This window comes from Pseudophryne corroboree, chromosome 1 (assembly GCF_028390025.1).
Source record: "Pseudophryne corroboree isolate aPseCor3 chromosome 1, aPseCor3.hap2, whole genome shotgun sequence".
Lineage (NCBI taxonomy): Eukaryota > Metazoa > Chordata > Amphibia > Anura > Myobatrachidae > Pseudophryne > Pseudophryne corroboree.
In genome coordinates this window covers 886280451-887257019 of record NC_086444.1, presented here as the reverse complement: position 1 = coordinate 887257019, position 976569 = coordinate 886280451, and the positions used below count along the sequence as shown (strand labels likewise).

At 36.1% G+C, this 976569-nt stretch overlaps 1 long non-coding RNA gene and 908 other non-coding genes across 909 annotated transcripts; 1 reads left to right on the top strand and 908 right to left on the bottom strand.

Annotated features, from left to right (window-relative positions):
* Positions 1-113965: 113965 nt before the first annotated feature.
* On the top strand, positions 113966-114939 carry LOC134959288 (uncharacterized). The gene is made up of 3 exons (XR_010187391.1): positions 113966-114052; positions 114145-114222; positions 114891-114939. It is a non-coding gene; the product is annotated as an uncharacterized LOC134959288 (long non-coding RNA).
* A 23171-nt stretch (positions 114940-138110) lies between these two features.
* Positions 138111-138183, bottom strand: TRNAK-UUU (transfer RNA lysine (anticodon UUU)). The gene has a single exon. It is a non-coding gene; the product is annotated as a tRNA-Lys (tRNA).
* Positions 138184-138762: 579 nt separating this feature from the next.
* TRNAK-UUU (transfer RNA lysine (anticodon UUU)) lies at positions 138763-138835 on the bottom strand. Its single transcript has one exon. It is a non-coding gene; the product is annotated as a tRNA-Lys (tRNA).
* A 1871-nt stretch (positions 138836-140706) lies between these two features.
* On the bottom strand, positions 140707-140779 carry TRNAK-UUU (transfer RNA lysine (anticodon UUU)). The gene has a single exon. It is a non-coding gene; the product is annotated as a tRNA-Lys (tRNA).
* A 579-nt stretch (positions 140780-141358) lies between these two features.
* Positions 141359-141431, bottom strand: TRNAK-UUU (transfer RNA lysine (anticodon UUU)). The gene has a single exon. It is a non-coding gene; the product is annotated as a tRNA-Lys (tRNA).
* A 3174-nt stretch (positions 141432-144605) lies between these two features.
* On the bottom strand, positions 144606-144678 carry TRNAK-UUU (transfer RNA lysine (anticodon UUU)). The gene has a single exon. It is a non-coding gene; the product is annotated as a tRNA-Lys (tRNA).
* A 1233-nt stretch (positions 144679-145911) lies between these two features.
* Positions 145912-145984, bottom strand: TRNAK-UUU (transfer RNA lysine (anticodon UUU)). Its single transcript has one exon. It is a non-coding gene; the product is annotated as a tRNA-Lys (tRNA).
* Positions 145985-146563: 579 nt separating this feature from the next.
* On the bottom strand, positions 146564-146636 carry TRNAK-UUU (transfer RNA lysine (anticodon UUU)). Its single transcript has one exon. It is a non-coding gene; the product is annotated as a tRNA-Lys (tRNA).
* Positions 146637-147213: 577 nt separating this feature from the next.
* Positions 147214-147286, bottom strand: TRNAK-UUU (transfer RNA lysine (anticodon UUU)). Its single transcript has one exon. It is a non-coding gene; the product is annotated as a tRNA-Lys (tRNA).
* Positions 147287-147866: 580 nt separating this feature from the next.
* On the bottom strand, positions 147867-147939 carry TRNAK-UUU (transfer RNA lysine (anticodon UUU)). The gene has a single exon. It is a non-coding gene; the product is annotated as a tRNA-Lys (tRNA).
* A 577-nt stretch (positions 147940-148516) lies between these two features.
* Positions 148517-148589, bottom strand: TRNAK-UUU (transfer RNA lysine (anticodon UUU)). Its single transcript has one exon. It is a non-coding gene; the product is annotated as a tRNA-Lys (tRNA).
* Positions 148590-149168: 579 nt separating this feature from the next.
* On the bottom strand, positions 149169-149241 carry TRNAK-UUU (transfer RNA lysine (anticodon UUU)). The gene has a single exon. It is a non-coding gene; the product is annotated as a tRNA-Lys (tRNA).
* Positions 149242-149812: 571 nt separating this feature from the next.
* On the bottom strand, positions 149813-149885 carry TRNAK-UUU (transfer RNA lysine (anticodon UUU)). Its single transcript has one exon. It is a non-coding gene; the product is annotated as a tRNA-Lys (tRNA).
* A 580-nt stretch (positions 149886-150465) lies between these two features.
* TRNAK-UUU (transfer RNA lysine (anticodon UUU)) lies at positions 150466-150538 on the bottom strand. Its single transcript has one exon. It is a non-coding gene; the product is annotated as a tRNA-Lys (tRNA).
* Positions 150539-151117: 579 nt separating this feature from the next.
* On the bottom strand, positions 151118-151190 carry TRNAK-UUU (transfer RNA lysine (anticodon UUU)). The gene has a single exon. It is a non-coding gene; the product is annotated as a tRNA-Lys (tRNA).
* Positions 151191-151769: 579 nt separating this feature from the next.
* TRNAK-UUU (transfer RNA lysine (anticodon UUU)) lies at positions 151770-151842 on the bottom strand. Its single transcript has one exon. It is a non-coding gene; the product is annotated as a tRNA-Lys (tRNA).
* Positions 151843-153073: 1231 nt separating this feature from the next.
* On the bottom strand, positions 153074-153146 carry TRNAK-UUU (transfer RNA lysine (anticodon UUU)). The gene has a single exon. It is a non-coding gene; the product is annotated as a tRNA-Lys (tRNA).
* A 579-nt stretch (positions 153147-153725) lies between these two features.
* On the bottom strand, positions 153726-153798 carry TRNAK-UUU (transfer RNA lysine (anticodon UUU)). Its single transcript has one exon. It is a non-coding gene; the product is annotated as a tRNA-Lys (tRNA).
* A 1883-nt stretch (positions 153799-155681) lies between these two features.
* TRNAK-UUU (transfer RNA lysine (anticodon UUU)) lies at positions 155682-155754 on the bottom strand. The gene has a single exon. It is a non-coding gene; the product is annotated as a tRNA-Lys (tRNA).
* A 579-nt stretch (positions 155755-156333) lies between these two features.
* On the bottom strand, positions 156334-156406 carry TRNAK-UUU (transfer RNA lysine (anticodon UUU)). The gene has a single exon. It is a non-coding gene; the product is annotated as a tRNA-Lys (tRNA).
* A 1230-nt stretch (positions 156407-157636) lies between these two features.
* On the bottom strand, positions 157637-157709 carry TRNAK-UUU (transfer RNA lysine (anticodon UUU)). Its single transcript has one exon. It is a non-coding gene; the product is annotated as a tRNA-Lys (tRNA).
* A 579-nt stretch (positions 157710-158288) lies between these two features.
* On the bottom strand, positions 158289-158361 carry TRNAK-UUU (transfer RNA lysine (anticodon UUU)). Its single transcript has one exon. It is a non-coding gene; the product is annotated as a tRNA-Lys (tRNA).
* A 579-nt stretch (positions 158362-158940) lies between these two features.
* Positions 158941-159013, bottom strand: TRNAK-UUU (transfer RNA lysine (anticodon UUU)). The gene has a single exon. It is a non-coding gene; the product is annotated as a tRNA-Lys (tRNA).
* A 579-nt stretch (positions 159014-159592) lies between these two features.
* TRNAK-UUU (transfer RNA lysine (anticodon UUU)) lies at positions 159593-159665 on the bottom strand. Its single transcript has one exon. It is a non-coding gene; the product is annotated as a tRNA-Lys (tRNA).
* Positions 159666-160243: 578 nt separating this feature from the next.
* Positions 160244-160315, bottom strand: TRNAK-UUU (transfer RNA lysine (anticodon UUU)). Its single transcript has one exon. It is a non-coding gene; the product is annotated as a tRNA-Lys (tRNA).
* A 579-nt stretch (positions 160316-160894) lies between these two features.
* On the bottom strand, positions 160895-160967 carry TRNAK-UUU (transfer RNA lysine (anticodon UUU)). Its single transcript has one exon. It is a non-coding gene; the product is annotated as a tRNA-Lys (tRNA).
* A 579-nt stretch (positions 160968-161546) lies between these two features.
* On the bottom strand, positions 161547-161619 carry TRNAK-UUU (transfer RNA lysine (anticodon UUU)). The gene has a single exon. It is a non-coding gene; the product is annotated as a tRNA-Lys (tRNA).
* A 578-nt stretch (positions 161620-162197) lies between these two features.
* Positions 162198-162270, bottom strand: TRNAK-UUU (transfer RNA lysine (anticodon UUU)). Its single transcript has one exon. It is a non-coding gene; the product is annotated as a tRNA-Lys (tRNA).
* Positions 162271-162848: 578 nt separating this feature from the next.
* TRNAK-UUU (transfer RNA lysine (anticodon UUU)) lies at positions 162849-162920 on the bottom strand. Its single transcript has one exon. It is a non-coding gene; the product is annotated as a tRNA-Lys (tRNA).
* A 579-nt stretch (positions 162921-163499) lies between these two features.
* TRNAK-UUU (transfer RNA lysine (anticodon UUU)) lies at positions 163500-163572 on the bottom strand. Its single transcript has one exon. It is a non-coding gene; the product is annotated as a tRNA-Lys (tRNA).
* Positions 163573-164151: 579 nt separating this feature from the next.
* TRNAK-UUU (transfer RNA lysine (anticodon UUU)) lies at positions 164152-164224 on the bottom strand. Its single transcript has one exon. It is a non-coding gene; the product is annotated as a tRNA-Lys (tRNA).
* A 1230-nt stretch (positions 164225-165454) lies between these two features.
* On the bottom strand, positions 165455-165527 carry TRNAK-UUU (transfer RNA lysine (anticodon UUU)). The gene has a single exon. It is a non-coding gene; the product is annotated as a tRNA-Lys (tRNA).
* Positions 165528-166106: 579 nt separating this feature from the next.
* Positions 166107-166179, bottom strand: TRNAK-UUU (transfer RNA lysine (anticodon UUU)). Its single transcript has one exon. It is a non-coding gene; the product is annotated as a tRNA-Lys (tRNA).
* A 579-nt stretch (positions 166180-166758) lies between these two features.
* On the bottom strand, positions 166759-166831 carry TRNAK-UUU (transfer RNA lysine (anticodon UUU)). The gene has a single exon. It is a non-coding gene; the product is annotated as a tRNA-Lys (tRNA).
* Positions 166832-168062: 1231 nt separating this feature from the next.
* Positions 168063-168135, bottom strand: TRNAK-UUU (transfer RNA lysine (anticodon UUU)). Its single transcript has one exon. It is a non-coding gene; the product is annotated as a tRNA-Lys (tRNA).
* A 578-nt stretch (positions 168136-168713) lies between these two features.
* TRNAK-UUU (transfer RNA lysine (anticodon UUU)) lies at positions 168714-168786 on the bottom strand. The gene has a single exon. It is a non-coding gene; the product is annotated as a tRNA-Lys (tRNA).
* A 578-nt stretch (positions 168787-169364) lies between these two features.
* Positions 169365-169436, bottom strand: TRNAK-UUU (transfer RNA lysine (anticodon UUU)). Its single transcript has one exon. It is a non-coding gene; the product is annotated as a tRNA-Lys (tRNA).
* A 579-nt stretch (positions 169437-170015) lies between these two features.
* Positions 170016-170088, bottom strand: TRNAK-UUU (transfer RNA lysine (anticodon UUU)). Its single transcript has one exon. It is a non-coding gene; the product is annotated as a tRNA-Lys (tRNA).
* A 1230-nt stretch (positions 170089-171318) lies between these two features.
* Positions 171319-171391, bottom strand: TRNAK-UUU (transfer RNA lysine (anticodon UUU)). The gene has a single exon. It is a non-coding gene; the product is annotated as a tRNA-Lys (tRNA).
* Positions 171392-171970: 579 nt separating this feature from the next.
* Positions 171971-172043, bottom strand: TRNAK-UUU (transfer RNA lysine (anticodon UUU)). Its single transcript has one exon. It is a non-coding gene; the product is annotated as a tRNA-Lys (tRNA).
* Positions 172044-172622: 579 nt separating this feature from the next.
* Positions 172623-172695, bottom strand: TRNAK-UUU (transfer RNA lysine (anticodon UUU)). The gene has a single exon. It is a non-coding gene; the product is annotated as a tRNA-Lys (tRNA).
* Positions 172696-173925: 1230 nt separating this feature from the next.
* On the bottom strand, positions 173926-173998 carry TRNAK-UUU (transfer RNA lysine (anticodon UUU)). Its single transcript has one exon. It is a non-coding gene; the product is annotated as a tRNA-Lys (tRNA).
* A 579-nt stretch (positions 173999-174577) lies between these two features.
* On the bottom strand, positions 174578-174650 carry TRNAK-UUU (transfer RNA lysine (anticodon UUU)). The gene has a single exon. It is a non-coding gene; the product is annotated as a tRNA-Lys (tRNA).
* Positions 174651-175229: 579 nt separating this feature from the next.
* Positions 175230-175302, bottom strand: TRNAK-UUU (transfer RNA lysine (anticodon UUU)). Its single transcript has one exon. It is a non-coding gene; the product is annotated as a tRNA-Lys (tRNA).
* A 578-nt stretch (positions 175303-175880) lies between these two features.
* Positions 175881-175952, bottom strand: TRNAK-UUU (transfer RNA lysine (anticodon UUU)). The gene has a single exon. It is a non-coding gene; the product is annotated as a tRNA-Lys (tRNA).
* A 579-nt stretch (positions 175953-176531) lies between these two features.
* Positions 176532-176604, bottom strand: TRNAK-UUU (transfer RNA lysine (anticodon UUU)). Its single transcript has one exon. It is a non-coding gene; the product is annotated as a tRNA-Lys (tRNA).
* A 1223-nt stretch (positions 176605-177827) lies between these two features.
* Positions 177828-177900, bottom strand: TRNAK-UUU (transfer RNA lysine (anticodon UUU)). Its single transcript has one exon. It is a non-coding gene; the product is annotated as a tRNA-Lys (tRNA).
* Positions 177901-178479: 579 nt separating this feature from the next.
* Positions 178480-178552, bottom strand: TRNAK-UUU (transfer RNA lysine (anticodon UUU)). Its single transcript has one exon. It is a non-coding gene; the product is annotated as a tRNA-Lys (tRNA).
* Positions 178553-179131: 579 nt separating this feature from the next.
* Positions 179132-179204, bottom strand: TRNAK-UUU (transfer RNA lysine (anticodon UUU)). Its single transcript has one exon. It is a non-coding gene; the product is annotated as a tRNA-Lys (tRNA).
* Positions 179205-179783: 579 nt separating this feature from the next.
* On the bottom strand, positions 179784-179856 carry TRNAK-UUU (transfer RNA lysine (anticodon UUU)). Its single transcript has one exon. It is a non-coding gene; the product is annotated as a tRNA-Lys (tRNA).
* Positions 179857-180435: 579 nt separating this feature from the next.
* On the bottom strand, positions 180436-180508 carry TRNAK-UUU (transfer RNA lysine (anticodon UUU)). Its single transcript has one exon. It is a non-coding gene; the product is annotated as a tRNA-Lys (tRNA).
* A 578-nt stretch (positions 180509-181086) lies between these two features.
* TRNAK-UUU (transfer RNA lysine (anticodon UUU)) lies at positions 181087-181159 on the bottom strand. Its single transcript has one exon. It is a non-coding gene; the product is annotated as a tRNA-Lys (tRNA).
* Positions 181160-181738: 579 nt separating this feature from the next.
* Positions 181739-181811, bottom strand: TRNAK-UUU (transfer RNA lysine (anticodon UUU)). The gene has a single exon. It is a non-coding gene; the product is annotated as a tRNA-Lys (tRNA).
* Positions 181812-182390: 579 nt separating this feature from the next.
* TRNAK-UUU (transfer RNA lysine (anticodon UUU)) lies at positions 182391-182463 on the bottom strand. The gene has a single exon. It is a non-coding gene; the product is annotated as a tRNA-Lys (tRNA).
* Positions 182464-183692: 1229 nt separating this feature from the next.
* Positions 183693-183764, bottom strand: TRNAK-UUU (transfer RNA lysine (anticodon UUU)). The gene has a single exon. It is a non-coding gene; the product is annotated as a tRNA-Lys (tRNA).
* A 1224-nt stretch (positions 183765-184988) lies between these two features.
* TRNAK-UUU (transfer RNA lysine (anticodon UUU)) lies at positions 184989-185061 on the bottom strand. Its single transcript has one exon. It is a non-coding gene; the product is annotated as a tRNA-Lys (tRNA).
* Positions 185062-185640: 579 nt separating this feature from the next.
* On the bottom strand, positions 185641-185713 carry TRNAK-UUU (transfer RNA lysine (anticodon UUU)). Its single transcript has one exon. It is a non-coding gene; the product is annotated as a tRNA-Lys (tRNA).
* Positions 185714-186292: 579 nt separating this feature from the next.
* TRNAK-UUU (transfer RNA lysine (anticodon UUU)) lies at positions 186293-186365 on the bottom strand. Its single transcript has one exon. It is a non-coding gene; the product is annotated as a tRNA-Lys (tRNA).
* A 579-nt stretch (positions 186366-186944) lies between these two features.
* Positions 186945-187017, bottom strand: TRNAK-UUU (transfer RNA lysine (anticodon UUU)). Its single transcript has one exon. It is a non-coding gene; the product is annotated as a tRNA-Lys (tRNA).
* Positions 187018-187595: 578 nt separating this feature from the next.
* TRNAK-UUU (transfer RNA lysine (anticodon UUU)) lies at positions 187596-187668 on the bottom strand. Its single transcript has one exon. It is a non-coding gene; the product is annotated as a tRNA-Lys (tRNA).
* Positions 187669-188247: 579 nt separating this feature from the next.
* Positions 188248-188320, bottom strand: TRNAK-UUU (transfer RNA lysine (anticodon UUU)). The gene has a single exon. It is a non-coding gene; the product is annotated as a tRNA-Lys (tRNA).
* Positions 188321-188897: 577 nt separating this feature from the next.
* TRNAK-UUU (transfer RNA lysine (anticodon UUU)) lies at positions 188898-188971 on the bottom strand. Its single transcript has one exon. It is a non-coding gene; the product is annotated as a tRNA-Lys (tRNA).
* Positions 188972-189547: 576 nt separating this feature from the next.
* Positions 189548-189620, bottom strand: TRNAK-UUU (transfer RNA lysine (anticodon UUU)). The gene has a single exon. It is a non-coding gene; the product is annotated as a tRNA-Lys (tRNA).
* Positions 189621-190200: 580 nt separating this feature from the next.
* TRNAK-UUU (transfer RNA lysine (anticodon UUU)) lies at positions 190201-190273 on the bottom strand. The gene has a single exon. It is a non-coding gene; the product is annotated as a tRNA-Lys (tRNA).
* Positions 190274-190849: 576 nt separating this feature from the next.
* Positions 190850-190922, bottom strand: TRNAK-UUU (transfer RNA lysine (anticodon UUU)). The gene has a single exon. It is a non-coding gene; the product is annotated as a tRNA-Lys (tRNA).
* A 579-nt stretch (positions 190923-191501) lies between these two features.
* TRNAK-UUU (transfer RNA lysine (anticodon UUU)) lies at positions 191502-191574 on the bottom strand. The gene has a single exon. It is a non-coding gene; the product is annotated as a tRNA-Lys (tRNA).
* Positions 191575-192153: 579 nt separating this feature from the next.
* On the bottom strand, positions 192154-192226 carry TRNAK-UUU (transfer RNA lysine (anticodon UUU)). Its single transcript has one exon. It is a non-coding gene; the product is annotated as a tRNA-Lys (tRNA).
* Positions 192227-192805: 579 nt separating this feature from the next.
* Positions 192806-192878, bottom strand: TRNAK-UUU (transfer RNA lysine (anticodon UUU)). The gene has a single exon. It is a non-coding gene; the product is annotated as a tRNA-Lys (tRNA).
* Positions 192879-193457: 579 nt separating this feature from the next.
* Positions 193458-193530, bottom strand: TRNAK-UUU (transfer RNA lysine (anticodon UUU)). Its single transcript has one exon. It is a non-coding gene; the product is annotated as a tRNA-Lys (tRNA).
* A 579-nt stretch (positions 193531-194109) lies between these two features.
* Positions 194110-194182, bottom strand: TRNAK-UUU (transfer RNA lysine (anticodon UUU)). Its single transcript has one exon. It is a non-coding gene; the product is annotated as a tRNA-Lys (tRNA).
* Positions 194183-194761: 579 nt separating this feature from the next.
* On the bottom strand, positions 194762-194834 carry TRNAK-UUU (transfer RNA lysine (anticodon UUU)). The gene has a single exon. It is a non-coding gene; the product is annotated as a tRNA-Lys (tRNA).
* A 1216-nt stretch (positions 194835-196050) lies between these two features.
* Positions 196051-196123, bottom strand: TRNAK-UUU (transfer RNA lysine (anticodon UUU)). The gene has a single exon. It is a non-coding gene; the product is annotated as a tRNA-Lys (tRNA).
* A 579-nt stretch (positions 196124-196702) lies between these two features.
* On the bottom strand, positions 196703-196775 carry TRNAK-UUU (transfer RNA lysine (anticodon UUU)). Its single transcript has one exon. It is a non-coding gene; the product is annotated as a tRNA-Lys (tRNA).
* Positions 196776-197351: 576 nt separating this feature from the next.
* TRNAK-UUU (transfer RNA lysine (anticodon UUU)) lies at positions 197352-197424 on the bottom strand. Its single transcript has one exon. It is a non-coding gene; the product is annotated as a tRNA-Lys (tRNA).
* Positions 197425-198003: 579 nt separating this feature from the next.
* Positions 198004-198076, bottom strand: TRNAK-UUU (transfer RNA lysine (anticodon UUU)). The gene has a single exon. It is a non-coding gene; the product is annotated as a tRNA-Lys (tRNA).
* Positions 198077-198652: 576 nt separating this feature from the next.
* TRNAK-UUU (transfer RNA lysine (anticodon UUU)) lies at positions 198653-198725 on the bottom strand. The gene has a single exon. It is a non-coding gene; the product is annotated as a tRNA-Lys (tRNA).
* Positions 198726-205922: 7197 nt separating this feature from the next.
* TRNAK-UUU (transfer RNA lysine (anticodon UUU)) lies at positions 205923-205995 on the bottom strand. The gene has a single exon. It is a non-coding gene; the product is annotated as a tRNA-Lys (tRNA).
* Positions 205996-207221: 1226 nt separating this feature from the next.
* Positions 207222-207294, bottom strand: TRNAK-UUU (transfer RNA lysine (anticodon UUU)). The gene has a single exon. It is a non-coding gene; the product is annotated as a tRNA-Lys (tRNA).
* A 1232-nt stretch (positions 207295-208526) lies between these two features.
* On the bottom strand, positions 208527-208599 carry TRNAK-UUU (transfer RNA lysine (anticodon UUU)). The gene has a single exon. It is a non-coding gene; the product is annotated as a tRNA-Lys (tRNA).
* Positions 208600-209178: 579 nt separating this feature from the next.
* TRNAK-UUU (transfer RNA lysine (anticodon UUU)) lies at positions 209179-209251 on the bottom strand. Its single transcript has one exon. It is a non-coding gene; the product is annotated as a tRNA-Lys (tRNA).
* A 579-nt stretch (positions 209252-209830) lies between these two features.
* TRNAK-UUU (transfer RNA lysine (anticodon UUU)) lies at positions 209831-209903 on the bottom strand. The gene has a single exon. It is a non-coding gene; the product is annotated as a tRNA-Lys (tRNA).
* Positions 209904-210482: 579 nt separating this feature from the next.
* TRNAK-UUU (transfer RNA lysine (anticodon UUU)) lies at positions 210483-210555 on the bottom strand. Its single transcript has one exon. It is a non-coding gene; the product is annotated as a tRNA-Lys (tRNA).
* Positions 210556-211134: 579 nt separating this feature from the next.
* Positions 211135-211207, bottom strand: TRNAK-UUU (transfer RNA lysine (anticodon UUU)). Its single transcript has one exon. It is a non-coding gene; the product is annotated as a tRNA-Lys (tRNA).
* A 1231-nt stretch (positions 211208-212438) lies between these two features.
* Positions 212439-212511, bottom strand: TRNAK-UUU (transfer RNA lysine (anticodon UUU)). The gene has a single exon. It is a non-coding gene; the product is annotated as a tRNA-Lys (tRNA).
* Positions 212512-213744: 1233 nt separating this feature from the next.
* TRNAK-UUU (transfer RNA lysine (anticodon UUU)) lies at positions 213745-213817 on the bottom strand. The gene has a single exon. It is a non-coding gene; the product is annotated as a tRNA-Lys (tRNA).
* Positions 213818-214396: 579 nt separating this feature from the next.
* Positions 214397-214469, bottom strand: TRNAK-UUU (transfer RNA lysine (anticodon UUU)). The gene has a single exon. It is a non-coding gene; the product is annotated as a tRNA-Lys (tRNA).
* A 577-nt stretch (positions 214470-215046) lies between these two features.
* Positions 215047-215119, bottom strand: TRNAK-UUU (transfer RNA lysine (anticodon UUU)). The gene has a single exon. It is a non-coding gene; the product is annotated as a tRNA-Lys (tRNA).
* A 580-nt stretch (positions 215120-215699) lies between these two features.
* Positions 215700-215772, bottom strand: TRNAK-UUU (transfer RNA lysine (anticodon UUU)). The gene has a single exon. It is a non-coding gene; the product is annotated as a tRNA-Lys (tRNA).
* A 577-nt stretch (positions 215773-216349) lies between these two features.
* TRNAK-UUU (transfer RNA lysine (anticodon UUU)) lies at positions 216350-216422 on the bottom strand. The gene has a single exon. It is a non-coding gene; the product is annotated as a tRNA-Lys (tRNA).
* A 579-nt stretch (positions 216423-217001) lies between these two features.
* On the bottom strand, positions 217002-217074 carry TRNAK-UUU (transfer RNA lysine (anticodon UUU)). Its single transcript has one exon. It is a non-coding gene; the product is annotated as a tRNA-Lys (tRNA).
* A 571-nt stretch (positions 217075-217645) lies between these two features.
* TRNAK-UUU (transfer RNA lysine (anticodon UUU)) lies at positions 217646-217718 on the bottom strand. The gene has a single exon. It is a non-coding gene; the product is annotated as a tRNA-Lys (tRNA).
* A 580-nt stretch (positions 217719-218298) lies between these two features.
* Positions 218299-218371, bottom strand: TRNAK-UUU (transfer RNA lysine (anticodon UUU)). The gene has a single exon. It is a non-coding gene; the product is annotated as a tRNA-Lys (tRNA).
* A 579-nt stretch (positions 218372-218950) lies between these two features.
* Positions 218951-219023, bottom strand: TRNAK-UUU (transfer RNA lysine (anticodon UUU)). The gene has a single exon. It is a non-coding gene; the product is annotated as a tRNA-Lys (tRNA).
* A 579-nt stretch (positions 219024-219602) lies between these two features.
* Positions 219603-219675, bottom strand: TRNAK-UUU (transfer RNA lysine (anticodon UUU)). The gene has a single exon. It is a non-coding gene; the product is annotated as a tRNA-Lys (tRNA).
* Positions 219676-220906: 1231 nt separating this feature from the next.
* Positions 220907-220979, bottom strand: TRNAK-UUU (transfer RNA lysine (anticodon UUU)). The gene has a single exon. It is a non-coding gene; the product is annotated as a tRNA-Lys (tRNA).
* Positions 220980-221558: 579 nt separating this feature from the next.
* On the bottom strand, positions 221559-221631 carry TRNAK-UUU (transfer RNA lysine (anticodon UUU)). Its single transcript has one exon. It is a non-coding gene; the product is annotated as a tRNA-Lys (tRNA).
* Positions 221632-223514: 1883 nt separating this feature from the next.
* On the bottom strand, positions 223515-223587 carry TRNAK-UUU (transfer RNA lysine (anticodon UUU)). The gene has a single exon. It is a non-coding gene; the product is annotated as a tRNA-Lys (tRNA).
* A 579-nt stretch (positions 223588-224166) lies between these two features.
* TRNAK-UUU (transfer RNA lysine (anticodon UUU)) lies at positions 224167-224239 on the bottom strand. The gene has a single exon. It is a non-coding gene; the product is annotated as a tRNA-Lys (tRNA).
* Positions 224240-225469: 1230 nt separating this feature from the next.
* TRNAK-UUU (transfer RNA lysine (anticodon UUU)) lies at positions 225470-225542 on the bottom strand. Its single transcript has one exon. It is a non-coding gene; the product is annotated as a tRNA-Lys (tRNA).
* A 579-nt stretch (positions 225543-226121) lies between these two features.
* On the bottom strand, positions 226122-226194 carry TRNAK-UUU (transfer RNA lysine (anticodon UUU)). The gene has a single exon. It is a non-coding gene; the product is annotated as a tRNA-Lys (tRNA).
* Positions 226195-226773: 579 nt separating this feature from the next.
* On the bottom strand, positions 226774-226846 carry TRNAK-UUU (transfer RNA lysine (anticodon UUU)). The gene has a single exon. It is a non-coding gene; the product is annotated as a tRNA-Lys (tRNA).
* Positions 226847-227425: 579 nt separating this feature from the next.
* TRNAK-UUU (transfer RNA lysine (anticodon UUU)) lies at positions 227426-227498 on the bottom strand. Its single transcript has one exon. It is a non-coding gene; the product is annotated as a tRNA-Lys (tRNA).
* A 578-nt stretch (positions 227499-228076) lies between these two features.
* TRNAK-UUU (transfer RNA lysine (anticodon UUU)) lies at positions 228077-228148 on the bottom strand. The gene has a single exon. It is a non-coding gene; the product is annotated as a tRNA-Lys (tRNA).
* A 579-nt stretch (positions 228149-228727) lies between these two features.
* TRNAK-UUU (transfer RNA lysine (anticodon UUU)) lies at positions 228728-228800 on the bottom strand. Its single transcript has one exon. It is a non-coding gene; the product is annotated as a tRNA-Lys (tRNA).
* Positions 228801-229379: 579 nt separating this feature from the next.
* Positions 229380-229452, bottom strand: TRNAK-UUU (transfer RNA lysine (anticodon UUU)). The gene has a single exon. It is a non-coding gene; the product is annotated as a tRNA-Lys (tRNA).
* Positions 229453-230030: 578 nt separating this feature from the next.
* Positions 230031-230103, bottom strand: TRNAK-UUU (transfer RNA lysine (anticodon UUU)). Its single transcript has one exon. It is a non-coding gene; the product is annotated as a tRNA-Lys (tRNA).
* A 578-nt stretch (positions 230104-230681) lies between these two features.
* On the bottom strand, positions 230682-230753 carry TRNAK-UUU (transfer RNA lysine (anticodon UUU)). Its single transcript has one exon. It is a non-coding gene; the product is annotated as a tRNA-Lys (tRNA).
* A 579-nt stretch (positions 230754-231332) lies between these two features.
* On the bottom strand, positions 231333-231405 carry TRNAK-UUU (transfer RNA lysine (anticodon UUU)). Its single transcript has one exon. It is a non-coding gene; the product is annotated as a tRNA-Lys (tRNA).
* Positions 231406-231984: 579 nt separating this feature from the next.
* On the bottom strand, positions 231985-232057 carry TRNAK-UUU (transfer RNA lysine (anticodon UUU)). Its single transcript has one exon. It is a non-coding gene; the product is annotated as a tRNA-Lys (tRNA).
* Positions 232058-233287: 1230 nt separating this feature from the next.
* TRNAK-UUU (transfer RNA lysine (anticodon UUU)) lies at positions 233288-233360 on the bottom strand. Its single transcript has one exon. It is a non-coding gene; the product is annotated as a tRNA-Lys (tRNA).
* A 579-nt stretch (positions 233361-233939) lies between these two features.
* TRNAK-UUU (transfer RNA lysine (anticodon UUU)) lies at positions 233940-234012 on the bottom strand. Its single transcript has one exon. It is a non-coding gene; the product is annotated as a tRNA-Lys (tRNA).
* Positions 234013-234591: 579 nt separating this feature from the next.
* Positions 234592-234664, bottom strand: TRNAK-UUU (transfer RNA lysine (anticodon UUU)). Its single transcript has one exon. It is a non-coding gene; the product is annotated as a tRNA-Lys (tRNA).
* A 1231-nt stretch (positions 234665-235895) lies between these two features.
* On the bottom strand, positions 235896-235968 carry TRNAK-UUU (transfer RNA lysine (anticodon UUU)). The gene has a single exon. It is a non-coding gene; the product is annotated as a tRNA-Lys (tRNA).
* A 578-nt stretch (positions 235969-236546) lies between these two features.
* Positions 236547-236619, bottom strand: TRNAK-UUU (transfer RNA lysine (anticodon UUU)). Its single transcript has one exon. It is a non-coding gene; the product is annotated as a tRNA-Lys (tRNA).
* Positions 236620-237197: 578 nt separating this feature from the next.
* Positions 237198-237269, bottom strand: TRNAK-UUU (transfer RNA lysine (anticodon UUU)). Its single transcript has one exon. It is a non-coding gene; the product is annotated as a tRNA-Lys (tRNA).
* A 579-nt stretch (positions 237270-237848) lies between these two features.
* TRNAK-UUU (transfer RNA lysine (anticodon UUU)) lies at positions 237849-237921 on the bottom strand. The gene has a single exon. It is a non-coding gene; the product is annotated as a tRNA-Lys (tRNA).
* A 1230-nt stretch (positions 237922-239151) lies between these two features.
* Positions 239152-239224, bottom strand: TRNAK-UUU (transfer RNA lysine (anticodon UUU)). The gene has a single exon. It is a non-coding gene; the product is annotated as a tRNA-Lys (tRNA).
* Positions 239225-239803: 579 nt separating this feature from the next.
* On the bottom strand, positions 239804-239876 carry TRNAK-UUU (transfer RNA lysine (anticodon UUU)). Its single transcript has one exon. It is a non-coding gene; the product is annotated as a tRNA-Lys (tRNA).
* Positions 239877-240455: 579 nt separating this feature from the next.
* TRNAK-UUU (transfer RNA lysine (anticodon UUU)) lies at positions 240456-240528 on the bottom strand. The gene has a single exon. It is a non-coding gene; the product is annotated as a tRNA-Lys (tRNA).
* A 1230-nt stretch (positions 240529-241758) lies between these two features.
* Positions 241759-241831, bottom strand: TRNAK-UUU (transfer RNA lysine (anticodon UUU)). The gene has a single exon. It is a non-coding gene; the product is annotated as a tRNA-Lys (tRNA).
* A 579-nt stretch (positions 241832-242410) lies between these two features.
* TRNAK-UUU (transfer RNA lysine (anticodon UUU)) lies at positions 242411-242483 on the bottom strand. The gene has a single exon. It is a non-coding gene; the product is annotated as a tRNA-Lys (tRNA).
* Positions 242484-243062: 579 nt separating this feature from the next.
* TRNAK-UUU (transfer RNA lysine (anticodon UUU)) lies at positions 243063-243135 on the bottom strand. Its single transcript has one exon. It is a non-coding gene; the product is annotated as a tRNA-Lys (tRNA).
* Positions 243136-243713: 578 nt separating this feature from the next.
* On the bottom strand, positions 243714-243785 carry TRNAK-UUU (transfer RNA lysine (anticodon UUU)). The gene has a single exon. It is a non-coding gene; the product is annotated as a tRNA-Lys (tRNA).
* A 579-nt stretch (positions 243786-244364) lies between these two features.
* Positions 244365-244437, bottom strand: TRNAK-UUU (transfer RNA lysine (anticodon UUU)). Its single transcript has one exon. It is a non-coding gene; the product is annotated as a tRNA-Lys (tRNA).
* A 1223-nt stretch (positions 244438-245660) lies between these two features.
* Positions 245661-245733, bottom strand: TRNAK-UUU (transfer RNA lysine (anticodon UUU)). Its single transcript has one exon. It is a non-coding gene; the product is annotated as a tRNA-Lys (tRNA).
* Positions 245734-246312: 579 nt separating this feature from the next.
* On the bottom strand, positions 246313-246385 carry TRNAK-UUU (transfer RNA lysine (anticodon UUU)). The gene has a single exon. It is a non-coding gene; the product is annotated as a tRNA-Lys (tRNA).
* A 579-nt stretch (positions 246386-246964) lies between these two features.
* Positions 246965-247037, bottom strand: TRNAK-UUU (transfer RNA lysine (anticodon UUU)). The gene has a single exon. It is a non-coding gene; the product is annotated as a tRNA-Lys (tRNA).
* Positions 247038-247616: 579 nt separating this feature from the next.
* On the bottom strand, positions 247617-247689 carry TRNAK-UUU (transfer RNA lysine (anticodon UUU)). The gene has a single exon. It is a non-coding gene; the product is annotated as a tRNA-Lys (tRNA).
* A 579-nt stretch (positions 247690-248268) lies between these two features.
* TRNAK-UUU (transfer RNA lysine (anticodon UUU)) lies at positions 248269-248341 on the bottom strand. The gene has a single exon. It is a non-coding gene; the product is annotated as a tRNA-Lys (tRNA).
* Positions 248342-248919: 578 nt separating this feature from the next.
* TRNAK-UUU (transfer RNA lysine (anticodon UUU)) lies at positions 248920-248992 on the bottom strand. Its single transcript has one exon. It is a non-coding gene; the product is annotated as a tRNA-Lys (tRNA).
* Positions 248993-249571: 579 nt separating this feature from the next.
* TRNAK-UUU (transfer RNA lysine (anticodon UUU)) lies at positions 249572-249644 on the bottom strand. The gene has a single exon. It is a non-coding gene; the product is annotated as a tRNA-Lys (tRNA).
* A 579-nt stretch (positions 249645-250223) lies between these two features.
* On the bottom strand, positions 250224-250296 carry TRNAK-UUU (transfer RNA lysine (anticodon UUU)). The gene has a single exon. It is a non-coding gene; the product is annotated as a tRNA-Lys (tRNA).
* A 1229-nt stretch (positions 250297-251525) lies between these two features.
* Positions 251526-251597, bottom strand: TRNAK-UUU (transfer RNA lysine (anticodon UUU)). The gene has a single exon. It is a non-coding gene; the product is annotated as a tRNA-Lys (tRNA).
* A 1224-nt stretch (positions 251598-252821) lies between these two features.
* TRNAK-UUU (transfer RNA lysine (anticodon UUU)) lies at positions 252822-252894 on the bottom strand. The gene has a single exon. It is a non-coding gene; the product is annotated as a tRNA-Lys (tRNA).
* A 579-nt stretch (positions 252895-253473) lies between these two features.
* TRNAK-UUU (transfer RNA lysine (anticodon UUU)) lies at positions 253474-253546 on the bottom strand. The gene has a single exon. It is a non-coding gene; the product is annotated as a tRNA-Lys (tRNA).
* A 579-nt stretch (positions 253547-254125) lies between these two features.
* Positions 254126-254198, bottom strand: TRNAK-UUU (transfer RNA lysine (anticodon UUU)). Its single transcript has one exon. It is a non-coding gene; the product is annotated as a tRNA-Lys (tRNA).
* Positions 254199-254777: 579 nt separating this feature from the next.
* Positions 254778-254850, bottom strand: TRNAK-UUU (transfer RNA lysine (anticodon UUU)). Its single transcript has one exon. It is a non-coding gene; the product is annotated as a tRNA-Lys (tRNA).
* Positions 254851-255428: 578 nt separating this feature from the next.
* On the bottom strand, positions 255429-255501 carry TRNAK-UUU (transfer RNA lysine (anticodon UUU)). Its single transcript has one exon. It is a non-coding gene; the product is annotated as a tRNA-Lys (tRNA).
* A 579-nt stretch (positions 255502-256080) lies between these two features.
* TRNAK-UUU (transfer RNA lysine (anticodon UUU)) lies at positions 256081-256153 on the bottom strand. The gene has a single exon. It is a non-coding gene; the product is annotated as a tRNA-Lys (tRNA).
* Positions 256154-256730: 577 nt separating this feature from the next.
* Positions 256731-256804, bottom strand: TRNAK-UUU (transfer RNA lysine (anticodon UUU)). Its single transcript has one exon. It is a non-coding gene; the product is annotated as a tRNA-Lys (tRNA).
* Positions 256805-257380: 576 nt separating this feature from the next.
* Positions 257381-257453, bottom strand: TRNAK-UUU (transfer RNA lysine (anticodon UUU)). Its single transcript has one exon. It is a non-coding gene; the product is annotated as a tRNA-Lys (tRNA).
* A 580-nt stretch (positions 257454-258033) lies between these two features.
* TRNAK-UUU (transfer RNA lysine (anticodon UUU)) lies at positions 258034-258106 on the bottom strand. The gene has a single exon. It is a non-coding gene; the product is annotated as a tRNA-Lys (tRNA).
* Positions 258107-258682: 576 nt separating this feature from the next.
* TRNAK-UUU (transfer RNA lysine (anticodon UUU)) lies at positions 258683-258755 on the bottom strand. Its single transcript has one exon. It is a non-coding gene; the product is annotated as a tRNA-Lys (tRNA).
* Positions 258756-259334: 579 nt separating this feature from the next.
* Positions 259335-259407, bottom strand: TRNAK-UUU (transfer RNA lysine (anticodon UUU)). Its single transcript has one exon. It is a non-coding gene; the product is annotated as a tRNA-Lys (tRNA).
* Positions 259408-259986: 579 nt separating this feature from the next.
* Positions 259987-260059, bottom strand: TRNAK-UUU (transfer RNA lysine (anticodon UUU)). Its single transcript has one exon. It is a non-coding gene; the product is annotated as a tRNA-Lys (tRNA).
* Positions 260060-260638: 579 nt separating this feature from the next.
* Positions 260639-260711, bottom strand: TRNAK-UUU (transfer RNA lysine (anticodon UUU)). The gene has a single exon. It is a non-coding gene; the product is annotated as a tRNA-Lys (tRNA).
* Positions 260712-261290: 579 nt separating this feature from the next.
* On the bottom strand, positions 261291-261363 carry TRNAK-UUU (transfer RNA lysine (anticodon UUU)). Its single transcript has one exon. It is a non-coding gene; the product is annotated as a tRNA-Lys (tRNA).
* A 579-nt stretch (positions 261364-261942) lies between these two features.
* Positions 261943-262015, bottom strand: TRNAK-UUU (transfer RNA lysine (anticodon UUU)). Its single transcript has one exon. It is a non-coding gene; the product is annotated as a tRNA-Lys (tRNA).
* A 579-nt stretch (positions 262016-262594) lies between these two features.
* Positions 262595-262667, bottom strand: TRNAK-UUU (transfer RNA lysine (anticodon UUU)). The gene has a single exon. It is a non-coding gene; the product is annotated as a tRNA-Lys (tRNA).
* A 1216-nt stretch (positions 262668-263883) lies between these two features.
* On the bottom strand, positions 263884-263956 carry TRNAK-UUU (transfer RNA lysine (anticodon UUU)). The gene has a single exon. It is a non-coding gene; the product is annotated as a tRNA-Lys (tRNA).
* A 579-nt stretch (positions 263957-264535) lies between these two features.
* TRNAK-UUU (transfer RNA lysine (anticodon UUU)) lies at positions 264536-264608 on the bottom strand. Its single transcript has one exon. It is a non-coding gene; the product is annotated as a tRNA-Lys (tRNA).
* Positions 264609-265184: 576 nt separating this feature from the next.
* Positions 265185-265257, bottom strand: TRNAK-UUU (transfer RNA lysine (anticodon UUU)). Its single transcript has one exon. It is a non-coding gene; the product is annotated as a tRNA-Lys (tRNA).
* A 579-nt stretch (positions 265258-265836) lies between these two features.
* On the bottom strand, positions 265837-265909 carry TRNAK-UUU (transfer RNA lysine (anticodon UUU)). Its single transcript has one exon. It is a non-coding gene; the product is annotated as a tRNA-Lys (tRNA).
* Positions 265910-266485: 576 nt separating this feature from the next.
* On the bottom strand, positions 266486-266558 carry TRNAK-UUU (transfer RNA lysine (anticodon UUU)). The gene has a single exon. It is a non-coding gene; the product is annotated as a tRNA-Lys (tRNA).
* Positions 266559-273757: 7199 nt separating this feature from the next.
* TRNAK-UUU (transfer RNA lysine (anticodon UUU)) lies at positions 273758-273830 on the bottom strand. The gene has a single exon. It is a non-coding gene; the product is annotated as a tRNA-Lys (tRNA).
* Positions 273831-275056: 1226 nt separating this feature from the next.
* TRNAK-UUU (transfer RNA lysine (anticodon UUU)) lies at positions 275057-275129 on the bottom strand. Its single transcript has one exon. It is a non-coding gene; the product is annotated as a tRNA-Lys (tRNA).
* Positions 275130-276361: 1232 nt separating this feature from the next.
* TRNAK-UUU (transfer RNA lysine (anticodon UUU)) lies at positions 276362-276434 on the bottom strand. The gene has a single exon. It is a non-coding gene; the product is annotated as a tRNA-Lys (tRNA).
* A 579-nt stretch (positions 276435-277013) lies between these two features.
* Positions 277014-277086, bottom strand: TRNAK-UUU (transfer RNA lysine (anticodon UUU)). The gene has a single exon. It is a non-coding gene; the product is annotated as a tRNA-Lys (tRNA).
* A 579-nt stretch (positions 277087-277665) lies between these two features.
* On the bottom strand, positions 277666-277738 carry TRNAK-UUU (transfer RNA lysine (anticodon UUU)). The gene has a single exon. It is a non-coding gene; the product is annotated as a tRNA-Lys (tRNA).
* Positions 277739-278317: 579 nt separating this feature from the next.
* On the bottom strand, positions 278318-278390 carry TRNAK-UUU (transfer RNA lysine (anticodon UUU)). The gene has a single exon. It is a non-coding gene; the product is annotated as a tRNA-Lys (tRNA).
* A 579-nt stretch (positions 278391-278969) lies between these two features.
* On the bottom strand, positions 278970-279042 carry TRNAK-UUU (transfer RNA lysine (anticodon UUU)). The gene has a single exon. It is a non-coding gene; the product is annotated as a tRNA-Lys (tRNA).
* Positions 279043-279621: 579 nt separating this feature from the next.
* TRNAK-UUU (transfer RNA lysine (anticodon UUU)) lies at positions 279622-279694 on the bottom strand. Its single transcript has one exon. It is a non-coding gene; the product is annotated as a tRNA-Lys (tRNA).
* Positions 279695-280273: 579 nt separating this feature from the next.
* On the bottom strand, positions 280274-280346 carry TRNAK-UUU (transfer RNA lysine (anticodon UUU)). The gene has a single exon. It is a non-coding gene; the product is annotated as a tRNA-Lys (tRNA).
* A 579-nt stretch (positions 280347-280925) lies between these two features.
* Positions 280926-280998, bottom strand: TRNAK-UUU (transfer RNA lysine (anticodon UUU)). The gene has a single exon. It is a non-coding gene; the product is annotated as a tRNA-Lys (tRNA).
* Positions 280999-281577: 579 nt separating this feature from the next.
* On the bottom strand, positions 281578-281650 carry TRNAK-UUU (transfer RNA lysine (anticodon UUU)). The gene has a single exon. It is a non-coding gene; the product is annotated as a tRNA-Lys (tRNA).
* Positions 281651-282229: 579 nt separating this feature from the next.
* On the bottom strand, positions 282230-282302 carry TRNAK-UUU (transfer RNA lysine (anticodon UUU)). The gene has a single exon. It is a non-coding gene; the product is annotated as a tRNA-Lys (tRNA).
* Positions 282303-282881: 579 nt separating this feature from the next.
* TRNAK-UUU (transfer RNA lysine (anticodon UUU)) lies at positions 282882-282954 on the bottom strand. The gene has a single exon. It is a non-coding gene; the product is annotated as a tRNA-Lys (tRNA).
* Positions 282955-283533: 579 nt separating this feature from the next.
* TRNAK-UUU (transfer RNA lysine (anticodon UUU)) lies at positions 283534-283606 on the bottom strand. Its single transcript has one exon. It is a non-coding gene; the product is annotated as a tRNA-Lys (tRNA).
* A 579-nt stretch (positions 283607-284185) lies between these two features.
* Positions 284186-284258, bottom strand: TRNAK-UUU (transfer RNA lysine (anticodon UUU)). Its single transcript has one exon. It is a non-coding gene; the product is annotated as a tRNA-Lys (tRNA).
* Positions 284259-284835: 577 nt separating this feature from the next.
* Positions 284836-284908, bottom strand: TRNAK-UUU (transfer RNA lysine (anticodon UUU)). The gene has a single exon. It is a non-coding gene; the product is annotated as a tRNA-Lys (tRNA).
* Positions 284909-285487: 579 nt separating this feature from the next.
* TRNAK-UUU (transfer RNA lysine (anticodon UUU)) lies at positions 285488-285560 on the bottom strand. The gene has a single exon. It is a non-coding gene; the product is annotated as a tRNA-Lys (tRNA).
* Positions 285561-286792: 1232 nt separating this feature from the next.
* On the bottom strand, positions 286793-286865 carry TRNAK-UUU (transfer RNA lysine (anticodon UUU)). The gene has a single exon. It is a non-coding gene; the product is annotated as a tRNA-Lys (tRNA).
* A 579-nt stretch (positions 286866-287444) lies between these two features.
* Positions 287445-287517, bottom strand: TRNAK-UUU (transfer RNA lysine (anticodon UUU)). Its single transcript has one exon. It is a non-coding gene; the product is annotated as a tRNA-Lys (tRNA).
* A 579-nt stretch (positions 287518-288096) lies between these two features.
* Positions 288097-288169, bottom strand: TRNAK-UUU (transfer RNA lysine (anticodon UUU)). Its single transcript has one exon. It is a non-coding gene; the product is annotated as a tRNA-Lys (tRNA).
* Positions 288170-288748: 579 nt separating this feature from the next.
* On the bottom strand, positions 288749-288821 carry TRNAK-UUU (transfer RNA lysine (anticodon UUU)). Its single transcript has one exon. It is a non-coding gene; the product is annotated as a tRNA-Lys (tRNA).
* A 579-nt stretch (positions 288822-289400) lies between these two features.
* On the bottom strand, positions 289401-289473 carry TRNAK-UUU (transfer RNA lysine (anticodon UUU)). Its single transcript has one exon. It is a non-coding gene; the product is annotated as a tRNA-Lys (tRNA).
* Positions 289474-290052: 579 nt separating this feature from the next.
* TRNAK-UUU (transfer RNA lysine (anticodon UUU)) lies at positions 290053-290125 on the bottom strand. The gene has a single exon. It is a non-coding gene; the product is annotated as a tRNA-Lys (tRNA).
* A 579-nt stretch (positions 290126-290704) lies between these two features.
* TRNAK-UUU (transfer RNA lysine (anticodon UUU)) lies at positions 290705-290777 on the bottom strand. The gene has a single exon. It is a non-coding gene; the product is annotated as a tRNA-Lys (tRNA).
* A 579-nt stretch (positions 290778-291356) lies between these two features.
* Positions 291357-291429, bottom strand: TRNAK-UUU (transfer RNA lysine (anticodon UUU)). The gene has a single exon. It is a non-coding gene; the product is annotated as a tRNA-Lys (tRNA).
* Positions 291430-292008: 579 nt separating this feature from the next.
* TRNAK-UUU (transfer RNA lysine (anticodon UUU)) lies at positions 292009-292081 on the bottom strand. The gene has a single exon. It is a non-coding gene; the product is annotated as a tRNA-Lys (tRNA).
* A 1230-nt stretch (positions 292082-293311) lies between these two features.
* Positions 293312-293384, bottom strand: TRNAK-UUU (transfer RNA lysine (anticodon UUU)). Its single transcript has one exon. It is a non-coding gene; the product is annotated as a tRNA-Lys (tRNA).
* A 580-nt stretch (positions 293385-293964) lies between these two features.
* TRNAK-UUU (transfer RNA lysine (anticodon UUU)) lies at positions 293965-294037 on the bottom strand. Its single transcript has one exon. It is a non-coding gene; the product is annotated as a tRNA-Lys (tRNA).
* A 1230-nt stretch (positions 294038-295267) lies between these two features.
* TRNAK-UUU (transfer RNA lysine (anticodon UUU)) lies at positions 295268-295340 on the bottom strand. Its single transcript has one exon. It is a non-coding gene; the product is annotated as a tRNA-Lys (tRNA).
* A 582-nt stretch (positions 295341-295922) lies between these two features.
* On the bottom strand, positions 295923-295995 carry TRNAK-UUU (transfer RNA lysine (anticodon UUU)). The gene has a single exon. It is a non-coding gene; the product is annotated as a tRNA-Lys (tRNA).
* A 1231-nt stretch (positions 295996-297226) lies between these two features.
* Positions 297227-297299, bottom strand: TRNAK-UUU (transfer RNA lysine (anticodon UUU)). Its single transcript has one exon. It is a non-coding gene; the product is annotated as a tRNA-Lys (tRNA).
* Positions 297300-297878: 579 nt separating this feature from the next.
* Positions 297879-297951, bottom strand: TRNAK-UUU (transfer RNA lysine (anticodon UUU)). The gene has a single exon. It is a non-coding gene; the product is annotated as a tRNA-Lys (tRNA).
* Positions 297952-299181: 1230 nt separating this feature from the next.
* Positions 299182-299254, bottom strand: TRNAK-UUU (transfer RNA lysine (anticodon UUU)). Its single transcript has one exon. It is a non-coding gene; the product is annotated as a tRNA-Lys (tRNA).
* A 580-nt stretch (positions 299255-299834) lies between these two features.
* On the bottom strand, positions 299835-299907 carry TRNAK-UUU (transfer RNA lysine (anticodon UUU)). Its single transcript has one exon. It is a non-coding gene; the product is annotated as a tRNA-Lys (tRNA).
* Positions 299908-301070: 1163 nt separating this feature from the next.
* TRNAK-UUU (transfer RNA lysine (anticodon UUU)) lies at positions 301071-301143 on the bottom strand. The gene has a single exon. It is a non-coding gene; the product is annotated as a tRNA-Lys (tRNA).
* Positions 301144-303026: 1883 nt separating this feature from the next.
* Positions 303027-303099, bottom strand: TRNAK-UUU (transfer RNA lysine (anticodon UUU)). The gene has a single exon. It is a non-coding gene; the product is annotated as a tRNA-Lys (tRNA).
* A 1885-nt stretch (positions 303100-304984) lies between these two features.
* TRNAK-UUU (transfer RNA lysine (anticodon UUU)) lies at positions 304985-305057 on the bottom strand. The gene has a single exon. It is a non-coding gene; the product is annotated as a tRNA-Lys (tRNA).
* Positions 305058-305634: 577 nt separating this feature from the next.
* Positions 305635-305707, bottom strand: TRNAK-UUU (transfer RNA lysine (anticodon UUU)). The gene has a single exon. It is a non-coding gene; the product is annotated as a tRNA-Lys (tRNA).
* A 1231-nt stretch (positions 305708-306938) lies between these two features.
* TRNAK-UUU (transfer RNA lysine (anticodon UUU)) lies at positions 306939-307011 on the bottom strand. The gene has a single exon. It is a non-coding gene; the product is annotated as a tRNA-Lys (tRNA).
* Positions 307012-308240: 1229 nt separating this feature from the next.
* TRNAK-UUU (transfer RNA lysine (anticodon UUU)) lies at positions 308241-308313 on the bottom strand. Its single transcript has one exon. It is a non-coding gene; the product is annotated as a tRNA-Lys (tRNA).
* A 579-nt stretch (positions 308314-308892) lies between these two features.
* TRNAK-UUU (transfer RNA lysine (anticodon UUU)) lies at positions 308893-308965 on the bottom strand. The gene has a single exon. It is a non-coding gene; the product is annotated as a tRNA-Lys (tRNA).
* Positions 308966-309544: 579 nt separating this feature from the next.
* TRNAK-UUU (transfer RNA lysine (anticodon UUU)) lies at positions 309545-309617 on the bottom strand. Its single transcript has one exon. It is a non-coding gene; the product is annotated as a tRNA-Lys (tRNA).
* Positions 309618-311499: 1882 nt separating this feature from the next.
* Positions 311500-311572, bottom strand: TRNAK-UUU (transfer RNA lysine (anticodon UUU)). Its single transcript has one exon. It is a non-coding gene; the product is annotated as a tRNA-Lys (tRNA).
* Positions 311573-312153: 581 nt separating this feature from the next.
* On the bottom strand, positions 312154-312226 carry TRNAK-UUU (transfer RNA lysine (anticodon UUU)). Its single transcript has one exon. It is a non-coding gene; the product is annotated as a tRNA-Lys (tRNA).
* A 579-nt stretch (positions 312227-312805) lies between these two features.
* On the bottom strand, positions 312806-312878 carry TRNAK-UUU (transfer RNA lysine (anticodon UUU)). Its single transcript has one exon. It is a non-coding gene; the product is annotated as a tRNA-Lys (tRNA).
* Positions 312879-313458: 580 nt separating this feature from the next.
* TRNAK-UUU (transfer RNA lysine (anticodon UUU)) lies at positions 313459-313531 on the bottom strand. The gene has a single exon. It is a non-coding gene; the product is annotated as a tRNA-Lys (tRNA).
* A 1230-nt stretch (positions 313532-314761) lies between these two features.
* Positions 314762-314834, bottom strand: TRNAK-UUU (transfer RNA lysine (anticodon UUU)). Its single transcript has one exon. It is a non-coding gene; the product is annotated as a tRNA-Lys (tRNA).
* A 1228-nt stretch (positions 314835-316062) lies between these two features.
* TRNAK-UUU (transfer RNA lysine (anticodon UUU)) lies at positions 316063-316135 on the bottom strand. Its single transcript has one exon. It is a non-coding gene; the product is annotated as a tRNA-Lys (tRNA).
* A 580-nt stretch (positions 316136-316715) lies between these two features.
* TRNAK-UUU (transfer RNA lysine (anticodon UUU)) lies at positions 316716-316788 on the bottom strand. Its single transcript has one exon. It is a non-coding gene; the product is annotated as a tRNA-Lys (tRNA).
* Positions 316789-318671: 1883 nt separating this feature from the next.
* Positions 318672-318744, bottom strand: TRNAK-UUU (transfer RNA lysine (anticodon UUU)). Its single transcript has one exon. It is a non-coding gene; the product is annotated as a tRNA-Lys (tRNA).
* Positions 318745-319323: 579 nt separating this feature from the next.
* On the bottom strand, positions 319324-319396 carry TRNAK-UUU (transfer RNA lysine (anticodon UUU)). Its single transcript has one exon. It is a non-coding gene; the product is annotated as a tRNA-Lys (tRNA).
* Positions 319397-319975: 579 nt separating this feature from the next.
* On the bottom strand, positions 319976-320048 carry TRNAK-UUU (transfer RNA lysine (anticodon UUU)). The gene has a single exon. It is a non-coding gene; the product is annotated as a tRNA-Lys (tRNA).
* Positions 320049-320627: 579 nt separating this feature from the next.
* Positions 320628-320700, bottom strand: TRNAK-UUU (transfer RNA lysine (anticodon UUU)). The gene has a single exon. It is a non-coding gene; the product is annotated as a tRNA-Lys (tRNA).
* Positions 320701-321931: 1231 nt separating this feature from the next.
* On the bottom strand, positions 321932-322004 carry TRNAK-UUU (transfer RNA lysine (anticodon UUU)). The gene has a single exon. It is a non-coding gene; the product is annotated as a tRNA-Lys (tRNA).
* A 579-nt stretch (positions 322005-322583) lies between these two features.
* Positions 322584-322656, bottom strand: TRNAK-UUU (transfer RNA lysine (anticodon UUU)). The gene has a single exon. It is a non-coding gene; the product is annotated as a tRNA-Lys (tRNA).
* Positions 322657-323235: 579 nt separating this feature from the next.
* On the bottom strand, positions 323236-323308 carry TRNAK-UUU (transfer RNA lysine (anticodon UUU)). Its single transcript has one exon. It is a non-coding gene; the product is annotated as a tRNA-Lys (tRNA).
* Positions 323309-323887: 579 nt separating this feature from the next.
* Positions 323888-323960, bottom strand: TRNAK-UUU (transfer RNA lysine (anticodon UUU)). The gene has a single exon. It is a non-coding gene; the product is annotated as a tRNA-Lys (tRNA).
* A 579-nt stretch (positions 323961-324539) lies between these two features.
* On the bottom strand, positions 324540-324612 carry TRNAK-UUU (transfer RNA lysine (anticodon UUU)). The gene has a single exon. It is a non-coding gene; the product is annotated as a tRNA-Lys (tRNA).
* A 579-nt stretch (positions 324613-325191) lies between these two features.
* Positions 325192-325264, bottom strand: TRNAK-UUU (transfer RNA lysine (anticodon UUU)). The gene has a single exon. It is a non-coding gene; the product is annotated as a tRNA-Lys (tRNA).
* A 579-nt stretch (positions 325265-325843) lies between these two features.
* On the bottom strand, positions 325844-325916 carry TRNAK-UUU (transfer RNA lysine (anticodon UUU)). Its single transcript has one exon. It is a non-coding gene; the product is annotated as a tRNA-Lys (tRNA).
* Positions 325917-328449: 2533 nt separating this feature from the next.
* TRNAK-UUU (transfer RNA lysine (anticodon UUU)) lies at positions 328450-328522 on the bottom strand. The gene has a single exon. It is a non-coding gene; the product is annotated as a tRNA-Lys (tRNA).
* A 581-nt stretch (positions 328523-329103) lies between these two features.
* TRNAK-UUU (transfer RNA lysine (anticodon UUU)) lies at positions 329104-329176 on the bottom strand. The gene has a single exon. It is a non-coding gene; the product is annotated as a tRNA-Lys (tRNA).
* Positions 329177-331059: 1883 nt separating this feature from the next.
* Positions 331060-331132, bottom strand: TRNAK-UUU (transfer RNA lysine (anticodon UUU)). The gene has a single exon. It is a non-coding gene; the product is annotated as a tRNA-Lys (tRNA).
* Positions 331133-331711: 579 nt separating this feature from the next.
* Positions 331712-331784, bottom strand: TRNAK-UUU (transfer RNA lysine (anticodon UUU)). The gene has a single exon. It is a non-coding gene; the product is annotated as a tRNA-Lys (tRNA).
* A 1231-nt stretch (positions 331785-333015) lies between these two features.
* On the bottom strand, positions 333016-333088 carry TRNAK-UUU (transfer RNA lysine (anticodon UUU)). Its single transcript has one exon. It is a non-coding gene; the product is annotated as a tRNA-Lys (tRNA).
* Positions 333089-333667: 579 nt separating this feature from the next.
* TRNAK-UUU (transfer RNA lysine (anticodon UUU)) lies at positions 333668-333740 on the bottom strand. The gene has a single exon. It is a non-coding gene; the product is annotated as a tRNA-Lys (tRNA).
* Positions 333741-334319: 579 nt separating this feature from the next.
* On the bottom strand, positions 334320-334392 carry TRNAK-UUU (transfer RNA lysine (anticodon UUU)). The gene has a single exon. It is a non-coding gene; the product is annotated as a tRNA-Lys (tRNA).
* Positions 334393-334971: 579 nt separating this feature from the next.
* TRNAK-UUU (transfer RNA lysine (anticodon UUU)) lies at positions 334972-335044 on the bottom strand. The gene has a single exon. It is a non-coding gene; the product is annotated as a tRNA-Lys (tRNA).
* A 579-nt stretch (positions 335045-335623) lies between these two features.
* TRNAK-UUU (transfer RNA lysine (anticodon UUU)) lies at positions 335624-335696 on the bottom strand. The gene has a single exon. It is a non-coding gene; the product is annotated as a tRNA-Lys (tRNA).
* A 1225-nt stretch (positions 335697-336921) lies between these two features.
* On the bottom strand, positions 336922-336994 carry TRNAK-UUU (transfer RNA lysine (anticodon UUU)). The gene has a single exon. It is a non-coding gene; the product is annotated as a tRNA-Lys (tRNA).
* Positions 336995-337573: 579 nt separating this feature from the next.
* Positions 337574-337646, bottom strand: TRNAK-UUU (transfer RNA lysine (anticodon UUU)). The gene has a single exon. It is a non-coding gene; the product is annotated as a tRNA-Lys (tRNA).
* A 579-nt stretch (positions 337647-338225) lies between these two features.
* Positions 338226-338298, bottom strand: TRNAK-UUU (transfer RNA lysine (anticodon UUU)). Its single transcript has one exon. It is a non-coding gene; the product is annotated as a tRNA-Lys (tRNA).
* Positions 338299-338877: 579 nt separating this feature from the next.
* On the bottom strand, positions 338878-338950 carry TRNAK-UUU (transfer RNA lysine (anticodon UUU)). The gene has a single exon. It is a non-coding gene; the product is annotated as a tRNA-Lys (tRNA).
* Positions 338951-339529: 579 nt separating this feature from the next.
* On the bottom strand, positions 339530-339602 carry TRNAK-UUU (transfer RNA lysine (anticodon UUU)). The gene has a single exon. It is a non-coding gene; the product is annotated as a tRNA-Lys (tRNA).
* A 1225-nt stretch (positions 339603-340827) lies between these two features.
* TRNAK-UUU (transfer RNA lysine (anticodon UUU)) lies at positions 340828-340900 on the bottom strand. Its single transcript has one exon. It is a non-coding gene; the product is annotated as a tRNA-Lys (tRNA).
* A 580-nt stretch (positions 340901-341480) lies between these two features.
* On the bottom strand, positions 341481-341553 carry TRNAK-UUU (transfer RNA lysine (anticodon UUU)). Its single transcript has one exon. It is a non-coding gene; the product is annotated as a tRNA-Lys (tRNA).
* A 579-nt stretch (positions 341554-342132) lies between these two features.
* On the bottom strand, positions 342133-342205 carry TRNAK-UUU (transfer RNA lysine (anticodon UUU)). The gene has a single exon. It is a non-coding gene; the product is annotated as a tRNA-Lys (tRNA).
* A 579-nt stretch (positions 342206-342784) lies between these two features.
* TRNAK-UUU (transfer RNA lysine (anticodon UUU)) lies at positions 342785-342857 on the bottom strand. The gene has a single exon. It is a non-coding gene; the product is annotated as a tRNA-Lys (tRNA).
* Positions 342858-343436: 579 nt separating this feature from the next.
* Positions 343437-343509, bottom strand: TRNAK-UUU (transfer RNA lysine (anticodon UUU)). Its single transcript has one exon. It is a non-coding gene; the product is annotated as a tRNA-Lys (tRNA).
* A 579-nt stretch (positions 343510-344088) lies between these two features.
* Positions 344089-344161, bottom strand: TRNAK-UUU (transfer RNA lysine (anticodon UUU)). The gene has a single exon. It is a non-coding gene; the product is annotated as a tRNA-Lys (tRNA).
* A 579-nt stretch (positions 344162-344740) lies between these two features.
* On the bottom strand, positions 344741-344813 carry TRNAK-UUU (transfer RNA lysine (anticodon UUU)). The gene has a single exon. It is a non-coding gene; the product is annotated as a tRNA-Lys (tRNA).
* Positions 344814-346043: 1230 nt separating this feature from the next.
* TRNAK-UUU (transfer RNA lysine (anticodon UUU)) lies at positions 346044-346116 on the bottom strand. The gene has a single exon. It is a non-coding gene; the product is annotated as a tRNA-Lys (tRNA).
* Positions 346117-347346: 1230 nt separating this feature from the next.
* On the bottom strand, positions 347347-347419 carry TRNAK-UUU (transfer RNA lysine (anticodon UUU)). Its single transcript has one exon. It is a non-coding gene; the product is annotated as a tRNA-Lys (tRNA).
* Positions 347420-348650: 1231 nt separating this feature from the next.
* On the bottom strand, positions 348651-348723 carry TRNAK-UUU (transfer RNA lysine (anticodon UUU)). The gene has a single exon. It is a non-coding gene; the product is annotated as a tRNA-Lys (tRNA).
* Positions 348724-349302: 579 nt separating this feature from the next.
* Positions 349303-349375, bottom strand: TRNAK-UUU (transfer RNA lysine (anticodon UUU)). Its single transcript has one exon. It is a non-coding gene; the product is annotated as a tRNA-Lys (tRNA).
* Positions 349376-349954: 579 nt separating this feature from the next.
* TRNAK-UUU (transfer RNA lysine (anticodon UUU)) lies at positions 349955-350027 on the bottom strand. The gene has a single exon. It is a non-coding gene; the product is annotated as a tRNA-Lys (tRNA).
* A 579-nt stretch (positions 350028-350606) lies between these two features.
* Positions 350607-350679, bottom strand: TRNAK-UUU (transfer RNA lysine (anticodon UUU)). Its single transcript has one exon. It is a non-coding gene; the product is annotated as a tRNA-Lys (tRNA).
* A 1230-nt stretch (positions 350680-351909) lies between these two features.
* Positions 351910-351982, bottom strand: TRNAK-UUU (transfer RNA lysine (anticodon UUU)). Its single transcript has one exon. It is a non-coding gene; the product is annotated as a tRNA-Lys (tRNA).
* A 573-nt stretch (positions 351983-352555) lies between these two features.
* TRNAK-UUU (transfer RNA lysine (anticodon UUU)) lies at positions 352556-352628 on the bottom strand. Its single transcript has one exon. It is a non-coding gene; the product is annotated as a tRNA-Lys (tRNA).
* Positions 352629-353208: 580 nt separating this feature from the next.
* On the bottom strand, positions 353209-353281 carry TRNAK-UUU (transfer RNA lysine (anticodon UUU)). Its single transcript has one exon. It is a non-coding gene; the product is annotated as a tRNA-Lys (tRNA).
* Positions 353282-353860: 579 nt separating this feature from the next.
* On the bottom strand, positions 353861-353933 carry TRNAK-UUU (transfer RNA lysine (anticodon UUU)). Its single transcript has one exon. It is a non-coding gene; the product is annotated as a tRNA-Lys (tRNA).
* Positions 353934-354512: 579 nt separating this feature from the next.
* Positions 354513-354585, bottom strand: TRNAK-UUU (transfer RNA lysine (anticodon UUU)). The gene has a single exon. It is a non-coding gene; the product is annotated as a tRNA-Lys (tRNA).
* Positions 354586-355164: 579 nt separating this feature from the next.
* TRNAK-UUU (transfer RNA lysine (anticodon UUU)) lies at positions 355165-355237 on the bottom strand. Its single transcript has one exon. It is a non-coding gene; the product is annotated as a tRNA-Lys (tRNA).
* Positions 355238-355816: 579 nt separating this feature from the next.
* TRNAK-UUU (transfer RNA lysine (anticodon UUU)) lies at positions 355817-355889 on the bottom strand. Its single transcript has one exon. It is a non-coding gene; the product is annotated as a tRNA-Lys (tRNA).
* A 579-nt stretch (positions 355890-356468) lies between these two features.
* On the bottom strand, positions 356469-356541 carry TRNAK-UUU (transfer RNA lysine (anticodon UUU)). Its single transcript has one exon. It is a non-coding gene; the product is annotated as a tRNA-Lys (tRNA).
* A 1230-nt stretch (positions 356542-357771) lies between these two features.
* Positions 357772-357844, bottom strand: TRNAK-UUU (transfer RNA lysine (anticodon UUU)). The gene has a single exon. It is a non-coding gene; the product is annotated as a tRNA-Lys (tRNA).
* Positions 357845-358417: 573 nt separating this feature from the next.
* On the bottom strand, positions 358418-358490 carry TRNAK-UUU (transfer RNA lysine (anticodon UUU)). The gene has a single exon. It is a non-coding gene; the product is annotated as a tRNA-Lys (tRNA).
* A 580-nt stretch (positions 358491-359070) lies between these two features.
* Positions 359071-359143, bottom strand: TRNAK-UUU (transfer RNA lysine (anticodon UUU)). The gene has a single exon. It is a non-coding gene; the product is annotated as a tRNA-Lys (tRNA).
* Positions 359144-359722: 579 nt separating this feature from the next.
* On the bottom strand, positions 359723-359795 carry TRNAK-UUU (transfer RNA lysine (anticodon UUU)). The gene has a single exon. It is a non-coding gene; the product is annotated as a tRNA-Lys (tRNA).
* Positions 359796-360374: 579 nt separating this feature from the next.
* TRNAK-UUU (transfer RNA lysine (anticodon UUU)) lies at positions 360375-360447 on the bottom strand. The gene has a single exon. It is a non-coding gene; the product is annotated as a tRNA-Lys (tRNA).
* A 579-nt stretch (positions 360448-361026) lies between these two features.
* Positions 361027-361099, bottom strand: TRNAK-UUU (transfer RNA lysine (anticodon UUU)). The gene has a single exon. It is a non-coding gene; the product is annotated as a tRNA-Lys (tRNA).
* A 579-nt stretch (positions 361100-361678) lies between these two features.
* Positions 361679-361751, bottom strand: TRNAK-UUU (transfer RNA lysine (anticodon UUU)). The gene has a single exon. It is a non-coding gene; the product is annotated as a tRNA-Lys (tRNA).
* Positions 361752-362330: 579 nt separating this feature from the next.
* TRNAK-UUU (transfer RNA lysine (anticodon UUU)) lies at positions 362331-362403 on the bottom strand. Its single transcript has one exon. It is a non-coding gene; the product is annotated as a tRNA-Lys (tRNA).
* A 579-nt stretch (positions 362404-362982) lies between these two features.
* On the bottom strand, positions 362983-363055 carry TRNAK-UUU (transfer RNA lysine (anticodon UUU)). The gene has a single exon. It is a non-coding gene; the product is annotated as a tRNA-Lys (tRNA).
* A 579-nt stretch (positions 363056-363634) lies between these two features.
* TRNAK-UUU (transfer RNA lysine (anticodon UUU)) lies at positions 363635-363707 on the bottom strand. The gene has a single exon. It is a non-coding gene; the product is annotated as a tRNA-Lys (tRNA).
* A 579-nt stretch (positions 363708-364286) lies between these two features.
* On the bottom strand, positions 364287-364359 carry TRNAK-UUU (transfer RNA lysine (anticodon UUU)). The gene has a single exon. It is a non-coding gene; the product is annotated as a tRNA-Lys (tRNA).
* Positions 364360-364938: 579 nt separating this feature from the next.
* On the bottom strand, positions 364939-365011 carry TRNAK-UUU (transfer RNA lysine (anticodon UUU)). Its single transcript has one exon. It is a non-coding gene; the product is annotated as a tRNA-Lys (tRNA).
* A 579-nt stretch (positions 365012-365590) lies between these two features.
* Positions 365591-365663, bottom strand: TRNAK-UUU (transfer RNA lysine (anticodon UUU)). The gene has a single exon. It is a non-coding gene; the product is annotated as a tRNA-Lys (tRNA).
* Positions 365664-366894: 1231 nt separating this feature from the next.
* TRNAK-UUU (transfer RNA lysine (anticodon UUU)) lies at positions 366895-366967 on the bottom strand. Its single transcript has one exon. It is a non-coding gene; the product is annotated as a tRNA-Lys (tRNA).
* A 1230-nt stretch (positions 366968-368197) lies between these two features.
* Positions 368198-368270, bottom strand: TRNAK-UUU (transfer RNA lysine (anticodon UUU)). Its single transcript has one exon. It is a non-coding gene; the product is annotated as a tRNA-Lys (tRNA).
* Positions 368271-369500: 1230 nt separating this feature from the next.
* TRNAK-UUU (transfer RNA lysine (anticodon UUU)) lies at positions 369501-369573 on the bottom strand. The gene has a single exon. It is a non-coding gene; the product is annotated as a tRNA-Lys (tRNA).
* Positions 369574-370806: 1233 nt separating this feature from the next.
* TRNAK-UUU (transfer RNA lysine (anticodon UUU)) lies at positions 370807-370879 on the bottom strand. Its single transcript has one exon. It is a non-coding gene; the product is annotated as a tRNA-Lys (tRNA).
* A 1230-nt stretch (positions 370880-372109) lies between these two features.
* On the bottom strand, positions 372110-372182 carry TRNAK-UUU (transfer RNA lysine (anticodon UUU)). The gene has a single exon. It is a non-coding gene; the product is annotated as a tRNA-Lys (tRNA).
* A 1234-nt stretch (positions 372183-373416) lies between these two features.
* TRNAK-UUU (transfer RNA lysine (anticodon UUU)) lies at positions 373417-373489 on the bottom strand. Its single transcript has one exon. It is a non-coding gene; the product is annotated as a tRNA-Lys (tRNA).
* Positions 373490-374723: 1234 nt separating this feature from the next.
* Positions 374724-374796, bottom strand: TRNAK-UUU (transfer RNA lysine (anticodon UUU)). The gene has a single exon. It is a non-coding gene; the product is annotated as a tRNA-Lys (tRNA).
* A 578-nt stretch (positions 374797-375374) lies between these two features.
* Positions 375375-375447, bottom strand: TRNAK-UUU (transfer RNA lysine (anticodon UUU)). Its single transcript has one exon. It is a non-coding gene; the product is annotated as a tRNA-Lys (tRNA).
* A 578-nt stretch (positions 375448-376025) lies between these two features.
* TRNAK-UUU (transfer RNA lysine (anticodon UUU)) lies at positions 376026-376098 on the bottom strand. Its single transcript has one exon. It is a non-coding gene; the product is annotated as a tRNA-Lys (tRNA).
* Positions 376099-377980: 1882 nt separating this feature from the next.
* Positions 377981-378053, bottom strand: TRNAK-UUU (transfer RNA lysine (anticodon UUU)). The gene has a single exon. It is a non-coding gene; the product is annotated as a tRNA-Lys (tRNA).
* Positions 378054-378631: 578 nt separating this feature from the next.
* TRNAK-UUU (transfer RNA lysine (anticodon UUU)) lies at positions 378632-378704 on the bottom strand. Its single transcript has one exon. It is a non-coding gene; the product is annotated as a tRNA-Lys (tRNA).
* Positions 378705-379282: 578 nt separating this feature from the next.
* On the bottom strand, positions 379283-379355 carry TRNAK-UUU (transfer RNA lysine (anticodon UUU)). Its single transcript has one exon. It is a non-coding gene; the product is annotated as a tRNA-Lys (tRNA).
* A 2534-nt stretch (positions 379356-381889) lies between these two features.
* TRNAK-UUU (transfer RNA lysine (anticodon UUU)) lies at positions 381890-381962 on the bottom strand. The gene has a single exon. It is a non-coding gene; the product is annotated as a tRNA-Lys (tRNA).
* Positions 381963-382541: 579 nt separating this feature from the next.
* TRNAK-UUU (transfer RNA lysine (anticodon UUU)) lies at positions 382542-382614 on the bottom strand. Its single transcript has one exon. It is a non-coding gene; the product is annotated as a tRNA-Lys (tRNA).
* Positions 382615-383192: 578 nt separating this feature from the next.
* TRNAK-UUU (transfer RNA lysine (anticodon UUU)) lies at positions 383193-383265 on the bottom strand. Its single transcript has one exon. It is a non-coding gene; the product is annotated as a tRNA-Lys (tRNA).
* Positions 383266-384494: 1229 nt separating this feature from the next.
* Positions 384495-384567, bottom strand: TRNAK-UUU (transfer RNA lysine (anticodon UUU)). The gene has a single exon. It is a non-coding gene; the product is annotated as a tRNA-Lys (tRNA).
* Positions 384568-385146: 579 nt separating this feature from the next.
* Positions 385147-385219, bottom strand: TRNAK-UUU (transfer RNA lysine (anticodon UUU)). The gene has a single exon. It is a non-coding gene; the product is annotated as a tRNA-Lys (tRNA).
* A 579-nt stretch (positions 385220-385798) lies between these two features.
* On the bottom strand, positions 385799-385871 carry TRNAK-UUU (transfer RNA lysine (anticodon UUU)). The gene has a single exon. It is a non-coding gene; the product is annotated as a tRNA-Lys (tRNA).
* Positions 385872-386450: 579 nt separating this feature from the next.
* On the bottom strand, positions 386451-386523 carry TRNAK-UUU (transfer RNA lysine (anticodon UUU)). Its single transcript has one exon. It is a non-coding gene; the product is annotated as a tRNA-Lys (tRNA).
* Positions 386524-387102: 579 nt separating this feature from the next.
* TRNAK-UUU (transfer RNA lysine (anticodon UUU)) lies at positions 387103-387175 on the bottom strand. Its single transcript has one exon. It is a non-coding gene; the product is annotated as a tRNA-Lys (tRNA).
* A 578-nt stretch (positions 387176-387753) lies between these two features.
* TRNAK-UUU (transfer RNA lysine (anticodon UUU)) lies at positions 387754-387826 on the bottom strand. Its single transcript has one exon. It is a non-coding gene; the product is annotated as a tRNA-Lys (tRNA).
* Positions 387827-388404: 578 nt separating this feature from the next.
* TRNAK-UUU (transfer RNA lysine (anticodon UUU)) lies at positions 388405-388477 on the bottom strand. The gene has a single exon. It is a non-coding gene; the product is annotated as a tRNA-Lys (tRNA).
* A 578-nt stretch (positions 388478-389055) lies between these two features.
* Positions 389056-389128, bottom strand: TRNAK-UUU (transfer RNA lysine (anticodon UUU)). Its single transcript has one exon. It is a non-coding gene; the product is annotated as a tRNA-Lys (tRNA).
* A 579-nt stretch (positions 389129-389707) lies between these two features.
* Positions 389708-389780, bottom strand: TRNAK-UUU (transfer RNA lysine (anticodon UUU)). The gene has a single exon. It is a non-coding gene; the product is annotated as a tRNA-Lys (tRNA).
* A 579-nt stretch (positions 389781-390359) lies between these two features.
* On the bottom strand, positions 390360-390432 carry TRNAK-UUU (transfer RNA lysine (anticodon UUU)). Its single transcript has one exon. It is a non-coding gene; the product is annotated as a tRNA-Lys (tRNA).
* A 579-nt stretch (positions 390433-391011) lies between these two features.
* On the bottom strand, positions 391012-391084 carry TRNAK-UUU (transfer RNA lysine (anticodon UUU)). The gene has a single exon. It is a non-coding gene; the product is annotated as a tRNA-Lys (tRNA).
* Positions 391085-391663: 579 nt separating this feature from the next.
* TRNAK-UUU (transfer RNA lysine (anticodon UUU)) lies at positions 391664-391736 on the bottom strand. Its single transcript has one exon. It is a non-coding gene; the product is annotated as a tRNA-Lys (tRNA).
* Positions 391737-392313: 577 nt separating this feature from the next.
* Positions 392314-392386, bottom strand: TRNAK-UUU (transfer RNA lysine (anticodon UUU)). Its single transcript has one exon. It is a non-coding gene; the product is annotated as a tRNA-Lys (tRNA).
* Positions 392387-392965: 579 nt separating this feature from the next.
* On the bottom strand, positions 392966-393038 carry TRNAK-UUU (transfer RNA lysine (anticodon UUU)). The gene has a single exon. It is a non-coding gene; the product is annotated as a tRNA-Lys (tRNA).
* A 578-nt stretch (positions 393039-393616) lies between these two features.
* TRNAK-UUU (transfer RNA lysine (anticodon UUU)) lies at positions 393617-393689 on the bottom strand. The gene has a single exon. It is a non-coding gene; the product is annotated as a tRNA-Lys (tRNA).
* Positions 393690-395571: 1882 nt separating this feature from the next.
* On the bottom strand, positions 395572-395644 carry TRNAK-UUU (transfer RNA lysine (anticodon UUU)). The gene has a single exon. It is a non-coding gene; the product is annotated as a tRNA-Lys (tRNA).
* Positions 395645-396222: 578 nt separating this feature from the next.
* On the bottom strand, positions 396223-396295 carry TRNAK-UUU (transfer RNA lysine (anticodon UUU)). The gene has a single exon. It is a non-coding gene; the product is annotated as a tRNA-Lys (tRNA).
* A 581-nt stretch (positions 396296-396876) lies between these two features.
* Positions 396877-396949, bottom strand: TRNAK-UUU (transfer RNA lysine (anticodon UUU)). The gene has a single exon. It is a non-coding gene; the product is annotated as a tRNA-Lys (tRNA).
* A 578-nt stretch (positions 396950-397527) lies between these two features.
* On the bottom strand, positions 397528-397600 carry TRNAK-UUU (transfer RNA lysine (anticodon UUU)). Its single transcript has one exon. It is a non-coding gene; the product is annotated as a tRNA-Lys (tRNA).
* A 581-nt stretch (positions 397601-398181) lies between these two features.
* On the bottom strand, positions 398182-398254 carry TRNAK-UUU (transfer RNA lysine (anticodon UUU)). Its single transcript has one exon. It is a non-coding gene; the product is annotated as a tRNA-Lys (tRNA).
* A 579-nt stretch (positions 398255-398833) lies between these two features.
* TRNAK-UUU (transfer RNA lysine (anticodon UUU)) lies at positions 398834-398906 on the bottom strand. The gene has a single exon. It is a non-coding gene; the product is annotated as a tRNA-Lys (tRNA).
* A 1233-nt stretch (positions 398907-400139) lies between these two features.
* TRNAK-UUU (transfer RNA lysine (anticodon UUU)) lies at positions 400140-400212 on the bottom strand. Its single transcript has one exon. It is a non-coding gene; the product is annotated as a tRNA-Lys (tRNA).
* A 1230-nt stretch (positions 400213-401442) lies between these two features.
* TRNAK-UUU (transfer RNA lysine (anticodon UUU)) lies at positions 401443-401515 on the bottom strand. Its single transcript has one exon. It is a non-coding gene; the product is annotated as a tRNA-Lys (tRNA).
* Positions 401516-402094: 579 nt separating this feature from the next.
* Positions 402095-402167, bottom strand: TRNAK-UUU (transfer RNA lysine (anticodon UUU)). The gene has a single exon. It is a non-coding gene; the product is annotated as a tRNA-Lys (tRNA).
* Positions 402168-402748: 581 nt separating this feature from the next.
* On the bottom strand, positions 402749-402821 carry TRNAK-UUU (transfer RNA lysine (anticodon UUU)). The gene has a single exon. It is a non-coding gene; the product is annotated as a tRNA-Lys (tRNA).
* Positions 402822-403400: 579 nt separating this feature from the next.
* On the bottom strand, positions 403401-403473 carry TRNAK-UUU (transfer RNA lysine (anticodon UUU)). The gene has a single exon. It is a non-coding gene; the product is annotated as a tRNA-Lys (tRNA).
* A 1234-nt stretch (positions 403474-404707) lies between these two features.
* TRNAK-UUU (transfer RNA lysine (anticodon UUU)) lies at positions 404708-404780 on the bottom strand. The gene has a single exon. It is a non-coding gene; the product is annotated as a tRNA-Lys (tRNA).
* A 578-nt stretch (positions 404781-405358) lies between these two features.
* On the bottom strand, positions 405359-405431 carry TRNAK-UUU (transfer RNA lysine (anticodon UUU)). Its single transcript has one exon. It is a non-coding gene; the product is annotated as a tRNA-Lys (tRNA).
* A 1231-nt stretch (positions 405432-406662) lies between these two features.
* On the bottom strand, positions 406663-406735 carry TRNAK-UUU (transfer RNA lysine (anticodon UUU)). The gene has a single exon. It is a non-coding gene; the product is annotated as a tRNA-Lys (tRNA).
* Positions 406736-407312: 577 nt separating this feature from the next.
* Positions 407313-407385, bottom strand: TRNAK-UUU (transfer RNA lysine (anticodon UUU)). The gene has a single exon. It is a non-coding gene; the product is annotated as a tRNA-Lys (tRNA).
* A 581-nt stretch (positions 407386-407966) lies between these two features.
* On the bottom strand, positions 407967-408039 carry TRNAK-UUU (transfer RNA lysine (anticodon UUU)). Its single transcript has one exon. It is a non-coding gene; the product is annotated as a tRNA-Lys (tRNA).
* A 579-nt stretch (positions 408040-408618) lies between these two features.
* On the bottom strand, positions 408619-408691 carry TRNAK-UUU (transfer RNA lysine (anticodon UUU)). Its single transcript has one exon. It is a non-coding gene; the product is annotated as a tRNA-Lys (tRNA).
* A 578-nt stretch (positions 408692-409269) lies between these two features.
* TRNAK-UUU (transfer RNA lysine (anticodon UUU)) lies at positions 409270-409342 on the bottom strand. Its single transcript has one exon. It is a non-coding gene; the product is annotated as a tRNA-Lys (tRNA).
* Positions 409343-409921: 579 nt separating this feature from the next.
* Positions 409922-409994, bottom strand: TRNAK-UUU (transfer RNA lysine (anticodon UUU)). The gene has a single exon. It is a non-coding gene; the product is annotated as a tRNA-Lys (tRNA).
* A 579-nt stretch (positions 409995-410573) lies between these two features.
* Positions 410574-410646, bottom strand: TRNAK-UUU (transfer RNA lysine (anticodon UUU)). Its single transcript has one exon. It is a non-coding gene; the product is annotated as a tRNA-Lys (tRNA).
* A 578-nt stretch (positions 410647-411224) lies between these two features.
* Positions 411225-411297, bottom strand: TRNAK-UUU (transfer RNA lysine (anticodon UUU)). The gene has a single exon. It is a non-coding gene; the product is annotated as a tRNA-Lys (tRNA).
* A 579-nt stretch (positions 411298-411876) lies between these two features.
* Positions 411877-411949, bottom strand: TRNAK-UUU (transfer RNA lysine (anticodon UUU)). Its single transcript has one exon. It is a non-coding gene; the product is annotated as a tRNA-Lys (tRNA).
* Positions 411950-412528: 579 nt separating this feature from the next.
* Positions 412529-412601, bottom strand: TRNAK-UUU (transfer RNA lysine (anticodon UUU)). The gene has a single exon. It is a non-coding gene; the product is annotated as a tRNA-Lys (tRNA).
* A 578-nt stretch (positions 412602-413179) lies between these two features.
* On the bottom strand, positions 413180-413252 carry TRNAK-UUU (transfer RNA lysine (anticodon UUU)). The gene has a single exon. It is a non-coding gene; the product is annotated as a tRNA-Lys (tRNA).
* A 579-nt stretch (positions 413253-413831) lies between these two features.
* On the bottom strand, positions 413832-413904 carry TRNAK-UUU (transfer RNA lysine (anticodon UUU)). Its single transcript has one exon. It is a non-coding gene; the product is annotated as a tRNA-Lys (tRNA).
* A 579-nt stretch (positions 413905-414483) lies between these two features.
* TRNAK-UUU (transfer RNA lysine (anticodon UUU)) lies at positions 414484-414556 on the bottom strand. The gene has a single exon. It is a non-coding gene; the product is annotated as a tRNA-Lys (tRNA).
* A 578-nt stretch (positions 414557-415134) lies between these two features.
* Positions 415135-415207, bottom strand: TRNAK-UUU (transfer RNA lysine (anticodon UUU)). The gene has a single exon. It is a non-coding gene; the product is annotated as a tRNA-Lys (tRNA).
* A 578-nt stretch (positions 415208-415785) lies between these two features.
* TRNAK-UUU (transfer RNA lysine (anticodon UUU)) lies at positions 415786-415858 on the bottom strand. The gene has a single exon. It is a non-coding gene; the product is annotated as a tRNA-Lys (tRNA).
* Positions 415859-416437: 579 nt separating this feature from the next.
* Positions 416438-416510, bottom strand: TRNAK-UUU (transfer RNA lysine (anticodon UUU)). Its single transcript has one exon. It is a non-coding gene; the product is annotated as a tRNA-Lys (tRNA).
* Positions 416511-417089: 579 nt separating this feature from the next.
* Positions 417090-417162, bottom strand: TRNAK-UUU (transfer RNA lysine (anticodon UUU)). The gene has a single exon. It is a non-coding gene; the product is annotated as a tRNA-Lys (tRNA).
* Positions 417163-417740: 578 nt separating this feature from the next.
* Positions 417741-417813, bottom strand: TRNAK-UUU (transfer RNA lysine (anticodon UUU)). Its single transcript has one exon. It is a non-coding gene; the product is annotated as a tRNA-Lys (tRNA).
* A 579-nt stretch (positions 417814-418392) lies between these two features.
* TRNAK-UUU (transfer RNA lysine (anticodon UUU)) lies at positions 418393-418465 on the bottom strand. The gene has a single exon. It is a non-coding gene; the product is annotated as a tRNA-Lys (tRNA).
* A 579-nt stretch (positions 418466-419044) lies between these two features.
* TRNAK-UUU (transfer RNA lysine (anticodon UUU)) lies at positions 419045-419117 on the bottom strand. The gene has a single exon. It is a non-coding gene; the product is annotated as a tRNA-Lys (tRNA).
* Positions 419118-419696: 579 nt separating this feature from the next.
* On the bottom strand, positions 419697-419769 carry TRNAK-UUU (transfer RNA lysine (anticodon UUU)). Its single transcript has one exon. It is a non-coding gene; the product is annotated as a tRNA-Lys (tRNA).
* Positions 419770-420347: 578 nt separating this feature from the next.
* TRNAK-UUU (transfer RNA lysine (anticodon UUU)) lies at positions 420348-420420 on the bottom strand. Its single transcript has one exon. It is a non-coding gene; the product is annotated as a tRNA-Lys (tRNA).
* Positions 420421-420999: 579 nt separating this feature from the next.
* TRNAK-UUU (transfer RNA lysine (anticodon UUU)) lies at positions 421000-421072 on the bottom strand. Its single transcript has one exon. It is a non-coding gene; the product is annotated as a tRNA-Lys (tRNA).
* Positions 421073-421651: 579 nt separating this feature from the next.
* TRNAK-UUU (transfer RNA lysine (anticodon UUU)) lies at positions 421652-421724 on the bottom strand. Its single transcript has one exon. It is a non-coding gene; the product is annotated as a tRNA-Lys (tRNA).
* A 578-nt stretch (positions 421725-422302) lies between these two features.
* On the bottom strand, positions 422303-422375 carry TRNAK-UUU (transfer RNA lysine (anticodon UUU)). The gene has a single exon. It is a non-coding gene; the product is annotated as a tRNA-Lys (tRNA).
* Positions 422376-422953: 578 nt separating this feature from the next.
* On the bottom strand, positions 422954-423026 carry TRNAK-UUU (transfer RNA lysine (anticodon UUU)). The gene has a single exon. It is a non-coding gene; the product is annotated as a tRNA-Lys (tRNA).
* A 579-nt stretch (positions 423027-423605) lies between these two features.
* On the bottom strand, positions 423606-423678 carry TRNAK-UUU (transfer RNA lysine (anticodon UUU)). Its single transcript has one exon. It is a non-coding gene; the product is annotated as a tRNA-Lys (tRNA).
* A 579-nt stretch (positions 423679-424257) lies between these two features.
* On the bottom strand, positions 424258-424330 carry TRNAK-UUU (transfer RNA lysine (anticodon UUU)). The gene has a single exon. It is a non-coding gene; the product is annotated as a tRNA-Lys (tRNA).
* A 578-nt stretch (positions 424331-424908) lies between these two features.
* Positions 424909-424981, bottom strand: TRNAK-UUU (transfer RNA lysine (anticodon UUU)). Its single transcript has one exon. It is a non-coding gene; the product is annotated as a tRNA-Lys (tRNA).
* Positions 424982-425560: 579 nt separating this feature from the next.
* TRNAK-UUU (transfer RNA lysine (anticodon UUU)) lies at positions 425561-425633 on the bottom strand. The gene has a single exon. It is a non-coding gene; the product is annotated as a tRNA-Lys (tRNA).
* Positions 425634-426212: 579 nt separating this feature from the next.
* TRNAK-UUU (transfer RNA lysine (anticodon UUU)) lies at positions 426213-426285 on the bottom strand. The gene has a single exon. It is a non-coding gene; the product is annotated as a tRNA-Lys (tRNA).
* A 578-nt stretch (positions 426286-426863) lies between these two features.
* On the bottom strand, positions 426864-426936 carry TRNAK-UUU (transfer RNA lysine (anticodon UUU)). Its single transcript has one exon. It is a non-coding gene; the product is annotated as a tRNA-Lys (tRNA).
* A 579-nt stretch (positions 426937-427515) lies between these two features.
* Positions 427516-427588, bottom strand: TRNAK-UUU (transfer RNA lysine (anticodon UUU)). Its single transcript has one exon. It is a non-coding gene; the product is annotated as a tRNA-Lys (tRNA).
* Positions 427589-428167: 579 nt separating this feature from the next.
* Positions 428168-428240, bottom strand: TRNAK-UUU (transfer RNA lysine (anticodon UUU)). The gene has a single exon. It is a non-coding gene; the product is annotated as a tRNA-Lys (tRNA).
* Positions 428241-428818: 578 nt separating this feature from the next.
* On the bottom strand, positions 428819-428891 carry TRNAK-UUU (transfer RNA lysine (anticodon UUU)). The gene has a single exon. It is a non-coding gene; the product is annotated as a tRNA-Lys (tRNA).
* Positions 428892-429470: 579 nt separating this feature from the next.
* Positions 429471-429543, bottom strand: TRNAE-UUC (transfer RNA glutamic acid (anticodon UUC)). The gene has a single exon. It is a non-coding gene; the product is annotated as a tRNA-Glu (tRNA).
* A 581-nt stretch (positions 429544-430124) lies between these two features.
* TRNAK-UUU (transfer RNA lysine (anticodon UUU)) lies at positions 430125-430197 on the bottom strand. The gene has a single exon. It is a non-coding gene; the product is annotated as a tRNA-Lys (tRNA).
* A 579-nt stretch (positions 430198-430776) lies between these two features.
* Positions 430777-430849, bottom strand: TRNAK-UUU (transfer RNA lysine (anticodon UUU)). The gene has a single exon. It is a non-coding gene; the product is annotated as a tRNA-Lys (tRNA).
* A 579-nt stretch (positions 430850-431428) lies between these two features.
* On the bottom strand, positions 431429-431501 carry TRNAK-UUU (transfer RNA lysine (anticodon UUU)). The gene has a single exon. It is a non-coding gene; the product is annotated as a tRNA-Lys (tRNA).
* Positions 431502-432079: 578 nt separating this feature from the next.
* TRNAK-UUU (transfer RNA lysine (anticodon UUU)) lies at positions 432080-432152 on the bottom strand. Its single transcript has one exon. It is a non-coding gene; the product is annotated as a tRNA-Lys (tRNA).
* Positions 432153-432731: 579 nt separating this feature from the next.
* On the bottom strand, positions 432732-432804 carry TRNAE-UUC (transfer RNA glutamic acid (anticodon UUC)). The gene has a single exon. It is a non-coding gene; the product is annotated as a tRNA-Glu (tRNA).
* A 581-nt stretch (positions 432805-433385) lies between these two features.
* On the bottom strand, positions 433386-433458 carry TRNAK-UUU (transfer RNA lysine (anticodon UUU)). Its single transcript has one exon. It is a non-coding gene; the product is annotated as a tRNA-Lys (tRNA).
* Positions 433459-434037: 579 nt separating this feature from the next.
* TRNAK-UUU (transfer RNA lysine (anticodon UUU)) lies at positions 434038-434110 on the bottom strand. The gene has a single exon. It is a non-coding gene; the product is annotated as a tRNA-Lys (tRNA).
* Positions 434111-434688: 578 nt separating this feature from the next.
* Positions 434689-434761, bottom strand: TRNAK-UUU (transfer RNA lysine (anticodon UUU)). The gene has a single exon. It is a non-coding gene; the product is annotated as a tRNA-Lys (tRNA).
* A 579-nt stretch (positions 434762-435340) lies between these two features.
* TRNAK-UUU (transfer RNA lysine (anticodon UUU)) lies at positions 435341-435413 on the bottom strand. Its single transcript has one exon. It is a non-coding gene; the product is annotated as a tRNA-Lys (tRNA).
* A 579-nt stretch (positions 435414-435992) lies between these two features.
* TRNAK-UUU (transfer RNA lysine (anticodon UUU)) lies at positions 435993-436065 on the bottom strand. Its single transcript has one exon. It is a non-coding gene; the product is annotated as a tRNA-Lys (tRNA).
* A 579-nt stretch (positions 436066-436644) lies between these two features.
* TRNAK-UUU (transfer RNA lysine (anticodon UUU)) lies at positions 436645-436717 on the bottom strand. The gene has a single exon. It is a non-coding gene; the product is annotated as a tRNA-Lys (tRNA).
* Positions 436718-437295: 578 nt separating this feature from the next.
* On the bottom strand, positions 437296-437367 carry TRNAK-UUU (transfer RNA lysine (anticodon UUU)). The gene has a single exon. It is a non-coding gene; the product is annotated as a tRNA-Lys (tRNA).
* A 579-nt stretch (positions 437368-437946) lies between these two features.
* Positions 437947-438019, bottom strand: TRNAE-UUC (transfer RNA glutamic acid (anticodon UUC)). The gene has a single exon. It is a non-coding gene; the product is annotated as a tRNA-Glu (tRNA).
* Positions 438020-438600: 581 nt separating this feature from the next.
* Positions 438601-438673, bottom strand: TRNAK-UUU (transfer RNA lysine (anticodon UUU)). Its single transcript has one exon. It is a non-coding gene; the product is annotated as a tRNA-Lys (tRNA).
* Positions 438674-439252: 579 nt separating this feature from the next.
* On the bottom strand, positions 439253-439325 carry TRNAK-UUU (transfer RNA lysine (anticodon UUU)). The gene has a single exon. It is a non-coding gene; the product is annotated as a tRNA-Lys (tRNA).
* Positions 439326-439903: 578 nt separating this feature from the next.
* On the bottom strand, positions 439904-439976 carry TRNAK-UUU (transfer RNA lysine (anticodon UUU)). The gene has a single exon. It is a non-coding gene; the product is annotated as a tRNA-Lys (tRNA).
* A 579-nt stretch (positions 439977-440555) lies between these two features.
* Positions 440556-440628, bottom strand: TRNAK-UUU (transfer RNA lysine (anticodon UUU)). The gene has a single exon. It is a non-coding gene; the product is annotated as a tRNA-Lys (tRNA).
* Positions 440629-441206: 578 nt separating this feature from the next.
* TRNAK-UUU (transfer RNA lysine (anticodon UUU)) lies at positions 441207-441279 on the bottom strand. The gene has a single exon. It is a non-coding gene; the product is annotated as a tRNA-Lys (tRNA).
* Positions 441280-441858: 579 nt separating this feature from the next.
* TRNAK-UUU (transfer RNA lysine (anticodon UUU)) lies at positions 441859-441931 on the bottom strand. Its single transcript has one exon. It is a non-coding gene; the product is annotated as a tRNA-Lys (tRNA).
* A 581-nt stretch (positions 441932-442512) lies between these two features.
* On the bottom strand, positions 442513-442585 carry TRNAK-UUU (transfer RNA lysine (anticodon UUU)). Its single transcript has one exon. It is a non-coding gene; the product is annotated as a tRNA-Lys (tRNA).
* A 1233-nt stretch (positions 442586-443818) lies between these two features.
* TRNAK-UUU (transfer RNA lysine (anticodon UUU)) lies at positions 443819-443891 on the bottom strand. The gene has a single exon. It is a non-coding gene; the product is annotated as a tRNA-Lys (tRNA).
* Positions 443892-445120: 1229 nt separating this feature from the next.
* TRNAK-UUU (transfer RNA lysine (anticodon UUU)) lies at positions 445121-445193 on the bottom strand. The gene has a single exon. It is a non-coding gene; the product is annotated as a tRNA-Lys (tRNA).
* A 1233-nt stretch (positions 445194-446426) lies between these two features.
* Positions 446427-446499, bottom strand: TRNAK-UUU (transfer RNA lysine (anticodon UUU)). Its single transcript has one exon. It is a non-coding gene; the product is annotated as a tRNA-Lys (tRNA).
* A 579-nt stretch (positions 446500-447078) lies between these two features.
* Positions 447079-447151, bottom strand: TRNAK-UUU (transfer RNA lysine (anticodon UUU)). The gene has a single exon. It is a non-coding gene; the product is annotated as a tRNA-Lys (tRNA).
* A 1231-nt stretch (positions 447152-448382) lies between these two features.
* On the bottom strand, positions 448383-448455 carry TRNAK-UUU (transfer RNA lysine (anticodon UUU)). The gene has a single exon. It is a non-coding gene; the product is annotated as a tRNA-Lys (tRNA).
* A 578-nt stretch (positions 448456-449033) lies between these two features.
* On the bottom strand, positions 449034-449106 carry TRNAK-UUU (transfer RNA lysine (anticodon UUU)). The gene has a single exon. It is a non-coding gene; the product is annotated as a tRNA-Lys (tRNA).
* Positions 449107-449685: 579 nt separating this feature from the next.
* On the bottom strand, positions 449686-449758 carry TRNAK-UUU (transfer RNA lysine (anticodon UUU)). Its single transcript has one exon. It is a non-coding gene; the product is annotated as a tRNA-Lys (tRNA).
* A 579-nt stretch (positions 449759-450337) lies between these two features.
* On the bottom strand, positions 450338-450410 carry TRNAK-UUU (transfer RNA lysine (anticodon UUU)). The gene has a single exon. It is a non-coding gene; the product is annotated as a tRNA-Lys (tRNA).
* A 578-nt stretch (positions 450411-450988) lies between these two features.
* TRNAK-UUU (transfer RNA lysine (anticodon UUU)) lies at positions 450989-451061 on the bottom strand. Its single transcript has one exon. It is a non-coding gene; the product is annotated as a tRNA-Lys (tRNA).
* Positions 451062-451640: 579 nt separating this feature from the next.
* TRNAK-UUU (transfer RNA lysine (anticodon UUU)) lies at positions 451641-451713 on the bottom strand. Its single transcript has one exon. It is a non-coding gene; the product is annotated as a tRNA-Lys (tRNA).
* Positions 451714-452292: 579 nt separating this feature from the next.
* Positions 452293-452365, bottom strand: TRNAK-UUU (transfer RNA lysine (anticodon UUU)). The gene has a single exon. It is a non-coding gene; the product is annotated as a tRNA-Lys (tRNA).
* A 579-nt stretch (positions 452366-452944) lies between these two features.
* On the bottom strand, positions 452945-453017 carry TRNAK-UUU (transfer RNA lysine (anticodon UUU)). The gene has a single exon. It is a non-coding gene; the product is annotated as a tRNA-Lys (tRNA).
* Positions 453018-453595: 578 nt separating this feature from the next.
* TRNAK-UUU (transfer RNA lysine (anticodon UUU)) lies at positions 453596-453668 on the bottom strand. The gene has a single exon. It is a non-coding gene; the product is annotated as a tRNA-Lys (tRNA).
* A 1230-nt stretch (positions 453669-454898) lies between these two features.
* On the bottom strand, positions 454899-454971 carry TRNAK-UUU (transfer RNA lysine (anticodon UUU)). Its single transcript has one exon. It is a non-coding gene; the product is annotated as a tRNA-Lys (tRNA).
* Positions 454972-455550: 579 nt separating this feature from the next.
* TRNAK-UUU (transfer RNA lysine (anticodon UUU)) lies at positions 455551-455623 on the bottom strand. The gene has a single exon. It is a non-coding gene; the product is annotated as a tRNA-Lys (tRNA).
* Positions 455624-456204: 581 nt separating this feature from the next.
* On the bottom strand, positions 456205-456277 carry TRNAK-UUU (transfer RNA lysine (anticodon UUU)). Its single transcript has one exon. It is a non-coding gene; the product is annotated as a tRNA-Lys (tRNA).
* Positions 456278-457509: 1232 nt separating this feature from the next.
* Positions 457510-457582, bottom strand: TRNAK-UUU (transfer RNA lysine (anticodon UUU)). The gene has a single exon. It is a non-coding gene; the product is annotated as a tRNA-Lys (tRNA).
* A 1230-nt stretch (positions 457583-458812) lies between these two features.
* Positions 458813-458885, bottom strand: TRNAK-UUU (transfer RNA lysine (anticodon UUU)). Its single transcript has one exon. It is a non-coding gene; the product is annotated as a tRNA-Lys (tRNA).
* A 578-nt stretch (positions 458886-459463) lies between these two features.
* Positions 459464-459536, bottom strand: TRNAK-UUU (transfer RNA lysine (anticodon UUU)). Its single transcript has one exon. It is a non-coding gene; the product is annotated as a tRNA-Lys (tRNA).
* A 1230-nt stretch (positions 459537-460766) lies between these two features.
* Positions 460767-460839, bottom strand: TRNAK-UUU (transfer RNA lysine (anticodon UUU)). The gene has a single exon. It is a non-coding gene; the product is annotated as a tRNA-Lys (tRNA).
* Positions 460840-461418: 579 nt separating this feature from the next.
* Positions 461419-461491, bottom strand: TRNAK-UUU (transfer RNA lysine (anticodon UUU)). The gene has a single exon. It is a non-coding gene; the product is annotated as a tRNA-Lys (tRNA).
* A 579-nt stretch (positions 461492-462070) lies between these two features.
* TRNAK-UUU (transfer RNA lysine (anticodon UUU)) lies at positions 462071-462143 on the bottom strand. Its single transcript has one exon. It is a non-coding gene; the product is annotated as a tRNA-Lys (tRNA).
* A 1232-nt stretch (positions 462144-463375) lies between these two features.
* On the bottom strand, positions 463376-463448 carry TRNAK-UUU (transfer RNA lysine (anticodon UUU)). The gene has a single exon. It is a non-coding gene; the product is annotated as a tRNA-Lys (tRNA).
* A 1230-nt stretch (positions 463449-464678) lies between these two features.
* TRNAK-UUU (transfer RNA lysine (anticodon UUU)) lies at positions 464679-464751 on the bottom strand. Its single transcript has one exon. It is a non-coding gene; the product is annotated as a tRNA-Lys (tRNA).
* Positions 464752-465332: 581 nt separating this feature from the next.
* On the bottom strand, positions 465333-465405 carry TRNAK-UUU (transfer RNA lysine (anticodon UUU)). The gene has a single exon. It is a non-coding gene; the product is annotated as a tRNA-Lys (tRNA).
* Positions 465406-465983: 578 nt separating this feature from the next.
* TRNAK-UUU (transfer RNA lysine (anticodon UUU)) lies at positions 465984-466056 on the bottom strand. Its single transcript has one exon. It is a non-coding gene; the product is annotated as a tRNA-Lys (tRNA).
* A 579-nt stretch (positions 466057-466635) lies between these two features.
* Positions 466636-466708, bottom strand: TRNAK-UUU (transfer RNA lysine (anticodon UUU)). The gene has a single exon. It is a non-coding gene; the product is annotated as a tRNA-Lys (tRNA).
* A 579-nt stretch (positions 466709-467287) lies between these two features.
* Positions 467288-467360, bottom strand: TRNAK-UUU (transfer RNA lysine (anticodon UUU)). The gene has a single exon. It is a non-coding gene; the product is annotated as a tRNA-Lys (tRNA).
* Positions 467361-468592: 1232 nt separating this feature from the next.
* TRNAK-UUU (transfer RNA lysine (anticodon UUU)) lies at positions 468593-468665 on the bottom strand. Its single transcript has one exon. It is a non-coding gene; the product is annotated as a tRNA-Lys (tRNA).
* A 578-nt stretch (positions 468666-469243) lies between these two features.
* On the bottom strand, positions 469244-469316 carry TRNAK-UUU (transfer RNA lysine (anticodon UUU)). Its single transcript has one exon. It is a non-coding gene; the product is annotated as a tRNA-Lys (tRNA).
* A 579-nt stretch (positions 469317-469895) lies between these two features.
* TRNAK-UUU (transfer RNA lysine (anticodon UUU)) lies at positions 469896-469968 on the bottom strand. Its single transcript has one exon. It is a non-coding gene; the product is annotated as a tRNA-Lys (tRNA).
* Positions 469969-470549: 581 nt separating this feature from the next.
* TRNAK-UUU (transfer RNA lysine (anticodon UUU)) lies at positions 470550-470622 on the bottom strand. Its single transcript has one exon. It is a non-coding gene; the product is annotated as a tRNA-Lys (tRNA).
* Positions 470623-471200: 578 nt separating this feature from the next.
* TRNAK-UUU (transfer RNA lysine (anticodon UUU)) lies at positions 471201-471273 on the bottom strand. Its single transcript has one exon. It is a non-coding gene; the product is annotated as a tRNA-Lys (tRNA).
* A 579-nt stretch (positions 471274-471852) lies between these two features.
* On the bottom strand, positions 471853-471925 carry TRNAK-UUU (transfer RNA lysine (anticodon UUU)). Its single transcript has one exon. It is a non-coding gene; the product is annotated as a tRNA-Lys (tRNA).
* Positions 471926-472503: 578 nt separating this feature from the next.
* On the bottom strand, positions 472504-472576 carry TRNAK-UUU (transfer RNA lysine (anticodon UUU)). The gene has a single exon. It is a non-coding gene; the product is annotated as a tRNA-Lys (tRNA).
* A 1233-nt stretch (positions 472577-473809) lies between these two features.
* Positions 473810-473882, bottom strand: TRNAK-UUU (transfer RNA lysine (anticodon UUU)). The gene has a single exon. It is a non-coding gene; the product is annotated as a tRNA-Lys (tRNA).
* A 578-nt stretch (positions 473883-474460) lies between these two features.
* On the bottom strand, positions 474461-474533 carry TRNAK-UUU (transfer RNA lysine (anticodon UUU)). Its single transcript has one exon. It is a non-coding gene; the product is annotated as a tRNA-Lys (tRNA).
* Positions 474534-475764: 1231 nt separating this feature from the next.
* TRNAK-UUU (transfer RNA lysine (anticodon UUU)) lies at positions 475765-475837 on the bottom strand. Its single transcript has one exon. It is a non-coding gene; the product is annotated as a tRNA-Lys (tRNA).
* A 578-nt stretch (positions 475838-476415) lies between these two features.
* TRNAK-UUU (transfer RNA lysine (anticodon UUU)) lies at positions 476416-476488 on the bottom strand. Its single transcript has one exon. It is a non-coding gene; the product is annotated as a tRNA-Lys (tRNA).
* A 579-nt stretch (positions 476489-477067) lies between these two features.
* On the bottom strand, positions 477068-477140 carry TRNAK-UUU (transfer RNA lysine (anticodon UUU)). Its single transcript has one exon. It is a non-coding gene; the product is annotated as a tRNA-Lys (tRNA).
* Positions 477141-477718: 578 nt separating this feature from the next.
* Positions 477719-477791, bottom strand: TRNAK-UUU (transfer RNA lysine (anticodon UUU)). The gene has a single exon. It is a non-coding gene; the product is annotated as a tRNA-Lys (tRNA).
* A 1230-nt stretch (positions 477792-479021) lies between these two features.
* Positions 479022-479094, bottom strand: TRNAK-UUU (transfer RNA lysine (anticodon UUU)). Its single transcript has one exon. It is a non-coding gene; the product is annotated as a tRNA-Lys (tRNA).
* A 579-nt stretch (positions 479095-479673) lies between these two features.
* Positions 479674-479746, bottom strand: TRNAK-UUU (transfer RNA lysine (anticodon UUU)). The gene has a single exon. It is a non-coding gene; the product is annotated as a tRNA-Lys (tRNA).
* Positions 479747-480325: 579 nt separating this feature from the next.
* Positions 480326-480398, bottom strand: TRNAK-UUU (transfer RNA lysine (anticodon UUU)). Its single transcript has one exon. It is a non-coding gene; the product is annotated as a tRNA-Lys (tRNA).
* A 581-nt stretch (positions 480399-480979) lies between these two features.
* On the bottom strand, positions 480980-481052 carry TRNAK-UUU (transfer RNA lysine (anticodon UUU)). Its single transcript has one exon. It is a non-coding gene; the product is annotated as a tRNA-Lys (tRNA).
* Positions 481053-481630: 578 nt separating this feature from the next.
* Positions 481631-481703, bottom strand: TRNAK-UUU (transfer RNA lysine (anticodon UUU)). The gene has a single exon. It is a non-coding gene; the product is annotated as a tRNA-Lys (tRNA).
* Positions 481704-483585: 1882 nt separating this feature from the next.
* Positions 483586-483658, bottom strand: TRNAK-UUU (transfer RNA lysine (anticodon UUU)). Its single transcript has one exon. It is a non-coding gene; the product is annotated as a tRNA-Lys (tRNA).
* Positions 483659-484889: 1231 nt separating this feature from the next.
* TRNAK-UUU (transfer RNA lysine (anticodon UUU)) lies at positions 484890-484962 on the bottom strand. The gene has a single exon. It is a non-coding gene; the product is annotated as a tRNA-Lys (tRNA).
* A 579-nt stretch (positions 484963-485541) lies between these two features.
* Positions 485542-485614, bottom strand: TRNAK-UUU (transfer RNA lysine (anticodon UUU)). The gene has a single exon. It is a non-coding gene; the product is annotated as a tRNA-Lys (tRNA).
* Positions 485615-486193: 579 nt separating this feature from the next.
* TRNAK-UUU (transfer RNA lysine (anticodon UUU)) lies at positions 486194-486266 on the bottom strand. Its single transcript has one exon. It is a non-coding gene; the product is annotated as a tRNA-Lys (tRNA).
* Positions 486267-487498: 1232 nt separating this feature from the next.
* Positions 487499-487571, bottom strand: TRNAK-UUU (transfer RNA lysine (anticodon UUU)). Its single transcript has one exon. It is a non-coding gene; the product is annotated as a tRNA-Lys (tRNA).
* A 579-nt stretch (positions 487572-488150) lies between these two features.
* On the bottom strand, positions 488151-488223 carry TRNAK-UUU (transfer RNA lysine (anticodon UUU)). Its single transcript has one exon. It is a non-coding gene; the product is annotated as a tRNA-Lys (tRNA).
* A 579-nt stretch (positions 488224-488802) lies between these two features.
* TRNAK-UUU (transfer RNA lysine (anticodon UUU)) lies at positions 488803-488875 on the bottom strand. The gene has a single exon. It is a non-coding gene; the product is annotated as a tRNA-Lys (tRNA).
* A 1232-nt stretch (positions 488876-490107) lies between these two features.
* TRNAK-UUU (transfer RNA lysine (anticodon UUU)) lies at positions 490108-490180 on the bottom strand. The gene has a single exon. It is a non-coding gene; the product is annotated as a tRNA-Lys (tRNA).
* A 579-nt stretch (positions 490181-490759) lies between these two features.
* TRNAK-UUU (transfer RNA lysine (anticodon UUU)) lies at positions 490760-490832 on the bottom strand. Its single transcript has one exon. It is a non-coding gene; the product is annotated as a tRNA-Lys (tRNA).
* Positions 490833-491411: 579 nt separating this feature from the next.
* TRNAK-UUU (transfer RNA lysine (anticodon UUU)) lies at positions 491412-491484 on the bottom strand. Its single transcript has one exon. It is a non-coding gene; the product is annotated as a tRNA-Lys (tRNA).
* Positions 491485-492717: 1233 nt separating this feature from the next.
* On the bottom strand, positions 492718-492790 carry TRNAK-UUU (transfer RNA lysine (anticodon UUU)). The gene has a single exon. It is a non-coding gene; the product is annotated as a tRNA-Lys (tRNA).
* Positions 492791-493368: 578 nt separating this feature from the next.
* Positions 493369-493441, bottom strand: TRNAK-UUU (transfer RNA lysine (anticodon UUU)). The gene has a single exon. It is a non-coding gene; the product is annotated as a tRNA-Lys (tRNA).
* Positions 493442-494020: 579 nt separating this feature from the next.
* Positions 494021-494093, bottom strand: TRNAK-UUU (transfer RNA lysine (anticodon UUU)). Its single transcript has one exon. It is a non-coding gene; the product is annotated as a tRNA-Lys (tRNA).
* A 579-nt stretch (positions 494094-494672) lies between these two features.
* TRNAK-UUU (transfer RNA lysine (anticodon UUU)) lies at positions 494673-494745 on the bottom strand. Its single transcript has one exon. It is a non-coding gene; the product is annotated as a tRNA-Lys (tRNA).
* Positions 494746-495977: 1232 nt separating this feature from the next.
* On the bottom strand, positions 495978-496050 carry TRNAK-UUU (transfer RNA lysine (anticodon UUU)). The gene has a single exon. It is a non-coding gene; the product is annotated as a tRNA-Lys (tRNA).
* A 578-nt stretch (positions 496051-496628) lies between these two features.
* On the bottom strand, positions 496629-496701 carry TRNAK-UUU (transfer RNA lysine (anticodon UUU)). The gene has a single exon. It is a non-coding gene; the product is annotated as a tRNA-Lys (tRNA).
* A 579-nt stretch (positions 496702-497280) lies between these two features.
* On the bottom strand, positions 497281-497353 carry TRNAK-UUU (transfer RNA lysine (anticodon UUU)). Its single transcript has one exon. It is a non-coding gene; the product is annotated as a tRNA-Lys (tRNA).
* Positions 497354-498585: 1232 nt separating this feature from the next.
* Positions 498586-498658, bottom strand: TRNAK-UUU (transfer RNA lysine (anticodon UUU)). Its single transcript has one exon. It is a non-coding gene; the product is annotated as a tRNA-Lys (tRNA).
* A 578-nt stretch (positions 498659-499236) lies between these two features.
* On the bottom strand, positions 499237-499309 carry TRNAK-UUU (transfer RNA lysine (anticodon UUU)). The gene has a single exon. It is a non-coding gene; the product is annotated as a tRNA-Lys (tRNA).
* A 579-nt stretch (positions 499310-499888) lies between these two features.
* TRNAK-UUU (transfer RNA lysine (anticodon UUU)) lies at positions 499889-499961 on the bottom strand. Its single transcript has one exon. It is a non-coding gene; the product is annotated as a tRNA-Lys (tRNA).
* Positions 499962-501193: 1232 nt separating this feature from the next.
* TRNAK-UUU (transfer RNA lysine (anticodon UUU)) lies at positions 501194-501266 on the bottom strand. Its single transcript has one exon. It is a non-coding gene; the product is annotated as a tRNA-Lys (tRNA).
* A 578-nt stretch (positions 501267-501844) lies between these two features.
* TRNAK-UUU (transfer RNA lysine (anticodon UUU)) lies at positions 501845-501917 on the bottom strand. Its single transcript has one exon. It is a non-coding gene; the product is annotated as a tRNA-Lys (tRNA).
* A 579-nt stretch (positions 501918-502496) lies between these two features.
* Positions 502497-502569, bottom strand: TRNAK-UUU (transfer RNA lysine (anticodon UUU)). The gene has a single exon. It is a non-coding gene; the product is annotated as a tRNA-Lys (tRNA).
* Positions 502570-503148: 579 nt separating this feature from the next.
* TRNAK-UUU (transfer RNA lysine (anticodon UUU)) lies at positions 503149-503221 on the bottom strand. Its single transcript has one exon. It is a non-coding gene; the product is annotated as a tRNA-Lys (tRNA).
* A 581-nt stretch (positions 503222-503802) lies between these two features.
* On the bottom strand, positions 503803-503875 carry TRNAK-UUU (transfer RNA lysine (anticodon UUU)). The gene has a single exon. It is a non-coding gene; the product is annotated as a tRNA-Lys (tRNA).
* A 576-nt stretch (positions 503876-504451) lies between these two features.
* TRNAK-UUU (transfer RNA lysine (anticodon UUU)) lies at positions 504452-504524 on the bottom strand. The gene has a single exon. It is a non-coding gene; the product is annotated as a tRNA-Lys (tRNA).
* A 1230-nt stretch (positions 504525-505754) lies between these two features.
* Positions 505755-505827, bottom strand: TRNAK-UUU (transfer RNA lysine (anticodon UUU)). The gene has a single exon. It is a non-coding gene; the product is annotated as a tRNA-Lys (tRNA).
* A 578-nt stretch (positions 505828-506405) lies between these two features.
* Positions 506406-506478, bottom strand: TRNAK-UUU (transfer RNA lysine (anticodon UUU)). Its single transcript has one exon. It is a non-coding gene; the product is annotated as a tRNA-Lys (tRNA).
* A 579-nt stretch (positions 506479-507057) lies between these two features.
* TRNAK-UUU (transfer RNA lysine (anticodon UUU)) lies at positions 507058-507130 on the bottom strand. The gene has a single exon. It is a non-coding gene; the product is annotated as a tRNA-Lys (tRNA).
* A 578-nt stretch (positions 507131-507708) lies between these two features.
* On the bottom strand, positions 507709-507781 carry TRNAK-UUU (transfer RNA lysine (anticodon UUU)). Its single transcript has one exon. It is a non-coding gene; the product is annotated as a tRNA-Lys (tRNA).
* Positions 507782-509012: 1231 nt separating this feature from the next.
* On the bottom strand, positions 509013-509085 carry TRNAK-UUU (transfer RNA lysine (anticodon UUU)). The gene has a single exon. It is a non-coding gene; the product is annotated as a tRNA-Lys (tRNA).
* A 578-nt stretch (positions 509086-509663) lies between these two features.
* Positions 509664-509736, bottom strand: TRNAK-UUU (transfer RNA lysine (anticodon UUU)). The gene has a single exon. It is a non-coding gene; the product is annotated as a tRNA-Lys (tRNA).
* Positions 509737-510314: 578 nt separating this feature from the next.
* On the bottom strand, positions 510315-510387 carry TRNAK-UUU (transfer RNA lysine (anticodon UUU)). Its single transcript has one exon. It is a non-coding gene; the product is annotated as a tRNA-Lys (tRNA).
* A 579-nt stretch (positions 510388-510966) lies between these two features.
* Positions 510967-511039, bottom strand: TRNAK-UUU (transfer RNA lysine (anticodon UUU)). The gene has a single exon. It is a non-coding gene; the product is annotated as a tRNA-Lys (tRNA).
* Positions 511040-511618: 579 nt separating this feature from the next.
* TRNAK-UUU (transfer RNA lysine (anticodon UUU)) lies at positions 511619-511691 on the bottom strand. Its single transcript has one exon. It is a non-coding gene; the product is annotated as a tRNA-Lys (tRNA).
* A 581-nt stretch (positions 511692-512272) lies between these two features.
* TRNAK-UUU (transfer RNA lysine (anticodon UUU)) lies at positions 512273-512345 on the bottom strand. The gene has a single exon. It is a non-coding gene; the product is annotated as a tRNA-Lys (tRNA).
* A 1230-nt stretch (positions 512346-513575) lies between these two features.
* TRNAK-UUU (transfer RNA lysine (anticodon UUU)) lies at positions 513576-513648 on the bottom strand. Its single transcript has one exon. It is a non-coding gene; the product is annotated as a tRNA-Lys (tRNA).
* Positions 513649-514229: 581 nt separating this feature from the next.
* On the bottom strand, positions 514230-514302 carry TRNAK-UUU (transfer RNA lysine (anticodon UUU)). The gene has a single exon. It is a non-coding gene; the product is annotated as a tRNA-Lys (tRNA).
* Positions 514303-515530: 1228 nt separating this feature from the next.
* TRNAK-UUU (transfer RNA lysine (anticodon UUU)) lies at positions 515531-515603 on the bottom strand. Its single transcript has one exon. It is a non-coding gene; the product is annotated as a tRNA-Lys (tRNA).
* Positions 515604-516834: 1231 nt separating this feature from the next.
* On the bottom strand, positions 516835-516907 carry TRNAK-UUU (transfer RNA lysine (anticodon UUU)). Its single transcript has one exon. It is a non-coding gene; the product is annotated as a tRNA-Lys (tRNA).
* A 568-nt stretch (positions 516908-517475) lies between these two features.
* Positions 517476-517548, bottom strand: TRNAK-UUU (transfer RNA lysine (anticodon UUU)). The gene has a single exon. It is a non-coding gene; the product is annotated as a tRNA-Lys (tRNA).
* Positions 517549-518127: 579 nt separating this feature from the next.
* Positions 518128-518200, bottom strand: TRNAK-UUU (transfer RNA lysine (anticodon UUU)). The gene has a single exon. It is a non-coding gene; the product is annotated as a tRNA-Lys (tRNA).
* Positions 518201-518780: 580 nt separating this feature from the next.
* On the bottom strand, positions 518781-518853 carry TRNAK-UUU (transfer RNA lysine (anticodon UUU)). Its single transcript has one exon. It is a non-coding gene; the product is annotated as a tRNA-Lys (tRNA).
* Positions 518854-519432: 579 nt separating this feature from the next.
* Positions 519433-519505, bottom strand: TRNAK-UUU (transfer RNA lysine (anticodon UUU)). Its single transcript has one exon. It is a non-coding gene; the product is annotated as a tRNA-Lys (tRNA).
* Positions 519506-520737: 1232 nt separating this feature from the next.
* TRNAK-UUU (transfer RNA lysine (anticodon UUU)) lies at positions 520738-520810 on the bottom strand. The gene has a single exon. It is a non-coding gene; the product is annotated as a tRNA-Lys (tRNA).
* Positions 520811-522692: 1882 nt separating this feature from the next.
* Positions 522693-522765, bottom strand: TRNAK-UUU (transfer RNA lysine (anticodon UUU)). Its single transcript has one exon. It is a non-coding gene; the product is annotated as a tRNA-Lys (tRNA).
* A 579-nt stretch (positions 522766-523344) lies between these two features.
* Positions 523345-523417, bottom strand: TRNAK-UUU (transfer RNA lysine (anticodon UUU)). The gene has a single exon. It is a non-coding gene; the product is annotated as a tRNA-Lys (tRNA).
* A 581-nt stretch (positions 523418-523998) lies between these two features.
* TRNAK-UUU (transfer RNA lysine (anticodon UUU)) lies at positions 523999-524071 on the bottom strand. The gene has a single exon. It is a non-coding gene; the product is annotated as a tRNA-Lys (tRNA).
* A 579-nt stretch (positions 524072-524650) lies between these two features.
* TRNAK-UUU (transfer RNA lysine (anticodon UUU)) lies at positions 524651-524723 on the bottom strand. The gene has a single exon. It is a non-coding gene; the product is annotated as a tRNA-Lys (tRNA).
* Positions 524724-525953: 1230 nt separating this feature from the next.
* On the bottom strand, positions 525954-526026 carry TRNAK-UUU (transfer RNA lysine (anticodon UUU)). Its single transcript has one exon. It is a non-coding gene; the product is annotated as a tRNA-Lys (tRNA).
* A 579-nt stretch (positions 526027-526605) lies between these two features.
* On the bottom strand, positions 526606-526678 carry TRNAK-UUU (transfer RNA lysine (anticodon UUU)). Its single transcript has one exon. It is a non-coding gene; the product is annotated as a tRNA-Lys (tRNA).
* Positions 526679-527259: 581 nt separating this feature from the next.
* Positions 527260-527332, bottom strand: TRNAK-UUU (transfer RNA lysine (anticodon UUU)). Its single transcript has one exon. It is a non-coding gene; the product is annotated as a tRNA-Lys (tRNA).
* Positions 527333-527911: 579 nt separating this feature from the next.
* On the bottom strand, positions 527912-527984 carry TRNAK-UUU (transfer RNA lysine (anticodon UUU)). The gene has a single exon. It is a non-coding gene; the product is annotated as a tRNA-Lys (tRNA).
* A 581-nt stretch (positions 527985-528565) lies between these two features.
* On the bottom strand, positions 528566-528638 carry TRNAK-UUU (transfer RNA lysine (anticodon UUU)). Its single transcript has one exon. It is a non-coding gene; the product is annotated as a tRNA-Lys (tRNA).
* Positions 528639-529217: 579 nt separating this feature from the next.
* TRNAK-UUU (transfer RNA lysine (anticodon UUU)) lies at positions 529218-529290 on the bottom strand. Its single transcript has one exon. It is a non-coding gene; the product is annotated as a tRNA-Lys (tRNA).
* A 581-nt stretch (positions 529291-529871) lies between these two features.
* On the bottom strand, positions 529872-529944 carry TRNAK-UUU (transfer RNA lysine (anticodon UUU)). The gene has a single exon. It is a non-coding gene; the product is annotated as a tRNA-Lys (tRNA).
* A 1882-nt stretch (positions 529945-531826) lies between these two features.
* TRNAK-UUU (transfer RNA lysine (anticodon UUU)) lies at positions 531827-531899 on the bottom strand. Its single transcript has one exon. It is a non-coding gene; the product is annotated as a tRNA-Lys (tRNA).
* A 1231-nt stretch (positions 531900-533130) lies between these two features.
* On the bottom strand, positions 533131-533203 carry TRNAK-UUU (transfer RNA lysine (anticodon UUU)). Its single transcript has one exon. It is a non-coding gene; the product is annotated as a tRNA-Lys (tRNA).
* Positions 533204-533782: 579 nt separating this feature from the next.
* On the bottom strand, positions 533783-533855 carry TRNAK-UUU (transfer RNA lysine (anticodon UUU)). Its single transcript has one exon. It is a non-coding gene; the product is annotated as a tRNA-Lys (tRNA).
* A 579-nt stretch (positions 533856-534434) lies between these two features.
* Positions 534435-534507, bottom strand: TRNAK-UUU (transfer RNA lysine (anticodon UUU)). The gene has a single exon. It is a non-coding gene; the product is annotated as a tRNA-Lys (tRNA).
* Positions 534508-535083: 576 nt separating this feature from the next.
* Positions 535084-535156, bottom strand: TRNAK-UUU (transfer RNA lysine (anticodon UUU)). Its single transcript has one exon. It is a non-coding gene; the product is annotated as a tRNA-Lys (tRNA).
* Positions 535157-535737: 581 nt separating this feature from the next.
* TRNAK-UUU (transfer RNA lysine (anticodon UUU)) lies at positions 535738-535810 on the bottom strand. The gene has a single exon. It is a non-coding gene; the product is annotated as a tRNA-Lys (tRNA).
* Positions 535811-536389: 579 nt separating this feature from the next.
* TRNAK-UUU (transfer RNA lysine (anticodon UUU)) lies at positions 536390-536462 on the bottom strand. The gene has a single exon. It is a non-coding gene; the product is annotated as a tRNA-Lys (tRNA).
* A 581-nt stretch (positions 536463-537043) lies between these two features.
* On the bottom strand, positions 537044-537116 carry TRNAK-UUU (transfer RNA lysine (anticodon UUU)). Its single transcript has one exon. It is a non-coding gene; the product is annotated as a tRNA-Lys (tRNA).
* Positions 537117-537695: 579 nt separating this feature from the next.
* On the bottom strand, positions 537696-537768 carry TRNAK-UUU (transfer RNA lysine (anticodon UUU)). The gene has a single exon. It is a non-coding gene; the product is annotated as a tRNA-Lys (tRNA).
* A 579-nt stretch (positions 537769-538347) lies between these two features.
* TRNAK-UUU (transfer RNA lysine (anticodon UUU)) lies at positions 538348-538420 on the bottom strand. Its single transcript has one exon. It is a non-coding gene; the product is annotated as a tRNA-Lys (tRNA).
* A 579-nt stretch (positions 538421-538999) lies between these two features.
* On the bottom strand, positions 539000-539072 carry TRNAK-UUU (transfer RNA lysine (anticodon UUU)). The gene has a single exon. It is a non-coding gene; the product is annotated as a tRNA-Lys (tRNA).
* A 581-nt stretch (positions 539073-539653) lies between these two features.
* TRNAK-UUU (transfer RNA lysine (anticodon UUU)) lies at positions 539654-539726 on the bottom strand. Its single transcript has one exon. It is a non-coding gene; the product is annotated as a tRNA-Lys (tRNA).
* A 420-nt stretch (positions 539727-540146) lies between these two features.
* Positions 540147-540219, bottom strand: TRNAK-UUU (transfer RNA lysine (anticodon UUU)). Its single transcript has one exon. It is a non-coding gene; the product is annotated as a tRNA-Lys (tRNA).
* Positions 540220-540798: 579 nt separating this feature from the next.
* TRNAK-UUU (transfer RNA lysine (anticodon UUU)) lies at positions 540799-540871 on the bottom strand. The gene has a single exon. It is a non-coding gene; the product is annotated as a tRNA-Lys (tRNA).
* Positions 540872-541452: 581 nt separating this feature from the next.
* On the bottom strand, positions 541453-541525 carry TRNAK-UUU (transfer RNA lysine (anticodon UUU)). The gene has a single exon. It is a non-coding gene; the product is annotated as a tRNA-Lys (tRNA).
* Positions 541526-542104: 579 nt separating this feature from the next.
* Positions 542105-542177, bottom strand: TRNAK-UUU (transfer RNA lysine (anticodon UUU)). The gene has a single exon. It is a non-coding gene; the product is annotated as a tRNA-Lys (tRNA).
* Positions 542178-542756: 579 nt separating this feature from the next.
* Positions 542757-542829, bottom strand: TRNAK-UUU (transfer RNA lysine (anticodon UUU)). Its single transcript has one exon. It is a non-coding gene; the product is annotated as a tRNA-Lys (tRNA).
* Positions 542830-543408: 579 nt separating this feature from the next.
* On the bottom strand, positions 543409-543481 carry TRNAK-UUU (transfer RNA lysine (anticodon UUU)). Its single transcript has one exon. It is a non-coding gene; the product is annotated as a tRNA-Lys (tRNA).
* Positions 543482-544062: 581 nt separating this feature from the next.
* TRNAK-UUU (transfer RNA lysine (anticodon UUU)) lies at positions 544063-544135 on the bottom strand. The gene has a single exon. It is a non-coding gene; the product is annotated as a tRNA-Lys (tRNA).
* Positions 544136-544555: 420 nt separating this feature from the next.
* TRNAK-UUU (transfer RNA lysine (anticodon UUU)) lies at positions 544556-544628 on the bottom strand. Its single transcript has one exon. It is a non-coding gene; the product is annotated as a tRNA-Lys (tRNA).
* A 579-nt stretch (positions 544629-545207) lies between these two features.
* Positions 545208-545280, bottom strand: TRNAK-UUU (transfer RNA lysine (anticodon UUU)). The gene has a single exon. It is a non-coding gene; the product is annotated as a tRNA-Lys (tRNA).
* A 577-nt stretch (positions 545281-545857) lies between these two features.
* TRNAK-UUU (transfer RNA lysine (anticodon UUU)) lies at positions 545858-545930 on the bottom strand. The gene has a single exon. It is a non-coding gene; the product is annotated as a tRNA-Lys (tRNA).
* Positions 545931-546510: 580 nt separating this feature from the next.
* On the bottom strand, positions 546511-546583 carry TRNAK-UUU (transfer RNA lysine (anticodon UUU)). The gene has a single exon. It is a non-coding gene; the product is annotated as a tRNA-Lys (tRNA).
* A 581-nt stretch (positions 546584-547164) lies between these two features.
* On the bottom strand, positions 547165-547237 carry TRNAK-UUU (transfer RNA lysine (anticodon UUU)). Its single transcript has one exon. It is a non-coding gene; the product is annotated as a tRNA-Lys (tRNA).
* A 578-nt stretch (positions 547238-547815) lies between these two features.
* On the bottom strand, positions 547816-547888 carry TRNAK-UUU (transfer RNA lysine (anticodon UUU)). The gene has a single exon. It is a non-coding gene; the product is annotated as a tRNA-Lys (tRNA).
* A 1231-nt stretch (positions 547889-549119) lies between these two features.
* TRNAK-UUU (transfer RNA lysine (anticodon UUU)) lies at positions 549120-549192 on the bottom strand. The gene has a single exon. It is a non-coding gene; the product is annotated as a tRNA-Lys (tRNA).
* Positions 549193-549769: 577 nt separating this feature from the next.
* On the bottom strand, positions 549770-549842 carry TRNAK-UUU (transfer RNA lysine (anticodon UUU)). The gene has a single exon. It is a non-coding gene; the product is annotated as a tRNA-Lys (tRNA).
* A 1234-nt stretch (positions 549843-551076) lies between these two features.
* TRNAK-UUU (transfer RNA lysine (anticodon UUU)) lies at positions 551077-551149 on the bottom strand. The gene has a single exon. It is a non-coding gene; the product is annotated as a tRNA-Lys (tRNA).
* A 578-nt stretch (positions 551150-551727) lies between these two features.
* TRNAK-UUU (transfer RNA lysine (anticodon UUU)) lies at positions 551728-551800 on the bottom strand. Its single transcript has one exon. It is a non-coding gene; the product is annotated as a tRNA-Lys (tRNA).
* Positions 551801-552379: 579 nt separating this feature from the next.
* TRNAK-UUU (transfer RNA lysine (anticodon UUU)) lies at positions 552380-552452 on the bottom strand. Its single transcript has one exon. It is a non-coding gene; the product is annotated as a tRNA-Lys (tRNA).
* Positions 552453-553683: 1231 nt separating this feature from the next.
* TRNAK-UUU (transfer RNA lysine (anticodon UUU)) lies at positions 553684-553756 on the bottom strand. The gene has a single exon. It is a non-coding gene; the product is annotated as a tRNA-Lys (tRNA).
* A 578-nt stretch (positions 553757-554334) lies between these two features.
* On the bottom strand, positions 554335-554407 carry TRNAK-UUU (transfer RNA lysine (anticodon UUU)). Its single transcript has one exon. It is a non-coding gene; the product is annotated as a tRNA-Lys (tRNA).
* A 578-nt stretch (positions 554408-554985) lies between these two features.
* Positions 554986-555058, bottom strand: TRNAK-UUU (transfer RNA lysine (anticodon UUU)). Its single transcript has one exon. It is a non-coding gene; the product is annotated as a tRNA-Lys (tRNA).
* A 579-nt stretch (positions 555059-555637) lies between these two features.
* Positions 555638-555710, bottom strand: TRNAK-UUU (transfer RNA lysine (anticodon UUU)). The gene has a single exon. It is a non-coding gene; the product is annotated as a tRNA-Lys (tRNA).
* A 1231-nt stretch (positions 555711-556941) lies between these two features.
* TRNAK-UUU (transfer RNA lysine (anticodon UUU)) lies at positions 556942-557014 on the bottom strand. Its single transcript has one exon. It is a non-coding gene; the product is annotated as a tRNA-Lys (tRNA).
* A 578-nt stretch (positions 557015-557592) lies between these two features.
* On the bottom strand, positions 557593-557665 carry TRNAK-UUU (transfer RNA lysine (anticodon UUU)). Its single transcript has one exon. It is a non-coding gene; the product is annotated as a tRNA-Lys (tRNA).
* A 579-nt stretch (positions 557666-558244) lies between these two features.
* On the bottom strand, positions 558245-558317 carry TRNAK-UUU (transfer RNA lysine (anticodon UUU)). The gene has a single exon. It is a non-coding gene; the product is annotated as a tRNA-Lys (tRNA).
* Positions 558318-558895: 578 nt separating this feature from the next.
* Positions 558896-558968, bottom strand: TRNAK-UUU (transfer RNA lysine (anticodon UUU)). Its single transcript has one exon. It is a non-coding gene; the product is annotated as a tRNA-Lys (tRNA).
* A 1230-nt stretch (positions 558969-560198) lies between these two features.
* TRNAK-UUU (transfer RNA lysine (anticodon UUU)) lies at positions 560199-560271 on the bottom strand. The gene has a single exon. It is a non-coding gene; the product is annotated as a tRNA-Lys (tRNA).
* A 579-nt stretch (positions 560272-560850) lies between these two features.
* On the bottom strand, positions 560851-560923 carry TRNAK-UUU (transfer RNA lysine (anticodon UUU)). Its single transcript has one exon. It is a non-coding gene; the product is annotated as a tRNA-Lys (tRNA).
* A 581-nt stretch (positions 560924-561504) lies between these two features.
* Positions 561505-561577, bottom strand: TRNAK-UUU (transfer RNA lysine (anticodon UUU)). Its single transcript has one exon. It is a non-coding gene; the product is annotated as a tRNA-Lys (tRNA).
* A 579-nt stretch (positions 561578-562156) lies between these two features.
* TRNAK-UUU (transfer RNA lysine (anticodon UUU)) lies at positions 562157-562229 on the bottom strand. The gene has a single exon. It is a non-coding gene; the product is annotated as a tRNA-Lys (tRNA).
* A 581-nt stretch (positions 562230-562810) lies between these two features.
* On the bottom strand, positions 562811-562883 carry TRNAK-UUU (transfer RNA lysine (anticodon UUU)). The gene has a single exon. It is a non-coding gene; the product is annotated as a tRNA-Lys (tRNA).
* Positions 562884-563461: 578 nt separating this feature from the next.
* On the bottom strand, positions 563462-563534 carry TRNAK-UUU (transfer RNA lysine (anticodon UUU)). The gene has a single exon. It is a non-coding gene; the product is annotated as a tRNA-Lys (tRNA).
* Positions 563535-564767: 1233 nt separating this feature from the next.
* On the bottom strand, positions 564768-564840 carry TRNAK-UUU (transfer RNA lysine (anticodon UUU)). The gene has a single exon. It is a non-coding gene; the product is annotated as a tRNA-Lys (tRNA).
* A 579-nt stretch (positions 564841-565419) lies between these two features.
* TRNAK-UUU (transfer RNA lysine (anticodon UUU)) lies at positions 565420-565492 on the bottom strand. The gene has a single exon. It is a non-coding gene; the product is annotated as a tRNA-Lys (tRNA).
* Positions 565493-566073: 581 nt separating this feature from the next.
* TRNAK-UUU (transfer RNA lysine (anticodon UUU)) lies at positions 566074-566146 on the bottom strand. Its single transcript has one exon. It is a non-coding gene; the product is annotated as a tRNA-Lys (tRNA).
* A 578-nt stretch (positions 566147-566724) lies between these two features.
* On the bottom strand, positions 566725-566797 carry TRNAK-UUU (transfer RNA lysine (anticodon UUU)). The gene has a single exon. It is a non-coding gene; the product is annotated as a tRNA-Lys (tRNA).
* A 581-nt stretch (positions 566798-567378) lies between these two features.
* TRNAK-UUU (transfer RNA lysine (anticodon UUU)) lies at positions 567379-567451 on the bottom strand. The gene has a single exon. It is a non-coding gene; the product is annotated as a tRNA-Lys (tRNA).
* A 581-nt stretch (positions 567452-568032) lies between these two features.
* TRNAK-UUU (transfer RNA lysine (anticodon UUU)) lies at positions 568033-568105 on the bottom strand. The gene has a single exon. It is a non-coding gene; the product is annotated as a tRNA-Lys (tRNA).
* A 580-nt stretch (positions 568106-568685) lies between these two features.
* Positions 568686-568758, bottom strand: TRNAK-UUU (transfer RNA lysine (anticodon UUU)). The gene has a single exon. It is a non-coding gene; the product is annotated as a tRNA-Lys (tRNA).
* A 581-nt stretch (positions 568759-569339) lies between these two features.
* On the bottom strand, positions 569340-569412 carry TRNAK-UUU (transfer RNA lysine (anticodon UUU)). The gene has a single exon. It is a non-coding gene; the product is annotated as a tRNA-Lys (tRNA).
* A 581-nt stretch (positions 569413-569993) lies between these two features.
* On the bottom strand, positions 569994-570066 carry TRNAK-UUU (transfer RNA lysine (anticodon UUU)). Its single transcript has one exon. It is a non-coding gene; the product is annotated as a tRNA-Lys (tRNA).
* A 579-nt stretch (positions 570067-570645) lies between these two features.
* On the bottom strand, positions 570646-570718 carry TRNAK-UUU (transfer RNA lysine (anticodon UUU)). The gene has a single exon. It is a non-coding gene; the product is annotated as a tRNA-Lys (tRNA).
* Positions 570719-571299: 581 nt separating this feature from the next.
* On the bottom strand, positions 571300-571372 carry TRNAK-UUU (transfer RNA lysine (anticodon UUU)). The gene has a single exon. It is a non-coding gene; the product is annotated as a tRNA-Lys (tRNA).
* A 579-nt stretch (positions 571373-571951) lies between these two features.
* Positions 571952-572024, bottom strand: TRNAK-UUU (transfer RNA lysine (anticodon UUU)). Its single transcript has one exon. It is a non-coding gene; the product is annotated as a tRNA-Lys (tRNA).
* A 581-nt stretch (positions 572025-572605) lies between these two features.
* TRNAK-UUU (transfer RNA lysine (anticodon UUU)) lies at positions 572606-572678 on the bottom strand. The gene has a single exon. It is a non-coding gene; the product is annotated as a tRNA-Lys (tRNA).
* Positions 572679-573256: 578 nt separating this feature from the next.
* Positions 573257-573329, bottom strand: TRNAK-UUU (transfer RNA lysine (anticodon UUU)). Its single transcript has one exon. It is a non-coding gene; the product is annotated as a tRNA-Lys (tRNA).
* A 581-nt stretch (positions 573330-573910) lies between these two features.
* TRNAK-UUU (transfer RNA lysine (anticodon UUU)) lies at positions 573911-573983 on the bottom strand. The gene has a single exon. It is a non-coding gene; the product is annotated as a tRNA-Lys (tRNA).
* A 579-nt stretch (positions 573984-574562) lies between these two features.
* TRNAK-UUU (transfer RNA lysine (anticodon UUU)) lies at positions 574563-574635 on the bottom strand. The gene has a single exon. It is a non-coding gene; the product is annotated as a tRNA-Lys (tRNA).
* A 581-nt stretch (positions 574636-575216) lies between these two features.
* On the bottom strand, positions 575217-575289 carry TRNAK-UUU (transfer RNA lysine (anticodon UUU)). Its single transcript has one exon. It is a non-coding gene; the product is annotated as a tRNA-Lys (tRNA).
* A 578-nt stretch (positions 575290-575867) lies between these two features.
* TRNAK-UUU (transfer RNA lysine (anticodon UUU)) lies at positions 575868-575940 on the bottom strand. The gene has a single exon. It is a non-coding gene; the product is annotated as a tRNA-Lys (tRNA).
* A 581-nt stretch (positions 575941-576521) lies between these two features.
* Positions 576522-576594, bottom strand: TRNAK-UUU (transfer RNA lysine (anticodon UUU)). Its single transcript has one exon. It is a non-coding gene; the product is annotated as a tRNA-Lys (tRNA).
* Positions 576595-577173: 579 nt separating this feature from the next.
* TRNAK-UUU (transfer RNA lysine (anticodon UUU)) lies at positions 577174-577246 on the bottom strand. Its single transcript has one exon. It is a non-coding gene; the product is annotated as a tRNA-Lys (tRNA).
* A 581-nt stretch (positions 577247-577827) lies between these two features.
* TRNAK-UUU (transfer RNA lysine (anticodon UUU)) lies at positions 577828-577900 on the bottom strand. The gene has a single exon. It is a non-coding gene; the product is annotated as a tRNA-Lys (tRNA).
* Positions 577901-578478: 578 nt separating this feature from the next.
* Positions 578479-578551, bottom strand: TRNAK-UUU (transfer RNA lysine (anticodon UUU)). Its single transcript has one exon. It is a non-coding gene; the product is annotated as a tRNA-Lys (tRNA).
* A 581-nt stretch (positions 578552-579132) lies between these two features.
* Positions 579133-579205, bottom strand: TRNAK-UUU (transfer RNA lysine (anticodon UUU)). The gene has a single exon. It is a non-coding gene; the product is annotated as a tRNA-Lys (tRNA).
* A 578-nt stretch (positions 579206-579783) lies between these two features.
* On the bottom strand, positions 579784-579856 carry TRNAK-UUU (transfer RNA lysine (anticodon UUU)). The gene has a single exon. It is a non-coding gene; the product is annotated as a tRNA-Lys (tRNA).
* A 579-nt stretch (positions 579857-580435) lies between these two features.
* On the bottom strand, positions 580436-580508 carry TRNAK-UUU (transfer RNA lysine (anticodon UUU)). The gene has a single exon. It is a non-coding gene; the product is annotated as a tRNA-Lys (tRNA).
* Positions 580509-581739: 1231 nt separating this feature from the next.
* On the bottom strand, positions 581740-581812 carry TRNAK-UUU (transfer RNA lysine (anticodon UUU)). Its single transcript has one exon. It is a non-coding gene; the product is annotated as a tRNA-Lys (tRNA).
* Positions 581813-582391: 579 nt separating this feature from the next.
* On the bottom strand, positions 582392-582464 carry TRNAK-UUU (transfer RNA lysine (anticodon UUU)). The gene has a single exon. It is a non-coding gene; the product is annotated as a tRNA-Lys (tRNA).
* A 578-nt stretch (positions 582465-583042) lies between these two features.
* On the bottom strand, positions 583043-583115 carry TRNAK-UUU (transfer RNA lysine (anticodon UUU)). Its single transcript has one exon. It is a non-coding gene; the product is annotated as a tRNA-Lys (tRNA).
* Positions 583116-584346: 1231 nt separating this feature from the next.
* Positions 584347-584419, bottom strand: TRNAK-UUU (transfer RNA lysine (anticodon UUU)). Its single transcript has one exon. It is a non-coding gene; the product is annotated as a tRNA-Lys (tRNA).
* Positions 584420-584998: 579 nt separating this feature from the next.
* On the bottom strand, positions 584999-585071 carry TRNAK-UUU (transfer RNA lysine (anticodon UUU)). Its single transcript has one exon. It is a non-coding gene; the product is annotated as a tRNA-Lys (tRNA).
* A 578-nt stretch (positions 585072-585649) lies between these two features.
* On the bottom strand, positions 585650-585722 carry TRNAK-UUU (transfer RNA lysine (anticodon UUU)). Its single transcript has one exon. It is a non-coding gene; the product is annotated as a tRNA-Lys (tRNA).
* A 579-nt stretch (positions 585723-586301) lies between these two features.
* Positions 586302-586374, bottom strand: TRNAK-UUU (transfer RNA lysine (anticodon UUU)). The gene has a single exon. It is a non-coding gene; the product is annotated as a tRNA-Lys (tRNA).
* A 1883-nt stretch (positions 586375-588257) lies between these two features.
* TRNAK-UUU (transfer RNA lysine (anticodon UUU)) lies at positions 588258-588331 on the bottom strand. The gene has a single exon. It is a non-coding gene; the product is annotated as a tRNA-Lys (tRNA).
* Positions 588332-589562: 1231 nt separating this feature from the next.
* On the bottom strand, positions 589563-589635 carry TRNAK-UUU (transfer RNA lysine (anticodon UUU)). Its single transcript has one exon. It is a non-coding gene; the product is annotated as a tRNA-Lys (tRNA).
* A 579-nt stretch (positions 589636-590214) lies between these two features.
* Positions 590215-590287, bottom strand: TRNAK-UUU (transfer RNA lysine (anticodon UUU)). Its single transcript has one exon. It is a non-coding gene; the product is annotated as a tRNA-Lys (tRNA).
* Positions 590288-590865: 578 nt separating this feature from the next.
* Positions 590866-590938, bottom strand: TRNAK-UUU (transfer RNA lysine (anticodon UUU)). Its single transcript has one exon. It is a non-coding gene; the product is annotated as a tRNA-Lys (tRNA).
* A 579-nt stretch (positions 590939-591517) lies between these two features.
* Positions 591518-591590, bottom strand: TRNAK-UUU (transfer RNA lysine (anticodon UUU)). The gene has a single exon. It is a non-coding gene; the product is annotated as a tRNA-Lys (tRNA).
* A 1883-nt stretch (positions 591591-593473) lies between these two features.
* On the bottom strand, positions 593474-593547 carry TRNAK-UUU (transfer RNA lysine (anticodon UUU)). Its single transcript has one exon. It is a non-coding gene; the product is annotated as a tRNA-Lys (tRNA).
* A 581-nt stretch (positions 593548-594128) lies between these two features.
* On the bottom strand, positions 594129-594201 carry TRNAK-UUU (transfer RNA lysine (anticodon UUU)). Its single transcript has one exon. It is a non-coding gene; the product is annotated as a tRNA-Lys (tRNA).
* Positions 594202-594780: 579 nt separating this feature from the next.
* On the bottom strand, positions 594781-594853 carry TRNAK-UUU (transfer RNA lysine (anticodon UUU)). Its single transcript has one exon. It is a non-coding gene; the product is annotated as a tRNA-Lys (tRNA).
* A 1231-nt stretch (positions 594854-596084) lies between these two features.
* Positions 596085-596157, bottom strand: TRNAK-UUU (transfer RNA lysine (anticodon UUU)). Its single transcript has one exon. It is a non-coding gene; the product is annotated as a tRNA-Lys (tRNA).
* Positions 596158-596736: 579 nt separating this feature from the next.
* TRNAK-UUU (transfer RNA lysine (anticodon UUU)) lies at positions 596737-596809 on the bottom strand. The gene has a single exon. It is a non-coding gene; the product is annotated as a tRNA-Lys (tRNA).
* Positions 596810-598040: 1231 nt separating this feature from the next.
* TRNAK-UUU (transfer RNA lysine (anticodon UUU)) lies at positions 598041-598113 on the bottom strand. The gene has a single exon. It is a non-coding gene; the product is annotated as a tRNA-Lys (tRNA).
* Positions 598114-598691: 578 nt separating this feature from the next.
* On the bottom strand, positions 598692-598764 carry TRNAK-UUU (transfer RNA lysine (anticodon UUU)). The gene has a single exon. It is a non-coding gene; the product is annotated as a tRNA-Lys (tRNA).
* A 579-nt stretch (positions 598765-599343) lies between these two features.
* On the bottom strand, positions 599344-599416 carry TRNAK-UUU (transfer RNA lysine (anticodon UUU)). The gene has a single exon. It is a non-coding gene; the product is annotated as a tRNA-Lys (tRNA).
* Positions 599417-599994: 578 nt separating this feature from the next.
* On the bottom strand, positions 599995-600067 carry TRNAK-UUU (transfer RNA lysine (anticodon UUU)). Its single transcript has one exon. It is a non-coding gene; the product is annotated as a tRNA-Lys (tRNA).
* A 578-nt stretch (positions 600068-600645) lies between these two features.
* Positions 600646-600718, bottom strand: TRNAK-UUU (transfer RNA lysine (anticodon UUU)). Its single transcript has one exon. It is a non-coding gene; the product is annotated as a tRNA-Lys (tRNA).
* Positions 600719-601296: 578 nt separating this feature from the next.
* Positions 601297-601369, bottom strand: TRNAK-UUU (transfer RNA lysine (anticodon UUU)). Its single transcript has one exon. It is a non-coding gene; the product is annotated as a tRNA-Lys (tRNA).
* Positions 601370-601948: 579 nt separating this feature from the next.
* On the bottom strand, positions 601949-602021 carry TRNAK-UUU (transfer RNA lysine (anticodon UUU)). Its single transcript has one exon. It is a non-coding gene; the product is annotated as a tRNA-Lys (tRNA).
* Positions 602022-602599: 578 nt separating this feature from the next.
* On the bottom strand, positions 602600-602672 carry TRNAK-UUU (transfer RNA lysine (anticodon UUU)). The gene has a single exon. It is a non-coding gene; the product is annotated as a tRNA-Lys (tRNA).
* Positions 602673-603250: 578 nt separating this feature from the next.
* Positions 603251-603323, bottom strand: TRNAK-UUU (transfer RNA lysine (anticodon UUU)). Its single transcript has one exon. It is a non-coding gene; the product is annotated as a tRNA-Lys (tRNA).
* A 579-nt stretch (positions 603324-603902) lies between these two features.
* On the bottom strand, positions 603903-603975 carry TRNAK-UUU (transfer RNA lysine (anticodon UUU)). Its single transcript has one exon. It is a non-coding gene; the product is annotated as a tRNA-Lys (tRNA).
* Positions 603976-604553: 578 nt separating this feature from the next.
* On the bottom strand, positions 604554-604626 carry TRNAK-UUU (transfer RNA lysine (anticodon UUU)). Its single transcript has one exon. It is a non-coding gene; the product is annotated as a tRNA-Lys (tRNA).
* Positions 604627-605204: 578 nt separating this feature from the next.
* Positions 605205-605277, bottom strand: TRNAK-UUU (transfer RNA lysine (anticodon UUU)). Its single transcript has one exon. It is a non-coding gene; the product is annotated as a tRNA-Lys (tRNA).
* Positions 605278-605856: 579 nt separating this feature from the next.
* TRNAK-UUU (transfer RNA lysine (anticodon UUU)) lies at positions 605857-605929 on the bottom strand. The gene has a single exon. It is a non-coding gene; the product is annotated as a tRNA-Lys (tRNA).
* Positions 605930-606507: 578 nt separating this feature from the next.
* TRNAK-UUU (transfer RNA lysine (anticodon UUU)) lies at positions 606508-606580 on the bottom strand. The gene has a single exon. It is a non-coding gene; the product is annotated as a tRNA-Lys (tRNA).
* Positions 606581-607158: 578 nt separating this feature from the next.
* TRNAK-UUU (transfer RNA lysine (anticodon UUU)) lies at positions 607159-607231 on the bottom strand. Its single transcript has one exon. It is a non-coding gene; the product is annotated as a tRNA-Lys (tRNA).
* Positions 607232-607810: 579 nt separating this feature from the next.
* Positions 607811-607883, bottom strand: TRNAK-UUU (transfer RNA lysine (anticodon UUU)). Its single transcript has one exon. It is a non-coding gene; the product is annotated as a tRNA-Lys (tRNA).
* A 578-nt stretch (positions 607884-608461) lies between these two features.
* Positions 608462-608534, bottom strand: TRNAK-UUU (transfer RNA lysine (anticodon UUU)). The gene has a single exon. It is a non-coding gene; the product is annotated as a tRNA-Lys (tRNA).
* A 578-nt stretch (positions 608535-609112) lies between these two features.
* On the bottom strand, positions 609113-609185 carry TRNAK-UUU (transfer RNA lysine (anticodon UUU)). Its single transcript has one exon. It is a non-coding gene; the product is annotated as a tRNA-Lys (tRNA).
* A 579-nt stretch (positions 609186-609764) lies between these two features.
* On the bottom strand, positions 609765-609837 carry TRNAK-UUU (transfer RNA lysine (anticodon UUU)). Its single transcript has one exon. It is a non-coding gene; the product is annotated as a tRNA-Lys (tRNA).
* A 578-nt stretch (positions 609838-610415) lies between these two features.
* TRNAK-UUU (transfer RNA lysine (anticodon UUU)) lies at positions 610416-610488 on the bottom strand. Its single transcript has one exon. It is a non-coding gene; the product is annotated as a tRNA-Lys (tRNA).
* A 578-nt stretch (positions 610489-611066) lies between these two features.
* TRNAK-UUU (transfer RNA lysine (anticodon UUU)) lies at positions 611067-611139 on the bottom strand. Its single transcript has one exon. It is a non-coding gene; the product is annotated as a tRNA-Lys (tRNA).
* Positions 611140-611717: 578 nt separating this feature from the next.
* Positions 611718-611790, bottom strand: TRNAK-UUU (transfer RNA lysine (anticodon UUU)). Its single transcript has one exon. It is a non-coding gene; the product is annotated as a tRNA-Lys (tRNA).
* A 578-nt stretch (positions 611791-612368) lies between these two features.
* TRNAR-UCU (transfer RNA arginine (anticodon UCU)) lies at positions 612369-612441 on the bottom strand. Its single transcript has one exon. It is a non-coding gene; the product is annotated as a tRNA-Arg (tRNA).
* A 578-nt stretch (positions 612442-613019) lies between these two features.
* TRNAK-UUU (transfer RNA lysine (anticodon UUU)) lies at positions 613020-613092 on the bottom strand. The gene has a single exon. It is a non-coding gene; the product is annotated as a tRNA-Lys (tRNA).
* A 578-nt stretch (positions 613093-613670) lies between these two features.
* On the bottom strand, positions 613671-613743 carry TRNAK-UUU (transfer RNA lysine (anticodon UUU)). Its single transcript has one exon. It is a non-coding gene; the product is annotated as a tRNA-Lys (tRNA).
* Positions 613744-614322: 579 nt separating this feature from the next.
* Positions 614323-614395, bottom strand: TRNAK-UUU (transfer RNA lysine (anticodon UUU)). The gene has a single exon. It is a non-coding gene; the product is annotated as a tRNA-Lys (tRNA).
* A 578-nt stretch (positions 614396-614973) lies between these two features.
* On the bottom strand, positions 614974-615046 carry TRNAK-UUU (transfer RNA lysine (anticodon UUU)). The gene has a single exon. It is a non-coding gene; the product is annotated as a tRNA-Lys (tRNA).
* A 578-nt stretch (positions 615047-615624) lies between these two features.
* Positions 615625-615697, bottom strand: TRNAK-UUU (transfer RNA lysine (anticodon UUU)). Its single transcript has one exon. It is a non-coding gene; the product is annotated as a tRNA-Lys (tRNA).
* Positions 615698-616276: 579 nt separating this feature from the next.
* TRNAK-UUU (transfer RNA lysine (anticodon UUU)) lies at positions 616277-616349 on the bottom strand. Its single transcript has one exon. It is a non-coding gene; the product is annotated as a tRNA-Lys (tRNA).
* Positions 616350-616927: 578 nt separating this feature from the next.
* TRNAK-UUU (transfer RNA lysine (anticodon UUU)) lies at positions 616928-617000 on the bottom strand. The gene has a single exon. It is a non-coding gene; the product is annotated as a tRNA-Lys (tRNA).
* Positions 617001-617578: 578 nt separating this feature from the next.
* Positions 617579-617651, bottom strand: TRNAK-UUU (transfer RNA lysine (anticodon UUU)). Its single transcript has one exon. It is a non-coding gene; the product is annotated as a tRNA-Lys (tRNA).
* Positions 617652-618230: 579 nt separating this feature from the next.
* On the bottom strand, positions 618231-618303 carry TRNAK-UUU (transfer RNA lysine (anticodon UUU)). Its single transcript has one exon. It is a non-coding gene; the product is annotated as a tRNA-Lys (tRNA).
* Positions 618304-618881: 578 nt separating this feature from the next.
* Positions 618882-618954, bottom strand: TRNAK-UUU (transfer RNA lysine (anticodon UUU)). The gene has a single exon. It is a non-coding gene; the product is annotated as a tRNA-Lys (tRNA).
* Positions 618955-619532: 578 nt separating this feature from the next.
* TRNAK-UUU (transfer RNA lysine (anticodon UUU)) lies at positions 619533-619605 on the bottom strand. Its single transcript has one exon. It is a non-coding gene; the product is annotated as a tRNA-Lys (tRNA).
* A 1232-nt stretch (positions 619606-620837) lies between these two features.
* On the bottom strand, positions 620838-620910 carry TRNAK-UUU (transfer RNA lysine (anticodon UUU)). Its single transcript has one exon. It is a non-coding gene; the product is annotated as a tRNA-Lys (tRNA).
* A 578-nt stretch (positions 620911-621488) lies between these two features.
* TRNAK-UUU (transfer RNA lysine (anticodon UUU)) lies at positions 621489-621561 on the bottom strand. Its single transcript has one exon. It is a non-coding gene; the product is annotated as a tRNA-Lys (tRNA).
* Positions 621562-622793: 1232 nt separating this feature from the next.
* TRNAK-UUU (transfer RNA lysine (anticodon UUU)) lies at positions 622794-622866 on the bottom strand. The gene has a single exon. It is a non-coding gene; the product is annotated as a tRNA-Lys (tRNA).
* A 1881-nt stretch (positions 622867-624747) lies between these two features.
* On the bottom strand, positions 624748-624820 carry TRNAK-UUU (transfer RNA lysine (anticodon UUU)). Its single transcript has one exon. It is a non-coding gene; the product is annotated as a tRNA-Lys (tRNA).
* A 578-nt stretch (positions 624821-625398) lies between these two features.
* Positions 625399-625471, bottom strand: TRNAK-UUU (transfer RNA lysine (anticodon UUU)). The gene has a single exon. It is a non-coding gene; the product is annotated as a tRNA-Lys (tRNA).
* A 578-nt stretch (positions 625472-626049) lies between these two features.
* Positions 626050-626122, bottom strand: TRNAK-UUU (transfer RNA lysine (anticodon UUU)). The gene has a single exon. It is a non-coding gene; the product is annotated as a tRNA-Lys (tRNA).
* A 1232-nt stretch (positions 626123-627354) lies between these two features.
* TRNAK-UUU (transfer RNA lysine (anticodon UUU)) lies at positions 627355-627427 on the bottom strand. The gene has a single exon. It is a non-coding gene; the product is annotated as a tRNA-Lys (tRNA).
* Positions 627428-628005: 578 nt separating this feature from the next.
* On the bottom strand, positions 628006-628078 carry TRNAK-UUU (transfer RNA lysine (anticodon UUU)). The gene has a single exon. It is a non-coding gene; the product is annotated as a tRNA-Lys (tRNA).
* Positions 628079-628656: 578 nt separating this feature from the next.
* TRNAK-UUU (transfer RNA lysine (anticodon UUU)) lies at positions 628657-628729 on the bottom strand. The gene has a single exon. It is a non-coding gene; the product is annotated as a tRNA-Lys (tRNA).
* Positions 628730-629959: 1230 nt separating this feature from the next.
* On the bottom strand, positions 629960-630032 carry TRNAK-UUU (transfer RNA lysine (anticodon UUU)). The gene has a single exon. It is a non-coding gene; the product is annotated as a tRNA-Lys (tRNA).
* A 578-nt stretch (positions 630033-630610) lies between these two features.
* Positions 630611-630683, bottom strand: TRNAK-UUU (transfer RNA lysine (anticodon UUU)). Its single transcript has one exon. It is a non-coding gene; the product is annotated as a tRNA-Lys (tRNA).
* A 579-nt stretch (positions 630684-631262) lies between these two features.
* On the bottom strand, positions 631263-631335 carry TRNAK-UUU (transfer RNA lysine (anticodon UUU)). The gene has a single exon. It is a non-coding gene; the product is annotated as a tRNA-Lys (tRNA).
* A 578-nt stretch (positions 631336-631913) lies between these two features.
* On the bottom strand, positions 631914-631986 carry TRNAK-UUU (transfer RNA lysine (anticodon UUU)). The gene has a single exon. It is a non-coding gene; the product is annotated as a tRNA-Lys (tRNA).
* Positions 631987-632564: 578 nt separating this feature from the next.
* On the bottom strand, positions 632565-632637 carry TRNAK-UUU (transfer RNA lysine (anticodon UUU)). Its single transcript has one exon. It is a non-coding gene; the product is annotated as a tRNA-Lys (tRNA).
* A 579-nt stretch (positions 632638-633216) lies between these two features.
* On the bottom strand, positions 633217-633289 carry TRNAK-UUU (transfer RNA lysine (anticodon UUU)). Its single transcript has one exon. It is a non-coding gene; the product is annotated as a tRNA-Lys (tRNA).
* Positions 633290-633868: 579 nt separating this feature from the next.
* Positions 633869-633941, bottom strand: TRNAK-UUU (transfer RNA lysine (anticodon UUU)). The gene has a single exon. It is a non-coding gene; the product is annotated as a tRNA-Lys (tRNA).
* A 1231-nt stretch (positions 633942-635172) lies between these two features.
* On the bottom strand, positions 635173-635245 carry TRNAK-UUU (transfer RNA lysine (anticodon UUU)). The gene has a single exon. It is a non-coding gene; the product is annotated as a tRNA-Lys (tRNA).
* A 1231-nt stretch (positions 635246-636476) lies between these two features.
* TRNAK-UUU (transfer RNA lysine (anticodon UUU)) lies at positions 636477-636549 on the bottom strand. The gene has a single exon. It is a non-coding gene; the product is annotated as a tRNA-Lys (tRNA).
* A 578-nt stretch (positions 636550-637127) lies between these two features.
* Positions 637128-637200, bottom strand: TRNAK-UUU (transfer RNA lysine (anticodon UUU)). Its single transcript has one exon. It is a non-coding gene; the product is annotated as a tRNA-Lys (tRNA).
* A 578-nt stretch (positions 637201-637778) lies between these two features.
* On the bottom strand, positions 637779-637851 carry TRNAK-UUU (transfer RNA lysine (anticodon UUU)). The gene has a single exon. It is a non-coding gene; the product is annotated as a tRNA-Lys (tRNA).
* Positions 637852-638430: 579 nt separating this feature from the next.
* Positions 638431-638503, bottom strand: TRNAK-UUU (transfer RNA lysine (anticodon UUU)). The gene has a single exon. It is a non-coding gene; the product is annotated as a tRNA-Lys (tRNA).
* Positions 638504-639081: 578 nt separating this feature from the next.
* Positions 639082-639154, bottom strand: TRNAK-UUU (transfer RNA lysine (anticodon UUU)). Its single transcript has one exon. It is a non-coding gene; the product is annotated as a tRNA-Lys (tRNA).
* Positions 639155-640384: 1230 nt separating this feature from the next.
* Positions 640385-640457, bottom strand: TRNAK-UUU (transfer RNA lysine (anticodon UUU)). Its single transcript has one exon. It is a non-coding gene; the product is annotated as a tRNA-Lys (tRNA).
* Positions 640458-641038: 581 nt separating this feature from the next.
* Positions 641039-641111, bottom strand: TRNAK-UUU (transfer RNA lysine (anticodon UUU)). Its single transcript has one exon. It is a non-coding gene; the product is annotated as a tRNA-Lys (tRNA).
* A 578-nt stretch (positions 641112-641689) lies between these two features.
* On the bottom strand, positions 641690-641762 carry TRNAK-UUU (transfer RNA lysine (anticodon UUU)). Its single transcript has one exon. It is a non-coding gene; the product is annotated as a tRNA-Lys (tRNA).
* Positions 641763-642340: 578 nt separating this feature from the next.
* On the bottom strand, positions 642341-642413 carry TRNAK-UUU (transfer RNA lysine (anticodon UUU)). Its single transcript has one exon. It is a non-coding gene; the product is annotated as a tRNA-Lys (tRNA).
* Positions 642414-643643: 1230 nt separating this feature from the next.
* TRNAK-UUU (transfer RNA lysine (anticodon UUU)) lies at positions 643644-643716 on the bottom strand. Its single transcript has one exon. It is a non-coding gene; the product is annotated as a tRNA-Lys (tRNA).
* A 578-nt stretch (positions 643717-644294) lies between these two features.
* On the bottom strand, positions 644295-644367 carry TRNAK-UUU (transfer RNA lysine (anticodon UUU)). Its single transcript has one exon. It is a non-coding gene; the product is annotated as a tRNA-Lys (tRNA).
* A 579-nt stretch (positions 644368-644946) lies between these two features.
* On the bottom strand, positions 644947-645019 carry TRNAK-UUU (transfer RNA lysine (anticodon UUU)). The gene has a single exon. It is a non-coding gene; the product is annotated as a tRNA-Lys (tRNA).
* A 580-nt stretch (positions 645020-645599) lies between these two features.
* On the bottom strand, positions 645600-645672 carry TRNAK-UUU (transfer RNA lysine (anticodon UUU)). Its single transcript has one exon. It is a non-coding gene; the product is annotated as a tRNA-Lys (tRNA).
* A 1230-nt stretch (positions 645673-646902) lies between these two features.
* Positions 646903-646975, bottom strand: TRNAK-UUU (transfer RNA lysine (anticodon UUU)). Its single transcript has one exon. It is a non-coding gene; the product is annotated as a tRNA-Lys (tRNA).
* Positions 646976-647554: 579 nt separating this feature from the next.
* TRNAK-UUU (transfer RNA lysine (anticodon UUU)) lies at positions 647555-647627 on the bottom strand. Its single transcript has one exon. It is a non-coding gene; the product is annotated as a tRNA-Lys (tRNA).
* Positions 647628-648206: 579 nt separating this feature from the next.
* TRNAK-UUU (transfer RNA lysine (anticodon UUU)) lies at positions 648207-648279 on the bottom strand. Its single transcript has one exon. It is a non-coding gene; the product is annotated as a tRNA-Lys (tRNA).
* A 579-nt stretch (positions 648280-648858) lies between these two features.
* Positions 648859-648931, bottom strand: TRNAK-UUU (transfer RNA lysine (anticodon UUU)). The gene has a single exon. It is a non-coding gene; the product is annotated as a tRNA-Lys (tRNA).
* A 1231-nt stretch (positions 648932-650162) lies between these two features.
* On the bottom strand, positions 650163-650235 carry TRNAK-UUU (transfer RNA lysine (anticodon UUU)). The gene has a single exon. It is a non-coding gene; the product is annotated as a tRNA-Lys (tRNA).
* A 1231-nt stretch (positions 650236-651466) lies between these two features.
* Positions 651467-651539, bottom strand: TRNAK-UUU (transfer RNA lysine (anticodon UUU)). The gene has a single exon. It is a non-coding gene; the product is annotated as a tRNA-Lys (tRNA).
* A 579-nt stretch (positions 651540-652118) lies between these two features.
* Positions 652119-652191, bottom strand: TRNAK-UUU (transfer RNA lysine (anticodon UUU)). The gene has a single exon. It is a non-coding gene; the product is annotated as a tRNA-Lys (tRNA).
* Positions 652192-654192: 2001 nt separating this feature from the next.
* Positions 654193-654265, bottom strand: TRNAK-UUU (transfer RNA lysine (anticodon UUU)). Its single transcript has one exon. It is a non-coding gene; the product is annotated as a tRNA-Lys (tRNA).
* Positions 654266-654843: 578 nt separating this feature from the next.
* TRNAK-UUU (transfer RNA lysine (anticodon UUU)) lies at positions 654844-654916 on the bottom strand. Its single transcript has one exon. It is a non-coding gene; the product is annotated as a tRNA-Lys (tRNA).
* Positions 654917-655494: 578 nt separating this feature from the next.
* TRNAK-UUU (transfer RNA lysine (anticodon UUU)) lies at positions 655495-655567 on the bottom strand. Its single transcript has one exon. It is a non-coding gene; the product is annotated as a tRNA-Lys (tRNA).
* Positions 655568-656146: 579 nt separating this feature from the next.
* TRNAK-UUU (transfer RNA lysine (anticodon UUU)) lies at positions 656147-656219 on the bottom strand. Its single transcript has one exon. It is a non-coding gene; the product is annotated as a tRNA-Lys (tRNA).
* Positions 656220-656797: 578 nt separating this feature from the next.
* Positions 656798-656870, bottom strand: TRNAK-UUU (transfer RNA lysine (anticodon UUU)). Its single transcript has one exon. It is a non-coding gene; the product is annotated as a tRNA-Lys (tRNA).
* Positions 656871-658100: 1230 nt separating this feature from the next.
* On the bottom strand, positions 658101-658173 carry TRNAK-UUU (transfer RNA lysine (anticodon UUU)). The gene has a single exon. It is a non-coding gene; the product is annotated as a tRNA-Lys (tRNA).
* Positions 658174-658754: 581 nt separating this feature from the next.
* On the bottom strand, positions 658755-658827 carry TRNAK-UUU (transfer RNA lysine (anticodon UUU)). The gene has a single exon. It is a non-coding gene; the product is annotated as a tRNA-Lys (tRNA).
* A 578-nt stretch (positions 658828-659405) lies between these two features.
* TRNAK-UUU (transfer RNA lysine (anticodon UUU)) lies at positions 659406-659478 on the bottom strand. The gene has a single exon. It is a non-coding gene; the product is annotated as a tRNA-Lys (tRNA).
* Positions 659479-660710: 1232 nt separating this feature from the next.
* TRNAK-UUU (transfer RNA lysine (anticodon UUU)) lies at positions 660711-660783 on the bottom strand. Its single transcript has one exon. It is a non-coding gene; the product is annotated as a tRNA-Lys (tRNA).
* Positions 660784-662013: 1230 nt separating this feature from the next.
* TRNAK-UUU (transfer RNA lysine (anticodon UUU)) lies at positions 662014-662086 on the bottom strand. The gene has a single exon. It is a non-coding gene; the product is annotated as a tRNA-Lys (tRNA).
* Positions 662087-662665: 579 nt separating this feature from the next.
* TRNAK-UUU (transfer RNA lysine (anticodon UUU)) lies at positions 662666-662738 on the bottom strand. Its single transcript has one exon. It is a non-coding gene; the product is annotated as a tRNA-Lys (tRNA).
* Positions 662739-663319: 581 nt separating this feature from the next.
* Positions 663320-663392, bottom strand: TRNAK-UUU (transfer RNA lysine (anticodon UUU)). The gene has a single exon. It is a non-coding gene; the product is annotated as a tRNA-Lys (tRNA).
* A 1232-nt stretch (positions 663393-664624) lies between these two features.
* On the bottom strand, positions 664625-664697 carry TRNAK-UUU (transfer RNA lysine (anticodon UUU)). The gene has a single exon. It is a non-coding gene; the product is annotated as a tRNA-Lys (tRNA).
* A 1230-nt stretch (positions 664698-665927) lies between these two features.
* Positions 665928-666000, bottom strand: TRNAK-UUU (transfer RNA lysine (anticodon UUU)). The gene has a single exon. It is a non-coding gene; the product is annotated as a tRNA-Lys (tRNA).
* A 579-nt stretch (positions 666001-666579) lies between these two features.
* Positions 666580-666652, bottom strand: TRNAK-UUU (transfer RNA lysine (anticodon UUU)). The gene has a single exon. It is a non-coding gene; the product is annotated as a tRNA-Lys (tRNA).
* A 581-nt stretch (positions 666653-667233) lies between these two features.
* Positions 667234-667306, bottom strand: TRNAK-UUU (transfer RNA lysine (anticodon UUU)). The gene has a single exon. It is a non-coding gene; the product is annotated as a tRNA-Lys (tRNA).
* A 1232-nt stretch (positions 667307-668538) lies between these two features.
* On the bottom strand, positions 668539-668611 carry TRNAK-UUU (transfer RNA lysine (anticodon UUU)). The gene has a single exon. It is a non-coding gene; the product is annotated as a tRNA-Lys (tRNA).
* Positions 668612-669841: 1230 nt separating this feature from the next.
* Positions 669842-669914, bottom strand: TRNAK-UUU (transfer RNA lysine (anticodon UUU)). The gene has a single exon. It is a non-coding gene; the product is annotated as a tRNA-Lys (tRNA).
* Positions 669915-670493: 579 nt separating this feature from the next.
* TRNAK-UUU (transfer RNA lysine (anticodon UUU)) lies at positions 670494-670566 on the bottom strand. Its single transcript has one exon. It is a non-coding gene; the product is annotated as a tRNA-Lys (tRNA).
* A 581-nt stretch (positions 670567-671147) lies between these two features.
* Positions 671148-671220, bottom strand: TRNAK-UUU (transfer RNA lysine (anticodon UUU)). The gene has a single exon. It is a non-coding gene; the product is annotated as a tRNA-Lys (tRNA).
* A 579-nt stretch (positions 671221-671799) lies between these two features.
* On the bottom strand, positions 671800-671872 carry TRNAK-UUU (transfer RNA lysine (anticodon UUU)). The gene has a single exon. It is a non-coding gene; the product is annotated as a tRNA-Lys (tRNA).
* Positions 671873-672450: 578 nt separating this feature from the next.
* TRNAK-UUU (transfer RNA lysine (anticodon UUU)) lies at positions 672451-672523 on the bottom strand. The gene has a single exon. It is a non-coding gene; the product is annotated as a tRNA-Lys (tRNA).
* A 579-nt stretch (positions 672524-673102) lies between these two features.
* On the bottom strand, positions 673103-673175 carry TRNAK-UUU (transfer RNA lysine (anticodon UUU)). The gene has a single exon. It is a non-coding gene; the product is annotated as a tRNA-Lys (tRNA).
* A 578-nt stretch (positions 673176-673753) lies between these two features.
* TRNAK-UUU (transfer RNA lysine (anticodon UUU)) lies at positions 673754-673826 on the bottom strand. Its single transcript has one exon. It is a non-coding gene; the product is annotated as a tRNA-Lys (tRNA).
* A 1230-nt stretch (positions 673827-675056) lies between these two features.
* On the bottom strand, positions 675057-675129 carry TRNAK-UUU (transfer RNA lysine (anticodon UUU)). The gene has a single exon. It is a non-coding gene; the product is annotated as a tRNA-Lys (tRNA).
* A 581-nt stretch (positions 675130-675710) lies between these two features.
* On the bottom strand, positions 675711-675783 carry TRNAK-UUU (transfer RNA lysine (anticodon UUU)). Its single transcript has one exon. It is a non-coding gene; the product is annotated as a tRNA-Lys (tRNA).
* Positions 675784-677013: 1230 nt separating this feature from the next.
* TRNAK-UUU (transfer RNA lysine (anticodon UUU)) lies at positions 677014-677086 on the bottom strand. The gene has a single exon. It is a non-coding gene; the product is annotated as a tRNA-Lys (tRNA).
* A 579-nt stretch (positions 677087-677665) lies between these two features.
* Positions 677666-677738, bottom strand: TRNAK-UUU (transfer RNA lysine (anticodon UUU)). The gene has a single exon. It is a non-coding gene; the product is annotated as a tRNA-Lys (tRNA).
* Positions 677739-678319: 581 nt separating this feature from the next.
* Positions 678320-678392, bottom strand: TRNAK-UUU (transfer RNA lysine (anticodon UUU)). The gene has a single exon. It is a non-coding gene; the product is annotated as a tRNA-Lys (tRNA).
* Positions 678393-678971: 579 nt separating this feature from the next.
* On the bottom strand, positions 678972-679044 carry TRNAK-UUU (transfer RNA lysine (anticodon UUU)). The gene has a single exon. It is a non-coding gene; the product is annotated as a tRNA-Lys (tRNA).
* Positions 679045-679622: 578 nt separating this feature from the next.
* Positions 679623-679695, bottom strand: TRNAK-UUU (transfer RNA lysine (anticodon UUU)). The gene has a single exon. It is a non-coding gene; the product is annotated as a tRNA-Lys (tRNA).
* A 579-nt stretch (positions 679696-680274) lies between these two features.
* TRNAK-UUU (transfer RNA lysine (anticodon UUU)) lies at positions 680275-680347 on the bottom strand. Its single transcript has one exon. It is a non-coding gene; the product is annotated as a tRNA-Lys (tRNA).
* A 578-nt stretch (positions 680348-680925) lies between these two features.
* TRNAK-UUU (transfer RNA lysine (anticodon UUU)) lies at positions 680926-680998 on the bottom strand. The gene has a single exon. It is a non-coding gene; the product is annotated as a tRNA-Lys (tRNA).
* A 1230-nt stretch (positions 680999-682228) lies between these two features.
* Positions 682229-682301, bottom strand: TRNAK-UUU (transfer RNA lysine (anticodon UUU)). The gene has a single exon. It is a non-coding gene; the product is annotated as a tRNA-Lys (tRNA).
* A 581-nt stretch (positions 682302-682882) lies between these two features.
* Positions 682883-682955, bottom strand: TRNAK-UUU (transfer RNA lysine (anticodon UUU)). Its single transcript has one exon. It is a non-coding gene; the product is annotated as a tRNA-Lys (tRNA).
* Positions 682956-683533: 578 nt separating this feature from the next.
* Positions 683534-683606, bottom strand: TRNAK-UUU (transfer RNA lysine (anticodon UUU)). The gene has a single exon. It is a non-coding gene; the product is annotated as a tRNA-Lys (tRNA).
* Positions 683607-684838: 1232 nt separating this feature from the next.
* TRNAK-UUU (transfer RNA lysine (anticodon UUU)) lies at positions 684839-684911 on the bottom strand. Its single transcript has one exon. It is a non-coding gene; the product is annotated as a tRNA-Lys (tRNA).
* Positions 684912-685489: 578 nt separating this feature from the next.
* On the bottom strand, positions 685490-685562 carry TRNAE-UUC (transfer RNA glutamic acid (anticodon UUC)). The gene has a single exon. It is a non-coding gene; the product is annotated as a tRNA-Glu (tRNA).
* A 579-nt stretch (positions 685563-686141) lies between these two features.
* Positions 686142-686214, bottom strand: TRNAK-UUU (transfer RNA lysine (anticodon UUU)). Its single transcript has one exon. It is a non-coding gene; the product is annotated as a tRNA-Lys (tRNA).
* Positions 686215-686793: 579 nt separating this feature from the next.
* Positions 686794-686866, bottom strand: TRNAK-UUU (transfer RNA lysine (anticodon UUU)). The gene has a single exon. It is a non-coding gene; the product is annotated as a tRNA-Lys (tRNA).
* A 581-nt stretch (positions 686867-687447) lies between these two features.
* On the bottom strand, positions 687448-687520 carry TRNAK-UUU (transfer RNA lysine (anticodon UUU)). Its single transcript has one exon. It is a non-coding gene; the product is annotated as a tRNA-Lys (tRNA).
* A 581-nt stretch (positions 687521-688101) lies between these two features.
* Positions 688102-688174, bottom strand: TRNAK-UUU (transfer RNA lysine (anticodon UUU)). The gene has a single exon. It is a non-coding gene; the product is annotated as a tRNA-Lys (tRNA).
* A 579-nt stretch (positions 688175-688753) lies between these two features.
* Positions 688754-688826, bottom strand: TRNAK-UUU (transfer RNA lysine (anticodon UUU)). The gene has a single exon. It is a non-coding gene; the product is annotated as a tRNA-Lys (tRNA).
* Positions 688827-689405: 579 nt separating this feature from the next.
* On the bottom strand, positions 689406-689478 carry TRNAK-UUU (transfer RNA lysine (anticodon UUU)). Its single transcript has one exon. It is a non-coding gene; the product is annotated as a tRNA-Lys (tRNA).
* Positions 689479-690057: 579 nt separating this feature from the next.
* TRNAK-UUU (transfer RNA lysine (anticodon UUU)) lies at positions 690058-690130 on the bottom strand. The gene has a single exon. It is a non-coding gene; the product is annotated as a tRNA-Lys (tRNA).
* A 579-nt stretch (positions 690131-690709) lies between these two features.
* TRNAK-UUU (transfer RNA lysine (anticodon UUU)) lies at positions 690710-690782 on the bottom strand. Its single transcript has one exon. It is a non-coding gene; the product is annotated as a tRNA-Lys (tRNA).
* A 578-nt stretch (positions 690783-691360) lies between these two features.
* TRNAK-UUU (transfer RNA lysine (anticodon UUU)) lies at positions 691361-691433 on the bottom strand. Its single transcript has one exon. It is a non-coding gene; the product is annotated as a tRNA-Lys (tRNA).
* Positions 691434-692664: 1231 nt separating this feature from the next.
* On the bottom strand, positions 692665-692737 carry TRNAK-UUU (transfer RNA lysine (anticodon UUU)). The gene has a single exon. It is a non-coding gene; the product is annotated as a tRNA-Lys (tRNA).
* A 578-nt stretch (positions 692738-693315) lies between these two features.
* On the bottom strand, positions 693316-693388 carry TRNAK-UUU (transfer RNA lysine (anticodon UUU)). The gene has a single exon. It is a non-coding gene; the product is annotated as a tRNA-Lys (tRNA).
* Positions 693389-694619: 1231 nt separating this feature from the next.
* TRNAK-UUU (transfer RNA lysine (anticodon UUU)) lies at positions 694620-694692 on the bottom strand. The gene has a single exon. It is a non-coding gene; the product is annotated as a tRNA-Lys (tRNA).
* Positions 694693-695923: 1231 nt separating this feature from the next.
* On the bottom strand, positions 695924-695996 carry TRNAK-UUU (transfer RNA lysine (anticodon UUU)). Its single transcript has one exon. It is a non-coding gene; the product is annotated as a tRNA-Lys (tRNA).
* A 578-nt stretch (positions 695997-696574) lies between these two features.
* On the bottom strand, positions 696575-696647 carry TRNAK-UUU (transfer RNA lysine (anticodon UUU)). Its single transcript has one exon. It is a non-coding gene; the product is annotated as a tRNA-Lys (tRNA).
* Positions 696648-697878: 1231 nt separating this feature from the next.
* On the bottom strand, positions 697879-697951 carry TRNAK-UUU (transfer RNA lysine (anticodon UUU)). The gene has a single exon. It is a non-coding gene; the product is annotated as a tRNA-Lys (tRNA).
* Positions 697952-698529: 578 nt separating this feature from the next.
* TRNAK-UUU (transfer RNA lysine (anticodon UUU)) lies at positions 698530-698602 on the bottom strand. The gene has a single exon. It is a non-coding gene; the product is annotated as a tRNA-Lys (tRNA).
* A 1882-nt stretch (positions 698603-700484) lies between these two features.
* Positions 700485-700557, bottom strand: TRNAK-UUU (transfer RNA lysine (anticodon UUU)). The gene has a single exon. It is a non-coding gene; the product is annotated as a tRNA-Lys (tRNA).
* Positions 700558-701136: 579 nt separating this feature from the next.
* Positions 701137-701209, bottom strand: TRNAK-UUU (transfer RNA lysine (anticodon UUU)). Its single transcript has one exon. It is a non-coding gene; the product is annotated as a tRNA-Lys (tRNA).
* Positions 701210-701787: 578 nt separating this feature from the next.
* On the bottom strand, positions 701788-701860 carry TRNAK-UUU (transfer RNA lysine (anticodon UUU)). The gene has a single exon. It is a non-coding gene; the product is annotated as a tRNA-Lys (tRNA).
* A 579-nt stretch (positions 701861-702439) lies between these two features.
* TRNAK-UUU (transfer RNA lysine (anticodon UUU)) lies at positions 702440-702512 on the bottom strand. Its single transcript has one exon. It is a non-coding gene; the product is annotated as a tRNA-Lys (tRNA).
* A 1881-nt stretch (positions 702513-704393) lies between these two features.
* On the bottom strand, positions 704394-704466 carry TRNAK-UUU (transfer RNA lysine (anticodon UUU)). Its single transcript has one exon. It is a non-coding gene; the product is annotated as a tRNA-Lys (tRNA).
* Positions 704467-705694: 1228 nt separating this feature from the next.
* On the bottom strand, positions 705695-705767 carry TRNAK-UUU (transfer RNA lysine (anticodon UUU)). Its single transcript has one exon. It is a non-coding gene; the product is annotated as a tRNA-Lys (tRNA).
* Positions 705768-707648: 1881 nt separating this feature from the next.
* On the bottom strand, positions 707649-707721 carry TRNAK-UUU (transfer RNA lysine (anticodon UUU)). Its single transcript has one exon. It is a non-coding gene; the product is annotated as a tRNA-Lys (tRNA).
* A 1228-nt stretch (positions 707722-708949) lies between these two features.
* TRNAK-UUU (transfer RNA lysine (anticodon UUU)) lies at positions 708950-709022 on the bottom strand. Its single transcript has one exon. It is a non-coding gene; the product is annotated as a tRNA-Lys (tRNA).
* Positions 709023-709600: 578 nt separating this feature from the next.
* Positions 709601-709673, bottom strand: TRNAK-UUU (transfer RNA lysine (anticodon UUU)). The gene has a single exon. It is a non-coding gene; the product is annotated as a tRNA-Lys (tRNA).
* A 578-nt stretch (positions 709674-710251) lies between these two features.
* Positions 710252-710324, bottom strand: TRNAK-UUU (transfer RNA lysine (anticodon UUU)). The gene has a single exon. It is a non-coding gene; the product is annotated as a tRNA-Lys (tRNA).
* Positions 710325-711555: 1231 nt separating this feature from the next.
* TRNAK-UUU (transfer RNA lysine (anticodon UUU)) lies at positions 711556-711628 on the bottom strand. The gene has a single exon. It is a non-coding gene; the product is annotated as a tRNA-Lys (tRNA).
* A 578-nt stretch (positions 711629-712206) lies between these two features.
* TRNAK-UUU (transfer RNA lysine (anticodon UUU)) lies at positions 712207-712279 on the bottom strand. Its single transcript has one exon. It is a non-coding gene; the product is annotated as a tRNA-Lys (tRNA).
* Positions 712280-712858: 579 nt separating this feature from the next.
* TRNAK-UUU (transfer RNA lysine (anticodon UUU)) lies at positions 712859-712931 on the bottom strand. The gene has a single exon. It is a non-coding gene; the product is annotated as a tRNA-Lys (tRNA).
* A 578-nt stretch (positions 712932-713509) lies between these two features.
* Positions 713510-713582, bottom strand: TRNAK-UUU (transfer RNA lysine (anticodon UUU)). Its single transcript has one exon. It is a non-coding gene; the product is annotated as a tRNA-Lys (tRNA).
* A 1231-nt stretch (positions 713583-714813) lies between these two features.
* TRNAK-UUU (transfer RNA lysine (anticodon UUU)) lies at positions 714814-714886 on the bottom strand. The gene has a single exon. It is a non-coding gene; the product is annotated as a tRNA-Lys (tRNA).
* A 578-nt stretch (positions 714887-715464) lies between these two features.
* TRNAK-UUU (transfer RNA lysine (anticodon UUU)) lies at positions 715465-715537 on the bottom strand. The gene has a single exon. It is a non-coding gene; the product is annotated as a tRNA-Lys (tRNA).
* Positions 715538-716116: 579 nt separating this feature from the next.
* TRNAK-UUU (transfer RNA lysine (anticodon UUU)) lies at positions 716117-716189 on the bottom strand. Its single transcript has one exon. It is a non-coding gene; the product is annotated as a tRNA-Lys (tRNA).
* Positions 716190-716767: 578 nt separating this feature from the next.
* Positions 716768-716840, bottom strand: TRNAK-UUU (transfer RNA lysine (anticodon UUU)). The gene has a single exon. It is a non-coding gene; the product is annotated as a tRNA-Lys (tRNA).
* Positions 716841-717417: 577 nt separating this feature from the next.
* TRNAK-UUU (transfer RNA lysine (anticodon UUU)) lies at positions 717418-717490 on the bottom strand. Its single transcript has one exon. It is a non-coding gene; the product is annotated as a tRNA-Lys (tRNA).
* Positions 717491-719372: 1882 nt separating this feature from the next.
* On the bottom strand, positions 719373-719445 carry TRNAK-UUU (transfer RNA lysine (anticodon UUU)). Its single transcript has one exon. It is a non-coding gene; the product is annotated as a tRNA-Lys (tRNA).
* A 580-nt stretch (positions 719446-720025) lies between these two features.
* TRNAK-UUU (transfer RNA lysine (anticodon UUU)) lies at positions 720026-720098 on the bottom strand. The gene has a single exon. It is a non-coding gene; the product is annotated as a tRNA-Lys (tRNA).
* Positions 720099-720677: 579 nt separating this feature from the next.
* On the bottom strand, positions 720678-720750 carry TRNAK-UUU (transfer RNA lysine (anticodon UUU)). The gene has a single exon. It is a non-coding gene; the product is annotated as a tRNA-Lys (tRNA).
* A 578-nt stretch (positions 720751-721328) lies between these two features.
* Positions 721329-721401, bottom strand: TRNAK-UUU (transfer RNA lysine (anticodon UUU)). The gene has a single exon. It is a non-coding gene; the product is annotated as a tRNA-Lys (tRNA).
* A 578-nt stretch (positions 721402-721979) lies between these two features.
* Positions 721980-722052, bottom strand: TRNAK-UUU (transfer RNA lysine (anticodon UUU)). Its single transcript has one exon. It is a non-coding gene; the product is annotated as a tRNA-Lys (tRNA).
* Positions 722053-722631: 579 nt separating this feature from the next.
* TRNAK-UUU (transfer RNA lysine (anticodon UUU)) lies at positions 722632-722704 on the bottom strand. Its single transcript has one exon. It is a non-coding gene; the product is annotated as a tRNA-Lys (tRNA).
* Positions 722705-723934: 1230 nt separating this feature from the next.
* TRNAK-UUU (transfer RNA lysine (anticodon UUU)) lies at positions 723935-724007 on the bottom strand. The gene has a single exon. It is a non-coding gene; the product is annotated as a tRNA-Lys (tRNA).
* Positions 724008-725889: 1882 nt separating this feature from the next.
* Positions 725890-725962, bottom strand: TRNAK-UUU (transfer RNA lysine (anticodon UUU)). The gene has a single exon. It is a non-coding gene; the product is annotated as a tRNA-Lys (tRNA).
* A 579-nt stretch (positions 725963-726541) lies between these two features.
* On the bottom strand, positions 726542-726614 carry TRNAK-UUU (transfer RNA lysine (anticodon UUU)). The gene has a single exon. It is a non-coding gene; the product is annotated as a tRNA-Lys (tRNA).
* A 578-nt stretch (positions 726615-727192) lies between these two features.
* On the bottom strand, positions 727193-727265 carry TRNAK-UUU (transfer RNA lysine (anticodon UUU)). Its single transcript has one exon. It is a non-coding gene; the product is annotated as a tRNA-Lys (tRNA).
* Positions 727266-727846: 581 nt separating this feature from the next.
* Positions 727847-727919, bottom strand: TRNAK-UUU (transfer RNA lysine (anticodon UUU)). The gene has a single exon. It is a non-coding gene; the product is annotated as a tRNA-Lys (tRNA).
* A 581-nt stretch (positions 727920-728500) lies between these two features.
* Positions 728501-728573, bottom strand: TRNAK-UUU (transfer RNA lysine (anticodon UUU)). The gene has a single exon. It is a non-coding gene; the product is annotated as a tRNA-Lys (tRNA).
* Positions 728574-729152: 579 nt separating this feature from the next.
* On the bottom strand, positions 729153-729225 carry TRNAK-UUU (transfer RNA lysine (anticodon UUU)). Its single transcript has one exon. It is a non-coding gene; the product is annotated as a tRNA-Lys (tRNA).
* A 578-nt stretch (positions 729226-729803) lies between these two features.
* On the bottom strand, positions 729804-729876 carry TRNAK-UUU (transfer RNA lysine (anticodon UUU)). The gene has a single exon. It is a non-coding gene; the product is annotated as a tRNA-Lys (tRNA).
* Positions 729877-730455: 579 nt separating this feature from the next.
* TRNAK-UUU (transfer RNA lysine (anticodon UUU)) lies at positions 730456-730528 on the bottom strand. Its single transcript has one exon. It is a non-coding gene; the product is annotated as a tRNA-Lys (tRNA).
* A 1231-nt stretch (positions 730529-731759) lies between these two features.
* On the bottom strand, positions 731760-731832 carry TRNAK-UUU (transfer RNA lysine (anticodon UUU)). The gene has a single exon. It is a non-coding gene; the product is annotated as a tRNA-Lys (tRNA).
* A 578-nt stretch (positions 731833-732410) lies between these two features.
* Positions 732411-732483, bottom strand: TRNAK-UUU (transfer RNA lysine (anticodon UUU)). The gene has a single exon. It is a non-coding gene; the product is annotated as a tRNA-Lys (tRNA).
* Positions 732484-734365: 1882 nt separating this feature from the next.
* On the bottom strand, positions 734366-734438 carry TRNAK-UUU (transfer RNA lysine (anticodon UUU)). Its single transcript has one exon. It is a non-coding gene; the product is annotated as a tRNA-Lys (tRNA).
* Positions 734439-735017: 579 nt separating this feature from the next.
* TRNAK-UUU (transfer RNA lysine (anticodon UUU)) lies at positions 735018-735090 on the bottom strand. The gene has a single exon. It is a non-coding gene; the product is annotated as a tRNA-Lys (tRNA).
* A 578-nt stretch (positions 735091-735668) lies between these two features.
* TRNAK-UUU (transfer RNA lysine (anticodon UUU)) lies at positions 735669-735741 on the bottom strand. Its single transcript has one exon. It is a non-coding gene; the product is annotated as a tRNA-Lys (tRNA).
* A 581-nt stretch (positions 735742-736322) lies between these two features.
* On the bottom strand, positions 736323-736395 carry TRNAK-UUU (transfer RNA lysine (anticodon UUU)). Its single transcript has one exon. It is a non-coding gene; the product is annotated as a tRNA-Lys (tRNA).
* Positions 736396-736973: 578 nt separating this feature from the next.
* TRNAK-UUU (transfer RNA lysine (anticodon UUU)) lies at positions 736974-737046 on the bottom strand. Its single transcript has one exon. It is a non-coding gene; the product is annotated as a tRNA-Lys (tRNA).
* Positions 737047-737624: 578 nt separating this feature from the next.
* On the bottom strand, positions 737625-737697 carry TRNAK-UUU (transfer RNA lysine (anticodon UUU)). The gene has a single exon. It is a non-coding gene; the product is annotated as a tRNA-Lys (tRNA).
* A 578-nt stretch (positions 737698-738275) lies between these two features.
* Positions 738276-738348, bottom strand: TRNAK-UUU (transfer RNA lysine (anticodon UUU)). Its single transcript has one exon. It is a non-coding gene; the product is annotated as a tRNA-Lys (tRNA).
* A 579-nt stretch (positions 738349-738927) lies between these two features.
* TRNAK-UUU (transfer RNA lysine (anticodon UUU)) lies at positions 738928-739000 on the bottom strand. Its single transcript has one exon. It is a non-coding gene; the product is annotated as a tRNA-Lys (tRNA).
* Positions 739001-740229: 1229 nt separating this feature from the next.
* TRNAK-UUU (transfer RNA lysine (anticodon UUU)) lies at positions 740230-740302 on the bottom strand. The gene has a single exon. It is a non-coding gene; the product is annotated as a tRNA-Lys (tRNA).
* Positions 740303-742184: 1882 nt separating this feature from the next.
* TRNAK-UUU (transfer RNA lysine (anticodon UUU)) lies at positions 742185-742257 on the bottom strand. Its single transcript has one exon. It is a non-coding gene; the product is annotated as a tRNA-Lys (tRNA).
* A 1231-nt stretch (positions 742258-743488) lies between these two features.
* TRNAK-UUU (transfer RNA lysine (anticodon UUU)) lies at positions 743489-743561 on the bottom strand. The gene has a single exon. It is a non-coding gene; the product is annotated as a tRNA-Lys (tRNA).
* Positions 743562-744140: 579 nt separating this feature from the next.
* On the bottom strand, positions 744141-744213 carry TRNAK-UUU (transfer RNA lysine (anticodon UUU)). The gene has a single exon. It is a non-coding gene; the product is annotated as a tRNA-Lys (tRNA).
* A 578-nt stretch (positions 744214-744791) lies between these two features.
* On the bottom strand, positions 744792-744864 carry TRNAK-UUU (transfer RNA lysine (anticodon UUU)). The gene has a single exon. It is a non-coding gene; the product is annotated as a tRNA-Lys (tRNA).
* Positions 744865-745442: 578 nt separating this feature from the next.
* TRNAK-UUU (transfer RNA lysine (anticodon UUU)) lies at positions 745443-745515 on the bottom strand. Its single transcript has one exon. It is a non-coding gene; the product is annotated as a tRNA-Lys (tRNA).
* Positions 745516-746096: 581 nt separating this feature from the next.
* Positions 746097-746169, bottom strand: TRNAK-UUU (transfer RNA lysine (anticodon UUU)). Its single transcript has one exon. It is a non-coding gene; the product is annotated as a tRNA-Lys (tRNA).
* Positions 746170-746747: 578 nt separating this feature from the next.
* TRNAK-UUU (transfer RNA lysine (anticodon UUU)) lies at positions 746748-746820 on the bottom strand. Its single transcript has one exon. It is a non-coding gene; the product is annotated as a tRNA-Lys (tRNA).
* Positions 746821-747398: 578 nt separating this feature from the next.
* On the bottom strand, positions 747399-747471 carry TRNAK-UUU (transfer RNA lysine (anticodon UUU)). The gene has a single exon. It is a non-coding gene; the product is annotated as a tRNA-Lys (tRNA).
* A 3192-nt stretch (positions 747472-750663) lies between these two features.
* TRNAK-UUU (transfer RNA lysine (anticodon UUU)) lies at positions 750664-750736 on the bottom strand. The gene has a single exon. It is a non-coding gene; the product is annotated as a tRNA-Lys (tRNA).
* A 579-nt stretch (positions 750737-751315) lies between these two features.
* Positions 751316-751388, bottom strand: TRNAK-UUU (transfer RNA lysine (anticodon UUU)). The gene has a single exon. It is a non-coding gene; the product is annotated as a tRNA-Lys (tRNA).
* A 2534-nt stretch (positions 751389-753922) lies between these two features.
* Positions 753923-753995, bottom strand: TRNAK-UUU (transfer RNA lysine (anticodon UUU)). The gene has a single exon. It is a non-coding gene; the product is annotated as a tRNA-Lys (tRNA).
* Positions 753996-754573: 578 nt separating this feature from the next.
* On the bottom strand, positions 754574-754646 carry TRNAK-UUU (transfer RNA lysine (anticodon UUU)). Its single transcript has one exon. It is a non-coding gene; the product is annotated as a tRNA-Lys (tRNA).
* A 578-nt stretch (positions 754647-755224) lies between these two features.
* Positions 755225-755297, bottom strand: TRNAK-UUU (transfer RNA lysine (anticodon UUU)). The gene has a single exon. It is a non-coding gene; the product is annotated as a tRNA-Lys (tRNA).
* Positions 755298-755875: 578 nt separating this feature from the next.
* On the bottom strand, positions 755876-755948 carry TRNAK-UUU (transfer RNA lysine (anticodon UUU)). The gene has a single exon. It is a non-coding gene; the product is annotated as a tRNA-Lys (tRNA).
* A 579-nt stretch (positions 755949-756527) lies between these two features.
* Positions 756528-756600, bottom strand: TRNAK-UUU (transfer RNA lysine (anticodon UUU)). The gene has a single exon. It is a non-coding gene; the product is annotated as a tRNA-Lys (tRNA).
* Positions 756601-757179: 579 nt separating this feature from the next.
* TRNAK-UUU (transfer RNA lysine (anticodon UUU)) lies at positions 757180-757252 on the bottom strand. Its single transcript has one exon. It is a non-coding gene; the product is annotated as a tRNA-Lys (tRNA).
* Positions 757253-757831: 579 nt separating this feature from the next.
* On the bottom strand, positions 757832-757904 carry TRNAK-UUU (transfer RNA lysine (anticodon UUU)). The gene has a single exon. It is a non-coding gene; the product is annotated as a tRNA-Lys (tRNA).
* Positions 757905-759134: 1230 nt separating this feature from the next.
* On the bottom strand, positions 759135-759207 carry TRNAK-UUU (transfer RNA lysine (anticodon UUU)). The gene has a single exon. It is a non-coding gene; the product is annotated as a tRNA-Lys (tRNA).
* A 577-nt stretch (positions 759208-759784) lies between these two features.
* On the bottom strand, positions 759785-759857 carry TRNAK-UUU (transfer RNA lysine (anticodon UUU)). The gene has a single exon. It is a non-coding gene; the product is annotated as a tRNA-Lys (tRNA).
* A 1231-nt stretch (positions 759858-761088) lies between these two features.
* On the bottom strand, positions 761089-761161 carry TRNAK-UUU (transfer RNA lysine (anticodon UUU)). The gene has a single exon. It is a non-coding gene; the product is annotated as a tRNA-Lys (tRNA).
* A 579-nt stretch (positions 761162-761740) lies between these two features.
* On the bottom strand, positions 761741-761813 carry TRNAK-UUU (transfer RNA lysine (anticodon UUU)). Its single transcript has one exon. It is a non-coding gene; the product is annotated as a tRNA-Lys (tRNA).
* Positions 761814-762392: 579 nt separating this feature from the next.
* TRNAK-UUU (transfer RNA lysine (anticodon UUU)) lies at positions 762393-762465 on the bottom strand. Its single transcript has one exon. It is a non-coding gene; the product is annotated as a tRNA-Lys (tRNA).
* Positions 762466-763043: 578 nt separating this feature from the next.
* TRNAK-UUU (transfer RNA lysine (anticodon UUU)) lies at positions 763044-763116 on the bottom strand. The gene has a single exon. It is a non-coding gene; the product is annotated as a tRNA-Lys (tRNA).
* A 579-nt stretch (positions 763117-763695) lies between these two features.
* Positions 763696-763768, bottom strand: TRNAK-UUU (transfer RNA lysine (anticodon UUU)). Its single transcript has one exon. It is a non-coding gene; the product is annotated as a tRNA-Lys (tRNA).
* Positions 763769-764998: 1230 nt separating this feature from the next.
* On the bottom strand, positions 764999-765071 carry TRNAK-UUU (transfer RNA lysine (anticodon UUU)). Its single transcript has one exon. It is a non-coding gene; the product is annotated as a tRNA-Lys (tRNA).
* A 580-nt stretch (positions 765072-765651) lies between these two features.
* Positions 765652-765724, bottom strand: TRNAK-UUU (transfer RNA lysine (anticodon UUU)). Its single transcript has one exon. It is a non-coding gene; the product is annotated as a tRNA-Lys (tRNA).
* Positions 765725-766303: 579 nt separating this feature from the next.
* Positions 766304-766376, bottom strand: TRNAK-UUU (transfer RNA lysine (anticodon UUU)). The gene has a single exon. It is a non-coding gene; the product is annotated as a tRNA-Lys (tRNA).
* A 1230-nt stretch (positions 766377-767606) lies between these two features.
* On the bottom strand, positions 767607-767679 carry TRNAK-UUU (transfer RNA lysine (anticodon UUU)). The gene has a single exon. It is a non-coding gene; the product is annotated as a tRNA-Lys (tRNA).
* A 1882-nt stretch (positions 767680-769561) lies between these two features.
* Positions 769562-769634, bottom strand: TRNAK-UUU (transfer RNA lysine (anticodon UUU)). The gene has a single exon. It is a non-coding gene; the product is annotated as a tRNA-Lys (tRNA).
* Positions 769635-770212: 578 nt separating this feature from the next.
* TRNAK-UUU (transfer RNA lysine (anticodon UUU)) lies at positions 770213-770285 on the bottom strand. The gene has a single exon. It is a non-coding gene; the product is annotated as a tRNA-Lys (tRNA).
* Positions 770286-770866: 581 nt separating this feature from the next.
* Positions 770867-770939, bottom strand: TRNAK-UUU (transfer RNA lysine (anticodon UUU)). Its single transcript has one exon. It is a non-coding gene; the product is annotated as a tRNA-Lys (tRNA).
* A 581-nt stretch (positions 770940-771520) lies between these two features.
* On the bottom strand, positions 771521-771593 carry TRNAK-UUU (transfer RNA lysine (anticodon UUU)). The gene has a single exon. It is a non-coding gene; the product is annotated as a tRNA-Lys (tRNA).
* A 578-nt stretch (positions 771594-772171) lies between these two features.
* TRNAK-UUU (transfer RNA lysine (anticodon UUU)) lies at positions 772172-772244 on the bottom strand. Its single transcript has one exon. It is a non-coding gene; the product is annotated as a tRNA-Lys (tRNA).
* A 578-nt stretch (positions 772245-772822) lies between these two features.
* TRNAK-UUU (transfer RNA lysine (anticodon UUU)) lies at positions 772823-772895 on the bottom strand. Its single transcript has one exon. It is a non-coding gene; the product is annotated as a tRNA-Lys (tRNA).
* Positions 772896-776087: 3192 nt separating this feature from the next.
* Positions 776088-776160, bottom strand: TRNAK-UUU (transfer RNA lysine (anticodon UUU)). Its single transcript has one exon. It is a non-coding gene; the product is annotated as a tRNA-Lys (tRNA).
* A 579-nt stretch (positions 776161-776739) lies between these two features.
* Positions 776740-776812, bottom strand: TRNAK-UUU (transfer RNA lysine (anticodon UUU)). The gene has a single exon. It is a non-coding gene; the product is annotated as a tRNA-Lys (tRNA).
* A 2534-nt stretch (positions 776813-779346) lies between these two features.
* On the bottom strand, positions 779347-779419 carry TRNAK-UUU (transfer RNA lysine (anticodon UUU)). Its single transcript has one exon. It is a non-coding gene; the product is annotated as a tRNA-Lys (tRNA).
* A 578-nt stretch (positions 779420-779997) lies between these two features.
* TRNAK-UUU (transfer RNA lysine (anticodon UUU)) lies at positions 779998-780070 on the bottom strand. Its single transcript has one exon. It is a non-coding gene; the product is annotated as a tRNA-Lys (tRNA).
* A 578-nt stretch (positions 780071-780648) lies between these two features.
* On the bottom strand, positions 780649-780721 carry TRNAK-UUU (transfer RNA lysine (anticodon UUU)). Its single transcript has one exon. It is a non-coding gene; the product is annotated as a tRNA-Lys (tRNA).
* Positions 780722-781299: 578 nt separating this feature from the next.
* TRNAK-UUU (transfer RNA lysine (anticodon UUU)) lies at positions 781300-781372 on the bottom strand. Its single transcript has one exon. It is a non-coding gene; the product is annotated as a tRNA-Lys (tRNA).
* A 579-nt stretch (positions 781373-781951) lies between these two features.
* TRNAK-UUU (transfer RNA lysine (anticodon UUU)) lies at positions 781952-782024 on the bottom strand. Its single transcript has one exon. It is a non-coding gene; the product is annotated as a tRNA-Lys (tRNA).
* A 579-nt stretch (positions 782025-782603) lies between these two features.
* On the bottom strand, positions 782604-782676 carry TRNAK-UUU (transfer RNA lysine (anticodon UUU)). The gene has a single exon. It is a non-coding gene; the product is annotated as a tRNA-Lys (tRNA).
* Positions 782677-783255: 579 nt separating this feature from the next.
* TRNAK-UUU (transfer RNA lysine (anticodon UUU)) lies at positions 783256-783328 on the bottom strand. The gene has a single exon. It is a non-coding gene; the product is annotated as a tRNA-Lys (tRNA).
* Positions 783329-783907: 579 nt separating this feature from the next.
* TRNAK-UUU (transfer RNA lysine (anticodon UUU)) lies at positions 783908-783980 on the bottom strand. Its single transcript has one exon. It is a non-coding gene; the product is annotated as a tRNA-Lys (tRNA).
* A 1230-nt stretch (positions 783981-785210) lies between these two features.
* TRNAK-UUU (transfer RNA lysine (anticodon UUU)) lies at positions 785211-785283 on the bottom strand. The gene has a single exon. It is a non-coding gene; the product is annotated as a tRNA-Lys (tRNA).
* Positions 785284-785860: 577 nt separating this feature from the next.
* TRNAK-UUU (transfer RNA lysine (anticodon UUU)) lies at positions 785861-785933 on the bottom strand. Its single transcript has one exon. It is a non-coding gene; the product is annotated as a tRNA-Lys (tRNA).
* A 1231-nt stretch (positions 785934-787164) lies between these two features.
* TRNAK-UUU (transfer RNA lysine (anticodon UUU)) lies at positions 787165-787237 on the bottom strand. The gene has a single exon. It is a non-coding gene; the product is annotated as a tRNA-Lys (tRNA).
* Positions 787238-787815: 578 nt separating this feature from the next.
* Positions 787816-787888, bottom strand: TRNAK-UUU (transfer RNA lysine (anticodon UUU)). The gene has a single exon. It is a non-coding gene; the product is annotated as a tRNA-Lys (tRNA).
* Positions 787889-788467: 579 nt separating this feature from the next.
* On the bottom strand, positions 788468-788540 carry TRNAK-UUU (transfer RNA lysine (anticodon UUU)). Its single transcript has one exon. It is a non-coding gene; the product is annotated as a tRNA-Lys (tRNA).
* Positions 788541-789770: 1230 nt separating this feature from the next.
* Positions 789771-789843, bottom strand: TRNAK-UUU (transfer RNA lysine (anticodon UUU)). The gene has a single exon. It is a non-coding gene; the product is annotated as a tRNA-Lys (tRNA).
* A 580-nt stretch (positions 789844-790423) lies between these two features.
* On the bottom strand, positions 790424-790496 carry TRNAK-UUU (transfer RNA lysine (anticodon UUU)). Its single transcript has one exon. It is a non-coding gene; the product is annotated as a tRNA-Lys (tRNA).
* Positions 790497-791075: 579 nt separating this feature from the next.
* On the bottom strand, positions 791076-791148 carry TRNAK-UUU (transfer RNA lysine (anticodon UUU)). The gene has a single exon. It is a non-coding gene; the product is annotated as a tRNA-Lys (tRNA).
* A 578-nt stretch (positions 791149-791726) lies between these two features.
* Positions 791727-791799, bottom strand: TRNAK-UUU (transfer RNA lysine (anticodon UUU)). Its single transcript has one exon. It is a non-coding gene; the product is annotated as a tRNA-Lys (tRNA).
* Positions 791800-792378: 579 nt separating this feature from the next.
* Positions 792379-792451, bottom strand: TRNAK-UUU (transfer RNA lysine (anticodon UUU)). The gene has a single exon. It is a non-coding gene; the product is annotated as a tRNA-Lys (tRNA).
* A 579-nt stretch (positions 792452-793030) lies between these two features.
* TRNAK-UUU (transfer RNA lysine (anticodon UUU)) lies at positions 793031-793103 on the bottom strand. The gene has a single exon. It is a non-coding gene; the product is annotated as a tRNA-Lys (tRNA).
* Positions 793104-793682: 579 nt separating this feature from the next.
* TRNAK-UUU (transfer RNA lysine (anticodon UUU)) lies at positions 793683-793755 on the bottom strand. Its single transcript has one exon. It is a non-coding gene; the product is annotated as a tRNA-Lys (tRNA).
* Positions 793756-794985: 1230 nt separating this feature from the next.
* On the bottom strand, positions 794986-795058 carry TRNAK-UUU (transfer RNA lysine (anticodon UUU)). Its single transcript has one exon. It is a non-coding gene; the product is annotated as a tRNA-Lys (tRNA).
* Positions 795059-796288: 1230 nt separating this feature from the next.
* Positions 796289-796361, bottom strand: TRNAK-UUU (transfer RNA lysine (anticodon UUU)). The gene has a single exon. It is a non-coding gene; the product is annotated as a tRNA-Lys (tRNA).
* A 579-nt stretch (positions 796362-796940) lies between these two features.
* On the bottom strand, positions 796941-797013 carry TRNAK-UUU (transfer RNA lysine (anticodon UUU)). The gene has a single exon. It is a non-coding gene; the product is annotated as a tRNA-Lys (tRNA).
* A 12552-nt stretch (positions 797014-809565) lies between these two features.
* TRNAK-UUU (transfer RNA lysine (anticodon UUU)) lies at positions 809566-809638 on the bottom strand. The gene has a single exon. It is a non-coding gene; the product is annotated as a tRNA-Lys (tRNA).
* A 579-nt stretch (positions 809639-810217) lies between these two features.
* Positions 810218-810290, bottom strand: TRNAK-UUU (transfer RNA lysine (anticodon UUU)). Its single transcript has one exon. It is a non-coding gene; the product is annotated as a tRNA-Lys (tRNA).
* A 1231-nt stretch (positions 810291-811521) lies between these two features.
* On the bottom strand, positions 811522-811594 carry TRNAK-UUU (transfer RNA lysine (anticodon UUU)). Its single transcript has one exon. It is a non-coding gene; the product is annotated as a tRNA-Lys (tRNA).
* Positions 811595-813474: 1880 nt separating this feature from the next.
* On the bottom strand, positions 813475-813549 carry TRNAK-UUU (transfer RNA lysine (anticodon UUU)). The gene has a single exon. It is a non-coding gene; the product is annotated as a tRNA-Lys (tRNA).
* A 1883-nt stretch (positions 813550-815432) lies between these two features.
* On the bottom strand, positions 815433-815505 carry TRNAK-UUU (transfer RNA lysine (anticodon UUU)). The gene has a single exon. It is a non-coding gene; the product is annotated as a tRNA-Lys (tRNA).
* A 1231-nt stretch (positions 815506-816736) lies between these two features.
* Positions 816737-816809, bottom strand: TRNAK-UUU (transfer RNA lysine (anticodon UUU)). Its single transcript has one exon. It is a non-coding gene; the product is annotated as a tRNA-Lys (tRNA).
* Positions 816810-819344: 2535 nt separating this feature from the next.
* TRNAK-UUU (transfer RNA lysine (anticodon UUU)) lies at positions 819345-819417 on the bottom strand. Its single transcript has one exon. It is a non-coding gene; the product is annotated as a tRNA-Lys (tRNA).
* Positions 819418-820648: 1231 nt separating this feature from the next.
* On the bottom strand, positions 820649-820721 carry TRNAK-UUU (transfer RNA lysine (anticodon UUU)). The gene has a single exon. It is a non-coding gene; the product is annotated as a tRNA-Lys (tRNA).
* A 1231-nt stretch (positions 820722-821952) lies between these two features.
* TRNAK-UUU (transfer RNA lysine (anticodon UUU)) lies at positions 821953-822025 on the bottom strand. Its single transcript has one exon. It is a non-coding gene; the product is annotated as a tRNA-Lys (tRNA).
* Positions 822026-823256: 1231 nt separating this feature from the next.
* TRNAK-UUU (transfer RNA lysine (anticodon UUU)) lies at positions 823257-823329 on the bottom strand. The gene has a single exon. It is a non-coding gene; the product is annotated as a tRNA-Lys (tRNA).
* A 2534-nt stretch (positions 823330-825863) lies between these two features.
* TRNAK-UUU (transfer RNA lysine (anticodon UUU)) lies at positions 825864-825936 on the bottom strand. Its single transcript has one exon. It is a non-coding gene; the product is annotated as a tRNA-Lys (tRNA).
* Positions 825937-828470: 2534 nt separating this feature from the next.
* On the bottom strand, positions 828471-828543 carry TRNAK-UUU (transfer RNA lysine (anticodon UUU)). The gene has a single exon. It is a non-coding gene; the product is annotated as a tRNA-Lys (tRNA).
* A 1882-nt stretch (positions 828544-830425) lies between these two features.
* On the bottom strand, positions 830426-830498 carry TRNAK-UUU (transfer RNA lysine (anticodon UUU)). The gene has a single exon. It is a non-coding gene; the product is annotated as a tRNA-Lys (tRNA).
* A 1230-nt stretch (positions 830499-831728) lies between these two features.
* Positions 831729-831801, bottom strand: TRNAK-UUU (transfer RNA lysine (anticodon UUU)). Its single transcript has one exon. It is a non-coding gene; the product is annotated as a tRNA-Lys (tRNA).
* Positions 831802-833029: 1228 nt separating this feature from the next.
* On the bottom strand, positions 833030-833102 carry TRNAK-UUU (transfer RNA lysine (anticodon UUU)). The gene has a single exon. It is a non-coding gene; the product is annotated as a tRNA-Lys (tRNA).
* Positions 833103-833681: 579 nt separating this feature from the next.
* Positions 833682-833754, bottom strand: TRNAK-UUU (transfer RNA lysine (anticodon UUU)). The gene has a single exon. It is a non-coding gene; the product is annotated as a tRNA-Lys (tRNA).
* Positions 833755-834333: 579 nt separating this feature from the next.
* Positions 834334-834406, bottom strand: TRNAK-UUU (transfer RNA lysine (anticodon UUU)). Its single transcript has one exon. It is a non-coding gene; the product is annotated as a tRNA-Lys (tRNA).
* A 2534-nt stretch (positions 834407-836940) lies between these two features.
* On the bottom strand, positions 836941-837013 carry TRNAK-UUU (transfer RNA lysine (anticodon UUU)). The gene has a single exon. It is a non-coding gene; the product is annotated as a tRNA-Lys (tRNA).
* Positions 837014-838243: 1230 nt separating this feature from the next.
* On the bottom strand, positions 838244-838316 carry TRNAK-UUU (transfer RNA lysine (anticodon UUU)). Its single transcript has one exon. It is a non-coding gene; the product is annotated as a tRNA-Lys (tRNA).
* Positions 838317-839544: 1228 nt separating this feature from the next.
* TRNAK-UUU (transfer RNA lysine (anticodon UUU)) lies at positions 839545-839617 on the bottom strand. Its single transcript has one exon. It is a non-coding gene; the product is annotated as a tRNA-Lys (tRNA).
* A 1230-nt stretch (positions 839618-840847) lies between these two features.
* Positions 840848-840920, bottom strand: TRNAK-UUU (transfer RNA lysine (anticodon UUU)). Its single transcript has one exon. It is a non-coding gene; the product is annotated as a tRNA-Lys (tRNA).
* Positions 840921-842151: 1231 nt separating this feature from the next.
* Positions 842152-842224, bottom strand: TRNAK-UUU (transfer RNA lysine (anticodon UUU)). Its single transcript has one exon. It is a non-coding gene; the product is annotated as a tRNA-Lys (tRNA).
* A 579-nt stretch (positions 842225-842803) lies between these two features.
* Positions 842804-842876, bottom strand: TRNAK-UUU (transfer RNA lysine (anticodon UUU)). Its single transcript has one exon. It is a non-coding gene; the product is annotated as a tRNA-Lys (tRNA).
* A 1230-nt stretch (positions 842877-844106) lies between these two features.
* Positions 844107-844179, bottom strand: TRNAK-UUU (transfer RNA lysine (anticodon UUU)). The gene has a single exon. It is a non-coding gene; the product is annotated as a tRNA-Lys (tRNA).
* A 1885-nt stretch (positions 844180-846064) lies between these two features.
* On the bottom strand, positions 846065-846137 carry TRNAK-UUU (transfer RNA lysine (anticodon UUU)). Its single transcript has one exon. It is a non-coding gene; the product is annotated as a tRNA-Lys (tRNA).
* Positions 846138-846716: 579 nt separating this feature from the next.
* On the bottom strand, positions 846717-846789 carry TRNAK-UUU (transfer RNA lysine (anticodon UUU)). The gene has a single exon. It is a non-coding gene; the product is annotated as a tRNA-Lys (tRNA).
* A 579-nt stretch (positions 846790-847368) lies between these two features.
* On the bottom strand, positions 847369-847441 carry TRNAK-UUU (transfer RNA lysine (anticodon UUU)). Its single transcript has one exon. It is a non-coding gene; the product is annotated as a tRNA-Lys (tRNA).
* Positions 847442-848672: 1231 nt separating this feature from the next.
* TRNAK-UUU (transfer RNA lysine (anticodon UUU)) lies at positions 848673-848745 on the bottom strand. The gene has a single exon. It is a non-coding gene; the product is annotated as a tRNA-Lys (tRNA).
* A 2535-nt stretch (positions 848746-851280) lies between these two features.
* Positions 851281-851353, bottom strand: TRNAK-UUU (transfer RNA lysine (anticodon UUU)). Its single transcript has one exon. It is a non-coding gene; the product is annotated as a tRNA-Lys (tRNA).
* A 579-nt stretch (positions 851354-851932) lies between these two features.
* Positions 851933-852005, bottom strand: TRNAK-UUU (transfer RNA lysine (anticodon UUU)). Its single transcript has one exon. It is a non-coding gene; the product is annotated as a tRNA-Lys (tRNA).
* Positions 852006-852584: 579 nt separating this feature from the next.
* On the bottom strand, positions 852585-852657 carry TRNAK-UUU (transfer RNA lysine (anticodon UUU)). The gene has a single exon. It is a non-coding gene; the product is annotated as a tRNA-Lys (tRNA).
* Positions 852658-854540: 1883 nt separating this feature from the next.
* Positions 854541-854613, bottom strand: TRNAK-UUU (transfer RNA lysine (anticodon UUU)). The gene has a single exon. It is a non-coding gene; the product is annotated as a tRNA-Lys (tRNA).
* A 579-nt stretch (positions 854614-855192) lies between these two features.
* On the bottom strand, positions 855193-855265 carry TRNAK-UUU (transfer RNA lysine (anticodon UUU)). The gene has a single exon. It is a non-coding gene; the product is annotated as a tRNA-Lys (tRNA).
* A 579-nt stretch (positions 855266-855844) lies between these two features.
* TRNAK-UUU (transfer RNA lysine (anticodon UUU)) lies at positions 855845-855917 on the bottom strand. The gene has a single exon. It is a non-coding gene; the product is annotated as a tRNA-Lys (tRNA).
* A 579-nt stretch (positions 855918-856496) lies between these two features.
* TRNAK-UUU (transfer RNA lysine (anticodon UUU)) lies at positions 856497-856569 on the bottom strand. Its single transcript has one exon. It is a non-coding gene; the product is annotated as a tRNA-Lys (tRNA).
* A 1231-nt stretch (positions 856570-857800) lies between these two features.
* TRNAK-UUU (transfer RNA lysine (anticodon UUU)) lies at positions 857801-857873 on the bottom strand. The gene has a single exon. It is a non-coding gene; the product is annotated as a tRNA-Lys (tRNA).
* A 1230-nt stretch (positions 857874-859103) lies between these two features.
* TRNAK-UUU (transfer RNA lysine (anticodon UUU)) lies at positions 859104-859176 on the bottom strand. Its single transcript has one exon. It is a non-coding gene; the product is annotated as a tRNA-Lys (tRNA).
* Positions 859177-859754: 578 nt separating this feature from the next.
* TRNAK-UUU (transfer RNA lysine (anticodon UUU)) lies at positions 859755-859827 on the bottom strand. Its single transcript has one exon. It is a non-coding gene; the product is annotated as a tRNA-Lys (tRNA).
* A 1228-nt stretch (positions 859828-861055) lies between these two features.
* On the bottom strand, positions 861056-861128 carry TRNAK-UUU (transfer RNA lysine (anticodon UUU)). Its single transcript has one exon. It is a non-coding gene; the product is annotated as a tRNA-Lys (tRNA).
* A 579-nt stretch (positions 861129-861707) lies between these two features.
* On the bottom strand, positions 861708-861780 carry TRNAK-UUU (transfer RNA lysine (anticodon UUU)). Its single transcript has one exon. It is a non-coding gene; the product is annotated as a tRNA-Lys (tRNA).
* A 1230-nt stretch (positions 861781-863010) lies between these two features.
* On the bottom strand, positions 863011-863083 carry TRNAK-UUU (transfer RNA lysine (anticodon UUU)). The gene has a single exon. It is a non-coding gene; the product is annotated as a tRNA-Lys (tRNA).
* A 1231-nt stretch (positions 863084-864314) lies between these two features.
* TRNAK-UUU (transfer RNA lysine (anticodon UUU)) lies at positions 864315-864387 on the bottom strand. The gene has a single exon. It is a non-coding gene; the product is annotated as a tRNA-Lys (tRNA).
* Positions 864388-864963: 576 nt separating this feature from the next.
* On the bottom strand, positions 864964-865036 carry TRNAK-UUU (transfer RNA lysine (anticodon UUU)). The gene has a single exon. It is a non-coding gene; the product is annotated as a tRNA-Lys (tRNA).
* Positions 865037-865615: 579 nt separating this feature from the next.
* On the bottom strand, positions 865616-865688 carry TRNAK-UUU (transfer RNA lysine (anticodon UUU)). The gene has a single exon. It is a non-coding gene; the product is annotated as a tRNA-Lys (tRNA).
* Positions 865689-866918: 1230 nt separating this feature from the next.
* TRNAK-UUU (transfer RNA lysine (anticodon UUU)) lies at positions 866919-866991 on the bottom strand. Its single transcript has one exon. It is a non-coding gene; the product is annotated as a tRNA-Lys (tRNA).
* Positions 866992-868874: 1883 nt separating this feature from the next.
* On the bottom strand, positions 868875-868947 carry TRNAK-UUU (transfer RNA lysine (anticodon UUU)). The gene has a single exon. It is a non-coding gene; the product is annotated as a tRNA-Lys (tRNA).
* Positions 868948-869526: 579 nt separating this feature from the next.
* On the bottom strand, positions 869527-869599 carry TRNAK-UUU (transfer RNA lysine (anticodon UUU)). The gene has a single exon. It is a non-coding gene; the product is annotated as a tRNA-Lys (tRNA).
* A 1230-nt stretch (positions 869600-870829) lies between these two features.
* TRNAK-UUU (transfer RNA lysine (anticodon UUU)) lies at positions 870830-870902 on the bottom strand. Its single transcript has one exon. It is a non-coding gene; the product is annotated as a tRNA-Lys (tRNA).
* A 1231-nt stretch (positions 870903-872133) lies between these two features.
* Positions 872134-872206, bottom strand: TRNAK-UUU (transfer RNA lysine (anticodon UUU)). The gene has a single exon. It is a non-coding gene; the product is annotated as a tRNA-Lys (tRNA).
* Positions 872207-872785: 579 nt separating this feature from the next.
* TRNAK-UUU (transfer RNA lysine (anticodon UUU)) lies at positions 872786-872858 on the bottom strand. The gene has a single exon. It is a non-coding gene; the product is annotated as a tRNA-Lys (tRNA).
* A 1231-nt stretch (positions 872859-874089) lies between these two features.
* TRNAK-UUU (transfer RNA lysine (anticodon UUU)) lies at positions 874090-874162 on the bottom strand. The gene has a single exon. It is a non-coding gene; the product is annotated as a tRNA-Lys (tRNA).
* A 1231-nt stretch (positions 874163-875393) lies between these two features.
* On the bottom strand, positions 875394-875466 carry TRNAK-UUU (transfer RNA lysine (anticodon UUU)). The gene has a single exon. It is a non-coding gene; the product is annotated as a tRNA-Lys (tRNA).
* A 1880-nt stretch (positions 875467-877346) lies between these two features.
* Positions 877347-877419, bottom strand: TRNAK-UUU (transfer RNA lysine (anticodon UUU)). The gene has a single exon. It is a non-coding gene; the product is annotated as a tRNA-Lys (tRNA).
* A 579-nt stretch (positions 877420-877998) lies between these two features.
* Positions 877999-878071, bottom strand: TRNAK-UUU (transfer RNA lysine (anticodon UUU)). The gene has a single exon. It is a non-coding gene; the product is annotated as a tRNA-Lys (tRNA).
* Positions 878072-879299: 1228 nt separating this feature from the next.
* Positions 879300-879372, bottom strand: TRNAK-UUU (transfer RNA lysine (anticodon UUU)). The gene has a single exon. It is a non-coding gene; the product is annotated as a tRNA-Lys (tRNA).
* A 1228-nt stretch (positions 879373-880600) lies between these two features.
* TRNAK-UUU (transfer RNA lysine (anticodon UUU)) lies at positions 880601-880673 on the bottom strand. The gene has a single exon. It is a non-coding gene; the product is annotated as a tRNA-Lys (tRNA).
* Positions 880674-881252: 579 nt separating this feature from the next.
* TRNAK-UUU (transfer RNA lysine (anticodon UUU)) lies at positions 881253-881325 on the bottom strand. The gene has a single exon. It is a non-coding gene; the product is annotated as a tRNA-Lys (tRNA).
* A 1228-nt stretch (positions 881326-882553) lies between these two features.
* Positions 882554-882626, bottom strand: TRNAK-UUU (transfer RNA lysine (anticodon UUU)). The gene has a single exon. It is a non-coding gene; the product is annotated as a tRNA-Lys (tRNA).
* A 1883-nt stretch (positions 882627-884509) lies between these two features.
* Positions 884510-884582, bottom strand: TRNAK-UUU (transfer RNA lysine (anticodon UUU)). Its single transcript has one exon. It is a non-coding gene; the product is annotated as a tRNA-Lys (tRNA).
* Positions 884583-885161: 579 nt separating this feature from the next.
* Positions 885162-885234, bottom strand: TRNAK-UUU (transfer RNA lysine (anticodon UUU)). Its single transcript has one exon. It is a non-coding gene; the product is annotated as a tRNA-Lys (tRNA).
* A 1231-nt stretch (positions 885235-886465) lies between these two features.
* Positions 886466-886538, bottom strand: TRNAK-UUU (transfer RNA lysine (anticodon UUU)). Its single transcript has one exon. It is a non-coding gene; the product is annotated as a tRNA-Lys (tRNA).
* A 577-nt stretch (positions 886539-887115) lies between these two features.
* Positions 887116-887188, bottom strand: TRNAK-UUU (transfer RNA lysine (anticodon UUU)). Its single transcript has one exon. It is a non-coding gene; the product is annotated as a tRNA-Lys (tRNA).
* Positions 887189-887767: 579 nt separating this feature from the next.
* On the bottom strand, positions 887768-887840 carry TRNAK-UUU (transfer RNA lysine (anticodon UUU)). Its single transcript has one exon. It is a non-coding gene; the product is annotated as a tRNA-Lys (tRNA).
* A 579-nt stretch (positions 887841-888419) lies between these two features.
* On the bottom strand, positions 888420-888492 carry TRNAK-UUU (transfer RNA lysine (anticodon UUU)). The gene has a single exon. It is a non-coding gene; the product is annotated as a tRNA-Lys (tRNA).
* Positions 888493-889723: 1231 nt separating this feature from the next.
* TRNAK-UUU (transfer RNA lysine (anticodon UUU)) lies at positions 889724-889796 on the bottom strand. The gene has a single exon. It is a non-coding gene; the product is annotated as a tRNA-Lys (tRNA).
* Positions 889797-891027: 1231 nt separating this feature from the next.
* Positions 891028-891100, bottom strand: TRNAK-UUU (transfer RNA lysine (anticodon UUU)). Its single transcript has one exon. It is a non-coding gene; the product is annotated as a tRNA-Lys (tRNA).
* Positions 891101-891679: 579 nt separating this feature from the next.
* Positions 891680-891752, bottom strand: TRNAK-UUU (transfer RNA lysine (anticodon UUU)). Its single transcript has one exon. It is a non-coding gene; the product is annotated as a tRNA-Lys (tRNA).
* A 579-nt stretch (positions 891753-892331) lies between these two features.
* TRNAK-UUU (transfer RNA lysine (anticodon UUU)) lies at positions 892332-892404 on the bottom strand. Its single transcript has one exon. It is a non-coding gene; the product is annotated as a tRNA-Lys (tRNA).
* Positions 892405-893632: 1228 nt separating this feature from the next.
* TRNAK-UUU (transfer RNA lysine (anticodon UUU)) lies at positions 893633-893705 on the bottom strand. Its single transcript has one exon. It is a non-coding gene; the product is annotated as a tRNA-Lys (tRNA).
* A 1232-nt stretch (positions 893706-894937) lies between these two features.
* TRNAK-UUU (transfer RNA lysine (anticodon UUU)) lies at positions 894938-895010 on the bottom strand. Its single transcript has one exon. It is a non-coding gene; the product is annotated as a tRNA-Lys (tRNA).
* Positions 895011-895589: 579 nt separating this feature from the next.
* Positions 895590-895662, bottom strand: TRNAK-UUU (transfer RNA lysine (anticodon UUU)). The gene has a single exon. It is a non-coding gene; the product is annotated as a tRNA-Lys (tRNA).
* A 579-nt stretch (positions 895663-896241) lies between these two features.
* TRNAK-UUU (transfer RNA lysine (anticodon UUU)) lies at positions 896242-896314 on the bottom strand. The gene has a single exon. It is a non-coding gene; the product is annotated as a tRNA-Lys (tRNA).
* A 579-nt stretch (positions 896315-896893) lies between these two features.
* Positions 896894-896966, bottom strand: TRNAK-UUU (transfer RNA lysine (anticodon UUU)). Its single transcript has one exon. It is a non-coding gene; the product is annotated as a tRNA-Lys (tRNA).
* A 3833-nt stretch (positions 896967-900799) lies between these two features.
* TRNAK-UUU (transfer RNA lysine (anticodon UUU)) lies at positions 900800-900872 on the bottom strand. The gene has a single exon. It is a non-coding gene; the product is annotated as a tRNA-Lys (tRNA).
* Positions 900873-901451: 579 nt separating this feature from the next.
* Positions 901452-901524, bottom strand: TRNAK-UUU (transfer RNA lysine (anticodon UUU)). The gene has a single exon. It is a non-coding gene; the product is annotated as a tRNA-Lys (tRNA).
* Positions 901525-903403: 1879 nt separating this feature from the next.
* Positions 903404-903476, bottom strand: TRNAK-UUU (transfer RNA lysine (anticodon UUU)). Its single transcript has one exon. It is a non-coding gene; the product is annotated as a tRNA-Lys (tRNA).
* A 1231-nt stretch (positions 903477-904707) lies between these two features.
* Positions 904708-904780, bottom strand: TRNAK-UUU (transfer RNA lysine (anticodon UUU)). The gene has a single exon. It is a non-coding gene; the product is annotated as a tRNA-Lys (tRNA).
* Positions 904781-906659: 1879 nt separating this feature from the next.
* TRNAK-UUU (transfer RNA lysine (anticodon UUU)) lies at positions 906660-906732 on the bottom strand. Its single transcript has one exon. It is a non-coding gene; the product is annotated as a tRNA-Lys (tRNA).
* A 579-nt stretch (positions 906733-907311) lies between these two features.
* TRNAK-UUU (transfer RNA lysine (anticodon UUU)) lies at positions 907312-907384 on the bottom strand. Its single transcript has one exon. It is a non-coding gene; the product is annotated as a tRNA-Lys (tRNA).
* A 1228-nt stretch (positions 907385-908612) lies between these two features.
* On the bottom strand, positions 908613-908685 carry TRNAK-UUU (transfer RNA lysine (anticodon UUU)). The gene has a single exon. It is a non-coding gene; the product is annotated as a tRNA-Lys (tRNA).
* A 1231-nt stretch (positions 908686-909916) lies between these two features.
* Positions 909917-909989, bottom strand: TRNAK-UUU (transfer RNA lysine (anticodon UUU)). Its single transcript has one exon. It is a non-coding gene; the product is annotated as a tRNA-Lys (tRNA).
* A 1227-nt stretch (positions 909990-911216) lies between these two features.
* On the bottom strand, positions 911217-911289 carry TRNAK-UUU (transfer RNA lysine (anticodon UUU)). Its single transcript has one exon. It is a non-coding gene; the product is annotated as a tRNA-Lys (tRNA).
* A 1231-nt stretch (positions 911290-912520) lies between these two features.
* Positions 912521-912593, bottom strand: TRNAK-UUU (transfer RNA lysine (anticodon UUU)). Its single transcript has one exon. It is a non-coding gene; the product is annotated as a tRNA-Lys (tRNA).
* A 579-nt stretch (positions 912594-913172) lies between these two features.
* Positions 913173-913245, bottom strand: TRNAK-UUU (transfer RNA lysine (anticodon UUU)). Its single transcript has one exon. It is a non-coding gene; the product is annotated as a tRNA-Lys (tRNA).
* Positions 913246-914476: 1231 nt separating this feature from the next.
* TRNAK-UUU (transfer RNA lysine (anticodon UUU)) lies at positions 914477-914549 on the bottom strand. The gene has a single exon. It is a non-coding gene; the product is annotated as a tRNA-Lys (tRNA).
* A 1851-nt stretch (positions 914550-916400) lies between these two features.
* Positions 916401-916473, bottom strand: TRNAK-UUU (transfer RNA lysine (anticodon UUU)). The gene has a single exon. It is a non-coding gene; the product is annotated as a tRNA-Lys (tRNA).
* Positions 916474-917051: 578 nt separating this feature from the next.
* Positions 917052-917124, bottom strand: TRNAK-UUU (transfer RNA lysine (anticodon UUU)). Its single transcript has one exon. It is a non-coding gene; the product is annotated as a tRNA-Lys (tRNA).
* A 579-nt stretch (positions 917125-917703) lies between these two features.
* On the bottom strand, positions 917704-917776 carry TRNAK-UUU (transfer RNA lysine (anticodon UUU)). Its single transcript has one exon. It is a non-coding gene; the product is annotated as a tRNA-Lys (tRNA).
* Positions 917777-919007: 1231 nt separating this feature from the next.
* Positions 919008-919080, bottom strand: TRNAK-UUU (transfer RNA lysine (anticodon UUU)). Its single transcript has one exon. It is a non-coding gene; the product is annotated as a tRNA-Lys (tRNA).
* Positions 919081-920307: 1227 nt separating this feature from the next.
* Positions 920308-920380, bottom strand: TRNAK-UUU (transfer RNA lysine (anticodon UUU)). The gene has a single exon. It is a non-coding gene; the product is annotated as a tRNA-Lys (tRNA).
* A 1231-nt stretch (positions 920381-921611) lies between these two features.
* Positions 921612-921684, bottom strand: TRNAK-UUU (transfer RNA lysine (anticodon UUU)). Its single transcript has one exon. It is a non-coding gene; the product is annotated as a tRNA-Lys (tRNA).
* A 579-nt stretch (positions 921685-922263) lies between these two features.
* Positions 922264-922336, bottom strand: TRNAK-UUU (transfer RNA lysine (anticodon UUU)). Its single transcript has one exon. It is a non-coding gene; the product is annotated as a tRNA-Lys (tRNA).
* Positions 922337-923567: 1231 nt separating this feature from the next.
* TRNAK-UUU (transfer RNA lysine (anticodon UUU)) lies at positions 923568-923640 on the bottom strand. The gene has a single exon. It is a non-coding gene; the product is annotated as a tRNA-Lys (tRNA).
* A 1851-nt stretch (positions 923641-925491) lies between these two features.
* TRNAK-UUU (transfer RNA lysine (anticodon UUU)) lies at positions 925492-925564 on the bottom strand. Its single transcript has one exon. It is a non-coding gene; the product is annotated as a tRNA-Lys (tRNA).
* Positions 925565-926142: 578 nt separating this feature from the next.
* TRNAK-UUU (transfer RNA lysine (anticodon UUU)) lies at positions 926143-926215 on the bottom strand. The gene has a single exon. It is a non-coding gene; the product is annotated as a tRNA-Lys (tRNA).
* Positions 926216-926794: 579 nt separating this feature from the next.
* On the bottom strand, positions 926795-926867 carry TRNAK-UUU (transfer RNA lysine (anticodon UUU)). Its single transcript has one exon. It is a non-coding gene; the product is annotated as a tRNA-Lys (tRNA).
* A 1228-nt stretch (positions 926868-928095) lies between these two features.
* On the bottom strand, positions 928096-928168 carry TRNAK-UUU (transfer RNA lysine (anticodon UUU)). The gene has a single exon. It is a non-coding gene; the product is annotated as a tRNA-Lys (tRNA).
* Positions 928169-929398: 1230 nt separating this feature from the next.
* TRNAK-UUU (transfer RNA lysine (anticodon UUU)) lies at positions 929399-929471 on the bottom strand. The gene has a single exon. It is a non-coding gene; the product is annotated as a tRNA-Lys (tRNA).
* Positions 929472-930050: 579 nt separating this feature from the next.
* On the bottom strand, positions 930051-930123 carry TRNAK-UUU (transfer RNA lysine (anticodon UUU)). The gene has a single exon. It is a non-coding gene; the product is annotated as a tRNA-Lys (tRNA).
* Positions 930124-930699: 576 nt separating this feature from the next.
* Positions 930700-930772, bottom strand: TRNAK-UUU (transfer RNA lysine (anticodon UUU)). The gene has a single exon. It is a non-coding gene; the product is annotated as a tRNA-Lys (tRNA).
* A 1230-nt stretch (positions 930773-932002) lies between these two features.
* Positions 932003-932075, bottom strand: TRNAK-UUU (transfer RNA lysine (anticodon UUU)). Its single transcript has one exon. It is a non-coding gene; the product is annotated as a tRNA-Lys (tRNA).
* Positions 932076-932654: 579 nt separating this feature from the next.
* On the bottom strand, positions 932655-932727 carry TRNAK-UUU (transfer RNA lysine (anticodon UUU)). The gene has a single exon. It is a non-coding gene; the product is annotated as a tRNA-Lys (tRNA).
* Positions 932728-933955: 1228 nt separating this feature from the next.
* Positions 933956-934028, bottom strand: TRNAK-UUU (transfer RNA lysine (anticodon UUU)). The gene has a single exon. It is a non-coding gene; the product is annotated as a tRNA-Lys (tRNA).
* Positions 934029-934607: 579 nt separating this feature from the next.
* Positions 934608-934680, bottom strand: TRNAK-UUU (transfer RNA lysine (anticodon UUU)). Its single transcript has one exon. It is a non-coding gene; the product is annotated as a tRNA-Lys (tRNA).
* Positions 934681-935256: 576 nt separating this feature from the next.
* On the bottom strand, positions 935257-935329 carry TRNAK-UUU (transfer RNA lysine (anticodon UUU)). Its single transcript has one exon. It is a non-coding gene; the product is annotated as a tRNA-Lys (tRNA).
* A 579-nt stretch (positions 935330-935908) lies between these two features.
* TRNAK-UUU (transfer RNA lysine (anticodon UUU)) lies at positions 935909-935981 on the bottom strand. The gene has a single exon. It is a non-coding gene; the product is annotated as a tRNA-Lys (tRNA).
* Positions 935982-936560: 579 nt separating this feature from the next.
* TRNAK-UUU (transfer RNA lysine (anticodon UUU)) lies at positions 936561-936633 on the bottom strand. The gene has a single exon. It is a non-coding gene; the product is annotated as a tRNA-Lys (tRNA).
* A 579-nt stretch (positions 936634-937212) lies between these two features.
* TRNAK-UUU (transfer RNA lysine (anticodon UUU)) lies at positions 937213-937285 on the bottom strand. Its single transcript has one exon. It is a non-coding gene; the product is annotated as a tRNA-Lys (tRNA).
* Positions 937286-938513: 1228 nt separating this feature from the next.
* TRNAK-UUU (transfer RNA lysine (anticodon UUU)) lies at positions 938514-938586 on the bottom strand. The gene has a single exon. It is a non-coding gene; the product is annotated as a tRNA-Lys (tRNA).
* Positions 938587-939165: 579 nt separating this feature from the next.
* Positions 939166-939238, bottom strand: TRNAK-UUU (transfer RNA lysine (anticodon UUU)). Its single transcript has one exon. It is a non-coding gene; the product is annotated as a tRNA-Lys (tRNA).
* Positions 939239-939817: 579 nt separating this feature from the next.
* On the bottom strand, positions 939818-939890 carry TRNAK-UUU (transfer RNA lysine (anticodon UUU)). The gene has a single exon. It is a non-coding gene; the product is annotated as a tRNA-Lys (tRNA).
* Positions 939891-940466: 576 nt separating this feature from the next.
* On the bottom strand, positions 940467-940539 carry TRNAK-UUU (transfer RNA lysine (anticodon UUU)). The gene has a single exon. It is a non-coding gene; the product is annotated as a tRNA-Lys (tRNA).
* A 579-nt stretch (positions 940540-941118) lies between these two features.
* Positions 941119-941191, bottom strand: TRNAK-UUU (transfer RNA lysine (anticodon UUU)). Its single transcript has one exon. It is a non-coding gene; the product is annotated as a tRNA-Lys (tRNA).
* A 1228-nt stretch (positions 941192-942419) lies between these two features.
* Positions 942420-942492, bottom strand: TRNAK-UUU (transfer RNA lysine (anticodon UUU)). The gene has a single exon. It is a non-coding gene; the product is annotated as a tRNA-Lys (tRNA).
* A 579-nt stretch (positions 942493-943071) lies between these two features.
* Positions 943072-943144, bottom strand: TRNAK-UUU (transfer RNA lysine (anticodon UUU)). Its single transcript has one exon. It is a non-coding gene; the product is annotated as a tRNA-Lys (tRNA).
* A 1883-nt stretch (positions 943145-945027) lies between these two features.
* Positions 945028-945100, bottom strand: TRNAK-UUU (transfer RNA lysine (anticodon UUU)). Its single transcript has one exon. It is a non-coding gene; the product is annotated as a tRNA-Lys (tRNA).
* Positions 945101-946984: 1884 nt separating this feature from the next.
* TRNAK-UUU (transfer RNA lysine (anticodon UUU)) lies at positions 946985-947057 on the bottom strand. The gene has a single exon. It is a non-coding gene; the product is annotated as a tRNA-Lys (tRNA).
* Positions 947058-948287: 1230 nt separating this feature from the next.
* TRNAK-UUU (transfer RNA lysine (anticodon UUU)) lies at positions 948288-948360 on the bottom strand. The gene has a single exon. It is a non-coding gene; the product is annotated as a tRNA-Lys (tRNA).
* Positions 948361-948939: 579 nt separating this feature from the next.
* Positions 948940-949012, bottom strand: TRNAK-UUU (transfer RNA lysine (anticodon UUU)). Its single transcript has one exon. It is a non-coding gene; the product is annotated as a tRNA-Lys (tRNA).
* A 581-nt stretch (positions 949013-949593) lies between these two features.
* On the bottom strand, positions 949594-949666 carry TRNAK-UUU (transfer RNA lysine (anticodon UUU)). Its single transcript has one exon. It is a non-coding gene; the product is annotated as a tRNA-Lys (tRNA).
* Positions 949667-952202: 2536 nt separating this feature from the next.
* TRNAK-UUU (transfer RNA lysine (anticodon UUU)) lies at positions 952203-952275 on the bottom strand. Its single transcript has one exon. It is a non-coding gene; the product is annotated as a tRNA-Lys (tRNA).
* Positions 952276-952854: 579 nt separating this feature from the next.
* TRNAK-UUU (transfer RNA lysine (anticodon UUU)) lies at positions 952855-952927 on the bottom strand. Its single transcript has one exon. It is a non-coding gene; the product is annotated as a tRNA-Lys (tRNA).
* A 581-nt stretch (positions 952928-953508) lies between these two features.
* Positions 953509-953581, bottom strand: TRNAK-UUU (transfer RNA lysine (anticodon UUU)). Its single transcript has one exon. It is a non-coding gene; the product is annotated as a tRNA-Lys (tRNA).
* A 579-nt stretch (positions 953582-954160) lies between these two features.
* TRNAK-UUU (transfer RNA lysine (anticodon UUU)) lies at positions 954161-954233 on the bottom strand. The gene has a single exon. It is a non-coding gene; the product is annotated as a tRNA-Lys (tRNA).
* Positions 954234-955461: 1228 nt separating this feature from the next.
* On the bottom strand, positions 955462-955534 carry TRNAK-UUU (transfer RNA lysine (anticodon UUU)). The gene has a single exon. It is a non-coding gene; the product is annotated as a tRNA-Lys (tRNA).
* A 579-nt stretch (positions 955535-956113) lies between these two features.
* TRNAK-UUU (transfer RNA lysine (anticodon UUU)) lies at positions 956114-956186 on the bottom strand. Its single transcript has one exon. It is a non-coding gene; the product is annotated as a tRNA-Lys (tRNA).
* A 1230-nt stretch (positions 956187-957416) lies between these two features.
* On the bottom strand, positions 957417-957489 carry TRNAK-UUU (transfer RNA lysine (anticodon UUU)). The gene has a single exon. It is a non-coding gene; the product is annotated as a tRNA-Lys (tRNA).
* A 1229-nt stretch (positions 957490-958718) lies between these two features.
* On the bottom strand, positions 958719-958791 carry TRNAK-UUU (transfer RNA lysine (anticodon UUU)). Its single transcript has one exon. It is a non-coding gene; the product is annotated as a tRNA-Lys (tRNA).
* A 12206-nt stretch (positions 958792-970997) lies between these two features.
* On the bottom strand, positions 970998-971070 carry TRNAK-UUU (transfer RNA lysine (anticodon UUU)). Its single transcript has one exon. It is a non-coding gene; the product is annotated as a tRNA-Lys (tRNA).
* A 2529-nt stretch (positions 971071-973599) lies between these two features.
* Positions 973600-973672, bottom strand: TRNAK-UUU (transfer RNA lysine (anticodon UUU)). Its single transcript has one exon. It is a non-coding gene; the product is annotated as a tRNA-Lys (tRNA).
* A 1879-nt stretch (positions 973673-975551) lies between these two features.
* On the bottom strand, positions 975552-975624 carry TRNAK-UUU (transfer RNA lysine (anticodon UUU)). The gene has a single exon. It is a non-coding gene; the product is annotated as a tRNA-Lys (tRNA).
* Between the last annotated feature and the right edge of the window lie 945 nt (positions 975625-976569).

Here is a 976569-nt window from a genome sequence, read left to right as displayed (position 1 = left end):
CATCGATTTGGCATACCGGTCCATCCGATGCTATATTTTCTTAGTTTCTAGTCCACCACATCGGACAGCGTGTGCCCTGCTGCGTCCGACCAATGGATATTTTCCCTGTTCCTTTTGATAATGCTGATTACCTTATAACATTCACTATGTGGGTAAGAGACTCAGTACGCAATTGGCGTATGGGGTACCGTAAGGGTACGCAATTAGCGTAGCAGATGCTTAGCCGTGGTCGAGACGCACATGCGGCACGCTCGCTCACAGCTTAACGCTTGGTGTCGAGCACGCTATAGGCGGCCGACTACCGTAATGCTACGCTACCAGCGTAGCGGACGCTCGTGACCACGAGGGGAACACGAGCGGTGCAGACGCTCACGGGATGACACTCAGTAAACCTTGTATGCAACACAATGAAAGGCTGAGCCTATACTGTAAACCTTGGTTTTGTAATGTGAGCACAATGCAATGCTAATTAACCTCTGTTGTATGAAAGCCTCTTGAGCGATTGAGACGCTCTGAATACTCTCGGCAATGTAATAAACACACAATACCTTGCTAAGGTTCCAACACCTTTACTAACAATATCTAGCTATGTAAAAGTTAAAAACAGTTAACAGTTCATACACTACAGGCTAACATCAATATCTAAGCAGAATAACTACACATAAATATACAATAGCGTCACAATCTTATACAATAACAGAGAGAGAGAATATGGCAAATACAGTCAGAGATTTAAGTTGGTTACAGAGAGTACTTACACACTGGGGAATGATTCGCAGGCGCAATCTGGTTACCAGCTCCTGGTTAGTCAATGATGAAAACCTTGTGGAGAGTAGAGTCTTGTGTCCCCAAGCCTATTGCAAACTATATTTATGTACTAGCTCAAGACATACTACAATAGATACTGTTGTGCCCTCTTTCCATTGGTTAGGGGGTGGGACATGTACTGCACCTGGGATCATTGGTTAGTTCAAGAAGTGGGCGCTGGCTAGGACTTTTTAGTATTCTAAATTCCTCTCTGGTTGTATTGTGGAAACCTATTGTTTGGATCTTCCAAACAAACTCTGTCTCTGGGCTTTGTTTACCCCACGGTCACCTCTTTCAGTTGAGACAATGACATCTCAGCACTCATTATTCTGGAGAGAAACCTGGACCTATTCATAAACAAAGGTGTAAGCCCTCTTCATAGAATCTCAAAGCTTAGTGTAAATAAGGCTATTTGTTTTCAGTCTGTGGGAAAGAGGTGACTGAATTCCAGTCACCCACCCTGCATTTATGTGTAATTTATTCTGAATGCAATTAATCTTATGTTCTACTTCTGTGCATAACCATGAGCAGGAACTATGCGAATCCCTCCCAACTGTCATAGACACAACACCTATTCAATACCCCACAGCTGGACACCATACACTACCCTCCAACCTTTGTCTGAGCCCTCCCAGCATGCAAAGAGGAATCTCTCTGTCTAAGAGGTTTTAAACTTACCATACTTGCTGACATTATGAAGGGGAATATTAACTATAAAACGCATTATATTGGTTAAATATGTAGTGATCGAGTCGCTCGCTAGTCGCACACAATCACCGCCGTAAATACCCATCTCCATGCGCAGGCGACGTCAGAGCGTCCCCTACGCAACCTGAGGGGATGCGTACGCACGGGGGAGTCGGTGCGCGAGCAGCGGGCACGTGCATTGGGGTTAGTACAAGGCATCATAGGTCGCTATATTTTTCGACTTTGACACTTTACATGGGAAGGAACGGGGAAATGTCTCCCCTCTGGGGTGGAGCGTCGATTTTCAGGTGACATACACTTTGAGAGATCTCACAATGTATGTCCCGGATATCCGCAGTGGAAGATAAAATACCTGTCCATCTGACAGGCATTTTATCTGCCCGTGTATGCCCAGCATTAGGAAGAGTTTATGGAATTATAAGACTCTTAAGAGAAATAGATTGCATACTAGTCTGGACTTTGACTATGCAACAGTTATGCCAGAATTTTCTTTGGAGGAGACTATTCCTAGTGAAGAGTCAGGAAATCCCAAGAAGATACCAGAGTGTTTAAATTGGAGCTTGTGGATGGCATGCTAAAGAATATAAATCAATTCATTATAAAGAAACTGTGGAGTTATGTGGGGAACAGGATTTACTTTTTGAAGACAGGTCTAAAAGAAGTAGATACTTTCTGGTTCCTAAATTAATGAAGCACATTCTGTCTCAGTAGTGGCAACATTTAGATAAGTGGGTAACCTACAATTAAATTGATTATATGTATCCAATTAATGATGAGCAATTTCTAGAATGTACAGTTCAAGGAGTCAATGCGCAGTGGCAGAAGTCGCATCAAAGACTACCATTCATTTTAAAGATGGGGCTGTACTGAGAGATACTATGGATAAGAGGATAGAGCGTTCCATAAACAAGTTGCAAATTTCTATGGCTATTTCATTGAAGTCTGGTGTTGCCATAGCTACAGTTTCCAGGGCCCTGAGGCTATGGGGTTCAATTATACAGACAGGGTTAGAAGAGAAAATATCAAGAGAAATCTAGGAATAATGCAGAAGGCATGTTTGTGTGAGGCTTCTCTTGATATGCTGGATTTCTCAGCAAAGTCAATGATTGTGGGCAAGATGGCAAGAAGTGCGTTATGGTTATGTTCCTGGTCAGCAGATGCATATTACAAGTAAAGATAGATTACATTACCATATCAAGGTCCCCAGTTATTTGGTAATAAGGTTGAGGCAATAATTCAGAAGATAGCAGAGTAAATCTGCAAAATCATCTCAAGATAGATGAAGTAGGTATCCTGTGCCATCTTCCAGACAGCAGTTTAAAGAAGCCAGAAGTTATATGCCGGTCCGGCAATACAGTGGAAGATATTCTTCAGAGATGACAAGGCTGTCCTTTCGACAGACCTATAGGAGAAATAAACACAAGGGATGACTATTGAGAATCTCTCACATCTGTACCAGTAGAGGGCAGACTTTGGAAAATTGCCAGACAATGAAAAAACAGATGGGTACTAGATGTACTCAAGTATCTCGAGATATCAGACAGACTTTTCAGAAGTTCCAATAATGAACAAATTTATGGAATCTATGGTGACCGTTGTAACCTTACATATCAGGGCCTGGATACGATTTACCTATGGCCGGAAGCAGGATCTCGGCCACCAGTATGCCGGCAGTGAGGCGAGCACTAGAAAGCCCCTTGCGGACCCACTGTGCTCGCCGTGCTGCTGGCATGGTGGCTTGCTGCGCTCGCCACAGGTTATATTCTCCCACTATGGGTATCGTGGACACCCATAGAGGGAGAAAAGCCTGAGATGCTGGTATTCCGGCAGTGGCATTTCATCGCCTGTCTGAATTGTGACCGCCAGGATCCTGTCATTTCTGGGTCTGGGACTCAGGATCGACAGCAAAAAGGTCGACAAACATTAGGTCGATGCCAATTGGTCGACACACCTTAGGTCGACATGGAAAAAGGTCGACATGAGTTTTTTGGGGGGGGGGTTTGGGTGTCGTTTTCTTCGTAGAGTGACCGGGAACCCCAATTAGTGCACCGCGTTCGCTCGCCATGCTTCGGGCATGGTGCCTTCGCTTCGCTTGGCACAGATTACCGTTCCAATCGTAGTCCACGTGGATCGTTAAGTATGAAAAGGTTCCAAAAAAGAAAAAAATCGTGAAACTCGTCGACTTTTTTCCATGTCGACCTTGTTCCTGTCGGCCTTTTGTCCATGTCGACCTAAGGTTTGTCGACCTTTTTGCTGTCGATCTGGAGTCCGGATACCGTCATTTCTGCAGCGGTGTACACTGAGTTCCACAGGGATAACCTCGGGGGTGTAAAGTAGGATCTTGATCCGAGGCACTAACAGGCTAAAATCTTTGACTGTTCCCAAGATCCTCAGCACTGCCTCCTCTATAACCCCGTGCACAGGAGCTCAATTTGTAAGTTGGTGCCTGCAGTGCAGGACACCAACAGGCAGGGCTGCTCCAGCAGCCCTGAAAAGAGCTTTTTAAAGAAGATTAAAGACTTCAAGGGCTGCAGCATAGGCACTCTTAAGGGCCCTACTCACTGGCCGACCCGCCGCCGAGCTGCCCGACGGCGGATACGGCCGACGAGCGACCCGGCGGCGGGGGGGCAGTGACGGGGGGGCAGTGACGGGGGGAGTGAAGTTTCTTCACTCCCCCCGTCACGCGGCTGCATTGAAGTGCAGGCAAATATGGACGAGATCGTCCATATTGGCCTGCATGCACAGCCGACGGGAGACCAGCGATGAACGAGCGCGGGGACGCGCATCCTTCATCGCAGGAGTCTCCACACTGAAAGATATGAACGAGTTCTCGTTCATTTATGAACGAGATCGTTCATATCTTTCAAAAAATCGGCCAGTGTGTAGGGCCCTTTAGTGCTAGATGTCATTCTGACATCTCATGCTGCAGCTCCATCACCTCCCGCGCCCTGGTTGCCGGGTACTTACAGCGGAGTGCTCTGGTTCTTCAGGTCAGGCACTCACACTCGCTGCAGCTCTCTGGGATCACGTGGCCGCATCAAGGGAGGAGGTAAGATGGTCCCCCAGACGGGACCCGCTGGAAATTGCAATCCGGCGCGTCCATTAGGAGGCGGGCCGCACGTGCTGGCGTGGACACTGTGTGGTACAGGCACCCCACTAGACTACCACGACAGGGGCACAGGTCGGTTTTTCTGTACAGTTTTATTATGGCCTACAGTACCTGGTGGTGAAGACCTGCAAGGGGATAAGGCTCTGACCTGTAGCTCATCTCCCCAGCCCCAGGGTGCCATTTACAGTAAATGTTCCCGCCCTGGAGCAGCATCTCTCTTTCTCCCTCACTCCCTGTCAGCGTTTGGGCGCCATCACTACATGCTGAGCTGATTCTGGGACTGCATGGGCAAAGTCTCCTCTGTAAAGCCGCCTGCATTATCAGCGCTGTGCTTTTTACAGGACACTTAAGTATTCAACATGACTTTTGACAGTGTTAGGTAAGAAACAGTGCATTATTTCAGGGCTATTTAGTACAAGTACCCTGTGATATACATCTAGTCTTTACTGTGCATTGATATATCTATAAATCAATATAGCTTTACTTTTGTATTACTTAGTATTGCTAGTCCAGTGCATTTTTATTGTTTATCATAATGTCTGCATTGTACCTGTGACTGCGTGTGTGTGCATATAGCGGCTGAGTGATTTCTACTTCGTGTATCTCACTCGTAATGCTATCCCTATATTCTGTACCCTGAAGGGGGCTAAGTGCATCAGGGTTATTATTTGATATAGGTATTTCACAGGATATACTTATTTTGTATTTTTCTGTGATTTTCAGTCACCGTATCCCTCCTGAATCCTCTTTTTGTGCTATCACGCTGCACAGGGGGTTCTTGGTTAGGTATTATACTGCTGATATTGTATTGTGTTGCCTGTGGTTGACGCTTTCATATTATGTCTGCTACAAGGGGTGACGGTTCTGTGGCTGATCCCGCAACACGTGGTGATGCCGCAGACGCATTAGAGGAAAACATAGCAGCAGAGGGTTCAGATTCTGGGGGTGCCCTACCCCGCAGTGGGTCTGTAGCAACGGGGGTACATCATGACCCACCTTGGGCTTTCTCTACTTTACTAAATACGCTGGTAACTAGACTCACGCCCCCTATGGGACCTCACGTGCCTGTACAGCCACATATTGTCCCTGCGGTTAATCCGCCATGGGCAGATCTCCTGTCCACTCAGTTACAGCAATTGAATCACTCATTGAACAAAAGGAAACCTAACCCTCGCCCGCCTAAGACTAAGGGGTCCTCTTAGTGGGCCATTACTTCCTCTCAATCCACACGTGTTTCAGACACTTCGTCTGATGAGGATGGTGTGTATACTGACCCCTCAGACACTGATCCAGATGCTTCTGATGGGGAGTCTGTTTCACAGGTGGATGTTCCTGACCTATGAGGGGCTATCAGGCTGATTCTTCAAATTGATGATTCCCCGGAAGCTGTTGTTGCTTCTAAGAAACCTGATAGATTCAAACATCAGAAGGTTACTAAATTTGATTTTGCCTCATTCTGACCACTTAGTTGATATACGTCAGGAATCCTGGGAGAATCCAGGAAAGAAATTCACACCTCACAAGAAGATGCTAGCTCGCTATCTTCTTACTGCAGAGTTAAGTAAAAATTGGAAAACGCCACCACCGGTGGACTCGCAAGTCACTTGGCTGGTGGTGTCCTCTGCTCTGCCTGTAACTACTGTCAACTCCCTGAAGGAACAGACGGATAAGCGTGGGAAGGGTTGCTTAAAGTATATTTCTGCTGCGGGGTACACTGGGCTCCACAAGGATAGACATAGGGGGAAAGAGTAGGATCTTGATCCGAGGCACCAACAGGCTCAAAAGCTTTGACTGTTTCCAGAATGCATAGCGCCGCCTCCTCTATAACCCCGCCTCCCTGCACAGGAGCTCAGTTTTGTAGTTGGTGCCGCAGATAGCAGGCACATAACAGAGGGGCTGCTCCGGGCAGCCCTGAGAAGAGCTTTTTAGAAGAAAAGTGAAGACTTCCAGGGCCACAGCAGTGTGTATATGTCTTTTGACATTCACTGCTGCAGCTCCATCTCTCCCCAGCGCCGCTGTACACTCCCGAGTCCTGGTTGCCGGGTAACTACAGCAAGAGGCTCCGGTTTTCTTCCATGGTCAGGCACACACGACGGGGGCTCTCCGGGATCAGGTGGCCATGCTTCGGGAGGTGGGGAGTTGATCCCGCTTGCGGGACCCGTACTTTATCGCTATCTGGTGCGGTCAATGGGAGGCGGGCCGCACGCCCTGGATGTGGACACTGTGGCAGTACAGGCGATCCCACTAGATCACCAGGGCATGGATGCAGGTCAGGTTTTCTCTAAAACCATTTTAACAGTAGCCCACAGTACCCGGTGGTTTTGCCAGCAGGGGGATAAGGCTTAGACCTGGAGCCCCAGCCCCAGGGCGCCATTTCCCGCAAATGTTCCCGCCCTGGAGCTGCATATCTGCCTCTTCCTCACTCCCTGTCAGTGTCTGGGTGCCATTTCTCTCAGCTACACTGTTCCTGGGACTGCTTGGGCAAATCCTCTTGTGTAAAGCCGCCTGGTTGTCAGCGCTGTGACTTTACATGACACTTAAGTATTCTACCTGCTTTTTAGACAGTGTTAGTTAAGAAAGAGTGCATTTAGTCAGGGTTTCTAGTACAATTACCCTGTGATATACATTCAGTTCTTACTGTGCAGTGTTATATCTATTGACTACATAGCTATACAAGCTAGTCCAGTGCAGTATTATTGTTAGCAATAACCTCTGCATTGTACAACTGTGACTATATGGGGGTGATTCCGAGTTGTTCGCTCGCTAGCTGCTTTTAGCAGCATTGCACAAGCTAAGCCGCCGCCCTCTGGGAGTGTATCTTAGCTTAGCAGAAGTGCGAACGAAAGATTAGCAGAATTGCGAATAGAAATTTCTTAGCAGTTTCTGAGTAGCTCCAGACTTACTCAGCCATTGCGACCAGCTCAGTCCTTTTCGTTCCTGGTTTGACGTCACAAACACACCCAGCGTTTGCCCAACCACTCCCCCGTTTCTCCAGCCACTCCTGTGTTTTACAACTCGAACGCCTGCGTTTTTCGGCACACTCCCATAAAACGGCTAGTTTCCGCCCAGAAACACCCACTTCCTGTCAATCACACTCCGATCAGCACAGCGATGAAAAAGCTTTGTTATGCCGTGAGTAAAATACCTAACTTTTGTGTAAAATAACTAAGCGCATGCGCTCTGCGAACCTTGTGCATGCGCAGTAAGCGACTAATCGCAGTATAGCGAAAATCGGCAACGAGTGAACAACTCAGAATGACCCCCTATGTGTGTGCATTAGCTTGCTGAGTGCTTTCCATTTCGTGTCTCTCACTCAACTTGCTATCCCTATATTCCATAACCAGAGGGGGCTTGGTGCGTCAGGTTTTATATTTATATAGGATTTCGCAAGATATACTTTAATACGTATTTTTCTCTGTGATTTTAGTCACCATGTCTCTCATATATCTCTGCTTGTGCTAACTACACTGCGCGGGGGTTTGGATAAGAGGTATTGTGCTGCTGATAATTGTACTGTGTTAGCCTCATACTGCAAGTTATATCATGTCTGCTTCTGAGGGTAACGGTTCTGGTGCTGAACACACTGCCGGTGTTGCTGAAGCCACAGGGCCATATGAGGAGAATATAGCAGCTGTGGGCTCTGGTTCTGGGAGCTCCTTGCCCCCCAGTGGGACTGTGGCAACGGAGGCACATACTGACCCACCGTGGGCCGCTTTTTCCACGCGTCTGCATACGCTAGTTCATAAACTAACTCCCCCTATGGGACCCCCATTGCCGGTACAACCGTATGTGGTCCCTGCAGCTAACCTGCCGTGGGCGGACGTTTTAGCTGCTCAATTAAAGAAGTTGAACCAGTCAATTGTACTGTTACCTAGTACTGCAAGTTATATCATGTCTGCTTCTGAAGGTAACGGTTCTGGGGCGGTACACACTGCTGTTGTTGCTGAAGCCACAGATCTATATGGGAGAATATAGCAGCTGTGGGCTCTGGTTCTGGGGACTCCTTGCCCCCCCAGTGGGACTGTGGCAACGGAGGTCCATAATGACCCACCGTGGGCTGCTTTTTCCATGCTTCTGCATACGCTAGTTAATAAATTAACACCCCCTATGCCGGTACAACCGTATGTGGTCCCTGCAGCTAACCAGCCGTGGGCGGACGATTTATCTGCTCAATTGAAGAAGTTGAACCAGTCCCTGACTACTAAAATGTCTGACCCTCGCTCGCCTAAGACCAAGGGGTCCTCTAAGCAAGCTCTTATCTCCTCACAATCCACTGCTGTCACTGACACCTCGTCTGATGAGGATGGCACTTACACTGACCCCACAGATGCTGACTCAGATACTGCTGATGGGGAGGGTAGTTCACATGTGGATGTTCCTGATCTTTTGGAGGCTATTAAGTTGATTTTACAGATTACGGATGATCCCGAGCCATCCGTCCCTCCTAAGAAACCAGATAGGCTCAAGCATCAGCAGGTGATTAAACAAGTTTTCTCTAACGTCCTAAGTGGATGCTGGGGACTCCGTAAGGACCATGGGGAATAGCGGCTCCGCAGGAGACTGGGCACATCTAAAGAAAGCTTTAGGACTATGTGGGGTGCACTGGCTCCTCCCCCTATGACCCTCCTCCAAGCCTCAGTTAGATCTCTGTGCCCGAACGAGAAGGGTGCACACTATGGGCTCTCCTGAGCTTCTTAGTGAAAGTTTTAGTTTAAGTTTTTTATTTTCAGTGAGACCTGCTGGCAACAGGCTCACTGCATCGAGGGACTAAGGGGAGAAGGAGCGAACTCACCTGCGTGCAGAGTGGATTGGGCTTCTTAGGCTACTGGACATTAGCTCCAGAGGGACGATCACAGGCCCAGCCTGGATGGGTCCCAGAGCCGCGCCGCCGGCCCCCTTACAGAGCCAGAAGGCAGAAGAGGTCCGGAAAATCGGCGGCAGAAGACGTCCTGTCTTCAACAAGGTAGCGCACAGCACTGCAGCTGTGCGCCATTGCTCTCAGCACACTTCACACTCCGGTCACTGAGGGTGCAGGGCGCTGGGGGGGAGCGCCCTGAGACGCAATAATAAACACCTTGGATGGCAAAAGAATGCATCACATATAGCTCCTGGGCTATATGGATGCATTTAACCCTTGCCAAAATACATAGAAAAACGGGAGATAGGCTCCGCCCCCTTATCGGCGGCCTTATCTCCTCAGCACACTGGCGCCATTTTCCCTCACAGCTCCGTTGGAGGGAAGCTCCCTGTCTCTCCCCTGCAGTCACTACACTACAGAAAGGGTTAAAGAGAGGGGGGGCACTAATTACGCGCAGTATTAAATAAAACGGCAGCTATAAGGGGAAAAACACTTATATAAGGTTATCCCTGTGTGTGTGTGTGTGTATATATATATATATATATATATATATATATATATATATATATATATATATATATAGCGCTCTGGTATGTGCTGGCAAACTCTCCCTCTGTCTCCCCAAAGGGCTAGTGGGGTCCTGTCCTCTATCAGAGCATTCCCTGTGTGTGTGCTGTATGTCGGTACATTTGTGTCGACATGTATGAGGAGAAAAATGATGTGGAGACGGAGCAGATTGCCTGTAATAGTGATGTCACCCCCTAGGGGGTCGACACCTGAGTGGATGAACTGTTGGAAGGAATTACATGACAGTGTCAGCTCTGTATAAAAGACAGTGGTTGACATGAGACAGCCGGCTACTCAGCTTGTGCCTGTCCAGACGTCTCATAGGCCGTCAGGGGCTCTAAAGCGCCCGTTACCTCAGATGGCAGTTATAGACGCCGACAAGGATACTGACTCCAGTGTCGACGGTGATGAGACAAATGTGACTTCCAGTAGGGCCACACGTTACATGATTGAGGCAATGAAAAATGTTTTACACATTTCTGATAATACGAGTACCACCAAAAAGGGGTATTATGTTCGGTGAGGAAAAACTACCTGTAGTTTTCCTGAATCTGAGAAATTAAATGAGGTGTGGGATGATGCGTGGTTTTCCCCCGATAACAACTGATAATTTCTAAAATGTTATTGGCATTATATCCTTTCCCGCCAGAGGTTAGGGTGCGTTGGGAAACACCCCCTAGGGGGGATAAAGCGCTCACACGCTTGTAGGGGCTCTACCCTCTCCTGAGATGGCCGCCTTTAAGGATCCTGCTGATAGAAAGCAGGAGGGTATCCTAAAATGTATTTACACACATACTGGTGTTATACTGCGACCAGCAATCGCCTCAGCCTGGATGTGCAGTGCTGGGTTGGCGTGGTCGGATTCCCTGACTGAAAATATTGATACCCTAGATAGGGACAGTATATTATTGCCTATAGAGCATTTAAAAGATGCATTTCTATATATGCGTGATGCACAGCGGAATATTTGCCGACTGGCATCAAGTCTAAGTGCGTTGTTCATTTCAACCAGTAGAGGGTTATGGACACGTCAGTGGTCAGGTGATGCGTATTCCAAACGGCATTTGGAAGTATTGCCTTATTAAAGGGAGGAGTTATTTGGGGTCGGTCTTTCAGACCTGGTGGCCACGGCAACAGCTGGGAAATCCACGTTTGTACCCCAGGTCGCCTCTCAACATGAGAAGACGCCGTATTATCAGGCGCAGTCTTTTCATGGACAAGCGGGCAAAAGATTCCTCATTTCTGCCCCGTGACAGAGGGAGAGGAAAAAGGCTGCAGAAATCAGCCAGTTCCCAGGAACAGAAACCCTCTCCCGCCTCTGCCAAGCCCTCAGTATGACGCTGGGGCTTTACAAGCAGAATCAGGCACGGTGGGGAACCCGTCTCAATGAATTTCAGCGCGCAGTGGGCTCACTCGCAAGTAGACCCCTGGATCCTTCAGGTGATATCTCAGGGGTACAAATTAGAATTCGAGACGTCTCCCCCTCGCCGTTTCCTAAAGTCGGCTTTACCAATGTCTCCTTCTGACAGGGAGACTGTTTTGGAAGCCATTCACAAGCTGTATTCCCAGCAGGTGATAATCAAGGTACCCCTCCTGCAACAGGGAACGGGGTATTATTCCACACTGTTGTGGTACCGAAGCCGGACGGCTCGGTGAGACCGATTCTAAATCTAAAATCTTTGAACACTTACATACAGAGGTTCAAATTCAAGATTGAGTCACTCAGAGCAGTGATTGCGAACCTGGAAGAAGGGGACTACATGATGTCTCGGGACATCAAGGATGCTTACCTTCATGTCAAAATTTACCCTTCTCACCAAGGGTACCTCAGGTTTATGGTACAGAACTGTCACTATCAGTTCAGACGCTGCCGTATGGATGGTCCACGGCACCCCGGGTTTTTACCAAGGTAATGGCCGAAATGATGATATTCCTTCGAAGGAAGGGAATTTTAGTTATCCCTTACTTGGACGATTCCCTGATAAGGGTAAGATCCAGGGAACAGTTGGAGGTCGGTGTAGCACTATCTCAGGTAATGTTGCGGCCGCACGATTAAATTCTCAATATTCCAAAATCGCAGCTGGTTCCGACGACTTGTCTTCTGTTCCTAGGGATGATCCTGGACACAATCCAGAAAAAGGTGTTTCTCCCGGAGGAGAAAGCCAGGGAGTTATCCGAGCTAGTCAGGAACCTCCTAAAACCGAGCCAAGTCTCAGTGCATCAATGCACAAGGGTTCTGGGTAAAATGGTGGCTTCCTACGAAGCAATCCCATTCGGCAGATTCCACGCAAGAACTTTCCAGTGGGAACTGCTGGACAAATGGTCGGGGTCGCATCTTCAGATGCATCAGCGGATAACCCTGTCACCAAGGACAAGGGTGTCCCTCCTGTGGTGGTTGCAGAGTGCTCATCTTCTAGAGGGCCGCAGATTCGGCATTCAGGACTGGGTCCTGGTGACCACGGATACCAGCCTGCGAGGCTGGGGAGCAGTCACACAGGGAAGGAATATCCAGGGCTTATGGTCAAGCCTGGAGACATCACTTCACATAAATATCCTGAAGCTAAGGGCCATTTACAATGCTCTAAGCTTAGCAAGACCTCTGCTTCAAGGTCAGCCGGTGTTGATCCAGTCGGACAACATCACGGCAGTCACCCACGTAAACAGACAGGGTGGCACAAGAAGCAGGAGGGCAATGGCAGAAGCTGCAAGGATTCTTCGCTGGGCGGAAAATCATGTGATAGCACTGTCAGCAGTATTCATTCCGAGAGTGGACAACTGGGAAGCAGACTTCCTCAGCACGACCTCCACCCGGGAGAGTGGGGACTTCACCCAGAAGTCTTCCACATGATTATAAACCGTTGGGAAAAACTCGACAGGTATTGCGCCAGGTCAAGGGACCCTCAGGCAATAGCTGTAGATGCTCTGGTAACACCGTGGGTGTACCAATCAGTGTATGTGTTCCCTCCTTTGCCTCTCATACTCATGGTACTGAGATTGATAAGATGGAGAGGAGTAAGCACTATATTCGTGGCTCCGGATTGGCCAAGAAGGACTTGGTAACCGGAACTTCAAGAGATGCTCACGGAGGATCCGTGGCCTCTACCTCTAAGAAGGGACCTGCTCCAGCAAGGACCCTGTCTGTTCCAAGACTTACCGCGGCTGCGTTTGACGGCATGGCGGTTGAACGCCGGATCCTGAAGGAAAAAGGCATTCCGGATGAAGTCATCCCTATCCTGATCAAAGCCAGGAAGGATGTAACCGCAAAACATTATCTCCGCATTTGGCGAAAATATGTTGCGTGGTGCGAGGCCAGTAAGGCCCGACGGAGGAAATTCAACTGGGTGGATTCCTACATTTCCTGCAAACAGGAGTGTCTATGGGCCTGAAATTGGGGTCCATTAAGGTTCAAATTTCGGCCCTGTCAATTTTCTTCCAAAAAGAACTAGCTTCAGTCCCTGAAGTTCAGACGTTTGTAAAAGGGGTACTGCATATACAGCCTCCTTTTGTGCCTCCAGTGGCACTTTGGGATCTCAATGTAGTTTTTGGGTTCCAAAAGTCACATTGGTTTGAACCACTTAAATCTGTGGAGTTAAAATATCTCACATGGAAAGTGGTCATGCTGTGGGCCCTGGCCTGGGCCAGGCGCGTGTCAGAATTGGCGGCTTTATCCTGTAAAAGCCCTTATCTGATTTTCCATTCGGACAGGGCGGAATTGAGGACTCGTCCTCAGTTTCTCCCTAAGGTGGTTTTCAGCGTTTCACCTGAACCAACCTATTGTGGTACCTGCGGCTACTAGGGACTTGGAGGACTCCAAGTTGCTAGACGTTGTCAGGGCCCTGAAAATATATGTTTCCAGGACGGCTGGAGTCAGGAAATCTGACTCGCTGTTATCCTGTATGCACCCAACAAGCTGGGTGCTCCTGCTTCTAAGCAGACTATTGCTCGTTGGATTTGTAGTACAATTCAGCTTGCACATTCTGTGGCAGGCCTGCCACAGCCAAAAATCTGTAAATGCCCACTCCACAAGGAAGGTGGGCTCATCTTGGGCGGCTGCCCGAGGGGTCTCGGCTTTACAACTTTGCCGAGCAGCTACTTGGTCAGGAGCAAATACGTTTGTAAAATTCTACAAATTTGATACCCTGGCTGAGGAGGACCGGGAGTTCTCTCATTGGTGCTGCAGAGTCATCCGCACTCTCCCGCCCGTTTGGGAGCTTTGGTATAATCCCCATGGTCCTTACGGAGTCCCCAGCATCCACTTAGGACGTTAGAGAAAATAAGAATTTACTTACCGATAATTCGATTTCTCGTAGTCCGTAGTGGATGCTGGGCGCCCATCCCAAGTGCGGATTGTCTGCAATACTGGTACATAGTTATTGTTACCAAAAAATCGGGTTGTTACTGTAGTGAGCCATCTTTTCTAGAGGCTCCTCTGTTATCATGCTGTTAACTGGGTTCAGATCACAAGTTGTACAGTGTGATGGGTGTGGCTGGTATGAGTCTTACCCGGGATTCAAAATCCTTCCTTATTGTGTACGCTCGTCCGGGCACAGTATCCTAGCTGAGGCTTGGAGGAGGGTCATAGGGGGAGGAGCCAGTGCACACCACATAGTCCTAAAGCTTTCTTTAGATGTGCCCAGTCTCCTGCGGAGCCGCTATTCCCCATGGTCCTTACGGAGTCCCCAGCATCCACTACGGACTACGAGAAATAGAATTATCGGTAAGTAAATTCTTATTTTACCTCACTCTGACCACCTCGTGGATATACGTCAGGAACCCTGGGAAAACCCGGGTAAGAAGTTTGTGCCTCAAAAGAAGATGCTGGCTCGCTATCCCCTCGCACCAGAGCTGTCTAAAAATTGGGAAACGCCTGCTCCAGTAGACTCGCATGTGGCTAGGATGGTGGTTTCCTCAGCTCTACCTGTCACTACCGTCACGTCTCTAAAAGAGCCTACGGATAAACGTATGGAGGGTTGTCTGAAAGCGATTTACACCCTCACGGGTGCTGCACTATTGCAGCTACATGGGCGGCAGAGGCTATTGAAGCATGGGCCTTGGAGTTAGAAGCTGAAATCTATTCTGACCATGCTAGACAATGCTTGTCTTATATTGTCGCAGCTTCTCGCTATATTAAAGAGGCGGCTTCTGATGCCAGTATCCTAGCAGCCAAGGCCTCTACTACATCAGTCCTGGCTCGCCTGATTCTGTGGCTGAGATCCTGGTCTGTGGATCTGGACTCTAGAAAAACCCTGGGGGTACTCCATTTCAAGGGAGATATTCTGTTTGGGGAGGACTTAAATAAGATTGTGGCTGACTTGGCTACTGCCAAAACCGCATGTCTGCCAAGTACCGCTCCTTCTGTGTCGAAGGTTAAAGGTACTTCCTTTCGTCCTTCAGGTAAAGCAAAAGGTCAGGCGTACAACAAGCAGACCCACACTTCCAAACCTGGTAAGCCAAAGCCCAAAAGAGCCTGGGCAGCCCGTCAGCCAGCTTTCAAGACCGATAAGCCTGCCGCATGACGGGGTGGGCCTCCCCCTGGGGGATCCCAGGGTGAGGGGCCGGCTTCTAGGGTATACCCAGGAATGGTTGAAGACCACTTCAGATGCCTGGGTACGGGAAGTCGTCACTCGAGGTTACGCCATAGCCTTCAAAAGCCGACCCCCTCATCGATTTTGCTGAACAGACGTCCCGTTGGTCCAGACAAAGGCAAACACTCTACATTCGGTGGTACAGACCCTCCTGGATACAGGAGTCGTAGTACAGGTGCCTCTTGCACAGAGGGGCCGGGGGTACTATTCTCCGCTGTTTCTAGTCCCGAAACCGAATGGGTCCTCCCAGCCCATTCTCAACCTCAAGGCATTGAACAGGTTTTGTGAAGGTCTCCAAGTTCCGTATGGAAACCCATCGCTCTATAGTTCTGGCCTTGGAACCTGGGGACTACATGGTCTCCCTGGACATACAGGATGCTTACCTGCATATTCCTATAGCAGCGTCACATCAGCAATACCTGAGGTTTGCGATTGGTAATCTCCATTACCAGTTTCGGGCGTTACCTTTTGGTTTACCTACGGCTCCGTGAGTCTTCACCAAAGTTATGACGGTGGTACTCCGCCGTCAAGGAGTCAGGATACTGCCGTATCTGGACGACTTGTTAATCCTAGCAAATTCCCCAGAACTTCTACGTCATCTAGATATGACTTTCTGGTTTCTACAAGCCCACGGGTGGCTCATCAACCTTAAGAAATCCTCCCTGGTCCCTGCTCAGAGCATGGCGCACCTGGGAGCGTTATTGGACACAACCAGAGGTTGTTGTCTCAGGAGAAAGTCCTGAAGCTTCAGGACAGGATTTGTTGCTTCCTTTCTCGTCCGCAAGTGTCGATACATTCGGCGATGCAGGTGCTGGGCCTCATGGTGTCAGCATTCGACATGGTGGAGTATGCTCAGTTCCATTCCCGCCCCCTCCAGAGGCTGATTCTAGCCAAGTGGGACGGCCTGCCTCACCGGATCAGGTCTCACATGATCTCATTGACTCCGGAGGTCCGTCTGTAGCTGCTCTGGTGGCTCCAGGACCGACAATTGTGCAGCGGCCGTCCCTTCTGGATATCCAACTGGGTCCTGTTGACAGATGCCAGTCTAAGAGGTTGGGGCACGGTGCTGGAGCGACACTCCCTTCAGGGTCGGTGGACCAAGGAGGAATCCCTCCTCTCGATCAACATTCTGGAATTGCGGGCGGTCTTCAATGCGTTGAACCTGGCCCAGCATTTAATTCAGAACCGTCCTGTTCAAGTACAGTCGGACAAAGCCACCACGGTGGCTTGCATAAATCATCAAGGCGGCACTCAAAGCCGTTTGGCAATGAAGGAAGTCTCACGGATTCTACATTGGGCGAAACGCCATCTACCGGCCATATCGGCAATATTCATTCCGGGAGTCCTGAATTGGGAAGCGGACTTTCTCAGTCGTCAGGACGTACATGCTGGCGAGTGGGGCCTCCATCCAGAAGTGTTTCAACTCCTAGTGGAAAAGTGGGGCCTTCCAGACGTAGATCTGATGGCGTCTCGACACAATCACAAGGTTCCGGTCTTCGGAGCAAGGACAAGGGATCCTCAAGCAGCATTTGTGGATGCGCTGGCGGTGCCGTGGAGGTTTCGGCTGCCGTACGTGTTCCCTCCGGTGTCACTTCTGCCCTGGGTATTTCAGAAAAGGAATTCTGCTTCTCATAGCGTGGCCCAGACGGCACTGGTTCTCAGACCTGCAGGGCCTATTGTCAGAGCGTCCAATTCTACTTCCACAACGCCCAGACCTCCTCATTCAGGGCCTCTGTGTCTACCAGGACCTAGCCCGGCTGTCTTTGACGGCGTGGCTCTTGAAGCTTCCGTATTGAGGACTAAGGGGTTTTCTGAGGCGGTCATTCAAACTGTGTTGCGGTCCCAGAAACCGGCTTCTGCTCGGATTTACTATAGGGTCTGGCATTCTTACTTTGTTTGGTGCGCATCTAACGATTATGATGCTTCCAAGTTTAGTACAGCCAAATTGTTGGCCTCTCTTCAGCAGGGCCTGGACTTAGACCTGCGTCTGGCCTCCCTCAAGGTTCAAATATCTGCCTTGTCGGTGTGGTTTCAGAGAAAGATTGCGACCTTACCTGATGTGCATACCTTTACTCAGGGTGTGTTGCGTATCCAACCTCCTTATGTCCCGCCTGTGGCTCCTTGGGACTTGTCGGTGGTTTTGGAGGCGCTACAAGAGTCTCCGTTTGAACCTCTTGGTTCAGCTGGTGGCTTTCCCTTAAGGTGGTGTTTCTGCTGGCTATTGCTTCAGCTAGAAGAGTGTCAGATTTGGGTGCCTTGTCCTGTAGTTCCCCATATCTGATTTTTCACCGTGACAGGGCGGTTCTTAGGACTCGTCCCGGATATTTACCTAAGCGGGTTTCTTCGTTCCACCTTACCCAGGAGATCGTGGTTCCGGCACTTGTTTCTCCTGATCTGTCTCCCAAAGAGCCGTCTTTGGATGTGGTAGGGCTCTCCGTAGCTATGTGAAGAGAACTGCTTCTATTAGGAAATCTGATTCTCTCTTTGTGCTGTTTGGATTTCACAAACGGAGCTGGCCTGCTCACAAGCAAACTTTGGCCAGATGGATTAGAATGGTGATTGCACATGCTTATGTGAGGGCTGGTCTATCAGCTCCTGCTCACATTACGACCCATTCTACTCTGTCTGTTGGACCTTCTTGGGCGGCCCTCCCTGGTGCGACCCTTGAACAATTGTGCAAGGCTGCTACGTGGTCCTCCGTGAACACGTTTATAAGGTTCTATGCCTTCGATACTGCCACTTCCCAGGATGCTTCCTTTGGATGCCGGGTTCTTGTGCCCGCTGCAGTGCGTCCCCTCCCATAAGGAACTGCTTTAGGACATCCCCTATGTCTATCCTTGTGGAGCCCAGTGTACCCCGCAGCAGAAAACGAGTTTTATGGTAAGAACTTACCCTTGTTAAAACTCTTTCTGCGAGGTACACTGGGCTCCACAAGGCGCCCACCCTGACGCACTTAGCTTCTTTGGGTTGGTATGGCATTAGCCGCTGACACTTCTCCTGTCATGAGAGTGTGGTGTATGTGTCTACTAACCGTTGTCGTCTCTTTTCCTGCTGCTGCATTGGGCTGGTTAACTAAAAACTGAGCTCCTGTGCAGGGAGGCAGGGTTATAGAGGAGGCGGCGCTATGCATTCTGGGAACAGTCAAAGCTTTCCAGCCTGTTGGTGCCTTGGATCAAGATCCTACTCTACACCCCTATGTCTTTCCTTGTGGAGCCCAGTGTACCTCGCAGAAAGAGTTTTAACAAATGTAAGTTCTTACCATAAAACTCATTTTATACCCTTGCGGAAGCTGTGCATCGGCCCACTATTGCGGCTACTTGGGCTGCAGAAGCTATTGAAGCGTGGGCTCAGGAGGTGGAAGCAGAGCTGCCGTCCAATTTTTCTGATAATGTTAGACAATGAATTTCGTATATTGTCACAGCCTCTCATTACATTAAGGAGGCGGCTTCTTATGCTGGTGTTCTGGTGGCCAAGGCCTCTATTACTGTATGTCCACTCTAGCTCGCCGGATTCTCTTACGGTCCTATTCTGTGCATCTGGACTCTTAAGAAAACCCTGGAGGTGCTCCATTTTAAGGGAAATATCCTTTTTGGTGAGGAGCTCAACAAGATTGTTGCTGACCTTGCTTCTGCTAAGACAGAATGTCTACCTAGTACTGCTCCTTTGACTCCGAAGATTAAGAGTACTTCCTTTCGTTCCTTTCGACCTCCAGGTAAAGCAGAGCGTCAGGCATACCTGAAACAGTCTCGCACTTCCAAAACCACTAAGCCCAAACCTAAACGTGCCTGGGTTGCCCGTCAGCCTGCTTCCAAATCAGACAAGCCTACTGCATGACGAGGCTGGCCTCCCCCTGGGAGGCCGACTTCTATGGTTTACCCAGGTATGGTTAAAGACCACCTCCGACGCCTGGGTAAGGGAAGTCGTCACTCACGGATACGCCATATCCTTCAAGAATCAACCCCCTCATCAATTTTGCCTGACGAACATCCCTTCGGATCAGGTGAAGGCAAAAACTCTTCATTTAGTGGTACAGTCCCTCCTGGACACAGGAGTGGTAGTGCCGGTGCCTCTGGCTCAGAGAGGCAAGGGGTACTATTCACCGCTGTTCCGAAACCGAATGGTTCCTCCTGGCCCATTCTCAACCTCAAGTCCTTGAACAAATTTGTGAGGGTCTCCAAGTTTCGTATTGAAACTCTTCGCTCTATTGTTCTGGCTTTAGAGCCCGTGGACTATATGGTCTCCCTGGACATACAGGATGGTTACCTCCATATTCCTATTGCCATGTCACATCAGCAATACCTGCGGTTTGCTATTGGCAACCTCCATTATCAATTCCGGGCCTTACCTTTTGGATTGACCACAGCTCAGCGAGTATTCACAAAGGTCATGATGGTGATGATGGCCCTGCTCCGCCGTCAGGGTGTCGGGATCCTACCATATCTGGACGACTTGCTGATCCTGGCGTATTCCCCAGAAGTTCTCCGTCATAGGGATCTCACGATCCAGTTTCTGCAAGCCCACTGGTGGCTCATCAACTGGCAGAAATCTTTCCTGGTCCCTGCTCAGACCATGGTGCACCTGGGGGAATTGTTGGACACCCACAACCAGCGGTTGTTCTTGTCTCAGGAGAAGGTCCTGAAACTTCAGGACAGGATTTGATGCTTCCTCTCTCTCCTGCGAGTGTCTATACACTCGGCGATGCAAGTACTAGGCCTCATGGTGTCGGCTTTCGACATGGTAGAGTATGCTCAATTTCATTCCTGCCCTCTGTAGTAGCTGATTCTTGCCAAGTGGGACGGCCTGCCTCACCGGATCAGTTCTCACATGATCTCCTTGTCTCCAGAGGTTCGGCTGTCACTGAGCTGGTGGCTACAGGACCATCGATTGAACAGGGGTCGTCCTTTCTGGATCTCCGACTGGGTCCTCTTGAAGAAGGATGCCAGTCTGAGGGGTTGGGGCGTGGTGTTGGAGCAATACTCTCTTCAGGGTCGGTGGACCAGGGAGGAGCCTCTTCTCCCGATAAACATTCTGGAACTGCGGGCGGTGTTCAATGCTCTGAACCTTGCCCAGCATCTGATACAGAACAGGCCTGTTCAAGTATAGTCGGACAACGCCACCACAGTGGCGTACATAAATCATCAAGGCGGCACTCGAAGCCGCATGGCAATGAAGGAAGTGTCAAGGATTCTTCAGTGGGCGGAACGCCATCTGCCAGCCATATCGGCAGTGTTCATTCCGGGGGTCCTCAACTGGGAAGCGGACTTTCTCAGTTGTCAGGATGTACACGCCGGAGAGTGGAGCCTCCATTCAGAAGTATTTCAACTCCTAATGGACAAGGGGGCCTACCAGACGTATACCTGATGGCGTCTCGACACAATCAAAAGGTTCCGGTCTTCGGAGCAAGGACAAGGGATCCTCAAGCAGTGTTCGTGGACGCACTGGCAATTCCATGGAACTTTCGGCTGCCGTACATGTTCCCTCCAGTGTCCCTTCTGCCCAGGGTGATAAGGAAGTTCAAGCAAGAAGGAGGAATCCTACTTTTGGTTGCTCCAGCGTGACACAGACTGCATTGGTTCTCAGACCTACCGGGTCAGGGCCGTAACTAGGTGTGTGCCAATGGTGCCTTGCCCACAGCGCATGTGCACTGTAGGCGCACCATCTGGCAGCACCACCTGCACGGCCGCTCAATAAGAGCGAATCTGCCAGGACCCAGGAGGCGCCTCCCACACTGCAGCTCCGTACTAGTGATGAAACTGGAAATAAACTACAGCTCCCAGCAGCCATTGCTGCTGGAAGTTCCTGGCAGCAAGGGCTGCTGGTACTGGAAGCTGTTATTTATTTCCTGTTCTATCACCGTCCAGCCGTGTGATGCCCACGAGCTGCCGCCCGACACTGCAGGAGAGGAGACACAGAGACAGGCTGCCCTCGCTGCTGGGAGCTGAGCTCACAGGCTGTCAGGGGGCGGAGCCAAGCTCGGTCAGAACTGGAAGAGATAGAAGGCCCACTCCGGAGAAGTAAAGGTGACAGGGAGTGCGTAAGTCTGTCACTCTCTTCCTCATATCCCTCTGTATAGCTCTCTCCATCTATACCTCTATGTAGCACTCTCCCCTCTCTTATTTTTCTCTCTCCCACTGTATAACACTCTCCCATCTTATCTCTCTCCTGTATAACTCTCCCCTACCTTATCTCTCTCCTGTATAACACTCTCCTACCTTATCACTCCCCCTGTATAACACTCTTCCCTACCTTATCTCTCCCCCTGTGTAACACTCCCCCATCTTCTCTCTCCTGTATAACACTCACCTACTTTATCTCTCCCCCTGTGTAACACTCTCCCCTACCTTATCTCTCCTCCTATATAACTCTCCTACCTTCTCTCCCCCTGTATAACACTCCTACCTTATCTCTCCCCCTGTGTAACACTCCCCTATCTTATCTCTTCCTCTGTATAACACACTCCCCATCTTATCTCTCCCGCCATATAACACTCTCCCCCACCTTATCTCTCCCCCTGTATAACACTCTCCCCTACCTTGTCTCTTACCCTGTATAACACTCTCCCCTACCTTGTCTCTTACCCTGTATAACACTCTCCCCTACCTTGTCTCTTACCCTGTATAACACTCTCCCCTATCTTATCTCTCCCTCTGTATAACCATCTCTCCTTCCTCTTATATCTCTCTATAACAATCTCTCCTTTCTTTTCTCTCCCTCTGTATAACACCCTCTCCTTCCTCCTTGCTTCCTCTGGATAACACTCTCTTCTTTCTTGTATATCTCTGTATAACAATCTCTCTCATTCCTCCTAGCTTCCTCTGTATAACACTCTTCTTTCTGGTATATCTCTCTCCTTCCTATTCTCTCCCTCTGTATAACACCCTCTCCTTCCTCCTCGCTCCCTCTGTATAACAGCGCCATCTTTACCCCAGGTCGAATGCGCCGCCTCCTTGCAGTGTGTCCAGGGAGAGACATTATAACATGGGGGTTTGAGGAGAAGGCATTCCATCTCACAGTGCAGCAGCAGTCCAGCGAGTCCAGAGTCAGACCTCCGGTGACCTTTTCCCCACCTGCCGTCAGTGACAGCTTGGGGTGGTGAGTGATGTTTAAAACAAGAATGCTATTTTATATTTCTCTAACTGGCGTAGTGTGTAAAAGGGGGCTCTACCTGGCGCAATGTGTAAAATGGATCTCTACCCTGTGTAATGTGTGACAGGGGCTCTGCCTAGCATAATGTGTGTGTAAGTGGCATTACTGTGCGGCGTAATTTGAATAATGGAGACTACTGTGCAGCGTAATATGAATTGGTATTATTTTGTGGTCACACCTCATCCCCTAGAAGCAATGCCCCTATTTGTTTGTGGTGCGCCCACAGCGCACTGGCCCTGTTTTAAATTATGGGGGGGGGCGCCGATGCTGTTACTTGCACACAGCACTAAAATGTCTAGTTACAGCACTGTACAGGGTCTCTCGTTAGAGCATCCTCTTCTGCAACGCCCAGACCTCCTCGTTCAGGGCCCTTGTGTATACTAGGATTTGGCCCGGCTGGCTTTGACGGTGTGGCTCTTGAATCTTCAGTTCTGAGTGCCAAAGGATTTTCTGAGGCGGTCATTCAAAGTATGTTGAAGGCCCATAAGCCAGCTTCGGCTCGGATTTATAATAGGGTCTGGAACTCTTACTTCGCTTGGTGCGCATCTCACAATCATGACTTACAAGTTTAGTATCGCCAATCTTTTGGCATTCCTACAACAGGGCCTGGACTTAAGCCTTCGTCTGGCCTCCATCAAGGTTCATATTTCTGCCTTGTCTGTATGGTTTCAGAGAAAAACTGCAACTCTGCCTGATGGTCATACGTTCACGCAGGGTGTTTTACGGATTCAACCTCCCTATGTCCCGCCAGTGGCTCCTTGGGATTTGTTGGTGGTTATGGAGGCCTTGCAAGAGTCTCCATTTGAACCTCTTGAGTCTGCGGACCTTAAGTGGCTTACTCTAAATGTCTTGTATCTGCTGGTTATTGCCTCTGCTAGACTGGTTTCAGACTTGGGTGCCTTATCCTGTCCGTCACCCTTTCTGATTTTTCACTCTGACCGGGCAGTTCTTCGAATGCTCCCTTGTTATCGTCCTAAGGTGGTGTCTTCTTTCCACCTTAACCAAGAGATTTTGGTTCCGGTCTTTATCTCTCCTGAATTGTCCTCCTTAGAGCGGTCTTTGGATGTGGTACGGGCTCTCTGTATCTATGTGATGACGATAGCCTCCGTTAGGAAGTCTGATTTTCTTTTCGTACTTTTTGGTTTTCACAAGCGTTGCTGACCTGCGAATAAGCAGACCCTGGCCAGATGGTTTAGAATGGTGATTGTACAGGCTGGTCTTCCAGCTCCTGCTACCATCAAAGCCCATTCACTCGGTAGGTTGGACCTTCTTGGGCGGCCCGCCGTGGTGTGACCCTTGAACAATTGCGCAAGGCGGCTACGTGGCCCTCAGTGAACACGTTCATAAGGTTCTATGCCTTCGATACTTCCGCCTCCCAGGATGCTTCCTTTGGACGCCGGGTTCTTGTGCCCGCTACAGTGCGTCCCCTCCCATGAGGAACTGCTTTAGGACATTCCCAGTGTTATCCCTGTGGAACCCAGTGTACCCCGCTGCAGAAAAGGAAATTTATGGTAAGAACTTACCATTGTTAAATCTCTTTCTGCGAGGTACACTGGGCTACACAGGGCTCCCATCCTGACGCACTTGGCTTCTTTGGGTTTGTATGGCATTAACCGCTGATACCTTCTCCTGTACTGAGAATGTGGTGTATGTGGCTACTAACGTTTTGTTGTATCTTTTACCTGCTACTACATTGGACTGGTTAACAAAACTGAGCTCCTGTGCACGGAGGCAACATCTTGGGAACAGTCAAAGCTTTTAGCCTGTTGGTGCCTCGGATCAAGATCCTACTCTACACCCCCGATGTTATCCCTGTGTAACCCAGTGTACCTCGCAGAAAGATTTAATAAAGGTAAATTCTTACCATAAATCTCCTTTTTTCAAACACAGTCTGTGATATGGCAGGAAACGGATTGGCTGGTCCATTATCACTCTTTATCGGTCTCCACTATGGGGTCTATTTACTAAGCCTTGGAGAGAGAGAGAGAAAGTGGACAGAGATAAAGTACCATCCAATCAGCTCCTAACTGCCATGTTACAGGCTGGGTTTGAAAAATGACAGGAGCTGATTGGATGCTGCTTTATTTCCATCCACGTCTTAGTAAATAGACCCCCCTTAATCACTTGATAAGGCGTAACACATTTGGTCCCAGAGCACTAGAAGAGAGTTTAAAGAAATTGATCAGCTCGAGCTGTTGAATTTGTCCCGATGTCTGAAGTAAAGTCTTTTATTCCCTTCTATTCCTGTTAGAAAAGTCTACAGGAGTGTTCAGAACAATTCTGGACCTCAGAATTGAACAAGTTTGTGAAGATAAGAAATTTCATTTGGAGACTCTGAAATCTGTTATGACATGTATAAGAATATGAGATTTTCTGGTCGCTGTAGCCCTGGAGGATGCGTATTTCTATTTTCCAATCAGCAGGAGATGCGAGAAATTTCTGAAATTCTGCATTGAGCAAAGGCATTTTTAATTTACCTGCCTTACATTTGGTCTGGCAACCTTATCAAGGATATTTACAAAGGTATTTATAAGTCTGATAACTCATTTGAGAAAGCAAGGAATAGAGAGCTGGCTGGTTTGCTAATTTCAGGAAAATCAAAGGAACTAGTGAAGGGTGCTTTAAAAAAAACGATAGAATTTCTTCAGTTTCATGGATGAATGGGAAAAGAGCCAATTGAGACTGGTACAGCAAATACAGTTTCTAGGTGTTGATACTCTACAGTACACAAATACGCTATCAGAAGAAAGGAGCAGAAATCTTGGAGAAATTTCCAACAATACTGTTAAGCTAAGGGTTTCATGTTTAGGGATGATCTCAACGATAGATATGGGTTGTTCAGGTTTGTTAGCAATCCAAAAAAGTTACCAATTGGCCAAAAACATGTTTCACTGGGCAGATGTAACATGTGCAAAGGGAGTTAGATTTGAGTGGAATGTGTTCAAACTGAACTCTAAGTTGCAGTATAGAAATTAAGCAGCCAGTATTTACACTGCACAGAAACAATATAACCCACCCAAATCTAAATCTCTCTGCACATGTTATATCTGCCCCACCTGCAGTTCAACATGGTTTTTCCCAATTACTATTTTTTGGGGTTTGCTAACAAACCTGAATAATCCCTATAGTTCCATGGGCTAGGTGGTGGATGAGAAAGTTGCAGTGGAACATACGGAGGTACAGCTGAAAGGGACTCCTTTTGTGCTATCTGGTACAACTTGAACAAACCACGAGAGAGTATATCCTGGTGGGCAAGCATGGAATTAACTGGGCAACATCATTCAGAGCCTCAGTTTCTGGTGATTACAACCAACACAAGTTCAACAGGATAGGTACAAATCTGCTGCAACAAGGACTACAGAGGGGATGAGGTCATGCAAACACCGCTTGGAGTCCTGGCACAATCACAATGATGACAGTTGGCATACTGACTGATGGGTGTCCACAACACCAATAGAGTGGGAATAGATCCTGTGGCGAGCCTGCAAGGAGTTCTGTTGTGCTCCCCCCATCCCCTGCTGGCATTCTGCTGTCGGGATCCTGTGGTCGGTATGCTTACCGCCGGGATCCCCAGCGCCTGCATCCCGTTGCCAACCGCTACAGAGATGCTGACTCAGGAGAGAGTGGCTTCTTCGAATCAACAGGAATCAAAGCAGTTTGAAGTGCAATAGATTGCTTCCAGAATCAATTGGAATGAAGACATCTAAAGGTGTTTTCAGAGAATGGGGCGGTAGTGGATTTCTTGAATTGCCAACTTGGCACAAAAAGCGGGGTTTTAATGAAAGAAGTGAGACGTATTCTGGATTGGTCAGAAAAGCACTTGAAATCCTTGTTGACTGCATGTTGAAGGGAAGGACTATACTATATAAAAAATTTTCAACAGAAACCAGGTTCTTCCAGGAGAATGGGAGCTGGATGTGCAGATGTTTCAAGACCTAGGGCCTAATTAAGATCTGATCGCTGCTGTGGGTTTTTGCACAGCGAGCGATCAGATCTGAACTGCGTATGCACAGGTTCGTCGGACGGGTACAACGGGCTTCGCCAATCAGTGACGGGATGGTGCAATTGATCCATTCTCAAGGGCATTCGCAAGGAGATTGACAGGAAGAGGCCGTTTGTGGGTGGCAACTGACCGTTTTCAGGGAGTGTCCGGAAAAACGCAGGTGGTCTCAAGCATTTTCAGGAATGGTGTCTGACTTCAGCTCCGGCCCCGATCATCAGGATTCTATTGCATAGGCAGCGTAAGTCCTGGGCTGCTCCGCTACACACGCAATCGCACAGTTACACAGCAAAAATACACTCCCACTATAGGCGGCAACTATCTGATCACAGGGCAGCAAAAAACGCAGCCCAGTGATCAGATCTGAATTAGGCCCCTAATACGGATGTTTGGTTACCCAGAAATAGATTTGATGACTTAACATCAGAACACAAAGGTGCCTCATTTTTGTTCTCCAGATACCATTTGACACAAACAAGTTGTGTGGACAAGTTCTCACTGGCATGGCAGTTTAAGCTGGGGTAAGTGTTCCTGCCATTTCCCATGATTCCCCATACACTGAAGAAAATCAGAGAGTAACAAGTGCAAGTAACAACAGATCTCCCTTATTGGCTGAGAAGTAACAAGAATGGCAGTCTGGGATTCGTGGATATTACCAGTCAGGCCGGAACTATTTATGGCAGGGCTCATTGCTCCACTCGAATCTGCAAATCCTGTTTCATAGAGTGGAATTTGAGTGGTAACTGTTGAGACACAAAGTGCCGTTTGACCCAGTGCTTCAGATTCTTATCCAAGCAAGGAAAAAGGTATCTTTAGAGATATATTACAGAATTTGGAGAACCTTAATTTTATTTGCATGTTTAGATTTTATGTTATAGAGGCCAAATATGGTGCAAGTTTTTGCATGATGGCTTTAAATTTTTTTGTTGGTATTGGCCATTAATGTACAGATAGCAGCATTTAGCATTCTCATGGAAAACTAAAATGTTTTGCTAAACTATGAAGAGAGTATGGACAGAAGTTAGATTGAGTTAGCTCTGTGGGATCTAAACTTATTAAATGCATTCCTCTGAAGCTGTGTTTTTTACTGCTATTACTTTATTTGAGAGGGTAAGTGAGTTGCAAGCATTAATTGTGCATCAATCGCTCGACAATGTTATGGTTGACAGTCATTAGGTTAAAACCAAATGGTCAACATGCATTAGGTCGACAGGTACAAAAGGTTGACATGGCAATGGTCGACACAGATATGTGACCGTTTTTTCCCCCCTTTTGGCCATATTTTGTTTATTTCATGTTATGTGATCAGTACAAACATGTACCCTCTCGGGCTCACTTTGCTCGCCATGCTTTGGGCAAGGTTACTATTCCCACGTGAATAGTAAATCAAGTAAATGTTGCCAAAAAATGTGAAAAACACAAAGCCTGTCACTCATTTGTGTTGAACATTGTCATGTCGACTTTTTGAACTGTACATGTTGATCTTTTGTACCTGTGTTGATCTAATGCAAGTCAACCATATGGTGTTGCCCTATTTACTGTTGACCAATACGCTGTCGATCTCTCATCCAGATATCACAGGCATTATGTGCAGAAGAGCCTTATATAAATATCCTGCCGGATCAAATTATTCAAAGAATGAGATGAGATGCTTCAGGTGGCACATGGGGAGGTGAGAGGCTGCTGAAGGGACACAAGAGGAGAGAGGCAGCTGGAGGAACAGGAGAAGAGAGGCAGATGGAGGGATATTGGGCAGGTGATAGGCTGCTCATGGGACATGGGAGGATGTTAGAGGCTACTTGTGGAACATAGAGGTGAGAGACTGCTCATGGGTCTGGGAGTATATGAGAAACTGCTGGAGGGACACAGAGGTAAGAGGCTACTGGTGTGATACAGGGTGAGGAGAAAGGCTGCTGGAAGGACAGTGGATGTGATAGGCTGACGGTGGGACACGTAGGAGGTGAAAGCTGATAGTGGAACACAGGTTGAGGTGATATCCTGCTGGAGAGACGTGGGTGGAGGTGAGAGACTGCTGGTGGGTCACAGGAGCAGGTGAGAGGATTCTGAAGAGACACGGCAGGTGAAATAATTCTGAAGGAAGGCTTTTGGAGGTAGTTAGGGGGATAGGAGAGGCTGCTGGTGGGTGGAACATGAGGTGATAAGAGGCTGCTGGTAGGAGACAGAGGCAGAAGAAATACTGCTATTGGGACACAGTACCAAGTGAGCAGCTGCTGGTGAGAACAGAGGAAAATTAGAGGTAGCTGGAGGGACATGGGCAGGTGAGGGACTGCTTGAGAGGCAATGGGGTAAGTGATAGGCTGCTGGAAGGGCACAGAGGCAAGTAAGAGGCTGCTGGAGGGAAACAGGCAGGTGAGAGTTTGCTGGAGTGACATGGGCAGATGAGAGGATTATGAATGAACACAGAAAGATGATAGAGGCTGCTGGAGGGACAGAGGGGGAAATAAGAGGATGCAGTTGGGACACAGGTGGAGGTGAGAGGCAGCTGGTGGAATACAACAAGGGAAAATGAGAGGCTGTTGGTGAGACACAGAAGGTGAGAGGCTTTTGAGGGACATAGGGCAGAGATGAGAAGCTGCTGGATAGGCACAGGAGGAGGTGAGAGGCTGCTGGAAGAACACAAAGGTTTGCGAGAGCAACTGAAGGAACACGGGGATGGGAGAGGCTGCTGGTAAGAGACACAGGGAAAAGAGAGGCTGCTGTTTGGACACAGGGGCAGGTGAGAAGCTGCTGGGTGGACACAGAAAGATTAGAGACAACTGGAGGGACTCAGGGTAAGTTAAGGCTGCTGAAGAGACATGGGCAGGTGAGGCAACTGGAAAACATGGGGAGGTGAGAGGCTGCAAGGGAGACATGGAGTTAAGGCTGCTGGTGGACACGTGTGGAGAGAGAATATGGTTAAGACATAAGGGGAGATGATAGGCTGCTGAAAGGACAGATGAGAGGCTGCTGATGGACTCTTGGGAGGTGAGAAGGAGGTGGGACACAGGCTGGTGAAAGGATTCTGAAGGGACATAGGGAGAGGATAGAGGCTACTGGAGGGACACGGGAATCTGAATGGATGCTGGTGGGACTCAGAGGAGAAAGGCTATTGCTGTGACTCACGGGGAGGTGAGATACTGCTGGTGAAACATCAGGAGGTGAGAGGCTGTTTATGGAACATAAAGGATGGTGAGAGGCTGCTGGTTGGACATAGATGGGGTGAAAGGTTGATAGTATGACAGCGGAAAGTGAGAGGCTGCTGGAGGGACACAGGGGCAGTTGAGAAGTTGCTAGTTGGACAAAGGGGAGGTGAAAGTTGTTGGGACAAAAGGTGAAGTGAGATTCAGCAGTTGGGACATAAGGGATGGTGAGAGGCTGTTTTTTTGGAAACGGGGAAGGTAAGAGACTGCTGGTGGGACACACAGAGCATTACGTAACTACTGTTGGGACACACGGAGAGTTAACTAACTACTGTTGGGACACGGTAAGGAGAGAGACTGTTGGTGAGACATAGGGGGAGTGAGAAGCTGCTGTCAGGACATAATGCAAGTTGAGAGGCTGCTGTCAGGACAGAATGGGAAGTTAAAGGCTGCTAAATAGACATTTGGAGGAAACCGGCTGCTGGTTTGGCATTGGCAGGTGAGAAGCTGCTGGAGAGATACAGGGGGAAGTGAGAGGCTGCTTAAAGGACAAAGAGGTAGGTGAGAGGCTGCTGGAGGAACATGGGGAGGTGAAAGGCTGCTGTTGGACCACGGTGTGGAGAGATGCTGCTGTTGGCACATAAGGGGAGGTGAAAGGCTGCTGAAAAGAAACGGAGGGGAAAGGCTACTGTTAGGACAAAATGGGAGGTGAGAGGCAGCTGGAGGGAAATTAGAAGTTGCGAGGCTGCTGGTATGAAATAGTGGTATGTGAAAGCTGCTGGAAGGAGATGTGGGATGTGAAAGGTTGCTGGAGGGACATGGGGGAAGTGAGAGGCTGCTGGTGGGATACAGGGACAGATGAAAAGCTGCTGGTAGGACACAGATAAATATTAGAAGCAGTTGGAGGAACACTGGGGCAGGTGCAAAGCTGCTTGAGGGACACATAAGCAGGTGAGAAGTTGCTGGAGGGACACAGGGGCAGGTGAGAGGCTGCTGAAGGGACACAGGGGCAGGGGAGAGGTTACAGTAGGAACACATTGGCAAGTGAGTGGATTATGAAGGAAATCAGGGAGATTATAAAGGCTGCTGGAGGGACACTGGGGGAAGTAATGTGATGCAGTTGGGACACAGGTTGAGGTGAGAGGCAGCTGGAGGTACACGGGAAGGTGAGAGGCAGTTGGAGGGACACTGTGAGGTGAGATGCTGCTTATGGGAGATAGGGAATTGAGAGGCTGTGGTGGCACATGGGGAGGAGACAGACTACAGGTGAAACAGCAGGAAGAGTGAGGCTGCTAGTAGACACAGGTGAGGAGAGAGGCTGCTGTTGGGACATAAGAGGAGATGAGAGGCTGCTGGAGGGACAGAGGTGCAGATAAGAGGCTGCTGAAGGGAGATGAGTGGTTGGTTGCTTAACACAAGCAGGTATGAGGATTCTGAAGAGACACGGGGAGGATAGAGGCTGCTGTAGAGATACAGGAGGAAGTAAGAGGGTGCAGTTGGGACACAGGATTAGGAAAGAGGCTGCTGGAGGCATTCGGTAGTGGAAACAGTAGTGGGATACAGGCAGGTGAGAGGATGCTGGTGGGACACAGGGAGAGGATAGAGGCTGTTGATGTGACTCATGGAGAGATGAGATGCTGCTGGTTGGACACAGGGAGAGGATAGAGGCTGTTGGTGTGACTCATGGGCAGGTGAGATACTGCTGGAGGGACATAAGGGGAGGTGAAAGGCTGCTATGATATAAAGGATGGCGAGTGGCTGCTGGTTTGACAAAGAGGGAGACGAAAGGCTGTTGCCATGACACCAGAAGGTGAGAGGCTGCTGTTGGGACAAAAGAGGGTAGAGATAGGTTGTTGGTAAGACATGGGGGGGGATAAGGGGCAGCTGGAGAGACACATGGGCAGGTGAGAGGCTCTGCTGTGACACGGGTTGGCGAAGGAATTCTGAAAAGACACAGGGAGAGAAGGAAGTCTGTTGGAGAGGCTTTATGGGAGGAGAGAGCCTGTTGGGGTACAAGCAGACGAGAGACTGCTGGTAGGACATAGGGGTAGGTGTGAGGATTCTGAAGGGACACAGGGGCAGGTGAAGCAATTCTGAAAGGACACAGTGAGAGAATGAAAGCTGTTGGAAAAACAAAAGGGGATGTCAGAGGCTGCTGGTGGGTGGAACACAGGGGAAGGTTAGACTGCTGGAAAGAAGGGATGCTGCTGTTGGAACACAGGAAGATTAGCGGTAGCTGGGCACAGGGTGAGGTGGCAGGAGAAAGGCTGCCAGAGGGACGTGGGGAAGCTGAGAAGCTGCTTGAGGGGCAGGTGAGAGGCTGCTGGAGGGATATGGGGCAGCTGAGAAACTGCTTGAGGGGCACTGAGGCAGTTGAGAGGCTGCTGGAGGGACACATGGGCTGGTGAGAGGTTGCTAGAGGGTCACGGGCAGGTGAGAGGCTACTGGTAGAACATTTTAGGTGAGAGGTTGCTGAAGGAACAAAAAGAGCAAAGAGATGCAGTTGTTAAAATACAGGGGGAGGTGAGAGGCAGCTGCAGAAACAGATTGGCAGATGAGAGGATTCTAGAGGGATGGACAAAGTAGTGAGAGGCGGCTGGAGGGACACAGGTTGGTGATGGGCTACTAGTGGAACACGGGGAGGTGAGAGGCTGCTGTAGGGACATGGAGCGGAGAGAGGCTGGGGGTCAGATACAAGGGGAGGTGAGAGGCAGCTGGAGGGATACAAGGGGAATTGAGATGATGCTGGTGAGACACATGTAGAGGATAGAGGCTTCAGGGGGGACACCAGAAGGAGGTGCTGATTGCCGAGGGACACCGGAAGCCACTAGCCGATACCAGAAGTCACCGGGACCGGCGTGTGCTGAGCGGGAGCGAGCAGCAGGGGAGAATGCTGCCACTGCCGCTCATCAGTGATTGATTGTGTGTGAGGGTGGGGGGTCGCTGAGCCGCGGGAGCAGGCAGCAGGGGAGAATGTTGCCGTTGTGTGGTTGATTCCAGGTAGATTGTAGGTGCATGGGGAAAGGGGGGCCACTGAGCATCTGAGCGGAGCCACCATCAGGTGATAGCGCTGCTGCTGCTCCAGGTGTGAGTGCTGGGTGCCACTGAGTGAGCAGTAAGTGGATTGAGAATTGTTGCTGAAGGTGTGTGTGCGTGTGTGTGTGTGTGTGTGAGGGGGGGGGGGGGTGTTGAGGAACAGACAGCAGGAGTGAGTGCTGCCCCGGTGTACGTAAGGTTAAACCACTGACCTGCAAGAGTGTATAGGTGTCATCAGGGGAGCCGCTGTCCCACAGGAAAGTGGTGCAAGGCCAAGCAGCTGGATCATTGAGCAGTGCTGCTACCAGGGAGGTGAACACCCAAGTAGGAGATCAGCAGGTTTGTATTCTTGGAATACTGGGCAGACTTCTCAGTCAGATGCCATCTTTTTTGTCGTGAAGGATTGCACCTGAATGAGGAGTGGGTAGCAGTGCACGTGGGCAAGGATGGTTAGAAGGTTGGAGGAGATTATAAACTAATTGCCTAGGGGGAGGGTTTAGCTAGAAACTATGGACCAAGCAGTGAGAATAGTAAGGAAGAAGTTAGCAAGCTGAAAAGTGGTGGTGAAGGGGGGAGGAAAAGAGCAGCGAGCAAGGGTATTACAATATTCTAAAGAATCTTTCCAATCTGTACCCCTTCCCATTGAATAATGAACATAATCAGCATCAACAATTAAAAGATGCCTGCCTGCAGGAATGGTTGATTTTAAACTCTGCAAAATTGTCCATTTCACAAACAAAAACACCATTGTTTAAAAGACACTCGCCCGAAAAGAGATATGAACCATGGACCCTCAGATTAAAAGTCTGATGCTCTACCGACTGTGCTATCCATGCTCTGCGTGGTATAGTGGCTACATTGGAAGATGCTCAAAATATATAAAACATAACAATTTACTGTGCAATTACAAAAAATGTGAAAAAGATCTGTGTTACTGCAATCATGAACTGAAAGACTTTACTTGTAGGGTCTCTTGATGAAATATATTTTAGTTTCCTCTGTGTTTAAGATGTAAATCCTTAGATGCTTTAAGCAACATAGTAACATAGTAACTAAGGTTGAAAAAAGACAATTGTCCATCGAGTTCAACCTATTTGCAGTCTCCTATGCAGTCTTATTATAGGACTAGTTATTTTTATGTTAGGACTAGTTAAATTAACTATAATGCGTGCCTACGCACCATAACCCTGAATATCTTTATCCAATAGGAATTTATCTAACCCATTCTTAAAGGTGTTGACTGAGTCCGCAGTTACTACTCTCTCAGGCAGGGAATTCCAAACACGTATTGTCCTTACTGTGAAAAAACCTTTTCGCCTCAATGTGCGGAAACTCCTCTCCTCTAACCTAAGTGAGTGACCACGTGTTCCCTGTGCTGATCTTTTAGAAAACAGGTCCCTCCCAAGCTCTGTGTATTGACCCCTTATATATTTGTAGATGTTGATCATGTCCCCTCTTAGTCTCCTCTTTTCCAATGTGAACATGCCTAGCCTTGCAAACCTTTCCTCGTATTCCAGCATCTCCATGCCCTTGATTAGGTTGGTCGCCCGCCTCTGAACCTTTTCCAGCTCCAGGATATCCTTTTTGTAATATGGTGCCCAAAAGTGCACACAGTATTCAAGATGTGGCCTCACTAGTGAATTATATAATGGGAGTATAATACTCTCGTCCCTTGCATCAATTCCCCGTTTTATGCATGCTAATATCTTATTAGCCTTCTTTGCTGCACTCCTACTTTGGGTACTGCTGCTTAATTTGTTATCTATGTGAACCCCTAAGTCTTTTTCCAGTACAGAATCCCCTAATATTACCTCATTTAGTATGTAGGTGTTATTTATGGTCTTGCCCCCACAGTGCATTACTTTACACTTGTCTGTGTTGAATCTCATTCTCCATTTTGCTGCCCATGCTTCCAGTTTAGTTAAGTCGTTCTGAAGAGACTCAGCATCCCCCTCCGTATTTATAACCTTATACAATTTGGTATCGTCTGCGAAAATTGACACCATGCCCTCTAGACCTACTGTTAGGTTGTTGATGAAAATGTTCAACAAAAGTATCACCACACTTCAATAACCACATTCAATTATATATATATATATATATATATATAAAAATATATATATATTTTTTTTTTAATCATTTTTTTTTGAAGCAACGTTGCACAAACCACAATGTACCGAAGTAAAACAAGAATGTGTACAAATTTGCCATAAAACATTAAAGTTGCACACAAAAAAAAATATTGTCATTGTCAAGTTCTTATATTCACTAAGGAAACGAGGTCCCATTCAATATCGAAGGTGACTCTTGATACAGTAAATAGGAGTAGCTCAAAGCACTTCCAAATGATCAGCACAGTAATTCTGGGTACAAAGAACTTTCAATATCCTAAAAAAACACTTCAGCAATACCAGTATACATATAATACCAAGATTAACACAGATAAAAGAAAATAAAAAAAAAGATTGCTTGCACTCTCTCCCCCCCCCCCCCCCCTCCTCCCCAAGACTATGCAAAAATAGATTTTACAAAGTAACTGGAGGGTCTCCTCCCTGTGTCCTGGTCATGTACCACAAAGTGTTGGTCAAAGAATTATGTATTTGCGATATTATTAGGATAGAGAGTGTGTGGCCACATAGCTCTCCCATAACTCAAATAATTTTTTAACCTTTTTATCTTTTTCTAGCATTACTCCTACCCATTCCATTCTAAATAAGTAGAATAGCTTTGCTTTGAATAACGTAATTGAAGGTGGTTTCGGGTGGATCCATACTTGCAGTATGGTTTTACGAGCAGCGGCACTTTTGCTACCTCTTGTCATAGTCTGATTTTTGGGGTACATGCCAAAAAGGGCCACTCTGGCATCAAGGGTAAGTAATTCACAAGGTGGTCAGTGACATATTTGTGGACTTTGACCCAAAAACTCCTAACGATAGGGCATTGCCAAAGGCAGTGAAAAAGATCACTCTGAGATTCCCCACATAACCAGCAAGCATGGGAGGATGAGAGACCAATTAAAAATCTTTTATGTGGAGTTGGATAAGTTTTGTGAAGTATGTTTAAAAACATTTCCCTGTATCTGGAGGAAGAAAGAGTTGTACACACTTGAAGATGTGCTTTCAACAAATCCTCCAGCTTCAAGTGAGGAATATGCGTTTGCCAGGTCATTATACTATCAGATCTAGTCGAGTAGTCCAAGACTGTCTGAAAATGTTTATAACCTATAGATATGGCCTTTTTATGTAATAGTTCCGGCTTCAGCATATCATCAACAACATTCTGCCAATCGTCTGGGGAAAAATTTCTAAGAGATTTAATATAGTGTTGGGCTAAGAAAAAAGGCGATTGGGTAAGGCTCCACCACTGGAAAGCTGACAGCTGCCTCCTGGAACGTTAGCAGCCGCTGGTGCTCATAGTCAAGTAGGCTCCCTATGTTGGCAATCCCACCCGCTCTCCATACGTTAAACGTATGGCAAGCTTATCCTTCTGTAAACTTTGGGTTACTTATAAAGGAAAGAAATGTAGATTTGTGATCATTAATATTGTGTTTATGTCTCATATTCATCCATAATTTTTTAACATGCCATAGGAGTGGATTTTCCTTAATGTGTGAGGGGACCTCTTGTTCGTGTATGTATAAGAAGCTTATTAGATCATTACCTTGCAAAAATTCTCTTTCTATATCCGTGTTAGCATAGATTTCCTTGTTATGAAGCCAATCTCGAAGGTACCTCAATTGAGCTGCTTGAGAATACCATTGGACGTAAGGAAAGTTCAGCCCTCCATTGGCAGTTGTCTGTTGCGTTTTAATTACACTTATGCACGGTTTCTTACCCTGCCATATGAACTTTCAAAATACAAAGTGAAGGCGCTGGGTGTCTTTAGGTATAATTACATTTGGAAGGGCTTGAACTATGTACATGAGGTGTGGAAATAAAACCATTTTAATTAAATTAACCCTACCCAGGTAAGACAATTGGAACGATTTCCATCTCTCCAGCACATCCGCAATTTTAGAGATCGTGGACGTAAAATTTAAGTTGTAGAGATTTTTCTTGATTCCTAGGGATGAGTATTCCTAAATAGGTCATATAGTCAGACGTCCAGGTTAAGGGTAGATTATCCAACCCCACCCTCCGAGAATTATCAGGGCCCAGACAAAGCGCTACTGATTTTAACCAATTTATACTATAGCTGGAGACATACTCAAAAGATTGTAAGAGATTAAAAATATGAGTTAAAGAATTAGATGGGTCTGCAATAAGATATCGGCGAATGCGGTTAACTTGATTTCCCTCTGTCCAATAGTGATCCCTTTAAATTGGGTATCATTTTGCAAAATACAAATCAGCGGGTCTATTGCCAGATTAAAAAGAAGTGGGGATAAGGGGCAACCCTGGCATGTTCCTCTCTGCGTGGCAATAGGATTGCTACAGAAGCCATTAATTAAAAGTGTAGTAGATGGTAATTTGTATAAATATTGAATGGTTCTAATAAAGTCTGGATGAAAACTCCAAATTAGTAAGGTAGAATACAAATGGGGCCAGAGTACCGTGTCAAACACTTTTGTGGTATCTAAATTTAATAATATGTTTTGCGTGTGTTGCAACTGAGCCGAAAACACAGTCGCTGCAACAGCGGCTCAGACCACCTTGACAGAGTATTTATTCTTCACAAAACCCAATTTGTGGGAGGTTAAGGCATGAGGAAGAATCAGTTGTAAATTATCAGGTAGGATTTTAGCCAATAATTTGATGTCCATATTCAATAGCGTTATAGGTCTGTAGGATCCAACCATTTGGCGGTCCTGATTAGGTTTCGGGATTAAAATAGTGTGTGCAGTGTTAGAGTGGTGAAAAGGAGTATGATGTTGTATAATGGCCCTCATTCCGAGTTGTTCGCTCGCTAGCTGCTTTTAGCAGCATTGCACACGCTAGGCCGCCGCCCTCTGGGAGTGTATCTTAGTTTAGCAGAATAGCGAACAAAAGATTAGCAGAACTGCTACTAAATAATTATTTGCAGTTTCCGAGTAACTCCAGACCTACTCACAGACTGCGATCAGCTCAGTCCGTTTAGTTCCTGGTTTGACATCACAAACATGCCCTGCGTTCGGCCAGCCACTCCCCCGTTTCTCCAGACACTCCTGCGTTTTTCCCTGACATGCCTGCGATTTTTAGCACACTCCCGGAAAATGCTCAGTTACCACCCAGAAACGCCCCTTTCCTGTCAATCATTCACCGATCAGCAGTGCGACTGAAAAGCGCCGCAGGATCCACAGCAAAACTGCTAAGTTTTTAGTTAAATAACTAAGCGAATGCGCCCTGCGTGCCTTGCGCATGCGCAATTAGCAACAAATCGCAGCATAGCGAAAATCGGCAACGAGCGAACAACTCGGAATGACCCCCAATGTCATTAAATAATTCAAGCAAAGTAAGGGTAATGTGCGGGTGTAGGATTTTGTAGAGTTCATTCGATAGACCATCAGGTCCCAGAGATTTGTGCAGATGAAGTTTGGATATTGCATTATCAACCTCCAGGGCAGTGATCAGTTCTATCAATGAGTCTGCTTGGGTAGTAGTGATGAAGGGCATGTTTGCCTTTCTCATCAGTAGCTCATGCACCTCTCTGTCAAATGGAAGGTCAAAATAGAGGTCAGTATAGTACGACTCAAAATTATTCACCATTGCATGAGTATCAGTGATTAACTGACCAGTTGTCTATGCTTTAAGCAGTGGCGTAACTAGAAATTTTTCTCCCCCAAGCCAAAACATTCTCTGGTGCCCCAGCCCGCCCCCCACCCCCCCCATAATTGGCACTAGTAAAGAGATGAATCTGTGCGCGCTGGAAAAATGGTGTGGCTTTGTTGAAACAGGCGTGTCTTCACATAAAGGGGCGCGGCATTGCAGGAAAAGACTACCTTATACCCCAGTTTTGCAACCTGCACGCCCAGACGTTGGCGACCACAGGAAAGAAAAATAATCCTGATTCATGCCCCTTACATTATTTGTAATTTTTCCTCCTTATGGTAATGCCCAGTATACATTATGCCACATACTGCAATGGCCCTTAGACATTATGCCACACACAATAATGCACATGACACAATACGCACACACAATAATGCCCCCGACACATTATGCCACACACCGTAATGCCTGTGACACATTATGACAGGAATCGCAATGCCCGTTATACATTATGCTACACACTGCAATGCCCCTGATACATTATAGCACATACAATGCCTGTGACACATTATGACACACACCGCAATGACCCTGAGACATTATACCACATACCACAATGCCTGTGATATAGTATACCACACACCATAATGCCTGACACATTATGACACACACCGCAGTGTCCGTAATACATTATGCCACACACTGCAGTGACCCTGAGACATTATACCACATACCACAATGCCCGTGATATAGTATACCACACACCGTAATGCCTGTGACACATACCGCAATGCATGTTATACAGTATGCCACACACCGCAATGTCCATTATACATTATGCCACACTGCAATGCCCCGAGACATTATTCCACATACCACAATGCCCCGTGATATAGTATGCCACACACCGTAATGCCTGTGACACATTATGACACACACCGCAATGTCCGTGATACATTATGCCACACACCGCAATGCCCATTACACATTAAGTCCTACAGTAAGGCTTCTCATTACTTTTAAATTACCTGCTCGTTGCCAGGGGTTTCATGCTCTTGGTTCCATGCACGGTGCCAGGGGTTTTCATGCTCAGGGTGTCATGCTCGTTGCCAGGGGTTTCATGCACTGGGTGTCATGCTCGTTGCCAGGGGTTTCATGCTCTTGGTTCCATGCACGGTGCCAGGGGTTTTCATGCTCAGGGTGTCATGCTCGTTGCCAGGGGTTTCATGCACTGGATGTCATGCTTGTTGCTAGGGGGTAATGCTTGTTGCTAGGGCTGTGCTCCCAGTGCCACATATGCCCTCCAGTGCCAGATATTCCCCCACAGTGCCAGGTACACACATGCCCCCAATGCAAATATGCCCCCCCAAGTGACAGGTACACATATACCCCCCAGTGCCACATATGCCCCCTCAGTGCCACATATGCCCCAAGTGCCAAATATGCCCCCCCTCCCCCAGTGCCAAATATGCTTCCCCAGTGCCAGTTACAACTCACCCCCGCTGTTTTGTGAAGGAGGGACACGGAGGGCACAGCGCGCGCCTCTCCTGTGTCCCTCCTGCATCTCCGGCGTGTCTGTTAAATGAAGTGCTGGTTCATGAGCCAATCAGAGCTCACGAACGGGCACTTAATTTAATAGACCCGCCGGAGTCGCAGGAGGGACACAGCAGCGCCTAGGGCGCCAGCGGAGGGAAGGAGGGAGACAGCAGATTGACATGCGGACGGCTCGTCCGCATGTCAATCTGCTCTGTGCTAAATCAGTGGCGGCACTTCCAAGCCACCACGAGGGCTGCAGGGGCAGTAGTTACGCCACTGGCTTTAAGGCTGTTATAAAGCGTTTGTATTGCTTTTTCTGCACCATAGTCACTAGAAGATGCCCTGTCTTGTTTCCCCACTGATATTATTTGTGACGAGAAAATGTCAGATCTTTTTTGGCTTGAGACAATAAAAAATCACTCAGTAACTGTTTAGCTTCCATATATTTGGTTATAGAAGCGTCACTAGAGATCATGAGATGTTCCTGAAGGGCTGTAGTCATAGAGTCATGCAGAGAGCAATAAGGGGTGTGGTATAAAAGATAGTGTCTAGTTAGACAGTCAATAGACACCATATGTTAGACAGACATTAGGTCGACAGGGGCAAAAGGTCGACATGAAACAGGTAGACAGTACAAAAGGTTGACATGGTCAAAAGGTTGACATGAAAATTGTCGACATGAAAAAGGTAGACACCATGTTTACATTTTTGTGGTTTGTGTGGATAGTTTTGTCATCTGGGATCCCCAATTGTAAAAAAGCATCCCCTCACAGGGCTCGCTTCGCTCCCCATGCTTCGGGCTCGGTAGCTCGCTGTGCTCGCCACAAGGTTTATAATCAACTCTATGCCGACATGGATAGAGAAGGTATGAAATAGTCCAAAAACATGTTAAATAAAAAAAAAAACCATTTGTCTATCTTTTTTATGTCAACCTTTTGACCATGTCGACCTTTTGACCCTGTCGACCTTTGACCCCGTCGACCTTTTGTACTGTCGACCTTTTCATGTCGACCTTTTGACCCTATTGACCTAATGTCTGTATAGCATATGGTGTATATCTATTGACTGTCTAACTAGACACTGTCTATCAACCGGATACAGCAATAAGTAGCCTTCCACTTATTTTTTTGTCTAGCAACATACTCAATTATCTGAACCCTTAGTACCGATTTTGCTGCACCCCAAAAAATAGTGGCTCTGTCCCAGTACTCCAAATTATCGTCTAGATAATTCAACCAATTATTAGTTAAAAATAGTAAAAAATCATCTGATCGATATAATTAACTGGGAAATCTCCAAAGTCTAATTCATCCGGATTGTATCATTCGTTCTAAGCTCATTGAGATAGGAGCATGGTCAGAAATCAGCACATTATGAATATCCGTGTGTTTCACTTGTGAAACTAGCAAATCAGCAATTAAGAAGGAGTCTATATGAGACCATGAGTGGTGAATATTAGAATAAAAAGTAAACGATGTATCCGTCGCGTTCAGCAGTCTCCATATATCAGTGAGCTGGAGAGATGTACTCATTGGGGGTAATTCTGAGTTGATCGCAGCAGCAAGTTTGTTAGCAATTGGGCAAAACCATGTGCACTGCAGGGGGGGGGGGCAGATATAACATTTTCAGAGAGAGTTAGATTTGGGTGGGTTATATTGTTTCTGTGCAGGGTAAATATTGGCTGCTTTATTTTTACACTGCAATTTAGATTTGTTTGAATATACCCCACCCAAATCTAACTCTCTCTGCACATGTTATATCTGCCCCACCTGCAGTGCACATAGGGGGTAATTCCAAGTTGATTGCAGCAGGAAATTTTTTAGCAGTTGGGCAAAACCATGTGCACTGCAGGTGGGGGGGTGGTAGATATAACATTTTCAGAGAGAGTTAGATTTGGGTGGGTTATTTTGTTTCTGTGCAGTGCAAATACTGGCTGCTTTATTTTTACACTGCAATTTAGATTGCAGATTGAACACCCCCCACCCAAATCTAACTCTCTCTGCACATGTTAAATCTGCCTCCCCTGCAGTGCACATGGTTTTGCCCAACTGCTAACAAAATTCCTGCTGTGATCAACTTGGAATTACCCCCATGGTTTTGCCCAACTGCTAACAAATTTGCTGCTGTGATCAACTCAGAATTAGGCCCATTGTTTGTATCTGTCTCCACAATTGTGAGTTCAGGTTATTTGGGGGGTCTTTTATCTAAATGAGGGTCATCCACCAAATTAAAATCCCCACCCAATACTAATGCAAAGCTCTCACGCTGTACAAGAGTATTGGAGAGATCCTGCAAAAATTCTGATGTGCCTATGTTTGGAGCGTATACACTTACCAATGTATATTTGGCTCCCCACACTTCCACGTCTAATATCAGTTATGTGCCATTCTGGTCATTGATGGAATTTAGAATGGTATACTGTAAGTTATTTTGAAACAATATCGCCACCCCTCTGGCTCTCCTTGGATAGTCAGCTGAAATACATGTATCTATCCAAGGTGCCCTTAGAGCAGACCCCGATCCATTCATCCAGTGAGTTTCTTGTAAAAACACAATTTGTGGGTCGAACCATTTTAAATGTGTAACAGCTCTTATGCTTTACGGGAGAGTTGAGACCACCAATGTTCCAGGAGACCACCTTAAGTTGCGAACTCGCTATTGTGGAGGGTGTAGTTAAGGAATCAAAACCCTGATTAGCCAATGCCTAAACGAGGAAGGGTGTGTAACATGATGTTTTGACTTAAAAAGACCCACTCCTCATCCCAGCGAGCAAGGAGTGTAGGGCCAGATCCAATAAAAAAAGAAAAAATAAGTCTCCTGTATGGGTGGCGGGAGATGGGGCACAGACAACCAAAAGTATACAGAAAGAGTACAGCACATCACTTCAAAAATATTTTCTAACATTTTCCTCAAACATTTGAAACCTTACAAGTGTCATCGCTACAGATAATGCTTGACACGAACTGTTAAACATGAAACAAAATGGTGGATGAAATAAATAAGTAGCTACAAAATGGAGATACAATCGTTATACAGTGTAAAAGGTAGAACACCCTAAGGCCAGTGTATCACAGTATGCTAGGGATCAGCTGGGCTTCTAGAGTCTAACATCTTTGTGATATGAGCTTTAGCTGCACTGGGGTCAGTGAAAAAGAAAGTTGTACCATTATTTTGAATGCGTAGATTCGCCGGGTACATAAGGACAAAACAGGCATTATTATCATAGAGTAGCTTGCAGACATTGGAGAACTCCCTACGTTTCTGCGCCACTGAAGCCGAAAAATCCTGAAAAATTAGAACCTTCAGTTGGGAGCTTCTGCGATATGTACTCAGAATCAGCTCCTTCATGCGGAAGTCCATGAACCTCGCAATCACGGCCTAGGCCTAGAATCACTATAAGGTCTAGTTGGGCCAATCCTATCGGCCCTTTCAATGTGTGGTAGCAAAGTCTCCTCAGAGATCTACAGTGCTGCAAAGACTTTGGTAAAATTCTGGCAACTGTGAATCCCTAATGGACTCCGGAATACCCACAAATCTGAGAATACACCTCCTGTCTCTGTTCGAATAGTGGTCGTATGGGTGTCCGCTGTATGTTGGAGACCACGTACATGATCTTCCATGTCACTCACCCTCTGTTCTACCTCAGTAAGCCTAGTAGAGTGTGTTTCCAACTTGGCCAATGTCGTGTCTAAGGTAGTCTGAATCTGCACAAGTTTTTTTTTATCAATGAATTGAATATTCTCAAGTTTTTTTGTCTATTTGGGGCATCAATAACTTAGCAACTCCCGAGCCATTCGTGAAAGAGAGGAGTGACCCAAGGGATCTTTAGTGTCAGACATCCCATCCGGGGAATCCGTTATGTGAGGAGGTGAGGGCGGATTTGATTTGCCAGTATTCTGTTTAGCCTTGCTCATCCTAGTATAAACAGTAGACTGGTTAGATTTGCCTGAAGTATTTTTGTGGATGTATTTATCCAGAACCCACCGTGCAAGAATTTGTTAGCAATAAGGTACCAGAAGTACCGAGTATCCAAATCTATACTGATGCACGATACAGCAATGGTTGTATGAATGTTTTTCAGAAAAAAACTACAGAAATGTTGCAGAGCTACTTAAGTGATAACTTACATTTACCTCATTACAAAAAAACTATCCATAGGGATAATATTTCTCAAAGGTGTTAGAGATATAAAAAAAGAAATGAAAAAAGACAAAACAAACAGCATACATTACCAGTAATAGACGATGATGCGATGATGCAGTGAAATAGGTGAATAAGAACCTTAATTCAAGCATGGACTATACAGATGGTCTCACCTGTTCACAGAAAGTGAGCAGATCTATCTAAAATCTGTGAATCATAAGATAAAAATCACAAACAGAAAGCATGTATCCCGAAAATAAGAAGACGCAAACTGTCATGATAATTATTGCTGAAATACAATATGTGGGACCCTGGTATTATATTAATCAAATAATCAGCAATGGTATATACAGATGGGTCCTCCGTTATCTTGACAGTTTCTGCACCTAGACGGAGGTTAATGTAACCCTACCCTCAATACCTTGAACGAGAGCTGTCTATGTATTCTATTAAGGGATGGTTACCTAATAGCTGTGCCTCCACTCAAGCTATGTGTAGTATTTAACTACCGTTAAAGCTTGCTTGAGTAAGCCTGATCTCTATCCTTAGGGGATGATTCCCTTATATCATAGATATATTATCTAATATACCTGTCTCTTTCTTCCAGGATCTTCAGATCAACTTCCAGACGGACCAGACACACATGGAAAGTATAACACTTTAATGACCAGTACCAAATGGATTAAGTATACATTAACATTTCATCAATTACACATTCCCCTTTAAGTCATTAATCCATGCTAACCCCCTGTCAATTAGGCCTATACACAGTACCTGCATGCAATACAACAAATCCTTTTTCTTTTCAAGACACCCTTAGGTGTTAGAGTGACCCGGGTACTCTTAATATGATAGTGCACTATAAGGGCCCATAAACTTCCTAAAAATAACAGCAGTTAATACAGAATGTCTGACACTATGTTTTAGTATCAACTATCAGTTCTCCCTTCAGTTAAAGAGAAAGATGTTTGGCTCAGTCTACTTATGGTAGCGATTACTTTCTCCTATAAGGTTACTTATAGTTCCTCCTTGGCAGATAACAGAACGTATCTATTTAGCTCATAGATAGTAACATCAACAGTTGATTACCAAGGAATCTGTATCCTTTCCTCAGTAAAAATGTTACTGTAGTTGTCCAGTATTAAACTAAACTCCTAAAAAGCTGGTATGATAAACCTTTGTTATGCTGCGTCCTTGTGCCCATTTGAAGTAGCTGATGCTTTCTATATTTCAGAGCATATATAGCTTTTCGATTCCTGTATGCCTCAAATTATTGTTGTCTCTTAGGATGAGTCTATATTAAATATATCTGCAAGAGATGGTTTCTCTTATCATAGTCACAGCGAGCTCAAATCCTTTAACTTTATAACTAATAGTCTCTTACGTGTCAGTCCTTCTTACGGGTTCACGAATATACATATAACACAGTTGTATTAAAGTGCCACAAGCTAGTCCTTGAATCGGGATGATAGTCTAATCCTTTGTGGCTAAGAGGCTTTAACATCCATCCAATGTCACTGTAGTATGGCTACCTTTAATGTCCTTGACTCTAATTCTGCTAATTCAGGGGCATAAATACACACATTAGGTGGCAGCTTTAGGGTGTTACTTTCTATTTAGCGCTGCGGAACAATGTCTCTGGCTCTCCTTTGACTGATGTGATGCTGATATATGGGGGAGCTTTAAAACTATTTATGAAGCGTTAAACAGTTCAAGTTTCACTCCACTCCTCCTGTTACATATATATACCCAGTGCTTTCTACCTTCTCCTTAGCACTATGATTAAGCCATACATGGAACTGTAATTATAGGTCACTCTGACTACTGTGACCCATTACTATCCTCCTGCTTAATAGCCATTATTGCGGCCTAGCCCTGGAGTCCTTAGTCCCAATATGAAATTGACTATGTACAATAGTCACCGATGGCTTGCTGTGCTTAGTGTAGGGGTAATATAAATGGCTGGATTATGCACTCGCACTTCTACCATCTAGTGATGCTGCTGCAGGATGCTCCCCCGACTCCTCCCTTACACTTACAGCCACACAGAATGGAGCCTCTGCTGCTGGTCCTGGCTTCTTTGTTGTGGCTGTCAGAGTCTGTGCCGGTAATAGGTAGGAAGGAACCCTCTCTGTCTCCCTGTCACAGATGTGCCCTTCCAATACTGCTGGGTGAGTTGACTAGCGCTGATCTTGGGTTCTATGAACAGTGCTGAGTCTCAATGCTGCTGTCACCACCTTTACAGTAAGGAAGTCCTGTTCTGGCTACACACACTAAGCCCCCTCCGGCCGCCGCAATGTATACCGCTCAGCTCTAATGCGGGCGACGGCCGGAGCAGCAAAAAACGATGTCCTCTCACCAAGGGATATGCAGTCTCTCTCTCAGCTACACTCACAGCACCTCTCCACACCTCTCTAGTAGTCACATGACCCACTCTGAGGTGATGCCCCGCCCACTGGCAATCACCCCACTAGGTGATTGACAGTTAGGAGCACAAGGACATTAACCCTTTAGATACACTGTGAAACCATAAAATAAGCCTTAATTGTATTCACCACTACATTTACATCAATGTACATACAATTACATATATGTGAACTGTATTATTTACCTCAAAACATGCATACAGTATTACAACATCCATTAACTTTTATATGAATAATATATATGCTTATACTCCATTTTAGTCACCATATTATAACTACCTCAGTATAAGTGTTGTTTAAACCCTAAATCAGGGTTACATTTCTCCCCCTGGTGCATTGTCACTGTTTAACATCTTTAGGTGCCAATGCACCATCTACCTTACTCACTATGCTAAAATAGTATATATTCATTCACATCCATTAGCAAGCCACCTCATCTCAACCATTTTAACTGTTGGCCAAATAGGGAGGGATGGAACTACATAGCCTTCATGCCTCCCAGGGATAGTGTTCTCTGATCGTGCTGGTTTCCCTAGCTCTTCTACACCTGATTTATTGACTTCTTTTAGTACTGGACTTCGGATGGAAGATTTAAGAGATTGTGCTAGGGTAAAGTTATCATGTACCTCACTACGATTTTCACTGAGACTAGTTTCTTTCTCTGACGAAGCTTCTAAAGTTATCAAGTCTTTAGCATCTGAATTTTCCGTTTCTTGATCCTGGGACTGATTTACTCTACCATTGAATCTCGAGAGAGGTCGGTAATGTAAGGTTGTAGAAGGATGACATGGAGCTGGATCTCTCCCTTGCCTTTGTTCTGAATATGCACTTCCTTCATCAACCACTTTTTCTCGTGGTTGATAACAATAACTGTATGATCCTCGTCGGTTTGGAGCAAATCGACTCCCTTTCACTGGTACTCCACCTATGCCAGTCACATTTGCTGCATGTACACCCTTTTCCCCTTCCAACACTTCAAATTCTACTTTCTCTCCATCTCCTACACTGTACAACAGTTTTAGGGGGTTATTCTTCGTTATGGATGTCCAATGTACAAATATGTCTTCTCCGGTGTCATGCCTTTTAATGAAGCCATAGCCTTTCTTCACATGGAACCATATTACTGTGCCAGTCATTTTAAGAGACATATACTGTGTCCCTTTACTATCAACTTTATTCATAGAAGATTGTCTCAGCAATATACCATCCACTACCTCAGTCTGTAATGCTATGTCCTTAGTATCCGGTCGCATAGAAAATTCATGGATACGGTCTTCAGGACAGTTGTTTAGGAAGTTGGCATCCTTGAGTATTTTATTCTCAGATTCTAGCTGAGACAGTCTTTCTTTCATTTCATTCAGACAAATATGATCCTCCTTTTCAGTTTCTTTACCCACTTCCAATAATTCAGACAACTCAGTTATTTTTGATTCCAGAGAATGAATATTGTCTTCCTGCTGCTGGTACATTATCAACTTTTGTTGCTCCTGATCCACTCTGGTTTGTCTTTCATCAGATGCCATGGTTTCCATCTCTCTCTGTATAAACCAAAGTTCTCTTTCAAGCTCTTTGTTCCTCTCATCAATTTTGGTGTTAAACATCTGTTCTTCTTTTAGCTTCCATCGGGTTTCATCTAGAACCTCCAACAACTGATAAATATGTTTAGACCTGTCCAGTGCTATATGTCTTATCACCTCTATCGGGGTCTGTAGATCCACTGGGCTATCTCTTCTTGTTGGTTCCTCAATGGAAGTTGGAAACAGGGAAAGCAGGTCCTTCTGTTGATCTTTTGGAAGAGCTAATACTAATTGTCCATGTTTCTTATAATCCTCAGCTATTTGCTTTAGCACAGTTTCTAATCTCTGTATACCTACATCTATCTTCACTTCCCCTGGAACTCTCTCTTTCAGTGGTAGAACATTCTTATCTCCTTTCATTCCATAATCCATGTTAGCGACCAAAGTATGAGCAAGGTTGTCACTAACACCTCCCTCACTATCCTTTAGGTGGGGATCAAGTTTGACTTTTTTGTCCTTTGATTTTTTCTTTCTCTTCTCCAACTCTACAGGGACATCTAATATTTTTTCATTTTTCACACCTAGGTTATTTACAAAAGTTCCCACAAACTTGCATGTCACCTCTTCCTTTAAGCCTGGTCCCTTATGGTACTCTTGTTTGTCCATACTTTTACATTCTCTATTGGCTTCAACTCTCCCAACTGATACAGCAATGGCTTTATGTCCAACCTTCTCCCTGTTCCTTTGCTTCTTTCCCATATTTGTATTTTATTTTTAGGGATGTGAGGACTTTATCAATAATAATTAATGGCAGCTGACACCTGTGGTGTAACAGGGCCTGAGTGTAACTTCTATCTCACGCGGTGCCTCCAAATGTAACCCTACCCTCAATACCTTGAACGAGAGCTGTCTATGTATTCTATTAAGGGATGGTTACCTAATAGCTGTGCCTCCACTCAAGCTATGTGTAGTATTTAACTACCGTTAAGGCTTGCTTGAGTAAGCCTGATCTCTATCCTTAGGGGATGATTCCCTTATATCATAGATATATTATCTAATATACCTGTCTCTTTCTTCCAGGATCTTCAGATCAACTTCCAGACGGACCAGACACACATGGAAAGTATAACACTTTAATGACCAGTACCAAATGGATTAAGTATACATTAACATTTAATCAATTACACATTCCCCTTTAAGTCATTAATCCATGCTAACCCCCTGTCAATTAGGCCTATACACAGTACCTGCATGCAATACAACAAATCCTTTTTCTTTTCAAGACACCCTTAGGTGTTAGAGTGACCCGGGTACTCTTAATATGATAGTGCACTATAAGGGCCCATAAACTTCCTAAAAATAACAGCAGTTAATACAGAATGTCTGACACTATGTTTTAGTATCAACTATCAGTTCTCCCTTCAGTTAAAGAGAAAGATGTTTGGCTCAGTCTACTTATGGTAGCGATTACTTTCTCCTATAAGGTTACTTATAGTTCCTCCTTGGCAGATAACAGAACGTATCTATTTAGCTCATAGATAGTAACATCAACAGTTGATTACCAAGGAATCTGTATCCTTTCCTCAGTAAAAATGTTACTGTAGTTGTCCAGTATTAAACTAAACTCCTAAAAGGCTGGTGTCACAACTGAGGGCCTGAGCTGACGGGAGGCAGCCTCAGTTGTAGGGGCTGAGATGTACCGGAACCTGGGAGGTTGTATCAGACCCCTGGACATGTAAGTAACATGAATAATAACTGCCCGAAGGCGTGACCACGACAACTTGGATAAAAGTCAATGATGTTTATTATGACAACTCCGCAACACAGCAGCAGTAAAAGAAAACGTAAAAGTCAGCAAAGAATAAATACAGTTCCTGGGTACTACAGGATGGCAGGAGCCACAGGGCACTGGTAGTGTGAGATAGTTCTTATGATCTTCTAGATGGAAAGTCCTTACCAGGCCCGACTGTAGCAATGGAGATAACCCAGGATTGTGCCAGCTGGTGTTCCAGGAAAAGCTGGGTTGCTGAAGATAAAACAGCTGCTGTGGATACTGGCTGGAACCAGACTGTTGTTAGCACGGAGTGGATACTGGCTGGAACCAGTTAAATAATAAATGAACTTGGGAGCGATGAAATATGAACTGAAATGTAGAACTTGAGAGCGGAGAAATAATAATACCGGTGGAGAGTGGTAAAGTGTAGAAAGGACACCGGCCCTTTAAGGGAAGCTGTACTCTGCTGGAAGCTGAGCTGGAAGCAGGTAATGTTGTAGCTGGAAACAGATGAATCCACAATGGATTGGAGAGTCAGGCTACACCGCAGGTGGAATGCTGGTGCGGGTCTCTATGGTGGAAGTCTTGAGACAGGAGCTGGAACCTGGAAGACAATCACAGGAGAGAGACAAACAGGAACTAGGTTTGACAACCAAAGCACTGACGCCTTCCTTGCTCAGGCACAGTGTATTTATACCTGCAGCAAGGAAGGGATTGGCTAGGCAATTATGCAGATTATCAATACTGAGAACAGATTGGTGGAAATGATCAGCTGACAGAATCCAAGATGGCTGCGCCCATGCAGACACTTGGAGGGAAGTTTGGTTTGTAATCCATGTGGTAATGAAAACAGTAATGGCGGCGCCGGCCACCGGAGACAGGAGGCGCCAGGCTGACAGATGCACATCCAACCACGCGGACACAGCGGAGGCCGCGGCTGACGTAATCGCCACTCAGACACTCTGCATGCAGAAGTTCAGGGACGGCGGCGGAGGCCGCGGGAGACGCCATGCCAGGTGTAATATGGCGTTTACTGTGACAGCGTCCCAGAGTGACAGGAGAGGATACAGGAATGTACACATCAGGATAACAGATGGAATCCGGTCCTGGAGCGCTGAGCCAGCCTTAGGAGGCATCTGATGGGTAAGAAATGGCGTCCAGATACCCGGATCGTGACAGCACCCCCCCCTTTAGGAGTGGCCCCAGGACACTTCTTTGGCTTTTGAGGAAACTTGGAATGGAATCTCCGGACCAAGGCAGGAGCATGGACATCAGAAGCATTGGTCCATGAACGTTCCTCAGGACCATAACCTTTCCAGTCAATAAGATATTGTAGTTGACCGTAACGGTGACGTGAGTCCAGGATCTTGGCCACTTCATACTCAACGCCTCGTTGAGTTTGGACTTTCGGAGTTGGAGGAAGTGAGGAATGAAACCGATTCAAGATCAGCGGTTTCAACAGGGAAACATGGAATGTCCTGGGTATTTTTAAGAAGGGAGGCAACTGGAGTCTGTAAGCAACAGGATTGATGACTTGTTCAATCTTGAAAGGACCGATATAGCGAGGTGCAAACTTCATACTGGGAACTCTTAACCTCAAATTCTTCGTGGATAACCATACCCGATCACCCACCTTGAGAGCAGGAACTGCTCGACGCTTCTTATCCGCAAACTTCTTGTACCTGAACGATGCCTTGAGCAGAGCTGATCGTACGCTCTTCCAGATATTGGCAAACTGATGCAAGGTGATATCCACTGCGGGAACAGAAGTTGCTGGAAGCGGTTGGAACTCAGGGACTTTAGGGTGGAATCCAAAGTTAGTGAATAATGGTGTTGAAGCAGATGAAGAATGATACTGGTTGTTATGACAGAACTCGGCCCAGGGAAGTAATTGAACCCAGTCATCTTGAGAGGAGGACACATAGATGCGGAGGAAGGCCTCCAAGTCCTGATTCACCCTCTCGGTTTGACCATTGGTCTGAGGATGGTAAGCCGTGGAAAACTTTAGCTTGACTTGGAGGACTTGACATAAACTTCGCCAGAATTTGGCTGTGAATTGAACTCCTCGATCTGAGATAATTTCTTCAGGAAGACCGTGGAGTCGGAAGATCTCTTGTATGAATACTTGAGCCAACTTGGAAGCTGACGGAAGACCGGTGAGAGGAATGAAGTGTGCCATCTTGGTGAACCGGTCAACTACCACCCAGATGGTATTGAACTTGTTGCACATGGGTAAGTCTGTAATGAAATCCATCGACAAGTGGGTCCATGGTCGACGGGGAACGGATAGTGGAACCAGTTGCCCCGCAGGCGACTGGCGGGATACTTTATGTTGGGCACACTTTGGGCAAGATGCAATAAACTCCAAGACGTCCTTTTTCAGAGTTGGCCACCAATAGGACCTAGAGATAAACTCCAGGGTTTTTTGGATACCTGTATGTCCGGCAAAACGGGAAGCATGAGCCCAATGCATGAGCTTCTTCCTTAGCATCGGCTTCACAAAACTTTTCCCTGATGGGGGCGTAGAGTCCATCCCTACCGTGGAGAATGCCAACGGATTTATAATAGGATGCTTGTCTGAAGACTCTGACTCATTTTCTTGCTCCCATGAGCGGGAAAGGGCATCGGCCTTGCGATTCTGAGAGCCCGGACAGAACTGGAGTTTAAAGTCGAACCTGGAAAAGAAAAGTGCCCATCTGGCCTGACGAGGGTTGAGACATTGTGCGCCCTTCAGGTATAAAAGGTTCTTGTGGTCTGTAAGTATGGTGATTGAATGAGAAGCTCCCTCCAACAGATACCTCCACTCTTCTAGAGCGAGCTTGATGGCTAGCAACTCCTGGTCGCCAATGGCATAGTTGCGCTCAGCTGGGGAGAACTTCCGGGAGAAGAAACTGCAAGGGTGTAAATGGCCATCTTTAGCCCTCTGAGATAACACCGCTCCTACTCCAACGGAGGAGGCATCCACCTCTAAGATGAAAGGAGAGTCGATGTCAGGCTGTTTCAGAACAGGCGCAGAGATGAACCTTTGTTTTAAAAGAAGAAATGCTTGCATGGCTTCTTCAGACCACTTGGACGGGTTAGCACCCTTCTTAGTGAAAGCAGTAATAGGCGCCACAATGGTGGAAAAGTCTCGTATAAACTTTCGGTAATAGTTGGCGAACCCTAAGAACCTCTGGACCCCTTTGAGGGTTAAGGGTACCGGCCAATTTTGGATTGCTTGTAGTTTCTCAGGATCCATCTCTAGTCCGGAACCGGACACAAAGTACCCTAGAAACGGAATGGACTTGACTTCAAAGACGCATTTTTCTAATTTGCAATAGAGATGATTGACACGGAGACGGGACAGAACCTCTTTAACCCAAAAACGATGTTCCTCTAAATCGTTGGCAAAAATGAGGATATCGTCTAGATAGACCACGACATGACGGTATAGAATGTCTCTGAAGATCTCATTGATAAAATGCTGGAAGACAGCTGGAGCATTGCTCAATCCGAAGGGCATGACGAGGTACTCATAATGTCCGTCACGGGTGTTAAAGGCGGTCTTCCACTCGTCACCCTCACGGATCCGGATGAGATTGTATGCACCTCGCAAGTCCAGCTTTGTAAAGATGGTAGCTCCGCTAACTCTGTCAAAGAGCTCAGTAATCAGGGGTAAAGGATAACGGTTCTTGATGGTAATGTCGTTCAAACCTCTGTAGTCGATGCACGGCCGCAGACCACCATCTTTCTTTTTTACAAAAAAGAAGCCTGCGCCGGCTGGAGAAGAAGAAGGTCGAATGAACCCCTTTGCTAGGTTCTCTTTAATATATTCCTCCATAGAATGCGTCTCAGGCAGAGACAACGGATAAGTTCGGCCTCGAGGTGGAACCTTCCCTGGAACGAGATCAATCGGACAGTCCCATTCTCTATGAGGAGGAAGGATATCAGCAGAAGCTTTACTGAACACATCCGTGAAATCTTGATATGGAGGAGGTGGAACATCAGACGACCTGGGGGAGGAAGAACAGACAGGCAATACTTTAAACAAACATGTCTCAGCACAGGAGGAACCCCATGCCAGGATTTGCGTAGTCGTCCAATCAATTGTAGGATTGTGAAGACGGAGCCATGGAAGGCCCAGGACCACAGGATGTGTGGCTCTTGGAATCACTAAAAAAGAAATAAGTTCGGAATGAAGAACTCCCACTCTCAGACGAACTGGTAGAGTCCTTAAAGAAATAACTGCATCAAAAATTTTGCTGCCATCCACGGCAGTTAAAGAAATGGACGAAGGAAGTCTCTCGGTGGGTAGGGACCACCGTTTAACATAGGCTTCGGTAATAAAGTTCCCAGCTGCTCCGGAATCAAGGAGGGCAATGACGTTCCGATAACGTTGAGCAACTTGAAGCGAGACTGGGAGATTACAATCTTGAGGAGATGGAGAGGAGATCATTACTCCTAGCCGGCCCTCTCCTTGGCGAGCTAGGATTTGGAGTTTGCCCGGACGTTTGGGACAGGCATTAATGGTGTGAGACGGAGCTGCACAATAGAGACAGAGAAACTCGGAGAGACGTCTTCGGCGCTCAGCAGGAGTTAAACGGGAACGGCCAAGTTGCATGGGCTCATCTTTAGATGGTGACAGTTGACGAGGAGGAGGAGCAGAAGATTTTAGAGCAGATGATCTTCCACGCTCAGTTGCTCTCTCTCTGAAACGTAAATCAACTTTCGTGCAGAGTGAGATTAGCTCATCTAACTTAGAAGGTAAGTCTCTGGTAGCTAACTCATCTTTAATACGCTCAGATAAGCCATGCCAGAATGCAGCATACAGGGCCTCGTCGTTCCATGCCAGTTCGGATGCCAGGATCTGGAACTGTATCAGATATTGTCCTACAGTACGTGACCCCTGGCGTAAACGGAGAATCTCGGATGAAGCTGAGGTTACCCGGCCTGGCTCGTCGAAGATGCGCCTGAATGTTGACACGAAGGCAATGTAGGAAGATAGCAGGGTGTCGGACCTCTCCCATAACGGTGATGCCCAATCAAGGGCTGAGCCACTGAGAAGAGAAATAATGTAGGCAATTTTTGTACGGTCACTGGGAAAATTGCCAGGTTGTAGCTCAAACTGAATCTCACACTGGTTGAGAAATCCCCTGCAGAATCTTGGAGATCCGTCAAATTTTGCTGGCGTTGGAAGATGAAGACGTGGAGCAGAAATGGGTAAGGTGGGTGGGGTTATAGCTGGAGTCACTGTGGTTGACGCACCAGACACGCCTGATCCACGGAGAGTTGTCTGAATCCCATCCAGCCGAGTAGAGAGATCCTGGAGACAGCGGATGATGTGGCCCTGTGCAGCCTCCTGATGTTCTAGTCGGGCTGCCAGTTCTTGCATCGGCCTGGCCGCTTGATCCTGGTCTCCGGCTGGATTCATTAGGTCAGTGCTTACTGTCACAACTGAGGGCCTGAGCTGACGGGAGGCAGCCTCAGTTGTAGGGGCTGAGATGTACCGGAACCTGGGAGGTTGTATCAGACCCCTGGACATGTAAGTAACATGAATAATAACTGCCCGAAGGCGTGACCACGACAACTTGGATAAAAGTCAATGATGTTTATTATGACAACTCCGCAACACAGCAGCAGTAAAAGAAAACGTAAAAGTCAGCAAAGAATAAATACAGTTCCTGGGTACTACAGGATGGCAGGAGCCACAGGGCACTGGTAGTGTGAGATAGTTCTTATGATCTTCTAGATGGAAAGTCCTTACCAGGCCCGACTGTAGCAATGGAGATAACCCAGGATTGTGCCAGCTGGTGTTCCAGGAAAAGCTGGGTTGCTGAAGATAAAACAGCTGCTGTGGATACTGGCTGGAACCAGACTGTTGTTAGCACGGAGTGGATACTGGCTGGAACCAGTTAAATAATAAATGAACTTGGGAGCGATGAAATATGAACTGAAATGTAGAACTTGAGAGCGGAGAAATAATAATACCGGTGGAGAGTGGTAAAGTGTAGAAAGGACACCGGCCCTTTAAGGGAAGCTGTACTCTGCTGGAAGCTGAGCTGGAAGCAGGTAATGTTGTAGCTGGAAACAGATGAATCCACAATGGATTGGAGAGTCAGGCTACACCGCAGGTGGAATGCTGGTGCGGGTCTCTATGGTGGAAGTCTTGAGACAGGAGCTGGAACCTGGAAGACAATCACAGGAGAGAGACAAACAGGAACTAGGTTTGACAACCAAAGCACTGACGCCTTCCTTGCTCAGGCACAGTGTATTTATACCTGCAGCAAGGAAGGGATTGGCTAGGCAATTATGCAGATTATCAATACTGAGAACAGATTGGTGGAAATGATCAGCTGACAGAATCCAAGATGGCTGCGCCCATGCAGACACTTGGAGGGAAGTTTGGTTTGTAATCCATGTGGTAATGAAAACAGTAATGGCGGCGCCGGCCACCGGAGACAGGAGGCGCCAGGCTGACAGATGCACATCCAACCACGCGGACACAGCGGAGGCCGCGGCTGACGTAATCGCCACTCAGACACTCTGCATGCAGAAGTTCAGGGACGGCGGCGGAGGCCGCGGGAGACGCCATGCCAGGTGTAATATGGCGTTTACTGTGACAGCGTCCCAGAGTGACAGGAGAGGATACAGGAATGTACACATCAGGATAACAGATGGAATCCGGTACTGGAGCGCTGAGCCAGCCTTAGGAGGCATCTGATGGGTAAGAAATGGCGTCCAGATACCCGGATCGTGACAGCTGGTATGATAAACCTTTGTTATGCTGCGTCCTTGTGCCCATTTGAAGTAGCTGATGCTTTCTATATTTCAGAGCATATATAGCTTTTCGATTCCTGTATGCCTCAAATTATTGTTGTCTCTTAGGATGAGTCTATATTAAATATATCTGCAAGAGATGGTTTCTCTTATCATAGTCACAGCGAGCTCAAATCCTTTAACTTTATAACTAATAGTCTCTTACGTGTCAGTCCTTCTTACGGGTTCACGAATATACATATAACACAGTTGTATTAAAGTGCCACAAGCTAGTCCTTGAATCGGGATGATAGTCTAATCCTTAGTGGCTAAGAGGCTTTAACATCCATCCAATGTCACTGTAGTATGGCTACCTTTAATGTCCTTGACTCTAATTCTGCTAATTCAGGGGCATAAATACACACATTAGGTGGCAGCTTTAGGGTGTTACTTTCTATTTAGCGCTGCGGAACAATGTCTCTGGCTCTCCTTTGACTGATGTGATGCTGATATATGGGGGAGCTTTAAAACTATTTATGAAGCGTTAAACAGTTCAAGTTTCACTCCACTCCTCCTGTTACATATATATACCCAGTGCTTTCTACCTTCTCCTTAGCACTATGATTAAGCCATACATGGAACTGTAATTATAGGTCACTCTGACTACTGTGACCCATTACTATCCTCCTGCTTAATAGCCATTATTGCGGCCTAGCCCTGGAGTCCTTAGTCCCAATATGAAATTGACTATGTACAATAGTCACCGATGGCTTGCTGTGCTTAGTGTAGGGGTAATATAAATGGCTGGATTATGCACTCGCACTTCTACCATCTAGTGATGCTGCTGCAGGATGCTCCCCCGACTCCTCCCTTACACTTACAGCCACACAGAATGGAGCCTCTGCTGCTGGTCCTGGCTTCTTTGTTGTGGCTGTCAGAGTCTGTGCCGGTAATAGGTAGGAAGGAACCCTCTCTGTCTCCCTGTCACAGATGTGCCCTTCCAATACTGCTGGGTGAGTTGACTAGCGCTGATCTTGGGTTCTATGAACAGTTCTGAGTCTCAATGCTGCTGTCACCACCTTTACAGTAAGGAAGTCCTGTTCTGGCTACACACACTAAGCCCCCTCCGGCCGCCGCAATGTATACCGCTCAGCTCTAATGCGGGCGACGGCCGGAGCAGCAAAAAACTATGTCCTCTCACCAAGGGATATGCAGTCTCTCTCTCAGCTACACTCACAGCACCTCTCCACACCTCTCTAGTAGTCACATGACCCACTCTGAGGTGATGCCCCGCCCACTGGCAATCACCCCACTAGGTGATTGACAGTTAGGAGCACAAGGACATTAACCCTTTAGATACACTGTGAAACCATAAAATAAGCCTTAATTGTATTCACCACTACATTTACATCAATGTACATACAATTACATATATGTGAACTGTATTATTTACCTCAAAACATGCATACAGTATTACAACATCCATTAACTTTTATATGAATAATATATATGCTTATACTCCATTTTAGTCACCATATTATAACTACCTCAGTATAAGTGTTGTTTAAACCCTAAATCAGGGTTACAGTATATACAGATGGGTCCTCCGTTATCTTGACAGTTTCTGCACCTAGACGGAGGTTTAGACATGCCTAGGTGATAGCTTAGCTTGCTGAGTTTAATCACGGACAGGCGAGTTGAGGCGATACTAGATACTCAGCATGCATTACACATCTCCACCACTGGGTGGCTAATGCTCCACTAATCCAATACTTTAGATTGAAGAGCGGCAGATTGATCTACAGCTCTGGCAAATGGTCAGTGATGACTGTAATGTTAATAGATGGTGACCAATGGTCAGACGGAGAGAGTTAAAAAAATAAATAAATAGTTTATACAGACACAAATGAACATGTTAAAACACTTGTGTATGCAGATGCAAGATTGTGTATGCAGACGCAACTAATGTGCGAAAGGAAGTATGTACAGTGCATAAATACCGTGCTTTTGAAATACATGTATGAGTGTCCGAGTCCCCTAAGGCATATACCAACGCCAATGGGAAGGGATCGCTCTTTGCAGTACTTTTACACATGAACTTGTGAATCTCTCATGAAGCGTTGTGGGCTAGCGATGAAGGCTCCCACCTCCCACGCTGAAAATCCCGGATTTGAGTCCCAGAGTGACAACCTTTTTTTTTGTTTTTTTAATGTGTTTCCGTGACATTCACTTTATTATTATTTTTCTTTATTATACATTCAATGGAAGGATGCACACAGGTTTCACATAAATCAGAGTAAATCTGCAGGAGCGATTAATTCCGCTATATACAAATACACAGCGGTAATGAGTATAAATTAGTGTATTCTGAAGCAACTAACTGAGCAAAACAGTACTGTAGATCGTCGGTGTTTGTGTATTGTACCTGACTTGAACTCCCTCCCTGTCTGCTGCATGACTTGTAAAGGTTCCCAGGGAAGAAGGGCGATGGGGGTAGGGGGAGGCGGTGGAAAATACAGTGTTTTTGAAATACAAGTATGAGCGTCCGAGTCCCAGCTCAAAGCATGCTCAGTGATTGGTGCCTGTATAGGTGCATTCATCCCTACACCAATCACAGAGCATGCATTGAGCGGGAAGAATTTCCTTTGTTTGAATCAGGATAAAAGAGCGTCTCAGTCACAGCCCGGTAACCACTCTGCAAAGCTGTTTCCTCGTAATCAGACTTGCTGTGTGGATTGTCTCCGACCTTCGAAACTTCTAATTTGCTCTCTGTGTTACTGCTGTTGAAATCTGTTGCTGTCCTCACTTGTTCCAGCTCATTTATACAGTTTCTTCATAAAGTATTTGATCGGTAATTCTTTCATTTACTGTTTACAATTATTTATATATTTACATGAATATCCTTACTGTAATGTCCGTGTGTATTTTAACTAGGGGATTGTGACGCTCCTTCAGCATTGCCCCGTAGCCTGCATGTCGTCGCTCGCTCCATATCCGAGCGCTGCCACGAGGTGGGGGTTTACGGGCATCCATTTTGTCAGTTTGCTATGCGATCGAGTCCGGTGTACCGTAATGTGCATAGAGCTCGCTTAAGCCTATCGCCCCAGTGTATTTTAGCTAGGGGATTGTGACGCTCCTTCAGCATTGGCCTATAGCCTGCAAAACTTAAGCCATCGCTTGCTCCATATCTAAGCAATGCCACGAGGTGGGGGTTCACGGGAGGCAGCCATTTTGTCAGTTTGCTATGCAATCTAGTCCGGTGTACCGTAATGTGCATAGAGCTTGCTTATCCCCATAGGCCCCTGTGTTTTTTAACTACCATATTGAGACGCACATTTCTAGGCCTACAGTATTTAATATACAGTAAGCAGCATTGCTGGTAGGCAATAATTGAAGAATTTACATACAGTAGTGACATGTACTGTATGTAATGCTGGTACATTATGACAGTCGGCCCTTATGCTGTACAGTACTGTAAGTCTCACAGGGCCCATGCACTTCCAAGGAGGGTTATTTACGGTATCTGTTTCATACAGGAAAGTAATTGCAGTCCATAACACTGATGTGGTATTTTCAGTACAGTACAGTATACAGTACTAAAATTTGATCATCAGGTACTGTATAGTAAACATGTACAGTATTATCTTTTATCATAAAACTGTTGCAAATTTTCAGACGTGTAATTAGACTACAGTATTCACAAATGTTTTTTCTCCACACAGGAGTTACGGTTGGACAACATGCCAGTAACTATAAACAAAACTATGAGCAAGATAATCGCCAACATGAAAAAATAAAATAAAAGCATCAAAGAGATCCCTGCATGGCTCAAGGAAAGTGGCATTATAGTCACTTTAGAAACGGTGCGCTATCATGCTTTCGAGAGAATAACGCCCATATTTGTATTTCCTACAAAATGCACATGGTACGTACTGTACAGTACTGTAATGTTTAACTGACTTACTGTATACAATAGACAATTTTTTAGTAAGAAAAGAAGGAACACTTCATCTTACTGTGATTGTGCTGTTCATTAATTCATATTTTTCATACTGTATTGTACTGTAGGAGAGTGCAAGAAATTGTGGAGGAACTAATTCATGAGGATGATGAGCGTACTGCTTTGCAAATAAAATGAATTCTCCATTCCAAGTATGACCTGGACATATCGATCACCAGCGTTAGAAGGATGCGACGGAAAATGGGATGGACCTTTGGCGCTACAATGTAAAATACTGAAAGCAGTATAAAGCATAAATGCACACTTATTCACTGTTACTAATCCCTTGATAAGCGATATAACAATGATGTAAATCATTATACAGAGTGTGTACTTTATACTGTATATATACAGTATGTGTGTATATATATATATATATATATATATATATATATATATAGAAACAGAAGGACTGCGGCACTCAGGGACGTCATGAAAAAATAGCTGTATTAAGTACGATACATCATGGCATCGACGTTTCGGGGATTTTAACCCCTTCCTCAAGATGCGGTAGAAACAAGAAGAAAAGAAAGAAACCCACTCACCTTTAAAGAAGAAAAGCCCGCCAAGACCCCCGTGCATTCCGTCCCGAGCTCCAATGTCCGGCGTGTGGGGAGCGCCTTGAGATGACCTGCCGTGATGTCATTGCTGTGCGTGGACGCCCGTAACCTGGCAACACTGACGCTGTACCCGCCAGCCGGAGACTGGGGAACGGGAAGAGAAGAGGGACATGAAGCATAACGCCGTGCATTAAAACATGGTGGCTGGCTAAAACGCACAGTGATGGTACAAATAAAGTATGACAATAAAGCACCATTGGACCCCTTAACCCCAGAAAGCCATACATGCAGGGGATAGAACATGCCTTGTATACAGATAGCGGGAAAAGAAGAGTATGTGGTTGAGTACTAATACAGGTGAAACAGTGATCTGGCACCGTGGGGGGTGTGTCCTATATGGATGTCTCCTCTAGATCCCCTAGTCCCAAATGGTGAAGTCACTAAGGGGTTAGGGGTGATATAGGGAAAAGACTGTTCTAAAGACTGTTTCCAGTCAGGATAGTACAAAGAGGCATGAAAAAGCAGGAACAGCATAAAATTTGGGAGAGAAACACATATTCCAGCAAGTCCATGTATTGCGGGTCCTGGCTTCTAGATTTAAGGTGCACCTGCCACAGACTTTATGGCTAGTGGCCACGGTTAATAAGAGTTAACCATAGATTAACCCCATCATATACGTATGGCAGGTGCACCTTAAATCTAGCAGGCAGATGATGTGTGTAACAGCAGTGAAGTAGTCAGGTTTCAAGACTCTGTGATAGTGTAGGACCTGCTTGAAGGTGGGGTACCTTGGCGAGCGGTTTGCAGGCTTCCGTGCATTGGCCAATCCACTAACTAAACCCCATCATTTATTTATTGAATTGTTGAGGATAAGTGAGCTTACATTGGTGAGTACTGGGTTTTCTGTTTGTATGTATTAGAGCGATGTGGTCATGGGCTACATGCACCCCACCCTGTGAGTGATAAGTGCAGCTGCGTACCCCTCTTTTGGGATGGCGAGTGCTGTGTTACATGCACCCCACCCTTTGAGTAGTTAGTGCATTGCTGTACCCTGCTTCTGGGGTGGCGAGTGCTGTGGTTTTCTTTCTGCGTATATATATATATATATATATCTCCCAAAAGAGATAGGCACTCAGAGACAGCAATGAAGCATTGCCGGCCTATTGTGATGATTATATATACTGTGTGTGTGTGTGTATATATATATATATATATATATATACAGTACTGTGTATATGCTGTAATGTAAATACAGTTTAATGTATACAGTAGGTATATAGTACACTATACTGTACATACAGTCTACTGTATATACTGTAATCTCTTTCATTACTGTATCTGATTAATTATTTTTGTCTCTTCACAGGATATCTCCCATGATAAGAGATGTGAATAAAGAAAAGAGAGTTGAACAGGCACGGCGATGGATTGAGAGTGGTGAAACATTTCATGATGTCTGTTGCTCTTGAGCGGTTCTCCAGAATGTCATTCCGGAAACGTCATCATATCTCATTAAAACTATGCCTAAAGCATCCATTGAAGGTCCATGTATGGGGAGGCATATCATGATTAGGAGCTGGTCCCCTATTATTTTTCGAAGGTACTATACTTTATTCTGTGCCTGTGTTCTGTAAAAATACATGCTGTACTGTAGAGTACATGTAACTGCACAATAAAATGAGTTGCTTATTAATGAACAACATTTTTTTTTATTTCTGTAGGGATCATGGATAAGCAATTCTTCCAAGAAAAAATAGTGGAGGGATGTATATTGCCATTCGTGAATAAATATTACCTATCTCATCACCGGATATTCCAAGACAAAATTACCCTAAACACTCTGCCTCAGCCAAATTTATGGAAGAGAAAGGTATCAATTGGGAACGCACACCACCAGAATGAGTATTCTTTTAATACTGTACAAGTAAAATTTTGGATAGCACTCTAGTACTGTAAAGGTATTTTTTGGTTTAATAAACAGTACAATACCGTATGTTTTATTTTCTCTTTTTAACTTCATCAATTTGCAAACATTTTTTTCTGTACTGTTTTTTTTTTAGATCACCAGACATGAATCCAATTGAATTAGTGTGGGCTCAATTGAAGAGATACATTAGGAGTGTTGCAAAGCCAACAACAAAACAGCAGCTGTTGGATGGGATCCAGAAATTTTTGCTAGAAGTACTCACACCTGAACATTGTAATAATTATATAAATCACCTGTATAACGTATTACCTGTTATAGTTGAAAGAAATGGTCAAGCCACAAATATGTAGTTCTGTACTGTATTTTCTGTATAAAATTTTAATTGATGCATTATTAAAAATGTTTATAAAATTGCCTTTGTCTGAATATTGCATAAGCTAATGTACAATATTATACATTATACTATACAGTAGTACTGTTATTGATGTGTATGAACAGTTATTTATAGTTTTATAAGTCCTGAATAATAGAGTACTGTACATTTTTGATCAGTACAGTACATGAAATCGGATGTTGTAATAAATACTTTTTTTTTGCGTTAATATTGATGCTTTTCCAATAAAAATTCCATTATACAGTACGGTATGGTACAGTACATGGGGGTAAATGTACAGTATGATGTGCCGTTATGGGGAGAAGTATTAAATGTACAGTAAAATGTTTTTTTTTTATTACAAACACACAAATGCATCTCAGACGGAAATCTGCTATACACAGCAGACAGCTTATGGTGACAGAACTCACTTACTGTATCCCCACCCATAGTCGTGATGTATTTTAGATAGCGTAATGAGACACTCCTGCAGCATTGCCCTGATTCATGTAAAACCTGTGTGCAAACAGTATCTCTATTGAATGCAAAGTACAGTAACAGTACAGTATATTTCCAGAGCCGTCCCTAACCAATATGATGCCCTAGGCTAGATTTTGGCTGATGCCCCCTTGCACAGATGCTAGTTCTACCTCTGACCCTGTAACCCATTCCCAGCACCATCACCCCTCACCCATTTTGGTGTTCCTACCCCCTATATTTTAAATAGGAACAGTGTGCACATTCAGTGCCAGCCCAAAACGGTGCATGTTCTTGCTGGGAAGGGACATGGCAACACAAAAATTCCCCCAGTTGAAATTACACAACACAGTACTGCAACTTTATTCACATTATATCATGCAATAGTGTCTCTTATTCTCGTTACATCACATGGTAGTACCACATTACTCCTCACAGTAGTGCCCCTTATTCACATTACACCACACCATATTGCTCTTTATTCACATTAGACCACACAGTATTGCCCTTTCTTTACGTTACGCCACAAAGTACTGTAGTACACCTTATACACATAATGCCGCACATTAGTAATGCATTTACGATTTCAATTTTCATATTTCATTTCATAGAGCCGCAGTCACACACAGAATATAGGCATGCTGCATATCATTTTAATCAGCAGAAGCTGATTGTTCCCCATTTGACTAGTTTGCCTATCCCTAGGGCCGGTTCTATATATTACAATAGAAAAAATAATAGTGTCAGAGAAAAAAACACCTCATGACAGATACTGTACACAAGCTCATGTCTAAATGTACAGTAAGCAGTGATCCCTTACCATTGGTTTTAGATTAAGCCCTAATGGCTAGGGGACTTGGCTGCTCACTTACTGTACTGTACTGTATCCACACTGTTGCTTAAACTCCTTGTTTTGTGTCTGTATACTGTCCACTGTACAGTATTTATTGATTGATCATTCTACGGGACCTCATTGCCCCTGTGTACTGTTATTTTAGCTAGGGGATTGTGACATTCCCTCAGCATTGGCCTATAGCCTGCAAAACTTATGCCGTCACTCGCTCCATATCTGAGCAATGCCACGAGGTGGGGGTTCACGGGCGGCGGTCATTTTGTCAGTTTGCTATGCGATCAAGTCCGGTGTACCGTAATGTGCATAGAGCTTGGTTATGCCTATCACCCCTGTGTATTTTAGCTAGGGGATTGTGACGTTTCTTCAGCATTGCCCCGTGGCCTGTAAAACTTATGCCATTGCTCTCTCCATAGCCAAGTGCTGCCACATGGTGGAGGTTCATGGGCGTGGCCATTTTTCAGTTTCCCATGCAATCGGGTCCGGTGTATCATTATGTGCATAGACCTCGCTTATCCCTATCACCCCTGTGTATTTTAGCTAGGGGATTGTGATGCTCCTTCAGCATTGGCCCATAGACTGCAAAACATATGCCATCGCTCGCTCCATAGCTGAGTGCTGCCACACGGTGGGGGTTCAGGTGCCTCAGACATTTTGTCAGTTTGAGATGCGATTGAGTCCAGTGTATCGTTATGTGCATAGAACTCACTTATGCCTATCGGCCCTGTGTATTTTACCTATGGGATTGTGACGCTCCCTCAGCATTGGCCTATAGCCTGCAGAACTTATGCCGTTGCGCGCTCCATAGCCAAGTGCTGCCACGGGGTGGAGGTTCACGGGCAGCGGTCATTTTGTCAGTTTGCTATGTGATCGAGTCCGGTGTATCGTTATGTGCATAGACCTCGCTTATCCCTATCACCCCTGTGTATTTTAGCTAGGGGGTTGTGACACTCCTTCAGCATTGAGAATTCAAAGAAATGAACAGAACAGGACACCTGCCCCTAACTGTTATTCTTCCGGCGCTCATATTAATTGAAATTAATTAAAGTGTATCAAAAGCAGCTGAGTAAGACAACTAGCTAGGTTGCCAACTATATAAAACAGAGAAAAAGTATATACTCCGCGCTATATGTACACTGTATCAAGTTAAATTATAGTGTGCAGTCTGTCATATAGAATAATTGACTCAGTAGAACTAAAAAGATACGTATCAATAAATTCTTTATCCAATAATCGTTAAAAATGACACATTTTGAACAAAACAAGCAGCATATACTTAGCAACAATTAATTAGTAATAATCAGAATTAATATAGCATACAATATAGTAAGAATTCTTTGTTATAATGCCATATAAAAATGAATACACTGGCGTCCCAGTGTTTAGTAAAATGTCCCGCAAGGAATAATCACAGCCTTGTTAATGATGAACTTTTATATATGATGATGTATATTTACCCATGTGCTGGTTCCTGAGAATTTGAATGAACAGGGTCCGTTTTGATATCTGTGCACATATGCGGGTATGAATTGCTTAAGCTAATTAAAGCTGGTTTGAAAAATGCCGTGTAGCACGGCTGTACTCCGGATAAATAGGATTCTTGATAACCTGTGTATAGGACTCCAAAGATCTCACTTCCTCGTCACGGGTGTTAGACCTCACTGCGGAGGCCAGCAGCAGTAACTCAGTGCGGGTGAGCGGAGTACCGGATGTCTGCAGCGCAGCACGGAGATCGATGTCAGGGCTCCTGCTGAAAGCCGCCGGCTGGAGCGCCCGGCGTTTATCCAGACCGTAGTAGATTGTGGCTGTGAGAAGCCGTTAGCAGGGTCAATCAGCGGGTATTGCCGAACAGCTGGACTTTAGAAAGTGGGCGTCAACGCGTTTCGTCTCCTTGGCAACCGGAGACTTCCTCAAGATGGATACCTCCTCTCTATTCGATCACATATTTATACTTTTTCTAATGGGATTACTTGTAACAGCTGAATCTGTTTAATAGGCTAAAATATTTAAATTGTATGCTGCACATAATTAAAAGATTATTCTTTGTAATTAGAGCTATTCTTACAACGTAATTAATACTGTATCAACCATCTACTGAGTCAATCTAACAGAATCTATACATTATTGAGTATATTCTTAATTTGAACTAAATTACCATCATTTCTGTCTATTAGTCAATATCAAATTCAGACGTGCATTTCTATGTTATGTATACTATTGACTAAACGACTTTTTCTTATTTGTAAACAAGAATCCCCAAACATTATATACTCCCAAACAGAATAATCAATATTTAGATCTTATCAATATTCATTGATTTGTGTACAAATAATATACTAATAATAATTATATACAATTAATACATATATAGAAAAAAGTTATAGATTTTTATCCTGAATTGATTCATTATTTCAACATAACTATAATAAGACTCCGTATTTATGAGCAAATTCAGATAGAGGATAACAACGAGTGGAATAACTTTAAATTTCATTTTTTGTTTTTTGCCAGTTTTCAATGAATAATAAGTGTATGAACTTATCACCACTTAAAAATATTTGCTATTATCGTGATCATAATTACTTTCTGTTCTAATTCAGACATCGATCATAGTATTTGGATCTTATAAAGAATTATCTTAATATATCGCTGAGGACACATTCTAAAAGGAGAAGACTAGGAGGAAATCTCAAAAAGAAAAGGGGAGGAAGTAAAAGGGAAGGAAGGGGAGGATGTAGAACACATCCAACCCAACCCATCTTTTTTTATGTGATTATAAGAAGGGGAAAAGATTAATCTAAACAAGAATAATCCAAGGCTTCATTAAGGCCATTAGGGTGTAGAGTGTCTAACTTGAAGATCCATGAGGATTCTCCAATGCACAATTTTCTAAACCTATCACCCCCTCTTTTTGTGCAGGAGAATTGTTCCAAACCAACAATGCTGAGAAGGGATGGATCACCATTATGTACCTTAGAAAAATGACGAGATACACTATGAGTCTGTCGTTTCTTAATAATATTTAGTCTGTGTTCCCTGAATCTAGACTTCAAGGGCCTTATAGTTCTCCCTACATATTGAAGGGAGCAGGGGCACTGTAATAGATATACACAATATTCTGTATCACAATTAATAAATTGTTTAATTGTGAAAGTATTACCATTAGTTGTAGATCTGACGTTTGTGGTTTTATTTAGCATGTATTTACATGTCAAACAGACTTGTTTGTTACATCTAAAGCTACCCGGTGGCCTTTTTGGTAACCATGACGAATTTACAGTGGAGTCAAGAGGTTTTAGGTAGCTGGGAGCCAGCATCTCTTTTAAATTCCTATTTCTCCTAAAGATAACCCTCGGTTTATCTGTTAAACATTTATTTAGAATAGAGTCTTGTTTAATCAACTCGAAATTATCGAGAACAATCTTTTTTATGTCTTTAGATTTATTGTTAAACTTAGAAATAAACTTCAACGAGTCTACTATGGGTGTGTCTTTGATTATAGTCTTAGATTCTTTTTTTGCTATTGTAACTGAGGAAACTTTATTAGTTGACTCTACATCTAGATTGTTTCTCATAAGTGAGTTGGCAAACCTTTTAGACTCCTCTAAGATATGCGGTGGATAACCCCTCTCATTAAATTGATGTAAGAGGATTTCAACTTGTGATTGGAAGGCTAGATCTTCCGAACAATTGCGTCTTATTCTAATAATTTGGTTCTTTGGGATGTTTCTTATCCATGGTTTATAATGAGCACTTGAGTAATGAAGGTAACTTCCTGCCCCTACTGGTTTAACATAATTTGTTGAAATGATTTTATTATTATTAATTGATAAAGTGATATCTAGAAAGTGAGTCGTGTATAAATCAAAATTGTGAGTGAACTTCAAATTATAGTTATTATTATTTAAAAATGTAACAAGTTCTTGTGCTAATTGTGCCCCTCCACTCCAAATAATAAATAAGTCGTCTATGTAACGGCCATAGAGGACCAGGTTCTCTCCAAATGGGCCGCCCCAGATGTACTCTTCTTCGAAGCGGCCCATATAGAGGTTGGCAAAACTTGGTGCAAACCTGGTCCCCATGGCCGTTCCAAGACGCTGTAAATAATAACAATCTTCAAACAAAAAATAATTATGTGTCAAAATATAAAGAATAGCTTCCAAAACAAAATCACGTCGGCCAGAATTCATAACGGGATCTTTATCTAAATAATATTTGACAGAATCGATCCCTTTTGCATGTGGTATGTTAGTGTAGAGGGATTGGACATCTAGGGTTAAAAACCCCCAACCTTCAGTCCAATCCCTCCCTACCATTTGTTGTAATATATGTTGAGTATCTTTGATATGAGATTTTAAGGTGGCCACGTGACCCTGTAAATGAAAGTCTACAAAGTGGGATAAATTAGAAGAAAGTGAATCCACTCCCGAAATAATAGGTCTCCCTGGTGGATGTGACAAATCTTTATGTATTTTGGGTAAGTGATAAAAAATTGGAGTGATGGGATGTGTGGGCAACAAAAAATAAAACTCATCTTCTGATATCACAGCTTCATCTTTAGCTAATTGTAGTATACTTTTTAGTTCTGACAGAAAAGGTTTACTGGGATTATTTTTTTGAAGTGTATAATAATCTATATCTTTTAGTTGTCTATGAGCTTCTGCTACATAGTCATCCCTGGATTGTATAACTATCCCTCCCCCTTTATCTGCCTGTTTGATTACCAGTAAGGGGTCATCCTTCAAAACTTTAATAGCTTCTCTTTCTTTTTTATTTAGATTTTGCATATGATAAACCGTAGACCTTCTCTTGTTTCTATCTGTTTTTGTACATAATGACTTAAAATCTTTCAATGTTTTATTGTAAAAAACACTAATAGCAGCACTTTTCTGATTCAAAGGAAAAAAGTTAGATTTCCTTTTAAATTTTGGACATGATAATTTTGAATTTAGATTAGAAACATCAAATAACATCAATTCTGTATTATCAGCATCATTGTTCTCTTGAAGCAATTCCTCTAATGTAAGAAGACTGGATTTATCCGATTCATCTAAAACAATGGGGGACCACTCCCCATTTGGATGTATTTTTTCTAATTTTTTGATAGCAAAATATCTCTTTCTACAAAGATCTCTCGTGAATTTATTTAAATCGACAAATAACTCAAAAATATTGGGTTCTTTACTTGGAACAAAACTTAAACCTTTTTTTAACAGTAGTATCTGATCATTAGTTAAACTTTTAGATGTAAGATTATAGATTCCTTTACTATCTATCTGTACTTCGTTTTTCTGAGATCTCTTTCCTCCACCTCTGCATCCTCGTTTTCTCTGGCCCTTTTTGGTGTGTGATTTGATAGTGTTTTGTACGGATTTGGATGGTGATATGTGTTCTGCCTGGGAAAATCCCCTGGAGGAGCACCTGAGATTCCCTCAGATACATGTCTATCCTGATAATCTCCACGATATCTATTTCCTGATCTGAAAGTGTTGTGTTGTTTATACGACAAGTTTCTTTTTGGGGAACATGTATCTATTTCTGATTTTGATTGTGTTCTAGTCCATATAGGTCTAGATACATGTTCACTATAATGATTGGTAACAAATCTCTCTGGCTTAGTTTTCTGTTTATTATATGTTCTGATTTTATTCATTTTGTAGTCATCTTGATCTCTAAACCATTTCTTTTTCTTAGTATACAAGAGATCTTTCTCAAATTTTTCTACTCTATCATTTATTTGCTCATCTCTTTCTTTAAAAATAGGTTTTTCTTTGAATCTTAGCAAATCATCCTTAACTTTTTCAATTTTACTCACTGTATTATCAACTCTTTCATTTCTATAATTGACAAGGAGTTTCATTAATGAGAGGGAACATTGGTCCAAGATTTCATCCCATTGTTTTTGTAGGGTAGGGTTATCATTAATTGATAAATGCTTGAAGACCCTCAGACCTCTTGGGACGATCTTGGCATCAATGTATCTCTGTAATGACACACTGTCCCACCAATTACGCATCTCCTCTTTTAGAAGATCCTCTAATTGGTAGAAGAGTTTGTTCATATCAGGATCTGTTTGAGTATTTTCTTTATCTGCTTCATATGAAAATGTAGACAAATATAAATCCCGCCTCCCTTTTCTATCATGATAACTTCTAAATTCTGCCATGTCAGACTGCACACACTAGAATCCAAATAATATATATAATATATATGATAAATTTAAAGTTGTAGTATATGTATTAAACTTATAGCAGCCAGGAATTAGCAATATACAAAGAGAATTCAAAGGAATGAACAGAACAGGACACCTGCCCCTAACTGTTATTCTTCCGGCGCTGCTATTAATTGAAATTAATTAAAGTGTATCAAAAGCAGCTGAGTAAGACAACTAGCTAGGTTGCCAACTATATAAAACAGAGAAAAAGTATATACTCCATGCTATATGTACACTGTATCAAGTTAAACTATAGTGTGCAGTCTGTCATATAGAATAATTGACTCAGTAGAACTAAAAAGATACGTGTCAATAAATTCTTTATCCAATAATCGTTAAAAATGACACATTTTGAACAAAACAAGCAGCATATACTTAGCAACAATTAATTAGTAATAATCAGAATTAATATAGCATACAATATAGTAAGAATTCTTTGTTATAATGCCATATAAAAAAGAATACACTGGCGTCCCAGTGTTTAGTAAAATGTCCCGCAAGGAATAATCACAGCCTTGTTAATGATGAACTGTCACAATCCTGACTGTAGGTTTCATATTTGGTGACTTACCCCTGCCATCTTTCCCGGATCCTGTGTCTTTTTCTCACTGAGTTAAACAGCTTGTCAGCACTATGAGTTTTCCTGAGTTCTCTGCCTGAGAGGTAATGGTTAATTAGCTCCACCTGTGGTGATCTCCTGTGTGAGGCTGAATTCAGTGGTCTGAGGTTTGGGCCTAAAAGCCAGCATCCTATGTTTTGCAGAAGTTCAGGCTTCAGTGTTCTCTCGGCCTGCTAGGCCTCATTCTACATCACAGCCTAGTCTAGAGTAGTCACATGTCAGTGACTGTTCACCTGACCCAGAGTTGTCCAATCATCTGCCAGCCTGAGACTCTCTGCATCACCTAATCCTGCTCACCAATCACCAAGGACCAGGAAGTATAAGTTGGGAGACTGAGTTGGAAACTGGGCCAGTTCCTTGTGTCACACACAGCTATGTGTGGGCCTTAAAGCTGAGCTCCCTAAAGTTGTGATCTCCAGAGCTCCCGTATCCCTAGTACCTCCGTGCCTCCAGTACCTCCGTGCCTCCGGTACCTCCGTGCCTCCGGTACCTCCGTGCCTCGGTACCTCCGTGCCTCGGTACCTCCGTGCCTCGGCACCTCGTGCCTCAGCACCTCCGTGCTTCCAGCATCTCCGTGCTTCCAGCATCTCCGTGACTTTGCATCTCCGTGCCTCTGCACCTCCGTGCCTCAGCATCCCCGTGTCTCTGCACCTCCGTGTCTCTGCACCTCCGTGCCTCCAGCACCTCGTGCCTCAGCACCTCGTGCTTCCAGCATCTCTGTGACTCAGCACCTCGTGCCTCCAGTACCTCCGTGCTTCTGCACCTCCGTGCCTCAGCATCCCCGTGCCTCTGCACCTCCGTGCCTCCAGCACCTCGTGCCTCAGCACCTCGTGCTTCCAGCATCTCCGTGACTCAGCACCTCGTGCCTCCAGTACCTCCGTGCCTCAGCACCTCCGTGCTTCCAGCATCTCCGTGACTCAGCACCTCGTGCCTCCAGTACCTCCGTGCTTTCAGCACCTCCGTGCCTCAGCACCTCCGTGCCTCCAACATCTCAGTGCCTCCAGCATCTCCGTGCCTCCAGCACCTCGTGCCTCAGCACCTCGTGCTTCCAGCATCTCCGTGCCTCCAGCACCTCGTGCCTCCAGCACCTCATGCCTCCAGCACCTCGTGCCTCAGCACCTCCGTGCTTCCAGCACCCCAGTGTCTCTACGCACCCCAGTGTCTCTACGCACCCCAGTGTCTCTACGCACCCCAGTGTCTATTCGCACCCCAGTACCTCCAAGCACCTCAGTGCCTCCAAGCACTTCCGTGCCTCCTAGTACCTCAGTGTCTCCAAGCGCCTCCGCGCCTCCTAGCACCTCAGTGTCTCCAAGCATCTCAGTGTCTCCAAGCATCTCAGTGTCTCCAAGCACCCAGTGCACTTTAGCGCAGCTGTACCTGGTATCTTCACTGATTCATCAGCACCTTTCCAGTTCTGTCTTTCAGGAGACCTTCAGCGTCCACACGTGCCTCCTGTCTGCCGACCTAATCCTGCATAAGGAGAACCTAGATTCGGCCATCTCTGCTGCGGTTCCTCTTCCCAGTCACCGGAAGAAACCCCGAGTCCACAACACTCCCAAACCAGGTCATATTCATATAATCCTCCAGTCGCCCGCACAGACTTCACTAACACCGGGTTCACAAAACCTCAGTCATGACAGTAGGAACTGGCCACATGGACCCGGCTGAAAGTGTTTGTCTGACGCAGGACCTCCTAAGCAATATTGCAGGACGCTTGGAAGGTCTGGAGTCGACTCAGCATCAATTAGCACAGTGTCTGCAGCGAAATTCTTTCTCCAGAGATTCTCTGACCTTCTGCACTAAGACTCCTGACCAACTGCAGAGTTTCTTCCAGATGTTATTACAGTTACAAGAACTTTTGTCTAGTATTCTTTCTGTGATGCCTGATCTCTTCAGGAATACTACCAACGTTGTTGATCCTGTTTTGTCCCATCCAGTTAACAGAGTCTCCTCCTCTGTGCAAGGAAATGTTGTTCATCAGAGCTATCCACTGCCCAAACTCTCTGAAGCTGAACGTCAGCGGCGTAGGGAGCTACACCTCTGTCTTTACTGTGGAAATTCCGGTCATTTTGTTAAAGACTGCATTCTTCGTAAGCCACGGAATGGTGACAAATCTCAGTATCACAGTGCTCATGTCTACAAGTCATCCACAGTAGCCGATCCTGCTACTGCTGACAGGGGTATCAAGATGGCTACTCTGAAAGAGACTCAAATTTATGACTGGGGTCCGGTGATTAAAAGACCTTATCCCAAGTTGGGTGTCCAGAGAAGAATATTCAAGCCATTTAGAGTCACAGAGGAGTCCGAGTGTCCAGCCCCAGGAGGGGCGTCTTCAGAGTGTCCAGCCCCAGGAGGGGCGTCTTCAGAGTGTCCAGCCCCAGGAGGGGCGTCTTCAGAGCGTCCAGCCCCAGGGAGGGGTTCAGAGCGTCCAGCCCCAGGGAGGGGTTCAGAGGGTCCAGCCCCAGAGAGTCTACAGAGTGCGGCCCAGCCCCGTGAAGTGGGGGATCTTGCCCCAGCCCAGCCCCGTGAAGTGGGGGCTCTTGCCTCAGCCCAGCCCCGTGAAGAGGGGGCTCTTGCCTCAGCCCAGCCCCGTGAAGAGGGGGCTCTTGCCTCAGCCCAGCCCCGTGAAGAGGGGGCTCTTGCCTCAGCCCAGCCCCGTGAAGAGGGGGCTCTTGCCTCAGCCCAGCCCCGTGAAGAGGGGGCTCCTGCCTTAGTTCTGCCCCGTGAAGTAAGGGCTCAGCCCGTCCCGGTTCCAGCCGGTCCAGCAATATTCCAGGCTCCACCTGGTCAGTCCGTCCCGGTTCCAGCCGGTCCAGCAATACTCCAGGCCCTGCCTGGTCAGTCCGTCCCAGTTCCATCCGGTCCAGCGATACTCCAGGACCAGCTTGGTCAGTCTTCGTTGGCTCCAGCCAATTCAAGTATCCTCGGATCCAATCCAGTCTTACTCGTCCAGCCAAAGCTTTCTTCAGTTTCAGCCTCTAAGCTTTCGTCTGATGGTTTTCCACCTATTTACTTTGACGGAGATTTATTGCAATATGCCGCTCTGGTTGAACAATTTCTCTCTCGGATGGAGTCCGATCCTTCAGGTGCAGTAACTCCTTCCAACGTTACTCGATATCTGTTCCTGGCATTCAGAGGAAGAGCTTTGGAGTGGGCCAACATGCTTTTTGAGTGTAATGATCCTGTGTTCCATGACTTACAGACTTTTAGTAATGCTGTGGTTAAAGAATTTAGTCTTAAACCTTTGGAATCTGACTCGGTAAAAGAATCCTGCTCTAAAGGGAATGCAGAAGGAAGTTTGTGCTGTCCTCCCAGGGATAATCTAAGAATCTCCTTCGGTAAGAATCCAACCATGAAAATTGCTCATGTAGGAGTCTCTCCTAGCCCAGAGAATTTAAAACTCCAGTGCACCTCCTTTTCATCTGCAAACTGTGTATCTAAGGGAGATTCATATCTTCCATTAGACTTGGACTCAGACTCTGAATTTGATCCAGTTCATGATGCTACTCCTTTCATGGAAGGCCCCATGTTTTCTAAGGAAGGTTTTTCTTTACAGGAGATTCCGCTGTCCTTGGTCAAAACCAAATGTTCCCGTAAGAAGAAGAAGAAGAGGCATCAACGAAGGACCTAAATTCTTCTGTATGAATTTCTCTAGTTCCTCTAAGATTCAAGATGGGTGTCCGGAGTCCACCCTTGAAGAGGGGGATACTGTCACAATCCTGACTGTAGGTTTCATATTTGGTGACTTACCCCTGCCATCTTTCCCGGATCCTGTGTCTTTTTCTCACTGAGTTAAACAGCTTGTCAGCACTATGAGTTTTCCTGAGTTCTCTGCCTGAGAGGTAATGGTTAATTAGCTCCACCTGTGGTGATCTCCTGTGTGAGGCTGAATTCAGTGGTCTGAGGTTTGGGCCTAAAAGCCAGCATCCTATGTTTTGCAGAAGTTCAGGCTTCAGTGTTCTCTCGGCCTGCTAGGCCTCATTCTACATCACAGCCTAGTCTAGAGTAGTCACATGTCAGTGACTGTTCACCTGACCCAGAGTTGTCCAATCATCTGCCAGCCTGAGACTCTCTGCATCACCTAATCCTGCTCACCAATCACCAAGGACCAGGAAGTATAAGTTGGGAGACTGAGTTGGAAACTGGGCCAGTTCCTTGTGTCACACACAGCTATGTGTGGGCCTTAAAGCTGAGCTCCCTAAAGTTGTGATCTCCAGAGCTCCCGTATCCCTGTTACCTCCGTGCCTCCAGTACCTCCGTGCCTCCAGTACCTCCGTGCCTCCGGTACCTCCGTGCCTCCGGTACCTCCGTGCCTCGGTACCTCCGTGCCTCGGCACCTCGTGCCTCAGCACCTCCATGCTTCCAGCATCTCCGTGACTTTGCATCTCCGTGCCTCTGCACCTCCGTGCCTCAGCATCCCCGTGTCTCTGCACCTCCGTGTCTCTGCACCTCCGTGCCTCCAGCACCTCGTGCTTCCAGCATCTCTGTGACTCAGCACCTCGTGCCTCCAGTACCTCCGTGCTTCTGCACCTCCGTGCCTCAGCATCCCCATGCCTCTGCACCTCCGTGCCTCCAGCACCTCGTGCCTCAGCACCTCGTGCTTCCAGCATCTCCGTGACTCAGCACCTCGTGCCTCCAGTACCTCCGTGCCTCAGCACCTCCGTGCTTCCAGCATCTCCGTGACTCAGCACCTCGTGCCTCCAGTACCTCCGTGCTTTCAGCACCTCCGTGCCTCAGCACCTCCGTGCCTCCAACATCTCAGTGCCTCCAGCATCTCCGTGCCTCCAGCACCTCGTGCCTCAGCACCTCGTGCTTCCAGCATCTCCGTGCCTCCAGCACCTCGTGCCTCCAGCACCTCATGCCTCCAGCACCTCGTGCCTCAGCACCTCCGTGCTTCCAGCACCCCAGTGTCTCTACGCACCCCAGTGTCTCTACGCACCCCAGTGTCTCTACGCACCCCAGTGTCTATTCGCACCCCAGTACCTCCAAGCACCTCAGTGCCTCCAAGCACTTCCGTGCCTCCTAGTACCTCAGTGTCTCCAAGCGCCTCCGCGCCTCCTAGCACCTCAGTGTCTCCAAGCATCTCAGTGTCTCCAAGCATCTCAGTGTCTCCAAGCACCCAGTGCACTTTAGCGCAGCTGTACCTGGTATCTTCACTGATTCATCAGCACCTTTCCAGTTCTGTCTTTCAGGAGACCTTCAGCGTCCACACGTGCCTCCTGTCTGCCGACCTAATCCTGCATAAGGAGAACCTAGATTCGGCCATCTCTGCTGCGGTTCCTCTTCCCAGTCACCGGAAGAAACCCCGAGTCCACAACACTCCCAAACCAGGTCATATTCATATAATCCTCCAGTCGCCCGCACAGACTTCACTAACACCGGGTTCACAAAACCTCAGTCATGACAGTAGGAACTGGCCACATGGACCCGGCTGAAAGTGTTTGTCTGACGCAGGACCTCCTAAGCAATATTGCAGGACGCTTGGAAGGTCTGGAGTCGACTCAGCATCAATTAGCACAGTGTCTGCAGCAAAATTCTTTCTCCAGAGATTCTCTGACCTTCTGCACTAAGACTCCTGACCAACTGCAGAGTTTCTTCCAGATGTTATTACAGTTACAAGAACTTTTGTCTAGTATTCTTTCTGTGATGCCTGATCTCTTCAGGAATACTACCAACGTTGTTGATCCTGTTTTGTCCCATCCAGTTAACAGAGTCTCCTCCTCTGTGCAAGGAAATGTTGTTCATCAGAGCTACCCACTGCCCAAACTCTCTGAAGCTGAACGTCAGCGGCGTAGGGAGCTACACCTCTGTCTTTACTGTGGAAATTCCGGTCATTTTGTTAAAGACTGCATTCTTCGTAAGCCACGGAATGGTGACAAATCTCAGTATCACAGTGCTCATGTCTACAAGTCATCCACAGTAGCCGATCCTGCTACTGCTGACAGGGGTATCAAGATGGCTACTCTGAAAGAGACTCAAATTTATGACTGGGGTCCGGTGATTAAAAGACCTTATCCCAAGTTGGGTGTCCAGAGAAGAATATTCAAGCCATTTAGAGTCACAAAGGAGTCCGAGTGTCCAGCCCCAGGAGGGGCGTCTTCAGAGTGTCCAGCCCCAGGAGGGGCGTCTTCAGAGTGTCCAGCCCCAGGAGGGGCGTCTTCAGAGCGTCCAGCCCCAGGGAGGGGTTCAGAGCGTCCAGCCCCAGGGAGGGGTTCAGAGGGTCCAGCCCCAGAGAGTCTACAGAGTGCGGCCCAGCCCCGTGAAGTGGGGGATCTTGCCTCAGCCCAGCCCCGTGAAGTGGGGGCTCTTGCCTCAGCCCAGCCCCGTGAAGAGGGGGCTCTTGCCTCAGCCCAGCCCCGTGAAGAGGGGGCTCTTGCCTCAGCCCAGCCCCGTGAAGAGGGGGCTCTTGCCTCAGCCCAGCCCCGTGAAGAGGGGGCTCTTGCCTCAGCCCAGCCCCGTGAAGAGGGGGCTCCTGCCTTAGTTCTGCCCCGTGAAGTAAGGGCTCAGCCCGTCCCGGTTCCAGCCGGTCCAGCAATATTCCAGGCTCCACCTGGTCAGTCCGTCCCGGTTCCAGCCGGTCCAGCAATACTCCAGGCCCTGCCTGGTCAGTCCGTCCCAGTTCCATCCGGTCCAGCGATACTCCAGGACCAGCTTGGTCAGTCTTCGTTGGCTCCAGCCAATTCAAGTATCCTCGGATCCAATCCAGTCTTACTCGTCCAGCCAAAGCTTTCTTCAGTTTCAGCCTCTAAGCTTTCGTCTGATGGTTTTCCACCTATTTACTTTGACGGAGATTTATTGCAATATGCCGCTCTGGTTGAACAATTTCTCTCTCGGATGGAGTCCGATCCTTCAGGTGCAGTAACTCCTTCCAACGTTACTCGATATCTGTTCCTGGCATTCAGAGGAAGAGCTTTGGAGTGGGCCAACATGCTTTTTGAGTGTAATGATCCTGTGTTCCATGACTTACAGACTTTTAGTAATGCTGTGGTTAAAGAATTTAGTCTTAAACCTTTGGAATCTGACTCGGTAAAAGAATCCTGCTCTAAAGGGAATGCAGAAGGAAGTTTGTGCTGTCCTCCCAGGGATAATCTAAGAATCTCCTTCGGTAAGAATCCAACCATGAAAATTGCTCATGTAGGAGTCTCTCCTAGCCCAGAGAATTTAAAACTCCAGTGCACCTCCTTTTCATCTGCAAACTGTGTATCTAAGGGAGATTCATATCTTCCATTAGACTTGGACTCAGACTCTGAATTTGATCCAGTTCATGATGCTACTCCTTTCATGGAAGGCCCCATGTTTTCTAAGGAAGGTTTTTCTTTACAGGAGATTCCGCTGTCCTTGGTCAAAACCAAATGTTCCCGTAAGAAGAAGAAGAAGAGGCATCAACGAAGGACCTAAATTCTTCTGTATGAATTTCTCTAGTTCCTCTAAGATTCAAGATGGGTGTCCGGAGTCCACCCTTGAAGAGGGGGATACTGTCACAATCCTGACTGTAGGTTTCATATTTGGTGACTTACCCCTGCCATCTTTCCCGGATCCTGTGTCTTTTTCTCACTGAGTTAAACAGCTTGTCAGCACTATGAGTTTTCCTGAGTTCTCTGCCTGAGAGGTAATGGTTAATTAGCTCCACCTGTGGTGATCTCCTGTGTGAGGCTGAATTCAGTGGTCTGAGGTTTGGGCCTAAAAGCCAGCATCCTATGTTTTGCAGAAGTTCAGGCTTCAGTGTTCTCTCGGCCTGCTAGGCCTCATTCTACATCACAGCCTAGTCTAGAGTAGTCACATGTCAGTGACTGTTCACCTGACCCAGAGTTGTCCAATCATCTGCCAGCCTGAGACTCTCTGCATCACCTAATCCTGCTCACCAATCACCAAGGACCAGGAAGTATAAGTTGGGAGACTGAGTTGGAAACTGGGCCAGTTCCTTGTGTCACACACAGCTATGTGTGGGCCTTAAAGCTGAGCTCCATAAAGTTGTGATCTCCAGAGCTCCCGTATCCCTGTTGCCTCCAGTACCTCCGTGCCTCCGGTACCTCCGTGCCTCCGGTACTTCCGTGCCTCCAGTACCTCCGTGCCTCCGGTACCTCAGTGCCTCTGTACCTCCGTGCCTCGGCACCTCGTGCCTCAGCACCTCCGTGCTTCCAGCATCTCCGTGACTTTGCACCTCCGTGCTTATGCACCTCCGTGCCTCAGCATCCCCGTGTCTCTGCACCTCCGTGTCTCTGCACCTCCGTGCCTCTGCACCTCCGTGCCTCCAGCACCTCGTGCCTCAGCACCTCGTGCTTCCAGCATCTCTGTGACTCAGCACCTCGTGCCTCCAGTACCTCCGTGCTTCTGCACCTCCGTGCCTCAGCATCCCCGTGCCTCTGCTCCTCCGTGCCTCCAGCACCTCGTGCCTCAGCACCTCGTGCTTCCAGCATCTCCGTGACTCAGCACCTCGTGCCTCCAGTACCTCCGTGCCTCAGCACCTCCGTGCTTCCAGCATCTCCGTGACTCAGCACCTTGTGCCTCCAGTACCTCCGTGCTTTCAGCACCTCCGTGCCTCCAACATCTCAGTGCCTCCAGCATCTCCGTGCCTCCAGCACCTCGTGCCTCAGCACCTCGTGCTTCCAGCATCTCCGTGCCTCCAGCACCTCGTGCCTCCGGCACCTCATGCCTCCAGCACCTCGTGCCTCAGCACCTCCGTGCTTCCAGCACCCCAGTGTCTCTACGCACCCCAGTGTCTCTACGCACCCCAGTGTCTCTACGCACCCCAGTGTCTATTCGCACCCCAGTACCTCCAAGCACCTCAGTGCCTCCAAGCACTTCCGTGCCTCCTAGTACCTCAGTGTCTCCAAGCGCCTCCGCGCCTCCTAGCACCTCAGTGTCTCCAAGCATCTCAGTGTCTCCAAGCATCTCAGTGTCTCCAAGCACCCAGTGCACTTTAGCGCAGCTGTACCTGGTATCTTCACTGATTCATCAGCACCTTTCCAGTTCTGTCTTTCAGGAGACCTTCAGCGTCCACACGTGCCTCCTGTCTGCCGACCTAATCCTGCATAAGGAGAACCTAGATTCGGCCATCTCTGCTGCGGTTCCTCTTCCCAGTCACCGGAAGAAACCCCGAGTCTACAACACTCCCAAACCAGGTCAGTGGTAGTATTCATATAATCCTCCAGTCGCCCGCACAGACTTCACTAACACCGGGTTCACAAAACCTCAGTCATGACATGAACTTTTATATATGATGATGTATATTTACCCATGTGCTGGTTCCTGAGAATTTGAATGAACAGGGTCCGTTTAGATATCTGTGTACATATGCGGTTATGAATTGCTTAAGCTAATTAAAGCTGGTTTGAAAAATGCCGTGTAGCACGGCTGTACTCCGGATAAATAGGATTCTTGATAACCTGTGTATAGGACTCCAAAGATCTCACTTCCTCGTCACGGGTGTTAGACCTCACTGCGGAGGCCAGCAGCAGTCACTGCACACTATAGTTTAACTTGATACAGTGTACATATAGCGCGGAGTATATACTTTTTCACTCCTTCAGCATTGGCCCATAGCCTGCAAAACATATGCCATCACTCGCTCCATATCTGAGCGATGCCATGAGGTGTGGGTTCACGGATGGCAGCCATTTTGTCAGTTTGCTATGTGATCGAGTCCAGTGTATCGTAATGTGCATAGAGCTCGCTTATCCCTATCGTCCCTGTGTATTTTAGTTAGGGGATTGTGACACTCCTTCCGCATTGCCCCGTAGCCTTCAAAATTTGTGCTGTTACTTGCTCCGTAGCCGAGTGCCTCCATGGGACAAGGAGTCACAGGTGGTAGCCATTTCAATTGAGTCTGCCCTGCTACAGAATTGTATGTGTACCGTACGGTTCATAGAACCTTAACAGTAGAAATGCTCCTGCAACTGTGCCCTGCTTTATGTAAAACTTGTGTGCACACTTGTATTGAATGTGAAAGTATACTACAGTATGATAGAAATAATAAAAAAAAATTTATAACGTGTCTGGAAGAAACTAACATGCATTCGTACTTTAGGAATCAAACCCGGGATTCTAAGTAAAGGAAGCGGAACACTTTGCCGCCGACAGATGAATAAATCCATTGGTTTTATTTATGCCGTAATGGCTACGGGATTAGGATGCTAACATACAATATCCCTAACATCATGTACTGTACATCTGTTTGTGTCCGTGTGCACTACTGGTTTTATGTTGATTTATCTGACTTGGACGCTCACATATTTCTAAAGTACTATAAATGGACCATACTGTGTCTTTTTAACATTGGTTTGCATCTGCATATGCTGTACTATTTGCGTCTGTACTGTTATATATTGTATGAAATAATGTAGTGTAATGAGACGCACTAGTAAAGTAGTTCTTACTATGTATTTCAGTATTGTATTTTACGGGAGGCCACACACATGCGCAGTGGTGATTGTAAAAAGTGACAACTGGTGGATGATCGCAGGTATTACAGGTTTAGGTAACGTCAAACGCTCTGTGAGCCTCCGTGTGACTAGGCGCGTATCCCTGTGCCCGGTACGCTGCGTATGCCTGATCGTGACTAATGCCTCAGACAGTCAAGATTACGGAGGACCCATCTGTAGGTAGAGTTTGTGCTATAAAAGGGAAAAAGAGAATTATCTCAAAATCCACAGTATATAACTAATTCAAGCAATTACTGAAAGTCACTACTGGGTTCCTCCACAAGAAAGGGTTTTGTATTAGCAATCAAGAGATTACAAACAGTAAATGTGGCTGGATGTGTCAACGAAGCTCAGTAACTACCAGCCAGAAAGCTTGCCAGTGAAAGTTATTAATAACAGTTCAGTGGTTCAGCCAATACTAGGCGGTTCCTAAGGGCTATGTTGTATCCTAAGACACCAGCAACGCCTTCGTTCAGACCACACAAGTAATAATAAGACAGCAAGGTAAAGGGGGAGGGGGGAGATGAGTAAGGGGAAGGAGCAAAAAGGTTTTAGGGGGGAACACAATAGTCGGGTATGGGCTAAAGTGAGGGCAAAGGAAGATTGTCAAAGAGGTATTAGTGAGAGAGAGATGGGTAACAAACATAGTTAATACCCAGGGATGAAGTAGCGGAGAATTGTAGTGCACCTCAGCGTGCAGTAGCAAGAAGTGACACTCAAGGGGCAGCCTGGGGGGAGTCACCACAGACCTCAGAAGCAGCACAGGTTGGAGCTCTTCAATGGTAACCTTCCCAACAGCAATCACATTTGTAAGCAGGGCACTGGGGGTGAGTAGGCTTCCTCCGCACCTCCCGCTAACACAAGCTGCTCATCCAGCACGATCTCCATTCAGGGGTCTTAGCGCAACGCTACACAGTCCTCGCCGGGAAATACCCATTTTCCCTCACTCACTGGCATCTCCTTTCCACTGACAGCCCTCTGCTCCCTGCACTGCCCTATCCGCAGGACTCGCCTCCGGAGGGGTGGACAAGTGGAGAGACCACACGCCCCTCACCGCAGTTCAGAGCAGCTCCCCGAGAAGGAGCAATGGATGGTCCCAGCAGCTGACAGCTGTGGTAAGCCTTGTTTGGGATATTTATCTGGAAGGGATGACATCCAGGCAGTAATGAGGAGAAACAGCAATAATGCCAAAGGTCTCTGTCTGTTCGCGCCTCACCACGAGGCAGTCATACAAGCCTCTAAGAGTGATGGTCAGACTTCGGTGGAAACTTGAGCCCCGTATGAAGTAAAGGTATCCTCCAAATCCCTGCAGTCTCCAGAGGGCAAATATCCTCAAAGGAAGCCACTAGGGTAGGAAAACAACAAGGATGGCAGCAGATGTTCAGGCAACTGCACAGAGCTGAATTAAGATGCAGCCATGCTGGATGGCCCGCCCACTGGAAGCCCCAATTATTTTTGTTATAGAGGTTTGATTTGTTACTTGTCGAATTGAATCACTGTGTGCCTATAAAAGTAGTATGGATTTGAGTTCCTGAAATAAAGTCTTTAGGACTGAACTTTAGCGGTACTACTTGGTGATGATTATATTAGTAGCTGCCATTATTGTGTGCCTATTGAAGAGTCATAAAGTCCATTCTTTTATTATTTTTCTTTTTGAAAAAATATATTGGTCGATTTACAGTAATGCACAAACTCAGTATGATACATAGGAACAGAAAAAATTATAGTACACAGATATATATAAAAAAAATACAGCGAGCAAATGAGTAAATCTTTTTTTGTAGGTAAAATGACAGAAATAGTGAGAGTCCTCTAGGTCCATGGCGTGGCCAGCCAGCCTAGGGTATTGAGAAAATGAGGAGAGAAACAGGAAGAAAAGAGAACGAGATTGAGGACAAAAAGAGAAATAGAGACAGGAACTTAATTAGCTACAGAATGGGGAGGGGGCGTTTTGAGAAGCAAGCTAAGGTGCCCAGACTTTACCGAATGCCCTAGCAGATTGCCTAATGACACTGGTCATATATTCCATCTTATAGACGTAACAAATGTAAGCGATGATGGATTGCTGCGAGGGTAGGGAGGGCAACCTCCAGGCCTTTGCAATTTGGCATGTCGTAGCAGTAGCCACATGACATAATAACTGATTTGGATGTTTAGTTAAAGTCGGGAGGTCTAGAGGCAGAAGGAAGTATTTAGGGTCCAGGGTGATTGGAGTAGCGAATAGGAGCGAAAGAAGTCGATTGACGTCTCTCCAAAAAGGTACTAATTTCGGGCAACTCCACCAAATATGCGTATAAGTCCCTTCAGTAGCGCAATCCTTCCAACAGCTATCTGTAACAGCAGGGTACATCGCTTTTTTTTTTTTTCCAAATTATTTTTATTATAATCTCACACCATACAGAGTAGATATACAGCATTTCGAGACATCGAATGGAATATATAGTTAGCATTGTACAACATAATATGCACTATATATAAGCCTCTAGACAAAAGACAGGAAGTTACAGATTATTCAGTCTCATATAAAACCTGGTAGAGATCAAAACATATTTTCAAACTTTTCTCCACATAAAACCTTCATACCCTTCCAAGGAAGGTAACTTATGTATAACTAAGGATATCAGGGAATTGAGAACATGCTTTAGTTCTCCAAGCGGCGCAGACTATAGACGAAAAGGGGTGGTTTAAACATCAGTTCTCCGCCAATATGGACAGAGTATTTCAAATTCCCTAAACATATGCATAATATCTAGAACATAAGAAAATAAACTAACATGTAATGCCTACTATGGGACACGGGCCATTGATCCATCCACAGAACAATCTTCCCATATCGAGGGTCCATATTTCTAGTCAACCCGGTAGTCGATTGAAAATAGAACGGAGCGGAGGAGGGATCCGGAAAAAGGAAAGGAGAGAGGGCAAATCAGATGTTCAAGGGGTTAGGTTGGGCTAAAGTGTGGAGGAGGTACCATGAGGTAGATTGAAAGCATTTGTCAATGGCTTGTTTAGTGTGTAGGGGGAGTGTCAAAATGTATGTGTTCCAGCATTGGAACAAGGCAGGGGTGAGCCTCTCCTTATGGATAGAGGCCTCCAGCCAGTCCATGGTGAATAGAAAAAATAATCTAGAGGTCACCATCGAGAGATTAGGAGGTATGTTGTGGATCCATTGTTGTAGGATTGCCTTCCTACCAGCCGCAGATAATATCATAAGTAGTTTTTTGTTAGACCTGGGGATGTCTGGCTGGTCGGTCAAACACCCAAACAATGCCCAAGAAACAGTGCAACTAAAGGATATGCCTAAGGAGGTGGTTCCATAATGATGTACCTCATGCCAAAACTGTGACACCAGAGCACAGTCGCAGAAGCAATGGAAGAGATTGGCCCCCTCCATTGAGCATTTAGTGCATTTGCTGTCTTCTGAGATGCCCATCAAAGATCGGCGTTTAGGTGAGATGTATGCCCTATGGAGCATTTTATAGGCCATCTCTTGATAGGAGCTTGCAGGGATAAGTTTTATGGTGAGTTGAAAGTGATTTAGGAGGGATTCAGGGGTTACCGTTGAAATGTGGGAGGACCATTGGGACAGCTCTGGAAGGTCCGTGTCAGGGATGAGTTCATGACGAATACGTGTATAAATGGTTGATATAGAGTAGCATGTTGATTGGAGTAATGTATCTAGAGAGTTAAGAAAGTCATTCCCCGTCAATTTAGAAAGTACATTTTTAAGATAATGTATTGCCTGGAAGTAGGCAAACTCGTGGTGAGGGGGCAGGCCATATTTTTCTCGTGCCTCCGCGAAAGATAGCGGGACACGGGAGGAATTAAGCAAGTTGCGTAGGTTGCGGATACCAAGAGAGTGCCAGGCAATGAAGGGTTGCAGAGCCTCTCCTTCCTGAAACTCCAGGTTGCCTATAAGGGGCATCGAGAGTGAGTACAGGTGTTGAAGTTTGAGAGATTTCTTCGCCATTTGCCACGCCTGTATTATGGGGAGTAGTAATGAATTAGTGGTGATATGTAGCGCCAACTTGGAGGGTTTGGCATGAAGAAGATAACTGAGGGATAAGGGGGCGTAAAGTTGAGAGTCTAGGCTGGAGTCCGTGTAGTAATTATTGTCTCCAAGCCAGTCCATAGCAATGCGGAGGAGGCACGCAAGATTGTATTGTTTAACATCCGGTAGATTGATTCCTCCTCTAGGTACCGTCTGGGACAATTTTTTCATGCTAATCCTTGGACGTTTGCCAGCCCAGATGTATCTGGAGATAGAGGTATTCAGAGAAGATATATCCGACTTGGATAATAGAAGGGGGGTCATCTGTAGAACATAGAGGAGTTTTGGGAAGCTGGCCATCTTAAATAGGTTACATCTCCCTAGCATGTTAAGGGGGAGGGATTGCCAGAGACCAAGTTCGGTTCTAATCTTATGGAGGACCGGGGTGATATTAAGCCTATACAGGTGGCAGGGGTGGGTAGGGAGTGCAACGCCTAGATAGGTAATATGTGTATTCGCCCATTTAAAGGGAAAAGTGGTCCCCCAACCTAATCTCGCCTGTCCGTATATGGCTAGTGCCTCCGACTTACTGTAATTAATGGAAAACCCTGCAAAAGAGGAGAAGCGATCAATCACAGCAATCAGCTGTGGGATCGTACGGTGAGGGTCTGACATAAAAAGGAGGAGGTCATCTGCGAATGCCACCACCCGTAATTCCTGTGTACCCACCTCGATGCCCCTATAGTTTTGGTGTAGCAGAATGTGGCGTATAAGAGGTTCTAATGCTAGATCAAAAAGGAGGGGGGATAAAGGGCATCCTTGTCTAGTGCCTCTTTCCAACGTGAAGGGTGGAGATGTCACATTGTTGACTAAGACCTGTGCCACTGGGTTGTTGTACAAGGTCTGTACCAAATTGCAAAACGCTGTACCGAATCCCTGGTGGGCGAGTACTCGGGATAGGTGAGGCCAGGCAATTTTATCAAACGCCTTCTCTGCATCCAAATTCACAATGATGTTGTTTTTGGCCTGATTGAAGCGGGTATGAGATATCGCAGTCAGGGCCGCCCGCACTCCTCGTGTAGATTGTCTACCCTTGACAAACCCCATCTGCGCGGGTGAGATAAGGCGGGGTAGGTAGGCTTGCAACCTATTAGCTATGATTTTGGTCAATATTTTAAAGTCCTGATTGAGGAGTGAAATGGGGCGGTATGACCCTACTTGGGCAGGATCTTTACCCGGTTTTGCGAGTACTATAAGCTTGGCTTCGTTAAAACGAAGGGGAGTCTCTCCTGTTGTTAGGATGTGGTTATATAATCGTGTTAATGTAGGGAGTATATCGGCATCCAGCATCTTATAAAATTCGGCACTGAAGCCGTCAGGGCCAGGGCTCTTTCCATTGGGTAAGGACTTAATGGTGGCCCGTACCTCATCATCAGTTATGGGAGCATCCAGCGAGTCCCTTTCCTCCACTTCCAGCCTTGGTAACTGCGCCTCAACCAGGAATAGCTGACCATCAGTTGCGTTATCAATGTCGGCAGTATATAAGGATTTATAGAACCTCATAAAGGCCGAGCAATTGTCAGTGGGATCAGAAAGAACACCTCCAGAGCTGTGCATCGAGTTAACCCATGTTTTGTTTCGGGGCCCCCTAACCAAGTTGGCCAATAGTCTGCCAGATTTGTTTCCCCACCTATGGAACCTGTTTCTGCCGTAATCATAGCTGATCTGGGCCTGTTCATTGAGAAAGGTATCATAGATTTGTTTTGCCATGAGGTACGTTTCTCTATGAGTAGGATTGTCGCATTGTTTGTAAGTGCGATATGCGAGTGTGAGAGCCGCGCTAAGTTCCTGCAATTTGGTGTTGAATTTCTTACGCTTAGAATTAACATAGGAAATAATATGGCCTCGAAGGACTGCCTTAAAGGCCCCCCAAAAGAGTGGAGTGTTAGATACTTGATCCGAGTTGTCAGTAGTATAATTATGCCAGGAATGTTTGAGATGTAATAAGAAATCCTCTGAGTGCATGAGATATGCTGGGAATCTCCAACATTTAGAGATGTTCTGGGGTAGGGATAAATGTAGGGACAGGGTGATGGGAGCGTGGTCTGAAATAATGATGTCCTTAATTGAGGTGTGGGTGACTTTAAAGAAGAGGTGTTTAGACAGAAATAGATAGTCAATGCGAGAGTGGGTAGAGTGTGGGTGTGAATAAAAAGATTAATCCCGTTGAAGGGGATGGTGTGTACGCCAAGGGTCTAGTAAGGTGAGTTGAGAGCAGAGAGAGGAAAGCAGAGTAGAAGAGGATCCGGGTTTTTTGGTACTCACCCCCGACCTGTCCATGGATGGATCAACGACCGTGTTGAAATCTCCCCCTAGGATTAAATTTTTGCCGCCCCAGGACAGAACTCTCTGAAGGATATCTGCAAAGAAGAGATTGTTAGATCCAGTGGGTGCATATAAATTCAAAAAGGTATATATCACACTGTCAATGGAGACATCTAGGAGGATAAATCTGCCCTCTGGGTCAATATATTTTTTAAGGATGGAGAATTGGAGATTTCTATGAAAGAGGATGGCAACCCCTCTGGTTTTATTGGTGTAAGGAGCAGATATACATTCCTCAATCCAGGGGGCTTTTAGTGACACAGGGGAATCATGCACCCAGTATGTTTCTTGTAGGAACACGACTTGGGGGGACAAGCGAGAGAGGTGGGCAGTCACCTTCTTGCGTTTAATGGGGCTGTTGAGACCCTCCACATTCCAAGAAACTATATTAAAATCTAAAAGTGGGGTTGTCACCGGAGTTGAGGTCTGAGTGGTAGCATGGGTAGCTATGCTATCCTACCCCCGTAGATGGAAAGTAGAATATCAAAATCGTATAGGTGAAATGGTGCCCCCCCCCGTCCCAATGAGCAAGGAGGGGCCAACCTATGGAGGATCGAGACACATTATCCCAGCAGGCAGAACGAGCAAACAAACAAACAGACAAAAACAGTAAACTAACAAATATGAAACAATGGGAGGTGGAACCTCCGGCATGCGCAAATAGCATGCCTATATCATATCCCGAACACTGTGTGACCTGTTAATCAAGACAAGTATAAAGATATGCAAACGTTAAGTAATGATGGACAGTCAAGTGTCAGGGTGTGCAAAATGGGCCTTTTGCCGCCATCGGATCATCAAAAAAGCATGGTTTCCCATTGACAAAGACCCAAAGACGAGCAGGGTATAATAGTGAGAACTTGACGTTGTCTTCAAACAGTCGCTTGCATATCGGAGCGAACTCTCTGCGCTTGTTGGCGACATGGGTGGAGAAGTCCTGGAAGATAAGCAGCCTTTCACCCTTATAGAGGAGACTCTCTGACTTGCGGTAGTGGTCTAAGAGCTTGGCTTTATCCGCGTAGTTTAGAATCCGTAGGATAACAGGTCTAGGGCGTCCGGCTGAGTCTCTGCGTTCAGGGCCGATCCTATGTGCCCTTTCAATGGCTAACGATGAGCCCTGAAGATCCATACCTAATTTATCAGGTAGCCAGTTGGATAAAAGGTCCAGCAGTGCATGACCCCTTACCGACTCAGGTATGCCCACCACCCTCAGGTTATTTCGACGGCTCCGATTCTCCAAGTCATCGAGTTTATCAGTAAGGCCTTTAATTTCTGTGGTCTGGGACTGTATGGTAGATTGTGCGGCTTGTAGGTCGTCCTCCAATGTTGAGACCCTCTGTTCAACTTCATCTAGACGACCACTGTGTTGAGTTAGCTGGGCTAAGGTGGAGTCAATGGCTTCTTTGATGCCCGCCAGTTTTTCGTCTAGGAGAGGTCCGAGAACCGCAGCAATGTCAGTGGGTTTCATCTTAGGCTGTTTAGTAGTCGTAGTGTTAGTACGTTTTCTTTGGGAACAGGATCGGGTGGTGGAGCAATCGGAGTCAGAAGAATTCCTGTGGGATGTGTCCTCGCGTGTGCCTGAGATAAGACTAGTTGAGGACATTGGAGTGGACACCAGGAACTTTTCCATATGAGGTCGTCAGAAATAGATATGTAAAATAGAAATAAAGTAGGGCGCAGAGAGTGATTCGATGAGGGTCACATCAGCGTAGGGGAGATTTTGGAAAGTTACATTGCTATGAAGATAGCCGGCATGTCAGGTCGTTACGGAGCAGACTCACAAGAAGTAACGTGTGACACTCCGAAATGTCACAGCCATGTGATGTATATGTCGAAAGGCTTGAGGTGACGTGGTAAGAGCTAGACATCCACTTCAGTGAGTCTACAGCTTCAGGACACAGCAAATTACGACAGGGTTGTTGAGGTATCACATCGGTTGTTTCAAGATGATATACAATGATGATTCCCCTCCGGTTGTCAGATAGGAGACCTGTGGACAGGCAGGATTATAGGAATAAATGTGTAGCAGCTGCAAATCCAGAAGCAACCACCAGAGGGAGCTCCTGTTACAGCCTATCTCCAGCTATGAAGCAGGATGGGTGCCATGCCAACCTCAAGATGGCCGCCACCAGTCGATGAGACCAGGTCCCTCCAGAGCTCTCCTGGCCGTTATCTCCCGTCAGCGGGGTGGGGGAGCTGTCAAACGGGGGCATGTGAGGCGGGGGGCGGATGTCAGGCGCTTGTAGTAGCCGGGGATCGGCAAGGCAGCGCAAAAGATGGGGTTTTAGGCGGCGCCAACCACAAGATGGCCACCGGCCGCCCGTTCTATGTGTCCCGGCCGCTGTCTCCCGCAGGCCGCCCGGTCTCCGGTCCTCAGTGGGGCTTTAGGGGCTTGCTGGGCAGGGTGTCCGACCTCCGGAGAGCTTAGATTAGGTGGAGGGGAAAGTCTGTGCAACCGCCGCTCCGGGCCCGGCGGTTCCCCGTCCTCACCCCAAAATCGAGGCCCCGGCTTCAGGGACAGAGGTAGGCCGCAATCCGCAGGGGGCAGCGCAGGGCGCCCCTGATTCCGCAGCCTTGACCTCTGAATGCAGGGTGGTTTAGCAGGGCTTAGGGGTCTGTGCAGTTATATAGAAGCCCTCAAATCTGGGCCAGGGGGTCCTTTTAAAAAGTTGCTGGCTGGAGCTCTGCAAAATCCTGACGTCCCTTGATGCCAGCTAGGCCACGCCCCTGGGTACATCGCTTTTAAACGAGAAGGTACATAGGGGGTAATTCAGAGGCGATCGCAGCAGCTAATTTGTTAGCAGTTGGCCAAAACCATGTGCACTGCAGGGGGGCAGATATAACGTGCAAAGATAGATAGATAGCGGAAGGTGGGATGTCCTTAAGAAAGACTATAGGGACTTAGGAAAGAAACTGAAGGCAAGGACATCTAAGGTAATATTCTCGGAATTATTACCCGTGCCACGCGCTAGTCCAGGGAGGCAGAGGGAGATTAGGGAGGTAAATGTGTGGCTTAGGGATTGGTGCAGGAAAGAGGGGTTTGTGTTCCTGGAACACTGGGCGGACTTCTCAGTCAGGCGCCATCTCTTTTGTCGTGACGTATTGCACCTGACTGAGGAGGGGGCAGCGGTGCTGGGGGGAAGGATGGTTAGAAGGTTGGAGGAGATTTTAAACTAGGAGCCTGGGGGGAGGGTTTAGCTAGAAACTACGGGTCATGCAGTGAGAATAGTGGGGATGGCGGTAGTAAACGAAATGGGGGAGAAGTTGGGGGGAGGGTAAGAGCAGGCAGTAAGGTTACTAACATGGGTACTAAAAGTGATTTTACCAAAGCACTAACCAATGACGATTACAGGTCATCCTTGCCACATAAGGTGAAAGATGTCCCTAACGCAAGGGAAAATACTTATCTTAGTTGTATGTATGTAAACGCCAGAAGCATTACTGGTAAAAAGGGTGAACTAGAAATACTTGCAGCAAGCAAACAGTATGATATTATAGGCATTACTGAAACTTGGTGGGATGAATCTCATGATTGGACAGTCAATCTAGAGGGCTATACACTGTTTAGGAGAGACAGACTAAATAAAAAGGGTGGAGGGGTGTGTCTGTACGTAAAGCCGTTTTTAAAACCTAATATATGGGAAGATATTCAGGAGGGGACTGTAGACACTGTTGAGACATTATGGGTAGAAATTGCATGCGGGGAAAAAGGAACAAAAAAGTTAGTATTGGGTGTATGCTATAGGCCGCCTGGTATCAACGCATCTGATGATGAATTGTTACTAAAGCAAATTGAAAAAGCAGCAGGAGTAGGAGACATAGTAGTGATGGGAGATTTTAACTATCCAGAGATAAACTGGAAAAACGATTCATGTGATACTGCTAGGGGCAGTATGTTTTTAAACACACTAAATGATAACTACCTAGTCCAACTAATTGAGGAACCAACTAGGTACAATGCAATCTTAGACCTGGTATTAACAAACAATCATGATTTGGTATCGGGTATTATAGTAGGGGAACCCATAGGAAACAGCGACCACAATATGGTCACATTCAATATCAGTTTCTACAAACAGCCCTATACTGGCTCAACTAGGACTTTAAACTTTAGCAAAGCAAATTTTGAAAAGATGAGGGTATTTTTCAGGGATATTGAATGGGAAGGTTTGTTTTTAGGAAAAAATACTACGGAGAAATGGGAGGTACTAAAATTCCTGCTAGCTAAAAAATACACTCAAATATTTTCCTATGAGTAGCAAAAAAGGGAATAAAAATCATAAACCGATGTGGCTTAACAAAAAGATTAAGGAACTTATGGGCAAGAAAAGGCGAGCATTTAAAAAATACAAATCTGACGGGGAAGCAGAGTCATTTCAGCACTATAAGGAATGTAACAAAAATGGCAAAAAGGAAATAAGAGCGGCTAAAGTAGAAACTGAAAAACTAGTAGCAAAGGAAAGCAAAGCGAATCCCAAAAAATTCTTTAAATACATTAATAGCAAGAGATTAAAAAAGGAGAGTATAGGCGCCTTGAAAGACAAGTTGGGAGTCTTAAGCAAAAATGATAATGACATAGCGGACACACTAAATGAGTTTTTTTCAACAGTATTCACTAGAGAGGACCCAATTCAGGGACTGACACACAATCTCAATAATGACAATATCACACTGATAGGTACTTATTTAAGCGAGGAAGTAGTCTGTGACCGATTAAAACATTTAAAGATTAATAAATCACCAGGGCCCGATGGTATTTATCCAAGGGTTCTAATGGAGCTTCACTCTGAACTGGCCAAACCGCTATCTTTGATCTTTGAGGATTCAGTTATATCAGGTATGGTTCCCAAAGACTGGCATATAGCGGAAGTAGTGCCTATATTCAAAAAGGGAAGTAAAGCTGAACCAGGTAATTATAGACCAGTTAGTCTTACATCTATAGTGGGGAAAGTATTGGAAGGTATTCTAAGAGATAGTATTCAGAAGTTCCTTGAAACCAATAAGGTCATTAAAAGGAATCAACATGGGTTTATGAAGGACAGATCCTATCAAACCAACTTACTTGGCTTTTATGAAACAGTAAGCGCAAACCTAGACCAGGGTAAAGACGTGGATGTAATCTTTTTAGACTTTGCCAAAGCGTTCGATACTGTACCACACATGAGACTTATATACAAGCTACAAGAATCAGGGCTAGGAAGCACAATATGCACTTGGGTCAAAAACTGGTTAGATAATAGGAAGCAGCGCGTTGTGGTTAATGGATCTTTTTCAACTTGGACTGAAGTGCTAAGTGGTGTGCCGCAAGGCTCAGTATTAGGACCGCTATTGTTCAATATTTTCATTAACGACCTAACAGAAGGTCTAGAGAGCATGGTGTCAATTTTTGCAGATGATACCAAATTGTGTAAGGCTATAAATACAGAGGAGGATGCCGAGTCTCTTCAGAACGACTTAGTTAAATTAGAAGCATGGGTAGCCAAATGGAGAATGCGCTTCAACACAGACAAGTGTAAGGTAATGCACTGTGGTAACAAGAACAAAAATTACACTTACCTACTAAATGGGGTAAAATTAGGGGATTCTGTACTGGAAAAGGACTTAGGTGTCCTCATAGATAGCAAGCTAAGCAGTAGTACCCAAAGTAGGACTGCAGCAAAGAAGGCTAATAAGATATTAGCATGCATAAAACGGGGTATTGATGCTAGGGACGAGAGTATTATACTCCCGTTATATAAATCACTAGTGAGGCCACACCTTGAATACTGTGTACAGTTCTGGACACCGTACTACAAAAAGGATATCCTGGAGCTTGAAAAGGTACAGAGGAGGGCGACCAAACTAATTAAGGGCATGGAGACGATGGAATACAAGGAAAGGCTTGAAAGACTAGGCATGTTTACATTGGAAAAGCGGAGACTAAGAGGGGATATGATCAACATCTACAAATATATAAGGGGACAATACACAGAGCTTGCGCGGGACCTGTTTTTGGTTAGATCAACACAGAGGACTCGTGGACACTCGCTCAGGTTAGAGGAGAGGAGATTCCGCACAATACGGCGTAAAGGCTTTTTCACGGTAAGGACAATACGTGTTTGGAATTCCCTGCCCGAGGGAGTTGTAATGGCGGAATCTGTCAACACCTTTAAGAATGGGTTAGATAAATTCCTATTGGATAAGGATATCCAGGGGTATGGTGCATAGTCATGCATTATAGTTACTATAAATAGGGATAAAATGTAACGGCTGACAGCAGCATCAGTCAGAAATTTTAGTCAAATCATCATGCATAGGAGACCACAAATAGGTTGAACTCGATGGACAATTGTCTTTTTTCAACCTCAGATACTATGTTACTATGTTACTATGTTAGATATGGGGGTTATTTTGTTTCTGTGCAGGGTAAATACTGGCTGCTTTATGTTTATACTGCAATTTCGATTTCAGTTTGAACACACCCCACCCAAATCTAACTCTCTCTGCACATGTTATATCTGCACCACCTGCAGTGCACATGGTTTTGCTCAACAGCTAACAAATTTGCTGCTGCGATCAACTCTGAATTAGGCCCAAAGTACCAATGGTATAACAGCTTATACACTTTTTCCTTTATCTTAAAACAGATGGAGCTGGAGGATGCGTTACCCCATATTTCTCCCCACTCCTCTTCATCCAAAGTGACACCCAGATCTCTCTCCCAGGCCAATTCTCTGTGATCTCTGGAAGTGGCAGAGCTCTGAAATAGCAAGGCATAGTGGTCAGAGATGAGACCTTTCGTGGAAGAGTGAGAGGACTAGAAGAGAGAGTGGTATGAACCTTGTAGTGAAAGTGTCTAAGTTGGAGGTATCGAAAAAATTCACTATGAGGGAGAGAAGATTGTGTCTGAGTCTGGGTAAACGATGGAAAAGCTGTATTAGAGGTAATGTCATTGAGAAAGTAAACGTTCCCCTGTTTCCAGAGTGAGAAAGCAGTTGTTACCATTCTCGGAGGAAAGGCGTGGTTATAGAACAGTGGTATGAGGGGGAATGGGCTAGGGGCCAGTTGCAGTTTCCTCACTACAAGATCCCAAACACATAAAGAGTGGGCCACCACTGGGTAAGATGAGGTGGTACGAGGGCAGGTGGATCTCGGAAGCCACAAGAGGAAAGAAAGTGTGGAGAGTCCCAACTCACCAGCTTCGATAGTTATCCAAACCTTATCCATCCCAGAACCACACCATTGAACACAGGAAGCCATCTGAGATGCGTGGTAATAGTATTTAAAGTTGGGTATGCCTAAGCCGCCACACATAGATGGCCATTGCAATAACAAAAGTCTAATTCTAGGGTGTTTATTGGCCCAAACGAAATGGGAAGTTTGATGCTGCAAGAATATAAAGACGTAGGGGGGAACATAGATCGGGAAGGTTTGGAAAAGATATATAATCCTAGGGAGAACATTTATCTTTACAGAGTTGGCACGTCCAATCCATGAAATAAAATAGGAGGACCAAGTTTGAAGATCCAAGCGTATTTGGTACAAAAGTCGTGGGAAGTTCGCTTGAAAAAGTTAATGGTGTCTGTGGGTTAGGTAATGACGAATTCAATAATATTACATATAGAAAACATCCAAACTCCAAACAGATTTGTCGCTGTGCGTGCAAATACGCACAGCATGCACAGCAATATATGGTAACATATGCACTCACACAGACATGCCACAAAGATATATTCAACACATATTTCATACAGCACATAAATTAAACATGTCAAGCACCAGACATTATAAGGTTTGAAATTATATAATGGAGTATAACGTCATGTATGTTTATTGTTGGAGCGGAGCAAGATGGACATTTCGTGCTTGGTGTCAAAATGTTCGGAGGAATGTGTAGATTAATTTGGTGCCTGTGGTTAAGTTGTAGCACATTGCAATGAGTAGTTATGATTAAATGTAGGAATATGAAGTCACTCTTATTAGAACAAAAGGAAGTATGTGGCTAGGAAGCCAGAGGCCAACCCTTTTGATGTCTTCTTCAAGACTTGCATATGAACTGACCAATGACTCATTATGAATGATAAAGTTCCCTCCCCTGGACCAATAGTGGAAGACATGTACGCCCCAAACAGACACAGTGTATAGCTGATCCCGGACACAAGAGTTTCTGTTGTTTGCTGGGTGCTGTTCGAGATGCTGTTCTGTACAGTTGCTGTTAGCTGGTGTTGAGGCAGATCCAAAGATGGAGGAAATGGAGCAAAGTGTGCATAGGGGGACAGGGAAATAATAATTGTATGCTGTGGCTGTAGCTGTAATGGATTATTTTGTAACAACTGCTTCCTGTGTAAATTGTAACCATGTAACCATATATATACTGTACATGTGATATATTGTATACATATCATTTTACTATCAAATATATACATCAATGAGCTTTGGAACTCATAAATGTGTGCGTGTACTTGTTTTCTCTTAAGGGATGTAGTGTTTGCGACATACAATCCACTTTTATCGTATATGGTAATAAGATGCGCCTTGCATCGGCAACATATATTAGTGCTGGCATTTTAAATATTTATTAGAAATTAAGTTGACTTTTACAGTAAATACCTAAGTATTATAGTTTTCATTATGCCAGGAAAATGGGAATGATGATTCAAGTTGTGTCCTAGACGCAGGGGTAATGTAAAAATCAAGTATTTCTGTTTTAGTAGTGTTGATATTATAACCCAAGTATTGCGAGTAGAGGTCTATCTCAGAGAGGAGAGGAGAGAGCGATGATGTTGGGTTTGTATGAGAAACTAATACATCGTCGGCCTAAAGTGCAATTTTGTGTTCCGTGTGGCCAATTTTAACCCCTGTAATATTCGGGTTGAGACAAACGCTGGCCGCTAAAGGCTCCATGATGAGGGAAAAAATCAAGGGCAAGAGCGGGCATCCTTGCCTGGTACCGTTAGCGATCTCAAAGCATGAAGAGGTGACAGAGACCTGCGCTGAGACACCATCATCACCATCACCAACAGAGAAGGCAAAAGGCCACGAAATGTGATCAATCGCCTACTCTGCATCCAAGGCTAATAACAGGGAAGAGGACTTTTGCTGATGGATGGAATGGATAATATCAATGGCCCTTCTGGTGTTGTCAGAGGCTTGTTGCCCTGGGATAAATACAACCTGATCAGGATGTACCAATACAGAAAGAAGGGGGGCCAATTGCAAAGCTAGGATTTTTGTATTGATTTTCAAATCGACATTGAGTAATGAGATAGGCCTATAATTGCCGTACTGAGTGGGGTCTGTCAGGTTTAGGGATCACAATAATATCAGCTTGAGTAGTAGAGCGAAGGATGTGACCCTCAAAATCTGGTTAAAGAGGGAGGTAAGGTGAGGGGCTAATACTTTAGCAAAGTGTTTATAATAGTGCATTGTGAAACCATCAGGGCCGGGGGCAGCGGAGGACCGCATGGACTTCATGGCTGCTAATGTCTCCTCTACTGAGATATCCTGATTCAAAGTTTCTAATTGGGCTGTGGAAATGCTTGGCAAAGGGGTTGAGGACAGGTAGGAACGTAATCCCTCGGGGTTAAGGGAAGGGGAGTGCGTTGGGGTCGTCAAGTTATAAAGAGAACAAAAGTAGTTCTTAAACTCATTGACCATTTGTTTAGGGTCATAAGTGAGCTCACCCAAAGTTCGGGAATACAGTTTGTTTATTGCGCCAACCACTTGTTTATGTTGCAAAATATTCACCAATCTAATTTGTCCACTTTGTCATAGAATTTCTGATTCAACTTTCGGAGAATGAGAGCCACACAACGAGACAAAAGCATTTTTAGTTGGCCTTGTAAGTTAGTCATTTGCGCAAGTAAAGTGGGGCAGGAAGTTAGTTTATGTTAGGCAGCTAGGGTAGCTATTTGAGATTCTAACAAGTGTATCTCCTGCGTCGCTTTTTTGTGAAACAAGGTGGACCATGCCATAAGAAGATCCCTCAAAGTGGCCTTGTGAGCCTCCCAAATAAAACCAGGAAAAATGTCAGGTGTGATATTCTCATCAAAATATTGTTCTATTGTCAGTTGTATTTCCATGGAAACTGACGGGTTAAGCAACAGGGAGTCGTGGAATCGCCATTTGCAAACAGTGTGTGCAGAATGATATAGATCTAAAAAAATATAAACACCGGAATGGTCAGTCCAAGTGAAAGGGGTTATTTCCACGTCAGTAATTCTAGAGGCAACGGAGGACGAGATGTGTAACTTATCAATCTGGGTGTAGTGCTGATGCGGGGCTGAATAATGGTTGTAGTCTCTGGCGAAAGAGTGGCAGAGATGCCACGAGTATCATAGGTCGTGAAATTTAAGGGAGGCTGCAAGTGTACGTGAAGCTCTAGAGGAGAGGGGGAGCCAGTCCTATCTAATAGGGGGTCAAGAATGGTCCCCACCCAATACAATGTGACCCTGTGCAACCTTGCCAATGTGTAGGAAAAGGGAGTGGAAAAACTGAGGTTGATCCTGGTTAGGAGCATATACAGAGATAAGCGTCAGAACTTCAGAACAAAGGGTACCAATAACCATTGAGTACCGACCTTCTGGATCCGCCACAGTTTTGCTATGTGTAAATGGAATGTGATGATTAATTAAAATAGCAGCCCCACGTTTTTAACAATCCACTGAAGCGAAGAAAGTAAATTGTGTAAATTGTTTACCGTGGAGTAGAGTATGGGAGCCCGTAAGGTAAGTTTCTTGGAGAAAAGCTATGACAGCCTTCTCACTTCTACAGGCTCCCAATAGCACCATCCATTTTTTGGGGGAATTAAGGCCGTTCACATTAACGGATAATATCTTCAAGGGCATGGTGGCCTGAGTAACAAAATCTCAATTAAAATCATAAAAAAGGGATACAAAAACAAAGCCCTCCCGGGGCTAACCCACCAATAGGAGAATAAGGGCAAGTGAAATGGATACCCGGAACCCACCACAAGGACAAGGATGGAAAAGGAAATTGAAGGTAAAGAAGGCCACAGAGAAAAAGCAAGGAAGAACAAGAAGAAAGGAAAAAAAGCCAACATGGGCAGAAACCCTGTAGCAATGGGGCCCATAACAGGACCCCCGAACAAAGAAAAAACACAATCAATAGAAGGGATCATGGGGGTAGTGGCACAAACCAACATATCAGGCTGTGTGGCCTGACCGAGAACAAAATGGCCAAGGCCAAAAGAGTATATAACACTCCCAGTAAATGGGGATAAAACCTGTGTCTGGAAAGGAGGGAAGGGGGAGGGGTAAGAGAGGCAAAAAGAGGGGTGGGAGAAAAAAGGGGATGGAGAGAACTGGGAAGGAAGGATAGGGAGGGCGGCAGCAAAGTGTCGAAGTCGAAAAATATTGCAATACACACATCACGTACAAACTACACACATATGGCCACCGTGCGCGTACTTATTCTGCTGTGCGTGCACATATTCGCAATTTGCGTATGGTCGCTCCCGCGGTCCTGCACATTAGCGCGTGGTATGAGTATTTACGGTAGTGTTTGTAGTCGCATGGAAAAGCCATAAAAACACATTACATATTTAATCCAAATAGTGCAGAATGGGGGTAATTCCAAGTTGATCGCAGCAGCACATTTTTTAGCAGTTGGGCAAAACCACGTGCACTGCAGGGGGGGGCAGATATAACATGTGCAGAGAGAGTTAGATTTGGGTGGGGTGTGTTCAATCTGCAATCTAAATTGCAGTGTAAAAATAAAGCAGCCAGTATTTACCCTGCACAGAAACAAAATAACCCACCCAAATCTAACTCTTTCTGTACATGTTATATCTGCCTCCCCTGCAGTGCACATGGTTTTGCCCAACTGCTAAAAAATGTCCTGCTGCGATCAACTTGGAATTACCCCCAATGTACACATAGTCTCCCTGCATCACATAGTCTCCAGCAAGTTACAACAGTTTAAATGGTATCAGAACAAAGGGATTCACCTTTACAGGATAGGAGGGGACAGAACAAGGTTATAAGGTGGTGTTTGGTATCCAGCTGTAGGGTATATTAAGGGAAATATTCCGGTGTTGGTTTGCAGAAGATCGCATGCTCCTGCGAATAGTTATGCCCAGGAGCAGAATATAAATATAAACTGTATTTACTGTACATTTGTTATGCAGCGGGAACCCAGAGGAGACCACCTACAAGTGCATCTGGAACAGACATCGCCCACCTATTCAAACCAACCTATGACCTCTCCTGTACTGTAAATGACCATCCCTGTGTCCAATGGACAAAGAGATTACAGTATCCATTGTGTTAAGTTTTGGAAGATTGTATAAAAGAGCCAGCTGCATGCCAGGTCACACACAGACTCTTAAGGTCATCTACCCTGATGACTGAGGACCAGACTGAGAAGCGCAGGCGAAAACCAAACAAGTACGTACCATTGACTGTAGCCATTATTCTATTGTATTGTTTATATTGTTAACCCCTGCAAGTAAAGAACCGTTGGTGGGTTAGACCCCAACCTAGTTTTGAATTACAATTGGTATCGTGTTCCATTTCCTTGCTAAGGTTTAAAGTGTATTTACAGCCACTCGGGCTGCTGCATTGTGCTAACAGCATATAGGCCTGTGTACGCAAACTGTGTAGTCCCTACACCCTTTCGGCGTACATACGCAGAGTGCGTACACTGTGCGACCTTGTGTACGTAAGGTTTGTAAATAATATAAAGGTGAAAGGTTAATTACTGCAGCCGCAGCGGCTCAATATTAAAGTGTATCAAGTGTGTTTAAGGTATGTGCTTTTTAGTCCTGTAAGTAAACCAGCGTTTACAAAAGGGAGTAATGTAACAACTATGAAACCAGTCCTCTTGTTACCAGAAACATAAATGCAAAATGTACAATGATAGACTTAACAGGTGGATTATTATAAAAGCTATCAGACAGAGTGCCTGAAATAAACCAAGGGGGTCCACTGAGCAGACACCAGGTCAACTGGCTCCATAGAGGACAGCGTTTACAATTGTGGGCATCGTCCGGTTTTCACATGCTCACAGCCTAACAGGTCATAGCAGACTTAATCTATCAGCAAAGGGCGGAAAGTCATCCTACGTAACCTTTTCATGGTCGATGGATGTGCTGAAAACCCTATTTGTGTGCTGTTAGATTGCGTCTGCTCTGTCTGGTCTGCAGAGATGCTGATAGAACCCGTAAAACAGGAAAAAAGCTATTTAAAAAATCTGTGAATTTTTTTGGCGCCAAAAACGTACACAAAGGGCACTGATACTTTGCATACCCTCTCACATTGTTGCCGCAAGATATAGATTACTAGATTAATTTAGATCTGTGTGAAATCGGAATCATTTGTTGCTATATACAGATGTAGCCACCTTTATCTTGACTGTTTCTCCGCCGAGACGGGCGTTTAGTCACGCTAATGCGATAGCTGAGTTTAATCACAGGCAGGCGCGTTGAGGCGATCTAGAAACTCATCATGCATTACACATCTCCACCACTGTGTGGCTAATGCTCCACTAATCCAGTACTTTCGATCGTACAGTATAGCGGCGGATTGATCTACAGCTCTGGCAATACTGTAGGCGTAACGGGAGGCGGTGGAAAAAGTATGGAGTACTGTACAGTACTGTATGTGTATGGAGACGCAACTACAGTAATTGTGTAAAAGGAAGAATGTACAGTACAATGTATAAACACCGTGCTTTTAAAATATATGAGCGTCTGAGTTCGCTAATGCATAATGGGAATGGAGGACTAGCAGAAGGCGGAGGAAAACACCGTGCTTTACAAATGCGAGCGTCCGAGTCCTCTAAGGCAGGCTTTCCCAACCACGGTCCTCAAGGCACACCAACAGTGCAGGTTTTAGTGATATCCAGGCTTGAACACAGGTGACTTAATTAGTAGCTCAGTTATTTTGATTTAACCATCTGTGCTGCAGCCTGGATATCCCTAAAACCTGCACTGTTGGTGTGCCTTGAGGACCGTGGTTGGGAATGCCTGCTCTAAGGCATAAACCAACAGCAATGGGGCGGGGGCCGGGCGCTGTTTGCAGTACTTTCACACATGAAATTGGAAATCTCTCATGAGGCGTCGTGGGCTAGGGGTGAAGGCTCCCACCTCCCTCGCTGGGGGTCCAGGGTTCGAGACCTGATGTGCTTTCTTTCTTTTTTTTTTTTTTTTCTGTAATAATGCACTGTATTATTTTATTTACATTGTAAGACAGTCAATGGAAGGATGCACACAGGTTTCACATAAATCAAAGTACATCTGCAGGAGCGATTCTTTACGCTAAATGCAACCTACAGTACAGTACTGTAAGTGAGCAAAACAGTACTACAGTGGGCGTTTGTGTATTGCACATGACCTGCATTCCCTCCCTGTCTACTGCATGATCTGTGCAGGCTCCCATGGGGGAAGGGCAACAGGCTAGCAGGAGGCGGAGGAAAACACTGTGCTTTACAAATGCGAGCGTCCGAGTCCTCTAAGGCATAAACCAACAGCAATGGGGCGGGGGCCGGGCGCTGTTTGCAGTACTTTCACACATGAAATTGGAAATCTCTCATGAGGCGTCGTGGGCTAGGGGTGAAGGCTCCCACCTCCCTCGCTGGGGGTCCAGGGTTCGAGACCTGATGTGCTTTCTTTCTTTTTTTTTTTTTTTCTGTAATAATGCACTGTATTATTTTATTTACATTGTAAGACAGTCAATGGAAGGATGCACACAGGTTTCACATAAATCAAAGTACATCTGCAGGAGCGATTCTTTACGCTAAATGCACCTAAACAGCGTGAATGAAATGAGTGTATTCTGACGCTACCAACTGAGCAAAACAGTACTGTAGATCTTCAGCGTTTGTGTATTGCACAGGACCTGAATTTCCTCCCTGTGCAGGCCCCCAGGGGGGAATGGCGATGGGGGTAGGGGGGAGACGATGGAAAATACTGTGCCTTTGAAATGCAATTACATGAGCGTCCGAGTACACTACGGCATACTGTAAACCAACACCAATGGGAAGGAAGTGCCAACCTTATTTTTAATGTGTTCCCGTGACATTCACTTTAACATTTTTTTTTTCTCTCCAATACAGTACATCCAATGGAAGGATGCACACAGGTTTCACATAAATCAAAGTATATCTGCAGGAGCGATTCTTTACGCTAAATGCAACCTACAGTACAGTACTGTAAGTGAGCAAAACAGTACTATAGTGGGCGTTTGTGTATTGCACATGACCTGCATTCCCTCCCTGTCTACTGCATGATCTGTGCAGGCTCCCATGGGGGAAGGGCAACAGGCTAGCAGGAGGCGGAGGAAAACACAGTGCTTTACAAATGCGAGCGTCCGAGTCCTCTAAGGCATAAACCAACAGCAATGGGGCGGGGGCCGGGCGCTGTTTGCAGTACTTTCACACATGAAATTGGAAATCTCTCATGAGGCGTCGTGGGCTAGGGGTGAAGGCTCCCACCTCCCTCGCTGGGGGTCCAGGGTTCGTAGACCTGATGTGCATTCTTTCTTTTTTTTTTTTTTTTTTCTGTAATAATGCACTGTATTATTTTATTTACATTGTAAGACAGTCAATGGAAGGATGCACACAGGTTTCACATAAATCAAAGTACATCTGCAGGAGCGATTCTTTACGCTAAATGCACCTAAACAGCGTGAATGAAATGAGTGTATTCTGACGCTACCAACTGAGCAAAACAGTACTGTAGATCTTCAGCGTTTGTGTATTGCACAGGACCTGAATTTCCTCCCTGTGCAGGCCCCCAGGGGGGAAGGGCGATGGGGGTAGGGGGGAGACGATGGAAAATACTGTGCCTTTGAAATGCAATTACATGAGCGTCCGAGTACACTACGGCATACTGTAAACCAACACCAATGGGAAGGAAGTGCCAACCTTATTTTTAATGTGTTCCCGTGACATTCACTTTAACATTTTTTTTTTCTCTCCAATACAGTACATCCAATGGAAGGATGCACACAGGTTTCACATAAATCAAAGTACATCTGCAGGAGCGATTCTTTACGCTAAATGCAACCTACAGTACAGTACTGTAAGTGAGCAAAACAGTACTACAGTGGGCGTTTGTGTATTGCACATGACCTGCATTCCCTCCCTGTCTACTGCATGATCTGTGCAGGCTCCCATGGGGGAAGGGCAACAGGCTAGCAGGAGGCGGAGGAAAACACCGTGCTTTACAAATGCGAGCGTCCGAGTCCTCTAAGGCATAAACCAACAGCAATGGGGCGGGGGCCGGGCGCTGTTTGCAGTACTTTCACACATGAAATTGGAAATCTCTCATGAGGCGTTGTGGGCTAGGGGTGAAGGCTCCCACCTCCCTCGCTGGGGGTCCAGGGTTCGAGACCTGATGTGCTTTCTTTCTTTTTTTTTTTTTTTTTCTGTAATAATGCACTGTATTATTTTATTTACATTGTAAGACAGTCAATGGAAGGATGCACACAGGTTTCACATAAATCAAAGTACATCTGCAGGAGCGATTCTTTACGCTAAATGCACCTAAACAGCGTGAATGAAATGAGTGTATTCTGACGCTACCAACTGAGCAAAACAGTACTGTAGATCTTCAGCATTTGTGTATTGCACAGGACCTGAATTTCCTCCCTGTGCAGGCCCCCAGGGGGGAAGGGCGATGGGGGTAGGGGGGAGACGATGGAAAACTGCACTACTGTGACATGACGTGAATAAGATGAATTCAGGTGAGTACTGCATCATCTGTCATGAAATCAATTTGTAATGTAATGAACAGTACTGAGATGGTTAAGGGTGGGAGGGCTGCATGCTGATGTGTGTCATAATGTTTATAAGGGCAATGCTTATGTGTGTTACAATGTCTATAAAGGTAGTGTTCTGTCTAATACCCTGGACCTACTGTACTGTAGCGATACTGTAAGTGTACTGTATGTCACATTTAGAAATGTGCCCCTTAAGTTTTGAAGACAGTACAGTACACTATGCCCTCCTGAGTGATTAGGTGCAGGGTACTAGAATGAACAATTCCATTTATTGTGATGTCATAAAGATGCTGTCAATGTTGAATTTCATTGGCTGTACAGTATGCTGCCATTATACTGTATATATATTTTTACAGGGCTGGTAGCACGACGTCACAGGAGGCGGGACAGGCGCCGCCAAGCTGGTAAGTATTGTCAAATACAGTGGTGTACAGTACATAGTGATTTCTATAGTCCCAACCCCCTGTCCTGACCATCACAGATAACTCGCTGCAATCCGTTAATGTTAAGAATGTCTGTTTACAAAACTAAATGAAAATATTAAACACAAAGTATAAATAACATTGTAGATAGCTGAATACCCGTGCTTCGCTACGGGATGAGGATGGTAAATTCCAGTGATAGTTGTTTGTTAATTTACGTTTGTTGGCGATCTAGTATATAGTAGAGATGAGCGCCTGACATTTTTCGGGTTTTGTGTTTTGGTTTTGGGTTCGGTTCCGCGGCCGTGTTTTGGGTTCGAACGCGTTTTGGCAAAACCTCACCGAATTTTTTTTGTCGGATTCGGGTGTGATTTGGATTCGGGTGTTTTTTCCCAAAAACACTAAAAAACAGCTTAAATCATAGAATTTGGGGGTCATTTTGATCCCAAAGTATTATTAACCTCAAAAACCATAATTTACACTCATTTTCAGTCTATTCTGAATACCTCACACCTCACAATATTATTTTTAGTCCTAAAATTTGCACCGAGGTCGCTGTGTGAGTAAGATAAGCGACCCTAGTGGCCGACACAAACACCGGGCCCATCTAGGAGTGGCACTGCAGTGTCACGCAGGATGTCCCTTCCAAAAAACCCTCCCCAAACAGCACATGACGCAAAGAAAAAAAGAGGCGCAATGAGGTAGCTGTGTGAGTAAGATTAGCGACCCTAGTGGCCGACACAAACACCGGGCCCATCTAGGAGTGGCACTGCAGTGTCACGCAGGATGGCCCTTCCAAAAAACCCTCCCCAAACAGCACATGACGCAAAGAAAAAAAGAGGCGCAATGAGGTAGCTGACTGTGTGAGTAAGATTAGCGACCCTAGTGGCCGACACAAACACCGGGCCCATCTAGGAGTGGCACTGCAGTGTCACGCAGGATGGCCCTTCCAAAAAACCCTCCCCAAACAGCACATGACGCAAAGAAAAAAAGAGGCGCAATGAGGTAGCTGACTGTGTGAGTAAGATTAGCGACCCTAGTGGCCGACACAAACACCGGGCCCATCTAGGAGTGGCACTGCAGTGTCACGCAGGATGTCCCTTCCAAAAAACCCTCCCCAAACAGCACATGACGCAAAGAAAAAAAGAGGCGCAATGAGGTAGCTGTGTGAGTAAGATTAGCGACCCTAGTGGCCGACACAAACACCGGGCCCATTTAGGAGTGGCACTGCAGTGTCACGCAGGATGTCCCTTCCAAAAAACCCTCCCCAATCAGCACATGATGCAAAGAAAAAGAAAAGAAAAAAGAGGTGCAAGATGGAATTATCCTTGGGCCCTCCCACCCACCCTTATGTTGTATAAACAAAACAGGACATGCACACTTTAACCAACCCATCATTTCAGTGACAGGGTCTGCCACACGACTGTGACTGATATGACGGGTTGGTTTGGACCCCCCCCAAAAAAGAAGCAATTAATCTCTCCTTGCACAAACTGGCTCTACAGAGGCAAGATGTCCACCTCATCTTCACCCTCCGATATATCACCGTGTACATCCCCCTCCTCACAGATTATCAATTCGTCCCCACTGGAATCCACCATCTCAGCTCCCTGTGTACTTTGTGGAGGCAATTGCTGCTGGTCAATGTCTCCGCGGAGGAATTGATTATAATTCATTTTAATGAACATCATCTTCTCCACATTTTCTGGATGTAACCTCGTACGCCGATTGCTGACAAGGTGAGCGGCGGCACTAAACACTCTTTCGGAGTACACACTTGTGGGAGGGCAACTTAGGTAGAATAAAGCCAGTTTGTGCAAGGGCCTCCAAATTGCCTCTTTTTCCTGCCAGTATAAGTACGGACTGTGTGACGTGCCTACTTGGATGCGGTCACTCATATAATCCTCCACCATTCTATCAATGTTGAGAGAATCATATGCAGTGACAGTAGACGACATGTCCGTAATCGTTGTCAGGTCCTTCAGTCCGGACCAGATGTCAGCATCAGCAGTCGCTCCAGACTGCCCTGCATCACCGCCAGCGGGTGGGCTCGGAATTCTGAGCCTTTTCCTCGCACCCCCAGTTGCGGGAGAATGTGAAGGAGGAGATGTTGACAGGTCGCGTTCCGCTTGACTTGACAATTTTGTCACCAGCAGGTCTTTCAACCCCAGCAGACCTGTGTCTGCCGGAAAGAGAGATCCAAGGTAGGCTTTAAATCTAGGATCGAGCACGGTGGCCAAAATGTAGTGCTCTGATTTCAACAGATTGACCACCCGTGAATCCTTGTTAAGCGAATTAAGGGCTGCATCCACAAGTCCCACATGCCTAGCGGAATCGCTCCCTTTTAGCTCCTTCTTCAATGCCTCCAGCTTCTTCTGCAAAAGCCTGATGAGGGGAATGACCTGACTCAGGCTGGCAGTGTCTGAACTGACTTCACGTGTGGCAAGTTCAAAGGGCATCAGAACCTTGCACAACGTTGAAATCATTCTCCACTGCACTTGAGACAGGTGCATTCCATCTCCTATATCGTGCTCAATTGTATAGGCTTGAATGGCCTTTTGCTGCTCCTCCAACCTCTGAAGCATATAGAGGGTTGAATTCCACCTCGTTACCACTTCTTGCTTCAGATGATGGCAGGGCAGGTTCAGTAGTTTTTGGTGGTGCTCCAGTCTTCTGTACGTGGTGCCTGTACGCCGAAAGTGTCCCGCAATTTTTCTGGCCACCGACAGCATCTCTTGCACGCCCCTGTCGTTTTTTAAAAAATTCTGCACCACCAAATTCAAGGTATGTGCAAAACATGGGACGTGCTGGAATTTGCCCATATTTAATGCACACACAATATTGCTGGCGTTGTCCGATGCCACAAATCCACAGGAGAGTCCAATTGGGGTAAGCCATTCCGCGATGATCTTCCTCAGTTGCCGTAAGAGGTTTTCAGCTGTGTGCGTATTCTGGAAAGCGGTGATACAAAGCGTAGCCTGCCTAGGAAAGAGTTGGCGTTTGCGAGATGCTGCTACTGGTGCCGCCGCTGCTGTTCTTGCGGCGGGAGTCCATACATCTACCCAGTGGGCTGTCACAGTCATATAGTCCTGACCCTGCCCTGCTCCACTTGTCCACATGTCCGTGGTTAAGTGGACATTGGGTACAACTGCATTTTTTAGGAGACTGGTGAGTCTTTTTCTGACGTCCGTGTACATTCTCGGTATCGCCTGCCTAGAGAAGTGGAACCTAGATGGTATTTGGTAACGGGGGCACACTGCCTCAATAAATTGTCTAGTTCCCTGTGAACTAACGGCGGATACCGGACGCACGTCTAACACCAACATAGTTGTCAAGGACTCAGTTATCCGCTTTGCAGTAGGATGACTGCTGTGATATTTCATCTTCCTCGCAAAGGACTGTTGAACAGTCAATTGCTTACTGGAAGTAGTACAAGTGGGCTTACGACTTCCCCTCTGGGATGACCATCGACTCCCAGCGGCAACAACAGCAGCGCCAGCAGCAGTAGGCGTTACACGCAAGGATGCATCGGAGGAATCCCAGGCAGGAGAGGACTCGTCAGACTTGCCAGTGACATGGCCTGCAGGACTATTGGCATTCCTGGGGAAGGAGGAAATTGACACTGAGGGAGTTGGTGGGGTGGTTTGCGTGAGCTTGGTTACAAGAGGAAGGGATTTACTGGTCAGTGGACTGCTTCCGCTGTCACCCAAAGTTTTTGAACTTGTCACTGACTTATTATGAATGCGCTGCAGGTGACGTATAAGGGAGGATGTTCCGAGGTGGTTAACGTCCTTACCCCTACTTATTACAGCTTGACAAAGGGAACACACGGCTTGACACCTGTTGTCCGCATTTCTGGTGAAATACCTCCACACCGAAGAGCTGATTTTTTTGGTATTTTCACCTGGCATGTCAACGGCCATATTCCTCCCACGGACAACAGGTGTCTCCCCGGGTGCCTGACTTAAACAAACCACCTCACCATCAGAATCCTCCTGGTCAATTTCCTCCCCAGCGCCAGCAACACCCATATCCTCCTCATCCTGGTGTACTTCAACACTGACATCTTCAATCTGACTATCAGGAACTGGACTGCGGGTGCTCCTTCCAGCACTTGCAGGGGGCGTGCAAATGGTGGAAGGCGCATGCTCTTCACGTCCAGTGTTGGGAAGGTCAGGCATCGCAACCGACACAATTGGACTCTCCTTGTGGATTTGGGATTTCAAAGAACGCACAGTTCTTTGCGGTGCTTTTGCCAGCTTGAGTCTTTTCAGTTTTCTAGCGAGAGGCTGAGTGCTTCCATCCTCATGTGAAGCTGAACCACTAGCCATGAACATAGGCCAGGGCCTCAGCCGTTCCTTGCCACTCCGTGTGGTAAATGGCATATTGGCAAGTTTACGCTTCTCCTCCGACAATTTTATTTTAGGTTTTGGAGTCCTTTTTTTACTGATATTTGGTGTTTTGGTTTTGACATGCTCTGTACTATGCCATTGGGCATCGGCCTTGGCAGACGACGTTGCTGGCATTTCATCGTCTCGGCCATGACTAGTGGCAGCAGCTTCAGCACGAGGTGGAAGTGGATCTTGATCTTTCCCTAATTTTGGAACCTCAACATTTTTGTTCTCCATATTTTAATAGGCACAACTAAAAGGCACCTCAGGTAAACAATGCAGATGGATGGATTGGATACTAGTATACAATTATGGACGGGCTGCCGAGTGCCGACACAGAGGTAGCCACAGCCGTGAACTACCGCACTGTACTGTGTCTGCTGCTAATATATAGACTGGTTGATAAAGAGATAGTATACTCGTAACTAGTATGTATGTATAAAGAAAGAAAAAAAAACCACGGTTAGGTCACTGGTATATACAATTATGGACGGGCTGCCGAGTGCCGACACAGAGGTAGCCACAGCCGTGAACTACCGCACTGTACTGTGTCTGCTGCTAATATATTGACTGGTTGATAAAGAGATAGTATACTCGTAACTAGTATGTATGTATAAAGAAAGAAAAAAAAACCACGGTTAGGTCACTGGTATATACAATTATGGACGGGCTGCCGAGTGCCGACACAGAGGTAGCCACAGCCGTGAACTACCGCACTGTACACTGGTTGATAAAGAGATAGTAGTATACTCGTAACAACTAGTATGACGACGGTATAAAGAATGAAAAAAAAACCACGGTTAGGTGGTATATAATACAATTATGGTTGGACGGACTGCCTGCCGAGTGCCGACACAGAGGTAGCCACAGCCGTGAACTACCGCACTGTACACTGGTTGATAAAGAGATAGTAGTATACTCGTAACAACTAGTATGACGACGGTATAAAGAATGAAAAAAAAACCACGGTTAGGTGGTATATAATACAATTATGGTTGGACGGACTGCCTGCCGAGTGCCGACACAGAGGTAGCCACAGCCGTGAACTACCGCACTGTACACTGGTTGATAAAGAGATAGTAGTATACTCGTAACAACTAGTATGACGACGGTATAAAGAACGAAAAAAAAACCACGGTTAGGTGGTATATATTATAATACAATTATGGATGGACGGACTGCCTGCCGAGTTCCGACACAGAGGTAGCCACAGCCGTGAACTACCGCACTGTACACTGGTTGATAAAGAGATAGTAGTATACTCGTAACAACTAGTATGACGACGGTATAAAGAACGAAAAAAAAACCACGGTTAGGTGGTATATATTATAATACAATTATGGATGGACGGACTGCCTGCCGAGTTCCGACACAGAGGTAGCCACAGCCGTGAACTACCGCACTGTACACTGGTTGATAAAGAGATAGTAGTATACTCGTAACAACAAGTATGACTATGACGACGGTATAAAGAAAGAAAAAAAAAACCACGGTTAGGTGGTATATAATACAATTATGGATGGACGGACTGCCTGCCGAGTGCCGACACAGAGGTAGCCACAGCCGTGAACTACCGCACTGTACTGTGTCTGCTGCTAATATAGACTGGTTGATAAAGAGATAGTATACAATACTACTAATATACTGGTGGTCAGGCACTGGTCACCACTAGTCACACTGGCAGTGGCACTCCTGCAGCAAAAGTGTGCACTGTTTAATTTTAATATAATATTATTTATCATGTACTCCTGGCTCCTGCTATAACAACCTGCAGTGCTCCCCAGTCTCCCCCACAATTATAAGCTTTATATACAATACATTGATGTGCAGCACACTGGGCTGAGCAGTGCACACAGACTGAGTCACTGTGTGACTGTGTATCGTTTTTTTCAGGCAGAGAACGGATATATTAAATAAAACAAACAACTGCACTGTCTCTGGTGGTCACTGGTCACTGTGGTCGTCAGTCACTAAACTCTGTCTGCACTCTGCACTCTCTTCTAATCTACAGTATCACAGCAATCTCTCTCTCTCTCTTCTAAATCTAATCTAAATGGAGAGGACGCCAGCCACGTCCTCTCCCTATCAATCTCAATGCACGTGTGAAAATGGCGGCGACGCGCGGCTCCTTATATAGAATCCGAGTCTCGCGAGAATCCGACAGCGTCATGATGACGTTCGGGCGCGCTCGGGTTAACCGAGCAAGGCGGGAAGATCTGAGTCGCTCGGACCCGTGAAAAAAAAAGTGAAGTTCGTGCGGGTTCGGATTCAAAGAAACCGAACCCGCTCATCTCTAGTATATAGTACTGTATACTATAAGCATACTGTATCTTGCCTCTCTGATGCAGATTGTTTATTGGCCGGACCCCTTTTTGGTCCTGGATACTGTACAGTACATGTTTCAAATTGACAGCTTCACTTACAGTACTGTTATTTTTTTCCCCACAGTACCACCACCACCACCACCACCACCACCACCACCACCACCTGCTGCGCTGCCAGGTATTGTGTAACGAGAATTCTGGTGCTACTGTCATCGTTGTTACACTACTGTACATGTGTCCTGGATACTGTACAGTACATGTTTCCAATTGACAGCTTCACTTACAGTACTGTTATTTTTTTTCCCACAGTACCAACACCACCACCACCACCACCACCTGCTGCGCTGCCAGGTATTGTGTAACGAGAATTCTGGTGTGACTGTCATCGTTACACTACTGTACATGTGTCCTGGATACTGTACAGTACATGTTTCCAATTGACAGCTTCACTTACAGTACTGTTATTTTTTTTCCCACAGTACCAACACCACCACCACCACCACCACCACCACCACCACCTGCTGCGCTGCCAGGTATTGTGTAACGAGAATTCTGGTGCTACTGTCATCGTTGTTACACTACTGTACATGTGTCCTGGATACTGTACAGTACATGTTTCCAATTGACAGCTTCACTTACAGTACTGTTATTTTTTTTCCCACAGTACCAACACCACCACCACCACCACCACCACCTGCTGCGCTGCCAGGTATTGTGTAACGAGAATTCTGGTGTGACTGTCATCGTTACACTACTGTACATGTGTCCTGGATACTGTACAGTACATGTTTCCAATTGACAGCTTCACTTACAGTACTGTTATTTTTTTCCCCACAGTACCAACACCACCACCACCACCACCACCACCACCTGCTGCGCTGCCAGGTATTGTGTAACGAGAATTCTGGTGCTACTGTCATCGTTACACTACTGTACATGTGTCCTGGATACTGTACAGTACATGTTTCCAATTGACAGCTTCACTTACAGTACTGTTATTTTTTTTCCCACAGTACCAACACCACCACCACCACCTGCTGCGCTGCCAGGTATTGTGTAACGAGAATTCTGGTGTGACTGTCATCGTTACACTACTGTACATGTGTCCTGGATACTGTACAGTACATGTTTCCAATTGACAGCTTCACTTACAGTACTGTTATTTTTTTCCCACAGTACCACCACCACCACCACCACCACCACCACCACCTGCTGCGCTGCCAGGTATTGTGTAACGAGAATTCTGGTGCTACTGTCATCGTTGTTACACTACTGTACATGTGTCCTGGATACTGTACAGTACATGTTTCCAATTGACAGCTTCACTTACAGTACTGTTATTTTTTTTCCCACAGTACCAACACCACCACCACCACCTGCTGCGCTGCCAGGTATTGTGTAACGAGAATTCTGGTGTGACTGTCATCGTTACACTACTGTACATGTGTCCTGGATACTGTACAGTACATGTTTCCAATTGACAGCTTCACTTACAGTACTGTTATTTTTTTTCCCACAGTACCAACACCACCACCACCTGCCCACCAGCACCAGACTGGCACGGAGGAGGCGCCGCCGACACCATCCGAGAGCTCCGGAAGTGGTAATAATTACTTTTTGTTACAGACACACTAGTTTCCTACAGTATTACTGTAATTTTTGTATTTTACAATACTTGTCATCTTTTACACACAGACCGCCTCGTAATTGATACGGAGGCGGAGGAGGATCTCATTTACGTTGAGTCGGGGGAGGAAGAGGAGCCAGATTATAGTAAGTACAGTAGGATTTTCTCAAGCCCATTCTTAAAAGTATTGACCAAGTCCACTTTTATTACTTTTCAGGCAGGGAATTCCAAACATGTACTGTACAGTATTTCCCTCACTGTGAAGACCCCTTTTCGCCTCTGTGCGAAATCGCCTCTACTTCAACAAGAGTTACTGTGCACGTGTCCTCTGTGTCCATCTTATCAAAAACAGTTCCTGTGTATTGTCCCCTTACTGTATACAGTATATTTGTAAAGGTTAATCATGTCCCCTCTTAATCTCCTCTTTTCCAATGTAAACATGCCTAGCCTGCCTTTCCTTGTATTCCATCTTCTCAATCCACTTCATCACTTTGGTCGCCCGCCTCTAAACCTTTTGTAGTTCCACGATATCCATTTTGTATTATGGTGCCCAAAATTGTGCATCCTACCCACCCTCCACTAGCCTAACCCTCCAATCATACTCTGAATCCACACTCTGCATTCTGAATGTCGGGATCCAGACAGCAGGTCTTTTAAATACAGTACTGTATGTCCCCTACCACTGGACAGTCATTCTGCTCCTACTGTATTATGAATATATCTCTGCCTCCTGTAGCACTGTACTACTGTGCAATTTTGTAGTAACTGTACTCTACTGTATTTTGTTTATAATATTTTTTTATTTTCAACTCAGTAATTATTGACAGTGAGGAGGAAGAGAATAAACCCTCTCCCCAACTTGGTAAGTAAACTGCAGTATTGTACTGTACTGTACATTGTGTTAAACCAATGGGTTGGGTTTGCGTGACCAGCAGTCAGGATTCTAGCGGTCAGGTGACCGACAGTGGCATCCTGATTGCAGCAATCCCAACAGGGTGAGGTACGGTATCCTAACCCTCCTCCACTACCCCCTGATTCTGGCCTCGACATTCTCGTCTCTGTGTGCGAAATCTACTCTCCTCCTCCAATTCCTGACTGAATTTTTGCTTTACTGTATTCAACACAGAATACAAAAGTATATTTCATGGAATTTTTGCTTTCACAGGCCCTACACTGTCACAGGCGGTGGCGGAGGAGGAGGACCAGGACTCTATGTCCATCACCACACTGCACCCATTAAGTAAGTCCAGTCCGGTACATCTTGCCTCTGTAGAGCCAGTTTGAGCAAGGAGAGATTTATTGCTTCTTTTTTTGGTGGGGGCCCAAACCAACCAGTCATTTCAGCCACAGTCGTGTGGCAGACCCTGTTTATATAACATAAGGGTGGTTGGGAGGGCCCAATCACAATTCCATCTTGCACCTCTTTTTTTATTTATTTATCTTTGCATCATGTCCATCATTCAAAAGTACAGTATGCTCTGTGATTGGTGTAAGGATGAATGCGCCTATATTGGCACCAATCACAGCGGTAAGAATTCCTTTTGTGTGAATGTGAATAAAAGAGCGTCTCAGTCACCGCCCGCTACCCACTTTGCAAAGCTACAGTATTTCCTCGTAAGCAGACTTGCTGTCTGGATCTTCTCCGACCTTTCAGAAATCTCCTGATAATTTGCTCTCTGTTTCTGCCTTCGAAAACTTCTGCTAGGCTCACGTGTTCCAGCTCATTGACACAGTTTCGTCATACAGTATTTGACCGGTAATTCTTTCATTTACGGTTTACAATTATTTATATACGTAAATGATGAATGTCCCTGTGCATTGCTCCCTGGCCTGTACAACTTATCCCGGTGTATTTTAAAATGTATACCATCTCTCACTCCATATTTGAGCGCTGCCACGTGCTGGGAGTTCACGGTCGGCGGCCATTTTGTCACGTTGCTAAGCGATCCAGCTCGGTATACCGTAATGTGCATAGACCTCGCTTATCCCGGTGTAATTGAGCTAGGGGATTGTGACGCTCCTTCAGCATTGCCCCCTGGACTGTGAAATGTATGCCATACTGTATCTCACTACATATCCGAGCGCTGCCACGTGCTGGGAGTTCACGGTCGGCGGCCATTTTGTCACGTTGCTAAGCGATCCAGCTTGGTATACCGTAATGTGCATAGACCTCGCTTATCCCAATGTAATTGAGCTAGGGGATTGTGACGCTCCTTCAGCATTGCCCCCTGGACTGTGAAATGTATGCCATACTGTATCTCACTACATATCCGAGCGCTGCCACCTGCTGGGAGTTCACGGTCGGTGGCCATTTTGTCAGGTTGCTAAGCGATCCAGCTTGGTATACCGTAATGTGCATAGACCTCGCTTATCCCGGTGTAATTGAGCTAGGGGATTGTGACGCTCCTTCAGCATTGCCCCCTGGACTGTGAAATGTATGCCATACTGTATCTCACTACATATCCGAGCGCTGCCACGTGCTGGGGGTTCACGGTCGGTGGCCATTTTTAGTGTGCATAGAACTCGCTTATCCACATAGGCCCCTGTGTTTTTAACTACTATATTGAGATGAACATTTCTAGGCCTACAGTATTTAATATACAGTAAGCAGCATTGTTGTTAGGCAATAATTGAAGAATTTACATACAGTACTGACATGTACTGTATGTAATGCTTGTACATCATGTCAGTCGACCCTTATGCTGTACACTACTGTAAGTCTCACAGGGCCCATGCACTTCCAAGGAGGGTTATTTACTGTACTGTATCTGTTTCATACAGGAAACTAATTGCAGTCCATAACACTGAAGTGGTATTTTCAGTACTGTACAGTATACAATACTTAAATTTGAACATCAGGTACTGGATAGTAAACATGTACAGTATTAACTTCTATCATAAAACTCTTATGCATTTTCAGATGTGTAAATTTTAGACTACAGTATTCACAAATGTTTTTTCTCCATACAGGAATTATAGTTGGACAACATGCCAGTAACTATCAACAAAACGATGAGCAAGATAATCGCCAACATGAAAAAAGAAAAGAAAACCATCAAAGAGATCCATGCATGGCTCAAGGAAAGTGGCATTATAGTCACTTTAGAAACGGTGCGCTATCATGCATTCGAGAGAACAACGCCCAGATTTGTATTTCCTACAAAATGCACATGGTACGTACTGTACACTACTGTAATGTTTAAATGACTTGCTTTATACCATAAACAATTTTTTGGAAATAAAATAAAAACTTCATCAATTGTAACTGTGATTGTGCTGTTCATGAATTCATATTTTTCATACTGTATTGTACTGTAGGAGAGTGCAACAAATTGTGGAGGAACTAACTCGTGAGGATGATGAGCGTACTGCTTTGCAAATAAAACGAATTCTCCATTCCAAGTATGACTTGGACATATCGGCCACCAGCATCAGAAGGATGCGACGGAAAATGGGATGGACCTTTGGCGCAACAAGGTAAAATACTGAAAGCAGTATAAACCATACAGTAAATGCACTGTTAATAATCCCTTGATACGTGATATAACAATGCCATAAATCATTATACAGAGTGTGTACTTTATACTATATACAGTATGTGTGTGTGTATATACTGTATATATTCTATCCCAAAAGAGATACCTACTGTATAGGCACTCAGAGACAGCAATGAAGCATTGCCGGCTTATTGTGATGATTACATACTGTATACTGTGTGTGTGTGTGTGTGTATGTACAGTATGTATATATATATTACTCTGTATGTACCTTAATGTACTGTATGTACAGTTTAATGTATACAGTAGGTATATAATACAGTATACTGCACATACAGTCTACTGTATATACAGTAATCTGTAAATCTGTAATTTCATAACTGTATCTGATTTCATTATTTTTGGCTCTTCACAGGATATCTCCAATGATAAGAGATGTGAATAAAGAAAAGAGAGTGGAACAGGCACGGCGATGGATTGAGAGTGGTGAAACATTTGATGATGTCATTTTCACAGATGAATCGTCTGTTGCCCTTGAGCGGTTCTCCAGAATGTCATTCAGGAAACGTAACCATATCTCTTTAAAACCACGCCCAAAGCATCCATTGAAAGTCCATGTATGGGGAGGCATATCACGATTAGGAGCTGGTCCCCTATTATTTTTCGAAGGTACAGTATTATACTTTATTCTGTGCCTGTGTTCTGTAAAAATACATGCTGTACTGTAGAGTACGTGTAACTGCACAATAAAAGGAGTTGCTTATTAATGAACAACATTTTTTGATTTCTGTAGGGATCATGGATAAGAAATTTTTCCAAGAAACAATAGTAGAGGAATGTATGGTGCCATTTGTGAATAAATATTACCCAACTCACCATAGGATATTCCAAGACAATGATCCTAAACACTCCTTCTCAGCCAAATTTATGGAAGAGAAAGGTATGAATTGGGAACGCACACCACCAGAGTGAGTATTCTTTCAACAGTGTACAAGTAAAATTTTGGATAGCACTCTAGTACTGTAAAAAAAAATTTTGTTTAATAAACAGTACAATATTGTATGTTTAATTTTCTCTATTTACTGTAATGTCATTAATTTTTTCTATACGCTTTTTTTTTATTTTTATATAGATCACCAGACATGAACCCAATCGAATTAGTGTGGGCTCAATTGAAGAGGTACATTAGGAGTGTTGCAAAGCCAACAACAAAACAGCAACTGGTGGATGGGATAAAGAAATTTTGGCTAGAAGTACTCACACCTGAACATTGTAATAATTATATAAATCACCTGTATAAAGTATTACCTGTTGTAGTCGAAAGAAATGGTCAAGCCACAAATATGTAGTTCTGTACTGTATTTTCTGTTTAAAATTTAAAATTGGTGCATTATTAAAAAAAATTATAAAATTGCCTTTGTCTGATTATTGCATAAACTAATGTAGAATATTATACAGTAGTAATGTTATTGATGTGTATGAACAGTTATTTTCAGTTTTATAAGTCCTGAATAAGAGTACTGTACATTTTGATCAGTGCAGTACATGGAATCGGATGTTGTAATACTTTTTTTTTTACATTAATATTGATGTTTTTCCAATAAATATTCAATTTTACAGTATGGTACGGTACAGTACATGAGGGTACCTGTACAGTATGATACGTCATTATGGGGGAGAAATACTGTATCCACTAAATGTACAGTAAAATGTTTTTTTCTTATTACAAACACACAAATGCATCTCAGATGGAAATATGCTATACACAGCAGACAGCTTATGGTGACAGAACTTCCCTACTGTATCCCCACCCATAGTCGTGGTATATTTTAGATTGCCTAATGAGACACTCCTGCAGCATTGCCAATGATTCATGTAAAACCTGTGTGCAAACAGTATCTGTATTGAATGCAAAGTACAGTAAGAGTACAGTATACAGTATTATCAGAGCCAAACCTGACCAACATGATGCCCTAGGCTAGATTTTGGCTGATGCCCTCTTGCACAGATGCTACGTAGTTCCGCCTCTAACCCTGCACCCCTTTCCCAGCACCATCACCCATTTTGGCGCTCCTACCCCCTATAATCTAAATAAGAACAATGTGCACATTTAGTGCCAGCCCAAAACAGTGTACAGTATGTTCTTGCTGGGAAGGGGCATGGTAACACAATAATACCCGAAGATGAAATGACACAACACAGTACTGCAACTTTATTCACATTATATCATGCAGTGGTGTCTCTTATTCTCATGACATCATATCATAGTACCACATTACTCCTAACAGTAATGCCCCTTATTCACATTACACCCCACCACATTCATCTTTATTTACATTAGACCACAGGTTCTCAAACTCAGTCCTCAGGACCCCACACAGTGCAGGTTTTGCAGGTCTCACAGAATCACAAGTGAAAAAATTAGCTCCACCTACTGTATGGACCTTCTAAAATGTGTCAGTTAGTAATGAATACATCTGTGCACTTGCTGGTTTACCTGCAAAACATGCACTGTGTGGGGTCCTGAGGACCAAGTTTGAGAACCACTGCATTAGACCATGCAGTAGTGCCCTTTCCTTATGTTACACCAGAAAATATTGTAGTACACCTTATACACATACAGTACAGTAATGCCACACATTAGTAATGCATTTCATATTTAAATTTTCTGATTTAATTTCATAGAGCCGCAGTCACTCACAGAATATAGGCATGTACTGTAGCATCTCATTTTATTCAGCAGAAGCTGATTATTCCCGTTTGGCTAGTTTGCCGCCTCTGTACAGTATATTACAATAGAAAAAAGTTATAGTGTCAGTGAAAAAAGCACCTCATGACAGATACTGTACACAAGCTCATGTCTAAATACTGTATACTGTAAGCAGTGACATTAAGGTGTACAGTACTGTATATGCAATTGCGGTCGAATTCCGGCAGGAATACGGAAAAAATGGACACGGGATCCCCCATCTTTTTAGAACCAGCACCGGGCTCTGCGCCTGGTCCTGGTGCAAAAAATAAGGGGGACAAAAAAGCGTAGGGGTTCCCCATATTTTTTGAATCAGCACTGGGCTCCACTAGCTGGACAGATAATGCACAGCCGGGGGACACTTTTATACCGGTCCCTGCGGCCATGGAATTAAATACCCAACTGGTCACACCTGGCCGGGGTACCCTGGAGGAGTGGGGGCCCCTTAAATCAAGGGGACCCCCCCTCCAGCCACTCGATTATCTCTATCACCCCTGTGTATTGTAGCTAGGGGATTGTGACGCTCCTTCAGCATTGCCCCGTAGCCTGCAAAATCTGTGCTGTTATTTGCTCCATAGCTGAGTGCCTCCTAGGAGCTAGGAGTCACAGGCGGTAGCCATTTCAATTGAGTCTGCCCTGCTATAGAATTGTATGTGTACATTACCGTACGGTGCATAGAACCTTTACAGTAGAAACTCTCCTGCAGCTTTGGCCTGCTTTACTGTATGTACTGTAAAACTTGTGTTTTGTCAGTTTGCTATGCGACCGAGCCCGGTGTAACGTACTGTAATGTGCATAGACCTCGCTTATCTCTGTGTATTTTGGCTAGGGGATTGTGACGCTCCTTCAGCATCGCCCCGTAGCCTGCACAGCTTATGCCATTTCTCATTCCATACCCGACTGCTGCCTGCCACGAGGTGGGGGTTCAGGAGGTGGGGGTTCATGGGTAGTGGTCGTTTTGACAGTGTGCTATGCGATTGAGTCCGGTGTACCGTAATACTGTATGCAATCCTACAGTAGCTTATCCCTATCTCCCCTGTGTATTTTGGTTAGGGGATTGTGACGCTCCTTCAGCATTGCCCCATAACCTGCACAAGGGTTCAGGGGCGGCGGCCATTTTGCCAGTGTGCTACAGTATGTGATCGAGTCCGGTGTACCATAATGTGCATACTGTGTATTTTAGCTAGGGGATTGTGACGCTCCTTCAGCATTGCCCCATAGTCTGTACAATCTGGACTATTACTTGCTCCGTAGCCTAGGGCCTCTGTGGGGCAAGGAGTCATAGGTGGTAGCCATTTCTATTCAGTCTGCCCAGCTACAGAATTGTATGTGTACTGTACGGAGCATAGAACCTTAACCTGCATAGAACCTGCACATTATGGTACACCGGACTCGATCGCATAGAACCGCTCATGCAGCTTTGCCCTGGTTTATGTGAATAAAAATAATAATAAAGTGTCTGAAAAAAAATAACATGCATTCGTACTTAAGGAATCGAACCCTGGACTCTGAGTATAGGAAGCGAAACACTTCACCACTTCGCCGCAGACAAATGTATAAATCCGTTGGTTTTGATTATGCTGTAATGGCTACGGGATTAGGACGATAACATACTGTACAAAATTCCTAATCTTGAGAGGCAATAGTGAACTTGTAACACACATCCATTTGCGACAGTGTACACTACTGGTTTTACAGTACTGTATGTTTTGTCTGCGGGACTTGGACGCTCACATACAGTATTCATAAAGTATTGTAGATGGATCATATACTGTATGCTGTACTATTTGCGTCGGTGTCGTATATACAGTACTGTATTAAATAATGCAGCGTAATGAGTATTTACTGTATGCAGCGTAATGAGACGCTTAGTAAAGTAGTCCTTATTATATATTTCAGTATTGTATTTTACGGGAGACCACACGCATGCGCAGTGGTGATTGTAAAAGGCGACATCTGGTGGATGATCGCAGGTATTACACGTAAAGGTAACGCCAAACGCTCTGTCTGCCTCCGTGCGATTAGGTACGCCTCTCTGTGACTAGGCGCGCCTCCCTACGCTGCGTATGCTCGACTGGGACAAACGCCTCAGCCAGTCAAGATAAAGGTGGCTACATCTGTAGTTTAAATTTGAAATAACAGTATTTAAGGAAGTAAGTGTAAAGACACGAACAAAGGTCTGCATAAAAGTTTATACAGAACAAGTTGTGTCTAGTGGGCAATAGTAGGTAGTATTGCTCACATTTATAGAGTTGTGTGATTTGTTTTATTGCGGACGCACGGTTTTGTACACGTGTCTTGGACAAAGTACAGAACTGCGCACGCAGCGTAAAAGACACGCACAGTCGCGTGTTTACGCAAAGTGCGTAAGAGTGCGGACGATAAGTACAAATTACATGATAGTTTCATTCAGTTAAAAGGTGGGACAGTAGCCATGCTACAATAGTACATAACTATCCGGTTTCTAAAACAGATTAGTATAAAACTTTTGTTTAAACTATTGCCTCTGGGGGTAAAGCTGCCGACCAGAACTAGTGAAAAAATTTCTGTACAGAAAAACAAAGCATATTTGAATGAGTGAAAGCAGGAGTGAGTGAGTTGAACCCCATGGAATTCGGGATCCCGTCATTTGGTACACCAAGTAAGTGGAGGCTTGGCGGCGTGAGGCAGCTGACTCATGTTAGTATAGATTGAAATACGCAAATCGTGAGGAGATTTGCAAAGGAGCATAATAGGGAATTGTGCATTGTGTAGTATTGAAGTAAAAAGGTTTTTTGTTACGCTCCGGCTGAGGGTCGCAGTTTGTACATCGACTCGTGGTCGTACGGCAGATAGGGAACAAGTACCTATACATCGTGCGATTGAACCACGCGTTTGTGGGTGCGATATATAGCGCAACTTGATACTTTCTTTTTACGAGTTTTTGCGTAAAATCGCTGTATCATTAGCGCTGTGTAGAGCAAACGCAAGCGTGATTTGTGTATAAAAAGTGCATAGGGAGTTTTCGCTGGTCTCTCTCAGGAAAATCTCCAGCGGTGGATATTTGCTGGAAAGGGTAAATCACTCCTAACACTTCCAGTAAATATAAACCAATTAGATCGACCTCACTGGGTACGCGGTGGTCCCTATTGGAGTGAGTTGTGGTACTCGGTGGAGAAGGAGTGGGTGAAAGCGCTCTAAGAACTTTCACCGTCTATCCGTGTCGTGCAATTGGGGATTGTGTAAAAGGAAAAAATCCGCAATGGGATCCAATTGCACAAGCGGTGGACGTATGGTAGCCAGGGTTCAGGCAGAAGAGTTGGGAGCGAGAAGGTCAGAATTGCGGGTGAGAGGGTCAGCAAGGTTTATTATGTGTGGAAAATATGGTCCACACACTGAAGACTTTTTGTCTGAATGGGTACGTATGACTGACAAAGATAGGGTACCATTCCCTAGGGTGGGCAGCTTTGAACCAGAGGTATTGCAGAACTTAAGGATAAGGGTAGGTCTGATAAAATCCAGAAAACTAAGGATTAGACATACGGATTGTTTAAATCTATGGCAGCAAGAGGGGGATGTGCAAAGGGAATTAGCTCGCACAGCAGGTTCCAAACCTAGCAGGAAAACAATGGCGACCGCACCACCACCACCATATATTGATTGGGAGAAAGTGGCTACAAGCAATGGTGCATTGGTACAGGATAGGAATGTGATTGATAAATGTACTAACGCTAACCCTTGCCAGTTGTATCCCATTTTAAATTTTCCCAAGGACTGTGAGCAGGAAGATGAGCCCAGCACGATATCGGCACTCTCTCTAGCAGCCTCCAAAAATGACACCCAGGTGGGCATGGCCCAACCACCAAAAGTTCTAGCAAGGCCCCCTAGCATAGGGAAAAGTGAGGTCATGTCCACAGGTAAGTACGGCACCATACACTATGCAGAAACAATAGCTCCTCACATTATAGAATCAAACCAGAATGATGTAATTGAATTAAATCATGTTAGGGTAATTGCAGTCCCCAATGGGAAGACTGATGCTCAGGAAGTAACTCCCATCAGGAACATTGCCATGCATTGTTCTTGGTCCCGAGCAGAGTTAAGGTCAATTATGTCAGAATTTCCTGATCACAGAAAAGATCTAGTCGGATGCCAGAAGTTTGTTAAAGAGTTAGGTAACGCCCATGAGCCCACAAATAAAGATTGGCGAACAGTGCTACGGGTGTGTTTACCCTCAAATATTGACACTACGAAATTCATAACCGATTGTAAGTTAGACGCAGAGGTACCTCTCACTGATGAATACAATCAGGAGAATGTACGACAAATCAATCTGCAACTAGGAGTGTATTTTCCTACTGTTGTCAAATGGAATAAGATCTTCTCCATAAGACAAAAGGAAGGTGAAATGGCATCCGAATATTTCCAGCGAGCACTGCAAGAAATAGCTAGATACACTGGGATCGAGGACGTTAAAGATAATGCACATCACAGGGAGGTAGCCGTTTCTGTATTAATGGATGTGTTAAAGAAGGCACTGAGAACAAGAGTAAAAACCTCTCTACCTAACTGGAGAGGTATCTTGGTGGCTGCATTGAGAGAGTCCGCTATCGAGTACGACCGGAACATCAGTAAGCACAGGGAGTCTCAGGGGGATAAGCTGATGACAGTAAGTATAAATGCTCTTACAACAAAACCACATCAGCCAAAACCCCAGACCCCTGATGGTAAGTCACATGTAGTAATATGTTATAATTGTCAGAAGGTAGGGCATTACTCAAGAGCATGTAAGAATACAGGGACACATAATGTATACTGACCCCCTAGACCAGGATACGAACCACACAATAATTCACATAATTGGGATCAGGGACCACATAGGAGAAATTACGAGCCACATGCAGGGGAAACAAGGAGGTACCCACCAAGTAGAGACTGGCAGATCTCCGAAAATACTCAGCTACCCCCTTCACATATCGTAGCTGCCAATATGCTGTGGGAGGGTCCCAATACACAATAGGAGTTGGGCCACACGTGTAGTCTGCAGCCAGTGAAGTTGATTGCTAGCCTTGGTAGTGAACCTGAGGTTACGGTTGATGTAGCTGGTGCACCATTACCATTTCTTGTAGATACAGGGGCGGCCAGGTCAGTGTTGAATTCCACATCAGGTGTAAAGACCACGGGAAAAATGATTTCGGCAATGGGAGTAACAGGAACGGTGCAACAATAACCTTTGAGTAGACCTGCAGAGATTACGATAGGGTCCTTGCAACCCAAACATTCTTTTCTACTGGCTGCATCGGCTCCGACTAATCTACTCGGCAGAGACTTATTGTGTAAAATGCGGTGTGTCATATATTGTACTCCTGAGGGAGTCTTCTTGGATATACCTGAGAACCATGCTCAAGAAGTACAAGATATACTAGACACCCCTCAAAGGCTAATGTCGCATTCTACTGTTATAGACGAGTGTCCATCACAGGTAGAGGAAATGATCTCGCAAATACCGGGTTCCCTTTGGACCAAAGATGGACAGGACACTGGATTGATGGCGAATGTAGCTCCAGTAGCAGTACAAGTAAAAGATGGTAGGATAGCTCCAAAAATCCTTCAGTATCCTATGAAGCCAGAGGTAGAGTTAGGAGTGTACCCTGTCATAGAGCAGCTGCTACAGCAGGGCATCCTAGTCAGAACGTCCAGCACTGCTAATAGTCCCATCTTCCCTGTGAAAAAGAGCGGGGGGAGGGGTTACAGGTTAGTGCAGGATCTAAGGAGGATAAACAAGATAGTTGAGAGCCAATTCCCAGTAGTGCCCAATCCAGCTGTCATCCTCATGCAAATTCCCTCTACTGCAAAATTCTTCACTGTCATTGACCTCTGTTCTGCTTTCTTTTCTGTCCCTCTTCACCCTGACAGCCAATACCTTTTTGGCTTTACATACAGGGGAGTACAGTACACTTGGACTCATCTTCCCCAAGGTTTCATTGACAGCCCAAGTATTTTCTCCCAGGCTTTGCATGACTGTTTACAATCCTTTCAACCTGAGAGTGGATCAGTACTAATACAGTATGTCGATGACTTATTGTTGTGTTCTGACTCACTCGAATCATCCTTGAAAGACACGAAATAGCTTCTGTTTCATCTTTCCCATACAGGACACAAGGTTTCAAAGGATAAGTCGCAGTTGTGCCGGACCAGGGTCAAATATTTGGGACACTACTTGACTCAAGGACTTAGACACCTCACCGCTGATAGAATACAGGCGATTCGCGACATGACTCTGCCACAAACTCAGCAACAGATCCGCACTTTCCTTGGACTGTGTGGGTACTGTCAAAACTGGATTCCAGGGTTCTCTATACTGGCTTTACCTTTGCAAGAAATGGTCTCTTCGAACAACCGGAACGGATCTCTCACACAAATGAGTCCGAACTGGCGTTTGAGAGACTCAAACAGTGTCTATCACAAGCACCTGCATTAGGTATGCCAGATTATGAGAAGCCCTTTGAATTGTACGGTACTGAAAGTGCTGGGTGCGCGGCAGGTGTCTTAACTCAGAGACATGGTGATACCAGCAGACCGGTAGCTTACTACAGTGCACAGTTGGACACTGTAGCACGGTCTCTCCCCACTTGCTTGCGAAGTGTTGCAGCGATAGCTTTGCTGATAAGTAAAAGCGAGGATGTAGTGTTAGGACACGACCTGACCATTCATACACCTCATGCAGTATCAGCCTTACTAAACTCTGCCCAAACCAGACATGTCTCATCTGCTCGGTTTACAAAGTGGGAATTATCACTCATGGCCCCTGTAAACATCACCATTAAGAGATACAGCTCACTAAATCCTGCAACCTACTTGCCAAGTGTGCCTGGACAGGCACAAAGGGTGGAGGATAAGAATGATGGTGAAGGAGGATTTAGTGCAGATACTGATACGCATGATTGTATGGAATACCTGAATCAGACTTTCACAGCGAGACCTGACATCAGTGACGACCCACTGGAAGGAGTAGACTTTACCTACTACACTGATGGTAGTTGCCACAGACAGACAGAATCGGGAGACTTGTGCACTGGATATGCAGTTGTAGATGACAAAGGTATCATAGCTGAACCTCTGGGCCCACCGCACTCAGCACAAGTTGCTGAGTTGGTCGCCCTAACCAGAGCATGTGAATTGGCCAAGGGTAAATCAGCTAATATATACACAGATTGTAGGTACGCCTTTGGAGTGGTGCATGATTTTGGGGCCCTATGGCGCCTCAGAAATTTCATGATGGCAGCTGGCACACTTGTAGTGCATGCGTCCCACATCAAAAGGCTTTTGACAGCAATACAGGAACCAGACAGAGTGGCTGTTATCAAGTGCAAAGCACACACTTACAACCAAGATCCAATCTCACTTGGTAACAGCCGGGCAGAAAAAGCTGCTAAATCAGCAGCAAGCACCCCCATACAAACGAACATCACATCACTGATGACATTTAACACGATCAACACACATTTGAAATGCAAAATTTGTGTTACCTACAGGAAAAGGCAGTCTGGAAGTCGAAGGGGTATGGTCAGGAGTCCTCAGGACTTTGGACAGGTGGACAAGGTAAGCCGGTGGCCCCCAGAGCCTATCTTCCAAGTCTAGCTGAGGCGGCATACGGTCTGACTCATCTGGCAAAGAGGGTATGTGCAAGTTGTTAAGAGCCTACTGGTGTGTGCCAGGATTCTCTTCTCATGCAGGTAAGAGCAATGACATGTTTTACTTGCTTGAGGAAAAATATTGGAAAGACAATACAAACAGAGCCATCCCATAACTCTCCGACAGATGGACCTTTTCAGGTAATACAAATCGATTCATACAGTTACCATCCTGTAGGAATTTTAAATATGTGTTAGTTTGTATTGATGTATTTTCCAATTGGGTAGAAGCGTTCCCTGCTGCCACAAAAACTGCTACGTTCACTGCAAAGAGAATTATGCAGGAATTTGTGTGTAGATATGGTATCCCTAGAGTAATTGAAAGTGATAAGGGTACCCACTTTACAGGTGAAGTCTTTTAGGTCATGTGCAAACTGGTGGGAATTAATAGCAAGCTACATACTCCGTACCGGCCACAGGTGAGTGCAAAGGTAGAGAGAGTGAACAGCACTATTAAGAACAAGCTGAGCAAATTAATGGCTGAAACTGTATTGTTGTGGCCAGAAGCTTTGCCACTAGTGTTGTACAGCATCAGAACCACTCCCAGGTCTCCACTTAACTTATCACCCTTTGAAATTCTTTTTGGTCGACAACCTCATGTAATGATAGATCCCCAGGATGATTTGAAATGTAATAATGAAGTGACTGTGAAATATTTGGTTGGGATGAGCCAGCAGCTGAAAAATCAACAAAGAAATTTAAAGCTGGTGATTCCTGACCTACCGAACAGTAATTGTCATAACATTGAGCCTGGGGATTATGTGATGATTCAAAATTTATTAAGCTCAGGTTGCCTCATAGACAGGTGGGAAGGACCATATCAAGTCTTGTTAACCAGCACGACAGCATTGAAGGTCGCCGAAAGAGAGACTTGGGTCCACTCATCCCACTGCAAGAAGGTCGCTGACCCGGAAAGAACTCGTGACAAAGAGCAGAGTGAGGAGAACCTCGTATCACTGGAGTGTTTGTTTAGCAAAAGTTGGGAGGCAGGACTGTTGAAAGGCATCTGAGCATGGAGAGCAATAAGATCTAGGACGGTTGTCGCACCATTTTCTTTTTTCACCACCCCCTGCATTTTCCTTTCTTTTCTCCCTCTTATTTTCCTGGATCTATCACAAGAGACTGCGTTTTGGGTCCTACTAGTAATTCTGTTTTTGATCAGGACAATTTGTTTTGGTGAGGGACCCAGAGAGGTTGAGCGGGGATCTGGAATGGGTTCTGATGGCGAGTATGAATTTGTAGGATCTCAGGAGCAGCACATCACTCGAGTAAAGGCTGGTATCAGTAAGCGCTCTGGTAGTCATGGAGCTCGGAGGCACTGTGAAGGGTTATTGTCTGATGAATATTGTATTTGTAGGAATTGTGAGAATATAGTCGAGGATGGGTGCATCCAGAGATGTCAGTCCAACCTTAATATCGACATGGACCGCCATCCATTGAGTGATTACCACTCACTAGTGGGTAAGGTCTTAAACCAGACAGAATGCTGGGTGTGCTCACAGGTACCTCAAGGTCAGAGTAAGTCAGGATTAGTACCATACCCTTTAGCAATAGATGAGGTACTCGAATTACAGGGTGGGAGACTGGTGGACAAGAAATTCAATATCTCTAGGCCCCCTAGTTTGAAGCTCCACCAGTATCATGTAGACAGGTCCTTACTGTGCTTTAATATTTCCAATTACCGAAAACCAGGAAATTGGGAAGTGATGTGGAATAATCAGACAATGACCTTTTCACACAGAGCTGATAGTATACCCATAGACTCTGAACTTGTACGCCAAACAGCCAACAGTGGGAGGTATTTTCAGTATAGGTATACCCGTGGAAGCAAGACCATGTGGGTTGGAAAAGTATTGTCAGGGTATTGTGCCCATATCATCCAGCCCGATACTTGTACTGATCAAATGAGAGAACTAGGGATTGGTTTCTTTACTTGGAAAATTTGTAATATGGTGATGTTATATTTTGTCCCCTATGTTCTCCCAGATGATGCCTATTTCATATGTGGGAGGAACGCGTACAAGTGGTTTTCCCCGAGCTCTGAGGGATTGTGTTATATTGGGAGAGTACTACCAGAGGTCATGGCCATAACCCATGATAAAATGAAAGACGTTCACCGCAGTGCTCAGGCTCCTTATACTCATACTCACTATGAACACATCATCAAGAGACACCTCATAGATAGGGCAGAGCATGCAGCCTCTGATTTGATCCACGAATCCACCGGGATTCAGTTCCTTCTCGCATTAGACATCACCCGTACTGCCAGAGGAACTATAAATTATAAGTATATCCATGCGCTAGCGAACTTGATAGATAATATCACTGAGATGTATGATGACACCTTCAGGTATACGGGAAGGGAGTTACAAGTCTACAAGTAGGAACTGATCTAGCACAGGATGGTCCTTAATTATGTCACAGCTGTGACAGGTGGGTACTGTGTTACTCTGGCAACTCAATATGGTGTGAAGTGCTGTACATATATTACAAACAGCACTGATGATCCCACGGAGATCATCGATCAGAAGATGGACGAGATCTTGCAGTTGAAGTGGGAGTTCAGGTGGAAGCACAACCTTACCCTAGCGACTGTGAGTAATGAACTGACCGGCTGGGTCTCATGGTTGAACCCACGCAAATGGTTCTCAGGTTTAGGAGAGTGGGCTCAAAATGTCATTATGAGCATGGGGAAGTTTCTCCTTTGTATCCTGGGAGTCATCATAATTATTGGTTTGATATTTAGGTGTGTTCAAATTCTAACGCGGCGCAAGCACGGCACAAATCTGATGAGTCTAAGGAGCGAGGGCGCTGTTACAGCAGCAGATTTAATTTATGATCCATCCATAGAGACAGCGTTATGATAATGATTGCAAATAAATTTCATGGCCTGTTTCTTTCACCCGTTTTTCTTTGTCTCCCCCTCTGCCCAGATACATCCAACCGGAAAAGACGTCAGCCCTACCCAAAATGTTTATGTGAATGTATTTTTATGTATGTGTCTTATCTTCATCTCTGCAACCTCCAGTTAATGGCACACATAGTCGACAGGTGATAACCACATATACTAGCACTCATATATGTTCCCCCTCCATGTATCATCAACTAAATGTGCACCCCATTTGTTAGAACAAGAAGCCGAAAAGAGCTCGGTAGTGTTTGTTGGCCCATTTACAGACCCTTAATACGGGATGAGAAGGATTTAATGTATACTTCGCAATACCTTGAAGCTTATTTAGAACATATACGGCACGATGATACATGCCCCTCAGACATGGATTCATACATACATGCTTTTTACTATCCCACTAGATCATACATTTCCCACATACAACTCTCCCCTGACCATCCAAGCTTCTGTATATATTGTATAGATATTTTTCTGTTTATTGATTAGTTAGTGGCAGTTATTGGTGACTGCCAAAGGGTGGACCGTTGAAGTCGAATAATATTGCAATACACACATCACGTACAAACTACACACAGATGGCCACCGTGCGCATACTTATTCTGCTGTGCGTGCACATATTCGCAATTTGCGTATGGTCGCTCCCGCGGTCCTGCGCATAAGCGCGTGGTATGAGTATTTACAGTAGTGTTTGTAGTCGCATGGAAAAGCCATAAAAACACATTACATATTTAATCCAAATAGCGCACAATGTACACATAGTCTCCCTGCATCACACCAGCAAGTTACAACAGTTTAAATGGTATCAGAACAAAGAGATTCACCTTTACAGGATAGGAGGGGACAGAACTAGGTTATAAGGTGGTGTTTGGTATCCATCTGTAGGGTATATTAAGGGAAATATTCCGGTGTTGGTTTGCAGAAGATCGCACGCTCCTGCAAATAGTTATGCGCAGGAGCAGAATATAAATATAAACTGTATTTACTGTACATTTGTTATGCGGCGGGAACCCAGAGGAGACCACCTACAAGTGCATCTGGAACAGACATCACCCACCTATTCAAACCAACCTATGACCTCTCCTGTACTGTAAATGACCATCCCTGTGTCCAATGGACAAAGAGATTACAGTATCCATTGTGTTAAGTTTTGGAAGATTGTATAAAAGAGCCAGCTGCATGCCAGGTCACACACAGACTCTTAAGGTCATCTACCCTGATGACTGAGGACCAGACTGGGAAGCGCAGGCGAAAACCAAACAAGTATGTACCATTGACTGTAGCCATTATTCTATTGTATTGTTTATATTGTTAACCCCTGCAAGTAAAGAACCGTTGGTGGGTTAGACCCCAACCTAGTTTTGAATTACAATTGGTGTAGTGTTCCATTTCCTTGCTAAGGTTTAAAGTGTATTTACAGCCGCTCGGGCTGCTGCATTGTGCTAACAGCGTATAGGCCTGTGTATGCAAACTGTGTAGTCCCTATGCCCTTTTGGCATACATACGCAGAGTGCGTACACTGTGTGACCTTGTGTACGTAAGGTTTGTAAATAATATAAAGGTGAAAGGTTAATTACTGCAGCCGCAGCAGCTCAATATTAAAGTGTATCAAGTGTGTTTAAGGTAAATGCTTTTTAGTCCTGTAAGTAAACCAGCGTTTACAAAAGGGAGTAATGTAACAACTATGAAACCAGTCCTCTTGTGACCAGAAACATAAATGCAAAATGTACAATGATAGACTTAACAGGTGGATTATTATAAAAGCTATCAGACAGAGTGCCTGAAATAAACCAAGGGGGTCCACTGAGCAGGCACCAGGTCAACTGGCTCCATAGAGGCCCTAAGTAATCAAAGAGACTATTGTCACTGAATATATAATATTAACAGCAAAATATCAAGTCAACATATAAAAGGAAACAAACAATTAAACATAAAGGATATGAAGGAGGTCTGGAGAACAAAGGACAGACAGTCCATTTCAAGGGGAACCCCCAGCAAATAGATGCAATGGCATATTGAAATCGATAGAAGATAAGAGGGCAGGTGATCAGGGGGATCAACATCTTCGTCCCTATGGCAAGACACTCTTGTCCAGTCCGACTGGGGCGGACGGGGTCATTGTGATTTTGGGGGAAGCAGATGGGTTGATAGAAGAGGACGATGACTCAGGGAGAAGATCAAGCTTGTGAAGCAGTTCCTGCCCTTGTGCCAGGGTCTTAATTGCATAATTGATGCTATTAAAAAAAGCTGCACCAGAAAGGGGAATCCCCATCGATATCGAATTTGGTGTTAGTAATTGTTTGGAGGTCCCGCCTTTTCTGAATGGTCAAATTCACAAAGTCCTGATAAATCTGCAATTGTATGCCCTGGAAGGCTATTTCAGAGGAATCCCAGGGGTACATTTACTAAGATTGGAGTTCTATTTAAGATGGGATGTTGCATTTAGCAACCAATCAGATTTCAGGTATTATATTCTTGAAGATGCTAGATAAATGAGAAGTAGAATCTGATTGGTTGCTATGGGCAACATCCCATCTTAAATAGAACTCCCATCTTAGTAAATTTACCCACCGGATGGAAGCAATTATTTTTTCCTTTGAGCTGTAATAATGGAGACGGGGTATGATGTCCTGAGGAGGATGTGATATTGAAGGTTTGGCCCGCAAGGCCCTGTGTGCCCTCAAAGAGGCAATCTTTGTCAGACAATTCCAAGACCAAATGCTGTAAAAGTTCTTTCAAGAAGGAGGGCAACGTAGAGCTCTGGACTGACTCAGCCACATTACGTATTTGCAAGTTATTGTGGCGGGATCAGTTCTCTTGGTCCTCATGGTGCTCCTTTAAGGTCTCAACTTCAGCGTGGAGCCTCGAGATCTCTTTGTCTAGGCAAAGTTGTGAGTGACATAAGTCAACTTGCTTAGTCACCAAAGCATCTGTACGGTTTCCAAGTGAGGCAATCTCCATTTTGAAGTCCAAGACAGCTTTGGACAGTTCCTGTTTAATGGCTGTTTGCATGCCCTCCAGGAGACCAGACATCACTGCCTGTATCTGATGGTCAATACCCATCTCTGAGAAAGTGGGAAAGAAGGAGACTTCGGAGAATGTACCAAACGTTGGGAACCCTTAGCCTTGCTGCCAAAAAGGTTTGTGGAAGCCCGAAGTGACTTCTTGTTCCTTTGTGTCCTATTGAAAGAAGGCAGGGGAGAGGTCTATCTTCTCCAGTAAAGTTGTAATATAAAGGGGAAAGGAGTAGTAAGGTAGAGAATGGTAGTTGACACAAGTGTGTTATGAGGCGGTCAGGCCGACCATGGGGTATTATTAATCCTGACATGATTGTGTCCATGAGGAGCACCAGGGCCATACTCTGTAGGTTGCTAAAACTAAGAGAGTATATCGCAGCTGTGGATAATAGGTAGCACCACCAGTCAGAGGAGCAGCGGCAACAGCATACTACATCACATGTAGCAAATTGATGGATGAAATAGTAGAACATAGAAAAGAGCAATATTTGGCACTGGCCAGCATAGTCATAGAGAACTGCCACAGGAGAAGGCCAAATCCTCAACAATGGAAATATATATCCAGATATTATATAATAAAGAGAACAATTATAAAAGGTGTAGCTTTGATGGAGTTAGCCAGAAGAGCCATAGGAGGGAGCTCCAACATTAACTATAGCATTGAAGTGACCACTGATACCACCCAGATGTCTTACCACCCATGTGATGCCTCTACCAGAGCTCCAGTGGGCAAGGTACCACCGGTTCCCAGATCCACAGTAACCAATATGGCAGCAGGAGCAAAGGAGCAGCCCAGGAAGCATACAGTGTCTGTTGGATGTGAGGGGCACAAATGACAGTGGCATCCAGGGGATTCAAATAGTCAGTGTAGAAAGCCCAAGCAGTGAGTGAGGAAGCAGGGGATCACTGTGTGCAGAGGCCAGGCTGAGCAGGTGTGGAGGCCAGTCTGAGCTGATGCTAACCCAGGAGGCAGGGGAAGAAGCTAAAAGATGGCAGCTGCATCACAGGGAGCCAGAGCAGAAACCCACATCTGACACAGGGAGTACACTGAGGACAGTCCCAGGAGGAGATACGGGAGCCGCAACAGGAAGCCAGAGCACTAGATGTCTGCAGCAGTGGCGGTCTCAGTGGGTTACAGGTGTCCCGGAAGTGCGATCTCCCCATCTCTGAAAGTCCATGGCAGATGCAGGGGGAAGCCCAGGTCCGGTTACAGGAGGGAAGACAGGCCACAACCCGTGGGATCACCAGGTGTGATCCTTGGCTCAGCAGCACTGTTCGGGAAGGCACCGGGGAGATGAAAAAGGTAGGTGGGGCAGCGAAAGGGGGATTACAGCCCCTAGAAAAGGAGGCAAATATGTTTTTAAAGAGTGTGGTGCAGGACCTCAGGAGGAACAAGTCTTTTTCTCACCAAGGCTAAGCCACGCCCCGAAAAATTCCATTCTTAATATTCTAAAGAATCTTTCCAATCTGTACCCCGTCCCATTGAATAATGAAAACAATCAACATCAACAATTAAAAATGCCTGCCTGCAGGAATGGATGATTTTAAACTCTGCAAAATTGTCCATTTCACAAACAAAAACATGCCTGAGCAGGGACTGGAAACTTGGACCCTCCCATTAAAAGCCTGATGCTCTACCAACTGATCTATCCAGGATCTGGGAAGGATAGCTGCCAAATAGTAAAATGCTCAAAATATATAAAACATGAAAATTTACTGTGCAATTACAAAAAATGTGGAATAAGATCTGTGTTACTGCAATCATGAACTGAAAAACTTGGCTTGTAGGGTCTCTTGATGAAATATATTTTAGTTTTCTCTGTGTTTAAGATGTAAATCCTTAGATGCTTTAAGTATCACCTCACTTCAATAATCACATTCAATTATTTTTGTCAAAGAGGTTTAATTTATTACTTGTCTAATTTAATCACTGTGTGCCTATCAAAGAAGGATGGATTTGAGTTCCTGATGAAACAAAGTCTTTAGAACTGACATGTAGTGATACTACTTTGTGATGACTATATTACTAGATGCCAATAATGTGTGCCTATTGAGGAGTGATAAAGTCCATTCTTAATATTCTAAAGAATCTTTCCAATCTATACACCTTCCCATTGAATAATGAACATAATCAGCATCAACAATTAAAAGATGGCTGCCTGCAGGAATGGATGATTTAAACTCTGCAAAATTGTCAATTTCACAAACAAAAACACCATTGTTTAAAAGACACTCGCCTGAATAGGGACTTGAACCCTGGATCCTCAGATTAAAAGTCTGATGCTCTACCGACTGAGATATCAAGGTTTTGAAAGCTGAGGTTGCTAAATTGGAAACTGCTCAAAATATATAAAACATGACAATTTGCTGTGCAATTACAAAAAATGTGGAAAATGATATGGGTTACTGCAATCATGAACTGAAAGACTTGGCTTGTAGGGTCTCTTGATGAAATATATTTTAGTTTCCTCTTTGTTTAAGATGTAAATCCTTAGATGCTTTAAGTATCACCTCACAACAATAATCACATTCAATTATTTTTGTCAAAGAGGTTTGTTTTATTACTTGTCTAATTTAATCACTGTGTGCCTATCAAAGAAGGAAGGATTTGAGTTCCTGATGAAATAAAGCCTTTAGGACTGACCTTTAGCGGTACTAGTTAGTGATGATTATATTACAAGCTGCAATTATTATGTGCTTATTGAAGAGTGATAAAGTCCATTCTTATTATTCTATAGAATCTTTCTAATCTGTACCCCTTCCCATTGAATAATGAACATAATCAGCATCAACAATTAAAAGATGGCTGCCTGCAGGAATGGATGATTTTAAACTCTGCAAAATTGTCCATTTCACAATCAAAAACACCATTGTTTAAAAGACACTCGTCTGAACAGGGACTTAAATCCCGGGCGCTCAGATTAAAAGTTTGATGCTCCACCGACTGAGCTAGTCAGGATCTGAATGCTGAGATTGCCAAATTGGAAACTGCTTGAAATATATAACACATGACAATTTGCTGTGCTATTACAAAAAATGTGGAAAAATATATGTGTTACTGCAATCATGAACTGAAAGACTTGGCTTGTAGGGACTCTTGATGAAATATACTTTAGTTTCCTCTTTGTTAAAGATGTAAATCCTTAGATGCTTTAAGTATCACCTCACAACAATAATCACATTCAATTATTTTTGTCAAAGAGGTTTGATTTATTACTTGTCTAATTTAATCACTGTGTGCCTATCAAAGAAGGATGGATTTTTGTTCCTGATGAAATAGAGCCTTTAGGACTGACCTTTAGCGGTACTAGTTAGTGATGATTATATTACAAGCTGCAATTATTATGTGCTTATTGAAGAGTGATAAAGTCCATTCTTATTATTCTATAGAATCTTTCTAATCTGTACCACTTCCTATTGAATAATGAACATAATCAGCATCAACAATTAAAAGATGGCTGCCTGCAGGAATGGATGATTTTAAGCTCTGCAAAATTGTCCATTTCACAATCAAAAACACCATTGTTTAAAAGACACTCGTCTGAACAGGGACTTGAGCTCTGGACCCTCAGATTAAAAGTCTGATGTTCTACCGACTGAGCTATCCAGGCTCTGAGATCCTGAGTTGCCATATTGGAAACTGCTCGAAATATATAAAACATGATAATTTGCTGTGCAATTACAAAAAATGTGGAAAAATATATGTGTTACTGCAATCATGAACTGAAAGACTTGGCTTGTAGGGTCTCTTGATGAAATATATTTTAGTTTCCTCTGTGTTTAAGATGTAAATCCTTAGATGCTTTAAGTATCACCTTACTTCAATAATCACATTCAATTATTTTTGTCAAAGAGGTTTGATTTATTACTTGTCTAATTTAATCACTGTGTGCCTATCAAAGAAGGATGGATTTGAGTTCCTGATGAAATAAAGTCTTTAGAACTGACATGTAGCGATACTACTTTGTGATGATTATATTACTAGATGCCAATAATGTGTGCCTATTGAAGAGTGATAAAGTCCATTCTTAATATTCTAAAGAATCTTTCCAATCTATACCCCTTCCCATTGAATAATGAACATAATCAGCATCAACAATTAAAAGATGGCTGCCTGCAGGAATGGATGATTTTAAACTCAGCAAAATTGTCCATTTCACAAACAAAAACACCATTGTTTAAAAGACACTCGCCTAAACAGGGAATTGAACCCTGGACCCTCAGATTAAAAGTCTAATGCTCTACCGACTGAGCTATCCAGGCTCTGAGTGCTGAAGTTGCCGTATTGGAAACTGCTCGAAATATAGAAAACATGACAACTTCCTGTGCAATTACACAAAAAGTGGAAAAATATATGTGTTACTGCAATCATGAACTGAAAGACTTGGCTTGTAGCGTCTCTTGATGAAATATATTTTAGTTTACTCTGTGTTTAGGATGTAAATCCTTAGATTCGTTAAGTATCACCTTACTTCAATAATCACATTCAATTATTTTTGTCAAAGAGGTTTGATTTATTACTTGTATAATTTAATCACTGTGTGCCTATCAAAGAAGGATGGATTTAAGTTCCTCATGAAATAAAGTCTTTAGAACTGACATGTAGCGATACTACTTTGTGATGATTATATTACTAGATGCCAATAATGTGTGCCTATTGAAGAGTGATAAAGTTCATTCTTAATATTCTAAAGAATCTTTCCAATCAATACCCCTTCCCATTGAATAATGAACATAATCAGCATCAACAATTAAAAGATGGCTGCCTGCAGGAATGGATGATTTTAAACTCTGCTAAATTGTCCATTTCACAAACAAAAACACCATTGTATAAAAGACACTTGTCTGAACATGGACTTGAACCCTGGACCCTCAGATTAAAAGTCTGATGCTCTACCGACTGAGCTATCCAGGCTCTGAGTGCTGAAGTTGCCATATTGGAAACTGCTCGAAATATATAAAACATGACAATTTGCTGTGCAATTACAAAAAATGTGGAAAATGATATGGGTTACTGCAATCATGAACTGAAAGACTTGGCTTGTAGTGTCTCTTGATGAAATATATTTTAGTTTCCTCTGTGTTTAAGATGTAAATCCTTAGATGCTTTAAGTATCACCTCACAATAATCACATTCAATTATTTTTGTCAAAGAGGTTTGTTTTATTACTTGTCTAATTTAATCACTGTGTGCCTATCAAAGAAGGATGGATTTGAGTTCCTGATGAAATAAAGCCTTTAGGACTGACCTTTAGCAGTACTAGATAGTGATGATTATATTACAAGCTGCAATTATTATGTGCTTATTGAAGAGTGATAAAGTCCATTCTTATTATTCTATAGAATCTTTCTAATCTGTACCCCTTCCCATTGAATAATGAACATAATCAGCATCAACAATTAAAAGATGCAGGAATGGATGATTTTAAACTCTGCAAAATTGTCCATTTCACAATCAAAAACACCATTGTTTAAAAGACACTCGTCTGAACAGGGACTTAAATCCCGGGCCCTCAGATTAAAAGTCTGATGCTCTACCGACTGGGCTAGTTAGGATCTGAGTGCTGAGATTGCCAAATTGGAAACTGCTCGAAATATATAACACATGACAATTTGCCGCGCTATTACAAAAAATGTGGAAAATATATGTGTTACTGCAATCATAAACTGAAAGTCTTGGCTTGTAGGGTCTCTTGATGAAATATATTTTAGTTTCCTCTTTGTTAAAGATGTAAATCCTTAGATGCTTTAAGTATCACCTCACAACAATAATCACATTCAATTATTTTTGTCAAAGAGGTTTGATTTATTACTTGTCTAATTTAATCACTGTGTGCCTCTCAAAGAAGGATGGATTTGAGTTCCTGATGAAATAAAGCCTTTAGGACTGACCTTTAGCGGTACTAGTTAGTGATGATTATATTACAAGCTGCAATTATTATGTGCTTATTGAAGAGTGATAAAGTCCATTCTTATTATTCTATAGAATCTTTCTAATCTGTACCACTTCCTATTGAATAATGAACATAATCAGCATCAACAATTAAAAGATGGCTGCCTGCAGGAATGGATGATTTTAAGCTCTGCAAAATTGTCCATTTCACAATCAAAAACACCATTGTTTAAAAGACACTCGTCTGAACAGGGACTTGAGCTCTGGACCCTCAGATTAAAAGTCTGATGTTCTACCGACTGAGCTATCCAGGCTCTGAGATCCTGAGTTGCCATATTGGAAACTGCTCGAAATATATAAAACATGATAATTTGCTGTGCAATTACAAAAAATGTGGAAAAATATATGTGTTACTGCAATCATGAACTGAAAGACTTGGCTTGTAGGGTCTCTTGATGAAATATATTTTAGTTTCCTCTGTGTTTAAGATGTAAATCCTTAGATGCTTTAAGTATCACCTTACTTCAATAATCACATTCAATTATTTTTGTCAAAGAGGTTTGATTTATTACTTGTCTAATTTAATCACTGTGTGCCTATCAAAGAAGGATGGATTTGAGTTCCTGATGAAATAAAGTCTTTAGAACTGACATGTAGCGATACTACTTTGTGATGATTATATTACTAGATGCCAATAATGTGTGCCTATTGAAGAGTGATAAAGTCCATTCTTAATATTCTAAAGAATCTTTCCAATCTATACCCCTTCCCATTGAATAATGAACATAATCAGCATCAACAATTAAAAGATGGCTGCCTGCAGGAATGGATGATTTTAAACTCAGCAAAATTGTCCATTTCACAAACAAAAACACCATTGTTTAAAAGACACTCGCCTAAACAGGGAATTGAACCCTGGACCCTCAGATTAAAAGTCTAATGCTCTACCGACTGAGCTATCCAGGCTCTGAGTGCTGAAGTTGCCGTATTGGAAACTGCTCGAAATATAGAAAACATGACAACTTCCTGTGCAATTACACAAAAAGTGGAAAAATATATGTGTTACTGCAATCATGAACTGAAAGACTTGGCTTGTAGCGTCTCTTGATGAAATATATTTTAGTTTACTCTGTGTTTAGGATGTAAATCCTTAGATTCGTTAAGTATCACCTTACTTCAATAATCACATTCAATTATTTTTGTCAAAGAGGTTTGATTTATTACTTGTATAATTTAATCACTGTGTGCCTATCAAAGAAGGATGGATTTAAGTTCCTCATGAAATAAAGTCTTTAGAACTGACATGTAGCGATACTACTTTGTGATGATTATATTACTAGATGCCAATAATGTGTGCCTATTGAAGAGTGATAAAGTTCATTCTTAATATTCTAAAGAATCTTTCCAATCAATACCCCTTCCCATTGAATAATGAACATAATCAGCATCAACAATTAAAAGATGGCTGCCTGCAGGAATGGATGATTTTAAACTCTGCTAAATTGTCCATTTCACAAACAAAAACACCATTGTATAAAAGACACTTGTCTGAACATGGACTTGAACCCTGGACCCTCAGATTAAAAGTCTGATGCTCTACCGACTGAGCTATCCAGGCTCTGAGTGCTGAAGTTGCCATATTGGAAACTGCTCGAAATATATAAAACATGACAATTTGCTGTGCAATTACAAAAAATGTGGAAAATGATATGGGTTACTGCAATCATGAACTGAAAGACTTGGCTTGTAGTGTCTCTTGATGAAATATATTTTAGTTTCCTCTGTGTTTAAGATGTAAATCCTTAGATGCTTTAAGTATCACCTCACAATAATCACATTCAATTATTTTTGTCAAAGAGGTTTGTTTTATTACTTGTCTAATTTAATCACTGTGTGCCTATCAAAGAAGGATGGATTTGAGTTCCTGATGAAATAAAGCCTTTAGGACTGACCTTTAGCAGTACTAGATAGTGATGATTATATTACAAGCTGCAATTATTATGTGCTTATTGAAGAGTGATAAAGTCCATTCTTATTATTCTATAGAATCTTTCTAATCTGTACCCCTTCCCATTGAATAATGAACATAATCAGCATCAACAATTAAAAGATGCAGGAATGGATGATTTTAAACTCTGCAAAATTGTCCATTTCACAATCAAAAACACCATTGTTTAAAAGACACTCGTCTGAACAGGGACTTAAATCCCGGGCCCTCAGATTAAAAGTCTGATGCTCTACCGACTGGGCTAGTTAGGATCTGAGTGCTGAGATTGCCAAATTGGAAACTGCTCGAAATATATAACACATGACAATTTGCCGCGCTATTACAAAAAATGTGGAAAATATATGTGTTACTGCAATCATAAACTGAAAGTCTTGGCTTGTAGGGTCTCTTGATGAAATATATTTTAGTTTCCTCTTTGTTAAAGATGTAAATCCTTAGATGCTTTAAGTATCACCTCACAACAATAATCACATTCAATTATTTTTGTCAAAGAGGTTTGATTTATTACTTGTCTAATTTAATCACTGTGTGCCTCTCAAAGAAGGATGGATTTGAGTTCCTGATGAAATAAAGCCTTTAGGACTGACCTTTAGCGGTACTAGTTAGTGATGATTATATTACAAGCTGCAATTATTATGTGCTTATTGAAGAGTGATAAAGTCCATTCTTATTATTCTATAGAATCTTTCTAATCTGTACCCCTTCCCACTGAATAATGAACATAATCAGCATCAACAATTAAAAGATGGCTGCCTGCAGGAATGGATGATTTTAAACTCTGAAAAATTGTCCATTTCACAATCAAAAACACCATTGTTTAAAAGACACTCGTCTGAACAGGGACTTAAATCCCGGGCCCTCAGATTAAAAGTCTGATGCTCCACCGACTGAGCTAGTCAGGATCTGAATGCTGAGATTGCCAAATTGGAAACTGCTCGAAATATATAACACATGACAATTTGCTGTGCTATTACAAAAAATGTGGAAAAATATATGTGTTACTGCAATCATGAACTGAAAGACTTGACTTTTAGGGTCTCTTGATGAAGTATATTTTAGTTTTCTCTGTGTTTAAGATGTAAATCCTTAGATGCTTTAAGTATCACCTCACTTCAATAATCACATTCAATTATTTTTGTCAAAGAGGTTTGATTTATTACTTGTCTAATTTAATCACTGTGTGCCTATCAAAGAAGGATGGATTTGAGTTCCTGATGAAATAAAGTCTTTAGAACTGACATGTAGCGATACTACTTTGTGATGATTATATTACTAGATGCCAATAATGTGTGCCTATTGAAGAGTGATAAAGTCCATTCTTAATATTCTAAAGAATCTTTCCAATCTATACCCCTTCCCATTGAATAATGAACATAATCAGCATCAACAATTAAAAGATGGCTGCCTGCAGGAATGGATGATTTTAAACTCTGCTAAATTGTCCATTTCACAAACAAAAACACCATTGTTTGAAAAACACTCGTCTGAACAGGGACTTGAACCCTGGACCCTCAGATTAAAAGTCTGATGCTTAACCAACTGAGATATCAAAGTTTTGAAAGCTGATGTTGCCAAATTGGAAACAGCTCAAAATATATAAAGCATGACAATTTGCTGTGCAATTACAAAAAATGTGTAAAAAGATATGGGTTACTGCAATCATGAACTAAAAGACTTGGCTTGTAGGGTCTCTTGATGAAATATATTTTAGTTTCCTCTTTGTTTAAGATGTAAATCCTTAGATGCTTTAAGTATCACCTCACAACAATAATCACATTCAATTATTTTTGTCAAAGAGGTTTGTTTTATTACTTGTCTTACTAAATCACTGTGTGCCTATCAAAGAAGGATGGTTTGAGTTCCTGATGAAATAAAGCCTTTAGGACTGACCTTTAGCGGTACTAGTTAGTGATGATTATATTACAAGCTGCAATTATTATGTGCTTATTGAAGAGTGATAAAGTCCATTCTTATTATTCTATAGAATCTTTCTAATCTGTACCCCTTCCCATTGAATAATGAACAAAATCAGCATCAACAATTAAAAGATGGCTGCCTGCAGGAATGGATGATTTTAAACTCTGCAAAATTGTCCATTTCACAATCAAAAACACCATTGTTTAAAAGACACTCGTCTGAACAGGGACTTAAATCCCGGACCCTCAGATTAAAAGCCTGATGCTCTACCGACTGAGCTATTCAGGCTCTGAGTGCTGAAGTTGCCATATTGGAAACTGCTCGAAATATATAAAACATGACAATTTGCTGTGTAATTACAAAAAATGTGGAAAAATATATGTGTTACTGCAATCATGAACTGAAAGACTTGGCTTGTAGGGTTTCTTGATGAAATATATTTTAGTTTCCTCTGTGTTTAAGATGTAAATCCTTAGATGCTTAAAGTATCACCTCACTTCAATAATCACATTCAATTATTTTTGTCAAAGAGGTTTGATTTATTACTTGTCTAATTTAATCACTGTGTGCCTATCAAAGAAGGATGGATTTGAGTTCCTGATGAAACAAAGTTTTTAGAACTGACATGTAGTGATACTACTTTGTGATGACTATATTACTAGATGCCAATAATGTGTGCCTATTGAAGAGTGATAAAGTCCATTCTTAATATTCTAAAGAATCTTTCCAACCTATACCCCTTCCCATTGAATAATGAACATAATCAGCATCAACAATTAAAAGATGGCTGCCTGCTGGAATGGATGATTTTAAACTCTGCAAAATTGTCCATTTCACAAACAAAAACACCATTGTTTAAAAGACACTCGCCTGAACAGGGACTTGAACCCTGGACCCTCAGATTAAAAGTCTGATGCTCTACCGACTGAGCTATCCAGGATCTGAGTGCTGAAGTTGCCGTATTAGAAACTGCTCGAAATATATAAAACATGACAATTTGCTGTGTAATTACAAAAAATGTGGAAAAATATATGTGTTACTGCAATCATGAACTGAAAGACTTGGCTTGTAGGGTCTCTTGATGAAATATATTTTAGTTTCCTCTGTGTTTAAGATGTAAATCCTTAGATGCTTAAAGTATCACCTCACTTCAATAATCACATTCAATTATTTTTGTCAAAGAGGTTTGATTTATTACTTGTCTAATTTAATCACTGTGTGCCTATCAAAGAAGGATGGATTTGAGTTCTTGATGAAATAAAGTCTTTAGAACTGACATGTAGCGATACTACTTTGTGATGATTATATTACTAGATGCCAATAATGTGTGTCTATTGAACAGTGATCAAGTCCATTCTTAATATTCTAAAGAATCTTTCCAATATGTACACCTTCCCATTGAATAATGAACATAATCAGCATCAACAATTAAAAGATGGCTGCCTGCAGGAATGGATGATTTTAAACTCTGCAAAATTGTCCATTTCACAAGCAAAAACACCATTGTTTAAAAGACACTCGCCTGAACAGGAACTTGAACCCTGGACCCTCAGATTAAAAGTCTGATGCTCTACCGACTGAGCTATCCAGGATCTGAGCACTGAAGTTGCCATATTGGAAACTGCTCGAAAAATATATAAAACATGACAATTTGCTGTGTAATTACAAAAAATGTGGAAAAATATATGTGTTACTGCAATCATGAACTAAAAGACTTGGCTTGTAGCGTCTCTTGATGAAATATATTTTAGTTTCCTCTGTGTTTAAGATGTAAATGCTTAGATGCTTTAAGTATCACCTCACTTCAATAATCACATTCAATTATTTTTGTCAAAGAGGTTTGATTTATTACTTGTCTAATTTAATCACTGTGTGCCTATCAAAGAAGGATGGATTTGAGTTCCTGATTAAATAAAGTCTTTAGAACTGACATGTAGCGATACTACTTTGTGATGATTATATTACTAGATGCCAATAATGTGTGCCTATTGAAGAGTGATAAAGTCCATTCTTAATATTCTAAAGAATCTTTCCAATCTATACCCCTTCCCATTGAATAATGAACATAATCCGCATCAACAATTAAAAGATGGCTGCCTGCAGGAATGGATGATTTTAAACTCTGCAAAATTGTCCATTTCACAAACAAAAACACCATTGTTTAAAAGACACTCACCTGAACAGGGACTTGAACCCTGGACCCTCAGATTAAAAGTCTGATGCTCTACCGACTGAGCTATCCAGGCTCTGAGTGCTGAAGTTGCCATATTGGAAACTGCTCGAAATATATAAAACATGACAATTTGCTGTGCAATTACAAAAAATGTGGAAAAATATATGTGTTACTGCAATCATGAACTGAAAGACTTGGCTTGTAGCGTCTCTTGATGAAATATATTTTAGTTTACTCTGTGTTTAAGATGTAAATCCTTAGATGCTTAAAGTATCACCTTACTTCAATAATCACATTCAATTATTTTTGTCAAAGAGGTTTGATTTATTACTTGTCTAATTTAATCACTGTGTGCCTATCAAAGAAGGATGGATTTGAGTTCCTGATGAAATAAAGTCTTTAGAACTGACATGTAGCGATACTACTTTGTGATGATTATATTACTAGATGCCAATAATGTGTGCCTATTGAAGAGTGATAAAGTCCATTCTTAATATTCTAAAGAATCTTTCCAATCTATACCCCTTCCCATTGATTAATGAAAATAATCCGCATCAACAATTAAAAGATGGCTGCCTGCAGGAATGGATGATTTTAAACTCTGCAAAATTGTCCATTTCACAAACAAAAAAACCATTGTTTAAAAGACACTCGCCTGAACAGGGACTTGAACCCTGGACCCTCAGATTAAAAGTCTGATGCTCTACCGACTGAGCTATCCAGGCTCTGAGTGCTGAACTTGCCGTATTGGAAACTGCTCGAAATATATAAAACATGACAATTTGCTGTGTAATTACAAAAAATGTGGAAAAATATGTGTTACTGCAATCATGAACTGAAAGACTTGGCTTGTAGGGTCTCTTGATGAAATATATTTTAGTTTCCTCTGTGTTTAAGATGTAAATCCTTAGATGCTTAAAGTATCACCTCACTTCAATAATCACATTCAATTATTTTTGTCAAAGAGGTTTGATTTATTACTTGTCTAAATTAATCACTGTGTGCCTATCAAAGAAGGATGGATTTGAGTTCCTGATGAAACAAAGTCTTTAGAACTGACATGTAGTGATACTACTTTGTGATGACTATATTACTAGATGCCAATAATGTGTGCCTATTGAAGAGTGATAAAGTCCATTCTTAATATTCTAAAGAATCTTTCCAATCTATACACCTTCCCATTGAATAATGAACATAATCAGCATCAACAATTAAAAGATGGCTGCCTGCAGGAATGGATGATTTTAAACTCTGCAAAATTGTCCATTTCACAAACAAAAAAACCATTGTTTAAAAGACACTCGCCTGAACAGGGACTTGAACCCTGGACCCTCAGATTAAAAGTCTGATGCTCTACCGACTGAGCTATCCAGGCTCTGAGCACTGAAGTTGCCATATTGGAAACTGCTCGAAATATATAAAACATGACAATTTGCTGTGCAATTACAAAAAATGTGGAAAAATATATGTGTTACTGCAATCATGAACTGAAAGACTTGGCTTGTAGGGTCTCTTGATGAAATATATTTTAGTTTCCTCTGTGTTTAAGATGTAAATCCTTAGATGCTTAAAGTATCACCTCACTTCAATAATCACATTCAATTATTTTTGTCAAAGAGGTTTGATTTATTACTTGTCTAATTTAATCACTGTGTGCCTATCAAAGAAGGATGGATTTGAGTTCCTGATGATATAAAGTCTTTAGAACTGACATGTAGCGATACTACTTTGTGATGATTATATTACTAGATGCCAATAATGTGTGCCTATTGAAGAGTGATAAAGTCCATTCTTAATATTCTAAAGAATCTTTCCAATCTATACCCCTTCCCATTGAATAATGAAAATAATCTGCATCAACAATTAAAAGATGGCTGCCTGCAGGAATGGATGATTTTAAACTCTGCAAAATTGTCCATTTTACAAACAAAAAAAAACATTGTTTAAAAGACACTCGCCTGAACAGGAACTTGAACCCTGGACCCTCAGATTAAAAGTCTGATGCTCTACCGACTGAGCTATCCAGGCTCTGAGTGCTGAACTTGCCGTATTGGAAACTGCTCGAAATATATAAAACATGACAATTTGCTGTGCAATTACAAAAAATGTGGAAAAATATGTGTTACTGCAATCAGGAACTGAAAGACTTGGCTTGTAGCGTCTCTTGATTAAATATATTTTAGTCTCCTCTGTGTTTAAGATTTAAATCCTTAGATGCTTAAAGTATCACCTCACTTCAATAATCACATTCAATTATTTTTGTCAAAGAGGTTTGATTTATTACTTGTCTAATTTAATCACTGTGTGCCTATCAAAGAAGGATGGATTTGAGTTCCTGATTAAATAAAGGCTTTAGAACTGACATGTTGCGATACTACTTTGTGATGATTATATTACTAGATGCCAATAATGTGTGTCTATTGAAGAGTGATCAAGTACATTCTTAATATTCTAAAGAATCTTTCCAATATGTACACCTTCCCATTGAATAATGAACATAATCAGCATCAACAATTAAAAGATGGCTGCCTGCAGGAATGGATGATTTTAAACTCTGCAAAATTGTCCATTTCACAAACAAAAACACCATTGTTTAAAAGACACTCGCCTGAACAGGGACTTGAACCCTGGACCCTCAGATTAAAAGTCTGATGCTCTACCGACTGAGCTATCCAGGCTCTGAGCACTGAAGTTGCCATATTGGAAACTGCTCGAAATATATAAAACATGACAATTTGCTGTGCAATTACAAAAAATGTGGAAAAATATATGTGTTACTGCAATCATGAACTGAAAGACTTGGCTTGTAGGGTCTCTTGATGAAATATATTTTAGTTTCCTCTGTGTTTAAGATGTAAATCCTTAGATGCTTAAAGTATCACCTCACTTCAATAATCACATTCAATTATTTTTGTCAAAGAGGTTTGATTTATTACTTGTCTAATTTAATCACTGTGTGCCTATCAAAGAAGGATGGATTTGAGTTCCTGATTAAATAAAGTCTTTAGAACTGACATGTTGCGATACTACTTTGTGATGATTATATTACTAGATGCCAATAATGTATGTCTATTGAAGAGTGATCAAGTACATTCTTAATATTCTAAAGAATCTTTCCAATATGTACACCTTCCCATTGAATAATGAACATAATCAGCATCAACAATTAAAAGATGGCTGCCTGCAGGAATGGATGATTTTAAACTCTGCAAAATTGTCCATTTCACAAACAAAAACACCATTGTTTAAAAGACACTCGCTTGAACAGGGACTTGAACCCTGGACCCTCAGATTAAAAGTCTGATGCTCTACTGACTGAGCTATCCAGGCTCTGAGTGCTGAAGTTGCCATATTGGAAACTGCTCAAAATATATAAAACATTTGCTGTGTAATTACAAAAAATGTGGAAAAATATGTGTTACTGCAATCATGAACTGAAAGACTTGGCTTGTAGGGTCTCTTGATGAAATATATTTTAGTTTCCTCTGTGTTTAAGATGTAAATCCTTAGATGCTTAAAGTATCACCTCACTTCAATAATCACATTCAATTATTTTTGTCAAAGAGGTTTGATTTATTAGTTGTCTAAATTAATCACTGTGTGCCTATCAAAGAAGGATGGATTTGAGTTCCTGATGAAACAAAGTCTTTAGAACTGACATGTAGTGATACTACTTTGTGATGACTATATTACTAGATGCCAATAATGTGTGCCTATTGAAGAGTGATAAAGTCCATTCTTAATATTCTAAAGAATCTTTCCAATCTATACACCTTCCCATTGAATAATGAACATAATCAGCATCAACAATTAAAAGATGGCTGCCTGCAGGAATGGATGATTTTAAACTCTGCAAAATTGTCCATTTCACAAACAAAAAAACCATTGTTTAAAAGACACTCGCCTGAACAGGGACTTGAACCCTGGACCCTCAGATTAAAAGTCTGATGCTCTACTGACTGAGCTATCCAGGCTCTGAGCACTGAATTTGCCATATTGGAAACTGCTCGAAATATATAAAACATGACAATTTGCTGTGCAATTACAAAAAATGTGGAAAAATATATGTGTTACTGCAATCATGAACTGAAAGACTTGGCTTGTAGGGTCTCTTGATGAAATGTATTTTAGTTTCCTCTGTGTTTAAGATGTAAATCCTTAGATGCTTAAAGTATCACCTCACTTCAATAATCACATTCAATTATTTTTGTCAAAGAGGTTTGATTTATTACTTGTCTAATTTAATCACTGTGTGCCTATCAAAGAAGGATGGATTTGAGTTCCTGATGAAATAAAGTCTTTAGAACTGACATGTAGCGATACTACTTTGTGATGATTATATTACTAGATGCCAATAATGTGTGCCTATTGAAGAGTGATAAAGTCCATTCTTAATATTCTAAAGAATCTTTCCAATCTATACACCTTCCCATTGAATAATGAAAATAATCCGCATCAACAATTAAAAGATGACTGCCTGCAGGAATGGATGATTTTAAACTCTGCAAAATTGTCCATTTCACAAACAAAAAAAAACATTGTTTAAAAGACACTCGCCTGAACAGGGATTTGAACCCTGGACCCTCAGATTAAAAGTCTGATGCTCTACCGACTGAGCTATCCAGGCTCTGAGTGCTGAACTTGCCGTATTGGAAACTGCTCGAAATATATAAAACATGACAATTTGCTGTGCAATTACAAAAAATGTGGAAAAATATATGTGTTACTGCAATCAGGAACTGAAAGACTTGGCTTGTAGTGTCTCTTGATTAAATATATTTTAGTCTCCTCTGTGTTTAAGATTTAAATCCTTAGATGCTTAAAGTATCACCTCACTTCAATAATCACATTCAATTATTTTTGTCAAAGAGGTTTGATTTATTACTTGTCTAATTTAATCACTGTGTGCCTATCAAAGAAGGATGGATTTGAGTTCCTGATTAAAAAAAGTCTTTAGAACTGACATGTAGCGATACTACTTTGTGATGATTATATTACTAGATGCCAATAATGTGTGTCTATTGAAGAGTGATCAAGTCCATTCTTAATATTCTAAAGAATCTTTCCAATATGTACACCTTCCCATTGAATAATGAACATAATCAGCATCAACAATTAAAAGATGGCTGCCTGCAGGAATGGATGATTTTAAACTCTGCAAAATTGTCCATTTCACAAACAAAAACACCATTGTTTAAAAGACACTCACCTGAACAGGGACTTGAACCCTGGATACTCAGAATAAAAGTCTGATGCTCTACCGACTGAGCTATCCAGGCTCTGAGTGCTGAAGTTGCCATATTGGAAACTGCTCGAAATATATAAAACATGACAATTTGCTGTGCAATTACAAAAAATGTGGAAAAATATATGTGTTACTGCAATCATGAACTGAAAGACTTGGCTTGTAGCGTCTCTTGATGAAATATATTTTAGTTTACTCTGTGTTTAAGATGTAAATCCTTAGATGCTTAAAGTATCACCTCACTTCAATAATCACATTCAATTATTTTTGTCAAAGAGGTTTGATTTATTACTTGTCTAATTTAATCACTGTGTGCCTATCAAAGAAGGATGGATTTGAGTTCCTGATGAAATAAAGTCTTTAGAACTGACATGTAGCGATACTACTTTGTGATGATTATATTACTAGATGCCAATAATGTGTGTCTATTGAAGAGTGATCAAGTCCATTCTTAATATTCTAAAGAATCTTTCCAATATGTACACCTTCCCATTGAATAATGAACATAATCAGCATCAACAATTAAAAGATGGCTGCCTGCAGGAATGGATGATTTTAAACTCTGCAAAATTGTCCATTTCACAAACAAAAACACCATTGTTTAAAAGACACTCGCCTGAACAGGGACTTGAACCCTGGACCCTCAGATTAAAAGTCTGATGCTCTACCGACTGAGCTATCCAGGCTCTGAGTGCTGAACTTGCAGTATTGGAAACTGCTCGAAATATATAAAACATGACAATTTGCTGTGTAATTACAAAAAATGTGGAAAAATATATGTGTTACTGCAATCATGAACTGAAAGACTTTGCTTGTAGGGTCTCTTGATGAAATATATTTTAGTTTCCTCTGTGTTTAAGATGTAAATCCTTAGATGCTTAAAGTATCACCTCACTTCAATAATCACATTCAATTATTTTTGTCAAAGAGGTTTGATTTATTACTTGTCTAAATTAATCACTGTGTGCCTATCAAAGAAGGATGGATTTGAGTTCCTGATGAAACAAAGTCTTTAGAACTGACATGTAGTGATACTACTTTGTGATGACTATATTACTAGATGCCAATAATGTGTGCCTATTGAAGAGTGATAAAGTCCATTCTTAATATTCTAAAGAATCTTTCCAATCTATACTCCTTCCCATTGAATAATGAACATAATCAGCATCAACAATTAAAAGATGGCTGCCTGCAGGAATGGATGATTTTAAACTCTGCAAAATTGTCCATTTCCCAAACAAAAACACCATTGTTTAAAAGACACTCGCCTGAACAGGGACTTGAATCATGGACCCTCAGATTAAAAGTCTGATGCTCTACCGACTGAGCTATCCAGGCTCTGAGTGCTGAACTTGCCGTATTGGAAACTGCTCGAAATATATAAAACATGACAATTTGCTGTGCAATTACAAAAAATGTGGAAAATTATATGTGTTACTGCAATCAGGAACTGAAAGACTTGGCTTGTAGCGTCTCTTGATTAAATATATTTTAGTCTCCTCTGTGTTTAAGATTTAAATCCTTAGATGCTTAAAGTATCACCTCACTTCAATAATCACATTCAATTATTTTTGTCAAAGAGGTTTGATTTATTACTTGTCTAATTTAATCACTGTGTGCCTATCAAAGAAGGATGGATTTGAGTTCCTGATGAAATAAAGTCTTTAGAACTGACATGTAGCGATACTACTTTGTGATGATTATATTACTAGATGCCAATAATGTGTGCCTATTGAAGAGTGATAAAGTCCATTCTTAATATTCTAAAGAATCTTTCCAATCTATACCCCTTCCCATTGAATAATGAAAATAATCCGCATCAACAATTAAAAGATGGCTGCCTGCAGGAATGGATGATTTTAAACTCTGCAAAATTGTCCATTTCACAAACAAAAAAACCATTGTTTAAAAGACACTCGCCTGAACAGGGACTTGAACCCTGGACCCTCAGATTAAAAGTCTGATGCTCTACCGACTGAGCTATCCAGGCTCTGAGTGCTGAACTTGCCGTATTGGAAACTGCTCGAAATATATAAAACATGACAATTTGCTGTGCAATTACAAAAAATGTGGAAAAATATATGTGTTACTGCAATCAGGAACTGAAAGACTTGGCTTGTAGCGTCTCTTGATTAAATATAGTTTAGTCTCCTCTGTGTTTAAGATTTAAATCCTTAGATGCTTAAAGTATCACCTCACTTCAATAATCACATTCAATTATTTTTGTCAAAGAGGTTTGATTTATTACTTGTCTAATTTAATCACTGTGTGCCTATCAAAGAAGGATGGATTTGAGTTCCTGATGAAATAAAGTCTTTAGAACTGACATGTAGCGATACTACTTTGTGATGATTATATTACTAGATGCCAATAATGTGTGTCTATTGAAGAGTGATCAAGTCCATTCTTAATATTCTAAAGAATCTTTCCAATATGTACACCTTCCCATTGAATAATGAACATAATCAGCATCAACAATTAAAAGATGGCTGCCTGCAGGAATGGATGATTTTAAACTCTGCAAAATTGTCCATTTCCCAAACAAAAACACCATTGTTTAAAAGACACTCGCCTGAACAGGGACTTGAACCATGGACCCTCAGATTAAAAGTCTGATGCTCTACCGACTGAGCTATCCAGGCTCTGAGTGCTGAACTTGCCGTATTGGAAACTGCTCGAAATATATAAAACATGACAATTTGCTGTGCAATTACAAAAAATGTGGAAAATTATATGTGTTACTGCAATCAGGAACTGAAAGACTTGGCTTGTAGCGTCTCTTGATTAAATATATTTTAGTCTCCTTTGTGTTTAAGATTTAAATCCTTAGATGCTTAAAGTATCACCTCACTTCAATAATCACATTCAATTATTTTTGTCAAAGAGGTTTGATTTATTACTTGTCTAATTTAATCACTGTGTGCCTATCAAAGAAGGATGGATTTGAGTTCCTGATGAAATAAAGTCTTTAGAACTGACATGTAGCGATACTACTTTGTGATGATTATATTACTAGATGCCAATAATGTGTGCCTATTGAAGAGTGATAAAGTCCATTCTTAATATTCTAAAGAATCTTTCCAATCTATACCCCTTCCCATTGAATAATGAAAATAATCCGCATCAACAATTAAAAGATGGCTGCCTGCAGGAATGGATGATTTTAAACTCTGCAAAATTGTCCATTTCATAAACAAAAAAACCATTGTTTAAAAGACACTCGCCTGAACAGGTACTTGAACCCTGGACCCTCAGATTAAAAGTCTGATGCTCTACCAACTGAGCTATCCAGGATCTGAGTGCTGAAGTTGCCGTATTGGAAACTGCTCGAAATATATAAAACATGACAATTTGCTGTGCAATTACAAAAAATGTGGAAAAATATATGTGATACTGCAATCAGGAACTGAAAGACTTGGCTTGTAGCGTCTCTTGATTAAATATAGTTTAGTCTCCTCTGTGTTTAAGATTTAAATCCTTAGATGCTTAAAGTATCACCTCACTTCAATAATCACATTCAATTATTTTTGTCAAAGAGGTTTGATTTATTACTTTTCTAAATTAATCACTGTGTGCCTATCAAAGAAGGATGGATTTGAGTTCCTGATGAAACAAAGTCTTTAGAACTGACATGTAGTGATACTACTTTGTGATGACTATATTACTAGATGCCAATAATGTGTGCCTATTGAAGAGTGATAAAGTCCATTCTTAATATTCTAAAGAATCTTTCCAATCTATACTCCTTCCCATTGAATAATGAACATAATCAGCATCAACAATTAAAAGATGGCTGCCTGCAGGAATGGATGATTTTAAACTCTGCAAAATTGTCCATTTCCCAAACAAAAACACCATTGTTTAAAAGACACTCGCCTGAACAGGGACTTGAATCATGGACCCTCAGATTAAAAGTCTGATGCTCTACCGACTGAGCTATCCAGGCTCTGAGTGCTGAACTTGCCGTATTGGAAACTGCTCGAAATATATAAAACATGACAATTTGCTGTGCAATTACAAAAAATGTGGAAAAATATATGTGTTACTGCAATCATGAACTGAAAGACTTGGCTTGTAGCGTCTATTGATGAAATATATTTTAGTTTCCTCTGTGTTTAAGATGTAAATCCTTAGATGCTTTAAGTATCACCTCACTTCAATAATCACATTCAATTATTTTTGTCAAAGAGGTTTGATTTATTACTTGTCTAATTTAATCACTGTGTGCCTATCAAAGAAGGATGGATTTGAGTTCCTGATGAAATAAAGTCTTTAGAACTGACATGTAGCGATACTACTTTGTGATGATTATATTACTAGATGCCAATAATGTGTGCCTATTGAAGAGTGATAAAGTCCATTCTTAATATTCTAAAGAATCTTTCCAATCTATACACCTTCCCATTGAATAATGAACATAATCAGCATCAACAATTAAAAGATGGCTGCCTGCAGGAATGGATGATTTTAAACTCTGCAAAATTGTTTATTTCACAAACAAAAACACCATTGTTTAAAAGACACTCGCCTGAACAGGGACTTGAACCATGGACCCTCAGATTAAAAGTCTGATGCTCTACCGACTGAGCTATCCAGGCTCTGAGCACTGAAGTTGCCATATTGGAAACTGCTCGAAATATATAAAACATGAAAATTTGCTGTGCAATTACAAAAAATGTGGAAAAATATATGTGTTACTGCAATCATGAACTGAAAGACTTGGCTTGTAGGGTCTCTTGATGAAATATATTTTAGTTTCCTCTGTGTTTAAGATGTAAATCCTTAGATGCTTAAAGTATCACCTCACTTCAATAATCACATTCAATTATTTTTGTCAAAGAGGTTTGATTTATTACTTGTCTAAATTAATCACTGTGTGCCTATCAAAGAAGGATGGATTTGAGTTCCTGATGAAACAAAGTCTTTAGAACTGACATGTAGTGATACTACTTTGTGATGACTATATTACTAGATGCCAATAATGTGTGCCTATTGAAGAGTGATAAAGTCCATTCTTAATATTCTAAAGAATCTTTCCAATCTATACCCCTTCCCATTGAATAATGAAAATAATCCGCATCAACAATTAAAAGATGGCTGCCTGCAGGAATGGATGATTTTAAACTGTGCAAAATTGTCCATTTCACAAACAAAAACAATATTGTTTAAAAGACACTCACCTGAAGAGGGACTTGAACCCTGGACCCTCAGATTAAAAGTCTGATGCTCTACCGACTGAGCTATCCAGGCTCAGAGTGCTGAAGTTGCCATATTGGAAACTGCTCGAAATATATAAAACATGACAATTTGCTGTGCAATTACAAAAAATGTGGAAAAATATATGTGTTACTGCAATCATGAACTGAAAGACTTGGCTTGTAGCATCTCTTGATGAAATATATTTTAGTTTACTCTGTGTTTAAGATGTAAATCCTTAGATGCTTAAAGTATCACCTCACTTCAATAATCACATTCAATTATTTTTGTCAAAGAGGTTTGATTTATTACTTGTCTAATTTAATCACTGTGTGCCTATCAAAGAAGGATGGATTTGAGTTCCTGATGAAATAAAGTCTTTAGAACTGACATGTAGCGATACTACTTTGTGATGATTATATTACTAGATGCCAATAATGTGTGCCTATTGAAGAGTGATAAAGTCCATTCTTAATATTCTAAAGAATCTTTCCAATCTATACACCTTCCCATTGAATAATGAACATAATCAGCATCAACAATTAAAAGATGGCTGCCTGCAGGAATGGATGATTTTAAACTCTGCAAAATTGTCCATTTCACAAACAAAAACACCATTGTTTAAAAGACACTCGCCTGAACAGGGACTTGAACCATGGACCCTCAGATTAAAAGTCTGATGCTCTACAGACTGAGCTATCCAGGCTCTGAGCACTGAAGTTGCCATATTGGAAACTGCTCAAAATATATACAACATGACAATTTGCTGTGCAATTACAAAAAATGTGGAAAAATATATGTGTTACTGCAATCATGAACTGAAAGACTTGGCTTGTAGTGTCTCTTGATGAAATATATTTTAGTTTCCTCTGTGTTTAAGATGTAAATCCTTAGATGCTTAAAGTATCACCTCACTTCAATAATCACATTCAATTATTTTTGTCAAAGAGGTTTGATTTATTACTTGTCTAATTTAATCACTGTGTGCTATCAAAGAAGGATGGATTTGAGTTCCTGATGAAATAAAGTCTTTAGAACTGACATGTAGCGATACTACTTTGTGATGATTATATTACTAGATGCCAAAAATGAGTGCCTATTGAAGAGTGATAAAGTCCATTCTTAATATTCTAAAGAATCTTTCCAATCTATACCCCTTCCCATTGAATAATGAAAATAATCCGCATCAACAATTAAAAGATGGCTGCCTGCAGGAATGGATGATTTTAAACTCTGCAAAATTGTCCATTTCACAAACAAAAAAACCATTGTTTAAAAGACACTCGCCTGAACAGGGACTTGAACCCTGGACCCTCAGATTAAAAGTCTGATGCTCTACCGACTGAGCTATCCAGGCTCTGAGTGCTGAAGTTGCCGTATTGGAAACTGCTCGAAATATATAAAACATGACAATTTGCTGTGCAATTACAAAAAATGTGAAAAAATATATGTGTTACTGCAATCAGGAACTGAAAGACTTGGCTTGTAGCGTCTCTTGATTAAATATATTTTAGTCTCCTCTGTGTTTAAGATTTAAATCCTTAGATGCTTAAAGTATCACCTCACTTCAATAATCACATTCAATTATTTTTGTCAAAGAGGTTTGATTTATTACTTGTCTAATTTAATCACTGTGTGCCTATCAAAGAAGGATGGATTTGAGTTCCTGATGAAATAAAGTCTTTAGAACTGACATGTAGCGATACTACTTTGTGATGATTAAATTACTAGATGCCAATAATGTGTGCCTATTGAAGAGTGATAAAGTCCATTCTTAATATTCTAAAGAATCTTTCCAATCTATACACCTTCCCATTGAATAATGAACATAATCAGCATCAACAATTAAAAGATGGCTGCCTGCAGGAATGGATGATTTTAAACTCTGCAAAATTGTCCATTTCACAAACAAAAACACCATTGTTTAAAAGACACTCGCCTGAACAGGGACTTGAACCATGGACCCTCAGATTAAAAGTCTGATGCTCTACCGACTGAGCTATCCAGGCTCTGAGCACTGAAATTGCCATATTGGAAACTGCTCGAAATATATAAAACATGACAATTTGCTGTGGAATTACAAAAAATGTGGAAAAATATATGTGTTACTGCAATCATGAACTGAAAGACTTGTTTTGTAGGGTCTCTTGATGAAATATATTTTAGTTTCCTCTGTGTTTAAGATGTAAATCCTTAGATGCTTAAAGTATCACCTCACTTCAATAATCACATTCAATTATTTTTGTCAAAGAGGTTTGATTTATTACTTGTCTAATTTAATCACTGTGTGCCTATCAAAGAAGGATGGATTTGAGTTCCTGATGAAACAAAGTCTTTAGAACTGACATGTAGCGATACTACTTTGTGATGATTATATTACTAGATGCCAATAATGTGTGCCTATTGAAAAGTGATAAAGTCCATTCTTAATATTCTAAAGAAACTTTCCAATCTATACCCCTTCCCATTGAATAATGAACATAATCAGCATCAACAATTAAAAGATGGCTGCCTGCAGGAATGGATGATTTTAAACTCTGCAAAATTGTCCATTTCACAAACAAAAACACCATTGTTTAAAAGACACTCGCCTGAAAAGGGACTTGAACCCTGGACCCTCAGATTAAAAGTCTGATGCTCTACCGACTGAGCTATACAGGCTCTGAGAGCTGAAGTTGCCATATTGGAAACTGCTCGAAATATATAAAACATGACAGTTTGCTGTGTAATTACAAAAAATGTGGAAAAATATATGTGTTACTGCAATCATGAACTGAAAGACTTGGCTTATAGCGTCTATTGATGAAATATATTTTAGTTTCCTCTGTGTTTAAGATGTAAATCCTTAGATGCTTTAAGTATCACCTCACTTCAATAATCACATTCAATTATTTTTGTCAAAGAGGTTTGATTTATTACTTGTCTAATTTAATCACTGTGTGCCTATCAAAGAAGGATGGATTTGAGTTCCTGATGAAATAAAGTCTTTAGAACTGACATGTAGCGATACTACTTTGTGATGATTATATTACTAGATGCCAATAATGTGTGCCTATTGAAGAGTGATAAAGTCCATTCTTAATATTCTAAAGAATCTTTCCAATCTATACACCTTCCCATTGAATAATGAACATAATCAGCATCAACAATTAAAAGATGGCTGCCTGCAGGAATGGATGATTTTAAACTCTGCAAAATTGTCCATTTCACAAACAAAAACACCATTGTTTAAAAGACACTCGCCTGAACAGGGACTTGAACCATGGACCCTCAGATTAAAAGTCTGATGCTCTACCGACTGAGCTATCCAGGCTCTGAGCACTGAACTTGTCATATTGGAAACTGCTCGAAATATATAAAACATGACAATTTGCTGTGCAATTACAAAAAATGTGGAAAAATATATGTGTTACTGCAATCATGAACTGAAAGACTTGGCTTGTAGGGTCTCTTGATGAAATATATTTTAGTTTCCTCTGTGTTTAAGATGTAAATCCTTAGATGCTTAAAGTATCACCTCACTTCAATAATCTCATTCAATTATTTTTGTCAAAGAGGTTTGATTTATTACTTGTCTAATTTAATCACTGTGTGCTATCAAAGAAGGATGGATTTGAGTTCCTGATGAAATAAAGTCTTTAGAACTGACATGTAGCGATACTACTTTGTGATGATTATATTACTAGATGCCAATAATGTGTGCCTATTGAAGAGTGATAAAGTCCATTCTTAATATTCTAAAGAATCTTTCCAATCTATACCCCTTCCCATTAAATAATGAAAATAATCCGCATCAACAATTAAAAGATGGCTGCCTGCAGGAATGGATGATTTTAAACTCTGCAAAATTGTCCATTTCACAAACAAAAAAACCATTGTTTAAAAGACACTCGCCTGAACAGGGACTTGAACCCTGACCCTCAGATTAAAAGTCTGATGCTCTACCGACTGAGCTATCCAGGCTCTGAGTGCTGAAGTTGCCGTATTGGAAACTGCTCGAAATATATAAAACATGACAATTTGCTGTGCAATTACAAAAAATGTGAAAAAATATATGTGTTACTGCAATCAGGAACTGAAAGACTTGGCTTGCAGCGTCTCTTGATTAAATATATTTTAGTCTCCTCTGTGTTTAAGATTTAAATCCTTAGATGCTTAAAGTATCACCTCACTTCAATAATCACATTCAATTATTTTTGTCAAAGAGGTTTGATTTATTACTTGTCTAATTTAATCACTGTGTGCCTATCAAAGAAGGATGGATTTGAGTTCCTGATGAAATAAAGTCTTTAGAACTGACATGTAGCGATACTACTTTGTGATGATTATATTACTAGATGCCAATAATGTGTGCCTATTGAAGAGTGATAAAGTCCATTCTTAATATTCTAAAGAATCTTTCCAATCTATACACCTTCCCATTGAATAATGAACATAATCAGCATCAACAATTAAAAGATGGCTGCCTGCAGGAATGGATGATTTTAAACTCTGCAAAATTGTCCATTTCACAAACAAAAACACCATTGTTTAAAAGACACTCGCCTGAACAGGGACTTGAACCATGGACCCTCAGATTAAAAGTCTGATGCTCTACCGACTGAGCTATCCAGGCTCTGAGCACTGAAGTTGCCATATTGGAAACTGCTCGAAATATATAAAACATGACAATTTGCTGTGGAATTACAAAAAATGTGGAAAAATATATGTGTTACTGCAATCATGAACTGAAAGACTTGGCTTGTAGGGTCTCTTGATGAAATATATTTTAGTTTCCTCTGTGTTTAAGATGTAAATCCTTAGATGCTTAAAGTATCACCTCACTTCAATAATCACATTCAATTATTTTTGTCAAAGAGGTTTGATTTATTACTTGTCTAATTTAATCACTGTGTGCTATTTAAAGAAGGATGGATTTGAGTTCCTGATGAAATAAAGTCTTTAGAACTGACATGTAGCGATACTACTTTGTGATGATTATATTACTAGATGCCAATAATGTGTGCCTATTGAAGAGTGATAAAGTCCATTCTTAATATTCTAAAGAATCTTTCCAATCTATACACCTTCCCATTGAATAATGAACATAATCAGCATCAACAATTAAAAGATGGCTGCCTGCAGGAATGGATGATTTTAAACTCTGCAAAATTGTCCATTTCACAAACAAAAACACCATTGTTTAAAAGACACTCGCCTGAACAGGGACTTGAACCATGGACCCTCAGATTAAAAGTCTGATGCTCTACCGACTGAGCTATACAGGCTCTGAGAGTCGAACTTGCCATATTGGAAACTGCTCGAAATATATAAAACATGACAGTTTGCTGTGTAATTTCAAAAAATGTGGAAAAATATATGTGTTACTGCAATCATGAACTGAAAGACTTGGCTTGTAGGGTCTCTTGATGAAATATATTTTAGTTTCCTCTGTGTTTAAGATGTAAATCCTTAGATGCTTTAAGTATCACCTCACTTCAATAATCACATTCAATTATTTTTGTCAAAGAGGTTTGATTTATTACTTGTCTAATTTAATCACTGTGTGCCTATCAAAGAAGGATGGATTTGAGTTCCTGATGAAATAAAGTCTTTAGAACTGACATGTAGCGATACTACTTTGTGATGATTATATTACTAGATGCCAATAATGTGTGCCTATTGAAGAGTGATAAAGTCCATTCTTAATATTCTAAAGAATCTTTCCAATCTATAAACTTCCCATTGAATAATGAACATAATCAGCATCAACAATTAAAAGATGGCTGCCTGCAGGAATGGATGATTTTAAACTCTGCAAAATTGTCCATTTCACAAACAAAAACACCATTGTTTAAAAGACACTCGCCTGAACAGGGACTTGAACCATGGACCCTCAGATTAAAAGTCTGATGCTCTACCGACTGAGCTATACAGGCTCTGAGCACTGAAGTTGTCATATTGGAAACTGCTCGAAATATATAAAACATGACAATTTGCTGTGCAATTACAAAAAATGTGGAAAAATATATGTGTTACTGCAATCATGAACTGAAAGACTTGGCTTGTAGGGTCTCTTGATGAAATATATTTTAGTTTCCTCTGTGTTTAAGATGTAAATCCTTAGATGCTTAAAGTATCACCTCACTTCAATAATCTCATTCAATTATTTTTGTCAAAGAGGTTTGATTTATTACTTGTCTAATTTAATCACTGTGTGCTATCAAAGAAGGATGGATTTGAGTTCCTGATGAAATAAAGTCTTTAGAACTGACATGTAGCGATACTACTTTGTGATGATTATATTACTAGATGCCAATAATGTGTGCCTATTGAAGAGTGATAAAGTCCATTCTTAATATTCTAAAGAATCTTTCCAATCTATACCCCTTCCCATTAAATAATGAAAATAATCCGCATCAACAATTAAAAGATGGCTGCCTGCAGGAATGGATGATTTTAAACTCTGCAAAATTGTCCATTTCACAAACAAAAAAACCATTGTTTAAAAGACACTCGCCTGAACAGGGACTTGAACCCTGACCCTCAGATTAAAAGTCTGATGCTCTACCGACTGAGCTATCCAGGCTCTGAGTGCTGAAGTTGCCGTATTGGAAACTGCTCGAAATATATAAAACATGACAATTTGCTGTGCAATTACAAAAAATGTGAAAAAATATATGTGTTACTGCAATCAGGAACTGAAAGACTTGGCTTGTAGTGTCTCTTGATTAAATATATTTTAGTCTCCTCTGTGTTTAAGATTTAAATCCTTAGATGCTTAAAGTATCACCTCACTTCAATAATCACATTCAATTATTTTTGTCAAAGAGGTTTGATTTATTACTTGTCTAATTTAATCACTGTGTGCCTATCAAAGAAGGATGGATTTGAGTTCCTGATGAAATAAAGTCTTTAGAACTGACATGTAGCGATACTACTTTGTGATGATTATATTACTAGATGCCAATAATGTGTGCCTATTGAAGAGTGATAAAGTCCATTCTTAATATTCTAAAGAATCTTTCCAATCTATACACCTTCCCATTGAATAATGAACATAATCAGCATCAACAATTAAAAGATGGCTGCCTGCAGGAATGGATGATTTTAAACTCTGCAAAATTGTCCATTTCACAAACAAAAACACCATTGTTTAAAAGACACTCGCCTGAACAGGGACTTGAACCATGGACCCTCAGATTAAAAGTCTGATGCTCTACCGACTGAGCTATCCAGGCTCTGTGCACTGAAGTTGCCATATTGGAAACTGCTCGAAATATATAAAACATGACAATTTGCTGTGGAATTACAAAAAATGTGGAAAAATATATGTGTTACTGCAATCATGAACTGAAAGACTTGGCTTGTAGGGTCTCTTGATGAAATATATTTTAGTTTCCTCTGTGTTTAAGATGTAAATCCTTAGATGCTTAAAGTATCACCTCACTTCAATAATCACATTCAATTATTTTTGTCAAAGAGGTTTGATTTATTACTTGTCTAAATTAATCACTGTGTGCCTATCAAAGAAGGATGGATTTGAGTTCCTGATGAAACAAAGTCTTTAGAACTGACATGTAGTGATACTACTTTGTGATGACTATATTACTAGATGCCAATAATGTGTGCCTATTGAAGAGTGATAAAGTCCATTCTTAATATTCTAAAGAATCTTTCCAATCTATACCCCTTCCCATTGAATAATGAAAATAATCCGCATCAACAATTAAAAGATGGCTGCCTGCAGGAATGGATGATTTTAAACTGTGCAAAATTGTCCATTTCACAAACAAAAACAATATTGTTTAAAAGACACTCACCTGAAGAGGGACTTGAACCCTGGACCCTCAGATTAAAAGTCTGATGCTCTACCGACTGAGCTATCCAGGCTCTGAGTGCTGAAGTTGCCATATTGGAAACTGCTCGAAATATATAAAACATGACAATTTGCTGTGCAATTACAAAAAATGTGGAAAAATATATGTGTTACTGCAATCATGAACTGAAAGACTTGGCTTGTAGCATCTCTTGATGAAATATATTTTAGTTTACTCTGTGTTTAAGATGTAAATCCTTAGATGCTTAAAGTATCACCTCACTTCAATAATCACATTCAATTATTTTTGTCAAAGAGGTTTGATTTATTACTTGTCTAATTTAATCACTGTGTGCCTATCAAAGAAGGATGGATTTGAGTTCCTGATGAAATAAAGTCTTTAGAACTGACATGTAGCGATACTACTTTGTGATGATTATATTACTAGATGCCAATAATGTGTGCCTATTGAAGAGTGATAAAGTCCATTCTTAATATTCTAAAGAATCTTTCCAATCTATACACCTTCCCATTGAATAATGAACATAATCAGCATCAACAATTAAAAGATGGCTGCCTGCAGGAATGGATGATTTTAAACTCTGCAAAATTGTCCATTTCACAAACAAAAACACCATTGTTTAAAAGACACTCGCCTGAACAGGGACTTGAACCATGGACCCTCAGATTAAAAGTCTGATGCTCTACAGACTGAGCTATCCAGGCTCTGAGCACTGAAGTTGCCATATTGGAAACTGCTCAAAATATATAAAACATGACAATTTGCTGTGCAATTACAAAAAATGTGGAAAAATATATGTGTTACTGCAATCATGAACTGAAAGACTTGGCTTGTAGTGTCTCTTGATGAAATATATTTTAGTTTCCTCTGTGTTTAAGATGTAAATCCTTAGATGCTTAAAGTATCACCTCACTTCAATAATCACATTCAATTATTTTTGTCAAAGAGGTTTGATTTATTACTTGTCTAATTTAATCACTGTGTGCTATCAAAGAAGGATGGATTTGAGTTCCTGATGAAATAAAGTCTTTAGAACTGACATGTAGCGATACTACTTTGTGATGATTATATTACTAGATGCCAAAAATGAGTGCCTATTGAAGAGTGATAAAGTCCATTCTTAATATTCTAAAGAATCTTTCCAATCTATACCCCTTCCCATTGAATAATGAAAATAATCCGCATCAACAATTAAAAGATGGCTGCCTGCAGGAATGGATGATTTTAAACTCTGCAAAATTGTCCATTTCACAAACAAAAAAACCATTGTTTAAAAGACACTCACCTGAACAGGGACTTGAACCCTGGACCCTCAGATTAAAAGTCTGATGCTCTACCGACTGAGCTATCCAGGCTCTGAGTGCTGAAGTTGCCGTATTGGAAACTGCTCGAAATATATAAAACATGACAATTTGCTGTGCAATTACAAAAAATGTGAAATAATATATGTGTTACTGCAATCAGGAACTGAAAGACTTGGCTTGTAGCGTCTCTTGATTAAATATATTTTAGTCTCCTCTGTGTTTAAGATTTAAATCCTTAGATGCTTAAAGTATCACCTCACTTCAATAATCACATTCAATTATTTTTGTCAAAGAGGTTTGATTTATTACTTGTCTAATTTAATCACTGTGTGCCTATCAAAGAAGGATGGATTTGAGTTCCTGATGAAATAAAGTCTTTAGAACTGACATGTAGCGATACTACTTTGTGATGATTATATTACTAGATGCCAATAATGTGTGCCTATTGAAGAGTGATAAAGTCCATTCTTAATATTCTAAAGAATCTTTCCAATCTATACACCTTCCCATTGAATAATGAACATAATCAGCATCAACAATTAAAAGATGGCTGCCTGCAGGAATGGATGATTTTAAACTCTGCAAAATTGTCCATTTCACAAACAAAAACACCATTGTTTAAAAGACACTCGCCTGAACAGGGACTTGAACCATGGACCCTCAGATTAAAAGTCTGATGCTCTACCGACTGAGCTATCCAGGCTCTGAGCACTGAAGTTGCCATATTGGAAACTGCTCGAAATATATAAAACATGACAATTTGCTGTGGAATTACAAAAAATGTGGAAAAATATATGTGTTACTGCAATCATGAACTGAAAGACTTGGCTTGTAGGGTCTCTTGATGAAATATATTTTAGTTTCCTCTGTGTTTAAGATGTAAATCCTTAGATGCTTAAAGTATCACCTCACTTCAATAATCACATTCAATTATTTTTGTCAAAGAGGTTTGATTTATTACTTGTCTAATTTAATCACTGTGTGCCTATCAAAGAAGGATGGATTTGAGTTCCTGATGAAACAAAGTCTTTAGAACTGACATGTAGCGATACTACTTTGTGATGATTATATTACTAGATGCCAATAATGTGTGCCTATTGAAAAGTGATAAAGTCCATTCTTAATATTCTAAAGAAACTTTCCAATCTATACCCCTTCCCATTGAATAATGAACATAATCAGCATCAACAATTAAAAGATGGCTGCCTGCAGGAATGGATGATTTTAAACTCTGCAAAATTGTCCATTTCACAAACAAAAACACCATTGTTTAAAAGACACTCGCCTGAAAAGGGACTTGAACCCTGGACCCTCAGATTAAAAGTCTGATGCTCTACCGACTGAGCTATACAGGCTCTGAGAGCCGAAGTTGCCATATTGGAAACTGCTCGAAATATATAAAACATGACAGTTTGCTGTGTAATTTCAAAAAATGTGGAAAAATATATGTGTTACTGCAATCATGAACTGAAAGACTTGGCTTGTAGCGTCTATTGATGAAATATATTTTAGTTTCCTCTGTGTTTAAGATGTAAATCCTTAGATGCTTTAAGTATCACCTCACTTCAATAATCACATTCAATTATTTTTGTCAAAGAGGTTTGATTTATTACTTGTCTAATTTAATCACTGTGTGCCTATCAAAGAAGGATGGATTTGAGTTCCTGATGAAATAAAGTCTTTAGAACTGACATGTAGCGATACTACTTTGTGATGATTATATTACTAGATGCCAATAATGTGTGCCTATTGAAGAGTGATAAAGTCCATTCTTAATATTCTAAAGAATCTTTCCAATCTATACACCTTCCCATTGAATAATGAACATAATCAGCATCAACAATTAAAAGATGGCTGCCTGCAGGAATGGATGATTTTAAACTCTGCAAAATTGTCCATTTCACAAACAAAAACACCATTGTTTAAAAGACACTCGCCTGAACAGGGACTTGAACCATGGACCCTCAGATTAAAAGTCTGATGCTCTACCGACTGAGTTATCCAGGCTCTGAGCACTGAACTTGTCATATTGGAAACTGCTCGAAATATATAAAACATGACAATTTGCTGTGCAATTACAAAAAATGTGGAAAAATATATGTGTTACTGCAATCATGAACTGAAAGACTTGGCTTGTAGGGTCTCTTGATGAAATATATTTTAGTTTCCTCTGTGTTTAAGATGTAAATCCTTAGATGCTTAAAGTATCACCTCACTTCAATAATCACATTCAATTATTTTTGTCAAAGAGGTTTGATTTATTACTTGTCTAAATTAATCACTGTGTGCCTATCAAAGAAGGATGGATTTGAGTTCCTGATGAAACAAAGTCTTTAGAACTGACATGTAGCGATACTACTTTGTGATGATTATATTACTAGATGCCAATAATGTGTGCCTATTGAAAAGTGATAAAGTCCATTCTTAATATTCTAAAGAAACTTTCCAATCTATACCCCTTCCCATTGAATAATGAACATAATCAGCATCAACAATTAAAAGATGGCTGCCTGCAGGAATGGATGATTTTAAACTCTGCAAAATTGTCCATTTCACAAACAAAAACACCATTGTTTAAAAGACACTCGCCTGAACAGGGACTTGAACCCTGGACCCTCAGATTAAAAGTCTGATGCTCTACCGACTGAGGTATACAGGCTCTGAAAGCTGAAGTTGCCATATTGGAAACTGCTCGAAATATATAAAACATGACAGTTTGCTGTGTAATTTCAAAAAATGTGGAAAAATATATGTGTTACTGCAATCATGAACTGAAAGACTTGGCTTGTAGGGTCTCTTGATGAAATATATTTTAGTTTCCTCTGTGTTTAAGATGTAAATCCTTAGATGCTTAAAGTATCACCTCACTTCAATAATCACATTCAATTATTTTTGTCAAAGAGGTTTGATTTATTACTTGTCTAATTTAATCACTGTGTGCCTGTCAAAGAAGGATGGATTTGAGTTCCTGATGAAATAAAGTCTTTAGAACTGACATGTAGCGATACTACTTTGTGATGATTATATTACTAGATGCCAATAATGTGTGCCTATTGAAGAGTGATAAAGTCCATTCTTAATATTCTAAAGAATCTTTCCAATCTATAAACTTCCCATTGAATAATGAACATAATCAGCATCAACAATTAAAAGATGACTGCCTGCAGGAATGGATGATTTTAAACTCTGCAAAATTGTCCATTTCACAAACAAAAACACCATTGTTTAAAAGACACTCGCCTGAACAGGGACTTGAACCATGGACCCTCAGATTAAAAGTCTGATGCTCTACCGACTGAGCTATACAGGCTCTGAGCACTGAAGTTGTCATATTGGAAACTGCTCGAAATATATAAAACATGACAATTTGCTGTGCAATTACAAAAAATGTGGAAAAATATATGTGTTACTGCAATCATGAACTGAAAGACTTGGCTTGTAGGGTCTCTTGATGAAATATATTTTAGTTTCCTCTGTGTTTAAGATGTAAATCCTTAGATGCTTAAAGTATCACCTCACTTCAATAATCTCATTCAATTATTTTTGTCAAAGAGGTTTGATTTATTACTTGTCTAATTTAATCACTGTGTGCTATCAAAGAAGGATGGATTTGAGTTCCTGATGAAATAAAGTCTTTAGAACTGACATGTAGCGATACTACTTTGTGATGATTATATTACTAGATGCCAATAATGTGTGCCTATTGAAGAGTGATAAAGTCCATTCTTAATATTCTAAAGAATCTTTCCAATCTATACCCCTTCCCATTAAATAATGAAAATAATCCGCATCAACAATTAAAAGATGGCTGCCTGCAGGAATGGATGATTTTAAACTCTGCAAAATTGTCCATTTCACAAACAAAAAAACCATTGTTTAAAAGACACTCGCCTGAACAGGGACTTGAACCCTGACCCTCAGATTAAAAGTCTGATGCTCTACCGACTGAGCTATCCAGGCTCTGAGTGCTGAAGTTGCCGTATTGGAAACTGCTCGAAATATATAAAACATGACAATTTGCTGTGCAATTACAAAAAATGTGAAAAAATATATGTGTTACTGCAATCAGGAACTGAAAGACTTGGCTTGTAGGGTCTCTTGATGAAATATATTTTAGTTTCCTCTGTGTTTAAGATGTAAATCCTTAGATGCTTAAAGTATCACCTCACTTCAATAATCGCATTCAATTATTTTTGTCAAAGAGGTTTGATTTATTACTTGTCTAAATTAATCACTGTGTGCCTATCAAAGAAGGATGGATTTGAGTTCCTGATGAAACAAAGTCTTTAGAACTGACATGTAGTGATACTACTTTGTGATGACTATATTACTAGATGCCAATAATGTGTGCCTATTGAAGAGTGATAAAGTCCATTCTTAATATTCTAAAGAATCTTTCCAATCTATACCCCTTCCCATTGAATAATGAAAATAATCCGCATCAACAATTAAAAGATGGCTGCCTGCAGGAATGGATGATTTTAAACTGTGCAAAATTGTCCATTTCACAAACAAAAACAATATTGTTTAAAAGACACTCACCTGAAGAGGGACTTGAACCCTGGACCCTCAGATTAAAAGTCTGATGCTCTACCGACTGAGCTATCCAGGCTCTGAGTGCTGAAGTTGCCATATTGGAAACTGCTCGAAATATATAAAACATGACAATTTGCTGTGCAATTACAAAAAATGTGGAAAAATATATGTGTTACTGCAATCATGAACTGAAAGACTTGGCTTGTAGCATCTCTTGATGAAATATATTTTAGTTTACTCTGTGTTTAAGATGTAAATCCTTAGATGCTTAAAGTATCACCTCACTTCAATAATCACATTCAATTATTTTTGTCAAAGAGGTTTGATTTATTACTTGTCTAATTTAATCACTGTGTGCCTATCAAAGAAGGATGGATTTGAGTTCCTGATGAAATAAAGTCTTTAGAACTGACATGTAGCGATACTACTTTGTGATGATTATATTACTAGATGCCAATAATGTGTGCCTATTGAAGAGTGATAAAGTCCATTCTTAATATTCTAAAGAATCTTTCCAATCTATACACCTTCCCATTGAATAATGAACATAATCAGCATCAACAATTAAAAGATGGCTGCCTGCAGGAATGGATGATTTTAAACTCTGCAAAATTGTCCATTTCACAAACAAAAACACCATTGTTTAAAAGACACTCGCCTGAACAGGGACTTGAACCATGGACCCTCAGATTAAAAGTCTGATGCTCTACAGACTGAGCTATCCAGGCTCTGAGCACTGAAGTTGCCATATTGGAAACTGCTCAAAATATATAAAACATGACAATTTGCTGTGCAATTACAAAAAATGTGGAAAAATATATGTGTTACTGCAATCATGAACTGAAAGACTTGGCTTGTAGTGTCTCTTGATGAAATATATTTTAGTTTCCTCTGTGTTTAAGATGTAAATCCTTAGATGCTTAAAGTATCACCTCACTTCAATAATCACATTCAATTATTTTTGTCAAAGAGGTTTGATTTATTACTTGTCTAATTTAATCACTGTGTGCTATCAAAGAAGGATGGATTTGAGTTCCTGATGAAATAAAGTCTTTAGAACTGACATGTAGCGATACTACTTTGTGATGATTATATAACTAGATGCCAAAAATGAGTGCCTATTGAAGAGTGATAAAGTCCATTCTTAATATTCTAAAGAATCTTTCCAATCTATACCCCTTCCCATTGAATAATGAAAATAATCCGCATCAACAATTAAAAGATGGCTGCCTGCAGGAATGGATGATTTTAAACTCTGCAAAATTGTCCATTTCACAAACAAAAAAACCATTGTTTAAAAGACACTCACCTGAACAGGGACTTGAACCCTGGACCCTCAGATTAAAAGTCTGATGCTCTACCGACTGAGCTATCCAGGCTCTGAGTGCTGAAGTTGCCGTATTGGAAACTGCTCGAAATATATAAAACATGACAATTTGCTGTGCAATTACAAAAAATGTGAAAAAATATATGTGTTACTGCAATCAGGAACTGAAAGACTTGGCTTGTAGCGTCTCTTGATTAAATATATTTTAGTCTCCTCTGTGTTTAAGATTTAAATCCTTAGATGCTTAAAGTATCACCTCACTTCAATAATCACATTCAATTATTTTTGTCAAAGAGGTTTGATTTATTACTTGTCTAATTTAATCACTGTGTGCCTATCAAAGAAGGATGGATTTGAGTTCCTGATGAAATAAAGTCTTTAGAACTGACATGTAGCGATACTACTTTGTGATGATTATATTACTAGATGCCAATAATGTGTGCCTATTGAAGAGTGATAAAGTCCATTCTTAATATTCTAAAGAATCTTTCCAATCTATACACCTTCCCATTGAATAATGAACATAATCAGCATCAACAATTAAAAGATGGCTGCCTGCAGGAATGGATGATTTTAAACTCTGCAAAATTGTCCATTTCACAAACAAAAACACCATTGTTTAAAAGACACTCGCCTGAACAGGGACTTGAACCATGGACCCTCAGATTAAAAGTCTGATGCTCTACCGACTGAGCTATCCAGGCTCTGAGCACTGAACTTGTCATATTGGAAACTGCTCGAAATATATAAAACATGACAATTTGCTGTGCAATTACAAAAAATGTGGAAAAATATATGTGTTACTGCAATCATGAACTGAAAGACTTGGCTTGTAGGGTCTCTTGATGAAATATATTTTAGTTTCCTCTGTGTTTAAGATGTAAATCCTTAGATGCTTAAAGTATCACCTCACTTCAATAATCACATTCAATTATTTTTGTCAAAGAGGTTTGATTTATTACTTGTCTAAATTAATCACTGTGTGCCTATCAAAGAAGGATGGATTTGAGTTCCTGATGAAACAAAGTCTTTAGAACTGACATGTAGCGATACTACTTTGTGATGATTATATTACTAGATGCCAATAATGTGTGCCTATTGAAAAGTGATAAAGTCCATTCTTAATATTCTAAAGAAACTTTCCAATCTATACCCCTTCCCATTGAATAATGAACATAATCAGCATCAACAATTAAAAGATGGCTGCCTGCAGGAATGGATGATTTTAAACTCTGCAAAATTGTCCATTTCACAAACAAAAACACCATTGTTTAAAAGACACTCGCCTGAACAGGGACTTGAACCCTGGACCCTCAGATTAAAAGTCTGATGCTCTACCGACTGAGCTATCCAGGCTCTGAGTGCTGAAGTTGCCATATTGGAAACTGCTCGAAATATATAAAACATGACAATTTGCTGTGCAATTACAAAAAATGTGGAAAAATATATGTGTTACTGCAATCATGAACTGAAAGACTTGGCTTGTAGCATCTCTTGATGAAATATATTTTAGTTTACTCTGTGTTTAAGATGTAAATCCTTAGATGCTTAAAGTATCACCTCACTTCAATAATCACATTCAATTATTTTTGTCAAAGAGGTTTGATTTATTACTTGTCTAATTTAATCACTGTGTGCCTATCAAAGAAGGATGGATTTGAGTTCCTGATGAAATAAAGTCTTTAGAACTGACATGTAGCGATACTACTTTGTGATGATTATATTACTAGATGCCAATAATGTGTGCCTATTGAAGAGTGATAAAGTCCATTCTTAATATTCTAAAGAATCTTTCCAATCTATACACCTTCCCATTGAATAATGAACATAATCAGCATCAACAATTAAAAGATGGCTGCCTGCAGGAATGGATGATTTTAAACTCTGCAAAATTGTCCATTTCACAAACAAAAACACCATTGTTTAAAAGACACTCGCCTGAACAGGGACTTGAACCATGGACCCTCAGATTAAAAGTCTGATGCTCTACAGACTGAGCTATCCAGGCTCTGAGCACTGAAGTTGCCATATTGGAAACTGCTCAAAATATATAAAACATGACAATTTGCTGTGCAATTACAAAAAATGTGGAAAAATATATGTGTTACTGCAATCATGAACTGAAAGACTTGGCTTGTAGTGTCTCTTGATGAAATATATTTTAGTTTCCTCTGTGTTTAAGATGTAAATCCTTAGATGCTTAAAGTATCACCTCACTTCAATAATCACATTCAATTATTTTTGTCAAAGAGGTTTGATTTATTACTTGTCTAATTTAATCACTGTGTGCTATCAAAGAAGGATGGATTTGAGTTCCTGATGAAATAAAGTCTTTAGAACTGACATGTAGCGATACTACTTTGTGATGATTATATAACTAGATGCCAAAAATGAGTGCCTATTGAAGAGTGATAAAGTCCATTCTTAATATTCTAAAGAATCTTTCCAATCTATACCCCTTCCCATTGAATAATGAAAATAATCCGCATCAACAATTAAAAGATGGCTGCCTGCAGGAATGGATGATTTTAAACTCTGCAAAATTGTCCATTTCACAAACAAAAAAACCATTGTTTAAAAGACACTCACCTGAACAGGGACTTGAACCCTGGACCCTCAGATTAAAAGTCTGATGCTCTACCGACTGAGCTATCCAGGCTCTGAGTGCTGAAGTTGCCGTATTGGAAACTGCTCGAAATATATAAAACATGACAATTTGCTGTGCAATTACAAAAAATGTGAAAAAATATATGTGTTACTGCAATCAGGAACTGAAAGACTTGGCTTGTAGCGTCTCTTGATTAAATATATTTTAGTCTCCTCTGTGTTTAAGATTTAAATCCTTAGATGCTTAAAGTATCACCTCACTTCAATAATCACATTCAATTATTTTTGTCAAAGAGGTTTGATTTATTACTTGTCTAATTTAATCACTGTGTGCCTATCAAAGAAGGATGGATTTGAGTTCCTGATGAAATAAAGTCTTTAGAACTGACATGTAGCGATACTACTTTGTGATGATTATATTACTAGATGCCAATAATGTGTGCCTATTGAAGAGTGATAAAGTCCATTCTTAATATTCTAAAGAATCTTTCCAATCTATACACCTTCCCATTGAATAATGAACATAATCAGCATCAACAATTAAAAGATGGCTGCCTGCAGGAATGGATGATTTTAAACTCTGCAAAATTGTCCATTTCACAAACAAAAACACCATTGTTTAAAAGACACTCGCCTGAACAGGGACTTGAACCATGGACCCTCAGATTAAAAGTCTGATGCTCTACCGACTGAGCTATCCAGGCTCTGAGCACTGAACTTGTCATATTGGAAACTGCTCGAAATATATAAAACATGACAATTTGCTGTGCAATTACAAAAAATGTGGAAAAATATATGTGTTACTGCAATCATGAACTGAAAGACTTGGCTTGTAGGGTCTCTTGATGAAATATATTTTAGTTTCCTCTGTGTTTAAGATGTAAATCCTTAGATGCTTAAAGTATCACCTCACTTCAATAATCACATTCAATTATTTTTGTCAAAGAGGTTTGATTTATTACTTGTCTAAATTAATCACTGTGTGCCTATCAAAGAAGGATGGATTTGAGTTCCTGATGAAACAAAGTCTTTAGAACTGACATGTAGCGATACTACTTTGTGATGATTATATTACTAGATGCCAATAATGTGTGCCTATTGAAAAGTGATAAAGTCCATTCTTAATATTCTAAAGAAACTTTCCAATCTATACCCCTTCCCATTGAATAATGAACATAATCAGCATCAACAATTAAAAGATGGCTGCCTGCAGGAATGGATGATTTTAAACTCTGCAAAATTGTCCATTTCACAAACAAAAACACCATTGTTTAAAAGACACTCGCCTGAACAGGGACTTGAACCCTGGACCCTCAGATTAAAAGTCTGATGCTCTACCGACTGAGCTATACAGGCTCTGAAAGCTGAAGTTGCCATATTGGAAACTGCTCGAAATATATAAAACATGACAGTTTGCTGTGTAATTTCAAAAAATGTGGAAAAATATATGTGTTACTGCAATCATGAACTGAAAGACTTGGCTTGTAGGGTCTCTTGATGAAATATATTTTAGTTTCCTCTGTGTTTAAGATGTAAATCCTTAGATGCTTAAAGTATCACCTCACTTCAATAATCTCATTCAATTATTTTTGTCAAAGAGGTTTGATTTATTACTTGTCTAATTTAATCACTGTGTGCTATCAAAGAAGGATGGATTTGAGTTCCTGATGAAATAAAGTCTTTAGAACTGACATGTAGCGATACTACTTTGTGATGATTATATTACTAGATGCCAATAATGTGTGCCTATTGAAGAGTGATAAAGTCCATTCTTAATATTCTAAATAATCTTTCCAATCTATACCCCTTCCCATTAAATAATGAAAATAATCCGCATCAACAATTAAAAGATGGCTGCCTGCAGGAATGGATGATTTTAAACTCTGCAAAATTGTCCATTTCACAAACAAAAAAACCATTGTTTAAAAGACACTCGCCTGAACAGGGACTTGAACCCTGACCCTCAGATTAAAAGTCTGATGCTCTACCGACTGAGCTATCCAGGCTCTGAGTGCTGAAGTTGCCGTATTGGAAACTGCTCGAAATATATAAAACATGACAATTTGCTGTGCAATTACAAAAAATGTGAAAAAATATATGTGTTACTGCAATCAGGAACTGAAAGACTTGGCTTGTAGCGTCTCTTGATGAAATATATTTTAGTCTCCTCTGTGTTTAAGATTTAAATCCTTAGATGCTTAAAGTATCACCTCACTTCAATAATCACATTCAATTATTTTTGTCAAAGAGGTTTGATTTATTACTTGTCTAATTTAATCACTGTGTGCCTATCAAAGAAGGATGGATTTGAGTTCCTGATGAAATAAAGTCTTTAGAACTGACATGTAGCGATACTACTTTGTGATGATTATATTACTAGATGCCAATAATGTGTGCCTATTTAAGAGTGATAAAGTCCATTCTTAATATTCTAAAGAATCTTTCCAATCTATACACCTTCCCATTGAATAATGAACATAATCAGCATCAACAATTAAAAGATGGCTGCCTGCAGGAATGGATGATTTTAAACTCTGCAAAATTGTCCATTTCACAAACAAAAACACCATTGTTTAAAAGACACTCGCCTGAACAGGGACTTGAACCATGGACCCTCAGATTAAAAGTCTGATGCTCTACCGACTGAGCTATCCAGGCTCTGAGTGCTGAAGTTGCCATATTGGAAACTGCTCGAAATATATAAAACTGACAATTTGCTGTGCAATTACAAAAAATGAGGAAAAATATATGTGTTACTGCAATCATGAACTGAAAGACTTGGCTTGTAGGGTCTCTTGATGAAATATATTTTAGTTTCCTCTGTGTTTAAGATGTAAATCCTTAGATGCTTAAAGTATCACCTCACTTCAATAATCACATTCAATTATTTTTGTCAAAGAGGTTTGATTTATTACTTGTCTAATTTAATCACTGTGTGCCTATCAAAGAAGGATGGATTTGAGTTCCTGATGAAACAAAGTCTTTAGAACTGACATGTAGTGATACTACTTTGTGATGACTATATTACTAGATGCCAATAATGTGTGCCTATTGAAGAGTGATAAAGTCCATTCTTAATATTCTAAAGAATCTTTCCAATCTATACACCTTCCCATTGAATAATGAACATAATCAGCATCAACAATTAAAAGATGGCTGCCTGCAGGAATGGATGATTTTAAACTCTGCAAAATTGTCCATTTCACAAACAAAAACACCATTGTTTAAAAGACACTCGCCTGAACAGGGACTTGAACCCTCAGATTAAAAGTCTGATGCTCTACCGACTGAGCTATCCAGGATCTGAGCACTGAAGTTGCCATATTGGAAACTGCTCGAAATATATAAAACATGACAATTTGCTGTGCAATTGCAAAAAATGTGGAAAAATATATGTGTTACTGCAATCATGAACTGAAAGACTTGGCTTGTAGGGTCTCTTGATGAAATATATTTTAGTTTCCTCTGTGTTTAAGATGTAAATCCTTAGATGCTTTAAGTATCACCTCACTTCAATAATCACATTCAATTATTTTTGTCAAAGAGGTTTGATTTATTACTTGTCTAATTTAATCACTGTGTGCCTATCAAAGAAGGATGGATTTGAGTTCCTGATGAAACAAAGTTTTTAGAACTGACATGTAGTGATACTACTTTGTGATGACTATATTACTAGATGCCAATAATGTGTGCCTATTGAAGAGTGATAAAGTCCATTCTTAATATTCTAAAGAATCTTTCCAACCTATACCCCTTCCCATTGAATAATGAACATAATCAGCATCAACAATTAAAAGATGGCTGCCTGCAGGAATGGATGATTTTAAACTCTGCAAAATTGTCCATTTCACAAACAAAAACACCATTGTTTAAAAGACACTTGCCTGAACAGGGACTTGAACCCTGGACCCTCTGATTAAAAGTCTGATGCTCTACCGACTGAGCTATCCAGGTTCTGAGTGCTGAAGTTGCCATATTGGAAACTGCTCGAAATATATAAAACATGACAATTTACTGTGCAATTACAAAAAATGTGGAAAAATATATGTGTTACTGCAATCATGAACTGAAAGACTTGGCTTGTAGCGTCTCTTGATTAAATATATTTTAGTTTCCTCTGTGTTTAAGATGTAAATCCTTAGATGCTTTAAGTATCACCTCACTTCAATAATCACATTCAATTATTTTTGTCAAAGAGGTTTGATTTATTACTTGTCTAATTTAATCACTGTGTGCCTATCATAGAAGGATGGATTTGAGTTCCTGATTAAATAAAGTCTTTAGAACTGACATGTAGCGATACTACTTTGTGATGATTATATTACTAGATGCCAATAATGTGTGCCTATTGAAGAGTGATAAAGTCCATTCTTAATATTCTAAAGAATCTTTCCAATCTATACCCCTTCCCATTGAATAATGAACATAATCCGCATCAACAATTAAAAGATGGCTGCCTGCAGGAATGGATGATTTTAAACTCTGCAAAATTGTCCATTTCACAAACAAAAACACCATTGTTTAAAAGACACTCGCCTGAACAGGGACTTGAACCCTGGACCCTCAGATTAAAAGTCTGATGCTCTACCGACTGAGCTATCCAGGCTCTGAGCACTGAGGTTGCCATATTGGAAACTGCTCGAAATATATAAAACATGACAATTTGCTGTGCAATTACAAAAAATGTGGAAAAATATATGTGTTACTGCAATCATGAACTGAAAGACTTGGCTTGTAGCATCTCTTGATGAAATATATTTTAGTTTACTCTGTGTTTAAGATGTAAATCCTTAGATGCTTAAAGTATCACCTCACTTCAATAATCACATTCAATTATTTTTGTCAAAGAGGTTTGATTTATTACTTGTCTAATTTAATCACTGTGTGCCTATCAAAGAAGGATGGATTTGAGTTCCTGATGAAACAAAGTCTTTAGAACTGACATGTAGCGATACTACTTTGTGATGATTATATTACTAGATGCCAATAATGTGTGCCTATTGAAAAGTGATAAAGTCCGTTCTTAATATTCCAAATAAACTTTCCAATCTATACCCCTTCCCATTGAATAATGAACATAATCAGCATCAACAATTAAAAGATGGCTGCCAGCAGGAATGGATGATTTTAAACTCTGCTAAATTGTCCATTTCACAAACAAAAACACCATTGTTTAAAAGACACTCGCCTGAACAGGGACTTGAACCCTGGACCCTCAGATTAAAAGTCTGATGCTCTACCGACTGAGCTATACAGGCTCTGAGAGCTGAAGTTGCCATATTGGAAACTGCTCGAAATATATAAAACATGACAATTTGCTGTGTAATTTCAAAAAATGTGGAAAAATATATGTGTTACTGCAATCATGAACTGAAAGACTTGGCTTGTAGCGTCTCTTGATTAAATATATTTTAGTTTCCTCTGTGTTTAAGATGTAAATCCTTAGATGCTTAAAGTATCACCTCACTTCAATAATCACATTCAATTATTTTTGTCAAAGAGGTTTGATTTATTACTTGTCTAATTTAATCACTGTGTGCCTATCAAAGAAGGATGGATTTGAGTTCCTGATGAAACAAAGTCTTTAGAACTGACATGTAGCGATACTACTTTGTGATGATTATATTACTAGATGCCAATAATGTGTGCCTATTGAAAAGTGATAAAGTCCATTCTTAATATTCTAAAGAAACTTTCCAATCTATACCCCTTCCCATTGAATAATGAACATAATCAGCATCAACAATTAAAAGATGGCTGCCTGCAGGAATGGATGATTTTAAACTCTGCAAAATTGTCCATTTCACAAACAAAAACACCATTGTTTAAAAGACACTCGCCTGAAAAGGGACTTGAACCCTGGACCCTCAGATTAAAAGTCTGATGCTCTACCGACTGAGCTATACAGGCTCTGAGAGCCGAAGTTGCCATATTGGAAACTGCTCGAAATATATAAAACATGACAGTTTGCTGTGTAATTTCAAAAAATGTGGAAAAATATATGTGTTACTGCAATCATGAACTGAAAGACTTGGCTTGTAGCGTCTATTGATGAAATATATTTTAGTTTCCTCTGTGTTTAAGATGTAAATCCTTAGATGCTTTAAGTATCACCTCACTTCAATAATCACATTCAATTATTTTTGTCAAAGAGGTTTGATTTATTACTTGTCTAATTTAATCACTGTGTGCCTATCAAAGAAGGATGGATTTGAGTTCCTGATGAAATAAAGTCTTTAGAACTGACATGTAGCGATACTACTTTGTGATGATTATATTACTAGATGCCAATAATGTGTGCCTATTGAAGAGTGATAAAGTCCATTCTTAATATTCTAAAGAATCTTTCCAATCTATACACCTTCCCATTGAATAATGAACATAATCAGCATCAACAATTAAAAGATGGCTGCCTGCAGGAATGGATGATTTTAAACTCTGCAAAATTGTCCATTTCACAAACAAAAACACCATTGTTTAAAAGACACTCGCCTGAACAGGGACTTGAACCATGGACCCTCAGATTAAAAGTCTGATGCTCTACCGACTGAGCTATCCAGGCTCTGAGCACTGAACTTGTCATATTGGAAACTGCTCGAAATATATAAAACATGACAATTTGCTGTGCAATTACAAAAAATGTGGAAAAATATATGTGTTACTGCAATCATGAACTGAAAGACTTGGCTTGTAGGGTCTCTTGATGAAATATATTTTAGTTTCCTCTGTGTTTAAGATGTAAATCCTTAGATGCTTAAAGTATCACCTCACTTCAATAATCTCATTCAATTATTTTTGTCAAAGAGGTTTGATTTATTACTTGTCTAATTTAATCACTGTGTGCTATCAAAGAAGGATGGATTTGAGTTCCTGATGAAATAAAGTCTTTAGAACTGACATGTAGCGATACTACTTTGTGATGATTATATTACTAGATGCCAAAAATGAGTGCCTATTGAAGAGTGATAAAGTCCATTCTTAATATTCTAAAGAATCTTTCCAATCTATACCCCTTCCCATTGAATAATGAAAATAATCCGCATCAACAATTAAAAGATGGCTGCCTGCAGGAATGGATGATTTTAAACTCTGCAAAATTGTCCATTTCACAAACAAAAAAAACATTGTTTAAAAGACACTCGCCTGAACAGGGACTTGAACCCTGGACCCTCAGATTAAAAGTCTGATGCTCTACCGACTGAGCTATCCAGGCTCTGAGTGCTGAAGTTGCCGTATTGGAAACTGCTCGAAATATATAAAACATGACAATTTGCTGTGCAATTACAAAAAATGTGAAAAAATATATGTGTTACTGCAATCAGGAACTGAAAGACTTGGCTTGTAGCGTCTCTTGATTAAATATATTTTAGTCTCCTCTGTGTTTAAGATTTAAATCCTTAGATGCTTAAAGTATCACCTCACTTCAATAATCACATTCAATTATTTTTGTCAAAGAGGTTTGATTTATTACTTGTCTAATTTAATCACTGTGTGCCTATCAAAGAAGGATGGATTTGAGTTCCTGATGAAATAAAGTCTTTAGAACTGACATGTAGCGATACTACTTTGTGATGATTATATTACTAGATGCCAATAATGTGTGCCTATTGAAGAGTGATAAAGTCCATTCTTAATATTCTAAAGAATCTTTCCAATCTATACACCTACCCATTGAATAATGAACATAATCAGCATCAACAATTAAAAGATGGCTGCCTGCAGGAATGGATGATTTTAAACTCTGCAAAATTGTCCATTTCACAAACAAAAACACCATTGTTTAAAAGACACTCGCCTGAACAGGGACTTGAACCATGGACCCTCAGATTAAAAGTCTGATGCTCTACCGACTGAGCTATCCAGGCTCTGAGCACTGAAGTTGCCATATTGGAAACTGCTCGAAATATATAAAACATGACAATTTGCTGTGGAATTACAAAAAATGTGGAAAAATATATGTGTTACTGCAATCATGAACTGAAAGACTTGGCTTGTAGGGTCTCTTGATGAAATATATTTTAGTTTCCTCTGTGTTTAAGATGTAAATCCTTAGATGCTTAAAGTATCACCTCACTTCAATAATCACATTCAATTATTTTTGTCAAAGAGGTTTGATTTATTACTTGTCTAAATTAATCACTGTGTGCCTATCAAAGAAGGATGGATTTGAGTTCCTGATGAAACAAAGTCTTTAGAACTGACATGTAGCGATACTACTTTGTGATGATTATATTACTAGATGCCAATAATGTGTGCCTATTGAAAAGTGATAAAGTCCATTCTTAATATTCTAAAGAAACTTTCCAATCTATACCCCTTCCCATTGAATAATGAACATAATCAGCATCAACAATTAAAAGATGGCTGCCTGCAGGAATGGATGATTTTAAACTCTGCAAAATTGTCCATTTCACAAACAAAAACACCATTGTTTAAAAGACACTCGCCTGAACAGGGACTTGAACCCTGGACCCTCAGATTAAAAGTCTGATGCTCTACCGACTGAGCTATACAGGCTCTGAGAGCCGAAGTTGCCATATTGGAAACTGCTCGAAATATATAAAACATGACAGTTTGCTGTGTAATTTCAAAAAATGTGGAAAAATATATGTGTTACTGCAATCATGAACTGAAAGACTTGGCTTGTAGGGTCTCTTGATGAAATATATTTTAGTTTCCTCTGTGTTTAAGATGTAAATCCTTAGATGCTTTAAGTATCACCTCACTTCAATAATCACATTCAATTATTTTTGTCAAAGAGGTTTGATTTATTACTTGTCTAATTTAATCACTGTGTGCCTATCAAAGAAGGATGGATTTGAGTTCCTGATGAAATAAAGTCTTTAGAACTGACATGTAGCGATACTACTTTGTGATGATTATATTACTAGATGCCAATAATGTGTGCCTATTGAAGAGTGATAAAGTCCATTCTTAATATTCTAAAGAATCTTTCCAATCTATAAACTTCCCATTGAATAATGAACATAATCAGCATCAACAATTAAAAGATGGCTGCCTGCAGGAATGGATGATTTTAAACTCTGCAAAATTGTCCATTTCACAAACAAAAACACCATTGTTTAAAAGACACTCGCCTGAACAGGGACTTGAACCATGGACCCTCAGATTAAAAGTCTGATGTTCTACCGACTGAGCTATACAGGCTCTGAGCACTGAAGTTGTCATATTGGAAACTGCTCGAAATATATAAAACATGACAATTTGCTGTGCAATTACAAAAAATGTGGAAAAATATATGTGTTACTGCAATCATGAACTGAAAGACTTGGCTTGTAGGGTCTCTTGATGAAATATATTTTAGTTTCCTCTGTGTTTAAGATGTAAATCCTTAGATGCTTAAAGTATCACCTCACTTCAATAATCTCATTCAATTATTTTTGTCAAAGAGGTTTGATTTATTACTTGTCTAATTTAATCACTGTGTGCTATCAAAGAAGGATGGATTTGAGTTCCTGATGAAATAAAGTCTTTAGAACTGACATGTAGCGATACTACTTTGTGATGATTATATTACTAGATGCCAATAATGTGTGCCTATTGAAGAGTGATAAAGTCCATTCTTAATATTCTAAAGAATCTTTCCAATCTATACCCCTTCCCATTAAATAATGAAAATAATCCGCATCAACAATTAAAAGATGGCTGCCTGCAGGAATGGATGATTTTAAACTCTGCAAAATTGTCCATTTCACAAACAAAAAAACCATTGTTTAAAAGACACTCGCCTGAACAGGGACTTGAACCCTGACCCTCAGATTAAAAGTCTGATGCTCTACCGACTGAGCTATCCAAGCTCTGAGTGCTGAGGTTGCCGTATTGGAAACTGCTCGAAATATATAAAACATGACAATTTGCTGTGCAATTACAAAAAATGTGAAAAAATATATGTGTTACTGCAATCAGGAACTGAAAGACTTAGCTTGTAGCGTCTCTTGATTAAATATATTTTAGTCTCCTCTGTGTTTAAGATTTAAATCCTTAGATGCTTAAAGTATCACCTCACTTCAATAATCACATTCAATTATTTTTGTCAAAGAGGTTTGATTTATTACTTGTCTAATTTAATCACTGTGTGCCTATCAAAGAAGGATGGATTTGAGTTCCTGATGAAATAAAGTCTTTAGAACTGACATGTAGCGATACTACTTTGTGATGATTATATTACTAGATGCCAATAATGTGTGCCTATTGAAGAGTGATAAAGTCCATTCTTAATATTCTAAAGAATCTTTCCAATCTATACACCTTCCCATTGAATAATGAACATAATCAGCATCAACAATTAAAAGATGGCTGCCTGCAGGAATGGATGATTTTAAACTCTGCAAAATTGTCCATTTCACAAACAAAAACACCATTGTTTAAAAGACACTCGCCTGAACAGGGACTTGAACCCTCAGATTAAAAGTCTGATGCTCTACCGACTGAGCTATCCAGGATCTGAGCACTGAAGTTGCCATATTGGAAACTGCTCGAAATATATAAAACATGACAATTTGCTGTGCAATTGCAAAAAATGTGGAAAAATATATGTGTTACTGCAATCATGAACTGAAAGACTTGGCTTGTAGGGTCTCTTGATGAAATATATTTTAGTTTCCTCTGTGTTTAAGATGTAAATCCTTAGATGCTTTAAGTATCACCTCACTTCAATAATCACATTCAATTATTTTTGTCAAAGAGGTTTGATTTATTACTTGTCTAATTTAATCACTGTGTGCCTATCATAGAAGGATGGATTTGAGTTCCTGATTAAATAAAGTCTTTAGAACTGACATGTAGCGATACTACTTTGTGATGATTATATTACTAGATGCCAATAATGTGTGCCTATTGAAGAGTGATAAAGTCCATTCTTAATATTCTAAAGAATCTTTCCAATCTATACCCCTTCCCATTGAATAATGAACATAATCCGCATCAACAATTAAAAGATGGCTGCCTGCAGGAATGGATGATTTTAAACTCTGCAAAATTGTCCATTTCACAAACAAAAACACCATTGTTTAAAAGACACTCGCCTGAACAGGGACTTGAACCCTGGACCCTCAGATTAAAAGTCTGATGCTCTACCGACTGAGCTATCCAGGCTCTGAGCACTGAGGTTGCCATATTGGAAACTGCTCGAAATATATAAAACATGACAATTTGCTGTGCAATTACAAAAAATGGGGAAAAATATATGTGTTACTGCAATCATGAACTGAAAGACTTGGCTTGTAGCATCTCTTGATGAAATATATTTTAGTTTACTCTGTGTTTAAGATGTAAATCCTTAGATGCTTAAAGTATCACCTCACTTCAATAATCACATTCAATTATTTTTGTCAAAGAGGTTTGATTTATTACTTGTCTAATTTAATCACTGTGTGCCTATCAAAGAAGGATGGATTTGAGTTCCTGATGAAACAAAGTCTTTAGAACTGACATGTAGCGATACTACTTTGTGATGATTATATTACTAGATGCCAATAATGTGTGCCTATTGAAAAGTGATAAAGTCCGTTCTTAATATTCCAAATAAACTTTCCAATCTATACCCCTTCCCATTGAATAATGAACATAATCAGCATCAACAATTAAAAGATGGCTGCCAGCAGGAATGGATGATTTTAAACTCTGCTAAATTGTCCATTTCACAAACAAAAACACCATTGTTTAAAAGACACTCGCCTGAACAGGGACTTGAACCCTGGACCCTCAGATTAAAAGTCTGATGCTCTACCGACTGAGCTATACAGGCTCTGAGAGCCGAAGTTGCCATATTGGAAACTGCTCGAAATATATAAAACATGACAATTTGCTGTGTAATTTCAAAAAATGTGGAAAAATATATGTGTTACTGCAATCATGAACTGAAAGACTTGGCTTGTAGCGTCTCTTGATTAAATATATTTTAGTTTCCTCTGTGTTTAAGATGTAAATCCTTAGATGCTTTAAGTAACACCTCACTTCAATAATCACATTCAATTATTTTTGTCAAAGAGGTTTGATTTATTACTTGTCTAATTTAATCACTGTGTGCCTATCATAGAAGGATGGATTTGAGTTCCTGATTAAATAAAGTCTTTAGAACTGACATGTAGCGATACTACTTTGTGATGATTATATTACTAGATGCCAATAATGTGTGCCTATTGAAGAGTGATAAAGTCCATTCTTAATATTCTAAATAAACTTTCCAATCTATACCCCTTCCCATTGAATAATGAACATAATCAGCATCAACAATTAAAAGATGGCTGCCTGCAGGAATGGATGATTTTAAACTCTGCTAAATTGTCCATTTCACAAACAAAAACACCATTGTTTAAAAGACACTCGCCTGAACAGGCACTTGAACCCTGGACCCTCAGATTAAAAGTCTGATGCTCTACCGACTGAGCTATACAGGCTCTGAGAGCTGAAGTTGCCATATTGGAAACTGCTCGAAATATATAAAACATGACAATTTGCTGTGTAATTTCAAAAAATGTGGAAAAATATATGTGTTACTGCAATCATGAACTGAAAGACTTGGCTTGTAGCGTCTATTGATGAAATATATTTTAGTTTCCTCTGTGTTTAAGATGTAAATCCTTAGATGCTTTAAGTATCACCTCACTTCAATAATCACATTCAATTATTTTTGTCAAAGAGGTTTGATTTATTACTTGTCTAATTTAATCACTGTGTGCCTATCAAAGAAGGATGGATTTGAGTTCCTGATGAAATAAAGTCTTTAGAACTGACATGTAGCGATACTACTTTGTGATGATTATATTACTAGATGCCAATAATGTGTGCCTATTGAAGAGTGATAAAGTCCATTCTTAATATTCTAAAGAATCTTTAAAATCTATACACCTTCTCATTGAATAATGAACATAATCAGCATCAACAATTAAAAGATGGCTGCCTGCAGGAATGGATGATTTTAAACTCTGCAAAATTGTCCATTTCACAAACAAAAACACCATTGTTTAAAAGACACTCGCCTGAACAGGGACTTGAACCATGGACCCTCAGATTAAAAGTCTGATGCTTTACCGACTGAGCTATCCAGGCTCTGAGCACTGAAGTTGCCATATTGGAAACTGCTCGAAATATATAAAACATGACAATTTGCTGTGCAATTACAAAAAATGTGGAAAAATATATGTGTTACTGCAATCATGAACTGAAAGACTTGGCTTGTAGGGTCTCTTGATGAAATATATTTTAGTTTACTCTGTGTTTAAGATGTAAATCCTTAGATGCTTAAAGTATCACCTCACTTCAATAATCACATTCAATTATTTTTGTCAAAGAGGTTTGATTTATTACTTGTCTAATTTAATCACTGTGTGCTATCAAAGAAGGATGGATTTGAGTTCCTGATGAAATAAAGTCTTTAGAACTGACATGTAGCGATACTACTTTGTGATGATTATATTACTAGATGCCAATAATGTGTGCCTATTGAAGAGTGATAAAGTCCATTCTTAATATTCTAAAGAATCTTTCCAATCTATACCCCTTCCCATTGAATAATGAAAATAATCCGCATCAACAATTAAAAGATGGCTGCCTGCAGGAATGGATGATTTTAAACTCTGCAAAATTGTCCATTTCACAAACAAAAAAACCATTGTTTAAAAGACACTCGCCTGAACAGGGACTTGAACCCTGGACCCTCAGATTAAAAGTCTGATGCTCTACCGACTGAGCTATCCAGGCTCTGAGTGCTGAAGTTGCCGTACTGGAAACTGCTCGAAATATATAAAACATGACAATTTGCTGTGCAATTACAAAAAATGTGGAAAAATATATGTGTTACTGCAATCAGGAACTGAAAGACTTGGCTTGTAGCATCTCTTGATTAAATATATTTTAGTCTCCTCTGTGTTTAAGATTTAAATCCTTAGATGCTTAAAGTATCACCTCACTTCAATAATCACATTCAATTATTTTTGTCAAAGAGGTTTGATTTATTACTTGTCTAATTTAATCACTGTGTGCCTATCAAAGAAGGATGGATTTGAGTTCCTGATGAAATAAAGTCTTTAGAACTGACATGTAGCGATACTACTTTGTGATGATTATATTACTAGATGCCAATAATGTGTGCCTATTGAAGAGTGATAAAGTACATTCTTAATATTCTAAAGAATCTTTCCAATCTATACACCTTCCCATTGAATAATGAACATAATCAGCATCAACAATTAAAAGATGGCTGCCTGCAGGAATGGATGATTTTAAACTCTGCAAAATTGTCCATTTCACAAACAAAAACACCATTGTTTAAAAGACACTCGCCTGAACAGGGACTTGAACCATGGACCCTCAGATTAAAAGTCTGATGCTTTACCGACTGAGCTATCCAGGCTCTGAGCACTGAAGTTGCCATATTGGAAACTGCTCGAAATATATAAAACATGACAATTTGCTGTGCAATTACAAAAAATGTGGAAAAATATATGTTACTGCAATCATGAACTGAAAGACTTGGCTTGTAGGGTCTCTTGATGAAATATATTTTAGTTTCCTCTGTGTTTAAGATGTAAATCCTTAGATGCTTAAAGTATCACCTCACTTCAATAATCACATTCAATTATTTTTGTCAAAGAGGTTTGATTTATTACTTGTCTAATTTAATCACTGTGTGCCTATCAAAGAAGGATGGATTTGAGTTCCTGATGAAACAAAGTTTTTAGAACTGACATGTAGTGATACTACTTTGTGATGACTATATTACTAGATGCCAATAATGTGTGCCTATTGAAGAGTGATAAAGTCCATTCTTAATATTCTAAAGAATCTTTCCAACCTATACCCCTTCCCATTGAATAATGAACATAATCAGCATCAACAATTAAAAGATGGCTGCCTGCAGGAATGGATGATTTTAAACTCTGCAAAATTGTCCATTTCACAAACAAAAAAACCATTGTTTAATAGACACTCGCCTGAACAGGGACTTGGAACCCTGGACCCTCAGATTAAAAGTCTGAAGCTCTACCGACTGAGCTTTCCAGGCTCTGAGCACTGAAGTTGCCATATTGGAAACTGCTCGAAATATATAAAACATGACAATGTGCTGTGCAATTACAAAAAATGTGGAAAAATATATGTTACTGCAATCATGAACTGAAAGACTTTGCTTGTAGGGTCTCTTGATGAAATATATTTTAGTTTACTCTGTGTTTAAGATGTAAATCCTTAGATGCTTAAAGTATCACCTCACTTCAATAATCACATTCAATTATTTTTGTCAAAGAGGTTTGATTTATTACTTGTCTAATTTAATCACTGTGTGCTATCAAAGAAGGATGGATTTGAGTTCCTGATGAAATAAAGTCTTTAGAACTGACATGTAGCGATACTACTTTGTGATGATTATATTACTAGATGCCAATAATGTGTGCCTATTGAAGAGTGATAAAGTCCATTCTTAATATTCTAAAGAATCTTTCCAATCTATACCCCTTCCCATTGAATAATGAAAATAATCCGCATCAACAATTAAAAGATGGCTGCCTGCGGGAATGGATGATTTTAAACTCTGCAAAATTGTCCATTTCACAAACAAAAAAAACATTGTTTAAAAGACACTCGCCTGAACAGGGACTTGAACCCTGGACCCTCAGATTAAAAGTCTGATGCTCTACCGACTGAGCTATCCAGGCTCTGAGTGCTGAAGTTGCCGTATTGGAAACTGCTCGAAATATATAAAACATGACAATTTGCTGTGCAATTACAAAAAATGTGAAAAAATATATGTGTTACTGCAATCAGGAACTGAAAGACTTGGCTTGTAGCGTCTCTTGATTAAATATATTTTAGTCTCCTCTGTGTTTAAGATTTAAATCCTTAGATGCTTAAAGTATCACCTCACTTCAATAATCACATTCAATTCTTTTTGTCAAAGAGGTTTGATTTATTACTTGCCTAATTTTAATCACTGTGTGCCTATCAAAGAAGGATGGATTTGAGTTCCTGATGAAATAAAGTCTTTAGAACTGACATGTAGCGATACTACTTTGTGATGATTATATTACTAGATGCCAATAATGTGTGCCTATTGAAGAGTGATAAAGTACATTCTTAATATTCTAAAGAATATTTCCAATCTATACACCTTCCCATTGAATAATGAACATAATCAGCATCAACAATTAAAAGATGGCTGCCTGCAGGAATGGATGATTTTAAACTCTGCAAAATTGTCCATTTCACAAACAAAAACACCATTGTTTAAAAGACACTCGCCTGAACAGGGACTTGAACCATGGACCCTCAGATTAAAAGTCTGATGCTCTACCGACTGAGCTATCCAGGCTCTGATCACTGAAGTTGCCATATTGGAAACTGCTCGAAATATATAAAACATGACAATTTGCTGTGCAATTACAAAAAATGTGGAAAAATATATGTTACTGCAATCATGAACTGAAAGACTTGGCTTGTAGGGTCTCTTGATGAAATATATTTTAGTTTCCTCTGTGTTTAAGATGTAAATCCTTAGATGCTTAAAGTATCACCTTACTTCAATAATCACATTCAATTATTTTTGTCAAAGAGGTTTGATTTATTACTTGTCTAATTTAATCACTGTGTGCTATCAAAGAAGGATGGATTTGAGTTCCTGATGAAATAAAGTCTTTAGAACCGACATGTAGCTATACTACTTTGTGATGATTATATTACTAGATGCCAATAATGTGTGCCTATTGAAGAGTGATAAAGTCCATTCTTAATATTCTAAAGAATCTTTCCAATCTATAACCCTTCCCATTGAATAATGAAAATAATCCACATCAACAATTAAAAGATGGCTGCCTGCAGGAATGGATGATTTTAAACTCTGCAAAATTGTCCATTTCACAAACAAAAAAACCATTGTTTAAAAGACACTCGCCTGAACAGGGACTTGAACCCTGGACCCTCAGATTAAAAGTCTGATGCTCTACCGACTGAGCTATCCAGGCTCTGAGTGCTGAAGTTGCCGTATTGGAAACTGCTCGAAATATATAAAACATGACAATTTGCTGTGCAATTACAAAAAATGTGAAAAAATATATGTGTTACTGCAATCAGGAACTGAAAGACTTGGCTTGTAGCGTCTCTTGATTAAATATATTTTAGTCTCCTCTGTGTTTAAGATTTAAATCCTTAGATGCTTAAAGTATCACCTCACTTCAATAATCACATTCAATTATTTTTGTCAAAGAGGTTTGATTTATTACTTGTCTAATTTAATCACTGTGTGCCTATCAAAGAAGGATGGATTTGAGTTCCTGATGAAATAAAGTCTTTAGAACTGACATGTAGCGATACTACTTTGTGATGATTATATTACTAGATGCCAATAATGTGTGCCTATTGAAGAGTGATAAAGTCCAATCTTAATATTCTAAAGAATCTTTCCAATCTGTACACCTTCCCATTGAATAATGAACATAATCAGCATCAACAATTAAAAGATGGCTAGCTGCAGGAATGGATGATTTTAAACTCTGTAAAATTGTCCATTTCACAAACAAAAACACCATTGTTTAAATGACACTCGCCTGAACAGGGACTTGAACCCTGGACCCTCAGATTAAAAGTCTGATGCTCTACCGACTGAGCTATCCAGGCTCTGAGTGCTGAAGGTGCCATATTGGAAACTGCTCGAAATATATAAAACATGACAATTTGCTGTGTAATTACAAAAAATGTGGAAAAATTTATGTGTTACTGCAATCATGAACTGAAAGACTTGGCGTGTAGGGTCTCTTGATGAAATATATTTTAGTTTCCTTTGTGTTTAAGATGTAAATCCTTAGATGCTTAAAGTATCACCTCACTTCAATAATCACATTCAATTATTTTTGTCAAAGAGGTTTGATTTATTACTTGTCTAATTTAATCTCTGTGTGCCTATCAAAGAAGGATGGATTTGAGTTCCTGATGAAACAAAGTCTTTAGAACTGACATGTAGTGATACTACTTTGTGATGACTATATTACTAGATGCCAATAATGTGTGCCTATTGAAGAGTGATAAAGTCCATTCTTAATATTCTAAAGAATCTTTCCAATCTATACACCTTCCCATTGAATAATGAACATAATCAGCATCAACAATTAAAAGATGGCTGCCTGCAGGAATGGATGATTTTAAACTCTGCAAAATTGTCCATTTCACAAACAAAAACACCATTGTTTAAAAGACACTCGCCTGAACAGGGACTTGAACCCTGGACCCTCAGATTAAAAGTCTGATGCTCTACCGACTGAGCTATCCAGGATCTGAGCACTGAAGTTGCCATATTGGAAACTGCTCGAAATATATAAAACATGACAATTTGCTGTGCAATTGCAAAAAATGTGGAAAAATATATGTGTTACTGCAATCATGAACTGAAAGACTTGGCTTGTAGCGTCTCTTGATTAAATATATTTTAGTTTCCTCTGTGTTTAAGATGTAAATCCTTAGATGCTTTAAGTATCACCTCACTTCAATAATCACATTCAATTATTTTTGTCAAAGAGGTTTGATTTATTACTTGTCTAATTTAATCACTGTGTGCCTATCAAAGAAGGATGGATTTGAGTTCCTGATGAAACAAAGTCTTTAGAACTGACATGTAGTGATACTACTTTGTGATGACTATATAACTAGATGCCAATAATGTGTGCCTATTGAAGAGTGATAAAGTCCATTCTTAATATTCTAAAGAATCTTTCCAATCTATACACCTTCCCATTGAATAATGAACATAATCAGCATCAACAATTAAAAGATGGCTGCCTGCAGGAATGGATGATTTTAAACTCTGCAAAATTGTCCATTTCACAAACAAAAACACCATTGTTTAAAAGACACTCGCCTGAACAGGGACTTGAACCCTGGACCCTCAGATTAAAAGTCTGATGCTCTACCGACTGAGCTATCCAGGATCTGAGCACTGAAGTTGCCATATTGGAAACTGCTCGAAATATATAAAACATGACAATTTGCTGTGCAATTGCAAAAAATGTGGAAAAATATATGTGTTACTGCAATCATGAACTGAAAGACTTGGCTTGTAGGGTCTCTTGATGAAATATATTTTAGTTTCCTCTGTGTTTAAGATGTAAATCCTTAGATGCTTTAAGTATCACCTCACTTCAATAATCACATTCAATTATTTTTGTCAAAGAGGTTTGATTTATTACTTGTCTAATTTAATCACTGTGTGCCTATCAAAGAAGGATGGATTTGAGTTCCTGATGAAACAAAGTTTTTAGAACTGACATGTAGTGATACTACTTTGTGATGACTATATTACTAGATGCCAATAATGTGTGCCTATTGAAGAGTGATAAAGTCCATTCTTAATATTCTAAAGAATCTTTCCAACCTATACCCCTTCCCATTGAATAATGAACATAATCAGCATCAACAATTAAAAGATGGCTGCCTGCAGGAATGGATGATTTTAAACTCTGCAAAATTGTCCATTTCACAAACAAAAACACCATTGTTTAAAAGACACTTGCCTGAACAGGGACTTGAACCCTGGACCCTCTGATTAAAAGTCTGATGCTCTACCGACTGAGCTATCCAGGTTCTGAGTGCTGAAGTTGCCATATTGGAAACTGCTCGAAATATATAAAACATGACAATTTACTGTGCAATTACAAAAAATGTGGAAAAATATATGTGTTACTGCAATCATGAACTGAAAGACTTGGCTTGTAGCGTCTCTTGATTAAATATATTTTAGTTTCCTCTGTGTTTAAGATGTAAATCCTTAGATGCTTTAAGTATCACCTCACTTCAATAATCACATTCAATTATTTTTGTCAAAGAGGTTTGATTTATTACTTGTCTAATTTAATCACTGTGTGCCTATCATAGAAGGATGGATTTGAGTTCCTGATTAAATAAAGTCTTTAGAACTGACATGTAGCGATACTACTTTGTGATGATTATATTGCTAGATGCCAATAATGTGTGCCTATTGAAGAGTGATAAAGTCCATTCTTAATATTCTAAAGAATCTTTCCAATCTATACCCCTTCCCATTGAATAATGAACATAATCCGCATCAACAATTAAAAGATGGCTGCCTGCAGGAATGGATGATTTTAAACTCTGCAAAATTGTCCATTTCACAAACAAAAACACCATTGTTTAAAAGACACTCGCCTGAACAGGGACTTGAACCCTGGACCCTCAGATTAAAAGTCTGATGCTCTACCGACTGAGCTATCCAGGCTCTGAGCACTGAGGTTGCCATATTGGAAACTGCTCGAAATATATAAAACATGACAATTTGCTGTGCAATTACAAAAAATGTGGAAAAATATATGTGTTACTGCAATCATGAACTGAAAGACTTGGCTTGTAGCATCTCTTGATGAAATATATTTTAGTTTACTCTGTGTTTAAGATGTAAATCCTTAGATGCTTAAAGTATCACCTCACTTCAATAATCACATTCAATTATTTTTGTCAAAGAGGTTTGATTTATTACTTGTCTAATTTAATCACTGTGTGCCTATCAAAGAAGGATGGATTTGAGTTCCTGATGAAACAAAGTCTTTAGAACTGACATGTAGCGATACTACTTTGTGATGATTATATTACTAGATGCCAATAATGTGTGCCTATTGAAAAGTGATAAAGTCCATTCTTAATATTCTAAATAAACTTTCCAATCTATACCCCTTCCCATTGAATAATGAACATAATCAGCATCAACAATTAAAAGATGGCTGCCTGCAGGAATGGATGATTTTAAACTCTGCTAAATTGTCCATTTCACAAACAAAAACACCATTGTTTAAAAAACACTCGCCTGAACAGGGACTTGAACCCTGGACCCTCAGATTAAAAGTCTGATGCTCTACCGACTGAGCTATACAGGCTCTGAGAGCTGAAGTTGCCATATTGGAAACTGCTCGAAATATATAAAACATGACAATTTGCTGTGTAATTTCAAAAAATGTGGAAAAATATATGTGTTACTGCAATCATGAACTGAAAGACTTGGCTTGTAGCGTCTATTGATGAAATATATTTTAGTTTCCTCTGTGTTTAAGATGTAAATCCTTAGATGCTTTAAGTATCACCTCACTTCAATAATCACATTCAATTATTTTTGTCAAAGAGGTTTGATTTATTACTTGTCTAATTTAATCACTGTGTGCCTATCAAAGAAGGATGGATTTGAGTTCCTGATGAAATAAAGTCTTTAGAACTGACATGTAGCGATACTACTTTGTGATGATTATATTACTAGATGCCAATAATGTGTGCCTATTGAAGAGTGATAAAGTCCATTCTTAATATTCTAAAGAATCTTTCCAATCTATACACCTTCCCATTGAATAATGAACATAATCAGCATCAACAATTAAAAGATGGCTGCCTGCAGGAATGGATGATTTTAAACTCTGCAAAATTGTCCATTTCACAAACAAAAACACCATTGTTTAAAAGACACTTGCCTGAACAGGGACTTGAACCATGGACCCTCAGATTAAAAGTCTGATGCTATCCAGGCTCTGAGCACTGAAGTTGCCATATTGGAAACTGCTCGAAAAATATAAAACATGACAATTTGCTGTGCAATTACAAAAAATGTGGAAAAATATATGTGTTACTGCAATCATGAACTGAAAGACTTGGCTTGTAGGGTCTCTTGATAAAATATATTTTAGTTTACTCTGTGTTTAAGATGTAAATCCTTAGATGCTTAAAGTATCACCTCACTTCAATAATCACATTAAATTATTTTTGTCAAAGAGGTTTGATTTATTACTTGTCTAATTTAATCACTGTGTGCTATCAAAGAAGGATGGATTTGAGTTCCTGATGAAATAAAGTCTTTAGAACTGACATGTAGCGATACTACTTTGTGATGATTATATTGCTAGATGCCAATAATGTGTGCCTATTGAAGAGTGATAAAGTCCATTCTTAATATTCTAAAGAATCTTTCCAATCTATACCCCTTCCCATTGAATAATGAAAATAATCCGCATCAACAATTAAAAGATGGCTGCCTGCAGGAATGGATGATTTTAAACTCTGCAAAATTGTCCATTTCACAAACAAAAAAACCATTGTTTAAAAGACACTCGCCTGAACAGGGACTTGAACCCTGGACCCTCAGATTAAAAGTCTGATGCTCTACCGACTGAGCTATCCAGGCTCTGAGTGCTGAAGTTGCCGTATTGGAAACTGCTCGAAATATATTAAACATGACAATTTGCTGTGCAATTACAAAAAATGTGAAAAAATATATGTGTTACTGCAATCAGGAACTGAAAGACTTGGCTTGTAGCGTCTCTTGATTAAATATATTTTAGTCTCCTCTGTGTTTAAGATTTAAATCCTTAGATGCTTAAAGTATCACCTCACTTCAATAATCACATTCAATTATTTTTGTCAAAGAGGTTTGATTTATTACTTGTCTAATTTAATCACTGTGTGCCTATCGAAGAAGGATGGATTTGAGTTCCTGATGAAATAAAGTCTTTAGAACTGACATGTAGCGATACTACTTTGTGATGATTATATTACTAGATGCCAATAATGTGTGCCTATTGAAGAGTGATAAAGTACATTCTTAATATTCTAAAGAATCTTTCCAATCTATACACCTTCCCATTGAATAATGAACATAATCAGCATCAACAATTAAAAGATGGCTGCCTGCAGGAATGGATGATTTTAAACTCTGCAAAATTGTCCATTTCACAAACAAAAACACCATTGTTTAAAAGACACTCGCCTGAACAGGGACTTGAACCATGGACCCTCAGATTAAAAGTCTGATGCTTTACCGACTGAGCTATCCAGGCTCTGAGCACTGAAGTTGCCATATTGGAAACTGCTCGAAATATATAAAACATGACAATTTGCTGTGCAATTACAAAAAATGTGGAAAAATATATGTTACTGCAATCATGAACTGAAAGACTTGGCTTGTAGGGTCTCTTGATGAAATATATTTTAGTTTCCTCTGTGTTTAAGATGTAAATCCTTAGATGCTTAAAGTATCACCTCACTGCAATAATCACATTCAATTATTTTTGTCAAAGAGGTTTGATTTATTACTTGTCTAATTTAATCACTGTGTGCTATCAAAGAAGGATGGATTTGAGTTCCTGATGAAATAAAGTCTTTAGAACTGACATGTAGCGATACTACTTTGTGATGATTATATTACTAGATGCCAATAATGTGTGCCTATTGAAGAGTGATAAAGTCCATTCTTAATATTCTAAAGAATCTTTCCAATCTATACCCCTTCCCATTGAATAATGAAAATAATCCGCATCAACAATTAAAAGATGGCTGCCTGCAGGAATGGATGATTTTAAACTCTGCAAAATTGTCCATTTCACAAACAAAAAAACCATTGTTTAAAAGACACTCGCCTGAACAGGGACTTGAACCCTGGACCCTCAGATTAAAAGTCTGATGCTCTACCGACTGAGCTATCCAGGCTCTGAGTGCTGAAGTTGCCGTATTGGAAACTGCTCGAAATATATAAAACATGACAATTTGCTGTGCAATTACAAAAAATGTGAAAAAATATATGTGTTACTGCAATCAGGAACTGAAAGACTTGGCTTGTAGCGTCTCTTGATTAAATATATTTTAGTCTCCTCTGTGTTTAAGATTTAAATCCTTAGATGCTTAAAGTATCACCTCACTTCAATAATCACATTCAATTATTTTTGTCAAAGAGGTTTGATTTATTACTTGTCTAATTTAATCACTGTGTGCCTATCAAAGAAGGATGGATTTGAGTTCCTGATGAAATAAAGTCTTTAGAACTGACATGTAGCGATACTACTTTGTGATGATTATATTACTAGATGCCAATAATGTGTGCCTATTGAAGAGTGATAAAGTCCATTCTTAATATTCTAAAGAATCTTTCCAATCTATACACCTTCCCATTGAATAATGAACATAATCAGCATCAACAATTAAAAGATGGCTGCCTGCAGGAATGGATGATTTTAAACTCTGCAAAATTGTCCATTTCACAAACAAAAACACCATTGTTTAAAAGACACTCGCCTGAACAGGGACTTGAACCATGGACCCTCAGATTAAAAGTCTGATGCTCTACCGACTGAGCTATCCAGGCTCTGAGCACTGAAGTTGCCATATTGGAAACTGCTCGAAATATATAAAACATGACAATTTGCTGTGCAATTACAAAAAATGTGGAAAAATATATGTTACTGCAATCATGAACTGAAAGACTTGGCTTGTAGGGTCTCTTGATGAAATATATTTTAGTTTCCTCTGTGTTTAAGATGTAAATCCTTAGATGCTTAAAGTATCACCTCACTGCAATAATCACATTCAATTATTTTTGTCAAAGAGGTTTGATTTATTACTTGTCTAATTTAATCACTGTGTGCTATCAAAGAAGGATGGATTTGAGTTCCTGATGAAATAAAGTCTTTAGAACTGACATGTAGCGATACTACTTTGTGATGATTATATTACTAGATGCCAATAATGTGTGCCTATTGAAGAGTGATAAAGTCCATTCTTAATATTCTAAAGAATCTTTCCAATCTATACCCCTTCCCATTGAATAATGAAAATAATCCGCATCAACAATTAAAAGATGGCTGCCTGCAGGAATGGATGATTTTAAACTCTGCAAAATTGTCCATTTCACAAACAAAAAAACCATTGTTTAAAAGACACTCGCCTGAACAGGGACTTGAACCCTGGACCCTCAGATTAAAAGTCTGATGCTCTACCGACTGAGCTATCCAGGCTCTGAGTGCTGAAGTTGCCGTATTGGAAACTGCTCGAAATATATAAAACATGACAATTTGCTGTGCAATTACAAAAAATTTGAAAAAATATATGTGTTACTGCAATCAGGAACTGAAAGACTAGGCTTGTAGCGTCTCTTGATTAAATATATTTTAGTCTCCTCTGTGTTTAAGATTTAAATCCTTAGATGCTTAAAGTATCACCTCACTTCAATAATCACATTCAATTATTTTTGTCAAAGAGGTTTGATTTATTACTTGTCTAATTTAATCACTGTGTGCCTATCAAAGAAGGATGGATTTGAGTTCCTGATGAAATAAAGTCTTTAGAACTGACATGTAGCGATACTACTTTGTGATGATTATATTACTAGATGCCAATAATGTGTGCCTATTGAAGAGTGATAAAGTACATTCTTAATATTCTAAAGAATCTTTCCAATCTATACACCTTCCCATTGAATAATGAACATAATCAGCATCAACAATTAAAAGATGGCTGCCTCCTTTGGGACAGTGTGGAATCGCTACCTGTCCCCTGGAAACGGGACTGCTGTGTTAGATCCCCTGCCTTGCTGTATGACGGCGGCCATCTTGGATTCCACAGCCAGAAAGTAAGTGAAACAGTTCTCACAGTTTTCACACAAACTAGACACGCTGCCCACGATCCTCTCCCCTCATCCCATCACAGGGTCTGAGAACTTCTCCTACTAAGGCCCCCCTTGATTGGGAAGTACACCAGCGGGATATCTCTGCACCCCAGCCTTTTCCCCACACTCCAACACTGAAGGAGTTCAACTTAGCTACATACATAATAAGCACCCCTTTCAGTGGGGAGTCGGGGTCGACGCTCCAGTGAATACGTGCTGGCAATGCCAAACCCTACAGCCGGTCCCTAGACCACCTCAAGCCCTGTGGGGTTGGGGATCGCAGATCATCGACAGCCCCTGCCGTACCGCCCACGGGACGAGACTCCCTGCTCTCCCGGAATAACGGATTTGGGCATAACTCTGACCTACTTTGTTCCACCCCTATACTCTTAATCCTCCCACTCTACGATCCCGATGCCTTATATCTGCAAGACCTCTGCAATGTGAGTGCTCTCCAAATTGTGCACCGCCACTCATGTTCATCTGAATAACACGTACACACCACCAATGTGACTGAGTTCTCCTGTTTCACCACTATCAGCTGATTGGACCCACCCCTGAAGTACGTCTCTTTGTGCCTCCTACACGCGCTATTACCGACGAGAAATGGCTCCTAAAAAAAACAAGGAGATAATACCCCCCAAGGTCTCCTACTCCACTCAAAAGTCCCTCCAAATTTCCCCTCTACAAAATGTCTCCTCCCCCTCCGCCATGCCGGACCCCACGGGATCTAGTGTCCTAACTTCTGCTCTCTCAATGTCAGGTGTGGATTGCGAATCGGATGCCCCCCTAACTGTGAGATCCCTATGTCAGATTCTCTCCGCCTTCAAGTCTGAACTTTCTAAGGATCTGACCTCTGCCGTCCGCGAGGTCAAGACTGAACTGGTAGCATTGGGAGACAGAACAGACCATCTAGAACGTAAGATGGAAGAACTGGTCGCCTCCCACAATGACCTGCTTTCATCCCATGATCGTCAACAACAAGACCTGGACCAATTCAAATCCAAACTGGCAGATATGGAGGACAGGTCAAGGCGGAATAATATCAAAATTAGAGGCATCCCAGACTCAGTTACCATCTCAGAACTGGAATCCTACGCCACTGCCTTATTTAGGAAGCTTCTCCCAACGGCGGACACCTCGGAGCTCATGATCGACCGCATCCACCGACTCCCTAGACCCCGTACCGTTTCATCTGACCTCCCTAAAGACACCCTCCTTCGTGTTCATTTCTTCCCAGTTAAGGAGCGTATTATGAGGGCCGCTAGAGAATCCAAGAACTCCGATACTTTGGGGGGACTTCAGATATTTCAAGATTTCTCAGCTGCTACTATTGCAAAGAGACGTGCTTTTACCCCCATCACCCTGGCATTGAGGTCCCACGACATTCACTACCGCTGGGGATTCCCAGTTAAATTGATAGTCTCGTACGAAGATTCGACCTATATAATTTCCTCCCTAGATGCGGGGGTGAAGCTTTTGATGGACTGGGACATCTCTATCCCGAAGCCGCCTACCTCGATAAGAGCTACCACTGTCCGACAAGACTGGGCGCCCTCTTGAGCCACCGGACCGCCACATCGGGTCCTCTCAAAATTTACTCACTGACACCTCCGGATCACGGAGATTGTAGACCTCCTACCCCGTCTTGGGAAGATATAAGTACTTTTTCTGTTTTTCTTCCTCCAAAGGACATAATACGACTTATTACATGTTTTCCTCCTTGGTCTACAAGTTACAGGCTTACTCTTTCACATGTTGTTTAAATGTTGTTTCCTATTAAGGGGCGATGCTTTGCCCGCTGATTACTACCCACTAAATCCCTGTTGGTGCCCCATAACGCACCTCCCGGTTAATTAGTGAAATTTACACTAGATGTACGTGCTTTATTCTTGTTATATCAGTAATTATATTGGAGTGGCGGTGCATGTTCACCCAGCCCGCCTCCACCTTTTTCTGTACTACTGCAAACCCCCGAATCTTTTTCCCCTTCCCTGCAGTAGTCATGCAGGTCCAATATACCGGACCTTTTCTTTTTGATGTTTACCTCCTACTCCCCTGTTTTCAACCCAACCCATGCCATTCCCGCATGCTCCCTCCTCCCCTGAGCTCCAGACTTGATTCATTTCCCCGGTCACAACTGCCCATCAGTACTCGGTACAGGTACGCTACAGTAGATCAAGATAGATTCTTCTTTCTCATGTCTAACATATGTTTACAATGCTGAACCTTATATCTTTAAATGTCAAAGGACTGAACTCGCCCAATAAGCGTAGGCTGGCCCTCTCCTCCTTCCACCAGCAAAAAGCTGATGTTGTAGCACTACAAGAAACACACTTTTCTTCTGCTAACCCTCCCCTTTTTAAGAATAGTCACTTCCCTGTGGGATACTATGCCAATGGCCCATCCAAGAGGAATGGGGTAGCTATTCTTTTTAGCAAAAATGTCTCCTTTTCCCTACAGTCTCAACTTTCAGACAAAAATGGCCGTTATCTTATTCTCACTGGCCTCCTGGATGACAAGCCGGTTACCCTGGTATCCCTGTATGCACCTAACTCTAACCAGGTCCCCTTCCTACGGAAATTATTCCTCATTATACGCAATACACTAAAGGGTTCTCTGGTAGTCTTGGGTGACTATAACCTTGTTCTCGACCCTAAAATGGACAAGTCCCGCCAATTCTCCCAAACTGTACCCACTACCCTCTCTGGCCCCTCCCTGGCCTTTCGCAATCTGCTTGCGGAATTTGACCTTTATGATGTCTGGAGAACACATAACCCCTCGGGTCGGGAATACACATTCCACTCACTGGTCCACAACTCTTACTCTAGAATAGACTTGATCTTGTGTGATAAATGGTCTCTCCAGAGAACTAAAGACGTTGATATTCTACCAATTACATGGTCTGATCACGCCCCAGTTCTCTGGAAATGGAATCTCCAGGGTACTTATAACCCTCCCCTCCAATGGCGCTTATACCCTTACCTATTACATAACCATGTGTCTAAAAAAATAATCTCCGACTCCATTGACTCTTATTTAGCTACTAATTCCCCCCAAGATACTACCCCTATTAACCACTGGTGTGCTTTTAAAGCCGTTACCCGTGGAGCCGCAATCCAGGCTGGCGCTACCCTCAAAAAACAGGCCCACCAAATGCAGAAGACACTAGAAGCTGACCTGATAGACCTTGAAGCTAAGAATATAGCCCATCCCTCCAAAATCCTTAAAAACGAGATCTCTAATGTTCGTGGCCAGCTCCAAAAGTTGCTCCTCGCCCGCACCCAAGCGGCTCTTAACAGAATGCGCCACAAATTCTACCTTCTAGGCAATAAAGCTGGCAAAATGTTGGCACGGAAATTACGTGTTCAACAAGCCAGGAACAGGATTAAATGCATTTATTCTGCCACCAAACAAAAAATCTTGAACCCCAAAGATATAACGAATCAATTTGCAGAATATTACGCCAAATTATATAACTTAGCAACTGACCCTTCCACTCCCCAACCCACCCCCCCATCTATTTCTTCTTTCTTAGAAAACCTTTCTCTTCCTACTCTCACACAAGATCAGCTGTCTTCACTTAATGCCCCTTGGTCGACGGCTGAAATCTCCGCCGCTATTAAAGCCACCCCTAGGAATAAAGCCCCTGGCCCAGACGGCTTTGTTTCTGACTTCTATGCCACTTTTCATGACGTCCTCTCTCCCCACCTGACTGCGCTCTACAATACATTTTCAGATCACGGTTCCCTCCCCCCGGAACTCCTAGAAGCGCGAATTGTCACTATCCCTAAACCAGGAAAAGACCCCGCCTATGTACATAACTACCGTCCAATAGCACTACTCAATTGCGACATCAAATTCTATGCCAAAATGATTGCAACACGCATTAACAGATTCCTCCCATCGCTGATACACCCGGACCAGACTGGCTTCGTCCCTGGGAGGCAAGCGTCTGATAACACGCGCCGGGTCTTCAACCTAATAGACTCCATATCTGGGGACCAGGGCCTTCTCTTACTATCTCTAGATGCAGAGAAGGCCTTTGACAGATTAAATTGGTCATACATGCGTGAAACTCTCCTCAGATTCGGATTTAGAGATCGCATCCTAACCTCTATTCTAGCACTATACAGCTCTCCTACGGCCCGAGTGTTCAACGGAGGCTTCTTGTCCGACCCTTTCCCCATCACAAATGGCACCAGACAAGGTTGCCCCCTATCACCTCTAATTTTCGTCCTGTCAATTGAACCCCTAGCAACTAAAATACGAGAGAATCCCCACATCCCGGCACTCCAATTCGGTACGTCTTCCCATAAACTAAGCCTCTTCGCAGACGATGTCCTCCTCTTCATCTCTAACCCCACCACAACTCTTCCTGTCTTACACTCAGTCCTGGATGCCTATAGCCTCGCATCTTACTATAAACTTAACACTACCAAAACAGACGCCCTTCCCTTTAACCTATCTCACTCCATCTCTACACTCCAAACCTCCTTCCCGTATAACTGGCGGAAACACACAATAAAATACCTGGGTATCAACATCCCTGTCTCCATTACAGACGTCTTCTCTGTCAACCTCGCTCCGCTGATAGAGTCTTTGGAAGCACTTACGAAATCCTGGTCATCCTATGAGGTTTCATGGCTGGGACGTATGGCGGCATTTAAGATGTCCCTGCTACCCAAGCTAATGTACCTCTTTCGCACGATTCCATACCCCTTTCCGAAGAAGTACATCCAATCTTGCTCTTCTATCATGTCGAAATATATCTGGTCTTCTAAACCACCCTCGATGGCTCTCTCAAGAATGGTCCTGCCGAGAGCATATGGAGGCCTTAATATACCTAATATTCCCCTATACCAAGAAGCTTCTCTCCTGGCCCCCATTAAACATTACTTCACAGCCCACCCACACATCGGTTGGATGGAGCTGGAACAAATTCGAGCAAACCCAATCCCTTTAGCTGATCTTTTCCGCATCCCAAAATCGCTCCGACCTACTCACTTAAACCTCCTCCCCTCCACGCAGGCTTCACTACAAACCTGGGACAAATTATCGGCCTCCTTAATACCCCCTATTTCCCATATCCCCCAGATATCCATCACCACCCTAGCACTGATGATTCCCCATCTCAATCTAACTAAATGGAGACGAGCTGGGATACTATACTTAGGCGACCTACTCGATGGACTCTCTCTAAAACCCTTCTCCTCTCTCCAGTTGCAGTACTCTCTCCCACCCACAGAACTCTTCCACTATATGCAAGTGGCACACTGGTGGAGGACGATCCCTCCTACCTACTCAACGCTACACACAACTTCCTACTCCCTTTTTGCCCGCCTCTCCTTACCCGAATCCAAAGGCGACATAACATACTGGTACAACCTACGGATAACCCCTACTTCCCCTTCCAAGTCTAGCGCCCAATTAAAATGGGAACAGGACTTGGGAAGAACCCTATCCCCAAACGACTGGCGCCAAGTCTTCTTAACCTCGTACTCTATGTCCCAGTGTTTAAACCACACTGAAATGCATATAAAACTAGTAAACAGATTGTACCAGACCCCAGACCGAATTCATAAATTTTGGCCCTCCCATAGCAATAAGTGCTGGAGATTGTGCGGCTCGATAGGCCATATCTTCCATATATTCTGGACGTGCCCAAAGATCATTAATTACTGGTTAGAGGTATTTGATCTAATAAACAACGTTTTGTCAATTCAAATTACGCCAGACCCGACCCTAGCATTACTTCAAGTTGTCCCCCCCTCAGTCCCACCTCCGGCTAGATATGTCCTAGGCCACATCTTGATAGCCGCCCGTGCCAACCTGGCTCAAATGTGGAAACAACCCACATCCCCCACCCTGTTAAGAGTGATCCATAAGATGAACCACCACTTCCTCATGGAAACAGAATGTACCTCCTCATCTCTCAACTCTACTTCCCTCAAAACACGCTGGTCCCCGTGGCACCGCTATATCACCTCGACTGAAGGGTCTCATTACTCTCATAACCCCACCCCAACCCCTTCTAGTTCAACTGTCCAACCCGACAGGGCCTGAATCTATGTGATGCCGTCTACTACCGCTCTCTCCTATAACAGGGTGGTTCTATACCCCCCTTGCCTGTTGAGAGACGACCCCAGCTTTGATTCCCCTCAATGTCTTCTCCCAATCTACACCTGTTAGCTTTAACCTCTAGAACTAGATTATTATCCCCTTACAGCATTGTAATGATTTTCTGTGTGTCTTAACCTAACTGATGCATAATGTTTGTTCGGTACTGATGTACTACCCCCCCAATTTCAGTCTGGATGCCCATTCCCCCCCCCCCCCATACCTCTGTATCCCTTCCATATCTACCCTTGCAATGTAGTGTTGTATCACCCCCCTTTTTTTGTTCTGTACCCCATAAAAGTGATTCTGTTTTCTCAATAAAAAACTATTGATTCAAAAAAAGATGGCTGCCTGCAGGAATGGATGATTTTAAACTCTGCAAAATTGTCCATTTCACAAACAAAAACACCATTGTTTAAAAGACACTCGCCTGAACAGGGACTTGAACCATGGACCCTCAGATTAAAAGTCTGATGCTCTACCGACTGAGCTATCCAGGCTCTGAGCACTGAAGTTGCCATATTGGAAACTGCTCGAAATATATAAAACATGACAATTTGCTGTGCAATTACAAAAAATGTGGAAAAATATATGTTACTGCAATCATGAACTGAAAGACTTGGCTTGTAGGGTCTCTTGATGAAATATATTTTAGTTTCCTGTGTTTAAGATGTAAATCCTTAGATGCTTAAAGTATCACCTCACTTCAATAATCACATTCAATTATTTTTGTCAAAGAGGTTTGATTTATTACTTGTCTAATTTAATCACTGTGTGCTATCAAAGAAGGATGGATTTGAGTTCCTGATGAAATAAAGTCTTTAGAACTGACATGTAGCGATACTACTTTGTGATGATTATATTACTAGATGCCAATAATGTGTGCCTATTGAAGAGTGATAAAGTCCATTCTTAATATTCTAAAGAATCTTTCCAATCTATACCCCTTCCCATTGAATAATGAAAATAATCCGCATCAACAATTAAAAGATGGCTGCCTGCAGGAATGGATGATTTTAAACTCTGCAAAATTGTCCATTTCACAAACAAAAAAACCATTGTTTAAAAGACACGCGCCTGAACAGGGACTTGAACCCTGGACCCTCAGATTAAAAGTCTGATGTGCTACCGACTGAGCTATCCAGGCTCTGAGTGCTGCAGTTGCCATATTGGAAACTGCTCGAAATATATAAAACATGACAATTTGCTGTGCAATTACAAAAAATGTGAAAAAATATATGTGTTACTGCAATCAGGAACTGAAAGACTTGGCTTGTAGCGTCTCTTGATTAAATATATTTTAGTCTCCTCTGTGTTTAAGATTTAAATCCTTAGATGCTTAAAGTATCACCTCACTTCAATAATCACATTCAATTATTTTTGTCAAAGAGGTTTGATTTATTACTTGTCTAATTTAATCACTGTGTGCCTATCAAAGAAGGATGGATTTGAGTTCCTGATGAAATAAAGTCTTTAGAACTGACATGTAGTGACACTACTTTGTGATGATTATATTACTAGATGCCAATAATGTGTGCCTATTGAAGAGTGATAAAGTCCATTCTTAATATTCTAAAGAATCTTTCCAATCTGTACACCTTCCCATTGAATAATGAACATAATCAGCATCAACAATTAAAAGATGGCTAGCTGCAGGAATGGATGATTTTAAACTCTGCAAAATTGTCCATTTCACAAACAAAAACACCATTGTTTAAAAGACACTCGCCTGAACAGGGACTTGAACCCTGGACCCTCAGATTAAAAGTCTGATGCTCTACCGACTGAGCTATCCAGGCTCAGAGCGCTGAAGGTGCCATATTGGAAACTGCTCGAAATATATAAAACATGACAATTTGCTGTGTAATTACAAAAAATGTGGAAAAATGTATGTGTTACTGCAATCATGAACTGAAAGACTTGGCGTGTAGGGTCTCTTGATGAAATATATTTTTGTTTCCTTTGTGTTTAAGATGTAAATCCTTAGATGCTTAAAGTATCACCTCACTTCAATAATCACATTCAATTATTTTTGTCAAAGAGGTTTGATTTATTACTTGTCTAATTTAATCACTGTGTGCCTATCAAAGAAGGATGGATTTGAGTTCCTGTTGAAACAAAGTCTTTAGAACTGACATGTAGTGATACTACTTTGTGATGACTATATTACTAGATGCCAATAATGTGTGCCTATTGAAGAGTGATAAAGTCCATTCTTAATATTCTAAAGAATCTTTCCAATCTATACACCTTCCCATTGAATAATGAACATAATCAGCATCAACAATTAAAAGATGGCTGCCTGCAGGAATGGATGATTTTAAACTCTGCAAAATTGTCCATTTCACAAACAAAAACACCATTGTTTAAAAGACACTCGACTGAACAGGGACTTGAACCCTGGACCCTCTGATTAAAAGTCTGATGCTCTACCGACTGAGCTATCCAGGATCTGAGTGCTGAAGTTGCCATATTGGAAACTGCTCGAAATATATAAAACATGACAATTTGCTGTGCAATTGCAAAAAATGTGGAAAAATATATGTGTTACTGCAATCATGAACTGAAAGACTTGGCTTGTAGGGTCTCTTGATGAAATATATTTTAGTTTCCTCTGTGTTTAAGATGTAAATCCTTAGATGCTTTAAGTATCACCTCACTTCAATAATCACATTCAATTATTTTTGTCAAAGAGGTTTGATTTATTACTTGTCTAATTTAATCACTGTGTGCCTATGAAAGAAGGATGGATTTGAGTTCCTGATGAAAAAAAAGTTTTTAGAACTGACACGTAGTGATACTACTTTGTGATGACTATATTACTAGATGCCAATAATGTGTGCCTATTGAAGAGTGATAAAGTCCATTCTTAATATTCTAAAGAATCTTTCCAACCTATACCCCTTCCCATTGAATAATGAACATAATCAGCATCAACAATTAAAAGATGGCTGCCTGCAGGAATGGATGATTTTAAACTCTGCAAAATTGTCCATTTCACAAACAAAAACACCATTGTTTAAAAGACACTTGCCTGAACAGGGACTTGAACCCTGGACCCTCTGATTAAAAGTCTGATGCTCTACCGACTGAGCTATCCAGGTTCTGAGTGCTGAAGTTGCCATATTGGAAACTGCTCGAAATATATAAAACATGACAATTTACTGTGCAATTACAAAAAATGTGGAAAAATATATGTGTTACTGCAATCATGAACTGAAAGACTTGGCTTGTAGCGTCTCTTGATGAAATATATTTTAGTTTCCTCTGTGTTTAAGATGTAAATCCTTAGATGCTTAAAGTATCACCTCACTTCAATAATCACATTCAATTATTTTTGTCAAAGAGGTTTGATTTATTACTTGTCTAATTTAATCACTGTGTGCCTATCATAGAAGGATGGATTTGAGTTCCTGATTAAATAAAGTCTTTAGAACTGACATGTAGCGATACTACTTTGTGATGATTATATTACTAAATGCCAATAATGTGTGCCTATTGAAGAGTGATAAAGTCCATTCTTAATATTCTAAAGAATCTTTCCAATTTATACCCCTTCCCATTGAATAATGAACAATTTCCGCATCAGCAATTAAAAGATGGCTGCCTGCAGGAATGGATGATTTTAAACTCTGCAAAATTGTCCATTTCACAAACAAAAAAACCATTGTTTAAAAGACACTCGCCTGAACAGGGACTTGAACCCTGGACCCTCAGATTAAAAGTCTGATGCTCTACCGACTGAGCTATCCAGGCTCTGAGTGCTAAAGTTGCCGTATTGGAAACTGCTCGAAATATATAAAACATGACAATTTGCTGTGCAATTACAAAAAATGTGGAAAAATATATGTGTTACTGCAATCAGGAACTGAAAGACTTGGCTTGTAGCGTCTCTTGATTAAATATATTTTAGTCTCCTCTGTGTTTAAGATTTAAATCCTTAGATGCTTAAAGTATCACCTCACTTCAATAATCACATTCAATTATTTTTGTCAAAGAGGTTTGATTTATTACTTGTCTAATTTAATCACTGTGTGCCTATCAAAGAAGGATGGATTTGAGTTCCTGATGAAATAAAGTCTTTAGAACTGACATGTAGTGATACTACTTTGTGATGATTATATTACTAGATGCCAATAATGTGTGCCTATTGAAGAGTGATAAAGTCCATTCTTAATATTCTAAAGAATCTTTCCAATTTATACCCCATCCCATTGAATAATGAACATAATCCGCATCAACAATTAAAAGATGGCTGCCTGCAGGAATGGATGATTTTAAACTCTGCAAAATTGTCCATTTCACAAACAAAAAAACCATTGTTTGAAAGACACTCGCCTGAGCAGGGACTTGAACCCTGGACCCTCAGATTAAAAGTCTGATGCTCTACCGACTGAGCTATCCAGGCTCTGAGTGCTGAAGGTGCCATATTGGAAACTGCTCGAAATATATAAAACATGACAATTTGCTGTGTAATTACAAAAAATGTGGAAAAATTTATGTGTTACTGCAATCATGAACTGAAAGACTTGGCGTGTAGGGTCTCTTGATGAAATATATTTTAGTTTCCTTTGTGTTTAAGATGTAAATCCTTAGATGCTTAAAGTATCACCTCACTTCAATAATCACATTCAATTATTTTTGTCAAAGAGGTTTGATTTATTACTTGTCTAATTTAATCACTGTGTGCCTATCAAAGAAGGATGGATTTGAGTTCCTGTTGAAACAAAGTCTTTAGAACTGACATGTAGTGATACTACTTTGTGATGACTATATTACTAGATGCCAATAATGTGTGCCTATTGAAGAGTGATAAAGTCCATTCTTAATATTCTAAAGAATCTTTCCAATCTATACACCTTCCCATTGAATAATGAACATAATCAGCATCAACAATTAAAAGATGGCTGCCTGCAGGAATGGATGATTTTAAACTCTGCAAAATTGTCCATGTCACAAACAAAAACACCATTGTTTAAAAGACACTCGCCTGAACAGGGACTTGAACCCTGGACCCTCAGATTAAAAGTCTGATGCTCTACCGACTGAGCTATCCAAGATCTGAGTGCTGAAGTTGCCATATTGGAAACTGCTCGAAATATATAAAACATGACAATTTGCTGTGCAATTGCAAAAAATGTGGAAAAATATATGTGTTACTGCAATCATGATCTGAAAGACTTGGCTTGTAGGGTCTCTTGATGAAATATATTTTAGTTTCCTCTGTGTTTAAGATGTAAATCCTTAGATGCTTTAAGTATCACCTCACTTCAATAATCACATTCAATTATTTTTGTCAAAGAGGTTTGATTTATTACTTGTCTAATTTAATCACTGTGTGCCTATCAAAGAAGGATGGATTTGAGTTCCTGATGAAACAAAGTTTTTAGAACTGACATGTAGTGATACTACTTTGTGATGACTATATTACTAGATGCCAATAATATGTGCCTATTGAAGAGTGATAAAGTCCATTCTTAATATTCTAAAGAATCTCTCCAATCTATACACCTTCCCATTGAATAATGAACATAATCAGCATCAACAATTAAAAGATGGCTGCCTGCAGGAATGGATGATTTTAAACTCTGCAAAATTGTCCATTTCACAAACAAAAACACCATTGTTTAAAAGACACTTGCCTGAACAGGGACTTGAACCCTGGACCCTCTGATTAAAAGTCTGATGCTCTACCAACTGAGCTATCCAGGTTCTGAGTGCTAAAGTTGCCATATTGGAAACTGCTCGAAATATATAAAACATGACAATTTACTGTGCAATTACAAAAAATGTGGAAAAATATATGTGTTACTGCAATCATGAACTGAAAGACTTGGCTTGTAGCGTCTCTTGATGAAATATATTTTAGTTTCCTCTGTGTTTAAGATGTAAATCCTTAGATGCTTTAAGTATCACCTCACTTCAATAATCACATTCAATTATTTTTGTCAAAGAGGTTTGATTTATTACTTGTCTAATTTAATCACTGTGTGCCTATCAAAGAAGGATGGATTTGAGTTCCTGATGAAATAAAGTCTTTAGAACTGACATGTAGTGATACTACTTTGTGATGATTATATTACTAGATGCCAATAATGTGTGCCTATTGAAGAGTGATAAAGTCCATTCTTAATATTCTAAAGAATCTTTCCAATCTGTACACCTTCCCATTGAATAATGAACATAATCAGCATCAACAATTAAAAGATGGCTAGCTGCAGGAATGGATGATTTTAAACTCTGCAAAATTGTCCATTTCACAAACAAAAACACCATTGTTTAAAAGACACTCGCCTGAACAGGGACTTAAATCCCGGACCCTCAGATTAAAAGCCTGATGCTCTACCGACTGAGCTATTCAGGCTCTGAGTGCTGAAGTTGCCATATTGGAAACTGCTCGAAATATATAAAACATGACAATTTGCTGTGTAATTACAAAAAATGTGGAAAAATATATGTGTTACTGCAATCATGAACTGAAAGACTTGGCTTGTAGGGTTTCTTGATGAAATATATTTTAGTTTCCTCTGTGTTTAAGATGTAAATCCTTAGATGCTTAAAGTATCACCTCACTTCAATAATCACATTCAATTATTTTTGTCAAAGAGGTTTGATTTATTACTTGTCTAATTTAATCACTGTGTGCCTATCAAAGAAGGATGGATTTGAGTTCCTGATGAAACAAAGTTTTTAGAACTGACATGTAGTGATACTACTTTGTGATGACTATATTACTAGATGCCAATAATGTGTGCCTATTGAAGAGTGATAAAGTCCATTCTTAATATTCTAAAGAATCTTTCCAACCTATACCCCTTCCCATTGAATAATGAACATAATCAGCATCAACAATTAAAAGATGGCTGCCTGCTGGAATGGATGATTTTAAACTCTGCAAAATTGTCCATTTCACAAACAAAAACACCATTGTTTAAAAGACACTCGCCTGAACAGGGACTTGAACCCTGGACCCTCAGATTAAAAGTCTGATGCTCTACCGACTGAGCTATCCAGGATCTGAGTGCTGAAGTTGCCGTATTAGAAACTGCTCGAAATATATAAAACATGACAATTTGCTGTGTAATTACAAAAAATGTGGAAAAATATATGTGTTACTGCAATCATGAACTGAAAGACTTGGCTTGTAGGGTCTCTTGATGAAATATATTTTAGTTTCCTCTGTGTTTAAGATGTAAATCCTTAGATGCTTAAAGTATCACCTCACTTCAATAATCACATTCAATTATTTTTGTCAAAGAGGTTTGATTTATTACTTGTCTAATTTAATCACTGTGTGCCTATCAAAGAAGGATGGATTTGAGTTCTTGATGAAATAAAGTCTTTAGAACTGACATGTAGCGATACTACTTTGTGATGATTATATTACTAGATGCCAATAATGTGTGTCTATTGAACAGTGATCAAGTCCATTCTTAATATTCTAAAGAATCTTTCCAATATGTACACCTTCCCATTGAATAATGAACATAATCAGCATCAACAATTAAAAGATGGCTGCCTGCAGGAATGGATGATTTTAAACTCTGCAAAATTGTCCATTTCACAAGCAAAAACACCATTGTTTAAAAGACACTCGCCTGAACAGGAACTTGAACCCTGGACCCTCAGATTAAAAGTCTGATGCTCTACCGACTGAGCTATCCAGGATCTGAGCACTGAAGTTGCCATATTGGAAACTGCTCGAAAAATATATAAAACATGACAATTTGCTGTGTAATTACAAAAAATGTGGAAAAATATATGTGTTACTGCAATCATGAACTAAAAGACTTGGCTTGTAGCGTCTCTTGATGAAATATATTTTAGTTTCCTCTGTGTTTAAGATGTAAATGCTTAGATGCTTTAAGTATCACCTCACTTCAATAATCACATTCAATTATTTTTGTCAAAGAGGTTTGATTTATTACTTGTCTAATTTAATCACTGTGTGCCTATCAAAGAAGGATGGATTTGAGTTCCTGATTAAATAAAGTCTTTAGAACTGACATGTAGCGATACTACTTTGTGATGATTATATTACTAGATGCCAATAATGTGTGCCTATTGAAGAGTGATAAAGTCCATTCTTAATATTCTAAAGAATCTTTCCAATCTATACCCCTTCCCATTGAATAATGAACATAATCCGCATCAACAATTAAAAGATGGCTGCCTGCAGGAATGGATGATTTTAAACTCTGCAAAATTGTCCATTTCACAAACAAAAACACCATTGTTTAAAAGACACTCACCTGAACAGGGACTTGAACCCTGGACCCTCAGATTAAAAGTCTGATGCTCTACCGACTGAGCTATCCAGGCTCTGAGTGCTGAAGTTGCCATATTGGAAACTGCTCGAAATATATAAAACATGACAATTTGCTGTGCAATTACAAAAAATGTGGAAAAATATATGTGTTACTGCAATCATGAACTGAAAGACTTGGCTTGTAGCGTCTCTTGATGAAATATATTTTAGTTTACTCTGTGTTTAAGATGTAAATCCTTAGATGCTTAAAGTATCACCTTACTTCAATAATCACATTCAATTATTTTTGTCAAAGAGGTTTGATTTATTACTTGTCTAATTTAATCACTGTGTGCCTATCAAAGAAGGATGGATTTGAGTTCCTGATGAAATAAAGTCTTTAGAACTGACATGTAGCGATACTACTTTGTGATGATTATATTACTAGATGCCAATAATGTGTGCCTATTGAAGAGTGATAAAGTCCATTCTTAATATTCTAAAGAATCTTTCCAATCTATACCCCTTCCCATTGATTAATGAAAATAATCCGCATCAACAATTAAAAGATGGCTGCCTGCAGGAATGGATGATTTTAAACTCTGCAAAATTGTCCATTTCACAAACAAAAAAACCATTGTTTAAAAGACACTCGCCTGAACAGGGACTTGAACCCTGGACCCTCAGATTAAAAGTCTGATGCTCTACCGACTGAGCTATCCAGGCTCTGAGTGCTGAACTTGCCGTATTGGAAACTGCTCGAAATATATAAAACATGACAATTTGCTGTGTAATTACAAAAAATGTGGAAAAATATGTGTTACTGCAATCATGAACTGAAAGACTTGGCTTGTAGGGTCTCTTGATGAAATATATTTTAGTTTCCTCTGTGTTTAAGATGTAAATCCTTAGATGCTTAAAGTATCACCTCACTTCAATAATCACATTCAATTATTTTTGTCAAAGAGGTTTGATTTATTACTTGTCTAAATTAATCACTGTGTGCCTATCAAAGAAGGATGGATTTGAGTTCCTGATGAAACAAAGTCTTTAGAACTGACATGTAGTGATACTACTTTGTGATGACTATATTACTAGATGCCAATAATGTGTGCCTATTGAAGAGTGATAAAGTCCATTCTTAATATTCTAAAGAATCTTTCCAATCTATACACCTTCCCATTGAATAATGAACATAATCAGCATCAACAATTAAAAGATGGCTGCCTGCAGGAATGGATGATTTTAAACTCTGCAAAATTGTCCATTTCACAAACAAAAAAACCATTGTTTAAAAGACACTCGCCTGAACAGGGACTTGAACCCTGGACCCTCAGATTAAAAGTCTGATGCTCTACCGACTGAGCTATCCAGGCTCTGAGCACTGAAGTTGCCATATTGGAAACTGCTCGAAATATATAAAACATGACAATTTGCTGTGCAATTACAAAAAATGTGGAAAAATATATGTGTTACTGCAATCATGAACTGAAAGACTTGGCTTGTAGGGTCTCTTGATGAAATATATTTTAGTTTCCTCTGTGTTTAAGATGTAAATCCTTAGATGCTTAAAGTATCACCTCACTTCAATAATCACATTCAATTATTTTTGTCAAAGAGGTTTGATTTATTACTTGTCTAATTTAATCACTGTGTGCCTATCAAAGAAGGATGGATTTGAGTTCCTGATGATATAAAGTCTTTAGAACTGACATGTAGCGATACTACTTTGTGATGATTATATTACTAGATGCCAATAATGTGTGCCTATTGAAGAGTGATAAAGTCCATTCTTAATATTCTAAAGAATCTTTCCAATCTATACCCCTTCCCATTGAATAATGAAAATAATCTGCATCAACAATTAAAAGATGGCTGCCTGCAGGAATGGATGATTTTAAACTCTGCAAAATTGTCCATTTTACAAACAAAAAAAAACATTGTTTAAAAGACACTCGCCTGAACAGGAACTTGAACCCTGGACCCTCAGATTAAAAGTCTGATGCTCTACCGACTGAGCTATCCAGGCTCTGAGTGCTGAACTTGCCGTATTGGAAACTGCTCGAAATATATAAAACATGACAATTTGCTGTGCAATTACAAAAAATGTGGAAAAATATGTGTTACTGCAATCAGGAACTGAAAGACTTGGCTTGTAGCGTCTCTTGATTAAATATATTTTAGTCTCCTCTGTGTTTAAGATTTAAATCCTTAGATGCTTAAAGTATCACCTCACTTCAATAATCACATTCAATTATTTTTGTCAAAGAGGTTTGATTTATTACTTGTCTAATTTAATCACTGTGTGCCTATCAAAGAAGGATGGATTTGAGTTCCTGATTAAATAAAGGCTTTAGAACTGACATGTTGCGATACTACTTTGTGATGATTATATTACTAGATGCCAATAATGTGTGTCTATTGAAGAGTGATCAAGTACATTCTTAATATTCTAAAGAATCTTTCCAATATGTACACCTTCCCATTGAATAATGAACATAATCAGCATCAACAATTAAAAGATGGCTGCCTGCAGGAATGGATGATTTTAAACTCTGCAAAATTGTCCATTTCACAAACAAAAACACCATTGTTTAAAAGACACTCGCCTGAACAGGGACTTGAACCCTGGACCCTCAGATTAAAAGTCTGATGCTCTACCGACTGAGCTATCCAGGCTCTGAGCACTGAAGTTGCCATATTGGAAACTGCTCGAAATATATAAAACATGACAATTTGCTGTGCAATTACAAAAAATGTGGAAAAATATATGTGTTACTGCAATCATGAACTGAAAGACTTGGCTTGTAGGGTCTCTTGATGAAATATATTTTAGTTTCCTCTGTGTTTAAGATGTAAATCCTTAGATGCTTAAAGTATCACCTCACTTCAATAATCACATTCAATTATTTTTGTCAAAGAGGTTTGATTTATTACTTGTCTAATTTAATCACTGTGTGCCTATCAAAGAAGGATGGATTTGAGTTCCTGATTAAATAAAGTCTTTAGAACTGACATGTTGCGATACTACTTTGTGATGATTATATTACTAGATGCCAATAATGTATGTCTATTGAAGAGTGATCAAGTACATTCTTAATATTCTAAAGAATCTTTCCAATATGTACACCTTCCCATTGAATAATGAACATAATCAGCATCAACAATTAAAAGATGGCTGCCTGCAGGAATGGATGATTTTAAACTCTGCAAAATTGTCCATTTCACAAACAAAAACACCATTGTTTAAAAGACACTCGCTTGAACAGGGACTTGAACCCTGGACCCTCAGATTAAAAGTCTGATGCTCTACTGACTGAGCTATCCAGGCTCTGAGTGCTGAAGTTGCCATATTGGAAACTGCTCAAAATATATAAAACATTTGCTGTGTAATTACAAAAAATGTGGAAAAATATGTGTTACTGCAATCATGAACTGAAAGACTTGGCTTGTAGGGTCTCTTGATGAAATATATTTTAGTTTCCTCTGTGTTTAAGATGTAAATCCTTAGATGCTTAAAGTATCACCTCACTTCAATAATCACATTCAATTATTTTTGTCAAAGAGGTTTGATTTATTAGTTGTCTAAATTAATCACTGTGTGCCTATCAAAGAAGGATGGATTTGAGTTCCTGATGAAACAAAGTCTTTAGAACTGACATGTAGTGATACTACTTTGTGATGACTATATTACTAGATGCCAATAATGTGTGCCTATTGAAGAGTGATAAAGTCCATTCTTAATATTCTAAAGAATCTTTCCAATCTATACACCTTCCCATTGAATAATGAACATAATCAGCATCAACAATTAAAAGATGGCTGCCTGCAGGAATGGATGATTTTAAACTCTGCAAAATTGTCCATTTCACAAACAAAAAAACCATTGTTTAAAAGACACTCGCCTGAACAGGGACTTGAACCCTGGACCCTCAGATTAAAAGTCTGATGCTCTACTGACTGAGCTATCCAGGCTCTGAGCACTGAATTTGCCATATTGGAAACTGCTCGAAATATATAAAACATGACAATTTGCTGTGCAATTACAAAAAATGTGGAAAAATATATGTGTTACTGCAATCATGAACTGAAAGACTTGGCTTGTAGGGTCTCTTGATGAAATGTATTTTAGTTTCCTCTGTGTTTAAGATGTAAATCCTTAGATGCTTAAAGTATCACCTCACTTCAATAATCACATTCAATTATTTTTGTCAAAGAGGTTTGATTTATTACTTGTCTAATTTAATCACTGTGTGCCTATCAAAGAAGGATGGATTTGAGTTCCTGATGAAATAAAGTCTTTAGAACTGACATGTAGCGATACTACTTTGTGATGATTATATTACTAGATGCCAATAATGTGTGCCTATTGAAGAGTGATAAAGTCCATTCTTAATATTCTAAAGAATCTTTCCAATCTATACACCTTCCCATTGAATAATGAAAATAATCCGCATCAACAATTAAAAGATGACTGCCTGCAGGAATGGATGATTTTAAACTCTGCAAAATTGTCCATTTCACAAACAAAAAAAAACATTGTTTAAAAGACACTCGCCTGAACAGGGATTTGAACCCTGGACCCTCAGATTAAAAGTCTGATGCTCTACCGACTGAGCTATCCAGGCTCTGAGTGCTGAACTTGCCGTATTGGAAACTGCTCGAAATATATAAAACATGACAATTTGCTGTGCAATTACAAAAAATGTGGAAAAATATATGTGTTACTGCAATCAGGAACTGAAAGACTTGGCTTGTAGTGTCTCTTGATTAAATATATTTTAGTCTCCTCTGTGTTTAAGATTTAAATCCTTAGATGCTTAAAGTATCACCTCACTTCAATAATCACATTCAATTATTTTTGTCAAAGAGGTTTGATTTATTACTTGTCTAATTTAATCACTGTGTGCCTATCAAAGAAGGATGGATTTGAGTTCCTGATTAAAAAAAGTCTTTAGAACTGACATGTAGCGATACTACTTTGTGATGATTATATTACTAGATGCCAATAATGTGTGTCTATTGAAGAGTGATCAAGTCCATTCTTAATATTCTAAAGAATCTTTCCAATATGTACACCTTCCCATTGAATAATGAACATAATCAGCATCAACAATTAAAAGATGGCTGCCTGCAGGAATGGATGATTTTAAACTCTGCAAAATTGTCCATTTCACAAACAAAAACACCATTGTTTAAAAGACACTCACCTGAACAGGGACTTGAACCCTGGATACTCAGAATAAAAGTCTGATGCTCTACCGACTGAGCTATCCAGGCTCTGAGTGCTGAAGTTGCCATATTGGAAACTGCTCGAAATATATAAAACATGACAATTTGCTGTGCAATTACAAAAAATGTGGAAAAATATATGTGTTACTGCAATCATGAACTGAAAGACTTGGCTTGTAGCGTCTCTTGATGAAATATATTTTAGTTTACTCTGTGTTTAAGATGTAAATCCTTAGATGCTTAAAGTATCACCTCACTTCAATAATCACATTCAATTATTTTTGTCAAAGAGGTTTGATTTATTACTTGTCTAATTTAATCACTGTGTGCCTATCAAAGAAGGATGGATTTGAGTTCCTGATGAAATAAAGTCTTTAGAACTGACATGTAGCGATACTACTTTGTGATGATTATATTACTAGATGCCAATAATGTGTGTCTATTGAAGAGTGATCAAGTCCATTCTTAATATTCTAAAGAATCTTTCCAATATGTACACCTTCCCATTGAATAATGAACATAATCAGCATCAACAATTAAAAGATGGCTGCCTGCAGGAATGGATGATTTTAAACTCTGCAAAATTGTCCATTTCACAAACAAAAACACCATTGTTTAAAAGACACTCGCCTGAACAGGGACTTGAACCCTGGACCCTCAGATTAAAAGTCTGATGCTCTACCGACTGAGCTATCCAGGCTCTGAGTGCTGAACTTGCAGTATTGGAAACTGCTCGAAATATATAAAACATGACAATTTGCTGTGTAATTACAAAAAATGTGGAAAAATATATGTGTTACTGCAATCATGAACTGAAAGACTTTGCTTGTAGGGTCTCTTGATGAAATATATTTTAGTTTCCTCTGTGTTTAAGATGTAAATCCTTAGATGCTTAAAGTATCACCTCACTTCAATAATCACATTCAATTATTTTTGTCAAAGAGGTTTGATTTATTACTTGTCTAAATTAATCACTGTGTGCCTATCAAAGAAGGATGGATTTGAGTTCCTGATGAAACAAAGTCTTTAGAACTGACATGTAGTGATACTACTTTGTGATGACTATATTACTAGATGCCAATAATGTGTGCCTATTGAAGAGTGATAAAGTCCATTCTTAATATTCTAAAGAATCTTTCCAATCTATACTCCTTCCCATTGAATAATGAACATAATCAGCATCAACAATTAAAAGATGGCTGCCTGCAGGAATGGATGATTTTAAACTCTGCAAAATTGTCCATTTCCCAAACAAAAACACCATTGTTTAAAAGACACTCGCCTGAACAGGGACTTGAATCATGGACCCTCAGATTAAAAGTCTGATGCTCTACCGACTGAGCTATCCAGGCTCTGAGTGCTGAACTTGCCGTATTGGAAACTGCTCGAAATATATAAAACATGACAATTTGCTGTGCAATTACAAAAAATGTGGAAAATTATATGTGTTACTGCAATCAGGAACTGAAAGACTTGGCTTGTAGCGTCTCTTGATTAAATATATTTTAGTCTCCTCTGTGTTTAAGATTTAAATCCTTAGATGCTTAAAGTATCACCTCACTTCAATAATCACATTCAATTATTTTTGTCAAAGAGGTTTGATTTATTACTTGTCTAATTTAATCACTGTGTGCCTATCAAAGAAGGATGGATTTGAGTTCCTGATGAAATAAAGTCTTTAGAACTGACATGTAGCGATACTACTTTGTGATGATTATATTACTAGATGCCAATAATGTGTGCCTATTGAAGAGTGATAAAGTCCATTCTTAATATTCTAAAGAATCTTTCCAATCTATACCCCTTCCCATTGAATAATGAAAATAATCCGCATCAACAATTAAAAGATGGCTGCCTGCAGGAATGGATGATTTTAAACTCTGCAAAATTGTCCATTTCACAAACAAAAAAACCATTGTTTAAAAGACACTCGCCTGAACAGGGACTTGAACCCTGGACCCTCAGATTAAAAGTCTGATGCTCTACCGACTGAGCTATCCAGGCTCTGAGTGCTGAACTTGCCGTATTGGAAACTGCTCGAAATATATAAAACATGACAATTTGCTGTGCAATTACAAAAAATGTGGAAAAATATATGTGTTACTGCAATCAGGAACTGAAAGACTTGGCTTGTAGCGTCTCTTGATTAAATATAGTTTAGTCTCCTCTGTGTTTAAGATTTAAATCCTTAGATGCTTAAAGTATCACCTCACTTCAATAATCACATTCAATTATTTTTGTCAAAGAGGTTTGATTTATTACTTGTCTAATTTAATCACTGTGTGCCTATCAAAGAAGGATGGATTTGAGTTCCTGATGAAATAAAGTCTTTAGAACTGACATGTAGCGATACTACTTTGTGATGATTATATTACTAGATGCCAATAATGTGTGTCTATTGAAGAGTGATCAAGTCCATTCTTAATATTCTAAAGAATCTTTCCAATATGTACACCTTCCCATTGAATAATGAACATAATCAGCATCAACAATTAAAAGATGGCTGCCTGCAGGAATGGATGATTTTAAACTCTGCAAAATTGTCCATTTCCCAAACAAAAACACCATTGTTTAAAAGACACTCGCCTGAACAGGGACTTGAACCATGGACCCTCAGATTAAAAGTCTGATGCTCTACCGACTGAGCTATCCAGGCTCTGAGTGCTGAACTTGCCGTATTGGAAACTGCTCGAAATATATAAAACATGACAATTTGCTGTGCAATTACAAAAAATGTGGAAAATTATATGTGTTACTGCAATCAGGAACTGAAAGACTTGGCTTGTAGCGTCTCTTGATTAAATATATTTTAGTCTCCTTTGTGTTTAAGATTTAAATCCTTAGATGCTTAAAGTATCACCTCACTTCAATAATCACATTCAATTATTTTTGTCAAAGAGGTTTGATTTATTACTTGTCTAATTTAATCACTGTGTGCCTATCAAAGAAGGATGGATTTGAGTTCCTGATGAAATAAAGTCTTTAGAACTGACATGTAGCGATACTACTTTGTGATGATTATATTACTAGATGCCAATAATGTGTGCCTATTGAAGAGTGATAAAGTCCATTCTTAATATTCTAAAGAATCTTTCCAATCTATACCCCTTCCCATTGAATAATGAAAATAATCCGCATCAACAATTAAAAGATGGCTGCCTGCAGGAATGGATGATTTTAAACTCTGCAAAATTGTCCATTTCATAAACAAAAAAACCATTGTTTAAAAGACACTCGCCTGAACAGGTACTTGAACCCTGGACCCTCAGATTAAAAGTCTGATGCTCTACCAACTGAGCTATCCAGGATCTGAGTGCTGAAGTTGCCGTATTGGAAACTGCTCGAAATATATAAAACATGACAATTTGCTGTGCAATTACAAAAAATGTGGAAAAATATATGTGATACTGCAATCAGGAACTGAAAGACTTGGCTTGTAGCGTCTCTTGATTAAATATAGTTTAGTCTCCTCTGTGTTTAAGATTTAAATCCTTAGATGCTTAAAGTATCACCTCACTTCAATAATCACATTCAATTATTTTTGTCAAAGAGGTTTGATTTATTACTTTTCTAAATTAATCACTGTGTGCCTATCAAAGAAGGATGGATTTGAGTTCCTGATGAAACAAAGTCTTTAGAACTGACATGTAGTGATACTACTTTGTGATGACTATATTACTAGATGCCAATAATGTGTGCCTATTGAAGAGTGATAAAGTCCATTCTTAATATTCTAAAGAATCTTTCCAATCTATACTCCTTCCCATTGAATAATGAACATAATCAGCATCAACAATTAAAAGATGGCTGCCTGCAGGAATGGATGATTTTAAACTCTGCAAAATTGTCCATTTCCCAAACAAAAACACCATTGTTTAAAAGACACTCGCCTGAACAGGGACTTGAATCATGGACCCTCAGATTAAAAGTCTGATGCTCTACTGACTGAGCTATCCAGGCTCTGAGTGCTGAACTTGCCGTATTGGAAACTGCTCGAAATATATAAAACATGACAATTTGCTGTGCAATTACAAAAAATGTGGAAAAATATATGTGTTACTGCAATCATGAACTGAAAGACTTGGCTTGTAGCGTCTATTGATGAAATATATTTTAGTTTCCTCTGTGTTTAAGATGTAAATCCTTAGATGCTTTAAGTATCACCTCACTTCAATAATCACATTCAATTATTTTTGTCAAAGAGGTTTGATTTATTACTTGTCTAATTTAATCACTGTGTGCCTATCAAAGAAGGATGGATTTGAGTTCCTGATGAAATAAAGTCTTTAGAACTGACATGTAGCGATACTACTTTGTGATGATTATATTACTAGATGCCAATAATGTGTGCCTATTGAAGAGTGATAAAGTCCATTCTTAATATTCTAAAGAATCTTTCCAATCTATACACCTTCCCATTGAATAATGAACATAATCAGCATCAACAATTAAAAGATGGCTGCCTGCAGGAATGGATGATTTTAAACTCTGCAAAATTGTTTATTTCACAAACAAAAACACCATTGTTTAAAAGACACTCGCCTGAACAGGGACTTGAACCATGGACCCTCAGATTAAAAGTCTGATGCTCTACCGACTGAGCTATCCAGGCTCTGAGCACTGAAGTTGCCATATTGGAAACTGCTCGAAATATATAAAACATGAAAATTTGCTGTGCAATTACAAAAAATGTGGAAAAATATATGTGTTACTGCAATCATGAACTGAAAGACTTGGCTTGTAGGGTCTCTTGATGAAATATATTTTAGTTTCCTCTGTGTTTAAGATGTAAATCCTTAGATGCTTAAAGTATCACCTCACTTCAATAATCACATTCAATTATTTTTGTCAAAGAGGTTTGATTTATTACTTGTCTAAATTAATCACTGTGTGCCTATCAAAGAAGGATGGATTTGAGTTCCTGATGAAACAAAGTCTTTAGAACTGACATGTAGTGATACTACTTTGTGATGACTATATTACTAGATGCCAATAATGTGTGCCTATTGAAGAGTGATAAAGTCCATTCTTAATATTCTAAAGAATCTTTCCAATCTATACCCCTTCCCATTGAATAATGAAAATAATCCGCATCAACAATTAAAAGATGGCTGCCTGCAGGAATGGATGATTTTAAACTGTGCAAAATTGTCCATTTCACAAACAAAAACAATATTGTTTAAAAGACACTCACCTGAAGAGGGACTTGAACCCTGGACCCTCAGATTAAAAGTCTGATGCTCTACCGACTGAGCTATCCAGGCTCAGAGTGCTGAAGTTGCCATATTGGAAACTGCTCGAAATATATAAAACATGACAATTTGCTGTGCAATTACAAAAAATGTGGAAAAATATATGTGTTACTGCAATCATGAACTGAAAGACTTGGCTTGTAGCATCTCTTGATGAAATATATTTTAGTTTACTCTGTGTTTAAGATGTAAATCCTTAGATGCTTAAAGTATCACCTCACTTCAATAATCACATTCAATTATTTTTGTCAAAGAGGTTTGATTTATTACTTGTCTAATTTAATCACTGTGTGCCTATCAAAGAAGGATGGATTTGAGTTCCTGATGAAATAAAGTCTTTAGAACTGACATGTAGCGATACTACTTTGTGATGATTATATTACTAGATGCCAATAATGTGTGCCTATTGAAGAGTGATAAAGTCCATTCTTAATATTCTAAAGAATCTTTCCAATCTATACACCTTCCCATTGAATAATGAACATAATCAGCATCAACAATTAAAAGATGGCTGCCTGCAGGAATGGATGATTTTAAACTCTGCAAAATTGTCCATTTCACAAACAAAAACACCATTGTTTAAAAGACACTCGCCTGAACAGGGACTTGAACCATGGACCCTCAGATTAAAAGTCTGATGCTCTACAGACTGAGCTATCCAGGCTCTGAGCACTGAAGTTGCCATATTGGAAACTGCTCAAAATATATACAACATGACAATTTGCTGTGCAATTACAAAAAATGTGGAAAAATATATGTGTTACTGCAATCATGAACTGAAAGACTTGGCTTGTAGTGTCTCTTGATGAAATATATTTTAGTTTCCTCTGTGTTTAAGATGTAAATCCTTAGATGCTTAAAGTATCACCTCACTTCAATAATCACATTCAATTATTTTTGTCAAAGAGGTTTGATTTATTACTTGTCTAATTTAATCACTGTGTGCTATCAAAGAAGGATGGATTTGAGTTCCTGATGAAATAAAGTCTTTAGAACTGACATGTAGCGATACTACTTTGTGATGATTATATTACTAGATGCCAAAAATGAGTGCCTATTGAAGAGTGATAAAGTCCATTCTTAATATTCTAAAGAATCTTTCCAATCTATACCCCTTCCCATTGAATAATGAAAATAATCCGCATCAACAATTAAAAGATGGCTGCCTGCAGGAATGGATGATTTTAAACTCTGCAAAATTGTCCATTTCACAAACAAAAAAACCATTGTTTAAAAGACACTCGCCTGAACAGGGACTTGAACCCTGGACCCTCAGATTAAAAGTCTGATGCTCTACCGACTGAGCTATCCAGGCTCTGAGTGCTGAAGTTGCCGTATTGGAAACTGCTCGAAATATATAAAACATGACAATTTGCTGTGCAATTACAAAAAATGTGAAAAAATATATGTGTTACTGCAATCAGGAACTGAAAGACTTGGCTTGTAGCGTCTCTTGATTAAATATATTTTAGTCTCCTCTGTGTTTAAGATTTAAATCCTTAGATGCTTAAAGTATCACCTCACTTCAATAATCACATTCAATTATTTTTGTCAAAGAGGTTTGATTTATTACTTGTCTAATTTAATCACTGTGTGCCTATCAAAGAAGGATGGATTTGAGTTCCTGATGAAATAAAGTCTTTAGAACTGACATGTAGCGATACTACTTTGTGATGATTAAATTACTAGATGCCAATAATGTGTGCCTATTGAAGAGTGATAAAGTCCATTCTTAATATTCTAAAGAATCTTTCCAATCTATACACCTTCCCATTGAATAATGAACATAATCAGCATCAACAATTAAAAGATGGCTGCCTGCAGGAATGGATGATTTTAAACTCTGCAAAATTGTCCATTTCACAAACAAAAACACCATTGTTTAAAAGACACTCGCCTGAACAGGGACTTGAACCATGGACCCTCAGATTAAAAGTCTGATGCTCTACCGACTGAGCTATCCAGGCTCTGAGCACTGAAATTGCCATATTGGAAACTGCTCGAAATATATAAAACATGACAATTTGCTGTGGAATTACAAAAAATGTGGAAAAATATATGTGTTACTGCAATCATGAACTGAAAGACTTGTTTTGTAGGGTCTCTTGATGAAATATATTTTAGTTTCCTCTGTGTTTAAGATGTAAATCCTTAGATGCTTAAAGTATCACCTCACTTCAATAATCACATTCAATTATTTTTGTCAAAGAGGTTTGATTTATTACTTGTCTAATTTAATCACTGTGTGCCTATCAAAGAAGGATGGATTTGAGTTCCTGATGAAACAAAGTCTTTAGAACTGACATGTAGCGATACTACTTTGTGATGATTATATTACTAGATGCCAATAATGTGTGCCTATTGAAAAGTGATAAAGTCCATTCTTAATATTCTAAAGAAACTTTCCAATCTATACCCCTTCCCATTGAATAATGAACATAATCAGCATCAACAATTAAAAGATGGCTGCCTGCAGGAATGGATGATTTTAAACTCTGCAAAATTGTCCATTTCACAAACAAAAACACCATTGTTTAAAAGACACTCGCCTGAAAAGGGACTTGAACCCTGGACCCTCAGATTAAAAGTCTGATGCTCTACCGACTGAGCTATACAGGCTCTGAGAGCTGAAGTTGCCATATTGGAAACTGCTCGAAATATATAAAACATGACAGTTTGCTGTGTAATTACAAAAAATGTGGAAAAATATATGTGTTACTGCAATCATGAACTGAAAGACTTGGCTTATAGCGTCTATTGATGAAATATATTTTAGTTTCCTCTGTGTTTAAGATGTAAATCCTTAGATGCTTTAAGTATCACCTCACTTCAATAATCACATTCAATTATTTTTGTCAAAGAGGTTTGATTTATTACTTGTCTAATTTAATCACTGTGTGCCTATCAAAGAAGGATGGATTTGAGTTCCTGATGAAATAAAGTCTTTAGAACTGACATGTAGCGATACTACTTTGTGATGATTATATTACTAGATGCCAATAATGTGTGCCTATTGAAGAGTGATAAAGTCCATTCTTAATATTCTAAAGAATCTTTCCAATCTATACACCTTCCCATTGAATAATGAACATAATCAGCATCAACAATTAAAAGATGGCTGCCTGCAGGAATGGATGATTTTAAACTCTGCAAAATTGTCCATTTCACAAACAAAAACACCATTGTTTAAAAGACACTCGCCTGAACAGGGACTTGAACCATGGACCCTCAGATTAAAAGTCTGATGCTCTACCGACTGAGCTATCCAGGCTCTGAGCACTGAACTTGTCATATTGGAAACTGCTCGAAATATATAAAACATGACAATTTGCTGTGCAATTACAAAAAATGTGGAAAAATATATGTGTTACTGCAATCATGAACTGAAAGACTTGGCTTGTAGGGTCTCTTGATGAAATATATTTTAGTTTCCTCTGTGTTTAAGATGTAAATCCTTAGATGCTTAAAGTATCACCTCACTTCAATAATCTCATTCAATTATTTTTGTCAAAGAGGTTTGATTTATTACTTGTCTAATTTAATCACTGTGTGCTATCAAAGAAGGATGGATTTGAGTTCCTGATGAAATAAAGTCTTTAGAACTGACATGTAGCGATACTACTTTGTGATGATTATATTACTAGATGCCAATAATGTGTGCCTATTGAAGAGTGATAAAGTCCATTCTTAATATTCTAAAGAATCTTTCCAATCTATACCCCTTCCCATTAAATAATGAAAATAATCCGCATCAACAATTAAAAGATGGCTGCCTGCAGGAATGGATGATTTTAAACTCTGCAAAATTGTCCATTTCACAAACAAAAAAACCATTGTTTAAAAGACACTCGCCTGAACAGGGACTTGAACCCTGACCCTCAGATTAAAAGTCTGATGCTCTACCGACTGAGCTATCCAGGCTCTGAGTGCTGAAGTTGCCGTATTGGAAACTGCTCGAAATATATAAAACATGACAATTTGCTGTGCAATTACAAAAAATGTGAAAAAATATATGTGTTACTGCAATCAGGAACTGAAAGACTTGGCTTGCAGCGTCTCTTGATTAAATATATTTTAGTCTCCTCTGTGTTTAAGATTTAAATCCTTAGATGCTTAAAGTATCACCTCACTTCAATAATCACATTCAATTATTTTTGTCAAAGAGGTTTGATTTATTACTTGTCTAATTTAATCACTGTGTGCCTATCAAAGAAGGATGGATTTGAGTTCCTGATGAAATAAAGTCTTTAGAACTGACATGTAGCGATACTACTTTGTGATGATTATATTACTAGATGCCAATAATGTGTGCCTATTGAAGAGTGATAAAGTCCATTCTTAATATTCTAAAGAATCTTTCCAATCTATACACCTTCCCATTGAATAATGAACATAATCAGCATCAACAATTAAAAGATGGCTGCCTGCAGGAATGGATGATTTTAAACTCTGCAAAATTGTCCATTTCACAAACAAAAACACCATTGTTTAAAAGACACTCGCCTGAACAGGGACTTGAACCATGGACCCTCAGATTAAAAGTCTGATGCTCTACCGACTGAGCTATCCAGGCTCTGAGCACTGAAGTTGCCATATTGGAAACTGCTCGAAATATATAAAACATGACAATTTGCTGTGGAATTACAAAAAATGTGGAAAAATATATGTGTTACTGCAATCATGAACTGAAAGACTTGGCTTGTAGGGTCTCTTGATGAAATATATTTTAGTTTCCTCTGTGTTTAAGATGTAAATCCTTAGATGCTTAAAGTATCACCTCACTTCAATAATCACATTCAATTATTTTTGTCAAAGAGGTTTGATTTATTACTTGTCTAATTTAATCACTGTGTGCTATTTAAAGAAGGATGGATTTGAGTTCCTGATGAAATAAAGTCTTTAGAACTGACATGTAGCGATACTACTTTGTGATGATTATATTACTAGATGCCAATAATGTGTGCCTATTGAAGAGTGATAAAGTCCATTCTTAATATTCTAAAGAATCTTTCCAATCTATACACCTTCCCATTGAATAATGAACATAATCAGCATCAACAATTAAAAGATGGCTGCCTGCAGGAATGGATGATTTTAAACTCTGCAAAATTGTCCATTTCACAAACAAAAACACCATTGTTTAAAAGACACTCGCCTGAACAGGGACTTGAACCATGGACCCTCAGATTAAAAGTCTGATGCTCTACCGACTGAGCTATACAGGCTCTGAGAGTCGAACTTGCCATATTGGAAACTGCTCGAAATATATAAAACATGACAGTTTGCTGTGTAATTTCAAAAAATGTGGAAAAATATATGTGTTACTGCAATCATGAACTGAAAGACTTGGCTTGTAGGGTCTCTTGATGAAATATATTTTAGTTTCCTCTGTGTTTAAGATGTAAATCCTTAGATGCTTTAAGTATCACCTCACTTCAATAATCACATTCAATTATTTTTGTCAAAGAGGTTTGATTTATTACTTGTCTAATTTAATCACTGTGTGCCTATCAAAGAAGGATGGATTTGAGTTCCTGATGAAATAAAGTCTTTAGAACTGACATGTAGCGATACTACTTTGTGATGATTATATTACTAGATGCCAATAATGTGTGCCTATTGAAGAGTGATAAAGTCCATTCTTAATATTCTAAAGAATCTTTCCAATCTATAAACTTCCCATTGAATAATGAACATAATCAGCATCAACAATTAAAAGATGGCTGCCTGCAGGAATGGATGATTTTAAACTCTGCAAAATTGTCCATTTCACAAACAAAAACACCATTGTTTAAAAGACACTCGCCTGAACAGGGACTTGAACCATGGACCCTCAGATTAAAAGTCTGATGCTCTACCGACTGAGCTATACAGGCTCTGAGCACTGAAGTTGTCATATTGGAAACTGCTCGAAATATATAAAACATGACAATTTGCTGTGCAATTACAAAAAATGTGGAAAAATATATGTGTTACTGCAATCATGAACTGAAAGACTTGGCTTGTAGGGTCTCTTGATGAAATATATTTTAGTTTCCTCTGTGTTTAAGATGTAAATCCTTAGATGCTTAAAGTATCACCTCACTTCAATAATCTCATTCAATTATTTTTGTCAAAGAGGTTTGATTTATTACTTGTCTAATTTAATCACTGTGTGCTATCAAAGAAGGATGGATTTGAGTTCCTGATGAAATAAAGTCTTTAGAACTGACATGTAGCGATACTACTTTGTGATGATTATATTACTAGATGCCAATAATGTGTGCCTATTGAAGAGTGATAAAGTCCATTCTTAATATTCTAAAGAATCTTTCCAATCTATACCCCTTCCCATTAAATAATGAAAATAATCCGCATCAACAATTAAAAGATGGCTGCCTGCAGGAATGGATGATTTTAAACTCTGCAAAATTGTCCATTTCACAAACAAAAAAACCATTGTTTAAAAGACACTCGCCTGAACAGGGACTTGAACCCTGACCCTCAGATTAAAAGTCTGATGCTCTACCGACTGAGCTATCCAGGCTCTGAGTGCTGAAGTTGCCGTATTGGAAACTGCTCGAAATATATAAAACATGACAATTTGCTGTGCAATTACAAAAAATGTGAAAAAATATATGTGTTACTGCAATCAGGAACTGAAAGACTTGGCTTGTAGTGTCTCTTGATTAAATATATTTTAGTCTCCTCTGTGTTTAAGATTTAAATCCTTAGATGCTTAAAGTATCACCTCACTTCAATAATCACATTCAATTATTTTTGTCAAAGAGGTTTGATTTATTACTTGTCTAATTTAATCACTGTGTGCCTATCAAAGAAGGATGGATTTGAGTTCCTGATGAAATAAAGTCTTTAGAACTGACATGTAGCGATACTACTTTGTGATGATTATATTACTAGATGCCAATAATGTGTGCCTATTGAAGAGTGATAAAGTCCATTCTTAATATTCTAAAGAATCTTTCCAATCTATACACCTTCCCATTGAATAATGAACATAATCAGCATCAACAATTAAAAGATGGCTGCCTGCAGGAATGGATGATTTTAAACTCTGCAAAATTGTCCATTTCACAAACAAAAACACCATTGTTTAAAAGACACTCGCCTGAACAGGGACTTGAACCATGGACCCTCAGATTAAAAGTCTGATGCTCTACCGACTGAGCTATCCAGGCTCTGTGCACTGAAGTTGCCATATTGGAAACTGCTCGAAATATATAAAACATGACAATTTGCTGTGGAATTACAAAAAATGTGGAAAAATATATGTGTTACTGCAATCATGAACTGAAAGACTTGGCTTGTAGGGTCTCTTGATGAAATATATTTTAGTTTCCTCTGTGTTTAAGATGTAAATCCTTAGATGCTTAAAGTATCACCTCACTTCAATAATCACATTCAATTATTTTTGTCAAAGAGGTTTGATTTATTACTTGTCTAAATTAATCACTGTGTGCCTATCAAAGAAGGATGGATTTGAGTTCCTGATGAAACAAAGTCTTTAGAACTGACATGTAGTGATACTACTTTGTGATGACTATATTACTAGATGCCAATAATGTGTGCCTATTGAAGAGTGATAAAGTCCATTCTTAATATTCTAAAGAATCTTTCCAATCTATACCCCTTCCCATTGAATAATGAAAATAATCCGCATCAACAATTAAAAGATGGCTGCCTGCAGGAATGGATGATTTTAAACTGTGCAAAATTGTCCATTTCACAAACAAAAACAATATTGTTTAAAAGACACTCACCTGAAGAGGGACTTGAACCCTGGACCCTCAGATTAAAAGTCTGATGCTCTACCGACTGAGCTATCCAGGCTCTGAGTGCTGAAGTTGCCATATTGGAAACTGCTCGAAATATATAAAACATGACAATTTGCTGTGCAATTACAAAAAATGTGGAAAAATATATGTGTTACTGCAATCATGAACTGAAAGACTTGGCTTGTAGCATCTCTTGATGAAATATATTTTAGTTTACTCTGTGTTTAAGATGTAAATCCTTAGATGCTTAAAGTATCACCTCACTTCAATAATCACATTCAATTATTTTTGTCAAAGAGGTTTGATTTATTACTTGTCTAATTTAATCACTGTGTGCCTATCAAAGAAGGATGGATTTGAGTTCCTGATGAAATAAAGTCTTTAGAACTGACATGTAGCGATACTACTTTGTGATGATTATATTACTAGATGCCAATAATGTGTGCCTATTGAAGAGTGATAAAGTCCATTCTTAATATTCTAAAGAATCTTTCCAATCTATACACCTTCCCATTGAATAATGAACATAATCAGCATCAACAATTAAAAGATGGCTGCCTGCAGGAATGGATGATTTTAAACTCTGCAAAATTGTCCATTTCACAAACAAAAACACCATTGTTTAAAAGACACTCGCCTGAACAGGGACTTGAACCATGGACCCTCAGATTAAAAGTCTGATGCTCTACAGACTGAGCTATCCAGGCTCTGAGCACTGAAGTTGCCATATTGGAAACTGCTCAAAATATATAAAACATGACAATTTGCTGTGCAATTACAAAAAATGTGGAAAAATATATGTGTTACTGCAATCATGAACTGAAAGACTTGGCTTGTAGTGTCTCTTGATGAAATATATTTTAGTTTCCTCTGTGTTTAAGATGTAAATCCTTAGATGCTTAAAGTATCACCTCACTTCAATAATCACATTCAATTATTTTTGTCAAAGAGGTTTGATTTATTACTTGTCTAATTTAATCACTGTGTGCTATCAAAGAAGGATGGATTTGAGTTCCTGATGAAATAAAGTCTTTAGAACTGACATGTAGCGATACTACTTTGTGATGATTATATTACTAGATGCCAAAAATGAGTGCCTATTGAAGAGTGATAAAGTCCATTCTTAATATTCTAAAGAATCTTTCCAATCTATACCCCTTCCCATTGAATAATGAAAATAATCCGCATCAACAATTAAAAGATGGCTGCCTGCAGGAATGGATGATTTTAAACTCTGCAAAATTGTCCATTTCACAAACAAAAAAACCATTGTTTAAAAGACACTCACCTGAACAGGGACTTGAACCCTGGACCCTCAGATTAAAAGTCTGATGCTCTACCGACTGAGCTATCCAGGCTCTGAGTGCTGAAGTTGCCGTATTGGAAACTGCTCGAAATATATAAAACATGACAATTTGCTGTGCAATTACAAAAAATGTGAAATAATATATGTGTTACTGCAATCAGGAACTGAAAGACTTGGCTTGTAGCGTCTCTTGATTAAATATATTTTAGTCTCCTCTGTGTTTAAGATTTAAATCCTTAGATGCTTAAAGTATCACCTCACTTCAATAATCACATTCAATTATTTTTGTCAAAGAGGTTTGATTTATTACTTGTCTAATTTAATCACTGTGTGCCTATCAAAGAAGGATGGATTTGAGTTCCTGATGAAATAAAGTCTTTAGAACTGACATGTAGCGATACTACTTTGTGATGATTATATTACTAGATGCCAATAATGTGTGCCTATTGAAGAGTGATAAAGTCCATTCTTAATATTCTAAAGAATCTTTCCAATCTATACACCTTCCCATTGAATAATGAACATAATCAGCATCAACAATTAAAAGATGGCTGCCTGCAGGAATGGATGATTTTAAACTCTGCAAAATTGTCCATTTCACAAACAAAAACACCATTGTTTAAAAGACACTCGCCTGAACAGGGACTTGAACCATGGACCCTCAGATTAAAAGTCTGATGCTCTACCGACTGAGCTATCCAGGCTCTGAGCACTGAAGTTGCCATATTGGAAACTGCTCGAAATATATAAAACATGACAATTTGCTGTGGAATTACAAAAAATGTGGAAAAATATATGTGTTACTGCAATCATGAACTGAAAGACTTGGCTTGTAGGGTCTCTTGATGAAATATATTTTAGTTTCCTCTGTGTTTAAGATGTAAATCCTTAGATGCTTAAAGTATCACCTCACTTCAATAATCACATTCAATTATTTTTGTCAAAGAGGTTTGATTTATTACTTGTCTAATTTAATCACTGTGTGCCTATCAAAGAAGGATGGATTTGAGTTCCTGATGAAACAAAGTCTTTAGAACTGACATGTAGCGATACTACTTTGTGATGATTATATTACTAGATGCCAATAATGTGTGCCTATTGAAAAGTGATAAAGTCCATTCTTAATATTCTAAAGAAACTTTCCAATCTATACCCCTTCCCATTGAATAATGAACATAATCAGCATCAACAATTAAAAGATGGCTGCCTGCAGGAATGGATGATTTTAAACTCTGCAAAATTGTCCATTTCACAAACAAAAACACCATTGTTTAAAAGACACTCGCCTGAAAAGGGACTTGAACCCTGGACCCTCAGATTAAAAGTCTGATGCTCTACCGACTGAGCTATACAGGCTCTGAGAGCCGAAGTTGCCATATTGGAAACTGCTCGAAATATATAAAACATGACAGTTTGCTGTGTAATTTCAAAAAATGTGGAAAAATATATGTGTTACTGCAATCATGAACTGAAAGACTTGGCTTGTAGCGTCTATTGATGAAATATATTTTAGTTTCCTCTGTGTTTAAGATGTAAATCCTTAGATGCTTTAAGTATCACCTCACTTCAATAATCACATTCAATTATTTTTGTCAAAGAGGTTTGATTTATTACTTGTCTAATTTAATCACTGTGTGCCTATCAAAGAAGGATGGATTTGAGTTCCTGATGAAATAAAGTCTTTAGAACTGACATGTAGCGATACTACTTTGTGATGATTATATTACTAGATGCCAATAATGTGTGCCTATTGAAGAGTGATAAAGTCCATTCTTAATATTCTAAAGAATCTTTCCAATCTATACACCTTCCCATTGAATAATGAACATAATCAGCATCAACAATTAAAAGATGGCTGCCTGCAGGAATGGATGATTTTAAACTCTGCAAAATTGTCCATTTCACAAACAAAAACACCATTGTTTAAAAGACACTCGCCTGAACAGGGACTTGAACCATGGACCCTCAGATTAAAAGTCTGATGCTCTACCGACTGAGTTATCCAGGCTCTGAGCACTGAACTTGTCATATTGGAAACTGCTCGAAATATATAAAACATGACAATTTGCTGTGCAATTACAAAAAATGTGGAAAAATATATGTGTTACTGCAATCATGAACTGAAAGACTTGGCTTGTAGGGTCTCTTGATGAAATATATTTTAGTTTCCTCTGTGTTTAAGATGTAAATCCTTAGATGCTTAAAGTATCACCTCACTTCAATAATCACATTCAATTATTTTTGTCAAAGAGGTTTGATTTATTACTTGTCTAAATTAATCACTGTGTGCCTATCAAAGAAGGATGGATTTGAGTTCCTGATGAAACAAAGTCTTTAGAACTGACATGTAGCGATACTACTTTGTGATGATTATATTACTAGATGCCAATAATGTGTGCCTATTGAAAAGTGATAAAGTCCATTCTTAATATTCTAAAGAAACTTTCCAATCTATACCCCTTCCCATTGAATAATGAACATAATCAGCATCAACAATTAAAAGATGGCTGCCTGCAGGAATGGATGATTTTAAACTCTGCAAAATTGTCCATTTCACAAACAAAAACACCATTGTTTAAAAGACACTCGCCTGAACAGGGACTTGAACCCTGGACCCTCAGATTAAAAGTCTGATGCTCTACCGACTGAGGTATACAGGCTCTGAAAGCTGAAGTTGCCATATTGGAAACTGCTCGAAATATATAAAACATGACAGTTTGCTGTGTAATTTCAAAAAATGTGGAAAAATATATGTGTTACTGCAATCATGAACTGAAAGACTTGGCTTGTAGGGTCTCTTGATGAAATATATTTTAGTTTCCTCTGTGTTTAAGATGTAAATCCTTAGATGCTTAAAGTATCACCTCACTTCAATAATCACATTCAATTATTTTTGTCAAAGAGGTTTGATTTATTACTTGTCTAATTTAATCACTGTGTGCCTGTCAAAGAAGGATGGATTTGAGTTCCTGATGAAATAAAGTCTTTAGAACTGACATGTAGCGATACTACTTTGTGATGATTATATTACTAGATGCCAATAATGTGTGCCTATTGAAGAGTGATAAAGTCCATTCTTAATATTCTAAAGAATCTTTCCAATCTATAAACTTCCCATTGAATAATGAACATAATCAGCATCAACAATTAAAAGATGACTGCCTGCAGGAATGGATGATTTTAAACTCTGCAAAATTGTCCATTTCACAAACAAAAACACCATTGTTTAAAAGACACTCGCCTGAACAGGGACTTGAACCATGGACCCTCAGATTAAAAGTCTGATGCTCTACCGACTGAGCTATACAGGCTCTGAGCACTGAAGTTGTCATATTGGAAACTGCTCGAAATATATAAAACATGACAATTTGCTGTGCAATTACAAAAAATGTGGAAAAATATATGTGTTACTGCAATCATGAACTGAAAGACTTGGCTTGTAGGGTCTCTTGATGAAATATATTTTAGTTTCCTCTGTGTTTAAGATGTAAATCCTTAGATGCTTAAAGTATCACCTCACTTCAATAATCTCATTCAATTATTTTTGTCAAAGAGGTTTGATTTATTACTTGTCTAATTTAATCACTGTGTGCTATCAAAGAAGGATGGATTTGAGTTCCTGATGAAATAAAGTCTTTAGAACTGACATGTAGCGATACTACTTTGTGATGATTATATTACTAGATGCCAATAATGTGTGCCTATTGAAGAGTGATAAAGTCCATTCTTAATATTCTAAAGAATCTTTCCAATCTATACCCCTTCCCATTAAATAATGAAAATAATCCGCATCAACAATTAAAAGATGGCTGCCTGCAGGAATGGATGATTTTAAACTCTGCAAAATTGTCCATTTCACAAACAAAAAAACCATTGTTTAAAAGACACTCGCCTGAACAGGGACTTGAACCCTGACCCTCAGATTAAAAGTCTGATGCTCTACCGACTGAGCTATCCAGGCTCTGAGTGCTGAAGTTGCCGTATTGGAAACTGCTCGAAATATATAAAACATGACAATTTGCTGTGCAATTACAAAAAATGTGAAAAAATATATGTGTTACTGCAATCAGGAACTGAAAGACTTGGCTTGTAGGGTCTCTTGATGAAATATATTTTAGTTTCCTCTGTGTTTAAGATGTAAATCCTTAGATGCTTAAAGTATCACCTCACTTCAATAATCGCATTCAATTATTTTTGTCAAAGAGGTTTGATTTATTACTTGTCTAAATTAATCACTGTGTGCCTATCAAAGAAGGATGGATTTGAGTTCCTGATGAAACAAAGTCTTTAGAACTGACATGTAGTGATACTACTTTGTGATGACTATATTACTAGATGCCAATAATGTGTGCCTATTGAAGAGTGATAAAGTCCATTCTTAATATTCTAAAGAATCTTTCCAATCTATACCCCTTCCCATTGAATAATGAAAATAATCCGCATCAACAATTAAAAGATGGCTGCCTGCAGGAATGGATGATTTTAAACTGTGCAAAATTGTCCATTTCACAAACAAAAACAATATTGTTTAAAAGACACTCACCTGAAGAGGGACTTGAACCCTGGACCCTCAGATTAAAAGTCTGATGCTCTACCGACTGAGCTATCCAGGCTCTGAGTGCTGAAGTTGCCATATTGGAAACTGCTCGAAATATATAAAACATGACAATTTGCTGTGCAATTACAAAAAATGTGGAAAAATATATGTGTTACTGCAATCATGAACTGAAAGACTTGGCTTGTAGCATCTCTTGATGAAATATATTTTAGTTTACTCTGTGTTTAAGATGTAAATCCTTAGATGCTTAAAGTATCACCTCACTTCAATAATCACATTCAATTATTTTTGTCAAAGAGGTTTGATTTATTACTTGTCTAATTTAATCACTGTGTGCCTATCAAAGAAGGATGGATTTGAGTTCCTGATGAAATAAAGTCTTTAGAACTGACATGTAGCGATACTACTTTGTGATGATTATATTACTAGATGCCAATAATGTGTGCCTATTGAAGAGTGATAAAGTCCATTCTTAATATTCTAAAGAATCTTTCCAATCTATACACCTTCCCATTGAATAATGAACATAATCAGCATCAACAATTAAAAGATGGCTGCCTGCAGGAATGGATGATTTTAAACTCTGCAAAATTGTCCATTTCACAAACAAAAACACCATTGTTTAAAAGACACTCGCCTGAACAGGGACTTGAACCATGGACCCTCAGATTAAAAGTCTGATGCTCTACAGACTGAGCTATCCAGGCTCTGAGCACTGAAGTTGCCATATTGGAAACTGCTCAAAATATATAAAACATGACAATTTGCTGTGCAATTACAAAAAATGTGGAAAAATATATGTGTTACTGCAATCATGAACTGAAAGACTTGGCTTGTAGTGTCTCTTGATGAAATATATTTTAGTTTCCTCTGTGTTTAAGATGTAAATCCTTAGATGCTTAAAGTATCACCTCACTTCAATAATCACATTCAATTATTTTTGTCAAAGAGGTTTGATTTATTACTTGTCTAATTTAATCACTGTGTGCTATCAAAGAAGGATGGATTTGAGTTCCTGATGAAATAAAGTCTTTAGAACTGACATGTAGCGATACTACTTTGTGATGATTATATAACTAGATGCCAAAAATGAGTGCCTATTGAAGAGTGATAAAGTCCATTCTTAATATTCTAAAGAATCTTTCCAATCTATACCCCTTCCCATTGAATAATGAAAATAATCCGCATCAACAATTAAAAGATGGCTGCCTGCAGGAATGGATGATTTTAAACTCTGCAAAATTGTCCATTTCACAAACAAAAAAACCATTGTTTAAAAGACACTCACCTGAACAGGGACTTGAACCCTGGACCCTCAGATTAAAAGTCTGATGCTCTACCGACTGAGCTATCCAGGCTCTGAGTGCTGAAGTTGCCGTATTGGAAACTGCTCGAAATATATAAAACATGACAATTTGCTGTGCAATTACAAAAAATGTGAAAAAATATATGTGTTACTGCAATCAGGAACTGAAAGACTTGGCTTGTAGCGTCTCTTGATTAAATATATTTTAGTCTCCTCTGTGTTTAAGATTTAAATCCTTAGATGCTTAAAGTATCACCTCACTTCAATAATCACATTCAATTATTTTTGTCAAAGAGGTTTGATTTATTACTTGTCTAATTTAATCACTGTGTGCCTATCAAAGAAGGATGGATTTGAGTTCCTGATGAAATAAAGTCTTTAGAACTGACATGTAGCGATACTACTTTGTGATGATTATATTACTAGATGCCAATAATGTGTGCCTATTGAAGAGTGATAAAGTCCATTCTTAATATTCTAAAGAATCTTTCCAATCTATACACCTTCCCATTGAATAATGAACATAATCAGCATCAACAATTAAAAGATGGCTGCCTGCAGGAATGGATGATTTTAAACTCTGCAAAATTGTCCATTTCACAAACAAAAACACCATTGTTTAAAAGACACTCGCCTGAACAGGGACTTGAACCATGGACCCTCAGATTAAAAGTCTGATGCTCTACCGACTGAGCTATCCAGGCTCTGAGCACTGAACTTGTCATATTGGAAACTGCTCGAAATATATAAAACATGACAATTTGCTGTGCAATTACAAAAAATGTGGAAAAATATATGTGTTACTGCAATCATGAACTGAAAGACTTGGCTTGTAGGGTCTCTTGATGAAATATATTTTAGTTTCCTCTGTGTTTAAGATGTAAATCCTTAGATGCTTAAAGTATCACCTCACTTCAATAATCACATTCAATTATTTTTGTCAAAGAGGTTTGATTTATTACTTGTCTAAATTAATCACTGTGTGCCTATCAAAGAAGGATGGATTTGAGTTCCTGATGAAACAAAGTCTTTAGAACTGACATGTAGCGATACTACTTTGTGATGATTATATTACTAGATGCCAATAATGTGTGCCTATTGAAAAGTGATAAAGTCCATTCTTAATATTCTAAAGAAACTTTCCAATCTATACCCCTTCCCATTGAATAATGAACATAATCAGCATCAACAATTAAAAGATGGCTGCCTGCAGGAATGGATGATTTTAAACTCTGCAAAATTGTCCATTTCACAAACAAAAACACCATTGTTTAAAAGACACTCGCCTGAACAGGGACTTGAACCCTGGACCCTCAGATTAAAAGTCTGATGCTCTACCGACTGAGCTATCCAGGCTCTGAGTGCTGAAGTTGCCATATTGGAAACTGCTCGAAATATATAAAACATGACAATTTGCTGTGCAATTACAAAAAATGTGGAAAAATATATGTGTTACTGCAATCATGAACTGAAAGACTTGGCTTGTAGCATCTCTTGATGAAATATATTTTAGTTTACTCTGTGTTTAAGATGTAAATCCTTAGATGCTTAAAGTATCACCTCACTTCAATAATCACATTCAATTATTTTTGTCAAAGAGGTTTGATTTATTACTTGTCTAATTTAATCACTGTGTGCCTATCAAAGAAGGATGGATTTGAGTTCCTGATGAAATAAAGTCTTTAGAACTGACATGTAGCGATACTACTTTGTGATGATTATATTACTAGATGCCAATAATGTGTGCCTATTGAAGAGTGATAAAGTCCATTCTTAATATTCTAAAGAATCTTTCCAATCTATACACCTTCCCATTGAATAATGAACATAATCAGCATCAACAATTAAAAGATGGCTGCCTGCAGGAATGGATGATTTTAAACTCTGCAAAATTGTCCATTTCACAAACAAAAACACCATTGTTTAAAAGACACTCGCCTGAACAGGGACTTGAACCATGGACCCTCAGATTAAAAGTCTGATGCTCTACAGACTGAGCTATCCAGGCTCTGAGCACTGAAGTTGCCATATTGGAAACTGCTCAAAATATATAAAACATGACAATTTGCTGTGCAATTACAAAAAATGTGGAAAAATATATGTGTTACTGCAATCATGAACTGAAAGACTTGGCTTGTAGTGTCTCTTGATGAAATATATTTTAGTTTCCTCTGTGTTTAAGATGTAAATCCTTAGATGCTTAAAGTATCACCTCACTTCAATAATCACATTCAATTATTTTTGTCAAAGAGGTTTGATTTATTACTTGTCTAATTTAATCACTGTGTGCTATCAAAGAAGGATGGATTTGAGTTCCTGATGAAATAAAGTCTTTAGAACTGACATGTAGCGATACTACTTTGTGATGATTATATAACTAGATGCCAAAAATGAGTGCCTATTGAAGAGTGATAAAGTCCATTCTTAATATTCTAAAGAATCTTTCCAATCTATACCCCTTCCCATTGAATAATGAAAATAATCCGCATCAACAATTAAAAGATGGCTGCCTGCAGGAATGGATGATTTTAAACTCTGCAAAATTGTCCATTTCACAAACAAAAAAACCATTGTTTAAAAGACACTCACCTGAACAGGGACTTGAACCCTGGACCCTCAGATTAAAAGTCTGATGCTCTACCGACTGAGCTATCCAGGCTCTGAGTGCTGAAGTTGCCGTATTGGAAACTGCTCGAAATATATAAAACATGACAATTTGCTGTGCAATTACAAAAAATGTGAAAAAATATATGTGTTACTGCAATCAGGAACTGAAAGACTTGGCTTGTAGCGTCTCTTGATTAAATATATTTTAGTCTCCTCTGTGTTTAAGATTTAAATCCTTAGATGCTTAAAGTATCACCTCACTTCAATAATCACATTCAATTATTTTTGTCAAAGAGGTTTGATTTATTACTTGTCTAATTTAATCACTGTGTGCCTATCAAAGAAGGATGGATTTGAGTTCCTGATGAAATAAAGTCTTTAGAACTGACATGTAGCGATACTACTTTGTGATGATTATATTACTAGATGCCAATAATGTGTGCCTATTGAAGAGTGATAAAGTCCATTCTTAATATTCTAAAGAATCTTTCCAATCTATACACCTTCCCATTGAATAATGAACATAATCAGCATCAACAATTAAAAGATGGCTGCCTGCAGGAATGGATGATTTTAAACTCTGCAAAATTGTCCATTTCACAAACAAAAACACCATTGTTTAAAAGACACTCGCCTGAACAGGGACTTGAACCATGGACCCTCAGATTAAAAGTCTGATGCTCTACCGACTGAGCTATCCAGGCTCTGAGCACTGAACTTGTCATATTGGAAACTGCTCGAAATATATAAAACATGACAATTTGCTGTGCAATTACAAAAAATGTGGAAAAATATATGTGTTACTGCAATCATGAACTGAAAGACTTGGCTTGTAGGGTCTCTTGATGAAATATATTTTAGTTTCCTCTGTGTTTAAGATGTAAATCCTTAGATGCTTAAAGTATCACCTCACTTCAATAATCACATTCAATTATTTTTGTCAAAGAGGTTTGATTTATTACTTGTCTAAATTAATCACTGTGTGCCTATCAAAGAAGGATGGATTTGAGTTCCTGATGAAACAAAGTCTTTAGAACTGACATGTAGCGATACTACTTTGTGATGATTATATTACTAGATGCCAATAATGTGTGCCTATTGAAAAGTGATAAAGTCCATTCTTAATATTCTAAAGAAACTTTCCAATCTATACCCCTTCCCATTGAATAATGAACATAATCAGCATCAACAATTAAAAGATGGCTGCCTGCAGGAATGGATGATTTTAAACTCTGCAAAATTGTCCATTTCACAAACAAAAACACCATTGTTTAAAAGACACTCGCCTGAACAGGGACTTGAACCCTGGACCCTCAGATTAAAAGTCTGATGCTCTACCGACTGAGCTATACAGGCTCTGAAAGCTGAAGTTGCCATATTGGAAACTGCTCGAAATATATAAAACATGACAGTTTGCTGTGTAATTTCAAAAAATGTGGAAAAATATATGTGTTACTGCAATCATGAACTGAAAGACTTGGCTTGTAGGGTCTCTTGATGAAATATATTTTAGTTTCCTCTGTGTTTAAGATGTAAATCCTTAGATGCTTAAAGTATCACCTCACTTCAATAATCTCATTCAATTATTTTTGTCAAAGAGGTTTGATTTATTACTTGTCTAATTTAATCACTGTGTGCTATCAAAGAAGGATGGATTTGAGTTCCTGATGAAATAAAGTCTTTAGAACTGACATGTAGCGATACTACTTTGTGATGATTATATTACTAGATGCCAATAATGTGTGCCTATTGAAGAGTGATAAAGTCCATTCTTAATATTCTAAATAATCTTTCCAATCTATACCCCTTCCCATTAAATAATGAAAATAATCCGCATCAACAATTAAAAGATGGCTGCCTGCAGGAATGGATGATTTTAAACTCTGCAAAATTGTCCATTTCACAAACAAAAAAACCATTGTTTAAAAGACACTCGCCTGAACAGGGACTTGAACCCTGACCCTCAGATTAAAAGTCTGATGCTCTACCGACTGAGCTATCCAGGCTCTGAGTGCTGAAGTTGCCGTATTGGAAACTGCTCGAAATATATAAAACATGACAATTTGCTGTGCAATTACAAAAAATGTGAAAAAATATATGTGTTACTGCAATCAGGAACTGAAAGACTTGGCTTGTAGCGTCTCTTGATGAAATATATTTTAGTCTCCTCTGTGTTTAAGATTTAAATCCTTAGATGCTTAAAGTATCACCTCACTTCAATAATCACATTCAATTATTTTTGTCAAAGAGGTTTGATTTATTACTTGTCTAATTTAATCACTGTGTGCCTATCAAAGAAGGATGGATTTGAGTTCCTGATGAAATAAAGTCTTTAGAACTGACATGTAGCGATACTACTTTGTGATGATTATATTACTAGATGCCAATAATGTGTGCCTATTTAAGAGTGATAAAGTCCATTCTTAATATTCTAAAGAATCTTTCCAATCTATACACCTTCCCATTGAATAATGAACATAATCAGCATCAACAATTAAAAGATGGCTGCCTGCAGGAATGGATGATTTTAAACTCTGCAAAATTGTCCATTTCACAAACAAAAACACCATTGTTTAAAAGACACTCGCCTGAACAGGGACTTGAACCATGGACCCTCAGATTAAAAGTCTGATGCTCTACCGACTGAGCTATCCAGGCTCTGAGTGCTGAAGTTGCCATATTGGAAACTGCTCGAAATATATAAAACTGACAATTTGCTGTGCAATTACAAAAAATGAGGAAAAATATATGTGTTACTGCAATCATGAACTGAAAGACTTGGCTTGTAGGGTCTCTTGATGAAATATATTTTAGTTTCCTCTGTGTTTAAGATGTAAATCCTTAGATGCTTAAAGTATCACCTCACTTCAATAATCACATTCAATTATTTTTGTCAAAGAGGTTTGATTTATTACTTGTCTAATTTAATCACTGTGTGCCTATCAAAGAAGGATGGATTTGAGTTCCTGATGAAACAAAGTCTTTAGAACTGACATGTAGTGATACTACTTTGTGATGACTATATTACTAGATGCCAATAATGTGTGCCTATTGAAGAGTGATAAAGTCCATTCTTAATATTCTAAAGAATCTTTCCAATCTATACACCTTCCCATTGAATAATGAACATAATCAGCATCAACAATTAAAAGATGGCTGCCTGCAGGAATGGATGATTTTAAACTCTGCAAAATTGTCCATTTCACAAACAAAAACACCATTGTTTAAAAGACACTCGCCTGAACAGGGACTTGAACCCTCAGATTAAAAGTCTGATGCTCTACCGACTGAGCTATCCAGGATCTGAGCACTGAAGTTGCCATATTGGAAACTGCTCGAAATATATAAAACATGACAATTTGCTGTGCAATTGCAAAAAATGTGGAAAAATATATGTGTTACTGCAATCATGAACTGAAAGACTTGGCTTGTAGGGTCTCTTGATGAAATATATTTTAGTTTCCTCTGTGTTTAAGATGTAAATCCTTAGATGCTTTAAGTATCACCTCACTTCAATAATCACATTCAATTATTTTTGTCAAAGAGGTTTGATTTATTACTTGTCTAATTTAATCACTGTGTGCCTATCAAAGAAGGATGGATTTGAGTTCCTGATGAAACAAAGTTTTTAGAACTGACATGTAGTGATACTACTTTGTGATGACTATATTACTAGATGCCAATAATGTGTGCCTATTGAAGAGTGATAAAGTCCATTCTTAATATTCTAAAGAATCTTTCCAACCTATACCCCTTCCCATTGAATAATGAACATAATCAGCATCAACAATTAAAAGATGGCTGCCTGCAGGAATGGATGATTTTAAACTCTGCAAAATTGTCCATTTCACAAACAAAAACACCATTGTTTAAAAGACACTTGCCTGAACAGGGACTTGAACCCTGGACCCTCTGATTAAAAGTCTGATGCTCTACCGACTGAGCTATCCAGGTTCTGAGTGCTGAAGTTGCCATATTGGAAACTGCTCGAAATATATAAAACATGACAATTTACTGTGCAATTACAAAAAATGTGGAAAAATATATGTGTTACTGCAATCATGAACTGAAAGACTTGGCTTGTAGCGTCTCTTGATTAAATATATTTTAGTTTCCTCTGTGTTTAAGATGTAAATCCTTAGATGCTTTAAGTATCACCTCACTTCAATAATCACATTCAATTATTTTTGTCAAAGAGGTTTGATTTATTACTTGTCTAATTTAATCACTGTGTGCCTATCATAGAAGGATGGATTTGAGTTCCTGATTAAATAAAGTCTTTAGAACTGACATGTAGCGATACTACTTTGTGATGATTATATTACTAGATGCCAATAATGTGTGCCTATTGAAGAGTGATAAAGTCCATTCTTAATATTCTAAAGAATCTTTCCAATCTATACCCCTTCCCATTGAATAATGAACATAATCCGCATCAACAATTAAAAGATGGCTGCCTGCAGGAATGGATGATTTTAAACTCTGCAAAATTGTCCATTTCACAAACAAAAACACCATTGTTTAAAAGACACTCGCCTGAACAGGGACTTGAACCCTGGACCCTCAGATTAAAAGTCTGATGCTCTACCGACTGAGCTATCCAGGCTCTGAGCACTGAGGTTGCCATATTGGAAACTGCTCGAAATATATAAAACATGACAATTTGCTGTGCAATTACAAAAAATGTGGAAAAATATATGTGTTACTGCAATCATGAACTGAAAGACTTGGCTTGTAGCATCTCTTGATGAAATATATTTTAGTTTACTCTGTGTTTAAGATGTAAATCCTTAGATGCTTAAAGTATCACCTCACTTCAATAATCACATTCAATTATTTTTGTCAAAGAGGTTTGATTTATTACTTGTCTAATTTAATCACTGTGTGCCTATCAAAGAAGGATGGATTTGAGTTCCTGATGAAACAAAGTCTTTAGAACTGACATGTAGCGATACTACTTTGTGATGATTATATTACTAGATGCCAATAATGTGTGCCTATTGAAAAGTGATAAAGTCCGTTCTTAATATTCCAAATAAACTTTCCAATCTATACCCCTTCCCATTGAATAATGAACATAATCAGCATCAACAATTAAAAGATGGCTGCCAGCAGGAATGGATGATTTTAAACTCTGCTAAATTGTCCATTTCACAAACAAAAACACCATTGTTTAAAAGACACTCGCCTGAACAGGGACTTGAACCCTGGACCCTCAGATTAAAAGTCTGATGCTCTACCGACTGAGCTATACAGGCTCTGAGAGCTGAAGTTGCCATATTGGAAACTGCTCGAAATATATAAAACATGACAATTTGCTGTGTAATTTCAAAAAATGTGGAAAAATATATGTGTTACTGCAATCATGAACTGAAAGACTTGGCTTGTAGCGTCTCTTGATTAAATATATTTTAGTTTCCTCTGTGTTTAAGATGTAAATCCTTAGATGCTTAAAGTATCACCTCACTTCAATAATCACATTCAATTATTTTTGTCAAAGAGGTTTGATTTATTACTTGTCTAATTTAATCACTGTGTGCCTATCAAAGAAGGATGGATTTGAGTTCCTGATGAAACAAAGTCTTTAGAACTGACATGTAGCGATACTACTTTGTGATGATTATATTACTAGATGCCAATAATGTGTGCCTATTGAAAAGTGATAAAGTCCATTCTTAATATTCTAAAGAAACTTTCCAATCTATACCCCTTCCCATTGAATAATGAACATAATCAGCATCAACAATTAAAAGATGGCTGCCTGCAGGAATGGATGATTTTAAACTCTGCAAAATTGTCCATTTCACAAACAAAAACACCATTGTTTAAAAGACACTCGCCTGAAAAGGGACTTGAACCCTGGACCCTCAGATTAAAAGTCTGATGCTCTACCGACTGAGCTATACAGGCTCTGAGAGCCGAAGTTGCCATATTGGAAACTGCTCGAAATATATAAAACATGACAGTTTGCTGTGTAATTTCAAAAAATGTGGAAAAATATATGTGTTACTGCAATCATGAACTGAAAGACTTGGCTTGTAGCGTCTATTGATGAAATATATTTTAGTTTCCTCTGTGTTTAAGATGTAAATCCTTAGATGCTTTAAGTATCACCTCACTTCAATAATCACATTCAATTATTTTTGTCAAAGAGGTTTGATTTATTACTTGTCTAATTTAATCACTGTGTGCCTATCAAAGAAGGATGGATTTGAGTTCCTGATGAAATAAAGTCTTTAGAACTGACATGTAGCGATACTACTTTGTGATGATTATATTACTAGATGCCAATAATGTGTGCCTATTGAAGAGTGATAAAGTCCATTCTTAATATTCTAAAGAATCTTTCCAATCTATACACCTTCCCATTGAATAATGAACATAATCAGCATCAACAATTAAAAGATGGCTGCCTGCAGGAATGGATGATTTTAAACTCTGCAAAATTGTCCATTTCACAAACAAAAACACCATTGTTTAAAAGACACTCGCCTGAACAGGGACTTGAACCATGGACCCTCAGATTAAAAGTCTGATGCTCTACCGACTGAGCTATCCAGGCTCTGAGCACTGAACTTGTCATATTGGAAACTGCTCGAAATATATAAAACATGACAATTTGCTGTGCAATTACAAAAAATGTGGAAAAATATATGTGTTACTGCAATCATGAACTGAAAGACTTGGCTTGTAGGGTCTCTTGATGAAATATATTTTAGTTTCCTCTGTGTTTAAGATGTAAATCCTTAGATGCTTAAAGTATCACCTCACTTCAATAATCTCATTCAATTATTTTTGTCAAAGAGGTTTGATTTATTACTTGTCTAATTTAATCACTGTGTGCTATCAAAGAAGGATGGATTTGAGTTCCTGATGAAATAAAGTCTTTAGAACTGACATGTAGCGATACTACTTTGTGATGATTATATTACTAGATGCCAAAAATGAGTGCCTATTGAAGAGTGATAAAGTCCATTCTTAATATTCTAAAGAATCTTTCCAATCTATACCCCTTCCCATTGAATAATGAAAATAATCCGCATCAACAATTAAAAGATGGCTGCCTGCAGGAATGGATGATTTTAAACTCTGCAAAATTGTCCATTTCACAAACAAAAAAAACATTGTTTAAAAGACACTCGCCTGAACAGGGACTTGAACCCTGGACCCTCAGATTAAAAGTCTGATGCTCTACCGACTGAGCTATCCAGGCTCTGAGTGCTGAAGTTGCCGTATTGGAAACTGCTCGAAATATATAAAACATGACAATTTGCTGTGCAATTACAAAAAATGTGAAAAAATATATGTGTTACTGCAATCAGGAACTGAAAGACTTGGCTTGTAGCGTCTCTTGATTAAATATATTTTAGTCTCCTCTGTGTTTAAGATTTAAATCCTTAGATGCTTAAAGTATCACCTCACTTCAATAATCACATTCAATTATTTTTGTCAAAGAGGTTTGATTTATTACTTGTCTAATTTAATCACTGTGTGCCTATCAAAGAAGGATGGATTTGAGTTCCTGATGAAATAAAGTCTTTAGAACTGACATGTAGCGATACTACTTTGTGATGATTATATTACTAGATGCCAATAATGTGTGCCTATTGAAGAGTGATAAAGTCCATTCTTAATATTCTAAAGAATCTTTCCAATCTATACACCTACCCATTGAATAATGAACATAATCAGCATCAACAATTAAAAGATGGCTGCCTGCAGGAATGGATGATTTTAAACTCTGCAAAATTGTCCATTTCACAAACAAAAACACCATTGTTTAAAAGACACTCGCCTGAACAGGGACTTGAACCATGGACCCTCAGATTAAAAGTCTGATGCTCTACCGACTGAGCTATCCAGGCTCTGAGCACTGAAGTTGCCATATTGGAAACTGCTCGAAATATATAAAACATGACAATTTGCTGTGGAATTACAAAAAATGTGGAAAAATATATGTGTTACTGCAATCATGAACTGAAAGACTTGGCTTGTAGGGTCTCTTGATGAAATATATTTTAGTTTCCTCTGTGTTTAAGATGTAAATCCTTAGATGCTTAAAGTATCACCTCACTTCAATAATCACATTCAATTATTTTTGTCAAAGAGGTTTGATTTATTACTTGTCTAAATTAATCACTGTGTGCCTATCAAAGAAGGATGGATTTGAGTTCCTGATGAAACAAAGTCTTTAGAACTGACATGTAGCGATACTACTTTGTGATGATTATATTACTAGATGCCAATAATGTGTGCCTATTGAAAAGTGATAAAGTCCATTCTTAATATTCTAAAGAAACTTTCCAATCTATACCCCTTCCCATTGAATAATGAACATAATCAGCATCAACAATTAAAAGATGGCTGCCTGCAGGAATGGATGATTTTAAACTCTGCAAAATTGTCCATTTCACAAACAAAAACACCATTGTTTAAAAGACACTCGCCTGAACAGGGACTTGAACCCTGGACCCTCAGATTAAAAGTCTGATGCTCTACCGACTGAGCTATACAGGCTCTGAGAGCCGAAGTTGCCATATTGGAAACTGCTCGAAATATATAAAACATGACAGTTTGCTGTGTAATTTCAAAAAATGTGGAAAAATATATGTGTTACTGCAATCATGAACTGAAAGACTTGGCTTGTAGGGTCTCTTGATGAAATATATTTTAGTTTCCTCTGTGTTTAAGATGTAAATCCTTAGATGCTTTAAGTATCACCTCACTTCAATAATCACATTCAATTATTTTTGTCAAAGAGGTTTGATTTATTACTTGTCTAATTTAATCACTGTGTGCCTATCAAAGAAGGATGGATTTGAGTTCCTGATGAAATAAAGTCTTTAGAACTGACATGTAGCGATACTACTTTGTGATGATTATATTACTAGATGCCAATAATGTGTGCCTATTGAAGAGTGATAAAGTCCATTCTTAATATTCTAAAGAATCTTTCCAATCTATAAACTTCCCATTGAATAATGAACATAATCAGCATCAACAATTAAAAGATGGCTGCCTGCAGGAATGGATGATTTTAAACTCTGCAAAATTGTCCATTTCACAAACAAAAACACCATTGTTTAAAAGACACTCGCCTGAACAGGGACTTGAACCATGGACCCTCAGATTAAAAGTCTGATGTTCTACCGACTGAGCTATACAGGCTCTGAGCACTGAAGTTGTCATATTGGAAACTGCTCGAAATATATAAAACATGACAATTTGCTGTGCAATTACAAAAAATGTGGAAAAATATATGTGTTACTGCAATCATGAACTGAAAGACTTGGCTTGTAGGGTCTCTTGATGAAATATATTTTAGTTTCCTCTGTGTTTAAGATGTAAATCCTTAGATGCTTAAAGTATCACCTCACTTCAATAATCTCATTCAATTATTTTTGTCAAAGAGGTTTGATTTATTACTTGTCTAATTTAATCACTGTGTGCTATCAAAGAAGGATGGATTTGAGTTCCTGATGAAATAAAGTCTTTAGAACTGACATGTAGCGATACTACTTTGTGATGATTATATTACTAGATGCCAATAATGTGTGCCTATTGAAGAGTGATAAAGTCCATTCTTAATATTCTAAAGAATCTTTCCAATCTATACCCCTTCCCATTAAATAATGAAAATAATCCGCATCAACAATTAAAAGATGGCTGCCTGCAGGAATGGATGATTTTAAACTCTGCAAAATTGTCCATTTCACAAACAAAAAAACCATTGTTTAAAAGACACTCGCCTGAACAGGGACTTGAACCCTGACCCTCAGATTAAAAGTCTGATGCTCTACCGACTGAGCTATCCAAGCTCTGAGTGCTGAGGTTGCCGTATTGGAAACTGCTCGAAATATATAAAACATGACAATTTGCTGTGCAATTACAAAAAATGTGAAAAAATATATGTGTTACTGCAATCAGGAACTGAAAGACTTAGCTTGTAGCGTCTCTTGATTAAATATATTTTAGTCTCCTCTGTGTTTAAGATTTAAATCCTTAGATGCTTAAAGTATCACCTCACTTCAATAATCACATTCAATTATTTTTGTCAAAGAGGTTTGATTTATTACTTGTCTAATTTAATCACTGTGTGCCTATCAAAGAAGGATGGATTTGAGTTCCTGATGAAATAAAGTCTTTAGAACTGACATGTAGCGATACTACTTTGTGATGATTATATTACTAGATGCCAATAATGTGTGCCTATTGAAGAGTGATAAAGTCCATTCTTAATATTCTAAAGAATCTTTCCAATCTATACACCTTCCCATTGAATAATGAACATAATCAGCATCAACAATTAAAAGATGGCTGCCTGCAGGAATGGATGATTTTAAACTCTGCAAAATTGTCCATTTCACAAACAAAAACACCATTGTTTAAAAGACACTCGCCTGAACAGGGACTTGAACCCTCAGATTAAAAGTCTGATGCTCTACCGACTGAGCTATCCAGGATCTGAGCACTGAAGTTGCCATATTGGAAACTGCTCGAAATATATAAAACATGACAATTTGCTGTGCAATTGCAAAAAATGTGGAAAAATATATGTGTTACTGCAATCATGAACTGAAAGACTTGGCTTGTAGGGTCTCTTGATGAAATATATTTTAGTTTCCTCTGTGTTTAAGATGTAAATCCTTAGATGCTTTAAGTATCACCTCACTTCAATAATCACATTCAATTATTTTTGTCAAAGAGGTTTGATTTATTACTTGTCTAATTTAATCACTGTGTGCCTATCATAGAAGGATGGATTTGAGTTCCTGATTAAATAAAGTCTTTAGAACTGACATGTAGCGATACTACTTTGTGATGATTATATTACTAGATGCCAATAATGTGTGCCTATTGAAGAGTGATAAAGTCCATTCTTAATATTCTAAAGAATCTTTCCAATCTATACCCCTTCCCATTGAATAATGAACATAATCCGCATCAACAATTAAAAGATGGCTGCCTGCAGGAATGGATGATTTTAAACTCTGCAAAATTGTCCATTTCACAAACAAAAACACCATTGTTTAAAAGACACTCGCCTGAACAGGGACTTGAACCCTGGACCCTCAGATTAAAAGTCTGATGCTCTACCGACTGAGCTATCCAGGCTCTGAGCACTGAGGTTGCCATATTGGAAACTGCTCGAAATATATAAAACATGACAATTTGCTGTGCAATTACAAAAAATGGGGAAAAATATATGTGTTACTGCAATCATGAACTGAAAGACTTGGCTTGTAGCATCTCTTGATGAAATATATTTTAGTTTACTCTGTGTTTAAGATGTAAATCCTTAGATGCTTAAAGTATCACCTCACTTCAATAATCACATTCAATTATTTTTGTCAAAGAGGTTTGATTTATTACTTGTCTAATTTAATCACTGTGTGCCTATCAAAGAAGGATGGATTTGAGTTCCTGATGAAACAAAGTCTTTAGAACTGACATGTAGCGATACTACTTTGTGATGATTATATTACTAGATGCCAATAATGTGTGCCTATTGAAAAGTGATAAAGTCCGTTCTTAATATTCCAAATAAACTTTCCAATCTATACCCCTTCCCATTGAATAATGAACATAATCAGCATCAACAATTAAAAGATGGCTGCCAGCAGGAATGGATGATTTTAAACTCTGCTAAATTGTCCATTTCACAAACAAAAACACCATTGTTTAAAAGACACTCGCCTGAACAGGGACTTGAACCCTGGACCCTCAGATTAAAAGTCTGATGCTCTACCGACTGAGCTATACAGGCTCTGAGAGCCGAAGTTGCCATATTGGAAACTGCTCGAAATATATAAAACATGACAATTTGCTGTGTAATTTCAAAAAATGTGGAAAAATATATGTGTTACTGCAATCATGAACTGAAAGACTTGGCTTGTAGCGTCTCTTGATTAAATATATTTTAGTTTCCTCTGTGTTTAAGATGTAAATCCTTAGATGCTTTAAGTAACACCTCACTTCAATAATCACATTCAATTATTTTTGTCAAAGAGGTTTGATTTATTACTTGTCTAATTTAATCACTGTGTGCCTATCATAGAAGGATGGATTTGAGTTCCTGATTAAATAAAGTCTTTAGAACTGACATGTAGCGATACTACTTTGTGATGATTATATTACTAGATGCCAATAATGTGTGCCTATTGAAGAGTGATAAAGTCCATTCTTAATATTCTAAATAAACTTTCCAATCTATACCCCTTCCCATTGAATAATGAACATAATCAGCATCAACAATTAAAAGATGGCTGCCTGCAGGAATGGATGATTTTAAACTCTGCTAAATTGTCCATTTCACAAACAAAAACACCATTGTTTAAAAGACACTCGCCTGAACAGGCACTTGAACCCTGGACCCTCAGATTAAAAGTCTGATGCTCTACCGACTGAGCTATACAGGCTCTGAGAGCTGAAGTTGCCATATTGGAAACTGCTCGAAATATATAAAACATGACAATTTGCTGTGTAATTTCAAAAAATGTGGAAAAATATATGTGTTACTGCAATCATGAACTGAAAGACTTGGCTTGTAGCGTCTATTGATGAAATATATTTTAGTTTCCTCTGTGTTTAAGATGTAAATCCTTAGATGCTTTAAGTATCACCTCACTTCAATAATCACATTCAATTATTTTTGTCAAAGAGGTTTGATTTATTACTTGTCTAATTTAATCACTGTGTGCCTATCAAAGAAGGATGGATTTGAGTTCCTGATGAAATAAAGTCTTTAGAACTGACATGTAGCGATACTACTTTGTGATGATTATATTACTAGATGCCAATAATGTGTGCCTATTGAAGAGTGATAAAGTCCATTCTTAATATTCTAAAGAATCTTTAAAATCTATACACCTTCTCATTGAATAATGAACATAATCAGCATCAACAATTAAAAGATGGCTGCCTGCAGGAATGGATGATTTTAAACTCTGCAAAATTGTCCATTTCACAAACAAAAACACCATTGTTTAAAAGACACTCGCCTGAACAGGGACTTGAACCATGGACCCTCAGATTAAAAGTCTGATGCTTTACCGACTGAGCTATCCAGGCTCTGAGCACTGAAGTTGCCATATTGGAAACTGCTCGAAATATATAAAACATGACAATTTGCTGTGCAATTACAAAAAATGTGGAAAAATATATGTGTTACTGCAATCATGAACTGAAAGACTTGGCTTGTAGGGTCTCTTGATGAAATATATTTTAGTTTACTCTGTGTTTAAGATGTAAATCCTTAGATGCTTAAAGTATCACCTCACTTCAATAATCACATTCAATTATTTTTGTCAAAGAGGTTTGATTTATTACTTGTCTAATTTAATCACTGTGTGCTATCAAAGAAGGATGGATTTGAGTTCCTGATGAAATAAAGTCTTTAGAACTGACATGTAGCGATACTACTTTGTGATGATTATATTACTAGATGCCAATAATGTGTGCCTATTGAAGAGTGATAAAGTCCATTCTTAATATTCTAAAGAATCTTTCCAATCTATACCCCTTCCCATTGAATAATGAAAATAATCCGCATCAACAATTAAAAGATGGCTGCCTGCAGGAATGGATGATTTTAAACTCTGCAAAATTGTCCATTTCACAAACAAAAAAACCATTGTTTAAAAGACACTCGCCTGAACAGGGACTTGAACCCTGGACCCTCAGATTAAAAGTCTGATGCTCTACCGACTGAGCTATCCAGGCTCTGAGTGCTGAAGTTGCCGTACTGGAAACTGCTCGAAATATATAAAACATGACAATTTGCTGTGCAATTACAAAAAATGTGGAAAAATATATGTGTTACTGCAATCAGGAACTGAAAGACTTGGCTTGTAGCATCTCTTGATTAAATATATTTTAGTCTCCTCTGTGTTTAAGATTTAAATCCTTAGATGCTTAAAGTATCACCTCACTTCAATAATCACATTCAATTATTTTTGTCAAAGAGGTTTGATTTATTACTTGTCTAATTTAATCACTGTGTGCCTATCAAAGAAGGATGGATTTGAGTTCCTGATGAAATAAAGTCTTTAGAACTGACATGTAGCGATACTACTTTGTGATGATTATATTACTAGATGCCAATAATGTGTGCCTATTGAAGAGTGATAAAGTACATTCTTAATATTCTAAAGAATCTTTCCAATCTATACACCTTCCCATTGAATAATGAACATAATCAGCATCAACAATTAAAAGATGGCTGCCTGCAGGAATGGATGATTTTAAACTCTGCAAAATTGTCCATTTCACAAACAAAAACACCATTGTTTAAAAGACACTCGCCTGAACAGGGACTTGAACCATGGACCCTCAGATTAAAAGTCTGATGCTTTACCGACTGAGCTATCCAGGCTCTGAGCACTGAAGTTGCCATATTGGAAACTGCTCGAAATATATAAAACATGACAATTTGCTGTGCAATTACAAAAAATGTGGAAAAATATATGTTACTGCAATCATGAACTGAAAGACTTGGCTTGTAGGGTCTCTTGATGAAATATATTTTAGTTTCCTCTGTGTTTAAGATGTAAATCCTTAGATGCTTAAAGTATCACCTCACTTCAATAATCACATTCAATTATTTTTGTCAAAGAGGTTTGATTTATTACTTGTCTAATTTAATCACTGTGTGCCTATCAAAGAAGGATGGATTTGAGTTCCTGATGAAACAAAGTTTTTAGAACTGACATGTAGTGATACTACTTTGTGATGACTATATTACTAGATGCCAATAATGTGTGCCTATTGAAGAGTGATAAAGTCCATTCTTAATATTCTAAAGAATCTTTCCAACCTATACCCCTTCCCATTGAATAATGAACATAATCAGCATCAACAATTAAAAGATGGCTGCCTGCAGGAATGGATGATTTTAAACTCTGCAAAATTGTCCATTTCACAAACAAAAAAACCATTGTTTAAAAGACACTCGCCTGAACAGGGACTTGGAACCCTGGACCCTCAGATTAAAAGTCTGAAGCTCTACCGACTGAGCTTTCCAGGCTCTGAGCACTGAAGTTGCCATATTGGAAACTGCTCGAAATATATAAAACATGACAATGTGCTGTGCAATTACAAAAAATGTGGAAAAATATATGTTACTGCAATCATGAACTGAAAGACTTTGCTTGTAGGGTCTCTTGATGAAATATATTTTAGTTTACTCTGTGTTTAAGATGTAAATCCTTAGATGCTTAAAGTATCACCTCACTTCAATAATCACATTCAATTATTTTTGTCAAAGAGGTTTGATTTATTACTTGTCTAATTTAATCACTGTGTGCTATCAAAGAAGGATGGATTTGAGTTCCTGATGAAATAAAGTCTTTAGAACTGACATGTAGCGATACTACTTTGTGATGATTATATTACTAGATGCCAATAATGTGTGCCTATTGAAGAGTGATAAAGTCCATTCTTAATATTCTAAAGAATCTTTCCAATCTATACCCCTTCCCATTGAATAATGAAAATAATCCGCATCAACAATTAAAAGATGGCTGCCTGCGGGAATGGATGATTTTAAACTCTGCAAAATTGTCCATTTCACAAACAAAAAAAACATTGTTTAAAAGACACTCGCCTGAACAGGGACTTGAACCCTGGACCCTCAGATTAAAAGTCTGATGCTCTACCGACTGAGCTATCCAGGCTCTGAGTGCTGAAGTTGCCGTATTGGAAACTGCTCGAAATATATAAAACATGACAATTTGCTGTGCAATTACAAAAAATGTGAAAAAATATATGTGTTACTGCAATCAGGAACTGAAAGACTTGGCTTGTAGCGTCTCTTGATTAAATATATTTTAGTCTCCTCTGTGTTTAAGATTTAAATCCTTAGATGCTTAAAGTATCACCTCACTTCAATAATCACATTCAATTCTTTTTGTCAAAGAGGTTTGATTTATTACTTGCCTAATTTTAATCACTGTGTGCCTATCAAAGAAGGATGGATTTGAGTTCCTGATGAAATAAAGTCTTTAGAACTGACATGTAGCGATACTACTTTGTGATGATTATATTACTAGATGCCAATAATGTGTGCCTATTGAAGAGTGATAAAGTACATTCTTAATATTCTAAAGAATATTTCCAATCTATACACCTTCCCATTGAATAATGAACATAATCAGCATCAACAATTAAAAGATGGCTGCCTGCAGGAATGGATGATTTTAAACTCTGCAAAATTGTCCATTTCACAAACAAAAACACCATTGTTTAAAAGACACTCGCCTGAACAGGGACTTGAACCATGGACCCTCAGATTAAAAGTCTGATGCTCTACCGACTGAGCTATCCAGGCTCTGATCACTGAAGTTGCCATATTGGAAACTGCTCGAAATATATAAAACATGACAATTTGCTGTGCAATTACAAAAAATGTGGAAAAATATATGTTACTGCAATCATGAACTGAAAGACTTGGCTTGTAGGGTCTCTTGATGAAATATATTTTAGTTTCCTCTGTGTTTAAGATGTAAATCCTTAGATGCTTAAAGTATCACCTTACTTCAATAATCACATTCAATTATTTTTGTCAAAGAGGTTTGATTTATTACTTGTCTAATTTAATCACTGTGTGCTATCAAAGAAGGATGGATTTGAGTTCCTGATGAAATAAAGTCTTTAGAACCGACATGTAGCTATACTACTTTGTGATGATTATATTACTAGATGCCAATAATGTGTGCCTATTGAAGAGTGATAAAGTCCATTCTTAATATTCTAAAGAATCTTTCCAATCTATAACCCTTCCCATTGAATAATGAAAATAATCCACATCAACAATTAAAAGATGGCTGCCTGCAGGAATGGATGATTTTAAACTCTGCAAAATTGTCCATTTCACAAACAAAAAAACCATTGTTTAAAAGACACTCGCCTGAACAGGGACTTGAACCCTGGACCCTCAGATTAAAAGTCTGATGCTCTACCGACTGAGCTATCCAGGCTCTGAGTGCTGAAGTTGCCGTATTGGAAACTGCTCGAAATATATAAAACATGACAATTTGCTGTGCAATTACAAAAAATGTGAAAAAATATATGTGTTACTGCAATCAGGAACTGAAAGACTTGGCTTGTAGCGTCTCTTGATTAAATATATTTTAGTCTCCTCTGTGTTTAAGATTTAAATCCTTAGATGCTTAAAGTATCACCTCACTTCAATAATCACATTCAATTATTTTTGTCAAAGAGGTTTGATTTATTACTTGTCTAATTTAATCACTGTGTGCCTATCAAAGAAGGATGGATTTGAGTTCCTGATGAAATAAAGTCTTTAGAACTGACATGTAGCGATACTACTTTGTGATGATTATATTACTAGATGCCAATAATGTGTGCCTATTGAAGAGTGATAAAGTCCAATCTTAATATTCTAAAGAATCTTTCCAATCTGTACACCTTCCCATTGAATAATGAACATAATCAGCATCAACAATTAAAAGATGGCTAGCTGCAGGAATGGATGATTTTAAACTCTGTAAAATTGTCCATTTCACAAACAAAAACACCATTGTTTAAATGACACTCGCCTGAACAGGGACTTGAACCCTGGACCCTCAGATTAAAAGTCTGATGCTCTACCGACTGAGCTATCCAGGCTCTGAGTGCTGAAGGTGCCATATTGGAAACTGCTCGAAATATATAAAACATGACAATTTGCTGTGTAATTACAAAAAATGTGGAAAAATTTATGTGTTACTGCAATCATGAACTGAAAGACTTGGCGTGTAGGGTCTCTTGATGAAATATATTTTAGTTTCCTTTGTGTTTAAGATGTAAATCCTTAGATGCTTAAAGTATCACCTCACTTCAATAATCACATTCAATTATTTTTGTCAAAGAGGTTTGATTTATTACTTGTCTAATTTAATCTCTGTGTGCCTATCAAAGAAGGATGGATTTGAGTTCCTGATGAAACAAAGTCTTTAGAACTGACATGTAGTGATACTACTTTGTGATGACTATATTACTAGATGCCAATAATGTGTGCCTATTGAAGAGTGATAAAGTCCATTCTTAATATTCTAAAGAATCTTTCCAATCTATACACCTTCCCATTGAATAATGAACATAATCAGCATCAACAATTAAAAGATGGCTGCCTGCAGGAATGGATGATTTTAAACTCTGCAAAATTGTCCATTTCACAAACAAAAACACCATTGTTTAAAAGACACTCGCCTGAACAGGGACTTGAACCCTGGACCCTCAGATTAAAAGTCTGATGCTCTACCGACTGAGCTATCCAGGATCTGAGCACTGAAGTTGCCATATTGGAAACTGCTCGAAATATATAAAACATGACAATTTGCTGTGCAATTGCAAAAAATGTGGAAAAATATATGTGTTACTGCAATCATGAACTGAAAGACTTGGCTTGTAGCGTCTCTTGATTAAATATATTTTAGTTTCCTCTGTGTTTAAGATGTAAATCCTTAGATGCTTTAAGTATCACCTCACTTCAATAATCACATTCAATTATTTTTGTCAAAGAGGTTTGATTTATTACTTGTCTAATTTAATCACTGTGTGCCTATCAAAGAAGGATGGATTTGAGTTCCTGATGAAACAAAGTCTTTAGAACTGACATGTAGTGATACTACTTTGTGATGACTATATAACTAGATGCCAATAATGTGTGCCTATTGAAGAGTGATAAAGTCCATTCTTAATATTCTAAAGAATCTTTCCAATCTATACACCTTCCCATTGAATAATGAACATAATCAGCATCAACAATTAAAAGATGGCTGCCTGCAGGAATGGATGATTTTAAACTCTGCAAAATTGTCCATTTCACAAACAAAAACACCATTGTTTAAAAGACACTCGCCTGAACAGGGACTTGAACCCTGGACCCTCAGATTAAAAGTCTGATGCTCTACCGACTGAGCTATCCAGGATCTGAGCACTGAAGTTGCCATATTGGAAACTGCTCGAAATATATAAAACATGACAATTTGCTGTGCAATTGCAAAAAATGTGGAAAAATATATGTGTTACTGCAATCATGAACTGAAAGACTTGGCTTGTAGGGTCTCTTGATGAAATATATTTTAGTTTCCTCTGTGTTTAAGATGTAAATCCTTAGATGCTTTAAGTATCACCTCACTTCAATAATCACATTCAATTATTTTTGTCAAAGAGGTTTGATTTATTACTTGTCTAATTTAATCACTGTGTGCCTATCAAAGAAGGATGGATTTGAGTTCCTGATGAAACAAAGTTTTTAGAACTGACATGTAGTGATACTACTTTGTGATGACTATATTACTAGATGCCAATAATGTGTGCCTATTGAAGAGTGATAAAGTCCATTCTTAATATTCTAAAGAATCTTTCCAACCTATACCCCTTCCCATTGAATAATGAACATAATCAGCATCAACAATTAAAAGATGGCTGCCTGCAGGAATGGATGATTTTAAACTCTGCAAAATTGTCCATTTCACAAACAAAAACACCATTGTTTAAAAGACACTTGCCTGAACAGGGACTTGAACCCTGGACCCTCTGATTAAAAGTCTGATGCTCTACCGACTGAGCTATCCAGGTTCTGAGTGCTGAAGTTGCCATATTGGAAACTGCTCGAAATATATAAAACATGACAATTTACTGTGCAATTACAAAAAATGTGGAAAAATATATGTGTTACTGCAATCATGAACTGAAAGACTTGGCTTGTAGCGTCTCTTGATTAAATATATTTTAGTTTCCTCTGTGTTTAAGATGTAAATCCTTAGATGCTTTAAGTATCACCTCACTTCAATAATCACATTCAATTATTTTTGTCAAAGAGGTTTGATTTATTACTTGTCTAATTTAATCACTGTGTGCCTATCATAGAAGGATGGATTTGAGTTCCTGATTAAATAAAGTCTTTAGAACTGACATGTAGCGATACTACTTTGTGATGATTATATTGCTAGATGCCAATAATGTGTGCCTATTGAAGAGTGATAAAGTCCATTCTTAATATTCTAAAGAATCTTTCCAATCTATACCCCTTCCCATTGAATAATGAACATAATCCGCATCAACAATTAAAAGATGGCTGCCTGCAGGAATGGATGATTTTAAACTCTGCAAAATTGTCCATTTCACAAACAAAAACACCATTGTTTAAAAGACACTCGCCTGAACAGGGACTTGAACCCTGGACCCTCAGATTAAAAGTCTGATGCTCTACCGACTGAGCTATCCAGGCTCTGAGCACTGAGGTTGCCATATTGGAAACTGCTCGAAATATATAAAACATGACAATTTGCTGTGCAATTACAAAAAATGTGGAAAAATATATGTGTTACTGCAATCATGAACTGAAAGACTTGGCTTGTAGCATCTCTTGATGAAATATATTTTAGTTTACTCTGTGTTTAAGATGTAAATCCTTAGATGCTTAAAGTATCACCTCACTTCAATAATCACATTCAATTATTTTTGTCAAAGAGGTTTGATTTATTACTTGTCTAATTTAATCACTGTGTGCCTATCAAAGAAGGATGGATTTGAGTTCCTGATGAAACAAAGTCTTTAGAACTGACATGTAGCGATACTACTTTGTGATGATTATATTACTAGATGCCAATAATGTGTGCCTATTGAAAAGTGATAAAGTCCATTCTTAATATTCTAAATAAACTTTCCAATCTATACCCCTTCCCATTGAATAATGAACATAATCAGCATCAACAATTAAAAGATGGCTGCCTGCAGGAATGGATGATTTTAAACTCTGCTAAATTGTCCATTTCACAAACAAAAACACCATTGTTTAAAAAACACTCGCCTGAACAGGGACTTGAACCCTGGACCCTCAGATTAAAAGTCTGATGCTCTACCGACTGAGCTATACAGGCTCTGAGAGCTGAAGTTGCCATATTGGAAACTGCTCGAAATATATAAAACATGACAATTTGCTGTGTAATTTCAAAAAATGTGGAAAAATATATGTGTTACTGCAATCATGAACTGAAAGACTTGGCTTGTAGCGTCTATTGATGAAATATATTTTAGTTTCCTCTGTGTTTAAGATGTAAATCCTTAGATGCTTTAAGTATCACCTCACTTCAATAATCACATTCAATTATTTTTGTCAAAGAGGTTTGATTTATTACTTGTCTAATTTAATCACTGTGTGCCTATCAAAGAAGGATGGATTTGAGTTCCTGATGAAATAAAGTCTTTAGAACTGACATGTAGCGATACTACTTTGTGATGATTATATTACTAGATGCCAATAATGTGTGCCTATTGAAGAGTGATAAAGTCCATTCTTAATATTCTAAAGAATCTTTCCAATCTATACACCTTCCCATTGAATAATGAACATAATCAGCATCAACAATTAAAAGATGGCTGCCTGCAGGAATGGATGATTTTAAACTCTGCAAAATTGTCCATTTCACAAACAAAAACACCATTGTTTAAAAGACACTTGCCTGAACAGGGACTTGAACCATGGACCCTCAGATTAAAAGTCTGATGCTATCCAGGCTCTGAGCACTGAAGTTGCCATATTGGAAACTGCTCGAAAAATATAAAACATGACAATTTGCTGTGCAATTACAAAAAATGTGGAAAAATATATGTGTTACTGCAATCATGAACTGAAAGACTTGGCTTGTAGGGTCTCTTGATAAAATATATTTTAGTTTACTCTGTGTTTAAGATGTAAATCCTTAGATGCTTAAAGTATCACCTCACTTCAATAATCACATTAAATTATTTTTGTCAAAGAGGTTTGATTTATTACTTGTCTAATTTAATCACTGTGTGCTATCAAAGAAGGATGGATTTGAGTTCCTGATGAAATAAAGTCTTTAGAACTGACATGTAGCGATACTACTTTGTGATGATTATATTGCTAGATGCCAATAATGTGTGCCTATTGAAGAGTGATAAAGTCCATTCTTAATATTCTAAAGAATCTTTCCAATCTATACCCCTTCCCATTGAATAATGAAAATAATCCGCATCAACAATTAAAAGATGGCTGCCTGCAGGAATGGATGATTTTAAACTCTGCAAAATTGTCCATTTCACAAACAAAAAAACCATTGTTTAAAAGACACTCGCCTGAACAGGGACTTGAACCCTGGACCCTCAGATTAAAAGTCTGATGCTCTACCGACTGAGCTATCCAGGCTCTGAGTGCTGAAGTTGCCGTATTGGAAACTGCTCGAAATATATTAAACATGACAATTTGCTGTGCAATTACAAAAAATGTGAAAAAATATATGTGTTACTGCAATCAGGAACTGAAAGACTTGGCTTGTAGCGTCTCTTGATTAAATATATTTTAGTCTCCTCTGTGTTTAAGATTTAAATCCTTAGATGCTTAAAGTATCACCTCACTTCAATAATCACATTCAATTATTTTTGTCAAAGAGGTTTGATTTATTACTTGTCTAATTTAATCACTGTGTGCCTATCGAAGAAGGATGGATTTGAGTTCCTGATGAAATAAAGTCTTTAGAACTGACATGTAGCGATACTACTTTGTGATGATTATATTACTAGATGCCAATAATGTGTGCCTATTGAAGAGTGATAAAGTACATTCTTAATATTCTAAAGAATCTTTCCAATCTATACACCTTCCCATTGAATAATGAACATAATCAGCATCAACAATTAAAAGATGGCTGCCTGCAGGAATGGATGATTTTAAACTCTGCAAAATTGTCCATTTCACAAACAAAAACACCATTGTTTAAAAGACACTCGCCTGAACAGGGACTTGAACCATGGACCCTCAGATTAAAAGTCTGATGCTTTACCGACTGAGCTATCCAGGCTCTGAGCACTGAAGTTGCCATATTGGAAACTGCTCGAAATATATAAAACATGACAATTTGCTGTGCAATTACAAAAAATGTGGAAAAATATATGTTACTGCAATCATGAACTGAAAGACTTGGCTTGTAGGGTCTCTTGATGAAATATATTTTAGTTTCCTCTGTGTTTAAGATGTAAATCCTTAGATGCTTAAAGTATCACCTCACTGCAATAATCACATTCAATTATTTTTGTCAAAGAGGTTTGATTTATTACTTGTCTAATTTAATCACTGTGTGCTATCAAAGAAGGATGGATTTGAGTTCCTGATGAAATAAAGTCTTTAGAACTGACATGTAGCGATACTACTTTGTGATGATTATATTACTAGATGCCAATAATGTGTGCCTATTGAAGAGTGATAAAGTCCATTCTTAATATTCTAAAGAATCTTTCCAATCTATACCCCTTCCCATTGAATAATGAAAATAATCCGCATCAACAATTAAAAGATGGCTGCCTGCAGGAATGGATGATTTTAAACTCTGCAAAATTGTCCATTTCACAAACAAAAAAACCATTGTTTAAAAGACACTCGCCTGAACAGGGACTTGAACCCTGGACCCTCAGATTAAAAGTCTGATGCTCTACCGACTGAGCTATCCAGGCTCTGAGTGCTGAAGTTGCCGTATTGGAAACTGCTCGAAATATATAAAACATGACAATTTGCTGTGCAATTACAAAAAATGTGAAAAAATATATGTGTTACTGCAATCAGGAACTGAAAGACTTGGCTTGTAGCGTCTCTTGATTAAATATATTTTAGTCTCCTCTGTGTTTAAGATTTAAATCCTTAGATGCTTAAAGTATCACCTCACTTCAATAATCACATTCAATTATTTTTGTCAAAGAGGTTTGATTTATTACTTGTCTAATTTAATCACTGTGTGCCTATCAAAGAAGGATGGATTTGAGTTCCTGATGAAATAAAGTCTTTAGAACTGACATGTAGCGATACTACTTTGTGATGATTATATTACTAGATGCCAATAATGTGTGCCTATTGAAGAGTGATAAAGTCCATTCTTAATATTCTAAAGAATCTTTCCAATCTATACACCTTCCCATTGAATAATGAACATAATCAGCATCAACAATTAAAAGATGGCTGCCTGCAGGAATGGATGATTTTAAACTCTGCAAAATTGTCCATTTCACAAACAAAAACACCATTGTTTAAAAGACACTCGCCTGAACAGGGACTTGAACCATGGACCCTCAGATTAAAAGTCTGATGCTCTACCGACTGAGCTATCCAGGCTCTGAGCACTGAAGTTGCCATATTGGAAACTGCTCGAAATATATAAAACATGACAATTTGCTGTGCAATTACAAAAAATGTGGAAAAATATATGTTACTGCAATCATGAACTGAAAGACTTGGCTTGTAGGGTCTCTTGATGAAATATATTTTAGTTTCCTCTGTGTTTAAGATGTAAATCCTTAGATGCTTAAAGTATCACCTCACTGCAATAATCACATTCAATTATTTTTGTCAAAGAGGTTTGATTTATTACTTGTCTAATTTAATCACTGTGTGCTATCAAAGAAGGATGGATTTGAGTTCCTGATGAAATAAAGTCTTTAGAACTGACATGTAGCGATACTACTTTGTGATGATTATATTACTAGATGCCAATAATGTGTGCCTATTGAAGAGTGATAAAGTCCATTCTTAATATTCTAAAGAATCTTTCCAATCTATACCCCTTCCCATTGAATAATGAAAATAATCCGCATCAACAATTAAAAGATGGCTGCCTGCAGGAATGGATGATTTTAAACTCTGCAAAATTGTCCATTTCACAAACAAAAAAACCATTGTTTAAAAGACACTCGCCTGAACAGGGACTTGAACCCTGGACCCTCAGATTAAAAGTCTGATGCTCTACCGACTGAGCTATCCAGGCTCTGAGTGCTGAAGTTGCCGTATTGGAAACTGCTCGAAATATATAAAACATGACAATTTGCTGTGCAATTACAAAAAATTTGAAAAAATATATGTGTTACTGCAATCAGGAACTGAAAGACTAGGCTTGTAGCGTCTCTTGATTAAATATATTTTAGTCTCCTCTGTGTTTAAGATTTAAATCCTTAGATGCTTAAAGTATCACCTCACTTCAATAATCACATTCAATTATTTTTGTCAAAGAGGTTTGATTTATTACTTGTCTAATTTAATCACTGTGTGCCTATCAAAGAAGGATGGATTTGAGTTCCTGATGAAATAAAGTCTTTAGAACTGACATGTAGCGATACTACTTTGTGATGATTATATTACTAGATGCCAATAATGTGTGCCTATTGAAGAGTGATAAAGTACATTCTTAATATTCTAAAGAATCTTTCCAATCTATACACCTTCCCATTGAATAATGAACATAATCAGCATCAACAATTAAAAGATGGCTGCCTCCTTTGGGACAGTGTGGAATCGCTACCTGTCCCCTGGAAACGGGACTGCTGTGTTAGATCCCCTGCCTTGCTGTATGACGGCGGCCATCTTGGATTCCACAGCCAGAAAGTAAGTGAAACAGTTCTCACAGTTTTCACACAAACTAGACACGCTGCCCACGATCCTCTCCCCTCATCCCATCACAGGGTCTGAGAACTTCTCCTACTAAGGCCCCCCTTGATTGGGAAGTACACCAGCGGGATATCTCTGCACCCCAGCCTTTTCCCCACACTCCAACACTGAAGGAGTTCAACTTAGCTACATACATAATAAGCACCCCTTTCAGTGGGGAGTCGGGGTCGACGCTCCAGTGAATACGTGCTGGCAATGCCAAACCCTACAGCCGGTCCCTAGACCACCTCAAGCCCTGTGGGGTTGGGGATCGCAGATCATCGACAGCCCCTGCCGTACCGCCCACGGGACGAGACTCCCTGCTCTCCCGGAATAACGGATTTGGGCATAACTCTGACCTACTTTGTTCCACCCCTATACTCTTAATCCTCCCACTCTACGATCCCGATGCCTTATATCTGCAAGACCTCTGCAATGTGAGTGCTCTCCAAATTGTGCACCGCCACTCATGTTCATCTGAATAACACGTACACACCACCAATGTGACTGAGTTCTCCTGTTTCACCACTATCAGCTGATTGGACCCACCCCTGAAGTACGTCTCTTTGTGCCTCCTACACGCGCTATTACCGACGAGAAATGGCTCCTAAAAAAAACAAGGAGATAATACCCCCCAAGGTCTCCTACTCCACTCAAAAGTCCCTCCAAATTTCCCCTCTACAAAATGTCTCCTCCCCCTCCGCCATGCCGGACCCCACGGGATCTAGTGTCCTAACTTCTGCTCTCTCAATGTCAGGTGTGGATTGCGAATCGGATGCCCCCCTAACTGTGAGATCCCTATGTCAGATTCTCTCCGCCTTCAAGTCTGAACTTTCTAAGGATCTGACCTCTGCCGTCCGCGAGGTCAAGACTGAACTGGTAGCATTGGGAGACAGAACAGACCATCTAGAACGTAAGATGGAAGAACTGGTCGCCTCCCACAATGACCTGCTTTCATCCCATGATCGTCAACAACAAGACCTGGACCAATTCAAATCCAAACTGGCAGATATGGAGGACAGGTCAAGGCGGAATAATATCAAAATTAGAGGCATCCCAGACTCAGTTACCATCTCAGAACTGGAATCCTACGCCACTGCCTTATTTAGGAAGCTTCTCCCAACGGCGGACACCTCGGAGCTCATGATCGACCGCATCCACCGACTCCCTAGACCCCGTACCGTTTCATCTGACCTCCCTAAAGACACCCTCCTTCGTGTTCATTTCTTCCCAGTTAAGGAGCGTATTATGAGGGCCGCTAGAGAATCCAAGAACTCCGATACTTTGGGGGGACTTCAGATATTTCAAGATTTCTCAGCTGCTACTATTGCAAAGAGACGTGCTTTTACCCCCATCACCCTGGCATTGAGGTCCCACGACATTCACTACCGCTGGGGATTCCCAGTTAAATTGATAGTCTCGTACGAAGATTCGACCTATATAATTTCCTCCCTAGATGCGGGGGTGAAGCTTTTGATGGACTGGGACATCTCTATCCCGAAGCCGCCTACCTCGATAAGAGCTACCACTGTCCGACAAGACTGGGCGCCCTCTTGAGCCACCGGACCGCCACATCGGGTCCTCTCAAAATTTACTCACTGACACCTCCGGATCACGGAGATTGTAGACCTCCTACCCCGTCTTGGGAAGATATAAGTACTTTTTCTGTTTTTCTTCCTCCAAAGGACATAATACGACTTATTACATGTTTTCCTCCTTGGTCTACAAGTTACAGGCTTACTCTTTCACATGTTGTTTAAATGTTGTTTCCTATTAAGGGGCGATGCTTTGCCCGCTGATTACTACCCACTAAATCCCTGTTGGTGCCCCATAACGCACCTCCCGGTTAATTAGTGAAATTTACACTAGATGTACGTGCTTTATTCTTGTTATATCAGTAATTATATTGGAGTGGCGGTGCATGTTCACCCAGCCCGCCTCCACCTTTTTCTGTACTACTGCAAACCCCCGAATCTTTTTCCCCTTCCCTGCAGTAGTCATGCAGGTCCAATATACCGGACCTTTTCTTTTTGATGTTTACCTCCTACTCCCCTGTTTTCAACCCAACCCATGCCATTCCCGCATGCTCCCTCCTCCCCTGAGCTCCAGACTTGATTCATTTCCCCGGTCACAACTGCCCATCAGTACTCGGTACAGGTACGCTACAGTAGATCAAGATAGATTCTTCTTTCTCATGTCTAACATATGTTTACAATGCTGAACCTTATATCTTTAAATGTCAAAGGACTGAACTCGCCCAATAAGCGTAGGCTGGCCCTCTCCTCCTTCCACCAGCAAAAAGCTGATGTTGTAGCACTACAAGAAACACACTTTTCTTCTGCTAACCCTCCCCTTTTTAAGAATAGTCACTTCCCTGTGGGATACTATGCCAATGGCCCATCCAAGAGGAATGGGGTAGCTATTCTTTTTAGCAAAAATGTCTCCTTTTCCCTACAGTCTCAACTTTCAGACAAAAATGGCCGTTATCTTATTCTCACTGGCCTCCTGGATGACAAGCCGGTTACCCTGGTATCCCTGTATGCACCTAACTCTAACCAGGTCCCCTTCCTACGGAAATTATTCCTCATTATACGCAATACACTAAAGGGTTCTCTGGTAGTCTTGGGTGACTATAACCTTGTTCTCGACCCTAAAATGGACAAGTCCCGCCAATTCTCCCAAACTGTACCCACTACCCTCTCTGGCCCCTCCCTGGCCTTTCGCAATCTGCTTGCGGAATTTGACCTTTATGATGTCTGGAGAACACATAACCCCTCGGGTCGGGAATACACATTCCACTCACTGGTCCACAACTCTTACTCTAGAATAGACTTGATCTTGTGTGATAAATGGTCTCTCCAGAGAACTAAAGACGTTGATATTCTACCAATTACATGGTCTGATCACGCCCCAGTTCTCTGGAAATGGAATCTCCAGGGTACTTATAACCCTCCCCTCCAATGGCGCTTATACCCTTACCTATTACATAACCATGTGTCTAAAAAAATAATCTCCGACTCCATTGACTCTTATTTAGCTACTAATTCCCCCCAAGATACTACCCCTATTAACCACTGGTGTGCTTTTAAAGCCGTTACCCGTGGAGCCGCAATCCAGGCTGGCGCTACCCTCAAAAAACAGGCCCACCAAATGCAGAAGACACTAGAAGCTGACCTGATAGACCTTGAAGCTAAGAATATAGCCCATCCCTCCAAAATCCTTAAAAACGAGATCTCTAATGTTCGTGGCCAGCTCCAAAAGTTGCTCCTCGCCCGCACCCAAGCGGCTCTTAACAGAATGCGCCACAAATTCTACCTTCTAGGCAATAAAGCTGGCAAAATGTTGGCACGGAAATTACGTGTTCAACAAGCCAGGAACAGGATTAAATGCATTTATTCTGCCACCAAACAAAAAATCTTGAACCCCAAAGATATAACGAATCAATTTGCAGAATATTACGCCAAATTATATAACTTAGCAACTGACCCTTCCACTCCCCAACCCACCCCCCCATCTATTTCTTCTTTCTTAGAAAACCTTTCTCTTCCTACTCTCACACAAGATCAGCTGTCTTCACTTAATGCCCCTTGGTCGACGGCTGAAATCTCCGCCGCTATTAAAGCCACCCCTAGGAATAAAGCCCCTGGCCCAGACGGCTTTGTTTCTGACTTCTATGCCACTTTTCATGACGTCCTCTCTCCCCACCTGACTGCGCTCTACAATACATTTTCAGATCACGGTTCCCTCCCCCCGGAACTCCTAGAAGCGCGAATTGTCACTATCCCTAAACCAGGAAAAGACCCCGCCTATGTACATAACTACCGTCCAATAGCACTACTCAATTGCGACATCAAATTCTATGCCAAAATGATTGCAACACGCATTAACAGATTCCTCCCATCGCTGATACACCCGGACCAGACTGGCTTCGTCCCTGGGAGGCAAGCGTCTGATAACACGCGCCGGGTCTTCAACCTAATAGACTCCATATCTGGGGACCAGGGCCTTCTCTTACTATCTCTAGATGCAGAGAAGGCCTTTGACAGATTAAATTGGTCATACATGCGTGAAACTCTCCTCAGATTCGGATTTAGAGATCGCATCCTAACCTCTATTCTAGCACTATACAGCTCTCCTACGGCCCGAGTGTTCAACGGAGGCTTCTTGTCCGACCCTTTCCCCATCACAAATGGCACCAGACAAGGTTGCCCCCTATCACCTCTAATTTTCGTCCTGTCAATTGAACCCCTAGCAACTAAAATACGAGAGAATCCCCACATCCCGGCACTCCAATTCGGTACGTCTTCCCATAAACTAAGCCTCTTCGCAGACGATGTCCTCCTCTTCATCTCTAACCCCACCACAACTCTTCCTGTCTTACACTCAGTCCTGGATGCCTATAGCCTCGCATCTTACTATAAACTTAACACTACCAAAACAGACGCCCTTCCCTTTAACCTATCTCACTCCATCTCTACACTCCAAACCTCCTTCCCGTATAACTGGCGGAAACACACAATAAAATACCTGGGTATCAACATCCCTGTCTCCATTACAGACGTCTTCTCTGTCAACCTCGCCCCGCTGATAGAGTCTTTGGAAGCACTTACGAAATCCTGGTCATCCTATGAGGTTTCATGGCTGGGACGTATGGCGGCATTTAAGATGTCCCTGCTACCCAAGCTAATGTACCTCTTTCGCACGATTCCATACCCCTTTCCGAAGAAGTACATCCAATCTTGCTCTTCTATCATGTCGAAATATATCTGGTCTTCTAAACCACCCTCGATGGCTCTCTCAAGAATGGTCCTGCCGAGAGCATATGGAGGCCTTAATATACCTAATATTCCCCTATACCAAGAAGCTTCTCTCCTGGCCCCCATTAAACATTACTTCACAGCCCACCCACACATCGGTTGGATGGAGCTGGAACAAATTCGAGCAAACCCAATCCCTTTAGCTGATCTTTTCCGCATCCCAAAATCGCTCCGACCTACTCACTTAAACCTCCTCCCCTCCACGCAGGCTTCACTACAAACCTGGGACAAATTATCGGCCTCCTTAATACCCCCTATTTCCCATATCCCCCAGATATCCATCACCACCCTAGCACTGATGATTCCCCATCTCAATCTAACTAAATGGAGACGAGCTGGGATACTATACTTAGGCGACCTACTCGATGGACTCTCTCTAAAACCCTTCTCCTCTCTCCAGTTGCAGTACTCTCTCCCACCCACAGAACTCTTCCACTATATGCAAGTGGCACACTGGTGGAGGACGATCCCTCCTACCTACTCAACGCTACACACAACTTCCTACTCCCTTTTTGCCCGCCTCTCCTTACCCGAATCCAAAGGCGACATAACATACTGGTACAACCTACGGATAACCCCTACTTCCCCTTCCAAGTCTAGCGCCCAATTAAAATGGGAACAGGACTTGGGAAGAACCCTATCCCCAAACGACTGGCGCCAAGTCTTCTTAACCTCGTACTCTATGTCCCAGTGTTTAAACCACACTGAAATGCATATAAAACTAGTAAACAGATTGTACCAGACCCCAGACCGAATTCATAAATTTTGGCCCTCCCATAGCAATAAGTGCTGGAGATTGTGCGGCTCGATAGGCCATATCTTCCATATATTCTGGACGTGCCCAAAGATCATTAATTACTGGTTAGAGGTATTTGATCTAATAAACAACGTTTTGTCAATTCAAATTACGCCAGACCCGACCCTAGCATTACTTCAAGTTGTCCCCCCCTCAGTCCCACCTCCGGCTAGATATGTCCTAGGCCACATCTTGATAGCCGCCCGTGCCAACCTGGCTCAAATGTGGAAACAACCCACATCCCCCACCCTGTTAAGAGTGATCCATAAGATGAACCACCACTTCCTCATGGAAACAGAATGTACCTCCTCATCTCTCAACTCTACTTCCCTCAAAACACGCTGGTCCCCGTGGCACCGCTATATCACCTCGACTGAAGTGTCTCATTACTCTCATAACCCCACCCCAACCCCTTCTAGTTCAACTGTCCAACCCGACAGGGCCTGAATCTATGTGATGCCGTCTACTACCGCTCTCTCCTATAACAGGGTGGTTCTATACCCCCCTTGCCTGTTGAGAGACGACCCCAGCTTTGATTCCCCTCAATGTCTTCTCCCAATCTACACCTGTTAGCTTTAACCTCTAGAACTAGATTATTATCCCCTTACAGCATTGTAATGATTTTCTGTGTGTCTTAACCTAACTGATGCATAATGTTTGTTCGGTACTGATGTACTACCCCCCCAATTTCAGTCTGGATGCCCATTCCCCCCCCCCCCCCCATACCTCTGTATCCCTTCCATATCTACCCTTGCAATGTAGTGTTGTATCACCCCCCTTTTTTTGTTCTGTACCCCATAAAAGTGATTCTGTTTTCTCAATAAAAAACTATTGATTCAAAAAAAGATGGCTGCCTGCAGGAATGGATGATTTTAAACTCTGCAAAATTGTCCATTTCACAAACAAAAACACCATTGTTTAAAAGACACTCGCCTGAACAGGGACTTGAACCATGGACCCTCAGATTAAAAGTCTGATGCTCTACCGACTGAGCTATCCAGGCTCTGAGCACTGAAGTTGCCATATTGGAAACTGCTCGAAATATATAAAACATGACAATTTGCTGTGCAATTACAAAAAATGTGGAAAAATATATGTTACTGCAATCATGAACTGAAAGACTTGGCTTGTAGGGTCTCTTGATGAAATATATTTTAGTTTCCTGTGTTTAAGATGTAAATCCTTAGATGCTTAAAGTATCACCTCACTTCAATAATCACATTCAATTATTTTTGTCAAAGAGGTTTGATTTATTACTTGTCTAATTTAATCACTGTGTGCTATCAAAGAAGGATGGATTTGAGTTCCTGATGAAATAAAGTCTTTAGAACTGACATGTAGCGATACTACTTTGTGATGATTATATTACTAGATGCCAATAATGTGTGCCTATTGAAGAGTGATAAAGTCCATTCTTAATATTCTAAAGAATCTTTCCAATCTATACCCCTTCCCATTGAATAATGAAAATAATCCGCATCAACAATTAAAAGATGGCTGCCTGCAGGAATGGATGATTTTAAACTCTGCAAAATTGTCCATTTCACAAACAAAAAAACCATTGTTTAAAAGACACGCGCCTGAACAGGGACTTGAACCCTGGACCCTCAGATTAAAAGTCTGATGTGCTACCGACTGAGCTATCCAGGCTCTGAGTGCTGCAGTTGCCATATTGGAAACTGCTCGAAATATATAAAACATGACAATTTGCTGTGCAATTACAAAAAATGTGAAAAAATATATGTGTTACTGCAATCAGGAACTGAAAGACTTGGCTTGTAGCGTCTCTTGATTAAATATATTTTAGTCTCCTCTGTGTTTAAGATTTAAATCCTTAGATGCTTAAAGTATCACCTCACTTCAATAATCACATTCAATTATTTTTGTCAAAGAGGTTTGATTTATTACTTGTCTAATTTAATCACTGTGTGCCTATCAAAGAAGGATGGATTTGAGTTCCTGATGAAATAAAGTCTTTAGAACTGACATGTAGTGACACTACTTTGTGATGATTATATTACTAGATGCCAATAATGTGTGCCTATTGAAGAGTGATAAAGTCCATTCTTAATATTCTAAAGAATCTTTCCAATCTGTACACCTTCCCATTGAATAATGAACATAATCAGCATCAACAATTAAAAGATGGCTAGCTGCAGGAATGGATGATTTTAAACTCTGCAAAATTGTCCATTTCACAAACAAAAACACCATTGTTTAAAAGACACTCGCCTGAACAGGGACTTGAACCCTGGACCCTCAGATTAAAAGTCTGATGCTCTACCGACTGAGCTATCCAGGCTCAGAGCGCTGAAGGTGCCATATTGGAAACTGCTCGAAATATATAAAACATGACAATTTGCTGTGTAATTACAAAAAATGTGGAAAAATGTATGTGTTACTGCAATCATGAACTGAAAGACTTGGCGTGTAGGGTCTCTTGATGAAATATATTTTTGTTTCCTTTGTGTTTAAGATGTAAATCCTTAGATGCTTAAAGTATCACCTCACTTCAATAATCACATTCAATTATTTTTGTCAAAGAGGTTTGATTTATTACTTGTCTAATTTAATCACTGTGTGCCTATCAAAGAAGGATGGATTTGAGTTCCTGTTGAAACAAAGTCTTTAGAACTGACATGTAGTGATACTACTTTGTGATGACTATATTACTAGATGCCAATAATGTGTGCCTATTGAAGAGTGATAAAGTCCATTCTTAATATTCTAAAGAATCTTTCCAATCTATACACCTTCCCATTGAATAATGAACATAATCAGCATCAACAATTAAAAGATGGCTGCCTGCAGGAATGGATGATTTTAAACTCTGCAAAATTGTCCATTTCACAAACAAAAACACCATTGTTTAAAAGACACTCGACTGAACAGGGACTTGAACCCTGGACCCTCTGATTAAAAGTCTGATGCTCTACCGACTGAGCTATCCAGGATCTGAGTGCTGAAGTTGCCATATTGGAAACTGCTCGAAATATATAAAACATGACAATTTGCTGTGCAATTGCAAAAAATGTGGAAAAATATATGTGTTACTGCAATCATGAACTGAAAGACTTGGCTTGTAGGGTCTCTTGATGAAATATATTTTAGTTTCCTCTGTGTTTAAGATGTAAATCCTTAGATGCTTTAAGTATCACCTCACTTCAATAATCACATTCAATTATTTTTGTCAAAGAGGTTTGATTTATTACTTGTCTAATTTAATCACTGTGTGCCTATCAAAGAAGGATGGATTTGAGTTCCTGATGAAAAAAAAGTTTTTAGAACTGACACGTAGTGATACTACTTTGTGATGACTATATTACTAGATGCCAATAATGTGTGCCTATTGAAGAGTGATAAAGTCCATTCTTAATATTCTAAAGAATCTTTCCAACCTATACCCCTTCCCATTGAATAATGAACATAATCAGCATCAACAATTAAAAGATGGCTGCCTGCAGGAATGGATGATTTTAAACTCTGCAAAATTGTCCATTTCACAAACAAAAACACCATTGTTTAAAAGACACTTGCCTGAACAGGGACTTGAACCCTGGACCCTCTGATTAAAAGTCTGATGCTCTACCGACTGAGCTATCCAGGTTCTGAGTGCTGAAGTTGCCATATTGGAAACTGCTCGAAATATATAAAACATGACAATTTACTGTGCAATTACAAAAAATGTGGAAAAATATATGTGTTACTGCAATCATGAACTGAAAGACTTGGCTTGTAGCGTCTCTTGATGAAATATATTTTAGTTTCCTCTGTGTTTAAGATGTAAATCCTTAGATGCTTAAAGTATCACCTCACTTCAATAATCACATTCAATTATTTTTGTCAAAGAGGTTTGATTTATTACTTGTCTAATTTAATCACTGTGTGCCTATCATAGAAGGATGGATTTGAGTTCCTGATTAAATAAAGTCTTTAGAACTGACATGTAGCGATACTACTTTGTGATGATTATATTACTAAATGCCAATAATGTGTGCCTATTGAAGAGTGATAAAGTCCATTCTTAATATTCTAAAGAATCTTTCCAATTTATACCCCTTCCCATTGAATAATGAACAATTTCCGCATCAGCAATTAAAAGATGGCTGCCTGCAGGAATGGATGATTTTAAACTCTGCAAAATTGTCCATTTCACAAACAAAAAAACCATTGTTTAAAAGACACTCGCCTGAACAGGGACTTGAACCCTGGACCCTCAGATTAAAAGTCTGATGCTCTACCGACTGAGCTATCCAGGCTCTGAGTGCTAAAGTTGCCGTATTGGAAACTGCTCGAAATATATAAAACATGACAATTTGCTGTGCAATTACAAAAAATGTGGAAAAATATATGTGTTACTGCAATCAGGAACTGAAAGACTTGGCTTGTAGCGTCTCTTGATTAAATATATTTTAGTCTCCTCTGTGTTTAAGATTTAAATCCTTAGATGCTTAAAGTATCACCTCACTTCAATAATCACATTCAATTATTTTTGTCAAAGAGGTTTGTTTTATTACTTGTCTAATTTAATCACTGTGTGCCTATCAAAGAAGGATGGATTTGAGTTCCTGATGAAATAAAGTCTTTAGAACTGACATGTAGTGATACTACTTTGTGATGATTATATTACTAGATGCCAATAATGTGTGCCTATTGAAGAGTGATAAAGTCCATTCTTAATATTCTAAAGAATCTTTCCAATTTATACCCCATCCCATTGAATAATGAACATAATCCGCATCAACAATTAAAAGATGGCTGCCTGCAGGAATGGATGATTTTAAACTCTGCAAAATTGTCCATTTCACAAACAAAAAAACCATTGTTTGAAAGACACTCGCCTGAGCAGGGACTTGAACCCTGGACCCTCAGATTAAAAGTCTGATGCTCTACCGACTGAGCTATCCAGGCTCTGAGTGCTGAAGGTGCCATATTGGAAACTGCTCGAAATATATAAAACATGACAATTTGCTGTGTAATTACAAAAAATGTGGAAAAATTTATGTGTTACTGCAATCATGAACTGAAAGACTTGGCGTGTAGGGTCTCTTGATGAAATATATTTTAGTTTCCTTTGTGTTTAAGATGTAAATCCTTAGATGCTTAAAGTATCACCTCACTTCAATAATCACATTCAATTATTTTTGTCAAAGAGGTTTGATTTATTACTTGTCTAATTTAATCACTGTGTGCCTATCAAAGAAGGATGGATTTGAGTTCCTGTTGAAACAAAGTCTTTAGAACTGACATGTAGTGATACTACTTTGTGATGACTATATTACTAGATGCCAATAATGTGTGCCTATTGAAGAGTGATAAAGTCCATTCTTAATATTCTAAAGAATCTTTCCAATCTATACACCTTCCCATTGAATAATGAACATAATCAGCATCAACAATTAAAAGATGGCTGCCTGCAGGAATGGATGATTTTAAACTCTGCAAAATTGTCCATGTCACAAACAAAAACACCATTGTTTAAAAGACACTCGCCTGAACAGGGACTTGAACCCTGGACCCTCAGATTAAAAGTCTGATGCTCTACCGACTGAGCTATCCAAGATCTGAGTGCTGAAGTTGCCATATTGGAAACTGCTCGAAATATATAAAACATGACAATTTGCTGTGCAATTGCAAAAAATGTGGAAAAATATATGTGTTACTGCAATCATGATCTGAAAGACTTGGCTTGTAGGGTCTCTTGATGAAATATATTTTAGTTTCCTCTGTGTTTAAGATGTAAATCCTTAGATGCTTTAAGTATCACCTCACTTCAATAATCACATTCAATTATTTTTGTCAAAGAGGTTTGATTTATTACTTGTCTAATTTAATCACTGTGTGCCTATCAAAGAAGGATGGATTTGAGTTCCTGATGAAACAAAGTTTTTAGAACTGACATGTAGTGATACTACTTTGTGATGACTATATTACTAGATGCCAATAATATGTGCCTATTGAAGAGTGATAAAGTCCATTCTTAATATTCTAAAGAATCTCTCCAATCTATACACCTTCCCATTGAATAATGAACATAATCAGCATCAACAATTAAAAGATGGCTGCCTGCAGGAATGGATGATTTTAAACTCTGCAAAATTGTCCATTTCACAAACAAAAACACCATTGTTTAAAAGACACTTGCCTGAACAGGGACTTGAACCCTGGACCCTCTGATTAAAAGTCTGATGCTCTACCAACTGAGCTATCCAGGTTCTGAGTGCTAAAGTTGCCATATTGGAAACTGCTCGAAATATATAAAACATGACAATTTACTGTGCAATTACAAAAAATGTGGAAAAATATATGTGTTACTGCAATCATGAACTGAAAGACTTGGCTTGTAGCGTCTCTTGATGAAATATATTTTAGTTTCCTCTGTGTTTAAGATGTAAATCCTTAGATGCTTTAAGTATCACCTCACTTCAATAATCACATTCAATTATTTTTGTCAAAGAGGTTTGATTTATTACTTGTCTAATTTAATCACTGTGTGCCTATCAAAGAAGGATGGATTTGAGTTCCTGATGAAATAAAGTCTTTAGAACTGACATGTAGTGATACTACTTTGTGATGATTATATTACTAGATGCCAATAATGTGTGCCTATTGAAGAGTGATAAAGTCCATTCTTAATATTCTAAAGAATCTTTCCAATCTGTACACCTTCCCATTGAATAATGAACATAATCAGCATCAACAATTAAAAGATGGCTAGCTGCAGGAATGGATGATTTTAAACTCTGCAAAATTGTCCATTTCACAAACAAAAACACCATTGTTTAAAAGACACTCGCCTGAACAGGGACTTGAACCCTGGACCCTCAGATTAAAAGTCTGATGCTCTACCGACTGAGCTATCCAGGCTCTGAGTGCTGAAGGTGCTATATTGGAAACTGCTCGAAATATATAAAACATGACAATTTGCTGTGTAATTACAAAAAATGTGGAAAAATGTATGTGTTACTGCAATCATGAACTGAAAGACTTGGCGTGTAGGGTCTCTTGATGAAATATATTTTAGTTTCCTTTGTGTTTAAGATGTAAATCCTTAGATGCTTAAAGTATCACCTCACTTCAATAATCACATTCAATTATTTTTGTCAAATAGGTTTGGTTTATTACTTGTCTAATTTAATCACTGTGTGCCTATCAAAGAAGGATGGATTTGAGTTCCTGTTGAAACAAAGTCTTTAGAACTGACATGTAGTGATACTACTTTGTGATGACTATATTACTAGATGCCAATAATGTGTGCCTATTGAAGAGTGATAAAGTCCATTCTTAATATTCTAAAGAATCTTTCCAATCTATACACCTTCCCATTGAATAATGAACATAATCAGCATCAACAATTAAAAGATGGCTGCCTGCAGGAATGGATGATTTTAAACTCTGCAAAATTGTCCATTTCACAAACAAAAACACCATTGTTTAAAAGACACTTGCCTGAACAGGGACTTGAACCCTGGACCCTCTGATTAAAAGTCTGATGCTCTACCGACTGAGCTATCCAGGTTCTGAGTGCTGAAGTTGCCATATTGGAAACTGCTCGAAATATATAAAACATGACAATTTACTGTGCAATTACAAAAAATGTGGAAAAATATATGTGTTACTGCAATCATGAACTGAAAGACTTGGCTTGTAGCGTCTCTTGATGAAATATATTTTAGTTTCCTCTGTGTTTAAGATGTAAATCCTTAGATGCTTAAAGTATCACCTCACTTCAATAATCACATTCAATTATTTTTGTCAAAGAGGTTTGATTTATTACTTGTCTAATTTAATCACTGTGTGCCTATCATAGAAGGATGGATTTGAGTTCCTGATTAAATAAAGTCTTTAGAACTGACATGTAGCGATACTACATTGTGATGATTATATTACTAAATGCCAATAATGTGTGCCTATTGAAGAGTGATAAAGTCCATTCCTAATATTCTAAAGAATCTTTCCAATTTATACCCCTTCCCATTGAATAATGAACATAATCCGCATCAGCAATTAAAAGATGGCTGCCTGCAGGAATGGATGATTTTAAACTCTGCAAAATTGTCCATTTCACAAACAAAAAAACCATTGTTTTAAAGACACTCGCCTGAACAGGGACTTGAACCCTGGACCCTCAGATTAAAAGTCTGATGCTCTACCGACTGAGCTATCCAGGCTCTGAGTGCTAAAGTTGCCGTATTGGAAACTGCTCGAAATATATAAAACATGACAATTTGCTGTGCAATTACAAAAAATGTGAAAAAATATATGTGTTACTGCAATCAGGAACTGAAAGACTTGGCTTGTAGCGTCTCTTGATTAAATATATTTTAGTCTCCTCTGTGTTTAAGATTTAAATCCTTAGATGCTTAAAGTATCACCTCACTTCAATAATCACATTCAATTATTTTTGTCAAAGAGGTTTGATTTATTACTTGTCTAATTTAATCACTGTGTGCCTATCAAAGAAGGATGGATTTGAGTTCCTGATGAAATAAAGTCTTTAGAACTGACATGTAGTGATACTACTTTGTGATGATTATATTACTAGATGCCAATAATGTGTGCCTATTGAAGAGTGATAAAGTCCATTCTTAATATTCTAAAGAATCTATCCAATCTGTACACCTTCCCATTGAATAATGAACATAATCAGCATCAACAATTAAAAGATGGCTGCCTGCAGGAATGGATGATTTTAAACTCTGCAAAATTGTCCATTTCACAAACAAAAACACCATTGTTTAAAAGACACTCACCTGAACAGGGACTTGAACCCTGGACCCTCAGATTAAAAGTCTGATGCTCTACCGACTGCGCTATCCAGGCTCTGAGTGCTGAAGGTGCCATATTGGAAACTGCTCGAAATATATAAAACATGACAATTTGCTGTGTAATTACAAAAAATGTGGAAAAATGTATGTGTTACTGCAATCATGAACTGAAAGACTTGGCGTGTAGGGTCTCTTGATGAAATATATTTTAGTTTCCTTTGTGTTTAAGATGTAAATCCTTAGATGCTTAAAGTATCACCTCACTTCAATAATCACATTCAATTATTTTTGTCAAAGAGGTTTGATTTATTACTTGTCTAATTTAATCACTGTGTGCCTATCATAGAAGGATGGATTTGAGTTCCTGATTAAATAAAGTCTTTAGAACTGACATGTAGCGATACTACTTTGTGATGATTATATTACTAGATGCCAATAATGTGTGCCTATTGAAGAGTGATAAAGTCCATTCTTAATATTCTAAAGAATCTTTCCAATTTATACCCCTTCCCATTGAATAATGAACATAATCCGCATCAACAATTAAAAGATGGCTGCCTGCAGGAATGGATGATTTTAAACTCTGCAAAATTGTCCATTTCACAAACAAAAAAACCATTGTTTAAAAGACACTCGCCTGAGCAGGGACTTGAACCCTGGACCCTCAGATTAAAAGTCTGATGCTCTACCGACTGAGCTATCCAGGCTCTGAGAGCTGAAGGTGCCATATTGGAAACTGCTCGAAATATATAAAACATGACAATTTGCTGTGTAATTACAAAAAATGTGGAAAAATTTATGTGTTACTGCAATCATGAACTGAAAGACTTGGCATGTAGGGTCTCTTGATGAAATATATTTTAGTTTCCTTTGTGTTTAAGATGTAAATCCTTAGATGCTTAAAGTATCACCTCACTTCAATAATCACATTCAATTATTTTTGTCAAAGAGGTTTGATTTATTACTTGTCTAATTTAATCACTGTGTGCCTATCAAAGAAGGATGGATTTGAGTTCCTGTTGAAACAAAGTCTTTAGAACTGACATGTAGTGATACTACTTTGTGATGACTATATTACTAGATGCCAATAATGTGTGCCTATTGAAGAGTGATAAAGTCCATTCTTAATATTCTAAAGAATCTTTCCAATCTATACACCTTCCCATTGAATAATGAACATAATCAGCATCAACAATTAAAAGATGGCTGCCTGCAGGAATGGATGATTTTAAACTCTGCAAAATTGTCCATGTCACAAACAAAAACACCATTGTTTAAAAGACACTCGCCTGAACAGGGACTTGAACCCTGGACCCTCAGATTAAAAGTCTGATGCTCTACCGACTGAGCTATCCAGGATCTGAGTGCTGAAGTTGCCATATTGGAAACTGCTCGAAATATATAAAACATGACAATTTGCTGTGCAATTGCAAAAAATGTGGAAAAATATATGTGTTACTGCAATCATGAACTGAAAGACTTGGCTTGTAGGGTCTCTTGATGAAATATATTTTAGTTTCCTCTGTGTTTAAGATGTAAATCCTTAGATGCTTTAAGTATCACCTCACTTCAATAATCACATTCAATTATTTTTGTCAAAGAGGTTTGATTTATTACTTGTCTAATTTAATCACTGTGTGCCTATCAAAGAAGGATGGATTTGAGTTCCTGATGAAACAAAGTTTTTAGAACTGACATGTAGTGATACTACTTTGTGATGACTATATTACTAGATGCCAATAATATGTGCCTATTGAAGAGTGATAAAGTCCATTCTTAATATTCTAAAGAATCTCTCCAATCTATACACCTTCCCATTGAATAATGAACATAATCAGCATCAACAATTAAAAGATGGCTGCCTGCAGGAATGGATGATTTTAAACTCTGCAAAATTGTCCATTTCACAAACAAAAACACCATTGTTTAAAAGACACTTGCCTGAACAGGGACTTGAACCCTGGACCCTCTGATTAAAAGTCTGATGCTCTACCAACTGAGCTATCCAGGTTCTGAGTGCTGAAGTTGCCATATTGGAAACTGCTCGAAATATATAAAACATGACAATTTACTGTGCAATTACAAAAAATGTGGAAAAATATATGTGTTACTGCAATCATGAACTGAAAGACTTGGCTTGTAGCGTCTCTTGATGAAATATATTTTAGTTTCCTCTGTGTTTAAGATGTAAATCCTTAGATGCTTTAAGTATCACCTCACTTCAATAATCACATTCAATTATTTTTGTCAAAGAGGTTTGATTTATTACTTGTCTAATTTAATCACTGTGTGCCTATCAAAGAAGGATGGATTTGAGTTCCTGATGAAATAAAGTCTTTAGAACTGACATGTAGTGATACTACTTTGTGATGATTATATTACTAGATGCCAATAATGTGTGCCTATTGAAGAGTGATAAAGTCCATTCTTAATATTCTAAAGAATCTTTCCAATCTGTACACCTTCCCATTGAATAATGAACATAATCAGCATCAACAATTAAAAGATGGCTAGCTGCAGGAATGGATGATTTTAAACTCTGCAAAATTGTCCATTTCACAAACAAAAACACCATTGTTTAAAAGACACTCGCCTGAACAGGGACTTGAACCCTGGACCCTCAGATTAAAAGTCTGATGCTCTACCGACTGAGCTATCCAGGCTCTGAGTGCTGAAGGTGCTATATTGGAAACTGCTCGAAATATATAAAACATGACAATTTGCTGTGTAATTACAAAAAATGTGGAAAAATGTATGTGTTACTGCAATCATGAACTGAAAGACTTGGCGTGTAGGGTCTCTTGATGAAATATATTTTAGTTTCCTGTGTTTAAGATGTAAATCCTTAGATGCTTAAAGTATCACCTCACTTCAATAATCACATTCAATTATTTTTGTCAAAGAGGTTTGATTTATTACTTGTCTAATTTAATCACTGTGTGCCTATCAAAGAAGGATGGATTTGAGTTCCTGTTGAAACAAAGTCTTTAGAACTGACATGTAGTGATACTACTTTGTGATGACTATATTACTAGATGCCAATAATGTGTGCCTATTGAAGAGTGATAAAGTCCATTCTTAATATTCTAAAGAATCTTTCCAATCTATACACCTTCCCATTGAATAATGAACATAATCAGCATCAACAATTAAAAGATGGCTGCCTGCAGGAATGGATGATTTTAAACTCTGCAAAATTGTCCATTTCACAAACAAAAACACCATTGTTTAAAAGACACTTGCCTGAACAGGGACTTGAACCCTGGACCCTCTGATTAAAAGTCTGATGCTCTACCGACTGAGCTATCCAGGTTCTGAGTGCTGAAGTTGCCATATTGGAAACTGCTCGAAATATATAAAACATGACAATTTACTGTGCAATTACAAAAAATGTGGAAAAATATATGTGTTACTGCAATCATGAACTGAAAGACTTGGCTTGTAGCGTCTCTTGATGAAATATATTTTAGTTTCCTCTGTGTTTAAGATGTAAATCCTTAGATGCTTTAAGTATCACCTCACTTCAATAATCACATTCAATTATTTTTGTCAAAGAGGTTTAATTTATTACTTGTCTAATTTAATCACTGTGTGCCTATCATAGAAGGATGGATTTGAGTTCCTGATTAAATAAAGTCTTTAGAACTGACATGTAGCGATACTACTTTGTGATGATTATATTACTAGATGCCAATAATGTGTGCCTATTGAAGAGTGATAAAGTCCATTCTTAATATTCTAAAGAATCTTTCCAATTTATACCCCTTCCCATTGAATAATGAACATAATCCGCATCAACAATTAAAAGATGGCTGCCTGCAGGAATGGATACTTTTAAACTCTGCAAAATTGTCCATTTCACAAACAAAAAAACCATTGTTTAAAAGACACTTGCCTGAACAGGGACTTGAACCCTGGACCCTCAGATTAAAAGTCTGATGCTCTACCGACTGAGCTATCCAGGCTCTGAGTGCTAAAGTTGCCGTATTGGAAACTGCTCGAAATATATAAAACATGACAATTTGCTGTGCAATTACAAAAAATGTGAAAAAACATATGTGTTACTGCAATCATGAACTGAAAGACTTGGCGTGTAGGGTCTCTTGATGAAATATATTTTAGTTTCCTTTGTGTTTAAGATGTAAATCCTTAGATGCTTAAAGTATCACCTCACTTCAATAATCACATTCAATTATTTTTGTCAAAGAGGTTTGATTTATTACTTGTCTAATTTAATCACTGTGTGCCTATCAAAGAAGGATGGATTTGAGTTCCTGTTGAAACAAAGTCTTTAGAACTGACATGTAGTGATACTACTTTGTGATGACTATATTACTAGATGCCAATAATGTGTGCCTATTGAAGAGTGATAAAGTCCATTCTTAATATTCTAAAGAATCTTTCCAATCTATACACCTTCCCATTGAATAATGAACATAATCAGCATCAACAATTAAAAGATGGCTGCCTGCAGGAATGGATGATTTTAAACTCTGCAAAATTGTCCATTTCACAAACAAAAACACCATTGTATAAAAGACACTTGCATGAACAGGGACTTGAACCCTGGACCCTCTGATTAAAAGTCTGATGCTCTACCGACTGAGCTATCAAGGTTCTGAGTGCTGAAGTTGCCATATTGGAAACTGCTCGAAATATATAAAACATGACAATTTACTGTGCAATTACAAAAAATGTGGAAAAATATATGTGTTACTGCAATCATGAACTGAAAGACTTGGCTTGTAGCGTCTCTTGATGAAATATATTTTAGTTTCCTCTGTGTTTAAGATGTAAATCCTTAGATGCTTTAAGTATCACCTCACTTCAATAATCACATTCAATTATTTTTGTCAAAGAGGTTTGATTTATTACTTGTCTAATTTAATCACTGTGTGCCTATCATAGAAGGATGGATTTGAGTTCCTGATTAAATAAAGTCTTTAGAACTGACATGTAGCGATACTACTTTGTGATGATTATATTACTAGATGCCAATAATGTGTGCCTATTGAAGAGTGATAAAGTCCATTCTTAATATTCTAAAGAATCTTTCCAATTTATACCCCTTCCCATTGAATAATGAACATAATCCGCATCAACAATTAAAAGATGGCTGTCTGCAGGAATGGATGATTTTAAACTCTGCAAAATTGTCCATTTCACAAACAAAAAAAAACATTGTTTAAAAGACACTCGCCTGAACAGGGACTTGAACCCTGGACCCTCAGATTAAAAGTCTGATGCTCTACTGACTGAGCTATCCAGGCTCTGAGTGCTGAAGTTGCCATATTGGAAACTGCTCGAAATATATAAAACATGACAATTTGCTGTGCAATTACAAAAAATGTGGAAAAATATATGTGTTACTGCAATCATGAACTGAAAGACTTGGCTTGTAGGGTCTCTTGATGAAATATATTTTAGTTTACTCTGTGTTTAAGATGTAAATCCTTAGATGCTTAAAGTATCACCTCACTTCAATAATCACATTCAATTATTTTTGTCAAAGAGGTTTGATTTATTACTTGTCTAATTTAATCACTGTGTGCCTATCAAAGAAGGATGGATTTGAGTTCCTGTTGAAACAAAGTCTTTAGAACTGACACGTAGTGATACTACTTTGTGATGACTATATTACTAGATGCCAATAATGTGTGCCTATTGAAGAGTGATAAAGTCCATTCTTAATATTCTAAAGAATCTTTCCAATCTATACACCTTCCCATTGAATAATGAACATAATCAGCATCAACAATTAAAAGATGGCTGCCTGCAGGAATGGATGATTTTAAACTCTGCAAAATTGTCCATTTCACAAACAAAAACACCATTGTTTAAAAGACACTCGCCTGAACAGGGACTTGAACCCTGGACCCTCAGATTAAAAGTCTGATGCTCTACCGACTGAGCTATCCAGGATCTGAGCACTGAAGTTGCCATATTGGAAACTGCTCGAAATATATAAAACATGACAATTTGCTGTGCAATTGCAAAAAATGTGGAAAAATATATGTGTTACTGCAATCATGAACTGAAAGACTTGGCTTGTAGGGTCTCTTGATGAAATATATTTTAGTTTCCTCTGTGTTTAAGATGTAAATCCTTAGATGCTTTAAGTATCACCTCACTTCAATAATCACATTCAATTATTTTTGTCAAAGAGGTTTGATTTATTACTTGTGTAATTTAATCACTGTGTGCCTATCAAAGAAGGATGGATTTGAGTTCCTGATGAAACAAAGTTTTTAGAACTGACATGTAGTGATACTACTTTGTGATGACTATATTACTAGATGCCAATAATATGTGCCTATTGAAGAGTGATAAAGTCCATTCTTAATATTCTAAAGAATCTCTCCAATCTATACACCTTCCCATTGAATAATGAACATAATCAGCATCAACAATTAAAAGATGGCTGCCTGCAGGAATGGATGATTTTAAACTCTGCAAAATTGTCCATTTCACAAACAAAAACACCATTGTTTAAAAGACACTTGCCTGAACAGGGACTTGAACCCTGGACCCTCTGATTAAAAGTCTGATGCTCTACCAACTGAGCTATCCAGGTTCTGAGTGCTGAAGTTGCCATATTGGAAACTGCTCGAAATATATAAAACATGACAATTTACTGTGCAATTACAAAAAATGTGGAAAAATATATGTGTTACTGCAATCATGAACTGAAAGACTTGGCTTGTAGCGTCTCTTGATGAAATATATTTTAGTTTCCTCTGTGTTTAAGATGTAAATCCTTAGATGCTTTAAGTATCACCTCACTTCAATAATCACATTCAATTATTTTTGTCAAAGAGGTTTGATTTATTACTTGTCTAATTTAATCACTGTGTGCCTATCATAGAAGGATGGATTTGAGTTCCTGATGAAATAAAGTCTTTAGAACTGACATGTAGCGATACTACTTTGTGATGATTATATTACTAGATGCCAATAATGTGTGCCTATTGAAGAGTGATAAAGTCCAGTCTTAATATTCTAAAGAATCTTTCCAATCTATACCCCTTCCCATTGAATAATGAAAATAATCCGCATCAACAATTAAAAGATGGCTGCCTGCAGGAATGGATGATTTTAAACTCTGCAAAATTTTCCATTTCACAAACAAAAAAACCATTGTTTAAAAGACACTCGCCTGAACAGGGACTTGAACCCTGGACCCTCAGATTAAAAGTCTGATGCTCTACCGACTAAGCTATCCAGGCTCTGAGTGCTGAAGTTGCCGTATTGGAAACTGCTCGAAATATATAAAACATGACAATTTGCTGTGCAATTACAAAAAATGTGAAAAAATATATGTGTTACTGCAATCAGGAACTGAAAGACTTGGCTTGTAGCGTCTCTTGATTAAATATATTTTAGTCTCCTCTGTGTTTAAGATTTAAATCCTTAGATGCTTAAAGTATCACCTCACTTCAATAATCACATTCAATTATTTTTGTCAAAGAGGTTTGATTTATTACTTGTCTAATTTAATCACTGTGTGCCTATCAAAGAAGGATGGATTTGAGTTCCTGATGAAATAAAGTCTTTAGAACTGACATGTAGTGATACTACTTTGTGATGATTATATTACTAGATGCCAATAATGTGTGCCTATTGAAGAGTGATAAAGTCCATTCTTAATATTCTAAAGAATCTTTCCAATCTGTACACCTTCCCATTGAATAATGAACATAATCAGCATCAATAATTAAAAGATGGCTAGCTGCAGGAATGGATGATTTTAAACTCTGCAAAATTGTCCATTTCACAAACAAAAACACCATTGTTTAAAAGACACTCGCCTGAACAGGGACTTGAACCCTGGACCCTCAGATTAAAAGTCTGATGCTCTACCGACTGAGCTATCCAGGCTCTGAGTGCTGAAGGTGCTATATTGGAAACTGCTCGAAATATATAAAACATGACAATTTGCTGTGTAATTACAAAAAATGTGGAAAAATTTATGTGTTACTGCAATCATGAACTGAAAGACTTGGCGTGTAGGGTCTCTTGATGAAATATATTTTAGTTTCCTTTGTGTTTAAGATGTAAATCCTTAGATGCTTAAAGTATCACCTCACTTCAATAATCACATTCAATTATTTTTGTCAAAGAGGTTTGATTTATTACTTGTCTAATTTAATCACTGTGTGCCTATCAAAGAAGGATGGATTTGAGTTCCTGTTGAAACAAAGTCTTTAGAACTGACATGTAGTGATACTACTTTGTGATGACTATATTACTAGATGCCAATAATGTGTGCCTATTGAAGAGTGATAAAGTCCATTCTTAATATTCTAAAGAATCTTTCCAATCTATACACCTTCCCATTGAATAATGAACATAATCAGCATCAACAATTAAAAGATGGCTGCCTGCAGGAATGGATGATTTTAAACTCTGCAAAATTGTCCATTTCACAAACAAAAACACCATTGTTTAAAAGACACTTGCCTGAACAGGGACTTGAACCCTGGACCCTCTGATTAAAAGTCTGATGCTCTACCGACTGAGCTATCCAGGTTCTGAGTGCTGAAGTTGCCATATTGGAAACTGCTCGAAATATATAAAACATGACAATTTACTGTGCAATTACAAAAAATGTGGAAAAATATATGTGTTACTGCAATCATGAACTGAAAGACTTGGCTTGTAGCGTCTCTTGATGAAATATATTTTAGTTTCCTCTGTGTTTAAGATGTAAATCCTTAGATGCTTTAAGTATCACCTCACTTCAATAATCACATTCAATTATTTTTGTCAAAGAGGTTTAATTTATTACTTGTCTAATTTAATCACTGTGTGCCTATCATAGAAGGATGGATTTGAGTTCCTGATTAAATAAAGTCTTTAGAACTGACATGTAGCGATACTACTTTGTGATGATTATATTACTAGATGCCAATAATGTGTGCCTATTGAAGAGTGATAAAGTCCATTCTTAATATTCTAAAGAATCTTTCCAATTTATACCCCTTCCCATTGAATAATGAACATAATCCGCATCAACAATTAAAAGATGGCTGCCTGCAGGAATGGATGATTTTAAACTCTGCAAAATTGTCCATTTCACAAACAAAAAAAACATTGTTTAAAAGACACTTGCCTGAACAGGGACTTGAACCCTGGACCCTCAGATTAAAAGTCTGATGCTCTACCGACTGAGCTATCCAGGCTCTGAGTGCTAAAGTTGCCGTATTGGAAACTGCTCGAAATATATAAAACATGACAATTTGCTGTGCAATTACAAAAAATGTGAAAAAATATATGTGTTACTGCAATCAGGAACTGAAAGACTTGGCTTGTAGCGTCTCTTGATTAAATATATTTTAGTCTCCTCTGTGTTTAAGATTTAAATCCTTAGATGCTTAAAGTATCACCTCACTTCAATAATCACATTCAATTATTTTTGTCAAAGAGGTTTGATTTATTACTTGTCTAATTTAATCACTGTGTGCCTATCAAAGAAGGATGGATTTGAGTTCCTGATGAAATAAAGTCTTTAGAACTGACATGTAGTGATACTACTTTGTGATGATTATATTACTAGATGCCAATAATGTGTGCCTATTGAAGAGTGATAAAGTCCATTCTTAATATTCTAAAGAATCTTTCCAATCTGTACACCTTCCCATTGAATAATGAACATAATCAGCATCAACAATTAAAAGATGGCTAGCTGCAGGAATGGATGATTTTAAACTCTGCAAAATTGTCCATTTCACAAACAAAAACACCATTGTTTAAAAGACACTCACCTGAACAGGGACTTGAACCCTGGACCCTCAGATTAAAAGTCTGATGCTCTACCGACTGAGCTATCCAGGCTCTGAGTGCTGAAGGTGCCATATTGGAAACTGCTCGAAATATATAAAACATGACAATTTGCTGTGTAATTACAAAAAATGTGGAAAAATTTATGTGTTACTGCAATCATGAACTGAAAGACTTGGCGTGTAGGGTCTCTTGATGAAATATATTTTAGTTTCCTTTGTGTTTAAGATGTAAATCCTTAGATGCTTAAAGTATCACCTCACTTCAATAATCACATTCAATTATTTTTGTCAAAGAGGTTTGATTTATTACTTGTCTAATTTAATCACTGTGTGCCTATCAAAGAAGGATGGATTTGTGTTCCTGTTGAAACAAAGTCTTTAGAACTGACATGTAGTGATACTACTTTGTGATGACTATATTACTAGATGCCAATAATGTGTGCCTATTGAAGAGTGATAAAGTCCATTCTTAATATTCTAAAGAATCTTTCCAATCTATACACCTTCCCATTGAATAATGAACATAATCAGCATCAACAATTAAAAGATGGCTGCCTGCAGGAATGGATGATTTTAAACTCTGCAAAATTGTCCATTTCACAAACAAAAACACCATTGTTTAAAAGACACTCGCCTGAACAGGGACTTGAACCCTGGACCCTCAGATTAAAAGTCTGATGCTCTACCGACTGAGCTATCCAGGATCTGAGTGCTGAAGTTGCCGTATTGGAAACTGCGCGAAATATATAAAACATGACAATTTGCTGTGCAATTGCAAAAAATGTGGAAAAATATATGTGTTACTGCAATCATGAACTGAAAGACTTGGCTTGTAGGGTCTCTTGATGAAATATATTTTAGTTTCCTCTGTGTTTAAGATGTAAATCCTTAGATGCTTTAAGTATCACCTCACTTCAATAATCACATTCAATTATTTTTGTCAAAGAGGTTTGATTTATTACTTGTCTAATTTAATTACTGTGTGCCTATCAAAGAAGGATGGATTCGAGTCCTGATGAAACAAAGTTTTTAGAACTGACATGTAGTGATACTACTTTGTGATGACTATATTACTAGATGCCAATAATGTGTGCCTATTTAAGAGTGATAAAGTCCATTCTTAATATTCTAAAGAATCTTTCCAACCTATACCCCTTCCCATTGAATAATGAACATAATCAGCATCAACAATTAAAAGATGGCTGCCTGCAGGAATGGATGATTTTAAACTCTGCAAAATTGTCCATTTCACAAACAAAAACACCATTGTATAAAAGACACTTGCATGAACAGGGACTTGAACCCTGGACCCTCTGATTAAAAGTCTGATGCTCTACCGACTGAGCTATCAAGGTTCTGAGCGCTGAAGTTGCCATATTGGAAACTGCTCGAAATATATAAAACATGACAATTTACTGTGCAATTACAAAAAATGTGGAAAAATATATGTGTTACTGCAATCATGAACTGAAAGACTTGGCTTGTACGGTCTCTTGATGAAATATATTTTAGTTTCCTCTGTGTTTAAGATGTAAATCCTTAGATGTTTTAAGTATCATCTCACTTCAATAATCACATTCAATTATTTTTGTCAAAGAGGTTTGATTTATTACTTGTCTAATTTAATCACTGTGTGCCTATCAAAGAAGGATGGATTTGAGTTCCTGATGAAATAAAGTCTTTAGAACTGACATGTAGTGATACTACTTTGTGATGATTATATTACTAGATGCCAATAATGTGTGTCTATTGAAGAGAGATCAAGTCCATTCTTAATATTCTAAAGAATCTTTCCAATCTGTACACCTTCCCATTGAATAATGAACATAATCAGCATCAACAATTAAAAGATGGCTGCCTGCAGGAATGGATGATTTTAAACTCTGCAAAATTGTCCATTTCACAAACAAAAACACCATTGTTTAAAAGACACTCGCCTGAACAGGGACTTGAACCCTGGACCCTCAGATTAAAAGTCTGATGCTCTACCGACTGAGCTATCCAGGCTCTGAGCACTGAAGTTGCCATATTGGAAACTGCTCGAAATATATAAAACATGACAATTTGCTGTGTAATTACAAAAAATGTGGAAAATATATGTGTTACTGCAATCATGAACTGGAAGACTTGGCTTGTAGCGTCTCTTGATGAAATATATTTTAGTTTCCTCTGTGTTTAAGATGTAAATCCTTAGATGCTTTAAGTATCACCTCACTTCAATAATCACATTCAATTATTTTTGTCAAAGAGGTTTGATTTATTACTTGTCTAATTTAATCACTGTGTGCCTATCAAAGAAGGATGGATTTGAGTTCCTGATGAAATAAAGTCTTTAGAACTGACATGTAGCGATACTACTTTGTGATGATTATATTACTAGATGCCAATAATGTGTGCCTATTGAAGAGTGATAAAGTCCATTCTTAATATTCTAAAGAATCTTTCCAATCTATACCCCTTCCCATTGAATAAAGAACATAATCAGCATCAACAATTAAAAGATGGCTGCCTGCAGGAATGGATGATTTTAAACTCTGCAAAATTGTCCATTTCACAAACAAAAAAAAAACATAATTTAAAAGACACTTGCCTGAACAGGGACTTGAACCCTGGACCCTCAGATTAAAAGTCTGATGCTCTTCCGACTGAGCTATCCTGGCTCTGAGCACTGAAGTTGCCATATTGGAAACTGCTCGAAATATATAAAACATGACAATTTGCTGTGCAATTACAAAAAATGTGGAAAAATATATGTGTTACTGCAATCATGAACTGAAAGACTTGGCTTGTAGGGTCTCTTGATGAAATATATTTTAGTTTCCTCTGTGTTTAAGATGTAAATCCTTAGATGCTTAAAGTATCACCTCACTTCAATAATCACATTCAATTATTTTTGTCAAAGAGGTTTGATTTATTACTTGTCTAATTTAATCACTGTGTGCCTATCAAAGAAGTATGGATTTGAGTTCCTGATGAAATAAAGTCTTTAGAACTGACATGTAGCGATACTACTTTGTGATAATTATATTACTAGATGCCAATAATGTGTGCCTATTGAAGAGTGATAAAGTCCATTCTTAATATTCTAAAGAATCTTTCCAATCTATACCCCTTCCCATTGAATAATGAAAATAATCCGCATCAACAATTAAAAGATGGCTGCCTGCAGGAATGGATGATTTTAAACTCTGCAAAATTGTCCATTTCACAAACAAAAAAAATATTATTTAAAAGACACTCGCCTGAACAGGGACTTGAACCGTGGACCCTCAGATTAAAAATCTGATGCTCTAATGACTGAGCTATCCAGGCTCTGAGAGCTGAAGTTGCCATATTGGAAACTGCTCAAAATATATAAAACATGACAATTTGCTGTGCAATTACAAAAAATGTGGAAAAATATATGTGTTACCGCAATCATAAACTAAAAGACTTGGCTTGTAGCGTCTCTTGATGAAATATATTTTAGTTTACTCTGTGTTTAAGATGTAAATCCTTAGATGCTTAAAGTATCACCCCACTTCAATAATCACATTCAATTATTTTTGTCAAAGAGGTTTGATTTATTACTTGTCTAATTTAATCACTGTGTGCCTATCAAAGAAGGATGGATTTGAGTTCCTGATGAAACAAAGTCTTTAGAACTGACAAGTAGTGATACTACTTTGTGATGACTATATTACTAGATGCCAATAATGTGTGCCTATTGAAGAGTGATAAAGTCCATTCTTAATATTCTAAAGAATCTTTCCAATCTATACACCTTCCCATTGAATAATGAACATAATCAGCATCAACAATTAAAAGATGGCTGCCTGCAGGAATAGATGATTTAAACTCTGCAAAATTGTCCATTTCACAAACAAAAACACCATTGTTTAAAAGACACTCGCCTGAACAGGGACTTGAACCCTGGACCCTCAGATTAAAAGTCTGATGGTCTACCGACTGAGCTATCCAGGCTCTGAGTGCTGAAGTTGCCATATTGGAAACTGCTCGAAATATTTAAAACATGACAATTTACTGTGCAATTACAAAAAATGTGGAAAAATATATGTGTTACTGCAATCATGAACTGAAAGACTTGGTTTGTAGGGTCTCTTAATGAAATATATTTTAGTTTCCTCTGTGTTTAAGATGTAAATCCTTAGATGCTTAAAGTATCACCTCACTTCAATAATCACATTCAGTTATTTTTGTCAAAGAGGTTTGATTTATTACTTGTCTAATTTAATCACTGTGTGCCTATCAAAGAAGGATGGATTTAAGTTCCTGATGAAATAAAGTCTTTTGAACTGACATGTAGCGATACTACTTTGTGATGATTATATTACTAGATGCCAATAATGTGTGCCTATTGAAGAGTGATAAAGTCCATTCTTAATATTCTAAAGAATCTTTCCAATCTATACCCCTTCCCATTGAATAAAGAACATAATCAGCATCAACAATTAAAAGATGGCTGCCTGCAGGAATGGATGATTTTAAACTCTGCAAAATTGTCCATTTCACAAACAAAAAAAAAAACATTATTTAAAAGACACTCACCTGAACAGGGACTTGAACCCTGGACCCTCAGATTAAAAGTCTGATGCTCTACCGACTGAGCTACCCAGGCTCTGAGTGCTGAAGTTGCCATATTGGAAACTGCTCGAAATATATAAAACATGACAATTTGCTGTGCAATTACAAAAAATTTGGAAAAATATATGTGTTACTGCAATCATGAACTGAAAGACTTGGCTTGTAGGGTCTCTTGATGAAATATATTTTAGTTTACTCTGTGTTTAAGATGTAAATCCTTAGATGTTTTAAGTATCATCTCACTTCAATAATCACATTCAATTATTTTTGTCAAAGAGGTTTGATTTATTACTTGTCTAATTTAATCAATGTGTGCCTATCAAAGAAGGATGGATTTGAGTTCCTGATAAAATAAAGTCTTTTGAACTGACATGTAGCGATACTACTTTGTGATGATTATATTACTAGATGCCAATAATGTGTGCCTATTGAAGAGTGATAAAGTCCATTCTTAATATTCTAAAGAATCTTTCCAATCTATACCCATTCCCATTGAATAAAGAACATAATCAGCATCAACAATTAAAAGATGGCTGCCTGCAGGAATGGATGATTTTAAACTCTGCAAAATTGTCCATTTCACAAACAAAAACACCATTGTTTAAAAGACACTCGCGTGGACAGGGACTTGAACCCTGGACCCTCAGATTAAAAGTCTGATACTCTACAGACTGAGCTATCCAGGCTCTGAGTGCTGTAGTTGCCATATTGGAAACTGCTTGAAATATATAAAACATGACAATTTGCTGTGCAATTGCAGAAAATGTGGAAAAATATATGTGTTACTTCAATCATGAACTGAAAGACTTGGCTTGTAGGGTCTCTTGATGAAATATATTTTAGTTTCCTCTGTGTTTAAGATGTAAATCCTTAGATGCTTTAAGTATCACCTCACTTCAATAATCACATTCAATTATTTTTGTCAAAGAGGTTTGATTTATTACTTGTCTAATTTAATCAATGTGTGCCTATCAAAGAAGGATGGAATTGAGTTCCTGATGAAATAAAGTCTTTAGAACTGACATGTAGCGATACTACTTTGTGATGATTATATTACTAGATGCCAATAATGTGTGCCTATTGAAAAGTGATAAAGTCCATTCTTAATATTCTACAGAATCTTTCCAATCTATACACCTTCCCATTGAATAATGAACATAATCAGCATCAACAATTAAAAGATGGCTGCCTGCAGGAATGGATGATTTTAAACTCTGCAAAATTGTCCATTTCACAAACAAAAACACCATTGTTTAAAAGACACTCACCTGAACAGGGACTTGAACCCTGGACCCTCAGATTAAAAGTCTGATGCTCTACCGACTGAGCTATCCAGGCTCTGAGTGCTGAAGGTGCCATATTGGAAACTGCTCGAAATATATAAAACATGACAATTTGCTGTGTAATTACAAAAAATGTGGAAAAATTTATGTGTTACTGCAATCATGAACTGAAAGACTTGGCGTGTAGGGTCTCTTGATGAAATATATTTTAGTTTCCTTTGTGTTTAAGATGTAAATCCTTAGATGCTTAAAGTATCACCTCACTTCAATAATCACATTCAATTATTTTTGTCAAAGAGGTTTGATTTATTACTTGTCTAATTTAATCACTGTGTGCCTATCAAAGAAGGATGGATTTGAGTTCCTGTTGAAACAAAGTCTTTAGAACTGACATGTAGTGATACTACTTTGTGATGACTATATTACTAGATGCCAATAATGTGTGCCTATTGAAGAGTGATAAAGTCCATTCTTAATATTCTAAAGAATCTTTCCAATCTATACACCTTCCCATTGAATAATGAACATAATCAGCATCAACAATTAAAAGATGGCTGCCTGCAGGAATGGATGATTTTAAACTCTGCAAAATTGTCCGTTTCACAAACAAAAACACCATTGTTTAAAAGACACTCGCCTGAACAGGGACTTGAACCCTGGACCCTCAGATTAAAAGTCTGATGCTCTACCGACTGAGCTATCCAGGATCTGAGTGCTGAAGTTGCCGTATTGGAAACTGCGCGAAATATATAAAACATGACAATTTGCTGTGCAATTGCAAAAAATGTGGAAAAATATATGTGATACTGCAATCATGAACTGAAAGACTTGGCTTGTAGGGTCTCTTGATGAAATATATTTTAGTTTCCTCTGTGTTTAAGATGTAAATCCTTAGATGCTTTAAGTATCACCTCACTTCAATAATCACATTCAATTATTTTTGTCAAAGAGGTTTGATTTATTACTTGTCTAATTTAATCACTGTGTGCCTATCAAAGAAGGATGGATTCGAGTCCTGATGAAACAAAGTTTTTAGAACTGACATGTAGTGATACTACTTTGTGATGACTATATTACTAGATGCCAATAATGTGTGCCTATTTAAGAGTGATAAAGTCCATTCTTAATATTCTAAAGAATCTTTCCAACCTATACCCCTTCCCATTGAATAATGAACATAATCAGCATCAACAATTAAAAGATGGCTGCCTGCAGGAATGGATGATTTTAAACTCTGCAAAATTGTCCATTTCACAAACAAAAACACCATTGTATAAAAGACACTTGCATGAACAGGGACTTGAACCCTGGACCCTCTGATTAAAAGTCTGATGCTCTACCGACTGAGCTATCAAGGTTCTGAGTGCTGAAGTTGCCATATTGGAAACTGCTCGAAATATATAAAACATGACAATTTACTGTGCAATTACAAAAAATGTGGAAAAATATATGTGTTACTGCAATCATGAACTGAAAGACTTGGCTTGTAGGGTCTCTTGATGAAATATATTTTAGTTTCCTCTGTGTTTAAGATGTAAATCCTTAGATGTTTTAAGTATCATCTCACTTCAATAATCACATTCAATTATTTTTGTCAAAGAGGTTTGATTTATTACTTGTCTAATTTAATCACTGTGTGCCTATCAAAGAAGGATGGATTTGAGTTCCTGATGAAATAAAGTCTTTAGAACTGACATGTAGTGATACTACTTTGTGATGATTATATTACTAGATGCCAATAATGTGTGTCTATTGAAGAGAGATCAAGTCCATTCTTAATATTCTAAAGAATCTTTCCAATCTGTACACCTTCCCATTGAATAATGAACATAATCAGCATCAACAATTAAAAGATGGCTGCCTGCAGGAATGGATGATTTTAAACTCTGCAAAATTGTCCATTTCACAAACAAAAACACCATTGTTTAAAAGACACTCGCCCGAACAGGGACTTGAACCCTGGACCCTCAGATTAAAAGTCTGATGCTCTACCGACTGAGCTATCCAGGCTCTGAGCACTGAAGTTGCCATATTGGAAACTGCTCGAAATATATAAAACATGACAATTTGCTGTGTAATTACAAAAAATGTGGAAAATATATGTGTTACTGCAATCATGAACTGGAAGACTTGGCTTGTAGCGTCTCTTGATGAAATATATTTTAGTTTCCTCTGTGTTTAAGATGTAAATCCTTAGATGCTTTAAGTATCACCTCACTTCAATAATCACATTCAATTATTTTTGTCAAAGAGGTTTGATTTATTACTTGTCTAATTTAATCACTGTGTGCCTATCAAAGAAGGATGGATTTGAGTTCCTGATGAAATAAAGTCTTTAGAACTGACATGTAGCGATACTACTTTGTGATGATTATATTACTAGATGCCAATAATGTGTGCCTATTGAAGAGTGATAAAGTCCATTCTTAATATTCTAAAGAATCTTTCCAATCTATACCCCTTCCCATTGAATAAAGAACATAATCAGCATCAACAATTAAAAGATGGCTGCCTGCAGGAATGGATGATTTTAAACTCTGCAAAATTGTCCATTTCACAAACAAAAAAAAAACATAATTTAAAAGACACTTGCCTGAACAGGGACTTGAACCCTGGACCCTCAGATTAAAAGTCTGATGCTCTTCCGACTGAGCTATCCTGGCTCTGAGCACTGAAGTTGCCATATTGGAAACTGCTCGAAATATATAAAACATGACAATTTGCTGTGCAATTACAAAAAATGTGGAAAAATATATGTGTTACTGCAATCATGAACTGAAAGACTTGGCTTGTAGGGTCTCTTGATGAAATATATTTTAGTTTCCTCTGTGTTTAAGATGTAAATCCTTAGATGCTTAAAGTATCACCTCACTTCAATAATCACATTCAATTATTTTTGTCAAAGAGGTTTGATTTATTACTTGTCTAATTTAATCACTGTGTGCCTATCAAAGAAGTATGGATTTGAGTTCCTGATGAAATAAAGTCTTTAGAACTGACATGTAGCGATACTACTTTGTGATAATTATATTACTAGATGCCAATAATGTGTGCCTATTGAAGAGTGATAAAGTCCATTCTTAATATTCTAAAGAATCTTTCCAATCTATACCCCTTCCCTTTGAATAATGAAAATAATCCGCATCAACAATTAAAAGATGGCTGCCTGCAGGAATGGATGATTTTAAACTCTGCAAAATTGTCCATTTCACAAACAAAAAAAATATTATTTAAAAGACACTCGCCTGAACCTGAGAGCTGAAGTTGCCATATTGGAAACTGCTCAAAATATATAAAACATGACAATTTGCTGTGCAATTACAAAAAATGTGGAAAAATATATGTGTTACCGCAATCATAAACTAAAAGACTTGGCTTGTAGCGTCTCGATGAAATATATTTTAGTTTACTCTGTGTTTAAGATGTAAATCCTTAGATGCTTAAAGTATCACCCCACTTCAATAATCACATTCAATTATTTTTGTCAAAGAGGTTTGATTTATTACTTGTCTAATTTAATCACTGTGTGCCTATCAAAGAAGGATGGATTTGAGTTCCTGATGAAACAAAGTCTTTAGAACTGACAAGTAGTGATACTACTTTGTGATGACTATATTACTAGATGCCAATAATGTGTACCTATTGAAGAGTGATAAAGTCCATTCTTAATATTCTAAAGAATCTTTCCAATCTATACACCTTCCCATTGAATAATGAACATAATCAGCATCAACAATTAAAAGATGGCTGCCTGCAGGAATAGATGATTTAAACTCTGCAAAATTGTCAATTTCACAAACAAAAACACCATTGTTTAAAAGACACTCGCCTGAACAGGGACTTGAACCCTGGACCCTCAGATTAAAAGTCTGATGGTCTACCGACTGAGCTATCCAGGCTCTGAGTGCTGAAGTTGCCATATTGGAAACTGCTCGAAATATTTAAAACATGACAATTTACTGTGCAATTACAAAAAATGTGGAAAAATATATGTGTTACTGCAATCATGAACTGAAAGACTTGGTTTGTAGGGTCTCTTGATGAAATATATTTTAGTTTACTGTGTGTTTAAGATGTAAATCCTTAGATGTTTTAAGTATCATCTCACTTCAATAATCACATTCAATTATTTTTGTCAAAGAGGTTTGATTTATTACTTGTCTAATTTAATCAATGTGTGCCTATCAAAGAAGGATGGATTTGAGTTCCTGATAAAATAAAGTCTTTTGAACTGACATGTAGCGATACTACTTTGTGATGATTATATTACTAGATGCCAATAATGTGTGCCTATTGAAGAGTGATAAAGTCCATTCTTAATATTCTAAAGAATCTTTCCAATCTATACCCATTCCCATTGAATAAAGAACATAATCAGCATCAACAATTAAAAGATGGCTGCCTGCAGGAATGGATGATTTTAAACTCTGCAAAATTGTCCATTTCACAAACAAAAACACCATTGTTTAAAAGACACTCGCGTGGACAGGGACTTGAACCCTGGACCCTCAGATTAAAAGTCTGATACTCTACAGACTGAGCTATCCAGGCTCTGAGTGCTGTAGTTGCCATATTGGAAACTGCTTGAAATATATAAAACATGACAATTTGCTGTGCAATTGCAAAAAATGTGGAAAAATATATGTGTTACTTCAATCATGAACTGAAAGACTTGGCTTGTAGGGTCTCTTGATGAAATATATTTTAGTTTCCTCTGTGTTTAAGATGTAAATCCTTAGATGCTTTAAGTATCACCTCACTTCAATAATCACATTCAATTATTTTTGTCAAAGAGGTTTGATTTATTACTTGTCTAATTTAATCAATGTGTGCCTATCAAAGAAGGATGGAATTGAGTTCCTGATGAAATAAAGTCTTTAGAACTGACATGTAGCGATACTACTTTGTGATGATTATATTACTAGATGCCAATAATGTGTGCCTATTGAAGAGTGATAAAGTCCATTCTTAATATTCTACAGAATCTTTCCAATCTATACACCTTCCCATTGAATAATGAACATAATCAGCATCAACAATTAAAAGATGGCTGCCTGCAGGAATGGATGATTTTAAACTCTGCAAAATTGTCCGTTTCACAAACAAAAACACCATTGTTTAAAAGACACTCCCCTGAACAGGGACTTGAACCCTGGACCCTCAGATTAAAAGTCTGATGTTCTACCGACTGAGCTATCCAGGCTCTGAGAGCTGACGTTGCCATATTGGAAACTGCTCGAAATATATAAAACATGACAATTTGCTGTGCAATTACAAAAAATGTGGAAAAATATATGTGTTACTGCAATCATGAACTGAAAGACTTGGTTTGTAGGGTCTCTTAATGAAATATATTTTAGTTTCCTCTGTGTTTAAGATGTAAATCCTTAGATGCTTAAAGTATCACCTCACTTCAATAATCACATTCAATTATTTTTTGTCAAAGAGGTTTGATTTATTACTTGTCTAATTTAATCAATGTGTGCCTATCAAAGAAGGATGGAATTGAGTTCCTGATGAAATAAAGTCTTTAGAACTGACATGTAGCGATACTACTTTGTGATGACTATATTACTAGATGTCAATAATGTGTGCCTATTGAAAAGTGATAAAGTCCATTCTTAATATTCTAAAGAATCTTTCCAACCTATACCCCTTCCGATAGAATAATGAACATAATCAGCATCAACAATTAAAAGATGGCTGCCTGCAGGAATGGATGATTTAAACTCTGCAAAATTGTCAATTTCACAAACAAAAACACCATTGTTTAAAACACACTCGCCTGAACAGGGACTTGAACCCTGGACCCTCAGATTAAAAGTCTGATGCTCTACCGACTGAGCTATCCAGGCTCTAAGCACTGAAGTTGCCATATTGGAAACTGCTCGAAATATATAAAACATGACAATTTGCTGTGTAATTACAAAAAATGTGGAAAAATATATGTGTTACTGCAATAATGAACTGAAAGACTTGGTTTGTAGGGTCTCTTAATGAAATATATTTTAGTTTCCTCTGTGTTTAAGATGTAAATCCTTAGATTCGTTAAGTATCACCTTACTTCAATAATCACATTCAATTATTTTTGTCAAAGAGGTTTGATTTATTACTTGTCTAATTTAATCACTGTGTGCCTATCAAAGAAGGATGGATTTGAGTTCCTGATGAAATAAAGTCTTTAGAACTGACATGTAGCGATACTACTTTGTGATGATTATATTACTAGATGCCAATAATGTGTGCCTATTGAAGAGTGATAAAGTCCATTCTTAATATTCTACAGAATCTTTCCAATCTATACACCTTCCCATTGAATAATGAACATAATCAGCATCAACAATTAAAAGATGGCTGCCTGCAGGAATGGATGATTTTAAACTCTGCAAAATTGTCCGTTTCACAAACAAAAACACCATTGTTTAAAAGACACTCCCCTGAACAGGGACTTGAACCCTGGACCCTCAGATTAAAAGTCTGATGTTCTACCGACTGAGCTATCCAGGCTCTGAGAGCTGACGTTGCCATATTGGAAACTGCTCGAAATATATAAAACATGACAATTTGCTGTGCAATTACAAAAAATGTGGAAAAATATATGTGTTACTGCAATCATGAACTGAAAGACTTGGTTTGTAGGGTCTCTTAATGAAATATATTTTAGTTTCCTCTGTGTTTAAGATGTAAATCCTTAGATGCTTAAAGTATCACCTCACTTCAATAATCACATTCAATTATTTTTTGTCAAAGAGGTTTGATTTATTACTTGTCTAATTTAATCACTGTGTGCCTATCAAAGAAGGATGGATTTGAGTTCCTGATGAAATAAAGTCTTTTGAACTGACATGTAGCGATACTACTTTGTGATGATTATATTACTAGATGCCAATAATGTGTGCCTATTGAAGAGTGATAAAGTCCATTCTTAATATTCTAAAGAATCTTTCCAATCTATACCCCTTCCCATTGAATAAAGAACATAATCAGCATCAACAATTAAAAGATGGCTGCCTGCAGGAATGGATGATTTTAAACTCTGCAAAATTGTCCATTTCACAAACAAAAACACCATTGTATAAAAGACACTTGCATGAACAGGGACTTGAACCCTGGACCCTCTGATTAAAAGTCTGATGCTCTACCGACTGAGCTATCAAGGTTCTGAGTGCTGAAGTTGCCATATTGGAAACTGCTCGAAATATATAAAACATGACAATTTACTGTGCAATTACAAAAAATGTGGAAAAATATATGTGTTACTGCAATCATGAACTGAAAGACTTGGCTTGTAGCGTCTCTTGATGAAATATATTTTAGTTTCCTCTGTGTTTAAGATGTAAATCCTTAGATGCTTTAAGTATCACCTCACTTCAATAATCACATTCAATTATTTTTGTCAAAGAGGTTTGATTTATTACTTGTCTAATTTAATCACTGTGTGCCTATCATAGAAGGATGGATTTGAGTTCCTGATTAAATAAAGTCTTTAGAACTGACATGTAGCGATACTACTTTGTGATGATTATATTACTAGATGCCAATAATGTGTGCCTATTGAAGAGTGATAAAGTCCATTCTTAATATTCTAAAGAATCTTTCCAATTTATACCCCTTCCCATTGAATAATGAACATAATCCGCATCAACAATTAAAAGATGGCTGCCTGCAGGAATGGATGATTTTAAACTCTGCAAAATTGTCCATTTCACAAACAAAAAAAAACATTGTTTAAAAGACACTCGCCTGAACAGGGACTTGAACCCTGGACCCTCAGATTAAAAGTCTGATGCTCTACCGACTGAGCTATCCAGGCTCTGAGTGCTGAAGTTGCCATATTGGAAACTGCTCGAAATATATAAAACATGACAATTTGCTGTGCAATTACAAAAAATGTGGAAAAATATATGTTACTGCAATCATGAACTGAAAGACTTGGCTTGTAGGGTCTCTTGATGAAATATATTTTAGTTTACTCTGTGTTTAAGATGTAAATCCTTAGATGCTTAAAGTATCACCTCACTTCAATAATCACATTCAATTATTTTTGTCAAAGAGGTTTGATTTATTACTTGTCTAATTTAATCACTGTGTGCCTATCAAAGAAGGATGGATTTGAGTTCCTGTTGAAACAAAGTCTTTAGAACTGACATGTAGTGATACTACTTTGTGATGACTATATTACTAGATGCCAATAATGTGTGCCTATTGAAGAGTGATAAAGTCCATTCTTAATATTCTAAAGAATCTTTCCAATCTATACACCTTCCCATTGAATAATGAACATAATCAGCATCAACAATTAAAAGATGGCTGCCTGCAGGAATGGATGATTTTAAACTCTGCAAAATTGTCCATTTCACAAACAAAAACACCATTGTTTAAAAGACACTCGCCTGAACAGGGACTTGAACCCTGGACCCTCAGATTAAAAGTCTGATGCTCTACCGACTGAGCTATCCAGGATCTGAGCACTGAAGTTGCCATATTGGAAACTGCTCGAAATATATAAAACATGACAATTTGCTGTGCAATTGCAAAAAATGTGGAAAAATATATGTGTTACTGCAATCATGAACTGAAAGACTTGGCTTGTAGGGTCTCTTGATGAAATATATTTTAGTTTCCTCTGTGTTTAAGATGTAAATCCTTAGATGCTTTAAGTATCACCTCACTTCAATAATCACATTCAATTATTTTTGTCAAAGAGGTTTGATTTATTACTTGTCTAATTTAATCACTGTGTGCCTATCAAAGAAGGATGGATTTGAGTTCCTGATGAAACAAAGTTTTTAGAACTGACATGTAGTGATACTACTTTGTGATGACTATATTACTAGATGCCAATAATATGTGCCTATTGAAGAGTGATAAAGTCCATTCTTAATATTCTAAAGAATCTCTCCAATCTATACACCTTCCCATTGAATAATGAACATAATAAGCATCAACAATTAAAAGATGGCTGCCTGCAGGAATGGATGATTTTAAACTCTGCAAAATTGTCCATTTCACAAACAAAAACACCATTGTTTAAAAGACACTTGCCTGAACAGGGACTTGAACCCTGGACCCTCTGATTAAAAGTTTGATGCTCTACCAACTGAGCTATCCAGGTTCTGAGTGCTGAAGTTGCCATATTGGAAACTGCTCGAAATATATAAAACATGACAATTTACTGTGCAATTACAAAAAATGTGGAAAAATATATGTGTTACTGCAATCATGAACTGAAAGACTTGGCTTGTAGCGTCTCTTGATGAAATATATTTTAGTTTCCTCTGTGTTTAAGATGTAAATCCTTAGATGCTTTAAGTATCACCTCACTTCAATAATCACATTCAATTATTTTTGTCAAAGAGGTTTGATTTATTACTTGTCTAATTTAATCACTGTGTGCCTATCATAGAAGGATGGATTTGAGTTCCTGATGAAATAAAGTCTTTAGAACTGACATGTAGCGATACTACTTTGTGATGATTATATTACTAGATGCCAATAATGTGTGCCTATTGAAGAGTGATAAAGTCCAGTCTTAATATTCTAAAGAATCTTTCCAATCTATACCCCTTCCCATTGAATAATGAAAATAATCCGCATCAACAATTAAAAGATGGCTGCCTGCAGGAATGGATGATTTTAAACTCTGCAAAATTGTCCATTTCACAAACAAAAAAACCATTGTTTAAAAGACACTCGCCTGAACAGGGACTTGAACCCTGGACCCTCAGATTAAAAGTCTGATGCTCTACCGACTGAGCTATCCAGGCTCTGAGTGCTGAAGTCGCCATATTGGAAACTGCTCGAAATATATAAAACATGACAATTTGCTGTGCAATTACAAAAAATGTGAAAAAATATATGTGTTACTGCAATCAGGAACTGAAAGACTTGGCTTGTAGTGTCTCTTGATTAAATATATTTTAGTCTCCTCTGTGTTTAAGATTTAAATCCTTAGATGCTTAAAGTATCACCTCACTTCAATAATCACATTCAATTATTTTTGTCAAAGAGGTTTGATTTATTACTTGTCTAATTTAATCACTGTGTGCCTATCAAAGAAGGATGGATTTGAGTTCCTGATGAAATAAAGTCTTTAGAACTGACATGTAGTGATACTACTTTGTGATGATTATATTACTAGATGCCAATAATGTGTGCCTATTGAAGAGTGATAAAGTCCATTCTTAATATTCTAAAGAATCTTTCCAATCTGTACACCTTCCCATTGAATAATGAACATAATCAGCATCAATAATTAAAAGATGGCTAGCTGCAGGAATGGATGATTTTAAACTGCAAAATTGTCCATTTCACAAACAAAAACACCATTGTTTAAAAGACACTCGCTTGAACAGGGACTTGAACCCTGGACCCTCAGATTAAAAGTCTGATGCTCTACCGACTGAGTTATCTAGGCTCTGAGTGCTGAAGGTGCTATATTGGAAACTGCTCGAAATATATAAAACATGACAATTTGCTGTGTAATTACAAAAAATGTGGAAAAATTTATGTGTTACTGCAATCATGAACTGAAAGACTTGGCGTGTAGGGTCTCTTGATGAAATATATTTTAGTTTCCTTTGTGTTTAAGATGTAAATCCTTAGATGCTTAAAGTATCACCTCACTTCAATAATCACATTCAATTATTTTTGTCAAAGAGGTTTGATTTATTACTTGTCTAATTTAATCACTGTGTGCCTATCAAAGAAGGATGGATTTGAGTTCCTGTTGAAACAAAGTCTTTAGAACTGACATGTAGTGATACTACTTTGTGATGACTATATTACTAGATGCCAATAATGTGTGCCTATTGAAGAGTGATAAAGTCCATTCTTAATATTCTAAAGAATCTTTCCAATCTATACACCTTCCCATTGAATAATGAACATAATCAGCATCAACAATTAAAAGATGGCTGCCTGCAGGAATGGATGATTTTAAACTCTGCAAAATTGTCCATTTCACAAACAAAAACACCATTGTTTAAAAGACACTTGCCTGAACAGGGACTTGAACCCTGGACCCTCTGATTAAAAGTCTGATGCTCTACCGACTGAGCTATCCAGGTTCTGAGTGCTGAAGTTGCCATATTGGAAACTGCTCGAAATATATAAAACATGACAATTTACTGTGCAATTACAAAAAATGTGGAAAAATATATGTGTTACTGCAATCATGAACTGAAAGACTTGGCTTATAGCGTCTCTTGATGAAATATATTTTAGTTTCCTCTGTGTTTAAGATGTAAATCCTTAGATGCTTTAAGTATCACCTCACTTCAATAATCACATTCAATTATTTTTGTCAAAGAGGTTTAATTTATTACTTGTCTAATTTAATCACTGTGTGCCTATCATAGAAGGATGGATTTGAGTTCCTGATTAAATAAAGTCTTTAGAACTGACATGTAGCGATACTACTTTGTGATGATTATATTACTAGATGCCAATAATGTGTGCCTATTGAAGAGTGATAAAGTCCATTCTTAATATTCTAAAGAATCTTTCCAATTTATACCCCTTCCCATTGAATAATGAACATAATCCGCATCAACAATTAAAAGATGGCTGCCTGCAGGAATGGATGATTTTAAACTCTGCAAAATTGTCCATTTCACAAACAAAAAAAACATTGTTTAAAAGACACTTGCCTGAACAGGGACTTGAACCCTGGACCCTCAGATTAAAAGTCTGATGCTCTACCGACTGAGCTATCCAGGCTCTGAGTGCTAAAGTTGCCGTATTGGAAACTGCTCGAAATATATAAAACATGACAATTTGCTGTGCAATTACAAAAAATGTGAAAAAATATATGTGTTACTGCAATCAGGAACTGAAAGACTTGGCTTGTAGCGTCTCTTGATTAAATATATTTTAGTCTCCTCTGTGTTTAAGATTTAAATCCTTAGATGCTTAAAGTATCACCTCACTTCAATAATCACATTCAATTATTTTTGTCAAAGAGGTTTGATTTATTACTTGTCTAATTTAATCACTGTGTGCCTATCAAAGAAGGATGGATTTGAGTTCCTGATGAAATAAAGTCTTTAGAACTGACATGTAGTGATACTACTTTGTGATGATTATATTACTAGATGCCAATAATGTGTGCCTATTGAAGAGTGATAAAGTCCATTCTTAATATTCTAAAGAATCTTTCCAATCTGTACACCTTCCCATTGAATAATGAACATAATCAGCATCAACAATTAAAAGATGGCTAGCTGCAGGAATGGATGATTTTAAACTCTGCAAAATTGTCCATTTCACAAACAAAAACACCATTGTTTAAAAGACACTCACCTGAACAGGGACTTGAACCCTGGACCCTCAGATTAAAAGTCTGATGCTCTACCGACTGAGCTATCGAGGCTCTGAGTGCTGAAGGTGCCATATTGGAAACTGCTCGAAATATATAAAACATGACAATTTGCTGTGTAATTACAAAAAATGTGGAAAAATTTATGTGTTACTGCAATCATGAACTGAAAGACTTGGCGTGTAGGGTCTCTTGATGAAATATATTTTAGTTTCCTTTGTGTTTAAGATGTAAATCCTTAGATGCTTAAAGTATCACCTCACTTCAATAATCACATTCAATTATTTTTGTCAAAGAGGTTTGATTTATTACTTGTCTAATTTAATCACTGTGTGCCTATCAAAGAAGGATGGATTTGAGTTCCTGTTGAAACAAAGTCTTTAGAACTGACATGTAGTGATACTACTTTGTGATGACTATATTACTAGATGCCAATAATGTGTGCCTATTGAAGAGTGATAAAGTCCATTCTTAATATTCTAAAGAATCTTTCCAATCTATACACCTTCCCATTGAATAATGAACATAATCAGCATCAACAATTAAAAGATGGCTGCCTGCAGGAATGGATGATTTTAAACTCTGCAAAATTGTCCATTTCACAAACAAAAACACCATTGTTTAAAAGACACTCGCCTGAACAGGTACTTGAACCCTGGACCCTCAGATTAAAAGTCTGATACTCTACCGACTGAGCTATCCAGGATCTGAGTGCTGAAGTTGCCATATTGGAAACTGCTCGAAATATATAAAACATGACAATTTGCTGTGCAATTGCAAAAAATGTGGAAAAATATATGTGTTACTGCAATCATGAACTGAAAGACTTGGCTTGTAGGGTCTCTTGATGAAATATATTTTAGTTTCCTCTGTGTTTAAGATGTAAATCCTTAGATGCTTTAAGTATCACCTCACTTCAATAATCACATTCAATTATTTTTGTCAAAGAGGTTTGATTTATTACTTGTCTAATTTAATCACTGTGTGCCTATCAAAGAAGGATGGATTCGAGTCCTGATGAAACAAAGTTTTTAGAACTGACATGTAGTGATACTACTTTGTGATGACTATATTACTAGATGCCAATAATGTGTGCCTATTGAAGAGTGATAAAGTCCATTCTTAATATTCTAAAGAATCTTTCCAACCTATACCCCTTCCCATTGAATAATGAACATAATCAGCATCAACAATTAAAAGATGGCTGCCTGCAGGAATGGATGATTTTAAACTCTGCAAAATTGTCCATTTCACAAACAAAAACACCATTGTATAAAAGACACTTGCATGAACAGGGACTTGAACCCTGGACCCTCTGATTAAAAGTCTGATGCTCTACCAACTGAGCTATCAAGGTTCTGAGTACTGAAGTTGCCATATTGGAAACTGCTCGAAATATATAAAACATGACAATTTACTGTGCAATTACAAAAAATGTGGAAAAATATATGTGTTACTGCAATCATGAACTGAAAGACTTGGCTTGTAGGGTCTCTTGATGAAATATATTTTAGTTTCCTCTGTGTTTAAGATGTAAATCCTTAGATGTTTTAAGTATCATCTCACTTCAATAATCACATTCAATTATTTTTGTCAAAGAGGTTTGATTTATTACTTGTCTAATTCAATCACTGTTTGCCTATCAAAGAAGGATGGATTTGAGTTCCTGATGAAATAAAGTCTTTAGAACTGACATGTAGTGATACTACTTTGTGATGATTATATTACTAGATGCCAATAATGTGTGTCTATTGAAGAGAGATCAAGTCCATTCTTAATATTCTAAAGAATCTTTCCAATCTGTACACCTTCCCATTGAATAATGAACATAATCAGCATCAACAATTAAAAGATGGCTGCCTGCAGGAATGGATGATTTTAAACTCTGCAAAATTGTCCATTTCACAAACAAAAACACCATTGTTTAAAAGACACTCGCCTAAACAGGGACTTGAACCCTGGACCCTCAGATTAAAAGTCTGATGCTCTACCGACTGAGCTATCCAGGCTCTGAGCACTGAAGTTGCCATATTGGAAACTGCTCGAAATATATAAAACATGACAATTTGCTGTGTAATTACAAAAAATGTGGAAAATATATGTGTTACTGCAATCATGAACTGGAAGACTTGGCTTGTAGCGTCTCTTGATGAAATATATTTTAGTTTCCTCTGTGTTTAAGATGTAAATCCTTAGATGCTTTAAGTATCACCTCACTTCAATAATCACATTCAATTATTTTTGTCAAAGAGGTTTGATTTATTACTTGTCTAATTTAATCACTGTGTGCCTATCAAAGAAGGATGGATTTGAGTTCCTGATGAAATAAAGTCTTTAGAACTGACATGTAGCGATACTACTTTGTGATGATTATATTACTAGATGCCAATAATGTGTGCCTATTGAAGAGTGATAAAGTCCATTCTTAATATTCTAAAGAATCTTTCCAATCTATACCCCTTCCCATTGAATAAAGAACATAATCAGCATCAACAATTAAAAGATGGCTGCCTGCAGGAATGGATGATTTTAAACTCTGCAAAATTGTCCATTTCACAAACAAAAAAAAAAACATTATTTAAAAGACACTTGCCTGAACAGGGACTTGAACCCTGGACCCTCAGATTAAAAGTCTGATGCTCTTCCGACTGAGCTATCCAGGCTCTGAGCACTGAAGTTGCCATATTGGAAACTGCTCGAAATATATAAAACATGACAATTTGCTGTGCAATTACAAAAAATGTGGAAAAATATATGTGTTACTGCAATCATGAACTGAAAGACTTGGCTTGTAGGGTCTCTTGATGAAATATATTTTAGTTTCCTCTGTGTTTAAGATGTAAATCCTTAGATGCTTAAAGTATCACCTCACTTCAATAATCACATTCAATTATTTTTGTCAAAGAGGTTTGATTTATTACTTGTCTAATTTAATCACTGTGTGCCTATCAAAGAAGTATGGATTTGAGTTCCTGATGAAATAAAGTCTTTAGAACTGACATGTAGCGATACTACTTTGTGATAATTATATTACTAGATGCCAATAATGTGTGTCTATTGAAGAGAGATCAAGTCCATTCTTAATATTCTAAAGAATCTTTCCAATCTGTACACCTTCCCATTGAATAATGAACATAATCAGCATCAACAATTAAAAGATGGCTGCCTGCAGGAATGGATGATTTTAAACTCTGCAAAATTGTCCATTTCACAAACAAAAACACCATTGTTTAAAAGACACTCGCCTAAACAGGGACTTGAACCCTGGACCCTCAGATTAAAAGTCTGATGCTCTACCGACTGAGCTATACAGGCTCTGAGCACTGAAGTTGCCATATTGGAAACTGCTCGAAATATATAAAACATGACAATTTGCTGTGTAATTACAAAAAATGTGGAAAATATATGTGTTACTGCAATCATGAACTGGAAGACTTGGCTTGTAGCGTCTCTTGATGAAATATATTTTAGTTTCCTCTGTGTTTAAGATGTAAATCCTTAGATGCTTTAAGTATCACCTCTCTTCAATAATCACATTCAATTATTTTTGTCAAAGAGGTTTGATTTATTACTTGTCTAATTTAATCACTGTGTGCCTATCAAAGAAGGATGGATTTGAGTTCCTGATGAAATAAAGTCTTTAGAACTGACATGTAGCGATACTACTTTGTGATGATTATATTACTAGATGCCAATAATGTGTGCCTATTGAAGAGTGATAAAGTCCATTCTTAATATTCTAAAGAATCTTTCCAATCTATACCCCTTCCCATTGAATAAAGAACATAATCAGCATCAACAATTAAAAGATGGCTGCCTGCAGGAATGGATGATTTTAAACTCTGCAAAATTGTCCATTTCACAAACAAAAAAAAAACATTATTTAATAGACACTTGCCTGAACAGGGACTTGAACCCTGGACCCTCAGATTAAAAGTCTGATGCTCTTCCGACTGAGCTATCCAGGCTCTGAGCACTGAAGTTGCCATATTGGAAACTGCTCGAAATATATAAAACATGACAATTTGCTGTGCAATTACAAAAAATGTGGAAAAATATATGTGTTACTGCAATCATGAACTGAAAGACTTGGCTTGTAGGGTCTCTTGATGAAATATATTTTAGTTTCCTCTGTGTTTAAGATGTAAATCCTTAGATGCTTAAAGTATCACCTCACTTCAATAATCACATTCAATTATTTTTGTCAAAGAGGTTTGATTTATTACTTGTCTAATTTAATCACTGTGTGCCTATCAAAGAAGTATGGATTTGAGTTCCTGATGAAATAAAGTCTTTAGAACTGACATGTAGCGATACTACTTTGTGATAATTATATTACTAGATGCCAATAATGTGTGCCTATTGAAGAGTGATAAAGTCCATTCTTAATATTCTAAAGAATCTTTCCAATCTATACCCCTTCCCATTGAATAATGAAAATAATCCGCATCAACAATTAAAAGATGGCTGCCTGCAGGAATGGATGATTTTAAACTCTGCAAAATTGTCCATTTCACAAACAAAAAAAACATTATTTAAAAGACACTCGCCTGAACAGGGAATTGAACCGTGGACCCTCAGATTAAAAATCTGATGCTCTAACGACTGAGCTATCCAGGCTCTGAGAGCTGAAGTTGCCATATTGGAAACTGCTCAAAATATATAAAACATGACAATTTGCTGTGCAATTACAAAAAATGTGGAAAAATATATGTGTTACCGCAATCATAAACTAAAAGACTTGGCTTGTAGCGTCTCTTGATGAAATATATTTTAGTTTACTCTGTGTTTAAGATGTAAATCCTTAGATGCTTAAAGTATCACCCCACTTCAATAATCACATTCAATTATTTTTGTCAAAGAGGTTTGATTTATTACTTGTCTAATTTAATCACTGTGTGCCTATCAAAGAAGGATGGATTTGAGTTCCTGATGAAACAAAGTCTTTAGAACTGACAAGTAGTGATACTACTTTGTGATGACTATATTACTAGATGCCAATAATGTGTGCCTATTGAAGAGTGATAAAGTCCATTCTTAATATTCTAAAGAATCTTTCCAATCTATACACCTTCCCATTGAATAATGAACATAATCAGCATCAACAATTAAAAGATGGCTGCCTGCAGGAATAGATGATTTAAACTCTGCAAAATTGTCCATTTCACAAACAAAAACACCATTGTTTAAAAAACACTCACCTGAACAGGGACTTGAACCCTGGACCCTCAGATTAAAAGTCTGATGGTCTACCGACTGAGCTATCCAGGCTCTGAGTGCTGAAGTTGCCATATTGGAAACTGCTCGAAATATTTAAAACATGACAATTTACTGTGCAATTACAAAAAATGTGGAAAAATATATGTGTTACTGCAATCATGAACTGAAAGACTTGGTTTGTAGGGTCTCTTGATGAAATATATTTTAGTTTCCTCTGTGTTTAAGATGTAAATCCTTAGATGCTTTAAGTATCACCTCACTTCAATAATCACATTCAATTATTTTTGTCAAAGAGGTTTGATTTATTACTTGTCTAATTTAATCACTGTGTGCCTATCAAAGAAGGATGGATTCGAGTCCTGATGAAACAAAGTTTTTAGAACTGACATGTAGTGATACTACTTTGTGATGACTATATTACTAGATGCCAATAATGTGTGCCTATTGAAGAGTGATAAAGTCCATTCTTAATATTCTAAAGAATCTTTCCAACCTATACCCCTTCCCATTGAATAATGAACATAATCAGCATCAACAATTAAAAGATGGCTGCCTGCAGGAATGGATGATTTTAAACTCTGCAAATTGTCCATTTCACAAACAAAAACACCATTGTATAAAAGACACTTGCATGAACAGGGACTTGAACCCTGGACCCTCTGATTAAAAGTCTGATGCTCTACCGACTGAGCTATCAAGGTTCTGAGTGCTGAAGTTGCCATATTGGAAACTGCTCGAAATATATAAAACATGACAATTTACTGTGCAATTACAAAAAATGTTGAAAAATATATGTGTTACTGCAATCATGAACTGAAAGACTTGGCTTGTAGCGTCTCTTGATGAAATATATTTTAGTTTCCTCTGTGTTTAAGATGTAAATCCTTAGATGCTTTAAGTATCACCTCACTTCAATAATCACATTCAATTATTTTTGTCAAAGAGGTTTGATTTATTACTTGTCTAATTTAATCACTGTGTGCCTATCATAGAAGGATGGATTTGAGTTCCTGATTAAATAAAGTCTTTAGAACTGACAAGTAGTGATACTACTTTGTGATGACTATATTACTAGATGCCAATAATGTGTGCCTATTGAAGAGTGATAAAGTCCATTCTTAATATTCTAAAGAATCTTTCCAATCTATACACCTTCCCATTGAATAATGAACATAATCAGCATCAACAATTAAAAGATGGCTGCCTGCAGGAATAGATGATTTAAACTCTGCAAAATTGTCCATTTCACAAACAAAAACACCATTGTTTAAAAGACACTCGCCTGAACAGGGACTTGAACCCTGGACCCTCAGATTAAAAGTCTGATGGTCTACCGACTGAGCTATCCAGGCTCTGAGTGCTGAAGTTGCCATATTGGAAACTGCTCGAAATATTTAAAACATGACAATTTACTGTGCAATTACAAAAAATGTGGAAAAATATATGTGTTACTGCAATCATGAACTGAAAGACTTGGTTTGTAGGGTCTCTTAATGAAATATATTTTAGTTTCCTCTGTGTTTAAGATGTAAATCCTTAGATGCTTAAAGTATCACCTCACTTCAATAATCACATTCAATTATTTTTGTCAAAGAGGTTTGATTTATTACTTGTCTAATTTAATCACTGTGTGCCTATCAAAGAAGGATGGATTTAAGTTCCTGATGAAATAAAGTCTTTTGAACTGACATGTAGCGATACTACTTTGTGATGATTATATTACTAGATGCCAATAATGTGTGCCTATTGAAGAGTGATAAAGTCCATTCTTAATATTCTAAAGAATCTTTCCAATCTATACCCCTTCCCATTGAATAAAGAACATAATCAGCATCAACAATTAAAAGATGGCTGCCTGCAGGAATGGATGATTTTAAACTCTGCAAAATTGTCCATTTCACAAACAAAAAAAAACATTATTTAAAAGACACTCACCTGAACAGGGACTTGAACCCTGGACCCTCAGATTAAAAGTCTGATGCTCTACCGACTGAGCTACCCAGGCTCTGAGTGCTGAAGTTGCCATATTGGAAACTGCTCGAAATATATAAAACATGACAATTTGCTGTGCAATTACAAAAAATTTGGAAAAATATATGTGTTACTGCAATCATGAACTGAAAGACTTGGCTTGTAGGGTCTCTTGATGAAATATATTTTAGTTTACTCTGTGTTTAAGATGTAAATCCTTAGATGTTTTAAGTATCATCTCACTTCAATAATCACATTCAATTATTTTTGTCAAAGAGGTTTGATTTATTACTTGTCTAATTTAATCAATGTGTGCCTATCAAAGAAGGATGGATTTGAGTTCCTGATGAAATAAAGTCTTTTGAACTGACATGTAGCGATACTACTTTGTGATGATTATATTACTAGATGCCAATAATGTGTGCCTATTGAAGAGTGATAAAGTCCATTCTTAATATTCTAAAGAATCTTTCCAATCTATACCCATTCCCATTGAATAAAGAACATAATCAGCATCAACAATTAAAAGATGGCTGCCTGCAGGAATGGATGATTTTAAACTCTGCAAAATTGTCCATTTCACAAACAAAAACACCATTGTTTAAAAGACACTCGCGTGGACAGGGACTTGAACCCTGGACCCTCAGATTAAAAGTCTGATACTCTACAGACTGAGCTATCCAGGCTCTGAGTGCTGTAGTTGCCATATTGGAAACTGCTTGAAATATATAAAACATGACAATTTGCTGTGCAATTGCAAAAAATGTGGAAAAATATATGTGTTACTTCAATCATGAACTGAAAGACTTGGCTTGTAGGGTCTCTTGATGAAATATATTTTAGTTTCCTCTGTGTTTAAGATGTAAATCCTTAGATGCTTTAAGTATCACCTCACTTCAATAATCACATTCAATTATTTTTGTCAAAGAGGTTTGATTTATTACTTGTCTAATTTAATCACTGTGTGCCTATCAAAGAAGGATGGATTCGAGTCCTGATGAAACAAAGTTTTTAGAACTGACATGTAGTGATACTACTTTGTGATGACTATATTACTAGATGCCAATAATGTGTGCCTATTGAAGAGTGATAAAGTCCATTCTTAATATTCTAAAGAATCTTTCCAACCTATACCCCTTCCCATTGAATAATGAACATAATCAGCATCAACAATTAAAAGATGGCTGCCTGCAGGAATGGATGATTTTAAACTCTGCAAAATTTTCCATTTCACAAACAAAAACACCATTGTATAAAAGACACTTGCATGAACAGGGACTTGAACCCTGGACCCTCTGATTAAAAGTCTGATGCTCTACCGACTGAGCTATCAAGGATCTGAGTGCTGAAGTTGCCATATTGGAAACTGCTCGAAATATATAAAACATGACAATTTACTGTGCAATTACAAAAAATGTTGAAAAATATATGTGTTACTGCAATCATGAACTGAAAGACTTGGCTTGTAGCGTCTCTTGATGAAATATATTTTAGTTTCCTCTGTGTTTAAGATGTAAATCCTTAGATGCTTTAAGTATCACCTCACTTCAATAATCACATTCAATTATATTTGTCAAAGAGGTTTGATTTATTACTTGTCTAATTTAATCACTGTGTGCCTATCATAGAAGGATGGATTTGAGTTCCTGATTAAATAAAGTCTTTAGAACTGACATGTAGCGATACTACTTTGTGATGATTATATTACTAGATGCCAATAATGTGTGCCTATTGAAGAGTGATAAAGTCCATTCTTAATATTCTAAAGAATCTTTCCAATTTATACCCCTTCCCATTGAATAATGAACATAATCCGCATCAACAATTAAAAGATGGCTGTCTGCAGGAATGGATGATTTTAAACTCTGCAAAATTGTCCATTTCACAAACAAAAAAAAACATTGTTTAAAAGACACTCGCCTGAACAGGGACTTGAACCCTGGACCCTCAGATTAAAAGTCTGATGCTCTACCGACAGAGCTATCCAGGCTCTGAGTGCTGAAGTTGCCATATTGGAAACTGCTTGAAATATATAAAACATGACAATTTGCTGTGCAATTACAAAAAATGTGTAAAAATATATGTGTTACTGCAATCATGAACTGAAAGACTTGGCTTGTAGGGTCTCTTGATGAAATATATTTTAGTTTACTCTGTGTTTAAGATGTAAATCCTTAGATGCTTAAAGTATCACCTCACTTCAATAATCACATTCAATTATTTTTGTCAAAGAGGTTTGATTTATTACTTGTCTAATTTAATCACTGTGTGCCTATCAAAGAAGGATGGATTTGAGTTCCTGTTGAAACAAAGTCTTTAGAACTGACATGTAGTGATACTACTTTGTGATGACTATATTACTAGATGCCAATAATGTGTGCCTATTGAAGAGTGATAAAGTCCATTCTTAATATTCTAAAGAATCTTTCCAATCTATACACCTTCCCATTGAATAATGAACATAATCAGCATCAACAATTAAAAGATGGCTGCCTGCAGGAATGGATGATTTTAAACTCTGCAAAATTGTCCATTTCACAAACAAAAACACCATTGTTTAAAAGACACTCGCCTGAACAGGGACTTGAACCCTGGACCCTCAGATTAAAAGTCTGATGCTCTACCGACTGAGCTATCCAGGATCTGAGCACTGAAGTTGCCATATTGGAAACTGCTCGAAATATATAAAACATGACAATTTGCTGTGCAATTGCAAAAAATGTGGAAAAATATATGTGTTACTGCAATCATGAACTGAAAGACTTGGCTTGTAGGGTCTCTTGATGAAATATATTTTAGTTTCCTCTGTGTTTAAGATGTAAATCCTTAGATGCTTTAAGTATCACCTCACTTCAATAATCACATTCAATTATTTTTGTCAAAGAGGTTTGATTTATTACTTGTCTAATTTAATCACTGTGTGCCTATCAAAGAAGGATGGATTTGAGTTCCTGATGAAACAAAGTTTTTAGAACTGACATGTAGTGATACTACTTTGTGATGACTCTATTACTAGATGCCAATAATATGTGCCTATTGAAGAGTGATAAAGTCCATTCTTAATATTCTAAAGAATCTCTCCAATCTATACACCTTCCCATTGAATAATGAACATAATCAGCATCAACAATTAAAAGATGGCTGCCTGCAGGAATGGATGATTTTAAACTCTGCAAAATTGTCCATTTCACAAACAAAAACACCATTGTTTAAAAGACACTTGCCTGAACAGGGACTTGAACCCTGGACCCTCTGATTAAAAGTCTGATGCTCTACCAACTGAGCTATCCAGGTTCTGAGTGCTGAAGTTGCCATATTGGAAACTGCTCGAAATATATAAAACATGACAATTTACTGTGCAATTACAAAAAATGTGGAAAAATATATGTGTTACTGCAATCATGAACTGAAAGACTTGGCTTGTAGCGTCTCTTGATGAAATATATTTTAGTTTCCTCTGTGTTTAAGATGTAAATCCTTAGATGCTTTAAGTATCACCTCACTTCAATAATCACATTCAATTATTTTTGTCAAAGAGGTTTGATTTATTACTTGTCTAATTTAATCACTGTGTGCCTATCATAGAAGGATGGATTTGAGTTCCTGATGAAATAAAGTCTTTAGAACTGACATGTAGCGATACTACTTTGTGATGATTATATTACTAGATGCCAATAATGTGTGCCTATTGAAGAGTGATAAAGTCCAGTCTTAATATTCTAAAGAATCTTTCCAATCTATACCCCTTCCCATTGAATAATGAAAATAATCCGCATCAACAATTAAAAGATGGCTGCCTGCAGGAATGGATGATTTTAAACTCTGCAAAATTGTCCATTTCACAAACAAAAAAACCATTGTTTAATAGACACTCGCCTGAACAGGGACTTGAACCCTGGACCCTCAGATTAAAAGTCTGATGCTCTACCGACTGAGCTATCCAGGCTCTGAGTGCTGAAGTTGCCATATTGGAAACTGCTCGAAATATATAAAACATGACAATTTGCTGTGCAATTACAAAAAATTTGAAAAAATATATGTGTTACTGCAATGAGGAACTGAAAGACTTGGCTTGTAGCGTCTCTTGATTAAATATATTTTAGTCTCCTCTGTGTTTAAGATTTAAATCCTTAGATGCTTAAAGTATCACCTCACTTCAATAATCACATTCAATTATTTTTGTCAAAGAGGTTTGATTTATTACTTGTCTAATTTAATCACTGTGTGCCTATCAAAGAAGGATGGATTTGAGTTCCTGATTAAATAAAGTCTTTAGAACTGACATGTAGTGATACTACTTTGTGATGATTATATTACTAGATGCCAATAATGTGTGCCTATTGAAGAGTGATAAAGTCCATTCTTAATATTCTAAAGAATCTTTCCAATCTGTACACCTTCCCATTGAATAATGAACATAATCAGCATCAATAATTAAAAGATGGCTAGCTGCAGGAATGGATGATTTTAAACTCTGCAAAATTGTCCATTTCACAAACAAAAACACCATTGCTTAAAAGACACTCGCCTGAACAGGGACTTGAACCCTGGACCCTCAGATTAAAATTCTGATGCTCTACCGACTGAGCTATCAAGGCTCTGAGTGCTGAAGGTGCTATATTGGAAACTGCTCGAAATATATAAAACATGACAATTTGCTGTGTAATTACAAAAAATGTGGAAAAATTTATGTGTTACTGCAATCATGAACTGAAAGACTTGGCGTGTAGGGTCTCTTGATGAAATATATTTTAGTTTCCTTTGTGTTTAAGATGTAAATCCTTAGATGCTTAAAGTATCACCTAACTTCAATAATCACATTCAATTATTTTTGTCAAAGAGGTTTGATTTATTACTTGTCTAATTTAATCACTGTGTGCCTATCAAAGAAGGATGGATTTGAGTTCCTGTTGAAACAAAGTCTTTAGAACTGACATGTAGTGATACTACTTTGTGATGACTATATTACTAGATGCCAATAATGTGTGCCTATTGAAGAGTGATAAAGTCCATTCTTAATATTCTAAAGAATCTTTCCAATCTATACACCTTCCCTTTGAATAATGAACATAATCAGCATCAACAATTAAAAGATGGCTGCCTGCAGGAATGGATGATTTTAAACTCTGCAAAATTGTCCATTTCACAAACAAAAACACCATTGTTTAAAAGACACTTGCCTGAACAGGGACTTGAACCCTGGACCCTCTGATTAAAAGTCTGATGCTCTACCGACTGAGCTATCCAGGTTCTGAGTGCTGAAGTTGCCATATTGGAAACTGCTCGAAATATATAAAACATGACAATTTACTGTGCAATTACAAAAAATGTGGAAAAATATATGTGTTACTGCAATCATGAACTGAAAGACTTGGCTTGTAGCGTCTCTTGATGAAATATATTTTAGTTTCCTCTGTGTTTAAGATGTAAATCCTTAGATGCTTTAAGTATCACCTCACTTCAATAATCACATTCAATTATTTTTGTCATAGAGGTTTAATTTATTACTTGTCTAATTTAATCACTGTGTGCCTATCATAGAAGGATGGATTTGAGTTCCTGATTAAATAAAGTCTTTAGAACTGACATGTAGCGATACTACTTTGTGATGATTATATTATTAGATGCCAATAATGTGTGCCTATTGAAGAGTGATAAAGTCCATTCTTAATATTCTAAAGAATCTTTCCAATTTATACCCCTTCCCATTGAATAATGAACATAATCCGCATCAACAATTAAAAGATGGCTGCCTGCAGGAATGGATGATTTTAAACTCTGCAAAATTGTCCATTTCACAAACAAAAAAAACATTGTTTAAAAGACACTTGCCTGAACAGGGACTTGAACCCTGGACCCTCAGATTAAAAGTCTGATGCTCTACCGACTGAGCTATCCAGGCTCTGAGTGCTAAAGTTGCCGTATTGGAAACTGCTCGAAATATATAAAACATGACAATTTGCTGTGCAATTACAAAAAATTTGAAAAAATATATGTGTTACTGCAATCAGGAACTGAAAGACTTGGCTTGTAGCGTCTCTTGATTAAATATATTTTAGTCTCCTCTGTGTTTAAGATTTAAATCCTTAGATGCTTAAAGTATCACCTCACTTCAATAATCACATTCAATTATTTTTGTCAAAGAGGTTTGATTTATTACTTGTCTAATTTAATCACTGTGTGCCTATCAAAGAAGGATGGATTTGAGTTCCTGATGAAATAAAGTCTTTAGAACTGACATGTAGTGATACTACTTTGTGATGATTATATTACTAGATGCCAATAATGTGTGCCTATTGAAGAGTGATAAAGTCCATTCTTAATATTCTAAAGAATCTTTCCAATCTGTACACCTTCCCATTGAATAATGAACATAATCAGCATCAACAATTAAAAGATGGCTGCCTGCAGGAATGGATGATTTTAAACTCTGCAAAATTGTCCATTTCACAAACAAAAACACCATTGTTTAAAAGACACTCACCTGAACAGGGACTTGAACCCTGGACCCTCAGATTAAAAGTCTGATGCTCTACCGACTGAGCTATCCAGGCTCTGAGTGCTGAAGGTGCCATATTGGAAACTGCTCGAAATATATAAAACATGACAATTTGCTGTGTAATTACAAAAAATGTGGAAAAATTTATGTGTTACTGCAATCATGAACTGAAAGACTTGGCGTGTAGGGTCTCTTGATGAAATATATTTTAGTTTCCTTTGTGTTTAAGATGTAAATCCTTAGATGCTTAAAGTATCACCTCACTTCAATAATCACATTCAATTATTTTTGTCAAAGAGGTTTGATTTATTACTTGTCTAATTTAATCACTGTGTGCCTATCAAAGAAGGATGGATTTGAGTTCCTGTTGAAACAAAGTCTTTAGAACTGACATGTAGTGATACTACTTTGTGATGACTATATTACTAGATGCCAATAATGTGTGCCTATTGAAGAGTGATAAAGTCCATTCTTAATATTCTAAAGAATCTTTCCAATCTATACACCTTCCCATTGAATAATGAACATAATCAGCATCAACAATTAAAAGATGGCTGCCTGCAGGAATGGATGATTTTAAACTCTGCAAAATTGTCCATTTCACAAACAAAAACACCATTGTTTAAAAGACACTCGCCTGAACAGGGACTTGAACCCTGGACCCTCAGATTAAAAGTCTGATGCTCTACCGACTGAGCTATCCAGGCTCTGAGCACTGAAGTTGCCATATTGGAAACTGCTCGAAATATATAAAACATGACAATTTACTGTGCAATTACAAAAAATGTGGAAAAATATATGTGTTACTGCAATCATGAACTGAAAGACTTGGCTTGTAGCGTCTCTTGATGAAATATATTTTAGTTTCCTCTGTGTTTAAGATGTAAATCCTTAGATGCTTTAAGTATCACCTCACTTCAATAATCACATTCAATTATTTTTGTCATAGAGGTTTAATTTATTACTTGTCTAATTTAATCACTGTGTGCCTATCATAGAAGGATGGATTTGAGTTCCTGATTAAATAAAGTCTTTAGAACTGACATGTAGCGATACTACTTTGTGATGATTATATTATTAGATGCCAATAATGTGTGCCTATTGAAGAGTGATAAAGTCCATTCTTAATATTCTAAAGAATCTTTCCAATTTATACCCCTTCCCATTGAATAATGAACATAATCCGCATCAACAATTAAAAGATGGCTGCCTGCAGGAATGGATGATTTTAAACTCTGCAAAATTGTCCATTTCACAAACAAAAAAAACATTGTTTAAAAGACACTTGCCTGAACAGGGACTTGAACCCTGGACCCTCAGATTAAAAGTCTGATGCTCTACCGACTGAGCTATCCAGGCTCTGAGTGCTAAAGTTGCCGTATTGGAAACTGCTCGAAATATATAAAACATGACAATTTGCTGTGCAATTACAAAAAATGTGAAAAAATATATGTGTTACTGCAATCAGGAACTGAAAGACTTGGCTTGTAGCGTCTCTTGATTAAATATATTTTAGTCTCCTCTGTGTTTAAGATTTAAATCCTTAGATGCTTAAAGTATCACCTCACTTCAATAATCACATTCAATTATTTTTGTCAAAGAGGTTTGATTTATTACTTGTCTAATTTAATCACTGTGTGCCTATCAAAGAAGGATGGATTTGAGTTCCTGATGAAATAAAGTCTTTAGAACTGACATGTAGTGATACTACTTTGTGATGATTATATTACTAGATGCCAATAATGTGTGCCTATTGAAGAGTGATAAAGTCCATTCTTAATATTCTAAAGAATCTTTCCAATCTGTACACCTTCCCATTGAATAATGAACATAATCAGCATCAACAATTAAAAGATGGCTAGCTGCAGGAATGGATGATTTTAAACTCTGCAAAATTGTCCATTTCACAAACAAAAACACCATTGTTTAAAAGACACTCACCTGAACAGGGACTTGAACCCTGGACCCTCAGATTAAAAGTCTGATGCTCTACCGACTGAGCTATCCAGGCTCTGAGTGCTGAAGGTGCCATATTGGAAACTGCTCGAAATATATAAAACATGACAATTTGCTGTGCAATTACAAAAAATGTGGAAAAATTTATGTGTTACTGCAATCATGAACTGAAAGACTTGGCGTGTAGGGTCTCTTGATGAAATATATTTTAGTTTCCTTTGTGTTTAAGATGTAAATCCTTAGATGCTTAAAGTATCACCTCACTTCAATAATCACATTCAATTATTTTTGTCAAAGAGGTTTGATTTATTACTTGTCTAATTTAATCACTGTGTGCCTATCAAAGAAGGATGGATTTGAGTTCCTGTTGAAACAAAGTCTTTAGAACTGACATGTAGTGATACTACTTTGTGATGACTATATTACTAGAAGCCAATAATGTGTGCCTATTGAAGAGTGATAAAGTCCATTCTTAATATTCTAAAGAATCTTTCCAATCTATACACCTTCCCATTGAATAATGAACATAATCAGCATCAACAATTAAAAGATGGCTGCCTGCAGGAATGGATGATTTTAAACTCTGCAAAATTGTCCATTTCACAAACAAAAACACCATTGTTTAAAAGACACTCGCCTGAACAGGGACTTGAACCCTGGACCCTCAGATTAAAAGTCTGATGCTCTACCGACTGAGCTATCCAGGATCTGAGTGCTGAAGTTGCCATATTGGAAACTGCTCGAAATATATAAAACCTGACAATTTGCTGTGCAATTGCAAAAAATGTGGAAAAATATATGTGTTACTGCAATCATGAACTGAAAGACTTGGCTTGTAGGGTCTCTTGATTAAATATATTTTAGTTTCCTCTGTGTTTAAGATGTAAATCCTTAGATGCTTTAAGTATCACCTCACTTCAATAATCACATTCAATTATTTTTGTCAAAGAGGTTTGATTTATTACTTGTCTAATTTAATCACTGTGTGCCTATCAAAGAAGGATGGATTCGAGTCCTGATGAAACAAAGTTTTTAGAACTGACATGTAGTGATACTACTTTGTGATGACTATATTACTAGATGCCAATAATGTGTGCCTATTGAAGAGTGATAAAGTCCATTCTTAATATTCTAAAGAATCTTTCCAACCTATACCCCTTCCCATTGAATAATGAACATAATCAGCATCAACAATTAAAAGATGGCTGCCTGCAGGAATGGATGATTTTAAACTCTGCAAAATTGTCCATTTCACAAACAAAAACACCATTGTATAAAAGACACTTGCATGAACAGGGACTTGAACCCTGGACCCTCTGATTAAAAGTCTGATGCTCTACCGACTGAGCTATCAAGGTTCTGAGTGCTGAAGTTGCCATATTGGAAACTGCTCGAAATATATAAAACATGACAATTTACTGTGCAATTACAAAAAATGTGGAAAAATATATGTGTTACTGCAATCATGAACTGGAAGACTTGGCTTGTAGCGTCTCTTGATGAAATATATTTTAGTTTCCTCTGTGTTTAAGATGTAAATCCTTAGATCCTTTAAGTATCACCTCACTTCAATAATCACATTCAATTATTTTTGTCAAAGAGGTTTGATTTATTACTTGTCTAATTTAATCACTGTGTGCCTATCAAAGAAGTATGGATTTGAGTTCCTGATGAAATAAAGTCTTTAGAACTGACATGTAGCGATACTACTTTGTGATAATTATATTACTAGATGCCAATAATGTGTGCCTATTGAAGAGTGATAAAGTCCATTCTTAATATTCTAAAGAATCTTTCCAATCTATACCCCTTCCCATTGAATAATGAAAATAATCCGCATCAACAATTAAAAGATGGCTGCCTGCAGGAATGGATGATTTTAAACTCTGCAAAATTGTCCATTTCACAAACAAAAAAAACATTATTTAAAAGACACTCGCCTGAACAGGGACTTGAACCGTGGACCCTCAGATTAAAAATCTGATGCTCTAACGACTGAGCTATCCAGGCTCTGAGAGCTGAAGTTGCCATATTGGAAACTGCTCGAAATATATAAAACATGACAATTTGCTGTGCAATTACAAAAAATGTGGAAAAATATATGTGTTACTGCAATCATGAACTGAAAGACTTGGCTTGTAGGGTCTCTTGATGAAATATATTTTAGTTTCCTCTGTGTTTAAGATGTAAATCCTTAGATGCTTAAAGTATCACCTCACTTCAATAATCACATTCAATTATTTTTGTCAAAGAGGTTTGATTTATTACTTGTCTAATTTAATCACTGTGTGCCTATCAAAGAAGTATGGATTTGAGTTCCTGATGAAATAAAGTCTTTAGAACTGACATGTAGCGATACTACTTTGTGATAATTATATTACTAGATGCCAATAATGTGTGCCTATTGAAGAGTGATAAAGTCCATTCTTAATATTCTAAAGAATCTTTCCAATCTATACCCCTTCCCATTGAATAATGAAAATAATCCGCATCAACAATTAAAAGATGGCTGCCTGCAGGAATGGATGATTTTAAACTCTGCAAAATTGTCCATTTCACAAACAAAAAAAACATTATTTAAAAGACACTCGCCTGAACAGGGACTTGAACCGTGGACCCTCAGATTAATAATCTGATGCTCTAACGACTGAGCTATCCAGGCTCTGAGAGCTAAAGTTGCCATATTGGAAACTGCTCAAAATATATAAAACATGACAATTTGCTGTGCAATTACAAAAAATGTGGAAAAATATATGTGTTACCGCAATCATAAACTAAAAGACTTGGCTTGTAGCGTCTCTTGATGAAATATATTTTAGTTTACTCTGTGTTTAAGATGTAAATCCTTAGATGCTTAAAGTATCACCCCACTTCAATAATCACATTCAATTATTTTTGTCAAAGAGGTTTGATTTATTACTTGTCTAATTTAATCATTGTGTGCCTATCAAAAAAGGATGGATTTGAGTTCCTGATGAAACAAAGTCTTTAGAACTGACAAGAAGTGATACTACTTTGTGATGACTATATTACTAGATGCCAATAATGTGTGCCTATTGAAGAGTGATAAAGTCCATTCTTAATATTCTAAAGAATCTTTCCAATCTATACACCTTCCCATTGAATAATGAACATAATCAGCATCAACAATTAAAAGATGGCTGCCTGCAGGAATAGATGATTTAAACTCTGCAAAATTGTCCATTTCACAAACAAAAACACCATTGTTTAAAAGACACTCGCCTGAACAGGGACTTGAACCCTGGACCCTCAGATTAAAAGTCTGATGGTCTACCGACTGAGCTATCCAGGCTCTGAGGGCTGAAGTTGCCATATTGGAAACTGCTCGAAATATTTAAAACATGACAATTTACTGTGCAATTACAAAAAATGTGGAAAAATATATGTGTTACTGCAATCATGAACTGAAAGACTTGGTTTGTAGGGTCTCTTAATGAAATATATTTTAGTTTCCTCTGTGTTTAAGATGTAAATCCTTAGATGCTTAAACTATCACCTCACTTCAATAATCACATTCAATTATTTTTGTCAAAGAGGTTTGATTTATTACTTGTCTAATTTAATCACTGTGTGCCTATCAAAGAAGGATGGATTTAAGTTCCTGATGAAATAAAGTCTTTTGAACTGACATGTAGCGATACTACTTTGTGATGATTATATTACTAGATGCCAATAATGTGTGCCTATTGAAGAGTGATAAAGTCCATTCTTAATATTCTAAAGAATCTTTCCAATCTATACCCCTTCCCATTGAATAAAGAACATAATCAGCATCAACAATTAAAAGATGGCTGCCTGCAGGAATGGATGATTTTAAACTCTGCAAAATTGTCCATTTCACAAACAAAAAAAAAACATTATTTAAAAGACACTCACCTGAACAGGGACTTGAACCCTGGACCCTCAGATTAAAAGTCTGATGCTCTACCGACTGAGCTACCCAGGCTCTGAGTGCTGAAGTTGCCATATTGGAAACTGCTCGAAATATATAAAACATGACAATTTGCTGTGCAATTACAAAAAATTTGGAAAAATATATGTGTTACTGCAATCATGAACTGAAAGACTTGGCTTGTAGGGTCTCTTGATGAAATATATTTTAGTTTACTCTGTGTTTAAGATGTAAATCCTTAGATGTTTTAAGTATCATCTCACTTCAATAATCACATTCAATTATTTTTGTCAAAGAGGTTTGATTTATTACTTGTCTAATTTAATCAATGTGTGCCTATCAAAGAAGGATGGATTTGAGTTCCTGATGAAATAAAGTCTTTTGAACTGACATGTAGCGATACTACTTTGTGATGATTATATTACTAGATGCCAATAATGTGTGCCTATTGAAGAGTGATAAAGTCCATTCTTAATATTCTAAAGAATCTTTCCAATCTATACCCATTCCCATTGAATAAAGAACATAATCAGCATCAACAATTAAAAGATGGCTGCCTGCAGGAATGGATGATTTTAAACTCTGCAAAATTGTCCATTTCACAAACAAAAACACCATTGTTTAAAATACACTCGCGTGGACAGGGACTTGAACCCTGGACCCTCAGATTAAAAGTCTGATACTCTACAGACTGAGCTATCCAGGCTCTGAGTGCTGTAGTTGCCATATTGGAAACTGCTTGAAATATATAAAACATGACAATTTGCTGTGCAATTGCAAAAAATGTGGAAAAATATATGTGTTACTTCAATCATGAACTGAAAGACTTGGCTTGTAGGGTCTCTTGATGAAATATATTTTAGTTTCCTCTGTGTTTAAGATGTAAATCCTTAGATGCTTTAAGTATCACCTCACTTCAATAATCACATTCAATTATTTTTGTCAAAGAGGTTTGATTTATTACTTGTCTAATTTAATCACTGTGTGCCTATCAAAGAAGGATGGATTCGAGTCCTGATGAAACAAAGTTTTTAGAACTGACATGTAGTGATACTACTTTGTGATGACTATATTACTAGATGCCAATAATGTGTGCCTATTGAAGAGTGATAAAGTCCATTCTTAATATTCTAAAGAATCTTTCCAACCTATACCCCTTCCCATTGAATAATGAACATAATCAGCATCAACAATTAAAAGATGGCTGCCTGCAGGAATGGATGATTTTAAACTCTGCAAAATTGTCCATTTCACAAACAAAAACACCATTGTATAAAAGACACTTGCATGAACAGGGACTTGAACCCTGGACCCTCTGATTAAAAGTCTGATGCTCTACCGACTGAGCTATCAAGGTTCTGAGTGCTGAAGTTGCCATATTGGAAACTGCTCGAAATATATAAAACATGACAATTTACTGTGCAATTACAAAAAATGTGGAAAAATATATGTGTTACTGCAATCATGAACTGAAAGACTTGGCTTGTAGCGTCTCTTGATGAAATATATTTTAGTTTCCTCTGTGTTTAAGATGTAAATCCTTAGATGCTTTAAGTATCACCTCACTTCAATAATCACATTCAATTATTTTTGTCAAAGAGGTTTGATTTATTACTTGTCTAATTTAATCACTGTGTGCCTATCATAGAAGGATGGATTTGAGTTCCTGATTAAATAAAGTCTTTAGAACTGACATGTAGCGATACTACTTTGTGATGATTATATTACTAGATGCCAATAATGTGTGCCTATTGATGAGTGATAAAGTCCATTCTTAATATTCTAAAGAATCTTTCCAATTTATACCCCTTCCCATTGAATAATGAACATAATCCGCATCAACAATTAAAAGATGGCTGTCTGCAGGAATGGATGATTTTAAACTCTGCAAAATTGTCCATTTCACAAACAAAAAAAAACATTGTTTAAAAGACACTCGCCTGAACAGGGACTTGAACCCTGGACCCTCAGATTAAAAGTCTGATGCTCTACCGACTGAGCTATCCAGGCTCTGAGTGCTGAAGTTGCCATATTGGAAACTGCTCGAAATATATAAAACATGACAATTTGCTGTGCAATTACAAAAAATGTGGAAAAATATATGTGTTACTGCAATCATGAACTGAAAGACTTGGCTTGTAGGGTCTCTTGATGAAATATATTTTAGTTTACTCTGTGTTTAAGATGTAAATCCTTAGATGCTTAAAGTATCACCTCACTTCAATAATCACATTCAATTATTTTTGTCAAAGAGGTTTGATTTATTACTTGTCTAATTTAATCACTGTGTGCCTATCAAAGAAGGATGGATTTGAGTTCCTGTTGAAACAAAGTCTTTAGAACTGACATGTAGTGATACTACTTTGTGATGACTATATTACTAGATGCCAATAATGTGTGCCTATTGAAGAGTGATAAAGTCCATTCTTAATATTCTAAAGAATCTTTCCAATCTATACACCTTCCCATTGAATAATGAACATAATCAGCATCAACAATTAAAAGATGGCTGCCTGCAGGAATGGATGATTTTAAACTCTGCAAAATTGTCCATTTCACAAACAAAAACACCATTGTTTAAAAGACACTCGCCTGAACAGGGACTTGAACCCTGGACCCTCAGATTAAAAGTTTGATGCTCTACCGACTGAGCTATCCAGGATCTGAGCACTGAAGTTGCCATATTGGAAACTGCTCGAAATATATAAAACATGACAATTTGCTGTGCAATTGCAAAAAATGTGGAAAAATATATGTGTTACTGCAATCATGAACTGAAAGACTTGGCTTGTAGGGTCTCTTGATGAAATATATTTTAGTTTCCTCTGTGTTTAAGATGTAAATCCTTAGATGCTTTAAGTATCACCTCACTTCAATAATCACATTCAATTATTTTTGTCAAAGAGGTTTGATTTATTACTTGTCTAATTTAATCACTGTGTGCCTATCAAACAAGGATGGATTTGAGTTCCTGATGAAACAAAGTTTTTAGAACTGACATGTAGTGATACTACTTTGTGATGACTATATTACTAGATGCCAATAATATGTGCCTATTGAAGAGTGATAAAGTCCATTCTTAATATTCTAAAGAATCTCTCCAATCTATACACCTTCCCATTGAATAATGAACATAATCAGCATCAACAATTAAAAGATGGCTGCCTGCAGGAATGGATGATTTTAAACTCTGCAAAATTGTCCATTTCACAAACAAAAACACCATTGTTTAAAAGACACTTGCCTGAACAGGGACTTGAACCCTCGACCCTCTGATTAAAAGTCTGATGCTCTACCAACTGAGCTATCCAGGTTCTGAGTGCTGAAGTTGCCATATTGGAAACTGCTCGAAATATATAAAACATGACAATTTACTGTGCAATTACAAAAAATGTGGAAAAATATATGTGTTACTGCAATCATGAACTGAAAGACTTGGCTTGTAGCGTCTCTTGATGAAATATATTTTAGTTTCCTCTGTGTTTAAGATGTAAATCCTTAGATGCTTTAAGTATCACCTCACTTCAATAATCACATTCAATTATTTTTGTCAAAGAGGTTTGATTTATTACTTGTCTAATTTAATCACTGTGTGCCTATCATAGAAGGATGGATTTGAGTTCCTGATGAAATAAAGTCTTTAGAACTGACATGTAGTGATACTACTTTGTGATGATTATATTACTAGATGCCAATAATGTGTGCCTATTGAAGAGTGATAAAGTCCATTCTTAATATTCTAAAGAATCTTTCCAATCTGTACACCTTCCCATTGAATAATGAACATAATCAGCATCAATAATTAAAAGATGGCTAGCTGCAGGAATGGATGATTTTAAACTCTGCAAAATTGTCCATTTCACAAACAAAAACACCATTGTTTAAAAGACACTCGCCTGAACAGGGACTTGAACCCTGGACCCTCAGATTAAAAGTCTGATGCTCTACCGACTGAGCTATCCAGGCTCTGAGTGCTGAAGGTGCTATATTGGAAACTGCTCGAAATATATAAAACATGACAATTTGCTGTGTAATTACAAAAAATGTGGAAAAATTTATGTGTTACTGCAATCATGAACTGAAAGACTTGGCGTGTAGGGTCTCTTGATGAAATATATTTTAGTTTCCTTTGTGTTTAAGATGTAAATCCTTAGATGCTTAAAGTATCACCTCACTTCAATAATCACATTCAATTATTTTTGTCAAAGAGGTTTGATTTATTACTTGTCTAATTTAATCACTGTGTGCCTATCAAAGAAGGATGGATTTGAGTTCCTGTTGAAATAAAGTCTTTAGAACTGACATGTAGTGATACTACTTTGTGATGACTATATTACTAGATGCCAATAATGTGTGCCTATTGAAGAGTGATAAAGTCCATTCTTAATATTCTAAAGAATCTTTCCAATCTATACACCTTCCCATTGAATAATGAACATAAACAGCATCAACAATTAAAAGATGGCTGCCTGCAGGAATGGATGATTTTAAACTCTGCAAAATTGTCCATTTCACAAACAAAAACACCATTGTTTAAAAGACACTTGCCTGAACAGGGACTTGAACCCTGGACCCTCTGATTAAAAGTCTGATGCTCTACCGACTGAGCTATCCAGGTTCTGAGTGCTGAAGTTGCCATATTGGAAACTGCTCGAAATATATAAAACATGACAATTTACTGTGCAATTACAAAAAATGTGGAAAAATATATGTGTTACTGCAATCATGAACTGAAAGACTTGGCTTGTAGCGTCTCTTGATGAAATATATTTTAGTTTCCTCTGTGTTTAAGATGTAAATCCTTAGATGCTTTAAGTATCACCTCACTTCAATAATCACATTCAATTATTTTTGTCAAAGAGGTTTAATTTATTACTTGTCTAATTTAATCACTGTGTGCCTATCATAGAAGGATGGATTTGAGTTCCTGATTAAATAAAGTCTTTAGAACTGACATGTAGCGATACTACTTTGTGATGATTATATTACTAGATGCCAATAATGTGTGCCTATTGAAGAGTGATAAAGTCCATTCTTAATATTCTAAAGAATCTTTCCAATTTATACCCCTTCCCATTGAATAATGAACATAATCCGCATCAACAATTAAAAGATGGCTGCCTGCAGGAATGGATGATTTTAAACTCTGCAAAATTGTCCATTTCACAAACAAAAAAAACATTGTTTAAAAGACACTTGCCTGAACAGGGACTTGAACCCTGGACCCTCAGATTAAAAGTCTGATGCTCTACCGACTGAGCTATCCAGGCTCTGAGTGCTAAAGTTGCCGTATTGGAAACTGCTCGAAATATATAAAACATGACAATTTGCTGTGCAATTACAAAAAATGTGAAAAAATATATGTGTTACTGCAATCAGGAACTGAAAGACTTGGCTTGTAGCGTCTCTTGATTAAATATATTTTAGTCTCCTCTGTGTTTAAGATTTAAATCCTTAGATGCTTAAAGTATCACCTCACTTCAATAATCACATTCAATTATTTTTGTCAAAGAGGTTTGATTTATTACTTGTCTAATTTAATCACTGTGTGCCTATCAAAGAAGGATGGATTTGAGTTCCTGATGAAATAAAGTCTTTAGAACTGACATGTAGTGATACTACTTTGTGATGATTATATTACTAGATGCCAATAATGTGTGCCTATTGAAGAGTGATAAAGTCCATTCTTAATATTCTAAAGAATCTTTCCAATCTGTACACCTTCCCATTGAATAATGAACATAATCAGCATCAACAATTAAAAGATGGCTAGCTGCAGGAATGGATGATTTTAAACTCTGCAAAATTGTCCATTTCACAAACAAAAACACCATTGTTTAAAAGACACTCACCTGAACAGGGACTTGAACCCTGGACCCTCAGATTAAAAGTCTGATGCTCTACCGACTGAGCTATCCAGGCTCTGAGTGCTGAAGTTGCCATATTGGAAACTGCTCGAAATATATAAAACATGACAATTTGCTGTGTAATTACAAAAAATGTGGAAAAATTTATGTGTTACTGCAATCATGAACTGAAAGACTTGGCGTGTAGGGTCTCTTGATGAAATATATTTTAGTTTCCTTTGTGTTTAAGATGTAAATCCTTAGATGCTTAAAGTATCACCTCACTTCAATAATCACATTCAATTATTTTTGTCAAAGAGGTTTGAATTATTACTTGTCTAATTTAATCACTGTGTGCCTATCAAAGAAGGATGGATTTGAGTTCCTGTTGAAACAAAGTCTTTAGAACTGACATGTAGTGATACTACTTTGTGATGACTATATTACTAGATGCCAATAATGTGTGCCTATTGAAGAGTGATAAAGTCCATTCTTAATATTCTAAAGAATCTTTCCAATCTATACACCTTCCCATTGAATAATGAACATAATCAGCATCAACAATTAAAAGATGGCTGCCTGCAGGAATGGATGATTTTAAACTCTGCAAAATTGTCCATTTCACAAACAAAAACACCATTGTTTAAAAGACACTCGCCTGAACAGGGACTTGAACCCTGGACCCTCAGATTAAAAGTCTGATGCTCTACCGACTGAGCTATCCAGGATCTGAGTGCTGAAGTTGCCATATTGGAAACTGCTCGAAATATATAAAACATGACAATTTGCTGTGCAATTGCAAAAAATGTGGAAAAATATATGTGTTACTGCAATCATGAACTGAAAGACTTGGCTTGTAGGGTCTCTTGATGAAATATATTTTAGTTTCCTCTGTGTTTAAGATGTAAATCCTTAGATGCTTTAAGTATCACCTCACTACAATAATCACATTCAATTATTTTTGTCAAAGAGGTTTGATTTATTACTTGTCTAATTTAATCACTGTGTGCCTATCAAAGAAGGATGGATTCGAGTCCTGATGAAACAAAGTTTTTAGAACTGACATGTAGTGATACTACTTTGTGATGACTATATTACTAGATGCCAATAATGTGTGCCTATTGAAGAGTGATAAAGTCCATTCTTAATATTCTAAAGAATCTTTCCAACCTATACCCCTTCCCATTGAATAATGAACATAATCAGCATCAACAATTAAAAGATGGCTGCCTGCAGGAATGGATGATTTTAAACTCTGCAAAATTGTCCATTTCACAAACAAAAACACCATTGTATAAAAGACACTTGCATGAACAGGGACTTGAACCCTGGACCCTCTGATTAAAAGTCTGATGCTCTACCGACTGAGCTATCAAGGTTCTGAGTGCTGAAGTTGCCATATTGGAAACTGCTCGAAATATATAAAACATGACAATTTACTGTGCAATTACAAAAAATGTGGAAAAATATATGTGTTACTGCAATCATGAACTGAAAGACTTGGCTTGTAGGGTCTCTTGATGAAATATATTTTAGTTTCCTCTGTGTTTAAGATGTAAATCCTTAGATGCTTTAAGTATCACCTCACTACAATAATCACATTCAATTATTTTTGTCAAAGAGGTTTGATTTATTACTTGTCTAATTTAATCACTGTGTGCCTATCAAAGAAGGATGGATTTGAGTTCCTGATGAAATAAAGTCTTTAGAACTGACATGTAGCGATACTACTTTGTGATGATTATATTACTAGATGCCAATAATGTGTGCCGAGTGATAAAGTCCATTCTTAATATTCTAAAGAATCTTTCCAATCTATACCCCTTCCCATTGAATAAAGAACATAATCAGCATCAACAATTAAAAGATGGCTGCCTGCAGGAATGGATGATTTTAAACTCTGCAAAATTGTCCATTTCACAAACAAAAAAAAACCATTATTTAAAAGACACTTGCCTGAACAGGGACTTGAACCCTGGACCCTCAGATTAAAAGTCTGATGCTCTTCCGACTGAGCTATCCAGGCTCTGAGCACTGAAGTTGCCATATTGGAAACTGCTCGAAATATATAAAACATGACAATTTGCTGTGCAATTACAAAAAATGTGGAAAAATATATGTGTTACTGCAATCATGAACTGAAAGACTTGGCTTGTAGGGTCTCTTGATGAAATATATTTTAGTTTCCTCTGTGTTTAAGATGTAAATCCTTAGATGCTTAAAGTATCACCTCACTTCAATAATCACATTCAATTATTTTTGTCAAAGAGGTTTGATTTATTACTTGTCTAATTTAATCACTGTGTGCCTATCAAAGAAGGATGGATTTGAGTTCCTGTTGAAATAAAGTCTTTAGAACTGACATGTAGTGATACTACTTTGTGATGACTATATTACTAGATGCCAATAATGTGTGCCTATTGAAGAGTGATAAAGTCCATTCTTAATATTCTAAAGAATCTTTCCAATCTATACACCTTCCCATTGAATAATGAACATAAACAGCATCAACAATTAAAAGATGGCTGCCTGCAGGAATGGATGATTTTAAACTCTGCAAAATTGTCCATTTCACAAACAAAAACACCATTGTTTAAAAGACACTTGCCTGAACAGGGACTTGAACCCTGGACCCTCTGATTAAAAGTCTGATGCTCTACCGACTGAGCTATCCAGGTTCTGAGTGCTGAAGTTGCCATATTGGAAACTGCTCGAAATATATAAAACATGACAATTTACTGTGCAATTACAAAAAATGTGGAAAAATATATGTGTTACTGCAATCATGAACTGAAAGACTTGGCTTGTAGCGTCTCTTGATGAAATATATTTTAGTTTCCTCTGTGTTTAAGATGTAAATCCTTAGATGCTTTAAGTATCACCTCACTTCAATAATCACATTCAATTATTTTTGTCAAAGAGGTTTAATTTATTACTTGTCTAATTTAATCACTGTGTGCCTATCATAGAAGGATGGATTTGAGTTCCTGATTAAATAAAGTCTTTAGAACTGACATGTAGCGATACTACTTTGTGATGATTATATTACTAGATGCCAATAATGTGTGCCTATTGAAGAGTGATAAAGTCCATTCTTAATATTCTAAAGAATCTTTCCAATTTATACCCCTTCCCATTGAATAATGAACATAATCCGCATCAACAATTAAAAGATGGCTGCCTGCAGGAATGGATGATTTTAAACTCTGCAAAATTGTCCATTTCACAAACAAAAAAAACATTGTTTAAAAGACACTTGCCTGAACAGGGACTTGAACCCTGGACCCTCAGATTAAAAGTCTGATGCTCTACCGACTGAGCTATCCAGGCTCTGAGTGCTAAAGTTGCCGTATTGGAAACTGCTCGAAATATATAAAACATGACAATTTGCTGTGCAATTACAAAAAATGTGAAAAAATATATGTGTTACTGCAATCAGGAACTGAAAGACTTGGCTTGTAGCGTCTCTTGATTAAATATATTTTAGTCTCCTCTGTGTTTAAGATTTAAATCCTTAGATGCTTAAAGTATCACCTCACTTCAATAATCACATTCAATTATTTTTGTCAAAGAGGTTTGATTTATTACTTGTCTAATTTAATCACTGTGTGCCTATCAAAGAAGGATGGATTTGAGTTCCTGATGAAATAAAGTCTTTAGAACTGACATGTAGTGATACTACTTTGTGATGATTATATTACTAGATGCCAATAATGTGTGCCTATTGAAGAGTGATAAAGTCCATTCTTAATATTCTAAAGAATCTTTCCAATCTGTACACCTTCCCATTGAATAATGAACATAATCAGCATCAACAATTAAAAGATGGCTAGCTGCAGGAATGGATGATTTTAAACTCTGCAAAATTGTCCATTTCACAAACAAAAACACCATTGTTTAAAAGACACTCACCTGAACAGGGACTTGAACCCTGGACCCTCAGATTAAAAGTCTGATGCTCTACCGACTGAGCTATCCAGGCTCTGAGTGCTGAAGTTGCCATATTGGAAACTGCTCGAAATATATAAAACATGACAATTTGCTGTGTAATTACAAAAAATGTGGAAAAATTTATGTGTTACTGCAATCATGAACTGAAAGACTTGGCGTGTAGGGTCTCTTGATGAAATATATTTTAGTTTCCTTTGTGTTTAAGATGTAAATCCTTAGATGCTTAAAGTATCACCTCACTTCAATAATCACATTCAATTATTTTTGTCAAAGAGGTTTGAATTATTACTTGTCTAATTTAATCACTGTGTGCCTATCAAAGAAGGATGGATTTGAGTTCCTGTTGAAACAAAGTCTTTAGAACTGACATGTAGTGATACTACTTTGTGATGACTATATTACTAGATGCCAATAATGTGTGCCTATTGAAGAGTGATAAAGTCCATTCTTAATATTCTAAAGAATCTTTCCAATCTATACACCTTCCCATTGAATAATGAACATAATCAGCATCAACAATTAAAAGATGGCTGCCTGCAGGAATGGATGATTTTAAACTCTGCAAAATTGTCCATTTCACAAACAAAAACACCATTGTTTAAAAGACACTCGCCTGAACAGGGACTTGAACCCTGGACCCTCAGATTAAAAGTCTGATGCTCTACCGACTGAGCTATCCAGGATCTGAGTGCTGAAGTTGCCATATTGGAAACTGCTCGAAATATATAAAACATGACAATTTGCTGTGCAATTGCAAAAAATGTGGAAAAATATATGTGTTACTGCAATCATGAACTGAAAGACTTGGCTTGTAGGGTCTCTTGATGAAATATATTTTAGTTTCCTCTGTGTTTAAGATGTAAATCCTTAGATGCTTTAAGTATCACCTCACTACAATAATCACATTCAATTATTTTTGTCAAAGAGGTTTGATTTATTACTTGTCTAATTTAATCACTGTGTGCCTATCAAAGAAGGATGGATTCGAGTCCTGATGAAACAAAGTTTTTAGAACTGACATGTAGTGATACTACTTTGTGATGACTATATTACTAGATGCCAATAATGTGTGCCTATTGAAGAGTGATAAAGTCCATTCTTAATATTCTAAAGAATCTTTCCAACCTATACCCCTTCCCATTGAATAATGAACATAATCAGCATCAACAATTAAAAGATGGCTGCCTGCAGGAATGGATGATTTTAAACTCTGCAAAATTGTCCATTTCACAAACAAAAACACCATTGTATAAAAGACACTTGCATGAACAGGGACTTGAACCCTGGACCCTCTGATTAAAAGTCTGATGCTCTACCGACTGAGCTATCAAGGTTCTGAGTGCTGAAGTTGCCATATTGGAAACTGCTCGAAATATATAAAACATGACAATTTACTGTGCAATTACAAAAAATGTGGAAAAATATATGTGTTACTGCAATCATGAACTGAAAGACTTGGCTTGTAGGGTCTCTTGATGAAATATATTTTAGTTTCCTCTGTGTTTAAGATGTAAATCCTTAGATGCTTTAAGTATCACCTCACTACAATAATCACATTCAATTATTTTTGTCAAAGAGGTTTGATTTATTACTTGTCTAATTTAATCACTGTGTGCCTATCAAAGAAGGATGGATTTGAGTTCCTGATGAAATAAAGTCTTTAGAACTGACATGTAGCGATACTACTTTGTGATGATTATATTACTAGATGCCAATAATGTGTGCCGAGTGATAAAGTCCATTCTTAATATTCTAAAGAATCTTTCCAATCTATACCCCTTCCCATTGAATAAAGAACATAATCAGCATCAACAATTAAAAGATGGCTGCCTGCAGGAATGGATGATTTTAAACTCTGCAAAATTGTCCATTTCACAAACAAAAAAAAACCATTATTTAAAAGACACTTGCCTGAACAGGGACTTGAACCCTGGACCCTCAGATTAAAAGTCTGATGCTCTTCCGACTGAGCTATCCAGGCTCTGAGCACTGAAGTTGCCATATTGGAAACTGCTCGAAATATATAAAACATGACAATTTGCTGTGCAATTACAAAAAATGTGGAAAAATATATGTGTTACTGCAATCATGAACTGAAAGACTTGGCTTGTAGGGTCTCTTGATGAAATATATTTTAGTTTCCTCTGTGTTTAAGATGTAAATCCTTAGATGCTTAAAGTATCACCTCACTTCAATAATCACATTCAATTATTTTTGTCAAAGAGGTTTGATTTATTACTTGTCTAATTTAATCACTGTGTGCCTATCAAAGAAGTATGGATTTGAGTTCCTGATGAAATAAAGTCTTTAGAACTGACATGTAGCGATACTACTTTGTGATAATTATATTACTAGATGCCAATAATGTGTGCCTATTGAAGAGTGATAAAGTCCATTCTTAATATTCTAAAGAATCTTTCCAATCTATACCCCTTCCCATTGAATAATGAAAATAATCCGCATCAACAATTAAAAGATGGCTGTCTGCAGGAATGGATGATTTTAAACTCTGCAAAATTGTCCATTTCACAAACAAAAAAAAACATTGTTTAAAAGACACTCGCCTGAACAGGGACTTGAACCCTGGACCCTCAGATTAAAAGTCTGATGCTCTACCGACTGAGCTATCCAGGCTCTGAGTGCTGAAGTTGCCATATTGGAAACTGCTCGAAATATATAAAACATGACAATTTGCTGTGCAATTACAAAAAATGTGGAAAAATATATGTGTTACTGCAATCATGAACTGAAAGACTTGGCTTGTAGGGTCTCTTGATGAAATATATTTTAGTTTACTCTGTGTTTAAGATGTAAATCCTTAGATGCTTAAAGTATCACCTCACTTCAATAATCACATTCAATTATTTTTGTCAAAGAGGTTTGATTTATTACTTGTCTAATTTAATCACTGTGTGCCTATCAAAGAAGGATGGATTTGAGTTCCTGTTGAAACAAAGTCTTTAGAACTGACATGTAGTGATACTACTTTGTGATGACTATATTACTAGATGCCAATAATGTGTGCCTATTGAAGAGTGATAAAGTCCATTCTTAATATTCTAAAGAATCTTTCCAATCTATACACCTTCCCATTGAATAATGAACATAATCAGCATCAACAATTAAAAGATGGCTGCCTGCAGGAATGGATGATTTTAAACTCTGCAAAATTGTCCATTTCACAAACAAAAACACCATTGTTTAAAAGACACTCGCCTGAACAGGGACTTGAACCCTGGACCCTCAGATTAAAAGTCTGATGCTCTACCGACTGAGCTATCCAGGATCTGAGCACTGAAGTTGCCATATTGGAAACTGCTCGAAATATATAAAACATGACAATTTGCTGTGCAATTGCAAAAAATGTGGAAAAATATATGTGTTACTGCAATCATGAACTGAAAGACTTGGCTTGTAGGGTCTCTTGGTGAAATATATTTTAGTTTCCTCTGTGTTTAAGATGTAAATCCTTAGATGCTTTAAGTATCACCTCACTTCAATAATCACATTCAATTATTTTTGTCAAAGAGGTATGATTTATTACTTGTCTAATTTAATCACTGTGTGCCTATCAAAGAAGGATGGATTTGAGTTCCTGATGAAACAAAGTTTTTAGAACTGACATGTAGTGATACTACTTTGTGATGACTATATTACTAGATGCCAATAATATGTGCCTATTGAAGAGTGATAAAGTCCATTCTTAATATTCTAAAGAATCTCTCCAATCTATACACCTTCCCATTGAATAATGAACATAATCAGCATCAACAATTAAAAGATGGCTGCCTGCAGGAATGGATGATTTTAAACTCTGCAAAATTGTCCATTTCACAAACAAAAACACCATTGTTTAAAAGACACTTGCCTGAACAGGGACTTGAACCCTGGACCCTCTGATTAAAAGTCTGATGCTCTACCAACTGAGCTATCCAGGTTCGGAGTGCTGAAGTTGCCATATTGGAAACTGCTCGAAATATATAAAACATGACAATTTACTGTGCAATTACAAAAAATGTGGAAAAATATATGTGTTACTGCAATCATGAACTGAAAGACTTGGCTTGTAGCGTCTCTTGATGAAATATATTTTAGTTTCCTCTGTGTTTAAGATGTAAATCCTTAGATGCTTTAAGTATCACCTCACTTCAATAATCACATTCAATTATTTTTGTCAAAGAGGTTTAATTTATTACTTGTCTAATTTAATCACTGTGTGCCTATCATAGAAGGATGGATTTGAGTTCCTGATTAAATAAAGTCTTTAGAACTGACATGTAGCGATACTACTTTGTGATGATTATATTACTAGATGCCAATAATGTGTGCCTATTGAAGAGTGATAAAGTCCATTCTTAATATTCTAAAGAATCTTTCCAATTTATACCCCTTCCCATTGAATAATGAACATAATCCGCATCAACAATTAAAAGATGGCTGCCTGCAGGAATGGATGATTTTAAACTCTGCAAAATTGTCCATTTCACAAACAAAAAAAACATTGTTTAAAAGACACTTGCCTGAACAGGGACTTGAACCCTGGACCCTCAGATTAAAAGTCTGATGCTCTACCGACTGAGCTATCCAGGCTCTGAGTGCTAAAGTTGCCGTATTGGAAACTGCTCGAAATATATAAAACATGACAATTTGCTGTGCAATTACAAAAAATGTGAAAAAATATATGTGTTACTGCAATCAGGAACTGAAAGACTTGGCTTGTAGCGTCTCTTGATTAAATATATTTTAGTCTCCTCTGTGTTTAAGATTTAAATCCTTAGATGCTTAAAGTATCACCTCACTTCAATAATCACATTCAATTATTTTTGTCAAAGAGGTTTGATTTATTACTTGTCTAATTTAATCACTGTGTGCCTATCAAAGAAGGATGGATTTGAGTTCCTGATGAAATAAAGTCTTTAGAACTGACATGTAGTGATACTACTTTGTGATGATTATATTACTAGATGCCAATAATGTGTGCCTATTGAAGAGTGATAAAGTCCATTCTTAATATTCTAAAGAATCTTTCCAATCTGTACACCTTCCCATTGAATAATGAACATAATCAGCATCAACAATTAAAAGATGGCTAGCTGCAGGAATGGATGATTTTAAACTCTGCAAAATTGTCCATTTCACAAACAAAAACACCATTGTTTAAAAGACACTCACCTGAACAGGGACTTGAACCCTGGACCCTCAGATTAAAAGTCTGATGCTCTACCGACTGAGCTATCCAGGCTCTGAGTGCTGAAGGTGCCATATTGGAAACTGCTCGAAATATATAAAACATGACAATTTGCTGTGTAATTACAAAAAATGTGGAAAAATTTATGTGTTACTGCAATCATGAACTGAAAGACTTGGCGTGTAGGGTCTCTTGATGAAATATATTTTAGTTTCCTTTGTGTTTAAGATGTAAATCCTTAGATGCTTAAAGTATCACCTCACTTCAATAATCACATTCAATTATTTTTGTCAAAGAGGTTTGATTTATTACTTGTCTAATTTAATCACTGTGTGCCTATCAAAGAAGGATGGATTTGAGTTCCTGTTGAAACAAAGTCTTTAGAACTGACATGTAGTGATACTACTTTGTGATGACTATATTACTAGATGCCAATAATGTGTGCCTATTGAAGAGTGATAAAGTCCATTCTTAATATTCTAAAGAATCTTTCCAATCTATACACCTTCCCATTGAATAATGAACATAATCAGCATCAACAATTAAAAGATGGCTGCCTGCAGGAATGGATGATTTTAAACTCTGCAAAATTGTCCATTTCACAAACAAAAACACCATTGTTTAAAAGACACTTACCTGAACAGGGACTTGAACCCTGGACCCTCAGATTAAAAGTCTGATACTCTACAGACTGAGCTATCCAGGCTCTGAGTGCTGTAGTTGCCATATTGGAAACTGCTTGAAATATATAAAACATGACAATTTGCTGTGCAATTGCAAAAAATGTGGAAAAATATATGTGTTACTTCAATCATGAACTGAAAGACTTGGCTTGTAGGGTCTCTTGATGAAATATATTTTAGTTTCCTCTGTGTTTAAGATGTAAATCCTTAGATGCTTTAAGTATCACCTCACTTCAATAATCACATTCAATTATTTTTGTCAAAGAGGTTTGATTTATTACTTGTCTAATTTAATCACTGTGTGCCTATCAAAGAAGGATGGATTCGAGTCCTGATGAAACAAAGTTTTTAGAACTGACATGTAGTGATACTACTTTGTGATGACTATATTACTAGATGCCAATAATGTGTGCCTATTGAAGAGTGATAAAGTCCATTCTTAATATTCTAAAGAATCTTTCCAACCTATACCCCTTCCCATTGAATAATGAACATAATCAGCATCAACAATTAAAAGATGGCTGCCTGCAGGAATGGATGATTTTAAACTCTGCAAAATTGTCCATTTCACAAACAAAAACACCATTGTATAAAAGACACTTGCATGAACAGGGACTTGAACCCTGGACCCTCTGATTAAAAGTCTGATGCTCTACCGACTGAGCTATCAAGGTTCTGAGTGCTGAAGTTGCCATATTGGAAACTGCTCGAAATATATAAAACATGACAATTTACTGTGCAATTACAAAAAATGTGGAAAAATATATGTGTTACTGCAATCATGAACTGAAAGACTTGGCTTGTAGCGTCTCTTGATGAAATATATTTTAGTTTCCTCTGTGTTTAAGATGTAAATCCTTAGATGCTTTAAGTATCACCTCACTTCAATAATCACATTCAATTATTTTTGTCAAAGAGGTTTGATTTATTACTTGTCTAATTTAATCACTGTGTGCCTATCATAGAAGGATGGATTTGAGTTCCTGATTAAATAAAGTCTTTAGAACTGACATGTAGCGATACTACTTTGTGATGATTATATTACTAGATGCCAATAATGTGTGCCTATTGATGAGTGATAAAGTCCATTCTTAATATTCTAAAGAATCTTTCCAATCTATACACCTTCCCATTGAATAATGAACATAATCAGCATCAACAATTAAAAGATGGCTGCCTGCAGGAATGGATGATTTTAAACTCTGCAAAATTGTCCATTTCACAAACAAAAACACCATTGTTTAAAAGACACTCGCCTGAACAGGGACTTGAACCCTGGACCCTCAGATTAAAAGTCTGATACTCTACAGACTGAGCTATCCAGGCTCTGAGTGCTGTAGTTGCCATATTGGAAACTGCTTGAAATATATAAAACATGACAATTTGCTGTGCAATTGCAAAAAATGTGGAAAAATATATGTGTTACTTCAATCATGAACTGAAAGACTTGGCTTGTAGGGTCTCTTGATGAAATATATTTTAGTTTCCTCTGTGTTTAAGATGTAAATCCTTAGATGCTTTAAGTATCACCTCACTTCAATAATCACATTCAATTATTTTTGTCAAAGAGGTTTGATTTATTACTTGTCTAATTTAATCACTGTGTGCCTATCAAAGAAGGATGGATTCGAGTCCTGATGAAACAAAGTTTTTAGAACTGACATGTAGTGATACTACTTTGTGATGACTATATTACTAGATGCCAATAATGTGTGCCTATTGAAGAGTGATAAAGTCCATTCTTAATATTCTAAAGAATCTTTCCAACCTATACCCCTTCCCATTGAATAATGAACATAATCAGCATCAACAATTAAAAGATGGCTGCCTGCAGGAATGGATGATTTTAAACTCTGCAAAATTGTCCATTTCACAAACAAAAACACCATTGTATAAAAGACACTTGCATGAACAGGGACTTGAACCCTGGACCCTCTGATTAAAAGTCTGATGCTCTACCGACTGAGCTATCAAGGTTCTGAGTGCTGAAGTTGCCATATTGGAAACTGCTCGAAATATATAAAACATGACAATTTACTGTGCAATTACAAAAAATGTGGAAAAATATATGTGTTACTGCAATCATGAACTGAAAGACTTGGCTTGTAGCGTCTCTTGATGAAATATATTTTAGTTTCCTCTGTGTTTAAGATGTAAATCCTTAGATGCTTTAAGTATCACCTCACTTCAATAATCACATTCAATTATTTTTGTCAAAGAGGTTTGATTTATTACTTGTCTAATTTAATCACTGTGTGCCTATCATAGAAGGATGGATTTGAGTTCCTGATTAAATAAAGTCTTTAGAACTGACATGTAGCGATACTACTTTGTGATGATTATATTACTAGATGCCAATAATGTGTGCCTATTGATGAGTGATAAAGTCCATTCTTAATATTCTAAAGAATCTTTCCAATCTATACACCTTCCCATTGAATAATGAACATAATCAGCATCAACAATTAAAAGATGGCTGCCTGCAGGAATGGATGATTTTAAACTCTGCAAAATTGTCCATTTCACAAACAAAAACACCATTGTTTAAAAGACACTCGCCTGAACAGGGACTTGAACCCTGGACCCTCAGATTAAAAGTTTGATGCTCTACCGACTGAGCTATCCAGGATCTGAGCACTGAAGTTGCCATATTGGAAACTGCTCGAAATATATAAAACATGACAATTTGCTGTGCAATTGCAAAAAATGTGGAAAAATATATGTGTTACTGCAATCATGAACTGAAAGACTTGGCTTGTAGGGTCTCTTGATGAAATATATTTTAGTTTCCTCTGTGTTTAAGATGTAAATCCTTAGATGCTTTAAGTATCACCTCACTTCAATAATCACATTCAATTATTTTTGTCAAAGAGGTTTGATTTATTACTTGTCTAATTTAATCACTGTGTGCCTATCAAACAAGGATGGATTTGAGTTCCTGATGAAACAAAGTTTTTAGAACTGACATGTAGTGATACTACTTTGTGATGACTATATTACTAGATGCCAATAATATGTGCCTATTGAAGAGTGATAAAGTCCATTCTTAATATTCTAAAGAATCTCTCCAATCTATACACCTTCCCATTGAATAATGAACATAATCAGCATCAACAATTAAAAGATGGCTGCCTGCAGGAATGGATGATTTTAAACTCTGCAAAATTGTCCATTTCACAAACAAAAACACCATTGTTTAAAAGACACTTGCCTGAACAGGGACTTGAACCCTCGACCCTCTGATTAAAAGTCTGATGCTCTACCAACTGAGCTATCCAGGTTCTGAGTGCTGAAGTTGCCATATTGGAAACTGCTCGAAATATATAAAACATGACAATTTACTGTGCAATTACAAAAAATGTGGAAAAATATATGTGTTACTGCAATCATGAACTGAAAGACTTGGCTTGTAGCGTCTCTTGATGAAATATATTTTAGTTTCCTCTGTGTTTAAGATGTAAATCCTTAGATGCTTTAAGTATCACCTCACTTCAATAATCACATTCAATTATTTTTGTCAAAGAGGTTTGATTTATTACTTGTCTAATTTAATCACTGTGTGCCTATCATAGAAGGATGGATTTGAGTTCCTGATGAAATAAAGTCTTTAGAACTGACATGTAGTGATACTACTTTGTGATGATTATATTACTAGATGCCAATAATGTGTGCCTATTGAAGAGTGATAAAGTCCATTCTTAATATTCTAAAGAATCTTTCCAATCTGTACACCTTCCCATTGAATAATGAACATAATCAGCATCAATAATTAAAAGATGGCTAGCTGCAGGAATGGATGATTTTAAACTCTGCAAAATTGTCCATTTCACAAACAAAAACACCATTGTTTAAAAGACACTCGCCTGAACAGGGACTTGAACCCTGGACCCTCAGATTAAAAGTCTGATGCTCTACCGACTGAGCTATCCAGGCTCTGAGCGCTGAAGGTGCTATATTGGAAACTGCTCGAAATATATAAAACATGACAATTTGCTGTGTAATTACAAAAAATGTGGAAAAATTTATGTGTTACTGCAATCATGAACTGAAAGACTTGGCGTGTAGGGTCTCTTGATGAAATATATTTTAGTTTCCTTTGTGTTTAAGATGTAAATCCTTAGATGCTTAAAGTATCACCTCACTTCAATAATCACATTCAATTATTTTTGTCAAAGAGGTTTGATTTATTACTTGTCTAATTTAATCACTGTGTGCCTATCAAAGAAGGATGGATTTGAGTTCCTGTTGAAATAAAGTCTTTAGAACTGACATGTAGCGATACTACTTTGTGATGATTATATTACTAGATGCCAATAATGTGTGCCTATTGAAGAGTGATAAAGTCCATTCTTAATATTCTAAAGAATCTTTCCAATTTATACCCCTTCCCATTGAATAATGAACATAATCCGCATCAACAATTAAAAGATGGCTGCCTGCAGGAATGGATGATTTTAAACTCTGCAAAATTGTCCATTTCACAAACAAAAAAAACATTGTTTAAAAGACACTTGCCTGAACAGGGACTTGAACCCTGGACCCTCAGATTAAAAGTCTGATGCTCTACCGACTGAGCTATCCAGGCTCTGAGTGCTAAAGTTGCCGTATTGGAAACTGCTCGAAATATATAAAACATGACAATTTGCTGTGCAATTACAAAAAATGTGAAAAAATATATGTGTTACTGCAATCAGGAACTGAAAGACTTGGCTTGTAGCGTCTCTTGATTAAATATATTTTAGTCTCCTCTGTGTTTAAGATTTAAATCCTTAGATGCTTAAAGTATCACCTCACTTCAATAATCACATTCAATTATTTTTGTCAAAGAGGTTTGATTTATTACTTGTCTAATTTAATCACTGTGTGCCTATCAAAGAAGGATGGATTTGAGTTCCTGATGAAATAAAGTCTTTAGAACTGACATGTAGTGATACTACTTTGTGATGATTATATTACTAGATGCCAATAATGTGTGCCTATTGAAGAGTGATAAAGTCCATTCTTAATATTCTAAAGAATCTTTCCAATCTGTACACCTTCCCATTGAATAATGAACATAATCAGCATCAACAATTAAAAGATGGCTAGCTGCAGGAATGGATGATTTTAAACTCTGCAAAATTGTCCATTTCACAAACAAAAACACCATTGTTTAAAAGACACTCACCTGAACAGGGACTTGAACCCTGGACCCTCAGATTAAAAGTCTGATGCTCTACCGACTGAGCTATCCAGGCTCTGAGTGCTGAAGTTGCCATATTGGAAACTGCTCGAAATATATAAAACATGACAATTTGCTGTGTAATTACAAAAAATGTGGAAAAATTTATGTGTTACTGCAATCATGAACTGAAAGACTTGGCGTGTAGGGTCTCTTGATGAAATATATTTTAGTTTCCTTTGTGTTTAAGATGTAAATCCTTAGATGCTTAAAGTATCACCTCACTTCAATAATCACATTCAATTATTTTTGTCAAAGAGGTTTGAATTATTACTTGTCTAATTTAATCACTGTGTGCCTATCAAAGAAGGATGGATTTGAGTTCCTGTTGAAACAAAGTCTTTAGAACTGACATGTAGTGATACTACTTTGTGATGACTATATTACTAGATGCCAATAATGTGTGCCTATTGAAGAGTGATAAAGTCCATTCTTAATATTCTAAAGAATCTTTCCAATCTATACACCTTCCCATTGAATAATGAACATAATCAGCATCAACAATTAAAAGATGGCTGCCTGCAGGAATGGATGATTTTAAACTCTGCAAAATTGTCCATTTCACAAACAAAAACACCATTGTTTAAAAGACACTCGCCTGAACAGGGACTTGAACCCTGGACCCTCAGATTAAAAGTCTGATGCTCTACCGACTGAGCTATCCAGGATCTGAGTGCTGAAGTTGCCATATTGGAAACTGCTCGAAATATATAAAACATGACAATTTGCTGTGCAATTGCAAAAAATGTGGAAAAATATATGTGTTACTGCAATCATGAACTGAAAGACTTGGCTTGTAGGGTCTCTTGATGAAATATATTTTAGTTTCCTCTGTGTTTAAGATGTAAATCCTTAGATGCTTTAAGTATCACCTCACTACAATAATCACATTCAATTATTTTTGTCAAAGAGGTTTGATTTATTACTTGTCTAATTTAATCACTGTGTGCCTATCAAAGAAGGATGGATTCGAGTCCTGATGAAACAAAGTTTTTAGAACTGACATGTAGTGATACTACTTTGTGATGACTATATTACTAGATGCCAATAATGTGTGCCTATTGAAGAGTGATAAAGTCCATTCTTAATATTCTAAAGAATCTTTCCAACCTATACCCCTTCCCATTGAATAATGAACATAATCAGCATCAACAATTAAAAGATGGCTGCCTGCAGGAATGGATGATTTTAAACTCTGCAAAATTGTCCATTTCACAAACAAAAACACCATTGTATAAAAGACACTTGCATGAACAGGGACTTGAACCCTGGACCCTCTGATTAAAAGTCTGATGCTCTACCGACTGAGCTATCAAGGTTCTGAGTGCTGAAGTTGCCATATTGGAAACTGCTCGAAATATATAAAACATGACAATTTACTGTGCAATTACAAAAAATGTGGAAAAATATATGTGTTACTGCAATCATGAACTGAAAGACTTGGCTTGTAGGGTCTCTTGATGAAATATATTTTAGTTTCCTCTGTGTTTAAGATGTAAATCCTTAGATGTTTTAAATATCATCTCACTTCAATAATCACATTCAATTATTTTTGTCAAAGAGGTTTGATTTATTACTTGTCTAATTTAATCACTGTGTGCCTATCAAAGAAGGATGGATTTGAGTTCCTGATGAAATAAAGTCTTTAGAACTGACATGTAGTGATACTACTTTGTGATGATTATATTACTAGATGCCAATAATGTGTGTCTATTGAAGAGAGATCAAGTCCATTCTTAATATTCTAAAGAATCTTTCCAATCTGTACACCTTCCCATTGAATAATGAACATAATCAGCATCAACAATTAAAAGATGGCTGCCTGCAGGAATGGATGATTTTAAACTCTGCAAAATTGTCCATTTCACAAACAAAAACACCATTGTTTAAAAGACACTCGCCTGAACAGGGACTTGAACCCTGGACCCTCAGATTAAAAGTCTGATGCTCTACCGACTGAGCTATCCAGGCTCTGAGCACTGAAGTTGCCATATTGGAAACTGCTCGAAATATATAAAACATGACAATTTGCTGTGTAATTACAAAAAATGTGGAAAATATATGTGTTACTGCAATCATGAACTGGAAGACTTGGCTTGTAGCGTCTCTTGATGAAATATATTTTAGTTTCCTCTGTGTTTAAGATGTAAATCCTTAGATGCTTTAAGTATCACCTCACTTCAATAATCACATTCAATTATTTTTGTCAAAGAGGTTTGATTTATTACTTGTCTAATTTAATCACTGTGTGCCTATCAAAGAAGGATGGATTTGAGTTCCTGATGAAATAAAGTCTTTAGAACTGACATGTAGCGATACTACTTTGTGATGATTATATTACTAGATGCCAATAATGTGTGCCGAGTGATAAAGTCCATTCTTAATATTCTAAAGAATCTTTCCAATCTATACCCCTTCCCATTGAATAAAGAACATAATCAGCATCAACAATTAAAAGATGGCTGCCTGCAGGAATGGATGATTTTAAACTCTGCAAAATTGTCCATTTCACAAACAAAAAAAAACCATTATTTAAAAGACACTTGCCTGAACAGGGACTTGAACCCTGGACCCTCAGATTAAAAGTCTGATGCTCTTCCGACTGAGCTATCCAGGCTCTGAGCACTGAAGTTGCCATATTGGAAACTGCTCGAAATATATAAAACATGACAATTTGCTGTGCAATTACAAAAAATGTGGAAAAATATATGTGTTACTGCAATCATGAACTGAAAGACTTGGCTTGTAGGGTCTCTTGATGAAATATATTTTAGTTTCCTCTGTGTTTAAGATGTAAATCCTTAGATGCTTAAAGTATCACCTCACTTCAATAATCACATTCAATTATTTTTGTCAAAGAGGTTTGATTTATTACTTGTCTAATTTAATCACTGTGTGCCTATCAAAGAAGTATGGATTTGAGTTCCTGATGAAATAAAGTCTTTAGAACTGACATGTAGCGATACTACTTTGTGATAATTATATTACTAGATGCCAATAATGTGTGCCTATTGAAGAGTGATAAAGTCCATTCTTAATATTCTAAAGAATCTTTCCAATCTATACCCTTTCCCATTGAATAATGAAAATAATCCGCATCAACAATTAAAAGATGGCTGTCTGCAGGAATGGATGATTTTAAACTCAGCAAAATTGTCCATTTCACAAACAAAAAAAAACATTGTTTAAAAGACACTCGCCTGAACAGGGACTTGAACCCTGGACCCTCAGATTAAAAGTCTGATGCTCTACCGACTGAGCTATCCAGGCTCTGAGTGCTGAAGTTGCCATATTGGAAACTGCTCGAAATATATAAAACATGACAATTTGCTGTGCAATTACAAAAAATGTGGAAAAATATATGTGTTACTGCAATCATGAACTGAAAGACTTGGCTTGTAGGGTCTCTTGATGAAATATATTTTAGTTTACTCTGTGTTTAAGATGTAAATCCTTAGATGCTTAAAGTATCACCTCACTTCAATAATCACATTCAATTATTTTTGTCAAAGAGGTTTGATTTATTACTTGTCTAATTTAATCACTGTGTGCCTATCAAAGAAGGATGGATTTGAGTTCCTGTTGAAACAAAGTCTTTAGAACTGACATGTAGTGATACTACTTTGTGATGACTATATTACTAGATGCCAATAATGTGTGCCTATTGAAGAGTGATAAAGTCCATTCTTAATATTCTAAAGAATCTTTCCAATCTATACACCTTCCCATTGAATAATGAACATAATCAGCATCAACAATTAAAAGATGGCTGCCTGCAGGAATGGATGATTTTAAACTCTGCAAAATTGTCCATTTCACAAACAAAAACACCATTGTTTAAAAGACACTCGCCTGAACAGGGACTTGAACCCTGGACCCTCAGATTAAAAGTCTGATGCTCTACCGACTGAGCTATCCAGGATCTGAGCACTGAAGTTGCCATATTGGAAACTGCTCGAAATATATAAAACATGACAATTTGCTGTGCAATTGCAAAAAATGTGGAAAAATATATGTGTTACTGCAATCATGAACTGAAAGACTTGGCTTGTAGGGTCTCTTGGTAAAATATATTTTAGTTTCCTCTGTGTTTAAGATGTAAATCCTTAGATGCTTTAAGTATCACCTCACTTCAATAATCACATTCAATTATTTTTGTCAAAGAGGTATGATTTATTACTTGTCTAATTTAATCACTGTGTGCCTATCAAAGAAGGATGGATTTGAGTTCCTGATGAAACAAAGTTTTTAGAACTGACATGTAGTGATACTACTTTGTGATGACTATATTACTAGATGCCAATAATATGTGCCTATTGAAGAGTGATAAAGTCCATTCTTAATATTCTAAAGAATCTCTCCAATCTATACACCTTCCCATTGAATAATGAACATAATCAGCATCAACAATTAAAAGATGGCTGCCTGCAGGAATGGATGATTTTAAACTCTGCAAAATTGTCCATTTCACAAACAAAAACACCATTGTTTAAAAGACACTTGCCTGAACAGGGACTTGAACCCTGGACCCTCTGATTAAAAGTCTGATGCTCTACCAACTGAGCTATCCAGGTTCGGAGTGCTGAAGTTGCCATATTGGAAACTGCTCGAAATATATAAAACATGACAATTTACTGTGCAATTACAAAAAATGTGGAAAAATATATGTGTTACTGCAATCATGAACTGAAAGACTTGGCTTGTAGCGTCTCTTGATGAAATATATTTTAGTTTCCTCTGTGTTTAAGATGTAAATCCTTAGATGCTTTAAGTATCACCTCACTTCAATAATCACATTCAATTATTTTTGTCAAAGAGGTTTGATTTATTACTTGTCTAATTTAATCACTGTGTGCCTATCATAGAAGGATGGATTTGAGTTCCTGATGAAATAAAGTCTTTAGAACTGACATGTAGCGATACTACTTTGTGATGATTATATTACTAGATGCCAATAATGTGTGCCTATTGAAGAGTGATAAAGTCCAGTCTTAATATTCTAAAGAATCTTTCCAATCTATACCCCTTCCCATTGAATAATGAAAATAATCCGCATCAACAATTAAAAGATGGCTGCCTGCAGGAATGGATGATTTTAAACTCTGCAAAATTGTCCATTTCACAAACAAAAAAAACATTGTTTAAAAGACACTCGCCTGAACAGGGACTTGAACCCTGGACCCTCAGATTAAAAGTCTGATGCTCTACCGACTGAGCTATCCAGGCTCTGAGTGCTGAAGTTGCCGTAATGGAAACTGCTCGAAATATATAAAACATGACAATTTGCTGTGCAATTACAAAAAATGTGAAAAAATATATGTGTTACTGCAATCAGGAACTGAAAGACTTGGCTTGTAGCGTCTCTTGATTAAATATATTTTAGTCTCCTCTGTGTTTAAGATTTAAATCCTTAGATGCTTAAAGTATCACCTCACTTCAATAATCACATTCAATTATTTTTGTCAAAGAGGTTTGATTTATTACTTGTCTAATTTAATCACTGTGTGCCTATCAAAGAAGGATGGATTTGAGTTCCTGATGAAATAAAGTCTTTAGAACTGACATGTAGTGATACTACTTTGTGATGATTATATTACTAGATGCCAATAATGTGTGCCTATTGAAGAGTGATAAAGTCCATTCTTAATATTCTAAAGAATCTTTCCAATCTGTACACCTTCCCATTGAATAATGAACATAATCAGCATCAACAATTAAAAGATGGCTAGCTGCAGGAATGGATGATTTTAAACTCTGCAAAATTGTCCATTTCACAAACAAAAACACCATTGTTTAAAAGACACTCACCTGAACAGGGACTTGAACCCTGGACCCTCAGATTAAAAGTCTGATGCTCTACCGACTGAGCTATCCAGGCTCTGAGTGCTGAAGTTGCCATATTGGAAACTGCTCGAAATATATAAAACATGACAATTTGCTGTGTAATTACAAAAAATGTGGAAAAATTTATGTGTTACTGCAATCATGAACTGAAAGACTTGGCGTGTAGGGTCTCTTGATGAAATATATTTTAGTTTCCTTTGTGTTTAAGATGTAAATCCTTAGATGCTTAAAGTATCACCTCACTTCAGTAATCACATTCAATTATTTTTGTCAAAGAGGTTTGATTTATTACTTGTCTAATTTAATCACTGTGTGCCTATCAAAGAAGGATGGATTTGAGTTCCTGTTGAAACAAAGTCTTTAGAACTGACATGTAGTGATACTACTTTGTGATGACTATATTACTAGATGCCAATAATGTGTGCCTATTGAAGAGTGATAAAGTCCATTCTTAATATTCTAAAGAATCTTTCCAATCTATACACCTTCCCATTGAATAATGAACATAATCAGCATCAACAATTAAAAGATGGCTGCCTGCAGGAATGGATGATTTTAAACTCTGCAAAATTGTCCATTTCACAAACAAAAACACCATTGTTTAAAAGACACTCGCCTGAACAGGGACTTGAACCCTGGACCCTCTGATTAAAAGTCTGATGCTCTACCGACTGAGCTATCCAGGATCTGAGTGCTGAAGTTGCCATATTGGAAACTGCTCGAAATATATAAAACATGACAATTTGCTGTGCAATTGCAAAAAATGTGGAAAAATATATGTGTTACTGCAATCATGAACTGAAAGACTTGGCTTGTAGGGTCTCTTGATGAAATATATTTTAGTTTCCTCTGTGTTTAAGATGTAAATCCTTAGATGCTTTAAGTATCACCTCACTACAATAATCACATTCAATTATTTTTGTCAAAGAGGTTTGATTTATTACTTGTCTAATTTAATCACTGTGTGCCTATCAAAGAAGGATGGATTCGAGTCCTGATGAAACAAAGTTTTTAGAACTGACATGTAGTGATACTACTTTGTGATGACTATATTACTAGATGCCAATAATGTGTGCCTATTGAAGAGTGATAAAGTCCATTCTTAATATTCTAAAGAATCTTTCCAACCTATACCCCTTCCCATTGAATAATGAACATAATCAGCATCAACAATTAAAAGATGGCTGCCTGCAGGAATGGATGATTTTAAACTCTGCAAAATTGTCCATTTCACAAACAAAAACACCATTGTATAAAAGACACTTGCATGAACAGGGACTTGAACCCTGGACCCTCTGATTAAAAGTCTGATGCTCTACCGACTGAGCTATCAAGGTTCTGAGTGCTGAAGTTGCCATATTGGAAACTGCTCGAAATATATAAAACATGACAATTTACTGTGCAATTACAAAAAATGTGGAAAAATATATGTGTTACTGCAATCATGAACTGAAAGACTTGGCTTGTAGGGTCTCTTGATGAAATATATTTTAGTTTCCTCTGTGTTTAAGATGTAAATCCTTAGATGTTTTAAGTATCATCTCACTTCAATAATCACATTCAATTATTTTTGTCAAAGAGGTTTGATTTATTACTTGTCTAATTTAATCACTGTGTGCCTATCAAAGAAGGATGGATTTGAGTTCCTGATGAAATAAAGTCTTTAGAACTGACATGTAGTGATACTACTTTGTGATGATTATATTACTAGATGCCAATAATGTGTGTCTATTGAAGAGAGATCAAGTCCATTCTTAATATTCTAAAGAATCTTTCCAATCTGTACACCTTCCCATTGAATAATGAACATAATCAGCATCAACAATTAAAAGATGGCTGCCTGCAGGAATGGATGATTTTAAACTCTGCAAAATTGTCCATTTCACAAACAAAAACACCATTGTTTAAAAGACACTCGCCTGAACAGGGACTTGAACCCTGGACCCTCAGATTAAAAGTCTGATGCTCTACCGACTGAGCTATCCAGGCTCTGAGCACTGAAGTTGCCATATTGGAAACTGCTCGAAATATATAAAACATGACAATTTGCTGTGTAATTACAAAAAATGTGGAAAATATATGTGTTACTGCAATCATGAACTGGAAGACTTGGCTTGTAGCGTCTCTTGATGAAATATATTTTAGTTTCCTCTGTGTTTAAGATGTAAATCCTTAGATGCTTTAAGTATCACCTCACTTCAATAATCACATTCAATTATTTTTGTCAAAGAGGTTTGATTTATTACTTGTCTAATTTAATCACTGTGTGCCTATCAAAGAAGGATGGATTTGAGTTCCTGATGAAATAAAGTCTTTAGAACTGACATGTAGCGATACTACTTTGTGATGATTATATTACTAGATGCCAATAATGTGTGCCGAGTGATAAAGTCCATTCTTAATATTCTAAAGAATCTTTCCAATCTATACCCCTTCCCATTGAATAAAGAACATAATCAGCATCAACAATTAAAAGATGGCTGCCTGCAGGAATGGATGATTTTAAACTCTGCAAAATTGTCCATTTCACAAACAAAAAAAAACCATTATTTAAAAGACACTTGCCTGAACAGGGACTTGAACCCTGGACCCTCAGATTAAAAGTCTGATGCTCTTCCGACTGAGCTATCCAGGCTCTGAGCACTGAAGTTGCCATATTGGAAACTGCTCGAAATATATAAAACATGACAATTTGCTGTGCAATTACAAAAAATGTGGAAAAATATATGTGTTACTGCAATCATGAACTGAAAGACTTGGCTTGTAGGGTCTCTTGATGAAATATATTTTAGTTTCCTCTGTGTTTAAGATGTAAATCCTTAGATGCTTAAAGTATCACCTCACTTCAATAATCACATTCAATTATTTTTGTCAAAGAGGTTTGATTTATTACTTGTCTAATTTAATCACTGTGTGCCTATCAAAGAAGTATGGATTTGAGTTCCTGATGAAATAAAGTCTTTAGAACTGACATGTAGCGATACTACTTTGTGATAATTATATTACTAGATGCCAATAATGTGTGCCTATTGAAGAGTGATAAAGTCCATTCTTAATATTCTAAAGAATCTTTCCAATCTATACCCCTTCCCATTGAATAATGAAAATAATCCGCATCAACAATTAAAAGATGGCTGTCTGCAGGAATGGATGATTTTAAACTCTGCAAAATTGTCCATTTCACAAACAAAAAAAAACATTGTTTAAAAGACACTCGCCTGAACAGGGACTTGAACCCTGGACCCTCAGATTAAAAGTCTGATGCTCTACCGACTGAGCTATCCAGGCTCTGAGTGCTGAAGTTGCCATATTGGAAACTGCTCGAAATATATAAAACATGACAATTTGCTGTGCAATTACAAAAAATGTGGAAAAATATATGTGTTACTGCAATCATGAACTGAAAGACTTGGCTTGTAGGGTCTCTTGATGAAATATATTTTAGTTTACTCTGTGTTTAAGATGTAAATCCTTAGATGCTTAAAGTATCACCTCACTTCAATAATCACATTCAATTATTTTTGTCAAAGAGGTTTGATTTATTACTTGTCTAATTTAATCACTGTGTGCCTATCAAAGAAGGATGGATTTGAGTTCCTGTTGAAACAAAGTCTTTAGAACTGACATGTAGTGATACTACTTTGTGATGACTATATTACTAGATGCCAATAATGTGTGCCTATTGAAGAGTGATAAAGTCCATTCTTAATATTCTAAAGAATCTTTCCAATCTATACACCTTCCCATTGAATAATGAACATAATCAGCATCAACAATTAAAAGATGGCTGCCTGCAGGAATGGATGATTTTAAACTCTGCAAAATTGTCCATTTCACAAACAAAAACACCATTGTTTAAAAGACACTCGCCTGAACAGGGACTTGAACCCTGGACCCTCAGATTAAAAGTCTGATGCTCTACCGACTGAGCTATCCAGGATCTGAGCACTGAAGTTGCCATATTGGAAACTGCTCGAAATATATAAAACATGACAATTTGCTGTGCAATTGCAAAAAATGTGGAAAAATATATGTGTTACTGCAATCATGAACTGAAAGACTTGGCTTGTAGGGTCTCTTGGTGAAATATATTTTAGTTTCCTCTGTGTTTAAGATGTAAATCCTTAGATGCTTTAAGTATCACCTCACTTCAATAATCACATTCAATTATTTTTGTCAAAGAGGTATGATTTATTACTTGTCTAATTTAATCACTGTGTGCCTATCAAAGAAGGATGGATTTGAGTTCCTGATGAAACAAAGTTTTTAGAACTGACATGTAGTGATACTACTTTGTGATGACTATATTACTAGATGCCAATAATATGTGCCTATTGAAGAGTGATAAAGTCCATTCTTAATATTCTAAAGAATCTCTCCAATCTATACACCTTCCCATTGAATAATGAACATAATCAGCATCAACAATTAAAAGATGGCTGCCTGCAGGAATGGATGATTTTAAACTCTGCAAAATTGTCCATTTCACAAACAAAAACACCATTGTTTAAAAGACACTTGCCTGAACAGGGACTTGAACCCTGGACCCTCTGATTAAAAGTCTGATGCTCTACCAACTGAGCTATCCAGGTTCGGAGTGCTGAAGTTGCCATATTGGAAACTGCTCGAAATATATAAAACATGACAATTTACTGTGCAATTACAAAAAATGTGGAAAAATATATGTGTTACTGCAATCATGAACTGAAAGACTTGGCTTGTAGCGTCTCTTGATGAAATATATTTTAGTTTCCTCTGTGTTTAAGATGTAAATCCTTAGATGCTTTAAGTATCACCTCACTTCAATAATCACATTCAATTATTTTTGTCAAAGAGGTTTGATTTATTACTTGTCTAATTTAATCACTGTGTGCCTATCATAGAAGGATGGATTTGAGTTCCTGATGAAATAAAGTCTTTAGAACTGACATGTAGCGATACTACTTTGTGATGATTATATTACTAGATGCCAATAATGTGTGCCTATTGAAGAGTGATAAAGTCCAGTCTTAATATTCTAAAGAATCTTTCCAATCTATACCCCTTCCCATTGAATAATGAAAATAATCCGCATCAACAATTAAAAGATGGCTGCCTGCAGGAATGGATGATTTTAAACTCTGCAAAATTGTCCATTTCACAAACAAAAAAAACATTGTTTAAAAGACACTTGCCTGAACAGGGACTTGAACCCTGGACCCTCAGATTAAAAGTCTGATGCTCTACCGACTGAGCTATCCAGGCTCTGAGTGCTGAAGTTGCCGTAATGGAAACTGCTCGAAATATATAAAACATGACAATTTGCTGTGCAATTACAAAAAATGTGAAAAAATATATGTGTTACTGCAATCAGGAACTGAAAGACTTGGCTTGTAGCGTCTCTTGATTAAATATATTTTAGTCTCCTCTGTGTTTAAGATTTAAATCCTTAGATGCTTAAAGTATCACCTCACTTCAATAATCACATTCAATTATTTTTGTCAAAGAGGTTTGATTTATTACTTGTCTAATTTAATCACTGTGTGCCTATCAAAGAAGGATGGATTTGAGTTCCTGATGAAATAAAGTCTTTAGAACTGACATGTAGTGATACTACTTTGTGATGATTATATTACTAGATGCCAATAATGTGTGCCTATTGAAGAGTGATAAAGTCCATTCTTAATATTCTAAAGAATCTTTCCAATCTGTACACCTTCCCATTGAATAATGAACATAATCAGCATCAATAATTAAAAGATGGCTAGCTGCAAGAATGGATGATTTTAAACTCTGCAAAATTGTCCATTTCACAAACAAAAACACCATTGTTTAAAAGACACTCGCCTGAACAGGGACTTGAACCCTGGACCCTCAGATTAAAAGTCTGATGCTCTACCGACTGAGCTATCCAGGCTCTGAATGCTGAAGGTGCTATATTGGAAACTGCTCGAAATATATAAAACATGACAATTTGCTGTGTAATTACAAAAAATGTGGAAAAATTTATGTGTTACTGCAATCATGAACTGAAAGACTTGGCGTGTAGGGTCTCTTGATGAAATATATTTTAGTTTCCTTTGTGTTTAATATGTAAATCCTTAGATGCTTAAAGTATCACCTCACTTCAATAATCACATTCAATTATTTTTGTCAAAGAGGTTTGATTTATTACTTGTCTAATTTAATCACTGTGTGCCTATCAAAGAAGGATGGATTTGAGTTCCTGTTGAAACAAAGTCTTTAGAACTGACATGTAGTGATACTACTTTGTGATGACTATATTACTAGATGCCAATAATGTGTGCCTATTGAAGAGTGAAAAAGTCCATTCTTAATATTCTAAAGAATCTTTCCAATCTATACACCTTCCCATTGAATAATGAACATAATCAGCATCAACAATTAAAAGATGGCTGCCTGCAGGAATGGATGATTTTAAACTCTGCAAAATTGTCCATTTCACAAACAAAAACACCATTGTTTAAAAGACACTTGCCTGAACAGGGACTTGAACCCTGGACCCTCTGATTAAAAGTCTGATGCTCTACCGACTGAGCTATCCAGGTTCTGAGTGCTGAAGTTGCCATATTGGAAACTGCTCGAAATATATAAAACATGACAATTTACTGTGCAATTACAAAAAATGTGGAAAAATATATGTGTTACTGCAATCATGAACTGAAAGACTTGGCTTGTAGCGTCTCTTGATGAAATATATTTTAGTTTCCTCTGTGTTTAAGATGTAAATCCTTAGATGCTTTAAGTATCACCTCACTTCAATAATCACATTCAATTATTTTTGTCAAAGAGGTTTAATTTATTACTTGTCTAATTTAATCACTGTGTGCCTATCATAGAAGGATGGATTTGAGTTCCTGATTAAATAAAGTCTTTAGAACTGACATGTAGCGATACTACTTTGTGATGATTATATTACTAGATGCCAATAATGTGTGCCTATTGAAGAGTGATAAAGTCCATTCTTAATATTCTAAAGAATCTTTCCAATTTATACCCCTTCCCATTGAATAATGAACATAATCCGCATCAACAATTAAAAGATGGCTGCCTGCAGGAATGGATGATTTTAAACTCTGCAAAATTGTCCATTTCACAAACAAAAAAAACATTGTTTAAAAGACACTTGCCTGAACAGGGACTTGAACCCTGGACCCTCAGATTAAAAGTCTGATGCTCTACCGACTGAGCTATCCAGGCTCTGAGTGCTAAAGTTGCCGTATTGGAAACTGCTCGAAATATATAAAACATGACAATTTGCTGTGCAATTACAAAAAATGTGAAAAAATATATGTGTTACTGCAATCAGGAACTGAAAGACTTGGCTTGTAGCGTCTCTTGATTAAATATATTTTAGTCTCCTCTGTGTTTAAGATTTAAATCCTTAGATGCTTAAAGTATCACCTCACTTCAATAATCACATTCAATTATTTTTGTCAAAGAGGTTTGATTTATTACTTGTCTAATTTAATCACTGTGTGCCTATCAAAGAAGGATGGATTTGAGTTCCTGATGAAATAAAGTCTTTAGAACTGACATGTAGTGATACTACTTTGTGATGATTATATTACTAGATGCCAATAATGTGTGCCTATTGAAGAGTGATAAAGTCCATTCTTAATATTCTAAAGAATCTTTCCAATCTGTACACCTTCCCATTGAATAATGAACATAATCAGCATCAACAATTAAAAGATGGCTAGCTGCAGGAATGGATGATTTTAAACTCTGCAAAATTGTCCATTTCACAAACAAAAACACCATTGTTTAAAAGACACTCACCTGAACAGGGACTTGAACCCTGGACCCTCAGATTAAAAGTCTGATGCTCTACCGACTGAGCTATCCAGGCTCTGAGTGCTGAAGGTGCCATATTGGAAACTGCTCGAAATATATAAAACATGACAATTTGCTGTGTAATTACAAAAAATGTGGAAAAATTTATGTGTTACTGCAATCATGAACTGAAAGACTTGGCGTGTAGGGTCTCTTGATGAAATATATTTTAGTTTCCTTTGTGTTTAAGATGTAAATCCTTAGATGCTTAAAGTATCACCTCACTTCAATAATCACATTCAATTATTTTTGTCAAAGAGGTTTGATTTATTACTTGTCTAATTTAATCACTGTGTGCCTATCAAAGAAGGATGGATTTGAGTTCCTGTTGAAACAAAGTCTTTAGAACTGACATGTAGTGATACTACTTTGTGATGACTATATTACTAGATGCCAATAATGTGTGCCTATTGAAGAGTGATAAAGTCCATTCTTAATATTCTAAAGAATCTTTCCAATCTATACACCTTCCCATTGAATAATGAACATAATCAGCATCAACAATTAAAAGATGGCTGCCTGCAGGAATGGATGATTTTAAACTCTGCAAAATTGTCCATTTCACAAACAAAAACACCATTGTTTAAAAGACACTCACCTGAACAGGGACTTGAACCCTGGACCCTCAGATTAAAAGTCTGATGCTCTACCGACTGAGCTATCCAGGCTCTGAGTGCTGAAGGTGCCATATTGGAAACTGTTCGAAATATATAAAACATGACAATTTACTGTGCAATTACAAAAAATGTGGAAAAATATATGTGTTACTGCAATCATGAACTGAAAGACTTGGCTTGTAGCGTCTCTTGATGAAATATATTTTAGTTTCCTCTGTGTTTAAGATGTAAATCCTTAGATGCTTTAAGTATCACCTCACTTCAATAATCACATTCAATTATTTTTGTCAAAGAGGTTTAATTTATTACTTGTCTAATTTAATCACTGTGTGCCTATCATAGAAGGATGGATTTGAGTTCCTGATTAAATAAAGTCTTTAGAACTGACATGTAGCGATACTACTTTGTGATGATTATATTACTAGATGCCAATAATGTGTGCCTATTGAAGAGTGATAAAGTCCATTCTTAATATTCTAAAGAATCTTTCCAATTTATACCCCTTCCCATTGAATAATGAACATAATCCGCATCAACAATTAAAAGATGGCTGCCTGCAGGAATGGATGATTTTAAACTCTGCAAAATTGTCCATTTCACAAACAAAAAAAACATTGTTTAAAAGACACTTGCCTGAACAGGGACTTGAACCCTGGATCCTCAGATTAAAAGTCTGATGCTCTACCGACTGAGCTATCCAGGCTCTGAGTGCTAAAGTTGCCGTATTGGAAACTGCTCGAAATATATAAAACATGACAATTTGCTGTGCAATTACAAAAAATGTGAAAAAATATATGTGTTACTGCAATCAGGAACTGAAAGACTTGGCTTGTAGCGTCTCTTGATTAAATATATTTTAGTCTCCTCTGTGTTTAAGATTTAAATCCTTAGATGCTTAAAGTATCACCTCACTTCAATAATCACATTCAATTATTTTTGTCAAAGAGGTTTGATTTATTACTTGTCTAATTTAATCACTGTGTGCCTATCAAAGAAGGATGGATTTGAGTTCCTGATGAAATAAAGTCTTTAGAACTGACATGTAGTGATACTACTTTGTGATGATTATATTACTAGATGCCAATAATGTGTGCCTATTGAAGAGTGATAAAGTCCATTCTTAATATTCTAAAGAATCTTTCCAATCTATACACCTTCCCATTGAATAATGAACATAATCAGCATCAACAATTAAAAGATGGCTGCCTGCAGGAATGGATGATTTTAAACTCTGCAAAATTGTCCATTTCACAAACAAAAACACCATTGTTTAAAAGACACTCGCCTGAACAGGGACTTGAACCCTGGACCCTCAGATTAAAAGTCTGATGCTCTACCGACTGAGCTATCCAGGATCTGAGTGCTGAAGTTGCCATATTGGAAACTGCTCGAAATATATAAAACATGACAATTTGCTGTGCAATTGCAAAAAATGTGGAAAAATATATGTGTTACTGCAATCATGAACTGAAAGACTTGGCTTGTAGGGTCTCTTGATGAAATATATTTTAGTTTCCTCTGTGTTTAAGATGTAAATCCTTAGATGCTTTAAGTATCACCTCACTTCAATAATCACATTCAATTATTTTTGTCAAAGAGGTTTGATTTATTACTTGTCTAATTTAATCACTGTGTGCCTATCAAAGAAGGATGGATTCGAGTCCTGATGAAACAAAGTTTTTAGAACTGACATGTAGTGATACTACTTTGTGATGACTATATTACTAGATGCCAATAATGTGTGCCTATTGAAGAGTGATAAAGTCCATTCTTAATATTCTAAAGAATCTTTCCAACCTATACCCCTTCCCATTGAATAAAGAACATAATCAGCATCAACAATTAAAAGATGGCTGCCTGCAGGAATGGATGATTTTAAACTCTGCAAAATTGTCCATTTCACAAACAAAAACACCATTGTATAAAAGACACTTGCATGAACAGGGACTTGAACCCTGGACCCTCTGATTAAAAGTCTGATGCTCTACCGACTGAGATATCCAGGCTCTGAGTGCTGAAGTTGCCATATTGGAAACTGCTCGAAATATTTAAAACATGACAATTTACTGTGCAATTACAAAAAATGTGGAAAAATATATGTGTTACTGCAATCATGAACTGAAAGACTTGGTTTGTAGGGTCTCTTAATGAAATATATTTTAGTTTCCTCTGTGTTTAAGATGTAAATCCTTAGATGCTTAAAGTATCACCTCACTTCAATAATCACATTCAATTATTTTTGTCAAAGAGGTTTGATTTATTACTTGTCTAATTTAATCACTGTGTGCCTATCAAAGAAGGATGGATTTAAGTTCCTGATGAAATAAAGTCTTTTGAACTGACATGTAGCGATACTACTTTGTGATGATTATATTACTAGATGCCAATAATGTGTGCCTATTGAAGAGTGATAAAGTCCATTCTTAATATTCTAAAGAATCTTTCCAATCTATACCCCTTCCCATTGAATAAAGAACATAATCAGCATCAACAATTAAAAGATGGCTGCCTGCAGGAATGGATGATTTTAAACTCTGCAAAATTGTCCATTTCACAAACAAAAAAAAACATTATTTAAAAGACACTCATCTGAACAGGGACTTGAACCCTGGACCCTCAGATTAAAAGTCTGATGCTCTACCGACTGAGCTACCCAGGCTCTGAGTGCTGAAGTTGCCATATTGGAAACTGCTCGAAATATATAAAACATGACAATTTGCTGTGCAATTACAAAAAATTTGGAAAAATATATGTGTTACTGCAATCATGAACTGAAAGACTTGGCTTGTAGGGTCTCTTGATGAAATATATTTTAGTTTACTCTGTGTTTAAGATGTAAATCCTTAGATGTTTTAAGTATCATCTCACTTCAATAATCACATTCAATTATTTTTGTCAAAGAGGTTTGATTTATTACTTGTCTAATTTAATCAATGTGTGCCTATCAAAGAAGGATGGATTTGAGTTCCTGATGAAATAAAGTCTTTTGAACTGACATGTAGTGATACTACTTTGTGATGATTATATTACTAGATGCCAATAATGTGTGCCTATTGAAGAGTGATAAAGTCCATTCTTAATATTCTAAAGAATCTTTCCAATCTATACCCATTCCCATTGAATAAAGAACATAATCAGCATCAACAATTAAAAGATGGCTGCCTGCAGGAATGGATGATTTTAAACTCTGCAAAATTGTCCATTTCACAAACAAAAACACCATTGTTTAAAAGACACTCGCGTGGACAGGGACTTGAACCCTGGACCCTCAGATTAAAAGTCTGGTACTCTACAGACTGAGCTATCCAGGCTCTGAGTGCTGTAGTTGCCATATTGGAAACTGCTTGAAATATATAAAACATGACAATTTGCTGTGCAATTGCAAAAAATGTGGAAAAATATATGTGTTACTTCAATCATGAACTGAAAGACTTGGCTTGTAGGGTCTCTTGATGAAATATATTTTAGTTTCCTCTGTGTTTAAGATGTAAATCCTTAGATGCTTTAAGTATCACCTCACTTCAATAATCACATTCAATTATTTTTGTCAAAGAGGTTTGATTTATTACTTGTCTAATTTAATCAATGTGTGCCTATCAAAGAAGGATGGAATTGAGTTCCTGATGAAATAAAGTCTTTAGAACTGACATGTAGCGATACTACTTTGTGATGACTATATTACTAGATGTCAATAATGTGTGCCTATTGAAAAGTGATAAAGTCCATTCTTAATATTCTAAAGAATCTTTCCATCCTATACCCCTTCCGATAGAATAATGAACATAATCAGCATCAACAATTAAAAGATGGCTGCCTGCAGGAATGGATGATTTAAACTCTGCAAAATTGTCAATTTCACAAACAAAAACACCATTGTTTAAAAGACACTCGCCTGAACAGGGACTTGAACCCTGGACCCTCAGATTAAAAGTCTGATGCTCTACCGACTGAGCTATCCAGACTCTAAGCACTGAAGTTGCCATATTGGAAACTGCTCGAAATATATAAAACATGACAATTTGCTGTGTAATTACAAAAAATGTGGAAAAATATATGTGTTACTGCAATAATGAACTGAAAGACTTGGTTTGTAGGGTCTCTTAATGAAATATATTTTAGTTTCCTCTGTGTTTAAGATGTAAATCCTTAGATTCGTTAAGTATCACCTTACTTCAATAATCACATTCAATTATTTTTGTCAAAGAGGTTTGATTTATTACTTGTCTAATTTAATCACTGTGTGCCTATCAAAGAAGGATGGATTTGAGTTCCTGATGAAATAAAGTCTTTAGAACTGACATGTAGCGATACTACTTTGTGATGATTATATTACTAGATGCCAATAATGTGTGCCTATTGAAGAGTGATAAAGTCCTTTCTTAATATTCTACAGAATCTTTCCAATCTATACACCTTCCCATTGAATAATGAACATAATCAGCATCAACAATTAAAAGATGGCTGCCTGCAGGAATGGATGATTTTAAACTCTGCAAAATTGTCCGTTTCACAAACAAAAACACCATTGTTTAAAGACACTCCCCTGAACAGGGACTTGAACCCTGGACCCTCAGATTAAAAGTCTGATGTTCTACCGACTGAGCTATCCAGGCTCTGAGAGCTGACGTTGCCATATTGGAAACTGCGCGAAATATATAAAACATGACAATTTGCTGTGCAATTACAAAAAATGTGGAAAAATATATGTGTTACTGCAATCATGAACTGAAAGACTTGGTTTGTAGGGTCTCTTAATTAAATATATTTTAGTTTCCTCTGTGTTTAAGATGTAAATCCTTAGATGCTTAAAGTATCACCTCACTTCAATAATCACATTCAATTATTTTTTGTCAAAGAGGTTTGATTTATTACTTGTCTAATTTAATCAATGTGTGCCTATCAAAGAAGGATGGAATTGAGTTCCTGATGAAATAAAGTCTTTAGAACTGACATGTAGCGATACTACTTTGTGATGACTATATTACTAGATGTCAATAATGTGTGCCTATTGAAAAGTGATAAAGTCCATTCTTAATATTCTAAAGAATCTTTCCAACCTATACCCCTTCCGATAGAATAATGAACATAATCAGCATCAACAATTAAAAGATGGCTGCCTGCAGGAATGGATGATTTAAACTCTGCAAAATTGTCAATTTCACAAACAAAAACACCATTGTTTAAAAGACACTCGCCTGAACAGGGACTTGAAGCCTGGACCCTCAGATTAAAAGTCTGATGCTCTACCGACTGAGCTATCCAGGCTCTAAGCACTGAAGTTGCCATATTGGAAACTGCTCGAAATATATAAAACATGACAATTTGCTGTGTAATTACAAAAAATGTGGAAAAATATATGTGTTACTGCAATAATGAACTGAAAGACGTGGTTTGTAGGGTCTCTTAATGAAATATATTTTAGTTTCCTCTGTGTTTAAGATGTAAATCCTTAGATTCGTTAAGTATCACCTTACTTCAATAATCACATTCAATTATTTTTGTCAAAGAGGTTTGATTTATTACTTGTCTAATTTAATCACTGTGTGCCTATCAAAGAAGGATGGATTTGAGTTCCTGATGAAATAAAGTCTTTAGAACTGACATGTAGCGATACTACTTTGTGATGATTATATTACTAGATGCCAATAATGTGTGCCTATTGAAGAGTGATAAAGTCCATTCTTAATATTCTACAGAATCTTTCCAATCTATACACCTTCCCATTGAATAATGAACATAATCAGCATCAACAATTAAAAGATGGCTGCCTGCAGGAATGGATGATTTTAAACTCTGCAAAATTGTCCGTTTCACAAACAAAAACACCATTGTTTAAAAGACACTCCCCTGAACAGGGACTTGAACCCTGGACCCTCAGATTAAAAGTCTGATGTTCTACCGACTGAGCTATCCAGGCTCTGAGAGCTAACGTTGCCATATTGGAAACTGCTCGAAATATATAAAACATGAAATTTGCTGTGCAATTACAAAAAATGTGGAAAAATATATGTGTTACTGCAATCATGAACTGAAAGACTTGGTTTGTAGGGTCTCTTAATGAAATATATTTTAGTTTCCTCTGTGTTTAAGATGTAAATCCTTAGATGCTTAAAGTATCACCTCACTTCAATAATCACATTCAATTATTTTTTGTCAAAGAGGTTTGATTTATTACTTGTCTAATTTAATCACTGTGTGCCTATCAAAGAAGGATGGATTTGAGTTCCTGATGAAATAAAGTCTTTTGAACTGACATGTAGCGATACTACTTTGTGATGATTATATTACTAGATGCCAATAATGTGTGCCTATTGAAGAGTGATAAAGTCCATTCTTAATATTCTAAAGAATCTTTCCAATCTATACCCCTTCCCATTGAATAAAGAACATAATCAGCATCAACAATTAAAAGATGGCTGCCTGCAGGAATGGATGATTTTAAACTCTGCAAAATTGTCCATTTCACAAACAAAAAAAAAACATTATTTAAAAGACACTTGCCTGAACAGGGACTTGAACCCTGGACCCTCAGATTAAAAGTCTGATGCTCTTCCGACTGAGCTATCCAGGCTCTGAGCACTGAAGTTGCCATATTGGAAACTGCTCGAAATATATAAAACATGACAATTTGCTGTGCAATTACAAAAAATGTGGAAAAATATATGTGTTACTGCAATCATGAACTGAAAGACTTGGCTTGTAGGGTCTCTTGATGAAATATATTTTAGTTTCCTCTGTGTTTAAGATGTAAATCCTTAGATGCTTAAAGTATCACCTCACTTCAATAATCACATTCAATTATTTTTGTCAAAGAGGTTTGATTTATTACTTGTCTAATTTAATCACTGTGTGCCTATCAAAGAAGTATGGATTTGAGTTCCTGATGAAATAAAGTCTTTAGAACTGACATGTAGCGATACTACTTTGTGATGATTATATTACTAGATGCCAATAATGTGTGCCTATTGAAGAGTGATAAAGTCCATTCTTAATATTCTAAAGAATCTTTCCAATCTATACCCCTTCCCATTGAATAATGAAAATAATCCGCATCAACAATTAAAAGATGGCTGCCTGCAGGAATGGATGATTTTAAACTCTGCAAAATTGTCCATTTCACAAACAAAAAAAACATTATTTAAAAGACACTCGCCTGAACAGGGACTTGAACCGTGGACCCTCAGATTAAAAATCTGATGCTCTAACGACTGAGCTATCCAGGCTCTGAGTGCTGAAGTTGCCATATTGGAAACTGCTCAAAATTAATAAAACATGACAATTTGCTGTGCAATTACAAAAAATGTGGAAAAATATATGTGTTACCGCAATCATAAACTAAAAGACTTGGCTTGTAGCGTCTCTTGATGAAATATATTTTAGTTTACTCTGTGTTTAAGATGTAAATCCTTAGATGCTTAAAGTATCACCCCACTTCAATAATCACATTCAATTATTTTTGTCAAAGAGGTTTGATTTATTACTTGTCTAATTTAATCACTGTGTGCCTATCAAAGAAGGATGGATTTGAGTTCCTGATGAAACAAAGTCTTTAGAACTGACATGTAGTGATACTACTTTGTGATGACTATATTACTAGATGCCAATAATGTGTGCCTATTGAAGAGTGATAAAGTCCATTCTTAATATTCTAAAGAATCTTTCCAATCTATACACCTTCCCATTGAATAATGAACATAATCAGCATCAACAATTAAAAGATGGCTGCCTGCAGGAATAGATGATTTAAACTCTGCAAAATTGTCCATTTCACAAACAAAAACACCATTGTTTAAAAGACACTCGCCTGAACAGGGACTTGAACCCTGGACCATCAGATTAAAAGTCTGATGGTCTACCGACTGAGCTATCCAGGTTCTGAGTGCTGAAGTTGCCATATTGGAAACTGCTCGAAATATTTAAAACATGACAATTTACTGTGCAATTACAAAAAATGTGGAAAAATATATGTGTTACTGCAATCATGAACTGAAAGACTTGGTTTGTAGGGTCTCTTAATGAAATATATTTTAGTTTCCTCTGTGTTTAAGATGTAAATCCTTAGATGCTTAAAGTATCACCTCACTTCAATAATCACATTCAATTATTTTTGTCAAAGAGGTTTGATTTATTACTTGTCTAATTTAATCACTGTGTGCCTATCAAAGAAGGATGGATTTAAGTTCCTGATGAAATAAAGTCTTTTGAACTGACATGTAGCGATACTACTTTGTGATGATTATATTACTAGATGCCAATAATGTGTGCCTATTGAAGAGTGATAAAGTCCATTCTTAATATTCTAAAGAATCTTTCCAATCTATACCCCTTCCCATTGAATAAAGAACATAATCAGCATCAACAATTAAAAGATGGCTGCCTGCAGGAATGGATGATTTTAAACTCTGCAAAATTGTCCGTTTCACAAACAAAAACACCATTGTTTAAAAGACACTCCCCTGAACAGGGACTTGAACCCTGGACCCTCAGATTAAAAGTCTGATGTTCTACCGACTGAGCTATCCAGGCTCTGAGAGCTAACGTTGCCATATTGGAAACTGCTCGAAATATATAAAACATGACAATTTGCTGTGCAATTACAAAAAATGTGGAAAAATATATGTGTTACTGCAATCATGAACTGAAAGACTTGGTTTGTAGGGTCTCTTAATGAAATATATTTTAGTTTCCTCTGTGTTTAAGATGTAAATCCTTAGATGCTTAAAGTATCACCTCACTTCAATAATCACATTCAATTATTTTTTGTCAAAGAGGTTTGATTTATTACTTGTCTAATTTAATCACTGTGTGCCTATCAAAGAAGGATGGATTTGAGTTCCTGATGAAATAAAGTCTTTTGAACTGACATGTAGCGATACTACTTTGTGATGATTATATTACTAGATGCCAATAATGTGTGCCTATTGAAGAGTGATAAAGTCCATTCTTAATATTCTAAAGAATCTTTCCAATCTATACCCCTTCCCATTGAATAAAGAACATAATCAGCATCAACAATTAAAAGATGGCTGCCTGCAGGAATGGATGATTTTAAACTCTGCAAAATTGTCCATTTCACAAACAAAAAAAAAACATTATTTAAAAGACACTTGCCTGAACAGGGACTTGAACCCTGGACCCTCAGATTAAAAGTCTGATGCTCTTCCGACTGAGCTATCCAGGCTCTGAGCACTGAAGTTGCCATATTGGAAACTGCTCGAAATATATAAAACATGACAATTTGCTGTGCAATTACAAAAAATGTGGAAAAATATATGTGTTACTGCAATCATGAACTGAAAGACTTGGCTTGTAGGGTCTCTTGATGAAATATATTTTAGTTTCCTCTGTGTTTAAGATGTAAATCCTTAGATGCTTAAAGTATCACCTCACTTCAATAATCACATTCAATTATTTTTGTCAAAGAGGTTTGATTTATTACTTGTCTAATTTAATCACTGTGTGCCTATCAAAGAAGTATGGATTTGAGTTCCTGATGAAATAAAGTCTTTAGAACTGACATGTAGCGATACTACTTTGTGATGATTATATTACTAGATGCCAATAATGTGTGCCTATTGAAGAGTGATAAAGTCCATTCTTAATATTCTAAAGAATCTTTCCAATCTATACCCCTTCCCATTGAATAATGAAAATAATCCGCATCAACAATTAAAAGATGGCTGCCTGCAGGAATGGATGATTTTAAACTCTGCAAAATTGTCCATTTCACAAACAAAAAAAAACATTATTTAAAAGACACTCGCCTGAACAGGGACTTGAACCGTGGACCCTCAGATTAAAAATCTGATGCTCTAACGACTGAGCTATCCAGGCTCTGAGTGCTGAAGTTGCCATATTGGAAACTGCTCAAAATAAATAAAACATGACAATTTGCTGTGCAATTACAAAAAATGTGGAAAAATATATGTGTTACCGCAATCATAAACTAAAAGACTTGGCTTGTAGCGTCTCTTGATGAAATATATTTTAGTTTACTCTGTGTTTAAGATGTAAATCCTTAGATGCTTAAAGTATCACCCCACTTCAATAATCACATTCAATTATTTTTGTCAAAGAGGTTTGATTTATTACTTGTCTAATTTAATCACTGTGTGCCTATCAAAGAAGGATGGATTTAAGTTCCTGATGAAATAAAGTCTTTTGAACTGACATGTAGCGATACTACTTTGTGATGATTATATTACTAGATGCCAATAATGTGTGCCTATTGAAGAGTGATAAAGTCCATTCTTAATATTCTAAAGAATCTTTCCAATCTATACCCCTTCCCATTGAATAAAGAACATAATCAGCATCAACAATTAAAAGATGGCTGCCTGCAGGAATGGATGATTTTAAACTCTGCAAAATTGTCAATTTCACAAACAAAAAAAAAACATTATTTAAAAGACACTCACCTGAACAGGGACTTGAACCCTGGACCCTCAGATTAAAAGTCTGATGCTCTACCGACTGAGCTATCCAGGCTCTGAGCACTGGAGTTGCCATATTGGAAACTGCTCAAATATATAAAACATGACAAATTGCTGTGCAATTACAAATAATTTGGAAAAATATATGTGTTACTGCAATCATGAACTGAAAGACTTGGTTTGTAGGGTCTCTTAATGAAATATATTTTAGTTTCCTCTGTGTTTAAGATGTAAATCCTTAGATGCTTAAAGTATCACCTCACTTCAATAATCACATTCAATTATTTTTGTCAAAGAGGTTTGATTTATTACTTGTCTAATTTAATCACTGTGTGCCTATCAAAGAAGGATGGATTTGAGTTCCTGATGAAATAAAGTCTTTTGAACTGACATGTAGCGATACTACTTTGTGATGATTATATTACTAGATGCCAGTAATGTGTGCCTATTGAAGAGTGATAAAGTCCATTCTTAATATTCTAAAGAATCTTTCCAATCTATACCCATTCCCATTGAATAAAGAACATAATCAGCATCAACAATTAAAAGATGGCTGCCTGCAGGAATGGATGATTATAAACTCTGCAAAATTGTCCATTTCACAAACAAAAACACCATTGTTTAAAAGACACTCGCCTGGACAGGGACTTGAACCCTGGACCCTCAGATTAAAAGTCTGATACTCTAAAGACTGAGCTATCCAGGCTCTGAGTGCTGTAGTTGCCATATTGGAAACTGCTTGAAATATATAAAACATGACAATTTGCTGTGCAATTGCAAAAAATGTGGAAAAATATATGTGTTACTGCAATCATGAACTGAAAGACTTGGCTTGTAGGGTCTCTTGATGAAATATATTTTAGTTTCCTCTGTGTTTAAGATGTAAATCCTTAGATGCTTTAAGTATCACCTCACTTCAATAATCACATTCAATTATTTTTGTCAAAGAGGTTTGATTTATTACTTGTCTAATTTAATCAATGTGTGCCTATCAAAGAAGGATGGAATTGAGTTCCTGATGAAATAAAGTCTTTAGAACTGACATGTAGCGATACTACTTTGTGATGACTATATTACTAGATGTCAATAATGTGTGCCTATTGAAAAGTGATAAATTCCATTCTTAATATTCTAAAGAATCTTTCCAACCTATACCCCTTCCGATAGAATAATGAACATAATCAGCATCAACAATTAAAAGATGGCTGCCTGCAGGAATGGATGATTTAAACTCTGCAAAATTGTCAATTTCACAAACAAAAACACCATTGTTTAAAAGACACTCGCCTGAACAGGGACTTGAACCCTGGACCCTCAGATTAAAAGTCTGATGCTCTACCGACTGAGCTATCCAGGCTCTGAGCACTGAAGTTGCCATATTGGAAACTGCTCGAAATATATAAAACATGACAATTTGCTGTGTAATTACAAAAAATGTGGAAAAATATATGTGTTACTGCAATAATGAACTGAAAGACTTGGTTTGTAGGGTCTCTTAATGACATATATTTTAGTTTCCTCTGTGTTTAAGATGTAAATCCTTAGATTCGTTAAGTATCACCATACTTCAATAATCACATTCAATTATTTTTGTCAAAGAGGTTTGATTTATTACTTGTCTAATTTAATCACTGTGTGCCTATCAAAGAAGGATGGATTTGAGTTCCTGATGAAATAAAGTCTTTAGAACTGACATGTAGCGATACTACTTTGTGATGATTATATTACTAGATGCCAATAATGTGTGCCTATTGAAGAGTGATAAAGTCCATTCTTAATATTCTACAGAATCTTTCCAATCTATACACCTTCCCATTGAATAATGAACATAATCAGCATCAACAATTAAAAGATGGCTGCCTGCAGGAATGGATGATTTTAAACTCTGCAAAATTGTCCGTTTCACAAACAAAAACACCATTGTTTAAAAAACACTCCCCTGAACAGGGACTTGAACCCTGGACCCTCAGATTAAAAGTCTGATGTTCTACCGACTGAGCTATCCAGGCTCTGAGAGATGACGTTGCCATATTGGAAACTGCTCGAAATATATAAAACATGACAATTTGCTGTGCAATTACAAAAAATGTGGAAAAATATATGTGTTACTGCAATCATGAACTGAAAGACTTGGCTTGTAGGGTATCTTGATGAAATATATTTTAGTTTCCTCTGTGTTTAAGATGTAAATCCTTAGATTCGTTAAGTATCACCTTACTTCAATAATCACATTCAATTATTTTTGTCAAAGAGGTTTGATTTATTACTTGTCTAATTTAATCACTGTGTGCCTATCAAAGAAGGATGGATTTGAGTTCCTGATAAAATAAAGTCTTTAGAACTGACATGTAGCGATACTACTTTGTGATGATTATATTACTAGATGCCAATAATGTGTGCCTATTGAAGAGTGATAAAGTCCATTCTTAATATTCTACAAAATCTTTCCAATCTATTCACCTTCCCATTGAATAATGAACATAATCAGCATCAACAATTAAAAGATGGCTGCCTGCAGGAATGGATAATTTTAAACTCTGCAAAATTGTCCATTTCACAAACAAAAACACCATTGTTTATAATACACTCGCATGAACAGGGACTTGAACCCTGGACCCACAGATTAAAAGTCTGATGCTCTACCGGCTGAGCTATCCAGGCTCTGAGCGCTGAAGTTGCCATATTGGAAACTGCTCAAATATATAAAACATGACAATTTGCTGTGCAATTACAAAAAATGTGGAAAAATATATGTGTTACTGCAATCATGAACTGAAAGACTTGGCTTGTAGTGTCTCTTGATGAAATATATTTTAGTTTCCTCCGTGTTTAAGTTGTAAATCCTTAGATGCTTTAAGTATCACCTCACTTCAATAATCACATTCAATTATTTTTGTCAAAGAGGTTTGATTTATTACTTGTCTAATTTAATCACTGTGTGCCTATCAAAGAAGGATGGATTTGAGTTCCTGATGAAATAAAGTCTTTAGAACTGACATGTAGCGATACTACTTTGTGATGACTATATTACTAGATGCCAATAATGTGTGCCTATTGAAGAGTGATAAAGTCCATTCTTAATATTCTAAAGAATCTCTCCAATCTATACACCTTCCCATTGAATAATGAACATAATCAGCATCAACAATTAAAAGATGGCTACCTGCAGGAATGGATAATTTTAAACTCTGCAAAATTGTTCATTTCACAAACAAAAACACCATTGTTTAAAAGACACTCGCCTGAACAGGGACTTGAACCCTGGACCCTCAGATTAAAAGTCTGATGCTCTACCGACTGAGCTATCCAGGCTCTGAGCAATGAAGTTGCCCTATTGGAAACTGCTCAAATATATAAAACATGACAATTTTCTGTGCAATTACAAAAAATGTGGAAAAATATATGTGTTACTGCAATCATGAACTGAAAGACTTGGCTTGTAGGGTCTCTTGATGAAATATATTTTAGTTTCCTCTGTGTTTAAGATGTAAATCCTTAGATTCGTTAAGTATCACCTTACTTCAATAATCACATTCAATTATTTTTGTCAAAGAGGTTTGATTTATTACTTGTCTAATTTAATCACTGTGTGCCTATCAAAGAAGGATGGATTTGAGTTCCTGATGAAATAAAGTCTTTAGAACTGACATGTAGCGATACTACTGTGTGATGATTATATTACTAGATGCCAATAATGTGTGCCTATTGAAGAGTGATAAAGTCCATTCTTAATATTCTACATAATCTTTCCAATCTATACACCTTCCCATTGAATAATGAACATAATCAGCATCAACAATTAAAAGATGACTGCCTGCAGGAATGGATGATTTTAAACTCTGCAAAATTGTCCATTTCACAAACAAAAACACCATTGTTTAAAAGACACTCGCCTGAACAGGGACTTGAACCCTGGACCCTCAGATTAAAAGTCTGATGCTCTACCGACTGAGCTATCCAGGCTCTGAGCACTGAAGTTGCCATATTGGAAACTGCTCAAATATATAAAACATGACAATTTGCTGTGCAATTACAAAAAATGTGGAAAAATATATGTGTTACTGCAATCATGAACTGAAAGACTTGGCTTGTAGGGTCTCTTGATGAAATATATTTTAGTTTCCTCTGTGTTTAAGATGTAAATCCTTAGATTCGTTAAGTATCACCTTACTTCAATAATCACATTCAATTATTTTTGTCAAAGAGGTTTGATTTATTACTTGTCTAATTTAATCACTGTGTGCCTATCAAAGAAGGATGGATTTGAGTTCCTGATGAAATAAAGTCTTTAGAACTGACATGTAGCGATACTACTTTGTGATGATTATATTACTAGATGCCAATAATGTGTGCCTATTGAAGAGTGATAAAGTCCATTCTTAATATTCTACAGAATCTTTCCAATCTATACACCTTCCCATTGAATAATGAACATAATCAGCATCAACAATTAAAAGATAGCTGCCTGCAGGAATGGATGATTTTAAACTCTGCAAAATTGTCCGTTTCACAAACAAAAACACCATTGTTTAAAAGACACTCGCCTGAACAGGGACTTGAACCCTGGACCCTCAGATTAAAAGTCTGATGCTCTACCGACTGAGCTATCCAGGCTCTGAGAGCTGACGTTGCCATATTGGAAACTGCTCGAAATATATAAAACATGACAATTTGCTGTTCAATTACAAAAAATGTGGAAAAATATATGTGTTACTGCAATCATGAACTGAAAGACTTGGCTTGTAGGGTATCTTGATGAAATATATTTTAGTTTCCTCTGTGTTTAAGATGTAAATCCTTAGATTCGTTAAGTATCACCTCACTTCAATAATCACATTCAATTTTTTTTGTCAAAGAGGTTTGATTTATTACTTGTCTAATTTAATCACTGTGTGCCTATCAAAGAAGTATGGATTTGAGTTCCTGATGAAATAAAGTCTTTAGAACTGACATGTAGCGATACTACTTTGTGATGATTATATTACTAGATGCCAATAATGTGTGCCTATTGAAGAGTGATAAAGTCCATTCTTAATATTCTAAAGAATCTTTCCAATCTATACCCCTTCCCATTGAATAATGAAAATAATCCGCATCAACAATTAAAAGATGGCTGCCTGCAGGAATGGATGATTTTAAACTCTGCAAAATTGTCCATTTCACAAACAATAAAAACATTATTTAAAAGACACTCGCCTGAACAGGGACTTGAACGCTGGACCCTCAGATTAAAAATCTGATGCTCTAACGACTGAGCTATCCAGGCTCTGAGTGCTGAAGTTGCCATATTGGAAACTGCTCGAAATATATAAAACATGACAATTTGCTGTGCAATTACAAAAAATTTGGAAAAATATATGTGTTACTGCAATCATGAACTGAAAGACTTGGCTTGTAGGGTCTCTTGATGAAATATATTTTAGTTTACTCTGTGTTTAAGATGTAAATCCTTAGATGTTTTAAGTATCATCTCACTTCAATAATCACATTCAATTATTTTTGTCAAAGAGGTTTGATGTATTACTTGTCTAATTTAATCAATGTGTGCCCATCAAAGAAGGATGGATTTGAGTTCCTGATGAAATAAAGTCTTTAGAACTGACATGTAGCGATACTACTTTGTGATGACTATATTACTAGATGTCAATAATGTGTGCCTATTGAAAAGTGATAAAGTCCATTCTTAATATTCTAAAGAATCTTTCCAACCTATACCCCTTCCGATTGAATAATGAACATAATCAGCATCAACAATTAAAAGATGGCTGCCTGCAGGAATGGATGATTTAAACTCTGCAAAATTGTCAATTTCACAAACAAAAACACCATTGTTTAAAAGACACTCGCCTGAACAGGGACTTGAACCCTGGACCCTCAGATTAAAAGTCTGATGTTCTACCGACTGAGCTATCCAGGGTCTGAGCACTGAAGTTGCCATATTGGAAACTGCTCGAAATATATAAAACATGACAAATTGCTGTGCAATTGCAAAAAATGTGGAAAAATATATGTGTTACTGCAATCATGAACTGAAAGACTTGGCTTGTAGGGTCTCTTGATGAAATATATTTTAGTTTCCTCTGTGTTTAAGATGTAAATCCTTAGATGCTTTAAGTATCACCTCACTTCAATAATCACATTCAATTATTTTTGTCAAAGAGGTTTGATTTATTACTTGTCTAATTTAATCACTGTGTGCCTATCAAAGAAGGATGGATTTGAGTTCCTGATGAAATAAAGTCTTTTGAACTGACATGTAGCGATACTACCTTGTGATGATTATATTACTAGATGCCAATAATGTGTGCCTATTGAAGAGTGATAAAGTCCATTCTTAATATTCTAAAGAATCTTTCCAATCTATACCCATTCCCATTGAATAAAGAACATAATCAGCATCAACAATTAAAAGATGGCTGCCTGCAGGAATGGATGATTTTAAACTCTGCAAAATTGTCCATTTCACAAACAAAAACACCATTGTTTAAAAGACACTCACTTGGACAGGGACTTGAACCCTGGACCCTCAGATTAAAAGTCTGATACTCTACAGACTGAGCTATCCAGGCTCTGAGTGCTGTAGTTGCCATATTGGAAACTGCTTGAAATATATAAAACATGACAATTTGCTGTGCAATTGCAAAAAATGTGGAAAAATATATGTGTTACTGCAATCATGAACTGAAAGACTTGGCTTGTAGGGTCTCTTGATGAAATATATTTTAGTTTCCTCTGTGTTTAAGATGTAAATCCTTAGATGCTTTAAGTATCACCTCACTTCAATAATCACATTCAATTATTTTTGTCAAAGAGGTTTGATTTATTACTTGTCTAATTTAATCAATGTGTGCCTATCAAAGAAGGATGGAATTGAGTTCCTGATGAAATAAAGTCTTTAGAACTGACATGTAGCGATACTACTTTGTGATGATTATATTACTAGATGCCAATAATGTGTGCCTATTGAAGAGTGATAAAGTCCATTCTTAATATTCTAAAGAATCTCTCCAATCTATACACCTTCCCATTGAATAATGAACATAATCAGCATCAACAATTAAAAGATGGCTGCCTGCAGGAATGGATGATTTTAAACTCTGCAAAATTGTCCATTTCACAAACAAAAACACCATTGTTTAAAATACACTCGCCTAAACAGGGACTTGAACCCTGGACCCTCAGATTAAAAGTCTGATGCTCTACCGACTGAGCTATCCAGGCTCTGAGCACTGAAGTTGCAATATTGGAAACTGCTCGAAATATATAAAACATGACAATTTGCTGTGCAATTACAAAAAATGTGGAAAAATATGTGTGTTACTGCTATCATGAACTAAAAGACTTGGCTTGTAGGGTCTCTTGATGAAATATATTTTAGTTTCCTCTGTGTTTAAGTTGTAAATCCTTAGATGCTTTAAGTATCACCTCACTTAAATAATCACATTCAATTATTTTTGTCAAAGAGGATTGATTTATTACTTGTCTAATTTAATCACTGTGTGCCTATCAAAGAAGGATGGATTTGAGTTCCTGATGAAATAAAGTCTTTAGAACTGACATGTAGCGATACTACTTTGTGATGACTATATTACTAGATGCCAATAATGTGTGCCTATTGAAGAGTGATAAAGTCCATTCTTAATATTCTAAAGAATCTCTCTAATCTATACACCTTCCCATTGAATAATGAACATAATCAGCATCAACAATTAAAAGATGGCTGCCTGCAGGAATGGATAATTTTAAACTCTGCAAAATTGTCCATTTCACAAACAAAAACACCATTGTTTAAAAGACACCCGCCTGAACAGGGACTTGAACCCTGGACCCTCAGATTAAAAGTCTGATGCTCTACCGACTGAGCTATCCAGGCTCTGAGCACTGAAGTTGCCATATTGGAAACTGCTCAAATATATAAAACATGACAATTTTCTGTGCAATTACAAAAAATGTGGAAAAATATATGTGTTACTGCAATCATGAACTGAAAGACTTGGCTTGTAGGGTCTCTTGATGAAATATATTTTAGTTTCCTCTGTGTTTAAGATGTAAATCCTTAGATTCGTTAAGTATCACCTTACTTCAATAATCACATTCAATTATTTTTGTCAAAGAGGTTTGATTTATTACTTGTCTAATTTAATCACTGTGTGCCTATCAAAGAAGGATGGATTTGAGTTCCTGATGAAATAAATTCTTTAGAACTGACATGTAGCGATACTACTGTGTGATGATTATATTACTAGATGCCAATAATGTGTGCCTATTGAAGAGTGATAAAGTCCATTCTTAATATTCTACATAATCTTTCCAATCTATACACCTTCCCATTGAATAATGAACATAATCAGCATCAACAATTAAAAGATGGCTGCCTGCAGGAATGGATGATTTTAAACTCTGCAAAATTGTCCATTTCACAAACAAAAACACCATTGTTTAAAAGACACTCGCCTGAACAGGGACTTGAACCCTGGACCCTCAGATTAAAAGTCTGATGCTCTACCAACTGAGCTATCCAGGCTCTGAGCACTGAAGTTGCCATATTGGAAACTGCTCAAATATATAAAACATGACAATTTGCTGTGCAATTACAAAAAATGTGGAAAAATATATGTGTTACTGCAATCATGAACTGAAAGACTTGGCTTGTAGGGTCTCTTGATGAAATATATTTTAGTTTCCTCTGTGTTTAAGATGTAAATCCTTAGATTCGTTAAGTATCACCTTACTTCAATAATCACATTCAATTATTTTTGTCAAAGAGGTTTGATTTATTACTTGTCTAATTTAATCACTGTGTGCCTATCAAAGAAGGATGGATTTGAGTTCCTGATGAAATAAAGTCTTTAGAACTGACATGTAGCGATACTACTTTGTGATGATTATATTACTAGATGCCAATAATGTGTGCCTATTGAAGAGTGATAAAGTCCATTCTTAATATTCTAAAGAATCTTTCCAATCTATACACCTTCCCATTGAATAATGAACATAATCAGCATCAACAATTAAAAGATGGCTGCCTGCAGGAATGGATGATTTAAACTCTGCAAAATTGTCAATTTCACAAACAAAAACACCATTGTTAAAAAGACACTCGCCTGAACAGGGACTTGAACCCTGGACCCTCAGATTAAAAGTCTGATGTTCTACCGACTGAGCTATCCAGGGTCTGAGCACTTAAGTTGCCATATTGGAAACTGCTCGAAATATATAAAACATGACAAATTGCTGTGCAATTACAAAAAATTTGGAAAAATATATGTGTTACTGCAATCATGAACTGAAAGACTTGGTTTGTAGGGTCTCTTAATGAAATATATTTTAGTTTCCTCTGTGTTTAAGATGTAAATCCTTAGATGCTTAAAGTATCACCTCACTTCAATAATCACATTCAATTATTTTTGTCAAAGAGGTTTGATTTATTACTTGTCTAATTTAATCACTGTGTGCCTATCAAAGAAGGATGGATTTGAGTTCCTGATGAAATAAAGTCTTTTGAACTGACATGTAGCGATACTACCTTGTGATGATTATATTACTAGATGCCAATAATGTGTGCCTATTGAAGAGTGATAAAGTCCATTCTTAATATTCTAAAGAATATTTCCAATCTATACCCATTCCCATTGAATAAAGAACATAATCAGCATCAACAATTAAAAGATGGCTGCCTGCAGGAATGGATGATTTTAAACTCTGCAAAATTGTCCATTTCACAAACAAAAACACAATTGTTTAAAAGACACTCACCTGGACAGGGACTTGAACCCTGGACCCTCAGATTAAAAGTCTGATACTCTACAGACTGAGCTATCCAGGCTCTGAGTGCTGTAGTTGCCATATTGGAAACTGCTTGAAATATATAAAACATGACAATTTGCTGTGCAATTGCAAAAAATGTGGAAAAATATATGTGTTACTGCAATCATGAACTGAAAGACTTGGCTTGTAGGGTCTCTTGATGAAATATATTTTAGTTTCCTCTGTGTTTAAGATGTAAATCCTTAGATGCTTTAAGTATCACCTCACTTCAATAATCACATTCAATTATTTTTGTCAAAGAGGTTTGATTTATTACTTGTCTAATTTAATCAATGTGTGCCTATCAAAGAAGGATGGAATTGAGTTCCTGATGAAATAAAGTCTTTAGAACTGACATGTAGCGATACTACTTTGTGATGACTATATTACTAGATGTCAATAATGTGTGCCTATTGAAAAGTGATAAAGTCCATTCTTAATATTCTAAAGAATCTTTCCAACCTATACCCCTTCCGATAGAATAATGAACATAATCAGCATCAACAATTAAAAGATGGCTGCCTGCAGGAATGGATGATTTTAAACTCTCCAAAATTGTCCATTTCACAAACAAAAACACCATTGTTTAAAAGACACTCGCCTGAACAGGGACTTGAACCCTGGACCCTCAGATTAAAAGTCTGATGCTCTACCGACTGAGCTATCCAGGCTCTGAGAGCTGACGTTGCCATATTGGAAACTGCTCGAAATATATAAAACATGACAATTTGCTGTGCAATTACAAAAAATGTGGAAAAATATATGTGTTACTGCAATCATGAACTGAAAGACTTGGCTTGTAGGGTATCTTGATGAAATATATTTTAGTTTCCTCTGTGTTTAAGATGTAAATCCTTAGATTCGTTAAGTATCACCTTACTTCAATAATCACATTCAATTATTTTTGTGAAAGAGGTTTGATTTATTACTTGTCTAATTTAATCACTGTGTGCCTTTCAAAGTAGGATGGATTTGAGTTCCTGATGAAATAAAGTATTTAGAACTGACATGTAGCGATACTACTTTGTGATGATTATATTACTAGATGCCAATAATGTGTGCCTATTGAAGAGTAATAAAGTCCATTATTAATATTCTACAGAATCTTTACAATCTATACACCTTCCCATTGAATAATGAACATAATCAGCATCAACAATTAAAAGATGGCTGCCTGCAGGAATGGGTGATTTTAAACTCTCCAAAATTGTCCATTTCACAAACAAAAACACCATTGTTTAAAAGACACTTGCCTGAACAGGGACTTGAACCCTGGACCCTCAGATTAAAAGTCTGATGCTCTACCGACTGAGCTATCCAGGCTCTGAGCACTGAAGTTGCTATATTGGAAACTGCTCAAAATATATAAAACATGACAATTTGCTGTGCAATTACAAAAAATTTGGAAAAATATATGTGTTACTGCAATCATGAACTGAAAGACTTGGCTTGTAGGGTATCTTGATGAAATATATTTTAGTTTCCTCTGTGTTTAAGATGTAAATCCTTAGATTCGTTAAGTATCACCTTACTTCAATAATCACATTCAATTATTTTTGTCAAAGAGGTTTGATTTATTACTTGTCTAATTTAATCACTGTGTGCCTATCAAAGAAGGATGGATTTGAGTTCCTGATGAAATAAAGTCTTTAGAACTGACATGTAGCGATACTACTTTGTGATGATTATATTACTAGATGCCAATAATGTGTGCCTATTGAAGAGTGATAAAGTCCATTCTTAATATTCTACAAAATCTTTCCAATCTATTCACCTTCCCATTGAATAATGAACATAATCAGCATCAACAATTAAAAGATGGCTGCCTGCAGGAATGGATGATTTTAAACTCTCCAAAATTGTCCATTTCACAAACAAAAACACCATTGTTTAAAAGACACTCGCCTGAACAGGGACTTGAACCCTGGACCCTCAGATTAAAAGTCTGATGCTCTACCGACTGAGCTATCCAGGCTCTGAGTACTGAAGTTGCAATATTGGAAACTGCTCGAAATATATAAAACATGACAATTTGCTGTGCAATTACAAAAAATGTGGAAAAATATGTGTGTTACTGCTATCATGAACTAAAAGACTTGGCTTGTAGGGTCTCTTGATGAAATATATTTTAGTTTCCTCTGTGTTTAAGTTGTAAATCCTTAGATGCTTTAAGTATCACCTCACTTAAATAATCACATTCAATTATTTTTGTCAAAGAGGATTGATTTATTACTTGTCTAATTTAATCACTGTGTGCCTATCAAAGAAGGATGGATTTGAGTTCCTGATGAAATAAAGTCTTTAGAACTGACATGTAGCGATACTACTTTGTGATGACTATATTACTAGATGCCAATAATGTGTGCCTATTGAAGAGTGATAAAGTCCATTCTTAATATTCTAAAGAATCTCTCCAATCTATACACCTTCCCATTGAATAATGAACATAATCAGCATCAACAATTAAAAGATGGCTGCCTGCAGGAATGGATAATTTTAAACTCTGCAAAATTGTCCATTTCACAAACAAAAACACCATTGTTTAAAATACACTCGCCTGAACAGGGACTTGAACCCTGGACCCTCAGATTAAAAGTCTGATGCTCTACCGACTGAGCTATCCAGGCTCTGAGCACTGAAGTTGCCATATTGGAAACTGCTCAAATATATAAAACATGACAATTTTCTGTGCAATTACAAAAAATGTGGAAAAATATATGTGTTACTGCAATCATGAACTGAAAGACTTGGCTTGTAGGGTCTCTTGATGAAATATATTTTAGTTTCCTCTGTGTTTAAGATGTAAATCCTTAGATTCGTTAAGTATCACCTTACTTCAATAATCACATTCAATTATTTTTGTCAAAGAGGTTTGATTTATTACTTGTCTAATTTAATCACTGTGTGCCTATCAAAGAAGGATGGATTTGAGTTCCTGATGAAATAAAGTCTTTAGAACTGACATGTAGCGATACTACTGTGTGATGATTATATTACTAGATGCCAATAATGTGTGCCTATTGAAGAGTGATAAAGTCCATTCTTAATATTCTACATAATCTTTCCAATCTATACACCTTCCCATTGAATAATGAACATAATCAGCATCAACAATTAAAAGATGGCTGCCTACAGGAATGGATGATTTTAAACTCTGCAAAATTGTCCATTTCACAAACAAAAACACCATTGTTTAAAAGACACTCGCCTGAACAGGGACTTGAACCCTGGACCCTCAGATTAAAAGACTGATGCTCTACCGACTGAGCTATCCAGGCTCTGAGCACTGAAGTTGCCATATTGGAAACTGCTCAAATATATAAAACATGACAATTTGCTGTGCAATTACAAAAAATGTGGAAAAATATATGTGTTACTGCAATCATGAACTGAAAGACTTGGCTTGTAGGGTCTCTTGATGAAATATATTTTAGTTTCCTCTGTGTTTAAGATGTAAATCCTTAGATTCGTTAAGTATCACCTTACTTCAATAATCACATTCAATTATTTTTGTCAAAGAGGTTTGATTTATTACTTGTCTAATTTAATCACTGTGTGCCTATCAAAGAAGGATGGATTTGAGTTCCTGATGAAATAAAGTCTTTAGAACTGACATGTAGCGATACTACTTTGTGATGATTATATTACTAGATGCCAATAATGTGTGCCTATTGAAGAGTGATAAAGTCCATTCTTAATATTCTACAGAATCTTTCCAATCTATACACCTTCCCATTGAATAATGAACATAATCAGCATCAACAATTAAAAGATGGCTGCCTGCAGGAATGGATGATTTTAAACTCTCCAAAATTGTCCATTTCACAAACAAAAACACCATTGTTTAAAAGACACTCGCCTGAACAGGGACTTGAACCCTGGACCCTCAGATTAAAAGTCTGATGCTCTACCGACTGAGCTATCCAGGCTCTGAGAGCTGACGTTGCCATATTGGAAACTGCTCGAAATATATAAAACATGACAATTTGCTGTGCAATTACAAAAAATGTGGAAAAATATATGTGTTACTGCAATCATGAACTGAAAGACTTTGCTTGTAGGTATCTTGTTGAAATATATTTTAGTTTCCTCTGTGTTTAAGATGTAAATCCTTAGATTCGTTAAGTATCACCTTACTTCAATAATCACATTCAATTATTTTTGTGAAAGAGGTTTGATTTATTACTTGTCTTATTTAATCACTGTGTGCCTTTCAAAGTAGGATGGATTTGAGTTCCTGATGAAATAAAGTATTTAGAACTGACATGTAGCGACACTACTTTGTGATGATTATATTACTAGATGCCAATAATGTGTGCCTATTGAAGAGTGATAAAGTCCATTATTAATATTCTACAGAATCTTTACAATCTATACACCTTCCCATTGAATAATTAACATAATCAGCATCAACAATTAAAAGATGGCTGCCTGCAGGAATGGATGATTTTAAACTCTCCAAAATTGTCCATTTCACAAACAAAAACACCATTGTTTAAAAGACACTTGCCTGAACAGGGACTTGAACCCTGGACCCTCAGATTAAAAGTCTGATGCTCTACCAACTGAGCTATCCAGGATCTGAGCGCTGAAGTTGCTATATTGGAAACTGCTCGAAATATATAAAACATGACAATTTGCTGTGCAATTACAAAAAATTGGGAAAAATATATGTGTTACTGCAATCATGAACTGAAAGACTTGGCTTGTAGGGTATCTTGATGAAATATATTTTAGTTTCCTCTGTGTTTAAGATGTAAATCCTTAGATTCGTTAAGTATCACCTCACTTCAATAATCACATTCAATTATTTTTGTCAAAGAGGTTTGATTTATTACTTGTCTAATTTAATCACTGTGTGCCTATCAAAGAAGGATGGATTTGAGTTCCTGATGAAATAAAGTCTTTAGAACTGACATGTAGCGATACTACTTTGTGATGATTATATTACTAGATGCCAATAATGTGTGCCTATTGAAGAGTGATAAAGTCCATTCTTAATATTCTACAAAATCTTTCCAATCTATTCACCTTCCCATTGAATAATTAACATAATCAGCATCAACAATTAAAAGATGGCTGCCTGCAGGAATGGATGATTTTAAACTCTCCAAAATTGTCCATTTCACAAACAAAAACACCATTGTTTAAAAGACACTCGCCTGAACAGGGACTTGAACCCTGGACCCTCAGATTAAAAGTCTGATGCTCTACCGACTGAGCTATCCAGGCTCTGAGCACTGAAGTTGCCATATTGGAAACTGCTCGAAATATATAAAACATGACAATTTGCTGTGCAATTACAAAAAATGTGGAAAAATATATGTGTTACTGCAATCATGAACTGAAAGACTTGGCTTGTAGGGTCTCTTGATGAAATATATTTTAGTTTCCTCTGTGTTTAAGATGTAAATCCTTAGATTCGTTAAGTATCACCTTACTTCAATAATCACATTCAATTATTTTTGTCAAAGAGGTTTGATTTATTACTTGTCTAATTTAATCACTGTGTGCCTATTAAAGAAGGATGGATTTGAGTTCCTGATGAAATAAAGTCTTTAGAACTGACATGTAGCGATACTACTTTGTGATGATTATATTACTAGATGCCAATAATGTGTGCCTATTGAAGAGTGATAAAGTCCATTCTTAATATTCTACAGAATCTTTCCAATCTATACACCTTCTAATTGAATAATGAACATAATCAGCATCAACAATTAAAAGATGGCTGCCTGCAGGAATGGATGATTTTAAACTCTGCAAAATTGTCCGTTTCACAAACAAAATCACCATTGTTTAAAAGACACTCGCCTGAACAGGTACTTGAACCCTGGACCCTCAGATTAAAAGTCTGATGCTCTACCGACTGAGCTATCCAGACTCTGAGAGCTGACGTTGCCATATTGGAAACTGCTCGAAATATATAAAACATGACAATTTGCTGTGCAATTACAAAAAATGTGGAAAAATATATGTGTTACTGCAATCATGAACTGAAAGACTTGGCTTGTAGGGTATCTTGATGAAATATATTTTAGTTTCCTCTGTGTTTAAGATGTAAATCCTTAGATTCGTTAAGTATCACCTTACTTCAATAATCACATTCAATTATTTTTGTGAAAGAGGTTTGATTTATTACTTGTCTAATTTAATCACTGTGTGCCTATCAAAGTAGGATGGATTTGAGTTCCTTATGAAATAAAGTATTTAGAACTGACATGTAGCGATACTACTTTGTGATGATTATATTACTAGATGCCAATAATGTGTGCCTATTGAAGAGTGATAAAGTCCATTCTTAATATTCTACAGAATCTTTACAATCTATACACCTTCCCATTGAATAATTAACATAATCAGCATCAACAATTAAAAGATGGCTGCCTGCAGGAATGGATGATTTTAAACTCTCCAAAATTGTCCATTTCACAAACAAAAACACCATTGTTTAAAAGACACTCGCCTGAACAGGGACTTGAACCCTGGACCCTCAGATTAAAAGTCTGATGCTCTACCGACTGAGCTATCCAGGCTCTGAGTGCTGAAGTTGCTATAATGGAAACTGCTCGAAATATATAAAACATGACAATTTGCTGTGCAATTACAGAAAATTTGGAAAAATATATGTGTTACTGCAATCATGAACTGAAAGACTTGGCTTGTAGGGTATCTTGATGAAATATATTTTGGTTTCCTCTGTGTTTAAGATGTAAATCCTTAGATTCGTTAAGTATCACCTTACTTCAATAATCACATTCAATTATTTTTGTCAAAGAGGTTTGATTTATTACTTGTCTAATTTAATCACTGTGTGCCTATCAAAGAAGGATGGATTTGAGTTCCTGATGAAATAAAGTCTTTAGAACTGACATGTAGCGATACTACTTTGTGATGATTATATTACTAGATGCCAATAATGTGTGCCTATTGAAGAGTGATAAAGTCCATTCTTAATATTCTAGAAAATCTTTCCAATCTATTCACCTTCCCATTGAATAATGAACATAATCAGCATCAACAATTAAAAGATGGCTGCCTACAGGAATGGATAATTTTAAACTCTGCAAAATTGTCCATTTCACAAACAAAAACACCATTGTTTAAAATACACTCGCATGAACAGGGACTTGAACCCTGGACCCTCAGATTAAAAGTCTGATGCTCTACCGGCTGAGCTATCCAGGCTCTGAGCACTGAAGTTGCAATATTGGAAACTGCTCAAATATATAAAACATGACAATTTGCTGTGCAATTACAAAAAATGTGGAAAAATATATGTGTTACTGCAATCATGAACTGAAAGACTTGGCTTGTAGGGTCTCTTGATGAAATATATTTTAGTTTCCCCTGTGTTTAAGTTGTAAATCCTTAGATGCTTTAAGTATCACCTCACTTCAATAATCACATTCAATTTTTTTGTCAAAGAGGTTTGATTTATTACTTGTCTAATTTAATCACTGTGTGCCTATCAAAGAAGGATGGATTTGAGTTCCTGATGAAACAAAGTCTTTAGAACTGACATGTAGTGATACTACTTTGTGATGACTATATTATTAGATGCCAATAATGTGTGCCTATTGAAGAGTGATAAAGTCCATTCTTAATATTCTAAAGAATCTCTCCAATCTATACACCTTCCCATTGAATAATGAACATAATCAGCATCAACAATTAAAAGATGGCTGCCTGCAGGAATGGATGATTTTAAACTCTGCAAAATTGTCCATTTCACAAACAAAAACACCATTGTTTAAAATACACTCGCCTGAACAGGGACTTGAACCCTGGACCCTCAGATTAAAAGTCTGATGCTCTACCGACTGAGCTATCCAGGCTCTGAGCACTGAAGTTGCCATATTGGAAACTGCTCGAAATATATAAAACATGACAATTTGCTGTGCAATTACAAAAAATGTGGAAAAATATGTGTGTTACTGCTATCATGAACTAAAAGACTTGGCTTGTAGGGTCTCTTGATGAAATATATTTTAGTTTCCTCTGTGTTTAAGATGTAAATCCTTAGATTCGTTAAGTATCACCTTACTTCAATAATCACATTCAATTATTTTTGTCAAAGAGGTTTGATTTATTACTTGTCTAATTTAATCACTGTGTGCCTATCAAAGAAGGATGGATTTGAGTTCCTGATGAAATAAAGTCTTTAGAACTGACATGTAGCGATACTACTTTGTGATGATTATATTACTAGATGCCAATAATGTGTGCCTATTGAAGAGTGATAAAGTCCATTCTTAATATTCTACAGAATCTTTCCAATCTATTCACCTTCCCATTGAATAATGAACATAATCAGCATCAACAATTAATAGATGGCTGCCTGCAGGAATGGATAATTTTAAACTCTGCAAAATTGTCCATTTTACAAACAAAAACACCATTGTTTAAAAGACACTCGCCTGAACAGGGACTTGAACCCTGGACCCTCAGATTAAAAGTCTGATGCTCTACCGACTGAGCTATCCAGGCTCTGAGCACTGAAGTTGCTATATTGGAAACTGCTCAAATATATAAAACATGACAATTTGCTGTGCAATTACAAAAAATGTGGAAAAATATATGTGTTACTGCAATCATGAACTGAAAGACTTGGCTTGTAGGGTCTCTGGATGAAATATATTTTAGTTTCCTCTGTGTTTAAGATGTAAATCCTTAGATACGTTAAGTATCACCTTACTTCAATAATCACATTCAATTATTTTTGTCAAAGAGGTTTGATTTATTACTTGTCTAATATAATCACTGTGTGCCTATCAAAGAAGGATGGATTTGAGTTCCTGATGAAATAAAGTCTTTAGAACTGACATGTAGCGATACTACTTTGTGATGATTATATTACTAGATGCCAATAATGTGTGCCTATTGAAGAGTGATAAAGTCCATTCTTAATATTCTATAGAATCTTTCCAATCTATTCACCTTCCCATTGAATAATGAACATAATCAGCATCATCAATTAAAAGATGGCTGCCTGCAGGAATGGATAATTTTATACTCTGCAAAATTGTCCATTTCACAAACAAAAACACCATTGTTTAAAAGACACTCGCCTGAACAGGGACTTGAACCCTGGACCCTCAGATTAAAAGTCTGATGCTCTACCGACTGAGCTATCCAGGCTCTGAGTGCTAAAGTTGCCATATTGGAAACTGCTCGAAATATATAAAACATGACAATTTGCTGTGCATTTACAAAAAATGTGGAAACATATATGTGTTACTGCAATCATGAACTGAAAGACTTGGCTTGTAGGGTCTCTTGGTGAAATATATTTTAGTATCCTCTGTGTTTAAGTTGTAAATCCTTAGATGCTTTAAGTATCACCTCACTTCAATAATCACATTCAATTATTTTTGTCAAAGAGGTTTGATTTATTACTTGTCTAATTTAATCACTGTGTGCCTATCAAAGAAGGATGGATTTGAGTTGCTGATGAAACAAAGTCTTTAGAACTGACATGTAGTGATACTACTTTGTGATGACTATATTACTAGATGCCAATAATGTGTGCCTATTGAAGAGTGATAAAGTCCATTCTTAATATTCTAAAGAATCTCTCCAATCTATACACCTTCCCATTGAATAATGAACATAATCAGCATCAACAATTAAAAGATGGCTGCCTGCAGGAATGGATGATTTTAAACTCTGCAAAATTGTCCATTTCACAAACAAAAACACCATTGTTTAAAATACACTCGCCTGAACAGGGACTTGAACCCTGGACCCTCAGATTTAAAGTCTGATGCTCTACCGACTGAGCTATCCAGGCTCTGAGCACTGAAGTTGCCATATTGGAAACTGCTCGAAATATATAAAACATGACAATTTGCTGTGCAATTACAAAAAATGTGGAAAAATATGTGTGTTACTGCTATCATGAACTAAAAGACTTGGCTTGTAGGGTCTCTTGATGAAATATATTTTAGTTTCCTCTGTGTTTAAGATGTAAATCCTTAGATTCGTTAAGTATCACCTTACTTCAATAATCACATTCAATTATTTTTGTCAAAGAGGTTTGATTTATTACTTGTCTAATTTAATCACTGTGTGCCTATCAAAGAAGGATGGATTTGAGTTCCTGATGAAATAAAGTCTTTAGAACTGACATGTAGCGATACTACTTTGTGATGATTATATTACTAGATGCAATAATGTGTGCCTATTGAAGAGTGATAAAGTCCATTCTTAATATTCTACAGAATCTTTCCAATCTATTTACCTTCCCATTGAATAATGAACATAATCAGCATCAACAATTAATAGATGGCTGCCTGCAGGAATGGATAATTTTAAACTCTGCAAAATTGTCCATTTCACAAACAAAAACACCATTGTTTAAAAGACACTCGCCTGAACAGGGACTTGAACCCTGGACCCTCAGATTAAAAGTCTGCTGCTTTACCGACTGAGCTATCCAGGGTCTGAGTGCTGAAGTTGCCATATTGGAAACTGCTTAAAATATATAAAACATGACAATTTGCTGTGCAAATACAAAAAATGTGGATAAATATATGTGTTACTGCAATCATGAACTGAAAGACTTGGCTTGTAGGGTCTCTTGATGAAATATATTTTAATTTCCTCTGTGTTTAAGTTGTAAATCCTTAGATGCTTTAAGTATCACCTCACTTCAATAATCACATTCAATTATTTTTGTCAAAGAGGATTGATTTATTACTTGTCTAATTTAATCACTGTGTGCCTATCAAAGAAGGATGGATTTGAGTTCCTGATGAAATAAAGTCTTTAGAACTGACATGTAGCGATACTACTTTGTGATGACTATATTACTAGATGCCAATAATGTGTGCCTATTGAAGAGTGATAAAGTCCATTCTTAATATTCTAAAGAATCTCTCCAATCTATACACCTTCCCATTGAATAATGAACATAATCAGCATCAACAATTAAAAGATGGCTGCCTGCAGGAATGGATAATTTTAAACTCTGCAAAATTGTCCATTTCACAAACAAAAACACCATTGTTTAATAGACACTCGCCTGAACAGGGACTTGAACCCTGGACCCTCAGATTAAAAGTCTGATGCTCTACCGACTGAGCTATCCAGGCTCTGAGCACTGAAATTGCCATATTGGAAACTGCTCAAATATATAAAACATGACAATTTGCTGTGCAATTACAAAAAACGTGGAAAAATATATGTGTTACTGCAATCATGAACTGAAAGACTTGGCTTGTAGGGTCTCTTGATGAAATATATTTTAGTTTCCTCTGTGTTTAAGATGTAAATCCTTAGATTCGTTAAGTATCACCTTACTTCAATAATCACATTCAATTATTTTTGTCAAAGAGGTTTGATTTATTACTTGTCTAATTTAATCACTGTGTGCCTATCAAAGAAGGATGGATTTGAGTTCCTGATGAAACAAAGTCTTTAGAACTGACATGTAGTGATACCACTTTGTGATGACTATAGTACTAGATGCCAATAATGTGTGCCTATTGAAGAGTGATAAAGTCCATTCTTAATATTCTACAGAATCTTTCCAATCTATACACCTTCCCATTGATTAATGAACATAATCAGCATCAACAATTAAAAGATGGCTGCCTACAGGAATGGATAATTTTAAACTCTGCAAAATTGTCCATTTCACAAACAAAAACACCATTGTTTAAAAGACACTCGCCTGAATAGGGACTTGAACCCTGGACCCTCAGATTAAAAGTCTGATGCTCTACCGACTGAGCTATCCAGGCTCTGAGTGCTAAAGTTGCCATATTGGAAATTGCTCGAAATATATAAAACATGACAATTTGCTGTGCAATTACAAAAAATGTGGAAAAATATATATGTGTTACTGCAATCATGAACTGAAAGACTTGGCTTGTAGGGTCTCTTGATTAAATATATTTTAGTTTCCTCTGTGTTTAAGTTGTAAATCCTTAGATGCTTTAAGTATCACCTCACTTCAATAATCACATTCAATTTTTTTTGTCAAAGAGGTTTGATTTATTACTTGTCTAATTTAATCACTGTGTGCCTATCAAAGAAGGATGGATTTGAGTTCCTGATGAAACAAAGTCTTTAGAACTGACATGTAGTGATACTACTTTGTGATGACTATATTACTAGATGCCAATAATGTGTGCCTATTGAAGAGTGATAAAGTCCATTCTTAATATTCTAAAGAATCTCTCCAATCTATACACCTTCCCATTGAATAATGAACATAATCAGCATCAACAATTAAAAGATGGCTGCCTGCAGGAATGGATAATTTTAAACTCTGCAAAATTGTCCACTTCACAAACAAAAACAACATTGTTTAAAAGACACTCGCATGAACAGGGACTTGAACCCTGGACCCTCAGATTAAAAGTCTGATGCTCTTCCGACTGAGCTATCCAGGCTCTGAGTGCTGTAGTTGCCATATTGGAAACTGCTCAAATATATAAAACATGACAATTTGCTGTGCAATTACAAAAAATGTGGAAAAATATATGTGTTACTGCAATCATGAACTGAAAGACTTGGCTTGTAGGGTCTCTTGATGAAATATATTTTAGTTTCCTCTGTGTTTAAGTTGTAAATCCTTAGATGCTTTAAGTATCACCTCACTTCAATAATCACATTCAATTATTTTTGTCAAAGAGGTTTGATTTATGACTTGTCTAATTTAATCACTGTGTGCCTATCAAAGAAGGATGGATTTGAGTTCCTGATGAAACAAAGTCTTTAGAACTGACATGTAATGATACTACTTTGTGATGACTATATTACTAGATGCCAATAATGTGTGCCTATTGAAGAGTGATAAAGTCCATTCTTAATATTCTACAGAATCTTTCCAATCTATTCACCTTCCCATTGAATAATGAACATAATCAGCATCAACAATTAAAAGATGGCTGCCTGCAGGAATGGATCATTTTAAACTCTGCAAAATTGTCCATTTCACAAACAGAAACACCATTGTTTAAAAGACACTCGCCTGAACAGGGACTTGAACCCTGGACCCTCAGATTAAAAGTCTGATGCTCTACCGACTGAGCTATCCAGGCTCTGAGTGCTGTAGTTGCCATATTGGAAACTGCTCAAAATATATAAAACATGACAATTTGCTGTGCAATTACAAAAAATGTGGAAAAATATATATGTGTTACTGCAATCATGAACTGAAAGACTTGGCTTGTAGGGTCTCTTGATTAAATATATTTTAGTTTCCTCTGTGTTTAAGTTGTAAATCCTTAGATGCTTTAAGTATCACCTCACTTCAATAATCACATTCAATTATTTTTGTCAAAGAGGTTTGATTTATTACTTGTCTAATTTAATCACTGTGTGCCTATTAAAGAAGGATGGATTTGAGTTCCTGATGAAACAAAGTCTTTAGAACTGACATGTAGTGATACTACTTTGTGATGACTATATTACTAGATGCCAATAATGTGTGCCTATTGAAGAGTGATAAAGTCCATTCTTAATATTCTAAAGAATCTCTCCAATCTATGCACCTTCCCATTGAATAATGAACATAATCAGCATCAACAATTAAAAGATGGCTGCCTGCAGGAATGGATAATTTTAAACTCTGCAAAATTGTCCACTTCACAAACAAAAACACCATTATTTAAAAGACACTCGCCTGAACAGGGACTTGAACCCTGGACCCTCAGATTAAAAGTCTGATGCTCTACCGACTGAGCTATCCAGGCTCTGAGCGCTGAAGTTGCCATATTGGAAACTGCTCGAAATATATAAAACATGACAATTTGCTGTGCAATTACAAAAAATGTGGAAAAATATATGTGTTACTGCAATCATGAACTGAAAGACTTGGCTTGTAGGGTCTCTTGATGAAATATATTTTAGTTTCCTCTGTGTTTAAGATGTAAATCCTTAGATTCGTTAAGTATCACCTAACTTCAATAATCACATTCAATTATTTTTGTCAAAGAGGTTTGATTTATTACTTGTCTAATTTAATCACTGTGTGCCTATCAAAGAAGGATGGATTTGAGTTCCTGATGAAATAAAGTCTTTAGAACTGACATGTAGCGATACTACTTTGTGATGATTATATTACTAGATGCCAATAATGTGTGCCTATTGAAGAGTGATAAAGTCCATTCTTAATATTCTACAGAATCTTTCCAATCTATTCACCTTCCCATTGAATAATGAACATAATCAGCATCAACAATTAAAAGATGGTTGCCTGCAGGAATGGATCATTTTAAACTCTGCAAAATTGTACATTTCACAAACAAAAACACCATTGTTTAAAAGACACTTGCCTGAATAGGGACTTGAACCCTGGACCCTCAGATTAAAAGTCTGATGCTCTACCGACTGAGCTATCCAGGCTCTGTGCAGTGAAGTTGCCATATTGGAAACTGCTCGAAATATATAAAACATGACAATTTGCTGTGCAATTACAAAAAATGTGGAAAAATATATGTGTTACTGCAATCATGAACTGAAAGACTTGGCTTGTAGGGTATCTTGATGAAATATATTTTAGTATCCTCTGTGTTTAAGTTGTAAATCCTTAGATGCTTTAAGTATCACCTCACTTCAATAATCACATTCAATTATTTTTGTCAAAGAGGATTGATTTATTACTTGTCTAATTTAATCACTGTGTGCCTATCAAAGAAGGATGGATTTGAGTTCCTGATGAAACAAAGTCTTTAGAACTGACATGTAGTGATACTACTTTGTGATGACTATAGTACTAGATGCCAATAATGTGTGCCTATTGAAGAGTGATAAAGTCCATTCTTAATATTCTACAGAATCTTTCCAATCTATACACCTTCCCATTGATTAATGAACATAATCAGCATCAACAATTAAAAGATGGCTGCCTACAGGAATGGATAATTTTAAACTCTGCAAAATTATCCATTTCACAAACAAAAACATTATTGTTTAAAAGACACTCGCATGAACAGGGACTTGAACCCTGGACCCTCAGATTAAAAGTCTGATGCTCTACCGACTGAGCTATCCAGGGTCTGAGTGCTGTAGTTGCCATATTGGAAACTGCTCAAAATATATAAAACATGACAATTTGCTGTGCAATTACAAAAAATTTGGAAAAATATATATGTGTTACTGCAATCATGAACTGAAAGACTTGGCTTGTAGGGTCTCTTGATTAAATATATTTTAGTTTCCTCTGTGTTTAAGTTGTAAATCCTTAGATGCTTTAAGTATCACCTCACTTCAATAATCACATTCAATTATTTTTGTCAAAGAGGTTTGATTTATTACTTGTCTAATTTAATCACTGTGTGCCTATCAAAGAAGGATGGATTTGAGTTCCTGATGAAACAAAGTCTTTAGAACTGACATGTAGTGATACTACTTTGTGATGACTATATTACTAGATGCCAATAATGTGTGCCTATTGAAGAGTGATAAAGTCCATTCTTAATATTCTAAAGAATCTCTCCAATCTATACACCTTCCCATTGAATAATGAACATAATCAGCATCAACAATTAAAAGATGGCTGCCTGCAGGAATGGATAATTTTAAACTCTGCAAAATTGTCCACTTCACAAACAAAAACACCATTGTTTAAAAGACACTCGCCTGAACAGGGACTTGAACCCTGGACCCTCAGATTAAAAGTCTGATGCTCTACCGACTGAGCAATCCAGGCTCTGAGCACTGAAGTTGCCATATTGGAAACTGCTCAAATATATAAAACATGACAATTTGCTGTGCAATTACAAAAAATGTGGAAAAATATATGTGTTACTGCAATCATGAACTGAAAGACTTGGCTTGTAGGGTCTCTTGATGAAATATATTTTAGTTTCCTCTGTGTTTAAGATGTAAATCCTTAGATTCGTTAAGTATCACCTAACTTCAATAATCACATTCAATTATTTTTGTCAAAGAGGTTTGATTTATTACTTGTCTAATTTAATCACTGTGTGCCTATCAAAGAAGGATGGATTTGAGTTCCTGATGAAATAAAGTCTTTAGAACTGACATGTAGCGATACTACTTTGTGATGATTATATTACTAGATGCCAATAATGTGTGCCTATTGAAGAGTGATAAAGTCCATTCTTAATATTCTACAGAATCTTTCCAATCTATTCACCTTCCCATTGATTAATGAACATAATCAGCATCAACAATTAAAAGATGGCTGCCTACAGGAATGGATAATTTTAAACTCTGCAAAATTGTCCATTTCACAAACAAAAACACCATTGTTTAAAAGACACTCGCATGAACAGGGCCTTGAACCCTGGACCCTCAGATTAAAAGTCTGATGCTCTTCCGACTGAGCTATCCAGGCTCTGAGTGCTGTAGTTGCCATATTGGAAACTGCTCAAATATATAAAACATGACAATTTGCTGTGCAATTACAAAAAATGTGGAAAAATATATGTGTTACATGCAATCATGAACTGAAAGACTTGGCTTGTAGGGTCTCTTGATGAAATATATTTTAGTTTCCTCTGTGTTTAAGTTGTAAATCCTTAGATGCTTTAAGTATCACCTCACTTCAATAATCACATTCAATTATTTTTGTCAAAAAGGTTTGATTTATTACTTGTCTAATTTAATCACTGTGTGCCTATCAAAGAAGGATGGATTTGAGTTCCTGATGAAACAAAGTCTTTAGAACTGACATGTAGTGATACTACTTTGTGATGACTATATTACTAGATGCCAATAATGTGTGCCTATTGAAGAGTGATAAAGTCCATTCTTAATATTCTACAGAATCTTTCCAATCTATTCACCTTCCCATTGAATAATGAACATAATCAGCATCAACAATTAAAAGATGGCTGCCTGCAGGAATGGATCATTTTAAACTCTGCAAAATTGTCCATTTCACAAACAAAAACACCATTGTTTAAAAGACACTCGCCTGAACAGGGACTTGAACCCTGGACCCTCAGATTAAAAGTCTGATGCTCTACCGACTGAGCTATCCAGGCTCTGAGCAGTGAAGTTGCCATATTGGAAACTGCTCGAAATATATAAAACATGACAATTTGCTGTGCAATTACAAAAAATGTGGAAAAATATATGTGTTACTGCAATCATGAACTGAAAGACTTGGCTTGTAGGGTATCTTGATGAAATGTATTTTAGTTTCCTCTGTGTTTAAGTTGTAAATCCTTAGATGCTTTAAGTAACACCTCACTTCAATAATCACATTCAATTATTTTTGTCAAAGAGGATTGATTTATTACTTGTCTAATTTAATCACTGTGTGCCTATCAAAGAAGGATGGATTTGAGTTCCTGATGAAACAAAGTCTTTAGAACTGACATGTAGTGATACTACTTTGTGATGACTATAGTACTAGATGCCAATAATGTGTGCCTATTGAAGAGTGATAAAGTCCATTCTTAATATTCTACAGAATCTTTCCAATCTATACACCTTCCCATTGATTAATGAACATAATCAGCATCAACAATTAAAAGATGGCTGCCTACAGGAATGGATAATTTTAAACTCTGCAAAATTATCCATTTCACAAACAAAAACATTATTGTTTAAAAGACACTCGCATGAACAGGGACTTGAACCCTGGACCCTCAGATTAAAAGTCTGATGCTCTACCGACTGAGCTATCCAGGCTCTGAGTGCTGTAGTTGCCATATTGGAAACTGCTCAAAATATATAAAACATGACAATTTGCTGTGCAATTACAAAAAATGTGGAAAAATATATATGTGTTACTGCAATCATGAACTGAAAGACTTGGCTTGTAGGGTCTCTTGATTAAATATATTTTAGTTTCCTCTGTGTTTAAGTTGTAAATCCTTAGATGCTTTAAGTATCACCTCACTTCAATAATCACATTCAATTATTTTTGTCAAAGAGGTTTGATTTATTACTTGTCTAATTTAATCACTGTGTGCCTATCAAAGAAGGATGGATTTGAGTTCCTGATGAAACAAAGTCTTTAGAACGGACATGTAGTGATACTTCTTTGTGATGACTATATTACTAGATGCCAATAATGTGTGCCTATTGAAGAGTGATAAAGTCCATTCTTAATATTCTAAAGAATCTTTCCAATCTATTCACCTTCCCATTGAATAATGAACATAATCAGCATCAACAATTAATAGATGGCTGCCTGCAGGAATGGATAATTTTAAACTCTGCAAAATTGTCCATTTCACAAACAAAAACACCATTGTTTAAAAGACACTCGCCTGAACAGGGACTTGAACCCTGGACCCTCCGATTAAAAGTCTGATGCTCTACCGACTGAGCTATCCAGGCTCTGAGCAGTGAAGTTGCCATATTGGAAACTGCTCGAAATATATAAAACATGACAATTTGCTGTGCAATTACAAAAAATGTGGAAAAATATATGTGTTACTGCAATCATGAACTGAAAGACTTGGCTTGTAGGGTATCTTGATGAAATATATTTTAGTTTCCTCTGTGTTTAAGTTGTAAATCCTTAGATGCTTTAAGTATCACCTCACTTCAATAATCACATTCAATTATTTTTGTCAAAGAGGTTTGATTTATTACTTGTCTACTTTAATCACGGTGTGCCTATCAAAGTAGGATGGATTTGAGTTCCTGATGAAATAAAGTATTTAGAACTGACATGTAGCGATACTACTTTGTGATGATTATATTACTAGATGCCAATAATGTGTGCCTATTGAAGAGTGATAAAGTCCATTCTTAATATTCTACAGAATCTTTACAATCTATACACCTTCCCATTGAATAATTAACATAATCAGCATCAACAATTAAAAGATGGCTGCCTGCAGGAATGGATGATTTTAAACTCTCCAAAATTGTCCATTTCACAAACAAAAACACCATTGTTTAAAAGATACTCGCCTGAACAGGGACTTGAACCCTGGACCCTCAGATTAAAAGTCTGATGCTCTACCGACTGAGCTATCCAGGCTCTGAGCGCTGAAGTTGCTATATTGGAAACTGCTCGAAATATATAAAACATGACAATTTGCTGTGCAATTACAAAAAAATTTGGAAAAATATATGTGTTACTGCAATCATGAACTGAAAGACTTGGCTTGTAGGGTATCTTGATGAAATATATTTTAGTTTCCTCTGTGTTTAAGATGTAAATCCTTAGATTCGTTAAGTATCACCTTACTTCAATAATCACATTCAATTATTTTTGTCAAAGAGGTTTGATTTATTACTTGTCTAATTTAATCACTGTGTGCCTATCAAAGAAGGATGGATTTGAGTTCCTGATGAAATAAAGTCTTTAGAACTGACATGTAGCGATACTACTTTGTGATGATTATATTACTAGATGCCAATAATGTGTGCCTATTGAAGAGTGATAAAGTCCATTCTTAATATTCTAAAGAATCTCTCCAATCTATACACCTTCCCATTGAATAATGAACATAATCAGCATCAACAATTAAAAGATGGCTGCCTACAGGAATGGATAATTTTAAACTCTGCAAAATTATCCATTTCACAAACAAAAACATTATTGTTTAAAAGACACTTGCATGAACAGGGACTTGAACCCTGGACCCTCAGATTAAAAGTCTGATGCTCTACCGACTGAGCTATCCAGGGTCTGAGTGCTGTAGTTGCCATATTGGAAACTGCTCAAAATATATAAAACATGACAATTTGCTGTGCAATTACAAAAAATGTGGAAAAATATATATGTGTTACTGCAATCATGAACTGAAAGACTTGGCTTGTAGGGTCTCTTGATTAAATATATTTTAGTTTCCTCTGTGTTTAAGTTGTAAATCCTTAGATGCTTTAAGTATCACCTCACTTCAATAATCACATTCAATTATTTTTGTCAAAGAGGTTTGATTTATTACTTGTCTAATTTAATCACTGTGTGCCTATCAAAGAAGGATGGATTTGAGTTCCTGATGAAACAAAGTCTTTAGAACTGACATGTAGTGATACTACTTTGTGATGACTATATTACTAGATGCCAATAATGTGTGCCTATTGAAGAGTGATAAAGTCCATTCTTAATATTCTAAAGAATCTCTCCAATCTATACACCTTCCCATTGAATAATGAACATAATCAGCATCAACAATTAAAAGATGGCTGCCTGCAGGAATGGATAATTTTAAACTCTGCAAAATTGTCCACTTCACAAACAAAAACACCATTGTTTAAAAGACACTCGCCTGAACAGGGACTTGAACCCTGGACCCTCAGATTAAAAGTCTGATGCTCTACCGACTGAGCTATCCAGGCTCTGACCGCTGAAGTTGCCATATTGGAAACTGCTCAAATATATAAAACATGACAATTTGCTGTGCAATTACAAAAAATGTGGAAAAATATATGTGTTACTGCAATCATGAACTGAAAGACTTGGCTTGTAGGGTCTCTTGATGAAATATATTTTAGTTTCCTCTGTGTTTAAGATGTAAATCCTTAGATTCGTTAAGTATCACCTAACTTCAATAATCACATTCAATTATTTTTGTCAAAGAGGTTTGATTTATTACTTGTCTAATTTAATCACTGTGTGCCTATCAAAGAAGGATGGATTTGAGTTCCTGATGAAATTAAGTCTTTAGAACTGACATGTAGCGATACTACTTTGTGATGATTATATTACTAGATGCCAATAATGTGTGCCTATTGAAGAGTGATAAAGTCCATTCTTAATATTCTACAGAATCTTTCCAATCTATTCACCTTCCCATTGATTAATGAACATAATCAGCATCAACAATTAAAAGATGGCTGCCTACAGGAATGGATAATTTTAAACTCTGCAAAATTGTCCATTTCACAAACAAAAACACCATTGTTTAAAAGACACCCGCATGAACAGGGACTTGAACCCTGGACCCTCAGATTAAAAGTCTGATGCTCTTCCGACTGAGCTATCCAGGCTCTGAGTGCTGTAGTTGCCATATTGGAAACTGCTCAAATATATAAAACATGACAATTTGCTGTGCAATTACAAAAAATGTGGAAAAATATATGTGTTACATGCAATCATGAACTGAAAGACTTGGCTTGTAGGGTCTCTTGATGAAATATATTTTAGTTTCCTCTGTGTTTAAGTTGTAAATCCTTAGATGCTTTAAGTATCACCTCACTTCAATAATCACATTCAATTATTTTTGTCAAAGAGGTTTGATTTATTACTTGTCTAATTTAATCACTGTGTGCCTATCAAAGAAGGATGGATTTGAGTTCCTGATGAAACAAAGTCTTTAGAACTGACATGTAGTGATACTACTTTGTGATGACTATATTACTAGATGCCAATAATGTGTGCCTATTGAAGAGTGATAAAGTCCATTCTTAATATTCTACAGAATCTTTCCAATCTATTCACCTTCCCATTGATTAATGAACATAATCAGCATCAACAATTAAAAGATGGCTGCCTACAGGAATGGATAATTTTAAACTCTGCAAAATTGTCCATTTCACAAACAAAAACACCATTGTTTAAAAGACACTCGCATGAACAGGGACTTGAACCCTGGACCCTCAGATTAAAAGTCTGATGCTCTTCCGACTGAGCTATCCAGACTCTGAGTGCTGTAGTTGCCATATTGGAAACTGCTCAAATATATAAAACATGACAATTTGCTGTGCAATTACAAAAAATGTGGAAAAATATATGTGTTACATGCAATCATGAACTGAAAGACTTGGCTTGTAGGGTCTCTTGATGAAATATATTTTAGTTTCCTCTGTGTTTAAGTTGTAAATCCTTAGATGCTTTAAGTATCACCTCACTTCAATAATCACATTCAATTATTTTTGTCAAAGAGGTTTGATTTATTACTTGTCTAATTTAATCACTGTGTGCCTATCAAAGAAGGATGGATTTGAGTTCCTGATGAAACAAAGTCTTTAGAACTGACATGTAGTGATACTACTTTGTGATGACTATATTACTAGATGCCAATAATGTGTGCCTATTGAAGAGTGATAAAGTCCATTCTTAATATTCTACAGAATCTTTCCAATCTATTCACCTTCCCATTGAATAATGAACATAATCAGCATCAACAATTAAAAGATGGCTGCCTGCAGGAATGGATCATTTTAAACTCTGCAAAATTGTCCATTTCACAAACAAAAACACCATTGTTTAAAAGACACTCGCCTGAACAGGGACTTGAACCCTGGACCCTCAGATTAAAAGTCTGATGCTCTACCGACTGAGCTATCCAGGCTCTGAGCAGTGAAGTTGCCATATTGGAAACTGCTCGAAATATATAAAACATGACAATTTGCTGTGCAATTACAAAAAATGTGGAAAAATATGTGTTACTGCAATCATGAACTGAAAGACTTGGCTTGTAGGGTATCTTGATGAAATGTATTTTAGTTTCCTCTGTGTTTAAGTTGTAAATCCTTAGATGCTTTAAGTAACACCTCACTTCAATAATCACATTCAATTATTTTTGTCAAAGAGGATTGATTTATTACTTGTCTAATTTAAACACTGTGTGCCTATCAAAGAAGGATGGATTTGAGTTCCTGATGAAACAAAGTCTTTAGAACTGACATGTAGTGATACTACTTTGTGATGACTATAGTACTAGATGCCAATAATGTGTGCCTATTGAAGAGTGATAAAGTCCATTCTTAATATTCTACAGAATCTTTCCAATCTATACACCTTCCCATTGATTAATGAACATAATCAGCATCAACAATTAAAAGATGGCTGCCTACAGGAATGGATAATTATAAACTCTGCAAAATTATCCATTTCACAAACAAAAACATTATTGTTTAAAAGACACTCGCTTGAACAGGGACTTGAACCCTGGACCCTCAGATTAAAAGTCTGATGCTCTACCGACTGAGCTATCCAGGCTCTGAGTGCTGTAGTTGCCATATTGGAAACTGCTCAAAATATATAAAACATGACAATTTGCTGTGCAATTACAAAAAATGTGGAAAAATATATATGTGTTACTGCAATCATGAACTGAAAGACTTGGCTTGTAGGGTCTCTTGATTAAATATATTTTAGTTTCCTCTGTGTTTAAGTTGTAAATCCTTAGATGCTTTAAGTATCACCTCACTTCAATAATCACATTCAATTTTTTTTGTCAAAGAGGTTTGATTTATTACTTGTCTAATTTAATCACTGTGTGCCTATCAAAGAAGGATGGATTTGAGTTCCTGATGAAACAAAGTCTTTAGAACTGACATGTAGTGATACTACTTTGTGATGACTATATTACTAGATGCCAATAATGTGTGCCTATTGAAGAGTGATAAAGTCCATTCTTAATATTCTAAAGAATCTCTCCAATCTATACACCTTCCCATTGAATAATGAACATAATCAGCATCAACAATTAAAAGATGGCTGCCTGCAGGAATGGATGATTTTACACTCTGCAAAATTGTCCATTTCACAAACAAAAACACCATTGTTTAAAATACACTCGCCTGAACATGGACTTGAACCCGGGACCCTCAGATTAAAAGTCTGATGCTCTACCAACTGAGCTATCCAGGCTCTGAGCACTGAAGTTGCCATATTGGAAACTGCTCGAAATATATAAAACATGACAATTTGCTGTGCAATTACAAAAAATGTGGAAAAATATGTGTGTTACTGCTATCATGAACTAAAAGACTTGGCTTGTAGGGTCTCTTGATGAAATATATTTTAGTTTCCTCTGTGTTTAAGATGTAAATCCTTAGATTCGTTAAGTATCACCTTACTTCAATAATCACATTCAATTATTTTTGTCAAAGAGGTTTGATTTATTACTTGTCTAATTTAATCACTGTGTGCCTATCAAAGAAGGATGGATTTGAGTTCCTGATGAAATAAAGTCTTTAGAACTGACATGTAGCGATACTACTTTGTGATGATTATATTACTAGATGCCAATAATGTGTGCCTATTGAAGAGTGATAAAGTCCATTCTTAATATTCTACAGAATCTTTCCAATCTATTCACCTTCCCATTGAATAATGAACATAATCAGCATCAACAATTAATAGATGGCTGCCTGCAGGAATGGATAATTTTAAACTCTGCAAAATTGTCCATTTTACAAACAAAAACACCATTGTTTAAAAGACACTCACCTGAACAGGGACTTGAACCCTGGACCCTCAGATTAAAAGTCTGATGCTCTACCGACTGAGCTATCCAGGCTCTGAGCACTGAAGTTGCCATATTGGAAACTGCTCAAATATATAAAATATGACAATTTTCTGTGCAATTACAAAAAATGTGGAAACATATATGTGTTACTGCAATCATGAACTGAAAGACTTGGCTTGTAGGGTCTCTTGGTGAAATATATTTTAGTATCCTCTGTGTTTAAGTTGTAAATCCTTAGATGCTTTAAGTATCACCTCACTTCAATAATCACATTCAATTATTTTTGTCAAAGAGGTTTGATTTATTACTTGTCTAATTTAATCACTGTGTGCCTATCAAAGAAGGATGGATTTGAGTTCCTGATGAAACAAAGTCTTTAGAACTGACATGTAGTGATACTACTTTGTGATGACTATATTACTAGATGCCAATAATGTGTGCCTATTGAAGAGTGATAAAGTCCATTCTTAATATTCTAAAGAATCTCTCCAATCTATACACCTTCCCATTGAATAATGAACATAATCAGCATCAACAATTAAAAGATGGCTGCCTGCAGGAATGGATGATTTTAAACTCTGCAAAATTGTCCATTTCACAAACAAAAACACCATTGTTTAAAATACACACGCCTGAACAGGGACTTGAACCCTGGACCCTCAGATTAAAAGTCTGATGCTCTACCGACTGAGCTATCCAGGCTCTGAGCACTGAAATTGCCATATTGGAAACTGCTCGAAATATATAAAACATGACAATTTGCTGTGCAATTACAAAAAATGTGGAAAAATATGTGTGTTACTGCTATCATGAACTAAAAGACTTGGCTTGTAGGGTCTCTTGATGAAATATATTTTAGTTTCCTCTGTGTTTAAGATGTAAATCCTTAAATTCGTTAAGTATCACCTTACTTCAATAATCACATTCAATTATTTTTGTCAAAGAGGTTTGATTTATTACTTGTCTAATTTAATCACTGTGTGCCTATCAAAGAAGGATGGATTTGAGTTCCTGATGAAATAAAGTCTTTAGAACTGACATGTAGCGATACTACTTTGTGATGATTATATTACTAGATGCCAATAATGTGTGCCTATTGAAGAGTGATAAAGTCCATTCTTAATATTCTAAAGAATCTCTCCAATCTATACACCTTCCCATTGAATAATGAACATAATCAGCATCAACAATTAAAAGATGGCTGCCTGCAGGAATGGATGATTTTAAACTCTGCAAAATTGTCCATTTCACAAACAAAAACACCATTGTTTAAAATACACTCGCCTGAACAGGGACTTGAACCCTGGACCCTCAGATTAAAAGTCTGATGCTCTACCAACTGAGCTATCCAGGCTCTGAGCACTAAAGTTGCCATATTGTAAACTGCTCGAAATATATAAAACATGACAATTTGCTGTGCAATTACAAAAAATGTGGAAAAATATGTGTGTTACTGCTATCATGAACTAAAAGACTTGGCTTGTAGGGTCTCTTGATGAAATATATTTTAGTTTCCTCTGTGTTTAAGATGTAAATCCTTAGATTCGTTAAGTATCACCTTACTTCAATAATCACATTCAATTATTTTTGTCAAAGAGGTTTGATTTATTACTTGTCTAATTTAATCACTGTGTGCCTATCAAAGAAGGATGGATTTGAGTTCCTGATGAAATAAAGTCTTTAGAACTGACATGTAGCGATACTACTTTGTGATGATTATATTACTAGATGCCAATAATGTGTGCCTATTGAAGAGTGATAAAGTCCATTCTTAATATTCTACAGAATCTTTCCAATCTATTCACCTTCCCATTGAATAATGAACATAATCAGCATCAACAATTAATAGATGGCTGCCTGCAGGAATGGATAATTTTAAACTCTGCAAAATTGTCCATTTTACAAACAAAAACACCATTGTTTAAAAAACACTCGCCTGAACAGGGACTTGAACCCTGGACCCTCAGATTAAAAGTCTGATGCTCTACCGACTGAGCTATCCAGGCTCTGAGCACTGAAGTTGCCATATTGGAAACTGCTCAAATATATAAAACATGACAATTTTCTGTGCAATTACAAAAAATGTGGAAAAATATATGTGTTACTGCAATCATGAACTGAAAGACTTTGCTTGTAGGGTCTCTTGGTGAAATATATTTTAGTATCCTCTGTGTTTAAGTTGTAAATCCTTAGATGCTTTAAGTATCACCTCACTTCAATAATCACATTCAATTATTTTTGTCAAAGAGGTTTGATTTATTACTTGTCTAATTTAATCACTGTGTGCCTATCAAAGAAGGATGGATTTGAGTTCCTGATGAAATAAAGTCTTTAGAACTGACATGTAGCGATACTACTTTGTGATGATTATATTACTAGATGCCAATAATGTGTGCCTATTGAAGAGTGATAAAGTCCATTCTTAATATTCTACAGAATCTTTCCAATCTATTCACCTTCCCATTGAATAATGAACATAATCAGCATCAACAATTAATAGATGGCTGCCTGCAGGAATGGATAATTTTAAACTCTGCAAAATTGTCCATTTCACAAACAAAAACACCATTGTTTAAAAAACACTCGCCTGAACAGGGACTTGAACCCTGGACTCTCAGATTAAAAGTCTGATGCTCTACCGACTGAGCTATCCAGGCTCTGAGCACTGAAGTTGCCATATTGGAAACTGCTCGAAATATATAAAACATGACAATTTGCTGTGCAATTACAAAAAATGTGGAAAAATATGTGTGTTACTGCTATCATGAACTAAAAGACTTGGCTTGTAGGGTCTCTTGATGAAATATATTTTAGTTTCCTCTGTGTTTAAGATGTAAATCCTTAGATTCGTTAAGTATCACCTTACTTCAATAATCACATTCAATTATTTTTGTCAAAGAGGTTTGATTTATTACTTGTCTAATTTAATCACTGTGTGCCTATCAAAGAAGGATGGATTTGAGTTCCTGATGAAATAAAGTCTTTAGAACTGACATGTAGCGATACTACTTTGTGATGATTATATTACTAGATGCCAATAATGTGTGCCTATTGAAGAGTGATAAAGTCCATTCTTAATATTCTAAAGAATCTCTCCAATCTATACACCTTCCCATTGAATAATGAACATAATCAGCATCAACAATTAAAAGATGGCTTCCTGCAGGAATGGATGATTTTAAACTCTGCAAAATTGTCCATTTCACAAACAAAAACACCATTGTTTAAAATACACTCGCCTGAACAGGGACTTGAACCCTGGACCCTCAGATTAAAAGTATGATGCTCTACCGACTGAGCTATCCAGGCTCTGAGCACTGAAGTTGCCATATTGTAAACTGCTCGAAATATATAAAACATGACAATTTGCTGTGCAATTACAAAAAATGTGGAAAAATATGTGTGTTACTGCTATCATGAACTAAAAGACTTGGCTTGTAGGGTCTCTTGATGAAATATATTTTAGTTTCCTCTGTGTTTAAGATGTAAATCCTTAGATTCGTTAAGTATCACCTTACTTCAATAATCACATTCAATTATTTTTGTCAAAGAGGTTTGATTTATTACTTGTCTAATTTAATCACTGTGTGCCTATCAAAGAAGGATGGATTTGAGTTCCTGATGAAATAAAGTCTTTAGAACTGACATGTAGCGATACTACTTTGTGATGATTATATTACTAGATGCCAATAATGTGTGCCTATTGAAGAGTGATAAAGTCCATTCTTAATATTCTACAGAATCTTTCCAATCTATTCACCTTCCCATTGAATAATGAACATAATCAGCATCAACAATTAATAGATGGCTGCCTGCAGGAATGGATAATTTTAAACTCTGCAAAATTGTCCATTTCACAAACAAAAACACCATTGTTTAAAAAACACTCGCCTGAACAGGGACTTGAACCCTGGACCCTCAGATTAAAAGTCTGATGCTCTACCGACTGAGCTATCCAGGCTCTGAGCACTGAAGTTGCCATATTGGAAACTGCTCAAATATATAAAACATGACAATTTTCTGTGCAATTACAAAAAATGTGGAAAAATATATGTGTTACTGCAATCATGAACTGAAAGACTTGGCTTGTAGGGTCTCTTGGTGAAATATATTTTAGTATCCTCTGTGTTTAAGTTGTAAATCCTTAGATGCTTTAAGTATCACCTCACTTCAATAATCACATTCAATTATTTTTGTCAAAGAGGTTTGATTTATTACTTGTCTAATTTAATCACTGTGTGCCTATCAAAGAAGGATGGATTTGAGTTCCTGATGAAACAAAGTCTTTAGAACTGACATGTAGTGATACTACTTTGTGATGACTATATTACTAGATGCCAATAATGTGTGCCTATTGAAGAGTGATAAAGTCCATTCTTAATATTCTAAAGAATCTCTCCAATCTATACACCTTCCCATTGAATAATGAACATAATCAGCATCAACAATTAAAAGATGGCTGCCTGCAGGAATGGATGATTTTAAACTCTGCAAAATTGTCCATTTCACAAACAAAAACACCATTGTTTAAAATACACACGCCTGAACAGGGACTTGAACCCTGGACCCTCAGATTAAAAGTCTGATGCTCTACCGACTGAGCTATCCAGGCTCTGAGCACTGAAATTGCCATATTGGAAACTGCTCGAAATATATAAAACATGACAATTTGCTGTGCAATTACAAAAAATGTGGAAAAATATGTGTGTTACTGCTATCATGAACTAAAAGACTTGGCTTGTAGGGTCTCTTGATGAAATATATTTTAGTTTCCTCTGTGTTTAAGATGTAAATCCTTAAATTCGTTAAGTATCACCTTACTTCAATAATCACATTCAATTATTTTTGTCAAAGAGGTTTGATTTATTACTTGTCTAATTTAATCACTGTGTGCCTATCAAAGAAGGATGGATTTGAGTTCCTGATGAAATAAAGTCTTTAGAACTGACATGTAGCGATACTACTTTGTGATGATTATATTACTAGATGCCAATAATGTGTGCCTATTGAAGAGTGATAAAGTCCATTCTTAATATTCTAAAGAATCTCTCCAATCTATACACCTTCCCATTGAATAATGAACATAATCAGCATCAACAATTAAAAGATGGCTGCCTGCAGGAATGGATGATTTTAAACTCTGCAAAATTGTCCATTTCACAAACAAAAACACCATTGTTTAAAATACACTCGCCTGAACAGGGACTTGAACCCTGGACCCTCAGATTAAAAGTCTGATGCTCTACCAACTGAGCTATCCAGGCTCTGAGCACTAAAGTTGCCATATTGTAAACTGCTCGAAATATATAAAACATGACAATTTGCTGTGCAATTACAAAAAATGTGGAAAAATATGTGTGTTACTGCTATCATGAACTAAAAGACTTGGCTTGTAGGGTCTCTTGATGAAATATATTTTAGTTTCCTCTGTGTTTAAGATGTAAATCCTTAGATTCGTTAAGTATCACCTTACTTCAATAATCACATTCAATTATTTTTGTCAAAGAGGTTTGATTTATTACTTGTCTAATTTAATCACTGTGTGCCTATCAAAGAAGGATGGATTTGAGTTCCTGATGAAATAAAGTCTTTAGAACTGACATGTAGCGATACTACTTTGTGATGATTATATTACTAGATGCCAATAATGTGTGCCTATTGAAGAGTGATAAAGTCCATTCTTAATATTCTACAGAATCTTTCCAATCTATTCACCTTCCCATTGAATAATGAACATAATCAGCATCAACAATTAATAGATGGCTGCCTGCAGGAATGGATAATTTTAAACTCTGCAAAATTGTCCATTTTACAAACAAAAACACCATTGTTTAAAAAACACTCGCCTGAACAGGGACTTGAACCCTGGACCCTCAGATTAAAAGTCTGATGCTCTACCGACTGAGCTATCCAGGCTCTGAGCACTGAAGTTGCCATATTGGAAACTGCTCAAATATATAAAACATGACAATTTTCTGTGCAATTACAAAAAATGTGGAAAAATATATGTGTTACTGCAATCATGAACTGAAAGACTTTGCTTGTAGGGTCTCTTGGTGAAATATATTTTAGTATCCTCTGTGTTTAAGTTGTAAATCCTTAGATGCTTTAAGTATCACCTCACTTCAATAATCACATTCAATTATTTTTGTCAAAGAGGTTTGATTTATTACTTGTCTAATTTAATCACTGTGTGCCTATCAAAGAAGGATGGATTTGAGTTCCTGATGAAATAAAGTCTTTAGAACTGACATGTAGCGATACTACTTTGTGATGATTATATTACTAGATGCCAATAATGTGTGCCTATTGAAGAGTGATAAAGTCCATTCTTAATATTCTACAGAATCTTTCCAATCTATTCACCTTCCCATTGAATAATGAACATAATCAGCATCAACAATTAATAGATGGCTGCCTGCAGGAATGGATAATTTTAAACTCTGCAAAATTGTCCATTTCACAAACAAAAACACCATTGTTTAAAAAACACTCGCCTGAACAGGGACTTGAACCCTGGACTCTCAGATTAAAAGTCTGATGCTCTACCGACTGAGCTATCCAGGCTCTGAGCACTGAAGTTGCCATATTGGAAACTGCTCAAATATATAAAACATGACAATTTTCTGTGCAATTACAAAAAATGTGGAAAAATATATGTGTTACTGCAATCATGAACTGAAAGACTTGGCTTGTAGGGTCTCTTGATGAAATATATTTTAGTTTCCTCTGTGTTTAAGATGTAAATCCTTAGATTCGTTAAGTATCACCTTACTTCAATAATCACATTCAATTATTTTTGTCAAAGAGGTTTGATTTATTACTTGTCTAATTTAATCACTGTGTGCCTATCAAAGAAGGATGGATTTGAGTTCCTGATGAAACAAAGTCTTTAGAACTGACATGTAGTGATACTACTTTGTGATGACTATATTACTAGATGCCAATAATGTGTGCCTATTGAAGAGTGATAAAGTCCATTCTTAATATTCTAAAGAATCTCTCCAATCTATTCACCTTCCCATTGAATAATGAACATAATCAGCATCAACAATTAAAAGATGGCTGCCTGCAGGAATGGATGATTTTAAACTCTGCAAAATTGTCCATTTCACAAACAAAAACACCATTGTTTAAAATACACACGCCTGAACAGGGACTTGAACCCTGGACCCTCAGATTAAAAGTCTGATGCTCTACCGACTGAGCTATCCAGGCTCTGAGCACTGAAGTTGCCATATTGGAAACTGCTCGAAATATATAAAACATGACAATTTGCTGTGCAATTACAAAAAATGTGGAAAAATATGTGTGTTACTGCTATCATGAACTAAAAGACTTGGCTTGTAGGGTCTCTTGATGAAATATATTTTAGTTTCCTCTGTGTTTAAGATGTAAATCCTTAGATTCGTTAAGTATCACCTTACTTCAATAATCACATTCAATTATTTTTGTCAAAGAGGTTTGATTTATTACTTGTCTAATTTAATCACTGTGTGCCTATCAAAGAAGGATGGATTTGAGTTCCTGATGAAATAAAGTCTTTAGAACTGACATGTAGCGATACTACTTTGTGATGATTATATTACTAGATGCCAATAATGTGTGCCTATTGAAGAGTGATAAAGTCCATTCTTAATATTCTAAAGAATCTCTCCAATCTATACACCTTCCCATTGAATAATGAACATAATCAGCATCAACAATTAAAAGATGGCTTCCTGCAGGAATGGATGATTTTAAACTCTGCAAAATTGTCCATTTCACAAACAAAAACACCATTGTTTAAAATACACTCGCCTGAACAGGGACTTGAACCCTGGACCCTCAGATTAAAAGTATGATGCTCTACCGACTGAGCTATCCAGGCTCTGAGCACTGAAGTTGCCATATTGTAAACTGCTCGAAATATATAAAACATGACAATTTGCTGTGCAATTACAAAAAATGTGGAAAAATATGTGTGTTACTGCTATCATGAACTAAAAGACTTGGCTTGTAGGGTCTCTTGATGAAATATATTTTAGTTTCCTCTGTGTTTAAGATGTAAATCCTTAGATTCGTTAAGTAACACCTTACTTCAATAATCACATTCAATTATTTTTGTCAAAGAGGTTTGATTTATTACTTGTCTAATTTAATCACTGTGTGCCTATCAAAGAAGGATGGATTTGAGTTCCTGATGAAATAAAGTCTTTAGAACTGACATGTAGCGATACTACTTTGTGATGATTATATTACTAGATGCCAATAATGTGTGCCTATTGAAGAGTGATAAAGTCCATTCTTAATATTCTACAGAATCTTTCCAATCTATTCACCTTCCCATTGAATAATGAACATAATCAGCATCAACAATTAATAGATGGCTGCCTGCAGGAATGGATAATTTTAAACTCTGCAAAATTGTCCATTTCACAAACAAAAACACCATTGTTTAAAAAACACTCGCCTGAACAGGGACTTGAACCCTGGACCCTCAGATTAAAAGTCTGATGCTCTACCGACTGAGCTATCCAGGCTCTGAGCACTGAAGTTGCCATATTGGAAACTGCTCAAATATATAAAACATGACAATTTTCTGTGCAATTACAAAAAATGTGGAAAAATATATGTGTTACTGCAATCATGAACTGAAAGACTTGGCTTGTAGGGTCTCTTGATGAAATATATTTTAGTTTCCTCTGTGTTTAAGATGTAAATCCTTAGATTCGTTAAGTATCACCTTACTTCAATAATCACATTCAATTATTTTTGTCAAAGAGGTTTGATTTATTACTTGTCTAATTTAATCACTGTGTGCCTATCAAAGAAGGATGGATTTGAGTTCCTGATGAAACAAAGTCTTTAGAACTGACATGTAGTGATACTACTTTGTGATGACTATATTACTAGATGCCAATAATGTGTGCCTATTGAAGAGTGATAAAGTCCATTCTTAATATTCTAAAGAATCTCTCCAATCTATACACCTTCCCATTGAATAATGAACATAATCAGCATCAACAATTAAAAGATGGCTGCCTGCAGGAATGGATGATTTTAAACTCTGCAAAATTGTCCATTTCACAAACAAAAACACCATTGTTTAAAATACACACGCCTGAACAGGGACTTGAACCCTGGACCCTCAGATTAAAAGTCTGATGCTCTACCGACTGAGCTATCCGGGCTCTGAGCACTGAAATTGCCATATTGGAAACTGCTCGAAATATATAAAACATGACAATTTGCTGTGCAATTACAAAAAATGTGGAAAAATATGTGTGTTACTGCTATCATGAACTAAAAGACTTGGCTTGTAGGGTCTCTTGATGAAATATATTTTAGTTTCCTCTGTGTTTAAGATGTAAATCCTTAGATTCGTTAAGTATCACCTTACTTCAATAATCACATTCAATTATTTTTGTCAAAGAGGTTTGATTTATTACTTGTCTAATTTAATAACTGTGTGCCTATCAAAGAAGGATGAATTTGAGTTCCTGATGAAATAAAGTCTTTAGAACTGACATGTAGCGATACTACTTTGTGATGATTATATTACTAGATGCCAATAATGTGTGCCTATTGAAGAGTGATAAAGTCCATTCTTAATATTCTAAAGAATCTCTCCAATCTATACACCTTCCCATTGAATAATGAACATAATCAGCATCAACAATTAAAAGATGGCTGCCTGCAGGAATGGATGATTTTAAACTCTGCAAAATTGTCCATTTCACAAACAAAAACACCATTGTTTAAAATACACTCGCCTGAACAGGGACTTGAACCCTGGACCCTCAGATTAAAAGTCTGATGCTCTACCGACTGAGCTATCCAGGCTCTGAGCACTGAAGTTGCCATATTGGAAACTGCTCGAAATATATAAAACATGACAATTTGCTGTGCAATTACAAAAAATGTGGAAAAATATGTGTGTTACTGCTATCATGAACTAAAAGACTTGGCTTGTAGGGTCTCTTGATGAAATATATTTTAGTTTCCTCTGTGTTTAAGATGTAAATCCTTAGATTCGTTAAGTATCACCTTACTTCAATAATCACATTCAATTATTTTTGTCAAAGAGGTTTGATTTATTACTTGTCTAATTTAATCACTGTGTGCCTATCAAAGAAGGATGGATTTGAGTTCCTGATGAAATAAAGTCTTTAGAACTGACATGTAGCGATACTACTTTGTGATGATTATATTACTAGATGCCAATAATGTGTGCCTATTGAAGAGTGATAAAGTCCATTCTTAATATTCTAAAGAATCTCTCCAATCTATACACCTTCCCATTGAATAATGAACATAATCAGCATCAACAATTAAAAGATGGCTGCCTGCAGGAATGGATGATTTTAAACTCTGCAAAATTGTCCATTTCACAAACAAAAACACCATTGTTTAAAATACACTCGCCTGAACAGGGACTTGAACCCTGGACCCTCAGATTAAAAGTCTGATGCTCTACCGACTGAGCTATCCGGGCTCTGAGCACTGAAGTTGCCATATTGTAAACTGCTCGAAATATATAAAACATGACAATTTGCTGTGCAATTACAAAAAATGTGGAAAAATATGTGTGTTACTGCTATCATGAACTAAAAGACTTGGCTTGTAGGGTCTCTTGATGAAATATATTTTAGTTTCCTCTGTGTTTAAGATGTAAATCCTTAGATTCGTTAAGTATCACCTTACTTCAATAATCACATTCAATTATTTTTGTCAAAGAGGTTTGATTTATTACTTGTCTAATTTAATCACTGTGTGCCTATCAAAGAAGGATGGATTTGAGTTCCTGATGAAATAAAGTCTTTAGAACTGACATGTAGCGATACTACTTTGTGATGATTATATTACTAGATGCCAATAATGTGTGCCTATTGAAGAGTGATAAAGTCCATTCTTAATATTCTACAGAATCTTTCCAATCTATTCACCTTCCCATTGAATAATGAACATAATCAGCATCAACAATTAATAGATGGCTGCCTGCAGGAATGGATAATTTTAAACTCTGCAAAATTGTCCATTTTACAAACAAAAACACCATTGTTTAAAAAACACTCGCCTGAACAGGGACTTGAACCCTGGACCCTCAGATTAAAAGTCTGATGCTCTACCGACTGAGCTATCCAGGCTCTGAGCACTGAAGTTGCCATATTGGAAACTGCTCAAATATATAAAACATGACAATTTTCTGTGCAATTACAAAAAATGTGGAAAAATATATGTGTTACTGCAATCATGAACTGAAAGACTTGGCTTGTAGGGTCTCTTGATGAAATATATTTTAGTTTCCTCTGTGTTTAAGATGTAAATCCTTAGATTCGTTAAGTATCACCTTACTTCAATAATCACATTCAATTATTTTTGTCAAAGAGGTTTGATTTATTACTTGTCTAATTTAATCACTGTGTGCCTATCAAAGAAGGATGGATTTGAGTTCCTGATGAAATAAAGTCTTTAGAACTGACATGTAGCGATACTACTTTGTGATGATTATATTACTAGATGCCAATAATGTGTGCCTATTGAAGAGTGATAAAGTCCATTCTTAATATTCTATAGAATCTTTCCAATCTATTCACCTTCCCATTGAATAATGAACATAATCAGCATCAACAATTAAAAGATGGCTGCCTGCAGGAATGGATAATTTTATACTCTGCAAAATTGTCCATTTCACAAACAAAAACACCATTGTTTAAAAGACACTCGCCTGAACAGGGACTTGAACCCTGGACCCTCAGATTAAAAGTCTGATGCTCTACTGACTGAGCTATCCAGGCTCTGAGTGCTAAAGTTGCCATATTGAAAACTGCTCGAAATATATAAAACATGACAATTTGCTGTGCAATTACAAAAAATGTGGAAACATATATGTGTTACTGCAATCATGAACTGAAAGACTTGGCTTGTAGGGTCTCTTGGTGAAATATATTTTAGTATCCTCTGTGTTTAAGTTGTAAATCCTTAGATGCTTTAAGTATCACCTCACTTCAATAATCACATTCAATTATTTTTGTCAAAGAGGTTTGATTTATTACTTGTCTAATTTAATCACTGTGTGCCTATCAAAGAAGGATGGATTTGAGTTCCTGATGAAACAAAGTCTTTAGAACTGACATGTAGTGATACTACTTTGTGATGACTATATTACTAGATGCCAATAATGTGTGCCTATTGAAGAGTGATAAAGTCCATTCTTAATATTCTAAAGAATCTCTCCAATCTATACACCTTCCCATTGAATAATGAACATAATCAGCATCAACAATTAAAAGATGGCTGCCTGCAGGAATGGATGATTTTAAACTCTGCAAAATTGTCCATTTCACAAACAAAAACACCATTGTTTAAAATACACACGCCTGAACAGGGACTTGAACCATGGACCCTCAGATTAAAAGTCTGATGCTCTACCGACTGAGCTATCCAGGCTCTGAGCACTGAAATTGCCATATTGGAAACTGCTCGAAATATATAAAACATGACAATTTGCTGTGCAATTACAAAAAATGTGGAAAAATATGTGTGTTACTGCTATCATGAACTAAAAGACTTGGCTTGTAGGGTCTCTTGATGAAATATATTTTAGTTTCCTCTGTGTTTAAGATGTAAATCCTTAGATTCGTTAAGTATCACCTTACTTCAATAATCACATTCAATTATTTTTGTCAAAGAGGTTTGATTTATTACTTGTCTAATTTAATCACTGTGTGCCTATCAAAGAAGGATGGATTTGAGTTCCTGATGAAATAAAGTCTTTAGAACTGACATGTAGCGATACTACTTTGTGATGATTATATTACTAGATGCCAATAATGTGTGCCTATTGAAGAGTGATAAAGTCCATTCTTAATATTCTACAGAATCTTTCCAATCTATTCACCTTCCCATTGAATAATGAACATAATCAGCATCAACAATTAATAGATGGCTGCCTGCAGGAATGGATAATTTTAAACTCTGCAAAATTGTCCATTTTACAAACAAAAACACCATTGTTTAAAAAACACTCGCCTGAACAGGGACTTGAACCCTGGACCCTCAGATTAAAAGTCTGATGCTCTACCGACTGAGCTATCCAGGCTCTGAGCACTGAAGTTGCCATATTGGAAACTGCTCAAATATATAAAACATGACAATTTTCTGTGCAATTACAAAAAATGTGGAAAAATATATGTGTTACTGCAATTATGAACTGAAAGACTTGGCTTGTAGGGTCTCTTGATGAAATATATTTTAGTTTCCTCTGTGTTTAAGATGTAAATCCTTAGATTCGTTAAGTATCACCTTACTTCAATAATCACATTCAATTATTTTTGTCAAAGAGGTTTGATTTATTACTTGTCTAATTTAATCACTGTGTGCCTATCAAAGAAGGATGGATTTGAGTTCCTGATGAAATAAAGTCTTTAGAACTGACATGTAGCGATACTACTTTGTGATGATTATATTACTAGATGCCAATAATGTGTGCCTATTGAAGAGTGATAAAGTCCATTCTTAATATTCTATAGAATCTTTCCAATCTATTCACCTTCCCATTGATTAATGAACATAATCAGCATCAACAATTAAAAGATGGCTGCCTACAGGAATGGATAATTTTAAACTCTGCAAAATTGTCCATTTCACAAACAAAAACACCATTGTTTAAAAGACACTCGCATGAACAGGGACTTGAACCCTGGACCCTCAGATTAAAAGTCTGATGCTCTTCCGACTGAGCTATCCAGGCTCTGAGTGCTGTAGTTGCCATATTGGAAACTGCTCAAATATATAAAACATGACAATTTGCTGTGCAATTACAAAAAATGTGGAAAAATATATGTGTTACTGCAATCATGAACTGAAAGACTTGGCTTGTAGGGTCTCTTGATGAAATATATTTTAGTTTCCTCTGTGTTTAAGTTGTAAATCCTTAGATGCTTTAAGTATCACCTCACTTCAATAATCACATTCAATTTTTTTTGTCAAAGAGTTTTGATTTATTACTTGTCTAATTTAATCACTGTGTGCCTATCAAAGAAGGATGGATTTGAGTTCCTGATGAAACAAAGTCTTTAGAACTGACATGTAGTGATACTACTTTGTGATGACTATATTACTAGATGCCAATAATGTGTGCCTATTGAAGAGTGATAAAGTCCATTCTTAATATTCTACAGAATCTTTCCAATCTATTCACCTTCCCATTGAATAATGAACATAATCAGCATCAACAATTAAAAGATGGCTGCCTGCAGGAATGGATCATTTTAAACTCTGCAAAATTGTCCATTTCACAAACAAAAACACCATTGTTTAAAAGACACTCGCCTGAACAGGGACTTGAACCCTGGACCCTCAGATTAAAAGTCTGATGCTCTACTGACTGAGCTATCCAGGCTCTGAGTGCTAAAGTTGCCATATTGAAAACTGCTCGAAATATATAAAACATGACAATTTGCTGTGCAATTACAAAAAATGTGGAAACATATATGTGTTACTGCAATCATGAACTGAAAGACTTGGCTTGTAGGGTCTCTTGGTGAAATATATTTTAGTATCCTCTGTGTTTAAGTTGTAAATCCTTAGATGCTTTAAGTATCACCTCACTTCAATAATCACATTCAATTATTTTTGTCAAAGAGGTTTGATTTATTACTTGTCTAATTTAATCACTGTGTGCCTATCAAAGAAGGATGGATTTGAGTTCCTGATGAAACAAAGTCTTTAGAACTGACATGTAGTGATACTACTTTGTGATGACTATATTACTAGATGCCAATAATGTGTGCCTATTGAAGAGTGATAAAGTCCATTCTTAATATTCTAAAGAATCTCTCCAATCTATACACCTTCCCATTGAATAATGAACATAATCAGCATCAACAATTAAAAGATGGCTGCCTGCAGGAATGGATGATTTTAAACTCTGCAAAATTGTCCATTTCACAAACAAAAACACCATTGTTTAAAATACACTCGCCTGAACATGGACTTGAACCCGGGACCCTCAGATTAAAAGTCTGATGCTCTACCGACTGAGCTATCCAGGCTCTGAGCACTGAAGTTGCCATATTGGAAACTGCTCGAAATATATAAAACATGACAATTTGCTGTGCAATTACAAAAAATGTGGAAAAATATGTGTGTTACTGCTATCATGAACTAAAAGACTTGGCTTGTAGGGTCTCTTGATGAAATATATTTTAGTTTCCTCTGTGTTTAAGATGTAAATCCTTAGATTCGTTAAGTATCACCTCACTTCAATAATCACATTCAATTATTTTTGTCAAAGAGGTTTGATTTATTACTTGTCTAATTTAATCACTGTGTGCCTATCAAAGAAGGATGGATTTGAGTTCCTGATGAAATAAAGTCTTTAGAACTGACATGTAGCGATACTACTTTGTGATGATTATATTACTAGATGCCAATAATGTGTGCCTATTGAAGAGTGATAAAGTCCCTTCTTAATATTCTACAGAATCTTTCCAATCTATTCACCTTCCCATTGAATAATGAACATAATCAGCATCAACAATTAATAGATGGCTGCCTGCAGGAATGGATAATTTTAAACTCTGCAAAATTGTCCATTTCACAAACAAAAACACCATTGTTTAAAAGACACTCGCCTGAACAGGGACTTGAACCCTGGACCCTCAGATTAAAAGTCTGATGCTCTACCGACTGAGCTATCCAGGCTCTGAGCACTGAAGTTGCCATATTGGAAACTGCTCAAATATATAAAACATGACAATTTTCTGTGCAATTACAAAAAATGTGGAAAAATATATGTGTTACTGCAATCATGAACTGAAAGACTTGGCTTGTAGGGTCTCTTGATGAAATATATTTTAGTTTCCTCTGTGTTTAAGATGTAAATCCTTAGATTCGTTAAGTATCACCTTACTTCAATAATCACATTCAATTATTTTTGTCAAAGAGGTTTGATTTATTACTTGTCTAATTTAATCACTGTGTGCCTATCAAAGAAGGATGGATTTGAGTTCCTGATGAAATAAAGTCTTTAGAACTGACATGTAGCGATACTACTTTGTGATGATTATATTACTAGATGCCAATAATGTGTGCCTATTGAAGAGTGATAAAGTCCATTCTTAATATTCTATAGAATCTTTCCAATCTATTCACCTTCCCATTGAATAATGAACATAATCAGCATCAACAATTAAAAGATGGCTGCCTGCAGGAATGGATAATTTTATACTCTGCAAAATTGTCCATTTCACAAACAAAAACACCATTGTTTAAAAGACACTCGCCTGAACAGGGACTTGAACCCTGGACCCTCAGATTAAAAGTCTGATGCTCTACTGACTGAGCTATCCAGGCTCTGAGTGCTAAAGTTGCCATATTGAAAACTGCTCGAAATATATAAAACATGACAATTTGCTGTGCAATTACAAAAAATGTGGAAACATATATGTGTTACTGCAATCATGAACTGAAAGACTTGGCTTGTAGGGTCTCTTGGTGAAATATATTTTAGTATCCTCTGTGTTTAAGTTGTAAATCCTTAGATGCTTTAAGTATCACCTCACTTCAATAATCACATTCAATTATTTTTGTCAAAGAGGTTTGATTTATTACTTGTCTAATTTAATCACTGTGTGCCTATCAAAGAAGGATGGATTTGAGTTCCTGATGAAACAAAGTCTTTAGAACTGACATGTAGTGATACTACTTTGTGATGACTATATTACTAGATGCCAATAATGTGTGCCTATTGAAGAGTGATAAAGTCCATTCTTAATATTCTAAAGAATCTCTCCAATCTATACACCTTCCCATTGAATAATGAACATAATCAGCATCAACAATTAAAAGATGGCTGCCTGCAGGAATGGATGATTTTAAACTCTGCAAAATTGTCCATTTCACAAACAAAAACACCATTGTTTAAAATACACACGCCTGAACAGGGACTTGAACCCTGGACCCTCAGATTAAAAGTCTGATGCTCTACCGACTGAGCTATCCAGGCTCTGAGCACTGAAATTGCCATATTGGAAACTGCTCGAAATATATAAAACATGACAATTTGCTGTGCAATTACAAAAAATGTGGAAAAATATGTGTGTTACTGCTATCATGAACTAAAAGACTTGGCTTGTAGGGTCTCTTGATGAAATATATTTTAGTTTCCTCTGTGTTTAAGATGTAAATCCTTAGATTCGTTAAGTATCACCTTACTTCAATAATCACATTCAATTATTTTTGTCAAAGAGGTTTGATTTATTACTTGTCTAATTTAATCACTGTGTGCCTATCAAAGAAGGATGGATTTGAGTTCCTGATGAAATAATGTCTTTAGAACTGACATGTAGCGATACTACTTTGTGATGATTATATTACTAGATGCCAATAATGTGTGCCTATTGAAGAGTGATAAAGTCCATTCTTAATATTCTACAGAATCTTTCCAATCTATTCACCTTCCCATTGATTAATGAACATAATCAGCATCAACAATTAAAAGATGGCTGCCTACAGGAATGGATAATTTTAAACTCTGCAAAATTGTCCATTTCACAAACAAAAACACCATTGTTTAAAAGACACTCGCATGAACAGGGACTTGAACCCTGGACCCTCAGATTAAAAGTCTGATGCTCTTCCGACTGAGCTATCCAGGCTCTGAGTGCTGTAGTTGCCATATTGGAAACTGCTCAAATATATAAAACATGACAATTTGCTGTGCAATTACAAAAAATGTGGAAAAATATATGTGTTACTGCAATCATGAACTGAAAGACTTGGCTTGTAGGGTCTCTTGATGAAATATATTTTAGTTTCCTCTGTGTTTAAGTTGTAAATCCTTAGATGCTTTAAGTATCACCTCACTTCAATAATCACATTCAATTTTTTTTGTCAAAGAGGTTTGATTTATTACTTGTCTAATTTAATCACTGTGTGCCTATCAAAGAAGGATGGATTTGAGTTCCTGATGAAACAAAGTCTTTAGAACTGACATGTAGTGATACTACTTTGTGATGACTATATTACTAGATGCCAATAATGTGTGCCTATTGAAGAGTGATAAAGTCCATTCTTAATATTCTACAGAATCTTTCCAATCTATTCACCTTCCCATTGAATAATGAACATAATCAGCATCAACAATTAAAAGATGGCTGCCTGCAGGAATGGATCATTTTAAACTCTGCAAAATTGTCCATTTCACAAACAAAAACACCATTGTTTAAAAGACACTCGCCTGAACAGGGACTTGAACCCTGGACCCTCAGATTAAAAGTCTGATGCTCTACTGACTGAGCTATCCAGGCTCTGAGTGCTAAAGTTGCCATATTGAAAACTGCTCGAAATATATAAAACATGACAATTTGCTGTGCAATTACAAAAAATGTGGAAACATATATGTGTTACTGCAATCATGAACTGAAAGGCTTGGCTTGTAGGGTCTCTTGGTGAAATATATTTTAGTATCCTCTGTGTTTAAGTTGTAAATCCTTAGATGCTTTAAGTATCACCTCACTTCAATAATCACATTCAATTATTTTTGTCAAAGAGGTTTGATTTATTACTTGTCTAATTTAATCACTGTGTGCCTATCAAAGAAGGATGGATTTGAGTTCCTGATGAAACAAAGTCTTTAGAACTGACATGTAGTGATACTACTTTGTGATGACTATATTACTAGATGCCAATAATGTGTGCCTATTGAAGAGTGATAAAGTCCATTCTTAATATTCTAAAGAATCTCTCCAATCTATACACCTTCCCATTGAATAATGAACATAATCAGCATCAACAATTAAAAGATGGCTGCCTGCAGGAATGGATGATTTTAAACTCTGCAAAATTGTCCATTTCACAAACAAAAACACCATTGTTTAAAATACACACGCCTGAACAGGGACTTGAACCCTGGACCCTCAGATTAAAAGTCTGATGCTCTACCGACTGAGCTATCCAGGCTCTGAGCACTGAAATTGCCATATTGGAAACTGCTCGAAATATATAAAACATGACAATTTGCTGTGCAATTACAAAAAATGTGGAAAAATATGTGTGTTACTGCTATCATGAACTAAAAGACTTGGCTTGTAGGGTCTCTTGATGAAATATATTTTAGTTTCCTCTGTGTTTAAGATGTAAATCCTTAGATTCGTTAAGTATCACCTTACTTCAATAATCACATTCAATTATTTTTGTCAAAGAGGTTTGATTTATTACTTGTCTAATTTAATCACTGTGTGCCTATCAAAGAAGGATGGATTTGAGTTCCTGATGAAATAAAGTCTTTAGAACTGACATGTAGCGATACTACTTTGTGATGATTATATTACTAGATGCCAATAATGTGTGCCTATTGAAGAGTGATAAAGTCCATTCTTAATATTCTACAGAATCTTTCCAATCTATTCACCTTCCCATTGATTAATGAACATAATCAGCATCAACAATTAAAAGATGGCTGCCTACAGGAATGGATAATTTTAAACTCTGCAAAATTGTCCATTTCACAAACAAAAACACCATTGTTTAAAAGATACTCGCATGAACAGGGACTTGAACCCTGGACCCTCAGATTAAAAGTCTGATGCTCTTCCGACTGAGCTATCCAGGCTCTGAGTGCTGTAGTTGCCATATTGGAAACTGCTCAAATATATAAAACATGACAATTTGCTGTGCAATTACAAAAAATGTGGAAAAATATATGTGTTACTGCAATCATGAACTGAAAGACTTGGCTTGTAGGGTCTCTTGATGAAATATATTTTAGTTTCCTCTGTGTTTAAGTTGTAAATCCTTAGATGCTTTAAGTATCACCTCACTTCAATAATCACATTCAATTTTTTTTGTCAAAGAGGTTTGATTTATTACTTGTCTAATTTAATCACTGTGTGCCTATCAAAGAAGGATGGATTTGAGTTCCTGATGAAACAAAGTCTTTAGAACTGACATGTAGTGATACTACTTTGTGATGACTATATTACTAGATGCCAATAATGTGTGCCTATTGAAGAGTGATAAAGTCCATTCTTAATATTCTACAGAATCTTTCCAATCTATTCACCTTCCCATTGAATAATGAACATAATCAGCATCAACAATTAAAAGATGGCTGCCTGCAGGAATGGATCATTTTAAACTCTGCAAAATTGTCCATTTCACAAACAAAAACACCATTGTTTAAAAGACACTCGCCTGAACAGGGACTTGAACCCTGGACCCTCAGATTAAAAGTCTGATGCTCTACCGACTGAGCTATCCAGGCTCTGAGCAGTGAAGTTGCCATATTGGAAACAGCTCGAAATATATAAAACATGACAATTTGCTGTGCAATTACAAAAAATGTGGAAAAATATATGTGTTACTGCAATCATGAACTGAAAGACTTGGCTTGTAGGGTATCTTGATGAAATATATTTTAGTTTCCTCTGTGTTTAAGTTGTAAATCCTTAGATGCTTTAAGTATCACCTCACTTCAATAATCACATTCAATTATTTTTGTCAAAGAGGATTGATTTATTACTTGTCTAATTTAATCACTGTGTGCCTATCAAAGAAGGATGGATTTGAGTTCCTGATGAAACAAAGTCTTTAGAACTGACATGTAGTGATACTACTTTGTGATGACTATAGTACTAGATGCCAATAATGTGTGCCTATTGAAGAGTGATAAAGTCCATTCTTAATATTCTACAGAATCTTTCCAATCTATACACCTTCCCATTGATTAATGAACATAATCAGCATCAACAATTAAAAGATGGCTGCCTACAGGAATGGATAATTTTAAACTCTGCAAAATTATCAATTTCACAAACAAAAACATTATTGATTAAAAGACACTCGCATGAACAGGGACTTGAACCCTGGACCCTCAGATTGAAAGTCTGATGCTCTACCGACTGAGCTATCCAGGCTCTGAGTGCTGTAGTTGCCATATTGGAAACTGCTCAAAATATATAAAACATGACAATTTGCTGTGCAATAACAAAAAATGTGGAAAAATATATATGTGTTACTGCAATCATGAACTGAAAGACTTGGCTTGTAGGGTCTCTTGATGAAATATATTTTAGTTTCCTCTGTGTTTAAGTTGTAAATCCTTAGATGCTTTAAGTATCACCTCACTTCAATAATCACATTCAATTATTTTTGTCAAAGAGGTTTGATTTATTACTTGTCTAATTTAATCACTGTGTGCCTATCAAAGTAGGATGGATTTGAGTTCCTGATGAAATAAAGTCTTTAGAACTGACATGTAGCGATACTACTTTGTGATGATTATATTACTAGATGCCAATAATGTGTGCCTATTGAAGAGTGATAAAGTCCATTCTTAATATTCTACAGAATCTTTACAATCTATACACCTTCCCATTGAATAATTAACATAATCAGCATCAACAATTAAAAGATGGCTGCCTGCAGGAATGGATGATTTTAAACTCTCCAAAATTGTCCATTTCACAAACAAAAACACCATTGTTTAAAAGACACTCGCCTGAACAGGGACTTGAACCCTGGACCCTCAGATTAAAAGTCTGATGCTCTACCGACTGAGCTATCCAGGCTCTGAGCGCTGAAGTTGCTATATTGAAAACTGCTCGAAATATATAAAACATGACAATTTGCTGTGCAATTACAAAAAATGTGGAAACATATATGTGTTACTGCAATCATGAACTGAAAGACTTGGCTTGTAGGGTCTCTTGGTGAAATATATTTTAGTATCCTCTGTGTTTAAGTTGTAAATCCTTAGATGCTTTAAGTATCACCTCACTTCAATAATCACATTCAATTATTTTTGTCAAAGAGGTTTGATTTATTACTTGTCTAATTTAATCACTGTGTGCCTATCAAAGAAGGATGGATTTGAGTTCCTGATGAAACAAAGTCTTTAGAACTGACATGTAGTGATACTACTTTGTGATGACTATATTACTAGATGCCAATAATGTGTGCCTATTGAAGAGTGATAAAGTCCATTCTTAATATTCTAAAGAATCTCTCCAATCTATACACCTTCCCATTGAATAATGAACATAATCAGCATCAACAATTAAAAGATGGCTGCCTGCAGGAATGGATGATTTTAAACTCTGCAAAATTGTCCATTTCACAAACAAAAACACCATTGTTTAAAATACACACGCCTGAACAGGGACTTGAACCCTGGACCCTCAGATTAAAAGTCTGATGCTCTACCGACTGAGCTATCCAGGCTCTGAGCACTGAAATTGCCATATTGGAAACTGCTCGAAATATATAAAACATGACAATTTGCTGTGCAATTACAAAAAATTTGGAAAAATATGTGTGTTACTGCTATCATGAACTAAAAGACTTGGCTTGTAGGGTCTCTTGATGAAATATATTTTAGTTTCCTCTGTGTTTAAGATGTAAATCCTTAGATTCGTTAAGTATCACCTTACTTCAATAATCACATTCAATTATTTTTGTCAAAGAGGTTTGATTTATTACTTGTCTAATTTAATCACTGTGTGCCTATCAAAGAAGGATGGATTTGAGTTCCTGATGAAATAAAGTCTTTAGAACTGACATGTAGCGATACTACTTTGTGATGATTATATTACTAGATGCCAATAATGTGTGCCTATTGAAGAGTGATAAAGTCCATTCTTAATATTCTACAGAATCTTTCCAATCTATTCACCTTCCCATTGATTAATGAACATAATCAGCATCAACAATTAAAAGATGGCTGCCTACAGGAATGGATAATTTTAAACTCTGCAAAATTGTCCATTTCACAAACAAAAACACCATTGTTTAAAAGACACTCGCATGAACAGGGACTTGAACCCTGGACCCTCAGATTAAAAGTCTGATGCTCTTCCGACTGAGCTATCCAGGCTCTGAGTGCTGTAGTTGCCATATTGGAAACTGCTCAAATATATAAAACATGACAATTTGCTGTGCAATTACAAAAAATGTGGAAAAATATATGTGTTACTGCAATCATGAACTGAAAGACTTGGCTTGCAGGGTCTCTTGATGAAATATATTTTAGTTTCCTCTGTGTTTAAGTTGTAAATCCTTAGATGCTTTAAGTATCACCTCACTTCAATAATCACATTCAATTTTTTTTGTCAAAGAGGTTTGATTTATTACTTGTCTAATTTAATCACTGTGTGCCTATCAAAGAAGGATGGATTTGAGTTCCTGATGAAACAAAGTCTTTAGAACTGACATGTAGTGATACTACTTTGTGATGACTATATTACTAGATGCCAATAATGTGTGCCTATTGAAGAGTGATAAAGTCCATTCTTAATATTCTACAGAATCTTTCCAATCTATTCACCTTCCCATTGAATAATGAACATAATCAGCATCAACAATTAAAAGATGGCTGCCTGCAGGAATGGATCATTTTAAACTCTCCAAAATTGTCCATTTCACAAACAAAAACACCATTGTTTAAAAGACACTCGCCTGAACAGGGACTTGAACCCTGGACCCTCAGATTAAAAGTCTGATGCTCTACCGACTGAGCTATCCAGGCTCTGAGCAGTGAAGTTGCCATATTGGAAACAGCTCGAAATATATAAAACATGACAATTTGCTGTGCAATTACAAAAAATGTGGAAAAATATATGTGTTACTGCAATCATGAACTGAAAGACTTGGCTTGTAGGGTATCTTGATGAAATATATTTTAGTTTCCTCTGTGTTTAAGTTGTAAATCCTTAGATGCTTTAAGTATCACCTCACTTCAATAATCACATTCAATTATTTTTGTCAAAGAGGATTGATTTATTACTTGTCTAATTTAATCACTGTGTGCCTATCAAAGAAGGATGGATTTGAGTTCCTGATGAAACAAAGTCTTTAGAACTGACATGTAGTGATACTACTTTGTGATGACTATAGTACTAGATGCCAATAATGTGTGCCTATTGAAGAGTGATAAAGTCCATTCTTAATATTCTACAGAATCTTTCCAATCTATACACCTTCCCATTGATTAATGAACATAATCAGCATCAACAATTAAAAGATGGCTGCCTACAGGAATGGATAATTTTAAACTCTGCAAAATTATCAATTTCACAAACAAAAACATTATTGATTAAAAGACACTCGCATGAACAGGGACTTGAACCCTGGACCCTCAGATTGAAAGTCTGATGCTCTACCGACTGAGCTATCCAGGCTCTGAGTGCTGTAGTTGCCATATTGGAAACTGCTCAAAATATATAAAACATGACAATTTGCTGTGCAATAACAAAAAATGTGGAAAAATATATATGTGTTACTGCAATCATGAACTGAAAGACTTGGCTTGTAGGGTCTCTTGATGAAATATATTTTAGTTTCCTCTGTGTTTAAGTTGTAAATCCTTAGATGCTTTAAGTATCACCTCACTTCAATAATCACATTCAATTATTTTTGTCAAAGAGGTTTGATTTATTACTTGTCTAATTTAATCACTGTGTGCCTATCAAAGTAGGATGGATTTGAGTTCCTGATGAAATAAAGTCTTTAGAACTGACATGTAGCGATACTACTTTGTGATGATTATATTACTAGATGCCAATAATGTGTGCCTATTGAAGAGTGATAAAGTCCATTCTTAATATTCTACAGAATCTTTACAATCTATACACCTTCCCATTGAATAATTAACATAATCAGCATCAACAATTAAAAGATGGCTGCCTGCAGGAATGGATGATTTTAAACTCTCCAAAATTGTCCATTTCACAAACAAAAACACCATTGTTTAAAAGACACTCGCCTGAACAGGGACTTGAACCCTGGACCCTCAGATTAAAAGTCTGATGCTCTACCGACTGAGCTATCCAGGCTCTGAGCGCTGAAGTTGCTATATTGGAAACTGCTCGAAATATATAAAACATGACAATTTGCTGTGCAATTACAAAAAAATTGGAAAAATATATGTGTTACTGCAATCATGAACTGAAAGACTTAGCTTGTAGGGTATCTTGATGAAATATATTTTAGTTTCCTCTGTGTTTAAGATGTAAATCCTTAGATTCGTTAAGTATCACCTTACTTCAATAATCACATTCAATTATTTTTGTCAAAGAGGTTTGATTTATTACTTGTCTAATTTAATCACTGTGTGCCTATCAAAGAAGGATGGATTTGAGTTCCTGATGAAATAAAGTCTTTAGAACTGACATGTAGCGATACTACTTTGTGATGATTATATTACTAGATGCCAATAATGTGTGCCTATTGAAGAGTGATAAAGTCCATTCTTAATATTCTACAAAATCTTTCCAATCTATTCACCTTCCCATTGAATAATGAACATAATCAGCATCAACAATTAAAAGATGGCTGCCTACAGGAATGGATAATTTTAAACTCTGCAAAATTGTCCATTTCACAAACAAAAACACCATTGTTTAAAATACACTCGCATGAACAGGGACTTGAACCCTGGACCCTCAGATTAAAAGTCTGATGCTCTACCGGCTGAGCTATCCAGGCTCTGAACACCAAAGTTGCCATATTGGAAACTGCTCAAATATATAAAACATGACAATTTGCTGTGCAATTACAAAAAATGTGGAAAAATATATGTGTTACTGCAATCATGAACTGAAAGACTTGGCTTGTAGGGTCTCTTGATGAAATATATTTTAGTTTCCTCTGTGTTTAAGTTGTAAATCCTTAGATGCTTTAAGTATCACCTCACTTCAATAATCACATTCAATTTTTTTTGTCAAAGAGGTTTGATTTATTACTTGTCTAATTTAATCACTGTGTGCCTATCAAAGAAGGATGGATTTGAGTTCCTGATGAAACAAAGTCTTTAGAACTGACATGTAATGATACTACTTTGTGATGACTATATTACTAGATGCCAATAATGTGTGCCTATTGAAGAGTGATAAAGTCCATTCTTAATATTCTAAAGAATCTCTCCAATCTATACACCTTCCCATTGAATAATGAACATAATCAGCATCAACAATTAAAAGATGGCTGCCTGCAGGAATGGATGATTTTAAACTCTGCAAAATTGTCCATTTCACAAACAAAAACACCATTGTTTAAAATACACATGCCTGAACAGGGACTTGAACCCTGGACCCTCAGATTAAAAGTCTGATGCTCTACCGACTGAGCTATCCAGGCTCTGAGCACTGAAATTGCCATATTGGAAACTGCTCGAAATATATAAAACATGACAATTTGCTGTGCAATTACAAAAAATGTGGAAAAATATGTGTGTTACTGCTATCATGAACTAAAAGACTTGGCTTGTAGGGTCTCTTGATGAAATATATTTTAGTTTCCTCTGTGTTTAAGATGTAAATCCTTAGATTCGTTAAGTATCACCTTACTTCAATAATCACATTCAATTATTTTTGTCAAAGAGGTTTGATTTATTACTTGTCTAATTTAATCACTGTGTGCCTATCAAAGAAGGATGGATTTGAGTTCCTGATGAAATAAAGTCTTTAGAACTGACATGTAGCGATACTACTTTGTGATGATTATATTACTAGATGCCAATAATGTGTGCCTATTGAAGAGTGATAAAGTCCATTCTTAATATTCTACAGAATCTTTCCAATCTATTCACCTTCCCATTGAATAATGAACATAATCAGCATCAACAATTAAAAGATGGCTGCCTGCAGGAATGGATCATTTTAAACTCTGCAAAATTGTCCATTTCACAAACAAAAACACCATTGTTTAAAAGACACTCGCCTGAACAGGGACTTGAACCCTGGACCCTCAGATTAAAAGTCTGATGCTCTACTGACTGAGCTATCCAGGCTCTGAGTGCTAAAGTTGCCATATTGAAAACTGCTCGAAATATATAAAACATGACAATTTGCTGTGCAATTACAAAAAATGTGGAAACATATATGTGTTACTGCAATCATGAACTGAAAGACTTGGCTTGTAGGGTCTCTTGGTGAAATATATTTTAGTATCCTCTGTGTTTAAGTTGTAAATCCTTAGATGCTTTAAGTATCACCTCACTTCAATAATCACATTCAATTATTTTTGTCAAAGAGGTTTGATTTATTACTTGTCTAATTTAATCACTGTGTGCCTATCAAAGAAGGATGGATTTGAGTTCCTGATGAAACAAAGTCTTTAGAACTGACATGTAGTGATACTACTTTGTGATGACTATATTACTAGATGCCAATAATGTGTGCCTATTGAAGAGTGATAAAGTCCATTCTTAATATTCTAAAGAATCTCTCCAATCTATACACCTTCCCATTGAATAATGAACATAATCAGCATCAACAATTAAAAGATGGCTGCCTGCAGGAATGGATGATTTTAAACTCTGCAAAATTGTCCATTTCACAAACAAAAACACCATTGTTTAAAATACACACGCCTGAACAGGGACTTGAACCCTGGACCCTCAGATTAAAAGTCTGATGCTCTACTGACTGAGCTATCCAGGCTCTGAGCACTGAAATTGCCATATTGGAAACTGCTCGAAATATATAAAACATGACAATTTGCTGTGCAATTACAAAAAATGTGGAAAAATATGTGTGTTACTGCTATCATGAACTAAAAGACTTGGCTTGTAGGGTCTCTTGATGAAATATATTTTAGTTTCCTCTGTGTTTAAGATGTAAATCCTTAGATTCGTTAAGTATCACCTTACTTCAATAATCACATTCAATTATTTTTGTCAAAGAGGTTTGATTTATTACTTGTCTAATTTAATCACTGTGTGCCTATCAAAGATGGATGGATTTGAGTTCCTGATGAAATAAAGTCTTTAGAACTGACATGTAGCGATACTACTTTGTGATGATTATATTACTAGATGCCAATAATGTGTGCCTATTGAAGAGTGATAAAGTCCATTCTTAATATTCTACAGAATCTTTCCAATCTATTCACCTTCCCATTGATTAATGAACATAATCAGCATCAACAATTAAAAGATGGCTGCCTACAGGAATGGATAATTTTAAACTCTGCAAAATTGTCCATTTCACAAACAAAAACACCATTGTTTAAAAGACACTCGCATGAACAGGGACTTGAACCCTGGACCCTCAGATTAAAAGTCTGATGCTCTTCCGACTGAGCTATCCAGGCTCTGAGTGCTGTAGTTGCCATATTGGAAACTGCTCAAATATATAAAACATGACAATTTGCTGTGCAATTACAAAAAATGTGGAAAAATATATGTGTTACTGCAATCATGAACTGAAAGACTTGGCTTGCAGGGTCTCTTGATGAAATATATTTTAGTTTCCTCTGTGTTTAAGTTGTAAATCCTTAGATGCTTTAAGTATCACCTCACTTCAATAATCACATTCAATTTTTTTTGTCAAAGAGGTTTGATTTATTACTTGTCTAATTTAATCACTGTGTGCCTATCAAAGAAGGATGGATTTGAGTTCCTGATGAAACAAAGTCTTTAGAACTGACATGTAGTGATACTACTTTGTGATGACTATATTACTAGATGCCAATAATGTGTGCCTATTGAAGAGTGATAAAGTCCATTCTTAATATTCTACAGAATCTTTCCAATCTATTCACCTTCCCATTGAATAATGAACATAATCAGCATCAACAATTAAAAGATGGCTGCCTGCAGGAATGGATCATTTTAAACTCTGCAAAATTGTCCATTTCACAAACAAAAACACCATTGTTTAAAAGACACTCGCCTGAACAGGACTTGAACCCTGGACCCTCAGATTAAAAGTCTGATGCTCTACCGACTGAGCTATCCAGGCTCTGAGCAGTGAAGTTGCCATATTGGAAACAGCTCGAAATATATAAAACATGACAATTTGCTGTGCAATTACAAAAAATGTGGAAAAATATATGTGTTACTGCAATCATGAACTGAAAGACTTGGCTTGTAGGGTATCTTGATGAAATATATTTTAGTTTCCTCTGTGTTTAAGTTGTAAATCCTTAGATGCTTTAAGTATCACCTCACTTCAATAATCACATTCAATTATTTTTGTCAAAGAGGATTGATTTATTACTTGTCTAATTTAATCACTGTGTGCCTATCAAAGAAGGATGGATTTGAGTTCCTGATGAAACAAAGTCTTTAGAACTGACATGTAGTGATACTACTTTGTGATGACTATAGTACTAGATGCCAATAATGTGTGCCTATTGAAGAGTGATAAAGTCCATTCTTAATATTCTACAGAATCTTTCCAATCTATACACCTTCCCATTGATTAATGAACATAATCAGCATCAACAATTAAAAGATGGCTGCCTACAGGAATGGATAATTTTAAACTCTGCAAAATTATCAATTTCACAAACAAAAACATTATTGATTAAAAGACACTCGCATGAACAGGGACTTGAACCGTGGACCCTCAGATTGAAAGTCTGATGCTCTACCGACTGAGCTATCCAGGCTCTGAGTGCTGTAGTTGCCATATTGGAAACTGCTCAAAATATATAAAACATGACAATTTGCTGTGCAATAACAAAAAATGTGGAAAAATATATATGTGTTACTGCAATCATGAACTGAAAGACTTGGCTTGTAGGGTCTCTTGATGAAATATATTTTAGTTTCCTCTGTGTTTAAGTTGTAAATCCTTAGATGCTTTAAGTATCACCTCACTTCAATAATCACATTCAATTATTTTTGTCAAAGAGGTTTGATTTATTACTTGTCTAATTTAATCACTGTGTGCCTATCAAAGTAGGATGGATTTGAGTTCCTGATGAAATAAAGTCTTTAGAACTGACATGTAGCGATACTACTTTGTGATGATTATATTACTAGATGCCAATAATGTGTGCCTATTGAAGAGTGATAAAGTCCATTCTTAATATTCTACAGAATCTTTACAATCTATACACCTTCCCATTGAATAATTAACATAATCAGCATCAACAATTAAAAGATGGCTGCCTGCAGGAATGGATGATTTTAAACTCTCCAAAATTGTCCATTTCACAAACAAAAACACCATTGTTTAAAAGACACTCGCCTGAACAGGGACTTGAACCCTGGACCCTCAGATTAAAAGTCTGATGCTCTACCGACTGAGCTATCCAGGCTCTGAGCGCTGAAGTTGCTATATTGGAAACTGCTCGAAATATATAAAACATGACAATTTGCTGTGCAATTACAAAAAAATTGGAAAAATATATGTGTTACTGCAATCATGAACTGAAAGACTTAGCTTGTAGGGTATCTTGATGAAATATATTTTAGTTTCCTCTGTGTTTAAGATGTAAATCCTTAGATTCGTTAAGTATCACCTTACTTCAATAATCACATTCAATTATTTTTGTCAAAGAGGTTTGATTTATTACTTGTCTAATTTAATCACTGTGTGCCTATCAAAGAAGGATGGATTTGAGTTCCTGATGAAATAAAGTCTTTAGAACTGACATGTAGCGATACTACTTTGTGATGATTATATTACTAGATGCCAATAATGTGTGCCTATTGAAGAGTGATAAAGTCCATTCTTAATATTCTACAAAATCTTTTCAATCTATTCACCTTCCCATTGAATAATGAACATAATCAGCATCAACAATTAAAAGATGGCTGCCTACAGGAATGGATAATTTTAAACTCTGCAAAATTGTCCATTTCACAAACAAAAACACCATTGTTTAAAATACACTCGCATGAACAGGGACTTGAACCCTGGACCCTCAGATTAAAAGTCTGATGCTCTACCGGCTGAGCTATCCAGGCTCTGAACACCAAAGTTGCCATATTGGAAACTGCTCAAATATATAAAACATGACAATTTGCTGTGCAATTACAAAAAATGTGGAAAAATATATGTGTTACTGCAATCATGAACTGAAAGACTTGGCTTGTAGGGTCTCTTGATGAAATATATTTTAGTTTCCTCTGTGTTTAAGTTGTAAATCCTTAGATGCTTTAAGTATCACCTCACTTCAATAATCACATTCAATTTTTTTTGTCAAAGAGGTTTGATTTATTACTTGCCTAATTTAATCACTGTGTGCCTATCAAAGAAGGATGGATTTGAGTTCCTGATGAAACAAAGTCTTTAGAACTGACATGTAGTGATAATACTTTGTAATGACTATATTACTAGATGCCAATAATGTGTGCCTATTGAAGAGTGATAAAGTCCATTCTTAATATTCTAAAGAATCTCTCCAATCTATACACCTTCCCATTGAATAATGAACATAATCAGCATCAACAATTAAAAGATGGCTGCCTGCAGGAATGGATGATTTTAAACTCTGCAAAATTGTCCATTTCACAAACAAAAACACCATTGTTTAAAATACACTCACCTGAACAGGGACTTGAACCCTGGACCCTCCGATTAAAAGTCTGATGCTCTACCGACTGAGCTATCCAGGCTCTGAGCAGTGAAGTTGCCATATTGGAAACTGCTCGAAATATATAAAACATGACAATTTGCTGTGCAATTACAAAAAATGTGGAAAAATATGTGTGTTACTGCTATCATGAACTAAAAGACTTGGCTTGTAGGGTCTCTTGATGAAATATATTTTAGTTTCCTCTGTGTTTAAGATGTAAATCCTTAGATTCGTTAAGTATCACCTTACTTCAATAATCACATTCAATTATTTTTGTCAAAGAGGTTTGATTTATTACTTGTCTAATTTAATCACTGTGTGCCTATCAAAGAAAGATGGATTTGAGTTCCTGATGAAATAAAGTCTTTAGAACTGACATGTAGCGATACTACTTTGTGATGATTATATTACTAGATGCCAATAATGTGTGCCTATTGAAGAGTGATAAAGTCCATTCTTAATATTCTACAGAATCTTTCCAATCTATTCACCTTCCCATTGAATAATGAACATAATCAGCATCAACAATTAATAGATGGCTGCCTGCAGGAATGGATAATTTTAAACTCTGCAAAATTGTCCATTTTACAAACAAAAACACCATTGTTTAAAAGACACTCGCCTGAACAGGGACTTGAATCCTGGACCCTCAGATTAAAAGTCTGATGCTCTACCGGCTGAGCTATCCAGGCTCTGAACACTGAAGTTGCCATATTGGAAACTGCTCAAATATATAAAACATGACAATTTGCTGTGCAATTACAAAAAATGTGGAAACATATATGTGTTACTGCAATCATGAACTGAAAGACTTGGCTTGTAGGGTCTCTTGGTGAAATATATTTTAGTATCCTCTGTGTTTAAGTTGTAAATCCTTAGATGCTTTAAGTATCACCTCACTTCAATAATCACATTCAATTATTTTTGTCAAAGAGGTTTGATTTATTACTTGTCTAATTTAATCACTGTGTGCCTATCAAAGAAGGATGGATTTGAGTTCCTGATGAAACAAAGTCTTTAGAACTGACATGTAGTGATAATACTTTGTAATGACTATATTACTAGATGCCAATAATGTGTGCCTATTGAAGAGTGATAAAGTCCATTCTTAATATTCTAAAGAATCTCTCCAATCTATACACCTTCCCATTGAATAATGAACATAATCAGCATCAACAATTAAAAGATGGCTGCCTGCAGGAATGGATGATTTTAAACTCTGCAAAATTGTCCATTTCACAAACAAAAACACCATTGTTTAAAATACACTCACCTGAACAGGGACTTGAACCCTGGACCCTCCGATTAAAAGTCTGATGCTCTACCGACTGAGCTATCCAGGCTCTGAGCAGTGAAGTTGCCATATTGGAAACTGCTCGAAATATATAAAACATGACAATTTGCTGTGCAATTACAAAAAATGTGGAAAAATATGTGTGTTACTGCTATCATGAACTAAAAGACTTGGCTTGTAGGGTCTCTTGATGAAATATATTTTAGTTTCCTCTGTGTTTAAGATGTAAATCCTTAGATTCGTTAAGTATCACCTTACTTCAATAATCACATTCAATTATTTTTGTCAAAGAGGTTTGATTTATTACTTGTCTAATTTAATCACTGTGTGCCTATCAAAGAAAGATGGATTTGAGTTCCTGATGAAATAAAGTCTTTAGAACTGACATGTAGCGATACTACTTTGTGATGATTATATTACTAGATGCCAATAATGTGTGCCTATTGAAGAGTGATAAAGTCCATTCTTAATATTCTACAGAATCTTTCCAATCTATTCACCTTCCCATTGAATAATGAACATAATCAGCATCAACAATTAATAGATGGCTGCCTGCAGGAATGGATAATTTTAAACTCTGCAAAATTGTCCATTTTACAAACAAAAACACCATTGTTTAAAAGACACTCGCCTGAACAGGGACTTGAATCCTGGACCCTCAGATTAAAAGTCTGATGCTCTACCGGCTGAGCTATCCAGGCTCTGAACACTGAAGTTGCCATATTGGAAACTGCTCAAATATATAAAACATGACAATTTGCTGTGCAATTACAAAAAATGTGGAAAAATATATGTGTTACTGCAATCATGAACTGAAAGACTTGGCTTGTAGGGTCTCTTGATGAAATATATTTTAGTTTCCTTCTTAATGTTTAAGTTGTAAATCCTTAGATGCTTTAAGTATCACCTCACTTCAATAATCACATTCAATTTTTTTTGTCAAAGAGGTTTGATTTATTACTTGTCTAATTTAATCACTGTGTGCCTATCAAAGAAGGATGGATTTGAGTTCCTGATGAAATAAAGTATTTAGAACTGACATGTAGCGATACTACTTTGTGATGATTATATTACTAGATGCCAATAATGTGTGCCTATTGAAGAGTGATAAAGTCCATTCTTAATATTCTACAGAATCTTTCCAATCTATTCACCTTCCCATTGAATAATGAACATAATCAGCATCAACAATTAAAAGATGGCTGCCTGCAGGAATGGATCATTTTAAACTCTGCAAAATTGTCCATTTCACAAACAAAAACACCATTGTTTAAAAGACACTCGCCTGAACAGGGACTTGAACCCTGGACCCTCAGATTAAAAGTCTGATGCTCTACCGACTGAGCTATCCAGGCTCTGAGCAGTGAAGTTGCCATATTGGAAACAGCTCGAAATATATAAAACATGACAATTTGCTGTGCAATTACAAAAAATGTGGAAAAATATATGTGTTACTGCAATCATGAACTGAAAGACTTGGCTTGTAGGGTATCTTGATGAAATATATTTTAGTTTCCTCTGTGTTTAAGTTGTAAATCCTTAGATGCTTTAAGTATCACCTCACTTCAATAATCACATTCAATTATTTTTGTCAAAGAGGATTGATTTATTACTTGTCTAATTTAATCACTGTGTGCCTATCAAAGAAGGATGGATTTGAGTTCCTGATGAAACAAAGTCTTTAGAACTGACATGTAGTGATACTACTTTGTGATGACTATAGTACTAGATGCCAATAATGTGTGCCTATTGAAGAGTGATAAAGTCCATTCTTAATATTCTACAGAATCTTTCCAATCTATACACCTTCCCATTGATTAATGAACATAATCAGCATCAACAATTAAAAGATGGCTGCCTACAGGAATGGATAATTTTAAACTCTGCAAAATTATCAATTTCACAAACAAAAACATTATTGTTTAAAAGACACTCGCATGAACAGGGACTTGAACCCTTGACCCTCAGATTAAAAGTCTGATGCTCTACCGACTGAGCTATCCAGGCTCTGAGTGCTGTAGTTGCCATATTGGAAACTGCTCAAAATATATAAAACATGACAATTTGCTGTGCAATTACAAAAAATGTGGAAAAATATATATGTGTTACTGCAATCATGAACTGAAAGACTTGGCTTGTAGGGTCTCTTGATGAAATATATTTTAGTTTCCTCTGTGTTTAAGATGTAAATCCTTAGATGCTTAAAGTATCACCTCACTTCAATAATCACATTCAATTATTTTTGTCAAAGAGGTTTGATTTATTACTTGTCTAATTTAATCACTGTGTGCCTATCAAAGAAGGATGGATTTGAGTTCCTGATGAAATAAAGTCTTTAGAACTGACATGTAGCGATACTACTTTGTGATGATTATATTACTAGATGCCAATAATGTGTGCCTATTGAAGAGTGATAAAGTCCATTCTTAATATTCTACAAAATCTTTCCAATCTATTTACCTTCCCATTGAATAATGAACATAATCAGCATCAACAATTAAAAGATGGCTGCCTACAGGAATGGATAATTTTAAACTCTGCAAAATTGTCCATTTCACAAACAAAAACACCATTGTTTAAAATACACTCGCATGAACAGGGACTTGAACCCAGGACCCTCAGATTAAAAGTCTGATGCTCTACCGGCTGAGCTATCCAGGCTCTGAACACCAAAGTTGCCATATTGGAAACTGCTCAAATATATAAAACATGACAATTTGCTGTGCAATTACAAAAAATGTGGAAAAATATATGTGTTACTGCAATCATGAACTGAAAGACTTGGCTTGTAGGGTCTCTTGATGAAATATATTTTAGTTTCCTCTGTGTTTAAGTTGTAAATCCTTAGATGCTTTAAGTATCACCTCACTTCAATAATCACATTCAATTTTTTTTGTCAAAGAGGTTTGATTTATTACTTGTCTAATTTAATCACTGTGTGCCTATCAAAGAAGGATGGATTTGAGTTCCTGATGAAACAAAGTCTTTAGAACTGACATGTAGTGATAATACTTTGTGATGACTATATTACTAGATGCCAATAATGTGTGCCTATTGAAGAGTGATAAAGTCCATTCTTAATATTCTAAAGAATCTCTCCAATCTATACACCTTCCCATTGAATAATGAACATAATCAGCATCAACAATTAAAAGATGGCTGCCTACAGGAATGGATAATTTTAAACTCTGCAAAATTGTCCATTTCACAAACAAAAACACCATTGTTTAAAATACACTCGCATGAACGGGGACTTGAACCCAGGACCCTCAGATTAAAAGTCTGATGCTCTACCGGCTGAGCTATCCAGGCTCTGAACACCAAAGTTGCCATATTGGAAACTGCTCAAATATATAAAACATGACAATTTGCTGTGCAATTACAAAAAATGTGGAAAAATATATGTGTTACTGCAATCATGAACTGAAAGACTTGGCTTGTAGGGTCTCTTGATGAAATATATTTTAGTTTCCTCTGTGTTTAAGTTGTAAATCCTTAGATGCTTTAAGTATCACCTCACTTCAATAATCACATTCAATTTTTTTTGTCAAAGAGGTTTGATTTATTACTTGTCTAATTTAATCACTGTGTGCCTATCAAAGAAGGATGGATTTGAGTTCCTGATGAAACAAAGTCTTTAGAACTGACATGTAGTGATAATACTTTGTGATGACTATATTACTAGATGCCAATAATGTGTGCCTATTGAAGAGTGATAAAGTCCATTCTTAATATTCTAAAGAATCTCTCCAATCTATACACCTTCCCATTGAATAATGAACATAATCAGCATCAACAATTAAAAGATGGCTGCCTGCAGGAATGGATGATTTTAAACTCTGCAAAATTGTCCATTTCACAAACAAAAACACCATTGTTTAAAATACACTCACATGAACAGGGACTTGAACCCTGGACCCTCAGATTAAAAGTCTGATGCTCTACCGACTGAGCTATCCAGGCTCTGAGCAGTGAAGTTGCCATATTGGAAACTGCTCGAAATATATAAAACATGACAATTTGCTGTGCAATTACAAAAAATGTGGAAAAATATGTGTGTTACTGCTATCATGAACTAAAAGACTTGGCTTGTAGGGTCTCTTGATGAAATATATTTTAGTTTCCTCTGTGTTTAAGATGTAAATCCTTAGATTCGTTAAGTATCACCTTACTTCAATAATCACATTCAATTATTTTTGTCAAAGAGGTTTGATTTATTACTTGTCTAATTTAATCACTGTGTGCCTATCAAAGAAGGATGGATTTGAGTTCCTGATGAAATAAAGTCTTTAGAACTGACATGTAGCGATACTACTTTGTGATGATTATATTACTAGATGCCAATAATGTGTGCCTATTGAAGAGTGATAAAGTCCATTCTTAATATTCTACAGAATCTTTCCAATCTATACACCTTCCCATTGATTAATGAACATAATCAGCATCAACAATTAAAAGATGGCTGCCTACAGGAATGGATAATTTTAAACTCTGCAAAATTATCAATTTCACAAACAAAAACATTATTGTTTAAAAGACACTCGCATGAACAGGGACTTGAACCCTTGACCCTCAGATTAAAAGTCTGATGCTCTACCGACTGAGCTATCCAGGCTCTGAGTGCTGTAGTTGCCATATTGGAAACTGCTCAAAATATATAAAACATGACAATTTGCTGTGCAATTACAAAAAATGTGGAAAAATATATATGTGTTACTGCAATCATGAACTGAAAGACTTGGCTTGTAGGGTCTCTTGATTAAATATATTTTAGTTTCCTCTGTGTTTAAGTTGTAAATCCTTAGATGCTTTAAGTATCACCTCACTTCAATAATCACATTCAATTATTTTTGTCAAAGAGGTTTGATTTATTACTTGTCTAATTTAATCACTGTGTGCCTATCAAAGAAGGATGGATTTGAGTTCCTGATGAAACAAAGTCTTTAGAACTGACATGTAGTGATACTACTTTGTGATGACTATATTACTAGATGCCAATAATGTGTGCCTATTGAAGAGTGATAAAGTCCATTCTTAATATTCTAAAGAATCTCTCCAATCTATACACCTTTCCATTGAATAATGAACATAATCAGCATCAACAATTAAAAGATGGCTGCCTGCAGGAATGGATAATTTTAAACTCTGCAAAATTGTCCACTTCACAAACAAAAACACCATTGTTTAAAAGACACTCGCCTGAACAGGGACTTGAACCCTGGACCCTCAGATTAAAAGTCTGATGCTCTACCGACTGAGCTATCCAGGCTCTGAGCACTGAAGTTGCCATATTGGAAACTGCTCGAAATATATAAAACATGACAATTTGCTGTGCAATTACAAAAAATGTGGAAAAATATATGTGTTACTGCTATCATGAACTAAAAGACTTGGCTTGTAGGGTCTCTTGATGAAATATATTTTAGTTTCCTCTGTGTTTAAGATGTAAATCCTTAGATTCGTTAAGTATCACCTTACTTCAATAATCACATTCAATTATTTTTGTCAAAGAGGTTTGATTTATTACTTGTCTAATTTAATCACTGTGTGCCTATCAAAGAAGGATGGATTTGAGTTCCTGATGAAATAAAGTCTTTAGAACTGACATGTAGCGATACTACTTTGTGATGATTATATTACTAGATGCCAATAATGTGTGCCTATTGAAGAGTGATAAAGTCCATTCTTAATATTCTACAGAATCTTTCCAATCTATTCACCTTCCCATTGAATAATGAACATAATCAGCATCAACAATTAATAGATGGCTGTCTGCAGGAATGGATAATTTTAAACTCTGCAAAATTGTCCATTTCACAAACAAGAACACCATTGTTTAAAAGACACTCGCCTGAACAGGGACTTGAACCCTGGACACTCCGATTAAAAGTCTGATGCTCTACCGACTGAGCTATCCAGGCTCTGAGTGCTGAAGTTGCCATATTGGAAACTGCTTGAAATATATAAAACATGACAATTTGCTGTGCAAATACAAAAAATGTGGATAAATATATGTGTTACTGCAATCATGAACTGAAAGACTTGGCTTGTAGGGTCTCTTGATGAAATATATTTTAGTTTCCTCTGTGTTTAAGATGTAAATCCTTAGATTCGTTAAGTATCACCTCACTTAAATAATCACATTCAATTATTTTTGTCAAAGAGGATTGATTTATTACTTGTCTAATTTAATCACTGTGTGCCTATCAAAGAAGGATGGATTTGAGTTCCTGATGAAATAAAGTATTTAGAACTGACATGTAGCGATACTACTTTGTGATGATTATATTACTAGATGCCAATAATGTGTGCCTATTGAAGAGTGATAAAGTCCATTCTTAATATTCTACAGAATCTTTCCAATCTATACACCTTCCCATTGAATAATGAAAATAATCAGCATCAACAATTAAAAGATGGCTGCCTACAGGAATGGATAATTTTAAACTCTGCAAAATTGTCCATTTCACAAACAAAAACACCATTGTTTAAAAGACACTCGCCTGAACAGGGACTTGAACCCTGGACCCTCAGATTAAAAGTCTGATGCTCTACCGACTGAGTTATCCTGGCTCTGAGTGCTGAAGTTGCCATATTGGAAACTGCTCGAAATATATAAAACATGACAATTTGCTGTGCAATTACAAAAAATGTGGAAAAATATATGTGTTACTGCAATCATGAACTGAAAGACTTGGCTTGTAGGGTCTCTTGATGAAATATATTTTAGTTTACTCTGTGTTTAAGATGTAAATCCTTAGATTCGTTAAGTATCACCTTACTTCAATAATCACATTCAATTATTTTTGTCAAAGAGGTTTGATTTATTACTTGTCTAATTTAATCACTGTGTGCCTATCAAAGAAGGATGGATTTGAGTTGCTGATGAAATAAAGTCTTTAGAACTGACATGTAGCGATACTACTTTGTGATGATTATATTACTAGATGCCAATAATGTGTGCCTATTGAAGAGTGATAAAGTCCATTCTTAATATTCTACAGAATCTTTCCAATCTATTCACCTTCCCATTGATTAATGAACATAATCAGCATCAACAATTAAAAGATGGCTGCCTACAGGAATGGATAATTTTAAACTCTGCAAAATTGTCCATTTCACAAACAAAAACACCATTGTTTAAAAGACACTCGCATGAACAGGGACTTGAACCCTGGACCCTCAGATTAAAAGTCTGATGCTCTTCCGACTGAGCTATCCAGGCTCTGAGTGCTGTAGTTGCCATATTGGAAACTGCTCAAATATATAAAACATGACAATTTGCTGTGCAATTACAAAAAATGTGGAAAAATATATGTGTTACTGCAATCATGAACTGAAAGACTTGGCTTGTAGGGTCTCTTGATGAAATATATTTTAGTTTCCTCTGTGTTTAAGTTGTAAATCCTTAGATGCTTTAAGTATCACCTCACTTCAATAATCACATTCAATTATTTTTGTCAAAGAGGTTTGATTTATTACTTGTCTAATTTAATCACTGTGTGCCTATCAAAGAAGGATGGATTTGAGTTCCTGATGAAATAAAGTCTTTAGAACTGACATGTAGCGATACTACTTTGTGATGATTATATTACTAGATGCCAATAATGTGTGCCTATTGAAGAGTGATAAAGTCCATTCTTAATATTCTACAGAATCTTTCCAATCTATTCACCTTCCCATTGAATAATGAACATAATCAGCATCAACAATTAATAGATGGCTGCCTGCAGGAATGGATAATTTTAAACTCTGCAAAATTGTCCATTTCACAAACAAAAACACCATTGTTTAAAAGACACTCGCCTGAACAGGGACTTGAACCCTGGACCCTCCGATTAAAAGTCTGATGCTCTACCGACTGAGCTATCCAGGCGCTGAGTGCTGAAGTTGCCATATTGGAAACTGCTTGAAATATATAAAACATGACAATTTGCTGTGCAAATACAAAAAATGTGGATAAATATATGTGTTACTGCAATCATGAACTGAAAGACTTGGCTTGTAGGGTCTCTTGATGAAATATATTTTAGTTTCCTCTGTGTTTAAGATGTAAATCCTTAGATTCGTTAAGTATCACCTTACTTCAATAATCACATTCAATTATTTTTGTCAAAGAGGTTTGATTTATTACTTGTCTAATTTAATCACTGTGTGCCTATCAAAGAAGGATGGATTTGAGTTCCTGATGAAATAAAGTCTTTAGAACTGACATGTAGCGATACTACTTTGTGATGATTATATTACTAGATGCCAATAATGTGTGCCTATTGAAGAGTGATAAAGTCCATTCTTAATATTCTACAGAATCTTTCCAATCTATTCACCTTCCCATTGAATAATGAACATAATCAGCATCAACAATTAATAGATGGCTGCCTGCAGGAATGGATAATTTTAAACTCTGCAAAATTGTCCATTTCACAAACAAAAACACCATTGTTTAAAAGACACTCGCCTGAACAGGGACTTGAACCCTGGACCCTCAGATTAAAAGTCTGCTGCTTTACCGACTGAGCTATCCAGGCTCTGAGTGCTGAAGTTGCCATATTGGAAACTGCTTGAAATATATAAAACATGACAATTTGCTGTGCAAATACAAAAAATGTGGATAAATATATGTGTTACTGCAATCATGAACTGAAAGACTTGGCTTGTAGGGTCTCTTGATGAAATATATTTTAGTTTCCTCTGTGTTTAAGTTGTAAATCCTTAGATGCTTTAAGTATCACCTCACTTCAATAATCACATTCAATTATTTTTGTCAAAGAGGATTGATTTATTACTTGTCTAATTTAATCACTGTGTGCCTATCAAAGAAGGATGGATTTGAGTTCCTGATGAAATAAAGTCTTTAGAACTGACATGTAGCGATACTACTTTGTGATGACTATATTACTAGATGCCAATAATGTGTGCCTATTGAAGAGTGGTAAAGTCCATTCTTAATATTCTAAAGAATCTCTCCAATCTATACACCTTCCCATTGAATAATGAACATAATCAGCATCAACAATTAAAAGATGGCTGCCTGCAGGTATGGATAATTTTAAACTCTGCAAAATTGTCCATTTCACAAACAAAAACACCATTGTTTAAAAGACACTCGCCTGAACAGGGACTTGGACCCTGGACCCTCAGATTAAAAGTCTGATGCTCTACCGACTGAGCTATCCAGGCTCTGAGCACTGAAATTGCCATATTGGAAACTGCTCAAATATATAAAACATGACAATTTGCTGTGCAATTACAAAAAACGTGGAAAAATATATGTGTTACTGCAATCATGAACTGAAAGACTTGGCTTGTAGGGTCTCTTGATGAAATATATTTTAGTTTCCTCTGTGTTTAAGATGTAAATCCTTAGATTCGTTAAGTATCACCTTACTTCAATAATCACATTCAATTATTTTTGTCAAAGAGGTTTGATTTATTACTTGTCTAATTTAAACACTGTGTGCCTATCAAAGAAGGATGGATTTGAGTAACTGATGAAATAAAGTCTTTAGAACTGACATGTAGCGATACTACTGTGTGATGATTATATTACTAGATGCCAATAATGTGTGCCTATTGAAGAGTGATAAAGTCCATTCTTAATATTCTACATAATCTTTCCAATCTATACACCTTCCCATTGAATAATGAACATAATCAGCATCAACAATTAAAAGATGGCTGCCTGCAGGAATGGATGATTTTAAACTCTGCAAAATTGTCCATTTCACAAACAAAAACACCATTGTTTAAAAGACACTCGCCTGAATAGGGACTTGAACCCTGGACCCTCAGATTAAAAGTCTGATGTTCTACCGACTGAGCTATCCAGGCTCTGAGTGCTAAAGTTGCCATATTGGAAACTGCTCGAAATATATAAAACATGACAATTTGCTGTGCAATTACAAAAAATGTGGAAACATATATGTGTTACTGCAATCATGAACTGAAAGACTTGGCTTGTAGGGTCTCTTGGTGAAATATATTTTAGTATCCTCTGTGTTTAAGTTGTAAATCCTTAGATGCTTTAAGTATCACCTCACTTCAATAATCACATTCAATTATTTTTGTCAAAGAGGTTTGATTTATTACTTGTCTTATTTAATCACTGTGTGCCTATCAAAGAAGGATGGATTTGAGTTCCTGATGAAACAAAGTCTTTAGAACTGACATGTAGTGATACTACTTTGTGATGACTATATTACTAGATGCCAATAATGTGTGCCTATTAAAGAGTGATAAAGTCCATTCTTAATATTCTAAAGAATCTCTCCAATCTATACACCTTCCCATTGAATAATGAACATAATCAGCATCAACAATTAAAAGATGGCTGCCTGCAGGAATGGATGATTTTAAACTCTGCAAAATTGTCCATTTCACAAACAATAACACCATTGTTTAAAATACACTCGCCTGAACAGGGACTTGAACCCTAGACCCTCAGATTAAAAGTTTGATGCTCTACCGACTGAGCTATCCAGGCTCTGAGCACTGAAGTTGCCATATTGGAAACTGCTCGAAATATATAAAACATGACAATTTGCTGTGCAATTACAAAAAATGTGGAAAAATATATGTGTTACTGCTATCATGAACTAAAAGACTTGGCTTGTAGGGTCTCTTGATGAAATATATTTTAGTTTCCTCTGTGTTTAAGATGTAAATCCTTAGATTCGTTAAGTATCACCTTACTTCAATAATCACATTCAATTATTTTTGTCAAAGAGGTTTGATTTATTACTTGTCTAATTTAATCACTGTGTGCCTATCAAAGAAGGATGGATTTGAGTTCCTGATGAAATAAAGTCTTTAGAACTGACATGTAGCGATACTACTTTGTGATGATTATATTACTAGATGCCAATAATGTGTGCCTATTGAAGAGTGATAAAGTCCATTCTTAATATTCTACAGAATCTTTCCAATCTATTCACCTTCCCATTGAATAATGAACATAATCAGCATCAACAATTAATAGATGGCTGTCTGCAGGAATGGATAATTTTAAACTCTGCAAAATTGTCCATTTCACAAACAAAAACACCATTGTTTAAAAGACACTCGCCTGAACAGGGACTTGAACCCTGGACCCTCCGATTAAAAGTCTGATGCTCTACCGACTGAGCTATCCAGGCTCTGAGTGCTGAAGTTGCCATATTGGAAACTGCTTGAAATATATAAAACATGACAATTTGCTGTGCAAATACAAAAAATGTGGATAAATATATGTGTTACTGCAATCATGAACTGAAAGACTTGGCTTGTAGGGTCTCTTGATGAAATATATTTTAGTTTCCTCTGTGTTTAAGATGTAAATCCTTAGATTCGTTAAGTATCACCTCACTTAAATAATCACATTCAATTATTTTTGTCAAAGAGGATTGATTTATTACTTGTCTAATTTAATCACTGTGTGCCTATCAAAGAAGGATGGATTTGAGTTCCTGATGAAATAAAGTATTTAGAACTGACATGTAGCGATACTACTTTGTGATGATTATATTACTAGATGCCAATAATGTGTGCCTATTGAAGAGTGATAAAGTCCATTCTTAATATTCTACAGAATCTTTCCAATCTATTCACCTTCCCATTGATTAATGAACATAATCAGCATCAACAATTAAAAGATGGCTGCCTACAGGAATGGATAATTTTAAACTCTGCAAAATTGTCCATTTCACAAACAAAAACACCATTGTTTAAAAGACACTCGCATGAACAGGGACTTGAACCCTGGACCCTCAGATTAAAAGTCTGATGCTCTTCCGACTGAGCTATCCAGGCTCTGAGTGCTGTAGCTGCCATATTGGAAACTGCTCAAATATATAAAACATGACAATTTGCTGTGCAATTACAAAAAATGTGGAAAAATATATGTGTTACTGCAATCATGAACTGAAAGACTTGGCTTGTAGGGTCTCTTGATGAAATATATTTTAGTTTCCTCTGTGTTTAAGTTGTAAATCCTTAGATGCTTTAAGTATCACCTCACTTCAATAATCACATTCAATTATTTTTGTCAAAGAGGTTTGATTTATTACTTGTCTAATTTAATCACTGTGTGCCTATCAAAGAAGGATGGATTTGAGTTCCTGATGAAATAAAGTCTTTAGAACTGACATGTAGCGATACTACTTTGTGATGATTATATTACTAGATGCCAATAATGTGTGCCTATTGAAGAGTGATAAAGTCCATTCTTAATATTCTACAGAATCTTTCCAATCTATTCACCTTCCCATTGAATAATGAACATAATCAGCATCAACAATTAAAAGATGGCTGCCTGCAGGAATGGATAATTTTAAACTCTGCAAAATTGTCCATTTCACAAACAAAAACACCATTGTTTAAAAGACACTCGCCTGAACAGGGACTTGAACCCTGGACCCTCCGATTAAAAGTCTGATGCTCTACCGACTGAGCTATCCAGGCGCTGAGTGCTGAAGTTGCCATATTGGAAACTGCTTGAAATATATAAAACATGACAATTTGCTGTGCAAATACAAAAAATGTGGATAAATATATGTGTTACTGCAATCATGAACTGAAAGACTTGGCTTGTAGGGTCTCTTGATGAAATATATTTTAGTTTCCTCTGTGTTTAAGATGTAAATCCTTAGATTCGTTAAGTATCACCTTACTTCAATAATCACATTCAATTATTTTTGTCAAAGAGGTTTGATTTATTACTTGTCTAATTTAATCACTGTGTGCCTATCAAAGAAGGATGGATTTGAGTTCCTGATGAAATAAAGTCTTTAGAACTGACATGTAGCGATACTACTTTGTGATGATTATATTACTAGATGCCAATAATGTGTGCCTATTGAAGAGTGATAAAGTCCATTCTTAATATTCTACAGAATCTTTCCAATCTATTCACCTTCCCATTGATTAATGAACATAATCAGCATCAACAATTAAAAGATGGCTGCCTACAGGAATGGATAATTTTAAACTCTGCAAAATTATCCATTTCACAAACAAAAACATTATTGTTTAAAAGACACTCGCATGAACAGGGACTTGAACCCTGGACCCTTAGATTAAAAGTCTGATGCTCTTCTGACTGAGCTATCCAGGATCTGAGTGCTGTAGGTGCCATATTGGAAACTGCTCAAATATATAAAACATGACAATTTGCTGTGCAATTACAAAAAATGTGGAAAAATATATGTGTTACTGCAATCATGAACTGAAAGACTTGGCTTGTAGGGTCTCTTGATGAAATATATTTTAGTTTCCTCTGTGTTTAAGTTGTAAATCCTTAGATGCTTTAAGTATCACCTCACTTCAATAATCACATTCAATTATTTTTGTCAAAAAGGATTGATTTATTACTTGTCTAATTTAATCACTGTGTGCCTATCAAAGAAGGATGGATTTGAGTTCCTGATGAAACAAAGTCTTTAGAACTGACATGTAGTGATACTACTTTGTGATGACTATATTACTAGATGCCAATAATGTGTGCCTATTGAAGAGTGATAAAGTCCATTCTTAATATTCTACAGAATCTTTCCAATCTATTCACCTTCCCATTGAATAATGAACATAATCAGCATCAACAATTAAAAGATGGCTGCCTGCAGAAATGGATCATTTTAAACTCTGCAAAATTGTCCACTTCACAAACAAAAACACCATTGTTTAAAAGACACTCGCCTGAACAGGGACTTGAAACCTGGACCCTCAGATTAAAAGTCTGATGCTCTACCGACTGAGCTATCCAGGCTCTCAGCGCTGAACTTGCCATATTGGAAACTGCTCGAAATATATAATACATGACAATTTGCTGTGCAATTACAAAAAATGTGGAAAAATATATGTGTTACTGCTATCATGAACTGAAGGACTTGGCTTGTAGGGTCTCTTGATGAAATATATTTTAGTTTCCTCTGTGTTTAAGATGTAAATCCTTAGATTCGTTAAGTATCACCTTACTTTAATAATCACATTCAATTATTTTTGTCAAAGAGGTTTGATTTATTACTTGTCTAATTTAATCACTGTGTGCCTATCAAAGAAGGATGGATTTGAGTTCCTGATGAAATAAAGTCTTTAGAACTGACATGTAGCGATACTACTTTGTGATGATTATAGTACTACATGCCAATAATGTGTGCCTATTGAAGAGTGATAAAGTCCATTCTTAATATTCTACAGAATCTTTCCAATCTATACACCTTCCCATTGATTAATGAACATAATCAGCATCAACAATTAAAAGATGGCTGCCTACAGGAATGGATAATTTTAAACTCTGCAAAATTATCCATTTCACAAACAAAAACATTATTGTTTAAAAGACACTCGCATGAACAGGGACTTGAACCCTGGACCCTCAGATTAAAAGTCTGATGCTCTACCGACTGAGCTATCCAGGCTCTGAGTGCTGTAGTTGCCATATTGGAAACTGCTCAAAATATATAAAACATGACAATTTGCTGTGCAATTACAAAAAATGTGGAAAAATATATATGTGTTACTGCAATCATGAACTGAAAGACTTGGCTTGTAGGGTCTCTTGATTAAATATATTTTAGTTTCCTCTGTGTTTAAGTTGTAAATCCTTAGATGCTTTAAGTATCACCTCACTTCAATAATCACATTCAATTATTTTTGTCAAAGAGGTTTGATTTATTACTTGTCTAATTTAATCACTGTGTGCCTATCAAAGAAGGATGGATTTGAGTTCCTGATGAAACAAAGTCTTTAGAACTGACATGTAGTGATACTACTTTGTGATGACTATATTACTAGATGCCAATAATGTGTGCCTATTGAAGAGTGATAAAGTCCATTCTTAATATTCTAAAGAATCTCTCCAATCTATACACCTTCCCATTGAATAATGAACATAATCAGCATCAACAATTAAAAGATGGCTGCCTGCAGGAATGGATAATTTTAAACTCTGCAAAATTGTCCACTTCACAAACAAAAACACCATTGTTTAAAAGACACTCGCCTGAACAGGGACTTGAACCCTGGACCCTCAGATTAAAAGTCTGATGCTCTACCGACTGAGCTATCCAGGCTCTGAGCGCTGAAGTTGCCATATTGGAAACTGCTCAAATATATAAAACATGACAATTTGCTGTGCAATTACAAAAAATGTGGAAAAATATATGTGTTACTGCAATCATGAACTGAAAGACTTGGCTTGTAGGGTCTCTTGATGAAATATATTTTAGTTTCCTCTGTGTTTAAGATGTAAATCCTTAGATTCGTTAAGTATCACCTAACTTCAATAATCACATTCAATTATTTTTGTCAAAGAGGTTTGATTTATTACTTGTCTAATTTAATCACTGTGTGCCTATCAAAGAAGGATGGATTTGAGTTCCTGATGAAATAAAGTCTTTAGAACGGACATGTAGCGATACTACTTTGTGATGATTATATTACTAGATGCCAATAATGTGTGCCTATTGAAGAGTGATAAAGTCCATTCTTAATTTTCTACAGAATCTTTCCAATCTATTCACCTTCCCATTGAATAATGAACATAATCAGCATCAACAATTAATAGATGGCTGCCTGCAGGAATGGATAATTTTAAACTCTGCAAAATTGTCCATTTCACAAACAAAAACACCATTGTTTAAAAGACACTCGCCTGAACAGGGATTTGAAACCTGGACCCTCCGATTAAAAGTCTGATGCTCTACCGACTGAGCTATCCAGGCTCGGAGTGCTGTAGTTGCCATATTGGAAACTGCTCAAAATATATAAAACATGACAATTTGCTGTGCAATTACAAAAAATGTGGAAAAATATATATGTGTTACTGCAATCATGAACTGAAAGACTTGGCTTGTAGGGTCTCTTGATTAAATATATTTTAGTTTCCTCTGTGTTTAAGTTGTAAATCCTTAGATGCTTTAAGCATCACCTCACTTCAATAATCACATTCAATTATTTTTGTCAAAGAGGTTTGATTTATTACTTGTCTAATTTAATCACTGTGTGCCTATCAAAGAAGGATGGATTTGAGTTCCTGATGAAACAAAGTCTTTAGAACTGACATGTAGTGATACTACTTTGTGATGACTATATTACTAGATGCCAATAATGTGTGCCTATTGAAGAGTGATAAAGTCCATTCTTAATATTCTAAAGAATCTCTCCAATCTATACACCTTCCCATTGAATAATGAACATAATCAGCATCAACAATTAAAAGATGGCTGCCTGCAGGAATGGATAATTTTAAACTCTGCAAAATTGTCCACTTCACAAACAAAAACACCATTGTTTAAAAGACACTCGCCTGAACAGGGACTTGAACCCTGGACCCTCAGATTAAAAGTCTGATGCGCTACCGACTGAGCTATCCAGGCTCTGAGCACTGAAGTTGCATTAGTGGAAACTGCTCAAATATATAAAACATGACAATTTGCTGTGCAATTACAAAAAATGTGGAAAAATATATGTGTTACTGCAATCATGAACTGAAAGACTTGGCTTGTAGGGTCTCTTGATGAAATATATTTTAGTTTCCTCTGTGTTTAAGATGTAAATCCTTAGATTCGTTAAGTATCACCTAACTTCAATAATCACATTCAATTATTTTTGTCAAAGAGGTTTGATTTATTACTTGTCTAATTTAATCACTGTGTGCCTATCAAAGAAGGATGGATTTGAGTTCCTGATGAAATAAAGTCTTTAGAACTGACATGTAGCGATACTACTTTGTGATGATTATATTACTAGATGCCAATAATGTGTGCCTATTGAAGAGTGATAAAGTCCATTCTTAATATTCTACAGAATCTTTCCAATCTATTCACCTTCCCATTGAATAATGAACATAATCAGCATCAACAATTAATAGATGGCTGCCTGCAGGAATGGATAATTTTAAACTCTGCAAAATTGTCCATTTCACAAACAAAAACACCATTGTTTAAAAGACACTCGCCTGAACAGGGATTTGAACCCTGGACCCTCCGATTAAAAGTCTGATGTTCTACCGACTGAGCTATCCAGGCTCTGAGTGCTGAAGTTGCCATATTGGAAACTGCTTGAAATATATAAAACATGACAATTTGCTGTGCAAATACAAAAAATGTGGATAAATATATGTGTTACTGCAATCATGAACTGAAAGACTTGGCTTGTAGGGTCTCTTGATGAAATATATTTTAGTTTCCTCTGTGTTTAAGATGTAAATCCTTAGATTCGTTAAGTATCACCTCACTTAAATAATCACATTCAATTATTTTTGTCAAAGAGGATTGATTTATTACTTGTCTAATTTAATCACTGTGTGCCTATCAAAGAAGGATGGATTTGAGTTCCTGATGAAATAAAGTATTTAGAACTGACATGTAGCGATACTACTTTGTGATGATTATATTACTAGATGCCAATAATGTGTGCCTATTGAAGAGTGATAAAGTCCATTCTTAATATTCTACAGAATCTTTCCAATCTATTCACCTTCCCATTGATTAATGAACATAATCAGCATCAACAATTAAAAGATGGCTGCCTACAGGAATGGATAATTTTAAACTCTGCAAAATTGTCCATTTCACAAACAAAAACACCATTGTTTAAAAGACACTCGCATGAACAGGGACTTGAACCCTGGACCCTCAGATTAAAAGTCTGATGCTCTTCCGACTGAGCTATCCAGGCTCTGAGTGCTGTAGTTGCCATATTGGAAACTGCTCAAATATATAAAACATGACAATTTGCTGTGCAATTACAAAAAATGTGGAAAAATATATGTGTTACTGCAATCATGAACTGAAAGACTTGGCTTGTAGGGTCTCTTGATGAAATATATTTTAGTTTCCTCTGTGTTTAAGTTGTAAATCCTTAGATGCTTTAAGTATCACCTCACTTCAATAATCACATTCAATTATTTTTGTCAAAGAGGTTTGATTTATTACTTGTCTAATTTAATCACTGTGTGCCTATCAAAGAAGGATGGATTTGAGTTCCTGATTAAATAAAGTCTTTAGAACTGACATGTAGCGATACTACTTTGTGATGATTATATTACTAGATGCCAATAATGTGTGCCTATTGAAGAGTGATAAAGTCCATTCTTAATATTCTACAGAATCTTTCCAATCTATTCACCTTCCCATTGAATAATGAACATAATCAGCATCAACAATTAATAGATGGCTGCCTGCAGGAATGGATAATTTTAAACTCTGCAAAATTGTCCATTTCACAAACAAAAACACCATTGTTTAAAAGACACTCGCCTGAACAGGGACTTGAACCCTGGACCCTCCGATTAAAAGTCTGATGCTCTACCGACTGAGCTATCCAGGCGCTGAGTGCTGAAGTTGCCATATTGGAAACTGCTTGAAATATATAAAACATGACAATTTGCTGTGCAAATACAAAAAATGTGGATAAATATATGTGTTACTGCAATCATGAACTGAAAGACTTGGCTTGTAGGGTCTCTTGATGAAATATATTTTAGTTTCCTCTGTGTTTAAGATGTAAATCCTTAGATTCGTTAAGTATCACCTTACTTCAATAATCACATTCAATTATTTTTGTCAAAGAGGTTTGATTTATTACTTGTCTAATTTAATCACTGTGTGCCTATCAAAGAAGGATGGATTTGAGTTCCTGATGAAATAAAGTCTTTAGAACTGACATGTAGCGATACTACTTTGTGATGATTATATTACTAGATGCCAATAATGTGTGCCTATTGAAGAGTGATAAAGTCCATTCTTAATATTCTACAGAATCTTTCCAATCTATTCACCTTCCCATTGATTAATGAACATAATCAGCATCAACAATTAAAAGATGGCTGCCTACAGGAATGGATAATTTTAAACTCTGCAAAATTATCCATTTCACAAACAAAAACATTATTGTTTAAAAGACACTCGCATGAACAGGGACTTGAACCCTGGACCCTTAGATTAAAAGTCTGATGCTCTTCTGACTGAGCTATCCAGGATCTGAGTGCTGTAGGTGCCATATTGGAAACTGCTCAAATATATAAAACATGACAATTTGCTGTGCAATTACAAAAAATGTGGAAAAATATATGTGTTACTGCAATCATGAACTGAAAGACTTGGCTTGTAGGGTCTCTTGATGAAATATATTTTAGTTTCCTCTGTGTTTAAGTTGTAAATCCTTAGATGCTTTAAGTATCACCTCACTTCAATAATCACATTCAATTATTTTTGTCAAAAAGGTTTGATTTATTACTTGTCTAATTTAATCACTGTGTGCCTATCAAAGAAGGATGGATTTGAGTTCCTGATGAAACAAAGTCTTTAGAACTGACATGTAGTGATACTACTTTGTGATGACTATATTACTAGATGCCAATAATGTGTGCCTATTGAAGAGTGATAAAGTCCATTCTTAATATTCTACAGAATCTTTCCAATCTATTCACCTTCCCATTGAATAATGAACATAATCAGCATCAACAATTAAAAGATGGCTGCCTGCAGAAATGGATCATTTTAAACTCTGCAAAATTGTCCATTTCACAAACAAAAACACCATTGTTTAAAAGACACTCGCCTGAACAGGGACTTGAACCCTGGACCCTCAGATTAAAAGTCTGATGCTCTACCGACTGAGCTATCCAGGCTCTGAGCAGTGAAGTTGCCATATTGGAAACTGCTCGAAATATATAAAACATGACAATTTGCTGTGCAATTACAAAAAATGTGGAAAAATATATGTGTTACTGCAATCATGAACTGAAAGACTTGGCTTGTAGGGTATCTTGATGAAATATATTTTAGTTTCCTCTGTGTTTAAGTTGTAAATCCTTAGATGCTTTAAGTATCACCTCACTTCAATAATCGCATTCAATTATTTTTGTCAAAGAGGATTGATTTATTACTTGTCTAATTTAATCACTGTGTGCCTATCAAAGAAGGATGGATTTGAGTTCCTGATGAAACAAAGTCTTTAGAACTGACATGTAGTGATACTACTTTGTGATGACTATATTACTAGATGCCAATAATGTGTGCCTATTGAAGAGTGATAAAGTCCATTCTTAAAATTCTAAAGAATCTCTCCAATCTATACACCTTCCCATTGAATAATGAACATAATCAGCGTCAACAATTAAAAGATGGCTGCCTGCAGGAATGGATGATTTTAAACTCTGCAAAATTGTCCACTTCACAAACAAAAACACCATTGTTTAAAAGACACTCGCCTGAACAGGGACTTGAAACCTGGACCCTCAGATTAAAAGTCTGATGCTCTACCGACTGAGCTATCCAGGCTCTGAGCGCTGAAGTTGCCATATTGGAAACTGCTCGAAATATATAATACATGACAATTTGCTGTGCAATTACAAAAAATGTGGAAAAATATATGTGTTACTGCTATCATGAACTGAAGGACTTGGCTTGTAGGGTCTCTTGATGAAATATATTTTAGTTTCCTCTGTGTTTAAGATGTAAATCCTTAGATTCGTTAAGTATCACCTTACTTTAATAATCACATTCAATTATTTTTGTCAAAGAGGTTTGATTTATTACTTGTCTAATTTAATCACTGTGTGCCTATCAAAGAAGGATGGATTTGAGTTCCTGATGAAATAAAGTCTTTAGAACTGACATGTAGCGATACTACTTTGTGATGATTATAGTACTACATGCCAATAATGTGTGCCTATTGAAGAGTGATAAAGTCCATTCTTAATATTCTACAGAATCTTTCCAATCTATACACCTTCCCATTGATTAATGAACATAATCAGCATCAACAATTAAAAGATGGCTGCCTACAGGAATGGATAATTTTAAACTCTGCAAAATTATCCATTTCACAAACAAAAACATTATTGTTTAAAAGACACTCGCATGAACAGGGACTTGAACCCTGGACCCTCAGATTAAAAGTCTGATGCTCTACCGACTGAGCTATCCAGGCTCTGAGTGCTGTAGTTGCCATATTGGAAACTGCTCAAAATATATAAAACATGACAATTTGCTGTGCAATTACAAAAAATGTGGAAAAATATATATGTGTTACTGCAATCATGAACTGAAAGACTTGGCTTGTAGGGTCTCTTGATTAAATATATTTTAGTTTCCTCTGTGTTTAAGTTGTAAATCCTTAGATGCTTTAAGTATCACCTCACTTCAATAATCACATTCAATTATTTTTGTCAAAGAGGTTTGATTTATTACTTGTCTAATTTAATCACTGTGTGCCTATCAAAGAAGGATGGATTTGAGTTCCTGATGAAACAAAGTCTTTAGAACTGACATGTAGTGATACTACTTTGTGATGACTATATTACTAGATGCCAATAATGTGTGCCTATTGAAGAGTGATAAAGTCCATTCTTAATATTCTAAAGAATCTCTCCAATCTATACACCTTCCCATTGAATAATGAACATAATCAGCATCAACAATTAAAAGATGGCTGCCTGCAGGAATGGATAATTTTAAACTCTGCAAAATTGTCCACTTCACAAACAAAAACACCATTGTTTAAAAGACACTCGCCTGAACAGGGACTTGAACCATGGACCCTCAGATTAAAAGTCTGATGCTCTACCGACTGCGCTATCCAGGCTCTGAGCGCTGAAGTTGCCATATTGGAAACTGCTCAAATATATAAAACATGACAATTTGCTGTGCAATTACAAAAAATGTGGAAAAATATATGTGTTACTGCAATCATGAACTGAAAGACTTGGCTTGTAGGGTCTCTTGATGAAATATATTTTAGTTTCCTCTGTGTTTAAGATGTAAATCCTTAGATTCGTTAAGTATCACCTAACTTCAATAATCACATTCAATTATTTTTGTCAAAGAGGTTTGATTTATTATTTGTCTAATTTAATCACTGTGTGCCTATCAATAAAGGATGGATTTGAGTTCCTGATGAAATAAAGTCTTTAGAACTGACATGTAGCGATACTACTTTGTGATGATTATATTACTAGATGCCAATAATGTGTGCCTATTGAAGAGTGATAAAGTCCATTCTTAATATTCTACAGAATCTTTCCAATCTATTCACCTTCCCATTGAATAATGAACATAATCAGCATCAACAATTAATAGATGGCTGCCTGCAGGAATGGATAATTTTAAACTCTGCAAAATTGTCCATTTCACAAACAAAAACACCATTGTTTAAAAGACACTCGCCTGAACAGGGATTTGAACCCTGGACCCTCCGATTAAAAGTCTGATGCTCTACCGACTGAGCTATCCAGGCTCTGAGCGCTGAAGTTGCCATATTGGAAACTGCTCAAATATATAAAACATGACAATTTGCTGTGCAATTACAAAAAATGTGGAAAAATATATGTGTTACTGCAATCATGAACTGAAAGACTTGGCTTGTAGGGTCTCTTGATGAAATATATTTTAGTTTCCTCTGTGTTTAAGTTGTAAATCCTTAGATGCTTTAAGTATCACCTCACTTCAATAATCACATTCAATTATTTTTGTCAAAGAGGATTGATTTATTACTTGTCTAATTTAATCACTGTGTGCCTATCAAAGAAGGATGGATTTGAGTTCCTGATGAAACAAAGTCTTTAGAACTGACATGTAGTGATACTACTTTGTGATGACTATATTACTAGATGCCAATAATGTGTGCCTATTGAAGAGTGATAAAGTCCATTCTTAATATTCTAAAGAATCTCTCCAATCTATACACCTTCCCATTGAATAATGAACATAATCAGCGTCAACAATTAAAAGATGGCTGCCTGCAGGAATGGATGATTTTAAACTCTGCAAAATTGTCCACTTCACAAACAAAAACACCATTGTTTAATAGACACTCGCCTGAATAGGGACTTGAAACCTGGACCCTCAGATTAAAGGTCTGATGCTCTACCGACTGAGCTATCCAGCCTCTGAGCACTGAAGTTGCCATATTGGAAACTGCTCGAAATATATAATACATGACAATTTGCTGTGCAATTACAAAAAATGTGGAAAAATATATGTGTTACTGCTATCATGAACTGAAGGACTTGGCTTGTAGGGTCTCTTGATGAAATATATTTTAGTTTCCTCTGTGTTTAAGATGTAAATCCTTAGATGCTTTAAGTATCACCTTACTTTAATAATCACATTCAATTATTTTTGTCAAAGAGGTTTGATTTATTACTTGTCTAATTTAATCACTGTGTGCCTATCAAAGAAGGATGGATTTGAGTTCCTGATGAAATAAAGTCTTTAGAACTGACATGTAGCGATACTACTTTGTGATGATTATAGTACTAGATGCCAATAATATGTGCCTATTGAAGAGTGATAAAGTCCATTCTTAATATTCTACAGAATCTTTCCAATCTATACACCTTCCCATTGATTAATGAACATAATCAGCATCAACAATTAAAAGATGGCTGCCTACAGGAATGGATAATTTTAAACTCTGCAAAATTATCCATTTCACAAACAAAAACATTATTGTTTAAAAGACACTCGCATGAACAGGGACTTGAACCCTGGACCCTCAGATTAAAAGTCTGATGCTTTACCGACTGAGCTATCCAGGCTCGGAGTGCTGTAGTTGCCATATTGGAAACTGCTCAAAATATATAAAACATGACAATTTGCTGTGCAATTACAAAAAATGTGGAAAAATATATATGTGTTACTGCAATCATGAACTGAAAGACTTGGCTTGTAGGGTCTCTTGATTAAATATATTTTAGTTTCCTCTGTGTTTAAGTTGTAAATCCTTAGATGCTTTAAGTATCACCTCACTTCAATAATCACATTCAATTATTTTTGTCAAAGAGGTTTGATTTATTACTTGTCTAATTTAATCACTGTGTGCCTATCAAAGAAGGATGGATTTGAGTTCCTGATGAAACAAAGTCTTTAGAACTGACATGTAGTGATACTACTTTGTGATGACTATATTACTAGATGCCAATAATGTGTGCCTATTGAAGAGTGATAAAGTCCATTCTTAATATTCTAAAGAATCTCTCCAATCTATACACCTTCCCATTGAATAATGAACATAATCAGCATCAACAATTAAAAGATGGCTGCCTGCAGGAATGGATAATTTTAAACTCTGCAAAATTGTCCACTTCACAAACAAAAACACCATTGTTTAAAAGACACTCGCCTGAACAGGGACTTGAACCCTGGACCCTCAGATTAAAAGTCTGATGCTCTACCGACTGAGCTATCCAGGCTCTGAGCGCTGAAGTTGCAATAGTGGAAACTGCTCAAATATATAAAACATGACAATTTGCTGTGCAATTACAAAAAATGTGGAAAAATATATGTGTTACTGCAATCATGAACTGAAAGACTTGGCTTGTAGGGTCTCTTGATGAAATATATTTTAGTTTCCTCTGTGTTTAAGATGTAAATCCTTAGATTCGTTAAGTATCACCTAACTTCAATAATCACATTCAATTATTTTTGTCAAAGAGGTTTGATTTATTACTTGTCTAATTTAATCACTGTGTGCCTATCAAAGAAGGATGGATTTGAGTTCCTGATGAAATAAAGTCTTTAGAACTGACATGTAGCGATACTACTTTGTGATGATTATATTACTAGATGCCAATAATGTGTGCCTATTGAAGAGTGATAAAGTCCATTCTTAATATTCTACAGAATCTTTCCAATCTATTCACCTTCCCATTGAATAATGAACATAATCAGCATCAACAATTAATAGATGGCTGCCTGCAGGAATGGATAATTTTAAACTCTGCAAAATTGTCCATTTCACAAACAAAAACACCATTGTTTAAAAGACACTCGCCTGAACAGGGATTTGAACCCTGGACCCTCCGATTAAAAGTCTGATGCTCTACCGACTGAGCTATCCAGGCTCTGAGTGCTGAAGTTGCCATATTGGAAACTGCTTGAAATATATAAAACATGACAATTTGCTGTGCAAATACAAAAAATGTGGATAAATATATGTGTTACTGCAATCATGAACTGAAAGACTTGGCTTGTAGGGTCTCTTGATGAAATATATTTTAGTTTCCTCTGTGTTTAAGATGTAAATCCTTAGATTCGTTAAGTATCACCTCACTTCAATAATCACATTCAATTATTTTTGTCAAAGAGGATTTATTTATTACTTGTCTAATTTAATCACTGTGTGCCTATCAAAGAAGGATGGATTTGAGTTCCTGATGAAACAAAGTCTTTAGAACTGACATGTAGTGATACTACTTTGTGATGACTATATTACTAGATGCCAATAATGTGTGCCTATTGAAGAGTGATAAAGTCCATTCTTAAAATTCTAAAGAATCTCTCCAATCTATACACCTTCCCATTGAATAATGAACATAATCAGCGTCAACAATTAAAAGATGGCTGCCTGCAGGAATGGATGATTTTAAACTCTGCAAAATTGTCCACTTCACAAACAAAAACACCATTGTTTAAAAGACACTCGCCTGAACAGGGACTTGAAACCTGGACCCTCAGATTAAAAGTCTGATGCTCTACCGACTGAGCTATCCAGGCTCTGAGCGCTGAAGTTGCCATATTGGAAACTGCTCGAAATATATAATACATGACAATTTGCTGTGCAATTACAAAAAATGTGGAAAAATATATGTGTTACTGCTATCATGAACTGAAGGACTTGGCTTGTAGGGTCTCTTGATGAAATATATTTTAGTTTCCTCTGTGTTTAAGATGTAAATCCTTAGATTCGTTAAGTATCACCTTACTTTAATAATCACATTCAATTATTTTTGTCAAAGAGGTTTGATTTATTACTTGTCTAATTTAATCACTGTGTGCCTATCAAAGAAGGATGGATTTGAGTTCCTGATGAAATAAAGTCTTTAGAACTGACATGTAGCGATACTACTTTGTGATGATTATAGTACTACATGCCAATAATGTGTGCCTATTGAAGAGTGATAAAGTCCATTCTTAATATTCTACAGAATCTTTCCAATCTATACACCTTCCCATTGATTAATGAACATAATCAGCATCAACAATTAAAAGATGGCTGCCTACAGGAATGGATAATTTTAAACTCTGCAAAATTATCCATTTCACAAACAAAAACATTATTGTTTAAAAGACACTCGCATGAACAGGGACTTGAACCCTGGACCCTCAGATTAAAAGTCTGATGCTCTACCGACTGAGCTATCCAGGCTCTGAGTGCTGTAGTTGCCATATTGGAAACTGCTCAAAATATATAAAACATGACAATTTGCTGTGCAATTACAAAAAATGTGGAAAAATATATATGTGTTACTGCAATCATGAACTGAAAGACTTGGCTTGTAGGGTCTCTTGATTAAATATATTTTAGTTTCCTCTGTGTTTAAGTTGTAAATCCTTAGATGCTTTAAGTATCACCTCACTTCAATAATCACATTCAATTATTTTTGTCAAAGAGGTTTGATTTATTACTTGTCTAATTTAATCACTGTGTGCCTATCAAAGAAGGATGGATTTGAGTTCCTGATGAAACAAAGTCTTTAGAACTGACATGTAGTGATACTACTTTGTGATGACTATATTACTAGATGCCAATAATGTGTGCCTATTGAAGAGTGATAAAGTCCATTCTTAATATTCTAAAGAATCTCTCCAATCTATACACCATCCCATTGAATAATGAACATAATCAGCATCAACAATTAAAAGATGGCTGCCTGCAGGAATGGATAATTTTAAACTCTGCAAAATTGTCCACTTCACAAACAAAAACACCATTGTTTAAAAGACACTCGCCTGAACAGGGACTTGAACCATGGACCCTCAGATTAAAAGTCTGATGCTCTACCGACTGCGCTATCCAGGCTCTGAGCGCTGAAGTTGCCATATTGGAAACTGCTCAAATATATAAAACATGACAATTTGCTGTGCAATTACAAAAAATGTGGAAAAATATATGTGTTACTGCAATCATGAACTGAAAGACTTGGCTTGTAGGGTCTCTTGATGAAATATATTTTAGTTTCCTCTGTGTTTAAGATGTAAATCCTTAGATTCGTTAAGTATCACCTAACTTCAATAATCACATTCAATTATTTTTGTCAAAGAGGTTTGATTTATTACTTGTCTAATTTAATCACTGTGTGCCTATCAAAGAAGGATGGATTTGAGTTCCTGATGAAATAAAGTCTTTAGAACTGACATGTAGCGATACTACTTTGTGATGATTATATTACTAGATGCCAATAATGTGTGCCTATTGAAGAGTGATAAAGTCCATTCTTAATATTCTACAGAATCTTTCCAATCTATTCACCTTCCCATTGAATAATGAACATAATCAGCATCAACAATTAATAGATGGCTGCCTGCAGGAATGGATAATTTTAAACTCTGCAAAATTGTCCATTTCACAAACAAAAACACCATTGTTTAAAAGACACTCGCCTGAACAGGGATTTGAACCCTGGACCCTCCGATTAAAAGTCTGATGCTCTACCGACTGAGCTATCCAGGCTCTGAGCGCTGAAGTTGCCATATTGGAAACTGCTCAAATATATAAAACATGACAATTTGCTGTGCAATTACAAAAAATGTGGAAAAATATATGTGTTACTGCAATCATGAACTGAAAGACTTGGCTTGTAGGGTCTCTTGATGAAATATATTTTAGTTTCCTCTGTGTTTAAGTTGTAAATCCTTAGATGCTTTAAGTATCACCTCACTTCAATAATCACATTCAATTATTTTTGTCAAAGAGGATTGATTTATTACTTGTCTAATTTAATCACTGTGTGCCTATCAAAGAAGGATGGATTTGAGTTCCTGATGAAACAAAGTCTTTAGAACTGACATGTAGTGATACTACTTTGTGATGACTATATTACTAGATGCCAATAATGTGTGCCTATTGAAGAGTGATAAAGTCCATTCTTAATATTCTAAAGAATCTCTCCAATCTATACACCTTCCCATTGAATAATGAACATAATCAGCGTCAACAATTAAAAGATGGCTGCCTGCAGGAATGGATGATTTTAAACTCTGCAAAATTGTCCACTTCACAAACAAAAACACCATTGTTTAATAGACACTCGCCTGAATAGGGACTTGAAACCTGGACCCTCAGATTAAAAGTCTGATGCTCTACCGACTGAGCTATCCAGGCTCTGAGCACTGAAGTTGCCATATTGGAAACTGCTCGAAATATATAATACATGACAATTTGCTGTGCAATTACAAAAAATGTGGAAAAATATATGTGTTACTGCTATCATGAACTGAAGGACTTGGCTTGTAGGGTCTCTTGATGAAATATATTTTAGTTTCCTCTGTGTTTAAGATGTAAATCATTAGATTCGTTAAGTATCACCTAACTTTAATAATCACATTCAATTATTTTTGTCAAAGAGGTTTGATTTATTACTTGTCTAATTTAATCACTGTGTGCCTATCAAAGAAGGATGGATTTGAGTTCCTGATGAAATAAAGTCTTTAGAACTGACATGTAGCGATACTACTTTGTGATGATTATAGTACTAGATGCCAATAATATGTGCCTATTGAAGAGTGATAAAGTCCATTCTTAATATTCTACAGAATCTTTCCAATCTATACACCTTCCCATTGATTAATGAACATAATCAGCATCAACAATTAAAAGATGGCTGCCTACAGGAATGGATAATTTTAAACTCTGCAAAATTATCCATTTCACAAACAAAAACATTATTGTTTAAAAGACACTCGCATGAACAGGGACTTGAACCCTGGACCCTCAGATTAAAAGTCTGATGCTTTACCGACTGAGCTATCCAGGCTCGGAGTGCTGTAGATGCCATATTGGAAACTGCTCAAAATATATAAAACATGACAATTTGCTGTGCAATTACAAAAAATGTGGAAAAATATATATGTGTTACTGCAATCATGAACTGAAAGACTTGGCTTGTAGGGTCTCTTGATTAAATATATTTTAGTTTCCGCTGTGTTTAAGTTGTAAATCCTTAGATGCTTTAAGTATCACCTCACTTCAATAATCACATTCAATTATTTTTGTCAAAGAGGTTTGATTTATTACTTGTCTAATTTAATCACTGTGTGCCTATCAAAGAAGGATGGATTTGAGTTCCTGATGAAACAAAGTCTTTAGAACTGACATGTAGTGATACTACTTTGTGATGACTATATTACTAGATGCCAATAATGTGTGCCTATTGAAGAGTGATAAAGTCCATTCTTAATATTCTAAAGAATCTCTCCAATCTATACACCTTCCCATTGAATAATGAACATAATCAGCATCAACAATTAAAAGATGGCTGCCTGCAGGAATGGATAATTTTAAACTCTGCAAAATTGTCCACTTCACAAACAAAAACACCATTGTTTAAAAGACACTCGCCTGAACAGGGACTTGAACCCTGGACCCTCAGATTAAAAGTCTGATGCTCTACCGACTGAGCTATCCAGGCTCTGAGCGCTGAAGTTGCAATAGTGGAAACTGCTCAAATATATAAAACATGACAATTTGCTGTGCAATTACAAAAAATGTGGAAAAATATATGTGTTACTGCAATCATGAACTGAAAGACTTGGCTTGTAGGGTCTCTTGATGAAATATATTTTAGTTTCCTCTGTGTTTAAGATGTAAATCCTTAGATTCGTTAAGTATCACCTAACTTCAATAATCACATTCAATTATTTTTGTCAAAGAGGTTTGATTTATTACTTGTCTAATTTAATCACTGTGTGCCTATCAAAGAAGGATGGATTTGAGTTCCTGATGAAATAAAGTCTTTAGAACTGACATGTAGCGATACTACTTTGTGATGATTATATTACTAGATGCCAATAATGTGTGCCTATTGAAGAGTGATAAAGTCCATTCTTAATATTCTACAGAATCTTTCCAATCTATTCACCTTCCCATTGAATAATGAACATAATCAGCATCAACAATTAATAGATGGCTGCCTGCAGGAATGGATAATTTTAAACTCTGCAAAATTGTCCATTTCACAAACAAAAACACCATTGTTTAAAAGACACTCGCCTGAACAGGGATTTGAACCCTGGACCCTCCGATTAAAAGTCTGATGCTCTACCGACTGAGCTATCCAGGCTCTGAGTGCTGAAGTTGCCATATTGGAAACTGCTTGAAATATATAAAACATGACAATTTGCTGTGCAAATACAAAAAATGTGGATAAATATATGTGTTACTGCAATCATGAACTGAAAGACTTGGCTTGTAGGGTCTCTTGATGAAATATATTTTAGTTTCCTCTGTGTTTAAGATGTAAATCCTTAGATTCGTTAAGTATCACCTCACTTCAATAATCACATTCAATTATTTTTGTCAAAGAGGATTGATTTATTACTTGTCTAATTTAATCACTGTGTGCCTATCAAAGAAGGATGGATTTGAGTTCCTGATGAAATAAAGTCTTTAAAACTGACATGTAGCGATACTACTTTGTGATGATTATATTACTAGATGCCAATAATGTGTGCCTATTGAAGAGTGAGAAAGTCCATTCTTAATATTCTACAGAATCTTTCCAATCTATACACCTTCCCATTGAATAATGAAAATAATCAGCATCAACAATTAAAAGATGGCTGCCTGCAGGAATGGATAATTTTAAACTCTGCAAAATTGTCCATTTCACAAACAAAAACACCATTGTTTAAAAGACACTCGCCTAAACAGGGACTTGAACCCTGGACCCTCCGATTAAAAGTCTGATGCTCTACCGACTGAGCTATCCAGGCTCTGAGCGCTGAAGTTGCCATATTGGAAACTGCTCAAATATATAAAACATGACAATTTGCTGTGCAATTACAAAAAATGTGGAAAAATATATGTGTTACTGCAATCATGAACTGAAAGACTTGGCTTGTAGGGTCTCTTGATGAAATATATTTTAGTTTCCTCTGTGTTTAAGTTGTAAATCCTTAGATGCTTTAAGTATCACCTCACTTCAATAATCACATTCAATTATTTTTGTCAAAGAGGATTGATTTATTACTTGTCTAATTTAATCACTGTGTGCCTATCAAAGAAGGATGGATTTGAGTTCCTGATGAAACAAAGTCTTTAGAACTGACATGTAGTGATACTACTTTGTGATGACTATATTACTAGATGCCAATAATGTGTGCCTATTGAAGAGTGATAAAGTCCATTCTTAATATTCTAAAGAATCTCTCCAATCTATACACCTTCCCATTGAATAATGAACATAATCAGCGTCAACAATTAAAAGATGGCTGCCTGCAGGAATGGATGATTTTAAACTCTGCAAAATTGTCCACTTCACAAACAAAAACACCATTGTTTAATAGACACTCGCCTGAATAGGGACTTGAAACCTGGACCCTCAGATTAAAAGTCTGATGCTCTACCGACTGAGCTATCCAGGCTCTGAGCACTGAAGTTGCCATATTGGAAACTGCTCGAAATATATAATACATGACAATTTGCTGTGCAATTACAAAAAATGTGGAAAAATATATGTGTTACTGCTATCATGAACTGAAGGACTTGGCTTGTAGGGTCTCTTGATGAAATATATTTTAGTTTCCTCTGTGTTTAAGATGTAAATCATTAGATTCGTTAAGTATCACCTAACTTTAATAATCACATTCAATTATTTTTGTCAAAGAGGTTTGATTTATTACTTGTCTAATTTAATCACTGTGTGCCTATCAAAGAAGGATGGATTTGAGTTCCTGATGAAATAAAGTCTTTAGAACTGACATGTAGCGATACTACTTTGTGATGATTATAGTACTAGATGCCAATAATATGTGCCTATTGAAGAGTGATAAAGTCCATTCTTAATATTCTACAGAATCTTTCCAATCTATACACCTTCCCATTGATTAATGAACATAATCAGCATCAACAATTAAAAGATGGCTGCCTACAGGAATGGATAATTTTAAACTCTGCAAAATTATCCATTTCACAAACAAAAACATTATTGTTTAAAAGACACTCGCATGAACAGGGACTTGAACCCTGGACCCTCAGATTAAAAGTCTGATGCTTTACCGACTGAGCTATCCAGCCTCGGAGTGCTGTAGATGCCATATTGGAAACTGCTCAAAATATATAAAACATGACAATTTGCTGTGCAATTACAAAAAATGTGGAAAAATATATATGTGTTACTGCAATCATGAACTGAAAGACTTGGCTTGTAGGGTCTCTTGATTAAATATATTTTAGTTTCCGCTGTGTTTAAGTTGTAAATCCTTAGATGCTTTAAGTATCACCTCACTTCAATAATCACATTCAATTATTTTTGTCAAAGAGGTTTGATTTATTACTTGTCTAATTTAATCACTGTGTGCCTATCAAAGAAGGATGGATTTGAGTTCCTGATGAAACAAAGTCTTTAGAACTGACATGTAGTGATACTACTTTGTGATGACTATATTACTAGATGCCAATAATGTGTGCCTATTGAAGAGTGATAAAGTCCATTCTTAATATTCTAAAGAATCTCTCCAATCTATACACCTTCCCATTGAATAATGAACATAATCAGCATCAACAATTAAAAGATGGCTGCCTGCAGGAATGGATAATTTTAAACTCTGCAAAATTGTCCACTTCACAAACAAAAACACCATTGTTTAAAAGACACTCGCCTGAACAGGGACTTGAACCCTGGACCCTCAGATTAAAAGTCTGATGCTCTACCGACTGAGCTATCCAGGCTCTGAGCGCTGAAGTTGCAATAGTGGAAACTGCTCAAATATATAAAACATGACAATTTGCTGTGCAATTACAAAAAATGTGGAAAAATATATGTGTTACTGCAATCATGAACTGAAAGACTTGGCTTGTAGGGTCTCTTGATGAAATATATTTTAGTTTCCTCTGTGTTTAAGATGTAAATCCTTAGATTCGTTAAGTATCACCTAACTTCAATAATCACATTCAATTATTTTTGTCAAAGAGGTTTGATTTATTACTTGTCTAATTTAATCACTGTGTGCCTATCAAAGAAGGATGGATTTGAGTTCCTGATGAAATAAAGTCTTTAGAACTGACATGTAGCGATACTACTTTGTGATGATTATATTACTAGATGCCAATAATGTGTGCCTATTGAAGAGTGATAAAGTCCATTCTTAATATTCTACAGAATCTTTCCAATCTATTCACCTTCCCATTGAATAATGAACATAATCAGCATCAACAATTAATAGATGGCTGCCTGCAGGAATGGATAATTTTAAACTCTGCAAAATTGTCCATTTCACAAACAAAAACACCATTGTTTAAAAGACACTCGCCTGAACAGGGATTTGAACCCTGGACCCTCCGATTAAAAGTCTGATGCTCTACCGACTGAGCTATCCAGGCTCTGAGTGCTGAAGTTGCCATATTGGAAACTGCTTGAAATATATAAAACATGACAATTTGCTGTGCAAATACAAAAAATGTGGATAAATATATGTGTTACTGCAATCATGAACTGAAAGACTTGGCTTGTAGGGTCTCTTGATGAAATATATTTTAGTTTCCTCTGTGTTTAAGATGTAAATCCTTAGATTCGTTAAGTATCACCTCACTTCAATAATCACATTCAATTATTTTTGTCAAAGAGGATTGATTTATTACTTGTCTAATTTAATCACTGTGTGCCTATCAAAGAAGGATGGATTTGAGTTCCTGATGAAATAAAGTCTTTAAAACTGACATGTAGCGATACTACTTTGTGATGATTATATTACTAGATGCCAATAATGTGTGCCTATTGAAGAGTGAGAAAGTCCATTCTTAATATTCTACAGAATCTTTCCAATCTATACACCTTCCCATTGAATAATGAAAATAATCAGCATCAACAATTAAAAGATGGCTGCCTGCAGGAATGGATAATTTTAAACTCTGCAAAATTGTCCATTTCACAAACAAAAACACCATTGTTTAAAAGACACTCGCCTGAACAGGGACTTGAACCCTGGACCCTCAGATTAAAAGTCTGATGCTCTACCGACTGAGTTATCCTGGCTCTGAGTGCTGAAGTTGCCATATTGGAAACTGCTCGAAATATATAAAACATGACAATTTGCTGTGCAATTACAAAAAATGTGGAAAAATATATGTGTTACTGCAATCATGAACTGAAAGACTTGGCTTGTAGGGTCTCTTGATGAAATATATTTTAGTTTACTCTGTGTTTAAGATGTAAATCCTTAGATTCGTTAAGTATTACCTTACTTCAATAATCACATTCAATTATTTTTGTCAAAGAGGTTTGATTTATTACTTGTCTAATTTAATCACTGTGTGCCTATCAAAGAAGGATGGATTTGAGTTCCTGATGAAATAAAGTCTTTAGAACTGACATGTAGCGATACTACTTTGTGATGATTATATTACTAGATGCCAATAATGTGTGCCTATTGAAGAGTGATAAAGTCCATTCTTAATATTCTACAGAATCTTTCCAATCTATTCACCTTCCCATTGATTAATGAACATAATCAGCATCAACAATTAAAAGATGGCTGCCTACAGGAATGGATAATTTTAAACTCTGCAAAATTGTCCATTTCACAAACAAAAACACCATTGTTTAAAAGACACTCGCATGAACAGGGACTTGAACCCTGGACCCTCAGATTAAAAGTCTGATGCTCTTCCGACTGAGCTATCCAGGCTCTGAGTGCTGTAGTTGCCATATTGGAAACTGCTCAAATATATAAAACATGACAATTTGCTGTGCAATTACAAAAAATGTGGAAAAATATATGTGTTACTGCAATCATGAACTGAAAGACTTGGCTTGTAGGGTCTCTTGATGAAATATATTTTAGTTTCCTCTGTGTTTAAGTTGTAAATCCTTAGATGCTTTAAGTATCACCTCACTTCAATAATCACATTCAATTATTTTTGTCAAAGAGGTTTGATTTATTACTTGTCTAATTTAATCACTGTGTGCCTATCAAAGAAGGATGGATTTGAGTTCCTGATGAAATAAAGTCTTTAGAACTGACATGTAGCGATACTACTTTGTGATGATTATATTACTAGATGCCAATAATGTGTGCCTATTGAAGAGTGATAAAGTCCATTCTTAATATTCTACAGAATCTTTCCAATCTATTCACCTTCCCATTGAATAATGAACATAATCAGCATCAACAATTAATAGATGGCTGCCTGCAGGAATGGATAATTTTAAACTCTGCAAAATTGTCCATTTCACAAACAAAAACACCATTGTTTAAAAGACACTCGCCTGAACAGGGACTTGAACCCTGGACCCTCCGATTAAAAGTCTGATGCTCTACCGACTAAGCTATCCAGGCGCTGAGTGCTGAAGTTGCCATATTGGAAACTGCTTGAAATATATAAAACATGACAATTTGCTGTGCAAATACAAAAAATGTGGATAAATATATGTGTTACTGCAATCATGAACTGAAAGACTTGGCTTGTAGGATCTCTTGATGAAATATATTTTAGTTTCCTCTGTGTTTAAGATGTAAATCCTTAGATTCGTTAAGTATCACCTCACTTAAATAATCACATTCAATTATTTTTGTCAAAGAGGATTGATTTATTACTTGTCTAATTTAATCACTGTGTGCCTATCAAAGAAGGATGGATTTGAGTTCCTGATGAAATAAAGTATTTAGAACTGACATGTAGCGATACTACTTTGTGATGATTATATTACTAGATGCCAATAATGTGTGCCTATTGAAGAGTGATAAAGTCCATTCTTAATATTCTACAGAATCTTTCCAATCTATTCACCTTCCCATTGATTAATGAACATAATCAGCATCAACAATTAAAAGATGGCTGCCTACAGGAATGGATAATTTTAAACTCTGCAAAATTGTCCATTTCACAAACAAAAACACCATTGTTTAAAAGACACTCGCATGAACAGGGACTTGAACCCTGGACCCTCAGATTAAAAGTCTGATGCTCTTCCGACTGAGCTATCCAGGCTCTGAGTGCTGTAGTTGCCATATTGGAAACTGCTCAAATATATAAAACATGACAATTTGCTGTGCAATTACAAAAAATGTGGAAAAATATATGTGTTACTGCAATCATGAACTGAAAGACTTGGCTTGTAGGGTCTCTTGATGAAATATATTTTAGTTTCCTCTGTGTTTAAGTTGTAAATCCTTAGATGCTTTAAGTATCACCTCACTTCAATAATCACATTCAATTATTTTTGTCAAAGAGGTTTGATTTATTACTTGTCTAATTTAATCACTGTGTGCCTATCAAAGAAGGATGGATTTGAGTTCCTGATGAAATAAAGTCTTTAGAACTGACATGTAGCGATACTACTTTGTGATGATTATATTACTAGATGCCAATAATGTGTGCCTATTGAAGAGTGATAAAGTCCATTCTTAATATTCTACAGAATCTTTCCAATCTATTCACCTTCCCATTGAATAATGAACATAATCAGCATCAACAATTAATAGATGGCTGCCTGCAGGAATGGATAATTTTAAACTCTGCAAAATTGTCCATTTCACAAACAAAAACACCATTGTTTAAAAGACACTCGCCTGAACAGGGACTTGAACCCTGGACCCTCCGATTAAAAGTCTGATGCTCTACCGACTGAGCTATCCAGGCGCTGAGTGCTGAAGTTGCCATATTGGAAACTGCTTGAAATATATAAAACATGACAATTTGCTGTGCAAATACAAAAAATGTGGATAAATATATGTGTTACTGCAATCATGAACTGAAAGACTTGGCTTGTAGGGTCTCTTGATGAAATATATTTTAGTTTCCTCTGTGTTTAAGATGTAAATCCTTAGATTCGTTAAGTATCACCTTACTTCAATAATCACATTCAATTATTTTTGTCAAAGAGGTTTGATTTATTACTTGTCTAATTTAATCACTGTGTGCCTATCAAAGAAGGATGGATTTGAGTTCCTGATGAAATAAAGTCTTTAGAACTGACATGTAGCGATACTACTTTGTGATGATTATATTACTAGATGCCAATAATGTGTGCCTATTGAAGAGTGATAAAGTCCATTCTTAATATTCTACAGAATCTTTCCAATCTATTCACCTTCCCATTGATTAATGAACATAATCAGCATCAACAATTAAAAGATGGCTGCCTACAGGAATGGATAATTTTAAACTCTGCAAAATTATCCATTTCACAAACAAAAACATTATTGTTTAAAAGACACTCGCATGAACAGGGACTTGAACCCTGGACCCTTAGATTAAAAGTCTGATGCTCTTCTGACTGAGCTATCCAGGATCTGAGTGCTGTAGGTGCCATATTGGAAACTGCTCAAATATATAAAACATGACAATTTGCTGTGCAATTACAAAAAATGTGGAAAAATATATGTGTTACTGCAATCATGAACTGAAAGACTTGGCTTGTAGGGTCTCTTGATGAAATATATTTTAGTTTCCTCTGTGTTTAAGTTGTAAATCCTTAGATGCTTTAAGTATCACCTCACTTCAATAATCACATTCAATTATTTTTGTCAAAAAGGTTTGATTTATTACTTGTCTAATTTAATCACTGTGTGCCTATCAAAGAAGGATGGATTTGAGTTCCTGATGAAACAAAGTCTTTAGAACTGACATGTAGTGATACTACTTTGTGATGACTATATTACTAGATGCCAATAATGTGTGCCTATTGAAGAGTGATAAAGTCCATTCTTAATATTCTACAGAATCTTTCCAATCTATTCACCTTCCCATTGAATAATGAACATAATCAGCATCAACAATTAAAAGATGGCTGCCTGCAGAAATGGATCATTTTAAACTCTGCAAAATTGTCCATTTCACAAACAAAAACACCATTGTTTAAAAGACACTCGCCTGAACAGGGACTTGAACCCTGGACCCTCAGATTAAAAGTCTGATGCTGTACCGAATGAGCTATCCAGGCTCTGAGCAGTGAAGTTGCCATATTGGAAACTGCTCGAAATATATAAAACATGACAATTTGCTGTGCAATTACAAAAAATGTGGAAAAATATATGTGTTACTGCAATCATGAACTGAAAGACTTGGCTTGTAGGGTATCTTGATGAAATATATTTTAGTTTCCTCTGTGTTTAAGTTGTAAATCCTTAGATGCTTTAAGTATCACCTCACTTCAATAATCACATTCAATTATTTTTGTCAAAGAGGATTGATTTATTACTTGTCTAATTTAATCACTGTGTGCCTATCAAAGAAGGATGGATTTGAGTTCCTGATGAAACAAAGTCTTTAGAACTGACATGTAGTGATACTACTTTGTGATGACTATATTACTAGATGCCAATAATGTGTGCCTATTGAAGAGTGATAAAGTCCATTCTTAAAATTCTAAAGAATCTCTCCAATCTATACACCTTCCCATTGAATAATGAACATAATCAGCGTCAACAATTAAAAGATGGCTGCCTGCAGGAATGGATGATTTTAAACTCTGCAAAATTGTCCACTTCACAAACAAAAACACCATTGTTTAAAAGACACTCGCCTGAACAGGGACTTGAAACCTGGACCCTCAGATTAAAAGTCTGATGCTCTACCGACTGAGCTATCCAGGCTCTGAGCGCTGAAGTTGCCATATTGGAAACTGCTCGAAATATATAATACATGACAATTTGCTGTGCAATTACAAAAAATGTGGAAAAATATATGTGTTACTGCTATCATGAACTGAAGGACTTGGCTTGTAGGGTCTCTTGATGAAATATATTTTAGTTTCCTCTGTGTTTAAGATGTAAATCCTTAGATTCGTTAAGTATCACCTTACTTTAATAATCACATTCAATTATTTTTGTCAAAGAGGTTTGATTTATTACTTGTCTAATTTAATCACTGTGTGCCTATCAAAGAAGGATGGATTTGAGTTCCTGATGAAATAAAGTCTTTAGAACTGACATGTAGCGATACTACTTTGTGATGATTATAGTACTAGATGCCAATAATATGTGCCTATTGAAGAGTGATAAAGTCCATTCTTAATATTCTACAGAATCTTTCCAATCTATACACCTTCCCATTGATTACTGAACATAATCAGCATCAACAATTAAAAGATGGCTGCCTACAGGAATGGATAATTTTAAACTCTGCAAAATTATCCATTTCACAAACAAAAACATTATTGTTTAAAAGACACTCGCATGAACAGGGACTTGAACCCTGGACCCTCAGATTAAAAGTCTGATGCTCTACCGACTGAGCTATCCAGGCTCTGAGTGCTGTGGTTGCCATATTGGAAACTGCTCAAAATATATAAAACATGACAATTTGCTGTGCAATTACAAAAAATGTGGAAAAATATATATGTGTTACTGCAATCATGAACTGAAAGACTTGGCTTGTAGGGTCTCTTGATTAAATATATTTTAGTTTCCTCTGTGTTTAAGTTGTAAATCCTTAGATGCTTTAAGTATCACCTCACTTCAATAATCACATTCAATTATTTTTGTCAAAGAGGTTTGATTTATTACTTGTCTAATTTAATCACTGTGTGCCTATCAAAGAAGGATGGATTTGAGTTCCTGATGAAACAAAGTCTTTAGAACTGACATGTAGTGATACTACTTTGTGATGACTATATTACTAGATGCCAATAATGTGTGCCTATTGAAGAGTGATAAAGTCCATTCTTAATATTCTAAAGAATCTCTCCAATCTATACACCTTCCCATTGAATAATGAACATAATCAGCATCAACAATTAAAAGATGGCTGCCTGCAGGAATGGATAATTTTAAACTCTGCAAAATTGTCCACTTCACAAACAAAAACACCATTGTTTAAAAGACACTCGCCTGAACAGGGACTTGAACCCTGGACCCTCAGATTAAAAGTCTGATGCTCTACCGACTGAGCTATCCAGGCTCTGAGCGCTGAAGTTGCAATAGTGGAAACTGCTCAAATATATAAAACATGACAATTTGCTGTGCAATTACAAAAAATGTGGAAAAATATATGTGTTACTGCAATCATGAACTGAAAGACTTGGCTTGTAGGGTCTCTTGATGAAATATATTTTAGTTTCCTCTGTGTTTAAGATGTAAATCCTTAGATTCGTTAAGTATCACCTAACTTCAATAATCACATTCAATTATTTTTGTCAAAGAGGTTTGATTTATTACTTGTCTAATTTAATCACTGTGTGCCTATCAAAGAAGGATGGATTTGAGTTCCTGATGAAATAAAGTCTTTAGAACTGACATGTAGCGATACTACTTTGTGATGATTATATTACTAGATGCCAATAATGTGTGCCTATTGAAGAGTGATAAAGTCCATTCTTAATATTCTACAGAATCTTTCCAATCTATTCACCTTCCCATTGAATAATGAACATAATCAGCATCAACAATTAATAGATGGCTGCCTGCAGGAATGGATAATTTTAAACTCTGCAAAATTGTCCATTTCACAAACAAAAACACCATTGTTTAAAAGACACTCGCCTGAACAGGGATTTGAACCCTGGACCCTCCGATTAAAAGTCTGATGCTCTACCGACTGAGCTATCCAGGCTCTGAGTGTTGAAGTTGCCATATTGGAAACTGCTTGAAATATATAAAACATGACAATTTGCTGTGCAAATACAAAAAATGTGGATAAATATATGTGTTACTGCAATCATGAACTGAAAGACTTGGCTTGTAGGGTCTCTTGATGAAATATATTTTAGTTTCCTCTGTGTTTAAGATGTAAATCCTTAGATTCGTTAAGTATCACCTCACTTCAATAATCACATTCAATTATTTTTGTCAAAGAGGATTGATTTATTACTTGTCTAATTTAATCACTGTGTGCCTATCAAAGAAGGATGGATTTGAGTTCCTGATGAAATAAAGTCTTTAAAACTGACATGTAGCGATACTACTTTGTGATGATTATATTACTAGATGCCAATAATGTGTGCCTATTGAAGAGTGAGAAAGTCCATTCTTAATATTCTACAGAATCTTTCCAATCTATACACCTTCCCATTGAATAATGAAAATAATCAGCATCAACAATTAAAAGATGGCTGCCTGCAGGAATGGATAATTTTAAACTCTGCAAAATTGTCCATTTCACAAACAAAAACACCATTGTTTAAAAGACACTCGCCTGAACAGGGACTTGAACCCTGGACCCTCAGATTAAAAGTCTGATGCTCTACCGACTGAGTTATCCTGGCTCTGAGTGCTGAAGTTGCCATATTGGAAACTGCTCGAAATATATAAAACATGACAATTTGCTGTGCAATTACAAAAAATGTGGAAAAATATATGTGTTACTGCAATCATGAACTGAAAGACTTGGCTTGTAGGGTCTCTTGATGAAATATATTTTAGTTTACTCTGTGTTTAAGATGTAAATCCTTAGATTCGTTAAGTATTACCTTACTTCAATAATCACATTCAATTATTTTTGTCAAAGAGGTTTGATTTATTACTTGTCTAATTTAATCACTGTGTGCCTATCAAAGAAGGATGGATTTGAGTTCCTGATGAAATAAAGTCTTTAGAACTGACATGTAGCGATACTACTTTGTGATGATTATATTACTAGATGCCAATAATGTGTGCCTATTGAAGAGTGATAAAGTCCATTCTTAATATTCTACAGAATCTTTCCAATCTATTCACCTTCCCATTGATTAATGAACATAATCAGCATCAACAATTAAAAGATGGCTGCCTACAGGAATGGATAATTTTAAACTTTGCAAAATTGTCCATTTCACAAACAAAAACACCATTGTTTAAAAGACACTCGCATGAACAGGGACTTGAACCCTGGACCCTCATATTAAAAGTCTGATGCTCTACCGACTGAGCTATCCAGGCTCTGAGCGCTGAAGTTGCCATATTGGAAACTGCTCAAATATATAAAACATGACAATTTGCTGTGCAATTACAAAAAATGTGGAAAAATATATGTGTTACTGCAATCATGAACTGAAAGACTTGGCTTGTAGGGTATCTTGATGAAATATATTTTAGTTTCCTCTGTGTTTAAGTTGTAAATCCTTAGATGCTTTAAGTATCACCTCACTTCAATAATCACATTCAATTATTTTTGTCAAAGAGGATTGATTTATTACTTGTCTAATTTAATCACTGTGTGCCTATCAAAGAAGGATGGATTTGAGTTCCTGATGAAACAAAGTCTTTAGAACTGACATGTAGTGATACTACTTTGTGATGACTATATTACTAGATGCCAATAATGTGTGCCTATTGAAGAGTGATAAAGTCCATTCTTAATATTCTAAAGAATCTCTCCAATCTATACACCTTCCCATTGAATAATGAACATAATCAGCGTCAACAATTAAAAGATGGCTGCCTGCAGGAATGGATGATTTTAAACTCTGCAAAATTGTCCACTTCACAAACAAAAACACCATTGTTTAAAAGACACTCGCCTGAACAGGGACTTGAAACCTGGACCCTCAGATTAAAAGTCTGATGCTCTACCGACTGAGCTATCCAGGCTCTGAGCACTGAAATTGCCATATTGGAAAGTGCTCGAAATATATAATACATGACAATTTGCTGTGCAATTACAAAAAATGTGGAAAAATATATGTGTTACTGCTATCATGAACTGAAGGACTTGGCTTGTAGGGTCTCTTGATGAAATATATTTTAGTTTCCTCTGTGTTTAAGATGTAAATCCTTAGATTCATTAAGTATCACCTTACTTTAATAATCACATTCAATTATTTTTGTCAAAGAGGTTTGATTTATTACTTGTCTAATTTAATCACTGTGTGCCTATCAAAGAAGGATGGATTTGAGTTCCTGATGAAATAAAGTCTTTAGAACTGACATGTAGCGATACTACTTTGTGATGATTATAGTACTAGATGCCAATAATGTGTGCCTATTGAAGAGTGATAAAGTCCATTCTTAATATTCTATAGAATCTTTCCAATCTATACACCTTCCCATTGATTAATGAACATAATCAGCATCAACAATTAAAAGATGGCTGCCTGCAGGAATGGATAATTTTAAACTATGCAAAATTGTCCATTTCACAAACAAAAACACCATTGTTTAAAAGACACTCGCCTGAACAGGGACTTGAACCCTGGACCCTCAGATTAAAAGTCTGATGCTCTACCGACTGAGTTATCCTGGCTCTGAGTGCTGAAGTTGCCATATTGGAAACTGCTCGAAATATATAAAACATGACAATTTGCTGTGCAGTTACAAAAAATGTGGAAAAATATATGTGTTACTGCAATCATGAACTGAAAGACTTGGCTTGTAGGGTCTCTTGATGAAATATATTTTAGTTTACTCTGTGTTTAAGATGTAAATCCTTAGATTCGTTAAGTATCACCTTACTTCAATAATCACATTCAATTATTTTTGTCAAAGAGGTTTGATTTATTACTTGTCTAATTTAATCACTGTGTGCCTATCAAAGAAGGATGGATTTGAGTTCCTGATGAAATAAAGTCTTTAGAACTGACATGTAGCGATACTACTTTGTGATGATTATATTACTAGATGCCAATAATGTGTGCCTATTGAAGAGTGATAAAGTCCATTCTTAATATTCTACAGAATCTTTCCAATCTATTCACCTTCCCATTGATTAATGAACATAATCAGCATCAACAATTAAAAGATGGCTGCCTACAGGAATGGATAATTTTAAACTCTGCAAAATTGTCCATTTCACAAACAAAAACACCATTGTTTAAAAGACACTCGCCTTAACAGGGACTTGAACCCTGGACCCTCAGATTAAAAGTCTGATGCTCTACCGACTGAGCTATCCAGGCTCTGAGCAGTGAAGTTGCCATATTGGAAACTGCTCGAAATATATAAAACATGACAATTTGCTGTGCAATTACAAAAAATGTGGAAAAATATATGTGTTACTGCAATCATGAACTGAAAGACTTGGCTTGTAGGGTATCTTGATGAAATATATTTTAGTTTCCTCTGTGTTTAAGTTGTAAATCCTTAGATGCTTTAAGTATCACCTCACTTCAATAATCACATTCAATTATTTTTGTCAAAGAGGATTGATTTATTACTTGTCTAATTTAATCACTGTGTGCCTATCAAAGAAGGATGGATTTGAGTTCCTGATGAAACAAAGTCTTTAGAACTGACATGTAGTGATACTACTTTGTGATGACTATATTACTAGATGCCAATAATGTGTGCCTATTGAATAGTGATAAAGTCCATTCTTAATATTCTAAAGAATCTCTCCAATCTATACACCTTCCCATTGAATAATGAACATAATCAGCGTCAACAATTAAAAGATGGCTGCCTGCAGGAATGGATGATTTTAAACTCTGCAAAATTGTCCACTTCACAAACAAAAACACCATTGTTTAAAAGACACTCGCCTGAACAGGGACTTGAAACCTGGACCCTCAGATTAAAAGTCTGATGCTCTACCGACTGAGCTATCCAGGCTCTGAGCACTGAAGTTGCCATATTGGAAACTGCTCGAAATATATAATACATGACAATTTGCTGTGCAATTACAAAAAATGTGGAAAAATATATGTGTTACTGCTATCATGAACTGAAGGACTTGGCTTGTAGGGTCTCTTGATGAAATATATTTTAGTTTCCTCTGTGTTTAAGATGTAAATCCTTTGATTCGTTAAGTATCACCTTACTTTAATAATCACATTCAATTATTTTTGTCAAAGAGGTTTGATTTATTACTTGTCTAATTTAATCACTGTGTGCCTATCAAAGAAGGATGGATTTGAGTTCCTGATGAAATAAAGTCTTTAGAACTGACATGTAGCGATACTACTTTGTGATGATTATAGTACTAGATGCCAATAATGTGTGCCTATTGAAGAGTGATAAAGTCCATTCTTAATATTCTACAGAATCTTTCCAATCTATACACCTTCCCATTGATTAATGAACATAATCAGCATCAACAATTAAAAGATGGCTGCCTACAGGAATGGATAATTTTAAACTCTGCAAAATTATCCATTTCACAAACAAAAACATTATTGTTTAAAAGACACTTGCATGAACAGGGACTTGAACCCTGGACCATCAGATTAAAAGTCTGATGCTCTACCGACTGAGCTATCCAGGCTCTGAGTGCTGTAGTTGCCATATTGGAAACTGCTCAAAATATATAAAACATGACAATTTGCTGTGCAATTACAAAAAATGTGGAAAAATATATATGTTTTACTGCAATCATGAACTGAAAGACTTGGCTTGTAGGGTCTCTTGATTAAATATATTTTAGTTTCCTCTGTGTTTAAGTTGTAAATCCTTAGATGCTTTAAGTATCACCTCACTTCAATAATCACATTCAATTATTTTTGTCAAAGAGGTTTGATTTATTACTTGTCTAATTTAATCACTGTGTGCCTATCAAAGAAGGATGGATTTGAGTTCCTGATGAAACAAAGTCTTTAGAACTGACATGTAGTGATACTACTTTGTGATGACTATATTACTAGATGCCAATAATGTGTGCCTATTGAAGAGTGATAAAGTCCATTCTTAATATTCTAAAGAATCTCTCCAATCTATACACCTTCCCATTGAATAATGAACATAATCAGCATCAACAATTAAAAGATGGCTGCCTACAGGAATGGATAATTTTAAACTCTGCAAAATTATCCATTTCACAAACAAAAACATTATTGTTTAAAAGACACTCGCATGAACAGGGACTTGAACCCTGGACCCTCAGATTAAAAGTCTGATGCTCTACCGACTGAGCTATCCAGGATCGGAGTGCTGTAGTTGCCATATTGGAAACTGCTCAAATATATAAAACATGACAATTTGCTGTGCAATTACAAAAAATGTGGAAAAATATATGTGTTACTGCAATCATGAACTGAAAGACTTGGCTTGTAGGGTCTCTTGATGAAATATATTTTAGTTTCCTCTGTGTTTAAGATGTAAATCCTTAGATTCGTTAAGTATCACCTAACTTCAATAATCACATTCAATTATTTTTGTCAAAGAGGTTTGATTTATTACTTGTCTAATTTAATCACTGTGTGCCTATCAAAGAAGGATGGATTTGAGTTCCTGATGAAACAAAGTCTTTAGAACTGACATGTAGTGATACTACTTTGTGATGACTATATTACTAGATGCCAATAATGTGTGCCTATTGAAGAGTGATAAAGTCCATTCTTAATATTCTACAGAATCTTTCCAATCTATTCACCTTCCCATTGAATAATGAACATAATCAGCATCAACAATTAAAAGATGGCTGCCTGCAGAAATGGATCATTTTAAACTCTGCAAAATTGTCCATTTCACAAACAAAAACACCATTGTTTAAAAGACACTCGCCTGAATAGGGACTTGAACCCTGGACCCTCAGATTAAAAGTCTGATGCTCTACCGACTGAGCTATCCAGGCTCTGAGCAGTGAAGTTGCCATATTGGAAACTGCTCGAAATATATAAAACATGACAATTTGCTGTGCAATTACAAAAAATGTGGAAAAATATATGTGTTACTGCAATCATGAACTGAAAGACTTGGCTTGTAGGGTATCTTGATGAAATATATTTTAGTTTCCTCTGTGTTTAAGTTGTAAATCCTTAGATGCTTTAAGTATCACCTCACTTCAATAATCACATTCAATTATTTTTGTCAAAGAGGATTGATTTATTACTTGTCTAATTTAATCACTGTGTGCCTATCAAAGAAGGATGGATTTGAGTTCCTGATGAAACAAAGTCTTTAGAACTGACATGTAGTGATACTACTTTGTGATGACTATATTACTAGATGCCAATAATGTGTGCCTATTGAATAGTGATAAAGTCCATTCTTAATATTCTAAAGAATCTCTCCAATCTATACACCTTCCCATTGAATAATGAACATAATCAGCGTCAACAATTAAAAGATGGCTGCCTGCAGGAATGGATGATTTTAAACTCTGCAAAATTGTCCACTTCACAAACAAAAACACCATTGTTTAAAAGACACTCGCCTGAACAGGGACTTGAAACCTGGACCCTCAGATTAAAAGTCTGATGCTCTACCGACTGAGCTATCCAGGTTCTGAGCACTGAAGTTGCCATATTGGAAACTGCTCGAAATATATAATACATGACAATTTGCTGTGCAATTACAAAAAATGTGGAAAAATATATGTGTTACTGCTATCATGAACTGAAGGACTTGGCTTGTAGGGTCTCTTGATGAAATATATTTTAGTTTCCTCTGTGTTTAAGATGTAAATCCTTTGATTCGTTAAGTATCACCTTACTTTAATAATCACATTCAATTATTTTTGTCAAAGAGGTTTGATTTATTACTTGTCTAATTTAATCACTGTGTGCCTATCAAAGAAGGATGGATTTGAGTTCCTGATGAAATAAAGTCTTTAGAACTGACATGTAGCGATACTACTTTGTGATGATTATAGTACTAGATGCCAATAATGTGTGCCTATTGAAGAGTGATAAAGTCCATTCTTAATATTCTACAGAATCTTTCCAATCTATACACCTTCCCATTGATTAATGAACATAATCAGCATCAACAATTAAAAGATGGCTGCCTACAGGAATGGATAATTTTAAACTCTGCAAAATTATCCATTTCACAAACAAAAACATTATTGTTTAAAAGACACTTGCATGAACAGGGACTTGAACCCTGGACCATCAGATTAAAAGTCTGATGCTCTACCGACTGAGCTATCCAGGCTCTGAGTGCTGTAGTTGCCATATTGGAAACTGCTCCAAATATATAAAACATGACAATTTGCTGTGCAATTACAAAAAATGTGGAAAAATATATATGTTTTACTGCAATCATGAACTGAAAGACTTGGCTTGTAGGGTCTCTTGATTAAATATATTTTAGTTTCCTCTGTGTTTAAGTTGTAAATCCTTAGATGCTTTAAGTATCACCTCACTTCAATAATCACATTCAATTATTTTTGTCAAAGAGGTTTGATTTATTACTTGTCTAATTTAATCACTGTGTGCCTATCAAAGAAGGATGGATTTGAGTTCCTGATGAAACAAAGTCTTTAGAACTGACATGTAGTGATACTACTTTGTGATGACTATATTACTAGATGCCAATAATGTGTGCCTATTGAAGAGTGATAAAGTCCATTCTTAATATTCTAAAGAATCTCTCCAATCTATACACCTTCCCATTGAATAATGAACATAATCAGCATCAACAATTAAAAGATGGCTGCCTACAGGAATGGATAATTTTAAACTCTGCAAAATTATCCATTTCACAAACAAAAACATTATTGTTTAAAAGACACTCGCATGAACAGGGACTTGAACCCTGGACCCTCAGATTAAAAGTCTGATGCTCTACCGACTGAGCTATCCAGGATCGGAGTGCTGTAGTTGCCATATTGGAAACTGCTCAAATATATAAAACATGACAATTTGCTGTGCAATTACAAAAAATGTGGAAAAATATATGTGTTACTGCAATCATGAACTGAAAGACTTGGCTTGTAGGGTCTCTTGATGAAATATATTTTAGTTTCCTCTGTGTTTAAGATGTAAATCCTTAGATTCGTTAAGTATCACCTAACTTCAATAATCACATTCAATTATTTTTGTCAAAGAGGTTTGATTTATTACTTGTCTAATTTAATCACTGTGTGCCTATCAAAGAAGGATGGATTTGAGTTCCTGATGAAACAAAGTCTTTAGAACTGACATGTAGTGATACTACTTTGTGATGACTATATTACTAGATGCCAATAATGTGTGCCTATTGAAGAGTGATAAAGTCCATTCTTAATATTCTACAGAATCTTTCCAATCTATTCACCTTCCCATTGAATAATGAACATAATCAGCATCAACAATTAAAAGATGGCTGCCTGCAGAAATGGATCATTTTAAACTCTGCAAAATTGTCCATTTCACAAACAAAAACACCATTGTTTAAAAGACACTCGCCTGAATAGGGACTTGAACCCTGGACCCTCAGATTAAAAGTCTGATGCTCTACCGACTGAGCTATCCAGGCTCTGAGCAGTGAAGTTGCCATATTGGAAACTGCTCGAAATATATAAAACATGACAATTTGCTGTGCAATTACAAAAAATGTGGAAAAATATATGTGTTACTGCAATCATGAACTGAAAGACTTGGCTTGTAGGGTATCTTGATGAAATATATTTTAGTTTCCTCTGTGTTTAAGTTGTAAATCCTTAGATGCTTTAAGTATCACCTCACTTCAATAATCACATTCAATTATTTTTGTCAAAGAGGATTGATTTATTACTTGTCTAATTTAATCACTGTGTGCCTATCAAAGAAGGATGGATTTGAGTTCCTGATGAAACAAAGTCTTTAGAACTGACATGTAGTGATACTACTTTGTGATGACTATATTATTAGATGCCAATAATGTGTGCCTATTGAATAGTGATAAAGTCCATTCTTAATATTCTAAAGAATCTCTCCAATCTATACACCTTCCCATTGAATAATGAACATAATCAGCGTCAACAATTAAAAGATGGCTGCCTGCAGGAATGGATGATTTTAAACTCTGCAAAATTGTCCACTTCACAAACAAAAACACCATTGTTTAAAAGACACTCGCCTGAACAGGGACTTGAAACCTGGACCCTCAGATTAAAAGTCTGATGCTCTACCGACTGAGCTATCCAGGCTCTGAGCACTGAAGTTGCCATATTGGAAACTGCTCGAAATATATAATACATGACAATTTGCTGTGCAATTACAAAAAATGTGGAAAAATATATGTGTTACTGCTATCATGAACTGAAGGACTTGGCTTGTAGGGTCTCTTGATGAAATATATTTTAGTTTCCTCTGTGTTTAAGATGTAAATCCTTAGATTCGTTAAGTATCACCTTACTTTAATAATCACATTCAATTATTTTTGTCAAAGAGGTTTGATTTATTACTTGTCTAATTTAATCACTGTGTGCCTATCAAAGAAGGATGGATTTGAGTTCCTGATGAAATAAAGTCTTTAGAACTGACATGTAGCGATACTACTTTGTGATGATTATAGTACTAGATGCCAATAATGTGTGCCTATTGAAGAGTGATAAAGTCCATTCTTAATATTCTACAGAATCTTTCCAATCTATACACCTTCCCATTGATTAATGAACATAATCAGCATCAACAATTAAAAGATGGCTGCCTACAGGAATGGATAATTTTAAACTCTGCAAAATTATCCATTTCACAAACAAAAACATTATTGTTTAAAAGACACTTGCATGAACAGGGACTTGAACCCTGGACCATCAGATTAAAAGTCTGATGCTCTACCGACTGAGCTATCCAGGCTCTGAGTGCTGTAGTTGCCATATTGGAAACTGCTCAAAATATATAAAACATGACAATTTGCTGTGCAATTACAAAAAATGTGGAAAAATATATATGTGTTACTGCAATCATGAACTGAAAGACTTGGCTTGTAGGGTCTCTTGATTAAATATATTTTAGTTTCCTCTGTGTTTAAGTTGTAAATCCTTAGATGCTTTAAGTATCACCTCACTTCAATAATCACATTCAATTATTTTTGTCAAAGAGGTTTGATTTATTACTTGTCTAATTTAATCACTGTGTGCCTATCAAAGAAGGATGGATTTGAGTTCCTGATGAAACAAAGTCTTTAGAACTGACATGTAGTGATACTACTTTGTGATGACTATATTACTAGATGCCAATAATGTGTGCCTATTGAAGAGTGATAAAGTCCATTCTTAATATTCTAAAGAATCTCTCCAATCTATACACCTTCCCATTGAATAATGAACATAATCAGCATCAACAATTAAAAGATGGCTGCCTACAGGAATGGATAATTTTAAACTCTGCAAAATTATCCATTTCACAAACAAAAACATTATTGTTTAAAAGACACTCGCATGAACAGGGACTTGAACCCTGGACCCTCAGATTAAAAGTCTGATGCTCTACCGACTGAGCTATCCAGGATCGGAGTGCTGTAGTTGCCATATTGGAAACTGCTCAAATATATAAAACATGACAATTTGCTGTGCAATTACAAAAAATGTGGAAAAATATATGTGTTACTGCAATCATGAACTGAAAGACTTGGCTTGTAGGGTCTCTTGATGAAATATATTTTTAGTTTCCTCTGTGTTTAAGATGTAAATCCTTAGATTCGTTAAGTATCACCTAACTTCAATAATCACATTCAATTATTTTTGTCAAAGAGGTTTGATTTATTACTTGTCTAATTTAATCACTGTGTGCCTATCAAAGAAGGATGGATTTGAGTTCCTGATGAAATAAAGTCTTTAGAACTGACATGTAGCGATACTACTTTGTGATGATTATATTACTAGATGCCAATAATGTGTGCCTATTGAAGAGTGATAAAGTCCATTCTTAATATTCTACAGAATCTTTCCAATCTATTCACCTTCCCATTGATTAATGAACATAATCAGCATCAACAATTAAAAGATGGCTGCCTACAGGAATGGATAATTTTAAACTCTGCAAAATTGTCCATTTCACAAACAAAAACACCATTGTTTAAAAGACACTCGCATGAACAGGGACTTGAACCCTGGACCCTCAGATTAAAAGTCTGATGCTCTTCCGACTGAGCTATCCAGGCTCTGAGTGCTGTAGGTGCCATATTGGAAACTGCTCAAATATATAAAACATGACAATTTGCTGTGCAATTACAAAAAATGTGGAAAAATATATGCGTTACTGCAATCATGAACTGAAAGACTTGGCTTGTAGGGTCTCTTGATGAAATATATTTTAGTTTCCTCTGTGTTTAAGTTGTAAATCCTTAGATGCTTTAAGTATCACCTCACTTCAATAATCACATTCAATTATTTTTGTCAAAGAGGTTTGATTTATTACTTGTCTAATTTAATCACTGTGTGCCTATCAAAGAAGGATGGATTTGAGTTCCTGATGAAACAAAGTCTTTAGAACTGACATGTAGTGATACTACTTTGTGATGACTATATTACTAGATGCCAATAATGTGTGCCTATTGAAGAGTGATAAAGTCCATTCTTAATATTCTACAGAATCTTTCCAATCTATTCACCTTCCCATTGAATAATGAACATAATCAGCATCAACAATTAAAAGATGGCTGCCTGCAGAAATGGATCATTTTAAACTCTGCAAAATTGTCCATTTCACAAACAAAAACACCATTGTTTAAAAGACACTCGCCTGAACAGGGACTTGAACCCTGGACCCTCAGATTAAAAGTCTGATGCTCTACCGACTGAGCTATCCAGGCTCTGAGCAGTGAAGTTGCCATATTGGAAACTGCTCGAAATATATAAAACATGACAATTTGCTGTGCAATTACAAAAAATGTGGAAAAATATATGTGTTACTGCAATCATGAACTGAAAGACTTGGCTTGTAGGGTATCTTGATGAAATATATTTTAGTTTCCTCTGTGTTTAAGTTGTAAATCCTTAGATGCTTTAAGTATCACCTCACTTCAATAATCACATTCAATTATTTTTGTCAAAGAGGATTGATTTATTACTTGTCTAATTTAATCACTGTGTGCCTATCAAAGAAGGATGGATTTGAGTTCCTGATGAAACAAAGTCTTTAGAACTGACATGTAGTGATACTACTTTGTGATGACTATATTACTAGATGCCAATAATGTGTGCCTATTGAATAGTGATAAAGTCCATTCTTAATATTCTAAAGAATCTCTCCAATCTATACACCTTCCCATTGAATAATGAACATAATCAGCGTCAACAATTAAAAGATGGCTGCCTGCAGGAATGGATGATTTTAAACTCTGCAAAATTGTCCACTTCACAAACAAAAACACCATTGTTTAAAAGACACTCGCCTGAACAGGGACTTGAAACCTGGACCCTCAGATTAAAAGTCTGATGCTCTACCGACTGAGCTATCCAGGCTCTGAGCACTGAAGTTGCCATATTGGAAACTGCTCGAAATATATAATACATGACAATTTGCTGTGCAATTACAAAAAATGTGGAAAAATATATGTGTTACTGCTATCATGAACTGAAGGACTTGGCTTGTAGGGTCTCTTGATGAAATATATTTTAGTTTCCTCTGTGTTTAAGATGTAAATCCTTAGATTCGTTAAGTATCACCTTACTTTAATAATCACATTCAATTATTTTTGTCAAAGAGGTTTGATTTATTACTTGTCTAATTTAATCACTGTGTGCCTATCAAAGAAGGATGGATTTGAGTTCCTGATGAAATAAAGTCTTTAGAACTGACATGTAGCGATACTACTTTGTGATGATTATAGTACTAGATGCCAATAATGTGTGCCTATTGAAGAGTGATAAAGTCCATTCTTAATATTCTACAGAATCTTTCCAATCTATACACCTTCCCATTGATTAATGAACATAATCAGCATCAACAATTAAAAGATGGCTGCCTACAGGAATGGATAATTTTAAACTCTGCAAAATTATCCATTTCACAAACAAAAACATTATTGTTTAAAAGACACTTGCATGAACAGGGACTTGAACCCTGGACCATCAGATTAAAAGTCTGATGCTCTACCGACTGAGCTATCCAGGCTCTGAGTGCTGTAGTTGCCATATTGGAAACTGCTCAAAATATATAAAACATGACAATTTGCTGTGCAATTACAAAAAATGTGGAAAAATATATATGTGTTACTGCAATCATGAACTGAAAGACTTGGCTTGTAGGGTCTCTTGATTAAATATATTTTAGTTTCCTCTGTGTTTAAGTTGTAAATCCTTAGATGCTTTAAGTATCACCTCACTTCAATAATCACATTCAATTATTTTTGTCAAAGAGGTTTGATTTATTACTTGTCTAATTTAATCACTGTGTGCCTATCAAAGAAGGATGGATTTGAGTTCCTGATGAAACAAAGTCTTTAGAACTGACATGTAGTGATACTACTTTGTGATGACTATATTACTAGATGCCAATAATGTGTGCCTATTGAAGAGTGATAAAGTCCATTCTTAATATTCTAAAGAATCTCTCCAATCTATACACCTTCCCATTGAATAATGAACATAATCAGCATCAACAATTAAAAGATGGCTGCCTACAGGAATGGATAATTTTAAACTCTGCAAAATTATCCATTTCACAAACAAAAACATTATTGTTTAAAAGACACTCGCATGAACAAGGACTTGAACCCTGGACCCTCAGATTAAAAGTCTGATGCTCTACCGACTGAGCTATCCAGGATTGGAGTGCTGTAGTTGCCATATTGGAAACTGCTCAAATATATAAAACATGACAATTTGCTGTGCAATTACAAAAAATGTGGAAAAATATATGTGTTACTGCAATCATGAACTGAAAGACTTGGCTTGTAGGGTCTCTTGATGAAATATATTTTAGTTTCCTCTGTGTTTAAGATGTAAATCCTTAGATTCGTTAAGTATCACCTAACTTCAATAATCACATTCAATTATTTTTGTCAAAGAGGTTTGATTTATTACTTGTCTAATTTAATCACTGTGTGCCTATCAAAGAAGGATGGATTTGAGTTCCTGATGAAATAAAGTCTTTAGAACTGACATGTAGCGATACTACTTTGTGATGATTATATTACTAGATGCCAATAATGTGTGCCTATTGAAGAGTGATAAAGTCCATTCTTAATATTCTACAGAATCTTTCCAATCTATTCACCTTCCCATTGATTAATGAACATAATCAGCATCAACAATTAAAAGATGGCTGCCTACAGGAATGGATAATTTTAAACTCTGCAAAATTGTCCATTTCACAAACAAAAACACCATTGTTTAAAAGACACTCGCATGAACAGGGACTTGAACCCTGGACCCTCAGATTAAAAGTCTGATGCTCTTCCGACTGAGCTATCCAGGCTCTGAGTGCTGTAGGTGCCATATTGGAAACTGCTCAAATATATAAACCATGACAATTTGCTGTGCAATTACAAAAAATGTGGAAAAATATATGCGTTACTGCAATCATGAACTGAAAGACTTGGCTTGTAGGGTCTCTTGATGAAATATATTTTAGTTTCCTCTGTGTTTAAGTTGTAAATCCTTAGATGCTTTAAGTATCACCTCACTTCAATAATCACATTCAATTATTTTTGTCAAAGAGGTTTGATTTATTACTTGTCTAATTTAATCACTGTGTGCCTATCAAAGAAGGATGGATTTGAGTTCCTGATGAAACAAAGTCTTTAGAACTGACATGTAGTGATACTACTTTGTGATGACTATATTACTAGATGCCAATAATGTGTGCCTATTGAAGAGTGATAAAGTCCATTCTTAATATTCTACAGAATCTTTCCAATCTATTCACCTTCCCATTGAATAATGAACATAATCAGCGTCAACAATTAAAAGATGGCTGCCTGCAGGAATGGATGATTTTAAACTCTGCAAAATTGTCCACTTCACAAACAAAAACACCATTGTTTAAAAGACACTCGCCTGAACAGGGACTTGAAACCTGGACCCTCAGAATAAAAGTCTGATGCTCTACCGACTGAGCTATCCAGGCTCTGAGCACTGAAGTTGCCATATTGGAAACTGCTCGAAATATATAATACATGACAATTTGCTGTGCAATTACAAAAAATGTGGAAAAATATATGTGTTACTGCTATCATGAACTGAAGGACTTGGCTTGTAGGGTCTCTTGATGAAATATATTTTAGTTTCCTCTGTGTTTAAGATGTAAATCCTTAGATTCGTTAAGTATCACCTTACTTTAATAATCACATTCAATTATTTTTGTCAAAGAGGTTTGATTTATTACTTGTCTAATTTAATCACTGTGTGCCTATCAAAGAAGGATGGATTTGAGTTCCTGATGAAATAAAGTCTTTAGAACTGACATGTAGCGATACTACTTTGTGATGATTATAGTACTAGATGCCAATAATGTGTGCCTATTGAAGAGTGATAAAGTCCATTCTTAATATTCTACAGAATCTTTCCAATCTATACACCTTCCCATTGATTAATGAACATAATCAGCATCAACAATTAAAAGACGGCTGCCTACAGGAATGGATAATTTTAAACTCTGCAAAATTATCCATTTCACAAACAAAAACATTATTGTTTAAAAGACACTTGCATGAACAGGGACTTGAACCCTGGACCATCAGATTAAAAGTCTGATGCTCTACCGACTGAGCTATCCAGGCTCTGAGTGCTGTAGTTGCCATATTGGAAACTGCTCAAAATATATAAAACATGACAATTTGCTGTGCAATTACAAAAAATGTGGAAAAATATATATGTGTTACTGCAATCATGAACTGAAAGACTTGGCTTGTAGGGTCTCTTGATTAAATATATTTTAGTTTCCTCTGTGTTTAAGTTGTAAATCCTTAGATGCTTTAAGTATCACCTCACTTCAATAATCACATTCAATTATTTTTGTCAAAGAGGTTTGATTTATTACTTGTCTAATTTAATCACTGTGTGCCTATCAAAGAAGGATGGATTTGAGTTCCTGATGAAACAAAGTCTTTAGAACTGACATGTAGTGATACTACTTTGTGATGACTATATTACTAGATGCCAATAATGTGTGCCTATTGAAGAGTGATAAAGTCCATTCTTAATATTCTAAAGAATCTCTCCAATCTATACACCTTCCCATTGAATAATGAACATAATCAGCATCAACAATTAAAAGATGGCTGCCTACAGGAATGGATAATTTTAAACTCTGCAAAATTATCCATTTCACAAACAAAAACATTATTGTTTAAAAGACACTCGCATGAACAGGGACTTGAACCCTGGACCCTCAGATTAAAAGTCTGATGCTCTACCGACTGAGCTATCCAGGATTGGAGTGCTGTAGTTGCCATATTGGAAACTGCTCAAATATATAAAACATGACAATTTGCTGTGCAATTACAAAAAATGTGGAAAAATATATGTGTTACTGCAATCATGAACTGAAAGACTTGGCTTGTAGGGTCTCTTGATGAAATATATTTTAGTTTCCTCTGTGTTTAAGTTGTAAATCCTTAGATTCGTTAAGTATCACCTAACTTCAATAATCACATTCAATTATTTTTGTCAAAGAGGTTTGATTTATTACTTGTCTAATTTAATCACTGTGTGCCTATCAAAGAAGGATGGATTTGAGTTCCTGATGAAATAAAGTCTTTAGAACTGACATGTAGCGATACTACTTTGTGATGATTATATTACTAGATGCCAATAATGTGTGCCTATTGAAGAGTGATAAAGTCCATTCTTAATATTCTACAGAATCTTTCCAATCTATTCACCTTCCCATTGATTAATGAACATAATCAGCATCAACAATTAAAAGATGGCTGCCTACAGGAATGGATAATTTTAAACTCTGCAAAATTGTCCATTTCACAAACAAAAACACCATTGTTTAAAAGACACTCGCATGAACAGGGACTTGAACCCTGGACCCTCAGATTAAAAGTCTGATGCTCTTCCGACTGAGCTATCCAGGCTCTGAGTGCTGTAGGTGCCATATTGGAAACTGCTCAAATATATAAAACATGACAATTTGCTGTGCAATTACAAAAAATGTGGAAAAATATATGCGTTACTGCAATCATGAACTGAAAGACTTGGCTTGTAGGGTCTCTTGATGAAATATATTTTAGTTTCCTCTGTGTTTAAGTTGTAAATCCTTAGATGCTTTAAGTATCACCTCACTTCAATAATCACATTCAATTATTTTTGTCAAAGAGGTTTGATTTATTACTTGTCTAATTTAATCACTGTGTGCCTATCAAAGAAGGATGGATTTGAGTTCCTGATGAAACAAAGTCTTTAGAACTGACATGTAGTGATACTACTTTGTGATGACTATATTACTAGATGCCAATAATGTGTGCCTATTGAAGAGTGATAAAGTCCATTCTTAATATTCTACAGAATCTTTCCAATCTATTCACCTTCCCATTGAATAATGAACATAATCAGCGTCAACAATTAAAAGATGGCTGCCTGCAGGAATGGATGATTTTAAACTCTGCAAAATTGTCCACTTCACAAACAAAAACACCATTGTTTAAAAGACACTCGCCTGAACAGGGACTTGAAACCTGGACCCTCAGATTAAAAGTCTGATGCTCTACCGACTGAGCTATCCAGGCTCTGAGCACTGAAGTTGCCATATTGGAAACTGCTCGAAATATATAATACATGACAATTTGCTGTGCAATTACAAAAAATGTGGAAAAATATATGTGTTACTGCTATCATGAACTGAAGGACTTGGCTTGTAGGGTCTCTTGATGAAATATATTTTAGTTTCCTCTGTGTTTAAGATGTAAATCCTTAGATTCGTTAAGTATCACCTTACTTTAATAATCACATTCAATTATTTTTGTCAAAGAGGTTTGATTTATTACTTGTCTAATTTAATCACTGTGTGCCTATCAAAGAAGGATGGATTTGAGTTCCTGATGAAATAAAGTCTTTAGAACTGACATGTAGCGATACTACTTTGTGATGATTATAGTACTAGATGCCAATAATGTGTGCCTATTGAAGAGTGATAAAGTCCATTCTTAATATTCTACAGAATCTTTCCAATCTATACACCTTCCCATTGATTAATGAACATAATCAGCATCAACAATTAAAAGATGGCTGCCTACAGGAATGGATAATTTTAAACTCTGCAAAATTATCCATTTCACAAACAAAAACATTATTGTTTAAAAGACACTTGCATGAACAGGGACTTGAACCCTGGACCATCAGATTAAAAGTCTGATGCTCTACCGACTGAGCTATCCAGGCTCTGAGTGCTGTAGTTGCCATATTGGAAACTGCTCAAAATATATAAAACATGACAATTTGCTGTGCAATTACAAAAAATGTGGAAAAATATATATGTGTTACTGCAATCATGAACTGAAAGACTTGGCTTGTAGGGTCTCTTGATTAAATATATTTTAGTTTCCTCTGTGTTTAAGTTGTAAATCCTTAGATGCTTTAAGTATCACCTCACTTCAATAATCACATTCAATTATTTTTGTCAAAGAGGTTTGATTTATTACTTGTCTAATTTAATCACTGTGTGCCTATCAAAGAAGGATGGATTTGAGTTCCTGATGAAACAAAGTCTTTAGAACTGACATGTAGTGATACTACTTTGTGATGACTATATTACTAGATGCCAATAATGTGTGCCTATTGAAGAGTGATAAAGTCCATTCTTAATATTCTAAAGAATCTCTCCAATCTATACACCTTCCCATTGAATAATGAACATAATCAGCATCAACAATTAAAAGATGGCTGCCTACAGGAATGGATAATTTTAAACTCTGCAAAATTATCCATTTCACAAACAAAAACATTATTGTTTAAAAGACACTCGCATGAACAGGGACTTGAACCCTGGACCCTCAGATTAAAAGTCTGATGCTCTACCGACTGAGCTATCCAGGATCGGAGTGCTGTAGTTGCCATATTGGAAACTGCTCAAATATATAAAACATGACAATTTGCTGTGCAATTACAAAAAATGTGGAAAAATATATGTGTTACTGCAATCATGAACTGAAAGACTTGGCTTGTAGGGTCTCTTGATGAAATATATTTTAGTTTCCTCTGTGTTTAAGATGTAAATCCTTAGATTCGTTAAGTATCACCTAACTTCAATAATCACATTCAATTATTTTTGTCAAAGAGGTTTGATTTATTACTTGTCTAATTTAATCACTGTGTGCCTATCAAAGAAGGATGGATTTGAGTTCCTGATGAAATAAAGTCTTTAGAACTGACATGTAGCGATACTACTTTGTGATGATTATATTACTAGATGCCAATAATGTGTGCCTATTGAAGAGTGATAAAGTCCATTCTTAATATTCTACAGAATCTTTCCAATCTATTCACCTTCCCATTGATTAATGAACATAATCAGCATCAACAATTAAAAGATGGCTGCCTACAGGAATGGATAATTTTAAACTCTGCAAAATTGTCCATTTCACAAACAAAAACACCATTGTTTAAAAGACACTCGCATGAACAGGGACTTGAACCCTGGACCCTCAGATTAAAAGTCTGATGCTCTTCCGACTGAGCTATCCAGGCTCTGAGTGCTGTAGGTGCCATATTGGAAACTGCTCAAATATATAAAACATGACAATTTGCTGTGCAATTACAAAAAATGTGGAAAAATATATGCGTTACTGCAATCATGAACTGAAAGACTTGGCTTGTAGGGTCTCTTGATGAAATATATTTTAGTTTCCTCTGTGTTTAAGTTGTAAATCCTTAGATGCTTTAAGTATCACCTCACTTCAATAATCACATTCAATTATTTTTGTCAAAGAGGTTTGATTTATTACTTGTCTAATTTAATCACTGTGTGCCTATCAAAGAAGGATGGATTTGAGTTCCTGATGAAACAAAGTCTTTAGAACTGACATGTAGTGATACTACTTTGTGATGACTATATTACTAGATGCCAATAATGTGTGCCTATTGAAGAGTGATAAAGTCCATTCTTAATATTCTACAGAATCTTTCCAATCTATTCACCTTCCCATTGAATAATGAACATAATCAGCATCAACAATTAAAAGATGGCTGCCTGCAGAAATGGATCATTTTAAACTCTGCAAAATTGTCCATTTCACAAACAAAAACACCATTGTTTAAAAGACACTCGCCTGAACAGGGACTTGAACCCTGGACCCTCAGATTAAAAGTCTGATGCTCTACCGACTGAGCTATCCAGGCTCTGAGCAGTGAAGTTGCCATATTGGAAACTGCTCAAAATATATAAAACATGACAATTTGCTGTGCAATTACAAAAAATGTGGAAAAATATATGTGTTACTGCAATCATGAACTGAAAGACTTGGCTTGTAGGGTATCTTGATGAAATATATTTTAGTTTCCTCTGTGTTTAAGTTGTAAATCCTTAGATGCTTTAAGTATCACCTCACTTCAATAATCACATTCAATTATTTTTGTCAAAGAGGATTGATTTATTACTTGTCTAATTTAATCACTGTGTGCCTATCAAAGAAGGATGGATTTGAGTTCCTGATGAAACAAAGTCTTTAGAACTGACATGTAGTGATACTACTTTGTGATGACTATATTACTAGATGCCAATAATGTGTGCCTATTGAATAGTGATAAAGTCCATTCTTAATATTCTAAAGAATCTCTCCAATCTATACACCTTCCCATTGAATAATGAACATAATCAGCGTCAACAATTAAAAGATGGCTGCCTGCAGGAATGGATGATTTTAAACTCTGCAAAATTGTCCACTTCACAAACAAAAACACCATTGTTTAAAAGACACTCGCCTGAACAGGGACTTGAAACCTGGACCCTCAGATTAAAAGTCTGATGCTCTACCGACTGAGCTATCCAGGCTCTGAGCACTGAAGTTGCCATATTGGAAACTGCTCGAAATATATAATACATGACAATTTGCTGTGCAATTACAAAAAATGTGGAAAAATATATGTGTTACTGCTATCATGAACTGAAGGACTTGGCTTGTAGGGTCTCTTGATGAAATATATTTTAGTTTCCTCTGTGTTTAAGATGTAAATCCTTAGATTCGTTAAGTATCACCTTACTTTAATAATCACATTCAATTATTTTTGTCAAAGAGGTTTGATTTATTACTTGTCTAATTTAATCACTGTGTGCCTATCAAAGAAGGATGGATTTGAGTTCCTGATGAAATAAAGTCTTTAGAACTGACATGTAGCGATACTACTTTGTGATGATTATAGTACTAGATGCCAATAATGTGTGCCTATTGAAGAGTGATAAAGTCCATTCTTAATATTCTACAGAATCTTTCCAATCTATACACCTTCCCATTGATTAATGAACATAATCAGCATCAACAATTAAAAGATGGCTGCCTACAGGAATGGATAATTTTAAACTCTGCAAAATTATCCATTTCACAAACAAAAACATTATTGTTTAAAAGACACTTGCATGAACAGGGACTTGAACCCTGGACCATCAGATTAAAAGTCTGATGCTCTACCGACTGAGCTATCCAGGCTCTGAGTGCTGTAGTTGCCATATTGGAAACTGCTCAAAATATATAAAACATGACAATTTGCTGTGCAATTACAAAAAATGTGGAAAAATATATATGTGTTACTGCAATCATGAACTGAAAGACTTGGCTTGTAGGGTCTCTTGATTAAATATATTTTAGTTTCCTCTGTGTTTAAGTTGTAAATCCTTAGATGCTTTAAGTATCACCTCACTTCAATAATCACATTCAATTATTTTTGTCAAAGAGGTTTGATTTATTACTTGTCTAATTTAATCACTGTGTGCCTATCAAAGAAGGATGGATTTGAGTTCCTGATGAAACAAAGTCTTTAGAACTGACATGTAGTGATACTACTTTGTGATGACTATATTACTAGATGCCAATAATGTGTGCCTATTGAAGAGTGATAAAGTCCATTCTTAATATTCTAAAGAATCTCTCCAATCTATACACCTTCCCATTGAATAATGAACATAATCAGCATCAACAATTAAAAGATGGCTGCCTGCAAGAATGGATAATTTTAAACTCTGCAAAATTGTCCACTTCACAAACAAAAACACCATTGTTTAAAAGAGACTCGCCTGAACAGGGACTTGAACCCTGGACCCTCAGATTAAAAGTCTGATGCTCTACCGACTGAGCTATCCAGGCTCTGAGCGCTGAAGTTGCCATATTGGAAACTGCTCAAATATATAAAACATGACAATTTGCTGTGCAATTACAAAAAATGTGGAAAAATATATGTGTTACTGCAATCATGAACTGAAAGACTTGGCTTGTAGGGTCTCTTGATGAAATATATTTTAGTTTCCTCTGTGTTTAAGATGTAAATCCTTAGACTCGTTAAGTATCACCTCACTTCAATAATCACATTCAATTATTTTTGTCAGAGGTTTGATTTATTACTTGTCTAATTTAATCACTGTGTGCCTATCAAAGAAGGATGGATTTGAGTTCCTGATGAAATAAAGTCTTTAGAACTGACATGTAGCGATACTACTTTGTGATGATTATATTACTAGATGCCAATAATGTGTGCCTATTGAAGAGTGATAAAGTCCATTCTTAATATTCTACAGAATCTTTCCAATCTATTCACCTTCCCATTGAATAATGGACATAATCAGCATCAACAATTAATAGATGGCTGCCTGCAGGAATGGATAATTTTAAACTCTGCAAAATTGTCCATTTCACAAACAAAAACACCATTGTTTAAAAGACACTCGCCTGAACAGGGACTTGAACCCTGGACCCTCCGATTAAAAGTCTGATGCTCTACCGACTGAGCTATCCAGGCTCTGAGTGCTGAAGTTGCCATATTGGAAACTGCTTGAAATATATAAAACATGACAATTTGCTGTGCAAATACAAAAAATGTGGATAAATATATGTGTTACTGCAATCATGAACTGAAAGACTTGGCTTGTAGGGTCTCTTGATGAAATATATTTTAGTTTCCTCTGTGTTTAAGATGTAAATCCTTAGATTCGTTAAGTATCACCTCACTTCAATAATCACATTGAATTATTTTTGTCAAAGAGGATTGATTTATTACTTGTCTAATTTAATCACTGTGTGCCTATCAAAGAAGGATGGATTGAGTTCCTGATGAAATAAAGTCTTTAGAACTGACATGTAGCGATACTACTTTGTGATGATTATATTACTAGATGCCAATAATGTGTGACTATTGAAGAGTGATAAAGTCCATTCTTAATATTCTACAGAATCTTTCCAATCTATACACCTTCCCATTGAATAATGAAAATAATCAGCATCAACAATTAAAAGATGGCTGCCTGCAGGAATGGATAATTTTAAACTCTGCAAAATTGTCCATTTCACAAACAAAAACACCATTGTTTAAAAGACACTCGCCTGAACAGGGACTTGAACCCTGGACCCTCAGATTAAAAGTCTGATGCTCTACCGACTGAGTTATCCTGGCTCTGAGTGCTGAAGTTGCCATATTGGAAACTGCTCGAAATATATAAAACATGACAATTTGCTGTGCAATTAAAAAAAATGTGGAAAAATATATGTGTTACTGCAATCATGAACTGAAAGACTTGGCTTGTAGGGTCTCTTGATGAAATATATTTTAGTTTACTCTGTGTTTAAGATGTAAATCCTTAGATTCGTTAAGTATCACCTTACTTCAATAATCACATTCAATTATTTTTGTCAAAGAGGTTTGATTTATTACTTGTCTAATTTAATCACTGTGTGCCTATCAAAGAAGGATGGATTTGAGTTCCTGATGAAATAAAGTCTTTAGAACTGACATGTAGCGATACTACTTTGTGATGATTATATTACTAGATGCCAATAATGTGTACCTATTGAAGAGTGATAAAGTCCATTCTTAATATTCTACAGAATCTTTCCAATCTATTCACCTTCCCATTGATTAATGAACATAATCAGCATCAACAATTAAAAGATGGCTGCCTACAGGAATGGATAATTTTAAACTCTGCAAAATTGTCTATTTCACAAACAAAAACACCATTGTTTAAAAGACACTCGCATGAACAGGGACTTGAACCCTGGACCCTCAGATTAAAAGTCTGATGCTCTTCCGACTGAGCTATCCAGGCTCTGAGTGCTGTTGTTGCCATATTGGAAACTGCTCAAATATATAAAACATGACAATTTGCTGTGCAATTACAAAAAATGTGGAAAAATATATGTGTTACTGCAATCATGAACTGAAAGACTTGGCTTGTAGGGTCTCTTGATGAAATATATTTTAGTTTCCTCTGTGTTTAAGTTGTAAATCCTTAGATGCTTTAAGTATCACCTCACTTCAATAATCACATTCAATTATTTTTGTCAAAGAGGTTTGATTTATTACTTGTCTAATTTAATCACTGTGTGCCTATCAAAGAAGGATGGATTTGAGTTCCTGATGAAACAAAGTCTTTAGAACTGACATGTAGTGATACTACTTTGTGATGACTATATTACTAGATGCCAATAATGTGTGCCTATTGAAGAGTGATAAAGTCCATTCTTAATATTCTACAGAATCTTTCCAATCTATTCACCTTCCCATTGAATAATGAACATAATCAGCATCAACAATTAAAAGATGGCTGCCTGCAGGAATGGATCATTTTAAACTCTGCAAAATTGTCCATTTCACAAACAAAAACACCATTGTTTAAAAGACACTCGCCTGAACAGGGACTTGAACCCTGGACCCTCAGATTAAAAGTCTGATGCTCTACCGACTGAGCTATCCAGGATCTGAGCAGTGAAGTTGCCATATTGGAAACTGCTCGAAATATATAAAACATGACAATTTGCTGTGCAATTACAAAAAATGTGGAAAAATATATGTGTTACTGCAATCATGAACTGAAAGACTTGGCATGTAGAGTATCTTGATGAAATATATTTTAGTTTCCTCTGTGTTTAAGTTTTAAATCCTTAGATGCTTTAAGTATCAACTCACTTCAATAATCACATTCAATTATTTTTGTCAAAGAGGATTGATTTATAACTTGTCTAATTTAATCACTGTGTGCCTATCAAAGAAGGATGGATTTGAGTTCCTGATGAAAAAAAGTCTTTAGAACTGACATGTAGTGATACTACTTTGTGATGACTATATTGCTAGATGCCAATAATGTGTGCCTATTGAAGAGTGATAAAGTCCATTCTTAATATTCTAAAGAATCTCTCCAATCTATACACCTTCCCATTGAATAATGAACATAATCAGCATCAACAATTAAAAGATGGCTGCCTGCAGGAATGGATGATTTTAAACTCTGCAAAATTGTCCACTTCACAAACAAAAACACCATTGTTTAAAAGACACTCGCCTGAACAGGGACTTGAACCCTGGACCCTCAGATTAAAAGTCTGATGCTCTACCGACTGAGCTATCCAGGATCTGAGCGCTGAAGTTGCCATATTGGAAACTGCTCAAATATATAAAACATGACAATTTGCTGTGCAATTACAAAAAATGTGGAAAAATATATGTGTTACTGCAATCATGAACTGAAAGACTTGGCTTGTAGGGTCTCTTGATGAAATATATTTTAGTTTCCTCTGTGTTTAAGATGTAAATCCTTAGATTCGTTAAGTATCACCTAACTTCAATAATCACATTCAATTATTTTTGTCAAAGAGGTTTGATTTATTACTTGTCTAATTTAATCACTGTGTGCCTATCAAAGAAGGATGGATTTGAGTTCCTGATGAAATAAAGTCTTTAGAACTGACATGTAGCGATACTACTTTGTGATGATTATATTACTAGATGCCAATAATGTGTGCCTATTGAAGAGTGATAAAGTCCATTCTTAATATTCTACAGAATCTTTCCAATCTATTCACCTTCCCATTGAATAATGAACATAATCAGCATCAACAATTAATAGATGGCTGCCTGCAGGAATGGATAATTTTAAACTCTGCAAAATTGTCCATTTCACAAACAAAAACACCATTGTTTAAAAGACACTCGCCTGAACAGGGACTTGAACCCTGGACCCTCCGATTAAAAGTCTGATGCTCTACCGACTGAGCTATCCAGGCTCTGAGTGCTGAAGTTGCCATATTGGAAACTGCTTGAAATATATAAAACATGACAATTTGCTGTGCAAATACAAAAAATGTGGATAAATATATGTGTTACTGCAATCATGAACTGAAAGACTTGGCTTGTAGGGTCTCTTGATGAAATATATTTTAGTTTCCTCTGTGTTTAAGATGTAAATCCTTAGATTCGTTAAGTATCACCTCACTTCAATAATCACATTCAATTATTTTTGTCAAAGAGGATTGATTTATTACTTGTCTAATTTAATCACTGTGTGCCTATCAAAGAAGGATGGATTTGAGTTCCTGATGAAATAAAGTCTTTAGAACTGACATGTAGCGATACTACTGTGTGATGATTATATTACTAGATGCCAATAATGTGTGCCTATTGAAGAGTGATAAAGTCCATTCTTAATATTCTACAGAATCTTTCCAATCTATACACCTTCCCATTGAATAATGAAAATAATCAGCATCAACAATTAAAAGATGGCTGCCTGCAGGAATGGATAATTTTAAACTCTGCAAAATTGTCCATTTCACAAACAAAAACACCATTGTTTAAAAGACACTCGCCTGAACAGGGACTTGAACCCTGGACCCTCAGATTAAAAGTCTGATGCTCTACCGACTGAGTTATCCTGGCTCTGAGTGCTGAAGTTGCCATATTGGAAACTGCTCGAAATATATAAAACATGACAATTTGCTGTGCAATTACAAAAAATGTGGAAAAATATATGTGTTACTGCAATCATGAACTGAAAGACTTGGCTTGTAGGGTCTCTTGATGAAATATATTTTAGTTTACTCTGTGTTTAAGATGTAAATCCTTAGATTCGTTAAGTATCACCTTACTTCAATAATCACATTCAATTATTTTTGTCAAAGAGGTTTGATTTATTACTTGTCTAATTTAATCACTGTGTGCCTATCAAAGAAGGATGGATTTGAGTTCCTGATGAAATAAAGTCTTTAGAACTGACATGTAGCGATACTACTTTGTGATGATTATATTACTAGATGCCAATAATGTGTGCCTATTGAAGAGTGATAAAGTCCATTCTTAATATTCTACAGAATCTTTCCAATCTATTCACCTTCCCATTGATTAATGAACATAATCAGCATCAACAATTAAAAGATGGCTGCCTACAGGAATGGATAATTTTAAACTCTGCAAAATTGTCCATTTCACAAACAAAAACACCATTGTTTAAAAGACACTCGCATGAACAGGGACTTGAACCCTGGACCCTCAGATTAAAAGTCTGATGCTCTTCCGACTGAGCTATCCAGGCTCTGAGTGCTGTAGTTGCCATATTGGAAACTGCTCAAATATATAAAACATGACAATTTGCTGTGCAATTACAAAAAATGTGGAAAAATATATGTGTTACTGCAATCATGAACTGAAAGACTTGGCTTGTAGGGTCTCTTGATGAAATATATTTTAGTTTCCTCTGTGTTTAAGTTGTAAATCCTTAGATGCTTTAAGTATCACCTCACTTCAATAATCACATTCAATTATTTTTGTCAAAGAGGTTTGATTTATTACTTGTCTAATGTAATCACTGTGTGCCTATCAAAGAAGGATGGATTTGAGTTCCTGATGAAACAAAGTCTTTAGAACTGACATGTAGTGATACTACTTTGTGATGACTATATTACTAGATGCCAATAATGTGTGCCTATTGAAGAGTGATAAAGTCCATTCTTAATATTCTACAGAATCTTTCCAATCTATTCACCTTCCCATTGATTAATGAACATAATCAGCATCAACAATTAAAAGATGGCTGCCTACAGGAATGGATAATTTTAAACTCTGCAAAATTGTCCATTTCACAAACAAAAACACCATTGTTTAAAAGACACTCGCATGAACAGGGACTTGAACCCTGGACCCTCAGATTAAAAGTCTGATGCTCTTCCGACTGAGCTATCCAGGCTCTGAGTGCTGTAGTTGCCATATTGGAAACTGCTCAAATATATAAAACATGACAATTTGCTGTGCAATTACAAAAAATGTGGAAAAATATATGTGTTACTGCAATCATGAACTGAAAGACTTGGCTTGTAGGGTCTCTTGATGAAATATATTTTAGTTTCCTCTGTGTTTAAGTTGTAAATCCTTAGATGCTTTAAGTATCACCTCACTTCAATAATCACATTCAATTATTTTTGTCAAAGAGGTTTGATTTATTACTTGTCTAATGTAATCACTGTGTGCCTATCAAAGAAGGATGGATTTGAGTTCCTGATGAAACAAAGTCTTTAGAACTGACATGTAGTGATACTACTTTGTGATGACTATATTACTAGATGCCAATAATGTGTGCCTATTGAAGAGTGATAAAGTCCATTCTTAATATTCTACAGAATCTTTCCAATCTATTCACCTTCCCATTGAATAATGAACATAATCAGCATCAACAATTAAAAGATGGCTGCCTGCAGGAATGGATCATTTTAAACTCTGCAAAATTGTCCATTTCACAAACAAAAACACCATTGTTTAAAAGACACTCGCCTGAACAGGGACTTGAACCCTGGACCCTCAGATTAAAAGTCTGATGCTCTACCGACTGAGCTATCCAGGCTCTGAGCAGTGAAGTTGCCATATTGGAAACTGCTCGAAATATATAAAACATGACAATTTGCTGTGCAATTACAAAAAATGTGGAAAAATATATGTGTTACTGCAATCATGAACTGAAAGACTTGGCTTGTAGGGTATCTTGATGAAATATATTTTAGTTTCCTCTGTGTTTAAGTTGTAAATCCTTAGATGCTTTAAGTATCACCTCACTTCAATAATCACATTTAATTATTTTTGTCAAAGAGGATTGATTTATTACTTGTCTAATTTTATCACTGTGTGCCTATCAAAGAAGGATGGATTTGAGTTCCTGATGAAACAAAGTCTTTAGAACTGACATGTAGTGATACTACTTTGTGATGACTATATTACTAGATGCCAATAATGTGTGCCTATTGAAGAGTGATAAAGTCCATTCTTAATATTCTAAAGAATCTCTCCAATCTATACACCTTCCCATTGAATAATGAACATAATCAGCATCAACAATTAAAAGATGGCTGCCTGCAGGAATGGATGATTTTAAACTCTGCAAAATTGTCCACTTCACAAACAAAAACACCATTGTTTAAAAGACACTCGCCTGAACAGGGACTTGAAACCTGGATCCTCAGATTAAAAGTCTGATGCTCTACCGACTGAGCTATCCAGGCTCTGAGCACTGAAGTTGCCATATTGGAAACTGCTCGAAATATATAATACATGACAATTTGCTGTGCAATTACAAAAAATGTGGAAAAATATATGTGTTACTGCTATCATGAACTGAAGGACTTGGCTTGTAGGGTCTCTTGATGAAATATATTTTAGTTTCCTCTGTGTTTAAGATGTAAATCCTTAGATTCGTTAAGTATCACCTTACTTTAATAATCACATTCAATTATTTTTGTCAAAGAGGTTTGATTTATTACTTGTCTAATTTAATCACTGTGTGCCTATCAAAGAAGGATGGATTTGAGTTCCTGATGAAATAAAGTCTTTAGAACTGACATGTAGCGATACTACTTTGTGATGATTATAGTACTAGATGCCAATAATGTGTGCCTATTGAAGAGTGATAAAGTCCATTCTTAATATTCTACAGAATCTTTCCAATCTATACACCTTCCCATTGATTAATGAACATAATCAGCATCAACAATTAAAAGATGGCTGCCTACAGGAATGGATAATTTTAAACTCTGCAAAATTATCCATTTCACAAACAAAAACATTATTGTTTAAAAGACACTCGCATGAACAGGGACTTGAACCCTGGACCCTCAGATTAAAAGTCTGATGCTCTACCGACTGAGCTATCCAGGCTCTGAGTGCTGTAGTTGCCATATTGGAAACTGCTCAAAATATATAAAACATGACAATTTGCTGTGCAATTACAAAAAATGTGGAAAAATATATATGTGTTACTGCAATCATGAACTGAAAGACTTGGCTTGTAGGGTCTCTTGATTAAATATATTTTAGTTTCCTCTGTGTTTAAGTTGTAAATCCTTAGATGCTTTAAGTATCACCTCACTTCAACAATCACATTCAATTATTTTTGTCAAAGAGGTTTGATTTATTACTTGTCTAATTTAATCACTGTGTGCCTATCAAAGAAGGATGGATTTGAGTTCCTGATGAAACAAAGTCTTTAGAACTGACATGTAGTGATACTACTTTGTGATGACTATATTACTAGATGCCAATAATGTGTGCCTATTGAAGAGTGATAAAGTCCATTCTTAATATTCTAAAGAATCTCTCCAATCTATACACCTTCCCATTGAATAATGAACATAATCAGCATCAACAATTAAAAGATGGCTGCCTGCAGGAATGGATAATTTTAAACTCTGCAAAATTGTCCACTTCACAAACAAAAACACCATTGTTTAAAAGACACTCGCCTGAACAGGGACTTGAACCCTGGACCCTCAGATTAAAAGTCTGATGCTCTACCGACTGAGCTATACAGGCTCTGAGCGCTGAAGTTGCTATTTTGGAAACTGCTCAAATATATAAAACATGACAATTTGCTGTGCAATTACAAAAAATGTGGAAAAATATATGTGTTACTGCAATCATGAACTGAAAGACTTGGCTTGTAGGGTCTCTTGATGAAATATATTTTAGTTTCCTCTGTGTTTAAGATGTAAATCCTTAGATTCGTTAAGTATCACCTAACTTCAATAATCACATTCAATTATTTTTGTCAAAGAGGTTTGATTTATTACTTGTCTAATTTAATCACTGTGTGCCTATCAAAGAAGGATGGATTTGAGTTCCTGATGAAATAAAGTCTTTAGAACTGACATGTAGCGATACTACTTTGTGATGATTATATTACTAGATGCCAATAATGTGTGCCTATTGAAGAGTGATAAAGTCCATTCTTAATATTCTACAGAATCTTTCCAATCTATTCACCTTCCCATTGAATAATGAACATAATCAGCATCAACAATTAATAGATGGCTGCCTGCAGGAATGGATAATTTTAAACTCTGCAAAATTGTCCATTTCACAAACAAAAACACCATTGTTTAAAAGACACTCGCCTGAACAGGGACTTGAACCCTGGACCCTCCGATTAAAAGTCTGATGCTCTACCGACTGAGTTATCCTGGCTCTGAGTGCTGAAGTTGCCATATTGGAAACGGCTCGAAATATATAAAACATGACAATTTGCTGTGCAATTACAAAAAATGTGGAAAAATATATGTGTTACTGCAATCATGAACTGAAAGACTTGGCTTGTAGGGTATCTTGATGAAATATATTTTAGTTTCCTCTGTGTTTAAGTTGTAAATCCTTAGATTCGTTAAGTATCACCTTACTTTAATAATCACATTCAATTATTTTTGTCAAAGAGGTTTGATTTATTACTTGTCTAATTTAATCACTGTGTGCCTATCAAAGAAGGATGGATTTGAGTTCCTGATGAAATAAAGTCTTTAGAACTGACATGTAGCGATACTACTTTGTGATGATTATAGTACTAGATGCCAATAATGTGTGCCTATTGAAGAGTGATAAAGTCCATTCTTAATATTCTACAGAATCTTTCCAATCTATACACCTTCCCATTGATTAATGAACATAATCAGCATCAACAATTAAAAGATGGCTGCCTACAGGAATGGATAATTTTAAACTCTGCAAAATTATCCATTTCACAAACAAAAACATTATTGTTTAAAAGACACTCGCATGAACAGGGACTTGAACCCTGGACCCTCAGATTAAAAGTCTGATGCTCTACCGACTGAGCTATCCATGCTCTGAGTGCTGTAGTTGCCATATTGGAAACTGCTCAAAATATATAAAACATGACAATTTGCTGTGCAATTACAAAAAATGTGGAAAAATATATATGTGTTACTGCAATCATGAACTGAAAGACTTGGCTTGTAGGGTCTCTTGATTAAATATATTTTAGTTTCCTCTGTGTTTAAGTTGTAAATCCTTAGATGCTTTAAGTATCACCTCACTTCAATAATCACATTCAATTATTTTTGTCAAAGAGGTTTGATTTATTACTTGTCTAATTTAATCACTGTGTGCCTATCAAAGAAGGATGGATTTGAGTTCCTGATGAAACAAAGTCTTTAGAACTGACATGTAGTGATACTACTTTGTGATGACTATATTACTAGATGCCAATAATGTGTGCCTATTGAAGAGTGATAAAGTCCATTCTTAATATTCTAAAGAATCTCTCCAATCTATACACCTTCCCATTGAATAATGAACATAATCAGCATCAACAATTAAAAGATGGCTGCCTGCAGGAATGGATAATTTTAAACTCTGCAAAATTGTCCACTTCACAAACAAAAACACCATTGTTTAAAAGACACTCGCCTGAACAGGGACTTGAACCCTGGACCCTCCGATTAAAAGTCTGATGCTCTACCGACTGAGCTATCCAGGCTCTGAGTGCTGAAGTTGCCATATTGGAAACTGCTCAAATATATAAAACATGACAATTTGCTGTGCAATTACAAAAAAATGTGGAAAAATATATGTGTTACTGCAATCATGAACTGAAAGACTTGGCTTGTAGGGTCTCTTGATGAAATATATTTTAGTTTCCTCTGTGTTTAAGATGTAAATCCTTAGATTCGTTAAGTATCACCTCACTTCAATAATCACATTCAATTATTTTTGTCAAAGAGGATTGATTTATTACTTGTCTAATTTAATCACTGTGTGCCTATCAAAGAAGGATGGATTTGAGTTCCTGATGAAATAAAGTCTTTAGAACTGACATGTAGCAATACTACTTTGTGATGATTATATTACTAGATGCCAATAATGTGTGCCTATTGAAGAGTGATAAAGTCCATTCTTAATATTCTAAAGAATCTCTCCAATCTATACACCTTCCCATTGAATAATGAACATAATCAGCATCAACAATTAAAAGATGGCTGCCTGCAGGAATGGATAATTTTAAACTCTGCAAAATTGTCCACTTCACAAACAAAAACACCATTGTTTAAAAGACACTCGCCTGAACAGGGACTTGAATCCTGGACCCTCAGATTAAAAGTCTGATGCTCTACCGACTGAGCTATCCAGGATCTGAGCGCTGAAGTTGTCATATTGGAAACTGCTCAAATATATAAAACATGACAATTTGCAGTGCAATTACAAAAAATGTGGAAACATATATGTGTTACTGCAATCATGAACTGAAAGACTTGGCTTGTAGGGTCTCTTGATGAAATATATTTGTTTCCTCTGTGTTTAAGATGTAAATCCTTAGATTTGTTAAGTATCACCTAACTTCAATAATCACATTCAATTCTTTTTGTCAAAGAGGTTTGATTTATTACTTGTCTAATTTAATCACTGTGTGCCTATCAAAGAAGGATGGATTTGAGTTCCTGATGAAAAAAAGTCTTTAGAACTGACATGTAGCGATACTACTGTGTGATGATTATATTACTAGATGCCAATAATGTGTGCCTATTGAAGAGTGATAAAGTCCATTCTTAATATTCTACAGAATCTTTCCAATCTATACACCTTCCCATTGAATAATGAACATAATCAGCATCAACAATTAAAAGATGGCTGCCTGCAGGAATGGATGATTTTAAACTCTGCAAAATTGTCCATTTCACAAACAAAAACACCATCGTTTAAAAGACACTCGCCTGAACAGGGACTTGAACCCTGGACCCTCAGATTAAAAGTCTGATGCTCTACCGACTGAGCTATCCAGGCTCTGAGCACTGAAGTTGCCATATTGGAAACTGCTCGAAATATATAAAACATGACAATTTGCTGTGCAATTACAAAAAATGTGGAAAAATATATGTGTTACTGCTATCATGAACTGAAAGACTTGGCTTGTAGGGTCTCTTGATGAAATATATTTTAGTTTCCTCTGTGTTTAAGATGTAAATCCTTAGATTCGTTAAGTATCACCTTACTTCAATAATCACATTCAATTATTTTTGTCAAAGAGGTTTGATTTATTACTTGTCTAATTTAATCACTGTGTGCCTATCAAAGAAGGATGGATTTGAGTTCCTGATGAAATAAAGTCTTTAGAACTGACATGTAGCGATACTACTTTGTGATGATTATATTACTAGATGCCAATAATGTGTGCCTATTAAAGAGTGATAAAGTCCATTCTTAATATTCTACAGAATCTTTCCAATCTATACACCTTCCCATTGAATAATGAACATAATCAGCATCAACAATTAAAAGATGGCTGCCTGCAGGAATGGATAATTTTAATCTCTGCAAAATTGTCCATTTCACAAACAAAAACACCATTGTTTAAAAGACACTCGCAAGAACAGGGACTTGAACCCTGGACCCTCAGATTAAAAGTCTGATGCTCTACCGACTGAGCTATCCAGGCTCTGAGTGCAGAAGTTGCCATATTGGAAACTGCTCGAAATATATAAAACATGACAATTTGCTGTGCAATTACAAAAAATGTGGAAAAATATATGTGTTACTGCAATCATGAACTGAAAGACTTGGCTTGTAGGGTCTCTTGATGAAATATATTTTAGTTTCCTCTGTGTTTAAGTTGTAAATCCTTAGATGCTTTAAGTATCACCTCACTTCAATAATCACATTAAATTATTTTTGTCAAAGAGGTTTGATTTATTACTTGTCTAATTTAATCACTGTGTGCCTATCAAAGAAGGATGGATTTGAGTTCCTGATGAAACAAAGTCTTTAGAACTGACATGTAGTGATACTACTTTGTGATGATTATATTACTAGATGCCAATAATGTGTGCCTATTGAAGAGTGATAAAGTCCATTCTTAATATTCTACAGAATCTTTCCAATCTATATACCTTCCCATTGATTAATGAACATAATCAGCATCAACAATTAATAGATGGCTGCCTGCAGGAATGGGTGATTTTAAACTCTGCAAAATTGTCCATTTCACAAACAAAAACAACATTGTTTAAAAGACAGTCGCCTGAACAGGGACTTGAACCCTGGACCCTCAGATTAAAAGTCTGATGCTCTACCGACTGAGCTATCCAGGCTCTGAGCACTGAAGTTGCCATATTGGAAACTGCTCAAATATATAAAACATGACAATTTGCTGTGCAATTACAAAAAAATGTGGAAAAATATATGTGTTACTGCAATCATGAACTGAAAGACTTGGCTTGTAGGGTTTCTTGATGAAATATATTTTAGTTTCCTCTGTGTTTAAGATGTAAATCCTTAGATTCGTTAAGTATCACCTAACTTCAATAATCACATTCAATTATTTTTGTCAAAGAGGTTTGATTTATTACTTGTCTAATTTAATCACTGTGTGCCTATCAAAGAAGGATGGATTTGAGTTCCTGATGAAATAAAGTCTTTAGAACTGACCTACTTTGTGATGATTATATTACTAGATGCCAATAATGTGTGCCTATTGAAGAGTGATAAAGTCCATTCTTAATATTCTACAGAATCTTTCCAATCTATTCACCTTCCCATTGAATAATGAACATAATCAGCATCAACAATTAACAGATGGCTGCCTGCAGGAATGGATAATTTTAAACTCTGCAAAATTGTCCACTTCACAAACAAAAACACCATTGTTTAAAAGACACTCGCCTGAACAGGGACTTGAACCCTGGACCCTCCGATTAAAAGTCTGATGCTCTACCGACTGAGCTATCCAGGCTCTTAGTGCTGAAATTGCCATATTGGAAACTGCTTGAAATATATAAAACATGACAATTTGCTGTGCAAATACAAAAAATGTGGATGAATATATGTGTTACTGCAATCATGAACTGAAAGACTTGGCTTGTAGGGTCTCTTGATGAAATATATTTTAGTTTCCTCTGTGTTTAAGATGTAAATCCTTAGATTCGTTAAGTATCACCTCACTTCAATAATCACATTCAATTATTTTTGTCAAAGAGGATTGATTTATTACTTGTCTAATTTAATCACTGTGTGCCTATCAAAGAAGGATGGATTTGAGTTCCTGATGAAATAAAGTCTTTAGAACTGACATGTAGTGATACTACTTTGTGATGACTATATTACTAGATGCCAATAATGTGTGCCTATTGAAGAGTGATAAAGTCCATTCTTAATATTCTACAGAATCTTTCCAATCTATATACCTTCCCATTGATTAATGAACATAATCAGCATCAACAATTAAAAGATGGCTACCTACAGGAATGGATAATTTTAAACTCTGCAAAATTATCCATTTCACAAACAAAAACATTATTGTTTAAAAGACACTCACATGAACAGGGACTTGAACCCTGGACCCTCAGATTAAAAGTCTGATGCTCTACCGACTGAGCTATCCAGGCTCTGAGTGCTGTGGTTGCCATATTGGAAACTGCTCAAAATATATAAAACATGACAATTTGCTGTGCAATTACAAAAAATGTGGAAAATATATATGTGTTACTGCAATCATGAACTGAAAGACTTGGCTTGTAGGGTCTCTTGATTAAATATATTTTAGTTTCCTCTGTGTTTAAGTTGTAAATCCTTAGATGCTTTAAGTATCACCTCACTTCAATAATCACATTCAATTATTTTTGTCAAAGAGGTTTGATTTATTACTTGTCTAATTTAATCACTGTGTGCCTATCAAAGAAGGATGGATTTGAGTTCCTGATGAAACAAAGTCTTTAGAACTGACATGTAGTGATACTACTTTGTGATGACTATATTACTAGATGCCAATAATGTGTGCCTATTGAAGAGTGATAAAGTCCATTCTTAATATTCTAAAGAATCTCTCCAATCTATACACCTTCCCATTGAATAATGAACATAATCAGCATCAACAATTAAAAGATGGCTGCCTGCAGGAATGGATAATTTTAAACTCTGCAAAATTGTCCACTTCACAAACAAAAACACCATTGTTTAAAAGACACTCGCCTGAACAGGGACTTGAACCCTGGACCCTCAGATTAAAAGTCTGATGCTCTACCGACTGAGCTATCCAGGCTCTGAGTGCTGAAGTAGCCATATTGGAAACTGCTCAAATATATAAAACATGACAATTTGCTGTGCAATTACAAAAAAATGTGGAAAAATATATGTGTTACTGCAATCATGAACTGAAAGACTTGGCTTGTAGGGTTTCTTGATGAAATATATTTTAGTTTCCTCTGTGTTTAAGATGTAAATCCTTAGATTCGTTAAGTATCACCTAACTTCAATAATCACATTCAATTATTTTTGTCAAAGAGGTTTGATTTATTACTTCTCTAATTTAATCACTGTGTGCCTATCAAAGAAGGATGGATTTGAGTTCCTGATGAAATAAAGTCTTTAGAACTGACATGTAGCGATACTACTTAGTGATGATTATATTACTAGATGCCAATAATGTGTGCCTATTGAAGAGTGATAAAGTCCATTCTTAATATTCTACAGAATCTTTCCAATCTATTCACCTTCCCATTGAATAATGAACATAATCAGCATCTACGATTAATAGATGGCTGCCTGCAGGAATGGATAATTTTAAACTCTGCAAAATTGTCCATTTCACAAACAAAAACACCATTGTTTAAAAGACACTCGCCTGAACAGGGACTTGAACCCTGGACCCTCCGATTAAAAGTCTGATGCTCTACCGACTGAGCTATCCAGGCTCTGAGTCCTGAAATTGCCATATTGGAAACTGCTTGAAATATATAAAACATGACAATTTGCTGTGCAAATACAAAAAATGTGGATGAATATATGTGTTACTGCAATCATGAACTGAAAGACTTGGCTTGTAGGGTCTCTTGATGAAATATATTTTAGTTTCCTCTGTGTTTAAGATGTAAATCCTTAGATTCGTTAAGTATCACCTCACTTCAATAATCACATTCAATTATTTTTGTCAAAGAGGATTGATTTATTACTTGTCTAATTTAATCACTGTGTGCCTATCAAAGAAGGATGGATTTGAGTTCCTGATGAAATAAAGTCTTTAGAACTGACATGTAGCAATACTACTTTGTGATGATTATATTACTAGATGCCAATAATGTGTGCCTATTGAAGAGTGATAAAGTCCATTCTTAATATTCTAAAGAATCTCTCCAATCTATACACCTTCCCATTGAATAATGAACATATTCAGCATCAACAATTAAAAGATGGCTGCCTGCAGGAATGGATAATTTTAAACTCTGCAAAATTGTCCACTTCACAAACAAAAACACCATTGTTTAAAAGACACTCGCCTGAACAGGGACTTGAATCCTGGACCCTCAGATTAAAAGTCTGATGCTCTACCGACTGAGCTATCCAGGATCTGAGCGCTGAAGTTGTCATATTGGAAACTGCTCAAATATATAAAACATGACAATTTGCAGTGCAATTACAAAAAATGTGGAAAAATATATATGTGTTACTGCAATCATGAACTGAAAGACTTGGCTTGTAGGGTCTCTTGATTAAATATATTTTAGTTTCCTCTGTGTTTAAGTTGTAAATCCTTAGATGCTTTAAGTATCACCTCACTTCAATAACCACATTCAATTATTTTTGTCAAAGAGGTTTGATTTATTACTTGTCTAATTTAATCACTGTGTGCCTATCAAAGAAGGATGGATTTGAGTTCCTGATGAAACAAAGTCTTTAGAACTGACATGTAGTGATACTACTTTGTGATGATTATATTACTAGATGCCAATAATGTGTGCCTATTGAAGAGTGATAAAGTCCATTCTTAATATTCTAAAGAATCTCTCCAATCTATACACCTTCCCATTGAATAATGAACATAATCAGCATCAACAATTAAAAGATGGCTGCCTGCAGGAATGGATAATTTTAAACTCTGCAAAATTGTCCACTTCACAAACAAAAACACCATTGTTTAAAAGACAATCGCCTGAACAGGGACTTGAACCCTGGACCCTCAGATTAAAAGTCTGATGCTCTACCGACTGAGCTATCCAGGCTCTGAGCGCTGAAGTTGCCATATTGGAAACTGCTCAAATATATAAAACATGACAATTTGCTGTGCAGATACAAAAAAATGTGGAAAAATATATGTGTTACTGCAATCATGAACTGAAAGACTTGGCTTGTAGGGTCTCTTGATGAAATATATTTTAGTTTCCTCTGTGTTTAAGATGTAAATCCTTAGTTTCGTTAAGTATCACCTAACTTCAATAATCACATTCAATTATTTTTGTCAAAGAGGTTTGATTTATTACTTGTCTAATTTAATCACTGTGTGCCTATCAAAGAAGGATGGATTTGAGTTCCTGATGAAATAAAGTCTTTAGAACTGACATGTAGCGATACTACTTTGTGATGATTATATTACTAGATGCCAATAATGTGTGCCTATTGAAGAGTGATAAAGTCCATTCTTAATATTCTACAGAATCTTTCCAATCTATTCACCTTCCCATTGAATAATGAACATAATCAGCATCAACAATTAACAGATGGCTGCCTGCAGGAATGGATAATTTTAAACTCTGCAAAATTGTCCACTTCACAAACAAAAACACCATTGTTTAAAAGACACTCGCCTGATCAGGGACTTGAACCCTGGACCCTCCGATTAAAAGTCTGATGCTCTACCGACTGAGCTATCCAGGCTCTGAGTGCTGAAATTGCCATATTGGAAACTGCTTGAAATATATAAAACATGACAATTTGCTGTGCAAATACAAAAAATGTGGATGAATATATGTGTTACTGCAATCATGAACTGAAAGACTTGGCTTGTAGGGTCTCTTGATGAAATATATTTTAGTTTCCTCTGTGTTTAAGATGTAAATCCTTAGATTCGTTAAGTATCACCTCACTTCAATAATCACATTCAATTATTTTTGTCAAAGAGGATTGATTTATTACTTGTCTAATTTAATCACTGTGTGCCTATCAAAGAAGGATGGATTTGAGTTCCTGATGAAATAAAGTCTTTAGAACTGACATGTAGCAATACTACTTTGTGATGATTATATTACTAGATGCCAATAATGTGTGCCTATTGAAGAGTGATAAAGTCCATTCTTTATATTCTAAAGAATCTCTCCAATCTATACACCTTCCCATTGAATAATGAACATAATCAGCATCAACAATTAAAAGATGGCTGCCTGCAGGAATGGATAATTTTAAACTCTGCAAAATTGTCCACTTCACAAACAAAAACACCATTGTTTAAAAGACACTCGCCTGAACAGGGACTTGAATCCTGGACCCTCAGATTAAAAGTCTGATGCTCTACCGACTGAGCTATCCAGGATCTGAGCGCTGAAGTTGTCATATTGGAAACTGCTCAAATATATAAAACATGACAATTTGCTGTGCAATTACAAAAAATGTGGAAAAATATATGTGTTACTGCAATCATGAACTGAAAGACTTGGCTTGTAGGGTCTCTTGATGAAATATATTTTAGTTTCCTCTGTGTTTAAGATGTAAATCCTTAGATTTGTTAAGTATCACCTAACTTCAATAATCACATTCAATTCTTTTTGTCAAAGAGGTTTGATTTATTACTTGTCTAATTTAATCACTGTGTGCCTATCAAAGAAGGATGGATTTGAGTTCCTGATGAAAAAAAGTCTTTAGAACTGACATGTAGCGATACTACTGTGTGATGATTATATTACTAGATGCCAATAATGTGTGCCTATTGAAGAGTGATAAAGTCCATTCTTAATATTCTACAGAATCTTTCCAATCTATACACCTTCCCATTGAATAATGAACATAATCAGCATCAACAATTAAAAGATGGCTGCCTGCAGGAATGGATGATTTTAAACTCTGCAAAATTGTCCATTTCACAAACAAAAACACCATTGTTTAAAAGACACTCGCCTGAACAGGGACTTGAACCCTGGACCCTCAGATTAAAAGTCTGATGCTCTACCGACTGAGCTATCCAGGCTCTGAGTGCTGAAGTTGCCATATTGGAAACTGCTCGAAATATATAAAACATGACAATTTGCTGTGCAATTACAAAAATTGTGGAAAAATATATGTGTTACTGCTATCATGAACTGAAAGACTTGGCTTGTAGGGTCTCTTGATGAAATATATTTTAGTTTCCTCTGTGTTTAAGTTGTAAATCCTTAGATGCTTTAAGTATCACCTCACTTCAATAATCACATTCAATTATTTTTGTCAAAGAGGATTGATTTATTACTTGTCTAATTTAATCACTGTGTGCCTATCAAAGAAGGATGGATTTGAGTTCCTGATGAAACAAAGTCTTTAGAACTGACATGTAGTGATACTACTTTGTGATGACTATATTACTAGATGCCAATAATGTGTGCCTATTGAAGAGTGATAAAGTCCATTCTTAATATTCTACAGAATCTTTCCAATCTATATACCTTCCCATTGATTAATGAACATAATCAGCATCAACAATTAAAAGATGGCTACCTACAGGAATGGATAATTTTAAACTCTGCAAAATTATCCATTTCACAAACAAAAACATTATTGTTTAAAAGACACTCACATGAACAGGGACTTGAACCCTGGACCCTCAGATTAAAAGTCTGATGCTCTACCGACTGAGCTATCCAGGCTCTGAGTGCTGTGGTTGGCATATTGGAAACTGCTCAAAATATATAAAACATGACAATTTGCTGTGCAATTACAAAAAATGTGGAAAAATATATATGTGTTACTGCAATCATGAACTGAAAGACTTGGCTTGTAGGGTCTCTTGATTAAATATATTTTAGTTTCCTCTGTGTTTAAGTTGTAAATCCTTAGATGCTTTAAGTATCACCTCACTTCAATAATCACATTCAATTATTTTTGTCAAAGAGGTTTGATTTATTACTTGTCTAATTTAATCACTGTGTGCCTATCAAAGAAGGATGGATTTGAGTTCCTGATGAAACAAAGTCTTTAGAACTGACATGTAGTGATACTACTTTGTGATGACTATATTACTAGATGCCAATAATGTGTGCCTATTGAAGAGTGATAAAGTCCATTCTTAATATTCTAAAGAATCTCTCCATTCTATACACCTTCCCATTGAATAATGAACATAATCAGCATCAACAATTAAAAGATGGCTGCCTGCAGGAATGGATAATTTTAAACTCTGCAAAATTGTCCACTTCACAAACAAAAACACCATTGTTTAAAAGACACTCGCCTGAACAGGGACTTGAACCCTGGACCCTCAGATTAAAAGTCTGATGCTCTACCGACTGAGCTATCCAGGCTCTGAGCGCTGAAGTTGCCATATTGGAAACTGCTCAAATATATAAAACATGACAATTTGCTGTGCAATTACAAAAAAATGTGGAAAAATATATGTGTTACTGCAATCATGAACTGAAAGACTTGGCTTGTATGGTTTCTTGATGAAATATATTTTAGTTTCCTCTGTGTTTAAGATGTAAATCCTTAGATTCGTTAAGTATCACCTCACTTCAATAATCACATTCAATTATTTTTGTCAAAGAGGTTTGATTTATTACTTGTCTAATTTAATCACTGTGTGCCTATCAAAGAAGGATGGATTTGAGTTCCTGATGAAATAAAGTCTTTAGAACTGACATGTAGCGATACTACTTTGTGATGATTATATTACTAGATGCCAATAATGTGTGCCTATTGAAGAGTGATAAAGTCCATTCTTAATATTCTACAGAATCTTTCCAATCTATTCACCTTCCCATTGAATAATGAACATAATCAGCATCAACAATTAATAGATGGCTGCCTGCAGGAATGGATAATTTTAAACTCTGCAAAATTGTCCATTTCACAAATAAAAACACCATTGTTTAAAAGACACTCGCCTGAACAGGGACTTGAACCCTGGACCCTCCGATTAAAAGTCTGATGCTCTACCGACTGAGCTATCCAGGCTCTGAGTGCTGAAATTGCCATATTGGAAACTGCTTGAAATATATAAAACATGACAATTTGCTGTGCAAATACAAAAAATGTGGATGAATATATGTGTTACTGCAATCATGAACTGAAAGACTTGGCTTGTAGGGTCTCTTGATGAAATATATTTTAGTTTCCTCTGTGTTTAAGATGTAAATCCTTAGATTCGTTAAGTATCACCTCACTTCAATAATCACATTCAATTATTTTTGTCAAAGAGGATTGATTTATTACTTGTCTAATTTAATCACTGTGTGCCTATCAAAGAAGGATGGATTTGAGTTCCTGATGAAATAAAGTCTTTAGAACTGACATGTAGCAATACTACTTTGTGATGATTATATTACTAGATGCCAATAATGTGTGCCTATTGAAGAGTGATAAAGTCCATTCTTTATATTCTAAAGAATCTCTCCAATCTATACACCTTCCCATTGAATAATGAACATAATCAGCATCAACAATTAAAAGATGGCTGCCTGCAGGAATGGATAATTTTAAACTCTGCAAAATTGTCCACTTCACAAACAAAAACACCATTGTTTAAAAGACACTCGCCTGAACAGGGACTTGAATCCTGGACCCTCAGATTAAAAGTCTGATGCTCTACCGACTGAGCTATCCAGGATCTGAGCGCTGAAGTTGTCATATTGGAAACTGCTCAAATATATAAAACATGACAATTTGCTGTGCAATTACAAAAAATGTGGAAAAATATATGTGTTACTGCAATCATGAACTGAAAGACTTGGCTTGTAGGGTCTCTTGATGAAATATATTTTAGTTTCCTCTGTGTTTAAGATGTAAATCCTTAGATTTGTTAAGTATCACCTAACTTCAATAATCACATTCAATTCTTTTTGTCAAAGAGGTTTGATTTATTACTTGTCTAATTTAATCACTGTGTGCCTATCAAAGAAGGATGGATTTGAGTTCCTGATGAAAAAAAGTCTTTAGAACTGACATGTAGCGATACTACTGTGTGATGATTATATTACTAGATGCCAATAATGTGTGCCTATTGAAGAGTGATAAAGTCCATTCTTAATATTCTACAGAATCTTTCCAATCTATACACCTTCCCATTGAATAATGAACATAATCAGCATCAACAATTAAAAGATGGCTGCCTGCAGGAATGGATGATTTTAAACTCTGCAAAATTGTCCATTTCACAAACAAAAACACCATCGTTTAAAAGACACTCGCCTGAACAGGGACTTGAACCCTGGACCCTCAGATTAAAAGTCTGATGCTCTACCGACTGAGCTATCCAGGCTCTGAGTGCTGAAGTTGCCATATTGGAAACTGCTCGAAATATATAAAACATGACAATTTGCTGTGCAATTACAAAAATTGTGGAAAAATATATGTGTTACTGCTATCATGAACTGAAAGACTTGGCTTGTAGGGTCTCTTGATGAAATATATTTTAGTTTCCTCTGTGTTTAAGTTGTAAATCCTTAGATGCTTTAAGTATCACCTCACTTCAATAATCACATTCAATTATTTTTGTCAAAGAGGATTGATTTATTACTTGTCTAATTTAATCACTGTGTGCCTATCAAAGAAGGATGGATTTGAGTTCCTGATGAAACAAAGTCTTTAGAACTGACATGTAGTGATACTACTTTGTGATGACTATATTACTAGATGCCAATAATGTGTGCCTATTGAAGAGTGATAAAGTCCATTCTTAACATTCTACAGAATCTTTCCAATCTATATACCTTCCCATTGATTAATGAACATAATCAGCATCAACAATTAAAAGATGGCTACCTACAGGAATGGATAATTTTAAACTCTGCAAAATTATCCATTTCACAAACAAAAACATTATTGTTTAAAAGACACTCACATGAACAGGGACTTGAACCCTGGACCCTCAGATTAAAAGTCTGATGCTCTACCGACTGAGCTATCCAGGCTCTGAGTGCTGTGGTTGCCATATTGGAAACTGCTCAAAATATATAAAACATGACAATTTGCTGTGCAATTACAAAAAATGTGGAAAAATATATATGTGTTACTGCAATCATGAACTGAAAGACTTGGCTTGTAGGGTCTCTTGATTAAATATATTTTAGTTTCCTCTGTGTTTAAGTTGTAAATCCTTAGATGCTTTAAGTATCACCTCACTTCAATAATCACATTCAATTATTTTTGTCAAAGAGGTTTGATTTATTACTTGTCTAATTTAATCACTGTGTGCCTATCAAAGAAGGATGGATTTGAGTTCCTGATGAAACAAAGTCTTTAGAACTGACATGTAGTGATACTACTTTGTGATGACTATATTACTAGATGCCAATAATGTGTGCCTATTGAAGAGTGATAAAGTCCATTCTTAATATTCTAAAGAATCTCTCCATTCTATACACCTTCCCATTGAATAATGAACATAATCAGCATCAACAATTAAAAGATGGCTGCCTGCAGGAATGGATAATTTTAAACTCTGCAAAATTGTCCACTTCACAAACAAAAACACCATTGTTTAAAAGACACTCGCCTGAACAGGGACTTGAACCCTGGACCCTCAGATTAAAAGTCTGATGCTCTACCGACTGAGCTATCCAGGCTCTGAGCGCTGAAGTTGCCATATTGGAAACTGCTCGAAATATATAAAACATGACAATTTGCTGTGCAATTACAAAAATTGTGGAAAAATATATGTGTTACTGCTATCATGAACTGAAAGACTTGGTTTGTAGGGTCTCTTGATGAAATATATTTTAGTTTCCTCTGTGTTTAAGTTGTAAATCCTTAGATGCTTTAAGTATCACCTCACTTCAATAATCACATTCAATTATTTTTGTCAAAGAGGATTGATTTATTACTTGTCTAATTTAATCACTGTGTGCCTATCAAAGAAGGATGGATTTGAGTTCCTGATGAAACAAAGTCTTTAGAACTGACATGTAGTGATACTACTTTGTGATGACTATATTACTAGATGCCAATAATGTGTGCCTATTGAAGAGTGATAAAGTCCATTCTTAACATTCTACAGAATCTTTCCAATCTATATACCTTCCCATTGATTAATGAACATAATCAGCATCAACAATTAAAAGATGGCTACCTACAGGAATGGATAATTTTAAACTCTGCAAAATTATCCATTTCACAAACAAAAACATTATTGTTTAAAAGACACTCACATGAACAGGGACTTGAACCCTGGACCCTCAGATTAAAAGTCTGATGCTCTACCGACTGAGCTATCCAGGCTCTGAGTGCTGTGGTTGCCATATTGGAAACTGCTCAAAATATATAAAACATGACAATTTGCTGTGCAATTACAAAAAATGTGGAAAAATATATATGTGTTACTGCAATCATGAACTGAAAGACTTGGCTTGTAGGGTCTCTTGATTAAATATATTTTAGTTTCCTCTGTGTTTAAGTTGTAAATCCTTAGATGCTTTAAGTATCACCTCACTTCAATAATCACATTCAATTATTTTTGTCAAAGAGGTTTGATTTATTACTTGTCTAATTTAATCACTGTGTGCCTATCAAAGAAGGATGGATTTGAGTTCCTGATGAAACAAAGTCTTTAGAACTGACATGTAGTGATACTACTTTGTGATGACTATATTACTAGATGCCAATAATGTGTGCCTATTGAAGAGTGATAAAGTCCATTCTTAATATTCTAAAGAATCTCTCCATTCTATACACCTTCCCATTGAATAATGAACATAATCAGCATCAACAATTAAAAGATGGCTGCCTGCAGGAATGGATAATTTTAAACTCTGCAAAATTGTCCACTTCACAAACAAAAACACCATTGTTTAAAAGACACTCGCCTGAACAGGGACTTGAACCCTGGACCCTCAGATTAAAAGTCTGATGCTCTACCGACTGAGCTATCCAGGCTCTGAGCGCTGAAGTTGCCATATTGGAAACTGCTCGAAATATATAAAACATGACAATTTGCTGTGCAATTACAAAAATTGTGGAAAAATATATGTGTTACTGCTATCATGAACTGAAAGACTTGGTTTGTAGGGTCTCTTGATGAAATATATTTTAGTTTCCTCTGTGTTTAAGTTGTAAATCCTTAGATGCTTTAAGTATCACCTCACTTCAATAATCACATTCAATTATTTTTGTCAAAGAGGATTGATTTATTACTTGTCTAATTTAATCACTGTGTGCCTATCAAAGAAGGATGGATTTGAGTTCCTGATGAAACAAAGTCTTTAGAACTGACATGTAGTGATACTACTTTGTGATGACTATATTACTAGATGCCAATAATGTGTGCCTATTGAAGAGTGATAAAGTCCATTCTTAATATTCTACAGAATCTTTCCAATCTATATACCTTCCCATTGATTAATGAACATAATCAGCATCAACAATTAAAAGATGGCTACCTACAGGAATGGATAATTTTAAACTCTGCAAAATTATCCATTTCACAAACAAAAACATTATTGTTTAAAAGACACTCACATGAACAGGGACTTGAACCCTGGACCCTCAGATTAAAAGTCTGATGCTCTACCGACTGAGCTATCCAGGCTCTGAGTGCTGTGGTTGCCATATTGGAAACTGCTCAAAATATATAAAACATGACAATTTGCTGTGCAATTACAAAAAATGTGGAAAAATATATATGTGTTACTGCAATCATGAACTGAAAGACTTGGCTTGTAGGGTCTCTTGATTAAATATATTTTAGTTTCCTCTGTGTTTAAGTTGTAAATCCTTAGATGCTTTAAGTATCACCTCACTTCAATAATCACATTCAATTATTTTTGTCAAAGAGGTTTGATTTATTACTTGTCTAATTTAATCACTGTGTGCCTATCAAAGAAGGATGGATTTGAGTTCCTGATGAAACAAAGTCTTTAGAACTGACATGTAGTGATACTACTTTGTGATGACTATATTACTAGATGCCAATAATGTGTGCCTATTGAAGAGTGATAAAGTCCATTCTTAATATTCTAAAGAATCTCTCCATTCTATACACCTTCCCATTGAATAATGAACATAATCAGCATCAACAATTAAAAGATGGCTGCCTGCAGGAATGGATAATTTTAAACTCTGCAAAATTGTCCACTTCACAAACAAAAACACCATTGTTTAAAAGACACTCGCCTGAACAGGGACTTGAATCCTGGACCCTCAGATTAAAAGTCTGATGTTCTACCGACTGAGCTATCCAGGCTCTGAGTGCTGAAATTGCCATATTGGAAACTGCTTGAAATATATAAAACATGACAATTTGCTGTGCAATTACAAAAAAATGTGGAAAAATATATGTGTTACTGCAATCATGAACTGAAAGACTTGGCTTGTATGGTTTCTTGATGAAATATATTTTAGTTTCCTCTGTGTTTAAGATGTAAATCCTTAGATTCGTTAAGTATCACCTCACTTCAATAATCACATTCAATTATTTTTGTCAAAGAGGTTTGATTTATTACTTGTCTAATTTAATCACTGTGTGCCTATCAAAGAAGGATGGATTTGAGTTCCTGATGAAATAAAGTCTTTAGAACTGACATGTAGCGATACTACTTTGTGATGATTATATTACTAGATGCCAATAATGTGTGCCTATTGAAGAGTGATAAAGTCCATTCTTAATATTCTACAGAATCTTTCCAATCTATTCACCTTCCCATTGAATAATGAACATAATCAGCATCAACAATTAATAGATGGCTGCCTGCAGGAATGGATAATTTTAAACTCTGCAAAATTGTCCATTTCACAAATAAAAACACCATTGTTTAAAAGACACTCGCCTGAACAGGGACTTGAACCCTGGACCCTCCGATTAAAAGTCTGATGTTCTACCGACTGAGCTATCCAGGCTCTGAGTGCTGAAATTGCCATATTGGAAACTGCTTGAAATATATAAAACATGACAATTTGCTGTGCAAATACAAAAAATGTGGATGAATATATGTGTTACTGCAATCATGAACTGAAAGACTTGGCTTGTAGGGTCTCTTGATGAAATATATTTTAGTTTCCTCTGTGTTTAAGATGTAAATCCTTAGATTCGTTAAGTATCACCTCACTTCAATAATCACATTCAATTATTTTTGTCAAAGAGGATTGATTTATTACTTGTCTAATTTAATCACTGTGTGCCTATCAAAGAAGGATGGATTTGAGTTCCTGATGAAATAAAGTCTTTAGAACTGACATGTAGCAATACTACTTTGTGATGATTATATTACTAGATGCCAATAATGTGTGCCTATTGAAGAGTGATAAAGTCCATTCTTAATATTCTAAAGAATCTCTCCAATCTATACACCTTCCCATTGAATAATGAACATAATCAGCATCAACAATTAAAAGATGGCTGCCTGCAGGAATGGATAATTTTAAACTCTGCAAAATTGTCCACTTCACAAACAAAAACACCATTGTTTAAAAGACACTCGCCTGAACAGGGACTTGAATCCTGGACCCTCAGATTAAAAGTCTGATGCTCTACCGACTGAGCTATCCAGGATCTGAGCGCAGAAGTTGTCATATTGGAAACTGCTCGAAATATATAAAACATGACAATTTGCTGTGCAATTACAAAAAATGTGGAAAAATATATGTGTTACTGCAATCATGAACTGAAAGACTTGGCTTGTAGGGTCTCTTGATGAAATATATTTGTTTCCTCTGTGTTTAAGATGTAAATCCTTAGATTTGTTAAGTATCACCTAACTTCAATAATCACATTCAATTCTTTTTGTCAAAGAGGTTTGATTTATTACTTGTCTAATTTAATCACTGTGTGCCTATCAAAGAAGGATGGATTTGAGTTCCTGATGAAAAAAAGTCTTTAGAACTGACATGTAGCGATACTACTGTGTGATGATTATATTACTAGATGCCAATAATGTGTGCCTATTGAAGAGTGATAAAGTCCATTCTTAGTATTCTACAGAATCTTTCCAATCTATACACCTTCCCATTGAATAATGAACATAATCAGCATCAACAATTAAAAGATGGCTGCCTGCAGGAATGGATGATTTTAAACTCTGCAAAATTGTCCATTTCACAAACAAAAACACCATCGTTTAAAAAACACTCGCCTGTACAGGGACTTGAACCCTGGACCCTCAGATTAAAAGTCTGATGCTCTACCGACTGAGCTATCCAGGCTCTGAGCACTGAAGTTGCCATATTGGAAACTGCTCGAAATATATAAAACATGACAATTTGCTGTGCAATTACAAAAAATGTGGAAAAATATATGTGTTACTGCTATCATGAACTGAAAGACTTTGCTTGTAGGGTCTCTTGATGAAATATATTTTAGTTTCCTCTGTGTTTAAGATGTAAATCCTTAGATTCGTTAAGTATCACCTAACTTCAATAATCACATTCAATTATTTTTGTCAAAGAGGTTTGATTTATTACTTGTCTAATTTAATCACTGTGTGCCTATCAAAGAAGGATGGATTTGAGTTCCTGATGAAATAAAGTCTTTAGAACTGACATGTAGCGATACTACTTTGTGATGATTATATTACTAGATGCCAATAATGTGTGCCTATTAAAGAGTGATAAAGTCCATTCTTAATATTCTACAGAATCTTTCCAATCTATACACCTTCCCATTGAATAATGAACATAATCAGCATCAACAATTAAAAGATGGCTGCCTGCAGGAATGGATTATTTTAATCTCTGCAAAATTGTCCATTTCACAAACAAAAAAACCATTGTTTAAAAGACACTCGCAAGAACAGGGACTTGAACCCTGGACCCTCAGATTAAAAGTCTGATGCTCTACCGACTGAGCTATCCAGGCTCTGAGTGCAGAAGTTGCCATATTGGAAACTGCTCGAAATATATAAAACATGACAATTTGCTGTGCAATTACAAAAAATGTGGAAAAATATATGTGTTACTGCAATCATGAACTGAAATACTTGGCTTGTAGGGTATCTTGATGAAATATATTTTAGTTTCCTCTGTGTTTAAGTTGTAAATCCTTAGATGCTTTAAGTATCACCTCACTTCAATAATCACATTCAATTATTTTTGTCAAAGAGGATTGATTTATTACTTGTCTAATTTAATCACTGTGTGCCTATCAAAGAAGGATGGATTTGAGTTCCTGATGAAACAAAGTCTTTAGAACTGACATGTAGTGATACTACTTTGTGATGACTATATTACTAGATGCCAATAATATGTGCCTATTGAAGAGTGATAAACTCCATTCTTAATATTCTAAAGAATCTCTCCAATCTATACACCTTCCCATTGAATAATGAACATAATCAGCATCAACAATTAAAAGATGGCTGCCTGCAGGAATGGATGATTTTAAACTCTGCAAAATTGTCCATTTCACAAACAAAAACACCATTGTTTAAAAGACACTCGCATGAACAGGGACTTGAACCCTGGACCCTCAGATTAAAAGTCTGATGCTCTACCGACTGAGCTATCCAGGCTCTGAGTGCCAAAGTTGCCATATTGGAAACTGCTTGAAATATATAAAACATGACAATTTGCTGTGCAATTACAAAAAATGTGGATAAATATATGTGTTACTGCAATCATGAACTGAAAGACTTGGCTTGTAGGGTCTCTTGATGAAATATATTTTAGTTTCCTCTGTGTTTAAGTTGTAAATCCTTAGATGCTTTAAGTATCACCTCACTTCAATAATCACATGAAATTTTTTTTGTCAAAGAGGATTGATTTATTACTTGTCTAATTTAATCACTGTGTGCCTATCAAAGAAGGATGGATTTGAGTTCCTGATGAAACAAAGTCTTTAGAACTGACATGTAGTGATACTACTTTGTGATGACTATATTACTAGATGCCAATAATGTGTGCCTATTGAAGAGTGATAAAGTCCATTCTTAATATTCTAAAGAATCTCTCCAATCTATACACCTTCCCATTGAATAATGCACATAATCAGCATCAACAATTAAAAGATGGCTGCCTGCAGGAATGGATGATTTTAAACTCTGCAAAATTGTCCACTTCACAAACAAAAACAACATTGTTTAAAAGACACTCACCTGAACAGGGACTTGAACGCTGGACCCTCAGATTAAAAGTCTGATGCTCTACCGACTGAGCTATCCAGGCTCTGAGCACTGAAGTTGCCATATTGGAAAATGCTCGAAATATATAAAACATGACAATTTGCTGTGCAATTACAAAAAATGTGGAAAAATATATATGTTACTGCAATCATGAACTGAAAGACTTGGCTTGTAGGGTCTCTTGATGAAATATATTTTAGTTTCCTCTGTGTTTAAGTTGTAAATCCTTAGATGCTTTAAGTATCACCTCACTTCAATAATCACATTCAATTATTTTTGTCTAAGAGGTTTGATTTATTACTTGTCTAATTTAATCACTGTGTGCCTATCAAAGAAGGATGGATTTGAGTTCCTGATGAAACAAAGTCTTTAGAACTGACATGTTGTGATACTACTTTGTGATGACTATATTACTAGATGCCAATAATGTGTGCCTATTGAAGAGTGATAAAGTCCATTCTTAATATTCTAAAGAATCTCTCCAATCTATACACCTTCCCATTGAATAATGAACATAATCAGCATCAACAATTAAAAGATGGCTGCCTGCAGGAATGGATAATTTTAAACTCTGCAAAATTGTCCACTTCACAAACAAAAACACCATTGTTTAAAAGACACTCGCCTGAACAGGGACTTGAACCCTGGACCCTCAGATTAAAAGTCTGATGCTCTACCGACTGAGCTATCCAGGCTCTGAGCGCTGAAGTTGCCATATTGGAAACTGCTCAAATATATAAAACATGACAATTTGCTGTGCAATTACAAAAAATGTGGAAAAATATATGTGTTACTGCAATCATGAACTGAAAGACTTGGCTTGTAGGGTCTCTTGATGAAATATATTTTAGTTTCCTCTGTGTTTAAGATGTAAATCCTTAGATTCGTTAAGTATCACCTAACTTCAATAATCACATTCAATTATTTTTGTCAGAGGTTTGATTTATTACTTGTCTAATTTAATCACTGTGTGCCTATCAAAGAAGGATGGATTTGAGTTCCTGATGAAACAAAGTCTTTAGAACTGACATGTAGTGATACTACTTTGTGATGACTATATTACTAGATGCCAATAATGTGTGCCTATTGAAGAGTGATAAAGTCCATTCTTAATATTCTACAGAATCTTTCCAATCTATACACCTTCCCATTGAATAATGAACATAATCAGCATCAACAATTAAAAGATGGCTGCCTGCAGGAATGGATGATTTTAAACTCTGCAATATTGTCCATTTCACAAACAAAAACACCATTGTTTAAAAGACACTCGCCTGAACAGGGACTTGAACCCTGGACCCTCAGATTAAAAGTCTGATGCTCTACCGACTGAGCTATCCAGGCTCTGAGCACTGAAGTTGCCATATTGGAAAATGCTCGAAATATATAAAACATGTCAATTTGCTGTGCAATTACAAAAAAGGTGGAAAAATATATATGTGTTACTGCAATCATGAACTGAAAGACTTGGCTTGTAGGGTCTCTTGATGAAATATATTTTAGTTTCCTCTGTGTTTAAGTTGTAAATCCTTAGATGCTTTCAGTATCACCTCACTTCAATAATCACATTCAATTATTTTTGTCTAAGAGGTTTGATTTATTACTTGTCTAATTTAATCACTGTGTGCCTATCAAAGAAGGATGGATTTGAGTTCCTGATGAAACAAAGTCTTTACAACTGACCTGTAGTGATACTACTTTATGATGACTATATTACTAGATGCCAATAATGTGTGCCTATTGAAGAGTGATAAACTCCATTCTTAATATTCTAAAGAATCTCTCCAATCTATACACCTTCCCATTGAATAATGAACATAATCAGCATCAACAATTAATAGATGGCTGCCTGCAGGAATGGATAATTTTAAACTCTGCAAAATTGTCCTTTTCACAAACAAAAACACCATTGTTTAAGAAACACTCGCCTGAACAGGGACTTGAACCCTGGACCCTCAGATTAAAAGTCTGATGCTCTACCGACTGAGCTATCCAGGCTCTGAGTGCCAAAGTTGCCATATTGGAAACTGCTTGAAATATATAAAACATGACAATTTGCTGTGCAATTACAAAAAATGTGGATAAATATATGTGTTACTGCAATCATGAACTGAAAGACTTGGCTTGTAGGGTCTCTTGATGAAATATATTTTAGTTTCCTCTGTGTTTAAGTTGTAAATCCTTAGATGCTTTAAGTATCACCTCACTTCAATAATCACATTAATTTTTTTTTGTCAAAGAGGATTTATTTATTACTTGTCTAATTTAATCACTGTGTGCCTATCAAAGAAGGATGGATTTGAGTTCCTGATGAAACAAAGTCTTTAGAACTGACATGTAGTGATACTACTTTGTGATGACTATATTACTAGATGCCAATAATGTGTGCCTATTGAAGAGTGATAAAGTCCATTCTTAATATTCTAAAGAATCTCTCCAATCTATACACCTTCCCATTGAATAATGAACATAATCAGCATCAACAATTAAAAGATGGCTGCCTGCAGCAATGGATGATTTTAGACTCTGCAAAATTGTCCACTTCACAAACAAAAACAACATTGTTTAAAAGACACTCGCCTGAACAGGGACTTGAACCCTGGACCCTCAGATTAAAAGTCTGATGCTCTACCGACTGAGCTATCCAGGCTCTGAGCACTGAAGTTGCCATATTGGAAAATGCTCGAAATATATAAAACATGACAATTTGCTGTGCAATTACAAAAAAGGTGGAAAAATATATATGTGTTACTGCAATCATGAACTGAAAGACTTGGCTTGTAGGGTCTCTTGATGAAATATATTTTAGTTTCCTCTGTGTTTAAGTTGTAAATCCTTAGATGCATTCAGTATCACCTCACTTCAATAATCACATTCAATTATTTTTGTCTAAGAGGTTTGATTTATTACTTGTCTAATTTAATCACTGTGTGCCTATCAAAGAAGGATGGATTTGAGTTCCTGATGAAACAAAGTCTTTAGAACTGACATGTAGTGATACTACTTTGTGATGACTATATTACTAGATGCCAATAATGTGTTCCTATTGAAGAGTGATAAAGTCCATTCTTAATATTCTAAAGAATCTCTCCAATCTATACACCTTCCCATTGAATAATGAACATAATCAGCATCAACAATTAAAAGATGGCTGCCTTGAGGAATGGATAATTTTAAACTCTGCAAAATTGTCCACTTCACAAACAAAAACACCATTGTTTAAAAGACACTCGCCTGAATAGGGACTTGAACCCTGGACCCTCAGATTAAAAGTCTGATGCTCTACCGACTGAGCTATCCAGGCTCTAAACGCTGAAGTTGCCATATTGGAAACTGCTCGAAATATATAAAACATGACAATTTGCTGTGCAATTACAAAAAATGTGGAAAAATATATGTGTTACTGCAATCATGAACTGAAAGACTTGGCTTGTAGGGTCTCTTGATGAAATATATTTTAGTTTCCTCTGTGTTTAAGATGTAAATCCTTAGATTCGTTAAGTATCACCTTACTTCAATAATCACATTCAATTATTTTTGTCAAAGAGGTTTGATTTATTACTTGTCTAATTTAATCACTGTGTGCCTATCAAAGAAGGATGGATTTGAGTTCCTGATGAAACAAAGTCTTTAGAACTGACATGTAGTGATACTACTTTGTGATGACTATATTACTAGATGCCAATAATGTGTGCCTATTGAAGAGTGATAAAGTCCATTCTTAATATTCTACAGAATCTTTCCAATCTATACACCTTCCCATTGAATAATGAACATAATCAGCATCAACAATTAAAAGATGGCTGCCTGCAGGAATGGATGATTTTAAACTCTGCAATATTGTCCATTTCACAAACAAAAACACCATTGTTTAAAAGACACTCGCCTGAACAGGGACTTGAACCCTGGACCCTCAGATTAAAAGTCTGATGCTCTACCGACTGAGCTATCCAGGCTCTGAGTGCTGAAGTTGCCATATTGGAAACTGCTCGAAATATATAAAACATGACAATTTGCTGTGCAATTACAAAAAATGTGGAAAAATATATGTGTTACTGCAATCATGAACTGAAAGACTTGGCTTGTAGGGTCTCTTGATGAAATATATTTTAGTTTCCTCTGTGTTTAAGTTGTAAATCCTTAGATGCTTTAAGTATCACCTCACTTCAATAATCACATTCAATTATTTTTGTCAAAGAGGTTTGATTTATTACTTGTCTAATTTAATCACTGTGTGCCTATCAAAGAAGGATGGATTTGAGTTCCTGATGAAACAAAGTCTTTAGAACTGACATGTAGTGATACTACTTTGTGATGATTATATTACTAGATGCCAATAATGTGTGCCTATTGAAGAGTGATAAAGTCCATTCTTAATATTCTACAGAATCTTTCCAATCTATACACCTTCCCATTGAATAATGAACATAATCAGCATCAACAATTAAAAGATGGCTGCCTGCAGGAATGGATGATTTTAAACTCTGCAATATTGTCCATTTCACAAACAAAAACACCATTGTTTAAAAGACACTCGCCTGAACAGGGACTTGAACCCTGGACCCTCAGATTAAAAGTCTGATGCTTTACCGACTGAGCTATCCAGGCTCTGAGTGCCGAAGTTGCCATATTGGAAACTGCTTGAAATATATAAAACATGACAATTTGCTGTGCAAATACAAAAAATGTGGATAAATATATGTGTTACTGCAATCATGAACTGAAAGACTTGGCTTGTAGGGTCTCTTGATGAAATATATTTTAGTTTCCCCTGTGTTTAAGTTGTAAATCCTTAGATGCTTTAAGTATCAACTCACTTCAATAATCACATTAAATTTTTTTTGTCAAAGAGGATTGATTTATTTCTTGTCTAATTTAATCACTGTGTGCCTATCAAAGAAGGATGGATTTGAGTTCCTGATGAAACAAAGTCTTTAGAACTGACATGTAGTGATACTACTTTGTGATGACTATATTACTAGATGCCAATAATGTGTGCCTATTGAAGAGTGATAAAGTCCATTCTTAATATTCTAAAGAATCTCTCCAATCTATACACCTTCCCATTGAATAATGAACATAATCAGCATCAACAATTAAAAGATGGCTGCCTGCAGCAATGGATGATTTTAGACTCTGCAAAATTGTCCACTTCACAAACAAAAACAACATTGTTTAAAAGACACTCGCTTGAACAGGGACTTGAACCCTGGACCCTCAGATTAAAAGTCTGATGCTCTACCGACTGAGCTATCCAGGCTCTGAGCACTGAAGTTGCCATATTGGAAAATGCTCGAAATATATAAAACATGACAATTTGCTGTGCAATTACAAAAAAGGTGGAAAAATATATATGTGTTACTGCAATCATGAACTGAAAGACTTGGCTTGTAGGGTCTCTTGATGAAATATATTTTAGTTTCCTCTGTGTTTAAGTTGTAAATCCTTAGATGCTTTCAGTATCACCTCACTTCAATAATCACATTCAATTATTTTTGTCTAAGAGGTTTGATTTATTACTTGTCTAATTTAATCACTGTGTGCCTATCAAAGAAGGATGGATTTGAGTTCCTGATGAAACAAAGTCTTTAGAACTGACATGTAGTGATACTACTTTGTGATGACTATATTACTAGATGCCAATAATGTGTGCCTATTGAAGAGTGATAAACTCCATTCTTAATATTCTAAAGAATCTCTCCAATCTATACACCTTCCCATTGAATAATGAACATAATCAGCATCAACAATTAATAGATGGCTGCCTGCAGGAATGGATAATTTTAAACTCTGCAAAATTGTCCTTTTCACAAACAAAAACACCATTGTTTAAGAAACACTCGCCTGAACAGGGACTTGAACCCTGGACCCTCAGATTAAAAGTCTGATGCTCTACCGACTGAGCTATCCAGGCTCCTCTGTGTTTAAGATGTAAATCCTTAGATTCGTTAAGTATCACCTAACTTCAATAATCACATTCAATTATTTTTGTCTAAGAGGTTTGATTTATTACTTGTCTAATTTAATCACTGTGTGCCTATCAAAGAAGGATGGATTTGAGTTCCTGATGAAACAAAGTCTTTAGAACTGACATGTAGTGATACTACTTTGTGATGACTATATTACTAGATGCCAATAATGTGTGCCTATTGAAGAGTGATAAAGTCCATTCTTAATATTCTAAAGAATCTCTCCAATCTATACACCTTCCCATTGAATAATGAACATAATCAGCATCAACAATTAAAAGATGGCTGCCTGCAGGAATGGATAATTTTAAACTCTGCAAAATTGTCCACTTCACAAACAAAAACACCATTGTTTAAAAGACACTCGCCTGAACAGGGACTTGAACCCTGGACCCTCAGATTAAAAGTCTGATGCTCTACCGACTGAGCTATCCAGGCTCTGAGTGCCAAAGTTGCCATATTGGAAACTGCTTGAAATATATAAAACATGACAATTTGCTGTGCAATTACAAAAAATGTGGATAAATATATGTGTTACTGCAATCATGAACTGAAAGACTTGGCTTGTAGGGTCTCTTGATGAAATATATTTTAGTTTCCTCTGTGTTTAAGTTGTAAATCCTTAGATGCTTTAAGTATCACCTCACTTCAATAATCACATTAATTTTTTTTTGTCAAAGAGGATTTATTTATTACTTGTCTAATTTAATCACTGTGTGCCTATCAAAGAAGGATGGATTTGAGTTCCTGATGAAACAAAGTCTTTAGAACTGACATGTAGTGATACTACTTTGTGATGACTATATTACTAGATGCCAATAATGTGTGCCTATTGAAGAGTGATAAAGTCCATTCTTAATATTCTAAAGAATCTCTCCAATCTATACACCTTCCCATTGAATAATGAACATAATCAGCATCAACAATTAAAAGATGGCTGCCTGCAGCAATGGATGATTTTAGACTCTGCAAAATTGTCCACTTCACAAACAAAAACAACATTGTTTAAAAGACACTCGCCTGAACAGGGACTTGAACCCTGGACCCTCAGATTAAAAGTCTGATGCTCTACCGACTGAGCTATCCAGGCTCTGAGCACTGAAGTTGCCATATTGGAAAATGCTCGAAATATATAAAACATGACAATTTGCTGTGCAATTACAAAAAAGGTGGAAAAATATATATGTGTTACTGCAATCATGAACTGAAAGACTTGGCTTGTAGGGTCTCTTGATGAAATATATTTTAGTTTCCTCTGTGTTTAAGTTGTAAATCCTTAGATGCATTCAGTATCACCTCACTTCAATAATCACATTCAATTATTTTTGTCTAAGAGGTTTGATTTATTACTTGTCTAATTTAATCACTGTGTGCCTATCAAAGAAGGATGGATTTGAGTTCCTGATGACACAAAGTCTTTAGAACTGACATGTAGTGATACTACTTTGTGATGACTATATTACTAGATGCCAATAATGTGTTCCTATTGAAGAGTGATAAAGTCCATTCTTAATATTCTAAAGAATCTCTCCAATCTATACACCTTCCCATTGAATAATGAACATAATCAGCATCAACAATTAAAAGATGGCTGCCTTGAGGAATGGATAATTTTAAACTCTGCAAAATTGTCCACTTCACAAACAAAAACACCATTGTTTAAAAGACACTCGCCTGAATAGGGACTTGAACCCTGGACCCTCAGATTAAAAGTCTGATGCTCTACCGACTGAGCTATCCAGGCTCTAAACGCTGAAGTTGCCATATTGGAAACTGCTCGAAATATATAAAACATGACAATTTGCTGTGCAATTACAAAAAATGTGGAAAAATATATGTGTTACTGCAATCATGAACTGAAAGACTTGGCTTGTAGGGTCTCTTGATGAAATATATTTTAGTTTCCTCTGTGTTTAAGATGTAAATCCTTAGATTCGTTAAGTATCACCTTACTTCAATAATCACATTCAATTATTTTTGTCAAAGAGGTTTGATTTATTACTTGTCTAATTTAATCACTGTGTGCCTATCAAAGAAGGATGGATTTGAGTTCCTGATGAAACAAAGTCTTTAGAACTGACATGTAGTGATACTACTTTGTGATGACTATATTACTAGATGCCAATAATGTGTGCCTATTGAAGAGTGATAAAGTCCATTCTTAATATTCTACAGAATCTTTCCAATCTATACACCTTCCCATTGAATAATGAACATAATCAGCATCAACAATTAAAAGATGGCTGCCTGCAGGAATGGATGATTTTAAACTCTGCAATATTGTCCATTTCACAAACAAAAACACCATTGTTTAAAAGACACTCGCCTGAACAGGGACTTGAACCCTGGACCCTCAGATTAAAAGTCTGATGCTCTACCGACTGAGCTATCCAGGCTCTGAGTGCTGAAGTTGCCATATTGGAAACTGCTCGAAATATATAAAACATGACAATTTGCTGTGCAATTACAAAAAATGTGGAAAAATATATGTGTTACTGCAATCATGAACTGAAAGACTTGGCTTGTAGGGTCTCTTGATGAAATATATTTTAGTTTCCTCTGTGTTTAAGTTGTAAATCCTTAGATGCTTTAAGTATCACCTCACTTCAATAATCACATTCAATTATTTTTGTCAAAGAGGTTTGATTTATTACTTGTCTAATTTAATCACTGTGTGCCTATCAAAGAAGGATGGATTTGAGTTCCTGATGAAACAAAGTCTTTAGAACTGACATGTAGTGATACTACTTTGTGATGATTATATTACTAGATGCCAATAATGTGTGCCTATTGAAGAGTGATAAAGTCCATTCTTAATATTCTACAGAATCTTTCCAATCTATACACCTTCCCATTGAATAATGAACATAATCAGCATCAACAATTAAAAGATGGCTGCCTGCAGGAATGGATGATTTTAAACTCTGCAATATTGTCCATTTCACAAACAAAAACACCATTGTTTAAAAGACACTCGCCTGAACAGGGACTTGAACCCTGGACCCTCAGATTAAAAGTCTGATGCTTTACCGACTGAGCTATCCAGGATCTGAGTGCCGAAGTTGCCATATTGGAAACTGCTTGAAATATATAAAACATGACAATTTGCTGTGCAAATACAAAAAATGTGGATAAATATATGTGTTACTGCAATCATGAACTGAAAGACTTGGCTTGTAGGGTCTCTTGATGAAATATATTTTAGTTTCCCCTGTGTTTAAGTTGTAAATCCTTAGATGCTTTAAGTATCAACTCACTTCAATAATCACATTAAATTTTTTTTGTCAAAGAGGATTGATTTATTTCTTGTCTAATTTAATCACTGTGTGCCTATCAAAGAAGGATGGATTTGAGTTCCTGATGAAACAAAGTCTTTAGAACTGACATGTAGTGATACTACTTTGTGATGACTATATTACTAGATGCCAATAATGTGTGCCTATTGAAGAGTGATAAAGTCCATTCTTAATATTCTAAAGAATCTCTCCAATCTATACACCTTCCCATTGAATAATGAACATAATCAGCATCAACAATTAAAAGATGGCTGCCTGCAGCAATGGATGATTTTAGACTCTGCAAAATTGTCCACTTCACAAACAAAAACAACATTGTTTAAAAGACACTCGCTTGAACAGGGACTTGAACCCTGGACCCTCAGATTAAAAGTCTGATGCTCTACCGACTGAGCTATCCAGGCTCTGAGCACTGAAGTTGCCATATTGGAAAATGCTCGAAATATATAAAACATGACAATTTGCTGTGCAATTACAAAAAAGGTGGAAAAATATATATGTGTTACTGCAATCATGAACTGAAAGACTTGGCTTGTAGGGTCTCTTGATGAAATATATTTTAGTTTCCTCTGTGTTTAAGTTGTAAATCCTTAGATGCTTTCAGTATCACCTCACTTCAATAATCACATTCAATTATTTTTGTCTAAGAGGTTTGATTTATTACTTGTCTAATTTAATCACTGTGTGCCTATCAAAGAAGGATGGATTTGAGTTCCTGATGAAACAAAGTCTTTAGAACTGACATGTAGTGATACTACTTTGTGATGACTATATTACTAGATGCCAATAATGTGTGCCTATTGAAGAGTGATAAACTCCATTCTTAATATTCTAAAGAATCTCTCCAATCTATACACCTTCCCATTGAATAATGAACATAATCAGCATCAACAATTAATAGATGGCTGCCTGCAGGAATGGATAATTTTAAACTCTGCAAAATTGTCCTTTTCACAAACAAAAACACCATTGTTTAAGAAACACTCGCCTGAACAGGGACTTGAACCCTGGACCCTCAGATTAAAAGTCTGATGCTCTACCGACTGAGCTATCCAGGCTCCTCTGTGTTTAAGATGTAAATCCTTAGATTCGTTAAGTATCACCTAACTTCAATAATCACATTCAATTATTTTTGTCTAAGAGGTTTGATTTATTACTTGTCTAATTTAATCACTGTGTGCCTATCAAAGAAGGATGGATTTGAGTTCCTGATGAAACAAAGTCTTTAGAACTGACATGTAGTGATACTACTTTGTGATGACTATATTACTAGATGCCAATAATGTGTGCCTATTGAAGAGTGATAAAGTCCATTCTTAATATTCTAAAGAATCTCTCCAATCTATACACCTTCCCATTGAATAATGAACATAATCAGCATCAACAATTAAAAGATGGCTGCCTGCAGGAATGGATAATTTTAAACTCTGCAAAATTGTCCACTTCACAAACAAAAACACCATTGTTTAAAAGACACTCGCCTGAACAGGGACTTGAACCCTGGACCCTCAGATTAAAAGTCTGATGCTCTACCGACTGAGCTATCCAGGCTCTGAGTGCTGAAGTTGCCATATTGGAAACTGCTCGAAATATATAAAACATGACAATTTGCTGTGCAATTACAAAAAATGTGGAAAAATATATGTGTTACTGCAATCATGAACTGAAAGACTTGGCTTGTAGGATCTCTTGATGAAATATATTTTAGTTTCCTCTGTGTTTAAATTGTAAATCTTTAGATGCTTTAAGTATCACCTCACTTCAATAATCACATTCAATTATTTTTGTCAAAGAGGTTTGATTTATTACTTGTCTAATTTAATCACTGTGTGCCTATCAAAGAAGGATGGATTTGAGTTCCTGATGAAACAAAGTCTTTAGAACTGACATGTAGTGATACTACTTTGTGATGATTATATTACTAGATGCCAATAATGTGTGCCTATTGAAGAGTGATAAAGTCCATTCTTAATATTCTAAAGAATCTCTCCAATCTATACACCTTCCCATTGAATAATGAACATAATCAGCATCAACAATTAAAAGATGGCTGCCTGCAGGAATGGATGATTTTAAACTCTGCAAAATTGTCCATTTCACAAACAAAAACACCATTGTTTAAAAGACACTCGCCTGAACAGGGACTTGAACCCTGGACCCTCAGATTAAAAGTCTGATGCTCTACCGACTGAGCTATCCAGGCTCTGAGCACTGAAGTTGCCATATTGGAAACTGCTCGAAATATATAAAACATGACAATTTGCTGTGCAATTACAAAAAATGTGGAAAAATATATGTGTTACTGCTATCATGAACTAAAAGACTTGGCTTGTATGGTCTCTTGATGAAATATATTTTAGTTTCCTCTGTGTTTAAGATGTAAATCCTTAGATTCGTTAAGTATCACCTTACTTCAATAATCACATTCAATTATTTTTGTCAAAGAGGTTTGATTTATTACTTGTCTAATTTAATCACTGTGTGCCTATCAAAGAAAGATGGATTTGAGTTCCTGATGAAATAGTCTTTAGAACTGACATGTAGCGATACTACTTTGTGATGATTATATTACTAGATGCCAATAATGTGTGCCTATTGAAGAGTGATAAAGTCCATTCTTAATATTCTACAGAATCTTTCCAATCTATTCACCTTCCCATTGAATAATGAACATAATCAGCATCAACAATTAATAGATGGCTGCCTGCAGGAATGGATAATTGTAAACTCTGCAAAATTGTCCATTTCACAAACAAAAACACCATTGTTTAAAAAACACTCGCCTGAACAGGGACTTGAACCCTGGACCCTCAGATTAAAAGTCTGATGCTCTACCGACTGAGCTATCCAGGCTCTGAGTGACGAAGTTGCCATATTGGAAACTGCTTGAAATATATAAAACATGACAATTTGCTGTGCAAATACAAAAAATGTGGATAAATATATGTGTTACTGCAATCATGAACTGAAAGACTTGGCTTGTAGGGTCTCTTGATGAAATATATTTTAGTTTCCTCTGTGTTTAAGTTGTAAATCCTTAGATGCTTTAAGTATCACCTCACTTCAATAATCACATTAAATTTTTTTTTGTCAAAGAGGATTGATTTATTACTTGTCTAATTTAATCACTGTGTGCCTATCAAAGAAGGATGGATTTGAGTTCCTGATGAAACAAAGTCTTTAGAACTGACATGTAGGGATACTACTTTGTGATGACTATATTACTAGATGCCAATAATGTGTGCCTATTGAAGAGTGATAAAGTCTATTCTTAATATTCTAAAGAATCTCTCCAATCTATACACCTTCCCATTGAATAATGAACATAATCAGCATCAACAATTAAAAGATGGCTGCCTGCAGGAATGGATGATTTTAAACTCTGCAAAATTGTCCACTTCACAAACAAAAACAACATTGTTTAAAAGACACTCGCCTGAACAGGGACTTGAACCCTGGACCCTCAGATTAAAAGTCTGATGCTCTACCGACTGAGCTATCCAGGATCTGAGCACTGAAGTTGCCATATTGGAAAATGCTCGAAATATATAAAACATGACAATTTGCTGTGCAATTACAAAAAATGTGGAAAAATATATATGTGTTACTGCAATCATGAACTGAAAGACTTGGCTTGTAGGGTCTCTTGATTAAATATATTTTAGTTTCCTCTGTGTTTAAGTTGTAAATCCTTAGATGCTTTAAGTATCACCTCACTTCAATAATCACATTCAATTATTTTTGTCTAAGAGGTTTGATTTATTACTTGTCTAATTTAATCACTGTGTGCCTATCAAAGAAGGATGGATTTGAGTTCCTGATGAAACAAAGTCTTTAGAACTGAAACGTAGTGATACTACTTTGTGATGACTATATTACTAGATGCCAATAATGTGTGCCTATTGAAGAGTGATAAAGTCCATTCTTAATATTCTAAAGAATGTCTCCAATCTATACACCTTCCCATTGAATAATGAACATAATCAGCATCAACAATTAAAAGATGGCTGCCTGCATGAATGGATGATTTTAAACTCTGCAATATTGTCCATTTCACAAACAAAAACACCATTGTTTAAAAGACACTCGCCTGAACAGGGACTTGAACCCTGGACCCTCAGATTAAAAGTCTGATGCTCTACCGACTGAGCTATCCAGGCTCTGAGCACTGAAGTTGCCATATTGGAAACTGCTCGAAATATATAAAACATGACAATTTGCTGTGCAATTACAAAAAATGTAGAAAAATATATGTGTTACTGCTATCATGAACTGAAAGACTTGGCTTGTAGGGTCTCTTGATGAAATATATTTTAGTTTCCTCTGTGTTTAAGTTGTAAATCCTTAGATGCTTTAAGTATCACCTCACTTCAATAATCACATTCAATTATTTTTGTCAAAGAGGTTTGATTTATTACTTGTCTAATTTAATCACTGTGTGCCTATCAAAGAAGGATGGATTTGAGTTCCTGATGAAACAAAGTCTTTAGAACTGACATGTAGTGATACTACTTTGTGATGACTATATTACTAGATGCCAATAATGTGTGCCTATTGAAGAGTGATAAAGTCCATTCTTAATATTCTAAAGAATGTCTCCAATCTATACACCTTCCCATTGAATAATGAACATAATCAGCATCAACAATTAAAAGATGGCTGCCTGCAGGAATGGATGATTTAAACTCTGCAAAATTGTCAATTTCACAAACAAAAACACCATTGTTTAAAAGACACTCGCCTGAACAGGGACTTGAACCGTGGACCCTCAGATTAAAAGTCTGATGCTCTACCGACTGAGCTATCCAGGCTCTGAGCACTGAAGTTGCCATATTGGAAACTGCTCGAAATATATAAAACATGACAATTTGCTGTGTAATTACAAAAAATGTGGAAAAATATATGTGTTACTGCAATCATGAACTGGAAGACTTGGCTTGTAGCGTCTCTTGATGAAATATATTTTAGTTTCCTCTGTGTTTAAGATGTAAATCCTTAGATTCGTTAAGTATCACCTTACTTCACTAATCACATTCAATTATTTTTGTCAAAGAGGTTTGATTTATTACTTGTCTAATTTAATCACTGTGTGCCTATCAAAGAAGGATGGATTTGAGTTCCTGATGAAATAAAGTCTTTAGAACTGACATGTAGCGATACTACTTTGTGATGATTATATTACTAGATGCCAATAATGTGTGCCTATTGAAGAGTGATAAAGTCCATTCTTAATATTCTACAGAATCTTTCCAATCTATACACCTTCCCATTGAATAATGAACATAATCAGCATCAACAATTAAAAGATGGCTGCCTGCAGGAATGGATAATTTTAAACTCTGCAAAATTGTCCATTTCACAATTAAAAACACCATTTTTTAAAAGACACTCGCAAGAACAGGGACTTGAACCCTGGACCCTCAGATTAAAAGTCTGATGCTCTACCGACTGAGCTATCCAGGCTCTGAGTGCTGAAGTTGCCATATTGGAAACTGCTCGAAATATATAAAATATGACAATTTGCTGTGCAATTACAAAAAATGTGGAAAAATATATGTGTTACTGCAATCATGAACTGAAAGACTTGGCTTGTAGGGTCTCTTGATGAAATATATTTTAGTTTCCTCTGTGTTTAAGTTGTAAATCCTTAGATGCTTTAAGTATCACCTCACTTCAATAATCACATTCAATTATTTTTGTCAAAGAGGTTTGATTTATTACTTGTCTAATTTAATCACTGTGTGCCTATCAAAGAAGGATGGATTTGAGTTCCTGATGAAACAAAGTCTTTAGAACTGACATGTAGTGATACTACTTTGTGATGATTATATTACTAGATGCCAATAATGTGTGCCTATTGAAGAGTGATAAAGTCCATTCTTAATATTCTAAAGAATCTCTCCAATCTATACACCTTCCCATTGAATAATGAACATAATCAGCATCAACAATTAAAAGATGGCTGCCTGCAGGAATGGATGATTTTAAACTCTGCAAAATTGTCCATTTCACAAACAAAAACACCATTGTTTAAAAGACACTCGCCTGAACAGGGACTTGAACCCTGGACCCTCAGATTAAAAGTCTGATGCTCTACCGACTGAGCTATCCAGGCTCTGAGCACTGAAGTTGCCATATTGGAAACTGCTCGAAATATATAAAACATGACAATTTGCTGTGCAATTACAAAAAATGTGGAAAAATATATGTGTTACTGCTATCATGAACTAAAAGACTTGGCTTGTATGGTCTCTTGATGAAATATATTTTAGTTTCCTCTGTGTTTAAGATGTAAATCCTTAGATTCGTTAAGTATCACCTTACTTCAATAATCACATTCAATTATTTTTGTCAAAGAGGTTTGATTTATTACTTGTCTAATTTAATCACTGTGTGCCTATCAAAGAAAGATGGATTTGAGTTCCTGATGAAATAGTCTTTAGAACTGACATGTAGCGATACTACTTTGTGATGATTATATTACTAGATGCCAATAATGTGTGCCTATTGAAGAGTGATAAAGTCCATTCTTAATATTCTACAGAATCTTTCCAATCTATTCACCTTCCCATTGAATAATGAACATAATCAGCATCAACAATTAATAGATGGCTGCCTGCAGGAATGGATAATTGTAAACTCTGCAAAATTGTCCATTTCACAAACAAAAACACCATTGTTTAAAAAACACTCGCCTGAACAGGGACTTGAACCCTGGACCCTCAGATTAAAAGTCTGATGCTCTACCGACTGAGCTATCCAAGCTCTGAGTGACGAAGTTGCCATATTGGAAACTGCTTGAAATATATAAAACATGACAATTTGCTGTGCAAATACAAAAAATGTGGATAAATATATGTGTTACTGCAATCATGAACTGAAAGACTTGGCTTGTAGGGTCTCTTGATGAAATATATTTTAGTTTCCTCTGTGTTTAAGTTGTAAATCCTTAGATTCTTTAAGTATCACCTCACTTCAATAATCACATTAAATTTTTTTTTGTCAAAGAGGATTGATTTATTACTTGTCTAATTTAATCACTGTGTGCCTATCAAAGAAGGATGGATTTGAGTTCCTGATGAAACAAAGTCTTTAGAACTGACATGTAGGGATACTACTTTGTGATGACTATATTACTAGATGCCAATAATGTGTGCCTATTGAAGAGTGATAAAGTCTATTCTTAATATTCTAAAGAATCTCTCCAATCTATACACCTTCCCATTGAATAATGAACATAATCAGCATCAACAATTAAAAGATGGCTGCCTGCAGGAATGGATGATTTTAAACTCTGCAAAATTGTCCACTTCACAAACAAAAACAACATTGTTTAAAAGACACTCGCCTGAACAGGGACTTGAACCCTGGACCCTCAGACTAAAAGTCTGATGCTCTACCGACTGAGCTATCCAGGATCTGAGCACTGAAGTTGCCATATTGGAAAATGCTCGAAATATATAAAACATGACAATTTGCTGTGCAATTACAAAAAATGTGGAAAAATATATATGTGTTACTGCAATCATGAACTGAAAGACTTGGCTTGTAGGGTCTCTTGATGAAATATATTTTAGTTTCCTCTGTGTTTAAGTTGTAAATCCTTAGATGCTTTAAGTATCACCTCACTTCAATAATCACATTCAATTATTTTTGTCTAAGAGGTTTGATTTATTACTTGTCTAATTTAATCACTGTGTGCCTATCAAAGAAGGATGGATTTGAGTTCCTGATGAAACAAAGTCTTTAGAACTGAAACGTAGTGATACTACTTTGTGATGACTATATTACTAGATGCCAATAATGTGTGCCTATTGAAGAGTGATAAAGTCCATTCTTAATATTCTAAAGAATGTCTCCAATCTATACACCTTCCCATTGAATAATGAACATAATCAGCATCAACAATTAAAAGATGGCTGCCTGCATGAATGGATGATTTTAAACTCTGCAATATTGTCCATTTCACAAACAAAAACACCATTGTTTAAAAGACACTCGCCTGAACAGGGACTTGAACCCTGGACCCTCAGATTAAAAGTCTGATGCTCTACCGACTGAGCTATCCAGGCTCTGAGCACTGAAGTTGCCATATTGGAAACTGCTCGAAATATATAAAACATGACAATTTGCTGTGCAATTACAAAAAATGTAGAAAAATATATGTGTTACTGCTATCATGAACTGAAAGACTTGGCTTGTAGGGTCTCTTGATGAAATATATTTTAGTTTCCTCTGTGTTTAAGTTGTAAATCCTTAGATGCTTTAAGTATCACCTCACTTCAATAATCACATTCAATTATTTTTGTCAAAGAGGTTTGATTTATTACTTGTCTAATTTAATCACTGTGTGCCTATCAAAGAAGGATGGATTTGAGTTCCTGATGAAACAAAGTCTTTAGAACTGACATGTAGTGATACTACTTTGTGATGACTATATTACTAGATGCCAATAATGTGTGCCTATTGAAGAGTGATAAAGTCCATTCTTAATATTCTAAAGAATGTCTCCAATCTATACACCTTCCCATTGAATAATGAACATAATCAGCATCAACAATTAAAAGATGGCTGCCTGCAGGAATGGATGATTTAAACTCTGCAAAATTGTCAATTTCACAAACAAAAACACCATTGTTTAAAAGACACTCGCCTGAACAGGGACTTGAACCCTGGACCCTCAGATTAAAAGTCTGATGCTCTACCGACTGAGCTATCCAGGCTCTGAGCACTGAAGTTGCCATATTGGAAACTGCTCGAAATATATAAAACATGACAATTTGCTGTGTAATTACAAAAAATGTGGAAAAATATATGTGTTACTGCAATCATGAACTGGAAGACTTGGCTTGTAGCGTCTCTTGATGAAATATATTTTAGTTTCCTCTGTGTTTAAGATGTAAATCCTTAGATGCTTTAAGTATCACCTCACTTCAATAATCACATTCAATTATTTTTGTCAAAGAGGTTTGATTTATTACTTGTCTAATTTAATCACTGTGTGCCTATCAAAGAAGGATGGATTTGAGTTCCTGATGAAATAAAGTCTTTAGAACTGACATGTAGCGATACTACTTTGTGATGATTATATTACTAGATGCCAATAATGTGTGCCTATTGAAGAGTGATAAAGTCCATTCTTAATATTCTAAAGAATCTTTCCAATCTATACCCCTTCCCATTGAATAATGAACATAATCCGCATCAACAATTAAAAGATGGCTGCCTGCAGGAATGGATGATTTTAAACTCTGCAAAATTGTCCATTTCACAAACAAAAACACCATTGTTTAAAAGACACTCGCCTGAACAGGGACTTGAACCCTGGACCCTCAGATTAAAAGCCTGATGCTCTACCGACTGAGCTATTCAGGCTCTGAGCGCTGAAGTTGCCATATTGGAAACTGCTCGAAATATATAAAACATGACAATTTGCTGTGCAATTACAAAAAATTTGGAAAAATATATGTGTTACTGCAATCATGAACTGAAAGACTTGGTTTGTAGGGTCTCTTAATGAAATATATTTTAGTTTCCTCTGTGTTTAAGATGTAAATCCTTAGATGCTTAAAGTATCACCTCACTTCAATAATCACATTCAATTATTTTTGTCAAAGAGGTTTGATTTATTACTTGTCTAATTTAATCACTGTGTGCCTATCAAAGAAGGATGGATTTGAGTTCCTGATGAAATAAAGTCTTTTGAACTGACATGTAGCGATACTACTTTGTGATGATTATATTACTAGATGCCAATAATGTGTGCCTATTGAAGAGTGATAAAGTCCATTCTTAATATTCTAAAGAATCTTTCCAATCTATACCCATTCCCATTGAATAAAGAACATAATCAGCATCAACAATTAAAAGATGGCTGCCTGCAGGAATGGATGATTTTAAACTCTGCAAAATTGTCCATTTCACAAACAAAAACACCATTGTTTAAAAGACACTCGCCTGGACAGGGACTTGAACCGTGGACCCTCAGATTAAAAGTCTGATACTCTACAGACTGAGCTATCCAGGCTCTGAATGCTGTAGTTGCCATATTGGAAACTGCTTGAAATATATAAAACATGACAATTTGCTGTGCAATTGCAAAAAATGTGGAAAAATATATGTGTTACTGCAATCATGAACTGAAAGACTTGGTTTGTAGGGTCTCTTAATGAAATATATTTTAGTTTCCTCTGTGTTTAAGATGTAAATCCTTAGATGCTTAAAGTATCACCTCACTTAAATAATCACATTCAATTATTTTTGTCAAAGAGGTTTGATTTATTACTTGTCTAATTTAATCACTGTGTGCCTATCAAAGAAAGATGGATTAGAGTTCCTGATGAAATAAAGTCTTTTGAACTGACATGTAGCGATACTACTTTGTGATGATTATATTACTAGATGCCAATAATGTGTGCCTATTGAAGAGTGATAAAGTCCATTCTTAATATTCTAAAGAATCTTTCCAATCTATACCCATTCCCATTGAATAAAGAACATAATCAGCATCAACAATTAAAAGATGGCTGCCTGCAGGAATGGATAATTTTAAACTCTGCAAAATTGTCCACTTCACAAACAAAAACACCATTTTTTAAAAGACACTTGCCTGAACAGGGACTTGAACCCTGGACCCTCAGATTAAAAGTCTGATGCTTTACCGACTGAGCTATCCAGGCTCTGAGCGCTGAAGTTGTCATATTGGAAACTGCTCAAATATATAAAACATGACAATTTGCTGTGCAATTACAAAAAATGTGGAAAAATATATGTGTTACTGCAATCATGAACTGAAAGACTTGGCTTGTAGGGTCTCTTGATGAAATATATTTTAGTTTCCTCTGTGTTTAAGATGTAAATCCTTAGATTCGTTAAGTATCACCTAACTTCAATAATCACATTCAATTCTTTTTGTCAAAGAGGTTTGATTTATTACTTGTCTAATTTAATCACTGTGTGCCTATCAAAGAAGGATGGATTTGAGTTCCTGATGAAATAAAGTCTTTAGAACTGACATGTAGCGATACTACTGTGTGATGATTATATTACTAGATGCCAATAATGTGTGCCTATTGAAGAGTGATAAAGTCCATTCTTAATAGTCTACAGAATCTTTCCAATCTATACACCTTCCCATTGAATAATGAACATAATCAGCATCAACAATTAAAAGATGGCTGCCTGCAGGAATGGATGATTTTAAACTCTGCAAAATTGTCCATTTCACAAACAAAAACACCATTGTTTAAAAGACACTCGCCTGAACAGGGACTTGAACCCTGGACCCTCAGATTAAAAATCTGATGTTCTACCAACTGAGCTATCCAGGCTCTGAGCGCTGAAGTTGCCATATTGGAAAATGCTCGAAATATATAAAACATGACAATTTGCTGTGCAATTACAAAAAATGTAGAAAAATATATGTGTTACTGCTATCATGAACTGAAAGACTTGGCTTGTAGGGTCTCTTGATGAAATATATTTTAGTTTCCTCTGTGTTTAAGTTGTAAATCCTTAGATGCTTTAAGTATCACCTCACTTCAATAATCACATTCAATTATTTTTGTCAAAGAGGTTTGATTTATTACTTGTCTAATTTAATCACTGTGTGCCTATCAAAGAAGGATGGATTTGAGTTCCTGATGAAACAAAGTCTTTAGAACTGACATGTAGTGATACTACTTTGTGATGACTATATTACTAGATGCCAATAATGTGTGCCTATTGAAGAGTGATAAAGTCCATTCTTAATATTCTAAAGAATGTCTCCAATCTATACACCTTCCCATTGAATAATGAACATAATCAGCATCAACAATTAAAAGATGGCTGCCTGCAGGAATGGATGATTTAAACTCTGCAAAATTGTCAATTTCACAAACAAAAACACCATTGTTTAAAAGACACTCGCCTGAACAGGGACTTGAACCCTGGACCCTCAGATTAAAAGTCTGATGCTCTACCGACTGAGCTATCCAGGCTCTGAGCACTGAAGTTGCCATATTGGAAACTGCTCGAAATATATAAAACATGACAATTTGCTGTGTAATTACAAAAAATGTGGAAAAATATATGTGTTACTGCAATCATGAACTGGAAGACTTGGCTTGTAGCGTCTCTTGATGAAATATATTTTAGTTTCCTCTGTGTTTAAGATGTAAATCCTTAGATGCTTTAAGTATCACCTCACTTCAATAATCACATTCAATTATTTTTGTCAAAGAGGTTTGATTTATTACTTGTCTAATTTAATCACTGTGTGCCTATCAAAGAAGGATGGATTTGAGTTCCTGATGAAATAAAGTCTTTAGAACTGACATGTAGCGATACTACTTTGTGATGATTATATTACTAGATGCCAATAATGTGTGCCTATTGAAGAGTGATAAAGTCCATTCTTAATATTCTAAAGAATCTTTCCAATCTATACCCCTTCCCATTGAATAATGAACATAATCCGCATCAACAATTAAAAGATGGCTGCCTGCAGGAATGGATGATTTTAAACTCTGCAAAATTGTCCATTTCACAAACAAAAACACCATTGTTTAAAAGACACTCGCCTGAACAGGGACTTGAACCCTGGACCCTCAGATTAAAAGCCTGATGCTCTACCGACTGAGCTATTCAGGCTCTGAGCGCTGAAGTTGCCATATTGGAAACTGCTCGAAATATATAAAACATGACAATTTGCTGTGCAATTACAAAAAATTTGGAAAAATATATGTGTTACTGCAATCATGAACTGAAAGACTTGGTTTGTAGGGTCTCTTAATGAAATATATTTTAGTTTCCTCTGTGTTTAAGATGTAAATCCTTAGATGCTTAAAGTATCACCTCACTTCAATAATCACATTCAATTATTTTTGTCAAAGAGGTTTGATTTATTACTTGTCTAATTTAATCACTGTGTGCCTATCAAAGAAGGATGGATTTGAGTTCCTGATGAAATAAAGTCTTTTGAACTGACATGTAGCGATACTACTTTGTGATGATTATATTACTAGATGCCAATAATGTGTGCCTATTGAAGAGTGATAAAGTCCATTCTTAATATTCTAAAGAATCTTTCCAATCTATACCCATTCCCATTGAATAAAGAACATAATCAGCATCAACAATTAAAAGATGGCTGCCTGCAGGAATGGATGATTTTAAACTCTGCAAAATTGTCCATTTCACAAACAAAAACACCATTGTTTAAAAGACACTCGCCTGGACAGGGACTTGAACCGTGGACCCTCAGATTAAAAGTCTGATACTCTACAGACTGAGCTATCCAGGCTCTGAATGCTGTAGTTGCCATATTGGAAACTGCTTGAAATATATAAAACATGACAATTTGCTGTGCAATTGCAAAAAATGTGGAAAAATATATGTGTTACTGCAATCATGAACTGAAAGACTTGGTTTGTAGGGTCTCTTAATGAAATATATTTTAGTTTCCTCTGTGTTTAAGATGTAAATCCTTAGATGCTTAAAGTATCACCTCACTTAAATAATCACATTCAATTATTTTTGTCAAAGAGGTTTGATTTATTACTTGTCTAATTTAATCACTGTGTGCCTATCAAAGAAAGATGGATTAGAGTTCCTGATGAAATAAAGTCTTTTGAACTGACATGTAGCGATACTACTTTGTGATGATTATATTACTAGATGCCAATAATGTGTGCCTATTGAAGAGTGATAAAGTCCATTCTTAATATTCTAAAGAATCTTTCCAATCTATACCCATTCCCATTGAATAAAGAACATAATCAGCATCAACAATTAAAAGATGGCTGCCTGCAGGAATGGATAATTTTAAACTCTGCAAAATTGTCCACTTCACAAACAAAAACACCATTTTTTAAAAGACACTTGCCTGAACAGGGACTTGAACCCTGGACCCTCAGATTAAAAGTCTGATGCTCTACCGACTGAGCTATCCAGGCTCTGAGCGCTGAAGTTGTCATATTGGAAACTGCTCAAATATATAAAACATGACAATTTGCTGTGCAATTACAAAAAATGTGGAAAAATATATGTGTTACTGCAATCATGAACTGAAAGACTTGGCTTGTAGGGTCTCTTGATGAAATATATTTTAGTTTCCTCTGTGTTTAAGATGTAAATCCTTAGATTCGTTAAGTATCACCTAACTTCAATAATCACATTCAATTCTTTTTGTCAAAGAGGTTTGATTTATTACTTGTCTAATTTAATCACTGTGTGCCTATCAAAGAAGGATGGATTTGAGTTCCTGATGAAATAAAGTCTTTAGAACTGACATGTAGCGATACTACTGTGTGATGATTATATTACTAGATGCCAATAATGTGTGCCTATTGAAGAGTGATAAAGTCCATTCTTAATAGTCTACAGAATCTTTCCAATCTATACACCTTCCCATTGAATAATGAACATAATCAGCATCAACAATTAAAAGATGGCTGCCTGCAGGAATGGATGATTTTAAACTCTGCAAAATTGTCCATTTCACAAACAAAAACACCATTGTTTAAAAGACACTCGCCTGAACAGGGACTTGAACCCTGGACCCTCAGATTAAAAATCTGATGTTCTACCAACTGAGCTATCCAGGCTCTGAGCGCTGAAGTTGCCATATTGGAAAATGCTCGAAATATATAAAACATGACAATTTGCTGTGCAATTACAAAAAATGTGGAAAAATATATGTGTTACTGCAATCATGAACTGAAAGACTTGGCTTGTAGGGTCTCTTGATGAAATATATTTTAGTTTCCTCTGTGTTTAAGTTGTAAATCCTTAGATGCTTTAAGTATCACCTCACTTCAATAATCACATTCAATTATTTTTGTCAAAGAGGTTTGATTTATTACTTGTCTAATTTAATCACTGTGTGCCTATCAAAGAAGGATGGATTTGAGTTCCTGATGAAACAAAGTCTTTAGAACTGACATGTAGTGATACTACTTTGTGATGACTATATTACTAGATGCCAATAATGTGTGCCTATTGAAGAGTGATAAAGTCCATTCTTAATATTCTAAAGAATCTCTCCAATCTATACACCTTCCCATTGAATAATGAACATAATCAGCATCAACAATTAAAAGATGGCTGCCTGCAGGAATGGATGATTTTAAACTCTGCAAAATTGTCCACTTCACAAACAAAAACACCATTGTTTAAAAGACACCCGCCTGAACAGGGACTTGAACCCTGGACCCTCAGATTAAAAGTCTGATGTTTTACCAACTGAGCTATCCAGGCTCTGAGCACTGAAGTTGCCATATTGGAAACTGCTCAAATATATAAAACATGACAATTTGCTGTGCAATTACAAAAAATGTGGAAAAATATATGTGTTACTGCAATCATGAACTGAAAGACTTGGCTTGTAGGGTCTCTTGATGAAATATATTTTAGTTTCCTCTGTGTTTAAGATGTAAATCCTTAGATTCGTTAAGTATCACCTTACTTCAATAATCACATTCAATTATTTTTGTCAAAGAGGTTTGATTTATTACTTGTCTAATTTAATCACTGTGTACCTATCAAAGAAGGATGGATTTGAGTTCCTGATGAAACAAAGTCTTTAGAACTGACATGTAGTAATACTACTTTGTGATGACTATATTACTAGATGCCAATAATGTGTGCCTATTGAAGAGTGATAAAGTCCATTCTTAATATTCTAAAGAATCTCTCCAATCTATACACCTTCCCATTGAATAATGAACATAATCAGCATCAACAATTAAAAGATGGCTGCCTGCAGGAATGGATAATTTTAAACTCTGCAAAATTGTCCACTTCACAAACAAAAACTCCATTGTTTAAAAGACACTCGCCTGAACAGGGACTTGAACCCTGGACCCTCAGATTAAAAGTCTGATGCTCTACCGACTGAGCTATCCAGGACCTGAGCACTGAAGTTGCCATATTGGAAACTGCTCAAATATATAAAACATGACAATTTGCTGTGCAATTACAAAAAATGTGGAAAAATATATGTGTTACTGCAATCATGAACTGAAAGACTTGGCTTGTTGGGTCTCTTGATGAAATATATTTTAGTTTCCTCTGTGTTTAAGATGTAAATCCTTAGATTCGTTAAGTATCACCTTACTTCAATAATCACATTCAATTATTTTTGTCAAAGAGGTTTGATTTATTACTTGTCTAATTTAATCACTGTGTGCCTATCAAAGAAGGATGGATTTGAGTTCCTGATGAAATAAAGTCTTTAGAACTGACATGTAGCGATACTACTTTGTGATGATTATATTACTAGATGCCAATAATGTGTGCCTATTGAAGAGTGATAAAGTCCATTCTTAATATTCTACAGAATCTTTCCAATCTATACACCTTCCCATTGAATAATGAACATAATCAGCATCAACAATTAAAAGATGGCTGTCTGCAGGAATGGATAATTTTAAACTCTGCAAAATTGTCCATTTCACAAACAAAAACACCATTGTTTAAAAGACACTCGCAAGAACAGGGACTTGAACCCTGGACCCTCAGATTAAAAGTCTGATGCTCTACCGACTGAGCTATCCAGGCTCTGAGTGCTGAAGTTGCCATATTGGAAACTGCTCGAAATATATAAAACATGACAATTTGCTGTGCAATTACAAAAAATGTGGAAAAATATATGTGTTACTGCAATCATGAACTGAAAGACTTGGCTTGTAGGGTCTCTTGATGAAATATATTTTAGTTTCCTCTGTGTTTAAGTTGTAAATCCTTAGATGCTTTAAGTATCACCTCACTTCAATAATCACATTCAATTATTTTTGTCAAAGAGGTTTGATTTATTACTTGTCTAATTTAATCACTGTGTGCCTATCAAAGAAGGATGGATTTGAGTTCCTGATGAAATAAAGTCTTTAGAACTGACATGTAGTGATACTACTTTGTGATGATTATATTACTAGATGCCAATAATGTGTGCCTATTGAAGAGTGATAAAGTCCATTCTTAATATTCTACAGAATCTTTCCAATCTATTCACCTTCCCATTGAATAATGAACATAATCAGCATCAACAATTAATAGATGGCTGCCTGCAGGAATGGATAATTTTAAACTCTGCAAAATTGTCCATTTCACAAACAAAAACACCATTGTTTAAAAAACACTCGCCTGAACAAGGACTTGAACCCTGGACCCTCAGATTAAAAGTCTGATGCTCTACCGACTGAGCTATCCAGGCTCTGAGTGCCAAAGTTGCCATATTGGAAACTGATTGAAATATATAAAACATGACAATTTGCTGTGCAAATACAAAAAATGTGGATAAATATATGTGTTACTGCAATCATGAACTGAAAGACTTGGCTTGTTGGGTCTCTTGATGAAATATATTTTAGTTTCCTCTGTGTTTAAGTTGTAAATCCTTAGATGCTTTAAGTATCACCTCACTTCAATAATCACATTAAATTTTTTTTGTCAAAGAGGATTGATTTATTAATTGTCTAATTTAATCACTGTGTGCCTATCAAAGAAGGATGGATTTGAGTTCCTGATGAAACAAAGTCTTTAGAACTGACATGTAGTGATACTACTTTGTGATGACTATATTACTAGATGCCAATAATGTGTGCCTATTGAAGAGTGATAAAGTCCATTCTTAATATTCTAAAGAATCTCTCCAATCTATACACCTTCCCATTGAATAATGAACATAATCAGCATCAACAATTAAAAGATGGCTGCCTGCAGGAATGGATGATTTTAAACTCTGCAAAATTGTCCACTTCACAAACAAAAACAACATTATTTAAAAGACACTCGCCTGAACAGGGACTTGAACCCTGGACCCTCAGATTAAAAGTCTGCTGCTCTACCGACTGAGCTATCCAGGCTCTGAGCACTGAAGTTGCCATATTGGAAAATGCTCGAAATAAATAAAACATGACAATTTGCTGTGCAATTGCAAAAAATGTGGAAAAATATATATGTGTTACTGCAATCATGAACTGAAAGACTTGGCTTGTAGGGTCTCTTGATGAAATATATTTTAGTTTCCTCTGTGTTTAAGTTGTAAATCCTTAGATGCTTTAAGTATCACCTCACTTCAATAATCACATTCAATTATTTTTGTCAAAGAGGTTTGATTTATTACTTGTCTAATTTAATCACTGTGTGCCTATCAAAGAAGGATGGATTTGAGTTCCTGATGAAACAAAGTCTTTAGAACTGACATGTAGTGATACTACTTTGTGATGATTATATTACTAGATGCCAATAATGTGTGCCTATTGAAGAGTGATAAAGTCCATTCTTAATATTCTACAGAATCTTTCCAATCTATTCACCTTCCCATTGAATAATGAACATAATCAGCATCAACAATTAATAGATGGCTGCCTGCAGGAATGGATAATTTTAAACTCTGCAAAATTGTCCACTTCACAAACAAAAACAACATTGTTTAAAAAACACTCGCCTGAACAGGGACTTGAACCCTGGACCCTCAGATTAAAAGTCTGATGCTCTACCGACTGAGCTATCCAGGCTCTGAGTGCCGAAGTTGCCATATTGGAAACTGCTTGAAATATATAAAACATGACAATTTGCTGTGCAAATACAAAAAATGTGGATAAATATATGTGTTACTGCAATCATGAACTGAAAGACTTGGCTTGTTGGGTCTCTTGATGAAATATATTTTAGTTTCCTCTGTGTTTAAGTTGTAAATCCTTAGATGCTTTAAGTATCACCTCACTTCAATAATCACATTAAATTTTTTTTGTCAAAGAGGATTGATTTATTAATTGTCTAATTTAATCACTGTGTGCCTATCAAAGAAGGATGGATTTGAGTTCCTGATGAAACAAAGTCTTTAGAACTGACATGTAGTGATACTACTTTGTGATGACTATATTACTAGATGCCAATAATGTGTGCCTATTGAAGAGTGATAAAGTCCATTCTTAATATTCTAAAGAATCTCTCCAATCTATACACCTTCCCATTGAATAATGAACATAATCAGCATCAACAATTAAAAGATGGCTGCCTGCAGGAATGGATGATTTTAAACTCTGCAAAATTGTCCACTTCACAAACAAAAACAACATTGTTTAAAAGACACTCACCTGAACAGGGACTTGAACCCTGGACCCTCAGATTAAAAGTCTGCTGCTCTACCGACTGAGCTATCCAGGCTCTGAGCACTGAAGTTGCCATATTGGAAAATGCTCGAAATATATAAAACATGACAATTTGCTGTGCAATTGCAAAAAATGTGGAAAAATATATATGTGTTACTGCAATCATGAACTGAAAGACTTGGCTTGTAGGGTCTCTTGATGAAATATATTTTAGTTTCCTCTGTGTTTAAGTTGTAAATCCTTAGATGCTTTAAGTATCACCTCACTTCAATAATCACATTCAATTATTTTTGTCTAAGAGTCTTGATTTATTACTTGTCTAATTTAATCACTGTGTGCCTATAAAAGAAGGATGGATTTGAGTTCCTGATGAAACAAAGTCTTTAGAACTGACATGTAGTGATACTACTTTGTGATGACTATATTACTAGATGCCAATAATGTGTGCCTATTGAAGAGTGATAAAGTCCATTCTTAATATTCTAAAGAATCTCTCCAATCTATACACCTTCCCATTGAATAATGAACATAATCAGCATCAACAATTAAAAGATGGCTGCCTGCAGGAATGGATAATTTTAAACTCTGCAAAATTGTCCACTTCACAAACAAAAACACCATTGTTTAAAAGACACTCGCCTGAACAGGGACTTGAACCCTGGACCCTCAGATTAAAAGTCTGATGCTCTACCGACTGAGCTATCCAGGCTCTGAGTGCTGAAGTTACCATATTGGAAACTGCTCAAATATATAAAACATGACAATTTGCTGTGCAATTACAAAAAATGTGGAAAAATATATGTGTTACTGCAATCATGAACTGAAAGACTTGGCTTGTAGGGTCTCTTGATGAAATATATTTTAGTTTCCTCTGTGTTTAAGTTGTAAATCCTTAGATGCTTTAAGTATCACCTCACTTCAATAATCACATTAAATTTTTTTTGTCAAAGAGGATTGATTTATTACTTGTCTAATTTAATCACTGTGTGCCTATCAAAGAAGGATGGATTTGAGTTCCTGATGAAACAAAGTCTTTAGAACTGACATGTAGTGATACTACTTTGTGATGACTATATTACTAGATGCCAATAATGTGTGCCTATTGAAGAGTGATAAAGTCCATTCTTAATATTCTAAAGAATCTCTCCAATCTATACACCTTCCCATTGAATAATGAACATAATCAGCATCAACAATTAAAAGATGGCTGCCTGCAGGAATGGATGATTTTAAACTCTGCAAAATTGTCCACTTCACAAACAAAAACAACATTGTTTAAAAGACACTCACCTGAACAGGGACTTGATCCCTGGACCCTCAGATTAAAAGTCTGATGCTCTACCGACTGAGCTATCCAGGCTCTGAGCACTGAAGTTGCCATATTGGAAAATGCTCGAAATATATAAAACATGACAATTTGCTGTGCAATTGCAAAAAATGTGGAAAAATATATATGTGTTACTGCAATCATGAACTGAAAGACTTGGCTTGTAGGGTCTCTTGATGAAATATATTTTAGTTTCCTCTGTGTTTAAGTTGTAAATCCTTAGATGCTTTAAGTATCACCTCACTTCAATAATCACATTCAATTATTTTTGTCAAAGAGGTTTGATTTATTACTTGTCTAATTTAATCACTGTGTGCCTATCAAAGAAGGATGGATTTGAGTTCCTGATGAAATAAAGTCTTTAGAACTGACATGTAGCGATACTACTTTGTGATGATTATATTACTAGATGCCAATAATGTGTGCCTATTGAAGAGTGATAAAGTCCATTCTTAATATTCTACAGAATCTTTCCAATCTATACACCTTCCCATTGAATAATGAACATAATCAGCATCAACAATTAAAAGATGGCTGTCTGCAGGAATGGATAATTTTAAACTCTGCAAAATTGTCCATTTCACAAACAAAAACACCATTGTTTAAAAGACACTCGCAAGAACAGGGACTTGAACCCTGGACCCTCAGATTAAAAGTCTGATGCTCTACCGACTGAGCTATCCAGGCTCTGAGTGCTGAAGTTGCCATATTGGAAACTGCTCGAAATATATAAAACATGACAATTTGCTGTGCAATTACAAAAAATGTGGAAAAATATATGTGTTACTGCAATCATGAACTGAAAGACTTGGCTTGTAGGGTCTCTTGATGAAATATATTTTAGTTTCCTCTGTGTTTAAGTTGTAAATCCTTAGATGCTTTAAGTATCACCTCACTTCAATAATCACATTCAATTATTTTTGTCAAAGAGGTTTGATTTATTACTTGTCTAATTTAATCACTGTGTGCCTATCAAAGAAGGATGGATTTGAGTTCCTGATGAAACAAAGTCTTTAGAACTGACATGTAGTGATACTACTTTGTGATGATTATATTACTAGATGCCAATAATGTGTGCCTATTGAAGAGTGATAAAGTCCATTCTTAATATTCTACAGAATCTTTCCAATCTATTCACCTTCCCATTGAATAATGAACATAATCAGCATCAACAATTAATAGATGGCTGCCTGCAGGAATGGATAATTTTAAACTCTGCAAAATTGTCCATTTCACAAACAAAAACACCATTGTTTAAAAAACACTCGCCTGAACAGGGACTTGAACCCTGGACCCTCAGATTAAAAGTCTGATGCTCTACCGACTGAGCTATGCAGGCTCTGAGTGCCGAAGTTGCCATATTGGAAACTGCTTGAAATATATAAAACATGACAATTTGCTGTGCAAATACAAAAAATGTGGATAAATATATGTGTTACTGCAATCATGAACTGAAAGACTTGGCTTGTTGGGTCTCTTGATGAAATATATTTTAGTTTCCTCTGTGTTTAAGTTGTAAATCCTTAGATGCTTTAAGTATCACCTCACTTCAATAATCACATTAAATTTTTTTTGTCAAAGAGGATTGATTTATTAATTGTCTAATTTAATCACTGTGTGCCTATCAAAGAAGGATGGATTTGAGTTCCTGATGAAACAAAGTCTTTAGAACTGACATGTAGTGATACTACTTTGTGATGACTATATTACTAGATGCCAATAATGTGTGCCTATTGAAGAGTGATAAAGTCCATTCTTAATATTCTAAAGAATCTCTCCAATCTATACACCTTCCCATTGAATAATGAACATAATCAGCATCAACAATTAAAAGATGGCTGCCTGCAGGAATGGATGATTTTAAACTCTGCAAAATTGTCCACTTCACAAACAAAAACAACATTGTTTAAAAGACACTTGCCTGAACAGGGACTTGAACCCTGGACCCTCAGATTAAAAGTCTGCTGCTCTACCGACTGAGCTATCCAGGCTCTGAGCACTGAAGTTGCCAGATTGGAAAATGCTCGAAATATATAAAACATGACAATTTGCTGTGCAATTGCAAAAAATGTGGAAAAATATATATGTGTTACTGCAATCATGAACTGAAAGACTTGGCTTGTAGGGTCTCTTGATGAAATATATTTTAGTTTCCTCTGTGTTTAAGTTGTAAATCCTTAGATGCTTTAAGTATCACCTCACTTCAATAATCACATTCAATTATTTTTGTCTAAGAGTCTTGATTTATTACTTGTCTAATTTAATCACTGTGTGCCTATCAAAGAAGGATGGATTTGAGTTCCTGATGAAACAAAGTCTTTAGAACTGACATGTAGTGATACTACTTTGTGATGACTATATTACTAGATGCCAATAATGTGTGCCTATTGAAGAGTGATAAAGTCCATTCTTAATATTCTAAAGAATCTCTCCAATCTATACACCTTCCCATTGAATAATGAACATAATCAGCATCAACAATTAAAAGATGGCTGCCTGCAGGAATGGATAATTTTAAACTCTGCAAAATTGTCCACTTCACAAACAAAAACACCATTGTTTAAAAGACACTCGCCTGAACAGGGACTTGAACCCTGGACCCTCAGATTAAAAGTCTGATGCTCTACCGACTGAGCTATCCAGGCTCTGAGTGCTGAAGTTACCATATTGGAAACTGCTCAAATATATAAAACATGACAATTTGCTGTGCAATTACAAAAAATGTGGAAAAATATATGTGTTACTGCAATCATGAACTGAAAGACTTTGCTTGTAGGGTCTCTTGATGAAATATATTTTAGTTTCCTCTGTGTTTAAGTTGTAAATCCTTAGATGCTTTAAGTATCACCTCACTTCAATAATCACATTAAATTTTTTTTGTCAAAGAGGATTGATTTATTACTTGTCTAATTTAATCACTGTGTGCCTATCAAAGAAGGATGGATTTGAGTTCCTGATGAAACAAAGTCTTTAGAACTGACATGTAGTGATACTACTTTGTGATGACTATATTACTAGATGCCAATAATGTGTGCCTATTGAAGAGTGATAAAGTCCATTCTTAATATTCTAAAGAATCTCTCCAATCTATACACCTTCCCATTGAATAATGAACATAATCAGCATCAACAATTAAAAGATGGCTGCCTGCAGGAATGGATGATTTTAAACTCTGCAAAATTGTCCACTTCACAAACAAAAACAACATTGTTTAAAAGACACTCGCCTGAACAAGGACTTGAACCCTGGACCCTCAGATTAAAAGTCTGATGCTCTACCGACTGAGCTATCCAGGCTCTGAGCTCTGAAGTTGCCATATTGGAAAATGCTCGAAATATATAAAACATGACAATTTGCTGTGCAATTGCAAAAAATGTGGAAAAATATATATGTGTTACTGCAATCATGAACTGAAAGACTTGGCTTGTAGGGTCTCTTGATGAAATATATTTTAGTTTCCTCTGTGTTTAAGTTGTAAATCCTTAGATGCTTTAAGTATCACCTCACTTCAATAATCACATTCAATTATTTTTGTCAAAGAGGTTTGATTTATTACTTGTCTAATTTAATCACTGTGTGCCTATCAAAGAAGGATGGATTTGAGTTCCTGATGAAACAAAGTCTTTAGAACTGACATGTAGTGATACTACTTTGTGATGATTATATTACTAGATGCCAATAATGTGTGCCTATTGAAGAGTGATAAAGTCCATTCTTAATATTCTACAGAATCTTTCCAATCTATTCACCTTCCCATTGAATAATGAACATAATCAGCATCAACAATTAATAGATGGCTGCCTGCAGGAATGGATAATTTTAAACTCTGCAAAATTGTCCATTTCACAAACAAAAACACCATTGTTTAAAAAACACTCGCCTGAACAGGGACTTGAACCCTGGACCCTCAGATTAAAAGTCTGATGCTCTACCGACTGAGCTATCCAGGCTCTGAGCTCTGAAGTTGCCATATTGGAAAATGCTCGAAATATATAAAACATGACAATTTGCTGTGCAATTGCAAAAAATGTGGAAAAATATATATGTGTTACTGCAATCATGAACTGAAAGACTTGGCTTGTAGGGTCTCTTGATGAAATATATTTTAGTTTCCTCTGTGTTTAAGTTGTAAATCCTTAGATGCTTTAAGTATCACCTCACTTCAATAATCACATTCAATTATTTTTGTCAAAGAGGTTTGATTTATTACTTGTCTAATTTAATCACTGTGTGCCTATCAAAGAAGGATGGATTTGAGTTCCTGATGAAACAAAGTCTTTAGAACTGACATGTAGTGATACTACTTTGTGATGATTATATTACTAGATGCCAATAATGTGTGCCTATTGAAGAGTGATAAAGTCCATTCTTAATATTCTACAGAATCTTTCCAATCTATTCACCTTCCCATTGAATAATGAACATAATCAGCATCAACAATTAATAGATGGCTGCCTGCAGGAATGGATAATTTTAAACTCTGCAAAATTGTCCATTTCACAAACAAAAACACCATTGTTTAAAAAACACTCGCCTGAACAGGGACTTGAACCCTGGACCCTCAGATTAAAAGTCTGATGCTCTACCGACTGAGCTATCCAGGCTCTGAGTGCCGAAGTTGCCATATTGGAAACTGCTTGAAATATATAAAACATGACAATTTGCTGTGCAAATACAAAAAAATGTGGATAAATATATGTGTTACTGCAATCATGAACTGAAAGACTTGGCTTGTTGGGTCTCTTGATGAAATATATTTTAGTTTCCTCTGTGTTTAAGTTGTAAATCCTTAGATGCTTTAAGTATCACCTCACTTCAATAATCACATTAAATTTTTTTTGTCAAAGAGGATTGATTTATTAATTGTCTAATTTAATCACTGTGTGCCTATCAAAGAAGGATGGATTTGAGTTCCTGATGAAACAAAGTCTTTAGAACTGACATGTAGTGATACTACTTTGTGATGACTATATTACTAGATGCCAATAATGTGTGCCTATTGAAGAGTGATAAAGTCCATTCTTAATATTCTAAAGAATCTCTCCAATCTATACACCTTCCCATTGAATAATGAACATAATCAGCATCAACAATTAAAAGATGGCTGCCTGCAGGAATGGATGATTTTAAACTCTGCAAAATTGTCCACTTCACAAACAAAAACAACATTGTTTAAAAGACACTCGCCTGAACAGGGACTTGAACCCTGGACCCTCAGATTAAAAGTCTGATGCTCTTCCGACTGAGCTATCCAGGCTCTGAGCACTGAAGTTGCCATATTGGAAAATGCTCGAAATATATAAAACATGACAATTTGCTGTGCAATTGCAAAAAATGTGGAAAAATATATATGTGTTACTGCAATCATGAACTGAAAGACTTGGCTTGTAGGGTCTCTTGATGAAATATATTTTAGTTTCCTCTGTGTTTAAGTTGTAAATCCTTAGATGCTTTAAGTATCACCTCACTTCAATAATCACATTCAATTATTTTTGTCAAAGAGGTTTGATTTATTACTTGTCTAATTTAATCACTGTGTGCCTATCAAAGAAGGATGGATTTGAGTTCCTGATGAAACAAAGTCTTTAGAACTGACATGTAGTGATACTACTTTGTGATGATTATATTACTAGATGCCAATAATGTGTGCCTATTGAAGAGTGATAAAGTCCATTCTTAATATTCTACAGAATCTTTCCAATCTATTCACCTTCCCATTGAATAATGAACATAATCAGCATCAACAATTAATAGATGGCTGCCTGCAGGAATGGATAATTTTAAACTCTGCAAAATTGTCCATTTCACAAACAAAAACACCATTGTTTAAAAAACACTCGCCTGAACAGGGACTTGAACCCTGGACCCTCAGATTAAAAGTCTGATGCTCTACCGACTGAGCTATCCAGGCTCTGAGCTCTGAAGTTGCCATATTGGAAAATGCTCGAAATATATAAAACATGACAATTTGCTGTGCAATTGCAAAAAATGTGGAAAAATATATATGTGTTACTGCAATCATGAACTGAAAGACTTGGCTTGTAGGGTCTCTTGATGAAATATATTTTAGTTTCCTCTGTGTTTAAGTTGTAAATCCTTAGATGCTTTAAGTATCACCTCACTTCAATAATCACATTCAATTATTTTTGTCAAAGAGGTTTGATTTATTACTTGTCTAATTTAATCACTGTGTGCCTATCAAAGAAGGATGGATTTGAGTTCCTGATGAAACAAAGTCTTTAGAACTGACATGTAGTGATACTACTTTGTGATGATTATATTACTAGATGCCAATAATGTGTGCCTATTGAAGAGTGATAAAGTCCATTCTTAATATTCTACAGAATCTTTCCAATCTATTCACCTTCCCATTGAATAATGAACATAATCAGCATCAACAATTAATAGATGGCTGCCTGCAGGAATGGATAATTTTAAACTCTGCAAAATTGTCCATTTCACAAACAAAAACACCATTGTTTAAAAAACACTCGCCTGAACAGGGAGTTGAACCCTGGACCCTCAGATTAAAAGTCTGATGCTTTACCGACTGAGCTATCCAGGCTCTGAGTGCCAAAGTTGCCATATTGGAAACTGCTTGAAATATATAAAACATGACAATTTGCTGTGCAAATACAAAAAATGTGGATAAATATATGTGTTACTGCAATCATGAACTGAAAGACTTGGCTTGTTCGGTCTCTTGATGAAATATATTTTAGTTTCCTCTGTGTTTAAGTTGTAAATCCTTAGATGCTTTAAGTATCACCTCACTTCAATAATCACATTAAATTTTTTTTGTCAAAGAGGATTGATTTATTAATTGTCTAATTTAATCACTGTGTGCCTATCAAAGAAGGATGGATTTGAGTTCCTGATGAAACAAAGTCTTTAGAACTGACATGTAGTGATACTACTTTGTGATGACTATATTACTAGATGCCAATAATGTGTGCCTATTGAAGAGTGATAAAGTCCATTCTTAATATTCTAAAGAATCTCTCCAATCTATACACCTTCCCATTGAATAATGAACATAATCAGCATCAACAATTAAAAGATGGCTGCCTGCAGGAATGGATGATTTTAAACTCTGCAAAATTGTCCACTTCACAAACAAAAACAACATTGTTTAAAAGACACTCGCCTGAATAGGGACTTGAACCCTGGACCCTCAGATTAAAAGTCTGCTGCTCTACCGACTGAGCTATCCAGGCTCTAAGCACTGAAGCTGCCATATTGGAAAATGCTCGAAATATATAAAACATGACAATTTGCTGTGCAATTGCAAAAAATGTGGAAAAATATATATGTGTTACTGCAATCATGAACTGAAAGACTTGGCTTGTAGGGTCTCTTGATGAAATATATTTTAGTTTCCTCTGTGTTTAAGTTGTAAATCCTTAGATGCTTTAAGTATCACCTCACTTCAATAATCACATTCAATTATTTTTGTCAAAGAGGTTTGATTTATTACTTGTCTAATTTAATCACTGTGTGCCTATCAAAGAAGGATGGATTTGAGTTCCTGATGAAACAAAGTCTTTAGAACTGACATGTAGTGATACTACTTTGTGATGATTATATTACTAGATGCCAATAATGTGTGCCTATTGAAGAGTGATAAAGTCCATTCTTAATATTCTACAGAATCTTTCCAATCTATTCACCTTCCCATTGAATAATGAACATAATCAGCATCAACAATTAATAGATGGCTGCCTGCAGGAATGGATAATTTTAAACTCTGCAAAATTGTCCATTTCACAAACAAAAACACCATTGTTTAAAAAACACTCGCCTGAACAGGGACTTGAACCCTGGACCCTCAGATTAAAAGTCTGATGCTCTACCGACTGAGCTATCCAGGCTCTGAGTGCCGAAGTTGCCATATTGGAAACTGCTTGAAATATATAAAACATGACAATTTGCTGTGCAAATACAAAAAATGTGGATAAATATATGTGTTACTGCAATCATGAACTGAAAGACTTGGCTTGTTGGGTCTCTTGATGAAATATATTTTAGTTTCTTCTGTGTTTAAGTTGTAAATCCTTAGATGCTTTAAGTATCACCTCACTTCAATAATCACATTAAATTTTTTTTGTCAAAGAGGATTGATTTATTAATTGTCTAATTTAATCACTGTGTGCCTATCAAAGAAGGATGGATTTGAGTTCCTGATGAAACAAAGTCTTTAGAACTGACATGTAGTGATACTACTTTGTGATGACTATATTACTAGATGCCAATAATGTGTGCCTATTGAAGAGTGATAAAGTCCATTCTTAATATTCTAAAGAATCTCTCCAATCTATACACCTTCCCATTGAATAATGAACATAATCAGCATCAACAATTAAAAGATGGCTGCCTGCAGGAATGGATGATTTTAAACTCTGCAAAATTGTCCACTTCACAAACAAAAACAACATTGTTTAAAAGACACTCGCTTGAACAGGGACTTGAACCCTGGACCCTCAGATTAAAAGTCTGCTGCTCTACCGACTGAGCTATCCAGGCTCTGAGCACTGAAGTTGCCATATTGGAAAATGCTCGAAATATATAAAACATGACAATTTGCTGTGCAATTGCAAAAAATGTGGAAAAATATATATGTGTTACTGCAATCATGAACTGAAAGACTTGGCTTGTAGGGTCTCTTGATGAAATATATTTTAGTTTCCTCTGTGTTTAAGTTGTAAATCCTTAGATGCTTTAAGTATCACCTCACTTCAATAATCACATTCAATTATTTTTGTCTAAGAGTCTTGATTTATTACTTGTCTAATTTAATCACTGTGTGCCTATCAAAGAAGGATGGATTTGAGTTCCTGATGAAACAAAGTCTTTAGAACTGACATGTAGTGATACTACTTTGTGATGACTATATTACTAGATGCCAATAATGTGTGCCTATTGAAGAGTGATAAAGTCCATTCTTAATATTCTAAAGAATCTCTCCAATCTATACACCTTCCCATTGAATAATGAACATAATCAGCATCAACAATTAAAAGATGGCTGCCTGCAGGAATGGATAATTTTAAACTCTGCAAAATTGTCCACTTCACAAACAAAAACACCATTGTTTAAAAGACACTCGCCTAAACAGGGACTTGAACCCTGGACCCTCAGATTAAAAGTCTGATGCTCTACCGACTGAGCTATCCAGGCTCTGAGTGCTGAAGTTACCATATTGGAAACTGCTCAAATATATAAAACATGACAATTTGCTGTGCAATTACAAAAAATGTGGAAAAATATATGTGTTACTGCAATCATGAACTGAAAGACTTGGCTTGTAGGGTCTCTTGATGAAATATATTTTAGTTTCCTCTGTGTTTAAGTTGTAAATCCTTAGATGCTTTAAGTATCACCTCACTTCAATAATCACATTAAAAATTTTTTGTCAAAGAGGATTGATTTATTACTTGTCTAATTTAATCACTGTGTGCCTATCAAAGAAGGATGGATTTGAGTTCCTGATGAAACAAAGTCTTTAGAACTGACATGTAGTGATACTACTTTGTGATGACTATATTACTAGATGCCAATAATGTGTGCCTATTGAAGAGTGATAAAGTCCATTCTTAATATTCTAAAGAATCTCTCCAATCTATACACCTTCCCATTGAATAATGAACATAATCAGCATCAACAATTAAAAGATGGCTGCCTGCAGGAATGGATGATTTTAAACTCTGCAAAATTGTCCACTTCACAAACAAAAACAACATTGTTTAAAAGACACTCGCCTGAACAGGGACTTGAACCCTGGACCCTCAGATTAAAAGTCTGATGCTCTACCGACTGAGCTATCCAGGCTCTGAGCACTGAAGTTGCCATATTGGAAAATGCTCGAAATATATAAAACATGACAATTTGCTGTGCAATTGCAAAAAATGTGGAAAAATATATATGTGTTACTGCAATCATGAACTGAAAGACTTGGCTTGTAGGGTCTCTTGATGAAATATATTTTAGTTTCCTCTGTGTTTAAGTTGTAAATCCTTAGATGCTTTAAGTATCACCTCACTTCAATAATCACATTCAATTATTTTTGTCAAAGAGGTTTGATTTATTACTTGTCTAATTTAATCACTGTGTGCCTATCAAAGAAGGATGGATTTGAGTTCCTGATGAAACAAAGTCTTTAGAACTGACATGTAGTGATACTACTTTGTGATGATTATATTACTAGATGCCAATAATGTGTGCCTATTGAAGAGTGATAAAGTCCATTCTTAATATTCTACAGAATCTTTCCAATCTATTCACCTTCCCATTGAATAATGAACATAATCAGCATCAACAATTAATAGATGGCTGCCTGCAGGAATGGATAATTTTAAACTCTGCAAAATTGTCCATTTCACAAACAAAAACACCATTGTTTAAAAAACACTCGCCTGAACAGGGACTTGAACCCTGGACCCTCAGATTAAAAGTCTGATGCTCTACCGACTGAGCTATCCAGGCTCTGAGTGCCGAAGTTGCCATATTGGAAACTGGTTGAAATATATAAAACATGACAATTTGCTGTGCAAATACAAAAAATGTGGATAAATATATGTGTTACTGCAATCATGAACTGAAAGACTTGGCTTGTTGGGTCTCTTGATGAAATATATTTTAGTTTCCTCTGTGTTTAAGTTGTAAATCCTTAGATGCTTTAAGTATCACCTCACTTCAATAATCACATTAAATTTTTTTTGTCAAAGAGGATTGATTTATTAATTGTCTAATTTAATCACTGTGTGCCTATCAAAGAAGGATGGATTTGAGTTCCTGATGAAACAAAGTCTTTAGAACTGACATGTAGTGATACTACTTTGTGATGACTATATTACTAGATGCCAATAATGTGTGCCTATTGAAGAGTGATAAAGTCCATTCTTAATATTCTAAAGAATCTCTCCAATCTATACACCTTCCCATTGAATAATGAACATAATCAGCATCAACAATTAAAAGATGGCTGCCTGCAGGAATGGATGATTTTAAACTCTGCAAAATTGTCCACTTCACAAACAAAAACAACATTGTTTAAAAGACACTCGCCTGAACAGGGACTTGAACCCTGGACCCTCAGATTAAAAGTCTGCTGCTCTACCGACTGAGCTATCCAGGCTCTGAGCACTGAAGTTGCCATATTGGAAAATGCTCGAAATATATAAAACATGACAATTTGCTGTGCAATTGCAAAAAATGTGGAAAAATATATATGTGTTACTGCAATCATGAACTGAAAGACTTGGCTTGTAGGGTCTCTTGATGAAATATATTTTAGTTTCCTCTGTGTTTAAGTTGTAAATCCTTAGATGCTTTAAGTATCACCTCACTTCAATAATCACATTCAATTATTTTTGTCTAAGAGTCTTGATTTATTACTTGTCTAATTTAATCACTGTGTGCCTATCAAAGAAGGATGGATTTGAGTTCCTGATGAAACAAAGTCTTTAGAACTGACATGTAGCGATACTACTTTGTGATGACTATATTACTAGATGCCAATAATGTGTGCCTATTGAAGAGTGATAAAGTCCATTCTTAATATTCTAAAGAATCTCTCCAATCTATACACCTTCCCATTGAATAATGAACATAATCAGCATCAACAATTAAAAGATTGCTGCCTGCAGGAATGGATAATTTTAAACTCTGCAAAATTGTCCACTTCACAAACAAAAACACCATTGTTTAAAAGACACTCGCCTGAACAGGGACTTGAACCCTGGACCCTCAGATTAAAAGTCTGATGCTCTACCGACTGAGCTATCCAGGCTCTGAGTGCTGAAGTTACCATATTGGAAACTGCTCAAATATATAAAACATGACAATTTGCTGTGCAATTACAAAAAATGTGGAAAAATATATGTGTTACTGCAATCATGAACTGAAAGACTTGGCTTGTAGGGTCTCTTGATGAAATATATTTTAGTTTCCTCTGTGTTTAAGTTGTAAATCCTTAGATGCTTTAAGTATCACCTCACTTCAATAATCACATTAAATTTTTTTTGTCAAAGAGGATTGATTTATTACTTGTCTAATTTAATCACTGTGTGCCTATCAAAGAAGGATGGATTTGAGTTCCTGATGAAACAAAGTCTTTAGAACTGACATGTAGTGATACTACTTTGTGATGACTATATTACTAGATGCCAATAATGTGTGCCTATTGAAGAGTGATAAAGTCCATTCTTAATATTCTAAAGAATCTCTCCAATCTATACACCTTCCCATTGAATAATGAACATAATCAGCATCAACAATTAAAAGATGGCTGCCTGCAGGAATGGATGATTTTAAACTCTGCAAAATTGTCCACTTCACAAACAAAAACAACATTGTTTAAAAGACACTCGCCTGAACAGGGACTTGAACCCTGGACCCTCAGATTAAAAGTCTGATGCTCTACCGACTGAGCTATCCAGGCTCTGAGCACTGAAGTTGCCATATTGGAAAATGCTCGAAATATATAAAACATGACAATTTGCTGTGCAATTGCAAAAAATGTGGAAAAATATATATGTGTTACTGCAATCATGAACTGAAAGACTTGGCTTGTAGGGTCTCTTGATGAAATATATTTTAGTTTCCTCTGTGTTTAAGTTGTAAATCCTTAGATGCTTTAAGTATCACCTCACTTCAATAATCACATTCAATTATTTTTGTCAAAGAGGTTTGATTTATTACTTGTCTAATTTAATCACTGTGTGCCTATCAAAGAAGGATGGATTTGAGTTCCTGATGAAACAAAGTCTTTAGAACTGACATGTAGTGATACTACTTTGTGATGATTATATTACTAGATGCCAATAATGTGTGCCTATTGAAGAGTGATAAAGTCCATTCTTAATATTCTACAGAATCTTTCCAATCTATTCACCTTCCCATTGAATAATGAACATAATCAGCATCAACAATTAATAGATGGCTGCCTGCAGGAATGGATAATTTTAAACTCTGCAAAATTGTCCATTTCACAAACAAAAACACCATTGTTTAAAAAACACTCGCCTGAACAGGGACTTGAACCCTGGACCCTCAGATTAAAAGTCTGATGCTCTACCGACTGAGCTATCCAGGCTCTGAGTGCCGAAGTTGCCATATTGGAAACTGCTTGAAATATATAAAACATGACAATTTGCTGTGCAAATACAAAAAATGTGGATAAATATATGTGTTACTGCAATCATGAACTGAAAGACTTGGCTTGTTGGGTCTCTTGATGAAATATATTTTAGTTTCCTCTGTGTTTAAGTTGTAAATCCTTAGATGCTTTAAGTATCACCTCACTTCAATAATCACATTAATTTTTTTTTGTCAAAGAGGATTGATTTATTAATTGTCTAATTTAATCACTGTGTGCCTATCAAAGAAGGATGGATTTGAGTTCCTGATGAAACAAAGTCTTTAGAACTGACATGTAGTGATACTACTTTGTGATGACTATATTACTAGATGCCAATAATGTGTGCCTATTGAAGAGTGATAAAGTCCATTCTTAATATTCTAAAGAATCTCTCCAATCTATACACCTTCCCATTGAATAATGAACATAATCAGCATCAACAATTAAAAGATGGCTGCCTGCAGGAATGGATGATTTTAAACTCTGCAAAATTGTCCACTTCACAAACAAAAACAACATTGTTTAAAAGACACTCGCCTGAACAGGGACTTGAACCCTGGACCCTCAGATTAAAAGTCTGCTGCTCTACCGACTGAGCTATCCAGGCTCTGAGCACTGAAGTTGCCATATTGGAAAATGCTCGAAATATATAAAACATGACAATTTGCTGTGCAATTGCAAAAAATGTGGAAAAATATATATGTGTTACTGCAATCATGAACTGAAAGACTTGGCTTGTAGGGTCTCTTGATGAAATATATTTTAGTTTCCTCTGTGTTTAAGTTGTAAATCCTTAGATGCTTTAAGTATCACCTCACTTCAATAATCACATTCAATTATTTTTGTCTAAGAGTCTTGATTTATTACTTGTCTAATTTAATCACTGTGTGCCTATCAAAGAAGGATGGATTTGAGTTCCTGATGAAACAAAGTCTTTAGAACTGACATGTAGCGATACTACTTTGTGATGACTATATTACTAGATGCCAATAATGTGTGCCTATTGAAGAGTGATAAAGTCCATTCTTAATATTCTAAAGAATCTCTCCAATCTATACACCTTCCCATTGAATAATGAACATAATCAGCATCAACAATTAAAAGATGGCTGCCTGCAGGAATGGATAATTTTAAACTCTGCAAAATTGTCCACTTCACAAACAAAAACACCATTGTTTAAAAGACACTCGCCTGAACAGGGACTTGAACCCTGGACCCTCAGATTAAAAGTCTGATGCTCTACCGACTGAGCTATCCAGGCTCTGAGTGCTGAAGTTACCATATTGGAAACTGCTCAAATATATAAAACATGACAATTTGCTGTGCAATTACAAAAAATGTGGAAAAATATATGTGTTACTGCAATCATGAACTGAAAGACTTGGCTTGTAGGGTCTCTTGATGAAATATATTTTAGTTTCCTCTGTGTTTAAGTTGTAAATCCTTAGATGCTTTAAGTATCACCTCACTTCAATAATCACATTAAATTTTTTTTGTCAAAGAGGATTGATTTATTACTTGTCTAATTTAATCACTGTGTGCCTATCAAAGAAGGATGGATTTGAGTTCCTGATGAAACAAAGTCTTTAGAACTGACATGTAGTGATACTACTTTGTGATGACTATATTACTAGATGCCAATAATGTGTGCCTATTGAAGAGTGATAAAGTCCATTCTTAATATTCTAAAGAATCTCTCCAATCTATACACCTTCCCATTGAATAATGAACATAATCAGCATCAACAATTAAAAGATGGCTGCCTGCAGGAATGTATGATTTTAAACTCTGCAAAATTGTCCACTTCACAAACAAAAACAACATTGTTTAAAAGACACTCGCCTGAACAGCGACTTGAACCCTGGACCCTCAGATTAAAAGTCTGATGCTCTACCGACTGAGCTATCCAGGCTCTGAGCACTGAAGTTGCCATATTGGAAAATGCTCGAAATATATAAAACATGACAATTTGCTGTGCAATTGCAAAAAATGTGGAAAAATATATATGTGTTACTGCAATCATGAACTGAAAGACTTGGCTTGTAGGGTCTCTTGATGAAATATATTTTAGTTTCCTCTGTGTTTAAGTTGTAAATCCTTAGATGCTTTAAGTATCACCTCACTTCAATAATCACATTCAATTATTTTTGTCTAAGAGTCTTGATTTATTACTTGTCTAATTTAATCACTGTGTGCCTATCAAAGAAGGATGGATTTGAGTTCCTGATGAAACAAAGTCTTTAGAACTGACATGTAGTGATACTACTTTGTGATGACTATATTACTAGATGCCAATAATGTGTGCCTATTGAAGAGTGATAAAGTCCATTCTTAATATTCTAAAGAATCTCTCCAATCTATACACCTTCCCATTGAATAATGAACATAATCAGCATCAACAATTAAAAGATGGCTGCCTGCAGGAATGGATAATTTTAAACTCTGCAAAATTGTCCACTTCACAAACAAAAACACCATTGTTTAAAAGACACTCGCCTGAACAGGGACTTGAACCCTGGACCCTCAGATTAAAAGTCTGATGCTCTACCGACTGAGCTATCCAGGCTCTGAGCGCTGAAGTTGCCATATTGGAAACTGCTCAAATATATAAAACATGACAATTTGCTGTGCATTTACAAAAAATGTGGAAAAATATATGTGTTACTGCAATCATGAACTGAAAGACTTGGCTTGTAGGGTCTCTTGATGAAATATATTTTAGTTTCCTCTGTGTTTAAGATGTAAATCCTTAGATTCGTTAAGTATCACCTTACTTCAATAATCACATTCAATTATTTTTGTCAAAGAGGTTTGATTTATTACTTGTCTAATGTAATCACTGTGTGCCTATCAAAGAAGGATGGATTTGAGTTCCTGATGAAACAAAGTCTTTAGAACTGACATGTAGTGATACTACTTTGTGATGATTATATTACTAGATGCCAATAATGTGTGCCTATTGAAGAGTGATAAAGTCCATTCTTAATATTCTAAAGAATCTCTCCAATCTATACACCTTCCCATTGAATAATGAACATAATCAGCATCAACAATTAAAAGATGGCTGCCTGCAGGAATGGATGATTTTAAACTCTGCAAAATTGTCCATTTCACAAACAAAAACACCATTGTTTAAAAGACACTCGCCTGAACAGGGACTTGAACCCTGGACCCTCAGATTAAAAGTCTGATGCTCTACCGACTGAGCTATCCAGGCTCTGAGCACTGAAGTTGCCATATTGGAAACTGCTCGAAATATATAAAACATGACAATTTGCTGTGCAATTACAAAAAATGTGGAAAAATATATGTGTTACTGCTATCATGAACTAAAAGACTTGGCTTGTATGGTCTCTTGATAAAATATATTTTAGTTTCCTCTGTGTTTAAGATGTAAATCCTTAGATTCGTTAAGTATCACCTTACTTCAATAATCACATTCAATTATTTTTGTCAAAGAGGTTTGATTTATTACTTGTCTAATTTAATCACTGTGTGCCTATCAAAGAAAGATGGATTTGAGTTCCTGATGAAATAAAGTCTTTAGAACTGACATGTAGCGATACTACTTTGTGATGATTATATTACTAGATGCCAATAATGTGTGCCTATTGAAGAGTGATAAAGTCCATTCTTAATATTCTACAGAATCTTTCCAATCTATTCACCTTCCCATTGAATAATGAACATAATCAGCATCAACAATTAATAGATGGCTGCCTGCAGGAATGGATAATTTTAAACTCTGCAAAATTGTCCATTTCACAAACAAAAACACCATTGTTTAAAAGACACTCGCCTGAACAGGGACTTGAACCCTGGACCCTCAGATTAAAAGTCTGATGCTCTACCGACTGAGCTATCCAGGCTCTGACTGCTGCAGTTGCAATATTGGAAACTGCTTGAAATATATAAAACATGACAATTTGCTGTGCAAATACAAAAAATGTGGATAAATATATGTGTTACTGCTATCATGAACTGAAAGACTTGGCTTGTAGGGTCTCTTGATGAAATATATTTTAGTTTCCTCTGTGTTTAAGATGTAAATCCTTAGATGCTTTAAGTATCACCTCACTTCAATAATCACATTCAATTATTTTTGTCAAAGAGGTTTGATTTATTACTTGTCTAATTTAATCACTGTGTGCCTATCAAAGAAGGATGGATTTGAGTTCCTGATGAAATAAAGTCTTTAGAACTGACATGTAGCGATACTACTTTGTGATGACTATATTACTAGATGCCAATAATGTGTGCCTATTGAAGAGTGATAAAGTCCATTCTTAATATTCTAAAGAATCTCTCCAATCTATACACCTTCCCATTTAATAATGAACATAATCAGCATCAACAATTAAAAGATGGCTGCCTGCAGGAATGGATCATTTTAAACTCTGCTAAATTGTCCACTTCACAAACAAAAACACCATTGTTTAAAAGACACTCGCATGAACAGGGACTTGAACCCTGGACCCTCAGATTAAAAGTCTGATTCTCTACCGACTGAGCTATCCAGGCTCTGAGCACTAAAGTTGCAATATTGGAAACTGCTCGAAATATATAAAACATGACAATTTGCTGGGCAATTACAAAAAATGTGGAAAAATATATGTGTTACTGCTATCATGAACTGAAAGACTTGGCTTGTAGGGTCTCTTGATGAAATATATTTTAGTTTCCTCTGTGTTTAAGATGTAAATCCTTAGATTCGTTAAGTATCACCTTACTTCAATAATCACATTCAATTATTTTTGTCAAAGAGGTTTGATTTATTACTTGTCTAATTTAATCACTGTGTGCCTATCAAAGAAGGATGGATTTGAGTTCCTGATGAAACAAAGTCTTTAGAACTGACATGTAGTGATACTACTTTGTGATGATTATATTGCTAGATGCCAATAATGTGTGCCTATTGAAGAGTGATAAAGTCCATTCTTAATATTCTAAAGAATCTCTCCAATCTATACACCTTCCCATTGAATAATGAACATAATCAGCATCAACAATTAAAAGATGGCTGCCTGCAGGAATGGATGATTTTAAACTCTGCAAAATTGTCCATTTCACAAACAAAAACACCATTGTTTAAAAGACACTCGCCTGAACAGGGACTTGAACCCTGGACCCTCAGATTAAAAGTCTGATGCTCTACCGACTGAGCTATCCAGGCTCTGACCACTGAAGTTGCCATATTGGAAACTGCTCGAAATATATAAAACATGACAATTTGCTGTGCAATTACAAAAAATGTGGAAAAATATATGTGTTACTGCTATCATGAACTAAAAGACTTGGCTTGTATGGTCTCTTGATAAAATATATTTTAGTTTCCTCTGTGTTTAAGATGTAAATCCTTAGATTCGTTAAGTATCACCTTACTTCAATAATCACATTCAATTATTTTTGTCAAAGAGGTTTGATTTATTACTTGTCTAATTTAATCACTGTGTGCCTATCAAAGAAAGATGGATTTGAGTTCCTGATGAAATAAAGTCTTTAGAACTGACATGTAGCGATACTACTTTGTGATGATTATATTACTAGATGCCAATAATGTGTGCCTATTGAAGAGTGATAAAGTCCATTCTTAATATTCTACAGAATCTTTCCAATCTATTCACCTTCCCATTGAATAATGAACATAATCAGCATCAACAATTAAAAGATGGCTGCCTGCAGGAATGGATAATTTTAAACTCTGCAAAATTGTCCACTTCACAAACAAAAACACCATTGTTTAAAAGACACTCGCCTGAACAGGGACTTGAACCCTGGACCCTCAGATTAAAAGTCTGATGCTCTACCGACTGAGCTATCCAGGCTCTGAGCGCTGAAGTTGCCATATTGGAAACTGCTCAAATATATAAAACATGACAATTTGCTGTGCAATTACAAAAAATGTGGAAAAATATATGTGTTACTGCAATCATGAACTGAAAGACTTGGCTTGTAGGGTCTCTTGATGAAATATATTTTAGTTTCCTCTGTGTTTAAGATGTAAATCCTTAGATGCTTTAAGTATCACCTCACTTCAATAATCACATTCAATTATTTTTGTCAAAGAGGATTGATTTATTACTTGTCTAATTTAATCACTGTGTGCCTATCAAAGAAGGATGGATTTGAGTTCCTGATGAAACAAAGTCTTTAGAACTGACATGTAGTGATACTACTTTGTGATGACTATATTACTAGATGCCAATAATGTGTGCCTATTGAAGAGTGATAAAGTCCATTCTTAATATTCTAAAGAATCTCTCCAATCTATACACCTTCCCATTGAATAATGAACATAATCAGCATCAACAATTAAAAGATGGCTGCCTGCAGGAATGTATGATTTTAAACTCTGCAAAATTGTCCACTTCACAAACAAAAACAACATTGTTTAAAAGACACTCGCCTGAACAGGGACTTGAACCCTGGACCCTCAGATTAAAAGTCTGATGCTCTACCGACTGAGCTATCCAGGCTCTGAGCACTGAAGTTGCCATATTGGAAAATGCTCGAAATATATAAAACATGACAATTTGCTGTGCAAATACAAAAAATGTGGATAAATATATGTGTTACTGCTATCATGAACTGAAAGACTTGGCTTGTAGGGTCTCTTGATGAAATATATTTTAGTTTCCTCTGTGTTTAAGATGTAAATCCTTAGATGCTTTAAGTATCACCTCACTTCAATAATCACATTCAATTATTTTTGTCAAAGAGGTTTGATTTATTACTTGTCTAATTTAATCACTGTGTGCCTATCAAAGAAGGATGGATTTGAGTTCCTGATGAAATAAAGTCTTTAGAACTGACATGTAGCGATACTACTTTGTGATGACTATATTACTAGATGCCAATAATGTGTGCCTATTGAAGAGTGATAAAGTCCATTCTTAATATTCTAAAGAATCTCTCCAATCTATACACCTTCCCATTTAATAATGAACATAATCAGCATCAACAATTAAAAGATGGCTGCCTGCAGGAATGGATCATTTTAAACTCTGCTAAATTGTCCACTTCACAAACAAAAACACCATTGTTTAAAAGACACTCGCATGAACAGGGACTTGAACCCTGGACCCTCAGATTAAAAGTCTGATTCTCTACCGACTGAGCCATCCAGGCTCTGAGCACTAAAGTTGCAATATTGGAAACTGCTCGAAATATATAATACATGACAATTTGCTGTGCAATTACAAAAAATGTGGAAAAATATATGTGTTACTGCTATCATGAACTGAAAGACTTGGCTTGTAGGGTCTCTTGATGAAATATATTTTAGTTTCCTCTGTGTTTAAGATGTAAATCCTTAGATTCGTTAAGTATCACCTTACTTCAATAATCACATTCAATTCTTTTTGTCAAAGAGGTTTGATTTATTACTTGTCTAATTTAATCACTGTGTGCCTATCAAAGAAGGATGGATTTGAGTTCCTGATGAAACAAAGTCTTTAGAACTGACATGTAGTGATACTACTTTGTGATGATTATATTGCTAGATGCCAATAATGTGTGCCTATTGAAGAGTGATAAAGTCCATTCTTAATATTCTAAAGAATCTCTCCAATCTATACACCTTCCCATTGAATAATGAACATAATCAGCATCAACAATTAAAAGATGGCTGCCTGCAGGAATGAATGATTTTAAACTCTGCAAAATTGTCCATTTCACAAACAAAAACACCATTGTTTAAAAGACACTCGCCTGAACAGGGACTTGAACCCTGGACCCTCAGATTAAAAGTCTGATGCTCTACCGACTGAGCTATCCAGGATCTGACCACTGAAGTTGCCATATTGGAAACTGCTCGAAATATATAAAACATGACAATTTGCTGTGCAATTACAAAAAATGTGGAAAAATATATGTGTTACTGCTATCATGAACTAAAAGACTTGGCTTGTATGGTCTCTTGATAAAATATATTTTAGTTTCCTCTGTGTTTAAGATGTAAATCCTTAGATTCATTAAGTATCACCTTACTTCAATAATCACATTCAATTATTTTTGTCAAAGAGGTTTGATTTATTACTTGTCTAATTTAATCACTGTGTGCCTATCAAAGAAAGATGGATTTGAGTTCCTGATGAAATAAAGTCTTTAGAACTGACATGTAGCGATACTACTTTGTGATGATTATATTACTAGATGCCAATAATGTGTGCCTATTGAAGAGTGATAAAGTCCATTCTTAATATTCTACAGAATCTTTCCAATCTATTCACCTTCCCATTGAATAATGAACATAATCAGCATCAACAATTAAAAGATGGCTGCCTGCAGGAATGGATAATTTTAAACTCTGCAAAATTGTCCACTTCACAAACAAAAACACCATTGTTTAAAAGACACTCGCCTGAACAGGGACTTGAACCCTGGACCCTCAGATTAAAAGTCTGATGCTCTACCGACTGAGCTATCCAGGCTCTGAGCGCTGAAGTTGCCATATTGGAAACTGCTTAAATATATAAAACATGACAATTTGCTGTGCAATTACAAAAAATGTGGAAAAATATATGTGTTACTGCAATCATGAACTGAAAGACTTGGCTTGTAGGGTCTCTTGATGAAATATATTTTAGTTTCCTCTGTGTTTAAGATGTAAATCCTTAGATTCGTTAAGTATCACCTTACTTCAATAATCACATTCAATTATTTTTGTCAAAGAGGTTTGATTTATTACTTGTCTAATTTAATCACTGTGTGCCTATCAAAGAAGGATGGATTTGAGTTCCTGATGAAACAAAGTCTTTAGAACTGACATGTAGTGATACTACTTTGTGATGATTATATTACTAGATGCCAATAATGTGTGCCTATTGAAGAGTGATAAAGTCCATTCTTAATATTCTAAAGAATCTCTCCAATCTATACACCTTCCCATTGAATAATGAACATAATCAGCATCAACAATTAAAAGATGGCTGCCTGCAGGAATGGATGATTTTAAACTCTGCAAAATTGTCCATTTCACAAACAAAAACACCATTGTTTAAAAGACACTCGCTTGAACAGAGACTTGAACCCTGGACCCTCAGATTAAAAGTCTGATGCTCTACCGACTGAGCTATCCAGGCTCTGAGCACTGAAGTTGCCATATTGGAAACTGCTCGAAATATATAAAACATGACAATTTGCTGTGCAATTACAAAAAATGTGGAAAAATATATGTGTTACTGCTATCATGAACTAAAAGACTTGGCTTGTATGGTCTCTCGATAAAATATATTTTAGTTTCCTCTGTGTTTAAGATGTAAATCCTTAGATTCGTTAAGTATCACCTTACTTCAATAATCACATTCAATTCTTTTTGTCAAAGAGGTTTGATTTATTACTTGTCTAATTTAATCACTGTGTGCCTATCAAAGAAAGATGGATTTGAGTTCCTGATGAAATAAAGTCTTTAGAACTGACATGTAGCGATACTACTTTGTGATGATTATATTACTAGATGCCAATAATGTGTGCCTATTGAAGAGTGATAAAGTCCATTCTTAATATTCTACAGAATCTTTCCAATCTATTCACCTTCCCATTGAATAATGAACATAATCAGCATCAACAATTAATAGATGGCTGCCTGCAGGAATGGATAATTTTAAACTCTGCAAAATTGTCCATTTCACAAACAAAAACACCATTGTTTAAAAGACACTCGCATGAACAGGGACTTGAACCCTGGACCCTCAGATTAAAAGTCTGATGCTCTACCGACTGAGCTATCCAGGCTCTGAGTGCTGAAGTTGCCATATTGGAAACTGCTTGAAATATATAAAACATGACAATTTGCTGTGCAAATACAAAAAATGTGGATAAATATATGTGTTACTGCTATCATGAACTGAAAGACTTGGCTTGTAGGGTCTCTTGATGAAATATATTTTAGTTTCCTCTGTGTTTAAGATGTAAATCCTTAGATTCGTTAAGTATCACCTTACTTCAATAATCACATTCAATTATTTTTGTCAAAGAGGTTTGATTTATTACTTGTCTAATTTAATCACTGTGTGCCTATCAAAGAAGGATGGATTTGAGTTCCTGATGAAATAAAGTCTTTAGAACTGACATGTAGCGATACTACTTTGTGATGACTATATTACTAGATGCCAATAATGTGTGCCTATTGAAGAGTGATAAAGTCCATTCTTAATATTCTAAAGAATCTCTCCAATCTACACACCTTCCCATTGAATAATGAACATAATCAGCATCAACAATTAAAAGATGGCTGCCTGCAGGAATGGATCATTTTAAACTCTGCAAAATTGTCCACTTCACAAACAAAAACACCATTGTTTAAAAGACACTCGCATGAACAGGGACTTGAACCCTGGACCCTCAGATTAAAAGTCTGATTTTCTACCAACTGAGCTATCCAGGATCTGAGCACTAAAGTTGCCATATTGGAAACTGATCGAAATATATAATACATGACAATTTGCTGTGCAATTACAAAAAATGTGGAAAAATATATGTGTTACTGCTATCATGAACTGAAAGACTTGGCTTGTAGGGTCTCTTGATGAAATATATTTTAGTTTCCTCTGTGTTTAAGATGTAAATCCTTAGATTCGTTAAGTATCACCTTACTTCAATAATCACATTCAATTATTTTTGTCAAAGAGGTTTGATTTATTACTTGTCTAATTTAATCACTGTGTGCCTATCAAAGAAGGATGGATTTGAGTTCCTGATGAAATAAAGTCTTTAGAACTGACATGTAGCGATACTACTTTGTGATGATTATATTACTAGATGCCAATAATGTGTGCCTATTGAAGAGTGATAAAGTCCATTCTTAATATTCTACAGAATCTTTCCAATCTATACACCTTCCCATTGATTAATGAACATAATTAGCATCAACAATTAAAAGATGGCTGCCTACAGGAATGGATAATTTTAAACTCTGCAAAATTGTCCATTTCACAAACAAAAACACCATTGTTTAAAAGACACTCGCATTAACCAGGACTTGAACCCTGGACCCTCAGATTAAAAGTCTGATGCTCTACCGACTGAGCTATCCAGGCTCTGAGTGCCGAAGTTGCCATATTGGAAACCGCTTGAAATATATAAAACATGACAATTTGCTGTGCAAATACAAAAAATGTGGATAAATATATGTGTTACTGCAATCATGAACTGAAAGACTTGGCTTGTAGGGTCTCTTGATGAAATATATTTTAGTTTCCTCTGTGTTTAAGTTGTAAATCCTTAGATGCTTTAAGTATCACCTCACTTCAATAATCACATTAATTTTTTTTTGTCAAAGAGGATTGATTTATTACTTGTCTAATTTAATCACTGTGTGCCTATCAAAGAAGGATGGATTTGAGTTCCTGATGAAACAAAGTCTTTAGAACTGACATGTAGTGATACTACTTTGTGATGACTATATTACTAGATGCCAATAATGTGTGCCTATTGAAGAGTGATAAAGTCCATTCTTAATATTCTAAAGAATCTCTCCAATCTATACACCTTCCCATTGAATAATGAACATAATCAGCATCAACAATTAAAAGATGGCTGCCTGCAGGAATGGATGATTTTAAACTCTGCAAAATTGTCCACTTCACAAACAAAAACAACATTGTTTAAAAGACACTCGCCTGAACAGGGACTTGAACCCTGGACCCTCAAGATTAAAAGTCTGATGCTCTACCGACTGAGCTATCCAGGCTCTGAGCACTGAAGTTGCCATATTGGAAAATGCTCGAAATATATAAAACATGACAATTTGCTGTGCAAATACAAAAAATGTGGATAAATATATGTGTTACTGCTATCATGAACTGAAAGACTTGGCTTGTAGGGTCTCTTGATGAAATATATTTTAGTTTCCTCTGTGTTTAAGATGTAAATCCTTAGATGCTTTAAGTATCACCTCACTTCAATAATCACATTCAATTATTTTTGTCAAAGAGGTTTGATTTATTACTTGTCTAATTTAATCACTGTGTGCCTATCAAAGAAGGATGGATTTGAGTTCCTGATGAAATAAAGTCTTTAGAACTGACATGTAGCGATACTACTTTGTGATGACTATATTACTAGATGCCAATAATGTGTGCCTATTGAAGAGTGATAAAGTCCATTCTTAATATTCTAAAGAATCTCTCCAATCTATACACCTTCCCATTTAATAATGAACATAATCAGCATCAACAATTAAAAGATGGCTGCCTGCAGGAATGGATCATTTTAAACTCTGCTAAATTGTCCACTTCACAAACAAAAACACCATTGTTTAAAAGACACTCGCATGAACAGGGACTTGAACCCTGGACCCTCAGATTAAAAGTCTGATTCTCTACCGACTGAGCCATCCAGGCTCTGAGCACTAAAGTTGCAATATTGGAAACTGCTCGAAATATATAATACATGACAATTTGCTGTGCAATTACAAAAAATGTGGAAAAATATATGTGTTACTGCTATCATGAACTGAAAGACTTGGCTTGTAGGGTCTCTTGATGAAATATATTTTAGTTTCCTCTGTGTTTAAGATGTAAATCCTTAGATTCGTTAAGTATCACCTTACTTCAATAATCACATTCAATTCTTTTTGTCAAAGAGGTTTGATTTATTACTTGTCTAATTTAATCACTGTGTGCCTATCAAAGAAGGATGGATTTGAGTTCCTGATGAAACAAAGTCTTTAGAACTGACATGTAGTGATACTACTTTGTGATGATTATATTGCTAGATGCCAATAATGTGTGCCTATTGAAGAGTGATAAAGTCCATTCTTAATATTCTAAAGAATCTCTCCAATCTATACACCTTCCCATTGAATAATGAACATAATCAGCATCAACAATTAAAAGATGGCTGCCTGCAGGAATGAATGATTTTAAACTCTGCAAAATTGTCCATTTCACAAACAAAAACACCATTGTTTAAAAGACACTCGCCTGAACAGGGACTTGAACCCTGGACCCTCAGATTAAAAGTCTGATGCTCTACCGACTGAGCTATCCAGGATCTGACCACTGAAGTTGCCATATTGGAAACTGCTCGAAATATATAAAACATGACAATTTGCTGTGCAATTACAAAAAATGTGGAAAAATATATGTGTTACTGCTATCATGAACTAAAAGACTTGGCTTGTATGGTCTCTTGATAAAATATATTTTAGTTTCCTCTGTGTTTAAGATGTAAATCCTTAGATTCATTAAGTATCACCTTACTTCAATAATCACATTCAATTATTTTTGTCAAAGAGGTTTGATTTATTACTTGTCTAATTTAATCACTGTGTGCCTATCAAAGAAAGATGGATTTGAGTTCCTGATGAAATAAAGTCTTTAGAACTGACATGTAGCGATACTACTTTGTGATGATTATATTACTAGATGCCAATAATGTGTGCCTATTGAAGAGTGATAAAGTCCATTCTTAATATTCTACAGAATCTTTCCAATCTATTCACCTTCCCATTGAATAATGAACATAATCAGCATCAACAATTAAAAGATGGCTGCCTGCAGGAATGGATAATTTTAAACTCTGCAAAATTGTCCACTTCACAAACAAAAACACCATTGTTTAAAAGACACTCGCCTGAACAGGGACTTGAACCCTGGACCCTCAGATTAAAAGTCTGATGCTCTACCGACTGAGCTATCCAGGCTCTGAGCGCTGAAGTTGCCATATTGGAAACTGCTCAAATATATAAAACATGACAATTTGCTGTGCAATTACAAAAAATGTGGAAAAATATATGTGTTACTGCAATCATGAACTGAAAGACTTGGCTTGTAGGGTCTCTTGATGAAATATATTTTAGTTTCCTCTGTGTTTAAGATGTAAATCCTTAGATTCGTTAAGTATCACCTTACTTCAATAATCACATTCAATTATTTTTGTCAAAGAGGTTTGATTTATTACTTGTCTAATTTAATCACTGTGTGCCTATCAAAGAAGGATGGATTTGAGTTCCTGATGAAACAAAGTCTTTAGAACTGACATGTAGTGATACTACTTTGTGATGATTATATTACTAGATGCCAATAATGTGTGCCTATTGAAGAGTGATAAAGTCCATTCTTAATATTCTAAAGAATCTCTCCAATCTATACACCTTCCCATTGAATAATGAACATAATCAGCATCAACAATTAAAAGATGGCTGCCTGCAGGAATGGATGATTTTAAACTCTGCAAAATTGTCCATTTCACAAACAAAAACACCATTGTTTAAAAGACACTCGCTTGAACAGAGACTTGAACCCTGGACCCTCAGATTAAAAGTCTGATGCTCTACCGACTGAGCTATCCAGGCTCTGAGCACTGAAGTTGCCATATTGGAAACTGCTCGAAATATATAAAACATGACAATTTGCTGTGCAATTACAAAAAATGTGGAAAAATATATGTGTTACTGCTATCATGAACTAAAAGACTTGGCTTGTATGGTCTCTCGATAAAATATATTTTAGTTTCCTCTGTGTTTAAGATGTAAATCCTTAGATTCGTTAAGTATCACCTTACTTCAATAATCACATTCAATTCTTTTTGTCAAAGAGGTTTGATTTATTACTTGTCTAATTTAATCACTGTGTGCCTATCAAAGAAAGATGGATTTGAGTTCCTGATGAAATAAAGTCTTTAGAACTGACATGTAGCGATACTACTTTGTGATGATTATATTACTAGATGCCAATAATGTGTGCCTATTGAAGAGTGATAAAGTCCATTCTTAATATTCTACAGAATCTTTCCAATCTATTCACCTTCCCATTGAATAATGAACATAATCAGCATCAACAATTAATAGATGGCTGCCTGCAGGAATGGATAATTTTAAACTCTGCAAAATTGTCCATTTCACAAACAAAAACACCATTGTTTAAAAGACACTCGCATGAACAGGGACTTGAACCCTGGACCCTCAGATTAAAAGTCTGATGCTCTACCGACTGAGCTATCCAGGCTCTGAGTGCTGAAGTTGCCATATTGGAAACTGCTTGAAATATATAAAACATGACAATTTGCTGTGCAAATACAAAAAATGTGGATAAATATATGTGTTACTGCTATCATGAACTGAAAGACTTGGCTTGTAGGGTCTCTTGATGAAATATATTTTAGTTTCCTCTGTGTTTAAGATGTAAATCCTTAGATTCGTTAAGTATCACCTTACTTCAATAATCACATTCAATTATTTTTGTCAAAGAGGTTTGATTTATTACTTGTCTAATTTAATCACTGTGTGCCTATCAAAGAAGGATGGATTTGAGTTCCTGATGAAATAAAGTCTTTAGAACTGACATGTAGCGATACTACTTTGTGATGACTATATTACTAGATGCCAATAATGTGTGCCTATTGAAGAGTGATAAAGTCCATTCTTAATATTCTAAAGAATCTCTCCAATCTACACACCTTCCCATTGAATAATGAACATAATCAGCATCAACAATTAAAAGATGGCTGCCTGCAGGAATGGATCATTTTAAACTCTGCAAAATTGTCCACTTCACAAACAAAAACACCATTGTTTAAAAGACACTCGCATGAACAGGGACTTGAACCCTGGACCCTCAGATTAAAAGTCTGATTTTCTACCAACTGAGCTATCCAGGATCTGAGCACTAAAGTTGCCATATTGGAAACTGATCGAAATATATAATACATGACAATTTGCTGTGCAATTACAAAAAATGTGGAAAAATATATGTGTTACTGCTATCATGAACTGAAAGACTTGGCTTGTAGGGTCTCTTGATGAAATATATTTTAGTTTCCTCTGTGTTTAAGATGTAAATCCTTAGATTCGTTAAGTATCACCTTACTTCAATAATCACATTCAATTATTTTTGTCAAAGAGGTTTGATTTATTACTTGTCTAATTTAATCACTGTGTGCCTATCAAAGAAGGATGGATTTGAGTTCCTGATGAAATAAAGTCTTTAGAACTGACATGTAGCGATACTACTTTGTGATGATTATATTACTAGATGCCAATAATGTGTGCCTATTGAAGAGTGATAAAGTCCATTCTTAATATTCTACAGAATCTTTCCAATCTATACACCTTCCCATTGATTAATGAACATAATTAGCATCAACAATTAAAAGATGGCTGCCTACAGGAATGGATAATTTTAAACTCTGCAAAATTGTCCATTTCACAAACAAAAACACCATTGTTTAAAAGACACTCGCATTAACCAGGACTTGAACCCTGGACCCTCAGATTAAAAGTCTGATGCTCTACCGACTGAGCTATCCAGGCTCTGAGTGCCGAAGTTGCCATATTGGAAACCGCTTGAAATATATAAAACATGACAATTTGCTGTGCAAATACAAAAAATGTGGATAAATATATGTGTTACTGCAATCATGAACTGAAAGACTTGGCTTGTAGGGTCTCTTGATGAAATATATTTTAGTTTCCTCTGTGTTTAAGTTGTAAATCCTTAGATGCTTTAAGTATCACCTCACTTCAATAATCACATTAATTTTTTTTTGTCAAAGAGGATTGATTTATTACTTGTCTAATTTAATCACTGTGTGCCTATCAAAGAAGGATGGATTTGAGTTCCTGATGAAACAAAGTCTTTAGAACTGACATGTAGTGATACTACTTTGTGATGACTATATTACTAGATGCCAATAATGTGTGCCTATTGAAGAGTGATAAAGTCCATTCTTAATATTCTAAAGAATCTCTCCAATCTATACACCTTCCCATTGAATAATGAACATAATCAGCATCAACAATTAAAAGATGGCTGCCTGCAGGAATGGATGATTTTAAACTCTGCAAAATTGTCCACTTCACAAACAAAAACAACATTGTTTAAAAGACACTCGCCTGAACAGGGACTTGAACCCTGGACCCTCAAGATTAAAAGTCTGATGCTCTACCGACCGAGCTATCCAGGCTCTGAGCACTGAAGTTGCCATATTGGAAAATGCTCGAAATATATAAAACATGACAATTTGCTGTGCAATTGCAAAAAATGTGGAAAAATATATATGTGTTACTGCAATCATGAACTGAAAGACTTGGCTTGTAGGGTCTCTTGATGATATATATTTTAGTTTCCTCTGTGTTTAAGTTGTAAATCCTTAGATGCTTTAAGTATCACCTCACTTCAATAATCACATTCAATTATTTTTGTCTAAGAGTCTTGATTTATTACTTGTCTAATTTAATCACTGTGTGCCTATCAAAGAAGGATGGATTTGAGTTCCTGATGAAACAAAGTCTTTAGAACTGACATGTAGTGATACTACTTTGTGATGACTATATTACTAGATGCCAATAATGTGTGCCTATTGAAGAGTGATAAAGTCCATTCTTAATATTCTAAAGAATCTCTCCAATCTATACACCTTCCCATTGAATAATGAACATAATCAGCATCAACAATTAAAAGATGGCTGCCTGCAGGAATGGATGATTTTAAACTCTGCAAAATTGTCCATTTCACAAACAAAAACACCATTGTTTAAAAGACACTCGCCTGAACAGGGACTTGAACCCTGGACCCTCAGATTAAAAGTCTGATGCTCTACCGACTGAGCTATCCAGGCTCTGAGCACTGAAGTTGCCATATTGGAAACTGCTCGAAATATATAAAACATGACAATTTGCTGTGCAATTACAAAAAATGTGGAAAAATATATGTGTTACTGCTATCATGAACTAAAAGACTTGGCTTGTATGGTCTCTTGATAAAATATATTTTAGTTTCCTCTGTGTTTAAGATGTAAATCCTTAGATTCGTTAAGTATCACCTTACTTCAATAATCACATTCAATTATTTTTGTCAAAGAGGTTTGATTTATTACTTGTCTAATTTAATCACTGTGTGCCTATCAAAGAAAGATGGATTTGAGTTCCTGATGAAATAAAGTCTTTAGAACTGACATGTAGCGATACTACTTTGTGATGATTATATTACTAGATGCCAATAATGTGTGCCTATTGAAGAGTGATAAAGTCCATTCTTAATATTCTACAGAATCTTTCCAATCTATTCACCTTCCCATTGAATAATGAACATAATCAGCATCAACAATTAATAGATGGCTGCCTGCAGGAATGGATAATTTTAAACTCTGCAAAATTGTCCATTTCACAAACAAAAACACCATTGTTTAAAAGACACTCGCCTGAACAGGGACTTGAACCCTGGACCCTCAGATTAAAAGTCTGATGCTCTACCGACTGAGCTATCCAGGCTCTGAGTGCTGAAGTTGCAATATTGGAAACTGCTTGAAATATATAAAACATGACAATTTGCTGTGCAAATACAAAAAATGTGGATAAATATATGTGTTACTGCTATCATGAACTGAAAGACTTGGCTTGTAGGGTCTCTTGATGAAATATATTTTAGTTACCTCTGTGTTTAAGATGTAAATCCTTAGATGCTTTAAGTATCACCTCACTTCAATAATCACATTCAATTATTTTTGTCAAAGAGGTTTGATTTATTACTTGTCTAATTTAATCACTGTGTGCCTATCAAAGAAGGATGGATTTGAGTTCCTGATGAAATAAAGTCTTTAGAACTGACATGTAGCGATACTACTTTGTGATGACTATATTACTAGATGCCAATAATGTGTGCCTATTGAAGAGTGATAAAGTCCATTCTTAATATTCTAAAGAATCTCTCCAATCTATACACCTTCCCATTTAATAATGAACATAATCAGCATCAACAATTAAAAGATTGCTGCCTGCAGGAATGGATCATTTTAAACTCTGCTAAATTGTCCACTTCACAAACAAAAACACCATTGTTTAAAAGACACTCGCATGAACAGGGACTTGAACCCTGGACCCTCAGATTAAAAGTCTGATTCTCTACCGACTGAGCTATCCAGGCTCTGAGCACTAAAGTTGCAATATTGGAAACTGCTCGAAATATATAAAACATGACAATTTGCTGTGCAATTACAAAAAATGTGGAAAAATATATGTGTTACTGCTATCATGAACTGAAAGACTTGGCTTGTAGGGTCTCTTGATGAAATATATTTTAGTTTCCTCTGTGTTTAAGATGTAAATCCTTAGATTCGTTAAGTATCACCTTACTTCAATAATCACATTCAATTATTTTTGTCAAAGAGGTTTGATTTATTACTTGTCTAATTTAATCACTGTGTGCCTATCAAAGAAGGATGGATTTGAGTTCCTGATGAAACAAAGTCTTTAGAACTGACATGTAGTGATACTACTTTGTGATGATTATATTACTAGATGCCAATAATGCGTGCCTATTGAAGAGTGATAAAGTCCATTCTTAATATTCTAAAGAATCTCTCCAATCTATACACCTTCCCATTGAATAATGAACATAATCAGCATCAACAATTAAAAGATGGCTGCCTGCAGGAATGGATGATTTTAAACTCTGCAAAATTGTCCATTTCACAAACAAAAACACCATTGTTTAAAAGACACTCGCCTGAACAGGGACTTGAACCCTGGACCCTCAGATTAAAAGTCTAATGTTCTACCGACTGAGCTATCCAGGCTCTGAGCACTGAAGTTGCCATATTGGAAACTGCTCGAAATATATAAAACATGACAATTTGCTGTGCAATTACAAAAAATGTGGAAAAATATATGTGTTACTGCTATCATGAACTAAAAGACTTGGCTTGTATGGTCTCTTGATAAAATATATTTTAGTTTCCTCTGTGTTTAAGATGTAAATCCTTAGATTCGTTAAGTATCACCTTACTTCAATAATCACATTCAATTATTTTTGTCAAAGAGGTTTGATTTATTACTTGTCTAATTTAATCACTGTGTGCCTATCAAAGAAAGATGGATTTGAGTTCCTGATGAAATAAAGTCTTTAGAACTGACATGTAGCGATACTACTTTGTGATGATTATATTACTAGATGCCAATAATGTGTGCCTATTGAAGAGTGACAAAGTCCATTCTTAATATTCTACAGAATCTTTCCAATCTATTCACCTTCCCATTGAATAATGAACATAATCAGCATCAACAATTAATAGATGGCTGCCTGCAGGAATGGATAATTTTAAACTCTGCAAAATTGTCCATTTCACAAACAAAAACACCATTGTTTAAAAGACACTCGCCTGAACAGGGACTTGAACCCTGGACCCTCAGATTAAAAGTCTGATGCTCTACCGACTGAGCTATCCAGGCTCTGAGTGCTGAAGTTGCAATATTGGAAACTGCTTGAAATATATAAAACATGACAATTTGCTGTGCAAATACAAAAAATGTGGATAAATATATGTGTTACTGCTATCATGAACTGAAAGACTTGGCTTGTAGGGTCTCTTGATGAAATATATTTTAGTTTCCTCTGTGTTTAAGATGTAAATCCTTAGATGCTTTAAGTATCACCTCACTTCAATAATCACATTCAATTATTTTTGTCAAAGAGGTTTGATTTATTACTTGTCTAATTTAATCACTGTGTGCCTATCAAAGAAGGATGGATTTGAGTTCCTGATGAAATAAAGTCTTTAGAACTGACATGTAGCGATACTACTTTGTGATGACTATATTACTAGATGCCAATAATGTGTGCCTATTGAAGAGTGATAAAGTCCATTCTTAATATTCTAAAGAATCTCTCCAATCTATACACCTTCCCATTTAATAATGAACATAATCAGCATCAACAATTAAAAGATGGCTGCCTGCAGGAATGGATCATTTTAAACTCTGCTAAATTGTCCACTTCACAAACAAAAACACCATTGTTTAAAAGACACTCGCATGAACAGGGACTTGAACCCTGGACCCTCAGATTAAAAGTCTGATTCTCTACCGACTGAGCTATCCAGGCTCTGAGCACTAAAGTTGCAATATTGGAAACTGCTCGAAATATATAATACATGACAATTTGCTATGCAATTACAAAAAATGTGGAAAAATATATGTGTTACTGCTATCATGAACTGAAAGACTTGGCTTGTAGGGTCTCTTGATGAAATATATTTTAGTTTCCTCTGTGTTTAAGATGTAAATCCTTAGATTCGTTAAGTATCACCTTACTTCAATAATCACATTCAATTATTTTTGTCAAAGAGGTTTGATTTATTACTTGTCTAATTTAATCACTGTGTGCCTATCAAAGAAGGATGGATTTGAGTTCCTGATGAAACAAAGTCTTTAGAACTGACATGTAGTGATACTACTTTGTGATGATTATATTACTAGATGCCAATAATGTGTGCCTATTGAAGAGTGATAAAGTCCATTCTTAATATTCTAAAGAATCTCTCCAATCTTTACACCTTCCCATTGAATAATGAACATAATCAGCATCAACAATTAAAAGATGGCTGCCTGCAGGAATGGATAATTTTAAACTCTGCAAAATTGTCCACTTCACAAACAAAAACACCATTTTTTAAAAGACACTTGCCTGAACAGGGACTTGAACCCTGGACCCTCAGATTAAAAGTCTGATGCTCTACCGACTGAGCTATCCAGGCTCTGAGCGCTGAAGTTGTTATATTGGAAACTGCTCAAATATATAAAACATGACAATTTGCTGTGCAATTACAAAAAATGTGGAAAAATATATGTGTTACTGCAATCATGAACTGAAAGACTTGGCTTGTAGGGTCTCTTGATGAAATATATTTTAGTTTCCTCTGTGTTTAAGATGTAAATCCTTAGATTCGTTAAGTATCACCTAACTTCAATAATCACATTCAATTCTTTTTGTCAAAGAGGTTTGATTTATTACTTGTCTAATTTAATCACTGTGTGCCTATCAAAGAAGGATGGATTTGAGTTCCTGATGAAATAAAGTCTTTAGAACTGACATGTAGCGATACTACTGTGTGATGATTATATTACTAGATTCCAATAATGTGTGCCTATTGAAGAGTGATAAAGTCCATTCTTAATATTCTAAAGAATCTTTCCAATCTATACACCTTCCCATTGAATAATGAACATAATCAGCATCAACAATTAAAAGATGGCTGCCTGCAGGAATGGATGATTTTAAACTCTGCAAAATTGTCCATTTCACAAACAAAAACACCATTGTTTAAAAGACACTCGCCTGAACAGGGACTTGAACCCTGGACCCTCAGATTAAAAGTCTGATGCTCTACCGACTGAGCTATCCAGGCTCTGAGTGCTGAAGTTGCCATATTGGAAAATGCTTGAAATATATAAAACATGACAATTTGCTGTGCAATTACAAAAAATGTGGAAAAATATATGTGTTACTGCAATCATGAACTGAAAGACTTGGCTTGTAGGGTCTCTTGATGAAATATATTTTAGTTTCCTCTGTGTTTAAGTTGTAAATCCTTAGATGCTTTAAGTATCACCTCACTTCAATAATCACATTCAATTATTTTTGTCAAAGAGGTTTGATTTATTACTTGTCTAATTTAATCACTGTGTGCCTATCAAAGAAGGATGGATTTGAGTTCCTGATGAAATAAAGTCTTTAGAACTGACATGTAGCGATACTACTTTGTGATGATTATATTACTAGATGCCAATAATGTGTGCCTATTGAAGAGTGATAAAGTCCATTCTTAATATTCTACAGAATCTCTCCAATCTATACACCTTCCCATTGAATAATGAACATAATCAGCATCAACAATTAAAAGATGGCTGCCTGCAGGAATGGATAATTTTAAATTCTGCAAAATTGTCCACTTCACAAACAAAAACACCATTGTTTAAAAGACACTCGCCTGAACAGGGACTTGAACCCTGGACCCTCAGATTAAAAGTCTGATGCTCTACCGACTGAGCTATCCAGGCTCTGAGCGCTGAAGTTGCCATATTGGAAACTGCTCAAATATATAAAACATGACAATTTGCTGTGCAATTACAAAAAATGTGGAAAAATATATGTGTTACTGCTATCATGAACTGAAAGACTTGGCTTGTAGGGTCTCTTGATGAAATATATTTTAGTTTCCTCTGTGTTTAAGATGTAAATCCTTAGATTCGTTAAGTATCACCTTACTTCAATAATCACATTCAATTATTTTTGTCAAAGAGGTTTGATTTATTACTTGTCTAATTTAAGCACTGTGTGCCTATCAAAGAAGGATGGATTTGAGTTCCTGATGAAATAAAGTCTTTAGAACTGACATGTAGCGATACTACTTTGTGATGATTATATTACTAGATGCCAATAATGTGTGCCTATTGAAGAGTGATAAAGTCCATTCTTAATATTCTAAAGAATCTCTCCAATCTATACACCTTCCCATTGAATAATGAACATAATCAGCATCAACAATTAAAAGATGGCTGCCTGCAGGAATGGATAATTTTAAACTCTGCAAAATTGTCCACTTCACAAACAAAAACACCATTGTTTAAAAGACACTCGCCTGAACAGGGACTTGAACCCTGGACCCTCAGATTAAAAGTCTGATGCTCTACCGACTGAGCTATCCAGGCTCTGAGCGCTGATGTTGCCATATTGGAAACTGCTCAAATATATAAAACATGACAATTTGCTGTGCAATTACAAAAAATGTGGAAAAATATATGTGTTACTGCTATCATAAACTAAAAGACTTGGCTTGTATGGTCTCTTGATGAAATATATTTTAGTTTCCTCTGTGTTTAAGATGTAAATCCTTAGATTCGTTAAGTATCACCTTACTTCAATAATCACATTCAATTATTTTTGTCAAAGAGGTTTGATTTATTACTTGTCTAATTTAATCACTGTGTGCCTATCAAAGAAAGATGGATTTGAGTTCCTGATGAAATAAAGTCTTTAGAACTGACATGTAGCGATACTACTTTGTGATGATTATATTACTAGATGCCAATAATGTGTGCCTATTGAAGAGTGATAAAGTCCATTCTTAATATTCTACAGAATCTTTCCAATCTATTCACCTTCCCATTGAATAATGAACATAATCAGCATCAACAATTAAAAGATGGCTGCCTGCAGGAATGGATAATTTTAAACTCTGCAAAATTGTCCACTTCACAAACAAAAACACCATTTTTTAAAAGACACTTGCCTGAACAGGGACTTGAACCCTGGACCCTCAGATTAAAAGTCTGATGCTCTACCGACTGAGCTATCCAGGCTCTGAGCGCTGAAGTTGTCATATTGGAAACTGCTCAAATATATAAAACATGACAATTTGCTGTGCAATTACAAAAAATGTGGAAAAATATATGTGTTACTGCAATCATGAACTGAAAGACTTGGCTTGTAGGGTCTCTTGATGAAATATATTTTAGTTTCCTCTGTGTTTAAGATGTAAATCCTTAGATTCGTTAAGTATCACCTAACTTCAATAATCACATTCAATTCTTTTTGTCAAAGAGGTTTGATTTATTACTTGTCTAATTTAATCACTGTGTGCCTATCAAAGAAGGATGGATTTGAGTTCCTGATGAAATAAAGTCTTTAGAACTGACATGTAGCGATACTACTGTGTGATGATTATATTACTAGATGCCAATAATGTGTGCTTATTGAAGAGTGATAAAGTCCATTCTTAATATTCTACAGAATCTTTCCAATCTATACACCTTCCCATTGAATAATGAACATAATCAGCATGAACAATTAAAAGATGGCTGCCTGCAGGAATGGATGATTTTAAACTCTGCAAAATTGTCCATTTCACAAACAAAAACACCATTGTTTAAAAGACACTCGCCTGAACAGGGACTTGAACCCTGGACCCTCAGATTAAAAGTCTGATGCTCTACCGACTGAGCTATCCAGGCTCTGAGTGCTGTAGTTGCCATATTGGAAAATGCTTGAAATATATAAAACATGACAATTTGCTGTGCAATTACAAAAAATGTGGAAAAATATATGTGTTACTGCAATCATGAACTGAAAGACTTGGCTTGTAGGGTCTCTTGATGAAATATATTTTAGTTTCCTCTGTGTTTAAGTTGTAAATCCTTAGATGCTTTAAGTATCACCTCACTTCAATAATCACATTCAATTATTTTTGTCAAAGAGGTTTGATTTATTACTTGTCTAATTTAATCACTGTGTGCCTATCAAAGAAGGATGGATTTGAGTTCCTGATGAAATAAAGTCTTTAGAACTGACATGTAGCGATACTACTTTGTGATGATTATATTACTAGATGCCAATAATGTGTGCCTATTGAAGAGTGATAAAGTCCATTCTTAATATTCTACAGAATCTCTCCAATCTATACACCTTCCCATTGAATAATGAACATAATCAGCATCAACAATTAAAAGATGGCTGCCTGCAGGAATGGATAATTTTAAATTCTGCAAAATTGTCCACTTCACAAACAAAAACACCATTGTTTAAAAGACACTCGCCTGAACAGGGACTTGAACCCTGGACCCTCAGATTAAAAGTCTGATGCTCTACCGACTGAGCTATCCAGGCTCTGAGCGCTGAAGTTGCCATATTGGAAACTGCTCAAATATATAAAACATGACAATTTGCTGTGCAATTACAAAAAATGTGGAAAAATATATGTGTTACTGCTATCATGAACTGAAAGACTTGGCTTGTAGGGTCTCTTGATGAAATATATTTTAGTTTCCTCTGTGTTTAAGATGTAACTCCTTAGATTCGTTAAGTATCACCTTACTTCAATAATCACATTCAATTATTTTTGTCAAAGAGGTTTGATTTATTACTTGTCTAATTTAATCACTGTGTGCCTATCAAAGAAAGATGGATTTGAGTTCCTGATGAAATAAAGTCTTTAGAAATGACATGTAGCGATACTACTTTGTGATGATTATATTACTAGATGCCAATAATGTGTGCCTATTGAAGAGTGATAAAGTCCATTCTTAATATTCTACAGAATCTTTCCAATCTATTCACCTTCCCATTGAATAATGAACATAATCAGCATCAACAATTAAAAGATGGCTGCCTGCAGGAATGGATAATTTTAAACTCTGCAAAATTGTCCACTTCACAAACAAAAACACCATTTTTTAAAAGACACTTGCCTGAACAGGGACTTGAACCCTGGACCCTCAGATTAAAAGTCTGATGCTCTACCGACTGAGCTATCCAGGCTCTGAGCGCTGAAGTTGTCATATTGGAAACTGCTCAAATATATAAAACATGACAATTTGCTGTGCAATTACAAAAAATGTGGAAAAATATATGTGTTACTGCAATCATGAACTGAAAGACTTGGCTTGTAGGGTCTCTTGATGAAATATATTTTAGTTTCCTCTGTGTTTAAGATGTAAATCCTTAGATTCGTTAAGTATCACCTAACTTCAATAATCACATTCAATTCTTTTTGTCAAAGAGGTTTGATTTATTACTTGTCTAATTTAATCACTGTGTGCCTATCAAAGAAGGATGGATTTGAGTTCCTGATGAAATAAAGTCTTTAGAACTGACATGTAGCGATACTACTGTGTGATGATTATATTACTAGATTCCAATAATGTGTGCCTATTGAAGAGTGATAAAGTCCATTCTTAATATTCTACAGAATCTTTCCAATCTATACACCTTCCCATTGAATAATGAACATAATCAGCATCAACAATTAAAAGATGGCTGCCTGCAGGAATGGATGATTTTAAACTCTGCAAAATTGTCCATTTCACAAACAAAAACACCATTGTTTAAAAGACACTCGCCTGAACAGGGACTTGAACCCTGGACCCTCAGATTAAAAGTCTGATGCTCTACCGACTGAGCTATCCAGGCTCTGAGTGCTGAAGTTGCCATATTGGAAAATGCTTGAAATATATAAAACATGACAATTTGCTGTGCAATTACAAAAAATGTGGAAAAATATATGTGTTACTGCAATCATGAACTGAAAGACTTGGCTTGTAGGGTCTCTTGATGAAATATATTTTAGTTTCCTCTGTGTTTAAGTTGTAAATCCTTAGATGCTTTAAGTATCACCTCACTTCAATAATCACATTCAATTATTTTTGTCAAAGAGGTTTGATTTATTACTTGTCTAATTTAATCACTGTGTGCCTATCAAAGAAGGATGGATTTGAGTTCCTGATGAAATAAAGTCTTTAGAACTGACATGTAGCGATACTACTTTGTGATGATTATATTACTAGATGCCAATAATGTGTGCCTATTGAAGAGTGATAAAGTCCATTCTTAATATTCTACAGAATCTCTCCAATCTATACACCTTCCCATTGAATAATGAACATAATCAGCATCAACAATTAAAAGATGGCTGCCTGCAGGAATGGATAATTTTAAATTCTGCAAAATTGTCCACTTCACAAACAAAAACAACATTGTTTAAAAGACACTCGCCTGAACAGGGACTTGAACCCTGGACCCTCAGATTAAAAGTCTGATGCTCTACCGACTGAGCTATCCAGGCTCTGAGCGCTGAAGTTGCCATATTGGAAACTGCTCAAATATATAAAACATGACAATTTGCTGTGCAATTACAAAAAATGTGGAAAAATATATGTGTTACTGCTATCATAAACTAAAAGACTTGGCTTGTATGGTCTCTTGATGAAATATATTTTAGTTTCCTCTGTGTTTAAGATGTAAATCCTTAGATTCGTTAAGTATCACCTCACTTCAATAATCACATTCAATTATTTTTGTCAAAGAGGTTTGATTTATTACTTGTCTAATTTAATCACTGTGTGCCTATCAAAGAAAGATGGATTTGAGTTCCTGATGAAATAAAGTCTTTAGAACTGACATGTAGCGATACTACTTTGTGATGATTATATTACTAGATGCCAATAATGTGTGCCTATTGAAGAGTGATAAAGTCCATTCTTAATATTCTACAGAATCTTTCCAATCTATTCACCTTCCCATTGAATAATGAACATAATCAGCATCAACAATTAAAAGATGGCTGCCTGCAGGAATGGATAATTTTAAACTCTGCAAAATTGTCCACTTCACAAACAAAAACACCATTTTTTAAAAGACACTTGCCTGAACAGGGACTTGAACCCTGGACCCTCAGATTAAAAGTCTGATGCTCTACCGACTGAGCTATCCAGGATCTGAGCGCTGAAGTTGTCATATTGGAAACTGCTCAAATATATAAAACATGACAATTTGCTGTGCAATTACAAAAAATGTGGAAAAATATATGTGTTACTGCAATCATGAACTGAAAGACTTGGCTTGTAGGGTCTCTTGATGAAATATATTTTAGTTTCCTCTGTGTTTAAGATGTAAATCCTTAGATTCGTTAAGTATCACCTAACTTCAATAATCACATTCAATTCTTTTTGTCAAAGAGGTTTGATTTATTACTTGTCTAATTTAATCACTGTGTGCCTATCAAAGAAGGATGGATTTGAGTTCCTGATGAAATAAAGTCTTTAGAACTGACATGTAGCGATACTACTGTGTGATGATTATATTACTAGATGCCAATAATGTGTGCTTATTGAAGAGTGATAAAGTCCATTCTTAATATTCTACAGAATCTTTCCAATCTATACACCTTCCCATTGAATAATGAACATAATCAGCATGAACAATTAAAAGATGGCTGCCTGCAGGAATGGATGATTTTAAACTCTGCAAAATTGTCCATTTCACAAACAAAAACACCATTGTTTAAAAGACACTCGCCTGAACAGGGACTTGAACCCTGGACCCTCAGATTAAAAGTCTGATGCTCTACCGACTGAGTTATCCAGGCTCTGAGTGCTGAAGTTGCCATATTGGAAAATGCTTGAAATATATAAAACATGACAATTTGCTGTGCAATTACAAAAAATGTGGAAAAATATATGTGTTACTGCAATCATGAACTGAAAGACTTGGCTTGTAGGGTCTCTTGATGAAATATATTTTAGTTTCCTCTGTGTTTAAGTTGTAAATCCTTAGATGCTTTAAGTATCACCTCACTTCAATAATCACATTCAATTATTTTTGTCAAAGAGGTTTGATTTATTACTTGTCTAATTTAATCACTGTGTGCCTATCAAAGAAGGATGGATTTGAGTTCCTGATGAAATAAAGTCTTTAGAACTGACATGTAGCGATACTACTTTGTGATGATTATATTACTAGATGCCAATAATGTGTGCCTATTGAAGAGTGATAAAGTCCATTCTTAATATTCTACAGAATCTCTCCAATCTATACACCTTCCCATTGAATAATGAACATAATCAGCATCAACAATTAAAAGATGGCTGCCTGCAGGAATGGATAATTTTAAATTCTGCAAAATTGTCCACTTCACAAACAAAAACACCATTGTTTAAAAGACACTCGCCTGAACAGGGACTTGAACCCTGGACCCTCAGATTAAAAGTCTGATGCTCTACCGACTGAGCTATCCAGGCTCTGAGCGCTGAAGTTGCCATATTGGAAACTGCTCAAATATATAAAACATGACAATTTGCTGTGCAATTACAAAAAATGTGGAAAAATATATGTGTTACTGCTATCATGAACTGAAAGACTTGGCTTGTAGGGTCTCTTGATGAAATATATTTTAGTTTCCTCTGTGTTTAAGATGTAAATCCTTAGATTCGTTAAGTATCACCTTACTTCAATAATCACATTCAATTATTTTTGTCAAAGAGGTTTGATTTATTACTTGTCTAATTTAATCACTGTGTGCCTATCAAAGAAAGATGGATTTGAGTTCCTGATGAAATAAAGTCTTTAGAACTGACATGTAGCGATACTACTTTGTGATGATTATATTACTAGATGCCAATAATGTGTGCCTATTGAAGAGTGATAAAGTCCATTCTTAATATTCTACAGAATCTTTCCAATCTATTCACCTTCCCATTGAATAATGAACATAATCAGCATCAACAATTAAAAGATGGCTGCCTGCAGGAATGGATAATTTTAAACTCTGCAAAATTGTCCACTTCACAAACAAAAGCACCATTTTTTAAAAGACACTTGCCTGAACAGGGACTTGAACCCTGGACCCTCAGATTAAAAGTCTGATGCTCTACCGACTGAGCTATCCAGGCTCTGAGCGCTGAAGTTGTCATATTGGAAACTGCTCAAATATATAAAACATGACAATTTGCTGTGCAATTACAAAAAATGTGGAAAAATATATGTGTTACTGCAATCATGAACTGAAAGACTTGGCTTGTAGGGTCTCTTGATGAAATATATTTTAGTTTCCTCTGTGTTTAAGATGTAAATCCTTAGATTCGTTAAGTATCACCTAACTTCAATAATCACATTCAATTCTTTTTGTCAAAGAGGTTTGATTTATTACTTGTCTAATTTAATCACTGTGTGCCTATCAAAGAAGGATGGATTTGAGTTCCTGATGAAATAAAGTCTTTAGAACTGACATGTAGCGATACTACTGTGTGATGATTATATTACTAGATGCCAATAATGTGTGCTTATTGAAGAGTGATAAAGTCCATTCTTAATATTCTACAGAATCTTTCCAATCTATACACCTTCCCATTGAATAATGAACATAATCAGCATGAACAATTAAAAGATGGCTGCCTGCAGGAATGGATGATTTTAAACTCTGCAAAATTGTCCATTTCACAAACAAAAACACCATTGTTTAAAAGACACTCGCCTGAACAGGGACTTGAACCCTGGACCCTCAGATTAAAAGTCTGATGCTCTACCGACTGAGCTATCCAGGCTCTGAGTGCTGAAGTTGCCATATTGGAAAATGCTTGAAATATATAAAACATGACAATTTGCTGTGCAATTACAAAAAATGTGGAAAAATATATGTGTTACTGCAATCATGAACTGAAAGACTTGGCTTGTAGGGTCTCTTGATGAAATATATTTTAGTTTCCTCTGTGTTTAAGTTGTAAATCCTTAGATGCTTTAAGTATCACCTCACTTCAATAATCACATTCAATTATTTTTGTCAAAGAGGTTTGATTTATTACTTGTCTAATTTAATCACTGTGTGCCTATCAAAGAAGGATGGATTTGAGTTCCTGATGAAATAAAGTCTTTAGAACTGACATGTAGCGATACTACTTTGTGATGATTATATTACTAGATGCCAATAATGTGTGCCTATTGAAGAGTGATAAAGTCCATTCTTAATATTCTACAGAATCTCTCCAATCTATACACCTTCCCATTGAATAATGAACATAATCAGCATCAACAATTAAAAGATGGCTGCCTGCAGGAATGGATAATTTTAAATTCTGCAAAATTGTCCACTTCACAAACAAAAACACCATTGTTTAAAAGACACTCGCCTGAACAGGGACTTGAACCCTGGACCCTCAGATTAAAAGTCTGATGCTCTACCGACTGAGCTATCCAGGCTCTGAGCGCTGAAGTTGCCATATTGGAAACTGCTCAAATATATAAAACATGACAATTTGCTGTGCAATTACAAAAAATGTGGAAAAATATATGTGTTACTGCTATCATGAACTGAAAGACTTGGCTTGTAGGGTCTCTTGATGAAATATATTTTAGTTTCCTCTGTGTTTAAGATGTAAATCCTTAGATTCGTTAAGTATCACCTTACTTCAATAATCACATTCAATTATTTTTGTCAAAGAGGTTTGATTTATTACTTGTCTAATTTAATCACTGTGTGCCTATCAAAGAAAGATGGATTTGAGTTCCTGATGAAATAAAGTCTTTAGAACTGACATGTAGCGATACTACTTTGTGATGATTATATTACTAGATGCCAATAATGTGTGCCTATTGAAGAGTGATAAAGTCCATTCTTAATATTCTACAGAATCTTTCCAATCTATTCACCTTCCCATTGAATAATGAACATAATCAGCAACAACAATTAAAAGATGGCTGCCTGCAGGAATGGATAATTTTAAACTCTGCAAAATTGTCCACTTCACAAACAAAAACACCATTTTTTAAAAGACACTTGCCTGAACAGGGACTTGAACCCTGGACCCTCAGATTAAAAGTCTGATGCTCTACCGACTGAGCTATCCAGGCTCTGAGCGCTGAAGTTGTCATATTGGAAACTGCTCAAATATATAAAACATGACAATTTGCTGTGCAATTACAAAAAATGTGGAAAAATATATGTGTTACTGCAATCATGAACTGAAAGACTTGGCTTGTAGGGTCTCTTGATGAAATATATTTTAGTTTCCTCTGTGTTTAAGATGTAAATCCTTAGATTCGTTAAGTATCACCTAACTTCAATAATCACATTCAATTCTTTTTGTCAAAGAGGTTTGATTTATTACTTGTCTAATTTAATCACTGTGTGCCTATCAAAGAAGGATGGATTTGAGTTCCTGATGAAATAAAGTCTTTAGAACTGACATGTAGCGATACTACTGTGTGATGATTATATTACTAGATTCCAATAATGTGTGCCTATTGAAGAGTGATAAAGTCCATTCTTAATATTCTACAGAATCTTTCCAATCTATACACCTTCCCATTGAATAATGAACATAATCAGCATCAACAATTAAAAGATGGCTGCCTGCAGGAATGGATGATTTTAAACTCTGCAAAATTGTCCATTTCACAAACAAAAACACCATTGTTTAAAAGACACTCGCCTGAACAGGGACTTGAACCCTGGACCCTCAGATTAAAAGTCTGATGCTCTACCGACTGAGCTATCCAGGCTCTGAGTGCTGAAGTTGCCATATTGGAAAATGCTTGAAATATATAAAACATGACAATTTGCTGTGCAATTACAAAAAATGTGGAAAAATATATGTGTTACTGCAATCATGAACTGAAAGACTTGGCTTGTAGGGTCTCTTGATGAAATATATTTTAGTTTCCTCTGTGTTTAAGTTGTAAATCCTTAGATGCTTTAAGTATCACCTCACTTCAATAATCACATTCAATTATTTTTGTCAAAGAGGTTTGATTTATTACTTGTCTAATTTAATCACTGTGTGCCTATCAAAGAAGGATGGATTTGAGTTCCTGATGAAATAAAGTCTTTAGAACTGACATGTAGCGATACTACTTTGTGATGATTATATTACTAGATGCCAATAATGTGTGCCTATTGAAGAGTGATAAAGTCCATTCTTAATATTCTACAGAATCTCTCCAATCTATACACCTTCCCATTGAATAATGAACATAATCAGCATCAACAATTAAAAGATGGCTGCCTGCAGGAATGGATAATTTTAAATTCTGCAAAATTGTCCACTTCACAAACAAAAACAACATTGTTTAAAAGACACTCGCCTGAACAGGGACTTGAACCCTGGACCCTCAGATTAAAAGTCTGATGCTCTACCGACTGAGCTATCCAGGCTCTGAGCGCTGAAGTTGCCATATTGGAAACTGCTCAAATATATAAAACATGACAATTTGCTGTGCAATTACAAAAAATGTGGAAAAATATATGTGTTACTGCTATCATGAACTGAAAGACTTGGCTTGTAGGGTCTCTTGATGAAATATATTTTAGTTTCCTCTGTGTTTAAGATGTAAATCCTTAGATTCGTTAAGTATCACCTTACTTCAATAATCACATTCAATTATTTTTGTCAAAGAGGTTTGATTTATTACTTGTCTAATTTAAGCACTGTGTGCCTATCAAAGAAGGATGGATTTGAGTTCCTGATGAAATAAAGTCTTTAGAACTGACATGTAGCGATACTACTTTGTAATGACTATATTACTAGATGCCAATAATGTGTGCCTATTGAAGAGTGATAAAGTCCATTCTTAATATTCTAAAGAATCTCTCCAATCTATACACCTTCCCATTGAATAATGAACATAATCAGCATCAACAATTAAAAGATGGCTGCCTGCAGGAATGGATCATTTTAAACTCTGCAAAATTGTCCATTTCACAAACAAAAACACCATTGTTTAAAAGACACTCGCCTGAACAGGGACTTGAACCCTGGACCCTCAGATTAAAAGACTGATGTTCTACCGACTGAGCTATCCAGGCTCTGAGCGCTGAAGTTGCCATATTGGAAACTGCTCAAATATATAAAACATGACAATTTGCTGTGCAATTACAAAAAATGTGGAAAAATATATGTGTTACTGCTATCATGAACTGAAAGACTTGGCTTGTAGGGTCTCTTGATGAAATATATTTTAGTTTCCTCTGTGTTTAAGATGTAAATCCTTAGATTCGTTAAGTATCACCTTACTTCAATAATCACATTCAATTATTTTTGTCAAAGAGGTTTGATTTATTACTTGTCTAATTTAATCACTGTGTGCCTATCAAAGAAAGATGGATTTGAGTTCCTGATGAAATAAAGTCTTTAGAACTGACATGTAGCGATACTACTTTGTGATGATTATATTACTAGATGCCAATAATGTGTGCCTATTGAAGAGTGATAAAGTCCATTCTTAATATTCTACAGAATCTTTCCAATCTATTCACCTTCCCATTGAATAATGAACATAATCAGCATCAACAATTAAAAGATGGCTGCCTGCAGGAATGGATAATTTTAAACTCTGCAAAATTGTCCACTTCACAAACAAAAACACCATTTTTTAAAAGACACTTGCCTGAACAGGGACTTGAACCCTGGACCCTCAGATTAAAAGTCTGATGCTCTACCGACCGAGCTATCCAGGCTCTGAGCGCTGAAGTTGTCATATTGGAAACTGCTCAAATATATAAAACATGACAATTTGCTGTGCAATTACAAAAAATGTGGAAAAATATATGTGTTACTGCAATCATGAACTGAAAGACTTGGCTTGTAGGGTCTCTTGATGAAATATATTTTAGTTTCCTCTGTGTTTAAGTTGTAAATCCTTAGATGCTTTAAGTATCACCTCACTTCAATAATCACATTCAATTATTTTTGTCAAAGAGGTTTGATTTATTACTTGTCTAATTTAATCACTGTGTGCCTATCAAAGAAGGATGGATTTGAGTTCCTGATGAAATAAAGTCTTTAGAACTGACATGTAGCGATACTACTTTGTGATGATTATATTACTAGATGCCAATAATGTGTGCCTATTGAAGAGTGATAAAGTCCATTCTTAATATTCTACAGAATCTCTCCAATCTATACACCTTCCCATTGAATAATGAACATAATCAGCATCAACAATTAAAAGATGGCTGCCTGCAGGAATGGATAATTTTAAATTCTGCAAAATTGTCCACTTCACAAACAAAAACAACATTGTTTAAAAGACACTCGCCTGAACAGGGACTTGAACCCTGGACCCTCAGATTAAAAGTCTGATGCTCTACCGACTGAGCTATCCAGGCTCTGAGCGCTGAAGTTGCCATATTGGAAACTGCTCAAATATATAAAACATGACAATTTGCTGTGCAATTACAAAAAATGTGGAAAAATATATGTGTTACTGCTATCATGAACTGAAAGACTTGGCTTGTAGGGTCTCTTGATGAAATATATTTTAGTTTCCTCTGTGTTTAAGATGTAAATCCTTAGATTCGTTAAGTATCACCTTACTTCAATAATCACATTCAATTATTTTTGTCAAAGAGGTTTGATTTATTACTTGTCTAATTTAAGCACTGTGTGCCTATCAAAGAAGGATGGATTTGAGTTCCTGATGAAATAAAGTCTTTAGAACTGACATGTAGCGATACTACTTTGTGATGATTATATTACTAGATGCCAATAATGTGTGCCTATTGAAGAGTGATAAAGTCCATTCTTAATATTCTAAAGAATCTCTCCAATCTATACACCTTCCCATTGAATAATGAACATAATCAGCATCAACAATTAAAAGATGGCTGCCTGCAGGAATGGATAATTTTAAACTCTGCAAAATTGTCCACTTCACAAACAAAAACACCATTGTTTAAAAGACACTCGCCTGAACAGGGACTTGAACCCTGGACCCTCAGATTAGAAGTCTGATGCTCTACCGACTGAGCTATCCAGGCTCTGAGCGCTGATGTTGCCATATTGGAAACTGCTCAAATATATAAAACATGACAATTTGCTGTGCAATTACAAAAAATGTGGAAAAATATATGTGTTACTGCTATCATAAACTAAAAGACTTGGCTTGTATGGTCTCTTGATGAAATATATTTTAGTTTCCTCTGTGTTTAAGATGTAAATCCTTAGATTCGTTAAGTATCACCTTACTTCAATAATCACATTCAATTATTTTTGTCAAAGAGGTTTGATTTATTACTTGTCTAATTTAATCACTGTGTGCCTATCAAAGAAAGATGGATTTGAGTTCCTGATGAAATAAAGTCTTTAGAACTGACATGTAGCGATACTACTTTGTGATGATTATATTACTAGATGCCAATAATGTGTGCCTATTGAAGAGTGATAAAGTCCATTCTTAATATTCTACAGAATCTTTCCAATCTATTCACCTTCCCATTGAATAATGAACATAATCAGCATCAACAATTAAAAGATGGCTGCCTGCAGGAATGGATAATTTTAAACTCTGCAAAATTGTCCACTTCACAAACAAAAACACCATTTTTTAAAAGACACTCGCCTGAACAGGGACTTGAACCCTGGACCCTCAGATTAAAAGTCTGATGCTCTACCGACTGAGCTATCCAGGCTCTGAGCGCTGAAGTTGTCATATTGGAAACTGCTCAAATATATAAAACATGACAATTTGCTGTGCAATTACAAAAAATGTGGAAAAATATATGTGTTACTGCAATCATGAACTGAAAGACTTGGCTTGTAGGGTCTCTTGATGAAATATATTTTAGTTTCCTCTGTGTTTAAGATGTAAATCCTTAGATTCGTTAAGTATCACCTAACTTCAATAATCACATTCAATTCTTTTTGTCAAAGAGGTTTGATTTATTACTTGTCTAATTTAATCACTGTGTGCCTATCAAAGAAGGATGGATTTGAGTTCCTGATGAAATAAAGTCTTTAGAACTGACATGTAGCGATACTACTGTGTGATGATTATATTACTAGATGCCAATAATGTGTGCTTATTGAAGAGTGATAAAGTCCATTCTTAATATTCTACAGAATCTTTCCAATCTATACACCTTCCCATTGAATAATGAACATAATCAGCATGAACAATTAAAAGATGGCTGCCTGCAGGAATGGATGATTTTAAACTCTGCAAAATTGTCCATTTCACAAACAAAAACACCATTGTTTAAAAGACACTCGCCTGAACAGGGACTTGAACCCTGGACCCTCAGATTAAAAGTCTGATGCTCTACCGACTGAGCTATCCAGGCTCTGAGTGCTGAAGTTGCCATATTGGAAAATGCTTGAAATATATAAAACATGACAATTTGCTGTGCAATTACAAAAAATGTGGAAAAATATATGTGTTACTGCAATCATGAACTGAAAGACTTGGCTTGTAGGGTCTCTTGATGAAATATATTTTAGTTTCCTCTGTGTTTAAGTTGTAAATCCTTAGATGCTTTAAGTATCACCTCACTTCAATAATCACATTCAATTATTTTTGTCAAAGAGGTTTGATTTATTACTTGTCTAATTTAATCACTGTGTGCCTATCAAAGAAGGATGGATTTGAGTTCCTGATGAAATAAAGTCTTTAGAACTGACATGTAGCGATACTACTTTGTGATGATTATATTACTAGATGCCAATAATGTGTGCCTATTGAAGAGTGATAAAGTCCATTCTTAATATTCTACAGAATCTCTCCAATCTATACACCTTCCCATTGAATAATGAACATAATCAGCATCAACAATTAAAAGATGGCTGCCTGCAGGAATGGATAATTTTAAATTCTGCAAAATTGTCCACTTCACAAACAAAAACAACATTGTTTAAAAGACACTCGCCTGAACAGGGACTTGAACCCTGGACCCTCAGATTAAAAGTCTGATGCTCTACCGACTGAGCTATCCAGGCTCTGAGTGCTGAAGTTGCCATATTGGAAACTGCTCAAATATATAAAACATGACAATTTGCTGTGCAATTACAAAAAATGTGGAAAAATATATGTGTTACTGCTATCATGAACTGAAAGACTTGGCTTGTAGGGTCTCTTGATGAAATATATTTTAGTTTCCTCTGTGTTTAAGATGTAAATCCTTAGATTCGTTAAGTATCACCTTACTTCAATAATCACATTCAATTATTTTTGTCAAAGAGGTTTGATTTATTACTTGTCTAATTTAAGCACTGTGTGCCTATCAAAGAAGGATGGATTTGAGTTCCTGATGAAATAAAGTCTTTAGTACTGACATGTAGCGATACTACTTTGTGATGATTATATTACTAGATGCCAATAATGTGTGCCTATTGAAGAGTGATAAAGTCCATTCTTAATATTCTAAAGAATCTCTCCAATCTATACACCTTCCCATTGAATAATGAACATAATCAGCATCAACAATTAAAAGATGGCTGCCTGCAGGAATGGATGATTTTAAACTCTGCAAAATTGTCCACTTCACAAACAAAAACACCATTGTTTAAAAGACACTCGCCTGAACAGGGACTTGAACCCTGGACCCTCAGATTAAAAGTCTGATGCTCTACCGACTGAGCTATCCAGGCTCTGAGCGCTGATGTTGCCATATTGGAAACTGCTCAAATATATAAAACATGACAATTTGCTGTGCAATTACAAAAAATGTGGAAAAATATATGTGTTACTGCTATCATAAACTAAAAGACTTGGCTTGTATGGTCTCTTGATGAAATATATTTTAGTTTCCTCTGTGTTTAAGATGTAAATCCTTAGATTCGTTAAGTATCACCTAACTTCAATAATCACATTCAATTCTTTTTGTCAAAGAGGTTTGATTTATTACTTGTCTAATTTAATCACTGTGTGCCTATCAAAGAAGGATGGATTTGAGTTCCTGATGAAATAAAGTCTTTAGAACTGACATGTAGCGATACTACTGTGTGATGATTATATTACTAGATGCCAATAATGTGTGCTTATTGAAGAGTGATAAAGTCCATTCTTAATATTCTACAGAATCTTTCCAATCTATACACCTTCCCATTGAATAATGAACATAATCAGCATGAACAATTAAAAGATGGCTGCCTGCAGGAATGGATGATTTTAAACTCTGCAAAATTGTCCATTTCACAAACAAAAACACCATTGTTTAAAAGACACTCGCCTGAACAGGGACTTGAACCCTGGACCCTCAGATTAAAAGTCTGATGCTCTACCGACTGAGCTATCCAGGCTCTGAGTGCTGAAGTTGCCATATTGGAAAATGCTTGAAATATATAAAACATGACAATTTGCTGTGCAATTACAAAAAATGTGGAAAAATATATGTGTTACTGCAATCATGAACTGAAAGACTTGGCTTGTAGGGTCTCTTGATGAAATATATTTTAGTTTCCTCTGTGTTTAAGTTGTAAATCCTTAGATGCTTTAAGTATCACCTCACTTCAATAATCACATTCAATTATTTTTGTCAAAGAGGTTTGATTTATTACTTGTCTAATTTAATCACTGTGTGCCTATCAAAGAAGGATGGATTTGAGTTCCTGATGAAATAAAGTCTTTAGAACTGACATGTAGCGATACTACTTTGTGATGATTATATTACTAGATGCCAATAATGTGTGCCTATTGAAGAGTGATAAAGTCCATTCTTAATATTCTACAGAATCTCTCCAATCTATACACCTTCCCATTGAATAATGAACATAATCAGCATCAACAATTAAAAGATGGCTGCCTGCAGGAATGGATAATTTTAAATTCTGCAAAATTGTCCACTTCACAAACAAAAACACCATTGTTTAAAAGACACTCGCCTGAACAGGGACTTGAACCCTGGACCCTCAGATTAAAAGTCTGATGCTCTACCGACTGAGCTATCCAGGCTCTGAGCGCTGAAGTTGCCATATTGGAAACTGCTCAAATATATAAAACATGACAATTTGCTGTGCAATTACAAAAAATGTGGAAAAATATATGTGTTACTGCTATCATGAACTGAAAGACTTGGCTTGTAGGGTCTCTTGATGAAATATATTTTAGTTTCCTCTGTGTTTAAGATGTAAATCCTTAGATTCGTTAAGTATCACCTTACTTCAATAATCACATTCAATTATTTTTGTCAAAGAGGTTTGATTTATTACTTGTCTAATTTAATCACTGTGTGCCTATCAAAGAAAGATGGATTTGAGTTCCTGATGAAATAAAGTCTTTAGAACTGACATGTAGCGATACTACTTTGTGATGATTATATTACTAGATGCCAATAATGTGTGCCTATTGAAGAGTGATAAAGTCCATTCTTAATATTCTACAGAATCTTTCCAATCTATTCACCTTCCCATTGAATAATGAACATAATCAGCATCAACAATTAAAAGATGGCTGCCTGCAGGAATGGATAATTTTAAACTCTGCAAAATTGTCCACTTCACAAACAAAAACACCATTTTTTAAAAGACACTTGCCTGAACAGGGACTTGAACCCTGGACCCTCAGATTAAAAGTCTGATGCTCTACCGACTGAGCTATCCAGGCTCTGAGCGCTGAAGTTGTCATATTGGAAACTGCTCAAATATATAAAACATGACAATTTGCTGTGCAATTACAAAAAATGTGGAAAAATATATGTGTTACTGCAATCATGAACTGAAAGACTTGGCTTGTAGGGTCTCTTGATGAAATATATTTTAGTTTCCTCTGTGTTTAAGATGTAAATCCTTAGATTCGTTAAGTATCACCTAACTTCAATAATCACATTCAATTCTTTTTGTCAAAGAGGTTTGATTTATTACTTGTCTAATTTAATCACTGTGTGCCTATCAAAGAAGGATGGATTTGAGTTCCTGATGAAATAAAGTCTTTAGAACTGACATGTAGCGATACTACTGTGTGATGATTATATTACTAGATTCCAATAATGTGTGCCTATTGAAGAGTGATAAAGTCCATTCTTAATATTCTACAGAATCTTTCCAATCTATACACCTTCCCATTGAATAATGAACATAATCAGCATCAACAATTAAAAGATGGCTGCCTGCAGGAATGGATGATTTTAAACTCTGCAAAATTGTCCATTTCACAAACAAAAACACCATTGTTTAAAAGACACTCGCCTGAACAGGGACTTGAACCCTGGACCCTCAGATTAAAAGTCTGATGCTCTACCGACTGAGCTATCCAGGCTCTGAGTGCTGAAGTTGCCATATTGGAAAATGCTTGAAATATATAAAACATGACAATTTGCTGTGCAATTACAAAAAATGTGGAAAAATATATGTGTTACTGCAATCATGAACTGAAAGACTTGGCTTGTAGGGTCTCTTGATGAAATATATTTTAGTTTCCTCTGTGTTTAAGTTGTAAATCCTTAGATGCTTTAAGTATCACCTCACTTCAATAATCACATTCAATTATTTTTGTCAAAGAGGTTTGATTTATTACTTGTCTAATTTAATCACTGTGTGCCTATCAAAGAAGGATGTATTTGAGTTCCTGATGAAATAAAGTCTTTAGAACTGACATGTAGCGATACTACTTTGTGATGATTATATTACTAGATGCCAATAATGTGTGCCTATTGAAGAGTGATAAAGTCCATTCTTAATATTCTACAGAATCTCTCCAATCTATACACCTTCCCATTGAATAATGAACATAATCAGCATCAACAATTAAAAGATGGCTGCCTGCAGGAATGGATAATTTTAAATTCTGCAAAATTGTCCACTTCACAAACAAAAACACCATTGTTTAAAAGACACTCGCCTGAACAGGGACTTGAACCCTGGACCCTCAGATTAAAAGTCTGATGCTCTACCGACTGAGCTATCCAGGCTCTGAGCGCTGAAGTTGCCATATTGGAAACTGCTCAAATATATAAAACATGACAATTTGCTGTGCAATTACAAAAAATGTGGAAAAATATATGTGTTACTGCTATCATGAACTGAAAGACTTGGCTTGTAGGGTCTCTTGATGAAATATATTTTAGTTTCCTCTGTGTTTAAGATGTAAATCCTTAGATTCGTTAAGTATCACCTTACTTCAATAATCACATTCAATTATTTTTGTCAAAGAGGTTTGATTTATTACTTGTCTAATTTAAGCACTGTGTGCCTATCAAAGAAGGATGGATTTGAGTTCCTGATGAAATAAAGTCTTTAGAACTGACATGTAGCGATACTATTTTGTGATGATTATATTACTAGATGCCAATAATGTGTGCCTATTGAAGAGTGATAAAGTCCATTCTTAATATTCTACAGAATCTTTCCAATCTATACACCTTCCCATTGATTAATGAACATAATCAGCATCAACAATTAAAAGATGGCTGCCTGCAGGAATGGATAATTTTAAACTCTGCAAAATTGTCCACTTCACAAACAAAAACACCATTTTTTAAAAGACACTTGCCTGAACAGGGACTTGAACCCTGGACCCTCAGATTAAAAGTCTGATGCTCTACCGACTGAGCTATCCAGGCTCTGAGCGCTGATGTTGCTATATTGGAAACTGCTCAAATATATAAAACATGACAATTTGCTGTGCAATTACAAAAAATGTGGAAAAATATATGTGTTACTGCTATCATGAACTGAAAGACTTGGCTTGTAGGGTCTCTTGATGAAATATATTTTAGTTTCCTCTGTGTTTAAGATGTAAATCCTTAGATTCGTTAAGTATCACCTTACTTCAATAATCACATTCAATTATTTTTGTCAAAGAGGTTTGATTTATTACTTGTCTAATTTAATCACTGTGTGCCTATCAAAGAAAGATGGATTTGAGTTCCTGATGAAATAAAGTCTTTAGAACTGACATGTAGCGATACTACTTTGTGATGATTATATTACTAGATGCCAATAATGTGTGCCTATTGAAGAGTGATAAAGTCCATTCTTAATATTCTACAGAATCTTTCCAATCTATTCACCTTCCCATTGAATAATGAACATAATCAGCATCAACAATTAAAAGATGGCTGCCTGCAGGAATGGATAATTTTAAACTCTGCAAAATTGTCCACTTCACAAACAAAAACACCATTTTTTAAAAGACACTTGCCTGAACAGGCACTTGAACCCTGGACCCTCAGATTAAAAGTCTGATGCTCTACCGACCGAGCTATCCAGGCTCTGAGCGCTGAAGTTGTCATATTGGAAACTGCTCAAATATATAAAACATGACAATTTGCTGTGCAATTACAAAAAATGTGGAAAAATATATGTGTTACTGCTATCATAAACTAAAAGACTTGGCTTGTATGGTCTCTTGATGAAATATATTTTAGTTTCCTCTGTGTTTAAGATGTAAATCCTTAGATTCGTTAAGTATCACCTTACTTCAATAATCACATTCAATTATTTTTGTCAAAGAGGTTTGATTTATTACTTGTCTAATTTAAGCACTGTGTGCCTATCAAAGAAGGATGGATTTGAGTTCCTGATGAAATAAAGTCTTTAGAACTGACATGTAGCGATACTATTTTGTGATGATTATATTACTAGATGCCAATAATGTGTGCCTATTGAAGAGTGATAAAGTCCATTCTTAATATTCTACAGAATCTTTCCAATCTATACACCTTCCCATTGATTAATGAACATAATCAGCATCAAAAATTAAAAGATGGCTGCCTACAGGAATGGATAATTTTAAACTCTGCAAAATTGTCCATTTCACAAACAAAAACACCATTGTTTAAGAGACACTCGCATGAACAGGGACTTGAACCCTGGACCCTCAGATTAAAAGTCTGATGCTCTACCAACTGAGCTATCCAGGATCTGAGTGCTGTAGATGCCATATTGGAAACTGCTCGAAATATATAAAACATGACAATTTGCTGTGCAATTACAAAAAATGTGGAAAAATATATATGTGTTACTGCAATCATGAACTGAAAGACTTGGCTTGTAGGGTCTCTTGATGAAATATATTTTAGTTTCCTCTGTGTTTAAGTTGTAAATCCTTAGATGCTTTAAGTATCACCTCACTTCAATAATCACATTCAATTATTTTTGTCTAAGAGGTTTGATTTATTACTTGTCTAATTTAATCACTGTGTGCCTATCAAAGAAGGATGGATTTGAGTTCCTGATGAAACAAACTCTTTAGAACTGACATGTAGTGATACTACTTTGTGATGACTATATTACTAGATGCCAATAATGTGTGCCTATTGAAGAGTGATAAAGTCCATTCTTAATATTCTAAAGAATCTCTCCAATCTATGCACCTTCCCATTGAATAATGAACATAATCAGCATCAACAATTAAAAGATGGCTGCCTGCAGGAATGGATAATTTTAAACTCTGCAAAATTGTCCACTTCACAAACAAAAACACCATTGTTTAAAAGACACTCGCCTGAACAGGGACTTGAACCCTGGACCCTCAGATTAAAAGTCTGATGCTCTACCGACTGAGCTATCCAGGCTCTGAGCACTGAAGTTGTAATATTGGAAACTGCTCAAATATATAAAACATGACAATTTGCTGTGCAATTACAAAAAATGTGGAAAAATATATGTGTTACTGCAATCATGAACTGAAAGACTTGGCTTGTAGGGTCTCTTGATGAAATATATTTTAGTTTCCTCTGTGTTTAAGATGTAAATCCCTAGATTCGTTAAGTATCACCTTACTTCAATAATCACATTCAATTATTTTTGTCAAAGAGGTTTGATTTATTACTTGTCTAATTTAATCACCGTGTGCCTATCAAAGAAGGATGGATTTGAGTTCCTGATGAAATAAAGTCTTTAGAACTGACATGTAGCGATACTACTTTGTAATGACTATATTACTAGATGCCAATAATGTGTGCCTATTGAAGAGTGATAAAGTCCATTCTTAATATTCTAAAGAATCTCTCCAATCTATACACCTTCCCATTGAATAATGAACATAATCAGCATCAACAATTAAAAGATGGCTGCCTGCAGGAATGGATCATTTTAAACTCTGCAAAATTGTCCATTTCACAAACAAAAACACCATTGTTTAAAAGACACTCGCCTGAACAGGGACTTGAACCCTGGACCCTCAGATTAAAAGACTGATGTTCTACCGACTGAGCTATCCAGGCTCTGAGCGCTGAAGTTGCCATATTGGAAACTGCTCAAATATATAAAACATGACAATTTGCTGTGCAATTACAAAAAATGTGGAAAAATATATGTGTTACTGCTATCATGAACTGAAAGACTTGGCTTGTAGGGTCTCTTGATGAAATATATTTTAGTTTCCTCTGTGTTTAAGATGTAAATCCTTAGATTCGTTAAGTATCACCTTACTTCAATAATCACATTCAATTATTTTTGTCAAAGAGGTTTGATTTATTACTTGTCTAATTTAACCACTGTGTGCCTATCAAAGAAGGATGGATTTGAGTTCCTGATGAAATAAAGTCTTTAGAACTGACATGTAGCGATACTATTTTGTGATGATTATATTACTAGATGCCAATAATGTGTGCCTATTGAAGAGTGATAAAGTCCATTCTTAATATTCTACAGAATCTTTCCAATCTGTACACCTTCCCATTGATTAATGAACATAATCAGCATCAAAAATTAAAAGATGGCTGCCTACAGGAATGGATAATTTTAAACTCTGCAAAATTGTCCATTTCACAAACAAAAACACCATTGTTTAAAAGACACTCGCATGAACAGGGACTAGAACCCTGGACCCTCAGATTAAAAGTCTGATGCTCTACCGACTGAGCTATCCAGGATCTGAGTGCTGTAGATGCCATATTGGAAACTGCTCGAAATATATAAAACATGACAATTTGCTGTGCAATTACAAAAAATGTGGAAAAATATATATGTGTTACTGCAATCATGAACTGAAAGACTTGGCTTGTAGGGTCTCTTGATGAAATATATTTTAGTTTCCTCTGTGTTTAAGTTGTAAATCCTTAGATGCTTTAAGTATCACCTCACTTCAATAATCACATTCAATTATTTTTGTCTAAGAGGTTTGATTTATTACTTGTCTAATTTAATCACTGTGTGCCTATCAAAGAAGGATGGATTTGAGTTCCTGATGAAACAAAGTCTTTAGAACTGACATGTAGTGATACTACTTTGTGATGACTATATTACTAGATGCCAATAATGTGTGCCTATTGAAGAGTGATAAAGTCCATTCTTAATATTCTAAAGAATCTCTCCAATCTATACACCTTCCCATTGAATAATGAACATAATCAGCATCAACAATTAAAAGATGGCTGCCTGCAGGAATGGATAATTTTAAACTCTGCAAAATTGTCCACTTCACAAACAAAAACACCATTGTTTAAAAGACACTCGCCTGAACAAGGACTTGAACCCTGGACCCTCAGATTAAAAGTCTGATGCTCTACCGACTGAGCTATCCAGGCTCTGAGCACTGAAGTTGTCATATTGGAAACTGCTCAAATATATAAAACATGACAATTTGCTGTGCAATTACAAAAAATGTGGAAAAATATATGTGTTACTGCAATCATGAACTGAAAGACTTGGCTTGTAGGGTCTCTTGATGAAATATATTTTAGTTTCCTCTGTGTTTAAGATGTAAATCCCTAGATTCGTTAAGTATCACCTTACTTCAATAATCACATTCAATTATTTTTGTCAAAGAGGTTTGATTTATTACTTGTCTAATTTAATCACTGTGTGCCTATCAAAGAAGGATGGATTTGAGTTCCTGATGAAATAAAGTCTTTAGAACTGACATGTAGCGATACTACTTTGTAATGACTATATTACTAGATGCCAATAATGTGTGCCTATTGAAGAGTGATAAAGTCCATTCTTAATATTCTAAAGAATCTCTCCAATCTATACACCTTCCCATTGAATAATGAACATAATCAGCATCAACAATTAAAAGATGGCTGCCTGCAGGAATGGATCATTTTAAACTCTGCAAAATTGTCCATTTCACAAACAAAAACACCATTGTTTAAAAGACACTCGCCTGAACAGGGACTTGAACCCTGGACCCTCAGATTAAAAGACTGATGTTCTACCGACTGAGCTATCCATGCTCTGAGCGCTGAAGTTGCCATATTGGAAACAGCTCAAATATATAAAACATGACAATTTGCTGTGCAATTACAAAAAATGTGGAAAAATATATGTGTTACTGCAATCATGAACTGAAAGACTTGGCTTGTAGGGTCTCTTGATGAAATATATTTTAGTTTCCTCTGTGTTTAAGATGTAAATCCTTAGATTCGTTAAGTATCACCTTACTTCAATAATCACATTCAATTATTTTTGTCAAAGAGGTTTGATTTATTACTTGTCTAATTTAATCACTGTGTGCCTATCAAAGAAGGATGGATTTGAGTTCCTGATGAAATAAAGTCTTTAGAACTGACATGTAGCGATACTACTTTGTGATGATTATATTACTAGATGCCAATAATGTGTGCCTATTGAAGAGTGATAAAGTCCATTCTTAATATTCTACAGAATCTTTCCAATCTATACACCTTCCCATTGAATAATGAACATAATCAGCATCAACAATTAAAAGATGGCTGCCTGCAGGAATGGATAATTTTAAACTCTGCAAAATTGTCCATTTCACAAACAAAAACACCATTGTTTAAAAGACACTCGCAAGAACAGGGACTTGAACCCTGGACCCTCAGATTAAAAGTCTGATGCTCTACCGACTGAGCTATCCAGGCTCTGAGTGCTGAAATTGCCATATTGGAAACTGCTCGAAATATATAAAACATGACAATTTGCTGTGCAATTACAAAAAATGTGGAAAAATATATGTGTTACTGCAATCATGAACTGAAAGACTTGGCTTGTAGGGTCTCTTGATGAAATATATTTTAGTTTCCTCTGTGTTTAAGTTGTAAATCCTTAGATGCTTTAAGTATCACCTCACTTCAATAATCACATTCAATTATTTTTGTCAAAGAGGTTTGATTTATTACTTGTCTAATTTAATCACTGTGTGCCTGTCAAAGATGGATGGATTTGAGTTCCTGATGAAACAAAGTCTTTAGAACTGACATGTAGTGATACTACTTTGTGATGATTATATTACTAGATGCCAATAATGTGTGCCTATTGAAGAGTGATAAAGTCCATTCTTAATATTCTAAAGAATCTCTCCAATCTATACACCTTCCCATTGAATAATGAACATAATCAGCATCAACAATGAAAAGATGGCTGCCTGCAGGAATGGATAATTTTAAACTCTGCAAAATTGTCCACTTCACAAACAAAAACACCATTGTTTAAAAGACACTCGCCTGAACAGGGACTTGAACCCTGGACCCTCAGATTAAAAGTCTGATGCTCTACCGACTGAGCTATCCAGGCTCTGAGCGCTGATGTTGCCATATTGGAAACTGCTCAAATATATAAAACATGACAATTTGCTGTGCAATTACAAAAAATGTGGAAAAATATATGTGTTACTGCTATCATGAACTGAAAGACTTGGCTTGTAGGGTCTCTTGATGAAATATATTTTAGTTTCCTCTGTGTTTAAGATGTAAATCCTTAGATTCGTTAAGTATCACCTTACTTCAATAATCACATTCAATTATTTTTGTCAAAGAGGTTTGATTTATTACTTGTCTAATTTAAGCACTGTGTGCCTATCAAAGAAGGATGGATTTGAGTTCCTGATGAAATAAAGTCTTTAGAACTGACATGTAGCGATACTATTTTGTGATGATTATATTACTAGATGCCAATAATGTGTGCCTATTGAAGAGTGATAAAGTCCATTCTTAATATTCTACAGAATCTTTCCAATCTATACACCTTCCCATTGATTAATGAACATAATCAGCATCAACAATTAAAAGATGGCTGCCTGCAGGAATGGATAATTTTAAACTCTGCAAAATTGTCCACTTCACAAACAAAAACACCATTTTTTAAAAGACACTTGCCTGAACAGGGACTTGAACCCTGGACACTCAGATTAAAAGTCTGATGCTCTACCGACTGAGCTATCCAGGCTCTGAGCGATGAAGTTGCCATATTGGAAACTGCTCAAATATATAAAACATGACAATTTGCTGTGCAATTACAAAAAATGTGGAAAAATATATGTGTTACTGCTATCATGAACTGAAAGACTTGGCTTGTAGGGTCTCTTGATGAAATATATTTTAGTTTCCTCTGTGTTTAAGATGTAAATCCTTAGATTCGTTAAGTATCACCTTACTTCAATAATCACATTCAATTATTTTTGTCAAAGAGGTTTGATTTATTACTTGTCTAATTTAATCACTGTGTGCCTATCAAAGAAAGATGGATTTGAGTTCCTGATGAAATAAAGTCTTTAGAACTGACATGTAGCGATACTACTTTGTGATGATTATATTACTAGATGCCAATAATGTGTGCCTATTGAAGAGTGATAAAGTCCATTCTTAATATTCTACAGAATCTTTCCAATCTATTCACCTTCCCATTGAATAATGAACATAATCAGCATCAACAATTAAAAGATGGCTGCCTGCAGGAATGGATAATTTTAAACTCTGCAAAATTGTCCACTTCACAAACAAAAACACCATTTTTTAAAAGACACTTGCCTGAACAGGGACTTGAACCCTGGACCCTCAGATTAAAAGTCTGGTGCTCTACCGACCGAGCTATCCAGGCTCTGAGCGCTGAAGTTGTCATATTGGAAACTGCTCAAATATATAAAACATGACAATTTGCTGTGCAATTACAAAAAATGTGGAAAAATATATGTGTTACTGCTATCATAAACTAAAAGACTTGGCTTGTATGGTCTCTTGATGAAATATATTTTAGTTTCCTCTGTGTTTAAGATGTAAATCCTTAGATTCGTTAAGTATCACCTTACTTCAATAATCACATTCAATTATTTTTGTCAAAGAGGTTTGATTTATTACTTGTCTAATTTAAGCACTGTGTGCCTATCAAAGAAGGATGGATTTGAGTTCCTGATGAAATAAAGTCTTTAGAACTGACATGTAGCGATACTATTTTGTGATGATTATATTACTAGATGCCAATAATGTGTGCCTATTGAAGAGTGATAAAGTCCATTCTTAATATTCTACAGAATCTTTCCAATCTATACACCTTCCCATTGATTAATGAACATAATCAGCATCAAAAATTAAAAGATGGCTGCCTACAGGAATGGATAATTTTAAACTCTGCAAAATTGTCCATTTCACAAACAAAAACACCATTGTTTAAGAGACACTCGCATGAACAGGGACTTGAACCCTGGACCCTCAGATTAAAAGTCTGATGCTCTACCGACTGAGCTATCCAGGATCTGAGTGCTGTAGATGCCATATTGGAAACTGCTCGAAATATATAAAACATGACAATTTGCTGTGCAATTACAAAAAATGTGGAAAAATATATATGTGTTACTGCAATCATGAACTGAAAGACTTGGCTTGTAGGGTCTCTTGATGAAATATATTTTAGTTTCCTCTGTGTTTAAGTTGTAAATCCTTAGATGCTTTAAGTATCACCTCACTTCAATAATCACATTCAATTATTTTTGTCTAAGAGGTTTGATTTATTACTTGTCTAATTTAATCACTGTGTGCCTATCAAAGAAGGATGGATTTGAGTTCCTGATGAAACAAACTCTTTAGAACTGACATGTAGTGATACTACTTTGTGATGACTATATTACTAGATGCCAATAATGTGTGCCTATTGAAGAGTGATAAAGTCCATTCTTAATATTCTAAAGAATCTCTCCAATCTATGCACCTTCCCATTGAATAATGAACATAATCAGCATCAACAATTAAAAGATGGCTGCCTGCAGGAATGGATAATTTTAAACTCTGCAAAATTGTCCACTTCACAAACAAAAACACCATTGTTTAAAAGACACTCGCCTGAACAGGGACTTGAACCCTGGACCCTCAGATTAAAAGTCTGATGCTCTACCGACTGAGCTATCCAGGCTCTGAGCACTGAAGTTGTAATATTGGAAACTGCTCAAATATATAAAACATGACAATTTGCTGTGCAATTACAAAAAATGTGGAAAAATATATGTGTTACTGCAATCATGAACTGAAAGACTTGGCTTGTAGGGTCTCTTGATGAAATATATTTTAGTTTCCTCTGTGTTTAAGATGTAAATCCCTAGATTCGTTAAGTATCACCTTACTTCAATAATCACATTCAATTATTTTTGTCAAAGAGGTTTGATTTATTACTTGTCTAATTTAATCACTGTGTGCCTATCAAAGAAGGATGGATTTGAGTTCCTGATGAAATAAAGTCTTTAGAACTGACATGTAGCGATACTACTTTGTAATGACTATATTACTAGATGCCAATAATGTGTGCCTATTGAAGAGTGATAAAGTCCATTCTTAATATTCTAAAGAATCTCTCCAATCTATACACCTTCCCATTGAATAATGAACATAATCAGCATCAACAATTAAAAGATGGCTGCCTGCAGGAATGGATCATTTTAAACTCTGCAAAATTGTCCATTTCACAAACAAAAACACCATTGTTTAAAAGACACTCGCCTGAACAGGGACTTGAACCCTGGACCCTCAGATTAAAAGACTGATGTTCTACCGACTGAGCTATCCAGGCTCTGAGCGCTGAAGTTGCCATATTGGAAACAGCTCAAATATATAAAACATGACAATTTGCTGTGCAATTACAAAAAATGTGGAAAAATATATGTGTTACTGCAATCATGAACTGAAAGACTTGGCTTGTAGGGTCTCTTGATGAAATATATTTTAGTTTCCTCTGTGTTTAAGATGTAAATCCTTAGATTCGTTAAGTATCACCTTACTTCAATAATCACATTCAATTATTTTTGTCAAAGAGGTTTGATTTATTACTTGTCTAATTTAATCACTGTGTGCCTATCAAAGAAGGATGGATTTGAGTTCCTGATGAAATAAAGTCTTTAGAACTGACATGTAGCGATACTACTTTGTGATGATTATATTACTAGATGCCAATAATGTGTGCCTATTGAAGAGTGATAAAGTCCATTCTTAATATTCTAAAGAATCTCTCCAATCTATACACCTTCCCATTGAATAATGAACATAATCAGCATCAACAATTAAAAGATGGCTGCCTGCAGGAATGGATCATTTTAAACTCTGCAAAATTGTCCATTTCACAAACAAAAACACCATTGTTTAAAAGACACTCGCCTGAACAGGGACTTGAACCCTGGACCCTCAGATTAAAAGACTGATGTTCTACCGACTGAGCTATCCAGGCTCTGAGCGCTGAAGTTGCCATATTGGAAACAGCTCAAATATATAAAACATGACAATTTGCTGTGCAATTACAAAAAATGTGGAAAAATATATGTGTTACTGCAATCATGAACTGAAAGACTTGGCTTGTAGGGTCTCTTGATGAAATATATTTTAGTTTCCTCTGTGTTTAAGATGTAAATCCTTAGATTCGTTAAGTATCACCTTACTTCAATAATCACATTCAATTATTTTTGTCAAAGAGGTTTGATTTATTACTTGTCTAATTTAATCACTGTGTGCCTATCAAAGAAGGATGGATTTGAGTTCCTGATGAAATAAAGTCTTTAGAACTGACATGTAGCGATACTACTTTGTGATGATTATATTACTAGATGCCAATAATGTGTGCCTATTGAAGAGTGATAAAGTCCATTCTTAATATTCTACAGAATCTTTCCAATCTATACACCTTCCCATTGAATAATGAACATAATCAGCATCAACAATTAAAAGATGGCTGCCTGCAGGAATGGATAATTTTAAACTCTGCAAAATTGTCCATTTCACAAACAAAAACACCATTGTTTAAAAGACACTCGCAAGAACAGGGACTTGAACCCTGGACCCTCAGATTAAAAGTCTGATGCTCTACCGACTGAGCTATCCAGGCTCTGAGTGCTGAAATTGCCATATTGGAAACTGCTCGAAATATATAAAACATGACAATTTGCTGTGCAATTACAAAAAATGTGGAAAAATATATGTGTTACTGCAATCATGAACTGAAAGACTTGGCTTGTAGGGTCTCTTGATGAAATATATTTTAGTTTCCTCTGTGTTTAAGTTGTAAATCCTTAGATGCTTTAAGTATCACCTCACTTCAATAATCACATTCAATTATTTTTGTCAAAGAGGTTTGATTTATTACTTGTCTAATTTAATCACTGTGTGCCTGTCAAAGATGGATGGATTTGAGTTCCTGATGAAACAAAGTCTTTAGAACTGACATGTAGTGATACTACTTTGTGATGATTATATTACTAGATGCCAATAATGTGTGCCTATTGAAGAGTGATAAAGTCCATTCTTAATATTCTAAAGAATCTCTCCAATCTATACACCTTCCCATTGAATAATGAACATAATCAGCATCAACAATGAAAAGATGGCTGCCTGCAGGAATGGATAATTTTAAACTCTGCAAAATTGTCCACTTCACAAACAAAAACACCATTGTTTAAAAGACACTCGCCTGAACAGGGACTTGAACCCTGGACCCTCAGATTAAAAGTCTGATGCTCTACCGACTGAGCTATCCAGGCTCTGAGCGCTGATGTTGCCATATTGGAAACTGCTCAAATATATAAAACATGACAATTTGCTGTGCAATTACAAAAAATTTGGAAAAATATATGTGTTACTGCTATCATAAACTAAAAGACTTGGCTTGTATGGTCTCTTGATGAAATATATTTTAGTTTCCTCTGTGTTTAAGATGTAAATCCTTAGATTTGTTAAGTATCACCTAACTTCAATAATCACATTCAATTCTTTTTGTCAAAGAGGTTTGATTTATTACTTGTCTAATTTAATCACTGTGTGCCTATCAAAGAAGGATGGATTTGAGTTCCTGATGAAATAAAGTCTTTAGAACTGACATGTAGCGATACTACTGTGTGATGATTATATTACTAGATGCCAATAATGTGTGTCTATTGAAGAGTGATAAAGTCCATTTTTAATATTCTACAGAATCTTTCCCATCTATACACCTTCCCATTGAATAATGAACATAATCAGCATCAACAATTAAAAGATGGCTGCCTGCAGGAATGGATGATTTTAAACTCTGCAAAATTGTCCATTTCACAAACAAAAACAACATTGCTTAAAAGACACTCGCCTGAACAGGGACTTGAACCCTGGACCCTCAGATTAAAAGTCTGATGCTCTACCGACTGAGCTATCCAGGCTCTGAGCGCTGAAGTTGCCATATTGGAAAATGCTCGAAATATATAAAACATGAAAATTTGCTGTGCAATTACAAAAAATGTGGAAAAATATATGTGTTACTGCAATCATGAACTGAAAGACTTGGCTTGTAGGGTCTCTTGATTAAATATATTTTAGTTTCCTCTGTGTTTAAGTTGTAGATCCTTAGATGCTTTAAGTATCACCTCACTTCAATAATCACATTCAATTATTTTTGTCAAAGAGGTTTGATTTATTACTTGTCTAATTTAATCACTGTGTGCCTATCAAAGAAGGATGGATTTGAGTTCCTGATGAAACAAAGTCTTTAGAACTGACATGTAGTGATACTACTTTGTGATGACTATATTACTAGATGCCAATAATGTGTGCCTATTGAAGAGTGATAAAGTCCATTCTTAATATTCTAAAGAATCTCTCCAATCTATACACCTTCCCATTGAATAATGAACATAATCAGCATCAACAATTAAAAGATGGCTGCCTGCAGGAATGGATGATTTTAAACTCTGCAAAATTGTCCACTTCACAAACAAAAACACCATTGTTTAAAAGACACTCGCCTGAACAGGGACTTGAACCCTGGACCCTCAGATTAAAAGTCTGATGCTCTACCGACTGAGCTATCCAGGCTCTGAGCGCTGAAGTTGCCATATTGGAAACTGCTCAAATATATAAAACATGACAATTTGCTGTGCAATTACAAAAAATGTGGAAAAATATATGTGTTACTGCAATCATGAACTGAAAGACTTGGCTTGTAGGGTCTCTTGATGAAATATATTTTAGTTTCCTCTGTGTTTAAGATGTAAATCCTTAGATTCGTTAAGTATCACCTTACTTCAATAATCACATTCAATTATTTTTGTCAAAGAGGTTTGATTTATTACCTGTCTAATTTAATCACTGTGTACCTATCAAAGAAGGATGGATTTGAGTTCCTGATGAAACAAAGTCTTTAGAACTGACATGTAGTGATACTACTTTGTGATGACTATATTACTAGATGCCAATAATGTGTGCCTATTGAAGAGTGATAAAGTCCATTCTTAATATTCTAAAGAATCTCTCCAATCTATACACCTTCCCATTGAATAATGAACATAATCAGCATCAACAATTAAAAGATGGCTGCCTGCAGGAATGGATAATTTTAAACTCTGCAAAATTGTCCACTTCACAAACAAAAACACCATTGTTTAAAAGACACTCGCCTGAACAGGGACTTGAACCCTGGACCCTCAGATTAAAAGTCTGATGCTCTACCGACTGAGCTATCCAGGTTCGGAGCGCTGAAGTTGCCATATTGGAAACTGCTCAAATATATAAAACATGACAATTTGCTGTGCAATTACAAAAAATGTGGAAAAATATATGTGTTACTGCAATCATGAACTGAAAGACTTGGCTTGTAGGGTCTCTTGATGAAATATATTTTAGTTTCCTCTGTGTTTAAGATGTAAATCCTTAGATTCGTTGAGTATCACCTTACTTCAATAATCACATTCAATTATTTTTGTCAAAGAGGTTTGATTTATTACTTGTCTAATTTAATCACTGTGTGCCTATCAAAGAAGGATGGATTTGAGTTCCTGATGAAATAAAGTCTTTAGAACTGACATGTAGCGATACTACTTTGTGATGATTATATTACTAGATGCCAATAATGTGTGCCTATTGAAGAGTGATAAAGTCCATTCTTAATATTCTACAGAATCTTTCCAATCTATACACCTTCCCATTGAATAATGAACATAATCAGCATCAACAATTAAAAGATGGCTGCCTGCAGGAATGGATAATTTTAAATTCTGCAAAATTGTCCACTTCACAAACAAAAACACCATTGTTTAAAAGGCACTCGCCTGAACAGGGACTTGAACCCTGGACCCTCAGATTAAAAGTCTGATGCTCTACCGACTGAGCTATCCAGGCTCTGAGCGCTGAAGTTGCCATATTGGAAACTGCTCAAAATATATAAAACATGACAATTTGCTGTGCAATTACAAAAAATGTGGAAAAATACATGTGTTACTGCAATCATGAACTGAAAGACTTGGCTTGTAGGGTCTCTTGATGAAATATATTTTAGTTTCCTCTGTGTTTAAGTTGTAAATCCTTAGATGCTTTAAGTATCACCTCACTTCAATAATCACATTCAATTATTTTTGTCAAAGAGGTTTGATTTATTACTTGTCTAATTTAATCACTGTGTGCCTATCAAAGAAGGATGGATTTGAGTTCCTGATGAAACAAAGTCTTTAGAACTGACATGTAGTGATACTACTTTGTGATGATTATATTACTAGATGCCAATAATGTGTGCCTATTGAAGAGTGATAAAGTCCATTCTTAATATTCTAAAGAATCTCTCCAATCTATACACCTTCCCATTGAATAATGAACATAATCAGCATCAACAATTAAAAGATGGCTGCCTGCAGGAATGGATGATTTTAAACTCTGCAAAATTGTCCATTTCACAAACAAAAACACCATTGTTTAAAAGACACTCGCCTGAACAGGCACTTGAACCCTGGACCCTCAGATTAAAAGTCTGATGCTCTACCGACTGAGCTATCCAGGCTCTGAGCACTGAAGTTGCCTTATTGGAAACTGCTCGAAATATATAAAACATGACAATTTGCTGTGCAATTACAAAAAATGTGGAAAAATATATGTGTTACTGCTATTATGAACTAAAAGACTTGGCTTGTATGGTCTCTTGATGAAATATATTTTAGTTTCCTCTGTGTTTAAGATGTAAATCCTTAGATTCGTTAAGTATCACCTTACTTCAATAATCACATTCAATTATTTTTGTCAAAGAGGTTTGATTTATTACTTGTCTAATTTAATCACTGTGTGCCTATCAAAGAAAGATGGATTTGAGTTCCTGATGAAATAAAGTCTTTAGAACTGACATGTAGCGATACTACTTTGTGATGATTATATTACTAGATGCCAATAATGTGTGCCTATTGAAGAGTGATAAAGTCCATTCTTAATATTCTACAGAATCTTTCCAATCTATTCACCTTCCCATTGAATAATGAACATAATCAGCATCAACAATTAATAGATGGCTGCCTGCAGGAATGGATAATTTTAAACTCTGCAAAATTGTCCATTTCACAAACAAAAACACCATTGTTTAAAAGACACTCGCCTGAACAGGGACTTGAACCCTGGACCCTCAGATTAAAAGTCTGATGCTCTACTGACTGAGCTATCCAGGCTCTGAGTGCTGAAGTTGCCATATTGGAAACTGCTTGAAATATATAAAACATGACAATTTGCTGTGCAAATACAAACAATGTGGATAAATATATGTGTTACTGCTATCATGAACTGAAAGACTTGGCTTGTAGGGTCTCTTGATGAAATATATTTTAGTTTCCTCTGTGTTTAAGATGTAAATCCTTAGATTCGTTAAGTATCACCTTACTTCAATAATCACATTCAATTATTTTTGTCAAAGAGGTTTGATTTATTACTTGTCTAATTTAATCACTGTGTGCCTATCAAAGAAGGATGGATTTGAGTTCCTGATGAAATAAAGTCTTTAGAACTGACATGTAGCGATACTACTTTGTAATGACTATATTACTAGATGCCAATAATGTGTGCCTATTGAAGAGTGATAAAGTCCATTCTTAATATTCTACAGAATCTCTCCAATCTATACACCTTCCCATTGAATAATGAACATAATCAGCATCAACAATTAAAAGATGGCTGCCTGCAGGAATGGATAATTTTAAACTCTGCAAAATTGTCCATTTCACAAACAAAAACACCATTGTTTAAAAGACACTCGCAAGAACAGGGACTTGAACCCTGGACCCTCAGATTAAAAGTCTGATGCTCTACCGACTGAGCTATCCAGGCTCTGAGTGCTGAAGTTGCCATATTGGAAACTGCTCGAAATATATAAAACATGACAATTTGCTGTGCAATTACAAAAAATGTGGAAAAATATATGTGTTACTGCAATCATGAACTGAAAGACTTGGCTTGTAGGGTCTCTTGATGAAATATATTTTAGTTTCCTCTGTGTTTAAGTTGTAAATCCTTAGATGCTTTAAGTATCACCTCACTTCAATAATCACATTCAATTATTTTTGTCAAAGTGGTTTGATTTATTACTTGTCTAATTTAATCACTGTGTGCCTGTCAAAGAAGGATGGATTTGAGTTCCTGATGAAATAAAGTCTTTAGAACTGACATGTAGTGATACTACTTTGTGATGATTATATTACTAGATGCCAATAATGTGTGCCTATTGAAGAGTGATAAAGTCCATTCTTAATATTCTACAGAATCTTTCCAATCTATACACCTTCCCATTGAATAATGAACATAATCAGCATCAACAATTAAAAGATGGCTGCCTGCAGGAATGGATAATTTTAAACTCTGCAAAATTGTCCACTTCACAAACAAAAACACCATTGTTTAAAAGACACTCGCCTGAACAGGGACTTGAACCCTGGACCCTCAGATTAAAAGTCTGATGCTCTACTGACTGAGCTATCCAGGCTCTGAGTGCTGAAGTTGCCATATTGGAAACTGCTTGAAATATATAAAACATGACAATTTGCTGTGCAAATACAAACAATGTGGATAAATATATGTGTTACTGCTATCATGAACTGAAAGACTTGGCTTGTAGGGTCTCTTGATGAAATATATTTTAGTTTCCTCTCTGTTTAAGATGTAAATCCTTAGATTCGTTAAGTATCACCTTACTTCAATAATCACATTCAATTATTTTTGTCAAAGAGGTTTGATTTATTACTTGTCTAATTTAATCACTGTGTGCCTATCAAAGAAGGATGGATTTGAGTTCCTGATGAAATAAAGTCTTTAGAACTGACATGTAGCGATACTACTTTGTAATGACTATATTACTAGATGCCAATAATGTGTGCCTATTGAAGAGTGATAAAGTCCATTCTTAATATTCTACAGAATCTCTCCAATCTATACACCTTCCCATTGAATAATGAACATAATCAGCATCAACAATTAAAAGATGGCTGCCTGCAGGAATGGATAATTTTAAACTCTGCAAAATTGTCCATTTCACAAACAAAAACACCATTGTTTAAAAGACACTCGCAAGAACAGGGACTTGAACCCTGGACCCTCAGATTAAAAGTCTGATGCTCTACCGACTGAGCTATCCAGGCTCTGAGTGCTGAAGTTGCCATATTGGAAACTGCTCGAAATATATAAAACATGACAATTTGCTGTGCAATTACAAAAAATGTGGAAAAATATATATGTTACTGCAATCATGAACTGAAAGACTTGGCTTGTAGGGTCTCTTGATGAAATATATTTTAGTTTCCTCTGTGTTTAAGTTGTAAATCCTTAGATGCTTTAAGTATCACCTCACTTCAATAATCACATTCAATTATTTTTGTCAAAGAGGTTTGATTTATTACTTGTCTAATTTAATCACTGTGTGCCTGTCAAAGAAGGATGGATTTGAGTTCCTGATGAAACAAAGTCTTTAGAACTGACATGTAGTGATACTACTTTGTGATGATTATATTACTAGATGCCAATAATGTGTGCCTATTGAAGAGTGATAAAGTCCATTCTTAATATTCTAAAGAATCTCTCCAATCTATACACCTTCCCATTGAATAATGAACATAATCAGCATCAACAATTAAAAGATGGCTGCCTGCAGGAATGGATAATTTTAAACTCTGCAAAATTGTCCACTTCACAAACAAAAACACCATTGTTTAAAAGACACTCGCCTGAACAGGGACTTGAACCCTGGACCCTCAGATTAAAAGTCTGATGCTCTACCGACTGAGCTATCCAGGCTCTGAGCACTGATGTTGCCATATTGGAAACTGCTCAAATATATAAAACATGACAATTTGCTGTGCAATTACAAAAAATGTGGAAAAATATATGTGTTACTGCTATCATAAACTAAAAGACTTGGCTTGTATGGTCTCTTGATGAAATATATTTTAGTTTCCTCTGTGTTTAAGATGTAAATCCTTAGATTCGTTAAGTATCACCTTACTTCAATAATCACATTCAATTATTTTTGTCAAAGAGGTTTGATTTATTACTTGTCTAATTTAATCACTGTGTGCCTATCAAAGAAAGATGGATTTGAGTTCCTGATGAAATAAAGTCTTTAGAACTGACATGTAGCGATACTACTTTGTGATGATTATATTACTAGATGCCAATAATGTGTACCTATTGAAGAGTGATAAAGTCCATTCGTAATATTCTACAGAATCTTTCCAATCTATTCACCTTCCCATTGAATAATGAACATAATCAGCATCAACAATTAAAAGATGGCTGCCTGCAGGAATGGATAATTTTAAACTCTGCAAAATTGTCCACTTCACAAACAAAAACACCATTTTTTAAAAGACACTTGCCTGAACAGGGACTTGAACCCTGGACCCTCAGATTAAAAGTCTGATGCTCTACCGACTGAGCTATCCAGGCTCTGAGCGCTGAAGTTGTCATATTGGAAACTGCTCAAATATATAAAACATGACAATTTGCTGTGCAATTACAAAAAATGTGGAAAAATATATGTGTTACTGCAATCATGAACTGAAAGACTTGGCTTGTAGGGTCTCTTGATGAAATATATTTTAGTTTCCTCTGTGTTTAAGATGTAAATCCTTAGATTCGTTAAGTATCACCTAACTTCAATAATCACATTCAATTCTTTTTGTCAAAGAGGTTTGATTTATTACTTGTCTAATTTAATCACTGTGTGCCTATCAAAGAAGGATGGATTTGAGTTCCTGATGAAATAAAGTCTTTAGAACTGACATGTAGCGATACTACTTTGTGATGATTATATTACTAGATGCCAATAATGTGTGCCTATTGAAGAGTGATAAAGTCCATTCTTAATATTCTACAGAATCTTTCCAATCTATACACCTTCCCATTGAATAATGAACATAATCAGCATCAACAATTAAAAGATGGCTGCCTGCAGGAATGGATGATTTTAAACTCTGCAAAATTGTCCATTTCACAAACAAAAACACCATTGTTTAAAAGACACTCGCCTGAACAGGGACTTGAACCCTGGACCCTCAGATTAAAAGTCTGATGCTCTACCAACTGAGCTATCCAGGCTCTGAGTGCTGAAGTTGCCATATTGGAAAATGCTTGAAATATATAAAACATGACAATTTGCTGTGCAATTACAAAAAATGTGGAAAAATATATGTGTTACTGCAATCATGAACTGAAAGACTTGGCTTGTAGGGTCTCTTGATGAAATCTATTTTAGTTTCCTCTGTGTTTAAGTTGTAAATCCTTAGATGCTTTAAGTATCACCTCACTTCAATAATCACATTCAATTATTTTTGTCAAAGAGGTTTGATTTATTACTTGTCTAATTTAATCACTGTGTGCCTATCAAAGAAGGATGGATTTGAGTTCCTGATGAAACAAAGTCTTTAGAACTGACATGTAGTGATACTACTTTGTGATGACTATATTACTAGATGCCAATAATGTGTGCCTATTGAAGAGTGATAAAGTCCATTCTTAATATTCTAAAGAATCTCTCCAATCTATACACCTTCCCATTGAATAATGAACATAATCAGCATCAACAATTAAAAGATGGCTGCCTGCAGGAATGGATGATTTTAAACTCTGCAAAATTGTCCACTTCACAAACAAAAACACCATTGTTTAAAAGACACTCGCCTGAACAGGGACTTGAACCCTGGACCCTCAGATTAAAAGTCTGATGCTCTACCGACTGAGCTATCCAGGCTCTGAGCGCTGAAGTTGCTATATTGGAAACTGCTCAAATATATAAAACATGACAATTTGCTGTGCAATTACAAAAAATGTGGAAAAATATATGTGTTACTGCAATCATGAACTGAAAGACTTGGCTTGTAGGGTCTCTTGATGAAATATATTTTAGTTTCCTCTGTGTTTAAGATGTAAATCCTTAGATTCGTTAAGTATCACCTTACTTCAATAATCACATTCAATTATTTTTGTCAAAGAGGTTTGATTTATTACTTGTCTAATTTAATCACTGTGTACCTATCAAAGAAGGATGGATTTGAGTTCCTGATGAAACAAAGTCTTTAGAACTGACATGTAGTGATACTACTTTGTGATGACTGTATTACTAGATGCCAATAATGTGTGCCTATTGAAGAGTGATAAAGTCCATTCTTAATATTCTAAAGAATCTCTCCAATCTATACACCTTCCCATTGAATAATGAACATAATCAGCATCAACAATTAAAAGATGGCTGCCTGCAGGAATGGATAATTTTAAACTCTGCAAAATTGTCCACTTCACAAACAAAAACACCATTGTTTAAAAGACACTCGCCTGAACAGGGACTTGAACCCTGGACCCTCAGATTAAAAGTCTGATGCTCTACCGACTGAGCTATCCAGGTTCTGAGCGCTGAAGTTGCCATATTGGAAACTGCTCAAATATATAAAACATGACAATTTGCTGTGCAATTACAAAAAATGTGGAAAAATATATGTGTTACTGCAATCATGAACTAAAAGACTTGGCTTGTAGGGTCTCTTGATGAAATATATTTTAGTTTCCTCTGTGTTTAAGATGTAAATCCTTAGATTCGTTAAGTATCACCTTACTTCAATAATCACATTCAATTATTTTTGTCAAAGAGGTTTGATTTATTACTTGTCTAATTTAATCACTGTGTGCCTATCAAAGAAGGATGGATTTGAGTTCCTGATGAAATAAAGTCTTTAGAACTGACATGTAGCGATACTACTTTGTGATGATTATATTACTAGATGCCAATAATGTGTGCCTATTGAAGAGTGATAAAGTCCATTCTTAATATTCTACAGAATCTTTCCAATCTATACACCTTCCCATTGAATAATGAACATAATCAGCATCAACAATTAAAATATGGCTGCCTGCAGGAATGGATAATTTTAAACTCTGCAAAATTGTCCATTTCACAAACAAAAACACCATTGTTTAAAAGACACTCGCAAAAACAGGGACTTGAACCCTGGACCCTCAGATTAAAAGTCTGATGCTCTACCGACTGAGCTATCCAGGCTCTGAGTGCTGATGTTGCCATACTGGAAACTGCTTGAAATATATAAAACATGACAATTTGCTGTGCAATTACAAAAAATGTGGAAAAATATATGTGTTACTGCAATCATGAACTGAAAGACTTGGCTTGTAGGGTCTCTTGATGAAATATATTTTAGTTTCCTCTGTGTTTAAGTTGTAAATCCTTAGATGCTTTAAGTATCACCTCACTTCAATAATCACATTCAATTATTTTTGTCAAAGAGGTTTGATTTATTACTTGTCTAATTTAATCACTGTGTGCCTATCAAAGAAGGATGGATTTGAGTTCCTGATGAAACAAAGTCTTTAGAACTGACATGTAGTGATACTACTTTGTGATATTTATATTACTAGATGCCAATAATGTGTGCCTATTGAAGAGTGATAAAGTCCATTCTTAATATTCTAAAGAATCTCTCCAATCTATACACCTTCCCATTGAATAATGAACATAATCAGCATCAACAATTAAAAGATGGCTGCCTGCAGGAATGGATGATTTTAAACTCTGCAAAATTGTCCATTTCACAAACAAAAACACCATTGTTTAAAAGACACTCGCCTGAACAGGGACTTGAACCCTGGACCCTCAGATTAAAAGTCTGATGCTCTACCGACTGAGCTATCCAGGCTCTGAGCACTGAAGTTGCCATATTGGAAACTGCTCGAAATATATAAAACATGACAATTTGCTGTGCAATTACAAAAAATGTGGAAAAATATATATGTGTTACTGCAATCATGAACTGAAAGACTTGGCTTGTAGGGTCTCTTGATGAAATATATTTTAGTTTCCTCTGTGTTTAAGTTGTAAATCCTTAGATGCTTTAAGTATCACCTCACTTCAATAATCACATTCAATTATTTTTGTCTAAGAGGTTTGATTTATTACTTGTCTAATTTAATCACTGTGTGCCTATCAAAGAAGGATGGATTTGAGTTCCTGATGAAACAAAGTCTTTAGAACTGACATGTAGTGATACTACTTTGTGATGACTATATTACTAGATGCCAATAATGTGTGCCTATTGAAGAGTGATAAAGTCCATTCTTAATATTCTAAAGAATCTCTCCAATCTATGCACCTTCCCATTGAATAATGAACATAATCAGCATCAACAATTAAAAGATGGCTGCCTGCAGGAATGGATAATTTTAAACTCTGCAAAATTGTCCACTTCACAAACAAAAACACCATTGTTTAAAAGACACTCGCCTGAACAGGGACTTGAACCCTGGACCCTCAGATTAAAAGTCTGATGCTCTACCGACTGAGCTATCCAGGCTCTGAGCACTGAAGTTGTAATATTGGAAACTGCTCAAATATATAAAACATGACAATTTGCTGTGCAATTACAAAAAATGTGGAAAAATATATGTGTTACTGCAATCATGAACTGAAAGACTTGGCTTGTAGGGTCTCTTGATGAAATATATTTTAGTTTCCTCTGTGTTTAAGATGTAAATCCCTAGATTCGTTAAGTATCACCTTACTTCAATAATCACATTCAATTATTTTTGTCAAAGAGGTTTGATTTATTACTTGTCTAATTTAATCACTGTGTGCCTATCAAAGAAGGATGGATTTGAGTTCCTGATGAAATAAAGTCTTTAGAACTGACATGTAGCGATACTACTTTGTAATGACTATATTACTAGATGCCAATAATGTGTGCCTATTGAAGAGTGATAAAGTCCATTCTTAATATTCTAAAGAATCTCTCCAATCTATACACCTTCCCATTGAATAATGAACATAATCAGCATCAACAATTAAAAGATGGCTGCCTGCAGGAATGGATCATTTTAAACTCTGCAAAATTGTCCACTTCACAAACAAAAACACCATTGTTTAAAAGACACTCGCCTGAACAGGGACTTGAACCCTGGACCCTCAGATTAAAAGTCTGATGCTCTACCGACTGAGCTATCCAGGCTCTGAGCACTGAAGTTGTCATATTGGAAACTGCTCAAATATATAAAACATGACAATTTGCTGTGCAATTACAAAAAATGTGGAAAAATATATGTGTTACTGCAATCATGAACTGAAAGACTTGGCTTGTAGGGTCTCTTGATGAAATATATTTTAGTTTCCTCTGTGTTTAAGATGTAAATCCCTAGATTCGTTAAGTATCACCTTACTTCAATAATCACATTCAATTATTTTTGTCAAAGAGGTTTGATTTATTACTTGTCTAATTTAATCACTGTGTGCCTATCAAAGAAGGATGGATTTGAGTTCCTGATGAAATAAAGTCTTTAGAACTGACATGTAGCGATACTACTTTGTAATGACTATATTACTAGATGCCAATAATGTGTGCCTATTGAAGAGTGATAAAGTCCATTCTTAATATTCTAAAGAATCTCTCCAATCTATACACCTTCCCATTGAATAATGAACATAATCAGCATCAACAATTAAAAGATGGCTGCCTGCAGGAATGGATCATTTTAAACTCTGCAAAATTGTCCATTTCACAAACAAAAACACCATTGTTTAAAAGACACTCGCCTGAACAGGGACTTGAACCCTGGACCCTCAGATTAAAAGACTGATGTTCTACCGACTGAGCTATCCAGGCTCTGAGCGCTGAAGTTGCCATATTGGAAACAGCTCAAATATATAAAACATGACAATTTGCTGTGCAATTACAAAAAATGTGGAAAAATATATGTGTTACTGCAATCATGAACTGAAAGACTTGGCTTGTAGGGTCTCTTGATGAAATATATTTTAGTTTCCTCTGTGTTTAAGATGTAAATCCTTAGATTCGTTAAGTATCACCTTACTTCAATAATCACATTCAATTATTTTTGTCAAAGAGGTTTGATTTATTACTTGTCTAATTTAATCACTGTGTGCCTATCAAAGAAGGATGGATTTGAGTTCCTGATGAAATAAAGTCTTTAGAACTGACATGTAGCGATACTACTTTGTGATGATTATATTACTAGATGCCAATAATGTGTGCCTATTGAAGAGTGATAAAGTCCATTCTTAATATTCTACAGAATCTTTCCAATCTATACACCTTCCCATTGAATAATGAACATAATCAGCATCAACAATTAAAAGATGGCTGCCTGCAGGAATGGATAATTTTAAACTCTGCAAAATTGTCCATTTCACAAACAAAAACACCATTGTTTAAAAGACACTCGCAAGAACAGGGACTTGAACCCTGGACCCTCAGATTAAAAGTCTGATGCTCTACCGACTGAGCTATCCAGGCTCTGAGTGCTGAAGTTGCCATATTGGAAACTGCTCGAAATATATAAAACATGACAATTTGCTGTGCAATTACAAAAAATGTGGAAAAATATATGTGTTACTGCAATCATGAACTGAAAGACTTGGCTTGTAGGGTCTCTTGATGAAATATATTTTAGTTTCCTCTGTGTTTAAGTTGTAAATCCTTAGATGCTTTAAGTATCACCTCACTTCAATAATCACATTCAATTATTTTTGTCAAAGAGGTTTGATTTATTACTTGTCTAATTTAATCACTGTGTGCCTGTCAAAGAAGGATGGATTTGAGTTCCTGATGAAACAAAGTCTTTAGAACTGACATGTAGTGATACTACTTTGTGATGATTATATTACTAGATGCCAATAATGTGTGCCTATTGAAGAGTGATAAAGTCCATTCTTAATATTCTAAAGAATCTCTCCAATCTATACACCTTCCCATTGAATAATGAACATAATCAGCATCAACAATGAAAAGATGGCTGCCTGCAGGAATGGATAATTTTAAACTCTGCAAAATTGTCCACTTCACAAACAAAAACACCATTGTTTAAAAGACACTCGCCTGAACAGGGACTTGAACCCTGGACCCTCAGATTAAAAGTCTGATGCTCTACCGACTGAGCTATCCAGGCTCTGAGCGCTGATGTTGCCATATTGGAAACTGCTCAAATATATAAAACATGACAATTTGCTGTGCAATTACAAAAAATGTGGAAAAATATATGTGTTACTGCTATCATAAACTAAAAGACTTGGCTTGTATGGTCTCTTGATGAAATATATTTTAGTTTCCTCTGTGTTTAAGATGTAAATCCTTAGATTTGTTAAGTATCACCTAACTTCAATAATCACATTCAATTCTTTTTGTCAAAGAGGTTTGATTTATTACTTGTCTAATTTAATCACTGTGTGCCTATCAAAGAAGGATGGATTTGAGTTCCTGATGAAATAAAGTCTTTAGAACTGACATGTAGCGATACTACTGTGTGATGATTATATTACTAGATGCCAATAATGTGTGTCTATTGAAGAGTGATAAAGTCCATTTTTAATATTCTACAGAATCTTTCCCATCTATACACCTTCCCATTGAATAATGAACATAATCAGCATCAACAATTAAAAGATGGCTGCCTGCAGGAATGGATGATTTTAAACTCTGCAAAATTGTCCATTTCACAAACAAAAACAACATTGTCTAAAAGACACTCGCCTGAACAGGGACTTGAACCCTGGACCCTCAGATTAAAAGTCTGATGCTCTACCGACTGAGCTATCCAGGCTCTGAGCGCTGAAGTTGCCATATTGGAAAATGCTCGAAATATATAAAACATGAAAATTTGCTGTGCAATTACAAAAAATGTGGAAAAATATATGTGTTACTGCAATCATGAACTGAAAGACTTGGCTTGTAGGGTCTCTTGATGAAATATATTTTAGTTTCCTCTGTGTTTAAGATGTAAATCCTTAGATTCGTTAAGTATCACCTTACTTCAATAATCACATTCAATTATTTTTGTCAAAGAGGTTTGATTTATTACTTGTCTAATTTAATCACTGTGTACCTATCAAAGAAGGATGGATTTGAGTTCCTGATGAAACAAAGTCTTTAGAACTGACATGTAGTGATACTACTTTGTGATGACTATATTACTAGATGCCAATAATGTGTGCCTATTGAAGAGTGATAAAGTCCATTCTTAATATTCTAAAGAATCTCTCCAATCTATACACCTTCCCATTGAATAATGAACATAATCAGCATCAACAATTAAAAGATGGCTGCCTGCAGGAATGGATAATTTTAAACTCTGCAAAATTGTCCACTTCACAAACAAAAACACCATTGTTTAAAAGACACTCGCCTGAACAGGGACTTGAACCCTGGACCCTCAGATTAAAAGTCTGATGCTCTACCGACTGAGCTATCCAGGTTCTGAGCGCTGAAGTTGCCGTATTGGAAACTGCTCAAATATATAAAACATGACAATTTGCTGTGCAATTACAAAAAATGTGGAAAAATATATGTGTTACTGCAATCATGAACTGAAAGACTTGGCTTGTAGGGTCTCTTGATGAAATATATTTTAGTTTCCTCTGTGTTATTAAAATGTAAATCCTTAGATTCGTTAAGTATCACCTTACTTCAATAATCACATTCAATTATTTTTGTCAAAGAGGTTTGATTTATTACTTGTCTAATTTAATCACTGTGTGCCTATCAAAGAAGGATGGATTTGAGTTCCTGATGAAATAAAGTCTTTAGAACTGACATGTAGCGATACTACTTTGTGATGATTATATTACTAGATGCCAATAATGTGTGCCTATTGAAGAGTGATAAAGTCCATTCTTAATATTCTACAGAATCTTTCCAATCTATACACCTTCCCATTGAATAATGAACATAATCAGCATCAACAATTAAAAGATGGCTGCCTGCAGGAATGGATAATTTTAAATTCTGCAAAATTGTCCACTTCACAAACAAAAACACCATTGTTTAAAAGACACTCGCCTGAACAGGGACTTGAACCCTGGACCCTCAGATTAAAAGTCTGATGCTCTACCGACTGAGCTATCCAGGCTCTGAGCGCTGAAGTTGTCATATTGGAAACTGCTCAAATATATAAAACATGACAATTTGCTGTGCAATTACAAAAAATGTGGAAAAATATATGTGTTACTGCAATCATGAACTGAAAGACTTGGCTTGTAGGGTCTCTTGATGAAATATATTTTAGTTTCCTCTGTGTTTAAGATGTAAATCCTTAGATTTGTTAAGTATCACCTAACTTCAATAATCACATTCAATTCTTTTTGTCAAAGAGGTTTGATTTATTACTTGTCTAATTTAATCACTGTGTGCCTATCAAAGAAGGATGGATTTGAGTTCCTGATGAAATAAAGTCTTTAGAACTGACATGTAGCGATACTACTGTGTGATGATTATATTACTAGATGCCAATAATGTGTGCCTATTGAAGAATGATAAAGTCCATTCTTAATATTCTAAAAAATCTCTCCAATCTATACACCTTCCCATTGAATAATGAACATAATCAGCATCAACAATTAAAAGATGGCTGCCTGCAGGAATGGATAATTTTAAACTCTGCAAAATTGTCCATTTCACAAACAAAAACACCATTGTTTAAAAGACACTCGCAAGAACAGGGACTTGAACCCTGGACCCTCAGATTAAAAGTCTGATGCTCTACTGACTGAGCTATCCAGGCTCTGAGTACTGAAGTTGCCGTATTGGAAACTGCTCGAAATATATAAAACATGACAATTTGCTGTGCAATTACAAAAAATGTGGAAAAATACATGTGTTACTGCAATCATGAACTGAAAGACTTAGCTTGTAGGGTCTCTTGATGAAATATATTTTAGTTTCCTCTGTGTTTAAGTTGTAAATCCTTAGATGCTTTAAGTATCACCTCACTTCAATAATCACATTCAATTATTTTTGTCAAAGAGGTTTGATTTATTACTTGTCTAATTTAATCACTGTGTGCCTATCAAAGAAGGATTGATTTGAGTTCCTGATGAAACAAAGTCTTTAGAACTGACATGTAGTGATACTACTTTGTGATGATTATATTACTAGATGCCAATAATGTGTGCCTATTGAAGAGTGATAAAGTCCATTCTTAATATTCTAAAGAATCTCTCCAATCTATACACCTTCCCATTGAATAATGAACATAATCAGCATCAACAATTAAAAGATGGCTGCCTGCAGGAATGGATGATTTTAAACTCTGCAAAATTGTCCATTTCACAAACAAAAACACCATTGTTTAAAAGACACTCGCCTGAACAGGCACTTGAACCCTGGACCCTCAGATTAAAAGTCTGATGCTCTACCGACTGAGCTATCCAGGCTCTGAGCACTGAAGTTGCCATATTGGAAACTGCTCGAAATATATAAAACATGACAATTTGCTGTGCAATTACAAAAAATGTGGAAAAATATATGTGTTACTGCTATTATGAACTAAAAGACTTGGCTTGTATGGTCTCTTGATGAAATATATTTTAGTTTCCTCTGTGTTTAAGATGTAAATCCTTAGATTCGTTAAGTATCACCTTACTTCAATAATCACATTCAATTATTTTTGTCAAAGAGGTTTGATTTATTACTTGTCTAATTTAATCACTGTGTGCCTATCAAAGAAAGATGGATTTGAGTTCCTGATGAAATAAAGTCTTTAGAACTGACATGTAGCGATACTACTTTGTGATGATTATATTACTAGATGCCAATAATGTGTGCCTATTGAAGAGTGATAAAGTCCATTCTTAATATTCTACAGAATCTTTCCAATCTATTCACCTTCCCATTGAATAATGAACATAATCAGCATCAACAATTAATAGATGGCTGCCTGCAGGAATGGATAATTTTAAACTCTGCAAAATTGTCCATTTCACAAACAAAAACACCATTGTTTAAAAGACACTCGCTTGAACAGGGACTTGAACCCTGGACCCTCAGATTAAAAGTCTGATGCTCTACTGACTGAGCTATCCAGGCTCTGAGTGCTGAAGTTGCCATATTGGAAACTGCTTGAAATATATAAAACATGACAATTTGCTGTGCAAATACAAAAAATGTGGATAAATATATGTGTTACTGCTATCATGAACTGAAAGACTTGGCTTGTAGGGTCTCTTGATGAAATATATTTTAGTTTCCTCTGTGTTTAAGATGTAAATCCTTAGATTCGTTAAGTATCACCTTACTTCAATAATCACATTCAATTATTTTTGTCAAAGAGGTTTGATTTATTACTTGTCTAATTTAATCACTGTGTGCCTATCAAAGAAGGATGGATTTGAGTTCCTGATGAAATAAAGTCTTTAGAACTGACATGTAGCGATACTACTGTGTGATGATTATATTACTAGATGCCAATAATGTGTGCCTATTGAAGAGTGATAAAGTCCATTCTTAATATTCTAAAGAATCTCTCCAATCTATACACCTTCCCATTGAATAATGAACATAATCAGCATCAACAATTAAAAGATGGCTGCCTGCAGGAATGGATGATTTTAAACTCTGCAAAATTGTCCATTTCACAAACAAAAACACCATTGTTTAAAAGACACTCGCCTGAACAGGCACTTGAACCCTGGACCCTCAGATTAAAAGTCTGATGCTCTACCGACTGAGCTATCCAGGCTCTGAGCACTGAAGTTGCCATATTGGAAACTGCTCGAAATATATAAAACATGACAATTTGCTGTGCAATTACAAAAAATGTGGAAAAATATATGTGTTACTGCTATTATGAACTAAAAGACTTGGCTTGTATGGTCTCTTGATGAAATATATTTTAGTTTCCTCTGTGTTTAAGATGTAAATCCTTAGATTCGTTAAGTATCACCTTACTTCAATAATCACATTCAATTATTTTTGTCAAAGAGGTTTGATTTATTACTTGTCTAATTTAATCACTGTGTGCCTATCAAAGAAAGATGGATTTGAGTTCCTGATGAAATAAAGTCTTTAGAACTGACATGTAGCGATACTACTTTGTGATGATTATATTACTAGATGCCAATAATGTGTGCCTATTGAAGAGTGATAAAGTCCATTCTTAATATTCTACAGAATCTTTCCAATCTATTCACCTTCCCATTGAATAATGAACATAATCAGCATCAACAATTAATAGATGGCTGCCTGCAGGAATGGATAATTTTAAACTCTGCAAAATTGTCCATTTCACAAACAAAAACACCATTGTTTAAAAGACACTCGCTTGAACAGGGACTTGAACCCTGGACCCTCAGATTAAAAGTCTGATGCTCTACTGACTGAGCTATCCAGGCTCTGAGTGCTGAAGTTGCCATATTGGAAACTGCTTGAAATATATAAAACATGACAATTTGCTGTGCAAATACAAAAAATGTGGATAAATATATGTGTTACTGCTATCATGAACTGAAAGACTTGGCTTGTAGGGTCTCTTGATGAAATATATTTTAGTTTCCTCTGTGTTTAAGATGTAAATCCTTAGATTCGTTAAGTATCACCTTACTTCAATAATCACATTCAATTATTTTTGTCAAAGAGGTTTGATTTATTACTTGTCTAATTTAATCACTGTGTGCCTATCAAAGAAGGATGGATTTGAGTTCCTGATGAAATAAAGTCTTTAGAACTGACATGTAGCGATACTACTGTGTGATGATTATATTACTAGATGCCAATAATGTGTGCCTATTGAAGAATGATAAAGTCCATTCTTAATATTCTAAAAAATCTCTCCAATCTATACACCTTCCCATTGAATAATGAACATAATCAGCATCAACAATTAAATGATGGCTGCCTGCAGGAATGGATAATTTTAAACTCTGCAAAATTGTCCATTTCACAAACAAAAACACAATTGTTTAAAAGACACTCGCAAGAACAGGGACTTGAACCCTGGACCCTCAGATTAAAAGTCTGATGCTCTACCGACTGAGCTATCCAGGCTCTGAGCACTGAAGTTGCCATATTGGAAACTGCTCGAAATATATAAAACATGACAATTTGCTGTGCAATTACAAAAAATGTGGAAAAATACATGTGTTACTGCAATCATGAACTGAAAGACTTGGCTTGTAGGGTCTCTTGATGAAATATATTTTAGTTTCCTCTGTGTTTAAGTTGTAAATCCTTAGATGCTTTAAGTATCACCTCACTTCAATAATCACATTCAATTATTTTTGTCAAAGAGGTTTGATTTATTACTTGTCTAATTTAATCACTGTGTGCCTATCAAAGAAAGATGGATTTGAGTTCCTGATGAAATAAAGTCTTTAGAACTGACATGTAGCGATACTACTTTGTGATGATTATATTACTAGATGCCAATAATGTGTGCCTATTGAAGAGTGATAAAGTCCATTCTTAATATTCTACAGAATCTTTCCAATCTATTCACCTTCCCATTGAATAATGAACATAATCAGCATCAACAATTAATAGATGGCTGCCTGCAGGAATGGATAATTTTAAACTCTGCAAAATTGTCCATTTCACAAACAAAAACACCATTGTTTAAAAGACACTCGCTTGAACAGGGACTTGAACCCTGGACCCTCAGATTAAAAGTCTGATGCTCTACTGACTGAGCTATCCAGGCTCTGAGTGCTGAAGTTGCCATATTGGAAACTGCTTGAAATATATAAAACATGACAATTTGCTGTGCAAATACAAAAAATGTGGATAAATATATGTGTTACTGCTATCATGAACTGAAAGACTTGGCTTGTAGGGTCTCTTGATGAAATATATTTTAGTTTCCTCTGTGTTTAAGATGTAAATCCTTAGATTCGTTAAGTATCACCTTACTTCAATAATCACATTCAATTATTTTTGTCAAAGAGGTTTGATTTATTACTTGTCTAATTTAATCACTGTGTGCCTATCAAAGAAGGATGGATTTGAGTTCCTGATGAAATAAAGTCTTTAGAACTGACATGTAGCGATACTACTGTGTGATGATTATATTACTAGATGCCAATAATGTGTGCCTATTGAAGAATGATAAAGTCCATTCTTAATATTCTAAAAAATCTCTCCAATCTATACACCTTCCCATTGAATAATGAACATAATCAGCATCAACAATTAAATGATGGCTGCCTGCAGGAATGGATAATTTTAAACTCTGCAAAATTGTCCATTTCACAAACAAAAACACAATTGTTTAAAAGACACTCGCAAGAACAGGGACTTGAACCCTGGACCCTCAGATTAAAAGTCTGATGCTCTACCGACTGAGCTATCCAGGCTCTGAGCACTGAAGTTGCCATATTGGAAACTGCTCGAAATATATAAAACATGACAATTTGCTGTGCAATTACAAAAAATGTGGAAAAATACATGTGTTACTGCAATCATGAACTGAAAGACTTGGCTTGTAGGGTCTCTTGATGAAATATATTTTAGTTTCCTCTGTGTTTAAGTTGTAAATCCTTAGATGCTTTAAGTATCACCTCACTTCAATAATCACATTCAATTATTTTTGTCAAAGAGGTTTGATTTATTACTTGTCTAATTTAATCACTGTGTGCCTATCAAAGAAGGATGGATTTGAGTTCCTGATGAAACAAAGTCTTTAGAACTGACATGTAGTGATACTACTTTGTGATGATTATATTACTAGATGCCAATAATGTGTGCCTATTGAAGAGTGATAAAGTCCATTCTTAATATTCTAAAGAATCTCTCCAATCTATACACCTTCCCATTGAATAATGAACATAATCAGCATCAACAATTAAAAGATGGCTGCCTGCAGGAATGGATGATTTTAAACTCTGCAAAATTGTCCATTTCACAAACAAAAACACCATTGTTTAAAAGACACTCGCCTGAACAGGCACTTGAACCCTGGACCCTCAGATTAAAAGTCTGATGCTCTACCGACTGAGCTATCCAGGCTCTGAGCACTGAAGTTGCCTTATTGGAAACTGCTCGAAATATATAAAACATGACAATTTGCTGTGCAATTACAAAAAATGTGGAAAAATATATGTGTTACTGCTATTATGAACTAAAAGACTTGGCTTGTATGGTCTCTTGATGAAATATATTTTAGTTTCCTCTGTGTTTAAGATGTCAATCCTTAGATTCGTTAAGTATCACCTTACTTCAATAATCACATTCAATTATTTTTGTCAAAGAGGTTTGATTTATTACTTGTCTAATTTAATCACTGTGTGCCTATCAAAGAAAGATGGATTTGAGTTCCTGATGAAATAAAGTCTTTAGAACTGACATGTAGCGATACTACTTTGTGATGATTGTATTACTAGATGCCAATAATGTGTGCCTATTGAAGAGTGATAAAGTCCATTCTTAATATTCTACAGAATCTTTCCAATCTATTCACCTTCCCATTGAATAATGAACATAATCAGCATCAACAATTAATAGATGGCTGCCTGCAGGAATGGATAATTTTAAACTCTGCAAAATTGTCCATTTCACAAACAAAAACACCATTGTTTAAAAGACACTCGCCTGAACAGGGACTTGAACCCTGGACCCTCAGATTAAAAGTCTGATGCTCTACTGACTGAGCTATCCAGGCTCTGAGTGCTGAAGTTGCCATATTGGAAACTGCTTGAAATATATAACACATGACAATTTGCTGTGCAAATACAAACAATGTGGATAAATATATGTGTTACTGCTATCATGAACTGAAAGACTTGGCTTGTAGGGTCTCTTGATGAAATATATTTTAGTTTCCTCTGTGTTTAAGATGTAAATCCTTAGATTCGTTAAGTATCACCTTACTTCAATAATCACATTCAATTATTTTTGTCAAAGAGGTTTGATTTATTACTTGTCTAATTTAATCACTGTGTGCCTATCAAAGAAGGATGGATTTGAGTTCCTGATGAAATAAAGTCTTTAGAACTGACATGTAGCGATACTACTTTGTAATGACTATATTACTAGATGCCAATAATGTGTGCCTATTGAAGAGTGATAAAGTCCATTCTTAATATTCTACAGAATCTCTCCAATCTATACACCTTCCCATTGAATAATGAACATAATCAGCATCAACAATTAAAAGATGGCTGCCTGCAGGAATGGATAATTTTAAACTCTGCAAAATTGTCCATTTCACAAACAAAAACACCATTGTTTAAAAGACACTCGCAAGAACAGGGACTTGAACCCTGGACCCTCAGATTAAAAGTCTGATGCTCTACCGACTGAGCTATCCAGGCTCTGAGTGCTGAAGTTGCCATATTGGAAACTGCTCGAAATATATAAAACATGACAATTTGCTGTGCAATTACAAAAAATGTGGAAAAATATATGTGTTACTGCAATCATGAACTGAAAGACTTGGCTTGTAGGGTCTCTTGATGAAATATATTTTAGTTTCCTCTGTGTTTAAGTTGTAAATCCTTAGATAGTAATGAAAGGAAATGGTTAGCGCGCTGATTGGTTGTAAAGGATGCGGTATGTGGCTGTATTTTGTGTTTTGCCGTGAAAACTGAAAAAATGAAAAAATGATTAATCTGGAAAAAATGATTACTCTGGAAAAAACGGATATGTTAATTTAATCGTATATGGGTTACAGGTTAATATGCCATAGGTCCTAATTGCAACCTCTAAGAGGTGTAATGCTACTCGTCTTTGTTGTTCACCGCTGTCCACACACTACTAACATACTAACATACCTGACACCCAGTCTCAGAGGAGACATAGGCACTCACCACCCCTATGGTAAAGGTGACCCACGTGGTACACCTGACATTTGCCTGAGCTGGAGTCTAACCTGTATACCATCAGGAAGGTATACAGTGCAAAGGGTAGTCTGCAGGACACACCTGACAGCGGTGAACAACAAAGACGAGTAGCATTACACCTCTTAGAGGTTGCAATTAGGACCTATGGCATATTAACCTGTAACCCATATACGATTAAATTAACATATCCGTTTTTTCCAGAGTAATCATTTTTTCCAGATTAATCATTTTTTCATTTTTTCAGTTTTCACGGCAAAACACAAAATACAGCCACATACCGCATCCTTTACAACCAATCAGCGCGCTAACCATTTCCTTTCATTACCAATTAAAGGAGGTAGGACACCTCCAGGTTTAGCAGCACATATTGGTTCATCCCCCCCCCCCCACTGTGAGCGCAGCCTCTACCACTCCTTGAGTAAATCCTTAGATGCTTTAAGTATCACCTCACTTCAATAATCACATTCAATTATTTTTGTCAAAGAGGTTTGATTTATTACTTGTCTAATTTAATCACTGTGTGCCTGTCAAAGAAGGATGGATTTGAGTTCCTGATGAAACAAAGTCTTTAGAACTGACATGTAGTGATACTACTTTGTGATGATTATATTACTAGATGCCAATAATGTGTGCCTATTGAAGAGTGATAAAGTCCATTCTTAATATTCTAAAGAATCTCTCCAATCTATACACCTTCCCATTGAATAATGAACATAATCAGCATCAACAATTAAAAGATGGCTGCCTGCAGGAATGGATAATTTTAAACTCTGCAAAATTGTCCACTTCACAAACAAAAACACCATTGTTTAAAAGACACTCGCCTGAACAGGGACTTGAACCCTGGACCCTCAGATTAAAAGTCTGATGCTCTACCGACTGAGCTATCCAGGCTCTGAGCACTGATGTTGCCATATTGGAAACTGCTCAAATATATAAAACATGACAATTTGCTGTGCAATTACAAAAAATGTGGAAAAATATATGTGTTACTGCTATCATAAACTAAAAGACTTGGCTTGTATGGTCTCTTGATGAAATATATTTTAGTTTCATCTGTGTTTAAGATGTAAATCCTTAGATTCGTTAAGTATCACCTTACTTCAATAATCACATTCAATTATTTTTGTCAAAGAGGTTTGATTTATTACTTGTCTAATTTAATCACTGTGTGCCTATCAAAGAAAGATGGATTTGAGTTCCTGATGAAATAAAGTCTTTAGAACTGACATGTAGCGATACTACTTTGTGATGATTATATTACTAGATGCCAATAATGTGTACCTATTGAAGAGTGATAAAGTCCATTCTTAATATTCTACAGAATCTTTCCAATCTATTCACCTTCCCATTGAATAATGAACATAATCAGCATCAACAATTAAAAGATGGCTGCCTGCAGGAATGGATAATTTTAAACTCTGCAAAATTGTCCACTTCACAAACAAAAACACCATTTTTTAAAAGACACTTGCCTGAACAGGGACTTGAACCCTGGACCCTCAGATTAAAAGTCTGATGCTCTACCGACTGAGCTATCCAGGCTCTGAGCGCTGAAGTTGTCATATTGGAAACTGCTCAAATATATAAAACATGACAATTTGCTGTGCAATTACAAAAAATGTGGAAAAATATATGTGTTACTGCAATCATGAACTGAAAGACTTGGCTTGTAGGGTCTCTTGATGAAATATATTTTAGTTTCCTCTGTGTTTAAGATGTAAATCCTTAGATTCGTTAAGTATCACCTAACTTCAATAATCACATTCAATTCTTTTTGTCAAAGAGGTTTGATTTATTACTTGTCTAATTTAATCACTGTGTGCCTATCAAAGAAGGATGGATTTGAGTTCCTGATGAAATAAAGTCTTTAGAACTGACATGTAGCGATACTACTGTGTGATGATTATATTACTAGATGCCAATAATGTGTGCCTATTGAAGAGTGATAAAGTCCATTCTTAATATTCTACAGAATCTTTCCAATCTATACACCTTCCCATTGAATAATGAACATAATCAGCATCAACAATTAAAAGATGGCTGCCTGCAGGAATGGATGATTTTAAACTCTGCAAAATTGTCCATTTCACAAACAAAAACACCATTGTTTAAAAGACACTCGCCTGAACAGGGACTTGAACCCTGGACCCTCAGATTAAAAGTCTGATGCTCTACCAACTGAGCTATCCAGGCTCTGAGTGCTGAAGTTGCCATATTGGAAAATGCTTGAAATATATAAAACATGACAATTTGCTGTGCAATTACAAAAAATGTGGAAAAATATATGTGTTACTGCAATCATGAACTGAAAGACTTGGCTTGTAGGGTCTCTTGATGAAATCTATTTTAGTTTCCTCTGTGTTTAAGTTGTAAATCCTTAGATGCTTTAAGTATCACCTCACTTCAATAATCACATTCAATTATTTTTGTCAAAGAGGTTTGATTTATTACTTGTCTAATTTAATCACTGTGTGCCTATCAAAGAAGGATGGATTTGAGTTCCTGATGAAACAAAGTCTTTAGAACTGACATGTAGTGATACTACTTTGTGATGACTATATTACTAGATGCCAATAATGTGTGCCTATTGAAGAGTGATAAAGTCCATTCTTAATATTCTAAAGAATCTCTCCAATCTATACACCTTCCCATTGAATAATGAACATAATCAGCATCAACAATTAAAAGATGGCTGCCTGCAGGAATGGATGATTTTAAACTCTGCAAAATTGTCCACTTCACAAACAAAAACACCATTGTTTAAAAGACACTCGCCTGAACAGGGACTTGAACCCTGGACCCTCAGATTAAAAGTCTGATGCTCTACCGACTGAGCTATCCAGGCTCTGAGCGCTGAAGTTGCTATATTGGAAACTGCTCAAATATATAAAACATGACAATTTGCTGTGCAATTACAAAAAATGTGGAAAAATATATGTGTTACTGCAATCATGAACTGAAAGACTTGGCTTGTAGGGTCTCTTGATGAAATATATTTTAGTTTCCTCTGTGTTTAAGATGTAAATCCTTAGATTCGTTAAGTATCACCTTACTTCAATAATCACATTCAATTATTTTTGTCAAAGAGGTTTGATTTATTACTTGTCTAATTTAATCACTGTGTACCTATCAAAGAAGGATGGATTTGAGTTCCTGATGAAACAAAGTCTTTAGAACTGACATGTAGTGATACTACTTTGTGATGACTGTATTACTAGATGCCAATAATGTGTGCCTATTGAAGAGTGATAAAGTCCATTCTTAATATTCTAAAGAATCTCTCCAATCTATACACCTTCCCATTGAATAATGAACATAATCAGCATCAACAATTAAAAGATGGCTGCCTGCAGGAATGGATAATTTTAAACTCTGCAAAATTGTCCACTTCACAAACAAAAACACCATTGTTTAAAAGACACTCGCCTGAACAGGGACTTGAACCCTGGACCCTCAGATTAAAAGTCTGATGCTCTACCGACTGAGCTATCCAGGTTCTGAGCGCTGGAGTTGCCATATTGGAAACTGCTCAAATATATAAAACATGACAATTTGCTGTGCAATTACAAAAAATGTGGAAAAATATATGTGTTACTGCAATCATGAACTAAAAGACTTGGCTTGTAGGGTCTCTTGATGAAATATATTTTAGTTTCCTCTGTGTTTAAGATGTAAATCCTTAGATTCGTTAAGTATCACCTTACTTCAATAATCACATTCAATTATTTTTGTCAAAGAGGTTTGATTTATTACTTGTCTAATTTAATCACTGTGTGCCTATCAAAGAAGGATGGATTTGAGTTCCTGATGAAATAAAGTCTTTAGAACTGACATGTAGTGATACTACTTTGTGATGATTATATTACTAGATGCCAATAATGTGTGCCTATTGAAGAGTGATAAAGTCCATTCTTAATATTCTACAGAATCTTTCCAATCTATACACCTTCCCATTGAATAATGAACATAATCAGCATCAACAATTAAAATATGGCTGCCTGCAGGAATGGATAATTTTAAACTCTGCAAAATTGTCCATTTCACAAACAAAAACACCATTGTTTAAAAGACACTCGCAAAAACAGGGACTTGAACCCTGGACCCTCAGATTAAAAGTCTGATGCTCTACCGACTGAGCTATCCAGGCTCTGAGTGCTGAAGTTGCCATACTGGAAACTGCTCGAAATATATAAAACATGACAATTTGCTGTGCAATTACAAAAAATGTGGAAAAATATATGTGTTACTGCAATCATGAACTGAAAGACTTGGCTTGTAGGGTCTCTTGATGAAATATATTTTAGTTTCCTCTGTGTTTAAGTTGTAAATCCTTAGATGCTTTAAGTATCACCTCACTTCAATAATCACATTCAATTATTTTTGTCAAAGAGGTTTGATTTATTACTTGTCTAATTTAATCACTGTGTGCCTATCAAAGAAGGATGGATTTGAGTTCCTGATGAAACAAAGTCTTTAGAACTGACATGTAGTGATACTACTTTGTGATATTTATATTACTAGATGCCAATAATGTGTGCCTATTGAAGAGTGATAAAGTCCATTCTTAATATTCTAAAGAATCTCTCCAATCTATACACCTTCCCATTGAATAATGAACATAATCAGCATCAACAATTAAAAGATGGCTGCCTGCAGGAATGGATGATTTTAAACTCTGCAAAATTGTCCATTTCACAAACAAAAACACCATTGTTTAAAAGACACTCGCCTGAACAGGGACTTGAACCCTGGACCCTCAGATTAAAAGTCTGATGCTCTACCGACTGAGCTATCCAGGCTCTGAGCACTGAAGTTGCCATATTGGAAACTGCTCGAAATATATAAAACATGACAATTTGCTGTGCAATTACAAAAAATGTGGAAAAATATATATGTGTTACTGCAATCATGAACTGAAAGACTTGGCTTGTAGGGTCTCTTGATGAAATATATTTTAGTTTCCTCTGTGTTTAAGTTGTAAATCCTTAGATGCTTTAAGTATCACCTCACTTCAATAATCACATTCAATTATTTTTGTCTAAGAGGTTTGATTTATTACTTGTCTAATTTAATCACTGTGTGCCTATCAAAGAAGGATGGATTTGAGTTCCTGATGAAACAAAGTCTTTAGAACTGACATGTAGTGATACTACTTTGTGATGACTATATTACTAGATGCCAATAATGTGTGCCTATTGAAGAGTGATAAAGTCCATTCTTAATATTCTAAAGAATCTCTCCAATCTATGCACCTTCCCATTGAATAATGAACATAATCAGCATCAACAATTAAAAGATGGCTGCCTGCAGGAATGGATAATTTTAAACTCTGCAAAATTGTCCACTTCACAAACAAAAACACCATTGTTTAAAAGACACTCGCCTGAACAGGGACTTGAACCCTGGACCCTCAGATTAAAAGTCTGATGCTCTACCGACTGAGCTATCCAGGCTCTGAGCACTGAAGTTGTAATATTGGAAACTGCTCAAATATATAAAACATGACAATTTGCTGTGCAATTACAAAAAATGTGGAAAAATATATGTGTTACTGCAATCATGAACTGAAAGACTTGGCTTGTAGGGTCTCTTGATGAAATATATTTTAGTTTCCTCTGTGTTTAAGATGTAAATCCCTAGATTCGTTAAGTATCACCTTACTTCAATAATCACATTCAATTATTTTTGTCAAAGAGGTTTGATTTATTACTTGTCTAATTTAATCACTGTGTGCCTATCAAAGAAGGATGGATTTGAGTTCCTGATGAAATAAAGTCTTTAGAACTGACATGTAGCGATACTACTTTGTAATGACTATATTACTAGATGCCAATAATGTGTGCCTATTGAAGAGTGATAAAGTCCATTCTTAATATTCTAAAGAATCTCTCCAATCTATACACCTTCCCATTGAATAATGAACATAATCAGCATCAACAATTAAAAGATGGCTGCCTGCAGGAATGGATCATTTTAAACTCTGCAAAATTGTCCATTTCACAAACAAAAACACCATTGTTTAAAAGACACTCGCCTGAACAGGGACTTGAACCCTGGACCCTCAGATTAAAAGACTGATGTTCTACCGACTGAGCTATCCAGGCTCTGAGCGCTGAAGTTGCCATATTGGAAACTGCTCAAATATATAAAACATGACAATTTGCTGTGCAATTACAAAAAATGTGGAAAAATATATGTGTTACTGCTATCATGAACTGAAAGACTTGGCTTGTAGGGTCTCTTGATGAAATATATTTTAGTTTCCTCTGTGTTTAAGATGTAAATCCTTAGATTCGTTAAGTATCACCTTACTTCAATAATCACATTCAATTATTTTTGTCAAAGAGGTTTGATTTATTACTTGTCTAATTTAACCACTGTGTGCCTATCAAAGAAGGATGGATTTGAGTTCCTGATGAAATAAAGTCTTTAGAACTGACATGTAGCGATACTATTTTGTGATGATTATATTACTAGATGCCAATAATGTGTGCCTATTGAAGAGTGATAAAGTCCATTCTTAATATTCTACAGAATCTTTCCAATCTATACACCTTCCCATTGATTAATGAACATAATCAGCATCAAAAATTAAAAGATGGCTGCCTACAGGAATGGATAATTTTAAACTCTGCAAAATTGTCCATTTCACAAACAAAAACACCATTGTTTAAAAGACACTCGCATGAACAGGGACTTGAACCCTGGACCCTCAGATTAAAAGTCTGATGCTCTACCGACTGAGCTATCCAGGATCTGAGTGCTGTAGATGCCATATTGGAAACTGCTCGAAATATATAAAACATGACAATTTGCTGTGCAATTACAAAAAATGTGGAAAAATATATATGTGTTACTGCAATCATGAACTGAAAGACTTGGCTTGTAGGGTCTCTTGATGAAATATATTTTAGTTTCCTCTGTGTTTAAGTTGTAAATCCTTAGATGCTTTAAGTATCACCTCACTTCAATAATCACATTCAATTATTTTTGTCTAAGAGGTTTGATTTATTACTTGTCTAATTTAATCACTGTGTGCCTATCAAAGAAGGATGGATTTGAGTTCCTGATGAAACAAAGTCTTTAGAACTGACATGTAGTGATACTACTTTGTGATGACTATATTACTAGATGCCAATAATGTGTGCCTATTGAAGAGTGATAAAGTCCATTCTTAATATTCTAAAGAATCTCTCCAATCTATACACCTTCCCATTGAATAATGAACATAATCAGCATCAACAATTAAAAGATGGCTGCCTGCAGGAATGGATAATTTTAAACTCTGCAAAATTGTCCACTTCACAAACAAAAACACCATTGTTTAAAAGACACTCGCCTGAACAGGGACTTGAACCCTGGACCCTCAAATTAAAAGTCTGATGCTCTACCGACTGAGCTATCCAGGTTCTGAGCACTGAAGTTGTCATATTGGAAACTGCTCAAATATATAAAACATGACAATTTGCTGTGCAATTACAAAAAATGTGGAAAAATATATGTGTTACTGCAATCATGAACTGAAAGACTTGGCTTGTAGGGTCTCTTGATGAAATATATTTTAGTTTCCTCTGTGTTTAAGATGTAAATCCTTAGATTCGTTAAGTATCACCTTACTTCAATAATCACATTCAATTATTTTTGTCAAAGAGGTTTGATTTATTACTTGTCTAATTTAATCACTGTGTGCCTATCAAAGAAGGATGGATTTGAGTTCCTGATGAAATAAAGTCTTTAGAACTGACATGTAGCGATACTACTTTGTGATGATTATATTACTAGATGCCAATAATGTGTGCCTATTGAAGAGTGATAAAGTCCATTCTTAATATTCTACAGAATCTTTCCAATCTATACACCTTCCCATTGAATAATGAACATAATCAGCATCAACAATTAAAAGATGGCTGCCTGCAGGAATGGATAATTTTAAACTCTGCAAAATTGTCCATTTCACAAACAAAAACACCATTGTTTAAAAGACACTCGCAAGAACAGGGACTTGAACCCTGGACCCTCAGATTAAAAGTCTGATGCTCTACCGACTGAGCTATCCAGGCTCTGAGTGCTGAAGTTGCCATATTGGAAACTGCTCGAAATATATAAAACATGACAATTTGCTGTGCAATTACAAAAAATGTGGAAAAATATATGTGTTACTGCAATCATGAACTGAAAGACTTGGCTTGTAGGGTCTCTTGATGAAATATATTTTAGTTTCCTCTGTGTTTAAGTTGTAAATCCTTAGATGCTTTAAGTATCACCTCACTTCAATAATCACATTCAATTATTTTTGTCAAAGAGGTTTGATTTATTACTTGTCTAATTTAATCACTGTGTGCCTGTCAAAGAAGGATGGATTTGAGTTCCTGATGAAACAAAGTCTTTAGAACTGACATGTAGTGATACTACTTTGTGATGATTATATTACTAGATGCCAATAATGTGTGCCTATTGAAGAGTGATAAAGTCCATTCTTAATATTCTAAAGAATCTCTCCAATCTATACACCTTCCCATTGAATAATGAACATAATCAGCATCAACAATGAAAAGATGGCTGCCTGCAGGAATGGATAATTTTAAACTCTGCAAAATTGTCCACTTCACAAACAAAAACACCATTGTTTAAAAGACACTCGCCTGAACAGGGACTTGAACCCTGGACCCTCAGATTAAAAGTCTGATGCTCTACCGACTGAGCTATCCAGGCTCTGAGTGCCGAAGTTGCCATATTGGAAACTGCTTGAAATATATAAAACATGACAATTTGCTGTGCAAATACAAAAAATGTGGATAAATATATGTGTTACTGCAATCATGAACTGAAAGACTTGGCTTGTAGGGTCTCTTGATGAAATATATTTTAGTTTCCTCTGTGTTTAAGTTGTAAATCCTTAGATGCTTTAAGTATCACCTCACTTCAATAATCACATTAAATTTTTTTTGTCAAAGAGGATTGATTTATTACTTGTCTAATTTAATCACTGTGTGCCTATCAAAGAAGGATGGATTTGAGTTCCTGATGAAACAAAGTCTTTAGAACTGACATGTAGTGATACTACTTTGTGATGACTATATTACTAGATGCCAATAATGTGTGCCTATTGAAGAGTGATAAAGTCCATTCTTAATATTCTAAAGAATCTCTCCAATCTAAACACCTTCCCATTGAATAATGAACATAATCAGCATCAACAATTAAAAGATGGCTGCCTGCAGGAATGAATGATTTTAAACTCTGCAAAATTGTCCACTTCACAAACAAAAACAACATTGTTTAAAAGACACTCGCCTGAACAGGGACTTGAACCCTGGACCCTCAGATTAAAAGTCTGATGCTCTACCGACTGAGCTATCCAGGCTCTGAGCACTGAAGTTGCCATATTGGAAAATGCTCGAAATAAAAAAAACATGACAATTTGCTGTGCAATTGCAAAAAATGTGGAAAAATATATATGTGTTACTGCAATCATGAACTGAAAGACTTGGCTTGTAGGGTCTCTTGATGAAATATATTTTAGTTTCCTCTGTGTTTAAGATGTAAATCCCTAGATTCGTTAAGTATCACCTTACTTCAATAATCACATTCAATTATTTTTGTCAAAGAGGTTTGATTTATTACTTGTCTAATTTAATCACTGTGTGCCTATCAAAGAAGGATGGATTTGAGTTCCTGATGAAATAAAGTCTTTAGAACTGACATGTAGCGATACTACTTTGTAATGACTATATTACTAGATGCCAATAATGTGTGCCTATTGAAGAGTGATAAAGTCCATTCTTAATATTCTAAAGAATCTCTCCAATCTATACACCTTCCCATTGAATAATGAACATAATCAGCATCAACAATTAAAAGATGGCTGCCTGCAGGAATGGATCATTTTAAACTCTGCAAAATTGTCCATTTCACAAACAAAAACACCATTGTTTAAAAGACACTCGCCTGAACAGGGACTTGAACCCTGGACCCTCAGATTAAAAGACTGATGTTCTACCGACTGAGCTATCCAGGCTCTGAGCGCTGAAGTTGCCATATTGGAAACTGCTCAAATATATAAAACATGACAATTTGCTGTGCAATTACAAAAAATGTGGAAAAATATATGTGTTACTGCTATCATGAACTGAAAGACTTGGCTTGTAGGGTCTCTTGATGAAATATATTTTAGTTTCCTCTGTGTTTAAGATGTAAATCCTTAGATTCGTTAAGTATCACCTTACTTCAATAATCACATTCAATTATTTTTGTCAAAGAGGTTTGATTTATTACTTGTCTAATTTAACCACTGTGTGCCTATCAAAGAAGGATGGATTTGAGTTCCTGATGAAATAAAGTCTTTAGAACTGACATGTAGCGATACTATTTTGTGATGATTATATTACTAGATGCCAATAATGTGTGCCTATTGAAGAGTGATAAAGTCCATTCTTAATATTCTACAGAATCTTTCCAATCTATACACCTTCCCATTGATTAATGAACATAATCAGCATCAAAAATTAAAAGATGGCTGCCTACAGGAATGGATAATTTTAAACTCTGCAAAATTGTCCATTTCACAAACAAAAACACCATTGTTTAAAAGACACTCGCATGAACAGGGACTTGAACCCTGGACCCTCAGATTAAAAGTCTGATGCTCTACCGACTGAGCTATCCAGGATCTGAGTGCTGTAGATGCCATATTGGAAACTGCTCGAAATATATAAAACATGACAATTTGCTGTGCAATTACAAAAAATGTGGAAAAATATATATGTGTTACTGCAATCATGAACTGAAAGACTTGGCTTGTAGGGTCTCTTGATGAAATATATTTTAGTTTCCTCTGTGTTTAAGTTGTAAATCCTTAGATGCTTTAAGTATCACCTCACTTCAATAATCACATTCAATTATTTTTGTCTAAGAGGTTTGATTTATTACTTGTCTAATTTAATCACTGTGTGCCTATCAAAGAAGGATGGATTTGAGTTCCTGATGAAACAAAGTCTTTAGAACTGACATGTAGTGATACTACTTTGTGATGACTATATTACTAGATGCCAATAATGTGTGCCTATTGAAGAGTGATAAAGTCCATTCTTAATATTCTAAAGAATCTCTCCAATCTATACACCTTCCCATTGAATAATGAACATAATCAGCATCAACAATTAAAAGATGGCTGCCTGCAGGAATGGATAATTTTAAACTCTGCAAAATTGTCCACTTCACAAACAAAAACACCATTGTTTAAAAGACACTCGCCTGAACAGGGACTTGAACCCTGGACCCTCAAATTAAAAGTCTGATGCTCTACCGACTGAGCTATCCAGGTTCTGAGCACTGAAGTTGTCATATTGGAAACTGCTCAAATATATAAAACATGACAATTTGCTGTGCAATTACAAAAAATGTGGAAAAATATATGTGTTACTGCAATCATGAACTGAAAGACTTGGCTTGTAGGGTCTCTTGATGAAATATATTTTAGTTTCCTCTGTGTTTAAGATGTAAATCCTTAGATTCGTTAAGTATCACCTTACTTCAATAATCACATTCAATTATTTTTGTCAAAGAGGTTTGATTTATTACTTGTCTAATTTAATCACTGTGTGCCTATCAAAGAAGGATGGATTTGAGTTCCTGATGAAATAAAGTCTTTAGAACTGACATGTAGCGATACTACTTTGTGATGATTATATTACTAGATGCCAATAATGTGTGCCTATTGAAGAGTGATAAAGTCCATTCTTAATATTCTACAGAATCTTTCCAATCTATACACCTTCCCATTGAATAATGAACATAATCAGCATCAACAATTAAAAGATGGCTGCCTGCAGGAATGGATAATTTTAAACTCTGCAAAATTGTCCATTTCACAAACAAAAACACCATTGTTTAAAAGACACTCGCAAGAACAGGGACTTGAACCCTGGACCCTCAGATTAAAAGTCTGATGCTCTACCGACTGAGCTATCCAGGCTCTGAGTGCTGAAGTTGCCATATTGGAAACTGCTCGAAATATATAAAACATGACAATTTGCTGTGCAATTACAAAAAATGTGGAAAAATATATGTGTTACTGCAATCATGAACTGAAAGACTTGGCTTGTAGGGTCTCTTGATGAAATATATTTTAGTTTCCTCTGTGTTTAAGTTGTAAATCCTTAGATGCTTTAAGTATCACCTCACTTCAATAATCACATTCAATTATTTTTGTCAAAGAGGTTTGATTTATTACTTGTCTAATTTAATCACTGTGTGCCTGTCAAAGAAGGATGGATTTGAGTTCCTGATGAAACAAAGTCTTTAGAACTGACATGTAGTGATACTACTTTGTGATGATTATATTACTAGATGCCAATAATGTGTGCCTATTGAAGAGTGATAAAGTCCATTCTTAATATTCTAAAGAATCTCTCCAATCTATACACCTTCCCATTGAATAATGAACATAATCAGCATCAACAATGAAAAGATGGCTGCCTGCAGGAATGGATAATTTTAAACTCTGCAAAATTGTCCACTTCACAAACAAAAACACCATTGTTTAAAAGACACTCGCCTGAACAGGGACTTGAACCCTGGACCCTCAGATTAAAAGTCTGATGCTCTACCGACTGAGCTATCCAGGCTCTGAGTGCCGAAGTTGCCATATTGGAAACTGCTTGAAATATATAAAACATGACAATTTGCTGTGCAAATACAAAAAATGTGGATAAATATATGTGTTACTGCAATCATGAACTGAAAGACTTGGCTTGTAGGGTCTCTTGATGAAATATATTTTAGTTTCCTCTGTGTTTAAGTTGTAAATCCTTAGATGCTTTAAGTATCACCTCACTTCAATAATCACATTAAATTTTTTTTGTCAAAGAGGATTGATTTATTACTTGTCTAATTTAATCACTGTGTGCCTATCAAAGAAGGATGGATTTGAGTTCCTGATGAAACAAAGTCTTTAGAACTGACATGTAGTGATACTACTTTGTGATGACTATATTACTAGATGCCAATAATGTGTGCCTATTGAAGAGTGATAAAGTCCATTCTTAATATTCTAAAGAATCTCTCCAATCTAAACACCTTCCCATTGAATAATGAACATAATCAGCATCAACAATTAAAAGATGGCTGCCTGCAGGAATGAATGATTTTAAACTCTGCAAAATTGTCCACTTCACAAACAAAAACAACATTGTTTAAAAGACACTCGCCTGAACAGGGACTTGAACCCTGGACCCTCAGATTAAAAGTCTGATGCTCTACCGACTGAGCTATCCAGGCTCTGAGCACTGAAGTTGCCATATTGGAAAATGCTCGAAATAAAAAAAACATGACAATTTGCTGTGCAATTGCAAAAAATGTGGAAAAATATATATGTGTTACTGCAATCATGAACTGAAAGACTTGGCTTGTAGGGTCTCTTGATGAAATATATTTTAGTTTCCTCTGTGTTTAATTTGTAAATCCTTAGATGCTTTAAGTATCACCTCACTTCAATAATCACATTCAATTATTTTTGTCTAAGAGTATTGATTTATTACTTGTCTAATTTAATCACTGTGTGCCTATCAAAGAAGGATGGATTTGAGTTCCTGATGAAACAAAGTCTTTAGAACTGACATGTAGTGATACTACTTTGTGATGACTATATTACTAGATGCCAATAATGTGTGCCTATTGAAGAGTGATAAAGTCCATTCTTAATATTCTAAAGAATCTCTCCAATCTATACACCTTCCCATTGAATAATGAACATAATCAGCATCAACAATTAAAAGATGGCTGCCTGCAGGAATGGATAATTTTAAACTCTGCAAAATTGTCCACTTCACAAACAAAAACACCATTGTTTAAAAGACACTCGCCTGAACAGGGACTTGAACCCTGGACCCTCAGATTAAAAGACTGATGTTCTACCGACTGAGCTATCCAGGCTCTGAGCGCTGAAGTTGCCATATTGGAAACTGCTCAAATATATAAAACATGACAATTTGCTGTGCAATTACAAAAAATGTGGAAAAATATATGTGTTACTGCTATCATGAACTGAAAGACTTGGCTTGTAGGGTCTCTTGATGAAATATATTTTAGTTTCCTCTGTGTTTAAGATGTAAATCCTTAGATTCGTTAAGTATCACCTTACTTCAATAATCACATTCAATTATTTTTGTCAAAGAGGTTTGATTTATTACTTGTCTAATTTAACCACTGTGTGCCTATCAAAGAAGGATGGATTTGAGTTCCTGATGAAATAAAGTCTTTAGAACTGACATGTAGCGATACTATTTTGTGATGATTATATTACTAGATGCCAATAATGTGTGCCTATTGAAGAGTGATAAAGTCCATTCTTAATATTCTACAGAATCTTTCCAATCTATACACCTTCCCATTGATTAATGAACATAATCAGCATCAAAAATTAAAAGATGGCTGCCTACAGGAATGGATAATTTTAAACTCTGCAAAATTGTCCATTTCACAAACAAAAACACCATTGTTTAAAAGACACTCGCATGAACAGGGACTTGAACCCTGGACCCTCAGATTAAAAGTCTGATGCTCTACCGACTGAGCTATCCAGGATCTGAGTGCTGTAGATGCCATATTGGAAACTGCTCGAAATATATAAAACATGACAATTTGCTGTGCAATTACAAAAAATGTGGAAAAATATATATGTGTTACTGCAATCATGAACTGAAAGACTTGGCTTGTAGGGTCTCTTGATGAAATATATTTTAGTTTCCTCTGTGTTTAAGTTGTAAATCCTTAGATGCTTTAAGTATCACCTCACTTCAATAATCACATTCAATTATTTTTGTCTAAGAGGTTTGATTTATTACTTGTCTAATTTAATCACTGTGTGCCTATCAAAGAAGGATGGATTTGAGTTCCTGATGAAACAAAGTCTTTAGAACTGACATGTAGTGATACTACTTTGTGATGACTATATTACTAGATGCCAATAATGTGTGCCTATTGAAGAGTGATAAAGTCCATTCTTAATATTCTAAAGAATCTCTCCAATCTATACACCTTCCCATTGAATAATGAACATAATCAGCATCAACAATTAAAAGATGGCTGCCTGCAGGAATGGATAATTTTAAACTCTGCAAAATTGTCCACTTCACAAACAAAAACACCATTGTTTAAAAGACACTCGCCTGAACAGGGACTTGAACCCTGGACCCTCAAATTAAAAGTCTGATGCTCTACCGACTGAGCTATCCAGGTTCTGAGCACTGAAGTTGTCATATTGGAAACTGCTCAAATATATAAAACATGACAATTTGCTGTGCAATTACAAAAAATGTGGAAAAATATATGTGTTACTGCAATCATGAACTGAAAGACTTGGCTTGTAGGGTCTCTTGATGAAATATATTTTAGTTTCCTCTGTGTTTAAGATGTAAATCCTTAGATTCGTTAAGTATCACCTTACTTCAATAATCACATTCAATTATTTTTGTCAAAGAGGTTTGATTTATTACTTGTCTAATTTAATCACTGTGTGCCTATCAAAGAAGGATGGATTTGAGTTCCTGATGAAATAAAGTCTTTAGAACTGACATGTAGCGATACTACTTTGTGATGATTATATTACTAGATGCCAATAATGTGTGCCTATTGAAGAGTGATAAAGTCCATTCTTAATATTCTACAGAATCTTTCCAATCTATACACCTTCCCATTGAATAATGAACATAATCAGCATCAACAATTAAAAGATGGCTGCCTGCAGGAATGGATAATTTTAAACTCTGCAAAATTGTCCATTTCACAAACAAAAACACCATTGTTTAAAAGACACTCGCAAGAACAGGGACTTGAACCCTGGACCCTCAGATTAAAAGTCTGATGCTCTACCGACTGAGCTATCCAGGCTCTGAGTGCTGAAGTTGCCATATTGGAAACTGCTCGAAATATATAAAACATGACAATTTGCTGTGCAATTACAAAAAATGTGGAAAAATATATGTGTTACTGCAATCATGAACTGAAAGACTTGGCTTGTAGGGTCTCTTGATGAAATATATTTTAGTTTCCTCTGTGTTTAAGTTGTAAATCCTTAGATGCTTTAAGTATCACCTCACTTCAATAATCACATTCAATTATTTTTGTCAAAGAGGTTTGATTTATTACTTGTCTAATTTAATCACTGTGTGCCTGTCAAAGAAGGATGGATTTGAGTTCCTGATGAAACAAAGTCTTTAGAACTGACATGTAGTGATACTACTTTGTGATGATTATATTACTAGATGCCAATAATGTGTGCCTATTGAAGAGTGATAAAGTCCATTCTTAATATTCTAAAGAATCTCTCCAATCTATACACCTTCCCATTGAATAATGAACATAATCAGCATCAACAATGAAAAGATGGCTGCCTGCAGGAATGGATAATTTTAAACTCTGCAAAATTGTCCACTTCACAAACAAAAACACCATTGTTTAAAAGACACTCGCCTGAACAGGGACTTGAACCCTGGACCCTCAGATTAAAAGTCTGATGCTCTACCGACTGAGCTATCCAGGCTCTGAGTGCCGAAGTTGCCATATTGGAAACTGCTTGAAATATATAAAACATGACAATTTGCTGTGCAAATACAAAAAATGTGGATAAATATATGTGTTACTGCAATCATGAACTGAAAGACTTGGCTTGTAGGGTCTCTTGATGAAATATATTTTAGTTTCCTCTGTGTTTAAGTTGTAAATCCTTAGATGCTTTAAGTATCACCTCACTTCAATAATCACATTACATTTTTTTTGTCAAAGAGGATTGATTTATTACTTGTCTAATTTAATCACTGTGTGCCTATCAAAGAAGGATGGATTTGAGTTCCTGATGAAACAAAGTCTTTAGAACTGACATGTAGTGATACTACTTTGTGATGACTATATTACTAGATGCCAATAATGTGTGCCTATTGAAGAGTGATAAAGTCCATTCTTAATATTCTAAAGAATCTCTCCAATCTAAACACCTTCCCATTGAATAATGAACATAATCAGCATCAACAATTAAAAGATGGCTGCCTGCAGGAATGAATGATTTTAAACTCTGCAAAATTGTCCACTTCACAAACAAAAACAACATTGTTTAAAAGACACTCGCCTGAACAGGGACTTGAACCCTGGACCCTCAGATTAAAAGTCTGATGCTCTACCGACTGAGCTATCCAGGCTCTGAGCACTGAAGTTGCCATATTGGAAAATGCTCGAAATAAAAAAAACATGACAATTTGCTGTGCAATTGCAAAAAATGTGGAAAAATATATATGTGTTACTGCAATCATGAACTGAAAGACTTGGCTTGTAGGGTCTCTTGATGAAATATATTTTAGTTTCCTCTGTGTTTAATTTGTAAATCCTTAGATGCTTTAAGTATCACCTCACTTCAATAATCACATTCAATTATTTTTGTCTAAGAGTATTGATTTATTACTTGTCTAATTTAATCACTGTGTGCCTATCAAAGAAGGATGGATTTGAGTTCCTGATGAAACAAAGTCTTTAGAACTGACATGTAGTGATACTACTTTGTGATGACTATATTACTAGATGCCAATAATGTGTGCCTATTGAAGAGTGATAAAGTCCATTCTTAATATTCTAAAGAATCTCTCCAATCTATACACCTTCCCATTGAATAATGAACATAATCAGCATCAACAATTAAAAGATGGCTGCCTGCAGGAATGGATAATTTTAAACTCTGCAAAATTGTCCACTTCACAAACAAAAACACCATTGTTTAAAAGACACTCGCCTGAACAGGGACTTGAACCCTGGACCCTCAGATTAAAAGTCTGATGCTCTACCGACTGAGCTATCCAGGCTCTGAGTGCTGAAGTTGCCATATTGGAAACTGCTCGAAATATATAAAACATGACAATTTGCTGTGCAATTACAAAAAATGTGGAAAAATATATGTGTTACTGCAATCATGAACTGAAAGACTTGGCTTGTAGGGTCTCTTGATGAAATATATTTTAGTTTCCTCTGTGTTTAAGTTGTAAATCCTTAGATGCTTTAAGTATCACCTCACTTCAATAATCACATTCAATTATTTTTGTCAAAGAGGTTTGATTTATTACTTGTCTAATTTAATCACTGTGTGCCTATCAAAGAAGGATGGATTTGAGTTCCTGATGAAACAAAGTCTTTAGAACTGACATGTAGTGATACTACTTTGTGATGATTATATTACTAGATGCCAATAATGTGTGCCTATTGAAGAGTGATAAAGTCCATTCTTAATATTCTAAAGAATCTCTCCAATCTATACACCTTCCCATTGAATAATGAACATAATCAGCATCAACAATTAAAAGATGGCTGCCTGCAGGAATGGATGATTTTAAACTCTGCAAAATTGTCCACTTCACAAACAAAAACACCATTTTTTAAAAGACACTTGCCTGAACAGGGACTTGAACCCTGGACCCTCAGATTAAAAGTCTGATGCTCTACCGACTGAGCTATCCAGGCTCTGAGCGCTGAACTTGTCATATTGGAAACTGCTCAAATATATAAAACATGACAATTTGCTGTGCAATTACAAAAAATGTGGAAAAATATATGTGTTACTGCAATCATGAACTGAAAGACTTGGCTTGTAGGGTCTCTTGATGAAATATATTTTAGTTTCCTCTGTGTTTAAGATGTAAATCCTTAGATTCGTTAAGTATCACCTAACTTCAATAATCACATTCAATTCTTTTTGTCAAAGAGGTTTGATTTATTACTTGTCTAATTTAATCACTGTGTGCCTATCAAAGAAGGATGGATTTGAGTTCCTGATGAAATAAAGTCTTTAGAACTGACATGTAGCGATACTACTGTGTGATGATTATATTACTAGATGCCAATAATGTGTGCCTATTGAAGAGTGATAAAGTCCATTCTTAATATTCTACAGAATCTTTCCAATCTATACACCTTCCCATTGAATAATGAACATAATCAGCATCAACAATTAAAAGATGGCTGCCTGCAGGAATGGATGATTTTAAACTCTGCAAAATTGTCCATTTCACAAACAAAAACACCATTGTTTAAAAGACACTCGCCTGAACAGGGACTTGAACCCTGGACCCTCAGATTAAAAGTCTGATGCTCTACCAACTGAGCTATCCAGGCTCTGAGTGCTGAAGTTGCCATATTGGAAAATGCTTGAAATATATAAAACATGACAATTTGCTGTGCAATTACAAAAAATGTGGAAAAATATATGTGTTACTGCAATCATGAACTGAAAGACTTGGCTTGTAGGGTCTCTTGATGAAATCTATTTTAGTTTCCTCTGTGTTTAAGTTGTAAATCCTTAGATGCTTTAAGTATCACCTCACTTCAATAATCACATTCAATTATTTTTGTCAAAGAGGTTTGATTTATTACTTGTCTAATTTAATCACTGTGTGCCTATCAAAGAAGGATGGATTTGAGTTCCTGATGAAACAAAGTCTTTAGAACTGACATGTAGTGATACTACTTTGTGATGACTATATTACTAGATGCCAATAATGTGTGCCTATTGAAGAGTGATAAAGTCCATTCTTAATATTCTAAAGAATCTCTCCAATCTATACACCTTCCCATTGAATAATGAACATAATCAGCATCAACAATTAAAAGATGGCTGCCTGCAGGAATGGATGATTTTAAACTCTGCAAAATTGTCCACTTCACAAACAAAAACACCATTGTTTAAAAGACACTCGCCTGAACAGGGACTTGAACCCTGGACCCTCAGATTAAAAGTCTGATGCTCTACCGACTGAGCTATCCAGGCTCTGAGCGCTGAAGTTGCTATATTGGAAACTGCTCAAATATATAAAACATGACAATTTGCTGTGCAATTACAAAAAATGTGGAAAAATATATGTGTTACTGCAATCATGAACTGAAAGAATTGGCTTGTAGGGTCTCTTGATGAAATATATTTTAGTTTCCTCTGTGTTTAAGATGTAAATCCTTAGATTCGTTAAGTATCACCTTACTTCAATAATCACATTCAATTATTTTTGTCAAAGAGGTTTGATTTATTACTTGTCTAATTTAATCACTGTGTACCTATCAAAGAAGGATGGATTTGAGTTCCTGATGAAACAAAGTCTTTAGAACTAACATGTAGTGATACTACTTTGTGATGACTGTATTACTAGATGCCAATAATGTGTGCCTATTGAAGAGTGATAAAGTCCATTCTTAATATTCTAAAGAATCTCTCCAATCTATACACCTTCCCATTGAATAATGAACATAATCAGCATCAACAATTAAAAGATGGCTGCCTGCAGGAATGGATGATTTTAAACTCTGCAAAATTGTCCACTTCACAAACAAAAACACCATTGTTTAAAAGACACTCGCCTGAACAGGGACTTGAACCCTGGACCCTCAGATTAAAAGTCTGATGCTCTACCGACTGAGCTATCCAGGCTCTGAGCGCTGAAGTTGCTATATTGGAAACTGCTCAAATATATAAAACATGACAATTTGCTGTGCAATTACAAAAAATGTGGAAAAATATATGTGTTACTGCAATCATGAACTGAAAGACTTGGCTTGTAGGGTCTCTTGATGAAATATATTTTAGTTTCCTCTGTGTTTAAGATGTAAATCCTTAGATTCGTTAAGTATCACCTTACTTCAATAATCACATTCAATTATTTTTGTCAAAGAGGTTTGATTTATTACTTGTCTAATTTAATCACTGTGTGCCTATCAAAGAAGGATGGATTTGAGTTCCTGATGAAATAAAGTCTTTAGAACTGACATGTAGCGATACTACTTTGTGATGATTATATTACTAGATGCCAATAATGTGTGCCTATTGAAGAGTGATAAAGTCCATTCTTAATATTCTACAGAATCTTTCCAATCTATACACCTTCCCATTGAATAATGAACATAATCAGCATCAACAATTAAAATATGGCTGCCTGCAGGAATGGATAATTTTAAACTCTGCAAAATTGTCCATTTCACAAACAAAAACACCATTGTTTAAAAGACACTCGCAAAAACAGGGACTTGAACCCTGGACCCTCAGATTAAAAGTCTGATGCTCTACCGACTGAGCTATCCAGGCTCTGAGTGCTGAAGTTGCCATACTGGAAACTGCTCGAAATATATAAAACATGACAATTTGCTGTGCAATTACAAAAAATGTGGAAAAATATATGTGTTACTGCAATCATGAACTGAAAGACTTGGCTTGTAGGGTCTCTTGATGAAATATATTTTAGTTTCCTCTGTGTTTAAGTTGTAAATCCTTAGATGCTTTAAGTATCACCTCACTTCAATAATCACATTCAATTATTTTTGTCAAAGAGGTTTGATTTATTACTTGTCTAATTTAATCACTGTGTGCCTATCAAAGAAGGATGGATTTGAGTTCCTGATGAAACAAAGTCTTTAGAACTGACATGTAGTGATACTACTTTGTGATATTTATATTACTAGATGCCAATAATGTGTGCCTATTGAAGAGTGATAAAGTCCATTCTTAATATTCTAAAGAATCTCTCCAATCTATACACCTTCCCATTGAATAATGAACATAATCAGCATCAACAATTAAAAGATGGCTGCCTGCAGGAATGGATGATTTTAAACTCTGCAAAATTGTCCATTTCACAAACAAAAACACCATTGTTTAAAAGACACTCGCCTGAACAGGGACTTGAACCCTGGACCCTCAGATTAAAAGTCTGATGCTCTACCGACTGAGCTATCCAGGCTCTGAGCACTGAAGTTGCCATATTGGAAACTGCTCGAAATATATAAAACATGACAATTTGCTGTGCAATTACAAAAAATGTGGAAAAATATATATGTGTTACTGCAATCATGAACTGAAAGACTTGGCTTGTAGGGTCTCTTGATGAAATATATTTTAGTTTCCTCTGTGTTTAAGTTGTAAATCCTTAGATGCTTTAAGTATCACCTCACTTCAATAATCACATTCAATTATTTTTGTCTAAGAGGTTTGATTTATTACTTGTCTAATTTAATCACTGTGTGCCTATCAAAGAAGGATGGATTTGAGTTCCTGATGAAACAAAGTCTTTAGAACTGACATGTAGTGATACTACTTTGTGATGATTATATTACTAGATGCCAATAATGTGTGCCTATTGAAGAGTGATAAAGTCCATTCTTAATATTCTACATAATCTTTCCAATCTATACACCTTCCCATTGAATAATGAACATAATCAGCATCAACAATTAAAAGATGGCTGCCTGCAGGAATGGATGATTTTAAACTCTGCAAAATTGTCCATTTCACAAACAAAAACACCATTGTTTAAAAGACACTCGCCTGAACAGGGACTTGAACCCTGGACCCTCAAATTAAAAGTCTGATGCTCTACCGACTGAGCTATCCAGGTTCTGAGCACTGAAGTTGTCATATTGGAAACTGCTCAAATATATAAAACATGACAATTTGCTGTGCAATTACAAAAAATGTGGAAAAATATATGTGTTACTGCAATCATGAACTGAAAGACTTGGCTTGTAGGGTCTCTTGATGAAATATATTTTAGTTTCCTCTGTGTTTAAGATGTAAATCCTTAGATTCGTTAAGTATCACCTTACTTCAATAATCACATTCAATTATTTTTGTCAAAGAGGTTTGATTTATTACTTGTCTAATTTAATCACTGTGTGCCTATCAAAGAAGGATGGATTTGAGTTCCTGATGAAATAAAGTCTTTAGAACTGACATGTAGCGATACTACTTTGTGATGATTATATTACTAGATGCCAATAATGTGTGCCTATTGAAGAGTGATAAAGTCCATTCTTAATATTCTACAGAATCTTTCCAATCTATACACCTTCCCATTGAATAATGAACATAATCAGCATCAACAATTAAAAGATGGCTGCCTGCAGGAATGGATAATTTTAAACTCTGCAAAATTGTCCATTTCACAAACAAAAACACCATTGTTTAAAAGACACTCGCAAGAACAGGGACTTGAACCCTGGACCCTCAGATTAAAAGTCTGATGCTCTACCGACTGAGCTATCCAGGCTCTGAGTGCTGAAGTTGCCATATTGGAAACTGCTCGAAATATATAAAACATGACAATTTGCTGTGCAATTACAAAAAATGTGGAAAAATATATGTGTTACTGCAATCATGAACTGAAAGACTTGGCTTGTAGGGTCTCTTGATGAAATATATTTTAGTTTCCTCTGTGTTTAAGTTGTAAATCCTTAGATGCTTTAAGTATCACCTCACTTCAATAATCACATTCAATTATTTTTGTCAAAGAGGTTTGATTTATTACTTGTCTAATTTAATCACTGTGTGCCTGTCAAAGAAGGATGGATTTGAGTTCCTGATGAAACAAAGTCTTTAGAACTGACATGTAGTGATACTACTTTGTGATGATTATATTACTAGATGCCAATAATGTGTGCCTATTGAAGAGTGATAAAGTCCATTCTTAATATTCTAAAGAATCTCTCCAATCTATACACCTTCCCATTGAATAATGAACATAATCAGCATCAACAATGAAAAGATGGCTGCCTGCAGGAATGGATAATTTTAAACTCTGCAAAATTGTCCACTTCACAAACAAAAACACCATTGTTTAAAAGACACTCGCCTGAACAGGGACTTGAACCCTGGACCCTCAGATTAAAAGTCTGATGCTCTACCGACTGAGCTATCCAGGCTCTGAGTGCCGAAGTTGCCATATTGGAAACTGCTTGAAATATATAAAACATGACAATTTGCTGTGCAAATACAAAAAATGTGGATAAATATATGTGTTACTGCAATCATGAACTGAAAGACTTGGCTTGTAGGGTCTCTTGATGAAATATATTTTAGTTTCCTCTGTGTTTAAGTTGTAAATCCTTAGATGCTTTAAGTATCACCTCACTTCAATAATCACATTAAATTTTTTTTGTCAAAGAGGATTGATTTATTACTTGTCTAATTTAATCACTGTGTGCCTATCAAAGAAGGATGGATTTGAGTTCCTGATGAAACAAAGTCTTTAGAACTGACATGTAGTGATACTACTTTGTGATGACTATATTACTAGATGCCAATAATGTGTGCCTATTGAAGAGTGATAAAGTCCATTCTTAATATTCTAAAGAATCTCTCCAATCTAAACACCTTCCCATTGAATAATGAACATAATCAGCATCAACAATTAAAAGATGGCTGCCTGCAGGAATGAATGATTTTAAACTCTGCAAAATTGTCCACTTCACAAACAAAAACAACATTGTTTAAAAGACACTCGCCTGAACAGGGACTTGAACCCTGGACCCTCAGATTAAAAGTCTGATGCTCTACCGACTGAGCTATCCAGGCTCTGAGCACTGAAGTTGCCATATTGGAAAATGCTCGAAATAAAAAAAACATGACAATTTGCTGTGCAATTGCAAAAAATGTGGAAAAATATATATGTGTTACTGCAATCATGAACTGAAAGACTTGGCTTGTAGGGTCTCTTGATGAAATATATTTTAGTTTCCTCTGTGTTTAATTTGTAAATCCTTAGATGCTTTAAGTATCACCTCACTTCAATAATCACATTCAATTATTTTTGTCTAAGAGTATTGATTTATTACTTGTCTAATTTAATCACTGTGTGCCTATCAAAGAAGGATGGATTTGAGTTCCTGATGAAACAAAGTCTTTAGAACTGACATGTAGTGATACTACTTTGTGATGACTATATTACTAGATGCCAATAATGTGTGCCTATTGAAGAGTGATAAAGTCCATTCTTAATATTCTAAAGAATCTCTCCAATCTATACACCTTCCCATTGAATAATGAACATAATCAGCATCAACAATTAAAAGATGGCTGCCTGCAGGAATGGATAATTTTAAACTCTGCAAAATTGTCCACTTCACAAACAAAAACACCATTGTTTAAAAGACACTCGCCTGAACAGGGACTTGAACCCTGGACCCTCAGATTAAAAGTCTGATGCTCTACCGACTGAGCTATCCAGGCTCTGAGTGCTGAAGTTGCCATATTGGAAACTGCTCGAAATATATAAAACATGACAATTTGCTGTGCAATTACAAAAAATGTGGAAAAATATATGTGTTACTGCAATCATGAACTGAAAGACTTGGCTTGTAGGGTCTCTTGATGAAATATATTTTAGTTTCCTCTGTGTTTAAGTTGTAAATCCTTAGATGCTTTAAGTATCACCTCACTTCAATAATCACATTCAATTATTTTTGTCAAAGAGGTTTGATTTATTACTTGTCTAATTTAATCACTGTGTGCCTATCAAAGAAGGATGGATTTGAGTTCCTGATGAAACAAAGTCTTTAGAACTGACATGTAGTGATACTACTTTGTGATGATTATATTACTAGATGCCAATAATGTGTGCCTATTGAAGAGTGATAAAGTCCATTCTTAATATTCTAAAGAATCTCTCCAATCTATACACCTTCCCATTGAATAATGAACATAATCAGCATCAACAATTAAAAGATGGCTGCCTGCAGGAATGGATGATTTTAAACTCTGCAAAATTGTCCACTTCACAAACAAAAACACCATTTTTTAAAAGACACTTGCCTGAACAGGGACTTGAACCCTGGACCCTCAGATTAAAAGTCTGATGCTCTACCGACTGAGCTATCCAGGCTCTGAGCGCTGAAGTTGTCATATTGGAAACTGCTCAAATATATAAAACATGACAATTTGCTGTGCAATTACAAAAAATGTGGAAAAATATATGTGTTACTGCAATCATGAACTGAAAGACTTGGCTTGTAGGGTCTCTTGATGAAATATATTTTAGTTTCCTCTGTGTTTAAGATGTAAATCCTTAGATTCGTTAAGTATCACCTAACTTCAATAATCACATTCAATTCTTTTTGTCAAAGAGGTTTGATTTATTACTTGTCTAATTTAATCACTGTGTGCCTATCAAAGAAGGATGGATTTGAGTTCCTGATGAAATAAAGTCTTTAGAACTGACATGTAGCGATACTACTGTGTGATGATTATATTACTAGATGCCAATAATGTGTGCCTATTGAAGAGTGATAAAGTCCATTCTTAATATTCTACAGAATCTTTCCAATCTATACACCTTCCCATTGAATAATGAACATAATCAGCATCAACAATTAAAAGATGGCTGCCTGCAGGAATGGATGATTTTAAACTCTGCAAAATTGTCCATTTCACAAACAAAAACACCATTGTTTAAAAGACACTCGCCTGAACAGGGACTTGAACCCTGGACCCTCAGATTAAAAGTCTGATGCTCTACCAACTGAGCTATCCAGGCTCTGAGTGCTGAAGTTGCCATATTGGAAAATGCTTGAAATATATAAAACATGACAATTTGCTGTGCAATTACAAAAAATGTGGAAAAATATATGTGTTACTGCAATCATGAACTGAAAGACTTGGCTTGTAGGGTCTCTTGATGAAATCTATTTTAGTTTCCTCTGTGTTTAAGTTGTAAATCCTTAGATGCTTTAAGTATCACCTCACTTCAATAATCACATTCAATTATTTTTGTCAAAGAGGTTTGATTTATTACTTGTCTAATTTAATCACTGTGTGCCTATCAAAGAAGGATGGATTTGAGTTCCTGATGAAACAAAGTCTTTAGAACTGACATGTAGTGATACTACTTTGTGATGACTATATTACTAGATGCCAATAATGTGTGCCTATTGAAGAGTGATAAAGTCCATTCTTAATATTCTAAAGAATCTCTCCAATCTATACACCTTCCCATTGAATAATGAACATAATCAGCATCAACAATTAAAAGATGGCTGCCTGCAGGAATGGATGATTTTAAACTCTGCAAAATTGTCCACTTCACAAACAAAAACACCATTGTTTAAAAGACACTCGCCTGAACAGGGACTTGAACCCTGGACCCTCAGATTAAAAGTCTGATGCTCTACCGACTGAGCTATCCAGGCTCTGAGCGCTGAAGTTGCTATATTGGAAACTGCTCAAATATATAAAACATGACAATTTGCTGTGCAATTACAAAAAATGTGGAAAAATATATGTGTTACTGCAATCATGAACTGAAAGACTTGGCTTGTAGGGTCTCTTGATGAAATATATTTTAGTTTCCTCTGTGTTTAAGATGTAAATCCTTAGATTCGTTAAGTATCACCTTACTTCAATAATCACATTCAATTATTTTTGTCAAAGAGGTTTGATTTATTACTTGTCTAATTTAATCACTGTGTACCTATCAAAGAAGGATGGATTTGAGTTCCTGATGAAACAAAGTCTTTAGAACTAACATGTAGTGATACTACTTTGTGATGACTGTATTACTAGATGCCAATAATGTGTGCCTATTGAAGAGTGATAAAGTCCATTCTTAATATTCTAAAGAATCTCTCCAATCTATACACCTTCCCATTGAATAATGAACATAATCAGCATCAACAATTAAAAGATGGCTGCCTGCAGGAATGGATAATTTTAAACTCTGCAAAATTGTCCACTTCACAAACAAAAACACCATTGTTTAAAAGACACTCGCCTGAACAGGGACTTGAACCCTGGACCCTCAGATTAAAAGTCTGATGCTCTACCGACTGAGCTATCCAGGTTCTGAGCGCTGAAGTTGCCATATTGGAAACTGCTCAAATATATAAAACATGACAATTTGCTGTGCAATTACAAAAAATGTGGAAAAATATATGTGTTACTGCAATCATGAACTAAAAGACTTGGCTTGTAGGGTCTCTTGATGAAATATATTTTAGTTTCCTCTGTGTTTAAGATGTAAATCCTTAGATTCGTTAAGTATCACCTTACTTCAATAATCACATTCAATTATTTTTGTCAAAGAGGTTTGATTTATTACTTGTCTAATTTAATCACTGTGTGCCTATCAAAGAAGGATGGATTTGAGTTCCTGATGAAATAAAGTCTTTAGAACTGACATGTAGCGATACTACTTTGTGATGATTATATTACTAGATGCCAATAATGTGTGCCTATTGAAGAGTGATAAAGTCCATTCTTAATATTCTACAGAATCTTTCCAATCTATACACCTTCCCATTGAATAATGAACATAATCAGCATCAACAATTAAAATATGGCTGCCTGCAGGAATGGATAATTTTAAACTCTGCAAAATTGTCCATTTCACAAACAAAAACACCATTGTTTAAAAGACACTCGCAAAAACAGGGACTTGAACCCTGGACCCTCAGATTAAAAGTCTGATGCTCTACCGACTGAGCTATCCAGGCTCTGAGTGCTGAAGTTGCCATACTGGAAACTGCTCGAAATATATAAAACATGACAATTTGCTGTGCAATTACAAAAAATGTGGAAAAATATATGTGTTACTGCAATCATGAACTGAAAGACTTGGCTTGTAGGGTCTCTTGATGAAATATATTTTAGTTTCCTCTGTGTTTAAGTTGTAAATCCTTAGATGCTTTAAGTATCACCTCACTTCAATAATCACATTCAATTATTTTTGTCAAAGAGGTTTGATTTATTACTTGTCTAATTTAATCACTGTGTGCCTATCAAAGAAGGATGGATTTGAGTTCCTGATGAAACAAAGTCTTTAGAACTGACATGTAGTGATACTACTTTGTGATATTTATATTACTAGATGCCAATAATGTGTGCCTATTGAAGAGTGATAAAGTCCATTCTTAATATTCTAAAGAATCTCTCCAATCTATACACCTTCCCATTGAATAATGAACATAATCAGCATCAACAATTAAAAGATGGCTGCCTGCAGGAATGGATGATTTTAAACTCTGCAAAATTGTCCATTTCACAAACAAAAACACCATTGTTTAAAAGACACTCGCCTGAACAGGGACTTGAACCCTGGACCCTCAGATTAAAAGTCTGATGCTCTACCGACTGAGCTATCCAGGCTCTGAGCACTGAAGTTGCCATATTGGAAACTGCTCGAAATATATAAAACATGACAATTTGCTGTGCAATTACAAAAAATGTGGAAAAATATATATGTGTTACTGCAATCATGAACTGAAAGACTTGGCTTGTAGGGTCTCTTGATGAAATATATTTTAGTTTCCTCTGTGTTTAAGTTGTAAATCCTTAGATGCTTTAAGTATCACCTCACTTCAATAATCACATTCAATTATTTTTGTCTAAGAGGTTTGATTTATTACTTGTCTAATTTAATCACTGTGTGCCTATCAAAGAAGGATGGATTTGAGTTCCTGATGAAACAAAGTCTTTAGAACTGACATGTAGTGATACTACTTTGTGATGACTATATTACTAGATGCCAATAATGTGTGCCTATTGAAGAGTGATAAAGTCCATTCTTAATATTCTAAAGAATCTCTCCAATCTATGCACCTTCCCATTGAATAATGAACATAATCAGCATCAACAATTAAAAGATGGCTGCCTGCAGGAATGGATAATTTTAAACTCTGCAAAATTGTCCACTTCACAAACAAAAACACCATTGTTTAAAAGACACTCGCCTGAACAGGGACTTGAACCCTGGACCCTCAGATTAAAAGTCTGATGCTCTACCGACTGAGCTATCCAGGCTCTGAGCACTGAAGTTGTAATATTGGAAACTGCTCAAATATATAAAACATGACAATTTGCTGTGCAATTACAAAAAATGTGGAAAAATATATGTGTTACTGCAATCATGAACTGAAAGACTTGGCTTGTAGGGTCTCTTGATGAAATATATTTTAGTTTCCTCTGTGTTTAAGATGTAAATCCCTAGATTCGTTAAGTATCACCTTACTTCAATAATCACATTCAATTATTTTTGTCAAAGAGGTTTGATTTATTACTTGTCTAATTTAATCACTGTGTGCCTATCAAAGAAGGATGGATTTGAGTTCCTGATGAAATAAAGTCTTTAGAACTGACATGTAGCGATACTACTTTGTAATGACTATATTACTAGATGCCAATAATGTGTGCCTATTGAAGAGTGATAAAGTCCATTCTTAATATTCTAAAGAATCTCTCCAATCTATACACCTTCCCATTGAATAATGAACATAATCAGCATCAACAATTAAAAGATGGCTGCCTGCAGGAATGGATCATTTTAAACTCTGCAAAATTGTCCATTTCACAAACAAAAACACCATTGTTTAAAAGACACTCGCCTGAACAGGGACTTGAACCCTGGACCCTCAGATTAAAAGACTGATGTTCTACCGACTGAGCTATCCAGGCTCTGAGCGCTGAAGTTGCCATATTGGAAACTGCTCAAATATATAAAACATGACAATTTGCTGTGCAATTACAAAAAATGTGGAAAAATATATGTGTTACTGCTATCATGAACTGAAAGACTTGGCTTGTAGGGTCTCTTGATGAAATATATTTTAGTTTCCTCTGTGTTTAAGATGTAAATCCTTAGATTCGTTAAGTATCACCTTACTTCAATAATCACATTCAATTATTTTTGTCAAAGAGGTTTGATTTATTACTTGTCTAATTTAACCACTGTGTGCCTATCAAAGAAGGATGGATTTGAGTTCCTGATGAAATAAAGTCTTTAGAACTGACATGTAGCGATACTATTTTGTGATGATTATATTACTAGATGCCAATAATGTGTGCCTATTGAAGAGTGATAAAGTCCATTCTTAATATTCTACAGAATCTTTCCAATCTATACACCTTCCCATTGATTAATGAACATAATCAGCATCAAAAATTAAAAGATGGCTGCCTACAGGAATGGATAATTTTAAACTCTGCAAAATTGTCCATTTCACAAACAAAAACACCATTGTTTAAAAGACACTCGCATGAACAGGGACTTGAACCCTGGACCCTCAGATTAAAAGTCTGATGCTCTACCGACTGAGCTATCCAGGATCTGAGTGCTGTAGATGCCATATTGGAAACTGCTCGAAATATATAAAACATGACAATTTGCTGTGCAATTACAAAAAATGTGGAAAAATATATATGTGTTACTGCAATCATGAACTGAAAGACTTGGCTTGTAGGGTCTCTTGATGAAATATATTTTAGTTTCCTCTGTGTTTAAGTTGTAAATCCTTAGATGCTTTAAGTATCACCTCACTTCAATAATCACATTCAATTATTTTTGTCTAAGAGGTTTGATTTATTACTTGTCTAATTTAATCACTGTGTGCCTATCAAAGAAGGATGGATTTGAGTTCCTGATGAAACAAAGTCTTTAGAACTGACATGTAGTGATACTACTTTGTGATGACTATATTACTAGATGCCAATAATGTGTGCCTATTGAAGAGTGATAAAGTCCATTCTTAATATTCTAAAGAATCTCTCCAATCTATACACCTTCCCATTGAATAATGAACATAATCAGCATCAACAATTAAAAGATGGCTGCCTGCAGGAATGGATAATTTTAAACTCTGCAAAATTGTCCACTTCACAAACAAAAACACCATTGTTTAAAAGACACTCGCCTGAACAGGGACTTGAACCCTGGACCCTCAAATTAAAAGTCTGATGCTCTACCGACTGAGCTATCCAGGCTCTGAGCACTGAAGTTGTCATATTGGAAACTGCTCAAATATATAAAACATGACAATTTGCTGTGCAATTACAAAAAATGTGGAAAAATATATGTGTTACTGCAATCATGAACTGAAAGACTTGGCTTGTAGGGTCTCTTGATGAAATATATTTTAGTTTCCTCTGTGTTTAAGATGTAAATCCTTAGATTCGTTAAGTATCACCTTACTTCAATAATCACATTCAATTATTTTTGTCAAAGAGGTTTGATTTATTACTTGTCTAATTTAATCACTGTGTGCCTATCAAAGAAGGATGGATTTGAGTTCCTGATGAAATAAAGTCTTTAGAACTGACATGTAGCGATACTACTTTGTGATGATTATATTACTAGATGCCAATAATGTGTGCCTATTGAAGAGTGATAAAGTCCATTCTTAATATTCTACAGAATCTTTCCAATCTATACACCTTCCCATTGAATAATGAACATAATCAGCATCAACAATTAAAAGATGGCTGCCTGCAGGAATGGATAATTTTAAACTCTGCAAAATTGTCCATTTCACAAACAAAAACACCATTGTTTAAAAGACACTCGCAAGAACAGGGACTTGAACCCTGGACCCTCAGATTGAAAGTCTGATGCTCTACCGACTGAGCTATCCAGGCTCTGAGTGCTGAAGTTGCCATATTGGAAACTGCTCGAAATATATAAAACATGACAATTTGCTGTGCAATTACAAAAAATGTGGAAAAATATATGTGTTACTGCAATCATGAACTGAAAGACTTGGCTTGTAGGGTCTCTTGATGAAATATATTTTAGTTTCCTCTGTGTTTAAGTTGTAAATCCTTAGATGCTTTAAGTATCACCTCACTTCAATAATCACATTCAATTATTTTTGTCAAAGAGGTTTGATTTATTACTTGTCTAATTTAATCACTGTGTGCCTGTCAAAGAAGGATGGATTTGAGTTCCTGATGAAACAAAGTCTTTAGAACTGACATGTAGTGATACTACTTTGTGATGATTATATTACTAGATGCCAATAATGTGTGCCTATTGAAGAGTGATAAAGTCCATTCTTAATATTCTAAAGAATCTCTCCAATCTATACACCTTCCCATTGAATAATGAACATAATCAGCATCAACAATGAAAAGATGGCTGCCTGCAGGAATGGATAATTTTAAACTCTGCAAAATTGTCCACTTCACAAACAAAAACACCATTGTTTAAAAGACACTCGCCTGAACAGGGACTTGAACCCTGGACCCTCAGATTAAAAGTCTGATGCTCTACCGACTGAGCTATCCAGGCTCTGAGTGCCGAAGTTGCCATATTGGAAACTGCTTGAAATATATAAAACATGACAATTTGCTGTGCAAATACAAAAAATGTGGATAAATATATGTGTTACTGCAATCATGAACTGAAAGACTTGGCTTGTAGGGTCTCTTGATGAAATATATTTTAGTTTCCTCTGTGTTTAAGTTGTAAATCCTTAGATGCTTTAAGTATCACCTCACTTCAATAATCACATTAAATTTTTTTTGTCAAAGAGGATTGATTTATTACTTGTCTAATTTAATCACTGTGTGCCTATCAAAGAAGGATGGATTTGAGTTCCTGATGAAACAAAGTCTTTAGAACTGACATGTAGTGATACTACTTTGTGATGACTATATTACTAGATGCCAATAATGTGTGCCTATTGAAGAGTGATAAAGTCCATTCTTAATATTCTAAAGAATCTCTCCAATCTAAACACCTTCCCATTGAATAATGAACATAATCAGCATCAACAATTAAAAGATGGCTGCCTGCAGGAATGAATGATTTTAAACTCTGCAAAATTGTCCACTTCACAAACAAAAACAACATTGTTTAAAAGATACTCGCCTGAACAGGGACTTGAACCCTGGACCCTCAGATTAAAAGTCTGATGCTCTACCGACTGAGCTATCCAGGCTCTGAGTACTGAAGTTGCCATATTGGAAAATGCTCGAAATAAAAAAAACATGACAATTTGCTGTGCAATTGCAAAAAATGTGGAAAAATATATATGTGTTACTGCAATCATGAACTGAAAGACTTGGCTTGTAGGGTCTCTTGATGAAATATATTTTAGTTTCCTCTGTGTTTAATTTGTAAATCCTTAGATGCTTTAAGTATCACCTCACTTCAATAATCACATTCAATTATTTTTGTCTAAGAGTATTGATTTATTACTTGTCTAATTTAATCACTGTGTGCCTATCAAAGAAGGATGGATTTGAGTTCCTGATGAAACAAAGTCTTTAGAACTGACATGTAGTGATACTAATTTGTGATGACTATATTACTAGATGCCAATAATGTGTGCCTATTGAAGAGTGATAAAGTCCATTCTTAATATTCTAAAGAATCTCTCCAATCTATACACCTTCCCATTGAATAATGAACATAATCAGCATCAACAATTAAAAGATGGCTGCCTGCAGGAATGGATGATTTTAAACTCTGCAAAATTGTCCACTTCACAAACAAAAACAACATTGTTTAAAAGATACTCGCCTGAACAGGGACTTGAACCCTGGACCCTCAGATTAAAAGTCTGATGCTCTACCGACTGAGCTATCCAGGCTCTGAGTACTGAAGTTGCCATATTGGAAAATGCTCGAAATAAAAAAAACATGACAATTTGCTGTGCAATTGCAAAAAATGTGGAAAAATATATATGTGTTACTGCAATCATGAACTGAAAGACTTGGCTTGTAGGGTCTCTTGATGAAATATATTTTAGTTTCCTCTGTGTTTAATTTGTAAATCCTTAGATGCTTTAAGTATCACCTCACTTCAATAATCACATTCAATTATTTTTGTCTAAGAGTATTGATTTATTACTTGTCTAATTTAATCACTGTGTGCCTATCAAAGAAGGATGGATTTGAGTTCCTGATGAAACAAAGTCTTTAGAACTGACATGTAGTGATACTAATTTGTGATGACTATATTACTAGATGCCAATAATGTGTGCCTATTGAAGAGTGATAAAGTCCATTCTTAATATTCTAAAGAATCTCTCCAATCTATACACCTTCCCATTGAATAATGAACATAATCAGCATCAACAATTAAAAGATGGCTGCCTGCAGGAATGGATAATTTTAAACTCTGCAAAATTGTCCACTTCACAAACAAAAACACCATTGTTTAAAAGACACTCGCCTGAACAGGGACTTGAACCCTGGACCCTCAGATTAAAAGTCTGATGCTCTACCGACTGAGCTATCCAGGCTCTGAGTGCTGAAGTTGCCATATTGGAAACTGCTCGAAATATATAAAACATGACAATTTGCTGTGCAATTACAAAAAATGTGGAAAAATATATGTGTTACTGCAATCATGAACTGAAAGACTTGGCTTGTAGGGTCTCTTGATGAAATATATTTCAGTTTCCTCTGTGTTTAAGTTGTAAATCCTTAGATGCTTTAAGTATCACCTCACTTCAATAATCACATTCAATTATTTTTGTCAAAGAGGTTTGATTTATTACTTGTCTAATTTAATCACTGTGTGCCTATCAAAGAAGGATGGATTTGAGTTCCTGATGAAACAAAGTCTTTAGAACTGACATGTAGTGATACTACTTTGTGATGATTATATTACTAGATGCCAATAATGTGTGCCTATTGAAGAGTGATAAAGTCCATTCTTAATATTCTAAAGAATCTCTCCAATCTATACACCTTCCCATTGAATAATGAACATAATCAGCATCAACAATTAAAAGATGGCTGCCTGCAGGAATGGATGATTTTAAACTCTGCAAAATTGTCCATTTCACAAACAAAAACACCATTGTTTAAAAGACACTCGCCTGAACAGGGACTTGAACCCTGCACCCTCAGATTAAAAGTCTGATGCTCTACCGACTGAGCTTTCCAGGCTCTGAACACTGAAGTTGCCATATTGGAAACTGCTCGAAATATATAAAACATGACAATTTGCTGTGCAATTACAAAAAATGTGGAAAAATATATGTGTTACTGCTATCATGAACTAAAAGACTTGGCTTGTATGGTCTCTTGATGAAATATATTTTAGTTTCCTCTGTGTTTAAGATGTAAATCCTTAGATTCGTTAAGTATCACCTTACTTCAATAATCACATTCAATTATTTTTGTCAAAGAGGTTTGATTTATTACTTGTCTAATTTAATCACTGTGTGCCTATCAAAGAAGGATGGATTTGAGTTCCTGATGAAATAAAGTCTTTAGAACTGACATGTAGCGATACTACTTTGTGATGATTATATTACTAGATGCCAATAATGTGTGCATATTGAAGAGTGATAAAGTCCATTCTTAATATTCTACAGAATCTTTCCAATCTATACACCTTCCCATTGAATAATGAACATAATCAGCATCAACAATTAATAGATGGCTGCCTGCAGGAATGGATAATTTTAAACTCTGCAAAATTGTCCATTTCACAAACAAAAACACCATTGTTTAAAAAACACTCGCCTGAACAGGGACTTGAACCCTGGACCCTCAGATTAAAAGTCTGATGCTCTACCGACTGAGCTATCCAGGCTCTGAGTGCCGAAGTTGCCATATTGGAAACTGCTTGAAATATATGAAACATGACAATTTGCTGTGCAAATACAAAAAATGTGGATAAATATATGTGTTACTGCAATCATGAACTGAAAGACTTGGCTTGTAGGGTCTCTTGATGAAATATATTTTAGTTTCCTCTGTGTTTAAGTTGTAAATCCTTAGATGCTTTAAGTATCACCTCACTTCAATAATCACATTAAATTTTTTTTGTCAAAGAGGATTGATTTATTACTTGTCTAATTTAATCACTGTGTGCCTATCAAAGAAGGATGGATTTGAGTTCCTGATGAAACAAAGTCTTTAGAACTGACATGTAGTGATACTACTTTGTGATGACTATATTACTAGATGCCAATAATGTGTGCCTATTGAAGAGTGATAAAGTCCATTCTTAATATTCTACAGAATCTTTCCAATCTATACACCTTCCCATTGAATAATGAACATAATCAGCATCAACAATTAAAAGATGGCTGCCTGCAGGAATGGATGATTTTAAACTCTGCAATATTGTCCATTTCACAAACAAAAACACCATTGTTTAAAAGACACTTGCCTGAACAGGGACTTGAACCCTGGACCCTCAGATTAAAAGTCTGATGCTCTACCGACTGAGCTATCCAGGCTCTGAGCACTGAAGTTGCCATATTGGAAACTGCTCGAAATATATAAAACATGACAATTTGCTGTGCAATTACAAAAAATGTGGAAAAATATATGTGTTACTGCTATCATGAACTGAAAGACTTGGCTTGTAGTGTCTCTTGATGAAATATATTTTAGTTTCCTCTGTGTTTAAGTTGTAAATCCTTAGATGCTTTAAGTATCACCTCACTTCAATAATCACATTCAATTATTTTTGTCAAAGAGGTTTGATTTATTACTTGTCTAATTTAATCACTGTGTGCCTATCAAAGAAGGATGGATTTGAGTTCCTGATGAAACAAAGTCTTTAGAACTGACATGTAGTGATACTACTTTGTGATGACTATATTACTAGATGCTAATAATGTGTGCCTATTGAAGAGTGATAAAGTCCATTCTTAATATTCTAAAGAATCTCTCCAATCTATACACCTTCCCATTGAATAATGAACATAATCAGCATCAACAATTAAAAGATGGCTGCCTGCAGGAATGGATAATTTTAAACTCTGCAAAATTGTCCACTTCACAAACAAAAACACCATTGTTTAAAAGACACTTGCCTGAACAGGGACTTGAACCCTGGACCCTCAGATTAAAAGTCTGATGCTCTACCGACTGAGCTATCCAGGCTCTGAGTGCTGAAGTTGCCATATTGGAAACTGCTCAAATATATAAAACATGACAATTTGCTGTGCAATTACAAAAAATGTGGAAAAATATATGTGTTACTGCAATCATGAACTGAAAGACTTGGCTTGTAGGGTCTCTTGATGAAATATATTTTAGTTTCCTCTGTGTTTAAGATGTAAATCCTTAGATTCGTTAAGTATCACCTTACTTCAATAATCACATTCAATTATTTTTGTCAAAGAGGTTTGATTTATTACTTGTCTAATTTAATCACTGTGTGCCTATCAAAGAAGGATGGATTTGAGTTCCTGATGAAACAAAGTCTTTAGAACTGACATGTAGTGATACTACTTTGTGATGATTATATTACTAGATGCCAATAATGTGTGCCTATTGAAGAGTGATAAAGTCCATTCTTAATATTCTAAAGAATCTCTCCAATCTATACACCTTCCCATTGAATAATGAACATAATCAGCATCAACAATTAAAAGATGGCTGCCTGCAGGAATGGATGATTTTAAACTCTGCAAAACTGTCCATTTCACAAACAAAAACACCATTGTTTAAAAGACACTCGCCTGAACAGGGACTTGAACCCTGGACCCTCAGATTAAAAGTCTGATGCTCTACCGACTGAGCTATCCAGGTTTTGAGCACTGAAGTTGCCATATTGGAAACTGCTCGAAATATATAAAACATGACAATTTGCTGTGCAATTACAAAAAATGTGGAAAAATATATGTGTTACTGCTATCATGAACTAAAAGACTTGGCTTGTATGGTCTCTTGATGAAATATATTTTAGTTTCCTCTGTGTTTAAGATGTAAATCCTTAGATTCGTTAAGTATCACCTTACTTCAATAATCACATTCAATTATTTTTGTCAAAGAGGTTTGATTTATTACTTGTCTAATTTAATCACTGTGTGCCTATCAAAGAAAGATGGATTTGAGTTCCTGATGAAATAAAGTCTTTAGAACTGACATGTAGCGATACTACTTTGTGATGATTATATTACTAGATGCCAATAATGTGTGCCTATTGAAGAGTGATAAAGTCCATTCTTAATATTCTACAGAATCTTTCCAATCTATTCACCTTCCCATTGAATAATGAACATAATCAGCATCAACAATTAATAGATGGCTGCCTGCAGGAATGGATAATTTTAAACTCTGCAAAATTGTCCATTTCACAAACAAAAACACCATTGTTTAAAAGACACTCGCCTGAACAGGGACTTGAATCCTGGACCCTCAGATTAAAAGTCTGATGCTCTACAGACTGAGCTATCCAGGCACTGAGTGCTGAAGTTGCCATATTGGAAACTGCTTGAAATATATAAAACATGACAATTTGCTGTGCAAATACAAAAAATGTGGATAAATATATGTGTTACTGCTATCTTGAACTGAAAGACTTGGCTTGTAGGGTCTCTTGATGAAATATATTTTAGTTCCCTCTGTGTTTAAGATGTAAATCCTTAGATTCGTTAAGTATCACCTTACTTCAATAATCACATTCAATTATTTTTGTCAAAGAGGTTTGATTTATTACTTGTCTAATTTAATCACTGTGTGCCTATCAAAGAAGGATGGATTTGAGTTCCTGATGAAATAAAGTCTTTAGAACTGACATGTAGCGATACTACTTTGTAATGACTATATTACTAGATGCCAATAATGTGTGCCTATTGAAGAGTGATAAAGTCCATTCTTAATATTCTAAAGAATCTCTCCAATCTATACACCTTCCCATTGAATAATGAACATAATCAGCATCAACAATTAAAAGATGGCTGCCTGCAGGAATGGATCATTTTAAACTCTGCAAAATTGTCCACTTCACAAACAAAAACACCATTGTTTAAAAGACACTCGCCTGAACAGGGACTTGAACCCTGGACCCTCAGATTAAAAGTCTGATGCTCTACCGACTGAGCTATCCAGGCTCTGAGCGCTGAAGTTGCCATATTGGAAACTGCTCAAATATATAAAACATGACAATTTGCTGTGCAATTACAAAAAATGTGGAAAAATATATGTGTTACTGCAATCATGAACTGAAAGACTTGGCTTGTAGGGTCTCTTGATGAAATATATTTTAGTTTCCTCTGTGTTTAAGATGTAAATCCTTAGATTCGTTAAGTATCACCTTACTTCAATAATCACATTCAATTATTTTTGTCAAAGAGGTTTGATTTATTACTTGTCTAATTTAATCACTGTGTGCCTATCAAAGAAGGATGGATTTGAGTTCCTGATGAAACAAAGTCTTTAGAACTGACATGTAGTGATACTACTTTGTGATGATTATATTACTAGATGCCAATAATGTGTGCCTATTGAAGAGTGATAAAGTCCATTCTTAATATTCTAAAGAATCTCTCCAATCTATACACCTTCCCATTGAATAATGAACATAATCAGCATCAACAATTAAAAGATGGCTGCCTGCAGGAATGGATGATTTTAAACTCTGCAAAACTGTCCATTTCACAAACAAAAACACCATTGTTTAAAAGACACTCGCCTGAACAGGGACTTGAACCCTGGACCCTCAGATTAAAAGTCTGATGCTCTACCGACTGAGCTATCCAGGCTCTGAGCACTGAAGTTGCCATATTGGAAACTGCTCGAAATATATAAAACATGACAATTTGCTGTGCAATTACAAAAAATGTGGAAAAATATATGTGTTACTGCTATCATGAACTAAAAGACTTGGCTTGTATGGTCTCTTGATGAAATATATTTTAGTTTCCTCTGTGTTTAAGATGTAAATCCTTAGATTCGTTAAGTATCACCTTACTTCAATAATCACATTCAATTATTTTTGTCAAAGAGGTTTGATTTATTACTTGTCTAATTTAATCACTGTGTGCCTATCAAAGAAAGATGGATTTGAGTTCCTGATGAAATAAAGTCTTTAGAACTGACATGTAGCGATACTACTTTGTGATGATTATATTACTAGATGCCAATAATGTGTGCCTATTGAAGAGTGATAAAGTCCATTCTTAATATTCTACAGAATCTTTCCAATCTATTCACCTTCCCATTGAATAATGAACATAATCAGCATCAACAATTAATAGATGGCTGCCTGCAGGAATGGATAATTTTAAACTCTGCAAAATTGTCCATTTCACAAACAAAAACACCATTGTTTAAAAGACACTCGTCTGAACAGGGACTTGAATCCTGGACCCTCAGATTAAAAGTCTGATGCTCTACAGACAGAGCTATCCAGGCTCTGAGTGCTGAAGTTGCCAAATTGGAAACTGCTTGAAATATATAAAACATGACAATTTGCTGTGCAAATACAAAAAATGTGGATAAATATATGTGTTACTGCTATCATGAACTGAAAGACTTGGCTTTTAGGGTCTCTTGATGAAATATATTTTAGTTTCCTCTGTGTTTAAGATGTAAATCCTTAGATTCGTTAAGTATCAGCTTACTTCAATAATCACATTCAATTATTTTTGTCAAAGAGGTTTGATTTATTACTTGTCTAATTTAATCACTGTGTGCCTATCAAAGAAGGATGGATTTGAGTTCCTGATGAAATAAAGTCTTTAGAACTGACATGTAGCGATACTACTTTGTGATGATTATATTACTAGATGCCAATAATGTGTGCCTATTGAAGAGTGATAAAGTCCATTCTTAATATTCTACAGAATCTTTCCAATCTATACACCTTCCCATTGAATAATGAACATAATCAGCATCAACAATTAAAAGATGGCTGCCTGCAGGAATGGATGATTTTAAACTCTGCAAAACTGTCCATTTCACAAACAAAAACACCATTGTTTAAAAGACACTCGCCTGAACAGGGACTTGAACCCTGGACCCTCAGATTAAAAGTCTGATGCTCTACCGACTGGGCTATCCAGGCTCTGAGCACTGAAGTTGCCATATTGGAAACTGCTCGAAATATATAAAACATGACAATTTGCTGTGCAATTACAAAAAATGTGGAAAAATATATGTGTTACTGCTATCATGAACTAAAAGACTTGGCTTGTATGGTCTCTTGATGAAATATATTTTAGTTTCCTCTGTGTTTAAGATGTAAATCCTTAGATTCGTTAAGTATCACCTTACTTCAATAATCACATTCAATTATTTTTGTCAAAGAGGTTTGATTTATTACTTGTCTAATTTAATCACTGTGTGCCTATCAAAGAAAGATGGATTTGAGTTCCTGATGAAATAAAGTCTTTAGAACTGACATGCAGCGATACTACTTTGTGATGATTATATTACTAGATGCCAATAATGTGTGCCTATTAAAGAGTGATAAAGTCCATTCTTAATATTCTACAGAATCTTTCCAATCTATTCACCTTCCCATTGAATAATGAACATAATCAGCATCAACAATTAATAGATGGCTGCCTGCAGGAATGGATAATTTTAAACTCTGCAATATTGTCCACTTCACAAACAAAAACACCATTGTTTAAAAGACACTCGCCTGAACAGGGACTTGAATCCTGGACCCTCAGATTAAAAGTCTGATGCTCTACAGACTGAGCTATCCAGGCACTGAGTGCTGAAGTTGCCATATTGGAAACTGCTTGAAATATATAAAACATGACAATTTGCTGTGCAAATACAAAAAATGTGGATAAATATATGTGTTACTGCTATCTTGAACTGAAAGACTTGGCTTGTAGTGTCTCTTGATGAAATATATTTTAGTTTCCTCTGTGTTTAAGTTGTAAATCCTTAGATGCTTTAAGTATCACCTCACTTCAATAATCACATTCAATTATTTTTGTCAAAGAGGTTTGATTTATTACTTGTCTAATTTAATCACTGTGTGCCTATCAAAGAAGGATGGATTTGAGTTCCTGATGAAACAAAGTCTTTAGAACTGACATGTAGTGATACTACTTTGTGATGACTATATTACTAGATGCTAATAATGTGTGCCTATTGAAGAGTGATAAAGTCCATTCTTAATATTCTAAAGAATCTCTCCAATCTATACACCTTCCCATTGAATAATGAACATAATCAGCATCAACAATTAAAAGATGGCTGCCTGCAGGAATGGATAATTTTAAACTCTGCAAAATTGTCCACTTCACAAACAAAAACACCATTGTTTAAAAGACACTTGCCTGAACAGGGACTTGAACCCTGGACCCTCAGATTAAAAGTCTGATGCTCTACCGACTGAGCTATCCAGGCTCTGAGTGCTGAAGTTGCCATATTGGAAACTGCTCAAATATATAAAACATGACAATTTGCTGTGCAATTACAAAAAATGTGGAAAAATATATGTGTTACTGCAATCATGAACTGAAAGACTTGGCTTGTAGGGTCTCTTGATGAAATATATTTTAGTTTCCTCTGTGTTTAAGATGTAAATCCTTAGATTCGTTAAGTATCACCTTACTTCAATAATCACATTCAATTATTTTTGTCAAAGAGGTTTGATTTATTACTTGTCTAATTTAATCACTGTGTGCCTATCAAAGAAGGATGGATTTGAGTTCCTGATGAAACAAAGTCTTTAGAACTGACATGTAGTGATACTACTTTGTGATGATTATATTACTAGATGCCAATAATGTGTGCCTATTGAAGAGTGATAAAGTCCATTCTTAATATTCTAAAGAATCTCTCCAATCTATACACCTTCCCATTGAATAATGAACATAATCAGCATCAACAATTAAAAGATGGCTGCCTGCAGGAATGGATGATTTTAAACTCTGCAAAACTGTCCATTTCACAAACAAAAACACCATTGTTTAAAAGACACTCGCCTGAACAGGGACTTGAACCCTGGACCCTCAGATTAAAAGTCTGATGCTCTACCGACTGAGCTATCCAGGTTTTGAGCACTGAAGTTGCCATATTGGAAACTGCTCGAAATATATAAAACATGACAATTTGCTGTGCAATTACAAAAAATGTGGAAAAATATATGTGTTACTGCTATCATGAACTAAAAGACTTGGCTTGTATGGTCTCTTGATGAAATATATTTTAGTTTCCTCTGTGTTTAAGATGTAAATCCTTAGATTCGTTAAGTATCACCTTACTTCAATAATCACATTCAATTATTTTTGTCAAAGAGGTTTGATTTATTACTTGTCTAATTTAATCACTGTGTGCCTATCAAAGAAAGATGGATTTGAGTTCCTGATGAAATAAAGTCTTTAGAACTGACATGTAGCGATACTACTTTGTGATGATTATATTACTAGATGCCAATAATGTGTGCCTATTGAAGAGTGATAAAGTCCATTCTTAATATTCTACAGAATCTTTCCAATCTATTCACCTTCCCATTGAATAATGAACATAATCAGCATCAACAATTAATAGATGGCTGCCTGCAGGAATGGATAATTTTAAACTCTGCAAAATTGTCCATTTCACAAACAAAAACACCATTGTTTAAAAGACACTCGCCTGAACAGGGACTTGAATCCTGGACCCTCAGATTAAAAGTCTGATGCTCTACAGACTGAGCTATCCAGGCACTGAGTGCTGAAGTTGCCATATTGGAAACTGCTTGAAATATATAAAACATGACAATTTGCTGTGCAAATACAAAAAATGTGGATAAATATATGTGTTACTGCTATCTTGAACTGAAAGACTTGGCTTGTAGGGTCTCTTGATGAAATATATTTTAGTTCCCTCTGTGTTTAAGATGTAAATCCTTAGATTCGTTAAGTATCACCTTACTTCAATAATCACATTCAATTATTTTTGTCAAAGAGGTTTGATTTATTACTTGTCTAATTTAATCACTGTGTGCCTATCAAAGAAGGATGGATTTGAGTTCCTGATGAAATAAAGTCTTTAGAACTGACATGTAGCGATACTACTTTGTAATGACTATATTACTAGATGCCAATAATGTGTGCCTATTGAAGAGTGATAAAGTCCATTCTTAATATTCTAAAGAATCTCTCCAATCTATACACCTTCCCATTGAATAATGAACATAATCAGCATCAACAATTAAAAGATGGCTGCCTGCAGGAATGGATCATTTTAAACTCTGCAAAATTGTCCACTTCACAAACAAAAACACCATTGTTTAAAAGACACTCGCCTGAACAGGGACTTGAACCCTGGACCCTCAGATTAAAAGTCTGATGCTCTACCGACTGAGCTATCCAGGCTCTGAGCGCTGAAGTTGCCATATTGGAAACTGCTCAAATATATAAAACATGACAATTTGCTGTGCAATTACAAAAAATGTGGAAAAATATATGTGTTACTGCAATCATGAACTGAAAGACTTGGCTTGTAGGGTCTCTTGATGAAATATATTTTAGTTTCCTCTGTGTTTAAGATGTAAATCCTTAGATTCGTTAAGTATCACCTTACTTCAATAATCACATTCAATTATTTTTGTCAAAGAGGTTTGATTTATTACTTGTCTAATTTAATCACTGTGTGCCTATCAAAGAAGGATGGATTTGAGTTCCTGATGAAACAAAGTCTTTAGAACTGACATGTAGTGATACTACTTTGTGATGATTATATTACTAGATGCCAATAATGTGTGCCTATTGAAGAGTGATAAAGTCCATTCTTAATATTCTAAAGAATCTCTCCAATCTATACACCTTCCCATTGAATAATGAACATAATCAGCATCAACAATTAAAAGATGGCTGCCTGCAGGAATGGATGATTTTAAACTCTGCAAAACTGTCCATTTCACAAACAAAAACACCATTGTTTAAAAGACACGCGCCTGAACAGGGACTTGAACCCTGGACCCTCAGATTAAAAGTCTGATGCTCTACCGACTGAGCTATCCAGGCTCTGAGCACTGAAGTTGCCATATTGGAAACTGCTCGAAATATATAAAACATGACAATTTGCTGTGCAATTACAAAAAATGTGGAAAAATATATGTGTTACTGCTATCATGAACTAAAAGACTTGGCTTGTATGGTCTCTTGATGAAATATATTTTAGTTTCCTCTGTGTTTAAGATGTAAATCCTTAGATTCGTTAAGTATCACCTTACTTCAATAATCACATTCAATTATTTTTGTCAAAGAGGTTTGATTTATTACTTGTCTAATTTAATCACTGTGTGCCTATCAAAGAAAGATGGATTTGAGTTCCTGATGAAATAAAGTCTTTAGAACTGACATGTAGCGATACTACTTTGTGATGATTATATTACTAGATGCCAATAATGTGTGCCTATTGAAGAGTGATAAAGTCCATTCTTAATATTCTACAGAATCTTTCCAATCTATTCACCTTCCCATTGAATAATGAACATAATCAGCATCAACAATTAATAGATGGCTGCCTGCAGGAATGGATAATTTTAAACTCTGCAAAATTGTCCATTTCACAAACAAAAACACCATTGTTTAAAAGACACTCGTCTGAACAGGGACTTGAATCCTGGACCCTCAGATTAAAAGTCTGATGCTCTACAGACAGAGCTATCCAGGCTCTGAGTGCTGAAGTTGCCAAATTGGAAACTGCTTGAAATATATAAAACATGACAATTTGCTGTGCAAATACAAAAAATGTGGATAAATATATGTGTTACTGCTATCATGAACTGAAAGACTTGGCTTTTAGGGTCTCTTGATGAAATATATTTTAGTTTCCTCTGTGTTTAAGATGTAAATCCTTAGATTCGTTAAGTATCAGCTTACTTCAATAATCACATTCAATTATTTTTGTCAAAGAGGTTTGATTTATTACTTGTCTAATTTAATCACTGTGTGCCTATCAAAGAAGGATGGATTTGAGTTCCTGATGAAATAAAGTCTTTAGAACTGACATGTAGCGATACTACTTTGTAATGACTATATTACTAGATGCCAATAATGTGTGCCTATTGAAGAGTGATAAAGTCCATTCTTAATATTCTAAAGAATCTCTCCAATCTATACACCTTCCCATTGAATAATGAACATAATCAGCATCAACAATTAAAAGATGGCTGCCTGCAGGAATGGATCATTTTAAACTCTGCAAAATTGTCCACTTCACAAACAAAAACACCATTGTTTAAAAGACACTCGCCTGAACAGGGACTTGAACCCTGGACCCTCAGATTAAAAGTCTGATGTTCTACCGACTGAGTTATCCAGGCTCTGAGCGCTGAAGTTGCCATATTGGAAACTGCTCAAATATATAAAACATGACAATTTGCTGTGCAATTACAAAAAATGTGGAAAAATATATGTGTTACTGCAATCATGAACTGAAAGACTTGGCTTGTAGGGTCTCTTGATGAAATATATTTTAGTTTCCTCTGTGTTTAAGATGTAAATCCTTAGATTCGTTAAGTATCACCTTACTTCAATAATCACATTCAATTATTTTTGTCAAAGAGGTTTGATTTATTACTTGTCTAATTTAATCACTGTGTGCCTATCAAAGAAAGATGGATTTGAGTTCCTGATGAAATAAAGTCTTTAGAACTGACATGTAGCGATACTACTTTGTGATGATTATATTACTAGATGCCAATAATGTGTGCCTATTGAAGAGTGATAAAGTCCATTCTTAATATTCTACAGAATCTTTCCAATCTATACACCTTCCCATTGAATAATGAACATAATCAGCATCAACAATTAAAAGATGGCTGCCTGCAGGAATGGATGATTTTAAACTCTGCAAAACTGTCCATTTCACAAACAAAAACACCATTGTTTAAAAGACACTCGCCTGAACAGGGACTTGAACCCTGGACCCTCAGATTAAAAGTCTGATGCTCTACCGACTGGGCTATCCAGGCTCTGAGCACTGAAGTTGCCATATTGGAAACTGCTCGAAATATATAAAACATGACAATTTGCTGTGCAATTACAAAAAATGTGGAAAAATATATGTGTTACTGCTATCATGAACTAAAAGACTTGGCTTGTATGGTCTCTTGATGAAATATATTTTAGTTTCCTCTGTGTTTAAGATGTAAATCCTTAGATTCGTTAAGTATCACCTTACTTCAATAATCACATTCAATTATTTTTGTCAAAGAGGTTTGATTTATTACTTGTCTAATTTAATCACTGTGTGCCTATCAAAGAAAGATGGATTTGAGTTCCTGATGAAATAAAGTCTTTAGAACTGACATGCAGCGATACTACTTTGTGATGATTATATTACTAGATGCCAATAATGTGTGCCTATTAAAGAGTGATAAAGTCCATTCTTAATATTCTACAGAATCTTTCCAATCTATTCACCTTCCCATTGAATAATGAACATAATCAGCATCAACAATTAATAGATGGCTGCCTGCAGGAATGGATAATTTTAAACTCTGCAATATTGTCCACTTCACAAACAAAAACACCATTGTTTAAAAGACACTCGCCTGAACAGGGACTAGAACCCTGGACCCTCAGATTAAAAGTCTGATGCTCTACCGACTGAGCTATCCAGGCTCTGAGCGCTGAAGTTGCCATATTGGAAACTGCTCAAATATATAAAACATGACAATTTGCTGTGCAATTACAAAAAATGTGGAAAAATATATGTGTTACTGCAATCATGAACTGAAAGACTTGGCTTGTAGGGTCTCTTGATGAAATATATTTTAGTTTCCTCTGTGTTTAAGATGTAAATCCTTAGATTCGTTAAGTATCACCTTACTTCAATAATCACATTCAATTATTTTTGTCAAAGAGGTTTGATTTATTACTTGTCTAATTTAATCACTGTGTGCCTATCAAAGAAGGATGGATTTGAGTTCCTGATGAAATAAAGTCTTTAGAACTGACATGTAGCGATACTACTTTGTGATGATTATATTACTAGATGCCAATAATGTGTGCCTATTGAAGAGTGATAAAGTCCATTCTTAATATTCTACAGAATCTTTCCAATCTATACACCTTCCCATTGATTAATGAACATAATCAGCATCAACAATTAAAAGATGGCTGCCTACAGGAATGGATAATTTTAAACTCTGCAAAATTGTCCATTTCACAAACAAAAACACCATTGTTTAAAAAACACTTGCATGAACAGGGACTTGAACCCTGGACCCTCAGATTAAAAGTCTGATGCTCTACCGACTGAGCTATCCAGGCTCTGAGCACTGAAGGTGCCATATTGGAAACTGCTCGAAATATATAATACATGACAATTTGCAGTGCAATTACAAAAAATGTGGAAAAATATATGTGTTACTGCTATCATGAACTGAAAGACTTGGCTTGTAGGGTCTCTTGATGAAATATATTTTAGTTTCCTCTGTGTTTAAGATGTAAATCCTTAGATTCGTTAAGTATCACCTTACTTCAATAATCACATTCAATTATTTTTGTCAAAGAGGTTTGATTTATTACTTGTCTAATTTAATCACTGTGTGCCTATCAAAAAAGGATGGATTTGAGTTCCTGATGAAATAAAGTCTTTAGAACTGACATGTAGCGATACTACTTTGTGATGATTATATTACTAGATGCCAATAATGTGTGCCTATTGAAGAGTGATAAAGTCCATTCTTAATATTCTACAGAATCTTTCCAATCTATACACCTTCCCATTGATTAATGAACATAATTAGCATCAACAATTAAAAGATGGCTGCCTGCAGGAATGGATAATTTTAAACTCTGCAAAATTGTCCATTTCACAAACAAAAACACCATTGTTTAAAAGACACTCGCATGAACAGGGACTTGAACCCTGGACCCTCAGATTAAAAGTCTGATGCTCTACCAACTGAGCTATCCAGGCTCTGAGTGCTGTAGTTGCCATATTGGAAACTGCTCGAAATATATAAAACATGACAATTTGCTGTGCAATTACAAAAATGTGGAAAAATATATATGTGTTACTGCAATCATGAACTGAAAGACTTGGCTTGTAGGGTCTCTTGATGAAATATATTTTAGTTTCCTCTGTGTTTAAGATGTAAATCCTTAGATTCGTTAAGTATCACCTTACTTCAATAATCACATTCAATTATTTTTGTCAAAGAGGATTGATTTATTACTTGTCTAATTTAATCACTGTGTGCCTATCAAAGAAGGATGGATTTGAGTTCCTGATGAAACAAAGTCTTTAGAACTGACATGTAGTGATACTACTTTGTGATGACTATATTACTAGATGCCAATAATGTGTGCCTATTGAAGAGTGATAAAGTCCATTCTTAATATTCTAAAGAATCTCTCCAATCTATACACCTTCCCATTGAATAATGAACATAATCAGCATCAAGAATTAAAAGATGGCTGCCTGCAGGAATGGATGATTTTAAACTCTGCAAAATTGTCCATTTCACAAACAAAAACACCATTGTTTAAAAGACACTCGCCTGAACAGGGACTTGAACCCTGGACCCTCAGATTAAAAGTCTGATGCTCTACTGACTGAGTTATCCAGGCTCTGAGCAGTGAAGTTGCCATATTGGAAACTGCTCGAAATATATAAAACATGACAATTTGCTGTGCAATTAAAAATGTGGAAAAATATATGTGTTACTGCTATCATGAACTGAAAGACTTGGCTTGTAGGGTCTCTTGATGAAATATATTTTAGTTTCCTCTGTGTTTAAGATGTAAATCCTTAGATTCGTTAAGTATCACCTTACTTCAATAATCACATTCAATTATTTTTGTCAAAGAGGTTTGATTTATTACTTGTCTAATTTAATCACTGTGTGCCTATCAAAGAAGAATGGATTTGAGTTCCTGATGAAATAAAGTCTTTAGAACTGACATGTAGCGATACTACTTTGTGATGATTATATTACTAGATGCCAATATTGTGTGCCTATTGAAGAGTGATAAAGTCCATTCTTAATATTCTACAGAATCTTTCCAATCTATTCACTTTCCCATTGAATAATGAACATAATCAGCATCAACAATTAAAAGATGGCTGCCTGCAGGAATGGATCATTTTAAACTCTGCAAAATTGTCCATTTCACAAACAAAAACACCATTGTTTAAAAGACACTCGCCTGAACAGGGACTTGAACCTATGACCCTCAGCTTAAAAGTCTGATGCTCTACCGACTGAGCTATCCAGGCTCTGAGCACTGAAGTTGCCATATTGGAAACTGCTCGAAATATATAAAACATGACAATTTGCTGTGCAATTACAAAAAATGTGGAAAAATATATGTGTTACTGCAATCATGAACTGAAAGACTTAGCTTGTAGGGTATCTTGATGAAATATATTTTAGTTTCCTCTGTGTTTAAGTTGTAAATCCTTAGATGCTTTAAGTATCACCTCACTTCAATAATCACATTCAATTATTTTTGTCAAAGAGGATTGATTTATTACTTGTCTAATTTAATCACTGTGTGCCTATCAAAGAAGGATGGATTTGAGTTCCTGATGAAACAAAGTCTTTAGAACTGACATGTAGTGATACTACTTTGTGATGACTATATTACTAGATGCCAATAGTGTGTGCCTATTGAAGAGTGATAAACTCCATTCTTAATATTCTAAAGAATCTCTCCAATCTATACACCTTCCCATTGAATAATGAACATAATCAGCATCAACAATTAAAAGATGGCTGGCTGCAGGAATGGATGATTTTAAACTCTGCAAAATTGTCCATTTCACAAACAAAAACACCATTGTTTAAAAGACACTCGCCTGAACAGGGACTTGAACCCTGGACCCTCAGATTAAAAGTCTGATGCTCTACCGACTGAGCTATCCAGGCTCTGAGCACTGAAGTTGCCATATTGGAAACTGCTCGAAATATATAATACATGACAATTTGCTGTGCAATTAAAAATGTGGAAAAATATATGTGTTACTGCTATCATGAACTGAAAGACTTGGCTTGTAGGGTCTCTTGATGAAATATATTTTAGTTTCCTCTGTGTTTAAGATGTAAATCCTTAGATTCGTTAAGTATCACCTTACTTCAATAATCACATTCAATTATTTTTGTCAAAGAGGTTTGATTTATTACTTGTCTAATTTAATCACTGTGTGCCTATCAAAGAAGGATGGATTTGAGTTCCTGATGAAATAAAGTCTTTAGAACTGACATGTAGCGATACTACTGTGTGATGATTATATTACTAGATGCCAATAATGTGTGCCTATTGAAGAGTGATAAAGTCCATTCTTAATATTCTACAGAATCTTTCCAATCTATACACCTTCCTATTGAATAATGAACATAATCAGCATCAACAATTAAAAGATGGCTGCCTGCAGGAATGGATGATTTTAAACTCTGCAAAATTGTATATTTCACAAACAAAAACACCATTGTTTAAAAGACACTCGCCTGAACAGGGACTTGAACCCTGGACCCTCAGATTAAAAGTCTGATGCTCTACTGACTGAGCTATCCAGGATCTGAGCACTGAAACTGTCATATTGGAAACTGCTCGAAATAAATAATACATGACAATTTGCTGTGCAATTACAAAAAATGTGGAAAAATATATGTGTTACTGCTATCATGAACTGAAAGACTTGGCTTGTAGGGTCTCTTGATGAAATATATTTTAGTTTCCTCTGTGTTTAAGTTGTAAATCCTTAGATGCTTTAAGTATCACCTCACTTCAATAATCACATTCAATTATTTTTGTCAAAGAGGTTTGATTTATTACTTGTCTAATTTAATCACTGTGTGCCTATCAAAGAAGGATGGATTTGAGTTCCTGATGAAACAAAGTCTTTAGAACTGACATGTAGTGATACTACGTTGTGATGACTATATTACTAGATGCCAATAATGTGTGCCTATTGAAGAGTGATAAAGTCCATTCTTAATATTCTACAGAATCTTTCCAATCTATACACCTTCCCATTGATTAATGAACATAATTAGCATCAACAATTAAAAGATGGCTGCCTGCAGGAATGGATAATTTTAAACTCTGCAAAATTGTCCATTTCACAAACAAAAACACCATTGTTTAAAAGACACTCGCATGAACAGGGACTTGAACCCTGGACCCTCAGATTAAAAGTCTGATGCTCTACCGACTGAGCTATCCAGGCTCTGAGTGCTGTAGTTGCCATATTGGAAACTGCTCGAAATATATAAAACATGACAATTTGCTGTGCAATTACAAAAATGTGGAAAAATATATATGTGTTACTGCAATCATGAACTGAAAGACTTGGCTTGTAGGGTCTCTTGATGAAATATATTTTAGTTTCCTCTGTGTTTAAGATGTAAATCCTTAGATTCGTTAAGTATCACCTTACTTCAATAATCACATTCAATTATTTTTGTCAAAGAGGATTGATTTATTACTTGTCTAATTTAATCACTGTGTGCCTATCAAAGAAGGATGGATTTGAGTTCCTGATGAAACAAAGTCTTTAGAACTGACATGTAGTGATACTACTTTGTGATGACTATATTACTAGATGCCAATAATGTGTGCCTATTGAAGAGTGATAAAGTCCATTCTTAATATTCTAAAGAATCTCTCCAATCTATACACCTTCCCATTGAATAATGAACATAATCAGCATCAACAATTAAAAGATGGCTGCCTGCAGGAATGGATGATTTTAAACTCTGCAAAATTGTCCATTTCACAAACAAAAACACCATTGTTTAAAAGACACTCGCCTGAACAGGGACTTGAACCCTGGACCCTCAGATTAAAAGTCTGATGCTCTACTGACTGAGTTATCCAGGCTCTGAGCACTGAAGTTGCCATATTGGAAACTGCTCGAAATATATAAAACATGACAATTTGCTGTGCAATTAAAAATGTGGAAAAATATATGTGTTACTGCTATCATGAACTGAAAGACTTGGCTTGTAGGGTCTCTTGATGAAATATATTTTAGTTTCCTCTGTGTTTAAGATGTAAATCCTTAGATTCGTTAAGTATCACCTTACTTCAATAATCACATTCAATTATTTTTGTCAAAGAGGTTTGATTTATTACTTGTCTAATTTAATCACTGTGTGCCTATCAAAGAAGAATGGATTTGAGTTCCTGATGAAATAAAGTCTTTAGAACTGACATGTAGCGATACTACTTTGTGATGATTATATTACTAGATGCCAATATTGTGTGCCTATTGAAGAGTGATAAAGTCCATTCTTAATATTCTACAGAATCTTTCCAATCTATTCACTTTCCCATTGAATAATGAACATAATCAGCATCAACAATTAAAAGATGGCTGCCTGCAGGAATGGATCATTTTAAACTCTGCAAAATTGTCCATTTCACAAACAAAAACACCATTGTTTAAAAGACACTCGCCTGAACAGGGACTTGAACCTATGACCCTCAGCTTAAAAGTCTGATGCTCTACCGACTGAGCTATCCAGGCTCTGAGCACTGAAGTTGCCATATTGGAAACTGCTCGAAATATATAAAACATGACAATTTGCTGTGCAATTACAAAAAATGTGGAAAAATATATGTGTTACTGCAATCATGAACTGAAAGACTTAGCTTGTAGGGTATCTTGATGAAATATATTTTAGTTTCCTCTGTGTTTAAGTTGTAAATCCTTAGATGCTTTAAGTATCACCTCACTTCAATAATCACATTCAATTATTTTTGTCAAAGAGGATTGATTTATTACTTGTCTAATTTAATCACTGTGTGCCTATCAAAGAAGGATGGATTTGAGTTCCTGATGAAACAAAGTCTTTAGAACTGACATGTAGTGATACTACTTTGTGATGACTATATTACTAGATGCCAATAGTGTGTGCCTATTGAAGAGTGATAAACTCCATTCTTAATATTCTAAAGAATCTCTCCAATCTATACACCTTCCCATTGAATAATGAACATAATCAGCATCAACAATTAAAAGATGGCTGGCTGCAGGAATGGATGATTTTAAACTCTGCAAAATTGTCCATTTCACAAACAAAAACACCATTGTTTAAAAGACACTCGCCTGAACAGGGACTTGAACCCTGGACCCTCAGATTAAAAGTCTGATGCTCTACCGACTGAGCTATCCAGGCTCTGAGCACTGAAGTTGCCATATTGGAAACTGCTCGAAATATATAATACATGACAATTTGCTGTGCAATTAAAAATGTGGAAAAATATATGTGTTACTGCTATCATGAACTGAAAGACTTGGCTTGTAGGGTCTCTTGATGAAATATATTTTAGTTTCCTCTGTGTTTAAGATGTAAATCCTTAGATTCGTTAAGTATCACCTTACTTCAATAATCACATTCAATTATTTTTGTCAAAGAGGTTTGATTTATTACTTGTCTAATTTAATCACTGTGTGCCTATCAAAGAAGGATGGATTTGAGTTCCTGATGAAATAAAGTCTTTAGAACTGACATGTAGCGATACTACTGTGTGATGATTATATTACTAGATGCCAATAATGTGTGCCTATTGAAGAGTGATAAAGTCCATTCTTAATATTCTACAGAATCTTTCCAATCTATACACCTTCCTATTGAATAATGAACATAATCAGCATCAACAATTAAAAAATGGCTGCCTGCAGGAATGGATGATTTTAAACTCTGCAAAATTGTATATTTCACAAACAAAAACACCATTGTTTAAAAGACACTCGCCTGAACAGGGACTTGAACCCTGGACCCTCAGATTAAAAGTCTGATGCTCTACTGACTGAGCTATCCAGGATCTGAGCACTGAAACTGTCATATTGGAAACTGCTCGAAATAAATAATACATGACAATTTGCTGTGCAATTACAAAAAATGTGGAAAAATATATGTGTTACTGCTATCATGAACTGAAAGACTTGGCTTGTAGGGTCTCTTGATGAAATATATTTTAGTTTCCTCTGTGTTTAAGTTGTAAATCCTTAGATGCTTTAAGTATCACCTCACTTCAATAATCACATTCAATTATTTTTGTCAAAGAGGTTTGATTTATTACTTGTCTAATTTAATCACTGTGTGCCTATCAAAGAAGGATGGATTTGAGTTCCTGATGAAACAAAGTCTTTAGAACTGACATGTAGTGATACTACGTTGTGATGACTATATTACTAGATGCCAATAATGTGTGCCTATTGAAGAGTGATAAAGTCCATTCTTAATATTCTAAAGAATCTCTCCAATCTATACACCTTCCCATTGAATAATGAACATAATCAGCATCAACAATTAAAAGATGGCTGCCTGCAGGAATGGATCATTTTAAACTCTGCAATATTGTCCACTTCACAAACAAAAACACCATTGTTTAAAAGACACTCGCCTGAACAGGGACTTGAACCCTGGACTCTCAGATTAAAAGTCTGATGCTCTACCGACTGAGCTATCCAGGCTCTGAGCGCTGAAATTGCCATATTGGAAACTGCTCAAATATATAAAACATGACAATTTGCTGTGCAATTACAAAAAATGTGGAAAAATATATGTGTTACTGCAATCATGAACTGAAAGACTTGGCTTGTAGGGTCTCTTGATGAAATATATTTTAGTTTCCTCTGTGTTTAAGATGTAAATCCTTAGATTCGTTAAGTATCACCTTACTTCAATAATCACATTCAATTATTTTTGTCAAAGAGGTTTGATTTATTACTTGTCTAATTTAATCACTGTGTGCCTATCAAAGAAGGATGGATTTGAGTTCCTGATGAAATAAAGTCTTTAGAACTGACATGTAGCGATACTACTTTGTAATGACTATATTACTAGATGCCAATAATGTGTGCCTATTGAAGAGTGATAAAGTCCATTCTTAATATTCTAAAGAATCTCTCCAATCTATACACCTTCCCATTGAATAATGAACATAATCAGCATCAACAATTAAAAGATGGCTGCCTGCAGGAATGGATCATTTTAAACTCTGCAAAATTGTCCACTTCACAAACAAAAACACCATTGTTTAAAAGACACTCGCCTGAACAGGGACTTGAACCCTGGACCCTCAGATTAAAAGTCTGATGCTCTACCGACTGAGCTATCCAGGCTCTGAGCGCTGAAGTTGCCATATTGGAAACTGCTCAAATATATAAAACATGACAATTTGCTGTGCAATTACAAAAAATGTGGAAAAATATATGTGTTACTGCAATCATGAACTGAAAGACTTGGCTTGTAGGGTCTCTTGATGAAATATATTTTAGTTTCCTCTGTGTTTAAGATGTAAATCCTTAGATTCGTTAAGTATCACCTTACTTCAATAATCACATTCAATTATTTTTGTCAAAGAGGTTTGATTTATTACTTGTCTAATTTAATCACTGTGTGCCTATCAAAGAAGGATGGATTTGAGTTCCTGATGAAACAAAGTCTTTAGAACTGACATGTAGTGATACTACTTTGTGATGATTATATTACTAGATGCCAATAATGTGTGCCTATTGAAGAGTGATAAAGTCCATTCTTAATATTCTAAAGAATCTCTCCAATCTATACACCTTCCCATTGAATAATGAACATAATCAGCATCAACAATTAAAAGATGGCTGCCTGCAGGAATGGATGATTTTAAACTCTGCAAAACTGTCCATTTCACAAACAAAAACACCATTGTTTAAAAGACACTCGCCTGAACAGGGACTTGAACCCTGGACCCTCAGATTAAAAGTCTGATGCTCTACCGACTGAGCTATCCAGGCTCTGAGCACTGAAGTTACCATATTGGAAACTGCTCGAAATATATAAAACATGACAATTTGCTGTGCAATTACAAAAAATGTGGAAAAATATATGTGTTACTGCTATCATGAACTAAAAGACTTGGCTTGTATGGTCTCTTGATGAAATATATTTTAGTTTCCTCTGTGTTTAAGATGTAAATCCTTAGATTCGTTAAGTATCACCTTACTTCAATAATCACATTCAATTATTTTTGTCAAAGAGGTTTGATTTATTACTTGTCTAATTTAATCACTGTGTGCCTATCAAAGAAAGATGGATTTGAGTTCCTGATGAAATAAAGTCTTTAGAACTGACATGTAGCGATACTACTTTGTGATGATTATATTACTAGATGCCAATAATGTGTGCCTATTGAAGAGTGATAAAGTCCATTCTTAATATTCTACAGAATCTTTCCAATCTATTCACCTTCCCATTGAATAATGAACATAATCAGCATCAACAATTAATAGATGGCTGCCTGCAGGAATGGATAATTTTAAACTCTGCAAAATTGTCCATTTCACAAACAAAAACACCATTGTTTAAAAGACACTCGTCTGAACAGGGACTTGAATCCTGGACCCTCAGATTAAAAGTCTGATGCTCTACAGACAGAGCTATCCAGGCTCTGAGTGCTGAAGTTGCCATTTTGGAAACTGCTTGAAATATATAAAACATGACAATTTGCTGTGCAAATACAAACAATGTGGATAAATATATGTGTTACTGCTATCATGAACTGAAAGACTTGGCTTGTAGGGTCTCTTGATGAAATATATTTTAGTTTCCTCTGTGTTTAAGATGTAAATCCTTAGATTCGTTAAGTATCAGCTTACTTCAATAATCACATTCAATTATTTTTGTCAAAGAGGTTTGATTTATTACTTGTCTAATTTAATCACTGTGTGCCTATCAAAGAAGGATGGATTTGAGTTCCTGATGAAATAAAGTCTTTAGAACTGACATGTAGCGATACTACTTTGTAATGACTATATTACTAGATGCCAATAATGTGTGCCTATTGAAGAGTGATAAAGTCCATTCTTAATATTCTAAAGAATCTCTCCAATCTATACACCTTCCCATTGAATAATGAACATAATCAGCATCAACAATTAAAAGATGGCTGCCTGCAGGAATGGATCATTTTAAACTCTGCAAAATTGTCCACTTCACAAACAAAAACACCATTGTTTAAAAGACACTCGCCTGAACAGGGACTTGAACCCTGGAGCCTCAGATTAAAAGTCTGATGTTCTACCGACTGAGCTATCCAGGCTCTGAGCGCTGAAGTTGCCATATTGGAAACTGCTCAAATATATAAAACATGACAATTTGCTGTGCAATTACAAAAAATGTGGAAAAATATATGTGTTACTGCAATCATGAACTGAAAGACTTGGCTTGTAGGGTCTCTTGATGAAATATATTTTAGTTTCCTCAGTGTTTAAGATGTAAATCCTTAGATTCGTTAAGTATCACCTTACTTCAATAATCACATTCAATTATTTTTGTCAAAGAGGTTTGATTTATTACTTGTCTAATTTAATCACTGTGTGCCTATCAAAGAAGGATGGATTTGAGTTCCTGATGAAATAAAGTCTTTAGAACTGACATGTAGCGATACTACTTTGTGATGATTATATTACTAGATGCCAATAATGTGTGCCTATTGAAGAGTGATAAAGTCCATTCTTAATATTCTACAGAATCTTTCCAATCTATACACCTTCCCATTGATTAATGAACATAATCAGCATCAACAATTAAAAGATGGCTGCCTACAGGAATGGATAATTTTAAACTCTGCAAAATTGTCCATTTCACAAACAAAAACACCATTGTTTAAAAGACACTTGCATGAACAGGGACTTGAACCCTGGACCCTCAGATTAAAAGTCTGATGCTCTACCGACTGAGCTATCCAGGCTCTGAGCACTGAAGTTGCCATATTGGAAACTGCTCGAAATATATAATACATGACAATTTGCAGTGCAATTACAAAAAATGTGGAAAAATATATGTGTTACTGCTATCATGAACTGAAAGACTTGGCTTGTAGGGTCTCTTGATGAAATATATTTTAGTTTCCTCTGTGTTTAAGATGTAAATCCTTAGATTCGTTAAGTATCACCTTACTTCAATAATCACATTCAATTATTTTTGTCAAAGAGGTTTGATTTATTACTTGTCTAATTTAATCACTGTGTGCCTATCAAAGAAGGATGGATTTGAGTTCCTGATGAAATAAAGTCTTTAGAACTGACATGTAGCGATACTACTTTGTAATGACTATATTACTAGATGCCAATAATGTGTGCCTATTGAAGAGTGATAAAGTCCATTCTTAATATTCTAAAGAATCTCTCCAATCTATACACCTTCCCATTGAATAATGAACATAATCAGCATCAACAATTAAAAGATGGCTGCCTGCAGGAATGGATCATTTTAAACTCTGCAAAATTGTCCACTTCACAAACAAAAACACCATTGTTTAAAAGACACTCACCTGAACAGGGACTTGAACCCTGGACCCTCAGATTAAAAGTCTGATGTTCTACCGACTGAGCTATCCAGGCTCTGAGCGCTGAAGTTGCCATATTGGAAACTGCTCAAATATATAAAACATGACAATTTGCTGTGCAATTACAAAAAATGTGGAAAAATATATGTGTTACTGCAATCATGAACTGAAAGACTTGGCTTGTAGGGTCTCTTGATGAAATATATTTTAGTTTCCTCTGTGTTTAAGATGTAAATCCTTAGATTCGTTAAGTATCACCTTACTTCAATAATCACATTCAATTATTTTTGTCAAAGAGGTTTGATTTATTACTTGTCTAATTTAATCACTGTGTGCCTATCAAAGAAGGATGGATTTGAGTTCCTGATGAAACAAAGTCTTTAGAACTGACATGTAGTGATACTACTTTGTGATGATTATATTACTAGATGCCAATAATGTGTGCCTATTGAAGAGTGATAAAGTCCATTCTTAATATTCTAAAGAATCTCTCCAATCTATACACCTTCCCATTGAATAATGAACATAATCAGCATCAACAATTAAAAGATGGCTGCCTGCAGGAATGGATGATTTTAAACTCTGCAAAACTGTCCATTTCACAAACAAAAACACCATTGTTTAAAAGACACTCGCCTGAACAGGGACTTGAACCCTGGACCCTCAGATTAAAAGTCTGATGCTCTACCGACTGAGCTATCCAGGCTCTGAGCACTGAAGTTACCATATTGGAAACTGCTCGAAATATATAAAACATGACAATTTGCTGTGCAATTACAAAAAATGTGGAAAAATATATGTGTTACTGCTATCATGAACTAAAAGACTTGGCTTGTATGGTCTCTTGATGAAATATATTTTAGTTTCCTCTGTGTTTAAGATGTAAATCCTTAGATTCGTTAAGTATCACCTTACTTCAATAATCACATTCAATTATTTTTGTCAAAGAGGTTTGATTTATTACTTGTCTAATTTAATCACTGTGTGCCTATCAAAGAAAGATGGATTTGAGTTCCTGATGAAATAAAGTCTTTAGAACTGACATGTAGCGATACTACTTTGTGATGATTATATTACTAGATGCCAATAATGTGTGCCTATTGAAGAGTGATAAAGTCCATTCTTAATATTCTACAGAATCTTTCCAATCTATTCACCTTCCCATTGAATAATGAACATAATCAGCATCAACAATTAATAGATGGCTGCCTGCAGGAATGGATAATTTTAAACTCTGCAAAATTGTCCATTTCACAAACAAAAACACCATTGTTTAAAAGACACTCGTCTGAACAGGGACTTGAATCCTGGACCCTCAGATTAAAAGTCTGATGCTCTACAGACAGAGCTATCCAGGCTCTGAGTGCTGAAGTTGCCATTTTGGAAACTGCTTGAAATATATAAAACATGACAATTTGCTGTGCAAATACAAACAATGTGGATAAATATATGTGTTACTGCTATCATGAACTGAAAGACTTGGCTTGTAGGGTCTCTTGATGAAATATATTTTAGTTTCCTCTGTGTTTAAGATGTAAATCCTTAGATTCGTTAAGTATCAGCTTACTTCAATAATCACATTCAATTATTTTTGTCAAAGAGGTTTGATTTATTACTTGTCTAATTTAATCACTGTGTGCCTATCAAAGAAGGATGGATTTGAGTTCCTGATGAAATAAAGTCTTTAGAACTGACATGTAGCGATACTACTTTGTAATGACTATATTACTAGATGCCAATAATGTGTGCCTATTGAAGAGTGATAAAGTCCATTCTTAATATTCTAAAGAATCTCTCCAATCTATACACCTTCCCATTGAATAATGAACATAATCAGCATCAACAATTAAAAGATGGCTGCCTGCAGGAATGGATCATTTTAAACTCTGCAAAATTGTCCACTTCACAAACAAAAACACCATTGTTTAAAAGACACTCGCCTGAACAGGGACTTGAACCCTGGAGCCTCAGATTAAAAGTCTGATGTTCTACCGACTGAGCTATCCAGGCTCTGAGCGCTGAAGTTGCCATATTGGAAACTGCTCAAATATATAAAACATGACAATTTGCTGTGCAATTACAAAAAATGTGGAAAAATATATGTGTTACTGCAATCATGAACTGAAAGACTTGGCTTGTAGGGTCTCTTGATGAAATATATTTTAGTTTCCTCAGTGTTTAAGATGTAAATCCTTAGATTCGTTAAGTATCACCTTACTTCAATAATCACATTCAATTATTTTTGTCAAAGAGGTTTGATTTATTACTTGTCTAATTTAATCACTGTGTGCCTATCAAAGAAGGATGGATTTGAGTTCCTGATGAAATAAAGTCTTTAGAACTGACATGTAGCGATACTACTTTGTGATGATTATATTACTAGATGCCAATAATGTGTGCCTATTGAAGAGTGATAAAGTCCATTCTTAATATTCTACAGAATCTTTCCAATCTATACACCTTCCCATTGATTAATGAACATAATCAGCATCAACAATTAAAAGATGGCTGCCTACAGGAATGGATAATTTTAAACTCTGCAAAATTGTCCATTTCACAAACAAAAACACCATTGTTTAAAAGACACTTGCATGAACAGGGACTTGAACCCTGGACCCTCAGATTAAAAGTCTGATGCTCTACCGACTGAGCTATCCAGGCTCTGAGCACTGAAGTTGCCATATTGGAAACTGCTCGAAATATATAATACATGACAATTTGCAGTGCAATTACAAAAAATGTGGAAAAATATATGTGTTACTGCTATCATGAACTGAAAGACTTGGCTTGTAGGGTCTCTTGATGAAATATATTTTAGTTTCCTCTGTGTTTAAGATGTAAATCCTTAGATTCGTTAAGTATCACCTTACTTCAATAATCACATTCAATTATTTTTGTCAAAGAGGTTTGATTTATTACTTGTCTAATTTAATCACTGTGTGCCTATCAAAGAAGGATGGATTTGAGTTCCTGATGAAATAAAGTCTTTAGAACTGACATGTAGCGATACTACTTTGTAATGACTATATTACTAGATGCCAATAATGTGTGCCTATTGAAGAGTGATAAAGTCCATTCTTAATATTCTAAAGAATCTCTCCAATCTATACACCTTCCCATTGAATAATGAACATAATCAGCATCAACAATTAAAAGATGGCTGCCTGCAGGAATGGATCATTTTAAACTCTGCAAAATTGTCCACTTCACAAACAAAAACACCATTGTTTAAAAGACACTCACCTGAACAGGGACTTGAACCCTGGACCCTCAGATTAAAAGTCTGATGTTCTACCGACTGAGCTATCCAGGCTCTGAGCGCTGAAGTTGCCATATTGGAAACTGCTCAAATATATAAAACATGACAATTTGCTGTGCAATTACAAAAAATGTGGAAAAATATATGTGTTACTGCAATCATGAACTGAAAGACTTGGCTTGTAGGGTCTCTTGATGAAATATATTTTAGTTTCCTCTGTGTTTAAGATGTAAATCCTTAGATTCGTTAAGTATCACCTTACTTCAATAATCACATTCAATTATTTTTGTCAAAGAGGTTTGATTTATTACTTGTCTAATTTAATCACTGTGTGCCTATCAAAGAAGGATGGATTTGAGTTCCTGATGAAATAAAGTCTTTAGAACTGACATGTAGCGATACTACTTTGTGATGATTATATTACTAGATGCCAATAATGTGTGCCTATTGAAGAGTGATAAAGTCCATTCTTAATATTCTACAGAATCTTTCCAATCTATACACCTTCCCATTGAATAATGAACATAATCAGCATCAACAATTAAAAGATGGCTGCCTGCAGGAATGGATAATTTTAAACTCTGCAAAATTGTCCACTTCACAAACAAAAACACCATTGTTTAAAAGACACTCGCCTGAACAGGGACTTGAACCCTGGAGCCTCAGATTAAAAGTCTGATGCTCTACCGACTGAGCTATCCAGGCTCTGAGCGCTGAAGTTGCCATATTGGAAACTGCTCAAATATATAAAACATGACAATTTGCTGTGCAATTACAAAAAATGTGGAAAAATATATGTGTTACTGCAATCATGAACTGAAAGACTTGGCTTGTAGGGTCTCTTGATGAAATATATTTTAGTTTCCTCTGTGTTTAAGATGTAAATCCTTAGATTCGTTAAGTATTACCTTACTTCAATAATCACATTCAATTATTTTTGTCAAAGAGGTTTGATTTATTACTTGTCTAATTTAATCACTGTGTGCCTATCAAAGAAGGATGGATTTGAGTTCCTGATGAAATAAAGTCTTTAGAACTGACATGTAGTGATACTACTTTGTGATGATTATATTACTAGATGCCAATAATGTGTGCCTATTGAAGAGTGATAAAGTCCATTCTTAATATTCTAAAGATTCTCTCCAATCTATACACCTTCCCATTGAATAATGAACATAATCAGCATCAACAATTAAAAGATGGCTGCCTGCAGGAATGGATGATTTTAACTCTGCAAAACTGTCCATTTCACAAACAAAAACACCATTGTTTAAAAGACACTCGCCTGAACAGGGACTTGAACCCTGGACCCTCAGATTAAAAGTCTGATGCTCTACCGACTGAGCTATCCAGGCTCTGAGCACTGAAGTTGCCATATTGGAAACTGCTCGAAATATATAAAACATGACAATTTGCTGTGCAATTACAAAAAATGTGGAAAAATATATGTGTTACTGCTATCATGAAGTAAAAGACTTGGCTTGTATGGTCTCTTGATGAAATATATTTTAGTTTCCTCTGTGTTTAAGATGTAAATCCTTAGATTCGTTAAGTATCACCTTACTTCAATAATCACATTCAATTATTTTTGTCAAAGAGGTTTGATTTATTACTTGTCTAATTTAATCACTGTGTGCCTATCAAAGAAAGATGGATTTGAGTTCCTGATGAAATAAAGTCTTTAGAACTGACATGTAGCGATACTACTTTGTGATGATTATATTACTAGATGCCAATAATGTGTGCCTATTAAAGAGTGATAAAGTCCATTCTTAATATTCTACAGAATCTTTCCAATCTATTCACCTTCCCATTGAATAATGAACATAATCAGCATCAACAATTAATAGATGGCTGCCTGCAGGAATGGATAATTTTAAACTCTGCAATATTGTCCACTTCACAAACAAAAACACCATTGTTTAAAAGACACTCGCCTGAACAGGGACTTGAAGCCTGGACCCTCAGATTAAAAGTCTGATGCGCTACCGACTGAGCTATCCAGGCTCTGAGCGCTGAAGATGCCATATTGGAAACTGCTCAAATATATAAAACATGACAATTTGCTGTGCAATTACAAAAAATGTGGAAAAATATATGTGTTACTGCAATCATGAACTGAAAGACTTGGCTTGTAGGGTCTCTTGATGAAATATATTTTAGTTTCCTCTGTGTTTAAGATGTAAATCCTTAGATTCGTTAAGTATCACCTTACTTCAATAATCACATTCAATTATTTTTGTCAAAGAGGTTTGATTTATTACTTGTCTAATTTAATCACTGTGTGCCTATCAAAGAAGGATGGATTTGAGTTCCTGATGAAATAAAGTCTTTAGAACTGACATGTAGCGATACTACTTTGTGATGATTATATTACTAGATGCCAATAATGTGTGCCTATTGAAGAGTGATAAAGTCCATTCTTAATATTCTACAGAATCTTTCCAATCTATACACCTTCCCATTGATTAATGAACATAATCAGCATCAACAATTAAAAGATGGCTGCCTACAGGAATGGATAATTTTAAACTCTGCAAAATTGTCCATTTCACAAACAAAAACACCATTGTTTAAAAGACACTTGCATGAACAGGGACTTGTACCCTGGACCCTCAGATTAAAAGTCTGATGCTCTACCGACTGAGCTATCCAGGCTCTGAGCACTGAAGTTGCCATATTGGAAACTGCTCGAAATATATAATACATGACAATTTGCAGTGCAATTACAAAAAATGTGGAAAAATATATGTGTTACTGCTATCATGAACTGAAAGACTTGGCTTGTAGGGTCTCTTGATGAAATATATTTTAGTTTCCTCTGTGTTTAAGATGTAAATCCTTAGATTCGTTAAGTATCACCTTACTTCAATAATCACATTCAATTATTTTTGTCAAAGAGGTTTGATTTATTACTTGTCTAATTTAATCACTGTGTGCCTATCAAAGAAGGATGGATTTGAGTTCCTGATGAAATAAAGTCTTTAGAACTGACATGTAGCGATACTACTTTGTGATGATTATATTACTAGATGCCAATAATGTGTGCCTATTGAAGAGTGATAAAGTCCATTCTTAATATTCTACAGAATCTTTCCAATCTATACACCTTCCCATTGATTAATGAACATAATTAGCATCAACAATTAAAAGATGGCTGCCTACAGGAATGGATAATTTTAAACTCTGCAAAATTGTCCATTTCACAAACAAAAACACCATTGTTTAAAAGACACTCGCATGAACAGGGACTTGAACCCTGGACCCTCAGATTAAAAGTCTGATGCTCTACCGACTGAGCTATCCAGGCTCTGTGTGCTGTAGTTGCCATATTGGAAACTGCTCGAAATATATAAAACATGACAATTTGCTGTGCAATTACAAAAATGTGGAAAAATATATATGTGTTACTGCAATCATGAACTGAAAGACTTGGCTTATAGGGTCTCTTGATGAAATATATTTTAGTTTCCTCTGTGTTTAAGATGTAAATCCTTAGATTCGTTAAGTATCACCTTACTTCAATAATCACATTCAATTATTTTTGTCAAAGAGGATTGATTTATTACTTGTCTAATTTAATCACTGTGTGCCTATCAAAGAAGGATGGATTTGAGTTCCTGATGAAACAAAGTCTTTAGAACTGACATGTAGTGATACTACTTTGTGATGACTATATTACTAGATGCCAATAATGTGTGCCTATTGAAGAGTGATAAAGTCCATTCTTAATATTCTAAAGAATCTCTCCAATCTATACACCTTCCCATTGAATAATGAACATAATCAGCATCAACAATTAAAAGATGGCTGCCTGCAGGAATGGATCATTTTAAACTCTGCAATATTGTCCACTTTACAAACAAAAACACCATTGTTTAAAAGACACTCGCCTGAACAGGGACTTGAACCCTGGACCCTCAGATTAAAAGTCTGATGCTCTACCGACTGAGCTATCCAGGATCTGAGCACTGAAATTGTCATATTGGAAACTGCTCGAAATATATAATACATGACAATTTGCTGTGCAATTACAAAAAATGTGGAAAAATATATGTGTTACTGCTATCATGAACTGAAAGACTTGGCTTGTAGGGTCTCTTGATGAAATATATTTTAGTTTCCTCTGTGTTTAAGTTGTAAATCCTTAGATGCTTTAAGTATCACCTCACTTCAATAATCACATTCAATTATTTTTGTCAAAGAGGTTTGATTTATTACTTGTCTAATTTAATCACTGTGTGCCTATCAAAGAAGGATGGATTTGAGTTCCTGATGAAACAAAGTCTTTAGAACTGACATGTAGTGATACTACTTTGTGATGACTATATTACTAGATGCCAATAATGTGTGCCTATTGAAGAGTGATAAAGTCCATTCTTAATATTCTAAAGAATCTCTCCCATCTATACACCTTCCCATTGAATAATGAACATAATCAGCATCAACAATTAAAAGATGGCTGCCTGCAGGAATGGATCATTTTAAACTCTGCAAAATTGTCCACTTCACAAACAAAAACACCATTGTTTAAAAGACACTCGCCTGAACAGGGACTTGAACCCTGGACCCTCAGATTAAAAGTCTGATGCTCTACCGACTGAGCTATCCAGGCTCTGAGCGCTGAAGTTGCCATATTGGAAACTGCTCAAATATATAAAACATGACAATTTGCTGTGCAATTACAAAAAATGTGGAAAAATATATGTGTTACTGCAATCATGAACTGAAAGACTTGGCTTGTAGGGTCTCTTGATGAAATATATTTTAGTTTCCTCTGTGTTTAAGATGTAAATCCTTAGATTCGTTAAGTATCACCTTACTTCAATAATCACATTCAATTATTTTTGTCAAAGAGGTTTGATTTATTACTTGTCTAATTTAATCACTGTGTGCCTATCAAAGAAGGATGGATTTGAGTTCCTGATGAAACAAAGTCTTTAGAACTGACATGTAGTGATACTACGTTGTGATGACTATATTACTAGATGCCAATAATGTGTGCCTATTGAAGAGTGATAAAGTCCATTCTTAATATTCTAAAGAATCTCTCCAATCTATACACCTTCCCATTGAATAATGAACATAATCAGCATCAACAATTAAAAGATGGCTGCCTGCAGGAATGGATCATTTTAAACTCTGCAATATTGTCCACTTCACAAACAAAAACACCATTGTTTAAAAGACACTCGCCTGAACAGGGACTTGAACCCTGGACTCTCAGATTAAAAGTCTGATGCTCTACCGACTGAGCTATCCAGGCTCTGAGCGCTGAAATTGCCATATTGGAAACTGCTCAAATATATAAAACATGACAATTTGCTGTGCAATTACAAAAAATGTGGAAAAATATATGTGTTACTGCAATCATGAACTGAAAGACTTGGCTTGTAGGGTCTCTTGATGAAATATATTTTAGTTTCCTCTGTGTTTAAGATGTAAATCCTTAGATTCGTTAAGTATCACCTTACTTCAATAATCACATTCAATTATTTTTGTCAAAGAGGTTTGATTTATTACTTGTCTAATTTAATCACTGTGTGCCTATCAAAGAAGGATGGATTTGAGTTCCTGATGAAATAAAGTCTTTAGAACTGACATGTAGCGATACTACTGTGTGATGATTATATTACTAGATGCCAATAATGTGTGCCTATTGAAGAGTGATAAAGTCCATTCTTAATATTCTACAGAATCTTTCCAATCTATACACCTTCCTATTGAATAATGAACATAATCAGCATCAACAATTAAAAGATGGCTGCCTGCAGGAATGGATGATTTTAAACTCTGCAAAATTGTATATTTCACAAACAAAAACACCATTGTTTAAAAGACACTCGCCTGAACAGGGACTTGAACCCTGGACCCTCAGATTAAAAGTCTGATGCTCTACCAACTGAGCTATCCAGGATCTGAGCACTGAAGTTGCCATATTGGAAACTGCTCGAAATATATAAAACATGACAATTTGCTGTGCAATTACAAAAAATGTGGAAAAATATATGTGTTACTGCTATCATGAACTGAAAGACTTGGCTTGTAGGGTCTCTTGATGAAATATATTTTAGTTTCCTCTGTGTTTAAGTTGTAAATCCTTAGATGCTTTAAGTATCACCTCACTTCAATAATCACATTCAATTATTTTTGTCAAAGAGGTTTGATTTATTACTTGTCTAATTTAATCACTGTGTGCCTATCAAAGAAGGATGGATTTGAGTTCCTGATGAAACAAAGTCTTTAGAACTGACATGTAGTGATACTACTTTGTGATGACTATATTACTAGATGCCAATAATGTGTGCCTATTGAAGAGTGATAAAGTCCATTCTTAATATTCTAAAGAATCTCTCCCATCTATACACCTTCCCATTGAATAATGAACATAATCAGCATCAACAATTAAAAGATGGCTGCCTGCAGGAATGGATCTTTTTAAACTCTGCAAAATTGTCCACTTCACAAACAAAAACACCATTGTTTAAAAGACACTCGCCTGACCAGGGACTTGAACCCTGGACCCTCAGATTAAAAGTCTGATGTTCTACCGACTGAGCTATCCAGGCTCTGAGCGCTGAAGTTGCCATATTGGAAACTGCTCAAATATATAAAACATGACAATTTGCTGTGCAATTACAAAAAATGTGGAAAAATATATGTGTTACTGCAATCATGAACTGAAAGACTTGGCTTGTAGGGTCTCTTGATGAAATATATTTTAGTTTCCTCTGTGTTTAAGATGTAAATCCTTAGATTCGTTAAGTATCACCTTTCTTCAATAATCACATTCAATTATTTTTGTCAAAGAGGTTTGATTTATTACTTGTCTAATTTAATCACTGTGTGCCTATCAAAGAAAGATGGATTTGAGTTCCTGATGAAATAAAGTCTTTAGAACTGACATGTAGCGATACTACTTTGTGATGATTATATTACTAGATGCCAATAATGTGTGCCTATTGAAGAGTGATAAAGTCCATTCTTAATATTCTACAGAATCTTTCCAATCTATTCACCTTCCCATTGAATAATGAACATAATCAGCATCAACAATTAATAGATGGCTGCCTGCAGGAATGGATAATTTTAAACTCTGCAAAATTGTCCATTTCACAAACAAAAACACCATTGTTTAAAAGACACTCGCCTGAACAGGGACTTGAACCCTGGACCCTCAGATTAAAAGTATGACGCTCTACTGACTGAGCTATCCAGGCTCTGAGTGCTGAAGTTGCCATATTGGAAACTGCGTGAAATATATAAAACATGACAATTTGCTGTGCAAATACAAAAAATGTGGATAAATATATGTGTTACTGCTATCATGAACTGAAAGACTTGGCTTGTAGGGTCTCTTGATGAAATATATTTTAGTTTCCTCTGTGTTTAAGATGTAAATCCTTAGATTCGTTAAGTATCACCTTACTTCAATAATCACATTCAATTATTTTTGTCAAAGAGGTTTGATTTATTACTTGTCTAATTTAATCACTGTGTGCCTATCAAAGAAGGATGGATTTGAGTTCCTGATGAAATAAAGTCTTTAGAACTGACATGTAGCGATACTACTGTGTGATGATTATATTACTAGATGCCAATAATGTGTGCCTATTGAAGAGTGATAAAGTCCATTCTTAATATTCTACAGAATCTTTCCAATCTATACACCTTCCCATTGAATAATGAACATAATCAGCATCAACAATTAAAAGATGGCTGCCTACAGGAATGGATAATTTTAAACTCTGCAAAATTGTCCATTTCACAAACAAAAACACCATTGTTTAAAAGACACTCGTATGAACAGGGACTTGAACCCTGGACCCTCAGATTAAAAGTCTGATGCTCTACCGACTGAGCTATCCAGGCTCTGAGTGCTGAAGTTGCCATATTGGAAACTGCTTGAAATATATAAAACATGACAATTTGCTGTGCAAATACAAAAAATGTGGATAAATATATGTGTTACTGCTATCATGAACTGAAAGACTTGGCTTGTAGGGTCTCTTGATGAAATATATTTTAGTTTCCTCTGTGTTTAAGATGTAAATCCTTAGATTCGTTAAGTATCACCTTACTTCAATAATCACATTCAATTATTTTTGTCAAAGAGGTTTGATTTATTACTTGTCTAATTTAATCACTGTGTGCCTATCAAAGAAGGATGGATTTGAGTTCCTGATGAAATAAAGTCTTTAGAACTGACATGTAGCGATACTACTTTGTGATGACTATATTACTAGATGCCAATAATGTGTGCCTATTGAAGAGTGATAAAGTCCATTCTTAATATTCTAAAGAATCTCTCCAATCTATACACCTTCCCATTGAATAATGAACATAATCAGCATCAACAATTAAAAGATGGCTGCCTGCAGGAATGGATAATTTTAAACTCTGCAAAATTGTCCACTTCACAAACAAAAACACCATTGTTTAAAAGACACTTGCCAGAACAGGGACTTGAACCCTGGACCCTCAGATTAAAAGTCTGATGCTCTACCGACTGCGCTATCCAGGCTCTGAGCGCTGAAGTTGTCATATTGGAAACTGCTCAAATATATAAAACATGACAATTTGCTGTGCAATTACAAAAAATGTGGAAAAATATATGTGTTACTGCAATCATGAACTGAAAGACTTGGCTTGTAGGGTCTCTTGATGAAATATATTTTAGTTTCCTCTGTGTTTAAGTTGTAAATCCTTAGATGCTTTAAGTATCACCTCACTTCAATAATCACATTCAATTATTTTTGTCAAAGAGGATTGATTTATTACTTGTCTAATTTAATCACTGTGTGCCTATCAAAGAAGGATGGATTTGAGTTCCTGATGAAACAAAGTCTTTAGAACTGACATGTAGTGATACTACTTTGTGATGACTATATTACTAGATGCCAATAATGTGTGCCTATTGAAGAGTGATAAAGTCCATTCTTAATATTCTAAAGTATCTCTCCAATCTATACACCTTCCCATTGAATAATGAACATAATCAGCATCAACAATTAAAAGATGGCTGCCTGCAGGAATGGATAATTTTAAACTCTGCAAAATTGTCCACTTCACAAACAAAAACACCATTGTTTAAAAGACACTTGCCTGAACAGGGACTTGAGCCCTGGACCCTCAGATTAAAAGTCTGATGCTCTACCGACTGATCTATCCAGGCTCTGAGCACTGAAGTTGCCATATTGGAAACTGCTCGAAATATATAAAACATGACAATTTGCTGTGCAATTACAAAAAATGTGGAAAAATATATGTGTTACTGCAATCATGAACTGAAAGACTTGGCTTGTAGGGTATCTTGATGAAATATATTTTAGTTTCCTCTGTGTTTAAGTTGTAAATCCTTAGATGCTTTAAGTATCACCTCACTTCAATAATCACATTCAATTATTTTTGTCAAAGAGGATTGATTTATTACTTGTCTAATTTAATCACTGTGTGCCTATCAAAGAAGGATGGATTTGAGTTCCTGATGAAACAAAGTCTTTAGAACTGACATGTAGTGATACTACTTTGTGATGACTATATTACTAGATGCCAATAATGTGTGCCTATTGAAGAGTGATAAAGTCCATTCTTAATATTCTAAAGAATCTCTCCCATCTATACACCTTCCCATTGAATAATGAACATAATCAGCATCAACAATTAAAAGATGGCTGCCTGCAGGAATGGATGATTTTAAACTCTGCAAAATTGTATATTTCACAAACAAAAACACCATTGTTTAAAAGACACTCGCCTGAACAGGGACTTGAACCCTGGACCCTCAGATTAAAAGTCTGATGCTCTACCGACTGAGCTATCCAGGATCTGAGCACTGAAGTTGCCATATTGGAAACTGCTCGAAATATATAAAACATGACAATTTGCTGTGCAATTACAAAAAATGTGGAAAAATATATGTGTTACTGCTATCATGAACTGAAAGACTTGGCTTGTAGGGTCTCTTGATGAAATATATTTTAGTTTCCTCTGTGTTTAAGTTGTAAATCCTTAGATGCTTTAAGTATCACCTCACTTCAATAATCACATTCAATTATTTTTGTCAAAGAGGTTTGATTTATTACTTGTCTAATTTAATCACTGTGTGCCTATCAAAGAAGGATGGATTTGAGTTCCTGATGAAACAAAGTCTTTAGAACTGACATGTAGTGATACTACTTTGTGATGACTATATTACTAGATGCCAATAATGTGTGCCTATTGAAGAGTGATAAAGTCCATTCTTAATATTCTAAAGAATCTCTCCCATCTATACACCTTCCCATTGAATAATGAACATAATCAGCATCAACAATTAAAAGATGGCTGCCTGCAGGAATGGATCATTTTAAACTCTGCAAAATTGTCCACTTCACAAACATAAACACCATTGTTTAAAAGACACTCGCCTGAACAGGGACTTGAACCCTGGACCCTCAGATTAAAAGTCTGATGCTCTACCGACTGAGCTATCCAGGCTCTGAGCGCTGAAGTTGCCATATTGGAAACTGCTCAAATATATAAAACATGACAATTTGCTGTGCAATTACAAAAAATGTGGAAAAATATATGTGTTACAGCTATCATGAACTGAAAGACTTGGCTTGTAGGGTCTCTTGATGAAATATATTTTAGTTTCCTCTGTGTTTAAGATGTAAATCCTTAGATTCGTTAAGTATCACCTTACTTCAATAATCACATTCAATTATTTTTGTCAAAGAGGTTTGATTTATTACTTGTCTAATTTAATCACTGTGTGCCTATCAAAGAAAGATGGATTTGAGTTCCTGATGAAATAAAGTCTTTAGAACTGACATGTAGCGATACTACTTTGTGATGATTATATTACTAGATGCCAATAATGTGTGCCTATTGAAGAGTGATAAAGTCCATTCTTAATATTCTACAGAATCTTTCCAATCTATTCTTCTTCCCATTGAATAATGAACATAATTAGCATCAACAATTAAAAGATGGCTGCCTACAGGAATGGATAATTTTAAACTCTGCAAAATTGTCCATTTCACAAACAAAAACACCATTGTTTAAAAGACACTCGCATGAACAGGGACTTGAACCCTGGACCCTCAGATTAAAAGTCTGATGCTCTACCGACTGAGCTATCCAGGCTCTGAGTGCTGTAGTTGCCATATTGGAAACTGCTCGAAATATATAAAACATGACAATTTGCTGTGCAATTACAAAAAATGTGGAAAAATATATATGTGTTACTGCAATCATGAACTGAAAGACTTGGCTTGTAGGGTCTCTTGATGAAATATATTTTAGTTTCCTCTGTGTTTAAGATGTAAATCCTTAGATTCGTTAAGTATCACCTTACTTCAATAATCACATTCAATTATTTTTGTCAAAGAGGATTGATTTATTACTTGTCTAATTTAATCACTGTGTGCCTATCAAAGAAGGATGGATTTGAGTTCCTGATGAAACAAAGTCTTTAGAACTGACATGTAGTGATACTACTTTGTGATGACTATATTACTAGATGCCAATAATGTGTGCCTATTGAAGAGTGATAAAGTCCATTCTTAATATTCTAAAGAATCTCTCCAATCTATACACCTTCCCATTGAATAATGAACATAATCAGCATCAACAATTAAAAGATGGCTGCCTGCAGGAATGGATGATTTTAAACTCTGCAAAATTGTCCATTTCACAAACAAAAACACCATTGTTTAAAAGACACTCGCCTGAACAGGGACTTGAACCCTGGACCCTAAGATTAAAAGTCTGATGCTCTACCGACTGAGCTATCCAGGCTCTGAGTGCTGTAGTTGCCATATTGGAAACTGCTCGAAATATATAAAACATGACAATTTGCTGTGCAATTACAAAAAATGTGGAAAAATATATATGTGTTACTGCAATCATGAACTGAAAGACTTGGCTTGTAGGGTCTCTTGATGAAATATATTTTAGTTTCCTCTGTGTTTAAGATGTAAATCCTTAGATTCGTTAAGTATCACCTTACTTCAATAATCACATTCAATTATTTTTGTCAAAGAGGATTGATTTATTACTTGTCTAATTTAATCACTGTGTGCCTATCAAAGAAGGATGGATTTGAGTTCCTGATGAAACAAAGTATTTAGAACTGACATGTAGCGATACTACTGTGTGATGATTATATTACTAGATGCCAATAATGTGTGCCTATTGAAGAGTGATAAAGTCCATTCTTAATATTCTACAGAATCTTTCCAATCTATACACCTTCCTATTGAATAATGAACATAATCAGCATCAACAATTAAAAGATGGCTGCCTGCAGGAATGGATGATTTTAAACTCTGCAAAATTGTATATTTCACAAACAAAAACACCATTGTTTAAAAGACACTCGCCTGAACAGGGACTTGAACCCTGGACCCTCAGATTAAAAGTCTGATGCTCTACCGACTGAGCTATCCAGGATCTGAGCACTGAAGTTTCCATATTGGAAACTGCTCGAAATATATAAAACATGACAATTTGCTGTGCAATTACAAAAAATGTGGAAAAATATATGTGTTACTGCTATCATGAACTGAAAGACTTGGCTTGTAGGGTCTCTTGATGAAATATATTTTAGTTTCCTCTGTGTTTAAGTTGTAAATCCTTAGATGCTTTAAGTATCACCTCACTTCAATAATCACATTCAATTATTTTTGTCAAAGAGGTTTGATTTATTACTTGTCTAATTTAATCACTGTGTGCCTATCAAAGAAGGATGGATTTGAGTTCCTGATGAAACAAAGTCTTTAGAACTGACATGTAGTGATACTACTTTGTGATGACTATATTACTAGATGCCAATAATGTGTGCCTATTGAAGAGTGATAAAGTCCATTCTTAATATTCTAAAGAATCTCTCCCATCTATACACCTTCCCATTGAATAATGAACATAATCAGCATCAACAATTAAAAGATGGCTGCCTGCAGGAATGGATCATTTTAAACTCTGCAAAATTGTCCACTTCACAAACAAAAACACCATTGTTTAAAAGACACTCGCCTGAACAGGGACTTGAATCCTGGACCCTCAGATTAAAAGTCTGATGCTCTACCGACTGAGCTATCCAGGCTCTGAGCGCTGAAGTTGCCATATTGGAAACTGCTCAAATATATAAAACATGACAATTTGCTGTGCAATTACAAAAAATGTGGAAAAATATATGTGTTACTGCAATCATGAACTGAAAGACTTGGCTTGTAGGGTCTCTTGATGAAATATATTTTAGTTTCCTCTGTGTTTAAGATGTAAATCCTTAGATTCGTTAAGTATCACCTTACTTCAATAATCACATTCAATTATTTTTGTCAAAGAGGTTTGATTTATTACTTGTCTAATTTAATCACTGTGTGCCTATCAAAGAAAGATGGATTTGAGTTCCTGATGAAATAAAGTCTTTAGAACTGACATGTAGCGATACTACTTTGTGATGATTATATTACTAGATGCCAATAATGTGTGCCTATTGAAGAGTGATAAAGTCCATTCTTAATATTCTACAGAATCTTTCCAATCTATTCACCTTCCCATTGAATAATGAACATAATCAGCATCAACAATTAATAGATGGCTGCCTGCAGGAATGGATAATTTTAAACTCTGCAAAATTGTCCATTTCACAAACAAAAACACCATTGTTTAAAAGACACTCGCCTGAACAGGGACTTGAACCCTGGACCCTCAGATTAAAAGTCTGATGCTCTACCGACTGAGCTATCCAGGCTCTGAGTGCTGAAGTTGCCATATTGGAAACTGCTTGAAATATATAAAACATGACAATTTGCTGTGCAAATACAAAAAATGTGGATAAATATATGTGTTACTGCTATCATGAACTGAAAGACTTGGCTTGTAGGGTCTCTTGATGAAATATATTTTAGTTTCCTCTGTGTTTAAGTTGTAAATCCTTAGATGCTTTAAGTATCACCTCACTTCAATAATCACATTCAATTATTTTTGTCAAAGAGGATTGATTTATTACTTGTCTAATTTAATCACTGTGTGCCTATCAAAGAAGGATGGATTTGAGTTCCTGATGAAACAAAGTCTTTAGAACTGACATGTAGTGATACTACTTTGTGATGACTATATTACTAGATGCCAATAATGTGTGCCTATTGAAGAGTGATAAAGTCCATTCTTAATATTCTAAAGAATCTCTCCAATCTATACACCTTCCCATTGAATAATGAACATAATCAGCATCAACAATTAAAAGATGGCTGCCTGCAGGAATGGATAATTTTAAACTCTGCAAAATTGTCCACTTCACAAACAAAAACACCATTGTTTAAAAGACACTTGCCTGAACAGGGACTTGAACCCTGGACCCTCAGATTAAAAGTCTGATGCTCTACCGACTGATCTATCCAGGCTCTGAGCACTGAAGTTGCCATATTGGAAACTGCTCGAAATATATAAAACATGACAATTTGCTGTGCAATTACAAAAAATGTGGAAAAATATATGTGTTACTGCAATCATGAACTGAAAGACTTGGCTTGTAGGGTATCTTGATGAAATATATTTTAGTTTCCTCTGTGTTTAAGTTGTAAATCCTTAGATGCTTTAAGTATCACCTCACTTCAATAATCACATTCAATTATTTTTGTCAAAGAGGATTGATTTATTACTTGTCTAATTTAATCACTGTGTGCCTATCAAAGAAGGATGGATTTGAGTTCCTGATGAAACAAAGTCTTTAGAACTGACATGTAGTGATACTACTTTGTGATGACTATATTACTAGATGCCAATAATGTGTGCCTATTGAAGAGTGATAAAGTCCATTCTTAATATTCTAAAGAATCTCTCCCATCTATACACCTTCCCATTGAATAATGAACATAATCAGCATCAACAATTAAAAGATGGCTGCCTGCAGGAATGGATGATTTTAAACTCTGCAAAATTGTATATTTCACAAACAAAAACACCATTGTTTAAAAGACACTCGCCTGAACAGGGACTTGAACCCTGGACCCTCAGATTAAAAGTCTGATGTTCTACCGACTGAGCTATCCAGGATCTGAGCACTGAAGTTGCCATATTGGAAACTGCTCGAAATATATAAAACATGACAATTTGCTGTGCAATTACAAAAAATGTGGAAAAATATATGTGTTACTGCTATCATAAACTGAAAGACTTGGCTTGTAGGGTCTCTTGATGAAATATATTTTAGTTTCCTCTGTGTTTAAGTTGTAAATCCTTAGATGCTTTAAGTATCACCTCACTTCAATAATCACATTCAATTATTTTTGTCAAAGAGGTTTGATTTATTACTTGTCTAATTTAATCACTGTGTGCCTATCAAAGAAGGATGGATTTGAGTTCCTGATGAAACAAAGTCTTTAGAACTGACATGTAGTGATACTACTTTGTGATGACTATATTACTAGATGCCAATAATGTGTGCCTATTGAAGAGTGATAAAGTCCATTCTTAATATTCTAAAGAATCTCTCCCATCTATACACCTTCCCATTGAATAATGAACATAATCAGCATCAACGATTAAAAGATGGCTGCCTGCAGGAATGGATCATTTTAAACTCTGCAAAATTGTCCACTTCACAAACAAAAACACCATTGTTTAAAAGACACTCGCCTGAACAGGGACTTGAACCCTGGACCCTCAGATTAAAAGTCTGATGATCTACCGACTGAGCTATCCAGGCTCTGAGCGCTGAAGTTGCCATATTGGAAACTGCTCAAATATATAAAACATGACAATTTGCTGTGCAATTACAAAAAATGTGGAAAAATATATGTGTTACTGCAATCATGAACTGAAAGACTTGGCTTGTAGGGTCTCTTGATGAAATATATTTTAGTTTCCTCTGTGTTTAAGATGTAAATCCTTAGATTCGTTAAGTATCACCTTACTTCAATAATCACATTCAATTATTTTTGTCAAAGAGGTTTGATTTATTACTTGTCTAATTTAATCACTGTGTGCCTATCAAAGAAAGATGGATTTGAGTTCCTGATGAAATAAAGTCTTTAGAACTGACATGTAGCGATACTACTTTGTGATGATTATATTACTAGATGCCAATAATGTGTGCCTATTGAAGAGTGATAAAGTCCATTCTTAATATTCTACAGAATCTTTCCAATCTATTCACCTTCCCATTGAATAATGAACATAATCAGCATCAACAATTAATAGATGGCTGCCTGCAGGAATGGATAATTTTAAACTCTGCAAAATTGTCCATTTCACAAACAAAAACACCATTGTTTAAAAGACACTCGCCTGAACAGGGACTTGAACCCTGGACCCTCAGATTAAAAGTCTGATGCTCTACCGACTGAGCTATCCAGGCTCTGAGTGCTGAAGTTGCCATATTGGAAACTGCTTGAAATATATAAAACATGACAATTTGCTGTGCAAATACAAAAAATGTGGATAAATATATGTGTTACTGCTATCATGAACTGAAAGACTTGGCTTGTAGGGTCTCTTGATGAAATATATTTTAGTTTCCTCTGTGTTTAAGATGTAAATCCTTAGATTCGTTAAGTATCACCTTACTTCAATAATCACATTCAATTATTTTTGTCAAAGAGGTTTGATTTATTACTTGTCTAATTTAATCACTGTGTGCCTATCAAAGAAGGATGGATTTGAGTTCCTGATGAAATAAAGTCTTTAAAACTGACATGTAGCGATACTACTTTGTGATGACTATATTACTAGATGCCAATAATGTGTGCCTATTGAAGAGTGATAAAGTCCATTCTTAATATTCTAAAGAATCTCTCCAATCTATACACCTTCCCATTGAATAATGAACATAATCAGCATCAACAATTAAAAGATGGCTGCCTGCAGGAATGGATAATTTTAAACTCTGCAAAATTGTCCACTTCACAAACAAAAACACCATTGTTTAAAAGACACTTGCCAGAACAGGGACTTGAACCCTGGACCCTCAGATTAAAAGTCTGATGCTCTACCGACTGCGCTATCCAGGCTCTGAGCGCTGAAGTTGTCATATTGGAAACTGCTCAAATATATAAAACATGACAATTTGCTGTGCAATTACAAAAAATGTGGAAAAATATATGTGTTACTGCAATCATGAACTGAAAGACTTGGCTTGTAGGGTCTCTTGATGAAATATATTTTAGTTTCCTCTGTGTTTAAGTTGTAAATCCTTAGATGCTTTAAGTATCACCTCACTTCAATAATCACATTCAATTATTTTTGTCAAAGAGGATTGATTTATTACTTGTCTAATTTAATCACTGTGTGCCTATCAAAGAAGGATGGATTTGAGTTCCTGATGAAACAAAGTCTTTAGAACTGACATGTAGTGATACTACTTTGTGATGACTATATTACTAGATGCCAATAATGTGTGCCTATTGAAGAGTGATAAAGTCCATTCTTAATATTCTAAAGTATCTCTCCAATCTATACACCTTCCCATTGAATAATGAACATAATCAGCATCAACAATTAAAAGATGGCTGCCTGCAGGAATGGATAATTTTAAACTCTGCAAAATTGTCCACTTCACAAACAAAAACACCATTGTTTAAAAGACACTTGCCTGAACAGGGACTTGAGCCCTGGACCCTCAGATTAAAAGTCTGATGCTCTACCGACTGATCTATACAGGCTCTGAGCACTGAAGTTGCCATATTGGAAACTGCTCGAAATATATAAAACATGACAATTTGCTGTGCAATTACAAAAAATGTGGAAAAATATATGTGTTACTGCAATCATGAACTGAAAGACTTGGCTTGTAGGGTATCTTGATGAAATATATTTTAGTTTCCTCTGTGTTTAAGTTGTAAATCCTTAGATGCTTTAAGTATCACCTCACTTCAATAATCACATTCAATTATTTTTGTCAAAGAGGATTGATTTATTACTTGTCTAATTTAATCACTGTGTGCCTATCAAAGAAGGATGGATTTGAGTTCCTGATGAAACAAAGTCTTTAGAACTGACATGTAGTGATACTACTTTGTGATGACTATATTACTAGATGCCAATAATGTGTGCCTATTGAAGAGTGATAAAGTCCATTCTTAATATTCTAAAGAATCTCTCCCATCTATACACCTTCCCATTGAATAATGAACATAATCAGCATCAACAATTAAAAGATGGCTGCCTGCAGGAATGGATGATTTTAAACTCTGCAAAATTGTATATTTCACAAACAAAAACACCATTGTTTAAAAGACACTCGCCTGAACAGGGACTTGAACCCTGGACCCTCAGATTAAAAGTCTGATGCTCTACCGACTGAGCTATCCAGGATCTGAGCACTGAAGTTGCCATATTGGAAACTGCTCGAAATATATAAAACATGACAATTTGCTGTGCAATTACAAAAAATGTGGAAAAATATATGTGTTACTGCTATCATGAACTGAAAGACTTGGCTTGTAGGGTCTCTTGATGAAATATATTTTAGTTTCCACTGTGTTTAAGTTGTAAATCCTTAGATGCTTTAAGTATCACCTCACTTCAATAATCACATTCAATTATTTTTGTCAAAGAGGTTTGATTTATTACTTGTCTAATTTAATCACTGTGTGCCTATCAAAGAAGGATGGATTTGAGTTCCTGATGAAACAAAGTCTTTAGAACTGACATGTAGTGATACTACTTTGTGATGACTATATTACTAGATGCCAATAATGTGTGCCTATTGAAGAGTGATAAAGTCCATTCTTAATATTCTAAAGAATCTCTCCCATCTATACACCTTCCCATTGAATAATGAACATAATCAGCATCAACAATTAAAAGATGGCTGCCTGCAGGAATGGATCATTTTAAACTCTGCAAAATTGTCCACTTCACAAACATAAACACCATTGTTTAAAAGACACTCGCCTGAACAGGGACTTGAACCCTGGACCCTCAGATTAAAAGTCTGATGCTCTACCGACTGAGCTATCCAGGCTCTGAGCGCTGAAGTTGCCATATTGGAAACTGCTCAAATATATAAAACATGACAATTTGCTGTGCAATTACAAAAAATGTGGAAAAATATATGTGTTACAGCTATCATGAACTGAAAGACTTGGCTTGTAGGGTCTCTTGATGAAATATATTTTAGTTTCCTCTGTGTTTAAGATGTAAATCCTTAGATTCGTTAAGTATCACCTTACTTCAATAATCACATTCAATTATTTTTGTCAAAGAGGTTTGATTTATTACTTGTCTAATTTAATCACTGTGTGCCTATCAAAGAAAGATGGATTTGAGTTCCTGATGAAATAAAGTCTTTAGAACTGACATGTAGCGATACTACTTTGTGATGATTATATTACTAGATGCCAATAATGTGTGCCTATTGAAGAGTGATAAAGTCCATTCTTAATATTCTACAGAATCTTTCCAATCTATTCTTCTTCCCATTGAATAATGAACATAATTAGCATCAACAATTAAAAGATGGCTGCCTACAGGAATGGATAATTTTAAACTCTGCAAAATTGTCCATTTCACAAACAAAAACACCATTGTTTAAAAGACACTCACATGAACAGGGACTTGAACCCTGGACCCTCAGATTAAAAGTCTGATGCTCTACCGACTGAGCTATCCAGGCTCTGAGTGCTGTAGTTGCCATATTGGAAACTGCTCGAAATATATAAAACATGACAATTTGCTGTGCAATTACAAAAAATGTGGAAAAATATATATGTGTTACTGCAATCATGAACTGAAAGACTTGGCTTGTAGGGTCTCTTGATGAAATATATTTTAGTTTCCTCTGTGTTTAAGATGTAAATCCTTAGATTCGTTAAGTATCACCTTACTTCAATAATCACATTCAATTATTTTTGTCAAAGAGGATTGATTTATTACTTGTCTAATTTAATCACTGTGTGCCTATCAAAGAAGGATGGATTTGAGTTCCTGATGAAACAAAGTCTTTAGAACTGACATGTAGTGATACTACTTTGTGATGACTATATTACTAGATGCCAATAATGTGTGCCTATTGAAGAGTGATAAAGTCCATTCTTAATATTCTAAAGAATCTCTCCCATCTATACACCTTCCCATTGAATAATGAACATAATCAGCATCAACAATTAAAAGATGGCTGCCTGCAGGAATGGATCATTTGAAACTCTGCAAAATTGTCCACTTCACAAACAAAAACACCATTGTTTAAAAGACACTCGCCTGAACAGGGACTTGAATCCTGGACCCTCAGATTAAAAGTCTGATGCTCTACCGACTGAGCTATCCAGGCTCTGAGCGCTGAAGTTGCCATATTGGAAACTGCTCAAATATATAAAACATGACAATTTGCTGTGCAATTACAAAAAATGTGGAAAAATATATGTGTTACTGCAATCATGAACTGAAAGACTTGGCTTGTAGGGTCTCTTGATGAAATATATTTTAGTTTCCTCTGTGTTTAAGTTGTAAATCCTTAGATGCTTTAAGTATCACCTCACTTCAATAATCACATTCAATTATTTTTGTCAAAGAGGATTGATTTATTACTTGTCTAATTTAATCACTGTGTGCCTATCAAAGAAGGATGGATTTGAGTTCCTGATGAAACAAAGTCTTTAGAACTGACATGTAGTGATACTACTTTGTGATGACTATATTACTAGATGCCAATAATGTGTGCCTATTGAAGAGTGATAAAGTCCATTCTTAATATTCTAAAGAATCTCTCCAATCTATACACCTTCCCATTGAATAATGAACATAATCAGCATCAACAATTAAAAGATGGCTGCCTGCAGGAATGGATAATTTTAAACTCTGCAAAATTGTCCACTTCACAAACAAAAACACCATTGTTTAAAAGACACTTGCCTGAACAGGGACTTGAACCCTGAACCCTCAGATTAAAAGTCTGATGCTCTACCGACTGCGCTATCCAGGCTCTGAGCGCTGAAATTGTCATATTGGAAACTGCTCAAATATATAAAACATGACAATTTGCTGTGCAATTACAAAAAATGTGGAAAAATATATGTGTTACTGCAATCATGAACTGAAAGACTTGGCTTGTAGGGTCTCTTGATGAAATATATTTTAGTTTCCTCTGTGTTTAAGATGTAAATCCTTAGATTCGTTAAGTATCACCTAACTTCAATAATCACATTCAATTCTTTTTGTCAAAGAGGTTTGATTTATTACTTGTCTAATTTAATCACTGTGTGCCTATCAAAGAAGGATGGATTTGAGTTCCTGATGAAATAAAGTCTTTAGAACTGACATGTAGTGATACTACTTTGTGATGACTATATTACTAGATGCCAATAATGTGTGCCTATTGAAGAGTGATAAAGTCCATTCTTAATATTCTAAAGAATCTCTCCAATCTATACACCTTCCCATTGAATAATGAACATAATCAGCATCAACAATTAAAAGATGGCTGCCTGCAGGAATGGATGATTTTAAACTCTGCAAAATTGTCCACTTCACAAACAAAAACACCATTGTTTAAAAGACACTCGCCTGAACAGGGACTTGAACCCTGGACCCTCAGATTAAAAGTCTGATGCTCTACCGACTGAGCTATCCAGGCTCTGAGTGCTGAAGTTGCTATATTGGAAACTGCTCAAATATATAAAACATGACAATTTGCTGTGCAATTACAAAAAATGTGGAAAAATATATGTGTTACTGCAATCATGAACTGAAAGACTTGGCTTGTAGGGTCTCTTGATGAAATATATTTTAGTTTCCTCTGTGTTTAAGATGTAAATCCTTAGATTCGTTAAGTATCACCTTACTTCAATAATCACATTCAATTATTTTTGTCAAAGAGGATTGATTTATTACTTGTCTAATTTAATCACTGTGTGCCTATCAAAGAAGGATGGATTTGAGTTCCTGATGAAACAAAGTATTTAGAACTGACATGTAGCGATACTACTGTGTGATGATTATATTACTAGATGCCAATAATGTGTGCCTATTGAAGAGTGATAAAGTCCAATCTTAATATTCTACAGAATCTTTCCAATCTATACACCTTCCTATTGAATAATGAACATAATCAGCATCAACAATTAAAAGATGGCTGCCTGCAGGAATGGATGATTTTAAACTCTGCAAAATTGTATATTTCACAAACAAAAACACCATTGTTTAAAAGACACTCGCCTGAACAGGGACTTGAACCCTGGACCCTCAGATTAAAAGTCTGATGCTCTACCGACTGAGCTATCCAGGATCTGAGCACTGAAGTTGCCATATTGGAAACTGCTCGAAATATATAAAACATGACAATTTGCTGTGCAATTACAAAAAATGTGGAAAAATATATGTGTTACTGCTATCATGAACTGAAAGACTTGGCTTGTAGGGTCTCTTGATGAAATATATTTTAGTTTCCTCTGTGTTTAAGTTGTAAATCCTTAGATGCTTTAAGTATCACCTCACTTCAATAATCACATTCAATTATTTTTGTCAAAGAGGTTTGATTTATTACTTGTCTAATTTAATCACTGTGTGCCTATCAAAGAAGGATGGATTTGAGTTCCTGATGAAACAAAGTCTTTAGAACTGACATGTAGTGATACTACTTTGTGATGACTATATTACTAGATGCCAATAATGTGTGCCTATTGAAGAGTGATAAAGTCCATTCTTAATATTCTAAAGAATCTCTCCCATCTATACACCTTCCCATTGAATAATGAACATAATCAGCATCAACAATTAAAAGATGGCTGCCTGCAGGAATGGATCATTTTAAACTCTGCAAAATTGTCCACTTCACAAACAAAAACACCATTGTTTAAAAGACACTCGCCTGAACAGGGACTTGAATCCTGGACCCTCAGATTAAAAGTCTGATGCTCTACCGACTGAGCTATCCAGGCTCTGAGCGCTGAAGTTGCCATATTGGAAACTGCTCAAATATATAAAACATGACAATTTGCTGTGCAATTACAAAAAATGTGGAAAAATATATGTGTTACTGCAATCATGAACTGAAAGACTTGGCTTGTAGGGTCTCTTGATGAAATATATTTTAGTTTCCTCTGTGTTTAAGATGTAAATCCTTAGATTCGTTAAGTATCACCTTACTTCAATAATCACATTCAATTATTTTTGTCAAAGAGGTTTGATTTATTACTTGTCTAATTTAATCACTGTGTGCCTATCAAAGAAGGATGGATTTGAGTTCCTGATGAAATAAAGTCTTTAGAACTGACATGTAGCGATACTACTTTGTGATGACTATATTACTAGATGCCAATAATGTGTGCCTATTGAAGAGTGATAAAGTCCATTCTTAATATTCTAAAGAATCTCTCCAATCTATACACCTTCCCATTGAATAATGAACATAATCAGCATCAACAATTAAAAGATGGCTGCCTGCAGGAATGGATAATTTTAAACTCTGCAAAATTGTCCACTTCACAAACAAAAACACCATTGTTTAAAAGACACTTGCCTGAACAGGCACTTGAACCCTGGACCCTCAGATTAAAAGTCTGATGCTCTACCGACTGCGCTATCCAGGCTCTGAGCGCTGAAGTTGTCATATTGGAAACTGCTCAAATATATAAAACATGACAATTTGCTGTGCAATTACAAAAAATGTGGAAAAATATATGTGTTACTGCAATCATGAACTGAAAGACTTGGCTTGTAGGGTCTCTTGATGAAATATATTTTAGTTTCCTCTGTGTTTAAGATGTAAATCCTTAGATTCGTTAAGTATCACCTAACTTCAATAATCACATTCAATTCTTTTTGTCAAAGAGGTTTGATTTATTACTTGTCTAATTTAATCACTGTGTTCCTATCAAAGAAGGATGGATTTGAGTTCCTGATGAAATAAAGTCTTTAGAACTGACATGTAGTGATACTACTTTGTGATGACTATATTACTAGATGCCAATAATGTGTGCCTATTGAAGAGTGATAAAGTCCATTCTTAATATTCTAAAGAATCTCTCCAATCTATACACCTTCCCATTGAATAATGAACATAATCAGCATCAACAATTAAAAGATGGCTGCCTGCAGGAATGGATGATTTTAAACTCTGCAAAATTGTCCACTTCACAAACAAAAACACCATTGTTTAAAAGACACTCGCCTGAACAGGGACTTGAACCCTGGACCCTCAGATTAAAAGTCTGATGCTCTACCGACTGAGCTATCCAGGCTCTGAGCGCTAAAGTTGCCATATTGGAAACTGCTCAAATATATAAAACATGACAATTTGCTGTGCAATTACAAAAAATGTGGAAAAATATATGTGTTACTGCAATCATGAACTGAAAGACTTGGCTTGTAGGGTCTCTTGATGAAATATATTTTAGTTTCCTCTGTGTTTAAGATGTAAATCCTTAGATTCGTTAAGTATCACCTTACTTCAATAATCACATTCAATTATTTTTGTCAAAGAGGTTTGATTTATTACTTGTCTAATTTAATCACTGTGTGCCTATCAAAGAAGGATGGATTTGAGTTCCTGATGAAACAAAGTCTTTAGAACTGACATGTAGCGATACTACTTTGTGATGATTATATTACTAGATGCCAATAATGTGTGCCTATTGAAGAGTGATAAAGTCCATTCTTAATATTCTACAGAATCTTTCCAATCTATACACCTTCCCATTGAATAATGAACATAATCAGCATCAACAATTAAAAGATGGCTGCCTGCAGGAATGGATAATTTTAAACTCTGCAAAATTGTCCATTTCACAAACAAAAACACCATTGTTTAAAAGACACTCGCAAGAACAGGGACTTGAACCCTGGACCCTCAGATTAAAAGTCTGATGCTCTACCGACTGAGCTATCCAGGCTCTGAGTCCTGAAGTTGCCATATTGGAAACTGCTTGAAATATATAAAACATGACAATTTGCTGTGCAATTACAAAAAATGTGGAAAAATATATGTGTTACTACAATCATGAACTGAAAGACTTGGCTTGTAGGGTCTCTTGATGAAATATATTTTAGTTTCCTCTGTGTTTAAGTTGTAAATCCTTAGATGCTTTAAGTATCACCTCACTTCAATAATCACATTCAATTATTTTTGTCAAAGAGGTTTGATTTATTACTTGTCTAATTTAATCACTGTGTGCCTATCAAAGAAGGATGGATTTGAGTTCCTGATGAAACAAAGTCTTTAGAACTGACATGTAGTGATACTACTTTGTGATGACTATATTACTAGATGCCAATAATGTGTGCCTATTGAAGAGTGATAAAGTCCATTCTTAATATTCTAAAGAATCTCTCCAATCTATACACCTTCCCATTGAATAATGAACATAATCAGCATCAACAATTAAAAGATGGCTGCCTGCAGGAATGGATGATTTTAAACTCTGCAAAATTGTCCATTTCACAAACAAAAACACCATTGTTTAAAAGACACTCGCCTGAACAGGGACTTGAACCCTGGACCCTCAGATTAAAAGTCGGATGCTCTACCGACTAAGCTATCTAGGTTCTGAGCACTGAAGTTGCCATATTGGAAACTGCTCGAAATATATAAAACATGACAATTTGCTGTGCAATTACAAAAAATGTGGAAAAATATATGTGTTACTGCTATCATGAACTAAAAGACTTGGCTTGTATGGTCTCTTGATGAAATATATTTTAGTTTCCTCTGTGTTTAAGATGTAAATCCTTAGATTCGTTAAGTATCACCTTACTTCAATAATCACATTCAATTATTTTTGTCAAAGAGGTTTGATTTATTACTTGTCGAATTTAATCACTGTGTGCCTATCAAAGAAGGATGGATTTGAGTTCCTGATGAAATAAAGTCTTTAGAACTGACATGTAGCGATACTACTTTGTGATGATTATATTACTAGATGCCAATAATGTGTGCCTATTGAAGAGTGATAAAGTCCATTCTTAATATTCTACAGAATCTTTCCAATCTATACACCTTCCCATTGAATAATGAACATAATCAGCATCAACAATTAAAAGATGGCTGCTTGCAGGAATGGATAATTTTAAACTCTGCAAAATTGTCCATTTTACAAACAAAAACACCATTGTTTAAAAGACACTCGCCTGAACAGGGACTTGAACCCTGGACCCTCAGATTAAAAGTCTGATGCTCTACCGACTGAGCTATCCAGGCTCTGAGTGCTGAAGTTGCCATATTGGAAACTGCTTGAAATATATAAAACATGACAATTTGCTGTGCAAATACAAAAAATGTGGATAAATATATGTGTTACTGCTATCATGAACTGAAAGACTTGGCTTGTAGGGTCTCTTGATGAAATATATTTTAGTTTCCTCTGTGTTTAAGATGTAAATCCTTAGATTCGTTAAGTATCACCTTACTTCAATAATCACATTCAATTATTTTTGTCAAAGAGGTTTGATTTATTACTTGTCTAATTTAATCACTGTGTGCCTATCAAAGAAGGATGGATTTGAGTTCCTGATGAAATAAAGTCTTTAGAACTGACATGTAGCGATACTACTTTGTGATGACTATATTACTAGATGCCAATAATGTGTGCCTATTGAAGAGTGATAAAGTCCATTCTTAATATTCTAAAGAATCTCTCCAATCTATACACCTTCCCATTGAATAATGAACATAATCAGCATCAACAATTAAAAGATGGCTGCCTGCAGGAATGGATGATTTTAAACTCTGCAAAATTGTCCATTTCACAAACAAAAACACCATTGTTTAAAAGACACTCGCCTGAACAGGGACTTGAACCCTGGACCCTCAGATTAAAAGTCGGATGCTCTACCGACTGAGCTATCTAGGTTCTGAGCACTGAAGTTGCCATATTGGAAACTGCTCGAAATATATAAAACATGACAATTTGCTGTGCAATTACAAAAAATGTGGAAAAATATATGTGTTACTGCTATCATGAACTAAAAGACTTGGCTTGTATGGTCTCTTGATGAAATATATTTTAGTTTCCTCTGTGTTTAAGATGTAAATCCTTAGATTCGTTAAGTATCACCTTACTTCAATAATCACATTCAATTATTTTTGTCAAAGAGGTTTGATTTATTACTTGTCGAATTTAATCACTGTGTGCCTATCAAAGAAGGATGGATTTGAGTTCCTGATGAAATAAAGTCTTTAGAACTGACATGTAGCGATACTACTTTGTGATGATTATATTACTAGATGCCAATAATGTGTGCCTATTGAAGAGTGATAAAGTCCATTCTTAATATTCTACAGAATCTTTCCAATCTATACACCTTCCCATTGAATAATGAACATAATCAGCATCAACAATTAAAAGATGGCTGCCTGCAGGAATGGATAATTTTAAACTCTGCAAAATTGTCCATTTTACAAACAAAAACACCATTGTTTAAAAGACACTCGCCTGAACAGGGACTTGAACCCTGGACCCTCAGATTAAAAGTCTGATGCTCTACCGACTGAGCTATCCAGGCTCTGAGTGCTGAAGTTGCCATATTGGAAACTGCTTGAAATATATAAAACATGACAATTTGCTGTGCAAATACAAAAAATGTGGATAAATATATGTGTTACTGCTATCATGAACTGAAAGACTTGGCTTGTAGGGTCTCTTGATGAAATATATTTTAGTTTCCTCTGTGTTTAAGATGTAAATCCTTAGATTCGTTAAGTATCACCTTACTTCAATAATCACATTCAATTATTTTTGTCAAAGAGGTTTGATTTATTACTTGTCTAATTTAATCACTGTGTGCCTATCAAAGAAGGATGGATTTGAGTTCCTGATGAAATAAAGTCTTTAGAACTGACATGTAGCGATACTACTTTGTGATGACTATATTACTAGATGCCAATAATGTGTGCCTATTGAAGAGTGATAAAGTCCATTCTTAATATTCTAAAGAATCTCTCCAATCTATACACCTTCCCATTGAATAATGAACATAATCAGCATCAACAATTAAAAGATGGCTGCCTGCAGGAATGGATGATTTTAAACTCTGCAAAATTGTCCACTTCACAAACAAAAACACCATTGTTTAAAAGACACTCGCCTGAACAGGGACTTGAAGCCTGGACCCTCAGATTAAAAGTCTGATGCTCTACCGACTGAGCTATCCAGGCTCTGAGTGCTGAAGTTGCTATATTGGAAACTGCTCAAATATATAAAACATGACAATTTGCTGTGCAATTACAAAAAATGTGGAAAAATATATGTGTTACTGCAATCATGAACTGAAAGACTTGGCTTGTAGGGTCTCTTGATGAAATATATTTTAGTTTCCTCTGTGTTTAAGATGTAAATCCTTAGATTCGTTAAGTATCACCTTACTTCAATAATCACATTCAATTCTTTTTGTCAAAGAGGATTAATTTATTACTTGTCTAATTTAATCACTGTGTGCCTATCAAAGAAGGATGGATTTGAGTTCCTGATGAAACAAAGTCTTTAGAACTGACATGTAGTGATACTACTTTGTGATGACTATATTACTAGATGCCAATAATGTGTGCCTATTGAAGAGTGATAAAGTCCATTCTTAATATTCTAAAGAATCTCTCCAATCTATACACCTTCCCATTGAATAATGAACATAATCAGCATCAACAATTAAAAGATGGCTGCCTGCAGGAATGGATCATTTTAAACTCTGCAAAATTGTCCACTTCACAAACAAAAACACCATTGTTTAAAAGACACTCGCCTGAACAGGGACTTGAACCCTGAACCCTCAGATTAAAAGTCTGATGCTCTACCGACTGAGCTACCCAGGCTCTGAGCGCTGAAGTTGCCATATTGGAAACTGCTCAAATATATAAAACATGACAATTTGCTGTGCAATTACAAAAAATGTGGAAAAATATATGTGTTACTGCAATCATGAACTGAAAGACTTGGCTTGTAGGGTCTCTTGATGAAATATATTTTAGTTTCCTCTGTGTTTAAGTTGTAAATCCTTAGATGCTTTAAGTATCACCTCACTTCAATAATCACATTCAATTATTTTTGTCAAAGAGGTTTGATTTATTACTTGTCTAATTTAATCACTGTGTGCCTATCAAAGAAGGATGGATTTGAGTTCCTGATGAAACAAAGTCTTTAGAACTGACATGTAGTGATACTACTTTGTGATGATTATATTACTAGATGCCAATAATGTGTGCCTATTGAAGAGTGATAAAGTCCATTCTTAATATTCTAAAGAATCTCTCCAATCTATACACCTTCCCATTGAATAATGAACATAATCAGCATCAACAATTAAAAGATGGCTGCCTACAGGAATGGATAATTTTAAACTCTGCAAAATTGTCCATTTCACAAACAAAAACACCATTGTTTAAAAGACACTCGCATGAACAGGGACTTGAACCCTGGACCCTCAGATTAAAAGTCTGATGCTCTACCGACTGAGCTATCCAGGCTCTGAGTGCTGTAGTTGCCATATTGGAAACTGCTCGAAATATATAAAACATGACAATTTGCTGTGCAATTACAAAAAATGTGGAAAAATATATATGTGTTACTGCAATCATGAACTGAAAGACTTGGCTTGTAGGGTCTCTTGATGAAATATATTTTAGTTTCCTCTGTGTTTAAGATGTAAATCCTTAGATTCGTTAAGTATCACCTAACTTCAATAATCACATTCAATTCTTTTTGTCAAAGAGGTTTGATTTATTACTTGTCTAATTTAATCACTGTGTGCCTATCAAAGAAGGATGGATTTGAGTTCCTGATGAAACAAAGTCTTTAGAACTGACATGTAGTGATACTACTTTGTGATGACTATATTACTAGATGCCAATAATGTGTGCCTATTGAAGAGTGATAAAGTCCATTCTTAATATTCTAAAGAATCTCTCCAATCTATACACCTTCCCATTGAATAATGAACATAATCAGCATCAACAATTAAAAGATGGCTGCCTGCAGGAATGGATCATTTTAAACTCTGCAAAATTGTCCACTTCACAAACAAAAACACCATTGTTTAAAAGACACTCGCCTGAACAGGGACTTGAACCCTGAACCCTCAGATTAAAAGTCTGATGCTCTACCGACTGAGCTACCCAGGCTCTGAGCGCTGAAGTTGCCATATTGGAAACTGCTCAAATATATAAAACATGACAATTTGCTGTGCAATTACAAAAAATGTGGAAAAATATATGTGTTACAGCAATCATGAACTGAAAGACTTGGCTTGTAGGGTCTCTTGATGAAATATATTTTAGTTTCCTCTGTGTTTAAGATGTAAATCCTTAGATTCGTTAAGTATCACCTTACTTCAATAATCACATTCAATTATTTTTGTCAAAGAGGTTTGATTTATTACTTGTCTAATTTAATCACTGTGTGCCTATCAAAGAAGGATGGATTTGAGTTCCTGATGAAATAAAGTCTTTAGAACTGACATGTAGCGATACTACTTTGTGATGATTATATTACTAGATGCCAATAATGTGTGCCTATTGAAGAGTGATAAAGTCCATTCTTAATATTCTAAAGAATCTCTCCAATCTATACACCTTCCCATTGAATAATGAACATAATCAGCATCAACAATTAAAAGATGGCTGCCTGCAGGAATGGATGATTTTAAACTCTGCAAAATTGTCCACTTCACAAACAAAAACACCATTGTTTAAAAGACACTCGCCTGAACAGGGACTTGAACCCTGGACCCTCAGATTAAAAGTCTGATGCTCTACCGACTGAGCTATCCAGGCTCTGAGCGCTAAAGTTGCCATATTGGAAACTGCTCAAATATATAAAACATGACAATTTGCTGTGCAATTACAAAAAATGTGGAAAAATATATGTGTTACTGCAATCATGAACTGAAAGACTTGGCTTGTAGGGTCTCTTGATGAAATATATTTTAGTTTCCTCTGTGTTTAAGATGTAAATCCTTAGATTCGTTAAGTATCACCTTACTTCAATAATCACATTCAATTATTTTTGTCAAAGAGGTTTGATTTATTACTTGTCTAATTTAATCACTGTGTGCCTATCAAAGAAGGATGGATTTGAGTTCCTGATGAAACAAAGTCTTTAGAACTGACATGTAGCGATACTACTTTGTGATGATTATATTACTAGATGCCAATAATGTGTGCCTATTGAAGAGTGATAAAGTCCATTCTTAATATTCTACAGAATCTTTCCAATCTATACACCTTCCCATTGAATAATGAACATAATCAGCATCAACAATTAAAAGATGGCTGCCTGCAGGAATGGATAATTTTAAACTCTGCAAAATTGTCCATTTCACAAACAAAAACACCATTGTTTAAAAGACACTCGCATGAACAGGGACTTGAACCCTGGACCCTCAGATTAAAAGTCTGATGCTCTACCGACTGAGCTATCCAGGCTCTGAGTGCAGATGTTGCCATATTGGAAACTGCTCGAAATATATAAAACATGACAATTTGCTGTGCAATTACAAAAAATGTGGAAAAATATATATGTGTTACTGCAATCATGAACTGAAAGACTTGGCTTGTAGGGTCTCTTGATGAAATATATTTTAGTTTCCTCTGTGTTTAAGATGTAAATCCTTAGATTCGTTAAGTATCACCTTACTTCAATAATCACATTCAATTATTTTTGTCAAAGAGGATTGATTTATTACTTGTCTAATTTAATCACTGTGTGCCTATCAAAGAAGGATGGATTTGAGTTCCTGATGAAACAAAGTATTTAGTACTGACATGTAGCGATACTACTGTGTGATGATTATATTACTAGATGCCAATAATGTGTGCCTATTGAAGAGTGATAAAGTCCATTCTTAATATTCTACAGAATCTTTCCAATCTATACACCTTCCTATTGAATAATGAACATAATCAGCATCAACAATTAAAAGATGGCTGCCTGCAGGAATGGATGATTTTAAACTCTGCAAAATTGTATATTTCACAAACAAAAACACCATTGTTTAAAAGACACTCGCCTGAACACGGACTTGAACCCTGGACCCTCAGATTAAAAGTCTGATGCTCTACCGACTGAGCTATCCAGGATCTGAGCACTGAAGTTGCCATATTGGAAACTGCTCGAAATATATAAAACATGACAATTTGCTGTGCAATTACAAAAAATGTGGAAAAATATATGTGTTACTGCTATCATGAACTGAAAGACTTGGCTTGTAGGGTCTCTTGATGAAATATATTTTAGTTTCCTCTGTGTTTAAGTTGTAAATCCTTAGATGCTTTAAGTATCACCTCACTTCAATAATCACATTCAATTATTTTTGTCAAAGAGGTTTGATTTATTACTTGTCTAATTTAATCACTGTGTGCCTATCAAAGAAGGATGGATTTGAGTTCCTGATGAAACAAAGTCTTTAGAACTGACATGTAGTGATACTACTTTGTGATGATTATATTACTAGATGCCAATAATGTGTGCCTATTGAAGAGTGATAAAGTCCATTCTTAATATTCTAAAGAATCTCTCCAATCTATACACCTTCCCATTGAATAATGAACATAATCAGCATCAACAATTAAAAGATGGCTGCCTGCAGGAATGGATGATTTTAAACTCTGCAAAATTGTCCATTTCACAAACAAAAACACCATTGTTTAAAAGACACTCGCCTGAACAGGGACTTGAACCCTGGACCCTCAGATTAAAAGTCGGATGCTCTACCGACTGAGCTATCTAGGTTCTGAGCACTGAAGTTGCCATATTGGAAACTGCTCGAAATATATAAAACATGACAATTTGCTGTGCAATTACAAAAAATGTGGAAAAATATATGTGTTACTGCTATCATGAACTAAAAGACTTGGCTTGTATGGTCTCTTGATGAAATATATTTTAGTTTCCTCTGTGTTTAAGATGTAAATCCTTAGATTCGTTAAGTATCACCTTACTTCAATAATCACATTCAATTATTTTTGTCAAAGAGGTTTGATTTATTACTTGTCGAATTTAATCACTGTGTGCCTATCAAAGAAGGATGGATTTGAGTTCCTGATGAAATAAAGTCTTTAGAACTGACATGTAGCGATACTACTTTGTGATGATTATATTACTAGATGCCAATAATGTGTGCCTATTGAAGAGTGATAAAGTCCATTCTTAATATTCTACAGAATCTTTCCAATCTATACACCTTCCCATTGAATAATGAACATAATCAGCATCAACAATTAAAAGATGGCTGCCTGCAGGAATGGATAATTTTAAACTCTGCAAAATTGTCCATTTCACAAACAAAAACACCATTGTTTAAAAGACACTCGCATGAACAGGGACTTGAACCCTGGACCCTCAGATTAAAAGTCTGATGCTATACCGACTGAGCTATCCAGGCTCTGAGTGCTGTAGTTGCCATATTGGAAACTGCTCGAAATATATAAAACATGACAATTTGCTGTGCAATTACAAAAAATGTGGAAAAATATATATGTGTTACTGCAATCATGAACTGAAAGACTTGGCTTGTAGGGTCTCTTGATGAAATATATTTTAGTTTCCTCTGTGTTTAAGATGTAAATCCTTAGATTCGTTAAGTATCACCTTACTTCAATAATCACATTCAATTATTTTTGTCAAAGAGGATTGATTTATTACTTGTCTAATTTAATCACTGTGTGCCTATCAAAGAAGGATGGATTTGAGTTCCTGATGAAACAAAGTATTTAGAACTGACATGTAGCGATACTACTGTGTGATGATTATATTACTAGATGCCAATAATGTGTGCCTATTGAAGAGTGATAAAGTCCATTCTTAATATTCTACAGAATCTTTCCAATCTATACACCTTCCTATTGAATAATGAACATAATCAGCATCAACAATTAAAAGATGGCTGCCTGCAGGAATGGATGATTTTAAACTCTGCAAAATTGTATATTTCACAAACAAAAACACCATTGTTTAAAAGACACTCGCCTGAACACGGACTTGAACCCTGGACCCTCAGATTAAAAGTCTGATGCTCTACCGACTGAGCTATCCAGGATCTGAGCACTGAAGTTGCCATATTGGAAACTGCTCGAAATATATAAAACATGACAATTTGCTGTGCAATTACAAAAAATGTGGAAAAATATATGTGTTACTGCTATCATGAACTGAAAGACTTGGCTTGTAGGGTCTCTTGATGAAATATATTTTAGTTTCCTCTGTGTTTAAGTTGTAAATCCTTAGATGCTTTAAGTATCACCTCACTTCAATAATCACATTCAATTATTTTTGTCAAAGAGTTTTGATTTATTACTTGTCTAATTTAATCACTGTGTGCCTATCAAAGAAAGATGGATTTGAGTTCCTGATCAAAATAAAGTCTTTAGAACTGACATGTAGCGATACTACTTTGTGATGATTATATTACTAGATGCCAATAATGTGTGCCTATTGAAGAGTGATAAAGTCCATTCTTAATATTCTACAGAATCTTTCCAATCTATTCACCTTCCCATTGAATAATGAACATAATCAGCATCAACAATTAATAGATGGCTGCCTGCAGGAATGGATAATTTTAAACTCTGCAAAATTGTCCATTTCACAAACAAAAACACCATTGTTTAAAAGACACTCGCCTGAACAGGGACTTGAACCCTGGACCCTCAGATTAAAAGTCTGATGCTCTACCGACTGAGCTATCCAGGCTCTGAGTGCTGAAGTTGCCATATTGGAAACTGCTTGAAATATATAAAACATGACAATTTGCTGTGCAAATACAAAAAATGTGGATAAATATATGTGTTACTGCAATCATGAACTGAAAGACTTGGCTTGTAGGGTCTCTTGATGAAATATATTTTAGTTTCCTCTGTGTTTAAGATGTAAATCCTTAGATTCGTTAAGTATCACCTTACTTCAATAATCACATTCAATTATTTTTGTCAAAGAGGTTTGATTTATTACTTGTCTAATTTAATCACTGTGTGCCTATCAAAGAAGGATGGATTTGAGTTCCTGATGAAACAAAGTCTTTAGAACTGACATGTAGTGATACTACTTTGTGATGATTATATTACTAGATGCCAATAATGTGTGCCTATTGAAGAGTGATAAAGTCCATTCTTAATATTCTAAAGAATCTCTCCAATCTATACACCTTACCATTGAATAATGAACATAATCAGCATCAACAATTAAAAGATGGCTGCCTACAGGAATGGATAATTTTAAACTCTGCAAAATTGTCCATTTCACAAACAAAAACACCATTGTTTAAAAGACACTCGCATAAACAGGGACTTGAACCCTGGACCCTCAGATTAAAAGTCTGATGCTCTACCGACTGAGCTATCCAGGCTCTGAGCGCTAAAGTTGCCATATTGGAAACTGCTCAAATATATAAAACATGACAATTTGCTGTGCAATTACAAAAAATGTGGAAAAATATATGTGTTACTGCAATCATGAACTGAAAGACTTGGCTTGTAGGGTCTCTTGATGAAATATATTTTAGTTTCCTCTGTGTTTAAGATGTAAATCCTTAGATTCGTTAAGTATCACCTTACTTCAATAATCACATTCAATTATTTTTGTCAAAGAGGTTTGATTTATTACTTGTCTAATTTAATCACTGTGTGCCTATCAAAGAAGGATGGATTTGAGTTCCTGATGAAACAAAGTCTTTAGAACTGACATGTAGCGATACTACTTTGTGATGATTATATTACTAGATGCCAATAATGTGTGCCTATTGAAGAGTGATAAAGTCCATTCTTAATATTCTACAGAATCTTTCCAATCTATACACCTTCCCATTGAATAATGAACATAATCAGCATCAACAATTAAAAGATGGCTGCCTGCAGGAATGGATAATTTTAAACTCTGCAAAATTGTCCATTTCACAAACAAAAACACCATTGTTTAAAAGACACTCGCAAGAACAGGGACTTGAAGCCTGGACCCTCAGATTAAAAGTCTGATGCTCTACCGACTGAGCTATCCAGGCTCTGAGTGCTGAAGTTGCCATATTGGAAACTGCTTGAAATATATAAAACATGACAATTTGCTGTGCAATTACAAAAAATGTGGAAAAATATATGTGTTACTGCAATCATGAACTGAAAGACTTGGCTTGTAGGGTCTCTTGATGAAATATATTTTAGTTTCCTCTGTGTTTAAGTTGTAAATCCTTAGATGCTTTAAGTATCACCTCACTTCAATAATCACATTCAATTATTTTTGTCAAAGAGGTTTGATTTATTACTTGTCTAATTTAATCACTGTGTGCCTATCAAAGAAGGATGGATTTGAGTTCCTGATGAAACAAAGTCTTTAGAACTGACATGTAGTGATACTACTTTGTGATGATTATATTACTAGATGCCAATAATGTGTGCCTATTGAAGAGTGATAAAGTCCATTCTTAATATTCTAAAGAATCTCTCCAATCTATACACCTTCCCATTGAATAATGAACATAATCAGCATCAACAATTAAAAGATGGCTGCCTGCAGGAATGGATGATTTTAAACTCTGCAAAATTGTCCATTTCACAAACAAAAACACCATTGTTTAAAAGACACTCGCCTGAACAGGGACTTGAACCCTGGACCCTCAGATTAAAAGTCGGATGCTCTACCGACTGAGCTATCTAGGTTCTGAGCACTGAAGTTGCCATATTGGAAACTGCTCGAAATATATAAAACATGACAATTTGCTGTGCAATTACAAAAAATGTGGAAAAATATATGTGTTACTGCTATCATGAACTAAAAGACTTGGCTTGTATGGTCTCTTGATGAAATATATTTTAGTTTCCTCTGTGTTTAAGATGTAAATCCTTAGATTCGTTAAGTATCACCTTACTTCAATAATCACATTCAATTATTTTTGTCAAAGAGGTTTGATTTATTACTTGTCGAATTTAATCACTGTGTGCCTATCAAAGAAGGATGGATTTGAGTTCCTGATGAAATAAAGTCTTTAGAACTGACATGTAGCGATACTACTTTGTGATGATTATATTACTAGATGCCAATAATGTGTGCCTATTGAAGAGTGATAAAGTCCATTCTTAATATTCTACAGAATCTTTCCAATCTATACACCTTCCCATTGAATAATGAACATAATCAGCATCAACAATTAAAAGATGGCTGCCTGCAGGAATGGATAATTTTAAACTCTGCAAAATTGTCCATTTCACAAACAAAAACACCATTGTTTAAAAGACACTTGCAAGAACAGGGACTTGAACCCTGTACCCTCAGATTAAAAGTCTGATGCTCTACCGACTGAGCTATCCAGGCTCTGAGTGCTGAAGTTGCCATATTGGAAACTGCTCGAAATATATAAAACATGACAATTTGCTGTGCAATTACAAAAAATGTGGAAAAATATATGTGTTACTGCAATCATGAACTGAAAGACTTGGCTTGTAGTGTCTCTTGATGAAATATATTTTAGTTTCCTCTGTGTTTAAGTTGTAAATCCTTAGATGCTTTAAGTATCACCTCACTTCAATAATCACATTCAATTATTTTTGTCAAAGAGGTTTGATTTATTACTTGTCTAATTTAATCACTGTGTGCCTATCAAAGAAGGATGGATTTGAGTTCCTGATGAAACAAAGTCTTTAGAACTGACATGTAGTGATACTACTTTGTGATGATTATATTACTAGATGCCAATAATGTGTGCCTATTGAAGAGTGATAAAGTCCATTCTTAATATTCTAAAGAATCTCTCCAATCTATACACCTTCCCATTGAATAATGAACATAATCAGCATCAACAATTAAAAGATGGCTGCCTGCAGGAATGGATGATTTTAAACTCTGCAAAATTGTCCATTTCACAAACAAAAACACCATTGTTTAAAAGACACTCGCCTGAACAGGGACTTGAACCCTGGACCCTCAGATTAAAAGTCTGATGCTCTACCGACTGAGCTATCCAGGCTCTGAGCGCTGAAGTTGCTATATTGGAAACTGCTCAAATATATAAAACATGACAATTTGCTGTGCAATTACAAAAAATGTGGAAAAATATATGTGTTACTGCAATCATGAACTGAAAGACTTGGCTTGTAGGGTCTCTTGATGAAATATATTTTAGTTTCCTCTGTGTTTAAGATGTAAATCCTTAGATTCGTTAAGTATCACCTTACTTCAATAATCACATTCAATTATTTTTGTCAAAGAGGATTAATTTATTACTTGTCTAATTTAATCACTGTGTGCCTATCAAAGAAGGATGGATTTGAGTTCCTGATGAAACAAAGTCTTTAGAACTGACATGTAGTGATACTACTTTGTGATGACTATATTACTAGATGCCAATAATGTGTGCCTATTGAAGAGTGATAAAGTCCATTCTTAATATTCTAAAGAATCTCTCCAATCTATACACCTTCCCATTGAATAATGAACATAATCAGCATCAACAATTAAAAGATGGCTGCCTGCAGGAATGGATCATTTTAAACTCTGCAAAATTGTCCACTTCACAAACAAAAACACCATTGTTTAAAAGACACTCGCCTGAACAGGGACTTGAACCCTGGACCCTCAGATTAAAAGTCTGATGTTCTACCGACTGAGCTATCCAGGCTCTGAGCGCTGAAGTTGCCATATTGGAAACTGCTCAAATATATAAAACATGACAATTTGCTGTGCAATTACAAAAAATGTGGAAAAATATATGTGTTACTGCAATCATGAACTGAAAGACTTGGCTTGTAGGGTCTCTTGATGAAATATATTTTAGTTTCCTCTGTGTTTAAGATGTAAATCCTTAGATTCGTTAAGTATCACCTTACTTCAATAATCACATTCAATTATTTTTGTCAAAGAGGTTTGATTTATTACTTGTCTAATTTAATCACTGTGTGCCTATCAAAGAAGGATGGATTTGAGTTCCTGATGAAATAAAGTCTTTAGAACTGACATGTAGCGATACTACTTTGTGATGATTATATTACTAGATGCCAATAATGTGTGCCTATTGAAGAGTGATAAAGTCCATTCTTAATATTCTAAAGAATCTCTCCAATCTATACACCTTCCCATTGAATAATGAACATAATCAGCATCAACAATTAAAAGATGGCTGCCTGCAGGAATGGATGATTTTAAACTCTGCAAAATTGTCCACTTCACAAACAAAAACACCATTGTTTAAAAGACACTCGCCTGAACAGGGACTTAAACCCTGGACCCTCAGATTAAAAGTCTGATGCTCTACCGACTGAGCTATCCAGGCTCTGAGCGCTAAAGTTGCCATATTGGAAACTGCTCAAATATATAAAACATGACAATTTGCTGTGCAATTACAAAAAATGTGGAAAAATATATGTGTTACTGCAATCATGAACTGAAAGACTTGGCTTGTAGGGTCTCTTGATGAAATATATTTTAGTTTCCTCTGTGTTTAAGATGTAAATCCTTAGATTCGTTAAGTATCACCTTACTTCAATAATCACATTCAATTATTTTTGTCAAAGAGGTTTGATTTATTACTTGTCTAATTTAATCACTGTGTGCCTATCAAAGAAGGATGGATTTGAGTTCCTGATGAAACAAAGTCTTTAGAACTGACATGTAGCGATACTACTTTGTGATGATTATATTACTAGATGCCAATAATGTGTGCCTATTGAAGAGTGATAAAGTCCATTCTTAATATTCTACAGAATCTTTCCAATCTATACACCTTCCCATTGAATAATGAACATAATCAGCATCAACAATTAAAAGATGGCTGCCTGCAGGAATGGATAATTTTAAACTCTGCAAAATTGTCCATTTCACAAACAAAAACACCATTGTTTAAAAGACACTCGCCTGAACAGGGACTTGAACCCTGGACCCTCAGATTAAAAGTCTGATGCTCTACCGACTGAGCTATCCAGGCTCTGAGTGCTGAAGTTGCCATATTGGAAACTGCTTGAAATATATAAAACATGACAATTTGCTGTGCAAATACAAAAAATGTGGATAAATATATGTGTTACTGCAATCATGAACTGAAAGACTTGGCTTGTAGGGTATCTTGATGAAATATATTTTAGTTTCCTCTGTGTTTAAGTTGTAAATCCTTAGATGCTTTAAGTATCACCTCACTTCAATAATCACATTCAATTATTTTTGTCAAAGAGGTTTGATTTATTACTTGTCTAATTTAATCACTGTGTGCCTATCAAAGAAGGATGGATTTGAGTTCCTGATGAAACAAAGTCTTTAGAACTGACATGTAGTGATACTACTTTGTGATGACTATAATACTAGATGCCAATAATGTGTGCCTATTGAAGAGTGATAAAGTCTATTCTTAATATTCTAAAGAATCTATCCAATCTATACACCTTCCCATTGAATAATGAACATAATCAGCATCAACAATTAAAAGATGGCTGCCTGCAGGAATGGATAATTTTAAACTCTGCAAAATTGTCCACTTCACAAACAAAAACACCATTGTTTAAAAGACACTCGCCTGAACAGGGACTTGAACCCTGGACCCTCAGATTAAAAGTCTGATGCTCTACCGACTGAGCTATTCAGACTCTGATCGCTGAAGTTGCCATATTGGAAACTGCTCGAAATATATAAAACATGACAATTTGCTGTGCAATTACAAAAAATGTGGAAAAATATATGTGTTACTGCTATCATGAACTAAAAGACTTGGCTTGTATGGTCTCTTGATGAAATATATTTTAGTTTCCTCTGTGTTTAAGATGTAAATCCTTAGATTCGTTAAGTATCACCTTACTTCAATAATCACATTCAATTATTTTTGTCAAAGAGGTTTGATTTATTACTTGTCTAATTTAATCACTGTGTGCCTATCAAAGAAAGATGGATTTGAGTTCCTGATGAAATAAAGTCTTTAGAACTGACATGTAGCGATACTACTTTGTGATGATTATATTACTAGATGCCAATAATGTGTGCCTATTGAAGAGTGATAAAGTCCATTCTTAATATTCTACAGAATCTTTCCAATCTATTCACCTTCCCATTGAATAATGAACATAATCAGCATCAACAATTAATAGATGGCTGCCTGCAGGAATGGATAATTTTAAACTCTGCAAAATTGTCCATTTCACAAACAAAAACACCATTGTTTAAAAGACACTCGTCTGAACAGGGACTTGAACCCTGGACCCTCAGATTAAAAGTCTGATGCTCTACCGACTGAGCTATCCAGGCTCTGAGTGCTGAAGCTGCCATATTGGAAACTGCTTGAAATACATAAAACATGACAATTTGCTGTGCAAATACAAAAAATGTGGATAAATATATGTGTTACTGCAATCATGAACTGAAAGACTTGGCTTGTAGGGTCTCTTGATTAAATATATTTTAGTTTCCTCTGTGTTTAACTTGTAAATCCTTAGATGCTTTAAGTATCACCTCACTTCAATAATCACATTCAATTATTTTTGTCAAAGAGGATTGATTTATTACTTGTCTAATTTAATCACTGTGTGCCTATCAAAGAAGGATGGATTTGAGTTCCTGATGAAACAAAGTCTTTAGAACTGACATGTAGTGATACTACTTTGTGATGACTATATTACTAGATGCCAATAATGTGTGCCTATTGAAGAGTGATAAAGTCCATTCTTAATATTCTAAAGAATCTCTCCAATCTATACACCTTCCCATTACATAATGAACATAATCAGCATCAACAATTAAAAGATGGCTGCCTGCAGGAATGGATAATTTTAAACTCTGTAAAATTGTCCACTTCACAAACAAAAACAACATTATTTAAAAGATACTCGCCTGAACAGGGACTTGAACCCTGGACCCTCAGATTAAAAGTCTGATGCTTTACCGACTGAGCTATCCAGGCTCTGAGCACTGAAGTTGCCATATTGGAAACTGCTCGAAATATATAAAACATGACAATTTGCTGTGCAATTACAAAAAATGTGGAAAAATATATGTGTTACTGCTATCATGAACTAAAAGACTTGGCTTGTATGGTCTCTTGATGAAATATATTTTAGTTTCCTCTGTATTTAAGATGTAAATCCTTAGATTCGTTAAGTATCACCTTACTTCAATAATCACATTCAATTATTTTTGTCAAAGAGGTTTGATTTATTACTTGTCTAATTTAATCACTGTGTGCCTATCAAAGAAAGATGGATTTGAGTTCCTGATGAAATAAAGTCTTTAGAACTGACATGTAGCGATACTACTTGTGATGATTATATTACTAGATGCCAATAATGTGTGCCTATTGAAGAGTGATAAAGTCCATTCTTAATATTCTACAGAATCTTTCCAATCTATTCACCTTCCCATTGAATAATGAACATAATCAGCATCAACAATTAATAGATGGCTGCCAGCAGGAATGGATAATTTTAAACTCTGCAAAATTGTCCATTTCACAAACAAAAACACCATTGTTTAAAAGACATTCGCCTGAACAGGGACTTGAACCATGGACCCTCAGATTAAAAGTCTGATGCTCTACCGACTGAGCAATCCAGGCTCTGAGTGCAGAAGTTGCCATATTGGAAACTGCTTGAAATATATAAAACATGACAATTTGCTGTGCAAATACAAAAAATGTGGATAAATATATGTGTTACTGCAATCATGAACTGAAAGACTTGGCTTGTAGGGTATCTTGATTAAATATATTTTAGTTTCCTCTGTGTTTAAGTTGTAAATCCTTAGATGCTTTAAGTATCACCTCACTTCAATAATCACATTCAATTATTTTTGTCAAAGAGGATTGATTTATTACTTGTCTAATTTAATCACTGTGTGCCTATCAAAGAAGGATGGATTTGAGTTCCTGATGAAACAAAGTCTTTAGAACTGACATGTAATGATACTACTTTGTGATGACTATATTACTAGATGCCAATAATGTGTGCCTATTGAAGAGTGATAAAGTCCATTCTTAATATTCTAAAGAATCTCTCCAATCTATACACCTTCCCATTAAATAATGAACATAATCAGCATCAACAATTAAAAGATGGCTGCCTGCAGGAATGGATGATTTTAAACTCTGCAAAATTGTCCACTTCACAAACAAAAACAACATTGTTTAAAAGACACTCGCCTGAACAGGGACTTGAACCCTGGACCCTCAGATTAAAAGTCTGATGCTCTACCGACTGAGCTATCCAGGTTCTGAGCGCTGAAGTTGCCATATTGGAAACTGCTCAAATATATAAAACATGACAATTTGCTGTGCAATTACAAAAAATGTGGAAAAATATATGTGTTACTGCTATCATGAACTGAAAGGCTTGGCTTGTAGGGTCTCTTGATGAAATATATTTTAGTTTCCTCTGTGTTTAAGATGTAAATCCTTAGATTCGTTAAGTATCACCTTACTTCAATAATCACATTCAATTATTTTTGTCAAAGAGGTTTGATTTATTACTTGTCTAATTTAATCACTGTGTGCCTATCAAAGAAAGATGGATTTGAGTTCCTGATGAAATAAAGTCTTTAGAACTGACATGTAGCGATACTACTTGTGATGATTATATTACTAGATGCCAATAATGTGTGCCTATTGAAGAGTGATAAAGTCCATTCTTAATATTCTACAGAATCTTTCCAATCTATTCACCTTCCCATTGAATAATGAACATAATCAGCATCAACAATTAATAGATGGCTGCCTGCAGGAATGGATAATTTTAAACTCTGCAAAATTGTCCATTTCACAAACAAAAACACCATTGTTTAAAAGACATTCGCCTGAACAGGGACTTGAACCCTGGACCCTCAGATTAAAAGTCTGATGCTCTACCGACTGAGCTATCCAGGCTCTGAGTGCAGAAGTTGCCATATTGGAAACTGCTTGAAATATATAAAACATGACAATTTGCTGTGCAAATACAAAAAATGTGGATAAATATATGTGTTACTGCAATCATGAACTGAAAGACTTGGCTTGTAGGGTATCTTGATGAAATATATTTTAGTTTCCTCTGTGTTTAAGTTGTAAATCCTTAGATGCTTTAAGTATCACCTCACTTCAATAATCACATTCAATTATTTTTGTCAAAGAGGATTGATTTATTACTTGTCTAATTTAATCACTGTGTGCCTATCAAAGAAGGATGGATTTGAGTTCCTGATGAAACAAAGTCTTTAGAACTGACATGTAATGATACTACTTTGTGATGACTATATTACTAGATGCCAATAATGTGTGCCTATTGAAGAGTGATTAAGTCCATTCTTAATATTCTAAAGAATCTCTCCAATCTATACACCTTCCCATTGAATAATGAACATAATCAGCATCAACAATTCAAAGATGGCTGCCTGCAGGAATGGATGATTTTAAACTCTGCAAAATTGTCCACTTCACAAACAAAAACAACATTGTTTAAAAGACACTCGCTTGAACAGGGACTTGAACCCTGGACCCTCAGATTAAAAGTCTGATGCTCTACCGACTGAGTTATCCAGGCCCTGAGCACTGAAGTTGCCATATTGGAAACTGCTCGAAATATATAAAACATGACAATTTGCTGTGCAATTACAAAAAATGTGGAAAAATATATGTGTTACTGCAATCATGAACTGAAAGACTTGGCTTGTAGGGTCTCTTGATGAAATATATTTTAGTTTCCTCTGTGTTTAAGTTGTAAATCCTTAGATGCTTTAAGTATCACCTCACTTCAATAATCACATTCAATTATTTTTGTCAAAGAGGTTTGATTTATTACTTGTCTAATTTAATCACTGTGTGCCTATCAAAGAAGGATGGATTTGAGTTCCTGATGAAACAAAGTCTTTAGAACTGACATGTAGTGATACTACTTTGTGATGACTATAATACTAGATGCCAATAATGTGTGCCTATTGAAGAGTGATAAAGTCTATTCTTAATATTCTAAAGAATCTATCCAATCTATACACCTTCCCATTGAATAATGAACATAATCAGCATCAACAATTAAAAGATGGCTGCCTGCAGGAATGGATAATTTTAAACTCTGCAAAATTGTCCACTTCACAAACAAAAACACCATTGTTTAAAAGACACTCGCCTGAACAGGGACTTGAACCCTGGACCCTCAGATTAAAAGTCTGATGCTCTACCGACTGAGCTATTCAGACTCTGATCGCTGAAGTTGCCATATTGGAAACTGCTCGAAATATATAAAACATGACAATTTGCTGTGCAATTACAAAAAATGTGGAAAAATATATGTGTTACTGCTATCATGAACTAAAAGACTTGGCTTGTATGGTCTCTTGATGAAATATATTTTAGTTTCCTCTGTGTTTAAGATGTAAATCCTTAGATTCGTTAAGTATCACCTTACTTCAATAATCACATTCAATTATTTTTGTCAAAGAGGTTTGATTTATTACTTGTCTAATTTAATCACTGTGTGCCTATCAAAGAAAGATGGATTTGAGTTCCTGATGAAATAAAGTCTTTAGAACTGACATGTAGCGATACTACTTTGTGATGATTATATTACTAGATGCCAATAATGTGTGCCTATTGAAGAGTGATAAAGTCCATTCTTAATATTCTACAGAATCTTTCCAATCTATTCACCTTCCCATTGAATAATGAACATAATCAGCATCAACAATTAATAGATGGCTGCCTGCAGGAATGGATAATTTTAAACTCTGCAAAATTGTCCATTTCACAAACAAAAACACCATTGTTTAAAAGACACTCGTCTGAACAGGGACTTGAACCCTGGACCCTCAGATAAAAAGTCTGATGCTCTACCGACTGAGCTATCCAGGCTCTGAGTGCTGAAGTTGCCATATTGGAAACTGCTTGAAATACATAAAACATGACAATTTGCTGTGCAAATACAAAAAATGTGGATAAATATATGTGTTACTGCAATCATGAACTGAAAGACTTGGCTTGTAGGGTCTCTTGATTAAATATATTTTAGTTTCCTCTGTGTTTAAGTTGTAAATCCTTAGATGCTTTAAGTATCACCTCACTTCAATAATCACATTCAATTATTTTTGTCAAAGAGGATTGATTTATTACTTGTCTAATTTAATCACTGTGTGCCTATCAAAGAAGGATGGATTTGAGTTCCTGATGAAACAAAGTCTTTAGAACTGACATGTAGTGATACTACTTTGTGATGACTATATTACTAGATGCCAATAATGTGTGCCTATTGAAGAGTGATAAAGTCCATTCTTAATATTCTAAAGAATCTCTCCAATCTATACACCTTCCCATTACATAATGAACATAATCAGCATCAACAATTAAAAGATGGCTGCCTGCAGGAATGGATAATTTTAAACTCTGTAAAATTGTCCACTTCACAAACAAAAACAACATTATTTAAAAGACACTCGCCTGAACAGGGACTTGAACCCTGGACCCTCAGATTAAAAGTCTGATGCTTTACCGACTGAGCTATCCAGGCTCTGAGCACTGAAGTTGCCATATTGGAAACTGCTCGAAATATATAAAACATGACAATTTGCTGTGCAATTACAAAAAATGTGGAAAAATATATGTGTTACTGCTATCATGAACTAAAAGACTTGGCTTGTATGGTCTCTTGATGAAATATATTTTAGTTTCCTCTGTATTTAAGATGTAAATCCTTAGATTCGTTAAGTATCACCTTACTTCAATAATCACATTCAATTATTTTTGTCAAAGAGGTTTGATTTATTACTTGTCTAATTTAATCACTGTGTGCCTATCAAAGAAAGATGGATTTGAGTTCCTGATGAAATAAAGTCTTTAGAACTGACATGTAGCGATACTACTTGTGATGATTATATTACTAGATGCCAATAATGTGTGCCTATTGAAGAGTGATAAAGTCCATTCTTAATATTCTACAGAATCTTTCCAATCTATTCACCTTCCCATTGAATAATGAACATAATCAGCATCAACAATTAATAGATGGCTGCCAGCAGGAATGGATAATTTTAAACTCTGCAAAATTGTCCATTTCACAAACAAAAACACCATTGTTTAAAAGACATTCGCCTGAACAGGGACTTGAACCCTGGACCCTCAGATTAAAAGTCTGATGCTCTACCGACTGAGCAATCCAGGCTCTGAGTGCAGAAGTTGCCATATTGGAAACTGCTTGAAATATATAAAACATGACAATTTGCTGTGCAAATACAAAAAATGTGGATAAATATATGTGTTACTGCAATCATGAACTGAAAGACTTGGCTTGTAGGGTATCTTGATTAAATATATTTTAGTTTCCTCTGTGTTTAAGTTGTAAATCCTTAGATGCTTTAAGTATCACCTCACTTCAATAATCACATTCAATTATTTTTGTCAAAGAGGATTGATTTATTACTTGTCTAATTTAATCACTGTGTGCCTATCAAAGAAGGATGGATTTGAGTTCCTGATGAAACAAAGTCTTTAGAACTGACATGTAATGATACTACTTTGTGATGACTATATTACTAGATGCCAATAATGTGTGCCTATTGAAGAGTGATAAAGTCCATTCTTAATATTCTAAAGAATCTCTCCAATCTATACACCTTCCCATTAAATAATGAACATAATCAGCATCAACAATTAAAAGATGGCTGCCTGCAGGAATGGATGATTTTAAACTCTGCAAAATTGTCCACTTCACAAACAAAAACAACATTGTTTAAAAGACACTCGCCTGAACAGGGACTTGAACCCTGGACCCTCAGATTAAAAGTCTGATGCTCTACCGACTGAGCTATCCAGGTTCTGAGCGCTGAAGTTGCCATATTGGAAACTGCTCAAATATATAAAACATGACAATTTGCTGTGCAATTACAAAAAATGTGGAAAAATATATGTGTTACTGCTATCATGAACTGAAAGGCTTGGCTTGTAGGGTCTCTTGATGAAATATATTTTAGTTTCCTCTGTGTTTAAGATGTAAATCCTTAGATTCGTTAAGTATCACCTTACTTCAATAATCACATTCAATTATTTTTGTTAAAGAGGTTTGATTTATTACTTGTCAATTTTAATCACTGTGTGCCTATCAAAGAAGGATGGATTTGAGTTCCTGATGAAATAAAGTCTTTAGAACTGACATGTAGCGATACTACTTTGTGATGATTATATTACTAGATGCCAATAATGTGTGCCTATTGAAGAGTGATAAAGTCCGTTCTTAATATTCTACAGAATCTTTCCAATCTATACACCTTCCCATTGAATAATGAACATAATCAGCATCAACAATTAAAAGATGGCTGCCTGCAGGAATGGATAATTTTAAACTCTGCAAAATTGTCCATTTCACAAACAAAAACACCATTGTTTAAAAGACACTCGCCTGAACAGGGACTTGAACCCTGGACCCTCATATTAAAAGTCTGATGCTCTACCGACTGAGTTATCCTGGCTCTGAGTGCTGAAGTTGCCATTTTGGAAACTGCTCGAAATATATAAAACATGACAATTTGCTGTGCAATTACAAAAAATGTGGAAAAATATATGTGTTACTGCAATCATGAACTGAAAGACTTGGCTTGTAGGGTCTCTTGATGAAATATATTTTAGTTTCCTCTGTGTTTAAGATGTAAATCCTTAGATTCATTAAGTATCACCTTACTTCAATAATCACATTCAATTATTTTTGTCAAAGAGGTTTGATTTATTACTTGTCTAATTTAACCACTGTGTGCCTATCAAAGAAGGATGGATTTGAGTTCCTGATAAAATAAAGTCTTTAGAACTAACATGTAGCGATACTACTTTGTGATGATTATATTACTAGATGCCAATAATGTGTGCCTATTGAAGAGTGATAAAGTCCATTCTTAATATTCTACAGAATCTTTCTAATCTTTTCACCTTCCCATTGAATAATGAACATAATCAGCATCAACAATTAAAAGATGGCTGCCTGCAGGAATGGATGATTTTAAACTCTGCAAAATTGTCCATTTCACAAACAAAAACACCATTGTTTAAAAGACACTCGCCTGAACAGGGACTTGAACCCTGTATCCTCAGATTAAAAGTCTGATGCTCTACCGACTGAGCTATCCAGGCTCTGAGCACTGAAGTTGCCATATTGGAAACTGCTCGAAATATATAAAACATGACAATTTGCTGTGCAATTACAAAAAATGTGGAAAAATGTATGTGTTACTGCTATCATGAACTGAAAGACTTGGCTTGTAGGGTCTCTTGATGAAATATATTTTAGTTTCCTCTGTGTTTAAGATGTAAATCCTTAGATTCGTTAAGTATCACCTTACTTCAATAATCACATTCAATTATTTTTGTCAAAGAAGTTTGATTTATTACTTGTCTAATTTAATCACTGTGTGCCTATCAAAGAAGGATGGATTTGAGTTCCTGATGAAATAAAGTCTTTAGAACTGACATGTAGCGATACTACTTTGTGATGATTATATTACTAGATGCCAATAATGTGTGCCTATTAAAGAGTGATAAAGTCCATTCTTAATATTCTACAGAATCTTTCCAATCTATACACCTTCCCATTGAATAATGAACATAATCAGCATCAACAATTAAAAGATGGCTGCCTGCAGGAATGGATAATTTTAAGCTCTGCAAAATTGTCCATTTCACAAAACAAAAACACCATTGTTTAAAAGACACTCGCCTGAATAGGGACTTGAACCCTGGACCCTCAGATTAAAGGTCTGATGCTCTACCAACTGAGCTATCCAGGCTCTGAGTGCAGAAGTTGCCATATTGGAAACTGCTCGAAATATATAAAACATGACAATTTGCTGTGCAATTACAAAAAATGTGGAAAAATATATGTGTTACTGCAATCATGAACTGAAAGACTTGGCTTGTAGGGTCTCTTGATGAAATATATTTTAGTTTCCTCTGTGTTTAAGTTGTAAATCCTTAGATGCTTTAAGTATCACCTCACTTCAATAATCACATTCAATTATTTTTGTCAAAGAGGTTTGATTAATTACTTGTCTAATTTAATCACTGTGTGCCTATCAAAGAAGGATGGATTTGAGTTCCTGATGAAACAAAGTCTTTAGAACTGACATGTAGTGATACTACTTTGTGATGATTATATTACTAGATGCCAATAATGTGTGCCTATTGAAGAGTGATAAAGTCCATTCTTAATATTCTACAGAATCTTTCCAATCTATTCACCTTCCCATTGAATAATGAACATAATCAGCATCAACAATTAATAGATGGCTGCCTGCAGGAATGGATAATTTTAAACTCTGCAAAATTGTCCATTTCACAAACAAAAACACCATTGTTTAAAAGACACTCGCCTGAACAGGGACTTGAACCCTGGACCCTCAGATTAAAAGTCTGATGCTCTACCGACTGAGCTATCCAGGCTCTGAGTGCTGAAGTTGCCATATTGGAAACTGCTTGAAATATATAAAACATGACAATTTGCTGTGCAAATACAAAAAATGTGGATAAATATATGTGTTACTGCTATCATGAACTGAAAGACTTGGCTTGTAGGGTCTCTTGATGAAATATATTTTAGTTTCCTCTGTGTTTAAGATGTAAATCCTTAGATTCGTTAAGTATCACCTTACTTCAATAATCACATTCAATTATTTTTGTCAAAGAGGTTTGATTTATTACTTGTCTAATTTAATCACTGTGTGCCTATCAAAGAAGGATGGATTTGAGTTCCTGATGAAATAAAGTCTTTAGAACTGACATGTAGCGATACTACTTTGTGATGACTATATTACTAGATGCCAATAATGTGTGCCTATTGAAGAGTGATAAAGTCCATTCTTAATATTCTAAAGAATCTCTCCAATCTATACACCTTCCCATTGAATAATGAACATAATCAGCATCAACAATTAAAAGATGGCTGCCTGCAGGAATGGATAATTTTAAACTCTGCAAAATTGTCCACTTCACAAACAAAAACACCATTGTTTAAAAGACACTTGCCTGAACAGGCACTTGAACCCTGGACCCTCAGATTAAAAGTCTGATGCTCTACCGACTGCGCTATCCAGGCTCTGAGCGCTGAAGTTGTCATATTGGAAACTGCTCAAATATATAAAACATGACAATTTGCTGTGCAATTACAAAAAATGTGGAAAAATATATGTGTTACTGCAATCATGAACTGAAAGACTTGGCTTGTAGGGTCTCTTGATGAAATATATTTTAGTTTCCTCTGTGTTTAAGATGTAAATCCTTAGATTCGTTAAGTATCACCTAACTTCAATAATCACATTCAATTCTTTTTGTCAAAGAGGTTTGATTTATTACTTGTCTAATTTAATCACTGTGTTCCTATCAAAGAAGGATGGATTTGAGTTCCTGATGAAATAAAGTCTTTAGAACTGACATGTAGTGATACTACTTTGTGATGACTATATTACTAGATGCCAATAATGTGTGCCTATTGAAGAGTGATAAAGTCCATTCTTAATATTCTAAAGAATCTCTCCAATCTATACACCTTCCCATTGAATAATGAACATAATCAGCATCAACAATTAAAAGATGGCTGCCTGCAGGAATGGATGATTTTAAACTCTGCAAAATTGTCCACTTCACAAACAAAAACACCATTGTTTAAAAGACACTCGCCTGAACAGGGACTTGAACCCTGGACCCTCAGATTAAAAGTCTGATGCTCTACCGACTGAGCTATCCAGGCTCTGAGCGCTAAAGTTGCCATATTGGAAACTGCTCAAATATATAAAACATGACAATTTGCTGTGCAATTACAAAAAATGTGGAAAAATATATGTGTTACTGCAATCATGAACTGAAAGACTTGGCTTGTAGGGTCTCTTGATGAAATATATTTTAGTTTCCTCTGTGTTTAAGATGTAAATCCTTAGATTCGTTAAGTATCACCTTACTTCAATAATCACATTCAATTATTTTTGTCAAAGAGGTTTGATTTATTACTTGTCTAATTTAATCACTGTGTGCCTATCAAAGAAGGATGGATTTGAGTTCCTGATGAAACAAAGTCTTTAGAACTGACATGTAGCGATACTACTTTGTGATGATTATATTACTAGATGCCAATAATGTGTGCCTATTGAAGAGTGATAAAGTCCATTCTTAATATTCTACAGAATCTTTCCAATCTATACACCTTCCCATTGAATAATGAACATAATCAGCATCAACAATTAAAAGATGGCTGCCTGCAGGAATGGATAATTTTAAACTCTGCAAAATTGTCCATTTCACAAACAAAAACACCATTGTTTAAAAGACACTCGCAAGAACAGGGACTTGAACCCTGGACCCTCAGATTAAAAGTCTGATGCTCTACCGACTGAGCTATCCAGGCTCTGAGTCCTGAAGTTGCCATATTGGAAACTGCTTGAAATATATAAAACATGACAATTTGCTGTGCAATTACAAAAAATGTGGAAAAATATATGTGTTACTACAATCATGAACTGAAAGACTTGGCTTGTAGGGTCTCTTGATGAAATATATTTTAGTTTCCTCTGTGTTTAAGTTGTAAATCCTTAGATGCTTTAAGTATCACCTCACTTCAATAATCACATTCAATTATTTTTGTCAAAGAGGTTTGATTTATTACTTGTCTAATTTAATCACTGTGTGCCTATCAAAGAAGGATGGATTTGAGTTCCTGATGAAACAAAGTCTTTAGAACTGACATGTAGTGATACTACTTTGTGATGATTATATTACTAGATGCCAATAATGTGTGCCTATTGAAGAGTGATAAAGTCCATTCTTAATATTCTAAAGAATCTCTCCAATCTATACACCTTCCCATTGAATAATGAACATAATCAGCATCAACAATTAAAAGATGGCTGCCTGCAGGAATGGATGATTTTAAACTCTGCAAAATTGTCCATTTCACAAACAAAAACACCATTGTTTAAAAGACACTCGCCTGAACAGGGACTTGAACCCTGGACCCTCAGATTAAAAGTCGGATGCTCTACCGACTGAGCTATCTAGGTTCTGAGCACTGAAGTTGCCATATTGGAAACTGCTCGAAATATATAAAACATGACAATTTGCTGTGCAATTACAAAAAATGTGGAAAAATATATGTGTTACTGCTATCATGAACTAAAAGACTTGGCTTGTATGGTCTCTTGATGAAATATATTTTAGTTTCCTCTGTGTTTAAGATGTAAATCCTTAGATTCGTTAAGTATCACCTTACTTCAATAATCACATTCAATTATTTTTGTCAAAGAGGTTTGATTTATTACTTGTCGAATTTAATCACTGTGTGCCTATCAAAGAAGGATGGATTTGAGTTCCTGATGAAATAAAGTCTTTAGAACTGACATGTAGCGATACTACTTTGTGATGATTATATTACTAGATGCCAATAATGTGTGCCTATTGAAGAGTGATAAAGTCCATTCTTAATATTCTACAGAATCTTTCCAATCTATACACCTTCCCATTGAATAATGAACATAATCAGCATCAACAATTAAAAGATGGCTGCTTGCAGGAATGGATAATTTTAAACTCTGCAAAATTGTCCATTTTACAAACAAAAACACCATTGTTTAAAAGACACTCGCCTGAACAGGGACTTGAACCCTGAACCCTCAGATTAAAAGTCTGATGCTCTACCGACTGAGCTACCCAGGCTCTGAGCGCTGAAGTTGCCATATTGGAAACTGCTCAAATATATAAAACATGACAATTTGCTGTGCAATTACAAAAAATGTGGAAAAATATATGTGTTACTGCAATCATGAACTGAAAGACTTGGCTTGTAGGGTCTCTTGATGAAATATATTTTAGTTTCCTCTGTGTTTAAGTTGTAAATCCTTAGATGCTTTAAGTATCACCTCACTTCAATAATCACATTCAATTATTTTTGTCAAAGAGGTTTGATTTATTACTTGTCTAATTTAATCACTGTGTGCCTATCAAAGAAGGATGGATTTGAGTTCCTGATGAAACAAAGTCTTTAGAACTGACATGTAGTGATACTACTTTGTGATGATTATATTACTAGATGCCAATAATGTGTGCCTATTGAAGAGTGATAAAGTCCATTCTTAATATTCTAAAGAATCTCTCCAATCTATACACCTTCCCATTGAATAATGAACATAATCAGCATCAACAATTAAAAGATGGCTGCCTACAGGAATGGATAATTTTAAACTCTGCAAAATTGTCCATTTCACAAACAAAAACACCATTGTTTAAAAGACACTCGCATGAACAGGGACTTGAACCCTGGACCCTCAGATTAAAAGTCTGATGCTCTACCGACTGAGCTATCCAGGCTCTGAGTGCTGTAGTTGCCATATTGGAAACTGCTCGAAATATATAAAACATGACAATTTGCTGTGCAATTACAAAAAATGTGGAAAAATATATATGTGTTACTGCAATCATGAACTGAAAGACTTGGCTTGTAGGGTCTCTTGATGAAATATATTTTAGTTTCCTCTGTGTTTAAGATGTAAATCCTTAGATTCGTTAAGTATCACCTAACTTCAATAATCACATTCAATTCTTTTTGTCAAAGAGGTTTGATTTATTACTTGTCTAATTTAATCACTGTGTGCCTATCAAAGAAGGATGGATTTGAGTTCCTGATGAAACAAAGTCTTTAGAACTGACATGTAGTGATACTACTTTGTGATGATTATATTACTAGATGCCAATAATGTGTGCCTATTGAAGAGTGATAAAGTCCATTCTTAATATTCTAAAGAATCTCTCCAATCTATACACCTTCCCATTGAATAATGAACATAATCAGCATCAACAATTAAAAGATGGCTGCCTACAGGAATGGATAATTTTAAACTCTGCAAAATTGTCCATTTCACAAACAAAAACACCATTGTTTAAAAGACACTCGCATGAACAGGGACTTGAACCCTGGACCCTCAGATTAAAAGTCTGATGCTCTACCGACTGAGCTATCCAGGCTCTGAGTGCTGTAGTTGCCATATTGGAAACTGCTCGAAATATATAAAACATGACAATTTGCTGTGCAATTACAAAAAATGTGGAAAAATATATATGTGTTACTGCAATCATGAACTGAAAGACTTGGCTTGTAGGGTCTCTTGATGAAATATATTTTAGTTTCCTCTGTGTTTAAGATGTAAATCCTTAGATTCGTTAAGTATCACCTAACTTCAATAATCACATTCAATTCTTTTTGTCAAAGAGGTTTGATTTATTACTTGTCTAATTTAATCACTGTGTGCCTATCAAAGAAGGATGGATTTGAGTTCCTGATGAAACAAAGTCTTTAGAACTGACATGTAGTGATACTACTTTGTGATGACTATATTACTAGATGCCAATAATGTGTGCCTATTGAAGAGTGATAAAGTCCATTCTTAATATTCTAAAGAATCTCTCCAATCTATACACCTTCCCATTGAATAATGAACATAATCAGCATCAACAATTAAAAGATGGCTGCCTGCAGGAATGGATCATTTTAAACTCTGCAAAATTGTCCACTTCACAAACAAAAACACCATTGTTTAAAAGACACTCGCCTGAACAGGGACTTGAACCCTGAACCCTCAGATTAAAAGTCTGATGCTCTACCGACTGAGCTACCCAGGCTCTGAGCGCTGAAGTTGCCATATTGGAAACTGCTCAAATATATAAAACATGACAATTTGCTGTGCAATTACAAAAAATGTGGAAAAATATATGTGTTACTGCAATCATGAACTGAAAGACTTGGCTTGTAGGGTCTCTTGATGAAATATATTTTAGTTTCCTCTGTGTTTAAGATGTAAATCCTTAGATTCGTTAAGTATCACCTTACTTCAATAATCACATTCAATTATTTTTGTCAAAGAGGTTTGATTTATTACTTGTCTAATTTAATCACTGTGTGCCTATCAAAGAAGGATGGATTTGAGTTCCTGATGAAATAAAGTCTTTAGAACTGACATGTAGCGATACTACTTTGTGATGATTATATTACTAGATGCCAATAATGTGTGCCTATTGAAGAGTGATAAAGTCCATTCTTAATATTCTAAAGAATCTCTCCAATCTATACACCTTCCCATTGAATAATGAACATAATCAGCATCAACAATTAAAAGATGGCTGCCTGCAGGAATGGATGATTTTAAACTCTGCAAAATTGTCCACTTCACAAACAAAAACACCATTGTTTAAAAGACACTCGCCTGAACAGGGACTTGAACCCTGGACCCTCAGATTAAAAGTCTGATGCTCTACCGACTGAGCTATCCAGGCTCTGAGCGCTAAAGTTGCCATATTGGAAACTGCTCAAATATATAAAACATGACAATTTGCTGTGCAATTACAAAAAATGTGGAAAAATATATGTGTTACTGCAATCATGAACTGAAAGACTTGGCTTGTAGGGTCTCTTGATGAAATATATTTTAGTTTCCTCTGTGTTTAAGATGTAAATCCTTAGATTCGTTAAGTATCACCTTACTTCAATAATCACATTCAATTATTTTTGTCAAAGAGGTTTGATTTATTACTTGTCTAATTTAATCACTGTGTGCCTATCAAAGAAGGATGGATTTGAGTTCCTGATGAAACAAAGTCTTTAGAACTGACATGTAGCGATACTACTTTGTGATGATTATATTACTAGATGCCAATAATGTGTGCCTATTGAAGAGTGATAAAGTCCATTCTTAATATTCTACAGAATCTTTCCAATCTATACACCTTCCCATTGAATAATGAACATAATCAGCATCAACAATTAAAAGATGGCTGCCTGCAGGAATGGATAATTTTAAACTCTGCAAAATTGTCCATTTCACAAACAAAAACACCATTGTTTAAAAGACACTCGCATGAACAGGGACTTGAACCCTGGACCCTCAGATTAAAAGTCTGATGCTCTACCGACTGAGCTATCCAGGCTCTAAGTGCAGATGTTGCCATATTGGAAACTGCTCGAAATATATAAAACATGACAATTTGCTGTGCAATTACAAAAAATGTGGAAAAATATATATGTGTTACTGCAATCATGAACTGAAAGACTTGGCTTGTAGGGTCTCTTGATGAAATATATTTTAGTTTCCTCTGTGTTTAAGATGTAAATCCTTAGATTCGTTAAGTATCACCTTACTTCAATAATCACATTCAATTATTTTTGTCAAAGAGGATTGATTTATTACTTGTCTAATTTAATCACTGTGTGCCTATCAAAGAAGGATGGATTTGAGTTCCTGATGAAACAAAGTATTTAGTACTGACATGTAGCGATACTACTGTGTGATGATTATATTACTAGATGCCAATAATGTGTGCCTATTGAAGAGTGATAAAGTCCATTCTTAATATTCTACAGAATCTTTCCAATCTATACACCTTCCTATTGAATAATGAACATAATCAGCATCAACAATTAAAAGATGGCTGCCTGCAGGAATGGATGATTTTAAACTCTGCAAAATTGTATATTTCACAAACAAAAACACCATTGTTTAAAAGACACTCGCCTGAACACGGACTTGAACCCTGGACCCTCAGATTAAAAGTCTGATGCTCTACCGACTGAGCTATCCAGGATCTGAGCACTGAAGTTGCCATATTGGAAACTGCTCGAAATATATAAAACATGACAATTTGCTGTGCAATTACAAAAAATGTGGAAAAATATATGTGTTACTGCTATCATGAACTGAAAGACTTGGCTTGTAGGGTCTCTTGATGAAATATATTTTAGTTTCCTCTGTGTTTAAGTTGTAAATCCTTAGATGCTTTAAGTATCACCTCACTTCAATAATCACATTCAATTATTTTTGTCAAAGAGGTTTGATTTATTACTTGTCTAATTTAATCACTGTGTGCCTATCAAAGAAGGATGGATTTGAGTTCCTGATGAAACAAAGTCTTTAGAACTGACATGTAGTGATACTACTTTGTGATGATTATATTACTAGATGCCAATAATGTGTGCCTATTGAAGAGTGATAAAGTCCATTCTTAATATTCTAAAGAATCTCTCCAATCTATACACCTTCCCATTGAATAATGAACATAATCAGCATCAACAATTAAAAGATGGCTGCCTGCAGGAATGGATGATTTTAAACTCTGCAAAATTGTCCATTTCACAAACAAAAACACCATTGTTTAAAAGACACTCGCCTGAACAGGGACTTGAACCCTGGACCCTCAGATTAAAAGTCGGATGCTCTACCGACTGAGCTATCTAGGTTCTGAGCACTGAAGTTGCCATATTGGAAACTGCTCGAAATATATAAAACATGACAATTTGCTGTGCAATTACAAAAAATGTGGAAAAATATATGTGTTACTGCTATCATGAACTAAAAGACTTGGCTTGTATGGTCTCTTGATGAAATATATTTTAGTTTCCTCTGTGTTTAAGATGTAAATCCTTAGATTCGTTAAGTATCACCTTACTTCAATAATCACATTCAATTATTTTTGTCAAAGAGGTTTGATTTATTACTTGTCGAATTTAATCACTGTGTGCCTATCAAAGAAGGATGGATTTGAGTTCCTGATGAAATAAAGTCTTTAGAACTGACATGTAGCGATACTACTTTGTGATGATTATATTACTAGATGCCAATAATGTGTGCCTATTGAAGAGTGATAAAGTCCATTCTTAATATTCTACAGAATCTTTCCAATCTATACACCTTCCCATTGAATAATGAACATAATCAGCATCAACAATTAAAAGATGGCTGCCTGCAGGAATGGATAATTTTAAACTCTGCAAAATTGTCCATTTCACAAACAAAAACACCATTGTTTAAAAGACACTCGCATGAACAGGGACTTGAACCCTGGACCCTCAGATTAAAAGTCTGATGCTATACCGACTGAGCTATCCAGGCTCTGAGTGCTGTAGTTGCCATATTGGAAACTGCTCGAAATATATAAAACATGACAATTTGCTGTGCAATTACAAAAAATGTGGAAAAATATATATGTGTTACTGCAATCATGAACTGAAAGACTTGGCTTGTAGGGTCTCTTGATGAAATATATTTTAGTTTCCTCTGTGTTTAAGATGTAAATCCTTAGATTCGTTAAGTATCACCTTACTTCAATAATCACATTCAATTATTTTTGTCAAAGAGGATTGATTTATTACTTGTCTAATTTAATCACTGTGTGCCTATCAAAGAAGGATGGATTTGAGTTCCTGATGAAACAAAGTATTTAGAACTGACATGTAGCGATACTACTGTGTGATGATTATATTACTAGATGCCAATAATGTGTGCCTATTGAAGAGTGATAAAGTCCATTCTTAATATTCTACAGAATCTTTCCAATCTATACACCTTCCTATTGAATAATGAACATAATCAGCATCAACAATTAAAAGATGGCTGCCTGCAGGAATGGATGATTTTAAACTCTGCAAAATTGTATATTTCACAAACAAAAACACCATTGTTTAAAAGACACTCGCCTGAACACGGACTTGAACCCTGGACCCTCAGATTAAAAGTCTGATGCTCTACCGACTGAGCTATCCAGGATCTGAGCACTGAAGTTGCCATATTGGAAACTGCTCGAAATATATAAAACATGACAATTTGCTGTGCAATTACAAAAAATGTGGAAAAATATATGTGTTACTGCTATCATGAACTGAAAGACTTGGCTTGTAGGGTCTCTTGATGAAATATATTTTAGTTTCCTCTGTGTTTAAGTTGTAAATCCTTAGATGCTTTAAGTATCACCTCACTTCAATAATCACATTCAATTATTTTTGTCAAAGAGTTTTGATTTATTACTTGTCTAATTTAATCACTGTGTGCCTATCAAAGAAAGATGGATTTGAGTTCCTGATCAAAATAAAGTCTTTAGAACTGACATGTAGCGATACTACTTTGTGATGATTATATTACTAGATGCCAATAATGTGTGCCTATTGAAGAGTGATAAAGTCCATTCTTAATATTCTACAGAATCTTTCCAATCTATTCACCTTCCCATTGAATAATGAACATAATCAGCATCAACAATTAATAGATGGCTGCCTGCAGGAATGGATAATTTTAAACTCTGCAAAATTGTCCATTTCACAAACAAAAACACCATTGTTTAAAAGACACTCGCCTGAACAGGGACTTGAACCCTGGACCCTCAGATTAAAAGTCTGATGCTCTACCGACTGAGCTATCCAGGCTCTGAGTGCTGAAGTTGCCATATTGGAAACTGCTTGAAATATATAAAACATGACAATTTGCTGTGCAAATACAAAAAATGTGGATAAATATATGTGTTACTGCAATCATGAACTGAAAGACTTGGCTTGTAGGGTCTCTTGATGAAATATATTTTAGTTTCCTCTGTGTTTAAGATGTAAATCCTTAGATTCGTTAAGTATCACCTTACTTCAATAATCACATTCAATTATTTTTGTCAAAGAGGTTTGATTTATTACTTGTCTAATTTAATCACTGTGTGCCTATCAAAGAAGGATGGATTTGAGTTCCTGATGAAACAAAGTCTTTAGAACTGACATGTAGTGATACTACTTTGTGATGATTATATTACTAGATGCCAATAATGTGTGCCTATTGAAGAGTGATAAAGTCCATTCTTAATATTCTAAAGAATCTCTCCAATCTATACACCTTACCATTGAATAATGAACATAATCAGCATCAACAATTAAAAGATGGCTGCCTACAGGAATGGATAATTTTAAACTCTGCAAAATTGTCCATTTCACAAACAAAAACACCATTGTTTAAAAGACACTCGCATAAACAGGGACTTGAACCCTGGACCCTCAGATTAAAAGTCTGATGCTCTACCGACTGAGCTATCCAGGCTCTGAGCGCTAAAGTTGCCATATTGGAAACTGCTCAAATATATAAAACATGACAATTTGCTGTGCAATTACAAAAAATGTGGAAAAATATATGTGTTACTGCAATCATGAACTGAAAGACTTGGCTTGTAGGGTCTCTTGATGAAATATATTTTAGTTTCCTCTGTGTTTAAGATGTAAATCCTTAGATTCGTTAAGTATCACCTTACTTCAATAATCACATTCAATTATTTTTGTCAAAGAGGTTTGATTTATTACTTGTCTAATTTAATCACTGTGTGCCTATCAAAGAAGGATGGATTTGAGTTCCTGATGAAACAAAGTCTTTAGAACTGACATGTAGCGATACTACTTTGTGATGATTATATTACTAGATGCCAATAATGTGTGCCTATTGAAGAGTGATAAAGTCCATTCTTAATATTCTACAGAATCTTTCCAATCTATACACCTTCCCATTGAATAATGAACATAATCAGCATCAACAATTAAAAGATGGCTGCCTGCAGGAATGGATAATTTTAAACTCTGCAAAATTGTCCATTTCACAAACAAAAACACCATTGTTTAAAAGACACTCGCAAGAACAGGGACTTGAAGCCTGGACCCTCAGATTAAAAGTCTGATGCTCTACCGACTGAGCTATCCAGGCTCTGAGTGCTGAAGTTGCCATATTGGAAACTGCTTGAAATATATAAAACATGACAATTTGCTGTGCAATTACAAAAAATGTGGAAAAATATATGTGTTACTGCAATCATGAACTGAAAGACTTGGCTTGTAGGGTCTCTTGATGAAATATATTTTAGTTTCCTCTGTGTTTAAGTTGTAAATCCTTAGATGCTTTAAGTATCACCTCACTTCAATAATCACATTCAATTATTTTTGTCAAAGAGGTTTGATTTATTACTTGTCTAATTTAATCACTGTGTGCCTATCAAAGAAGGATGGATTTGAGTTCCTGATGAAACAAAGTCTTTAGAACTGACATGTAGTGATACTACTTTGTGATGATTATATTACTAGATGCCAATAATGTGTGCCTATTGAAGAGTGATAAAGTCCATTCTTAATATTCTAAAGAATCTCTCCAATCTATACACCTTCCCATTGAATAATGAACATAATCAGCATCAACAATTAAAAGATGGCTGCCTGCAGGAATGGATGATTTTAAACTCTGCAAAATTGTCCATTTCACAAACAAAAACACCATTGTTTAAAAGACACTCGCCTGAACAGGGACTTGAACCCTGGACCCTCAGATTAAAAGTCGGATGCTCTACCGACTGAGCTATCTAGGTTCTGAGCACTGAAGTTGCCATATTGGAAACTGCTCGAAATATATAAAACATGACAATTTGCTGTGCAATTACAAAAAATGTGGAAAAATATATGTGTTACTGCTATCATGAACTAAAAGACTTGGCTTGTATGGTCTCTTGATGAAATATATTTTAGTTTCCTCTGTGTTTAAGATGTAAATCCTTAGATTCGTTAAGTATCACCTTACTTCAATAATCACATTCAATTATTTTTGTCAAAGAGGTTTGATTTATTACTTGTCGAATTTAATCACTGTGTGCCTATCAAAGAAGGATGGATTTGAGTTCCTGATGAAATAAAGTCTTTAGAACTGACATGTAGCGATACTACTTTGTGATGATTATATTACTAGATGCCAATAATGTGTGCCTATTGAAGAGTGATAAAGTCCATTCTTAATATTCTACAGAATCTTTCCAATCTATACACCTTCCCATTGAATAATGAACATAATCAGCATCAACAATTAAAAGATGGCTGCCTGCAGGAATGGATAATTTTAAACTCTGCAAAATTGTCCATTTCACAAACAAAAACACCATTGTTTAAAAGACACTTGCAAGAACAGGGACTTGAACCCTGTACCCTCAGATTAAAAGTCTGATGCTCTACCGACTGAGCTATCCAGGCTCTGAGTGCTGAAGTTGCCATATTGGAAACTGCTCGAAATATATAAAACATGACAATTTGCTGTGCAATTACAAAAAATGTGGAAAAATATATGTGTTACTGCAATCATGAACTGAAAGACTTGGCTTGTAGTGTCTCTTGATGAAATATATTTTAGTTTCCTCTGTGTTTAAGTTGTAAATCCTTAGATGCTTTAAGTATCACCTCACTTCAATAATCACATTCAATTATTTTTGTCAAAGAGGTTTGATTTATTACTTGTCTAATTTAATCACTGTGTGCCTATCAAAGAAGGATGGATTTGAGTTCCTGATGAAACAAAGTCTTTAGAACTGACATGTAGTGATACTACTTTGTGATGATTATATTACTAGATGCCAATAATGTGTGCCTATTGAAGAGTGATAAAGTCCATTCTTAATATTCTAAAGAATCTCTCCAATCTATACACCTTCCCATTGAATAATGAACATAATCAGCATCAACAATTAAAAGATGGCTGCCTGCAGGAATGGATGATTTTAAACTCTGCAAAATTGTCCATTTCACAAACAAAAACACCATTGTTTAAAAGACACTCGCCTGAACAGGGACTTGAACCCTGGACCCTCAGATTAAAAGTCTGATGCTCTACCGACTGAGCTATCCAGGCTCTGAGCGCTGAAGTTGCTATATTGGAAACTGCTCAAATATATAAAACATGACAATTTGCTGTGCAATTACAAAAAATGTGGAAAAATATATGTGTTACTGCAATCATGAACTGAAAGACTTGGCTTGTAGGGTCTCTTGATGAAATATATTTTAGTTTCCTCTGTGTTTAAGATGTAAATCCTTAGATTCGTTAAGTATCACCTTACTTCAATAATCACATTCAATTATTTTTGTCAAAGAGGATTAATTTATTACTTGTCTAATTTAATCACTGTGTGCCTATCAAAGAAGGATGGATTTGAGTTCCTGATGAAACAAAGTCTTTAGAACTGACATGTAGTGATACTACTTTGTGATGACTATATTACTAGATGCCAATAATGTGTGCCTATTGAAGAGTGATAAAGTCCATTCTTAATATTCTAAAGAATCTCTCCAATCTATACACCTTCCCATTGAATAATGAACATAATCAGCATCAACAATTAAAAGATGGCTGCCTGCAGGAATGGATCATTTTAAACTCTGCAAAATTGTCCACTTCACAAACAAAAACACCATTGTTTAAAAGACACTCGCCTGAACAGGGACTTGAACCCTGGACCCTCAGATTAAAAGTCTGATGCTCTACCGACTGAGCTATCCAGGCTCTGAGCGCTGAAGTTGCCATATTGGAAACTGCTCAAATATATAAAACATGACAATTTGCTGTGCAATTACAAAAAATGTGGAAAAATATATGTGTTACTGCAATCATGAACTGAAAGACTTGGCTTGTAGGGTCTCTTGATGAAATATATTTTAGTTTCCTCTGTGTTTAAGATGTAAATCCTTAGATTCGTTAAGTATCACCTTACTTCAATAATCACATTCAATTATTTTTGTCAAAGAGGTTTGATTTATTACTTGTCTAATTTAATCACTGTGTGCCTATCAAAGAAGGATGGATTTGAGTTCCTGATGAAATAAAGTCTTTAGAACTGACATGTAGCGATACTACTTTGTGATGATTATATTACTAGATGCCAATAATGTGTGCCTATTGAAGAGTGATAAAGTCCATTCTTAATATTCTAAAGAATCTCTCCAATCTATACACCTTCCCATTGAATAATGAACATAATCAGCATCAACAATTAAAAGATGGCTGCCTGCAGGAATGGATGATTTTAAACTCTGCAAAATTGTCCACTTCACAAACAAAAACACCATTGTTTAAAAGACACTCGCCTGAACAGGGACTTAAACCCTGGACCCTCAGATTAAAAGTCTGATGCTCTACCGACTGAGCTATCCAGGCTCTGAGCGCTAAAGTTGCCATATTGGAAACTGCTCAAATATATAAAACATGACAATTTGCTGTGCAATTACAAAAAATGTGGAAAAATATATGTGTTACTGCAATCATGAACTGAAAGACTTGGCTTGTAGGGTCTCTTGATGAAATATATTTTAGTTTCCTCTGTGTTTAAGATGTAAATCCTTAGATTCGTTAAGTATCACCTTACTTCAATAATCACATTCAATTATTTTTGTCAAAGAGGTTTGATTTATTACTTGTCTAATTTAATCACTGTGTGCCTATCAAAGAAGGATGGATTTGAGTTCCTGATGAAACAAAGTCTTTAGAACTGACATGTAGCGATACTACTTTGTGATGATTATATTACTAGATGCCAATAATGTGTGCCTATTGAAGAGTGATAAAGTCCATTCTTAATATTCTACAGAATCTTTCCAATCTATACACCTTCCCATTGAATAATGAACATAATCAGCATCAACAATTAAAAGATGGCTGCCTGCAGGAATGGATAATTTTAAACTCTGCAAAATTGTCCATTTCACAAACAAAAACACCATTGTTTAAAAGACACTCGCCTGAACAGGGACTTGAACCCTGGACCCTCAGATTAAAAGTCTGATGCTCTACCGACTGAGCTATCCAGGCTCTGAGTGCTGAAGTTGCCATATTGGAAACTGCTTGAAATATATAAAACATGACAATTTGCTGTGCAAATACAAAAAATGTGGATAAATATATGTGTTACTGCAATCATGAACTGAAAGACTTGGCTTGTAGGGTATCTTGATGAAATATATTTTAGTTTCCTCTGTGTTTAAGTTGTAAATCCTTAGATGCTTTAAGTATCACCTCACTTCAATAATCACATTCAATTATTTTTGTCAAAGAGGATTGATTTATTACTTGTCTAATTTAATCACTGTGTGCCTATCAAAGAAGGATGGATTTGAGTTCCTGATGAAACAAAGTCTTTAGAACTGACATGTAATGATACTACTTTGTGATGACTATATTACTAGATGCCAATAATGTGTGCCTATTGAAGAGTGATAAAGTCCATTCTTAATATTCTAAAGAATCTCTCCAATCTATACACCTTCCCATTGAATAATGAACATAATCAGCATCAACAATTCAAAGATGGCTGCCTGCAGGAATGGATGATTTTAAACTCTGCAAAATTGTCCACTTCACAAACAAAAACAACATTGTTTAAAAGACACTCGCCTGAACAGGGACTTGAACCCTGGACCCTCAGATTAAAAGTCTGATGCTCTACCGACTGAGTTATCCAGGCCCTGAGCACTGAAGTTGCCATATTGGAAACTGCTCGAAATATATAAAACATGACAATTTGCTGTGCAATTACAAAAAATGTGGAAAAATATATGTGTTACTGCAATCATGAACTGAAAGACTTGGCTTGTAGGGTCTCTTGATGAAATATATTTTAGTTTCCTCTGTGTTTAAGTTGTAAATCCTTAGATGCTTTAAGTATCACCTCACTTCAATAATCACATTCAATTATTTTTGTCAAAGAGGTTTGATTTATTACTTGTCTAATTTAATCACTGTGTGCCTATCAAAGAAGGATGGATTTGAGTTCCTGATGAAACAAAGTCTTTAGAACTGACATGTAGTGATACTACTTTGTGATGACTATAATACTAGATGCCAATAATGTGTGCCTATTGAAGAGTGATAAAGTCTATTCTTAATATTCTAAAGAATCTATCCAATCTATACACCTTCCCATTGAATAATGAACATAATCAGCATCAACAATTAAAAGATGGCTGCCTGCAGGAATGGATAATTTTAAACTCTGCAAAATTGTCCACTTCACAAACAAAAACACCATTGTTTAAAAGACACTCGCCTGAACAGGGACTTGAACCCTGGACCCTCAGATTAAAAGTCTGATGCTCTACCGACTGAGCTATTCAGACTCTGATCGCTGAAGTTGCCATATTGGAAACTGCTCGAAATATATAAAACATGACAATTTGCTGTGCAATTACAAAAAATGTGGAAAAATATATGTGTTACTGCTATCATGAACTAAAAGACTTGGCTTGTATGGTCTCTTGATGAAATATATTTTAGTTTCCTCTGTGTTTAAGATGTAAATCCTTAGATTCGTTAAGTATCACCTTACTTCAATAATCACATTCAATTATTTTTGTCAAAGAGGTTTGATTTATTACTTGTCTAATTTAATCACTGTGTGCCTATCAAAGAAAGATGGATTTGAGTTCCTGATGAAATAAAGTCTTTAGAACTGACATGTAGCGATACTACTTTGTGATGATTATATTACTAGATGCCAATAATGTGTGCCTATTGAAGAGTGATAAAGTCCATTCTTAATATTCTACAGAATCTTTCCAATCTATTCACCTTCCCATTGAATAATGAACATAATCAGCATCAACAATTAATAGATGGCTGCCTGCAGGAATGGATAATTTTAAACTCTGCAAAATTGTCCATTTCACAAACAAAAACACCATTGTTTAAAAGACACTCGTCTGAACAGGGACTTGAACCCTGGACCCTCAGATTAAAAGTCTGATGCTCTACCGACTGAGCTATCCAGGCTCTGAGTGCTGAAGCTGCCATATTGGAAACTGCTTGAAATACATAAAACATGACAATTTGCTGTGCAAATACAAAAAATGTGGATAAATATATGTGTTACTGCAATCATGAACTGAAAGACTTGGCTTGTAGGGTCTCTTGATTAAATATATTTTAGTTTCCTCTGTGTTTAAGTTGTAAATCCTTAGATGCTTTAAGTATCACCTCACTTCAATAATCACATTCAATTATTTTTGTCAAAGAGGATTGATTTATTACTTGTCTAATTTAATCACTGTGTGCCTATCAAAGAAGGATGGATTTGAGTTCCTGATGAAACAAAGTCTTTAGAACTGACATGTAGTGATACTACTTTGTGATGACTATATTACTAGATGCCAATAATGTGTGCCTATTGAAGAGTGATAAAGTCCATTCTTAATATTCTAAAGAATCTCTCCAATCTATACACCTTCCCATTACATAATGAACATAATCAGCATCAACAATTAAAAGATGGCTGCCTGCAGGAATGGATAATTTTAAACTCTGTAAAATTGTCCACTTCACAAACAAAAACAACATTATTTAAAAGATACTCGCCTGAACAGGGACTTGAACCCTGGACCCTCAGATTAAAAGTCTGATGCTTTACCGACTGAGCTATCCAGGCTCTGAGCACTGAAGTTGCCATATTGGAAACTGCTCGAAATATATAAAACATGACAATTTGCTGTGCAATTACAAAAAATGTGGAAAAATATATGTGTTACTGCTATCATGAACTAAAAGACTTGGCTTGTATGGTCTCTTGATGAAATATATTTTAGTTTCCTCTGTATTTAAGATGTAAATCCTTAGATTCGTTAAGTATCACCTTACTTCAATAATCACATTCAATTATTTTTGTCAAAGAGGTTTGATTTATTACTTGTCTAATTTAATCACTGTGTGCCTATCAAAGAAAGATGGATTTGAGTTCCTGATGAAATAAAGTCTTTAGAACTGACATGTAGCGATACTACTTGTGATGATTATATTACTAGATGCCAATAATGTGTGCCTATTGAAGAGTGATAAAGTCCATTCTTAATATTCTACAGAATCTTTCCAATCTATTCACCTTCCCATTGAATAATGAACATAATCAGCATCAACAATTAATAGATGGCTGCCAGCAGGAATGGATAATTTTAAACTCTGCAAAATTGTCCATTTCACAAACAAAAACACCATTGTTTAAAAGACATTCGCCTGAACAGGGACTTGAACCATGGACCCTCAGATTAAAAGTCTGATGCTCTACCGACTGAGCAATCCAGGCTCTGAGTGCAGAAGTTGCCATATTGGAAACTGCTTGAAATATATAAAACATGACAATTTGCTGTGCAAATACAAAAAATGTGGATAAATATATGTGTTACTGCAATCATGAACTGAAAGACTTGGCTTGTAGGGTATCTTGATTAAATATATTTTAGTTTCCTCTGTGTTTAAGTTGTAAATCCTTAGATGCTTTAAGTATCACCTCACTTCAATAATCACATTCAATTATTTTTGTCAAAGAGGATTGATTTATTACTTGTCTAATTTAATCACTGTGTGCCTATCAAAGAAGGATGGATTTGAGTTCCTGATGAAACAAAGTCTTTAGAACTGACATGTAATGATACTACTTTGTGATGACTATATTACTAGATGCCAATAATGTGTGCCTATTGAAGAGTGATAAAGTCCATTCTTAATATTCTAAAGAATCTCTCCAATCTATACACCTTCCCATTAAATAATGAACATAATCAGCATCAACAATTAAAAGATGGCTGCCTGCAGGAATGGATGATTTTAAACTCTGCAAAATTGTCCACTTCACAAACAAAAACAACATTGTTTAAAAGACACTCGCCTGAACAGGGACTTGAACCCTGGACCCTCAGATTAAAAGTCTGATGCTCTACCGACTGAGCTATCCAGGTTCTGAGCGCTGAAGTTGCCATATTGGAAACTGCTCAAATATATAAAACATGACAATTTGCTGTGCAATTACAAAAAATGTGGAAAAATATATGTGTTACTGCTATCATGAACTAAAAGGCTTGGCTTGTAGGGTCTCTTGATGAAATATATTTTAGTTTCCTCTGTGTTTAAGATGTAAATCCTTAGATTCGTTAAGTATCACCTTACTTCAATAATCACATTCAATTATTTTTGTCAAAGAGGTTTGATTTATTACTTGTCTAATTTAATCACTGTGTGCCTATCAAAGAAAGATGGATTTGAGTTCCTGATGAAATAAAGTCTTTAGAACTGACATGTAGCGATACTACTTGTGATGATTATATTACTAGATGCCAATAATGTGTGCCTATTGAAGAGTGATAAAGTCCATTCTTAATATTCTACAGAATCTTTCCAATCTATTCACCTTCCCATTGAATAATGAACATAATCAGCATCAACAATTAATAGATGGCTGCCTGCAGGAATGGATAATTTTAAACTCTGCAAAATTGTCCATTTCACAAACAAAAACACCATTGTTTAAAAGACATTCGCCTGAACAGGGACTTGAACCCTGGACCCTCAGATTAAAAGTCTGATGCTCTACCGACTGAGCTATCCAGGCTCTGAGTGCAGAAGTTGCCATATTGGAAACTGCTTGAAATATATAAAACATGACAATTTGCTGTGCAAATACAAAAAATGTGGATAAATATATGTGTTACTGCAATCATGAACTGAAAGACTTGGCTTGTAGGGTATCTTGATGAAATATATTTTAGTTTCCTCTGTGTTTAAGTTGTAAATCCTTAGATGCTTTAAGTATCACCTCACTTCAATAATCACATTCAATTATTTTTGTCAAAGAGGATTGATTTATTACTTGTCTAATTTAATCACTGTGTGCCTATCAAAGAAGGATGGATTTGAGTTCCTGATGAAACAAAGTCTTTAGAACTGACATGTAATGATACTACTTTGTGATGACTATATTACTAGATGCCAATAATGTGTGCCTATTGAAGAGTGATAAAGTCCATTCTTAATATTCTAAAGAATCTCTCCAATCTATACACCTTCCCATTGAATAATGAACATAATCAGCATCAACAATTCAAAGATGGCTGCCTGCAGGAATGGATGATTTTAAACTCTGCAAAATTGTCCACTTCACAAACAAAAACAACATTGTTTAAAAGACACTCGCTTGAACAGGGACTTGAACCCTGGACCCTCAGATTAAAAGTCTGATGCTCTACCGACTGAGTTATCCAGGCCCTGAGCACTGAAGTTGCCATATTGGAAACTGCTCGAAATATATAAAACATGACAATTTGCTGTGCAATTACAAAAAATGTGGAAAAATATATGTGTTACTGCAATCATGAACTGAAAGACTTGGCTTGTAGGGTCTCTTGATGAAATATATTTTAGTTTCCTCTGTGTTTAAGTTGTAAATCCTTAGATGCTTTAAGTATCACCTCACTTCAATAATCACATTCAATTATTTTTGTCAAAGAGGTTTGATTTATTACTTGTCTAATTTAATCACTGTGTGCCTATCAAAGAAGGATGGATTTGAGTTCCTGATGAAACAAAGTCTTTAGAACTGACATGTAGTGATACTACTTTGTGATGACTATAATACTAGATGCCAATAATGTGTGCCTATTGAAGAGTGATAAAGTCTATTCTTAATATTCTAAAGAATCTATCCAATCTATACACCTTCCCATTGAATAATGAACATAATCAGCATCAACAATTAAAAGATGGCTGCCTGCAGGAATGGATAATTTTAAACTCTGCAAAATTGTCCACTTCACAAACAAAAACACCATTGTTTAAAAGACACTCGCCTGAACAGGGACTTGAACCCTGGACCCTCAGATTAAAAGTCTGATGCTTTACCGACTGAGCTATCCAGGCTCTGAGCACTGAAGTTGCCATATTGGAAACTGCTCGAAATATATAAAACATGACAATTTGCTGTGCAATTACAAAAAATGTGGAAAAATATATGTGTTACTGCTATCATGAACTAAAAGACTTGGCTTGTATGGTCTCTTGATGAAATATATTTTAGTTTCCTCTGTATTTAAGATGTAAATCCTTAGATTCGTTAAGTATCACCTTACTTCAATAATCACATTCAATTATTTTTGTCAAAGAGGTTTGATTTATTACTTGTCTAATTTAATCACTGTGTGCCTATCAAAGAAAGATGGATTTGAGTTCCTGATGAAATAAAGTCTTTAGAACTGACATGTAGCGATACTACTTGTGATGATTATATTACTAGATGCCAATAATGTGTGCCTATTGAAGAGTGATAAAGTCCATTCTTAATATTCTACAGAATCTTTCCAATCTATTCACCTTCCCATTGAATAATGAACATAATCAGCATCAACAATTAATAGATGGCTGCCAGCAGGAATGGATAATTTTAAACTCTGCAAAATTGTCCATTTCACAAACAAAAACACCATTGTTTAAAAGACATTCGCCTGAACAGGGACTTGAACCCTGGACCCTCAGATTAAAAGTCTGATGCTCTACCGACTGAGCAATCCAGGCTCTGAGTGCAGAAGTTGCCATATTGGAAACTGCTTGAAATATATAAAACATGACAATTTGCTGTGCAAATACAAAAAATGTGGATAAATATATGTGTTACTGCAATCATGAACTGAAAGACTTGGCTTGTAGGGTATCTTGATTAAATATATTTTAGTTTCCTCTGTGTTTAAGTTGTAAATCCTTAGATGCTTTAAGTATCACCTCACTTCAATAATCACATTCAATTATTTTTGTCAAAGAGGATTGATTTATTACTTGTCTAATTTAATCACTGTGTGCCTATCAAAGAAGGATGGATTTGAGTTCCTGATGAAACAAAGTCTTTAGAACTGACATGTAATGATACTACTTTGTGATGACTATATTACTAGATGCCAATAATGTGTGCCTATTGAAGAGTGATAAAGTCCATTCTTAATATTCTAAAGAATCTCTCCAATCTATACACCTTCCCATTAAATAATGAACATAATCAGCATCAACAATTAAAAGATGGCTGCCTGCAGGAATGGATGATTTTAAACTCTGCAAAATTGTCCACTTCACAAACAAAAACAACATTGTTTAAAAGACACTCGCCTGAACAGGGACTTGAACCCTGGACCCTCAGATTAAAAGTCTGATGCTCTACCGACTGAGCTATCCAGGTTCTGAGCGCTGAAGTTGCCATATTGGAAACTGCTCAAATATATAAAACATGACAATTTGCTGTGCAATTACAAAAAATGTGGAAAAATATATGTGTTACTGCTATCATGAACTGAAAGGCTTGGCTTGTAGGGTCTCTTGATGAAATATATTTTAGTTTCCTCTGTGTTTAAGATGTAAATCCTTAGATTCGTTAAGTATCACCTTACTTCAATAATCACATTCAATTATTTTTGTTAAAGAGGTTTGATTTATTACTTGTCAATTTTAATCACTGTGTGCCTATCAAAGAAGGATGGATTTGAGTTCCTGATGAAATAAAGTCTTTAGAACTGACATGTAGCGATACTACTTTGTGATGATTATATTACTAGATGCCAATAATGTGTGCCTATTGAAGAGTGATAAAGTCCGTTCTTAATATTCTACAGAATCTTTCCAATCTATACACCTTCCCATTGAATAATGAACATAATCAGCATCAACAATTAAAAGATGGCTGCCTGCAGGAATGGATAATTTTAAACTCTGCAAAATTGTCCATTTCACAAACAAAAACACCATTGTTTAAAAGACACTCGCCTGAACAGGGACTTGAACCCTGGACCCTCATATTAAAAGTCTGATGCTCTACCGACTGAGTTATCCTGGCTCTGAGTGCTGAAGTTGCCATTTTGGAAACTGCTCGAAATATATAAAACATGACAATTTGCTGTGCAATTACAAAAAATGTGGAAAAATATATGTGTTACTGCAATCATGAACTGAAAGACTTGGCTTGTAGGGTCTCTTGATGAAATATATTTTAGTTTCCTCTGTGTTTAAGATGTAAATCCTTAGATTCGTTAAGTATCACCTTACTTCAATAATCACATTCAATTATTTTTGTCAAAGAGGTTTGATTTATTACTTGTCTAATTTAACCACTGTGTGCCTATCAAAGAAGGATGGATTTGAGTTCCTGATAAAATAAAGTCTTTAGAACTAACATGTAGCGATACTACTTTGTGATGATTATATTACTAGATGCCAATAATGTGTGCCTATTGAAGAGTGATAAAGTCCATTCTTAATATTCTACAGAATCTTTCTAATCTTTTCACCTTCCCATTGAATAATGAACATAATCAGCATCAACAATTAAAAGATGGCTGCCTGCAGGAATGGATGATTTTAAACTCTGCAAAATTGTCCATTTCACAAACAAAAACACCATTGTTTAAAAGACACTCGCCTGAACAGGGACTTGAACCCTGTATCCTCAGATTAAAAGTCTGATGCTCTACCGACTGAGCTATCCAGGCTCTGAGCACTGAAGTTGCCATATTGGAAACTGCTCGAAATATATAAAACATGACAATTTGCTGTGCAATTACAAAAAATGTGGAAAAATGTATGTGTTACTGCTATCATGAACTGAAAGACTTGGCTTGTAGGGTCTCTTGATGAAATATATTTTAGTTTCCTCTGTGTTTAAGATGTAAATCCTTAGATTCGTTAAGTATCACCTTACTTCAATAATCACATTCAATTATTTTTGTCAAAGAAGTTTGATTTATTACTTGTCTAATTTAATCACTGTGTGCCTATCAAAGAAGGATGGATTTGAGTTCCTGATGAAATAAAGTCTTTAGAACTGACATGTAGCGATACTACTTTGTGATGATTATATTACTAGATGCCAATAATGTGTGCCTATTAAAGAGTGATAAAGTCCATTCTTAATATTCTACAGAATCTTTCCAATCTATACACCTTCCCATTGAATAATGAACATAATCAGCATCAACAATTAAAAGATGGCTGCCTGCAGGAATGGATAATTTTAAGCTCTGCAAAATTGTCCATTTCACAAAACAAAAACACCATTGTTTAAAAGACACTCGCCTGAATAGGGACTTGAACCCTGGACCCTCAGATTAAAAGTCTGATGCTCTACCAACTGAGCTATCCAGGCTCTGAGTGCAGAAGTTGCCATATTGGAAACTGCTCGAAATATATAAAACATGACAATTTGCTGTGCAATTACAAAAAATGTGGAAAAATATATGTGTTACTGCAATCATGAACTGAAAGACTTGGCTTGTAGGGTCTCTTGATGAAATATATTTTAGTTTCCTCTGTGTTTAAGTTGTAAATCCTTAGATGCTTTAAGTATCACCTCACTTCAATAATCACATTCAATTATTTTTGTCAAAGAGGTTTGATTAATTACTTGTCTAATTTAATCACTGTGTGCCTATCAAAGAAGGATGGATTTGAGTTCCTGATGAAACAAAGTCTTTAGAACTGACATGTAGTGATACTACTTTGTGATGACTATATTACTAGATGCCAATAATGTGTGCCTATTGAAGAGTGATAAAGTCTATTCTTAATATTCTAAAGAATCTCTCCAATCTATACACCTTCCCATTGATTAATGAACATAATCAGCATCAACAATTAAAAGATGGCTGCCTGCAGGAATGGATAATTTTAAACTCTGCAAAATTGTCCACTTCAAAAACAAAAACACCATTGTTTAAAAGACACTCGCCTGAACAGGGACTTGAACCCTGGACCCTCAGATTAAAAGTCTGATGCTGTACCGACTGAGCTATCCAGGCTCTGAGCGCTGAAGTTGCCATATTGGAAACTGCTCAAATATATAAAACATGACAATTTGCTGTGCAATTACAAAAAATGTGGAAAAATATATGTGTTACTGCAATCATGAACTGAAAGACTTGGCTTGTAGGGTCTCTTGATTAAATATATTTTAGTTTCCTCTGTGTTTAAGTTGTAAATCCTTAGATGCTTTAAGTATCACCTCACTTCAATAATCACATTCAATTATTTTTGTCAAAGAGGTTTGATTTATTACTTGTCTAATTTAATCACTGTGTGCCTATCAAAGAAGGATGGATTTGAGTTCCTGATGAAATAAAGTCTTTAGAACTGACATGTAGCGATACTACTTTGTGATGATTATATTACTAGATGCCAATAATGTGTGCCTATTAAAGAGTGATAAAGTCCATTCTTAATATTCTACACAATCTATCCAATCTATACACCTTCCCATTGAATAATGAACATAATCAGCATCAACAATTAAAAGATGGCTGCCTGCAGGAATGGATAATTTTAAACTCTGCAAAATTGTCCATTTCACAAACAAAAACACCATTGTTTAAAAGACATTCGCCTGAACAGGGACTTGAACCCTGGACCCTCAGATTAAAAGTCTGATGCTCTACCGACTGAGCTATCCAGGCTCTGAGTGCAGAAGTTGCCATATTGGAAACTGCTTGAAATATATAAAACATGACAATTTGCTGTGCAAATACAAAAAATGTGGATAAATATATGTGTTACTGCAATCATGAACTGAAAGACTTGGCTTGTAGGGTATCTTGATGAAATATATTTTAGTTTCCTCTGTGTTTAAGTTGTAAATCCTTAGATGCTTTAAGTATCACCTCACTTCAATAATCACATTCAATTATTTTTGTCAAAGAGGATTGATTTATTACTTGTCTAATTTAATCACTGTGTGCCTATCAAAGAAGGATGGATTTGAGTTCCTGATGAAACAAAGTCTTTAGAACTGACATGTAATGATACTACTTTGTGATGACTATATTACTAGATGCCAATAATGTGTGCCTATTGAAGAGTGATAAAGTCCATTCTTAATATTCTAAAGAATCTCTCCAATCTATACACCTTCCCATTGAATAATGAACATAATCAGCATCAACAATTCAAAGATGGCTGCCTGCAGGAATGGATGATTTTAAACTCTGCAAAATTGTCCACTTCACAAACAAAAACAACATTGTTTAAAAGACACTCGCCTGAACAGGGACTTGAACCCTGGACCCTCAGATTAAAAGTCTGATGCTCTACCGACTGAGTTATCCAGGCCCTGAGCACTGAAGTTGCCATATTGGAAACTGCTCGAAATATATAAAACATGACAATTTGCTGTGCAATTACAAAAAATGTGGAAAAATATATGTGTTACTGCAATCATGAACTGAAAGACTTGGCTTGTAGGGTCTCTTGATGAAATATATTTTAGTTTCCTCTGTGTTTAAGTTGTAAATCCTTAGATGCTTTAAGTATCACCTCACTTCAATAATCACATTCAATTATTTTTGTCAAAGAGGTTTGATTTATTACTTGTCTAATTTAATCACTGTGTGCCTATCAAAGAAGGATGGATTTGAGTTCCTGATGAAACAAAGTCTTTAGAACTGACATGTAGTGATACTACTTTGTGATGACTATAATACTAGATGCCAATAATGTGTGCCTATTGAAGAGTGATAAAGTCTATTCTTAATATTCTAAAGAATCTATCCAATCTATACACCTTCCCATTGAATAATGAACATAATCAGCATCAACAATTAAAAGATGGCTGCCTGCAGGAATGGATAATTTTAAACTCTGCAAAATTGTCCACTTCACAAACAAAAACACCATTGTTTAAAAGACACTCACCTGAACAGGGACTTGAACCCTGGATCCTCAGATTAAAAGTCTGATGCTCTACCGACTGAGCTATCCAGGCTCTGAGTGCTGAAGTTGCCATATTGGAAACTGCTTGAAATACATAAAACATGACAATTTGCTGTGCAAATACAAAAAATGTGGATAAATATATGTGTTACTGCAATCATGAACTGAAAGACTTGGCTTGTAGGGTCTCTTGATTAAATATATTTTAGTTTCCTCTGTGTTTAAGTTGTAAATCCTTAGATGCTTTAAGTATCACCTCACTTCAATAATCACATTCAATTATTTTTGTCAAAGAGGATTGATTTATTACTTGTCTAATTTAATCACTGTGTGCCTATCAAAGAAGGATGGATTTGAGTTCCTGATGAAACAAAGTCTTTAGAACTGACATGTAGTGATACTACTTTGTGATGACTATATTACTAGATGCCAATAATGTGTGCCTATTGAAGAGTGATAAAGTCCATTCTTAATATTCTAAAGAATCTCTCCAATCTATACACCTTCCCATTACATAATGAACATAATCAGCATCAACAATTAAAAGATGGCTGCCTGCAGGAATGGATAATTTTAAACTCTGTAAAATTGTCCACTTCACAAACAAAAACAACATTATTTAAAAGACACTCGCCTGAACAGGGACTTGAACCCTGGACCCTCAGATTAAAAGTCTGATGCTTTACCGACTGAGCTATCCAGGCTCTGAGCACTGAAGTTGCCATATTGGAAACTGCTCGAAATATATAAAACATGACAATTTGCTGTGCAATTACAAAAAATGTCGAAAAATATATGTGTTACTGCTATCATGAACTAAAAGACTTGGCTTGTATGGTCTCTTGATGAAATATATTTTAGTTTCCTCTGTGTTTAAGATGTAAATCCTTAGATTCGTTAAGTATCACCTTACTTCAATAATCACATTCAATTATTTTTGTCAAAGAGGTTTGATTTATTACTTGTCTAATTTAATCACTGTGTGCCTATCAAAGAAGGATGGATTTGAGTTCCTGATGAAATAAAGTCTTTAGAACTGACATGTAGCGATACTACTTGTGATGATTATATTACTAGATGCCAATAATGTGTGCCTATTGAAGAGTGATAAAGTCCGTTCTTAATATTCTACAGAATCTTTCCAATCTATACACCTTCCCATTGAATAATGAACATAATCAGCATCAACAATTAAAAGATGGCTGCCTGCAGGAATGGATAATTTTAAACTCTGCAAAATTGTCCATTTCACAAACAAAAACACCATTGTTTAAAAGACACTCGCCTGAACAGGGACTTGAACCCTGGACCCTCATATTAAAAGTCTGATGCTCTACCGACTGAGTTATCCTGGCTCTGAGTGCTGAAGTTGCCATTTTGGAAACTGCTCGAAATATATAAAACATGACAATTTGCTGTGCAATTACAAAAAATGTGGAAAAATATATGTGTTACTGCAATCATGAACTGAAAGACTTGGCTTGTAGGGTCTCTTGATGAAATATATTTTAGTTTCCTCTGTGTTTAAGATGTAAATCCTTAGATTCATTAAGTATCACCTTACTTCAATAATCACATTCAATTATTTTTGTCAAAGAGGTTTGATTTATTACTTGTCTAATTTAACCACTGTGTGCCTATCAAAGAAGGATGGATTTGAGTTCCTGATAAAATAAAGTCTTTAGAACTAACATGTAGCGATACTACTTTGTGATGATTATATTACTAGATGCCAATAATGTGTGCCTATTGAAGAGTGATAAAGTCCATTCTTAATATTCTAAAGAACCTCTCCAATCTATACACCTTCCCATTAAATAATGAACATAATCAGCATCAACAATTAAAAGATGGCTGCCTGCATGAATGGATGATTTTAAACTCTGCAAAATTGTCCACTTCACAAACAAAAACAACATTGTTTAAAAGACACTCGCCTGAACAGGGACTTGAACCCTGGACTCTCAGATTAAAAGTCTGATGCTCTACCGACTGAGCTATCCAGGCTCTGAGCGCTGAAGTTGCCATATTGGAAACTGCTCAAATATATAAAACATGACAATTTGCTGTGCAATTACAAAAAATGTGGAAAAATATATGTGTTACTGCTATCATGAACTGAAAGACTTCGCTTGTAGGGTCTCTTGATGAAATATATTTTAGTTTCCTCTGTGTTTAAGATGTAAATCCTTAGATTCGTTAAGTATCACCTTACTTCAATAATCACATTCAATTATTTTTGTTAAAGAGGTTTGATTTATTACTTGTCAATTTTAATCACTGTGTGCCTATCAAAGAAGGATGGATTTGAGTTCCTGATGAAATAAAGTCTTTAGAACTGACATGTAGCGATACTACTTTGTGATGATTATATTACTAGATGCCAAGAATGTGTGCCTATTGAAGAGTGATAAAGTCCATTCTTAATATTCTACAGAATCTTTCCAATCTATACACCTTCCCATTGAATAATGAACATAATCAGCATCAACAATTAAAAGATGGCTGCCTGCAGGAATGGATAATTTTAAACTCTGCAAAATTGTCCATTTCACAAACAAAAACACCATTGTTTAAAAGACACTCGCCTGAACAGGGACTTGAACCCTGGACCCTCAGATTAAAAGTCTGATGCTCTACCGACTGAGTTATCCTAGCTCTGAGTGCTGAAGTTGCCATTTTGGAAACTGCTCGAAATATATAAAACATGACAATTTGCTGTGCAATTACAAAAAATGTGGAAAAATATATGTGTTACTGCAATCATGAACTGAAAGACTTGGCTTGTAGGGTCTCTTGATGAAATATATTTTAGTTTCCTCTGTGTTTAAGATGTAAATCCTTAGATTCATTAAGTATCACCTTACTTCAATAATCACATTCAATTATTTTTGTCAAAGAGGTTTGATTTATTACTTGTCTAATTTAACCACTGTGTTCCTATCAAAGAAGGATGGATTTGAGTTCCTGATGAAATAAAGTCTTTAGAACTAACATGTAGCGATACTACTTTGTGATGATTATATTACTAGATGCCAATAATGTGTGCCTATTGAAGAGTGATAAAGTCCATTCTTAATATTCTACAGAATCTTTCTAATCTTTTCACCTTCCCATTGAATAATGAACATAATCAGCATCAACAATTAAAAGATGGCTGCCTGCAGGAATGGATGATTTTAAACTCTGCAAAATTGTCCATTTCACAAACAAAAACACCATTGTTTAAAAGACACTCGCCTGAACAGGGACTTGAACCCTGGACCCTCAGATTAAAAGTATGATGCTCTACCGACTGAGCTATCCAGGCTCTGAGCACTGAAGTTGCCCTATTGGAAACTGCTCGAAATATATAAAACATGACAATTTGCTGTGCAATTACAAAAAATGTGGAAAAATGTATGTGTTACTGCTATCATGAACTGAAAGACTTGGCTTGTAGGGTCTCTTGATGAAATATATTTTAGTTTCCTCTGTGTTTAAGATGTAAATCCTTAGATTCGTTAAGTATCACCTTACTTCAATAATCACATTCAATTATTTTTGTCAAAGAAGTTTGATTTATTACTTGTCTAATTTAATCACTGTGTGCCTATCAAAGAAGGATGGATTTGAGTTCCTGATTAAATAAAGTCTTTAGAACTGACATGTAGCGATACTACTTTGTGATGATTATATTACTAGATGCCAATAATGTGTGCCTATTGAAGAGTGATAAAGTCCATTCTTAATATTCTACAGAATCTTTCCAATCTATACACCTTCCCATTGAATAATGAACATAATCAGCATCAACAATTAAAAGATGGCTGCCTGCAGGAATGGATAATTTTAAACTCTGCAAAATTGTCCATTTCACAAACAAAAACACCATTGTTTAAAAGAAACTCGCCTGAACACGGACTTGAACCCTGAACCCTCAGATTAAAAGTCTGATGCTCTACCGACTGAGCTATCCAGGCTCTGAGCACTGAAGTTGCCATATTGGAAACTGCTCGAAATATATAAAACATGACAATTTGCTGTGCAATTACAAAAAATGTGGAAAAATATATGTGTTACTGCTATCATGAACTGAAAGACTTGGCTTGTAGGGTCTCTTGATGAAATATATTTTAGTTTCCTCTGTGTTTAAGATGTAAATCCTTAGATTCGTTAAGTATCACCTTACTTCAATAATCACATTCAATTATTTTTGTTAAAGAGGTTTGATTTATTACTTGTCTATTTTAATCACTGTGTGCCTATCAAAGAAGGATGGATTTGAGTTCCTGATGAAATAAAGTCTTTAGAACTGACATGTAGCGATACTACTTTGTGATGATTATATTACTAGATGCCAATAATGTGTGCCTATTGAAGAGTGATAAAGTCCATTCTTAATATTCTACAGAATCTTTCCAATCTATACACCTTCCCATTGAATAATGAACATAATCAGCATCAACAATTAAAAGATGGCTGCCTGCAGGAATGGATGATTTTAAACTCTGCAAAATTGTCCATTTCACAAACAAAAGCACCATTGTTTAAAAGACACTCGCCTGAACAGGGACTTGAACCCTGGACCCTCAGATCAGAGGCGTATCTAGCACGGGGCGAGCAGGGCATGTGCCCTGGGCGCTATGGAAGCCCCAACAGAGGGGGCGCCACCGGCACGGCCCGCTCACCCCATGCGACAGGGATTCCGCCGGCGCTACCTGCGGCGCTCTCCCTGTCTTCCCGGCTGCTGTGCCTGTCACACTGGACAGGCAGCGGCAGCCAGGAGCCTCCGCTCATCCCCCCCTCCTCCCTACACATTGTACAGTGCGCGATCGCGCGTGCGCGCGACCGCGACCTTGGAGGTACGCGCGTGCGCGGCCTCGGTGAGCGGGCTTAACAGGTGAGCGGCCTTTACAAATGTTTATAGTTTTTTTCTGTCGGGAGAGGGGGATGCGGGACAGTGTGTGTGTTAATTGTGTGGGTGTGTGTGACAGTGTGAGTGTGTGTTAATTGTGTGCGTGTGTTAATTGTGTGTGTGTGGGACAGTGTGAGTGTGTGTTAATTGTGTGAGTGTGTTAATTGTGTGTGTGGGACAGTGTGAATGTGTGTTAATTGTGTGAGTGTGTTAATTGTGCGTGTGTGGGACAGTGTGAGTGTGTTAATTGTGTGTGTGTGGGACAGTGCGTGCGTGTGTGTTAATTGTGTGTGTGTGTGTGTGTGTGTGTGGGACAGTGTGCGTGTGTGTTAATTGTGTGTGTGTGTGTGTGTGTGGGACAGTGTGCGTGTGTGTGGGACAGTGTGCGTGTGTGTTAATTGTGTGTGTGTGTGTGTGTGGGACAGTGTGTGTGTGTGTTAATTGTGTGTGTGTGTGGGACAATGTGCGTGTGTGTTAATTGTGTGTGTGTGTGGGACAGTGTGCGTGTGTGTTAATTGTGTGTGTGTGTGTGTGTGTGTGTGTGTGTGTGGGACAGTGTGCGTGTGTGTTAATTGTGTGTGTATGTGTGTGGGACAGTGTGCGTGTGTGTTAATTGTGTGTGTGTGGGGGACAGTGTGCGTGTGTGTTAATTGTGTATGTGTGTATGTGTGTGGGACAGTGTGTGTGTGTTAATTGTCCCGGCGGTGATTGGTGTCTGCAGTGTGCGCCCCCATCCCCCGTCCTCCTCCGCTGCCAGGAGCGGTGTTGTGCGGCTCTCCCCCTCCTCCGTCGGCTCCGTCCTCCCGTCGTGGCTCTGCAGTGTGTGCCGGTCTCCCCAGCAGCAGCAGCAGCAGGTTAGTCTCTCTCTCTCCTCCCCCCCCCCTCTCTCTCTCTCTCTCTCTCTCCTCCTGTGGATTGAAGTTTGTAAGTATCATTTTCATTTTTAACAGGTACCCCTATTGGATTCTACTGACAAGTGGACGTGACCGGCGTGGGATGTAGGTAAGTAATCTGTCTCTCATTTTTACAGGTACCCCTATTGGATTCTCCTGACAAGTGGACGTGACCGGCGTGGGATGTAGGTAAGTAATCTGTCTCTCATTTTTACAGGTACCCCTATTGGATTCTACTGACAAGTGGACGTGACCAGCGTGGGATGTAGGTAAGTAATCTGTCTCTCATTTTTACAGGTACCCCTATTGGATTCTACTGGACAAGTGGACGTGACCAGCGTGGGATGTAGGTAAGTAATCTGTCTCTCATTTTTACAGGTACCCCTATTGGATTTTACTGGACAAGTGGACGTGATCGGCGTGGGATGTAGGTAAGTAATGTGTCTCTCATTTTTACAGGTACCCCTATTGGATTCTACTGGACAAGTGGACATGACCGGCGTGGGATATAGGTAAGTATGTGTGAGTGTGTAAGTGTGTTTTAATAAATTTTTACTGTCACGGTGTGTGAGTTGTGTTTTTATTTGGGTATTTTTTCTGTTGTAGATTTACAGGTACCAGCGGGCCTGTTATTTCCCCGCATGCTGGTACTTGAGGTTCTCCAAGTACCAGCAAGCGGGGGAGACTTGCTGGGCCTTGTAGTTCCACAACAAAAAACAATATTCTTTTTTTTAATTACATGGCTATCAGTCTCCCATCCACCGCCCACGGATGGGGGGGACAGCCTCGGGCTTCACCCCTGGCCCTTGGGTGCCTGGAGGGGGGGTGACCCCTTGATTTAAGGGGACCCCACTCCTCCAGGGAACCCTGGCCAGTGGTGACTAGTTGGGGGGGTAATGCCACGGCCGCAGGGACCTACATAAATGTGTCACCCGGCTGTGGCATTATGTCCCTGGCTAGTGGAGCCTGGTGCTGGTTTTAAAAATACGGGGGACCCCTACATCTTTTGTCCCCCGTATTTTTGGAACCAGGACCGGAATAAGAGCCCGGTGCTGGTTGTCTAAATACGGGGAACCCCTGTCCAATTTTTTCCCAGTGTTTAAACAACCAGGACCGGCTCAAAGAGCCCGAGGCTGGTTATACTTAGGAGGGGGGACCTCACACATTTTTTTTGTACATTTTTTAACCCATTCAGACCCTTCTCCATTAAGATAATGGAAGCCCTGGACAACAAAATTGCATTCATGTCCTCCTCCCACTCCCTTCCTAGTCCCAAACACTAATTATTATTTTTTTCTATAAAAATGTACAATATATCACAAGTATGATGAGCAGGCAGGCAGCGGGCATTGGCGGCATCGGACTAGGATGCAAATTAGTGTCGGAGGGCTGGGTCAGTTGATGGTGGGCGGGTTTGTAAGCCATTGGTGGTGGCAGCGGGCATCGGCTCAGAGGCAGTGGCGGCAATTGGCTCGGTGGCGGTAGGGGTCATCGACAGGATTCGGTGGACATTATGTCTGTAGTGTCTCACCAGCCACTAACCTCACCGCACGCCACTGGTGAGTGGGACAGTGTGCGTGTGTGTGTGTGTGTGGGACAGTGTCAGTGTGTGTTAATTGTGTGTGTGGGACAGTGTGAGTGTGTGTAAATTTTTGCAGTCCAGTGTGTGTGGGGGAGGGAAAAGTATGAGAATGTGTGTGTAGTCTAAGTGGGTGTGTGTGGGGTTTGGGGGTGGCCAGTCTGTGTGTGTGTGTAGTCTACAGCGTGTGTGTGTGTAAGTAAGTGGGTCGGCAGTCTGTGTGTGTGGGCGGGATGTACTAATGGCCATTTACCGAAGAGGGATATGTATTAAACCATGGGCACTGAGAAGCCCTTCTCACTCACCATCCAGCTGGGTGGGCGAGCCGGGCAGGTGGAAAGTCAGCAGCAGGGGCAGCATTCCGGATATCAGCAGCCGAGGGTGCGGACTGTAAGGTACGTGCGGAGCCCAAAGCCGGAGATCAGCAGCATGTTGACTGGCAATAAGCGGCTTCTACTTCTGCGTTTAACATGCTGTCAAAATCCGGCTTTGGGCTACGCAGGGTTCGGGGGATGGGTGTCCTCTGCCGGTGTACTGCAGCACCAGGGGTGCGGGCTCCGGAGGCTTTCAGCACTGTTGAATATCCAGCTGCCTCAAGTATGTACAGCCCGCACCCTCGGCTGCTGATATCCGGCATGCTGCAGGCTGTCCCCCCACCCGGCTCGGCCACACAGCTGTATGGTGAGAAGGGCATCTCCGTTCCCGAGGTTTAACACATATGCCTCAGTAAATGGCCTCTGCGGTAAACGATACTAATGCTTACCGTGGCAGTAACAGCGGGGAGGACGGCGCACATCGGGATCCTGCAGCAGGAGAGAAGAACCCCTTCGGAGCGCAGCAGACCACACTGAAAAGGGTGCATCCGCGGTGCGGTGCTCTGCATCCCGGGTGGCGCCGAAGATGTGGAGTGTCAGAGGTGGCAGAAGCGCCGCAGCTTGGGGTGAGAAACCGCTGCAGCCCTTCTGCTGCTAAACTCTGCAATTAGTCTATTAAGGGGGTAGGCTCCCCTCACCACAGTGCCCCGCAGGATTAGTTAATTAAGGTGGTAGGATCCCCTCACTCTATAATGGGAATTTTGGCTCATACCATGTGCTGTAACGTGAATTTTGGCCCATACCATGTGCTATAATGTGAATTACGGCTCATACCGTGTGCTGTAATGTGAATTTCGGCTCATACCGTGTGCTATAATGTAAATTTCTCTGGCTGGGTCCACAGGATTATCCACAGGATAACATTGGGATATTGTCGAGCGACAGCGAAAATGGCACCAACACGGTCACAAGCTTTCTGGCCTCCCAGGATGCATTGGGGCCTCCACTATATAGTCCCGCCCACTGACTCAGTCAGATCAGTTTTTTGCTTGGTGCGGCAGGAAGCCGCATGGTCACAGGGCTGCTGTGAAAGCAGCCTCAAGTTTTCATTACTTTATTTTTATAGACTTACTGTTTTGGTTTGAGCGACTACTCTTAACAGCGTCTTAAACGTGTATTAGAAAGAGTCGCTCCAACAACTCCCCACCGGGTCGCAACAACGCTTACCTTCGCGGTACAGTGCTGTCTCGACGGGCGTCTGTGTCGGATGTTCTAGCAGGTCCAGCAGACGTTACCAGGCTGTGGCCGGAGCATGGGGAGACAGTGAGTATATGGACTTCCTCTTACTAGAGGGGTCAGGACACAGCTACGCTGATTTGGTGGAGACTACAAACAGCGTGTTGATGCGCCGAACATCTCGAGTGTGACAGCGCTACGCTCCGGGGATCATAGGCGCCAGGACTAGGTGAGGCCGCGATCCTGGGAGTTTAAGTCAACAGGGGGTTTCAGACGCTCTCCTGGCCGTCCCTCCTCCGAGTTCATGGCCAGTTCCCGCGGGTCTCTCGTTTCATGAACTGAATGACCTCACTTCCGGCTCAGACGCAACCACGAGAGTACTCGGTCGCAGCTTAGACGCTGCGGTTGTGTACACTGGATATAAACCCGCCCAGACCGAGTCGCAGGCCTTTAGTGTCTGCATGCACGTGGAGTCGCTCAGCGTCCGTGTCCGTTGGTGAGCGTCCGTGTCCGTTATCAGTTACCAAGAGCGGCAGTGTACACCAGTAGCGTCTGAATCCACTCAGCGTCTTTCGAGCGTCTTTGCTTGGATATGGAAGTGTGGTGAGTCTCCCTGTATCCTGCTCCCTGGAGGCAGGGTATACAGTACTAAAAATTCCTTCTACTTCTTAGTGTGCATTTTAGTACCTATTGCATATGAGACCTGTATATTACTGTGTTTTCTGCATGTTATGTTGAAAAAGAACCAGTTAAACAGAAGTACAATTTTCCTACTTATGTATAAGTTATTATGGAGGTTGTATTCTCATATGACAATGTCTAATGCTTTAACATGTGACTGACTGCTAGTATGTGTGCTGACTTTTCTGTGTAATGTCAGTCCTGTTCTGACCCTCAAATCAGGTGCACTGTGGTCAGATTGATTTCACCTCTATATACTGATTATAGGGTGTGGTTCAGTCACAAAATTGTGTAGTCAATATCAGAAAAAATGTCTGTGAGCGGCAAAAGTGATGAGGAGAATTTGTCAAGCACTCCTACAGCCCTAACATGCTTATCTTGTAAGTCAGGGGTAATTGATATGATTCAATTGGTCACTTATGAGGGTTTGTGTGCAAACTGTTTCGCTTTTCAGCGAAGTAAAAAACAGGAGTTAGTAATCAACCTCCAGTAGAGCCACCATGGAATATGTTCGCAAAGACTCTGTCTTCAATAGCGGACAGGTTAGCTCCAGTAGCACCACCTCAAGGGTTAGGTTACACTATGAACCCATACATGCAGCTCCCTTCCTATGGTTTGGTTCCAGTAGCCTCTACAAGCAACCAAGGGGTAGGTAAGACTAAGACAGATACGTCTGTATGGCAGACTACACAAGAGGATACATCGGATGATGATGCGGAAACAATAGATTCAACTCTGTATGATGATCAGTCGCAGAGCTTTAGTTCAGATGATGTAGCTGAACTCATTAATGCAGTAAAGGCTGTGCTTTCTCTGGAAGAACCAGCCAAGACAGCGTTAAAAGCAAAAGCACCTGTATTCAAACGAACAAAGTCAGTGAAAGCTGAATTTCCAGCGTCAGAGGAGTTGACGGAAATGATGGATGAGTCTTGGGCAGCGCCTGGTAAAAAGTATAAGATTCCTAGGAGATGGGATTCTTATTATCCATTTCCTGCTGGAGATTGTTCGAAGAGAGAAGTTCCTCCAAAAGTAGATGCACATGTTCTGCGACTAGTGCACAAATCTGCTTTGCCACTGTCATCTACCTCTTTGAATGATGTCACAGACAGGAGGGTAGAGAGCCTATTGAAAAATATTTTTTCTCTTGTGGGTGCAGTGGTAAGACCTGCTATGGCTTCGGCCTGGGTAGCAAAGGCAATGGGCGAATGGATAGAGGAACTAGAGAATGACATCCCCTCTCCTACTAGGGAGCAAGAGGATCGTCTTTGCCGTTTAAGACAATCTGCCCAGTATTTAGAAGAAGCAGCCATTGATTTAGGCACTGTTGCTTCTAAAGCTTCAGCCCTGGCAGTAGTCGCTCGCAGAGCAGTCTGGCTACGGACCTGGAAGGTAGATGCGGAGTCCAAGAAGGAATTGGAAGCATTGCCTTTCGTGGGTTATATATTATTTGGAAAACCTTTATCGGATATCCTAGAGTCAGAGGCTGAATCGAAGAAGGTCAGATTTCCGGCTACCTACAACCCTAAGTCCAAGGGTTTAAAATTTCGCTCATTTCGCTGGCAAAGCAAAGCGAAAGGTAAAGAGGAGCCTAAACAACCCCAGTTTAAATCCAGGGGTAGGAAGCAGTGGGCTAGCAAAAAGCTAGCTTCCAAACCTGAACAAAAGCCCTCAGCCTGAAGAGACGGGCCTCCGCCTGGAGGATTCCAGGGTTGGGGGCCGACTCCTGCAATTTGCACACACATGGCAACAGTCAACAACAGATGCCTGGGTGCAGAAGGTAGTATCTCAGGGGTATGGGTTCCCATTCAGGAGGCAGCCTCCTCAAAGATTTTTTTGCACCAGCCCGTCTCGTATAGAGTCGAAGGCCAATGCCCTGCAAGAAGCAGTCCAAAAATTACTGCAGTCAGGTGTGATTGTCCCAGTACCTCCATCACAAAAGGGACAGGGGTATTACTCCAATCTGTTTCTAATCCAGAAACCAAATGGGTCATATCGACCAATTCTAAATCTGAAGATGTTGAACAATTACATATGGATCCCGAAGTTCCACATGGAGACGTTACGCTCCATAATGTTGGCTATGGAACCGGGAGACTATATGGTATCTCTGGATGTGCGGGATGCTTACCTACATGTGCCTATAGCACTATCACATCATTGTTACCTCAGGTTTGCCATCCTCAAGGAACACTTCCAGTTCCAAGCTCTGCCCTTCGGGCTAGCTACAGCACCCAGGGTGTTTACCAAGATCATGGTGGTTATGGCAGCTTGTCTGCGCAAACAAGGGATAAGGATATTCCCATACCTAGACGACCTATTAATCTTAGCACAGTCGCAAGATTTACTGTTGAGCCATCTCCAACAGACGATAGTTTGTTTACAGAGACACGGGTGGCTCATAAATTGGGAGAAGTCGTCCCTGAATCCATCACAGCAGATGGTTCATTTGGGAGCCATATTGGATTCAGACCTACAGAGAGTTCTTTTACCAGAGAAGAAAATAGTCAAGGTGCAGGTCATGGCTCAGGAAGCGTTGAAAGCCCAGACAATGTCAGTCCATGCAGCAATGCGACTGTTGGGTCTGATGGTATCAACGTTCGACATGGTGGAATATGCGCAATTCCACTCCAGACCATTGCAGCATCTCATTTTGACAAAATGGAACGGAAATCATCAAACAATAAAGAAGCAGATGATAAAGATTCCAGTAAATGTAAAAAGGTCTCTAGCATGGTGGCTACAGACAGACCATTTAAACAAGGGGAGACCCTTTTGGATAAAAGAGTGGCAAGTCCTGACGACAGATGCCAGCCTGCAAGGTTGGGGGGCGGTACTCGGAAGCCTATGGTTCCAGGGAAAATGGACCGCAAGGGAAAGTCGCCTGCCGATAAATCTGTTAGAAATAAGAGCCATTTACTTGGCCCTAGTTCAGGCAAAGGACAATCTACAAGGAAGACCAGTCCAGATCCGCTCAGACAATGCGACGGCAGTAGCATACCTAAATCATCAAGGAGGGACTCACAGCAAGAGTCTGATGGAGGAAGTAACTCCCATTCTAAAGTAGGCAGAACTCCATCTCCCAGCATTGTCAGCAGTATTTGTCCCGGGTGTACTAAATTGGGAAGCGGATTTTCTCAGTCGGCACACCATTCAGGAAACCGAATGGGCACTACACCCAGAAGTGTTTCAGACACTGGTGAACAGATGGGGTCTACCGGAGATAGACCTTATGGCGTCTCGTCTAAACAACTAAGTTCCGAGGTACGGATCAAGAACATGGGACCCAGGAGCAGTCCTGGTAGACGCACTGTCAGTAGAATGGAGGTTTCAGCTGGCATATCTGTTCCCTCCAATATCTCTGTTACCCAGAGTAGTGAGAAAGATAAAACAGGCAAAAGGAGCAATCATTCTAATAGCTCCAGCTTGGCCAAGAAGGCATTGGTACACAAATCTGTGGAGAATGTCCGTGGAAGCACCGATACTGCTTTCTCAACATCCAGATCTGTTAATGCAGGGTCCTTGTTGTCACAGTCATCTGGATCGCCTGTCTTTGACGGCGTGGCTGTTGAAACCTCTATCTTAGAGGCTAAAGGATTTTCAAAGCAAGTAATCCAAACCATGCTTAGAGCAAGAAAGCCTCCTTCGGCCCGTGTATATCATAGAATATGGCAAGCCTATATTCATTGGTGTTCTGGAAAAAATTACAATCCAAGAGCCTTTAAAGTAGCTAGGATTTTGGATTTTCTGCAGGCAGGATTGGATAAGGGGTTGAAGGTTGCTTCCTTGAGGGTGCAAGTCTCAGCGTTGACTGTATGGTTTCAGCAGAAGATTGCTGACCTACAGGATGTACGTACGTTTTTCCAAGGAGTAGTACATATTCAACCTCCATTTGTTCCTCCTGCAGCTCCCTGGGATTTGAATTTAGTTCTTAAATTTCTCAGGGTCCTTTGTTTGAACCACTTGAGAGAGCGGATCTTAAGTGGTTAACGATTAAAGTTCTTTTTTTACTGGCAATGGCGTCAGCCAGAAGAGTGTCAGATTTAGGAGCATTATCATGTAAGTCTCCTTTCCTAAGTTTGTTTCCAGACAGAGCAGTTCTCAGAACGAGATCTAGTTATCTTCCAAAGGTGGTGTCAAAGTTTCACCTGAATGAAGAGATTGTAGTCCCAGCTTTTCAGGTATCGGGACTATCTGCGGGAGAAGCGTCACTGGACGTGGTCCGGTCTTTAAAAATCTATATAGATCGTACTAGTGCCATCAGGAAAACAGATTCCCTCTTCATCCTCTACGGATTCCATAGGAGAGGTTGGCCTGCTAGTAAACAGACGCTGGCGAGATGGCTCTGAATGGTAATATCAGAAGCTTATTCTCATGCAGATCTCCCTATTCCGGCTAATGTCTCTGCTCACTCTACACGTAAGGTAGGTCCTTCTTGGGCAGCACAACAGGGTGCATCAGCAGAACAGATATGTAAGGCAGCCACATGGTCTTCCATAAACACATTCATCAGACATTATGCCTTGGATACTTTTGCCTCTCATGACGCAGACTTCGGGCGAAAGGTCCTCCTGTGCAATCAGGAGCGTCCCCACCACTAAAATGGCTTTGGGAATCCCAATGTTATCCTCTGGATAATCCTGTGGACCCAGCCATAGAAATAAACTTTATGGTAAGAACTTACCGTTGATAACGTGATTTCTCTTATGTCCACAGGTATCCACAGGGATCCCACCCGGACGCATCTGATTTGAGGATCTAGACAAACACTAAAAACCTCTTCCTTCTTGTATGGAAGTGTGTGCATGTGTGTTCTTATCGCCTGTACAGGTCTCTACCTAATGTTCCTGCCTATAATCGCTGTGGAAAGAACTGATCTGACTGAGTCAGTGGGCGGGACTATATAGTGGAGGCCCCAATGCATCCTGGGAGGCCAGAAAGCTCGTGACCGTGTTGGTGCCATTTTCGCTGTCGCTCGACAATATCCCAATGTTATCCTGTGGATACCTGTGGACATAAGAGAAATCACGTTATCAACGGTAAGTTCTTACCATAACGTTTATTTCGTCTCATACCGTGTGGGGTAATGTGAATTTCGGCTCATACCGTGTGCTGTAATGTGAATTTCGTCTCATACCGTGTGCTGTAATGTGAATTTTGGCTCATACCGTGTGCTGTAATGTGAATTTCGGCTCATACCGTGTGCTATAATGTGAATTTCGGCTCATACCATGTGGGGTAATGTGAATTTCGGCTCATACTGTGTGCTATAATGGGAATTTCGGCTCATACCATGTGGGGTAATGTGAATTTCGGCTCATACCGTGTGCTATAATGTGAAAGGGGCACCAGTACTAGATACTACTACACTGAAGGACACGCCCCCTTTGAGTGACCACGCCCCTTTTCTGGAGCGCGCGCGTCTTCGGCGCACGCATAATTGCTATCTACACTCTCATTCCGCCTTCAAAAATTCAACCTCAAACATTGCACCTACATCTATACATACACACCCTGACATCTTTATATACAGTGACACCGGTGGCGTCTGCACATACTTTCCTTTTGTATTTTTTTTTTTTGTGGGGGGGCGCCATTATTGATCTTGCCCTGGGCTCCAAAAACCCTAGTTACGCCTCTGCCTCAGATTAAAAGTCTGATGCTCTACCGACTGAGCTATCCAGGCTCTGAGTACTAAAGTTGCCATATTGGAAACTGCTTGAAATATATAAAACATGACAATTTGCTGTGCAATTACAAAAAATGTGGAAAAATATATGTGTTACTGCAATCATGAACTGAAAGACTTGGCTTGTAGGGTCTCTTGATGAAATATATTTTAGTTTCCTCTGTGTTTAAGATGTAAATCCTTAGATTCGTTAAGTATCACCTTACTTCAATAATCATATTCAATTATTTTTGTCAAAGAAGTTTGATTTATTACTTGTCTAATTTAATCACTGTGTGCCTATCAAAGAAGGATGGATTTGAGTTCCTGATTAAATAAAGTCTTTAGAACTGACATGTAGCGATACTACTTTGTGATGATTATATTACTAGATGCCAATAATGTGTGCCTATTGAAGAGTGATAAAGTCCATTCTTAATATTCTACAGAATCTTTCCAATCTATTCACCTTCCCATTGAATAATGAACATAATCAGCATCAAAAATTAAAAGATGGCTGCCTGCAGGAATGGATAATTTTATACTCTGCAAAATTGTCCATTTCACAAACAAAAACACCATTGTTTAAAAGACACTCGCCTGACCAGGGTCTTGAACCCTGGACCCTCAGATTAAAAGTCTGAAGGTCTACCGAATTAGCTATCCAGGCTCTGAGCACTGAAGTTGTCATATTAGAAACTGCTTGAAATATATAAAACATGAGAATTTGCTGTGCAATTACAAAAAATGTGGAAAAATATATGTTTTACTGCAATCATGAACTGAAAGACTTGGCTTGTAGGGTCTCTTGATGAAATATATTTTAGTTTCCTCTGTGTTTAAGTTGTAACTCCTTAGATGCTTTAAGTATCACCTCACTTCAATAATCACATTCAATTATTTTTGTCAAAGAGGTTTGATTTATTATTTGTCTAATTTAATCACTGTGTGCCTATCAAAGAAGGATGGATTTGAGTTCCTGATGAAACAAAGTCTTTAGAACTGACATGTAGTGATACTACTTTGTGATGATTATATTACTAGATGCCAATAATGTGTGCCTATTGAAGAGTGATAAAGTCCATTCTTAATATTCTACAAAATCTTTCCAATCTATTCACCTTCCCATTGAATAATGAACATAATCAGCATCAACAATTAATAGATGGCTGCCTGCAGGAATGGATAATTTTAAACTCTGCAAAATTGTCCATTTCACAAACAAAAACACCATTGTTTAAAAAACACTCGCCTGAACAGGGACTTGAGCCCTGGACCCTCAGATTAAAAGTCTGATGCTCTACCGACTGAGCTATCCAGGCTCTGAGTGCTGAAGTTGCCATATTGGAAACTGCTTGAAATATATAAAACATGACAATTTGCTGTGCAAATACAAAAAATGTGGATAAATATATGTGTTACTGCAATCATGAACTGAAAGACTTGGCTTGTAGGGTCTCTTGATGAAATATATTTTAGTTTCCTCTGTGTTTAAGTTGTAAATCCTTAGATGCTTTAAGTATCACCTCACTTCAATAATCACATTCAATTATTTCTGTCAAAGAGGATTGATTTATTACTAGTCTAATTTAATCACTGTGTGCCTATCAAAGAAGGATGGATTTGAGTTCCTGATGAAACAAAGTCTTTAGAACTGACATGTAGTGATACTACTTTGTGATGACTATATTACTAGATGCCAATAATGTGTGCCTATTGAAGAGTGATAAAGTCCATTCTTAATATTCTAAAGAATCTCTCCAATCTATACACCTTCCCATTGAATAATGAACATAATCAGCATCAACAATTAAAAGATGGCTGCCTGCAGGAATGGATGATTTTAAACTCTGCAAAATTGTCCATTTCACAAACAAAAACACCATTGTTTAAAAGACACTCGCCTGAACAGGGACTTGAACCCTGGACCCTCAGATTAAAAGTCTGATGCTCTACCGACTGAGCTATCCAGGCTCTAAGCACTGAAATTGCCATATTGGAAACTGCTCGAAATATATAAAACATGACAATTTGCTGTGCAATTACAAAAAATGTGGAAAAATATATGTGTTACTGCTATCATGAACTAAAAGACTTGGCTTGTAGGGTCTCTTGATGAAATACATTTTAGTTTCCTCTGTGTTTAAGATGTAAATCCTTAGATTCGTTAAGTATCACCTTACTTCAATAATCACATTCAATTATTTTTGTCAAAGAGGTTTGATTTATTACTTGTCTAATTTAATCACTGTGTGCCTATCAAAGAAGGATGGATTTGAGTTCCTGATGAAATAAAGTCTTTAGAACTAACATGTAGCGATACTACTTTGTGATGATTATATTACTAGATGCCAATAATGTGTGCCTATTGAAGAGTGATAAAGTCCATTCTTAATATTCTACAGAATCTTTCCAATCTATTAACCTTCCCATTGAATAATGAACATAATCAGCATCAACAATTAAAAGATGGCTGCCTGCAGGAATGGATAATTTTAAACTCTGCAAAATTGTCCATTTCACAAACAAAAACACCATTGTTTAAAAGACACTCGCCTGAATAGGGACTTGAACCCTGGACCCTCAGATTAAAAGTCTGATACTCTACCGACTGAGCTATCCATTCTCTGAACACTGAAGTTGCCATATTGGAAACTGCTCGAAATATATAAAACATGACAATTTGATGTGCAATTACAAAAAATGTGGAAAAATATATGTGTTACTGCAATCATGAACTGAAAGACTTGGCTTGTAGAGTATCTTGATGAAATATATTTTAGTTTCCTCTGTGTTTAAGATGTAAATTCTTAGATTCTTTAAGTATCACCTTACTTCAATAATCACATTCAATTATTTTTGTCAAAGAGGTTTGATTTATTATTTGTCTAATTTAATCACTGTGTGCCTATCAAAGAAGGATGGATTTGAGTTCCTGATGAAATAAAGTCTTTAGAACTGACATGTAGCGATACTACTTTGTGATGATTATATTACTAGATGCCAATAATGAGTGCCTATTGAAGAGTGATAAAGTCCATTCTTAATATTCTACAGAATCTTTCCAATCTATTCACCTTCCCATTGAATAATGAACATAATCAGCATCAACAATTAAAAGATGGCTACCTGTAGGAATGGATAATTTTATACTCTGCAAAATTGTCCATTTCACAAACAAAAACACCATTGTTTAAAAGACACTCGCCTGAACAGGAACTTGAACCCTGGACCCTCAGATTAAAAGTCTGAAGCTCTACCGACTGAGCTATCCAGGCTCTGAGCACTGAAGTTGCCATATTAGAAACTGCTCGAAATATATAAAACATGACAATTTGCTGTGCAATTACAAAAAATGTGGAAAAATATATGTGTTACTGCAATCATGAACTGAAAGACTTGGCTTGTAGGGTATCTTGATGAAATATATTTTAGTTTCCTCTGTGTTTAAGATGTAAATCCTTAGATTCGTTAAGTATCACCTTACTTCAATAATCACATTCAATTATTTTTGTCAAAGAAGTTTGATTTATTACTTGTCTAATTTAATCACTGTGTGCCTATCAAAGAAGGATGGATTTGAGTTCCTGATTAAATAAAGTCTTTAGAACTGACATGTAGCGATACTACTTTGTGATGATTATATTACTAGATGCCAATAATGTGTGCCTATTGAAGAGTGATAAAGTCCATTCTTAATATTCTAATAAATCTTTCCAATCTATTAACCTTCCCATTGAATAATGAACATAATCAGCATCAACAATTAAAAGATGGCTGCCTGCAGGAATGGATAATTTTAAACTCTGCAAAATTGTCCATTTCACAAACAAAAACACCATTGTTTAAAAGACACTCATCTGAATAGGGACTTGAATCCTGGACCCTCAGATTAAAAGTCTGAAGCTCTACCGACTGAGCTATCCAGGCTCTGGGCACTGAAGTTGCCATATTAGAAACTGCTCGAAATATATAAAACATGACAATTTGCTGTGCAATTACAAAAAATGTGGAAAAATATATGCGTTACTGCAATCATGAACTGAAAGACTTGGCTTGTAGGGTCTCTTGATGAAATATATTTTAGTTTCCTCTGTGTTTAAGATGTAAATCCTTAGATTCGTTAAGTATCACCTTACTTCAATAATCACATTCAATTATTTTGTCAAAGAGGTTTGATTTATTACTTGTCTAATTTAATCACTGTGTGCCTATCAAAGAAGGATGGATTTGAGTTCCTGATGAAATAAAGTCTTTAGAACTAACATGTAGCGATACTACTTTGTGATGATTATATTACTAGATGCCAATAATGTGTGCCTATTGAAGAGTGATAAAGTCCATTCTTAATATTCTACAGAATCTTTCCAATCTATTAACCTTCCCATTGAATAATGAACATAATCAGCATCAACAATTAAATGATGGCTGCCTGCAGGAATGGATAATTTTAAACTCTGCAAAATTGTCCATTTCACAAACAAAAACACCATTGTTTAAAAGACACTCGCCTGAACAGGGACTTGAACCCTGGACCCTCAGAGTAAAAGTCTGATGCTCTACCGACTGAGCTATCCATTCTCTGAACACTGAAGTTGCCATATTGGAAACTGCTCGAAATATATAAAACATGACAATTTGATGTGCAATTACCAAAAATGTGGAAAAATATATGTGTTACTGCAATCATGAACTGAAAGACTTGGCTTGTAGGGTATCTTGATGAAATATATTTTAGTTTTCTCTGTGTTTAAGATGTAAATTCTTAGATTCGTTAAGTATCACCTTACTTCAATAATCACATTCAATTATTTTTGTCAAAGAGGTTTGATTTATTATTTGTCTAATTTAATCACTGTGTGCCTATCAAAGAAGGATGGATTTGAGTTCCTGATGAAATAAAGTCTTTAGAACTGACATGTAGCGATACTACTTTGTGATGATTATATTACTAGATGCCAATAATGTGTGCCTATTGAAGAGTGATAAAGTCCATTCTTAATATTCTACAGAATCTTTCCAATCTATTCACCTTCCCATTGATTAATGAACATAATCAGCATCAACAATTAAAAGATGGCTGCCTGCAGGAATGGATAATTTTATACTCTGCAAAATTGTCCATATCACAAACAAAAACACCATTGTTTAAAAGACACTCACCTGAACAGGGACTTGAACCCTGGACCCTCAGATTAAAAGTCTGAAGCTCTACCGACTGAGCTATCCAGGATCTGAGCACTGAAGTTGCCATATTAGAAACTGCTCGAAATATATAAAACATGACAATTTGCTGTGCAATTACAAAAAATGTGGAAAAATATATGTGTTACTGCAATCATGAACTTAAAGACTTGGCTTGTAGGGTATCTTGATGAAATATATTTTAGTTTCCTCTGTGTTTAAGATGTAAATCCTTAGATTCGTTAAGTATCACCTTACTTCAATAATCACATTCAATTATTTTTGTCAAAGAAGTTTTATTTATTACTTGTCTAATTTAATCACTGTGTGCCTATCAAAGAAGGATGGATTTGAGTTCCTGATTAAATAAAGTCTTTAGAACTGACATGTAGCGATACTACTTTGTGATGATTATATTACTAGATGCCAATAATGTGTGCCTATTGAAGAGTGATAAAGTCCATTCTTAATATTCTACAGAATCTTTCCAATCTATACACCTTCCCATTGAATAATGAACATAATCAGCATCAACAATTAAAAGATGGCTGCCTGCAGGAATGGATAATTTTAAACTCTGCAAAATTGTCCATTTCACAAACAAAAACACCATTGTTTAAAAGACACTTGCCTGAACAGGGACTTGAACCCTGGACCCTCAGATTAAAAGTCTGATGCTCTACCGTCTGAGTTATCCTGGCTCTGAGTGCTGAAGTTGCCATATTGGAAACTGCTCGAAATATATAAAACATGACAATTTGCTGTGCAATTACAAAAAATGTGGAAAAATATATGTGTTACTGCAATCATGAACTGAAAGACTTGGCTTGTAGGGTCTCTTGATGAAATATATTTTAGTTTCCTCTGTGTTTAAGATGTAAATCCTTAGATTCATTAAGTATCACCTTACTTCAATAATCACATTCAATTATTTTTGTCAAAGAGGTTTGATTTATTACTTGTCTAATTTAACCACTGTGTGCCTATCAAAGAAGGATGGATTTGAGTTCCTGATGAAATAAAGTCTTTAGAACTAACATGTAGCGATACTACTTTGTGATGATTATATTACTAGATGCCAACAATTTGTGCCTATTGAAGAGTGATAAAGTCCATTCTTAATATTCTACAGAATCTTTCCAATCTATTAACCTTCCCATCGAATAATGAACATAATCAGCATCAACAATTAAAAGATGGCTGCCTGCAGGAATGGATAATTTTAAACTCTGCAAAATTGTCCATTTCACAAACAAAAACACTATTGTATAAAAGACACTCGCCTGAACAGGGACTTGAACCCTGGACCCTCAGAGTAAAAGTCTGATGCTCTACCGACTGAGCTATCCATTCTCTGAACACTGAAGTTGCCATATTGGAAACTGCTCGAAATATATAAAACATGACAATTTGATGTGCAATTACAAAAAATGTGGAAAAATATATGTGTTACTGCAATCATGAACTGAAAGACTTGGCTTGTAGGGTATCTTGATGAAATATATTTTAGTTTCCTCTGTGTTTAAGATGTAAATTCTTAGATTCGTTAAGTATCACCTTACTTCAATAATCACATTCAATTATTTTTGTCAAAGATGTTTGATTTATTATTTGTCTAATTTAATCACTGTGTGCCTATCAAAGAAGGATGGATTTGAGTTCCTGATGAAATAAAGTCTTTAGAACTGACATGTAGCGATACTACTTTGTGATGATTATATTACTAGATGCCAATAATGTGTGCTTATTGAAGAGTGATAAAGTCCATTCTTAATATTCTACAGAATCTTTCCAATCTATTCACCTTCCCATTGAATAATGAACATAATCAGCATCAACAATTAAAAGATGGCTGCCTGCAGGAATGGATAATTTTATACTCTGCAAAATTGTCCATTTCACAAACAAAAACACCATTGTTTAAAAGACACTCGCCTGAACAGGGACTTGAACCCTGGACCCTCAGATTAAAAGTCTGAAGCTCTACCGACTGAGCTATCCAGGCTCTGAGCACTGAATTTGCCATATTAGAAACTGCTCAAAATATATAAAACATGACAATTTGCTGTGCAATTACAAAAAATGTGGAAAAATATATGTGTTACTGCAATCATGAACTTAAAGACTTGGCTTGTAGGGTATCTTGATGAAATATATTTTAGTTTCCTCTGTGTTTAAGATGTAAATCCTTAGATTCGTTAAGTATCACCTTACTTCAATAATCACATTCAATTATTTTTGTCAAAGAGGTTTGATTTATTACTTGTCTAATTTAATCACTGTGTGCCTATCAAAGAAGGATGGATTTGAGTTCCTGATGAAATAAAGTCTTTAGAACTGACATGTAGCGATACTACTTTGTGATGATTATATTACTAGATGCCAATAATGTGTGCCTATTGAAGAGTGATAAAGTCCATTCTTAATATTCTACAGAATCTTTCCAATCTATTCACCTTCCCATTGAATAATGAACATAATCAGCATCAACAATTAAAAGATGGCTGCCTGCAGGAATGGATAATTTTTAACTCTGCAATAATGTCCATTTCACAAACAAAAACAGCATTGTTTAAAAGACACCCACCTGAACAGGGACTTGAACCCTGGACCCTCAGATTAAAAGTCTGATGCTCTACCGACTGAGCTATCAAAGCTCTGAGTGCTGAAGTTGCCATATTGGAAACTGCTCGAAATATATAAAACATGACAATTTGCTGTGCAATTACAAAAAATGTGGAAAAATATATGTGTTACTGCAATCATGAACTGAAAGACTTGGCTTGTAGGGTCTCTTGATGAAATATATTTTAGTTTCCTCTGTGTTTAAGTTGTAAATCCTTAGATGCTTTAAGTATCACCTCACTTCAATAATCACATTCTATTATTTTTGTCAAAGAGGTTTGATTTATTACTTGTCTAATTTAATCACTGTGTGCCTATCAAAGAAGGATGGATTTGAGTTCCTGATGAAACAAAGTCTTTAGAACTGACATGTAGTGATACTACTTTGTGATGACTATATTACTAGATGCCAATAATGTGTGCCTATTGAAGAGTGATAAAGTCCATTCTTAATATTCTAAAGAATCTCTCCAATCTATACACCTTCCCATTGAATAATGAACATAATCAGCATCAACAATTAAAAGATGGCTGCCTGCAGGAATGGATGATTTTAAACTCTGCAAAATTGTCCATTTCACAAACAAAAACACCATTGTTTAAAAGACACTCGCCTGAACAGGGACTTGAACCCTGGACCCTCAGATTAAAAGTCTGATGCTCTACCGACTGAGCTATCCAGGCTCTAAGCACTGAAATTGCCATATTGGAAACTGCTCGAAATATATAAAACATGACAATTTGCTGTTCAATTACAAAAAATGTGGAAAAATATATGTGTTACTGCTATCATGAACTAAAAGACTTGGCTTGTAGGGTCTCTTGATGAAATACATTTTAGTTTCCTCTGTGTTTAAGATGTAAATCCTTAGATTCGTTAAGTATCACCTTACTTCAATAATCACATTCAATTATTTTTGTCAAAGAGGTTTGATTTATTACTTGTCTAATTTAATCACTGTGTGCCTATCAAAGAAGGATGGATTTGAGTTCCTGATGAAATAAAGTCTTTAGAACTAAAATGTAGCGATACTACTTTGTGATGATTATATTACTAGATGCCAATAATGTGTGCCTATTGAAGAGTGATAAAGTCCATTCTTAATATTCTACAGAATCTTTCCAATCTATTAACCTTCCCATTGAATAATGAACATAATCAGCATCAACAATTAAAAGATGACTGCCTGCAGGAATGGATAATTTTAAACTCTGCAAAATTGTCCATTTCACAAACAAAAACACCATTGTATAAAAGACACTCGCCTGAACAGGGACTTGAACCCTGGACCCTCAGAGTAAAAGTCTGATGCTCTACCGACTGAGCTATCCATTCTCTGAACACTGAAGTTGCCATATTGGAAACTGCTCGAAATATATAAAACATGACAATTTGATGTGCAATTACAAAAAATGTGGAAAAATATATGTGTTACTGCAATCATGAACTGAAAGACTTGGCTTGTAGGGTATCTTGATGAAATATATTTTAGTTTCCTCTGTGTTTAAGATGTAAATTCTTAGATTCGTTAAGTATCACCTTACTTCAATAATCACATTCAATTATTTTTGTCAAAGATGTTTGATTTATTATTTGTCTAATTTAATCACTGTGTGCCTATCAAAGAAGGATGGATTTGAGTTCCTGATGAAATAAAGTCTTTAGAACTGACATGTAGCGATACTACTTTGTGATGATTATATTACTAGATGCCAATAATGTGTGCCTATTAAAGAGTGATAAAGTCCATTCTTAATATTCTACAGAATCTATCCAATCTATACACCTTCCCATTGAATAATGAACATAATCAGCATCAACAATTAAAAGATGGCTGCCTGCAGGAATGGATAATTTTAAACTCTGCAAAATTGTCCATTTCACAAACAAAAACACCATTGTTTAAAAGACACTCGCCTGAACAGGGACTTGAACCCTGGACCCTCAGATTAAAAGTCTGATGCTCTACCGTCTGAGTTATCCTGGCTCTGAGTGCTGAAGTTGCCATATTGGAAACTGCTCGAAATATATAAAACATGACAATTTGCTGTGCAATTACAAAAAATGTGGAAAAATATATGTGTTACTGCAATCATGAACTGAAAGACTTGGCTTGTAGGGTCTCTTGATGAAATATATTTTAGTTTCCTCTGTGTTTAAGATGTAAATCCTTAGATTCATTAAGTATCACCTTACTTCAATAATCACATTCAATTATTTTTGTCAAAGAGGTTTGATTTATTACTTGTCTAATTTAACCACTGTGTGCCTATCAAAGAAGGATGGATTTGAGTTCCTGATGAAATAAAGTCTTTAGAACTAACATGTAGCGATACTACTTTGTGATGATTATATTACTAGATGCCAACAATTTGTGCCTATTGAAGAGTGATAAAATCCATTCTTAATATTCTACAGAATCTTTCCAATCTATTAACCTTCCCATCGAATAATGAACATAATCAGCATCAACAATTAAAAGATGGCTGCCTGCAGGAATGGATAATTTTAAACTCTGCAATAATGTCCATTTCACAAACAAAAACAGCATTGTTTAAAAGACACCCACCTGAACAGGGACTTGAACCCTGGACCCTCAGATTAAAAGTCTGATGCTCTACCGACTGAGCTATCCATTCTCTGAACACTGAAGTTGCCATATTGGAAACTGCTCGAAATATATAAAACATGACAATTTGATGTGCAATTACAAAAAATGTGGAAAAATATATGTGTTACTGCAATCATGAACTGAAAGACTTGGCTTGTAGGGTATCTTGATGAAATATATTTTAGTTTCCTCTGTGTTTAAGATGTAAATTCTTAGATTCGTTAAGTATCACCTTACTTCAATAATCACATTCAATTATTTTTGTCAAAGATGTTTGATTTATTATTTGTCTAATTTAATCACTGTGTGCCTATCAAAGAAGGATGGATTTGAGTTCCTGATGAAATAAAGTCTTTAGAACTGACATGTAGCGATACTACTTTGTGATGATTATATTACTAGATGCCAATAATGTGTGCTTATTGAAGAGTGATAAAGTCCATTCTTAATATTCTACAGAATCTTTCCAATCTATTCACCTTCCCATTGAATAATGAACATAATCAGCATCAACAATTAAAAGATGGCTGCCTGCAGGAATGGATAATTTTATACTCTGCAAAATTGTCCATTTCACAAACAAAAACACCATTGTTTAAAAGACACTCGCCTGAACAGGGACTTGAACCCTGGACCCTCAGATTAAAAGTCTGAAGCTCTACCGACTGAGCTATCCAGGCTCTGAGCACTGAATTTGCCATATTAGAAACTGCTCAAAATATATAAAACATGACAATTTGCTGTGCAATTACAAAAAATGTGGAAAAATATATGTGTTACTGCAATCATGAACTTAAAGACTTGGCTTGTAGGGTATCTTGATGAAATATATTTTAGTTTCCTCTGTGTTTAAGATGTAAATCCTTAGATTCGTTAAGTATCACCTTACTTCAATAATCACATTCAATTATTTTTGTCAAAGAGGTTTGATTTATTACTTGTCTAATTTAATCACTGTGTGCCTATCAAAGAAGGATGGATTTGAGTTCCTGATGAAATAAAGTCTTTAGAACTGACATGTAGCGATACTACTTTGTGATGATTATATTACTAGATGCCAATAATGTGTGCCTATTGAAGAGTGATAAAGTCCATTCTTAATATTCTACAGAATCTTTCCAATCTATTCACCTTCCCATTGAATAATGAACATAATCAGCATCAACAATTAAAAGATGGCTGCCTGCAGGAATGGATAATTTTTAACTCTGCAATAATGTCCATTTCACAAACAAAAACAGCATTGTTTAAAAGACACCCACCTGAACAGGGACTTGAACCCTGGACCCTCAGATTAAAAGTCTGATGCTCTACCGACTGAGCTATCAAAGCTCTGAGTGCTGAAGTTGCCATATTGGAAACTGCTCGAAATATATAAAACATGACAATTTGCTGTGCAATTACAAAAAATGTGGAAAAATATATGTGTTACTGCAATCATGAACTGAAAGACTTGGCTTGTAGGGTCTCTTGATGAAATATATTTTAGTTTCCTCTGTGTTTAAGTTGTAAATCCTTAGATGCTTTAAGTATCACCTCACTTCAATAATCACATTCTATTATTTTTGTCAAAGAGGTTTGATTTATTACTTGTCTAATTTAATCACTGTGTGCCTATCAAAGAAGGATGGATTTGAGTTCCTGATGAAACAAAGTCTTTAGAACTGACATGTAGTGATACTACTTTGTGATGACTATATTACTAGATGCCAATAATGTGTGCCTATTGAAGAGTGATAAAGTCCATTCTTAACATTCTAAAGAATCTCTCCAATCTATACACCTTCCCATTGAATAATGAACATAATCAGCATCAACAATTAAAAGATGGCTGCCTGCAGGAATGGATGATTTTAAACTCTGCAAAATTGTCCATTTCACAAACAAAAACACCATTGTTTAAAAGACACTCGCCTGAACAGGGACTTGAACCCTGGACCCTCAGATTAAAAGTCTGATGCTCTACCGACTGAGCTATCCAGGCTCTAAGCACTGAAATTGCCATATTGGAAACTGCTCGAAATATATAAAACATGACAATTTGCTGTTCAATTACAAAAAATGTGGAAAAATATATGTGTTACTGCTATCATGAACTAAAAGACTTGGCTTGTAGGGTCTCTTGATGAAATACATTTTAGTTTCCTCTGTGTTTAAGATGTAAATCCTTAGATTCGTTAAGTATCACCTTACTTCAATAATCACATTCAATTATTTTTGTCAAAGAGGTTTGATTTATTACTTGTCTAATTTAATCACTGTGTGCCTATCAAAGAAGGATGGATTTGAGTTCCTGATGAAATAAAGTCTTTAGAACTAAAATGTAGCGATACTACTTTGTGATGATTATATTACTAGATGCCAATAATGTGTGCCTATTGAAGAGTGATAAAGTCCATTCTTAATATTCTACAGAATCTTTCCAATCTATTAACCTTCCCATTGAATAATGAACATAATCAGCATCAACAATTAAAAGATGACTGCCTGCAGGAATGGATAATTTTAAACTCTGCAAAATTGTCCATTTCACAAACAAAAACACCATTGTATAAAAGACACTCGCCTGAACAGGGACTTGAACCCTGGACCCTCAGAGTAAAAGTCTGATGCTCTACCGACTGAGCTATCCATTCTCTGAACACTGAAGTTGCCATATTGGAAACTGCTCGAAATATATAAAACATGACAATTTGATGTGCAATTACAAAAAATGTGGAAAAATATATGTGTTACTGCAATCATGAACTGAAAGACTTGGCTTGTAGGGTATCTTGATGAAATATATTTTAGTTTCCTCTGTGTTTAAGATGTAAATTCTTAGATTCGTTAAGTATCACCTTACTTCAATAATCACATTCAATTATTTTTGTCAAAGATGTTTGATTTATTATTTGTCTAATTTAATCACTGTGTGCCTATCAAAGAAGGATGGATTTGAGTTCCTGATGAAATAAAGTCTTTAGAACTGACATGTAGCGATACTACTTTGTGATGATTATATTACTAGATGCCAATAATGTGTGCTTATTGAAGAGTGATAAAGTCCATTCTTAATATTCTACAGAATCTTTCCAATCTATTCACCTTCCCATTGAATAATGAACATAATCAGCATCAACAATTAAAAGATGGCTGCCTGCAGGAATGGATAATTTTATACTCTGCAAAATTGTCCATTTCACAAACAAAAACACCATTGTTTAAAAGACGCTCGCCTGAACAGGGACTTGAACCCTGGACCCTCAGATTAAAAGTCTGAAGCTCTACCGACTGAGCTATCCAGGCTCTGAGCACTGAATTTGCCATATTAGAAACTGCTCAAAATATATAAAACATGACAATTTGCTGTGCAATTACAAAAAATGTGGAAAAATATATGTGTTACTGCAATCATGAACTGAAAGACTTGGCTTGTAGGGTATCTTGATGAAATATATTTTAGTTTCCTCTGTGTTTAAGATGTAAATCCTTAGATTCGTTAAGTATCACCTTACTTCAATAATCACATTCAATTATTTTTGTCAAAGAGGTTTGATTTATTACTTGTCTAATTTAATCACTGTGTGCCTATCAAAGAAGGATGGATTTGAGTTCCTGATGAAATAAAGTCTTTAGAACTGACATGTAGCGATACTACTTTGTGATGATTATATTACTAGATGCCAATAATGTGTGCCTATTGAAGAGTGATAAAGTACATTCTTAATATTCTACAGAATCTTTCCAATCTATTCACCTTCCCATTGAATAATGAACATAATCAGCATCAACAATTAAAAGATGGCTGCCTGCAGGAATGGATAATTTTTAACTCTGCAATAATGTCCATTTCACAAACAAAAACAGCATTGTTTAAAAGACACCCACCTGAACAGGGACTTGAACCCTGGACCCTCAGATTAAAAGTCCGATGCTCTACCGACTGAGCTATCAAAGCTCTGAGTGCTGAAGTTGCCATATTGGAAACTGCTCGAAATATATAAAACATGACAATTTGCTGTGCAATTACAAAAAATGTGGAAAAATATATGTGTTACTGCAATCATGAACTGAAAGACTTGGCTTGTAGGGTCTCTTGATGAAATATATTTTAGTTTCCTCTGTGTTTAAGTTGTAAATCCTTAGATGCTTTAAGTATCACCTCACTTCAATAATCACATTCTATTATTTTTGTCAAAGAGGTTTGATTTATTACTTGTCTAATTTAATCACTGTGTGCCTATCAAAGAAGGATGGATTTGAGTTCCTGATGAAACAAAGTCTTTAGAACTGACATGTAGTGATACTACTTTGTGATGACTATATTACTAGATGCCAATAATGTGTGCCTATTGAAGAGTGATAAAGTCCATTCTTAATATTCTAAAGAATCTCTCCAATCTATACACCTTCCCATTGAATAATGAACATAATCAGCATCAACAATTAAAAGATGGCTGCCTGCAGGAATGGATGATTTTAAACTCTGCAAAATTGTCCATTTCACAAACAAAAACACCATTGTTTAAAAGACACTCGCCTGAACAGGGACTTGAACCCTGGACCCTCAGATTAAAAGTCTGATGCTCTACCGACTGAGCTATCCAGGCTCTAAGCACTGAAATTGCCATATTGGAAACTGCTCGAAATATATAAAACATGACAATTTGCTGTTCAATTACAAAAAATGTGGAAAAATATATGTGTTACTGCTATCATGAACTAAAAGACTTGGCTTGTAGGGTCTCTTGATGAAATACATTTTAGTTTCCTCTGTGTTTAAGATGTAAATCCTTAGATTCGTTAAGTATCACCTTACTTCAATAATCACATTCAATTATTTTTGTCAAAGAGGTTTGATTTATTACTTGTCTAATTTAATCACTGTGTGCCTATCAAAGAAGGATGGATTTAAGTTCCTGATGAAATAAAGTCTTTAGAACTAAAATGTAGCGATACTACTTTGTGATGATTATATTACTAGATGCCAATAATGTGTGCCTATTGAAGAGTGATAAAGTCCATTCTTAATATTCTACAGAATCTTTCCAATCTATTAACCTTCCCATTGAATAATGAACATAATCAGCATCAACAATTAAAAGATGGCTGCCTGCAGGAATGGATAATTTTAAACTCTGCAAAATTGTCCATTTCACAAACAAAAACACCATTGTTTAAAAGACACTCGCCTGAATAGGGACTTGAACCCTGGACCCTCAGATTAAAAGTCTGATGCTCTACCGACTGAGCTATCCATTCTCTGAACACTGAAGTTGCCATATTGGAAACTGCTCGAAATATATAAAACATGACAATTTGATGTGCAATTACAAAAAATGTGGAAAAATATATGTGTTACTGCAATCATGAACTGAAAGACTTGGCTTGTAGAGTATCTTGATGAAATATATTTTAGTTTCCTCTGTGTTTAAGATGTAAATTCTTAGATTCTTTAAGTATCACCTTACTTCAATAATCACATTCAATTATTTTTGTCAAAGAGGTTTGATTTATTATTTGTCTAATTTAATCACTGTGTGCCTATCAAAGAAGGATGGATTTGAGTTCCTGATGAAATAAAGTCTTTAGAACTGACATGTAGCGATACTACTTTGTGATGATTATATTACTAGATGCCAATAATGAGTGCCTATTGAAGAGTGATAAAGTCCATTCTTAATATTCTACAGAATCTTTCCAATCTATTCACCTTCCCATTGAATAATGAACATAATCAGCATCAACAATTAAAAGATGGCTACCTGTAGGAATGGATAATTTTGTACTCTGCAAAATTGTCCATTTCACAAACAAAAACACCATTGTTTAAAAGACACTCGCCTGAACAGGAACTTGAACCCTGGACCCTCAGATTAAAAGTCTGAAGCTCTACCGACTGAGCTTTCCAGGCTCTGAGCACTGAAGTTGCCATATTAGAAACTGCTCGAAATATATAAAACATGACAATTTGCTGTGCAATTACAAAAAATGTGGAAAAATATATGTGTTACTGCAATCATGAACTGAAAGACTTGGCTTGTAGGGTATCTTGATGAAATATATTTTAGTTTCCTCTGTGTTTAAGATGTAAATCCTTAGATTCGTTAAGTATCACCTTACTTCAATAATCACATTCAATTATTTTTGTCAAAGAAGTTTGATTTATTACTTGTCTAATTTAATCACTGTGTGCCTATCAAAGAAGGATGGATTTGAGTTCCTGATTAAATAAAGTCTTTAGAACTGACATGTAGCGATACTACTTTGTGATGATTATATTACTAGATGCCAATAATGTGTGCCTATTGAAGAGTGATAAAGTCCATTCTTAATATTCTAATAAATCTTTCCAATCTATTAACCTTCCCATTGAATAATGAACATAATCAGCATCAACAATTAAAAGATGGCTGCCTGCAGGAATGGATAATTTTAAACTCTGCAAAATTGTCCATTTCACAAACAAAAACACCATTGTTTAAAAGACACTCATCTGAATAGGGACTTGAACCCTGGACCCTTAGATTAAAAGTCTGAAGCTCTACCGACTGAGCTATCCAGGCTCTGGGCACTGAAGTTGCCATATTAGAAACTGCTCGAAATATATAAAACATGACAATTTGCTGTGCAATTACAAAAAATGTGGAAAAATATATGTGTTACTGCAATCATGAACTGAAAGACTTGGCTTGTAGGGTATCTTGATGAAATATATTTTAGTTTCCTCTGTGTTTAAGATGTAAATTCTTAGATTTGTTAAGTATCACCTTACTTCAATAATCACATTCAATTATTTTTGTCAAAGAGGTTTGATTTATTATTTGTCTAATTTAATCACTGTGTGCCTATCAAAGAAGGATGGATTGAGTTCCTGATGAAATAAAGTCTTTAGAACTGACATGTAGCGATACTACTTTGTGATGATTATATTACTAGATGCCAATAATGTGTGCCTATTGAAGAGTGATAAAGTCCATTCTTAATATTCTACAGAATCTTTCCAATCTATTCACCTTCCCATTGAATAATGAACATAATCAGCATCAACAATTAAAAGATGGCTGCCTGCAGGAATGGATAATTTTATACTCTGCAAAATTGTCCATTTCACAAACAAAAACACCATTGTTTAAAAGACACTCACCTGAACAGGGACTTGAACCCTGGACCCTCAGATTAAAAGTCTGAAGCTCTACCGACGGAGCTATCCAGGCTCTGAGCACTGAAGTTGCCATATTAGAAACTGCTCGAAATATATAAAACATGATAATTTGCTGTGCAATTACAAAAAATGTGGAAAAATATATGTGTTACTGCTATCATAAACTAAAAGACTTGGCTTGTAGGGTCTCTTGATGAAATATATTTTAGTTTCCTCTGTGTTTAAGATGTAAATCCTTAGATTCGTTAAGTATCACCTTACTTCAATAATCACATTCAATTATTTTGTCAAAGAGGTTTGATTTATTACTTGTCTAATTTAATCACTGTGTGCCTATCAAAGAAGGATGGATTTGAGTTCCTGATGAAATAAAGTCTTTAGAACTAACATGTAGCGATACTACTTTGTGATGATTATATTACTAGATGCCAATAATGTGTGCCTATTGAAGAGTGATAAAGTCCATTCTTAATATTCTACAGAATCTTTCCAATCTATTAACCTTCCCATTGAATAATGAACATAATCAGCATCAACAATTAAAAGATGGCTGCCTGCAGGAATGGATAATTTTAAACTCTGCAAAATTGTCCATTTCACAAACAAAAACACCATTGTTTAAAAGACACTCGCCTGAACAGGGACTTGAACCCTGGACCCTCAGAGTAAAAGTATGATGCTCTACCGACTGAGCTATCCATTCTCTGAACACTGAAGTTGCCATATTGGAAACTGCTCGAAATATATAAAACATGACAATTTGATGTGCAATTACCAAAAATGTGGAAAAATATATGTGTTACTGCAATCATGAACTTAAAGACTTTGCTTGTAGGGTATCTTGATGAAATATATTTTAGTTTCCTCAGTGTTTAAGATGTAAATCCTTAGATTCGTTAAGTATCACCTTACTTCAATAATCACATTCAATTATTTTTGTCAAAGAAGTTTGATTTATTACTTGTCTAATTTAATCACTGTGTGCCTATCAAAGAAGGATGGATTTGAGTTCCTGATTAAATAAAGTCTTTAGAACTGACATGTAGCGATACTACTTTGTGATGATTATATTACTAGATGCCAATAATGTGTGCATATTGAAGAGTGATAAAGTCCATTCTTAATATTCTACAGAATCTTTCCAATCTATACACCTTCCCATTGAATAATGAACATAATCAGCATCAACAATTAAAAGATGGCTGCCTGCAGGAATGGATAATTTTAAACTCTGCAAAATTGTCCATTTCACAAACAAAAACACCATTGTTTAAAAGACACTCGCCTGAACAGGGACTTGAACCCTGGACCCTCAGATTAAAAGTCTGATGCTCTACCGTCTGAGTTATCCTGGCTCTGAGTGCTGAAGTTGCCATATTGGAAACTGCTCGAAATATATAAAACATGACAATTTGCTGTGCAATTACAAAAAATGTGGAAAAATATATGTGTTACTGCAATCATGAACTGAAAGACTTGGCTTGTAGGGTCTCTTGATGAAATATATTTTAGTTTCCTCTGTGTTTAAGATGTAAATCCTTAGATTCATTAAGTATCACCTTACTTCAATAATCACATTCAATTATTTTTGTCAAAGAGGTTTGATTTATTACTTGTCTAATTTAATCACTGTGTGCCTATCAAAGAAGGATGGATTTGAGTTCCTGATGAAATAAAGTCTTTAGAACTAAAATGTAGCGATACTACTTTGTGATGATTATATTACTAGATGCCAATAATGTGTGCCTATTGAAGAGTGATAAAGTCCATTCTTAATATTCTACAGAATCTTTCCAATCTATTAACCTTCCCATTGAATAATGAACATAATCAGCATCAACAATTAAAAGATGGCTGCCTGCAGGAATGGATAATTTTAAACTCTGCAAAATTGTCCATTTCACAAACAAAAACACCATTGTTTAAAAGACACTCGCCTGAATAGGGACTTGAACCCTGGACCCTCAGATTAAAAGTCTGATGCTCTACCGACTGAGCTATCCATTCTCTGAACACTGAAGTTGCCATATTGGAAACTGCTCGAAATATATAAAACATGACAATTTGATGTGCAATTACAAAAAATGTGGAAAAATATATGTGTTACTGCAATCATGAACTGAAAGACTTGGCTTGTAGAGTATCTTGATGAAATATATTTTAGTTTCCTCTGTGTTTAAGATGTAAATTCTTAGATTCTTTAAGTATAACCTTACTTCAATAATCACATTCAATTATTTTTGTCAAAGAGGTTTGATTTATTATTTGTCTAATTTAATCACTGTGTGCCTATCAAAGAAGGATGGATTTGAGTTCCTGATGAAATAAAGTCTTTAGAACTGACATGTAGCGATACTACTTTGTGATGATTATATTACTAGATGCCAATAATGAGTGCCTATTGAAGAGTGATAAAGTCCATTCTTAATATTCTACAGAATCTTTCCAATCTATTCACCTTCCCATTGAATAATGAACATAATCAGCATCAACAATTAAAAGATGGCTACCTGTAGGAATGGATAATTTTATACTCTGCAAAATTGTCCATTTCACAAACAAAAACACCATTGTTTAAAAGACACTCGCCTGAACAGGAACTTGAACCCTGGACCCTCAGATTAAAAGTCTGAAGCTCTACCGACTGAGCTATCTAGGCTCTGAGCACTGAAGTTGCCATATTAGAAACTGCTCGAAATATATAAAACATGACAATTTGCTGTGCAATTACAAAAAATGTGGAAAAATATATGTGTTACTGCAATCATGAACTGAAAGACTTGGCTTGTAGGGTATCTTGATGAAATATATTTTAGTTTCCTCTGTGTTTAAGATGTAAATCCTTAGATTCGTTAAGTATCACCTTACTTCAATAATCACATTCAATTATTTTTGTCAAAGAAGTTTGATTTATTACTTGTCTAATTTAATCACTGTGTGCCTATCAAAGAAGGATGGATTTGAGTTCCTGATTAAATAAAGTCTTTAGAACTGACATGTAGCGATACTACTTTGTGATGATTATATTACTAGATGCCAATAATGTGTGCCTATTGAAGAGTGATAAAGTCCATTCTTAATATTCTAATAAATCTTTCCAATCTATTAACCTTCCCATTGAATAATGAACATAATCAGCATCAACAATTAAAAGATGGCTGCCTGCAGGAATGGATAATTTTAAACTCTGCAAAATTGTCCATTTCACAAACAATAACACCATTGTTTAAAAGACACTCATCTGAATAGGGACTTGAACCCTGGACCCTCAGATTAAAAGTCTGAAGCTCTACCGACTGAGCTATCCAGGCTCTGGGCACTGAAGTTGCCATATTAGAAACTGCTCGAAATATATAAAACATGACAATTTGCTGTGCAATTACAAAAAATGTGGAAAAATATATGTGTTACTGCAATCATGAACTGAAAGACTTGGCTTGTAGGGTCTCTTGATGAAATATATTTTAGTTTCCTCTGTGTTTAAGTTGTAAATCCTTAGATGCTTTAAGTATCACCTCACTTCAATAATCACATTCAATTATTTTTGTAAAAGAGGTTTGATTTATTACTTGTCTAATTTAATCACTGTGTGCCTATCAAAGAAGGATGAATTTGAGTTCCTGATGAAACAAAGTCTTTAGAACTAACATGTAGCGATACTACTTTGTGATGATTATATTACTAGATGCCAACAATTTGTGCCTATTGAAGAGTGATAAAGTCCATTCTTAATATTCTACAGAATCTTTCCAATCTATACACCTTCCCATTGAATAATGAACATAATCAGCATCAACAATTAAAAGATGGCTGCCTGCAGGAATGGATAATTTTAAACTCTGCAAAATTGTCCATTTCACAAACAAAAACACCATTGTTTAAAAGACACTCGCCTGAACAGGGACTTGAACCCTGGACCCTCAGAGTAAAAGTCTGATGCTCTACCGACTGAGCTATCCATTCTCTGAACACTGAAGTTGCCATATTGGAAACTGCTCGAAATATATAAAACATGACAATTTGATGTGCAATTACAAAAAATGTGGAAAAATATATGTGTTACTGCAATCATGAACTGAAAGACTTGGCTTGTAGGGTCTCTTGATGAAATATATTTTAGTTTCCTCTGTGTTTAAGATGTAAATTCTTAGATTCGTTAAGTATCACCTTACTTCAATAATCACATTCAATTATTTTTGTCAAAGAGGTTTGATTTATTATTTGTCTAATTTAATCACTGTGTGCCTATCAAAGAAGGATGGATTGAGTTCCTGATGAAATAAAGTCTTTAGAACTGACATGTAGCGATACTACTTTGTGATGATTATATTACTAGATGCCAATAATGTGTGCCTATTGAAGAGTGATAAAGTCCATTCTTAATATTCTACAGAATCTTTCCAATCTATTCACCTTCCCATTGAATAATGAACATAATCAGCATCAACAATTAAAAGATGGCTGCCTGCAGGAATGGATAATTTTATACTCTGCAAAATTGTCCATTTCACAAACAAAAACACCATTGTTTAAAAGACACTCACCTGAACAGGGACTTGAACCCTGGACCCTCAGATTAAAAGTCTGAAGCTCTACCGACGGAGCTATCCAGGCTCTGAGCACTGAAGTTGCCATATTAGAAACTGCTCGAAATATATAAAACATGATAATTTGCTGTGCAATTACAAAAAATGTGGAAAAATATATGTGTTACTGCTATCATGAACTTAAAGACTTGGCTTGTAGGGTCTCTTGATGAAATATATTTTAGTTTCCTCTGTGTTTAAGATGTAAATCCTTAGATTCGTTAAGTATCACCTTACTTCAATAATCACATTCAATTATTTTGTCAAAGAGGTTTGATTTATTACTTGTCTAATTTAATCACTGTGTGCCTATCAAAGAAGGATGGATTTGAGTTCCTGATGAAATAAAGTCTTTAGAACTAACATGTAGCGATACTACTTTGTGATGATTATATTACTAGATGCCAATAATGTGTGCCTATTGAAGAGTGATAAAGTCCATTCTTAATATTCTACAGAATCTTTCCAATCTATTAACCTTCCCATTGAATAATGAACATAATAAGCATCCACAATTAAAAGATGGCTGCCTGCAGGAATGGATAATTTTAAACTCTGCAAAATTGTCCATTTCACAAACAAAAACACCATTGTTTAAAAGACACTCGCCTGAACAGGGACTTGAACCCTGGACCCTCAGAGTAAAAGTCTGATGCTCTACCGACTGAGCTATCCATTCTCTGAACACTGAAGTTGCCATATTGGAAACTGCTCGAAATATATAAAACATGACAATTTGATGTGCAATTACCAAAAATGTGGAAAAATATATGTGTTACTGCAATCATGAACTGAAAGACTTGGCTTGTAGGGTATCTTGATGAAATATATTTTAGTTTCCTCTGTGTTTAAGATGTAAATTCTTAGATTCGTTAAGTATCACCTTACTTCAATAATCACATTCAATTATTTTTGTCAAAGAGGTTTGATTTATTATTTGTCTAATTTAATCACTGTGTGCCTATCAAAGAAGGATGGATTTGAGTTCCTGATGAAATAAAATCTTTAGAACTGACATGTAGCGATACTACTTTGTGATGATTATATTACTAGATGCCAATAATGTGTGCCTATTGAAGAGTGATAAAGTCCATTCTTAATATTCTACAGAATCTTTCCAATCTATTCACCTTCCCATTGATTAATGAACATAATCAGCATCAACAATTAAAAGATGGCTGCCTGCAGGAATGGATAATTTTATACTCTGCAAAATTGTCCATTTCACAAACAAAAACACCATTGTTTAAAAGACACTCACCTGAACAGGGACTTGAACCCTGGACCCTCAGATTAAAAGTCTGAAGCTCTACCGACTGAGCTATCCAGGCTCTGAGCACTGAACTTGCCATATTAGAAACTGCTCGAAATAAATAAAACATGACAATTTGCTGTGCAATTACAAAAAATGTGGAAAAATATATGTGTTACTGCAATCATGAACTTAAAGACTTGGCTTGTAGGGTATCTTGATGAAATATATTTTAGTTTCCTCTGTGTTTAAGATGTAAATCCTTAGATTCGTTAAGTATCACCTTACTTCAATAATCACATTCAATTATTTTTGTCAAAGAAGTTTGATTTATTACTTGTCTAATTTAATCACTGTGTGCCTATCAAAGAAGGATGGATTTGAGTTCCTGATTAAATAAAGTCTTTAGAACTGACATGTAGCGATACTACTTTGTGATGATTATATTACTAGATGCCAATAATGTGTGCATATTGAAGAGTGATAAAGTCCATTCTTAATATTCTACAGAATCTTTCCAATCTATACACCTTCCCATTGAATAATGAACATAATCAGCATCAACAATTAAAAGATGGCTGCCTGCAGGAATGGATAATTTTAAACTCTGCAAAATTGTCCATTTCACAAACAAAAACACCATTGTTTAAAAGACACTCGCCTGAACAGGGACTTGAACCCTGGACCCTCAGATTAAAAGTCTGATGCTCTACCGTCTGAGTTATCCTGGCTCTGAGAGCTGAAGTTGCCATATTGGAAACTGCTCGAAATATATAAAACATGACAATTTGCTGTGCAATTACAAAAAATGTGGAAAAATATATCTGTTACTGCAATCATGAACTGAAAGACTTGGCTTGTAGGGTCTCTTGATGAAATATATTTTAGTTTCCTCTGTGTTTAAGATGTAAATCCTTAGATTCATTAAGTATCACCTTACTTCAATAATCACATTCAATTATTTTTGTCAAAGAGGTTTGATTTATTACTTGTCTAATTTAACCACTGTGTGCCTATCAAAGAAGGATGGATTTGAGTTCCTGATGAAATAAAGTCTTTAGAACTAACATGTAGCGATACTACTTTGTGATGATTATATTACTAGATGCCAACAATTTGTGCCTATTGAAGAGTGATAAAGTCCATTCTTAATATTCTACAGAATCTTTCCAATCTTTTCACCTTCCCATTGAATAATGAACATAAGCATCAACAATTAAAAGATGGCTGCCTGCAGGAATGGATAATTTTAAACTCTGCAAAATTGTCCATTTCACAAACAAAAAGACCATTGTTTAAAAGACACTCACCTGAACAGGGACTTGAACCCTGGACCCTCAGATTAAAAGTCTGACGCTCTACCGACTGAGCTATCCAGGCTCTGAGTGCTGAAGTTGCCATATTGGAAACTGCTCGAAATATATAAAACATGACAATTTGCTGTGCAATTACAAAAAATGTGGAAAAATATATGTGTTACTGCAATCATGAACTGAAAGACTTGGCTTGTAGGGTCTCTTGATGAAATATATTTTAGTTTCCTCTGTGTTTAAGTTGTAAATCCTTAGATGCTTTAAGTATCACCTCACTTCAATAATCACATTCAATTATTTTTGTCAAAGAGGTTTGATTTATTACTTGTCTAATTTAATCACTGTGTGCCTATCAAAGAAGGATGGATTTGAGTTCCTGATGAAACAAAGTCTTTAGAACTGACATGTAGTGATACTACTTTGTGATGACTATATTACTAGATGCCAATAATGTGTGCCTATTGAAGAGTGATAAAGTCCATTCTTAATATTCTAAAGAATCTCTCCAATCTATACACCTTCCCATTGAATAATGAACATAATCAGCATCAACAATTAAAAGATGGCTGCCTGCAGGAATGGATGATTTTAAACTCTGCAAAATTGTCCACTTCACAAACAAAAAAACCATTGTTTAAAAGACACTCGCCTGAACAGGGACTTGAACCCTGGACCCTCAGATTAAAAGTCTGATGCTCTACCGACTGAGCTATCCAGACTCTGAGTGCTGAAATTGCCATATTGGAAACTGCTCGAAATATATAAAACATGACAATTTGCTGTTCAATTACAAAAAATGTGGAAAAATATATGTGTTACTGCAATCATGAACTGAAAGACTTGGCTTGTAGGGTATCTTGATGAAATATATTTTAGTTTCCTCTGTGTTTAAGATGTAAATTCTTAGATTCGTTAAGTATCACCTTACTTCAATAATCACATTCAATTATTTTTGTCAAAGATGTTTGATTTATTATTTGTCTAATTTAATCACTGTGTGCCTATCAAAGAAGGATGGATTTGAGTTCCTGATGAAATAAAGTCTTTAGAACTGACATGTAGCGATACTACTTTGTGATGATTATATTACTAGATGCCAATAATGTGTGCTTATTGAAGAGTGATAAAGTCCATTCTTAATATTCTACAGAATCTTTCCAATCTATTCACCTTCCCATTGAATAATGAACATAATCAGCATCAACAATTAAAAGATGGCTGCCTGCAGGAATGGATAATTTTATACTCTGCAAAATTGTCCATTTCACAAACAAAAACACCATTGTTTAAAAGACACTCGCCTGAACAGGGACTTGAACCCTGGACCCTCAGATTAAAAGTCTGAAGCTCTACCGACTGAGCTATCCAGGCTCTGAGCACTGAATTTGCCATATTAGAAACTGCTCGAAATATATAAAACATGACAATTTGCTGTGCAATTACAAAAAATGTGGAAAAATATATGTGTTACTGCAATCATGAACTTAAAGACTTGGCTTGTAGGGTATCTTGATGAAATATATTTTAGTTTCCTCTGTGTTTAAGATGTAAATCCTTAGATTCGTTAAGTATCACCTTACTTCAATAATCACATTCAATTATTTTTGTCAAAGAGGTTTGATTTATTACTTGTCTAATTTAATCACTGTGTGCCTATCAAAGAAGGATGGATTTGAGTTCCTGATGAAATAAAGTCTTTAGAACTGACATGTAGCGATACTACTTTGTGATGATTATATTACTAGATGCCAATAATGTGTGCCTATTGAAGAGTGATAAAGTCAATTCTTAATATTCTACAGAATCTTTCCAATCTATTCACCTTCCCATTGAATAATGAACATAATCAGCATCAACAATTAAAAGATGGCTGCCTGCAGGAATGGATAATTTTTAACTCTGCAATAATGTCCATTTCACAAACAAAAACAGCATTGTTTAAAAGACACCCACCTGAACAGGGACTTGAACCCTGGACCCTCAGATTAAAAGTCTGATGCTCTACCGACTGAGCTATCAAAGCTCTGAGTGCTGAAGTTGCCATATTGGAAACTGCTCGAAATATATAAAACATGACAATTTGCTGTTCAATTACAAAAAATGTGGAAAAATATATGTGTTACTGCTATCATGAACTAAAAGACTTGGCTTGTAGGGTCTCTTGATGAAATACATTTTAGTTTCCTCTGTGTTTAAGATGTAAATCCTTAGATTCGTTAAGTATCACCTTACTTCAATAATCACATTCAATTATTTTTGTCAAAGAGGTTTGATTTATTACTTGTCTAATTTAATCACTGTGTGCCTATCAAAGAAGGATGGATTTGAGTTCCTGATGAAATAAAGTCTTTAGAACTAACATGTAGCGATACTACTTTGTGATGATTATATTACTAGATGCCAATAATGTGTGCCTATTGAAGAGTGATAAAGTCCATTCTTAATATTCTACAGAATCTTCCCAATCTATTAACCTTCCCATTGAATAATGAACATAATCAGCATCAACAATTAAAAGATGGCTGCCTGCAGGAATGGATAATTTTAAACTCTGCAAAATTGTCCATTTCACAAACAAAAACACCATTGTTTAAAAGACACTCGCCTGAATAGGGACTTGAACCCTGGACCCTCAGATTAAAAGTCTGATGCTCTACCGACTGAGCTATCCATTCTCTGAACACTGAAGTTGCCATATTGGAAACTGCTCGAAATATATAAAACATGACAATTTGATGTGCAATTACAAAAAATGTAGAAAAATATATGTGTTACTGCAATCATGAACTGAAAGACTTGGCTTGTAGGGTATATTGATGAAATATATTTTAGTTTCCTCTGTGTTTAAGATGTAAATTCTTAGATTCGTTAAGTATCACCTTACTTCAATAATCACATTCAATTATTTTTGTCAAAGAAGTTTGATTTATTACTTGTCTAATTTAATCACTGTGTGCCTATCAAAGAAGGATGGATTTCAGTTCCTGATTAAATAAAGTCTTTAGAACTGACATGTAGCGATACTACTTTGTGATGATTATATTACTAGATGCCAATAATGTGTGCATATTGAAGAGTGATAAAGTCCATTCTTAATATTCTACAGAATCTTTCCAATCTATACACCTTCCCATTGAATAATGAACATAATCAGCATCAACAATTAAAAGATGGCTGCCTGCAGGAATGGATAATTTTAAACTCTGCAAAATTGTCCATTTCACAAACAAAAACACCATTGTTTAAAAGACACTCGCCTGAACAGGGACTTGAACCCTGGACCCTCAGATTAAAAGTCTGATGCTCTACCGTCTGAGTTATCCTGGCTCTGAGTGCTGAAGTTGCCATATTGGAAACTGCTCGAAATATATAAAACATGACAATTTGCTGTGCAATTACAAAAAATGTGGAAAAATATATGTGTTACTGCAATCATGAACTGAAAGACTTGGCTTGTAGGGTCTCTTGATGAAATATATTTTAGTTTCCTCTGTGTTTAAGATGTAAATCCTTAGATTCATTAAGTATCACCTTACTTCAATAATCACATTCAATTATTTTTGTCAAAGAAGTTTGATTTATTACTTGTCTAATTTAATCACTGTGTGCCTATCAAAGAAGGATGGATTGAGTTCCTGATGAAATAAAGTCTTTAGAACTGACATGTAGCGATACTACTTTGTGATGATTATATTACTAGATGCCAATAATGTGTGCCTATTGAAGAGTGATAAAGTCCATTCTTAATATTCTACAGAATCTTTCCAATCTATTCACCTTCCCATTGAATAATGAACATAATCAGCATCAACAATTAAAAGATGGCTGCCTGCAGGAATGGATAATTTTATACTCTGCAAAATTGTCCATTTCACAAACAAAAACACCATTGTTTAAAAGACACTCACCTGAACAGGGACTTGAACCCTGGACCCTCAGATTAAAAGTCTGAAGCTCTACCGACGGAGCTATCCAGGCTCTGAGCACTGAAGTTGCCATATTAGAAACTGCTCGAAATATATAAAACATGATAATTTTCTGTGCAATTACAAAAAATGTGGAAAAATATATGTGTTACTGCTATCATGAACTAAAAGACTTGGCTTGTAGGGTCTCTTGATGAAATATATTTTAGTTTCCTCTGTGTTTAAGATGTAAATCCTTAGATTCGTTAAGTATCACCTTACTTCAATAATCACATTCAATTATTTTGTCAAAGAGGTTTGATTTATTACTTGTCTAATTTAATCACTGTGTGCCTATCAAAGAAGAATGGATTTGAGTTCCTGATGAAATAAAGTCTTTAGAACTAACATGTAGCGATACTACTTTGTGATGATTATATTACTAGATGCCAATAATGTGTGCCTATTGAAGAGTGATAAAGTCCATTCTTAATATTCTACAGAATCTTTCCAATCTATTAACCTTCCCATTGAATAATGAACATAATCAGCATCAACAATTAAAAGATGGCTGCCTGCAGGAATGGATAATTTTAAACTCTGCAAAATTGTCCATTTCACAAATAAAAACACCATTGTTTAAAAGACACTCGCCTGAACAGGGACTTGAACCCTGGACCCTCAGAGTAAAAGTCTGATGCTCTACCGACTGAGCTATCCATTCTCTGAACACTGAAGTTGCCATATTGGAAACTGCTCGAAATATATAAAACATGACAATTTGATGTGCAATTACCAAAAATGTGGAAAAATATATGTGTTACTGCAATCATGAACTGAAAGACTTGGCTTGTAGGGTATCTTGATGAAATATATTTTAGTTTCCTCTGTGTTTAAGATGTAAATTCTTAGATTCGTTAAGTATCACCTTACTTCAATAATCACATTCAATTATTTTTGTCAAAGAGGTTTGATTTATTATTTGTCTAATTTAATCACTGTGTGCCTATCAAAGAAGGATGGATTTGAGTTCCTGATGAAATAAAGTCTTTAGAACTGACATGTAGCGATACTACTTTGTGATGATTATATTACTAGATGCCAATAATGTGTGCCTATTGAAGAGTGATAAAGTCCATTCTTAATATTCTACAGAATCTTTCCAATCTATTCACCTTCCCATTGATTAATGAACATAATCAGCATCAACAATTAAAAGATGGCTGCCTGCAGGAATGGATAATTTTATACTCTGCAAAATTGTCCATTTCACAAACAAAAACACCATTGTTTAAAAGACACTCACCTGAACAGGGACTTGAACCCTGGACCCTCAGATTAAAAGTCTGAAGCTCTACCGACTGAGCTATCCAGGCTCTGAGCACTGAAGTTGCCATATTAGAAACTGCTCGAAATATATAAAACATGACAATTTGCTGTGCAATTACAAAAAATGTGGAAAAATATATGTGTTACTGCAATCATGAACTTAAAGACTTGGCTTGTAGGGTATCTTGATGAAATATATTTTAGTTTCCTCTGTGTTTAAGATGTAAATCCTTAGATTCGTTAAGTATCACCTTACTTCAATAATCACATTCAATTATTTTTGTCAAAGAAGTTTGATTTATTACTTGTCTAATTTAATCACTGTGTGCCTATCAAAGAAGGATGGATTTGAGTTCCTGATTAAATAAAGTCTTTAGAACTGACATGTAGCGATACTACTTTGTGATGATTATATTACTAGATGCCAATAATGTGTGCATATTGAAGAGTGATAAAGTCCATTCTTAATATCCTACAGAATCTTTCCAATCTATACACCTTCCCATTGAATAATGAACATAATCAGCATCAACAATTAAAAGATGGCTGCCTGCAGGAATGGATAATTTTAAACTCTGCAAAATTGTCCATTTCACAAACAAAAACACCATTGTTTAAAAGACACTCGCCTGAACAGGGACTTGAACCCTGGACCCTCAGATTAAAAGTTTGATGCTCTACCGTCTGAGTTATCCTGGCTCTGAATGCTGAAGTTGCCATATTGGAAACTGCTCGAAATATATAAAACATGACAATTTGCTGTGCAATTACAAAAAATGTGGAAAAATATATGTGTTACTGCAATCATGAACTGAAAGACTTGGCTTGTAGGGTCTCTTGATGAAATATATTTTAGTTTCCTCTGTGTTTAAGATGTAAATCCTTAGATTCATTAAGTATCACCTTACTTCAATAATCACATTCAATTATTTTTGTCAAAGAGGTTTGATTTATTACTTGTCTAATTTAACCACTGTGTGCCTATCAAAGAAGGATGGATTTGAGTTCCTGATGAAATAAAGTCTTTAGAACTAACATGTAGCGATACTACTTTGTGATGATTATATTACTAGATGCCAACAATTTGTGCCTATTGAAGAGTGATAAAGTCCATTCTTAATATTCTACAGAATCTTTCCAATCTTTTCACCTTCCCATTGAATAATGAACATAAGCATCAACAATTAAAAGATGGCTGCCTGCAGGAATGGATAATTTTAAACTCTGCAAAATTGTCCATTTCACAAACAAAAAGACCATTGTTTAAAAGACACTCACCTGAACAGGGACTTGAACCCTGGACCCTCAGATTAAAAGTCTGATGCTCTACCGACTGAGCTATCCAGGCTCTGAGTGCTGAAGTTGCCATATTGGAAACTGCTTGAAATATATAAAACATGACAATTTGCTGTGCAATTACAAAAAATGTGGAAAAATATATGTGTTACTGCTATCATGAACTAAAAGACTTGGCTTGTAGGGTCTCTTGATGAAATATATTTTAGTTTCCTCTGTGTTTAAGATGTAAATCCTTAGATTCGTTAAGTATCACCTTACTTCAATAATCACATTCAATTATTTTGTCAAAGAGGTTTGATTTATTACTTGTCTAATTTAATCACTGTGTGCCTATCAAAGAAGAATGGATTTGAGTTCCTGATGAAATAAAGTCTTTAGAACTAACATGTAGCGATACTACTTTGTGATGATTATATTACTAGATGCCAATAATGTGTGCCTATTGAAGAGTGATAAAGTCCATTCTTAATATTCTACAGAATCTTTCCAATCTATTAACCTTCCCATTGAATAATGAACATAATCAGCATCAACAATTAAAAGATGGCTGCCTGCAGGAATGGATAATTTTAAACTCTGCAAAATTGTCCATTTCACAAATAAAAACACCATTGTTTAAAAGACACTCGCCTGAACAGGGACTTGAACCCTGGACCCTCAGAGTAAAAGTCTGATGCTCTACCGACTGAGCTATCCATTCTCTGAACACTGAAGTTGCCATATTGGAAACTGCTCGAAATATATAAAACATGACAATTTGATGTGCAATTACCAAAAATGTGGAAAAATATATGTGTTACTGCAATCATGAACTGAAAGACTTGGCTTGTAGGGTATCTTGATGAAATATATTTTAGTTTCCTCTGTGTTTAAGATGTAAATTCTTAGATTCGTTAAGTATCACCTTACTTCAATAATCACATTCAATTATTTTTGTCAAAGAGGTTTGATTTATTATTTGTCTAATTTAATCACTGTGTGCCTATCAAAGAAGGATGGATTTGAGTTCCTGATGAAATAAAGTCTTTAGAACTGACATGTAGCGATACTACTTTGTGATGATTATATTACTAGATGCCAATAATGTGTGCCTATTGAAGAGTGATAAAGTCCATTCTTAATATTCTACAGAATCTTTCCAATCTATTCACCTTCCCATTGATTAATGAACATAATCAGCATCAACAATTAAAAGATGGCTGCCTGCAGGAATGGATAATTTTATACTCTGCAAAATTGTCCATTTCACAAACAAAAACACCATTGTTTAAAAGACACTCACCTGAACAGGGACTTGAACCCTGGACCCTCAGATTAAAAGTCTGAAGCTCTACCGACTGAGCTATCCAGGCTCTGAGCACTGAAGTTGCCATATTAGAAACTGCTCGAAATATATAAAACATGACAATTTGCTGTGCAATTACAAAAAATGTGGAAAAATATATGTGTTACTGCAATCATGAACTTAAAGACTTGGCTTGTAGGGTATCTTGATGAAATATATTTTAGTTTCCTCTGTGTTTAAGATGTAAATCCTTAGATTCGTTAAGTATCACCTTACTTCAATAATCACATTCAATTATTTTTGTCAAAGAAGTTTGATTTATTACTTGTCTAATTTAATCACTGTGTGCCTATCAAAGAAGGATGGATTTGAGTTCCTGATTAAATAAAGTCTTTAGAACTGACATGTAGCGATACTACTTTGTGATGATTATATTACTAGATGCCAATAATGTGTGCATATTGAAGAGTGATAAAGTCCATTCTTAATATTCTACAGAATCTTTCCAATCTATACACCTTCCCATTGAATAATGAACATAATCAGCATCAACAATTAAAAGATGGCTGCCTGCAGGAATGGATAATTTTAAACTCTGCAAAATTGTCCATTTCACAAACAAAAACACCATTGTTTAAAAGACACTCGCCTGAACAGGGACTTGAACCCTGGACCCTCAGATTAAAAGTTTGATGCTCTACCGTCTGAGTTATCCTGGCTCTGAATGCTGAAGTTGCCATATTGGAAACTGCTCGAAATATATAAAACATGACAATTTGCTGTGCAATTACAAAAAATGTGGAAAAATATATGTGTTACTGCAATCATGAACTGAAAGACTTGGCTTGTAGGGTCTCTTGATGAAATATATTTTAGTTTCCTCTGTGTTTAAGATGTAAATCCTTAGATTCATTAAGTATCACCTTACTTCAATAATCACATTCAATTATTTTTGTCAAAGAGGTTTGATTTATTACTTGTCTAATTTAATCACTGTGTGCCTATCAAAGAAGGATGGATTTGAGTTCCTGATGAAACAAAGTCTTTAGAACTGACATGTAGTGATACTACTTTGTGATGACTATATTACTAGATGCCAATAATGTGTGCCTATTGAAGAGTGATAAAGTCCATTCTTAATATTCTAAAGAATCTCTCCAATCTATACACCTTCCCATTGAATAATGAACATAATCAGCATCAACAATTAAAAGATGGCTGCCTGCAGGAATGGATAATTTTAAACTCTGCAAAATTGTCCATTTCACAAACAAAAAGACCATTGTTTAAAAGACACTCACCTGAACAGGGACTTGAACCCTGGACCCTCAGATTAAAAGTCTGACGCTCTACCGACTGAGCTATCCAGGCTCTGAGTGCTGAAGTTGCCATATTGGAAACTGCTTGAAATATATAAAACATGACAATTTGCTGTGCAATTACAAAAAATGTGGAAAAATATATGTGTTACTGCAATCATGAACTGAAAGACTTGGCTTGTAGGGTCTCTTGATGAAATATATTTTAGTTTCCTCTGTGTTTAAGTTGTAAATCCTTAGATGCTTTAAGTATCACCTCACTTCAATAATCACATTCAATTATTTTTGTCAAAGAGGTTTGATTTATTACTTGTCTAATTTAATCACTGTGTGCCTATCAAAGAAGGATGGATTTGAGTTCCTGATGAAACAAAGTCTTTAGAACTGACATGTAGTGATACTACTTTGTGATGACTATATTACTAGATGCCAATAATGTGTGCCTATTGAAGAGTGATAAAGTCCATTCTTAATATTCTAAAGAATCTCTCCAATCTATACACCTTCCCATTGAATAATGAACATAATCAGCATCAACAATTAAAAGATGGCTGCCTGCAGGAATGGATGATTTTAAACTCTGCAAAATTGTCCACTTCACAAACAAAAAAACCATTGTTTAAAAGACACTCGCCTGAACAGGGACTTGAACCCTGGACCCTCAGATTAAAAGTCTGATGCTCTACCGACTGAGCTATCCAGGATCTGAGTGCTGAAATTGCCATATTGGAAACTGCTCGAAATATATAAAACATGACAATTTGCTGTTCAATTACAAAAAATTTGGAAAAATATATGTGTTACTGCTATCATGAACTAAAAGACTTGGCTTGTAGGGTCTCTTGATGAAATATATTTTAGTTTCCTCTGTGTTTAAGATGTAAATCCTTAGATTCGTTAAGTATCACCTTACTTCAATAATCACATTCAATTATTTTGTCAAAGAGGTTTGATTTATTACTTGTCTAATTTAATCACTGTGTGCCTATCAAAGAAGGATGGATTTGAGTTCCTGATGAAATAAAGTCTTTAGAACTAACATGTAGCGATACTACTTTGTGATGATTATATTACTAGATGCCAATAATGTGTGCCTATTGAAGAGTGATAAAGTCCATTCTTAATATTCTACAGAATCTTTCCAATCTATTAACCTTCCCATCGAATAATGAACATAATCAGCATCAACAATAAAAAGATGGCTGCCTGCAGGAATGGATAATTTTAAACTCTGCAAAATTGTCCATTTCACAAACAAAAACACCATTGTATAAAAGACACTCGCCTGAACAGGGACTTGAACCCTGGACCCTCAGAGTAAAAGTCTGATGCTCTACCGACTGAGCTATCCATTCTCTGAACACTGAAGTTGCCATATTGGAAACTGCTCGAAATATATAAAACATGACAATTTGATGTGCAATTACAAAAAATGTGGAAAAATATATGTGTTACTGCAATCATGAACTGAAAGACTTGGCTTGTAGGGTATCTTGATGAAATATATTTTAGTTTCCTCTGTGTTTAAGATGTAAATTCTTAGATTCGTTAAGTATCACCTTACTTCAATAATCACATTCAATTATTTTTGTCAAAGATGTTTGATTTATTATTTATCTAATTTAATCACTGTGTGCCTATCAAAGAAGGATGGATTTGAGTTCCTGATGAAATAAAGTCTTTAGAACTGACATGTAGCGATACTACTTTGTGATGATTATATTACTAGATGCCAATAATGTGTGCTTATTGAAGAGTGATAAAGTCCATTCTTAATATTCTACAGAATCTTTCCAATCTATTCACCTTCCCATTGAATAATGAACATAATCAGCATCAACAATTAAAAGATGGCTGCCTGCAGGAATGGATAATTTTATACTCTGCAAAATTGTCCATTTCACAAACAAAAACACCATTGTTTAAAAGACACTCACCTGAACAGGGACTTGAACCCTGGACCCTCAGATTAAAAGTCTGAAGCTCTACCGACTGAGCTATCCAGGCTCTGAGCACTGAATTTGCCATATTAGAAACTGCTCAAAATATATAAAACATGACAATTTGCTGTGCAATTACAAAAAATGTGGAAAAATATATGTGTTACTGCAATCATGAACTTAAAGACTTGGCTTGTAGGGTATCTTGATGAAATATATTTTAGTTTCCTCTGTGTTTAAGATGTAAATCCTTAGATTCGTTAAGTATCACCTTACTTCAATAATCACATTCAATTATTTTTGTCAAAGAGGTTTGATTTATTACTTGTCTAATTTAATCACTGTGTGCCTATCAAAGAAGGATGGATTTGAGTTCCTGATGAAATAAAGTCTTTAGAACTGACATGTAGCGATACTACTTTGTGATGATTATATTACTAGATGCCAATAATGTGTGCCTATTGAAGAGTGATAAAGTCCATTCTTAATATTCTACAGAATCTTTCCAATCTATTCACCTTCCCATTGAATAATGAACATAATCAGCATCAACAATTAAAAGATGGCTGCCTGCAGGAATGGATAATTTTTAACTCTGCAATAATGTCCATTTCACAAACAAAAACACCATTGTTTAAAAGACACCCACCTGAACAGGGACTTGAACCCTGGACCCTCAGATTAAAAGTCTGATGCTCTACCGACTGAGCTATCAAAGCTCTGAGTGCTGAAGTTGCCATATTGGAAACTGCTCGAAATATATAAAACATGACAATTTGCTGTGCAATTACAAAAAATGTGGAAAAATATATGTGTTACTGCAATCATGAACTGAAAGACTTGGCTTGTAGGGTCTCTTGATAAAATATATTTTAGTTTCCTCTGTGTTTTTAAGTTGTAAATCCTTAGATGCTTTAAGTATCACCTCACTTCAATAATCACATTCTATTATTTTTGTCAAAGAGGTTTGATTTATTACTTGTCTAATTTAATCACTGTGTGCCTATCAAAGAAGGATGGATTTGAGTTCCTGATGAAACAAAGTCTTTAGAACTGACATGTAGTGATACTACTTTGTGATGACTATATTACTAGTTGCCAATAATGTGTGCCTATTGAAGAGTGATAAAGTCCATTCTTAATATTCTAAAGAATCTCTCCAATCTATACACCTTCCCATTGAATAATGAACATAATCAGCATCAACAATTAAAAGATGGCTGCCTGCAGGAATGGATGATTTTAAACTCTGCAAAATTGTCCATTTCACAAACAAAAACACCATTGTTTAGAAGACACTCTCCTGATTAGGGACTTGAACCCTGGACCCTCAGATTAAAAGTCTGATGCTCTACTGACTGAGCTATCCATTCTCTGAAAACTGATGTTGCCATATTGGAAACTGCTCGAAATATTTAAAACATGACAATTTGCTGTGCAATTACAAAAAATGTGGAAAAATATATGTGTTACTGCAATCATGAACTGAAAGACTTGGCTTGTAGGGTCTCTTGATGAAATATATTTTAGTTTCCTCTGTGTTTAAGTTGTAAATCCTTAGATGCTTTAAGTATCACCTCACTTCAATAATCACATTCAATTATTTTTGTCAAAGAGGTTTGATTTATTACTTGTCTAATTTAATCACTGTGTGCCTATCAAAGAAGGATGGATTTGAGTTCCTGATGAAACAAAGTCTTTAGAACTGACATGTAGTGATACTACTTTGTGATGACTATATTACTAGATGCCAATAATGTGTGCCTATTGAAGAGTGATAAAGTCCATTCTTAATATTCTAAAGAATCTCTCCAATCTATACACCTTCCCATTGAATAATGAACAAAATCAGCATCAACAATTAAAAGATGGCTGCCTGCAGGAATGGATAATTTTAAACTCTGCAAAATTGTCCATTTCACAAACAAAAACACCATTGTTTAGAAGACACTCGCCTGAACAGGGACTTGAACCCTGGACCCTCAGATTAAAAGTCTGATGCTCTACCGACTGAGCTATCCAGGCTCTGAGCACTGAAGTTGCCATATTGGAAACTGCTCGAAATATATAAAACATGACAATTTGCTGTGCAATTACAAAAAATGTGGAAAAATATATGTGTTACAGCTATCATAAACTGAAAGACTTGGCTTATAGGTTCTCTTGATGAAATATATTTTAGTTTCCTCTGTGTTTAAGATGTAAATCCTTAGATTCGTTAAGTATCACCTTACTTCAATAATCACATTCAATTATTTTTGTCAAAGAGGTTTGATTTATTACTTGTCTAATTTAATCACTGTGTGCCTATCAAAGAAGGATGGATTTGAGTTCCTGATGAAATAAAGTCTTTAGAACTGACATGTAGCGATACTACTTTGTGATGATTATATTACTAGATGCCAATAATGTGTGCCTATTGAAGAGTGATAAAGTCCATTCTTAATATTCTACAGAATCTTTCCAATCTATTCACCTTCCCATTGAATAATGAACATAATCAGCATCAACAATTAAAAGATGGCTGCCTGCAGGAATGGATAATTTTAAACTTTGCAAAATTGTCCATTTCACAAACAAAAACAACATTGTTTAATAGACACTCGCCTGAACAGGGACTTGAACCCTGGACCCTCAGATTAAAAGTCTGATGCTCTACCGACTGAGCTATCCAGGCTCTGAGCACTGAAGTTGCCATATTGGAAACTGCTTGAAATATATAAAACATGACAATTTGCTGTGCAATTACAAAAAATGTGTAAAAATATATGTGTTACTGCAATCATGAACTGAAAGACTTGGCTGGTAGGGTCTCTTGGTGAAATATATTTTAGTTTCCTCTGTGTTTAAGTTGTAACTCCTTAGATGCTTTAAGTATCACCTCACTTCAATAATCACATTCAATTATTTTTGTCAAAGAGGTTTGATTTATTACTTGTCTAATTTAATCACTGTGTGCCTATCAAAGAAGGATGGATTTGAGTTCCTGATGAAACAAAGTCTTTAGAACTGACATGTAGTGATACTACTTTGTGATGATTATATTACTAGATGCCAATAATGTGTGCCTATTGAAGAGTGATAAAGTCCATTCTTAATATTCTACAGAATCTTTCCAATCTATTCACCTTCCCATTGAATAATGAACATAATCAGCATCAACAATTAATAGATGGCTGCCTGCAGGAATGGATAATTTTAAACTCTGCAAAATTGTCCATTTCACAAACAAAAACACCATTGTTTAAAAGACACTCACCTGAACAGGGACTTGAACCCTGGACCCTCAGATTAAAAGTCTGATGCTCTACCGACTGAGCTATCCAGGCTCTGAGTGCTGAAGTTGCCATATTGGAAACTGCTTGAAATATATAAAACATGACAATTTGCTGTGCAAATACAAAAAATGTGGATAAATATATGTGTTACTGCAATCATGAACTGAAAGACTTGGCTTGTAGGGTCTCTTGATGAAATATATTTTAGTTTCCTCTGTGTTTAAGTTGTAAATCCTTAGATGCTTTAAGTATCACCTCACTTCAATAATCACATTCAATTATTTTTGTCAAAGAGGATTGATTTATTACTAGTCTAATTTAATCACTGTGTGCCTATCAAAGAAGGATGGATTTGAGTTCCTGATGAAATAAAGTCTTTAGAACTAACATGTAGCGATACTACTTTGTGATGATTATATTACTAGATGCCAATAATGTGTGCCTATTGAAGAGTGATAAAGTCCATTCTTAATATTCTACAGAATCTTTCCAATCTATTAACCTTCCCATCGAATAATGAACATAATCAGCATCAACAATTAAAAGATGGCTGCCTGCAGGAATGGATAATTTTAAACTCTGCAAAATTGTCCATTTCACAAACAAAAACACCATTGTATAAAAGACACTCGCCTGAACAGGGACTTGAACCCTGGACCCTCAGAGTAAAAGTCTGATGCTCTACCGACTGAGCTATCCATTCTCTGAACACTGAAGTTGCCATATTGGAAACTGCTCGAAATATATAAAACATGACAATTTGATGTGCAATTACAAAAAATGTGGAAAAATATATGTGTTACTGCAATCATGAACTGAAAGACTTGGCTTGTAGGGTATCTTGATGAAATATATTTTAGTTTCCTCTGTGTTTAAGATGTAAATTCTTAGATTCGTTAAGTATCACCTTACTTCAATAATCACATTCAATTATTTTTGTCAAAGATGTTTGATTTATTATTTGTCTAATTTAATCACTGTGTGCCTATCAAAGAAGGATGGATTTGAGTTCCTGATGAAATAAAGTCTTTAGAACTGACATGTAGCGATACTACTTTGTGATGATTATATTACTAGATGCCAATAATGTGTGCTTATTGAAGAGTGATAAAGTCCATTCTTAATATTCTACAGAATCTTTCCAATCTATTCACCTTCCCATTGAATAATGAACATAATCAGCATCAACAATTAAAAGATGGCTGCCTGCAGGAATGGATAATTTTATACTCTGCAAAATTGTCCATTTCACAAACAAAAACACCATTGTTTAAAAGACACTCACCTGAACAGGGACTTGAACCCTGGACCCTCAGATTAAAAGTCTGAAGCTCTAACGACTGAGCTATCCAGGCTCTGAGCACTGAATTTGCCATATTAGAAACTGCTCAAAATATATAAAACATGACAATTTGCTGTGCAATTACAAAAAATGTGGAAAAATATATGTGTTACTGCAATCATGAACTTAAAGACTTGGCTTGTAGGGTATCTTGATGAAATATATTTTAGTTTCCTCTGTGTTTAAGATGTAAATCCTTAGATTCGTTAAGTATCACCTTACTTCAATAATCACATTCAATTATTTTTGTCAAAGAGGTTTGATTTATTACTTGTCTAATTTAATCACTGTGTGCCTATCAAAGAAGGATGGATTTGAGTTCCTGATGAAATAAAGTCTTTAGAACTGACATGTAGCGATACTACTTTGTGATGATTATATTACTAGATGCCAATAATGTGTGCCTATTGAAGAGTGATAAAGTCCATTCTTAATATTCTACAGAATCTTTCCAATCTATTCACCTTCCCATTGAATAATGAACATAATCAGCATCAACAATTAAAAGATGGCTGCCTGCAGGAATGGATAATTTTTAACTCTGCAATAATGTCCATTTCACAAACAAAAACACCATTGTTTAAAAGACACCCACCTGAACAGGGACTTGAACCCTGGACCCTCAGATTAAAAGTCTGATGCTCTACCGACTGAGCTATCAAAGCTCTGAGTGCTGAAGTTGCCATATTGGAAACTGCTCGAAATATATAAAACATGACAATTTGCTGTGCAATTACAAAAAATGTGGAAAAATATATGTGTTACTGCAATCATGAACTGAAAGACTTGGCTTGTAGGGTCTCTTGATAAAATATATTTTAGTTTCCTCTGTGTTTAAGTTGTAAATCCTTAGATGCTTTAAGTATCACCTCACTTCAATAATCACATTATATTATTTTTGTCAAAGAGGTTTGATTTATTACTTGTCTAATTTAATCACTGTGTGCCTATCAAAGAAGGATGGATTTGAGTTCCTGATGAAACAAAGTCTTTAGAACTGACATGTAGTGATACTACTTTGTGATGACTATATTACTAGATGCCAATAATGTGTGCCTATTGAAGAGTGATAAAGTCCATTCTTAATATTCTAAAGAATCTCTCCAATCTATACACCTTCCCATTGAATAATGAACATAATCAGCATCAACAATTAAAAGATGGCTGCCTGCAGGAATGGATGATTTTAAACTCTGCAAAATTGTCCATTTCACAAACAAAAACACCATTGTTTAGAAGACACTCTCCTGATTAGGGACTTGAACCCTGGACCCTCAGATTAAAAGTCTGATGCTCTACTGACTGAGCTATCCATTCTCTGAAAACTGATGTTGCCATATTGGAAACTGCTCGAAATATTTAAAACATGACAATTTGCTGTGCAATTACAAAAAATGTGGAAAAATATATGTGTTACTGCAATCATGAACTGAAAGACTTGGCTTGTAGGGTCTCTTGATGAAATATATTTTAGTTTCCTCTGTGTTTAAGTTGTAAATCCTTAGATGCTTTAAGTATCACCTCACTTCAATAATCACATTCAATTATTTTTGTCAAAGAGGTTTGATTTATTACTTGTCTAATTTAATCACTGTGTGCCTATCAAAGAAGGATGGATTTGAGTTCCTGATGAAACAAAGTCTTTAGAACTGACATGTAGTGATACTACTTTGTGATGACTATATTACTAGATGCCAATAATGTGTGCCTATTGAAGAGTGATAAAGTCCATTCTTAATATTCTAAAGAATCTCTCCAATCTATACACCTTCCCATTGAATAATGAACATAATCAGCATCAACAATTAAAAGATGGCTGCCTGCAGGAATGGATGATTTTAAACTCTGCAAAATTGTCCATTTCACAAACAAAAACACCATTGTTTAGAAGACACTCTCCTGATTAGGGACTTGAACCCTGGACCCTCAGATTAAAAGTCTGATGCTCTACGGACTGAGCTATCCATTCTCTGAAAACTGATGTTGCCATATTGGAAACTGCTCGAAATATTTAAAACATGACAATTTGCTGTGCAATTACAAAAAATGTGGAAAAATATATGTGTTACTGCAATCATGAACTGAAAGACTTGGCTTGTAGGGTCTCTTGATGAAATATATTTTAGTTTCCTCTGTGTTTAAGTTGTAAATCCTTAGATGCTTTAAGTATCACCTCACTTCAATAATCACATTCAATTATTTTTGTCAAAGAGGTTTGATTTATTACTTGTCTAATTTAATCACTGTGTGCCTATCAAAGAAGGATGGATTTGAGTTCCTGATGAAACAAAGTCTTTAGAACTGACATGTAGTGATACTACTTTGTGATGACTATATTACTAGATGCCAATAATGTGTGCCTATTGAAGAGTGATAAAGTCCATTCTTAATATTCTAAAGAATCTCTCCAATCTATACACCTTCCCATTGAATAATGAACAAAATCAGCATCAACAATTAAAAGATGGCTGCCTGCAGGAATGGATAATTTTAAACTCTGCAAAATTGTCCATTTCACAAACAAAAACACCATTGTTTAGAAGACACTCGCCTGAACAGGGACTTGAACCCTGGACCCTCAGATTAAAAGTCTGATGCTCTACCGACTGAGCTATCCAGGCTCTGAGCACTGAAGTTGCCATATTGGAAACTGCTCGAAATATATAAAACATGACAATTTGCTGTGCAATTACAAAAAATGTGGAAAAATATATGTGTTACAGCTATCATAAACTGAAAGACTTGGCTTATAGGTTCTCTTGATGAAATATATTTTAGTTTCCTCTGTGTTTAAGATGTAAATCCTTAGATTCGTTAAGTATCACCTTACTTCAATAATCACATTCAATTATTTTTGTCAAAGAGGTTTGATTTATTACTTGTCTAATTTAATCACTGTGTGCCTATCAAAGAAGGATGGATTTGAGTTCCTGATGAAATAAAGTCTTTAGAACTGACATGTAGCGATACTACTTTGTGATGATTATATTACTAGATGCCAATAATGTGTGCCTATTGAAGAGTGATAAAGTCCATTCTTAATATTCTACAGAATCTTTCCAATCTATTCACCTTCCCATTGAATAATGAACATAATCAGCATCAACAATTAAAAGATGGCTGCCTGCAGGAATGGATAATTTTAAACTTTGCAAAATTGTCCATTTCACAAACAAAAACAACATTGTTTAAAAGACACTCGCCTGAACAGGGACTTGAACCCTGGACCCTCAGATTAAAAGTCTGATGCTCTACCGACTGAGCTATCCAGGCTCTGAGCACTGAAGTTGCCATATTGGAAACTGCTCGAAATATATAAAACATGACAATTTGCTGTGCAATTACAAAAAATGTGTAAAAATATATGTGTTACTGCAATCATGAACTGAAAGACTTGGCTGGTAGGGTCTCTTGATGAAATATATTTTAGTTTCCTCTGTGTTTAAGTTGTAACTCCTTAGATGCTTTAAGTATCACCTCACTTCAATAATCACATTCAATTATTTTTGTCAAAGAGGTTTGATTTATTACTTGTCTAATTTAATCACTGTGTGCCTATCAAAGAAGGATGGATTTGAGTTCCTGATGAAACAAAGTCTTTAGAACTGACATGTAGTGATACTACTTTGTGATGATTATATTACTAGATGCCAATAATGTGTGCCTATTGAAGAGTGATAAAGTCCATTCTTAATATTCTACAGAATCTTTCCAATCTATTCACCTTCCCATTGAATAATGAACATAATCAGCATCAACAATTAATAGATGGCTGCCTGCAGGAATGGATAATTTTAAACTCTGCAAAATTGTCCATTTCACAAACAAAAACACCATTGTTTAAAAGACACTCACCTGAACAGGGACTTGAACCCTGGACCCTCAGATTAAAAGTCTGATGCTCTACCGACTGAGCTATCCAGGCTCTGAGTGCTGAAGTTGCCATATTGGAAACTGCTTGAAATATATAAAACATGACAATTTGCTGTGCAAATACAAAAAATGTAGATAAATATATGTGTTACTGCAATCATGAACTGAAAGACTTGGCTTGTAGGGTCTCTTGATGAAATATATTTTAGTTTCCTCTGTGTTTAAGTTGTAAATCCTTAGATGCTTTAAGTATCACCTCACTTCAATAATCACATTCAATTATTTTTGTCAAAGAGGATTGATTTATTACTAGTCTAATTTAATCACTGTGTGCCTATCAAAGAAGGATGGATTTGAGTTCCTGATGAAACAAAGTCTTTAGAACTGACATGTAGTGATACTACTTTGTGATGACTATATTACTAGATGCCAATAATGTGTGCCTATTGAAGAGTGATAAAGTCCATTCTTAATATTCTAAAGAATCTTTCCAATCTATTCACCTTCCCATTGAATAATGAACATAATCAGCATCAACAATTAAAAGATGGCTGCCTGCAGGAATGGATAATTTTTAACTCTGCAATAATGTCCATTTCACAAACAAAAACACCATTGTTTAAAAGACACCCACCTGAACAGGGACTTGAACCCTGGACCCTCATATTAAAAGTCTGATGCTCTACCGACTGAGCTATCAAAGCTCTGAGTGCTGAAGTTGCCATATTGGAAACTGCTCGAAATATATAAAACATGACAATTTGCTGTGCAATTACAAAAAATGTGGAAAAATATATGTGTTACTGCAATCATGAACTGAAAGACTTGGCTTGTAGGGTCTCTTGATGAAATATATTTTAGTTTCCTCTGTGTTTAAGTTGTAAATCCTTAGATGCTTTAAGTATCACCTCACTTCAATAATCACATTCTATTATTTTTGTCAAAGAGGTTTGATTTATTACTTGTCTAATTTAATCACTGTGTGCCTATCAAAGAAGGATGGATTTGAGTTCCTGATGAAACAAAGTCTTTAGAACTGACATGTAGTGATACTACTTTGTGATGACTATATTACTAGATGCCAATAATGTGTGCCTATTGAAGAGTGATAAAGTCCATTCTTAATATTCTAAAGAATCTCTCCAATCTATACACCTTCCCATTGAATAATGAACATAATCAGCATCAACAATTAAAAGATGGCTGCCTGCAGGAATGGATGATTTTAAACTCTGCAAAATTGTCCATTTCACAAACAAAAACACCATTGTTTAGAAGACACTCTCCTGATTAGGGACTTGAACCCTGGACCCTCAGATTAAAAGTCTGATGCTCTACTGACTGAGCTATCCATTCTCTGAAAACTGATGTTGCCATATTGGAAACTGCTCGAAATATTTAAAACATGACAATTTGCTGTGCAATTACAAAAAATGTGGAAAAATATATGTGTTACTGCAATCATGAACTGAAAGACTTGGCTTGTAGGGTCTCTTGATGAAATATATTTTAGTTTCCTCTGTGTTTAAGTTGTAAATCCTTAGATGCTTTAAGTATCACCTCACTTCAATAATCACATTCAATTATTTTTGTCAAAGAGGTTTGATTTATTACTTGTCTAATTTAATCACTGTGTGCCTATCAAAGAAGGATGGATTTGAGTTCCTGATGAAACAAAGTCTTTAGAACTGACATGTAGTGATACTACTTTGTGATGACTATATTACTAGATGCCAATAATGTGTGCCTATTGAAGAGTGATAAAGTCCATTCCTAATATTCTAAAGAATCTCTCCAATCTATATACCTTCCCATTGAATAATGAACAAAATCAGCATCAACAATTAAAAGATGGCTGCCTGCAGGAATGGATAATTTTAAACTCTGCAAAATTGTCCATTTCACAAACAAAAACACCATTGTTTAGAAGACACTCGCCTGAACAGGGACTTGAACCCTGGACCCTCAGATTAAAAGTCTGATGCTCTACCGACTGAGCTATCCAGGCTCTGAGCACTGAAGTTGCCATATTGGAAACTGCTCGAAATATATAAAACATGACAATTTGCTGTGCAATTACAAAAAATGTGGAAAAATATATGTGTTACAGCTATCATAAACTGAAAGACTTGGCTTATAGGTTCTCTTGATGAAATATAATTTAGTTTCCTCTGTGTTTAAGATGTAAATCCTTAGATTCGTTAAGTATCACCTTACTTCAATAATCACATTCAATTATTTTTGTCAAAGAGGTTTGATTTATTACTTGTCTAATTTAATCACTGTGTGCCTATCAAAGAAGGATGGATTTGAGTTCCTGATTAAATAAAGTCTTTAGAACTGACATGTAGCGATACTACTTTGTGATGATTATATTACTAGATGCCAATAATGTGTGCCTAATGAAGAGTGATAAAGTCCATTCTTAATATTCTACAGAATCTTTCCAATCTATTCACCTTCCCATTGAATAATGAACATAATCAGCATCAACAATTAAAAGATGGCTGCCTGCAGGAATGGATAATTTTAAACTTTGCAAAATTGTCCATTTCACAAACAAAAACAACATTGTTTAATAGACACTCGCCTGAACAGGGACTTGAACCCTGGACCCTCAGATTAAAAGTCTGATGCTCTACCGACTGAGCTATCCAGGATCTGAGCACTGAAGTTGCCATATTGGAAACTGCTCGAAATATATAAAACATGACAATTTGCTGTGCAATTACAAAAAATGTGTAAAAATATATGTGTTACTGCAATCATGAACTGAAAGACTTGGCTTGTAGGGTCTCTTGATGAAATATATTTTAGTTTCCTCTGTGTTTAAGTTGTAACTCCTTAGATGCTTTAAGTATCACCTCACTTCAATAATCACATTCAATTATTTTTGTCAAAGAGGTTTGATTTATTACTTGTCTAATTTAATCACTGTGTGCCTATCAAAGAAGGATGGATTTGAGTTCCTGATGAAACAAAGTCTTTAGAACTGACATGTAGTGATACTACTTTGTGATGATTATATTACTAGATGCCAATAATGTGTGCCTATTGAAGAGTGATAAAGTCCATTCTTAATATTCTACAGAATCTTTCCAATCTATTCACCTTCCCATTGAATAATGAACATAATCAGCATCAACAATTAATAGATGGCTGCCTGCAGGAATGGATAATTTTAAACTCTGCAAAATTGTCCATTTCACAAACAAAAACACCATTGTTTAAAAGACACTCGCCTCAACAGGGACTTGAACCCTGGACCCTCAGATTAAAAGTCTGATGCTCTACTGACTGAGCTATCCAGGCTCTGAGTGCTGAAGTTGCCATATTGGAAACTGCTTGAAATATATAAAACATGACAATTTGCTGTGCAAATACAAAAAATGTGGATAAATATATGTGTTACTGCAATCATGAACTGAAAGACTTGGCTTGTAGGGTCTCTTGATGAAATATATTTTAGTTTCCTCTGTGTTTAAGTTGTAAATCCTTAGATGCTTTAAGTATCACCTCACTTCAATAATCACATTCAATTATTTTTGTCAAAGAGGAATGATTTATTACTAGTCTAATTTAATCACTGTGTGCCTATCAAAGAAGGATGGATTTGAGTTCCTGATGAAACAAAGTCTTTAGAACTGACATGCAGTGATACTACTTTGTGATGACTATATTACTAGATGCCAATAATGTGTGCCTATTGAAGAGTGATAAAGTCCATTCTTAATATTCTAAAGAATCTCTCCAATCTATACACCTTCCCATTGAATAATGAACATAATCAGCATCAACAATTAAAAGATGGCTGCCTGCAGGAATGGATGATTTTAAACTCTGCAAAATTGTCCATTTCACAAACAAAAACATCATTGTTTAAAACACACTCGCCTGAACAGGGACTTGAACCCTGGACCCTCAGATTAAAAGTCTGATGCTTTACCGACTGAGCTATCCAGGCTCTAAGCACTGAAATTGCCATATTGGAAACTGCTCGAAATATATAAAACATGTCAATTTGCTGTTCAATTACAAAAAATGTGGAAAAATATATGTGTTACTGCTATCATGAACTAAAAGACTTGGCTTGTAGGGTCTCTTGATGAAATATATTTTAGTTTCCTCTGTGTTTAAGATGTAAATCCTTAGATTCGTTAAGTATCACCTTACTTCAATAATCACATTCAATTATTTTTGTCAAAGAGGTTTGATTTATTACTTGTCTAATTTAATCACTGTGTGCCTATCAAAGAAGGATGGATTTGAGTTCCTGATGAAATAAAGTCTTTAGAACTAACATGTAGCGATACTACTTTGTGATGATTATATTACTAGATGCCAATAATGTGTGCCTATTGAAGAGTGATAAAGTCCATTCTTAATATTCTACAGAATCTTTCCAATCTATTAACCTTCCCATTGAATAATGAACATAATCAGCATCAACAATTAAAAGATGGCTGCCTGCAGGAATGGATAATTTTAAACTCTGCAAAATTGTCCATTTCACAAACAAAAACACCATTGTTTAAAAGACACTCGCCTGAATAGGGACTTGAACCCTGGACCCTCAGATTAAAAGTCTGATGCTCTACCGACTGAGCTATCCATTCTCTGAACACTGAAGGTGCCATATTGGAAACTGCTCGAAATATATAAAACATGACAATTTGATGTGCAATTACAAAAAATGTGGAAAAATATATGTGTTACTGCAATCATGAACTGAAAGACTTGGCTTGTAGGGTATCTTGATGAAATATATTTTAGTTTCCTCTGTGTTTAAGATGTAAATTCTTAGATTCGTTAAGTATCACCTTACTTAAATAATCACATTCAATTATTTTTGTCAAAGAGGTTTGATTTATTATTTGTCTAATTTAATCACTGTGTGCCTATCAAAGAAGGATGGATTTGAGTTCCTGATGAAATAAAGTCTTTAGAACTGACATGTAGCGATACTACTTTGTGATGATTATATTACTAGATGCCAATAATGTGTGCCTATTGAAGAGTGATAAAGTCCATTCTTAATATTTTACAGAATCTTTCCAATCTATTCACTTTCCCATTGAATAATGAACATAATCAGCATCAACAATTAAAAGATGGCTACCTGTAGGTATGGATAATTTTATATTCTGCAAAATTGTCCATTTCACAAACAAAAACACCATTGTTTAAAAGACACTAGCCTGAACAGGAACTTGAACCCTGGACCCTCAGATCAAAAGTCTGAAGCTCTACCGACTGAGCTATCCAGGCTCTGAGCACTGAAATTGCCATATTAGAAACTGCTCGAAATATATAAAACATGACAATTTGCTGTGCAATTACAAAAAATGTGGAAAAATATATGTGTTACTGCAATCATGAACTGAAAGACTTGGCTTGTAGGGTATCTTGATGAAATATATTTTAGTTTCCTCTGTGTTTAAGATGTAAATCCTTAGATTCGTTAAGTATAACCTTACTTCAATAATCACATTCAATTATTTTTGTCAAAGAAGTTTGATTTATTACTTGTCTAATTTAATCACTGTGTGCCTATCAAAGAAGGATGGATTTGAGTTCCTGATTAAATAAAGTCTTTAGAACTGACATGTAGCGATACTACTTTGTGATGATTATATTACTAGATGCCAATAATGTGTGCCTATTGAAGAGTGATAAAGTCCATTCTTAATATTCTACAGAATCTTTCCAATCTATACACCTTCCCATTGAATAATGAACATAATCAGCATCAACAATTAAAAGATGGCTGCCTGCAGGAATGGATAATTTTAAACTCTGCAAAATTGTCCATTTCACAAACAAAAACACCATTGTTTAAAAGACACTCGCCTGAACAGGGACTTGAACCCTGGACCCTCAGATTAAAAGTCTGATGCTCTACCGTCTGAGTTATCCTGGCTCTGAGTGCTGAAGTTGCCATATTGGAAACTGCTCGAAATATATAAAACATGACAATTTGCTGTGCAATTACAAAAAATGTGGAAAAATATATGTGTTACTGCAATCATGAACTGAAAGACTTGGCTTGTAGGGTCTCTTGATGAAATATATTTTAGTTTCCTCTGTGTTTAAGATGTAAATCCTTAGATTCATTAAATATCACCTTACTTCAATAATCACATTCAATTATTTTTGTCAAAGAAGTTTGATTTATTACTTGTCTAATTTAATCACTGTGTGCCTATCAAAGAAGGATGGATTGAGTTCCTGATGAAATAAAGTCTTTAGAACTGACATGTAGCGATACTACTTTGTGATGATTATATTACTAGATGCCAATAATGTGTGCCTATTGAAGAGTGATAAAGTCCATTCTTAATATTCTACAGAATCTTTCCAATCTATTCACCTTCCCATTGAATAATGAACATAATCAGCATCAACAATTAAAAGATGGCTGCCTGCAGGAATGGATAATTTTATACTCTGCAAAATTGTCCATTTCACAAACAAAAACACCATTGTTTAAAAGACACTCACCTGAACAGGGACTTGAACCCTGGACCCTCAGATTAAAAGTCTGAAGCTCTACCGACGGAGCTATCCAGGCTCTGAGCACTGAATTTGCCATATTAGAAACTGCTCGAAATATATAAAACATGATAATTTGCTGTGCAATTACAAAAAATGTGGAAAAATATATGTGTTACTGCTATCATGAACTAAAAGACTTGGCTTGTAGGGTCTCTTGATGAAATATATTTTAGTTTCCTCTGTGTTTAAGATGTAAATCCTTAGATTCGTTAAGTATCACCTTACTTCAATAATCACATTCAATTATTTTGTCAAAGAGGTTTGATTTATTATTTGTCTAATTTAATCACTGTGTGCCTATCAAAGAAGGATGGATTTGAGTTCCTGATGAAATAAAGTCTTTAGAACTGACATGTAGCGATACTACTTTGTGATGATTATATTACTAGATGCCAATAATGTGTGCCTATTGAAGAGTGATAAAGTCCATTCTTAATATTCTACAGAATCTTTCCAATCTATTCACCTTCCCATTGATTAATGAACATAATCAGCATCAACAATTAAAAGATGGCTGCCTGCAGGAATGGATAATTTTATACTCTGCAAAATTGTCCATTTCACAAACAAAAACACCATTGTTTAAAAGACACTCACCTGAACAGGGACTTGAACCCTGGACTCTCAGATTAAAAGTCTGAAGCTCTACCGACTGAGCTATCCAGGCTCTGAGCACTGAAGTTGCCATATTAGAAACTGCTCGAAATATATAAAACATGACAATTTGCTGTGCAATTACAAAAAATGTGGAAAAATATATGTGTTACTGCAATCATGAACTTAAAGACTTGGCTTGTAGGGTATCTTGATGAAATATATTTTAGTTTCCTCTGTGTTTAAGATGTAAATCCTTAGATTCGTTAAGTATCACCTTACTTCAATAATCACATTCAATTATTTTTGTCAAAGAAGTTTGATTTATTACTTGTCTAATTTAATCACTGTGTGCCTATCAAAGAAGGATGGATTTGAGTTCCTGATTAAATAAAGTCTTTAGAACTGACATGTAGCGATACTACTTTGTGATGATTATATTACTAGATGCCAATAATGTGTGCATATTGAAGAGTGATAAAGTCCATTCTTAATATTCTACAGAATCTTTCCAATCTATACACCTTCCCATTGAATAATGAACATAATCAGCATCAACAATTAAAAGATGGCTGCCTGCAGGAATGGATAATTTTAAACTCTGCAAAATTGTCCATTTCACAAACAAAAACACCATTGTTTAAAAGACACTCGCCTGAACAGGGACTTGAACCCTGGACCCTCAGATTAAAAGTCTGATGCTCTACCGTCTGAGTTATCCTGGCTCTGAGTGCTGAAGTTGCCATATTGGAAACTGCTCGAAATATATAAAACATGACAATTTGCTGTGCAATTACAAAAAATGTGGAAAAATATATGTGTTACTGCAATCATGAACTGAAAGACTTGGCTTGTAGGGTCTCTTGATGAAATATATTTTAGTTTCCTCTGTGTTTAAGATGTAAATCCTTAGATTCATTAAGTATCACCTTACTTCAATAATCACATTCAATTATTTTTGTCAAAGAGGTTTGATTTATTACTTGTCTAATTTAACCACTGTGTGCCTATCAAAGAAGGATGGATTTGAGTTCCTGATGAAATAAAGTCTTTAGAACTAACATGTAGCGATACTACTTTGTGATGATTATATTACTAGATGCCAACAATTTGTGCCTATTGAAGAGTGATAAAGTCCATTCTTAATATTCTACAGAATCTTTCCAATCTTTTCACCTTCCCATTGAATAATGAACATAAGCATCAACAATTAAAAGATGGCTGCCTGCAGGAATGGATAATTTTAAACTCTGCAAAATTGTCCATTTCACTAACAAAAAGACCATTGTTTAAAAGACACTCACCTGAACAGGGACTTGAACCCTGGACCCTCAGATTAAAAGTCTGACGCTCTACCGACTGAGCTATCCAGGCTCTGAGTGCTGAAGTTGCCATATTGGAAACTGCTCGAAATATATAAAACATGACAATTTGCTGTGCAATTACAAAAAATGTGGAAAAATATATGTGTTACTGCAATCATGAACTGAAAGACTTGGCTTGTAGGGTCTCTTGATGAAATATATTTTAGTTTCCTCTGTGTTTAAGTTGTAAATCCTTAGATGCTTTAAGTATCACCTCACTTCAATAATCACATTCAATTATTTTTGTCAAAGAGGTTTGATTTATTACTTGTCTAATTTAATCACTGTGTGCCTATCAAAGAAGGATGGATTTGAGTTCCTGATGAAACAAAGTCTTTAGAACTGACATGTAGTGATACTACTTTGTGATGACTATATTACTAGATGCCAATAATGTGTGCCTATTGAAGAGTGATAAAGTCCATTCTTAATATTCTAAAGATTCTCTCCAATCTATACACCTTCCCATTGAATAATGAACATAATCAGCATCAACAATTAAAAGATGGCTGCCTGCAGGAATGGATGATTTTAAACTCTGCAAAATTGTCCACTTCACAAACAAAAAAACCATTGTTTAAAAAACACTCGCCTGAACAGGGACTTGAACCCTGGACCCTCAGATTAAAAGTCTGATGCTCTACCGACTGAGCTATCCAGGCTCTGAGTGCTGAAATTGCCATATTGGAAACTGCTCGAAATATATAAAACATGACAATTTGCTGTTCAATTACAAAAAATTTGGAAAAATATATGTGTTACTGCTATCATGAACTAAAAGACTTGGCTTGTAGGGTCTCTTGATGAAATATATTTTAGTTTCCTCTGTGTTTAAGATGTAAATCCTTAGATTCGTTAAGTATCACCTTACTTCAATAATCACATTCAATTATTTTGTCAAAGAGGTTTGATTTATTACTTGTCTAATTTAATCACTGTGTGCCTATCAAAGAAGGATGGATTTGAGTTCCTGATGAAATAAAGTCTTTAGAACTAACATGTAGCGATACTACTTTGTGATGATTATATTACTAGATGCCAATAATGTGTGCCTATTGAAGAGTGATAAAGTCCATTCTTAATATTCTACAGAATCTTTCCAATCTATTAACCTTCCCATCGAATAATGAACATAATCAGCATCAACAATTAAAAGATGGCTGCCTGCAGGAATGGATAATTTTAAACTCTGCAAAATTGTCCATTTCACAAACAAAAACACCATTGTATAAAAGACACTCGCCTGAACAGGGACTTGAACCCTGGACCCTCAGAGTAAAAGTCTGATGCTCTACCGACTGAGCTATCCATTTTCTGAACACTGAAGTTGCCTTATTGGAAACTGCTCGAAATATATAAAACATGACAATTTGATGTGCAATTACAAAAAATGTGGAAAAATATATGTGTTACTGCAATCATGAACTGAAAGACTTGGCTTGTAGGGTATCTTGATGAAATATATTTTAGTTTCCTCTGTGTTTAAGATGTAAATTCTTAGATTCGTTAAGTATCACCTTACTTCAATAATCACATTCAATTATTTTTGTCAAAGATGTTTGATTTATTATTTGTCTAATTTAATCACTGTGTGCCTATCAAAGAAGGATGGATTTGAGTTCCTGATGAAATAAAGTCTTTAGAACTGACATGTAGCGATACTACTTTGTGATGATTATATTACTAGATGCCAATAATGTGTGCTTATTGAAGAGTGATAAAGTCCATTCTTAATATTCTACAGAATCTTTCCAATCTATTCACCTTCCCATTGAATAATGAACATAATCAGCATCAACAATTAAAAGATGGCTGCCTGCAGGAATGGATAATTTTATACTCTGCAAAATTGTCCATTTCACAAACAAAAACACCATTGTTTAAAAGACACTCGCCTGAACAGGGACTTGAACCCTGGACCCTCAGATTAAAAGTCTGAAGCTCTACCGACTGAGCTATCCAGGCTCTGAGCACTGAATTTGCCATATTAGAAACTGCTCAAAATATATAAAACATGACAATTTGCTGTGCAATTACAAAAAATGTGGAAAAATATATGTGTTACTGCAATCATGAACTTAAAGACTTGGCTTGTAGGGTATCTTGATGAAATATATTTTAGTTTCCTCTGTGTTTAAGATGTAAATCCTTAGATTCGTTAAGTATCACCTTACTTCAATAATCACATTCAATTATTTTTGTCAAAGAGGTTTGATTTATTACTTGTCTAATTTAATCACTGTGTGCCTATCAAAGAAGGATGGATTTGAGTTCCTGATGAAATAAAGTCTTTAGAACTGACATGTAGCGATACTACTTTGTGATGATTATATTACTAGATGCCAATAATGTGTGCCTATTGAAGAGTGATAAAGTCCATTCTTAATATTCTACAGAATCTTTCCAATCTATTCACCTTCCCATTGAATAATGAACATAATCAGCATCAACAATTAAAAGATGGCTGCCTGCAGGAATGGATAATTTTTAACTCTGCAATAATGTCCATTTCACAAACAAAAACACCATTGTTTAAAAGACACCCACCTGAACAGGGACTTGAACCCTGGACCCTCAGATTAAAAGTCTGATGCTCTACCGACTGAGCTATCAAAGCTCTGAGTGCTGAAGTTGCCATATTGGAAACTGCTCGAAATATATAAAACATGACAATTTGCTGTGCAATTACAAAAAATGTGGAAAAATATATGTGTTACTGCAATCATGAACTGAAAGACTTGGCTTGTAGGGTCTCTTGATGAAATATATTTTAGTTTCCTCTGTGTTTAAGTTGTAAATCCTTAGATGCTTTAAGTATCACCTCACTTCAATAATCACATTCTATTATTTTTGTCAAAGAGGTTTGATTTATTACTTGTCTAATTTAATCACTGTGTGCCTATCAAAGAAGGATGGATTTGAGTTCCTGATGAAACAAAGTCTTTAGAACTGACATGTAGTGATACTACTTTGTGATGACTATATTACTAGATGCCAATAATGTGTGCCTATTGAAGAGTGATAAAGTCCATTCTTAATATTCTAAAGAATCTCTCCAATCTATACACCTTCCCATTGAATAATGAACATAATCAGCATCAACAATTAAAAGATGGCTGCCTGCAGGAATGGATGATTTTAAACTCTGCAAAATTGTCCATTTCACAAACAAAAACATCATTGTTTAAAACACACTTGCCTGAACAGGGACTTGAACCCTGGACCCTCAGATTAAAAGTCTGATGCTCTACCGACTGAGCTATCCAGGCTCTGAGTGCTGAAATTGCCATATTGGAAACTGCTCGAAATATATAAAACATGACAATTTGCTGTGCAATTACAAAAAATGTGGAAAAATATATGTGTTACTGCAATCATGAACTGAAAGACTTGGCTTGTAGGGTCTCTTGATGAAATATATTTTAGTTTCCTCTGTGTTTAAGATGTAAATCCTTAGATTCATTAAGTATCACCTTACTTCAATAATCACATTCAATTATTTTTGTCAAAGAGGTTTGATTTATTACTTGTCTAATTTAACCACTGTGTGCCTATCAAAGAAGGATGGATTTGAGTTCCTGATGAAATAAAGTCTTTAGAACTAACATGTAGCGATACTACTTTGTGATGATTATATTACTAGATGCCAACAATTTGTGCCTATTGAAGAGTGATAAAGTCCATTCTTAATATTCTACAGAATCTTTCCAATCTTTTCACCTTCCCATTGAATAATGAACATCAGCATCAACAATTAAAAGATGGCTGCCTGCAGGAATGGATAATTTTAAACTCTGCAAAATTGTCCATTTCACAAACAAAAAGACCATTGTTTAAAAGACACTCACCTGAACAGGGACTTGAACCCTGGACCCTCAGATTAAAAGTCTGACGCTCTACCGACTGAGCTATCCAGGCTCTGAGTGCTGAAGTTGCCATATTGGAAACTGCTCGAAATATATAAAACATGACAATTTGCTGTGCAATTACAAAAAATGTGGAAAAATATATGTGTTACTGCAATCATGAACTGAAAGACTTGGCTTGTAGGGTCTCTTGATGAAATATATTTTAGTTTCCTCTGTGTTTAAGTTGTAAATCCTTAGATGCTTTAAGTATCACCTCACTTCAATAATCACATTCAATTATTTTTGTCAAAGAGGTTTGATTTATTACTTGTCTAATTTAATCACTGTGTGCCTATCAAAGAAGGATGGATTTGAGTTCCTGATGAAACAAAGTCTTTAGAACTGACATGTAGTGATACTACTTTGTGATGACTATATTACTAGATGCCAATAATGTGTGCCTATTGAAGAGTGATAAAGTCCATTCTTAATATTCTAAAGAATCTCTCCAATCTATACACCTTCCCATTGAATAATGAACATAATCAGCATCAACAATTAAAAGATGGCTGCCTGCAGGAATGGATGATTTTAAACTCTGCAAAATTGTCCACTTCACAAACAAAAAAACCATTGTTTAAAAGACACTCGCCTGAACAGGGACTTGAACCCTGGACCCTCAGATTAAAAGTCTGATGCTCTACCGACTGAGCTATCCAGGCTCTGAGTGCTAAAATTGCCATATTGGAAACTGCTCGAAATATATAAAACATGACAATTTGCTGTTCAATTAAAAAAAATTTGGAAAAATATATGTGTTACTGCTATCATGAACTAAAAGACTTGGCTTGTAGGGTCTCTTGATGAAATATATTTTAGTTTCCTCTGTGTTTAAGATGTAAATCCTTAGATTCGTTAAGTATCACCTTACTTCAATAATCACATTCAATTATTTTGTCAAAGAGGTTTGATTTATTACTTGTCTAATTTAATCACTGTGTGCCTATCAAAGAAGGATGGATTTGAGTTCCTGATGAAATAAAGTCTTTAGAACTAACATGTAGCGATACTACTTTGTGATGATTATATTACTAGATGCCAATAATGTGTGCCTATTGAAGAGTGATAAAGTCCATTCTTAATATTCTACAGAATCTTTCCAATCTATTAACCTTCCCATCGAATAATGAACATAATCAGCATCAACAATTAAAAGATGGCTGCCTGCAGGAATGGATAATTTTAAACTCTGCAAAATTGTCCATTTCACAAACAAAAACACCATTGTATAAAAGACACTCGCCTGAACAGGGACTTGAACCCTGGACCCTCAGAGTAAAAGTCTGATGCTCTACCGACTGAGCTATCCATTCTCTGAACACTGAAGTTGCCATATTGGAAACTGCTCGAAATATATAAAACATGACAATTTGATGTGCAATTACAAAAAATGTGGAAAAATATATGTGTTACTGCAATCATGAACTGAAAGACTTGGCTTGTAGGGTATCTTGATGAAATATATTTTAGTTTCCTCTGTGTTTAAGATGTAAATTCTTAGATTCGTTAAGTATCACCTTACTTCAATAATCACATTCAATTATTTTTGTCAAAGATGTTTGATTTATTATTTGTCTAATTTAATCACTGTGTGCCTATCAAAGAAGGATGGATTTGAGTTCCTGATGAAATAAAGTCTTTAGAACTGACATGTAGCGATACTACTTTGTGATGATTATATTACTAGATGCCAATAATGTGTGCTTATTGAAGAGTGATAAAGTCCATTCTTAATATTCTACAGAATCTTTCCAATCTATTCACCTTCCCATTGAATAATGAACATAATCAGCATCAACAATTAAAAGATGGCTGCCTGCAGGAATGGATAATTTTATACTCTGCAAAATTGTCCATTTCACAAACAAAAACACCATTGTTTAAAAGACACTCGCCTGAACAGGGACTTGAACCCTGGACCCTCAGATTAAAAGTCTGAAGCTCTACCGACTGAGCTATCCAGGCTCTGAGCACTGAATTTGCCATATTAGAAACTGCTCAAAATATATAAAACATGACAATTTGCTGTGCAATTACAAAAAATGTGGAAAAATATATGTGTTACTGCAATCATGAACTTAAAGACTTGGCTTGTAGGGTATCTTGATGAAATATATTTTAGTTTCCTCTGTGTTTAAGATGTAAATCCTTAGATTCGTTAAGTATCACCTTACTTCAATAATCACATTCAATTATTTTTGTCAAAGAGGTTTGATTTATTACTTGTCTAATTTAATCACTGTGTGCCTATCAAAGAAGGATGGATTTGAGTTCCTGATGAAATAAAGTCTTTAGAACTGACATGTAGCGATACTACTTTGTGATGATTATATTACTAGATGCCAATAATGTGTGCCTATTGAAGAGTGATAAAGTCCATTCTTAATATTCTACAGAATCTTTCCAATCTATTCACCTTCCCATTGAATAATGAACATAATCAGCATCAACAATTAAAAGATGGCTGCCTGCAGGAATGGATAATTTTTAACTCTGCAATAATGTCCATTTCACAAACAAAAACACCATTGTTTAAAAGACACCCACCTGAACAGGGACTTGAACCCTGGACCCTCAGATTAAAAGTCTGATGCTCTACCGACTGAGCTATCAAAGCTCTGAGTGCTGAAGTTGCCATATTGGAAACTGCTCGAAATATATAAAACATGACAATTTGCTGTGCAATTACAAAAAATGTGGAAAAATATATGTGTTACTGCAATCATGAACTGAAAGACTTGGCTTGTAGGGTCTCTTGATGAAATATATTTTAGTTTCCTCTGTGTTTAAGTTGTAAATCCTTAGATGCTTTAAGTATCACCTCACTTCAATAATCACATTCTATTATTTTTGTCAAAGAGGTTTGATTTATTACTTGTCTAATTTAATCACTGTGTGCCTATCAAAGAAGGATGGATTTGAGTTCCTGATGAAACAAAGTCTTTAGAACTGACATGTAGTGATACTACTTTGTGATGACTATATTACTAGATGCCAATAATGTGTGCCTATTGAAGAGTGATAAAGTCCATTCTTAATATTCTAAATAATCTCTCCAATCTATACACCTTCCCATTGAATAATGAACATAATCAGCATCAACAATTAAAAGATGGCTGCCTGCAGGAATGGATGATTTTAAACTCTGCAAAATTGTCCATTTCACAAACAAAAACACTATTGTTTAGAAGACACTCTCCTGATTAGGGACTTGAACCCTGGACCCAGAGATTAAAAGTCTGATGCTCTACTGACTGAGCTATCCATTCTCTGAAAACTGATGTTGCCATATTGGAAACTGCTCGAAATATTTAAAACATGACAATTTGCTGTGCAATTACAAAAAATGTGGAAAAATATATGTGTTACTGCAATCATGAACTGAAAGACTTGGCTTGTAGGGTCTCTTGATGAAATATATTTTAGTTTCCTCTGTGTTTAAGTTGTAAATCCTTAGATGCTTTAAGTATCACCTCACTTCAATAATCACATTCAATTATTTTTGTCAAAGAGGTTTGATTTATTACTTGTCTAATTTAATCACTGTGTGCCTATCAAAGAAGGATGGATTTGAGTTCCTGATGAAACAAAGTCTTTAGAACTGACATGTAGTGATACTACTTTGTGATGACTATATTACTAGATGCCAATAATGTGTGCCTATTGAAGAGTGATAAAGTCCATTCTTAATATTCTAAAGAATCTCTCCAATCTATACACCTTCCCATTGAATAATGAACATAATCAGCATCAACAATTAAAAGATGGCTGCCTGCAGGAATGGATAATTTTAAACTCTGCAAAATTGTCCATTTCACAAACAAAAACACCATTGTTTAGAAGACACTCGCCTGAACAGGGACTTGAACCCTGGACCCTCAGATTAAAAGTCTGATGCTCTACCGACTGAGCTATCCAGGCTCTGAGCACTGAAGTTGCCATATTGGAAACTGCTCGAAATATATAAAACATGACAATTTGCTGTGCAATTACAAAAAATGTGGAAAAATATATGTGTTACAGCTATCATAAACTGAAAGACTTGGCTAATAGGTTCTCTTGATGAAATATATTTTAGTTTCCTCTGTGTTTAAGATGTAAATCCTTAGATTCGTTAAGTATCACCTTACTTCAATAATCACATTCAATTATTTTTGTCAAAGAGGTTTGATTTATTACTTGTCTAATTTAATCACTGTGTGCCTATCAAAGAAGGATGGATTTGAGTTCCTGATGAAATAAAGTCTTTAGAACTGACATGTAGCGATACTACTTTGTGATGATTATATTACTAGATGCCAATAATGTGTGCCTATTGAAGAGTGATAAAGTCCATTCTTAATATTCTACAGAATCTTTCCAATCTATTCACCTTCCCATTGAATAATGAACATAATCAGCATCAACAATTAAAAGATGGCTGCCTGCAGGAATGGATAATTTTAAACTTTGCAAAATTGTCCATTTCACAAACAAAAACAACATTGTTTAATAGACACTCGCCTGAACAGGGACTTGAACCCTGGACCCTCAGATTAAAAGTCTGATGCTCTACCGACTGAGCTATCCAGGCTCTGAGCACTGAAGTTGCCATATTGGAAACTGCTCGAAATATATAAAACATGACAATTTGCTGTGCAATTACAAAAAATGTGTAAAAATATATGTGTTACTGCAATCATGAACTGAAAGACTTGGCTTGTAGGGTCTCTTGATGAAATATATTTTAGTTTCCTCTGTGTTTAAGTTGTAAATCCTTAGATGCTTTAAGTATCACCTCACTTCAATAATCACATTCAATTATTTTTGTCAAAGAGGTTTGATTTATTACTTGTCTAATTTAATCACTGTGTGCCTATCAAAGAAGGATGGATTTGAGTTCCTGATGAAACAAAGTCTTTAGAACTGACATGTAGTGATACTACTTTGTGATGACTATATTACTAGATGCCAATAATGTGTGCCTATTGAAGAGTGATAAAGTCCATTCTTAATATTCTAAAGAATCTCTCCAATCTATACACCTTCCCATTGAATAATGAACATAATCAGCATCAACAATTAAAAGATGGCTGCCTGCAGGAATGGATGATTTTAAACTCTGCAAAATTGTCCATTTCACAAACAAAAACACCATTGTTTAAAAGACACTCTCCTGATTAGGGACTTGAACCCTGGACCCTCAGATTAAAAGTCTGATGCTCTACCGACTGAGCTATCCATTCTCTGTACACTGATGTTGCCATATTGGAAACTGCTCGAAATATTTAAAACATGACAATTTGCTGTGCAATAAAAAAAATGTGGAAAAATATATGTGTTACTGCAATCATGAACTGAAAGACTTGGCTTGTAGGGTCTCTTGATGAAATATATTTTAGTTTCCTCTGTGTTTAAGTTGTAAATCCTTAGATGCTTTAAGTATCACTTCACTTCAATAATCACATTCAATTATTTTTGTCAAAGAGGATTGATTTATTACTAGTCTAATTTAATCACTGTGTGCCTATCAAAGAAGGATGGATTTGAGTTCCTGATGAAACAAAGTCTTTAGAACTGACATGTAGTGATACTACTTTGTGATGACTATATTACTAGATGCCAATAATGTGTGCCTATTGAAGAGTGATAAAGTCCATTCTTAATATTCTAAAGAATCTCTCCAATCTATACACCTTCCCATTGAATAATGAACATAATCAGCATCAACAATTAAAAGATGGCTGCCTGCAGGAATGGATAATTTTAAACTCTGCAAAATTGTCCATTTCACAAACAAAAACACCATTGTTTAAAAGACACTCGCCTGAACAGGGACTTGAACCCTGGACCCTCAGATTAAAAGTCTGATGCTCTACCGACTGAGCTACCCAGGCTCTGAGCACTGAAGTTGCCTTATTGGAAACTGCTCGAAATATATAAAACATGACAATTTGCTGTGCAATTACAAAAAATGTGGAAAAATATATGTGTTACAGCTATCATAAACTGAAAGACTTGGCTTATAGGGTCTCTTGATGAAATATATTTTAGTTTCCTCTGTGTTTAAGTTGTAAATCCTTAGATGCTTTAAGTATCACCTCACTTCAATAATCACATTCAATTATTTTTGTCAAAGAGGTTTGATTTATTACTTGTCTAATTTAATCACTGTGTGCCTATCAAAGAAGGATGGATTTGAGTTCCTGATGAAACAAAGTCTTTAGAACTGACATGTAGTGATACTACTTTGTGATGACTATATTACTAGATGCCAATAATGTGTGCCTATTGAAGAGTGATAAAGTCCATTCTTAATATTCTAAAGAATCTCTCCAATCTATACACCTTCCCATTGAATAATGAACATAATCAGCATCAACAATTAAAAGATGGCTGCCTGCAGGAATGGATGATTTTAAACTCTGCAAAATTGTCCATTTCACAAACAAAAACACCATTGTTTAAAAGACACTCTCCTGATTAGGGACTTGAACCCTGGACCCTCAGATTAAAAGTCTGATGCTCTACCGACTGAGCTATCCATTCTCTGTACACTGATGTTGCTATATTGGAAACTGCTCGAAATATTTAAAACATGACAATTTGCTGTGCAATTACAAAAAATGTGGAAAAATATATGTGTTACTGCAATCATGAACTGAAAGACTTGGCTTGTAGGGTCTCTTGATGAAATATATTTTAGTTTCCTCTGTGATTAAGTTGTAAATCCTTAGATGCTTTAAGTATCACTTCACTTCAATAATCACATTCAATTATTTTTGTCAAAGAGGATTGATTTATTACTAGTCTAATTTAATCACTGTGTGCCTATCAAAGAAGGATGGATTTGAGTTCCTGATGAAACAAAGTCTTTAGAACTGACATGTAGTGATACTACTTTGTGATGACTATATTACTAGATGCCAATAATGTGTGCCTATTGAAGAGTGATAAAGTCCATTCTTAATATTCTAAAGAATCTCTCCAATCTATACACCTTCCCATTGAATAATGAACATAATCAGCATCAACAATTAAAAGATGGCTGCCTGCAGGAATGGATAATTTTAAACTCTGCAAAATTGTCCATTTCACAAACAAAAACACCATTGTTTAGAAGACACTCGCCTGAACAGGGACTTGAACCCTGGACCCTCAGATTAAAAGTCTGATGCTCTACCGACTGAGCTATCCAGGCTCTGAGCACTGAAGTTGCCTTAGTGGAAACTGCTCGAAATATATAAAACATGACAATCTGCTGTGCAATTACAAAAAATGTGGAAAAATATATGTGTTACAGCTATCATAAACTGAAAGACTTGGCTTATAGGGTCTCTTGATGAAATATATTTTAGTTTCCTCTGTGTTTAAGATGTAAATCCTTAGATTCGTTAAGTATCACCTTACTTCAATAATCACATTCAATTATTTTTGTCAAAGAGGTTTGATTTATTACTTGTCTAATTTAATCACTGTGTGCCTATCAAAGAAGGATGGATTTGAGTTCCTGATGAAATAAAGTCTTTAGAACTGACATGTAGCGATACTACTTTGTGATGATTATATTACTAGATGCCAATAATGTGTGCCTATTGAAGAGTGATAAAGTCCATTCTTAATATTCTACAGAATCTTTCCAATCTATTCACCTTCCCATTGAATAATGAACATAATCAGCATCAACAATTAAAAGATGGCTGCCTGCAGGAATGGATAATTTTAAACTTTGCAAAATTGTCCATTTCACAAACAAAAACAACATTGTTTAATAGACACTCGCCTGAACAGGGACTTGAACCCTGGACCCTCAGATTAAAAGTCTGATGCTCTACCGACTGAGCTATCCAGGCTCTGAGCACTGAAGTTGCCATATTGGAAACTGCTCGAAATATATAAAACATGACAATTTGCTGTGCAATTACAAAAAATGTGTAAAAATATATGTGTTACTGCAATCATGAACTGAAAGACTTGGCTTGTAGGGTCTCTTGATGAAATATATTTTAGTTTCCTCTGTGTTTAAGTTGTAACTCCTTAGATGCTTTAAGTATCACCTCACTTCAATAATCACATTCAATTATTTTTGTCAAAGAGGTTTGATTTATTACTTGTCTAATTTAATCACTGTGTGCCTATCAAAGAAGGATGGATTTGAGTTCCTGATGAAACAAAGTCTTTAGAACTGACATGTAGTGATACTACTTTGTGATGATTATATTACTAGATGCCAATAATGTGTGCCTATTGAAGAGTGATAAAGTCCATTCTTAATATTCTACAGAATCTTTCCAATCTATTCACCTTCCCATTGAATAATGAACATAATCAGCATCAACAATTAATAGATGGCTGCCTGCAGGAATGGATAATTTTAAACTCTGCAAAATTGTCCATTTCACAAACAAAAACACCATTGTTTAAAAGACACTCGCCTGAACAGGGACTTGAACCATGGACCCTCAGATTAAAAGTCTGATGCTCTACTGACTGAGCTATCCAGGCTCTGAGTGCTGAAGTTGCCATATTGGAAACTGCTTGAAATATATAAAACATGACAATTTGCTGTGCAAATACAAAAAATGTGGATAAATATATGTGTTACTGCAATCATGAACTGAAAGACTTGGCTTGTAGGGTCTCTTGATGAAATATATTTTAGTTTCCTCTGTGTTTAAGTTGTAAATCCTTAGATGCTTTAAGTATCACCTCACTTCAATAATCACATTCAATTATTTTTGTCAAAGAGGATTGATTTATTACTAGTCTAATTTAATCACTGTGTGCCTATCAAAGAAGGATGGATTTGAGTTCCTGATGAAACAAAGTCTTTAGAACTGACATGTAGTGATACTACTTTGTGATGACTATATTACTAGATGCCAATAATGTGTGCCTATTGAAGAGTGATAAAGTCCATTCTTAATATTCTAAAGAATCTCTCCAATCTATACACCTTCCCATTGAATAATGAACATAATCAGCATCAACAATTAAAAGATGGCTGCCTGCAGGAATGGATGATTTTAAACTCTGCAAAATTGTCCATTTCACAAACAAAAACATCATTGTTTAAAACACACTCGCCTGAACAGGGACTTGAACCCTGGACCCTCAGATTAAAAGTCTGATGCTCTACCGACTGAGCTATCCAGGCTCTAAGCACTGAAATTGCCATATTGGAAACTGCTCGAAATATATAAAACATGTCAATTTGCTGTTCAATTACAAAAAATGTGGAAAAATATATGTGTTACTGCTATCATGAACTAAAAGACTTGGCTTGTAGGGTCTCTTGATGAAATATATTTTAGTTTCCTCTGTGTTTAAGATGTAAATCCTTAGATTCGTTAAGTATCACCTTACTTCAATAATCACATTCAATTATTTTTGTCAAAGAGGTTTGATTTATTACTTGTCTAATTTAATCACTGTGTGCCTATCAAAGAAGGATGGATTTGAGTTCCTGATGAAATAAAGTCTTTAGAACTAACATGTAGCGATACTACTTTGTGATGATTATATTACTAGATGCCAATAATGTGTGCCTATTGAAGAGTGATAAAGTCCATTCTTAATATTCTACAGAATCTTTCCAATCTATTAACCTTCCCATTGAATAATGAACATAATCAGCATCAACAATTAAAAGATGGCTGCCTGCAGGAATGGATAATTTTAAACTCTGCAAAATTGTCCATTTCACAAACAAAAACACCATTGTTTAAAAGACACTCGCCTGAATAGGGACTTGAACCCTGGACCCTCAGATTAAAAGTCTGATGCTCTACCGACTGAGCTATCCATTCTCTGAACACTGAAGGTGCCATATTGGAAACTGCTCGAAATATATAAAACATGACAATTTGATGTGCAATTACAAAAAATGTGGAAAAATATATGTGTTACTGCAATCATGAACTGAAAGACTTGGCTTGTAGGGTATCTTGATGAAATATATTTTAGTTTCCTCTGTGTTTAAGATGTAAATCCTTAGATTCGTTAAGTATCACCTTACTTAAATAATCACATTCAATTATTTTTGTCAAAGAGGTTTGATTTATTATTTGTCTAATTTAATCACTGTGTGCCTATCAAAGAAGGATGGATTTGAGTTCCTGATGAAATAAAGTCTTTAGAACTGACATGTAGCGATACTACTTTGTGATGATTATATTACTAGATGCCAATAATGTGTGCCTATTGAAGAGTGATAAAGTCCATTCTTAATATTCTACAGAATCTTTCCAATCTATTCACTTTCCCATTGAATAATGAACATAATCAGCATCAACAATTAAAAGATGGCTACCTGTAGGTATGGATAATTTTATACTCTGCAAAATTGTCCATTTCACAAACAAAAACACCATTGTTTAAAAGACACTAGCCTGAACAGGAACTTGAACCCTGGACCCTCAGATTAAAAGTCTGAAGCTCTACCGACTGAGCTATCCAGACTCTGAGCACTGAAGTTGCCATATTAGAAACTGCTCGAAATATATAAAACATGACAATTTGCTGTGCAATTACAAAAAATGTGGAAAAATATATGTGTTACTGCAATCATGAACTGAAAGACTTGGCTTGTAGGGTCTCTTGATGAAATATATTTTAGTTTCCTCTGTGTTTAAGATGTAAATCCTTAGATTCGTTAAGTATAACCTTACTTCAATAATCACATTCAATTATTTTTGTCAAAGAAGTTTGATTTATTACTTGTCTAATTTAATCACTGTGTGCCTATCAAAGAAGGATGGATTTGAGTTCCTGATTAAATAAAGTCTTTAGAACTGACATGTAGCGATACTACTTTGTGATGACTATATTACTAGATGCCAATAATGTGTGCCTATTGAAGAGTGATAAAGTCCATTCTTAATATTCTACAGAATCTTTCCAATCTATTAACCTTCCCATTGAATAATGAACTTAATCAGCATCAACAATTAAAAGATGGCTGCCTGCAGGGATGAATAATTTTAAACTCTGCAAAATTGTCAATTTCACAAACAAAAACACCATTGTTTAAAAGACACTCGCTTGAATAGGGACTTGAACCCTGGACCCTCAGATTAAAAGTCTGATGCTCTACCAACTGAGCTATCCATTCTCTGAACACTGAAGTTGCCATATTAGAAACTGCTCGAAATATATAAAACATGACAATTTGATGTGCAATTACAAAAAATGTGGAAAAATATATGTGTTACTGCAATCATGAACTGAAAGACTTGGCTTGTAGGGTATCTTGATGAAATATATTTTAGTTTCCTCTGTGTTTAAGATGTAAATTCTTAGATTCGTTAAGTATCACCTTACTTCAATAATCACATTCAATTATTTTTGTCAAAGAGGTTTGATTTATTATTTGTCTAATTTAATCACTGTGTGCCTATCAAAGAAGGATGGATTTGAGTTCCTGATGAAATAAAGTCTTTAGAACTGACATGTAGCGATACTACTTTGTGATGATTATATTACTAGATGCCTATAATGTGTGCCTATTGAAGAGTGATAAAGTCCATTCTTAATATTCTACAGAATCTTTCCAATCTATTCACCTTCCCATTGAATAATGAACATAATCAGCATCAACAATTAAAAGATGGCTACCTGTAGGAATGGATAATTTTATACTTTGCAAAATTGTCCATTTCACAAACAAAAACACCATTGTTTAAAAGACACTCGCCTGAACCGGAACTTGAACCCTGGACCCTCAGATTAAAAGTCTGATGCTCTACCGACTGAGTTATCCTGGCTCTGAGTGCTGAAGTTGCCATATTGGAAACTGCTCGAAATATATAAAACATGACAATTTGCTGTGCAATTACAAAAAATGTGGAAAAATATATGTGTTACTGCAATCATGAACTGAAAGACTTGGCTTGCAGGGTCTCTTGATGAAATATATTTTAGTTTCCTCTGTGTTTAAGATGTAAATCCTTAGATTCATTAAGTATCACCTTACTTCAATAATCACATTCAATTATTTTTGTCAAAGAGGTTTGATTTATTACTTGTCTAATTTAACCACTGTGTGCCTATCAAAGAAGGATGGATTTGAGTTCCTGATGAAATAAAGTCTTTAGAACTAACATGTAGCGATACTACTTTGTGATGATTATATTACTAGATGCCAACAATTTGTGCCTATTGAAGAGTGATAAAGTCCATTCTTAATATTCTACAGAATCTTTCCAATCTTTTCACCTTCCCATTGAATAATGAACATAAGCATCAACAATTAAAAGATGGCTGCCTGCAGGAATGGATAATTTTAAACTCTGCAAAATTGTCCATTTCACAAACAAAAAGACCATTGTTTAAAAGACACTCACCTGAACAGGGACTTGAACCCTGGACCCTCAGATTAAAAGTCTGACGCTCTACCGACTGAGCTATCCAGGCTCTGACTGCTGAAGTTGTCATATTGGAAACTGCTCGAAATATATAAAACATGACAATTTGCTGTGCAATTACAAAAAATGTGGAAAAATATATGTGTTACTGCAATCATGAACTGAAAGACTTGGCTTGTAGGGTCTCTTGATGAAATATATTTTAGTTTCCTCTGTGTTTAAGTTGTAAATCCTTAGATGCTTTAAGTATCACCTCACTTCAATAATCACATTCAATTATTTTTGTCAAAGAGGTTTGATTTATTACTTGTCTAATTTAATCACTGTGTGCCTATCAAAGAAGGATGGATTTGAGTTCCTGATGAAACAAAGTCTTTAGAACTGACATGTAGTGATACTACTTTGTGATGACTATATTACTAGATGCCAATAATGTGTGCCTATTGAAGAGTGATAAAGTCCATTCTTAATATTCTAAAGAATCTCTCCAATCAATACACCTTCCCATTGAATAATGAACATAATCAGCATCAACAATTAAAAGATGGCTGCCTGCAGGAATGGATGATTTTAAACTCTGCAAAATTGTCCATTTCACAAACAAAAAAACCATTGTTTAAAAGACACTCGCCTGAACAGGGACTTGAACCCTGGACCCTAAGATTAAAAGTCTGATGCTCTACAAACTGAGCTATCCAGGCTCTGAGCGCTGAAATTGCCATATTGGAAACTGCTCGAAATATATAAAACATGACAATTTGCTGTTCAATTACAAAAAATGTGGAAAAATATATGTGTTACTGCTATCATGAACTAAAAGACTTGGCTTGTAGGGTCTCTTGATGAAATATATTTTAGTTTCCTCTGTGTTTAAGATGTAAATCCTTAGATTCGTTAAGTATCACCTTACTTCAATAATCACATTCAATTATTTTTGTCAAAGAGGTTTGATTTATTACTTGTCTAATTTAATCACTGTGTGCCTATCAAAGAAGGATGGATTTGAGTTCCTGATGAAATAAAGTCTTTAGGACTAACATGTAGCGATACTACTTTGTGATGATTATATTACTAGACGCCAATAATGTGTGCCTATTGAAGAGTGATAAAGTCCATTCTTAATATTCTACAGAATCTTTCCAATCTATTAACCTTCCCATTGAATAATGAACATAATCAGCATCAACAATTAAAAGATGGCTGCCTGCAGGAATGGATAATTTTAAACTCTGCAAAATTGTCCATTTCACAAACAAAAACACCATTGTTTAAAAGACACTCGCCTGAATAGGGACTTGAACCCTGGACCCTCAGATTAAAAGTCTGATGCTCTACCGACTGAGTTATCCTGGCTCTGAGTGCTGAAGTTGCCATATTGGAAACTGCTCGAAATATATAAAACATGACAATTTGCTGTGCAATTACAAAAAATGTGGAAAAATAAATGTGTTACTGCAATCATGAACTGAAAGACTTGGCTTGCAGGGTCTCTTGATGAAATATATTTTAGTTTCCTCTGTGTTTAAGATGTAAATCCTTAGATTCATTAAGTATCACCTTACTTCAATAATCACATTCAATTATTTTTGTCAAAGAGGTTTGATTTATTACTTGTCTAATTTAACCACTGTGTGCCTATCAAAGAAGGATGGATTTGAGTTCCTGATGAAATAAAGTCTTTAGAACTAACATGTAGCGATACTACTTTGTGATGATTATATTACTAGATGCCAACAATTTGTGCCTATTGAAGAGTGATAAAGTCCATTCTTAATATTCTACAGAATCTTTCCAATCTTTTCACCTTCCCATTGAATAATGAACATAAGCATCAACAATTAAAAGATGGCTGCCTGCAGGAATGGATCATTTTAAACTCTGCAAAATTGTCCATTTCACAAACAAAAAGACCATTGTTTAAAAGACACTCACCTGAACAGGGACTTGAACCCTCGACCCTCAGATTAAAAGTCTGACGCTCTACCGACTGAGCTATCCAGGCTCTGACTGCTGAAGTTGCCATATTGGAAACTGCTCGAAATATATAAAACATGACAATTTGCTGTGCAATTACAAAAAATGTGGAAAAATATATGTGTTACTGCAATCATGAACTGAAAGACTTGGCTTGTAGGGTCTCTTGATGAAATATATTTTAGTTTCCTCTGTGTTTAAGTTGTAAATCCTTAGATGCTTTAAGTATCACCTCACTTCAATAATCACATTCAATTATTTTTGTCAAAGAGGTTTGATTTATTACTTGTCTAATTTAATCACTGTGTGCCTGTCAAAGAAGGATGGATTTGAGTTCCTGATGAAACAAAGTCTTTAGAACTGACATGTAGTGATACTACTTTGTGATGACTATATTACTAGATGCCAATAATGTGTGCCTATTGAAGAGTGATAAAGTCCATTCTTAATATTCTAAAGAATCTCTCCAATCAATACACCTTCCCATTGAATAATGAACATAATCAGCATCAACAATTAAAAGATGGCTGCCTGCAGGAATGGATTATTTTAAACTCTGCAAAATTGTCCATTTCACAAACAAAAAAACCATTGTTTAAAAGACACTCGCCTGAACAGGGACTTGAACCCTGGACCCTAATATTAAAAGTCTGTTGCTCTACAAACTGAGCTATCCAGGCTCTGAGCGCTGAAATTGCCATATTGGAAACTGCTCGAAATATATAAAACATGACAATTTGCTGTTCAATTACAAAAAATGTGGAAAAATATATGTGTTACTGCTATCATGAACTAAAAGACTTGGCTTGTAGGGTCTCTTGATGAAATATATTTTAGTTTCCTCTGTGTTTAAGATGTAAATCCTTAGATTCGTTAAGTATCACCTTACTTCAATAATCACATTCAATTATTTTTGTCAAAGAGGTTTGATTTATTACTTGTCTAATTTAATCACTGTGTGCCTATCAAAGAAGGATGGATTTGAGTTCCTGATGAAATAAAGTCTTTAGGACTAACATGTAGCGATACTACTTTGTGATGATTATATTACTAGACGCCAATAATGTGTGCCTATTGAAGAGTGATAAAGTCCATTCTTAATATTCTACAGAATCTTTCCAATCTTTTCACCTTCCCATTGAATAATGAACATAAGCATCAACAATTAAAAGATGGCTGCCTGCAGGAATGGATAATTTTAAACTCTGCAAAATTGTCCATTTCACAAACAAAAAGACCATTGTTTAAAAGACACTCACCTGAACAGGGACTTGAACCCTGGACCCTCAGATTAAAAGTCTGACGCTCTACCGACTGAGCTATCCAGGCTCTGACTGCTGAAGTTGTCATATTGGAAACTGCTCGAAATATATAAAACATGACAATTTGCTGTGCAATTACAAAAAATGTGGAAAAATATATGTGTTACTGCAATCATGAACTGAAAGACTTGGCTTGTAGGGTCTCTTGATGAAATATATTTTAGTTTCCTCTGTGTTTAAGTTGTAAATCCTTAGATGCTTTAAGTATCACCTCACTTCAATAATCACATTCAATTATTTTTGTCAAAGAGGTTTGATTTATTACTTGTCTAATTTAATCACTGTGTGCCTATCAAAGAAGGATGGATTTGAGTTCCTGATGAAACAAAGTCTTTAGAACTGACATGTAGTGATACTACTTTGTGATGACTATATTACTAGATGCCAATAATGTGTGCCTATTGAAGAGTGATAAAGTCCATTCTTAATATTCTAAAGAATCTCTCCAATCAATACACCTTCCCATTGAATAATGAACATAATCAGCATCAACAATTAAAAGATGGCTGCCTGCAGGAATGGATGATTTTAAACTCTGCAAAATTGTCCATTTCACAAACAAAAAAACCATTGTTTAAAAGACACTCGCCTGAACAGGGACTTGAACCCTGGACCCTAAGATTAAAAGTCTGATGCTCTACAAACTGAGCTATCCAGGCTCTGAGCGCTGAAATTGCCATATTGGAAACTGCTCGAAATATATAAAACATGACAATTTGCTGTTCAATTACAAAAAATGTGGAAAAATATATGTGTTACTGCTATCATGAACTAAAAGACTTGGCTTGTAGGGTCTCTTGATGAAATATATTTTAGTTTCCTCTGTGTTTAAGATGTAAATCCTTAGATTCGTTAAGTATCACCTTACTTCAATAATCACATTCAATTATTTTTGTCAAAGAGGTTTGATTTATTACTTGTCTAATTTAATCACTGTGTGCCTATCAAAGAAGGATGGATTTGAGTTCCTGATGAAATAAAGTCTTTAGGACTAACATGTAGCGATACTACTTTGTGATGATTATATTACTAGACGCCAATAATGTGTGCCTATTGAAGAGTGATAAAGTCCATTCTTAATATTCTACAGAATCTTTCCAATCTATTAACCTTCCCATTGAATAATGAACATAATCAGCATCAACAATTAAAAGATGGCTGCCTGCAGGAATGGATAATTTTAAACTCTGCAAAATTGTCCATTTCACAAACAAAAACACCATTGTTTAAAAGACACTCGCCTGAATAGGGACTTGAACCCTGGACCCTCAGATTAAAAGTCTGATGCTCTACCGACTGAGTTATCCTGGCTCTGAGTGCTGAAGTTGCCATATTGGAAACTGCTCGAAATATATAAAACATGACAATTTGCTGTGCAATTACAAAAAATGTGGAAAAATAAATGTGTTACTGCAATCATGAACTGAAAGACTTGGCTTGCAGGGTCTCTTGATGAAATATATTTTAGTTTCCTCTGTGTTTAAGATGTAAATCCTTAGATTCATTAAGTATCACCTTACTTCAATAATCACATTCAATTATTTTTGTCAAAGAGGTTTGATTTATTACTTGTCTAATTTAACCACTGTGTGCCTATCAAAGAAGGATGGATTTGAGTTCCTGATGAAATAAAGTCTTTAGAACTAACATGTAGCGATACTACTTTGTGATGATTATATTACTAGATGCCAACAATTTGTGCCTATTGAAGAGTGATAAAGTCCATTCTTAATATTCTACAGAATCTTTCCAATCTTTTCACCTTCCCATTGAATAATGAACATAAGCATCAACAATTAAAAGATGGCTGCCTGCAGGAATGGATCATTTTAAACTCTGCAAAATTGTCCATTTCACAAACAAAAAGACCATTGTTTAAAAGACACTCACCTGAACAGGGACTTGAACCCTCGACCCTCAGATTAAAAGTCTGACGCTCTACCGACTGAGCTATCCAGGCTCTGACTGCTGAAGTTGCCATATTGGAAACTGCTCGAAATATATAAAACATGACAATTTGCTGTGCAATTACAAAAAATGTGGAAAAATATATGTGTTACTGCAATCATGAACTGAAAGACTTGGCTTGTAGGGTCTCTTGATGAAATATATTTTAGTTTCCTCTGTGTTTAAGTTGTAAATCCTTAGATGCTTTAAGTATCACCTCACTTCAATAATCACATTCAATTATTTTTGTCAAAGAGGTTTGATTTATTACTTGTCTAATTTAATCACTGTGTGCCTGTCAAAGAAGGATGGATTTGAGTTCCTGATGAAACAAAGTCTTTAGAACTGACATGTAGTGATACTACTTTGTGATGACTATATTACTAGATGCCAATAATGTGTGCCTATTGAAGAGTGATAAAGTCCATTCTTAATATTCTAAAGAATCTCTCCAATCAATACACCTTCCCATTGAATAATGAACATAATCAGCATCAACAATTAAAAGATGGCTGCCTGCAGGAATGGATTATTTTAAACTCTGCAAAATTGTCCATTTCACAAACAAAAAAACCATTGTTTAAAAGACACTCGCCTGAACAGGGACTTGAACCCTGGACCCTAATATTAAAAGTCTGTTGCTCTACAAACTGAGCTATCCAGGCTCTGAGCGCTGAAATTGCCATATTGGAAACTGCTCGAAATATATAAAACATGACAATTTGCTGTTCAATTACAAAAAATGTGGAAAAATATATGTGTTACTGCTATCATGAACTAAAAGACTTGGCTTGTAGGGTCTCTTGATGAAATATATTTTAGTTTCCTCTGTGTTTAAGATGTAAATCCTTAGATTCGTTAAGTATCACCTTACTTCAATAATCACATTCAATTATTTTTGTCAAAGAGGTTTGATTTATTACTTGTCTAATTTAATCACTGTGTGCCTATCAAAGAAGGATGGATTTGAGTTCCTGATGAAATAAAGTCTTTAGGACTAACATGTAGCGATACTACTTTGTGATGATTATATTACTAGACGCCAATAATGTGTGCCTATTGAAGAGTGATAAAGTCCATTCTTAATATTCTACAGAATCTTTCCAATCTATTAACCTTCCCATTGAATAATGAACATAATCAGCATCAACAATTAAAAGATGGCTGCCTGCAGGAATGGATAATTTTAAACTCTGCAAAATTGTCCATTTCACAAACAAAAACACCATTGTTTAAAAGACACTCGCCTGAACAGGGACTTGAACCCTGGACCCTCAGAGTAAAAGTCTGATGCTCTACCGACTGAGCTATCCATTCTCTGAACACTGAAGTTGCCATATTGGAAACTGCTCGAAATATATAAAACATGACAATTTGATGTGCAATTACAAAAAATGTGGAAAAATATATGTGTTACTGCAATCATGAACTGAAAGACTTGGCTTGTAGGGTATCTTGATGAAATATATTTTAGTTTCCTCTGTGTTTAAGATGTAAATTCTTAGATTCGTTAAGTATCACCTTACTTCAATAATCACATTCAATTATTTTTGTCAAAGAGGTTTGATTTATTATTTGTCTAATTTAATCACTGTGTGCCTATCAAAGAAGGATGGATTTGAGTTCCTGATGAAATAAAGTCTTTAGAACTGACATGTAGCGATACTACTTTGTGATGATTATATTACTAGATGCCAATAATGTGTGCCTATTGAAGAGTGATAAAGTCCATTCTTAATATTCTACAGTATCTTTCCAATCTATTCACCTTCCCATTGAATAATGAACATAATCAGCATCAACAATTAAAAGATGGCTGCCTGCAGGAATGGATAATTTTATACTCTGCAAAATTGTCCATTTCACAAACAAAAACACCATTGTTTAAAAGACACTCGCCTGAACAGGGACTTGAACCCTGGACCCTCAGATTAAAAGTCTGAAGCTCTACCGACTGAGCTATCCAGGCTCTGAGCACTGAATTTGCCATATTAGAAACTGCTCGAAATATATAAAACATGACAATTTGATGTGCAATTACAAAAAATGTGGAAAAATATATGTGTTACTGCAATCATGTACTGAAAGACTTGGCTTGTAGGGTATCTTGATGAAATATATTTTAGTTTCCTCTGTGTTTAAGATGTAAATTCTTAGATTCGTTAAGTATCACCTTACTTCAATAATCACATTCAATTATTTTTGTCAAAGAGGTTTGATTTATTATTTGTCTAATTTAATCACTGTGTGCCTATCAAAGAAGGATGGATTTGAGTTCCTGATGAAATAAAGTCTTTAGAACTGACATGTAGCGATACTACTTTGTGATGATTATATTACTAGATGCCAATAATGTGTGCCTATTGAAGAGTGATAAAGTCCATTCTTAATATTCTACAGAATCTTTCCAATCTATTCACCTTCCCATTGAATAATGAACATAATCAGCATCAACAATTAAAAGATGGCTGCCTGCAGGAATGGATAATTTTATACTCTGCAAAATTGTCCATTTCACAAACAAAAACACCATTGTATAAAAGACACTCGCCTGAACAGGGACTTGAACCCTGGACCCTCAGAATAAAATTCTGAAGCTCTACCAACTGAGCTATCCAGGCTCTGAGCACTGAATTTGCCATATTAGAAACTGCTCGAAATATATAAAACATGACAATTTGCTGTGCAATTACAAAAAATGTGGAAAAATATATGTGTTACTGCAATCATGAACTTAAAGACTTGGCTTGTAGGGTATCTTGATGAAATATATTTTAGTTTCCTCTATGTTTAAGATGTAAATCCTTAGATTCGTTAAGTATTACCTTACTTCAATAATCACATTCAATTATTTTTGTCAAAGAGGTTTGATTTATTACTTGTCTAATTTAATCACTGTGTGCCTATCAAAGAAGGATGGATTTGAGTTCCTGATGAAATAAAGTCTTTAGAACTGACATGTAGCGATACTACTTTGTGATGATTATATTACTAGATGCCAATAATGTGTGCCTATTGAAGAGTGATAAAGTCCATTCTTAATATTCTACAGAATCTTTCCAATCTATTCACCTTCCCATTGAATAATGAACATAATCAGCATCAACAATTAATAGATGGCTGCCTGCAGGAATGGATAATTTTAAACTCTGCAATAATGTCCATTTCACAAACAAAAACACCATTGTTTAAAAGACACCCACCTGAACAGGGACTTGAACCCTGGACCCTCAGATTAAAAGTCTGATGCTCTACCGACTGAGTTATCAAGGATCTGAGTGCTGAAGTTGCCATATTGGAAACTGCTCGAAATATATAAAACATGACAATTTGCTGTGCAATTACAAAAAATGTGGAAAAATATATGTGTTACTGCAATCATGAACTGAAAGACTTGGCTTGTAGGGTCTCTTGATGAAATATATTTTAGTTTCCTCTGTGTTTAAGTTGTAAATCCTTAGATGCTTTAAGTATCACCTCACTTCAATAATCACATTCAATTATTTTTGTCTAAGAGGTTTGATTTATTACTTGTCTAATTTAATCACTGTGTGCCTATCAAAGAAGGATGGATTTGAGTTCCTGATGAAACAAAGTCTTTAGAACTGACATGTAGTGATACTACTTTGTGATGACTATATTACTAGATGCCAATAATGTGTGCCTATTGAAGAGTGATAAAGTCCATTCTTAATATTCTAAAGAATCTCTCCAATCTATACACCTTCCCATTGAATAATGAACATAATCAGCATCAACAATTAAAAGATGGCTGCCTGCAGGAATGGATGATTTTAAACTCTGCAAAATTGTCCATTTCACAAACAAAAACACCGTCGTTTAGAAGACACTCGCCTGAACAGGGACTTGAACCCTGGACCCTCAGATTAAAAGTCTGATGCTCTACCGACTGAGCTATCCAGGCTCTGAACACTGAAGTTGCCATATTGGAAACTGCTCGAAATATATAAAACATGACAATTTGCTGTGCAATTACAAAAAATGTGGAAAAATATGTGTTACAGCTATCATAAACTGAAAGACTTGGCTTGTAGGGTCTCTTGATGAAATATATTTTAGTTTCCTCTGTGTTTAAGATGTAAATCCTTAGATTCGTTAAGTATCACCTTACTTCAATAATCACATTCAATTATTTTTGTCAAAGAGGTTTGATTTATTACTTGTCTAATTTAATCACTGTGTGCCTATCAAAGAAGGATGGATTTGAGTTCCTGATGAAATAAAGTCTTTAGAACTGACATGTAGCGATACTACTTTGTGATGATTATATTACTAGATGCCAATAATGTGTGCCTATTGAAGAGTGATAAAGTCCATTCTTAATATTCTACAGAATCTTTCCAATCTATTCACCTTCCCATTGAATAATAAACATAATCAGCATCAACAATTAAAAGATGGCTGCCTGCAGGAATGGATAATTTTAAACTTTGCAAAATTGTCCATTTCACAAACAAAAACAACATTGTTTAATAGACACTAGCCTGAACAGGGACTTGAACCCTGGACCCTCAGATTAAAAGTCTGATGCTCTACCGACTGAGCTATCCAGGCTCTGAGCACTGAAGTTGCCATATTGGAAACTGCTCGAAATATATAAAACATGACAATTTGCTGTGCAATTACAAAAAATGTGTAAAAATATATGTGTTACTGCAATCATGAACTGAAAGACTTGGCTTGTAGGGTCTCTTGATGAAATATATTTTAGTTTCCTCTGTGTTTAAGTTGTAACTCCTTAAATGCTTTAAGTATCACCTCACTTCAATAATCACATTCAAATATATTTGTCAAAGAGGTTTGATTTATTACTTGTCTAATTTAATCACTGTGTGCCTATCAAAGAAGGATGGATTTGAGTTCCTGATGAAACAAAGTCTTTAGAACTGACATGTAGTGATACTACTTTGTGATGATTATATTACTAGATGCCAATAATGTGTGCCTATTGAAGAGTGATAAAGTCCATTCTTAATATTCTACAGAATCTTTCCAATCTATTCACCTTCCCATTGAATAATGAACATAATCAGCATCAACAATTAATAGATGGCTGCCTGCAGGAATGGATAATTTTAAACTCTGCAAAATTGTCCATTTCACAAACAAAAACACCATTGTTTAAAAGACACTCGCCTGAACAGGGACTTGAACCCTGGACCCTCAGATTAAAAGTCTGATGCTCTACCGACTGAGCTATCCAGGCTCTGAGTGCTGAAGTTGCCATATTGGAAACTGCTTGAAATATATAAAACATGACAATTTGCTGTGCAAATACAAAAAATGTGGATAAATATATGTGTTACTGCGATCATGAACTGAAAGACTTGGCTTGTAGGGTCTCTTGATGAAATATATTTTAGTTTCCTCTGTGTTTAAGTTGTAAATCCTTAGATGCTTTAAGTATCACCTCACTTCAATAATCACATTCAATTATTTTTGTCAAAGAGGATTGATTTATTACTAGTCTAATTTAATCACTGTGTGCCTATCAAAGAAGGATGGATTTGAGTTCCTGATGAAACAAAGTCTTTAGAACTGACATGTAGTGATACTACTTTGTGACGACTATATTACTAGATGCCAATAATGTGTGCCTATTGAAGAGTGATAAAGTCCATTCTTAATATTCTAAAGAATCTCTCCAATCTATACACCTTCCCATTGAATAATGAACATAATCAGCATCAACAATTAAAAGATGGCTGCCTGCAGGAATGGATGATTTTAAACTCTGCAAAATTGTCCATTTCACAAACAAAAACACCATTGTTTAAAAGACACTCGCCTGAACAGGGACTTGAACCCTGGACCCTCAGATTAAAAGTCTGATGCTCTACCGACTGAGCTATCCAGGCTCTAAGCACTGAAATTGCCATATTGGAAACTGCTCGAAATATATAAAACATGTCAATTTGCTGTTCAATTACAAAAAATTTGGAAAAATATATGTGTTACTGCTATCATGAACTAAAAGACTTGGCTTGTAGGGTCTCTTGATGAAATATATTTTAGTTTCCTCTGTGTTTAAGATGTAAATCCTTAGATTCGTTAAATATCACCTTACTTCAATAATCACATTCAATTATTTTTGTCAAAGAGGTTTGATTTATTACTTGTCTAATTTAATCACTGTGTGCCTATCAAAGAAGGATGGATTTGAGTTCCTGATGAAATAAAGTCTTTAGAACTAACATGTAGCGATACTACTTTGTGATGATTATATTACTAGATGCCAATAATGTGTGCCTATTGAAGAGTGATAAAGTCCATTCTTAATATTCTACAGAATCTTTCCAATCTATTAACCTTCCCATTGAATAATGAACATAATCAGCATCAACAATTAAAAGATGGCTGCCTGCAGGAATGGATAATTTTAAACTCTGCAAAATTGTCCATTTCACAAACAAAATCACCATTGTTTGAAAGACACTCGCCTGAATAGGGACTTGAACCCTGGACCCTCAGATTAAAAGTCTGATGCTCTACTGACTGAGCTATCCATTCTCTGAACACTGAAGTTGCCATATTGGAAACTGCTCGAAATATATAAAACATGACAATTTGATGTGCAATTACAAAAAATGTGGAAAAATATATGTGTTACTGCAATCATGAACTGAAAGACTTGGCTTGTAGGGTATCTTGATGAAATATATTTTAGTTTCCTCTGTGTTTAAGATGTAAATTCTTAGATTCGTTAAGTATCACCTTACTTAAATAATCACATTCAATTATTTTTGTCAAAGAGGTTTGATTTATTATTTGTCTAATTTAATCACTGTGTGCCTATCAAAGAAGGATGGATTTGAGTTCCTGATGAAATAAAGTCTTTAGAACTGACATGTAGCGATACTACTTTGTGATGATTATATTACTAGATGCCAATAATGTGTGCCTATTGAAGAGTGATAAAGTCCATTCTTAATATTCTACAGAATCTTTCCAATCTATTCACCTTCCCATTGAATAATGAACATAATCAGCATCAACAATTAAAAGATGGTTACCTGTAGGTATGGATAATTTTATACTCTGCAAAATTGTCCATTTCACAAACAAAAACTCCATTGTTTAAAAGACACTAGCCTGAACAGGAACTTGAACCCTAGACCCTCAGATTAAAAGTCTGAAGCTCTACCAACTGAGCTATCCAGGCTCTGAGCACTAAAGTTGCCATATTAGAAACTGCTCGAAATATATAAAACATGACAATTTGCTGTGCAATTACAAAAAATGTGGAAAAATATATGTGTTACTGCAATCATGAACTGAAAGACTTGGCTTGTAGGGTATCTTGATGAAATATATTTTAGTTTCCTCTGTGTTTAAGATGTAAATCCTTAGATTCGTTAAGTATAACCTTACTTCAATAATCACATTCAATTATTTTTGTCAAAGAAGTTTGATTTATTACTTGTCTAATTTAATCACTGTGTGCCTATCAAAGAAGGATGGATTTGAGTACCTGATTAAATAAAGTCTTTAGAACTGACATGTAGCGATACTACTTTGTGATGATTATATTACTAGATGCCAATAATGTGTGCCTATTGAAGAGTTATAAAGTCCATTCTTAATATTCTACAGAATCTTTCCAATCTATTAACCTTCCCATTGAATAATGAACATAATCAGCATCAACAATTAAAAGATGGCTGCCTGCAGGAATGGATAATTTTAAACTCTGCAAAATTGTCCATTTCACAAACAAAAACACCATTGTTTAAAAGACACTCGCCTGAATAGGGACTTGAACCCTGGACCCTCAGATTAAAAGTCTGATGCTCTACCGACTGAGCTATCCATTCTCTGAACACTGAAGTTGCCATATTGGAAACTGCTCGAAATATATAAAACATGACAATTTGATGTGCAATTACAAAAAATGTGGAAAAATATATGTGTTACTGCAATCATGAACTGAAAGACTTGGCTTGTAGGGTATCTTGATGAAATATATTTTAGTTTCCTCTGTGTTTAAGATGTAAATCCTTAGATTCGTTAAGTATCACCTTACTTCAATAATCACATTCAATTATTTTTGTCAAAGAAGTTTGATTTATTACTTGTCTAATTTAATCACTGTGTGCCTATCAAAGAAGGATGGATTTGAGTTCCTGATGAAATAAAGTCTTTAGAACTGACATGTAGCGATACTACTTTGTGATGATTATATTACTAGATGCCAATAATGTGTGCCTATTGAAGAGTGATAAAGTCCATTCTTAATATTCTACAGAATCTTTCCAATCTATTCACCTTCCCATTGAATAATGAACATAATCAGCATCAACAATTAAAAGATGGCTACCTGTAGGAATGGATAATTTTATACTCTGCAAAATTGTCCATTTCACAAACAAAAACACCATTGTTTAAAAGACACTCGCCTGAACAGGAACTTGAACCCTGGACCCTCAGATTAAAAGTCTGAAGCTCTACCAACTGAGCTATCCAGGCTCTGAGCTCTGAAGTTGCCATATTAGAAACTGCTCGAAATATATAAAACATGACAATTTGCTGTGCAATTACAAAAAATGTGGAAAAATATATGTGTTACTGCAATCATGAACTGAAAGACTTGGCTTGTAGGGTATCTTGATGAAATATATTTTAGTTTCCTCTGTGTTTAAGATGTAAATCCTTAGATTCGTTAAGTATCACCTTACTTCAATAATCACATTCAATTATTTTTGTCAAAGAAGTTTGATTTATTACTTGTCTAATTTAATCACTGTGTGCCTATCAAAGAAGGATGGATTTGAGTTCCTGATTAAATAAAGTCTTTAGAACTGACATGTAGCGATACTACTTTGTGATGATTATATTACTAGATGCCAATAATGTGTGCATATTGAAGAGTGATAAAGTCCATTCTTAATATTCTACAGAATCTTTCCAATCTATACACCTTCCCATTGAATAATGAACATAATCAGCATCAACAATTAAAAGATGGCTGCCTGCAGGAATGGATAATTTTAAACTCTGCAAAATTGTCCATTTCACAAACAAAAACACCATTGTTTAAAAGACAGTCGCCTGAACAGGGACTTGAACCCTGGACCCTCAGATTAAAAGTCTGAAGCTCTACCGACTGAGCTATCCAGGCTCTGAGCACTGAATTTGCCATATTAGAAACTGCTCGAAATATATAAAACATGACAATTTGCTGTGCAATTACAAAAAATTTGGAAAAATATATGTGTTACTGCAATCATGAACTTAAAGACTTGGCTTGTAGGGTATCTTGATGAAATATATTTTAGTTTCCTCTGTGTTTAAGATGTAAATCCTTAGATTCGTTAAGTATCACCTTACTTCAATAATCACATTCAATTATTTTTGTCAAAGAGGTTTGATTTATTACTTGTCTAATTTAATCACTGTGTGCCTATCAAAGAAGGATGGATTTGAGTTCCTGATTAAATAAAGTCTTTAGAACTGACATGTAGCGATACTAATTTGTGATGATTATATTACTAGATGCCAATAATGTGTGCATATTGAAGAGTGATAAAGTCCATTCTTAATATTCTACAGAATCTTTCCAATCTATACACCTTCCCATTGAATAATGAACATAATCAGCATCAACAATTAAAAGATGGCTGCCTGCAGGAATGGATAATTTTAAACTCTGCAAAATTGTCCATTTCACAAACAAAAACACCATTGTTTAAAAGACACTCACCTGAACAGGGACTTGAACCCTGGACCCTCAGATTAAAAGTCTGAAGCTCTACCGACTGAGATATCCAGGCTCTGAGCACTGAAGTTGCCATATTAGAAACTGCTCGAAATATATAAAACATGACAATTTGCTGTGCAATTACAAAAAATGTGGAAAAATATATGTGTTACTGCAATCATGAACTGAAAGACTTGGCTTGTAGGGTATCTTGATGAAATATATTTTAGTTTCCTCTGTGTTTAAGATGTAAATCCTTAGATTCGTTAAGTATAACCTTACTTCAATAATCACATTCAATTATTTTTGTCAAAGAAGTTTGATTTATTACTTGTCTAATTTAATCACTGTGTGCCTATCAAAGAAGGATGGATTTGAGTTCCTGATTAAATAAAGTCTTTAGAACTGACATGTAGCGATACTACTTTGTGATGATTATATTACTAGATGCCAATAATGTGTGCCTATTGAAGAGTTATAAAGTCCATTCTTAATATTCTACAGAATCTTTCCAATCTATTAACCTTCCCATTGAATAATGAACATAATCAGCATCAACAATTAAAAGATGGCTGCCTGCAGGAATGGATAATTTTAAACTCTGCAAAATTTTCCATTTCACAAACAAAAACACCATTGTTTAAAAGACACTCGCCTGAATAGGGACTTGAACCCTGAACCCTCAGATTAAAAGTCTGATGCTCTACCGACTGAGCTATCCATTCTCTGAACACTGAAGTTGCCATATTGGAAACTGCTCAAAATATGTAAAACATGACAATTTGATGTGCAATTACAAAAAATGTGGAAAAATATATGTGTTACTGCAATCATGAACTGAAAGACTTGGCTTGTAGGGTATCTTGATGAAATATATTTTAGTTTCCTCTGTGTTTAAGATGTAAATCCTTAGATTCGTTAAGTATCACCTTACTTCAATAATCACATTCAATTATTTTTGTCAAAGAGGTTTGATTTATTACTTGTCTAATTTAACCACTGTGTGCCTATCAAAGAAGGATGGATTTGAGTTCCTGATGAAATAAAGTCTTTAGAACTAACATGTAGCGATACTACTTTGTGATGATTATATTACTAGATGCCAACAATTTGTGCCTATTGAAGAGTGATAAAGTCCATTCTTAATATTCTACAGAATCTTTCCAATCTTTTCACCTTCCCATTGAATAATGAACATAAGCATCAACAATTAAAAGATGGCTGCCTGCAGGAATGGATGATTTTAAACTCTGCAAAATTGTCCATTTCACAAACAAAAAAACCATTGTTTAAAAGACACTCGCCTGAACAGGGACTTGAACCCTGGACCCTCAGATTAAAAGTCTGATGCTCTACCGACTGAGCTATCCAGGGTCTGAGCGCTGAAATTGCCATATTGGAAACTGCACGAAATATATATAAAACATGACAATTTGCTGTTCAATTACAAAAAATGTGGAAAAATATATGTGTTACTGCTATCATGAACTAAAAGACTTGGCTTGTAGGGTCTCTTGATGAAATATATTTTAGTTTCCTCTGTGTTTAAGATGTAAATCCTTAGATTCGTTAAGTATCACCTTACTTCAATAATCACATTCAATTATTTTGTCAAAGAGGTTTGATTTATTACTTGTCTAATTTAATCACTGTGTGCCTATCAAAGAAGGATGGATTTGAGTTCCTGATGAAATAAAGTCTTTAGAACTAACATGTAGCGATACTACTTTGTGATGATTATATTACTAGATGCCAATAATGTGTGCCTATTGAAGAGTGATAAAGTCCATTCTTAATATTCTACAGAATCTTTCCAATCTATTAACCTTCCCATTGAATAATGAACATAATCAGCATCAACAATTAAAAGATGGCTGCCTGCAGGAATGGATAATTTTAAACTCTGCAAAATTGTCCATTTCACAAACAAAAACACCATTGTTTAAAAGACACTCGCCTGAACAGGGACTTGAACCCTGGACCCTCAGATTAAAAGTCTGATGCTCTACCGACTGAGCTATCCATTCTCTGAACACTGAAGTTGCCATATTGGAAACTGCTCGAAATATATAAAACATGACAATTTGATGTGCAATTACAAAAAATGTGGAAAAATATATGTGTTACTGCAATCATGAACTGAAAGACTTTGCTTGTAGGGTATCTTGATGAAATATATTTTAGTTTCCTCTGTGTTTAAGATGTAAATTCTTAGATTCGTTAAGTATCACCTTACTTCAATAATCACATTCAATTATTTTTGTCAAAGAGGTTTGATTTATTATTTGTCTAATTTAATCACTGTGTGCCTATCAAAGAAGGATGGATTTGAGTTCCTGATGAAATAAAGTCTTTAGAACTGACATGTAGCGATACTACTTTGTGATGATTATATTACTAGATGCCAATAATGTGTGCCTATTGAAGAGTGATAAAGTCCATTCTTAATATTCTACAGAATCTTTCCAATCTATTCACCTTCCCATTGAATAATGAACATAATCAGCATCAACAATTAAAAGATGGCTACCTGTAGGTATGGATAATTTTATACTCTGCAAAATTGTCCATTTCACAAACAAAAACACCATTGTTTAAAAGACACTAGCCTGAACAGGAACTTGAACCCTGGACCCTCAGATTAAAAGTCTGAAGCTCTACCGACTGAGCTATCCAGGCTCTGAGCACTGAAGTTGCCATATTAGAAACTGCTCGAAATATATAAAACATGACAATTTGCTGTGCAATTACAAAAAATGTGGAAAAATATATGTGTTACTGCAATCATGAACTGAAAGACTTGGCTTGTAGGGTATCTTGATGAAATATATTTTAGTTTCCTCTGTGTTTAAGATGTAAATTCTTAGATTCGTTAAGTATCACCTTACTTCAATAATCACATTCAATTATTTTTGTCAAAGAGGTTTGATTTATTATTTGTCTAATTTAATCACTGTGTGCCTATCAAAGAAGGATGGATTTGAGTTTCTGATGAAATAAAGTCTTTAGAACTGACATGTAGCGATACTACTTTGTGATGATTATATTACTAGATGCCAATAATGTGTGCCTATTGAAGAGTGATAAAGTCCATTCTTAATATTCTACAGAATCTTTCCAATCTATTCACCTTCCCATTGAATAATAAACATAATCAGCATCAACAATTAAAAGATGGCTACCTGTAGGAATGGATAATTTTATACTCTGCAAAATTGTCCATTTCACAAACAAAAACACCATTGTTTAAAAGACACTTGCCTGAACAGGAACTTGAACCCTGGACCCTCAGATTAAAAGTCTGAAGCTCTACCGACTGAGCTATCCAGGCTCTGAGCTCTGAAGTTGCCATATTAGAAACTGCTCGAAATATATAAAACATGACAATTTGCTGTGCAATTACAAAAAATGTGGAAAAATATATGTGTTACTGCAATCATGAACTGAAAGACTTGGCTTGTAGGGTATCTTGATGAAATATATTTTAGTTTCCTCTGTGTTTAAGATGTAAATCCTTAGATTCGTTAAGTATCACCTTACTTCAATAATCACATTCAATTATTTTTGTCAAAGAAGTTTGATTTATTACTTGTCTAATTTAATCACTGTGTGCCTATCAAAGAAGGATGGATTTGAGTTCCTGATTAAATAAAGTCTTTAGAACTGACATGTAGCGATACTACTTTGTGATGATTATATTACTAGATTCCAATAATGTGTGCATATTGAAGAGTGATAAAGTCCATTCTTAATATTCTACAGAATCTTTCCAATCTATACACCTTCCCATTGAATCATGAACATAATCAGCATCAACAATTAAAAGATGGCTGCCTGCAGGAATGTATAATTTTAAACTCTGCAAAATTGTCCATTTCACAAACAAAAACACCATTGTTTAAAAGACACTCGCCTGAACAGGGACTTGAACCCTGGACCCTCAGATTAAAAGTCTGAAGCTCTACCGACTGAGCTATCCAGGCTCTGAGCACTGAATTTGCCATATTAGAAACTGCTCGAAATATATAAAACATGACAATTTGCTGTGCAATTACAAAAAATGTGGAAAAATATATGTGTTACTGCAATCATGAACTTAAAGACTTGGCTTGTAGGGTATCTTGATGAAATATATTTTAGTTTCCTCTGTGTTTAAGATGTAAATCCTTAGATTCGTTAAGTATCACCTTACTTCAATAATCACATTCAATTATTTTTGTCAAAGAGGTTTGATTTATTACTTGGCTAATTTAATCACTGTGTGCCTATCAAAGAAGGATGGATTTGAGTTCCTGATTAAATAAAGTCTTTAGAACTGACATGTAGCGATACTACTTTGTGATGATTATATTACTAGATGCCAATAATGTGTGCATATTGAAGAGTGATAAAGTCCATTCTTAATATTCTACAGAATCTTTCCAATCTATACACCTACCCATTGAATAATGAACATAATCAGCATCAACAATTAAAAGATGGCTGCCTGCAGGAATGGATAATTTTAAACTCTGCAAAATTGTCCATTTCACAAACAAAAAAACCATTGTTTAAAAGACACTCGCCTGAACAGGGACTTGAACCCTGGACCCTCAGATTAAAAGTCTGATGCTCTACCGACTGAGCTATCCAGGGTCTGAGTGCTGAAATTGCCATATTGGAAACTGCACGAAATATATATAAAACATGACAATTTGCTGTTCAATTACAAAAAATGTGGAAAAATATATGTGTTACTGCTATCATGAACTAAAAGACTTGGCTTGTAGGGTCTCTTGATGAAATATATTTTAGTTTCCTCTGTGTTTAAGATGTAAATCCTTAGATTCGTTAAGTATCACCTTACTTCAATAATCACATTCAATTATTTTGTCAAAGAGGTTTGATTTATTACTTGTCTAATTTAATCACTGTGTGCCTATCAAAGAAGGATGGATTTGAGTTCCTGATTAAATAAAGTCTTTAGAACTGACATGTAGCGATACTACTTTGTGATGATTACATTACTAGATGCCAATAATGTGTGCATATTGAAGAGTGATAAAGTCCATTCTTAATATTCTACAGAATCTTTCCAATCTATATACCTTCCCATTGAATAATGAACATAATCAGCATCAACAATTAAAAGATGGCTGCCTGCAGGAATGGATAATTTTAAACTCTGCAAAATTGTCCATTTCACAAACAAAAAAACCATTGTTTAAAAGACACTCGCCTGAACAGGGACTTGAACCCTGGACCCTCAGATTAAAAGTCTGATGCTCTACCGACTGAGTTATCCTGGCTCTGAGTGCTGAAGTTGCCATATTGGAAACTGCTCGAAATATATAAAACATGACAATTTGCTGTGCAATTACAAAAAATGTGGAAAAATATATGTGTTACTGCAATCATGAACTGAAAGACTTGGCTTGTAGGGTCTCTTGATGAAATATATTTTAGTTTCCTCTGTGTTTAAGATGTAAATCCTTAGATTCATTAAGTATCACCTTACTTCAATAATCACTTTCAATTATTTTTGTCAAAGAGGTTTGATTTATTACTTGTCTAATTTAACCACTGTGTGCCTATCAAAGAAGGATGGATTTGAGTTCCTGATGAAATAAAGTCTTTAGAACTAACATGTAGCGATACTACTTTGTGATGATTATATTACTAGATGCCAACAATTTGTGCCTATTGAAGAGTGATAAAGTCCATTCTTAATATTCTACAGAATCTTTCCAATCTTTTCACCTTCCCATTGAATAATGAACATAAGCATCAACAATTAAAAGATGGCTGCCTGCAGGAATGGATAATTTTAAACTCTGCAAAATTGTCCATTTCACAAACAAAAACACCATTGTTTAAAAGACACTCGCCTGAATAGGGACTTGAACCCTGGACCCTCAGATTAAAAGGCTGATGCTCTACCGACTGAGCTATCCATTCTCTGAACACTGACGTTGCCATATTGGAAACTGCTCGAAATATATAAAACATGACAATTTGATGTGCAATTACAAAAAATGTGGAAAAATATATGTGTTACTGCAATCATGAACTGAAAGACTTGGCTTGTAGGGTATCTTGATGAAATATATTTTAGTTTCCTCTGTGTTTAAGATGTAAATTCTTAGATTCGTTAAGTATCACCTTACTTCAATAATCACATTCAATTATTTTTGTCAAAGAGGTTTGATTTATTATTTGTCTAATTTAATCACTGTGTGCCTATCAAAGAAGGATGGATTTGAGTTCCTGATGAAATAAAGTCTTTAGAACTGACATGTAGCGATACTACTTTGTGATGATTATATTACTAGATGCCAATAATGTGTGCCTATTGAAGAGTGATAAAGTCCATTCTTAATATTCTACAGAATCTTTCCAATCTATTCACCTTCCCATTGAATAATGAACATAATCAGCATCAACAATTAAAAGATGGCTACCTGTAGGAATGGATAATTTTATACTCTGCAAAATTGTCCATTTCACAAACAAAAACACCATTGTTTAAAAGACACTCGCCTGATCAGGAACTTGAACCCTGGACCCTCAGATTAAAAGTCTGAAGCTCTACCGACTGAGCTATCCAGGCTCTGAGCTCTGAAGTTGCCATATTAGAAACTGCTCGAAATATATAAAACATGACAATTTGCTGTGCAATTACAAAAAATGTGGAAAAATATATGTTACTGCAATCATGAACTGAAAGACTTGGCTTGTAGGGTATCTTGATGAAATATATTTTAGTTTCCTCTGTGTTTAAGATGTAAATCCTTAGATTCGTTCAGTATCACCTTACTTCAATAATCACATTCAATTATTTTTGTCAAAGAGGTTTGATTTATTACTTGTCTAATTTAATCTCTGTGTGCCTATCAAAGAAGGATGAAGTTGAGTTCCTGATGAAATAAAGTCTTTAGAACTGACATGTAGCAATACTACTTTGTGATGATTATATTACTAGATGCCAATAATGTGTGCCTATTGAAGAGTGATAAAGTCCATTCTTAATATTCTACAGAATCTTTCCAATCTATTCACCTTCCCATTGAATAATGAACATAATCAGCATCAACAATTAAAAGATGTCTGCCTGCAGGAATGGATAATTTTATACTCTGCAAAATTGTCCATTTCACAAACAAAAACACCGTTGTTTAAAAGACACTCGCCTGAACAGGAACTTGAACCCTGGACCCTCAGATTAAAAGTCTGAAGCTCTACCGACTGAGCTATCCAGTCTCTGAGCACTAAAGTTGCCATATTAGAAACTGCTCGAAATATATAAAACATGACAATTTGCTGTGCAATTACAAAAAATGTGGAAAAATATATGTGTTACTGCAATCATGAACTTAAAGACTTGGCTTGTATGGTATCTTGATGAAATATATTTTAGTTTCCTCTGTGTTTAAGATGTAAATCCTTAGATTCGTTAAGTATCACCTTACTTCAATAATCACATTCAATTATTTTTGTCAAAGAGGTTTGATTTATTACTTGTCTAATTTAATCACTGTGTGCCTATCAAAGAAGGATGGATTTGAGTTCCTGATTAAATAAAGTCTTTAGAACTGACATGTAGCGATACTACTTTGTGATGATTATATTACTAGATGCCAATAATGTGTGCATATTGAAGAGTGATAAAGTCCATTCTTAATATTCTACAGAATCTTTCCAATCTATACACCTTCCCATTGAATAATGAACATAATCCTCATCAACAATTAAAAGATGGCTGCCTGCAGGAATGGATAATTTTAAACTCTGCAAAATTGTCCATTTCACAAACAAAAACACCATTGTTTAAAAGACACTCGCCTGAACAGGGACTTGAACCCTGGACCCTCAGATTAAAAGTCTGATGCTCTACCGACTGAGTTATCCTGGCTCTGAGTGCTGAAGTTGCCATATTGGAAAACTGCTCGAAATATATAAAACATGACAATTTGCTGTGCAATTACAAAAAATGTGGAAAAATATATGTGTTACTGCAATCATGAACTGAAAGACTTGGCTTGTAGGGTCTCTTGATGAAATATATTTTAGTTTCCTCTGTGTTTAAGATGTAAATCCTTAGATTCATTAAGTATCACCTTACTTCAATAATCACATTCAATTATTTTTGTCAAAGAGGTTTGATTTATTACTTGTCTAATTTAACCACTGTGTGCCTATCAAAGAAGGATGGATTTGAGTTCCTGATGAAATAAAGTCTTTAGAACTAACATGTAGCGATACTACTTTGTGATGATTATATTACTAGATGCCAACAATTTGTGCCTATTGAAGAGTGATAAAGTCCATTCTTAATATTCTACAGAATCTTTCCAATCTTTTCACCTTCCCATTGAATAATGAACATAAGCATCAACAATTAAAAGATGGCTGCCTGAAGGAATGGATAATTTTAAACTCTGCAAAATTGTCCATTTCACAAACAAAAAGACCATTGTTTAAAAGACACTCACCTGAACAGGGACTTGAACCCTGGACCCTCAGATTAAAAGTCTGACGCTCTACCGACTGAGCTATCCAGGCTCTGAGTGCTGAAGTTGCCATATTGGAAACTGCTCGAAATATATAAAACATGACAATTTGATGTGCAATTACAAAAAATGTGGAAAAATATATGTGTTACTGCAATCATGAACTGAAAGACTTGGCTTGTAGGGTATCTTGATGAAATATATTTTAGTTTCCTCTGTGTTTAAGATGTAAATTCTTAGATTCGTTAAGTATCACCTTACTTCAATAATCACATTCAATTATTTTTGTCAAAGAGGTTTGATTTATTATTTGTCTAATTTAATCACTGTGTGCCTATCAAAGAAGGATGGATTTGAGTTCCTGATGAAATAAAGTCTTTAGAACTGACATGTAGCGATACTACTTTGTGATGATTATATTACTAGATGCCAATAATGTGTGCCTATTGAAGAGTGATAAAGTCCATTCTTAATATTCTACAGAATCTTTCCAATCTATTCACCTTCCCATTGAATAATGAACATAATCAGCATCAACAATTAAAAGATGGCTACCTGTAGGAATGGATAATTTTATACTCTGCAAAATTGTCCATTTCACAAACAAAAACACCATTGTTTAAAAGACACTCGCCTGAACAGGAACTTGAACCCTGAACCCTCAGATTAAAAGTCTGAAGCTCTACCGACTGAGCTATCCAGGCTCTGAGCTCTGAAGTTGCCATATTAGAAACTGCTCGAAATATATAAAACATGACAATTTGCTGTGCAATTACAAAAAATGTGGAAAAATATATGTGTAACTGCAATCATGAACTGAAAGACTTGGCTTGTAGGGTATCTTGATGAAATATATTTTAGTTTCCTCTGTGTTTAAGATGTAAATCCTTAGATTCGTTAAGTATCACCTTACTTCAATAATCACATTCAATTATTTTTGTCAAAGAAGTTTGATTTATTACTTGTCTAATTTAATCACTGTGTGCCTATCAAAGAAGGATGGATTTGAGTTCCTGATTAAATAAAGTCTTTAGAACTGACATGTAGCGATACTACTTTGTGATGATTATATTACTAGATGCCAATAATGTGTGCATATTGAAGAGTGATAAAGTCCATTCTTAATATTCTACAGAATCTTTCCAATCTATACACCTTCCCATTGAATAATGAACATAATCAGCATCAACAATTAAAAGATGGCTGCCTGCAGGAATGGATAATTTTAAACTCTGCAAAATTGTCCATTTCACAAACAAAAAAACCATTGTTTAAAAGACACTCGCCTGAACAGGGACTTGAACCCTGGACCCTCAGATTAAAAGTCTGTTGCTCTACCGACTGAGTTATCCTGGCTCTGAGTGCTGAAGTTGCCATATTGGAAACTGCTCGAAATATATAAAACATGACAATTTGCTGTGCAATTACAAAAAATGTGGAAAAATATATGTGTTACTGCAATCATGAACTGAAAGACTTGGCTTGTATGGTCTCTTGATGAAATATATTTTAGTTTCCTCTGTGTTTAAGATGTAAATCCTTAGATTCGTTAAGTATCACCTTACTTCAATAATCACATTCAATTATTTTGTCAAAGAGGTTTGATTTATTACTTGTCTAATTTAATCACTGTGTGCCTATCAAAGAAGGATGGATTTGAGTTCCTGATTAAATAAAGTCTTTAGAACTGACATGTAGCGATACTACTTTGTGATGATTACATTACTAGATGCCAATAATGTGTGCATATTGAAGAGTGATAAAGTCCATTCTTAATATTCTACAGAATCTTTCCAATCTATATACCTTCCCATTGAATAATGAACATAATCAGCATCAACAATTAAAAGATGGCTGCCTGCAGGAATGGATAATTTTAAACTCTGCAAAATTGTCCATTTCACAAACAAAAAAACCATTGTTTAAAAGACACTCGCCTGAACAGGGACTTGAACCCTGGACCCTCAGATTAAAAGTCTGATGCTCTACCGACTGAGTTATCCTGGCTCTGAGTGCTGAAGTTGCCATATTGGAAACTGCTCGAAATATATAAAACATGACAATTTGCTGTGCAATTACAAAAAATGTGGAAAAATATATGTGTTACTGCAATCATGAACTGAAAGACTTGGCTTGTAGGGTCTCTTGATGAAATATATTTTAGTTTCCTCTGTGTTTAAGATGTAAATCCTTAGATTCATTAAGTATCACCTTACTTCAATAATCACTTTCAATTATTTTTGTCAAAGAGGTTTGATTTATTACTTGTCTAATTTAACCACTGTGTGCCTATCAAAGAAGGATGGATTTGAGTTCCTGATGAAATAAAGTCTTTAGAACTAACATGTAGCGATACTACTTTGTGATGATTATATTACTAGATGCCAACAATTTGTGCCTATTGAAGAGTGATAAAGTCCATTCTTAATATTCTACAGAATCTTTCCAATCTTTTCACCTTCCCATTGAATAATGAACATAAGCATCAACAATTAAAAGATGGCTGCCTGCAGGAATGGATAATTTTAAACTCTGCAAAATTGTCCATTTCACAAACAAAAAGACCATTGTTTAAAAGACACTCACCTGAACAGGGACTTGAACCCTGGACCCTCAGATTAAAAGTCTGACGCTCTACCGACTGAGCTATCCAGGCTCTGAGTGCTGAAGTTGCCATATTGGAAACTGCTCGAAATATATAAAACATGACAATTTGCTGTGCAATTACAAAAAATGTGGAAAAATATATGTGTTACTGCAATCATGAACTGAAAGACTTGGCTTGTAGGGTATCTTGATGAAATATATTTTAGTTTCCTCTGTGTTTAAGATGTAAATCCTTAGATTCGTTAAGTATAACCTTACTTCAATAATCACATTCAATTATTTTTGTCAAAGAAGTTTGATTTATTACTTGTCTAATTTAATCACTGTGTGCCTATCAAAGAAGGATGGATTTGAGTTCCTGATTAAATAAAGTCTTTAGAACTGACATGTAGCGATACTACTTTGTGATGATTATATTACTAGATGCCAATAATGTGTGCCTATTGAAGAGTGATAAAGTCCATTCTTAATATTCTACAGAATCTTTCCAATCTATTAACCTTCCCATTGAATAATGAACATAATCAGCATCAACAATTAAAAGATGGCTGCCTGCAGGAATGGATAATTTTAAACTCTGCAAAATTGTCCATTTCACAAACAAAAACACCATTGTTTAAAAGACACTCGCCTGAATAGGGACTTGAACCCTGGACCCTCAGATTAAAAGGCTGATGCTCTACCGACTGAGCTATCCATTCTCTGAACACTGAAGTTGCCATATTGGAAACTGCTCGAAATATATAAAACATGACAATTTGATGTGCAATTACAAAAAATGTGGAAAAATATATGTGTTACTGCAATCATGAACTGAAAGACTTGGCTTGTAGGGTATCTTGATGAAATATATTTTAGTTTCCTCTGTGTTTAAGATGTAAATTCTTAGATTCGTTAAGTATCACCTTACTTCAATAATCACATTCAATTATTTTTGTCAAAGAGGTTTGATTTATTATTTGTCTAATTTAATCACTGTGTGCCTATCAAAGAAGGATGGATTTGAGTTCCTGATGAAATAAAGTCTTTAGAACTGACATGTAGCGATACTACTTTGTGATGATTATATTACTAGATGCCAATAATGTGTGCCTATTGAAGAGTGATAAAGTCCATTCTTAATATTCTACAGAATCTTTCCAATCTATTCACCTTCCCATTGAATAATGAACATAATCAGCATCAACAATTAAAAGATGGCTACCTGTAGGAATGGATAATTTTATACTCTGCAAAATTGTCCATTTCACAAACAAAAACACCATTGTTTAAAAGACACTCGCCTGAACAGGAACTTGAACCCTGGACCCTCAGATTAAAAGTCTGAAGCTCTACCGACTGAGCTATCCAGGCTCTGAGCTCTGAAGTTGCCATATTAGAAACTGCTCGAAATATATAAAACATGACAATTTGCTGTGCAATTACAAAAAATGTGGAAAAATATATGTTACTGCAATCATGAACTGAAAGACTTGGCTTGTAGGGTATCTTGATGAAATATATTTTAGTTTCCTCTGTGTTTAAGATGTAAATCCTTAGATTCGTTCAGTATCACCTTACTTCAATAATCACATTCAATTATTTTTGTCAAAGAGGTTTGATTTATTACTTGTCTAATTTAATCTCTGTGTGCCTATCAAAGAAGGATGAAGTTGAGTTCCTGATGAAATAAAGTCTTTAGAACTGACATGTAGCAATACTACTTTGTGATGATTATATTACTAGATGCCAATAATGTGTGCCTATTGAAGAGTGATAAAGTCCATTCTTAATATTCTACAGAATCTTTCCAATCTATTCACCTTCCCATTGAATAATGAACATAATCAGCATCAACAATTAAAAGATGTCTGCCTGCAGGAATGGATAATTTTATACTCTGCAAAATTGTCCATTTCACAAACAAAAACACCGTTGTTTAAAAGACACTCGCCTGAACAGGAACTTGAACCCTGGACCCTCAGATTAAAAGTCTGAAGCTCTACCGACTGAGCTATCCAGTCTCTGAGCACTAAAGTTGCCATATTAGAAACTGCTCGAAATATATAAAACATGACAATTTGCTGTGCAATTACAAAAAATGTGGAAAAATATATGTGTTACTGCAATCATGAACTTAAAGACTTGGCTTGTATGGTATCTTGATGAAATATATTTTAGTTTCCTCTGTGTTTAAGATGTAAATCCTTAGATTCGTTAAGTATCACCTTACTTCAATAATCACATTCAATTATTTTTGTCAAAGAGGTTTGATTTATTACTTGTCTAATTTAATCACTGTGTGCCTATCAAAGAAGGATGGATTTGAGTTCCTGATTAAATAAAGTCTTTAGAACTGACATGTAGCGATACTACTTTGTGATGATTATATTACTAGATGCCAATAATGTGTGCATATTGAAGAGTGATAAAGTCCATTCTTAATATTCTACAGAATCTTTCCAATCTATACACCTTCCCATTGAATAATGAACATAATCCTCATCAACAATTAAAAGATGGCTGCCTGCAGGAATGGATAATTTTAAACTCTGCAAAATTGTCCATTTCACAAACAAAAACACCATTGTTTAAAAGACACTCGCCTGAACAGGGACTTGAACCCTGGACCCTCAGATTAAAAGTCTGATGCTCTACCGACTGAGTTATCCTGGCTCTGAGTGCTGAAGTTGCCATATTGGAAAACTGCTCGAAATATATAAAACATGACAATTTGCTGTGCAATTACAAAAAATGTGGAAAAATATATGTGTTACTGCAATCATGAACTGAAAGACTTGGCTTGTAGGGTCTCTTGATGAAATATATTTTAGTTTCCTCTGTGTTTAAGATGTAAATCCTTAGATTCATTAAGTATCACCTTACTTCAATAATCACATTCAATTATTTTTGTCAAAGAGGTTTGATTTATTACTTGTCTAATTTAACCACTGTGTGCCTATCAAAGAAGGATGGATTTGAGTTCCTGATGAAATAAAGTCTTTAGAACTAACATGTAGCGATACTACTTTGTGATGATTATATTACTAGATGCCAACAATTTGTGCCTATTGAAGAGTGATAAAGTCCATTCTTAATATTCTACAGAATCTTTCCAATCTTTTCACCTTCCCATTGAATAATGAACATAAGCATCAACAATTAAAAGATGGCTGCCTGAAGGAATGGATAATTTTAAACTCTGCAAAATTGTCCATTTCACAAACAAAAAGACCATTGTTTAAAAGACACTCACCTGAACAGGGACTTGAACCCTGGACCCTCAGATTAAAAGTCTGACGCTCTACCGACTGAGCTATCCAGGCTCTGAGTGCTGAAGTTGCCATATTGGAAACTGCTCGAAATATATAAAACATGACAATTTGATGTGCAATTACAAAAAATGTGGAAAAATATATGTGTTACTGCAATCATGAACTGAAAGACTTGGCTTGTAGGGTATCTTGATGAAATATATTTTAGTTTCCTCTGTGTTTAAGATGTAAATTCTTAGATTCGTTAAGTATCACCTTACTTCAATAATCACATTCAATTATTTTTGTCAAAGAGGTTTGATTTATTATTTGTCTAATTTAATCACTGTGTGCCTATCAAAGAAGGATGGATTTGAGTTCCTGATGAAATAAAGTCTTTAGAACTGACATGTAGCGATACTACTTTGTGATGATTATATTACTAGATGCCAATAATGTGTGCCTATTGAAGAGTGATAAAGTCCATTCTTAATATTCTACAGAATCTTTCCAATCTATTCACCTTCCCATTGAATAATGAACATAATCAGCATCAACAATTAAAAGATGGCTACCTGTAGGAATGGATAATTTTATACTCTGCAAAATTGTCCATTTCACAAACAAAAACACCATTGTTTAAAAGACACTCGCCTGAACAGGAACTTGAACCCTGGACCCTCAGATTAAAAGTCTGAAGCTCTACCGACTGAGCTATCCAGGCTCTGAGCTCTGAAGTTGCCATATTAGAAACTGCTCGAAATATATAAAACATGACAATTTGCTGTGCAATTACAAAAAATGTGGAAAAATATATGTGTAACTGCAATCATGAACTGAAAGACTTGGCTTGTAGGGTATCTTGATGAAATATATTTTAGTTTCCTCTGTGTTTAAGATGTAAATCCTTAGATTCGTTAAGTATCACCTTACTTCAATAATCACATTCAATTATTTTTGTCAAAGAAGTTTGATTTATTACTTGTCTAATTTAATCACTGTGTGCCTATCAAAGAAGGATGGATTTGAGTTCCTGATTAAATAAAGTCTTTAGAACTGACATGTAGCGATACTACTTTGTGATGATTATATTACTAGATGCCAATAATGTGTGCATATTGAAGAGTGATAAAGTCCATTCTTAATATTCTACAGAATCTTTCCAATCTATACACCTTCCCATTGAATAATGAACATAATCAGCATCAACAATTAAAAGATGGCTGCCTGCAGGAATGGATAATTTTAAACTCTGCAAAATTGTCCATTTCACAAACAAAAAAACCATTGTTTAAAAGACACTCGCCTGAACAGGGACTTGAACCCTGGACCCTCAGATTAAAAGTCTGTTGCTCTACCGACTGAGTTATCCTGGCTCTGAGTGCTGAAGTTGCCATATTGGAAACTGCTCGAAATATATAAAACATGACAATTTGCTGTGCAATTACAAAAAATGTGGAAAAATATATGTGTTACTGCAATCATGAACTGAAAGACTTGGCTTGTATGGTCTCTTGATGAAATATATTTTAGTTTCCTCTGTGTTTAAGATGTAAATCCTTAGATTCATTAAGTATCACCTTACTTCAATAATCACATTCAATTATTTTTGTCAAAGAGGTTTGATTTATTACTTGTCTAATTTAACCACTGTGTGCCTATCAAAGAAGGATGGATTTGAGTTCCTGATGAAATAAAGTCTTTAGAACTAACATGTAGCGATACTACTTTGTGATGATTATATTACTAGATGCCAACAATTTGTGCCTATTGAAGAGTGATAAAGTCCATTCTTAATATTCTACAGAATCTTTCCAATCTTTTCACCTTCCCATTGAATAATGAACATAAGCATCAACAATTAAAAGATGGCTGCCTGCAGGAATGGATAATTTTAAACTCTGCAAAATTGTCCATTTCACAAACAAAAAGACCATTGTTTAAAAGACACTCACCTGAACAGGGACTTGAACCCTGGACCCTCAGATTAAAAGTCTGACGCTCTACCGACTGAGCTATCCAGGCTCTGAGTCCTGAAGTTGCCATATTGGAAACTGCTCGAAATATATAAAACATGACAATTTGCTGTGCAATTACAAAAAATGTGGAAAAATATATGTGTTACTGCAATCATGAACTGAAAGACTTGGCTTGTAGGGTATCTTGATGAAATATATTTTAGTTTCCTCTGTGTTTAAGATGTAAATCCTTAGATTCGTTAAGTATAACCTTACTTCAATAATCACATTCAATTATTTTTGTCAAAGAAGTTTGATTTATTACTTGTCTAATTTAATCACTGTGTGCCTATCAAAGAAGGATGGATTTGAGTTCCTGATTAAATAAAGTCTTTAGAACTGACATGTAGCGATACTACTTTGTGATGATTATATTACTAGATGCCAATAATGTGTGCCTATTGAAGAGTGATAAAGTCCATTCTTAATATTCTACAGAATCTTTCCAATCTATTAACCTTCCCATTGAATAATGAACATAATCAGCATCAACAATTAAAAGATGGCTGCCTGCAGGAATGGATAATTTTAAACTCTGCAAAATTGTCCATTTCACAAACAAAAACACCATTGTTTAAAAGACACTCGCCTGAATAGGGACTTGAACTCTGGACCCTCAGATTAAAAGGCTGATGCTCTACCGACTGAGCTATCCATTCTCTGAACACTGAAGTTGCCATATTGGAAACTGCTCGAAATATATAAAACATGACAATTTGCTGTGCAATTACAAAAAATGTGGAAAAATATATGTGTTACTGCAATCATGAACTGAAAGACTTGGCTTGTAGGGTATCTTGATGAAATATATTTTAGTTTCCTCTGTGTTTAAGATGTAAATTCTTAGATTCGTTAAGTATCACCTTACTTCAATAATCACATTCAATTATTTTTGTCAAAGAGGTTTGATTTATTATTTGTCTAATTTAATCACTGTGTGCCTATCAAAGAAGGATGGATTTGAGTTCCTGATGAAATAAAGTCTTTAGAACTGACATGTAGCGATACTACTTTGTGATGATTATATTACTAGATGCCAATAATGTGTGCCTATTGAAGAGTGATAAAGTCCATTCTTAATATTCTACAGAATCTTTCCAATCTATACACCTTCCCACTGAATAATGAACATAATCAGCATCAACAATTAAAAGATGGCTGCCTGCAGGAATGGATAATTTTATACTCTGCAAAATTGTCCATTTCACAAACAAAAACACCATTGTTTAAAAGACACTCACTTGAACAGGGTCTTGAACCCTGGACCCTCAGATTAAAAGTCTGAAGCTCTACCGACTGAGCTATCCAGGCTCTGAGTACTGAATTTGCCATATTAGAAACTGCTCGAAATATATAAAACATGACAATTTGCTGTGCAATTACAAAAAATGTGGAAAAATATATGTGTTACTGCAATCATGAACTTAAAGACTTGGCTTGTAGGGTATCTTGATGAAATATATTTTAGTTTCCTCTGTGTTTAATATGTAAATCCTTAGATTCGTTAAGTATCACCTTACTTCAATAATCACATTCAATTATTTTTGTCAAAGAGGTTTGATTTATTACTTGTCTAATTAAACCACTGTGTGCCTATCAAAGAAGGATGGATTTGAGTTCCTGATGAAATAAAGTCTTTAGAACTAACATGTAGCGATACTACTTTGTGATGATTATATTACTAGATGCTAACAATTTGTGCCTATTGAAGAGTGATAAAGTCCATTCTTAATATTCTACAGAATCTTTCCAATCTATACACCTTCCCATTGAATAATGAACATAATCAGCATCAACAATTAAAAGATGGCTGCCTGCAGGAATGGATAATTTTAAACTCTGCAAAATTGTCCATTTCACAAACAAAAAAACCATTGTTTAAAAGACACTCGCCTGAACAGGGACTTGAACCCTGGACCCTCAGATTAAAAGTCTGATGCTCTACCGACTGAGTTATCCTGGCTCTGAGTGCTGAAGTTGCCATATTGGAAACTGCTCGAAATATATAAAACATGACAATTTGCTGTGCAATTACAAAAAATGTGGAAAAATATATGTGTTACTGCAATCATGAACTGTAAGACTTGGCTTGTATGGTCTCTTGATGAAATATATTTTAGTTTCCTCTGTGTTTAAGATGTAAATCCTTAGATTCATTAAGTATCACCTTACTTCAATAATCACATTCAATTATTTTTGTCAAAGAGGTTTGATTTATTACTTGTCTAATTAAACCACTGTGTGCCTATCAAAGAAGGATGGATTTGAGTTCCTGATGAAATAAAGTCTTTAGAACTAACATGTAGCGATACTACTTTGTGATGATTATATTACTAGATGCTAACAATTTGTGCCTATTGAAGAGTGATAAAGTCCATTCTTAATATTCTACAGAATCTTTCCAATCTTTTCACCTTCCCATTGAATAATGAACATAAGCATCAACAATTAAAAGATGGCTGCCTGCAGGATGGATAATTTTAAACTCTGCAAAATTGTCCATTTCACAAACAAAAAGACCATTGTTTAAAAGACACTCACCTGAACAGGGACTTGAACCCTGGACCCTCAGATTAAAAGTCTGACGCTCTACCGACTGAGCTATCCAGGCTCTGAGTGCTGAAGTTGCCATATTGGAAACTGCTCGAAATATATAAAACATGACAATTTGCTGTGCAATTACAAAAAATGTGGAAAAATATATGTGTTACTGCAATCATGAACTGAAAGACTTGGCTTGTAGGGTCTCTTGATGAAATATATTTTAGTTTCCTCTGTGTTTAAGTTGTAAATCCTTAGATGCTTTAAGTATCACCTCACTTCAATAATCACATTCAATTATTTTTGTCAAAGAGGTTTGATTTATTATTTGTCTAATTTAATCACTGTGTGCCTATCAAAGAAGGAAGGATTTGAGTTCCTGATGAAATAAAGTCTTTAGAACTGACATGTAGCGATACTACTTTGTGATGATTATATTACTAGATGCCAATAATGTGTGCCTATTGAAGAGTGATAAAGTCCATTCTTAATATTCTACAGAATCTTTCCAATCTATTAACCTTCCCATTGAATAATGAACATAATCAGCATCAACAATTAAAAGATGGCTGCCTGCAGGAATGGATAATTTTAAACTCTGCAAAATTGTCCATTTCACAAACAAAAACACCATTGTTTAAAAGACACTCGCCTGAACAGGGACTTGAACCCTGGACCCTCAGAGTAAAAGTCTGATGCTCTACCGACTGAGCTATCCATTCTCTGAACACTGAAGTTGCCATATTGGAAACTGCTCGAAATATATAAAACATGACAATTTGATGTGCAATTACAAAAAATGTGGAAAAATATATGTGTTACTGCAATCATGAACTGAAAGACTTGGCTTGTAGGGTATCTTGATGAAATATATTTTAGTTTCCTCTGTGTTTAAGATGTAAATTCTTAGATTCGTTAAGTATCACCTTACTTCAATAATCACATTCAATTATTTTTGTCAAAGAGGTTTGATTTATTATTTGTCTAATTTAATCACTGTGTGCCTATCAAAGAAGGATGGATTTGAGTTCCTGATGAAATAAAGTCTTTAGAACTGACATGTAGCGATACTACTTTGTGATGATTATATTACTAGATGCCAATAATGTGTGCCTATTGAAGAGTGATAAAGTCCATTCTTAATATTCTACAGAATCTTTCCAATCTATTCACCTTCCCATTGAATAATGAACATAATCAGCATCAACAATTAAAAGATGGCTACCTGTAGGAATGGATAATTTTATACTCTGCAAAATTGTCCATTTCACAAACAAAAACACCATTGTTTAAAAGACACTCGCCTGAACAGGAACTTGAACCCTGGACCCTCAGATGAAAAGTCTGAAGCTCTACCGACTGAGCTATCCAGGCTCTGAGCTCTGAAGTTGCCATATTAGAAACTGCTCGAAATATATAAAACATGACAATTTGCTGTGCAATTACAAAAAATGTGGAAAAATATATGTGTTACTGCAATCATGAACTGAAAGACTTGGCTTGTAGGGTATCTTGATGAAATATATTTTAGTTTCCTCTGTGTTTAAGATGTAAATCCTTAGATTCGTTAAGTATCACCTTACTTCAATAATCACATTCAATTATTTTTGTCAAAGAAGTTTGATTTATTACTTGTCTAATTTAATCACTGTGTGCCTATCAAAGAAGGATGGATTTGAGTTCCTGATTAAATAAAGTCTTTAGAACTGACATGTAGCGATACTACTTTGTGATGATTATATTACTAGATGCCAATAATGTGTGCATATTGAAGAGTGATAAAGTCCATTCTTAATATTCTACAGAATCTTTCCAATCTATACACCTTCCCATTGAATAATGAACATAATCAGCATCAACAATTAAAAGATGGCTGCCTGCAGGAATGGATAATTTTAAACTCTGCAAAATTGTCCATTTCACAAACAAAAACACCATTGTTTAAAAGACACTCGCCTGAACAGGGACTTGAACCCTGGACCCTCAGATTAAAAGTCTGAAGCTCTACCGACTGAGCTATCCAGGCTCTGAGCACTGAATTTGCCATATTAGAAACTGCTCGAAATATATAAAACATGACAATTTGCTGTGCAATTACAAAAAATGTGGAAAAATATATGTGTTACTGCAATCATGAACTTAAAGACTTGGCTTGTAGGGTATCTTGATGAAATATATTTTAGTTTCCTCTGTGTTTAAGATGTAAATCCTTAGATTCGTTAAGTATCACCTTACTTCAATAATCACATTCAATTATTTTTATCAAAGAGGTTTGATTTATTACTTGTCTAATTTAATCACTGTGTGCCTATCAAAGAAAGATGGATTTGAGTTCCTGATTAAATAAAGTCTTTAGAACTGACATGTAGCGATACTACTTTGTGATGATTATATTACTAGATGCCAATAATGTGTGCATATTGAAGAGTGATAAAGTCCATTCTTAATATTCTACAGAATCTTTCCAATCTATACACCTTCCCATTGAATAATGAACATAATCAGCATCAACAATTAAAAGATGGCTGCCTGCAGGAATGGATAATTTTAAACTCTGCAAAATTGTCCATTTCACAAACAAAAAAACCATTGTTTAAAAGACACTCGCCTGAACAGGGACTTGAACCCTGGACCCTCAGATTAAAACTCTGATGCTCTACCGACTGAGTAATCCTGGCTCTGAGTGCTGAAGTTGCCATATTGGAAACTGCTCGAAATATATAAAACATGACAATTTGATGTGCAATTACAAAAAATGTGGAAAAATATATGTGTTACTGCAATCATGAACTGAAAGACTTGGCTTGTAGGGTATCTTGATGAAATATATTTTAGTTTCCTCTGTGTTTAAGATGTAAATTCTTAGATTCGTTAAGTATCACCTTACTTCAATAATCACATTCAATTATTTTTGTCAAAGAGGTTTGATTTATTATTTGTCTAATTTAATCACTGTGTGCCTATCAAAGAAGGATGGATTTGAGTTCCTGATGAAATAAAGTCTTTAGAACTGACATGTAGCGATACTACTTTGTGATGATTATATTACTAGATGCCAATAATGTGTGCCTATTGAAGAGTGATAAAGTCCATTCTTAATATTCTGCAGAATCTTTCCAATCTATTCACCTTCCCATTGAATAATGAACATAATCAGCATCAACAATTAAAAGATGGCTACCTGTATGAATGGATAATTTTATACTCTGCAAAATTGTCCATTTCACAAACAAAAACACCATTGTTTAAAAGACACTCGCCTGAACAAGAACTTGAACCCTGGACCCTCAGATTAAAAGTCTGAAGCTCTACCGACTGAGCTATCCAGGCTCTGAGCTCTGAAGTTGCCATATTAGAAACTGCTCAAAATATATAAAACATGACAATTTGCTGTGCAATTACAAAAAATGTGGAAAAATATATGTGTTACTGCAATCATGAACTGAAAGACTTGGCTTGTAGGGTATCTTGATGAAATATATTTTAGTTTCCTCTGTGTTTAAGATGTAAATCCTTAGATTCGTTAAGTATCACCTTACTTCAATAATCACATTCAATTATTTTTGTCAAAGAAGTTTGATTTATTACTTGTCTAATTTAATCACTGTGTGCCTACCAAAGAAGGATGGATTTGAGTTCCTGATGAAATAAAGTCTTTAGAACTGACATGTAGCGATACTACTTTGTGATGATTATATTACTAGATGCCAATAATGTGTGCATATTGAAGAGTGATAAAGTCCATTCTTAATATTCTACAGAATCTTTCCAATCTATACACCTTCCCATTGAATAATGAACATAATCAGCATCAACAATTAAAAGATGGCTGCCTGCAGGAATGGATAATTTTAAACTCTGCAAAATTGTCCATTTCACAAACAAAAGGGACTTGAACCCTGGACCCTCAGATTAAAAGTCTGAAGCTCTTCTGACTGAGCTATCCAGGCTCTGAGCACTGAATTTGCCATATTAGAAACTGCTCGAAATATATAAAACATGACAATTTGCTGTGCAATTACAAAAAATGTGGAAAAATATATGTGTTACTGCAATCATGAACTTAAAGACTTGGCTTGTAGGGTATCTTGATTAAATATATTTTAGTTTCCTCTGTGTTTAAGATGTAAATCCTTAGATTCGTTAAGTATCACCTTACTTCAATAATCACATTCAATTATTTTTGTCAAAGAGGTTTGATTTATTACTTGTCTAATTTAATCACTGTGTGCCTATCAAAGAAGGATGGATTTGAGTTCCTGATTAAATAAAGTCTTTAGAACTGACATGTAGCGATACTACTTTGTGATGATTATATTACTAGATGCCAATAATGTGTGCATATTGAAGAGTGATAAAGTCCATTCTTAACATTCTACAGAATCTTTCCAATCTATACACCTTCCCATTGAATAATGAACATAATCAGCATCAACAATTAAAAGATGGCTGCCTGCAGGAATGGATAATTTTAAACTCTGCAAAATTGTCCATTTCACAAACAAAAAAACCATTGTTTAAAAGACACTCGCCTGAACAGGGACTTGAACCCTGGACCCTCAGATTAAAAGTCTGATGCTCTACCGACTGAGTAATCCTGGCTCTGAGTGCTGAAGTTGCCATATTGGAAACTGCTCGAAATATATAAAACATGACAATTTGCTGTGCAATTACAAAAAATGTGGAAACATATATGTGTTACTGCAATCATGAACTGAAAGACTTGGCTTGTAGGGTCTCTTGATGAAATATATTTTAGTTTCCTCTGTGTTTAAGTTGTAAATCCTTAGATGCTTTAAGTATCACCTCACTTCAATAATCACATTCAATTATTTTTGTCAAAGAGGTTTGATTTATTACTTGTCTAATTTAATCACTGTGTGCCTATCAAAGAAGGATGGATTTGAGTTCCTGATGAAACAAAGTCTTTAGAACTGACATGTAGTGATACTACTTTGTGATGACTATATTACTAGATGCCAATAATGTGTGCCTATTGAAGAGTGATAAAGTCCATTCTTAATATTCTAAAGAATCTCTCCAATCTATACACCTTCCCATTGAATAATGAACATAATCAGCATCAACAATTAAAAGATGGCTGCCTGCAGGAATGGATGATTTTAAACTCTGCAAAATTGTCCATTTCACAAACAAAAAAACCATTGTTTAAAAGACACTCGCCTGAACAGGGACTTGAACCCTGGACCCTCAGATTAAAAGTCTGATGCTCTACCGACTGAGCTATCCAGGGTCTGAGCGCTGAAATTGCCATATTGGAAACTGCACGAAATCTATAAAACATGACAATTTGCTGTTCAATTACAAAAAATGTGGAAAAATATATGTGTTACTGCTATCATGAACTAAAAGACTTGGCTTGTAGGGTCTCTTGATGAAATATATTTTAGTTTCCTCTGTGTTTAAGATGTAAATCCTTAGATTCGTTAAGTATCACCTTACTTCAATAATCACATTCAATTATTTTGTCAAAGAGGTTTGATTTATTACTTGTCTAATTTAATCACTGTGTGCCTATCAAAGAAGGATGGATTTGAGTTCCTGATGAAATAAAGTCTTTAGAACTAACATGTAGCGATACTACTTTGTGATGATTATATTACTAGATGCCAATAATGTGTGCCTATTGAAGAGTGATAAAGTCCATTCTTAATATTCTACAGAATCTTTCCAATCTATTAACCTTCCCATTGAATAATGAACATAATCAGCATCAACAATTAAAAGATGGCTACCTGTAGGAATGGATAATTTTATACTCTGCAAAATTGTCCATTTCACAAACAAAAACACCATTGTTTAAAAGACACTCGCCTGAACAGGAACTTGAACCCTGGACCCTCAGATTAAAAGTCTGAAGCTCTACCGACTGAGCTATCCAGGCTCTGAGCTCTGAAGTTGCCATATTAGAAACTGCTCGAAATATATAAAACATGACAATTTGCTGTGCAATTACAAAAAATGTGGAAAAATATATGTGTTACTGCAATCATGAACTGAAAGACTTGGCTTGTAGGGTATCTTGATGAAATATATTTTAGTTTCCTCTGTGTTTAAGATGTAAATTCTTAGATTCGTTAAGTATCACCTTACTTCAATAATCATATTCAATTATTTTTGTCAAAGAGGTTTGATTTATTATTTGTCTAATTTAATCACTGTGTGCCTATCAAAGAAGGATGGATTTGAGTTCCTGATGAAATAAAGTCTTTAGAACTGACATGTAGCGATACTACTTTGTGATGATTATATTACTAGATGCCAATAATGTGTGCATATTGAAGAGTGATAAAGTCCATTCTTAATATTCTACAGAATCTTTCCAATCTATACACCTTCCCATTGAATAATGAACATAATCAGCATCAACAATTAAAAGATGGCTGCCTGCAGGAATGGATAATTTTAAACTCTGCAAAATTGTCCATTTCACAAACAAAAACACCATTGTTTAAAAGACACTCGCCTGAACAGGGACTTGAACCCTGGACCCTCAGATTAAAAGTCTGAAGCTCTACCGACTGAGCTATCCAGGATCTGAGCACTGAATTTGCCATATTAGAAACTGCTCGAAATATATAAAACATGACAATTTGCTGTGCAATTACAAAAAATGTGGAAAAATATATGTGTTACTGCAATCATGAACTTAAAGACTTGGCTTGTAGGGTATCTTGATGAAATATATTTTAGTTTCCTCTGTGTTTAAGATGTAAATCCTTAGATTCGTTAAGTATCACCTTACTTCAATAATCACATTCAATTATTTTTGTCAAAGAGGTTTGATTTATTACTTGTCTAATTTAATCACTGTGTGCCTATCAAAGAAGGATGGATTTGAGTTCCTGATTAAATAAAGTCTTTAGAACTGACATGTAGCGATACTACTTTGTGATGATTATATTACTAGATGCCAATAATGTGTGCATATTGAAGAGTGATAAAGTCCATTCTTAACATTCTACAGAATCTTTCCAATCTATTAACCTTCCCATTGAATAATGAACATAATCAGCATCAACAATTAAAAGATGGCTGCCTGCAGGAATGGATAATTTTAAACTCTGCAAAATTGTCCATTTCACAAACAAAAACACCATTGTTTAAAAGACACTCGCCTGAATAGGGACTTGAACTCTGGACCCTCAGATTAAAAGGCTGATGCTCTACCGACTGAGCTATCCATTCTCTGAACACTGAAGTTGCCATATTGGAAACTGCTCGAAATATATAAAACATGACAATTTGCTGTGCAATTACAAAAAATGTGGAAAAATATATGTGTTACTGCAATCATGAACTGAAAGACTTGGCTTGTAGGGTATCTTGATGAAATATATTTTAGTTTCCTCTGTGTTTAAGATGTAAATTCTTAGATTCGTTAAGTATCACCTTACTTCAATAATCACATTCAATTATTTTTGTCAAAGAGGTTTGATTTATTATTTGTCTAATTTAATCACTGTGTGCCTATCAAAGAAGGATGGATTTGAGTTCCTGATGAAATAAAGTCTTTAGAACTGACATGTAGCGATACTACTTTGTGATGATTATATTACTAGATGCCAATAATGTGTGCCTATTGAAGAGTGATAAAGTCCATTCTTAATATTCTACAGAATCTTTCCAATCTATACACCTTCCCACTGAATAATGAACATAATCAGCATCAACAATTAAAAGATGGCTGCCTGCAGGAATGGATAATTTTATACTCTGCAAAATTGTCCATTTCACAAACAAAAACACCATTGTTTAAAAGACACTCACTTGAACAGGGTCTTGAACCCTGGACCCTCAGATTAAAAGTCTGAAGCTCTACCGACTGAGCTATCCAGGCTCTGAGTACTGAATTTGCCATATTAGAAACTGCTCGAAATATATAAAACATGACAATTTGCTGTGCAATTACAAAAAATGTGGAAAAATATATGTGTTACTGCAATCATGAACTTAAAGACTTGGCTTGTAGGGTATCTTGATGAAATATATTTTAGTTTCCTCTGTGTTTAATATGTAAATCCTTAGATTCGTTAAGTATCACCTTACTTCAATAATCACATTCAATTATTTTTGTCAAAGAGGTTTGATTTATTACTTGTCTAATTAAACCACTGTGTGCCTATCAAAGAAGGATGGATTTGAGTTCCTGATGAAATAAAGTCTTTAGAACTAACATGTAGCGATACTACTTTGTGATGATTATATTACTAGATGCTAACAATTTGTGCCTATTGAAGAGTGATAAAGTCCATTCTTAATATTCTACAGAATCTTTCCAATCTATACACCTTCCCATTGAATAATGAACATAATCAGCATCAACAATTAAAAGATGGCTGCCTGCAGGAATGGATAATTTTAAACTCTGCAAAATTGTCCATTTCACAAACAAAAAAACCATTGTTTAAAAGACACTCGCCTGAACAGGGACTTGAACCCTGGACCCTCAGATTAAAAGTCTGATGCTCTACCGACTGAGTTATCCTGGCTCTGAGTGCTGAAGTTGCCATATTGGAAACTGCTCGAAATATATAAAACATGACAATTTGCTGTGCAATTACAAAAAATGTGGAAAAATATATGTGTTACTGCAATCATGAACTGTAAGACTTGGCTTGTATGGTCTCTTGATGAAATATATTTTAGTTTCCTCTGTGTTTAAGATGTAAATCCTTAGATTCATTAAGTATCACCTTACTTCAATAATCACATTCAATTATTTTTGTCAAAGAGGTTTGATTTATTACTTGTCTAATTAAACCACTGTGTGCCTATCAAAGAAGGATGGATTTGAGTTCCTGATGAAATAAAGTCTTTAGAACTAACATGTAGCGATACTACTTTGTGATGATTATATTACTAGATGCTAACAATTTGTGCCTATTGAAGAGTGATAAAGTCCATTCTTAATATTCTACAGAATCTTTCCAATCTTTTCACCTTCCCATTGAATAATGAACATAAGCATCAACAATTAAAAGATGGCTGCCTGCAGGATGGATAATTTTAAACTCTGCAAAATTGTCCATTTCACAAACAAAAAGACCATTGTTTAAAAGACACTCACCTGAACAGGGACTTGAACCCTGGACCCTCAGATTAAAAGTCTGACGCTCTACCGACTGAGCTATCCAGGCTCTGAGTGCTGAAGTTGCCATATTGGAAACTGCTCGAAATATATAAAACATGACAATTTGCTGTGCAATTACAAAAAATGTGGAAAAATATATGTGTTACTGCAATCATGAACTGAAAGACTTGGCTTGTAGGGTCTCTTGATGAAATATATTTTAGTTTCCTCTGTGTTTAAGTTGTAAATCCTTAGATGCTTTAAGTATCACCTCACTTCAATAATCACATTCAATTATTTTTGTCAAAGAGGTTTGATTTATTATTTGTCTAATTTAATCACTGTGTGCCTATCAAAGAAGGAAGGATTTGAGTTCCTGATGAAATAAAGTCTTTAGAACTGACATGTAGCGATACTACTTTGTGATGATTATATTACTAGATGCCAATAATGTGTGCCTATTGAAGAGTGATAAAGTCCATTCTTAATATTCTACAGAATCTTTCCAATCTATTAACCTTCCCATTGAATAATGAACATAATCAGCATCAACAATTAAAAGATGGCTGCCTGCAGGAATGGATAATTTTAAACTCTGCAAAATTGTCCATTTCACAAACAAAAACACCATTGTTTAAAAGACACTCGCCTGAACAGGGACTTGAACCCTGGACCCTCAGAGTAAAAGTCTGATGCTCTACCGACTGAGCTATCCATTCTCTGAACACTGAAGTTGCCATATTGGAAACTGCTCGAAATATATAAAACATGACAATTTGATGTGCAATTACAAAAAATGTGGAAAAATATATGTGTTACTGCAATCATGAACTGAAAGACTTGGCTTGTAGGGTATCTTGATGAAATATATTTTAGTTTCCTCTGTGTTTAAGATGTAAATTCTTAGATTCGTTAAGTATCACCTTACTTCAATAATCACATTCAATTATTTTTGTCAAAGAGGTTTGATTTATTATTTGTCTAATTTAATCACTGTGTGCCTATCAAAGAAGGATGGATTTGAGTTCCTGATGAAATAAAGTCTTTAGAACTGACATGTAGCGATACTACTTTGTGATGATTATATTACTAGATGCCAATAATGTGTGCCTATTGAAGAGTGATAAAGTCCATTCTTAATATTCTACAGAATCTTTCCAATCTATTCACCTTCCCATTGAATAATGAACATAATCAGCATCAACAATTAAAAGATGGCTACCTGTAGGAATGGATAATTTTATACTCTGCAAAATTGTCCATTTCACAAACAAAAACACCATTGTTTAAAAGACACTCGCCTGAACAGGAACTTGAACCCTGGACCCTCAGATGAAAAGTCTGAAGCTCTACCGACTGAGCTATCCAGGCTCTGAGCTCTGAAGTTGCCATATTAGAAACTGCTCGAAATATATAAAACATGACAATTTGCTGTGCAATTACAAAAAATGTGGAAAAATATATGTGTTACTGCAATCATGAACTGAAAGACTTGGCTTGTAGGGTATCTTGATGAAATATATTTTAGTTTCCTCTGTGTTTAAGATGTAAATCCTTAGATTCGTTAAGTATCACCTTACTTCAATAATCACATTCAATTATTTTTGTCAAAGAAGTTTGATTTATTACTTGTCTAATTTAATCACTGTGTGCCTATCAAAGAAGGATGGATTTGAGTTCCTGATTAAATAAAGTCTTTAGAACTGACATGTAGCGATACTACTTTGTGATGATTATATTACTAGATGCCAATAATGTGTGCATATTGAAGAGTGATAAAGTCCATTCTTAATATTCTACAGAATCTTTCCAATCTATACACCTTCCCATTGAATAATGAACATAATCAGCATCAACAATTAAAAGATGGCTGCCTGCAGGAATGGATAATTTTAAACTCTGCAAAATTGTCCATTTCACAAACAAAAACACCATTGTTTAAAAGACACTCGCCTGAACAGGGACTTGAACCCTGGACCCTCAGATTAAAAGTCTGAAGCTCTACCGACTGAGCTATCCAGGCTCTGAGCACTGAATTTGCCATATTAGAAACTGCTCGAAATATATAAAACATGACAATTTGCTGTGCAATTACAAAAAATGTGGAAAAATATATGTGTTACTGCAATCATGAACTTAAAGACTTGGCTTGTAGGGTATCTTGATGAAATATATTTTAGTTTCCTCTGTGTTTAAGATGTAAATCCTTAGATTCGTTAAGTATCACCTTACTTCAATAATCACATTCAATTATTTTTATCAAAGAGGTTTGATTTATTACTTGTCTAATTTAATCACTGTGTGCCTATCAAAGAAAGATGGATTTGAGTTCCTGATTAAATAAAGTCTTTAGAACTGACATGTAGCGATACTACTTTGTGATGATTATATTACTAGATGCCAATAATGTGTGCATATTGAAGAGTGATAAAGTCCATTCTTAATATTCTACAGAATCTTTCCAATCTATACACCTTCCCATTGAATAATGAACATAATCAGCATCAACAATTAAAAGATGGCTGCCTGCAGGAATGGATAATTTTAAACTCTGCAAAATTGTCCATTTCACAAACAAAAAAACCATTGTTTAAAAGACACTCGCCTGAACAGGGACTTGAACCCTGGACCCTCAGATTAAAACTCTGATGCTCTACCGACTGAGTAATCCTGGCTCTGAGTGCTGAAGTTGCCATATTGGAAACTGCTCGAAATATATAAAACATGACAATTTGATGTGCAATTACAAAAAATGTGGAAAAATATATGTGTTACTGCAATCATGAACTGAAAGACTTGGCTTGTAGGGTATCTTGATGAAATATATTTTAGTTTCCTCTGTGTTTAAGATGTAAATTCTTAGATTCGTTAAGTATCACCTTACTTCAATAATCACATTCAATTATTTTTGTCAAAGAGGTTTGATTTATTATTTGTCTAATTTAATCACTGTGTGCCTATCAAAGAAGGATGGATTTGAGTTCCTGATGAAATAAAGTCTTTAGAACTGACATGTAGCGATACTACTTTGTGATGATTATATTACTAGATGCCAATAATGTGTGCCTATTGAAGAGTGATAAAGTCCATTCTTAATATTCTGCAGAATCTTTCCAATCTATTCACCTTCCCATTGAATAATGAACATAATCAGCATCAACAATTAAAAGATGGCTACCTGTATGAATGGATAATTTTATACTCTGCAAAATTGTCCATTTCACAAACAAAAACACCATTGTTTAAAAGACACTCGCCTGAACAAGAACTTGAACCCTGGACCCTCAGATTAAAAGTCTGAAGCTCTACCGACTGAGCTATCCAGGCTCTGAGCTCTGAAGTTGCCATATTAGAAACTGCTCAAAATATATAAAACATGACAATTTGCTGTGCAATTACAAAAAATGTGGAAAAATATATGTGTTACTGCAATCATGAACTGAAAGACTTGGCTTGTAGGGTATCTTGATGAAATATATTTTAGTTTCCTCTGTGTTTAAGATGTAAATCCTTAGATTCGTTAAGTATCACCTTACTTCAATAATCACATTCAATTATTTTTGTCAAAGAAGTTTGATTTATTACTTGTCTAATTTAATCACTGTGTGCCTACCAAAGAAGGATGGATTTGAGTTCCTGATGAAATAAAGTCTTTAGAACTGACATGTAGCGATACTACTTTGTGATGATTATATTACTAGATGCCAATAATGTGTGCATATTGAAGAGTGATAAAGTCCATTCTTAATATTCTACAGAATCTTTCCAATCTATACACCTTCCCATTGAATAATGAACATAATCAGCATCAACAATTAAAAGATGGCTGCCTGCAGGAATGGATAATTTTAAACTCTGCAAAATTGTCCATTTCACAAACAAAAGGGACTTGAACCCTGGACCCTCAGATTAAAAGTCTGAAGCTCTTCTGACTGAGCTATCCAGGCTCTGAGCACTGAATTTGCCATATTAGAAACTGCTCGAAATATATAAAACATGACAATTTGCTGTGCAATTACAAAAAATGTGGAAAAATATATGTGTTACTGCAATCATGAACTTAAAGACTTGGCTTGTAGGGTATCTTGATTAAATATATTTTAGTTTCCTCTGTGTTTAAGATGTAAATCCTTAGATTCGTTAAGTATCACCTTACTTCAATAATCACATTCAATTATTTTTGTCAAAGAGGTTTGATTTATTACTTGTCTAATTTAATCACTGTGTGCCTATCAAAGAAGGATGGATTTGAGTTCCTGATTAAATAAAGTCTTTAGAACTGACATGTAGCGATACTACTTTGTGATGATTATATTACTAGATGCCAATAATGTGTGCATATTGAAGAGTGATAAAGTCCATTCTTAACATTCTACAGAATCTTTCCAATCTATACACCTTCCCATTGAATAATGAACATAATCAGCATCAACAATTAAAAGATGGCTGCCTGCAGGAATGGATAATTTTAAACTCTGCAAAATTGTCCATTTCACAAACAAAAAAACCATTGTTTAAAAGACACTCGCCTGAACAGGGACTTGAACCCTGGACCCTCAGATTAAAAGTCTGATGCTCTACCGACTGAGTAATCCTGGCTCTGAGTGCTGAAGTTGCCATATTGGAAACTGCTCGAAATATATAAAACATGACAATTTGCTGTGCAATTACAAAAAATGTGGAAACATATATGTGTTACTGCAATCATGAACTGAAAGACTTGGCTTGTAGGGTCTCTTGATGAAATATATTTTAGTTTCCTCTGTGTTTAAGTTGTAAATCCTTAGATGCTTTAAGTATCACCTCACTTCAATAATCACATTCAATTATTTTTGTCAAAGAGGTTTGATTTATTACTTGTCTAATTTAATCACTGTGTGCCTATCAAAGAAGGATGGATTTGAGTTCCTGATGAAACAAAGTCTTTAGAACTGACATGTAGTGATACTACTTTGTGATGACTATATTACTAGATGCCAATAATGTGTGCCTATTGAAGAGTGATAAAGTCCATTCTTAATATTCTAAAGAATCTCTCCAATCTATACACCTTCCCATTGAATAATGAACATAATCAGCATCAACAATTAAAAGATGGCTGCCTGCAGGAATGGATGATTTTAAACTCTGCAAAATTGTCCATTTCACAAACAAAAAAACCATTGTTTAAAAGACACTCGCCTGAACAGGGACTTGAACCCTGGACCCTCAGATTAAAAGTCTGATGCTCTACCGACTGAGCTATCCAGGGTCTGAGCGCTGAAATTGCCATATTGGAAACTGCACGAAATCTATAAAACATGACAATTTGCTGTTCAATTACAAAAAATGTGGAAAAATATATGTGTTACTGCTATCATGAACTAAAAGACTTGGCTTGTAGGGTCTCTTGATGAAATATATTTTAGTTTCCTCTGTGTTTAAGATGTAAATCCTTAGATTCGTTAAGTATCACCTTACTTCAATAATCACATTCAATTATTTTGTCAAAGAGGTTTGATTTATTACTTGTCTAATTTAATCACTGTGTGCCTATCAAAGAAGGATGGATTTGAGTTCCTGATGAAATAAAGTCTTTAGAACTAACATGTAGCGATACTACTTTGTGATGATTATATTACTAGATGCCAATAATGTGTGCCTATTGAAGAGTGATAAAGTCCATTCTTAATATTCTACAGAATCTTTCCAATCTATTAACCTTCCCATTGAATAATGAACATAATCAGCATCAACAATTAAAAGATGGCTACCTGTAGGAATGGATAATTTTATACTCTGCAAAATTGTCCATTTCACAAACAAAAACACCATTGTTTAAAAGACACTCGCCTGAACAGGAACTTGAACCCTGGACCCTCAGATTAAAAGTCTGAAGCTCTACCGACTGAGCTATCCAGGCTCTGAGCTCTGAAGTTGCCATATTAGAAACTGCTCGAAATATATAAAACATGACAATTTGCTGTGCAATTACAAAAAATGTGGAAAAATATATGTGTTACTGCAATCATGAACTGAAAGACTTGGCTTGTAGGGTATCTTGATGAAATATATTTTAGTTTCCTCTGTGTTTAAGATGTAAATTCTTAGATTCGTTAAGTATCACCTTACTTCAATAATCATATTCAATTATTTTTGTCAAAGAGGTTTGATTTATTATTTGTCTAATTTAATCACTGTGTGCCTATCAAAGAAGGATGGATTTGAGTTCCTGATGAAATAAAGTCTTTAGAACTGACATGTAGCGATACTACTTTGTGATGATTATATTACTAGATGCCAATAATGTGTGCATATTGAAGAGTGATAAAGTCCATTCTTAATATTCTACAGAATCTTTCCAATCTATACACCTTCCCATTGAATAATGAACATAATCAGCATCAACAATTAAAAGATGGCTGCCTGCAGGAATGGATAATTTTAAACTCTGCAAAATTGTCCATTTCACAAACAAAAACACCATTGTTTAAAAGACACTCGCCTGAACAGGGACTTGAACCCTGGACCCTCAGATTAAAAGTCTGAAGCTCTACCGACTGAGCTATCCAGGATCTGAGCACTGAATTTGCCATATTAGAAACTGCTCGAAATATATAAAACATGACAATTTGCTGTGCAATTACAAAAAATGTGGAAAAATATATGTGTTACTGCAATCATGAACTTAAAGACTTGGCTTGTAGGGTATCTTGATGAAATATATTTTAGTTTCCTCTGTGTTTAAGATGTAAATCCTTAGATTCGTTAAGTATCACCTTACTTCAATAATCACATTCAATTATTTTTGTCAAAGAGGTTTGATTTATTACTTGTCTAATTTAATCACTGTGTGCCTATCAAAGAAGGATGGATTTGAGTTCCTGATTAAATAAAGTCTTTAGAACTGACATGTAGCGATACTACTTTGTGATGATTATATTACTAGATGCCAATAATGTGTGCATATTGAAGAGTGATAAAGTCCATTCTTAACATTCTACAGAATCTTTCCAATCTATACACCTTCCCATTGAATAATGAACATAATCAGCATCAACAATTAAAAGATGGCTGCCTGCAGGAATGGATAATTTTAAACTCTGCAAAATTGTCCATTTCACAAACAAAAAAACCATTGTTTATAAGACACTCGCCTGAACAGGGACTTGAACCCTGGACCCTCAGATTAAAAGTCTGATGCTCTACCGACTGAGTAATCCTGGCTCTGAGTGCTGAAGTTGCCATATTGGAAACTGCTCGAAATATATAAAACATGACAATTTGCTGTGCAATTACAAAAAATGTGGAAAAATATATGTGTTACTGCAATCATGAACTGAAAGACTTGGCTTGTATGGTCTCTTGATGAAATATATTTTAGTTTCCTCTGTGTTTAAGATGTAAATCCTTAGATTCATTAAGTATCACCTTACTTCAATAATCACATTCAATTATTTTTGTCAAAGAGGTTTGATTTATTACTTGTCTAATTTAACCACTGTGTGCCTATCAAAGAAGGATGGATTTGAGTTCCTGATGAAATAAAGTCTTTAGAACTAACATGTAGCGATACTACTTTGTGATGATTATATTACTAGATGCCAACAATTTGTGCCTATTGAAGAGTGATAAAGTCCATTCTTAATATTCTACAGAATCTTTCCAATCTTTTCACCTTCCCATTGAATAATGAACATAAGCATCAACAATTAAAAGATGGCTGCCTGCAGGAATGGATAATTTTAAACTCTGCAAAATTGTCCATTTCACAAACAAAAAGACCATTGTTTAAAAGACACTCACCTAAACAGGGACTTGAACCCTGGACCCTCAGATTAAAAGTCTGACGCTCTACCGACTGAGCTATCCAGGCTCTGAGTGCTGAAGTTGCCATATTGGAAACTGCTCGAAATATATAAAACATGACAATTTGCTGTGCAATTACAAAAAATGTGGAAAAATATATGTGTTACTGCAATCATGAACTGAAAGACTTGGCTTGTAGGGTCTCTTGATGAAATATATTTTAGTTTCCTCTGTGTTTAAGTTGTAAATCCTTAGATGCTTTAAGTATCACCTCACTTCAATAATCACATTCAATTATTTTTGTCAAAGAGGTTTGATTTATTACTTGTCTAATTTAATCACTGTGTGCCTATCAAAGAAGGATGGATTTGAGTTCCTGATGAAACTAAGTCTTTAGAACTGACATGTAGTGATACTACTTTGTGATGACTATATTACTAGATGCCAATAATGTGTGCCTATTGAAGAGTGATAAAGTCCATTCTTAATATTCTAAAGAATCTCTCCAATCTATACACCTTCCCATTGAATAATGAACATAATCAGCATCAACAATTAAAAGATGGCTGCCTGCAGGAATGGATGATTTTAAACTCTGCAAAATTGTCCATTTCACAAACAAAAAAACCATTGTTTAAAAGACACTCGCCTGAACAGGGACTAGAACCCTGGACCCTCAGATTAAAAGTCTGATGCTCTACCGACTGAGCTATCCAGGGTCTGAGCGCTGAAATTGCCATATTGGAAACTGCACGAAATCTATAAAACATGACAATTTGCTGTTCAATTACAAAAAATGTGGAAAAATATATGTGTTACTGCTATCATGAACTAAAAGACTTGGCTTGTAGGGTCTCTTGATGAAATATATTTTAGTTTCCTCTGTGTTTAAGATGTAAATCCTTAGATTCGTTAAGTATCACCTTACTTCAATAATCACATTCAATTATTTTGTCAAAGAGGTTTGATTTATTACTTGTCTAATTTAATCACTGTGTGCCTATCAAAGAAGGATGGATTTGAGTTCCTGATGAAATAAAGTCTTTAGAACTAACATGTAGCGATACTACTTTGTGATGATTATATTACTAGATGCCAATAATGTGTGCCTATTGAAGAGTGATAAAGTCCATTCTTAATATTCTACAGAATCTTTCCAATCTATTAACCTTCCCATTGAATAATGAACATAATCAGCATCAACAATTAAAAGATGGCTACCTGTAGGAATAGATAATTTTATACTCTGCAAAATTGTCCATTTCACAAACAAAAACACCATTGTTTAAAAGACACTCGCCTGCACAGGAACTTGAACCCTGGACCCTCAGATTAAAAGTCTGAAGCTCTACCGACTGAGCTATCCAGGCTCTGAGCTCTGAAGTTGCCATATTAGAAACTGCTCGAAATATATAAAACATGACAATTTGCTGTGCAATTACAAAAAATGTGGAAAAATATATGTGTTACTGCAATCATGAACTGAAAGACTTGGCTTGTAGGGTATCTTGATGAAATATATTTTAGTTTCCTCTGTGTTTAAGATGTAAATCCTTAGATTCGTTAAGTATCACCTTACTTCAATAATCACATTCAATTATTTTTGTCAAAGAAGTTTGATTTATTACTTGTCTAATTTAATCACTGTGTGCCTATCAAAGAAGGATGGATTTGAGTTCCTGATTAAATAAAGTCTTTAGAACTGACATGTAGCAATACTACTTTGTGATGATTATATTACTAGATGCCAATAATGTGTGCATATTGAAGAGTGATAAAGTCCATTCTTAATATTCTACAGAATCTTTCCAATCTATACACCTTCCCATTGAATAATGAACATAATCAGCATCAACAATTAAAAGATGGCTGCCTGCAGGAATGGATAATTTTAAACTCTGCAAAATTGTCCATTTCACAAACAAAAACACCATTGTTTAAAAGACACTCGCCTGAACAGGGACTTGAACCCTGGACCCTCAGATTAAAAGTCTAAAGCTCTACCGACTGAGCTATCCAGGCTCTGAGCACTGAATTTGCCATATTAGAAACTGCTCGAAATATATAAAACATGACAATTTGCTGTGCAATTACAAAAAATGTGGAAAAATATATGTGTTACTGCAATCATGAACTTAAAGACTTGGCTTGTAGGGTATCTTGATGAAATATATTTTAGTTTCCTCTGTGTTTAAGATGTAAATCCTTAGATTTGTTAAGTATCACCTTACTTCAATAATCACATTCAATTATTTTTGTCAAAGAGGTTTGATTTATTACTTGTCTAATTTAATCACTGTGTGCCTATCAAAGAAGGATGGATTTGAGTTCCTGATTAAATAAAGTCTTTAGAACTGACATGTAGCGATACTACTTTGTGATGATTATATTACTAGATGCCAATAATGTGTGCATATTGAAGAGTGATAAAGTCCATTCTTAATATTCTACAGAATCTTTCCAATCTTTTCACCTTCCCATTGAATAATGAACATAAGCATCAACAATTAAAAGATGGCTGCCTGCAGGAATGGATAATTTTAAACTCTGCAAAATTGTCCATTTCACAAACAAAAAGACCATTGTTTAAAAGACACTCACCTAAACAGGGACTTGAACCCTGGACCCTCAGATTAAAAGTCTGACGCTCTACCGACTGAGCTATCCAGGCTCTGAGTGCTGAAGTTGCCATATTGGAAACTGCTCGAAATATATAAAACATGACAATTTGCTGTGCAATTACAAAAAATGTGGAAAAATATATGTGTTACTGCAATCATGAACTGAAAGACTTGGCTTGTAGGGTCTCTTGATGAAATATATTTTAGTTTCCTCTGTGTTTAAGTTGTAAATCCTTAGATGCTTTAAGTATCACCTCACTTCAATAATCACATTCAATTATTTTTGTCAAAGAGGTTTGATTTATTACTTGTCTAATTTAATCACTGTGTGCCTATCAAAGAAGGATGGATTTGAGTTCCTGATGAAACTAAGTCTTTAGAACTGACATGTAGTGATACTACTTTGTGATGACTATATTACTAGATGCCAATAATGTGTGCCTATTGAAGAGTGATAAAGTCCATTCTTAATATTCTAAAGAATCTCTCCAATCTATACACCTTCCCATTGAATAATGAACATAATCAGCATCAACAATTAAAAGATGGCTGCCTGCAGGAATGGATGATTTTAAACTCTGCAAAATTGTCCATTTCACAAACAAAAAAACCATTGTTTAAAAGACACTCGCCTGAACAGGGACTAGAACCCTGGACCCTCAGATTAAAAGTCTGATGCTCTACCGACTGAGCTATCCAGGGTCTGAGCGCTGAAATTGCCATATTGGAAACTGCACGAAATCTATAAAACATGACAATTTGCTGTTCAATTACAAAAAATGTGGAAAAATATATGTGTTACTGCTATCATGAACTAAAAGACTTGGCTTGTAGGGTCTCTTGATGAAATATATTTTAGTTTCCTCTGTGTTTAAGATGTAAATCCTTAGATTCGTTAAGTATCACCTTACTTCAATAATCACATTCAATTATTTTGTCAAAGAGGTTTGATTTATTACTTGTCTAATTTAATCACTGTGTGCCTATCAAAGAAGGATGGATTTGAGTTCCTGATGAAATAAAGTCTTTAGAACTAACATGTAGCGATACTACTTTGTGATGATTATATTACTAGATGCCAATAATGTGTGCCTATTGAAGAGTGATAAAGTCCATTCTTAATATTCTACAGAATCTTTCCAATCTATTAACCTTCCCATTGAATAATGAACATAATCAGCATCAACAATTAAAAGATGGCTACCTGTAGGAATAGATAATTTTATACTCTGCAAAATTGTCCATTTCACAAACAAAAACACCATTGTTTAAAAGACACTCGCCTGCACAGGAACTTGAACCCTGGACCCTCAGATTAAAAGTCTGAAGCTCTACCGACTGAGCTATCCAGGCTCTGAGCTCTGAAGTTGCCATATTAGAAACTGCTCGAAATATATAAAACATGACAATTTGCTGTGCAATTACAAAAAATGTGGAAAAATATATGTGTTACTGCAATCATGAACTGAAAGACTTGGCTTGTAGGGTATCTTGATGAAATATATTTTAGTTTCCTCTGTGTTTAAGATGTAAATCCTTAGATTCGTTAAGTATCACCTTACTTCAATAATCACATTCAATTATTTTTGTCAAAGAAGTTTGATTTATTACTTGTCTAATTTAATCACTGTGTGCCTATCAAAGAAGGATGGATTTGAGTTCCTGATTAAATAAAGTCTTTAGAACTGACATGTAGCAATACTACTTTGTGATGATTATATTACTAGATGCCAATAATGTGTGCATATTGAAGAGTGATAAAGTCCATTCTTAATATTCTACAGAATCTTTCCAATCTATACACCTTCCCATTGAATAATGAACATAATCAGCATCAACAATTAAAAGATGGCTGCCTGCAGGAATGGATAATTTTAAACTCTGCAAAATTGTCCATTTCACAAACAAAAACACCATTGTTTAAAAGACACTCGCCTGAACAGGGACTTGAACCCTGGACCCTCAGATTAAAAGTCTAAAGCTCTACCGACTGAGCTATCCAGGCTCTGAGCACTGAATTTGCCATATTAGAAACTGCTCGAAATATATAAAACATGACAATTTGCTGTGCAATTACAAAAAATGTGGAAAAATATATGTGTTACTGCAATCATGAACTTAAAGACTTGGCTTGTAGGGTATCTTGATGAAATATATTTTAGTTTCCTCTGTGTTTAAGATGTAAATCCTTAGATTTGTTAAGTATCACCTTACTTCAATAATCACATTCAATTATTTTTGTCAAAGAGGTTTGATTTATTACTTGTCTAATTTAATCACTGTGTGCCTATCAAAGAAGGATGGATTTGAGTTCCTGATTAAATAAAGTCTTTAGAACTGACATGTAGCGATACTACTTTGTGATGATTATATTACTAGATGCCAATAATGTGTGCATATTGAAGAGTGATAAAGTCCATTCTTAACATTCTACAGAATCTTTCCAATCTATACACCTTCCCATTGAATAATGAACATAATCAGCATCAACAATTAAAAGATGGCTGCCTGCAGGAATGGATAATTTTAAACTCTGCAAAATTGTCCATTTCACAAACAAAAAAACCATTGTTTAAAAGACACTCGCCTGAACAGGGACTTGAACCCTGGACCCTCAGATTAAAAGTCTGATGCTCTACCGACTGAGTAATCCTGGCTCTGAGTGCTGAAGTTGCCATATTGGAAACTGCTCGAAATATATAAAACATGACAATTTGCTGTGCAATTACAAAAAATGTGGAAAAATATATGTGTTACTGCAATCATGAACTGAAAGACTTGGCTTGTATGGTCTCTTGATGAAATATATTTTAGTTTCCTCTGTGTTTAAGATGTAAATCCTTAGATTCATTAAGTATCACCTTACTTCAATAATCACATTCAATTATTTTTGTCAAAGAGGTTTGATTTATTACTTGTCTAATTTAACCACTGTGTGCCTATCAAAGTAGGATGGATTTGAGTTCCTGATGAAATAAAGTCTTTAGAACTAACATGTAGCGATACTACTTTGTGATGATTATATTACTAGATGCCAACAATTTGTGCCTATTGAAGAGTGATAAAGTCCATTCTTAATATTCTACAGAATCTTTCCAATCTTTTCACCTTCCCATTGAATAATGAACATAAGCATCAACAATTAAAAGATGGCTGCCTGCAGGAATGGATAATTTTAAACTCTGCAAAATTGTCCATTTCACAAACAAAAAGACCATTGTTTAAAAGACACTCACCTAAACAGGGACTTGAACCCTGGACCCTCAGATTAAAAGTCTGACGCTCTACCGACTGAGCTATCCAGGCTCTGAGTGCTGAAGTTGCCATATTGGAAACTGCTCGAAATATATAAAACATGACAATTTGCTGTGCAATTACAAAAAATGTGGAAAAATATATGTGTTACTGCAATCATGAACTGAAAGACTTGGCTTGTAGGGTCTCTTGATGAAATATATTTTAGTTTCCTCTGTGTTTAAGATGTAAATCCTTAGATGCTTTAAGTATCACCTCACTTCAATAATCACATTCAATTATTTTTGTCAAAGAGGTTTGATTTATTACTTGTCTAATTTAATCACTGTGTGCCTATCAAAGAAGGATGGAGTTGAGTTCCTGATGAAATAAAGTCTTTAGAACTGACATGTAGCGATACTACTTTGTGATGATTATATTACTAGATGCCAATAATGTGTGCATATTGAAGAGTGATAAAGTCCATTCTTAATATTCTACAGAATCTTTCCAATCTATACACCTTCCCATTGAATAATGAACATAATCAGCATCAACAATTAAAAGATGGCTGCCTGCAGGAATGGATAATTTTAAACTCTGCTAAATTGTCCATTTCACAAACAAAAACACCATTGTTTAAAAGACACTTGCCTGAACAGGGACTTGAACCCTGGACCCTCAGATTAAAAGTCTGATGCTCTACCGACTGAGTTATCCTGGCTCTGAGTGCTGAAGTTGCCATATTGGAAACTGCTCGAAATATATAAAACATGACAATTTGCTGTGCAATTACAAAAAATGTGGAAAAATATATGTGTTACTGCAATCATGAACTGAAAGACTTGGCTTGTAGGGTCTCTTGATGAAATATATTTTAGTTTCCTCTGTGTTTAAGATGTAAATCCTTAGATTCATTAAGTATCACCATACTTCAATAATCACATTCAATTATTTTTGTCAAAGAGGTTTGATTTATTACTTGTCTAATTTAACCACTGTGTGCCTATCAAAGAAGGATGGATTTGAGTTCCTGATGAAATAAAGTCTTTAGAACTAACATGTAGCGATACTACTTTGTGATGATTATATTACTAGATGCCAACAATTTGTGCCTATTGAAGAGTGATAAAGTCCATTCTTAATATTCTACAGAATCTTTCCAATCTTTTCACCTTCCCATTGAATAATGAACATAAGCATCAACAATTAAAAGATGGCTGCCTGCAGGAATGGATAATTTTAAACTCTGCAAAATTGTCCATTTCACAAACAAAAAGACCATTGTTTAAAAGACACTCACCTGAACAGGGACTTGAACCCTGGACCATCAGATTAAAAGTCTGATGCTCTACCGACTGAGCTATCCAGGCTCTGAGTGCTGAAGTTGCCATATTGGAAACTGCTTGAAATATATAAAACATGACAATTTGCTGTGCAATTACAAAAAATGTGGAAAAATATATGTGTTACTGCAATCATGAACTGAAAGACTTGGCTTGTAGGGTCTCTTGATGAAATATATTTTAGTTTCCTCTGTGTTTAAGTTGTAAATCCTTAGATGCTTTAAGTATCACCTCACTTCAATAATCACATTCAATTATTTTTGTCAAAGAGGTTTGATTTATTACTTGTCTAATTTAATCACTGTGTGCCTATCAAAGAAGGATGGATTTGAGTTCCTGATGTAACAAAGTCTTTAGAACTGACATGTAGTGATACTACTTTGTGATGACTATATTACTAGATGCCAATAATGTGTGCCTATTGAAGAGTGATAAAGTCCATTCTTAATATTCTAAAGAATCTCTCCAATCTATACACCTTCCCATTGAATAATGAACATAATCAGCATCAATAATTAAAAGATGGCTGCCTGCAGGAATGGATGATTTTAAACTCTGCAAAATTGTCCATTTCACAAACCAAAAAACCATTGTTTAAAAGACACTCGCCTGAACAGGGACTTGAACCCTGGACCCTCAGATTAAAAGTCTGAAGCTCTACCGACTGAGCTATCCAGGCTCTGAGCACTGAATTTGCAATATTAGAAACTGCTCGAAATATATAAAACATGACAATTTGCTGTGCAATTACAAAAAATGTGGAAAAATATATGTGTTACTGCAATCATGAACTTAAAGACTTGGCTTGTAGGGTATCTTGATGAAATATATTTTAGTTTCCTCTGTGTTTAAGATGTAAATCCTTAGATTCGTTAAGTATCACCTTACTTCAATAATCACATTCAATTATTTTTGTCAAAGAGGTTTGATTTATTACTTGTCTAATTTAATCACTGTGTGCCTATCAAAGAAGGATGGATTTGAGTTCCTGATTAAATAAAGTCTTTAGAACTGACATGTAGCGATACTACTTTGTGATGATTATATTACTAGATGCCAATAATGTGTGCCTATTGAAGAGTGATAAAGTCCATTCTTAATATTCTACAGAATCTTTCCAATCTATTAACCTTCCCATTGAATAATGAACATAATCAGCATCAACAATTAAAAGATGGCTACCTGTAGGAATAGATAATTTTATACTCTGCAAAATTGTCCATTTCACAAACAAAAACACCATTGTTTAAAAGACACTTGCCTGCACAGGAACTTGAACCCTGGACCCTCAGATTAAAAGTCTGAAGCTCTACCGACTGAGCTATCCAGGCTCTGAGCTCTGAAGTTGCCATATTAGAAACTGCTCGAAATATATAAAACATGACAATTTGCTGTGCAATTACAAAAAATGTGGAAAAATATATGTGTTACTGCAATCATGAACTGAAAGACTTGGCTTGTAGGGTATCTTGATGAAATATATTTTAGTTTCCTCTGTGTTTAAGATGTAAATCCTTAGATTCGTTAAGTATCACCTTACTTCAATAATCACATTCAATTATTTTTGTCAAAGAAGTTTGATTTATTACTTGTCTAATTTAATCACTGTGTGCCTATCAAAGAAGGATGGATTTGAGTTCCTGATTAAATAAAGTCTTTAGAACTGACATGTAGCAATACTACTTTGTGATGATTATATTACTAGATGCCAATAATGTGTGCATATTGAAGAGTGATAAAGTCCATTCTTAATATTCTACAGAATCTTTCCAATCTATACACCTTCCCATTGAATAATGAACATAATCAGCATCAACAATTAAAAGATGGCTGCCTGCAGGAATGGATAATTTTAAACTCTGCAAAATTGTCCATTTCACAAACAAAAACACCATTGTTTAAAAGACACTCGCCTGAACAGGGACTTGAACCCTGGACCCTCAGATTAAAAGTCTAAAGCTCTACCGACTGAGCTATCCAGGCTCTGAGCACTGAATTTGCCATATTAGAAACTGCTCGAAATATATAAAACATGACAATTTGCTGTGCAATTACAAAAAATGTGGAAAAATATATGTGTTACTGCAATCATGAACTTAAAGACTTGGCTTGTAGGGTATCTTGATGAAATATATTTTAGTTTCCTCTGTGTTTAAGATGTAAATCCTTAGATTTGTTAAGTATCACCTTACTTCAATAATCACATTCAATTATTTTTGTCAAAGAGGTTTGATTTATTACTTGTCTAATTTAATCACTGTGTGCCTATCAAAGAAGGATGGATTTGAGTTCCTGATTAAATAAAGTCTTTAGAACTGACATGTAGCGATACTACTTTGTGATGATTATATTACTAGATGCCAATAATGTGTGCATATTGAAGAGTGATAAAGTCCATTCTTAACATTCTACAGAATCTTTCCAATCTATACACCTTCCCATTGAATAATGAACATAATCAGCATCAACAATTAAAAGATGGCTGCCTGCAGGAATGGATAATTTTAAACTCTGCAAAATTGTCCATTTCACAAACAAAAAAACCATTGTTTAAAAGACACTCGCCTGAACAGGGACTTGAACCCTGGACCCTCAGATTAAAAGTCTGATGCTCTACCGACTGAGTAATCCTGGCTCTGAGTGCTGAAGTTGCCATATTGGAAACTGCTCGAAATATATAAAACATGACAATTTGCTGTGCAATTACAAAAAATGTGGAAAAATATATGTGTTACTGCAATCATGAACTGAAAGACTTGGCTTGTATGGTCTCTTGATGAAATATATTTTAGTTTCCTCTGTGTTTAAGATGTAAATCCTTAGATTCATTAAGTATCACCTTACTTCAATAATCACATTCAATTATTTTTGTCAAAGAGGTTTGATTTATTACTTGTCTAATTTAACCACTGTGTGCCTATCAAAGTAGGATGGATTTGAGTTCCTGATGAAATAAAGTCTTTAGAACTAACATGTAGCGATACTACTTTGTGATGATTATATTACTAGATGCCAACAATTTGTGCCTATTGAAGAGTGATAAAGTCCATTCTTAATATTCTACAGAATCTTTCCAATCTTTTCACCTTCCCATTGAATAATGAACATAAGCATCAACAATTAAAAGATGGCTGCCTGCAGGAATGGATAATTTTAAACTCTGCAAAATTGTCCATTTCACAAACAAAAAGACCATTGTTTAAAAGACACTCACCTAAACAGGGACTTGAACCCTGGACCCTCAGATTAAAAGTCTGATGCTCTACCGACTGAGCTATCCAGGCTCTGAGTGCTGAAGTTGCCATATTGGAAACTGCTCGAAATATATAAAACATGACAATTTGCTGTGCAATTACAAAAAATGTGGAAAAATATATGTGTTACTGCAATCATGAACTGAAAGACTTGGCTTGTAGGGTCTCTTGATGAAATATATTTTAGTTTCCTCTGTGTTTAAGTGGTAAATCCTTAGATGCTTTAAGTATCACCTCACTTCAATAATCACATTCAATTATTTTTGTCAAAGAGGTTTGATTTATTACTTGTCTAATTTAATCACTGTGTGCCTATCAAAGAAGGATGGAGTTGAGTTCCTGATGAAATAAAGTCTTTAGAACTGACATGTAGCGATACTACTTTGTGATGATTATATTACTAGATGCCAATAATGTGTGCCTATTGAAGAGTGATAAAGTCCATTCTTAATATTCTACAGAATCTTTCCAATCTATTCACCTTCCCATTGAATAATGAACATAATCAGCATCAACAATTAAAAGATGGCTGCCTGCAGGAATGGATAGTTTTATACTCTGCAAAATTGTCCATTTCACAAACAAAAACACCGTTGTTTAAAAGACACTCACCTGAACAGGAACTTGAACCCTGGACCCTCAGATTAAAAGTCTGAAGCTCTACCGACTGAGCTATCCAGGCTCTGAGCACTGAAGTTGCCATATTAGAAACTGCTCGAAATATATAAAACATGACAATTTGCTGTGCAATTACAAAAAATGTGGAAAAATATATGTGTTACTGCAATCATGAACTTAAAGACTTGTCTTGTAGGGTATCTTGATGAAGTATATTTTAGTTTCCTCTGTGTTTAAGATGTAAATCCTTAGATTCGTTAAGTATCACCTTACTTCAATAATCACATTCAATTATTTTTGTAAAAGAGGTTTGATTTATTACTTGTCTAATTTAATCACTGTGTGCCTATCAAAGAAGGATGGATTTGAGTTCCTGATTAAATAAAGTCTTTAGAACTGACATGTAGCGATACTACTTTGTGATGATTATATTACTAGATGCCAATAATGTGTGCATATTGAAGAGTGATAAAGTCCATTCTTAATATTCTACAGAATCTTTCCAATCTATACACCTTCCCATTGAATAATGAACATAATCAGCATCAACAATTAAAAGATGGCTGCCTGCAGGAATGGATAATTTTAAACTCTGCAAAATTGTCCATTTCACAAACAAAAACACCATTGTTTAAAAGACACTTGCCTGAACAGGGACTTGAACCCTGGACCCTCAGATTAAAAGTCTGATGCTCTACCGACTGAGTTATCCTGGCTCTGAGCGCTGAAGTTGCCATATTGGAAACTGCTCGAAATATATAAAACATGACAATTTGCTGTGCAATTACAAAAAATGTGGAAAAATATATGTGTTACTGCAATCATGAACTGAAAGACTTGGCTTGTAGGGTCTCTTGATGAAATATATTTTAGTTTCCTCTGTGTTTAAGATGTAAATCCTTAGATTCATTAAGTATCACCATACTTCAATAATCACATTCAATTATTTTTGTCAAATAGGTTTGATTTATTACTTGTCTAATTTAACCACTGTGTGCCTATCAAAGAAGGATGGATTTGAGTTCCTGATGAAATAAAGTCTTTAGAACTAACATGTAGCGATACTACTTTGTGATGATTATATTACTAGATGCCAACAATTTGTGCCTATTGAAGAGTGATAAAGTCCATTCTTAATATTCTACAGAATCTTTCCAATCTTTTCACCTTCCCATTGAATAATGAACATAAGCATCAACAATTAAAAGATGGCTGCCTGCAGGAATGGATAATTTTAAACTCTGCAAAATTGTCCATTTCACAAACAAAAAGACCATTGTTTAAAAGACACTCACCTGAACAGGGACTTGAACCCTGGACCCTCAGATTAAAAGTCTGACGCTCTACCGACTGAGCTATCAAGGCTCTGAGTGCTGAAGTTGCCATATTGGAAACTGCTCGAAATATATAAAACATGACAATTTGCTGTGCAATTACAAAAAATGTGGAAAAATATATGTGTTACTGCAATCATGAACTGAAAGACTTGGCTTGTAGGGTCTCTTGATGAAATATATTTTAGTTTCCTCTGTGTTTAAGTTGTAAATCCTTAGATGCTTTAAGTATCACCTCACTTCAATAATCACATTCAATTATTTTTGTCAAAGAGGTTTGATTTATTACTTGTCTAATTTAATCACTGTGTGCCTATCAAAGAAGGATGGATTTGAGTTCCTGATGTAACAAAGTCTTTAGAACTGACATGTAGTGATACTACTTTGTGATGACTATATTACTAGATGCCAATAATGTGTGCCTATTGAAGAGTGATAAAGTCCATTCTTAATATTCTAAAGAATCTCTCCAATCTATACACCTTCCCATTGAATAATGAACATAATCAGCATCAATAATTAAAAGATGGCTGCCTGCAGGAATGGATGATTTTAAACTCTGCAAAATTGTCCATTTCACAAACAAAAAAACCATTGTTTAAAAGACACTCGCCTGAACAGGGACTTGAACCCTGGACCCTCAGATTAAAAGTCTGAAGCTCTACCGACTGAGCTATCCAGGCTCTGAGCACTGAATTTGCAATATTAGAAACTGCTCGAAATATATAAAACATGACAATTTGCTGTGCAATTACAAAAAATGTGGAAAAATAGATGTGTTACTGCAATCATGAACTTAAAGACTTGGCTTGTAGGGTATCTTGATGAAATATATTTTAGTTTCCTCTGTGTTTAAGATGTAAATCCTTAGATTCGTTAAGTATCACCTTACTTCAATAATCACATTCAATTATTTTTGTCAAAGAGGTTTGATTTATTACTTGTCTAATTTATTCACTGTGTGCCTATCAAAGAAGGATGGATTTGAGTTCCTGATTAAATAAAGTCTTTAGAACTGACATGTAGCGATACTACTTTGTGATGATTATATTACTAGATGCCAATAATATGTGCATATTGAAGAGTGATAAAGTCCATTCTTAATATTCTACAAAATCTTTCCAATCTATACACCTTCCCATTGAATAATGAACATAATCAGCATCAACAATTAAAAGATGGCTGCCTGCAGGAATGGATAATTTTAAACTCTGCAAAATTGTCCATTTCACAAACAAAAACACCATTGTTTAAAAGACACTCGCCTGAACAGGGACTTGAACCCTGGACCCTCAGATTAAAAGTCTGATTCTCTACCGACTGAGTTATCCTGGCTCTGAGTGCTGAAGTTGCCATATTGGAAACTGCTCGAAATATATAAAACATGACAATTTGCTGTGCAATTACAAAAAATGTGGAAAAATATATGTGTTACTGCAATCATGAACTGAAAGACTTGGCTTGTAGGGTCTCTTGATGAAATATATTTTAGTTTCCTCTGTGTTTAAGATGTAAATCCTTAGATTCATTAAGTATCACCTTACTTCAATAATCACATTCAATTATTTTTGTCAAAGAGGTTTGATTTATTACTTGTCTAATTTAACCACTGTGTGCCTATCAAAGAAGGATGGATTTGAGTTCCTGATGAAATAAAGTCTTTAGAACTAACATGTAGCGATACTACTTTGTGATGATTATATTACTAGATGCCAACAATTTGTGCCTATTGAAGAGTGATAAAGTCCATTCTTAATATTCTACAGAATCTTTCCAATCTTTTCACCTTCCCATTGAATAATTAACATAAGCATCAACAATTAAAAGATGGCTGCCTGCAGGAATGGATAATTTTAAACTCTGCAAAATTGTCCATTTCACAAACAAAAAGACCATTGTTTAAAAGACACTCACCTGAACAGGGACTTGAACCCTGGACCCTCAGATTAAAAGTCTGATGCTCTACCGACTGAGCTATCCAGGCTCTGAGTGCTGAAGTTGCCATATTGGAAACTGCTCGAAATATATAAAACATGACAATTTGCTGTGCAATTACAAAAAATGTGGAAAAATATATGTGTTACTGCAATCATGAACTGAAAGACTTGGCTTGTAGGGTCTCTTGATGAAATATATTTTAGTTTCCTCTGTGTTTAAGTTGTAAATCCTTAGATGCTTTAAGTATCACCTCACTTCAATAATCACATTCAATTATTTTTGTCAAAGAGGTTTGATTTATTACTTGTCTTATTTAATCACTGTGTGCCTATCAAAGAAGGATGGATTTGAGTTCCTGATGAAACAAAGTCTTTAGAACTGACATGTAGTGATACTACTTTGTGATGACTATATTACTAGATGCCAATAATGTGTGCCTATTGAAGAGTGATAAAGTCCATTCTTAATATTCTAAAGAATCTCTCCAATCTATACACCTTCCCATTGAATAATGAACATAATCAGCATCAACAATTAAAAGATGGCTGCCTGCAGGAATGGATGATTTTAAACTCTGCAAAATTGTCCATTTCACAAACAAAAAAACCATTGTTTAAAAGACACTCGCCTGAACAGGGACTTGAACCCTGGACCCTCAGATTAAAAGTCTGATGCTCTACCGACTGAGCTATCCAGGCTCTGAGCGCTGAAGTTGCCATATTGGAAACTGCTCGAAATATATAAAACATGACAATTTGATGTTCAATTACAAAAAATGTGGAAAAATATATGTGTTACTGCTATCATGTACTAAAAGACTTGGCTTGTAGGGTCTCTTGATGAAATATATTTTAGTTTCCTCTGTGTTTAAGATGTAAATCCTTAGATTCGTTAAGTATCACCTTACTTCAATAATCACATTCAATTATTTTGTCAAAGAGGTTTGATTTATTACTTGTCTAATTTAATCACTGTGTGCCTATCAAAGAAGGATGGATTTGAGTTCCTGATGAAATAAAGTCTTTAGAACTAACATGTAGCGATACTACTTTGTGATGATTATATTACTAGATGCCAATAATGTGTGCCTATTGAAGAGTGATAAAGTCCATTCTTAATATTCTACAGAATCTTTCCAATCTATTCACCTTCCCATTGAATAATGAACATAATCAGCATCAACAATTAAAAGATGGCTGCCTGCAGGAATGGATAATTTTAAACTCTGCAAAATTGTCCATTTCACAAACAAAAACACCATTGTTTAAAAGACACTCGCCTGAACAGGGACTTGAACCCTGGACCCTCAGAGTAAAAGTCTGATGCACTACCGACTGAGCTATCCATTCTCTGAACACTGAAGTTGCTATATTGGAAACTGCTCGAAATATATAAAACATGACAATTTGATGTGCAATTACAAAAAATGTGGAAAAATATATGTGTTACTGCAATCATGAACTGAAAGACTTGGCTTGTAGGGTATCTTGATGAAATATATTTTAGTTTCCTCTGTGTTTAAGATGTAAATTCTTAGATTTGTTAAGTATCACCTTACTTCAATAATCACATTCAATTATTTTTGTCAAAGAGGTTTGATTTATTATTTGTCTAATTTAATCACTGTGTGCCTATCAAAGAAGGATGGATTTGAGTTCCTGATGAAATAAAGTCTTTAGAACTGACATGTAGCGATACTACTTTGTGATGATTATATTACTAGATGCCAATAATGTGTGCCTATTGAAGAGTGATAAAGTCCATTCTTAATATTCTACAGAATCTTTCCAATCTATTCACCTTCCCATTGAATAATGAACATAATCAGCATCAACAATTAAAAGATGGCTGCCTGCAGGAATGGATAATTTTAAACTCTGCAATATTGTCCATTTCACAAACAAAAACACCATTGTTTAAAAGACACCCACCTGAACAGGGACTTGACCCTGGACCCTCAGATTAAAAGTCTGATGCTCTACCGACTGAGCTATCAAGGCTCTGAGCACTGAAGTTGCCATATTGGAAACTGCTAGAAATATATAAAACATGACAATTTGCTGTGCAATTACAAAAAATGTGGAAAAATATATATGTGTTACTGCAATCAAGAACTGAAAGACTTGGCTTGTAGGGTCTCTTGATGAAATATATTTTAGTTTCCTCTGTGTTTAAGTTGTAATTCCTTAGATGCTTTAAGTATCACCTCACTTCAATAATCACATTCAATTATTTTTGTCAAAGAGGTTTGATTTATTACTTGTCTAATTTAATCACTGTGTGCCTATCAAAGAAGGATGGATTTGAGTTCCTGATGAAACAAAGTCTTTAGAACTGACATGTAGTGATACTACTTTGTGCTGACTATATTACTAGATGCCAATATTGTGTGCCTATTGAAGAGTGATAAAGTCCATTCTTAATATTCTAAAGAATCTCTCCAATCTATACACCTTCCCATTGAATAATGAACATAATCAGCATCAACAATTAAAAGATGGCTGCCTGCAGGAATGGATCATTTTAAACTCTGCAAAATTGTCCATTTCACAAACAAAAAGACCATTGTTTAAAAGACACTCACCTGAACAGGGACTTGAACCCTGGACCCTCAGATTAAAAGTCTGATGCTCTACCGACTGAGCTATCCAGGCTCTGTGTGCTGAAGTTGCCATATTGGAAACTGCTCGAAATATATAAAACATGACAATTTGCTGTGCAATTACAAAAAATGTGGAAAAATATATGTGTTACTGCAATCATGAACTGAAAGACTTGGCTTGTAGGGTCTCTTGATGAAATATATTTTAGTTTCCTCTGTGTTTAAGTTGTAAATCCTTAGATGCTTTAAGTATCACCTCACTTCAATAATCACATTCAATTATTTTTGTCAAAGAGGTTTGATTTATTACTTGTCTAATTTAATCACTGTGTGCCTATCAAAGACGGATGGATTTGAGTTCCTGATGAAACAAAGTCTTTAGAACTGACATGTAGTGATACTACTTTGTGATGACTATATTACTAGATGCCAATAATGTGTGCCTATTGAAGAGTGATAAAGTCCATTCTTAATATTCTAAAGAATCTCTCCAATCTATACACCTTCCCATTGAATAATGAACATAATCAGCATCAACAATTAAAAGATGGCTGCCTGCAGGAATGGATAATTTTAAACTCTGCAAAATTGTCCATTTCACAAACAAAAACACCATTGTTTAAAAGACACTCGCCTGAACAGGGACTTGAACCCTGGACCCTCAAAGTAAAAGTCTGATGCTCTACCGACTGAGCTATCCATTCGCTGAACACTGAAGTTGCCATATTGGAAACTGCTCGAAATATATAAAACATGACAATTTGATGTGCAATTACAAAAAATGTGGAAAAATATATGTGTTACTGCAATCATGAACTGAAAGACTTGGCTTGTAGGGTATCTTGATGAAATATATTTTAGTTTCCTCTGTGTTTAAGATGTAAATTCTTAGATTCATTAAGTATCACCTTACTTCAATAATCACATTCAATTATTTTTGTCAAAGAGGTTTGATTTATTATTTGTCTAATTTAATCACTGTGTGCCTATCAAAGAAGGATGGATTTGAGTTCCTGATGAAATAAAGTCTTTAGAACTGACATGTAGCGATACTACTTTGTGATGATTATATTACTAGATGCCAATAATGTGTGCCTATTGAAGAGTGATAAAGTCCATTCTTAATATTCTACAGAATCTTTCCAATCTATTCACCTTCCCATTGAATAATGAACATAATCAGCATCAACAATTAAAAGATGGCTGCCTGCAGGAATGGATAATTTTAAACTCTGCAATATTGTCCATTTCACAAACAAAAACACCATTGTTTAAAAGACACCCACTTGAACAGGGACTTGACCCTGGACCCTCAGATTAAAAGTCTGATGCTCTACCGACTGAGCTATCAAGGTTCTGAGCACTGAAGTTGCCATATTGGAAACTGCTAGAAATATATAAAACATGACAATTTGCTGTGCAATTACTTAAAATGTGGAAAAATATATATGTGTTACTGCAATCATGAACTGAAAGACTTGGCTTGTAGGGTCTCTTGATGAAATATATTTTAGTTTCCTCTGTGTTTAAATTGTAAATCCTTAGATGCTTTAAGTATCACCTCACTTCAATAATCACATTCAATTATTTTTGTCAAAGAGGTTTGATTTATTACTTGTCTAATTTAATCACTGTGTGCCTATCAAAGAAGGATGGATTTGAGTTCCTGATGAAACAAAGTCTTTAGAACTGACATGTAGTGATACTACTTTGTGATGACTATATTACTAGATGCCAATAATGTGTGCCTATTGAAGAGTGATAAAGTCCATTCTTAATATTCTAAAGAATCTCTCCAATCTATACACCTTCCCATTGAATAATGAACATAATCAGCATCAACAATTAAAAGATGGCTGCCTGCAGGAATGGATAATTTTAAACTCTGCAAAATTGTCCATTTCACAAACAAAAAGACCATTGTTTAAAAGACACTCACCTGAACAGGGACTTGAACCCTGGACCCTCAGATTAAAAGTCTGATGCTCTACCGACTGAGCTATCCAGGCTCTGTGTGCTGAAGTTGCCATATTGGAAACTGCTCGAAATATATAAAACATGACAATTTGCTGTGCAATTACAAAAAATGTGGAAAAATATATGTGTTACTGCAATCATGAACTGAAAGACTTGGCTTGTAGGGTCTCTTGATGAAATATATTTTAGTTTCCTCTGTGTTTAAGTTGTAAATCCTTAGATGCTTTAAGTAACACCTCACTTCAATAATCACATTCAATTATTTTTGTCAAAGAGGTTTGATTTATTACTTGTCTAATTTAATCACTGTGTGCCTATCAAAGTAGGATGGATTTGAGTTCCTTATGAAACAAAGTCTTTAGAACTGACATGTAGTGATACTACTTTGTGATGACTATATTACTAGATGCCAATAATGTGTGCCTATTGAAGAGTGATAAAGTCCATTCTTAATATTCTAAAGAATCTCTCCAATCTATACACCTTCCCATTGAATAATGAACATAATCAGCATCAACAATTAAAAGATGGCTGCCTGCAGGAATGGATAATTTTAAACTCTGCAAAATTGTCCATTTCACAAACAAAAACACCATTGTTTAAAAGACACTCTCCTGAATAGGGACTTGAACCCTGGACCCTCAGATTAAAAGTCTGATGCTCTACCGACTGAGCTATCCATTCTCTGAACACTGATGTTGCCATATTGGAAACTGCTCGAAATATATAAAACATGACAATTTGATGTGCAATTACAAAAATGTGGAAAAATATATGTGTTACTGCAATCATGAACTGAAAGACTTGGCTTGTAGGGTCTCTTGATGAAATATATTTTAGTTTCCTCTGTGTTTAAGTTGTAAATCCTTAGATGCTTTAAGTGTCACCTCACTTCAATAATCACATTCAATTATTTTTGTCAAAGAGGTTTGATTTATTACTTGTCTAATTTAATCACTGTGTGTCTATCAAAGAAGGATGGATTTGAGTTCCTGATGAAACAAAGTCTTTAGAACTGACATGTAGTGATACTACTTTGTGATGACTATATTACTAGATGCCAATAATGTGTGCCTATTGAAGAGTGATAAAGTCCATTCTTAATATTCTACAGAATATTTCCAATCTATTCATCTTCCCATTGAATAACGAACATAATCAGCATCAACAATTAAAAGATGGCTACCTGTAGGAATGGATAATTTTATACTCTGCAAAATTGTCCATTTCACAAACAAAAACACCATTGTTTAAAAGACACTCGCCTGAACAGGAACTTGAACCCTGGACCCTCAGATTAAAAGTCTGATGCTCTACCGACTGAGCTATCCAGGCTCTGAGCACTGAAGTTGCCATATTGGAAACTGCTCGAAATATATAAAACATGACAATTTGCTGTGCAATTACAAAAAATGTGGAAAAATATATGTGTTACTGCAATCATGAACTTAAAGACTTGGCTTGTAGGGTATCTTGATGAAATATATTTTAGTTTCCTCTGTGTTTAAGATGTAAATCCTTAGATTCGTTAAGTATCACCTTACTTCAATAATCACATTCAATTATTTTTGTCAAAGAGGTTTGATTTATTACTTGTCTAATTTAATCACTGTGTGCCTATCAAAGAAGGATGGATTTGAGTTCCTGATGAAATAAAGTCTTTAGAACTGACATGTAGCGATACTACTTTGTGATGATTATATTACTAGATGCCAATAATGTGTGCCTATTGAAGAGTGATAAAGTCCATTCTTAATATTCTACAGAATCTTTCCAATCTATTCACCTTCCCATTGAATAATGAACATAATCAGCATCAACAATTAAAAGATGGCTGCCTGCAGGAATGGATAATTTTAAACTCTGCAATATTGTCCATTTCACAAACAAAAACACCATTGTTTAAAAGACACCCACCTGAACAGGGACTTGAACCCTGGACCCTCAGATTAAAAGTCTGATGCTCTACCGACTGAGCTATCCAGGCTCTGTGTGCTGAAGTTGCCATATTGGAAACTGCTCGAAATATATAAAACATGACAATTTGCTGTGCAATTACAAAAAATGTGGAAAAATATATATGTGTTACTGCAATCATGAACTGAAAGACTTGGCTTGTGGGGTCTCTTGATGAAATATATTTTAGTTTCCTCTGTGTTTAAGTTGTAAATCCTTAGATGCTTTAAGTATCACCTCACTTCAATAATCACATTCAATTATTTTTGTCAAAGAGGTTTGATTTATTACTTGTCTAATTTAATCACTGTGTGCCTATAAAAGAAGGATGGATTTGAGTTCCTGATGAAACAAAGTCTTTAGAACTGACATGTAGTGATACTACTTTGTGATGACTATATTACTAGATGCCAATAATGTGTGCCTATTGAAGAGTGATAAAGTCCATTCTTAATATTCTACAGAATATTTCCAATCTATTCATCTTCCCATTGAATAACGAACATAATCAGCATCAACAATTAAAAGATGGCTACCTGTAGGAATGGATAATTTTATACTCTGCAAAATTGTCCATTTCACAAACAAAAACACCATTGTTTAAAAGACACTCGCCTGAACAGGAATTTGAACCCTGGACCCTCAGATTAAAAGTCTGATGCTCTACCGACTGAGCTATCCAGGCTCTGAGCACTGAAGTTGCCATATTGGAAATTGCTCGAAATATATAAAACATGACAATTTGCTGTGCAATTACAAAAAATGTGGAAAAATATATGTGTTACTGCAATCATGAACTTAAAGACTTGGCTTGTAGGGTATCTTGATGAAATATATTTTAGTTTCCTCTGTGTTTAAGATGTAAATCCTTAGATTCGTTAAGTATCACCTTACTTCAATAATCACATTCAATTATTTTTGTCAAAGAGGTTTGATTTATTACTTGTCTAATTTAATCACTGTGTGCCTATCAAAGAAGGATGGATTTGAGTTCCTGATGAAATAAAGTCTTTAGAACTGACATGTAGCGATACTACTTTGTGATGATTATATTACTAGATGCCAATAATGTGTGCCTATTGAAGAGTGATAAAGTCCATTCTTAATATTCTACAGAATCTTTCCAATCTATTCACCTTCCCATTGAATAATGAACATAATCAGCATCAACAATTAAAAGATGGCTGCCTGCAGGAATGGATAATTTTAAACTCTGCAATATTGTCCATTTCACAAACAAAAACACCATTGTTTAAAAGACACCCACCTGAACAGGGACTTGAACCCTGGACCCTCAGATTAAAAGTCTGATGCTCTACCGACTGCGCTATCAAGGCTCTGAGCACTGAATTTGCCATATTGGAAACTGCTAGAAATATATAAAACATGACAATTTGCTGTGCAATTACAAAAAATGTGGAAAAATATATATGTGTTACTGCAATCATGAACTGAAAGACTTGGCTTGTAGGGTCTCTTGATGAAATATATTTTAGTTTCCTCTGTGTTTAAGTTGTAAATCCTTAGATGCTTTAAGTATCACCTCACTTCAATAATCACATTCAATTATTTTTGTCAAAGAGGTTTGATTTATTACTTGTCTAATTTAATCACTGTGTGCCTATCAAAGAAGGATGGATTTGAGTTCGTGATGAAACAAAGTCTTTAGAACTGACATGTAGTGATACTACTTTGTGATGACTATATTACTAGATGCCAATAATGTGTGCCTATTGAAGAGTGATAAAGTCCATTCTTAATATTCTAAAGAATCTCTCCAATCTATACACCTTCCCATTGAATAATGAACATAATCAGCATCAACAATTAAAAGATGGCTGCCTGCAGGAATGGATAATTTTAAACTCTGCAAAATTGTCCATTTCACAAACAAAAAGACCATTGTTTAAAAGACACTCACCTGAACAGGGACTTGAACCCTGGACCCTCAGATTAAAAGTCTGTTGCTCTACCGACTGAGCTATCCAGGATCTGTGGGCTGAAGTTGCCATATTGGAAACTGCTCGAAATATATAAAACATGACAATTTGCTGTGCAATTACAAAAAATGTGGAAAAATATATGTGTTACTGCAATCATGAACTGAAAGACTTGGCTTGTAGGGTCTCTTGATGAAATATATTTTAGTTTCCTCTGTGTTTAAGTTGTAAATCCTTAGATGCTTTAAGTATCACCTCACTTCAATAATCACATTCAATTATTTTTGTCAAAGAGGTTTGATTTATTACTTGTCTAATTTAATCACTGTGTGCCTATCAAAGAAGGATGGATTTGAGTTCCTGATGAAACAAAGTCTTTAGAACTGACATGTAGTGATACTACTTTGTGATGACTATATTACTAGATGCCAATAATGTGTGCCTATTGAAGAGTGATAAAGTCCATTCTTAATATTCTAAAGAATCTCTCCAATCTATACACCTTCCCATTGAATAATGAACATAATCAGCATCAACAATTAAAAGATGGCTGCCTGCAGGAATGGATAATTTTAAACTCTGCAAAATTGTCCATTTCACAAACAAAAACACCATTGTTTAAAAGACACTCTCCTGAATAGGGACTTGAACCCTGGACCCTCAGATTAAAAGTCTGATGCTCTACCGACTGAGCTATCCATTCTCTGAACACTGATGTTGCCATATTGGAAACTGCTCGAAATATATAAAACATGACAATTTGATGTGCAATTACAAAAATGTGGAAAAATATATGTGTTACTGTAATCATGAACTGAAAGACTTGGCTTGTAGGGTATCTTAATGAAATATATTTTAGTTTCCTCCGTGTTTAAGATGTAAATCCTTAGATTCGTTAAGTATCACCTTACTTCAATAATCACATTCAATTATTTTTGTCAAAGAGGTTTGATTTATTATTTGTCTAATTTAATCACTGTGTGCCTATCAAAGAAGGATGGATTTGAGTTCCTGATGAAATAAAGTCTTTAGAACTGACATGTAGCGATACTACTTTGTGATGATTATATTACTAGATGCCAATAATGTGTGCCTATTGAAGAGTGATAAAGTCCATTCTTAATATTCTACAGAATATTTCCAATCTATTCATCTTCCCATTGAATAATGAAAATAATCAGCATCAACAATTAAAAGATGGCTACCTGTAGGAATGGATAATTTTATACTCTGCAAAATTGTCCATTTCACAAACAAAAACACCATTGTTTAAAAGACACTCGCCTGAACAGGAACTTGAACCCTGGACCCTCAGATTAAAAGTCTGATGCTCTACCGACTGAGCTATCCAGGCTCTGAGCACTGAAGTTGCCATATTGGAAACTGCTCGAAATATATAAAACATGACAATTTGCTGTGCAATTACAAAAAATGTGGAAAAAGATATGTGTTACTGCAATCATGAACTGAAAGACTTGGCTTGTAGGGTATCTTAATGAAATATATTTTAGTTTCCTCCGTGTTTAAGATGTAAATCCTTAGATTCGTTAAGTATCACCTTACTTCAATAATCACATTCAATTATTTTTGTCAAAGAGGTTTGATTTATTACTTGTCTAATTTAATCACTGTGTGCCTATCAAAGAAGGATGGATTTGAGTTCCTGATTAAATAAAGTCTTTAGAACTGACATGTAGCGATACTACTTTGTGATGATTATATTACTAGATGCCAATAATGTGTGCCTATTGAAGAGTGATAAAGTCCATTCTTAATATTCTACAGAATCTCTCCAATCTATTCACCTTCCCATTGAATAATGAACATAATCAGCATCAACAATTAAAAGATGGCTGCCTGCAGGAATGAATAATTTTAAACTCTGCAATATTGTCCATTTCACAAACAAAAACACCATTGTTTAAAAGACACCCACCTGAACAGGGACTTGAACCCTGGACCCTCAGATTAAAAGTCTGATGCTCTACCGACTGAGCTATCAAGGCTCTGAGCACTGAAGTTGCCATATTGGAAACTGCTAGAAATATATAAAACATGACAATTTGCTGTGCAATTACAAAAAATGTGGAAAAATATATATGTGTTACTGCAATCATGAACTGAAAGACTTGGCTTGTAGGGTCTCTTGATGAAATATATTTTAGTTTCCTCTGTGTTTAAGTTGTAAATCCTTAGATGCTTTAAGTATCACCTCACTTCAATAATCACATTCAATTATTTTTGTCAAAGAGGTTTGATTTATTACTTGTCTAATTTAATCACTGTGTGCCTATCAAAGAAGGATGGATTTGAGTTCGTGATGAAACAAAGTCTTTAGAACTGACATGTAGTGATACTACTTTGTGATGACTATATTACTAGATGCCAATAATGTGTGCCTATTGAAGATTGATAAAGTCCATTTTTAATATTCTAAAGAATCTCTGCAATCTATACACCTTCCCATTGAATAATGAACATAATCAGCATCAACAATTAAAAGATGGCTGCCTGCAGGAATGGATAATTTTAAACTCTGCAAAATTGTCCATTTCACAAACAAAAAGACCATTGTTTAAAAGACACTCACCTGAACAGGGACTTGAACCCTGGACCCTCAGATTAAAAGTCTGATGCTCTACCGACTGAGCTATCCAGGCTCTGTGTGCTGAAGTTGCCATATTGGAAACTGCTCGAAATATATAAAACATGACAATTTGCTGTGCAATTACAAAAAATGTGGAAAAATATATGTGTTACTGCAATCATGAACTGAAAGACTTGGCTTGTGGGGTCTCTTGATGAAATATATTTTAGTTTCCTCTGTGTTTAAGATGTAAATCCTTAGATTCGTTAAGTATCACCTTACTTCAATAATCACATTCAATTATTTTTGTCAAAGAAGTTTGATTTATTACTTGTCTAATTTAATCACTGTGTGCCTATCAAAGAAGGATGGATTTGAGTTCCTGATTAAATAAAGTCTTTAGAACTGACATGTAGCGATACTACTTTGTGATGATTATATTACTAGATGCCAATAATGTGTGCATATTGAAGAGTGATAAAGTCCATTCTTAATATTCTACAGAATCTTTCCAATCTATACACCTTCCCATTGAATAATGAACATAATCAGCATCAACAATTAAAAGATGGCTGCCTGCAGGAATGGATAATTTTAAACTCTGCAAAATTGTCAATTTCACAAACAAAAACACCATTGTTTAAAAGACACTCGCCTGAACAGGGACTTGAACCCTGGACCCTCAGATTAAAAGTCTGAAGCTCTACCGACTGAGCTATCCAGGCTCTGAGCACTGAATTTGCCATATTAGAAACTGCTCGAAATATATAAAACATGACAATTTGCTGTGCAATTACAAAAAATGTGGAAAAATATATGTGTTACTGCAATCATGAACTTAAAGACTTGGCTTGTAGGGTATCTTGATGAAATATATTTTAGTTTCCTCTGTGTTTAAGATGTAAATCCTTAGATTCGTTAAGTATCACCTTACTTCAATAATCACATTCAATTATTTTTGTCAAAGAGGTTTGATTTATTACTTGTCTAATTTAATCACTGTGTGCCTATCAAAGAAGGATGGATTTGAGTTCCTGATTAAATAAAGTCTTTAGAACTGACATGTAGCGATACTACTTTGTGATGATTATATTACTAGATGCCAATAATGTGTGCATATTGAAGAGTGATAAAGGCCATTCTTAATATTCTAAAGAATCTTTCCAATCTATACACCTTCCCATTGAATAATGAACATAATCAGCATCAACAATTAAAAGATGGCTGCCTGCAGGAATGGATAATTTTAAACTCTGCAAAATTGTCCATTTCACAAACAAAAAAACCATTGTTTAAAAGACACTCGCCTGAACAGGGACTTGAACCCTGGACCCTCAGATTAAAAGTCTGATGCTCTACCGACTGAGTAATCCTGGCTCTGAGTGCTGACGTTGCCATATTGGAAACTGCTCGAAATATATAAAACATGACAATTTGCTGTGCAATTACAAAAAATGTGGAAAAATATATGTGTTACTGCAATCATGAACTGAAAGACTTGGCTTGTAGGGTCTCTTGATGAAATATATTTTAGTTTCCTCTGTGTTTAAGATGTAAATCCTTAGATTCATTAAGTATCACCTTACTTCAATAATCACATTCAATTATTTTTGTCAAAGAGGTTTGATTTATTACTTGTCTAATTTAACCACTGTGTGCCTATCAAAGAAGGATGGATTTGAGTTCCTGATGAAATAAAGTCTTTAGAACTAACATGTAGCGATACTACTTTGTGATGATTATATTACTAGATGCCAACAATTTGTGCCTATTGAAGAGTGATAAAGTCCATTCTTAATATTCTACAGAATCTTTCCAATCTTTTCACCTTCCCATTGAATAATGAACATAAGCATCAACAATTAAAAGATGGCTGCCTGCAGGAATGGATAATTTTAAACTCTGCAAAATTGTCCATTTCACAAACAAAAAGACCATTGTTTAAAAGACACTCACCTAAACAGGGACTTGAACCCTGGACCCTCAGATTAAAAGTCTGACGCTCTACCGACTGAGCTATCCAGGCTCTGAGTGCTGAAGTTGCCATATTGGAAACTGCTCGAAATATATAAAACATGACAATTTGCTGTGCAATTACAAAAAATGTGGAAAAATATATGTGTTACTGCAATCATGAACTGAAAGACTTGGCTTGTAGGGTCTCTTGATGAAATATATTTTAGTTTCCTCTGTGTTTAAGTTGTAAATCCTTAGATGCTTTAAGTATCACCTCACTTCAATAATCACATTCAATTATTTTTGTCAAAGAGGTTTGATTTATTACTTGTCTAATTTAATCACTGTGTGCCTATCAAAGAAGGATGGATTTGAGTTCCTGATGAAACAAAGTCTTTAGAACTGACATGTAGTGATACTACTTTGTGATGACTATATTACTAGATGCCAATAATGTGTGCCTATTGAAGAGTGATAAAGTCCATTCTTAATATTCTAAAGAATCTCTCCAATCTATACACCTTCCCATTGAATAATGAACATAATCAGCATCAACAATTAAAAGATGGCTGCCTGCAGGAATGGATGATTTTAAACTCTGCAAAATTGTCCATTTCACAAACAAAAAAACCATTGTTTAAAAGACACTCGCCTGAACAGGGACTTGAACCCTGGACCCTCAGATTAAAAGTCTGATGCTCTACCGACTGAGCTATCCAGGGTCTGAGCGCTGAAATTGCCATATTGGAAACTGCATGAAATCTATAAAACATGACAATTTGCTGTTCAATTACAAAAAATGTGGAAAAATATATGTGTTACTGCTATCATGAACTAAAAGACTTGGCTTGTAGGGTCTCTTGATGAAATATATTTTAGTTTCCTCTGTGTTTAAGATGTAAATCCTTAGATTCGTTAAGTATCACCTTACTTCAATAATCACATTCAATTATTTTGTCAAAGAGGTTTGATTTATTACTTGTCTAATTTAATCACTGTGTGCCTATCAAAAAAGGATGGATTTGAGTTCCTGATGAAATAAAGTCTTTAGAACTAACATGTAGCGATACTACTTTGTGATGATTATATTACTAGATGCCAATAATGTGTGCCTATTGAAGAGTGATAAAGTCCATTCTTAATATTCTACAGAATCTTTCCAATCTATTAACCTTCCCATTGAATAATGAACATAATCAGCATCAACAATTAAAAGATAGCTGCCTGCAGGAATGGATAATTTTAAACTCTGCAAAATTGTCCATTTCACAAACAAAAACACCATTGTTTAAAAAACACTCGCCTGAACAGGGACTTGAACCCTGGACCCTCAGAGTAAAAGTCTGATGCTCTACCGACTGAGCTATCCATTCTCTGAACACTGAAGTTGCCATATTGGAAACTGCTCGAAATATATAAAACATGACAATTTGATGTGCAATTACAAAAAATGTGGAAAAATATATGTGTTACTGCAATCATGAACTGAAAGACTTGGCTTGTAGGGTATCTTGATGAAATATATTTTAGTTTCCTCTGTGTTTAAGATGTAAATTCTTAGATTCGTTAAGTATCACCTTACTTCAATAATCACATTCAATTATTTTTGTCAAAGAGGTTTGATTTATTATTTGTCTAATTTAATCACTGTGTGCCTATCAAAGAAGGATGGAGTTGAGTTCCTGATGAAATAAAGTCTTTAGAACTGACATGTAGCGATACTACTTTGTGATGATTATATTACTAGATGCCAATAATGTGTGCCTATTGAAGAGTGATAAAGTCCATTCTTAATATTCTACAGAATCTTTCCAATCTATTCACCTTCACATTGAATAATGAACATAATCAGCATCAACAATTAAAAGATGGCTGCCTGCAGGAATGGATAATTTTATACTCTGCAAAATTGTCCATTTCACAAACAAAAACACCGTTGTTTAAAAGACACTCACCTGAACAGGAACTTGAACCCTGGACCCTCAGATTAAAAGTCTGAAGCTCTACCGACTGAGCTATCCAGGCTCTGAGCACTGAAGTTGCCATATTAGAAACTGCTCGAAATATATAAAACATGACAATTTGCTGTGCAATTACAAAAAATGTGGAAAAATATATGTGTTACTGCAATCATGAACTTAAAGACTTGTCTTGTAGGGTATCTTGATGAAATATATTTTAGTTTCCTCTGTGTTTAAGATGTAAATCCTTAGATTCGTTAAGTATCACCTTACTTCAATAATCACATTCAATTATTTTTGTCAAAGAGGTTTGATTTATTACTTGTCTAATTTAATCACTGTGTGCCTATCAAAGAAGGATGGATTTGAGTTCCTGATTAAATAAAGTCTTTAGAACTGACATGTAGCGATACTACTTTGTGATGATTATATTACTAGATGCCAATAATGTGTGCATATTGAAGAGTGATAAAGTCCATTCTTAATATTCTACAGAATCTTTCCAATCTGTACACCTTCCCATTGAATAATGAACATAATCAGCATCAACAATTAAAAGATGGCTGCCTGCAGGAATGGATAATTTTAAACTCTGCAAAATTGTCAATTTCACAAACAAAAACACCATTGTTTAAAAGACACTCGCCTGAACAGGGACTTGAACCCTGGACCCTCAGATTAAAAGTCTGATGCTCTACCAACTGAGTTATCCTGGCTCTGAGTGCTGAAGTTGCCATATTGGAAACTGCTCGAAATATATAAAACATGACAATTTGCTGTGCAATTACAAAAAATGTGGAAAAATATATGTGTTACTGCAATCATGAACTGAAAGACTTGGCTTGTAGGATCTCTTGATGAAATATATTTTAGTTTCCTCTGTGTTTAAGATGTAAATCCTTAGATTCATTAAGTATCACCTTACTTCAATAATCACATTCAATTATTTTTGTCAAAGAGGTTTGATTTATTACTTGTCTAATTTAACCACTGTGTGCCTATTAAAAGAAGGATGGATTTGAGTTCCTGATGAAATAAAGTCTTTAGAACTAACATGTAGCGATACTACTTTGTGATGATTATATTACTAGATGCCAACAATTTGTGCCTATTGAAGAGTGATAAAGTCCATTCTTAATATTCTACAGAATCTTTCCAATCTTTTCACCTTCCCATTGAATAATGAACATAAGCATCAACAATTAAAAGATGGCTGCCTGCAGGAATGGATAATTTTAAACTCTGCAAAATTGTCCATTTCACAAACAAAAAGACCATTGTTTAAAAGACACTCACCTGAACAGGGACTTGAACCCTGGACCCTCAGATTAAAAGTCTGACGCTCTACCGACTGAGCTATCCAGGCTCTGAGTGCTGAAGTTGCCATATTGGAAACTGCTCGAAATATATAAAACATGACAATTTGCTGTGCAATTACAAAAAATGTGGAAAAATATATGTGTTACTGCAATCATGAACTGAAAGACTTGGCTTGTAGGGTCTCTTGATGAAATATATTTTAGTTTCCTCTGTGTTTAAGTTGTAAATCCTTAGATGCTTTAAGTATCACCTCACTTCAATAATCACATTCAATTATTTTTGTCAAAGAGGTTTGATTTATTACTTATGAACAAATTGTATCCAGCGCTCTACTTGTGTGGATAAACGCTGTGGCAGCAAAATTGTGGTGGAGGTTAAACCCAATACCTCTTTAAAGATATATAACATAAGGGTACACAATTGCGCCTGAATATGTGGTGGTAATGGTTGTAATACTAAATGACAAGTATACACTGTATATATGAAGAATTAGTGTATTTATTCTAAAACAAAATGACAGAAAGAGAATAAATGGAAAAAGATGTGAAAAAATAGAAAATTAATACATTAATGAAAGAGTGTATATATATATATATATATGTATATGAAAGAATTCTATACATATGTATACTTTGGTCCGCAGTCCAGTACAATAGAGTGTGGCGTCCCACCTCGTTTAATTGTGCTCAAACTTCTACCACAATGTGTGGAGGGGTATATACAACACAGTCCCAGAGGAGCTCGTTCAGTAATATATGGGGGTCACGGTCAAAGAGTCTGTTGCAGCAGCTTGATCCTGTCTTGAGAGGGAGGGGGGGTGAGGTGATCTTCTGACGGTGCTAGCAAATGAAGGGGTACCCCAGGTGGCTATGCGGGAGGGATGAGTTGCAGGAGATAGGTAATTATTGGCTCTGGACTCGCCGCTCTCTGACTCGGTCTGTGGCTGCGGAAGGTGCCCGTGTAGACAGGCGTCTGCCGCCGGCCAGATCCGAGGAGTGCGGTCGTGTCTCTGGGGGGGAAAGTGTCACTGACTTCGAGACCCGGAGCGGGACTGTCCGCAGTGCACCTCCCCACTTACAGAGCCCTTACCTTGTTCTTCTGTGCTCGATTCCCAACTTCCGCTGTCACCTTGCTTCCTTGTCAGTCTTGCAGCTTTTCGTCCGGTTTCACTTTCACTTTCCTGTACCTCGCGGTCACGTGACCTGTTCCTGTTCCTCAGCAGTCTTCAGCGCCGTGGGTGATGAATGTGTCCAGAAATAGAGAGCTCTGCTGTGTTGAATATGATTAAGGCAGTCTGTTTGAAACGGTGTCCTGTTAGCTCCTACGCGTGTCGACCTTTCTAGGTCTTCCTCAGGGAGTCTATGAGTGCCATATTCAGTGTGGGCTATTTATGCCCATACTTGCTTATGTCATAGAAAAGGGGGCGTGTTTCTCGAATTATAATGGGGATTTGTTATATAACGACTATACAGACAATCATACAATAAAAAGAATATACAAGGAAAGAATGGGATATAGAAAAACAATAATAATAGTAATAGTAAACAAAACAAGCAAAAATGATATATGTAAAAGGTATAACGACCATAAAGAATGATTTTTGAGACTGAATCATTAGTGAATATTGGGAAATGATGAGAGTTCGTTTCTGGTGAATTTATTAGTTGTGTGAGAATTTTCTGTTACTACATTTGGAGGTAGTGACAGTCTGTGGTTTGTGGGTTAAAAGTTGATAAATGGGGTTATGGACAATCCGAAGATTATGAATAAAACCTAATTGGGATAAAAAGTGAAAAATTTTGTTATGTAAACACAATATGTTAATTAATTAATTATTAACCCATTAGTAAAACTTATTGTATGCGGAAAAATTATCTGTGTTTTGGTATATTTCACTGCAAAATTGGTTACATGGTGTAAAATTAAATTTGCTAGGCTCTAATGACTTGACCCACCAAAATGTACGCTAATAGGGCTTGATGGCTTAGCAAATATGAAGCAAATCCATGTACGATATTAGTTCATGATTACTGATCTCACCTCATTGTCTAGATTGAGGCCCCGTGGTTTCAGCGTTTTTAGGGTGTAGATCCACCTCAACTCTTCTTTATTAATTTGTTTAATAAAATCCCCTCCCCTCCAATTGGGTGACACTAGTTTGATCCCCAAGATTTTCATCCCCGCCGGGTTCCTCTCATGTGTTTCTTTGAAGTGATTGGACAAGTTGTGTGTTTCTAGTCCCTTCCTTACATTCCTAATGTGTTCGGATATCCTAGTTTTCAGTGGTCTTACAGTTCTGCCTACATACTGTAGTCGGCATGGGCATTCAATGAGGTATATCACTCCCTTGCTTTGGCACGAGATGTGTTCTTGTATTTCAAACCTTTCTCCAGTTATGTTAGATTCAAAGCTAATGGTTTTCTTGGTGCTAACTTCGTGTGTTTTACAGTAACTGCAAGAGCCACAATGAAAAAAAACCTTGCTTAGTTTTTGTCCTGTTAAAGTAGTCTGTACCACTTCTGTCTTACTGAGATGACTATGTGAGAGTTTGGATTTTAAATCTGGTGCTCTTCTATAGACTACTTTTGGCCTAGAGGACAGGGTGTCAGCTAAAAGGTTATCTTCTAGGAGGATGTGCCAATGTTTGGACAGGATTTTTTCAAGTTGTCTATTATTGGTACTGAATTGTGTCAGGAAGACTGTCTTAAAGTCTTCACTTGATGTCTCTTTGTGTTTGTAAGTCAGGAGGGTGTCTCTTTCGACTTTTGTGGCTATTTGTAGATCTTTTTCAAGTATCTCCCTCTTGTAGCCTTTCTCTATAAACTGGTTTTTCATTTCCCCTGCTTGTCGCTCAAAATCTTCAAGTTTAGTACAGTTTCTCCTCAGTCTTTTAAATTGGCCTAGTGGGATGCTTCGTAACCAATTGGGATGATGTCCACTAGTATTCAGAATATAACTGTTGACATCTACGCTCTTCTGATATGTCTTTGTGTATATTGTGGAATTCTCCACAAATACATTGATGTCCAGGAAGTTTACTGTGGATCGACTATAGTTTGTGGTAAATACTAAATTATTGTCGTTTGTATTGATGTATGTCAGGAATTCTAGTAATTTTTCTTCTGTGCCTTGCCAAATGAAAATGATGTCGTCTATATATCTTCGCCAGAGGACTAGGTTTGCTCCAAATTCATGACCACACCAGATATTGGTGTCCTCCCACCTACTCATGAACAAGTTGGCATAACTTGGAGCAAACCTAGTCCCCATAGCTGTGCCTGTGGTCTGTCTGTAATGGATGTCATTAAACCAAAAGTTATTGTGTTGTAGAATGAATTGTATGCATTCCAAGATGAAGATGGTTTGTCTTGAGTCCAAAGTCGAGTCCAATGAAAGAAAGTGATTCACTGCATCTAGACCCTGTTTCTGATCTATGATGGTATATAGAGAGGTAACATCACTTGTGCAGATCCAAAAATCTTCTGACCAAGTGATGTTGCCCAAAGTCTTGATGATGTCTGTTGTATCTTGTATATATGATTTCTGTGTTTTGACGTATGGCTGTAGGTATGAATCGATATACTGAGACAAATTTGATGTGAGTGAACCTATTCCTGATATAATTGGGCGGCCGGGTGGGTTGGATATGTTTTTATGTACTTTTGGTAGGTAATAAAATACAGGGAGTATGGGATTGTCAATTTGGATAAAAGCATGTTCTTTTTTAGTCAATATGCCTAGTTCTAATCCCTCTTTTAATAATTTGTCTAAGCATTTCTTATATTCGCCTGTAGGGTCTTGGGTCAATGTTTCATATGTACTTTTATCATTAAGAATTCTGAGTGACTCTGTTGTGTAGTCCTTCTTGTCCAACAAGACTATTCCCCCCCCTTTGTCCGCAGGTTTAATTACTAGGTCTCTGTTGTTACCTAGATCCTTGAGTGCGTTCCTTTCTGTTGTTGTTATATTTATGTTCCTTGGTTTGGTTTCTAGTCTATCTATGTCACGTGTTACCAACTGTTCAAATGTATCAATGAAGGAACCCCTCATGTGTTGCGGATAGAAGTTGGATTTCGGTTTCAGATCTGAATGTTTGTATGTTTTGTCTGGTTCCTTATGTTCTGTGTATGCGACAGATCCTTTGTTGTAATACTTGGCGAGGGTTAGTTTTCTTGTAAATTTGTGCAAGTCTAGATATGTTTCAAATTTATTCAGCTGTTTAGTTGGTGCGAACTTGAGCCCCTTGTTCAACAGTGATATGTGCTCATCTTTTAATGTAACTGTGCTCAAATTAAAAATTCCTTTGGTTCCTATTTCTGGTAATTGTTTCTCTTGTGTCTTCCTATTCCTACCTCCTCTACATCCTCGTCTAGGTCCTCCAACTTTCGTTTGTTTGGTGTTACCTGATTCATGTCGCAGGACAGGATTCCTGCCCTTTTTACTAAAAAATGGTCTGCACATGTCTCGTTATATGTCTGATCAATGGTCTGTGTTTCTAAATTCTCATTCAGAGGTATGTCTTCCAAATTTATTGAAACTTGGAAGCCTTTTTCTAATGACACTCTGGCTAGTCTTTCATATTCAGGGTAACCTTTTAGCTGACACCCTGTCCTCTAGGCCAAAAGTAGTCTATAGAAGAGCACCAGATTTAAAATCCAAACTCTCACATAGTCATCTCAGTAAGACAGAAGTGGTACAGACTACTTTAACAGGACAAAAACTAAGCAAGGGTTTTTTTCATTGTGGCTCTTGCAGTTACTGTAAAACACACGAAGTTAGCACCAAGAAAACCATTAGCTTTGAATCTAACATAACTGGAGAAAGGTTTGAAATACAAGAACACATCTCGTGCCAAAGCAAGGGAGTGATATACCTCATTGAATGCCCATGCCGACTACAGTATGTAGGCAGAACTGTAAGACCACTGAAAACTAGGATATCCGAACACATTAGGAATGTAAGGAAGGGACTAGAAACACACAACTTGTCCAATCACTTCAAAGAAACACATGAGAGGAACCCGGCGGGGATGAAAATCTTGGGGATCAAACTAGTGTCACCCAATTGGAGGGGAGGGGATTTTATTAAACAAATTAATAAAGAAGAGTTGAGGTGGATCTACACCCTAAAAACGCTGAAACCACGGGGCCTCAATCTAGACAATGAGGTGAGATCAGTAATCATGAACTAATATCGTACATGGATTTGCTTCATATTTGCTAAGCCATCAAGCCCTATTAGCATACATTTTGGTGGGTCAAGTCATTAGAGCCTAGCAAATTTAATTTTACACCATGTAACCAATTTTGCAGTGAAATATACCAAAACACAGATAATTTTTCCGCATACAATAAGTTTTACTAATGGGTTAATAATTAATAATATATTAACATATTGTGTTTACATAACAAAATTTTTCACTTTTTATCCCAATTAGGTTTTATTCATAATCTTCGGATTGTCCATAACCCCATTTATCAACTTTTAACCCACAAACCACAGACTGTCACTACCTCCAAATGTAGTAACAGAAAATTCTCACACAACTAATAAATTCACCAGAAACGAACTCTCATCATTTCCCAATATTCACTAATGATTCAGTCTCAAAAATCATTCTTTATGGTCGTTATACCTTTTACATATATCATTTTTGCTTGTTTTGTTTACTATTACTATTATTATTGTTTTTCTATATCCCATTCTTTCCTTGTATATTCTTTTTATTGTATGATTGTCTGTATAGTCGTTATATAACAAATCCCCATTATAATTCGAGAAACACGCCCCCTTTTCTATGACATAAGCAAGTATGGGCATAAATAGCCCACACTGAATATGGCACTCATAGACTCCCTGAGGAAGACCTAGAAAGGTCGACACGCGTAGGAGCTAACAGGACACCGTTTCAAACAGACTGCCTTAATCATATTCAACACAGCAGAGCTCTCTATTTCTGGACACATTCATCACCCACGGCGCTGAAGACTGCTGAGGAACAGGAACAGGTCACGTGACCGCGAGGTACAGGAAAGTGAAAGTGAAACCGGACGAAAAGCTGCAAGACTGACAAGGAAGCAAGGTGACAGCGGAAGTTGGGAATCGAGCACAGAAGAACAAGGTAAGGGCTCTGTAAGTGGGGAGGTGCACTGCGGACAGTCCCGCTCCGGGTCTCGAAGTCAGTGACACTTTCCCCCCCAGAGACACGACCGCACTCCTCGGATCTGGCCGGCGGCAGACGCCTGTCTACACGGGCACCTTCCGCAGCCACAGACCGAGTCAGAGAGCGGCGAGTCCAGAGCCAATAATTACCTATCTCCTGCAACTCATCCCTCCCGCATAGCCACCTGGGGTACCCCTTCATTTGCTAGCACCGTCAGAAGATCACCTCACCCCCCCTCCCTCTCAAGACAGGATCAAGCTGCTGCAACAGACTCTTTGACCGTGACCCCCATATATTACTGAACGAGCTCCTCTGGGACTGTGTTGTATATACCCCTCCACACATTGTGGTAGAAGTTTGAGCACAATTAAACGAGGTGGGACGCCACACTCTATTGTACTGGACTGCGGACCAAAGTATACATATGTATAGAATTCTTTCATATACATATATATATATATATACACTCTTTCATTAATGTATTAATTTTCTATTTTTTCACATCTTTTTCCATTTATTCTCTTTCTGTCATTTTGTTTTAGAATAAATACACTAATTCTTCATATATACAGTGTATACTTGTCATTTAGTATTACAACCATTACCACCACATATTCAGGCGCAATTGTGTACCCTTATGTTATATATCTTTAAAGAGGTATTGGGTTTAACCTCCACCACAATTTTGCTGCCACAGCGTTTATCCACACAAGTAGAGCGCTGGATACAATTTGTTCATAATTCATTTCTCAAACCCAGTATCCAGCAGCACCTTGTATGGGTATTCTAGAACTTAGAAAAGACAGAGCCACTAGGGCAGATATCATTTTCACTAATTTAGAACACACCACTGCAACACATAACAGTTTGAACAAGTTCTGTGATATCTTTCTAAGGGTAGAGAGATTAGCAACGAGAGAATCCAAAATTTGGTGGGACAATAAAACATTGCAATGGTATCTATCACAACGAATTATACCAAAAGGCCTGAAAATTAAGAAAGCCCCGACACATAGTAGAGAGGACCCACAATTCATGGAAAAATGGAACAACATCCTGCATGACTGCTCCACACAGCTAATTAAATTGATTGTGAACACACATGAGACTGAACTAATAAAATTAGGCACAGAAATAGAGTCACTACAGACAGCTTTGGATGAACACAAACACGATAAGGATTTCCAACAATTAGAAGCAATTTCAAAAAACAGACTGAAAAGGGTAGAGGAAGAAACCATAGCTACAAAAAAATCCAAGATCCTGAGGGATAAAATAGGGAAAACTAAACCAGACAAGAAACCCAACAATAAACAGAAATCAATCCCGGCCTTACTCAATACACCAACAAAGACTAAGACACACAAACGTGAAAGGATACCCAAAATTACACCCATCTATAAAAGATTGAATCTCACCTACCAAGAGTACATGACAAAACTACACAAGAAAGCTTCAGGCCCCAAAAAAGAAATCACTTATCATAAAACAAGCAATGAGAGTCTAGACAACTCAATTTTAGAGAGCACTTTAGATACTGACTTTTCAACTTACAGTATTGAAGAGGACCTTGAATATGAAAGACTAGCCAGAGTGTCATTAGAAAAAGGCTTCCAAGTTTCAATAAATTTGGAAGACATACCTCTGAATGAGAATTTAGAAACACAGACCATTGAGCAGACATATAACGAGACATGTGCAGACCATTTTTTAGTAAAAAGGGCAGGAATCCTGTCCTGCGACATGAATCAGGTAACACCAAACAAACGAAAGTTGGAGGACCTAGACGAGGATGTAGAGGAGGTAGGAATAGGAAGACACAAGAGAAACAATTACCAGAAATAGGAACCAAAGGAATTTTTAATTTGAGCACAGTTACATTAAAAGATGAGCACATATCACTGTTGAACAAGGGGCTCAAGTTCGCACCAACTAAACAGCTGAATAAATTTGAAACATATCTAGACTTGCACAAATTTACAAGAAAACTAACCCTCGCCAAGTATTACAACAAAGGATCTGTCGCATACACAGAACATAAGGAACCAGACAAAACATACAAACATTCAGATCTGAAACCGAAATCCAACTTCTATCCGCAACACATGAGGGGTTCCTTCATTGATACATTTGAACAGTTGGTAACACGTGACATAGATAGACTAGAAACCAAACCAAGGAACATAAATATAACAACAACAGAAAGGAACGCACTCAAGGATCTAGGTAACAACAGAGACCTAGTAATTAAACCTGCGGACAAAGGGGGGGGATAGTCTTGTTGGACAAGAAGGACTACACAACAGAGTCACTCAGAATTCTTAATGATAAAAGTACATATGAAACATTGACCCAAGACCCTACAGGCGAATATAAGAAATGCTTAGACAAATTATTAAAAGAGGGATTAGAACTAGGCATATTGACTAAAAAAGAACATGCTTTTATCCAAATTGACAATCCCATACTCCCTGTATTTTATTACCTACCAAAAGTACATAAAAACATATCCAACCCACCCGGCCGCCCAATTATATCAGGAATAGGTTCACTCACATCAAATTTGTCTCAGTATATCGATTCATACCTACAGCCATACGTCAAAACACAGAAATCATATATACAAGATACAACAGACATCATCAAGACTTTGGGCAACATCACTTGGTCAGAAGATTTTTGGATCTGCACAAGTGATGTTACCTCTCTATATACCATCATAGATCAGAAACAGGGTCTAGATGCAGTGAATCACTTTCTTTCATTGGACTCGACTTTGGACTCAAGACAAACCATCTTCATCTTGGAATGCATACAATTCATTCTACAACACAATAACTTTTGGTTTAATGACATCCATTACAGACAAACTACAGGCACAGCTATGGGGACTAGGTTTGCTCCAAGTTATGCCAACTTGTTCATGAGTAGGTGGGAGGACACCAATATCTGGTGTGGTCATGAATTTGGAGCAAACCTAGTCCTCTGGCGAAGATATATAGACGACATCATTTTCATTTGGCAAGGCACAGAAGAAAAATTACTAGAATTCCTGACATACATCAATACAAACGACAATAATTTAGTATTTACCACAAACTATAGTCGATCCACAGTAAACTTCCTGGACATCAATGTATTTGTGGAGAATTCCACAATATACACAAAGACATATCAGAAGAGCGTAGATGTCAACAGTTATATTCTAAATACTAGTGGACATCATCCCAATTGGTTACGAAGCATCCCACTAGGCCAATTTAAAAGACTGAGGAGAAACTGTACTAAACTTGAAGATTTTGAGCGACAAGCAGGGGAAATGAAAAACCAGTTTATAGAGAAAGGCTACAAGAGGGAGATACTTGAAAAAGATCTACAAATAGCCACAAAAGTCGAAAGAGACACCCTCCTGACTTACAAACACAAAGAGACATCAAGTGAAGACTTTAAGACAGTCTTCCTGACACAATTCAGTACCAATAATAGACAACTTGAAAAAATCCTGTCCAAACATTGGCACATCCTCCTAGAAGATAACCTTTTAGCTGACACCCTGTCCTCTAGGCCAAAAGTAGTCTATAGAAGAGCACCAGATTTAAAATCCAAACTCTCACATAGTCATCTCAGTAAGACAGAAGTGGTACAGACTACTTTAACAGGACAAAAACTAAGCAAGGGTTTTTTTCATTGTGGCTCTTGCAGTTACTGTAAAACACACGAAGTTAGCACCAAGAAAACCATTAGCTTTGAATCTAACATAACTGGAGAAAGGTTTGAAATACAAGAACACATCTCGTGCCAAAGCAAGGGAGTGATATACCTCATTGAATGCCCATGCCGACTACAGTATGTAGGCAGAACTGTAAGACCACTGAAAACTAGGATATCCGAACACATTAGGAATGTAAGGAAGGGACTAGAAACACACAACTTGTCCAATCACTTCAAAGAAACACATGAGAGGAACCCGGCGGGGATGAAAATCTTGGGGATCAAACTAGTGTCACCCAATTGGAGGGGAGGGGATTTTATTAAACAAATTAATAAAGAAGAGTTGAGGTGGATCTACACCCTAAAAACGCTGAAACCACGGGGCCTCAATCTAGACAATGAGGTGAGATCAGTAATCATGAACTAATATCGTACATGGATTTGCTTCATATTTGCTAAGCCATCAAGCCCTATTAGCGTACATTTTGGTGGGTCAAGTCATTAGAGCCTAGCAAATTTAATTTTACACCATGTAACCAATTTTGCAGTGAAATATACCAAAACACAGATAATTTTTCCGCATACAATAAGTTTTACTAATGGGTTAATAATTAATTAATTAACATATTGTGTTTACATAACAAAATTTTTCACTTTTTATCCCAATTAGGTTTTATTCATAATCTTCGGATTGTCCATAACCCCATTTATCAACTTTTAACCCACAAACCACAGACTGTCACTACCTCCAAATGTAGTAACAGAAAATTCTCACACAACTAATAAATTCACCAGAAACGAACTCTCATCATTTCCCAATATTCACTAATGATTCAGTCTCAAAAATCATTCTTTATGGTCGTTATACCTTTTACATATATCATTTTTGCTTGTTTTGTTTACTATTACTATTATTATTGTTTTTCTATATCCCATTCTTTCCTTGTATATTCTTTTTATTGTATGATTGTCTGTATAGTCGTTATATAACAAATCCCCATTATAATTCGAGAAACACGCCCCCTTTTCTATGACATAAGCAAGTATGGGCATAAATAGCCCACACTGAATATGGCACTCATAGACTCCCTGAGGAAGACCTAGAAAGGTCGACACGCGTAGGAGCTAACAGGACACCGTTTCAAACAGACTGCCTTAATCATATTCAACACAGCAGAGCTCTCTATTTCTGGACACATTCATCACCCACGGCGCTGAAGACTGCTGAGGAACAGGAACAGGTCACGTGACCGCGAGGTACAGGAAAGTGAAAGTGAAACCGGACGAAAAGCTGCAAGACTGACAAGGAAGCAAGGTGACAGCGGAAGTTGGGAATCGAGCACAGAAGAACAAGGTAAGGGCTCTGTAAGTGGGGAGGTGCACTGCGGACAGTCCCGCTCCGGGTCTCGAAGTCAGTGACACTTTCCCCCCCAGAGACACGACCGCACTCCTCGGATCTGGCCGGCGGCAGACGCCTGTCTACACGGGCACCTTCCGCAGCCACAGACCGAGTCAGAGAGCGGCGAGTCCAGAGCCAATAATTACCTATCTCCTGCAACTCATCCCTCCCGCATAGCCACCTGGGGTACCCCTTCATTTGCTAGCACCGTCAGAAGATCACCTCACCCCCCCTCCCTCTCAAGACAGGATCAAGCTGCTGCAACAGACTCTTTGACCGTGACCCCCATATATTACTGAACGAGCTCCTCTGGGACTGTGTTGTATATACCCATCCACACATTGTGGTAGAAGTTTGAGCACAATTAAACGAGGTGGGACGCCACACTCTATTGTACTGGACTGCGGACCAAAGTATACATATGTATAGAATTCTTTCATATACATATATATATATATATATATATACACTCTTTCATTAATGTATTAATTTTCTATTTTTTCACATCTTTTTCCATTTATTCTCTTTCTGTTATTTTGTTTTAGAATAAATACACTAATTCTTCATATATACAGTGTATACTTGTCATTTAGTATTACAACCATTACCACCACATATTCAGGCGCAATTGTGTACCCTTATGTTATTGATTTATTACTTGTCTAATTTAATCACTGTGTGCCTATCAAAGAAGGATGGATTTGAGTTCCTGATGAAACAAAGTCTTTAGAACTGACATGTAGTGATACTACTTTGTGATGACTATATTACTAGATGCCAATAATGTGTGCCTATTGAAGAGTGATAAAGTCCATTCTTAATATTCTAAAGAATCTCTCCAATCTATACACCTTCCCATTGAATAATGAACATAATCAGCATCAATAATTAAAAGATGGCTGCCTGCAGGAATGGATGATTTTAAACTCTGCAAAATTGTCCATTTCACAAACAAAAAAACCATTGTTTAAAAGACACTCGCCTGAACAGGGACTTGAACCCTGGACCCTCAGATTAAAAGTCTGACGCTCTACCGACTGAGCTATCCAGGCTCTGAGCACTGAATTTGCAATATTAGAAACTGCTCGAAATATATAAAACATGACAATTTGCTGTGCAATTGCAAAAAATGTGGAAAAATATATGTGTTACTGCAATCATGAACTTAAAGACTTGGCTTGTAGGGTATCTTGATGAAATATATTTTAGTTTCCTCTGTGTTTAAGATGTAAATCCTTAGATTCGTTAAGTATCACCTTACTTCAATAATCACATTCAATTATTTTTGTCAAAGAGGTTTGATTTATTACTTGTTTAATTTAATCACTGTGTGCCTATCAAAGAAGGATGGATTTGAGTTCCTGATTAAATAAAGTCTTTAGAACTGACATGTAGCGATACTACTTTGTGATGATTATATTACTAGATGCCAATAATATGTGCATATTGAAGAGTGATAAAGTCCATTCTTAATATTCTACAGAATCTTTCCAATCTATACACCTTCCCATTGAATAATGAACATAATCAGCATCAACAATTAAAAGATGGCTGCCTGCAGGAATGGATAATTTTAAACTCTGCAAAATTGTCCATTTCACAAACAAAAACACCATTGTTTAAAAGACACTCGCCTGAACAGGGACTTGAACCCTGGACCCTCAGATTAAAAGTCTGATTCTCTACCGACTGAGTTATCCTGGCTCTGAGTGCTGAAGTTGCCATATTGGAAACTGCTCGAAATATATAAAACATGACAATTTGCTGTGCAATTACAAAAAATGTGGAAAAATATATGTGTTACTGCAATCATGAACTGAAAGACTTGGCTTGTAGGGTCTCTTGATGAAATATATTTTAGTTTCCTCTGTGTTTAAGATGTAAATCCTTAGATTCATTAAGTATCACCTTACTTCAATAATCACATTCAATTATTTTTGTCAAAGAGGTTTGATTTATTACTTGTCTAATTTAACCACTGTGTGCCTATCAAAGAAGGATGGATTTGAGTTCCTGATGAAATAAAGTCTTTAGAACTAACATGTAGCGATACTACTTTGTGATGATTATATTACTAGATGCCAACAATTTGTGCCTATTGAAGAGTGATAAAGTCCATTCTTAATATTCTACAGAATCTTTCCAATCTTTTCACCTTCCCATTGAATAATTAACATAAGCATCAACAATTAAAAGATGGCTGCCTGCAGGAATGGATAATTTTAAACTCTGCAAAATTGTCCATTTCACAAACAAAAAGACCATTGTTTAAAAGACACTCACCTGAATAGGGACTTGAACCCTGGACCCTCAGATTAAAAGTCTGATGCTCTACTGACTGAGCTATCCAGGCTCTGAGTGCTGAAGTTGCCATTTTGGAAACTGCTCGAAATATATAAAACATGACAATTTGCTGTGCAATTACAAAAAATGTGGAAAAATATATGTGTTACTGCAATCATGAACTGAAAGACTTGGCTTGTAGGGTCTCTTGATGAAATATATTTTAGTTTCCTCTGTGTTTAAGTTGTAAATCCTTAGATGCTTTAAGTATCACCTCACTTCAATAATCACATTCAATTATTTTTGTCAAAGAGGTTTGATTTATTACTTGTCTAATTTAATCACTGTGTGCCTATCAAAGAAGGATGGATTTGAGTTCCTGATTAAATAAAGTCTTTAGAACTGACATGTAGCGATACTACTTTGTGATGATTATATTACTAGATGCCAATAATATGTGCATATTGAAGAGTGATAAAGTCCATTCTTAATATTCTACAGAATCTTTCCAATCTATACACCTTCCCATTGAATAATGAACATAATCAGCATCAACAATTAAAAGATGGCTGCCTGCAGGAATGGATAATTTTAAACTCTGCAAAATTGTCCATTTCACAAACAAAAACACCATTGTTTAAAAGACACTCGCCTGAACAGGGACTTGAACCCTGGACCCTCAGATTAAAAGTCTGATTCTCTACCGACTGAGTTATCCTGGCTCTGAGTGCTGAAGTTGCCATATTGGAAACTGCTCGAAATATATAAAACATGACAATTTGCTGTGCAATTACAAAAAATGTGGAAAAATATATGTGTTACTGCAATCATGAACTGAAAGACTTGGCTTGTAGGGTCTCTTGATGAAATATATTTTAGTTTCCTCTGTGTTTAAGATGTAAATCCTTAGATTCATTAAGTATCACCTTACTTCAATAATCACATTCAATTATTTTTGTCAAAGAGGTTTGATTTATTACTTGTCTAATTAAACCACTGTGTGCCTATCAAAGAAGGATGGATTTGAGTTCCTGATGAAATAAAGTCTTTAGAACTAACATGTAGCGATACTACTTTGTGATGATTATATTACTAGATGCCAACAATTTGTGCCTATTGAAGAGTGATAAAGTCCATTCTTAATATTCTACAGAATCTTTCCAATCTTTTCACCTTCCCATTGAATAATTAACATAAGCATCAACAATTAAAAGATGGCTGCCTGCAGGAATGGATAATTTTAAACTCTGCAAAATTGTCCATTTCACAAACAAAAAGACCATTGTTTAAAAGACACTCACCTGAACAGGGACTTGAACCCTGGACCATCAGATTAAAAGTCTGATGCTCTACCGACTGAGCTATCCAGGCTCTGAGTGCTGAAGTTGCCATATTGGAAACTGCTCGAAATATATAAAACATGACAATTTGCTGTGCAATTACAAAAAATGTGGAAAAATATATGTGTTACTGCTATCATGTACTAAAAGAATTGGCTTGTAGGGTCTCTTGATGAAATATATTTTAGTTTCCTCTGTGTTTAAGATGTAAATCCTTAGATTCGTTAAGTATCACCTTACTTCAATAATCACATTCAATTATTTTGTCAAAGAGGTTTGATTTATTACTTGTCTAATTTAATCACTGTGTGCCTATCAAAGAAGGATGGATTTGAGTTCCTGATGAAATAAAGTCTTTAGAACTATCATGTAGCGATACTACTTTGTGATGATTATATTACTAGATGCCAATAATGTGTGCCTATTGAAGAGTGATAAAGTCCATTCTTAATATTCTACAGAATCTTTCCAATCTATTAACCTTCCCATTGAATAATGAACATAATCAGCATCAACAATTAAAAGATGGCTGCCTGCAGGAATGGATAATTTTAAACTCTGCAAAATTGTCCATTTCACAAACAAAAACACCATTGTTTAAAAGACACTCGCCTGAACAGGGACTTGAACCCTGGACCCTCAGAGTAAAAGTCTGATGCACTACCGACTGAGCTATCCATTCTCTGAACACTGAAGTTGCCATATTGGAAACTGCTCGAAATATATAAAACATGACAATTTGCTGTGCAATTACAAAACATGTGGAAAAATATATGTGTTACTGCAATCATGAACTGAAAGACTTGGCTTGTAGGGTCTCTTGATGAAATATATTTTAGTTTCCTCTGTGTTTAAGATGTAAATCCTTAGATTCATTAAGTATCACCTTACTTCAATAATCACATTCAATTATTTTTGTCAAAGAGGTTTGATTTATTACTTGTCTAATTTAACCACTGTGTGCCTATCAAAGAAGGATGGATTTGAGTTCCTGATGAAATAAAGTCTTTAGAACTAACATGTAGCGATACTACTTTGTGATGATTATATTACTAGATGCCAACAATTTGTGCCTATTGAAGAGTGATAAAGTCCATTCTTAATATTCTACAGAATCTTTCCAATCTTTTCACCTTCCCATTGAATAATTAACATAAGCATCAACAATTAAAAGATGGCTGCCTGCAGGAATGGATAATTTTAAACTCTGCAAAATTGTCCATTTCACAAACAAAAAGACCATTGTTTAAAAGACACTCACCTGAACAGGGACTTGAACCCTGGACCCTCAGATTAAAAGTCTGATGCTCTACTGACTGAGCTATCCACGCTCTGAGTGCTGAAGTTGCCATATTGGAAACTGCTCGAAATATATAAAACATGACAATTTGCTGTGCAATTACAAAAAATGTGGAAAAATGTATGTGTTACTGCAATCATGAACTGAAAGACTTGGCTTGTAGGGTCTCTTGATGAAATATATTTTAGTTTCCTCTGTGTTTAAGTTGTAAATCCTTAGATGCTTTAAGTATCACCTCACTTCAATAATCACATTCAATTATTTTTGTCAAAGAGGTTTGATTTATTACTTGTCTAATTTAATCACTGTGTGCCTATCAAAGAAGGATGGATTTGAGTTCCTGATGAAACAAAGTCTTTAGAACTGACATGTAGTGATACTACTTTGTGATGACTATATTACTAGATGCCAATAATGTGTGCCTATTGAAGAGTGATAAAGTCCATTCTTAATATTCTAAAGAATCTCTCCAATCTATACACCTTCCCATTGAATAATGAACATAATCAGCATCAACAATTAAAAGATGGCTGCCTGCAGGAATGGATGATTTTAAACTCTGCAAAATTGTCCATTTCACAAACAAAAAAACCATTGTTTAAAAGACACTCGCCTGAACAGGGACTTGAACCCTGGACCCTCAGATTAAAAGTCTGATGCTCTACCGACTGAGCTATCCAGGCTCTGAGCGCTGAAGTTGCCATATTGGAAACTGCTCGAAATATATAAAACATGACAATTTGATGTTCAATTACAAAAAATGTGGAAAAATATATGTGTTACTGCTATCATGTACTAAAAGACTTGGCTTGTAGGGTCTCTTGATGAAATATATTTTAGTTTCCTCTGTGTTTAAGATGTAAATCCTTAGATTCGTTAAGTATCACCTTACTTCAATAATCACATTCAATTATTTTGTCAAAGAGGTTTGATTTATTACTTGTCTAATTTAATCACTGTGTGCCTATCAAAGAAGGATGGATTTGAGTTCCTGATGAAATAAAGTCTTTAGAACTAACATGTAGCGATACTACTTTGTGATGATTATATTACTAGATGCCAATAATGTGTGCCTATTGAAGAGTGATAAAGTCCATTCTTAATATTCTACAGAATCTTTCCAATCTATTAACCTTCCCATTGAATAATGAACATAATCAGCATCAACAATTAAAAGATGGCTGCCTGCAGGAATGGATAATTTTAAACTCTGCAAAATTGTCCATTTCACAAACAAAAACACCATTGTTTAAAAGACACTCGCCTGAACAGGGACTTGAACCCTGGACCCTCAGAGTAAAAGTCTGATGCACTACCGACTGAGCTATCCATTCTCTGAACACTGAAGTTGCCATATTGGAAACTGCTCGAAATATATAAAACATGACAATTTGCTGTGCAATTACAAAAAATGTGGAAAAATATATGTGTTACTGCAATCATGAACTGAAAGACTTGGCTTGTAGGGTCTCTTGATGAAATATATTTTAGTTTCCTCTGTGTTTAAGTTGTAAATCCTTAGATGCTTTAAGTGTCACCTCACTTCAATAATCACATTCAATTATTTTTGTCAAAGAGGTTTGATTTATTACTTGTCTAATTTAATCACTGTGTGCCTATCAAAGAAG